The sequence below is a fragment of the Ranitomeya imitator genome, chromosome 1 (genome assembly GCF_032444005.1).
Source record: "Ranitomeya imitator isolate aRanImi1 chromosome 1, aRanImi1.pri, whole genome shotgun sequence".
Taxonomy (NCBI): domain Eukaryota; kingdom Metazoa; phylum Chordata; class Amphibia; order Anura; family Dendrobatidae; genus Ranitomeya; species Ranitomeya imitator.
Window position 1 is genome coordinate 900,401,332 of NC_091282.1, and position 1,003,292 is coordinate 901,404,623.

At 43.1% G+C, this 1,003,292-nt stretch overlaps 1 protein-coding gene across 6 annotated transcripts; it reads left to right on the forward strand.

The window, feature by feature from the left end:
- The first annotated feature begins 51,785 nt into the window (after positions 1-51,785).
- ARHGAP24 (Rho GTPase activating protein 24) lies at positions 51,786-948,691 on the forward strand. 6 transcript variants are annotated; one of them, XM_069743298.1, is made up of 10 exons: positions 51,786-52,091; positions 334,523-334,722; positions 548,085-548,172; positions 859,011-859,133; positions 886,749-886,956; positions 919,207-919,339; positions 922,784-922,857; positions 928,362-928,483; positions 942,497-943,571; positions 947,875-948,691. In XM_069743298.1, exons 2-10 carry the CDS (start codon positions 334,543-334,545, stop codon positions 948,116-948,118), a joined length of 2,247 nt encoding a protein of 748 aa, XP_069599399.1. In that variant the 5' UTR covers positions 51,786-52,091; positions 334,523-334,542; the 3' UTR covers positions 948,119-948,691. The 6 variants fall into 6 exon arrangements, with proteins under 6 accessions (XP_069599399.1, XP_069599391.1, XP_069599430.1 ...); XM_069743290.1 differs by lacking the exon at positions 51,786-52,091 and adding an exon at positions 125,792-126,181; XM_069743329.1 differs by lacking the exons at positions 51,786-52,091; positions 334,523-334,722; positions 548,085-548,172 and adding an exon at positions 591,382-591,675.
- The last annotated feature ends 54,601 nt before the right edge of the window (positions 948,692-1,003,292 follow it).

Consider the following 1,003,292-nt stretch of genomic DNA (forward strand, 5'->3'; position numbering starts at 1 on the left):
GCGGTAGCGCTTCTGAAGATTGGTAACTTCACTCACGTTCGATACGTTGCCCACATGCTCAATTTAGTGGTTCAGCACTTTCTGAAACCTACCTAGATTTGCCTGAGCTACTAGCGAAGTGTGCCCATTTCTGCAAATCAGAAACAGCTGCCGCTAGTCTGGCAGTTCTGCAGCAGCGTTTGCAAGTGCACCTCACTTACTGGTTAGCAACATGACCACGCACTGGTACTCAACATTATATATGTTGGCAAGGCTTTGTGAGTAGCAGAAGGTAGCAGTTGAATACCAGCTACAACATGTCCATCAGTATTTCGCTCAGCCTCCACACATAACAACCGATGAGTGGCCATAGTTGTCTAACATCTGGATGGTTCTCAAAACCTCCAGAAATCAACCAAGATGGTGAGCAGCATCGACAACATAATCAGTGTAACCATCCTGCTTCTGTGTCTACTGAAACACAAGCTGGTCACTACTAAAGAGGAAGCTTTGGATGCAGACCAGGTGACAATGGAAGAAGAAAGTGCACAGGGTGATACTACCTAGCCCAGATTCATCTCATCTTTTCAGGGCAGAATGAGTAATAATGAAGAGGAGGAACAAGAGATGGTTGCCTGTGCTACAGATGATACTGCCAACAGCAGCTTCTTGTCTTTTTGTCTGTTCAGTGTGGATGGCCTGAAGAGGAGGAGCAGTGTTATGATGAGGTAATTCAGTACCACAATGGACATAGAAGTCAGAGCACATACAGTGATCTGACAATAACCCAAAAACATAGAACGAGCTCTGAGACGTGGGAACTCTGCTGACCGCAATCCCTAATCCTCTCCAACCACACTAGAGGCAGCCGTGGATTGCGCCTAACGCTCCCTATGCAACTCGGCACAGCCTGAGAAACTAGCTAGCCTGAAGATAGAAAATAAGCCTACCTTGCCTCAGAGAAATACCCCAAAGGAAAAGGCAGCCCCCACATATAATGACTGTGAGTTAAGATGAAAAGACAAACGTAGAGATGAAATAGATTTAGCAAAGTGAGGCCCGACTGATTAAACAGAGCGAGCATAGGAAAGGTAACTTTCCGGTCAACACAAAGCCCTACAAACAATAATAATAATAATCTTTATTTTTATATAGCGCTAACATATTCCGCAGCGCTTTACAGTTTGCACACATTATCATCACTGTCCCCGATGGGGCTCACAATCTAAATTCCCTATCAGTATGTCTTTGGAATGTGGGAGGAAACCGGAGTGCCCGGAGGAAACCCACGCAAACACGGAGAGAACATACAAACTCTTTGCAGATGTTGTCCTTGGTGGGGTTCGAACCCAGGACTCCAGCGCTGCAAGGCTGCTGTGCTAACCACTGCGCCACCGTGCCGCCCACGCAAAGGGGGCAAAAAGACCCTCCGTACCGAACTAACGGCACGGAGGTACACCCTCTGCATCCCAGAGCTTCCAGCAAGCAAGAAAATAACAAATAGACAAGCTGGACAGAAAAAAAACAGCAAACAAAATAGCAAAGCAGAACTTAGCTATGCAGAGCAGCAGGCCACAGGAACGATCCAGGAGGAAACAGGTCCAATACTAGAACATTGACTGGAGGCCAGGATCAAAGCACTAGTTGGAGTTAAATAGAGCAGCACCTAACGACTTCACCACATCACCTGAGGAAGGAAACTCAGAAGCCGCAGTACCACTCTCCTCCACTAACGGAAGCTCACAGAGAGAATCAGCCGAAGTACCACTTGTGACCACAGGAGGGAGCTCTGCCACAGAATTCACAACAGTACCCCCCCCTTGAGGAGGGGTCACCGAACCCTCACCAGAGCCCCCAGGACGACCAGGATGAGCCATATGAAAGGCACGAACAAGATCGGGAGCATGGACATCAGAGGCAAAGACCCAGGAATTATCTTCCTGAGCATAACCCTTCCACTTAACCAGATACTGGAGTTTCTGTCTTGAAAGACGAGAATCCAAAATCTTCTCCACAATATACTCCAACTCCCCCTCCACCAAAACCGGGGCAGGAGGATCAACAGATGGAACCATAGGTGCCACGTATCTCCGCAACAATGACCTATGGAATACGTTATGTATGGAAAAAGAATCTGGAAGGGTCAGACGAAAAGACACAGGATTAAGAACCTCAGAAATCCTATACGGACCAATGAAACGAGGTTTAAACTTAGGAGAGGAAACCTTCATAGGAATATGACGAGAAGATAACCAAACCAAATCCCCAACACGAAGTCGGGGACCCACACAGCGTCTGCGATTAGCGAAACGTTGAGCCTTCTCCTGGGACAAGGTCAAATTGTCCACTACATGAGTCCAAATCTGCTGCAACCTGTCCACCACAGTATCCACACCAGGACAGTCCGAAGACTCAACCTGCCCTGAAGAGAAACGAGGATGGAACCCAGAGTTGCAGAAAAACGGCGAAACCAAGGTAGCCGAGCTGGCCCGATTATTAAGGGCAAACTCAGCCAAAGGCAAAAAGGACACCCAGTCATCCTGATCAGTAGAAACAAAGCATCTCAGATATGTTTCCAAGGTCTGATTGGTTCGTTCGGTCTGGCCATTAGTCTGAGGATGGAAAGCCGAGGAAAAAGACAAGTCAATGCCCATCCTACCACAAAAGGCTCGCCAAAACCTCGAAACAAACTGGGAACCTCTGTCAGAAACGATATTCTCTGGAATGCCATGTAAACGAACCACATGCTGGAAGAACAATGGCACCAAATCAGAGGAGGAAGGTAATTTAGACAAGGGTACCAAATGGACCATCTTAGAGAAGCGATCACAGACCACCCAAATGACTGACATCTTTTGAGAGACGGGAAGATCTGAAATAAAATCCATAGAGATATGTGTCCAAGGCCTCTTCGGGACCGGCAAGGGCAAAAGCAACCCACTGGCATGAGAACAGCAGGGCTTAGCCCGAGCACAAATCCCACAGGACTGCACAAAAGAACGCACATCCCGTGATAGAGATGGCCACCAAAAGGATCTAGCCACCAACTCTCTGGTACCAAAGATTCCAGGATGACCAGCCAACACCGAACAATGAACCTCAGAGATAACTTTATTCGTCCACCTATCAGGGACAAACAGTTTCTCCGCTGGGCAACGATCAGGTTTATTAGCCTGAAATTTTTGCAGCACCCGCCGCAAATCAGGGGAGATGGCAGACACAATTACTCCCTCTTTGAGGATACCCGCCGGCTCAGATAAACCCGGAGAGTCAGGCACAAAACTCCTAGACAGAGCATCCGCCTTCACATTTTTAGAGCCCGGAAGGTACGAAATCACAAAGTCAAAACGGGCAAAAAACAGCGACCAACGAGCCTGTCTGGGATTCAACCACTTGGCAGACTCAAGATAAGTCAAGTTCTTATGATCAGTCAAGACCACCACGCGATGCTTAGCTCCTTCAAGCCAATGACGCCACTCCTCGAATGCCCACTTCATGGCCAGCAACTCTCGATTGCCCACATCATAATTTCGCTCAGCAGGCGAAAACTTCCTAGAAAAGAAGGCGCATGGTTTCATCACCGAGCAATCAGAACTTCTCTGCGACAAAACAGCCCCTGCTCCAATCTCAGAAGCATCAACCTCGACCTGGAATGGAAGCGAAACATCTGGTTGACACAACACAGGGGCAGAAGAAAAACGACGCTTCAACTCTTGAAAAGCTTCCACAGCAGCAGAAGACCAATTGACCACATCAGCACCCTTCTTGGTCAAATCGGTCAATGGTTTAGCAATACTAGAAAAATTGCAGATGAAGCGACGATAAAAATTAGCAAAGCCCAGGAACTTTTGCAGACTTTTCAGAGATGTCGGCTGAGTCCAATCATGGATGGCTTGGACCTTAACAGGGTCCATCTCGATAGTAGAAGGGGAAAAGATGAACCCCAAAAATGAAACCTTCTGAACACCAAAGAGACACTTTGATCCCTTCACAAACAAAGAATTAGCACGCAGGACCTGAAACACCGTTCTGACCTGCTTCACATGAGACTCCCAATCATCCGAGAAGATCAAAATGTCATCCAAGTACACAATCAGGAATTTATCCAGGTACTCTCGGAAGATGTCATGCATAAAGGACTGAAACACTGATGGAGCATTGGCAAGTCCGAATGGCATTACTACATACTCAAAATGGCCCTCGGGCGTATTAAATGCAGTTTTCCATTCATCGCCTCGCTTAATACGCACAAGATTATACGCACCACGAAGAACTATCTTGGTGAACCAACTGGCCCCCTTAATCCAAGCAAACAAATCGGATAACAACGGCAAGGGGTACCCAAATTAACCGTGATCTTATTTAGAAGGCGGTAATTTATACAAGGTCTCAGCGAACCATCCTTCTTGGCTACAAAAAAGAACCCTGCTCCTAATGGCGACGATGATGGGCGAATATGCCCCTTCTCCAAGGACTACTTCACATAACTCCGCATAGCGGCGTGCTCAGGCACAGACAAATTAAACAGTCGACCTTTTGGGAATTTACTACCAGGAATCAAATCGATAGCACAATCACAATCCCTATGCGGAGGTAGGGTATCGGACTTGGGCTCATCAAATACATCCCGGTAATCAGACAAGAACTCTGGAACCTCAGAAGGGGTGGATGACGAAATAGTCAGAAATGGGACATCACCATGTACCCCCTTACAACCCCAGCTGGACACAGACATGGATTTCCAATCTAATACTGGATTATGGACTTGTAGCCATGGCAACCCCAACACGACCACATCATGCAGATTATGCAACACCAGAAAGCGAATAACCTCCTGATGTGCAGGAGCCATGCACATGGTCAGCTGGGTCCAGTACTGAGGCTTATTCTTGGCCAAAGGCATAGCATCAATTCCTCTCAATGGAATAGGACACTGCAAGGGCTCCAAGAAAAACCCACAACTAGGGTTGAGCGACCTTGACCTTTTTAGAGTCGAGCCGTGTTTCGCGAAACCCGACTATCTTAGAAGTCGAGTCGAGTGGAATCGGCCGATTATCGCGAAAAGTCGGGTATCGCCCGAAACACGAAACCCAATGCAAGTCAATGGGGGAGCATAGTCGGCAGTGAGTGGAGGCCAGGAAAACACCTACACTGCCCATTTTAATGGCAAAAACATCCATTCTTGTTACAGAAGCTTGTCAATCGTAATTTACCTTATAATAATTGGAAGGCATTTGAAATTGGGGGTCATTTGGCTAAAGTTGTGGGGGGTAGGGCTGGTTCAAGTAATTAGTGGGCCCAGGAAATCTGGAACACATCACGGCAGTGGAGCAGGGAGAGGTAAGTATTTCAACTTTGCAAGTGCTGAGATCCTGAGCAAGCAGGGGGGGCCCACTCGTTGGCATTGGCACTGGCACAGGGCCCCTCAAAGTACAGCGGTGTGTTTGCACGGCGGGGGCGCCTCCCACCGGCAGCAACACTTTTGCGTACTATGAGAGGCCCTGTGCCAGTGACGTCGCCAACTAGTATTCCTCCCCTCACCTGATGAAGGAACCTGCACTTTCATCTGCACCTTCCTCTTTGTCCCCGTGTAAGGTGGTATGGTATGCGGGAAGAGGAACCTGACTTTCAGCAGGGTCACAATCTTGCTGTGTAGCGTGCACGGGGAATTTTGCGTTATGGGTCAATGTACCAGCAGACTCATCTATCACTGGCTGGGCAATGGGCAGGATGAGGAGGAAACACAGATATAGGCCCAAAGAATAAAGTGGGCTAAATGCAGTTCAAAATTGGTAACACAGGACTAACCAGGGGGCATTGCAGTGGAGGACAACTGGAATGAGAGGCTGACACAGAGAGTAGGCCCAAATCAGTAAGTAGTCGAAATGCAGTTCAAAATTGGCAACCGTAGTAAACAGGCGGCACAGCTTTGTTCAGTGGAAGAGAACAGCAAGGAGTGGCAGACACCGATAGTAGGCCCCAACCCAACTAGTAGGCCAAATGCAGTCTAACATTAACAACTACTTAACGAGAGCCTGAAAATGGAATTTCAGGACAGGAAACCAGGAGAACAGCAAGGAGCGGCAGACACTGTTAGTAGGCCCCAAACCAACTAGTACAAGAGCCTGAAGATAGAAGCTCAGGAAAGGCAACCTGGAGAACACCTTGGAGTGGAACACACCGTCTCTACACCCCATACACAATTTGTAGGCCTAATGCAGTGTTTTTTTCTACAACTACTAAACGAGAGCCTGAAGATAGAAGCTCAGGAAAGGCAACCTGGAGAACACCTTGGAGTGGAACACACCATCTCTCTACACCCCATATCCAATTTGTAGGCCTAATGCAGCGTAGTTTCCAACAACTACTAAACGAGAGCATGAAGATCGAAGCAATGGCGAGGAAACCTGGGGAACACCTTGGAGTGGAACACACCATCTCTCTATACCCCATACCCAATTTGTAGGCCTAATGCAGTGTAGTTTTCTACAACTACTAAACGAGAGCCTGAAGATAGAAGCTCTGGAAAGGCAACCTGGAGAACACCTTGGAGTGGAACACACCATCTCTCTGCACCCCATACACAATTTGTAGGCCTAATGCAGCGTAGTTTCCAACAACTACTAAACGAGAGCCTGACGATCGAAGCAATGGAGAGGAAACCTGGGGAACACCTTGGAGTGGAACACACCATCTCTCTACACCCCATACCCAATTTGTAGGCCTAATGCAGCGTAGTTTCCAACAACTACTAAACGAGAGCATGAAGATCGAAGCAATGGAGAGGAAACCTGGGGAACACCTTGGAGTGCAACACACCATCTCTCTACACCCCATACCCAATTTGTAGGCCTAATGCAGCGTAGTTTCCAACAACTACTAAACGAGAGCATGAAGATCGAAGCAATGGAGAGGAAACCTGGGGAACCCCTTGGAGTGCAACACACCATCTCTCTACACCCCATATCCAATTTGTAGGCCTAATGCAGCGTAGTTTCCAACAACTACTAAACGAGAGCATGAAGATCGAAGCAATGGAGAGGAAACCTGGGGAACACCTTGGAGTGGAACACACCATCTCTCTACACCCCATACCCAATTTGTAGGCCTAATGCAGTGTAGTTTTCTACAACTACTAAACGAGAGTCGGAAGACCGAAGCAATGTGGACGAAACCTGGGGCACACCTTGGGGCGGCAGACACCGTTAGTAGGCCCTACCAAAGTTGTACCCCCAATGCAGTTTTAAAATTCCTAGAGGCTGAAAACAAGACTATTGACGCTCAGCTTTTTTCAAAGGAACACAGCTGAATTGAGTGGCGCAGACAGACACAGGTAGTAGGCCTTAAACCAAAAATGTGGCTCACTGCAGCTTAAAAAAGTTACAGGGGTACACAGGCAGCATTGCTCTGAGCAGTGGAGGACAATTTCAATAGTGGACCGCAGACAGACTTTGTACGCCTACTATTAAAAAAATGATGCTCTATGCAATTAAAAATTGGTTCCAGGGGTCCACGGGCAGCAGTGGTGTGGTCAGTGGACGAGTATTGGAAGGAGGGACCGCAGACAGGCGTAGTAGGCCTAACATAACAATATTAGGCTGTAGGCACTTTAAAAATGGTTCCAGGGGTACACGGGCAGCAGTGGTGTGGTCAGCGGAGGAAAATTTGAATTAGGGACTGCAGACAGACTTTGTAGGCTGTCCCCTGTGGACCATGCATCGAACACATTAACCCAGTGCGCCGCAATGGACACGTAATTTTTTGTGGACATGCCTACTGGTCCATGCGTCTCTTGTCAGGTGCACCTTTCTACTGTTTGATTGCCTGAGTGCTATGACAATGCAGACTTTTTCATGCCGGTGGAGGGCTGGCATGGCTTTTCTCGCAAAAGAAATGTCGACTGGGTAGCTTGAACCGTGGTACAGCGTAGTTCATCTGGGCTTTCTAAATATAAAACAAAGAAAAAAAGGAGGCTCCATGCACTTTCAGCTGGGTTCCAGGGGTACACGGCCAGCATTGGTCTGGTCAGTGGAGAACTATTGGAAGGAAGGACCGCAGACAGGCTTCGAAGGCCTAACATAAAAAAATTGGGCTGTAGGCACTTTATAATTGGTTCCAGGGGTACACGGGCAGCAGTGGTCTGGTCAGTGGAGGCCTAGTGGAAGGAGTGACCGCAGACAGGCATCGAAGGCCTAACATAATAACAGATGGCTGTAGGCAATTTTAAATTGGTTCCAGGGGAACACGGGCAGCAGTGGCCTGGTCAGTGTAGTAGTAGTAGAAAGAACGGACCGCAGACAGGCTTCGAAGGCCTAACATAAAAAAATTGGGCTGTAGGCACTTTATAATTGGTTCCAGGGGTACACGGGCAGCAGTGGTCTGGTTAGTGTAGTAGTAGTAGAAAGAACGGACCGCAGACAGGCTTCGAAGGCCTAACATAAAAAAATTGGGCTGGCTGTAGGCAATTTAAAATTGGTTTCAGGGGAACACGGGCAGCAGTGGTCTGGTCAGTGGAGGCCTTGTGGAAGGAGTGACCGCAGACAGGCATCGAAGGCCTAACATAATAACAGATGGCTGTAGGCAATTTTAAATTGGTTCCAGGGGAACACGGGCAGCAGTGGCCTGGTCAGTGTAGTAGCAGTAGAAAGAACGGACCGCAGACAGGCTTCGAAGGCCTAACATAAAAAAATTGGGCTGTAGGCACTTTATAATTGGTTCCAGGGGTACACGGGCAGCAGTGGTCTGGTCAGTGGAGGCCTAGTGGAAGGAGTGACCGCAGACAGGCATCGAAGGCCTAACATAATAACAGATGGCTGTAGGCAATTTTAAATTGGTTCCAGGGGAACACGGGCAGCAGTGGCCAGGTCAGTGTAGTAGTAGTAGAAAGAACGGACCGCAGACAGGCTTCGAAGGCCTAACATAAAAAAATTGGGCTGGCTGTAGGCAATTTAAAATTGGTTCCAGGGGAACACGGGCAGCAGTGGTCTGGTCAGTGGAGGCCTAGTGGAAGGAGTGACCGCAGACAGGCATCGAAGGCCTAACATAATAACAGATGGCTGTAGGCAATTTTAAATTGGTTCCAGGGGAACACGGGCAGCAGTGGCCTGGTCAGTGTAGTAGTAGTAGAACGAACGGACCGCAGACAGGCTTCGAAGGCCTAACATAAAAAAATTGGGCTGTAGGCACTTTATAATTGGTTCCAGGGGTACACGGGCAGCAGTGGTCTGGTCAGTGAAGGCCTAGTGGAAGGAGTGACCGCAGACAGGCATCGAAGGCCTAACATAATAACAGATGGCTGTAGGCAATTTTAAATTGGTTCCAGGTGAACACAGCCAGCAGTGGCCTGGTCAGCAGAGGATGATTGTAATGAGTGTCTGCCAGTTAGTAGTCCAAAACAATACATAAATGTGAATGTCTCACATTAAAATCCAGCGAAAACACTAAAGGGTGCAATCTTTAGGTACAGGGGTGGGATCCTCTGCGTTGTTTCTGACCTACTAATTTGGCGCAAAGTTTTTACTTGGGTAAATAGAGGACACTGCCCCTGACTATGTTAAGTACCATTATACATGTCAACACAATGGTATTGTCAGTGGCAGGAATGGAAGGATGTCAGCGCATAGTCTAAACATTGGTGGAAGTGTGAGAGATAATTGTGGAAGTGGCAGAGCAATGTTTGACCTGGGGGTGGGTGAACTCTCTTGTGGACAGCGGTACAGGCCCAGGGCCCCTCATGTTACAACAGTGTGTCTGACGTTGGGTGCGCACCACCACCGCCAGAGACAGTTTATTGTACTATGAGGGACCCAGTGGCAGTGCCGTCGACCAAAAGCGGGCACACCCACCTCTTCAGACAAACAGCACTCTCACGGTGTTAGGGTTGGCGGAACGCACCAAATATATTGTTTATTAAAAGGAATTGGAGCGTTCGCAACCCGGGATCCACCGTGCAGGAAAGTACCTGCTGCTAAATAATGGCGGCTCTATATGGCGGTATATACTAACTCTGTTAGCTTCACAGAGTAACCGCGAGAGGTGAGCTCTGTGCCCTGTTAGACTTTCACAGAGGCACAGGCCAACTACCCAGATGTGAGCAGTGAGTGGTCATGCATGCATACTCAATCTCCTCGCCGGAGGAGCCAGCATTCTAGGGGCTTATTTCAGCCGGGTCCCTGAACACATTTATACACAATCTCCTCGCCGGAGGTGCCAGCATTCTAGGGGCTTATTTCAGCCGGGTCCCTGAACACATACAAACACATGACCACATTGGCGCAAAGCATATAGCAAAAGACGATACTAGCGCATGGCCGTGCGGTCATGCGCAGTTTATATAGTTGCAGCACAGGAAGCTGCTACTGAAGTTATTGCCCTTTCAGGACCTTCCAGAAGGACCAATGGAAAGTACTGCAGCACCTGAGCATGTGACTGAACATGTGGCCCTCGACCTCCAATGGGAGACCCTGCCCTGGGCATGCTCAGTGTGAGTAAACAAGGACTTAGTCCCAGAGAGGCTCGCTCGCCGCAGATCAGTGCAGGGTACCATAGGAAAGCCAGAAAAGGCAGTAGTGACCCTATGCACCGAATCAGCCCCAGCGAGACGCTGGGAGCGACGTCTCCGCTGAGCAGAGCCCACTGCGGCCGATACCGAATGGGAGACCGCAGCAGACACGGATCGAGATCCCCCTGTGCAGCAGAGGAAACTCGACTCCTAACATTACCCCCCCCTCCTAGGGCCCCCCCCCTCCTTGAGCCTCACTACGCTCAAAAGCTGCGATAAGCAGCGGAGCCCGAATGTGCTCCACAGGCTCCCAGGTTCTATCCTCTGGGCCGTGACCCTTCCAGTCCACCAGATAAAATTTCTTGCCACGTACCACCTTGCACCCCACAATAGCATTCACCTCAAACTCATCCGTGGATGAACCCGATGTCCCAGCAGATGACTCGAAAAACCGGGACAAATGAACGGGCTTTAAGAGGGAAACGTGGAAAGTATCGGTGATACCAAGGCGTGGAGGAATAGCCAAATGGTAGACCACAGGGTTGACCTGTTCCAGAACCTTAAACGGGCCAATGTAGCGGGGAGCAAACTTAGTGGACTCAACTCGCAGCCTGATGTTACGGGCGGAGAGCCACACTAAGTCGCCAGGAGCAAAGACCGGAGCGGGGCGCCGGTGTGTATCAGCCGAAACCCTCATTCTCTCCTTGGAGGCCCGGATGGCATCCTGTGTGCGGTCCCAGATGTCACGTGCCTCCACCGCCCAGTCTGCCACCCTAGAATCGGTGGATGACACGGGCATGGGCACAGGGACACGCGGATGCTGGCCGTAATTAAGGAGAAAAGGAGTTTGACCAGTGGAATCGGCTACGGCGTTGTTCAGGGCAAATTCCGCCCAAGGTAGCAAAGATGCCCAGTCATCCTGCCTAGCAGAGACGAAATGTCGCAAATATGTCACCAGAGTCTGGTTGGTTCTCTCCACCAACCCATTCGTCTCGGGATGGTATGCAGAGGAGAGGTTTAACTCTATGCTGAGTAAACGGCAGAGCTCTCTCCAAAACCGAGATGCGAACTGGGGACCCCGATCGCTGACAATCTTATCAGGCATCCCATGCAAACGAAAAACGTGTTTAATGAACAACACCGCCAAGGCCCGTGCTGAGGGTAACCGAGGAAGCGGCACCAAATGCACCATCTTGGAGAAGTGGTCGGTGACAACCCAAATAATGGAGCAGCCACGCGACTTGGGTAGACCCACCACAAAGTCCATCCCGACCATCTCCCAGGGCCTGTCTGCCACCGGTAGAGGGTAAAGCAACCCAGCAGGCCATTGCCAAGGAGACCGATTCTGGGCGCAAGAAACGCACGCCTGAATATAGTCCTTGACATCTCGGGCCATATGCGGCCACCAGTATGTTCTCGCCAGAAGCTCAGATGTCCTCTTGGTCCCAAAATGCCCACCCACTCTGGAGGAGTGAGCCCAAGAGACAACCTCCGGTCGCAAGTTAGCTGGCACGAAAGTCTTGCCCGGGGGCACAGACTCTAGCGAAACCGGAGCTACAGTTCTCAGGCTCTCATAAGGGACAATAAGCCGAGGCTCCTCCTCCTCCGATAACACCACGGAGCGGGAGAGAGCGTCAGCACGAACGTTCTTCTCCCCGGAGAGGAAATGGAGAGTAAAATGGAACCGGGAGAAGAACAGGGACCATCTAGCCTGGCGAGAATTCAGCCGCTGGGCTGTTTGCAGATACACCAAGTTCTTGTGGTCAGTGAAGACTTGGAAGGGAAAGCGAGCTCCCTCCAAGAGATGTCTCCACTCCGAAAAAGCCAACTTCATGGCCAGCAACTCCCTGTCCCCGATGGAATAATTCCTCTCCGCTGGTGTGAAGGTCTTGGAGAAGAAGAAGCAAGGATGCTTCCGACCTTGAGCATCCTTTTGGAAAAGGACTGCTCCAGCACCAACGGATGAGGCATCCACCTCCAAGATAAATGGCTTATCAACATCGGGGCGATGTAGGATGGGAGCGCTAGCGAAGTGTGACTTGATCGAGAGAAAGGCTTTGGAGACCTCCTCTGACCACAACTTGGGATTTGCTCCCTTCTTGGCGAGGGCAACCAAGGGAGCTACCAAAGTTGAGAAGTGTGGAATGAACTGGCGATAGTAATTAATGAACCCCATAAAGCGCTGCACCGCTTTAAGAGCATGGGGTTCTTGCCAGTCCATTACAGCCTGTAGCTTGGCAGGATCCATAGCCAAACCCTGGGCAGAGATGATATAACCAAGGAAAGGCAAGGACTCCTGCTCAAACACACACTTCTCCAACTTGGCGTAGAGGGAATTTGCCCGTAAGAGGTCGAAGACTTTGCGAACATCTCTCCGATGGGAGTCAATATCTGGAGAGAAGATGAGAATATCATCCAGATAGACTACGACCGAGGTGGTGAGCATATCCCGGAAGATGTCGCTCACAAAGTCTTGGAAAACGGCTGGGGCATTACAGAGCCCGAAGGGCATCACCAGATATTCATAGTGCCCATCCCTGGTGTTAAAAGCCGTCTTCCATTCATCCCCCTCACGGATGCGAATCAGGTTGTAAGCACCCCGCAGATCTAACTTTGTAAATACCCTCGCTCCCCGTAGCCTATCAAACAGCTCAGATATCAGGGGTAGTGGGTACTTGTTCTTAACGGTGATGGCGTTAAGACCCCTGTAGTCTATGCATGGACGTAAGTCTCCAGTCTTCTTCTGTACGAAGAAGAACCCTGCCCCTGCCGGTGACACTGACTTCCTAATGAATCCTCTTGCCAGATTCTCCTGGATGTACTGGGACATTGCCTCCGTCTCCGGGAGAGATAACGGATAGACTCGACCCTGGGGAGGCTCAGCACCAGGCAAGAGGTCAATAGGACAGTCATAGGGGCGGTGAGGCGGAAGGGTCTCCGCAGCTCTTTTGGAGAACACGTCTGCATAGGGCCAATAGTGCTTGGGGAGAGAGGAAAGATCTGCGGGTACCTGTGTAGTAGCAACCTGAACGCACTCCCTCAGACATCTACCCTCGCAAGATTTACTCCAACCCAAAATTCTCCCAGAGGACCACTCAATATGAGGAGAATGGTAGCGAAGCCATGGTATCCCCAACAGGACCTCATCAATTCCCTCAGGAATGACTAATAGGGAGATTATCTCCTGATGTGATGGAGACACAGATAGCGTGAAAGGAATGGTTTGGTGGGTAATCTGTGAAGGTAGTGTTGACCCATTTACCACTCGGACGGTTACCGGCTGGGCGAGCATCACCAAGGGTATTGAGTGACGCTGGGCAAAAGCGGAAGACATAAAGTTACCCTCTGCCCCAGAATCCACGCATAGCTCGACCATAAGAGTGGATGGGCCTATGGTAATTGTCCCCTTGAAGGACAACTTTGAGGCAAACGTCGCCGTGTCTAGTGTACCTCCTCCAACTGCCACTAGACGCTGACGTTTCCCCGACCGCTGAGGACCCTTGGAGGCAAGGTGTCCTGACTGCTGGCAAACATGACGGACCTTATGTGCACGGGCAGACTGAGACTTGGATCCTGCTCGTGTCACCTCTAAGGCCTCATGTGACTCGGATGCCTGGACTGGAGATTCCAAAGGTTTGGCGAAGGTGGGAGCCAGCCGAAACCTCTGCCTACACTGGGCTCGCTCCAACCTCCGCTCGTTAAAACGGAGGTCAATACGAGTAGATACGACTATGAGCTCCTCCAGTGTGGCGGGAATCTTCCTAGTGGCCAAAGCGTCCTTCACATGGTCAGCCAGCCCCCTCCAAAATACGGGAATGAGGGTTTTATCTGGCCATTCCAACTCAGACGCTAATGTCCGGAAGTGAACAGCAAAATGGCTGACCATGGTTGAACCCTGAGTCAAAGCCAGCAGTTGGAGCGCTGTATCATGGGTGACTTGAGGTCCTAAAAAGACCTGTTTCAGAGTGTCCAGAAACCTAGGAACACTCCGCACCACATGATCGTTGCGCTCCCACAGCGGCGTAGCCCACTCCAACGCTCTGTCCGACAGGAGAGAGATTATGAATCCCACCTTTGCCCGCTCAGTAGGGAAACGTGCAGCCAGAAGCTCGAGGTGTATACCACATTGGCTCACAAAACCCCTACAGGACTTACTGTCCCCAGAGTATCTCTCAGGCAAAGGAAGGTGAGATAGGGTCGGAACAGAGGTGGCAGTGGGTAAAGCTGCTGCAGCCATGCTAGCAGCCTGAACAGCTATTGCGGCAACATCCACCGCCGAGATTGCACGCTCAAGAGACGCCAACCGGCCCTCCAGCAGCTGGATGTACCCCTGCAATCGCTGTTCATCCGCCATTACTTAGCCAGATCCTGGCGCTAGTATACTGTTAGGGTTGGCGGAACGCACCAAATATATTGTTTATTAAAAGGAATTGGAGCGTTCGCAACCCGGGATCCACCGTGCAGGAAAGTACCTGCTGCTAAATAATGGCGGCTCTATATGGCGGTATATACTAACTCTGTTAGCTTCACAGAGTAACCGCGAGAGGTGAGCTCTGTGCCCTGTTAGACTTTCACAGAGGCACAGGCCAACTACCCAGATGTGAGCAGTGAGTGGTCATGCATGCATACTCAATCTCCTCGCCGGAGGAGCCAGCATTCTAGGGGCTTATTTCAGCCGGGTCCCTGAACACATTTATACACAATCTCCTCGCCGGAGGTGCCAGCATTCTAGGGGCTTATTTCAGCCGGGTCCCTGAACACATACAAACACATGACCACATTGGCACAAAGCATATAGCAAAAGACGATACTAGCGCATGGCCGTGCGGTCATGCGCAGTTTATATAGTTGCAGCACAGGAAGCTGCTACTGAAGTTTTTGCCCTTTCAGGACCTTCCAGAAGGACCAATGGAAAGTACTGCAGCACCTGAGCATGTGACTGAACATGTGGCCCTCGACCTCCAATGGGAGACCCTGCCCTGGGCATGCTCAGTGTGAGTAAACAAGGACTTAGTCCCAGAGAGGCTCGCTCGCCGCAGATCAGTGCAGGGTACCATAGGAAAGCCAGAAAAGGCAGTAGTGACCCTATGCACCGAATCAGCCCCAGCGAGACGCTGGGAGCGACGTCTCCGCTGAGCAGAGCCCACTGCGGCCGATACCGAATGGGAGACCGCAGCAGACACGGATCGAGATTCCCCCTGTGCAGCAGAGGAAACTCGACTCCTAACACACGGGTGCTTGTGCCAAGTCGCGATACCACGGCCCCGTGTGGGGAGTTTGGCCATTTAGGGAGGTGTAAACATGTCGTATGCTGGACAATCAGCTGCAGCAAATTAGACATTCGAAAAGTAATTCACAGTAGTCCACAGGCAAGAGATTTTCGTAGGAAAGCTAGGTGTCTGCCGGGCAAGGTGGGGCAAAAGAATTCGAAATCCAGTTGTGGTTCATTTTAATGAATGTTAGATCATCAACATTTTGGGTAGCCAGACGAGTCCTTTTTTCAGTTAATATTGAACCTGCAGCACTGAATACTCTTTCTGATAGGACACTAGCTGCCGGGCAAGCAAGCTCCTGCAATGCATATTCTGCCAATTCTGGCCAGGTGTCTAATTTTGATGCCCAGTAGTGTTGAGCGATACCGTCCGATACTTGAAAGTATCGGTATCGGATAGTATCGGCCGATACCCAAAAAATATCGGATATCGCCGATACCGATATCCGATACCAATACAAGTCAATGGAACATCAAGTATCGGAAGGTATTCTCATGGTTCCCAGGGTCTGAAGGAGAGGAAACTCTCCTTCAGGCCCTGGGATCCATAGGGATGTGTAATATAAAGAATTAAAATAAAAAATATTGATATGCTCACCTCTCCGGCGGCCCCTGGACTTCACACTGCTAACCGGGAGGCTTCTTTGTTTAAAAAGCGCGCCTTTCGGACCTGTGAATGACGTCCCGGCTTCTGATTGGTCGCGTGCCGCCCATGTGATCGGCACGCGACCAATCAGAGGCCGCGACGTCATTCGCAGGTCCTCAATTCCTATAATTAGCAGTTTTGTGAATGAGAATGACGTCGCGGCTTCTGATTGGCCGCGTGCCGGTCACATGGGCGGCACGCGGCCAATCAGAAGCCGCGACGTCATTCTCATTCACAAAACTGCTAATTATAGGAATTGAGGACCTGCGAATGACGTCGCGGCCTCTGATTGGTCGCGTGCCGGTCACATGGGCGGAACGCGACCAATCAGAAGTCGGGACGTCATTCACCGGTCCGAAAGGCGCGCTTTTTAAACAAAGAAGCCTCCCGGATAGCAGTGTGAAGTCCAGGGGCCGCCGGAGAGGTGAGCATATCAATATTTTTTATTTTAATTCTTTATTTTCCACATCCCTATTGATTCGATACCGATACCCGATATCACAAAAATATCGGATCTCGGTATCGGAATTCCGATACCGCTAATATCGGCCGATACCCGATACTTGCGGTATCGGAATGCTCAACACTAATGCCCAGTAATCAAATGGGAATGACGGTTGAGGGAGAACATCGATAAGGGATGAAAAATAGTTAGTAACCATACTGGAAAAATGTTGTCTCCTGTCACTTTCAATTGATGCAGCAGTACCTGTCCTGTCTGCGGTCATAGCAAAATCACTCCACAACCTGGTCAGAAAACCCCTCTGTCCAACGCCACTTCTGATGTGTGCACCCCTAACACTCCTGGTCTGCTGCCCCCTGGAGCTCGTGTGAGAACGATCACGGGTGCTGTGTGCTGGGAATGCCTGAAGCAAATGGTCAACAAGAGTTGATTGTTTGGTTGCTAATATTAGTTCCAAGTTCTCATGTGGCATAACATTTTGCAATTTGCCTTTATAGCGAGGATCAAGGAGGCAGGCCAACCAGTAATCATCATCGTTCATCATTTTAGTAATGCGTGTGTCCCTTTTGAGGATACGTAAGGCATAATCCGCCATGTGGGCCAAAGTTCCAGTTGTCAAATCTGCGGTTGTGATTGGTTGAGGGGCAGTTTCAGGCAAATCTACGTCACTTGTGTCCCTCAAAAAACCAGAACCCGGCCTTGCCACGCAACCAATTTCCAGTGCCCCCGGGAAAGCTTCCTCATTAAAAGTATACTCATCCCCATCATCCTCCTCGTCCTCCACCTCCTCTTCGCCCGCTACCTCGTCCTGTACACTGCCCTGACCAGACAATGGCTGACTGTCATCAAGGCTTTTCTCTTCCTCTGGTGCAGACGCCTGATCCTTTATGTGCATCAAACTTTGCATCAGCAGACACATTAGGGGGATGCTCATGCTTATTATGGCGTTGTCTGCACTAACCAGCCGTGTGCATTCCTCAAAACACTGAAGGACTTGACACATGTCTTGTATCTTCGACCACTGCACACCTGACAACTCCATGTCTGCCATCCTACTGCCTGCCCGTGTATGTATATCCTCCCACAAAAACATAACAGCCCGCCTCTGTTGGCACAGTCGCTGAAGCATGTGCAATGTTGAGTTCCACCTTGTTGCAACGTCTATGATTAGGCGATGCTGGGGAAGGTTCAAAGACCGCTGATAGGTCTGCATACGGCTGGAGTGTACAGGCGAACGTCGGATATGTGAGCAAAGTCCACGCACTTTGAGGAGCAGGTCGGAGAACCCAGGATAAGTTTTCAATAAGCACTGCACCACCAGGTTTAAGGTGTGAGCCAGGCAAGGAATGTGTTTCAGTTGGGAAAGGGAGATGGCAGCCATGAAATTCCTTCCGTTATCACTCACTACCTTGCCTGCCTCAAGATCTACTGTGCCCAGCCACGACTGCGTTTCTTGCTGCAAGAACTCGGACAGAATTTCCGCGGTGTGTCTGTTGTCGCCCAAACACTTCAGAGCCAATACAGCCTGCTGACGCTTGCCAGTAGCTGGCCCATAATGGGACAACTGGTGTGCAACAGTGTCAGCTGCCAATGGAGTGGTTGGCCGACTGCGGTCTGTGGAAGAGCTGTCACTTCTGCAGGAGGACGAGGAGGAGGAGGAGGGGGTGCGAACGCCTACAGCCAACTGTTTCCTAGACCGTGGGCTAGGCACAACTGTCCCGAAATTGATGTCCCCTGTGGACCCTGCATCCACCACATTCACCCAGTGTGCCGTGATGGTCACGTAACGTCCCTGGCCATGCCTACTGGTCCATGCATCTGTAGTCAGGTGCACCTTTGTACTCACAGATTGCCTGAGTGCATGGACGATGCGCTGTTTAACATGCTGGTGCAGGGCTGGGATGGCTTTTCTGGAAAAAAAGTGTCGACTGGGTAGCTCGTAGCGTGGTTCAGCGTACTCCATCAGGGCTTTGAAAGCTTCACTTTCAACTAACCGGTAGGGCATCATCTCTAACGAGATTAGTCTAGCTATGTGGGCGTAAAAACCCTGTGTACGCGGATGCGAGGATAAGTACTTCCTTTTTCTAACCAGAGTCTCATGTAGGGTGAGCTGGACTGGAGAGCTGGAGATCGTGGAACTTGCGGGTGTGCCGGTGGACATGGCAGACTGAGAGACGGTTGGAGACGGTATTGTTTCCGCCGGTGCCCTAGATGCAATATTTCTTCCTACAAAACTGGTGATTCCCTGACCCTGACTGCTTTTGGCTGGCAAAGAAACCTGCACAGATACTGCCGGTGGTACGGAAAATGGTGGCCTTACAGTGACGGAAGGGATGTTGCGTTGCTGTCTAGCTTCATTGGCCGAGGGTGCTACAACCTTAAGGGACGTTTGGTAGTTAGTCCAGGCTTGAAAATGCATGGTGGTTAAATGTCTATGCATGCAACTTGTATTGAGACTTTTCAGATTCTGACCTCTGCTTAAGCTAGTTGAAAATTTTTGACAGATGACTTTGCGCTGATCAATTGGATGTTGTTTAAAAAAATGCCAGACTGCACTCTTCCTAGCATCGGATCCCTTTTCAGGGATTGCAGACTGAGCTTTAACCGGATGGCCACGCTGTCCTCCAACAGGTTTTGGCTTTGACACGCGTCTTGGGCCAGATACGGGCCCGGCAGATGGAACCTGTTGCGATGTTGATGCCTGCTGCGTCCCCTCCTCCACCTCCGCTTCTGAACTACTGCCGCCTGCACCCTGTTCCCCCAATGGCTGCCAATCGGGGTCAACAACTGGGTCATCTATTACCTCCTCTTCTAGCTCGTGTGCAACTTCGTCTGTGTCACCGTGTCGGTCGGTGGTATAGCGTTCGTGACGGGGCAACATAGTCTCATCAGGGTCTGATTGTGGATCAGTACCCTGAGAGGGCAATGTTGTGGTCTGAGTCAAAGGACCAGCATAGTAGTCAGGCTGTGGCTGTGCATCAGTGCACTCCATGTCAGAATCTACTTGTAATGGGCATGGCCTGTTAACTGTTTCACTTTCTAAGCCAGGGACGGTATGTGTAAAGAGCTCCATGGAGTAACCCGTCGTGTCGCCTGCTGCATCCTTCTCTCTTGTTGTTGTTTTTGCTAAAGAGGGCAAGGAAGCGACTTGTCCCTGACCGTGAACATCCACAAGCGACGCGCTTCTTTTACATTTACCAGTTTCAGAAGAGGAGGCAAAAGAGCTAGAGGCTGAGTCTGCAAGGTAAGCCAAAACTTGCTGTTGCTGCTCCGGCTTTAAAAGCGGTTTTCCTACTCCCAGAAAAGAGAGCGTTCGAGGCCTTGTGTAGCCAGACGACGAACCTGGCTCCACAGCTCCAGACTTAGGTGGAATATTTTTTTTCCCACGACCACCTGATGCTCCACTACCACTACCATCATTACCAGCTGACAATGAACGCCCACGGCCACGACCTCTTGCACCAGACTTCCTCATTGTTTTAAAAACTTAACCAAAGTAACTTTATTTGTTGCTGTCAAACAACTTACACGGTGACCTATAACTTCAGTATGATTTCAATATCCCTTTACAGGTTGGTGAGACCACAAGGAAAATCAGGCACAATGTTACACACTCTGTTTTCTGTGGCACCAAATCACAGAGATGCCACACACGCAGGACTGTCACTCAAGCACAAATGTCAATATTAATCTCCCACTGTTTTATTTTTTATTTTTTTTTTCAGGGAGACTTTAGAAACAAAATAAAAAAAATGATTTTTGCAGGAATAATTTAGAAACCAAATAAAAAAACAAAAAAAGGCTTTCTATGGCCCACTGAGTGAGAGATGGCACACACAGGAGTCAGGAGTGGCACACAAGCCCAGAGGCCAATATTTTTCTCCCACTGATTGATGTAGTGATTTTTTCAGGTAGATTTTGGAACCCAAATCAAGCAAAAAAAAAAAATAGGCTTTCTATGGCCCACAATTTGAGAGAGAGAGAGAGAGATGGCACATCCAGGAATCAAGACTGGCACACAAGCAGAAAGGGCAATATTAATCTCCCACCTATTTTTTTTTTTTTTTCAGGGAGACTTTAGAAACAAATTAAAATAAAATGATTTTTTCAGGAAGAATTTAGAAACCAAATAAAATAATAAAATAAAATGATATTTTCAGGGACAATTTAGAAACCAAATAAAAAAACAAAAAAAGGCTTTCTATGGCCCACTGAGTGAGAGATGGCACACACAGGAGTCAGGAGTGGCACACAAGCCCAGAGGCCAATATTTTTCTCCCACTGATTGATGTAGTGATTTTTTCAGGTAGAATTTGGAACCCAAATCAAGCAAAAAAAAAAAAATAGGCTTTCTATGGCCCACAATTTGAGAGAGAGAGAGATGCCACACCCAGGAGTCAAGACTGGCACACAAGCAGAAAGGGCAATATTAATCTCCCACTGTTTTATTTATTTATTTTTTTTTTTTCAGGGAGACTTTAGAAACAAAATAAAATAAAATGATTTTTTTCAGGAAGAATTTAGAAACCAAATAAAATAAAATGATTTTTTCAAGGACAATTTAGAAACCAAATTAAAAAAAAAAAAAGGCTTTCTATGCCCCACTGAGTGAGAGATGGCACACACAGGAGTCAGGAGTGGCACACAAGCCCAGAGGCCAATATTTTTCTCCCACTGATTGATTTAGTGATTTTTTCAGGTAGATTTTAGAACCCAAATCAAGCAAAAAAATAAATAGGCTTTCTATGGCCCACTGAGTGAGAGATGGCACACACAGGAGTCAGGAGTGGCACACAAGCCCAGAGGCCAATATTTATCTCCCACTGATTCATGTAGTGATTTTTTCAGGTAGATTTTAGAACCCAAATCAAGCAAAATAATAAATAGGCTTTCTATGGCCCACTGAGTGAGAGATGGCACACACAGGAGTCAGGAGTGGCACACAAGCCCTGAGGCCAATATTTATCTCCCACTGATTGATGTAGTGATTTTTTCAGGTAGATTTTAGAACCCAAATCAAGCAAAAAAATAAATAGGCTTTCTATGGCCCACTGAGTGAGAGATGGCACACACAGGAGTCAGGAGTGGCACACAAGCCCTGAGGCCAATATTTTTCTCCCACTGATTGATGTAGTAATTTTTTCAGGTAGATTTTAGAACCCAAATCAAGCAAAAAAATAAATAGGCTTTCTATGGCCCACTGAGTGAGAGATGGCACACACAGGAGTCAGGAGTGGCACACAAGCCCTGAGGCCAATATTTTTCTCCCACTGATTGATGTAGTGATTTTTTCAGGTAGATTTTAGAACCCAAATCAAGCAAAAAAATAAATAGGCTTTCTATGGCCCACTGAGTGAGAGATGGCACACACAGGAGTCAGGAGTGGCACACAAGCCCAGAGGCCAATATTTATCTCCCACTGATTGATGTAGTGATTTTTTCAGGTAGATTTTAGAACCCAAATCAAGCAAAAAAATAAATAGGCTTTCTATGGCCCACTGAGTGAGAGATGGCACACACAGGAGTCAGGAGTGGCACACAAGCCCTGAGGCCAATATTTTTCTCCCACTGATTGATGTAGTGATTTTTTCAGGTAGATTTTAGAACCCAAATCAAGCAAAAAAATAAATAGGCTTTCTATGGCCCACTGAGTGAGAGATGGCACACACAGGAGTCAGGAGTGGCACACAAGCCCAGAGGCCAATATTTATCTCCCACTGATTGATGTAGTGATTTTTTCAGGTAGATTTTAGAACCCAAATCAAGCAAAAAAATAAATAGGCTTTCTATGGCCCACTGAGTGAGAGATGGCACACACAGGAGTCAGGAGTGGCACACAAGCCCTGAGGCCAATATTTTTCTCCCACTGATTGATGTAGTGATTTTTTCAGGTAGATTTTAGAACCCAAATCAAGCAAAAAAATAAATAGGCTTTCTATGGCCCACTGAGTGAGAGATGGCACACACAGGAGTCAGGAGTGGCACACAAGCCCTGAGGCCAATATTTTTCTCCCACTGATTGATGTTGTGATTTTTTCAGGTAGATTTTAGAACCCAAATCAAGCAAAAAAATAAATAGGCTTTCTATGGCCCACTGAGTGAGAGATGGCACACACAGGGATGGCACTCTAGCAGAAATGCCAATCTTAATCTCCCACAAAAAAAAAAAAACAGGGACTGTCCTACAATTACTATCTCCCTGCAGTAATCTCAGCCAGGTATGGCAGGCAGCAATAAGGAATGGACTGATGCACAAATTAAATAAAAAGTGTGGACAAACAAACAAGATAGCTGTGCAGAACAACAGGATTTGTGCTTTGAAAAAAGCAGTTCGTTTGCACAGCGGCGTACACACAGCAGTGCAGCTATCAGGGAGCCTTCTAGGGCAGCCCAATGAGCTACAGCGCTGAGGGAAAAAAAAAATGTAGCTTCCACTGTCCCTGCACACCGAAGGTGGTGTTGGATAGTGGAAATCGCTACAGCACAAGCGGTTTGGTGGTTAATGGACCCTGCCTAACACTATCCCTGCTTCTGACGAAGCGGCAGCAACCTCTCCCTAAGCACAGATCAGCAGCAGTAAGATGGCGGTCGGCGGGAACGCCCCTTTATAGCCCCTGTGATGCCGCAGACAGCAAGCCAATCACTGCAATGCCCTTCTCTAAGATGGTGGGGACCAGGACCTATGTCATCACGCTGCCCACACTCTGCGTTCACCTTCATTGGCTGAGAAATGGCGCTTTTCGCGTCATTGAAACGCGACTTTGGCGCGAAAGTCGCGTACCGCATGGCCGACCACGCACAGGGGTCGGATCGGGTTTCATGAAACCCGACTTTGCCAAAAGTCGGCGACTTTTGAAAATGAACGACCCGTTTCGCTCAACCCTACCCACAACGCCTAGCATACTCCAAGTCCATCAAATTCAGGGCAGCACCTGAATCCACAAATGCCATGACAGAATACGATGACAAAGAGCAGATCAAGGTAACGGACAAAAGAAATTTTGACTGTACCGTACCAATGATGGCAGACCTAGCGAACCGCTTAGTGCGCTTAGGACAATCAGAGATAGCATGAGTGGAATCACCACAGTAGAAACACAGCCCATTCAGATGTCTGTGTTCTTGCCGTTCAACTCTGGTCAAAGTCCTATCGCACTGCATAGGCTCAGGTTTAAGCTCAGGTAATACCGCCAAATGGTGCACAGATTTACGCTCACACAAGCATCGACCGATCTGAATAGCCAAAGACATAGACTCATTCAAACCAGCAGGCATAGGAAATCCCACCATGACATCCTTAAGGGCTTCAGAGAGACCCTTTCTGAAAATAGCTGCGAGTGCACCTTCATTCCATTGAGTGAGTACTGACCACTTTCTAAATTTCTGACAATATACCTCTATATCATCCTGAGCCTGACACAGAGCCAGCAAATTCTTCTCTGCCTGATCCACTGAATTAGGTTCATCGTACAGCAATCCGAGCGCCAGGAAAAACGCATCGATATTACTTAATGCAGGATCTCCTGGCGCAAGAGAAAATGCCCAGTCCTGTGGGTCGCCACGTAAAAAAGAAATAATGATCAAAACTTGTTGAACTGGGTCACCAGAGGAGCGAGGTTTCAAGGCCAGAAATAGTTTACAATTATTTTTGAAACTCAGAAATTTAGTTCTATCTCCAAAAAACAAATCAGGAATAGGAATTCTTGGTTCTAACATAGATTTCTGATCAATAGTGTCTTGAATCTTTTGTACTCTTGCCGAGAGCTGATCCACACATGAAGACAGACCTTTAATGTCCATCGCTACACCTGTGTACTGAACCACCCAAATGTCTAGGGGGAAAAAAAGGCAAAACACAGTGCAGAGAAAAAAAAATGGTCTCAGAAGTTCTTTTTTCCCTCTATTGAGAATCATTAGTACTTTGGGCCTCCAGTACTGTTATGATGAGGTAATTCAGTACCACAATGGACATAGAAGTCAGAGCACATACAGTGATCTGACAATAACCCAAAAACATAGAACGAGCTCTGAGACGTGGGAACTCTGCTGACCGCAATCCCTAATCCTCTCCAACCACACTAGAGGCAGCCGTGGATTGCGCCTAACGCTCCCTATGCAACTCGGCACAGCCTGAGAAACTAGCTAGCCTGAAGATAGAAAATAAGCCTACCTTGCCTCAGAGAAATACCCCAAAGGAAAAGGCAGCCCCCACATATAATGACTGTGAGTTAAGATGAAAAGACAAACATAGAGATGAAATAGATTTAGCAAAGTGAGGCCCGACTTACTAAACAGAGCGAGGATAGGAAAGGTAACTTTGCGGTCAACACAAAACCCTACAAACAACCACGCAAAGGGGGCAAAAAGACCCTCCATACCGAACTAACGGCACGGAGGTACACCCTCTGCGTCCCAGAGCTTCCAGCAAGCAAGAAAAAAACAAATAGACAAGCTGGACAGAAAAAAACAGCAAACAAAATAGCAAAGCAGAACTTAGCTATGCAGAGCAGCAGGCCACAGGAACGATCCAGGAGGAAACAAGTCCAATACTAGAACATTGACTGGAGGCCAGGATCAAAGCACTAGGTGGAATTAAATAGAGCAGCACCTAACGACTTCACCACATCACCTGAGGAAGGAAACTCAGAAGCCGCAGTACCACTCTCCTCCACTAACGGAAACTCACAGAGAGAATCAGCCGAAGTACCACTTGTGACCACAGGAGGGAGCTCTGCCACAGAATTCACAACAGAGCAGGAGGAGAAAATGGAGAGTCATCTTCCTTGTGGGAACAGGGAAGTCTTGCCTGTTGGGAGTCTGGCACACATGGCAGACTTTATGTTCCACTGCCTTTCACATGACCTTCACGTTATACGCATTTTGGACACCAAAAATTACTGGTTGTTCACCTTTCTCAACCCAAGCTACAAGAGTAATTTTCCATCCCTCCTTCCTACAATGGAAAGGGCTATTAAAATGGTGCAATTCCAGAAGGCCCTAGGAAAGGGCTACTATAAGGCCAGGGTCACACTAAAGAGTTTTACGGACATATGAGAGGCGCAAAAACAATGCATTGCACATGAACCAATAATTTTCTATGGGGCAGCTCCTATCTGCCGTACATTTCACAGCCGTATTTTATCGGCTGATAAAATTGCAGCATGCTGCGTTTGTCAGCATATTGCACAAAAAATCTGCCAATGAAAGTCTATGGCGGTGAGAAAAATACGAATTACACACGGACCATCAGTGTGGCTTGCGAGAAATACTCACCGGTGTTCTATAGAAAAGCCGGTAATTCAGCGCGGTGTACAGTAAAATCACACTGACAGGTTAGAATAGAATAGATAGAATAAATGTCTACACATAGTATAGGTATATATATATATATATATATATATATATACAGTATATATATATGTATATGACCGTGACCGTATATGTATATATGTATATAGAGTTGCATGACTAGCTCTATCCTCACCTACTGTATTTTCACCCATCCCTTGTAGATTGTGAGCCTTCGCGGGCAGGGTCCTCTCTCCTCCTGTACCAGTTATGACTTGTATTGTTTAAGATTATTGTACTCGTTTTTATTATGTATACCCCTCCTCGCATGTAAAGCGCCATGGAATAAATGGTGCTATAACAATAAATAATAATAATATATATGTCATTGAGACACACACATATATATATATATATATACACTATATATATATATATATATATATATATTTATATTTAATACAGCGCTAAATAGCTTAAAAGCTGGTAATTCAATTGCTGGCTTTTGCTATCTCTTTCCCAAACCCGACAGGATATGAGACATGGTTTGCATACAGTAAACTATTTCATATGCCTTATATTTTTACATATTCCTCACTAATAATGTTAGAAGTGTCTGTGTGCAAAATTTGGGGGCGCTAGGTGTTTAAATAAAGGGTTAAATCATGGAAAAAAAACTGGCGTGGGCTCCCGCACAATTTTCTCAGCCAGAGTGGGAAAGCCAGTGACTGAGGGCAGATATTAATAGCCTAGAGAGGGACCATGGATATTGCCCCCCCCCCGACTAAAAACATCTGCCCCCACCCACCCCAGAAAAGGCACATATGTAAGATGCGCCTATTCTGGCACTTGGCCACTCTCTTCCCACTCCCGAGTAGCGGTGGGATATGGGGTAATAAAGGGTAAATGTCACCTTGCTATTGTAAGGTGACATTAAGCCTGATTAATAATGGAGAGATGTCAATAAGACACATATCCATTATTAATCCAATACTAGTAAAGGGTTAATAATACACACATTAAGAATAAAGTATTTTAATGAAATAAATACACACATGGGGTTGTAAAATCTTTATTGCATGCTTAATCCACCAGTCGACCCTCGTTCTGTAAAAGAAAAAAAAGAAAAAAACAACAATATCCCATACCTTTCCAGCATGCAGTCATGTCCCATGCTGTAAATCCACCTGAAGGGGTTAAATAATTTTACAACCAGGAGCCTGCTAATGCAGCTCCTGGTTGTAATTGTGTGATGGTGGAATTCCAGAAGGCCATAGTTGAAGAATTGGTAAAAAATTCCCATCTAACAGTGCTGGCAGGAGAGGTCAGAGTTCTTTGGACAACCAAGGACAAGAGAGGAGGGAGACACTTCAGGTTCAAAAGATGCAGGTGAACACTATCAAAGGTCTGGTATAGTTCATTAGACCCAGCACCCAGACCCTTATTTATGGGGTACTCTAACATCCAACAATAAAGATTCACAAACATTTCGGTCTACATTACTCCTTCCTCAGTGTGCCTATTGTGCATTTGAAAAGATATCATATTGCGTTTTATCTCCTGGGTCAGCAAGGAAGCGCTGAAAGCGTCTATGTGAACCAGTGGTGGACACAGAGTTCAGCACTTTCTAGCTGACCCAGTGAATATAATGCAATATGATATCTTTTTAATTGGCCAAGAGACACACTGAGGAAAGTCTAATGTAGACTGAAACGTTTGTGAACCTTTATTGTTGGATTTCATATTAAATAATTTATTTGATTTCATCTACACATAGTGCCAAGTTTTCAAACGTATTCAAGGTGTTCATGTGGCATGAACTGTCCCTCTACACCTTGGAGGTGCTGGACTGCCCTGCCGCTAGTGTTTTGTCAGAGCAGGTTTTTAGTGTCGCCGACGGCATAATGACTGATAGGGGCATCCACCTGTCAATTAAAAATGCTAATAGGCTGACGCTTATGAAAATGAACAATTGATAGATTGTCCCAGACTTCTCAAACCCATCGGAATACAGCATCAAAGCATAAAGTTAACTAAAATGTTCCTTTTTATCTGGTGCATTCCCATGCACCCCTTTACACACAAACAATGATATACAGTTCTTGTTTTCTAATTTTTAGTGTCCTCCTCCACCAATATCTACAATGTCATGTTCCGACCATCGCTCAAAATTTTTCAAGGGTGTGTAAAATGCCTTACTATATAATCTTTAGAGGCCTACCTCAAAAATGTTCTTACATACATGTATAACCCCCAAGGGTAAATATTTTTCAGCCCCTTGTGGAAGGTCATCTCACTTAGCTGCTCCCCGAGGTAGACACAGGAACACGTTTGGTTAAAGTCTCTGGGTGATTTATTGTGTCATAAGCCAATAAGCCCAAACTGGTAACAGAAAACAGCCTTTCTTGTTCAAATGAAAGTAAAAAGTTCATATAATGTCCTTCCCAGTACGGCTTCTGCCGTCTGGGACAACACATATGGTAGCTCTCGCAGGAGCTTCAGTCTGGAGGCTTCCTTCCTCCACACAATGCAGACAGAGTATCAAAAACTGGCTGGACATTTAACTCCCTCCACCCACACCCTGGAGGTGGACATATGGTGGATAGGCATTCCACCCATCTCTAATCTACCCATCATGAAAGCCAGACCCAAATAGCGACTGGATTGCTCTAAGCACATATCATGCTGGAGGAAAAACTTATGGCTTTCACATCACGCAGGAAAGCAACATTTGCGATACATATCTTCCCTCACGTACGGCACCAGCGACCCAACCTTACACTTGGTGCCTCGGCTTTACCAGCCTTTGAGCCCCACTCCTTCCAAATGTAAAAAAAAAATGTTTTATGAGGCCTTCTACAATTCTTTCAGGGTGTATCATAGTGCTTCCTTCTAATTTTTGGTAGCCCTTGCACATAGTGCATACAGTTTACCAGTCTAGGAATTCCATTCCTTCCAAATGGTAAAAAAGTGTTTTCTGAGTCCCTCCTCTCTTCCAGGGTGTATCGCAATGTCTCCTTTTAACTTTATGACAGCCCTTGCACATTGGGCATATGCTTTACCAGTCTAGGAGTCCCACTCGTTCCAAATGATAACAAAATACATTCTGAGACCCTGCTCTAAGTCTCTTCTAAGTCAGGATGTACTGCAATCCCTTCTTTAAATTTTTGCTAGATCTTGCACTAACTGTATAGGCTTTAGCAGTGTAGGAGTTCCACTGGTTTTAAAAATCTCTCTCTGGACAGGTGTTTCTGAGAAAATAGCCAAGGACAGCGACCTACCATGTACTTCCTCCAGGTGTAAGTCCACCTCTTTCAGGTGCCAGTCTGCTGACGTGCTGCCAGTCACTCTCTTTAACTGAACCGCTCTGACACTCTGCTCTTCACTAGATACAGTGAATGCGACCTTCTTCATCCCATCATTGTTTTGTGATGTTTCTTCAATTTTTAATACAGCAATGGTGGTAAAAGCTTTACTATCCACATAGTCTTCACTAGCCACGTCAACAGCTTTAGTTTCATTCAAGTCAAGCTCCTGCTTTTTGTCATCTTGTTCTGTTTCTCGTAGTCTCATATGAGTATCATCTGATGTACATGAGTGTCCTTTCTGGTTACATACATTTCTTCCACAGTCCACACGTGATAATTTATTTCCATGCATTCATTGAAAGATACAGGCTTTTTATGGTCATCTGTAGACAGAAATTCACGAAAGAAGGCAAAATATATTGATTTAATCACCATTCGCAGTTTCACTGTACCATCTGTGTGTATGCGGTAGTTGTGGGAGAGTGCCTCATCTTCCAATCTTTTTACAATCCAAACCAATTCAGAATCTTTTCAAAATCATCCAAAAAATTTATTCTGAGGTCAAATCAGGTTCTTGCTTTGTTCCATATTTTTGTATTTCTTGCTGTCAAATGTCAGTATCATCTGATGGAAAAGAGTGTTTCTTCTAGTCACACAGTTCACAATATGATAGATTTTGTCTCTTTGAACAATCTTTTTAAAATTTAAAATTCCCATTCTTTTTACAATTTAAAACTCACAATCTTTTAACAATTGTCAAATAATTTATTCTGAGGCTCTCCTCTACGCATATTCCTGGGTTAACAAAAATATACACAAACACAGAATCATTGTACTGTAGTGTATACCCACAGTATGCCAGACAGGGTTTCTGCATGGATACTATGCACGTGTCAGTACATACTGGAATGAGATCATATAAGGAAAAATTGTACACAAGAACTAAAATGTGCAAAAGAACTATAGAAATGTTATTAATTTTTCAGAATACAAAATTGATAAAAAAATACAAACATTAAAAATTGGAAAACCACAAAGTGGTGGTGGCATCTTCTCATTTTTGGCAGCGTTTGCACTTAGTACATAGGCTTTATGAGTCTAGGAGACAACCTACCTAACAATTTTAACAGAATGTGTATGAGGCCCTCTCTTATATCTAATACAAGCTGTATTGGAGTCCCTCTTCCTTCTAATTTTTAAGGTCTTGCTTGGTCCTCATAGGCTTTGTGAGTTTCAGAGTCCCTCCTTGATAAACTAAACGGGGTGTGTCTGACCATGTCACACACACCACATTCTCAAATAACGTAGTCAAATATTAAAATTGCATTTACTGGTGGATATTTTTTTCTTTAATGAAAGCAATGAGCAAAACCTTTATATGTAAGCCTATGCTAAGGAGTGGAGGAGGCGTTTTTTTTCCTCTCTTTTTTAATTTGCCTTATATACAATGTTAGGCGCCGGGATTCCCCCGCTGCGTGGGATAAATCCCAAGCATTTTTCTGGTACTGTGGTCTCCTATTCTGGTCCAGCCGCTGCGGTTGCTGCTCAGCACATACGTCGATCTCTGCGTCTTGCTCAGGCTCGTGGTATATGTTTGGTTACTGCTGGCTCTTCAGCCAAGTCTATGGTAACCAGTGACATGCAGGTGCAATCTTGTGCTCTGGAGTCTAAGTCCAGAAATCACCTTACTGAGCATGCCCGTGATGTGGCGGCTTCTCATTGGTAGTCGGACATTAGCTGCTCTGATGATGTGGCAACCCCGGATTAACCCGCGGGCGATGTCTCGGCCGACTGGGCATGAGTGTTTGGGGTGGAGCCTAGCATATAAAAGGCTCTCAGCGATGCACGCGGGCGCGCTAGTGTCATTTATATTTGGTGTGTGTGGGTGGCTACTCTACCACTCTGTCTGGACGTTTGTGCGTGTGTCTTTGCTCTGAGACTGTACACGTTGGCAGGCAGGTTGCACACTTATGCGATTTTGTACCCTTCGCTCAACGCCTGAGGCTCTAGTCTGCCACATGCTTAGGGTGCCGGTCAGGCACAGGTTCAGTAGTGTCAGGACTGGGGTAACTAGCCATTTGGCTTAGCATCTGTTTCATTCATGTGCGCAATTGGCACAGTTCAGTTACAGTTCAACCCTTATGCTATACTTCTCGGTGAAAGCGACATGGTATTGTGCCTAGCGTCAAAGAGCTCTCTCTCTTGGCTTAGCATCTGCTTCATTCGTGTGTGCGGTTAGCACCATTTAGTTGCAGAGCTAGCCCCATCCACGTGCTATTATCCCTGTAACGTTAACAGGGTATAGCACTTCGCATACTCATGCCGCACCTCTCGGTGAAGTAACTGAGCATGGTACTCCGTGTTCCATTCACACTGAGTGGCATTAACTCAGTGTGTATAAGGTTACACTTGCTGTTGTGTTCCATCATTGTTCACTAGTAGTACGGTTCTTCTCTGCAGGGTGGACCCGGGTTGTGATTGCACTTCATTTTATATTATATTTAGTGCAATCCGCCAACCCTAAAATATAAGTCATTATACTGGAAAGAATGTTTCCTAGCATTTTTTCCATTTAAACTCCATTTTTTCTTCGGTTTTGGATGTTTTAGTGTCACTCTGTAAAAGTGGAGTCTGACAACATTGTTCCCACAATAATTCTCAAAAATTACACAAACAAATACAGTATATATCAGATAATTATATAGATATTAGATATATAGTATGATATTATTATATTTCAATGATTGTTTGGGAGTCATGGATATTAATAGGGTATTTCGGAAACGATCATTTATATGCAAAGAGAACACCGACTAGGAAACCCAGATATAATTAAAATATTATTTTATTAGAAACATTAATAATAATAATAATAATAATTTTTATTTATATAGCGCCAACATATTCCGCAGCACTTTATAATTAAGCGGGGACATGTACAGACAATAAATTCAGTATAAGTTAAGACAATTTAAACAGTGACAGTAGGGTTAAGGTCCCTGCTCGCAAGCTTACAATCTACAAGGAAATGGGGGGCCACAATAGGTGAAAAGTGCTTGTTATTAATAAATCTACGGTATATAAAATTTGGAATGGGTGGGAACAAAAACACAGAGCAGAGGGATGCATACTACTTATGGACAAAAGATTATGTGTAATAAATCCCCCCCAAAAAAAAAAATATATATATATACTGTATATATATATATATATATATATATATATATATAAAAATTAATATGAAATTTCTTTTTCTTTAAAATATATAACAAATTATTTGATGAATCATGTATAATATACTGTAAACCCCATAACAACAGGAAAAAGAAAATATAAATTTTTTAGAGGGTGGCATAAACTCTTATAAAGTGACAGTGCATATGTCAGTGCATATCAAATAAATGCAGCGAAAATATTCATATAATATGTGCCTATAGTATGATCAGGATATACTCATGTAAAGTGACAGTGCATATGGCAGTAAATATATAATAACTATCGCAAGGATGCTCGCATAGTATGTGCATATGAACGCATAATAAAGGTGGTGAGACAAATCTCAAGCTGTTGTAATGAGTAATATATACCTGTGATGGGGGTAATCAGCTGTCCAGAGGATGCGTCCACCCCAACGCGCGTTTCAGCGATTGCCGTCGTCAGTGGGTGACCCTGAGGAATATACAGTAAAACTTTTTAAGAGCCAAACACAATGTAGCCCCCCAAAAATTGACACCAATACTTATATCATAGGCATTAGTCCCAAAGCAAAGCAGTCAGCACAGGTATCACGATAGGACTGGCGAGTAAACTGGGACCAGGGGCAACTTTCCTGGCCCTAGCACTAGGGGGGCGCCCTAGCTCACCCTGTTCCCCAGGATACCTCAGATGGCGAGGATGCCGGGCCTCCGTCCTTGACCTGTCTCCTATCTGCAGCCCTGCATCTGTCCCTTTCCCCCACCTGAGGAAGAGAGGCACTACTGTGTACCACAGTACACCAACCCAACAGACAGGGGAACAAAGACAAGGGTAAAAGAAAATTCCACTCACACAAATATACTCTCACAAATAACAGAGGTATTCACCAGGGTGTGAAGGACAGGGGAAGGAATTAATGCAGATAAGGAGGAGGAATTTCCAAGCATACTGTCACGCTGCAGCAATGCAGGTATGTGCAGACTCCATGAAGGAGAGTGGGTGACAGAAAAAGAGGTCACACTTGCCACACCGCAGCCCAGTGCAAGCTGCACTGCACCACCAGGTGGCGACAGAGAGTGGTCAAAGCAAGCCAAGTCTGTAACAGCCGGTAAGCGTATAGTTTAAAAGGGGAAAACAGAACTCGTGGTCAATATACAAGCCGAGGGTCCCAACCAGTCAGGAGCAAAGGTACCAGAGACATGAGACAGAGATCGGAGTCAGAGTAAGCCAAAAGGTCAAAAAGCCAGACAGACGTGTGGTAACAAAAACAGGAAGCAGGAGACAAAGTCAGAGTCTTAGCCGGGTCACAAACGGAGGGGATACAAATCTGAGTCAACCTAAGTCAGGTACAGGAGACAGGTCAGGTACAGGTAAGGGAGGTCAGAGGCAAAAGGAACACAGGGTTTTAACAGGTAGCAGTCTCAGCAAGCCCAAAACTATCAGTGACACAAGCTGCCAGTAAGAGAACCAAGAAATAGCCACTCCCAAATCAAAGAGAGGCAGGAATAGTTAACCCCACCATGACCAGGCCGGAGCAGGAAAAAATGGCAAACTCCGACCCGGATCACGACACATACAAACCAAGCAATAGTCGCACAATAAACTCCAGTTCTCCAGACCCCAGCTCCTCACTCTCTAGGTCTATTTAGCAAGTGCTAACTCAGACAAGACTCTGGCCAGAAGGCCTAGCTTTTATAGGAGAGAAGAGTGGCTAACCGAGCACAGGTGAATGCAGGGATTTCCACATGGCCAATTAGCCCTTGTCCTACGCTGAAAGAAAACAAACACATTTAATACACGGGAGAAGTGCTTCTTCTCAGCTGCGAAGCAGGAGCCATCAGACGCTGCGGTCTTGTGGCACTGCTCTGTCGTGGTAACTCCGTGACAACAGGACAGGGACAGATGGCAGCACCAAGAGAGACACCAGCACCAGGGGAGATGGCAATACCAGGAGATAACCAGTCTAAAGGAACAGAAAAAAAAATTAAGAGAGACAGACATTTTCAAAGGTTCTATACTTACATAGCCAGTGTTGTCTTCACCATGACAGCAGCGGGAGAGACGCGAGCACCACAGACAGATGGCACCACCAGCAGAGACGCCATCACCAGGAGAGATGGCAGAACCAGGAGACAATCAGTCTTCTGCTTCAGTGCAAAGTTTTGTTCTTCCATGCATAGTCTTGTGCTTCTGTGCAGAGTCTTGTGCTTCCGTAGAGAGTCTTGTGTTTCCGTGCAGAGTCTTGTGCTGCCGTCGAGAGTCTTCTGCTTCCATGCAGAATCTTGAGAGTAATGGACTACCTGCCTCCACATCCCCTTTTATACATTAGTGATTTTGCAGGTGGTAACATAGTTTCCTGGACATGATTAGTGTGAAGTACGCGTTGCATTCTGAACGCATGTGTACGCATGTCCTTGCCTACCAATGCTTTCCCATAGACAGTAATGCGTTTTTTCATGCAATCTTCCGCATGCAGATGATTGCGCAATATTTGACGCCTCCAAAAATGCAACATGTTGCGTTCGCTGTGCCCCACCGCACACCGCGAAATGACGCATGTGTATGCAAAAGCATGCAAATGCATGTCCTTGCATACACCATATTAAATATATGTACGCGAGTCGCTCATCCGGGCACCAGAGTACTCGGTAGCGGTCTGGTACTTAAAGGGATGTGTCACGGCGGTGGTGACCCAGTCCGTGGCCCTGGGTGCCCATGTTAAAAGGTTAGTCTCTAAAGGGTTTTTTTAAATTAGGAAAGTTTGTGACACAACCTGTGGTATTCAGTCAGTGGGGACCGATGCTCCCTAAAGCGGTCCTCTGGGGTGATGTTATGGCAGCCGGATGGTATAACTTCCCACAGGTGAAGTAGGTCCCCAGGGCTCCCGATGTATTTGGCAGGGATGGTGAATGCCTCAAATAATTGGAGGACACAGGGTTGCAGTCTTTAAATGGTTTACTGAGATGGTATTCAGCCTCAGTCCAGGGTACCGGTAACAGGTGTAGTTGGAGTCCAGGTAGCCTTAAGACAGGTGGAAATCCCCTTGACATGTCAGTTTGGGAGCCTTCCACTATTCGCTGGTCTGTGGTCCCTTGCTGCCTTTAGCTCTCTAACAAGGCCCTCTTTCTTCCCTGTCCAGGGACAGTACTTGCATGGTAGGCAACTTGAGCAGTCTCTTTTGGGTCTTTGCTCACGGTGACTCTGGACTCTGATTGCTGCTGTACCTCAGGTATTATGTGGGCAAGTCCCTTTTAGTTTCCTGCCCTCCGGTTCTGCTGTGGGGCTCACAGTCCCCCTCAGCCTCGGGCTCTCGGTACCCGGTTTCTGCGCTCAGCTTAGAGAGGCCCCGTAGCAGTCTTTCTCTGGCTGCTAAGTCCCTCTTTGCTCCTTCACTGTCTGCTACCAACTGTCAACTGTCTGCTTATCTGCCTAGCAACTGACTCATCCTCCCGACGTAAGAGAGCAGCTCCCCTCAAGTCGGGTGTAGAGTTCCCCCTTGTGGCCTGGAGTCAGAATGTGTTGCATGAAAGGTTACCTGCCAAAGGGATTCCTCCTGTCTCCAGGCATGGCATTACCCTCCCCGAGAGGAAGGCAATTGGGGTCTGCATATGTCTGCTTCTCCCTCCTACTCCCTTTCTCTCTACATAGACTTTATTAGGCATCTGCAATAAAGCTCAGTAACCTGACAGTCAGTCTTGATTATAGCAAGATTGATTTTGGCAGTTTTTCACAGTAAATGATTAGTTCAGGAGCCAAGAGAAGCAAAATAAGTAGCACAAAATGTTGAGTAAAATACATATTTCTTTGTTAAAATAAAACATACATACATAAATACCAAGAATAAGATGTACTAATATTCTTTACTTTGATGAAATCATTACAGCTATAGAAATTCATAGAACAACAAGTGGGTGTACCCGATGGCTGTTGAGTGTGATCTTACCATTGTGTATTTGTCACATTGTCATTTTTTCCATTGTACAGGGACTTCTAAGGAATTTTTCCATTGTACAAATGTACATAATACATGGCACTAGTACATTATAAGTATAGTGTATGAAAATTATTTACCGTGGTTTAATCATCTGTCGCTCTGTGTAGTTTTTCAGTGGTTGGCCATGTCCCATAGTTCCAGTGAAGGGAAATCTGAATGATTCTGCATACCAATATATTTTGGACAATTGTAAATGTACTTTGTTTTATACTGTATAATTTAGTTTACAATTGCAAAATGATACTTTGTAATAATTAGAAACATCTCCCAGTGTAGTAAATAAGTCTGAAAGTAGGTGAATGTACCCAAAATAATCCATATCCTGATCCAGCATTGTATTTCAAAACATATAATACCAAATTGTGGTGGTAGCGTAATGATACATACATTTTTCAAGATTGGACTCTATTATGGGACCTTGGACAATGATACAAAAGTACAGTATTTTTCATGATAATTTACTGTGACTGAACATTGAATGAAGAGACCATTATGTGCGCTTAGCACTTAGTGTGGGTGTTAAAGGAAAGAGGCGAGCAAAAATTGAAAGGATAAATCAGATTTTCAGTATTTTAGGCAACACTTGGAAGTTGATTTTTTAGTTCCAAAGATGCTTTGTTATTTTAAACCCCATTTTTTAAGTAAACAGCCATCTTATATAAGTATTTGTTTTACTCACCACAACATTCTCAGTAACACAAAAAAAGCTGCTGTCAGTATCCCTGAATGCCAAACAAGATGACAATTTAAACTCTAAAAGGGAAAGGAATTTCTTTTTTTTGTAAAGTAACTTGCTGAATCATGTACAGTAACAGGACAATCCCCTCTCCTTATGTCCTATTAGTTCATAGGTTGAGTGCAACTTCTTTGCCCATACAAAACACCAACGTACATGTACACCAAAATATCATTCGATAGATAGGTGAAAACTTGCCAGTCCCTGGGATCTGACCAGTAGGACCACCAGTAATTCCGAAGGTAATTCTGCAGCCTCTCATTAATGGAGCAGAGGTGATCATGCTTGACTTCCACTTGATTCAATGTCAATGTGACTGTAGGAAATTACCATGTCTTAGCTAACTTGTTTTTTGAGCATATCCCAACATTGGATGTACTTGTACATCTTATTTTAGGATATTTTCCCACAATTGTGCGTACTAATATATCATGTTGATTGTGCAGAGACTGAAGCTGTGACTGGCATGATCACTTAAATCACCATCAAAGCTTGGCATAGCTCAGGAGCCGAGCTCCTGCAGCAACAAAAATTATCACCGCCACTGCTTAACCTTCTAGATGTCAGAGTCAATCCTGACCCTTGTATGCAGATGGTTATGAGAGGGGGCTCTCTCTTTAACTCATCAGGAGGTGCTGCTAAACTCATCAATGCCGATAGCTGGCATGGCAACCAGAGGTCAAACCATAACTATCAGGTCTGCCATGAGCACCTTCTAACAGGCCTCCTCTCAGTATAACTTATAGCATTCTAGCACTGCGCTCAGCCAGCTCCTATTTCTCCTCCTCTTCTTCAGCCTCCACCCTCTCATTGTTATCCAATCCACGCTGAGCAGATGAGATGATATGAGGCTGGAGGGGATCTCCATGTCTTATGTCTTCCTCTGTCTCCATCTAGCCCGCATGCACAGCTCCATATTTAATTGTCAGCAACTGTTTAAAGGGACACTGTCACCTGAATTTGGAGGGAACAACCTTCAGCCATGGAGGCGGGGTTTTGGGGTTTTTGATTCACCCTTTCCTTACCCGCTGGCTGCATGCTGGCTGCAATATTGGATTGAAGTTCATTCCCTGTCCTCCATAGTACACGCCTGCGCAAGGCAGGATTGCCTTGTGCAGGCATGTACTATGGAGGACAGAGAATGAACTTCAATCCAATATTGCAGCCAGCATGCAGCCAGCGGGTAAGGAAAGGGTGAATCAAAAACCCAAAAACCCCGTCTCCATGGCTGAAGATTGTTCCCTCCAAATTCAGGTGACAGTGTCCATTTAAGTAGGCACAGAAGCGGTATTGTTGTGCTTATTATGGCATCTTTGTGGAGTCCTCAAAGTTTGCAGAACCGCACAAATGTCAGACATCCCTGCCCACTGTTCAGTTGTTTTGTGCGGTGGCTGATCAGAATACCAACCGATGTGTTGCAGCTGGTATTCCACAACTGGCGTCTGCTGGTCACAAAGCCTTGCCGGTATGTACAGTATAGGGTTCCAGCATGTAGGCATGTCGCACACCAGATGGTAAGCAGGCACTTGCATGTGCTGCAGTGCTGGATCGGCGGTAGCTATAGGCGACTCGTAGAAATGGGTGCTGACACATCATACCTTTACCAGAATCTGTGTCATCTGGGTAGGTTTTCAGAAACTGTTGAACTTCCAAGTTGAGCACATGTGCAATGCATGGTACATGTGTGAACTTGCCAAGCTTCACATCTGCCACCAGGTTATGGCCATTATCAAACAGAGCCTGGTTGGAGGTTCAACAACAAAAAACACAGATTTGTCTGGTCTGTTATTCCTTTAAGTAACTCTGCCATGGTGTGCAGTTTGTCACCTGGACAAATTAGCTTCAGCAGAGCCTGTTGCCGCTTTGCTGAGGCAGTGATGCAGATCTTACAGCTGATGTGTAAGAAGTGTTCTGAGATAGCACGTTGGAGATGGAGATTGAGGAGGAGTAGGAAGAAGTGCAGGAACTGGTGTAGGAGGTGGGGAAAACCCTGATAGAAGTATGAGCATTACTCCCTGGCATTGGTGGAACATGTACCTTGCCAGGGTGGAACTTGGTCCCATCCTCCACAATGTTCATACAGTGTGTCATCAGGGAAGTGTAGTATCCCTGGCCAACAAGCGGTTGTCCACATGTCGGTCGTTAAGTGGTCAAGCCTTGTGACTGTGTTGGTAAGGGAACGGGTGATGTTCCTGGACACGTACTCGTACAAGGCTAGAACGCCACAAAAGGAGAAATAGTGGTGGCTGGGAGCGATTACCGGGGGCTCCAGAAGGAATCTAAATTGGGGCAATAGCAGGAAAATTTACCTGCAAACAAATGCAGATAGTAAAATAATTTAAATTGTTTTTTCATCATAGCAATCATTGTAAAATAGGAAGTAAATGAAGAACATACAAATTTTAACAGTGCCCTCACCAAGACTGAGGCTTGCTACTTATAGCCCAGTTAAAAATTGTACCCACAGATCATGGGCCACAGTACCCCTACATTAGCAGCTTACAAATTTCACCCACAGAGCGTGGGGCACAGTACCTCTAAATTAGCAGCTTACAAATTTCACCCACTGAGCATGTTGTTAATTCATTTCTACAACAGAAACTGATAATACATTTTTACCCATGCAGCATGTTTTCAAATTTCCATGAGAAAGCTGATTAAAAATTTCACACCCACACAATGGGGCACAGTACCCCACAGCGCAAAAATATCTGTGCAAGTAGCATATGTTACAAATGCCACTGATGAAAAGCTGGTAGTATGATCTTGGATTGAGCTGGCAGTCCGCAGCGAGGCTTGCTACCAGCAGTCTAGTTAAAAATTTAATAAATAGCATGCAAGCAACTGCAGATAAAAAGCTTGTAGTTTGATTCTGGATACAGCTGTCAGTCTTCCACGAGGCTTGATACTGCTAGCTCCAGCACCTTTGCCTTGAGACTCCTCCCAATGCTCTTGCCTTAGAGCTGCGGGGCCCAAAGTGTTTCCCTTGAAAAAAAGTAGTGTTCAAGCAGGCAACTATTCCTGAAATACTTTAGCTAGGTAAAATGGAATTGTACTATTTTCTTGATTGTTCAAGCTGGGACCATGTTTAAGAGGGTATCTGGTGGATTACAAAGTGAAGGAACTGGATGCACTCTCAGCCATCCAATCTCAAACCACCCACACGCAGGGTTGTAGAGTAAACACTTGTAATGAAGAATCAGGTTTCTATTCTGGAGATGCAATCTGATAAAAGTGTACCATATCCAAAACAGGTAGCAGTCAAGCAAATTAACCACTTCTCAACTGAAGGAGGAGCTGATATTGCAAGACAGAATAGCCATCTATATGAGGTTCTGTAATTGGAATGAGTTGTTAAATCCTTTAATGGGCTTTAGGCTCGGCCTCAAAGGTAGAGTAAAATTATTTTTTCTGCACACTATACAGAGGCTTTTGGGCACAGTACCCCCATAGAAGGTAATAAATTTTACCCCCAGTGCATTTTTTCAACATTTATCCCACAGAAGCTCATAGCAAATTGAACACCCAGACAATAGCCCACAGTACCTCCACTCACTGGCAGGGTTGTAGAGTACTCAAAGCCACTTAATGGCACATTACTCACACAGATATGGGTACACAGTTTGCTAGAAATGAAACATCTTGTACTAAAAATATCTTTGTTGTAAAAAAAAAATACCTTGATGGTAATAGTCAATTTTTGAACAACCAAATTTTCACACATATACCAGAACAATATTGGATTTTATTTCAAACAAAAGAAAATTCACACAAACCAAGTTGTGTTTTTAACTGTACCAGGATAAGTGGTGTGTCCAAATTTTAACCCACTGTGATTTTACACAAAGTTTTTTTACAGCACACTTTTTTGGGGAGTTATATATCGCCAAAATTTACCCAAGAACACTTAATACTGTATGGATGAGCAATATAATACCAATCATTTTTTAAACAAGTTTTTGATGGTTATATTGCAATTTAATTTACCCAACAAGACACAATATCCTATGGATGAGTAATATATTATCAAAACATAATATACATTTAAAAAAAAAATTAAGGCTTATATAGCAACAAAATGTAGCCAAGAACACGTTATACTGTGTGAATGAGCAGTATAAAAGCACTAAATTTTTTGAGGGTTATATACAGCTGAAATGTTCTCCAAAATACTGTGCGGATGAGCACTATAACATTAATACATTTATTAACAATTTTTTTGAGGCTTACATTCCACCGAAATCTACCTAAGAATATCTAAGGAGGGTTATATTTTGAGGGTTATATAGCAACTAAATGTGCCCAAACAAGCTTAAAACTGTGTGGATGAGCAATATAATACTGATACATTTTTGAACATTTTTTCGAAGGATAGATGATACCAACAAAATGTACCCAAGAACACGTAATACTGTATGGATGGGCAATATAATATCAATACAATTTTTGACACTTTTTTGAGGCTTATATACCACTGACATCTACCCAGGAATATGACAACAAAATATAGCCAAGAGCACGTAATACTATAAGGGTGAGCAATATAATACCGATACATTTTTCAGCAAGTTTTTTTAGTCTTAGCATGAAATATAGCCAAAAACACGTCATACACTGTGAATAAGCAGTATAATACCAATGCATTTTTTAATAAGTTTTATGAGGGTTGTTTACCATGGAAGTGTAACCAACAACATGTAATACAGATACATTTTTTAACAAGTTTTTTGAAGGTTAGATACCATCAAAATATGCCCAAGAACACATAATACTGTATGAATGGGCAATATAAAGCCAATACATTTTTAACAATTTTTTTGAGGGTTAAATAGCACTAAAATGCACCCAAGAAGACATAATATTCTATGCAATATAATTCCAATAAATTTAGAAATAATTTTTAAAGGGTTATATATCACCGAAATGTACCCAAGAACATACTATATGGAAGAGAAATATAATCGAAAAAAAGAGATGAGGAATCCAGCTCAACGAGGTAGTGAAAAAAAACTCTTTCTTTATTCACTTCAAATCATATTCAGTGGAGGATAAAACATCATCAGCAACAAAGAATAAAATGCGATATCAACGCGTTTCTGGTGAACAAGCACCCTTAATCATGATAAAGGGTGCTTGTTCACCAGAAACGCGTTGATATCGCATTTTATTCTTTGTTGCTGCTGATGTTTTATCCTCCACTGAATATGATTTGAAGTGAATAAAGAAAGATTTTTTTTTCACTACCTCGTTGAGCTGAATTCCTCATCTCTTTTTTTCGATTCCTCCATGCCCTGACACAGCGGTTCCGTGCTCCGAGATCCCAAGGATGCCGATCATGGTGACCTGGACTTTGTCTTATAGAGAAATATAACACCAATATATTTTTTAAAAGGTTTTTGAGGGTTATATAACAGCGAAATGTATTCCTGAAGATGGAATAGTTTATGGGTGACAAATTTAACACCGAAAATGTTAACACTTTTTTGGAGTGTGTTATATCATAAAAAATGTACCCCAGAACACGGAATAGAGTTTTGGTAATAAATTTAACCCAGCAAAAAATTTTTACATTTTTTTTGGAGTGTTATATATCATAGAAATGTACCTAAGATCACGTTATACTCTATGGCTGTGAAATTTAAGTCTTATATATGACAAAAATATATGACAAAAATGTACTCCAGAACACGGAATAGTGTATAGGGGACAAATGTATCCCAGCAAAATTTTTAAATGCTTCTTTGGAATGTTTTATATCCAAGAAATGTACCCCAGACCACAGAATAGTGTGTGGGTACGAAATCTAATCAACCATAATTTTTAAACGGTTGGTTAGACTGTTATATATCATGAAGATGTGACAGAAAGCATGTAATACTCTATGGATGAGTAATCTAATCCAAAAATATTTTTCAATGCTTTTCGTGAGTTTTACATCTCACTGTAATGCAATAATAACCGTGTTAAATGAATGGATGACTCGTTGAATCTATAAAAAAATTAGAACGAAAATATTTTGAATCTGTAGTTGATGTACTTATAAAGTCATAAAGGCTTTCCAGAAAGGGCAAACCCTGGAAAAAATTATAAGGAAGGTTATTAATAGACCCATGAAAGGCAACAACTGACATGCCTCATTCAAATATTTTAAAAGTGTAGATCCTGTACTTCTACACTCATAAATGCTATGCATTAAGAACAAAGTCAGGAAAAATTATAAAAATGGATGGTCACCCACACAACCCTGAAAGGCAAAAACTGTCAGGCCTCATTCAAATGTTTTAAAAGTGTACATGCTGTACTCCTACACTCATGAAAGCTTTGCATAAAGTACAAAGCCTGGAAAAAATTATAAAGATAGACAGTCATCCATACACCCCTGGAAGGCAACATCTGACAGGCCTCATTCAAATATTTTAAAAGTGTAGTTGCTGCATTTCTATCCTCATAAAAGCTTTGCACAAAATACAAAGTGAGGAAAAAATTCTAAGGAGGGTATGACAATAATCCTTTTTTAGATGTCAGCTTCTTTTTCTCCTTCCTCGGGAGGCTGGGGTGACTACCTCCACCTGCTTTCTGAAGCCTGAGTCCCTGGTGCCTGGGATGGAAGTGACCTGGCTTCTGGTAGTGCTAGAGCCCCCAAAATATATAAATGGGCAACAGCCCCTGTGTCACCTGCAACATCGCCTGCTCCCGCACAGGAGGTGGGGATCCCCAAACACAGTATGCTCTCTCAGGGGTGGTAGCAGCTCTGTGTTAAGCCACCTCAAGGAGCTTCTCCCATACCCTTTCATTCCTCAAGAAGGGGTAATCCTGCTCCTTTCCACTGCAGACTTCCATTTAGAGGAATGTGACATTGATTCCAGCTGTCATCTATTGCAGCATTTCCGTCTCTACTGACCGATAGTTGAACGAGATGTGATGATGGGTCCCAAACTCTTCAATGGACTCCCTTCTTGACCACATCCCGAGATACCTTGTAGCCTTCAAACATTTCTCCAGACCTGGTCATGGCTTGCTTCCTTGTCTCCTCTGACCAGCCTAGTTCCCACAGTCTGCTCACCAGTTCCTGAATTCTGGTTCTCCTGTCCGCAGTCCACTAAAACCACAGCAGTAAAGAATACAGCCTGGGTTCAGGCCTTGGTGGTTCTGGAAAATATCCTACCATCTCTGCTATTTCCTCAGTTTTTCTCTTCAATATTACTCCAGTCACTCCCTCAGGTGTCTTGCATTGTTCTGCCATCTTTGTCACCCACTAAGCACGTTATATGGTATGGATGACTAATTGAGTACAGTAAAACATGTTAACGCTTTTTTGTAGCGTTAGATATCACAGAAATTTACCACAGACCATATTAAACTGTATGGCTGAGAAATTTAAGCCTGCTAAATTTTTTAACTCTTTTATTCAGTTTTATAGATCACAGAAATGTACCCCAGACCATTAAATAGTGTATGTGTTAGAACTTTAATCCAGGCAAATTTTTAATGCTGTTTTGTATTTTTAAATATCACAGAAATGCACCCCAGACAATGGAATAGTGCATGGGTGAGAAATGTAATCCAGCTAATTTGTTTAACACTTTGTAGGAGCATTATAAATTACAGAAATATACCACAGACCACAGAATACTGCATGGCTTAGGCCAGGTTCACATTAGCATATCTGTGCGCAGCGTAAAATCCGCATAGATCCACATGCGTCAAGCGTACATATGTTTAACATGGTGTACGCAGGGACATGCATTTGCATGCGGATGCATACTCATGTGTCATTTCGCGGTGTCCGGCGAATGCAACATGTTGCATTTTTTGAGGCATCAAACATTGCACAATCATGCGCATATGGATGATTGCATAAAAAAACGAATTACTGTCTATGGGAACGCATTGGTACGCAAGGACATGCGTACGCATGCATTCGATACGCATGCGTACTTCAGACTGCGCATGTCCTGGAAATGATGTCACAACCTCCATGCATATAAACAATGCAAATGCATGCCAAAACACATTTAAACGCATGCACATGCAGCGTGTGTATTTTGCATCAAGCGTAAGATGATGCGGATGCGTAAGCATGCGTTTTGGCATGCGTTTGCGCATGCAGACGATACTCTGCACACAGAAACGCTAATGTGAACCTAGCCTTAGAAATTTATGCCTTCAACATTTTGTATTGCTTTTTTTCAATATTATAGAAGATAGAAATGTACCCCAGACAATGGAATAGTATATGGGTGAGAATTGGAAACCAGCTATTTTTTAATACTTTTTTGAAGTGCTAGATATCACAGAAATGTAACCCAGACCACAGAATAGTGTAAGAGTGCAAAATGTAATCCAGCTAATTTTTTAACACTTTGTGGGAGTGATAGATACGACAGAAATGTACGCCAGACCATGGAATAGTGTATGGATGTGATCTATTTAGCTTAACAGATCACAGAAATGTATCTCAAACCACAGACTAGTGTATGAATGAGAATTGCTATCCAGCCAATTCTTTTAACGCTTTTTAAGGCTGCCGTCACACTATCAGTATTTGGTCAGTATTTTACATCAGTATTTGTAAGCCAAAACCAGGAGTGGGTGATAAATGCAGAAGTGGTGCATATGTTTCTATTATACTTTTCCTCTAATTGTTCCACTCCTGGTTTTGGCTTACAAATACTGATGTAAAATACCGACCAAATACTGCTAGTGTGACGGCAGCCTAATAGTGCTAGATAGTATCATAGAAATGTACCCCAGATCACAGAATAGTGAATTGGTTCTGTTGTGTAAGCCAGCTATTTTTCAACGCTTTTTTGGAGTGTTAGATATCATAGAAATGTACTACAGACCATAAAATAGTGTATGAGTGAGAAATGTAATTGAGCTTATTATTTAATGCTTTTTTCAGCTTTATAGATCATAGACATGTACCCCAGACCACTATGGGTGAGAAATTTAACCATGCAATTTTTTTAAGCTCTTTTTTGAGTGTTATATATCATAAAAGTTTACTCCAGAACACAGAATAGTGTATGCGTAAGAAATCTAACCTAGGATAAATTTCCAACAATTTTTTGGAGTGTTTTATAACACAAAAAAAGTAATACAAAGCATGAAATACTTGATGGATTAAAATATATTACATTTTTTCACCCTTACCTCCCAAAATAAAAATGCAGCTGTATATTTGGCAAAGGACTGCACAGCCCTAATCCCTGTTTATAGATTGTATTCAGCCACTCTCTCTGCGCCTACGACTCTCTCTACCTCCCTACTTTCATTTAGGCCGGTTTCACACGTCAGTGGCTCCGGTACATGTAGTGACAGTTTTCTCACGTACCGGAGACACTGACACACGTAGACCCATTCAAATGAATGGGTCTATGCACATGCCTGCGTGTTTTCACGGACCGTGTGTCCATTTGCAAAACACGGAGACATGTCTGTTTTTCTCCAGCAGCACGGTCTGCAAAGCGTCCCGCACACGGGCACACAAGGAACAGTGTGCACTCTCCTCCATGTGCACGTACCGCCGCAGGAGAAACAGCGCTACAGTTAAGCACTGTCCCCTGCATGTGGTGCTGAAGGCGGCATTCATCTCTTCTCCCCTGCAGCACTCTCTGGAGACAAGGGATGAAAAATCAAGTTTTTTTGTTAAAAATAAAGTTTGGGGTCACCTCCCACCCCTCCCCACCCCCCGCATGCCCACCCACTAGCAGAGAAATACTCACCCAGCTCCCGTGATGCCCCCTCTCAGCGCCGGCAGCTTGTCCTGTGTGAGCGGTCACGTGGTATCGCTCATTACAGTGATAAATATGCGGCTCCACCTCCCATAGGGGTGGAGCCGCATATTCATCACTGTAATGAGTGGTACCACGTGACCGCTCACGCAGGACAAGCTGCCATCGCTGAGAGGAGACACTGCGGGAGCTGGGTGAGTATTTCTCTGCAAGCGGGCGGGCGCACGGGGGGTGGAAGGCAGGAGGATCCCCAAACTTTATTTTTAACATAAAAAAACTAACTTGATTTCTCATCTCTTCTCTCCTGCAGGGGAGAAGAGATGAATGCTGCCTTCAGCACCACATGCAGGGGAGAGCGCTTACTGTAGCGCTGTCCCTTCTGCATGGTCCGTGTGGTCCTCAGGTGGCACACGGGCGGCACACGGCTGACTCACGTGTGCCACACTGATGTGCCACCTGAACACGGACACAGATTACTTCGGTACCGATTTCTCCGGTACCGGAATTATCTGGACGTGTGAGACTGGCCTTATACAGTATATACTAAATTCCATTGGGTATGTTAATTGATGTAACCAAAGGGGTCAAATGTGCAGTGGGATGTATCCAAAGGAATCATAGAAGATGGCTATGCCCAATTGAATTAATAAGCAAATCTTTTTAAATGCTCAGTATATTTTATTATGTACCTTATGTGACAGAGTAGCATTAAATCCTTATCTCTCATTTGGTTTAATGCACAGTCATGACCAAATGTTTTGAGAATAACACAAATTTAGTTTTTTCATAAAGTTTGCTGCTTTAGTGTTTTTAGATCTTTTAGTCATACTTTTCTATGGTTACTGAGTACAGTTATTAGAATTTCATAAGTTTTGAAACTTTTATTGCTAAATACATCAAGTTTATGCAAGGACTCAATATTTATAGTGTTATCACTTATTTTTCAAGACTTCTGAAATTCTCGCTGTCAGCTAGATATCATCTTCTGGGCGAAGTTCTGACTGATGGCAACTCATTCTTTCCTTATTAGTGACTGGAGTTAATAACATTTTCTGTGTTTTTGTTTGAACACTCACTGAGGGTCAACCACCACATCTTCTAAATGGAATTGAGATCTGTAGTGTTTCCTGGCCATGGACACAAAATTGTAATGTGGTGTTCACAAAGCCACTTAATTATCACTTTTACATTGTGACATGTCTACATCATGTTGGAAAAAGCCTTGTTCATTGCTAACAGCTAATCACGCTATGCACCTAAACTATAAGGCTAAGTTCACACTGGGGAATTTTGCTTCATTTTTTATGCATTTTCTAATGCTAATTTCCAGATGTATTTTACCTCAAAAACATGATATTTCAGAAGCCTTATGCACACACATTGTTTTTTTTGTCATCTGCATTTTGTGCATTGCTTGTTTTTTTTTACATATAGCATGTCACTTCTTTCAACCATTAAATTGAATGGAAAAAAACGCACGAAAAAAATCGCACCAAAACTGCACCGAAAATGCCACAAAAAAATGCAGCAAAACCTGCATTTTTGCCACAGCTTCTTTCCTGCCAAGCACTCAGGTTTTGCTGCATAAAGAAAACGCAACAAAAATGCCCAGTGTGAACTTAGCCTTACTATTTCCTTATTTACTTACTACAGAGTATATGCTCATTTTGTTTTGTTTTTCTTGGGTCTTGTCCGTGAAATGAACACAGTGTGAACGTGATCCTAAACATTGCACATATACCAACTTATGCTCCAGTTCATTTCTTTAGTTTTGCTGCATTTACTTCTTTGCTGCATTGCTGCTATTAGTAAACCAGTCTGAGTTACCATGTCTCTCCAGATAGGAAAAGGAAAGGTGGCTAGAAAAAAGCACAATGACCAACAATTAAGGAAAAATCAGTTAATCTTTATTAATACAAAAAGCTACACACAAATATAAAGCATAAAACAGATGCCTCTAATGCGAGGGACGCATCAAGCTAGGGACCCCATTATACATCTATAATTGAGATTATAATTAATAATTTCACAAAAAAAAGATAAAGTGCATCATGGAAATAGAGGCAAAAAAACTGATTGCATACTAATATGAATGACCACACCAATGAATGCAAAGTTGTTTAGTTTAATAATTATAAAGTGCTTGTGCAAAGGAGGGTAAATTCAGTAAGTAAAAGCAATCAATCAATACACTGATGAAAACTCTGGTATGAAAACTGAGAACTAAATAATAATTTCCCATCAAGGATTGTAGTGTTCCATACAGCAAAAGTAATCAAGAAAGGAAGACCTCATACTAACATTATGCATTATATACAATTTGTCAGAAAATGAACGTGCTAAGACCAAAGCTAACTGCAGCTTATAGTATGCACGGGCAAGTGCTCCTAGTATGTGACTTAGGCCCGAGTCACACTTAACGTATGAAAAATCGGTACAAGTCTCTCAGCTGAGAGTCGCACGAGTGTTCTCCGTATGGTCATCCGTGTGTAGTCCGTTTGCAATGCGATGATGCGATTTTCTCGTACCAATGTATCCGTATGGCATCCGTATGACATGCATATGACTTTACATTTCTCACTGATTTTCCTCATTGAATTTAATGGCTCAATGGGCTGAAATGAGGAAGTCACACAGATGGTCGGAGTGGGGTCTGATTTTTTTTCTCACACCCATAGGCTTGCATTGGCAAGTCTCGGCCAAGTCTCAGTGACAATCGCAGCATGCTGCGATTTTACCTGCACGTAGAATACACCTGAGAAACAATATGGTGATGTGAGATGACCAGTATTTGGTCAGTATTTTACCTCAGTATTTGTAAGCCAAAACCAGGAGTGGGTGATAAATACAGAAGTGGTGACGTATTTCTATTATACTTTTCCTCTGACTGTTCCACTCCATATTTTGGCTTACAAATACTGAGGTAAAATCCTGACTAAATACTGATCATCTGAATGTGGAATTATGCAGAGGCTACAGACTTGTAAACTTAACTCTTCTAGCTGAGTTATGTGCATGTATGTCCACACGTTTATGCATACACTCAGTGGCTTAAGTAGAGTTCCATGGTCCAAGGTGCAAAATTTGGACCTGGGACTCCACTTCTATGTTGGTCAGGTGTATGGACCTTTGCAGTTGTATAGGTGCTCAATGTAATTACCGTATTTTTCAGACTATAAGAATCACCGGACCATAAAAGGCAACCTAAATTTTGGGAAGTAAAATAGGAAAACATTTTTTTTATAAAATGGTGGTCCGTCTTATAGTCCAAATTTAAGGTATGTTACCTGTGGGGCATTAGCGGTGGAATGGGGTCACAGGAAGCATGGTTCCTTCCTCAAAGAAGTAAGACACTGCTGTGGGCCCTGGGTGGGGGAAATGAGTGCCCCAGCGATGGAGGTAGATCGGATGCTGCGGGCCCGTTGTTGGTGATGAGGCAGAGTGCATGCTGCAGGCCCGATATTGATAAAGAAGTAGAGAAGAGTCCATTGCTTTTTTGGCAGCCATTTCCCTCAAGCCATTGGCTGCCAGAGGCCACTCTGCACAGACAGGGATCTTCCCACCCTGGCCTCTTTATGTAATAATGTGCCTGTCCTGGCCTCTTGCTGTAATAATGTCCTCTGTGCTGGCCACCATCAAATAATAATGTCTGTTATCATGGGCCCCTTCCTGGTACAATGTCTCCCATCCTGTGTCCCTTCCTGTTATATTATCCCCTTTTCTGTGCCTCTTCCTGCTATAATGACCCCCATCCTGTGCCCTTTCTTGGTATTATGTCCCCAATCCTGAGCCCCTTTCAGTAATAATCCCACCCATTCTGGTCTTCTTCCCAGCATAATGTCATCTATCCTGGGCCCCTTACTGCAATAATGCCCACCATCCTGGCCCCTTCCAGTAACAATGTACCCCATCCTGGTATAATGTCTCCCATCATGGGCCTCTTCCTGGTATAATATACCCCATCCTACAAAAATGTCCCCTGTCCTGGTATAAAGACCCCAATCCCTGACCGCTTCCTGGTATAATGACCCTCATCCTGGTATAATCCCCCCAATCCTTGGCCCCTTCCTTGTATAATGTCCCCTATCCTGGTATGATGTTCATTTTGCTGCTCTTTTCTAACACATAAAAAAATAAACATTTCTCCCTACCTTCCTCTGCTCCCACGATGTGCGTCTTCATCTTCTGAACCCTGCAGAAGACTTCGGCGTGCCAGCCATGGGCGGCGCATGACGCTACTCATGCGAACGTCAGCTGCTAACCTCTGTTTGTCTGGCTGCTTGCAGTGCAGGGTGACGTCGGGTCCCTGAGCCGTAATACACTTTGTCTTAATGTGCGTCCAGCTAAAATAGGCGCTGGTATTGGTGGGCCCCCCTTTCGCGCAGACCCGGTTGCAGATACATATAGAGAAATCTTTGTTTATCGTGTCTTCTTTTACTCTATACGGAGAGGAGTTACATATATAGAAATAGGAAGAAACATATGCTGATGTAACTGATAGTACATTTTTCCATCCTTCCTCTTTCTTTACTGTTCGTCCTTTCAGCTAGTAATAATGAGTTCTGTATCATCTCAGTAGTATTGCACTGGCTGCCAGTTGCCTGTGAAATCTGAATCCGGGGAGGGCTGTCCTGCTTCCTTATCCCAGCCTCTTGCACTGTGCAGTGTAGTGACACATTCACACACAATCAGTCCTGGCAAGTTCAGGGACAGTGCCCTGCCACAGACACTACATAGAGCCTAAGTGCCTGGCACAAATCCGAGCCACTAGTGGGGTCTGCATCGTTATCCGGGGGATCTCTCTGCATGGCCACACTGCATTTACCACAGCTCGATGTGAAGAACTTCATCTCACTGACAAGACATACTTATCTGAATGCACCCTTGCCTTGTGGATTGCTACAACATTACATTGGATTTACTTATTATAGACATCATTCGCTGCTCTTGATTTGATCCATTGTTGGAAAGGGTAAGTGCTACGTCTTCTGTTCCTCGAAATGACTTCTTTAATTATTGACACTGAAAGTTATTCTTCCACCCTAGAAAGGAGCAGCTGTCTTGTGGAATGTGTCTGGGTGAATGGGAACTCTGTTCCCCCATTGGGTTAGTAAAAGGTCTACAATGGTCTGGAGTCACTGGGTACACATCATGCCCACCGCCTCAGTTCTTGCTTTGTACAGTAGGTTTTTTTGCCTGTCCTATAGGATTAGCTTTTCCTAAAAGAAACAGTCTGCATGCTTGTAATGTAAAGGATACCATAAGCTAAGTTTGCAGCTGCTACCGTATGAGCGCTTGCATCTATGAAGAATTTGAGTAGACAGCACCCTACATGATGTTCTTATATTTCAGAAATTGGGTCCCTATAACACATGTTCCTGTGTTTATTTATAAAATGGTTGATGTTCCTTTTAGTAGCATGTGTGTACGGTTACATTAGAGATGTTCTGCTTTGTTGTAAAGTATTGGGAAATATTGGTAGTTCCTAAAAAAAGGGCAATATAGACAATTGTTTCTGCGATTGATAATAAATGTTCTAATTGATTATCAAAGGTGTCAAATATTTATTACAAATATTCTGCTAATTAGAGGTGTTATCATTAGAGTTGAGCGAATTTCTTCGGTCCCCGCTCATTCGGCATGCTATAGCGCTTGCCGAATAAGCTGCAGAGGGAAGTGGGATTCATGGAGCGCACCGGCTGATCAGCTGTCCGGCGCTGCAGCTGCATGTGTCACGGCTGTGTCACTGTCACAGCACTTGCATGCAGAGTCTGTTTGTTGGGCTCTTCATGCATGTGCTGGGACTGTCACACAGCCACGACACATGCAGCTGCGGCGCCGATCAGCCGGCGCGCTCCATGTATCCAGATTCCCTCTGCAGCTTATTTGGCAAGCACTATAGCTTGCCGAATAAGTGGGGACCTGAAGAAATTTGGTCAACTCTAGTTGACATGCAATCTAATGTCCATGAGAGCCACAGACTTTAAGGCAAATCTCCAGGTGATGGTGATCATAAAATAATGGTAGGAAAGTGTGCCTTGCTATTTTATGCCTGTAGCTACGCTAGTACAATTACATCACCAGTTTTTATGACATACAGCTCTGGCAAAAATTAAGAGGCCACTGCAAATTGTTCAGTTTGTCTGATTTTTCTCTTCACAGGTATATTTTTGAGTAAAATGTAAGTTGTTCTTTTATTCTATAAACTTCTGACAACATGTCTCCAAATTTCCAAGAAATAAATTTTGTATTTTTTTCTGAAAAGGAGAAATGGTCAAAATTAAAAGAAACAGTGCTTTCAGACCTCAAATAATGCAAAGAAAACAAGTTCATAATCATTACAAACAACAACACTAATGTTTTAACTCAGGAAGAGTTCAGAAATCAATATTTTGTGGAATAACCATGATTTTTAATCACAGATTTCATGCGTCTTGGCTTGCTTTCCACCAGTCTTTCACACTGCTCCTGGTGCAAAAATGTAATCAGTTCTTCTTTGTTTGATGGCTTGTGACTATCCATCATCCTCTTGATTACATTCCAGAGGTTTTCAATGGGGTTCAGGTCTGGAGCGGTCTCTTAATTTTTGCCACAGCTGTATGACACTTTAAAGGGACTCTGTCACCTGAATTTGGCGGGACTGGTTTTGGGTCATATGGGCGGAGTTTTCGAGTGTTTGATTCACCCTTTCCTAACCCGCTGGCTGCATGCTGGCTGCAATATTGGATTGAAGTTCATTCTCTGTCCTTCATAGTACACGCCTGCGCAAAGCAATCTTGCCTTGTGCAAGCGTGTACTACGGAGGACATAGAATGAACTTCAATCCAATATTACAGCCAGCATGCAGCCAGTGGGTAAGGAAAGGGTGAATCAAACACCCGAAAACTCCGCCCATATGACCCAAAACCAGTCCCGCCAAATTCAGGTGACAGGTTCCCTTTATCTACATATTATTGGTTGCCCTCATTATCCATTGGAGCAAGCAGTAGTCTAAGGATCGGTTCAAATGTTGCTTTTTTTTGCAGTTTTTTTTTATATACTTTTTAATGCAAATTTTCAGCTGCATTTCACAGTACCAGCAAAGTCTGTGAGATTATAGAAATCTCTTGCACACATATATTTTTTTTCCTGACTGTTTTGTCAAAGAGCTGCGTTTTTGCAAAATGCAACATGTCACTTCTTTCAGTGTTTTCTCAGAGTTTTTGCAAGGTTTTTCACCCATTGAAAGCAACGGGTAGTGCAAAAAACACAGCTATGTTTTTGGTGCCAAAATCTTATGAAGTTGAATCAGATTTTTTTATGCACTAAAATTATCAGCATGCACAAGACACAAATGTACCTTGACAAAAAAAGTAAAAAAATGCCGCAAAAAACGTAGCAAAACCTTTCTTTTTGTAAGCAGCTTAAACGATGGTTAACTTTCCATATAAAAACTCTGCAAAAGCGCAACATGTGAACATAGTCTAAGACTTTCCCGTTGACTTTGCCAGCATATAGAGGTAGAATTCAGCAAAGCCTAGTACGTGGAGTGCTCTAGGCTGCCGAAAACAGGCATGGTGCCACGAAGACCTTGTGCTTTCACAAAGTGAATTTTTGATGTTTTATTTACAGGTAGAGTTGTATTCTTGATTTAAAGAATACTGGATTTTTTTTCATTTAAACTGAATACCTCCTCCAGTTTTGGAATAGGTTTTCTGACTTTCGTTTATAATCTGTGTTTTTAGAATTATAACAGAATATTATAATGTTTCGTATCATTTCTCAAAAACATTACATGATAGGAATAATCTGAAGTCATTTCTGAAATCAGCATGAAAAATTATATCAGGAACACTCAAAATTGTCCGAGGGACAAAACCTTTGTAAGGCCGGTTTCACACGTCAGTGTCTCCGGTACGTGAGGTGACAGTTTCCTCACGTACCGGAGCCACTGACACACATAGACACATTAAAATCAATGCATCTGTGCAGATGTCATTGATTTTTTGCGGACCGTGTCTCCGTGTGCCAAACACGGAGACATATCAGTGTTCGTGGGAGCACACGAATTACACGGACCCATAGGGGTGGAGCCGAATATTCATTACTGTAAATGAGCGGCCCCACGTGACCGCTCATACAGTACAAGGTACGGCCAGGACAGGAAGCAGCGAGGGAGTCGGGAGCTGGGTGAGTATTTTAATCACAGTGGGGGGGGGCGCACAGGGGGTGGGAGCGGGGGGGGACCTGGATCTTGATTTTACACACTATTATTCATATCTTCTCTACAGCAAACACTGCTGCAGGGAAAATATGAATGGGGCTTCAGCACGATGCAGGGGACAGCGCTAAACTTTAGCGCTGTCTCCGGCACGGTGCGTGTGGTACCCAGTGGGCACACGGGCGGCACACGTGTGCCGCTCGTGTGCCACACTGATGTGCCACAGAAACACACCGGCACACGAATACAGATAATTCCGGTACCAATTTTTCCGGTACCGGAACTATCTGGACGTGTGAGACTGGCCTAACACAGTGAACGAAAGTTGTCTGCAAAACACTTTTGAACAATTGCTTTTGCTGCTGACATCGATGCACATGTATGTAGTGTCTCGGACGTCATAATTTAGACTATAAACTGTTGTTTCTTAACCCCTTAGGCCGGCATCACACTAGGTGTAAGTAAATACGGTCCGTTTTTTACGGCCGTAATACGCAGTAATTGTCCCAAAACACTGTTCCGTATTCAATGCGAGGATGCGATTTTTACGCACAAATTTATCCGTGTGTTATCCCTATGGCATCTGTATGGCATCCGTATGGCTTCCGTGCGGCGATTTTTTTCTCGCAGGCTTGCAAAATGGACATATCATGGATCCATCGGCCCAAATATTCTTAAAAACATCTATACAGTCTGTATATATATATATATATATATATATATATATATATGTCATTGAGACACATATATATAGTTATATTTAATTCAGCGCTAGATAGCAGAAAAGCCAGTAATTCAATTGCCGGCTTTTCCACTCTGTGGTCGGCGCTCATAGCAAGCCTGTAATTCTGCTGCATAGAGGTGATCTGAGCATCACTTCTATGTAGCAGAAGCGATCGCACTATGGCAGCTTCCAGCCTCCCATGGAGGCTATTGAAGCATGCTAAAAGTAAAAAAAAGTGTTTCAAAATATAAAAGATATAAAAGTTCAAATCACCCCCCTTTCGCCCCAATCAAAATAAAACAATAAAAAAATTCAAACCTATACATATTTGGTATCTCCGTGTTCAGAATCACCCGATCTATCAATAAAAAAAGGATTAACATAATCACTAAATGGCGTAGCTATAAAAACAATCAAAACACCAGAATAACGTTTTTTTGGTCACTGCCACATTGCATTAAAATGCAATATGGGCAATCAAAAGAACATATCTGCCCAAAAGTGGTATCATTAAAAATGTCAGCTTGGCACACAAAAAATAAGCCCTCACATGGCCATATTGACGAAAGAATAAAAAAAAGTTATGGCTCTGGGAACAAGGGGAGCAAAAAAACAAAAAAGAAAAATCGAAAAAAGCTCCGGTCATGAAGGGGTTAAAAACCTTATGTGATACAGACTTTTGGAGCACATATTCGTGTTCAGCATATCAAAATCTATAAGATACAATAAAATTTTCTCCGGTACAAGAATTTCTCTGAAATTTGTTGCACAGTGAATCCGTGTTTTTACAATTATAACAGAACATTATAATGTTTTGCAAATACAAAAGGAACAGCCGGACAGCACCACTGCCAGGAAGAACAAAGTGGGAACCACTCACCTGTGCCTTGTGGGCCAAGAGATCTGATCCTGGGTGCAAGGCTCCGCTGGAGAAAAGTCCATGTGATAATCTCAGAACGAAGAAAAAAATGGAGCGCACTCGCCGATCATCCTGTGCAGGTATCTTTATTCAAACGTAGTGTTGTACATCTTCACGACCGGGGGTTCTATACAAAGAGTGCGGCGAAGCTTGACGACGGCCGTTTCGTGCCTATCTGGCGCTTGCACAAGGCAAGATTGCTTTGCGCAGGCGTGTACTATGGAGGACAGGGAATGAACTTCAATCCAATATTGCAGCCAGCATGCAGCCAGCGGGTAAGGAAAGGGTGAATCAAAAACCCAAAAACCCCGCCTCCATGGCTGAAGATTGTTCCCTCCAAATTCAGGTGACAGTGTCCCTATAAAGGTCTACAAAAAAAGGCTATAATGGTAGAGATCATTCTGAAATACTACATTACTCTTCAAGCTTGAAAGTTATGATGGTTCAGTGTGTCATAAAAATTTAAGAGGTTGTGTCTAGAATGGACGTTATCGCCATTCATAACATAACTTTTGATTCATCCACTGTGACTCCAAATTGATCTTTAGAACAGGGCTTGAAGAGCTATTTCCGGTGGTCCTATTAAGAATGAATAGAGCAAAGGTGTGCATGCTTGGCCTGTTTTTCATTCAGACAGGGTGCTTCAGAACCCCATTCTTGGGATTCGTGGGGGAGTCCAGTCATTGGACCCCATCAATCAGGAAGTTAACCACTATCCTGTAGATAGAGGAGAACTTCTAAACTTTGCACAGCCCCTTTAAGTGGACATAAGTCATAATTTATGAGATTTTGCTTATTAGGTTTACATGAGTTGTATTGCTGCCCGAAGAGACAGATGGCACATTCAGGGAGAGGGGGACATAGTATGAACTAACTAAGGTATCTATTGCACAGGCAGACATCTTTTCTGATTAGATGTAAATTACTCCTTGAATTGGTTGAACTTAAAAATACAAAAGTATAGTACAGTTGGAAGTTGATATTCATAAATACAGAGCTGAAGGTTTTGGGTACTAGGATCGATAATGCCAATATCTATGCAAAATTCCTAGCAATGCAGCATTGATCAGTGTCTTTCTATGCCATGAAGCTACATAATAAGCCTCGTACTGCTTGTGTAGCACACAAAATGATACGGTGGTAATGGCATTAACAATCCTGTTACATAAAGATTGGGTTCTGTTATATTTCCCATGACAGTAGTAGGAAGATCATACACCTCTCAAAGAGGCATATAAGACAAACTGTATGTGCACCAAAATTATCAAAGAAGCAATTTATTTATTAAATATAGACAAATCATTAAAAATCGCGAAAAGAAGCCCTTAGAAAAATCAATCACATAACAATATGAAAGACCAGAAATACGTGATTAACCATAATACGCTAATTCAATCCAAATTATGCAAAGACCAATTAATATACAGCTATAGCAAAAATTAAGAGACCACCACATCAAAACCCTTTCATGGGCAGCCCAATCTCCAGACCTGAACCCCATTGAAAACCTCTGGAATGAGGATGATGGATAGTCACAAGGCATCAAACAAAGAACTGCTTACATTTTTGCACCAGAAGCAGAGTGAAAGACTGGTGGAAAGCATGCCAATACGCATGAAAGCTGTGATTAAAAATCATGGCTATTCCACCAAATATTGATTTCTGAACTCTTCCCGAGTTAAAACATTAGTATTGTTATTTCTAAATGATTATGAACTTGTTTTCTTTGCATTATTTGAGGTCTGAAAGCACTGTTTTTTTTTATTTTTACCATTTTTCTTTGTCAGAAAAAAAAATACAAAAATCATTCCCTGGAAATTCGGAGACATGTTGTCAGAAGTTTATAGAATAAAAGAACAATTTACATTTTACTCAAAAATATATCTATAAAGAGAAAAATCGGACAAACTGAACATTTTGCAGTGGTCTCTTAATTTTTGCCAGAGCTGTATAAGAATGATGGATGCAGACACAATGTAATTGCTCAATATGCAAATAAATTCTATGCACTTACACTGTAAAAGACCAAAAAGTTTCCAAAGATGAATCAAATACAGCTATTGTAATATACTAATCTGAAATATAATAAACACAGCAATAAAGGCATCCTAATGTATGAATACAATTTCATGAAAACAGCATCCTGTAATATCCAATATTTCATCAGAAAGACAGTGGACAACAGTGTGAGCAGCCTCTTCTTACCTCAGCATCCCCTCTTTATCCAGTATTAGATCAGAAAGATGGTGGACAGAAGTGTGAACAGCTTCTTCTCACCTCAGTACTCCTGGTATATCAAGTATTATATCAGACAGACAGCATGGACACCAGTGTGAGCAGCCTCTTATTGCCTTGATATCCGTGGTATCTCCAGAACTAAATATAAGAGAGAGGAGTTGACAGCAGTGTAAGTACCATCTTCTTACCTCAACATCCCTGGTATTTTGTGCCTCCACTATTAAATCAGGAAGACAAAGGGCCCGATTCATCAAAGCTTTTATATATTCTGGCATAAAAAGTTTTGAAAAGTTACCAAATGTTGGTGCAAATTGAGGATGCTGTAAAAGTTTGCAACTTTTGTCATTCTCGCTTAGCTCTGATAAAGTGAGTGGAGTTGAGGCTTGTTGATCGCTACTTCTCAAATTCATGATGAGTGCGACATTCACTATGCCATTAATCTTACTCCAGCGGGGACTGGCGCATATACGTAAGTGTACGTCACTTGCCTGACAGTCCTGATTCATTAAGAACTTCCAGCCTTCTAATCAATCAGGAGTGTCCAACTCCAGCAAGCCTTCTCATTACGATGGGCTGGAACAATGAAGGTCTTGATGAACCAGGGCTATAGTGTACAGCAAGGTGAGTAACCTCTTTTTACCTCAGCACTCCTGCTATCTCCAGTATTGGGTAGACAGGGTGGACAGCAGTGTGAGAAACCTCTTCTTACCTCAGCATCCCTCGTATCTCCAGTATTAAATCAGAATATCCACTGGGATTACATCTTCCATCACATGAAAAGAAGGGGGGGTAGCTTCCTACTTCACATGCTCACAAAAATCTGACCTAAAAGCTAGAAAAAGGTTTCTGTCCGTGTAGTTAACGTTAGAAAAAATAAGGCAGCACTCATTTTCAAGTGAAAAAATCTGTGATTTACTTCAGACCCACATGGCAGGCGACGTTTTGGCTCCTATGGAGCCTTTCTCAAGCTTAGGCTTGATATTATTTTTTTCTAACGTTATTGGAATAATTGCATAGTGGATAGATTGCAGCGAAGGCTTGTACACCCGAAAGTATGTATTGTGTAGTTCCGTTTTTCTTTGATGTCCGTGTAGTTAGACGTCAGCATTTTGAGGTCCTACTCTACAGTCATTACCTAGTTCCTACACAATCAAAGTTATTCAAGGAACAACTTGTAATAATATGGGGTCACATATCAGCTTTTCTCAATTGTGTGTATTCCTCTGTGCTAATTTTAATGTTAAGCCTTAGAACCGTGAACCACTTTTATGTTGAAATCAAATGGGGTCAGGGCCGGACTGGCCATCTGGCAATTCTGGCAAATGCCAGAAGGGCCTGTCTGGTCATGGGCTGCCTTGTCTGCTATGTTGTTGTGGCACCCCTAGGGGTATTTGCCACAAAAATAGTTACTGACAGTAAATGCAAATACTAAAATAGCAAGACTGCACTACCACCTCCGGCCAGAAGGGGGAGCTCCAGAGACTCCCCTTGATCCATTCTGGTCTGAGAGAAGAACTGGCAGTTGGGCTAAGGAGCTGAAAGTGAGAGGTCATACAGTTGAATCTCTAACAGCCCTGTGACTGTTACCAGGCCTAAATCACCGGCCTGAGGAGAAGAGGGATAGAGAAAAAGGACATTGTGAGAACCGGGTAGCATTAATCACTACCCAGAACAGGCGCAAAGACGGATACCGGATCCGTGGCTGTATTCATTACATATAATACAGCAACCGGAAAAACGTGAGGTGATATCAGCTTCACTAGGGTCGGACGCAGCAACAGACACAGAGTTCAGCGGTACTCCTGGAGGGGGTAAGCCGATAAAAGGACTCGGGTTGCCCGTCGAACCAGGACCCGGAGGGGACAGATTGGGCCGGCAGCCAGTTCACATACAGCAGCAGGGCCACACAGATATTGCGTACAATAAGAGGCGAAGACCCTGGCAGGGTCAAAGTAACTCAGAGTTCCCATACAGACTCCGGTGACAGGACTGGTTGTAAATCCTTTTTTGTTAAAGTAAACTGGTTAAACGTTTCAGTGCCTCAGTCTTTCATTTGGACAATAGCCATCTATCCAGGATTGGGATCATCACCGCTGGGAGAACCTGCTGCTGATCAAGTAAGTGCCTGTTCCCTCACGATACCCTTTACACTGTGCATTCCTTGAGGCCACAGCACCGGGTCAAGCCACCCGTGACACCCCCCTCAAGAGACAGACCCCATTGGTCCGGTGCTGGGTACCCCGGTCTCTTGGGCGTCACATTGGCGTCACGAACAGGATCTAGCCAGCCCGTATACCGGGTATTGTGTGCCGTGATTGGAGCCTAAAACTGTGAAAACTTGGATGAAAAATCTTGAAAATTGACTTTATTAAAGAAAAATCCATTCTCCATTGAAAACTATTGAAAGTGACTTTTCCCCATTGGTTATAATGGAGTAAAGATGGCCGCCATCCCCTGAGGTAATCACTTCATAACCGTTAGGCACGAGACTGTTAATTGAGCTACGCCATCACCTGAGCCCCAGTCTAACTGAAAGACTTCAGAATCCGCCATTACAGAGCGCGGTGGGTGGGAGCAGCAGGGGGCGTGTCATTGTGGGCGGCACCAAGCTGAGCGCTCTGACATCAGAGCAAGGGGAAAATCGATCCTGCTGCACAGCGGAACGAATCTACACTATCCCGACGGAAGCGGAGGACCGGAAGGGTCCGGATTAACTAAGGGGGCACAGTATGTCGCAGCACGGAGACGCCGCAGCACCCGGCGACGCTAATGCAGCTGAAAGACAGAGTGTCGATAGAGAGTCCGGTAGCGCAGTGGTGCAAGGAGTGGCGCCCATCATGCCGGTGCTGATGCCATATACCCCGGGTGGCCCATGGCTTCCAATGTATGAAGGTGAGCCTAATACCCTTGACGATTTCAGAGAAAAGATGCTGGCCCATTTTGACATGTTCCCTGTGGGTGAAGTTCAGCGTGTTAGTCTCCTGATGATGCAGTTAAGTGGCCATGCTAAGCGAGAAGTCACAGCATGGGCAGCTGATCTAAAAGGCACTGTTGAACGCATATTTGCTGGATTAAAAGCTACATTTGAAACCACTGCCAGCAGCAAAGCTAAAGTACGATTCTTTAATTGCAAACAAAAAGTTAATGAGGGCGTGAGAGACTTTGCCTTAAACCTGCAGGAAGCCCTTAAATCACTTACACTGGCTGAACCCATTTTTAACACCGGAGCGGATAAACTGCTAAGAGATCAATTTATTGAGGGACTCTACACCCCTTCTCACCGGGGGCATGTGAGCATGCTTGTTTTTAAGAACCCTGAATTGACATTTGCCCAATTAAAGGAGAGCGTTATACGTCTCCAGCTGGCAGAGGCACCTCGGGATCAGGATCCTGCGCAACTCATGGCAGGACCAAGTGCTCAAGAGAAATCGTCGAACCAATAAACTGGACAATCAGTGGGAAGCCGTACCCTACACAGTTTTACCAACAAGAGTGGATAATCCTAAAATGTGTCTCATTAGCAAAAACGGAGGCTTAACATCTGTACTAGTGTCAAGAGACAATCTTAAATTATGTCCGGAAGCATTGAAAGAGCCAGACGTTGTCCAGCCAGAACCAGAAGTTATTCAACCCATACAGGTTCAACCAGTAAAGGAAAAAGAAGAGGAAGTGTATCACACCTGTATAGGAGACTTTCCCAAAACCCTACTAACATACCATGGTGCAGTAGTGGTTCCCATGGTGGCCTTTTAGCCAACACCAAACCCAATACCAGAAGTCCCAAGACAGGAAGAGGCTGACCCCGTACTACAGGAGGTTCCAGGCCAGGAAGAACAGATTCCTGGTCAGAGTAATCCCATTCACGGTGGACTTGCCAACTCCATAGTCGTGGAATTATCTTTAGCAGAGCGGGCAGATACTACATCCGCAGTAGACAGTAGTACACCACATGAAGAGACACCGCTATTACTTAGATCACAGCGTAGTACCCAGGGTCAATTACCGGCCAGGTATGCAGATTACCAACTATAAAGCTCATAATGTGAATTGTATATATGTTGTGCCGTATATAGTTAAACAGAAAATGTAGTATAGTCATTGTTATCAGTCTGCAACGTTTAAGCCCAGTGCCTACAGAGACTTGTCTGTATGAACTTCTTGCATATTCTTGAACTTTTTATCAGCCCGGAGGCACTAAATCAAAGCTACGGAAAGACTGCTTTTTGAACTTTGCTCCTCGCTCTTTTTGAACTTTCTTTAGACTTTATATTGATAACTCCGTTGGAAAAATGGAACTAAATTCCTGGACACTAAGTACAGTGCCTTTCCTAATACCTTCAAGGATAGAACTGTATTAATGGACGCTATTTGAAGTGACTTTGTACAGAACTATATTTTTGTTTCCTCAAGTGGTTTTTGTAACTTTTCATTTTTAAGACTCTGTACATATTAATTGTTATTTCAAAATGTTATTGTCCCACAGTCCCGGAGTACTGTTCTTAACTAAGGGGGAATGTGGCACCCCTAGGGGTATTTGCCACAAAAATAGTTACTGACAGTAAATGCAAATACTAAAATAGCAAGACTGCACTACCACCTCCGGCCAGAAGGGGGAGCTCCAGAGACTCCCCTTGATCCATTCTGGTCTGAGAGAAGAACTGGCAGTTGGGCTAAGGAGCTGAAAGTGAGAGGTCATACAGTTGAATCTCTAACAGCCCTGTGACTGTTACCAGGCCTAAATCACCGGCCTGAGGAGAAGAGGGATAGAGAAAAAGGACATTGTGAGAACCGGGTAGCATTAATCACTACCCAGAACAGGCGCAAAGACGGATACCGGATCCGTGGCTGTATTCATTACATATAATACAGCAACCGGAAAAACGTGAGGTGATATCAGCTTCACTAGGGTCGGACGCAGCAACAGACACAGAGTTCAGCGGTACTCCTGGAGGGGGTAAGCCGATAAAAGGACTCGGGTTGCCCGTCGAACCAGGACCCGGAGGGGACAGATTGGGCCGGCAGCCAGTTCACATACAGCAGCAGGGCCACACAGATATTGCGTACAATAAGAGGCGAAGACCCCGGCAGGGTCAAAGTAACTCAGAGTTCCCATACAGACTCCGGTGACAGGACTGGTTGTAAATCCTTTTTTGTTAAAGTAAACTGGTTAAACGTTTCAGTGCCTCAGTCTTTCATTTGGACAATAGCCATCTATCCAGGATTGGGATCATCACCGCTGGGAGAACCTGCTGCTGATCAAGTAAGTGCCTGTTCCCTCACGATACCCTTTACACTGTGCATTCCTTGAGGCCACAGCACCGGGTCAAGCCACCCGTGACACCCCCCTCAAGAGACAGACCCCATTGGTCCGGTGCTGGGTACCCCGGTCTCTTGGGCGTCACATTGGCGTCACGAACAGGATCTAGCCAGCCCGTATACCGGGTATTGTGTGCCGTGATTGGAGCCTAAAACTGTGAAAACTTGGATGAAAAATCTTGAAAATTGACTTTATTAAAGAAAAATCCATTCTCCATTGAAAACTATTGAAAGTGACTTTTCCCCATTGGTTATAATGGAGTAAAGATGGCCGCCATCCCCTGAGGTAATCACTTCATAACCGTTAGGCACGAGACTGTTAATTGAGCTACGCCATCACCTGAGCCCCAGTCTAACTGAAAAACTTCAGAATCCGCCATTACAGAGCGCGGTGGGTGGGAGCAGCAGGGGGCGTGTCATTGTGGGCGGCACCAAGCTGAGCGCTCTGACATCAGAGCAAGGGGAAAATCGATCCTGCTGCACAGCGGAACGAATCTACACTATCCCGACGGAAGCGGAGGACCGGAAGGGTCCGGATTAACTAAGGGGGCACAGTATGTCGCAGCACGGAGACGCCGCAGCACCCGGCGACGCTAATGCAGCTGAAAGACAGAGTGTCGATAGAGAGTCCGGTAGCGCAGTGGTGCAAGGAGTGGCGCCCATCATGCCGGTGCTGATGCCATATACCCCGGGTGGCCCATGGCTTCCAATGTATGAAGGTGAGCCTAATACCCTTGACGATTTCAGAGAAAAGATGCTGGCCCATTTTGACATGTTCCCTGTGGGTGAAGTTCAGCGTGTTAGTCTCCTGATGATGCAGTTAAGTGGCCATGCTAAGCGAGAAGTCACAGCATGGGCAGCTGATCTAAAAGGCACTGTTGAACGCATATTTGCTGGATTAAAAGCTACATTTGAAACCACTGCCAGCAGCAAAGCTAAAGTACGATTCTTTAATTGCAAACAAAAAGTTAATGAGGGCGTGAGAGACTTTGCCTTAAACCTGCAGGAAGCCCTTAAATCACTTACACTGGCTGAACCCATTTTTAACACCGGAGCGGATAAACTGCTAAGAGATCAATTTATTGAGGGACTCTACACCCCTTCTCACCGGGGGCATGTGAGCATGCTTGTTTTTAAGAACCCTGAATTGACATTTGCCCAATTAAAGGAGAGCGTTATACGTCTCCAGCTGGCAGAGGCACCTCGGGATCAGGATCCTGCGCAACTCATGGCGGGACCAAGTGCTCAAGAGAAATCGTCGAACCAATAAACTGGACAATCAGTGGGAAGCCGTACCCTACACAGTTTTACCAACAAGAGTGGATAATCCTAAAATGTGTCTCATTAGCAAAAACGGAGGCTTAACATCTGTACTAGTGTCAAGAGACAATCTTAAATTATGTCCGGAAGCATTGAAAGAGCCAGACGTTGTCCAGCCAGAACCAGAAGTTATTCAACCCATACAGGTTCAACCAGTAAAGGAAAAAGAAGAGGAAGTGTATCACACCTGTATAGGAGACTTTCCCAAAACCCTACTAACATACCATGGTGCAGTAGTGGTTCCCATGGTGGCCTTTTAGCCAACACCAAACCCAATACCAGAAGTCCCAAGACAGGAAGAGGCTGACCCCGTACTACAGGAGGTTCCAGGCCAGGAAGAACAGATTCCTGGTCAGAGTAATCCCATTCACGGTGGACTTGCCAACTCCATAGTCGTGGAATTATCTTTAGCAGAGCGGGCAGATACTACATCCGCAGTAGACAGTAGTACACCACATGAAGAGACACCGCTATTACTTAGATCACAGCGTAGTACCCAGGGTCAATTACCGGCCAGGTATGCAGATTACCAACTATAAAGCTCATAATGTGAATTGTATATATGTTGTGCCGTATATAGTTAAACAGAAAATGTAGTATAGTCATTGTTATCAGTCTGCAACGTTTAAGCCCAGTGCCTACAGAGACTTGTCTGTATGAACTTCTTGCATATTCTTGAACTTTTTATCAGCCCGGAGGCACTAAATCAAAGCTACGGAAAGACTGCTTTTTGAACTTTGCTCCTCGCTCTTTTTGAACTTTCTTTAGACTTTATATTGATAACTCCGTTGGAAAAATGGAACTAAATTCCTGGACACTAAGTACAGTGCCTTTCCTAATACCTTCAAGGATAGAACTGTATTAATGGACGCTATTTGAAGTGACTTTGTACAGAACTATATTTTTGTTTCCTCAAGTGGTTTTTGTAACTTTTCATTTTTAAGACTCTGTACATATTAATTGTTATTTCAAAATGTTATTGTCCCACAGTCCCGGAGTACTGTTCTTAACTAAGGGGGAATGTGGCACCCCTAGGGGTATTTGCCACAAAAATAGTTACTGACAGTAAATGCAAATACTAAAATAGCAAGACTGCACTACCACCTCCGGCCAGAAGGGGGAGCTCCAGAGACTCCCCTTGATCCATTCTGGTCTGAGAGAAGAACTGGCAGTTGGGCTAAGGAGCTGAAAGTGAGAGGTCATACAGTTGAATCTCTAACAGCCCTGTGACTGTTACCAGGCCTAAATCACCGGCCTGAGGAGAAGAGGGATAGAGAAAAAGGACATTGTGAGAACCGGGTAGCATTAATCACTACCCAGAACAGGCGCAAAGACGGATACCGGATCCGTGGCTGTATTCATTACATATAATACAGCAACCGGAAAAACGTGAGGTGATATCAGCTTCACTAGGGTCGGACGCAGCAACAGACACAGAGTTCAGCGGTACTCCTGGAGGGGGTAAGCCGATAAAAGGACTCGGGTTGCCCGTCGAACCAGGACCCGGAGGGGACAGATTGGGCCGGCAGCCAGTTCACATACAGCAGCAGGGCCACACAGATATTGCGTACAATAAGAGGCGAAGACCCCGGCAGGGTCAAAGTAACTCAGAGTTCCCATACAGACTCCGGTGACAGGACTGGTTGTAAATCCTTTTTTGTTAAAGTAAACTGGTTAAACGTTTCAGTGCCTCAGTCTTTCATTTGGACAATAGCCATCTATCCAGGATTGGGATCATCACCGCTGGGAGAACCTGCTGCTGATCAAGTAAGTGCCTGTTCCCTCACGATACCCTTTACACTGTGCATTGCCTGAGGCCACAGCACCGGGTTAAGCCACCCGTGACACCCCCCTCAAGAGACAGACCCCATTGGTCCGGTGCTGGGTACCCCGGTCTCTTGGGCGTCACAATGTTAACAGAATCAGTGTTATCAAGATACCCATAGTGTTAAGAGTTGTGACTGACCACAAATTTGCTGACTCCATCACTTACTCCAGCAGGCCACAGGTATCAATAGAAATATTGGTCTTATAGTAAATCTAGCCTTCCTCCATGCAGGCTTGGGACGGGAACAGCATGGGCCTGTTTGATTTCAAATGCCAGAACTGAATTTCAGCCCCAGTCCGTACCTGAATGGGGTGCATTTGTTACAGCCACTTCTGCAACTGGAAATGAGTTCTATTTATATGAAAGTGATTGTTTTGGTGGCAATCACATGGTTTTCTCAAAACCTTATTTCAACCTTGTTTACCTTTCCCATAAAGCATGAAAACTAAGGAAAGAGGGTTCTGATGGTGCCCACCAACACTGTGAGGGTAAAGGGAACCTGTCAGTCGATTCTTGTTGCCCTAAGCACAGGCAGCATGAATTAGACAATGACTCTGTTATTACCATAAAAATATCCAAAAGACATATAAACATAGTTATAGGGGTTTTCCCATCATATAAAGATTAAAAACAGGTGGGTTCTACAACATATACAACCAAAGTCAGGGTATAAAGTCCCAGAAAAACATCACTCAAAAGAGTATAAAATGGAAACATTTTTTTTATTAAGGATTAAATATAAAAAAAAATGAACCAGAGAGTAAGTGGAACATGTAAGAGGATTCAAAAGGGGATACAATCAAGTAGATAAAGGCAGGAGGGGGTTTTCACAAAAAGGTAGCAAGGTAGTCTTTATCAGACAAAGCAAGGAATACTAATGAACTTCCATGATTCATGTAAAAATTTGCATGTAAGGCATGATACTGTAACTCATAGTACAGACTATTAGGACAGTATAGTGACAAACATAAGAAGTCCGTCTAAATGTATGTCATCCAGTATAATATTGGAAGGCAAGAAAGCAACAACAAAAAACTTAATCAGTCCATATTTAATATAAAGGTAGTACAAAGCTAACCCATATTGAGGTGACGGGACCCCACATACAGCCATCATTGCCCCGAAGCGCATTTCGCTGTTACGCTTCCTCAAGGGGAGTATCACCATTGTTTTAGGGACCACCTCACAATGAAATGACTTTGGGGGTCAATATGACAGAAAATACCCAAAAGTGAAACCATTCTAAAAACTGCACCCCTCAAGGTGCTCCAATCCACATTCAAGAAGTTTATTAACCCTTCAGGTGCTTCACGAGAACTAAATAAATGTGGAAGGAAAAAATTAACATTTAACTTTTTTCATCGAAAATTTACTTTAGACCCAAACTTTTTTATTTTCACAAGGGTATCAGGAGAAAATGGACCACAAAATTTGTTGTGCAATATCTCTTGAGTACGCCGATACCCCATTTGTGGGAAAAGCCATTGTTTGGGCACTTGGCAGGGCTCAGAAGAGAGGGAGCACCGTTTACCTTTTTGAACGCAAAATTGTCTGGAATCTGGTGGCAGGCACCATGTCGCATTTGGAGACACATGATGTGCCTAAACAGTGGAAACCCCCCAATTCTAGCTCCAACCCTAACACAGCCCTAACCCCAAATATAACCCCAACACACCCCTAAACCTAACCACAACCCTAACCCCAACACAAGCCTAACCCCAGCACAACCATAACCCTAACACAACCCTAACCCAAGCACCACAACTCTAACCCCAACACAACCTTAACCCCAATACAACTGTAGCCTCAACATAACCGTAACCCCAACCCTAACCCCAACATAGCATTAACCCCAGCCCCAACTGTAACCCTAGCCCCAATCCTAACCCTAACACAACCCTAACCCTAACAAAACCCTAACCACGGCTCCAGCCCCAACCCTAGCCCCAACACTAATCCTAAATGAAAAGACTGTAAAAAAAAAAGAAATAATTGTTTTATTATTTTTATCTACCTAAGGGAATGACAAAGGGGGGTTTGATTTACTATTTTTTTTATTTTGCTCACTGTAATAGGGTCTATCACAGTGATCAAAATGAACCAATAGGAAAAATCTCCTATTGTTGCAGGGTACCGGCCGGCAGATATCGACTGGCTCTCTGTGCATGCACCCACCATTTTCTCCCAGGAAGGTGATGCGGAGGGCCGGGATACCGAGGAGGAGGGTCCGAGGATGGCAGAGGTACAGGGGGAGCTCGGGGGAGCCCATTTCTCTCTCCTTTGGTATGCTAGATCATATCAGAGAAGAGAGAGAGAATGAATTGAAAATCAATGAATAACAGCGATCACATGACTGAGGAGGGTAAAAACTGACCTGAATCATGTTCTCTGGGGTCTCAGATACCCCTGGTATCCAAGACCCCGGAGATTTTCCGATGCTAAGGTGCGATATACACTTATTTCTCAGTGTTATTCAAAAGAGGTGCTGAGGAATAAGTACCCTTAACTGACACAATTAAAAAGTGTATTGGCTGTCATTAAGGGGTAAGAAACACTGTTCAATTAACTTGCGTCTTTTTCCTCCAATGTTATTTAGAAGAATAAATTGTAGGGGCTGATACAATCGGTAATCAGCAGGCCTTCAACAAATCAACATATGAAAAGTCAACATACAGCAAGAGTCAACATGCAGGCTTATATGAACAATGGTTCATGTCTCATGACACACTGAATAATACGTCTGGCATAATTAAGAATAAATGCTGTGTCGTCACATGTAACCTTTGTTTAAAATTTTATTTAATAAATCCATACTTCACATGAAAATAAGAAGCTTTGCAATATAGCTTATCAGAGATAGAAGGTAGAAGATGGCAGTTTCTACTGATAAGAGTATATGAAGAAGGGAGGAGCTCTACATCTAGCTCCTCCTCCTCTCATCTATATAAAATCTTATCAGTAACAACTGTCATGTCCTATCTCAGTCATGTAAAATTCTGTCTTCACTAAATACTAATTACCTGTGAATTACGAATTTTGGAATAATTAGTCCTGGCAGAGAAAAATTTCTCAGATAAGATATATCACAGAGTTTCTTATTTTCAAGTGTACTATTGATTTATGAAATAAAAATGAAAAGGACAGTTACACTTTAAATTCTGATCTCTCCTTCATGTAAAGAGAGTGATTCTGATAATGCAGTGAACATCATATTAGGAAACAGCTGATATTCAACTTTAAAATGGCTCCTTCAAAGGTGCTTCTCACATTTTATCAAGGTTCAGAATTTAAGAAGATCTTTGCCACTGTATTGCTTAGAGACTATAAAAGGCCTCATAAATCTCCAATTATTATTGTTTGCTTTTTACTGCACCTTGTACACCATGTAACATTGCTTTCACAAGCATTAAACATCCCTTGGTAGCCTCTTGGCAGTTGTCTTCACACGGCCGCTGCATTATTGTGCACTCTGTTACTAATATGCTAAGAGAATGCCATAGACCTCAAGAGCAAAGTGCACGCAAATTGTACAGCTTTCCAGCTCCATAGCAAATATTCGGTTTATGCTGTGCACATTCAGAATATGTTCATACAAGTTGCATTTCATATGTATTTTTATGCTTAAAAGAGTTGTCTGGGACTTTAAACATTATATTACAAATTAATACATGAAAAACATGAATCAAACTGTATTTGACTGATACATGTTGGCAGGATCAAAGAAGGAGGTTAATCAAGTATGAGAAGAGTGTTAAAGTGAAGTGAGGTCAGACTGCGTATGGTTATATAGACCCTCTAAACCAAGAGTGCTGGTATAATCCAGAATCATATGTAAGCAAACACATGTTTCTATTCTACAAAATTTAGTCAATCCATATGGTGAAGAATACAGTGTAGTGCTTACCCATGGTGCAATCAGTCGACCATACATAGTACCACCGATGCCCCGACGCGCGTTTCTCTGATCTGCTTTCTCAAAGGGAGTGTGTTTATTTTAATATCATATACCCCTTTGAGTGGTGTATGGATACTTTGTATCCTTCTATAGGTTGTATATGTCAGTAACTCACCCAATTAAAAATTGATTAATGATGGGGAGACTGGTTTACATACACTTATAACCCCTACATCTATTCTGATATGTTTTTGGATATCTTTATTATTATTATTATTATTATTCATTTTTATAGCGCCATTTATTCCATGGCGCTTTACATGTGAATGGGGCAAATATAGACAAGTACAATAAACATGAGTAAAACAAGGCACACACAAGTACAGGAGGAGAGAGGACCCTGCCCGCGAGGGCTCACAGTCTACAGGGGATGGTCTTTATGACTTTAAACATTAGTAGCCTATATTTAGGAGAGGTCATCAATGTCTGATTGGTGGGGATGTGACACCGGACACCCCCGCCAATCAGCTGTTCTCAGTGTACGGCACATCTGACACTTATTCAAATCAGTAGGGGTGGATATACAGTACCACTGTTCCATAGACAGAGTTGTGCTGTGCAGCTCCATAACTGAGCATTTGCGGCCTTGGCCAACACCTGCAACACCTGGCGGGGCCCTAAGGATAGGCCATCAGTGTCAAAGTATAGATCCATACATTTCTGCCTGCATTTAGTACCTTGCAGTAGTAGATTACCTATAGAAGTGAATCTTTGCTCAGTCTCTTTATGTATCCAATTTCCTACAGGACCACAGAAAGATTTTTCTTTCTATTTTAATAAAGTAATAACTGTCATGCACCATCAGATGTTGGATGCATGGGAGATTGTCCCCGGGAAGCTTTGTGCCCTATAGCACTCCATATATGCAGAACATGAAGTCGCATTGTAGGTGCTCCAGAGAATCTCATTGATTTGTAGTATGCAGTCAACTCCATGTACATTTAACCTTTGAGAGCCCATGTAGCTTCTGTGCTTTGTACATAAGGTCTAAGAGGTTAAATCTACAATCAGAAATTTGCTATGTCGCGGGTGACAAATAATCGAGATATTTAAAGGATCAAGGAAATCTGAAGAGTTTTTTTTTCCATTTTAAAGACTATTGTAAGCTTTGTCATGGTGGTCTATTAACTGGCAGAAAGTCTATTAGAAAAGAACAGGTAAGCAGTTTCACTGTACATGTCAGGAAAGCTGTGATTTGCAGTCCGCAGCCAGCTTTGTTTCACGGGCTTTTGCCTACAAGCAGAAATGTGCAAAAACAATGTAGATGTCAAACTGCATAACCTTTAACTGCCTCTAGGATCATATTTCTGTCTCTGGCCGGACTGTGAACAGCAGCTTATGATATCATTTGAATAAATCTCTGGATTTTTTTACTTATTTTTTTACTGTGTATAAATAATCTACAAAGTAATTTCAGCACGACATGGAATTGGCGTTATTAGTGGTGAATAGAAATTAGTTTTTTATTAGTGTATTCTAGATGCCTTTTCAGGGACCTTGGGAAAAAAGAGAGAAGGATAAAAATTTGGGATGAAGTTATCTTATCATTATACCTATAGTGTTACAGATCCGGGTATTGAAAAGATTGTATTACCATTCAGTCATGTTAATAATGGGGACAAGGTCGTGATGACCTCTTATTCTTTTCCATGAATAGTCTTCAGAATGAAATTGTAGTATTATCATCTAAATCCGGAACACATTATTGGGGCATTTTTGGTGGAGGTGCTTTTATCCTCCTATTCTGTAGTCTTGGATGATTTCAAAATATCAAGTTATAGAAATGGAGTATTTCATTTGTTCCCCTACTGACAGTCTGTAATTGTATGGCTGCCTGTTCCCCCCTCATTTTTTTTACCCCACCCTCAATAATGGTATGTTCAGACATTGCACTTTCACACGTGTTTCTTTTCTTCTGTACCATTGGCAGGAAAAAAGCTCCGCACAATATGAGCATTTATGTCACTTTTCCCCGTTAGCCTTTTGCACCATTTTAACTTGCATTTTTCATCCATTTATTAAAATAAGTGAAAAGTGCTGCTAAAACGCAGAAAAATTGATATACTGTACCCTGGTAAAAACATTGTAGGGCTCAAAATATGTGCAAAATAACAAACCAGTGTGTGCATGAGATTTCGGAAATCTCTTTGATTATGCGGTTAATTTAAAATACTGTGTATTTTATACATTAAATACGCTGCATAAAAAAACGCTGCAAAAACACTTCATGTGTATAATTATTGGGGGAAGGAACTAGAAATCACCTTAGGCCAGGGTCACACTAGTGTAGAATACGGACGGGTGCTAGGCGAGAAAACATCGCATAGCACTCGGACCAGTGTTAATCTATGGGGCAGCTCACATGCCTGTATTTTTTCTCAGGCGTATTCAGCGTGTGGTGAAATCACAGCAGGCTGCACTTTTACACATATATCACTGGAGACCCGCCAATGGGTGCAAAAAAAACTCAGACACCACACGGACCATTTGTCTAGCTTGCGACAAATACGCACACATTTTCCTCATTTCAGCCCATTGAGCCATTAATTTCAATGGTGAAAGGCAGTAAGACATATAAAGCCATACGCATGTCATACAGATGTCATACGGATACATAGGTGCGAGAAAATCGCATTGCAAACGCATTACACACGGATGACCATACGGAGAACACTCGCGCGACTATCGGCTGGGAGACTCGGATCGATTTTCCATACGTTAAGTGTGACCCCAGCCTTAAAGGGCTTTTCCACGCTTGTATTGTTAGGATACAGGCTTGAATTTGTCGGGATCACACTCAGTCGGAGCAGCCTTTGGAAGTGGAGAATCACAAGAAATAATACACAAGACACGTCTTGTATAGTGTATCACTGGGAAGTCTCTGAAGCACGCCTGCCTTCAAGCTGCTATCCCTTCTTTATATAGTTGTTTCAGCAGGTTTAGTGGTTATACAAGTTTTGCATGTTTAAACAAAGAGACAAAACAGGAAAGAAAGAAAAGAAAAGAAAACAGTTTCGTGGGCAGCAGTTTCACAACAAACAGTACAAAGGCAATTCCACAGACAGGAAAAACAGGATTTCATACTATAGCTAAAATGTCCTTGAATGGACAGGTCAATATTTATCACAAATTCTTTTTTTTTATTTTTGTTCATTGAGGTAATCTTTTTTGTTCTGCTCTTCACAATCCCCCCTTTGACATATTCCATTCAAAACCTTGTCGATCATTTTAGTCATTCTTTTTGTGATATTACAAAAAAAACTTTATATTCTCGCATCCATTACACAAAATTTATTTGTGCATACCGAGATACCCTTGAGTACAACCTTGAACAATACATATATAATTACAATAACCATAACTGTATGTATTTGGCTTTGCATAATCCCGGTAACCCACCCACCGATCCCTCTGAACCAATTGGCCGGGTTAAGAAAAGAAAAGGTATCTGACCACCAGCTATCCTTATTTTGGTCATTGTCTTTGTCATACTGATCCCTGAGTCGTTGTACGTCTTTTAATTTAAATCTCATACTCATAGTACTATTCGGGTCTATATAATGACAGCAGGTGGGTCCGATGATTTGACACATACCCCCTTGTGAGGCAGTTAGGTAATCCAATACCAGGGTATGTTGGTTAGTGACTATTATAAGCTGATTCTGTACAGCTATACTAGTATTTAATATGTCCAATATATCCCAAATCTGATCATCTAGATAATCCGTGGCTCTAACTAATTTATCCCACATCTGTGTTAACATAGGATAAATAAAAATGGTACTAGCAATTTTGTTGGGAATTCCCATTTGTACTATATGCGGCCTCCCCGAGGGACGTGGTGAGTTATCTGCAGCTCTTTTATACAGTGTGTGCTTGGGCACGGCTTGCATATTCACTTGTTTATTTGAAATTATGAAAGTAGCCAGGGTTAGGCGTCCTAATGTACAAGTACCCTTTATACCTACGGGAAGCCATTTATATGCTCCTTCTCCGCATATCCAAAATGTACCCTCAGGCAGATCCCACAAAGCTGAGTGCTGCAATACCAATCTGTGAGCCAAATCCACAAAACTAGATACATTCTGAAGCATACACCAAGAGGGTTTTTGTCCCAAGGGGCTACAGTACCCGGCTGCGGGATTACCACATACATGCATTCCGTTGACATACTCATTGGATTCATTACAAACCAGGTTCCCCGGCTTACTTGTACAACTGTTTGCATCACCTTGGGGGAACAACTCAGAATGTTCCCATTTTCTATTATGTATGTATCTTTCCAATACTGTAGGTTTGAAAGCATCAGAGGAAGGGGTGGTTGTACTGAAACTGAGCTGTAGATTTTCAGTGGGGACCTGTCCTAAATCAGTTAATCCAGTCTTATTCCTAGGTACCCATTTTCCTCCCTTGAATGCTAAATATTGTAAGTTGTCTATTTTTCCTGTAAGATTGCCCTGCCACCAAGGAAATTCTACCCATCCCACAATTGGTATGGCGATTGTAGTATTCCATAGTCTAGTATTGCCAGGTTGGTTGTTGGCCAGGTTGTCTGAACAATTAGGCCAAGCGAATATTTCTTCAGCTGACACGGGAACTGCTAGAAAAGGTATACTTGTGGCTGATACTGGTGAATGGGTACAGATCCAACAATCTGCCAGGGGTTGCGTATTATTTAACAAGTCATGCACTAATTTTCTATGATGTTGTACGAATCTATTGTTCAAAGGGGCTAGAGAATTCAGTCTTTCCCATGCCTCCGTTGAGGTTAACATTATTAACATCAATATCATGAGTCTTATACTGCTTTTTTGCAATGGCTTGCATGTATCCATGATGCCTTTCCTTCAAGCTTGACTGCTGTTGGATTTGTTAACAGGACTTGGAAAGGTCCGTCAAATCTCGGTTCCAGAGTCTTTCTGGTGTGTCTTTTCACGTAGACTTGATCACCAGGTTCTAACTTGTGGCCTCCTTCGAGATTTTCTGGATCTGGAAGGGAAGCAAAAACTTGCGAATGCACTTTAGTTAAACGTTTTTGTAATTCTTGTACATAAGCAGTTAAAGTCTCAGTATTCAACATCAGTTGTTGTGGAAAATAACAACCCAAATTTGCTGCTCTACCAAAAAGAATCTCATGTGGTGACAGCTTAGCCTTCCCCCTTGGGGTGTTTCGGATGGAATACAGGGCAAGTGGTAGACACTCGGTCCAAGGCTTTCCTGTTTCTGCCATGGCCTTCTGGATTTTTAATTTTATTGTCCCATTTAATCTTTCCACTTTACCTGAACTCTGTGGATGATATGGAGTGTGAAACTGGTTTTCTACTCCCAACATTTTCATAACATTCTGGAATATTTCCCCAGTAAAATGGGTACCTCTATCTGACTCGATCACCTCAGGCATGCCGTAACAGGGTATCTGTTCATGTGCTATTTTAATGGCAGTAGTTTTTGCTGAGGCTCTATGAACTGGATAAGCCTCTGGCCACCCTGAGAACATGTCCACACACACAAGCACATATTCGTATCCATTGTACCTAGGAAGTTGGATGTAGTCGATCTGGAGTCTTTGAAAGGGATACAGTGGTCTTACATGATGCTTGGTTGGGGTTTTAATGGCCTGACCTGGATTGTGTGCCAGGCATATAGCGCATGCAGCACACATGTTCCGAGCAAAATTACCAAAACCTGGAGCCAACCACCTTTCTTTTACCTTGAGCGTCATACCATTTGCCGACACATGCGTGGGTAGGTGGAGGTCACTTGCCACTGCGGGGTACCAGGCTCTGGGTAAACACAACAAAGTTCCTTTTTTCCATAATCCTTGCTGATCTTCTGCCCCTTTTTTCTGCCACTGCCCTCGTTCTTCGTCGTCTACCTGTTTCTGAGCTTCCTTCAATCTTTCCTCATCATCTTCAGAGCTATCTAGTGTGTGGGCATGATGTAAGGGTTTACGTGCTGCCTGTTTTGCTGCCTTATCGGCTTTATCGTTACCCCTGGCTTCCTCGGTGTCGAGTCTCACATGTGCAGCTACCTTTATCACCGCTATTTCTTTAGTTTCTTGTGCTGCCTCCAGAATCTGTCTAATGAGGGAGGCATGTTTAACAGGTTGGCCTGAAGCAGTCATATAACCTCTGGCTCTCCATATTACGCCAAAATCGAAAATAATGCCATGTGCATATCTAGAATCAGTGTATATGTTTGCTGTCTGATCTTTGGCTATTTTTAGAGCTTCAACTAATGCCGTAAGTTCTGCTTCTTGTGCAGACTGATTAGCAGGGAGAGGTTCTGCTTTCAGCACTTCATGCTGAGTTACTACCGCATAACCTGTATGAAATTGTCCATTCATATCTGCATATCTACTGCCATCTATGAAAAGTTCAAATGTAGCATTACAGAGTGGCTTGTCACGTACATTACATAAGCCCTGAGTCTCTTGTTCCATTAATTGTACACAATCATGCATTGACTTTGATGGGTCAAAGGAGTTGGAGAGTGCAGTTGCAGTTTCCTCAGGTATGGTACCCCCCTCAGACTCTAAAGGGAGCAAAGACGCGAGATTAAGAGTCTGAATCCTGGCAAAGGAAATGTTGGGCGGCAGTAGTAGGGAACATTGGAGACGGAGGTGTCTGGCCATTGAAATATGTTTAGGTTGGACCTGGTTAAGAATGCCATGTACATCATGAGTGGTCTGAACTAGAAGTGGGTGATCAAGAACAATCTCAGATGCTTTATCTAATAACAGTGAAATTGCGGCTACTACTCTTACACAAGAAGGTGCGGCTCTAGCTACAGGGTCCAGATGAGCTGATATGTATGCCACAGGTCTCTGTTTGTTTCAATGTTTTTGTGTGAGCACCCCTGTAGCATGTGAGGATATCTCAGCTGCCATCAATTGAAAAGGTTTAGTGTAGTCTGGGAGTCCCAAAGCCGGAGCTGATACCAGTGCTGTTTTCAAAGAGGAAAATGACTGTTTAGCCTCTTCACTGAGTGAATATGGTGTGTTGGCAATACAGTCATATAAAGGCTGCATGAGTTGACTTGCATGTATGATCCACTGTCTACAGTGTGAAACAATACCTAGAAAAGCACGCAGCTGTTTGTGATTCCTGGGTTCAAGCATGTTACGTATGGCTTCCGTACGTTGAGGTGTGAGGTGTCTGATGCCCTGTGATATGCAGTGACCTAAAAACACGACTGTTTGTTGACAAGCCTGGAGTTTCTGTCTATTTACTTTACAGCCTTCTTGCGCTAGGAAAATTAAGAAATTAACAGTTGAGGTAACTGCCGTCTGTTCATCAGGGCAACAAATAAGTAAGTCATCTACATACTGTAGAATGACTACTCCTGGTTCTGGGATGAAATTTTTTAGCACGGTCTGCATTGCTTCAGAGTACAAAGTTGGTGAGTGTACCATACCTTGTGGCAATCTTGTCCATGCTAATTGTTTACCCTTGAATGTAAAGGCAAACAAATGCCAACAGTTCTTATGTAGTGGCACAGAAAAAAATGCGTTTGATAAGTCAATTACCGTAAAATATGCAGCAGTGCTCGGAATTTGAGACAGTAAGGTATGAGGATTCGGTACCACAGGGGTGACCGGTGCCAAAACCTTATTGATTTCCCGTAAGTCGTGCACCATGCGATATTTCACCATAGTTTCTTTGGAGGACACTTTCTTTTTAACAGGATATAAGGGTGTATTGGCGGGTGACCTGATTTCTACCAAAACACCTTGTAACACATAATCCTGAATTTGTTGAGAAATCGCCTGTTCTTGCTGGGCGCTGATGGGGTATTGCCTAAGCTGAGGTAATATGGTTCCCGGGGCAGTTTCTAACAGTATAGGAGCTACTGATAAAAATCCTACATCAGTGTCTCCTTTTGCCCATAGGCTGTCAGGAACCCGAGACAAGTCAATTTTTGCTTGTTGAGTGTAAATTTCGGGAAAATCCTCCATTGCCTGTATTCTAACATATGGTTCCAGAGTTTCTGCATCTTCAGGGATGGTCAGCATAACTGTGCCATCTTCTCTAAAATGGATGTTTGCATGCATTTTACTTAAGACATCAGTACCCAACAAGCAGGTAGGTGCACCTTTAGCAAATAAAAATTTGGATACAAAAGTTTTAGGGCCAAAGCTCACATTTAAAGGTTTTGTAAAGGGCAACGCCTGAATTTTACCATCATACCCTTCTGCATATGTAACCTTTGAGGATATATTGTCAGGATATGGTAAAAAGTCCTGATTTAAAATGGAGGATGTTGCTCCCGTATCTATCAGAAAAGGTACATTTTTACCCTCAACTTCAACTTGTATTATTGGTCTTCTAGAAGGAAGAGAGACCTGCATAACTTTCAGTCATTCTGAGCTGTCTGTTTGATCAGGCACTGGGTTATTTATCCTATTTTTGGGTACAAAGGTTCCTGAATCTATATCTGCTTTTCTCTTCCTACATTCCCTTTGGAAATGTCCTGGCTTCTTACAGTAATGACAAGTAAACTTTTGATTAGCAGAGCCAGTATTAGCCTGTGCAATTCTTACTGGCTTAGAATTTTCTCTTAAGTCCATTTCTATCCCTACAGCTTTCTGTCTAGCCAGGTGTGGGTCTTCCAAGGTTCTCCAATCAGGGGTTGCGGCCTTAAGCTTTTCCTTCACTTTTGGAGACAATCCATCTATAAAGGTTTTTGTAACTAACCTCATCATTCCTGGAGCGGTTAGATCCATGCCTTCATCTCTGAAATTATTTTCTACACTTAGATAATATTCGTCTACTGATTGTCCAGATTTCTGAGCCACCACTCCCGTTGTTCCTCTCTGCCTCTGTCTCTCCCTCATGAAAACCATTAAGTGATCTACAAATTGTGTACCTGATTCTATCGTTTGTAAGGCACCATCTCCTGCTTGGGGCCTATGTACCTGTAGATTCGCTAATAGCTCCTGGAAGAGTCCAGGAGTCATTTTCATTCTACATAATTCTTCTCCATCTGCCCAAACTCCAGCGTGAGTCTGCATAATTTGCTGTATATATTGTGCAAATCTAACTGGACACTGGGTGGGATCTGGTGCGTTATGCAAGAGAGACATGCCTTCAGCGGGGGACCAAGGGAAATATTGTCGAGTTTGGTGATATCTAGTTCCCATTACTCTGTCAGCACCAGGTTCCCTAAAGGGTCTTGGTACTACCCTAACAGGGGCAAGTACAGCGCCATGTCTAGGTGTACCACAGGCTAGGCAATCATTTCTCCAGTCTGGATTTTGTTGTCCACAGTGCGGACATACCCATCCTCCTGGTCCGGCTAAACTTTGAGGTGGTGTTTGGAGAAAAGATGGGGCATGTGGGTTAAGGTATGGGGGTGGGGTATTTTTAGATTCCACATTTTGTTTTTCTCCACAGCCTGTGGGTCTAATACACCACTTTTTACTCTGTTGATTATATGTCCATCCCTCATTTTCTGCTACCCTAGAGACATCAATCAATGCTTGGATCTGATCTATCCATTTCTTGTCTCTGATTATGCCTTTTTTCCTTTCCTGAATTCCTTCCCATAGTTTTCTACTAAAAGCTTCTGCCCTAGTAACTCCAAACTTACTAAAAATCTTTTTCAGCCCCTTAGTGGCATCTTCACCACTTCTCTCCTTTATGATAGTATAGATATCTAATTCTTCTGGTTCCGACTTTGTTTGCTTATTCCCCATTTTCTTATCCTGAGCTTTCTTGCCCTAGGTGGCGTTTGGGTAAGAGAATACCTCGTTACCTTCTTCCTAAGGAGCTAGGATGTCTTTTTCTTGCCCTAGGTGGCGTTTGGGTATGAGAATACCTCGTTACCTTCTTCCTAAGGAGCTAGGATGTTTAAACTGTGTTGATGTAAGAAAATCCTGATTCCTACACCTATAGCAAACAACACAAATGCAACCAGACAGAACAAGAAAAAGAACATACAACGTATCTTGTCCCAGGCTAATTTATCTGTCCTGGGCTTATACTATCACACACAACGTATTCTTGTCCCAGGCTAATTTATCTGTCCTGGGCTCATACTATCATACACAACGTTTTCTTGTCCCAGGCTAATTTATCTGTCCTGGGCTCATACTATCATACACTTATCCATCACCAGGTTTTTGTCAAAGACAGGATCAGAGATTGAACATAGGCGCGGAGGTCTCCCCGAAAGGATGCAACCACGTTGCCCAGTGGGACAGTCACTTCTTCTGTTTCAACCCCCTGGGCGGCTTATAGGGCTATTCCCAACTTCCACACACCTTCTATTCACATTCACTCTCATTCAATGCCGTACTCCGTGAGGTGATCAATTCCTAAATAGTTCAAGAACCCGAGCTATAGGTATCCTCCTCTACTAGGACTACCCGCTAAAGAACACGACACAGAAAATCTTACGGACAGTGCAGGGCAGATATAAGAGATCTAACAGTGTCTCTTACCTGGCCAGGTTTTTGTTCATCTGCCGTCCATTATCCCAGATTCTCTTTTCGTTCGTATTCTGCCGGTGTTCTTGAAGGAATACACAGACCTCGGGTCCCTGTTCAGGCGCCAGGAAATGTCGGGATCACACTCAGTCGGAGCAGCCTTTGGAAGTGGAGAATCACCAGAAATAATACACAAGACACGTCTTGTATAGTGTATCACTGGGAAGTCTCTGAAGCACGCCTGCCTTCAAGCTGCTATCCCTTCTTTATATAGTTGTTTCAGCAGGTTTAGTGGTTATACAAGTTTTGCATGTTTAAACAAAGAGACAAAACAGGAAAGAAAGAAAAGAAAAGAAAACAGTTTCGTGGGCGGCAGTTTCACAACAAACAGTACAAAGGCAATTCCACAGACAGGAAAAACAGGATTTCATACTATAGCTAAAATGTCCTTGAATGGACAGGTCAATATTTATCACAAATTCTTTTTTTTTTATTTTTGTTCATTGAGGTAATCTTTTTTGTTCTGCTCTTCACAAATTATACAAATTAAAGCACCACTCCATCATTTTCTTTTTTATTGCACCGCTTATTATTCTCCCCGCCAGCATTTGGTTTCAGGCATAGGGGCGGCATCGGTTCAGTCACTGAGTATACAGAGTGGCCGATGTAACCGCACCCCAGCCCTGACTTTCACTGGCTCTACATTGCGGCCGCTGTCAGTCAGGGCCGGGGTGCGGTTACAGCGACCGCTCTCTATACTCAAAACAGTAACTGAATGCTGGCAGGGAGACTAAAGAGAGAATAAGGCTATGTGCCCACGTTGCGGATTAGGCTTAGGAATTTTTGGTGCAGATTCTGCATCTCTTGGCAGGTGCGGAATTAACGCTTTTTTGTGCGGATTTTGTGCAGATTTGCTGCTGATTTACTGTGGATTTTGTGCGGATTTACTGCATTTTTTACCCCTGTGGATTTCTATAATGAAATGGGTACAAAAACGCTGCAGATCCGCCAAAAAGAAGTGACATGCTCCTTCTTTTAATCCGCAGCATTTCCGCAACATGAGCACAGCTTTTTTTTCCCTATTGATTTACATTGTAGTGTAAATCACTTGCGGATCTGCAGCGTTTCTGCACCGCAAAAAACGTTGCGGATCCGCAGGAAATCTGCAACGTGTGCACATAGCCTTAAGATAATTTTCTCCCCAGTGCATTTGGCTGCGTGTAGGGGCTGGACAACATAATAACGCTGTTACTTGCATGTTAACAGCATTATTTATGGTGACTGGTTCCCTTTAAAGTGGTAATTATTTACCTGAGTGATCATTCACAATCATTGACCAATGTCAACATGTTCATCAATTCAACAACAGTGATTTGCTCATTTGTTGTTGATCCCATCTTTTTTGCTGAAGCACCTCGTTTGTCCTCCACACATCCCCTCAGCAAAAAAGGGATCCGACTAACATTTGTAATTGATAAGGTATAAAAGGGGAGAATGACTGATCGTTCAAGAGATTGATTGATTGTATGAATTGATTAGCAGCTGGTAAGGGTAATTTATCGTTGGCCATTTTGATACATGCAGGGGCGGACACAGATATACGAAGGCTCCTGTGCAAGGATAGTACATGAGCCCTTTGCAGTCCAATTACTCATCATAATGTGCAATTCCTCTAAGGCCTTCTTCACACCTCCTGGTGATTCTTGTACAGGAAAAATCAGTACTGGTGAGGTCCGTGGTCCATGTCTGTGTTCCATCCGTATGTACGTATGTGACATCTGTGTGTCTGCTGTCCGTGTGTCTGTGTTTCACATCCATGTGGCATCTGTGTGTCCGTGTGACATGTACCGGCGCCTGGGAAAAGCAGTGCAGTCCGCGCTGATCCCAAGCGCCGGCGGCTGAAGGCACCTCTCGTCATTGTCGCTTGGTCTCGGCAGTGTATCAAACACTTCTTCTCCCCACTGTACATTGTGACCTGGCTAATGAAGAATGCTGATTTGTTAGTACTGAGATTCAGCAACATATAGTAAGTAGTATCAAATTTTCTTCTTTGCCGAGGTATCTAAATTGTCTGTGTAGGATTGTCTGACAGCAAAGTCAGTGGCAGTGGGCTATCTGCCCCTAGAACATTGTGCAGCGAGGCAGGCTGTGCAGTCACTATGCTCGCCTCTGTTCACATTGGTTGTTCTGCAAACACATGTGTATGGAGGTTCTCCCCATGTTGTGTGGGTTTCCTCAGGACACTCCTTTTTTTCCCACACTCCACAGCAATGCTGATAGGGGATTTTAACTGTGAGCCACAATGTATGTGAAGCGCTCTGGAATATGTTGGTGCTTCATTAACAACAGAAAGAGAAAACCGATACAGACCTAATAAATACAACAATTACGGTATTTACTCTGCATCATAACAGACAGAATGGTAGTAGCAGTCACCTATAGCAGCTTTGTGTGAGCAGTGTCGCTTCTTTACCATAGAGCGATGGACTCACACTGATATGAATTACCGTAATATACGCCTTATTAATGGTGAAATATGACTGACTCATAGAGCGTTTGTATCTGATCAGCGTCATAAAGCATTACAAGTGTAACCACCAGTGTAAGCAGAGAATATCATTTCTCTCCATCAGCTGTACATGAAGTCCAAGGTGACTTGTCCGAGCCATTGGGCTTGAACCTGATTGTGTACGCCTCCCCTGCCTGTTCTCCACAAAAATGGAGCTTCTAGAGTTTCTATGGACAGGAGTGAGGGAAATTATAACGATTTATTAATGAGAGCAGATAGAAAGCAAAATCTGCTTCACTGCACCTGTCTGGATTGTTTTCAGCTCCAGGCTCTGGATGCTGTGGATATCATTTCCATTTGAAAGCAAAGAGGAGAATTTTATACAGCAAAGAAAGGTTTATTTGCCCTAAAGATATGATGAAACATTTACAAACATTCTTTCCCAGCATTAGACATAATTCATATCCAATAATGAACTCTGCAGAATTACTGTACTATATTAGTATACTATATTATTAGATAAACTACATTACTCTATTATATTATTAGTTATTACTATGTGCGGTATACTGTACTATATTACAATAATATATTATTAGCTATTACTTTGTGTGGTATACTGTACTATATTAGCATTTTATATTATTAGTTATTACAATGTACGGTATACTGTATTACCATATTACATTATTAGCTATTACCTTGTGTGGGAAAAAATTGTCGAACCTGTCAAAAGATTTGCTCATCTCTCGTACATACTAATAATATAATATGGTAATATAGTACAGTATACCCCACATAGTAATAACTAATAACTTAATATGGTAACATAGTACAGTATAAATGTACAGCACAGTACAGTACAGCAAAATGTAACGGTGACTACTCTCTGCTCATTCTCCTCGACCTTTCTACAGCTTTCGACACTGTTGACCACCCTCTCCTACTCTCTAGGCTCCAGTCACTAGGCATTAAGGACACTGCTCTCTCCTGGTTCTCCTCCTATCTTTCTGACCGCTCCTTCAGTGTTCTGTTCTCTGGCTCCACTTCATCTCGTCTTCCTCTCGCTGTCGGGGTACCTCAGGACTCAGTCCTTGGCCCCCTTCTCTTCTCCCTCTACACAGCCCCAATTAGACAGACCATCAGCAGATTTGGATTTCAGTACCATCTTTATGCTGATGACACACAACTATACACATCATCCCCTGACCTTACCCCCGCTGTACTATAGAACGCCACTGACTGTCTGTCTGCAGTCTCCGACATTATGTCTGCCCTCTATATGAAACTCAACCTCTCCAAAACTGAACTTCTGCTCCCGCCGTCTACTAACCTCCCTAAATCTGACATTTCCCTCTCTGTGGGTGGCACCATAATAGCACCCCGGCAGCAGGCGCGCTGTCTGGGTGTTATGTTTGACTCCGATCTCTCCTTCACCTCCAACATACAATCTCTTGCCCGCTCATGCCGCTTACACCTAAATAACATTTCTAGAATCTGCCCTTTTCTCACCATGGAGACAACAAAAACTCTCACTGTCGCCCTGATCCACTCCCGCCTGGACTACTGTAATGCTCTATTAATTGGCCTCCCCCTTACTCGACTTTCCCCTCTCCAGTCTATCCTTAATGCGGCAGCCAGGGTCGTCCATCTGGCTAATCGTTACTCGGACGCGTCCGCTCTTCGCCAATCATTACACTGGCTGCCCATTCATTACAGGATGCAATTCAAAGTACTTGTTCTCACCCACAAAGCTCTCCACAGTGCAGCACCCCCTTACATCTCCTCCCTCATTTCTGTCTATCGGCCTAGCCGACCGCTGCGCTCTGCAAACGACTTTCGACCAACATCTGCACTAATCCGTACCTCCCACTCCCGACTCCAAGACTTCTCCCATGCTGCGCCAATCCTCTGGAATGCTCTACCCCAAGATATTAGGACCATCCACAATTTACATAGTTTTAGGCGCTCGCTCAAAACACATTTGTTCAGAGCGGTCTATCACGTTACCTAATCAAACTCATTTTATGTTTGTGTGTGTGTGTGTAGCCCATTCACTATCTCCATCTATCCCCCACCCCCTGAAGATGACTGGACCATCATTGTAAATACATCATTGTAAATACACACCTGTACTTTGTATCTCCCCCACCTCATTGCAGATTGTAAGCTCTCACGAGCAGGGTCGTCTTATTTTGTCTTATTTTGCTTTATTATTGTATTGCTAACGTTGTTACTTATGACTGTTGTGTTTGAAACTGTTAAACTGTAAAGCGCTGCGGAATATGTTGGCGCTATATAAATAAAGGTTATTATTATTTATTAGTTATTACTATGTGCGGTATACTGTACTATATTGCCATATTATATTATTAGTATGTACGAGAGATGAGCAAATCTTTTGCCAGGTTCGACATTTTTTTCCCAAAAATATATTTGGTACTTCCCATAGTGCTGTCAGCTCTGCTGTGATACCATTCCCCTACACTGACTGCCTGTTAGATGAAAGCTGAGGCACTATGAGAGGACTGCAGCTGCAAATGTTTTTTATGGACAACATTATCTTCTACTGTACTGTGTCAGCTCTGCTGTACTGTGTTATCTCTGCTGTATTGTGCCACCTCTGCTGTACTGTGTCCGCTCTGCTATACTGTATTATTTCTGATTTCACTAGATGTGTGTGATTATGATAGCAAGTTATCAGTTATTACATGCAACTCACTGGTAATACAAGCTAATATTTAAAATAATCTCTGGATTCTCATGCAGATCAGTGTCCGGCGTATAGATCTTAACAGCTCATTTATATATGAGAGAAATATGGATTTCTCTGGAATAAGAAATCATATCGCAGATATCAAGGTATCATTTTATTCAGCTTCCTATGACCTGCATGCCCACTGCTTAGGAGGGATGATCCAACTGACAGATTCCCTTTAAGGAGATGCAAAGTTCTGCCACTGCTTATTAAATCTGCTGATTGTGGTGGTGCTGAAAGTTGGGCATTGGTGTTGATATTGATCATCAACATTTGACTAGTGTGGGTTCATTAGTATTACAGTTGAAGCAAACTCCTTCAAGCCAAAACATCATAGAAAGGAAAGTGGATGCAAACAAGCTCCCAAATGTTTTGTTCCTGGTGATCAGGTCAGAGTGAAAAAGCCATACAGGAATGTTGAACAAACATAGGTATGGTAATATTTCCTATCATTACAATGTGAATATTGGGTGGTGTAGCACGATAAGCTGTGTTTTTGTGATGTTCGCTGTTTATTTGTGAAATTTAAGTATCATATTGTTAGGGCTGGCAGAACGCACCAAATAAGTATAAAGATAGTAATAAGGTGCGTTCGCAACCCGGGGTCACCATGCAGAGATGTTAACTGTTGCTCGGTAATGGCGGACACTATATGGCGGTACAATACTGAACACACACGGGTTAACCGTCACCCGGTGGGTACTGCAGCGAGGCCTGTTACTTCACAGAACAGCTAATTATATTTAGCGCACAGAGTGCACATGGCATCGCACAGGCGAACGCCAAACTGATGCTAACTACAGTGGAGTGCGGGCAATGCCACTACTAAGCGCTGTCTCTGACTCCAATCACCCAATTCACATACACAACCAGAGGGTAGGGGATCATTAGGAGCTTTCACCTGAGACATACACGCTTGCACACACACACCATGATTATAGGATATACTAGCGCACGACCGTGGGGCTGTGTGATCCTTTTATAGCCGCAGCCTTCCGGGACCTTGCTGAAGGCTCAATCTTGAGGATCTGAGCATGTGACCTCTGATCACCAATGAGCGGTTATCTCACAGGCATGCTCAGATGGAGAAAAGCAGGACATCGTCCCAGGAGCATCTGCTCTCCGCTGACTAATGCTGGTTTCTATAGCTGAACCTGGGATAACAGCAGCAGCAACCAAGCCCCATGCATTAACCTGAGCAAGGCACTGGGACCGCCATCTCTGCTGAGCAGGATCCTCTGTGGCTGAAGAAGAATGGGAGACCACAGAGGACATGGCTCGAAATTCCTCCTGTGCAGTGGTGGGATCTCGACACCTCAGGCTACTTTCACACTAGCGATGCACATCGCAATGTGTCGTTTTGCAGAAAAAATGCATCCTGCAAAGTTATTATTATTATTATTATTTATTTATATAGCACCATTGATTCCATGGTGCTGTACATGAGAAGGGGTTACATACAAGTTACAAATATCACATACAGTAAACAAACTAACAATGACGGACTGATACAGAGGGGCGACGACCCTGCCCTTGCGGGCTTACATTCTACAGGATTATGGGGAAGGAGACAGTATGTTGTCCGCAGAATGCGTTTTTTTCACCATAGACTTTCATTAGCGACGCATTGCGACGGATTGCCACACGTTGCATCCGTCGTGCGATGGATGCGTCGTGTTTTTGCAGTCCGTCGGGACAAAAAAACGTTCCATGCAACGTTTTTTTGTCCGTCGGTTCCGCTCTTTCTGACCGCGCATATGCGGCCGGAACTCCGCCCCTCCTCCCCAGACCTTACAATGGGGCAGCAGATGCATTGTAAAATTGCATCCGCTGCCCCGTTGTGATTTTATTTCACAGTATACATCGGTACGTCGGCCCGACGCACTGCGACAGGCCCGTACCGACACTAGTGTGAAAGTAGCCTAACACATATGTCTTTATGTTTAGAACATAGACAGAATTATGGTTTTCTTATTAGATGTGATTCCCCATTGTTTTGTTATGATTTCCATTATACCAGGCCACACGTTGGTTTTTAGCAGCCTCCTTTCCTCAGCCAGTTATTAGACGATAACTATTAAAAACCAGATGATCTTACAGTGAGGAAACACTTCAGTGTTGATAGACCTTCTGCTGTCTGTGATGCTTCTGCCAGGATTCTCATGCATCACATTGATCAGTTATCATTATGAAATAACTGCAAGTCTTTTTTCAGCAACCTGTGGAGAAAGACATATTTGTCAGACAGCAAATGTATTAAAACAGGTAGACTTAGAACATTACCACGGTTCAATTTACCCGATCTCATACTTTCTGATGATAGCTGAGACAAGCACAAGTGACAACATTTGTTAGGAACATCTAATTCCAATTTAGAAGTGAACTGATGAAATCCAAATATATATATATATATATATATATATATATATATATATATATATATATATATATATATATATATATTTATATATAGTTGTGCTCAAAAGTTTACATACCCGGCAGAATTTTTGCTTTCTTGGCCTTTTTTCAGAGAATATGAATGATAGCACCTAAACTTTTTCTCCACTCATGGTTAGTGGTTGGGTGAAGCTATTTTTTGTCAAACTACTGTGTTTTCTCTTTTTAAATCATAATGACAACCAAAAAATATTCAAATGACCCTGATCAAAAGTTCACATACCTCTTTTCTTAATACCGTGTATAGCCCCCTCTAACATCAATGAGTGCTTGAAGACTTTTGTGGTAGTTGTGGATGAGATTCTTTATTTTCTCAGAAGGTAATGCTGCCCACTCTTTTTGGCAAAGAGCCTCCAAATCCTGTAAATTCCTGGGCTGTCTTGCATGCACTGCATGCTTGGGATCTCCCCAGAGTGGCTAAATAATATTGAGGTCAGGAAACTGAAATGGCCACTAAAGAACAGGTCAATTTGGCCTTGTGTTTTGGATCATTGTCATGTTGTAACGTCCAAGTACATCCCATGAGCAGCTTCTGGTCTGATGAGTGCAAATTTTCCTCCAGTATTTGCTGGTATCTTGCTGTATTCATCTTTCCTTCAACTTTGACCAAGTTTCCGGTGCCTTTGTAGCTCACACATCATCAAAACATCAGAGATCCACCTTCGTGCTTTACAGTAGGAATGGTGTTCCTTTCATCATAGGCCTTGCTGACCTCTCTCCAAATGTAACATTTATGGTTGTGGCCAAAAAGTTCAGCTTTGGTCTCATCACTCCAAATTACCAAAGTTTTGAGGCTTGTCTCTGTGCTGTTTTGCGTATTGTAGGCAAGATACTTTGTGGCATTTACAAAGTAATGGCTTTCTTCTTGTGACTCAACCATGCAGCCCATTTTTCTTTAAGTGCTTCCTTATTGTTCTTCTTGAAACAGCCACACCCCTAGTTTTCAGAGGGTCCTGTATTTCAGCTGATGTTATTTGTTCGTTTTTCTTTGCATACCGAACAATTTTCCTGGCAGTTGTAGATGACATTTTTGTTGGTCTACCTGACCGTGGTTTTGTTTTTACAGAGACCCTGATTTTCCATTTGCTAATCACAGTTTGAACGCTGCTGACTGGCATTATCAATTCCTTGGATATCTTTTTGTATCCCTTCCCTGTTTTATACAGTTCAACTACCTTTTCCCATAGATCCGTTGACAATTCTTTTGCTTACCCCATGACTCACAATCCAGAAACATCAGTGGCTGGATTAAAGATACAAGAGTCTGTCTGGAACCCAGAAACTCACTCAGCTTTTATGTACACACTGATTACAAGCAAACAGGTCACATGTGAGGATGTTACCTTTAGTAGCCATTCATAATATCTCTTATAATATAATAATAATAATCTCTTCTATATATCTATCTATCTATCTATCTATCTATCTATCTATCTATCTATCTATCTATCTTTCTATGTTTTTAGCTGTCTTCCTTCCTTAGTCTTCATTCCTTATCTTTCTTTATCTTTCTTTTTTTTCTGCTTTCTTTCTTTCTTAGTTTCTTTTTCCCTTCCTGTCTCTGTTTATCTGCCTTTCATTTCATATTTTGGTACATGTAAGTCTCACATATTACACAACTGTACATTATAACTAATTAATAAAGAATTTATTTAAATAAGATGAAATCTCCTATTCACATATTATTCATCCTGCATGTTAGTGTGCATGGCTATAACAGCAAGTTAATGGTCTAATAAAGATTACCCTTCAGGTTGATTGATTTTTGGACGGCTCCCATTTGTAAAGCATTAGGTGGCTGCTTTGAGGCATGGCATAAAGCTGTCAGTTTTAGGGATGATAGATCACCACAAGATATTAATTGCTTTAACTTTCATAATAAACTCATTTATATATACTGTAGTTTTTTCTCTTTATGTGTACATGGCTGGAGTTGTTTAATTAATCTAAACAATTTGCAGCCAGGTCTTATGTAATTAAAAATTGTGCGAGAAGCTTTTTTGCTTCTGTAATCTGATAGTGGTGGTATAATATAAAAATATGTACAGTAGAACTATCTTTTTATAATCTCAGGCTATGAATTAAGTATTAGTCAAATAATGCAAAGTAGAAACTAGACATGATCAAATTTTTCAAAATACAAATTCGCCAGCTTCATTAAACTTTTCACCTAATTTTGATTTTCCATAAATCACAAGTAATGTTAAGCCATTAATTGCCCAGAGATGATGTGTAACACTGACATCTACATGGACTGTATTGCATTTTCAAGCTCTATAACACAGGCACAGCCTTAGCAATGTCCAACTGACCTTAACATATCTGGATAAGGTTAAACGGATGTGTAAGCCCATATAGTAAGGCCTTTGAAATAGCAGTGACAAACACCTTGGTTATCAAAAGACCTGGGGCGGTCGCATAATTAATGTTGCTCTTTCTCATTGCCTTATTGCATCCTTGTCTGCTGATCTCACAGTTATACCTAGCTACAAATTTTGTGTCCACTTTTAGGCCTCTGTAAGCAACACACGGCCCTCAACACCTACCAATGATGCATGTCAAGCTAGCACAAGCTCAAGTTTCTCTGGCTCATATTATTTCTATCACATTGCAATTTTGAAAATTATGTGGGGGCTCAGCTGCTGCAAATAATGGACAGATTGAGACCATTCCTTGCCATGTTAGTTTTTTGAAGGGCTCACACGCTCTCCTGAGAATGAGCACAACCTTGTTTGTGTAGATTGTGTAGTTGACTAGTAGTCACGCAGTGTCACTGTTGAGGCCATGTCCTTCCTTGTTGGGATGGATGATTTGTGTCAAGATGTACCTGGCTTATTTTCCAACTGCTATGCCTGCTCTTCAAAATAGAATGATCCTCCATCAACGTAGAATCAAATTTCACACACTCAGATGCCTGCAGATAAGACTTGCCACCACCATGTCCACCACCAGCGCTTTCAGGCACTGTTGAGCCTGCTAGACCAACATCAGCTGCAGCATCATCTGCTTCCAAGTTTGCTGCAGGAGAATCAAACTTTCCCCGCAAATTGTTTTGGACTGGACATTGGCTCTGGTCTTTACTGCCGATGTCATCATTCTCTCCTTCTAATGACATCACCTCTTTTTACTCAGTCAATTTGCAATGAATCGATTCTGTCACTTCTAGTAGAAACCTGAGGTTTCAATTATAATGATACCTAATTGAAATAAACATGCCAAGTTAGCTGTTATGGAAATATATATTTATTAGGGGTTTGGAGCAGGAAATGGTCTGAACAATATGTTTGGGTTTTTAGACATATCTTGTTTATAGAGTCTTCATTGTATATATTGTATATACTGTATTTATGATCTAATTCAAATTTGTAGGGCATTTTAGTTTTAGCAGAGGGAAAAAAAGATAATTACTGTTTTATGGCCTATGCCATAGTAATAATAATCATTTTGTGTTATAACTTGCAAATAACAGATTTGTTGCTAATTTTATTTGCCACTGCTCCATTCATCTAAATGGAGCTTGCCGAAATCCATGCACATGTGACGCCCCAGGGTCCTGGTCATCACAGTGACATTGCTTTCCTCACAGGGAGAGTGGTGTTACGCTTGGAGGCAAGGAAGGATAACTTTCATCAGGTAAACACAAGCATGCAACATGTTCACACTCCAGGCCACAAGGGGGAGCTTTTCCTAGGTGACTCCCCTATATTGTGGTTTGGAGGGAAAGTCAGTTGCTATCAGGGAGACAGAAGGAAAGGAAGGAGAGGGTCCATGCAGCCACGAGAAAGTGCTGCAGCTCCTGGACAGAGACAACACCGAAAGCAGGACATATTGCAGTGAGCATATAGGAGAAAGAGGCACAGGCGAGGACACCAGGGGGAGGACAGCAGTGAGCAGACTGTCTCCCTGGCCAAGCGCAGACAACCGGTAGCCGGCACACCGAGGTTGTAAGGGACTCTAAAACTTACATCAGAGACTGGCAGGACAGCTACATTGCAAGTTACCTGTCTGCCACACACACGTGAAGACACAGTAACACATAGAGCCCGAGGCGAGATAGAGTCCCTGTAAAAAGGCTCGAGTTACCTGTCATACAGGTATTGTCCTATCCTATATGGGGGACAGAGAGAAGAACTGTAAGGACCTTATCTGAAGCCATAGGCAGTAAGGGGCTGCAATACCACCGTGATAGAGGGAAGGCTTTAATCTCCACCTGGAAAAGGGGACTCCCAACTTGCCTCCAAGCCGGCCGGACTCTACCTATCCTGTGATCAGGTGCCCTGGACTGTGGCTGCCTGAAGTCTTCAGTAAACAAGGTAAAGATACTGCAAATCTGTGTCCTCATTCCTTACTGCACCATTCACCATCATCTTCCATCTACACACCGGGAGCCCTGGTGATATACTTCACCTGTGGGAAGTTATACCATCTAGCTGCCATAACATCACCCAGAGGACCCCTTAAAGCAGCGTCGGTCCCTACTGACTGAATACCACAGGTGGCGTCACAAACATAAACTTTATTCAATTTCTCTTTTTACATGGGCGCCCAGGGCCACGGACTGGGTCACCACCGTGACATCCCCCTGTGAACATCGGACCCGGTACCGGGTACCCCACGGCCCTGGCGGGTGACTCACACATACTGCTGAAATATCTCCATTTACATCTGTAGAACGGAAATTTTTATAATAAATCAGCCACATGTTAAATGAAGAATAGGACATCATCGATTCCTGTTACGCCAGAGACTGCAAGAGAAGAATGTGCTGCAGCCATGGGGGATAATCTTTTATTAGTTTTATAATAATTTCATAATCCCTACCCTTCTGTTTATTGTTTGTTTGTTTTTTTTTAACTCGGTCGACCTGTTTAAGTTTAGGGCTGCAGAGCAGTTCTGGTTTCTCAGGCAAGCAATGTGACCAAAAACAATTATGCGATTTGTCTTCATGAGAATTTTAAAGCCGTAATTTGGCTATAAACAAATAGCCAAATCTCGGATACACTGTATTCAATACTTATATAAAGTCATGTGCAATTTATGGCCTGAGACCAAAAATCTGTCACGACTGGATTTTTTTTTGGATGAGTAGGTTTTAAGCAATCATTACAGGTGATGACAGTCAATAAAATTGATAACCTCATGCTTCATGCCGCTCAAAAAGTCAGAATTTTATGAAGATCATAGCCCCTATGGAATTATTTTAGTTCACTTTTTATTTTAGAGGGTTATATATATATATATATATATATATATATATACACATATACATATATATATATATATTTATATACACATATACATATATATATATATATATACACACACCCATTTGTGTGATATAGTTCTTGACCCCTTCATGATTTACTACTCTTTTGCATGTTTGTCACACTTAAATGTTTCAGATCACAAAACAAATTTAAATATTAGACAAATATAGTACAAGTAAAAACAAAATGCAGTTTTTAAATTAAGGGCTTTATTATTAAGGGGAAAACAAATCCAAACCTACTGGGCCCTGTGTAAAAAAGTGATTGCCACCACCCCCTTAAAACATAAATTAACTGTGGTTTATCACATCTTTGAGAAGCTGAGTTCAAATTCCCTAGCCACACGCAGGTCTGACTACTGTCTCACCTGTTCTCAATCAAGAAATCGCTTAAATAGGACCTGCCTAAAAGTGTGAAATAGACCAAAAGATTCTCAAAAGTTAGACATCATGCTGCTATCCCCAAAAAATGATGGAACAAATGAGAAACAAAGTAATTGAGATCTATTAGTCTGGAAAAGATTATAAAGCTGTTTCTCAAGCTTTTGGACCTCATCGAACCACAGTGAGAGCCATTTTTCCTATCGCCACGACAGCACCCACAACGAGAGAGGGGATCTGCCCACCTTCCGGACAGGAACCTACAGGTTAAAAAGGGGCGGTCCCCCTCGCCCTCCAGTTTGGGTTCCTGTCCGGACGGCGGGAGCCTACAGGTCGTTTCACCTACCCGGGTCCGCCAAGCCTCTGTGCGGTGTCCAGGTGGGAACGGCAGAGTCGGGGGCCCGGAAGCAGCGTCGGGGGAAGTTCTGTGTCCAGCTTCCCCCCTCGTCTGGCAAGGAGCGGTTGAACGCTGAAGTGGCGTTCCCAGGGGAAGGCACGCCGCCCTGGGTCGTCCAAACGCGCGCGACACTACGGGAGCAGGTCGGCGCTTATGACCCGGAAGTGAGCTAACGACTTCCGGAGGAGGCCGGGAGGAGGAGCGCGGGACCTTTGAAAAGAAGGCAGCGCTTGGTGAGTGGTGTGCGGCGATATGTCTTCCACAGGAGACGCCGAACACCGAAAAGGAGAGCAGCAAAGGAGCAGCAGCAGATCTCAGAGTGGAGATGTGGCACACGGGCAGCAGGATCCTGGCACGCCACATCGCACCTCACCCCCTCAGATACCGGTACTCTAATTTCATCAGCAGTGGTGAGTGTTATATCTGAGCCACTGGCTGATACAATTGTCTTCTATACTATGTTTTATTATAGGGGAAGAAGGTCTCAAAATCCAAACATAAGCAGTGTGCATTATGCATGGAACCACTACCTGACACCTATGTAAAGAGATTATGTCAGACGTGTATATGCCGCACGTTAGAGGAAGAGGCCCCCCTTCGTGTATCGGATTTGAGGGAAGTAATTAGGGAAGAAATAAAATCTTCCCTTAAATCTAAGCGGCATGAGAAGAATAGTATGGAAATGGTATCCGATTCTAGCCCTTCATTGCAAGAGGGCGAGTGCTCGGAGAGTTCATCACCATCCTCCTCAGATGAGGAAGGAAGGCCTTGCTTTGCCACAGATAATATGGAGGCTTTAATTAAGGCAGTCCGTGCGACGATGGGTGTAGCTGAGAGTAAAGAGCCTAAGACAACCCAGGAAATCATGTTCGCAGGGCTGAGCCAGAGAAGTCGCAAAGCTTTCCCGGTAGTAGAGACCATTAAAGATCTGGTCAAACGGGAGTGGGACAAGCTGGATAAAGGGTTCTTACCTTCGGCCGCAAAAAGAAGGTACCCCTTTGAGGATGACACCTTATCCCAATGGATGAAGATCCCAAAAATAGATGCGGCAGTAGCCTCTACCTCGAAAACAGGCTCGCTACCATTAGAGGATGTAGGACTCCTTAAAGATCCTTCAGACAGAAAGGCTGACATGCTCCTTAAGAAGGTGTGGGAAGCGTCATCTGGAGCCTTTAAGCCCGCAATCGCAGGCACCTGTACGGCAAGATGAGTTATGGTCTGGGTGACTCAGCTGGAGGAGCAGCTTAAAGCAAAAGTACCCAGGGATAAATTGTTAAACTCCCTGTCTCAGGTCAGGGAAGGAGCGGCTTATCTAGCGGATGCATCGATTGATTCCCTGAAATTGGCTGCAAGATCGGCGGGTCTCTCAAACGCAGCCCGACGGGCACTTTGGCTGAAGACCTGGAAGGGGGATGCTCAGGCAAAAGCCAAATTGTGCTCCATTCCATGTAGGGGTGAGTACCTATTCGGCCCGGTGCTGGATGACATCCTGGCAAAGGCAGAAGACAGAAAGAAGGGATTTCCTAAAACATTTAATCCCACTTTTAGGAATGCCTTCCGGAGACGCATGCCCTTCAGAAGATTCCAGTCAGACCAGCAGGGAAATAATCGCGACTGGGAAACATCGGATCAAAAGAAGAAAGGTGGATACTATAAGAACCCTCCATCTTTCTCAAGACGTAGACGTAACTACAGATAAAACTGATCTACCAGTAGGGGGAAGACTAAAGTTCTTCTCAGAAAAATGGGAAAAGATTACTTCTAGTGCCTGGATAATGGGGGTGGTTGAGTCAGGATTAAAATTAGAATTTTTGAGAACTCCACCAAATCATTTTGTGATAACATCACTGGACACTCCGGCCCAACAACAGGCCTTAGAATTAGAGATTCAACAATTGCTTACAAAGCGAGTTATTGAAGAAGTACCAAAACATCAGGAGAAGACGGGCTTTTATTCTCCGCTATTCTTAATCTCTAAACCTGATGGGTCCTTTAGGACTATCATAAATTTACGTAAATTGAATAGATATCTTCAGTACCACGCTTTTAAGATGGAATCCATTAAGTCAACAACTAAGCTATTGTTTCCTAGGTGCTACATGTCGGTCTTGGATCTAAAAGATGCGTACTACCATCTTCCAGTTCACAGAAATCACCAGCAATTCCTCAGGATGGCAGTATGGGTAAACCATCAGATTAAACATTTCCAATATTTGGCAATGCCCTTTGGCCTATCCATGGCACCTAGAATTTTTACTAAAGTTATCTCGGAAGTAATGGCCCATATTAGGGAAAAGGAAACCCTTGTAGTGCCCTATTTAGATGATTTTTTGATAATTGGAAATTCAATTGATCAGTGTACATGTAGGGTAAATGCCATAATATCATCCCTACAGGAACTCGGGTGGATAGTCAACTGGGAAAAATCAAAACTAGAACCCACAAGACGTCAGATCTTTCTAGGAGTTCTGCTAGACTCAGAAGACCAGTCATCCTTCCTACCAGAAGAGAAGAAGCAGAAGATTATTCAAAGAATCAGGGCTGTAAGGAAAACTCCAAACTTAAGTTTAAGAGACGCAATGTCTCTACTAGGATCTTTAACTGCGTATATATCGGCAGTGAGATGGGCTCAGGTTCACACTCGAATGCTTCAATACGAGGTTCTTCAAGCGGAGAAAGATCTTCATGGTGCTCTGAGCAGAAAATTCGATCTATCACCCGCCACTCTTCACGATCTAAAATGGTGGCTCGATCTGGCACATCTGTCAAAAGGGGTTCTCTGGACCATCACTCCGAACAATGTAATTACAACAGATGCCAGTCCGTTTGGTTGGGGAGCCCATATGGAGGACATTCTGACCCAAGGGCAATGGTCGATTCAAGAATCCCAGTATTCCTCAAATCTAAGAGAGCTTGTGGCAGTCAAACAGGCTCTTCTTTGCTTACTACCATCCCTGAGGAATGCACATGTACAGATACAAACAGACAATATGACTGTGGTAGCCTACATCAATCATCAGGGGGGGACAAGATCTCGATCCCTAATGACCACTACAGCACAGATATTGTCTCTGGCCGAGAATCACTTACAGTCCCTGTCGGCAGTTCATATAAAGGAGAACTCAATATAGAGGCGGACTATCTCAGTCGCCATTCCCTTCGTCAGGGAGAGTGGTACCTAGACCAACAGGTATTCGATCAAATAGTCAATCTGTGGAGTTTGCCGATAATAGACCTATTTGCTACGAGAAAGAACAGGAAGGTCAGGAGGTTCGCATCCTTACACATGGCACTTACACATGGCAGACCAACCATTCATAGTGGATTCCCTTCGTGTCCGTTGGGACTTCCAGCTGGCATATGCCTTTCCTCCTATGTGTCTGATTCCGATAGTTCTCAGGAAGATCTGGGAAGAAGGAGCCAGAGTGATCCTAATCGCCCCCTTCTGGCCCAGGAGGCCTTGGTTCTCTCTCCTCAGAACAATGTCAGTGACGGATCCCTGGGTGTTGCCAGTGGTTCCGGAGCTCCTTTCTCAAGGTCCGTTTCGTCATCCAAATTTGGAGACTCTTCACTTAACGGCTTGGAACTTGAGAGGGAGCTTCTGAAGGAGAGGGGGTTCTCCAATGCTTTAATTACTACCTTATTGAAAAGCAGAAAGGAGCTTACTACAAAGATCTATACAAAAATTTGGAAAAAATTCCTTATGTTTCATCAGCAACCATTAGGGGATAGGGCTCCGATTTCAGCTATTCTAGAATTCCTTCAGAAAGGCTGGGAATTGGGTTTAGCAGTCAACACTCTGAGAGTTCATGTTTCAGCCTTAGGAGCTCTATATAACAGTGATATAGCTGGTAATAGATGGGTTGCTAGGTTTATTAAGGCATGTCAGCGTTCTAACCCAATCCATATTGTAAGAATCCCCCCTTGGGATCTAAATTTGGTGCTTGAGGCGTTGACTGAACCTCCTTTTGAGCCATTAGACTCTATTTCGATAAAAACTTTAACTTTAAAGACAGCTCTACTTTTAGCATTAACATCTGCCAGGAGGGTCAGTGATATACATGCGTTATCAGTAGATCCTCCCTATCTAATAATTCTCCAGGATAAAATTGTCTTAAAACCTGATCCCGCATACTTGCCGAAAGTAGCAACCAAATTTCATAGAAGTCAGGAGATTTATTTACCATCTTTCTATGAAAATCCAGGTTCAGAAGAGGAGAAAAAATATCATACCCTAGATGTAAAGAGGGCGATATTAGAATACCTGGATAGGACACAAAGCTGGAGACAGAGTAGGGCTCTGTTTGTCTCTTTCCAGAATCAGAAAAAAGGTTCTGGGGTCACGAAGAACTCTATCGCTAGATGGATTAGAGAAGCGATATGTCTTGCCTATTCTGCCAGGGGAGTAACACCACCAGAAGGCATCAGGGCGCACTCCACTCGGGCCATGGCATCATCCTGGGCGGAGAAGGCAGATGTCCCCATTGAAATGATATGTAAGGCGGCAACTTGGTCATCACCTTCCACCTTTTATAAGCACTATCGCCTTGATCTATCGGCTAATTCCAGCTTACAATTTGGCCGTTCAGTACTTAGTGCTGTGGTCCCTCCCAGTTAAATAGTCTTTGAAAGTCTCTCGTTGTGGGTGCTGTCGTGGCGATAGGAAAACCGGTTTTTACGTACCGGTAATAGGATTTTACAGAGTCCACGACAGCACCCATACATTCCCCCCCGTATTTAGTTACTTATTCCTGCACTCTGTTGGAAGGTGTGCCTTAAAGATCACTCTTTAGAGGTGGTGGTATTTAGTAGTGTTTAAGATAATATTGTCATGTACTGATTCATTGGCGGTATCCCTTGTACTCTGGAACACAAACTGGAGGGCGAGGGGGACCGCCCCTTTTTAACCTGTAGGTTCCTGTCCGGAAGGTGGGCGGATCCCCTCTCTCGTTGTGGGTGCTGTCGTGGACTCTGTAAAATCCTATTACCGGTACGCAAAAACCGGTATCGACAAATGGCGATGAAATGGAACAGCGGTGAACCTTCCCAGCAGTGGCTTGCTGACCAAAATTACCCCAAAAGCACAACCTCAACTCATTCAAGTGGTCACAAAAGACCCCACAACATCCAAAGAAAAATGCAGGCCTCACTTACCTCAGTTAACGTCAGTGTTCATGACTCTATCATAAGAAAGAGACTGGGAAAAATGGCCTGCATGGCAGAGTTCAAAAACAAAAATTACTGCTGAGCAATAAGAACATAAAGGCTTGTCTCAGTTTTGCCATAAAATATTCTGTGGACTGATGAGAGAAAAGTTGAAGGTGTATGTCCTATTGCATTTGGCATAGAAGTAACACAGCATTTCAGAAAAGTAGCATCATACCAACAGTAAAATATGGTGGTGTTAGTGTGATGGTCTGGGGCTGGTTTGCTGCTCCAAGACTTGGAAGAGTTGCTGTGGTAAATGGAATCATGAATTCTGTTGTCTACCATAAAATCCTGAAGGAGAATGTCCGGACATCTGTTTGTAACCTCAAGCTGAAGCACACTTAGCTTATGCAGCAGGACAATGACCCAAAACACACCATCAAGTCCAACTTTGAATGGCTTAAGAAAAACAAAATTAAGACTTTGGAATGGCCTAGTCAAAGTCCTGACTTTAATTTGATTGAGATTCTGTGGCATGACCTTTAAAAGGCGGTTCATGCGCAGAAATCCTCCAATGTGGCTGAATTACAACAATTCTGCAAAGATGAGTGGGCCAAAATTTCTCCAGAACGTAGTAAAAGACTCATTGCCAGTTATCGCAAATGCTCGATTGCAGTTGCTGTTGGTAAGTTTGGCCCAACCACTTACTAGGTTTAGGGAACAAACACTTTTTCACACAAGGCCCTGTAGGTTTGAATTTCTTTTTCCCTTAAAAATAAAGATCTTGATTTAAAAACTGCATTTTGTGTTTACTTGTGTTTATCTTTGTCTTTACATTTGTTTAGTGATCTGAAACAACTAAGTGTGACAAAAGTGTAAAAGAATAGGAAATCAGAACAGGGGAATATATATATATATATATATATATATATATATAGTATTTAGTCAGTCAGCAATAGTGCAAGTTCCACCACTTAAAAAGATGAGAGGCGTCTGTAATTTACATCATAGGTAGACCTCAACTATGGGAGACAAACTGAGAAAAAAAAATCCAGAAAATCATATTGTCTGTTTTTTTAACATTTTATTTGCATATTATGGTGGAAAATAAGTATTTGGTCAGAAACAAAATTTCATCTCAATACTTTGTAATATATCCTTTGTTGGCAATGACAGAGGTCAAACGTTTTCTGTAAGTCTTCACAAGGTTGCCACACACTGTTGTTGGTATGTTGGCCCATTCCTCCATGCAGATCTCCTCTAGAGCAGTGATGTTTTTGGCTTTTCGCTTGGCAACACGGACTTTCAACTCCCTCCAAAGGTTTTCTATAGGGTTGAGATCTGGAGACTGGCTAAGCCACTCCAGGACCTTGAAATGCTTCTTACGAAGCCACTCCTTTGTTGCCCTGGCAGTGTGCTTTGGATCATTGTCATGTTGAAAGACCCATCCACGTTTTATCTTCAATGCCCTTGCTGATGGAAGGAGGTTTGCACTCAAAATCTCACGATACATGGGCCCATTCATTCTTTCATGTACCCGGATCAGTTGTCTTGGCCCCTTTGCAGAGAAACAGCCCCAAAGCATGATGTTTCCACCACCATGCTTTACAGTAGGTATGGTGTTTGATGGATGCAACTCAGTATTCTTTTTCCTCCAAACATGACAAGTTGTGTTTCTACCAAACAGTTCCAGTTTGGTTTCATCAGACCATAGGACATTCTCCCCAAACTCCTCTGGATCATCCAAATGCTCTCTAGCAAACTTCAGACGGGCCCGGACATGTACTGGCTTAAGCAGTGGGACACGTCTGGCACTGCAGGATCTGAGTCCATGGTGGCGTAGTGTGTTACTTATGGTAGGCCTTGTTACATTGGTCCCAGCTCCCTGCAGTTCATTCACTAGGTACCCCCGCGTGGTTCTGGGATTTTTGCTCACCGTTCTTGTGATCATTCTGACCCCACGGGGTGGGATTTTGCATGGAGCCCCAGATCGAGGGAGATTATCAGTGGTCTTGTATGTCTTCCATTTTCTAATTATTGCTCCCACTGTTGATTTTTTCACTCCAAGCTGGTTGGCTATTGCAGATTCAGTCTTCCCAGCCTGGTGCAGGGCTACAATTTTGTTTCTGGTGTCCTTTGACAGCTATTTGGTCTTCACCATAGTGGAGTTTGGAGTCAGACTGTTTGAGGGTGTGCACAGGTGTCTTTTTATACTAATAACAAGTTTAAACAGGTGCCATTACTACAGGTAATGAGTGGAGGAAAGAGGAGACTCTTAAAGAAGAAGCTACAGGTCTGTGAGAGCCTGAAATCTTGATTGTTTGTTTCTTACCAAATACTTATTTTCCACCATAATATGCAAATAAAATGTTAAAAAAACAGAAAATGTGATTTTCTGGATTTTTTTTCTCAGTTTGTCTCCCATAGTTGAGGTCTACCAATGATGTAAATTACAGACGCCTCTCATCTTTTTAAGTGGTGGAACTTGCACTATTGCTGACTGACTAAATACTTTTTTGCCGCACTGTATATATATATATATATATATATATATATATATATATATATATATATGAACAAAATAAGAAAAGCAGCACAAAAATAATTGAAAAAAGTGGACTTTATTGCCTGAACGGGCAATAAAGTCCACTTTTTTTCACTTTTTTTGTGCTGCTTTTCTTATTTTGTTCACATCGTTGGTAGTCATTGGACTACTGGCTGTAAGAGCTTTGCACTGCGTTAAGGTATTTTTTGGATGCTGTTCCAGTTTTGTATGTATATATATATATATATATATATATATATATACATATATATATATAGTAGACCCTTACGAAGTGATATTAGCCTAATACATTAAAAGATAGGGTATGCATTTTATGCTGTCTAGAGAAGTTCTCTATTTTTCTATAATAGATGTGTTTGTTTTTGAGACTTTTCTGTAAGCTAGATAATCTTGATTTTATCATTCGATTCTCAGGAACCAACAAGTGGAGACATGCATGCTGTTTAGTCAGTAGCCCTGAGAAACAGCCATATCTGAGCACTTAACTTTTAAGCTGGAGGATGTGCTGGAGGCGAGAGAGCTTGAAGCGCATGTATTGCATATTATCTTACTGGCGTTCCCTGAAGAAATGCCGCTTTGTTTAGATAGTGATCTACACGGCAGGTCAAAAGTTCTGTGTTCTGATGGCTCATTCCTGACATAGCTGCTTGTTGTTCTGTATGATGCCAGGAGGGATATTCATAACACAATATTGGTATGGCTGGCATTGAATGGTCTCCAACAAGTCATGGGAAGCTGCAAGATTTTTATCAAGTCAGAGGAACGAAACCAGATCTTTCTTGAAAAACGCTATAGGAGAAATGTCAGCAAAGGATATTAAATACTAAAAGCTACTTTACAAGAGGTGTTATGTTGATATGTTCCACCCTTAGGCTATTCAGGATATGTTTTTCTATCTGGATAAGTACCATAATTACCACCACGTTTTGGATGAATAATACATTCTGACAGCAACTCTAATATCCAACACAATCTACTATGTAATTGTCTAAGGGTCACTTCCGTCTTTCTGTCCTTCTGTCTGTCTGTCACGGATATTCATTGGTCGCGGCCTCTGTCTGTCATGGAAATACAAGTCGCTGATTGGTCGTGGCAAAACAGCCACGACCAATCAGCGATGGGCACAGTCCGGAAGAAAATGGCCGCTCCTTACTCCCTGCAGTCACTGCCCGGCGCCCGCATACTCCCCTCCGGTCACCGCTCGCACAGGGTTAATGTCGGCGGTAACGGGCTGCGTTACCACCGCTATTAACCCTGTGTGTCCCCAACTTTTTACTATTGATGCTGCTTATGCGGCATCAATAGTAAAAAAATGTAATGTTAAAAATAATAAAAAACAAAAAACCTGCTATACTCACCCTCCGTTGTCCACCGAGCCGCCCGCACCTGCCACCATCTTCCGTTCCCAGTGATGTATTGCGAAATTATCCAGAAGACTTAGCTGTCTCGCGAGAACGTGGCTGGACAATATACTATGTGGCTGGGCAATATACTACGTGGCTGGGCAATATACTATGTGGCTGGGCAATATACTACGTGTTTGTGCTGTATACTACATGGCTCTGTGCTGTATACTATGTCGCTGTGCAATATACTACGAAGCTGGGCAATATACTACGTGACTGGGCAATATACTACGTGGGTGGGCAATATAGTACGTAGCTGGGCAATATACAGTACGTGACTGGGCAATATACTACATGACTGGGCAATATACTACGTGGCTGGGCAATATACTGCGTGGCTGGGCAATATACTACGAAGCTGGGCAATATACTATGTAGCTGAGCAATATACTACGTGACTGGGCAATATACTACATGGCTGGGCAATATACTACGTGGCTGGGCAATATAGTACGTAGCTGGGCAATATACAGGACGTGACTGGGCAATATACTACGTGACTGGGCAATATACTACGTGACTGGGCAATATACTACGTGGCTGGGCAATATACTACGTGGCTGGACAATATACTCCGTAGCTGGGCAATATACACTATGTGACTGGGCAATATACTATGTGGCTGGGCAATATACTACGTGACTGGGCAATATACTACGTGGCTGGGCAATATACTACGTGGGCAGTGCAATATACTACGTGGACATGCATATTCTAGAATACCCGATGCGTTAGAATCGGGCCACCATCTCATATTCTATATTTCTCCTTTATCAGCTAGAATTGTCATGATCCCAATGGCAGGGGATCACAAAAAGGACAAGCACAGATACAAACAAGCTCTAGGGCGATGGAACCTGAGCTGACCGCGACCCAGAACCTAACACACAAATAAAAGTAGCCGGGGAACGTGCCTACGATGATCCTAGACGTCTCGCTCCAGCCGAAGATCTAACTTCCCCTATCAGAAGAAACACAGACCTCTCTTGCCTCCAGAGAAATACCCCACAGCAAATAGCAGCCCCCCACATATAATGACGGTGAAATGAGAGGAAAGCACATACGTAGTATGAAAACAGCTTCAGCAAAATGAGGCCCGCTAAAGCTAGATAGCAGAGGATACAAAAGTGAACTGCGCGGTCAGCGAAAAACCCTTCAAAAAACCATCCTGAAATTACTTGAACTCATGTGCCAACTCATGGTACATGAAAAGCAATTTCAGCCCACTAGAGCAACCAGCAGCAGAGAATCACATATCTGCAGGCTGGACTAAAAACCAAATTAAGCAAAACACAAAACAGGAAAATCCAAACTTAGCTTGTCCAGAAGGTTCTAGGAGCAGGGAGCAGAGGTAACAAGACACACTGGATACATTGATAACCGGCGAGGAAATGCCAGCAAAGCCAGGTTAAATAGGAAACTCCCATATGCTGATGGAACAGGTGGAACCCAGAAACCCAGGAAAGACAAGTCACCCAGTACCATCAGTAACCACCAGAGGGAGCCCAAAAACAGAACTCACAACAGTACCCCCCCCCTTAAGGAGGGGTCACCGAACCCTCACGAGAACCACCAGGGCGACCAGGATGAGCCCTATGAAAAGCGAGAACCAAATCATCAGCATGAACATCCGAGGCAACCACCCAAGAATTATCCTCCTGACCATAACCCTTCCACTTGACCAAATACTGGAGTTTCCGTCTGGAAACACGAGAATCCAAGATCTTCTCCACAACATACTCCAATTCTCCCTCCACCAGCACTGGAGCAGGAGGCTCAAGAGAAGGAACAACAGGTACCTCATACTTCCGCAACAACGACCGATGAAACACATTATGAATAGCAAACGATGCCAGGAGATCCAAACGAAACGACACAGGGTTAAGAATTTCCAAGATCCTATAGGGACCGATGAACCGAGGCTTGAACTTAGGAGAAGAGACCTTCATAGGAACAAAACGAGAAGACAACCACACCAAGTCACCAACAAGAAGTCGAGGACCCACGCGGCGACGGCGATTAGCAAACTGCTGAGCCTTCTCCTGGGACAACTTCAAATTGTCCACCACATGACTCCAAATCCGATGCAACCTATCCACCACCATGTCCACTCCAGGACAATCAGAAGGTTCCACCTGACCAGAGGAAAAACGAGGATAAAACCCCGAATTACAAAAGAAAGGAGAAACCAAGGTAGCAGAACTAGCCCGATTATTAAGCGCAAACTCGGCCAGCGGCAAAAAGGTAACCCAGTCATCCTGATCAGCAGAAACAAAACACCTTAAATAAGTTTCCAAGGTCTGATTAGTTCGTTCAGTCTGGCCATTCGTCTGAGGATGGAATGCAGACGAAAAGGACAAATCAATGCCCATCTTAGCACAGAAAGTCCGCCAAAATCTAGACACAAACTGGGATCCCCTGTCAGAAACGATGTTCTCAGGAATCCCATGCAAACGAACCACATTCTGAAAAAACAGAGGGACCAACTCAGAGGAGGAAGGCAACTTAGGCAAGGGTACCAGATGAACCATTTTAGAAAAGCGATCACACACAACCCAGATGACGGACATTTTTTGAGAGACAGGGAGATCCGAAATAAAGTCCATGGAAATGTGCGTCCAAGGCCTCTTCGGGATAGGCAAAGGTGACAACAATCCAGTGGCCCGAGAACAGCAAGGCTTAGCCCGAGCACAAACCTCACAAGACTGCACAAAAGAACGCACATCCCTCGACAAGGAAGGCCACCAAAAAGACCTGGCCACCAAGTCTCTAGTACCAAATATTCCAGGATGACCTGCCAACGCAGAAGAATGGACCTCGGAGATGACTCTACTGGTCCAATTATCCGGAACAAACAGTCTCTCAGGCGGACAACGATCAGGTTTAGCCACCTGAAACTCCTGCAAAGCACGTCGCAAGTCTGGGGAGACAGCAGACAAAATCACCCCATCCCTAAGGATACCAGAGGGCTCAGAATTTCCAAGGGAGTCAGGCACAAAACTCCTAGAAAGAGCATCCGCCTTCACATTCTTTGAACCTGGCAGGTATGAAACCACAAAATTGAAATGAGAGAAATACAGTGACCAACGAGCCTGTCTAGGATTCAGACGCCTGGCAGACTCAAGGTAAATCAAATTTTTGTGATCAGTCAAGACCACCACACGATGTCTAGCACCTTCTAGCCAATGACGCCACTCCTCAAATGCCCACTTCATGGCCAAAAGTTCCCGATTACCAACATCATAATTCCGCTCAGCCGGCGAAAACTTTCTAGAAAAAAACGCGCATGGCTTCATCACTGAGCCATCGGAGCTTCTCTGTGACAAAACCGCCCCCGCTCCAATATCGGAAGCATCAACCTCAACCTGAAAAGGGAGCGAAACATCTGGCTGACGCAATACAGGAGCAGAAGAAAACCGGTGCTTAAGTTCCTGAAAGGCCTCCACAGCCGCAGGAGACCAATTAGCAACATCAGCACCCTTCTTAGTCAAATCCGTCAAAGGCTTAACAACACTAGAAAAATTAGTTATAAAACGACGATAGAAATTAGCAAAGCCCAAGAACTTCTGTAGACTCTTAAGAGATGTAGGCTGCGTCCAGTCACAAATAGCCTGAACCTTGACGGGATCCATCTCAATAGTAGAAGGGGAAAAAATATACCCCAAGAAAGAAATCTTCTGGACTCCAAAGAGACACTTTGAGCCTTTTACAAACAAGGAATTGGCCCGCAGGACCTGAAACACCTTCCTGACCTGCTGAACATGAGACTCCCAGTCATCAGAAAAAACCAAAATATCATCCAAATACACAATCATAAATTTATCCAGATATTCACGGAAAATATCGTGCATAAAGGACTGGAAGACAGAAGGAGCATTAGAAAGTCCAAAAGGCATTACCAAATACTCAAAATGGCCCTCAGGCGTATTAAATGCGGTTTTCCACTCATCACCTTGCTTTATTCGTATAAGATTATACGCACCCCGAAGATCAATCTTAGTGAACCATTTAGCCCCCTTAATGCGAGCAAACAAATCAGTCAACAATGGCAAAGGATACTGATATTTTACGGTAATCTTATTCAAAAGACGATAATCTATACAAGGCCTCAAGGAACCATCTTTCTTGGCCACGAAAAAAAAACCTGCTCCCAAAGGGGACAAAGATGGACGGATATGTCCCTTTTCCAAGGACTCCTTAACATAATCCCGCATAGCAGTATGCTCTGGCACTGACAGATTGAACAAACGACCTTTAGGAAATTTACTGCCCGGAATTAAATTTATAGCACAATCGCAATCCCTGTGAGGAGGAAGCGAACTGAGCTTAGGCTCCTCAAAAACATCCCGATAGTCAGACAAAAACACAGGAATCTCAGAAGGAGTAGATGAAGCGATAAAAATCGGAGGTGCATCATCATGAACCCCCTGACAACCCCAGCTTAACACAGACACTGATTTCCAGTCAAGGACTGGATTATGAGTTTGTAACCATGGCAGACCAAGTACTAGAACATCATGCAAATTATACAGTACCAGGAAGCGAATCACCTCCTGATGAACGGGAGTCATACGCATGGTCACTTGTGTCCAGTACTGAGGTTTATTCATAGCCAAAGGTGTAGAGTCAATTCCCTTCAAAGGAATAGGGACTTCCAGAGGCTCCAGACTAAACCCACAGCGATTGGCAAATGACCAATCCATAAGACTCAGGGCAGCGCCTGAATCCACATAGGCATCGACGGAAATGGATGATAATGAACAAATCAGAGTCACAGACAGAATGAACTTAGACTGTAAAGTACTAATGGCAACAGACTTATCAACCTTTTTTGTGCGTTTAGAGCATGCTGATATAACATGAGCTGAATCACCACAATAAAAGCACAACCCTTTTTTCCGCCTATACTTTTGCCGTTCACTTCTGGACTGAATTCTATCACATTGCATTATCTCAGGTGACGGTTCAGACGACACCGCCAAATGATGCACAGGTTTGCGCTCCCGTAAACGCCGATCAATCTGAACAGCCATAGTCATAGACTCATTCAGACCAGCAGGCGCAGGGAACCCCACCATAACATCTTTAATGGCCTCAGAAAGGCCATCTCTAAACTTTGCAGCCAGAGCGCACTCATTCCACTGAGTAAGTACCGACCACTTCCGAAATTTTTGACAATAAATTTCTGCTTCATCTTGCCCCTCAGAGAGGGCCAACAAAGCTTTTTCAGCCTGAATCTCTTGGTTAGGTTCCTCATAGAGCAAACCCAATGCCAGAAAAAACGCATCTGCATTAAGCAACGCAGGGTCCCCTGGTGCCAATGCAAATGCCCAATCCTGAGGGTCACCCCGCAGGAAAGATATAATTATCTTGACTTGCTGAGCAGGGTCTCCAGAGGAGCGAGATTTCAAAGAAAGAAACAACTTGCAATTGTTCCTAAAATTCAGAAAACGAGATCTATCTCCAGAAAAAAACTCTGGGACAGGAATTCTAGGTTCAGACATAGGAGCATGTACAACAAAATCCTGTATATTTTGAACCTTAGTGGCAAGATTATTCAGGCTGGAAGCCAAACTCTGGACGTCCATGATAAACAGCTGAGATCAGAGCCATTCAAAGATTAAGAGGAGGAGGAAGTAGCCAGGCTGCAATAAGGCTAGGCAGCAAACTCTGAGGGGAAAAAAAAAAAAAAAAAAACTTCCTAAGACTACTTATCCTTCTACTTCAGCCAATACAATTAACACTTTGTAGGCCGGTTATACTGTCATGATCCCAATGGCAGGGGATCACAAAAAGGACAAGCACAGATACAAACAAGCTCTAGGGCGATGGAACCTGAGCTGACCGCGACCCAGAACCTAACACACAAATAAAAGTAGCCGGGGAACGTGCCTACGATGATCCTAGACGTCTCGCTCCAGCCAAAGATCTAACTTCCCCTATCAGAAGAAACACAGACCTCTCTTGCCTCCAGAGAAATACCCCACAGCAAATAGCAGCCCCCCACATATAATGACGGTGAAATGAGAGGAAAGCACATACGTAGTATGAAAACAGCTTCAGCAAAATGAGGCCCGCTAAAGCTAGATAGCAGAGGATACAAAAGTGAACTGCGCGGTCAGCGAAAAACCCTTCAAAAAACCATCCTGAAATTACTTGAACTCATGTGCCAACTCATGGTACATGAAAAGCAATTTCAGCCCACTAGAGCAACCAGCAGCAGAGAATCACATATCTGCAGGCTGGACTAAAAACCAAATTAAGCAAAACACAAAACAGGAAAATCCAAACTTAGCTTGTCCAGAAGGTTCTAGGAGCAGGGAGCAGAGGTAACAAGACACACTGGATACATTGATAACCGGCGAGGAAATGCCAGCAAAGCCAGGTTAAATAGGAAACTCCCATATGCTGATGGAACAGGTGGAACCCAGAAACCCAGGAAAGACAAGTCACCCAGTACCATCAGTAACCACCAGAGGGAGCCCAAAAACAGAACTCACAACATAGAATGTTCTGTGTGATCCACTTTTGTTGGGAATTCTCACAATTTCCAATTGGGTTTTGGCTTGAGAGCATCTATCTATCTATCTATCTATCTATCTATCTATCTATCTATCTATCTATCTATCTATCTAACAAAAGGTAAAAAGGAACAGCACAGGAATACTTATCTTCGGGTGCAGAGCCCCCAGACAATCAGTCCATTGATCATCCAAGTTTTCATAAAGTTTCAAAAATGAGGCAGCACTCCATTATTCAGTATAAAAACGTGCAGGGTTTAATTTACCCACGTGTTCAGGCAACGTTTCAGCTCACACTGAGCCTTTCTCAGGTGAGAAAGATAAATAGATATTTAAAAAAATAAATAGATATTTTCTTTCAATAAAATATCTATTTATTATCTACTATCTATCTATCTATCTATCTATCTATCTATCTATCTATCTATCTATCTATCTATCCCATATCTATCCCATATCTATCTATCTATCTATCTATCTTCTATCTATCTACCCCATATCTATCTATCCATCTATTTATCTATCTATCTATAATCTATCTATCGAATATCTGTTTATCTAATATTTATCATTTTTCTATTATCTATCTATTAGTTATCTATCTATCTATCTATCTATCTATCTATCTATCTATCCAAGAAATAGGAAAACAGAGCAGCACAATCAGCACATAGAGAGTCTGGGTGCAGAAAAAAGCTCCCACAGGCATATACCAAACCTTGTATATAGTAGTAGGTTTGCTATATTGAACCGAAATGTCGCCGTCATGAGCTAAATAAAACAGCTCCTTATTCACAAACAGTGGTGTGCTGCTCCCGTTCTTTGGACTACTATCTATCTATCTATCTATCTATCTATCTATCTATTTATCTATCTATCTACCTATCCATCTATTTATTATCTATCTGTTATCTATCTATCTATCTATCTATCTATCTATCTATCTATCTATAGATCTATCTGTTATCTATCTATCCATCTATTTATTATCTATCTGTTATCTATCTATCCATTTATCTAGCCATCTATTTATTATCTATCTCTATCTATCTATCTCTATCTATCTATCTATCTTTTTAGCTATCTATCCCATATCTATCCATATATCTATCTATCTATCCATCGATTTATTATCTATCTATCTATCTATCTATCTATCTATCTATCTATCTATCTATTCATCTATCTATAATCTATCTATCTATTAGCTATCATTTATCTATCATCTATCTATTTAGCTATTTATCCCATATCTATTTAACCATCTTATTATTATCTATCTATGTATCTATTATCTATCCATCTATTTATTTTATTATCTATCTATCCATCTATTTATTATCTATCTATCTCTATCTATCTATCTATCTATCTATCTATCTATCTATCTATCTATCTATCTATCTATCTATCTATCTTTCTATTATCTATCTATTATCTATCTATCTATCTATCTATCTATCTATCTATCTATCTATCTATCTATCTATCTTTCTATTATCTATCTATTATCTATCTATCTATCTTTTTAGCTATCTATCCCATATCTATCCATATATCCATCCATCTATCTATAATCTATATATCTATCTATCTTTTATCTATCTATCCATCTATCTAATATCTGTCTATCTAATTTCTTATGCAAATTGCCTCTTCTGAGAAAAAGAGGACTTAACTCTATAGCGCCACTCGTTGGAAGTAGCGATCCTACAAGTCACAATCAACTCTTTAACGAGTCGTGCAATATGACTTAGGATAAAAGCCAAATTAGTATCTCAATATCTATCATTTACCTATTAGCTATCTATCTATCTATCTATCTATCTATCTATCTATCTATCTATCTATCTATCTATCTATCTATTATCTATCTATTTAGCTATCTATCCCATATCAATCTATCTATCTATCTTTGATCCATACATTGTTCTACAATCTTTCAAGTGTCTGATGATGATACGTAAACATTAGGTGCTATAAAAATAATAACAATTCTTGAATTCACATGAGTAGAAACCATTTGTTAAAATTATATAGAATGAGGGAAGGAAAAGTCGATGAAAGGAGGTGAATTAAATGTAAATTTTAATAATTAGCCAATAAAATGAACAAAATAGTTTGCTATAGTATACTTATCTTTTACATAAAATCAATGGCATAGGTAATTTGCCATATTTATTATTAGTCTTATAGATATCCAACTTCTGGTCCATAAAGCCAATTTACTTCAGGGACTTTGGCTATTATTATATATAGATTATTATTATTATTATTATTATTATTATTATTATTATTATTATTATTATTGTTATAGTGCCATTTTTTCCATGGCACTTTACATGTGAGGAGGGGTATACATAATAAAAACAAGTACAATAATCTTAAACAATACAAGTCATAACTGGTACAGGAGGAGAGAGGACCCTGCCCGCGAAGGCTCACAATCTACAAGGGATGGGTGAGAATACAGTAGGTGAGACAAGACATAGATTGACAAGAAATGTCACTGTCATCTATAGGACTATACTGAGAACTGTGTTTAATAAATATGGCAAATTAACTACTCAATTGATTATATATAAAAGATAACTATAGCAACCTATTTTATTAATTTTATTGGCTAGTTATTAATTCACATCCTTTCTCACACTTTTCCTTCCCTCAGTCTATGCAATAAAAATAATAATAGTGAATATATTAGGTGCATTGAATTCTGCACATACTTCGACCCCATTTACTGATGTCAGCATATACAGTATAGTGTATTCGGTAGGTACAGGAAAAATAAATCTTCGTACCGTGTTAGCCTCATGAAAAGGTATCAACCACCGAGGTGTCCTAAGTATTAATATTTTTCTATTGGCAGTTACAGGAATTTCAAACTCAGCTTTACCCTGTATTTAGCTACAGCACAGGAGGTCATGGCTTATGGGTGGTCCTGTAGGAAGAAGCCCATGGTTGTCAGGGTCAGAGTTCAATTACAGGACCTTCAGTAGTTGTGCAATCCATTCATTACTAAAATACATGTGATATACAGTATCGCGATGTGAACTACCCAAAGTCATATTTCTGCTTTTTAGACTATAGTCGATTAACGTCTGAGTTCTACAACCTCATATAAAACATTTTGTGGGGGTTTCATATCTTGCCCATTCTGAATACTCGTAAAAGTCATCAAACACTATAAATCTGAAGAAAATCAGGCAATAAATGAAAAACTGCTATATTGTTAAGTTTTTCTTCTAGGTAGAAGGTAGTTATCTGGGATTAAAATAAGGGTTCAATATTGCCTCAATAACACTGTTAGGCCTCTTTCACACTTCAGTCTTCTGGCGTCAGTCAAAATCCGTCATCGCGACTGAGCGACGGATCTGTCAAAAATAGTGAAAAATGGAATGCATCCATTTTTTCCATCTGTTTCTTCCATTTTTTCGACAGATCCGTTTTTTTCATATCTCCAAATGGGAGGCTCCCAAATGTGATTGACTACTGGAAAATAATGGAAACCTGTATATTGAGTGTATTAACACCCCATCTTTGAGAGTTTGTAGAGCAAGTGGCAGGAATGGAAGGTGTGCTACCAAATATTGTGACCATCTATGCATCTATCCATCAGGCAGGCTGCTGGCAGGCTTCTTTCTGGCACATTGAGGAATGAAGCCACATGGAAGGTTTATATAGATTTGGGGCTGTCTGGCCAATTGCCTACTAAATACAGATTTGGAACATGCTCAGTGTAAAAAAAACGGAATCCGTCGCTGGATTCCGTCATTTGACAGACAGCGACGGATCCTGCTCCCATAGGCCTCTATTCTAGCCAATGACGGATGTCGCTGGATCCGTTGCTGTCCGACTTTTCGACGCAGCCAAAAAACGTTACTTTGGCCGTCCTCTCCAGACAATGGATAAACAAATTCCGACGGATCCAGCGCACGTCAGACGAAACGTGATGCAATGCGTCGCTAGTACTATGAGAAAAAGACGGATCCAGCGGGCAAATTCGCTGGATACGTTTTTTTTTTCACAAATCAATGGATTTTGACTGAAACAAAGAGACTGAAGTGTGAAAGAGGCCTTACTCAACTCATTATATTATATAAGGATTAGAGGAAATACCAGACAAAGACCATAGACAAAAGTGGTACTGGAAAATTCGGAACCTGGTCAACCCCTGTAAGATTTGGATATATTAACAGTTTTGTTAGGGAGGGATGTCATACATTCACAGTATCATACCCATACATTATAGGACAGGGTTGGAACATGTGCAGTGACCACAATAAGCAGTAAGCAATATGTTAGTGCAGCTGTTCTGCAGATCTGGCTGACTTCACTTGCAGCAGAGCGTGACACCTTCTTCTCACAAACAACTTTTACTTTTGGACTTTTTTACTCTTCACCCTCTCACCAGTCAGTGGTAGCTATTCAGTAAGTCATATTCTATAGTCGCCATAATTTATTTGAGTCGTCAAAGTTCACTCTGTCCACTCAGTGCATTATAGTTTATTCCTTTTTCTTAGGGATGTACCGTAATTGTTTTTTTTATATTTGAACTGTAGTTTCGTAAATAACAAATACGGGATTCTGCGTGCTCACCTAATGTCTGCCAAGAAGGTATGCATGAAAATCCTGAGAATATTAATATTATGGCAAATGATTATGTAGAGATGTGTGCACATTTTGTAACACGATGATTTAATTTTACGGCTGATAATTGCTTTATTGTAAAAAATTGTGCTGTTATTAGGTTGTATGTAGGTCAATAATATGCAGTCAATCCAATGTACTACTAAAACACATTGGCAGATATTTGTGTCATCCTGGTTATAGCATGCTCCACTCCCCCATGCCTGTTCTTCTACAGATGGCAGAAGCAGGGTCACTTTGGTCCATGAGCATGGTGATCTCATAAACCCACGTTCGTAACTAGATCTCACAGAGCTCCACACCAAGGTCAGGAATTCCCCCCACTCCACCACGCTGTCAGAAAAACAGAATTGTAGTAATGCAAACAGCAATAAGCAGCAAGAAAAGCATGGAGGGTAGTGTCATGTGTCGGATATTATGCAAGAACAATCCATGTAGTAAAGCAAGACAGAAGAAAGCTAACGACTACATTTATATGCCAACAAACATTTCAAAACCCCAGTGGCTTCTACAACTATATGGTGAGATTGAAAAATAAGAAGTAAATAAACGTGGCAATGGGTTACCTATTCAACCTAGACATATAAAGAAAGTAAGAATTGCATTTGTCATAAACTTAAGCATCTCTGTAGTTTGTCGTTGAAAAAGAGCATAGTTCGAGACAGAAGCTCTAAATACTGCTACTTGCATCTACCTTGGCGTGAGGAACCTCTCATCCTCTGTAGCAGAGCAGCCATCTTCAAACACCTGTCGATTCCATTATTTATCATAAACTAGCACAATTACCCGGCTTGGCACTGTTCGATTTTGTTGAAATTTTTATTTTTGGTTAAAAACTTTTTTGCTATTGATATGTAGGCAGCATTTTCATTAAACATGTGCCTGGATCATGAACGTTGGCTTGCATCTCAGCTGAAAAACATATTTTGCTTGTCCAAATGGTGTCAACTGGAAGATATGGTGGAGAGGAATGAGCAAGCAAAGTTCTGAGCTCTTGTGGTGTAAGAGGTCAATAGGGTATTCTGACCTTTCCGCGAGAGCAGCACCTTCGTACTTTGGTGCACTACAATGTTCGCATTGTTTCTCCATCAGGACAATCGGATTTTGAATTGTTAGGGAAAATAGCATTATGCATATCAGACCAGTTAGTATCTTATCTATGAGCATATAAAACCTGGTCAGCGTAGAGACTCTGCTGCTTGGCTGTCGCCCTACAGTCATGGCTTGCTGTAGACAATAGATGGCTGTCGCACTGCAGTCATGGCTTAGGCTTGCCGTAGACATTAGATGGCTGTCACACTGCAGTCATGGCTTAGGCTTGCCATAGACAATAGATGGCTGTCGCACTGCAGTCATGGCTTAGGCTTGCCGTAGACATTAGATGGCTGTCGCACTGCAGTCATGGCTTAGGCTTGCCATAGACATTAGATGCCTGTTGCACTGCAGTCATGGCTTAGGCTTGCCGTAGACATTAGATGGCTGTCGCACTGCAGTCATGGCTTAGGCTTGCCATAGACAATAGATGGCTGTCGCACTGCAGTCATGGCTTAGGCTTGCCGTAGACATTAGATGGCTGTCGCACTGCAGTCATGGCTTAGGCTTGCCGTAGACATTAGATGGCTGTCGCACTGCAGTCATGGCTTAGGCTTGCCGTAGACATTAGATGGCTGTCACACTGCAGTCATGGCTTAGGCTTGCCGTAGACAATAGATGGCTGTCGCACTACAGTCATGGCTTAGGCTTGCTGTAGACATTAGATGGCTGTCGCACTGCAGTCATGGCTTAGGCTTGCCGTAGACATTAGATGGCTGCTGCACTGCAGTCATGGCTTAGGCTTGCCGTAGACATTAGATGGCTGTTGAACTAAAGTCATGGCTTAGGCTTGCCGTAGACATTAGATGGCTGTTGCACTGTAGTCATGGCTTGGGCTTGCCGTAGACATTGAATGGCTGTCGCACTGCAGTCATGGCTTAGGCTTGCCGTAGACATTAGATGGCTGTCGCACTGCAGTCATGGCTTAGGCTTGACGTAGACATTAGATGGCTGTCGCACTGCAGTCATGGCTTAGGCTTTAACGTAGACATTAGATGGCTGTCGCACTGCAGTCATGACTTAGGCTTGTTGTAGACATTAAATGGCTGTCGCACTGCAGTCATGGCTTAGGCTTGCCGTAGACATTAGATGGCTGTCGCCCTGCAGTCATGGCTTAGGCTTGCCATAGACATTAGATGGCTGTCACACTGCAGTCATGGCTTAGGCTTGCCGTAGACATTAGATGGCTGTCGCACTACAGTCATGGCTTAGGCTTGCCATAGACATTAGATGGCTGTCATACTACAGTCATGGCTTAGGCTTGTCGTAGACATTAGATGGCTGTCACACTGCAGTCATGGCTTAGGCTTGCTGTAGACATTAGATGGCTGTCGCACTGCAGTCATGGCTTAGGCTTGCCATAGACATTAGATGGCTGTAACACTACAGTCATGGCTTAGGCTTGCCGTAGACATTAGATGGCTGTCGCACTACAGTCATGGCTTAGGCTTGCCGTAGACATTAGATGGCTGTTGCACTGCAGTCATGGCTTAGGCTTGCCGTAGACATTAGATGGCTGTCGCACTACAGTCATGGCTTAGGCTTGCCATAGACATTAGATGGCTGTCACACTACAGTCATGGCTTAGGCTTGCCGTAGACATTAGATGGCTGTCACACTACAGTCATGGCTTAGGCTTGCCATAGACATTAGATGGCTGTCGCACTGCAGTCATGGCTTAGGCTTGCTGTAGACATTAGATGGCTGTCACACTACAGTCATGGCTTAGGCTTGCCATAGACATTAGATGGCTGTCATACTACAGTCATGGCTTAGGCTTGTCGTAGACATTAGATGGCTGTCACACTGCAGTCATGGCTTAGGCTTGCCGTAGACATTAGATGGCTGTCGCACTGCAGTCATGGCTTAGGCTTGCCGTAGACATTAGATGGCTGTCACACTGCAGTCATGGCTTAGGCTTGCCGTAGACAATAGATGGCTGTCGCACTACAGTCATGGCTTAGGCTTGCTGTAGACATTAGATGGCTGTCGCACTGCAGTCATGGCTTAGGCTTGCCGTAGACATTAGATGGCTGCTGCACTGCAGTCATGGCTTAGGCTTGCCGTAGACATTAGATGGCTGTTGAACTAAAGTCATGGCTTAGGCTTGCCGTAGACATTAGATGGCTGTTGCACTGTAGTCATGGCTTGGGCTTGCCGTAGACATTGAATGGCTGTCGCACTGCAGTCATGGCTTAGGCTTGCCGTAGACATTAGATGGCTGTCGCACTGCAGTTATGGCTTAGGCTTGCCGTAGACATTAGATGGCTGTCACACTGCAGTCATGGCTTAGGCTTTAACGTAGACATTAGATGGCTGTCGCACTGCAGTCATGACTTAGGCTTGTTGTAGACATTAAATGGCTGTCGCACTGCAGTCATGGCTTAGGCTTGCCGTAGACATTAGATGGCTGTCGCCCTGCAGTCATGGCTTAGGCTTGCCATAGACATTAGATGGCTGTCACACTGCAGTCATGGCTTAGGCTTGCCGTAGACATTAGATGGCTGTCGCACTACAGTCATGGCTTAGGCTTGCCATAGACATTAGATGGCTGTCATACTACAGTCATGGCTTAGGCTTGTCGTAGACATTAGATGGCTGTCACACTGCAGTCATGGCTTAGGCTTGCCGTAGACATTAGATGGCTGTCGCACTGCAGTCATGGCTAAGGCTTGCCATAGACATTAGATGGCTGTCACACTACAGTCATGGCTTAGGCTTGCCGTAGACATTAGATGGCTGTCGCACTACAGTCATGGCTTAGGCTTGCCGTAGACATTAGATGGCTGTTGCACTACAGTCATGGCTTAGGCTTGCCGTAGACATTAGATGGCTGTTGCACTGCAGTCATGGCTTAGGCTTGCCGTAGACATTAGATGGCTGTCGCACTACAGTCATGGCTTAGGCTTGCCATAGACATTAGATGGCTGTCACACTACAGTCATGGCTTAGGCTTGCCGTAGACATTAGATGGCTGTCACACTGCAGTCATGGCTTAGGCTTGCCTTAGACATTAGATGGCTGTCGCACTGCAGTCATGGCTTAGGCTTGCTGTAGACATTAGATGGCTGTTACACTACAGTCATGGCTTAGGCTTGCCATAGACATTAGATGGCTGTCATACTACAGTCATGGCTTAGGCTTGTCGTAGACATTAGATGGCTGTCACACTGCAGTCATGGCTTAGGCTTGCCATAGACATTAGATGGCTGTCACACTACAGTCATGGCTTAGGCTTGCCGTAGACATTAGATGGCTGTCGCACTACAGTCATGGCTTAGGCTTGCCATAGACATTAGATGGCTGTCACACTACAGTCATGGCTTAGGCTTGCCGTAGACATTAGATGGCTGTCGCACTACAGTCATGGCTTAGGCTTGCCGTAGACATTAGATGGCTGTTGCACTGCAGTCATGGCTTAGGCTTGCCGTAGACATTAGATGGCTGTCGCACTACAGTCATGGCTTAGGCTTGCCATAGACATTAGATGGCTGTCACATTACAGTCATGGCTTAGGCTTGCCGTAGACATTAGATGGCTGTCACACTACAGTCATGGCTTAGGCTTGCCATAGACATTAGATGGCTGTCGCACTGCAGTCATGGCTTAGGCTTGCTGTAGACATTAGATGGCTGTCACACTACAGTCATGGCTTAGGCTTGCCATAGACATTAGATGGCTGTCATACTACAGTCATGGCTTAGGCTTGTCGTAGACATTAGATGGCTGTCACACTGCAGTCATGGCTTAGGCTTGCCGTAGACATTAGATGTCTGTCGCACTGCAGTCATGGCTTAGGCTTGCCGTAGACATTAGATGGCTGTCACACTGCAGTCATGGCTTAGGCTTGCCGTAGACAATAGATGGCTGTCGCACTACAGTCATGGCTTAGGCTTGCTGTAGACATTAGATGGCTGTCGCAGTGCAGTCATGGCTTAGGCTTGCCGTAGACATTAGATGGCTGCTGCACTGCAGTCATGGCTTAGGCTTGCCGTAGACATTAGATGGCTGTTGAACTAAAGTCATGGCTTAGGCTTGCCGTAGACATTAGATGGCTGTTGCACTGCAGTCATGGCTTGGGCTTGCCGTAGACATTGAATGGCTGTCGCACTGCAGTCATGGCTTAGGCTTGCCGTAGACATTAGATGGCTGTCGCACTGCAGTCATGGCTTAGGCTTGCCGTAGACATTAGATGGCTGTCACACTGCAGTCATGGCTTAGGATTTAACGTAGACATTAGATGGCTGTCGCACTGCAGTCATGACTTAGGCTTGCTGTAGACATTAAATGGCTGTCGCACTGCAGTCATGGCTTAGGCTTGCCGTAGACATTAGATGGCTGTCGCCCTGCAGTCATGGCTTAGGCTTGCCATAGACATTAGATGGCTGTCACACTGCAGTCATGGCTTAGGCTTGCCGTAGACATTAGATGGCTGTCGCACTACAGTCATGGCTTAGGCTTGCCATAGACATTAGATGGCTGTCATACTACAGTCATGGCTTAGGCTTGTCGTAGACATTAGATGGCTGTCACACTGCAGTCATGGCTTAGGCTTGCCGTAGACATTAGATGGCTGTCGCACTGCAGTCATGGCTTAGGCTTGCCATAGACATTAGATGGCTGTCACACTACAGTCATGGCTTAGGCTCGCCGTAGACATTAGATGGCTGTCGCACTACAGTCATGGCTTAGGCTTGCCGTAGACATTAGATGGCTGTTGCACTGCAGTCATGGCTTAGGCTTGCCGTAGACATTAGATGGCTGTCGCACTACAGTCATGGCTTAGGCTTGCCATAGACATTAGATGGCTGTCACACTACAGTCATGGCTTAGGCTTGCCGTAGACATTAGATGGCTGTCACACTGCAGTCATGGCTTAGGCTTGCCGTAGACATTAGATGGCTGTCGCACTGCAGTCATGGCTTAGGCTTGCTGTAGACATTAGATGGCTGTTACACTACAGTCATGGCTTGGGCTTGCCGTAGACATTGAATGGCTGTCGCACTGCAGTCATGGCTTAGGCTTGCCGTAGACATTAGATGGCTGTCGCACTGCAGTCATGGCTTAGGCTTGCCGTAGACATTAGATGGCTGTCACACTGCAGTCATGGCTTAGGCTTTAACGTAGACATTAGATGGCTGTCGCACTGCAGTCATGACTTAGGCTTGTTGTAGACATTAAATGGCTGTCGCACTGCAGTCATGGCTTAGGCTTGCCGTAGACATTAGATGGCTGTCACACTGCAGTCATGGCTTAGGCTTGCCGTAGACATTAGATGGCTGTCGCACTACAGTCATGGCTTAGGCTTGCCATAGACATTAGATGGCTGTCATACTACAGTCATGGCTTAGGCTTGTCGTAGACATTAGATGGCTGTCACACTGCAGTCATGGCTTAGGCTTGCCGTAGACATTAGATGGCTGTCGCACTGCAGTCATGGCTTAGGCTTGCCATAGACATTAGATGGCTGTCACACTACAGTCATGGCTTAGGCTTGCCGTAGACATTAGATGGCTGTCGCACTACAGTCATGGCTTAGGCTTGCCGTAGACATTAGATGGCTGTTGCACTGCAGTCATGGCTTAGGCTTGCCGTAGACATTAGATGGCTGTCGCACTACAGTCATGGCTTAGGCTTGCCATAGACATTAGATGGCTGTCACACTACAGTCATGGCTTAGGCTTGCCGTAGACATTAGATGGCTGTCACACTGCAGTCATGGCTTAGGCTTGCCGTAGACATTAGATGGCTGTCGCACTGCAGTCATGGCTTAGGCTTGCTGTAGACATTAGATGGCTGTTACACTACAGTCATGGCTTAGGCTTGCCATAGACATTAGATGGCTGTCATACTACAGTCATGGCTTAGGCTTGTCGTAGACATTAGATGGCTGTCACACTGCAGTCATGGCTTAGGCTTGCCGTAGACATTAGATGTCTGTCGCACTGCAGTCCTGGCATAGGCTTGCCATAGACATTAGATGGCTGTCACACTACAGTCATGGCTTAGGCTTGCCGTAGACATTAGATGGCTGTTGGCAGAACGATGCTTTGGCCAATCATTAAGCCGACACTCCCATACACAGAGAGGTCATCACTCAGTCGGACACTCCTCTATTCTCTATGAATATTGCACATGTCCTGATCAGTAGAATAGGACATGTATATGATATTTGTCAACTGCACACTTGTCTGGTCAAGAATGTTGGATTGTGAATTAATTGTGCTGCTCAGTTCCAATGCAAAAATGAGCTCTGCTGGACATAACTTTTAACTTAAAATGCCTTAAAAACATTCTCAATTATCAGAGAGGGCCTCTGATCCCACTAGTTAGGTTGCTCACATTAACTTCTTATTGCAGGGGCTCTCCTAGCGTGGATGGAAAATCAATGAGCATATAAAAAAATGTTTTTACTGTTTTCAGGCTAACCTATCAAAAAAAGGTTTCCAAGAAAAGGAAAACCAGTTTAAGGCATCTAGCATCTTATAATTCAGTCATAAAATTAGAAATCATTCACTGAAGGCGTGGTAGGCTTTTTTATGCTTTCATATCTGTCTTAAGGAGTCATACTTTGTTACATTTAGTGACCTTAGAATAATTAAAAATTGAAAGAAAATGGATCAGTTTTGTAATAACCAGGATAAACAAGATTTTACTTCTGAATAAAAAGGGCCAGTCAGTTGCTTTTCATGAAATTCAGACAAATTAGGAGCCTCCGATAAGAAGATGTTCTTTGGACATAATGGATTTCTAGTTCTTAAACCAAGCCACAAAAGGAGGAAGAAGGAACTTGAAAAGATGATCAAATAAAAAGACTTTTCTCCAAGAGCTGCTCTTGTTTGTAAAATGGAATCTTGTATTAATGGACATATTGAGCCCTAGAGCGGAGAAGGCACAGGTACAGGTTATGGGCAATGGACCTTGCACTTCAACCATGAAGTGCCTGATATGTTGTGTGAGAGTCTATGCTCTACAGTGGCCGCGGAGTCCATGACTCTAAGTGAGTCACACGCTGAGCTCTTTTCACTTCACTTCATTGACTGAACAGTATATACTAAAGCACGGAAGGGGATAAAAGATTTGCTTCATTGCCTTCTGACAGCTCTGTAACCTATTCCATAACCTGTACACTATAAATGTAGCATCTTAAACTCACCCGCTGTTGCGTGACCTTAGCTAGTCTGAACAACTCTGATAAAGAACCCTTAGAAGTATTACATTTTCTATTAAGGAATTGAGCAGAATTCCAGTATTGTGAACTATAGTTCTATTTTGCATCCCCTATAACATATAGAGCCGGAGTAGACCGTCTTTACAATGTGGGGTCTACTATTAGTGAGGGCTGAGTTAAATTATTTAGCAGAGGCATAAGAAAAGACACATATAGCAGACAGAGGACGTTGCAGTTAATGTTTTTTCAAATTCTGTGGGAAAGAGACTCTGATTCCAGCGATGTATCACTTACTGGGCTGCTTGCTGCTGTTTTGATAAAATCATTGTATTGCCTGTTGCATATCCACCAGTTCTCCACCCACCCCACTGACTAGCAGATTTCTGATTGGCCGCTCTCTATGTACACTGTGCATAGATAGCAAGCTGCCAATCAGTAGCGTGGTGGGGTTATACAGAGCTCATGAATGTGGAGCACTACATGACAGCAGGTTTACTAATTTTTTAGTGATAAAACAATGGTTTTATCAAAACTACAGCAAGCAGCTCAGTAAGTGACACATCACAAGAATAACGGTCGCTGTCTCTACATTATCTTGCTTTCAGATTAAAAGGCACAAACCTGTTTACAGATTCCCTTTAGGATGCTTCTTCGTTATTTCTTAGTTTGGTGACTACTGAAATTGAAACCATTACAAATCTTCAGGCAAAGTTAATTATTATTATTACACTATTTTTACAGCCATGTCAAGAGTGGTGAAAAGAGCGGTGAAACACAACCCTATTACAGTGCAATGTATTACTTCTGCTGAAAAGTCTGTTACCAAATATATAGATATCTATAAGGTAGGGGATAAGTGTATGATTGCAGGGGTCACTACTTTGGGGAACCCTTGCTTATCACATGAATGGGGAACATTGTCCCCTCCATTCCGCCTTAATACTTAGTGAAAAATCATTTGATGGGGTGGCAGTGGACATGCTCCATGTGGTGTCCAAGTGCGATCCGTATTCATGGGACAGTGTGCTGTCCGTGTTCTGTCTAATCAACAATTGGGCAGCACACGTCCAATTTATACGCTCGCCTAATTGTTATGAGACATCTCAAGTACCTTCTGACCAAGATTCTTATATTATTATTATGTTTTATATTGTGATTATTATGTTGTTAGACAAAAAACTTAACAGCCATGTTTTAGTCATTTATTTCTATATGTACAGGGATTTTACATGCTGTGGCAGTCACAGCTTACATCAATATCACGCTGTCAGTCTTTTACTATTTATTAAAGTATGGACCTTCGATATTGCACTTTCTCAAGGTTCATTGTTCCTAATAGGCAATCCTATGCTTGAGAGGAATTTTTACAGGTCAGTCCACTTTTCTGGCGTCCTCCTGGGTTCCATTTATTTAAATCCCGTGCTCCTCATAGGGAGACGCACAAGTGCTTTATACCTGTCCACTATCCATCTGGGCTATTCGTGACTCATCTGACGCTAGGACTGGCTGTGAGAAGCCGTTACGTGGTACATGTGCTTGAAACAATTTGTCATGAAAGGATATTAAAGCTCCATGCCTCCATTCTATCTGCCTGAGACAATCTGCACAGGACCCGCAGCTCCTCGGCAGCGGTTAGCGAAGTGCTGCACTCGGAGCGGTGTATTGTGAGAGCCTGCGAGGAGAGAAAATAGAGAACAGAGAATTCTAAATGCACAGGTTCCCTTCAGACATTTGCATGCTGTTTGACAGTGTGACTTCTGGAGCACTGCTTCTGATATCTCCATCTTCCATCGAGAAGAGAACTGGAAAACGTAAGTTAGCGGCAATCTCATTTTTTTGACATTGGAGAATAAAATCTATGTAGAGGGGGTGGTCATGTGGGGGTGCTTTGTAAAAGAATAAGTGGTAAAACACGTATCACCTTAATTCATAGTGATATTTATCAATACCAGATATACCGGTAAGCTGGCACCCAGGCACACATAGGGATTCTTGTTTCCAAACCGTAGCCTTGCGGAAGAATAATTGTGCTGCTATTCTGAATCCCTAAGGGCTTTAAAATCCTTAAAGTGCTACTGTAGATCTCGTTTATCCTCTGTGGAGTAGACTCAGCTGTAATTAAGATGTTGTACATTTTTCTTTGACATAGCTGATTCAGGTAGAAATGTCCTCCGGTTGGTAGGTGAGAATGCGTGGTCCCCCGCTTGTTGTGATGCATTACTGAGAAGTGATATAATGACATGGGGTAGTGATATATCATTTTGATAGGGGAATCTTGGCATGACATAGAATCTGTTAAGAGTTACTTTAAAATGCCCCAGGGCTTAAGATACAGCGCAGAATTTATTAACTGCCGGACTCCAATATCATATTTGGAAAAGGTAAATGTTCCGCTTTATGGCATTGATCCCTCCAGTTAGAGGGAAACTACACAGAATCTTGAAGACCTGCAATGCTTCTATTTTACAATAAGTGATAAGACAGTGTAGCTTAATTTTTATTCATATTTTATTTTACCTTAACACGTTGAGAAGCCCTGAAACCAGTTATACTGATCAGCACACCATGCTGACACGTGTTAGTGACATCTTCAGTTTTGAGCACATTTTGTTATTTAATGGGGGCTGTCAGGTGAAAACAAGCTATCAATCAGTCCACGTGATAGGTGGTAGCTTGTTGATTGGTGGCTGTCTGGCCGCTGCAGTGTTCATGCTCGACAGCTGCTCGATTCATTCCCAATGGGGCTGTCGGAATAAGCCAAGCAGCAGTCGGAAGCCACATTGTGAAAGAATCGAGCAGCGATTAGATGTCCTTTTGTAATTGAGATTAAAGTTCTCAGTTAAATTCCCTGCTCTGTCAATCGGTGTAGGCCCCAATGGTCAGATAAAGGACAACTTGTTTCCAGTGAACAACCCCTTTAACTCTTTGTTTTATGCACCACAAAATATATTTAAAGTAGCACTTCCATTAAAAAAATAATTTGCTAAACCTGTGTAAATATATATGTAGTGTACATCAGGCAGTACGGTAGATCAGTGGTTAGCACTGCAGCCAGGGCTGCCACTAGGAGTTTCGAGGCCCCATAGCGGCAAAATTTCGGGGCACCCTTGAGACTCCACCCAGGCTCCATCCCTCAAACTGTCCACAGCCCCACCGCTCTCTCTTGGAAAAACTCCACTTCTCACCAATCACACATTAATAGTTCCCATCATCAGATCACAAATATAGCCAGCAGCTTTTGCTTGACCAAAAGATTTTTTAAGCCGCCAAAACGACAAGGTAGACTCTTTTGGCTGAGCACTACTCTATTCTATCCTATTAATCATTTGTTAAAATATCCAATATAATTTTGGTATATTTTTATTTATTTTTCAATTTTTAAAATGACCAATAATATCACATCAAAGGGACAAATACCAACGTACCATGACCAGATCACGTATTACCACCATATTGTGACCTATAATACCACATGCAAGAAACAAATACTGCCACACCATGTCCAAACCACGTATTACCACCACATTGTGACCAAATAACAGCACATACAAGGAACAAATACCACCACACCATGACCAGACCACATATTACCACCACACTGTGACCAAATAACAGCACATATAAGTAACAAATACCGCCACACCATGGCCCAACAACATATTACTACCACATAGCAACTGAATGCTACAATACTGATCATTAATGAAAAAAAATCCTAATATACTAATATCACCATAAGTGCCATTGTAGACAGGAGATCTAATAATAATAATAATAATCTTTTATTTATATAGCGCCAACATATTCCGCAGCACTTTACAGCTTAACAATTTCAAACACAACAGTCATAAATAATAACGCTAGCAATAAAATAATTAAAGCAAAATAAGACGACCCTGCTTGTGAGAGCTTACAATCTACAATGAGGTGGGGTAGATACAAAGTACAGGTGTGTATTTACATTGATGTATTTACAATGATGGTCCAGCCATCTTCAGGGGATGGGGCATAGATGGAAGTAGTGAATGGGCTACACACACACACAAACATAAAATGACTTTGATTAGGGAACGTGATAGGCCCCTCTGAACAAATGTGTTTTGAGGGAGCGCCAAAAACTATGTAAATTGTGGATGGTCCTGCATTAAGGATAGACTGGAGAGGGGAAAGTCGAGTGAGGGGGAGGCCAATTAGTAGAGCATTGCAGTAGTCCAGGCGGAAGTGGATCAAGTCGACAGTGAGGGTTTTTGTTGTTTCCATGGTGAGAAAAGGACGGACTCTAGAGATGTTCTTTAGGTGTAAGCGGCACTAGAGTGCAAGAGATTGTATATGGGATGTGAAGGAGAGATTGGAGTCAAACATAACACCCAGACAGCGCGCCTGCTGCTGGGGTGTTATTATGGTGCCACCTACGGAGAGGGAAATGTCAGATTTAGGGAGGTTAGTAGATGGTGGGAGCAGAAGAAGTTCAGTTTTGGAGAGGTTGAGTTTCAGATAGAGAGCAGACATGATGTTGGAGACTGTGGACAGACAGTCAGTGGTAGTGTTGAGCGATACCTTCCGATATCGGAAAGTATCGGTATCGGATAGGATCGGCCGATATTAAAAAAAATATCGGATATCGCCGATATCGATACCCGATCCCAATGCAAGTCAATGGGACCAAAATATCGGAATTAAAATAAACCCTTTCTTGCCTTGTAGGTTCATTCTACATGAAGGAAAACAACTAAGAATAATGCCGGATGTATTTGGGGAGGTGGCGGAGACATTAAAGTCATAGAGGTTTATCCCAATCAAATAGAATTGCATGTTTTTTGTTTTTTTTTAAGACGTTCGGAGTGACAAAGATATTGACTATGTAAATTTTTTTTTAATTTTGTCAGATATTGATGTTTCACTATTCCACGCCCTTCCCCTTCTTTTTTTTCTTTTTTTTTTTTTCTTTTCCCACACTTTCATCTTCATCATCATCAGCATCTTTGACATCAACTTCTTCTTCACCTTATTCATCTTCTTCTTCATCCTTTACCTTTTTTTTTTTTTTTTTGATTACATTCTTCATATTCATTTTATTCAACTATTATTATTCTTCCTATTCTACATATTCTTTTTATTCCACTGTTGTTATTCTTCCTATTCTACTTCTTCATCATATTCTCATTTGTGACAGGCATTCCCGTAGTTGTTATCTATAAAAGTTGGAAGATTACACCTTCCGTTCTGCCAGTCACAAAAGTTACATTTGTCCGCGTTCAGTTTGGCCTGCAGCATCAGGCTTTATCCAGGGGCACCACGAGGAGGAACGGACTCACCCCCATACACTGCTTAGTCTTCTTCTGCATATAATTTAGATAATATCTTTTGCTCTGATATTAAGTCTTATGCTTAATGTTCTTCTGCTCTTTGTTCTGCAGCCTCTTGTTCTTCTGCTTCTCGGTCTTCCATGTCGTCGTCTCCAGGGTCGTCGTCTCCAGTGTCGTCATCTCCGCCGTCGTCGTCTCAGCCGTCGTCGTCTCCGCCGTCGTCGTCATCGTCATCGGGGTGGTCTTCCGGGTCGTCGTCGTCGTCGTCATCGGGGTGGTCTTCCGGGTCGTCGACTTTAGGGTCTTCAACTTGGAAATGTAGCAGAAGGTACAAGAAGGCTGAGAAAATGCCAAGAACCAGCTGATGGGACTGGAACTCGGATGGCTACCCGAAGGTTCAAGAGCCTATGGAACTACCGAGGACCAGCTGACGTTACTGGAACCCGGTTACTAAGCAGGAGGTACCCGTGCTAAAAAGCACTACCAAGGACCGCCTGACGTTGGCGGAACTCGGATACCCAGAAGGAGGCACCTAAGCCAAAGGCTCTGCCCGGAACCAGCTGACGGTACTGGAACCAGGATGGGGAGCAGAAGGTACAAGAGCAAAAGACACTGCCGAGAACCAGCTGACGGTACTGGAACCCGGATGGGTAGCCGAAGGTCCAAGAGCCAATGGAACTACCGAGGACCAGCTGACGTTACTGGAACCCGGTTACTAAGCAGGAGGTACCCGTGCCCGAAAGCACTACCAAGGACCACCTGACGTTGGTGGAACTTGGATACCCAGAAGGAGGCACCTAAGCCAAAGGCTCTGCCCGGAACCAGCTGACGGTACTGGAACCAGGATGGGGAGCAGAAGGTACAAGAGCAAAAGACACTGCCGAGAACCAGCTGATGGTGCTGGAACCAGGTGGTGGACCTGAAGGTCCACAGGAGAGGAGAGAACAGCTAGGCCGTGAGGCAGCCGCAGTTACCGAACCCCAACAGTCCTACAGGGGGAGCTGGGCCTACTGGCACTACAGAACCAGCCTTGACTACCAGTTCACGCAGCCCACATAGGAAGCTCCTAAACTGGAGGCACCCTGGAGTTGGCTAAACCGACCGCACCACGACGGGGCAAGCATAGGCGTCTCAGTGAGCTTGACACAACCCGGAAACAGCTGACGGTGCTGAAACCAGGCTTGGCACGAGGGAGTACCTGTGTCAAGAACACTGCCGAGAACCAGCTGGCGGTGCTGGAACCCAGATGCGTTGCCCCAGTGTGCAAGAGCCAATGGCACGACCGAGGACCAGCTGGCAGTGCTGGAACCCGGTTACTAAGCTGTAGGTGCCCGCGCTTAAAAGCACTACCAAGGACCGCCTGACGTTGGCGGAACTCGGATACCCAGGAGGAGGCACCTAAGCCAAAGGCTCGGCCTGGAACCAGCTGACGGTGCTGGAACCAGGTGGTGGACCCGAAGGCCCACAGGAGAGGAGAGAACAGCTAGGCCGCGAGGCAGCCGCAGTTACCAAACCCCAACAGTCCTACAGGGGGAGCTGGGCCTACTGGCACTACAGAACCAGCCTTGACTACCAGTTCACGCAGCCCACATAGGAAGCTCCTAAACTGGAGGCACCCTGGAGTAGGCTAACCCGACCGCACCACGACGGGGCAAGCATAGGCGTCTCAGTGAGCTTGACACAACCCGGAAACAGCTGACGGTGCTGAAACCAGGCTTGGCACGAGGGAGTACCTGTGTCAAGAACACTGCCGAGAACCAGCTGGCGGTGCTGGAACCCAGATGCGTTGCCCCAGTGTGCAAGAGCCAATGGCACGACCGAGGACCAGCTGGCGGTGCTGGAACCCGGTTACTAAGCTGTAGGTGCCCGCGCTTAAAAGCACTACCAAGGACCGCCTGACGTTGGCGGAACTCGGATACCCAGGAGGAGGCACCTAAGCCAAAGGCTCGGCCTGGAACCAGCTGATGGTGCTGGAACCAGGTGGTGGACCCGAAGGCCCACAGGAGAGGAGAGAACAGCTAGGCCGCGAGGCAGCCGCAGTTACCGAACCCCAACAGTCCTACAGGGGGAGCTGGGCCTACTGGCACTACAGAACCAGCCTTGACTACCAGTTCACGCAGCCCACATAGGAAACTCCTAAACTGGAGGCACCCTGGAGTTGGCTAACCCGACCGCACCACGACGGGGCAAGCATAGGCGTCTCAGTGAGCTTGACACAACCCTGAAACAGCTGACTGTGCTGAAACCAGGCTTGGCACGAGGGAGTACCTGTGTCAAGAACACTGCCGAGAACCAGCTGGCGGTGCTGGAACCCAGATGCGTTGCCCCAGTGTGCAAGAGCCAATGGCACGACCGAGGACCAGCTGGCGGTGCTGGAACCCGGTTACTAAGCTGTAGGTGCCCGCGCTTAAAAGCACTACCAAGGACCGCCTGACGTTGGCGGAACTCGGATACCCAGGAGGAGGCACCTAAGCCAAAGGCTCGGCCTGGAACCAGCTGACGGTGCTGGAACCAGGTGGTGGACCCCAAGGCCCACAGGAGAGGAGAGAACAGCTAGGCCGCGAGGCAGCCGCAGTTACCGAACCCCAACAGTCCTACAGGGGGAGCTGGGCCTACTGGCACTACAGAACCAGCCTTGACTACCAGTTCACGCAGCCCACATAGGAAGCTCCTAAACTGGAGGCACCCTGGAGTTGGCTAACCCGACCGCACCACGACGGGGCAAGCATAGGCGTCTCAGTGAGCTTGACACAACCCGGAAACAGCTGACGGTGCTGAAACCAGGCTTGGCACGAGGGAGTACCTGTGTCAAGAACACTGCCGAGAACCAGCTGGCGGTGCTGGAACCCAGATGCGTTGCCCCAGTGTGCAAGAGCCAATGGCACGACCGAGGACCAGCTGGCGGTGCTGGAACCCGGTTACTAAGCTGTAGGTGCCCGCGCTTAAAAGCACTACCAAGGACCGCCTGACGTTGGCGGAACTCGGATACCCAGGAGGAGGCACCTAAGCCAAAGGCTCGGCCCGGAACCAGCTGACGGTGCTGGAACCAGGTGGTGGACCCGAAGGCCCACAGGAGAGGAGAGAACAGCTAGGCCGCGAGGCAGCCGCAGTTACCGAACGCCAACAGTCCTACAGGGGGAGCTGGGCCTACTGGCACTACAGAACCAGCCTTGACTACCAATTTATGCAGCCCACATAGGAAGCTCCTAAACTGGAGGCACCCTGGAGTTGGCTATCCCGACCGCAACACGACGGGGCAAGCATAGGCGTCTCAGCGAGTTTGACACAACCCGGAAACAGCTGACGGTGCTGAAACCAGGTTTGGCACGAGGGAGTACCTGTGACAAAAACACTGCCAAGAACCAGCTGGCGGTGCTGGAACCCAGATGCATTGCCCCAGTGTGCAAGAGCCAATGGCACGACCGAGGACCAGCTGACGGTGCTGTAACCCGGTTACTAAGCTGTAGGTGCCCGCGCTTAAAAGCACTACCAAGGACCGCCTGACGTTGGCGGAACTCGGATACCCAGGAGGAGGCACCTAAGCCAAAGGCTCGGCCCGGAACCAGCTGACGGTGCTGGAACCAGGTGGTGGACCCGAAGGCCCACAGGAGAGGAGAGAACAGCTAGGCCGCGAGGCAGCCGCAGTTACCGAACCCCAACAGTCCTACAGGCGGAGCTGGGCCTACTGGCACTACAGAACCAGCCTTGACTACCAGTTCACGCAGCCCACATATGAAGCTCCTAAACTGGAGGCACCCTGGAGTTGGCTAACCCGACCGCACCACGACGGGGCAAGCATAGGCGTCTCAGTGAGCTTGACACTACCCGGAAACAGCTGACGGTGCTGGAACCAGGTTTGGCACGAGGGAGTACCAGTGACAAAAACACTGCCGAGAACCAGCTGGCGGTGCTGGAACCCAGATGCGTTGCCTATTAAAGATTGTCTTCCTAGAGCCCCAACTAGCGGTGCTGGAGCAAAGGGTAAGCAGGGGGAGCAGAGTGTAGGCCGAAGCCTGCACTGGAGGCAGCTTTGTGTCAGCGTTGCGTTTGCAGGACACTTTGCCGGCTACACAGTGTGGGAACAGCTGGCGTTGCTGAACCCCACTAACACAATGGCGGGTGTTTTTCTCTGTGCAGCTAGCACTTGCGGGCAAAAACTAGCGATGTTAGAGCCCGTGGTGAAGCAGGAGGAGGAGGAGAGGAGCAGAGTGTAGGCCGAAGCCTAGTTGAACCAATTTCAAAGGAAACCTTTAACCCCCCCTCAGGTGTTACAAAGTACAAGAGACACACCTTGTGCAGTATTAATGCTGCACAAGTGAAAGGTTGCTCTATTAATTTGTCTACTTGCACACGCTGAATGAAAGGCGTACACAATTTAGCCCATTCTACAGTCAAACTGTAGTGGATGCGTGACTTGGCTTTTTAAGGAGACGCAGCACAGGTGTCCCAAATAACGCCTTGGTGCTTGGCGCAGCTTCCTGAGCGTTGTTATTTGCTGTACAGGAGTCTGCACTCTTGTGTTATCCCTTGGCAATGCCCTGTTAGAGCTGCCCGTCTTATGACCTCATTTCATGTTGGCCGGTGCGGTTAACGATGGCCATAAATCCCAGACCCACAGTGCCTTTTCATAAAGTCACACTGCGGTGCTGGGATTCGTGGCCTTGAGCAGTAAATATTTTGGTCGCTCACGCACGTCCTTACACCTGCTTCAGACTGGGCGGCCTCTGCTGATCCCTTCTCGCATGCCGCAGCCATGAGGCTGCACAGTCTGAAGAAGGCGGAAGGAGATGAGTTAAGACAGGCGAAGATATGCACTGCTCGTGCCCATCAATCACACCCTCGCAGTCAAAATAAGTAAGACAACGAGGAGCATTGTTTCAGGCAGGGCGGACGCACAGGCGCAACAAGCCAACCAATGATGTCAGAAGACGGGAAGCGCTACCAAGGGGGGTGCTGCGTATCATTAGAACGGAAAGTCACACCTCAGGGACAGTGGAATGGTCTCAATGAGACACATTTTGTACGTGTTGAGTTCCACGTGGGCAAGGAGAAAAAGTCAGCCACCTTGTACAAATGCAGCAGTACTGCTGTACAAGGTGGCTGTTATACATAGAAACACCTGGGGGGGTGGGGCCAGGTTCCCTTTAATTTCAGTTCATGTGCCTGCGTGGCGTTTGCAGGTCACGTTGCCGGCTACACAGCAGGGGAACAGCTGGCGGTGCTGAACCCCACTAACACATTGGCTGGTGTTTTTCTCTGTGCAGCTAGCACTTCCGGGCAGAAACTGGAGGTGTTTGAGCCCAGGGTCAGCAGGAGGAGGAGAGGAGCAGAGTGTAGGCCGAAGCCTGCACTGGTGGCAGCTTTTGGTCAGTTGTGCCAGCGTGGCTTGTGCTGGACACGATGCCGGCTACACAGCGGGGGAACAGCTGGCGGTGCTGAACCCCACTGATACAATGGTGGGTGTTTTTCTCTGTGCAGCTAGCATGTCCGGGCAGAAACTGGCGGTGTTTGAGCCCAGGGTCAGTAGGAGGAGGAGAGGAGCAGAGTGTAGGCCGAAGCCTGCACTGGTGGCAGCTTTTGGTCGGTTGTGCCAGCGTGGCTTGTGCTGGACACGATGCCGGCTACACAGCAGGGGAACAGCTGGCGGTGCTGAACCCCACTAACACATTGGCTGGTGTTTTTCTCTGTGCAGCTAGCACTTCCAGGCTACAACTGGCGGTGTTATAGCCCAGGGTCAGCAGGAGGAGGAAAGGAGCAGAGTGTAGGCCGAAGCCTAGTTGAACCAATTTCAAAGGTAACCTTTAACCCCCCCTCAGGTGTTGCAAGGTACAAGAGCCACACCTTGAACTGCATTAATGATGCACAAGTCAAAGGTTGCTCTCTTAATTTTGCTCCTTGCACACGCTGAATAAAACACGTACACTATTTAGCCCATTATACTGTCAAACAGTAGTGGAGGCGTGACTTGTCTTTTTAAGGAGACGCAGCACAGGTGTACAAATTTACACCTAGGTGCTGGGCGCAGATTCCTTACCGTTGTTATTTGCAGTACAGGAAACTGCGCTCTTGTGTTATCCCTTGGCAATACCCTGTTAGTGCAGGCCATCTCATGACCTCATTTCATGTTGGCCGGTGCGGTTAACGATGGCCATAAATCCCAGACCCACAGTGCCTTTTCCTAAAGTCACACTGCGGTGCTGGGATTCGTGGCCTTGTGCAGTAAATATGTTCGCCGCTCACACATGTCCTTACACCTGATTCAGACTGGGCGGCCTCAGCTGATCCCTTATCGCATGCCGCGGCCATGAGGCCGCAAAGTCAGAAGAAGGCGGAAGGAGGGGAGTGAAGACAGGGGAACATATGCACTGCTCGTGCCCATCAATCACACCCTCGCAGTCAAAATATATGAGACAACGAGGGGCGTTGTGTCGGGCAGGGCGGACGCACAGGCACAGCCAGCCAACCAATGATGTCAGAAGACGGGCAGCGCTAACAATGGGGGTGCTGCGTGTCATTAGAAAGGAAAGTCACACCTCAGGGACAGTGGAATGGTCTCAATGAGACACATTTTGTACGTGTTGAGTTCCACGTGGGCAAGGAGAAAAAGTCAGCCACCTTGTACAAATGCAGCAGTACTGCTGTACTAGGTGGCTGTTATACATAGAAACACCTGGGGGGGTGGGGCCAGGTTCCCTTTAATTTCAGTTCATGTGCCTGCGTGGCGTTTGCAGGTCACGTTGCCGGCTACACAGCAGGGGAACAGCTGGCGTTGCTGAACCCCACTAACACATTGGCTGGTGTTTTTCTCTGTGCAGCTAGCACTTCCGGGCAGAAACTGGAGGTGTTTGAGCCCAGGGTCAGCAGGAGGAGGAGAGGAGCAGAGTGTAGGCCGAAGCCTGCACTGGTGGCAGCTTTTGTTCTGTTGTGGCAGCGTGGCTTGTGCTGGACACGTTGCCGACTACACAGCAGGGGAACAGCTGGCGGTGCTGAACCCCACTGACACATCACCTAGTGTTTTTTCTGTGTAGACAACACTTCCAGGTGGCAACTGACAGTGTTGAAACCCAGGGAATCAAAGAGGAGCAGAGTGTAGGCCGAAGCCTGCAGTGGAGCAAGTTGAAAGGGACCCTTTAACCCCCCCCCCCCAGGCATTTGTTGCTGAAAGAGCCATCTTGTACAGCAGTAATACTGCACATGGAAAATGGTGGCTCCGAAAATTATGCTCCTTGCAAACGCTGAAGTACACACTCATATAATGTGTCCCCTCACACCGTCAAACCATCCCGGAAGTGGGACTTTCCTTTGTAATGTGACACAGCACAGCCGTCATTCCAACCCCCTTGGTGCGGGCGCCACCTCCTCAACGTTGTTTGGTTCTGTCACGGAGCCCGCGCTGTAATGTTATCCCTTGGCCATGCACAGTTAGCGGTGCCCGTCTTCTGACATCATGTAGGTGTCAGGCTGGCAGTGCCTGTGCGTCCAAGCTGCCCGAGATCCAACCTTGCAGTGTCATCTAATGTAGTCCCACTGCGGGCCAGGGATCCATGGGCATGCGCAGTGCATATCATCGCCTCTCACTCACCTCCTTCCTGCTTCTTCAGACTGTGCGGCGTCACGGCTGTGGCATGCTATTAGGGATCAGCTGACGCCGCCTAGTCTGAAGAAGCGTGAAGAAGGGGAGTGAGAGGCTAGTATATGCACTGCGCATGGCCATGGATACCAGGCCCACTGTGGGATCACATTAGACGACACTGCGAGGTGTGATTTCGGGCAGCGTGGACGCACAGGCGCAGCCAGGACGACAACAAATGATGTCAGAGGACGGGCAGCGCAAACTGTGCATGGCCAAGGGATAACATAACAGCGCAGGGTCCATGACGGAATCAAACAACGCTAAGGAGGCAGCGCACGGTGCCAAGGGGGTAGCAATAACGGCTGTGCTGCGTCACATTACAAAGGAAAGTCCCACCTCCGGGACGGTTGGGCGGTGTGAGGGGACACATTACATGAGTGTGTAGTTCAGCGTTTGCAAGGAGCATAATTTCAAGAGCGACCTTTCCCTTGTGCAGTATTAGTGCTGCACATGGTGGCTCTTTCAGTAACAAACGCCTAGGGGGGGGGGGACAGGTCCCCTTACATTTTAGTTGTGCCAGCGTGGCGGTCGCATGACACGTTGCCGGATACACAGCTGGGGATCAGCTGACGTTACTGAACCCCAATAACAGAGGAGCGACTGTTGACTGTGCACACAGCACTTCCAGGCACCAACTGGCGGTGTTAGAGCCCAGGGACAGCAGGAGGAGCAGATTGGAGGTATTGCCGCACACACAGCTGGGGATCAGCTGACGTTACTGAACCCCAATAACAGAGGAGCGACTGTTGACTGTGCACACAGCACTTCCAGGCACCAACTGGCGGTGTTAGAGCCCAGGGACAGCAGGAGGAGCAGATTGGAGGTATTGCCGCACACACAGCTGGGGATCAGCTGACGTTACTGAACCCCAATAACAGAGGAGCGACTGTTGACTGTGCACACAGCACTTCCAGGCACCAACTGGCGGTGTTAGAGCCCAGGGACAGCAGGAGGAGCAGATTGGAGGTATTGCCGCACACACAGCTGGGGATCAGCTGACGTTACTGAACACCAATAACAGAGGAGCGACTGTTGACTGTGCACACAGCACTTCCAGGCACCAACTGGCGGTGTTAGAGCCCAGGGACAGCAGGAGGAGCAGAGGAACAGAGTGTAGGCCGAAGCCTGATTGGAGCAAGTTGAAAGGGAACCTTTAACCCCCCCCAAGACGTTTGTAGCTGAAAGAGCCATCTTGTGCAGCACTAAGGATGCAAAAGGAAAAGGTGGTTCTTTTAATTATGCTCCTTGCAAACACCGAAGTAAACACTAAAAATGTGTCCCCGTATACCGTTAAACCGTCCCGGAGGTGCGAATTTCCTTCGTAATGGGACACAGCACAGCTGTCATTCCTATCCCCTTGGTGCCGTGCGCTGCCTCCTCAGCGTTGTTTTAAGCTGTCACGGAGCCTGCGCTGTTCTGTTAGCCCTTGGCCATGCCCAATTAGCGCTGCCTGTCTTCTGACATAATTTGGTGTCAGGCTGTCAGTGCCTGTGCGTCCACGCTGCTCCAGATCCCACCTCGCAGTCTCGTCTAACGTAATCCCACTGCGGGCCTTGGAACCATGGGCATGCACAGTGCATATCCTCGACTCTCACTCCCCTCCTTCCCTCTTCTTCAGACTGTGCGGTGTCACGGCCGTGGCATGCTATTAGGGATCAGCTGACGGCGCACAGTCTAAAGAAGGCGGAGGGAAATGAGCGAGAGCCCGAGGGGAAGATATGCACTGCGCATGCCCATGGATCCCAGGCCCGCAGTGTGACTCAATCAGAAGACACTGCGAGGCGGGATCTCGGGCAGCGCGGCCGCACAGGCGCAGCCAGCCTGACACCAAATTATGTCAGAAGACAGGCAGCGCAAATAGGGCATGCCCAAGGGATAACAGAACAGCGCAGGCTTCGTGACAGCTTAAAACAACGCTGAGGAGGCAGCGCATGGCACCAAGGGGGTAGGAATGACGGCTGTGCTGCGTCACATTACGAAGGAAAGTCCCAGCTCCGGGACAGTATAACGGTATCAGTGAACACATTTTATAAGTGTTAAGTTCTGCGTGTGCAAGGAGCTAAAAAAAAAGAGCTACCTTTCCCTTGTGCAGCATTACTGCTGCACAAGATGGCTCTTTCAGTAACAAACGACGGGGGGGGGGGGGACAGGTTCCCTTACATTTAGGTTGTTGTGCCAGCGTGGCGGTCGCAGGACACATTGCCGGCTACACAGCTGGGGATCAGCTGACGTTACTGAAACCCAATAACACTGGGTCGTATGTTTTTACTGTGCAGCCTGCACTTCTGAGCCGCAACTGGCGGTGTTGGAGCCCAGGAATAGCAGTTCAGGTGGTAGAAAGATGAACACAGCAGGAGACCTGGATGACACCCAATTACTTAATCAGGCAGAGGAGTGGCAAATTCCTGCGAGATCCAGGCCTGGTTCATTTTCAGGAAAGTAAGCCGGTCAACGTTATCGGAGGATAGTCGCATGCGACGGTCTGTTAGTACACCACCTGCGGCACTAAAGACACGTTCCGATAAGACACTAGCCGCAGGGCAAGCCAGCACCTCCAATGCATACTGGCTTAGCTCTGGCCATGTATCCAGCTTAGAGACCCAAAACTTGAACGGGGAAGAGCCGTCTGGGAGTACAGTAAGAGGGCAAACCATGTAGTCTGTCACCATCTGACGGAACCGTTGCCTCCTGCTGACTGGAGCCGCCGGTGATGGTGTAGACATTTGGGGCGGGCACACAAAAGTGTGCCAGAGTTGTGCCATACTGGGCTTGCCTTGGGCAGAGGCACTGCTTCTGCTCCCTCTTTGGGCAGAGCCTCCCCCACTGCCTCGACGCACTGAGCTGCTTTGTAAAGCACTAGCAGCACTCCTCTCAGTTGGACAGGAGAAGATGATGGAATTCACCAGTATGTCGTGGTACTCCCGCAATTTACGCTCCCGGGTCAACGCAGGGATGAGGTTTTGGACGTTGTCCCGGTAGCGAGGATCGAGGAGGGTGAACACCCAATAATCAGGCATGTTGAGAATGTGGTCGATGCGGCGGTCGTTTCTCAGGCACTGCAGCATGAAATCCACCATGTGCTGCAGAGTGCCAACTGGCCCAGAAACGCTGTCCCCTGCTTGAGACATGATCTCTGCCCGCTCGTCATCACCCCACCCTCGCTGTACACACTGACCACTGGACAATTGTGTCGCTCCCTCCTCTGGACGGAGCTCTTCCTCCTCCATTGACTCCTCCTCATCCTCCTCACAAATTGGCCCCTGCGTACCCCTTTGTGAGGAACCACGTGGCGCTGACTCTCCAGAAGCTGATGGAAAAGGTGACTCCTCATCCTCCACATCTTCCACAACATCATCCCTTAACCCTTGCAAAGTTTGCTGAAGCAGGCAGATAAGGGGGACAGTCATGCTGACTAGTGCATCATCTGCACTTGCCATCCGCGTGGAATAATCAAAAGGACGCAAAACCTGGCAGACGTCCTTCATAGTGGCCCACTCTGTGGTTGTGAAGTCTGATCGGCGCTGACTGCGACTTCTTTGCGCCTGATGCAGCTGGTACTCCATAACTGCTTGCTGCTGCTCACACAACCGCTCCAACATATGTAACGTGGAATTCCACCGGGTAGGTAGGTCACATATGATGCGGTGTTCCGGAAGGCGGAATCGGCGCTGCAGAGCAGCAATGCGGGATCTGGCCAAGCTGGAACGCCGCAAGTGAGCACACTCTAGGCGGACCTTGTGCAGCAGGGCATCAAGATCCGGATAGTCCCTCAGAAAACTCTGCACAACCAAATTGAGCACATGTGCCAGACATGGGATGTGAGTGAGGTTGCCAAGGGCCAAAGCTGCCACCAGATTTCGGCCATTGTCACACACTACCATGCCTGGCTGGAGATTCGCTGGCAGTAACCACACATCGCTCTCCTGCTTGATGGCATTCCAGAGCTCCTGCGCTGTGTGGCTTCGATGCCCCAATGAAACTAGTTTCAAGACGGCCTGCTGACGTTTGGCCACGGCTGTGCTCATGTCGGTCATAGGTAAACGTTCACGGGTCCATGTGGAGGTGGACTGTGACGGATCCTGCAGAGAGGAATCTGAGGAACTGGTGTAAGAGGAGGAGTCGATGCGTACAGACTGGATTCCTGCAATCCTTGGAGTGGGCAGGACACGTCCTGCGCCACTCGCACGATCTTTACCTGGCTCAACAACATTAACCCAATGGGCAGTGAGGGAAACATATCGCCCCTGTCCATGCTGACTGGTCCACGCATCGGTGGTGAGGTGGACCTTGCTACTGACGGCGTTCAGTAGCGCATGTTTTATGTTTGCCTCAACATGCCTGTGCAGGGCAGGGACAGCCTGCCTGCTGAAGTAAAAGCGGCTGGGCACCTTGTACTGTGGGACTGCCAATGCCATCAAGTCACGGAAGCTGTCAGTCTCCACCAGCCTGAACGAGAGCATTTCCAGGGACAACAGTTTGGCAATGCCTGCATTCAGAGCCTGTGCTCGGGGGTGGTTGGCCGAGAATGCCCGCCTTTTCTCCCATGCCTGTACTACCGATGGCTGTAGAGTAGACTGGGAGTGTGAGGATGACTGGGAAGGTGGTGCTGTGGGTGGAATTACACTAGGTCTCTGGACAACAGTGGAGGAAGAGGCAACACGAGATGAAGAGGTGGTAGCTGCCGCTGTTGGTTGGCCTACGTCTTCACTGTGTTTCTGTAACTCCACCGCGTGCCTGGTCCGCACATGTTTCCACATATTTGTGGTATTGAGGTTGCTGACACTTTTACCTCTTTTTACTTTCTGATGACACAGCTTGAATTTGACAAAACAAATGTCATCTGCAACTGTGTCAAAAAAGGACCAGGCACTGCAAGTCTTGGGAGCGCCCTTTTTGGCTTTGGAAAGAGACAGGCTCCTAACGGGTGCCAAAGTGGAGGCTACAGGCTCCGCAGTCTTCCCCCTCCCTCTCCCTCTTTGGCCCGTAAGGGGAAGCTCTTCCTCAGAGCTGCTCCCACCACCTTCCTGTTCCTCACGCCACGATGGGTCAAGGACCTCATCATCTCCGCTACCCTCTGCCACCAACTGCTCCTCCTGGGTAGTCTCGGCAGCACAGTACGCATCAGAAAGCGGCACCTGAGTTTCATCATCAGATGCGTACTGCACTGTGGTCACCGGAGGCACTGGCCCACCTGCCTCTTCAGAGTCAGAGAGAAAAAGCTGTTGGGCATCACTGCACACTGCCTCTTCTTCCATTTCTCCAATGCTGCTTGGCTGGCCCCTGTTTCCAAGCCAAGAGATTCAGAGAACAGAAGTAGAGACGGCTCCTGTCCTGGGCTCTCTGACTGCCTGGCCAATTTGGCAGGTGGTGAAGAGACAGATTGCTGCTCTCCAGTGCTCTGTGCCTGAGAGGATGTGGCACTAACTGAAGTCGATGCCGAGGCGTTAGCTGCCATCCACCCGACAACGGCTTCAATTTGGTCTTCACGCAGCAGCGGTGCACGGCGCTCTCCGACAAAGCTGCGCATGAAGGACTGTTCCCTGCTGAAACTGAGTGACGACGAGTCACCGGCGCCCGCAGCAGGCACAGAATCACCACGTCCTCTCCCTGCTCCTCTCCCTGCTTCGCGCCCACGCCCACGTGCCTTACTCCCTGCCCTCTTCATCTTGGTTGACAGATAAAGATAAGCAGAAAAGTACTAAGGCCTTAGCGTGCTTATTCCTGAAATGCTCCTCCTAACAGGTGTAAGAAACACTAATGTTGTAAAGTGTGGACTAAACTTTATTATTTTTCAAATGTAGCCTACACAAGTGTTAAGTTGTGTTTGGTGAACTTTACTTTTTTTTTTGTGCAGATCGGGCTACAGAGCTAGTTTAAATCACACGGAGACCGTGCAGACAGCCGTAAACGGCGCTGCAAGGCCAAAAAACCCTCCTCTAGGTTATCCTATGTAGTGTTTTTCCACTATTTAGCTGGAGACGGGTGGAAAGACACTAATAGGAATTTTTTTTTTTAAATTTTAAACAGGCTGCACTATTTGAAAAAAAGGAAATTGTTTTTCAAGGTATGAGGCAGTAACGCACCCTGAGCTGAATCCAACCGGCTATAGCTGCACACAGACTACAGGGCGAGCTGCGCTCACACAGAGACCGTGCAGACAGCCGTAAACGGCGCTGCAAGGCCAAAAAACCCTCCTCTAGGTTATCCTGTGTAGTGTTTTTCCACTATTTAGCTGGAGACGGGTGGAAAGACACTAATAGGAATTTTTTTTTTTTAAATTTTAAACAGGCTGCACTATTTGAAAAAAAGGAAATTGTTTTTCAAGGTATGAGGCAGTAACGCACTCTGAGCTGAATCCAACCGGCTATAGCTGCACACAGACTACAGGGCGAGCTGCGCTCACACAGAGACCGTGCAGACAGCCGTAAACGGCGCTGCAAGGACCAATAAACCCCCTCTAGGTTATCCTATGTAGTGTTTTTCCACTATTTAGCTGGAGACGGGTGGAAAAACACTAATAGGGAATTTTTTTTAAAATTTTTAAACAGGCTGCACTATTTGAAAAAATGGAAAATTTTTCTCAAGGTATGAGCCAGTAACGAACCCTGAGCTGAATCCAGCCGGCTATGGCTGCACACAGACTACAGGGCGAGCTGGGCTCACACGGAGACCGTGCAGACAGCCATAAACGGCGCTGCAAGGCCCAAAAACCCCCCTCTAGGTTATCCTATGTAGTGTTTTTCCACAATTTAGCTGGAGACGGGTGGAAAAACACTAATAGGGAATTTTTTTTAAAATTTTTAAACAGGCTGCACTATTTGAAAGAAAGGAAAATTTTTCTCAAGGTATGAGCCAGTAACGAACCCTGAGCTGAATCCAACCGGCTATGGCTGCACACAGACTACAGGGCGAGCTGGGCTCACACGGAGACCGTGCAGACAGCCGTAAACGGCGCTGCAAGGCCCAAAAACCCCCCTCTAGGTTATCCTATGTAGTGTTTTTCCACAATTTAGCTGGAGACGGGTGGAAAAACACTAATAGGAAATTTGAGAAAAAATGTGCAGCAGGCTGCACTATGAGCAAAAAAGGACAACTGTGTGAGGCAGTGTGAACCCCCCCTGAGCTGAATACAACCGGGTATATGGCTGCACACAGACTACAGAGTGAGCTGCACACACACACACACACACAGAGACCTTGCAGAACACTGTTAAAACAGCGCTGCAAGGCAAGAGCAAGGTGAACAGTGAAGAACACACAGCGTTTTGCTAAATTAGCCTTTGGAAAGGAAAATAAAGCAATTAGCTAGCTCAACTGGCCCTCAGTTAGAACACAGCGTCCTGTCCCTAACTGAAATCACAGCAGAGTGAGCGCAAAATGGCGGCAGCGTTTTTTATAGTGCACAGTGACATCATTTCAGCAGCCAATCACAGCCTTGCCAGTACTTACATGCCCACCATGCTAAACAGGATGTGCCCACACTTCCAATCATTCCTCATTGGCTGCTGCGTTCTGTTTGAATTCTGGGAACTTCCGAGAAGTATCGGAATTCGGTATCGGAATTCCGATACCGCAAATATTGGCCGATACCCGATACTTGCGGTATCGGAATGCTCAACACTAGTCAGTGGCATTCTGTAGTACAGTGGGAGTAAGGTCAGAGGATGATGTGTATAGTTGTGTGTCATCAGCATAAAGATGGTACTGAAAGCCAAATCTGCTGATGGTTTGTCCAATTGGGGCCATTTAGAGGGAGAAGAGAGGGGGCCAAGGACTGAGCCCTGAGGTACCCAGTGAGAGGAAGAGGAGATGAAGTGGAGCCGGAGAACAGAACACTGAAGGAGCAGTTAGAAACATATGAGGAGAACCAGGAGAGTAGTGTCCTTAATGCCTAGTGACTGGAGACTAGAGAGTAGGAGAGGGTGGTCAACAGTGTCGAAAGCTGCAGAAAGATCGAGAAGAATGAGCAGAAAGTGGTCACCATTACATTTTGCTGTCAGAAGGTCATTGGTCATTGGTCACCTTGATGAGTGCTGTTTCTGTCGAATATAGGGGGCGGAAACCAGACTGTGAAGGGTCTAGGAGGGATTGAGTGGAGAGGTAATGGGTAAGGCGGGAGTAGATCAGGTGCTCCAAGGGTTTAGAGATGAAGGGGATATTGGAGACTGGTCTGTAGTTGTTTGTGCAGGATGGGTCAAGGGAGGGTTTCTTTAGTAATGGAGTAATGATAGAGTGTTTGAAGGAGGAGGGGAAAATGCCAGAGTAGAGGGAGAGATTAAAGATTGTAGTCAGGTTAATTGTGATGACTGGAGAGAGAGACTGGAGGAGATGTGAGGGAATGGGGTTGGTAGTGCGTGTAGATGGATGAGAAGAAGAGCGGAGACTGGAGACTTCTTCTTCTGTGATGGGATTAAATGTGGAGAATGAGCCAGGGGAAATGCAGGGAGGGATGGGAGTTGCTGCGCTTGGTGTCTGGGAGCAGATTTCCTGACGGATGCTATCTCTTTTCTCTATAAAGTGGGGGGCCAGGTCATCAGCACAAATGTCTGAGATAGGGGCTTGTGCTTTTGGCCTGAGGAGCGACTGAAAGGTGTCAAAAAGTTTCTTGGGGTTGTTGGATAGTGAGGAGATCAGTGTGGTGAAGTAGGTCTGTTTGGCGAGGTGAAGGGCAGAGTTATAAGTTTTTAACATAAATTTGAAGTGTATGAAGTCTCCTGGTGTGCGAGTTTTCCTCCATAAGCGTTCAGCACTCCTAGAGCATTGCTGGAGAAATTGGGCTTGCGATGTGAGCCAGGGCTCTTTTACTCTGTGCTTGGAGGTTCTGAGGGTGAGGGGCGCTACTTGGTCCAGGGTGCTTCTAAGAGTGTCATTGTAGTGATGTACAGCCAGATCAGGACAGGAAAAAGAGGAGATTGGGAAAATGATGAATGTGTGAGGGTTGATAGTATGTAGATTTCTGAATGTGTGGTAGGTAGGAGGGTGCGGGGGTGGGTGAGGAATTGTGAGTGTGAAGGAGAGAATGTTGTGGTCAGAGAGGGAAAGTGGTGAGTTATCTAGGTAGGAGATTGAACAGAGCTGGACGAAGACCAGGTCAAGGGCCAGACTTCTCCCGTGCTGCGCCAATCCTCTGGAAAGCTCTACCCCAAGAAATTAGGACCATCCACAATTTGCATAGTTTTAGGCGCTCCCTCAAAACACATTTGTTCAGAGCAGCCTGTCATGTTCCCTAATCAGTTATTTTGTTTGTGTGTAGCCCATTCACTACTTCCATCTATCCCCCACTCCCTGAAGATGGCTGGACCATTATTGTAAATACATCATTGTAAATACACACCTGTACTTTGTATTTCCCCACCTCATTGTAGATTGTAAGCTCTCATGAGCAGGGTCGTCTTGTGTTGCTTTAATTATTGTATTGTTAACATTGTTACTTATGACTGTTGTGCTTGAAGCTGTTAGACTGTAAAGCACTGCAGAATATGTTGGTGCTATATAAATAAAGATTATTATTATTATTATTATTAAGGGTGTTATCGTCTTTGTGTGTTTCAGAGTTTGATAGCTGTGAGAGGCCTAGGGAAGTGGTTAGTGATAGAAGCTGGGATGCAGATGTTGAAGTGGGGCTGTTTATGGGGATGTTGAAGTCTCCCAGGATAAGGGTTGGGAGTTCTGAGGAAATGAAGTGCGGCAGCCAGGCAGAGAAATGGTCCAGGAAGTGGGTGTGTGAGCCTGGGGACCGGTATATGACTGCTGCTCTGAGGGAGAAGGTACGAAAGAGCCTGATGGTGTGGACCTCAAAAGAAGGGAATGAGAGTGATGGAGCTGGGGGGATAACCTGGAAAGTGCATTGTGGGGACAAGAGTATGTCGACTCCACCACAATGTCTGTTTGTGGGTCTTGGGGAATGTGAGAATTGTAAGACACCATGGGAAATGGCAGTGGGAGAGACAGTGTCAGAATCCTGAATCCAGGTTTCCATGAGGGCCAACAGATTAAGAGAGTTATTCAGAAAGTAATTGTGTACGAAAGGAAGCTTGTTACATACAGACCGTGGATTCCAAAGGGCACAATTAAAAGGAGATGAAGGAGTGCAAATAATATTAGTAAGATTATTAAGGTTTCGATGTGAGGTAGGGTAAGGGTTGAGGTTGGGCGAGATGTCCCCTGAAATCAGTAGGAGTAGGAAGATAAAAAGCAAGAAGTTTTTGGAATTGTATGAAGTTTTTTTGTGCAGTGTGTTTGGGCAAGCTGGGCTGAGCTTTATCAGGAAGGTGATAAGTACATGGGAGCTGTACATGGGATAGGGAAGGAGAGAGGAGCTGATGTATATGAGTTGTGATGGAGGGGGTATTGGGCGGTGAATGTGGATTGCAAGGGAACATAGGAGGATAGGAATAAAGCACATGGATAGAAGGGAGAGCAGAGTGTAGGCTACCTGACTCCTGCCCTGACTAACTGCCATGGAATAACTGCTGTATCATGACGCTTAACTTCATGATGCTTTGCTTCAGGATGCTTGCATGCACCCCCACATGCGTTCACCCCTAAGGATGTTTCTAAATTTATAGTCCAGAATGCTGGGTCAGAAGAGATGGATTGTGGGCACTGGTTGGGGATAATTTGGCAGCTGGGGCCAGCACACCAGGGGGTAATTAAATGATCAAACACATTGTGGCTGGCAACATCCGGAGACCACAAAAAATTGAGATGCTATGGGTATCGGAAAATGGCGCAATTTTTTTTTATCTAAAGAACCTAGACATGTTTGACGTCTATGAACTCATAATGACCCGGAGAATCATAATGTCAGGTCAGTTTTAGCATTTAATGAATGTGGTGATAAAAAAAAAAACAACAACTGTGGGATTGCACTTTTTTGCAATTTCACAGCACTTAGAGTTTTTTTTCTCATTTTTGCAGTACATAATATGTTAAAACCAATGGTATTGTTGAAAAGTAAAACTCATCCTGCAAAAAGCAAGCCCTCGCATTCCTATTTTGACTGAAAAATAAAAAAGTTATGGCTGTGGGAAGAAGGGAAGCAAAAAATGAAAATGCAAAATCAAAAATACCTCTGGTCGTTAAGGGGTTAATGCACCTTCACTACACTACATACAGATTTACATAGGTTTAGTCAATAAAAATTTTACTAAAAACTGCATGTAATCTACACATGACTGACAATAAAGTTTTGTCAAAGCCAAATACCAGGAAGTATCAAAAACAATACAGCTTTATTTAAAACATGACAAACCAACAAGAGACCAAAACCGCAGCATAAAAACGTGATTAAATCGCTAGTAACCTAATAGGCACAGAAAATCTGAAACTCACCAAATACTAATGGTGGGAACGTAACCTAAAGGGGTCTTCCCCCAGAAACACGTAGGCTAGTTCCCCTAACCATACACACACACTTGCCCAAAGATGATATTTAGCTTTTTAGTAAATATTTGATTTAAAATTTTTAAGACTTTTCTCAGACTTTTAGGGTATGTTCACACGTTCAGGATTTCCATCCTTTTTTTTTCAGGACAGTTTTTTTAAAAAACTGCAGCTCTTGGCAGAAAACGCAGGTCCTTTTTTTGGTCCTTTTTTTGTCCTTTTTTGATGCGTTTTTTGATGCGTTTTTTGATGCGTTTTTTTATCCTTTTTTTATGCAGTTTTCTATGCAGAGACTGTGTGTTTCCTAGGAAGCTTTTTAGGGCTAAAATGGCTGAAAATACCCTAACCCTACCCCTAACCCTAACCCTACCCCTAACCCTACCCCTAACCCTACCCCTAACCCTACCCCTAACCCTAACCCTAACCCTACCCCTAACCCTACCCCTAACCCTAACCCTACCCCTAACCCTACCCCTACCCCTATTCTAACCTTAGTGAAAAAAAAAAAAATTCTTAATTTTTTTATTGTCCCTACCAATGGGGGTGACAAAGTGGGGGGGGTGTCATTTACTATTTTTTTATTTTGATCACTGAGATAGGTTATATCTCAGTGATCAAAATGCACTTTGGAGCGAATCTGACGGCCGGCAGATTCGGCGGGCGCACTGCGCATGCGCCCGCCATTTTGCAAGATGGCGGCGCCCAGGGAGAAGACGGCCGGACGGACACCGGGACGCCGGGTAAGTATAAGGGGGGGAGATTAGGGCACGGGGGGGGCATCGGAGCACTGGGGGGGGCATCGGAGCACGGGGGGGGGCATCGGAGCACGGGGGGGCGGGATCGGAGCACGGGGGGGCAGCCACACTCCGCCCACGCACTTCCGCCCGCTCCCCCGCACTTCCTGCTGCAGCGGTTCTGCACATCAAATCGCAGTAAAACCCGCAGATATATTTTTGATCTGCGGGTTTTACTGCGATTTTGACCTCACAATGGAGGTCTATGGGTGCAGAACCGCTGCGGTTCAGGAAAAAGAAGTGACATGCTCCTTCTTTTTTGCCGCAGCTATTCTGCGCGGCTTTTTAAACGAAATTACGGATCATGTGCACAGCAGTGACTGTTTTCCATAGGGTTACATTGTTATGTACCCTGCATGGAAAACAGCTGCAGGACCGCAGCGGCAAAACCGCTGCGGTTCCGCAGTAAAAAACGCACTGTGTGAACATGGCCTTAGGCCGTAAACGGAAAACACAATGAATTGCTGGACCAAATAGATGAGGTATTCATCATTTTTTAAGATAATAATAGCGTTGTATGTATTCTTACAGATTTTGGTCCTGGAGTCTGAAATAGATAATGTATGTAAAGTTTGTGAAATTGTCCAAAACTAGAAAAAAAAATGATGACCCTTTTTTCAAAATCTGAATCACACAAGTCTACTTCAAGGCCTTCTCTCCGGTGGCCGCACATTCTCTGCTTGTAGTTGTTTTATAAAACCTTGACTATCCTCATAAAAGGGGACGAGCTGCAATATCTGACAGAGCTCATAAATAGATGTGGCATACTTCTGGGGAAAAAAGAAAATCTTTTCTAATGCCGGCCAATCTCTCTGAGTACATTGCTCCGCTGTCACAGTGTACAATACCTATTGTTATAAAAACAATCACTCATTAGGCCGCAGTAGATGTGTTAGATGAAGCACAGCTAATATATGTACCTAACCTGCTTCCTTTGATTGCCTTCTGGAAAGATTCTTTTCCCATTACTGCTAGGAGAGCCGACTGTTCTTGCAGTGCATTAGGGCTCTTTTCCTCCTATTTTTTTGCCTTTTTTTGGTGATTAATGAATTTTCTGAAAATGTATAGGGAGAAGAGGAAAGTGAAAGATTTCTCAAAATGCATTAAAAACTTTAATATATTTAAATGATGTTATCCAATGATTCATCAGATAGCACTTGCTCCAATGGTACACTATGGAGCCATGACGACTAGTTTATTTTCTCATGCTGAGTCGGCATGAGAAAAAAGAATGCTGCATGCTGCGATTGAACAGTGCACACCCATACAAATTATGCAAAACAATGGACTGCACTTGGATGTCATCCAAGTGCAGTCCGATATCCGCCGACTCACAAAATGGAGATGGGGAAATTAAGTTCTCTATCTTGTCTGTACATGTGATCCAATTCTCACATGTGAAAGAATTGGATCCCATTAAAATAACACTCGGCTCACGCTGGCAGCAGGGTTTGAGCTAAGGAACAGTTGCATAGTTTCATATAATATCCGAATCTCTCATGAAAGAATCATCAGATGCTACTCGCCAGTGTGATTGAGCACTAACACAGATTTAATCCTAAATGTCTATATAAATGTAACTAGCTGAAGAGCCCGGCGTTGCCTGGGCATAGTAAATGTCTGTGGTTAGTTATAGCACCTCACTTCTCTTATTTTCCCATCACACCTCTCATTTTCTCAATCACATCTTTCATTTTCTCCCTCACACCTCTCATTTTCTCCCTCACTCCTCATATTCCCCCCTAACACTTGTGATTTCGACCTCACATCTGTCATTTTCCGATCACTCCACTATTTTCCCTCGCTCCTCTCATTTTGCACTCACACCTTTTCATTTTCACCTCATACCCCTCATTTTCACCTCAGTATATACATGTTTGCATCTCCCTTATATATAGTATACACCTGTATGTCATCTCCTGTATATAGTATATACCTGTATGTCATCTCCCCTGTATATAGTATATACCTGTATGTCATCTTCTATATATAGTATATACATGTATGTCATCTCCTTCTATATATAGTATATACCTGTATGTCATCTCCTCCTGTATATAGTATATATCTGTGTCATCTCCTTCTATATATAGTATATACCTGTATGTCATCTCCCCTGTATATAGTATATACCTGTATGTCATCTTCTATATATAGTATATACATGTATGTCATCTCCTTCTATATATAGCATATACCTGTATGTCATCTCCTCCTGTATATAGTATATATCTGTGTCATCTCCTCCTGTATATAGTATATACCTGTATGTCATCTTCTATATATAGCATATACCTGTATGTCATCTCCTCATGTATATAGTACATACTTGTAGGTCATCTGCTCCTGTATATAGTATATACCTGTGTGTCATCTCCTCCTGTATATAGTTTATACCTGTATGTCATCTCCTCCTGTATATAGTATGTACCTGTATGTCATCTCCTCCTCTATATAGTATATACCTGTGTGTCATCTCTCCTGTATATAGTATATATCTGTGTGTCATCTCCTCCTGTATATAGTATATACCTGTGTGTCATCTCCTCCTGTATTAGACCTCGTTCACACGTTATTTGCTCAGTATTTTTACCTCAGTATTTGTAAGCTAAATTGGCAGCCTGATAAATCCCCAGCCAACAGGAAGCCCTCCCCCCTGGCAGTATATATTAGCTCACACATACACATAATAGACTGGTCATGTGACTGACAGCTGCCGTATTTCCTATATGGTACATTTGTTGCTCTTGTAGTTTGTCTGCTTATTAATCAGATTTTTATTTTTGAAGGATAATACCAGACTTTTGTGTGTTTTAGGGCGAGTTTCGTTTGTCAAGTTGTGTGTGTTGAGTTGCGTGTGGCGACTTGCATGTAGCGACTTTTGTGAGATGAGTTTTGTGGGGCAACATGCGTGTAGCAACTGTTTGTGTGTCGAGTTACATGTGACAGGTTAGTGTAGCAAGTTGTGTGCAGCAAGTTTTGCACATGGCGAGTTTTGCGCATGGCCAGTTTTATGTGTGGTGCCTTTTGAGTATGTGCAAGTTTTGTGTGAGGCAACTTTTGCATGTGTTGCAACTTTTGTGCATGTGGCAATTTTTCCGCGTGTGCAAGTTTTGCGTGTGGCGATTTTTCCATGATGTGAGTTTTGCACTTGTGGCGAGTTTTGCGTGAGCCTAGTTTTTGCATGTGGCGCGTTTTGCGCGTGGCGAGTTTTGAGTGGCGACTTTTGTGTTTCGACTTTTATGTGGCGAGGTTGGTGTATGTGTGGTGAAATGTGTGCTGACGGTGGTATATGTGTTCAAGCACGTGGTAGTGTGTGGCCCATTTTGTGTGTGTGTTCATATCCCCGTGTGTGGTGAGTATCTCATGTCGGGGCCCCACCTTAGCAACTGTACGGTATATACTCTTTGGCTCCATCGCTCTTGTTCACATCTGGCAGCTGTCAATTTGCCTCCAACACTTTTCCTTTCACTTTTCCCCATTATGTAGATAGGGGCAAAATTGTTTGGTGAATTGGAAAGCGCGGGGTTAAAATCTCACCTCACAACATAGCCTATGATGCTCTCAGGGTCCAGACGTGTGACTGTGCAAAATTTTGTGGCTGTAACTGCGACGGTGCAGATGCCAATCCCGGACATACAGTGGGGCAAAAAAGTATTTAGTCAGTCAGCAATAGTGCAAGTTCCACCACTTAAAAAGATGAGAGGCGTCTGTAATTTACATCATAGGTAGACCTCAACTATGGGAGACAAACTGAGAAAAAAAAATCCAGAAAATCACATTGTCTGTTTTTTTATCATTTTTTTTGCATATTATGGTGGAAAATAAGTATTTGGTCAGAAACAAACAATCAAGATTTCTGGCTCTCACAGACCTGTAACTTCTTCTTTAAGAGTCTCCTCTTTCCTCCACTCATTACCTGTAGTAATGGCACCTGTTTAAACTTGTTATCAGTATAAAAAGACACCTGTGCACACCCTCAAACAGTCTGACTCCAAACTCCACTATGGTGAAGACCAAAGAGCTGTCAAAGGACACCAGAAACAAAATTGTAGCCCTGCACCAGGCTGGGAAGACTGAATCTGCAATAGCCAACCAGCTTGGAGTGAAGAAATCAATAGTGGGAGCAATAATTAGAAAATGGAAGACATACAAGACCACTGATAATCTCCCTCGATCTGGGGCTCCACGCAAAATCCCACCCCGTGGGGTCGGAATGATCACAAGAACGGTGAGCAAAAATCCCAGAACTACGCGGGGGGACCTAGTGAATGAACTGCAGAGAGCCGGGACCAATGTAACAAGGCCTACCATAAGTAACACACTACGCCACCATGGACTCAGATCCTGCAGTGCCAGACGTGTCCCACTGCTTAAGCCAGTACATGTCCGGGCCCGTCTGAAGTTTGCTAGAGAGCATTTGGATGATCCAGAGGAGTTTTGGGAGAATGTCCTATGGTCTGATGAAACCAAACTGGAACTGTTTGGTAGAAACACAACTTGTCGTGTTTGGAGGAAAAAGAATACTGAGTTGCATCCATCAAACACCATACCTACTGTAAAGCATGGTGGTGGAAACATCATGCTTTGGGGCTGTTTCTCTGCAAAGGGGCCAGGATGACTGATCCGGGTACATGAAAGAATGAATGGGGCCATGTATCGTGAGATTTTGAGTGCAAACCTCCTTCCATCAGCAAGGGCATTGAAGATGAAACGTGGCTGGGTCTTTCAACATGACAATGATCCAAAGCTCACCGCCAGGGCAACGAAGGAGTGGCTTCGTAAGAAGCATTTCAAGGTCCTGGAGTGGCCTAGCCAGTCTCCAGATCTCAACCCTATAGAAAACCTTTGGAGGGAGTTGAAAGTCCGTGTTGCCAAGCGAAAAGCCAAAAACATCACTGCTCTAGAGGAGATCTGCATGGAGGAATGGGCCAACATACCAACAACAGTGTGTGGCAACCTTGTGAAGACTTACAGAAAACGTTTGACCTCTGTCATTGCCAACAAAGGATATATTACAAAGTATGGAGATGAAATTTTGTTTCTGACCAAATACTTATTTTCCACCATAATATGCAAATAAAATGTTAAAAAAACAGACAATGTGATTTTCTGGATTTTTTTTTCTCAGTTTGTCTCCCATAGTTGAGGTCTACCTATGATGTAAATTACAGACGCCTCTCATCTTTATAAGTGGTGGAACTTGCACTATTGCTGACTGACTAAATACTTTTTTGCCCCACTGTACATACACACACACACATTCAGATTTATATATTAGATAAACGAATTGCTTTTGTAATACACATTCATTAAGAAGTCCCTACCGCTCCCTCTTTACTATATCTGCTATTTTTCACCAACTTCCTGGTTGTTAAAGCTTCATTTGAGAATCTCCAGTGCATGCTGGGATACTTAAAGGGAATCTGTCACCCCAAAATTTGCCTATAAGCTAACCGGCATCAGGGGCATTCTGTAATGTATTCTGTAATGCTGTAGATAAGCCCCTGCTATATCCTGAAAGATAATCTTTATTCTTCTTTATTTTTATATAGCGCTAACATATTCTGCAGCGCTTTACAGTTTGCACACATTATGATCGCTGTCCCTGTTGAAGCTCACAATCTAAATTCCCTATCAGTATGTCTTTGGAATGTGGGAGGAAACTGGAGTGCCCGGAGAAAACCCACACAAACACGGAGAGAGCATACAAACTCTTTGCAGATGTTGTCCTTGGTGGGGTTTGAACCCAGGACTCCAGCGCTGCAAGGCTGCTGTGCTAACCACTGAGCCACCGTGCTGCCAAGATAAGAAAGACAGGTTAGCTTATACTCACCCAAAGGCGGTCCCGCTGCGGTCCGGTCCAATGTGCGTTGCAGTCAGGTCCGGGGCTTCCCATCTTCATATGATGACACCTCTTCTAGTGATGAGCGAATATACTCGTTACTCGAGATTTCCAGAGCACGCTCGGGGGTCCTCCGAGTATTTTTTAGTGCTCGGAGATTTAGTTTTCCTCACCTCAGCTGAATGATTTACATCTCTTAGCCAGCCTGAGTACATGTGGGGATTCCCTAGCAACCAGGCAACCCCCTAATGTACTTATGCTGGCTAATAGGTGTAAATCATTCAGCTGAGGCGATGAAAACTAAATCTCCGAGCACTAAAAAATACTCGGAGGACACCCAAGCGTGCTCGGGAAATCTTGAGTAACTAGTATATTCGTTCATCACTAGTCTCGTCTTTGCTTCCTGTTGCTCTCCTGCGCTGGCATACTTTGTCTGCCCTGTTGAGGGCAGAGCAAAGTACTGCAGTGCGCAGGCGCAGTGCAGAGCAGACAAAGTACGCCTGTGCAGGAGCCACGGCAGGAAACAAAGAAGAGGACGTCATCGTATGAAGATGGGAGGCGCCAGACCTGGACCGGACGCCCATCGGACCAGACCCCACCGGACCGCCCCTGGGTGAATATAATCTAACTTGTTTTTCATCTCTTTCAGGATACATCGGGGGCTTATCTAATGCATTACAGAATGCTGTAGATAAGTCCCTGATGCCGGTGGCCTTAGCTTATAGGCGAATTTTGGGGTGACAGATTCCCTTTAAAAGAATCATCATCATGGAGAAGCAGAGACAAGCCCTACCCTTGAAAGTGTAGACTGTTTTTCATTCTTGCCAGGTTATCTCCTTACAATGTGCACTGATTGTGCACTATCTTGCTGCTTCGTCATTTCTCCGGTGAGGGAGCACACTGTCACTATGCATTAAAAAGAATATTGCACAGTGACAAGATCCTACAGTACATACTTCTGAATTGACAACTGAAGCTTTTGCAGTAAACCAGGGACTAGCCCAGCCTCTGAAAGGGACACCACTGATGATACTTTGTTTCAGTATTGGGACAGTGGCTGCTGCAGTGATCACATTCTCTTCCCCCTGATGTCGTCTCATTTGGATATCCCAGCATGCACTGGGGATTCTCAGTCAAAAGGTCATCAAACAGGAAGTTGGTAAAAAAATGAAGCAGTTAGAGAGAGTATAGAAGGAACGGTAGGGAATTTTTAATTAAAGTATATTAGAAAAGCTATTAGATTATTAAATTAAATAAACATTTAATCAGTGTTAGTTTTAGACCACCCCTTTAATTTATGAAACACGCAATGATAAGCATGCATGACAACCAGTTAATTCTCTAAGTATTTTTTTTTTCCATTAGTAACAGACTAAATTGAAATGCCTTCTGTATCACTACGAAGAACCAAAAGTCATATCTGAGTATATAGTAAGGTAGAAGTCAGCTTCAGCTGTGCACATGCTGCAAAATACCGCGCCTCAGTGCCTATTCACTGACATTTAATGGCTCTGGAGTCATGAGCAGCATTCACAAATCTATTCCCCAGACATGAATAAATCTGAACCTGTTAAAAGACCATTACGGCTGTGGAGCAAAAACAAGCCCAAATATTCATTGCCAATCCGAAAATTGGCTGGTGGCTCTTAACATGCTCTACATGGAGCTTCTAGTGATACTATTGTTATTTAGATTTCTATGGAGTGACGCTGAGCTATGAATTATTCGTTAATATATCCTTATTAACCTTCTCCATTACTGGCTCAATCCTACATGTAGAGGCAGAGATCGGGACTGTTAAGTATTATACTCAATTACTCAAACGGCAAACCCCATCGCTTTTATCTACTTGACATAAAAAATTCTGTTTTCAACTGGAAAAAATAAGAACAGCCTTGGATGAATCAGTATCAGTTTGGTTGAATGTTGCCGATTCTTTGAACAGCCTGGCAGTCACTAAAAATAGTACATTATTATGCAAATTCTACATAATAACTGGGCTATATGGGCGTTTATCGCTAGAATTGTTCATCTGATTGTCTAGGAAATGATCATTCTCATCCATTACAAAAGCAACGACTGGGAATTTCCTTCTGAGATATCAGTAAACTAGTCCTGGATATATCCTATACTGTAAAGTTGTCAAAATTCATTCAACAATTACTTGGTTATATCTTATCTGGGGAGTCCTGGGTGTAATATTGAAGCTCACATAGACAGGGTCAAAGTACTCCATTAGTACAAAAAATACATTTAACTGGATGGGCATGTGTCTTGTACGCTGCATAATAGGCTAAAGTGATGTTTCTTGGACGCTTTTAGCTACACATGGTTTTTCTAAACTTTTTCCAGTTCGCTACCACGTTATTAACCTTTTTTTAAAATCAGAGTTAAAAATAAGGGTCCGTTTACACAGACTGACTGGCCGCATGAAACAACCACCAATCAGTAAACCTTTACCGATCAGAGGTCGTTTAAATGCCTGTTTATACAGACAGACCAGAGCAAACAATGAGATCTAAGCAATCTGTAATAATTTGCTTAGAGCTCATATGCTGCCATGGTTTTTGACAGTGTGAGTCCTGTTTAAACAGGATGAAGCATTTGCCAAGATGATATTTTTGGTGCTACGTAAAAATTAATTTCCATTGACGAACAAGCATTTTGCTTGTTCATTAGGTGATTGACTGTCTGTTTCAAAGCTCCCAACTATCCCAGCATGTCAGGGCTTCTAAGGCTGCTGTCACACTAGCAGTATTTGGTCAGTATTTTACATCAGTATGTGTAAGCCAAAACCAGGAGTGGAACAATTAGAGGAAAAGTATAATAGAAGCATATGCCCCATTTCTGTATTTATCACCCACTCCAGTAACCCCCGGATGAGGCACAGAGGGTCGGAAGTAGGGGGACAACACCGGTGCAGGTTGCCAGTGACCAGGTGATTGGGGATTTTGGGAAAAGGCAGGGAGAACAGCAAGGAAGAAGGGGGGAGGTAGTAAAGGATTAACAAAGGGGAAATGACATAGGGGAAGTTGTTGTGAATTCTGTTGTCGGGCTCCCTCCTGTGGTCATGAATGGTACTTCAGCTGGTTCTGTCCATGGACTTTCTCTGGTGGCTGTGGGTGTTTCTGAGTTTCCTTCCACAGGTGACGAGGTTAATTCGTTAGCTGGCTGCTCTATTTAACTCCACTTGGATCTTTGCTCCATGCCACCTGTCAATGTTCCAGTATTGGTCTAGTTCACTCCTGGATCGTTCTTGTGACCTGTCTTCCCAGCAGAAGCTAAGTGACTGCTTGTTTTTCTCTGGTTTGCTATTTTTCTGTCCAGCTTGCTATTCTGATTGTTGTCTTGCTTGCTGGAAGCTCTGGGACGCAGAGGGAGCGCCTCCGCACCGTGAGTCGGTGCGGAGGGTCTTTTTGCGCCCTCTGCGTGGTCTTTTTGTAGGTTTTTGTGCTGACCACAAAGCTACCTTTCCTATCCTCAGTCTGTTCAGTAAGTCGGGCCTCACTTTGCTTAATCTATTTCATCTCTGTGTTTGTATTTTCATCTTTACTCACAGTCATTATATGTGGGGGGCTGCCTTTTCCTTTGGGGAATTTCTCTGAGGCAAGGTAGGCTTTATTTTTCTATCTTCAGGGCTAGCTAGTTCCTTAGGCTGTGCCGAGTTGCATAGGGAGCGTTAGGCGCAATCCACGGCTATTTCTAGTGTAATTGATAGGATTAGGGATTGCGGTCAGCAGAGTTCCCACGTCCCAGAGCTCGTCCTATATTATCAGTAACTATCTGGTCATTCCGTGTGCTCTTAACCACCAGGTCCATTATTGTCCTGACCACCAGGTCATAACAGTACAGGTGGCCCAAAGTACTAATGCATCTCAATAAAGGGATAAGAGAAGTTCTGAGACCATTTTTTTTTCTTTGCAGTGTGTTTTGTGTCTCTTTTCAACTTTACATATGGGTGGTTCAGAACACAGGTGTAGACATGGACATTCAAGGTCTGTCCTCTTTGATGGATAATCTCACTATAAGTGTACAAAACATTCAAGATTTTATGGTTCAGAATCCGATGTCAGAGCCTAGGATTCCAATTCCTGATTTGTTTTTTGGTGATAGATCTAAGTTCTTGAATTTCAAAAATAATTGTAAATTGTTTCTTGCCTTGAAACCTCGCTCCTCAGGTGACCCTGTTCAACAAGTAAAGATCATTATTTCTTTGTTACGTGGTGACCCTCAAGACTGGGCATTTTCCCTTGCGCCAGGAGATCCGGCATTGCGTGATGTTGATGCGTTTTTCCTGGTGCTTGGATTGCTTTATGATGACCTAATTCAGTGGATCAGGCAGAGAAAATCTTGCTGGCTCTGTGTCAGGGTCAGGATGAAGCGGAGATATATTGTCAGAAGTTTAGAAAGTGGTCTGTGCTCACTCAGTGGAATGAATGTGCCCTGGCAGCAATCCTTAGAAAGGGTCTCTCTGAAGCCCTTAAGGATGTCATGGTGGGATTTCCCATGCCTGCTGGTCTGAATGAGTCTATGTCTTTGGCCATTCAGATCGATCGACGCTTGCGTGAGCGTAAAGCTGTGCACCATTTGGCGGTACTATCTGAGCATGGGCCTGAGCCTATGCAATGTGATAGGACTTTGACCAGAGCTGAACGGCAAGAACACAGACGTCGGAATGGGCTATGTTTTTACTGTGGTGATTCCACTCATGCTATCTCCGATTGTTCTAGGCGCACTAAGCGGTTCGCTAGGTCTGACACCATTGGTACGGTACAGTCTAAATTTCTATTGTCCGTTACTCTGATTTGCTCTTTGTCATCCTATTCTGTTATGGCATTTGTGGATTCAGGCGCTGCCCTGAATTTGATGGACTTGGAGTATGCTAAGCGCTGTGGTTTTTTCTTGGAGCCCTTGCAGTATCCTATTCCATTGAGAAGAATTGATGCTACGCCTTTGGCCAAGAATAAGCCTCAGTACTGGACCCAATTGACCATGTGCATGGCTCCTGCACATCAGGAGGATATCCGCTTTCTGGTGTTGCATAATCTGCATGATGTGGTCGTTTTGGGGTTGCCATGGCTACAGGTTCATAATCCAGTATTGGACTGGAAATCTATGTCTGTGTCCAGCTGGGGTTGCCAGGGGGTACATGGTGATGTTCCATTTTTGTCTATTTCATCTTCCACTCCTTCTGAAGTTCCAGAGTTTTTGTCGGATTATCGGGATGTATTTGATGAGCCCAAAGCCAGTGCCCTACCTCCTCATAGGGATTGCGATTGTGCAATTAATTTGATTCCTGGTAGTAAGTTTCCTAAGGGCCGATTGTTCAATTTATCTGTGCCAGAACACGCCGCTATGCGGAGTTATATAAAGGAATCCTTGGAGAAAGGCCATATTCGCCCGTCGTCATCACCGTTAGGAGCAGGGTTCTTTTTTGTGGCCAAGAAGGATGGTTCTTTGAGACCTTGTATTGATTACCGCCTTCTCAATATAATTACAGTCAAATTTCAGTATCCTTTGCCGTTGCTGTCTGATTTGTTTGCTCGTATTAAAGGGGCTAGTTGGTTCACCAAGATAGATCTTCGAGGGGCGTATAATCTTGTGCGTATTAAACAGGGCGATGAATGGAAAACAGCATTTAATACGCCCGAGGGCCATTTTGAGTACCTGGTTATGCCATTCGGGCTTTCCAATGCTCCATCAGTATTTCAGTCCTTTATGCATGACATCTTCCGAGAGTACCTGGATAAATTGCTGATTGTGAATTTGGATGATATTTTGGTCTTTTCGGATGATTGGGAGTCTCATGTGAAGCAGGTCAGAATGGTGTTCCAGGTCCTTCGTGCGAATTCCTTGTTTGTGAAGGGGTCAAAGTGTCTCTTTGGAGTTCAGAAGGTTTCATTTTTGGGGTTCATTTTTTCCCCTTCTACTATCGAGATGGACCCTGTTAAAGTCCAAGCCATTTACGATTGGACCCAGCCAACATCTGTGAAGAGCCTGCAAAAGTTCCTGGGCTTTGCTAACTTTTATCGACGCTTCATCGCTAATTTTTCTAGTGTTGCTAAACCGTTGACTGATTTGACCAAGAAGGGTGCTGATGTGGTCAATTGGTCTTCTGCAGCTGTAGAGGCTTTTCAGGAGTTGAAGCGTCGTTTTTCTTCTGCCCCTGTGTTGTGCCAGCCAGATGTTTCGCTCCCGTTTCAGGTTGAGGTTGATGCTTCTGAGATTGGAGCTGGGGCTGTTTTGTCGCAAAGAAGTTCTGATGGCTCGGTGATGAAGCCATGTGCTTTCTTTTCTAGAAAGTTTTCGCCTGCTGAGCGCAATTATGATGTTGGTAATCGAGAGTTGTTGGCCATGAAGTGGGCATTCGAGGAGTGGCGTCATTGGCTTGAAGGAGCCAAGCATCGCGTGGTGGTCTTGACAGATCACAAGAATTTGACTTATCTCGAGTCTGCCAAACGGTTGAATCCGAGACAGGCTCGATGGTCATTATTTTTCTCCCATTTTGATTTTGTGGTTTCGTACCTTCCGGGCTCTAAGAATGTGAAGGCTGATGCCCTGTCAAGGAGTTTTGTGCCTGACTCTCCGGGTGTTCCTGAGCCGGCGGGTATTCTCAAAGAGGGGGTAATTTTGTCTGCCATCTCCCCTGATTTGCGGCGGGTGCTGCAAAAATTTCAGGCTGATAGACCTGACCGTTGCCCAGCGGAGAAACTGTTTGTCCCTGATAGATGGACTAGTAGAGTTATCTCTGAGATTCATTGTTCAGTGTTGGCTGGGCATCCTGGAATCTTTGGTACTAGAGATTTGGTGGCTAGATCCTTTTGGTGGCCGTCTTTGTCACGGGATGTGCATTCTTTTGTGCAGTCCTGTGGGACTTGTGCTCGGGCTAAGCCCTGCTGTTCTCGTGCCAGTGGGTTGCTTTTGCTCTTGCCGGTCCTGAAGAGGCCCTGGACGCATATTTCTATGGATTTTATTTCGGATCTCCCCGTCTCTCAAAAGATGTCGGTCATTTGGGTGGTTTGTGATCGCTTTTCTAAGATGGTCCATTTGGTACCTTTGTCTAAATTGCCTTCCTCCTCTGATTTGGTGCCATTATTTTACCAGCATGTGGTTCGTTTACATGGTATCCCGGAGAACATCGTTTCTGACAGAGGTTCCCAGTTTGTTTCGAGGTTTTGGCGATCTTTTTGTGCTAGGATGGGCATTGATTTGTCTTTTTCCTCGGCTTTCCATCCTCAGACAAATGGCCAAACCGAACGAACTAATCAGACTTTGGAAACATATCTGAGATGCTTTGTTTCTGCTGATCAGGATGATTGGGTGTCCTTTTTGCCATTGGCTGAGCTCGCCCTTAATAATTGGGCCAGCTCGGCTACCTTGGTTTCGCCGTTTTTCTGCAATTCTGGTTTCCATCCGCGTTTCTCTTCAGGGCAGGTTGAGTCTTCGGACTGTCCTGGTGTAGATACTGTGGTGGATAGGTTGCAGCAGATTTGGACTCATGTGGTGGACAATTTGACATTGTCCCAGGAGAAGGCTCAACGTTTCGCTAACCGCCGGCGTTGTGTGGGTCCCCGACTTCGTGTTGGGGATTTGTTTTGGTTGTCGTCTCGTTATGTTTCTATGAAGGTTTCCTCTCCTATGTTTAAGCCTCGTTTCATTGGTCCATATAAGATTTCTGAGGTTATCAATCCTGTGTCATTTCGTTTGGCCCTTCCTGCTTCTTTTGCCATCCATAATGTGTTCCATAAGTCGTTATTGCGGAGATACGTGGCGCCTGTGGTTCCATCCGTTGATCCTCCTGCCCCGGTGTTGGTTGAGGGGGAGTTGGAGTATGTGGTGGAGAAGATTTTGGATTCTCGTATTTCAAGACGGAAACTCCAGTACCTGGTCAAGTGGAAGGGTTATGGTCAGGAAGATAATTCCTGGGTTTTTGCCTCTGATGTTCATGCTGCCGATCTGGTTCGTGCCTTTCATTTGGCTCATCCTGGTCGGCCTGGGGGCTCTGTTGAGGGTTCGGTGACCCCTCCTCAAGGGAGGGTACTGTTGTGAATTCTGTTGTCAGGCTCCCTCCTGTGGTCATGAATGGTACTTCAGCTGGTTCTGTCCATGGACTTTCTCTGGTGGCTGTGGGTGTTTCTGAGTTTCCTTCCACAGGTGACGAGGTTAACTCGTTAGCTGGCTGCTCTATTTAACTCCACTTGGATCTTTGCTCCATGCCACCTGTCAATGTTCCAGTATTGGTCTAGTTCACTCCTGGATCGTTCTTGTGACCTGTCTTCCCAGCAGAAGCTAAGTGACTGCTTGTTTTTCTCTGGTTTGCTATTTTTCTGTCCAGCTTGCTATTCTGATTGTTGTCTTGCTTGCTGGAAGCTCTGGGACGCAGAGGGAGCGCCTCCGCACCGTGAGTCGGTGCGGAGGGTCTTTTTGCGCCCTCTGCGTGGTCTTTTTGTAGGTTTTTGTGCTGACCACAAAGCTACCTTTCCTATCCTCAGTCTGTTCAGTAAGTCGGGCCTCACTTTGCTTAATCTATTTCATCTCTGTGTTTGTATTTTCATCTTTACTCACAGTCATTATATGTGGGGGGCTGCCTTTTCCTTTGGGGAATTTCTCTGAGGCAAGGTAGGCTTTATTTTTCTATCTTCAGGGCTAGCTAGTTCCTTAGGCTGTGCCGAGTTGCATAGGGAGCGTTAGGCGCAATCCACGGCTATTTCTAGTGTGGTTGATAGGATTAGGGATTGCTGTCAGCAGAGTTCCCACGTCCCAGAGCTCGTCCTATATTATCAGTAACTATCTGGTCATTCCGTGTGCTCTTAACCACCAGGTCCATTATTGTCCTGACCACCAGGTCATAACAGTACAGGTGACCTAGGCATGGGGGAGAAGGAGGGAGATCAAGGGGGATAAAAGGATGCAGGGAGGAATCATAACCCTCTTTATTCCCAGGATGGCTGGACAACAAGCCCCACCCACCCATCCCAGAGGAGGAGAAGAACGACTGGGTCACAGTAGCTGGATCAAATATTCGAATAATGATATGAAGGAAACTTATGCAAACATGTTTAATTTGGCAGTTATCTTTAAGCCCAGGGGAAGGGCAATCCAACGCCATGGTTCCCTGGAGGTTTCCCCTACAGGGGGTTTTTCCTCTCCTGACTGGTGGCGGATGGCTCTTCGTGAGCCTGAGGTTGTTATAAACAACGGAATAGTGATTTGAGCGCTGGTGGGTCCTCAAAGCTGGCAAAAAAGTTTGGTATGGGGGGTTCTTGCATTGGGGGCCCCCCCTACAGTGGATGGTTACGGGTTGTTGGTGGTCTGGTGAGACTTGAGTGATACCCGACGAGGCAAGTCGGGGTCACATTATCATGGGACCCAGAGGGCCACCCGATGTTGGAGGTCAGGTGCGCGGTACCGATGGATGGGTACCCGAAGATGGAAGTCGGGTACAGGTTCAACGGTGTGGAGGCAACCTCTTCCCTCAATTCATGGTGCTTCCGAGCCTGGAGGAAAACACGGCTGGAAGTAAGGCTGGGAGGGAAGAGGCAATGCCGACGGTTTAATCACCAGACCAGGATCAGGTTAGCTTCGAGGGCCCCACCAAGTGTCTTTAATTATTATTATTATTATTATTATTATTAATAATAATAAATTGGCTGCTGTGGCTGTTATTATCCAAAAGTACTGGTGTGGCGTGTTTATTCAAGGGAAAAAGGGGGAAGGTCACATAGAGTCAACCTTGCAAAGGTCATGGTTTTGGCATACAAATACTGATGTAAAATACTGACCAAATACTGCTAGTGTGACGGCAGCCTAATACTCATCTCTGATGAACTTCATCATAGCTCCGTAGCTCTGCATGCTCAGGGGGCAAGGCTGCATCTCTGTACTGACATAAATTAAATTATATTATTCACTTCTTCTCCTGTGATCAGGTCTGCCCAGGACACAAAATCACCTCTCCATGTTTGCAGGTAGCAGCTCTACCAATGAGCCTCAGCCCACAATGATAAACATAGTAGAATTTGAACCCACAACCTTCAATATTACAGGAAAGCGCTAAAGTAATTGAGCCACAGACTCTGAAGAGAATTTGGTGTACTTGATCTGTATTGCAGACTCTGATTCCACAGTCAGATTGTACTGATACATTGTACACAGCCATGTATTTCTATGTTTTTGTATTTTAGAGGAAGAATAAAAGATTTTTTTCATCCTATAAAATTACTAAAACATAATGAAAAACACTATAAAATAATGTCACTATTAATGTGTATTTTTAAATAATAAACATTACAAATCAGAAAATAACATGGACATATTTTGTGTCCCTGTAATCGTAACAACCTGCACAATGCAGATAATTTACGGGGATAAATAAATGAGGAAAAAAATGGCGTGAATGCTATTTTTTCTCTATTTCTCACGTAGCATAAATGCTGAGTTTTTTCTACTGCTTTTCTATTTGCTGATATTTGCATTAGACAACATAATGTTCTCTGATTATTGCGTGTTTTCTACATTTCTTTTACGCCTTTTCCCTCTCATTTGATGTGATTTTGATGCTGATATGAAGCAGTTTTTAACGCTCTTTTAATAATATAGAAAAGCTTTGATTCTCTGCTTAAAAACGTGATCATGTGTTTTTAAATCCCTTTTTCAGAACCCTGAAGACAAAAAAAAATGCACCAAACCCTCAGAGGTCACTAGCCTCTTTGAACTCACCGAGGGCGGAGATTTCATAGAATCACATCCAGTTTGCTTGGATATTTAGAACAACAGCGTAAATGCTGCATATTTTCTGCTGCTTTTTTTGCACAGAAAGTTTGCTGTGTTGCTGTGTTTAACTTTCCAAGCAAAGTGGATGTGATTTCATGAAAACTGCTCCCACTGTGCATCTAAAGATGCTACTGAACTGTGTAGTGTTGGTGCTTTCTTTCTCCCTTGTCTTCTATGTGGAGCCTAAAAAAATGCTTGTAAAAAGCTGCAGTGAACTCACTGAGATGAACTGTTGTGAACTCACTGACTTTTTCACACAGTGCTGAGTTCACCGCAGTTCAGTCTGAAAACGCAGCCTCAGCGACCCACGGTAACCCCGATGAGGTCACCACTGCTCACTGATGCTGCACTTGCAGCAGCTCATTGATCAGTGATTCTCAACCTGGACGATCAAATATTGGCACCGTCCAGGTTGAAAACTTTTTATTCCCAGACATGGATTACGATGTGTGACAGAAGCCGGCCAGGTGAGGGATACTGTTGTTTTTTAATTTTTTTTTCATTACAGGAGACAAGGGCTTCAATGGAATGGGCGTTAGGTGAGTATAACTGTGTTTGCTATTTTTAAATAAAAATAGAAAAGCGTGTTTTGTTTTGGTTGCACATAAATGACTCTATACTTGTTGTGTGTTTATTTACCATATAACTATAGGATTAGTAGAAACAGAATCCCTGAAGCAGAACACATAGTAATAAATACCCAGTCATGAATGGCGCTATTTTAGCATGTGATACTCCCATAATTAATGAAAATGCAAGAAAAAAAGCTACCTCGGGGGCTGACAGCATCTGGTCCCAGGTGGATATAAAGGGTATGAACAGGATTTAGCGTTATTTTTGCACCTTTTTTTCCCTTAAAGTGGTACACACCTCAGAATTCAACTAGTGATATATATATTTCTGATTTATATATTATAAAAATGGTTTATGAACTGGTATTTCTTGCTACTTGGGAACAATGACTGCATAAGCACTAGCATTTTATGAGATTTGCTGCTACTTTTTGTTCTCCCCCCATCCATTACAATTACTGGGACCCATGTGCTTTATATCTGGGCAAATCAACTATCCACGTTGTCCTTCTATATGAATTATATTATTTGGTTTATATTATAATATTTCTGAAATAAACTTTAAATATTTTCTATGCGATAATTTTTGCTCTTTTTTCTTGCATTTTCATTAACTATAGGATTAGTAATGGAGAGGCGTCTTATAGACTTGCCACAGCTACAGGGCAAGTGGGAAGAGAGGGGCAAAGCAACAGAATTGGTGCATCTAAAAAATGTATTTTATGGGCAGGTGCGGGCTGCTATTTTTAGGCTTGGGGGGGGCAATATCCATGGCCCTTACAAGCCTGATAATGCCAGTCCCAGCTGTCTGTTTTAGCAAGGCTGGTTGTCAAAAATTGGGGGACCCCATGACGTTTTTTAAAATGATTTATTTAAATAATTTTAAAAAACAGCGTGGGGACCTTCTATTTTTGATAATCACCCTTGCTGAAGCTGACAGTTGAGGGTAGCAGCCCGCAGCTGTTAGCTTTGCCTGGATGGTTATTAAAAATACATGGGAACCCATGCCTTTTTTAATTTCTTTATAGCACAGGCGGCGGCTGATGAATACTCCCATCAGCTGCCGCCTGCTCTTACTGTTATTGGTGGCAGCAGGTGTAGCCTGGGAGTAGTAGTCCCTTCATCCGCCGCCTGCTTTCATTGTTCAGTTTGATTGCAGCACAAACAGGGGAGAATGATGCGAGCGGTCTTCAGCACCCGTGGCTGAGGAACAGCGCTAACTGTACCGCTGCTTGCCAGGCGCCTGCTCATGTGGTAATGATGTGTCACACGGGTGATCCACGGTGGCCACCAAAAAAAATAGCTGGAACGTCCAGTTAAAATTCTTCACTTTATGCATGTTAGGGCTAGCGGAACGCACCAAATATTAAGACAGATAGAGTATGGTGCGTTCGCAGCCCGGGGTCCACCGTGCAGAGATGGAACCTGCTGCCAAGTAACGACGGACTATATGGCGGTACTCATAAGTATACACACGTGGGTTAAACTTCACCCAACGTGAAGGAAGCGATCTTGTTGCGTCACAGGACCGCGGTACCGCACATAGAGCGCGAGCAAGTAGTCAGCGAACTCAACCCCAACTAGGATTGAAGTCCGATTAGACCCTTGCTGGCATAACACCGCAACTGGGTGTGTAAGGAAACTAAATAACGATTTTAAGGCACAAGAGTGCATGCGGTGCTGCACTGACGAACGCCACTAACCACCCAGGCTTGCGTAAGCAAAGCACAGAGGAAGTGCACAGCGCCGTACTGGCGGTCACAGCAACTGGACGCTGTAATGTGTGATTCGTGCTGTAGGCTAAGTCGGGCGCTAGATAGCAACCATACACCTTCCGCGAACAGACATTCAATAGGGTAGGGGTATCCAAGGACGACTTGCACTCACAACATACACACATTAACAATTGTACACTAGCGCATGGCCGTGCGGTCATGCGCAGTTTATATAGTTGCAGCACAGGAAGTGGCCACAGAAACTTTGCCCCTCCAAGACCTGCCAAGAGGACCAATGGAATGTGCTGCAGAGCCTGAGCACATGACCCTCGATCTCCAACGGGAGATCTTGCCCTGGGCATGCTCAGTGTGTGCAGACAAGGACTTAGTCCCAGAGAAGTCCGCTCGCTGCTGACCAGCACGGACTTTAATGGCAGAAGCTGAAGAAGCAGCAGTAACTCTCTGTACAGCGTGAGACTGAGCAAGACGCTGGGACCGACGTCCCTGCTGAGCAGACTCCACTGCGGCTGGATAAGAATGGGAGACCGCAGCGGAGATGGCTCGAGATTCCCCCTGTGCAGAAGTGTGAACTCGAGACCTAACATTGCAGCAATCCATTTTGAACATTAACATGGCAGGATAACAAAACATGTTGATTGACGTGCTTCGACCATTTAGTCTTAATTGCATTAATATCAATGGGCTAGCTGGAAGTCTTTTGGAATATACGGTAGTTGAAAAACCTGAACCAGTAAATTGACTTTCCATGTTGCTTACTTCCTCACCAAACTAGTTCTGGTCCTTTAGTATACATCATCGTGCTGTTTATAAGTTGATTTTTCTCAAATATGTGCAGTTCTAAAACATAATGAACATTAATGGAATGACATGATCAAACATCTAAAACATGACTTGAATAAACGTCTAACAGGTTATGGTGGCAGTATGATAGCATCAGGGCACCTGACAGGTTACCTTTAAATACAACTTGGAAACATGCCTCAGCCATATAGGGGTTTAAGTGACTTTATTTTCCATTAACCACAACTGCTTTTCATCTTATATGAAGAAGCTTATTTGTTCTTGTATATTGATCTCCTGCCAGTCAGCTTTGTGTCCAAGCTTTGTGATGAATGTACTTTCTCAAGGCTGTGCCCCTTGTTATACTGGTCAATGCGAATTATGAATACCAAGAAAATTGCCTGATACAGAAACACTGGTGCTAAATCCATAAATCACAAAGAAACAGTAGGCAACAGATTAGAAAACAACCGAGAACAAAAACGTATTAATAGTTTGCAGATTAACACTTGAATGCCTGGCCTCTCCTTTCATGACTAAGTGAGTTAGAGGTAATGTAGAAAAAGTAAAGACGTTGGATATTCTTTTGTGTCAGATCACAACAAACACAAATAATGTAGAATGTTTGTTGTGTTCGAAATCTTGCAAAAGTCAATTTCTGAGATTTGAAAGTCCTCCCACAGCGCACCTTCTGCCAGTTACATGGAAAAGTTTTAGCCACCTAATTTAATAAACCCAGTGGCAGTTTAATAAACAATTATGTAGAATATGCAAATATGATCTCGGAGTTTTGATTAAATGATTGATGCTTGATTTGTCATATGTAAAAATAGTAATGCTATATTTTAAAACGACATGAATTATACGTAATTATTTTCATGTATATGTAAATTATATGTATGTTTCAAAAGACAACTTTGTTTTTAAGCTACTTTTTATCCTCTTGCAGAGCCCATCATTGGTGGGTGAAAAATTAATCGCTGACTATTACGTTGAATTACAGGGGTAGCATATCGGCAGCAAATATTAAACCCATGGTTTGAGCACCAAAAATTCTGCACAATGTTGCACTTATTTCATAGACATAGTCCATAATATCATTGAAGTGTCACGCATAGAGAGTTACCATTGTTTTAATTTTTACTTATTAAATCATAAATACTCAAGAAAATAAGCAACTTTGTAATATATCATATCAGCAAAAATCTCCTTCTTTCTCCTCCATGACTGATAACACATAAAATTTGTATTCAGTGAAGGCAGACGTTCCAATTTCTGAGATAGGAGATGACAGTTAGTGCTTATAAGATTCTACGTAGATTTAAGAGAGAGGAGAGCTCTGCCTGTAGCTCCTCCCTCCTATCTACATAGAACCTTATCATCAGCAGCTGTCATCTCCTATCTCAGAAATGGGAAAGTATTCACTGAATACAGATTTTACCTGTGAATTCAGTATTTTAAGATTGGAAGATTAGTCCAGTAAAAGAAAGAAGCAGATTTCTCTTCTAAGATATATGTCCAAGTTGCTTATTTTCATGGGTACTATTGATTTATGAATAAGACGAGTTGTCAGCCGGCAGATCACAAATGCACTCATGTGATACCAGAGCGGGTTTGGTAATGGCAGAAGACAGTGACTGGTAAGTATTGCAATTCACACATGTTACTGATTACTAATAAAAGGGACAATAACAAATAAAAGGGCACTGTATTTTCGTTAAACATACCTCTATTCAGTTTACTAAATAGCAACATTACAACCTCCCCTTTTCTTACAGAAAATTCCCCAAAGGAGCGGTCAATAAGAGTCACCCAGCTCTGTAATTTGTTATTCACGGTCTGTTGTTAGGTCAAATTTGACACCGTTAACGAAGAACTGTCCACAAACTGTTGTCTCCATATAGTAATTAGTAAAATTCTTATCCTGGACCTCAGCAAATCAAGTCTATTTCAGCATCATAATCTATGTTTTCAGTTCTTGTTATTTTCTTATTGGTAAGTCACAGATTTCACTGTCTATCCCAGCTCTTCTGTCTAGTAACATATAGATGGATGCACATATAGTATACAGATGGGACTGTAGCTAAAATTACGAACGCAAATCATAATTATTCATGCTGCTGTCTCTCAGCGAGGTCCTCTTTTACGATGCTGCTAACTCAGTCTCCTCTCTGGCTTTCTCTGTGTGACTGTCAGCTCCATCTCTCCTCTCTGGCTTTCATTATGTGACTGTCATCTCCATCTCTCCTTTCTGGCTTTCTTTGTGTGAATGTCAGCTCCATCTCCCTTCTCTGGCTTTCTCTGTGTGACTGTCAGCTCCATCTCTCCTCTCTGGCTTTCTCTGTGTGACTGTCAGCTCCATCTCCCTTCTCTGGCATTTTCTGTGTGACTGTCAACTCCATCTCTCCTCTCTGGCTTTCTCTGTGTGACTGTCAGCTCCATCTCTCCTCTCTGGCTTTCTCTGTGTGACTGTAAGCTACATCTCTCCTCTCTGGCTTTCTCTGTGTGACTGTCAGCTCCATCTCTCCTCTCTGGCTTTCTCTGTGTGACTGTCAGCTCCATCTCTCCTCTCTGGCTTTCTCTGTGTGACTGTCAGCTCCATCTCTCCTCTCTGGCTTTCTCTGTGTGACTGTCAGCTACATCTCTCCTCTCTGGCTTTCTCTGTGTGACTGTCAGCTCCATCTCTCCTCTCTGGCTTTCTCTGTGTGACTGTCAGCTCCATCTCTCCTCTCTGGCTTTCTCTGTGTGACTGTCAGCTCCATCTCTCCTCTCTGGCTTTCTCTGTGTGACTGTCAGCTCCATCTCTCCTCTCTGGCTTTCTCTGTGTGACTGTCAGCTCCATCTCTCCTCTCTGGCTTTCTCTGTGTGACTGTCAGCTCCATCTCTCCTCTCTGGCTTTCTCTGTGTGACTGTCAGCTCCATCTCTCCTCTCTGGCTTTCTCTGTGTGACTGTCAGCTCCATCTCTCCTCTCTGGCTTTCTCTGTGTGACTGTCAGCTCCATCTCTCCTCTCTGGCTTTCTCTGTGTGACTGTCAGCTCCATCTCTCCTCTCTGGCTTTCTCTGTGTGACTGTCAGCTATATCTCTCCTCTCTGGCTTTCTCTGTGTGACTGTCAGCTACATCTCTCCTCTCTGGCTTTCTCTGTGTGACTGTCAGCTCCATCTCTCCTCTCTGGCTTTCTCTGTGTGACTGTCAGCTCCATCTCTCCTCTCTGGCTTTCTCTGTGTGACTGTCAGCTCCATCTCTCCTCTCTGGCTTTCTCTGTGTGACTGTCAGCTCCATCTCTCCTCTCTGGCTTTCTCTGTGTGACTGTCAGCTATATCTCTCCTCTCTGGCTTTCTCTGTGTGACTGTCAGCTACATCTCTCCTCTCTGGCTTTCTCTGTGTGACTGTCAGCTCCATCTCTCCTTTCTGGCTTTCTCTGTGTGACTGTCAGCTCCATCTCTCCTCTCTGGCTTTCTCTGTGTGACTGTCAGCTCCATCTCTCCTCTCTGGCTTTCTCTGTGTGACTGTCAGCTCCATCTCTCCTCTCTGGCTTTCTCTGTGTGACTGTCAGCTATATCTCTCCTCTCTGGCTTTCTCTGTGTGACTGTCAGCTCCATCTCTCCTCTCTGGCTTTCTCTGTGTGACTGTCAGCTCCATCTCTCCTTTCTGGCTTTCTCTGTGTGACTGTCAGCTCCATCTCTCCTCTCTGGCTTTCTCTGTGTGACTGTCAGCTCCATCTCTCCTCTCTGGCTTTCTCTGTGTGACTGTCAGCTCCATCTCTCCTCTCTGGCTTTCTCTGTGTGACTGTCAGCTCCATCTCTCCTCTCTGGCTTTCTCTTTGTGACTGTAAGCTCCATCTCTCCTCTCTGGTACAACTCATACAAAGGAAAAGAGGAAAGATTTCTATGTAGGCCTGACATCTCATTAGCTACCATGATAAGAGCAGAAGTTTCAGCATGTAAACTCCAGGCAGATTGCTCGGGATAGCGATAGGTAACTTTCAGATAGGTCCTAGATGTGAATATAGTGAAGAAAGTGGAAGAAAGGACCCCTACTACATAAGACACCTGTATTATAAAGAATACATGGTGTTTGGAGTACTCCTGTCCTGTTACTTATTTTGCATTGGGGCCCAATAACTTAAACTTTATTTTCTGCTACATATTGTAGAATCTTTTTTCCTTTTTAAGTATTTTGAATCATTTGATGTCCAAAAATTGAAATTAATCAATTAACTATAACAATATCTATGTTGATGAAATCGGCACTTAACACCCAGTGCATTTATTACACGCTATGCATTGTTTTAGTAAATAGAGCTGAATTTTAGAAGCTTTGGCAGCAAAAATGAAAATCCATAAAGGTTAATGATTACAAAAATGTGCCAAAAAATGTGAAAGAAGCTGACTGTAATGTGTTTTCCCCGAGAGCGCCTTTTGTCAGTGAATTGTGCAGTTATATTTTATGATACCCAATGCTATCTTATGTAATTATATAGGACACGCAAAAGTTCTCCTAGAAAATAAGTTTTATCAAAAAAATATATACCGTACTCAGTATTAAAAGTTTTAAAATAACGTACAGTAAAATAAATATACATGATTATATGTACAGTACAATTTAACATGCTTATTGCTCATAGACCTACTCTGAATGAAGCTTCCATATGTTTCACATAAAAAGGTTAGTAAGAGTCCAACATTGAGGTTTTAAATTAAAAAGATTTTATAGTCAAATCAGCATTAATGGTAGTAAAAGATAAAGTTGGATCAGCTTATCCATCTATATAGACTGCATAGAACACTGTGCACACTTTATATGAGCACATAATACTGTAGATTAGGAAACACCATCATGTATCATCTTTGTGTAGGTTCCCATTAAAGAGATTTTCTGTTCCTGACTTTTTATGCAGCAGGCTCTAATCTTTAATAATAATCTTTATTTTTAATATAGCGCTAACATATTCCGCAGCTCTTTGCAGTTTGCACACATTATCATCGCCATCTCCGATAGGGCTCACAATCTAAATAAAATAATAAAAAACATGCTTCAATATTTCCCATATTTCTTCTTCTAAGGGCTCATGATCGTATTATCGGTCCGAGTGTGAAACAACAAAACATTGGATCGTACCCGGACCAATGTTAGTCTATGTGGTCATGCACGTTTGACTTTTCCCTCCGGCAGGGAAAAAAAATCACTGCATGTTCGTCTTTGGGATCGCACTCACCCATGAAAGTAAATTAGTGAGTGGAATTCATCGGACTGCTCTCAGGTGACATCAGGGCGCAGTCGAATTTCTGCAGACTCGTATAATGGAGAAGATGGAGAAATTTGTGCTCCTTCTCCTCACAGTGTGCTTTCATTCTGTCATTCGAAAAAATAGAATCACATTGTGCTGACACTCCTCAAACTGAGATCAGAGTCTGATCAGAGTGTTATTTGCATAATCGGCCCAAATCACATGGATGATAAGATTTACAGCTATCTGCCCCCGCCCTAGCTCTGAGAAAAAACATTCAGAGAGTGGAAACAACAAGAGTTCCCATGAACCTGGATATTTTTCACATATGTCCAATGTGTTCAACTATGTTTGTCTTGTTGTTGCAGGAGAAACTTGCATGGGTTTGGGTTTTCTATTTTGATCCCTGATATTGGTTCTCAGAAAATGTAATCTAAATAGGACTTTCTCACATTTTAGACTTGCAGCCAGCTGAATAAGCAAAACATTTGGGGTGCGTCTTATGGTCCGGTGCATCTTATAGTCCGAAAAATAAGTGTGTGAATTTGTGAGTCCTCACATTGCGCAGAGTGCGCTGTCAGGATTCTCCAGTGGTGGTGAGACTGGAGGATGATCGTATGTCTGCATGTATGTGATACACATACTTCTGTCCAGATTCTGACTAGACGTGCGCAGCCTCACTCAATTCAGTTGTATTGAGCAAGCCTGCGCATGTCGAGGTGAAATGTGGCCTGGAGTAAATGAGTTGCCCGCCAGGGTCTGGTACGTAAAGGGATGTGTCACAGCGGCAGCGACCTGGTCCGTGGCCCTGGGTGCCCATGTTAAAGGGAAGGTCTTTAAAGGGGTTTTTGAAATAATGAAAGTTCGTGATGCCACCTGTGGTTTTCGGTCAGAGGTGACTGATGCTGCTTAAAGGGGTCCTCTGGGGTGATGTCATGGCAGCCAGGTGGTATAACTTCCCACAGGTGAAGTAGGTCCCCAGGGCTCCCGGTGAATAGATGGAAGATGGTGAGTGGTTCAGTAAAGAACAAAGGATGCAGTTGTGCAGTCTTTTTACCTGGTTTACTGATGGTAGCAGACAGCCACAGTAAAGGGCACCATATCACAGGTGCAGGTTGGGTCCGGCCGGCTTGGAAGCGAATTCAGAGTTCAGCTTTACCAGGTGGAGTTAAAAGCCTTCCTTTTAGCGCTGTGGTGTAGTTCCTTACTGCCTATGGCTTCTTAGCAAGGTCCTCTCAGTTATCTCTGTCCTTTATTAAAGTGAGACACAAACCCATATGACAGGTGACTCGAACTTTTTTACAGGGTCTCTATCATGACCCGGGCTCTATGTGTCACTGTGTCTCTTGGGTGTTAAGGCGGACAGATTACGTGTAGTTTAGCTGTCCTACCGGTTTCTGCTGTGCCTCCTAGTGTATGACACAACCTCAGTCTTCCGGTTACCGGTATCTGCGCTCTATCAGGGAGGTAGCCCCATTGCAGCTATTCACCCTTGTTGTCACTCTCCTGTGCTTCGCTCTCCGGCACATTCACTAAAAGCTGTTCTTCCTTCTTTATCTCACTATCTAGGAGCTACAGCACTTCAGGCTGTATGACCCCTCACTCATCCTTCTGCCTCAGACTGCTCCAGTCTGCTGTCTGGCACAAACTGTCTAACTCTTCCTAACTGCCTAGCAACTGCCTAGCAACTAACTCCTCCTCCTGACCAGAAAGAGCAGATCCCCTGAAGTCGGGTGTAGAGCTCCTCCTTCTGGCCTGGAGTCAGAACTGTGTTGTATGTGCTAATTACCTGTTAAAAGGAATCTTCCATCGCTTCCAAGTGTGATATCACTCTCCGCATGAAGAAAGCAATGCCACTGTGATAACCAGGACCCTAGGGCATCACATATACATATCACATACTTGCGATTGCACAACCATCCACTCCTTACTCTGGCACCAAAAAATCCTGACAGTACATTCAGTCTATGTAATTTAAAACTTTCGAGCCAAACCTAGACAACCCATTTAATAAATCAGCCTCAGAGTCCTGCTGTCCAGTGAATTAAATGCTGTTTTTAAAAAATAGCAAAGATATTGGCACATTCAGAAAAGCTTTTGTTTGCTAATCTTTTTGGGATCATCAGTCTGAATTACAAGGTCAAAGTACAGTATCCGTTGTTTCAGATGCTGGGGTCATCTGAAGGCAATTGTCTATGCTGTGAAGATACGAGATGTGCAGCATCTGAAACAACGGATACTGAAAGCCTGTGCTAGCATTTCTTCTGCGGTGTTGCTATCAGTGTGTCAAGAGTGGGAGAAGAGGGTTGCATTGACAATCCAACACAATGGGCAGCACTTTGAACAAATTTTATAAGTGGTCATAAACTTGTAAATAACTCATGAAAGAATAAAGTTATGTTAAAACCAAGCACACCATTGTTTTTGTCGTGAAATTCTTAATAAAGTGGATGTGTTACACGACCCTCTTCCAATTGGAAAAAAAAGTTGGATCCAAAATGGCCGACTTCAAAATGGCCGCCATGGTCACCACCCATCTTGAAAAGTTTTCCTCCTCCCATATACTAATGTGTCACAAACAGGAAGTTGATATCACCAACCATTCCCATTTTATTTAGGTGTTTCCATATAAATGGCCCACCCTGTACATTTCCAGCAGTGAAAACTTCATTCACTGAAAATTGCCATATAGATGATAACCAAATTATAAAGCCTTGGCTTACTTGTACACTTTTTACAAGTTTAAGAAAGTATTCCCAGGGTCGCCATTAGGGTTTGAATGGGGGTATTACAAGCAGAGAACAAAACTAAATAAGAGGCCAGTCAGCGCACATTACTCTCTGCCCCATGGAACTGTGGGGCCCATTGCATTGAATGCACAAGGTGTAAGAACTTTGGATCCTCATGCCATCTCACTCTGGGAGCAAATTTAGAGTGCAGATCATGATTACTTGCCCAAACTCTCTCATCCTAACCCACATCTAAGGAGGGCAGAGTTGAGGTGGCAGAGTCGTCTGCACTGTGTTAGGAGCCAGGCGCAGACTGAACCGACTAAGCCAGCCAATAATGACACAGCCTGGACTAGGATTAGAAGAGCAGATTGGCAAGTCTAGATATAAGTTATTATCATAATTCCTGTGTCAAGCTAATATATGCAATAATATTATTTATTATTATAGCTCCATCTATTTCATTGCACTTTACATGTGAGGAGAGGTACACATAATAAAAAACAAGTACAATAATCATGAACAATACAAGTGACCGACTGGTATGAAGGAGAGAGGATCCTGCCCCTGGGGGCACACAGTCTACAAGGGATGGGTGAGGATACAGTAGGCGAGGGTAGAGCTGATTGTGCCGCGATTTGGTGGATCGATGGTTACCGCAGATTGCAGGCTTGTCAGAAGAGGTGAGTCTTCAGGTTCTTTTTGAAGGTTTCGATGGTAGGCGAGAGGCTGATATGTTGGGGTAGAGAGTTCCAGACTAGGGGTGATGCGCGAGAGAAATCTTGTATGTGATTGTAGGAAGAGGAGATAAGAGGGGAGTAGCGAAGGAGATCTTGTGAGGATCGAAGGTTGCGTGCAGGAAAGTACCGGGAGACTAAGTCACAGATGTATGGAGGAGACAGGTTGTGGATGGCTTCATATGTCAGGTTTCTGGAAGAACTTCTGAAGCTGCTGTCTGCCTGCATCTGTACTGACATTGGGGCATATTCAGAAACGCCATGGGAAAAATCAGTGGCAGAATATCCCAAGCTAATTTTGCCTTCAACCGCTGCTGAAATCTGAGGCAAAGCCTCGGATGCCTGTTGTAGAATTGTACTTTGAAGTGATGCAGATCCTTGTGCAGATTACCAACAGTCACTATGGCTAATCCACATGCAATTACCTGAGGCATTCCTCACATTCCCTTCTTGGATATTAATGACAGCTGCAATGAACGGAATGGCCACGCATCTGCATCTCTCTCCATTTTGTTAGTGATTTCCAAAAATAACAAAAGAATTGAAATAGTTAGATGTCCCACACTTAATACCCATATATTTTAGACATTCGTGTCATACCCGGTGGATATGCCATACATGTCTGAGATGAGAATAACTTGTAACAGAGCTGTCACAGACTGCATTCCACCAGGACCCACTAAAGTGTCCCTGCCAAAAATGTCCCTGCAACCTTGCTGCAGCTTCCTCCCTCTTTCTTGACTAACTTATCTGCATCACTCCTTCTCCTTCCACAAATAACAGCACAGAAGCTAATCTAGCTCCTTCATTAACAGACACTGGGTGTTTAAAGGGGCATTGATATAGTGAAAATAACAAAATCTGGCATACCCACTTAATGTCAATCTGGTGGATCCAGTGCTGAATAGAGTTGAGCGACCTTGACCTTTTTAGAGTCGAGCCGGGTTTTGCGAAACCCGACTATGTCCAAAGTCGGGTCGAGTGAAATCGGCCGATTATGACGTAAAGTCGGGATCGACCGAAACACGAAACCCAATGCAAGTCAATGGGGCAGCATAGTCGGCAGTGAGTGGGGGCCAGGAAAACACCTAGAGTGCCCATTTTAATGTCAAAACCATCCATTCTTCTTAATGAAGCTTGTCAAGCGTAATTTACCTTATAATAATTGGAAGGCATTTGAAATTGGGGGTCATTTGGCTAAAGTTGTGGGGGGTAGGGCTGGTTCAAGTAATTAGTGGGCCCAGGAAATCTGGACCACGTCACGGCAGTGGAGCAGGGAGAGGTAAGTATTTCAACTTTGCAAGTGCTGTGAACCTGAGCAAGCAGGGGGGGCCCACTCGTTGGCATTGGCACTGGCACAGGGCCCCTCAAAGTACAGCGGTGTGTTTGCACGGCGGGGGCGCCTCCCACCGGCAGCAACACTTTTGCGTACTATGAGAGGCCCTGTGCCAGTGACGTCGCCAACTAGTATTCCTCCCCCCACCTGATGAAGGAACCTGCACTTTCATCTGCACCTTCCTCTTTGTCCCCGTGTAAGGTGGTATGGTATGCGGGAAGAGCAACCTGACTTTCAGCAGGGTCACAATGTTGTTGTGTAGCGTGCACGGGGAATGTTGCGTTATGGGTCAATGTACCAGCAGACTCATCTATCACTGGCTGGGCAATGGGCACGATGAAGTGGAAACACAGATATAGGCCCAAAGAAGAAAGTGGGCTAAATGCAGTTCAAAATTGGTAACACAGGAATAACCAGGGGGCATTGCAGTGGAGGACAACTGGAATGAGAGGCTGACACAGAGAGTAGGGCCAAATCAGTAAGTAGTCGAAATGCAGTTCAAAATTGGCAACCGTAGTAAACAGGCGGCACAGCTTTGTTCAGTGGAGGAGAACAGCAAGGAGTGGCAGACACCGATAGTAGGCCCCAAACCAACTAGTACGCCAAATGCAGTTGTTCCATTTAACCACAATTTAATGAGAGCCTGAAGATAGAAGCTCAGGAAAGGCAACCTGGGGAACACCTTGGAGTGTAACACACCATCTCTCTCCACCCCATACCCATTTTGTATGGCCTAATGCAGTGTACTTTTCTACAACTACTAAACGAGAGTCGGAAGACCGAAGCAATGGCAAGGAAACCTGGGGAACACCTTAGAGTGTAACACACCCTCTCTCTACACCCCATACCCAATTTGAAGGTCTAATGCAGTGTAGTTTCCAAGAACTACTAAACGAGAGCCGGAAGATCGAAGCTTAGGAAAGGCAACCTGGGGAACACCTTGGAGTGTAACACACCCTCTCGCTACACCCCATACCCAATTTGAAGGCCTAATGCAGCGTAGTTTCCAACAACTACTAAACGAGAGCCGGAAGATCGAAGCTCAGGAAAGGCAACCTGGGGAACACCTTGGAGTGTAACAAACCCTCTCTCTACACCCCATACCCAATTTGTAGGCCTAATGCAGCGTAGTTTCCGACAACTACTAAACGAGAGCATGAAGATCGAAGCTCAGGAAAGGCAACCTGGGGAACACCTTGGAGTGTAACACACCCTCTCTCTACACCCCATACCCAATTTGAAGGCCTAATGCAGTGTAGTTTCCAAGAACTACTAAACGAGAGCCGGAAGATCGAAGCTCAGGAAAGGCAACCTGGGGAACACCTTGGAGTGGAACACACCATCTCTCTACACCCCATACCCAATTTGAAGGCCTAATGCAGCGTAGTTTCCAACAACTACTAAACGAGAGCCGGTAGATCGAAGCTCAGGAAAGGCAACCTGGGGAACACCTTGGAGTGTAACACAACGTCTCTCTACACCACGGAAGGGATGATTCTTAGGAAGGAAGGCTGTTGGAAATAAGCATTGCGCGTCCGAGGGTGATTAGATTCTTATTAGGTATATACTCACCCTCGGACGCGCCCTGCTTCTTTATTTGGAATGAATGTTTATTTGCAATGTGGTGTTGACTTTCTCTATTATTTTGGTAATTAATGATTTTATTATTTTCATTATTTTGCATCTTCTCGGCAATAATATAAAGAAGACGCGACAGGACAACACTCGGTGGATGCCATATGTGTGTTTTCAATTTAAAAAAACTTTCAGTTAACTACTTGCAGGAGAAAGTAATTGTAGCTGGTGGCCATTTTTAGTACTGTACCAGATTTTAGTTGTGTGTTTGTTTTTAATGTTAAAATGTCTGCATTTGATATCTCACCAGTATTTTCTTTTTTATAAGCAAAATACTTATTTTTATATTTTCTGATGTTGGTTCCAGGGGTACACGGCCAGCAGTGCCCTGGTCAGTGTAGTAGTAGTTGAAAGAATGGACCGCAGACAGGCATCGAAGGCCTAAAATAAAAACACATGGCTGTAGGCAATTTTAAATTGGTTCCAGGGGTACACGGACAGCAGTGGTGTGGTCAGTGGAGGCCTAGTGGAAGGAGTGACCGCAGACAGGCATCGAAGGCCTAAAATAATAACACATGGCTGTAGGCAATTTTAAATTGGTTCCAGGGGTACACGGGCAGCAGTGACCTGGTCAGTGTAGTAGTAGTTGAAAGAATGGACCGCAGACAGGCATCGAAGGCCTAAAATAAAAAAATTGGGCTGGCTGTAGGCAATTTTAAATTGGTTCCAGGGGTACACGGGCAGCAGTGACCTGGTCAGTGTAGTAGTAGTTGAAAGAATGGACCGCAGACAGGCATCGAAGGCCTAAAATAAAAAAATTGGGCTGGCTGTAGGCAATTTTAAATTGGTTCCAGGGGTACACGGGCAGCAGTGGTGTGGTCAGTGGAGGCCTAGTGGAAGGAGTGACCGCAGACAGGCATCGAAGGCCTAAAATAATAACACATGGCTGTAGGCACTTTTAAATTGGTTCCAGGGGTACACGGGCAGCAGTGGTCTGGTCAGTGGAAGTCTAGTGGAAGGAGTGACCGCAGACAGGCTTCCAAGGCCTAACATAACAAACTTGGGCTGGCTGTAGGCACTTTTAAATTGGTTCCAGGGGTACACGGGCAGCAGTGACCTGGTCAGTGTAGTAGTAGTTGAAAGAATGGACCGCAGACAGGCATCGAAGGCCTAAAAAAAAAAAATTGGGCTGGCTGTAGGCAATTTTAAATTGGTTCCAGGGGTACACGGGCAGCAGTGACCTGGTCAGTGTAGTAGTAGTTGAAAGAATGGACCGCAGACAGGCATCGAAGGCCTAAAATAAAAAAATTGGGCTGGCTGTAGGCAATTTTAAATTGGTTCCAGGGGTACACGGGCAGCAGTGACCTGGTCAGTGTAGTAGTAGTTGAAAGAATGGACCGCAGACAGGCATCGAAGGCCTAAAATAAAAAAATTGGGCTGGCTGTAGGCAATTTTAAATTGGTTCCAGGGGTACACGGGCAGCAGTGGTGTGGTCAGTGGAGGCCTAGTGGAAGGAGTGACCGCAGACAGGCATCGAAGGCCTAAAATAATAACACATGGCTGTAGGCAATTTTAAATTGGTTCCAGGGGTACACGGGCAGCAGTGACCTGGTCAGTGTAGTAGTAGTTGAAAGAATGGACCGCAGACAGGCTTCGAAGGCCTAACATAACAAACTTGGGCTGGCTGTAGGCACTTTTAAATTGGTTCCAGGGGTACACGGGCAGCAGTGGTCTGGTCAGTGGAAGTCTAGTGGAAGGAGTGACCGCAGACAGGCTTCCAAGGCCTAACATAACAAACTTGGGCTGGCTGTAGGCACTTTTAAATTGGTTCCAGGGGTACACGGGCAGCAGTGGTCTGGTCAGTGGAAGTCTAGTGGAAGGAGTGACCGCAGACAGGCTTCCAAGGCCTAACATAACAAACTTGGGCTGGCTGTAGGCACTTTTAAATTGGTTCCAGGGGTACACGGGCAGCAGTGGTCTGGTCAGTGGAAGTCTAGTGGAAGGAGTGACCGCAGACAGGCTTCCAAGGCCTAACATAACAAACTTGGGCTGGCTGTAGGCACTTTTAAATTGGTTCCAGGGGTACACGGGCAGCAGTGGTCTGGTCAGTGGAAGTCTAGTGGAAGGAGTGACCGCAGACAGGCTTCCAAGGCCTAACATAACAAACTTGGGCTGGCTGTAGGCACTTTTAAATTGGTTCCAGGGGTACACGGGCAGCAGTGGTCTGGTCAGTGGAAGTCTAGTGGAAGGAGTGACCGCAGACAGGCTTCCAAGGCCTAACATAACAAACTTGGGCTGGCTGTAGGCACTTTTAAATTGGTTCCAGGGGTACACGGGCAGCAGTGGTCTGGTCAGTGGAAGTCTAGTGGAAGGAGTGACCGCAGACAGGCTTCCAAGGCCTAACATAACAAACTTGGGCTGGCTGTAGGCACTTTTAAATTGGTTCCAGGGGTACACGGGCAGCAGTGGTCTGGTCAGTGGAAGTCTAGTGGAAGGAGTGACCGCAGACAGGCTTCCAAGGCCTAACATAACAAACTTGGGCTGGCTGTAGGCACTTTTAAATTGGTTCCAGTGGTACACGGGCAGCAGTGGTCTGGTCAGTGGAAGTCTAGTGGAAGGAGTGACCGCAGACAGGCTTCCAAGGCCTAACATAACAAACTTGGGCTGGCTGTAGGCACTTTTAAATTCGTTCCAGGGGTACACGGGCAGCAGTGGTGTGGTCAGTGGAGGCCTAGTGGAAGGAGTGACCGCAGACAGGCATCGAAGGCCTAAAATAATAACACATGGCTGTAGGCAATTTTAAATTGGTTCCAGGGGTACACGGACAGCAGTGGTGTGGTCAGTGGAGGCCTAGTGGAAGGAGTGACCGCAGACAGGCATCGAAGGCCTAAAATAATAACACATGGCTGTAGGCAATTTTAAATTGGTTCCAGGGGTAGACGGGCAGCAGTGACCTGGTCAGTGTAGTAGTAGTTGAAAGAATGGACCGCAGACAGGCATCGAAGGCCTAAAATAAAAAAATTGGGCTGGCTGTAGGCAATTTTAAATTGGTTCCAGGGGTACACGGGCAGCAGTGACCTGGTCAGTGTAGTAGTAGTTGAAAGAATGGACCGCAGACAGGCATCGAAGGCCTAAAATAAAAAAATTGGGCTGGCTGTAGGCAATTTTAAATTGGTTCCAGGGGTACACGGGCAGCAGTGGTGTGGTCAGTGGAGGCCTAGTGGAAGGAGTGACCGCAGACAGGCATCGAAGGCCTAAAATAATAACACATGGCTGTAGGCAATTTTAAATTGGTTCCAGGGGTAGACGGGCAGCAGTGACCTGGTCAGTGTAGTAGTAGTTGAAAGAATGGACCGCAGACAGGCATCGAAGGCCTAAAATAAAAAAATTGGGCTGGCTGTAGGCAATTTTAAATTGGTTCCAGGGGTACACGGGCAGCAGTGACCTGGTCAGTGTAGTAGTAGTTGAAAGAATGGACCGCAGACAGGCATCGAAGGCCTAAAATAAAAAAATTGGGCTGGCTGTAGGCAATTTTAAATTGGTTCCAGGGGTACACGGGCAGCAGTGGTGTGGTCAGTGGAGGCCTAGTGGAAGGAGTGACCGCAGACAGGCATCGAAGGCCTAAAATAATAACACATGGCTGTAGGCAATTTTAAATTGGTTCCAGGGGTACACGGGCAGCAGTGACCTGGTCAGTGTAGTAGTAGTTGAAAGAATGGACCGCAGACAGGCTTCGAAGGCCTAACATAACAAACTTGGGCTGGCTGTAGGCACTTTTAAATTGGTTCCAGGGGTACACGGGCAGCAGTGGTCTGGTCAGTGGAAGTCTAGTGGAAGGAGTGACCGCAGACAGGCTTCCAAGGCCTAACATAACAAACTTGGGCTGGCTGTAGGCACTTTTAAATTGGTTCCAGGGGTACACGGGCAGCAGTGGTCTGGTCAGTGGAAGTCTAGTGGAAGGAGTGACCGCAGACAGGCTTCCAAGGCCTAACATAACAAACTTGGGCTGGCTGTAGGCACTTTTAAATTGGTTCCAGGGGTACACGGGCAGCAGTGGTCTGGTCAGTGGAAGTCTAGTGGAAGGAGTGACCGCAGACAGGCTTCGAAGGCCTAACATAACAAAATTGGGCTGGCTGTAGGCACTTTAAATTGGTTCCAGGGGTACATGGGCAGCAGTGTATGGTCAGTGGAAGTCTAGTGGAAGGAGTGACGGCAGACAGTCTTCGAAGGCCTAACATAACAAAATTGGGCTGACTGTAGGCACTTTTAAATTGGTTCCAGGGTAACACGGCCAGCAGTGGCCTGGTCAGTGTAGTAGTTGTAGAAAGAAGGGACCGCAGACAGGCTTCGAAGGCCTAACATAACAAAAATGTCAAAACAATGGTATTGTCAGTGCCAGGCATTGAAGGATGTCAGCGCCTAGACTACACATTGGTGAAGCTGTGAGAGATAATTTTGCTAGTGGTAGAGCACTGTTTGAGCTGGGGGGGGGAACTGTCTTGTGGCCGGCGTTACAGGCACAGGGCCCCTCATATTACAACGGTGTGTCTGACGTTGGGTGCGCACCACCACCGCCAGAGACACTTTATTGTACTATGAGGGACCCAGTGGCAGTGCCGTCGACCAAAAGCGGCCACACCCACCTCTTCAGACAAACAGCACTCTCAAGGGTCCAAGCGCAAAGTGGCGATAGCACGGCCCCGTGTGGGGAGTTTGGCCATTTCGTGAGGTGGAAACATGTCGTATGCTGGACAATCAGGTGAAGAAAATTACGAGATTGGAAAAGTCATTCAGAATAGTCCACAGGCAAGACCTTTTCATAGGAAAGCTAGGTGTCAGCCGGGCAGGGTGGGGCAAAAGATTTTGAAATCCAGTTGTGGTTCATTTTAATGAAGGTTAGATCATCTACATTTTGGGTAGCCAGACGAGTCCTTTTTTCTGTTAGTATTGAACCTGCAGCACTGAATACTCTTTCTGATAGGACACTAGCTGCCGGGCAAGCAAGCTCCTGCAATGCATATTCTGCCAATTCTGGCCAGGTGTCTAATTTGGATGCCCAGTAATCAAATGGGAATGACGGTTGAGGGAGAACGTCGATAAGGGATGAAAAATAGTTTGTAACCATACTGGACAAATGTTGTCTCCTGTCACTTTGAATTGATGCTGCAGTACCTGTCCTGTCTGCGGTCATAGAAAAATCACTCCACAACCTGGTCAGAAAACCCCTCTGGCCAACGCCACTTCTGATTTCTGCCCCTCTAACACCTCTGGTCTGCTGGCCCCTGGAGCTCGTGTGAGAACGATCACGGGCGCTGTGTGCAGGGAATGCCAGAAGCAAACGGTCAACAAGAGTTGATTGTTTTGTTGCTAATATTAGTTCCAAGTTCTCATGTGGCATAATATTTTGCAATTTGCCTTTATAGCGAGGATCAAGGAGGCAGGCCAACCAGTAATCGTCATCGTTCATCATTTTTGTAATGCGTGTGTCCCTTTTGAGGATACGCAAGGCATAATCCGCCATGTGGGCCAAAGTTCCCGTTGTCAAATCTGCGGTTGTGCTTGGTTGAGGGGCAGTTGCAGGCAAATCTACGTCACTTGTGTCCCTCAAAAAACCAGAACCCGGCCTTGCCACGCCACCAATTTCCCGTGCCCCCGGGAAAGCTTCCTCATTAAAAATATACTCATCCCCATCATCCTCCTCATCCTCCACCTCCTCTTCGCCCGGTACCTCGTCATGTACACTGCCCTGACCAGACAATCGCTGACTGTCATCAAGGCTTTCCTCTTCCTCTGGTGCAGACGCCTGATCCTTTATGTGCGTCAAACTTTGCATCAGCAGACGCATTAGGGGGATGCTCATGCTTATTATGGCGTTGTCTGCACTAACCAGCCGTGTGCATTCCTCAAAACACTGAAGGACTTGACACATGTCTTGAATCTTCGACCACTGCACACCTGACAACTCCATGTCTGCCATCCTACTGCCTGCCCGTGTATGTGTATCCTCCCACAAAAACATAACAGCCCGCCTCTGTTCGCACAGTCTCTGAAGCATGTGCAGTGTTGAGTTCCACCTTGTTGCAACGTCTATGATTAGGCGATGCTGGGGAAGGTTCAAAGAACGCTGATAGGTCTGCATACGGCTGGAGTGTACAGGCGAACGGCGGATATGTGCGCAAAGTCCACGCACTTTGAGGAGCAGGTCGGATAACCCCGGATAACTTTTCAGGAAGCACTGCACCACCAGGTTTAAGGTGTGAGCCAGGCAAGGAATGTGTTTCAGTTGGGAAAGGGAGATGGCAGCCATGAAATTCCTTCCGTTATCACTCACTACCTTGCCTGCCTCAAGATCTACAGTGCCCAGCCACGACTGCGTTTCTTGCTGCAAGAACTCGGACAGAACTTCCGCGGTGTGTCTATTGTCGCCCAAACACTTCATAGCCAATACAGCCTGCTGACGTATGCCAGTAGCTGCCCCATAATGGGAGACCTGGTGTGCAACAGTGGCAGGTGCGGATGGAGTGTTTGTGCGACTGCGGTCTGTGGACGAGCTCTTGCTTCTGCAGGAGGACGAGGAGGAGGAGGAGGAGGGGGTGCGAACGGCTACAGACAACTGTTTACTAGACCGTGGGCTAGGCAGAACTGTCCCAAACTTGCTGTCCCCTGTGGACCCTGAATCCACCACATTTACCCAGTGTGCCGTGATGGACACGTAACGTCCCTGGCCATGCCTACTGGTCCATGCATCTGTTGTCAGGTGCACCTTTGTGCTCACAGATTGCCTGAGTGCATGGACGATGCGCTCTTTAACATGCTGGTGGAGGGCTGGGATGGCTTTTCTGGAAAAAAAGTGTCGACTGGGTAGCTCGTAGCGTGGTACAGCGTAGTCCATCAGGTCTTTGAAAGCTTCGCTTTCAACTAACCGGTAGGGCATCATCTCTAACGAGATTAGTCTAGCTATGTGGGCGTTCAAACCCTGTGTACGCGGATGCGAGGCTAAGTATTTCCTTTTTCTAACCATAGTCTCATGTAGGGTGAGCTGGACTGGAGAGCTGGAGATCGTGGAACTAGCGGGGGTGCCGGTGGACATGGCAGACTGAGAGACGGTGGGAGATGGTATTGTTGCCGCCGGTGCCCTAGATGCAGTGTTTCCTACTACGAAACTGGTGATTCCCTGACCCTGACTGCTTTGGCCTGGCAAAGATACCTGCACAGATACAGCAGGTGGTGCGCTAAATGGTGGTCCTACACTGCCGGAAGGGATGTTGCGTTGATGACTAGCTTCATTGGCCGAGGGTGCAACAACCTTAAGGGACGTTTGGTAGTTAGTCCAAGCTTTCAAATGCATGGTGGTTAAATGTCTATGCATGCAACTAGTATTGAGACTTTTCAGATTCTGACCTCTGCTTAAGGAAGTAGAACATTTTTGACAGATGACTTTGCGCTGATCAATTGGATGTTGTTTAAAAAAATGCCAGACTGCACTCTTTCTAGCATCGGATACCTTTTCAGGCATTGCAGACTGAGCTTTAACCGGATGGCCACGCTGTCCTCCACCAGGTTTTGGCTTTGCCACGCGTTTTGGGCAAGATACGGGCCCGGCAGATGGAACCTGTGGCGATGTTGATGCCTGCTGCGGCCCCTCCTCCTCCTCTGCTTCAGAACTGCTGCCGCCTGCACCCTGTTCCCCCAATGGCTGCCAATCGGGGTCAAGAACTGGGTCATCTAATAACTCTTCTTGTACCTCCTGCGCAACTTCGTCTGTGTCACCGTGTCGTTCGGTGGTATAGCGTTCGTGATGGGGCAACATAGTCTCATCAGGGTCTGATTCTTGATCAGCACCCTGCGAGGGCAATGTTGTGGTCTGAGTCAAAGGACCAGCATAGTAGTCTGGCTGTGGCTGTGCGTCAGTGCACTCCATGTCAGATTCAATTTGTAATGGGCATGGACTGTTAACTGCTTCACTTTCTAAGCCAGGGACGGTATGTGTAAAGAGCTCCATGGAGTAACCCGTTGTGTCGCCTGCTGCATTCTTCTCTGTTGTTGTTTTTGCTGAAGAGGACAAGGAAGTGACTTGTCCCTGACCGTGAACATCCACTAACGACGCGCTGCTTTTACTTTTACCAGTTTCACGAGATGAGGCAAAAGAGCTAGAGGCTGAGTCAGCAAGATAAGCCAAAACTTGCTCTTGCTGCTCCGGCTTTAAAAGCGGTTTTCCTAATCCCAGAAAAGGGAGCGTTCGAGGCCTTGTGTAGCCGGACGACGAACCTGGCTCCACAGCTCCAGACTTAGGTGCAATATTTTTTCCCCCACGACCACCTGATGCTCCACCACTACCACTACCCTCATTACCAGCTGACAATGAACGCCCCCGGCCACGACCTCTTCCACTAGACTTCCTCATTGTTTTAAAAACGTAACCAAACTAACGTTATTTGTTGCAGTCACACAACTTACACGGTGAGCTATAACTTCAGTATGATTTAGCTACCCCTTTACAGGTTGGTGAGACCACAGCGAAAATCAGGCCCAATGTTACACACTCTTTTTTTGGTGGCTGCAAATTAGAGAGATGCCCCACACGCAGGACTGTCACTGAAGCACAAATGTTAATATTAATGTCACACTATTATTTTTTTTTTATTTTTATTTTTTTCAGGAACACTTTAGAAACCCCCCCCAAAAAAAAAAAAAGATTTTTGCAGGGAGAATTTAGAAAACAAATGTAACAAACTATATGCTTTCTATGGGCCACTGAGTGAGAGATGACGCACACAGGAATCAGGAGTGGCACACAAGCCCAGAGGCCAATATTTTTCTACCAATGATTGATGGAGTTATTTTCTCTGGTAGATTTTGGAACCCAAATCAAGGAAAAAAAATGTAGGCTTTCTATGGACCACAATTGGAGAGAGAGAGAGAGAGAGAGAGAGATGGCACACCCAGGAGTCAAGACTGGCACACAAGCAGAAAGGCCAATATTAATCTCCCACTGTTTTTTTTTTTTTTTTTCAGGGAGACTTTAGAAAAAAAAATAATAAAAAAAATATGATTTTATCAGGAAGAATTTAGAAACCAAATAAAATAAAATGATTTTTTCAGGGAGAATTTATAAATCAAATAAAAACAAAAATAGGCGTTCTATGGCCCACTGACTGAGAGATGACGCACACAGGAGTCAGGAGTGGCACACAAACCCAGAGGCCAATATTTTTCTACCAATGATTGATGTAGTTATTTTCTCTGGTAGATTTTAGAACCCAAATCAAGGAAAAAAAATATAGGCTTTCTATGGACCACAATTGGAGAGAGAGAGAGAGAGAGAGAGAGAGAGAGAGATGGCACACCCAGGAGTCAAGACTGGCACACAAGCAGAAAGGCCAATATTAATCTCCCACTGTTTTTTTTGGTTGTTTTTTTTTTTTTTTTTTCAGGGAGACTTTAGAAAAAAAAATAATAAAAAAAATATGATTTTATCAGGAAGAATTTAGAAACCAAATAAAATAAAATGATTTTTTCAGGGAGAATTTATAAAACAAATAAAACCAAAAATAGGCGTTCTATGGCCCACTGACTGAGAGATGACGCACCCAGGAGTCAAGACTGGCACACAAGCAGAAAGGCCAATATTAATCTCCCACTGTTTTTTTTTTTTTTTTTCAGGGAGACTTTAGAAAAAAAAATAATAAAAAAAATGTGATTTTAGCAGGAAGAATTTAGAAACCAAATAAAATAAAATGATTTTTTCAGGGAGAATTTAGAAAACAAATAAAACCAAAAATAGGCGTTCTATGGCCCACTGACTGAGAGATGACGCACCCAGGAGTCAAGACTGGCACACAAGCAGAAAGGCCAATATTAATCTCCCACTGTTTTTTTTTTTTTTTTTCAGGGAGACTTTAGAAAAAAAAATAATAAAAAAAATGTGATTTTATCAGGAAGAATTTAGAAACCAAATAAAATAAAATGATTTTTTCAGGGAGAATTTAGAAAACAAATAAAACCAAAAATAGGCGTTCTATGGCCCACTGACTGAGAGATGACGCACCCAGGAGTCAAGACTGGCACACAAGCAGAAAGGCCAATATTAATCTCCCACTGTTTTTTTTTTTTTTTTTCAGGGAGACTTTAGAAAAAAAAATAATAAAAAAAATATGATTTTATCAGGAAGAATTTAGAAACCAAATAAAATAAAATGATTTTTTCAGGGAGAATTTATAAAACAAATAAAAACAAAAATAGGCGTTCTATGGCCCACTGACTGAGAGATGACGCACACAGGAGTCAGGAGTGGCACACAAACCCAGAGGCCAATATTTTTCTACCAATGATTGATGTAGTTATTTTCTCTGGTAGATTTTAGAACCCAAATCAAGGAAAAAAAATATAGGCTTTCTATGGACCACAATTGGAGAGAGAGAGAGAGAAAGAGAGAGAGAGAGAGAGAGATGGCACACCCAGGAGTCAAGACTGGCACACAAGCAGAAAGGCCAATATTAATCTCCCACTGTTTTTTTTTTTTTTTTTCAGGGAGACTTTAGAAAAAAAAATAATAAAAAAAATATGATTTTATCAGGAAGAATTTAGAAACCAAATAAAATAAAATGATTTTTTCAGGGAGAATTTATAAAACAAATAAAACCAAAAATAGGCGTTCTATGGCCCACTGACTGAGAGAGAGAGAGAGAGAGATGGAACGCTTAGTACTGGCACACAAGCCCAAAGGGCAATATTAATCTCCCTTTTTTTTTCCAGGGAGAATTTCTAAAACCCAAAAAAAAAATAAAATAGGCTTTCTATGGCCCACTATTTGTGAGAGAGATGGGACGCTCAGGACTGGCACAGATGGCACGCTCAGGACTGGCACAGAAGCCCAGAGGCCAATATTAATCTCCCTTTTTTTCTGGGAGAATTTATAAAACCAAAAAAATATTTAAATAGGCTTTCTATGGCCCACTATTTGTGAGAGAGATGGCACGCTCAGGACTGGCACAGATGGCACGCTCACAACTGGCACACAAGCCCAGAGGCCAATATTAATCTCCCTTTTTTCAGGGAAAATTTATAAAACAAAAAAAAAAAATAAATAGGCTTTCTATGGCCCACTATTTGTGAGAGAGATGGCACGCTCAGGGCTGGCACAGATGGCACGCTCAGGACTGGCACACAAGCCCAGAGGCCAATATTAATCTCCCTTTTTTTCAGGGAGAAATTATAAAACCCCCCAAAAAAATAAAATAGGCTTTCTATGGCCCACTATTTGTGAGAGAGATGGGATGCTCAGGACTGGCACAGATGGCACGCTCAGGACTGGCACAGAAGCCCAGAGGCCAATATTAATCTCCCTTTTTTTCTGGGAGAATTTATAAAACCAAAAAAAAATTTAAATAGGCTTTCTATGGCCCACTATTTGTGAGAGAGATGGCACGCTCAGGACTGGCACAGATGGCACGCTCACAACTGGCACACAAGCCCAGAGGCCAATATTAATCTCCCTTTTTTCAGGGAAAATTTATAAAACAAAAAAAAAAATTAAATAGGCTTTCTATGGCCCACTATTTGTGAGAGAGATGGCACGCTCAGGGCTGGCACAGATGGCACGCTCAGGACTGGCACACAAGCCCAGAGGCCAATATTAATCTCCCTTTTTTTCAGGGAGAATTTATAAAACCAAAAAAAAAAATAAATAGGCTTTCTATGGCCCACTATTTGTGAGAGAGATGGCACGCTCAGGGCTGGCACAGATGGCACGCTCAGGACTGGCACACAAGCCCAGAGGCCAATATTAATCTCCCTTTTTTTCAGGGAGAATTTATAAAACCCCCAAAAAAATAAAATAGGCTTTCTATGGCCCACTATTTGTGAGAGAGATGGCACACTCAGGACTGGCACACAAGCCCAAAGGCCAATATTAATCTCCCACTGTATTTTTATCAGGGAGAATTTATACACCCCACAAAAAAAAAATACAGAAAAATGAAAAGGCTTTCTATGGCCCACTATGTGAGAGAGATGGCACACACAGGGATGGCACTCTAGCAGAAATGCCAAATTGCCAATCTTAATCTCCCACCAAAAAAAAAAAAAAAAAAAAAAACAGGGAATGTCCTACAATTACTATCTCCCTGCCTGCAGTAATCTCAGCCAGGTATGGCAGGCAGCTACTATCTCCCTGCCTGCAGTAATCTCAGCCAGGTATGGCAGGCAGCAATAAGGAGTGGACTGATGCACAAATGAAATAAAAAGTGTGGACAAACAAAAAAGATAGCTGTGCAGAAAGGAAGGAACAAGAGGATTTGTGCTTTGAAAAAAGCAGTTGGTTTGCACAGCGGCGTACACACAGCAATGCAGCTATCAGGGAGCCTTCTAGGGCAGCCCAATGAGCTACAGCGCTGAGGGGAAAAAAAAAAAAAAAAAAACTTCCACTGTCCCTGCACACCGAGGGTGGTGTTGGACAGTGCAAATCGCTGCAGCACAAGCGGTTTTGTGGTTAATGGACCCTGCCTAACGCTATCCCTGCTTCTGACAAAGCGGCAGCAACCTCTCCCTAAGCTCAGATCAGCAGCAGTAAGATGGCGGTCGGCGGGAACGCCTCTTTATAGCCCCTGTGACGTCGCAGACAGCAAGCCAATCACTGCAATGCCCTTCTCTAAGATGGTGGGGACCAGGACCTATGTCATCACGCTGCCCACACTCTGCGTTTACCTTCATTGGCTGAGAAATGGCGCTTTTCGCGTCATTGAAACGCGACTTTGGCGCGAAAGTCGCGTACCGCATGGCCGACCCCGCACAGGGGTCGGATCGGGTTTCATGAAACCCCGACTTAGCCAAAAGTCGGCGACTTTTGAAAATGTTCGACCCGTTTCGCTCAACCCTAGTGCTGAATGCTCTGGTGGTGTACAGTGCACTATAAGCAGTGATCTCACGATTCAACAGCATGCCATCAAAGAAACATCTGATGACACACCATTCCAATCATTTGATGACAGCCAATAAATGGTCTCAGTGCTCCTGTGGCAAAATGGTTTCAAAATCTTTTAGTCTGATGCACTCGCTGACCACCAAAGCAGCCTGGTGACACAAGGGTAACAAACAAACTAAATAGGAAAAACGACAAGGAGATAAACACTCATGAAACTACTGGGCACAAAACACTCCAGCAACTACTCCCAACTCCAACACTACACAGCTCAACACTTCTAGGCAGCAGTTTCTTTGACCAGCAAGGAAGAACACCCAGAGCTAGTATATGTAGGGAAAGGAAATAGCAGCTGCAGTTGAGAGCAACAATGCTGTATGTTCCCAGCCAGCATGGAAGGAGTCCTTAACCATTTCAAAACTGATGAAAAGGAAATCCATTTAAAATAGTACACGAATCATACAGAGTCTAAAGAGGACCTGCGATCCATTACCCATACTGTCTACTCCAGGTCTCCCAAAGGAACGTGACACCCAAGTGACATTATCTTGGGGAAGGTTATATACAGTAGATAGCAGGTATGCATCTTCTCAAATGTTTCCTTGATATTGCGCAACATTTTCCTTTTTCTTCGCTGTTCCTCACTACTTCATCACAACCCAGCTTGACACTACTGTTCAGCTAACAAGAGTCCTTTACTCAACCCACAGTTCCGAGACTTCTTTTCCCCTTAATGGAGCTATGGTGCTAGTATGGCCGTCTCCGGAGACTCACTCTGTCTCCCAGTAACTTTTCTTCTTTATTGCTCTGGATTATGCTATCTTTTTCTTTTGGTCTCCAGAATGCAGCACTGTTCACATTGGACCTTAGGCCTTTTATCTATGCACTCTGGACCCTATCTGCCTAACTAGCAGGAAGCTGTCACTTTGCCTTCAGACTAGCCCCTCCCTCCCACTCTGGGCCAGTCCAAATATTGCTTTCCCTACTGTCAAACAACATACATCGTTAACTCTCAACGCATAGCACAATTCACATTATACATCACAACAATATACATGTCCATCTCTTTACATAAGAACTAGCACATGATGACAGGATAAGGCAGGTTTCTAACTGAGTGAGAAATTCCATAAAAGCTGAACTAGAGCTAGACAAAGACAAATGGGCAAAAATTTCAGCTTCTAGATGTGCAAAACTGGTCGAGACATAACCCAAAAGACTTGCAATAGTAATTGCAGTGAAAAGAGATTCTACAAAGAAGGGCTGAATAGAAATGCATTTCACAATTTTCAGATTTATGTTTTTAAAATATTTAGAATAGAAAACCATGTATCATTTCACTTATTTCATTTCACTTCACATATCACTTCATAAATACTTGCTACCTAGTGTTGGTATATCACATAAAAAACCAATAAAATACATTTAAGTTTGTGGGTATAACGTGAAAAAATGTGGAAAACTTCACTGGGTATTAACACTTTTTCAACGCACTGTATGTTGTTTATTGGATAACTACTTTAATTATTACTACCTCTAAGTTTGGGGCTCTTTAATAGCTTTTAAATACATATAATGTACCAAGATGGAATTGGTGCTGTTTTATACAGTACAGACCAAAAGTTTGGACACACCTTCTCATTTAAAGAATTTTCTGTATTTTCATGACTATGAACATTGTACATTCACACTGAAGGCATCAAAACTATGAATTAACACATGTGGAATTATAACAAAAAAGTGTGAAACAACTGAAATTAGGTCTTAAATTCTAGGTTCTTAAAGTAGCCACCTTTTGCTTTGATGACTGCTTTGCACACTCTTGGCATTCTCTTGATGAGCTTCAAGAGGTAATCTCCGGTAATGGTCTTCCAACAATGTTGAAGGAGTTCCTATAAATGCTTAGCACTTGTTGGCCCTTTTGCCTTCACTCTGCGGTCCAGCTCACCCCAAACCATCTCGATTCGATTCAGGTCTGGTGACTGTGAGGCCAGGTCATCTGGTGTAGCACCCCATCACTCTCCTTCTTGGTCAAATAGCCCTTACACAGCCTGGAGGTGGGTTTGGGGTCATTGCCCTGTTGAAAAATAAATGATGGTCCAACTAAACGCAAACCGGATTTAATAGCATGCCGCTGCAAGATACTGTGGTAGCTATGCTGGTTCAGTATGCCTTCAATTTTGAATAAATCCCCAAAAGTGTCACCAGCAAAGCACCCCGACAACATCACACCTCCTCCTCCATGCTTCACGGTGGGAACCAGGCATGTAGAGTCCATCCGTTCACCTTTTCAGCGTCGCACAAAGACACGGTGGTTGGAACCAAAGATCTCAAATTTGGACTCATCAGATAAAAGCACAGATTTCCACTGGTTTAATGTCCATTCCTTGTGTTCTTTAGCCCAAACAAGTCTCTTCTGCTTGGTGTCTGTCCTTAGCAGTGGTTTCCTAGCAGCTATTTTACCATGAAGGCCTGCTGCACAAAGTCTCCTCTTAACAGTTGTTGTAGAGATGTGTCTGCTGCTAGAACTCTGTGTGGCATTGACCTGGTCTCTATTCTGAGCTGCTGTTAACCGGCGATTTCTGAGGCTGGTGACTGGGATAAACTTATCCTCAGAAGCAGAGGTGACTCTTGGTCTTCCTATCCTGGGGCGGTCCTCATGTGAGCCAGTTTCTTTGTAGCACTTGTGTTATGAATAGGTAATTCAGAACCACAATGGACCTTGAAGTTCAGAGCACAAAAAGTGACCTGACAATAACCAAAAAACATAGGACGAGCTCTGAGACGTGGAAACTCTGCTGACCGCAATCCCTAAACCTATCAAACCACACTAGAGGTAGCTGTGGATTGCGCCTAACGCTCCCTATGCAACTCGGCACAGCCTGAGAAACTAGCTAGCCCTGAAGATAGAAAAATAAGCCTACCTTGCCTCAGAGAAATTCCCCAAAGGAAAAGGCAGCCCCCCACATATAATGACTGTGAGTTAAGATGAAAATACATACACAGAGATTAAATAGATTTAGCAAAGTGAGGCCCGACTTACTGAATAGACCGAGGATAGGAAAGATAGTTTTGCAGTCAACACAAAAACCTACAAACAACCACGCAGAGAGGCAAAAAGACCCTCCGCACCGACTAACGGTATGGAGGTGCTCCCTCTGCGTCTCAGAGCTTCCAGCAAGCAAGAAAAACCAATAAAGCAAGCTGGACAGAAAATATAGCAACAAAAGTAACACAAGCAGAACTTAGATTATGCTGAGCAGACAGGCCACAGGAACGATCCAGGAGGAAGCAAGACCAATACTAGAACATTGACTGGAGGCCAGGATCAAAGCACTAGGTGGAGTTAAATAGAGCAGCACCTAACGACTTAACCTCATCACCTGAAGAAGGAAACTCAGAAGCCGCAGTACCACTCGTGACCACAGGAGGGAGCTCGACCACAGAATTCACAACAGTACCCCCCCCTTGAGGAGGGGTCACCGAACCCTCACCAGAGCCCCCAGGCCGACCAGTATGAGCCATATGAAAGGCACGAACAAGATCGGCAGCATGGACATCAGAGGCAAAGACCCAGGAATTATCTTCCTGACCATAACCCTTCCACTTAACCAGATACTGGAGTTTCCATCTCGAAACACGAGAATCCAAAATCTTCTCCACTATATACTCCAACTCCCCCTCCACCAAAACCGGGGCAGGAGGATCAACAGATGGAACCACAGGCGCCACGTATCTCCGCAACAATGACCTATGGAATACGCTATGGATGGAAAAAGAATCTGGAAGGGTCAAACGAAAAGACACAGGATTAAGAACCTCAGAAATCCTATACGGACCAATGAAACGAGGCTTAAACTTAGGAGAGGAAACCTTCATAGGAATATAACGAGATGACAACCAAACCAAATCCCCAACACGAAGTCGGGACCCACACAGCGTCTGCGATTAGCGAAACGTTGAGCCTTCTCCTGGGACAAGGTCAAATTGTCCACTACATGAGTCCAAATCCGCTGCAACCTGTCCACCACAGTATCCACACCAGGACAGTCCGAAGACTCAACCTGCCCTGAAGAGAAACGAGGATGGAACCCAGAATTGCAGAAAAACGGCGAAACCAAGGTAGCCGAGCTGGCCCGATTATTAAGGGCAAACTCAGCCAACGGCAAAAAGGAAACCCAATCATCCTGATCAGCAGAAACAAAACATCTCACATATGTTTCCAAGGTCTGATTGGTTCGTTCAGTCTAGCCATTTGTCTGAGGATGAAAAGCCGAGGAAAAAGACAAATCAATGCCCATCCTAGCACAAAAGGCTCGCCAAAACCTTGAAACAAACTGGGAACCTCTGTCAGAAACGATGTTCTCCGGAACGCCATGTAAACGAACCACATGCTGGAAGAACAATGGCACCAAATCAGAGGAGGAAGGTAATTTAGACAAGGGTACCAAATGGATCATCTTAGAGAAGCGATCACAAACTACTCAAATGACCGACATTTTTTGAGAGACGGGGAGATCCGAAATAAAATCCATAGAGATATGTGTCCAAGGCCTCTTCGGGATCGGCAAGGGCAAAAGCAACCCACTGGCACGAGAACAGCAGGGCTTAGCCCGAGCACAAATCCCACAGGACTGCACAAAAGAACGCACATCCCGCGACAGAGATGGCCACCAGAAGGATCTAGCCACTAAATCTCTGGTACCAAAGATTCCAGGATGACCAGCCAACACCGAACAATGAACCTCAGAGATAACTTTATTTGTCCACCTATGAGGGACAAACAGTTTCTCTGCTGGGCAACGATCAGGTTTATTAGCCTGAAATTTTTGCAGCACCCGCCGCAAATCAGGGGAGATGGCAGACACAATTACTCCCTCTTTGAGAATACCCGCCGGCTCAGGCAAACCCGGAGAGTCGGGCACAAAACTCCTAGACAGGGCATCCGCCTTCACATTTTTAGAGCCCGGAAGGTACGAAACCACAAAATCAAAACGGGAGAAAAACAGCGACCAACGAGCCTGTCTAGGATTCAACCGTTTGGCAGACTCGAGATAAGTCAAGTTCTTGTGATCAGTCAAGACCACCACCGACTAACAGTACGGAGGTGCTCCCTCTGCGTCTCAGAGCTTCCAGCAAGCAAGAAAAACCAATAAAGCAAGCTGGACAGAAAATATAGCAACAAAAGTAACACAAGCAGAACTTAGCTTATGCTGAGCAGACAGGCCACAGGAACGATCCAGGAGGAAGCAAGACCAATACTAGAACATTGACTGGAGGCCAGGATCAAAGCACTAGGTGGAGTTAAATAGAGCAGCACCTAACGACTTAACCTCATCACCTGAGGAAGGAAACTCAGAAGCCGCAGTACTACTCGTGACCACAGGAGGGAGCTCGACCACAGAATTTACAACACACTTGATGGTTTTTGACACTGCACTTGGGGACATTTTCAAAGGTTTCCTAATTTTTCGGACTGACTCACCTTCATTTCTTAAAGTAATGATGGCCACTCGTTTTTCTTTACTTAGCTGCTTTTTTCTTGCCATAATACAAATTCTAACAGTCTATTCAGTAGGACTATCAGCTCTGTATCCACCAGACTTCTGCACAACACAACTGTTGGTCCCAACCCCATTTATAAGGCAAGAAATCCCACTTATTAAACCTGACAGGGCACACCTGTGAAGTGAAAACCATTTTCACTACCTCTTGAAGCTCATCAAGATAATGCCAAGAGTGTGCAAAGCAGTCATCAAAGCGAAAGGTGGCTACTTTGAAGAACCTAGAATATAAGACATAATTTCAGTTGTTTTACACTTTTTTGTTAAGTATATAATTCCACATGTGTTAATTCATAGTTTCGATGCCTTCAGTGTGAATGTACAATTTTCATAGTCATGAAAATACAGAAAAATCTTTAAATGAGAAGGTGTGTCCAAACTTTTGTTCTGTACTGTATATCATAAATAGAAGGATTTCAAAATGTATGTTGTCATTCAGGAATGAGCTGAGTTCTGACAGTTTGCCAACAAAATCTTCCTATTATCATCTATATAATTCTGCAAACTAGACTTTAAAGTCTCATCACATTTATGGAGTACATTGCCCAAGGGAATTTTAATTCACATGTAAACTTCCAGTTAAGTTCTTCCCTATGGAACCGATGGCATTTACTTTAACATCTTAGAAAGTAAAATTAGAACTTTACTTGGATTAATATTTATAAATCAATTAATTCATTGCGACTTTTTACTTCGCATTATGCAAGAACCATGAGAGGAAATAAATGGTACTTCCATATTCTTGAAATATCCAGGAAAGTTTACATTTTTAGTAAATATTTATTGGATGAGGTCAAATGACAGAATATATCCCAACAGACTATTGTTAGGGTATGTTCACACGTTCAGGATTTCCATCCTTTTTTTTTCAGGACAGTTTTTTTAAAAAACTGCAGCTCTTGGCAGAAAACGCAGGTCCTTTTTTTGGTCCTTTTTTTGTCCTTTTTTGATGCGTTTTTTTATGCGTTTTTTGATGCGTTTTTTATGCAGTTTTCTATGCAGAGACTGTGTGTTTCCTAGGAAGCTTTTTAGGGCTAAAATGGCTGAAAATACCCTAACCCTACCCCTAACCCTAACCCTACCCCTAACCCTACCCCTAACCCTACCCCTAACCCTAACCCTAACCCTAACCCTACCCCTAACCCTACCCCTAACCCTACCCCTACCCCTATTCTAACCTTAGTGAAAAAAAAAAAAAAATTCTTAATTTTTTTATTGTCCCTACCAATAGGGGTGACAAAGTGGGGGGGGGGTGTCATTTACTATTTTTTTATTTTGATCACTGAGATAGGTTATATCTCAGTGATCAAAATGCACTTTGGAGCGAATCTGCCGGCCATTTTGCAAGATGGCGGCGCCCAGGGAGAAGACGGCCGGACGGACACCGGGACGCCGGGTAAGTATAAGGGGGGGAGATTAGGGCACGGAGGGGGCATCAGAGCACTGGGGGGGGCATCGGAGCATGGGGGGGGGCATCGGAGCACGGGGGGGCGGGATCGGAGCACGGGGGGGCAGCCACACTCCGCCCACGCACTTCCGCCCGCTCCCCCGCACTTCCTGCTGCAGCGGTTCTGCACATCAAATCGCAGTAAAACCCGCAGATATATTTTTGATCTGCGGGTTTTACTGCGATTTTGACCTCACAATGGAGGTCTATGGGTGCAGAACCGCTGCAGTTCAGGAAAAAGAAGTGACATGCTCCTTCTTTTTTGCCGCAGCTATTCTGCGCGGCTTTTTAAACGAAATTACGGATCATGTGCACAGCAGTGACTGTTTTCCATAGGGTTACATTGTTATGTACCCTGCATGGAAAACAGCTGCGGAACCGCAGCGGCAAAACCGCTGCGGTTCCGCAGTAAAAAACGCACTGTGTGAACATGGCCTAAAAGGTGTACGATGTCTATGTTGCAACACAAATATGCAATAAGGAGAGACATAACATAACAAAGAATAACAAAGATAATAAATACAATCAATAGAAATTGGATATTCTATGTATCCTGAAAGTTAAAAAAGAAAGGATGCCCTCTGTCAATGCAATGCTTTATAAAAAAATGGTGTTGATAACAATTTGGTGGTCCTCCCAAAAAGTAATCCAACATTCAGAAAACAGTTATACTGTACACTGCTCAAAAAAATAAAGGCAACACTTGAACAACAGAATGTAACATCAAGAAATTTACAATTCTGTTGAGGCGGGGTCTATTGCAGAACCCACAGAAGCTGCTCAGGTCAATGAGAGCTGTGGCATGAAGGGTAGCTGTATCTGTCAGCACAGTGTCCAGAGCTTGGAGCAGATGCGAGGAGACAGGCCAGCACACCAGGAGATATGGAGGGGGCCGTAGGAGAGCAACAACCCAGTAGCAGGACTGCTACCTCCTCATTTGTGCAAGGAGGTACAGGAGAAGCAATGCCAGAGCCCTGCAAAATGACCTCCTGCAGGCCACTAACATCCACGTGTCTGCTCAAACTGTCAGACTCCATGAGGGCTTTACGTCCACAAGTGGGTGTTGTGCTTACAGCCCAACACCATGCAGAGCGATTGGCATTTGCCAGAGAACATGAAGATTGGCAGATTAGACATTGGCACCCTGTGCTCTTCACAGATGAGAGCCAGTTCATACTGAGCACATGTGACAGACATGGCAGAGTGTGTAGATGCTGTGGAGAATGTTATGCTGCCTACAACATCCTCCAGCCTGACCGGTTTGGCAGTGGGTCAGTAATAGTGTGGGGTGGCATTTCTTTGGAGGGCCCCAAAGCCCTCCATGTGCTAGTCAGAGGTACTCTGACTGTCATTATGTAGCGGGATGAGATCCTCAGTGCATTCCACTATGTAATAAGTAAAGATTTACAACTGAAATATTCCATTCAGTGATATCTAGGCTGTGGTATTTTAGTGTTCCTTTTATTTTTTTGAACAGTATATAGGAAAATTGAGAGCACCCTCATAGAATCCTAGAAGGTTAGAGTTGGAAGGGACCTCGAGGGTCATCATGCCAAACCCCCTGCTCAATGCAGGATTCATTAAACCATCTTAGACAGATGTCTGTCCAACTGCTGCTTGACGACTTCCATTGAAGGAGAACTCACCACCTCTCGTGGCAGCCTGTTCCACTCATTGATCACCCTCACTGTCAAAAAAGTTTTTTTTGAATATCTAATCTGTATATTCTCCCTTTCAGTTTCATTCCATTGCTTCTTGTGTTTACATGTGCAAATAAGTATAAGGATGATCCCTCTACACTGTGACATCCCTTCAAATATTTGTAGACAGCCATTAAGTCTCCTCTTAGCCTTCTTTTTTGAAAGCTAAACACTCCCTGATCTTTTAACCGTTACTTGTAGGACATACTTTGCAGTCCGCTCACCATCCTGGTAGCTCTTCTCTGATCTTTCTCCAGTTTTTCAATGTTTTTTTACCCTAGCATTAAGTAATATCAAGTTATCTCACATAGTTTTGGAAAATGTTGGGTACATTCTTCTTTACAACATTGCATGAGTTCATAGATGTTGGATACCTTTATTGATGCTGATTCTTTCTTTATCCATTCAACTGTTGATTGCTGATTTGCTTTTTAAAGCGCTGTCTTATTGCATGATTGCATTTCTGTGGTAGACATTTTGGCTCATTGTTGTCAGGTAGTATCAGGGTGACTGAGACGTTAATGGAGCATCTTTGGCTGCTACTATAATTGGCATCTGTGGTTGGTGGGAAAATTTATGGCAGGCACTCTGGGAGATTGTTTTGACTGACAGTCTTTGTGCATCTGTGACAAATCTTGCATGATACAATGGTACCAGGCATCCTGTCATGCATCGGGGCAAACAAACGGAAGGACAAAAAATCTACAAATCTTCACTTAAATGCTGCTAATCTATCTATATAATCGTCTAAGGGTATTTCCGTCTGTTTGTCTGCCTGTCTGTAATGGAAATTCCGCGTCGCTGATTGGTCACGGCTGGTAGGCCGTGACCAATCAGCGACAGGCTTAGTCCGGCCGTGAATTGGCCCTTCCCTACTCTCCTCCAGTCAGTGCCCCCTCCCTACTCCCCTCCAGTCAGCGCCAGTGTGTCGCCTCATCCCAGACCAACTTTTTACTATTGATGCTGCCTATGCAGCATCAATAGCAAAAAGATGTTAAAAATAATAAAAAATTGTGCTATTCTCACCTTCCGCCGTCCACCAATGCGCGCGATGCTGCCGCCAGCTTCCGTTCACAGTGATGCATTGCGAAATTACCAAGATAACTTAACGGCCTCGCGAGACTGCTAAGTCATCTGGGTAATTTTGCAGTGCATCACTGGGAACGGAAGCTGGAGGCAGCATCGCGCGCATCGGCACAGCTTTGCTGGATGCCGGAGGGTGAGTATATAAGTATTTTTAAGTCATTTTTTTTTTAAACAGGGATATGGTGCCCACACTGCTATATACTATGTGGGCTGTGTTATATGCTGCATGGGCTGTGTTATGTACTACGTGGTCTGTGTTATATGCTGCGTGGGCTGTGCTATATATTACGTGGGCTGTGTTATATACTACGTGGCTGCTATATACTATGTGACTGCTATATACTACGTGGCTGTGCTATATACTATGTGGCTGTCTGTGTTACGTGGGCTGTGCAATATACTACGTGGGCTGTGTTATTTACTGCGTGGGCAGTGTTATATACTGCGTGGGCTGTGTTATATACTACATGGGCTGTGTTATTTACTGCGTGGGCTGTGTTACATACTACGTGGCCTGTGTTATATACTGCGTGGGCTGTGCTATATATTACGTGGGCTGTGCTATATATTACGTGGGCTGTGTTATATACTACGTGGCTGCTATATACTTCGTGGCTGCTATATACTACATGGCTGTGCTATATACTTCATTGCTGTCTGTGTTACGTGAGCTGTGCTATATACTATGTGGCTGCTATATACTATGTGGCTGTGCTATGTACTATGTGGCTGTGTTATATACTACGTGGCTGTGCTATATACTACGTGTCTGTGCTATATACTACGTGACTGTCTTATATACTATGTGGCTGTGCTATATGCTACGTGGCTGTGTTATAGACTACGTGGCTGTGCTTAGCGGGACGTACATACATACATATTCTAGAATAGCCGATGCGCTAGAATCGGGCCACCATCTAGTCAGTATTATATTTATCTGTAGAGCCAGAAACCCAAAGAACTAGTATTGAACCTTTGGGCATAATATGGAGGAAAAAATTGTTTGTTAAATAAATCACATGGCTATATTGATACTGCAGTCTTATATGTCCATCTAAAGTGGACACATTTTCCTGGCGTTGTAATACTGCAATTTTTTTCAGCAGTGACAGTTTATACAGCAATTATCGTGCTATAGTTGGGATTTAAAGGTTATCTGCTATCCATCGACAGGTTGTTGGATGGATATCAGATAATGCATCCGGTCACTTTGCCAGCACCACCCTGTTTACCACATGGTCCAATCTCAGTAGCTGTGATTCTGGACCACAGAATCCTCACCTTGATCCTCCTTCCACCCACCATGCCGAGTGCCCAGAAACAAGTGATTCTACATTTGAACATTCCGAAGAGCTGTACACATTTCCATTTATTGATTCTGGCCTCTCGCCCTGCCCACTTCAAATGGGACACGAGGAGATCGCATGTAGCGATGCCCCAATATTTCAGCAGCAATGCTCACAAGAAGGCAATGGTGGGAAAATGCAAATACTGTCGCAAGAGTTGGATGATGATGAGATACAATTGCCAATAAGTGGTGTTGTTACATCAGCAAGTCAGAAGAAGAACCAGTGCAAGGAAGTGGAAGATGAGGTGGTGAACGATAAAGTCACTGGCCCGAAATGGGAGGGGGACATGCAGAGCAAGGACAGCATTGCATAGGGTAAGGATCCACAGCACCACAGTAGGATGGCCAGAGACACAAGGTGGGTTACTGTTCCCCAGAGCACCAACATGGGTGAAGTTGCCAAGCCAAGGGTTAGGTGTTCCTAAGTCTGGTGCTTTATTAAAGACAGTCCAGTTAACCCAACAAAGGCCATTTGCAACATCTGCCATGCCAAAATCAGCAAAGGCAGCACAACTACCAGCCTGACCACCACCAGCATGCCCAGGCACATGCAAGCAAAGCACTTGACTACTTGGGCTGAACGCAAGGGTCCAGAAACAATGTCTGCAGGTGACTCTTATTCAGGTCTCCTTGTTGTGTGTTATTTATAGTGGCAGGGGTCTCAGAGCACCATTTTACTATTTCTACTCTGGGGAATATGATGCCACTTTAGTGGTGTGTGCCAATAATTTTTTGAAATGTGGAGACTCCAAGTTAGGTCTCAATCTGGTGGGTTGCTTTTAGTGGAAGGGGTGTCAGAGCACCAGGCTTACACCTGTCACTCATCCACCTCTTACTGATCAATTTATAAGCTAGAAATGCTAGACCAGGCTCTGTCCCATCCATCCATGCTGCGCCATTATAAAATTACTGCTGTGACATTTGATACCACTTTTCCTGATGTCTGTCCCTAATTTGGGGAAATGTTTGGACTCCAAGTTGGTGTGTTGCCTGTAGCAGTAGTCAACCAAAACTGTTCTAGGTCAGCATATGGTGATTACACAAAGCACAAAGTTGCCTAAGGCAAATAAAGATCCCTTTTAAGGACCCTAAAATAAACTTAACTTTACTCTAAATTACAAAGAGACACATACATTTAAAAACACATATTCGGGTGCAGAATCAAGGGATAAGGCTAGTTTCAGATTTGCATTTAAAAACGCAGCGTTTTAAATGCAAACGCAGGTGGTGAAAAAAACGCATGTAAACGCGTGCAAACGCTCCATTTTTTAGACGCATGCCTTTTTGCATGTGGAAAAAAAACACGGCGTTTTGACGCGTTTACATGCGTTTTTACCTGCGTTTGCGTTTTTGAAACGCATGATGAGAAGTGTGTGACAGCTGCCAATCATCAAAATCAACTAGAAAACCCACTATAAACAGAAATAGCTAGGGTTAGGGTTAGGGTTAGGATCCCTAGGGTAAAGGTACCTTCACACTGACCAACTTCACAACATTAACGCTAGCGATCCGTGACGTTGCAGCGTCCTGGATAGCGATACCTTTGTGTTTGACACGCAGCAGCGATCTGGATCCTGCTGTGACATCATTGGTCGGATCAGAAAGTCCAGAACTTTATTTCGTCGCTGGATCTCCCGCAGACATCGCTGAATCGGCGTGTGTGACGCCGATTCAGCGATGTCTTCACTGGTAACCAGGGTAAACATCGGGTTACTAAGCGCAGGGCCGCGCTTAGTAACCCAATGTTTACCCTGGTTACCAGTGTAAATGTAAAAAAAAAGAAACACTACATACTTACATTCCGGTGTCTGTCGCGTCCCTCTGCGTTCTGCTTCCATGCACTGTCAGCGCCGTAAAGCAGATTACAGCGGTGACGTCACCGCTGTGCTTTACGGCCAGCCGGCGCTCACAGTCAGTGCAGGAAAGCACAGCAACGGGGGACAGACACCGGAATGTAAGTATGTAGTTTTCTTACATTAGCACTGGTAACCAAGGTAAACATCGGGTTACTAAGCGCGGCCCTGCATTTAGTAACCCGATGTTTACCCTGGTTACCAGGGGACTTCGCATAGTTGGTCGCTGGAGAGCTGTCTGTGTGACAGCTCTCCAGCGACCACACAGTGATGAAACAGCGATCGGGATCGTTGTCTAGATAGCTGCAGCATCGCTAAATGTGACGGTACCTTTAGGGTTAGCGTTAGGGTTAGGATCCCTAGGGTTGGGGTTAGGGTTAGGATCCCTAGGGTTAGGGTTAGGTCTAGGGTTAGGGTTAGGGTTAGGATCCCTAGGGTTAGGATTAGGATCCCTAGGGTTAGGGTTAGGGTTAGGATCCCTAGGGTTAGGGTTAGGGCTAGGGTTAGATTTAGGGTTGGGGGTGGCTTATCAGTGTGTATTCTTGTGTTTTTCTATTGAAACGCATGCGTTTAAAAATGCAAGCAAACACATGTGCTTAAAAACGCATGCATTTACATAGACAGCAATACATTTTTTGCGGCAAAAAAACGCCTCTAGAAATTACTACATGTTGCATTTCCGCAACAATACGCAAGCATAGAAACAACACATGCGTCGTCAAAACGCGGCAAAACGCATGCGTTTTTAATGTCAAGTATAGAAAAAAAAGCATGCGTTTTTTTGCGCTAAAACGCAGCGGCAAAAAACGCATACGTGAAACCAGCCTAAGCTCCAGTTGCTCGTATAAAGTGCTAGTGCTTAATTAATTGCATAGTCACACTGGCTTCTATTTTTATACTATACAGTTGAAACTAGACGTTTCCATACACTATATAAAAAGATACATGTGCATGTTTTTCCCAATATGTAACATGAAATTAGAATAAACCTTTCCCGTTTTAGGTCAATTAGGATTACCATAATTAGTAATATTTGCCAAATGACAGAATAATGAGAGAGAGAGAATATTTAAAGACATTTTTATTACTTACTGTATATACCGTATATACTCAGTTGTTTTGCTGCAGGAGGGACTGGTGCATTTCACAAAATAGATGGCATCATGAGAAAAGAAAATTATGTGGCAATACTGAAGCAACATCTCAAGACATCAGCCAGGAAGTTAAAGCGTGGGCGGAAATGGTTCTTCCAAATGGCCTACTGCCAAAATGGTAGCAAAGTGGTTTAAGTGTAGCAAAGTCAATGTTTTGCAGCGGCCATCACAAAGCTCTGATTTCAATCCTATTGAAAATTTATGGGCAAAGCTGAAAAGGCCGGTGCGAGCAAGGCGACCTACAAACCTGGATCAGTTACACCAGTTTTGTCAGGAGTAATGGGCCCAAATTCCAACCAACTATTGTGAGAAGCTTGTGGAAGGATATCCCAAACGTTTGACCCAAGTCATTCAGTTTAAAGGCAATGGTACCAAATACTAATGAAATGTATGTAAAATTTTGACTTTGCAGTAAGTAATAAGAATGTCGTAAAACATTCTCTCTCTTATTATAATGGCATTTGGCAAATATTAATAATTATGTTAATCCTAATTGACCTACAACGGGAAGGGTTTATTATGATTTCATGTCAGATATTGAGAAAAACATGTATATGTGTCTTTTGATATAGTGTATGTAAATTTCTGTTTTCAACTGTATGTGCATAAGTTTATTTAATCTCTTCCCACAATCAATAAATTGCATCAGGTAGATAAACTCCTATTGCTGTTACAATCAAGCAAGATTCACACCATTGGGGTATCCTAACACACCATTTATTCCTCAATCCTGGCTAACTCAATATCATAAGGTTGGCAACTCATAACATCGACTTATCCCTTCTCATGAGTTCATAAGTTAATCATGACCTCATCTATTTAGACTTTAATTAGAGCAATCCACTGCAACTATCCTCTATAGGTGCACCATATTCTGTGCACTACACCAGTGTATGCTACTAAAATTTAGCAGCCATTGGCAGCTATACTAGCTGTATACTACATACGCATATAGCATAAATATAGGAGCCAGTGTGACTCTGTAATAAAATTGAGCACTATCACTTTATATGAGCGACTGGAGTTTATCCCTTGATTCTTCACCAGAATATGTGTTTTTTGAATATTTGTGTCCCTTAATAAATTAGAATGAAAGTTAAGTTTTATTTTAAGTTCCTTAATACAGATCTTTATTTGCCTTATGCAATTTGTGTGTTTTGGCCTGTAGCATAGGGCTCCCAGACTGGCAGGCCTGCATTTACTCTCAGTCCACTACCCATGTTTCTAACAATAGTAGTCTACAAAGCTGATATTTGTGCCACCTCAGGGTGGCTGAGCAGAAAAGCAGGTTGAGTTGTTGCATGAAATATCAGGGCTGCAAGCACAGCCGGCCTACACCAGTCTGTTTGAAAATGTTTGGCCTCCATTTGGGTCTCTTTCATGTGTGTTGCCTGTAGCAGCAGGACTTCCAGATCAGCATGCCTGCACTTACTTTCAGTCAACTACCTGTGTTACTATTGTTAAAGGGAACCTGTCAGCAAAATTGTGCACAGTAACCTACAGTGTCAGATTGGCACTGTTATACTGATTACAATGATGAAATCCAACCTGTGGTTGTTGTTTAATCTTTATTTTCAGTTTTGAATGAATGATGTGCTCATGTCCGGGGGTGGCCTGTGGATGGTCTTCATGTGGTGCTCTGATTAAGTATTCATCAGTATGGCTTCTGACAGGTCACTGATCCCTCACTGACCTGCCCCCTAGTTTACATAATGAATATTATATAAATAATATAAATAAATAGAGAGAGAGAGAGAGATCGCATATAGCTGCTACTGCACAGGCGCTGGCGGCGCCATCTTGGAGAAGGAATTTTTTTTTTCTCTAGTAAGATGGTGCTGTGGGGGCCTGTGCTGTAGCAGCCATCAGATCACCGATAGCTGCTACTGCGTAGGCGCTGCTAACGTCATTTTCAAATGTATTTATTTTTTATCCGGCTTTCAGACCCTGGGCACTGCATTGCAAACCAAAATCCTTTGGAAATCATTTCATAATGCCTTACACACACTCAAGGCACCCAGGGCCAAAAAACTCTATCTTGGTCTCATCTGTCCACAAGACGCCTACAGGTCCTCCAAAAATTGTGGGGGCTGCCTGCTGTCCCTCTATAAATTGTGAGGGCCGCCTGCCGCCCCTCCAAGTTTCAAACTTGACAGCATTAATACGAAAAATAAAATTTGCCCACCTCAGATGGATAAATTATATTGTAGTAGCAATGTACGGCTATGCAAAGCACTCCAATCATGATTAGAGAGGGCTGGCCGCTGGCCCTCTAAAATTAGAGTGAGGGCTTCCTGATGGCTCTCTGACAATAGTGAACGCCAGCTGATGGCCCTATAACAATAGTGAGGGCCGACTGATGACCCACTACAAATAGTGATGGCTCTGGAACATAAAATTGTGACTTTCAGAGTCCCTCCTTCATAAATTAAACAGGATGTGTCTGATCATGTCTCACACACCACATGGACAGATAAGGTATTAAAATGCTAGAAATACATTTCCTGTAAAATGTTATTCACCATTGAAAGCAATGTAAACTTGCAAAAACGCTGCGTGTGAACTTAGCCCAAAGTGTGGAGGAGCATTTTTTTTCTTATTTATTTTGCCTTATATACAAGTCATTATTCCGGAAAGAATGTTTCTTAACATTTTATCCAGTCAAATCCATGTTAACTGTGGTTTCGTATGTTTTATTGTCAGTCCGTAAAAGTGTCGTAGTACTCTGACAACATTGTTCCCAGCAGCGACTTGGGATTTCTGCTTCTTTCCATCGTTTTCAGCAATTTGTAGACCCCCTCCAGACCTATGGGAAGTGGCTGCCGGAAAAACACTTGAGTTTCCCATTGACTTCCCTTATACTTGCCACTCAGGCCGAGCACCCGAGCATTATGATTTGTTCGAGTACCCAAGCATTTTAGTGTTCACTCATCACTATTTTTTTTATTTATGCCAAAATCAGAAATAGCTTATTGTGACAAATAAGCTGTGACAGTACCTGGAGGAGATAAGTATTTTTTTCATGCTATTTCTATATAATTGTTTGAAATAAAATAAGCTGTATTCAGTAATTTGCTGTATACATTATAAATTAGTTCAGGTGTTCTGCAGCTAATGATTGTAATATGTCATTGCGTTGAGTCAGTTCTTTGTCAATCGCCTGAAATGTCCTTTGTGGCTTGTAATTCACCATTAAATTGGCTCCTCTAAAGCCTTCACCTTATCACCAGGCCGGTGTCATTTTACTCCAATATAATGATAATTCAAGCTGATTGCTATTAGCTAATGTCATCAAATGGTATCAATTTCTATTTTATGGCTGTCATTCAGATCATTTACTGCTGGCGATTTACCATAGTTTGGCTTCTCTGTGAAGTTTTACAGCCTCGCTACTACGGAGTTGTAAGCTCAGCTGTCAGGTGGAGATTTCACGGTTTTCATTTGAACCCTTCACTTTTTTACTCCTTTTTTTTGTAAATTCTTCATTTTAGAATGTTGAAATAAGCAATATAACATCAAAGATCATAATTAAAAAAAACAGCACTCGTTTTCTATAAGGGGTACAAAATTTGGGGGATCTGGGAGCAGAAGAGAGAGGAAAAAAGGAAAGTGGAACAAGGGCAAGAGGGATGGAGGGGTAAGGGTAGGGGACGGAAGTCCTGCTGGTAATTAGCCAATATTCCCCTCAATAGTGGAGGAACTAAAACATGTACATATAACTATATGTTTTACTCTTTTTTTACCTAGATTTGTAAAATACTATTTATATTCATTTGTTCTGATAAAAGAATAAAAGACTAGGAAAATAAGGTTTGCTAATATGTTATGGGTCAAAGTTTATTGCCAAATCTAAATTATGCAACCCAGGAGTTTATCTCCTCCACTCTCCACAGAAGATTCCATAATAAGATATGGGCTCTGTTCCTATAATCATGGGTACAGTTATGTTTTGGATGCTTTTAATTATTTTCTCATAGGGATATTAAATTTGTAGCATGGGACATACCTTAGAACAGTGTTTCTCAACTCCAATCCTCAAGAGCCACCAATAGATCTCATTTTCAGTATTTCCATAGTATTGCACAGGTGATTGAATTCTTACCTGTCCAGCTGATGTGTCATATTTTTCTGATTATAAGACGCACTTTTTTCCCCAAAATTTGGGGTGTTAACGGGGATGCATCTTATAATTCGAGTATACCTTACCAGCTTGGGTGGAGCAGGGTCCCATGGTTGCTGCTGACGGAGGCAAGATTGGGATGATGCTGCGGGCCTCAGGCTGGGAAGAGGGGATGTTCGGATGTGCGGAACTGCAGGTGTTCGGTGGTGCTGATAATGTTAAAAGACAGACAGCTATAGCCTCTCTCATATGAGAGAATAGGGTCGATTATGCAAATGACACTTATCAAACTCTGATCTGAGTTTGATGAGAGTGTCAGCATAGAAAAATCCGATTCTATCAGATGGGGATAAGAACGAGAAAAATGTTTTCCATCTTCTCCATTCTGTCAGTACTTGAAAATCAGACTGCACTAAGATGCCAATGAAGTGCAGTCCAATGTTTTCAATACACTCATTGACTTGCATGCCTGTGTGCGATACAATGTCGGATCAAACTCGGGCATGAGTGTAGGGATTTTTTTTTCTCATACAGACCCAGTCCGAGGAAAAAAATCAGACGTGCATGGTCCCATTGCATAAAATCGGCCCAAGTACAATCCGATTTTTAGTCAGATCGCACTCCTACCGAAATTATGGTCGTCTGCAGAAGCCCTCATTCACTGTGGTTCAGCATCCTTTGTTTCTAATTTCAATAGAAAATTTTAAATGAAAACTAAAAGGATATATTTGAAAAATGAAAATGTTTTTTCAGAGAAATCATGCAAAAGCAACACACTTCATCAGTCTGTGGATATAAGTGGTTAGCACTGCAGCCTTGCAGCGCTGGGGTCCTGGTTTGAAATCCCACCCACAACATCTGTTAAGAGTCTGTATGTTCTCCCGGTGTTTAAGTGGGTTTCCTCCCATACTTCTAAAACATAGATAGGGAATTTAAATTTGCAATATAGAACAACATATGGCTGTCCTGAGGAAGGATTCAGATTTGACTCTGAAATAATTTTGTCTTCGGAGCAGTTCTTAAATCAGCAGCACACTTCAACATAATAATAATTCTATAGTGCCAACATATTCCACAGCACTTTACATTTTATAGCAGACAATAAAAAGCATTACAGAATAGCAATAGTCACATGAACAACAGACACTAATAGGAGAGAGGGCCCTGCTCACAAGCTTAAGCTAGGTTCAGATTGCGTTAGTGCAATCCGTTTAGCGCCTAGCGCTAATGCAATGTGTTGTAAAGGGGTCGCGTTAAACATCCCCGCTCTCACAGATCTCTGATCTGCGAGAGCGGGGAACGGACCGCGGGCGCCCCTCGGACGCTGCAAGCAGCGTCCACGGCGCGCCACAAAACACCGGCACATCGCTAGCGCGTGCCGAAAATGGCACGCGCTAGTGATGCGCGTCCCCATTGCTGTTAATGGGCGCACTAACGGACGCGTTGCACGGCGTTAATTTTGCTGTGCAACGCTGTCCGTTAGCGCGGTCCCATTAATGCAATCTATGAGGAAAAGGGGAGACACGAGAGGTGGATGGTAACAATTGCTTTCATTGTTCTGACTAGTCATAGTGTAAAGGTACCTTCACACTAAGCGACGCTGCAGCGATACCAACAATGATGTCGATCGCTGCAGCGTCGCTGTTTGGTCGCTGGAGACAGACAGTTCTCCAGCGACCAACGATGCCGGTAACCAGGGTAAACATCGGGTTACTAAGCGCAGGGCCACGCTTAGTAACCCGATGTTTACCCTGGTTACCATCGTAAAAGTTAAAAAAACAAACGCTTCATACTTACCTTCCGCTGTCTGTCCCTGGCGCTGTGCTTTCCTGCACTGACTGTGAGCACAGCGGCCGGAAAGCAGAGCGGTGACGTCACCGCTGTGCTTTCCGGCTGGCCGGTGCTCACAGCCAGTGCAGAGAAGCAGAGCGCCGGGGACAGACACCGGAAGGTAAGTATGTAGTGGTTTTTTTTTTTTACTTTTACGCTGGTAACCAGGGTAAACATCGAGTTACTAAGCGCGGCCCTGCGCTTAGTAACCCGATGTTTACCCTGGTTACCAGTGAAGACATCGCTGAATCGGCGTCACACACGCCGATTCAGTGATGTCTGCAGGGAGTCCAGCGACGAAATAAAGTGCTGGACTTTCTGCAGCGACCAACGACATCACAGCAGGATCCTGATCGCTGCTGCATGTCAAACTGAACGATGTCGCTAGCCAGGACGCTGCAACGTCACGGATCGCTAGCGATATCGTTCAGTGTGAAGGTACCTTAAGAATCGGGTGTTCATGTAAAGCTGCATGAACTGATAACCAACCAGTATGTGTTAAAGTACAGACACAAAGGGATGTTAAGCGCATAAAGGGTGTGAAGACAGATGATACAAGGGTCCTGGTTTTGAAGAAAAAATGTGAATGGGCAACACAGTGATAGATAGATAACTATGTAAAGGCGGTAGGCCAGTCTGAAGAAATGCGTTTTTAGAGCACGCTTAAAACTGTGGATATTGGGGATTAATCTAATTGTCCTGGGTAGTACATTCCAAAAAATTGGCGCACCACACGAGAAGTCTTTTAGACGGGAGTGGGGGTTTCAGATTATTGAGGATGTTAATCTTAGGTCATTAGCAGAACAGAGAGCACGGGTAGGGTGGTAGACTGAGACCAGGGAGGAGATGTAGGGTGGTGCTGAGCCATGGAGAGCTTTGTGGGTGAGAGTGATAAGTTTATATTGAACTCTGGAGTGGATGGGTAACCAGTGCAGTGACTGGCAGAGAATAGAGATATCGGTGTGACGGTTGGTGAGGAAAATGATCCTGGCTGCAGCATTCAGGACAGATTGGAGAGGGGAGAGTTTAGTAAGAGGGAGACCAATTAGTAGAGAGTTACAATAGTCCAGACGAGAATGAATAAGAGCTAGAGTAAGAGTTTTTGCAGAGTGGAAAGTAAGAAAATGTCCACTTGTCCTGGCTAGTCCTATATTGCAAACTTTTCTGTGGATGTTGCAGCTGCTGACTGACAGCTATGCTTTGTAACACGCAACCACTGCCAGTGAGCAGATTACAGTAATCTCAACTTTATTACTCAGATAAGACCCTATTGCACTTTGTATACTTTTACAGTGAATTTAGATTGTGAGCCCCAATGGGAATAGTGATAATGTCTGTAAACCACCGTGGAATTAATGACTCTATATAAGTGTGTAAAAATCAAAAATAAATGAGGTTCGGAGCTGGCTCGATCTGCACCCAGGAACATTAGTGAACTTGGTATTTTATGATCGATTATACATTATGGTGGTACATACACCTTCCATTTATCCAACTTCTACCGAACCAGCTCTTGCTACATCTACTTCTGTCACCAGGTCGTGCCACATTAATGAAACTGGCAGCAATGGTGATGGAGCAGACATTGGGCCAGAAGCTCTGTGAAGTGGCAGCTAAGTCTGACCCCTGAGATTGGGGTAGAAAATTTCTGCCTAATATCTGCCTTCTTACTCCACCAGCAAGCAGCATAATCCATTGCACCAACCCAGGGGCACCTATGTAAGTCCAGATCGCTTTACAAGGGACAAATGATCAAAAACAAGGGCTACCCTTGGATTTTGTAAACAGAGTGGCTAGCATTAAGCCTGTCCGTGTTAGCCATTTTTAGAGCTTCTAGGCGACCACTGACAAAGGCCCATTATGCCCATCCCTTGGTTGAATTTGATGGACATGTGTCTTTTTCAACCGTATTGTGTAACTATTTAAGAAACAATTTTTAATGTTTTTATAGTTAGGCATTAACATTAAGATTTTTTTTTTAGATCACGAGAAACATACTTTCATTCATTCAGGTGTGTCCAAGCTTTTGGCTTGTACTGCATAAAGTGTCAAGTTGTTCTACCTTGTATTTCTAGTGAATTATAAGGGTTAGTTTAATGATAAAGTGGATATTCATGTTTACAATTTAAAAAACGAACATAAATACATGAAGCTATAGGTTAAAAAACTAAGACTTGTAACAATTGCCATAGTAATCTGACATCCATACAAATGTTAGTATTATATTTCCTTTCATTTTGCATTCATTGATCTCACAGAAAAATTGCTGTACCACCAGAATGTATAATAGTAAATTCAAAGCAGCCCTGGTCCTTTGTATGTAGCATTCAGTGTGCCTGCAGTTTGCCACAGTGGAGAACCTTGCAGGCACCTACTGAGATTTGAGATTTCAGATCAAGATGTTATTCGCTTCATATCTTTAGATGATGAGGCTGGAATGAGAACTAAAAAATGAAGTCTTGTATGGCAATATGCCTTAACTGTATGGTCCGTCGTTCTAGCGGAGGCATAACTTGCAAATATAATAAACTAGAAAATTTCATGAAGCCAAATAAATAGTGAGAATAGGTTTAGTAAAGACTCAAAGGCACCTTCAACAACTAGAAAGTGTAAATTGAGACCCTTTTTGCAAAATGTCTCTCCAGCCTTCACATAATGGTACTTGAAGGTAATAAGCCAGTGCTCAAGGTGTGTTTTTTTTTTAAAGGAAAATATTATCAGTTAAATGTATTAGAATGTTTTAGAATGGCATAACAAAAATTAGAAATGGAAATTAAACAGTTTTTTAAGGGCTACTACCATTAAAAACAAGTTTTTGGAACGTATCTTCTCTTTATGCGTGACACTTCACATGAACAAGCCATGAGTCAGAGAAGTCAAGGAGTCTGAGGTAAATCAAAGATAAAAGAATTAGACAAATGGATAGTCAAAGGCAAAGTTCGGGGTAAGAATGCATCAAAGGCAAAAGTGTAATACAAACAAGAAGTCAAAAGGCAAATTAGATGATGAGGCTGGAATGAGAACTAAAAAATGAAGTCTTGTATGGCAATATGCCTTAACTGTGTGGTCCGTCGTTCTAGCACAGGCATAACTTGCAAATATAATAAACTAGAAAATTTAATGAAGCCAAATAAATTGTGAGAATGCATCAAAGGCAAAAGTGTAATACAAACAAGAAGTCAAAAGGCAAATTGAAGGTTCGACAACAAAGATCAGAAAATCAGAAAACAGAGCAAATACACCACAGACCAAGGCTACAACAGACAATGCTCTGATAATTGCCAGCCAGTTAAATAGCTAGGTAATCATCCTGAATGGGTGACACATGGAGGAAATCCTGAAGGTAGGGCCAGACTGGACAGCTTGGTTGTCATTCACAATAGTAACAGCCCAGCACACACACACTTGCTTCATATTTGATGACTAGGCTGTCACTGACAATACTGTCAGTCGAGCATGCCATTGATCTTTTAGAGTGGCCGAGCTGTCACTCCACTGTGGATATAGGCATGACAATAGGCAGCTGGTGATAATTCTGCTTTCCACTAAAAATTTAAGAAATCTGAGACTGCATCTCTAACAACAAGACTTAAAGAGAATGTGTCAACACAAAATTACCTACTGTTAAAATTAGGTTTTTGTGTTATTGACTTATGGCCGAAAGTGTTGGCACTGTTGAAATTGTTCCAGAAAATGAAGTATTTCTCAAGAAAATTATTGCAGTTACACATGTTTTGTTATAAACATGTTTATTTCCTTTGTGTGCACTGGAACCACACAAAAAAATCCTGAGAAAAAAGGTAAGTTGGACATAATTTCACTCAAAACCCCAAAAATGTGCCAGACAAAATTGTTGGCACCTTTCCAAAATTGTGGGAAAACAACTTTGTTTCCATCATGTGATGCTCTGAAACTCACCTGTGGCAAGTAACAGGTGTGGGCAATATGAAAATCACACTTGAAGCCAAATAAAAAGTAGAGAAATTGACTCAATCTTTGCATTGTGTGTCTGTGTGTGCCAAATTAAGCATGGAGAACAGAAAGAGGAGAAGGGAACAGTCTGCGGATTTGAGATCCAAACTTGTTGAAAAATATTAACAATTTCAAGGTTATAAGTCTATCTCCAGAGATCTTGATGTTCTTTTGTCCACAGTGTGTAACATAAACAAGAAGTTTACAACCCAGAGCACTGTAGGTAATCTCACTGGATATGGACGGCAGAGAAAAAATGTTGAAAGGATGCAATGCAGTATAGTCTGGATGGCAGATAAGCATCCCCAGTCAAGTTCCAAAAGAAATTCAAATATCCTGCAGGCTCAGTGTATACCGGTGTCAGCTCGAACTATCCCTTGACATTTGAATGAAATGAAACGCTATCACAGGAGATCTAGGAGGACCCCACTGCTGACACACAGAGTAAGCTAAAATCTATCTGAGAAAGCATCTTGTGGAGAGATGAGACTAAGATAAAGCTTTTTGGTAAAGCACATCATTCTACTGTTTACTGAAAATGGAATAAGGCCTACAAAGAAAAGAACATAGTACCTAAACTCAAATATGGTGCTAATTCAAAGATGTCAGTTTTGTGCACTTCTGAAAAGAAGGAAACCTTTGAACAGAGGCCAGAAAGAGTGCAGAGTAACTCTGCAGCCTCATTATAGTGAATGGATTCTTCGGGGGTCTCATCAGATTCACATCACTTAGAGATTAGGTGGAGGCCCCAAAATAAGTGCTCAGCGTAAATGTGATTCTATAAGTTATGTAAAATGTTCCCAATAAAAGCTACAAAACATAGGGGGCTTCCGCGTTACTGGTAGTACAAAGGCTCTGGGAGAGCAAAATGGCTCTTAGCCCCTCAAAAGAAATTTAGTAAATTCTGTGCTCTCAAATCCAAATGCCCCCTCTCTACTGAGCCCCAGTGTGCCTAGACTACATTTAGCGCCACATATTTAATTTATGAATGTGTGTCTCCAGAAGTATGAGCTGGGCATAATGTATTGTTCACTACAATGTACTGGTTACTACAATGGCAGTTTGAAATTTTCACTGAGCAACATCCACTACTGCTAGCTTCTGGAAAATACCCATGGAGTCAAAATCATCACTACACTTGTAGATAAATTCCCAAAGGGGTATAATTTCCAAAATGGCATCACTTGAGGGGAGATTCTGCTTTCCTAGTACTTAAGGGCTCTGTATATGGAGTCCTCAAACTATTCTAGGAAAATCTGCACTCCAGGAGGCAAATAGCTTCTGTTCCCCCAAGTCTAACCATGTGGCTAAGCAATCCTGTAAATATATATATATAAATAAATATATATATATATATATATATATATACAGTACAGACCAAATGTTTGGACACACCTTCTCATTTAAAGATTTTTCTGTATTTTCATGACTATGAAAATTGTACATTCACACTGAAGGCATCACAACTATGAATTAACACATGTGGAATTATATACTTAACAAAAAAGTGTGAAACAACTGAAATTAACTGCATTAATTAAGTGCGTTAATTAGTCCTTTGCACTTTTTGCACATACTTTTTTGTTAAGTTTATAATTCCACATGTGTTAATTCATATTTTTGATGCTTTCAGTGTGAATGTATAATTTTCATAGTCATTAAAATACAGAAAAATCTTTAAATGATTAGGTGTGTCCAAACTTTGGTCTGTACTGTATATATACACATTTTTGTGCCATTTCTACCAATTTCCCAGTATGAAAACGTAAAATTTTGGGTTAACACACCAACTTGGTGGTAAAAAAGCAAATTATTTTTTTCTTCACTGCCCTATGGTTTAAAATTCTGGGACACATCTGTGGTGATCACTGCACTGCTAGATGAAATCATTGAGAGGTGTAGTTTGTATAATGGGGTAACATATGGGGAGGTCTGCTGTTCTGGCACCCTAGAACCTCTGCCAATGCGACATGGTACCCTCAAACCAGTGCAGCAAAATCTGCACTGTAATATGGCTCTCCTTCCCTTCTAAGCTTTGCACTGTGCATCAAAAGTAGTTTACAACCACACATGGCGTATTGGTGAATGCAGGAGAAATTGCACAATACATTTTGGGGTCCATTTTCTACTGTTACCCTTGTGGAAATGCAAAATTTTATCAAAAATGTTTTGTGTGGGAATTTTTTTTTTTTTATCTTCACTGCTCAACATTATAAACTAGTGTCAAACACTTGGGGTTTCAAGGTGCTCACCACACATTTAGATAAGTGCCCTGAGTTTCCAAAATGGTATCACTTGTGGGGGGTTTCACTGCTTAGGCACATTAGAGGCTCTCCAAACAGGACATGGCGTCCGCTAATTCCAGCAAATTTTGCATTCAAAAAGTCAAATGGCGCTCTTTCCCTTCCAAGCCCTGCCACGTACCCAAAAAGTAGTTTTCCTCCACATATTGGGTAGCATCATATTCAGGAGAAATTGCTAAATAAATTGGATGGTCTATTTTCTCCTGTTACACTTGTAAAAGTAAAAAAAATTGGGCTTAGGCTACTTTCACACTAGCGTCGGTACGTACCGACGCATGCTGTGAAGTAAAAGCACAACGGGGCAGCGGATGCAGTTTTTCAATGCATCCGCTGCCCCATTGTAAGGTCCGGGGAGGAGGGGGCGGAGTTCCATCCGCGCATGCACGGTCGGAAATGGCGGACACGACGCACAAAAAACGTTACAAGTAGCGTTTTTTTGTGCCGACGGTCCGCCGAAACATGACGCATCCGTCGCACGACAGATGCGACATGTGGCAATCCGTCGCAATGCGTCGCTAATGAAAGTCTATGGAGAAAAAACACATCCAGCGGGAAACTTTGCAGGATGCGTTTTTTCTCCAAAACAACGCATTGCGACAGAGGCCAAATGACGCTAGTGTAAAAGTAGCCTTATAGGAACATTTTTGTAAAAAAAAGTTAAATGTTTATTTTTTCCTTTCACATTCCCCTAATTCCTGTGAAGCACCTGAACAGTTAATAAACTTCTTGAATTTAGTTTTGAGCACCATGAGGGCTGAAGTTTTTAGAATGGTGTCATTTTTGTGGTATTTTCCGTAATATAGACCCTTCAAAGTCCTTTCAAATGTAAGATGGTCCCTAACAAAATGGTTTTGTAAATTTTGTTGTAAAAATTAGAAATTGCTGGTAAACTTTTTACCCTTAACTTCCTAACAAAAAAATGATGCTTAAAAAATTGTGCTGTTGTAAAGTAGACATGTGGGAAATGTTATTTATTAACTGTTTTGTGTGACATGACTATCTGATTTAAGGACGTAAAAATTAAAAGTTTGAATATTGCAAACAAATTTAATTTTTGCCAAATTTCCAATTTTTTCACAAATAAACATATGTAATTTCAAATAAATTTTACCACTATGATGAAGTACAATATGTAATGAAAAAATACTCTCAGAATCAGTGGGATCCGTTGAAGTGTTCCAGAGTTATGACTTCATAAGTGACAGGAAGGTGAAAACAAGTTTCGAGGTTAATATTTTGTCAGGGTGAACCTACCTCCGCATGCATGAAGAAAGTAGGTGTAGATTCCAGCTTCTTAAAACTTGAAAGGCTTTATTAGTACATCCAAAATATAAAATATAGCAAGTCCTTACTTATAGGTGGATGCAGACAGAGAATATAGACTACGCGTTTCGATCTAACCGATCTTACTCACGCATTTCTTATCTTCATGAACCTACCTTCACTCTAATTGAATGTTGATGAGCAGCAGCCAATGAGCAACTGCTAAAAGGCTGCAGTGATCACATGACATAACAATGTCTTGCAAGCACAAAGTGATCTCCTGCCAACATCTCTAGAATGGTGCCAACGCAGGAGGTGATTACAAGCTTTTCTTATTTTACTTTGGGGCATCAGAATTCAAGAAGAGGTTGTCCAAAAATAATAATTAATAAAAGGGATTGTCCAAAAATAAGAATAGTTAAAATAAAGGTTACAAATCCTCAAATAACCTTAACATATTTGGCATCTTTGTAATCATAACAACCTGTACAATACAGAGAATGCATTATTTAAGGTGATCAGAAAATGACGTAATGAAATGTCTTTGGTCTTTTTTCTTCATCGAACCTATAAAAAATTTATGGTAAAGGAATCGATAATAGTCACTGCTGACACGGCTATAAGCACACCCCTGTACTTTGGTTGACAGCTCGCTCTGCAGTGCATCTGAGCACAGTGAGCTGTCAGTCAAAGTGTGCGGGCATACTTATAGCCATGTCAGGAGTAGCTGTAATCGCTCCCTTCACCTCCCCTGTGACTGAAATTTACTCTAGGTCGCTGTACTTTCAGTAAAGCAGCAAACACAAGTCCTGCACAGGGGTCCATCACTATTTGGATCAAAAGATCAATTTTTGTTAGTGTTTAATAATAATTTTTGTTAATAATTGTAAGCAATAGTGTGTTAGGGGTCGAGTTCCCGCTTCTGCACAGGGGGAATCTCGAGCCACCTCCGCTGCGGTCTCCCATTCTTGTCCAGCCGCAGTGGAGTCTGCTCAGCAAAGACGTCGGTCCCAGCGTCTTGCTCATTCTCACTCTGTTCTGAGAGTTACTGCTGCTTCTCCAGTCTCTGCCATTAAAGTCAGTGCTGGTCAGCAGCGAGCGGACTTCTCTGGGACTAAGTCCTTGTCTGTACGTACTGAGCATGCCCAGGGTAAGATCTCCCGTTGGAGATCGAGGGTCATGTGCTCAGGCTCTGCAGCACATTCCATTGGTCCTCTTGGCAGGTCTTGGAAGGGCAAAAGTGCTGTAGACACTTCCTGTGCTGCAACTATATAAACTGCGCATGACCGCACGGCCATGCGCTAGTATTGTCTTACAATTGTTAATGTGTGTATGTTGTGAGTGCAAGTCGTCCTTGGATACCCCTACCCTATTGAATGTCTGTTCGCGGAAGGTGTATGGTTGCTATCTAGCGCCCGACTTATCCTACAGCACTAATCAAACATTACAGCGTCCAGTTGCTGTGACCGCCAGTACGGCGCCGTGCACTTCCTCTGTGCTTTCCTTACCCAAGCCTGGGTGGTTAGTGGCGTTCGTCAGTGCGGCACCGCATGCACTCTTGTGCCTTAATATTGTTATTCAGTTTCCTTACACACCCAGTTGCGGTGTTGTGCCAGCAAGGGTCTAATCGGACTTCAATCCTAGTTGGGGTTGAGTTCGCTGACTACTTGCTCGCGCTTTAGGTGCGATACCGCGGTCCTGTGACTTAACAGGATTGCTTCTTTCACGCTGGGTGAGGTTAACCCACGCGTGTATACTTTAGTGTACCGCCATATAGTCTGCAAATTGCTAGCAGCAGGTTTTCACCTGCACGGTGGACCCCGGACTGCGAATGCATCTATATCATCTGTCTTGGTGCGTTCCGCCAGTCCTAACAGAATACTAGCGCCAGGGTCTGGCTAGTAAAATGGCGGATGACCAGCGTTTACAGAGGTACATCCAGCAGCTGGAGGGAAGGTTGGCGGCTCTTGAGCGTACAACCTCAGCTGTGGATGTCACTGCTGTAGCTGTGCAGGCTGCAAGTGTAGCCGCAGCCAGTTTGTCCGCTGCCACCCCTGCTCCGACTTTATCCCGTCTCCCGCTTCCTGACAAGTTTGCTGGCGACAGTAAACATTGTCGCGGATTCGTGAGCCAGTGCTCTATACATCTTGAGCTCCTGGCGTCACGTTTTCCTACGGAGCGGGCGAGAGTGGGATTTATCCTATCTCTCTTGTCGGGCAGGGCGTTGGAGTGGGCAACGCCACTCTGGGAGCGAGATGATCGTGTGGTACAGAGTGCTCCTCTCTTCTTGGACACTCTGAAGCAGGTCTTTTTAGGGCCTCGGGTTACCCACGACACCGCACTCCAATTGTTGTCTATTACACAGGGTACGTCCGTGGTCAGCCAGTTTGCCATCCAGTTCCGGACTCTAGCTTCAGAGTTAGAGTGGCCAGACAAAGTTCTTATTCCGGTGTTCTGGAGGGGACTGGCAGACCATGTGAAGGACGCCTTGGCCACTAGGGAGATACCGGCCACACTGGAGGAACTTATTTCTGTGTCTACCCGCATCGACCTCCGTTTTCACGAGCGGAGGTTGGAGCAGACCCAGTGTAGGCAGAGGTTTTGGCTGGCTCCAACTTTCGCCAGACCTCTGGAATCCCCTGTCTTGGCGTCAGATTCCCATGAGGCCATGGAGGCTTCTCGAGCGGGACCTAAATCTCTAGCCGCTTGAGTACCCGTGGTTTGTAATAACTGTCAACAACATGGACATTACGCCAATAAATGTCCGCGGCGGTCGGAAAACGATCGCGTCTAGTAACCATTGGGGGAGGTTCACTAGACACAGCAGCATTCTCCTCCAAACTGTCCTTTAAAGGGACAATCCTGTTAGGCTCCTCCACTCTAACAGTCGAGCTTTGTGTGGATTCAGGAGCAGAGGGAAACTTCATGTCCTCTGCTTTTGCTACACGTCATGCTATACCACTAGTCATGCTCGCCAAACCAATAATGGTTAGAGTTGTGAATGGGGCAACACTCCCACTGCAAATCACACACCAGACAGTTCCGTTCTCGCTGTCCATATCTCCTTCCCACCAGGAGATTATTTCCCTTCTTGTCCTTCCTGAGGGAATGGATGAGATTTTGCTGGGAATACCCTGGCTCCGTTTCCACTCCCCACATATTAAGTGGTCCTCAGGGAGAATATTGGGTTGGAGTAAGTCTTGTTTGGGCAGGTGTGTGAGTGAGTGTGTACAGGTCTCTATTACCGAGGTACCCGCAGATCTTTCATCACTTCCCAGGTATTATTGGTGTCATGCAGACGTGTTCTCTAAAAAGGCTGCTGAGACTCTACCGCCCCATCACCCTTACGACTGTCCTATCGACCTCTTGCCTGGAGCCGAACCTCCTCGGGGAAGGGTATATCCCCTCTCTCTCCCTGAGACGGAGGCTATTTCTCAATACATTCAGGAGAATTTGGCAAGAGGGTTTATAAGGAAGTCAGTGTCTCCGGCAGGGGCGGGATTCTTCTTCGTGCAAAAGAAGAACGGGGAGTTACGTCCTTGCATCGATTACAGGGGTCTCAATGCTATCACTATTAAGAACAAATACCCGTTGCCCCTGATATCGGAGCTCTTTGACAGATTAAGGGGAGCTAAAATATTCACCAAATTAGATCTGCGGGGTGCCTACAATCTGATTCGCATCCGTGAGGGGGACGAGTGGAAAACGGCTTTCAATACCAGGGATGGGAACTATGAGTACCTGGTGATGCCTTTCGGGCTCTGTAATGCCCCAGTCGTTTTTCAGGACTTTGTCAACGATATCTTCCGGGATATGCTTTCTACCTCGGTCGTAGTCTATCTGGATCACATTCTCATCTTCTCTCCAGATATTGACTCCCACCGGAGAGATGTTGGCAGAGTCTTCGAACTCTTACGGGCGAATTCCTTATATGCAAAGTTGGAGAAGTGTGTGTTTGAGCAGGAGTCCTTGCCTTTCCTGGGCTATATCATCTCGGCCCAGGGATTGGCTATGGATCCTGCCAAACTACAAGCAGTGATGGACTGGCAGGAACCTCATTCTCTTAAAGCGGTGCAGCGCTTTATGGGGTTCATAAATTACTATCGCCAGTTCATTCCCCACTTCTCAACTTTGGTAGCTCCCTTGGTATCCCTCACCAAGAAGGGAGCGAATCCCAAATCGTGGTCCGAAGGGGTCTCCAAGGCCTTCACTTCCATAAAGTCCCATTTTGCTAGCGCTCCCATCTTACATCGTCCCGATGTGGGTAAGCCATTCCTTTTGGAAGTGGATGCCTCATCCGTTGGTGCTGGAGCAGTCCTCTATCAAAAGGATGCTCAGGGTCGGAAGCATCCATGCTTCTTTTTCTCAAAGACCTTCACACCAGCGGAGAGAAATTACTCCATTGGGGATAGGGAGTTGCTGGCAATGAAGTTGGCCTTTTCGGAGTGGAGACATCTCTTGGAGGGTGCTCGGTTCCCATTCCAAGTTTTCACGGATCACAAGAATTTGGTCTATTTACAAACAGCCCAGCGGCTGAATTCTCGTCAGGCCAGATGGTCCTTGTTTTTCTCCCGGTTCCACTTTACCCTACATTATCTCGCCGGGGAGAAGAACATTCGTGCTGACGCTCTCTCTCGCTCCTTCGTGTCAGCTGAGGAGGAGGAGGACGAGCCTCGGCTCATTGTCCCTTCGGAGAGTCTGAGAACTGTAGCTCCGGTTTCGCTAGAGTCTGTGCCCCCGGGCAAGACTTTTGTTCCCATCAATTTGCGTCCGGAGGTTCTCTCTTGGGCTCATTCGTCCAGAGTGGGTGGACACTTTGGGGCAAAAAGGACATCTGAGTTACTGGCGAGAATGTACTGGTGGCCACATATGGTTTGTGACGTCGGAGACTACGTTCAGGCATGTGTCTCTTGTGCCAAGAATAAGTCTTCCCGACAACGGCCAGCTGGTTTGTTATACCCTCTGCCGGTGGCAGACAGGCCCTGGGAGATGGTCGGGATGGATTTTGTTGTGGGTCTGCCCAAGTCTCGTGGCTGTACCATTATTTGGGTAATCACCGACCATTTTTCTAAAATGGTGCATTTGGTGCCGCTTCCCCGGTTACCTTCTGCACGGGCCTTGGCAGCGTTGTTTGTCAAACACATCTTTCGTCTTCACGGTATGCCAGACAAAATTGTCAGTGACCGAGGTCCCCAGTTTGCGTCTCGGTTCTGGAGAGAGCTTTGTCGTCTTCTCAGTATCGAGTTGAATCTCTCTTCGGCTTATCATCCCGAGACGAATGGGTTGGTAGAGAGAGCCAACCAGACCTTGGTCACATATCTGCGACATTTTGTTTCTGCTAAGCAGGATGACTGGGCATCTTTGCTACCGTGGGCGGAGTTTGCTCTTAACAATGCTGTCGCTGATTCCACTGGACAGACTCCATTCCTCCTTAACTATGGTGAGCATCCGCGGGTACCTGTGCCCATGCCCGTGTCTTCCGCCGATTCCAGGGTGGCAGACTGGGCTGTGGAGGCACGAGACATTTGGGATCGCACTCAGGATGCCATTCGGGCTTCCAAGGAGAGAATGAGGTCCTCCGCTGACGCACATCGGCGCCCCGCTCCAACCTTTGCTCCTGGCGACTTGGTGTGGCTCTCCGCCCGTAACATCAGGCTGTGAGTTGAGTCTACCAAGTTTGCACCTCGCTACTTAGGTCCTTTTAAGGTCCTCGAACAGGTTAATCCTGTGGTTTACCGTCTGGTCCTTCCTCCACGCCTAGGTATCACCGACACCTTTCATGTGTCCCTCCTTAAGCCCGACTACATGTCCCGGTTTTCTGAGTCATCTACTGGGACGTCGGGTTCGTCTACGGACGATTACGAGGTGAACGCTATCTTGGGATACAAGGTGGTTCGTGGCAAAAAATTTTATTTGGTGGACTGGAGGGGTTACGGTCCTGAGGATAGATCCTGGAAGCCTGTTGAGCACATTCGGGCTCCGCAGCTCATTGCTGCCTTCGAGCGTAGCGAGGCCCAAGGAGGGGGGGGGGGCCCTAGGAGGGGGGGTAATGTTAGGGGTCGAGTTCCCGCTTCTGCACAGGGGGAATCTCGAGCCACCTCCGCTGCGGTCTCCCATTCTTGTCCAGCCGCAGTGGAGTCTGCTCAGCAAAGACGTCGGTCCCAGCGTCTTGCTCATTCTCACTCTGTTCTGAGAGTTACTGCTGCTTCTCCAGTCTCTGCCATTAAAGTCAGTGCTGGTCAGCAGCGAGCGGACTTCTCTGGGACTAAGTCCTTGTCTGTACGTACTGAGCATGCCCAGGGTAAGATCTCCCGTTGGAGATCGAGGGTCATGTGCTTAGGCTCTGCAGCACAAAAGTGCTGTAGCCACTTCCTGTGCTGCAACTATATAAACTGCACATGACCGCACGGCCATGCGCTAGTATTGTCTTACAATTGTTAATGTGTGTAAGTTGTGAGTGCAAGTCGTCCTTGGATACCCCTACCCTATTGAATGTCTGTTCGCGGAAGGTGTATGGTTGCTATCTAGCGCCCGACTTATCCTACAGCACTAATCACACATTACAGCGTCCAGTTGCTGTGACCGCCAGTACGGCGCCGTGCACTTCCTCTGTGCTTTCCTTACCCAAGCCTGGGTGGTTAGTGGCGTTCGTCAGTGCGGCACCGCATGCACTCTTGTGCCTTAATATTGTTATTCAGTTTCCTTACACACCCAGTTGCGGTGTTGTGCCAGCAAGGGTCTAATCGGACTTCAATCCTAGTTGGGGTTGACATGTAGATCAGAACATAAAATGCGGCAGCACTCACCCATCTGTGGTCCAATTCTTTATCAAAACAAGACCTGTAGAAGCGCTTGGATCAGCGCGAAACAGCTGTCGTCGTTCACCTGCTCACCTCCCGTCCATCTGCACTCCCTCGGACCGCAAGGCTGTATTTGTTCATGTTTTAAATAAAGAATTGGACCACAGATGGGTGAGTGCTGCCGCATTTTCTGTTCTGATCTACATGTTTGCATCTATCTTCCATGCGAGCACCCCCTATACTGAAGTCAGTCCGTCACCACTCACTGCTGCTGATCTGCCGGAAGAAGGAAGGCTGTGCAGCTCACTTTTTCCTTTGTTTTTGGACTAGTTGGGGTTGAGTTCGCTGACTACTTGCTCGCGCTTTAGGTGCGGTACCGCGGTCCTGTGACTTAACAGGATTGCTTCTTTCACGCTGGGTGAGGTTAACCCACACGTGTATACTTTAGTGTACCGCCATATAGTCTGCAAATTGCTAGCAGCAGGTTTTCACCTGCACGGTGGACCCCGGACTGCAAACGCATCTATATCATCTGTCTTGGTGCGTTCCGCCAGTCCTAACATAGTGTAAAAGGGATAATGTAGATATTTCTCATCGGGATCACTTTTATTAATTAAAGCGTTTGTTTAATTTTAGAATGATGTTAAATGGAATATCCTAATGTAGAATTTAATAAACTAAAAATTACAACAGAGCTAAGAATATTTAATATGCAGTCACAATTTAGGCATAAAAGTAGTAAATATCAAATTAACCTCATTAACTCATGAGCATTTGTATTTGGTCATATTTTTAGAGCAGAGAGTGACTGCTTAATGAGACATGCTTGCTCTTTGCATATCTAAGGGTCAGGTGAAGAAGTTGCCTTGGGAGTAGCCAGCACTGGGTGTTTTAGAGCCGCAACTCGGAATTAGAATTTGCTGCTTTCTGAGCTGGTAGTCAAACTGGCAGCCGGCTTAGAGAATATGTAAAACACTGAGCGCATGCATTCAATTCAAGGTGTTGGTACAATTGAAGCTTTGACTGCCAATACTTCTGCCTCAGTTCAATGTCAGGAGTGTGGTCAGGTCAACTGATCATGCTGAGGACATCACCTCTGCACCAAAAAGGGTTAGAAGGAGAAGGTGGCCCCAAATAAAGCTGAAAAACAGAGAAGTTTTATTGGTGGGGGTTGCTGTGAAGGGACAGTACGGAGAGTAAAAGTGTAAGGGGAAAATATGGTGGAATAAGGGGACAAAATGAGGGAAGCAATGTGTGAGGCGACAGTATGTGAGGAGAAAAGTGTGAGATGACATTATGTGGGGAGAAATATTTGAGGAGACTGATGGGAGGAGAAATATGCGAGGAGACAACATACGGGGAGAAATATGTGAGAGGACAGTATGGGGAGAGAATAGTGTAAGGCGATAGTATGAAAAGAGAAAAGTGTAAGGAAACAGTATTGGGGAAAAGTGTCAGGGAACAGTATGGGGAGAACAGTGTGAGGGCACAATAGAGAGACTGGACATTGTAGGTCGACACAATGTCAAAGGGCAATATATGTCCATATGCAGTAAACATATATATATATATATATATATATATATATATACACTGTGTTCCAAATTATTATATAAATTTGAAGTGCCATAAAGATGTTTTTGTGTTACTCCTGGACAGTATTGTGCCTCAGGGCTCTTTGGATCACTGTCAATCAATCTCAAACACCTGTAATAATTTGTTTGCCAGGTGAGCACAATTAAAGGAAAACTACTTAAGAAGTACAGTACACTCCACGTTGCGGGTTTGCTGCAGAAAAGAATCAAATTTCACTTTATATGAAAACTTAAGTGTGATCATCGTACTGTGAAGAGATTTGTGGCTGATACAGAGCACAGATAGATTCATGCCAATAAAGGCATAATGAGGAAGGTTTATGCCAGAGAAATTAATTGGATTACGAGAGCAGCTGCTAAAATACCATTACAAAGCAGCAAACAGGTATGTGAAGCTGCTAGTGCCTCTGGCTTTTCATGCACCTCAAGTTATAGGACCCCCAGAGGCTTGCAGTTGTGCATAAACCTTTTGGCGGCCCCTACACAATGCTCACAAGCAGAAATGGTTGCAGTGGGTCCAGACATACATGAAGACTAATTTTAAAATAGCCTTGTTCACTGATGAGTGCCGTGCAGCCCTGAATGGTCCAGGTGGATGGAGTAGTGGATGATGGGTGGAGGGTCACCATGTCCCAACAAGGCTGCAACATCAAGTGGTAGAGTCATGTTTTGGTCCAGAATCATGGGGAGAGAGCTGGTAGGCATGTTAAGGGTCACTGAATGTGTGAAAATGACCTCAGCAAAATATATAGAGGATTTTGACTGACCACTTTCTCCCATGGTACAAAAAGAGGAACCGTGCCATCCATAGCTTCATTATCTTCATGCATGACAATGCACCATATGATGCTGCAATGAATGAATACCTCTGAGTCATTGGGCTATGGATAGTGATGAACAAACGTGCTTGGGTAACGTATTATCCAAGAATTTGGGTGAGCTCAGATATGTTCCTGCCGCTGTATGTTTTGTGGCTGTGAGACAGCCACAACACATGTGGGAATTGCCTGTTTGTTAAACAATCCCCCTCATGTGTTGCGGCTGTCTAACAGCTGCAAAACATGCAGCCGCAGGGACTCAAACATAGTATGTTTGCTCATCACTAGCTATGGGTATAAAAGGAGAGAAACTCATGATATGGAAACCATCCTTCCCTGATATTAACCCTATTGAGAATCTATGAAGTATAACAAAATGTACTTGGATAAATAAAAAAGTTTACAAATGTTATAAGATTTCTTTCATTTAGTTTTTTTTCTACTTAATGCATATCAAACCTTAAAGAAAATCTATTCAAACTGAATGTGTATGGGTATCTTTTGCCATGTCTAATCTGCTGATCACATCATGCAGATTTAGGACGCATTCATATATTGCGGTGAAAACATTTTTTGCTTGCCACATTTACTGCAAAATTGTGACAAATTGTAAAAACAAAATTACAGCAATGTTTTGGAATTGAACCCTTATTAACTTGCAACGTATGTTTTTAAATTACCGTAGTAGTTTTAAATTAAAATTATAATTTCAGCTGCACAATCATCATATCAATGTAATCAATTTAATGAGCTCAACTTCAGGTTGCCCATACACAATTTAGTGTTGATAAGTTTTTGTTTTTAGAAAAGTTTTCAAAAACTTCACCTATAAATCTGACCACTAGCTAAATGTCTATATGGGCAGTATTGTAGGCAGGTGATAGTCAGGCATTATCGTAGCTGAATGCTAACAAGTAAGCATTGATCCTGATGAGGCTGAAAGCGTTTTCAGCAGATGGAGCTTAAAGTTGATTGACATATTACTGTCAATAGGATTTTACCAGTCACAGCAGGAATCATTACTAAGCTAAAAGAGATGCAATAAACTTTTCAAACTTTGATTAAAGATTTTGAAATTCAGAAATGGAAAATCCTTTTTATTTTTAACACTGTTAACAGCAGTGTGTAAAAAAAAGTCAATCCCATCTCAAAAAACACCAGCCCAGCATTTATCTGATGGCTGCTCATTTAGTTCATGGAACCTAAAGGATCACAGGGGAATTTAAAAATAAATTTGCGAATGGCCAACCACATTATGCATACGCTTGTTGGATCATAGCAGGGAAATCCAAATCTACAGTAAAATTCAGTAGATTACTGCAATAATAATGAAAAGCATACATATCCATAACCCGCTGTTTCTAGCCTCTAGATATTCACTTAGGCTAATTGAAAATGACATAAGCAGATTTGGGTGACAGTTAAGAGAAAAGGATTGGTGGTCTATGGGACAACAGAACAGTAATAAATGGGGCTCCTTTTGGGCTAGTTTCACACTAGCATTTAGCCTGGCTGCGGAGGGATGCGGACTTCCTCTGTGAAGCTCCGCCCACTGCCGTGCCTCCTCATTCAGCTCCGCCTATGGCTGCATGCGGCGAGAGCACCCTATATTTAACATTGGGTACGCAGGCTGTGCCGCTGTATGCGGATGCCGCCGCATGCGTCATTTCCAGTACCAATAAATAATGTAGCAAGTTACAAAAGGGAAAGCCCTTAAAATGGAGTTGGACAAACTCCAATCATAACAACCTCCCATATTTCATTTTCCTGGACCTTGAGAATTGTATGACGTAAATGGGATTTTGGAGGTTCACAGTTTTCAGATATTGTGTGCAGTGAGTGCACTGCCACTGTGCTCATCACAAGTTCTTCGGTGATTGAATAGCTTAGTGTCAGGAAATATCACAAAACGTTCCTAGTTGTCGTTGTACAGCTCAATCAGAATATTATTATTTTTGTTTGCCATATTATTCCAAGTAATTAAGCTCACAATCACAGGCTGATTACTGTTTATCCTCATATACCGAAGATAAAATTTAATATATTCATGTTTTTATTATTTACATGTTAAGTAAAATATTACTGTGGAGAAAGTATTTATTACTAGCATTTAAAAATGAATATGCCCATCAAGAGATAACAAATAAGATAGAACTCATCTGTTCTTAGTGTACACCTGAAGTAAGAATAATGGATTTAAAGCTGTGGAAAATGTGATTAAGACTATTTTTTCTTCTTCCTCTTTTTTTGATTTGGAATACAGATTTATTTTTATGCTTATTTTATGTTTATAGCAAATATGTTTTTGTGAAGGTACTCATTGACAGACCACCTCTATAGAACAAGTTACTAAATACAGAAATGTTTATTCTTGCATTAAAGGGAACCTATCAGAAAAAAGACAGCATTTACTTTCAACCCTAGTGGTAATCTAAAGTTAAATACCATTTTAAATGGTTGTGACATTCTAATTGGAAGTGCGATTGCAGGGAGAAAATTAATTTATATTCTCCCTACATTACCTCGCTTTCAGTCATTGGCAATGATAGGGACGATAAACAGTCAGAGGTTAGTACACAGTGAGCGCACTGTAATCACACCCACCGTTCCATAACGGATATCTTAAGGTACCGTTGCACTAAGCGATGCTGCAGCGATATAGACAATGAGCCGATCGCTGCAGCGTCGCTGTTTAGGTCGCTATGAGACGTCAAACACGGCAACACCAGAACGATGCAAGAGCGATCCAGTGACGTAACGGCGACTCACTTATCGTTCTCGCTGGTTGTTAGCTCCATGAAAAAACATTGCAGGCATCATTGCTTTTGCTGTCACACATGACGAATCACACAGACCAGACGACCAAATAAAGTTCTGGACTTTCAGCTACGACCAGCGATGTCACAGTGGGATCCTGATCGTTGTTGCGTGTCAAACACAACGAGATCGCTATCCAGGACGCTGCAACGTCACGGATCGCTGTCGTTCTTGTTCTAAAGTTGCTCAGTAGAGTTGAGCGACCTTGACCTTTTTAGAGTCGAGCCGGGTTTTGCGAAACCCGACTATGTCCAAAGTCGGGTCGAGTGAAATCGGCCGATTATGACGTAAAGTCGGGATCGACCGAAACACGAAACCCAATGCAAGTCAATGGGGCAGCATAGTCGGCAGTGAGTGGGGGCCAGGAAAACACCTAGAGTGCCCATTTTAATGTCAAAACCATCCATTCTTCTTAATGAAGCTTGTCAAGCGTAATTTACCTTATAATAATTGGAAGGCATTTGAAATTGGGGGTCATTTGGCTAAAGTTGTGGGGGGTAGGGCTGGTTCAAGTAATTAGTGGGCCCAGGAAATCTGGACCACGTCACGGCAGTGGAGCAGGGAGAGGTAAGTATTTCAACTTTGCAAGTGCTGTGAACCTGAGCAAGCAGGGGGGGCCCACTCGTTGGCATTGGCACTGGCACAGGGCCCCTCAAAGTACAGCGGTGTGTTTGCACGGCGGGGGCGCCTCCCACCGGCAGCAACACTTTTGCGTACTATGAGAGGCCCTGTGCCAGTGACGTCGCCAACTAGTATTCCTCCCCCCACCTGATGAAGGAACCTGCACTTTCATCTGCACCTTCCTCTTTGTCCCCGTGTAAGGTGGTATGGTATGCGGGAAGAGCAACCTGACTTTCAGCAGGGTCACAATGTTGTTGTGTAGCGTGCACGGGGAATGTTGCGTTATGGGTCAATGTACCAGCAGACTCATCTATCACTGGCTGGGCAATGGGCACGATGAAGTGGAAACACAGATATAGGCCCAAAGAAGAAAGTGGGCTAAATGCAGTTCAAAATTGGTAACACAGGAATAACCAGGGGGCATTGCAGTGGAGGACAACTGGAATGAGAGGCTGACACAGAGAGTAGGGCCAAATCAGTAAGTAGTCGAAATGCAGTTCAAAATTGGCAACCGTAGTAAACAGGCGGCACAGCTTTGTTCAGTGGAGGAGAACAGCAAGGAGTGGCAGACACCGATAGTAGGCCCCAACCCAACTAGTAGGCCAAATGCAGTCTAACATTAACAACTACTTAACGAGAGGCTGAAAATGGTATTTCAGGACAGGAAACCAGGAGAACAGCAAGGAGTGGCAGACACCGATAGTAGGCCCCAAACCAACTAGTACGCCAAATGCAGTTGTTCCATTTAACCACAATTTAATGAGAGCCTGAAGATAGAAGCTCAGGAAAGGCAACCTGGGGAACACCTTGGAGTGTAACACACCATCTCTCTCCACCCCATACCCATTTTGTAGGCCTAATGCTGTGTACTTTTCTACAACTACTAAACGAGAGTCGGAAGACCGAAGCAATGGCAAGGAAACCTGGGGAACACCTTGGAGTGTAACACACCATCTCTCTCCACCCCATACCCAATTTGTAGGCCTAATGCAGCCTACTTTCCGACACCTACTAAACGAGAGCATGAAGATCGAAGCTCAGGAAAGGCAACCTGGGGAACACCTTGGAGTGTAACACACCATCTCTCTCCACCCCATACCCATTTTGTAGGCCTAATGCTGTGTACTTTTCTACAACTACTAAACGAGAGTCGGAAGACCGAAGCAATGGCAAGGAAACCTGGGGAACACCTTGGAGTGTAACACACCATCTCTCTCCACCCCATACCCAATTTGTAGGCCTAATGCAGCCTACTTTCCGACACCTACTAAACGAGAGCATGAAGATCGAAGCTCAGGAAAGGCAACCTGGGGAACACCTTGGAGTGTAACACACCATCTCTCTCCACCCCATACCCATTTTGTAGGCCTAATGCTGTGTACTTTTCTACAACTACTAAACGAGAGTCGGAAGACCGAAGCAATGGCAAGGAAACCTGGGGAACACCTTGGAGTGTAACACACCATCTCTCTCCACCCCATACCCAATTTGTAGGCCTAATGCAGCCTACTTTCCGACACCTACTAAACGAGAGCATGAAGATCGAAGCTCAGGAAAGGCAACCTGGGGAACACCTTGGAGTGTAACACACCATCTCTCTCCACCCCATACCCATTTTGTAGGCCTAATGCTGTGTACTTTTCTACAACTACTAAACGAGAGTCGGAAGACCGAAGCAATGGCAAGGAAACCTGGGGAACACCTTGGAGTGTAACACACCATCTCTCTCCACCCCATACCCAATTTGTAGGCCTAATGCAGCCTACTTTCCGACACCTACTAAACGAGAGCATGAAGATCGAAGCTCAGGAAAGGCAACCTGGTGAAAACCTTGGAGTGTAACACAACCTGTCTCTACACCCCATACCAAATTTGTAGGCCTAATGCAGCGTAGTTTCCACCAACTACTAAACGAGAGCCGGAAGATCGAAGCTCATGAAAGGCAACCCGGGGAACACCTTGGAGTGTAACACAACCTCTCTCTACACCACGAAAGGGCTGATTCTTAGGAAGGAAGGCTGTTGTAAATAAGCATTGCGCGTCCGAGGGTGATTATATTCTTATTCGGTATCTACTCACCCTCGGACGCGCCATGCTTCTTGATTTGTAATTAATGTTTATTTGCAATGTGCTTTTGACTTACTCAATTATTTTTTTAATTATTGATTTTATTAAATTAATAGTTTAACATCTTATTGGAAATAATTTAAAGGAGACGCGACAGGACAACACTCGGTGGATGCCATATCTGTGTTAACAACTCCAAAAAACTTTCAGTTAACTTCTTGCAGGAGAAAGAAATTGTAGCTGTTGGACCTTTGTAGTACAGTTCCAGATATTTGTTGTGTGTTTGTTTTGATTGTTAAAATGTCTGCATTTGAGATCTCAACACGATCTTATTTTTTATAATCAAATTAATTTTTTAAATATTTTATTAGGTTGGTTCAAGGGGTACACGGGCCGCAGTAGACAGGTCAGTGGAGGCCTAGTGGAAGGAGGGACCGCAGATGCGCCACTGTTTCACCCATACACAATTAGTAGGCCTAATGCAGCGTAGTTTCCAACAGCTACTAAACGAGAGCCGGAAGATCGAAGCTCAGGAAAGGCAACCTGGGGAACACCTTGGAGTGTAACACAACCTCTCTCTACACCACGGAAGGGCTGATTCTTAGGAAGGAAGGCTGTTGTAAATAAGCATTGCGCGTCCGAGGGTGATTATATTCTTATTCGGTATCTACTCACCCTCGGACGCGCCATGCTTCTTGATTTGTAATTAATGTTTATTTGCAATGTGCTTTTGACTTACTCAATTATTTTTTTAATTATTGATTTTATTAAATTAATAGTTTAACATCTTATTGGAAATAATTTAAAGGAGACGCGACAGGACAACACTCGGTGGATGCCATATCTGTGTTAACAACTCCAAAAAACTTTCAGTTAACTTCTTGCAGGAGAAAGAAATTGTAGCTGTTGGACCTTTGTAGTACAGTTCCAGATATTTGTTGTGTGTTTGTTTTGATTGTTAAAATGTCTGCATTTGAGATCTCAACACGATCTTATTTTTTATAATCAAATTAATTTTTTAAATATTTTATTAGGTTGGTTCAAGGGGTACACGGGCCGCAGTAGACAGGTCAGTGGAGGCCTAGTGGAAGGAGGGACCGCAGATGCGCCACTGTTTCACCCATACACAATTAGTAGGCCTAATGCAGCGTAGTTTCCAACAGCTACTAAACGAGAGCCGGAAGATCGAAGCTCAGGAAAGGCAACCTGGGGAACACCTTGGAGTGTAACACAACCTCTCTCTACACCACGGAAGGGCTGATTCTTAGGAAGGAAGGCTGTTGTAAATAAGCATTGCGCGTCCGAGGGTGATTATATTCTTATTCGGTATCTACTCACCCTCGGACGCGCCATGCTTCTTGATTTGTAATTAATGTTTATTTGCAATGTGCTTTTGACTTACTCAATTATTTTTTTAATTATTGATTTTATTAAATTAATAGTTTAACATCTTATTGGAAATAATTTAAAGGAGACGCGACAGGACAACACTCGGTGGATGCCATATCTGTGTTAACAACTCCAAAAAACTTTCAGTTAACTTCTTGCAGGAGAAAGAAATTGTAGCTGTTGGACCTTTGTAGTACAGTTCCAGATATTTGTTGTGTGTTTGTTTTGATTGTTAAAATGTCTGCATTTGAGATCTCAACACGATCTTATTTTTTATAATCAAATTAATTTTTTTTATATTTAATGATGTTGGTTCAAGGGGTACACGGGCAGCAATAGACAGGTCAGTGGAGGCCTAGTGGAAGGAGTGACGGCAGACAGGCATCAAAGGCCTAACATTGGGCTGGCTGTAGGCAAGTTAAAATTGGTTCCAGGGGAACACGGCCATCAGTGGCCTGGTCAGTGTAGTTGTAGTTGAAAGAACGGGACGCAGACAGGCTTCGAAGGCCTAACATAATAACATAGGGCTGGCTGTAGGCAAGTTAAAATTGGTTCCAAGGGAACACGGCCATCAGTGGCCTGGTCAGTGTAGTTGTAGTTGAAAGAACGGGACGCAGACAGGCTTCGAAGGCCTAACATAACAAACTTGGGCTGGCTGTAGGCACTTTTAAATTTGTTCCAGGGGTACACGGGCAGCAGTGGTCTGGTCAGTGGAAGTCTAGTGGAAGGAGTGACCGCAGACAGGCTTCCAAGGCCTAACATAACAAACTTGGGCTGGCTGTAGGCACTTTTACATTGGTTCCAGGGGTACACGGGCAGCAGTGGTCTGGTCTGTGGAAGTCTAGTGGAAGGAGTGACCGCAGACAGGCTTCGAAGGCCTAACATAACAAACTTGGGCTGGCTGTAGGCACTTTTAAATTGGTTCCAGGGGTACACGGGCAGCAGTGGTCTGGTCAGTGGAAGTCTAGTGGAAGGAGTGACCGCAGACAGGCTTCCAAGGCCTAACATAACAAACTTGGGCTGGCTGTAGGCACTTTTAAATTGGTTCCAGGGGTACACGGGCAGCAGTGGTCTGGTCAGTGGAAGTCTAGTGGAAGGAGTGACCGCAGACAGGCTTCCAAGGCCTAACATAACAAACTTGGGCTGGCTGTAGGCACTTTTAAATTGGTTCCAGGGGTACACGGGCAGCAGTGGTCTGGTCTGTGGAAGTCTAGTGGAAGGAGTGACCGCAGACAGGCTTCGAAGGCCTAACATAACAAACTTGGGCTGGCTGTAGGCACTTTTAAATTGGTTCCAGGGGTACACGGGCAGCAGTGGTCTGGTCAGTGGAAGTCTAGTGGAAGGAGTGACCGCAGACAGGCTTCCAAGGCCTAACATAACAAACTTGGGCTGGCTGTAGGCACTTTTAAATTGGTTCCAGGGGTACACGGGCAGCAGTGGTCTGGTCTGTGGAAGTCTAGTGGAAGGAGTGACCGCAGACAGGCTTCGAAGGCCTAACATAACAAACTTGGGCTGGCTGTAGGCACTTTTAAATTGGTTCCAGGGGTACACGGGCAGCAGTGGTCTGGTCAGTGGAAGTCTAGTGGAAGGAGTGACCGCAGACAGGCTTCGAAGGCCTAACATAACAAACTTGGGCTGGCTGTAGGCACTTTTAAATTGGTTCCAGGGGTACACGGGCAGCAGTGGTCTGGTCAGTGGAAGTCTAGTGGAAGGAGTGACCGCAGACAGGCTTCCAAGGCCTAACATAACAAACTTGGGCTGGCTGTAGGCACTTTTAAATTGGTTCCAGGGGTACACGGGCAGCAGTGGTCTGGTCAGTGGAAGTCTAGTGGAAGGAGTGACCGCAGACAGGCTTCCAAGGCCTAACATAACAAACTTGGGCTGGCTGTAGGCACTTTTAAATTGGTTGCAGGGGTACACGGGCAGCAGTGGTCTGGTCAGTGGAAGTCTAGTGGAAGGAGTGACCGCAGACAGGCTTCGAAGGCCTAACATAACAAAATTGGGCTGGCTGTAGGCACTTTAAATTGGTTCCAGGGGTACATGGGCAGCAGTGTATGGTCAGTGGAAGTCTAGTGGAAGGAGTGACGGCAGACAGTCTTCGAAGGCCTAACATAACAAAATTGGGCTGACTGTAGGCACTTTTAAATTGGTTCCAGGGTAACACGGCCAGCAGTGGCCTGGTCAGTGTAGTAGTTGTAGAAAGAAGGGACCGCAGACAGGCTTCGAAGGCCTAACATAACAAAAATGTCAAAACAATGGTATTGTCAGTGCCAGGCATTGAAGGATGTCAGCGCCTAGACTACACATTGGTGAAGCTGTGAGAGATAATTTTGCTAGTGGTAGAGCACTGTTTGAGCTGGGGGGGGAACTGTCTTGTGGCCGGCGGTACAGGCACAGGGCCCCTCATATTACAACGGTGTGTCTGACGTTTGGTGCGCACCACCACCGCCAGAGACACTTTATTGTACTATGAGGGACCCAGTGGCAGTGCCGTCGACCAAAAGCGGCCACACCCACCTCTTCAGACAAACAGCACTCTCAAGGGTCCAAGCGCAAAGTGGCGATAGCACGGCCCCGTGTGGGGAGTTTGGCCATTTCGTGAGGTGGAAACATGTCGTATGCTGGACAATCAGGTGAAGAAAATCACGAGATTGGAAAAGTCATTCAGAATAGTCCACAGGCAAGACCTTTTCATAGGAAAGCTAGGTGTCAGCCGGGCAGGGTGGGGCAAAAGATTTTGAAATCCAGTTGTGGTTCATTTTAATGAAGGTTAGATCATCTACATTTTGGGTAGCCAGACGAGTCCTTTTTTCTGTTAGTATTGAACCTGCAGCACTGAATACTCTTTCTGATAGGACACTAGCTGCCGGGCAAGCAAGCTCCTGCAATGCATATTCTGCCAATTCTGGCCAGGTGTCTAATTTGGATGCCCAGTAATCAAATGGGAATGACGGTTGAGGGAGAACGTCGATAAGGGATGAAAAATAGTTTGTAACCATACTGGACAAATGTTGTCTCCTGTCACTTTGAATTGATGCTGCAGTACCTGTCCTGTCTGCGGTCATAGAAAAATCACTCCACAACCTGGTCAGAAAACCCCTCTGGCCAACGCCACTTCTGATTTCTGCCCCTCTAACACCTCTGGTCTGCTGGCCCCTGGAGCTCGTGTGAGAACGATCACGGGCGCTGTGTGCAGGGAATGCCAGAAGCAAACGGTCAACAAGAGTTGATTGTTTTGTTGCTAATATTAGTTCCAAGTTCTCATGTGGCATAATATTTTGCAATTTGCCTTTATAGCGAGGATCAAGGAGGCAGGCCAACCAGTAATCGTCATCGTTCATCATTTTTGTAATGCGTGTGTCCCTTTTGAGGATACGCAAGGCATAATCCGCCATGTGGGCCAAAGTTCCCGTTGTCAAATCTGCGGTTGTGCTTGGTTGAGGGGCAGTTGCAGGCAAATCTACGTCACTTGTGTCCCTCAAAAAACCAGAACCCGGCCTTGCCACGCCACCAATTTCCCGTGCCCCCGGGAAAGCTTCCTCATTAAAAATATACTCATCCCCATCATCCTCCTCATCCTCCACCTCCTCTTCGCCCGGTACCTCGTCATGTACACTGCCCTGACCAGACAATCGCTGACTATCATCAAGGCTTTCCTCTTCCTCTGGTGCAGACGCCTGATCCTTTATGTGCGTCAAACTTTGCATCAGCAGACGCATTAGGGGGATGCTCATGCTTATTAAGGCGTTGTCTGCACTAACCAGCCGTGTGCATTCCTCAAAACACTGAAGGACTTGACACATGTCTTGAATCTTCGACCACTGCACACCTGACAACTCCATGTCTGCCATCCTACTGCCTGCCCGTGTATGTGTATCCTCCCACAAAAACATAACAGCCCGCCTCTGTTCGCACAGTCTCTGAAGCATGTGCAGTGTTGAGTTCCACCTTGTTGCAACGTCTATGATTAGGCGATGCTGGGGAAGGTTCAAAGAACGCTGATAGGTCTGCATACGGCTGGAGTGTACAGGCGAACGGCGGATATGTGCGCAAAGTCCACGCACTTTGAGGAGCAGGTCGGATAACCCCGGATAACTTTTCAGGAAGCACTGCACCACCAGGTTTAAGGTGTGAGCCAGGCAAGGAATGTGTTTCAGTTGGGAAAGGGAGATGGCAGCCATGAAATTCCTTCCGTTATCACTCACTACCTTGCCTGCCTCAAGATCTACAGTGCCCAGCCACGACTGCGTTTCTTGCTGCAAGAACTCGGACAGAACTTCCGCGGTGTGTCTATTGTCGCCCAAACACTTCATAGCCAATACAGCCTGCTGACGTATGCCAGTAGCTGCCCCATAATGGGAGACCTGGTGTGCAACAGTGGCAGGTGCGGATGGAGTGTTTGTGCGACTGCGGTCTGTGGACGAGCTCTTGCTTCTGCAGGAGGACGAGGAGGAGGAGGAGGAGGAGGGGGTGCGAACGGCTACAGACAACTGTTTACTAGACCGTGGGCTAGGCAGAACTGTCCCAAACTTGCTGTCCCCTGTGGACCCTGAATCTACCACATTTACCCAGTGTGCCGTGATGGACACGTAACGTCCCTGGCCATGCCTACTGGTCCATGCATCTGTTGTCAGGTGCACCTTTGTGCTCACAGATTGCCTGAGTGCATGGACGATGCGCTCTTTAACATGCTGGTGGAGGGCTGGGATGGCTTTTCTGGAAAAAAAGTGTCGACTGGGTAGCTCGTAGAGTGGTACAGCGTAGTCCATCAGGTCTTTGAAAGCTTCGCTTTCAACTAACCGGTAGGGCATCATCTCTAACGAGATTAGTCTAGCTATGTGGGCGTTCAAACCCTGTGTACGCAGATGCGAGGCTAAGTATTTCCTTTTTCTAACCATAGTCTCATGTAGGGTGAGCTGGACTGGAGAGCTGGAGATCGTGGAACTAGCGGGGGTGCCGGTGGACATGGCAGACTGAGAGACGGTGGGAGATGGTATTGTTGCCGCCGGTGCCCTAGATGCAGTGTTTCCTACTACGAAACTGGTGATTCCCTGACCCTGACTGCTTTGGCCTGGCAAAGATACCTGCACAGATACAGCAGGTGGTGCGCTAAATGGTGGTCCTACACTGCCGGAAGGGATTATTCCCATAGTCCTATATATAGCACAGGCTGCAGTCACTTCGACATAGGATAACACATTTTCAAATGGTGGTTACCATAGAAAAAAGAAGTGAGAAAGAAGTACTAATAAAAACAATATATTTATTGAAAACTTGTTCTAAAAAATGTGTAACAATTAAGTTTAGACAATAACAGAAAAAAAGGGGGGGAGGAATGGAAAAAACCTCCAAATACCAGAGGAGGCACACCACAACACACCGGTACGGTATAGCAAGTGTATCCCAAAAATAGCTACATAATGAATCAAGGGCTACCAAAAGTATGCCAAATGAAAACAGCTGCTAGGATATAAGTGCCTTAATGACAGTGCACAGAACCATATATAAGGTAATGTAGTTTTGGAGGAAGCGAGGGGGAGGGAAAAGGGGGCATATGATGACCAAGTGGGAAAAATCAGGGTATTAGCATAAAAAGTGCTAGTATAAGTCCCACTTAGTAATAAGGGAAAGCAAGTGGACTAAGTGTATTAGCAATGATAGTGCTATAATAACTGCTGGGTAATAGAAATGTCACCATATGTTTAGACTGATTGTGTCATATAGTACCAGCCTCGCTTCATAAATGAGTAAATACCTGTAGATGGTTTGTCTCAGGGATCTGTGCACGCCGAGTCCGGGTGATGTGGAAGCCTCCTGCACCCAACAAGCGCCGTTTCGCCACAAGCTTCTTCTAAATGGGGCACTTATATCCTAGCAGCTGTTTTCATTTGGCATACTTTTGGTAGCCCTTGATTCATTATGTAGCTATTTTTGGGATACACTTGCTATACCGTACCGGTGTGTTGTGGTGTGCCTCCTCTGGTATTTGGAGGTTTTTTCCATTCCTCCCCCCCTTTTTTTCTGTTATTGTCTAAACTTAATTGTTACACATTTTTTAGAACAAGTTTTCAATAAATATATTGTTTTTATTAGTACTTCTTTCTCACTTCTTTTTTCTATGGTAACCACCATTTGAAACTGCCGGAAGGGATGTTGCGTTGATGACTAGCTTCATTGGCCGAGGGTGCAACAACCTTAAGGGACGTTTGGTAGTTAGTCCAAGCTTTCAAATGCATGGTGGTTAAATGTCTATGCATGCAACTAGTATTGAGACTTTTCAGATTCTGACCTCTGCTTAAGGAAGTAGAACATTTTTGACAGATGACTTTGCGCTGATCAATTGGATGTTGTTTAAAAAAATGCCAGACTGCACTCTTTCTAGCATCGGATACCTTTTCAGGCATTGCAGACTGAGCTTTAACCGGATGGCCACGCTGTCCTCCACCAGGTTTTGGCTTTGCCACGCGTTTTGGGCAAGATACGGGCCCGGCAGATGGAACCTGTGGCGATGTTGATGCCTGCTGCGGCCCCTCCTCCTCCTCTGCTTCAGAACTGCTGCCGCCTGCACCCTGTTCCCCCAATGGCTGCCAATCGGGGTCAAGAACTGGGTCATCTAATAACTCTTCTTGTACCTCCTGCGCAACTTCGTCTGTGTCACCGTGTCGTTCGGTGGTATAGCGTTCGTGATGGGGCAACATAGTCTCATCAGGGTCTGATTCTTGATCAGCACCCTGCGAGGGCAATGTTGTGGTCTGAGTCAAAGGACCAGCATAGTAGTCTGGCTGTGGCTGTGCGTCAGTGCACTCCATGTCAGATTCAATTTGTAATGGGCATGGACTGTTAACTGCTTCACTTTCTAAGCCAGGGACGGTATGTGTAAAGAGCTCCATGGAGTAACCCGTTGTGTCGCCTGCTGCATTCTTCTCTGTTGTTGTTTTTGCTGAAGAGGACAAGGAAGTGACTTGTCCCTGACCGTGAACATCCACTAACGACGCGCTGCTTTTACTTTTACCAGTTTCACGAGAGGAGGCAAAAGAGCTAGAGGCTGAGTCAGCAAGATAAGCCAAAACTTGCTCTTGCTGCTCCGGCTTTAAAAGCGGTTTTCCTAATCCCAGAAAAGGGAGCGTTCGAGGCCTTGTGTAGCCGGACGACGAACCTGGCTCCACAGCTCCAGACTTAGGTGCAATATTTTTTTCCCCACGACCACCTGATGCTCCACCACTACCACTACCCTCATTACCAGCTGACAATGAACGCCCCCGGCCACGACCTCTTCCACTAGACTTCCTCATTGTTTTAAAAACGTAACCAAACTAACGTTATTTGTTGCAGTCACACAACTTACACGGTGAGCTATAACTTCAGTATGATTTAGCTACCCCTTTACAGGTTGGTGAGACCACAGCGAAAATCAGGCCCAATGTTACACACTCTTTTTTTGGTGGCTGCAAATTAGAGAGATGCCCCACACGCAGGACTGTCACTGAAGCACAAATGTTAATATTAATGTCACACTATTATTTTTTTTTTATTTTTATTTTTTTCAGGAACACTTTAGAAACCCCCCAAAAAAAAAAAATAGATTTTTGCAGGGAGAATTTAGAAAACAAATGTAACAAACTACATGCTTTCTATGGGCCACTGAGTGAGAGATGACGCACACAGGAATCAGGAGTGGCACACAAGCCCAGAGGCCAATATTTTTCTACCAATGATTGATGGAGTTATTTTCTCTGGTAGATTTTGGAACCCAAATCAAGGAAAAAAAATATAGGCTTTCTATGGACCACAATTGGAGAGAGAGAGAGAGAGAGAGATGGCACACCCAGGAGTCAAGACTGGCACACAAGCAGAAAGGCCAATATTAATCTCCCACTGTTTTTTTTTTTTTTTTTCAGGGAGACTTTAGAAAAAAAAATAATAAAAAAAATATGATTTTATCAGGAAGAATTTAGAAACCAAATAAAATAAAATGATTTTTTCAGGGAGAATTTATAAAACAAATAAAAACAAAAATAGGCTTTCTATGGCCCACTGACTGAGAGATGACGCACACAGGAGTCAGGAGTGGCACACAAGCCCAGAGGCCAATATTTTTCTACCAATGATTGATGTAGTTATTTTCTCTGGTAGATTTTGGAACCCAAATCAAGGAAAAAAAATATAGGCTTTCTATGGACCACAATTGGAGAGAGAGAGAGAGAGAGAGAGAGAGATGGCACACCCAGGAGTCAAGACTGGCACACAAGCAGAAAGGCCAATATTAATCTCCCACTGTTTTTTTTGGTTGTTTTTTTTTTTTTTTTTCAGGGAGACTTTAGAAAAAAAAATAATAAAAAAAATATGATTTTATCAGGAAGAATTTAGAAACCAAATAAAATAAAATGATTTTTTCAGGGAGAATTTATAAAACAAATAAAACCAAAAATAGGCGTTCTATGGCCCACTGACTGAGAGAGAGAGAGAGATGGAACGCTTAGTACTGGCACACAAGCCCAAAGGGCAATATTAATCTCCCTTTTTTTTTCCAGGGAGAATTTCTAAAACCCAAAAAAAAAAAAAAATAGGCTTTCTATGGCCCACTATTTGTGAGAGAGATGGGACGCTCAGGACTGGCACAGATGGCACGCTCAGGACTGGCACAGAAGCCCAGAGGCCAATATTAATCTCCCTTTTTTTCTGGGAGAATTTATAAAACCAAAAAAATATTTAAATAGGCTTTCTATGGCCCACTATTTGTGAGAGAGATGGCACGCTCAGGACTGGCACAGATGGCACGCTCACAACTGGCACACAAGCCCAGAGGCCAATATTAATCTCCCTTTTTTCAGGGAAAATTTATAAAACCAAAAAAAAAATTAAATAGGCTTTCTATGGCCCACTATTTGTGAGAGAGATGGCACGCTCAGGACTGGCACAGATGGCACGCTCACAACTGGCACACAAGCCCAGAGGCCAATATTAATCTCCCTTTTTTCAGGGAAAATTTATAAAACAAAAAAAAAAATTAAATAGGCTTTCTATGGCCCACTATTTGTGAGAGAGATGGCACGCTCAGGACTGGCACAGATGGCACGCTCACAACTGGCACACAAGCCCAGAGGCCAATATTAATCTCCCTTTTTTTCAGGGAGAATTTATAAAACCAAAAAAAAAATTAAATAGGCTTTCTATGGCCCACTATTTGTGAGAGAGATGGCACGCTCAGGGCTGGCACAGATGGCACGCTCAGGACTGGCACACAAGCCCAGAGGCCAATATTAATCTCCCTTTTTTTCAGGGAGAATTTATAAAACCCAAAAAAAAATAAAATAGGCTTTCTATGGCCCACTATTTGTGAGAGAGATGGCACACTCAGGACTGGCACACAAGCCCAAAGGCCAATATTAATCTCCCACTGTATTTTTATCAGGGAGAATTTATACACCCCACAAAAAAAAATACAGAAAAATGAAAAGGCTTTCTATGGCCCACTATGTGAGAGAGATGGCACACACAGGGATGGCACTCTAGCAGAAATGCCAAATTGCCAATCTTAATCTCCCACCAAAAAAAACAAAAAAAAAAAAACAGGGAATGTCCTACAATTACTATCTCCCTGCCTGCAGTAATCTCAGCCAGGTATGGCAGGCAGCTACTATCTCCCTGCCTGCAGTAATCTCAGCCAGGTATGGCAGGCAGCAATAAGGAGTGGACTGATGCACAAATGAAATAAAAAGTGTGGACAAACAAAAAAGATAGCTGTGCAGAAAGGAAGGAACAAGAGGATTTGTGCTTTGAAAAAAGCAGTTGGTTTGCACAGCGGCGTACACACAGCAATGCAGCTATCAGGGAGCCTTCTAGGGCAGCCCAATGAGCTACAGCGCTGAGGGGAAAAAAAAAAAAAAAAAACTTCCACTGTCCCTGCACACCGAGGGTGGTGTTGGACAGTGCAAATCGCTGCAGCACAAGCGGTTTTGTGGTTAATGGACCCTGCCTAACGCTATCCCTGCTTCTGACAAAGCGGCAGCAACCTCTCCCTAAGCTCAGATCAGCAGCAGTAAGATGGCGGTCGGCGGGAACGCCTCTTTATAGCCCCTGTGACGTCGCAGACAGCAAGCCAATCACTGCAATGCCCTTCTCTAAGATGGTGGGGACCAGGACCTATGTCATCACGCTGCCCACACTCTGCATTTACCTTCATTGGCTGAGAAATGGCGCTTTTCGCGTCATTGAAATGCGACTTTGGCGCGAAAGTCGCGTACCGCATGGCCGACCCCGCACAGGGGTCGGATCGGGTTTCATGAAACCCCGACTTAGCCAAAAGTCGGCGACTTTTGAAAATGTTCGACCCGTTTCGCTCAACCCTATTGCTCAGTGTGAAGGTACTTTAACTCTTTAAAGTTGGTGCTGAGTAGGGTATCAGTCAAGGAGCCGTGGTCATGATTACAGTGTGTTCACTGTGTCCTAAGCTCTGACTGTTTACAAACCAAGCACCACCCCAATGACTGAGAGCGAGTACCTGCAGGGATAATATATATTTATTTACTCCATTCATCCACCCTTCAATTAGATTGTGGCATATGTTTAAGTCAGTATTTAGTACAAAACAATGATGCACCTAAGTGCAAACAGGTGTGCGCTTGATAATAGCCTCTAATATATCAATAACCCCAATAGGAAATAAAAATAGGACGTAATTTCTCTATATGTATACCAAAATGGTAGTAATAGACATCCGTAGTAAGTAGATGGAATTACAGCATCGATGTTCCTACCTTCAAACGAGGAACTGTAGAGAATAAGAAGTCCGTGCTGAGTAAAATCCTTCTCGTGCTGCCGCTGTATTTGCAGGCGGTTCCAGGTGCAGAGCGCCGTAATAGAGTCCACATAGGTGGCTACCCCGGCCGGTAGCAGCCACCTAAAACGAGCCTTAGGGTTGGAGCGGGGTCCCGGAACAACAGACGCCGCGCAGTGCAGGAGCGGTGAGTCTGGGTGAACTGGGTGAACTCACCATGCTAGAAACAAGCCGTTAAACAGTTCCATCGATATAAAAATGAGTCTCACAGGTCTCAAAAAATGATGGCACAAACAATTTTTTTTACAAACTTTAAGATTTTTACCACTTATACAAATTTGGTATCTCTGCGCCCTAGAGTGCCCTAGAGAATCATATTGCCAGGTCAATTTTACATGACAATAAATGCTATAGAAATAAAACCCCAAAATGGCTCTTAGTAAAAGTAAAGAATAAAACGAGAAAATTGCACAGTTAACCTTCTGCCATGCTTTACTCCTCAACATCGTGAATTGATAATTCCTTATCTCAGGACAATTTACCTGCCATGCCCCTAGGAACTGAAAAATATTCTCCCTTATAAAGAAAGATCAGAGATCAGTTAAAGGGACTCTGTCACCTGAATTTGGAGGGAACAATCTTCAGCCATAGGGGCGGGGTTTTTGGGTGTTTGATTCACCCTTTCCTTACCCGCTGGCTGCATGCTGGCTGCAATATTGGATTGAAGTTCATTCTCTGTCCTCCATAGTACACGCCTGCGCAAGGCAAGATTACCTTGAGCAGGCATGTACTACGGAGGACAGAGAATGAACTTCAATCCAATATTGCAGCCAGCATGCAGCCATAGTCTCACTGCTCTTACAGTAAAGAATCCGCGTCTGTTATTATGCTTAAACCTTTTTTCCTCCAAACGTAGAGGATGCCCCCTTGTCCCTGTTTCAGGTCTATGATTAAAAAGATCATCAGAAAGGTCTTTGTACTGTCCCCTCATATATTTATACATTAACATAAGATCACCCCTTAGTCTTCGTTTTTCCAAACTAAATTGCCCCAAGTGTAATAACCTATCTTGGTATTGCAAACCCCCCAGTCCTCTAATAACCTTGGTCGCTCTTCTCTGCACCCGCTCCAGTTCAGCTATGTCTTTCTTACACACCGGAGACCAGAACTGTGCACAGTATTCTAAGTGTGGTCGAACAAGTGACTTGTATAGATGTAAAATTATGTTCTCCTCATGAGCATCTATGCCTCTTTTAATGCATCCCATTATTTTATTTGCCTTTGTAGCAGCTGCCTGACACTGGCCACTGAATATGAGTTTGTCATCCACCCATACACCCAGGTCTTTTTCATTGACGGTTTTGCCCAGAGTTTTAGAATTAAGCACATAATTATACATCTTATTACTTCTACCCAAGTGCATGACCTTACATTTATCTCCATTAAAGCTCATTTGCCATTTATCAGCCCAAGCTTCTAGTTTACATAAATCATCCTGTAATATAAAATTGTCCTCCTCTGTATTGATTACCCTGCAGAGTTTAGTGTCATCTGCAAATATTGAAATTCTACTCTGAATGCCCCCTACAAGGTCATTAATAAATATGTTAAAAAGAAGAGGGCCCAATACTGACCCCTGTGGTACCCCACTGCTAACTGCTACCCAGTCCGAGTGTGTTCCATTAATAACCACCCTTTGTTTCCTATCCCTGAGCCAGCTCTCAACCCACTTACACATATTTTCCCCTATCCCCATTATTCTCATTTTATGTATCAACCTTTTGTGTGGCACCGTATCAAAAGCTTTTGAAAAGTCCATATACACTACATCTACTGGGTTCCTTTGGTCCAGTCCGGAACTTACCTCTTCATAGAAACTGATCAAATTAGTCTGACATGAACGGTCCCTAGTAAACCCGTGCTGATACTGGGTCATGAGGTTATTCCTCTTCAGATACTCCAGTATAGCATCCCTTAGAATGCCCTCCAGGATTTTACCCACAGTAGAGGTTAAGCTTACTGGCCTATAATTTCCGAGTTCAGTTTTTGTCCCCTTTTTGAATATTGGCACCACATTTGTTATACGCCAGTCCTGTTGTACAGACCCTGTTATTATGGAGTCTTTAAAGATTAAAAATAATGGTCTATCAATGACTGTACCTAATTCCTGCAGTACTCGAGGGTGTATCCCATCCGGGCCCGGAGATTTGTCAATTTTAGTGATTTTTAGACGCCGCCGCACTTCCTGCTGGGTTAAGCAGATGACATTTAATGGGGAATTTTTATCACTAGTCATTTTGTCTGCCATGGGATTTTCTTGTGTAAATACTGATGAAAAAAAGTCATTTAGCATATTGGCTTTTTCCTCATCCTCATCCACCATTTCACCCAGACTATTTTTAAGGGGGCCAACACTATCATGTTTTAGTTTCTTACTATTTATGTACCGTATATACTCGAGTATAAGCCGACCCGAGTATAAGCCGACCCCCCTAATTTTGCCACAAAAAACTGGGAAAACTTATTGACTCGAGTATAAGCCTAGGGTAGGAAATGCAGCAGCTACCGGTGAATTTCAAAAATAAAAATAGATGCTCCATACCGTTCATTATTGCCCAATAAGATGCTCCATATAAAGCTGTGCCACATATAATGCTCTGCACCGTTCATTATGGCCCCATAGATGCTCCATATAAAGCTGTGCCACATATAATGCTCCATACTGTTCATTATTGCCCCATAGATGCTCCATATAAAGCTGTGCCATATATAATGCTCCATACTGTTCATTATTGCCCCATGGATGCTCCATATAAAGCAGTGCCACATATAATGCTCCATATCGTTCACTTTTGCCCCATAGATGCTCCATATAAAGCTGTGCCACATATAATGCTCTGCACCGTTCATTATGGCCCCATAGATGCTCCATATAAAGTTGTGCCCCACATATAATGCTCTGCACCGTTCATTATGGCCCCATAGATGCTCCATATAAAGATGTGCCCCATATATAATGCTCTGCACCGTTCATTATGGCCCCATTGATGCTCCATATAAAGCTGTGCCATATATAATGCTGCTGCTGCAATAAAAAAAAATCACATACTCACCTCTCTTTGCTCAGGACGCCGGCGCTTTCAATATTTACCTGCTCTTCGTGTGGCTCCGTCTCCAGCACTGACACTCAGCAGAGGGCGCGCACTGACTACGTCACCGCGCCCTCTGACCTGAGCATCACAGCCAGAGGACGCTGGAGACGGGGCAGCACCGGAGCGAGGAGCAGGTAAATATCGCGCAGCCCTCCCCATATACTTACCTGCTCCCGGCGCGGTCCCTGCTTCTTCCACCACTGCATCTTCTTCCTGTATTGAGCAGTCACAGTTACCGATCATTACAGTAATGAATATGCAGCTCCACCTCTATGGGAGGTGGAGCCACATATTCATTACTGTAATGAGCGGTACCATGTGACCACTCAGTACAGGAAGAATCTGCAGCGCTGGAAGAAGCAGGGACTGCAGGGACCGCGCCAGGAGCAGGTAAGTATAATTACACAGTCCCCACTCCCCCTCCCCTGCCGACCCCCGGGTATGACTCGAGTATAAGCCGAGAGGGGGACTTTCAGCCCAAAAAAATGGGCTGAAAATCTCAGCTTATACTCGAGTATATACGGTAGTTAAAGAATATTTTGAGATTATTTTTACTCTCTCTGGCAATGAGTCTCTCTGTCTCAATCTTTGCTGCCTTGATTTGCTTTTTACAGAATTCATTTAATTTTTTGTATTTATTTAATGCCTCCTCACTACCTACTTTCTTTAATTCTCTAAATGCTTTCTTTTTGTCACTTATTGCGCCCCTTACAGCTCTATTTAGCCATAATGGTTTCCTCCTATTCCTAGTATGTTTATTCCCATACGGTATATTCTGTGTACAGGTCCTATCCAGGATGTTAATAAACGTCTCCCATTTTCTTTGTGTATTTTTATGTCTCAGGATATCGTCCCATTTAATTGCACCAAGATCCTCTCTCATCCGTTGGAAATTTGCCTGTTGTGAATTCTGTGGCTGAATTCACTCCTGTGGTCACAAGTGGTACTGTAGCTTCTGAGCTTCCTCTCTCAGGTGTTCTGGTGAGCTCGTTGGCTGCTTTGTTATTTAACTCCACCTGATTCTGTCTTCCTTGCTCCTTGTCAATGTTCCAGTGTTGGATCTGAACTTCTGGATCTTTCCTGTGACCTGCTGCTCTGCTTAGATAAGTGCTTTTTGCTTTTGTTGCTACTTTTTCTGTCCAGCTTGTCATTTCGTTTTGCTGGAAGCTCTGAGACGCAAAGGGTGTACCGCCATGCCGTTAGTTCGGCACGGTGGGTCTTTTTGCCCCCTTTGCGTGGTTTTTTGCTTTAGGGTTTTTTGTAGACTGCAAAGTTCTCTTTGCTATCCTCGCTCTATCTAGAATATCGGGCCTCACTTTGCTGAATCTATTTCATCCCTACGTTTGTCTTTTCATCTTGCTAACAGTCATTATATGTGGGGGGCTGCCTTTTCCTTTGGGGTATTTCTCTGAGGCAAGTCAGGCTTGTTTTTCTATCTTCAGGCTAGTCAGCTCCTCAGGCTGTGCCGAGTTGCATAGGTAGTGTCAGGCACATCCACAGCTGCCTTTAGTTGTGCTTAGGTTAGGTTCAGGTATTGCGGTCTACAGAGATTCCACGTCTCAGAGCTCGTTCTATTGTTTTTGGGTTATTGTCAGATCACTGTATGTGCTCTGATTGCTGGCACACTGTGTCACTGGATTGCCTACATAACAGTACAAGGAGCCAACCTAATGATTCTCAATAGAGGGAAAAAAAGAAGTTCTGACATCATTTTTTTTTCTCAGCTCTGTGTTCAGTCTTTTTTTTCCCCTAGACATTTGGGTGTTTCAGGACACAGGTGTGGACATGGATATTCAGGGTCTGTGCTCTTCAATGGATAATCTCATTACACATGTACAAAGGATTCAAGATACTATTGATCAGAAATCTATGTTAGAACCAAGAATTCCTATTCCTGATTTGTTTTTTGGTGATAGAACTAAGTTTCTTAATTTCAAAAATGATTGTAAGCTATTTCTGGCCTTGAAACCTCATTCTTCTGGTAATCCTATTCAACAGGTTTTGATTATTATTTCTTTTTTGCGCGGCGACCCTCAGGACTGGGCATTTTCTCTTGCGCCAGGAGACCCTGCGTTGAGTAATGTCAATGCGTTTTTCCTGGCGCTCGGATTACTTTACGATGAGCCTAATTCAGTGGATCAGGCTGAGAAAAATTTGCTGGCTTTGTGCCAGGGTCAGGATGATATAGAAGTATATTGTCAGAAATTTAGGAAGTGGTCTGTACTCACTCTGTGGAATGAATCTGCGCTGGCAGCTTTGTTCAGAAAGGGTCTCTCTGAGGCTCTTAAGGATGTCATGGTGGGTTTTCCTATGCCTGCTGGTTTGAATGAGTCTATGTCTTTGGCCATTCAGATCGGTCGACGCTTGCGCGAGCGTAAATCTGTGCACCATTTGGCGGTATTGTCTAAGATTAAACCTGAGCCTATGCAGTGCGATAGGACTATGACCAGAGTTGAACGGCAAGAACACAGACGTCTGAATGGTCTGTGTTTCTACTGTGGTGATTCCACTCATGCTATTTCTGATTGTCCTAAGCGCACTAAGCGGTTCGATAGGTCTGCCATCATTGGTACTGTACAATCCAAATTCCTTCTGTCCATTACCTTGATATGCTCTTTGTCATCGTATTCTGTCATGGCGTTTGTGGATTCAGGCGTTGTCCTGAATCTGATGGATTTGGATTATGCTAAACGTTGTGGGTTTTTCTTGGAGCCTTTGCGGTGTCCTATTCCGTTGAGAGGAATTGATGCTACACCTTTGGCCAAGAATAAACCTCAGTACTGGACCCAGCTGACCATGTGCATGGCTCCTGCACATCAGGAAGTTATTCGCTTTCTGGTGCTACATAATCTGCATGATGTGGTCGTGTTGGGGTTGCCATGGCTGCAAACCCATAATCCAGTATTGGATTGGAACTCTATGTCGGTATCCTGCTGGGGTTGTCAGGGGGTACATGGTGATGTTCCATTTTTGTCTATTTCGTCATCCACTCCTTCTGAGGTCCCAGAGTTCTTGTCTGATTATCAGGATGTATTTGAAGAGCCCAAGTCCGATGCCCTACCTCCGCATAGGGATTGTGATTGTGCTATCAATTTGATTCCTGGTAGTAAATTCCCTAAAGGTCGATTATTTAATTTATCCGTGCCTGAACACGCCGCTATGCGCAGTTATGTGAAGGAATCACTGGAGAAGGGACATATTCGCCCATCGTCATCACCACTGGGAGCAGGGTTCTTTTTTGTAGCCAAGAAGGATGGTTCGCTGAGACCGTGTATTGATTACCGCCTTCTTAATAAGATCACTGTGAAATTTCAGTATCCCTTGCCATTGTTATCTGACTTGTTTGCTCGGATTAAGGGGGCTAGTTGGTTCACTAAGATAGATCTTCGTGGTGCGTATAATCTGGTGAGAATCAGGCAAGGAGATGAATGGAAAACTGCATTTAATACGCCCGAGGGTCATTTTGAGTATCTAGTGATGCCGTTCGGACTTGCCAATGCTCCATCTGTGTTTCAGTCTTTTATGCATGACATCTTCCGTGAGTATCTGGATAAATTCCTGATTGTTTACTTGGATGACATTTTGATCTTCTCAAATGATTGGGACTCTCATGTGAAGCAGGTCAGAATGGTTTTCCAGGTCCTGCGTGCTAATTCTTTGTTTGTGAAGGGATCAAAGTGTCTCTTCGGTGTGCAGAAAGTATCATTTTTGGGGTTCATCTTTTCCCCTTCTACAATCGAGATGGATCCGGTTAAGGTCCAAGCCATCCAGGATTGGACTCAGCCGACATCTCTGAAAAGTCTGCAAAAATTCCTGGGCTTTGCTAATTTTTATCGTCGCTTCATCTGTAATTTTTCTAGCATTGCCAAACCATTGACCGATTTGACCAAGAAGGGTGCTGATTTGGTTAATTGGTCTTCTGCTGCTGTGGAAGCTTTTCAGGAGTTGAAGCATTGTTTTTGTTCTGCCCCTGTGTTGTGTCAACCTGATGTTTCTCTTCCGTTCCAGGTCGAGGTTGATGCTTCTGAGATTGGAGCAGGGGCGGTTTTGTCACAGAGAGGTTCTGGTTGCTCAGTGCTGAAACCATGTGCTTTCTTTTCCAGGAAGTTTTCGGCTGCTGAGCGTAATTATGATGTGGGCAACCGAGAGTTGCTGGCCATGAAGTGGGCATTCGAGGAATGGCGTCATTGGCTTGAAGGAGCTAAGCATCGCGTGGTGGTAGTGACTGATCATAAGAACCTTACTTATCTCGAGTCTGCCAAGCGCTTGAATCCTAGACAGGCCCGTTGGTCGTTATTTTTTGCCCGCTTCGATTTTGTGATTTCGTACCTTCCGGGCTCTAAAAATGTGAAGGCGGATGCTCTGTCTAGGAGTTTTGTGCCCGACTCTCCGGGTTCATCTGAGCCGGCGAGTATCCTCAAGGAAGGAGTCATTGTGTCTGCCATCTCCCCTGATTTGCGGCGAGTGTTGCAAAAATTTCAGGCGAATAAACCTGATCGTTGTCCGGCGGAGAAACTGTTCGTCCCTGATAGGTGGACTAGTAAAGTTATCTCTGAACTTCATTGTTCGGTGTTGGCTGGTCATCCTGGAATCTTTGGTACCAGAGAGTTAGTGGCCAGATCCTTCTGGTGGCCATCTCTGTCACGGGATGTACGTACTTTTGTGCAGTCCTGTGGGATTTGTGCTAGGGCTAAGCCCTGCTGTTCACGTGCCAGTGGGTTGCTTTTGCCCTTGCCGGTCCCAAAGAGGCCTTGGACACATATTTCGATGGATTTCATTTCTGACCTTCCCGTTTCTCAAAAGATGTCAGTCATTTGGGTGGTCTGTGATCGCTTTTCTAAAATGGTCCATCTGGTGCCCTTGGTTAAATTGCCTTCCTCCTCTGATTTGGTGCCTCTGTTCTTCCAGCATGTGGTTTGTTTGCATGGCATTCCTGAGAATATTGTTTCTGACAGAGGTTCCCAGTTTGTTTCAAGGTTTTGGCGAGCCTTTTGTGGTAGGATGGGCATTGACCTATCTTTTTCCTCGGCTTTCCATCCTCAGACTAATGGCCAGACCGAACGAACCAATCAGACCTTGGAAACATATCTGAGATGTTTTGTTTCTGCAGACCAGGATGATTGGGTGTCCTTTTTGCCGTTGGCTGAGTTCGCCCTTAATAATCGGGCCAGCTCGGCTACCTTGGTCTCTCCATTTTTCTGCAATTCTGGGTTCCATCCTCGTTTCTCTTCAGGACAGGTTGAGTCTTCGGACTGTCCTGGTGTGGATTCTGTGGTGGACAGGTTGCAGCAGATCTGGACTCAGGTACTGGACAATTTGACCTTGTCCCAGGAGAAGGCTCAACTTTTCGCTAATCGCAGACGCCGTGTGGGTCCCCGACTTCGTGTTGGGGATCTGGTTTGGTTATCTTCTCGTCATATTCCTATGAAGGTTTCCTCTCCTAAATTTAAACCTCGTTTTATTGGTCCGTATAGGATTTCTGAGATTCTCAATCCTGTGTCTTTTCGTCTGACCCTCCCAGACTCCTTTTCCATACATAATGTATTCCATAGGTCGTTGTTGCGGAGATACGTGGCACCTATGGTTCCATCTGTTGAGCCTCCTGCCCCGGTTTTGGTGGAGGGGGAATTGGAGTATATTGTGGAGAAAATTTTGGATTCTCGTGTTTCTAGACGGAAACTCCAGTATCTGGTTAAATGGAAGGGTTATGCTCAGGAAGATAATTCCTGGGTTTTTGCCTCTGATGTCCATGCTCCAGATCTTGTTCGTGCCTTTCATGTGGCTCATCCTGGTCGGCCTGGGGGCTCTGGTGAGGGTTCGGTGACCCCTCCTCAAGGGGGGGGTACTGTTGTGAATTCTGTGGCTGAATTCACTCCTGTGGTCACAAGTGGTACTGCAGCTTCTGAGCTTCCTCTCTCAGGTGTTCTGGTGAGCTCGTTGGCTGCTTTGTTATTTAACTCCACCTGATTCTGTCTTCCTTGCTCCTTGTCAATGTTCCAGTGTTGGATCTGAGCTTCTGGATCTTTCCTGTGGCCTGCTGCTCTGCTTAGATAAGTGCTTTTTGCTTTTGTTGCTACTTTTTCTGTCCAGCTTGTCATTTTGTTTTGCTGGAAGCTCTGAGACGCAAAGGGTGTACCGCCGTGCCGTTAGTTCGGCACGGTGGGTCTTTTTGCCCCCTTTGCGTGGTTTTTTGCTTTAGGGTTTTTTGTAGACTGCAAAGTTCTCTTTGCTATCCTCGCTCTATCTAGAATATCGGGCCTCACTTTGCTGAATCTATTTCATCCCTACGTTTGTCTTTTCATCTTGCTAACAGTCATTATATGTGGGGGGCTGCCTTTTCCTTTGGGGTATTTCTCTGAGGCAAGTCAGGCTTGTTTTTCTATCTTCAGGCTAGTCAGCTCCTCAGGCTGTGCCGAGTTGCATAGGTAGTGTCAGGCGCATCCACAGCTGCCTTTAGTTGTGTTTAGGTTAGGTTCAGGTATTGCGGTCTACAGAGATTCCACGTCTCAGAGCTCGTTCTATTGTTTTTGGGTTATTGTCAGATCACTGTATGTGCTCTGATTGCTGGCACACTGTGTCACTGGATTGCCTACATAACATTTGCCCTCCTGAAGTTTAGTGTCCTTGTAACCCCTCTATTACACATCTTTTTAAAGGATACATGAAAACTTATTATTTTGTGATCGCTATTACCCAAGTGACCCCCAACCCTTATATTTGCTATGCGGTCTGGCCTGTTGGTTAATAGTAGGTCTAGCAGTGCCCCCCTTCTTGTTGGGTCCTGAACCAGTTGTGAAAGGTAATTGTCTCTCATAGTTGTCAAAAACCGATTACCTTTGCTGGAACTGCAGGTTTCTGTTCCCCAATCTATTTCAGGGTAGTTGAAGTCCCCCATAATAATGACTTCTCCTTGAGTCGCAGCTTCATCTATTTGCTTTACGAGGATATTCTCCATTGCTTCCATTATTTTTGGAGATTTATAACAAACCCCTATCAGTAATTTATTATTTTTTCCCCCTCCCCTTATCTCCACCCACAGGGATTCTACATTTTCATTAAATTCACCTATATTATCACGCCGGATGGGTTTTAAGGACGATTTTACATATAGACACACCCCACCCCCTCGCTTATCTGTATGGTCATTTCTGAACAGACTATAGCCCTGCAAGTTAACAGCCCAGTCATGGCTCTCATCCAGCCACGTTTCAGATATCCCCACCATGTCATAATTATGCTCCAACATTAGTTCTAATTCGTCCATTTTGTTGGCGAGGCTTCTGGCATTAGTATACATGCACTTGATGCTCCTCTCTGTACCTCTACTCTTTCTTAAATTATTAACTGTTCTAACCCCACCCCCCATGCCACCGCCACCCCCAACTTCCTTATTTGTGCCCAGGTCTCTGTCTGCACTATCTTCCCCTCCTATAAATTGAATACCCTCCCCCCAATCCCTAGTTTAAACAATCCTCCAACCTTCTAGCCATTTTCTCCCCCAGCACAGCTGCACCTTCCCCGTTGAGGTGCAGCCCGTCCCTAGCGTAGAACCTGTAGCCAACTGAGAAGTCGGCCCAGGTCTGCAGGAACCCAAACCCCTCCTTCCTACACCAATTCCTGAGCCACTTATTAACCTCCCTAATCTCCCGTTGCCTCTCTGGTGTGGCACGTGGTACAAGCAGTATTTCGGAGAATACCACGTTGGAGGTCCTTGCTTTCAGCTTGCAGCCTAATTCCCTGAAATCATCTTTAAGGACCTTCCACCTACCTCTAACTTTGTCATTTGTGCCTATGTGCACCATGACCGCTGGGTCCTCACCAGCCCCTCCCAGTAATCTGTCCACCCGATCAGCGATGTGTCGGACTCGAGCGCCAGGTAGGCAGCACACCGTTCGACGATCCCTGTCTTTGTGACAGATTGCCCTATCTGTTCCCCTATTAATTGAGTCCCCCACTACCAGCACCTGTCTGGCCTGCCCTGCTCTCCTATTTCCCTCCTTACTGGAGCAGTCACTCTCCCGGCTTTCAGAGGACATGCCTGGCTGCAGCAGTGCTACCCCTGTACTGGCACCCCCCTCATCTGCCAACTTAGCAAACTTATTGGGGTGTTCCAGATCAGGACTAGCCTCCCTGGCACTCTTCCCTCTACCCCGCTTCCTAACTGTCACCCAGCTTGCTACTTCACCGTCCTGCAACTCCATCCAACCATCCCCCCCCCTCATCTATCCCATTGAGCGTCTGCTCCGTGAGCAGAAGACTCCTCTCCATATTGTCAATGGATCTCAGTGTTGCCAGCTGCACATTTAGAGTCAGAATCTGGGTTTCCAAATGCACAACGTGCTCACATCTCGCACAGCAGTATGCACCCTCGATCGGCTGCTCAAGGACTGCATACATGTGGCAAGACGTGCACTGGATGGCATTAACAATCATGGAGCACATTTCCTAATGGGGATTGCACCAGACAGAAAAGTTAAATAATAAATAAATAAATACAAAGTATTAATACAAAACAGACAGAAATTCAGTAATTCCTCCCTTGGAAACTCCCTGACTCCAAAGTCACTGAATCACAAGTCACACTTACCGCCGTCCACACTTACGCTCTGGTCACACTCAGCTCGCTCACACTCGCTCTGCTGAAGATTTATAGATTTTTTTTCTCTAGTTCCCCTCAACAGCAATCCACCTTGCTGTTCAAATGCACTTCCAAAAAGGAGTGAGCCCCAAACAGCTGCCCCTTATAAACCCTTAACTATGAGCCCCCACCCTAAGTTAACCCCTTATGAATATAGCTACTCCCAATTCAGCAACTCACACCAATTCACACAGGTATTTGTTAAAGGCTTTCCAAATACCTCTTAACTGAATCACAAGTCACACTTACCGCCGTCCACACTTACGCTCTGGTCACACTCAACTCGCTCACACTCGCTATGCTGAAGATTTATAGATTTTTTTTTCTCTAGTTCCCCTCAACAGCAATCCACCTTGCTGTTCAAATGCACTTCCAAAAAGCGATACGACCTGGCCGTGATTGTTGGTAAGTCGTTGTGTGGTCGCTGGAGAGCTGTCACACAGACAGCTCTCCAGCGACCAACGATGCCGAGGTCCCCGGGTAACCAGGGTAAACATCGGGTTACTAAGCGCGGCCCTGTGCTTAGTAACCCGATGTTTACCCTGGTTACCAGCGTAAAAAAAACTAAACACTACATACTTACATTCCGGTGTCTGTCCCTTGCCGTCTGCTTCCCGCACTGACTGACTGCCAGCCGTAAAGTGAAAGCACAGCACAGCGCGCTGTGCTTTCACTTTACGGCCGGCAGTCAGTCAGTGCGGGAAGCAGACGGCAAGGGACCTGACGGACACCGGAATGTAAGTATGTACTGTTTGTTTTTTTTAACATTTCCGATGGTAACCAGGATAAACATTGGGTTACTAAGCGCGGCCCTGCGCTTAGTAACCCGAAGTTTACCCTGATTACAAGCGAACGCATCGCTGGATCGGTGTCACACACACCGATCCAGCGATGACAGCGGGAGATCCAGCGACGAAAGAATGTTCCAAACGATCTGCTACGACGTACGATTCTCAGCAGGGTCCCTGATCGCTGCTGCGTGTCAGACACAGCGATATCATATGGATATCGCTGGAACGTCACGGATCGTACCGTCGTAGCGACAAAAGTGCCACTGTGAGACGGTACCCTAAAGAAAACATCCGCCTGGTTCAGTTATTTTAATTCCTGGCAAGTTATCTTTAACTTCCAGGGAATCAAAGGGAGAAGTTTCCCTGCCCGGAAACTGATGACGGTTATCAGATAGCCTTCTTTCATTGGAATCCATTGGTTTTTTACACTTGATAAGAATGCCAGTATGTAGTGGATAATAAAGAACATTCAAAGATACCACAGCTGTGCCACCAATTTTTAAAGGTACCGTAATTTAATTCTGTTTTGGTGTATTGGAATCTGCTGATTTATTATGGACAAATCCAATCTGACCATTATGGATCACACTGGTAATGATCTTAGTCTGCTTGCAAGATGAATTTTTCTTGATCGATATTTTCCCCTTTTAAGAAGAGTGATCTGACATAGTCATGTGGTGGGTTCCATTGTCAAAGACCGATAGAGCTGCTGGTATTATAATTGTCTTAAACCTTAAAAACCCTTGAAAAGGAATGTTATCCATGCTTAGTGATTTCTGAGTAGATGAGGTATTTAACGCCTGTTCTAATTCTGACAGAGTAATATGGACTTCCAGTAGATCTTTTTGCAATACTTTTCAGAGGTATACAAATTGGCATTGAACTGTTCAGATGTTAAGAGGTTAAGGTATAATCATATTCAGCAGGAATTACTCTGTATTCCAAATAATTTTCTTTGTCTTGGTATTGCCAATATGTTCAAATGATAGGCCCAAATACAGGCCTTAACGGAGTCCAAGACTAGCTGAACAGAAGCAATTGATATGTTCAAAGAACTCTATAATTTTGGCTTCTACAAACCCAATATCAGTCAATAAATTCAGCAAGTGTGAGTAAACTTTAAATTATAAACCGGATTTTTGTGACGTATATTAAGTGAATACCACTACTGGGAATAATGCGAAATTTCTTTAGCTTTGTACGCTGCCTCTTACACATATTAGGGGGAAGACAAATAGACCAAAATCATATATCAATCCTTAGCAAAACAGTTATAAGAAGAATAACTAGGAGCGGACACAGTAGAAGGCCCTTGTGCAAGAACAGTAAATGGGCTTTTTACAGTCCATCATAATGCACAATTCCACCTTTCTTGGAGGTGATAGTGCCCCAGTTACATCTTGGGCCCCTGGCAGTTACATCAATTGTATGTCCGCCCCTTCCAATAACCTTGACCCTTCGGATTCATAGAACTCTAAATATCTATCCAGCCAAGGTCAGCAGCCAATGGAGCTAAAATAAAGTCTGAATTAGAAGTTTAAACTAGATTTTCTCCTTTCCTTTTTACAGCCTCCTCCATAGTGCAATTCTCCTGCATAAATAAGTAGAGATTAACTGCTTTCTTTAGTAAATTCCTGTAATTTGCATTATACTAAAGGGAAAATTGTTGTGTAATGTAGACAAATGCAAGTACTAACTTCAGTGCATCAATAAGGTAAAATGTTCCTTGTTGTCTATTGTACTAGCAATTTTTATCAAATCAATATCTTGGAGAGACATGAATAAAAAGCATGGTTAATCCATTTTTACACAAAACATCTACCTTTTTTATAAAATAAATGAGTTTCCTGAAGGCTGACCAGACCTGGAAAATCATATGTGATCCCATTAAACACATCTACTTGTTATAACATCTCCAGAATCCGACCTTTTCTCACCTTTGAAACTGCTAAGACTCTTACTGTCGCTCTTATTCATTCTCGTCTGGACTACTGCAACTCTCTTCTGATCGGTCTCCCTCTTTCCAAACTTTCTCCTCTCCAATCCATCTTCAATGCTGCAGCCAGGGTCATATTTCTGTCCAACCGCTTCACCGATGCCTCCATCTTGTGCCAGTCATTACACTGGCTACCCATTCGCTACAGGGTCCAGTATAAACTCATCTCTCTCACCCACAAAGCTCTCCGCAGTTCTGCACCGGCTTATATCTCCTCTCTCATCTCCGTCTATCGCCCTACACGTGCCCTCCATTCTACAAATGACCTAAGACTAACATCCCCCGTAATCCGAACCTCGCACCTCCGTTTCCAAGACTACTCTCGTGCTGCACCAGCTCTCTGGAATGCACTTCCCCAGACGATCAGACTGATACCTAGCCCCAACCTATTCAAGTGCGCTTTAAAAACCCATCTCTTCAAACAAGCCTACCACATCAACTACTCAGTCCTGTTCCCTCCTTCCAAAAATTATCTGCATGTGAATATGCATCCTACTACTCATCTGTCTCCACACCCTCCATGCACACGATAACTGCACTTGATACTTGACTATTGCACTTAAACACACGGGCTGATGACCGGATCATGCAGCTTTATATGAAAATCCCTATTTATTATAACTGCCAGACCTGAAATAACAAGCACTTTTCACCTATTGTGTCCCCCCATTTCCTTGTAGATTGTAAGCTTGCGAGCATGGACCTCACTCCAAATGTCACTGTTTAAATTGTCTTAACTTATACTGAATTTATTGTCTGTACATGTCCCCGCTTAATTGTAAAGTGCTGCGGAATATGTTGGCGCTATATAAATAAAAATTATTATTATTAATTATTATTATTATAATCTAATATTAAAGCCCCTCGCATTCCAACTAAAATTCTAACTAACATTTAACTAAACAAAACAAAAAAACCTTCCCCCCTTCCTACCCAACCCTATCTACCCCTGTACAGAACCCCCTTACCTACAAGGTATAATAAAACATCAATAACCAGCCTGCCTTAAAACCTAAACACATCAACACCCCCTTCAATCTCCAACTTCTACACTCCAACCCAGGGCTGCCACCAGGAATTTCAGGGTCCCTATACTGGCAAATTTTTTTGGTCCCCCAAAAGACTCTGCCCAGGCTCCACCCCAGCTCTGCCTCCACTCCACAAACTCTCCACAGTCCCACCACCCACAAACTCCACTTCTGCACCACATTCTCACAAATAACACATTAACAGTTCCTATTGAACACCATATCACATACATGGCCATCAGCTTTTGCTTTGGCAAAAAGATTTTTTAAGCCGCCACCGCAACAAGGCAGACTCTTCTGGCAGGACCCTACTTTTCTCTAACCTATTAAACATTTGTTAAAATACTCAAATTTTTTTAGGCATATTTTTATTTATGGAAATGTGTCACATACATATTTTAAAATGACCAATAATACCACATACAAGGAACAAATACTGTCACACCCAGGCAGGTCCACATGCTACCAACACATAGTGACCGAATAATGCCATGTACAAAGGAGAAGGGCTATTTGCCTCCTGGAGAGCAGATAGTTTGTGGACTCCATATACAGAGCCCCTTAGTGCTAGAAGAGCACAATCCTTTCTCAAGTGACCCCATTTTGTATGTTGCAGTTACTAGTGCGTTGTAGTGATTAGTATGTTGTAGTGACCAGTATGTTGTAGTGCCCAGTGCATTGAAGTGACCAGTATGTTGAAGTTCCCAGTATGTTGTGCCCAGCTCGTCTTTTGGTCACTGCAACTTTGCAATGAAGTGCAATTGTATCTAGACCAAAATAGTATCAATAAAAATGCCAGATCGGCATGCAAAAGTAAACCCTTACCGGCCCCAGCTCCCAAAAAATGGATACACTAAGGGTCTCTGAACTTTTTTTTTTTGCAAACTTTGGACTTTTTTCACCACTTTAATAAAAGAGAACCTAGACATGTTTGGCGTCTATGAACTCATAATGACCTGGAGAATCATAATGGTAGGTCAGTTTTAGCATTTAGTGAACATAGTAAAAAAAATCCAAAAAACAATTGAGGAATTGCACTTTTTTTGCAATTTCATCACATTTGGAATTTTTTTCCCGCTTTTCAGTACATGATATGGTAAAATCAATTGTGCCATTCAAAAGTACATCTCGTCCCACAAAAAATAAGCTCTCACATGGCCATATTGACAGAAAAAAAAATAGAAACGCAAAAACGGAAATACCCCTGGTCCTTAGGGGGTTAATGGAGCTTTGAAAATAATAATAATAATATTCTCTTGTTACATAATCATATTTCATTGAATAATTTTGTCATATGTAAGACTGAAAAAAACTTGTTAGTAGCTGCCTATAGTGACACTGGGAATTAGATTATTTTACGTGTTAAAGTAACAATTTCATCATCATCCTAGATAATTGTTTTTGCAGTGGAGAAAAAGCTGCAATGAATTAGTTTTGACTTCCAAAACCTTCCTTGAAGTGATTTACACTCAGTGTAATTACCCAATTATAATTTATTACTAAGAATCTGACCAAAGGACGATCTAAACTTCTTCAACGTGAAAGGAAAAGGTAATGTGAATGAATGAAAGTCTAACTTTTATTTACAAATGTAAAATGATACTCATTTAGTGTCACTATTATACTAGGTGACAAACAGCACCTTTTCCCACCACTTAGGCTATATCCCCACAATCAGGACTGAGCATTGTTTTAGACTCTGTGTATTTTTGCTGCATCCAAAACGCTGCGTTGTAATCACACAAGTAAGTCCCCATGTGCTCATTGAGCCATGCTAATTTATTGCATCTAATTAATTAATTAATTAACTAATCTAATAGCTAATTAATGGCTATGGGTGAGACTTTGCAGCAGCCTAGTGTCTCCGCTGCAGATAGTTGACATGCTGCAGCTCGTAAACCCGCACCGCTGGTGATTTTACACAGCGTTAAATAGAAGCACAGTGGGCATGGGATTTGTATACATCCAATCCACTATGCTTATAACCTAGAACGCAGCGCAGGTGAGCTTCGTCCAAAATTCTGGATCGTGGGCACATAGCCTTACAGTGCAGCCATTTATATAGGGATAATTAGCTCAAGTCCCATTATTTTATATTCAACCAAATATGTAAAGAATAACGATGTTGCAGCTCACAGAGGGAAAGAGAAAAGGAATTCATTCTTCTTTATATATATATATTTTATATACATATATAAATATATATACAGTATATATGTGTCGCTAATTAGTCAGTCTTAGAATATACCAAAATTAGGTTCTGAATCCAAATGATCGGCAGGTTATAAATCAAAGACTCAGCATACTGCAGACATTATAGTGGAGTTGGCAGTGTGTAGTACTTTCCATAATGAGTTAGTATTGCAATGAGTCAGTGACAGCAGCGCTAAACTTTGTACAATTCACAAACATCAGTCCCCTCTATAATTTGTAAAGCGCTGCGGAATATGTTGGCGCTATATAAATAAAAATTATTATTATTATATTATAACATCAGTACCAGCAGAGTTCATTAAGCCAGCATATAATAGATCATAAACTGAACATTTACAGAATATAGACTCTCTAGTGTATAGCAAAGTTGCAGCTATAAGTGTAGCAGTAGAAGCGCAGTGTGCAGAGCACGGAATATAACTCCCAGCAGCAGATTGGTCAGTATGTGATTAATCAAGGACCTGGAGTATTATCTGCACTGTGCCAAAAGACATTGAAATGATTAAAATTTAAAGTGTTTATGATCAGTGTATGTTGCACTTATCATCCAGCAGCTGCACTAATCTATGCTATAAATCCTCTGCTCTTTAGATCAACGCAGTATTGAACTGATATTGACAGCATTCCATTGTGTGCAGTCATTTATCACATACCATCAATGTCATCTCACTATCACATCATTTGCAGCATAGTGGCATAAGATATCTATCTCTCCCTTTATTATTTATTCCCGCAGTGATGTCAGGGAACTCACTTCTAACATACGTTTCACCGGCCTACCAGCTTCTTCTAGGGGCCGTTAGCCTCTTGACAGATTCTGTCCTTCTTAATTATCTATTGATATAGTTATCCATCTTTTCACTCATGTTTATCATTTGCATCTTTAAAAGGTTATACCCAAATACTTAAATGAAGATTGTTGGTTAGTACGTTTAATACAAGCACTTTTGCAATTTACCGCTTATTAAGATTCAAGCTGTTCTTGAACAATCAACACTTTTCTCTTGATTTTAGCTTGTTGCTTTGGAGATCAACCACCACAAAGCAGTAATATATGTGCAGTGCTTACGAGCTCTTTTCTACTGAGTTGTAAGCACTGTTTAAAGCTGGCGTGAATTACTGGAGTGAGCTGTTACCTCCTAATCCTGACCAGCTTCAGCATAGTACATACAAGTTAGACTGCAGTGATGGTCAGTTTCCTTGACAAAGATCTGTAAATGAAAGACAGTAAACGTGTTCACAATCTCAAAAATGGCTGCAAATCTTAAAGGGGTTATCTGGGACTAAATTATTTTCTTTACTATGAGCACAAGAACTAACTGACTGCTGCCTGTCAGTCAGCATGTTGCTGGGTGTCACGCCCCATTGAAAGAGCAGCCCAGGTCTGGAAGAGTAGCTCTGAGGTGAAGCAACATTGATCGCCAGTCAATGACAGCCCTGTGCCGGTGACAGGCAGATAGTTAGCAACTCCCTGCCTGTTAGTTCTTAGGTGAATAGTAAAAAAATAAATTAGGCACAGAAAACCCCTTTAATAAGCAGTAAATTTCCAAAGTACTTATTTTTACCAGTACTATCTGACAATATTTATGAATAAAGTTGGGAATGACGCTTTACTTTTCAATGAATAGGCTTTGTCAGACAAGTAATGGTTCTGTCTCAATATTGTTTGGAAGTAAACTAGAATAGTTTGGCAAGGCAAGTATTTTTTTTCAAATAGTGTAATTGTCAATAATCCTGGTTTGGAAAACATTGTCTACTAGGGATGCAGTATCAGTTCAGCTCAGATAATGCTATATGTCACAATGCCTTCTCAGTTCCATTGTACTCACCATGGTCATCGCATGGCTTCTCCTCGCTTCAGGTCGGCTGACTGAGTTTTGCCTCTTGCAGCTCTCGTCAGCACTGCTGCATGTGAATGTGATCTCCATTTGACTTTAGGGGGCATGGTTGGCCTTTGCAAGAATTTAACCCAACTGTGTTCCATAGAGAATTGGTTCTCCAGCCTATCCCGCACCATCAGGCTCTGCAGGCTCTACATTTGGCAGCTCCTCCTATCATTCCTTGCCCGAATATTGGTTCCCAGTTGCTAATCTCTGGTTCCTATGGGTGCATGTTGGTTCTGTCTCTTCTTCTATTAACCCAGCTTGTTTATCGTTTATTCTGACCTCTCTGCTCCTGACCTCAGCTACGTGTATCAAATCTGTGCTGCCTGCCCCGACCGCGGATTGTATGACCACATCTTTGTCTTTGCCCTCTTGTACTTCGTACCCACGCCTTTGACCTTCTGGTCAGCTGCTACAGTCCAGGTGACTGCCTTGGATTAGTACCTGGTGTCTACCAGAAGCCCATCCTATCTTAACCATCAGGAGCTCTCGTGAAGACCCGATAGACACCCAGTCACACCCCTCCAGGATAAGTCTGGCCCGTGATGCAGTGATCCACACCCGCCAGTGTTACACTGCAGCTAAGGCCTCTTTCACACTTCCGTCGTTGACTGTGCATCATAGTGCAGTGAAATGACACATCGACGGATGTTGTGAAAATAGCAGAAAACGTGTGTGACGCATCCAGTATTATGACGGATGCATCAACCGACTTCCCGGACGAATTTTAGAATATAAGATTCTGGAGAGAGAGAGAGAGAGAGAGAGGGCGAGAGAGAGACTTTTCCCCAGGTCGGAATATGCTTCCGGGCATGCTCAGAAGTAAAAACTGCATCCGTCACTGGATTCCTGATCCTCCACAGTGTGCGCAGGATCCAGTGTCCATAGGCTCCCATTCTGTGGAACGACGTATGCCGCAGGAGGCGTCGTGGCCCGTTTTTCCACTGCAGACAAAAAACGTTTCATTGAACATTTTTTCCAGACGACGTACAGCAAAATTCCACTGGATCCAGTGCACGACGGACAAAACATGTGGCCATCCGTCACAATCCGTCGCTAATAGAAGTCTAAGGGGAAAAAAAAGGATCCTGCAGAAAAAATTGCAGGATCCTGCATTTTCAAAAAAACGATGTATCTCGACGGGAGCTGCAAGACGGAAGTGTGAAAGAGGCCTTGCACTGATAATGTGACGACTCACATACTAAACTGACAGGCTGTGCCATCCTCCCATTAACAGTAGTACTGAATAGTGGACTTCTTTGGATCTTTTCTTTCTTGTTCTGCAATATAAAGGTTTTAATCAGCATATATCCAGTATTCAATTTATAAGTTTTATTGCTGTGTATTTTAAGTGGTAGCACTTTATTCACCAGATAATACATCTCTCCCGGTGATTTACATTTTTTGCATTTGGTATTCAAAGTGCTATGATGAATCACATTGGCAAGAGAGGCCATTTCTTACACTCCTCTATTTATCAAGATGCTATTGTTAATATAAAGTCTACAAATTCAGAGTAACCCGGCAGTGAAAATTACATTCACACAGGATGACATTTTAATCTAAAGACAGTCTCATATTCACAACCTATGCTTGTAATATAACTTCAGAATAATCATTCACACAAAGTGCTTATTGGATGCAAATATGAAAAATTGTATTCAAACTTACCTCCAGATAAAAATACTTTATTGCTTTTTGCTTTTTTCAGTTTACCAATGCAAAAATGCAGTTTCAGATTCAGCACTGATAATTATGATCTATCCATAGATGTTATTAATTTATTAACTGTGAAAGGGATTTTCAGGGAAACAGGAGGGGTCACAGTTCGGCTGCCGTCACACTATCAGTATTTCATCAGTATTTTACATCAGTATTTGTAAGCCAAAACCAGGAGTGGGTGATAAATACAGAAGTGGTGCATATGTTTCTATTATACTTTTCCTCTAATTGTTTCACTCCTGGTGTTGGCTTACAAATACTGATGTAAAATACTGACCACATACTGCTAGTGTGACCGCAGCCTTCTACCCTTGTTATTAACAGGGACATTGTTTAGGCATTCAAAAATTAGGGACTCAAGCCCCAAAGCGCATGTCTCCCCAAATGACCACTTCCCTGCCACTTAAAAGAAAAAATTATATATATTATTATTGTTTGCCGTTGTTGCTGCTATATTTGGCCTAAATATTACCTACATATAAAAACATACTTTACAAGGACCAATATCACCAAAATCATCAGTGTACAAAGTCCAAGTTATACTGCTACACAATGATTCCTACCCTTACCACTACATAGTGAATAAATGATATTACCATAACTGTACAAAGCAAAACACACTGTGCAAAGACCAATATTACCAAAATTGCAACTATACAAAGCACAAAAAATACTGCTACAGAATAACCACTACCATTACGACTACATACTGTAGTGAATAAATTCTATTACCATAGCGTTGCAGAACAACACACACTGTACAAAGACCAGCATTACCAACAATGCTGCCATACATCTACCACTATAAAACGACTGAACTGCAGCAAACTGTTCCTAAATAAAAAAAAAACACTGTTTCCCTCATGCAGTGACCATAGCATAGTTTGAAAGACACATTTGATTTTTTCCAGCACCGTCCCCATCTATTCCCAACTTGCAAAAACTTAACATCGTGCCTGCACCTGAGGCACAGTAACCTCAATACTTCAAAAATTGCTTCATTGCTATAATTATTCTCGTCCCAAAAAATGCTAAACAGTGTGCAATACAGTGACCACAAATAATAGTGTCCCATATAAACTGATAATGTCCCCATTTTGTTTCCTAGAAAGTAATAATTTCCTGTATGATCCTTTGTATTTTATAATACTTCAAGTTCCCCTTCTAGTAATAACAATCATTGAGTGTTCCCTTAAAATAATAATGCCCTAATTGTGTTTCAAGGTGTTTGCCCCTCCTTAGTGCGAAGCAGGAGATCTGATTTGGCTGTATGTGAGACCTCCGACTAGGGTCTAAGGTGGAATGTTTCTCTTTGTGGAGAGTGTCTGCAAATGAAGTTTCTAGTTTGGCTTCAGAGGTTTCATCAGAAACGGCAATGTACCATATTTTCGGACTATAAGATGCACTTTTTTCCTCCAAAAATGTGAAGGAATATGGGGTATGGGTCTTATAGTTCAGATGTACCTGCTCTAGCTGTGTATGGGTAGGTGGGCGAGTGGCAGCGGTGGAGCAGCGGGTCTCAGGAGGCAAGAGCTGGCGGCTGCGGCTATCTCCTGTGCCCACTGCTAAAGAGAAATGAATACTCAATGCATTCCATGCCCATGGAAGTGGAAAGCAGTGAATATTAATTTCTCTTTAATAGCAGACACACTGTTAGCCACAGCAGTCAGATTCTTGCAGCTGCCGGGCGTTCGCCCCCTACTTAAAGGGACACTGTCACCTGAATTTGGAGGGAACAATCTTCAGCCATGGAGGCGGGGTTTTCGGGTGTTTGATTCACCCTTTCCTTACCCGCTGGCTGCATGCTGGCTGCAATATTGGATTGAAGTTCATTCTCTGTGCTCCATAGTACACGCCTGCGCAAGGCAATCTTGCCTTGTGCAGGCATGTACTACGGAGGACAGAGAATGAACTTCAATCCAATATTGCAGCCAGCATGCAGCCAGCGGGTAAGGAAAGGGTGAATCAAACACCTGAAAACCCCGCCTCCATGGCTGAAGATTGTTCCCTCCAAATTCAGGTGACAGTGTCCCTTTAAGGCAATGAATATTCACTGCCCTTCACTCCCATAGGCGTGGAATGCAATGAATATTCTTTCTCTTTAGTAGCCGCACATATGAAAGCTCGGTAGCTGCAGGAAGCCAGTGGCTGCAGCTAACACTGTGCTCGCTATTAGGCTGCCATCACACTAGCAGTATTTGGTCAGTATTTTACATCAGTATTTGTAGCCAAAACCAGGAGTGGGACAAATAGAGGAAAAGTATAATGGAAACATATGCACCACTTCTGTATTTATCACCCACTCCTGGTTTTAGCTTACAAATACTGATGTAAAATACTGACCAAATACTGCTAGTGTGACGGCAGCCTTAGAGAGCATTCAATATTCACTGGTCTCCACGCACATAGTCCAGGCGTGGAGAGCAGTATGTATTCTGGCAGCTGTTCTCGGCTTGTGAGCAGCGCATGACGTCCCTGCCATGCACTGCTTACCAGCATAAAGCAGCTGCTGGCACCGGAACAAGCTGCGAGAGGGAACAGAAGGTAAGTATAATGGTTTAGTTTTTTTTTTATGTTTTTCTGATGGGAGCCATACATGCAAGGATGTGGATGGGGGACAATCAGACCAGGATAAGGATGAGGCCATGTATACCGGACAGAGATGGGGTTCCTGCATACCAGTATAGGGATAAGGGGGCTCTGCATACCACATGGGTATTTGGGCCAATCATACAAGGATAAAGATGGGGCCCTGCATACCAGGATAGGGATTGGGGGACCATGCCTACCAGGCTATGGCTGAGGGGACCATGCCAACCAGGCTAGGGGTGAGGGTGCCATGCATACCAGGATGAGGACGAGGGGGTTGTGCATACCTGGATGGGGATGCATACTCCTTTTTTGTAACATGCGCCATCACCTGAATCAGCTGTTTTATATATATATATATATATATATATATATAAAATCCCTAATAACATTTTGTATTTTATTGCGCATCTTTCAATGGTCTTTTTTGCACTTTTTTTTGTATTTGATCTTTATCTATTTTGTGCATGACCCCTATTTTATGTACAAATTTGCTCTGTTTCTGATAATTGTGGAATCTGATAATCTGATAGCAGCATAATGTAGAGAAAGAAAGCCTGATTTCAGTGATGTATCACCTACTGGGCTTCTTAGTGTAGTTTTCATAGAATCTCTGTTTTGTCTGATGTAAGACAGCTAAGACGTCTGGGCCATGTATAATCCCACCGACACCACTGATTGGCAGTTTCCTGTGTACACTGTACAATCACTGGTGGGGACGAAGTTACAAAGATTAGGCCGACTTTCATGCACTGCACATGTAGTCAGGCAATGATAATCTCCTGCTGATAAACCACTGATTGTATTGAATCAGCACACAGCACACAACCTAATTAGTGACCCATCCCAGGAATCAGGCTCTCAGCCCTCTCGTTAAATAGCAAAAACCTGTTGACACATTATCTTTAATATAAAAAGGCGCATATTTTGCAAAAAATAATTTTTAAGTAGATCGCTAATATTCTTTGATATTTTATTATATTATCTGTAAAGTGGCCAAAAGTTTTAATCATAAGTAGTGTTGAGCGATACCTTCCGATATCGGAAAGTATCGGTATCGGTTTGGATCGGCCGATATTCAAAAAATATCGGATATCGCCGATACCGATACCCGATCCCAATGCAAGTCAATGGGACCAAAATATCGGAATTAAAATAAACCCTTTCTTTCCTTGTAGGTTCATTCTACATGAAGGAAAACAACTAAGAATAATGCCGGATGTATTTGGGGAGGTGGCGGAGACATTAAAGTCATAGAGGTTTATCCCAATCAAATAGAATAGCATGTTTTTTGTTTTTTTTTAAGACGTTCGGAGTGACAAAGATATTGACTATGTAAATTTTTTTTTTATTTTGTCAGATATTGATGTTTCACTATTCCACGCCCTTCCCCTTCTTTTTTTTCTTTTTTTTTTTCTTTTCCCACACTTTCATCTTCATCATCATCAGCATCTTTGACATCAACTTCTTCACCTTATTCATCTTCTTCTTCATCTTCTACCTATTTTTTTTTTTTTATTACATTCTTCATATTCATTTTATTCAACTATTATTATTCTTCTTATTCTACATATTCTTTTTATTCCACTGTTATTATTCTTCCTATTCTACTTCTTCATCATATTCTCATTTGTGACAGGCATTCCCGTAGTTGTTATCTATAAAAGTTTGAAGATTACACCTTCCGTTCTGCCAGTCACAAAAGTTACATTTGTCCGCGTTCAGTTTGGCCTGCAGCATCAGGCTTTATCCAGGGGCACCACGAGGAGGAACGGACTCACCCCCATACACTGCTTAGTCTTCTTCTGCATATAATTTAGATAATATCTTTTGCTCTGATATTAAGTCTTATGCTTAATGTTCTTCTGCTCTTTGTTCTGCAGCCTCTTGTTCTTCTGCTTCTCGGTCTTCCATGTTGTCGTCTCCAGGGTCGTCGTCTCCAGTGTCGTCGTCGTCATCGGGGTGGTCTTCCGTGTCGTCGTCATCGTGGTGGTCTTCCGGGTCGTCGACGTTAGGGTCTTCAACTTGGAAATGTAGCAGAAGGTACAAGAAGGCTGAGAAAATGCCAAGAACCAGCTGATGGAACTGGAACTCGGATGGCTACCCGAAGGTTCAAGAGCCTATGGAACTACCGAGGACCAGCTGACGTTACTGGAACCCGGTTACTAAGCAGGAGGTACCCGTGCTAAAAAGCACTACCAAGGACCGCCTGACGTTGACGGAACTCGGATACCCAGAAGGAGGCACCTAAGCCAAAGGCTCTGCCCGGAACCAGCTGACGTTACTGGAACCAGGATGGGGAGCAGAAGGTACAAGAGCAAAAGACACTGCCGAGAACCAGCTGACGGTACTGGAACCCGGATGGGTAGCCGAAGGTCCAAGAGCCAATGGAACTACCGAGGACCAGCTGACGTTACTGGAACCCGGTTACTAAGCAGGAGGTACCCGTGCCTGAAAGCACTACCAAGGACCACCTGACGTTGGTGGAACTTGGATACCCAGAAGGAGGCACCTAAGCCAAAGGCTCTGCCCGGAACCAGCTGACGGTACTGGAACCAGGATGGGGAGCAGAAGGTACAAGAGCAAAAGACACTGCCGAGAACCAGCTGACGGTGCTGGAACCAGGTGGTGGACCCGAAGGCCCACAGGAGAGGAGAGAACAGCTAGGCCGCGAGGCAGCCGCAGTTACCGAACCCCAACAGTCCTACAGGGGGAGCTGGGCCTACTGGCACTACATAACCAGCCTTGACTACCAGTTCACGCAGCCCACATAGGAAGCTCCTAAACTGGAGGCACCCTGGAGTTGGCTAACTCGACCGCACCACGACGGGGCAAGCATAGGCGTCTCAGTGAAGTTGACACAACCCGGAAACAGCTGACGGTGCTGAAACCAGGCTTGGCACGAGGGAGTACCTGTGACAAGAACACTGCTGAGAACCAGCTGGCGGTGCTGGAACCCGGATGCGTTGCCCCAGTGTGCAAGAGCCAATGGCACGACCGAGGACCAGCTGACGGTGCTGGAACCCGGTTACTAAGCTGTAGGTGCCCGCGCTTAAAAGCACTACCAAGGACCGCCTGGCGTTGGCGGAACTCGGATACCCAGGAGGAGGCACCTAAGCCAAAGGCTCGGCCCGGAACCAGCTGACGGTGCTGGAACCAGGTGGTGGACCCGAAGGTCCACAGGAGAGGAGAGAACAGCTAGGCCGCGAGGCAGCCGCAGTTACCGAACCCCAACAGTCCTACAGGGGGAGCTGGGCCTACTGGCACTACAGAACCAGCCTTGACTACCAGTTCACGCAGCCCACATAGGAAGCTCCTAAACTGGAGGCACCCTGGAGTTGGCTAACCCGACCGCACCACGACGAGGCAAGCATAGGTGTCTCAGTGAGCTTGACACAACCCGGAAACAGCTGACGGTGCTGAAACCAGGCTTGGCACGAGGGAGTACCTGTGACAAAAACACTGCCGAGAACCAGCTGGCGGTGCTGGAACCCGGATGCGTTGCCCCAGTGTGTAAGAGCCAATGGCACGACCGAGGACCAGCTGACGGTGCTGGAACCCGGTTACTAAGCTGTAGGTGCCCGCGCTTAAAAGCACTACCAAGGACCGCCTGGCGTTGGCGGAACTCGGATACCCAGGAGGAGGCACCTAAGCCAAAGGCTCGGCCCGGAACCAGCTGACGGTGCTGGAACCAGGTGGTGGACCCCAAGGCCCACAGGAGAGGAGAGAACAGCTAGGCCGCGAGGCAGCCGCAGTTACCGAACCCCAACAGTCCTACAGGGGGAGCTGGGCCTACTGGCACTACAGAACCAGCCTTGACTACCAGTTCACGCAGCCCACATAGGAAGCTCCTAAACTGGAGGCACCCTGGAGTTGGCTAACCCGACCGCACCACGACGAGGCAAGCATAGGTGTCTCAGTGAGCTTGACACAACCCGGAAACAGCTGACGGTGCTGAAACCAGGCTTGGCACGAGGGAGTACCTGTGACAAAAACACTGCCGAGAACCAGCTGGCGGTGCTGGAACCCGGATGCGTTGCCCCAGTGTGCAAGAGCCAATGGCACGACCGAGGACCAGCTGACGGTGCTGGAACCCGGTTACTAAGCTGTAGGTGCCCGCGCTTAAAAGCACTACCAAGGACCGCCTGGCGTTGGCGGAACTCGGATACCCAGGAGGAGGCACCTAAGCCAAAGGCTCGGCCCGGAACCAGCTGACGGTGCTGGAACCAGGTGGTGGACCCCAAGGCCCACAGGAGAGGAGAGAACAGCTAGGCCGCGAGGCAGCCGCAGTTACCGAACCCCAACAGTCCTACAGGGGGAGCTGGGCCTACTGGCACTACAGAACCAGCCTTGACTACCAGTTCACGCAGCCCACATAGGAAGCTCCTAAACTGGAGGCACCCTGGAGTTGGCTAACTCGACCGCACCACGACGAGGCAAGCATAGGTGTCTCAGTGAGCTTGACACAACCCGGAAACAGCTGACGGTGCTGAAACCAGGCTTGGCACGAGGGAGTACCTGTGACAAAAACACTGCCGAGAACCAGCTGGCGGTGCTGGAACCCGGATGCGTTGCCCCAGTGTGCAAGAGCCAATGGCACGACCGAGGACCAGCTGACGGTGCTGGAACCCGGTTACTAAGCTGTAGGTGCCCGCGCTTAAAAGCACTACCAAGGACCGCCTGGCGTTGGCGGAACTCGGATACCCAGGAGGAGGCACCTAAGCCAAAGGCTCGGCCCGGAACCAGCTGACGGTGCTGGAACCAGGTGGTGGACCCCAAGGCCCACAGGAGAGGAGAGAACAGCTAGGCCGCGAGGCAGCCGCAGTTACCGAACCCCAACAGTCCTACAGGGGGAGCTGGGCCTACTGGCACTACAGAACCAGCCTTGACTACCAGTTCACGCAGCCCACATAGGAAGCTCCTAAACTGGAGGCACCCTGGAGTTGGCTAACCCGACCGCACCACGACGAGGCAAGCATAGGTGTCTCAGTGAGCTTGACACAACCCGGAAACAGCTGACGGTGCTGAAACCAGGCTTGGCACGAGGGAGTACCTGTGACAAAAACACTGCCGAGAACCAGCTGGCGGTGCTGGAACCCGGATGCGTTGCCCCAGTGTGCAAGAGCCAATGGCACGACCGAGGACCAGCTGACGGTGCTGGAACCCGGTTACTAAGCTGTAGGTGCCCGCGCTTAAAAGCACTACCAAGGACCGCCTGGCGTTGGCGGAACTCGGATACCCAGGAGGAGGCACCTAAGCCAAAGGCTCGGCCCGGAACCAGCTGACGGTGCTGGAACCAGGTGGTGGACCCGAAGGTCCACAGGAGAGGAGAGAACAGCTAGGCCGCGAGGCAGCCGCAGTTACCGAACCCCAACAGTCCTACAGGGGGAGCTGGGCCTACTGGCACTACAGAACCAGCCTTGACTACCAGTTCACGCAGCCCACATAGGAAGCTCCTAAACTGGAGGCACCCTGGAGTTGGCTAACCCGACCGCACCACGACGAGGCAAGCATAGGTGTCTCAGTGAGCTTGACACAACCCGGAAACAGCTGACGGTGCTGAAACCAGGCTTGGCACGAGGGAGTACCTGTGACAAAAACACTGCCGAGAACCAGCTGGCGGTGCTGGAACCCGGATGCGTTGCCCCAGTGTGCAAGAGCCAATGGCACGACCGAGGACCAGCTGACGGTGCTGGAACCCGGTTACTAAGCTGTAGGTGCCCGCGCTTAAAAGCACTACCAAGGACCGCCTGGCGTTGGCCGAACTCGGATACCCAGGAGGAGGCACCTAAGCCAAAGGCTCGGCCCGGAACCAGCTGACGGTGCTGGAACCAGGTGGTGGACCCCAAGGCCCACAGGAGAGGAGAGAACAGCTAGGCCGCGAGGCAGCCGCAGTTACCGAACCCCAACAGTCCTACAGGGGGAGCTGGGCCTACTGGCACTACAGAACCAGCCTTGACTACCAGTTCACGCAGCCCACATAGGAAGCTCCTAAACTGGAGGCACCCTGGAGTTGGCTAACTCGACCGCACCACGACGAGGCAAGCATAGGTGTCTCAGTGAGCTTGACACAACCCGGAAACAGCTGACGGTGCTGAAACCAGGCTTGGCACGAGGGAGTACCTGTGACAAAAACACTGCCGAGAACCAGCTGGCGGTGCTGGAACCCGGATGCGTTGCCCCAGTGTGCAAGAGCCAATGGCACGACCGAGGACCAGCTGACGGTGCTGGAACCCGGTTACTAAGCTGTAGGTGCCCGCGCTTAAAAGCACTACCAAGGACCGCCTGGCGTTGGCGGAACTCGGATACCCAGGAGGAGGCACCTAAGCCAAAGGCTCGGCCCGGAACCAGCTGACGGTGCTGGAACCAGGTGGTGGACCCCAAGGCCCACAGGAGAGGAGAGAACAGCTAGGCCGCGAGGCAGCCGCAGTTACCGAACCCCAACAGTCCTACAGGGGGAGCTGGGCCTACTGGCACTACATAACCAGCCTTGACTACCAGTTCACGCAGCCCACATAGGAAGCTCCTAAACTGGAGGCACCCTGGAGTTGGCTAACTCGACCGCACCACGACGGGGCAAGCATAGGCGTCTCAGTGAAGTTGACACAACCCGGAAACAGCTGACGGTGCTGAAACCAGGCTTGGCACGAGGGAGTACCTGTGACAAGAACACTGCCGAGAACCAGCTGGCGGTGCTGGAACCCGGATGCGTTGCCCCAGTGTGCAAGAGCCAATGGCACGACCGAGGACCAGCTGACGGTGCTGGAACCCGGTTACTAAGCTGTAGGTGCCCGCGCTTAAAAGCACTACCAAGGACCGCCTGGCGTTGGCGGAACTCGGATACCCAGGAGGAGGCACCTAAGCCAAAGGCTCGGCCCGGAACCAGCTGACGGTGCTGGAACCAGGTGGTGGACCCCAAGGCCCACAGGAGAGGAGAGAACAGCTAGGCCGCGAGGCAGCCGCAGTTACCGAACCCCAACAGTCCTACAGGGGGAGCTGGGCCTACTGGCACTACAGAACCAGCCTTGACTACCAGTTCACGCAGCCCACATAGGAAGCTCCTAAACTGGAGGCACCCTGGAGTTGGCTAACCCGACCGCACCACGACGAGGCAAGCATAGGTGTCTCAGTGAGCTTGACACAACCCGGAAACAGCTGACGGTGCTGAAACCAGGCTTGGCACGAGGGAGTACCTGTGACAAAAACACTGCCGAGAACCAGCTGGCGGTGCTGGAACCCGGATGCGTTGCCCCAGTGTGCAAGAGCCAATGGCACGACCGAGGACCAGCTGACGGTGCTGGAACCCGGTTACTAAGCTGTAGGTGCCCGCGCTTAAAAGCACTACCAAGGACCGCCTGGCGTTGGCGGAACTCGGATACCCAGGAGGAGGCACCTAAGCCAAAGGCTCGGCCCGGAACCAGCTGACGGTGCTGGAACCAGGTGGTGGACCCCAAGGCCCACAGGAGAGGAGAGAACAGCTAGGCCGCGAGGCAGCCGCAGTTACCGAACCCCAACAGTCCTACAGGGGGAGCTGGGCCTACTGGCACTACAGAACCAGCCTTGACTACCAGTTCACGCAGCCCACATAGGAAGCTCCTAAACTGGAGGCACCCTGGAGTTGGCTAACTCGACCGCACCACGACGGGGCAAGCATAGGCGTCTCAGTGAAGTTGACACAACCCGGAAACAGCTGACGGTGCTGAAACCAGGCTTGGCACGAGGGAGTACCTGTGACAAGAACACTGCCGAGAACCAGCTGGCGGTGCTGGAACCCGGATGCGTTGCCTTGCCTATTAAAGATTGTCTTCCTAGAGCCCCAACTAGCGGTGTTGGAGCAAAGGGTAAGCAGGGGGAGATGAGTGTAGGCCGAAGCCTGCACTGGAGGCAGCTTTGTGTCTGCGTTGCGTTTGCAGGACACTTTGCCGGCTACACACTGGGGGAACAGCTGGCGTTGCTGAACCCCACTAACACAATGGCGTGTGTTTTTCTCTGTGCAGCTAGCACTTGCGGGCAAAAACTAGCGATGTTAGAGCCCGTGTTGAAGCAGGAGGAGGAGGAGAGGAGCAGAGTGTAGGCCGAAGCTTAGTTGAACCAATTTCAAAGGAAACCTTTAACCCCCCCCTCAGGTGTTACAAAGTACAAGAGACACACCTTGTGCAGTATTAATGCTGCACAAGTGAAAGGTTGCTCTATTAATTTGTCTACTTGCACACGCTGAATGAAAGACATACACAATTTACCCCATTCTACAGTCAAACTGTAGTGGATGCGTGACTTGGTTTTTTGATGAGACGCAGCATAGGTGTCCAAAATAACGCCTTGGTGCTTGGAGCAGCTTCCTGAGCGTTGTTATTTGCTGTACAGGAGTCTGCGCTCTTGTGTTATCCCTTGGCAATGCCCTGTTAGCGCTGCCCATCTTATGACATCATTTCATGTTGGCCGGTGCGGTTAACGATGGCCATAAATCCCAGACCCACAGTGTCTTTTCATAAAGCCACACTGCGGTGCTGGGATTCGTGGCCTTGAGCAGTAAATATTTTGGCCGCTCACACACGTCCTTACACCTGCTTCAGACTGGGCGGCCTCTGCTGATCCCTTCTTGCATGCCGCGGCCATGAGGCTGCACAGTCTGAAGAAGGCTGAAGGAGATGAGTTAAGACAGGCGAAGATATGCACTGCTCGTGCCCATCAATCACACCCTCGCAGTCAAAATAATTAAGACAACGAGGAGCATTTTATTCAGGCAGGGCGGACGAACAGGCGCAAGTAGCCAACCAATGATGTCAGAAGACGGGAAGCGCTACCAAGGGGGGTGCTGCGTATCATTAGAAAGGAAAGTCACACCTCAGGGACAGTGGAATGGTCTCAAAGAGACACATTTTGTACGTGTTGAGTTCCACGTGGGCAAGGAGAAAACATCAGCCACCTTGTACAAATGCAGCAGTACTGCTGTACAAGGTGGCTGTTATACATAGAAACACCTGGGGGTGGGGGCCAGGCTCCCTTCAATTTCAGTTCATGTGCCTGCGTGGCGTTTGCAGGTCACGTTGCAAGCTGCACAGCAGGGGAACAGCTGGCGGTGCTGAACCCCACTAACACATTGGCTGGTGTTTTTCTCTGTGCAGCTAGCATTTCCGGGCAAAAACTAGCGGTGTTTGAGCCCAGGGTCAGCAGGAGGAGGAGGAGAGGAGCAAAGTGTAGGCCGAAGCCTGCACTGGTGGCAGCTTTTGGTCGGTTGTGCCAGCGTGGCTTGTGCTGGACACGATGCCGGCTACACAGCGGGGGAACAGCTGGCGTTGCTGAACCCCACTAACACATTGGCTGGTGTTTTTCTCTGTGCAGCTAGCATTTCCGGGCAAAAACTAGCGGTGTTTGAGCCCAGGGTCAGCAGGAGGAGGAGGAGAGGAGCAAAGTGTAGGCCGAAGCCTGCACTGGTGGCAGCTTTTGGTCGGTTGTGCCAGCGTGGCTTGTGCTGGACACGATGCCGGCTACACAGCGGGGGAACAGCTGGCGTTGCTGAACCCCACTAACACATTGGCTGGTGTTTTTCTCTGTGCAGCTAGCATTTCCGGGCAAAAACTAGCGTTGTTACAGCCCAGGGTCAGCAGGAGGAGGAGAGGAGCAGAGTGTAGGCCGAAGCCTAGTTGAACCAATTTCAAAGGTTACCTTTAACCCCCCCTCAGGTGTTACAAAGAACAAGAGCCACTCCTTCTGCAGCATTAATGCTGCACAAGTAAAAGGTTGCTCTATTAATTTGTCTACTTGCACAAGCTGAATGCAACACGTAGACTATTTAGCCCATTATACTGTTTAACAGTAGTGGAGGCGTGACTTGTCTTTTTAAAGAAAAGCAGCACAGGTGTCGAAAACACCTTTTTGCATGGGCGCAGCTTCCTGAGCGTTGTTAGTTGCTGTACAGGAGTCTGCGCTCTTGTGATCCTTTGGCCATGCGCTGTGAGCGCTTCCTGTCTTATGACCTCATTTCATGTTGGCCGTTGCGGTTAGCGATGGACATGAATCCCAGACCCACAGTGTGTTTTTAAAAAATCACACTGCGGTGCTGGGATTCGTGCCCTGGTGCAGTAAATATGTTTGCCGCTCACACATGTCCTTACACCTGCTTCAGACTGGACGGCCTCATCTGATCCCTTATCGCATGCCGCGGCCATGAGGCCGCACAGTCAGAAGAAGGCGGAAGGAGGGGAGTGAAAACAGGGGAACATATGCACTGCTCGTGCCCATCAATCACACCCTCGCAGTCAAAATATATGAGACAACGGGGGGCGTTGTGTCGGGCAGGGGGGACGCACAGGCACAGCCAGCCAACCAATGATGTCAGGAGACGGGCAGTGCTAACAATGGGGGTGCTGCGTGTCATTAAAAAGGAAAGTCACACCTCAGGGACATTGTAATGGTCTGTAATGAGACACATTTTGTACTTGTTGAGTTCCACGTGTGCAAGGAGAAAAAGTCAGCCACCTTGTACAAATGCAGCAGTACTGCTGTACAAGGTGGCTGTTATACATAGAAACACCTGGGGGGGTGGGGGGCAGGCTCCCTTCAATTTCAGTTCATGTGCCTGCGTGGCGTTTGCAGGTCACGTTGCAAGCTACACAGCAGGGGAACAGCTGGCGTTGCTGAACCCCACTGACACATTGACTGGTGTTTTTCTCTGTGCAGATTGCATGTCCGGGCAAAAACTAGCGGTGTTAGAGCCCAGGGTCAGCAGGAGGAGGAGGAGAGGAGCAAAGTGTAGGCCGAAGCCTGCACTGGTGGCAGCTTTTGTTCTGTTGTGCCAGCGTGGCTTGTGCTGGACACGTTGCCGACTACACAGCAGGGGAACAGCTGGCGGTGCTGAACCCCACTAACACATTGGCTGGTGTTTTTCTCTGTGCAGCTAGCATTTCCGGGCAAAAACTAGCGGTGTTTGAGCCCAGGGTCAGCAGGAGGAGTAGAGGAGCAGAGTGTAGGCCGAAGCCTAGTTGAACCAATTTCAAAGGTTACCTTTAACCCCCCCCTCAGGTGTTGCAAGGTACAAGAGCCACACCTTGAACAGCATTAATGATGCACAAGTCAAAGGTTGCTCTATTTAATTTTGCTCCTTGCACACGCTGAATTAAACACGTACACTATTTAGCCCATTATACTGTCAAACAGTTGTGGAGGCGTGACTTGTCTTTTTAACGAGACGCAGCACAGGTGTCAAAATTTGCACCTAGGTACTGGGCGCAGATTCCTGAGCGTTGTTATTTGCTGTACAGGAGTCTGCGCTCTTGTGTTATCCCTTGGCAATACCCTGTTAGTGCAGGCCGTCTCATGACCTCATTTCATGTTGGCCGGTGCGGTTAACGATGGCCATAAATCCCAGACCCACAGTGGCTTTTCCTAAAGTCACACTGCGGTGCTGGGATTCGTGGCCTTGTGCAGTAAATATGTTCGCCGCTCACACATGTCCTTACACCTGCTTCAGACTGGGCGGCCTCAGCTGATCCCTTATCGCATGCCGCGGCCATGAGGCCGCACAGTCAGAAGAAGGCGGAAGGAGGGGAGTGAAAACAGGGGAACATATGCACTGCTCGTGCCCATCAATCACACCCTCGCAGTCAAAATATATGAGACAACGGGGGGCGTTGTGTCGGGCAGGGGGGACGCACAGGCACAGCCAGCCAACCAATGATGTCAGGAGACGGGCAGCGCTAACAATGGGGGTGCTGCGTGTCATTAAAAAGGAAAGTCACACCTCAGGGACATTGTAATGGTCTGTAATGAGACACATTTTGTACTTGTTGAGTTCCACGTGTGCAAGGAGAAAAAGTCAGCCACCTTGTACAAATGCAGCAGTACTGCTGTACAAGGTGGCTGTTATACATAGAAACACCTGGGGGGGTAGGGGGCAGGCTCCCTTCAATTTCAGTTCATGTGCCTGCGTGGCGTTTGCAGGTCACGTTGCAAGCTACACAGCAGGGGAACAGCTGGCGTTGCTGAACCCCACTGACACATTGACTGGTGTTTTTCTCTGTGCAGATTGCATGTCCGGGCAAAAACTAGCGGTGTTAGAGCCCAGGGTCAGCAGGAGGAGGAGGAGAGGAGCAAAGTGTAGGCCGAAGCCTGCACTGGTGGCAGCTTTTGTTCTGTTGTGCCAGCGTGGCTTGTGCTGGACACGTTGCCGACTACACAGCAGGGGAACAGCTGGCGGTGCTGAACCCCACTAACACATTGGCTGGTGTTTTTCTCTGTGCAGCTAGCATTTCCGGGCAAAAACTAGCGGTGTTTGAGCCCAGGGTCAGCAGGAGGAGTAGAGGAGCAGAGTGTAGGCCGAAGCCTAGTTGAACCAATTTCAAAGGTTACCTTAAACCCCCCCCTCAGGTGTTGCAAGGTACAAGAGCCACACCTTGAACAGCATTAATGATGCACAAGTCAAAGGTTGCTCTATTTAATTTTGCTCCTTGCACACGCTGAATTAAACACGTACACTATTTAGCCCATTATACTGTCAAACAGTTGTGGAGGCGTGACTTGTCTTTTTAACGAGACGCAGCACAGGTGTCAAAATTTGCACCTAGGTACTGGGCGCAGATTCCTGAGCGTTGTTATTTGCTGTACAGGAGTCTGCGCTCTTGTGTTATCCCTTGGCAATACCCTGTTAGTGCAGGCCGTCTCATGACCTCATTTCATGTTGGCCGGTGCGGTTAACGATGGCCATAAATCCCAGACCCACAGTGGCTTTTCCTAAAGTCACACTGCGGTGCTGGGATTCGTGGCCTTGTGCAGTAAATATGTTCGCCGCTCACACATGTCCTTACACCTGCTTCAGACTGGGCGGCCTCAGCTGATCCCTTATCGCATGCCGCGGCCATGAGGCCGCACAGTCAGAAGAAGGCGGAAGGAGGGGAGTGAAAACAGGGGAACATATGCACTGCTCGTGCCCATCAATCACACCCTCGCAGTCAAAATATATGAGACAACGGGGGGCGTTGTGTCGGGCAGGGGGGACGCACAGGCACAGCCAGCCAACCAATGATGTCAGGAGACGGGCAGCGCTAACAATGGGGGTGCTGCGTGTCATTACAAAGGAAAGTCACACCTCAGGGACATTGTAATGGTCTCTAATGAGACACATTTTGTACGTGTTGAGTTCCACGTGGGCAAGGAGAAAAAGTCAGCCACCTCGTACAAATGCAGCAGTACTGCTGTAAAAGGTGGCTGATATACATAGAAACACCTGTGGGTGGGGGGCAGGCTCCCTTCAATTTCAGTTCATGTGCCTGCGTGGCGTTTGCAGGTCACGTTGCAAGCTACACAGCAGGGGAACAGCTGGCGTTGCTGAACCCCACTAACACATTGGCTGGTGTTTTTCTCTGTGCAGCTAGCATGTCCGGGCAGAAACTGGCGTTGTTTGAGCCCAGGGTCAGCAGGAGGAGGAGAGGAGCAAAGTGTAGGCCGAAGCCTGCACTGGTGGCAGCTTTTGGTCGGTTGTGCCAGCGTGGCTTGTGCTGGACACGATGCCGGCTACACAGCGGGGGAACAGCAGGCGGTGCTGAACCCCACTAACACATTGGCTGGTGTTTTTCTCTGTGCAGCTAGCATGTCCGGGCAGAAACTGGCGTTGTTTGAGCCCAGGGTCAGCAGGAGGAGGAGAGGAGCAAAGTGTAGGCCGAAGCCTGCACTGGTGGCAGCTTTTGGTCGGTTGTGCCAGCGTGGCTTGTGCTGGACACGTTGCCGACTACACAGCAGGGGAACAGCTGGCGGTGCTGAACCCCACTAACACATTGGCTGGTGTTTTTCTCTGTGCAGCTAGCATTTCCGGGCAAAAACTAGCGGTGTTTGAGCCCAGGGTCAGCAGGAGGAGTAGAGGAGCAGAGTGTAGGCCGAAGCCTAGTTGAACCAATTTCAAAGGTTACCTTTAACCCCCCCCTCAGGTGTTGCAAGGTACAAGAGCCACACCTTGTGCAGCATTAATGCTGCACAAGTAAAAGGTTGCTCTATTTGTTTTGCTCCTTGCACACGCTGACTAAAACACGTACACTATTTAGCCCATTATACTGTCAAACAGTTGTGGAGGCGTGACTTGTCTTTTTAACGAGACGCAGCACAGGTGTCAAAATTTGCACCTAGGTACTGGGCGCAGATTCCTGAGCGTTGTTATTTGCTGTACAGGAGTCTGCGCTATTGTGATCCCTTGGCCATGCGCTGTGAGCGCTTCCTGTCTTCTGACCTCATTTCATGTCGGCCGTTGCGGTTAGCGATGGACATGAATCCCAGACCCACAGTGTGTTTTTAAAAAATCACACTGCGGTGCTGGGATTCGTGCCCTGGTGCACTAAATATGTTTGCCGCTCACACATGTCCTTACACCTGCTTCAGACTGGGCGGCCTCATCTGATCCCTTATCGCCTGCCGCGGCCATGAGGACACCCAGTCTGAAGAAGGCGGAAGGAGATGAGTGAACACAGGCAAACATATGCACTGCACATGCCCATCAATCACACCCTCGCTGTCCAAAAAAATAAGACACCGAGGGCCGTTGTTTCGAGCAGGGGAGATGCACAGGCGCAGCCAGCTAACCAATGATGTCAAAAGACGGGCAGCGCTAACAAGGGTGGTGCTGCGTGTCATTACAAAGGAAAGTCACACCTCAGGGACATTGTAATGGTCTCTAATGAGACACATTTTGTACGTGTTGAGTTCCACGTGGGCAAGGAGAAAAAGTCAGCCACCTCGTACAAATGCAGCAGTACTGCTGTACAAGGTGGCTGATATACATAGAAACACCTGTGGGTGGGGGGCAGGCTCCCTTCAATTTCAGTTCATGTGCCTGCGTGGCGTTTGCAGGTCACGTTGCAAGCTACACAGCAGGGGAACAGCTGGCGTTGCTGAACCCCACTAACACATTGGCTGGTGTTTTTCTCTGTGCAGCTAGCATGTCCGGGCAGAAACTGGCGTTGTTTGAGCCCAGGGTCAGCAGGAGGAGGAGAGGAGCAAAGTGTAGGCCGAAGCCTGCACTGGTGGCAGCTTTTGGTCGGTTGTGCCAGCGTGGCTTGTGCTGGACACGATGCCGGCTACACAGCGGGGGAACAGCAGGCGGTGCTGAACCCCACTAACACATTGGCTGGTGTTTTTCTCTGTGCAGCTAGCATGTCCGGGCAGAAACTGGCGTTGTTTGAGCCCAGGGTCAGCAGGAGGAGGAGAGGAGCAAAGTGTAGGCCGAAGCCTGCACTGGTGGCAGCTTTTGGTCGGTTGTGCCAGCGTGGCTTGTGCTGGACACGTTGCCGACTACACAGCAGGGGAACAGCTGGCGGTGCTGAACCCCACTAACACATTGGCTGGTGTTTTTCTCTGTGCAGCTAGCATTTCCGGGCAAAAACTAGCGGTGTTTGAGCCCAGGGTCAGCAGGAGGAGTAGAGGAGCAGAGTGTAGGCCGAAGCCTAGTTGAACCAATTTCAAAGGTTACCTTTAACCCCCCCCTCAGGTGTTGCAAGGTACAAGAGCCACACCTTGTGCAGCATTAATGCTGCACAAGTAAAAGGTTGCTCTATTTGTTTTGCTCCTTGCACACGCTGACTAAAACACGTACACTATTTAGCCCATTATACTGTCAAACAGTTGTGGAGGCGTGACTTGTCTTTTTAACGAGACGCAGCACAGGTGTCAAAATTTGCACCTAGGTACTGGGCGCAGATTCCTGAGCGTTGTTATTTGCTGTACAGGAGTCTGCGCTATTGTGATCCCTTGGCCATGCGCTGTGAGCGCTTCCTGTCTTCTGACCTCATTTCATGTCGGCCGTTGCGGTTAGCGATGGACATGAATCCCAGACCCACAGTGTGTTTTTAAAAAATCACACTGCGGTGCTGGGATTCGTGCCCTGGTGCACTAAATATGTTTGCCGCTCACACATGTCCTTACACCTGCTTCAGACTGGGCGGCCTCATCTGATCCCTTATCGCCTGCCGCGGCCATGAGGACACCCAGTCTGAAGAAGGCGGAAGGAGATGAGTGAACACAGGCAAACATATGCACTGCACATGCCCATCAATCACACCCTCGCTGTCCAAAAAAATAAGACACCGAGGGCCGTTGTTTCGAGCAGGGGAGATGCACAGGCGCAGCCAGCTAACCAATGATGTCAAAAGACGGGCAGCGCTAACAAGGGTGGTGCTGCGTGTCATTACAAAGGAAAGTCACACCTCAGGGACATTGTAATGGTCTCTAATGAGACACATTTTGTACGTGTTGAGTTCCACGTGGGCAAGGAGAAAAAGTCAGCCACCTCGTACAAATGCAGCAGTACTGCTGTACAAGGTGGCTGATATACATAGAAACACCTGTGGGTGGGGGGCAGGCTCCCTTCAATTTCAGTTCATGTGCCTGCGTGGCGTTTGCAGGTCACGTTGCAAGCTACACAGCAGGGGAACAGCTGGCGTTGCTGAACCCCACTGACACATTGACTGGTGTTTTTCTCTGTGCAGATTGCATGTCCGGGCAAAAACTAGCGGTGTTAGAGCCCAGGGTCAGCAGGAGGAGGAGGAGAGGAGCAAAGTGTAGGCCGAAGCCTGCACTGGTGGCAGCTTTTGGTCGGTTGTGCCAGCGTGGCTTGTGCTGGACACGATGCCGGCTACACAGCGGGGGAACAGCAGGCGGTGCTGAACCCCACTAACACATTGGCTGGTGTTTTTCTCTGTGCAGCTAGCATGTCCGGGCAGAAACTGGCGTTGTTTGAGCCCAGGGTCAGCAGGAGGAGGAGAGGAGCAGAGTGTAGGCCGAAGCCTAGTTGAACCAATTTCAAAGGTTACCTTTAACCCCCCCCTCAGGTGTTGCAAGGTACAAGAGCCACACCTTGTGCAGCATTAATGCTGCACAAGTAAAAGGTTGCTCTATTTGTTTTGCTCCTTGCACACGCTGACTAAAACACGTACACTATTTAGCCCATTATACTGTCAAACAGTTGTGGAGGCGTGACTTGTCTTTTTAACGAGACGCAGCACAGGTGTCAAAATTTGCACCTAGGTACTGGGCGCAGATTCCTGAGCGTTGTTATTTGCTGTACAGGAGTCTGCGCTATTGTGATCCCTTGGCCATGCGCTGTGAGCGCTTCCTGTCTTCTGACCTCATTTCATGTCGGCCGTTGCGGTTAGCGATGGACATGAATCCCAGACCCACAGTGTGTTTTCAAACAATCACACTACGTGGCTGGGATTCGTGGCCTTGTGCAGTAAATAGGTTTGCCGCTTACACATGTCCTTACACCGGCTCCAGACTGGGCGGCCTCAGCTGATCCCTTATCGCCTACCACGGCCAGGAGGCCGCACAGTCTGAAGAAGGCGGAAGGAGATGAGTTAAGACAGGCGAACATATGCACTGCTCGTGCCCATAAACCACACCCTCGCTGACAAAATAAATATGACAACGAGGGGCGTTGTTTCTAGCAGGGCGGATGCACAGGCGCAGCCAGCTAACCATGATGACAAAAGACGGGAAACGCTACCAAGGGGGGTGCTGCGTATCATTACAAAGGAAAGTCACACCTCAGGGACAGTGGAATGGTCTCAATGAGACACATTTTGTACGTGTTGAGTTCCACGTGGGCAAGGAGAAAAAGTCAGCCACCTTGTACAAATGCAGCAGTACTGCTGTACTAGGTGGCTGTTATACATAGAAACACCTGGGGGGGTGGGGCCAGGTTCCCTTTTAATTTCAGTTCCTGTGCCTGCATGGCGTTTGCAGGTCACGTTGCCGGCTACACAGCAGGGGAACAGCTGGCGTTGCTGAACCCCACTAACACATTGGCTGGTGTTTTTCTCTGTGCAGCTAGCACTTCCGGGCAAAAACTAGCGGTGTTTGAGCCCAGGGTCAGCAGGAGGAGGAGAGGAGCAGAGTGTAGGCCGAAGCCTGCACTGGTGGCAGCTTTTGTTCTGTTGTGCCAGCGTGGCTTGTGCTGGACACGTTGCCGACTACACAGCAGGGGAACAGCTGGCGGTGCTGAACCCCACTGACACATCACCTAGTGTTTTTTTCTGTGTAGACAACACTTCCAGGTGGCAACTGACAGTGTTGAAACCCAGGGAATCAAAGAGGAGCAGAGTGTAGGCCGAAGCCTGCAGTGGAGCAAGTTGAAAGGGAACCTTTAACCCCCCCCCCCAGGCATTTGTTGCTGAAAGAGCCATCTTGTACAGCAGTAATACTGCACATGGAAAATGGTGCCTCCGAAAATTATGCTCCTTGCAAACGCTGAAGTACACACTCATATAATGTGTCCCCTCACACCGTCAAACCATCCCGGAAGTGGGACTTTCCTTTGTAATGTGACACAGCACAGCCGTCATTCCAACCCCCTTGGTGCCGGGCACCACCTCCTCAACGTTGTTTGGTTCTGTCACGGAGCCCGCACTGTAATGTTATCCCTTGGCCATGCACAGTTAGCGGTGCCCGTCTTCTGACATCATGTAGGTGTCAGGCTGGCAGTGCCTGTGCGTCCAAGCTGCCCGAGATCCAACCTTGCAGTGTCATCTAATGTAGTCCCACTGCGGGCCAGGGATCCATGGGCATGCGCAGTGCATATCATCGCCTCTCACTCACCTCCTTCCTGCTTCTTCAGACTGTGCGGCGTCACGGCCGTGGCATGCTATTAGGGATCAGCTGACGCCGCCTAGTCTGAAGAAGCGTGAAGAAGGGGAGTGAGAGGCTAGTATATGCACTGCGCATGGCCATGGATACCAGGCCCACTGTGGGATCACATTAGACGACACTGCGAGGTGTGATTTCGGGCAGCGTGGACGCACAGGCGCAGCCAGGACGACAACAAATGATGTCAGAGGACGGGCAGCGCAAACTGTGCATGGCCAAGGGATAACATAACAGCGCAGGGTCCATGACGGAATCAAACAACGCTAAGGAGGCAGCGCACGGTGCCAAGGGGGTAGCAATGACGGCTGTGCTGTGTCACATTACAAAGGAAAGTCCCACCTCCGGGACGGTTGGACGGTGTGAGGGGACACATTACATGAGTGTGTAGTTCAGCGTTTGCAAGGAGCATAATTTCAAGAGCGACCTTTCCCTTGTGCAGTATTAGTGCTGCACATGGTGGCTCTTTCAGTAACAAACGCCTAGGGGGGGGGGGGACAGGTCCCCTTACATTTTAGTTGTGCCAGCGTGGCGGTCGCATGACACGTTGCCGGATACACAGCTGGGGATCAGCTGACGTTACTGAACCCCAATAACAGAGGAGCGACTGTTGACTGTGCACACAGCACTTCCAGGCACCAACTGGCGGTGTTAGAGCCCAGGGACAGCAGGAGGAGCAGATTGGAGGTATTGCCGCACACACAGCTGGGGATCAGCTGACGTTACTGAACCCCAATAACAGAGGAGCGACTGTTGACTGTGCACACAGCACTTCCAGGCACCAACTGGCGGTGTTAGAGCCCAGGGACAGCAGGAGGAGCAGAGGAACAGAGTGTAGGCCGAAGCCTGATTGGAGCAAGTTGAAAGGAAACCTTTAACCCCCCCCCCCCCAAGACGTTTGTAGCTGAAAGAGCCATGTTGTGCAGCACTAAGGATGCAAAAGGAAAAGGTTGCTCTTTTAATTATGCTCCTTGCAAACACCGAAGTAAACACTAAAAATGTGTCCCTTTATACCGTTAAACCGTTCCGGAGGTGCGAATTTCCTTCGTAATGGGACACAGCACAGCTGTCATTCCTATCCCCTTGATGCCGTGCGCTGCCTCCTCAGCGTTGTTTTAAGCTGCCACGGAGCCTGCGCTGTTCTGTTAGCCCTTGGCCATGCCCAATTAGCGCTGCCTGTCTTCTGACATAATTTGGTGTCAGGCTGTCAGTGCCTGTGCGTCCACGCTGCTCCAGATCCCACCTCGCAGTCTCATCTAACGTAATCCCACTGCGGGCCTTGGAACCATGGGCATGCACAGTGCATAACCTCGACTCTCACTCCCCTCCTTCCCTCTTCTTCAGACTGTGCGGTGTCACGGCCGTGGCATGCTAGGGATCAGCTGACGGCGCACAGTCTAAAGAAGGCGGAGGGAAATGAGCGAGAGCCCGAGGGGAAGATATGCACTGCGCATGCCCATGGATCCCAGGCCCGCAGTGTGACTCAATCAGAAGACACTGCGAGGCGGGATCTCGGGCACCGCGGCCGCACAGGCGCAGCCAGCCTGACACCAAATTATGTCAGAAGACAGGCAGCGCAAATAGGGCATGCCCAAGGGATAACAGAACAGCGCAGGCTCCGTGACAGCTTAAAACAACGCTGAGGAGGCAGCGCATGGCACCAAGGGGGTAGGAATGACGGCTGTGCTGCGTCACATTACGAAGGAAAGTCCCAGCTCCGGGACGGTATAACGGTATCAGTGAACACATTTTATAAGTGTTAAGTTCTGCGTGTGCAAAGAGCTAAAAAAAAAGAGCTACCTTTTCCTTGTGCAGCATTACTGCTGCACAAGATGGCTCTTTCAGTAACAAACGACGGGGGGGGGGGGGACAGGTTCCCTTACATTTAGGTTGTTGTGCCAGCGTGGCGGTCGCAGGACACATTGCCGGCTACACAGCTGGGGATCAGCTGACGTTACTGAAACCCAATAACACTGGGTCGTATGTTTTTACTGTGCAGCCTGCACTTCTGAGCCGCAACTGGCGGTGTTGGAGCCCAGGAATAGCAGTTCAGGTGGTAGAAAGATGAACACAGCAGGAGACCTGGATGACACCCAATTACTTAATCAGGCAGAGGAGTGGCAAATTCCTGCGAGATCCAGGCCTGGTTCATTTTCAGGAAAGTAAGCCGGTCAACGTTATCGGAGGATAGTCGCATGCGACGGTCTGTTAGTACACCACCTGCGGCACTAAAGACACGTTCCGATAAGACACTAGCCGCAGGGCAAGCCAGCACCTCCAATGCATACTGGCTTAGCTCTGGCCATGTATCCAGCTTAGAGACCCAAAACTTGAACGGGGAAGAGCCGTCTGGGAGTACAGTAAGAGGGCAAGCCATGTAGTCTGTCACCATCTGACGGAACCGTTGCCTCCTGCTGACTGGAGCCGCCGGTGATGGTGTAGACATTTGGGGCGGGCACACAAAAGTGTGCCAGAGTTGTGCCATACTGGGCTTGCCTTGGGCAGAGGCACTGCTTCTGCTCCCTCTTTGGGCAGAGCCTCCCCCACTGCCTCGACGCACTGAGCTGCTTTGTAAAGCACTAGCAGCACTCCTCTCAGTTGGACAGGAGAAGATGATGGAATTCACCAGTGTGTCGTGGTACTCCCGCAATTTACGCTCCCGGGTCAACGCAGGGATGAGGTTTTGGACGTTGTCCCGGTAGCGAGGATCGAGGAGGGTGAACACCCAATAATCAGGCATGTTGAGAATGTGGTCGATGCGGCGGTCGTTTCTCAGGCACTGCAGCATGAAATCCACCATGTGCTGCAGAGTGCCAACCGGCCCAGAAACGCTGTCCCCTGCTTGAGACATGATCTCTGCCCGCTCGTCATCACCCCACCCTCGCTGTACACACTGACCACTGGACAATTGTGTCGCTCCCTCCTCTGGACGGAGCTCTTCCTCCTCCATTGACTCCTCCTCATCCTCCTCACAAATTGGCCCCTGCGTACCCCTTTGTGAGGAACCACGTGGCGCTGACTCTCCAGAAGCTGATGGAAAAGGTGACTCCTCATCCTCCACCTCTTCCACCACATCATCCCTTAACCCTTGCAAAGTTTGCTGAAGCAGGCAGATAAGGGGGACAGTCATGCTGACTAGTGCATCATCTGCACTTGCCATCCGCGTGGAATAATCAAAAGGACGCAAAACCTGGCAGACGTCCTTCATAGTGGCCCACTCTGTGGTTGTGAAGTCTGATCGGCGCTGACTGCGACTTCTTTGCGCCTGATGCAGCTGGTACTCCATAACTGCTTGCTGCTGCTCACACAACCGCTCCAACATATGTAACGTGGAATTCCACCGGGTAGGTAGGTCACATATGATGCGGTGTTCCGGAAGGCGGAATCGGCGCTGCAGAGCAGCAATGCGGGATCTGGCCAAGCTGGAACGCCGCAAGTGAGCACACTCTAGGCGGACCTTGTGCAGCAGGGCATCAAGATCCGGATAGTCCCTCAGAAAACTCTGCACAACCAAATTGAGCACATGTGCCAGACATGGGATGTGAGTGAGGTTGCCAAGGGCCAAAGCTGCCACCAGATTTCGGCCATTGTCACACACTACCATGCCTGGCTGGAGATTCGCTGGCAGTAACCACACATCGCTCTCCTGCTTTATGGCATTCCAGAGCTCCTGCGCTGTGTGGCTTCAATGCCCCAATGAAACTAGTTTCAAGACGGCCTGCTGACGTTTGGCCACGGCTGTGCTCATGTCGGTCATAGGTAAACGTTCACGGGTCCATGTGGGGGTGGACTGTGACGGATCCTGCAGAGAGGAATCAGAGGAACTGGTGTAAGAGGAGGAGTCGATGCGTACAGACTGGATTCCTGCAATCCTTGGAGTGGGCAGGACACGTCCTGCGCCACTCGCACGATCTGTACCTGGCTCAACAACATTAACCCAATGGGCAGTGAGGGAAACATATCGCCCCTGTCCATGCTGACTGGTCCACGCATCGGTGGTGAGGTGGACCTTGCTACTGACGGCGTTCAGTAGCGCATGTTTTATGTTTGCCTCAACATGCCTGTGCAGGGCAGGGACAGCCTGCCTGCTGAAGTAAAAGCGGCTGGGCACCTTGTACTGTGGGACTGCCAATGCCATCAAGTCACGGAAGCTGTCAGTCTCCACCAGCCTGAACGAGAGCATTTCCAGGGACAACAGTTTGGCAATGCCTGCATTCAGAGCCTGTGCTCGGGGGTGGTTGGCCGAGAATGCCCGCCTTTTCTCCCATGCCTGTACTACCGATGGCTGTAGAGTAGACTGGGAGTGTGAGGATGACTGGGAAGGTGGTGCTGTGGGTGGAATTACACAAGGTCTCTGGGAGGAAGCCAAACCAGCTGTGCGTGAGCTGGAGGAAGAGGCAACACGAGCTGAAGAGGTGGTAGCTGCCGCTGTTGGTTGGCCTACATCTTCAGTGTGTTTCTGTAACTCCACCGCGTGCCTGGTCCGCACATGTTTCCACATATTTGTGGTATTGAGGTTGCTGACATTTTTCCCTCTTTTTACTTTATGATGACACAGCTTGCATTTGACAAAACAAATGTCATCTGCAACTGTGTCAAAAAAGGACCAGGCACTGCAAGTCTTGGGAGCGCCCTTTTTGGCTTTGGAAAGAGACAGGCTCCTAACGGGTGCCAAAGTGGAGGCTACAGGCTCCGCAGTCTTCCCCCTCCCTCTCCCTCTTTGGCCCGTAAGAGGAAGCTCTTCCTCTGAGCTGCTCCCACCACCTTCCTGTTCCTCACGCCACGATGGGTCAAGGACCTCATCATCTCCACTACCCTCTGCCACCAACTGCTCCTCCTGGATAGTCTCAGCAGCACAGTACGCACGAGAAAGCGGCACCTGAGTTTCATCATCAGATGCGTACTGCGCTGTGGTCACCGGAGGCACTGGCCCACCTGCCTCTTCAGAGTCAGAGAGAAAAAGGTGTTGGGCATCACTGCACACTGCCTCTTCTTCCATTTCTCCAATGCTGCTTGGCTGGCCCCCTGTTTCCAAGCCAAGAGATTCAGAGAACAGAAGTAGAGACGGCTCCTGTCCTGGGCTCTCTGACTGCCTGGCCAATTTGGCAGGTGGTGAAGAGACAGATGGCTGCTCTCCAGTGCTCTGTGCCTGAGAGGATGTGGCACTAACTGAAGTCGATGCCGAGGCGTTAGCTGCCATCCACCCGACAACGGCTTCAATTTGGTCTTCACGCAGCAGCGGTGCACGGCGCTCTCCGACAAAGCTGCGCATGAAGGACTGTTCCCTGCTGAAACTGAGTGACGATGAGTCACCGGCGCCCGCAGCAGGCACAGAATCACCACGTCCTCTCCCTGCTCCTCTCCCTGCTCCGCGCCCACGCCCACGTGCCTTACTCCCTGCCCTCTTCATCTTGGTTGACAGATAAAGATAAGCAGAAAAGTACTAAGGCCTTAGTGTGCTTATTCCTGTAATGCTCCTCCTAACAGGTGTAAGAAACACTAATGTTGTAAATTGTGGACTAAACTTTATTATTTTTCAAATGTGGCCTACACAAGTGTAAGTTGTGTTTGGTGAACTTAACCTTTTTTTTGGTGCAGATCGGGCTACAGAGCTAGTTTAAATCACACGGAGACCGTGCAGACAGCCGTAAACGGCGCTGCAAGGCCAAGAAACCCTCCTCTAGGTTATCCTATATAGTGTTTTTCCACTATTTAGCTGGATACAAGTGGAAAGACACTAATAGGAATTTTTTTTTTCAAATTTTAAACTGGCTGCACTATTTGAAAAAAAGGAAATTGTTTTTCAAGGTATGAGGCAGTAACGCACCCTGAGCTGAATCCAACCGGCTATGGCTGCACACAGACTACAGGGCGAGCTGGGCTCACACGGAGACCGTGCAGACAGCCGTAAACGGCGCTGCAAGGCCAAAAAACCCTCCTCTAGGTTATCCTATATAGTGTTTTTCCACTATTTAGCTGGATACGAGTGGAAAGACACTAATAGGAATTTTTTTTTTCAAATTTTAAACAGGCTGCACTATTTGAAAAAAAGGAAAATTTTTCTCAAGGTATGAGCCAGTAACGAACCCTGAGCTGAATCCAACCGGCTATGGCTGCACACAGACTACAGGGCGAGCTGGGCTCACACGGAGACCGTGCAGACAGCCGTAAACGGCGCTGCAAGGCCAAAAAACCCTCCTCTAGGTTATCCTATATAGTGTTTTTCCACTATTTAGCTGGATACGAGTGGAAAGACACTAATAGGAATTTTTTTTTTCAAATTTTAAACAGGCTGCACTATTTGAAAAAAAGGAAAATTTTTCTCAAGGTATGAGCCAGTAACGAACCCTGAGCTGAATCCAACCGGCTATGGCTGCACACAGACTACAGGGCGAGCTGGGCTCACACGGAGACCGTGCAGACAGCCGTAAACGGCGCTGCAAGGCCAAAAAACCCTCCTCTAGGTTATCCTATATAGTGTTTTTCCACTATTTAGCTGGATACGAGTGGAAAGACACTAATAGGAATTTTTTTTTTCAAATTTTAAACAGGCTGCACTATTTGAAAAAAAGGAAAATTTTTCTCAAGGTATGAGCCAGTAACGAACCCTGAGCTGAATCCAACCGGCTATGGCTGCACACAGACTACAGGGCGAGCTGGGCTCACACGGAGACCGTGCAGACAGCCGTAAACGGCGCTGCAAGGCCCAAAAACCCCCCTCTAGGTTATCCTATGTAGTGTTTTTCCACAATAGAGCTGGAGACTGGTGGAAAAACACTAATAGGAAATTTGAGAAAAAATGTGCAGCAGGCTGCACTAAGAGCAAAAAAGAACAACTGTGTGAGGCAGTGTGAACCCCCCCTGAGCTGAATACAACCGGGTATATGGCTGCACACAGACTACAGAGTGAGCTGCACACACACACACACAGAGACCTTGCAGAACGCTGTTAAAACAGCGCTGCAAGGCAAGAGCAAGGTGAACAGTGAAGAACACACAGCGTTTTGCTAAATTAGCCTTTGGAAAGGAAAATAAAGCAATTAGCTAGCTCAACTGGCCCTCAGTTAGAACACAGCGTCCTGTCCCTAACTGAAATCACAGCAGAGTGAGCGCAAAATGGCGGCAGCGCTTTTTTATAGTGCAGAGTGACATCATTTCAGCAGCCAATCCAAGCCTTGCCAGTACTTACATGCCCACCATGCTAAACAGGATGTGCCCACACTTTCATTCATTCCTCATTGGCTGCTGCGTTCAATTTGAATTCTGGGAACTTCCGATTCCGGTATCCGATACGCGGGAAGTATCGGAATTCAGTATCGGAATTCCGATACCGCAAATATCGGCCGATACCCGATACTTGCGGTATCGGAATGCTCAACACTAATCATAAGGCATTTGCTTTTCTTTACTACATAAAGAATTGGGCTGGATTAGGACCATATAAAAGTGACCCAAATCTTTATAGAAAAATAATGCTGCTCGATATAATGTATTTTTTTTACATACAGAAAAAGACTATTTACCATAACTACTGCAGAGCAGAGGACTTTCATCGCTGTTACATGCTGCCTTTCTTGCTCATTTTGTGCTTCTCTAATTACCTGCAGTCAATAACTTCTTAGAGTATTGATGGTTTTTAAGTAACTTTCATTTATCCTTTAAGCAGTTTTTCACAAGCTGATTGGAATTTGGAATAGCGGTGTCAACAGATTATATCTTGTAGCCGCATAAGACCACAAGCAAATTGGTGGATTTGGGAACTATCATTGAAAGTAAATGACCTCAATGTTTGAATGCAAAATTATAGAACTTAAAAGGAAAAAAATGCCGAAAGATTTGCCTCGGTTCAAAAGATTCACATTCATAAGAAGAACACCGAGCATTTTATTTGTAGTGGATTAATACAAGAGAGCCGACGTAAAATCTGAACACTGGTACATCTAAAAAAAAATAGAAAAAAAAATACGACTGAAATATTGAAGATTAGTGATGTGATTCTGTAATCAGCATTTTTACAGCAGACTTTTATCCTACAGTTAGGTTTGCAAATGAACAAAATACTATTATTTTATAGATACACCAATATCCTCAATCCTAAATTGTTAAACCAAAAAAGCATATCAAAGACCATCCGTTAAAGAGATGAGGCTTTTTTTTTTAAAGAGGGCTAAGATAACTTTATTATAATGTATTAAAATCATAACAAAAAAGTCATAAATATGTAAGAACAGGGCAATGCAAATACAGAAGAAAGGTGGGTATATCTGGATAAGAGAATAGTACAATAAATTGCTAGATCTATTTAGAGTCTGTTAAATATTATTATTATAGATGAAGGTTTAAATCAGAAAATGAAAACATAGTGTCACGTGTAGGAAGAATACCATAACATTCAATAGATTTAATATTAAGAAGTCCATGTAATAATGGGCTCGATCCATGCATGAATCCTGATAAATTCTTACAGCTACATCTCACATCCGTGATGTCGTGCTAAGAAATGGCAGACATAAACGTGATAAAACACTATTTATATATGTCAGTAGATGGTGTGAATGCACTGGTTGTAGACTTACCACAAAGGATACCAGACAAAAAAGAGACCAATATGCAAAAGTAACATTACCAGCAGAATAGGGGTCCAGGAACCAATCACACCCAAAGCGTGTTTCGCAATGAAATGCTTCATCCAGGGGTCTGTTTTATAGGCAGCGTTGGCTTTACAGCTGACACCTTTTCTTTGACATTAACTGTAATGCAAAGGAAAAGTGGAGTTATTACTACAACAATGATTCCACTTTTGATTGCATTATTAAAAAAAAGAGAAAAAATATCTTCCCTCCTTCTGTACTCCAAAGTAGGAAAAATGTGCCGATGCCTTTTAATTTAACGAGTAGTCATTCTTAACTTATTGATCTCAAATCATTAACAGAAGCTTAAGCTTATTTCAAGTTTCACAAAGGTACGCCCCCAATACAACATAGAATCATGAAATTGGTGTTAATTACTGGTGTACATTATGTGTATGGTTATCCTGGGCTAGGGCAATTAGTAGTCATGTCCTTGCTGGAGGTTCAGGATGTCTTCTGGCTGCCAGCATGAGCTCACTAGGGAGGTTGTTCTAAATGGGTAATGGTTTTAAAGTAGTTTCCCCCATAGACTTTATACATGTCCACTAGATTTGTTAGAATTCTGAGAATTTGGTTCTGGGTGCCTGTTTGTATATATAACAGTAGTTTACTTTCATTAATAACACAGGTCTACAAAAAAGAAAAAAATTCAGGTGCCAAGGTTTTTGGAATGGATTTGGGGTACTTTGAGGGTACAGAATTAAAAAAACAAAACATTTCTTTTGCTGAATTGGTGATAGTTTTTGAGATAATTCATCCATGAAAATAATGCATTCCCCGATGCAACTTGTGTGTGATAACAAATGCGATAACTTCTAGTTTTTTGGTCTGTGTTTTGACTCTTCAACAGTGTCATATGCAATGAAATATCCTAAATAATTATTTTATACTAGATGGTGGCCTGATTCTAATGCATCGGGTATTCTAGAATATGCATGTCCGCGTAGTATATTGCCCAGCCACGTAGTATATTGCCCAGCCACGTAGTATTTTGCCCAGCCACGTAGTATATTGCACAGTCACGTAGTATATTGCCCAGCCACGTAGTATATTGCCCAGCCACGTAGTATATTGCCCAGCCACGTAGTATATTGCACAGTCACGTAGTATATTGCCCAGCCACGTAGTATATTGCCCAGCCACGTAGTATATTGCTCAGCCACGTAGTATATTGCCCAGCCATGTAGTATATTGCACAGTCACGTAGTATATTGCCCAACCACATAGTATATTGCCCAGCCATGTAGTATATTGCCCAGTAACGTAGTATATTGCCAAGCAATGTAGTATATTGCCCTGCCACGTAGTATATTGCCCAGCCACGTAGTATATTGTACAGTCACGTAGTATATTGCCCAGTCACGTAGTATATTGCCCAGTTACATAGTATATTGCCTAGTGACGTAGTATATTGCCAAACCACGTAGTATATTGCCCAGCCACGTAGTATATTGCCCAGCCACGTAGTATATTGCACAGTCACGTAGTATATTGCCCAGCCACGTAGTATATTGCCCAGCCACGTAGTATATTGCTCAGCCACGTAGTATATTGCCCAGCCATGTAGTATATTGCACAGTCACGTAGTATATTGCCCAACCACATAGTATATTGCCCAGCCATGTAGTATATTGCCCAGTAACGTAGTATATTGCCAAGCAATGTAGTATATTGCCCTGCCACGTAGTATATTGCCCAGCCACGTAGTATATTGTACAGTCACGTAGTATATTGCCCAGTCACGTAGTATATTGCCCAGTTACATAGTATATTGCCTAGTGACGTAGTATATTGCCAAACCACTTAGTATATTGCCCAGCCACGTAGTATATTGCCCAGCCACGTAGTATATTGCCCAGTTATGTAGTATATTGCCTAGTGACGTAGTATATTGCCCAACCACGTAGTATAATGCCCAACCACGTAGTATATTGTACAGTCACATAGTATATTGCCCAGTCACGTAGTATATTGTACAGTCACGTAGTATATTGCCCAGTTACATAGTATATTGCCTGGTGACGTAGTATATTGCGCAGCAACGTAGTATATTGCCCAGTGACGTAGTATATTGCCCAGTGACGTAGTATACAGCACAGAGCCATGTAGTATATTGCCCAGTTACGTAGTATACAGCACGGAGCCACGTAGTATATTGGCCAGTCACGTAGTATATTGCCCAACTACATAGCATATTGCCCAGCCAGGTTTGTCACAGGTTAAAAAATAAAAAATAAACATATACTCACCTTTCCGAGGGCCCCTTGTAGTCCACGGCAGCTTCCGGTCCCAGGGTTGGTATGAGCGCAGGACCTGTGATAACGTCACGGTCACATGACCGTGACATCATGGCAGGTCCTTCTCCCATACCATCTTTGCCACCGGAACCTGCAACGGAAGATGGCGGCCGGCGCGAGCAACTACGGAGGGTGAGTATAGCAGGTTTTTTTTTATTATTATTTTTAACATTACATTTTTTACTATTGATGCCGCATAGGCAGCGTCAATAGTAAAAAGTTGGGGACACACAGGGTTAATAGCGTTTGTAACGGAGTGCGTTACCCGCGGCATAACGCGGTCCGTTACCACCGGCATTAACCCTGTGTTAGCGGTGACCGGAGGGGAGTATGCGGGCGACAGGCACTGACTGTGGGGAGTAAGGAGCGGCCATTTTCTTCCGGACTGTGCCCGTCGCTGATTTGTCACGGCAGCCATGACAGGCAGCTGGCGAGACCAATCAGCGAATGAATAACCGTGACAGACAGAAGGACAGACAGATGGAAGTGACCCTTAGACAATTATATAGTAGATATCACTTTGTAGACATGCAATGCTATAAATGAAACTTTTTGAAGCCAGAATTCAACTATAATCAATTAATTAACTATTAAATTTCTCAGAAACTGGAGCCAATATGGTAGAACCAAAGTTATATTCTTAATCAACACCAAACTTAATATAAAACCATTCACACATTGTTGGCACCAAAATCACTGCATACCAGCATAACAATACGAAATATGGAAACAGTTAAGAATACTCAATAACCTAATCTGATTCCATATCTCCTGTATATCTGAATGGCACTTCTCCCCCTCACAGGGATGTTGCTGTCAGCCATATACTGAATATAGTTGAAAGTGTAGATTGCCTGTTGACTCCAGGTAGCCACTTCCTTCCTGTATCCTCATTGTTGGAGTATACAACAGCTTCAGGCTTATGCTGAAGGTTTGTGTCAAGATGGAGCTGAGTTAACTATTACAGCTTGCTGATTTGTGTGTAGCTCCTCTATATACTAAATCGTGTGACATCTCTGGTTTTATTGGTCCTTCCATGTATTCCTCCTAATGATAACTGTTTTACTTGAAGACACAGCAACCATAATCTTTAATTCTCCCACAATTTCTCCCACATTGGTTAAGATTCTACTCAAAGCTGAAACTCACCTTAGTTTCCCTGTTTTTTTCACTGCCATCTATATTCTGATATTATGAATATAACCTGTCTTGTTTTACATCCTGGAGATTACACTAATCAAATCCATAGACTCTAATAGACCTGATGGGTGACTGCGTATTGTAGTCTGTAACTGGCAAGTATGTCCAAAGATTATAACCACCAAGCTATATACTATTGGTTGGGTACACTACAATTTGTGTCCCATCCAAATTTAAGTTAAATTTGTTATCACCAGAACCAAGTCTGCTTGTAAACCTGAGTCCACCTTTTAAATAATAATTTGCATTTATTATGGTACATATAAGACAAGTATCTTATATATAGAGAAACATTTCATATGATTTAAATAATTATCGTATCACTGAATAGCAAATTAAAAAATAGAGAAAAATATTGTATCTCAATTTGTGAGAGAGGGATCAATCATTATGGTCAATGTTATTAAGTTTTTTGTTTACTATTATAAAGGTTTAGATTGGTGCACAAAGTGCAATTTAATCAATAGACCTTGGAGTAATAACAAGTTCCACAATTGGATATGTTAAAAAAATATTCCTGTGCTGAGATAATCTTATAAATGTGTCCCTGTTATATGCTGTATTATTTTCTGTGCCCGACCGTGCACAGCTGCTATAGTTCATGTTTGGCACCTATGACAGATCGTGGTCTGGGATGGGTGGCAAAAGTCACTTATGATAAGTGAGTACACAGACGAAATAGCAGGGTCTTGCACTTGCTGCTTTATGAGGTATTTACACTTCTGCCCGGTTTTTACAGAAGTGAGCATTTTTACCATGTCTCCAGTCCTGTGTGCTCATCATAAATCAAATCAGTGACATATAAGCTCAGCAGCTGCTGGGGCTCCTGTTTCACAGGCTTGATTTATGATGACTGGAGATGTGGCAGAAACACTTACTCCTGTGATAAAACTGGTAGGGAAATATGTTACCTCAGGCAGGGAAATGTGTTACCTTAGAAAGCAGCAGTTGTGAGCCCCTGTTGATTAGTCTGTATACTCACTTATCATAAGTGACTTAGTTTCCTTCCCTGGCAGAAGCTGTGATATGTGCCAACTATCAACAGGAGCAGCTCTGCATGGTGGAACATAGCAAATAAGAGTATATAGCAGGGGCACATTTATATCATTGTCTCATCACAGGAACATTTTTTAATACTTCCAATTGTTCATGGGAAAGCCACTTTAAGTTGAATGAATGGCCTAAGCAACTTTAATGATCTTGAATAAAAAAAAAACATTTCAGTGCCAAGCTCTGAATGTTGTGTTTTGCATTCATGTTTCAGTGACTAAAATACAACAGCCATAAAATGATACCATTTGATAACGATGAGCATTAAACAAGTAGAGTAGCAAGTGTAATTCTTTATTACCTTTGAAGCACTGCAGGAACAGAGGAATTCTAATTTAGACAGCAGTATTTTCTATAGAAATATTGTAAAGACAAAAATCATTTAGTAGCATATTAATACTGATGAGTGTGAATTCAGCTGTTTAATAAGAAATGTTCCTATAATGTATACAATGTAACTAGAAGGTATTTCAAATATATTAGATGTTAAATGCAATATTCCCAAAGGAATCATTGATGGATTGTGGGCGGCTTATCATAACTACTTAGAGCAGCAATGTATAATTCTGAGTAAACTCCTCTTAAAGTGAATCTGTCACTTGGTTTTTCCTACATCAAACGAGAGTAGCATGATGTAGGAGTAGAGAGCCTGTTTCCAGTGCTATACCCTAATTAGCTGCTTGCTGCAGTTTTGATAAAACCTGTTTTCTGAATATTGATCCCTGTATAACTCCACCCACACCACTGATTTACAATGTCAGGGCTCTTTATATCACTGAAAGCAATTGCAAATACCTGTGCAAATTAGTTTGGCAGGTGTGTCCAAATAAAGGCAAGACTACTTAAGAAGGCTGTTCCACATTATTAAGCAGCCTACATTTTTGGCCAAAATGGGAAAGAAAAAGGATGTGTAGGCTGCTGAGAAGCAACAAATTGTGGAGTATTTAGGTCAAGGCATGACTACAATCAACATTGCCAAGACACTTCATCGTGATCATCGCACAATCAAGAAGTATGTAGCTGATTCCCAGCACACACGTGTGCATGCTGATAAGGAAAAAGTGAGGACTCTTTCCAACAGGCAATTGTGTAAGGTTAAAAGAGCAGCTGCAAAAATGCCTTGTCATAGCAGCAGACAAGTTTTTGAAGCTGCTGGTGCCTCCAACGTCCCCAAAACAACAAGATGCAGGGTCCTTCAGAGGTTTGCAGCTGTGTGTAAGCCATCCTGTCGACCACCTCTATCCACTGCACACAAGCAGAAACGGCTCCAGTGCCAAACGATACATGAAGACTGACTTCCAAACTGTTTTGTTCACCGATGAGTGCCGTGCAACGCTCGATGGTCCAGATGGATGGAGTGGAGGATGGCTGGTTGATGGACACCCCATGAAAACACGGCTAAGGCGCCAACAAGGAGGAGGTGGAGTAATGTTTTGGGCTGGAATCATGGGGAGAGAGATTGTCGGCCCCTTTATGATCCCTGAAGGGGTAAAGATGAACTCCATAATCTATGTGGAGTTTCTAAAACAACACTTCCTGCCATGGTTCAAGAGGAAGAACCATGCTTTCCGCAGCAAGATCATTTTCATGCATGATAATGCACCGACTCATGCTGCAAAAAACACATCTGCATCTCTGGCTGCTATGGGTATAAAAGAGGACAAACTTATGGTGTGGCCACCATCTTTCCCTGACATCATTGAGAACCTCTGGAGCATCATCAAAAGGAGTCTCTATGATGGCGGGAGGCAGTTCACATCTAAGCAACAGCTCTGGGAGGGTATTCTGTCCAAATGCCAAACAATTGAAGCAGAAACCATCCAAAAACTGACAAATTCAATGGACGAGAGAGTTCAGAAGCTTCTTTCGAACAAGGGGTCCTATGTGCAAATGTAACATCACCTAGAATAAAGTTTTCACTTGAAAACTGTTTGATTTCATTTTGTAATAAGCTGATAATGCTTATAACTTCACAATTGACCATTTTTTTTGTTCAAAATTAAATAAAAAAGGTTGAAAACTCTGCTGTGCATAATAATTTGGAACATGCATTTTGAGGGTTTATTTTTTTTAAAAAGATACTCTTTTCATAGGCGGTTTGTTCCAAAACATTGCAATTATACTAGAATAGTAGATGACTGGAAAATAACAATGACTGCAATTCAGATAGGTAATTTAGAGAAAATATGAGGAAATATTATTTGCATAATAATTTGGAACACAGTGTATATATATTGTTACCCTCAGATTTGGTGGCAAAAATCTTGTAATAGAACCTTGTAAACATTGTTTATATTGGGATATGGCACACTGACTTAAGAAACACAATTGTTTTGGTCACAGATGCGAATACATGCAAAAGAGAAAATATATGCAATCATCATATGGCATATTTATATGGCAGATTTCCATTGACATCTACTTAAGATGACTTAACCGCTTATTGACCAAGCCAATTTTGACCTTAATGACCAAGCAACATTTTACAATTTTGACCACTGTCACTTTATGAGGTTATAGCTCTGGAACGCTTCAAAGGATCCTGCTGATTCTGAGACTGTTTTTTCGTGACATATTGAACTTCATGATAGTGGTAAAATGTATTCCCTATGACTTGCGTTTATGAAAAAGTGGAAATTTGGCAAAAATTTTGAAAATTTTGAAAATGTTCAAAATTTAAATTTTTGTGCTCTTACACCAGAGCGTTATGTCACACAAAATAGTTAATAAATATAATTTCCCACATGTCTACATTACATCAGCACAATTTTGGAAACATAATTTTCTTTTGTCAGTTATAAGGGTTAAAATTTGACCAGCCATTTCTCATTTTTCCAACAAAACTTACAAAACCATTATTTAGGGAACACCTCACATTTGAAGTGACTTTGAGGGGTTTATATGATAGGAAATACCCAAAAATAACAACATTCTAAAAACTGCACCCCTCAAGGTGCTCAAAACCACATTCAAGAAGTTTATTAACCCTTCAGGTGCTTCATGACAGCTGAAGCAATGTGGAAGGAAAAAATGAACATTTAACTTTTTTCACAAAAAGTTTCATTTAGACCCAAACTTTTTTATTTTCACAAGAATAACAAGAGAAAATGGACCACAAGCATTGTTGTGCAAATTCTCCTGAGTACGCCGATACCCCATATCTAGGGGAAAGCCACTTTTTGTGTACGCAGCAGGGAAGGGAAGGAGCACTGTTTTTACTTGCAAAATTGGCTGGAATGAAGAGCGGACGCCATGTTGTGTTTGGATGTACCTGAAAGTGTAAACCCACACAAGTGACCCTATTTTGGAAACCACACCCCTCAAGGATTTTATCCAGGGGTATAGTGAGGATTTTGAACCCATATTGAATATGTTGTCATTAGAGTTGAGTGCAAGTGCTCGCTACTCCAATTTGAATCGGGTGCTCAGGTATGCACCAAATATCGGTCTGCATGTTTCACGGCTGTTAGTCACCCAAAAAAACATTCAGGGGTCTGCGATACTCCGTGCATACCCAAGCACCCAATGCAAACTCGAGTAGCAAGCAATTGTGCTCAACGCTAGCCATCACATCATTATTTTTTTTTTACTTTTGAAAAAAAAAGCAATTGTAACTCCAACCCTAACACAACCCTAACCCTAACATAACCCTAACCCCAACCCCAACTGCAAATAATGGAAAACATTTTGTAAAAATGTATTTTATATTTTTTTTATCTAACTAAGGGGGTGACAAAAGGGGATTTGACTTACTATTTTTTTTATTTTTATCACTGTGGTAGGGTCTATCCAAAAGAACCAATAGGAAAAAATCCCTAATGTTGCGGGGACCTGTCAGCAGATCTCGACGGGGCGCACTGCGGGGGACTCCATTTCTCTCTTCTCTGATAAGTTACAGTGGGGCAAAAAAGTATTTAGTCAGTCAGCAATAGTGCAAGTTCCACCACTTAAAAAGATGAGAGGCGTCTGTAATTTACATCATAGGTAGACCTCAACTATGGGAGACAAACTGAGAAAAAAAAATCCAGAAAATCACATTGTCTGTTTTTTTAACATTTTATTTGCATATTATGGTGGAAAATAAGTATTTGGTCAGAAACAAAATTTCATCTCAATACTTTGTAATATATCCTTTGTTGGCAATGACAGAGGTCAAACGTTTTCTGTAAGTCTTCAAAAGGTTGCCACACACTGTTGTTGGTATGTTGGCCCATTCCTCCATTCAGATCTCCTCTAGAGCAGTGATGTTTTTGGCTTTTCGCTTGGCAACACGGACTTTCAACTCCCTCCAAAGGTTTTCTATAGGGTTGAGATCTGGAGACTGGCTAGGCCACTCCAGGACCTTGAAATGCTTCTTACGAAGCCACTCCTTCGTTGCCCTGGCGGTGTGCTTTGGATCATTGTCATGTTGAAAGACCCAGCCACGTTTCATCTTCAATGCCCTTGCTGATGGAAGGAGGTTTGCACTCAAAATCTCACGATACATGGCCCCATTCATTCTTTCATGTACCCGGATCAGTCGTCCTGGCCCCTTTGCAGAGAAACAGCCCCAAAGCATGATGTTTCCACCACCATGCTTTACAGTATGTATGGTGTTTGATGGATGCAACTCAGTATTCTTTTTCCTCCAAACACGACAAGTTGTGTTTCTACCAAACAGTTCCAGTTTGGTTTCATCAGACCATAGGACATTCTCCCAAATCTCCTCTGGATCATCCAAATGCTCTCTAGCAAACTTCAGACGGGCCCGGACATGTACTGGCTTAAGCAGTGGGACACGTCTGGCACTGCAGGATCTGAGTCCATGGTGGCGTAGTGTGTTACTTATGGTAGGCCTTGTTACATTGGTCCCAGCTCTCTGCAGTTCATTCACTAGGTCCCCCCGCGTGGTTCTGGGATTTTTGCTCACCGTTCTTGTGATCATTCTGACCCCACGGGGTGGGATTTTGCGGTGAGCCCCAGATCGAGGGAGATTATAAGTGGTCTTGTATGTCTTCCATTTTCTAATTATTACTCCCACTGTTGATTTCTTCACTCCAAGCTGGTTGGCTATTGCAGATTCAGTCTTCCCAGCCTGGTGCAGGGCTACAATTTTGTTTCTGGTGTCCTTTGACAGCTCTTTGGTCTTCACCATAGTGGAGTTTGGAGTCAGACTGTTTGAGGGTGTGCACAGGTGTCTTTTTATACTGATAACAAGTTTAAACAGGTGCCATTACTACAGGTAATGAGTGGAGGAAAGAGGAGACTCTTAAAGAAGAAGTTACAGGTCTGTGAGAGCCAGAAATCTTGATTGTTTGTTTCTGACCAAATACTTATTTTCCACCATAATATGCAAAAAAATGATAAAAAAACAGACAATGTGATTTTCTGGATTTTTTTTTCTCAGTTTGTCTCCCATAGTTGAGGTCTACCTATGATGTAAATTACAGACGCCTCTCATCTTTTTAAGTGGTGGAACTTGCACTATTGCTGACTGACTAAATACTTTTTTGCCCCACTGTAGATCATATCAGAGGATAGATAAATGAATTTTAAATTGGACTTTTATTTTATTTGTAAACGCTGTTATTCGGTGAATAACGGCGATCACATGACAGGGACGGTAAAAAACGTCCGTGATCATGTTCTCCAGGTCTCAGCTCTTAAATACCACATTCCTTTCCTCGGCGTGAAATAAAAATACCAGATACTCACCTCTTGCACCAGCACCAATCAGCAATGTCCCATTGCTATAGCACTTGAGCGCTACAGATATTAAGTCACTGCTAATGGGCTGCAGTTCTTACACCTCCTTTATACAAGGTTTGTCCAAAGGGAGTGTAAGTGAAAGACCCTATTAGCAACTGCTGTTTGGCTGTAGTGCTCATGTGGCATAACAATGTCAAAAGAGCCCTGGGGGACCAAGCAATGACATCACATTTTGTTTTTTTAAGTTCTATAGAGAAGCCTAAGCAAAAAGTCTCTGGAAAAAGGCCACACCTAGGGCATAATGCATTTTAAAATAAACATCAAAAGTCTAAAATGAAAAACAAAATACTCAAGAACATCCAAAACAAAAATGTTTGTATGTTCTGCACTATAGCTTTAGAAGATATAACATCTAGCTAAATAAAATAAATACAAAAATGCAGTAAAAAAACTCCACAAAAATGCCCATAAATAGTCTTAACCCCCTCAACGATCGCCGATACGTCTTTGAACAGCGGCAGTTAAGAGTACTTATTCCTCAGCGCCATTAAAATTAGGTTATAGTGCCCCCCAGCATTGGAAAATCTCCAGGGTCTTGGCTACCGGGGAACATGATTCGGGTCGGTTTTTACCGGCCCCAATGTTGCGATCACCAACGACGACCGCAATAAAAAAGTGCCAAATTGGCTCTGTCACTATGGGACAAATTCATTAAACAATAAAAATCTAGCCTAAAAGTGTTGGAATTTCGCAAAATTTTGGCGCTACTCATGATTGTGCCAAAAAATGAGCTACTTTTCGTGTTTTTATGTAACCTTCGCCAACTGTTGGAAAAGTGGGCATAGCTTAGTGGGATGGGTCACTCATGGTCAAGTTTTTGTCCAACAAATTTTTGATAATTTACTCCCCAAAATAATGTCCACAATGTACTCTACACCCACTGAATTCCTGAAAACATGACCTGTTGGTGGCTATTGAAGACTGGACTTGGGGATCACTGTTCTAATATTTCTGGCAAAGTACACGTAGATTGACGGCGCTGACAAAATGTATCAAATTCATTAAAAGGTATGCGCCTGTTAAAGAATTTGGTGCCTAGTACTTCGGTGACCTCTTCATTAAGACTGGCGTGTGCAAAAATTGATCTAATCTCATACAAAGGTTCCACACATTCATGAGACTGTCCAAAACAAAAATTAAAGCGATGCTCAACCCCTGACATTATATGTGGCTACATTATATGGTCACTATACTTAAAGTACTCTAATATTTTGCTTCTGTGTGTCAGAGTGCCACCCCAACATCTATTTTCATATCCTCTAAATTTGCCACTACAGAGACATGGGGAACGTCTGGATGGTCTGTGCTGAGGGATTGATGTGGTACAGTCCTCATTGGCACTGGTCCATTCTTCCTTAGCACTGGTCCATTCTTCATCAGCACTGGACCATTCTTCCTTACCAGTGGTCCATTCTTCATCGGCAATGGTCCATACCTCATCAATGGTAAAGTAGTAACTCAGATCTTTTCACAGCCTCCATATACCTCTGTGGTGGCCATTTTAGTGATAATGAAAATGCCCTGATGTGACAGACGGAGGTACAAGCAGCAATATAGTGACTATACATCAGAAATGTATGGTCAGACTTAGTGACAAGTTGTAGGGTTTCTTTAAATGAATTACTTTATAAGGTTGCTGAAGCATTAAATCTTACAGTATGATATACCGCACTCATATGTTATGCAAACGCCACGTTGGTCTTGGACTATTGTAGCAGAACTGTAGGTTGCCAGACTGCCCTTTTATCTCCTGCCAACAGTGTGTAATTAATGGGGTCATTTGTAAATGAGAAAAATGTAGCCCTCTGGCACACATAATTATGCGCTAATACAGCATGCACAGGTAGAGTCTCGTATTACTTTTTTTAATTAATTGTCTCCATAAGATGACTCTTCGCTTACAGTTATAAAATTATACTTTCACAAGAAGTAAAAAAGAAAAAAAATACTTTTAAAACAGTTCTCTATCCATCTGTACTAGACATTCCCTGTGGTCTGCCATTATTATGCAGAGCAAGAACTAATATGAAAAATAAAATGAAAAAAAAAAAAGAAACATTTCTTGATGTAGCGGTGTAGTGTCGTCACAGGTATACTAGACCCCTAAGCTAGCAATCAAAATTCAGCTATAATTCTGATAGCAATAAAAATTGTATCGGTTATAACACTGGACTGGCATGGCATCTGGGCAGCAGGTGGTATAATAGAGACACAAATAGGAATGATTGTCATAGAAGGCCTGGAATGTCAATTTCTGGTAGCAAGGTACAGCGAAAGATATTTTTGTTAACATATACTGGAGGGGGTTTTAATTTATATCCTCAGGTACCTGTAACTTTTAGTAATTGTAATAAATTATTGCATATTACATTATACACTTATTATTTCCTGGAAACAGGAACACATGGGCTACTTGCACAGTGAACAAGTCTGTATGATCATGTTCACACACCACCAAGAAACCTGAAGACACAAAAGAGAATAGTAAAACCAAAAACACTCAGTTTGAAAAAATGTTGCAGTAATCCGCAAGTGCTAGTAAAAGATGTAAAAAACAGGGTATTTGGTTGATACGTTTTTTGCAAAAAATGTATACTAAGCTGCTCTACCAATCTTCACGGTATACCCTTATCAGAGCAGTCCTAACTAATGTATGCAATCCCTATCTGATGTATTTAAAAACCTGATCACCTGTATATAACCTGTGTGAACAGGGTTCAGAGAGGAAAAATCCATGTGTGCATACAGGGTAGAACAGCTATTGTGCAGATAGCCCAAGAGGAGTGGTGGAACTCCCCAGTCTTGTAGACACAAGAGAACAATTATGGAAACAGGAACACATGGGCTACTTGCACAGTGAACAAGTCTGTAGGATCATGTTCACACACCACCAAGAAACCTGAAGACACAAAAGAGAATAGTAAAACCAAAAACACTCAGTTTGAAAAAATGTTGCAGTAATCCGCAAGTGCTAGTAAAAGATGTAAAAAACAGGGTATTTGGTTGATACATTTTTTGCAAAAAATGTATACTAAGCTGCTCTACCAATCTTCACGGTATACCCTTATCAGAGCAGTCCTAACTAATGTATGCAATCCCTATCTGATGTATTTAAAAACCTGATCATCTGTATATAACCTGTGTGAACAGGGTTCAGAGAGGAAAAAATCCATGTGTGCATACAGGGTAGAACAGCTTTTGTGCAGATAGCCCAAGAGGAGTGGTGGAACTCCCCAGTCTTGTAGACACAAGAGAACAATTATGGAAACAGGAACACATGGGCTACTTGCACAGTGAACAAGTCTGTATGATCATGTTCACACACCACCAAGAAACCTGAAGACACAAAAGAGAATAGTAAAACCAAAAACACTCAGTTTGAAAAAATGTTGCAGTAATCCGCAAGTGCTAGTAAAAGATGTAAAAAACAGGGTATTTGGTTGATACGTTTTTTGCAAAAAATGTATACTAAGCTGCTCTACCAATCTTCACGGTATACCCTTATCAGAGCAGTCCTAACTAATGTATGCAATCCCTATCTGATGTATTTAAAAACCTGATCATCTGTATATAACCTGTGTGAACAGGGTTCAGAGAGGAAAAAATCCATGTGTGCATACAGGGTAGAACAGCTTTTGTGCAGATAGCCCAAGAGGAGTGGTGGAACTCCCCAGTCTTGTAGACACAAGAGAACAATTATGGAAACAGGAACACATGGGCTACTTGCACAGTGAACAAGTCTGTATGATCATGTTCACACACCACCAAGAAACCTGAAGACACAAAAGAGAATAGTAAAACCAAAAACACTCAGTTTGAAAAAATGTTGCAGTAATCCGCAAGTGCTAGTAAAAGATGTAAAAAACAGGGTATTTGGTTGATACGTTTTTTGCAAAAAATGTATACTAAGCTGCTCTACCAATCTTCACGGTATACCCTTATCAGAGCAGTCCTAACTAATGTATGCAATCCCTATCTGATGTATTTAAAAACCTGATCATCTGTATATAACCTGTGTGAACAGGGTTCAGAGAGGAAAAAATCCATGTGTGCATACAGGGTAGAACAGCTTTTGTGCAGATAGCCCAAGAGGAGTGGTGGAACTCCCCAGTCTTGTAGACACAAGAGAACAATTATGGAAACAGGAACACATGGGCTACTTGCACAGTGAACAAGTCTGTATGATCATGTTCACACACCACCAAGAAACCTGAAGACACAAAAGAGAATAGTAAAACCAAAAACACTCAGTTTGAAAAAATGTTGCAGTAATCCGCAAGTGCTAGTAAAAGATGTAAAAAACAGGGTATTTGGTTGATACGTTTTTTGCAAAAAATGTATACTAAGCTGCTCTACCAATCTTCACGGTATACCCTTATCAGAGCAGTCCTAACTAATGTATGCAATCCCTATCTGATGTATTTAAAAACCTGATCATCTGTATATAACCTGTGTGAACAGGGTTCAGAGAGGAAAAAATCCATGTGTGCATACAGGGTAGAACAGCTTTTGTGCAGATAGCCCAAGAGGAGTGGTGGAACTCCCCAGTCTTGTAGACACAAGAGAACAATTATGGAAACAGGAACACATGGGCTACTTGCACAGTGAACAAGTCTGTATGATCATGTTCACACACCACCAAGAAACCTGAAGACACAAAAGAGAATAGTAAAACCAAAAACACTCAGTTTGAAAAAATGTTGCAGTAATCCGCAAGTGCTAGTAAAAGATGTAAAAAACAGGGTATTTGGTTGATACGTTTTTTGCAAAAAATGTATACTAAGCTGCTCTACCAATCTTCACGGTATACCCTTATCAGAGCAGTCCTAACTAATGTATGCAATCCCTATCTGATGTATTTAAAAACCTGATCATCTGTATATAACCTGTGTGAACAGGGTTCAGAGAGGAAAAAATCCATGTGTGCATACAGGGTAGAACAGCTTTTGTGCAGATAGCCCAAGAGGAGTGGTGGAACTCCCCAGTCTTGTAGACACAAGAGAACAATTATGGAAACAGGAACACATGGGCTACTTGCACAGTGAACAAGTCTGTATGATCATGTTCACACACCACCAAGAAACCTGAAGACACAAAAGAGAATAGTAAAACCAAAAACACTCAGTTTGAAAAAATGTTGCAGTAATCCGCAAGTGCTAGTAAAAGATGTAAAAAACAGGGTATTTGGTTGATACGTTTTTTGCAAAAAATGTATACTAAGCTGCTCTACCAATCTTCACGGTATACCCTTATCAGAGCAGTCCTAACTAATGTATGCAATCCCTATCTGATGTATTTAAAAACCTGATCATCTGTATATAACCTGTGTGAACAGGGTTCAGAGAGGAAAAAATCCATGAGTGCATACAGGGTAGAACAGCTTTTGTGCAGATAGCCCAAGAGGAGTGGTGGAACTCCCCAGTCTTGTAGACACAAGAGAACAATTATGGAAACAGGAACACATGGGCTACTTGCACAGTGAACAAGTCTGTATGATCATGTTCACACACCACCAAGAAACCTGAAGACACAAAAGAGAATAGTAAAACCAAAAACACTCAGTTTGAAAAAATGTTGCAGTAATCCGCAAGTGCTAGTAAAAGATGTAAAAAACAGGGTATTTGGTTGATACGTTTTTTGCAAAAAATGTATACTAAGCTGCTCTACCAATCTTCACGGTATACCCTTATCAGAGCAGTCCTAACTAATGTATGCAATCCCTATCTGATGTATTTAAAAACCTGATCATCTGTATATAACCTGTGTGAACAGGGTTCAGAGAGGAAAAAATCCATGTGTGCATACAGGGTAGAACAGCTTTTGTGCAGATAGCCCAAGAGGAGTGGTGGAACTCCCCAGTCTTGTAGACACAAGAGAACAATTATGGAAACAGGAACACATGGGCTACTTGCACAGTGAACAAGTCTGTATGATCATGTTCACACACCACCAAGAAACCTGAAGACACAAAAGAGAATAGTAAAACCAAAAACACTCAGTTTGAAAAAATGTTGCAGTAATCCGCAAGTGCTAGTAAAAGATGTAAAAAACAGGGTATTTGGTTGATACGTTTTTTGCAAAAAATGTATACTAAGCTGCTCTACCAATCTTCACGGTATACCCTTATCAGAGCAGTCCTAACTAATGTATGCAATCCCTATCTGATGTATTTAAAAACCTGATCATCTGTATATAACCTGTGTGAACAGGGTTCAGAGAGGAAAAAATCCATGTGTGCATACAGGGTAGAACAGCTTTTGTGCAGATAGCCCAAGAGGAGTGGTGGAACTCCCCAGTCTTGTAGACACAAGAGAACAATTATGGAAACAGGAACACATGGGCTACTTGCACAGTGAACAAGTCTGTATGATCATGTTCACACACCACCAAGAAACCTGAAGACACAAAAGAGAATAGTAAAACCAAAAACACTCAGTTTGAAAAAATGTTGCAGTAATCCGCAAGTGCTAGTAAAAGATGTAAAAAACAGGGTATTTGGTTGATACGTTTTTTGCAAAAAATGTATACTAAGCTGCTCTACCAATCTTCACGGTATACCCTTATCAGAGCAGTCCTAACTAATGTATGCAATCCCTATCTGATGTATTTAAAAACCTGATCATCTGTATATAACCTGTGTGAACAGGGTTCAGAGAGGAAAAAATCCATGTGTGCATACAGGGTAGAACAGCTTTTGTGCAGATAGCCCAAGAGGAGTGGTGGAACTCCCCAGTCTTGTAGACACAAGAGAACAATTATGGAAACAGGAACACATGGGCTACTTGCACAGTGAACAAGTCTGTATGATCATGTTCACACACCACCAAGAAACCTGAAGACACAAAAGAGAATAGTAAAACCAAAAACACTCAGTTTGAAAAAATGTTGCAGTAATCCGCAAGTGCTAGTAAAAGATGTAAAAAACAGGGTATTTGGTTGATACGTTTTTTGCAAAAAATGTATACTAAGCTGCTCTACCAATCTTCACGGTATACCCTTATCAGAGCAGTCCTAACTAATGTATGCAATCCCTATCTGATGTATTTAAAAACCTGATCACCTGTATATAACCTGTGTGAACAGGGTTCAGAGAGGAAAAATCCATGTGTGCATACAGGGTAGAACAGCTATTGTGCAGATAGCCCAAGAGGAGTGGTGGAACTCCCCAGTCTTGTAGACACAAGAGAACAATTATGGAAACAGGAACACATGGGCTACTTGCACAGTGAACAAGTCTGTAGGATCATGTTCACACACCACCAAGAAACCTGAAGACACAAAAGAGAATAGTAAAACCAAAAACACTCAGTTTGAAAAAATGTTGCAGTAATCCGCAAGTGCTAGTAAAAGATGTAAAAAACAGGGTATTTGGTTGATACGTTTTTTGCAAAAAATGTATACTAAGCTGCTCTACCAATCTTCACGGTATACCCTTATCAGAGCAGTCCTAACTAATGTATGCAATCCCTATCTGATGTATTTAAAAACCTGATCATCTGTATATAACCTGTGTGAACAGGGTTCAGAGAGGAAAAAATCCATGTGTGCATACAGGGTAGAACAGCTTTTGTGCAGATAGCCCAAGAGGAGTGGTGGAACTCCCCAGTCTTGTAGACACAAGAGAACAATTATGGAAACAGGAACACATGGGCTACTTGCACAGTGAACAAGTCTGTATGATCATGTTCACACACCACCAAGAAACCTGAAGACACAAAAGAGAATAGTAAAACCAAAAACACTCAGTTTGAAAAAATGTTGCAGTAATCCGCAAGTGCTAGTAAAAGATGTAAAAAACAGGGTATTTGGTTGATACGTTTTTTGCAAAAAATGTATACTAAGCTGCTCTACCAATCTTCACGGTATACCCTTATCAGAGCAGTCCTAACTAATGTATGCAATCCCTATCTGATGTATTTAAAAACCTGATCATCTGTATATAACCTGTGTGAACAGGGTTCAGAGAGGAAAAAATCCATGTGTGCATACAGGGTAGAACAGCTTTTGTGCAGATAGCCCAAGAGGAGTGGTGGAACTCCCCAGTCTTGTAGACACAAGAGAACAATTATGGAAACAGGAACACATGGGCTACTTGCACAGTGAACAAGTCTGTATGATCATGTTCACACACCACCAAGAAACCTGAAGACACAAAAGAGAATAGTAAAACCAAAAACACTCAGTTTGAAAAAATGTTGCAGTAATCCGCAAGTGCTAGTAAAAGATGTAAAAAACAGGGTATTTGGTTGATACGTTTTTTGCAAAAAATGTATACTAAGCTGCTCTACCAATCTTCACGGTATACCCTTATCAGAGCAGTCCTAACTAATGTATGCAATCCCTATCTGATGTATTTAAAAACCTGATCATCTGTATATAACCTGTGTGAACAGGGTTCAGAGAGGAAAAAATCCATGTGTGCATACAGGGTAGAACAGCTTTTGTGCAGATAGCCCAAGAGGAGTGGTGGAACTCCCCAGTCTTGTAGACACAAGAGAACAATTATGGAAACAGGAACACATGGGCTACTTGCACAGTGAACAAGTCTGTATGATCATGTTCACACACCACCAAGAAACCTGAAGACACAAAAGAGAATAGTAAAACCAAAAACACTCAGTTTGAAAAAATGTTGCAGTAATCCGCAAGTGCTAGTAAAAGATGTAAAAAACAGGGTATTTGGTTGATACGTTTTTTGCAAAAAATGTATACTAAGCTGCTCTACCAATCTTCACGGTATACCCTTATCAGAGCAGTCCTAACTAATGTATGCAATCCCTATCTGATGTATTTAAAAACCTGATCATCTGTATATAACCTGTGTGAACAGGGTTCAGAGAGGAAAAAATCCATGTGTGCATACAGGGTAGAACAGCTTTTGTGCAGATAGCCCAAGAGGAGTGGTGGAACTCCCCAGTCTTGTAGACACAAGAGAACAATTATGGAAACAGGAACACATGGGCTACTTGCACAGTGAACAAGTCTGTATGATCATGTTCACACACCACCAAGAAACCTGAAGACACAAAAGAGAATAGTAAAACCAAAAACACTCAGTTTGAAAAAATGTTGCAGTAATCCGCAAGTGCTAGTAAAAGATGTAAAAAACAGGGTATTTGGTTGATACGTTTTTTGCAAAAAATGTATACTAAGCTGCTCTACCAATCTTCACGGTATACCCTTATCAGAGCAGTCCTAACTAATGTATGCAATCCCTATCTGATGTATTTAAAAACCTGATCATCTGTATATAACCTGTGTGAACAGGGTTCAGAGAGGAAAAAATCCATGTGTGCATACAGGGTAGAACAGCTTTTGTGCAGATAGCCCAAGAGGAGTGGTGGAACTCCCCAGTCTTGTAGACACAAGAGAACAATTATGGAAACAGGAACACATGGGCTACTTGCACAGTGAACAAGTCTGTATGATCATGTTCACACACCACCAAGAAACCTGAAGACACAAAAGAGAATAGTAAAACCAAAAACACTCAGTTTGAAAAAATGTTGCAGTAATCCGCAAGTGCTAGTAAAAGATGTAAAAAACAGGGTATTTGGTTGATACGTTTTTTGCAAAAAATGTATACTAAGCTGCTCTACCAATCTTCACGGTATACCCTTATCAGAGCAGTCCTAACTAATGTATGCAATCCCTATCTGATGTATTTAAAAACCTGATCATCTGTATATAACCTGTGTGAACAGGGTTCAGAGAGGAAAAAATCCATGTGTGCATACAGGGTAGAACAGCTTTTGTGCAGATAGCCCAAGAGGAGTGGTGGAACTCCCCAGTCTTGTAGACACAAGAGAACAATTATGGAAACAGGAACACATGGGCTACTTGCACAGTGAACAAGTCTGTATGATCATGTTCACACACCACCAAGAAACCTGAAGACACAAAAGAGAATAGTAAAACCAAAAACACTCAGTTTGAAAAAATGTTGCAGTAATCCGCAAGTGCTAGTAAAAGATGTAAAAAACAGGGTATTTGGTTGATACGTTTTTTGCAAAAAATGTATACTAAGCTGCTCTACCAATCTTCACGGTATACCCTTATCAGAGCAGTCCTAACTAATGTATGCAATCCCTATCTGATGTATTTAAAAACCTGATCATCTGTATATAACCTGTGTGAACAGGGTTCAGAGAGGAAAAAATCCATGTGTGCATACAGGGTAGAACAGCTTTTGTGCAGATAGCCCAAGAGGAGTGGTGGAACTCCCCAGTCTTGTAGACACAAGAGAACAATTATGGAAACAGGAACACATGGGCTACTTGCACAGTGAACAAGTCTGTATGATCATGTTCACACACCACCAAGAAACCTGAAGACACAAAAGAGAATAGTAAAACCAAAAACACTCAGTTTGAAAAAATGTTGCAGTAATCCGCAAGTGCTAGTAAAAGATGTAAAAAACAGGGTATTTGGTTGATACGTTTTTTGCAAAAAATGTATACTAAGCTGCTCTACCAATCTTCACGGTATACCCTTATCAGAGCAGTCCTAACTAATGTATGCAATCCCTATCTGATGTATTTAAAAACCTGATCATCTGTATATAACCTGTGTGAACAGGGTTCAGAGAGGAAAAAATCCATGTGTGCATACAGGGTAGAACAGCTTTTGTGCAGATAGCCCAAGAGGAGTGGTGGAACTCCCCAGTCTTGTAGACACAAGAGAACAATTATGGAAACAGGAACACATGGGCTACTTGCACAGTGAACAAGTCTGTATGATCATGTTCACACACCACCAAGAAACCTGAAGACACAAAAGAGAATAGTAAAACCAAAAACACTCAGTTTGAAAAAATGTTGCAGTAATCCGCAAGTGCTAGTAAAAGATGTAAAAAACAGGGTATTTGGTTGATACGTTTTTTGCAAAAAATGTATACTAAGCTGCTCTACCAATCTTCACGGTATACCCTTATCAGAGCAGTCCTAACTAATGTATGCAATCCCTATCTGATGTATTTAAAAACCTGATCATCTGTATATAACCTGTGTGAACAGGGTTCAGAGAGGAAAAAATCCATGTGTGCATACAGGGTAGAACAGCTATTGTGCAGATAGCCCAAGAGGAGTGGTGGAACTCCCCAGTCTTGTAGACACAAGAGAACAATTATGGAAACAGGAACACATGGGCTACTTGCACAGTGAACAAGTCTGTATGATCATGTTCACACACCACCAAGAAACCTGAAGACACAAAAGAGAATAGTAAAACCAAAAACACTCAGTTTGAAAAAATGTTGCAGTAATCCGCAAGTGCTAGTAAAAGATGTAAAAAACAGGGTATTTGGTTGATACGTTTTTTGCAAAAAATGTATACTAAGCTGCTCTACCAATCTTCACGGTATACCCTTATCAGAGCAGTCCTAACTAATGTATGCAATCCCTATCTGATGTATTTAAAAACCTGATCATCTGTATATAACCTGTGTGAACAGGGTTCAGAGAGGAAACACATGGGCTACTTGCACAGTGAACAAGTCTCCACCACTCCTCTTGGGCTATCTGCACAAAAGCTGTTTTTTACATCTTTTACTAGCACTTGCGGATTACTGCAACATTTTTTCAAACTGAGTGTTTTTGGTTTTACTATTGTCTTTTGTGTCTTCAGGTTTCTTGGTGGTGTGTGAACATGATCATACAGACTTGTTCACTGTGCAAGTAGCCCATGTGTTCCTGTTTCCATAATTGTTCTCTTGTGTCTACAAGACTGGGGAGTTCCACCACTCCTCTTGGGCTATCTGCACAAAAGCTGTTCTACCCTGTATGCACACATGGATTTTTTCCTCTCTGAACCCTGTTCACACAGGTTATATACAGATGATCAGGTTTTTAAATACATCAGATAGGGATTGCATACATTAGTTAGGACTGCTCTGATAAGGGTATACCGTGAAGATTGGTAGAGCAGCTTAGTATACATTTTTTGCAAAAAACGTATCAACCAAATACCCTGTTTTTTACATCTTTTACTAGCACTTGCGGATTACTGCAACATTTTTTCAAACTGAGTGTTTTTGGTTTTACTATTCTCTTTTGTGTCTTCAGGTTTCTTGGTGGTGTGTGAACATGATCATACAGACTTGTTCACTGTGCAAGTAGCCCATGTGTTCCTGTTTCCATAATTGTTCTCTTGTGTCTACAAGACTGGGGAGTTCCACCACTCCTCTTGGGCTATCTGCACAAAAGCTGTTCTACCCTGTATGCACACATGGATTTTTTCCTCTCTGAACCCTGTTCACACAGGTTATATACAGATGATCAGGTTTTTAAATACATCAGATAGGGATTGCATACATTAGTTAGGACTGCTCTGATAAGGGTATACCGTGAAGATTGGTAGAGCAGCTTAGTATACATTTTTTGCAAAAAACGTATCAACCAAATACCCTGTTTTTTACATCTTTTACTAGCACTTGCGGATTACTGCAACATTTTTTCAAACTGAGTGTTTTTGGTTTTACTATTCTCTTTTGTGTCTTCAGGTTTCTTGGTGGTGTGTGAACATGATCATACAGACTTGTTCACTGTGCAAGTAGCCCATGTGTTCCTGTTTCCATAATTGTTCTCTTGTGTCTACAAGACTGGGGAGTTCCACCACTCCTCTTGGGCTATCTGCACAAAAGCTGTTCTACCCTGTATGCACACATGGATTTTTTCCTCTCTGAATCCTGTTCACACAGGTTATATACAGATGATCAGGTTTTTAAATACATCAGATAGGGATTGCATACATTAGTTAGGACTGCTCTGATAAGGGTATACCGTGAAGATTGGTAGAGCAGCTTAGTATACATTTTTTGCAAAAAACGTATCAACCAAATACCCTGTTTTTTACATTTTTTACTAGCACTTGCGGATTACTGCAACATTTTTTCAAACTGAGTGTTTTTGGTTTTACTATTGTCTTTTGTGTCTTCAGGTTTCTTGGTGGTGTGTGAACATGATCATACAGACTTGTTCACTGTGCAAGTAGCCCATGTGTTCCTGTTTCCATAATTGTTCTCTTGTGTCTACAAGACTGGGGAGTTCCACCACTCCTCTTGGGCTATCTGCACAAAAGCTGTTCTACCCTGTATGCACACATGGATTTTTTCCTCTCTGAACCCTGTTCACACAGGTTATATACAGATGATCAGGTTTTTAAATACATCAGATAGGGATTGCATACATTAGTTAGGACTGCTCTGATAAGGGTATACCGTGAAGATTGGTAGAGCAGCTTAGTATACATTTTTTGCAAAAAACGTATCAACCAAATACCCTGTTTTTTACATCTTTTACTAGCACTTGCGGATTACTGCAACATTTTTTCAAACTGAGTGTTTTTGGTTTTACTATTCTCTTTTGTGTCTTCACTTATTATTTCCTGCTGCCTAAGCGGTCTACATCTTTGTATTCATCGTTGGTCAGACTTGGATGCAGGAACACAGTTTCTCAAGGCAAAGGTAATAAGTTGCTGAACTGAAATGAATCAAATAGTGTAACAGATCAGAAAATAAGCTATAGTTTTAATCAAATTTTTATATTAACACCTTAGTGTCAGAGCCAGTTTAGTATTTAAAGGGAACCTGTCACACACACCCCCTCAGAGCCTATTAAAGTAAAAGAGCCACCTTCAGCAGCACTAAGGCTGCATTCTGTGAAGGTGGCTCTTATGTTTATTATCCCTAGGAAAGCTGAACTAATGACATAAATTCCCCGCCATACCTCTTTTGAGTCAGGGAGGTATGTTTTCTCCCCCTGTCTCAACCGTCTCGCAGCCATCCATCATCCCGCTCTGTTCTCCATGCGCCGCCTCTTCTCTTTCTTTTGACATCACCGGTGCCTGCGCTCTGCAATCAGTTCTCAGACATGCGCCGTGCGCACTGCCTGTGAACTTACATCAGGTGCCTGCGTGTAGCTGAGGCCCCAGATCCTGCCCTGCAGTGTGTTATGATGTATTCACCCTGCGGGGCTGGGAATCTGGCGCCCGCGCAGTGGAGTGGGTGGAGTTACACACTCCCTACCAGGGCATGTTAAATGCTGCTGTCAGAGATTGACAGTGGGATTTTACAGGTTAACAGCTGTGGGTGGAGCTCTGATGCACTCGTGGCTGTTCGAGGCCCATGATGGCTGATTAAATTAGGAGTCGTGTTCTGTTCTGCAAAAATCACTTTTCAGTAGTGATCTCATTAACATTATTGACAAGATAACAATGAAGTTTCACACCTATATAGAGATGACACAAGATCCACCATTCATAGTGTGTGATGGTCACTGTTCACCTTCTCTTCTCTCTGTACAATGAACTCTGTACAGATCACCAAGCATGCCTAGAAAAGTCTCTCCATAGGAGTCAGTCTATATCTCCAGATTACTGCATTCTGTGGCCCATGTAGCTATCCTTTGAATGTTGAGAGCAGCAGCTCAAGCAAGATACCCACTACCTTATAATCATGTGCAAAAAAATATACAATAAAAAAAAATCTACATCTTAAATAAAAAAACAGATGGGATAGAAATAATATTTGTCAGCACCTGATATAAATTTGTGAAAAAAATCTGATGAAAACATTCTATTTAAAGGGAATCTGTCACCCCAAAAATCGTATATGAGCTAAGCCCACCAGCATCAGAGGCTTATCTACAGCATTCTGTATTGTTGTAGATAAGCCCCCAATTATACTCACCCAGGGGCGGTCCCGCTTTGGTCCGGTCCAATGGGCGCAGGTGCTGGCCCTCTCTGACGTTTCCCGGCACCTGCGCACTGCAGTACTTTGCTCTGCACACAACAGGGCAGACAAGTACGCTTGCGCCGGAGCCGCGGCAGGAAGACAAGAAGAGGACGTCATCGTATGAAGATAGGAGGCGCCGGACCTGGACCGCAACACCCATCGGACCCGAAATGAACCGGGACTGCCCCTGGGTGAGTATAATGTAACCACTTTTTCTCATCTTTCAGGATACATCGGGGGCTTATCTACAGCATTATAGAATACTGTAGATAAGCCACTGATGCCGGAGGCCTTAGCTCATATACGATTTTTGGGGTGACAGATTCCCTTTAAAGCTATTATTTCGTACATTCTAACAGAGTGCATCCTGCCATATACAAGCAGAAGCTATTTTACTGTACATTATGGTCTGCTAATAGTTTTACAAGGAAGCTGCTCCCCTTCCATGTGAGTTCTATTGCCACCTAGAAACATGTATATTTAACATATATTTGTATTAGAGAAACACTATTTAAGCAGTTGAATAATATATAACTTCTTGAAGTTTACAAATATTTGAATTTTCAAGAATATGATTATTTTGCAATTTGCTCCTCGCAAATTCAGCAAAATTGCAGACAGCTGGGCATCATTATGCAAAACCATGGAGGAGATGGCAAAAAGGTAAAAACATAATACTAGCCTCACCATCTCCTGTTCGACCGCCCCGGTAGCTTGCCGTTATATCCTCTGCACCTCTTCTTTTCATCTTTCCCTGTCACGCACATCGTCTTCAGCTACTGCACTCTGGTTCTTCTGTTGCCAAGTAGGCCACTGACAACAATGTCCAGCATAAAGTAGTGAAGTGTGTCACATAGTCACAACATGTATCATCCTATTAACTGACTAGGCCACGGGGAACACATACTGTATCATAATGCTGAAATCACAGCATGTACAATGATTGCATGGTGCGCAGTAACGTAAGAGGCCTACTCAGCTCTGGAATCCCTGGTTTATAGGCCAAAGAGAATAAATGCAATGGAGAAAGGCAAAAAAAGTCTTGGTTCGGACGGCAGACTGTGGGAGAAACGGGATCGGTGACCAATGAAGTGAGCATTAGCTATTTTTATGGAGTATAATGAGGAACATTTAATTGGTGCCAAGTAACTTTGATGCACATCTAATTTCCATGTTAAATTTAGGTGATTTGCTGAACTCAAATTTCGTCAGATTCGATAATCAATATTTGGAAATGTTTCTACTTAGCTAAATTATAGAATCCTTTACAGGTTGATTGGAATATCCTCTAGAAAAGTGGGACATTATCTCCTTTTGTGCCACATAATATAGTGTCCCAAAGAAAGGACTTTTACTAATATAATACAAAATCTCGAAAGTCGTGAAATGCGTGGGATAATGGGAATGTTCTAAACACTGGACATCAAGAAAAAAGCTATTTGTAAAGAACTATAGCGCACAGCTGTGATAGATAAATAGTATACAATAACACTTAAAAGAAAATAAATTTGGGGAACTCAAGATAGAACATATGTTCTTTGACCATTGTCTTATCTCATCCCACGCCTCCACCAGTATTGTGATGTTTTTATTAAAGCAGCATGTGGAACAGTAAATTCTATCACACTGAACAGAAAAGAAAAATGTTTTGTTTTTCACAAGACTTCATACAGAGATTACACCATTTATCATTTTCATTACTCTATTTACTCAGATCCTTTCCAAGCACAGGTTCCACCTTTATCACAAGTGATAAGTTAATATAATTGATAATGGGGACATTTGCATTTTGCTTTAGAAATAAACTATAACAGCATATATAACTTGAATTAGAACTGTTAACATCCAGTCAAATAAACACACAAACCAACCGGACTCAATGTATGTTTTAGTTGTTTGTCTTTCACGATTTACTATTTTGATTTTTAGTTGATACCAACTCTATAATGTGTGCTCATAAGATTAAAAGTTATGGAAAGGGGATAATTTATCCATAAATGAATAAAATGAAGGTCGAATGCACACTTCTTTGCTCTATTCACTGTGTATGAGGTTGACAGAAATAGTTGAGCACTGTTTTCATGGAGAACAACCTATCCATATGTTAATTATGTCTCAGTATTAGTTAATTTAGTAAAATGTGAATTCGAAAACTAACTAGGTCCACCCCATTTTAACAACCAGCCTAGCATAAGATAAAAAAAGCAATACTTGCCAAACAATCCTGGCTGCTTCTTTACAGTGCTGCTTTGATACCTCACTAGTCTCCTTGCTAAGCTAAAGGTACCTTCACACTAAGCGACACTGCAGCGATACCGACAACGATGTCGATCGCTGCAGCGTCGTTGTTTGGTCGCTGGAGAGCTGTCACACAGACAGCTCTCCAGCGACCAACGATGCCGGTAACCAGGGTAAACATCGGGTTACTAAGCGCAGGGCCGCGCTTAGTAACCCGATGTTTACCCTGGTTACCAGCGTAAAAGTAAAAAAAACAAACACTACATACTTACCTTCAGCTGTCTGTCCCCGGCACTCTGCTTTCCTCTGCACTGTGTGAGCACAGCGGCCGGAAAGCACAGCGGTGACGTCACCGCTCTGCTTTCCGGCTGACCGGCGCTCACAGCCAGTGCAGGAAGCAGAGCGCTGGGGACAGACAGCTGAAGGTAAGTATGTAGTGTTTGTTTTTTTACTTTTACGCTGGTAACCAGGGTAAACATCGGGTTACTAAGCGCGGCCCTGCGCTTAGTAACCCGATGTTTACCCTGGTTACCAGTGAAGACATCGCTGAATCGGTGTCACACACGCTGATTCAGCGATGTCTGCAGGGAGTCCAGCGACGAAAGAAAGTTCTGGCCTTCTAGCTCCGACCAACGACATCACAGCAGGATCCTGATCGCTGCTGCGTGTCAAACACAACGATATCGCTAGCCAGGACGCTGCAACGTCACGGATCACTAGCGATATTGTTGTGAAGTTGTTTAGTGTGAAGGTACCTTAACTCTTGCAGCTGGAATGGCTCATGACCAAGATCAATTAATGGTCACAATGGTGATGACCCCTTCAAGCCAAGAAACATGTGACTGGTTCGACAGGGATCTGCAAATTGATGAATCCCAATTTTAAGCTTTATTTTCTATACAGTGGGTGAAATTAGTATTGAAAACGTCACAAATTTTGTAGGTAAATATATTTCTAAAGGTGCTATTGACATGAAATTCTCACCAGATGTTGGTAGCAACCCATCCAATCTATACAGGCAAAGAAATTAAACCATAGATATACATAAATTAAAATTAATTAAGTGTAATAATGAGAAATGTCACAATAAAAAGTATGGAACACATGAAGAAAGAAAGGTGCGAAAAGTGAAAAATATTATCAGCTGGTTAAATTGATGGCCTATTAAAAGATATCTCATTACCAAGGTTGCACACAAGAAATATGTCTTGATGGGTAAAACTAATGAGCTGTCTCAAGACCTTTGCAACCTTATTGTTGCCAAAGATACTGATGGCATTGGTTACAGAGGAATTTCTAAACTACTAAAGGCTCCAGTGAGAGCTGTTGGGCCCAAAATTCAGAACTGGAAAGAACATAATTTCACGATTAACCGACCACAATCATGTGCTCCCCGCACAATTTCAGACAGGCGAGTGAAAAGAATTATCAGAAGAGCTGTTCAAGAGCCATGGTACACATGTGGAGAGCTACAGAAAGACCTGAAATCAGCAGGTACAATTGTTTCAAATAAAACTATAAGTAATGTACTCAGCCTCCATGGCCAATATGCACGTTCACCATGCAAGACTCCTTTGCTGAGCAAAAAGCATGTTCAAACGTGTTTAAAGTTTGCTCAACAACATTTAGGCAAACTTGTAAAATACTGGGAGAATATAGTCTGGTCAGATGAAAGCAAAATTGAACTTGTAGTCTGACATAATTGGAGCACCCCCAAGGGCCGTGGGGTACTCGGATCCGGGCCCTGCTTCTGTTCTCAGTGGGGATGTCATGGTGGCGGACCCGGTCCGTGGCCCTTGGGAGGTCCGTTAATGAAATGGGGGTATGGTCTTTAAAGGGATAATGTTCGTGACGCCACCTGTGGTATTCGGTCAGGGTGACCGACGCTGCTTAGGGGTCTGTTGAGGTGATGTTATGGCAGCTAGATAGTATACCTTCCCACAGGTGAAGTGTGTCCCCAGGGCTTCCCAGAGTGTAGTTGGTAGATGGTGGACGATGTAAGGCGCAGTGAATAACGAGGACACAAGGTTGCAGTCTCATTACCTTTACTGAAGGCTTCAACATCCACAGTCCAGGGCACCAGATCACAGGGTAGGCCGAGTCCGGCCTGTCTGAAGGCACATCCAGAGTCCCCTTATCCAGGTGGAAATCAGTAGCCTTCCTACTAGCACCTGGGTGTTGTAGTACCTCCCTGCTGAGCAACTTGGTAAGGTCCTCACAACTGTTGTAGATGTTCTAGATGTTATTTCTTCCTCTCTGTCCCCCAGATGGTGTGGATAGGACAAACCCATATGACTGATGGCCTGAGGCTTGTTTATAGGGACCCTAGAGACGCCCCGACCCCCACAGTTACCACCGTGCCTCCTGGGTATATGGTAGCCTCCTGGGTATATGTCAGCCAACTTGGAATTGACTGTCCTGCCAGTCTCTGAAGTAAAGCATAGAGTCTATTACTCCCTCGGAGTTCTGGCTACCGGTTCTGCGCTCCAGAAAGAGGCAGCCTTTTACAGGGTAGAACTCCTTCTAGTTTTCTTCTCCTTGTGCTATGACTTCGTTTCTCACTCTCTACAATACAATTCTCTTCGTATCCTTTCTTAGGATGCTGCCACATGTGGGGCAGGCGCAGCTCCGTGTCTTTCTGTCTAGGCCTCTGACAGGATCCGACCCCTGCCTGGGGCCCTCTGTCTGCAGCTTTGTGGTGTTCCTCCTTTCCCGCTGTCTGCCTGACAGGAACTGACTGGGTGAAGCCCAGGCAGCGTCTGACTAACTTTCTATCCACCAATTTTACCCTAATGTGAGGAGTGCCCTAGTGGATAAGAGCAAGGCTCCCCCTGGTGGACTGGAGTGTGAAGTGTTGTGTATGGTTTGTGATACCTGGCAAGGTGAACTCCTTTAGTGTCATTAGACGTAATATTACTCCCCCTGGTGGAAGAATAACATTACTGCAACGACCAGGACTCTGGGGCGCTGCATAATACACATCATGTATGGAGGCAAAAAGGCACTGCATATCACCCACAAAACACTATACCAACAGTAAAGTTTGGAGGTGGAAATATCATGGTGTGGGGCTGTTTTTCAGCGTTTGCCATTGGCAAATTTCATGTAAATGAAGGAAGGCTAAATGGACAAATGTACCAAGACATTCTTGATATAAATCTGCTGCCATCTGCCGGGATGATGAAGATGAAGTGAGAGTGCACATTTCAGCAACACAATGATCCCAAACATTCAGCCAGGGAAACTGTCAATTGGTTTCAGAGAAAGAAAATACAGCTTCTAGAATGGCCCCACCAATCAGCTGACCTGAATCCAATAGAAAACTTATGGAAGGAAATAAAGCTCAGAGTTCATAGAAGAAGCCCACTGGACCTTCAAGATTTGAAGAGTGTTTGTGTTGAAGAAGGGGCCAAAATCAAACCTGAGCAATGAATGTGACTGGTTTCTTCATGAAGGAGGCGTCTTGAAGCTGTCAACAGCAACAAAGAGTTTTGTACAAAGTATTAAGTGCATTTCAGAAAGCATGTTTAATACCTTTTCCCTGTGTCATTTCTCATTATTACACATAACTTAATTTATAGACATTTATGGTTTGATTTATTTGCCTGTGTGGATTGGATGGGTTGTTACCAACATCTGGTGAGAATTTCATGTCAATAGCACCATTAGAAATATATTTACTTAGAAAATTGGTGATGTGTTCAATACTTATTTCACTCACTTCGTGTCATATTTTACATAAAAAATAACTGCATTCATTGCTATTTCTCAGTTTAAAATCATGGACATCATATGGACTCAATGAACACAATTATAGTCAATCAGGAACTTCTGAGGTTGGGGCTATCTAACCATTTATCAATCAGAGTGCTGTGGATTCCAGTATGAATGAAAGTCACAACATAAGTGTGATGTACCATTTAACATTTGGTTTGATGGTAAGGGGATTGGCATTCAAATAAATGTATTATTAAGAGGACTCAGCTTAAAAAAGTAATACAAATGATACTTATCTTCATAGTTCCGATACCGCTCCCATTATTAGATTTTTAATAGTTGTTGCTGGTTGGTGCTTCCTAGTTCTATGCTCCACGCACAGAAAATGGACAAAAATGCCAACATTAATAAGGTGTAAAGCAAATAATTGATACAAACAAAAAAGCTCCAGCTTCTATTTTCTTCCACGTACAGAAATTTGACTAATGACTTTGAGCTTCCCAACAATCGTTATGAAGAGCTATGTATTTAGTGTCCCTGTCTGGTTGAGAGTTAAATTTAAGTGCTAATCCAAAATGAAATATGCAAATTGCCTCTTCAGAGAAAAAGAGGACTTGAACTCTATAGCGCCACCTGTTGGGAGTAGCGATCCTACAAGTCACAATCAACCCTTTAACGAGTCATGCAATATGACTTAGGATAAGATGCCAAATCAGTATCTCAATTCGCAGACACGGTGTTTCGGGCTGATGGCCCTCGTCAGTGTGAAGCATGAGAACTAATTTGGCTAGGTGAGAGGCTCTGGACACATTTCATGACAAAGAGGTTAAAAAGAACCCTCACCGCGTACTTGCGTACACTTAAAATCACATATTAAGTATTCATGCTTGTTGTGAGCAGATCACCATACAGTCAGTGATGAAGACTGGACTAAGCAAAAATGCTGTTCCTAGCACATTTTAGGGAAAAATAAAGTGGCCATATCAACATAGCTCAGGCAGCTCTGCTTGCAACTATTGCTAATTTTACTATGCCTCTAATAGTAACACGTAATGAATCCATTGAACGACTGGCTAAATAATGGACTTGACAGGTGCTAAGCTGAATTTTTCAACCTCTGCTGTCAGCACAGTCTCAGTCCAACATTGACCTGGTTTTCCTTATCTTGTTTGACAGCTTAGTTGTTAAGGATACAATGGCTAACACATCAACACAGCTTTTAAAATGTGGTTGTCATGAAGAACATATATGGCATAGGTTGAGAAAGGACTTCACCGTGAGTTGCTCGCTGGTGTCCCCCTCCGCTGACACTCAGCATTTGGGGTACACATCTTACCAGTTGCTCCCTACCTTTACCCCTGAATTCTGATACAAAAATCATCAGTAAGTGATAATCTGACAATCACATAGCATGTCTATCCATTAGCAGAAACTTATTTATATCCCGGAACAAACAACTTGGGAACAGTAAAATGGATTTCAACCTGAATAGCTAACATTTTTCATTTGCTTCCCAGGTTTCCTTGCCTCATATTAAGTGCTCATAGACATAAGCTCATAGTCCCCTCATTACAGAGTCACACCATTCAGTTTTTCGCAGTCAAATTACAATTCGGAATTGCTCCTATTATTCAGGTTGGCTCCAGCATAATTTTCTTTAGTCATAAAAATGAGAAAATATTAAGTTGACAGAAGTTCAGAGATGATATTTATTTGTAAGTAGCTCAGCGGGAGAATAAACCTGACAAATAATAAAACATTTTTAACACTGGAATAAAATTCAGAACACAGGTGTAAGATTCCAACCCATTCTTCTTGAACTATAAAGCAACCCTTCTAACAAAAAGACACATAGGTTATTTACAGCTCAAAAGGCTAAGTAGTCTAGCAAGTCCTGTTGTTATTATTATAGCAGTCTCCGCAGGTGACTACTGATGCATATTGGACATGGGATTTCTAGGAATCCCATCCACCATGCTGTAACATCTGCCCGCTGCGGGTTTGACGCTGCATAAATATGCAGTGCCAAACGAGCAGCAATTTCTGATCATGGGCATATTCCCTTAGCATTTTGCTACATTCACAAATCTGTTCTACATGTCCGTTTGTTGACTGCTTTTTGTCAGTCAGCATACTGACCCATTGATCCCACTGATCCGTGTCTCCGGTCTGTGAGATTAACAGCGTTTTGTTGATCAAATTTGGCCATTAAGTTGATGTATTTCACAAATATTTCCCCCGTATTAGCACTGCACGGGAAAAATAATCTTTAGTCACCCACCAACAGAATGATGTCCCCATAGCCCCCTTTCCCACCACATATAGTATGATAACCCTATAGTTTCCAATAAATATTAAATGATAATTAAAAAAAAAATACTTGCATAACCCCACTCCCTCCGATGCTGTTCTGGTCTGAGATTTCACACACGAGGCGTGATTTAGTGATGCCACTGTGCCTACTGTCACATAGACTGAATGGTGCATCAGGGACCCTGCTCCACCATTGAGTTCAGCAGTATCTACATCCTGAGGATGCAAATACTGGTCAAATTGTGACACTGAGGGTGAAGATTAATCATGGGGTGCAGCATGCCATTGTTTCCAGCCCTTTAGCTGTTCCCATTTACAGGCCGAAAGGAACATTCAAAGGGCCGAATGTGACCCACGGGCCGTACTTTGTCCATGTCTTTTCTGTAGTGTTCTTTTCAATGTGTATAATAATTTGTCCCGCTACTTAAATATCTTTCTTATTTTATGCTGTAAAACATCACTGCATACAATTGTGCATTACCAGTGTTCAATAGAACTTAAGTACCGATTCCTAGTTTGGACTGACCATTTCTCTGTCACCGAAGCTGGGGATGGGTAAGCTGTTATAGATTTTGCACATTTGAAAAAAGAGTCACATTTTTCAGCCATATTGGGATAATGTCCTCACTTAACTTAGAAATGTACAAACAGCCATTGTAACAAACATGGGCGCACTGTGTCTCTCTTCACCATCTCATGTGAAACAACATTTTAGGTGGAATCTTCACATGACATACATGAGGAAAAGAGCACGTATCCAAATTAATTTTGCATGACCTGAGACTGAAGGAGACAGACATGAAGGGACAAAAAAACGGTCATAGGAGCGCATGCGAGACGGTGAGCTGATATAAAGTCTTGATTTCTTAGTTTCCACAACGCGTTTCAATGGAATAGCCCCGTCTTCCTCAGGTGACAGTTAAGTTGACTGTTTTCTTGTCCCTTCTTGTTTTATCCTCTTGCGAGGCATCCGGCTGGAGCTGCAGCGTATCTTCTGTTTTAACCACCCCTAACACCAGCTTGGAGCTCCTGTGAAGCCGTTCGTCACTTTCTTTTTCTCTATGAATGAGACAGACATGGCTGTTTGCTCGTTGCTGAATAAAAAGAAGACAATGTCTTGACACGGCTGCTAAATATGATAAGTCCTTTTTTCAAGTCACCTTATTATGTGCCCAATAGTACTTGAATATGTTTGGAGGATTTAGTTAACATCTAAATTTAAATCAATATTCTTTATTCCTTGGTTTGGTCAAGAGCATTCCATAGTGAAAGGATCCACAATAAATGAGGTCCCTATGGAAGTAGATGGGTTGATCAAATTGTTAGATTCTCAAAAGTATACCGCAGTGCAAAAGACTTGAGAAAGTAGAAATAGCACATAACGTGACTGTGTGCACTGTATTCTCTTTGAGGAAGAGGAACTGCAGGTAAAGGTTGGCTGTGATCCATACTACCTGACATCCATGATTTGCTCCTTTCCTTTGTTTGCCTTTTACAGCTGAACCACTCTTTAAAAAGTAGGTTAGCTCCCCGCTGACTGCCACAGGCATGGAGATAAGTTTGAAGAATACAGTAGGAACCCTTGCAGCGCAACTTTTGTTGTCAGGGACTATTTGTTTTACTGTTCTATCTCTACTGAGGAAACAATTTTTTTTTTCTCTTTCCTATGGAACAAAGATGATTTCATGTATTTTATTTCTCTCTTCTCTTGTTACTTTAACAGAAAAGTCTATAAGTCTGATCATGGACGACTACAATGTCTCTGCGGAGAGCCACCAAACTGGCCAAGGACGGCAGAACGCAATTAAGTGTGGATGGCTGCGGAAGCAAGGAGGTTTTGTCAAAACCTGGCACACGCGCTGGTTTGTTCTCAAGGGAGACCAGCTCTATTATTTCAAAGATGAAGATGAAATGAAACCTTTGGTGAGTAAATGAAACCTAGAATAGAACCATTTAAAGAGATATTATATACACAGTCCAACAAAAAGTGACTAATAACTTGTTTACTTTCAAGCACCCCCTGCATCGGGCTCAATCTCTGGTCTACCATTTGTGGGTTGTGCTATGGGTAAACTTGACTATTTTAGTGTTATTAATGCCTGTATATAATTAATTACCATTAAATATCATTATCAGTAAGTCTAAGTCCAGTGTTACAAATTCATTATATAGCATAAACATATCTATATATATAAGAGGCATTGTGATTACTCGCTAATCCTGCCCCCTGCACAGTAGCTCTGCCTCCCACCACATTACCACACACAATCCCACCCTCACCGCACATAATCCTGCCCCCCACCCCATTACCACACACAATCCCGCCCCCATTCCAAAACATAATCCCGCCCCCAACCACATCACAACACATAATCCCGCCCCCCACCACATCACCACACATAATCCCACCCCCCACCCTATTACCACACATAATCCCGCCCCCTCACCACATTACTACACATAATCCCGCCCCTTCACCAAATTACCACACAAAATCCCCCCACCACATTACCACACATAATCCTGCCCCCCACCACATTACCACACACAATCCCCCATCACATCACCACACATAATCTGACCCCCCCATTACATCACCACACATAATTCCGCCCCCACCACATCACCACACATAATCCCGCCCCCACCACATCACCACACATAATCCCACCCCCCACCACATTACCACACACAATCCCGTCCCCACACATTAAATTGTACCTGGTAGAAGTCAAGGAAAGATCTTTGAAAATGACAAAAATGATTATACATTTAATTGTGTTTACAGAGAAATTTTAACATTATTTATGTTTCGTTATGAAATTTGTTTAGATACTGCAATGAATAAAAAATGCACATCTTACTGAATCCAGTTTGTTTTTGATTTTACACTGTGAATAAAATGTATTATTAGTATTCTTCAGATTTTTAATGATTATTATTGTTATTAACTTCATTTAAGTTAATTTACCACCTGTGTAAGCGTTATTGAATGTTGTCATTATTTACTTTAGTTTAATCACTAGCAGCGTTAATTAGATAGCAATGAGCGTGCCGAGCGTTAGCTGGCTGGAAACAGCTAGTTAATTATATATACTCCTATATAACCAAAGTACAAAATTGGTGGGGAGTAAACTAAATTACCACAAAGTTGGCAATTTTAGGAACTTTGACAGGAGTTGGTGGAAGGAAACAAAATCATAATAAAATATTGATTGGAACACATTAGTTCTCATATTATTAAAGTGTACTAGTCATCCAAATATGAAATATATGCACAGGCTTGTATCTTTGGTGCTCCTTATTATATCTTGAATGATTTTACAGTAAATACTTGTATTTTTTTATTCAAAGAGCCCCTATGCTGCTGCACAATTACACTAAACATGGTAGAAATCCTGCCATTACTGCAGTGACCAATCAGATGCCAGCTCTAAACAGAAACTCCTCCCCTCTGCTAAACTTGTCTGAGCTGTATCAGAAGGGACAGATGGAGCTGAGACACAGTAGAATATTGAGAAAGAGAGAGGAGAGCAGTATAATTGAAGAGAGGAGAGATCAAGCTGACAGCAATATATTTAGAGACAGAGGAGAGATCAAGCTGACAGGAGTATAGTGAGAGACAGAGGAGAGATCAAGCTGACAGCAGTATAGTGAGAGACAGAGGAGAGATCAAGCTGACAGCAGTATAGTGAGAGACAGAGGAGAGATCAAGCTGACAGCAGTATAGTGAGAGACAGAGGAGAGATCAAGCTGACAGCAGTATAGTGAGAAACAGAGGAGAGATCAAGCTGACAGCAGTATAGTGAGAGACAGAGGAGAGATCAAGCTGACAGCAGTATAGTGAGAAACAGAGGAGAGATCAAGCTGACAGCAGTATAGTGAGAGACAGAGGAGAGATCAAGCTGACAGGAGTATAGTGAGAGACAGAGGAGAGATCAAGCTGACAGCAATATATTTAGAGACAGAGGAGAGATCAAGCTGACAGCAGTATAGCGAGAGACAGAGGAGAGATCAAGCTGACAGCAGTATAGTGAGAGACAGAGGAGAGATCAAGCTGACAGCAGTATAGTGAGAGACAGAGGAGAGATCAAGCTGACAGCAGTATAGTGAGAAACAGAGGAGAGATCAAGCTGACAGCAGTATAGTGAGAGACAGAGGAGAGATCAAGCTGACAGGAGTATAGTGAGAGACAGAGGAGAGATCAAGCTGACAGCAATATATTTAGAGACAGAGGAGAGATCAAGCTGACAGCAGTATAGCGAGAGACTATGCTGACAGCATAGTGAGTTATTTGTAACATTGTCATGTAAGCACCTCTTCCAGCCAAGCTATAATCACTCTATGCATTCAGTGAATGTGTACATGTTGGAAAATGATCTTAACTCATCCATAGATTTCCACAAACAGGACTTGTGCTAAAAACTATACTGGCATTTCCCTGGACATTATTAATTTCACATGACATACCATTTCTTTAAAGGGGTTGTCCGGTCCAAATCAATAATTGTGCAGTCACTCTGTATGACTGCAGACTTCTGAATCCCCCCCAGCGCACGCACTGTGTGCTGCATGGATTTGGTTTTGAGCCCGGGACCTGAGGGTATATATGCGTTATACATACTCCTGGCTAGGGGTCTAGTGGGTGCGACCTCGCTCCATACACTTATCTGTCTAGCAATGCAACCGTCCAATAGGTGTGGCCAACAAGTGTATGGAAGCAAGGTCATACCCACTGGCCCGGAGTATGTATAACGCATACATACCCTCCATTCTCAGATCAGATACCGCCGGTGAATGCTCGCAGTGCAAAGTGCATGCACTGGGGGGATTCATAAGTCTGCAGTCACACACAGAGTGACTGCAGACTTATCGATTTGGACCGGACAACCCCTTTAAGTGTATTAGTAGACTTCACTTTCCAATACAAGTGTGACCCACAAAAATATAAGCAACTAGTAGACTTTTGTTTTACAATAGCAGATGTATGCAACCAACGATGGAATATGTGATCAGAGTTGTTTAAAAAACAGCAGAATTAAATGTCAGTTCTAACAATTATGATTGTGTGGATAAATAAAAGTCAGCCATTTCCCAACCAGATAATTTTACGTTTTTGTACTTTTGTTTTTTCCTCCCCTTCATCCAAGAGTCATAACTTTTTTTTTCTAGCCACATAAATGTATAAGGGCTTGTTTTTTGCAGGACAAGGTATACTTGTGAGTGAAACTATCCATTTTATAATTTCACGTACTGGTACTGTAAAGCAGCAAAAAAAAATAGTGCTGTAAAATTGCAAAAAAAAGCACAATTCTTGTTTTCGGGGTTTTGTTTTTAAATTGTTCATTATAAGTTGTAAAAAAGACCCAGCAATATGATTCTCTAGGTCAGTACAATTCTGATGATATCAAACATGCATCATTTTGACTTTTATTAAGGGATAAAAAAAGTTTGCAAGTTTGGAAGACCAAATTTTTGCTGAGACCCTTATTGTTTTTAATGTTTGGTCAGAGCTGTGTGAGGGCTTGGTTTGAGCTGGTGTTTTTGCTGATACAATTTTGGAGAAGATGTAGATGTAGAGTAGATGATGTTTCGATCTCTTGTAATGCACATTGTCATGCAATTTAATTATTTAAAAATCATACAATGTGATTTTCTGGGTTTTATTTTTAGATTCTGTCTTTCACAGTTGAAGTGTACCTATGATAAAAATTACAGACATCTCTATGGTTTGTAGGTGGGAAAACTTACAAAATCGTCAGTGTATCAAATGCTTATTTTCCCCACTGTATATACCAAATACTTGAGTATAAGCCGACCTGAGTATAAGTCGAGACCCCTAATTTTGCCACAAAAAACTGGGAAAACTTATTGACTCGAGTATAAGCCTAGGGTGGGAAATGCAGCAGCTACTGGTAAATTTCAAAAATCAAAGTAGGTACCAATAAAAGTAAAATTGATTGAGACATCAATAGGTTAAATGTTTTTGAATATCCATATTGAATCAGGAGCCCCATATACAGTAATGCTCCATACAGTTCATGATGGGCTCCATGAGATGCTCCATACAAAATACGTCTCATATAATGCTCCATATAGTTCATGATCGGCCTCTTAAGATGCTACATACAAAAATATGCCCCATATAATGCTGCGCAAAGGTTAATAATGGCCCCATAAGATGCTCCATATTAAAAGATGCCCTGTATAATGCTGCACAAAGGTTAATGTTGGCCCCATAAGATGCTCCATAGAATAATGTGCCCTTTATAATGCTCCATAAAGGTTGATGGCCCCATTAGATGCTCCATAGAATAATATGCCCCATATGCTGCTGCGATTAAAAAAAAATGACATACACACCTCTCAAAACTGGGCGCCGAGTGCTTGCGATATTCATCTGTCCCCATTCCACTGCCGCATACCACTGTGTCTTCTGGCACTCTGCAGTGACTGTTCAGGCAGAGGGTGCGCACTAAACATGTCATCACACCCTTTGACCTGAACATCACAGCCAGAGGATACGGAAGAGGAAGACAGAGCCCGATGGTGGAACGGGGACACGTGAATATCGCATGGCTCACCCTCCTTGTCATACTCACCCCCTCCTGCACCAGGAGGGGGTGAGTATGATGTGACAGCTGCCGCTCCCCCTCCCCTGCCGACCCCCTGAGACAATGACTCGAGTATAACCCAAGAGGGGCACTTTCAGCCTAAAAAAAGGGCTGAAAATCTCAGCTTATGCTAGAGTATATATGGTATATATACACACGTGTTAAAATTGTTGGTACCGCTCATTTAATGACATAAAAACCCACAATGGTCACAGAAATAACTTGAATCTGACAAAAGTAATAATAAATTAAAAATCTATGAAAATGAACAAATGAAAGTCATATATTGGTTTTCAACCATACTTCCACAGAATTAAAAAAAAAAAAATCATGAAATAGGCCTGGATATAAATTATAGTACCCTTACCTTAATATTTTGTTGCACAACCTTTTGAGGCAATCACTGCAATCAAATGATGCCTGTAACTGTCAATAAGACTTCTGCACCTCTCGACAGGTATTTTGGCCCACTCCTCAAGAGCAAACTGGTCCAGTTGTCTCGTGTTTGAAGGTTCCCTTTTCCATACGGCATGTTTCAGCTCTTTCCAAAGAGACTCAACTTAGGATTTTGGTCAGGGCTCATAGAAGGCAACTTCAGATAAGTCCAATGTTTTCCTTTGAGCCACTCTTGGGTGTTTTTATCTGTGTGTTTTGGGTCATTATCCTGTTGCAAGACCCATGACCTGTGACTGTGAAAAAGCTTTCTGACACTGGGCAGCACAGTTCTCTCTAGAATCCCTTGATAGTCTTGAGATTTTATTGTACCCTGCACAGATTCTAGACACCCTGTGCCAGATGCAGCAAAGCAGCCACAGAACATAACAGAGTCTCATCCATGTTTCACAGTAGGGACAGTGTTCTGTTCTTGATATGCTTCATTTTTCCATCTGTAAACATAGAGCTGATGTGCCTTGCCAAAAAGTTCCATTTTTGTCTGTCCATAGGACATTCTCCCAGAAGCTTTGTGGCTTGACAACATGAAGTTTGACAAATTCCAGTCTGGCTTTTTTATGATTTTTTTTCATCAATGGAGTCCTCCTTGGTCATCTCCCATGAAGTCCACTTTGGCTCATAGTCCAGTCAAAATAAGGTTTGACCCGGAACAAATTCCAAGAAAGCGTTTTATGATTTTTTTTATTACTATTATATGTGGGAAACAACATATTAAAAGTTTTCCAAAAATTGATCACCACAAAGGTCCTAACTATGATGTCATAAGACGATGACAGCCATCGCACTAAAAATAACGAATATTTCCATATTTCAAGCTGTAGCTTTAGGTTACAGAAGAGTTTGCATTTTGTATAGTATATATTTCATATAACAATTTTTATACAAAGTTTTATACCAGCTACAGTACAGACCAAAAGTTTGGACACACCTTCTCATTTAAAGATTTTTCTGTATTTTCATGACTATGAAAATTGTACATTCACTGAAGGCATCAAAACTATGAATTAACAAATGTGGAATTATATACTTAACAAAAAAGTGTGAAACAACTGAAAATATGTCTTATATTTTAGGTTCTTCAAAGTAGCCACCTTTTGCTTTGATGACTGCTTTGCACACTCTTGATATTCTCTTGATGAGCTTCAAGAGGTAGTCACCGGGAATGTTCTTCCAACAATCTTGAAGGAGTTCCCAGAGATGCTTAGCACTTGTTGGCATTTTTGCCTTCACTCTGTGCAGTCCAGCTTGCCCCAAACCATCATCTTGCCAGGTCATCTAGTGTAGCACCCCATCACTCTCCACTCTCCCCCACATCATCACACCTCCTCCTCCATGCTTCACGGTGGGAATTAGGCATGTAGAGTCCATCCGTTCACCCTTCTGCGTTGCACAAAGACACGGTGGTTGGAACCAAAGATCTCAAATTTGGACTCATCAGACCAAAGCACAGATTTCCACTGGTCTAATGTCCATTCCTTCTGATCTTTAGCCCAAACAAGTCTCTTCTGCTTGTTGCCTGTCCTTGGCAGTGGTTTCCTAGCAGCTATTTTACCATGAAGGCCTGCTGCACAAAGTCTCCTCTTAACAGTTGTTGTAGAGATGTGTCTGCTGCTAGAACTCTGTGTGGCATTGACCTGGTCTCTAATCTGAGCTGCTGTTAACCTGCGATTTCTGAGGCTGGTGACTCGGATAAACTTATCCTCAGAAGCAGAGGTGACTCTTGGTCTTCCTTTCCTGGGTCGGTCCTCATGTGAGCCAGTTTCTTTGTAGCGCTTGATGGTTTTTGCCATTGCACTTGGTGACACTTTCAAAGTTTTCCCAATTTTTCGGACTGACCTTCATTTCTTAAAGTAATGATGGCTACTCATTTTTCTTTACTTTGCTGCTTTTTTCTTGCCATAAAACAAATTCTAACAGTCTATTCAGTAGGACTAGCAGCTGTGTATCCACCAGACTTCTGCACAACACAACTGATGGTCCCAACCCCATTTATAAGGCATGAAATCCCACTTATTAAAACTGACAGGGCACACCTGTGAAGTGAAAACCATTCCTGGTGACTACCTCTTGAAGCTCATCAAGATAATGCCAAGAGTGTGCAAAGCAGTCATCAAAGCAAAAGGTGGCTACTTTGAAGAACCTAGAATATAAGACATAATTTCAGTTGTTTCACACTTTTTTGTTAAGTTTATAATTCCACATGTGTTAATTCATAGTTTTGATGTCTTCAGTGTGAATGTACAAATTTCATAGTCATGAAAATACAGAAAAATCTTTAAATGAGAAGGTGTGTCCAAACTTTTGGTCTGTACTGTACATGGACAGGCGAGGTCATGACGTCATCCATGACGTCATGACATACGTATACATTTCTACAAATTATAGAATTAATACACAGTGCATTTTAAGACCTACTTCATCACTGAATAAGCGTGTCAGGTCAATAGTCACTATTTTCATCATCAGACACTGCTTCCTCACTCATATTGTCACAATGCCCTTCTTGACATAGTCCGCATACCCGTGAACAGGTAAGTCTGTGTCTTTTGCAAGTGCACCGAAGTGTACTACAACCACGAGAACAATTGCAGTGAATTATTTTCAGAAGTGTTTTTGGCGCGGGTGAAGTATCCATCATCACTGGAACTAGACTGTTGTTCTGCAGTTCCCATCCCCATTCAGTAGTGTCCATGGCCTCACCATTGTCCATCCAAAGCATGACTTGGAGGTAACTCCAAAGGGCATGATACTTTGTTACAGAGGAGGTCGGTGGCAGTCGTTCAGGTGTAACAAAGATTTTGGCTGAACCAACTTTTTTGCAGAGAGTAGAATACCTGATTGCAGACAGATTGTCTCCAGGTTTGCCCCCAAACAATGCCACCATCGCTTTACACCCAGCGTCTTCAATCTCAGCTCTGTTTTTGTTAGGTGTGGAAAAGATTTTAGCACAGCTATTTAAGACCGAGTCTCCCTTCAAAACCGCAGAAGTGGTATTGCAACCCGTGAATGCATGAAGGAACAGAAGACTGCTGCAGGCATGGTTTCCCAGGAACTTCTTCATAACCTTAATGTTGTATACTGCTGCAGGACTCCCTTTATCTGAGTAGAAATAAAGCTTGCTGCCATCGTTGGTTGACGCGTGATGAAGTAACAACACCAAAAGATCTGTATCTTCGCCAATGAGACTAGTACTTTTGTTGGATGACATTGACACTGCTGCCTTAGCAATCTCCACATCTGCATCCCCCTCTGATTGTATTATGTGGCAACCTCTGTCATTCATGCGCTGTGAAACAAGATTGATACGAGACTGTTTGTTCTCCACTTTCGAAAGGAAGTCTTCCTTTTTCCTGACAAATTTCGTTCCTTCAGCAATGTTCACTTTGTTACTTGTTTGTTTTTTGCGCTGTCGCTGATGGGTAATGTCCTTAGTCTTTGGTCCTCCAATGTAACCATCAAATACTATCGTAGCCTTACCATAGTGCTTTAGTGTGAAAGATGCATAGTCTTCAGCGATTAAACAATATGTCTTTCCTTCTGACCACTTCAGTCGATGGAGAAGAGAACCTCCGTCAAGAACATAATGTTCCACTTCGGGTACATCCTTGAGTTTGCATCTCGGCTTTGGGAAAATGGCCGCCGCGATCTCTTGTGCGCACGCGCGGCATCCCGCGGCCATTTTCCTGAAGCCCCGTGCAGCAGAGCACTCCAACTGCGCACGCGCGGCCCCAGGAAGATGGCCGCCCCCACCGATGAAAGGGATGACAGCGCAGATCGCGCGCTGTGTCTTCACATGGGCGCAGGGAATTCGGACCTTGGACATGCGCACACCACTACGCCACCAAAGGAAAGCTGGGGAAGAAAAGAGCACTGTGAACACGCCCACCTGACCAGACAGCCTGATTGACAGGCGAAAACGGCGACTTTGGTAATGTATTTCTCAGCATACATGGGGAATCAGGGTACACTACATACACTATAGTAACGCACAGCGCAGGCCCTATTTAACAGTATTTATATCTCAATCTCAAAAAACGGGGTGACAGGTTCCCTTTAACTGAAAACAGTGTTTGACCCTCCATTGTTGCCACTATTTCTCTGCCAATGGTGAACAGGTTATGAACATTCACATCCTTATTTGCATTGACACAGGTGATAATGTTGCGAAGAGACACTTCATCAGAGAAAGGTGAAAAGGTCTTGAGTTTATCTACAATTTTCTCCAGGTCTTCACAATCTCTTCTCGTCCTTGACGTTCTTGCCTTCTTGTGTTGTTCACTGGTGACAAAGCTCTGGCAAGTGAAACCCTGCATTGCATCACTGTAGGAAGAGGACACTGGCACAGACCGAGTCCACAAGGCCCTCTGATGTTCGGACATTCCACTTCCTCTGGTGAGTCCTCCTGCAGTTTTTAGGGAGTACATCAGAGCTTGCTCGATGACTAGGTCGTCACCCAGGCCTGCCCAGTACTCATCAGTCCGCCTTACAACATGCAAGCCATTCATAAATCTATGGAAGACTGGTGGCATATCATCTTCCAGAGTGATCATAGACTGGAGGTAAAGGTAGGCGGCCTTCACATAGTTCCCATGCCCAGAAGCTGCAAGAATGGGCAAACATTCAGCTACAGCATGAAGGTGCATCAGCCAGGATCCTGTACGATCGGCCTCGATAAGCTCCCTTGCTATTCAACCATCTGTTGGTAATTCAGCCATAGTTTACTGGTACGAGAGTGAGCGGATAATCCGTTTCTTTTGGTGGACAAGAGGTGGACAATTTGATAGACACTGCAAGGCGAGTCGCATTTAACATTTTACAGCTTTAGCGGCCATATTCTTTGACGTCACATTTGGACCCTTTGTGGTAGCCCTATCTTGGTAAACTTTTAGTATGTTTTCCCTACATGTAATACTACCAAAAAAAAACTATAAAACGCTTTCTTGGAATTTATTCAGGGTAAAGTATTTTTTTTTCGTATTTTGACTGGACTATCATACAATGATGGATGGTGCGATCTAACACTGATGTTCTGTGAGCTTGAAGTTCATCTTTAATCTGTTTAGAAGTTTTTCTGGGCTCTTTTGCTATCATTTGTATTATCCGTCTCTTTGATTTGTCATGAATTTTCCTCCTGCGGCCACATCCAGGGAGGTTGGCTCAGTCTGAATAATATGTGCAATTGTAGTCACAGGAACATCAAGCTGCTTGGAGATGATCTTATAACTTTTACCTTTAACATGTTTGTCTAAAATTTTCTTTCTAATCTCCTGAGACAACTCTTTCCTTCACTTCCTCTGGTCCATGTTGAGTGCGATGCACACCATGTCACCAAACAGCACAGTGAGTATCTGTAGCCCTATATACAGGCCCATTCCCTGATTCCAAGATTGTAGACACCTGTAAATGGTAGTAATGATGGTAATTAGTCGATACACTGTGATCCCCTAATACACTAATTCACCGTGATTTACACCGTATTTTCAGGGGTACCATCATTTCTGTCCTGGCCTATTTCATAAGTTTTATTTTTTATTAAATTCTGTGGAAGCTTGGTTGAAAAGCAATGTCTGACTTTCATTTGTTCATTTTCATAGATCTTTTATTTATTATTACTGTTATCAGATTCAAGTTATTTCTGCGACCACTGAGGGGTTTTCTGTTATTAAACGAGGGGTACCAACAATTTTGACCACATGTGTATATATGCATATATACCGTATATGTATTCTTTTTAGTCTTGGATATCAATCAGTGGCCAACTTACAGCAGACCTTGAGCAATGCCAGTTGTAAAGGTCATCTACATAGCTGCACTCCATGGTTTTCAGAGCAGACATGACTGGGATTTCAAAGGCAGCTTTTGTGTAGTTGAGCTGCAATGCTGGAATTTCCAGCACTTATGTTGCTGTTTCCAAGAAACAATGTTACTTGCTTTCTATCAAGGCAATTATTGAATTGTAAAGTAAGCTTTAGGCTATTTTCACATGTGTCATGGAAGATGTTTCAGTTAAACAATTAAGTACAGTCATATTATTGCCAATAATACTTTTTTTCTGTGGAAGAATAGGTCTTAGAAAAAATGCAGTGTAGATTATGCAAATTGGCACTTCAGAGAGGAAGAGGACTTGAACTCTAGCACCACCTATTGGAAGTAGCAATCCTAACAGTCAATATCGACCTTTTAACAAATCTTGCCACATGACAAACCAGAATCGCAGTTTAGCAAATTGCATCTTCAGAGAGGAAGAGGACTTAAAATCTATCGTCACCTATTGGAAATAGCAATCCAAATATTTAAATTTCCCAGTGGAGCATTGCATGGCCTATAAGTCTCCCTACAATGGCATGTCAGGCATGTCACTCTCCACAAGGATAGAGGTTACCTCTTAGATCCCAGAGAAAGTGTGGTATTTTTGCCTGTGGCCATCAATGAAAATTCACTCAAATTTTTCTGGAGCAGTTAAAAAAAGGCAGTATTTTAACTAGTTGTTCTATTAAACAGGGACACTTTGTTTACTGAGCCTAAGCCTCGTAAAACATTTTTGTCATATACATAGTAACATAGTAACATAGTTAGTAAGGCCGAAAAAAGACATTTGTCCATCCAGTTCAGCCTATATTCCATCATAATAAATCCCCAGATCTACGTCCTTCTACAGAACCTAATTGTATGATACAATATTGTTCTGCTCCAGGAAGACATCCAGGCCTCTCTTGAACCCCTCGACTGAGTTCGCCATCACCACCTCCTCAGGCAAGCAATTCCAGATTCTCACTGCCCTAACAGTAAAGAATCCTCTTCTATGTTGGTGGAAAAACCTTCTCTCCTCCAGACGCAAAGAATGCCCCCTTGTGCCCGTCACCTTCCTTGGTATAAACAGATCCTCAGCGAGATATTTGTATTGTCCCCTTATATACTTATACATGGTTATTAGATCGCCCCTCAGTCGTCTTTTTTCTAGACTAAATAATCCTAATTTCGCTAATCTATCTGGGTATTGTAGTTCTCCCATCCCCTTTATTAATTTTCTTGCCCTCCTTTGTACTCTCTCTAGTTCCATTATATCCTTCCTGAGCACCGGTGACCAAAACTGGACACAGTACTCCATGTGCGGTCTAACTAGGGATTTGTACAGAGGCAGTATAATGCTCTCATCATGTGTATCCAGACCTCTTTTAATGCACCCCATGATCCTGTTTGCCTTGGCAGCTGCTGCCTGGCACTGGCTGCTCCAGGTAAGTTTATCATTAACTAGGATCCCCAAGTCCTTCTCCCTGTCAGATTTACCCAGTGGTTTCCCATTCAGTGTGTAATGGTGATATTGATTCCTTCTTCCCATGTGTATAACCTTACATTTATCATTGTTAAACCTCATCTGCCACCTTTCAGCCCAAGTTTCCAACTTATCCAGATCCATCTGTAGCAGAATACTATCTTCTCTTGTATTAACTGCTTTACATAGTTTTGTATCATCTGCAAATATCGATATTTTACTGTGTAAACCTTCTACCAGATCATTAATGAATATGTTGAAGAGAACAGGTCCCAATACTGACCCCTGCGGTACCCCACTGGTCACAGCGACCCAGTTAGAGACTATACCATTTATAACCACCCTCTGCTTTCTATCACTAAGCCAGTTACTAACCCATTTACACACATTTTCCCCCAGACCAAGCATTCTCATTTTGTGTACCAACCTCTTGTGCGGCACGGTATCAAACGCTTTGGAAAAATCGAGATATACCACGTCCAATGACTCACCGTGGTCCAGCCTATAGCTTACCTCTTCATAAAAACTGATTAGATTGGTTTGACAGGAGCGATTTCTCATAAACCCATGCTGATATGGAGTTAAACAGTTATTCTCATTGAGATAATCCAGAATAACATCCCTCAGAAACCCTTCAAATATTTTACCAACAATAGAGGTTAGACTTACTGGCCTATAATTTCCAGGTTCACTTTTAGAGCCCTTTTTGAATATTGGCACCACATTTGCTATGCGCCAATCCTGCGGAACAGACCCTGTCGCTATAGAGTCCCTAAAAATAAGAAATAATGGTTTATCTATTACATTACTTAGTTCGCTTAGTACTCGTGGGTGTATGCCATCCGGACCCGGAGATTTATCTATTTTAATCTTATTTAGCCGGTTTCGCACCTCTTCTTGGGTTAGATTGGTGACCCTTAATATAGGGTTTTCATTGTTTCTTGGGATTTCACCTAGCATTTCATTTTCCACCGTGAATACCGTGGAGAAGAAGGTGTTTAATATGTTAGCTTTTTCCTCGTCATCTACAACCATTCTTTCCTCACTATTTTTTAAGGGGCCTACATTTTCAGTTTTTATTCTTTTACTATTGATATAGTTGAAGAACAGTTTGGGATTAGTTTTACTCTCCTTAGCAATGTGCTTCTCTGTTTCCTTTTTGGCAGCTTTAATTAGTTTTTTAGATAAAGTATTTTTCTCCCTATAGTTTTTTAGAGCTTCAATGGTGCCATCCTGCTTTAGTAGTGCAAATGCCTTCTTTTTACTGTTAATTGCCTGTCTTACTTCTTTGTTTAGCCACATTGGGTTTTTTTTATTTCTAGTCCTTTTATTCCCACAAGGTATAAACCGCTTACACTGCCAATTTAGGATGTTCTTAAACATTTCCCATTTATTATCTGTATTCTTATTTCTGAGGATATTGTCCCAGTCTACCAGATTAAGGGCATCTCTAAGCTGTTCAAACTTTGCCTTCCTAAAGTTCAGTGTTTTTGTGACTCCCTGACAAGTCCCCCTAGTGAAAGACAGGTGAAACTGTACAATATTGTGGTCGCTATTTCCTAGATGCCCGACCACCTGCAGATTTGTTATTCTGTCAGGTCTATTAGATAGTATTAGGTCTAAAAGTGCTGCTCCTCTGGTTGGATTCTGCACCAATTGTGAAAGATAATTTTTCTTGGTTATTAGCAGAAACCTGTTGCCTTTATGGGTTTCACAGGTTTCTGTTTCCCAGTTAATATCCGGGTAGTTAATGTCCCCCATAACCAGGACCTCATTATGGGTTGCAGCTTCATCTATCTGCTTTAGAAGTAGACTTTCCATGGTTTCTGTTATATTTGGGGGTTTGTAACAGACCCCAATGAGAATTTTGTTACCATTTTTCCCTCCATGAATTTCGACCCATATGGACTCGACATCCTCATTTCCTTCGCTAATATCCTCCCTTAAAGTGGACTTTAGACAAGACTTTACATAGAGACAAACCCCTCCTCCTCTCCGATTTTTACGATCCTTTCTAAACAGACTGTAACCCTGTAAGTTAACTGCCCAGTCATAGCTTTCATCTAACCATGTCTCGGTTATTCCCACTATGTCAAAGTTACCTGTAGATATTTCTGCTTCTAGTTCTTCCATTTTGTTTGTCAGGCTTCTGGCGTTTGCGAGCATGCAGTTTAGAGGATTTTGTTTTGTTCCAATCTTCTCACTGTGGATTGTTTTAGAAATGTTCTTACCTCCCTTCTGAGTATGTTTTCCTGGATCTTCTTTGTTCAAGTCTAATGTTTTTCTTCCCGTCCCCTCTTCTTCTAGTTTAACGCCCTCCTGATGAGTGTAGCGAGTCTTCTGGCGAATGTGTGTTTCCCAGGTTTGTTGAGGTGTAGTCCGTCTCTGGCGAGGAGTCCATCTTACAAGTAATTCACACCGTGGTCCAGGAATCCGAATCCTTGTTGTCTGCACCATCGTCTTAGCCAGTTGTTTGCATCAAGGATCCTGTTCCATCTCCTGGTGCCATGCCCGTCTACTGGAAGGATAGAAGAAAAAACTACCTGTGCATCCAGTTCCTTTACTTTCTTCCCCAACTCTTCAAAGTCTTTGCAGATTGTCGGTAGGTCCTTCCTTGCCGTGTCATTGGTGCCAACATGTATCAGAAGAAATGGGTGGACGTCCTTGGAGCTAAAGAGCTTTGGTATCCTATCGGTCACATCCTTGATCATCGCACCTGGAAGGCAGCATACTTCTCTTGCAGTTATGTCCGGTCTGCAGATGGCTGCTTCTGTGCCTCTCAGTAGTGAGTCTCCCACCACCACCACTCTTCGTTGCTTCTTGGCTGTACTTTTAGCTGTCACTTGTTGCTGTGTGCCCTTTTCTTTTTTGCTTGCTGGTATTGCTTCATCCTTAGGTGTGCCATCTTCATCCTCTACAAAGATTTGATATCGGTTCTTTAGTTGTGTGGTTGGTGATTTCTCCATGGTCTTCTTGCTTCTTTTGGTCACATGCTTCCACTCATCTGCTTTTGGAGGTTCTCTGACACTTTTTTCACCTTCTGTGACCAGTAGAGATGCTTCTGTTCTGTCTAGAAAGTCTTCATTCTCTTTGATGAGTTTCAAAGTTGCTATTCTTTCTTCCAGACCCCGCACCTTTTCTTCTAAAAGGGCCACTAGTCTACACTTCTGACAGGTGAAATTTGATTCTTCTTCTGGTCGATCTGTGAACATGTAGCACATGCTGCAGCTCACCATGTAGGTTGTCACATCTGCCATGTTGCTCCTAGATCCTGCTGACTTGCTGTGTGTTTTCCTTCTTGTGTAATCTACTCAGCCAAGCTCTCTTGCAATAATGTCCTACAGGCAAAAATTTGCGCGCCTTAAGGCGCGCGGTTTGGTGATGCTTTCCAATCAGCTGGTCCCGGCTGTACCCAACGATCTTCTAGCTTAGGGAGACTCTTCGCTTTTGCCAGAAGGCACCTGGAATATGCAAATTAGCCTCCTCAAGCTTGAATCCCTGGTTTGGTGATGCTTTCCAATCAGCTGGTCCCGGCTGTACCCAACAATCTTCTAGCTTAGGGAGACTCTTCGCTTTTGCCAGAAGGCACCTGGAATATGCAAATTAGCCTCCTCAAGCTTGAATCCCTGGTTTGGTGATGCTTTCCAATCAGCTGGTCCCGGCTGTACCCAACGATCTTCTAGCTTAGGGAGACTCTTCGCTTTTGCCAGAAGGCACCTGGAATATGCAAATTAGCCCCCCTCAAGCTTGAATCCCTGGTTTGGTGATGCTTTCCAATCAGCTGGTCCTGGCTGTACCCAACGATCTTCTAGCTTAGGGAGACTCTTCGCTTTTGCCAGAAGGCACCTGGAACATGCAAATTAGCCTCCTCAAGCTTGAATCCCTGGTTTGGTGATGCTTTCCAATCAGCTGGTCCCGGCTGTACCCAACGATCTTCTAGCTTAGGGAGACTCTTCGCTTTTCCCAGAAGGCACCTGGAATATGCAAATTAGCCCCCCTCAAGCTTGAATCTTTTATCAAATCTATGCAAGTCATGGGCTGGGGCAGATTTGTGTCTTAATGTGAGCTAGGAAGTAGAAAAAGTATGGTGAATTTGTTAGGCTGCCTTTTTTGCTAAGCCCCACTTACTTTTAAAAACCACTGAGAGCGTTGAGAAATTATAATAAGTCACAAATTTCAGAAAACTGTCAAGTCACGTTATAACTGTCTCCTGTGTCTTCATTTATTTGCTTGCCTCCATTTAGATGGTGTCATATTTCCATTTGCCCTAATTACTAGACTGGATTTTACTAAGAAGATGTCACATGTTTATATCATATTTTATCTCTAAGCAGTTCAGGGCTACAGAGTTTTTAGAACTGAGCTTCTTTTTAAAGGGAACTTGTCATAAAATGTCCCACCCCTCACATCTCCCAAATCATTAATTTCATTGCATAGCCCTTAAAAAGTTAATGACTAGTGATGAGTGAATATGCTCGTTACTCGAGATTTCTCGAGCATGCTCAGGTGTCCTCCGAGTATTTTTTAGTGCTCGGAGATTTAGTTTTCTGCACCGCAGCTGAATGATTTACATCTGTTAGCCAGCATAAGTACATGTGGGGATGCCTGGTTGCTAGGGAATCCCCACGTTTACAGTCATGGCCAAAATTTTTGAGAATGACACCAAAATTATATTTTCACATGATCTGCTGCCCTCTGGTTTTTATTAGTGTTTGTCTGATGTTTATATCACATACAGAAATATAATCGCAATCATATTATGAGTACCAATAGGTTATATTGACAGAATGAGTTAATGCAGCAAGTCAATATTTGCAGTGTTGACCCTTCTTCTTCAAGACCTCTGCAATTCTCCCTGGCATGCTCTCAATCAACTTCTGGACCAAATCCTGACTGATATCAGTCCATTCTTGCATAATCAATGCTTGCATTTTGCCAGAATTTGTTGGTTTTTGTTTGTCCACCCGTCTCTTGATGATTGACCACAAGTTCTTAATGGGATTAAGATCTGGGGAGTTTCCAGGCCATGGACCCAAAATCTCTATGTATTGTTCCATGAGCCATTTAGTTAGCACCTTTGCTTTATGGCAAGGTGCTCCATCATGCTGGAAAAGGCATTGTTGGGCACCAAACTGCTCTTGGACGGTTGGGAGAAGTTGCTCTTGGAGGACATTCTGGTACCATTCTTTATTCATGGCTGTGTTTTTAGGCAAGACTGTGAGTGAGCCGATTACCTTGGCTGAGAAGTAACCCCACACATGAATGGTTTCAGGATGCTTTACAGTTGACATGAGACAAGACTGGTGGTAGCGCTCACCTCTTCTTCTCCGAATAAGCTGTTTTCCAGATGTCCCAAACAATCGAAAAGGGGATTCATCAGAGAAAATGACTTTGCCCCAGTCCTCAGCAGTCCACTCCCTGTACCTTTTGCAGAATATGAGTCGGTCCCTGAAGTTTTTTCTGGAGAGAAGTGGCCGCCTCACAGTGCGTGCAGAAGCACTCACACCAGCCTGCTGCCATTCCTGAGCAAGCTCGGCACTGCGGGTAGTCCGATCCCGCAGCTGAAACAGTTTTAAGATACGGTCCTGGCGCTTGCTGGTCTTTCTTGGGCGCCCTGGAGCCTTTTTGACAACAATGGAAGCTCTCTCCTTGAAGTTCTTGATGATGTGATAGATTGTTGACTGAGGTGCAATCTTTGTAGCTGCGATACTCTTCCCTGTTAGGCCATTTTTGTGCAGTGCAATGATGGCTGCACGTGTTTCTTTAGGGATAACCATGGTTAACTGAAGAGAAATAATGATACCAAGCACCAGCCTCCTTTTAAAGTGTCCAGTGATGTCATTCTTACTTAATCATGACTGACTGATCGCCAGCCCTGTCCTCATCAACACCCACACCTGTGTTAATGGATCAATCACTAAAACGATGTTAGCTGCTCCTTTTAAGGCAGGACTGCAATGATGTTGAAATGTGTTTTGGGGGTTAAAGTTCATTTTCTGGGCAAATATTGACTTTGCAAGTACAGTAATTGCTGTTAAGCTGATCACTCTGACATTCAGGAGTATATGCAAATTGCCATTAGAAAAAATGAAGCAGTAGACTTTGGAAAAATTAATATTTGTCTCATTCTCAAAATTTTTGTCCATGACTGTACTTATGCTGGCTAACAGATGTAAATCATTCAGCTGCGGCGCAGAAAACTAAATCTCCGAGCACTAAAAAATACTCGGAGGACACCCGAGCATGCTCGGGAAATCTCGAGTAACGAGTATATTCGCTCATCACTATTAATGACCCCTAGCCCTTAAAAATTGAATGGCCCCATAGTGTTGCTTCAGCTGTGAGAAATTTGAACATCGGTCTGTAAGTGCATTGGGGAGTGACGGTGCACTTACAGCTTCATACCCACGGCTGTATTTCTAAAATAGCACCACACTCCCGGGGCTGATTACAAGTTTGTTATCTCTACACACTGGACACTAACATGTCAATCAGCCAGGGGAGGATGCTCCTAGGTCGCTAATACAGCAGAGGCTCACGCGCTGTAAGTGTATCATCATGCCCCCATGTATTTCTAGACTGAATATCAAAATGCTATTTTTTTCTGCAGAAGCAGCACTTTGGGGTCATAAAGGGATTGATTGGCTTATGTTTTAAACTGCTGCACACCTCATATAGGAGAATAAAGTTTCTGACAGGTTTCCTTTAAACCATATAATGAAAATAGTGGTATATTTAATTCAATTCCTTTTGAAAATGTATAAAATATTTCCTGCTTTTTCAAAACTCATGAGAAATAAATGTATAATTGAAAAGCTGCTATGTTTAATTTAGAATGTAAAGAAATAGCACATTGGTCTAAGTGTATTGGCATTTAACACTACATAAGAGCAGAGGGATTTAATTCATTCTCAAAATGGGCTGCGTCAGCACCTAGAGGTCTATGGAATGGATTTTCTGCTATCATTCCAAGGTTTATGTCACCTTTTAGCTGCACAGGAATACTTCCAATTCAAGCACAATAATGGTTATCTATTGCTTTGCCACACTCTGGAGAATACTGAAATGCTTTGGATTTTTATCATGAGGATTTTCATAAATGATATTCATAGTTTAATGAAAAATTGTAACCATTGTATTTTAATAATTTATAATAGGTATATAACCTATAAATATGATGCACGACTCAATATATGTAGAAAATCATAATTTTATTAGAGGAAAAATATAAAATGGATAATGTAGGGGATAACACACACGGTAGATAAAAACAGGATAACACAGGGTATCTGTAAATTGCCACACCATATAAAATAGCAAATATATTCAAAACTATGTAAAAAATTACATTACAAAATGTATTATTGTGTGGATAATACAGCCAATGTACTCTCTCATGTGAAATAACCACATTAAATACTCCCAAATCTATGATAGGGCAATGGCATACAGGGTGAGTAAATTAATATATAATACCATGTAAAGTGCTGTGCATTCTAAAATAAGTATATAAATAATATCACAATTAAATAAATATATTATGTAAACATAAGGAAATGCTCCTAAAAAGTGTCATAGTGCCATAAATATGTAGCTGGATAAAGTGGAATACCAACCAGTATGAGAGCCTGTGAGAGCCTGGGCCTGCCCGACGAGCGTTTCGCCTGAGCTTTAACGTGCTAAAGCCGCTAGGCAAAAATTTATATACTGAACATGAGGTTTTCAGTTTAACATTCTGATCAGAATGTATGAAGCCCACTGCCACTTCACGGCAAACCTCGTAGTGGGTCCTATCGCCCTAACGGAGCGGAGCCGTGCGGCGACCACCGCCACAGCGGCCACGCACCAGCAGGGCGGACGGCCTGTTGCCCCACAGCACCCATGCTGCGAGACTGAGCCCCCATGACTCCAGACCGCGCCGCCCCACCAGCACAAAGCCACAGCAACAATGGCCGCCACACAGCACCAGCACCAAAATGAAAGGAGCATTAAAACTCACCTTCCTCCAGCTCTTCAGTGAGAGCCAAAATGGGCTAGACCCCTTACTTTGCAGTCTCCTGCTAATTAAAATCACCTGTGCCAAATGGGAGGAGTGCTGGTCCAAGAAGAAGACTAGAACATGCTTTGCAAAAAGGAAAAAAAAGAGCATGAACCGCACATCCCAAAATGCTCTTTTTTTTCCTTTTTGCAAAAAGTATGTACTGCGCTTAGTAACCCGATGTTTACCCTGGTTACCGGTGAAGACACCGCTGAATCGGCGTCACACATGCCGATTCAGCGATGTCTGCGGGAGATCCAGCGACAAAATGAAGTTCTGGCCTTTCTGCTCCGACCAATGATGGCACAGCAGGATCCAGATCGCTGCTGCGTGTCAAACACAACGATATCGCTATCCAGGATGCTGCAACGTCACGGATCGCTAGCGATATCGTTGTTAAGTCGCTCAGTGTGAAGGTACCTTTAGCCTGTTTCCACATTAAAGACCAGGCCAATTTTTACAATTCTGACCAGTGTCACTTTATGAGGTTATAACTCCGGAACGCTTCAATGGATCCCACTGATTCTGAGAATTTTTTCCTCATGACATATTGTACTACATGATAGTGGTAAAATGTCTTTGATATGACTTGCATTTATTTGTGAAAATAACAGAAATTTGGCAAAAATTTTGCTATTTCCAAACTTTTAATTTTTATAACCTTAAATCACAGAGTTATATCGCGCAATATAGTAAATAAATAACATTTCCCAAATGTCTACTTTACATCATCATAATTTTTGTAACATCTTTTTTTGTTAGAAAGTTCTAAGGGTTAAAAGTTGACCAACGATTTCTCACTTTTACAACAAAATTAGCAAAATCATTTTTTTAAGTGACTTTTCTAAAAACTGCACCCCTCACGGTACTCAAAACCACATTCAAGAAGTTTTTTAACCCTTCAGGTGCTTCTCAGGAATTTTTGGAATGTGTAACGAAAATAAACATTTACTTTTCTTTCACCAAATTTTCTTTAGACCTAATTTTTTTTCACTTTCGTAAAAGTAACAGGAGAAAATTGACAATACAATTTGTTGTGCAATTTGTACTGAGCATGCAGATACCCAATATGTGGGATAAATCTGCTGTTTGGGCACACGGCAGAGCTCGGAAGGGAAGGAGCGCCATTTGACATTTTGAATGTAAAATGTGCTGGAATAATTAGCGGTTGCCATGTCGCATTTGGAGAGCCCCTGATGTGCCTAAACAGTAGAAACCCCCCACAAGTGACACCATTTTGAAAACTAGACCCCTTTGGGAACTTATCTAGATATATATTGAGCACCTTGAACCCACAGGTACTTCACAGAAGTTTATAGCGTAGAGCCGTGGATATAAAAAAAAATTAAATTTTTCCCAAACAAATATTTTTAGCTCCAAATTTTGCATTTTCATAAAGGTAACAGGAGAAATTGCTCAATACAATTTATTGTGCAATTTCTCCTGAGTGCCCCATGTCGCATTTGGAGAGCTTCTGATGTGCCTAAACAGTAGAAACCCCACACAAGTGACACCATTATGGAAACTAGACTTCTTTGGGAACTTATCTAGATGGGTATTGAAAACTTTGAACCTCAAGGTGCTTTACTGAGGTTTATAGCATTAAGCCGTGAAAATAAAATCACTTTTTTTATTGCAAAAAATCTTTTTAAGCTCCAAAGTTTGTATTTTCACAAGGGTTACAACAGAAAATGGACCCTAAAATTTGTTGTGCAACCTTTCCTAAGTTTACGGATACCCCATATGTCATTGAAAACTACTTTTGAGGCACAGTACAAAGCTCAGAAGGGAGGAAACACCATATTATAGTGCAGATTTCGCTGAATTTGTTTGACGGTGCCATGTTGCACTGGCAGAGCCCCTGAGGTGCCAACACAGCAGAAATCCCTATAAATGACCCCATCTTACAAACTAATGAATTTATCTAGGGGTGTAGTGATTATATTGACACCACAAGTGTGTCACAGACTTTTATACCATTGGACAGTGAAGATAAAATAATTTACATTTGTGTTTTAGCCCCAAATTTTTTATTTTCATGCTTGAAAATGGGTTAAACTGGCACCAAAATTTGTCCCACAATTTCTACTGAACATGGCAATACCCCGTATGTTGCTGGACAGTAATACGTAGCCATATGGAGAGACTTGGGAGGAACAGAGCGCAATTTACCTCCTGGAACGCAGATTTTCCTAGAATAGTTTGCGGATTCCATATAAAGAGCCCCTAAGTGATGATAGAAAACCAGAATGCCCCCTGAAGTGACCCCATTATGGAAATTATATCCCTTTGGGAATTTATCTACAGATGTAGTTACGATTTTGAATCTATGAGTGTTTTCCAGAAACAAGCAGTCATGGATGTTGTTGAGTGAAAATTGTAAACTGCCGTTGTAGTGACCAGTACATTATGCTCAGCTCATGCTTCTGGAGACACAAACCTGCAATTTAGGCAGGCTCTCATCACTACAGAAATGCCAAACATGTGTGCACTAAATGTAGTTTAGGCACATTGGGGCTCAGAAGGGAGGGGGGGCATTTTGATTTGGGAGCAAAGTATTAGCTGAATTTCTTTTTTGAGGCGAGGAGCCATTTAGCTTTTCCAGAGCCTTTGTGCTACCAGTAACTTGAAAGACACTATATTTCCATTAACATATGACAGACCTGAGTGAGGGCTTGATTTTTTTGTGGATGGAGTTGAAGCTTTTATTGGGAACATTTTGCATAACATTTATGATCACATTTATACGGCGCTCTACGCTGAGCACTTATATCGGGGTTTCCATCTAAATCTCCGAGTGAAGTGACAGATGAAATCCCCCGATGGATCCATTCACTATAATTAGGCAGCAGAGTTACTCTGGACTCCCGTCTGGCCTCTGTTCAGCGGTGTCCTTTTCAGAAATGTGGCAGATGACACTGTTATGCAATCCTAAAAAGACGGACACCGCCGGATCACCGGTCCTATGGCGTCCACAGTGCCTCCGTCTGCCTGATTATAGAGAATCTTCCGCCAGGGGTTCTGTCTGGATCACGTATTTCAGAGATTTACACGGAATCCCTGGTGTGAGTGCTCAGCATAGAGCAAAGGATAAATGTGCGCTGAGCCTTACTATGATCTTTGGGAGGCAAAATGGAAAAATCAACAGCATGTGAAGAATTGTTTTTATTTATTTTTTATGCCGTTCTTCGTGCATTATAAGTGACTAGGTGACTTTATTCTTCGGGTCACCGCAATTACAGTGATACCAGATTTATATCATATTTTTAAGTTTGGCTACTGTCACAAAATAAAAGACACTTTTTTTTGCGAAAACTAGTTTGCATCACCATATTTTAAGAGCTATAATTTTTCCATATTTTGGCCGACAGAGTTATGTTATGGCTTGTTCTTTGCGGGATGAGCTGACGTTTTTATCGGTACCATTTTTGGGCACATGACAATTCTGATCGCTTTCTAGTCTAATTTTTGCCCTAGCGAAATGCGTGTCAGGGTTGCGTGAGACATTCCAAATCACTTTTACATGGGTAAGTGGTAGATCGGTTTTATATGGCATGTTAGAGATTTGCTCCGGAAAAATATGCAGTTACAGATGCTCTCATAATTTGATCAGGCTACCTTTGTGAATACGTGATTTATTGTTGGCACTTTACCTTCATGCATAAGCACTTTCTCCACTTATATCAATCCAGTTATATTTAAAAAGGGGGCACCTTGTACAATTAATCCACACTGGGTGTTTCTTTACACTGTCTACAATCATAGTCTGCCCTTCCGTTTTGGTTGTTCCTCCCTTCTGTCCTCATGACCTTAACAATACTGTCTACTTGATATTTTATGATGATTTAAAAATTGTTGCTTTTATTTTATCTTGTGGTTTATGGCTACTCCGTTTTCTCTTCTTGTTCGGTGCTATTTGGAGTACTGCACAAATATATTTATTTTCTACTATGGGGGAGCAACAGCACATCTGATTTAGTTCCTGACCCTAATAGACCAATTATGTGGTGTTTGAATATTGGATTAATTAAAAATATGTGTACTTTTATTGTTTATTTTTTATTTACATAAATAAATGTATTTATTGGAATAACATTTGTTTCTTTTTATTATTATTTGGGGATTTTTTAAAATATTTTTACACTTTTTAATATTTTTGTTTTAACTTTTTTACATTGTCCCATCCTGGAACATCACTTTATAGTGTCAGATTGCTGATCTGATACTTTGCTTGCACTGCATACTATCACATCAGCATCTGACAGGCAAGCAAGGAGACATGTCAGCACCTGCTCTCAGGAGGTGCTCACAAGCCACTTTCCCTGCAGGATCTTGAAGGACCCGAGGACATCTTTGGCCAGTGATCTCCATGGTTCGAATCACGTTGTCCTGATTCAAGCATGCAGGGAACCCATTCCCTGCACGATGCTACTCTATGTCGCTGTCACTACTAGCACCGATCGAGGGCGTTGCTGCAGCTGCTCAGCGTGAGACCGCGTGATTGTGCCGCTGTATATATACTGCTGTTTGCAGGAGCGCAATTCCCGCAGAGCAGTATATGTACGGCGTATGTCGGGAAGGGGTTAAAACCCCTTAAACAAATATGCAGAACTTAATTGAAGTATACAATATCATTTAATATAGTTTATCATCACATGAAACAAAGAGAGATTATGTGAGAGAGAGGGAGGAAGAGAGAAAGAGAGCGAGAACCTCGTAATAACTCCACGTAATAGGATTTCATATAAAGCCATGTTCAGTAGTTGGTCAATACTTTTGGAAGCCAAACTGCAGGAGAAGAACAATCAGAGAAAAAGAATAATAGAAACATGTCACTACCTCTGTATTTATCACCCACTCCTGGTTTTGGCTTACAAATACCGGGGTAAAATACTGACCAAATACTGCTAGTGTGCACGTGGTCTTAAACTTTTAGGAAAGGGAAAAAGAGAGTGCCCTATCAGTTTATGGAAAATAATATATTTTTCACACTCCAAATGAAATTCATATTTCATGCATAATAGATATAATTTTAATAATTTTATTAAGTCAAATACCTCTATGTTATGATGGCACTGTATGTGAAAGGAGTACCCGTAACATTTATCTATGCTATTACCTAAAAGTGAATTTACTTATAGGACTAAGAGCTTATAGCTCAAATCGCGTAGACCTATGTCCCCTTTGTTCCCCCCTGCACTTCCTCCCTTTTTCATTAACTTGTTTGTTCATATACATTTTTAAATTTACGCATTAAAAGTCATGTTTTAACATTTTTTCATACTACTGCGTATGCTGTAATCTTTCATTCTCATGGTGCTCTCTGCTCATAGCTCATATTCCCATGTTTTCTAGTATTTGTTTTCTGGTATCTAGTGCTGGTATCAAAATATATTGGCCAAGGCAGACTGGTTTATTAGTGCACCCCTTTACACACAGCACCAAGGTTGAGAGGTAGGTAAGGTAGGCAACTACATTGTGTAGAAACTTAAAACATGGATTTAGGGATGTTTGGGGATAAATTGAATAGGAACCTAATGTTATAATGGGTTCAGGAAGCTAAGTAGGAAAATTGAGATGTTTCTTTATTTGAGCATGAGCCTCCACTACAGATGGTGAAGTCAGGACCTTACCTTACCAGGCTACAATCACTCCTTGTGATATGTCCATCTGCAGTCCATTTTTTTTTCTCAGAGAGCACTTGGATCTGTAAAGTTTCATGGATCTATACACACATCTGTGAAAATCACAGACCTGAGAGTGAGATCCATGAGAGAAAGAGCAGATCCTCTTCTTATCTTTGTTTGTGTATCAGATAAGTCATTGCGGATTTGTGAAACATGGATGCAAATCGGAATGCATCAATTTTATTAATGTGTCTCACGGATCCATGATCACTTAACAATTAGAGTATAGTTTAACCCCTTCGTGACATGTGCCGTACTAGTACTGCGCTGCCGGCACTCCATTTGTGCCAGCAGCAGTACTAGTACGGCGCACCGATCACCGCGGTCTCGCGCTGAGCGCCGCGGTGATCGGGTGCGGGTGTCAGCTGTATATGACAGCTGACACCCCGCAGCAATGCCCACGATCGGCGCTATCGCCGATTGCGGGCATTTAACCCCTCTGATGCCGCTGTCAGTAGTGACAGCGGCATAGAGGGGGATCGCGCAGGGACGGGGGCTCCCTGCGCTCTCCCACCGGAGCAACGCAATGAGATTGCGTTGCTCCGGTGACCCGGAAGGCGTCCCCGGATCCAAGATGGCCGCCGGACTCCTTCCGGGTCATGAAATGACCTGGCTAGCCGGCGCCTGCTGAGAGTTGCTGAGAGCAGGCGCCGGAAAGCCAGCTAAACTGCCTGTCAGATCGTTGATCTGACAGAGTGCTATGCACACTGTCAGATCAACGATCTGATCTAATACAGTGATGTCCCACCCTGGGACAATGGTAGAAAGTAAAAAAAAAAAAAAATAGAATGTATAAAAAAAATAAAAAATCCCCAAATAAAAAAAAAAACATTTCCCAGTAAATCCATTTATTTATGTAAATTTAAAAAAACAATAAAAGTACACATATTTTGCATTGCCGCGTCCGTAACGACCCGCTCTATAAAACTATCCCACTAGTTAACCCCTTCAGTGAATACCGCAAAAAAAAAAAGGCAAAAAACATTGCTTTATTATCATACAGGCGAACAAAAAGTGGACTAACACGTGATCAAAATGACGGATATAAATAACCATGGTATCGCTGAAAACGTCATCTTGTCCCGCAAAAAAAAGCCGCCATACAGCATCATTAGCAGAAAAATAAAAAGTTATAGCTCTCAGAATAAAGCAATGCAAAAACAATTATTTTTTTATATAAAATAGTTTTTATTGTGTAAAAGCGCCAAAACATAAAAAAATTACATAAATGAGGTATCGCTGTAATCGTACTGACCAGAAGAATAAAACTGCTTTATCCATTTTACCACATGTGGAACGGTATAAACGCCCCCCCTAAAAGAATTTCAGGAATTGCTGGTTTTTGTTCATTCCGCCTCCCAAAAATCGGAATAAAAAGCGATCAAAAAATTTCATCTGCCTGAAAATGTTACCAATAAAAACGTCAACTCGTCCCGCAAAAAACAAGATCTCACATGACTCTGTGGGCCAAAATATGGATAAATTATAGCTCTCAAAATGTGGTGATGCAAAAACTATTTTTTGCAATAAAAAGCGTCTTTTAGTGTGTGACAGCTGCCAACCCTAAAAATCCACACAAAAAAACGCTATAAAAGTAAATCAAACCCCCCTTCATCACCCCCTTAGTTAGGGAAAAATAATAAAATGTAAAAAATGTATTTATTTCCATTTTCCCATTAGGGTTAGGGTTAGGGCTAGGGTTAGGGTTAGGGTTGGGGTTGGGGCTAGGGTTAGGGTTGGGGTTAGGGTTTCAGTTAGAATTGGGGGTTTCCACTTTTTAGGCACATCAGGGGCTCTCCAAACGCGACATGGCGTCCGATCTCAATTCCAGCCAATTCTGCTTTGAAAAAGTAAAACAGTGCTCCTTCCCTTCCGAGTTCTCCTGTGCGCCCAAACAGTGGTTCCCCCCAACATATGGGGTATCAGCTTTCTCAGGACAAGTTGGACAACAACTTTTGGGGTCCAATTTGTCCTGTTAGCCTTGGGAAAATAAAAACATAGGGGATAAAATATCATTTTTGTTGAAAAACAAATATTTTTTATTTTCACGGCTCTGCGTTATAAACTGTAGTGAAACACTTGTTGGTTCAAAGTTCTTACAACACATCTAGATAAGTTCCTTGGGGGTTCTAGTTTCCAATATGGGGTCACTTGTGGGGGGGTTTCTACTGTTTAGGTACATCAGGGGCTCTGCAAATGCAACATGACGCCTGCAGACCAATCCATCTAAGTCTGCATTTCAAATGGCGCTCCTTCCCTTCCGAGCTCTGCCGTGCACCCAAACAGTGGTTCCCCCCAACATATGGGGTATCAGCGTTCTCAGGACAAGTTGGACAACAACTTTTGGGGTCTAATTTGTCCTGTTACCATCGGGAAAATAAAAAAGTGGGGGCTAAAATATCATTTTCGTGGAAAAAAAATATTTTTTATTTTCACAGCTCTGCGTTATAAACTGTAGTGAAACACTTGTTGGTTCAAAGCTCTCACAACACATCTAGATAAGTTCCTTGGGGGGTCTAGTTTCCAATATGGGGTCACTTGTGGTGGGTTTCTACTGTTTAGGTACATCAGGGGCTCTGCAAATGCAACATGACACCTGCAGACCATTCCATCTAAGTCTGCATTTCAAACGGTGCTGCTTCCCTTCCGAGCTCTGCCATGCACTCAAACGGTGGTTCCCCCCCACATATGGGGTATCAGCGTACTCAGGACAAATTGGACAATAACATTGGTGGTCCAATTTCTCCTGTTACCCTTGGGAAAAAAAAATTGCGGGCTAAAACATCATTTTGTGGAAAGAAAAAATGATTTTTTAATTTTCACAATGCTACATTCTAAACTTTAGTGAAACAATTGGGGGTTAACAGTGCTCACCACACATCTAGATAAGTTCCTTAGGGGGTCTTCTTTCCAAAATGGGGTCACTTGTGGGGGGTTTCCACTGTTAAGGCACGTCAGGGGCTCTCCAAATGCGACATGGCGTCCGATCTCAATTCCAGCCAATTTTGCATTGAAAAGTCAAATGGCACTCCTTCCCTTCCGAGCTCTGCCATGTGCCCAAACAGTGGTTTATCCCCATATATGAAGTATCAGCGTACTCAGGACAAATTGCACAACAACTTTTGGTGTCCAGATTATCCTGTTACCCTTGGGAAAATAAAAAATTTGGGGCAAAAAGATCATTTTTTGTGAAAATTAATATGAAATTTTTTTTACGGCTCTACATAATAAACTTCTGTGAAGCAATTGGAGGTTCAAAGTGCTCACCACACATCTAGATTAGTTCCGTAGAGGGTCTACTTTCCAAAATGGTGTCACTTGTGGGGGTTTCCACTGTTTAGGCACGTCAGGGGCTCTCCAATCGTGACATGGGCTCCGATCTCAATTCCAGCAAATCTTGCATTGAAAAGTCAAATGGCGCTCCTTCCCTTCCGAGCTCTGCCATGTGCCCAAACAGTGGTTTACCCCCACATATGGGGTATCGGCGTACTCAGGACAAATTGTACAACAACTTTTGGGGTCCATTTTCTCTTATTACCCTTGGTAAAATGAAACAAATTGCATCTGAAGTAAAAATTTTGTGAAAAAAAGTTAAATGTTACATTTTTTTAAACATTCAAAAAATTCCTGTGAAGCACCTGAAGGGTTAATAAACTTTTTGAATGTGGTTTTGAGTACCTTGAGGGGTGCAGTTTTTAGAATGGTGTCACTTTGGGGCATTTTCTGTCATATAGACCCCTCAAAGTCACTTCAAGTGTGAGGTGGTCCGTAAAAAAAATGGTTTTGCAAATTTTGTTGCAAAAATGAGAAATCGCTGGTCAACTTTTAACCCTTATAACTCCCTAACAAAAAAAAATTATGTTTCCAAAATTGTGCTGATGTAAATCAGACATGTGGGAAATGTTGTTTATTAACTATATTATGTGATATAACTCTCTAATTTAAGGGCATAAAAACTAAGAGTTTGAAAATTGCTAAATTTTCATAATTTCCGACAAATTTTTGTTTTTTTCACAAATAAATGCAAGTCATATCGAAGAAGTTTTACCACTACCATGAAGTACAATATGTCACGAGAAAACAGTGTCAGAATCACCAAGATCTGTTGAAGCGTTTCAGAGTTATGACCTCATAAAATGACAGTGGTCAGAATTGTAAAAATTGGCCCTGTCACTTAGGTGAAAACAGGCTTTGGGGTGAAGGGGTTAAAGGGAACCTGTCACCCCCCAAAATCGAAGGTGAGCTAAGCCCACCGGCATCAGGGGCTTATCTACAGCATTCTGTAATGCTGTAGATAAGCCCCCAATGTAACCTGAAAGGTAAGAAAGAGGTTAGATTATAGTCACCCAGGGGCGGTCCGATCCGATGGGCGTCGCGGTCCGGTCTGGGGCCTCCCATCTTCTTACAATGACATCTTCTTCTTGACTTCACGCTGCGGCTACATTGCAGGCATACTTTGCCCTGTTGAGGGCACAGCAAAGTACTGCAGTGTGCAGGCGCTGGGCCTCTCTGACCTTTCCCGGCGCCTGCGCACTGCAGTACTTTGCTCTGCCCTCAACAGGGCAGACAAAGTACGCCTGCTCCGGAGTCGCAGCATGAAGACAAGAAGAGGACGTCATCATAAGAAGATGGGAGGCGCTGGACTGGACCGGGACACCCATCGGACCAGACCGCAGCGGGACCGCCCCTGGGTGAGTATAATCTAACCTCTTTTTCTCATCTTTCAGGTTATATCGTGGGCTTATCTACAGCATTCCAGAATGCTGTAGATAAGCCACTGATGCTGGTGGGCTTGGCTCACCTTCGATTTTGGGGGTGACAGGTTCCGTTTAAATGAAAAGAACCTGCCCTTTTTATAGTTTTGGAAACAAACACATCTCTTTAGGAAAAAAAACCATAATGTACAAGAAAAAAAAAGATGCAACCTGAATGCCACTGGAGGAAAAATCGGTCCGTTTTTCACAAATTTACATAGATTTGAGAATGTAGCTTTAGTTTGTTGAGACCCAAGTAGAAAAAGTTTAAGAAGCCCTGCTTTAAAGGATTCTTATATCTTGCTCTTTAACAGCCACCCATACATTGTCTTGGTAAATGAGCTTCAATTAATTATGGGTGTTAAGACAGATGTACTGTACTGTCTATTATAGTTTCTGACTGTCTAACATCTTCATTGAGTCTATGAAAAGTAAGAAATTAATTAAGTGGAGGGATGCTTGCCAAATGCTGTACAAGTAAATGATTTCCATATGGTTTTATACATTAATCATGATGTGTCATAGTGAATATTATATCAGTGTGAGCATGCTTATGAAGGAAGAATTAGTTGCAGAGTAAAATGTGTATATTCTTAGCAACATCTTAACTGATTATTGAAGACAAGTAGCCATTTAATTTATTAGTTCATTATAGTGGTGTTAGAAATGTTCAATGTCCAATGTCGAAGTGTAAAGGGACACTCCAATAGGTAGTGCCAAGCGAAATCAGAAACATGATTGTTTACTGTAGTAGTCTTTAAATCCCTCTGTCACATGTTCTGGCCAAAATGTATCAGTTCTTAATGACATTTTCAGTGGTATTATTTAGCAAAATGTAACAAAAGTTAAATAACAACATAATTAAAGTGGTTGTCCAGTCTTAAACTACAAGTCTGCAGTCACTCGAAATGACTGCAGACTTGTGAATCACCACTGTGCACTGTGCCAGAGACGGGAGCGGCAGTCATAGGACTGCAAATATGTGATATGCATTCATCCAGGCAAATTCAAACTAGACTGATTCTGGCCTTGATCAATACACTTGCCTGCAGCAAAGGCGCGCCCATCTAGTCGGAATGTGACCGTGAGTTTGTCAGCATCGGCAGCAACAATACAGTTCATGACATTTCTTCTCTCCGAAATATTCCATATTAACGGTGGGTGGTATTATTGAAAAGTGGAAGTGTGTAGAGACCACAGCATGATGGCCATGTATTGGCAGACCATGTAAAGTTACAGAGAAGGGCTGCCGAGTACTGAGGCATAGAGTATATAACAGTCACCAATGCTCCAGTGATTCCACACCTGCAGACCTCCAAACCTTCTCTGGTGTTAACATCAGCACAAAATCTGCACCAGGAGCTTCATGTCATGTGTTACTATGGCCAAGCAGCTATGCTGTATGCAAGCATTATATTGTTAACCACAAGGCCAAATAACATTTAGGTTTATTATAGGCTTTCTTTAGCTTTATGGCTATGTAAAGAGTAGTGACAGATGTGGAGCGCCAGAACAAAAATATGATGCTCCAAGTTAATTTTTCAGATCTTTGCAAAGATCATTGAAGTAATGTTTGAGTTGCTTCCTTTTTTTTAGTTTAGATGCATTGAAGCAAAGAAAATAACTTATTGCAAAACTAGATAAAGAATGTAAGAGTTTCTTTAGTTCCACTTCTGCTTTTTAGTGAAAGATTTACAGTATTATTGCAGGCCAACACAAATCATGTCATGTATGAAAGTCTATAATAGGCCTCCTGCAATGTAAATGACATTTCTCTTTTTATGTACCTGTTATTTAAAGCATACATTTATAGAACATGCAGGTAGCATAAACTATAATTATATATTTTGCGCCCCTGAGGCTTTGTCTGCATCTAACACGTTGCTGTTTGAACTGCGGAAAAATACTGGACGATATGGTTATATACCTCCAGAAACAGAATATATTAAAATTCCTTCACTTTCACAATTTTGGGGGAAAAATATGGTTTGAATAAGAAATATTTTGGGGATTTATTTTATTACCAAATATGAATATCAATTTTGCTGCTTGTACAATACTAACCTAGGGTAGATATTTAGTAACACAGGATGCCCCTGCAAATAATATCCTTGAAACGTATATGTTTACTGAACGCAAAATCCCCTCTCTCATCCTTTATGGAAGCTGGCATAGAAGTTGGTGGTTTTCTGAACAATTTGTTATTCAAGGTTAATTCTGCATGACTATGGCAAATGCTAAAGCGCCTGATTGCCAATCTGACTGTAAATTGGACTTCACATCTGCATTGACCTGTAATGTAAGCTACTATTGTTGATTGGCATGAACAGCATAGTATTACCAACTACTGTATCCAACATGACCCAGAGAAACCTAAACATCAGAAAAGGGCTTTTTATCACCGTTATCTGTCTAAGGCCTCCTTCACACGTCCTGGTGATTCCTGTGAAGGAAAAAACAGTACTGGTGAGATCTCTGGTCCATGTGCTATCCGTTTGTATGTGAAATCTTTGCGTCTGTTTGCTGTCCGTGTGTCCATGTTTCACATCTGTGTGGCATCCGTGTGCTGTCTGAGTGTCACGTACCAGTGCCTGGGAAAAGCAGCATAGTTTGCGCTGATCCCAGGCTCCAGCTCTAATGAATTTGTGGGGGACCCCCCAAAAAATGACATAGGGTCCCCCTATAAATTCAAACCAGCAAAGGCTAAACAGACAGCTGTGGGTTGATATTAATAGCCTGGGAAGGGGCCAAAGATATTGCCCCCAGGTTACCAACATCAGCCTCAGCAGCCCTAGAAATGGCACATGCATAAGATGGTGCTTAGCCTAGATCTTCCTACTTTCCCTGTGGTGGTGGCAAGTGGGACAATAGGGTTAGGATTGATATCACCTTTGTATTGTCAGGTGACATCAAGCCCAGGGGTTAGTAATGGAGAAGCGTCTATTAGACACCCCATTACTAAACCCATAGTAAGTAATGAAATAAACGCACAGCAAGAATAAAATCCTTTATTTGAAATAAAACAAATCACCCTGTTTTACATATTTGTTTAAAAACACAAAAAGAAAAGTTATACTCCCATTTACAACTAACCCATTGAAGGCCTTGTCGCCTGTAAAAAAAAGCTAAACTAATAAACAACCATATCCATCACCTTTCTAATTGAAGATAATCCAAGCTGTGCAACACCGTAATCCATCTCTGCAATATCTGGTTTACAAACTGGACAATTCCATGATGTGACTATCCAGGCTAAAACCTGGAGATAATGAGGTGCTCAGAGCGCAGCTTCAGTGATGAGTGGTGACAGATCACTGTGACCCATGGTGATGAACTGCGGTGACATCAAAGAGATCACTACGAGCATCTTCAGAAAAATTCTACTTTTATTTCACATAAAGGATTTTACTTGCATTTAAATAACAAACTTTAAGACCCCTATCCTTTCATTTCCCTTTTCCTCCCTACCATCACTTACATTTTCCAGCAATTGTTTACGGTGTTTCCCCTCCTCAATTGGAGGTTTTTTTGCCTTGTCTGTTTTAACTGTTATTAAATCTTGCTAAATTAATAAAAATACATTTGTTTTATTTTGGTTTTGTTTGTATTCGCTGCTTGTCAGCTGGGGTGACCCCCTATCTGATTGAGTTGATTTATAATATGATGAACCAAAACACATAGAAAAAGACATGTTGTAATGGAGATCAACAGGACAGTAATACATTTTCAAATATAAATTTTATTAGAGAAGGATAAGCAAGCAAAAACATTAAAAACAATTAAAAGACAAGAAAATACCCACAATGACGAAAGGGAAAAAAAACATACCCCACAGACTAAGATGTATTTTGGCACCTGAGAAGGAAAAAAGGTTGGAAAAAAACTCTCAAAAAGCAATGAGTCAAATAGCAAATCATTTAAAGGAGGGTCACCACCATGACATATTCCTTCAAGACATAATAAGACAATCACCGACAAGGAAGCAAAAGAATTATCCAGCAGAAATTGATATAGGGTCTTATTCCCCCTGAATAAGACCCAGGTATTAGGACCCCCAAGTATAATGGAGGTATCAACACTTGCCCCTGACGAAGCCACCTTGTGTGGCGATACGCGTTGGGCTGCATAGCCACACGGACTCTTGGCACCTTGACTGACAGGACCGACTGGACTGTTTGATTTGAGATACCTCCATTATACTTGGGGGTCCTCATACCTGACTGATACACATGAGTATGAAGCTTCTTTCTCTATGTATGCTTTGGTTATGATAACCCTGATAAAGTATTGGTGCTTTACTATGATCCTCTATGCAGCTTGCTGGGAATTAGGTAATTCGGGGGAATACGACCCTATATCTATTTCTGCTGGATAATTCTTTTGCTCCTTTGTCGGTGATTGTCTTATTATGTCTTGAAGGAATATGTCATGGTGGTGATCCTCCTTTATTATAATAACTTTGAATGATTTGCTATTTGACTCATTGCTTTTTGAGGGTTTTTTTTTTCCAACCTTTTTTTCTTCTCAGGTGCCAAAATACATCTTAGTCTGTTGGGTATGTTTTTTTCCCCTTTGGTCATTGTGGGTATTTTCTTGTCTTTTAATTGTTTTTAATGTTTTTGCTTGCTTATCCTTCTCTAATAAAATTTATATTTGATCATTTATTATTGTCCCGTTGATCTCCATTACAACATGTCTTTTTCTATGTGTTTTGGTTTATGGGTTTTCATGTTGAGGTAGATTCGGGACATGCTCCTATTGATACATTAGTGGTGGTGCCCTCCATCTTTTTGATAAGATTTATAATATGATGATTGCAATATATTAAGAGGATAAAAATTTTGATGGGAGGAGGAGGAGAGATTCTTTAAGCAACAATACGTATCCCTTTATTTGTTTATTTTCCATTGGGGCATCTGCCAAATGATGGACACTTTAACTGAAACCAAACAGCCCCACTCACTGTTGAGCCTCAACCTTAAAGTATATAACTTTTTTAAAATGTTGCTGGTATTTTTTGGTGATAACGATGGGATACGTTAGGCTACGTTCACACTAGCGTTCGGCTAGTGTGCGTCGCGCTAGCGTCGGGCGATGCAGCGGCGACGCACGCGTCATGCGCCCCTATGTTTAACATGGGGGACGCATACGTTTTTGCTTGTTGCGTTTTCCGACACGTGCGTCTTTTTTGACGCTAGCGTCGGACCAAGAAAACGCTACAAGTTGCATTTTTCTTGAGTCCGATTTTCGTCAAAAAACGACGCACGCGTCGAAAAACGCAGCGTTTTTGCGTGCGTTTGCACGCGTTTTTCGGTGCGTTGTGCGTCGCGTCGCCGACGCAGCGGCGTACAACGCTAGTGTGAACGTAGCCTTAGGGGTCCCTTTACCTTAGTCTCTGACGCATTCCTTTACTTGGTGCTGAGGGTTTATCGAGGTGAGAGGGCGCCGTCAGCTTCAGCTGTCTAGGGCACCAAAATACCTTGTCCCTGCCCTGCCTGTATGACTCAAAGCAAGTGGCTCCCAGGAGGAGTGCAGTTCATTTTCTTCAGATAGTCGCACTTTCAGTAAGACGGGCATCTTTCCAGCGCTATTTACCTGCAGATTAACCCTATATCTGCTGGTTAATAGCATTTTTTGACTTGACAGGTTCCCTTGAATCTGAATTGAATTCCTGGAAAGTAAGCATAACTGTCCTGTTCTATCACTTTTGGCCTTTTTTTCCTTAATATAAGAACATGTATGAAGACAAAAACCAGTATATTTGCCTTTCATGTTCCAGGCAGGAATTTGATATTCCAAGAATGCAAAGAATGAATTGATAAGTAATGAAAAGTTTTTGTTTGCAGAGAGCAGAAGCTGGCATGTGGGCAGAACCCTTATAAACTATGCACTGCTCTGTCAGAATATGCAAAAGTCATTATTAGACTCCCACATAACGTCTTCTGTATACTGTCCATTCTTGTTGCTCTGCTTCTGGGGTCTTATGCAACCTCTTCTGTAAAGGTACCTTCACACTAAACGACGCTGCAGCGATCCAGACAACGATCCGGATCGCTGCAGCGTCGCTGTTTGGTCGCTGGAGAGCTGTCACACAGACAGCTCTCCAGCGACCAACGATGCCGGTAACCAGGGTAAACATCGGGTTACTAAGCACAGGGCCGCGCTTAGTAACCCGATGTTTACCCTGGTTACCAGCGTAAACGTAAAAAAAACAAACACTACATACTTACCTACCGCTGTCTGTCCCCGGCGCTGTGCTTCTCTGCTCTGGCTGTGAGCGCCGGGCAGCCGGAAAGCACAGCGGTGACGTCACCGCTCTGCTTTCCGGCTGCTGTGCTTACAGCCAGAGCAGAGAAGCACAGCACCGAGGGACAGACAGCGGTAGGTAAGTATGTAGTGTTTGTTTTTTTTACGTTTACGCTGGTAAACAGGGTAAACATCGGGTTACTAAGCGCGGCCCTGCGCTTAGTAACCCGATGTTTACCCTGGTTACCAGTGAAGACATCGCTGAATCGGTGTCACACACGCCGATTCAGCGATGTCAGCGGGAGAGCCAGCGACCAAATAAAGTTCTGGCCCTCTAGCCCCGACCAATGACATCACAGCAGGATCCAGATCGCTGCTGCGTGTCAAACTGAACGATATCGCTAGCCAGGACGCTGCAACGTCACGGATCGCTAGCGATATCGTTTAGTGTGAAGGTACCTTAACAGATTGTTAACTCCTCATGGTATCTACAAACGTAACCCTTCAAAATTCTTTAAATGACCTCTGAGTTGTGCTGCTGTTCTTTAGCCCCTTAACGACCAGTGGTATACAGTTTTTGAATATCTGTTTTTTTTGCTCCCCTTCTTTCCAAAGCCATAACATTTTTATTTTTTCATCAATATGGCCATGTGAGAGCTTGTTGTGCAAGGCGTGCTTTTGAACAGCTCCATTGGTTTTAACATATCGAGTACTGGAAAACTAGAAAAAAATTTGAGGTGAAATTGCAAAAAAAAAGTGCAATTCCACTTTTTTAACATGTTCACTAAATGCTAAAATGATTCTCCAGGTAATTATGAGTTCATAGACACCAAACATGTATAGGTTCTATATTATTAAGTAGTAAAAAATTTCAATTTTTTTTTTTTTTAATCGGCTTAATTTTCTGAGACCTGTAGCGTCTCAATTTTTCATGATCTGTGGCTGGGAAAGGGCTTATTTTTTGCGCGTCGAGCTGATGTTTTTATATATACCATGTTGGTGTAGATACAATCTTCTGATCTCCTGTTATTGTATTTTATTGCAATGTAGCGGCGACCTGTAAACCATAATTCTGGAGATTTGAATTTTTTTCTCATTACGCCATTTAGCGATCGGGTTAATTCTTTTATTATATTGATAGATCGGGTGATTCTGAATGTGGTTATATCAAATATGTGTATATTAGATTTTTTTATTGTATTATTTAGAATTTTATATTTTTTTATTTTTTAAATATTTTTAAAAACTTTTTTTTACTTTTTGCATGCTTCAATAATCTCCATGGGAGACTAGAAGCTGCAGTACTTTGATCTCTTCTGCTGTACACAGGCGATGATCAGATCACGTGTGTGTAGCAGAAACGCTCACTGCTATTAGCGTTGGCCATGGGGCAGCGCTCATAGCAATCTGGCAATGACAACCATAGAGGTCTGCATCAGTCCTCTGGTTGTCATGCCGACCCATCGGTGACCCATGATCATGTGACTGGGTCACCAATGGGCGGGAATAGCGACGCGCTTCCTGTAAGCGCGAGTTAAATGCCATTGTCAGAGATTGACAGCGGCATTTAACTAGTTAATAGCCGCTCGTGGATCGCGATTCCACCCATAGCTGTATAGATTAGCTGTCATGTGCCCAGAAAACAGGGGCAGTCCGACATGGGCATATTATTACCCCCAACGTCGGAAAGGGGTTAAAAATATTAAACTTTACAGTTTTCTAGAAATCCCAAATGGAGAAGAAATTAAAATTATTATGCTGTTACATTCCTGTTGTCTCTTTCATACAGAGGGACAAACCTATTGTAAGAATAATTCAGGAAAGCTTTATGAAGAGATCTTCTGACAAGTCACTCAAGTTCTAGTCGTGGCGTTATCTTTATTACGTACGTTATTCATGAACCAAAAAGCCCAGGATAAGCAATACTATTGCAACCTTGCAGACTGGTGTTCCATCTCAGGAGCCTATAGGCAGATAGGGGGAATTCATATGTTTTGTGTGCGAATTTTGGCACATTTTATGTTATTTTTTAGCATTTAAAAACCTTTATAAAAGTTGTGCTCCATTTTTAAAGCATTTTGCACCAAGTTCATAATTTTTATTTTGAGGCTGGTTTCACACTTGCGTTTCAAAACGAATGCGTTTTTTTAAAAAAAACGCATGGTGAAAAAACGCATGTAAACGCGTGCAAATGCTGCGTTTTTTGACGCATGCGTTTTTGGATGTGGTGAAAAAAATGCGGCATTTTGACGCATTTACATGTGTTTTTTCATGCGTTTGCATTTTTTAAACGCATGCAGATAAATGTGTGACAGCTGCCAATCATCAAAATAAAGTAAAAAACCCACTATAAACAGAAAGAGCTAGGGTTAGGGTTAGGGGTAGGGTTAGGGGTAGGGATCCTAACCCTACCCCTAACCCTAACCCTACCCCTAACCCTAACCCTAACCCTAAAGGGATCCTAACCCTACCCCTACCCCTAACCCTAACCCTACCCCTAACCCTAACCCTAACCCTACCCTTAAAGGGATTAGGGTTAGGGTTAGGGGTAGGGTTAGGGTTAGGGTTAGGGGTAGGGGTAGGGTTAGGGGTAGGGTTAGGGGTAGGGTTAGGGGTAGGGTTAGGGGTAGGGGTAGGGGTAGGGTTAGGGGTAGTGTTAGGGTTAGGGGTAGGATCCCTTTATCAATTTTATGGTGTGGGGTGGTTTATCAGTGTGTTTTTTTTTAAACACATGCGTTTTTAACGCATGCAAACGCATGTGCTTAAAAACGCATGTGTTTACATAGACAGCAATGCATTTTTTTGCCGCAAAAAAACGCATGCAGTTTTTTGCGGCAAAAAAATGTCGCTAAAAATACTACATGTTGCATTTCTGCAACACAACGCATGCAGGAAAAAAACACATGCATTGCAAAAACGCGTCAAAAGGCATACAAAAAAAGCATGCATTTTTAATGTTAAATATAGGGAAAAAAACGCATGCTTTTTTGCGTTTTTTACCGCAAAAACGCAAAAAAAAAACGCAAATGTGAAACCACCCTGAGCTCATCAAAAAGGGGAGTTCCTAGCATTTCATAGTTTTAGCAACATTTATTAATTGCATCTTTTGTCACATAAACGTCACATAAAATTTTACAAAATCACTTCAGCAGGGACGTAGTGTAAAAAGTGCCAGTACATCTAGTAGTACAAAAAAAGTTAATTAAACTAACTAAAATTTTATGACATTCTGATAAATTTGGTGAAAATAATGACAGCGCAGAAAGCAAAGCAAGTAAAATGGAGTTAAAAAATTCCAATCATGATAAACTCCCCCCATAGTGACTGGCACCTAAAATCCGGCCCATCAAGTTTGGACTAATTCAGTTATCTAGGGAAACCCCTTTAAGTCTTGTATTATTTTAAAAAGTTGGTCTGATGTTACACCTAAGCGCAAGCATCTCAATACATATTGTTCAGTGTATCTTTATGTGAGCTCTACCTTAGGCACACAACGCTGACCACAAATCTGAATATAGCTTCAGAGCTACCATGCCAAAAGGTTAAATATGACCTGGTAGCCATTGATATGGTGCATTAAATTATGAGCAAGGAAAGAGTTGACTTAAATGCACTCATCAGCATTGAAATTGCAACAGCAAGAAGGAGAAGTCATGGAATTATGGAACTCACAGGATGGATAGACATGTTAATGATATGCAAATGATGAAAATATGGAAAGAAAATTTTAAAAACATCTCCGTGTTTTCAATATCAAGTATGAAAAGTATGAATGCCATGTGAAGAAACTTACAAGCCTTGGAATGCTATCTATGAGGTTATTAATGGTTATCTGAAGAATATTCTGCCATGCTGAATGCATTTGGGCACTCAAATCATCAAGAACCTCTGCTGCTGGCATCTTCCTTTGCAATCGCCAACCAATAACATCCCAGAGGTGCTCCATGGGAGACAAATCTAGAGGTACGGTAGGGCATGGCATCAGATTTAGACCAGAAATGATTGCACACAGTAGCATGTCAACATGTGACCTGGCATTGATGTGTTGAAAAATGGCTCCTGGGACACTTTGGGAAAACCAATGGTTTCATGACCAAATCAATGTAATACCAAGTTGTTAGCTTATCTGAAATAAAGACTAGATGCATCTGGCTCCTGTACTTGGCGTTGCCCAAGTGTTCTTGTCAGATTTAAAGAATGGAGTTTAGTGATTGATTCTGAGCTGCAAGTGATATTAGACATCACATACCAAGCCTTAAGCATCAAAGAGTATCTACACAAACCATCAGTAGGGGTTCCACTGACATCACACCATCGCTCTCAAGGGTTACCATGGGGCAGATCTAGACCGCATTGGAGACTGGAATGGACTGGAATGGAGGTCTGACCTCTTCAACTAAAAGTCCGATATTTGTGTTGGAAACAATAATAGCTGGAAATTGGTCTGGAGACCACAAGGTGAACTTCATAAAAAAGCTTATATAAGGAAATGTAAATGTGTCTTAGGAGCCATTTTTTCAACGCAACAAAGCCAGGCTGCACATTGTTCTCACTACTGTTAGCAGCCTGCATGGCCTAAACGTGTAACAAGGCCTATGGCATCTCTGGACTTATATCCCATCTAGCACATCAGGGAAGTCACTAGAAAGTAATTACAAAGTGAGCTGCCAACAGCGATTCTTGATGATTTGTGTACCCAACTGCATTACAGAACGCTCCTCAGACAACCATTAACAAACCCATTGATAGCAGACAAGGTGTGCAAGTGCATTTATTTCTGCATGTTCCACTCACACTTGATGCTAAATAAATCAAGATATTTAGAAATGTTGTCTCCATTTTTTCAATATTTGTATGTCATTAACATGTTTATTGATTCTGGGATTTCCATCATTCCATAACTTTTTCTTCTTGGTGTTATAATTTCAATGTTGAGGAGTGTATTAAAATGAATATATATCCCATTTCATAAAGATTACAAAAAGCAACAAAAATTTTCAGTTCATCTATGCAAATAATGGGCAACATAACTATAATACTAAAATCCTAAATTAATTAACTGCTTGTTGAGCATTATTATGATGTATCTTGATTTACAACTTCTGTACTTTTCACAGTTTCTTGCATTTTCAGATGAAATTATTTTAAAGATGCCTTGCTGAGAGAAATTCCAATTAAGATATCCAAATACTAGCATTTGGTTTTCTGCCAAAGCAGTTTACTGTACCTGCAGGGCACAAAATAATTAACCACTGTTAATAAGTTTATTATTGAGGATGTACGCGGCCAAATCCTGAGTTACTTAGTGTAATCTTCCTTAGACAAATCAAAGGAAGTCAGTCTCTACGAGAAAGCTATAGCGTGCAGAAACACTACTAGCTTGTTAGAAGACTAACAATTAGAGCATTTGTACAGTCACACCTTTGAAGGACGAAGGTTAGATCATGCAAAGAGACACAGCTGCTGTCCAAAGAAATACACTGAGTTGTTAAAATGGTGGCTCATTGGTTAGTATGGTTTTCAGTGGGGAAATCTGGGTTCCTTCCTGTAGATAGTGTATTTAATGCACTGTGGAAAATGACCAAGTATAACTAAATATTAATATCCAATCTTGTGGACAGCGGATGACACTCAATAGCTAAACTCAATAAATAGCGCTACTTATAATCTTAGCGCATACCTAATCTATGGTTAGTTTATGAGCACCCATACTATCTATGTAATTCCACGTACAATCGTGGGTCTAATGACCTAAACTTCCTTATGAAGCTGTCTGCTCAGGTCCATAGACACTAGGTCAGGCTGGATTTTCATCACTATTGGGGCTCATTTAGACATACCATTTTCACGCATGGCATTTGTACCTTAATATTGAAAGGGATCTGTGGTACGAGTGGGCGGAGCAAAATCATAGAGACATGTCCGATTTTGATCCAAGTGTTGGATCAAAATTGGCAATGCAAGTCTATGGCTCCAAGCAAAATATCTGACACCACTCGGGCATCATCCGGGTGTGGTACCATTTTCATGGACTGTTAGATAAGGGAAGGTAGAGAAACTTTATTTTAACGTACGAGAAAAACTGATGAAACTTGGGCCAATCTCAGAGCAAACTCTGATAAAACTCAGATGACATTGACTGAAATCACTAATGAAACTCTTGCTGTTTTTCTTGCTGTTTTTGTTTTGTACCCAGTTCATTAGTCTATTTGAGCCTTTTTGAAATGTGCTTTATATGTGCTTGCTTGTTTTTTTTTCTTTGCAGGGGCAATCTAGCAATTAAAAATTATTTTGCTTAATTCATCGATTGTGTCTTTATAAAAAGTCTCAAAATTTGGCAGAAAAATATTTAGAATTGAGAGTCCTCAGTGGTTGATACCCTTTAATAGCTAACTGAAAAGATGGTAACAAATTGCAAGCTTTCGAGACTACTCTGGTCCCTTCATCAGGCACAGACTAATAGAAATTCTGAAGAATCACATATTTATGCACAACATAGCACAAAATTTGGCACAACTTAACTCCAATCCCCCCTGGTGTATTTTTGAATCCCACAATATTTTGGCACAATATGTGCAACTTTTGATGCCAAAAGTTGCAAAACAGGTCAAGACAGGAAAAAAAATTGAGACGTTACGCCAAATTCATGAATGGTGCTCATCATTTTGATAAATTTGACATAAAAAACTAATAATAATAACTAATTACACAAGGCAAAAATTAAAAATGACAAAAAAAAGATGAGTCTGAGACTATGTGTATGGTTATATCGTTCCGCTAGTAAAATATTTCCATAATAATGTGAATTAAATAGGAGGAAAAATTGGATCATAACTCTGTAAATCCCTCTGCAACGTCAAACATATGGAAGTACAGAAGTGACCCACATAATTGTGCAGCAGACTGCTGTTCTTTATACAGAGAGTCAATGCAAAAAAAAAACATATACTTTGAGGTATACAGTATGTTTCTCTACCATGGTCGCTATGGTGGACAAATGCTATGGCACCTGTCCTGAAAGTGGCCACCGTGGGGTGCATACCTTCTGAGCCTATGTGCCTGACAGTGCACTGAAGTAGGGTGGACGGCAAGTTGTACGTAAGTTGTACAGAGCTGTAGTATGGCTGCTCAGGAACCTAGGAAATTACCTACTACCACCTAGAGAATATTACAGGCTAGTCATACCTTGAAAAGAGTCAAGAATAGGAAATTTCTGTATTCTTCACACATACGGTAAATTATTTTTTGCGACTTTAAATAAAATTTCTGCTAAGGGAAGTTCTGCCATGCACTCTCCCTGTAGCTATTGAACTAGAACCATAGCATTTAACAGGTGTCTAGCCACTAACACAGTTTGTCTTGCATAAATCAGTTTTCTCTTAATTTCATTTCCCCTTAGTTCTGTATCTGCTGACTCCTTGGGAGAGCAGCCCCAGAAAGAAGCGATGAGATGGTTTTGTTTTTACTTTCTACAACCTCTGTGTGGTCACAGTTGTCTTGTTTTTAAATGTTTGCGTCCAAGCAGATGGCACAACAATACAGAACGTGATTTACAGCAGTGTTTTATTGCCATCTGTTATTCATTATTCCTGCGCATGCCATAGGAAATTATTTCTGTATAGTAAGACGGCAAGTAAGCTGAGATGAGTCCATCCTGTCCAGCCTATTTTCCTGCAATATTCATCCAGAAGACAAAAAACTATCATGAGCTAAAAGCCAATTTTCTTATCATATAGGCAATGTTCACACATTCAGTATTTGTTGAGTTTTTTACCTCAGTATTTGTAAGCCAAAACCAGGAGTGGAAAAGTATAATAAAGACAGGTCTTCGCTTCTGTATTTATCACCCACTCCTGATTTGGCTTACAAATTCTGAGGTAAAATAAAGAGCAAATACTCAACATGTGAACGTGGCCTAGGGTAAAAATCCATCCTGACTCCAAATATTCTGTAATCATTATCAGGATATTGTGAGCCCCTGAATCTGCAACCTATCTCCAGTATTCTAGTAACTATAGCTTGTAATATTATTACATTTATTTTGAACTTTTTTACTCAAATCACCATCACAACTTACACTAGTGAAGAGATTCATAGCCTCATTGCTAGAGATGAGTGAATAGCACGAAATTTGTTTAGGCCAAAAGCAGTCATTACGGTGGGTAGATTAAATGCAGTCTAAATAATAAAAATTGGTCTGAATTGATATCTGTCCCAATTGCTGTAAAAAGCCATTTATTATGCTCTTAGGTCTCTCCAGACCCAAAAACATGTTAATAGAGGAGACAAATTGTAAATCCCATTATACTCTCCTATCCTAGGCCGTCTCCTGGCTCCTTGTATTGTTCTCAAAACCATTGCAGCTTACCTGTTCTCCACATGGGTCTTGTGTTCTTCCAGTTCTGAAGCCAGTGATGCCTGGCATAAGGAATCAGGTGGGGGACCAAGGACAGGTAAGCATAAAGTGTTTTTTTTCTTTAATAATTAAAATTTAAAATTTAATTTTTCAATCTCAACCCCATTTATACGGTCACCATTTAGATGGATCCACGTGAATCGATTAGGCCAGAATCAAAAAACTTTAGGGGGAGATTTGTAACCAATTCTTTTACAGTTATGAATATGGTATGGAAATGGCTATGTATGTTACAGTTTTTAGAGAAAGATCTCTGTATTCATTTTTTATAGATAGATACATAATTGTTGGGTCACCTTTTCAGCAGTATTTTACTAAACTTAACCCATAAAGCACCACTCCAGCGGGATTTTTTTCTTCAGCACTGAACTTGTGCTACTGATCAAAATGCACTGTCCCTAGTTTTATATTTACCAGCCGCCATCTTCATCTCTTCCTGGTACCTCTTTGGTCCTGTGCCGCCATCTTGTGATCACAACTTCTGACCTGCCAGAAGTCACAGATAATGGTCACAAGCTATCAATGTAAGCCTATGGGAGTCTCATTCTGGCATTGTTCAGGCTCTCATACACTTACATTGAATGTGACTTCCAACTCACCTAGGAAACACTGGAACAATCTGGCAGGTCACAACCTGCAGAAGACGACTGGAGCTGTGTGGATAAGTATACTCCTAGGGACAGGGAACCACCACTCCAGCAGTAAATTAATTCAAAAAATGCATGTGTGGTGCTTTAACCTTCTCAAGCTCTATTATGTCTTTCTTGAAGACTGGTATCAAAAACTGCAAACAATATCCCATGTGACAGACTGCTGTATCTTATATTCTTAGACTCTCTTGTAACGGGATTGGTGCCACAGGATTGGAGGATGGCTCATGTGGTACCGATATATAAGAAAGGTAAGAAGGTGAATCCAGGCAACTACCGTCCGGTAAGCCTGACATCAGTAGTGTGCAAAGATTTTGAGGGTATTATAAGAGACTAGATGGTGGCCTGATTCTAACATATCGGGTATTCTAGAATATGTAGGTAGTATATAGCACAGGCTACGTACTATATTGCACAGTGACGTAGAATATAACACAACCGACGTAGTATATAACAGAGCTACATAGTATGTAACACAGCATATGTAGTATATAGCAGAGCTACGTAGTATATAACACAGCCACGTAGTATATAACATAGCCACATAGTGTATTGCACAGCAACGTAGTGTATTGCACAGGCACGTAGTATATCGGTCAGCCACGTAGTATATAACAGAGCCACGTAGTATATAACATAGCCATGTCGTATATCATAGTATATTGCACTGCCACGTAGTATATAACAGAGCCACGTAGTATATTGCACAGTGGACGTAGTATATAACAGAACCGACACAACCACATAGTATATTGCACAGCTACGTAGTATATAGCACAGAGCACGTAGTATATTGGACAGTCACGTTGTATATTGCACAGTCACGTTGCATATTGCCCAGCGACATAGTATATAGCATAGAGATGTAGTATATAACAGAGCCCACGCAGTATGTAACACAGCCCACGTAGTATATAGCAATGTGGGCACTATATGCGTGGTTAAAAAAAAACTTAAAATAAAAAATAAACATATACTCACCTTCCGAGGGCCCCTTGAAGTCCTGGCGCCTGTGTGCCGTGCACGCGGTAGCTTCGGGTCCCAGGGTTGGTATGAGCACAGGACCTGTGATGACATCACGGTCACATGACCATGATGTAATGGCAGGTCCTTCTCGCATAGCATCCTTGGCACCGGAACCTGCCGCTTGCACTGCCGAAGACAGCAGGTGATGTCGGAGGGTGAAAATAACCTTTTTTTTAAATTATTATTATTTTTAACATTAGATCGTTTTACTATTGATTCTCCATATGCAGCATCAATAGTCAAAAGTTGGTCACACAGGGTTAATAGCTGCGTTAACGGAGTGCATTACACCGCGGTCCGTTAACTCTGGCATTAACCCTGTGTGACCGCTCAGCGCTGACTGCAGGGCAGTAAAGCAGTGGCCATTTCGCTTCCAGACTATGGCCATCGCTGATTGGTCGTGGCAATGGTCATGGGCGTTTTGCCACGACCAATCAGCGACTTGGATTTCCATGACAGACAGAGGCCGTGACCAATGAATATCCGTGACATACAGACAGACAGAAAGACAGACAGACAGACGGAAGTGACCCTTAGACAATTACATAGTAGATGACCTGCAGAGATATATTGTAGATAATAATATAATACCTGACAACCAGCATGGATTCATAAAGAATAATTCGTGTCTAACTAACATGTTAGGTTTCTATGAGGAGGTAAGTGCTAATCTGGATGTAGGTAGTGCGGCTGATGTGATTTATTTGGACTTTGCAAAGGCATTTGATATTGAACCACATAACAGCCTTATATTGAAGCTACAGAAGCAAGGACTGGGGAAACTATATGCAGACGGGTTAGGAATTGGCTAAATGACAGGAAACAGAGTTGTCATAAACAGTAAATTCTCTAAATGGTATATAGTCAGCAGTGGGATACCGCTGTGATTCTTTTTAACCTCATTATTAATAACCTTGTGGATGGGATTGAGAATATAGTGTCAGTCTTTGCTGATGACACCAAACTATGTAGGATGCTAAAATCGGACCTTGACATTACAATATTGCAAAACTATCTAGATAAGATGGCTGAATATGCAAACACTTGGCAAATGAGGTTTAACCCCCTTCCAACATCAGGCGTAATAGTACGCCGATGTCAGACTCCCTCTATTTGATGTCTCCGGTGCTGGGTCCACATTTTTTCCGGCACATGTCAGCTGTTTTGACCTTTACGTTGTTACTGCCGGATTGCTATGAGCGCCGACCTGTATGTAGCATTTCTTCTATGTACAGGCGATTTGATCATAGCCTGTATGTAGCAGAGCCGATCAAAATACTGCAGCTTCTAGTCTCCCATGGAGACTATTAAAGCATGCAAAAAGTAACAAAAAATGTTTTTAAAAGTATTAATAAAAAAAATATAAAAGTTCAAATCATCCAACTTTCCCTCCATTCAAAGTAAAACAATAAAAAAAATGAAACATACATATTTGGTGTCAATATAAAAAAAGAGTAAACCCGATCGCTAAACGGCATAACGAGAAAAAAAGACACAACGCCAGAATTAGGGTATTTTTTGGTCGCCGCAACATTACATTAAAATGCAATAACGGGCGATTGAAAGATCGTATCTGCACCAAAATGGTATCAGTATAACGTTAGCTCGGCATGCAAAAAATAAGCCCTTACCCAACCACGAAAAATGGAAACGCTATGGATATTGGAAAATGGTGTAATATATATATATATATATTTTAATAAACTTTGGAATTTTTTTTCACCACTTACAGTAAGTAAAAAAGAACCTATATTTGTTTGGTGTCTATGAACTCATAATGACCTGGATAATCATAATAGCAGGTCATTTTTAGCATTTAGCGAATATGATAAAAAAAACAACTGTGGAATTGCATTTTTTGCAATTTCACCACAATTGGATTTTTTCCCCATTTTCCTGTACATAATATGTTAAAACTAGTGATGAGCGAATATACTTGTTACTCGAGATTTCTCGAGCATGCTCGGGTGTCCTCCGAGTATTTTTTAGTGCTCAGAGATTTAGTTTTTCTTGCCGCAGCTGAATGATTTACATCTGTTAGCCAGCATAAGTACGTGTGGGGGTTGCCTGGTTGCTAGGGAATCTCCACATGTACGTATGCTGGCTAACAGATGTAAATCATTCAGGTGCGGATAGAAAAACTAAACCTCCGAGCACTAAAAAAATACTCGGAGGACCCCCGAGCATGCTCGAGAAATCTCGAGTAATGAGTATATTCGCTCATCACTAGTTAAAACCATTGGTGTTGTTCAAAAGTACAACTCGTCTCGCATGAAAACAAGCTTTCACGCTTTCACATGGTTATTTTGACCAAAAAATAAAAAGATATGGCTCTGAGAAGAAGGGGAGCAAAAAATTAAAATGCAAAACCAAAAACACCTCTGGTCGTTAAGGGGATAATGTAGATAAATGTAGAGTAATGCACGTAGGAAGGAGTAATCCTATTGCTGTTTATACATTAAATGGGAGTATACTTGGGACTACAGAACAGGAGAAGAACTTGGGTATTCTGGGTTCAAGTAAACTGAGCATTAGTACTCAATGTCAAGCAGCTGCCACAAAAGCAAACAAGATTTTATTGCATAAAAAATGATGAAATCCTGCGATCCCAACATTTTGTTACACCTTTATAAATCACTGGTGATGCCACATCTAGAATATGGGATCCAGTTTTGGGCTCCACATTTAAAAAAGGATATTCAGAAATTAGAGTGGGCTTGATGTCATCAGACAATACAAAATTGACATCAACCCCAGAAATATTACCCCACTTGCCACTGCTACAGGGCAAGTGGGAAGAGCTGGGCAAAGAGCCAGAATTGGTACATCTAATAGATGTGCCTTTTCTGGATCGCTGCGGGCTGCTATTTTGAGGCTGGGTGGGGTCAATACCCATGGCCCCTTACCAGCCTGAGAATACCAGCCCCCAGCTTTAGCTTGGCTCGATGTAAAAAATGAGTGGGACCCTGTGCCATTTTTTAAAACTATTTATTAAAAATTTTAAAAATAACATGGGACCCCTGTATTCTTGATAAGAAGCCTTGCTAACTCTGACAACTGAGGGTTGCAGCCCCCAACTGTCAGTTTTGCCTGGCTGGTTATCAAAAATAGAGGGGAACCCATGCCGGTTTTATTCATTTTTGTATTTATTTATAGCGCAAGCGGCGGCTGATGAATAATCCCACCAGCCTCTGCTTGCTATCACGGTTATCAGTTGAATGCAACTCTCAATATTCTCCTCTGCTTGCCCTGATCGCCGGCAGACCTGGGGGAGAACGATGAGAGCTCTTTTCAGCACATGGGAACCGCACTAACTTTACCACTGCTTCCCATGTGTGGTACTGATGCAGCATATGGGCGGCACATGGTTGCCACACGTATGCCACAAGTATTACACACACGGACACAAGGACACTGATATCTCTGATGCCTGGAAGATATCCCTTCCTCCTCTCCCTTATAATGGCACCCCTCTCCCATGCATGTCACACTGACCTGTGACGTGCAGTTGCAGAGCCGTAATTCCACGCATGTGCAGTCCACTCGCACGATTATGTGAAACTTATCCGCCCTTCTGTTGGCAGAGTCTTCATTGATCTTCTATGCAGGTGCTGGCAGGTCACTGTGCAATAGCCATTTACAGGATCTTTACTTGCTGGGTCAATGAATGAACATATTCTTGTTGCAATCATTCTCTGACAATGACATCTTTACATTGCTGGCATATCCATTTACACTGCTGCTGGATTTAGCAATACTGAGAAATTGTAGCAAATTGTAAAATAAGACTAAGTTAGATATTCAGTCTAAGAAGTCTGTAAGTGGAATATTTTATAATGATTAAATGTAATAAATTCTAAATAGGGTTGTCTGGGATAATTATTTTTTTTTAAGAAGGTTGCAGGCTTAAATGGGAAAAGCAAATGGATATTCAGAAAATTTAAATTGAAAATAACTTTTCAAATTATTTCAGTGACCATGGGGAGTTTTTCTTACTTTGGCTACTTTCACACTTGCGTTGTGTGACGGACGTCGCAATGCTTCGCTTTGGAGAAAAAAACACATCCTGCAAAGTTGCCCGCAGGATGCGTTTTTTCTCCATAGACTTGCATTAGCGATGCATTGCGATGTATGGCCACACGTCGCATCCATTGTGCGATGGATGCGTCGTGTTTTGGCGGACCGTCGGCACAAAAATAGTTAAATGTAACGGTTTTTTGTGCGTCATGTCCGCCATTTCTGACCGCGCATGTGGATCGCCCCCACGTAAGGGCAATGGGGTACTCGGTACCGGGTCCTTCAGTTCCCTCAGCGGGGATGTCACGGCCCGACCCGGACCGTGGCCCTATGAGGGGCGCCCAATAAAAGGGGAAAGTTTGTAGATAACGGTAGTGTTCGTGACGCCAATTGTGGTATTCGGTCAGGGTGACCGACGCTGCTTAAGGGTCCGCTGGGATGATGGAATGGCAGCTAGATGGTATACCTTCCCACAGGTGAAGTATGTCCCCAGGGCTTCCCAGAAGTGTAGATGGTGATGGTGGTGCAAGGCGCGGTGAATAACGAGGACACAATGGTTGCAGTCTCTTTACCTTTACTGGAGGCTGCAGCATCCACAGTCCAGAGTGCCGGATGACAGGGTAGGCTGAGTCCAGCCGGTCTGATGGCAATTCCAGAGTCATCTTATCCAGGTGTAAATCAGTAGCCTTCTCCTTGCGCACAGCAACGTAGTAGGTCCATACTTGCATTAGCTACCATAAGGTCCTCACTCTTGTTACTTCTCTCTCTCTGTCCCCCAGATGGATAGGACATAACACGTATGACGGTGGTGGCCTGAGGCTATTTTATAGGGACCCTAGAGACGCCCCTCCTCCGCGTTGCCACCTTGTCTGCTTAGATTCTTAGGTCGGACAGCCAACTTGGAATCGACTGCCCTGCCAGTCTCTGAAGTAAAGCGTAGAGTCTATTACTCCCTTGGTGTTCTGGCCACCGGATCTGCGCTCAGTGGGAGGCAGCCTGCTTCTAGCTGGTCTCCCACTGGTGTTTTACTCCTGTTGCTATGACTTTTATGCTCACTCACTATGGCACACTTCCTTTCTTGTCCTTTCTAAGGAGACTGCCACATGGGTTGCAGGCACAGCTCCATGTCCTTCTTTCCCTTTCCTGGGCTGAGCCCAGTCTGCTCCTCTCCTCTCCTCCTCCTGGCTCCTTTTCTCTCCTTCTCCCGACTCTTTCTCTCTAACTTCCTAACCAACCCCCAGTTTTACCCAAGTGTGAGGAGTGGCCTAATAGATAGAACCTTTTGTTCCCCCTGGTGGCCGGCATGTGAAATCTGTGTGTGGCTGTGATACCTGGCAGGGCGAACTCCTTTGGTGCCATCAGACGTAACATCGCTCCCCCTGGTGGAAGAACGACACTACTGCAACGACCAGGACTCTGGGGCGCTGCACATGAGCGCCCGGAACTCCACCCCCACCTCCCCGGACATTGAAAACTGCATCCGCTGCCCTGTTGTTCATTTCTTTTCACAACGTGCGTCGGTACGTCGGGCCGACGCATGGTGATGGCCAAATACCGACGCAAGTAAGAAAGAAGCCTTTAATAGAAGGATACCAACAATTTTGTCCATGTGTGTATAACATCGTTCACAGGCCATACAAAATTATTGACTTAAAAATTATCCTGGTTTATTTGATCAAACATTTACTTAACTCACCCCAAACATGATGGCTGAAACTGCTTCTCTTTGGTGACGCTGTGATGTTAGGGGGTATTGATGATTTTGCTACTTGTAACTGCTTTTCCAGGTTTGCATGGTGGTCAGTCCAGAGTGTAGTCAACTCCTTGTGATGGTAAGTCTTGAAAAGAACTGCTTGCAGCAGTAACTTGTTCCAAACATAAATGCATATTTCAATCCATGCCTCCTCAAAGTAGGAAATTCATCATGTTACATTTATACATTTATAGAACTCATGCAATAGAAGGTTTGCTGTATACATCGCACTGCATATACTGCTGTGCAGATAGACACTGTTATTGATGTTTACATCACATAGGAGATACTGCGATTGCTGTATACATCAAATACACTAAGCCACTGCTGAATACATCACATTAAATACACAGACTGCTACATACATAATGTAGAATACACTAAAACAGCTGCATACATCACATAAGAGACACTGAGACTGCTGTATAACCATTACATAGGATACACTTAGACTGCTGTATACATCACAAGGGACATACTCACACAGCTTTATATACATCACATAGGATACTCTGTGTAAGTCACATGGGATACACTTGTACTCTTCAGCATTAGTGTTGAGCATTCCGATACCGCAAGTATCGGGTATCGGCCGATACTTGCGGTATCGGAATTCCCATACCGAGTTCCGATACTTTTGTGGTATCGGGAATCGGTATCGGATCCATATTAATGTGTAAAATAAAGAATTAAAATAAAAAATATTGATATGCTCACCTCTCCGGAGGCCCCTGGACATCACCGCTGGTAACCGGCAGCCTTCTTTGTTTAAAATGAGCGCGTTTAGGGACTTCCATGACGTCACGGCTTCTGATTGGTCGCGTGCCGCTCATGTGACCGCTACACAACCAATCAGAAGCCGCGACGTCATTCTCAGGTCCTAAACTCCTCATTCTAGGAATTTAGGACCTGAGAATGATGTCGCGGCTTCTGATTGGTCGCGTGGCGGTCACATGAGCGGCACGCGACCAATCAGAAGCCGCGACGTCATTCTCAGGTCCTAAACGCGCTCATTTTAAGCAAAGAAGGCTGCCGGTTACCAGCGGTGATGTCCAGAGGCTTCCGGAGAGGTAATTATATCAATATTTTTTATTTTAATTCTTTATTTTACACATTAATATGGATCCCAGGGCCTGAAGGAGAGTTTCCTCTCCTTCAGACCCTGGGAACCATCAGGATACCTTCCGATACTTGGTGTCCCATTGACTTGTATTGGTATCGGGTATCGGTATCGGCGATATCCGATACTTTTCGGGTATCGGCCGATACTATCCGATACCGATACTTTCAAGTATCGGACGGTATCGCTCAACACTATTCAGCATTCATCACGCAGGATACACTGAGACTCAGAATACATCACATAGGAGACACTGAAATTACTGTGTACACATCACATAGGACACATTGAGACTGCAGGATACATCAAATAGGATGCACTGAGACTATGCTGTATATATGTCATATAGGATACACTGAAACTGCTGTGTGCAAAGCATAGGATACACTGAAACTGCTGGATGTTTTGCATATGATAGACTGAAACTGCTGCATGCATCACATAGTACATACTGAGACTGCTGTAAACATCACAAAAGAAACACTGCGACTGCTGCATGGATCACATAGGAGTCACAGAGACTCCTAAGTACATCATATAGGAGAAACTATGACTACTGCATATATCACATAGAAGATACTGTAACTAATAATATATATTTATATAATGCAGACATATTCTGCATTCTGCAGCACTTTACAATGTGAGGGCCCTCCTCGCAACCTTACAAACTCTAAAGAAATAAGGGGGGACACAGTAGGTATAAGGTTCTTGTCATTTACGGTCCAGCCATCATTATAATAAATAGGGGTTATGATATTATATATAGCTGCATTAAATTATATATAGCTGCATGAACCAGTCATCAGCCAATATCTAAGTAAAGTAACCAAGTGCTATTGGGTGCATGGAGGTTGTTGATACTGAAGAATAAGAGAGAATAGATTCTGAGCAAAAATTAGAAAGAGGGAATAGGAACTGGATAGGAAATGGTTAGGTTAGTGAATTGAGCTTGATAAACGTGACTAACAAAAATGTGTTTTTAAAGCACACTTTAAAACGTGGGGACTAGGTACTAGTCAGATCATTTGGAGTAGTGCATTCCAGAAAACTGTCACAGCACGAGAAGTCTCGGAGATAGAGGTGCAAAGTTCGGATTACGGAGGAAGTTAGTCTTAAATCAGTTGCAGAACTGAGAGCTCAGGTAGGGTGGTGTTGAAGTGTGGAGAGCTTTATGGGTGAGAGAGATGAGTTTGTATTGTATTCTGTAGTGAATGGTCAACTGGTACATTGACTAGCACAGGATGGATAGAAATACGACCCAGGCTGCTGCTGCTTTCAGGACTGATTGGAGAGGAGAAAGTTTGGTTAAATGGAGACAGATAGCAGACAGTTGCAGTAATCCACATGAGACGGAATAAGAATGACAGTAAGAGTTTTTGCAGTTTCAGAGGTGAAGAAAGATACAGGTGACATGTGCGAGTGGTTGTATAGGAAAGTTCTGCATCAAATATAACCCCAAGGCAGCGAGCATGCTACTTGGCAGTTATGGTTAACCCTGACCCACCCAAGGCAATTGCAATATCAGGTACAAGTAGGTTAGCAGAGGAGGAGAGGAGAGTTTGTTAGCAGGGCCAGGAGAAGACCAGGTCCAGAGTATTCCAGTCTTCATGTGTAGAAGAGTTAATAAGCTGTGAAAAGCAAAGGAGGAGATTATAGAAAGAAAATGGTAGGTGTGCAGAGCTGGTCATAAATGGAGATGTTAAAATCCCCCATGAAGAGAGTGGGAATATCACAGTATATAGTGTGGAAGCCAGGTGGAAAAATGATCAAGGAACTGGTTGGTTTTTCCTGGACGGTGATACATAACCGCCACTCGCAGGAAGAAGGATTTGAAGAACCTTCAAATGAAGGAAACATAAGTGAGGCTACCCTTGAAATGGCCTGGAAAGTACATTGTGATCACAGAATCATAGAATGTTAGAGTTGGAAGGGACCTCAATTGTTATCGTGTCCAACCTCCTGCTCAATGCAGCGCAGGATTCACTAAACCATCTCAGACAGATGTCTGTCCAGCCTCTGTTTGAAGACTTCCATTGAAGTTGAATTCAACACATCTCATTGCAGCCTGTTCCACTCAATGATCACCTTCCATGTCAAAAAGTTTTCTAATATCTATTCTGTATCTTCTTCCTTTCAGTTTCATTCCATTGCTTCCCGTGCTTCCATGTGTAAATGAGAATAAGGATTATCCCTCTACAATGTGATGTCCCTTCAGATATTTGCAGACAGCTATTAAGCCTCCTTGTAGCCTTCTTTTTTGCAAGCTAAACATTCCAAGATCCATTAACCGTTCATTGTAGGACATACTTTGCAGTCCGCTTATGATCCTGGCAGCTACCCAGGTTTTCAATTTGTGTTTTAAAAAGTGGTGCCCAGAACTGGACACAGTATTCCAGATGAGGCCTGACCAAGGAGGAGTAGAGGGGGGTAATTGCTTCTTGTGATCTAGACTCTATGCTTCTCTTAATACATCCTAAAACTGTTTGCCTTTTTTTCCTGCTGCATCACACTGTTAACTCATGTGCAGTCTGTGATCTATTATTATACCCAAGTCTTTTTCACATGTGCTGATGCTTAGTTGTGGTCTTCCCTTTTTGTAGATTTTCATTTTTCTTGTCCATATGTAGAATCTTGCATTTTTCACTGTTAAATACCAGTTTATTAGTCGCTGCCCATTGTTCAAGCTAATCTAGATCCTTCGGAATTATTTCTCTGTCTTCTCTAGTGTTAGCTATCCCTGATGAAAGTAGCAGACCAACACCTCCACTTTGTCTGCCCTCAGGTGTGTTGGAATGTGAAAATTGTAGCCCACCATATGAGAGTGCAGCAGTGGCAGTGGTGTCTGACAGCTAGATCCAGGTTTCAGTGAGAGCCAGAAGGCTAAAAGAATTAGAAAGTAAAAAGTCAGCGATGTAGGGGAGTTTGTTACGCGCTGATAATGCATTCCAGAACATTGCTTATATAACATAGGCAAAGGAGAGCAGACCATACTATCTCCACCCACAAAGCACGTGACCCATTAAAATAACTCATCCAAGGAAACTCCTGATTAAACCCAGCAGAAAAGGTGAAATGCGATCCCTCAACTGAAAACAGATTTGAAAAATGTATGAGTGTGAATGAACCATGCAGGAGCTTTCTTACCATGCGTATTAAAAAATGCTCTTCTGCAACCCCAGAATATACAGTACGTGTTATAGGGCATTCCACCTTATGGGTCCCAGTACTATCATCCACACAGGGAGAGTTGACTGAACCCCTTAGCCCCGCCCTTCCCCGAGAGAGCGAGAGAGCAGAAGCAATTGAAAACTTTATTACACACTGTTTAAGGGGCAATTAAAGATTGACTGCAGTTAAGGTAGAAGAGCACTATCAGAGTATCTATATATATAATTGTCTAAGGGTTTTTCCGTCTGTCTGTCTGTCTGTCTGTCTGTCTGTCCTGGAAATACCATGTCTCAGATTGGTCGAGGCCGCCAGGCCGCGTCGCTGATTGGTTGAGTATTCAAAAGGCCGCCAGGCCTCGACCAATCAGCGACGGGCACAGCGACGATGATGTCATAAAGGACATAGAAATCCCACGTTTCTGATTCAGCGACGGGCACAGTATCGACGTAGATGTCATAATGGTTGCCATGGCGACGATGATGTCATAAAGGTCGCCTCGACCAATCAGCGATATGCATATTCTAGAATACCCGATGCGTTAGAATCGGGCCACAATCTAGTATTCAAAAAGAGTTTTAATCTTGTGGTTATTTGTGATGACTATAGCAAATGGTTGGCTTATATTGGCCAACTGCCACCACTAAAGAACTGGCGATCAGCTACTTGTTTATTGATCGGCGGTCGTTTAACAGCCTGCTTACATAGGCCTTCTCTGCATCTGATGTTCACGACAATCATGCAGTGAAAACAGACCTAACATAATTGCAAAATCATGAGGAAACAGCACCATTTTGTTGTGACAGCGCTCATTGCCACAACTTCATAGTTTTCACTGCTGTAAACCACAACATGAAAGATCCCTATGAAAACAGTATATACAGTGGTGTTCAAAATAATAGCAGTTAATCATAAAATCTTTTTACTAGTTTTTATTTCTAAGCATTGGTAACATTGAACACTGTTTTCTAATTCAAAACATGAAGAGAAATGTATATAATTTTTAACTCCTTTACAATCCAATCCAATCCAATCCAAAGACTCAAAAACATGCAGATCATGAATGCTGAATCTGTTGGTTTTCTTAGAATCTACTGCACCAACTGGTAAATTTTTTGACATATGGTAATGCGATACTCCTAATGATTTCTTTTTAATGACTGGAATGTACAATATATTTGTCATCATGGAGTTCACCTATAGAGACTATATAGGGCAGATAAGCACGTCAAAGACTAGCACAGGGCATTTATGATCAATGTTTTTACTTTCAGCTATAAGGGGGTCACACGACCAGCTCTGCAGGACCGCCATCTTTAGCCTATGAAAGAATAAAAGATACAGCACAGCAGCTGCGGGAGGCAGAATAACTGGAAGTAGCAATATGTGGAATCACAGTAGACATGCATAAAAATGGTAGGGAGAGTTTGGGAAAAACTTTTTTTGAAACATTTGGAAATAGAAAATCCATTTTAGGCCCTCTTCACACATCAATATAATACCTGTTCCAGAAAAAAAGGTAAAGGTGAGTAAAGAAGCTAAGTCTCCACTGCTGTTCCTGGAGTCTGTTATGGTCTGCAGCGATGATGTCATGTCGCCAGTCCTGCAGCCAATAAGTGAGCTAAGTGGCTCTCGCCCAGTAGACAGCATGAGCTGCTCAGAGCATCCGGCTGCAACCCTGTTGAGGTGGCATCAACCCTGCAGACAATAACAGATTTTGCACTGGGGGTGAGTAAAGTACAGTATATTTGTTTTTTTTATAAGGGTTTTCTGAAACTGATCTTTTCAAACAGTATTTCTATGCAATTCTTCAGTTGTGCTAAAGTATAATATAAGGTTGTGAGCTCCGCACCTGAACTTTGCAGGCTTAACCTTTAAATGTCCATCAAACCAAGTACCTGGGAACACTTGCTACTGTGTTATCAAAAGTGAATTATCTAGTGATTAATTATTTCAGGAGATGAAAGGAATCTTTATTAAAATTACATATAAAAACAGACATTTAATTTCAAATGTCTCAAATAACATCAAAAGTAAATTGGACAGCTATTAGTACAGCACAGAAGAGATGAAGGCAACGTGTAATATGAGCCCTTCCACTTATTTAATGAGAGCAAAAAAGAACTAGGAAAAACACAAAGAGGACTTGTTGTTTAGCACTGCGATTTTTTATAACCACTGGACTTTATCTCTGAAGCTCTGATCTTTTATATTATTTATGCATTATCTGCTTTATCACTGCTTCAAACATACAATAAAGACACTGGACTGGCTGATTTTACCATCAACAGTCTGTAGCTAAAGTAAGACATTCTTCTAATATCGGAAATATTAGGAAATTGAAAGATTAGGAAATTGTTCTTAATGAAGCTCCTTCATATATTCTGTAAAGTAGGGGTTCCCAACCTGTAGCGCAGGGGTCTCAAACTGCATTCCTCGAGGGCCGCAAACCATACGTGTATTCAAGATTTCCTTAGCATTGCACAAGGTGCTGTAATCATTATGTGTATAGGTGGTTAAATTATCACCTGTGCAGTACAAGGAAATCCTGAAAACATGACCTGTTTGCAGCCCTTGAGGAATGCAGTTTGAGACCTCTGCTGTAGTGCGAGAGCCACATGTGGCTCACGGGCCGGTGATGTGTGGTTCGTGGCTGTCTGCCAGCTTGGTGCTACACAACGCGTAGCAAACAGCTATTAACAGTAGCTTTCTATATGAATGTGGCTCACAACCCTCATTCAGAGCTGAAAGGTTGGTGACATCTGCTGTAAAGCATTTGCAAGAAGCAGCTTTAAGGTCATATGCAGTAGTCTGTGTCATTTTAAGTTCAAATGCATGAGGCACCCAGTTCTTGTAGTTCTGGACTAATCCGCTGTAGGCACTACATTTGCCAATGTAGGTTGCCTGCAGATGGTGCAATATTACTGGAACTTCAATGATCACAAAAATGAGGATCTCCCTATTTGAGTTCAAAGTCAACAGAAATCCCTAAAATAACTGAGAACCATTCTCAGCTACCATTATAACTTCAAATTGATATGACCTGAGCATGCTCTGCTACCAGTTCATTCAAACAGTAGACTTGGAACCAACAATCTCTTGAACTGTGGAGGTCAGGAAAAGAAACAGCCTTGCCAATACCAAGTCAGATTATAAATGCATGCGCAAGATGCCCCAGACCCCCATGATAAAGGTGCAGGTGCAAAAAAATGATTAGAATAGCCACTCACAAACCTACCAATTCGTGGAGGGGAGTAAAAAATGCACACAAATGAGGCTTACGTAGGTCACTGGCTGCAAGAGTACGTGTGATCACAGTGCTTAAGTTAACGCCTATTAATGATGCTCATACTATTAGATCCGATGGGCTGCTCCACATTATATGAGTGCACCCCACAAGGACAGGTACCTCAGTTCACCCAACCAACACTAAATGGCCTGGCTGCTTACGGCAAAAAATGGAAACATGTGCAATGAAAAATGAGAAATAATGTATACAATAAATACATTACATGAGGTTTTGGTTGATATTTTGGCCGAAATGCAAACTCATAACCCATATCAAGGGTCCTCACACTTGTGAGTCCTAACACTAAAATTAAGAACTGCTCATGAAAGAACATAAATTAAAAAAACATGCCAGAAAAAGAAACTTCCTTACCAACACCAAGTCAGATTATAAATGCACTAGCAAGATGCAGCAGACCCCCATGATAAAGGTGGGGGCAGCACAGGTGTAAAATACTGATGAAAACTGTGTGACTGGTTGGGAGGTTTTGGGAGTGGCTGTTTTCATCAGTATTTTGTATCTTGTGAATGGCTGTTTGTGTCATAAGAGACATAAAAAGAGGCAAAAACTGTAACATATGGGACTTTAAAATGTTTCCTAATGTTTTTTTTCCTTCAAAACAGGGCTGTCACCAGATTGCACAAATCAAACTACATACATTATAAATACATATCTGAGACTTATTCAGGATGCAGCATTTGCTTTTAAAATCCATGTCATGGCTGCATTAATCCTATATGAAAGTTTAAGCCACTCTCCACTCGCCTTTACTGGCTAACAGCTCCTCAGTGTTTCTCTACCCTGCTTAAATCTCATACTGCTCAGTTTAAGCTGCTGCTGTCAGTTAGGCTGGGTGAAGGCAGAATACACTTGTACTCATGAGCTATTTCAATTTAAAGCTGGGACCATAAAATTGTTTTGATATCAGAATGATAAAATTATTCTCAAATGGATTCTAAAAGTAAGTACACTCGTCAAGTCTAAAAGATCAATGTATGCAGTTTGTATTATGAAATCTGGTGATAGATCCAATCTAAAGTTAACTATTAGAATTTTTTAATGAATGAAATAGCATATTGCATCCTGGACAACAAAACTCTTCAGAAAACGAAACAAAAATGGACCAATGAGAAAGCGAGTGACTTGAAACGTGCGTTGCGGCAGTGAAACAGTGTTGGACTTTGCTATGGGTAAATGACCTGTTCCGATATACTTTTCATTAGATGTATAGGTGCAATTCTACATGTGATTTTCTGCATAACTGGTACTGAGACATAGTATTGTCATCTCGTCATCATTGTTTCACAAGTGATAAGTCTGAGAACCTCAATAATTGTGGATTAATTTAGTGAAATAAACGTTTGTTAAGTTTTATTAAATTATGACTCCTTTTTGTAGAATTATCCCATTTAGTGAGATAGTTGGTAGGTGACATGATGTAAGAGCACCAGGTTGAGAAACCATGTAATGAAAAGATATCGCTCTTTCTTATGATAAGAAAATAGCTACTGAATTGAAAGGCCCAGGTCTATCAAGCTCTAACTTAGATATTTCTAAAGACTAGTTGATTCACGGGAAGCAGAGAAAAGCCTACAATGATACATATCAGATGCTGCAGCCCTATGTTAGTAGTGTAGCACACCTCAGCAGCCGTTCTCATTCAGTTCCAATATGTGGCACATTACCTAAATCTACAGTGTACATCTCTAACTGAGGTGATAAATAGCAGAATATGTATGAAGTATCAGGTAATTACAGGCAAATTTCCTCTTGCATACAATTTTAGGTAACCTCTTACAGAAGGGACTTACAAATATATTTGACAAAGCCTAAACCCATCATAGACGAAAGTCTATGGGCAGAATTACAACCAAGGGAATATTCTTGTCTACTAGTCTTATCAGCTTCAGCCTCCAGTAAATCAGGCGAGGAAACATTCGGCACCATTCGAGTCTGTTATTAATAATGCATAGTGTTATGACTAAAATATGCATACTTCACTATATTTAATCCTTTGTAAACACAAGATAATTGCAATGTCGGCATCCCAAGCTGTAAACTGTTCTCCTTCCTATCAGCAGATTCTTTTCTTGCTTCTCTTTGTACAGAAGCACACATTAGCTCCTTCGAAAGGGATTTTCTGCTCTGTTGAAATTATTTTCTAATCATCTAAATATGATGTCAAGTTTTTATATTCTTTCCTTATTTATACATTTTAAGCAAATGGTAAAAGGGGAAGCAATCAGGTTAATAAATAAGTTACTGAATGTTGAGATTGTTGAGATTTTTCTAACTTTGAGGGACAATTTTATGTTGACGACGGCTGTCCACTACTTTACAAGTTAACCTTAGTGAGCCCAGCGTTGTATCAAAAAATGCAAAACAAAATAATAAGCGATACTCCTTCACGCTACGTACTGTTTGCCTCTCCAGTTTTCTGGCATCGACATCCAGTGGAGAGGTTTCAGCAGCCACTGATCGACTACCAACGTCACTTTCCATCCGAACAGGAGGAAGCATTGTTTGGACTGAATATGAAGGCTGCAAATGATCTATGGTAGCTGATTGGCTGCATTGGTCATCAAAGATACTGATGCCAGGAGATTGGCAAGGAACAAGGTACTGAGTACAGAGGAGCTGTGTTGGTCCGAAAGGTGAGCATATTTTTTTATTTTGTAGTTAAAAGTTAACTTTTAAAGTAGTGGATAACCCCTTTAAAGTGTAACTATTTCTTCAAGTAACTTTGTAGAAGGAGCTGCAATGGGTTCAGGCATAAAGAACAACAGTATTTCTGACCCTTATATATGTCTTGTATTCTGCACTTGCTCCAGTTTTCCACTTTGCAATCTCTGTCTCTAAATTGTCAATTGACTCTGAGCTGGTGGGAGGAAACTAGCTGCTATGAGCTCTTCCATATACAGCGCAGCACACAGAGAAGGTTTCCTGGACTTCACTTACCAGCACACAGACAAAAGCTTCAGAAATATGGAGAATATAAAACAACACTGAGCAGTGTAGCTCTGGGATAAGTTAGATCACTCACTAACTTCAGCATGGTCTGTTTCTGTATTTGTTTTCTCATGCTACTCCTCACTTCTCATCTGCCTCCCCTCTTCATAGAGTACTATAGGGTGTGTAACATCACAGCTCACTATGCTTACAGCAGGTCTTATCTTGAGATATATTTGAGCTGATTTTCAGTAAATAATTAGAATGGAAAAGTAGAAGTGGCTCAAGAGTGTAGAAAAATGCAGATTTATCAGAAGAGATTGTATAAGAAGTTTCCTATATTTGCCTGTACTATTAATTTATGCAAAGTTTGTTGAAAGTACAGTTTCCATTTAAAGTCCTTCATTTTGTGTGATCCTAATTATAAACTCACAGATTAAGAAACTACATACTGTATGTACAAACTGCAAGCTATCTTTATTACATCCTTCAACATTATCAATCTACAGTTATTTTCTACCTTTCTACACTATAGATCTATCTATATATCTATCGTATTCATCTATTATCTGTGTGTATCTATCTACCTATCTATCATTCATCACATATCTATCTATCTATCCATCTATCATAAATCTAAAAGGATCTATCTACCTATCTCATATCTATCTATCTGTCTATCTATCTATCTTTTTCTTACAAAGCTTACTCATACTCAACTTTTCTACTGTCATGTAATTTTTTATGTAACCATGGCACAGAATGACATTGGTATTTTGACACTCTGTTTAACCTCCAAAGAATCTGTTTTGAAAACGCTCTCATGGTGTTGAAAAATTCTCACGGTGATATGCTGTGAAGACACTGAGCTTGAATTGTGGTGACCGCAGGACTGACTTTTTCCCCATGGTACTGAAGTCACTGCAGTTCAGCCTGGCTGGGAATGCAGCCTAACTTACCGGCAGCAACTACAATGATGTTACCACTGTTCAATGATACTCCGCTCGCAGCAGATCATTCACCAATGGTTCTCAGCCTGGACGATCGCATCTTGGTACCGTCCAAGTTGCAAACAACCCAGCATAGCCAGCCACTAGACTCTAAAACTTAACATTTAATATGTATACCTCTAAAATTATGTGTACTTTAAAAACAATTAGGTGCTCATGTTTAAACGTGCACTAGACAAGAAAAATGGCATGATCTCACCCAATTGCTGTCTCTCTTCTTGTTGTAGATTCTTGTGCTTATTGAGAGCACGGCATGGGACGGAGACCAATAGACCTTTTCCAATGGGGGGGAGAAGAAAAGAAAAAAAAAAAAAAAAAAAAAAAAGATATAGGTAGGTGGGGGGGAAGGGTTTGAAGCTATCTTCCCTGTCGTGCCCCGTGTATAAGACTCCCGCCCTAACAAGGGCAGTCCCCAAGTTTGAGCCTACTTAATGAAGCCCTTTGGTTAGTATAACCACCCTGGATGATATCATCAGGGTGGTTATACTAACCAAAGGGCTTCATTAAGTAGGCTCAAACTTGGGGACTGCCCTTGTTAGGGCGGGAGTCTTATACACGGGGCACGACAGGGAAGATAGCTTCAAACCCTTCCCCCCCACCTACCTATATCTTTTTTTTTTTTTTTTTTTTTTTCTTTTCTTCTCCCCCCCATTGGAAAAGGTCTATTGGTCTCCGTCCCATGCCGTGCTCTCAATAAGCACAAGAAACTACAACAAGAAGAGAGACAGCAATTGGGTGAGATCATGCCATTTTTCTTGTCTAGTGCACGTTTAAACATGAGCACCTAATTGTTTTTAAAGTACACATAATTTTAGAGGTATACATATTAAATGTTAAGTTTTAGAGTCTAGTGGCTGGCTATGCTGGGTTGTTAGTTAAAAGTGGTCAGACGTGATTAGGAACGATACGTTCTGGTTTCTTTCTTTTTTCCTGCTGAATTCATACCGTCCAAGTTGAAAACTATGTAGCCACCAAACATGGATTACAGCATGGGACAGAACGATGGAGAGATGAGGGATATTGTTTTTATTTATTTTACTTTTATTACATTAGAGCGAGGGCTTCGGTGGAATAAGTGTTAGGTGCCTTAAAGTGAGAAAAGCGAAGAGTCTTCTTCAGCAAGAGGATCGTTGGGTACAGCAGGGACCAGCTGCTTGGAAAGCATCGCCAAACCAGGGATTGAAGCTTGAAGAGGACAATTTGCATATTCCAGGTGTCTTCTGGGAAAAGCAAAGAGTCTCCCTCAGCAAGAGGATCATTGGGTACAGCCGGGACCACCTGCTTGGAAAGCATCATCAAACCAGGGATTGAAGCTTGAAGAGGACAATTTGCATATTCCAGGTGTCTTCTGGGAAAAGCGAAGAGTCTCCCTCAGCAAGAGGATCATTGGGTACAGTCGGGACCAGCTGGTTGGAGAGCAAAAACCGCGCTCCTTACTAATTTCTGCCTCTAGCACATTATTGCAAGAAAGCTTGGCTAATTGAGTAGATTACAGAAGAAGGAAAATGCACAGCAGATTGCACAAGAAGGAAGACACACAGCAAGTCCACAAGGCCTTGGTATTGGTTTCTCCCTTGTGTGGTTGGTGATGTCTTCATGGTCTTCTTGCTTCTTTTGGTCACGTGTTTCCACTTGTATGCTTTTGGAGGTTCTCTGACACTTTCTTCACCTTTTGTGACCAGTAGAGATGCTTGCGTTCTGTCTAGAAAGTCTTCATTTTCTTTGATGAGTTTCAAAGTTGCAATTCTTTCTTCCAGAACCCCCACTTTTTCTTCTAAAAGGGCCGGTAGTCTACACTTCTGGCAGGTGAAGTTGAATTCTTCTTCTGGTCGATCTGTGAACATGTAACACATGTTGCAGCGCACCATGTAGATTGTCACATCTGCCATGTTGCTCGTAGATCCTGCTGAGGATGAAGATGGCACACGTAAGGATGAGGCACTACCAGCAAACAAAGAAGCAAAAGGCACACAGCAACACCCAGAAGTGACAACAAAATGTACAGCCAAGAAGCGAAGAAGACTGGTTGTGGTGGGAGACTCGCTACTGAGAGGCACAGAAGCAGCCATCTGCAGACCAGACATAAGCACAAGAGAAGTATGCTGCTTCCCAGGTGCAAAGATCAAGGATGTGACCAATAGGATACCAAAGCTCATCAGTGCCAAGGACATCCACCCATTTCTTTTGATACATGTTGGCACCAATGACATGGTATGGAAGGACCTATCAACAATCTGCAAGGACTTTGAAGAGTTGTGTAAGAAAGTAAAGGAACTGGATGCCCAGGTAGTTTTTTGTTCTATCCTTCCAGTAGACAGGCATGGCACCAGGAGAAGGAACAGGATCCTTGAACAACTGGCTAAGACTATGGGGCAGTCAACAAGGACTCGGATTCCTGGACCACGGTGTGAATTACCCGTATGATGGACTCCTCACCAGAGACAGACTACATCTCAACAAACCTTAACCTGGAAAACACACATTCGCCAGAAGGCTTGCTACACTTATCAGGAGGTCATTAAACTAGAAGAAGAGGGGATGGGAAGAAAAACATTAGACTCAAACATGAAGCCAGAAAAAATATTCATGAAGCATATGATGTGCGGCAAAGAAGACCCAAGACAACATACTCAGAAGGGAGGTAAGAAATTTTTCTAAAACAATCTACAGGGAGTAGATTGGAACAAAACAAAATTCTCTAAGCTGCATGCTCGCAAATGCCAGAAGCCTGACAAACAAGATGGAAGAACTAGAAGCAGAAATATCTACAGGTAACTATGACATAGTGGGAATTACCGAGACATGGTTAGATGAAAGCTATGACTGGGCAGTTAACTTACAGGGTTACAGTCTGTTTAGAAAGAATCATAAAAATCGGAGAGGAGGAGGGGTTTGTCTTTATGTAAAGTCTTGTCTAAAGTACACTTTAAGGGAGGATGTGGAGTCCATATGAGTCGAAATACATGGAGGGAAAAATTCTCATTGGAGTCTGTTATGAACCCCCAAATATAACAGAAATCATGGAAAGTCTACTACTAATGCAAAAAGATGAAGCTGCAACCCACAATGAGGTCCTTCTTATGGGGACTTTACCCCGATATTAACTGGGAAACAGAGACCTGCAAAACCCATAAAGGCAACAGGTTTCTGCTAATAACCAAGAAAATTTATCTTTCACAATTGGTGCAGAATGCAACCAGAGGAGCAGCAGTTTTAGACCTAATACTATCTAATAGACCTGACAGAATAAAAAATCTGCAGGTTGTCGGGCATCTAGGAAATAGCGACCACAAAATTGTACAGTTTCACTTGTCTTTCACTAGGGGGACTTGTCAGGGAGTCACAAAAACACTGAACTTTACAAAGGCAAAAATTGACCAGCTTACTGCCCCCCCATAAAAGCCTTATGGTTGGCCGTCTTTGAGCTCCATAACAAGATGTCTATCACACAGATCCAACCCTCTTCAAGCCTAGCATTATTATCCTTATGTGATTTGTCGATTTCTCGATACAAGAAGGGCATCCTTAGACACTTTCTTACCGCGGTTAGGAATTTGATCCCACGCTTTTGGAAACAAGAAAAATTTCCCTCACGTGCGGAGTTCGTGGCAGAACTCAATGACATCTATAGAATGGAGCAATTAATAAATCAATCCCCAGGCAATGTAGATAAAACCTATACCACATGGGCCCCATGGATAGCTTTCAGGGAAACCCCTGACCTGGATCTATGGATTTCTGGAGCCTGATGCAATGCATGGCTCGCTCTCATTTGTTACTAGATTGCTTCTCGGTCCGCGCCCTGACCGCTGGGATGGGACGATAGCCACACTTCTCCCCAACATACCCCATTTCCCTACCCAATCCTCTCCTTTTCTTTCTATCCCCCTTTCTCTTCTTTATCTTAATCTTTTTGTTTGTCTTTCTCCCCTCCTTTAGTTTGAATAAACATTGTGATTATTGAAGAATCATATTGAGATTTATATTGGTTATTAATCACTCCAGTTATTCTTTATGGTTAATATTTTATAATACCAATCAGTAGTATTATTCATCAGAATGTTAAAGTGCAAGATGCATGGTGTTGCTGTAATGCATTTCTTGATTAACGTTTAATTCTACCTGGTATTCTGTTGATCTACGTGATTGTACCGTTCACTTTTATTCTTCGCTTCACTTAATAAACACGATTTATACAAAAATTGACCAGCTTAGAGATGCCCTTAATCTGGTTGACTGGGACAATGTCCTCAGAAATAAGAATGCAGATAACAAAATGGGAAATGTTTAAGAACATCCTAAATAGGCACTGTAAGTGGTTTATACCTTGTGGGAATAAAAGAGCAAGAAATAGGGAAAACCTAATGTGGCTAAACAAAGAAGTAAGAGGGGCAATTAACAGTAAAAAGAAAGTATTTAGCCTACTAAAGCATGATGGCACCGTTGAAGAGAAAAATACTTTATTTAAAAAACTAAAGCTGCGAAAAAGGAAACAGAGAAGCACATTGCTAAGGAGAGTAAAACTAATCCCAAACTCTTCTTCAACTATATCAATAGTAAAAGAATCAAAAGTGAAAGTGTAGGCCCCCTTCAAAAATTGTGAGGAAAGAATGGTTGCAGATGAAGAAGCTAATATATTAAACGCCTTGTTCACCACGGTATTCATGGTGGAAAATGAAATGCTAGGTGAAATGCCGAGAGACAAAGAAAACCCTATATTAAGGGTCACCAATCTAACCCACGAAGAGGTGCGAAACAGACTAAATAAGATTAAAATAGATAAATCTCCGGGTCCGGATGGCATACACCCACGAGTATTAAGAGAACTAAGTAATGTAATAGACAAGCCATTATTTCTTATATTTAGGGACTCTAGAGCGACGGGGTCTGTTCCACAGGACTGGCGCATAGCAAATGTGGTGCCAATATTCAAAAAGGGCTCTAAAAGTGAACCTGGAAATTATAGGCCAGTAAGTCTAACCTCTATTGTTGGTAAAATATTTGAAGGGTTTCTGAGGGATGTTATTCTGAATTATCTCAATGAGAATAACTGTTTAACTCCCTATCAGCATGGGTTTATGAGAAATCGCTCCTGTCAAACCAATCTAATCAGTTTTTATGAAGAGGTAAGCTATAGACTGGACAAAGGTAAGTATTTGGACGTTGTATACCTGGATTTCCAAAGTGTTTGATACCGTGCCACAGAAGAGGTTGGTACACAAAATGAGAATGCTGGGTCTGGTGGAAAATGTGTGTAAATGGGTAAGTAACTGGCTTAGTGATAGAAAGCAGAGGGTGGTTATAAATGGTATATTCTCTAACTAGGTTGCTGTGACCAGTAGAGTACCGCAGGGGTCGGTGTTGGGACCTATTCTCTTCAGCATATTTATTAATGATCTGGCAAGAGGTTTACACAGTAAAATATCGATATTTGGAGATGATGCAAAACTATGTAAAGCAGTCAATACAAGAGAAGATAGTATTCTGCTACAGATGGATCTGGATAAGTTGGAAACTTGGGCCGAGAGGTGGCAGTGACGGTTATAACAAATGTAAGGTTATACACATGGGAAGAAGGAATCAATATCACCATTACATACTGAATGGGAAACCACTGGGTAAATCTGGAGAAGGACTTGAGGATCCTAATTAATGATAAACTTACCTGGAGCAGCCAGTGCCAGGCAGTGGCTGCCAAGGCAAACAGGATCACGGGGTGCATTAAAAGAGGTCTAAATACACATGATGAGAACATTATACTGCCTCTGTACAAATCACTGGTTAGACCGCACATGGAGTACTGTGTTCAGTTTTGGGCACCGGTGCTCAGGAAGCATATAATGGAACTAGAGCGAGTACAAAAGAGGGCAACAAAATTAATAAAGGGGATGGGGGAACTACAATTCCCAGAGAGATTAGCAAAATTAGGATTATTTAGTCTAGAAAAAAGATGACTGAGGGGCGATCTAATAACCATGTATAAGTATATAAGGGGACAATACAAATATCTCTCCCAGGATCTGTTTATACCAAGGAAGGTGACAGTTACAAGGGGGCATTCTCTGCATCTGGAGGAGAGAAGGTTTTTTCAGCAACATAGAAAAGGATTCTTTACTGTTAGGGCAGTGAGAGAAGGTGGTGATGGCGAACTCAGTCGAGGGGTTCAAGAGAGCCCTGGATGTTTTCCTGGAGCGCAACAATATTGTATCTTACAGTTATTAGATTCTTTAGAAAGACGTAGACCTGGGGATTTATTCTGACAGAATATAGGCTGAACTGGATGGACAAATGTCATTTTTTTGGCCTTGCTAACTATGAGTATAATTGTGTTTGTTATTTTTAAATAAAAATGGAAAAAGTGTGTTTTGTTTTATTTCAAATAAAACACTTTATTCTGGCTGAGTCTTTACTTACAATACAACTATAGGATTAGTAATGATAGTTGTGTTATAGATGTCTCTCCATTACTAACAAGTGGGCTTGATGTCACCTGACAATACGAAGGTGAGGGAATGGCCAGGCAAAGCACCAGATTTGGGACATCTAATAGATGTACCTTTTCTGAGCAGCTGCAGGCTGATATTTTTAGGCTGTGGGGCCTATATCACTGGCCCTTTAACAGCCTGAGAATACCGGCCCCCAGCTGTCGGCATTAGCAAGGCTGATTGTCAAAAATTGAGGGGACCCCACGCCATTTTTTTTTAATTATTTATTTAAATAATTAAAAAAAACAGCATGGGGACCCCTCTATTCTTGATAGCTAGCCTTGCTGAATGTGACACCTGAGGGTTGCAGAACCCAGCAGTGAGTTTTGCCTGGCTGGTTAGAGAGAATACAGTAGAGGTGAACAAACGCCAGGTTTTTTCATTTATTAATTTATTTACAGCAGGGGTGAGGAATTCTCTCATCAGATGCTTCTGCCATAACTGTTATTAGCTGCAGCATGTGTAGGCTGATGGGGTAATAGTCCCATCAGCTGCCGCCTGCTGTCATTCTTATCTCTTGATTATAACTCTCATCATTCTCTTCTGCTCGCGCCGATCGCCAGCAGAGCAGGGGAGAATGATGAGAGCCGTGATCAGTGACCCGGCGCCAGGGAACTGCACTTACTGTATCGCTTCTTCCCTGGCACCAGTGCATTTTACTCGGATGACATCCATGTGTGTCCTCCGTGTGCACATGTGCTGAACCTTTTGTGGCCCGTGCTGACGGTAAAAAATGGACATGTCAGCGTGTTTTGCTCTCGGACCCGCGGTCTTTGGAAACACACTGACATGTGCACAGACCCATTCTCTTGAATGGGTCTATGTGTGTCAGTGTCTCCTGTATGTGTGAAAACTGTCACCACACATCCCAAGACACGGATGGGTGAAAGAGGCCTAATGGATAGTGTAATTCAGAAGTTCAGCTCATCCTGCAAAAAATATGTTGACTGAAAAATAAAAAGCACAAAAATGGAAAATCGCCCGGTGAGGAAAGGTTTAAGCATATCTGTCCACCATTAGGTGGGTCAGCATGCTGCTATATCCTTTGAACAGCAGATGTCAGTCTATTATATAGGTCAATATAACTCTTAACTGGATGATTTTTAACAGCTTGTAAAAGGCGAAGATTTATCTAAACGTTGAATATATGATAAGACGCCCCCTTACATTCGCTGGGTAAAATGATTGGCACTGTTATTCTATGAGCAGATTGTAAATCAGTCAGAGGCGTGTTTAAATCATAGATATTTCCAGACTTTGTAGCACAAAATGAAGGGTATAATCTCCTGGCTTTATTCAGTAAAAACAGAAGAATGTGCCTGTCAGTCAAATCTGTCTCCGGCGTATTGTGCAGACGTTCCAGTAGCTCTATACAGCGTGCGTTAAATACTCAGAAGCTGTGTACTGCCGAGCCAGATTGAGAGTTTGGAGGATTTATATAGTTTATGACCTTTGTTTGTATAATGGAAAGTTATTTCATTTTTTTTATACTGAATATTTTGTACAAACTACTTTACATCTAGAGTTAGAACAAATTGAAAACAACATGAAAAAAATAATAAAAAGTGATAGATCACGATGGCAGTGTAATTGGGCAATAGCACTATATCCTTATCCCGGTCTCCTGAACACTAGCATATTTGCTGTCCGAGTACGATCCAATAAAACAATGGATCACACTCAGACCAATGTTAGTCTATGAAGCCGTGAACATGTCCAACTTTTTTCTCGGACCGAGACTGTCCAAGGAAAAAATAGCTGCATGCTCAAGTTTGATCCAATATTCAGATCACATTTGGCCATGCAAGTCTGTGAGTGCGTGGAAACCATTAGACTGTACTTAGATGACATTTGAGTCGGATGACACCGTGATCACACCCTGATTAAACACTGGTCAGTGTCACTTCCATAATTAATCTAATTCTCCTTGATGAGAGAATCTACGGCCGTCTGCATCTGCTCTTACTAACATTAACAGGGTTGTCCTCCTAACTACATTTATCACCTATTTGCAGAATAAATGATAAAAGAGTGATTGCTAGGGGTCTGACAGTCTGAAAGAAGTTAAAGAAGTGATGGTTGGGCATCTGCACTGCCGCTCCATTCCACCAGTTCATTTAATTCTTCTGAACATTGAGAATCTGACCACTGGGATCTTGAATATATTATTTATCTTGTGGGTAAGTAATACATGTATTTCATGGAAACAACCTTTTTAAAGGCCTTTCACTAAAAGTGGCTACAAAGCAGGAGCAGAATAAAACTTTTTTTTGTTTTTTTATTTTTCACCTCTCCATATTAGCAATCAAACTGTTTTAATGAGTTACCTTGTTATGTGCAAGTGGGTGTTATCAGATAGCAAGTCATACAGGGAATATAAGCAGACACAGGTTTAACTTGGATAGGAAGGTCTGATACGTGAGTTAGTTTCCGCTCTGCAAGATATAATTAATAGATCCACGTAGACAATTTTTAAGCGATGCTTAGCACTTCTCATTGGTGCATGACTTATGTGAAGTCCAGCTAAAATACAATCTATCTGATGAAATCTAGTATATTTTTGTGAGGCCAGGGTCCAGTAGTGTAGCTACCAGGGGAGGGGAGGAAAGGGGGTGGTTGCCCTGGGCCCCACGCTCAGAGGGTCCCACCTGGGGCTACGCTACCCTTAACTGATCAGCCTGCATAGCGTGCCGATACAGTTAAGCCCTGCAGTTGAGCAGGGAGATATGATTGCCATGCACTACTGCCCTCTCATCTGTATTCTGCAGGTCTCTATCAACCAGCGGTCTGCAGAATGGCCAAGGCACTAACGCTTGAGATTGCAGTGTGGCAGAGAAGGGAATGTAGGCTCTGAGGAGATTGGGCAGAAATGTCCTGGTGGATATGGCTGAGTTTTTTCTAGGAAAGGAGTGGCCAGCGCCTCACCACTGAGTTTCGTGATGGGGGCCTGTGCTATAGGGCTAAGGAGGAAGTTTAGGGTTTCAAAAAGTCGTTTTGGATTGTTAGCTAGTGAATAGTGTTGAGCGATACCGTTCGATACTTGAAAGTATCGGTATCGGATAGTATCGGCCGATACCCGAAAAATATCGGATATCGCCGATACCGATATCCGATACCAATACAAGTCAATGGGACATCAAGTATCGGAAGGTATTCTCATGGTTCCCAGGGTCTGAAGGAGAGGAAACTCTCCTTCAGGCCCTGGGATCCATAGGGATGTGTAAAATAAAGAATTAAAATAAAAAATATTGATATATTTACCTCTCCGGCGGCCCCTGAACTCAGCGCGGGTAACCGGCAGGCTTCGTTGTTCAAAATCAGCGCTTTTAGGACCTGAGAATCACGTCCCGGCTTCTGATTGGTCGCGGGCCGCCCATGTGACCGCCACGCGACCAATCACAAGCCGCGACGTCACCGCAAGCTATTAACGCGCTCATTTTAAAAAATGAGCGCGGTAATGACTTTCAAAGACGTAGCGGCTTGTGATTGGTCGCGGCCACGCGACCAATCACAAGCCGCGACGTCACCGCAAGCTATTAACACGCTCATTTTTAAAAATGAGCGCGTTAATAGCGTGCGGTGACGTCGCGGCTTGTGATTGGTCGCGTGGCCGCGACCAATCACAAGCCGCTACGTCTTTGAAAGCCATTAACGCGCTCATTTTTAAAAATGAGCGCGTTAATAGCTTGCGGTGACGTCGCGGCTTGTGATTGGTCGCGTGGCCGCGACCAATCACAAGCCGCTACGTCTTTGAAAGCCATTAATGCGCTCATTTTTAAAAATGAGCACGTTAATAGCTTGCGGTGACGTCGCGGCTTGTGATTGGTCGCGTGGCCGCGACCAATCACAAGCCGCTACGTCTTTGAAAGCCATTAACGCGCTCATTTTTAAAAATGAGCGCGTTAATAGCTTGCGGTGACGTCGCGGCTTGTGATTGGTCGCGTGGCGGTCACATGGGCGGCCCGCGACCAATCAGAAGCCGGGACGTGATTCTCAGGTCCTAAAAGCGCTGATTTTGAACAACGAAGCCTGCCGGTTACCCGCGCTGAGTCCAGGGGCCGCCGGAGAGGTAAATATATCAATATTTTTAATTTTAATTCTTTATTTTACACATCTCTATGTATCCGATACCGATACCCGATACCACAAAAGTATCGGATCTCGGTATCGGAATTCCGATACCGCAAGTATCGGCCGATACCCGATACTTGCGGTATCGGAATGCTCAACACTACTAGTGAAGTGATGAGGGTGGTGAAGTAGGATTGTTTGGCCAGATGAAGGGCAGACTAAATTTTGACCATGAGCTTATAGTGGATGAAATCCTCTGCTAAAGCGGTTTTCTCCACTGACGCTCAGCGCACCTTGAGCAATGCTGAAGAAAGCGTGTTTGCATCGTGTGCCAGGGTTGCCATTGTCTGTGTCTGGTCTTTCTGCATATGGTAGGTGCTGTTTCATCCAGGGTGCTCTGCAATGTATGATTGTAGTGTGACAATGCTAAGTTTGGACAGGAGTGGGAGGAGATGCAAGCTAAAGAGGAGTGTAGATTGTCCACAAGCTGCTGGGTGTTAATGGTACATGCATTCCTATAAGTGTGGTAAGTGGGGGTGTCCCGAGTGAGGGGACAGTTCTTGACAGAGAAAACATAAACCCATATAGAATATAGAAATATGGACAGAATTTACAGGTTAAGGCTGAATTTTTCCTAACCTTATTATCTGAACTAACAACTACAGGCATATATGAGGCTGTTAGTTTGGAATAGAAGACCAGTGTCCAAACGGGCATTGCGATTTGTATATAGACCATGGAACACAGACAACTTGGATATAATATTGTAGTGTGAAACTGAGGAATTTGGTTAATTATTAAATGGAAAAGAATCTGTCAAGAATAATATTGATACCTGGTAAAGGTATGATGCCGTCATTTTTGTTTGCAGAACATTCCATCCAAGTGATGTCAAGCAAGACTGTTTTTACAATCTTAAGTATTTCTTTTCAGTATAAATTATAATTAATATGTGTCTGTTTACAGTGTAACAAGCTCAAACAAAGTCCATATGGAAGTTGAAACAGAATGATGTCATTTTGTTCTAATTATGTCCTAACAGAGCACTAGGATTTTCTATTTCTAGACTCGTTACCTTCCATGGCTACATCATACATTAGAACATCTGTCATGTACATTAACCAGCAATATAGTCTAATAATTCAGTTTGCACACCTGCATTTTCAGGTTTTGGTCTGCTCGACAACCTTTTTAGATTGTCCATTGACAGTTTTTGCAAATTAGAATGCATCAATTAGTACAAACACAGGTTTCTTCATAAAATAGAAAAAAAATACAACTAAAGCAACGTAAATGTACAGTAAGTACCGTATATACTCGAGTATAAGCCGATCCAAGTTTAAGCCGAGACCCCTAATTTTGCCACAAAAAACTGGGAAAACTTAATGACTCGAGTATAAGCCTAGATTGGGAAATGCAGCAGCTACTGGTAATTTTCAAAAATAAAAATAGATACCAATAAAAGTAAAATTAATTGAGACATCAGTAGTTTAACTGTTTTTGAATATCCATATTGAATCAGGAGCCCCATATAATGCTCCATACAGTTCATGATGAGCCCCATAAGATGCTCCATACAAAATATGCCCCATACAATGCTGCACAAATGTTGATTATGGCCCCATAAGATGCTTCATACAGACATTTGCCCCATATAATGCTCCACAAATTGATTATGGCCCCATAAGATGCTCCATAGAGATATTTGCTCCATATAATGCTGCACATGGCCCTATAAGATGCTAGAGATATTTGCCCCATATAATGCTGCACATGGCCCCATAAGATGCTATATAGAGATATTTTTCACATATAATGCTGCACATGGCCCCATAAGATGCTCCATACAGATATTTGCTCCATATAATGCTGCACATGGCCACATACAGATATTTGCCCCATATAATGCTGCACATGGCCACATAGGATGCTCCATACAGATATTTGCCCTATATAATGCTGCACATGGCCCCATAAGATGCTCCATCCAGACATTTGCCCCATACCCCTCAGGCCCCCGGCACTTGCTACATTCACCTGCTCCCTGTTCCACCGACGGGCGCCGCTGTGTCTTCCCCGTCCTCTGCACTGACTGTTCAGGCAGAAGGCGGCGCGCACTAATTGCGTCATCGTGCCCTCTGACTTGAGCATCACTGCAGAGGATGCGGAAGACACAGCGGCACCCATCGGTGGAACGGGGAACATGTGAATATCACGCACTGCGTTATACTCACCTGCTCCTGGCGCAGTCCCTACACGTCTGTTCCCTGGCACCAGCAGCTTCTTCCTGTAATGAGCGGACACATGGTACCGCTCATTACAGTAATGAATATGCGGCTCCACACCTATGGGAGTGGAGTCGGGTCCATATTCATTACTGTAATGAGCGGTACCATGTGACCGCTCACTAGAGGAAGAAGCTGCAGGCGCTTGGGAACCAGGGAGGAGCAGGGACCACGCCAGTAGCAGGTGAGTATTATTACACAGCTGCCGCTCCCCCTCCCCTGCTGACCCCTGGGAATGACTCGAGTAAGAGCCGAAAGGGGCAATTTCAGCCTAAAAAATGGGCTGAAATTCTCGGCTTATTCTCGAGTATATACGGTAATTGCTGATGCACGCCAGCTTTTTTGTGGCTGTTACAAGAAACTTTTTGTGGCTAATGTTAGACTTCATCCACCTAATTCAAGTGAATTATTTAGTTTCTTCATTAAATAGAAAAAAAAATATTTTGAATATTTTTAAACGTTATTGTGAAGAATATTGGAAATATACAGTTGTGCTCAAAAGTTTACATACCCCGGCAGAATTTTTGCTTTCTTGGCCTTTTTTCATAGAATATGAATGATAACACCAAATCTTTCTCTCCACTCAAGGTTAGTGGTTGAGTGAAGCCATTTATTGTCAAACTACTGTGTTTTCTCTTTTGAAATCATAATGACAACCCAAAACATCCAAATGACCCTTATCAAATGTTTACATACCCCATTTCTTAATACCGTGTATTGCCCCCTCTAGCATCAATGGCGGATTGAAGTCTTTTGTGGTAGTTGTGGATGAGGTTTTTTATTTTCTCAGATGGTAAAGCTGCCCACTCTTCTTGGCAAAAAGCCTCCTGTTCCTGTAAATTCCTGGGTTGTCTAGCATGAACTGCGCGCTTGAGATCTCACCAGAGTCACTCAATGATATTCAGGTCAGGAGACGGAGATGGCCACTCCAGAACCTTCACATTGTTTTGCTGTAGCCAATGACAGGTCGACTTGACCTTGTGCTTTGGATCATTGTCATGTTGGAACGTCCAAGTACATCCCATGCACAGCTTCTGGGCTGATGAGTGTAAATTTGCATCCAGTATTTGCTGATAACGTGCTGCATTAATCTTTCCTTCAACTTTGACCAAGTTTCCTGTGCCTTTGTAGCTCACACATCCCCAAAACATCAACAATCCACCTCCATGTTTTACAGTAGCAATGGTGTGTTCCTTTCATCATAGGCCTTGTTGACCTCTCTCCAAATGTTACATTTATGGTTGTGGCCAAAAAGTTCAATTTTGGTCTCATCACACCGAATTACCTTGTTCCAGAAGATTTGTGAATTGTCTCTGTGCTGTTTGGCATATTGTAGGTGAGATTCTTTGTGGCATTTGCACAGTAATGGTTTTCTTCTGGCGACTCGACCTTGCAGCCCATTTTTCTTCAAGTGCTTCCTTATTGTGCATCTTGAATCACCCACACCGCTAGTTCCGCTGATGATATTTGTGAGTTTTTCTTTGCATCCAGAACAACTTTCCTGGCAGTTGTGGATGACATTTATTGGTCTACCTGACCGTAGTTTTGTTTTTACAGAGCCCCTGATTTTCCACTTGTTAATCACAGTTTGAACGCTGCTGACTGGCATTATCAATTCCTTGGATATATTTTTGTATCCCTTTCCTATTTTATACAGTTCAACTACCTTTTCACGTGGATCCGTTGACATTTCTTTTAATTTTCCCATGACTCACAATCCAGAAACGTCAGTGGCTGGATGAAAGATTCAAGAGTCTGTCTGGATCCCAGAAACTCACTCAGCTTTTATGCACACACATTAATAATAAATAATAAGCTTTACAGCTTGCACACATTATCATCACTGTCCCCGATGGGGCTCACAATCTAAATTCCCTATCAGTATGTCTTTGGAATGTGGGAGGAAACCGGAGTGCCCGGAGGAAACCCACGCAAACACGGAGAGAACATACAAACTCTTTGCAGATGTTGTCCTTGGTGGGGTTTGAACCCGGGACTCCAGCGCTGCAAGGCTGCAGTGCTAACCACTGCGCCACCGTGCTGCCCGTGCTGCATTGATTACAAACAAACAGGTCACAGGTGAGGATATTACCTTTAATAGCCTGTCAAACCCATTTGTGTCAACTTCTGTGCATGTTTTCAGGCCAAAATCACCAGGGTATGTAAACTTTTGATCAGGGTCATTTGGATGTTTTGGTTGTCATTAGGATTTAAAAAGAGAAAACACAGTGGTTTGACAATAAATGGCTTCGCCCAACCACTAACCATGAGTAGAGAAAAAGTTTTGGTGTTATCACTCATATTCTCTGAAAACAGGCTAAGAAAGCAAAAATTCTGCTGGGGTATATAAACTTTTGAGCACAACTATAATTTCATGTCAATCATTTGCATCTTATTTGGCATTGAGATTATTAACACCACTTCAGTGTGCAGTTGGAACAGAACACCTAGCAGCGGGGGGGTCGAAAGTCATAGGACTGTGAGTGACAGAACTGACATTTTAAGCAGCTCAGAGCAGAACAGAAGGCTTGCTCATGATGTGAATACCTTTCTGTCAAAATTGTTTTGCTAAGTCAGCTATGATTCCATAAGGAGTTGTGGAGATACTATATGTCCTAGTCGTACTTCATGTATATTTCCGAGATCCCCAAATTGGACAGAACACCTTCCATGGTGGTGAGATACGTAAAATAGCTAGTAGGAAATAGATAGCAAAGCTGTGTTTGGTCTTACCACGTAGTAGAGGCCCGGCTGGATCTGAATGGTACTAGAACTGCCTCCCTAGGACCATCCAGAAAGGAATTATGATCTTTCACAGGTTTTGGAGTTTGCAGCTGCAGAGGCAAGGGGAGGGGATTTAGGTTCAGATGGAATACGGGAAGAAATTGACCTAGAGGGGCTAAATGCTTGTGTAAACCATGGCCTAGTGCATTTTCACTGGGGAGGTTGCGATGACATATCATGTGGGAATAAGTCAAGGAATAGAGGGAACCACAAGCCTCCCATGTGGCAGCCCCTCCTAGCAAGCCAGGTCATTCACCCACTGGTAAATAGAATAAAATAAATAAATGTATAAATAAAAACAAATAAATGGTAACTGATCCATGTATTCAGCTTATATCTTTTGTCCTACCACTGTCTGTATTTTGTATATCTGTCCTTTGTATATGTGTAACCATTCTCTATATAGTGTATTGTCTAGTGTGCCCTTAAGGCGATTAAACATATAATTTACCGTTGGGCTGCTCTTCTAAATCGATCCACGAATCCACACATCCATTTCTCGGTTTAATTTTCCATGCTACCGGGGCTGGTTTCTAGCCCGATATAATTCCGTTAACCGATGGTGCTTATATTGAACAAGGTACTGCTAGTAGTTCTACCAGGCAGATAAGGTTCTGTTTCACTTGGGCTAGGGAAAGGAGCCTCTCAGCCTGTGAGGATTGTGGGTGAGTGTATTGCCACATCGGTGACTGTGCGGGATACCTCCCTCTTACTCCCTGTGCCTTCCTGGGCCCGTTTGTACAAGGGGTATCTGTATAAAACTGGGACTAGGTGACCTTACTTGTCCAGAGGGGTTGGGTAATGTCAGGTTGATACAATTATTATTCCTTTGAGAAAAAAACTATACTAGCATAAAGGAAGACAATATTTCTAAGGCCATGTTCACACATTGCGGTTTTTATTGCGGATCCGCGGCGTTTTTTGCCGCTGCAGGTCTGCAGCAGTTTCCCATGCGGTTTACAATACCATGTAGTTAAGTAAATAAGGTAGCACACTGCAGCGCTAGAACATACAAACTTGAAATACGAAATTTGAACTGCATTACTGCACTAGAAATATGAAAAATGAGAGCGTTTAGCGCATAAAAATGGCCAATTTTATGTGTACCTGGTAGCCCCTTTATGGCATCTCTCTTATACCAGGTCCTAAACTTGCCTTACCCCCCTGAGAATAAACGTCTCCATCTGAATGGGTACATGTGAAACCTCTTCCTAGACTAAAATTCTCTCTCTCTGTGGAGGGGTATTGGACCTGCTGTAATTAAAACACCTGTGGCAAGGAGGCGGAGTGCACGATCAGAAGGCTAAAGAATACATTTCAAAAACCTGACCGGCACATCCAAACATAGACTAAGTGTGAACAGGTGCTGAACCTAGACTCGCCAACTCGTATATAGTTAAGTAAATAAGGTAGCATACTGCAGCGCTAGAACATACAAACTTGAAATACGAAATTTGAACTGAATTACTGCACTAGAAATATGAAAAATGAGAGTGTTTAGCGCATAAAAATGGCCAATTTTATGTGTACCTGGTAGCCCCTTTACGGCATCTCTCTTATACCAGGTCCTAAACTTGCCTTACCTCGCTGAGAATAAACGTCTCCATCTGAATGGGTACATGTGAAACCTCTTCCTAGACTAAAATTCTCTCTCTCTGTGGAGGGGTATTGGACCTGCTGTAATTAAAACACCTGTGGCTAGTAGGCGGAGTGCACGATCAGAAGGCTAAAGAATACATTTCAAAAACCTGACCGGCACATCCAAACATAGACTAAGTGTGAACAGGTGCTGAACCTAGAGTCGCCAACTCGTATATAGTTAAGTAAATAAGGTAGCACACTGCAGCGCTAGAACATACAAACTTGAAATACGAAATTTGAACTGCATTACTGCACTAGAAAAATGAAAAATTACAGCGTTTAGCGCATAAAAATGGCCAATACCATGTAAACCTATGGAAAACCAAATCTGCAGTGCACATGCTGCGGAAAAAATTGCGCAGAAACGCAGCGTTGTTTTTCCGCAGCATGTCAATTCTTTGTGCGGAGCTGCAGCGTTTCTGCACCCATTAACTTGTATTGAGTCGGGGACATCTGCAGCAAAACCGCAGATGTAAAAAAGATCTGCGGTTTAGCTGCGGGTGAAACGCTGCAGATCGGGAGGGGGGAGTGTGTGGGCGGAGTGTGGGCGGAGACTGTACGTGTCTGTGTGTGCGGGCGGGGTCTGTGTGGGACTTCGGGGGTCTGTGTGGGCCTCTCGGGGGTCTGTGCGGGCCTCTTGGAGGTCAGTGTGGGCCTGTTGGGGGTCTGTGTGGGCCTTTCAAAGGTCTGTGTGGGCCTGTCGGGGGTCTATGCGGGCCTGTCGGGGGTCTGTGCGGGCTGCCAGGGGTCTGTGTGGGCCACTCAGGGGTCTGTGTGGGCTGTCGGGGGTCTGTGTGGGCCTCTCGGGGGTCTGTGTTGGCCTCTCGGGGGTCTGTGCGGGCTTTCGGGGGTCTGTGCGGGCTGTCGGGGGTCTGTGCGGGCCTCTCATGGGTCTGTGCGGGCCTCTCGGGGGGTCTGTGCGGGCTTCCAGGGGTCTGTGCGGGCCTCTCGGGGGTCTGTGCGGGCTGCCGGGGGTCTGTGCGGGGCTCTCGGGGAACTTTGTGTGTGTGTGTGTGTGTGCAGGCATTGTCCGATGGGACTACAAGTCCCATCAGGCTATGCATGCTACAATGACAGTGATTGACACATTAGCCAATTATGGGACAGTAGTAGTCCCATCATCTGACTAATGTGTTGAATGTAAAAAAAAACACAAACATACAACATATAACAGAACATACAACATACAACATATAACATACAACATACAGTACAGACCAAAAGTTTGGACACACCTCATTTAAAGATTTTTCTGTATTTTCATGACCATGAAAATTGTACATTCACACTGAAGGCATCAAAACTATGAATTAACACATGTGGAATTATATAATTAACAAAAAAGTGTGAAAAAACTGAAAATGTCTTAGATTCTAGGTTCTTCAAAGTAGCCACCTTTTGCTTTGATGACTGCTTTGCACTCTCTTGGCATTCTCTTGATGAGCGTCAAGAGGTAGTCACCGGTAATGGTCTTCCAACAATCTTGAAGGAGTTCCCAGAGATGTTTAGCACTTGTTGGCCCTTTTGCCTTCCCTCTGCGGTCCAGCTCACCCCAAACCATCTCGATTGGGTTCAGGTCTGGTGACTGTGGAGGCCAGGTCATCTGGCATAGCACCCCATCACTCTCCTTTTTTGTCAAATAGCCCTTAAACAGCCAGGAGGTGTGTTTGGGATCATTGTCCTGTTGAAAAATAAATGATGGTCCAACTAAACGCAAACTGGATGGAATAGCATGCCACTACAAGATGCTGTTGTAGTCATGCTGGTTCAGTATGCCTTCAATTTTGAATAAATCCCCAACAGTGTCACCAGCAGAGCACCCCCACACCATCATACATCCTCCTCCATGCTTCCTGGTGGGAACCAGGCATGTAAAGTCCATCCGTCCTCCTTTTCTGCGTCGCACAAAGACACGGTGGTTGGAACCAAAGATCTCAAATTTGGACTCATCAGACCAAAGCACAGATTTCCACTGGTCTAATGTCCATTCCATGTGTTCCTTAGCCCAGACAAGTCTCTTCTGCTTGTTGCCTGTCCTTAGCAGTGGTTTCCTAGCAGCTATTTTACCATGAAGGCCTGCTGCACAAAGTTTCATCTTAACAGTTGTTGTAGAGATGTGTCTGCTGCTAGAACTCTGTGTGGCATTGACCTGGTCTCTAATCTGAGCTGCTGTTAACCTGCGATTTTCTGAGGCTGGTGACTCGGATAAACTTATCCTCAGAAGCAGAGGTGACTCTTGGACTTCCTTTCCTGGGGTGTTCTCATGTGAGCCAGTTTCTTTGTAGCGCTTGATGGTTTTTGCCACTGCACTTGGGGACACTTTCAAAGTTTTCCCAATTTTTCGGACTGACTGACCTTCATTTCTTAAAGTAATGATGGACACTTGTTTTTCTTTACTTAGAATTTGTATTATGGCAAGAAAAAAGCAGCTAACAGTCTATTCAGTAGGACTATCAGCTGTGTATCCACCAGACTTCTGCACAACTCAACTGATGGTCCCAACCCCATTTATAAGGCAACAAATCCCACTTATTAAACCTGACAGGGAACACCTGTGAAGTGAAAACCATTCCCGGTGACTACCTCTTGAAGTTCATCAAGAGAATGCCAAGAGTGTGCAAAGCAGTCATCAAAGCAAAAGGTGGCTACTTTGAAGAACCTAGAATATCAGGCCGGCATCACACTCAGCGTATGAAAATACGGTCCGTATATTACGGCCGTAATACGCTGAAAAGTCCCGAAATTATTGGTCCGTAGCTCCTCCGTAGGCAGGGTGTGTCACCGTTTTTTGCGCATGGCATCCTCCGCATATAATCCGTATGGCATCCGTACTGCGTGTTTTTATCGCAGGCTTGCAAAACCGACAAACGGCTATACAAGGGATCCATGTGTTAAAAAAAAATAAAAAACATATATACTGTATATATATATATATATATATATATATATATATATATATACTGTATATATATATATATATATGTCAGTAGACACATATATGTATATATATTATTACTTCATACAGCGCGAGATAGCAAAAAGCCGGTAATTCAATTGCCGGCTTTTGCTTTCTCCTTCCTAAACCCGACATGATATGAGACCTGGTTTACATACAGTAAACCATCTCATATCCCCATTTTTTTTTGCATATTCCACACTACTAATGTCAGTAGTGTGTATATGCAAAATTTGGCCGTTCTAGCTATTAAAATAAAGGGTTAAATGGCGGAAAAAATTGGCGTGGGCTCCCGCACAATTTTCTCCGCCAGAGTAGTAAAGCCAGTGACTGAGGGCAGATATTAATAGCCTGGAGAGGGTCCACGGTTATTGCCCCCCCCTGGCTAAAAACACCTGCCCCAAGCCACCCCAGAAAAGGCACATCTGGAAGATGCGCCTATTCTGGCACTTGGCCACTCTCTTCCCATTCCCATGTAGCGGTGGGATATGGGGTAATGAAGGGTTAATGCCACCTTGCTATTGTAAGGTGACATTAAGCCAAATTAATAATGGAGAGGCGTCAATTATGACACCTATCCATTATTAATCCAATACTAGTAAAGGGTTAAAAAAAACACACACATTATTAAAAATTAATTTATTGAAAAAATCACAAAGGTTGCTGTATTAATTTATTCTACTCTCAATCCACTCACTGAAGACCCTCGATCTGTAAATTAAAAAAAAATAATAAACCAACAATATACTTCTACCGTAGAAAGCCGTATAATACTGATCAGTAAAATACGGCAGATAGGAGCAGGGGCATAGAGAATAATTGTGCCGTATTTTTTGCGAGTTTTACGGACGTAGTTTCTGCGCTCTTACGTCCGTAAAACTCGCAAGACCTAATTTCAGTTGTTTCACACTTTTTTGTTAAGTCTATAATTCCACATGTGTTAATTCATAGTTTTGATGCCTTCAGTGTGAATGTACAATTTTCATAGACATGAAAATACAGAAAAATCTTTAAATGAGAAGGGGTGTCCAAACTTTTGGTATGTACTGTATGTATAGATAAATCTATATATCTAAACATGGATATCTATGGATATAACTATGGCTATATCTATCTATCTATAGATATATTTATAGATAGATAGATATATCTGTAGATACATAGATATATCTAGCCATATATCTATCTGGCTACTTTCACACATCAGGTTTTTGCTGTCAGGCACAATCCAGCGAGTTTTGAAAAAAACGTATCCGTGTTTTTTTTCTGCTGGATCCATTTTCTCATAGAGTTGTATTAGCGCCGGATTGCGCCTGATGGCCACACGTTTCATCCATTTTTTCCCGGATCCATCAGAAAAGCTGTTTCCGGCAGACGGAGAAAACGTACAGAAGAACGTTTTTTCTGTCCGGCGTAAAAACTCCAAGCGACGAATCTGGCGAAAAACGAATCCAGTTTTTCATGCATTTTTTCCATTGAAATCATCCACATTTTCCGTTCTCTCTCAAAAAAAACGGATCAGTTGCATCAGTTTTTTACTATTTGCAACGGATACGTTTTTTGAAAAATTCAACAGATCCTGCCTGATGGATAGATGTAGATAGATATATGGATAGTTAGGCTACTTTCACACATCAGTTTGTTTCCGTCAGGCAGGATCCGGTGAATTTTTGAAAAAACGGATACGTTGCAAATAGTGAAAAGCTGATGCAACAGATCCATTTTTTTTTTAGAGCGAGGACGAGAGAGAGAACGGAAGATGTGCTTGATTTCAATGGAAAAAATGCATGAAAAACCGGATTCGGAGTCCGGATTCATCATTCAACATCTCAGTTTCATACATTTTTCACCAGATCCGTTGTTGTGCGTTTTTTCGCCGGACAGAAAAAACTTTCCTCTGTAAGTTTTCTCCGTCCACCGGAAACAGTTTTTTTTTACGGATCTGGCAAAAAAAAAAGGATGAAACGTGTGTCCATGAGTCGCAATCCGGTGCTAATACAACTCTATGAGAAAAAAACGGATCCGGCGAAAAAAAACCGGATTAGTTTTTTTCAAATCTTGCCAGATTATGCCTGACGGCGAAAACCTGATGTGTGAAAGTAGCCTAACTATCCATATATCTATATACATCTATCTATCTCATTCCTTCTATCTATCTGTCTATCTATCTATCTGTCTATCTGTGTGTGTAATGGAGTGTGGGTTGGAAAAATGTAAAAGAGGAGGTTGGACAAGACATGACATCACAATTCTTTTTTTTTTTTGTTCAATAATACATCTTTATTTAACTTTCAAAAACGCATACAACAACCCGCATCAAAAAATGCATCAAAAACGCACCAGCGTTTTCTGCCAAGAGCTGCGAATTTAATGCAGAAAATCTGCAGGCAAATCTGCAACATGTGCCCATACCCTAATGGTTTATGAACTACAGAAATCATGGAAGTCTATGGGCTCACATAGTGCCGCTGTATTTTCATAAAGCAAAAATACTGATGTTTTCTGTAGGCTTCATAGAGAAAATGACAAAAATATGTGTCTTGCTCGTACTGAGATAAGAATATTTCTGTAATTTGGTGCCGTATGCCAGCACAACAAAGCAACAGATACGGTAGATGCTTGCAGAGGCATTGGGATTGATAAGTCTGCATTCTGCATTTTCAGGTTAAGGCTAGATGCAGACCAGCATATTTTTTTGCAGCAGAGAAATTCGAATCAAATATGCTAATCACACTCTGATCATACTCAGTTTGATCAGAGTGTGATGATAGTGTGCTCCCATTCTCTCGGATAAGGAGAAGATGGAAAAAGAAAAATTCTCCATTAAAGTAAAGTACCTATGATTAAATTAGCACAATTTGATAACTACTGATATGGCCGGCCATACACCTTAAATAGCTGTTGTTGTTGGTTCACTTGACTATTCGTCCAACAGCTATCTTGATTTCCTCTCTGATACACAGGAGCGCAGACTTGGCAGAGTGCTGTGTTCTCTTTGAGACAGCCGCTGCAAGACATGTATGGCAGCATGTAATCTCAGAGAGAACATAAGGCTTGGTAGTCTGAAATCGGACATGGAGGATCCTTAACCCCTTAGTGACAGAGCCAATTTTGTTCTTTATGACCGAGCCAATTTTTACAATTCTGACTGTCACTTTATGATGTTATAGCTCTGGAACGCTTCCACGGATCTCACTGATTCTGAGGCTGTTTTTTTTCGTGACAGATACTTCATATTAGTGGTAAAATTTCTTCGATATGACTTGTGTTTATTTATGAAAAAGACAGAAATTTGTCAAAAATTTTGAAAATTTTGCAATTTTCAAACTTTTAATTTTTGTGCCCTTAAATCAGTCATACTGTACAAAATAATTAATAAATAACATTTCTCACATGTCTACTTTACATCAGCACAATTTTGAAAACATAATTTTTGTTAGGAAGTTGCAAAGGTTAAAAGTTGACCAGCGATTTCTCATTTCTCCAACAAAATTTACAAAAGCATTTTATTAGGGACCATCTCACATTTGAAGGTGCTCAAACCACATTCAAGTCGTTTATTAACCCTCCAGGGCTCAGAAGGGAGGGAGCACCATTTGACTTTTTGAACGCAAAATTGCCTGGAATCAAAGGGAAACGTCATGTCACGTTTGGAGAACCCTGATGTACCTAAATAGTGGAACCCCCAATTCTAACTCCAACCCTAACACAGCCCTACCCCTGACCCTAATTCCAACCCTATTCTCAACCCTAACCCTAACCACAACCCTAACCCCAACACCCCAACCATAACCCTAACAAAACCGCAACCACAACACAACCGCATCCCCAATACAACTGTATCCCCAACACATCCCTAACCCCAACACAACCCTAACTCCAACCCAAACCCTAATACCACAATCGTAGCCCCAACTGTAATCCTAACACAACCCTAACCCCAACACAACCCTAATCCCAACCATAGCCCCAATCCTAACCCTAGCTTTAACCCAAGCCCCAACCCTAATGCTAGCCCAACCCTAACCCTAGCTCTAACCCCAACACTAACCCTAACCCTAGCCCCCAACCCTCACACTAGCCCACAACCCTAACCCTAGCTGTAACCCCAACCTTAACCCTAATGGAAAAAAATACATTTTTTTAATTTTATTATTTTTACCTTTTAACTAAGGGGGTGAGTTTCTACTTTTTATATTTTGATCACTGTGATCAAAATGAACCAATAGGAAAAATCTCCTACTGTTGCTGGGTGCCGACCGGCAGATTTTGTTGGGCGCACTGCGCATGTGCCTGCCATTTTCTTCCCGGAAGAAGGTGCCGAGGGCTGGAGGACAGAGACCAGGGACACTGGAGGTACTGGGGGGGCTCGGGGGACCCCATTTCTCTCTCCTCTGGTATGCTAGATCATATCAGAGGAGAGAGAAATAATGGAAAATCTGCCTTTTTTGTGGTCGCAGCACTGAGGACGCTGCGCAGAGGAATGAGTACCCTTAACTGCCCTGCCACCGTTAAAAGGCGTATCGGCGGTCATCAAGGGGTTGACGCCCCCAAAATCATTTGTCCAAGGCCTATATACAAATTAGACTATCGACTGAATGCTTCTGACACCAGCAGATATGGCCAATGTTAGACAAATGAGTATAGGGACCTTAAACAAGGCTAGTAATTAAAATATTTAAAATAAATACTACTACCTAACACAAAATGTTTTCCTGATCTAATCACTTTTGAATGTCCTGTCCTAACAACATTAGTGAATATGTGATTAACAGTCATTCTCCACGCTGTCATTCAAGTCACCAAGCCTAAATGTTCTACCATGTTCCTTCGTGTATATTTATAGATTCTCATACTGATCGCACTATGATTTGTCTTTAGTTATTTTATTCATTGCAATGTCAAGGGTTATAATTTGCTGCTCATGTTTTATTCCTGCCCAGTGCTTATGTCTAGCTCCAGATGAAAAAATGTGTAAGTGCTGGCAAACGTGTTGTGGTCAGCAGCAAAAAGAGCACAGTGTCCTTTCTTATACATTGAAAGGTACAGAAAACCAAAGTCATGTAGTTTGTCTTTTCTATGCTGATTAGTAACCAAGTTATATAGTTCCCCATTCATATATGCTTACGAATGGTACATTGTACATAAGAGTGAATTGATCTGAATCCAGTCGTCATTTTCCTGGCTAGGGAAGGGTTGAAATGATGAAATACATTATACCCAACTGTCGTAGGCCCTCATCTGTCTTATTTTGTCACTACCACAACAACCTAGTCCACTGCATCATACTGAGGCCAACGATTGGCCTACTGTAGTCCCGTGGAGGGGAGATTATATGATGCATGTAATGTAGGTGAGGGTGGAGGACCGGTGGCTAATGTATTTTATTATTGTTAAGCCCGTCCCTCTCCTTCATTTATTATGCTAAGATTTATTACTCTCTGTAAGAAAAGCAAAATAATAATCTTGTCGTATTGATGCCTTTTAATAATTAACAAAAATAAATTAAATGATGTTATAAAGCAAGCTTTCAAGACTACTTAGGTCTTCAAAGTGTCTCCGGAGCCGTTTTTCAGCATGACAATACCAGGCCTCAGCCTATGCACACATTAAATATCCTGAAACTCCTTTTTATACACGAGGCCCATTATAACTGCAGACAAATCTAAATGCAAAACTGTACGTGTGAATCATCGCAATGTGACTACTGCAATGTGCAATTGGATCTATCGGACCATAGTAAGTGTAGTAGTGCAGCATCTCTCCACTTTAAATCACACTTTTTTGTTTGAAGTTACTTATTAAAGGAGGATTGGGTTCAATGAAGCAAATAATACATGGCTACAAGTAATAATTATCTGGCTCATTACAAATCTCATTGAAAAAGCAACCAAATAAACAAGAGTTTTACAAGCAAATACATTTACTAAATTTATTGAACATGTAATGCCAAGACTTGCTAAATACTTTGTGAGAATGGTGAAAAGGCAGATCTATTTCCCTTTATACTGCTAATGATTCAGTGTTAAGGGAAAGATTACCACTTTCATTGATATACAATGAACTGACCTTAAACACTGAAATGACACCAATTTAATATATCATATAATGTGAAGAACAGAAGAAAAAAATATTTGTTAGAATGTTGAATAAAAAGCAGCTTCTCCATTCTTGCTCATAAAAATGTACTGATAGAGATGAGCAGAACAGGCAAAATTCTAATTCTCCTGTTCCCGCGGATTTTACCAGGAAATTCGATTCACAGATTCTAATCTAATGCCCCTTATTATGATGTTGGCTCTCTCTAGACCACAGATAATAATGCATGGTAAATGTAAAAAATACTTGTGCTCACTTCTCCAGTGCATGCTGGCGGCTGGAAGCCCCGGCCTAGAGTGATCACCAGGCAAAAATGCAACGAAGGCGTGGAAGACAAGACAGTGGGCAGAGCGAAACGGTGGAGGCTAGAGATATGAGCAGTGAGGCGAGTATGTTTTTGTTTTAAGTCGTAGCTGGCCCTCTACTGTTTCAGCAAGTGGGAGGCCACAGATAGCCGCCATGTTGTTGAACTCACTCTGATCAAATTACAAAAATATCTATATTCTCCAGAATGCAGAATTTTGTAAAATTCGAGAAGAATTCAAATGCACTCAAACAAGTTCGGCCATCTCTGCTGATAGTTTTATTCTGCAGATAGTATTACGGCAGTATCACATGCATGTAGTTTTTTTGGGAGGAGGTGAAAAGACGAAGAAATGGCAATTTTTCCGTTTTTTCTTTTGTTACCGTGTTCACTGCATGAGACATATTTACATTTTTTTTAATTCAGATTATAATGGACATAGTTATACCAAATTTGTTTAATTTGGGGATTTTTAAAATTAAATATGTGTGGTTTTAATAATTCAAAATAAAATGAAATTTTACATTTTTTATTATTTTCCCCAGGGAATTTGTTTGATTGCAGCCACAATAAATTGAAGTACTTTTTATTAACTTTCTAATCTGCCTTCTCTAACCTTCCATGATCAGCCTCTATCAATAAAGGAAATAGTAGTTAGGTTTAGATGTTCAAATAAATAACCGACCCATCTTCTTGCAATGCCGCCCTCCTGCTTGCGTCATGGCTCCCCGGAATCGCGCTCTTGCGCAGGCGTACTTATCTGCCCTGTTGAGGAAGAGCAAAGTCCTGCAGTGCGCAGGTGCTGGAAAGGGCAGAGAAGACCCGTGCCTGTGCAGGAATTTGCTCTTCCTCAAGTACGCCTGCGCAAGAGCGCGATTCCGGGGAGCCATGAAGCAAGCAGGAGGGCGGCATTGCAAGAAGATGGGAGAAGTCAGACCAAGACCAGTGACGCCTATCGGACTGGACCGCATCCCAGGTGAGTATAATAAAAGTTATTTTTCTACTCTTGCAGGTCTGGTTGGGAGAAGATATACTGCATTATAGAATACTGGAGATAAGCCCTGAAAGGGGGTGGCCGTAACTCGTATCTGCAAAACCTGGTGACAGGTTCCCTTTAAGGAGTTTTGAGTCTGACAGGTGACCATGTGCTACTTCCAAAACCTTTAAAGGGTCTTCTTCCACATCTCTGCTTCCTCTTAGTCATGAGATTATCTGTGCCAGGAGTGATTTGTTTCCACAATATGTAGTCTGTACATACACTAAGGCCCCCGATTCATCAAGAGTTGTTCATGCTAGTGTTGATGAGGGGTGTGTTGGAATCAGACACTCAAGATTCATTAAGTGGTGTCTACATGCACAAATTCATCCCCTGTACCTTACACCAGAAATCTTATTCCAGCCAAGATTTCTGGTGTAAGGTAACCTTAATCAAGGTTGTCCTGGAGTAAGATGCCCTAATTTTATTAAAGACAATCTGTCACCATGTTTTTGTGATGTACTTGTAAGAATGTTAGCAGGTGCGTAGGATGCAGTGACACACAGGAGGCAGAGCAAGGGTTAGCAGGTTCTTTATATATAGGAACAGTAATAGTACAAGTAGGGGGGTAAAGGATGTAGATTGGCGGATAGGGCAAAGTTAAATCCAAAAGAATGTAACAAGTTAACTTATCAGTCTCTGTGTGCTGGAGGAAGGTGACTGGTAGATCCCCCAGCGGCGCTGCAGGCGGCGCAAGATGTCTCTGACCCGGTGCTGCAGATGAGCGATGCACTTTCTCCTTGCAATGATGAATCCTCCGGATTCTTCGGCACGTGATCTCCTGATCTGTGAGGGCGGTGGAGTAGAGGTGATGGTCGGTGGCACAGAAGAAGCAGAAAGCTCAGTATGCAAGGCCACAATAGAAGCACACAGTCCAGCTGACACAGCCACAGGCATGGGCTGGTCCTTAGCAGGTACCGAAAGGATGGGACTAAGCGGTGCCTCAGCGGTGGTCACTATCCGGAGCGAATGTCTCGCTATGCTCATGGTAGACACACAGCTAACTGGCGTGGGTACGTCGAGAGGGAGTCAATCGTCTCAATGCTCACAGGCTCGTTCCCCACCAAGAGTCCTGTCTTCCCCCTCAGACTGCTATTTATGTCAAACCTGCCTCCATCAGTCAGGTGTCCTGAACTGCCCCGGTCAGAAATCTCTTCACCCTGAAACAATGGTGACAGCCCCGACAGACAGTTCCGGCCCAGACATGCAAGAGAGACCGCAAATTTGGCTCTCCTCCCTACATACTCTGACAGCAGTATGATGTAGGTGCAGAAACCCTCATTGCAGCAATATATCACTTATTGGTCTACTGGATGCAGTTCTGATAAAATCAGTGTTTTCTCTGCTGCAGATCTAGCAGTTCTCTGAGTGCTGAGCTCTGGATTACCCCACACACACACTACTGATTGACAGGGTTACACAGAGGAGGAGGACTAAATGTAGTGAAACAACTAGTCCTATAGTGATAATCTACTGCTGATAAAACATTGATTTTATTGAAATTACAACAAGAAGCCCAGTAAGTGACACATCGCTGCAATCAGGGTCTCTGCCTCAACATGCTGTTCTCAGATTAAATATAAAAACCTAATGACAGATTCCCCATGTTAGGTATGTGTCTTCTAATTAATTTGGCAAATCTATCTGCTGCCCTGCATCATTGTCAGAAATATACTCAGGGCATGTCATAGTGTATGACACATTTATGGCATAAATTATGATGAATTTGTTGGGATGTGCTTGGTTACGTCGCCTCTTACTAAATTCTGGCCATTATTAAAAAAAGTTGTCTGAAATGGCTTGTAAACAGCAAAAGTTGCAACATTTTTGTGCACTTCTGAGATATTCAAAATATTTGGAAAATTGCAAACAGGTTTATGCCGTTTGATAAATCAGCCTCACAGGGTTTGCAGCATTGCCTACTGTCCATCCAGTGAGAGGGTAAGAAAGGTTGGGGACCAATACAGTTAAGGAAATAATGGATCTAAGATCCACATTCAACTCTAACAGATGATCACAATCTACATCCAGTGTCTTATGAGTAGTGACAACCAGTGACCCCCTACAGTAGTCCAGAGTCCCCTGTTGCCAGTATGACAGCCAAGGTTTTGCCTTCGAAATTATACTGAGTTCTTGTACCACCTTGACTTATCAGCAGCATACTTACGTCCAGGTATTTCCACATTACCCCTATTCTGTATTCCCACATCAAGCCCCCCTCTATCTGACAGTCACTTTCTATCTCCATCTTACCATATTTCTCTCCATCTTTCCTTCACCATGGCCAGTTTATGCGTATCCAGATCTTCTCTCCTGTATAGGGCCACTCAAGAAAGTCAGCACCTGGAGACCAGCACTTCATATCTGTTTGCTATACCTGGTAGACCTAGATCTAATACCAAATTGAGCTACACATAGTGGTCCCATAAGCCACATATCGCTTCTGAGACACAGGTTGGATGGAGACTCTTGCTCTACTTCATGTAGTTAATACCACAATCACTCTGGAGCAACTGCAAAGAATGAAATGAAGTCAATATCTCACAGTACTAGCTTGTATACATGTACCATTAAAGGGGTTATCCAGTACTAGGACAACCCCTTTTTGATCAAAATGTTTGGCCCCCATAAAATAATAAAGCTTTAACTCACCTCCAGAGCCGGCATTGTTCCCGCAGTCAGCACTTGCTCTTTCCGGGGCTCTCATGCGCTTATTGCGACAGGTAACCCCAGTTCCCAATCAGTTCTAGCGTCACTGTCCCCGCCTTCAGACAAATCGAACATGAAGAGGAAGTCCTGGCTGCAGCTGATCTCTCATTTCCTCTTCCTGCTCAATTCAACAGGTGGCGGGGACAGTGATGCCAGCACTGATTGGGCGCCGGTGTCACATGTCACAACAACACGGGAGCTCAAGGGAGAGTGAGTGCTGACACCACGGGAGGTGAGTATATGCTTTGACGGTTGCAAAGCTAGGGCTTTGACAATGAGTTATCAAAGTAGTGGACAACTTCTTTAAATCCTTAAAGAAATTTGTCACCACAAAATGACTGTTTAAAACTAGTACAGGAGCTTGGTGCATCTTTAATGCTGCCAAAACGGTTCAGTGCATCTGGAGCGCCCCTAGACGCAGGGCCGCGGGCTACTCGGTACCGGTCCTCTCTGTCTCGGTCCTAGGATTGTCACGGTGGCTGGACCCGGTCCATGACCCTGCCAAGGGGCGCCCAAGGAAAGGGTGGTGAAAGTTGTTAGGTGTTTGTGATGCCACCTGTGGTGTTCGGTCAGGGTGACCGACGCTGCTTGGGGTCCGCTGGAGTGATGTGATGGCAGCTAGATGGTATACCTTCCCACAGGTGAAGTAGATCCCCAGGGCTTCCCAGTGGTGTAGGTGGCGATGGTGTGAGGCGCAGTTAATAACGAGGACACAGGGTTGCAATCTCTTTACCTCTTTACTGGTGACTTCAGGATCCTCAATCCGGAGCACTGTTAACAGGGCTGGCTGAGACCGGCCGGTCCGAAGGCACATCCAGAGTTCCCTTTGTCCAGAGTTCCCTTTGCAGGTGGAAATCAGTGCCTACCAACTAGCGCCTGTGTGTTGTAGTCCTTCCCTGCTGAGCATTCAGGATAGTCCTCACAACTGTCGTTTCTATTCTGATGTTCTGCTTCGTCCCCCAGTTTGTTATGGCTAGGACGCACCCGTATGACGGGTAGGCTCGGAGCTATTCTGGGACCCTAGAGACGCCCCTCTCCACGCTTGCCCCCTATGTCTTCTTAGGTGATGTATGTTAGACAGCCAACCTATAATCAACTGTCCTGCCTCTGTTTGAAGTAATGCTTGGAGTCAGTTACTTCTTCAGCGTTCTGGCCACCGGCTACGCGCCTCAGTAGGATGTTGCCGATCTCGGGGCACAACTCCTACTGGCTCTCCTTTGTGCTTTGATCTCGTTTCTCACTTCTCCACAATATACTTCGCTTCGTGTCCTTTCTTTAGATGCCGCCGCAAGGTAGTGCTGGTGCGGTTCTGTAACGATCTGTCCTTGTCGCTAAGTCACTGCCAGGTTCCCACACCTGACATGGACCCCTCTGAATCTTCCCCGCAACACCCCCTGCCACGGGATGTTGCCTGGACAAAACCCAGCCAGCTTCTCTCTAACTTCCTATCCAACCCCCAGTTTTACCAAAGTGTGAGGAGTGGCCTAGTAGATAGAACCTTTTGCTCCCCCTGGTGGCCGGAGTGTGAAATGTAGTGTGTGACTGTGATACCTGGTCAGGTGAACTCCTTTAGTGCCATCAGACATAACATCACTCCCCTTAGTGGCAGAGCGACATTACTGCAACGACCAGGTCTCTGGGGCACTGCACATCTTCTCATCTAATTGTTTTCAATTTGCCTCTGCCTTACTCTAACCCCTGTAAAACAAGAACTGTCAATCATGGGAGAAGGGTGACGATTAGTGATGAGCGAATATACTCGTTACTCTAGATTTACCGAGCATGCTCGGGTTGTCTTAGAGTATTTTTTAGTGCTCGGAGATTTAGTTTTCTTCACTGCAGCTGGATGATTTACAGCTACTAGCCAGCTTGATTACATGTGGGGATTCCCTAGCAACCAGGCAACCCCCACATGTACTTAGCCTGGCTAATAGCTGTAAATCATTCAGCTGAGGCGATGAAAACTAAATCTCCGAGCACTAAAAAATATTCGGAGGACACCCGAACGTGCTCGGGAAATCTCGCGTAATGAGTATATTCGCTCATCATCACTAGTGCTGATAGATGAGAGAGGGTGGAGATAGATGGATTGCAAGCAGGTGGGAAGATGCACTAAATTGTTTGACCGTGTCAAGGATACACTGAGCGCCTGTGCTCGGTTTGAGCAGTACAATGTATACAACATGACTCACTGTAAAAAAGCCTAGGTACGCTGGCAACTATCCGCATGATAATATCGGTCGAAGATGGAGAACTTGTATAAAGTACAAATAAACACATTGTTTTTGTATTTCTATATTCTTTCAATGAGATGATTAATATGGCATAACAGATCTACTCTGCCATCCACATCATTAATTACTTCTGTTCCTGTGGGAGTCTGGAAGGGCTGATGCCAAATGTTCTGTTGTAACCTGGCAGTCGGCTTCACTTGTGTGTATCATTACCACTCCTGTGTATTTCCAGTGTATTGTGCATGGTGTACACACACCCAATTAATACTGTATCTCCATAAATCACAGATGGGTTTTGTTTGTTTGCACTTCAAGGTGGCAGACATTGGCTGATGTCTCGTTAAATAAAGGAACATGAAAATGCTTCTGAAGCTCTTTGAACGGTTATCTTAGACATCTCTTTGAAGAGCTGTTAAGTAAAGTTTCACGGCAATGTTATGAAAATGACCCAGTAAATTCATTTTTTTGAGTTTTCACTTTTCATATGTATACAGTCTTGTTTTTTTATGTGAAATCTTTAGATCTTGAAGATCCTGGATGCAAAACTGCAAAATGCAAAATTTAAAACAGGTCCCTAAGCCTTTCCACCATGTCCCATTTATTATATTGGTGTCTTCTCATTTGTCCTCACTTACCATGACACGGTTTCAATTTAAAGCTACATATCTGATAACTGTAAAGGGAAATGAAACGTGTATGCTAATGTATATCTTCATTCGGAAAGTCACTGGTCCTCATACACCAAAGCTTTTACGTGGAGAAAACTTTGAAAAGTCCCTATAATTTTGAACGACGAGAAGTTTTTACGCCATTTTCACCCAGCTCTGACAAAATGTTCGAAGCTGCGGCAGGACTGGATGTGTCGACCATCAAATTTATGAACAGCATTCCACACCACACCACAAGGCTTGCTCGAATCTTTGGAGTAATATTTCTAGTGAGGTGGAGGCACGTTGTGCCTTATCTGATTCATTAGGAGGCATTTTTTGTGATTCTTATGGACAAGGAAAGGATTAAAAAAATAAAATACTCACGGCTCACCTATACCTTGGTTACAGCTCCCTGCCAGGTCATCCAATTTCTTTCTACAGCTCTGGTTTCTTCTTTTCTTCATATGTGGAAACTGACGTCCTTCTCTGGATCTTCATACATTACCAGTGCTTCCACTGCTGCTCACGTCCTTATGTTTGATGTCATGCTGTCAGGACATCACAAAAAAGTTGCCCGATGCCAAGTAAGGTTTAGTCACAACATCACAACGTGCATCACTGAAGCCTAGTAGGCAATGGAAGCACTGATGAAGACTCATAATTAACTAATCACTCAAATCCAGTATATACCAATATTACCAATGATATCACCAAGGGCAAATACCATCAGACTTTGAACACATTACCCACACAGAAATAATACCATTATTTTCACTGTCAGTAAATAAATTAACATTATTAGCAAAAACAATATAATAAGACCAATATTATAATGAACATACAGAAATACTGCAATATCAGAGGCAAATAATACCAGCAGATCATAATCACATATTACCTGTAAATACAATAGTGATAATATCATCAAACTAATTGTTAAAAAAACATTGTTCTAAGACCAATGTTACCACCACCATACAGTGACCATATAATGGTAGATACCAATTATACACCTGTGCTTTGCAGACCTTAAATGTATATACAGTACTGATAAATCCAGTGTCTCATAGATGATGTTTCTCTTATCAGTTGTTCATTTTGTATTTTGTTCTCTGTTCAGCCCAGACAATCATGACATTTTCCATCCATAACCCTTTTCCCTGCAGAATGTAACATTCACACATCATTTGCTCGGAGCTTTGCCAGTGCCTTGCACACTTTTACTACCGCTATATAATTTATATACCATACTGTATAACTATCAGTAGAGCCTTAGACAATAACAATCCCCCGCTGCTCAGCACAGTAATAGCGCCCCTCTGTGTATTCCCAGATAGTAATAGTGACCCCTCTCTTTCTCCATATAGTAATAGTGCCACCTCTTAGCCTTCAATAGTGCTTCAATTGTGCCTCGACATGGTAATAGAGCCCCACCTCTGTGTCTCCATAAAATAATAATGTCCCCTCTGTGCCCCTTTACAGTAATTGCAATCGCTACAAATATCATGAAAAGAATGCGGTATACTATATAACTTACTGGGTATATGGAGTGGCTGGATCGGACCTGCGTCCCTCTGCCCCATATATGTTCACATTACCTCTTTTTCTGGAAAATGAAACTCAAGAAACGACCGAAAAAATGCCAACAAAAGACTCTTCAGGGGAAAAAAAACACCAGAAAAAAGGGGCAATTTTTGAAGTGTCTGCTACTTGAAAAATTGATGTTTTGAGCACCGTAAAAGGACGCAGTGTGCATATACACTAAATGTCTTTTAGAAATGAATAGGAAGAGTTTTCCAGGCATTTGCAAAGCAGTGTTTGGGAAGGATCCTGGAGAGAATCTGCTAAAAAAAATCTGTCATATGAACTTGACATCAACTTCATGTGAACAGAGCCTGAAATGTATTCACCTGTAGTGTTGCAAACAAGGTTTGGCAATCTGCTGAATAATAATAATAATAATTTTTATTTATATAGCGCCAACATATTCCGCAGCGCTTTACAAATTATAGAGGGGACTTGTACAGACAATAGACATTACAGCATAACAGAAATACAGTTCAAAACAGATACCAGGAGGAGTGAGGGCCCTGCTCGCAAGCTTGCAAACTATGGGGAAAAGGGGAGACACGAGAGGTGGATGGTAACAATTGCTTTAGTTATTCGGACCAGCTATAGTGTAAGGCTCAGGTGTTCATGTAAAGCTGCATGAACCAGTATGTAGCAGTACAGACACAGAGGGCTAATACTGCATAAAGTGTATGAGAACATGATGCGAGGAACCTTTTTTTTTTTTTTTTATTATAAATAGGCCACACAGGGATCGTTAGGTTAATGCATTGAGGCGGTAGGCCAGTCTGAACAAATGAGTTTTTAGGGTACGCTTAAAACTGTGGGGATTGGGGATTAATCGTATTAGCCTAGGTAGTGCATTCCAAAGAATCGGCGCAGCACGTGTAAAGTCTTGGAGACGGGAGTGGGAGGTTCTGATTATTGAGGATGCTAACCTGAGGTCATTAGCGGAGCGGAGGGCACGGGTAGGGTGGTAGACTGATACCAGGGAGGAGATGTAGGGTGGTGCTGAGCCATGGAGTGCTTTGTGGATGAGGGTAGTAGTTTTGTACTGGATTCTGGAGTGGATGGGTAGCCAGTGTAATGACTGGCACAGGGTAGAGGCATCGGTGTAACGGTTGGTGAGGAATATGATCCTGGCTGCAGCATTCAGGACAGATTGGAGCGGGGAGAGTTTTGCAAGAGGGAGGCCGATTAGTAGAGAGTTACAATAGTCCAGACGAGAATGAATAAGTGAAACAGTCAGAGTTTTTGCAGAGTCGAAAGTAAGAAAAGGGCGAATTCTAGAAATGTTTTTGAGATGCAGGTAAGAAGAGCGAGCCAGTGATCGGATGTAGGGGGTGAATGAAAGGTCAGAATCAAGGATGACCCCAAGGCAGCGGGCATGTTGCTTTGGAGTAATGGTGGAACCGCACACGGAGATGGCAATGTCAGGCAAAGGTAGGTTAGTAGAGGGAGCGAACACGAGGAGTTCAGTTTTTGACAGGTTTAGTTTCAGATAGAGGGAGGACATAATGTTAGAGACAGCGGTAAGACAATCACTGGTGTTTTCTAAAAAGGTTGGTGTGATATCAGGAGCAGAAGTGTATAATTGGGTGTCGTCAGCATAGAGATGGTACTGGAAACCAAATCTACTGATTGTTTGTCCAATAGGGGCAGTATACAACGAGAAGAGTAGGGGGCCTAGGACTGATCCTTGAGGAACCCCAACAGTAAGGGGAAGGTGAGAGGAGGAGGAACCAGCAAAAGATACAGTGAAGGATCGGTCAGAGAGATAGGAGGAGAACCAGGAGAGAACGGTGTCCTTGAGGCCGATGGAGCGGAGCATAGTGAGGAGGAGCTGATGATCCACAGTGTCGAATGCTGCAGAGAGATCCAAGAGAATTAGCATGGAGTAGTGACCATTAGATTTAGCTGTTAGTAGGTCATTAGAGACTTTAGTGAGGGCAGTTTCAGTAGAGTGTAAAGAGCGGAAGCCAGATTGAAGAGGGTCGAGAAGAGAGTTATCTGAGAGATAGCGGGTAAGACGGGAGTGGACCAGGCGTTCGAGGAGTTTAGAGATGAAGGGAAGATTAGAGACAGGTCTATAATTAGCGGCACAGTTTTGATCGAGGGATGGTTTTTTAAGTAATGGATGTATGATGGCATGCTTAAATGAGGAGGGAAAAATACCGGAAGTGAGGGAAAGGTTGAATATTTTTGTTAGGTGAGAGGTGACAGCCGGGGAAAGGGACTGGAGGAGATGTGACGGAATGGGGTCACTGGTGCAAGTGGTCGGGCGAGAAGATGCAAGGAGCCTGCTTACTTCTTCTTCTGTAACTGCTTCAAAGTCAGAGAGTGAACTAGATGCAGTGGGGGAGGGAGGACAGTGCATGGTATGAAGAGATTGGGAGATGATTTCCTGTCGAATGTGGTCAATTTTTTCTTTGAAGTAATTGGCCAGATCGTCAGCACGGAGATCCGTGGTTGGGGCCTGCTCTCTTGGGTTGAGTAGGGACTGGAACGTGTCAAAGAGACGTTTAGGGTTATTGGTCAGGGAGGTGATGAGGGTGTTGAAGTAGGTTTGTTTGGAGAGGTGAAGGGCAGAATTGTATGTTTTAGCATGAACTTATAATGGATGAAATCTTCGGGTAGATTAGATTTTCTCCACAGACGTTCTGCGCACCTGGAGCACCGCTGCAGGAAACGTGTTTGCAGCGTGTGCCACGGTTGTTGCCGTCTGTGCCGAGTTGTTTTATGTATAGGAGGAGCAGCTTCATCCAGAGCACTTTGCAGGGTTTCATTGTAATGCTTCAATGCAGAATCAGGACATGAGATGGAGGAGATAGGGGCCAATGAGGACTGCAAGTTCTTCATAAGTTTCTGGGTGTTAATGGCCTGTATGTTTCTATAAGTGTGGAAAGTGGGGGTGACTTGAGCGGGATGGCAGTTCTTGATAGAGAATGAAAGAAGGTTGTGGTCAGAGAGCGGGAGAGGGGAGTTTGTGAAATCATCCACTGAGCAAAGTCGGGAGAAGACCAAGTCAAGGGAGTTTCCATCTTCATGTGTTGGAGAGTTAGTATGCTGCGAGAGGCCAAAAGAGGAGGATAGAGCTAAAAGGTGAGAAGCAGATGGGGAGAGGGGAGAGGCAATGGGGATGTTGAAATCACCCATGATAAGGGTGGGGGTGTCACAGGAGAGAAAGTGTGGAAGCCAGGTGGCAAAGTGATCCAGGAACTGATGAGAGGGGCCGGGAGGACGATACACCACCGCCACTCGCATGGAGAAGGGGACGTAGAGTCTGACCACATGGACCTCAAAGGAAGGGAAGACAAGTGAGGGTACTTGGGGGATAACTTGGAAAGTACATTTGGGTGAAAGGAGCAGGCCAACGCCTCCACCTGCTCTGTTGTCTGATCTTGGGGTATGAGAAAAGTGTAGTCCACCATATGAAAGAGCAGCAGCAGCAGTGGTGTCTGACTGCTGGATCCAGGTTTCAGTAAGAGCCAGGAGATTAAGAGAATTAGAAAGGAAGAAGTCATGAATGAAGGAGAGTTTATTACACACAGAGCGAGAATTCCAAAGGGCACAATTGAAAGAGACAGAAGGCATGCAGGGAATATTAATAAGGTTAGAGGGGTTTCTGGGTGTAGCAATTGGGAGGTTTGACTGGCTATAACATGGGGGGCCGGGGTTTGGAGATATGTCTCCAGCGACTAGGAGAAGGAGGATCGAAAGAGTGAGCAGAAGGTTAAGTGATTTGTGAGAGCGTCTCTTGTGTTGGATGGTGGGACTGAATGGATCTGTGCTGTTAAGCAATGTGAATAGAGCATGAGTGCTATACATAGGAGAGGCAAGGACAGAGGGGCCGATATGGATGGAGTGTAGAGAGTTAATGCGAGGGCGGTGAATGTGAGTGAATGCAGCAGCCAGAATATAGATTATACAAATAAATATGGTGAGTATTTGCTGAATAGGGCCAAGCGCTTTGTCATCATGATTTACAAATAAATGAATCACTATTAGTGATGATGAGCGAATATACTCATTACTCGAGATTTCCCGAGCATGCTCGGGTAACCTCCGAGTATTTTTTAGTGCTCGGAGATTTAGTTTTCATCACCACAGCTGAATGATTTACATCTGTTAGCCAGCATAAGTACATGTGGGGGATGGCTGGTTGCTAGGGAATCCCCACATGTACTTATGCTGGCTAACAGATGTAAATTATTCAGCTGCGGCGATGAAAACGAAATCTCCGAGCACTAAAAAATATTCGGAGGACCCCCGAGCATTCTCGGGAAATCTCGAGTAACGAGTATATTCGCTCATCACTTATCACTATTAAAATGGGACCTTTCCAAGATACTTTGCTGCTCTTGTCAACTCTATGTTTTACATTTTCTACTATGCAATGGAGCATGGAAAAAATTGCATGAAAAAATATGCTGTATCTATCTCTCTATTTTTCATACATCATAGATTTCAAGAGAGAACTTATTATGACTGCCTTTAATACAGAGGTCAATGGCTTCAGTGGCATATATGACATTAATTATTGATTACTATGAAATATGACATTACTTTCTGACAATTCACCAACTATTACAAGTATTACTATTACTTTTATTATTTATTTCATTTACTTCTCTATATTCTATCTATCCTTCTCTGGATACGTTCACATGACAATTTTTCCAGTCCGTATCCTATCCATGGAAAAAGTTACCTCCCACGGACATCACTTGAGGACCAATGTAATTTCATTTGGCTGTGCAGGTGCCAATTCATGAAAGTTTTTATGATACAATAGTGGCGTAAAAGATTTGAAAAGTCGCCATTTCTTTGCACTATGTGGAGTTGCGCAAAATGTTTGCAAATTTTGGCAAGTTCGGTCCGGTTTGAATCAACTCAACCAACTCTGCCTCATGGAGCCTGGGCGAGTCGGGAGCAAACTCCTTGTCAAATTCATAAAAACTGCCAGAATTTTATGTCAGAAATGGCAGGATGCACAGAGGCATACGCCAACCCAGCAGGGATGGGGAAATTAATTAAGTGGCATGCGCCTCTTAATGAATTTGGCGCCTACTGTATTACATCAAGACTGGCATAGAGCGAGTGTACTCTATGCTAATCCTAATTAATCGGCCCCGGTATGTCCGCATGAAATAATTGCAGCATGCACCGGTCTCTTCTGTATTTAATGAGATATTTGCATATTCAATTGTATGAGTGCATAAAAAAAAATATTCAGATATCATACAGAACATCCATATAGTATCCGACTTTTTTTTATAAATACATTGCAAAACTTACCATAGGAAACTGTATCTGGTCTTGTACATTTTATTAACTACTGATGTATAAAAAATGGTTTACATATGGGATTACATACAGAGGACAATACAGGTGAAAAATTGTTTTTTCTGAGCGATTTTTTTTATACGCTTGTGTGAACTTAGCAGCTCTGTCTCACAAACACTGATCCTATGTAACTTCATGCTGTGGATTATCGGTATTAGTTATTTTTTCTGTACTATATCTTGTCTCCTTCCCTAATAATGAGCGACATTGCAGCAGTCACATATTAGTATGCTGAATCACACATCAGTGCACGCCTTGTAAAATCAATGACATTTTAAATTGACACCAGTAATGTCTTGTTTGGATTTGGTTTTGGAGTGAACAGGATTGATAAACCCAATTAGCAAGGTCTTATTTATCCTGATTAAATGTATTACCTGAATAATGAAATATCTGCTCTATTTAACCCTTAAATTGTAGTCAAAATATTTGTATAAGGAACCATACAGAATAGATAGCTGTCAGGCGAACGATGGTTAGTCCGATAGTTCAAAAGGCTGCTACTTTGTTGACTCCTACATTCACAAGAGTACTCTGCTGAGTGTCAATTTTATTATTTATTTATAGAGCACCATTGATTCCATGGTGCTGTACATGAGAAGGGGTTACATACAAATTACAGATATCACTTGCAGTAAGCAAACTAACAATTACAGAGTGATACAGAGGGGTGACGACCCTGCCCTTGCGGGCTTACATTCTACAGAATGGTGGGGATGGAGACAATAGATTGAGAGTTGCAGGAGCTCTGGTGTTGGTGAGGCGGTAGCTTCAATAGTGGTGAGAAGGCAGCAGGGTCAGTTCAGGCTGTAGGATTTCCTGAAGAGGTGGGTTTTCAGGTTCTGTCTGAAGGATCCGAATGTGGTTGATAGTCGGATGTGTTGGGGCAAAGAATTCCAGAGGATGGGGGATATTCGGGAGAAGTTTTGGAGGCGGTTGGGTGATTAGCGAATAAGTGTGGAGGAGAGAAGGAGGTCTTGGGAGGACTGGAGATTACGTGAGGGAAGATATCAGGAGATTAGTTCAGAGATATATGGAGGAGACAGGTTGTGGATGGGTTTGTAGGTCAGTATTAGTAATTTGAACTGGATACGCTGAGGGAATGGGAGCCAGTGAAGAGATTTGTGGAGGGGGGAAGCGGGGGAGTAGCGAGGAGAGAGATGAATAAGTCGGGCAGCAGAGTTAAGATTGGACTGGAGAGGTGCAAGGGTGTTAGCAGGGAGGCCGCAGAAAATGATGTTGCAGTAGTCAAGGCGGGAGATGATGAGGCATGCACAAAGCATTTTAGTAGATTGACGGTTGAGGAAAGGACGAATTCTGGAGATATTTTTGAGCTGGAGGTCACAGGAGGAGGAAAGAGCTTGGATGTGCAGATTGAAGGACAGGGCAGAGTCCAGGGTTACTCCGAGGCAGCGGACTTCCGGTACGGGGGAAAGCATGATGTCGTTAATAGTGATAGATAGGTCAGGTAAGGAAGATCTATGAGATGGAGGAAAGATGATGAGCTCAGATTTGTCCAGATTGAGTTTGAGGAAGCGAACGGAGAAGAAGGAGGATATGGCTGATAGACACTCCGGTATTCTGGACAGCAGGGAGGTGATGTCTGGGCCAGAAAGGTAGATCTGAGTGTCATCAGCATAAAGGTGGTACTGGTGGTACTGGAATCCATGAAACTTTATGAGTTGTCCCAGGCCAAGTATATAGATTGAGAAGAGTAGGGGTCCTAGAACAGTGCCTTGGGGGACTCCAACAGAGAGAGAGGGTGGGATGAGGAGGTAGTGTGGGAGTCAATGTGGTCTCTACGAGAGGGCCTCAGCCAGACTCCTCTGGTTTTGGCTTATCTTGCCAAGACCAAAAGGATTAGCTGTCTTAAATTGGACATGTAATTTCCTTATCTCCCCGAACATCAAGGAAACTCCCATACACGTCAGACTGTCGGGTGAGCCCCCCTTTTATTGGCGAGTTTCATCGACTTTAATGTGTATGAGGTCCTTAGGGCTCTGTTCATATCTGCTTGAACTATTTCTGGCAGACCAATGATTTATCCAGATCCTGACAGATCCTGCTGGCAGGTACGGACTGGGGCTGAAATTCAATCCTGGAAATTGACATCACACAGGCCTATGTTGTCCCTGTCCCCATGAACTAGATGGGATATATTACTAATATTACCCTGGATGGAGGAAAGGAAGATTTTCTGTGTCTCTCTCTCCCACACCACCTCCTCACCTCGCCCCTTGTCTGTCAGTGTCCCTCAAGGCTCAGTTCTAGGACCCCTACTCTTCTCCTTCTACACCTTCAGCCTGGGACAGCTCATAGAATCCCATGGTTTGCAGTATCATCTCTATGTCGATGACACGCAGATCTACCTCTCCGGACCTGACCTCACCTCCTTACTCACCAAAATCACACACTGTCTGTCTGCTATCTCGGCCTTCTTTTCTGCTCGCTTTCTAAAACTGAACATGGACAAAACAGAATTCATCATCTTTTCCCCATCTCACTCTACCCTTCCACCAGACCTATCCATCAATGTCAATGACTGCTCACTTTCCCCAGTCCCGCATGCTTGGTGCCTCGGGGTGATCCTCGACTCTGCCCTCTCTTTCAAGCCACATATCCAAGCCCTTGCCTCCTCCTGCTGTTTCAAACTCAAAAATATTTCCCGGATCCGCGCATCTCTTGACCACAAAACCACAAAAACACTAGTGCACGCCCTTATCATCTCACGCCTTGACTACTGCAACCTCCTACTCTCTGGCCTCCCCTCTAGCACTCTGGCACCACTTCAATCCATCCTACACTCTGACTAATCTACCTGTCTCCCCACTATTCCCAGCCTCTCCCCTATGCCAAGCCCTTCACTGGCTTCCTATCGTCCAGAGATTCCATTTAAAAACCCTTACTATGATATACAAAGCCATCCATAACCTGTCTCCTCCACACATCTGTGACATGGTCTCCCGGTACTTACTTATACACAACCTTCGATCCTCACAAAATCTCTTTCTCTTTTCCCCTCTTAACTCTTCTTCCCACAACCGCATCCAAGACTTCTCCCGTGCTTGCTCCATACTCTGGAACTCTCTACCCCAATACATCAGACTTTCGCCTACCATAGAAACCTTCAAAAAGAACCTGAAGACTCACCTCTTCTGACAAGCCTACAGCCTGCAGTGATCCTCAACCTACTGAACCACCGCACAACCTGATCTACCCTTTCCTAGTGTATCCTCACCCATCCCCTGCAGACTGTGAGCACTCGCGGGCAGGGTCCCCCCTTCTTATGTACCTGTAAGTGCCTTGTTTTTTGCTCATGTTTATTGTATTTGTCTATATTTGCCCCCTTTTCACATGTAAAGCGCCATGGAATAAATGGCGCTATAAAAAATGTATAATAATAATAATTTTCTACAAGACCAGTATTTCTAATGATACCCGTGGCATGCTAGGGTAAGTGATGGAGTCAGCAACTTTGTGCTCCATCACAACTCTTAACAGTATGTTTATCATGAAAACACCGACTCTATTAACAACGTAGCAGACAAGGCAGCCCATAACCAGACAGGCCCTTCTGGCACTTGTCAGAATTGCCAGATGGCCAGTCCTGCCCTGCCTGCTGGCCTTATTGGGTTGAACAGTAAAAAACAACTACTATTTTGCCTACCGTATACAGTGAAGCTTAACAGAAAGCCTGGTTCAGACGTGTGTTTCTCACATGCGAGAAAAACGGACCAATTATATTGATCAGACTTTGATCAGTTTCATCAGAATGTGGTCCGAATGTCACAAGTTTTTCTTAGAGTGCTTAGAGAAAAAAATGTTTCTATACTTTCAATTGTCAGTCCATAAAAATCGGGCTACATTCAGATGACAAGTGTGGTCCAATTGTTTCATGGACCAATAGACTTGCATTGTCGATTTTGATCTGACGCATGGATCAAGATTGATCACGTCTTTGTGATTTCCCGTGAAAAATCACAGACATGTGAATAGTGCCATAGACTATCACAGGTACAAGTCCATCCATGAAAACTACGGGTAGCTCTCGGACACAAAGAACTAATGTCTTGGAATGCCCTAAGTGGAATAATAAGTACCGACATTAGCTAACACCCTATAGTTTCTCTTCGGCCATACAGGTATAATGTTAGGAAAGCATGCATAAGAACAGACAAACCCTTAACGTGCCTGATTAAAAGCCAAAACAAACACTACAATACATGAAGCAGAGGACTGCAGAATGGAAAGGAGCCTTAGCAGCAGCGACAGATGGAGTCTTTGAAACCATGCCAGGCAACGTCACCATTATCTTTGCTACTAAACGCATCAAGAATGACACAGAATGGAACAGCTGACTTAAAGTCTCATAATACCAGGATGATGGATAGAGTCACTGCAGAAAATGGAATCTCTTTGCTTTGTAGTTTAAGACACCTGAAACAAATCTCTAATACCTTGGAAGAATAATGTTCACGAGAGACTGAAATCTCACACAGGGCAGCAACATAATGTATAACACAAAGGGATCAGAGAGACCTGAGGAGAATGGGAATGAAAAACTTGCTTGAAAAGTTGATAAGAAGGAGCAAAGTGTATGGGACAGCAGCAGTCATTGTTACAAATCCTTAATAGATCGGAGATGTGACCTTCAGAAAGACTGAGCGAAGATTGTATCGCTCCCAAACAGCTCCAGGCTTTTATCTCCTATATCCTTTGCTATAGTCTCTTTGTCATTTGGATGACAGCTAGAGTAAGTTCATAGTATTAAGAGCTATCTGACATGTTAAATGGTAAAAATAATAGCACATAAAACAACAACAATAATATGAATATTATTATTAATACTAATAATTACACTTAATATTATTAAAAGGAATCTGTCAGCAGTTTTTTGCCACCTAATCTGAAAGCATCATGCTGCAAAAACAGAGACCTGGATTCCAGTGATATGTCAATAATTGGTTTGCGTAGTGTAGCTTCAATAAAATCATTGTTTTATCGGGAAGAGTTTATCAATAAAAGACTAGTAGTCTCATGCCATGTAATCCTCCTGCTCTGTGTAACCCCGCCCCCATCTCTAATTATCAGTTCCTGCCTATGCACAGTGTACACAAAAAGCTACCAATCAGTGGGGTGGATGGGGTTATACAGTGCTAAGTGTTCAGAGAACTGGTAGATTTGTAGCAAAGAAAAAAGTGATTTTATGAAAACTACACCAGGCAGAACAGTAAGTGACACACTGGTGGAATCAATGTCTTTGTGCCTACATCATGCTGTTCTCCAATTACATTGCAAACACCTGCTGACAGATTCCATTTGAATCGTGTTGTGCCACTGATATTCTGGGGAAAAAATGTAACAGTGAATGTGTTTAATTTGCTCACAGGTCTCAAGATTTTTGATGTCCAACATTGAATTAAAACCTTCTTGTTTACTTCCAGAAGCTGGAAAAGCGTATATATGTCCAACCACCAGCTGAGAGTTCAATAGAGTTGTATCCTGTCTAGACAATCCTATGTCAGCCACACAGCTTGGACTCCAGATATATCCATGGTATCTAATCTTGTACACTGCAGAAAAATATCAAGACACTAAAGTTGTTTGTGCCACTGGTGTAGCTATTTTACACAATATTGTCTAGTCTAGAGAAGATCGGAACAAGCGTTCAGGTTGTGAGAAGCATTAGCTCTGTTTGGCTTTCAGTCTATTGGTGTTAATTAGAATATCTTCACTCACTGACTGTAAGCAACGATTGTGAAAATGTTATGGGAACCTGTCAAGATGATTTTGCCAATCAAACTAGTGGTATGGCTACATTGGTCATACAACCACAATAAGAGATACCAGACTTGTAGCAATCCGACAAGCTAATGCTGAAAAACAATCTTGAAGTCACATGCAACTTAGCCTGGAGGTGTATTTGGGGCACTAAAAATTATTTTTTTAGCCCCCAGTTTTGTATTTTCCTGAGGGTAACAGGAGAAATTGGACCCCAAAATTTGTTGTCCAATTTGTCCTTAGTGCAATGATACACCGTATGTGGGGGGAACCACTGTTTGGGCGCATGGGAGGGCTCGGAAGGGAAGGAGCGCCATTTGGAATGCAGACCTAGATGGAATGGTCTGCAGGTGTCACATTGTGTTTGCAGAGCCCCTAGTGTACCTAAACAGTAGAAACCCCCCACAAGTGACACCATTTTGGAAACTAGACCCCGTAAGGAACTTATCTAGATGTGTGGTGAGCGCTTTGACCCACCAAGGGCTTCACAGAAGTTTATAATGCAGAGCCGTAAAAATAAAACAAACATTTTTTCCCACAAAAATTATTTTTTAGCCCCCAGTTTTGTATTTTCCCGAGTGTAACAGGAGAGATTGGACCCCAAAATTTGTTGTCCAATTTGTTCTGAGTGCGCTGATACCCCATATGTGGGGGGGAACCACTGTTTGGGCACATGGGAGGGCTCGGAAGGGAAGGAGCTCCATTTGGAATGCAGACTTAGATGGAATGGTCTGCAGGTGTCACATTGCGTTTGCAGAGCCCCTAATTTACCTAAACAGTAGAAACCCCCCACAAGTGACAACATTTTGGAAACTAGACCCCCTAAGGAACTCATCTAGATGTGTTGTGAGAGCTTTGAACCCCCAAGTGTTTCACTACAGTTTGTAACGCAGAGCCGTGAAAATAAAAAAAAAAAACTTTCCCCCCAAAATTATTTTTTAGCCCCCAGTTTTCTATTTTCCCGAGGGTAAGAGGAGAAATTCGACACCAAAAGTTGTTGTCCAATTTGTCCTGAGTACGCTGATACCCCATGTGTGGGGGGAACCACCGTTTGGGCGCATGGGAGGGCTCGGAAGGGAAGGAGTGCCATTTGGAATGCAGACTTAGATGGAATGGTCTGCAGGCGTCACATTGCGTTTGCAGAGCCCCTAATGTACCTAAACAGTAGAAACTCCCCACAAGTGACCCCATATTGGAAACTAGACCCCCCAAGGAACTGATATAGATATGTTGTGAGAACTTTGAACCCCCAAGTGTTTCACTACAGTTTATAACGCAGAGCCGTGAAAATAAGAAATCTTTTTTTTCCCACAAAAAATATTATTTAGCCCCCAGTTTTGTATTTTCCCAAGGGTAACAAGAGAAATTGGACCCCAAAAGTTGTTGTCCTATTTGTCCTGAGTAAGCTGATACCCCATATGTTGGGGTAAACCCCTGTTTGGGCACACGGGAGAGCTCGGAAGGGAAGGAGCACTGTTTTACTTTTTCAACGCAGAATTGGCTGGAATTGAGATCGGCCGCCATGTCGCGTTTGGAGAGCCCCTGATGTGCCTAAACAGTGGAAACCCCCCAATTATAACTGAAACCCTAATCCAAACACACCCCTAACCCTAATCCCAACAGTAAGCCTAACCACACCTCTAACCCTGACACACCCCTAACCCTAATCCCAACCCTATTCCCAACTGTAAATGTAATCTAAACCCTAACCGTAAATTTAGCTCCAACCCTCACCCTAACTTTAGCCCCAACCCTAACTGTAGCCTTAACCCTAGCCCCAACCCTAACCCTAGCCCTAACCCTAGCCCTAACCCTAATGGGAAAATGGAAATAAATACATTTTTTAAATTTTTCCCTAACTAAGGGGGTGATGAAGGGGGGTTTGATTTACTTTTATAGCGGGGTTTTTAGCGGATTTTTATGATTCGCAGCCGTCACACACTAAAAGACACTTTTTATTGCAAAAAATATTTTTTGCGTTACCACATTTTGAGAGCTATAATTTTTCCATATTTTGGTCCACAGAGTCATGTGAGGTCTTGTTTTTTGCGGGACGAGTTGACATTTTTATTGGTAACATTTTTGGGCACGTGACATTTTTTGATCACTTTTTATTCCAATTTTTGTGAGGCAGAATGACCAAAAACCAGCTATTCATGAATTTCTTTTGGGGGAGGCGTTTATACCGTTCCGCGTTTGGTAAAATTGATAAAGCAGTTTTATTCTTCGGGTCAGTACGATTACATCGACACCTCATTTATATCATTTTTCTGTCAGATCACCGATCTGTCTCAGAGCACTGCAGTCTTACCAAGCGCCTGCTCTGAGCAGGCACTTGGTAAGCCACCTCCCTCCCTGCAGGACCCGGATGCTGGGGCCATCTTGGATCCGGGCCTGCTACAGGGAGGGAGGTAGGGAGACCCTCGCAGCAATGCGATCAAATCGCGTTGCTGCGGGGGGCTCAGGGAAGCCCACAGGGAGCCCCCTCCCTGCGCGATGCTTCCCTGTACCGCCGGCACATCGCGATCATGTTTGATCGCGGTGTGCCGGGGGTTAATGTGCCGGGAGCGGTCCGTGACTGCTCCTGGCACATAGTGCCGGATGTCAGCTGCGATAGGCAGCTGACACCCGGCCGCGATCGGCCGTGCTCCGCTCGTGAGCGCGGCCGATCGCGTATGACGTACTATCCCGTCGGTGGTCATAGGGGCCCACCCCACCTCGACGGGATAGTACGTCTAATGTCAGAAAGGGGTTAAAGTACCATATTTGAAATCTTAGCATTTCCCCAGGATCTTAGCAGTTGTGATGATCAAGTACTACTGGCTGAAGCTTACTCCCATCACCACACTGACAACATATGCATGGTTTGCTGAACTGAGCATGCATGTGTATGGAGGGTCAGAGATTGCCATTCAATCGACAGCTGTCTAAGGTGTATGGGCAACGTAAAGGGGTTTTCCGACAATGGGATAAAATGGAGTCCCTGATATTATTCAACCTGCAGCCTGTCCTAGTCACGTGTCAGGGCAGGTTGCAGACTGAAAACATACAGCTCTCCAGACCTGCATCTCAATTGACAACAGCTGTATCTCGCCAGGAGCAAGGCTGTCATATGTGAAGAAATATATATATCTTCCTCACTGAGCACAAAATTGGGTTATCTCCAGTTTCATCGTCCTCAATGTTTATTTTCATGGGGCAGCATGGTGGCTCAGTGGTTAACACAGCAGCCTTGCAGCGCTGGAGTCCCGGGTTGAAACCCCACCAAGGACAACATCTGCAAAGTATGTTCTCCCCGTGTTTGCGTGGGTTTCCTCCAGGTTCTCCGGTTTCCTCCCACATTCCAAAGACATACTGAAAGGGAATTTAGATTGTGAGCCCAAACGGGGACAGTGAAAACAGTGCAAACTGTAAAGCGCTGCGGAATATGTTAGGCTACTTTCACACTGGCGTTTTTTGCCATACGTCGCAATGCGTCATTTAGGGGAAAAAACGCATCCTGCAAAGTTGTTTGCAGGATGCGTTTTTGCCCCATAGAGTAACATTACCGACGCATTGCAACGTATTGACACACGTCGCAACCGTTGTGTGTTGTGGCGGACCGCCGGGAGCAAAAAAAAACTTTAAATGTAACGTTTTTTGCTGCCGACGGACCGCTTTTTCCGACCGTGTATGCGCGGCCGGAACTCCGCCCCCACCTCCCCGCATCTCACAATGGGGCGGCGGATGCGCCGGAGAAATGCATCCACTGCACCCGTTGTGCGGCGCATCAAACGCTAGCGTCACATTGCTTGGGCCGAATCCGACGCTAGTGTGAAAGTAGCTTTAGCGCTATATAAAAATAAAAGATTATCATTTGTTTTTCACTTGGGCATAGCCAATCTGTGTGCACTGCTATAAAGCTGTCAGACTGATGGAGAAGGATGAAATTGTAGATCTCCCCACACAACAGGGTTAAAACATATTCGTTCACACATCAGAGCCATGCTCCCGGCCGCCAATGGGGTCTGTGTGATACAACTCTTGGGAGCTGTTTGTCTTCAGTCTGCAGTTTCTCCTGACACATGACTAGGGTGAGAAGCTGTATGAATTATATCAGGGGCTCCATTTTATCGTATTCTTGGAGAATCCCTTTAAGAGCAGTACCCTCTGATTTGAAAACAGACTATATACTTGCCTTGGATAGAAGTCAAATTCTGTCTTTTGTACACTTCTGTATAAATTCAGTAATAAAAAAACACATTTTTGAAAAAAAAAATGCATGCCCCATTATTCCATTTTTGAAAGGCAGAATAATGTTGTCCCGAGCCTTTGTAATTACAGTTAGGCAACAAAGTTCTTTTCCCTTATTCTGTAGAATAGCATATCTGTTGCTAGAAATGTTTTCCTTTCTAATATGGGTTTCACATTAAATTTCTAATAAGCAGCATGAGAGCAATAAATCCGGCTGCTGATCGCCTGGCTATTTTAATATGCATTTCCCAAATGGAGAACATCTTCGGATTTTGTGTGGGGGCAGCCAGTTTATTCTGCATAAATGGGTCATTCACCGGCTAAACTTTAGAGTAGTAATATCCTGGATGTTCTGGAACAAGACCTGGATGATTTACCTCCCCACCTGTACGCTGTGCTCATACGTATATTGTAGATATATGATGAGATTTTCGGTTCTAACTGGTGGTAAATGGTCATTTTTAATGTAAAGCCTATGACTCTCATTTTCCCCAGCTCACACATAAATACATACACAGAGATTGGGATTTCAAGAACGCTATTTGTTTTGGAAATAACACATTTATTCCACAAAAGTAATTTTCTTTTGAAGCCTGCCTGTTACCTGGTTACTTTTCTTTCTGTAATCACATGCAGAATAAAGTATGATAAAGCCAAGGAACATACTTATACCATTTCATTACAGCGATATAAGCTTGGGTTGTTTTCCTACAAGACAAGACAAATTAAAATTCAAATTTGGGGATGTGCAACAGAACTGAATGTGTGGCATTGTGGGGGCAAGTATTTTCTTACCCAGAAGATTTATTCATGTACTATTACAATTGTCCCTCTGCTTATTTTTCAAATAATTTTTCTGCAGAAGTTACATATGGAGCAGCCTTCTCCAGTGGAGACTGTAGCTGCATAGATATTTTATATTATTTATTATGCTTTGCTTATATAGTGCTATCTTGTACTTAGCGCATTACAGAGATTATCATCACTGTCCCCAATGGGGCTCACAATCTAAATTCCTAATTCAGTATGTCTTTGGAGTTTGATAACTAAAGAGTAACTGTCATTTTCATTTTTATTTCATAAATCAGTAGTACAGTACATGTGAAAATAAGCAATTTTGTAATGTACAGTGGGGAAAAAAGTATTTCGTCAGCCACCAATTGTGCAAGTTCTCCCACTTAAAAAGATGAGAGGTCTGTAAATGACCTCATAGGTAGACCACAACTATGAGAGTCAAAATGAGAAAACAAATCCAGAAAATCACCTTGTCTGATTTGGCAAGATTTATTTTGCAAAGTATGGTGGAAAATAAGTATTTGGTCACCTAAAACATGCAAGATTTGTGGCTCTCACAGACTTGTTATCAGTATAAGACACCTGTCCACAACCTCACAGTCACACTCCAAACTCCACTATGGTGAAGACCAAAGAGCTGTCAAAGGACACCAGAAACAAAATTGGAGCACTGCACCAGGCTGGGAAGACTGAATATGATGAAATCAACTGTGGGAGCAATAATATGAAAATGGAAGACATACCAGACCACTGATAATCTCATTCGATCTGGGGCTCTACGTAAAATCTCACCCCATGGGGTCAAAATGATCACAAGAACGGTGAGCAAAAATCCCAGAGCAACAGGGGGGACCTAGTGAATGACCTGCAGAGAGCTGGGACCACCGTAACAAAGGCTATCATCAGTAACACACTACTGTATGCCGCCAGGGACTCAGATCCTGCAGTGCCAGATGTGTCCCCCTGCTTAAGCCAGTACATGTCTGGGCCCGTCTGACGTTTTCTGGAGAGCATTTGGATTATCCAGAATAGTATTGGGAGAATGTCATATGGTCTGATGAAACCAAAGTAGACGTGTTTGGTAGAAACAAAACTCGTCGTGTTTGGAGGAGGCAGAATGTTGAGTTGCATCTAAAGAACACCATACCTACTGTGAAGCATCACGCTTTGGGTCTGTTTCTCTGCAAAGGGACCAGGATGACTTATCCGTGTACATGAAAGAATGAATGGGCCCAATGGAGTGAGTTGAAAGTCCGTGTTGCACAGCGACAAGCCCAAAACATCACTGCTCTAGAGGAGATCTGCATGGAGGAATGGGCCAACATGCCAACAACAGCATGTGCCGACCTTGTGAAAACTTACAGAAAACGCTTGACCTCTGTCATTGCCAACAAATGATGTATAACAAAATATTGAGATGAACTTTTGTTAATGACCAAATACTTATTTTCCACCATAATTTGCAAAATTAATCTAGCCAAATCAGACAAGGTGATTTTCTGGATTTGTTCTGGATTCTATGTAGTCAGAAGGTGGGAGGAGGGAGCTCTGCCTCCTGCTTGTCCCTCGTCCTCACCCTTCTCTCTAGATTTTTCGAACACAACTATCTCATTAATTTAGTAATCTGTCTTGACTGAATACAGAATATACAAGTGAATTGTGAATTTTGAGAGTAACTGATCAGTCCATGCCTCCCCTTTGTTAAATAACTGTAACTTTTTTATTTTTCTGTCAACATATGGCTTGATTTTGGCAGTTTTGAATGGCACCACTTATTTTACTACATAGAGTAAGTAAAAAAAATTCCAAGTATGGTGAAATGGTGAAAAATTCTGCCGTTGTTCTTTGGATTTTGATTTTACGGCATTAATTGTGCAGTAAAAGTGATTCAATAACATGCTTCTCCAGGTGAGTATGACTAGGTTGATCCAAACATGTACAGTTGTGCTCAAAAGTTTACATACCCCGGCAGAATTTTTGATTACTTGGCTTTTTTTTCCAGAGAATATGAATGATAACACCAAAACGTTTTCTCCACTCATGGTTAGTGGTTGGGTGAAGCCATTTATTGTTAAACGACTGTGTTTCTTATTTTGCATAGTCTGGGAGTCCTTCATGTGTTTTTTTTTAGCAAACTCTATGCAGGCTTTCATATGTCTTGCACTGAGGAGAGGCTTCCGTCGGGCCACTCTGCCATAAAGGCCCAACTGGTGAAGGGCTGCAGTGATAGATGACTTTCTCCCTACTGCATCTCTGGAGCTCAGCCACAGTGATCTTGGGGTTCTTCTTTACCTGTCTCACCAAGGCTCTTCTCTCATGATTGCTCAGTTTGGTTGGACGGCCAGGTCTAGGAAGACTTCTGGTGGTCCCAAACTTCTTCCGTTTAAGGATTATGGAGGCCACAATGCTCTTAGGAACCTTGAGTACTGCAGAAATTCTGTTGTAACCTTGGCCAGATCTGTGCTTTGCCACAATTCTGTCTCTGAGCTCTTTGGCTAGTTCCTTTGACCTCATGATTCTCATTTGGTCTAACTTGCACTGTGAGCTATGATGTCTTATATAGACTGGTGTGTGCCTTTCCAAATCAAGTCCTATCAGTTTAATTAAACACAGCTGGACTCCGATGAAGGAGTAGAACCATCTCAAGGAGGATCACAAGGAAATGGAGAGCATGTGACTTAAATATGAGTGTCTCAGCAAAGGGTGATATTTCGGTTTTTCTTTTTTAATACATTTGCAAAAATGTGTACATTTCTGTTTTTTTTCAGTCAAGATGGGGTGCACAGTGTACATGAATGAGAAAAAAAATGAACTTTCTTGAATTTACCAAAAGGCTGCAATGAAACAAAGAGTGAAAAATTTAAAGGGGTCTGAATATTTTCCATACCAACTGTATATGTTATTGGTGCAGCCTGTACCTGTGGGGTTTTTCATTGTTTTCCAGCCTTTTTTGGCCATCTTTTGTAATGGCATTTTCCAAAGATTTTTTTTTTCTCCATTCATCAACGAAGAGGCCACTGAAGCAAAAAAAAGTTTCATCCAGAAACGTTGGACAATTTTTTTCTCACTTGTCATCCCTGTGCAGACCATATATCCACCATTGTTTTTACTCAATAGCTATTAAACATTTACAAGACCATTTACAGTTTCCTATGTTAAAGAATTGAAATCTATCAGTAAAAATCAGATGCTATTCTGTGGCTACATATGGCATCCGATTTTTTTTTCTCATCCGTAGGCTTGAGTCTCATCTGATTTACTGAAGAAACAAGTGCATGCTGTGATTTTTGTTTTCCGCGCCCATAGGCTTGAGTCTCACCTGATGTTCTAAAGAAACAACATTCTCTGATTTTTTTTCACAAGCAGATTCGGTCAGTGAAAAATATAATTCCTCTCTACTGCCCCATTGAATAAGATTAGCCCGAGTGCTGTCCGTTTTTTTCACGAATTGCACTGGGATCGAAAAAACGGTTGTGTAAAAGAAGCCACGTCATGAAGACTCAAAATAAACTTGTTATTTATTTTAAGGTTCTGGCCGCTTTGTGTTATAGAAAACTTATATTGTCCTGCAGCCCACTACAGGGGAAATTATTACACGGTTCCCACTGAAATGAATAAGGGAACTGAATCCTTCTGAGTGAGATGCCCAGTTTTGCAGAGGGCTTTGCACTTTGGCTAATAGCTGATGGCCCTAAATGGGGGACTTCTCTTTATTAACTCAAAATTCCCTTATAGTGCATGTTTGAATCAAACCACATCTATAGAATAGTATTACCCATGCGACGTACAGTTTATGCCACATACTACTATCTGCATTTAAAATGAATGCCAGCATCTTAATTTCATGCATATTCTGTGTCATCAGTGTATGGTCTACAAAGATTTGTAATTATGTGCCACTGCAAAAAAGGAGGCACCTGTTCACTAAATATGAAGCAGTGAGAAACAACAATAAATTAACACTTTTGATCGGAGGAGGGTGGGAGTGGGCTCCTGCGAAATTTCCTTAACCAGCAGAGGGAAAGCCAACAGCTGAGTGCAGATGTTTCTAGCCTGGAAAGAGGGCAATACCTATGGAGCTTCCTAGGTTATTAATATCAGCTCACAGCTGTATACTCAGCCTTTATAGCTGGAGGCTGTAGCGGTGGCAAGTGAGGTAATAGTTGGGGGGGTTGCTGTCACCGTCAGTGCATTTTCCCACAGTTCAGAGTTCACCGCAGTTCAGGCTGTGAGGGAGCGCTGCCTCAGTGGCATCATGCTTATTGGATGCATAGCAGGTGCCAAACATGTGGGGCAGGTATTCAAGCTTCAAAGCCGAGCACCAGCTAATGCTTGACGAGCACATCCAAGCACCCAAATACTGGGCTGATATCCGAGTATCACAAAGCATGTTCGCTCATCCTACCTACAACCATTCCTAGGCTAACCATTTCAGCATGTGGGCTGTTTTTTATAATTTTAACTGTTAGATTCAGTGGCCTAATACATAAATTGAAGTTCAAATATAGGCTATATTTTAGCAATTTGAAGAAATCTTGTGTATCTCTATGGGAAAGTCACTGTATGAACAGCTGGAGGATATGTCTTCTGTTGGCAACTACATTTTTTAAGGATACAAATATGAAGAACAGATGCAAGGCTGAAGTTCTAAGGAAGAAAGCTTATAGAGGCTTCTGTAAACCGCATTCTCCATAAATTGTATTGTCAAACATCACTAACCACTAGATTGCTCAATGGTGAAAATTCCTATCTATAAAAATTAATGGACATTGAGAAAAATAGTGAAATAACTGAAGCAATGGGAAACATGCAAAACATTTGGAAAGCATACATGAATTAGGCAAGGAGGTCGATCCCCATGGGAGATGAGATTAACTTGCCTGCCAATGTTTAAAAGAAAATGCTGTTGCTGTGTTGTGTGGGAAAGATATCAGATGTTTGCATCTATATCTCTGACAGATTTCTCAAGCTGGGGTGGAAAACCACTTCCTCGGGAGCTGTGTTCTTTGGAATAAACAGCTACTGCCTTTTATTGCTCTGGACTCTTAGCAGAAACAGCAGAGCAAGGATTCTGTTACATTAGGTCACCAGAATAATTCTCCAATAAGACCCTGTTCACATGACATTTATGCTTGTTAGGTCGGAATCACACTAGACCATAATACGGTGACTGCTATGCTATAAAAAAAAAAATCGCATAGCACTCGGACCAAGGCTAATCTATGGGGCAGTTCCCATCATCCGTTGTTTTCTCGGCCGTATTATACATGCGGGAGAAATCTAGATACACACATAGGAAACATACAAGGCTTCTACCACAATAAACTAACATCATAACACATAAATAAATAAATAAATAAATAATCTTTATTTTTATATAGCGCTAACATACTCCGCAGCGCTTTACAGGTTGCACACCTTATCATCACTGTCTCTGTTGGGGCTCACAATCTAGGTTCCCTATCAGTATGTCTTTGGAATGTGGGAGCAAACCGGAGAACCCGGAGGAAACCCACGCAAACACGGAGAGAACATACAAACTCTTTGCAGATGTTGTGCAGGACACACTAAAGAAACTACAGCACCACAGAAGAAAAATTAGTGCACTAGTCCAAAATGGTAAAATACATCTGCCTCCAGCAACCCCAGAAAAGGCACATATGTAAGATGCGCCTATTCTGGCACTTAGCCTATCTCTTCCCACTGCCCTGTAGCATTGGCGTATGGGATAATAAGGGGTTAATGTCACCTTGCTATTGCTCAGAGCAGTCACAGACTCCTCCTGCTGTTTCATATGAACCCCTGTCAACAGAGCAGCCCTTCAGATCTGCTCTGCCAATGGAGTGTCATTTCCAACATCATGCTGATTGGCAGCTCCTCAAAGTTAGGTAGCGGGGAACCAGTTGTCAATCAGCATGATATCGGCAGTGACACCCCGTCAACAGAGCAGACCGAAGGAGAAGAAGCTGCTCGGCAAGCGTAATGTCACCAGAATTTGCAGAATCAATGGCAAAGATTGTGTCACGAGGAAAACAGGAGATGAGGAATCTGGGCCTCTGAACTGCCCCTCAGGCTAGCGGAAGCCCTGTCTTTCCTTAACTTGGGGGTACCCTTGAAGGTAGGGAGGCTCAAGTCACCGACCTGTCCCTGTCTCCTGTTAAACCCTGAACTAAACCCCCAACCCCCACCCCAGGAGGTGAACAGTGTAAACAGCACCACAAAGCAAATAAACAGGAATAAACAATATGAGAGTGAGGGGAACACGATACCAAAAGGTGAATGCACGAACTACAAAGTAACAAAACTCAGAACTTAGCTTGTGCACGCCGCTGCAGACTCCACAACACAGATAGTACAGCAACTGAGCTCCAAACACCAGACTTGGCTGACACCAGGGAGCTGCTACTGCGAGGTTGGTCTCCTGAAAGGAACTGTATAACCAACAGTCAGCTGATGCACCAGGTGACCTTATAAAGGATGGTGGGAGTGGTCACAAACATCAGCTGACCCAGCAGCAATGCAATAACACCAGCGGCCACCGGGGGGGGAACTGCATTAACCCCCAGACCAGAAAGGAAAAAAGGTTTAAATCAGAGGGAAACCAGATCTGCCACAGATCCAAACATGGATCGTGACAGTACCCCCCTTTCAATGAGTGGCCTCTGGACACTCAACATCAGACCTCACCAGACCTACCTACGGTGAGGACGCCTCGATCCACCAGAGTTCACCTCGTCAGGCACCTGACTCTCAGGTTTATGGCTAATGCGACCTGATGAAAATGCCACCAACGAAGGTGCCACAAACCTCCAGAGGACCGACCTGGGGAATGAGTTGTGTACATGCATAACTGAGGGTAACTCCAACTGAAAAGTCCCCGGGCTGAGAATGGCCGACACCCGATATGGCCCAATGACCCTGGAACTCCAGGTCCCAGTTGCACACTTCCACCTGATGTTTTTGGTGGACACCCATCGTACTCATTCACACACAGGTCCGGACCTGAACGTATATCTCCATGCAAACGTTTGCCACAGGACAGAGAATTCTTTGAGGAATTGACAACAGAGGCATCCCCCTGTGTCACTACACTCACACCCCCACAATGCTCCAAGGGAACCACCACCCTCATCTGACCCCTCCTCCTAAGAGGTCTCTGACCCTCCGGGTAAACCTGTAGTGAGGGTAAAGTCTTGCTCCTAGTCCCTGGCAGCACCTCTGCTGCCCCCACTGAAGGGGAAGGGGTAGGTTTTAGAAAAACGGCAGAGATCGTAGCTCTCGGGCAGCAGTCCTTACACAACTGTCCCCAGCTGACTACTTCCCTGGACCCGCCAGTCTATTACCGGGTTATGTCTTTTCAACCAAGGGAGTCCTAAAACTATGGGAGTTGGTATGCCCTCCAAGACATAGCATGATAAATACTCTTCATGACAAGCCCCTATACGCAGATGTATATTGTCTACGACTTGTGTAATGCTCCCCTGGCTGAGCGGAGCAGAGTCAATGGCCTGGACGCTTAAGGGTTTCGCTAGTGTCCTACTCATCAGGCCATGGGTCTGGACAAAATGAGCATCCACCAAATTGACTCCTGCTCCACTGTCCACCAGCACTGGAATAGTCTTAGTTACCCCACTAATAACCACCTCAGCAGGTAAGGTACACTGAGACGAAAAAATGGAGGAAATATACACAAAAACACCAAAAAAGGACACATTCAAGAAAAAACACCAAAAAACAGGCAAAGATGCTTACCTGTCCAAATAGGCCTCAATACAAATGCACAAGCAGGGTGCAGCGGACCCAAACAAAATAGCAAGTGCACAGGTGCAATACCTAATGAAACAGCCAGCCTTCAATAAGGGTTTGGCCGTGTGGTACACCAATGCACTAAGATAAAATACTCTGTATGTGGCGTGTTCACAAGGAATACAAAGCGTCTGGCTACAGCCTATTAATGACGCCATATGGCGGGCTGCCCAGTGCTAAAAATGCATCCCGTGCGAACAGAGGCCACAGTGTACAGAACAATTCGGGCCCAGCTGCACCCTGCAAAAAATATACGTGCAAAAAAACATATAAATATATGTAAGGTCTTAGTTGATATTAGGGCCATAATATGGAAGCTGGCAACCCACGCCAAGGGTCCTTACGTATTGCCAGTCCTACTCTAACATGAAAAACACCAAAAAAGGACACATTCAAGAAAAAACACCAAAAAACAGGCAAAGATGCTTACCTGTCCAAATAGGCCTCAATACAAATGCACAAGCAGGGTGCAGCGGACCCAAACAAAATAGCAAGTGCACAGGTGCAATACCTAATGAAACAGCCAGCCTTCAATAAGGGTTTGGCCGTGTGGTACACCAATGCACTAAGATAAAATACTCTGTATGTGGCGTGTTCACACAAGGAATACAAAGCGTCTGGCTACAGCCTATTAATGACGCCATATGGCGGGCTGCCCAGTGCTAAAAATGCATCCCGTGCGAACAGAGGCCACAGTGTACAGAACAATTCGGGCCCAGCTGCACCCTGCAAAAAATATACGTGCAAAAAAACATATAAATATATGTAAGGTCTTAGTTGATATTAGGGCCATAATATGGAAGCTGGCAACCCACGCCAAGGGTCCTTACGTATTGCCAGTCCTACTCTAACATGAAAAACACCAAAAAAGGACACATTCAAGAAAAAACACCAAAAAACAGGCAAAGATGCTTACCTGTCCAAATAGGCCTCAATACAAATGCACAAGCAGGGTGCAGCGGACCCAAACAAAATAGCAAGTGCACAGGTGCAATACCTAATGAAACAGCCAGCCTTCAATAAGGGTTTGGCCGTGTGGTACACCAATGCACTAAGATAAAATACTCTGTATGTGGCGTGTTCACACAAGGAATACAAAGCGTCTGGCTACAGCCTATTAATGACGCCATATGGCGGGCTGCCCAGTGCTAAAAATGCATCCCGTGCGAACAGAGGCCACAGTGTACAGAACAATTCGGGCCCAGCTGCACCCTGCAAAAAATATACGTGCAAAAAAACATATAAATATATGTAACAGAGTATTTTATCTTAGTGCATTGGTGTACCACACGGCCAAACCCTTATTGAAGGCTGGCTGTTTCATTAGGTATTGCACCTGTGCACTTGCTATTTTGTTTGGGTCCGCTGCACCCTGCTTGTGCATTTGTATTGAGGCCTATTTGGACAGGTAAGCATCTTTGCCTGTTTTTTGGTGTTTTTTCTTGAATGTGTCCTTTTTTGGTGTTTTTCATGTTAGAGTAGGACTGGCAATACGTAAGGACCCTTGGCGTGGGTTGCCAGCTTCCATATTATGGCCCTAATATCAACTAAGACCTTACATATATTTATATGTTTTTTTGCACGTATATTTTTTGCAGGGTGCAGCTGGGCCCGAATTGTTCTGTACACTGTGGCCTCTGTTCGCACGGGATGCATTTTTAGCACTGGGCAGCCCGCCATATGGCGTCATTAATAGGCTGTAGCCAGACGCTTTGTATTCCTTGTGTGAACACGCCACATACAGAGTATTTTATCTTAGTGCATTGGTGTACCACACGGCCAAACCCTTATTGAAGGCTGGCTGTTTCATTAGGTATTGCACCTGTGCACTTGCTATTTTGTTTGGGTCCGCTGCACCCTGCTTGTGCATTTGTATTGAGGCCTATTTGGACAGGTAAGCATCTTTGCCTGTTTTTTGGTGTTTTTTCTTGAATGTGTCCTTTTTTGGTGTTTTTCATGTTAGAGTAGGACTGGCAATACGTAAGGACCCTTGGCGTGGGTTGCCAGCTTCCATATTATGGCCCTAATATCAACTAAGACCTTACATATATTTATATGTTTTTTTGCACGTATATTTTTTGCAGGGTGCAGCTGGGCCCGAATTGTTCTGTACACTGTGGCCTCTGTTCGCACGGGATGCATTTTTAGCACTGGGCAGCCCGCCATATGGCGTCATTAATAGGCTGTAGCCAGACGCTTTGTATTCCTTGTGTGAACACGCCACATACAGAGTATTTTATCTTAGTGCATTGGTGTACCACACGGCCAAACCCTTATTGAAGGCTGGCTGTTTCATTAGGTATTGCACCTGTGCACTTGCTATTTTGTTTGGGTCCGCTGCACCCTGCTTGTGCATTTGTATTGAGGCCTATTTGGACAGGTAAGCATCTTTGCCTGTTTTTTGGTGTTTTTTCTTGAATGTGTCCTTTTTTGGTGTTTTTCATGTTAGAGTAGGACTGGCAATACGTAAGGACCCTTGGCGTGGGTTGCCAGCTTCCATATTATGGCCCTAATATCAACTAAGACCTTACATATATTTATATGTTTTTTTGCACGTATATTTTTTGCAGGGTGCAGCTGGGCCCGAATTGTTCTGTACACTGTGGCCTCTGTTCGCACGGGATGCATTTTTAGCACTGGGCAGCCCGCCATATGGCGTCATTAATAGGCTGTAGCCAGACGCTTTGTATTCCTTGTGAACACGCCACATACAGAGTATTTTATCTTAGTGCATTGGTGTACCACACGGCCAAACCCTTATTGAAGGCTGGCTGTTTCATTAGGTATTGCACCTGTGCACTTGCTATTTTGTTTGGGTCCGCTGCACCCTGCTTGTGCATTTGTATTGAGGCCTATTTGGACAGGTAAGCATCTTTGCCTGTTTTTTAGGAAATATACACACCCTGGTCACTTCCCTGCACACAACCAGGAGGACGCGGCTCTTTAGATGGTGCAGGTACTTTGGCACGCGCTGGGCAGACATTGATAAAATGACCGGTCTGCCCACAGTAGAAACATGCCCCCACTCCACGGCGAACCACAGGCAACCCAGTTTGGAAACCAACTCCTCCCACCAGCATGGGTTTGTCCGCCTGCCCAGGTGCGTCCTCCTCCCTAGCAAGGACTATAGGGGGCACATTTGGTGTATGCCTCTCCCTCAAGCATCTATCCACCCGGATGGCAAGGGACATGGTGGCCTTCAATGACCTGGGGGCTGCGTACTGCACCAGAGTATCTTGCAACCTAGGGGACAGACCCTGCACAAAATGACTCCTAAGGGCAGGGTCATTCCACTGTGTGTCTGTGGCCCACCTCCTGAACTCTGAACAGTACTCCTCAGCCAGCCGACCCCCCTGCTTGATCTTACAGAGTCGGGATTCTGCCAGGGAGACACCATCTGGATCACCATACACCAGAGCCGGAGCCGTAAAAAACTCGTCCACCGACCGTAGGGATGGTGAACCGGTCGGCAGGGAGAAGGCCCAGGATTGGGGATCACCCTTAAGAAGGGAAACTATGATACCCACCCGTTGTTCCTCACTCCATGATGAACGAGGGTGGAGCCTGAAGTACAACTTGCAGGCCTCCTTAAAAACTAAAAATGTATCTCTCCCTCCAGAGAACCTGTCTGGGAGAGATATCTTGGGTTCTGGTTGAGCCTGTACCTGAGCCGAGGCCCAAAACCCTAACAATTGCTGCAGCTGCTGCACCAACTCAACATGCAGCACCTAACACTCCTCAGTGAGAGTCTGTAGCAATTGGGCAAAGGCCTGCATTTGGGCCATGGCTCACCAGAAAAAAAAAGGAACGATTGGTTATAATGTCACGAGGAAAACAGGAGATGAGGAATCTGGGCCCCTGAACTGCCCCTCAGGCTAGGGGAAGCCCTGTCTTTCCTTAATTTGGGGGTACCCTTGAAGGTAGGGAGGCCCAAGTCACCAACCTGTCCCTGTCTCCTGTTAAACCCTAAACTAAACCCCCAACAGTGTAAACTGCACCACAAAGCAAATAAACAGGAATAAACAATATGAGAGTGAGGGGAACACGATACCAAAAGGTGAATGCACGAACTACAAAGTAACAAAACTCAGAACTTAGCTTGTGCACGCCGCTGCAGACTCCACAACACAGATAGTTCAGCAACTGAGCTCCAAACACCAGACTTGGCTGACACCAGGGAGCTGCTACTGCGAGGTTGGTCTCCTGAAAGGAACTGTATAACCAACAGTCAGCTGATGCACCAGGTGACCTTATAAAGGATGGTGGGAGTGGTCACAAACATCAGCTGACCCAGCAGCAATGCAATAACACCAGCGGTCACCGGGATGGGGGAGCTGCATTTACCCCCAATGACCAGAAAGGAAAAAAGGTTTAAATCAGAGGGAAACCAGATCTGCCACAGATCCAAACATGGATCGTGACAGATTGTCTCTGGGAAGAACAGGCAGTTTTTTTTTGTTACTCACCTTGCTCCAATGCTAGACTTTGCAACAAGGTACCTATAAAGGAACTCATCTCTGCTAATACTGGTGCTGTTCACACTTACTACACTGCTGTTCCTGTGTGTAACCACACCCATGTTGCAGGATACCTGCCTCCTCTTTGCCGATTTATTCTGACTGACCGCTATCAATTACTGACCATGCTATCAATTACTGTTTTTTATCTGATTTTGCCCTTGTTTTGGATCCCATCCTATGTGTTTTTCCTAAGATTGCTCCACTGTTAGTAGTTACTTTGCACATGCAGTCTGGGATCTCTATAAAGAACAATTTGTATAAGGAATAAATCATGCAAGCCAGGGAGCCTCTTAGATTGTGCTAAACAGTGTATCCAGTGTCAAGCCCAACCATGAAAGTCTGCTTTAAATTGATGGATTTTTAGGCAGGCCTACACAAGCCAAATATTGTTTCAATGAGAGCTGCACTGCCCCCTAGTGTCAGGCACAATGCTTTCCATTGCTAGCAGCGCAATGTCCTACCATTGATGGCTACAAAACATGTTTTCTCCCTTATACCACTTAACTACAAAGACTGGAAGAAGATGTTTAGTACCAAACACTAGACAGAGAAAGGGTTAACTTTTTACACAATATTTTCTCATTGTTATTCATTTAGGTTTCCCTTTATTTGTTTCTTTTTTTTAACTTTGTGCCTATAATACATATTATAGAACAGAAATGTAAATTACATTATTCCAGACAAAGGGCTACAGTCATTTTCACGCACATTAAATAATAATACTTGTATTCATTACATTCCACAAAAAGATCTATAAGCTTTTTATTTGATATTTTACATTTATATCTCCTTTCATGACCCCTTGCTGGCAATTTTTTTACTTTATTGATATAAATGTCATGAGCAATTTTTATAAGAAATGTTTGTATCATTAGCTATGCTGCATCGGCTTTGCTTCAATAGGGCTTTTGTATTGCTATGTAGAGGGCTTTCTATTTTTACAGTATTGCTCTCGATGTCTTAGAGGAGGAAGCTGCATGATGTTCTTTTTCTTCAGAAGGAAAGGGAAGATGATGTCTGCGTCTGAATCTGTGAATTCTTTACAAGCGACACATCTCTCTCCATGCTACTGAACAAACGACCAGACTTAGCAAAGCTGCTTGTTAGCGTCTGTCTGAATCGAATTCTTTCATCCCATTAGCGTATAGAAGTAGCTTAGTTAAAGCCTCTTGCATGGACATTAAAATGGGATTTGTAGATGAATCATCGGCTAGGAGTAAAATATATCTTGTTTCCTGCAAAAGAAATCTCATTATCTAGCCACCATATCATTAGATCTATGGGCAGAACTATGTTACCAAAGAATGAGAATTTGTTAAAATCCTTCATGATGTTTCCTCATGGTGCAAAATGCGATTGTGTAGGTAACTTCTAATAAAACTAAGCAAAACTTTATTATTAGTGATAAGTGAGTGTGCTCTCTGCTGCTCGATACTCGATGGATCCATCGATGGATGGACAATTTTTTATTGTAGGGTAAAATAAATGCTGCCATTCAAAAGTACAAGTAGGCTCACAAAAACAAAGTCATCATATGGTTAAAATAACAGAAAAATAAGAAAGTTACGGCTCCTGGCCTAAATGGATGATAAAACAACGTTCAAAAAATTGGAAAATTGCCCGGTCATAAAGGAGTTAAAGACTGATTAAAGAGAACCTGATACCTGAAGCAGTGTTTCAGAGATAAATACACTTTTAATAGCCAACGGGAACTGAGCTGTGCAGCGGACTAGTTAAACAGGTGGATCCTCAGCGGCTTCTCCCCGCCCCCTGCCCTGAATTTACAGGCCTCTGACTATACGCGGCGGCTATTAAAAGTATGTTTTTCTCTGAAATGCCGCAGTGTTTCAGAATAAAACTGAAGTGCCTGATACATGCTGCACACGGATTCTTAAAACTGAAGTGCCTGATGCATGCTGCACACGGATTCTTAATGTGTCCTTACTCCTTATCTGATTAGCAATCACTGCATTAGGTGAGAGAAGATGTTTTCTTATAACAAATGCAAATTACCAATACTCATGGAAGGTAACAGCCCGGATGAATATTCATGACGACCACACCCTAAACACGCTTACTCTTGATTGGCGTACCTGAGGCTTGAATACATCATTTTTAGCCAGCTGTTATACTAGCTTTGGCTTGCTCTGAATAATTTCATAGTATCCCTTTCTAGCAGTTGGTGCTTAGTTTTTCATATAGAGCTTCAAATCGTCCACATAAATATATAGATTTACATAGCATACTAGCTATCTGCAGCCACCAGTAGTGGGAGCTCAGGAGCTAACTGCATACTGGCTTTACATTGAACTCAATGATTAGACAGTTTGCAGTAACCTCCAATGCCTGTACTGGTGGCAGTCACAGACAACATATTATCTTTTTAATCAATATTTGTCCAGGAAATCTGATGCTTCCTTTTTGGTAAAACAGAGCTTGGAATTAATCAGCACCTCATTTTAGGTCCATAAATTACATGATATGTAAAGGTTAACATTAATTAAAGGGCAGGATTCTTAGAATGGAGACCTGAAATCATAATCTCACCTGCCATTAATGATCTGACTTACTGTACTGTCTGTCAGTTTAACAATTGTTGTCAGATCCTAGCTGTTACATTACAGAATTTATTATTGTAAGGGCTAAGCAACAATACTGTAGTATCAAATTGGATCACGCTCTAATTGACTCCTCTATGGTCAACGTAATCCACACAGGTTCTTCTAAAAGAGAATATGGACCTACATTGTTTAGGTCACGGTGCACACTTTACAGACTTAGGCCTTGCAGTTACAATATTGATATAGTTTCAGGAGATTGATAGTCTTATATGCCATGTGACTGCACACTAACAAAAAATGTATTAAACAGTATATCCCATTAATTAGTATAACAACTGATGTGGGTATATGTCTCCGAGATTAAAATATATTGTATTTTATGCAGCTATTCCTAAGGCTGCCAGCTGATTCTTTTAAACATTAAAGGGGGTGCCCACTACTCAGACGTAACCTTCTTAAATACTATAATCTAAAAGAGCAGATTCCCACCTCTCAGATTTGCGCCAGGTCACCTTAGGCACACGTGAGAACTTCAGCAATCGCTGATGGGCTGCTTCGCAGTAATAAGCAAGTGCTAGTCAAAAGATGGAAAGCACAGGGTATTTATTTGAAACTTTTTTTGCAAAAAAATGTATACTAAGCTGCTCCACCAATCGTCAAGGTATACCCATATAGAGCAGTGGGTATGGGTATACCTTGACGATTGGTGGAGCAGCTTAGTATACATTTAAAAAACGTATCAACTAAATACCCTGCTTTTTCCATCTTTTGACTAGCACTTGCTTATTACTGTGATTTTTTTTACAACAGAGTATTTTTGACCTTACTGTGCTCTTTTGTGTCTTCAAGTTTCTTGGTGGTGTGTGAACAGGTTCCTACAGACTTGTTCAATGTGCAAGTAGCCCATGTGTTTCTGTATCTGCTAAATTTCCAGCATTTCTGAGTTTACAACTTGGAGTTGCCAGCTGACCGAAAAGTAGCTCTTAGGCTACGTTCACATTAGCGTTGCGCCGCCGTGCGTCGGCGACGCAACGCGCGACGCACGCTAAAACGCGCGCAAACGCGCGCAAAAACGCGCGCGTTTTGCGACGCGTGCGTCGTTTTCCGACGAAAATCGGACGCACAGAAAATGCTACATGTAGCGTTTTCTTGCGTCCGACGCTAGCGTCGGAAACGACGCACGTGGCGAAAAACGCCACCAAAACGACGCACGCGTCCCCTATGTTAAACATAGGGGCGCGTCGCCGCTGCGTCGCCGCTGCGTCGCCGGCGCAACAGCGACGCACATTGGCGGAACGCCAATGTGAACGTAGCCTATGAGACTTAATATGGCTGACAATGGAAACTTTCACACTGTTACAACATATCTTAGAAATTAAAAACAGACATTTACGGAAACAGCTCAACTTACATAAGAACAGTGACTACCCAGATTCATTCAGAAGCTCAGTCAAGTTATCATATGTGGCTAGAGAACATTGATAACCTAATTTAATGGTCCAAGAAAGAAATCCACTTTGCAGTTCCATTCTTTCTGTATGAATTGACCTTGAGTGTTCTATTGTGTATCAGTACCATTGCTTGCATATTAACATTAATTAATTCTATGGATGTTTTGTCACAGAGATCCATTAAATTCCTGCAGTATTCTCTGGAAGATATCTGATTCATAGAAAGGTCAAGTTATCCCCTTCAGGAGTTACCAAGGATATGTGACTTAATAGGACAAAATGGTGCAGAATAACTGCTATCAGATGAATACTATATGAACAGATAGATTTGCAATTGAAGCTTAACAAAGGCTGCTGCTGTTGTGACAGATGGAAAGATTTTAGAATGGTTTATTTTCCCAAAGTCTTTTGTGATTTAATTTGCCTTTCAGTAGTAATCATGGTGACAAGCATTAGTGCATCTGCATAAAGGGCTTATTGGTTATAAAAATGAAAATCACTCACCAACAAATTCAATGAATTAAGGATGAAAATATAAATGTATTGTTTTCAAATGTAATCTTTACATTTGAATCATTTTGTAATAAGACTGATTATGGGGTGAAAGCATGCTGTCTAGCAGTGACCATCCTAAACAGGTATGGCGGAGCAAATATAATGAAGGTGACACATCTTAAAAATGCAAAACTTAAACCGTACTCACTCCTGGGCTCAAATGTATGACACTTATACACAGGGCCAGCACGAGGGCTAGACAGGGTAGGCAGCCGCCTAGAGTGTTGCCTTCTGCCTCCCGAGGGAGGTGTACTTTGGGGACAAAAAAAGTGTCATGGCAGAATGCCTGCGGCTGCCCAGCATCTTTCTCCTGCCGCAGACATTCAGCGCAATGACGACCACTCCTGTGCCCCGGTCGCCACTCCTTCCCTGCACTCAGTTGTATTCGTGTCGGTCAGACATGAATACAATTGATGTCAGAGCCATTCCACCCATGACCGGTGCCGAGATGTTGTCAGCAGCTCCCTGCTATTCCGTGAACTGCAGCAGAACACAGGCCACTTCCGGCCTCCTCCCTGTTATGACTAAACATGTGGGAGGCCTAAATAGCAACCATAAAACCACATTTCATTAAAGTTTGATACATTGATGCTAAGGATGAGTAACTCATTGTGCATTTGGCTGTGCACCTTCCCCTTCACCATTAGCAACCTATGCTAATGACTGAGGGAGGGGCAACAGCAGCAAGGTTTGTCGACTCGCTGCCTTGAACTCAGCCTTGCAACAAACTTTATTGTCCGGGATGGAAGCCAGGACAGTGAATCAAGCATGCTGTTGCACATGCTCACCCTACGCTCCATTCACTTCCAGTGCGGGATTGTCACCGGTCAAAATCAAATACACAGGGATTTGCTCATCCTTGTTGCTGCAGATCACCCTAATATTATCCACAACACTTGCAACTTACTATTATAAATTAACCCCTTCCCGACCTGTGACGCCACGTAGGCGTCATGAAAGTCGGTGCCAATCCGACCTGTTACGCTTATTTGGCGTCATGGCTGGATCGCGTTCCTGCAGGTCGGGTGAAAGGGTTAACTCAAACCTTTAATTCAAGGGTTAATTCAACTCTTTTTTGAAGTGCATTGAGCAGCAAGGTGGGTTGCTGCTGAGGGTAAAGAGAAAAAAAAATCTCTTTAAATCTTCAGTTTAGCGAGTGTTAACGAGTTGAGTGTGACCTGAGCGTAAGTGCGAACAGCGGTAAGAGTGTGACTTGTGATTCAGTAACTTTGGATTCATGGAGTTTCCAAGGGAGGAATTACTGAATTGCTGTCTGTATTTTATTGATACTTTGCATTTATTTTTTATTTAACGTTTCTGTCTGGTGCAATCCCCATTAGGAAATGTGCTCCACTATTGCTAATGCCATCCAGTGCACATCTTGCCACATGTATGCAGTCCTTGAGGAGCTGGTCGAGGGTGCATACTGCTGTGCGAGATGTGAGCATGTTGTGCATTTGGAAACCCAGATTCTGAATATAAATGTGCAGCTGGCAACACTGAGATCCATTGACCATATGGAAAGGAGTCTTCTGCTCACTGAGCAGACACTCAATGGGATACATGAGGGGGGGGGTTGGTAGGATGGAGCTGCAGGACAGTGGAGCAGCAAGCTGAGTGACAGAAGGCTGGGTAGAGGGAAGAGTGCCAGGGAGGCTAGTCCTGATCTGGCACACCCCAATAAGTTTGCTGAGTTGGCAGATGAGGGGGTGCCAGTATAGGGGTAGCACTGCTGCAGCCAGGCATGTCCTCTGAAAGCCGGAGGAGTGACTGCTACACTAAAAAGGGAAATAGGAGAGCAGGGCAGGCCAGAAAGGTGCTGGTAGTGGGGGACTCAATTATTAGGGGAATAGATAGGGCAATCTGTCACAAAGACAGGGATTGTCGAACGGTGTGCTGCCTACCTCGTGCTCGAGTCCGACACATCACTCATCGGGTTGACAGATTACTGGGAGGGGCTGGTGAGGACCCAGCGGTCATGGTGCACATTGGCACAAATGACAAAATTAGAGGTAGGTGGAAGGTCCTTAAAAATGATTTCAGGGAATTAGGCTGCAAGCTGAAAACAAGGACCTCCAATGTGGTATTTTCCGAAATACTGCCTGTACCACGTGCCACGTCAGAGAGGCAACGGGAGATTAGGGAGGTTAATAAGTGGCTCAAGAATTGGTGTAGGAAGGAGGGGTTTGGGTTCCTGCAGAACTGGGCCGACTTCTCAGTTGGCTACAGGTTCTACGCTAGGGACGGGCTGCACCTCAATGGGGAAGGTGCAGCTGTGCTGGGGGAGAAAATGGCTAGAAGGTTGGAGGAGTGTTTAAACTAGGGAATGGGGGAGGGTATTCATTTTATAGGAGGGGAAGATAGTGCAGATAGAGACCTGGGCACAAATAAGGAAGTTGGGGGTGGCAGTGGCATGGGGGTGGGGATAGAACAACTAATAATTTAAGAAAGAATAGAGGTACAGAGAGATACATAAAGTGTATGTATAGTAATTCCAGAAGCCTTGCCAACAGAATGGACGAATTCGAATTAATGTTGTTGGAGCATAATTTTGACATGGTGGGAATATCTGAAACATGGCTAGATGAGAGCCATGACTGGGCTGTTAACTTGCAGGGCTATTGTCTGTTCAGAACTGGCCGAATGGATAAGCAAGGGGGAGGGGTGTGTCTATATGTAAAATCATCCTTAACCCCTTCATGACCGGGGGATTTTTCGTTTTTCCGTGTTCGTTTTTCGCTCCCCTCCTTCCCAGAGCCATAACTTTTTTATTTTTTCGTCAATTTGGCCATGTGAGGGCTTATTTTTTGCGGGACGAGTTGTACTTTTGAACGACATCATTGGTTTTAGCATGTCGTGTACTAGAAAACGGGAAAAAAATTCCAAGTGCGGTGAAATTGCAAAAAAAGTGCAATCCCACATTGGTTTTTTGTTTGGCTTTTTTGCTAGGTTCACTAAATGCTAAAAATGACCTGCCATTATGATTCTCCAGGTCATTACGAGTTCATAGACACCAAACATGACTAGGTTATTTTTTATCTAAGTGGTGAAAAAAAATTCCACACTTTGCTAAAAAAAAAAAAAAAAAAAAAATTGCGCCATTTTCCGATACTCGTAGCGTCTCCATTTTTCATCATCTGGGGTCGGTTGAGGGCTTATATTTTGCGTGCCGAGATGATGTTTTTAATGATAGCATTTCGGTGCAGATACGTTCTTTTGATCGCCCGTTATTGCATTTTAATGCAATGTCGCGGCGACCAAAAAAACGTAATTCTGGCGTTTCGAGTTTTTTTCCCGCTACGCTGTTTAGCGATCAGGTTAATACTTTTTTTTATTTGATAGATCGGGCGATTCTGAGCGCGGCGATACCAAATATGCGTAGATTTGATATTTTTTTTATTGATTTATTTTGATTGGGCCAAAGGGGGGTGATTTAAACTTTTATGTTTTTTTTATTTTTTTCACATTTTTTTAAACTTTTTTTTTTAACTTTTGCCATGCTTCAATAGCCTCCATGAGAGGCTAGAAGCAGGCACAACCCGATCGGCTCTGCTACATAGCAGCGATCTGCTGATCGCTGCTATGTAGCAGAATTGCACGTGTGCTGTGAGCGCCGACCACAGGGTGGCGCTCACAGCGACGGGCAATCAGTAACCATAGAGGTCTCAAGGACCTCTATGGTTACAATATACAAGCATCGCCGACCCCCGATCATGTGACGGGGGTCGGCGATGACGTCATTTCCGGCCGCCCGGCCGGAAGCGGTAGTTAAATGCCGCTGTCTGCGTTTGATCGCGATTCTGCCCACGCCTATTACGGGCACCTGTCAGCTGTTCAAAACAGCTGACATGTCCCGGCTTTGGTGCGGGCTCACCGCGGAGCCCTGCATCAAAGCAGGGGAGCCGGCATCGGACGGTATAGTACGTCCGATGCCGGTAAGGGGTTAAAACCCATCATGCGTGACATTACAGGTGAATCTAATGAAAATATAGAGTCCCTGTGGCTGGAGATAAGGGGAGGGGGAAAAAATATAATAAATTACTGACAGGGGTTTGTTATAAGTCTCCAAAAATAATGGAAGCAGCAGAGAATATCCTCATAAAGCAAATAGATGAAGCTGCGACTCAAGGAGAAGTAATTATTATGGGGGACTTCAACTACCCTGAAATAGATCTGGGAACAGAAACCTGCAGTTCCAGCAAAGGTAATCAGTAGGGTTGAGCGAAACGGGTCGAAATTGTTCAAAAGTCGCCGACTTTTGGCAAGGTCGGGTTTCATGAAACCCGACCCGACCCCAGTGGGGGGTCGGCCATGAAGTCGGCGATCTTTTGAATCTGGAATCGGAATTCCGATCCCGATTCCCGATATGTTTAAGATATCGGGAATTGGTATCGGAATTCAGATTAAAGTGTAAAATATAGAATTAAAATAAAAAATATTGCAATACTTACCCTCTGACGCGCCCTGGTACTAACCGGCAGCCTTCCTCCTTCGAATCCGCGCTTCTAGGACCTTGCCGTGACGTCGCGGTGACGTCGCGGCTTGTGATTGGCCGCGCGGCCGCCCATGTGACTGCTCGCCCGGCCAATCACAAGCCGCGACGTCACCCGCGACGTCACCGAAGGTCCTGGAAGGGCTGATTCTTAGGAAGGAAGGCTGTCGGAAGGAAGCAGGGCGCTTCCGAGGGTGAGTATATTCCTATTACACTTAAATATGGATCCCAGGGCCTGAAGGAGAGTTTCCGCTCCTTCAGACTCTGGGAACCATGGAAACCCAATGCACTGCATTGGGTTTCGAGTTTCGGCCGACCCCGACCCCGACTTTTTTATAGGATCGGCCGATTTCACTCGACCCGACTTTTCCAAAAGTCGGGTTTCGTGAAACCCGACCCGATCCTATAAAAGTGAAGGTCGCTCAACCCTAGTAATCAGTTTTTGACAACTATGAGAGACAATTACCTTTCACAACTGGTTCAGGACCCAACAAGAAGGGGGGCACTGCTAGACCTAATATTAACCAACAGACCAGACCACATATCAAATATAAGGGTTGGAGGTCACTTGGGGAATAGTGATCACAAAATAATAAGTTTTCATGTATCCTTTAATAACATGTGTAGTAGAGGGGTTACAAGGACACTAAACTTCAGGAGGGCAAATTTCCAACGGATGAGAGAGGATCTTGGTGCAATTAATTGGGATGATATCCTAAGCATACACATAAACATACACAAATAAAATGGGAGAAGTTTATTAGCATCCTGGATAGGACCTGTGCACAGTATATACCGTATGGGAATAAACATACTAGAAATAGGAGGAAACCAATATGGCTAAATAGAGCTGTAAGGTGCGCAATAAGTGACAAAAAGAAAGCATTTAGAGAATTAAAGGAAGTAGGTAGTGAGGAGGCATTAAATAAATACAGAAAATTAAATAAATTCTGTAAAAAGCAAATCAAGGCAGCAAAGATTGAGACAGAAAGACTCATTGCCAGAGAGAGTAAAAATAATCCCAAAATATTCTTTAACTACGTAAATAGTAAGAAACTAAAAAATGATAGTGTTGGCCCCCTTAAAAATAGTCTGGGTGAAATGGTGGATGAGGATGAGGAATCGTAACATTACGGCAGATATTGGGTGCCGCTGGCCTTGTCCCCTTTGACCGCTTGGCCTCCAGCTTCCCGAATGTCCGGAGATATTTCTATCAATATTTGCAGATACGTCATCTACTTCATAATTCCCCAAACTCGCCTTTCTTCAACTCCCATTTTAAATAACAGGGTTAATGGTTATTTCTTGTTGCCTGACTCTGGCCCGAAGGGAATTTCAATATTATATAAAGCCGGCCCTATTATTGGATTATCTGGGAGAAATGGATCCTTTGACCCTATGGGAAGTTATCTAGCGGGGATCAAGAAAGGATGAATTTTTCTATTTTGAGCACTGTTTGATTTGAGCATTTGCACTTTATTATTGTTTTTGTCTATGCATTATGGCTTTGGCCATTTTAGATATGATATATTAAAGGTTATATTTTAATTACTTACCCTGATGCTATTGTTGAAGTGAATTTGGGAAGGTGCTGAAGTTCAGATTATCTCTGAAGTACAGGTTGCTAATTTTCTATATAAAAACTACCCAAATCTTATTTTAACGGCTATTAATTATTCAAGGGATGACATTCAGCCACCTTTAGACACAACAAAAGAAATTATTTTTTAAAGAACATTACAGATCCTTAAATATATGTAACAATTATGGGAGGTGAGACTTTGAATAAAACTAATTTTATATATATAGAGTTGTGCTCAAAAGTTTACAAACCCCGGCAGAATTTTTGCTTTCTTGGCCTTTTTTCAGAGAACATGAATAATAACACCAAAACATTTTCTCCACTCATGGTTAGTGGTTGGGTGAAGCCGTTTATTGTCAAACTACTGTGTTTTCTCTTTAAGTCATAATGACAGCCCAAAACACCCATTTGTTTGAATGGCTACTAGAGGTAACATCCTCACCAGTGACCTGTTTGATTGTAATCAGTGTGTGTGCATAAAAGCTGAGTGAGTTTCTGGGATCCAGACAGACTCGTGCATCTTTCATCCAGCCACTGACATTTCTGGATTGTGAGTCATGGGGAAAGCAAAAGAATTGTCAATGGATGTACAGGAAAAAGGTAGTTGAACTGTATAAAACAGGAAAGTGATACAAAAAGATATCCAAGGAATTGATAATGCCAGTCAGCAGTGTTCAAACTGTTGTTAACAAATGGAAAATCAGGGGCTCTGTAAAAACAAAACCACGGTCAGGTAGACCAACAAAATGTCGTCCAAAACTGCCAGGAAAATTGTCTGGGATGCAATGAAAAACCCACAAATAACATCAGCTGAAATATAGGACTCTCTGAAAACTAGCGGTGTGGCTGTTTCAAGATACACAATAAGGAGGCACTTGAGGGTTCATCATCTGTGTCAGCTTCATTTGCCTAGGGCACCAAAATACCTAGTCCTGGCCCTGGTTATACAGTGCCATTTAAGACATGGAAAAAAGATTGCCCATCGTATATATGAACCTGTCTTTATCTGGATGGGTGCCGTCCGGTACTGCTGACTGACAGAAAATGCATATAGTGAAATAAGGAGGGGAGGAATGACACATTCATGTTGAATAAAAAAATCTCCAAACTTTATTACTTGTTCATCACATTAATTTCTACATGATCATTTTGGAAAAAACATTCTGACGTGTTTATGGCACTAGGTGTACCCTTAGTAATAGAGTGTAGTCACAGAATGGCGTCAGTGTTTTTTGCAAAACCATCATGTGGACTTAAATGTGATGATCATGTTATATATTTTGAAGATTTTTTAATTCAACTTAGATATGCTACTCCTACCCTCCTTTTTTCACTATATACAGATAAAGACAAATTATTATTTCTATGAGATTATTATTTCACTGACACTTGTGTTACTTACCTGCCGCGCTTCAGCACCAGCCTATTCTTTCTCCTTCCACCATGTCCATCTGCCTCTATGGTAACCCAGCGCGCAACTCTGATGTCATCGTCGTAGGTCTTTTAATGCTGGCTCTGATAGCTGCTTGCCACCTGAGTATTAGGATAGCATGTGCACACTGCTACCAGTTAAGCCATCGCAGAGAAAAAAAGATAAATTCAGCTCACCCTTTAGATGAATGAGTCCAGGTAATCTTGAGCACGGATTCGTGTCTCTGCCAGATGCCTAGAGATGCGCATGTGGAAAATAGGGAATCCAGCTCCAAGAGATAAAATCACTTAGCTTTATTAGTATTCATTTAAAATAAATATAGGCTATAAAACATACAAAAACCAAGTATACCGGAAGGAGAGTGCCTGTGTAAACTGCATGCGTTTCGAACACACAAGTGCTCTTAGTCTCAGTTAGTTCTGGCCAGGCATAGCATCAATTTATACAAAGACATAGCAGGTGTGGAAAGAAGGAAAAAAAAAAAACAACAGCACCACCTTCAACAAATATATAAGACAATGAATTAAATGTTAAAAACTGGAATTGTTAATGTTAAAGAAATAAACAAAGAACAGTCAATAATGCAACATGATTTCTTTTTTAAGATTTAAACCTAATGGAACATGTGTATTTAACAAATACATCCAAAATGCTTCTTTATCACGTGATTTCATCTCTCTGTCCTCACCCCGTGGATCTATATTAATTTGTTCTATTGCAAAAACTTGAAGGAACGTGGTTTGTCTATTGTGAACAGTAACAAAATGGTTTGATAAATTAGAAATATTCCTTGTAGTTGGTTGTGAAATTTTTTAATTTGCGAATAGTGGAACCAACATAATGGAGTTTACATGCTAAGCAATCAATAATATAGACCACATGGTCAGAATTGCCATTCAAAAAAATTTTTTTTGTGTGAATTTTTTAATTTTTATTTTCTGAAAAAGTCAAAGTTTTTTTTAGAATGTGAACATGTTTTACATGGAAATTATCCACACTTGTAAAAACCTGTCATGGTCAACCAATGAGATGGTTTAGAATTCTTGTTTGGATTGTAAAAGCTTGGACACAAATAACTCCCTAACGCTGGTGCACGTCTACCCACTATTTTAATACCATTTTTCTAAAATACTGTCCATAGCATCATCATTTCTGAAAATATTCAAATTGCGATGTATAATATTTGAAATGGCTTTAAAGTGAGAGCTGTAGGTCAGTGCCAAAACCGGCTGCTCTGATGAAGGGATTGCAATGGTGTTACAGCCACTATTCACACTAGGATCAGGATTGATTAGATCCTGTCTAGATCTAGAATCTACAATTTGAAAAGCTCGATTAATAGTCCAGCTGGGATATTTCCTTTTAGTAAGACGGCTTTTTATATTGTTCTTTTCAGTTTGAAAAAAAGAACTATCACTATAATTGCGCTTTGATTTAATGTTTCACCTAGTGGAATTGATTTAATGGTATGAAAAGGGTGGAAACTGTGTGCATGCAGTTGATTTGCGATATGTGCAGCTGGTGATGGCTTGGTGTGGAATTCCTGATAAACAAAGATCAAGAAAATTTATCAACTTTTTATTGAAAAAATATGTAAATTTTAAATTGAATGGATTATTATTGATGTAATCAAAGAATATAGAAATTTTAGAAACATCATCATTCCAAACTAGCAATAAGTCATCAATATATCTAGAATACCATTCTATGGACTCAAACAATGGATTACATCAGTATTAAAAATGTATAAATCTTCCCGCCAAGCCATCACCAAATTAGCCACCGATAGGGAGAATTTAGCACCCATGGAAACTCCACTGTTTTGAAGAAAAAACCTTTTATCAAATCTTAAAAAAAATTATGAGTTAGTAAAAAGGACAAAACTATAATGATATAATTTTTAACTCATTAGTATAAGTACTGCATCTGTTGAGGTGGAATTGTACTGCAGTGATGGCTATTTTATGTGGGATACACGTATATAACGAAATGACATCACATGTCCAGCAAGGATTCCAAACAACATTTTGAAACATAGCAAGCACGTCTCTTGAGTCTTTCAGATAGCCTGGTACCCTCTGTACCAAGGGTTGTAAAACTGTGCCAAGCCATTCACCCAGATGTTCATTAAGCGAACCAATGCCAGAGACTATTGGACGCATAGGTGGGGGAAAAATATTCTTGTGTGTTTTAGGCAAGGCATGTAAAAGCTAAGCCATACAACCAACTCAACTATTTCTGGGTGCTGTTCCCACACTTGCCTCTCCTACATCAGGGTGCCTGTTTGCTGACTCAGCTTTGCTTTACAAATTATTTTATAGGGTTTATCCATTTTGTCTTTAACAAATGGATTAGGGACATGATTTTTTGTTACTTATTAATATGATATTACAGTGCGAAAATACTTTGTAAAGAACCCATTACCTGCTAGTACAGCTTTCCTTACAGGCTGCGCAACTCTCCTGTTCTCAAAATGGCAATTGATGGAGGAGCCGGTGGCCAGTCCTGTCCATCAGAATCCTCCAGTTGAAAAACAGCTTTATGATGTGAGGTGTTTGGAGGCTGAGGGATAAGGTTGGTGGCTTGCTCCTCTACCACCAGCAGCCATTTTGAATATTGTGCTAACAATTGGACGGCTCTTCACAGTGGAGGAGAACCTGTAATACTGTAATAGAGTAATAACGTAAGTCCCACAATTATTACCCAAACACATTTGTTAAAATGAAAATATAGAAAGTCAACTCTTTAGGATGACTGAGGGTAGAAGCCATTACACGAGAGCTTAAAGGGAACTTTTCCTTGAATCACAATTTTTCATTAAAGGGAACCTGTCACCCCCAAAATTAAAGATGAGTTAAGCCCACCAGCATCAGGGGCTTATCTACAGCATTCTGGAATTCTGTAGATAAGCACCCGATGTATCCTGACAGATGAGAAAAAGAGGTTAGATTATACTCACGTGGGTGGACGGTCTGGTTCGTGGCCTTCTATCTTCATAGGATGATGTCCTCTTTTTGTCTTCACGCTGTGGCTCCGGCGCAAACGTACTTTGTCTGCCCTGTTGAGGGCAGAGCAAAGTACTGCAGTGTGCAGGTGCCGGGCCTCTCTGACCTTTCCCGGCGCCTGCGCACTGCAGTACTTTGCTCTGCCCTCAACAGGGCAGACAAAGTACGCCTGCGCCGGAGCCATAGTGTGAATACAAGAAGAGATCATCATTGTAAGAAGATGGGAGGCCCCGGACCGGACCGCGACACCCATCGGACCGGACTGTAGCGGGACCGCCCCTGGGTGAGTATAATCTAACCTCTTTTTCTCATCTTTCAGGATACATCAGCGGCTTATCTACAGCATTACAGAATGCTGTAGATAAGCCCCTGATGCTGGTGGGCTTAGCTCATCTTCGATTTTGGGGGTGACAGGTTCCCTTTAATGAAAGAATTATGATTCAAGGAAAAGTTTTCAATTGTGTGCTTTTTAAGATTGTATTCACCCATCAGTGTGACACGTCCTAGTACTGGGTACTTTTTGTCTGACAGCACATTGACCAAAAGGGTTAACTTGATCCATAGACCCGACAGTTTTAAAAATGGATCCGTGAGACCCAGAATGTGTCTATTCGCATCTCTATTGCAGATCAGACTGGAGCCATCCGTGTGCTGTCTGTGATTTTTATAGATTTGCACGCTAGATTTTCATCCGTGACACTGATAAAAAGCGGACATGTCTCCATGATTTTTTTGAGGACACACCATCCGCAAAAAATAGCAGACATGTGAAAAGCACCATAAACTAAAATGGGTACATTTTCTATCCATGTAAATCATTGATAGACCACATACATACAAATCAACATGTGAATGAGGCCTAAAATGAATGAAACACGGAAGACATACTTTGTATATCAGTTTTCCATGAATGGTTCATCTCTTTTTTTAATGATCCAGTGATAAGAGTCAATGGATAAAGAAAGAGTTCAGACGGTCTAACTGCTTCAGTGGAAAGAAAACAGATGTACCCAGATGACACAAAAAAAACAACACAACAACAAATTTACACTGATGTATGAATTTAGGCTAACTTCTGATTCCCACTGGTAGATTCTGGTCTATGATCTGACAAGGTCAATGTTATGACAGGAACATTGTTGGATTCATAATACCTAGATTCGTATTTGATTTTATTCTATTTTTCTTTTTACAGCAAAATGTTGCAATAAATGTAATGTTATTTTGTTTGATGTGAATATCTATCCGTACCAATATCACTTACTGTAAGGAAAATAAGCCAAACCTATTACATGATGAAATGAATGATGGAGTTTAACCTGATAGCTCTATGAGATATCAGGACAAGAAGATTCTTTTCTTTGATTTGTATTGATCTGGAAATCTATATTTATGAAGAAAACTGAGACACCACAATCCACATTATAGGATGAATAATAGATAGAAAAAGATAAATTACAACATAATTTCATCATTGGGTCATCACAAGCCACAAGTCTGAAGGTCGAGTAGTATATCAGTGTCAAGAAAATCCTTGTCCAGGAGTAATAAATCAGGAAAGGGGATCATAGCAAATGTCAGTGCATTGAGGAAGTAATACCATTAGAAAACATTCAGAGGTATGATGTGTAGCTTCAAACATGGTAAACATGGTGTTAGAAAGAATAACTGGTATGTTACATGGACATTTAAAAAAAAAATAGTATAAAACTTGAGTAGTATTGAGAATTAGATAGGAAACATTTTAGTTTACAATTATATGTATTTTAGGTATTTCTATAATTATTTTGGTATTTATATCAATGCATTGGTGAAATATTATCATTTGAATTTTACAAATAGCATTTCTTGCATTCTACATATTTTCATTCATTATCTTTCTCTTGTAATTAAAGTGAGCAACTCAAGATTAAATATAGATAAAAATGACATGCAAAAAATTAAGACTATGGAAGAGAGAAATACTGTATCTTTGTGTAACTTGTATACTGTACCTGTGATACAAATAATTAGATCTATAATCTACAAAATGGCTATAGTTGCAACTTAGCTAATGATATTGACATTGAGAATTATATACCTAAGGCTTGTCACTGGATGCTCGGAGCAAATGTTGGTTGCATACCCGTTAAAAGATCGTGTTAATATAAGCGTATGAAAAATATCATCAGTTTTTTTGAAGAGGTAGTAGTTCTTCATACCAGTCTCACTAATATATTCTGATGATAAATATCAAATTTCAGGTGGGTACTGTAATAAAGTGCATCAATTTTAGATTCTCTGGGGGATGTATGAGATGTACTTTGGGAGGTGGTACTCTGTGGGGAAGTCCAAACTATTAATAAAATGTATATAATATTTAGATAAAGTATGTGTTCCTATTTTTCATTATGCAAATTGTCTCTTCAGAGAGGAAGAGAACTAGAACTCTAGTGCCACCTATTGGAAGTAGCAATCCTACAAGTCAATGTCGACTCTTTATCGAGCTTTGTCACATGACTTAGAATAATAGCCTAACCAGAATCTCAATGTAATGTGCTGCTGCAGTGCAGTATAGTGCAACCTCCACCAGGGGGTGCTGGTAAGGGTAGAGAGGTTGTACACACAGCGTAGCAACACTGAACAGGTGCCACAGGTAATGAAGGAGAAGTCAGACAAGCCAAGGCCATACACAGAGAGGTCAGCACAGTACACAGGGGCAGTCAGAAGAATAGTCAGGGACATGCAAGAAATCAGAGCCTACCGGGATCGTGGTAACCAACACGTGAGACGTAAGACAAAGTCAGGCTACAAGCCAGAGTCTAAGCCAGTCGGGGAGTGTGGTATCAGAGATGGAAAACAAGGGGCAAAGTCGAGAGATCAGATCGAGTTATACACGGGTACAGGCAGTCAGAGGCACAACGATCACTAATACAAGTATACAGGTCAGGGGCTCAAGCTGGGGAGCATGAAATATAGCTGACACTGGCCCACAGGCTGCACAGGACTGAAATAGCCCAGCCAGCTACAGAGCAAGGCAGAGGGGATTAACTCCGGCATGACCAGTCCAGAGACAAGGCAGCTGAAAACAAACTCAGAACTGGATCATGACACTCAATTTGCAGACACTGTGTTTCGGGGTACTGCCCCTCGTCAGTGCAAAGTGTAGATCTGGTTTATGGTCATGTAACACAAGTACTGGACATTAGCTCAGTGGAAATCTGTTGTGGTTTAAGAAGTAAAATATTGAGATTTTTGGCACCAGCAGCCAAATGCAGAAAAGTTTAGTGGATAGTTTCTACATATGTGATGCCCACTGTCTATCATGGAGAGTTAGGTGTGATGGCATGAGGGTGCATTGCTGTTGACTAGGGTTGAGCGACCTTCACTTTTATAGGATCGGGTCGGGTTTCACGAAACCCGACTTTTGGAAAAGTCGGGTCGAGTGAAATCGGCCGATCCTATAAAAAAGTCGGGGTCGGGGTCGGCCGAAACTCGAAACCCAATGCAGTGCATTGGGTTTCCATGGTTCCCAGGGTCTGAAGGAGCGGAAACTCTCCTTCAGGCCCTGGGATCCATATTTAAGTGTAAAATATAGAATTAAAATAAAAAATATTGCAATACTTACCCTCTGACGCGCCCTGGTACTAACCGGCAGCCTTCCTCCTTCGAATCCGCGCTTCTAGGACCTTGCCATGACGTCGCGGTGACGTCGCGGCTTGTGATTGGCCGCGCGGCCGCCCATGTGACCGCTCGCGCGGCCAATCACAAGCCGCGACGTCACCCGCGACGTCACCGAAGGTCCTGGAGGTATATACTCACCCTCGGAAGCGCCCTGCTTCCTTCCGACAGCCTTCCTTCCTAAGAATCAGCCCTTCCAGGACCTTCGGTGACGTCGCGGGTGACGTCGCGGCTTGTGATTGGCCGCGCGAGCGGTCACATGGGCGGCCGCGCGGCCAACCACAAGCCGCGACGTCACCGCGACGTCACGGCAAGGTCCTAGAAGCGCGGATTCGAAGGAGGAAGGCTGCCGGTTAGTACCAGGGCACGTCAGAGGGTAAGTATTGCAATATTTTTTATTTTAATTCTATATTTTACACTTTAATCTGAATTCCGATACCAATTCCCGATATCTTAAACATATCGGGAATCCGGATCGGAATTCCGATTCCAGATTCAAAAGATCGCCGACTTCATGGCCGACCCCCCACTGGGGTCGGGTCGGGTTTCATGAAACCCGACCTTGCCAAAAGTCGGCGACTTTTGAACAATTTCGACCCGTTTCGCTCAACCCTACTGTTGACTCTGTTGGTTATTTATTACATTTCAAGGCACACTTAGCCTGTTTGGCTGCCACATAATTCTGCAACTACATGCTATCCCATCTGGTTTGCACTTAATGGCACCATCATTTTTGTTGAATCAGGGCAATTACCCAAAAGCAAAACTCTAGTCTACATAAGGGCTACATGACCAAGAAGGAGAGGGACAGAGTGCTTAATGAGATGACATGGCCTCCACAATCACTCAACCTCATCATAATTGAGATGATTTTGGATTAGCTGGACCCCAAAGTCAAAGTAAAACAAGTGCTCTTCAGCTTTGAAAAATATTTCAACATTATTAGGAAGCCATTCCGGGTGACTCAATGATTAAGCTGCTTGAGAGAATTCCAAGGAGGTGTAAAGCTATCATCAGGGAGTTACTTTGAGGAAGCTAAGGTTTAATACATATTCAGGTTTGTTTCATATATTTCTTTACTTCTTGTTTTTCTGCCTTCAGTCTGAATCTACAATGTGCTCATTGCAATAGAAACATCGCAGTAAAACTGACTTAGGCCCTTTAATCCATCTATTTCTGCAAATAATGTAATAGAGGAAGCTTTGCTGCAGCCCTTTCTATGTCATTCATAGTTTTTACTATATTTTGTTCAAAGTTTGCAGTTTAATTGCCTCTTAAATAAAAACCAGAATCAATTCATCGTGGTAAGTTTCAAAGCCCAGTCCAGAGGTATCTTTAATATGACAAACTATTCTAAATTCTGGTTTAAGAGGCAAAACTGTTTAAACATTGACTATTGTATCTGAGAATTTGAAATCCTTTCCTTCGAGTTTTTTTAAATATGTGTTTGGCAAAAAAAACAAACACTTTTTTAGGTTCACATACAATAGTAGATCATGTGCTAGAGCCCTGGAACATAGAATTTAAAGGGACTCTGTCACCTGAATTTGGCGGGACTGGTTTTGGGTCATATGGGCGGAGTTTTCGGGAGTTTGATTCACCCTTTCCTTACCCGCTGGCTGCATGCTGGCTGCAATATTGGATTGAAGTTCATTCTCTGTCCTCGATAGTACACGCCTGCGCAAAGCAATCTTGCCTTGTGCAGGCATGTACTATGGAGGACAGAGAATGAACTTCAATCCAATATTGCAGCCAGCGGGTAAGGAAAGGGTGAATCAAACACCCGAAAACTCCGCCCATATGACCCAAAACCAGTCCCGCAAAATTCAGGTGACAGGTTCCCTTTAATCAAGTTATACCACTGTGGGCCTAGACTGGTGCAGAAGCAAAATCTTTTCACTTAAATAGCAATAGATACATTTGGTCCAATTTGAAGAATTGATTACTGATCATCACTAATGAATTAAAAGAGCAACCAGCCTTGTGATCTGCCTGCCAGTGTACTGTGGCATCTTCTGGACGTTGTGAAAGGAATGGAGCGATGATATGTTGTATGCAATGAAGACATAATTCAGTCATTTTAGCCCTTGTATTACCACAATGATTCTGTTATGACTTCTACTTTTTGGAGCTCGTAGTGCCACAATTGTTAGGATTAGACCGTGCATTTTAACAAACATTCAAGTACTGTGCGTTTCCATATATGAATTGAAGATAGCTGTTATAATGGCTATATGGCTTAGTGGTTACCATTGGTGGCTCATGGGTGCATCTTCTACATACACAAAACCTGTACGTACTTTTTATTTTTTTCCTTGCTTAATTGGTTTGCAGTGGTAACTCATCTCACCCAAATCGAAAAAGGGAATGATACCTAGAGTGATTCCATACACTTCAGATATAGCTGTTATCTAAACCATGGTCCAGACGATCGTTCTGCCAGCAGCTATCTTGGCCATCTCTCCCATACACAGGAGCTCTTGTTCTGCCAAGCACTCCTTTATTCTCTATGAGCGAGCCGCTGTCAGACGTCTTTGACGGCAGCTTTCCTCTTGGAGAACAAAAAGCTCTGCAGTCCAAAATTGGTCCTACATGATCCTTGTCTTCCCAACACTCATCTGTCGGGAGCCCCTGTACACATTAGACTGTGAGCCGAAACTGATAATATCGGCAAGTTCAGCCGACATTTAACTAATGGTATGAATAGGATTGTTTGGGAGCATCTGAGGACTAATGGACTAACTAAACAGTTTTCTTATTAAGAGCCTTTGCACCAAATACAGCATTTGCTTCCTTCTCTTCACCTTAGCCCACACCCATATACTTTGCATTGTATAAATAAGTACCTGATGTATCGTACAATGTATTGCATTAATGGTGAAGATTTCAGCTGCTGCAATGTATCCTGCTTTATCTTCCCGAAAACAACAAATAACTAGTAGAACATGGCTATAAAATACATTTAAATATGTCGAGATAATGAAGGTAGAGGATATGTGGTGAGTGAATAGAAAAACTGCCAGTGTCTGCTGCCAACATTTCACTCTGATCACATCAAAATGCTATCTGGAGAGAAAACTACAGCAGGTATAGCAGTTGGTCGGGGCACTCAGTGCTGCGTGACTCAGCTATTAATTATCCATGAACTAGGGAAAGTCTCACGCATACTAAACACGTCCATGTTCGCGGAGTATGCAGAGGATGGCATAGCTCATCTGCACTTTCCATCAGCAAGGATGGCTGTGGATTAGGGAAACAGTTCCTACTTCCAATTTCTCCTAGTCTTGTATGAAGTGTATGAATTGCAATATTATACAGATCCTTGCCTAAAAATGATAATCACCACTCACAGATTGAAGTGAGGATAATGTAAAAAACTACAGCTTGTGATTTCCGGTCAGGGCCAGTTTGAGACAAAGTAGGGCCCTAAATGCTAACATATTGCACCATCACACAGAATGTACCCAGGCTGAATTCAGGCTGTTCAATGAGCGTGATCGACGATATTCAAATCAGTCATCGCATGTTTTCCAGCCTCTTTACATCGGCTTACGAAGATCGATGGGCACAGAACGATCCCTAGTAAATCAGTCTATCCCCAAACAGTATGACGTTAGCAGCATATCTGCCGTTTACACGGGGCGATGTGCTACTGAGAACAATGATTTTTGTCCACCATAAATAATGCAATCACCCGATTATTGGGCAGCATTTTGCTTGTTCATTGGGCGATTGCTGACATGTTTATACCTATGAACTCTCGTCTGCACTCCTCTGTATAAATGTGGATATTACATGCACACTCAGTATGTTGCACACACATATACATACAATGCATGATACACACACATATGTGAATGCACATAGCACACATATGTATACGAAGAGCACATACACACATACATGTATACACAGAACACATGCAGACATACATACACAGAACAGATACAGACATATATGTGTAAACAGAGCACAGACAAACAAATACATGTATACAGAGAGCACATACATACAAACATATATCAATACACAGAAAATATACAGACACATGAATACTGTAGATATTCAATCTCTCTGGTAGGCATTAGGCCTTAGGTAGCGTTCACACAGGCAATGCAGTTTTGGTCCAAACACGAGCAATTGTTTATTTCTTTCCTCAGGCTGTACAACACCAAAAACGAGCTCATAAACATTAAACACTAGCCATGTCCAGGCACTAACTAAACAGAAGAGACCATGGCTACTCATACATAGCTGAGCTAGCCCCAGCTTGCTCACACAAAACAGCTATTGTCCATAGCAAACACATACTTGTGGTTCTCCGCACACGGCCTGTGCATTTTATCATGATCACATATTTCATTGTGGCCTCACCCAAAAAGATTACAGTCCATTCTCCCGAGGCCGACTTCATACACAGAAAAGGCACAAATCCTACCAGTTATGGTATCTCCTTCAGCCGGAGCTCCAGCAGCTTCCAGCGCCAAATAGAAGTGTTTAACTCTGGGCACAGTTCACATTGAACAGGCTGCAGCTTCCACACTGTTCTCTGTAGCTCTCAAAAAACAGACTGCTTAGCGCAGTCTCCATTCGGAGAGACCCAGGTACATCTCTCTCTCAGCTACAGCTCACATTGGGGCTGATCACTTACCAGCAGTACTCTCAACTTTGCTTCATCCAGTAGACTGATTCTCCCTCAAGAGACTGTCACTCCATGAAGCTACTTCCTGTTGTGAATTCTGTTATCGAACTCCCTCCTGTGGTCATGAATGGTACTTCGGCGAGTTCTGTCCATGGACTCCCTCTGGTGGCTGTGAGTGGTGCTGCTGCTTCTGAGGTTCCTTCCACAGGTGACGGAGTTTATTCGTTGGCTGGCTTGAAGGAGCCAAGCATCACGTGGTGGTCTTGATGGATCACAAGAATTTGACTTATCTCGAGTCTGCCAAACGGTTGAATCCTAGACAGGCTCGATGGTCGCTGTTTTTCTCCCGTTTCGATTTTGTGGTTTCGTACCTTCCGGGCTCTAAGAATGTGAAGGCTGATGCCCTGTTAAGGAGTTTTGTGCCTGACTCTCCGGATGTTCCTGAGCCGGCGGGTATTCTCAAAGAGGGGGTAATTTTGTCTGCCATCTCCCCTGATTTGCGGCGTGTGCTGCAGAAATTTCAGGCTGATAGACCTGACCGTTGTCCAGCGGAAAAACTGTTTGTCCCTGATAGATGGACTAGTAGAGTTATCTCTGAGGTTCAATGTTCGGTGTTAGCGGGTCATCCGGGAATCTTTGGTACCAGAGATTTGGTGGCTAGATCCTTTTGGTGGCCTTCTTTGTCATGGGATGTGCGTTCTTTTGTGCAGTCCTGTGGGACTTGTGCTCGGGCTAAGCCCTGCTGTTCCCATGCCAGTGGGTTGCTTTTGCCCTTGCCGGTCCCGAAGAGGCCCTGGACGCATATTTCCATGGATTTTATTTCAGATCTCCCTGTCTCTCAAAGGATGTCGGTCATTTGGGTGGTTTGTGATCGCTTCTCTAAGATGGTCCATTTGGTACCCTTGTCTAAATTGCCTTCCTCCTCTGATTTGGTGCCATTGTTTTTCCAGCATGTGGTTCGTTTGCATGGCATTCCGGAGAACATCGTCTCGGACAGAGGTTCCCAGTTCATTTCGAGGTTTTGGCAGTCCTTTTGTGCTAAAATGGGCATTGTTTCTGCTGATCAGGATGATTGGGTGTCCTTCTTGCCTTTGGCTGAGTTCGCCCTTAATAATCAGGCCAGCTCGGCTACTTTGGTTTCGCCCTTTTTCTGTAATTCTGGTTTCCATCCTCGTATCTCTTCAGGGCAGGTTGAGTCTTCGGACTGTCCTGGTGTGGATACTGTGGTGGACAGGTTGCAGCAGATTTGGACTCATGTGGTGGACAATTTGACATTGTTCCAGGAGAAGGCTCAACATTTCGCTAACCGCCGGTGCTGTGTTGGTCTCCGACTTCATGTTGGGGATTTGGTTTGGTTGTCGTCTCGTCATGTTCCTATGAAGGTTTCCTCTCCTAAGTTTAAGCCTCCTTTCATTGGTCCGTATAAGATTTCTGAAGTTCTCAATCCTGTGTCATTTCGTTTGGCCCTTCCAGCTTCTTTTGCCATCAATAATGTGTTCCATAGATCGTTATTGCGGAGATACGTGGCGCCTATGGTTCCCTCCGTTGATCCTCCAGCCCCGGTGTTGTTCGAGGGGGAGTTGGAGTATGTGGTGGAGAAGATTTTGGATTCTCATATTTCGAGACGGAAGCTCCAGTACCTGGTCAAGTGGAAGGGTTATGGTCAGGAAGATAATTCCTGGGTTTTTGCCTCTGATGTTCATGCTGCCGATCTAGTTTGTGGCTTTCATTTGGCTCGTCCTGATCGGCCTGGGGGCTCTGGTGAGGGTTCGGTGACCCCTCCTCAAGGGGGGGGGGTACTGTTGTGAATTCTGTTATCGAACTTCCTCCTGTGGTCATGAATGGTACTTCGGCGAGTTCTGTCCATGGACTCCCTCTGGTGGCTGTGAGTGGTGCTGCTGCTTCTGAGGTTCCTTCCACAGGTGACGGAGTTTATTCGTTGGCTGGCTGCTCTATTTAACTCCACTCAGATCGTTACTCCATGCCAGCTGTCAATGTTCTTGTACTGGTTCAGTTCGCTCTTGGATCTTTCTGGTGACCTGTCTACTCCAGCAGAAGCTAAGTCCCTGCTAGTTATTTTTTGTTCTTTGTTTTCTGGTCCAGCTTGCTATCATGATTTTGTTTTGCTAGCTGGAAGCTCTGGGATGCAGAGTGGCACCTCCGCACCGTGAGTCGGTGCGGAGGTCTTTTTGCACACTCTGCGTGGTCTTTTTGTAGTTTTTTGTGCTAACCGCAAAGTTACCTTTCCTATCCTCAGTCTGTTTAGTAAGTCGGGCCTCTCTTTGCTGAAACCTGTTTCATTTCTGTGTTTGTGACTTTCATCTTTACTCACAGTCCATATATGTGGGGGGTTGCCTTTTCCTTTGGGGAATTTCTCTGAGGCAAGGTAGGCTTTATTTTCTATTTCTAGGGTTAGTTAGCTCTTAGGCTGTGAAGAGGCGTCTAGGCCGTGTTAGGCACGCTCCACGGCTATTTCTAGTTGTGTGATAGGATTAGGGGTTGCGGTCAGCAGAGTTCCCACTTCCCAGAGCTTGTCTTGTGTGAGTTTAACCATCAGGTCGTTCCTGGTGCTCCTAACCACCAGGTCCATAACAACTTCCTGCTTCTTAGCAAAATCTTACTGGTGCATCTAATAAAGAACCTGCTGAACTGTGATTTAACCCGTTCGTTTCCAGCTATTCTACAATCACCAGGTACGACTCCAAGGAAGTCCCTGGATCTGCAGCAGCTGACCAGAGGCTCAGAGACACAGGCACGAGGTACAGGTGGACAAAGGCAAAGACGTGGTCAGACAATCCAAGGTCAGGGCAGTTAGCATAGATTAAATAGGTGAGGAGTGAAGAAATAAGAATAAATGAGTAGGCTAGCCAGGTCAGAAGACAGGAGGGACAATACAACAGAGCACCGTACTGAACTAAAACCTTGGATCAAGCCATGAGTGGTGGGAGGAGCCGCCTGATAAACCCTCTTCTGAGTGGGGATAGGCAAAGTGTTGGAAATGCTGCAAGAGGAAGCTTAGCTAAACTGCCTGAGACTGGGGGGAGCAGAGAGGCGACCACAGTGAGTAGGGTGTCACTTACCACCAGTGAGTCACAGAGACATGCATAAACAGAACACATTCATACAGACACATACACAGATCTCATACATAGATACACATAGACACATACAGTGGGTACGGAAAGTATTCAGACCCCTTTGTTTCTATGCAGCGATTTGGTAAATTAAAAAAAAAGTTCATTTTTTTTCTCATTAATGTACACACTGCACCCCATCTTGACTGAAAACCCCCCAGAAATGTTGATTTTTTGCAAATTTATTAAAAAAGAAAAACTGAAATATCACATGGTCATAAGTAGGGTTGAGCGACTTTTACTTTTATAGGATCGGGTCGGGTTTCACAAAACCCGACTTTTTCAAAAGTCGGGTCGAGTGAAATCGGCCGATCCTATAAAAAAGTCGGGGTCGGGGTCGGCCGAAACTCGAAACCCAATGCAGTGCATTGGGTTTCCAATGGTTCCCAGGGTCTGAAGTAGAGGAAACTCTCCTTCAGGCCCTGCGATCCATATTTAAGTGTAAAATAAAGAATTAAAATAAAAAATATCGCTATACTAACCCTCGGACGCGCCCTGGTACTAAACGGGAACCTTCCTTCCTTCGAATCAGCGCTTGCAGGACCTTGCGGTGACGTCGCGGCTTGTGATTGGTCACGCGACTGCCCATGTGACCGCTCGCGCGACCAATCACAAGCTGCGATGTCACCGCAAGGTCCTGGAAGCGCTGATTCTTAGGAAGGAAGGCTGCCGGAAAAAAGCAGGGCGCGTCCGAGGGTGAGTATATTCCTATTAGGTATATACTCACCCTCGGATGCGCCCTGCTTCTTTCCGGCAGCCTTCCTTCCTAAGAATCAGCGCTTCCAGGACCTTGCGGTGACGTCGCGGCTTGTGATTGGTCGTGCGCGCGGTCACATGGGCGGTCGCGCGACCAATCACAAGCCGCGACGTCACCGCAAGCGCTGATTCGAAGAAAGGCTGCCGGTTAGTACCAGGGCGCGTCAGAGGGTGAGTATAGCGATATTTTTTATTTTAATTCTTTATTTAACACTTAAATATGGATTCTGATACCGATTTCTGATATTGCAAACATATCGGAACTCGGGATCGGAATTCCGATACCAGATTCAGAAGATCGCCGACTTCATGGCCGACCCCACACAGGGGTCGGGTTTCATGAAACCCGACTCTGCCAAAAGTCGGCGACTTCTGAAAATGGCCGACCCGTTTCGCTCAACTCTAGTCATAAGTATTCAAACCCTTTGCTCAGTATTGAGTAGAAGCACCCTTTAAGGCTATGTGCACACAAATTTTTGTGAAGGCTGCGGATTTTTCCGCAGCGGATTTCATAAATCCACAGGGCAAAAGCACTGCATTTTTCCTGCAGATTTACCGTGGATTTACCGCGTTTTTGTGCGGATTCCACTGCGGTTTTACACCTGCGGTTTCTATTATGGAGTAGGTGTAAAACCACTGCGGAATTCGCACAAAGAATTGACATGCTGCGGAATGTAAACCGATGCGTTTCCGTGCGTGTTTTTCTGCAGCATTGGCACAGTGTTTTCGGTTTCCCATAGGTTTACATTGTACTGTAAACTCATGGGAAACTGCTAAAGACCCGCAGCTGCGGATCCGCAGCAATTTCCGCAACGTGTGCGCATAGCCTTAAGCTAGTACAGCCATGCGTCTTCTAGGGAATGATGTAACAAGTTTTTCACACCTGGATTTGGGGATCCGCTGTCATTCTTCCTTGGAGATCCTCTCCAGATCGATCAGGTTTGATGGTGAACGTTGGTGGACATATTTTCAGGTCTCTCCAGAGATGCTCAATTGGATTTAGGTCAGCGCTCTGGCTGGGCCAGTCAAGACAGGTCACAGAGTTGTTTTGAAGACAATTTTTTGTGTGAGGGCTCACAATCTACAAATGTTCTGTGTAAACTGAGGGTCCTGTTCTAATTTTTGTTTTGCCCATTCTGCAAATTCAGCGCGCCAATCTGGCATCAGTCGAACATCCCTTCAGCGGATATTAGCTACTCACAAATGGCACCCTTACAAAATCTAGCTGCTGCAGAATCTCAACGAGGATGACCCAGATAGGCGCGCTGAATTTGCAGAATGGGCAAAACAAAAATTGGAACAGGACCCTCAGTTTACACAGAACATTATGTTCAGTGATGAGGCAAACTTTTTTGGATGGGCCATTTATATGGATACACCTAAGTAACAGGGGAATAACGACACTTTTCTCGCTTAGGGTTTCTTGCATTGAAATTTGCTGCAATGACCCAGGTACTGCGTTCACCAGACATCCACAGAATTTCTATCCGCTCCTCACGTGTTAATCTCTGTGACATGTCAATGGCTGTAAACAAAGAGTAACTTGTAAATAACTCATGAAAAAGTAAAGTTATGTTAAAATCAAGCACACCATTGTTTTTTTTGCGAAATTCTCAATAAGCTTGATGTGTCATATGACCTTCCCATTGGAAAAAATAAAGTTGGATCCAAAATGGCCAACTTCAAAATGGCCACCATGGTCACCACCCATCTTGAAAAGTTTTCCCCTTCCCATATACTAATGTGCCACAAACAGGAAGTTGATGTCTCCAACCATTCCCATTTTATTTAGGTGTATTATACATGGCCAACCCTATATATCTAATATATAAAGCTGAATGTGTGTGTGTGTGTGTGTATACGTATATGTATGTGTGTATGTCCGGGATTGGCATCTGCACCGTCGCAGCTACAGCCACAAAATTTTGCACAGTCACACGTCTGGACCCCGAGAGCGTCATAGGCTATGTTGTGAGGTGAAATTTTAACTCCGCGCCTTCCAATTCACCAAACAATTTTGCCCCTATCTACATAATAGGGAAAAAGTGAAAGGAAAAGTGTTGGAGGCAAATTGACAGCTGCAAGATGTGAACAAGGGGGACCTAAAGAGTGAGAGCGATGGCGCCAAAGAGTATATACCGTACAGTTACTAAGGTGGGGCCCCGACATGGAATACTCACCACACACGGGGATATGAACACACACACAAAATGCGCCACACACTACCACGTGCTTGAACACATATATCACCTTCAGCACACATTTCACCACACATACACCAACCTCGCCACATAAAAGTCGAAACACAAAAGTCGCCGCTCAAAACTTGCCACGCGCAAAACTCACCACATGCAAAACTAGGCTCACGCAAAACTCGCGACACGTGCAAAACTCACCTCATGGAAATCTCGCCACACGCAAAACTTGCACACGCGGAAAAATTGCCACATGCACAAAAGTTGCAACACATGCAAAAGTTGCCTCACACAAAACTTGCACATACTCAAAACGCACCACACATAAAACTCGCCACGCACAAAACTCGCCATGCACAAATCTTGCTGCACACAACTTGCTACACTAACCTTTCACATGCAACTTGACACACAAAAAGTTGCTACACGCATGTCGCCACACAATACTCATCTCACAAAAGTTGCTACATGTATGTCGCCACTTGCAACTCAAGACACACAGCTTGACACATGAAACTCGCCCTAAAACACACACAAGTCTGGTATTATCCTTCAAAAATAAAAATCTAATTAATAAGCAGACAAACTACAAGAGCAACAACTGTACCATATAGGAAATACGGCAGCTGTCAGTCACATGACCTGTCTATTATGTGTATGTGTGAGCTAATATATACTGCCAGGGGGGAGGGCTTCCTGTTGGCTGGGGATTTATCAGGCTGCCAATTTAGCTTACAAATACTGAAGTAAAAATACTGACCAAATAATGTGTGAACGCGGTCTAATACCGGAGGAGATGACACACAGGTATATACTATATTCAGGGGAGATGACACACAGGAATATACTATATACCGGGGACATGACACACAGGTACATACTATATACAGGGGAGATGACACACAGGTATATACCATATACAGGGGAGATGACACACAGGTATCTTGTTATGATTAGGCAATTCAGTACCACAGTGAACATAGAGGTCAGAGCACATACAGTGATCTGACAATAATCCAAAAACATAGAACGAGCTCTGAGACGTGGGAACTCTGTTGACCGCAATCCCTAATCCTATCCAACAACACTAGAGGCAGCCGTGGATTGCGCCTAACGCTACCTATGCAACTCGGCACAGCCTGAGAAACTAGCTAGCCTGAAGATAGAAAATAAGCCTACCTTGCCTCAGAGAAATACCCCAAAGGAAAAGGCAGCCCCCCACATATAATGACTGTGAGTAAGATGAAAAGACAAACGTAGAGATGAAATAGATTTAGCAAAGTGAGGCCCGACTTTCTGAACAGAGCGAGGATAGGAAAGGTAACTTTGCGGTCAACAAAAACCCTAAAAACCACGCAAAGGGGGCAAAAAGACCCTCCGTACCGAACTAACGGCACGGAGGTACACCCTCTGTGTCCCAGAGCTTCCAGCAAACAAATAGATAAGCTGGACAGAAGAAAAGCAAACAAAATAGCAAAGGAAAACTTAGCTATGCAGAGCAGCAGGCCATAGGAACGATCCAGGAGGAAAACAAGTCCAATACTGGAACATTGACAGGAAGCCAGGATCAAAGCACTAGGTGGAGTTAAGTAGAGCAGCACCTAACGACCTCACCACATCACCTGAGGGAGGAAACTCAGAAGCCGCAGTACCACTTCCCTCCACCAACGGAAGCTTACAGAGAGAATCAGCCGAAGTACCACTTGTGACCACAGGAGGGAGCTCTGCCACAGAATTCACAACAGTACCCCCCCCTTGAGGAGGGGTCACCGAACCCTCACCAGAGCCCCCAGGCCGACCAGGATGAGCCACATGAAAGGCACGAACAAGATCGGGAGCATGGACATCAGAGGCAAGGAACCATAGGTGCCACGTATCTCCGCAACAATGACCTATGGAATACGTTATGTATGGAAAAAGAATCTGGAAGGGTCAGACGAAAAGACACAGGATTAAGAACCTCAGAAATCCTATACGGACCAATGAAACGAGGTTTAAACTTAGGAGAGGAAACCTTCATAGGAATATGACGAGAAGATAACCAAACCAGATCCCCAACACGAAGTCGGGGACCCACACAGCGTCTGCGATTAGCAAAACGTTGAGCCTTCTCCTGGGACAAGGTCAAATTGTCCACTACCTGAGTCCAAATCTGCTGCAACCTGTCCACCACAGTATCCACACCAGGACAGTCCGAAGACTCAACCTGTCCTGACGAGAAACGAGGATGGAACCCAAAGTTGCAGAAAAATGGCAAAACCAAGGTAACCGAGCTAGCCCGATTATTAAGGGCGAACTCAGCCAAAGGCAAAAAGGACACCCAATCATCCTGATCAGCAGAAACAAAACATCTCAGATATGTTTCCAAGGTCTGATTGGTTCGTTCGGTCTGGCCATTAGTCTGAGGATGGAAAGCCGAGGAAAAAGACAAGTCAATGCCCATCCTACCACAAAAAGTTCGCCAAAACCTCAAAACAAACTGGGAACCTCTGTCAGAAACGATATTCTCTGGAATGCCATGTAAACGAACCACATGCTGGAAGAACAATGGCACCAAATCAGAGGAGGAAGGCAATTTAGACAAGGGTACCAAATGGACCATCTTAGAAAAGCGATCACAGACCACCCAAATGACTGACATCTTTTGAGAAACGGGAAGATCTGAAATAAAATCCATAGAGATATGTGTCCAAGGCCTTTTCGGGACTGGCAAGGGCAAAAGCAACCCACTGGCACGAGAACAGCAGGGCTTAGCCCGAGCACAAATCCCACAGGACTGCACAAAAGTACGCACATCCCGCGACAGAGATGGCCACCAAAAGGATCTAGCCACTAACTCTCTGGTACCAAAGATTCCAGGATGACCAGCCAAGACCGAACAATGAACCTCAGAGATAACTTTATTCGTCCACCTATCAGGGACAAACAGTTTCTCCGCTGGACAACGATCAGGTTTATTAGCCTGAAATTTTTGCAGCACTCGCCGCAAATCAGGGGAGATGGCAGACACAATTACTCCCTCTTTGAGGATACCCGCCGGCTCAGATACACCCGGAGAGTCGGGCACAAAACTCCTAGACAGAGCATCCGCCTTCACATTTTTAGAGCCCGGAAGGTATGAAATCACAAAGTCAAAACGGGCAAAAAACAACGACCAACGAGCTTGTCTAGGATTCAACCGCTTGGCGGACTCGAGATAAGTCAAGTTCTTATGATCAGTCAAGACCACCACGCGATGCTTAGCTCCTTCAAGCCAATGACGCCACTCCTCGAATGCCCACTTCATGGCCAGCAACTCTCGGTTGCCCACATCATAATTTCGCTCAGCAGGCGAAAATTTCCTGGAAAAGAAGGCGCACGGTTTCATCACTGAGCAATCAGAACCTCTCTGCGACAAAACAGCCCCTGCTCCAATCTCAGAAGCATCAACCTCGACCTGGAACGGAAGCGAAACATCTGGTTGACACAACACAGGGGCAGAAGAAAAACGACGCTTCAACTCTTGAAAAGCTTCCACAGCAGCAGAAGACCAATTGACCACATCAGCACCCTTCTTGGTCAAATCGGTCAATGGTTTAGCAATACTAGAATAATTGCAGATGAAGCGACGATAAAAATTAGCAAAGCCCAGGAACTTTTGCAGACTTTTCAGAGATGTCGGCTGAGTCCAATCATGGATGGCTTGGACCTTAACAGGATCCATCTCGATAGTAGAAGGGGAAAAGATGAACTCCAAAAATGAAACCTTCTGCACACCAAAGAGACACTTTGATCCCTTCACAAACAAAGAATTAGCACGCAGGACCTGAAAAACCGTTCTGACATGCTTCACATGAGACTCCCAATCATCCGAGAAGATCAAAATGTCATCCAAGTACATAATCAGGAATTTATCCAGGTACTCTCGGAAGATGTCATGCATAAAGGACTGAAACACTGATGGAGCATTGGCAAGTCCGAATGGCATTACTAGATACTCAAAATGACCCTCGGGCGTATTAAATGCAGTTTTCCATTCATCGCCTCGCTTAATTCGCACAAGATTATACGCACCACGAAGATCTATCTTGGTGAACCAACTAGCCCCCTTAATCCGAGCAAACAAATCAGATAACAACGGCAAGGGGTACTGAAATTTAACCGTGATCTTATTTAGAAGGCGGTAATCTATACAAGGTCTCAGCGAACCATCCTTCTTGGCTACAAAAAAGAACCCTGCTCCTAATGGCGACGATGACGGGCGAATATGCCCCTTCTCCAGGGACTCCTTCACATAACTGCGCATAGCGGCGTGCTCAGGAACAGATAAATTAAACAATCGGCCTTTTGGGAACTTACTACCAGGAATCAAATTGATAGCACAATCACAATCCCTATGCGGAGGTAGGGCATCGGACTTGGGCTCATCAAATACATCCCGGTAATCAGACAAGAACTCTGGAACCTCAGAAGGGGTGGATGACGAAATTGACAGAAATGGAACATCACCATGTACCCCCTGACAACCCCAGCTGGACACCGACATGGATTTTCAATCTAATACTGGATTATGGACTTGTAGCCATGGCAACCCCAACACGACCACATCATGCAGATTATGCAACACCAGAAAGCGAATAACCTCCTGATGTGCAGGAGCCATGCACATGGTCAGCTGTGTCCAGTACTGAGGCTGATTCTTGGCCAAAGGCGTAGCAGCAATTCCTCTCAATGGAATAGGACACTGCAAGGGCTCCAAGAAAAACCCACAATGCTTAGCATACTCCAAGTCCATCAAATTCAGGGCAGCGCCTGAATCCACAAATGCCATGACAGAATACGATGACAAAGAGCAGATCAAGGTAACGGACAGAAGAAATTTTGACTGTACTGTACCAATGGTGGCAAACCTAGCGAACCGCTTAGTGCGCTTAGGACAATCAGAGATAGCATGAGTGGAATCACCACAGTAGAAACACAGCCCATTCAGACGTCTGTGTTCTTGCCGTTCAACTCTGGTCAAAGTCCTATTGCACTGCATAGGCTCAGGTTTAAGCTCAGGTAATACCGCCAAATGGTGCACAGATTTACGCTCACGCAAGCGTCGACCAATCTGAATGGCCAAAGACATAGACTCATTCAAACCAGCAGGCATAGGAAATCCCACCATGACATCCTTAAGGGCTTCAGAGAGACCCTTTCTGAACATAGCTGCCAGCGCAGATTCATTCCATTGAGTGAGCACGGACCACTTTCTAAATTTCTGACAATATAACTCTATCTCATCCTGACCCTGACAAAGAGCCAGCAAATTTTTTTCTGCCTGATCCACAGAATTAGGCTCATCGTACAGCAATCCGAGCGCCAGGAAAAACGCATCGATATTACTTAATGCAGGATCTCCTGGCGCAAGAGAAAATGTCCAGTCCTGAGGGTCGCCACGCAAAAAAGAAATAATGATCAAAACCTGTTGAACTGGATCACCAGAGGAGCAAGGTTTCAAGGCCAGAAATAGTTTACAATTATTTTTGAAACTCAGAAACTTAGTTCTATCACCAAAAAACAAATCAGGAATAGGAATTCTTGGTTCTAACATAGATTTCTGATCAATAGTGTCTTGAATCTTTTGTACTCTTGCCGAGAGCTGATCCACACATGAAGACAGACTTCTAATGTCCATTGCTACACCTGTGTCCTGAACCACCCAAATGTCTAGGGGAAAAAAAAGGCAAAACACAGTGCAGAGAAAAAAAAATGGTCTCAGATCTTCTTTTTTTCCCTCTATTGAGAATCATTAGTACTTAGGTTTCCTGTACTGTTATGATTAGGCAATTCAGTACCACAGTGAACATAGAGGTCAGAGCACATACAGTGATCTGACAATAATCCAAAAACATAGAACGAGCTCTGAGACGTGGGAACTCTGTTGACCGCAATCCCTAATCCTATCCAACAACATTAGAGGCAGCCGTGGATTGCGCCTAACGTTACCTATGCAACTCGGCACAGCCTGAGAAACTAGCTAGCCTGAAGATAGAAAATAAGCCTACCTTGCCTCAGAGAAATACCCCAAAGGAAAAGGCAGCCCCCCACATATAATGACTGTGAGTAAGATGAAAAGACAAACGTAGAGATGAAATAGATTTAGCAAAGTGAGGCCCGACTTTCTGAACAGAGCGAGGATAGGAAAGGTAACTTTGCGGTCAACACAAAACCCTAAAAACCACGCAAAGGGGGCAAAAAGACCCTCCGTACCGAACTAACGGCACGGAGGTACACCCTCTGCGTCCCAGAGCTTCCAGCAAACAAATAGATAAGCTGGACAGAAGAAAAGCAAACAAAATAGCAAAGGAAAACTTAGCTATGCAGAGCAGCAGGCCATAGGAACGATCCAGGAGGAAAACAAGTCCAATACTGGAACATTGACAGGAAGCCAGGATCAAAGCACTAGGTGGAGTTAAGTAGAGCAGCACCTAACGACCTCACCACATCACCTGAGGGAGGAAACTCAGAAGCCGCAGTACCACTTCCCTCCACCAACGGAAGCTTACAGAGAGAATCATCCGAAGTACCACTTGTGACCACAGGAGGGAGCTCTGCCACAGAATTCACAACAGTATCTACTATATACAGGGGAGATGACAAACATGTATATACTATATACAGGAGGAGATGACACACAGGTATATACTATATACAGGAGGAGATGACACACAGGTATATACTATATACAGGAGAGATAACACACAGATATATACTATATACAGGAGGAGATGACACACAGATATATACTATATACAGGAGGAGATGACACACAGATATATACTATATAAAGGAGGAGATGACACACAGGTATATACTATATACAGGAGGAGAAGACACACAGGTATTTACTATACACAGGAGCAGATGTGTTGTGAATTCTGTGGCTGAATTCACTCCTGTGGTCACAAGTGGTACTGCAGCTTCTGAGCTTCCTCCCTCAGGTGTTCTGGTGAGCTCGTTAACTGCTTCATTACTTAACTCCGCCTGATGCTGCTATCCTTGCTCCTTGTCAATGTTTCAGTGTTGGATCTGAGCTTCTCCTGATTGTTCCTGTGACCTGCTGCTCTGTATAGCTAAGTGCTTTTTGCTTTTTTGTTGCTTTTTTTCTGTCCAGCTTGTCTTTTGTTTTGCTGGAAGCTCTGAGAGGCAAAGGGTGTACCGCCGTGCCGTTAGTTCGGCACGGTGGGGTTTTTTTTGCCCCTTTGCGTGGTTTTGCTTTAGGGTTTTTTGTAGACTGCAAAGTTCGCTTTACTATCCTCGCTCTGTCCTAGAATATCGGGCCCCACTTTGCTGAATCTATTTCATCCCTACGTTTTGTCTTTTCATCTTACTCACAGTCATTATATGTGGGGGGCTGCCTTTTCCTTTGGGGAATTTCTCTGGGGCAAGTCAGGCCTATTTTTCTATCTTCAGGCTAGCTAGTTTCTTAGGCTGTGCCGAGTTGCCTAGGTAGTTGTTAGGCGCAATCCACAGCCGCTTTTAGTTGTGTTTTGGATAGGATCAGGTGTGCAGTCTACAGAGTTTCCACGTCTCAGAGCTCGTTCTTGTATTTTTGGGTATTTGTCAGATCACTGTGTGCGCTCTGATCGCTAAGCACACTGTGTTTCTGGATTGCCTTCATAACACCTGTCATTAGCAAACATAACAGTACAAGGAGCCACACTAATGATTCTCAATAGAGGGAAAGAAAAAGTTCTGACATCATTTTTTTTTTTTTTCTGCTCTGTGTTCATTTTTTTTTTTTTTCCCCTAGACATTTGGGTGATTCTGGACACAGGTGTGGACATGGATATTCAGGGTCTGTGCTCTTCAATGGATAATCTCGTTATAAATGTACAAAAAATTCAAGATACTATTGATCAGAAATCTATGTTAGAACCAAGAATTCCTATTCCTGATTTGTTTTTTGGAGATAGAACTAAGTTTCTAAGTTTCAAAAATAATTGTAAGCTATTTCTGGCCTTGAAACCTCATTCTTCTGGTAATCCTATTCAACAGGTTTTGATTATTATTCCTTTTTTGCGCGGCGACCCTCAAGACTGGGCATTTTCTCTTGCGCCAGGAGACCCTGCATTGAGTAGTGTCGATGCGTTTTTCGTTGGCGCTCGGATTGCTGTACGATGAGCCTAATTCAGTGGATCAGGCTGAGAAAAATTTGCTGGCTTTGTGCCAGGGTCAGGATGATATAGAAGTATATTGTCAGAAATTTAGGAAATGGTCAGTACTCACTCAGTGGAATGAATCTGCGCTGGCAGCTTTGTTCAGAAAGGGTCTCTCTGAGGCTCTTAAGGATGTCATGGTGGGATTTCCTATGCCTGCTGGTTTGAATGAGTCTTTGTCTTTGGCCATTCAGATCGGTCGACGCTTGCGCGAGCGTAGATCTGTGCACCATTTGGCGGTACTGCCTGAGGTTAAACCTGAGCCTAAGCAGTGCGATAGGACTATGACTAGAGTTGATCGGCAGGAATACAGACGTCTGAATGGTCTGTGTTTCTACTGTGGTGATTCCACTCATGCTATTTCTGATTGTCCTAAGCGCACTAAGCGGTCCGCTAGGTCTGCCGTCATTGGTACTGTACAGTCCAAATTCCTTCTGTCCATTACCTTGATATGCTCTTTGTCGTCGTTTTCTGTCATGGCGTTTGTGGATTCGGGCGCTGCCCTGAATCTGATGGATTTGGATTATGCTAAACGTTGTGGGTTTTTCTTGGAGCCTTTGCGGTGTCCTATTCCATTGAGAGGAATTGATGCTACACCTTTGGCCAAGAATAAACCTCAATACTGGGCCCAGCTGACCATGTGCATGGCTCCTGCACATCAGGAAGTTATTCGCTTTCTGGTGTTGCATAATCTGCATGATGTGGTCGTGTTGGGGTTGCCATGGCTACAAACCCATAATCCAGTATTGGATTGGAATTCCATGTCGGTATCCAGCTGGGGTTGTCAGGGGGTACATGGTGATGTTCCATTTTTGTCGATTTCGTCATCCACCCCTTCTGAGGTCCCAGAGTTCTTGTCTGATTATCAGGATGTATTTGAAGAGCCCAAGTCCGATGCTCTACCTCCGCATAGGGATTGTGATTGTGCTATCAATTTGATTCCTGGTAGTAAATTCCCTAAAGGTCGATTATTTAATTTATCCGTGCCCGAACACGCCGCTATGCGCAGTTATGTGAAGGAATCCCTGGAGAAGGGACATATTCGCCCATCGTCATCACCACTGGAAGCATGGTTCTTCTTTGTAGCCAAGAAGGATGGTTCGCTGAGACCGTGTATTGATTACCGCCTTCTTAATAAGATCACTGTTAAATTTCAGTATCCCTTGCCATTGTTATCTGACTTGTTTGCTCGGATTAAGGGGGCTAGTTGGTTCACTAAGATAGATCTTCGTGGTGCGTATAATCTGGTGAGAATCAGGCAAGGAGATGAATGGAAAACTGCATTCAATACGCCCGAGGGTCATTTTGAGTATCTAGTGATGCCGTTCGGACTTGCCAATGCTCCATCTGTGTTTCAGTCTTTTATGCATGACATCTTCCGTGAGTATCTGGATAAATTCCTGATTGTTTACTTGGATGACATTTTGATCTTCTCAGATGATTGGGAGTCTCATGTGAAGCAGGTCAGAATGGTTTTTCAGGTCCTGCGTGCTAACTCTTTGTTTGTGAAGGGATCAAAGTGTCTCTTCGGTGTGCAGAAAGTTTCATTTTTGGGGTTCATCTTTACCCCTTCTACTATCGAGATGGATCCAGTTAAGGTCCAAGCCATCCAGGATTGGATTCAGCCGACATCTCTGAAAAGTCTGCAAAAGTTCCTGGGCTTTGCTAATTTTTATCGTCGCTTCATCTGTAATTTTTCTAGCATTGCCAAACCATTGACCGATTTGACCAAGAAGGGTGCTGATTTGGTTAATTGGTCTTCTGCTGCTGTGGAAGCTTTTCAGGAGTTGAAGCGTCGTTTTTGTTCTGCCCCTGTGTTGTGTCAGCCAGATGTTTTTCTTCCGTTCCATTTTGAGGTTGATGCTTCTGAGATTGGAGCAGGGGCGGTTTTGTCACAGAGAGGTTCTGATTGCTCAGTGATGAAACCATGTGCTTTCTTTTCCAGGAAGTTTTCGCCCGCTGAACGTAATTATGATGTGGGCAATCGAGAGTTGCTGGCCATGAAGTGGGCATTCGAGGAGTGGCGTCATTGGCTTGAGGGAGCTAGGCATCGCGTGGTGGTATTGACTGATCATAAGAACTTGACTTATCTCGAGTCTGCCAAGCGCTTGAATCCTAGACAGGCCCGTTGGTCGTTATTTTTTGCCCGCTTCGACTTTGTGATTTCGTACCTTCCGGGCTCTAAAAATGTGAAGGCGGATGCTCTGTCTAGGAGTTTTGTGCCCGACTCTCCGGGTTTATCTGAGCCAGCGGGTATCCTCAAGGAAGGAGTCATTGTGTCTGCCATCTCCCCTGATTTGCGGCGGGTGCTGCAAAAATTTCAGGCGAATAAACCTGATCGTTGTCCAGCAGAGAAACTGTTCGTCCCTGATAGGTGGACTAATAAACTTATCTCTGAACTTCATTGTTCGGTGTTGGCTGGTCATCCTGGAATCTTTGGTACCAGAGAGTTAGTGGCTAGATCCTTCTGGTGGCCATCTCTGTCACGGGATGTACGTACTTTTGTGCAGTCCTGTGGGATTTGTGCTAGGGCTAAGCCCTGCTGTTCTCGTGCCAGTGGGTTGCTTTTGCCCTTGCCGGTCCCAAAGAGGCCTTGGACACATATTTCGATGGATTTCATTTCTGACCTTCCCGTTTCTCAAAAGATGTCAGTCATTTGGGTGGTCTGTGATCGCTTTTCTAAAATGGTCCATCTGGTGCCCTTGGCTAAATTGCCTTCCTCCTCTGATTTGGTACCTTTGTTCTTTCAGCATGTGGTTCGGTTGCATGGCATTCCTGAGAATACTGTTTCTGACAGAGGTTCCCAGTTTGTTTCAAGGTTCTGGCGAGCCTTTTGTGGTAGGATGGGCATTGACCTATCCTTTTCCTCGGCTTTCCATCCTCAGACTAATGGCCAGACCGAACGAACCAATCAGACCTTGGAAACATATCTGAGATGTTTTGTTTCTGCAGACCAGGATGATTGGGTGTCCTTTTTGCCGTTGGCTGAGTTCGCCCTTAATAATCGGGCCAGCTCGGCTACCTTGGTTTCTCCATTTTTTTTGCAATTCTGGGTTCCATCCTCGTTTCTCTTCAGGACAGGTTGAGTCTTCGGACTGTCCTGGTGTGGATTCTGTGGTGGATAGGTTGCAGCAGATCTGGACTCAGGTAGTGGACAATTTGATCTTGTCCCAGGAGAAAGCTCAACTTTTCGCTAATCGCAGACGCCGTGTGGGTCCCCGACTTCGTGTTGGGGATCTGGTTTGGTTATCTTCTCGTCATATTCCTATGAAGGTTTCCTCTCCTAAATTTAAACCTCGTTTTATTGGTCCGTATAGGATTTCTGAGGTTCTCAATCCTGTGTCTTTTCGTTTGACCCTCCCAGACTCCTTTTCCATACATAATGTATTCCATAGGTCGTTGTTGCGGAGATACGTGGCACCTATGGTTCCATCTGTTGAGCCTCCTGCCCCGGTTTTGGTGGAGGGGGAATTGGAGTATATTGTGGAGAAGATTTTTGTTATGGCTGGCAATCAGGCAACACAGCTTGCAGTAATCAGCGCACATACAGAGATCTGGCAATAACCAAAAACAATAGGACGAGCTCTGAGACGTGGAATCTCTGTAGACTGCAGTACCTGATCTATCCTCACACAACTATAAGCAGCAGTGGATTGCGCCTATCACTACCTATGCAACTCGGCACTGCCTGAGGAGCTGACTAGCCTGAAGATAGAAATACAAGCCTGACTTACCTCAGAGAAATACCCCAAAGGAATAGGCAGCCCCCCACATATAATGACTGTTAGCAAGATGAAAAGACAAACGTAGGAATGAAATAGATTCAGCAAAGTGAGGCCCGATATTCTAGACAGAGCGAGGATAGCAAAGAGAACTATGCAGTCTACAAAAAACCCTAAAACGAAAACCACGCAAAGGGGCAAAAAGACCCACCGTGCCGAACTAACAGCACGGCGGTGCACCCCTTTGCTTCTCAGAGCTTCCAGCAAAAGTTAATAGCAAGCTGGACAGAAAAAACAGAAAACAAACTAGAAGCACTTATCTAGCAGAGCAGCAGGCCCAAGGAAAGATGCAGTAGCTCAGATCCAACACTGGAACATTGACAAGGAGCAAGGAAGACAGACTCAGGTGGAGCTAAATAGCAAGGCAGCCAACGAGCTCACCAAAACACCTGAGGGAGGAAGCCCAGAGACTGCAATACCACTTGTGACCACAGAAGTGAACTCAGCCACAGAATTCACAACAGTACCCCCCCCTTGAGGAGGGGTCACCGAACCCTCACCAGAACCCCCAGGCCGACCAGGATGAGCCACATGAAAGGCACGAACAAGATCTGGGGCATGGACATCAGAGGCAAAAACCCAGGAATTATCTTCCTGAGCATAACCCTTCCATTTGACCAGATACTGGAGTTTCCGTCTAGAGACACGAGAATCCAAAATCTTCTCCACAAAATACTCCAATTCCCCCTCCACCAAAAGAGGGGCAGGAGGCTCCACAGATGGAACCATAGGTGCCACGTATCTCCTCAACAACGACCTATGGAATACATTATGTATGGAAAAGGAGTCTGGGAGGGTCAGACGAAAAGACACCGGATTGAGAATCTCAGAAATCCTATACGGACCAATAAAACGAGGTTTAAATTTAGGAGAGGAAACCTTCATAGGAATATAACGAGAAGATAACCAAACCAGATCCCCAACACGAAGTCGGGGTCCCACACGGCGTCTGCGATTAGCGAAAAGCTGAGCCTTCTCCTGGGACAAGGTCAAATTGTCCACTACCTGAGTCCAGATCTGCTGCAACCTGTCCACCACAGAATCCACACCAGGACAGTCCGAAGACTCAACCTGTCCTGAAGAGAAACGAGGATGGAACCCAGAATTGCAGAAAAATGGAGAGACCAAGGTAGCCGAGCTGGCCCGATTATTAAGGGCGAACTCAGCCAACGGCAAAAATGACACCCAATCATCCTGGTCAGCGGAAACAAAACATCTCAGATATGTTTCCAAGGTCTGATTGGTTCGTTCGGTCTGGCCATTAGTCTGAGGATGGAAGGCCGAGGAGAAAGATAGGTCAATGCCCATCCTACCACAAAAGGCTCGCCAGAACCTCGAGACAAACTGGGAACCTCTGTCAGAAACAATATTCTCAGGAATGCCATGTAAACGAACCACATGCTGGAAGAACAAAGGCACCAAATCAGAGGAGGAAGGCAATTTAACCAAGGGCACCAGATGGACCATTTTAGAAAAGCGATCACAGACCACCCAAATGACCGACATTTTTTGAGAAACGGGAAGGTCAGAAATGAAATCCATCGAAATATGTGTCCAAGGCCTCTTCGGGACCGGCAAGGGCAAAAGCAACCCACTGGCACGTGAACAGCAGGGCTTAGCCCTAGCACAAATTCCACAGGACTGCACAAAAGCACGCACATCCCGTGACAGAGACGGCCACCAGAAGGATCTAGCAACCAACTCCCTGGTACCAAAGATTCCTGGATGACCGGCCAGCACCGAACAATGAAGTTCAGAGATAACTTTACTAGTCCACCTATCAGGGACGAACAGTTTCTCGGCCGGACAACGATCAGGTTTATTAGCCTGAAATTTCTGCAACACTCTCCGCAAATCAGGGGAGATGGCAGACACAATGACTCCTTCCTTGAGGATACTCGCCGGCTCAGATAACCCCGGAGAGTCGGGCACAAAACTCCTAGACAGAGCATCCGCCTTCACATTTTTAGAGCCCGGAAGGTATGAAATCACAAAATCAAAACGAGCAAAAAATAACGACCAACGGGCCTGTCTAGGATTCAAGCGCTTGGCAGACTCAAGATAAGTAAGGTTCTTATGATCAGTTAAAAACCACCACGCGATGCTTAGCACCCTCAAGCCAATGACGCCACTCCTCGAATGCCCACTTCATGGCCAGCAACTCTCGGTTGCCCACATCATAATTACGCTCAGCAGCAGAAAATTTCCTGGAAAAGAAAGCACATGGTTTGAACACTGAGCAACCAGAACCTCTCTGTGACAAAACCGCCCCTGCACCAATCTCAGAAGCATCAACCTCGACCTGGAACGGAAAAGAAACATCAGGTTGACACAACACAGGGGCACAGCAAAAACGACGCTTCAACTCCTGAAAAGCTTCCACGGCAGCAGAAGACCAATTAACCAAATCAGCACCCTTCTTGGTCAAATCGGTCAATGGTCTGGCAATGCTAGAAAAATTACAGATGAAGCGACGATAAAAATTAGCAAAGCCCAGGAATTTCTGCAGACTTTTTAGAGATGTCGGCTGAGTCCAATCCTGGATGGCCTGAACCTTAACCGGATCCATCTCGATAGTAGAAGGGGAAAAGATGAACCCCAAAAATGAAACTTTCTGCACACCGAAGAGACACTTTGATCCCTTCACGAACAAGGAATTAGCACGCAGTACCTGGAAAACCATTCTGACTTGCTTCACATGAGACTCCCAATCATCTGAGAAGATCAAAATGTCATCCAAGTAAACAATCAAGAATTTATCCAGATACTCACGGAAAATGTCATGCATAAAAGACTGAAAAACAGATGGAGCATTGGCAAGTCCGAACGGCATCACCAGATACTCAAAATGACCCTCGGGCGTATTAAATGCCGTTTTCCATTCATCTCCCTGCCTGATTCTCACCAGATAATACGCACCACGAAGATCAATCTTAGTAAACCAACTAGCCCCCTTAATCCGAGCAAACAAGTCAGAAATCAATGGCAAGGCATACTGAAACTTAACAGTGATCTTATTAAGAAGGCGGTAATCAATACACGGTCTTAGCGAACCATCCTTCTTGGCTACAAAAAAGAACCCTGCTCCCAATGGTGACGACGATGGGCGAATATGTCCCTTCTCCAGGGACTCCTTCACATAACTGCGCATAGCGGTGTGTTCAGGTACGGACAAATTAAATAAACGACCCTTAGGGAATTTACTACCAGGAATCAAATCGATAGCACAATCACAATTCCTATGCGGAGGTAGGGCATCAGACTTGGACTCTTCAAATACATCCTGAAAGTCCGACAAGAACTCTGGGATGTCAGAAGGAATGGATGACGAAATAGACAAAAATGGAACATCACCATGTACTCCCTGACAACCCCAGCTGGTTACCGACATAGAGTTCCAATCCAACACTGGATTATGGGTTTGTAGCCATGGCAACCCCAACACGACCACATCATGCAAATTATGCAGTACCAGAAAGTGAATAACTTCCTGATGTGCAGGAGCCATGCACATGGTCAGCTGGGCCCAGTACTGAGGCTTATTCTTGGCCAAAGGTGTAGCATCAATTCCTCTCAACGGAATAGGACACCGCAAAGGCTCCAAGAAAAATCCACAACGTTTAGCATAATCCAAATCCATCAGATTCGGGGCAGCGCCTGAATCCACAAACGCCATGACAGAATACGATGACAAAGAGCACATTAAGGTAATGGACAAAAGGAATTTGGACTGTACAGTACCAATAACGGCAGAGCTATCGAACCGCCTAGTGCGTTTAGGACAATTAGAAATAGCATGAGTAGAATCACCACAATAGAAACACAGTCTGTTCAGACGTCTGTGTTCTTGCCGTTCTACTTTAGTCATAGTCCTGTCGCACTGCATAGGCTCAGGTTTACTCTCAGACAATACCGCCAGATGGTGCACAGATTTACGCTCGCGCAAGCGACGACCGATCTGAATGGCCAAGGACATAGACTCATTCAAACCAGCAGGCATAGGAAATCCCACCATTACATCCTTAAGAGCTTCAGAGAGACCCTTTCTGAACAAAGCCGCTAGTGCAGATTCATTCCACAGAGTGAGTACTGACCACTTCCTAAATTTCTGACAATATACTTCTACATCATCCTGACCCTGGCATAAAGCCAGCAGATTTTTCTCAGCCTGATCCACTGAATTAGGCTCATCGTAAAGCAATCCCAGCGCCTGGAAAAATGCATCAACATTACTCAATGCAGAATCTCCTGGTGCAAGAGAAAACGCCCAGTCCTGTGGGTCGCCGCGCAAAAAAGAAATAATAATCAAAACCTGTTGAATAGGATTACCAGAAGAATGAGGTTTCAAGGCCAAAAATAGCTTACAATTATTTCTGAAGCTCAGGAACTTAGTTCTGTCACCAAAAAACAAATCAGGAATCGGAATTCTTGGTTCTAGCATCGATTTCTGATCAATAGTATCTTGAATCTTTTGTACATTTACAACGAGATTATCCATTGAGGAGCACAGAGCCTGAATATCCATGTCCACAGCTGTGTCCTGAAGCACTCTAATGTCTAGGGGAAAAAAAAGACTGAAGACAGAGCTAAGGAAAAAAAATGATGTCAGGATTTCTTTTTTCCCTCTATTGGGAATCATTGGTGTGGCTCCTTGTACTGTTATGGCTGGCAATCAGGCAACACAGCTTGCAGTAATCAGCGCACATACAGAGATCTGGCAATAACCAAAAACAATAGGACGAGCTCTGAGACGTGGAATCTCTGCAGACTGCAGTACCTGATCTATCCTCACACAACTATAAGCAGCAGTGGATTGCGCCTATCACTACCTATGCAACTCGGCACTGCCTGAGGAGCTGACTAGCCTGAAGATAGAAATACAAGCCTGACTTACCTCAGAGAAATACCCCAAAGGAATAGGCAGCCCCCCACATATAATGACTGTTAGCAAGATGAAAAGACAAACGTAGGAATGAAATAGATTCAGCAAAGTGAGGCCCGATATTCTAGACAGAGCGAGGATAGCAAAGAGAACTATGCAGTCTACAAAAAACCCTAAAACGAAAACCACGCAAAGGGGCAAAAAGACCCACCGTGCCGAACTAACAGCACGGCGGTGCACCCCTTTGCTTCTCAGAGCTTCCAGCAAAAGTTAATAGCAAGCTGGACAGAAAAAACAGAAAACAAACTAGAAGCACTTATCTAGCAGAGCAGCAGGCCCAAGGAAAGATGCAGTAGCTCAGATCCAACACTGGAACATTGACAAGGAGCAAGGAAGACAGACTCAGGTGGAGCTAAATAGCAAGGCAGCCAACGAGCTCACCAAAACACCTGAGGGAGGAAGCCCAGAGACTGCAATACCACTTGTGACCACAGAAGTGAACTCAGCCACAGAATTCACAACAGATTTTGGATTCTCGTGTTTCTAGACGGAAACTCCAGTATCTGGTTAAATGGAAGGGTTATGCTCAGGAAGATAATTCCTGGGTTTTTGCCTCTGATGTTCATGCTTCCGATCTTGTTCGTGCCTTTCATGCGGCTCATCCTGGTCGGCCTGGGGGCTCTGGTGAGGGTTCGGTGACCCCTCCTCAAGGGGGGGGTACTGTTGTGAATTCTGTGGCTGAATTCACTCCTGTGGTCACAAGTGGTACTGCAGCTTCTGAGCTTCCTCCCTCAGGTGTTCTGGTGAGCTCGTTAACTGCTTCATTACTTAACTCCGCCTGATGCTGCTATCCTTGCTCCTTGTCAATGTTTCAGTGTTGGATCTGAGCTTCTCCTGATTGTTCCTGTGACCTGCTGCTCTGTATAGCTAAGTGCTTTTTGCTTTTTTGTTGCTTTTTTTCTGTCCAGCTTGTCTTTTGTTTTGCTGGAAGCTCTGAGACGCAAAGGGTGTACCGCCGTGCCGTTAGTTCGGCACGGTGGTTTTTTTTTTGCCCCTTTGCGTGGTTTTGCTTTAGGGTTTTTTGTAGACTGCAAAGTTCGCTTTACTATCCTCGCTCTGTCCTAGAATATCGGGCCCCACTTTGCTGAATCTATTTCATCCCTACGTTTTGTCTTTTCATCTTACTCACAGTCATTATATGTGGGGGGCTGCCTTTTCCTTTGGGGAATTTCTCTGGGGCAAGTCAGGCCTATTTTTCTATCTTCAGGCTAGCTAGTTTCTTAGGCTGTGCCGAGTTGCCTAGGTAGTTGTTAGGCGCAATCCACAGCCGCTTTTAGTTGTGTTTTGGATAGGATCAGGTGTGCAGTCTACAGAGTTTCCACGTCTCAGAGCTCGTTCTTGTATTTTTGGGTATTTGTCAGATCACTGTGTGCGCTCTGATCGCTAAGCACACTGTGTTTCTGGATTGCCTTCATAACACCTGTCATTAGCAAACATAACACAGATGACACACAGGTATATACTATATACAGGAGGAGATGACTTACAGGTATATACTATATACAGGAGGAGATGACACACGTATATACTATATAAAAGAGGAGATGACATATAGGTATATAGAGGAGGAGATGACATACAGCAGGTATACACTATAAACAGGGGAGATAACATACAGGTATATACTATATACAGGAGATGACATACAGGTATGTACTATATATAGGAGGAGATGACATACAGGTATATAGTATATACAGAAGAGGTGACATACAGGTATATACTATATACAGGAGGAGATGACATATAGGTATATACAATATACAGGAGGAGATGACATACAGCAGGTATATACTATTTACAGGGGAGATGACATACAGGTATATACTATATACAGGAGATGACATACAGGTGTATACTATATATAAGGGATATGACAAACATGTATATACTGAGGGGAAAATGAGAGGTGTGAGGTGAAAATGAGGGGTGTGAGGTGAAAATGAAAAGGTCTAAGTGCAAAATGAGAGGAGTGAGGGAAAATAGTGGAGTGATCGGAAAATGACAGATGTGAGGTCGAAATGACAAGTGTTAGGGGGGAATGAGAGGAGTGAGGGGGGAATGAGTGGAGTGAGAGGGAAAATAAGAAGAGTGAGGGGAAAATGAGAGATGTGAAGGCGAAAATGAGAGGCGTGATGGGAAAATAAGAGAAGTGAGGTGCTATAACTAACCACAGTTATTTACTATGCCCAGGCAACGCTGGGCTCTTCAGCTAGTATATATATATATCTACTATATAATTGTCTAAGGGTCACTTCCGTCTGTCTGTCTGTCTGTCTGTCTGTGTTTCTGTCTGTCTTTCTGTCACGGATAGTCATTGGTCGTGGCCTCTGTCTGTCATGGAAATCCAAGTCGCTGATTGGTCTTGGCAAAACGCCCATGACCATTGCCACGACCAATCAGCGACGGGCACAGTCCGGCGGCAACATGGCCACTCCTTCCTCCCCGCAGTCAGTGCCCACTCCATACCACCCTCCAGTCAGCGCTCACACAGGGTTAATGGCAGCGCTAATGGACCGCGTTATGCCGCGGTGTAACGCACTCCATTAACGCTGCTATTAACCCTGTGTGACCAACTGTTTTACTATTGATGCTGTCTATGCAGCATCAATAGTAAAAAGATCTAATGTTAAAAATAATAAAAAAAAATAAAAAATCATCATATACTCACTTTCCGGCGCCTTTCCCGCTCCTCGCGACGCTCCGGTGACCAGTCCATGCATTGCGATCTCGCGAGATGACATAGCGGTGTCGCGAGACCGCAATGCACTCTTGGACAAGAGCGCGCGAGGAGCATCGGTAAACGCTTCCTGGTTCCAGGGGCCAACGGAAGGTGAGTGTATAACTATTTTTTATTTTAATTCTTTTTTTTAACAGGGATATGATGCCCACATTGCTATATAATACGTGGGCTGTGCAATATACTATGCGGGCTGGGCAATATACTACGTGGGCTGTGCAATATACTACGCGGGCTGTGCAATATACTACGCGGGCTGTGCAATATACTACATGACTGGGCAATATACTACGTGACTGGGCAATATACTAGGTGGCTGGGCAATATACTATGTGGCTGGACAATATAGTACGTGGCTAGGCAATATACTATGTGGCTGGGCAATATAGTACGTGACTGGGCAATATACTACGTGGCTGGGCAATATACTACGTAGCTGGGCAATATACTATGTGGCTGGGCAATATACTACGTGACTGTGCAATATAGTATGTAACTGGGCAATATACTACGTGGCTGGGCAATATACTACATGGGCTGTGAAATATGCTACGTGGACATGCATGTTCTAGAATACCTTATGCGTTAGATTCGGGCCACCATCTAGTATATATATATATATATATATATATATATATATATATATATATATATATATACACACACTGCTCGAAAAAATAAAGGGAACAGTAAAATCCCACATCCTAGATATCACTGAATTAAATATTCCAGTTGCAAATCTTTATTCATTACATAGTGGAATGCGTTGAAAAGAAAAAAACATAAAAATTATCAACGTGCATCAAAATTAATATCCCATGCAGGTCTGAATTTGGAATGATACTCAAAATCAAAGTGGAAAATCAAATTACAGGCTTATCCAACTTCAGTGGAAATGCCTCAAGACAAAGAAATGATGCTCAGTAGTGTGTGTGGCCACCAAGTGCCTGTATGACCTCCCTACAACGCCTGGGCATGTTCCTGACGATGCGGTGGATGGTCTCCTGAGGGATCTCCTCCCAGACCTGGACAAAAGCATCTGACAACTCCTGGACAATCTGTAGTGCAACGCGACGTTGGTGGATGGTGCGAGACATGATGTCCCAGATGTGTTCAATCAGATTCAGGTCTGGGGAACAGGCGGGCCAGTCCATAGCTTCAATGTCTTCAACTTGCAGGAACTGCTGACACACTCCTGCCATGTGAGGTCTGGCATTGTCCTGCATTAGGAGGAACCCAGGGCCAACTGCACCAGCATATGGTCTCACAAGGGGTCTGAGGATCTCATCTCGGTACCTAATGGCAGTCAGGCTACCTCTGGCGAGCACATGGAGGGCTGTGCGGCCCTCCAAAGAAATGCCACCCCACACCATTACTGACCCACTGCAAAACTGGTCATGCTGAAGGATGTTGCAGGCAGCAGATCACTCTCCACGGCATCTCCAGACACTGTCACGTCTGTCACATGTGCTCAGTGTAAACCTGCTTTCGTCTGTGAAGAGCACAGGGCACCAGTGGCTAATTTGCCAATCTTGGTGTTCTGTGGCAAATGCCAAGCGTCCTGTATGGTGTTGGTCTATGAGCACAACCCCAATCTGTGGACGTCGGGCACTCAGACCATCCTCATGTAGTCGGTTTCTAACCATCTGTGCAGACACTTGCACATTTGTGGCCTACTGGAGGTCATTTTGCAGGGCTCTGGCAGTGCTCCTCCTGCTCCTCCTTGCACAAAGGCTGAGGTAGCAGTCCTGCTGCTGGGTTGTTGCCCTCCTACGGCCCCCTCCACATCTCCTGGTGTACTGGCCTGTCTCCTGGTAGCACCTCCAGCCTCTGGACACTATGCTGACAGACACAGCAAAATTCTTGCCACAGTTCGCATTGATGTGCCATCCTGGATGAGCTGCACTACCTGAGCCACTTGTGTGGGTTGTAGAGTCTGTCTCATGCTACCACGAGTGTGAAAGCACAATCAACATTCAAAAGTGGACAAAACATCAGCCAGAAAGCATTGATACTGAGACGTGGTCTGTGGTCCCAACCAGCAGAAACAATCCTTTTTTGAGTGTGTCTTGATAATTGCCAACAGCATGTGAAATTGATTGTCAAACAGTCTTGCTTCCTAAGTGGACAGTTTGATTTCACAAAAGTTTGATTAACTTGGAGTTATATTCTGCTGTTTAAGTGTTCCCTTTATTTTTTTGAGCAGTGTGTGTGTATATATGTATATATATATATATATATATATATATATATATATATATATATATATGTATATAGTAACATAGTTAGTAAGGCCGAAAAAAGACATTTGTCCATCCAGTTCAGCCTATATTCCATCATAATAAATCCCCAGATCTACGTCCTTCTACAGAACCTAATAATTGCATGATACAATATTGTTCTGCTCCAGGAAGACATCCAGGCCTCTCTTGAACCCCTCGACTGAGTTTGCCATCACCATCTCCTCAGGCAAGCAATTCCAGATTCTCACTGCCCTAACAGTAAAGAATCCTCTTCTATGTTGGTGGAAAAACCTTCTCTCCTCCAGACGCAAAGAATGCCCCCTTGTGCCCGTCACCTTCCTTGGTATAAACAGATCCTCAGCGAGATATATGTATTGTCCCCTTATATACTTATACATGGTTATTAGATCACCCAGTCGTCTTTTTTCTAGACTAAATTATCCTAATTTCGCTAATCTATCTGGGTATTGTAGTTCTATCATCCCCTTTATTAATTTTGTTGCCCTCCTTTGTACTCTCTCTAGTTCCATTATATCCTTCCAGAGCATCGGTGCCCAAAACAGGACACAGTACTCCATGTGCGGTCTAACTAGGGATTTGTACAGAGGCAGTATAATGCGCTCATCATGTGTATCCAGACCTCTTTTAATGCACCCCATGATCCTGTTTGCCTTGGCAGCTGCTGCCTGGCACTGGCTGCTCCAGGTAAGTTTATCATTAACTAGGATCCCCAAGTCCTTCTCCTTGTCAGATTTACCCAGTGGTTTCCCGTTCAGTGTGTAATGGTGATATTGATTCCTTCTTCCCATGTGTATAACCTTACATTTATCATTGTTAAACCTCATCTGCTAATATACTAATACTAATATACAGTATGTATGTGTGTTTTGAAGAATATTTCATTTGAAAATGATTTGTAAATGACATAGAGAATGTAAAAGTTCATGTTAAAATCGCATTGCAATCAGATAGCAATCGCACTGCATTCGGATGTAAATCGAATGCTAGCTTTGAAAAATTCAGATTGTACTCGCACAAAAAACTCATGACACACGTATGACAATTGCATTACTCTCGTCTGACTCTCCTGCATCAAAATCGGACCGATTTTTAAATCGCTAGTGTGTAAAAAAAAACGTTAAAATCATTTCTCTTCTGACATGATATACATGTCAGTGGAGAGAGAAATGAGGTCTCCGATTCCTTCCCTGGACCTCCACCATCCCCCAGGCGCTATTGATCTGTCCTCCAATCTGTCCTCCAATCCTCCACCATCTTACATCCTCTCTATGTAAAGTCTTGTCTAAAGTCCACTTTAAGGGAGGATATTAGCGAAGAAGGAAATGAGGATGTCGAGTCCATATGGGTCGAAATTCATGGAGGGAAAAATGGTAACAAAATTCTCATTGGGGTCTGTTACAAACCCCCAAATATAACAGAAACCATGGAAAGTCTACTTCTAAAGCAGATAGATGAAGCTGCAACCCATAATGAGGTCCTGGTTATGGGGGACTTTAACTACCCGGATATTAACTGGGAAAGTGAAACCTGTGAAACCCATAAAGGCAACAGGTTTCTGCTAATAACCAAGAAAAATTATCTTTCACAATTGGTGCAGAATCCAACCAGAGGAGCAGCACTTTTAGACCTAATACTATCTAATAGACCTGACAGAATAACAAATCTGCAGGTGGTTGGGCATCTAGGAAATAGCGACCACAATATTGTACAGTTTCACCTGTCTTTCACTAGGGGGACTTGTCAGGGAGTCACAAAAACACTGAACTTTAGGAAGGCAAAGTTTGACCAGCTTAGAGATGCCCTTAATCTGGTAGACTGGGACAATATCCTCAGAAATAAGAATACAGATAATAAATGGGAAATGTTTAAGAACATCCTAAATAGGCACTGTAAGCAGTTTATACCTTGTGGGAATAAAAGGACTAGAAATAGGAAAAACCCAATGTGGCTAAACAAAGAAGTAAGACAGGCAATTAACAGTAAAAAGAAAGCATTTGCACTACTAAAGCAGGATGGCACCATTGAAGCTCTAAAAAACTATAGGGAGAAAAATACTTTATCTAAAAAACTAATTAAAGCTGCCAAAAAGGAAACAGAGAAGCACATTGCTAAGGAGAGTAAAACTAATCCCAAACTGTTCTTCAACTATATCAATAGTAAAAGAATAAAAACTGAAAATGTAGGCCCCTTAAAAAATAGTGAGGAAAGAATGGTTGTAGATGACGAGGAAAAAGCTAACATATTAAACACCTTCTTCTCCACGGTATTCACGGTGGAAAATGAAATGCTAGGTGAAATCCCAAGAAACAATGAAAACTGTTGTGAATTCTGTGGCTGAGTTCACTTCTGTGGTCACAAGTGGTATTGCAGTCTCTGGGCTTCCTCCCTCAGGTGTTTTGGTGAGCTCGTTGGCTGCCTTGCTATTTAGCTCCACCTGAGTCTGTCTTCCTTGCTCCTTGTCAATGTTCCAGTGTTGGATCTGAGCTACTGCATCTTTCCTTGGGCCTGCTGCTCTGCTAGATAAGTGCTTCTAGTTTGTTTTCTGTTTTTTTCTGTCCAGCTTGCTATTGTCTTTTGCTGGAAGCTCTGAGAAGCAGAGGGGTGCACCGCCGTGCTGTTAGTTCGGCACGGTGGGTCTTTTTGCCCCTTTGCGTGGTTTTCGTTTTAGGGTTTTTTGTAGACTGCATAGTTCTCTTTGCTATCCTCGCTCTGTCTAGAATATCGGGCCTCACTTTGCTGAATCTATTTCATTCCTACGTTTGTCTTTTCATCTTGCTAACAGTCATTATATGTGGGGGGCTGCCTATTCCTTTGGGGTATTTCTCTGAGGTAAGTCAGGCTTGTATTTCTATCTTCAGGCTAGTCAGCTCCTCAGGCAGTGCCGAGTTGCATAGGTAGTTGTTAGGCGCAATCCACTGCTGCTTATAGTTGTGTGAGGATAGATCAGGTACTGCAGTCTACAGAGATTCCACGTCTCAGAGCTCGTCCTATTGTTTTTGGTTATTGCCAGATCTCTGTATGTGCGCTGATTACTGCACGCTGTGTTGCCTGATTGCCAGCCATAACAGTACAAGGAGCCACACCAATGATTCCCAATAGAGGGAAAAAAGAAATCCTGACATCATTTTTTTTTCTTAGCTCTGTCTTCAGTCTTTTTTTTCCCCTAGACATTAGAGTGCTTCAGGACACAGCTGTGGACATGGATATTCAGGCTCTGTGCTCCTCAATGGATAATCTCGTTGTAAATGTACAAAAGATTCAAGATACTATTGATCAGAAATCGATGCTAGAACCAAGAATTCCGATTCCTGATTTGTTTTTTGGTGACAGAACTAAGTTCCTGAGCTTCAGAAATAATTGTAAGCTATTTTTGGCCTTGAAACCTCATTCTTTTGGTAATCCTATTCAACAGGTTTTGATTATTATTTCTTTTTTGCGCGGCGACCCACAGGACTGGGCGTTTTCTCTTGCGCCAGGAGATTCTGCATTGAGTAATGTTGATGCATTTTTCCTGGCGCTCGGATTGCTTTACGATGAGCCTAATTCAGTGGATCAGGCTGAGCAAAATCTGCTGGCTTTATGCCAGGGTCAGGATGATGTAGAAGTATATTGTCAGAAATTTAGGAAATGGTCAGTACTCACTCTGTGGAATGAATCTGCACTAGCGGCTTTGTTCAGAAAGGGTCTCTCTGAAGCTCTTAAGGATGTAATGGTGGGATTTCCTATGCCTGCTGGTTTGAATGAGTCTATGTCCTTGGCCATTCAGATCGGTCGTCGCTTGCGCGAGCGTAAATCTGTGCACCATCTGGCGGTACTGCCTGAGAGTAAACCTGAGCCTATGCAGTGCGACAGGACTATGACTAAAGTAGAACGGCAAGAACACAGACGTCTGAACAGACTGTGTTTCTATTGTGGTGATTCTACTCATGCTATTTCTAATTGTCCTAAACGCACTAGGCGGTTCGATAGCTCTGCCGTTATTGGTACTGTACAGTCCAAATTCCTTTTGTCCATTACCTTAATGTGCTCTTTGTCATCGTATTCTGTCATGGCGTTTGTGGATTCAGGCGCTGCCCTGAATCTGATGGATTTGGATTATGCTAAACGTTGTGGATTTTTCTTGGAGCCTTTGCGGTGTCCTATTCCGTTGAGAGGAATTGATGCTACACCTTTGGCCAAGAATAAGCCTTAGTATTGGGCCCAGCTGACCATGTGCATGGCTCCTGCACATCAGGAAGTTATTCGCTTTCTGGTACTGCATAATTTGCATGATGTGGTCGTGTTGGGGTTGCCATGGCTACAAACCCATAATCCAGTATTGGATTGGAACTCTATGTCGGTAACCAGCTGGGGTTGTCAGGGAGTACATGGTGATGTTCCATTTTTGTCTATTTCGTCATCCATTCCTTCTGACATCCCAGAGTTCTTGTCGGACTTTCAGGATGTATTTGAAGAGTCCAAGTCTGATGCCCTACCTCCGCATAGGAATTGTGATTGTGCTATCGATTTGATTCCTGGTAGTAAATTCCCTAAGGGTCGTTTATTTAATTTGTCCGTACCTGAACACACCGCTATGCGCAGTTATGTGAAGGAGTCCCTGGAGAAGGGACATATTCGCCCATCGTCGTCACCATTGGGAGCAGGGTTCTTTTTTGTAGCCAAGAAGGATGGTTCGCTAAGACCGTGTATTGATTACCGCCTTCTTAATAAGATCACTGTTAAGTTTCAGTATCCCTTGCCATTGATTTCTGACTTGTTTGCTCGAATTAAGGGGGCTAGTTGGTTTACTAAGATTGATCTTCGTGGTGCGTATAATCTGGTGAGAATCAGGCAGGGAGATGAATGGAAAACGGCATTTAATACGCCCGAGGGTCATTTTGAGTATCTGGTGATGCCGTTCGGACTTGCCAATGCTCCATCTGTTTTTCAGTCTTTTATGCATGACATTTTCCGTGAGTATCTGGATAAATTCTTGATTGTTTACTTGGATGACATTTTGATCTTCTCAGATGATTGGGAGTCTCATGTGAAGCAAGTCAGAATGGTTTTCCAGGTACTGCGTGCTAATTCCTTGTTCGTGAAGGGATCAAAGTGTCTCTTCGGTGTGCAGAAAGTTTCATTTTTGGGGTTCATCTTTTCCCCTTCTACTATCGAGATGGATCCGGTTAAGGTTCAGGCCATCCAGGATTGGACTCAGCCGACATCTCTAAAAAGTCTGCAGAAATTCCTGGGCTTTGCTAATTTTTATCGTCGCTTCATCTGTAATTTTTCTAGCATTGCCAGACCATTGACCGATTTGACCAAGAAGGGTGCTGATTTGGTTAATTGGTCTTCTGCTGCCGTGGAAGCTTTTCAGGAGTTGAAGCGTCGTTTTTGCTGTGCCCCTGTGTTGTGTCAACCTGATGTTTCTCTTCCGTTCCAGGTCGAGGTTGATGCTTCTGAGATTGGTGCAGGGGCGGTTTTGTCACAGAGAGGTTCTGGTTGCTCAGTGTTCAAACCATGTGCTTTCTTTTCCAGGAAATTTTCTGCTGCTGAGCGTAATTATGATGTGGGCAACCGAGAGTTGCTGGCCATGAAGTGGGCATTCGAGGAGTGGCGTCATTGGCTTGAGGGTGCTAAGCATCGCGTGGTGGTATTGACTGATCATAAGAACTTGACTTATCTCGAGTCTGCCAAGCGCTTGAATCCTAGACAGGCCCGTTGGTCGTTATTTTTTGCTCGTTTTGATTTTGTGATTTCATACCTTCCGGGCTCTAAAAATGTGAAGGCGGATGCTCTGTCTAGGAGTTTTGTGCCCGACTCTCCGGGGTTATCTGAGCCGGCGAGTATCCTCAAGGAAGGAGTCATTGTGTCTGCCATCTCCCCTGATTTGCGGAGAGTGTTGCAGAAATTTCAGGCTAATAAACCTGATCGTTGTCCGGCCGAGAAACTGTTCGTCCCTGATAGGTGGACTAGTAAAGTTATCTCTGAACTTCATTGTTCGGTGCTGGCCGGTCATCCAGGAATCTTTGGTACCAGGGAGTTGGTTGCTAGATCCTTCTGGTGGCCATCTCTGTCACGGGATGTGCGTGCTTTTGTGCAGTCCTGTGGAATTTGTGCTAGGGCTAAGCCCTGCTGTTCACGTGCCAGTGGGTTGCTTTTGCCCTTGCCGGTCCCGAAGAGGCCTTGGACACATATTTCGATGGATTTCATTTCTGACCTTCCCGTTTCTCAAAAAATGTCGGTCATTTGGGTGGTCTGTGATCGCTTTTCTAAAATGGTCCATCTGCTGCCCTTGGTTAAATTGCCTTCCTCCTCTGATTTGGTGCCTTTGTTCTTCCAGCATGTGGTTCGTTTACATGGCATTCCTGAGAATATTGTTTCTGACAGAGGTTCCCAGTTTGTCTCGAGGTTCTGGCGAGCCTTTTGTGGTAGGATGGGCATTGACCTATCTTTCTCCTCGGCCTTCCATCCTCAGACTAATGGCCAGACCGAACGAACCAATCAGACCTTGGAAACATATCTGAGATGTTTTGTTTCCGCTGACCAGGATGATTGGGTGTCATTTTTGCCGTTGGCTGAGTTCGCCCTTAATAATCGGGCCAGCTCGGCTACCTTGGTCTCTCCATTTTTCTGCAATTCTGGGTTCCATCCTCGTTTCTCTTCCGGACAGGTTGAGTCTTCGGACTGTCCTGGTGTGGATTCTATGGTGGACAGGTTGCAGCAGATCTGGACTCAGGTAGTGGACAATTTGACCTTGTCCCAGGAGAAGGCTCAGCTTTTCGCTAATCGCAGACGCCGTGTGGGACCCCGACTTCGTGTTGGGGATTTGGTTTGGTTATCTTCTCGTCATATTCCTATGAAGGTTTCCTCTCCTAAATTTAAACCTCGTTTTATTGGTCCGTATAGGATTTCTGAGATTCTCAATCCGGTGTCTTTTCGTCTGACCCTCCCAGACTCCTTTTCCATACATAATGTATTCCATAGGTCGTTGTTGAGGAGATACGTGGCACCTATGGTTCCATCTGTGGAGCCTCCTGCCCCTGTTTTGGTGGAGGGGGAATTGGAGTATATTGTGGAGAAGATTTTGGATTCTCGTGTCTCTAGACGGAAACTCCAGTATCTGGTCAAATGGAAGGGTTATGCTCAGGAAGATAATTCCTGGGTTTTTGCCTCTGATGTCCATGCCCCAGATCTTGTTCGTGCCTTTCATGTGGCTCATCCTGGTCGGCCTGGGGGTTCTGGTGAGGGTTCGGTGACCCCTCCTCAAGGGGGGGGTACTGTTGTGAATTCTGTGGCTGAGTTCACTTCTGTGGTCACAAGTGGTATTGCAGTCTCTGGGCTTCCTCCCTCAGGTGTTTTGGTGAGCTCGTTGGCTGCCTTGCTATTTAGCTCCACCTGAGTCTGTCTTCCTTGCTCCTTGTCAATGTTCCAGTGTTGGATCTGAGCTACTGCATCTTTCCTTGGGCCTGCTGCTCTGCTAGATAAGTGCTTCTAGTTTGTTTTCTGTTTTTTTCTGTCCAGCTTGCTATTGTCTTTTGCTGGAAGCTCTGAGAAGCAGAGGGGTGCACCGCCGTGCTGTTAGTTCGGCACGGTGGGTCTTTTTGCCCCTTTGCGTGGTTTTCGTTTTAGGGTTTTTTGTAGACTGCATAGTTCTCTTTGCTATCCTCGCTCTGTCTAGAATATCGGGCCTCACTTTGCTGAATCTATTTCATTCCTACGTTTGTCTTTTCATCTTGCTAACAGTCATTATCATTATATGTGGGGGGCTGCCTATTCCTTTGGGGTATTTCTCTGAGGTAAGTCAGGCTTGTATTTCTATCTTCAGGCTAGTCAGCTCCTCAGGCAGTGCCGAGTTGCATAGGTAGTTGTTAGGCGCAATCCACTGCTGCTTATAGTTGTGTGAGGATAGATCAGGTACTGCAGTCTACAGAGATTCCACGTCTCAGAGCTCGTCCTATTGTTTTTGGTTATTGCCAGATCTCTGTATGTGCGCTGATTACTGCACGCTGTGTTGCCTGATTGCCAGCCATAACAGAAAACCCTATATTAAGGGTCACCAATCTAACCCAAGAAGAGGTGCGAAATCGGCTAAATAAGATTAAAATAGATAAATCTCCGGGTCCGGATGGCATACACCCACGAGTACTAAGGGAACTAAGTAATGTAATAGATAAACCATTATTTCTTATTTTTAGGGACTCTATAGCGACAGGATCTGTTCCGCAGGACTGGCGCATAGCAAATGTGGTGCCAATATTCAAAAAGGGCTCTAAAAGTGAACCTGGAAATTATAGGCCAGTAAGTCTAACCTCTATTGTTGGTAAAATATTTGAAGGGTTTCTGAGGGATGTTATTCTGGATTATCTCAATGAGAATAACTGTTTAACTCCATATCAGCATGGGTTTATGAGAAATCGCTCCTGTCAAACCAATCTAATCAGTTTTTATGAAGAGGTAAGCTATAGGCTGGACCACGGTGAGTCATTGGACGTGGTATATCTCGATTTTTCCAAAGCGTTTGATACCGTGCCGCACAAGAGGTTGGTACACAAAATGAGAATGCTTGGTCTGGGGGAAAATGTGTGTAAATGGGTTAGTAACTGGCTTAGTGATAGAAAGCAGAGGGTGGTTATAAATGGTATAGTCTCTAACTGGGTCGCTGTGACCAGTGGGGTACCGCAGGGGTCAGTATTGGGACCTGTTCTCTTCAACATATTCATTAATGATCTGGTAGAAGGTTTACACAGTAAAATATCGATATTTGCAGATGATACAAAACTATGTAAAGCAGTTAATACAAGAGAAGATAGTATTCTGCTACAGATGGATCTGGATAAGTTGGAAACTTGGGCTGAAAGGTGGCAGATGAGGTTTAACAATGATAAATGTAAGGTTATACACATGGGAAGAAGGAATCAATATCACCATTACACACTGAATGGGAAACCACTGGGTAAATCTGACAGGGAGAAGGACTTGGGGATCCTAGTTAATGATAAACTTACCTGGAGCAGCCAGTGCCAGGCAGCAGCTGTCAAGGCAAACAGGATCATGGGGTGCATTAAAAGAGGTCTGGATACACATGATGAGAGCATTATACTGCCTCTGTACAAATCCCTAGTTAGACCGCACATGGAGTACTGTGTCCAGTTTTGGGCACCGGTGCTCATGAAGGATATAATGGAACTAGAGAGAGTACAAAGGAGGGCAACAAAATTAATAAAGGGGATGGGAGAACTACAATACCCAGATAGATTAGCGAAATTAGGATTATTTAGTCTAGAAAAAAGACGACTGAGGGGCGATCTAATAACCATGTATAAGTATATAAGGGGACAATACAAATATCTCGCTGAGGATCTGTTTATACCAAGGAAGGTGACGGGCACAAGGGGGCATTCTTTGCGTCTGGAGGAGAGAAGGTTTTTCCACCAACATAGAAGAGGATTCTTTACTGTTAGGGCAGTGAGAATCTGGAATTGCTTGCCTGAGGAGGTGGTGATGGCGAACTCAGTCGAGGGGTTCAAGAGAGGCCTGGATGTCTTCCTGGGGCAGAACAATATTGTATCATACAATTATTAGGTTCTGTAGAAGGACGTAGATCTGGGGATTTATTATGATGGAATATAGGCTGAACTGGATGGACAAATGTCTTTTTTCGGCCTTACTATGTTACTATGTTACTATGTTACCTTCTCTTCTGAAAAAAAATGGCGGGCACATGTGCAGTTCGCCCGTCGAGATCTGCCTGCGGGCACCCGGCAACAGTAGGAATTTTTCCTTTTTGATGACTTTGATAGATCCTATCACAGAGATCAAAATATATAATTAGTAAATCATCCCCCCGTGTCTTACCCTTAATAAGATTATTATTTTTTATTTTATAATTTAAATTATTTTTATTTGTTGCCTTTAGGGTTATGCTTAGTGTTAGGGATGGAGTAAGGGTTTGGCTTAGGGTTAGAGTTGGGGTAAGGGTTAGGTTTGAGGTAAAGGTTATGGTGGGGCTAAGGGTTAGGGTTGGGCTTAGGGTTGGGGTTTTTTCAAAAGTAAAAAAAATGATGACAATATGACGACTTTGTATGGAGCACAAGTTTATTGAGTATTGCGGGTGCTTGATTGACATTCTCAAGTCCCTTCCCTTCACGTTTTGTTGCTTTTAGACAGCCAAAAAAATGCAGTGGCTGCCTGCTATAGAAGGGATAGCCTGCTATACATATTCAATATGAGAAAATAATGTTATCAAATTCTGTGTAGTACCTTTGGGTTCAAAAAAATTGTATTCCACTTTGCATAAATTCCTGTGTAGCAATTGAAGGGTGACAAGGAACTGGTGTAGGGTTTGGGCAAGGTAAGTAACTGCTCTGTTTGTTATGTTACATACTTGAAAGTGTTTGGGGTTCATTTTTCTTATTCCCAAGATAATAAGTTAGTAAATTATTCCTATTTTATGAGTAGCAGGTTACTTAATATTTTTGGATCCTTTAAGATACGTTATTATGGTTATTAATCTTAGGTACCACACCAGATTAGGTTCTTGTTTAAACAGAGGTATAAACCATGGGTCTTTATATTGTCTCTACCATTAGACTTCACGTATGACAGTGTTCATTGAAAAATACCCAATGTGCCAGTTTCTAGTCTGTCTCCTTCTAGAGGTCTCACCGACCTCTTTTTTTGGAATTGTGATATTGGTAGGCTTCCTTTCTTGGATTTCATGTTGTTTTTTATATGTACAGTACGTAATTGTGTTTTTGTTTTTAGAATTTTGGAAAACGTTAAAACAATAATAAACAAATGTGTCAAGACTGTAACCGATATGACCTACTAAAAGGGACTCTGTCAGCAGATTTGTGCTGTGTAATCTGAGAGCACGATGATGTAGACGCAGAGACCCTGATTCCTGGGATGTGTCATTTTCTAGGCTGTGTTTTTTCTATTTCTATACAATCAATGTTTTATCATTGGGAGATTATCATTAGAGGACAACTGTCCTCATGCATGCTAGTCCAACCTCCAGCACTGCTATATCTTCCGAAAAGAAAACTGTGACTCTATCGTAACTGCTGCACCCAGTAAACTAAGTGATATATCACTGGAATCAGGATCTCTGCCCCTACCTCATGCTCCTGTCAGATTCCCTTTAAAAATGCCTTTTAAGGTGCTCTGAATTATTGAACGCCAGGTTCATAATGTGAATTAACATTGTGTTTGCTATTGTGAAATATTCCTGGTGATGTGTGGTCAAAAGAAAAAATAAGTCTTATATAATCTCTGCGGTTCATTCATGGCGATTCTTAGTCACCTGCTTCCCTCTGGAAATGAGGCCAATGATTACATAAAGGTGTTAGATCCCATTGCAGGGACAATCTGGACAATTAATGCTGCAAATCAGAGCAAGATTCACTCATTAGCTGTTAATGGCATCGGTGTTCGCGTAAAGCCTAAACAAAGATGCAGGTGTTCCTCCTATAGCCTCATTTTGTCGCTTTGATTTTATATGAGTGACTTCATCTCTTCTGGCACATTAGTTTTGCAGCTTAAGTAGATTCCAAATGCTGCAGAAAGCACTTTGGCACAAGAGGTGACAGCGACTGGGTGCCCTTTGGCACAATCTGAATTATGTGTAAAACGTGACAAATAGGCAATGTATTACACAAATGTACACGCCCTCAAGCATCTGATTTTTTTTATGATAAATGATTTATAGGGGCAGTGAAGTTAAAAATGACATTTATTGGCAGTAAAAAAACCAAAACATTGCACAATGAGCACTGTATAATGCCATATCTCAATCATGGACAGAGAAAAATCTATTTTTCCATGGACTATAATTACAGTCCTAAATATAATTTAGAGTACTGGTTGGTTGATAAACCAAAAAAAAGGCAAATGTTATCAGAAATTGTAGCCTCGGAGCATTGTATTCAGGGATCTTTCTTGAAGAGTGTCAGTAAAATTGTGTTCATCTGTCTTTGAATAAGAACCCTTATAATGTAGCGTCCAAAAGGATTTATGGACTAGAGTTAAGTCTAGCTTCCAATATGGAGGCAGTTGTTTTGAGGGTCTGGTAAACTTATAAATGCTAAAAAATGAATTGATCTAAGTCTTAATATTTCTTTAAGATGAATTATTCAGGGATACAGTTACGGTATGTGCACATGTTTTGTTTCTGCAACATTTTGTCTGTGAATTTTCTGCCGCAAAAAAAGCAGTGTTTTACTGTACCAGCAAAGGGAATGGGATTTCTAAAATCTTATGCACACACTGCTTATTTCATGCATTTTTAAATCTGATGCATGCCAATTCTTTCAGCATTTTTGCAGCGTTTTATATCCATTCAAAAACATTTCAAAAAACGTATAAAAAATTCCATGTTTTAAAGTGTTTTCCTGCCAAGAAATGCTTTTTTGTGTAGAAATTTCAACTGCAAAATACTAAACTTGGGCACATATTATTAATTAACTTTCTGCTTGGTATTCTGTTTATTGAAATATTTTCAGCCAGCAGATTTTGTTTTGGCCAAAAGGTTTTTTTAATCTGTCACGACGACAAGGTAGACTATTTTGGCCGGGCCCTACTCTACTCTAACTTATTAAACATTTGTTAAAATATGCAGTACAATTTAGGTATATTTTTATTTATTTTTAAATTTTTCAAATGACCAATAATTCCACATATAAGGGACAAATACCACAACACCATGACCAGACACCATATTATCACCACATAGTGACCTATAATACTATCTACAAGGAACACAGTGACCGAACAATATCACATACAAGGGACAAATAGCACCGCAGCATGTACAGACCACATATTACCACCACATGGTGACCAACTACATACAAGGAACAAATACCAACACAACATGACCAGACCACATATTACCACCACACAGTGACCCAATAATAGCACATACAAGGAACAAATACCACCACACCATGACCAGACCAGATAATACCACCACATAGTGACCAAATAATAGCACATACAAGGAATACCACCACACCATGGCCAGACAACATATTACCACCATATTGTGACTGAATAGTACAATACTGATCATTAATAAAAAAAACTATCACCATAAGTGCCATTATACACAGGATATCTGTACTTAGTATGCAGTGTCTGTGTACCGGTAATAAAGTGGTCACCAGTGCCATTATACACAGGAGCTCTATATATAGTGTCAGTGTACAGGTAATACAGGGATCACCAGTGACATTATACACATGATCTCTGTATATGGGGTACAGTGTGCAGGTAATACAGTGATCACTAGTGACATTATACACAGGAGATCTGTATATAGTTTATAGTGTACAGATAATATAGTGATCACCAGTTACATTATACACAGGAGCTCTGTATACAGTATATAGTGTCAGTGTACAGGTAACACACTGACTCACCAGTGACGTCTCTAGCTGAAGTCCTTCATCTTTGCGTTTCTTTTTAATCCAGAGCAGACCACCATCACTTCTTTCAGCCAGGACTCGTCTCTGCATAAAATAACACAGTTATCTAGAGCACCGCTTCCAGAGCACAATCCCCACTTTTTCCCTTTCTTCTACACGACACATCTGAATACAGATGTTCACCCTCCATTAATATATAATTGGTTATTATGCAAACCACCATTCCAAATATAAATTATAATCCGCCACTGTGCCCCCACTCTCTGTACATAGCCACTTTCCCCATTTAATATATAAATTCATTAGCACCTGTACTCTTTCCCCCAATTTATTTCCAGTCACTTTATCCTCAAAGACCCTACTATAGACCTCCCGCTCTTACCCTTACCTCGATACATTAGGCTATGTGCACACATCAGGATTTTCTGCAGAATTTTCCTGAACAAAACCGGACTTTTTCTGCAGGAAATCCGCATGCGTTTTTTTTTGCGTTTTTGTGCGTTTTTTTCCAGAGCTTCCCAATGCATTTAATATCAGCAAAAACACGAAAAATCCACAAAATTAATGAACATGCTGCATTTTTTACCGAGATGCGTTTTTTTTCGCTGAAAAAAATGCATCATGTGCACAAAAATTGCAGAATGCATTAAAAATGATGGGATGTTGATGTATGCGTTTTTAAGTGTTTTTTCCGCGGAAAACGGCTGAAAAAACGTGAAAAAAATGCGAAAAATCCTAAACGTCTGCACATAGCCTAATAGTTACATGCCCCTTCTGCCTCAATTCATTGTCATATCTTCTCTCTCTCCCACCCTCTATTCATTATCAACTGCTCTTCCCCACCCTCAAAATGCATTATTTGCTCTCCCCACCTTCAATACACCATTTGCTCTCCCCACCCCCACCTTCAATTCAATTGCTGTCCACCGTCCCTCACACTCACTTGATGTGCAGTCCTCATCACCCCCACTTCATCATTTGCAGTCCACCTTAGGGCTGGTTTCACATTTGCGTTTAAAAACGCAGCGTTTTAAACGCAAACGCATGTGGTGAAAAAAACGCATGTAAACACGGTAAAACGCCGCGTTTTTTAGACGCATGCGTTTTTGTATGTTTTATTACAAACGCGGCATTTTGACGCGTTTACATGCGTTTTTTCATGCGTTTGCGTTTTTTAAATGCATGATGAGAAGTGTGTGACAGCTGCCAATCATCAAAATCAACAAAAAAAACCACTATAAACAGAAATAGCTAGGGTTAGGGTTAGGGGTAGGGTTAGGGTTAGGGGTAGGGGTAGGGGTAGGATCCCTTTATCAATTCTATGGTGTGGGGTGGCTTATCAGTGTGTTTTCTTGTTTTTTTTTATAAAAACGCATGCGTTTTTAATGCAACCAAACGCATGTGCTTAAAAACGCATGCGTTTACATAGACAGCAATACTTTTTTTGCTGCAAAAAAAGCATGCGTTTTTTGCGGCAAAAAAACGCCACTAAAAATTACTACATGTTGCATTTCTGCAACACAACACATGCATACAAAAGACGCATGCGGCGGCAAAACGCGGCAAAATGCATGCAAAAAACGCATGCGTTTTTAATGTTAAGTATAGGAAAAAAAACGCATGTGCTTTTTCGCGCTAAAACGCAGCGGCAAAAAACTCAAATGTGAAACCAGCCTTACTTCATCATTTACAGTCCCCTATCCCCCCTTCACTTCATCTGCAATGCCCCTTACCTCATCATTTGCAGCTCCCTATCATTTTATCATGTGCAGTACCCCCTCAAACACAATTCATCATCTGCCGTCTCCATCACTCCCACATCATCTTTTGCAGTCCCCATCACCCCACGTCATCATTTGCAGTCCCATCATTTGCAATCCCCATCACCCCCATCTCATTTCCAGTCCCCATCACCCCTGCATCATTTGCAGTCCACATCACCCCCACATCATTTGCAATCCCCATCACCACCACATCATCATTTGCAGTCCACATCACCCCCACTTCAACATTTGCAGTCCACATCACCCCCACTTCAACATTTGCAGTCCACATCACCCCCACTTCAACATTTGCAGTCCCCATCACCCCCACATCATCATTTGCAGTCCCCTATCCCCCTTCACTTCATCTGCAGTCCCCCTTACTTCATCATTTGCAGCCCCTATCACTTCATCATGTGCAGTACCCCCTAAAACACACTTCATCATTTGCAGCCCCTATCATTTCATCATGTACAATACCCCCTAAAACACACTTCATCATTTGCAGCCCCTGTCATTTCATCATGTGCAGTACCCCCTCAAACACACTTCATCATTTGCAGCCCCCTATCATTTCATCATCTGCAGCCCCCTAAAACACACTTCATCATTTGCAGCCCCTATCATTTCATCATGTACAATACCCCCTAAAACACACTTCATCATTTGCAGCCCCTGTCATTTCATCATGTGCAGTACCCCCTCAAACACACTTCATCATTTGCAGCCCCCTATCATTTCATCATCTGCAGCCCCCTAAAACACACTTCATCATTTGCAGCCCCCTATCATTTCATCATGTGCAGTACCCCCTAAAACACACTTCATCATCTGCAATCTCACTACCCCCCACCTCACCCATTTAAAAAAACAAAATGTTTTTTTATACTTACCTCAGTCGTTCCCGGGTGTCTAGTGTTTTGAGCAGTGAAGCAGCAGCTAGAATATATGGGCTGCTGAGAGGACCTGACAGGAGCCCATACATTCTAGCACATTCACTACTGAGACGGCTAGACTGTATGGGCTGTAGTCAGGACCTGCAGGGAGCCCATACATTCTAGCTACAGCCGAGCAGGAACTGCGCAGCCGACTAGGTGAGACGGCCTTCACTGCTCCAAAAAGGCTCCCGGGCCCCAGCGCCGACGTGTGCGCCGCAGTGCACAGTATTTTAGTGCACGATGGGGCCTGATCAGTAGAAGCACAACAGTGAGGCCCTGGATCTGTGGACCCCTCTGTGTACTGCTGCTGACCGGGCCCAATACAGCAGTAAGGGCAGTAATGCCCTGATGGCGGTCCTGGGTTCAGATTTACAGGGCACACAGCAGTTAGAGAGGCCACTTCTTACCTCAGCACCTCTCGTATCTCCATTATTAGATTAGATCTCACTTTACCTCAGCACCTCTGGTATCTCCAGTAGTGTTAAGGTACCTTCACACTGAACAACTTTCCAACGAGAACGACAGCGATCCGTGACGTTGCAGCGTCCTGGATAGCGATCTCGTTGTGTTTGACATGCAGCAGTGATCAGGATCCTGCTGTGACATCGCTGGTCGTAGCTAGAAGTCCGGAACTTTATTTGGTCATCAGGTCGGCGTGATTCGTCATGTTTGACAGCAAAAGCAACGATGCCTGCAATGGTTTTTTCATGGAGCAAACAACCAGCGAGAACGATAAGTACGTCACTGGATCACTCCTGCATCGTTCAGCTGTTGCCGGTGTTTGACGTCTCCTAGCGACCTGAACAGCGACGCTGCAGCGATCGGCTCGTTGTCTATATCGCTGCAGCGTCGCTAAATGTGACGGTACCTTTAGTGTTGCACATCTTCCTACGTATAAAGGAGGTGGCGCTTCTTACTGCATATGCTCACAGGCATCTGTGCTAACATTCTAGGACAGGTTTCTCTCAGTGAAACAAAGCAGTGGCCATTTTTCTATAGTGATTACCTCCCTGAAGAAAACTATTGTGATTTGCTAACTAAATGAATTTAGACATTTATTCTGACATTCTGTAGTTATTTAGTTTAATTTTCCAAGGAACCCCTTTAATAAACATTACTTAATACACATAATTGCATATGCCAGTTTTCACAAGGAAATTTACTGTCCCTGGAGAGATTATGCTATTTCTAAACCTCATCGTCCAGTTACTAGAATGGTCGCTTTCAGCCCATGTTCTAGAGGATTTACTAAAGCAGTGTTCACACTGGCCACTGGCGCATTACCAGGAACAATGCAATCTGTCAGTCCTATATACATTGATTGGAAGCCATACGTCTATCACATCCTACAGAGAGGTGAAAAGTGTGTAAGACTTGCTTTCACAGGTCTATAGCCCCCCTTACACATTATAATAACGTCGAACAAACCCACCGATACCAATGGGGGCTTGGTGAATTGATTGTCGGTGGAGTTAAGGATCCGGTATGTCCTGTTTTTGAACTGATGGTCCTTTCGTCCTTCCAGAGATAAGCCTCTGCAAGGTCATGTTTCTGCTTTTTCATAGAGAATACAGAAGCAATAGGCTGAGTGAGTGCCTCTGTACATAGGAGAGCTGGCCAAGATGGTTCCTTGCCGAATGGTCTAAAATGTATGGCAGACTTAAAGGGAATCTGTCAGCAGGTTTTTGCTAAGTAATCTGAGGGCAGCATGTGGTAAGGCTGACACACTGATTTCAGCGATGTGTCACTTACCAGACTGTGTATTGTGTCAATACAATGAGTGTTTTATGAGCAGGAAATTATCACTGCGAGACTAACTGCTGTGTACATCCTGGCCCAACCACTCCCTCAGCGCTGATTAGCAACTTGCTGTCAATATACAATGTATACAGAAAGGTGCTAATCAGTGTTGTGGGTGGAGTTAGCTTTCTGAGCTCTGCTACATGCTAAATATAAAAACTGATTGTGTCACAACTGCTGTACCCAGTATACTAAGTGATACATCACTGGAATCAGGGTCTCTGTCCCTACATTATGCTGCTTGCAGATGAGGTAAAAAAAAATCCTTTAAGATGTCAGGCCATCAGTGGCAACCCCTTAGCAGGCCCTGTGTACCTATTTTTCTACCTATCTATTGCATTATCTACTATATAATTGTCTAAGGGTCCCTTCCGTCTTTCTGTCCTTCTGTCTGTCACGGATATTCATTGGTCGCGGCCTCTGTCTGTCATGGAATCCAAGTCACTGATTGGTCTTGCCAGCTGCCTGTCATGGCTGCCACGACCAATCAGCGACGGCCACAGTCCGATTAGTCCCTCCCTACTCCCCTGCAGTCAGCTCCCGGAGCCCGCTCCATACTCCCCGCAGTCACCGCTCACACAGGGTTAATGCCAGCGGTAACGGACCGCGTTATGCCACGAATAACCCACTCCGTTACCGCCGCTATTAACCCTGTGTGACCAGGTTTTTACTATTGATGCTGCCTATGCGGCATCAATAGTAAAAAATCTAATGTTAAAAATAATAAAAAATCATTATATACTCACCTTTTGTGATGCTCCGGTGACTGCTCCATGCAAGCGGCAGGTTCCAGTGGCAAGAATGGTATGGGAGAAGGACCTGCCATGACGTCACGGTCATGTGACCGCGACCTCATCACAGGTCCTGCGCGCCTGCACGAAAACGACCTGCCATGACGTCACGGTCATGTGACCGCGACATCATCACAGGTCCTGCGCGCCTGCACGAGAAGGACCTGCCATGACGTCAGGGCCATGTGACCGAACTACAAGGGGCCCTCGGAAAGTGAGTATATGTTTATGTTTTATTTTTAAACCTGTGACATACGTGGCTGGGCAATATACTACGTAGCTGGGCAATATACTACGTGACTGGCCAATATACAATGTGGCTGGGCAATATACTACGTGGCTCTGTGCTGTATACTACGTGGTTGGGCAATATACTACATAACTGGGCAATACACTACGTGGCTGGGCAATATACTACGTCACTGGGCAATATACTACGTAACCGGGCAATATACTACGTGGCTGGGCAATATACTACGTAACTGGGCAATATACTATGTGACTGGGCAATATACCACGTGACTGGGCAATATTCTACGTGGCTGGGCAATATACTATGTGGCTGGGCAATATACTACGTGATTGGGTAATATACTACGTGACTGGGCAATATACTACGTGGCTGGGCAATATACTACGTGACTTGGCAATATACTACGTGGGCTGTGCAATATACTACGTGAGTTGGCAATATACTACGTTACTGGGCAATATACTACGTAGCTGGGCAATATACTACGTGGGCTGTGCAATATACTACGTGACTGGGCAATATACTACGTGGCTGGGCAATATACTACGTGGCTGGGCAATATACTATGTGGCTGGGCAATATACTACGTGGCTGGACAATATACTATGTGGCTGGGCAATATACTACGTGACTGGGTAATGTACTACATGACTGGGCAATATACTACGTGGCTGGGCAATATACTATGTGAAAAAACACCAAAAACAGGCAAAGATGCTTACCTGTCTAAATAGGCCTCAATACAAATGCACAAGCAGGGTGCAGCGGACCCAAACAAAATAGCAAATGCACAGGTGCAATACCTAATGAAACAGCCAGCCTTCAATAAGGGTTTGGCCATGTGGTACACCAATGCACTAAGATAAAATACTCTGTATGTGGCGTTTTCACACAAGGAATACAAAGCGTCTGGCTACAGCCTATTAATGACGCCATATGGCGGGCTGCCCAGTGCTAAAATGCATCCTGTGTGAACAGAGGCCACAGTGTACAGAACAATTTGGGCCCAGCTGCACCCTGCAAAAAATATACGCGCAAAAAAAAAAAAAAAAAACATAAATATATGCAAGGTATTAGTTGATATTACGCACGCGTGGGTTGCCAGCTTCCATATTATGGCCGTAATATCAACTAATACCTTGCATATATTTATATGTTGTTTTTTTTTTTGCACGTATATTTTTTGCAGGGTGCAGCTGGGCCCAAATTGTTCTGTACACTGTGGCCTCTGTTCGCACGGGATGCATTTTAGCACTGGGCAGCCCGCCATATGGCGTCATTAATAGGCTGTAGCCAGACGCTTTGTATTCCTTGTGTGAAAACGCCACATACAGAGTATTTTATCTTAGTGCATTGGTGTACCACACGGCCAAACCCTTATTGAAGGCTGGCTGTTTCATTAGGTATTGCACCTGTGCATTTGCTATTTTGTTTGGGTCCGCTGCACCCTGCTTGTGCATTTGTATTGAGGCCTATTTAGACAGGTAAGCATCTTTGCCTGTTTTTGGTGTTTTTTCTTGAATGTGTCCTTTTTTGGTGTTTTTCAGGCAATATACTATGTGGCTGGGCAATATACTACGTGATTGGGTAATATACTACGTGACTGGGCAATATACTACGTGGCTGGGCAATATACTACGTGAGTTGGCAATATACTACGTGACTGGGCAATATACTACGTGGGCTGTGCAATATACTACGTAGCTGGGCAATATACTACGTGGGCTGTGCAATATATTACGTAGCTGGGCAATATACTACGTGGGCTGTGCAATATATTACGTGGACATGCATGTTCTAGAATGCCCGATGCGTTAGAATCGGGCCACCATCTAGTAGTAATATATTTTTCTAATAACTGTTACAAGATTATGTATTAGGAAGGTATTAGATATAATTTGAACAAGGACAAGCATCATTTACTAATACTGTCATCACACAATCATTTTTGTGTTTGCAGAATATCTTATTAATATCAGAAACATCATAGAATATACCAGCTCCTTGGGGACAACGATAATATATACCACCCGGAATTGAAACATAGAGCTACAGAGAAAAGAATCTAGACGTATCTGCCAAAGCTCAGTGATTAAAGAGCTGCTTCTTCATGAAAATGACTTGACAACATCTCCACCCTCGCCAGAGACATATTTTTTCTTTACACGGTGCAGTTTTATTACCCATACTTAGATCCTTTTTAAAGCAAGCAGACTATGAGTACGATAACAGAGGTTTACAGCTTGGTGACATTCACTTTCACATTTAAACTGCGTGACAAACTCAACATCATATTCTTCATTTTGTCTGAGATTCAGGTAACTATGGAGACTGGGTGAGATGAGGTTGCATTATACTTCCAGGTGGTACGGGGACATATTTCTTCTCTATCTCACCCAAAGTGGCTTACAATAATAATAGATATGATAACTTTATGGTTATTTTTTATGATTTCTTTCATTAGGACACGGGCTTAGTACTCCAAAACTGAACTTCTTCTGCTCCCGCCATCTACTAACCTCCCTAAATTTGACATTTCCCTCTCCGTGGGTGGCACCATAATAACACCCCGGCAGCAGGCGCACTGTCTGGGTGTTATGTTTGACTTCGATCTCTCCTTCACATCCCTTATACAATCTCTTGCCCGCTCGTGCCGCTTACACCTAAAGAACATCTCTAGAATCCGCCCTTTTCTCACCATGGAAACAACAAAAACCCTCACTGTCGCCCTGATCCACTCCCGCCTGGACTACTGTAATGCTCTACTAATTGGCCTCCCCCTTACTCTACTTCCCCCTCTCCAGTCTATCCTTAATGCAGCAGCCAGGCTCGTCTATCTGGCTAGTCATTATTCAGATGCATCCGCTCTTCGCCAGTCATTAAAAAAAAGAAGAAAAGAAATGAACCAAAAAAGGTCTGCACAAGCACAAAATGTACAAAATATATAACACAGCATTTTATTAGACACCACATGAAGAACATATAAAAACACTTAAAATACAACGATGTGTAGAACACCCCTATATAACAAGATAAACCTGCAGCAATATAGTGAGAAAAGCACCGAAGGCTATAGTAAACACACATATCATGTACTGACAAGTAAATAGACGTCCCAAGCACTGAGGCAATAAACAAGGTACATGGTATATATACAAACAACATAAGGACCCCTAAAGAAGATAACCCTGATACCAGATAGATCATAAATAACTGGTAAATGAATACATCTTACATAGCTCAAAAGGGTACATATATATGCCTAGAGCCGATGACACGTAGGTCACAAAACCCAGCTAACAAGCTACACTATGCATGGCGTGTAGCCAGAAGGGGAGGAATCAGGGCACCCCTATAGGATAGTGAGGACGGTATAATCCCGTCAAGATACTCAACTAAATCCAAGATATGGTAGAGGAGGGCCCATAGATCAGAAGGCTAAGGTGCTGCTGCAGGTGCGTATGTCATGAATGACCAGCAATAGTCCTGGAAGGGGTGTGGGGAGAAAGCCCAAGTCATTACACTGGCTGCCCATTCATTACAGGATACAATTCAAAGTACTTGTTCTCACCCACAAAGCTCTTCACAGTGCGGCACCCCCTTACATCTCCTCCCTCATTTCGGTCTATCGGCCTAGCCGACCACTGCGCTCTGCAAATGACTTTCGACTAACCTCTGCACTAATCCGTACCTCCCACTCCCGACTCCAAGACTTCTCCCGTGCTGCGCCAATCCTCTGGAATGCTCTACCCCAAGATATTAAGACCGTCCACAATTTGCATAGTTTTAGGCGCTCGCTCAAAACACATTTGTTCAGAGCGGCCTGTCACATCCAGTAATCAAAGTCATGTTATGTTTGTGTGTGTGTAGCCCATTCACTATCTCCATCTATCCCCCACCCCCTGACGATGGCTGGACCATCATTGTAAATAAATCATTGTAAATACATACCTGTGCTTTGTATCTCCCCCACCTCATTGTAGATTGTAAGCTCTCACGAGCAGGGTCATCTTATTTCGCTTTAATTATTGTATTGTTAACGTTGTTACTTATGACTGTTGTGTTTGAAACTGTAAAGCGCTGCAGAATATGTTGGCGCTATATAAATAAAGATTATTATTATTATTATTACTGAGATGAAAGTAGAAGTCCATCTACTATATAATTGTCTAAGGGTCACTTCCGTCCTTCTATCTGTCCTTCTGTCTGTTACGGATATTCATTGGTCGCGGCCTCTGTCTATCATGGAAATCTACGTCGCTGATTGGTCGCGGCAAAACAGCCACAACCAATAATAATAATAATCTTTATTTTTATATAGCGCTAACATATTCCGCAGCGCTTTACAGTTTGCACACATTATCATCACTGTCCCCAATGGAGCTCACAATCTAAATTCCCTATCAGTATGTCTTTGGAATGTGGGAGGAAACCCACGCAAACACAGAGAAAACATACAAACTCTTTGCAGATGTTGTCCTTGGTGGGGTTTGAACCCAGGACTCCAGCGCTGCAAGGCTGCAGTGCTAACCACTGCGCCACCGTGCCGCCCGATCAGCAACGGGCACAGTCCGGAAGAAAATGGCCGCTCCTTACACCCCGCAGTCAGTGTCCGGCGCCCGCATACTCCCCTCCGGTCAGCACTCACACAGGGTTAATGGCAGCATTGATCGCGGTGTAACGCACTTGGTTACCGCTGCTATTAACCCTGTGTGACCAACTTTTTACTATTCATGCTGCCTATGCAGCATGAATAGTAAAAATATCTAATGTTAAAAATAATTTAAAAAATAAAAAATAGTTACATACTCACCCTCAGTTGGCCCCCAGATTGAAGCGACCGGTTACCGATGCTCCTTGTGACACCCCGGTGACCGCTCCATGCATTGCTGTCTCACAAGATGATGACGTGCTGTCTCGCGAGACCGCTACATCATCATCTCGCGAGACCGCAATGAACTCTTCAGACCGGAGCGTGCGACGACCATCAGTAACCGGCAGCTTCGATCCGGAAGGTGAGTATGTAACTATTTTTTATTTTAATTCTTTTTTTAACAGGGATATGGTGCATACTACATGACTGGCCAATATACTACGTGACTTTGCTGTTTACTATGTGGCTCTGTGCTGTATACTATGTGACTGGGCAATATACTACGTGGCTGGGCAATATACTATGTGTCTGGGCAATATACTATGTGGCTGGGCAATATACTATGTGACTGGGCAATATACTATGTGGCTGGGCAGTATACTACATGACTACATCTCTGTGCTGTATAGTACGTGGCTCTGTGCTGTATACTATATAACTGGGCAATATACTACGTGGCTGGGCAATATACTACGGTGACATACATATTCTAGAATACCCGATGCGTTACAATCGGGCCACCATCCAGTCTACTATATAATTGTCTAAGGGTCACTTCTGTCTTTCTGTCTGTCTGTCTGTCCTTCTGTCACGGATATTCATTGGTTGCGGCCTCTGTCTGTCATGGAATCCAAGTCTTTGATTGGTCATGGCAAAATGCCCACGACCATTGCCACGACCAATCAGCGACGGCCACGGTCCGGTGGCAATATGGCCGCTCTTTCCTCCCCACAGTCAGTGCCCGCTCCATACTCCCCTCCAATCATCCAGTCAGCCCTCACACAGAGTTAATGCCAGCGTTACCGGAGCGCGGTGTAACGCACTACGGTTACGCAGCTATTAACCCTGTGTGACCAACTCTTTACTTGTGATGCTGCGTATGCAGCATCAATAGTAAAAAGATCTAATGTTACAAATAATAATAATAATAAAAAAAACGTTATTCTCACCCTCCGACGTGTCGTCCTGTCCTCGGCAGTGCAAGCGGCAGGTTCCGGTGCTAAGGATGGTATGGGAGAAGGACCTGTCATGACTTCACGGTCACTTGGTCCCTGGTGGAGAAGCCACTTTTAGGGCAGTTCCCACATTTTGCAAATTGAACCATAGTCCTGTATAGGAGGTAATAATGCAAAAAAGGAAGTTCTAGGACCCATGTAATACTACGTGACAGGGCAATATACTATGTGGCTGGGCAATATACTACGTCACTGGGCAATATACTACGTAGCTTGGCAATATAGTACGTGACTGGGCAATATACTACGTGGCTGGGCAATATACTACGTGGTTGGGCAATATACTACGTCGCTGGGCAATATACTACGTGGCTGGGCAATATACTCTGTGACTGGGCAATATACTATGTGGCTGGGCAATATACTATGTGACTGGGCAATATACTATGTGGCTGGGCAATATACTATGTGACTGGGCAATATACTATGTGGCTGGGCAATATACTACGTGGCTGTGAAATATACTACGTGGCTCGGCAATATACTGCGTGGCTGGGCAATATACTACGTGACTGGGCAATATACTAAGTGGGCTGTGCAATATACTACGTGGACATGCATATTCTAGAATACCCGATGAGTTAGAATTGGGCCACCATCTAGTAATCTAATAATATTAAGAAATCCTGTACTTTATTACTGTACAAAAGAGCAACCAAAAAACCTCAGTGTAGGGTCTCAGAAAAAAAGTCGTAAGTGCTTTCGTTCATGGACATTTGTGAACTACGCATTTTGGGGTCAATAAGGCCTTCTGGACAAACGTTTCTGTATTTAAACTCTAGTGTAGGCATAAAAGTACCAACCTAGTCTAACCTTACTCAATCTAGTCTAGCTTTACTCAATCAATAGCATTAATAACCTGCCTGGTGCCTGTACTTAGCTGAACGATGCAGGGAAAAAATTAACTTTATAATCCCCAACAGGATTTAAAACAAACCAGCCATAAGCGTGTCACAAATCCCTCCCATCTGTGCCCTTGTCACGTGGTCACGGGGCGCCGATTGGCTTTCATGACAGCTGGAGATCTGCAGAAAACTCCAGTGCCTCTCATTGTTAATCTCCTGTGAACACCAGCTAGTTGATTGTTAGGAGATAGTGATTTCTGCTATACATAGCAGTGCTGGTGCACTGCTGTATGTAGCACAGGCAATCGGATGATCGCAGCTTCAAGTCTCTTAAGGGAACTATTGAAGTCAGTAAAATGTTTTTAATAAAAATTGTTTTAAAAGTGTGAAGAAAATAAAAAAACACAAAAGTTCAATTCATCCCCCTTTGCCCTATTTAAAATAAAACAATAAAAAATACGCATATTTAGTATCACTGTGTTCAGAAATGTCCGATCTACCAAAAAATAAAGAAAAAATAATTGGATCATTAAATGAAATAATGAGGAAACAAAATTGTCAGAATTACAATAAAATGCAAGAATAGGCGATCAAAACATCATATCTACCCTTAACCCCTTAGCGACCGCCGATACGCCTTTTAACGGCGGCCGCTAAGGGTACTTAAACCACAGCGCCGTTAATTAACGGCGCTGTGGAAAAAGTCCATAGCGCCCCTCAGAGGCCGATTTTCTCTGGGGTCTCGGCTGCCGAGGGTAGCCGAGACCCCAGAGAACATGATTCGGGGTTTTTTTAACCCACCCCGCATTTGCGATCGCCGGTAATTAACCGTTTACCGGCGATCGCAAAAAAAAACAAAAAAAAAAACGCGATCTCTTTTTAATTTCTCTGTCCTCCGATGTGATCGCACATCGGAGGACAGAGAAAAGGGGTCCCAGGTGGCCCCCCAATACTCACCTAGCTCCCCCGATGCTCCTCGTGTCTCCCGGTGGGCGCCGCCATCTTCAAAATGGCGGGCGCATGCGCAGTGCGCCCGCCGGCCGGCACCGGGAGAATCTTTGGGGTCTCGGCTGCCGGGGGTAGCCGAGACCCTAAAGAGTATGATCGGGGTCGGTATTACCGACCCCTGTTTTGCGATCGCCGGTAATTAACTGTTTACCGGCGACCGCAAAAAAAAAAAAGTAAAGTGTAATTCTCTGTCCTCTGATGTGATCGCACATCAGAGGACAGAGAAATAGGGGGATTCGGGGACCCTAGCATACTCACCTAGGTCCCTGGATCCTCTTGCTGCTCCTCCTGGCCGCCGGCAGAAGAACATGGCGGACGCATGCCCAGTGCGCCCGCCATCTGTCTCCATCTGCCGGCCGGCAGGAGAACAGCAGTTGGGGCTAAAATTAGGGTTAGGGGTAGGGTTAGGGTTAGGGGTAGGGTTAGGGTTAGGGGTAGGGTTAGGGTTAGGGGTAGGGTTAGGGGTAGGGTTAGGGTTAGGGGTAGGGTTAGGGGTAGGGTTAGGGGTAGGGTTAGGGGTAAGGTTAGGGGTAGGGTTAGGGGTAGGGGTAGGGGTAGGGGTAGGGTTAGGGGTAGGGTTAGGGGTAGGGGTAGGGGTAGGGTTAGGGGTAGGGTTAGGGATAGGGCTAGGGGTAGGGTTAGGGCTAGGGTTAGGGCTAGGGTTGGGGCTAAATTTAGGGTTAGGGTTGGGGCTAAATTTAGGGTTAGGCTTCTTTCACACTTACGTCGGTACGGGGCCGTCGCAATGCGTCGGCCCGACATACCGACGCACGTTGTGAAAATTGTGCACAACGTGGGCAGCAGCTGTAGTTTTTCAACGCATCCGCTGCCCAATCTATGTCCTGGGGAGGAGGGGGCGGAGTTACGGCCACGCATGCGCGGTCAGAAATGGCGGATGCGACGTACAAAAAAAGTTTCATTGAACTTTTTTTGTGCCGGCGCTCCGCCAAAACACAACTGATCCAGTGCACGACGGACGCGACGTGTGGCCATCCGTCACGATCCGTCGGCAATACAAGTCTATGGGCAAAAAACGCATCCTGCGGGCACATTTGCAGGATCCGTTTCTTGTCCAAAACGACGGAGTGCGACGGAATGCCAAACGACGCAAGTGTGAAAGTAGCCTTAGGGCTAGGGTTAGGGTTGGGGCTAAAGTAAGGGCTAGGGTTGGGGCTAAAGTTAGGGTTAGAGCTGGGATTAGGGTTAGGGTTTGGATTAGGGTTGGTATTAGGGTTAGGGTTGGCATTAGGGTTACGCTTGGGATTAGGGTTAGGTTTGGGATTAGGGTTAAGGTTAGGGTTGTGATTAGGGGTGTATTGGGATTAGGGTTAGGTTTGAGGTTAGGGTTGAGATTAGGATTAGGGGTGTGTTGGATTTAGGGTTTTGATTAGGGTTATGGTTAGGGTTGACATTAGGGTTGTTTTGGGGTAAGGGTTGTGATTATGGTTAGGGTTAGTGATTAGGATTATGGATCAGGTTGGGATTAGGGTTAGGGGTGTGTTGGGGTTAGGGTTGGAGCTAGAATTGGGGGGTTTCCACTGTTTAGGTACATCAGGGGGTCTCCAAACACGACAGCCAATTTTGCGCTCAAAAAGTCAAATGGTGCTCCCTCCCTTCTGAGCTCTGCCGTGCGCCCAAACAGTGGCTTACCCCCACATATGGGGCATCAGCATACTCGGGATAAATTGGACAACAACTTCTCCAATTTCTCTTGTTACCCTTGTGAAAATAAAAACTTGGGGGCTAAAAATTCTTTTTTGTGGAAAAAAAAATATTTTTTATTTTCACGGCTCTGCATTATAAACTTCTGTGAAGCACTTGGGCATTCAAGGTTCTCACCACACATCTAGATAAGTTCCATGGGGGGTCTAGTTTCCAAAATGGGGTCACTTGTGGGGGATTTCTACTGTTTAGGCACATCAGGGGCTCTCCAAATGCGACATGGCGTCCGATCTCAATTCCAGCCAATTCTACATTGAAAAAGTAAAACGGCACTCTTTCTCTTCCAAGCTCTGCGGTGCGCCCAAACAGTGGTTTACCCCCACATATTGGGTATCGACGTACTCAGGAGAAATTGCACAACAACTTTAGTGGTCTAATTTCTCCTGTTACCCTTGTGAAAATAAAAATTTGTGGGCAAAAAGATCATTTTTGTAGAAAAAATGCAATTTTTTTTTTCACGGCTCTCTGTTATAAACTTCTGTGAAGCACATGGGGGTTCAAAGTGCTCGCCGCACATCTAGATAAGTTCCTTAAGGGGTCTAGTTTCCAAAATGGTGTCACTTGTGGGGGGTTTCCACTGTTTAGGCACATCAGGGGCTCTCCAAACGCGACATGGCGTCCAATCTCAATTCCAGCCAATTCTACATTGAAAAAGTAAAACGGCACTCCTTCTCTTCCAAGCTCTGCGGTGCGCCCTAACAGTTGTTTACCCCCACATATTGGGTATCAGCGTACTCAGGAGAAATTGCACAACAACTTTTGTGGTCTAATTTCTCCTGTTACCCTTGTGAAAATAAAAATTTGTGGGCAAAAAGATCATTTTTTTAGAAAAAATGGAATTTTTTTTTTTTTTCATGGCTCTACGTTATAAACTTCTGTGAAGCACATGGGGGTTCAAAGTGCTCGCCACACATCTAGATAAGTTCCTTAAGGGGTCTAGTTTCCAAAATGGTGTCACTTGTGGGGGGTTTCCACTGTTTAGGCACATCAGGGGCTCTCCAAACGCGACATGGCGTCCAATCTCAATTCCAGCCAATTCAACATTGAAAAAGTAAAACGGCGCTCCTTCACTTCCAAGCTCTGCGGTGCGCCCAAACAGTGGTTTACCCTCACATATGGGGTATCGACGTATTCAGGAGAAATCGCACAACAACTTTTGTGGTCTAATTTCTCCTGTTACCCTTGTGAAAATAAGAATTTGTGGGCGAAAAGATCATTTTTGTGTAAACAAAAGCGATTTTTTATTTTCACGGCTCTACGTTATAAACTTCTGTGAAGCACTTTGGGGTTCAACGTGCTCACCACACATCTAGATAAGTTCCTTAAGGGGTCTAGTTTCCAAAATGGTGTCACTTGTGGGGAGTTTCCACTGTTTAGGCACATCAGGGGCTCTCTAAACGTGACATGGCGTCCGATCTCAATTCCAGCCAATTCTGCATTGAAAAAGTCAAACGGCGCTCCTTCACTTCTAAGTTCTGCGGTACGCCCTAATAGTGGTTTACCCCCACATATGGGGTATTGGCATATTCAGGAGAAATTGCATAACAAAATTTATGGTTACATTTCTGTTTTTACACTTGTGAAAATAAAAAAAATGGTTCTGAATTAAGATGTTTGCAAAAAAAAGTTAAATGTTCATTTTTTCCTTCCACATTGTTTCAGTTCCTGTGAAGCACATAAAGGGTTAATAAACTTCTTGAATGTGGTTTTGAGAACCTTGAGGGGTGTAGTTTTTAGAATGGTGTCAAACTTCATTATTTTCTATCATATAGACCCCTCAAAATGACTTCAAATGTGATGTGGTCCCTAAAAAAAAATGGTGTTGTAAAAATGAGAAATTGCTGGTCAACTTTTAACCCTTATAACTCCCTAACAAAAAAAATTTTGTTTCCAAAATTGTGCTGATGTAAAGTAGACATGTGGGAAATGTTATTTATTAACTATTTTTCGTGACATATCTCTCTGATTTAAGGGCATAAAAATACAAAGTTTGAAAATTGCAAAATTTTAAAAATTTTCGCCATATTTCCGTTTTTTTCATAAATAATCGCAAGTAATATCGAAGAAATGTTACCACTACCATGAAGTACAATATGTCACGAAAAAACAATCTCAGAATCAGCGGGATCCGTTGAAGCGTTCCAGAGTTATAACCTCATAAAGTGACAGTGGTCAGAATTGCAAAAATTGGCCTGGTCATTATGAAATCAATAAAAACATCAGCTCAGGACGCAAAGAATAAGCCATCACCCGGCCCCAGATCCCGAAATATTATAACACTACAGATTTCAAAAAATGGCAACATAAGCAAAACATTTTTCCTTACAAAGTGTGGAATTTTTTTCACCACTTAAATAAAAGAAATCCTACACATGTACTTGTACTGACCTAGGGAATCATATTAATTTAGAATCAGAGGATGAGAACCAGGATGGGTCAGGAGGGGATTGCTGAAAGGGAACCTGTCACCAGGTTTGGCCAATAGGAGTTACAGCCACCATCTTTGAGGGCTGATTTACAGCATTCTATAATGCTGTGTATAAGCCCCTAACTCAACCTGTAAGAGAAGAAAAATAACAGCACTGATCATTTCTTAGTGATAAAACCTGAGTGATACATTGCTGAATTCAGTCTTTTAACCCCCTACCTCATTCTGTCCTCAGATTACATAGCAAAAACCTGCTGACAGATTCCCTTTAAATGCACACTGGGCATGAATTTTCATGACATCACATCCACTTTGTTTGGACAGCAGATTTTTTGACCAGAAAACAACACATTGGAAAAAAGCACAATTTTTATGCTACGTGTAAATAAGACCCTACAGCATTAAAGAAATGTAAAGACATTCCTCTAGTTCCTAAATTCTGCAGGTTAGTATCTCATAAATCCCAGTATTGAATTTATTGCTTTTTTTTTCATTCAGGCCAGCCCCCTGTTAAATTACAATTTGTGAACACGCACCTTATACAATTAATTTGTATTGTCATGTTCAGCAATACTATGTGAGAATCCACAAAACTTGCAATTTGCAATGAATATAACTGACATTTGTTCTTTTGTTTCAGTCAAACAAGTCTATTTAGTGTAACAGATGCTTATTCCAAATTCTTCTTTTAAGTATGCAAATTATAAAATGATGAATCTATTGTATCATAGCCAAAAGAGAATATATTGTAGGAAAATGTGTTAAATAAACATTTAAACATACTATTTTTATCATTTCCTTTATTTGTTTTTCATATTTTGGTCCAGAGAATGAAACCAATATGTTGATAGTTACAGACAAAGCATCTTTTATAGATTTGACTAATATACCATTAGGTTAATAGACTTAAAAAAAAAAAAAAGAATCCAAACTTTAATAACTTTCCTACTTACCCAGGTCTAGATTTGTAACCAAAGCTACCCACTTCTCTTATACCAAGTCAATCCTTGCTTGGCTTTGCACCAAACTACTCTTTCATCTGTGACTCTTATTGTCAGACTTTTGTGCTTCATCATACCCAAGCCGTTCTAACCCTCTTTTCAAATTAATTACATCCAAGTACCGTAAAGTCTACGACTGTATCATATACTACACCTTTAAAGTGTACCTACATTTTAATAAGAAAATTATTATAGTGCAAGACTCTGCTCTATTAGTGACTTCTGCTGAGAACCCAGAGTATGGACTGCCCAAAGTCTGAGGGAAGTCTGTGCTGGGACTACACTGAAATATACAGCGTCCAGCTTGTCACTTTTAGCTAAGGAATGAGCGCTGTAAAACCGTAATGTGCTCGTTCCTGCACCAAAGACAGAAGGAGAAAGACACAGCTTAGTTTAGTGCAGCCTGCGGCAAAAACTTTGGGTGGTCCTTGCTGCAAAAATCACTTATAGAGTGAGTTAGAAAAATGATTAAAGTTCTGCTATAATAATTTTGTTGGGAAGGTACCATATATTTCGGATTACAAGACGCATTTCCCCCCCCCCAAATTTGGGACAAAAATGGGGGTGCATCTTGTAATGTGGATATACCTTACCGGCCGACATGGAGCAGGGTCCCAGGGTTGCGGTTGGAGGAGGAAAGAGTGGCGTGTTTCTGCAGGCTGCAGGGGGTGTTCAGAAGTGCAGCATGCTGCTGCGGGTGGTGTCGGCTGCTGTGGGTGGTGTCTGGTGCTGTGGGTGGTGTCTGCTGCTGCGGGGCCTCTGCCGACATTTGGTGAAAGACCAGAGCCCCTGCAGTTCCATGGTTTCCTATGCAGTGGACTCTGGGAAAATGGCTTTCGGGGGGGCGGCGCATGCGCATATGGAGATCTCGGCATCAAGATCTCAGGAGATGAGATCTCAGCACTTGGCCATCAGTCCTAAAGTTGATTGTTATGAGACACCATAACCATTCTCATAGTCACTATGGAATCTTCTTCATGGCTTGTGGCTTATGGACCATTATTCAGCTGCAACATCTCATCACATAATATATATTAAACACTACAGTGTTCTTCCTTTAGCCAGAGGACAAATCACCTAGAATAAGTCATCAATTTTCTTAGATGTACTGCAGTATGGTATTTAGGAGATAGCATAGCTTGTAGAAATTCTTCCATAAGTTCAAACATATGATGATTTTTTTCTAATAAATTAGTATATCAAAGTACCAGCATATGGAATTTCATATATGATATCTAATTTCACTGATCTATGAAAATGTTTGTCATTGAAAAACATCCAAAAGTATTTAATCCTAAGCAAACGTGAATCAAACCACCTGCCACAATTATCGCATCTGTTATGAACTTGGCAGAGATGGCAAAACCCAAATTCCAGCCATCTGTCGAGTCGAGAACAACTGGCCTATGCACGGATGGTAAATGGAAAGAGTGATAACTATATATAGGCAGCCAGACATGACTTGAGCCTGTGATTTTGGCTTGCTCCATTCTTTATTTGTGACTTAAAGTTTAGACATTAGGATCAAAGCAGCTTAATTTCTTGTTGGCTGTTATTCTACTTAGCAGTATTACCTTTAAGTGCCACAAAAGAGCAGAACTGCAGAAAGACCTGACTGTACATATTACTATGAGGCATTGCCAGTCAGTAAGTCATATATAAAGTTAGGTAAAATTTACATTAGAAGATGTCTGGAATTTAAGGTGTGAAAGGTGTAAGGTGCTGAATATATACTTTTCTATTTGTTTAATATAAGGATGCTGTATTTTTTGCTCACCTTTGACTAAAGTACTTTAAAAATATGCCAGTTTTTATAATGTGACAGGTTTAGCTTTTGAGTAAGAGCAAAGAAAAGAAACCCTCTTAAATAAAATAAATTGAAGTTTAACAATTAAACTAAAAATATATTAACATAAAAAATTAAACAAATTATTGCTTGTGTATTGCATTTGAAACAATATTATAAAATGAACCGACATTGCAAAAGTATCAGCAAATTTAAAATTTCCTTACAAGTCAAGAAAAAAGCCAAAATTCCTGCGCCTTGATCATACAAAAGATATCTACCCATTGAAACAAAGCCAATGATATTTACTTAGATGTTGGAGCTTTCACTAGTTTTGCCTTGCATCTGTATTGGAGGAATCAGGTGTGATGATAATTAGGACCGCTAAGATAAAGTGTAAACTTTTGAGTTCCAAATACATATTTATCAATTATAAGCTGGTCGTCGAAACAATTCTGAGTGAATTATAGTATCGGCTAATATATAATATTGCCTCATTTTACTTTTAGGGCACCATCTTTCTGCCTGGAAACAGAGTAGTGGAGCATCCATTTAATGAGGAAAGTCCAGGGAAATTCTTATTTGAGGTGGTTCCAGGTAAGGCTGTATTATTTTTTAATATCTTGCTCTGATGCTGAAGATTTCATGAATGAATGGGCTCAAGGATTGTTCTACCCATGCTTGATGGGAAGGATTTCATGAGAATCATTTTCATTTATTGCAGTAGGATTTTGTATGTCTTTCTCTGGATATACATGATGATAGATAGAACTAGGTGGGCTTGTAATAATGAGTATATAACTTTGTAGCAGATAAATATTTGTAATATATTAATTTAGTATACCATTTAGTATACCCTAGAGTGAACAGGGCTCAAAGAGGATCTGTCACAATAAAAGCAGCACACGTTACTAAATAGCTCTTAAATCTACATTTACTACTGTATAATACATGTTATAATAGTCATACAATGTTTTTTGAAAGTTTAAACTTGATATATGCCCAATCAGTCTGATTGACAGCTCATCAGAATCCTCCTTCTCTGGTGTTGCGGCCGCTACGCAGCACAAGCTGCAGCTGTCAGTCAGGCTGGGTGGGTGAGGGCTGAACATAGCTGGACTAATACAATGCATATTTTAATATTAGGATTATGCAGTCATTCTGAAATGAATTTTCAAAATAAGTACAACAGCCTCATCGGGTCTATGAGTTTTTGAGCTCTATTGCATAATGTATGCCGTTTTTTCTGTCAAATCTGGTGACAGATCTGCTTTAAGTTTTCTCACTGCTGAGTTTGCTACGATTGTATACAGAGCTTTTGAAATTTGAATTCGCTAGCTTTGCCAAATTTTCTCAAGAAATTTGAGTCACTGACCATAAGAGCTTGAACTCTATAAAAGAGAGAGAGGAGAGATGACCTCTCTGAACATAAAGCTCACATTCTACATGAAAGAGAGAGGACCCTGCTGGTCATTCAAGCTTACACTGTATGAGAGAAAGAGAGAGGACCCCACTACCTATAGGTGCTTACACTCTATAGGAGAAAGGGGACCCTACTCACTATAAGAGGTTAAGCTATATAAGAGAGAGAGGACCCTGATGACCATAAAAGCTTACACTCTACAGTAGAGAGAGAGAAGACCCCACTGCCTATAAGAGCTTACACTCTACAGTAGAGAGAGAGGACCTCGCTGACCATAAGAGCTTACACTCTACAGTAGATAGAAAACATCGCTGACCATAATAGCTTACACTCTACAGTAGAGAGACAGGAACCAGCTGCTGAAAAGAGCTTACACTCTATGGGAGAAAGACAGTGAGAGAAAGAGGACTACGCTGATCATAAGCGCTTACACTTTCCATTAGAGTGAGAGAACTCTGCTGATCATAAGATCTTACACTCTATAGGAGAGAAGACCCAGCTGACCATAAGATCTTACACTCTATAGGAGAGAAGACCCAGCTGACCATAAGATCTTATACTCTATAAGGAGAGAAGACCCAGCTGACCATAAGATCTTACACTCTATAGGAGAGAAGACCCAGCTGACCATAAGATCTTACACTCTATAGGAGAGAAGACCCAGCTGACCATAAGATCTTACACTCTATAGGAGAGAAGACCCAGCTGACCATAAGATCTTATACTCTATAAGGAGAGAAGACCCAGCTGACCATAAGATCTTACACTCTATAGGAGAGAAGACCCAGCTGACCATAAGATCTTACACTCTATAGGAGAGAAGACCCAGCTGACCATAAGATCTTACACTCTATAGGAGAGAAGACCCAGCTGACCATAATATCTTATACTCTATAAGGAGAGAAGACCCAGCTGACCATAAGATCTTACACTCTATAGGAGAGAAGACCCAGCTGACCATAAGATCTTACACTCTATAGGAGAGAAGACCCAGCTGACCATAAGATCTTACACTCTATAGGAGAGAAGACCCAGCTGACCATAAGATCTTACACTCTATAGGAGAGAAGACCCAGCTGACCATAAGATCTTATACTCTATAAGGAGAGAAGACCCAGCTGACCATAAGATCTTACACTCTATAGGAGAGAAGACCCAGCTGACCATAAGATCTTACACTCTATAGGAGAGAAGACCCAGCTGACCATAAGATCTTACACTCTATAGGAGAGAAGACCCAGCTGACCATAAGATCTTACATTTAATAAGCGAGAGAGAGAAGGGACATTGGTGGCCTTAAGAGCTTACACTTTACAGAAGAGAGAGACTTACTCAGTGACTCTAGAGATGGAAAATTACTCTTCCGTCCAAACTGTGCTCAACAGTAAACTGCTGATCTGTGAAGGTCCAGATAATGACCACCTCTGGACAAGGTATGATAATCCATAAGATGTCATAGCTGCATGGCATTATGAGGAGGCCCAAGCAGAAATACAGAATGACATTAGCTTGCTGTCTGATGCCTCAGCGGTGTGTGAACTGCAAATCAAGTCTCAAAGTGTTCAAATCTGTGTGAAACCCACAAATTTCAGAAAATACAACTCAAGCTCGATCCTCCATAGATGGATTCGCTCATCTCTAATTTATGCATCATTAGCACAAATCTCTCTCTTGTAGAACAGTTTGCCACAAGGTATCACTACAGTAGATGATTGCATGAGTCTGGACATGGACTGGATAGGATTGTAGTAAAGTTAAGGCATGTGAATAATCACATTCACTGGCAACAAACAAAGATCTTAATGGTGGTAAAATAAAATTCTAAATACTGCATGAAATATAAGAAGAATCCTGAAGCACCAAAGAGATAGGTGTTCAGAGCGGCATACAGATAGCAAACATTTACCGATGTAATTATCAGCAATGCCACACAATCCAAATATTATTTCATCTCAGCTCATCCCATCGTGCCCTGATGTACTAGAGTAGGACCATGCATTATATAAGCTTTGTTGTGCTACGCTGGCTGTGACTGTAGATATCGGGACGTACAGTATTATACAAGTAGTCCTCATGACTTGCCCGCTGCGGCTGATGAGATGCAGGGTTAATTTTTTTCCTACTAAAATAAGGTGTTTTAGTGCATGTTAAGCATTCAGTGTTTGCCTTGGCATTTCTTATTTGTACAGCTAATGAAACACACTCTCCGAAGAATGATAGCCTTACTGCCAAGCAGAACAGTACTATTGATCACGGTGTTGTACACAGCTATGAGCAAATGAGCCTAATATGTTTAGTAGGATTTTAATTGCACAAGACATTATATCAGGCTCTTCCCAGTAACAATAGATAGTATTGACATTTAAAGGGATCCCATCCCCAGGTTTTTTCTATATAAACTATATCCTCCACCTTCCAGGCACCTTTCCTGCAACCTCTTCATAAGAGCACAACTACCCTGTACACCCGGGACAGTGCCTTTTATCATTGTCCCGACAATCGCTGCATCTTCTGTCTTGATTGACGTGTCTGTGGTCTCCTACTTCATCCGCAGTCTGTTTATCTCTCATATCTGCACAGTAGGGATCACAAGAGGTGGTGAGCTCTCCTGTAATGGAAATCTGCAGAGGCTGGACAGACATCTGTCTGAGATGGTTTAGTGAAAGGGGGTTGGACACGATGACCCTGGAGGTCCCATCCAACATTCTAGGAGTGTATATGATTCTATGATAAGGGCTGCACAGATGATTGTGTGGATGATGTCAACCGTATTAATCAAGGCAGGAACATAGGAGACGTCAAGTTCAGTCCAGATCTGACCATTCAGCTGGGAAAAAATAGCACTTCTATAGTTTTTTTTCAACATTCAATGTATGAGATGCTGCAAATATTATTGGGTTTTATTAGTTTAGACTATTATACATGCAGCAAAATAAGACATGCAAACATTTTTTATGTTTTAAATTTTATTTATGTTCCAGAAGAAGCAAAAAAAAAAAAATTTTCTTTTTTTAAAGGTTTTTTCCATGTTTTATTTTTTGTGCCTCTAAGAAAATGAACTTTGATCACAAGTGCAATGCACTGTAATTCTGCCTTGTGCAGCACGATGACTTAGTAGTTAGCACTGTCGCATTGCAGTGCTGGGGTCCTGGGTTCAAATCCCACAAATGACCGGCAAGGAGTTTGTATGTTCTCCCTGTGTTTGTGTTGATTTCCTCTGGTTTCCGCCAAAGACATACTAATTGGGAATTTAGATTGTGAGCCCCAATGGGGACAAGGATGATAATGTCGGTAAAGTGCTGTGGAATATGATGGCGCCATATAACCAAAGCATAATAAATAAATCAATGCTGTAAAATTACCAATCTCCAGCCACAAACTGGCTTTCATAGATGTACAAACATGGCAGATACAGGAGGCCTTCAAAAGACCCCAATACCGAATTGTGAGAAGTGAAGGGTGTTCAATGAGATCTATTACCCCATTTCCAACTGTTTAAGTGCCATTGTAACAATAGCGTGACAGTGACTTCTAAGGGGTTAAACTGCTGCTAGCTAGACGAGACTAGAGTTGCATCTATCGCAATTCATTTATTGATATGGCTTTGCTTTAAACCAGATTTATCAACTATGGGGAGAAACTGACAACCTACTTTTTAAGGTGTAATATAGGGAAGCTGTATATTTTCTATCCTTATTGGAAACCAATTTATGTTTTGACTTAAAGAAAATAATTACAGTCACAAGTAGATATGATTGGGTAGGAAAACTGTCTATGTTACAACCAATCATTGCTTTCCTTTTTCACTTGTTCAAGAGCAGAACACAAAATAAAATTGTGGCAGAATTTGCTAACAAATAGTTTGCCCAGTGTGTAACTTGCATGCTAAACTCCTGTTGTCAAGACTCTTGTGTAAGATAAAGTAAGGAAAGAAGGGTTGGATCACAGTGGGGGGATAAAAAAAAACTAGATTCTCGTGTCTCCCCCACTTTAGAGACCTAGGTTGCATCCACTGCCAATACTCCTATCTCAGGTCAGTTCTCCAGCATGTATAGCAGAGGGGAGTGTCCAACACTGAACAGCTGAGACAATCAAGGTAGAAAAGTTCCTGAAGCTTCAACTGAACAGATTAACCTTTGCACTGCCAGGAAGGAAAAAAACTTGCACTGTATAATACGATGGTGAAGTACTTCCAACCAGAGCAGGATTTCATGAAATCAGACGCCGCGATCTTCTGGCCCCTCTCTATCCCGGTATCCCCATCACAGCTCCCTTCTATGTAGCTGTGATAAGGAGTGAAATGGGGTTTAACAAATAAGTTAGGAGCCCTCTTCAAACATTATGACTCTCAGCCAGAAGGTCGCTCTTTTTCAGTGCAGCTATGATCACATTTATAAATATGCCCCATTGCCCAGACTGAAGAGTTATATTACTTTTTATTATTTACCATAAACTGTTGTGTTGTCACCCTAAATATTATAAGACTGGGTTACTTGATGTTTTCCTGTAAGAAAGCTTCTGTTCTTGGGTTTTCTTCATTTTCATATTAATTTCACTTAGATGATTACCAATTTCATCACTGAAAGCGGGATATTAAACAGTCAATTTGCTTGTTCCATAACCTTGTGGGCAGCAATAAATGTCTTTCCCAGTCCATAATGCATGCAAATAATTTGGAGAATGTATGTAGGAGAGACTTAGTGATTCTGTAGCCTTGAAATAGGGATGAGACGTGTGATGAATTGAAATGATCTGCTGAAATACAACTCCGAGGACATTCTGACTTCTTCTCATGTTCCACATTCTTCTGTGAGAAATAGATTTAACGCATATTCTTTTCAGATAATAATTGAGGAGGAAAACAATCAGCCACATCATTTACAGACCATAATTTGGAGACATGCTCATCCTGCAGCCTGTAAGAATAAATGATCTTGATTTCAGTAAATCCGGCGTCCACAGTGTGTGAACTCCTAACTTTTAGGATAACGCGTTTTGACCTTTGGTACAATCATAATTTCCAATCCATAAAATCGTGGGAAAGTAGAACATGTGTTTTCATAGAACACAACACAACAATGTTCTAAGAAAAAAACTGTAAAATAAATCTATCAGCAATTCTAGCCGATGTACAGTATGTTGTAGGCTTACGACTCATATATTAGAACCTAAGTTGTTATCAAACAGTGAGGATATCTATCGAGTACTGACATTTCCATTTTGTGGTGAGGTGTGCGCCATATCTCCTTCTGGGGAACATGTTGTATTCTGCTAGACATAACTAAACCGCAGATTCTTGAAGGAGTTTTTTGAGTATTCCCTTCTTTCTCCATTTGGTTTCTAAGTAACTGTTTAGCACGCAAGTAGCTTGCCAGATCAAAGTCTGAGGGACTAATGGAAATAGGCTCACTGTGAGCCAGTTTGCTAAATCATCACTCTAATCAAATGCCCCTCACTGGGGTCATGCGGGTATGAAGAATTTGGGAAACATCAACCCTGTTCCATTGATTGGCAAGGTCTCCAGCAATCATACATGTATCCTCTAGTTAGTTGATAGATGTACTTTGTGGAAAAGCATTTCAGCTATAGGCTGAGTATAATGGTTCTTCTCACACAGGACAGCATATGATTACTATATATAGCATTAAATAGTTAGAGTTTCCTGTTTAAATCATGGAAATTATGGGAAAACATTAGTAAATGCTTTGATAAATGTATACACCTGCATATTTGCAGCAAGGCGTTATTTAGTAATATTCGTGACTACAGCTGAGTGAATAAATCCAGAGGACCTTGATCAGTAGTTCCTTGCTGGCAGATGTAACCCCTTCAAACCACCTCATACTTCCTTGAATTCCCAGAGCCTCTTCCGATTTGAAGGCCTGGTCTGATCCCTCCCATAATTGCTGTGTCCCGTGCTGGGACTACCCCACATGGGTTTTTTTTTGCCTTCCTCTGTATCAACATGTTAGGGCTTGTTAGGTTAGGCTATGGGTTGAACTAGATGGACTTATAGTCTTCCTTCAACCTTAATAACTATGTAACTATAAAGAACAGGCAATGGGAATTGCAGCAAAAAGTAAGAAGGTTTGCAGAACTCCCATCCAGCTATGGAATACTTACATACCGGCTTGGATGGGGTCCTCCAAACAGAAAAATAGCTGCAATTGATCAAATGTTAATTCTTGAGGTGTTATCTTCAACATAATGTCAACTGTTTATGTAGTCATTACCGTTTCTCTCTAAGCCATACCCACTTGTTGCATGAACCACAAACTCTGAAACACATAATAAATGTGAAGCAAGTCATATATGCCAGTTTGAGACAGAATTTGGGTCCATTAAAAAGTGGGAACTAATATATGTTTTCTTTTACTTGGTTAATATGTTTTGTGTGGAATCCCATCAGAGTTTCTATAATGTCTCTGACATGTGAAGAAACCATTTCTTAAAAAAGCTACAAGACATTTCATGATTGAAAAGTGTTTATTCTGGTGATGCGAACAATACGATATCCATTCTAATTTTTGGTAGAACAATCCCATCTATTTTTACAAATACTTGTGGTGGTCCACTACATTTTTTATATTAAGAATGAGCATATGGGCGTAATAAACCAACAAAGAATGAATATTCCCATAACGGGCAGTTGCCAGTCTGCTGCCTATGCCCCCACCAATCTCTTTTCTCCCTCTTCCGGTGGTAAGTGTTACTCGGATGGATCAGTGACTAATCAATTGCAGCAGTCAGGTGACTTCACAATCAGGAAGATAAAGCAAAGAGGCCAGAAGACAGGCGGCAACAGTGTGTGGGAACAGCTGGAATTTGAAAGGTGAATATTAGATTTTTGTTGTTTTAATACTTCATTCTTATTATGTAAAAATGTAGTCGACAACCCATTTAATAATGGATGTGTGGTGTAGTGTCAAATACTGCAATGAAAAGTGGGGTGATAGGGTTAGAATTGATCAAATTTATAAAACTTCTAAGGTTCTCATGGCAGAGAAGATATATGAGGCTGAAAAGTCTACTACTGTAACTCATACCAATTGTGTGACATGTGTTAGACCCCACTGTAGCAACCAAAGTGGCAATGACACTGTGAATTAGTGAATTAAGGTCATATGACCCCCAATGCTTCCAAAAAAATAGATTTCAAGGTAAGACATGCACCAGCCAGACATTAATGTTGAAGAGGACACGGCACTTCTGTTATATCGGTGCACAAGTAGGTTCCCAACCCATATGAAGCAGATAGTGAAGAATGTGCCAATCATAGTAGAGAAAACGTGTCAATACGATCTATTGGTAAGTATATTCCCACAAGCAGTGCAGTACGTTTCGGGCACATTGACCTTCATCAGATGTGCCGCGGGTGCCATTCACACCACTTTCCAAAGCGCTTATTCACTACAAAGATTCCCAATCTTTCTTTGATTTATAGTCAGACATTATTGGCATATCTTCTCAATGTGCCATTTATATTTAAGATGGAAATACCCTCAAAAACATATATTCAGAAGGTAGAATCTGCAGCTCAGGACATCAGTATATCAGGCTTTGCATTGGAGTACACAGATCTGATCCTCTATAAGTGATTTCTCCAGAAACCGTATAGGTCTACCCTTTGGTGTATACTAGGGAGGTGAGCCCCAGGTGCCTGGCACTGAGAGCACTGTTTCAGTAGTCTGAAATACAGTGGGGCAAAAAAGTATTTAGTCAGTCAGCAATAGTGCAAGTTCCACCACTTAAAAAGATGAGAGGCGTCTGTAATTTACAACATAGGTAGACCTCAACTTTGGAGACAAACTGAGAAAAAAAAATCCAGAAAATCACATTGTCTGTTTATTTAACAATTTATTTGCATATTATGGTGGAAAATAAGTATTTGGTCAGAAACAAACAATCAAGATTTCTGGCTCCCACAGACCTGTAACTTCTTCTTTAAGAGTCTCCTCTTTCCTCCACTCATTACCTGTAGTAATGGCACCTGTTTAAACTTGTTATCAGTATAAAAAGACACCTGTGCACACCCTCAAACAGTCTGACTCCAAACTCCACTATGGTGAAGACCAAAGAGCTGTCAAAGGACACCAGAAACAAAATTGTAGCCCTGCACCAGGCTGGGAAGACTGAATCTGCAATAGCCAACCAGCTTGGAGTGAAGAAATCAACAGTGGGAGCAATAATTAGAAAATGGAAGACATACAAGACCACTGATAATCTCCCTCGATCTGGGGCTCCACGCAAAATCCCACCCCGTGGGGTCAGAATGATCACAAGAACGGTGAGCAAAAATCCCAGAACCACGCGGGGGGGACCTAGTGAATGAACTGCAGAGAGCTGGGACCAATGTAACAAGGCCTACCATAAGAAACACACTACGCCACCATGGACTCAGATCCTGCAGTGCCAGACGTGTCCCACTGCTTAAGCCAGTACATGTCCGGGCCCGTCTGAAGTTTGCTAGAGAGCATTTGGATGATCCAGAGGAGTTTTGGGAGAATGTCCTATGGTCTGATGAAACCAAACTGGAACTGTTTGGTAGAAACACAACTTGTCGTGTTTGGAGGAAAAAGAATACTGAGTTGCATCCATCAAACACCATACCTACTGTAAAGCATGGTGGTGGAAACATCATGCTTTGGGGCTGTTTCTCTGCAAAGGGGCCAGGACGACTGATCCGGGTACATGAAAGAATGAATGGGGCCATGTATCGTGAGATTTTGAGTGCAAACCTCCTTCCATCAGCAAGGGCATTGAAGATGAAACGTGGCTGGGTCTTTCAACATGACAATGATCCAAAGCACACCGCCAGGGCAACGAAGGAGTGGCTTCGTAAGAAGCATTTCAAAGTCCTGGAGTGGCCTAGCCAGTCTGCAGATCTCAACCCTATAGAAAACCTTTGGAGGGAGTTGAAAGTCCGTGTTGCCAAGCGAAAAGCCAAAAACATCACTGCTCTAGAGGAGATCTGCATGGAGGAATGGGCCAACATACCAACAACAGTGTGTGGCAACCTTGTGAAGACTTACAGAAAACGTTTGACCTCTGTCATTGCCAACAAAGGATATATTACAAAGTATTGAGATGAAATTTTGTTTCTGACCAAATACTTATTTTCCACCATAATATGCAAATAAATTGTTAAAAAAACAGACAATGTGATTTTCTGGATTTTTTTTTCGCAGTTTGTCTCCCATAGTTGAGGTCTACCTATGATGTAAATTACAGACGCCTCTCATCTTTTTAAGTGGTGGAACTTGCACTATTGCTGACTGACTAAATACTTTTTTGCCCCACTGTATGTCTGATAAGCACAAGCTATACACAGGCTGTATTTTATTATGTCCTCAGTCTATTTTATGGGTTAATATGTTGTTTAATGTGAAGCTAAATATTCAGACCTTCAAGCTGCTTTAGTGCCCTAACTAGCAGTTCTTAATAAATGTACAAGCAGAATGTGGAACTGCTACAAATTGTCTTGTGAATATATTAGCATTGCATTTTAGAAGGCGCTGCGCACCAGGAGCTGACTTACATAGCTTTACACTATAAACTTACAGTTCTCGCTCTAAATGCCGGCTGATTAACTCTTGTAAAAGGAGATACGATTTTGAGCCGTCTGTTTGAGTATATATAATGTCATGATTGAAAAGGTGACTTTTATAGAGAATAATATTCCTAAACTATAAAATGAGTCAATGCATTAACCAAAGATGTAAATGCAAACAGAAATCACTATATGCAGGTTCAAGATGGTCAGGATCAGGCTAGCAGGCGAGGTGGCTAATGGTAACTGCCTTGTAAAGGAACGGTTTATAGGAAATATGCAGGATACTGATGTAAAATGCACCTTTTAAACCTCGATAATAGGAGCTGATGATTGAACATAGTGGTGCTGTACAGCTGTTAACATCCAACCTCCACCATCAGTGCTAATAACGGCGGATCGGTGGGAAGCTCAATGTTAGATATCAATTATCAGCAATATAATTCAATTCATTTTATGCATTGTTAATCCTCATTTTGAAGATGATTTTCTGGCACTCTACCCTGTATTAGATATAGTATGAAAAATAACATACTGTATGTTGGATACATAAACTCTCAAGGGAATAGTAAAACAATATGGTGGCACTTAAGAAAGGCTTGTTTAGTATGCTAGTCTTCAATTTCTAAATGTGCAAGATTGAAGTTGGCAAGATATATTAAATTTATTAAATGGAATGTCTCAGAAACTATTACCCTCCAAAACCTTTTGTATGACTTTGTATAGCCCTGTAAAAGATAAGCAAATAGATCCTTACATGATCCCAAAGTGCTGCTCCAAACATTCTGGTTTGAAGTTCTGTGTACACATGTCTAGAACTGCATGGGGCATGATGGAGCTTCTTAGCTATGAGCGAAATTCACCCCCTTCTATACCTTTCGACATCTAAATATTAAATTATGTTTTGACATCTCAAGGAAATAAGTACAGCACAGCCTTGTATGGTGTACTCAGGACTCCTGCTTTATTAGCACATGTAGTCACTTAGTGTCACAGACAAAGGAAAAGTTCCCCCGCGCATCAGGGATAATTGGATCACCATGAGGCAGGTGTTATAAGACAAGAAGGAAACCACAGGAACAAAATGGAGTTTGTTCTCTTAGGGTACCGTCACACAGTGGCATTTTGATCGCTACGACGGCACGATTTGTGACATTCCAGCGATATATCCGTGACGTTCCAGCGATCTCGCTGTGTCTGACACGCTCCTGCGATCAGGGACCCCGCTGAGAATCGTACGTCGTAGCAGATCGTTTGAAACTTTCTTTCGTCGTCTAGTGTCCCGCTGTGGCGGCATGATCGCATGGTGTAACAAAGGTGTGCACGATATTGTATACGATGTGCGCATAGTAACCAACGGCTTCTACATCGCACATACGTCATGAAATTATCGCTCCAGCGTCGTACATTGCAAAGTGTGACAGCAGTCTACGACGCTGGAGCGATATTGTTACGATGCTGGAGCGTCACGGATTGTGCCGTCGTAGCGATCAAAATGCCACTGTGTGACGGTACCCTTACACAGCCTCATGCTGTATGCCCAACCTAGAAGCACCCTCCCCTGGCTGATTGACAGGTCATTTGCTCTAGTACACCTAATACTGACCAGTCAATCTTCTAGGGAAGGGTGTTGCTCTCGGGAATACATTGTGAGGTTCCCAAGTGCATGATCATTCCCCAAAGAACTTTCAGATACACATATACAGAACTTCAAATCGGGATCTCTCCCTGCTGGAGCATCACTTTGGGATCATAAATTTATGAAAATGTCTCAGGCCTGGCATAAATGGGCGAAAAGTCACTATATTTGTTGCAAATACAATTTGTGACACATTTTGTGACTTTTGGCACCAGCTTTCTGGCATGCAGAGGATGATAAATTACCATTATTTAACTTACCTTATATATTAGGGAGGAGCGTGATCCACCCTGTACAAATATTAGAACAAGGCTGCAGTCAATCTTAAGGACTTAACTTAGTCCAGCTTTGTAGATCTGAAAAGACAATACAACATAACTGCATTTCACATAAAGGGATAGCAACATAACAATGGCCTTAATTATTGCATATTACACCTTCACTCCCCCCTCCTTCAGACGTAACTGACATCCAGAAGAAGTTAAAGAGCAGCAGTAGCTATCGCTTCTTCTAGATGTCAGTCTACTCCAAAGGAAGTGAGAGTGGAGTGGCCCATTAGCAACCGGTGATTGGCTATAGGGCTCACATGTCATAACATCATCACGGGAGCCTCACTGGAGATTTTTCTAGGCTGTCATTATTTTATAAGGTGGGTTATAGTGATTGAGAAAGGGTTTTTGAGTAGTGGACAATCACTTTAAACCAAACAATTTTAGAATTGTGTTTCAGGGCACACCCCACACAAACAACAACACTGAGAAAAGTTAATGTTGTTGTTGCAAACAAGGGAAGGGGATTTGTGCACCACAACAGATACTTTATGCTTTCAACATTATACAACATGTAGCACATGTCTGCTAGGCCCAAAGCACATTAAAAAGGACTTGTTACATGTTTAGAAAAATTGAGTTAAACACCTTGTAATAATCCATGAGCTCCCCTGAATCTGTGTTTTTTTTTTCATTTTGTGTTGCAGGTATGCACATTTCTTGCTTTTAGAGCGCAGTATATGAAATCTCTACATTCACTTCAACTAGATGTTTCTTAAAAGTCTTCTCTTGAGACTTGCACTTACCCCATCCCTAGATGCTTCCAATCATGGCTCGGCAGATTATCTAGTCTCAGAAGCTGCAAAGCTGTGTTTGACAGTGCCTGGGTGGAGGCACATACTCCCAGAGAAAACCCTTAAGAAACGTTCACTGAACTGCAAGTAGAAATTTCACATATTGCATTGCAAAATCAACAACTGTGAATATCTCTGCAATGGTGTGACACCCCGCAAAATGGTAAAAAGCAGCAGAATGAGCTTTTTCTTGAGCAGTTGACAGGTCCTCTTTAAATAACTTTTTAGCCTTACAGTGCAACTTATAGGATACCAGTGTTCACTTTCTTGGCTGATTAGATGCTTTATGTCTCTGCTTTACTAGGGCACAATTATACCAGTATCTTCTCTAAATATTACATGTCATATGTGCACATTACTTTGTACATTGAACCACTTCTAGCACAGCACATTCTTTCATTTGACATTTGTTCGTTTTAAGTAAGATATTTATAGTTTTTCCACTGATGAGAACACGTTTTTTTCTCCTTGGGAATGACATTTTTCCATTTATTCAGGATGTTACTTTTAGTAGTGACAGGGGAAAGACAGCTGAAAACAGAATAAACTCTTTTTCTAGATGTCTCTACTTCTGACATATCATCTAAGCATCTACGTTCTTTTTAGAGAGATTAGAAAGGAAAAATAAAAACTAAGGAGAGTTCCTAGATTAATCCTTTTCTTCCATCCAGTATAACATCGAAATGTTGGACTTGGTGCGCTCAAGAGACATTTAATTGCTGTTTCCTCCATGATGAATGCCATTCTTGTAACTCCTGACAGCTAGAAAATTCTTCATTAATCCTGCAAAAGAAGATGCCTCAAGACTAGAGCATGGGTGGAACCCCCAGTTTCTATTAATTGCTTTGTTGGTAGACAGAAGTCGGTATAGCTCATGTCATAAAATGATCATTTATATAGCATTACCTACCATATGTGCCTTACTGAATAGCAGCTCACAGTTCTCTCACTAGTAAAGCATCTACCATTAATAAAAGTCTAAACTGTTTATAGCATCTATATTTTACAGACTAGACTTCATGTTAATGACCTTTATGGTGTACCTAAACTTTAGCAGAATATAGAGCCCCTATGAACCCCTTTGCACTCTGTACAACCCCCACATGGTATAGTATGGTCTCACTGAATTCAGTAGGTGTCAGAACCACAATATGGCCATTGTTATGAAGGAAGGAAAACCTTCTCTGGAGTAGGTGGTAACTTATACTGACCGCAAACCCTGATCTTATCACCGCAACTAGAAGTAGCCATGGGGTGTGCCTATCAAAACCTAGACACCTCGACACAGCCGGAGGACTAAATACCCCTAAAGATGGAAATAGGAAAACTATCTTGCCTCAGAGTAGACCCCCAAAGGATAGGCAGCCCCCCACAAATATTGACTGAGTTGGAGAGGAAAAGACACACGCAGGCAGAAAACAGGCTTAGCAAAGGAGGCCACTTCTAGCTAAATAGAAAAGGACAGCACAGGATACTAAGCGGTCAGCACAAAAATACTATAAAAATATCCACAGCAGAAAATACAAAACTCCACCACCTAACTAAAGATGTGGAGAGTATAACTGCAACTCCAGTGAATCCAACCAGACTGAGAAAAACAACTGACACAGTCTAAGCTGGACAAATAGAAACAAAAGATCAGCACTGAAAATAAGCACACAGCAAGTGTGCTTCAGAAAAATAAACAGACACTTATCTTGGCTGAACTGGCAGCTAAGCAGGTGAGGCCAGGCAGAGATCCAATACTTCCAAAGAAACATTGACAACTGGCAAGGGCTAATGAATCCTGCGCACTTAAATATCCCAGTCAGAACAGCAATTAGCAGATACACCTGGCCAAGACTGTGACTCAGAGACAACTGCATTCCCACCTACAACCACTGGAGGGAACCCAAGAGCAGAATTCACAACAGGCCATATACTGTATATGAGTTCTTAATATTCTGTATAATTACCAGACTATCATCATTATATACTGCAGACATCCCTGCTGTTTTGGAAGTTATAATATTAGAATAATATTAGAATATCTGTGAACAAAACAAGTGGTGACCATTCTGGGATGGAGAATTTACATTTCCAAAAAACTTTAAAAGGTTTGTCTGATCTTGACTATTAGGACATATTGATAGGATATCTCATAAATGTCTGATACATATGGGTCCCTCCACTGAGGTTAGAATCAGTTTTGAAAATGGTGGCCTGTTGTGAGCTTTCAGTCATGGAGAGGTGGCCAACTCTTTTTTATAGGTGGGCTGAAAATTACTGAGCAATCAGTATTACACATTCCATCATCCTCTGATCTGTTGGTGTCTGGTTGAAGGGATTGATATCGATCCTGAGAAAGAAAGAATTATATCACTGATTTAATAATTTTGCAGTGACACTCAAGGTCATGTTCTGTGGAGGGAACTGTGACACTGTTTCATTGAAGTGACCTCCAACTAATGAGAAAGTGGGACTTATCTGAGTGTGACATGTCTTCTTTCTTTGTGATGGCAGAAGCCCTTTAAAGATTAGATCATATATTTAGGTCTAGGAGTATTATAATAAATTTGTTTGCGTAGGGCTGACGGCTCCCTTTTTATGAAATCAACCTATTTATCAATTGGAGCATCCACTAACCAAGGTATATATAAACTGTCCAGCTTGTGAAATTTGTGTTGAGAGTGGCCTGATCTGTCTCCCTCTCTTATGTTCTTCCATACTTTGATGGTATTTTTGGTAAATATATATCATTGGATATCCTTTGTTACTTTCATGTGCTGTTGAGAAAACTGCAACACTATTTCATTCAAGTGACCCCCAACCAATGAGAAAATGTTGACATATCTGAATGATTTTTCATCTTTTTTATGATGCCTGAAGCCATTTAAAGATTAGATTGTATATTTGGGTCTTGTTATATTTGGGTCTTGGTATATTTGGGTCTTGGATGGAGTAATAACATATCCTATCTCTTCTGCATGACCAGATACTTTATGTACAGTACATGTTAAGCACTTGTTGCCTTTTGAGACCTGTATGCATATTTACAAGTGTCAGAAAGAAAATGTTATGCACCGAGATACCGTTTTTCATCTGTGCAGGTGATGTATCTTAACTCTAGATTCCTCCCTGTAAATGTCATCACCGCATCTCAGAGGAACAAAGACATAACTAAGTATTTCACCAGATGCCATCTGTCTCTTCAATAATGATCTGCTTTATAAATAATGGATATTTTTATTTTCTAACTTTCCATTTTTTTGCTTACAATATGATGGTTTTGCAATTACTTCACTTATATTTTCACTAAATAAATAACATTCAATAGTGGGTTAATGATATGTTAAGATACCTTTTTAGTGTTCCTGTATATGTATGGAAATCACCATAAATATTGGCCAAAATTAGAGTAAATTCTTTGTCTGTAATGATTTTTTCCCGTATGTAGCAGCTAACACTAGTTTGTCATAATTCTGGAATATTTCATTGATACAAAGACATTATTTGCTCATAATAATTAGTGATGACTGAGCGTACTCGTTGCTCGGGTTTTCTCAGGCACGCTCGGGTGATCTTCGAGTATTTATGACTGCTCGGAGATTTAGTTTTCATCACGGCAGCTGAATGATTTACAGCTACTAGCCAGGCTGAGTACATGTGGGGGTTGCCTGGTTGCTAGAGAATCCTAACATTTAATCAAGCAGGCTAGTAGCTGTAAATCATTCAGCTGCCACAATGAAAACTAAATTTGCGAGCAGTCAGAAATACTCGGAGGTCACCCGAGCGTGCTCGAGAAAACCCATGCAACGAGTACACTCACTCACCACTACTCATAATATTTCGATAGATGATGTATGATGTTAGGTGCCATTTACTAGCATGAACAGCTGTTGCACCTGAGCCAGAAGGGATCCACTTATACCACTGCTGTTGGAGTGATCTGTTCAAGAACCCCCAATTTTCTAAAGTATATTATAATAAACATGTTGCACAAGGATGACCACTCCATTTTTATTATTTGCACCCATTTATAAATTGGAGCATCCATTAGCGAAGGTATCTTTAATTATATAATCTGTGTTAACCTTGTGAAATGTGAGTTGAGAACGGTTTGACCCTGGTGCCCCCTCTTACATTCTTCTATACTTTGATAGCGGTTTAGGTAAATATAATTATTGGATATCCTTTGTGGTTGCTATTGAATTGTTAACAAAAGGGCTTACTTGATATTTACAGTACTGCGCAAAAGTTTTAGGCAGAGGTGGAAAAAATGCTGCAATGTAAGAATGATTTAGAAACAGTGTTATTACCATAGTTTATTTTTATCAATTAGTAGAATGCAAAGTGAATGAGCAAAAGAGAAATCTAATCAAATCAATATTTGATGTGAACACTATGAGCGAACGTGCTCGGATAAGGTATTATCCAGTTATGCTTGAATGCTAACATAGCGACTCGAAAAATATGTTCGAGTTCCTGTGCCCGTATGTCTCGTGGCTGTTAGGCAATCCCTGCATGTGTTGCAGCTGTCTAACAGCAGGAAAGAAAATGTTTTGTACAAATTTCAGAATTTTTTTTCCACTACTAAAATATAAAAAACTATAAAAGTTTGCTATCTCTAGAATTGTACTGATCTGAAGTAAAAAAAATAAATGAAAGCACAAAAATTTAAAATCGTATGTTCTCAAGGGGGTTACAGTATTGTTCTACTCAATGTCCTATTCTATCCCCAAAGGCAGTGTCTTCATAATTCCATAAATCTGGGTAGAATTCAGGGTGTCTGCACCTAACGACTTATTTGGGTGCCCTGTTACCTAGTCATGGCAAAAGCAGGGTGAGTGTCAGCACCCAGCGCACCCGGGCAAGTGAGGGAGGGGGTCCCATAGCACGCTGGTGTCCCCAACGGTGCTATGGCCCCCAACGCTTGCTCAGGGTCCCCATACTTACAAAACTTACTTCTGCCCATTCCTTCCGCATCTTCTGACCCTGTGATGTTTCAGGTCAAAGGGCGTGATGATATCACATCTGTGCACCCTCTGCCTGAACAGTCAAAGTACAGAGAGGCTGAAGACGGCGTTGCTGCAGAGTCCAGAGCAGAGCCACAGCCAGTGAGGAGAGGTGAGTATTTAATTTTTTTTTAATGTTTGAAGCATTATATACTGGATCACTATATGAGCCCATTATATATGAAGCAACATATGGGGCCCATCATATACTGGAGCATCTTAATGGGCTCATCATATACTGGAGCATCATATGGGGTCCATCATATACTGGAGCATCATATGGGGTCCATGATATACTGGAGCATCATATGGGGTCCATCATATACTGGAGCATCATATGGGCCCATCATATAAGGGAGCATCATATGGGGCCCATTATGTATGGAGCTATATATGGAGCCAGGTATGTATGGAATAATATATGGGGCTCATTATATATGGAGCATTATATGAGACCCATACTGTATGGAGCATTATACTCACCCATCATATACTGTATGGAGCATTTTATGGGGAACATTATGTATGAAGCAGTATATGGGGATCATTGTGTATGGAGCAATATCTGGGGCTCATTGTGTATGGAGCAGTATATGCGGCTCATTGTGCATGGAGCCTTATATGGAGCTCATTATTCTGTAGGCAGCAATATATGTGGCTCATTATAATGTATGGAGAATTATATGGGGTTCATTATTCTTGTGTTAAGAAATATATGGGGCTCATTATTCTGTATGAAGCAAAATATGGAGCTCATTATTCTGTACGGAGCATTATATGGGGTTCATAATTCCGTAAGGAGCATTATCTGGGGTTCATTATTCTGTATGGACCAATAAATGGGGCTCATTGTTCTGTATGGAGCACTATGTGGTGCCCATAATATTAACCAACAGGCCAGACCGCATATCAAATATAAGGGTTGGGGGTCACTTGGGGAATAGTGATCACAAAATAATAAGTTTTCATGTGTCCTTTAATAAGATGTGTAGTAGAGGGGTTACAAGGACACTAAACTTCAGGAGGGCAAATTTCCGACGAATGAGAGATGATCTTGGTGCAATTAACTGGGACGATATCCTGAGACATAAAAATACACAAAGAAAATGGGAGACGTTTAATAGCATCCTGGATAGGACCTGTGCACAGTATATACCGTATGGGAATAAACATACCAGAAATAGAAGGAAACCAATATGGCTAAATAGACCTGTAAGGTGCGCAATAAGTTACAAAAAGAAAGCATTTAGAGAATTAAAGTAAGCAGGTAGTGATGAGGCATTAAATAAATAAAGAAAATTAAATAAATTCTGTAAAAAGAAAATCAAGGCAGCAAAAATAGAGACAGGGAGACTCATTGCCAGAGAGAGTAAAAATAATCCTAAAATATTCTTTAACTACGTAAATAGCAAGAAACTAAAAAATGATAGTGTTGGCCCCCTTAAAAATAGTCCTGGTGAAATGTTGGATAAGGATGAGGAAAAAGCCAATATGCTAAATTACTTTTTTTTATCAGTATTTACACAAGAAAATTCCATGGCAGACAAAATGACTAGTGATAACAAAAATCCCCCATTAAATGTCACCTGCTTAACCCAGCAGGAAGTACATCGGCGTCGAAAAATCACTAAAATTGACAAATCTCCGGGCCCGGATGGGATACACCCCCGAGTACTGCAGGAATTAAGTACAGTCATTGATAGACCATTATTTTTCATCTTTAAAGATTCCATAATAACAGGGTCTGTACCACAGGACTGGCATATAGCAAATGTGTTGCCAATATTCAAAAAGGGGACAAAAACTGAACTCGGAAATTATAGGCCAGTAAGCTTAACCTCTACTGTGGGTAAAATCCTGGAGGTCATTCTAAGGGATGCCATGCTGCAGTATCTGAAGAGGAATAACCTCATGACCCAATATCAGCACGGGTTTACTAGGGACCGTTCATGTCAGACTAATCTGATCAATTTCTATGAAGAGGTAAGTTCTGGACTGGACCAAGGGAACCCAGTAGACGTAGTTTATATGGACTTTTTAAAAGCTTTTGATACGGTGCCACACAAAAGGTTGATACATAAAATGAGAATAATGGGATAGGGGAAAATATGTGTAAGTGGGTTAAGAGCTGGCTCAGGGATAGGAAACAAAGGGTGGTTATTAATGGAGCACACTCGGACTGGGTAGCGGTTAGCAGTGGAGTACCACAGAGGTCAGTATTGGGTCCCCTTCTTTTTAACATATTTATGAATGATCTTGTAGGGGGCATACAGAGCAGAATTTCAATAATTGCAGATGACACTAAACTCTGCAGGGTAATCAATACAGAGGAGGACAATTTTATATTACAGGATGATTTATGTAAACTAGAAGCTGGGGATAAATGTAAGGTCATGCACTTGGGTAGAAGTAATATGATGTATAACTACAGTGGGGCAAAAAAGTATTTAGTCAGTCAGCAATAGTGCAAGTTCCACCACTTAAAAAGATGAGAGGCGTCTGCAATTTACATCATAGGTAGACCTCAACTATGGGAGACAAACTGAGAAAAAAAAATCCAGAAAATCACATTGTCTGTTTTTTTAACATTTTATTTGCATATTATGGTGGAAAATAAGTATTTGGTCAGAAACAAAATTTCATCTCAATACTTAGTAATATATCCTTTGTTGGCAATGACAGAGGTCAAACGTTTTCTGTAAGTCTTCACAAGGTTGCCACACACTGTTGTTGGTATGTTGGCCCATTCCTCCATGCAGATCTCCTCTAGAGCAGTGATGTTTTTGGCTTTTCGCTTGGCAACACAGACTTTCAACTCCCTCCAAAGGTTTTCTATAGGGTTGAGATCTGGAGACTGGCTAGGCCACTCCAGGACCTTGAAAGGCTTCTTACGAAGCCACTCCTTCGTTGCCCTGGCGGTGTGCTTTGGATCATTGTCATGTTGAAAGACCCAGCCACGTTTCATCTTCAATGCCCTTGCTGATGGAAGGAGGTTTGCACTCAAAATCTCACGATACATGGCCCCATTCATTCTTTCATGTACCCGGATCAGTCGTCCTGGCCCCTTTGCAGAGAAACAGCCCCAAAGCATGATGTTTCCACCACCATGCTTTACAGTAGGTATGGTGTTTGATGGATGCAACTCAGTATTCTTTTTCCTCCAAACACGACAAGTTGTGTTTCTACCAAACAGTTCCAGTTTGGTTTCATCAGACCATAGGACATTCTCCCAAAACTCCTCTGGATCATCCAAATGCTCTCTAGCAAACTTCAGACGGGCCCGGACATGTACTGGCTTAAGCAGTGGGACACGTCTGGCACTGCAGGATCTGAGTCCATGGTGGTGTAGTGTGTTACTTATGGTAGGCCTTGTTACATTGGTCCCAGCTCTCTGCAGTTCATTCACTAGGTCCCCCCGCGTGGTTCTTGGATTTTTGCTCACCGTTCTTGTGATCATTCTGACCCCACGGGGTGGGATTTTGCGTGGAGCCCCAGATCGAGGGAGATTATCAGTGGTCTTGTATGTCTTCCATTTTCTAATTATTGCTCCCACTGTTGATTTCTTCACTCCAAGCTGGTTGGCTATTGCAGATTCAGTCTTCCCAGCCTGGTGCAGGGCTACAATTTTGTTTCTGGTGTCCTTTGACAGCTCTTTGGTCTTCACCATAGTGGAGTTTGGAGTCAGACTGTTTGAGGGTGTGCACAGGTGTCTTTTTATACTGATAACAAGTTTAAACAGGTGCCATTACTACAGGTAATGAGTGGAGGAAAGAGGAGACTCTTAAAGAAGAAGTTACAGGTCTGTGAGAGCCAGAAATCTTGATTGTTTGTTTCTGACCAAATACTTATTTTCCACCATAATATGCAAAAAAAATGTTAAAAAAACAGACAATGTGATTTTCTGGATTTTTTTTTCTCAGTTTGTCTCCCATAGTTGAGGTCTACCTATGATGTAAATTACAGACGCCTCTCATCTTTTTAAGTGGTGGAACTTGCACTATTGCTGACTGACTAAATACTTTTTTGCCCCACTGTATGTGCTAAATTCTAAAACTCTGGGCAAAACCGTCAAAAAACGTGAAAAAGACCTGGGTGTATGGGTGGATGACAAACTCATATTCAGTGGCCAGTGTCAGGCAGCTGCTACAAGGGCAAATAAAATAATGGTATGCATTAAAAGAGGCATAGATGCTCATGAGGAGAACATAATTTTACCTCTATACAAGTCACTAGTTCGACCACACTTAGAATACTGTGCACAGTTCTGGTCTCTGGTGTATAATAAAGACATCGCTGAACTTGAGCAGGTGCAGAGAAGAGCGACCAAGATTATTAGAGGACTTGGGGGTCTGCAATACCAAGATAGGTTATTACACTTGGGGCTATTTAGTTTGGAAAAACGAAGGCTAAGGGGTGATCTTATTTTAATGTATAAATATATGAGGGGACAGTACAAAGACCTTTCTGATGATCTTTTTAATCATAGACCTGAGACAGGGACAAGGGGGCATCCTCTACGTCTGGAGGAAAGAAGGTTTAAGCATAACAACAGACGCGAATTCCTTACTGTAAGAGCAGTGAGACTATGGAACTCTCTGCCGAATGATGTTGTAATGAGTGATTCATTACTTAAATTTAAGAGGGGACTGGATGCCTGTATAATGTTACAGGTTATATATATATTAGATTTCTTGATGGGGCGTTGATCCAGGGAACTAGTCTGATTGCCGTATGTGGAGTCGGGACGGAATTATTTTCCCCAATGTGGAGCTTACTCTTTGCCACATGGGTTTTTTTGCCTTCCTCTGGATCAACATGTTAGGGCATGTTAGGTTAGGCTATGGGTTGAACTAGATGGACTTAAAGTCTCCCTTCAACCTTAATAACTATGTACTATAGAGCAATATATGGGGCTCATAATACTGTATGGAGGACTGTATTGTCCGGTTTCTGAGCTATTGATATCACTCATGTAATGTTAAAAGTAAGTGAAATATTTGGCATTGTACTATACCAATATTTCTCTGCCCTATCTGTGCATCATGAATTGTGGTACATGTTAAAGGGATCCACTGAGACTTTTTCACCCCGGATCCACAAAAACCTGGAGCCGGCCCTGGGTAAGAGCCATATATTTTTTTGCCAAAAATAGAAATGGATCCTGTCAAGACATGCATATGATTTCTGCATGGAAATTTAGTTCCCAAACCTCTTGTTATCATGATGTATTTACAAGGCAGCACAAAAGTCTTAAATGACATATACTTATAGACGCCTCTCCATTACTAACCCCAGGGCTTGATGTCAGCTGACATCAACCCCCAAACCATTACCCACTTGCCAATGCAACAGGGCAAGCGGGAAGAGCCAAGGCTAAGCACCTGAATTGACGCATGTAATGCATGTGCCATTTCTGGGGCAGCTGAGTGCTGATGCTATTAGTCTGGTAGGGGGCCAATATCATTGGGCCCTTCCCACCCTATTAATATCAGTCTGCAGCTGTCTGTTTAGCCTTTGCTGATTATTAAAAATAGGGGAGACCCCTTGTCATTTTTGAGGGGTTCCCCTTTTTAATAACCAGTAAAGGCTGCGCATACTGCTGTGAGCTGATAATAATAACCTAGTAAGCTCCATGTTTACTGTCCCCTTCCCAGAATATTAAGACCAGCTCTCAGCTGTCTACTTTCCCTCAGCTGGTTAATAAAAATAAGGGGGGGCCCTACACCATTTTTTCATTTATTTATTAGCTAAATACATATACAGTAAGCTACACGCACTGCGCTAATTATATATCTCAATGACATCTATCTTTTCTTTTTTTTTTGACAGTTCATACCGTAATTTTTAGTGTACTCTGATGAAATGTCGGGTTTCCTATGAGATGGGTGTGTAAAAATAAAACGGTTCATGCATGGCGTGTGCTGTGTGATTTTTTTTTTCTCGCCTCCATTGACTTGCATTGGCGGGTTTCAGCCTATATACATGGCCACTCGCAGTATGCTGCTATTTTTTCCCAGTCTGATCTGAGCTGAGAAAAAAAACGCAGATATACACATAAAATGGGAAATGAGCAACTGAGGCATGAAAATGACTTTTTTATTTTATGTAAAGGCAAGCAAAAATAACATTAATAATAATTATAGTTGTAACCTTATAATGTACTGAAAAGGGAAAACAAAAGAATATGCTAAATACATTACTAAAAACCAGGCAGCATCTGGTCCTCTAACTTTTACTGCATATTAAAATCCCAGGGTCTGGCTGTCTTCAGCTTCCCAACAGCTGGAGAGCCACAGGTAGGACGAGCAAGTATGGAGAAGCGTGCTTGTAGAATATTAATTACAGGGCACCTTGCAGCTCTATAGACATATGCTATTAACATGCCGTGCTCTTCTGCATTGGTAACATTCTAGATTTCACCTAAATTAGTATAGACAGTTATAGAAAAAAATCTAAATTAATTCAAATTCAGCAAACATATCCACAACACAGAACTCAGTACCTGAGCTGCTATTTGACCATCTTGCATGGCAATGGTATAATGCCCCAGAGTCTGTCCACTGCTAATTGGCTACAGATAGTGAGAAGATATCAAGTGCCCGCTGATTGTTCTGGCACTAAAGCAGGTGGCATTAGTTACTCAAAATGATTGTCCTTTCTCTAGCCACTGCACAGGTGGAAGCAAAAATCGGATGTCTGAGAAGCAGCATGTCACTGTACGCTTGGCATAACTCTGTGTCTCTCCATTATTCTGTTTCTGGCTCCAAGCTTGTAAAAAGCATCATCAAAAAGTTAATTTACTTCAGTTCTTCAATACAAAAAGTGAAACTCATATTATATAGAGTCATTACACACAGAGTGATCCATTTCAGGTGTTTATTTCTGTTAATGTTGATGATTATGGCTTACAGCCAATGAAAACCCAAACGTCATTATCTCAGTAAATTAGAATACTTTATAACACCAGCTTGAAAAATGATTTTAAAATGCGAAATGTTGGCCTACTGAAATGTATGTAATTTTCACCATGGATAATAGGAGAAAGTAGACCTCATAATTTGTTGCACAATTTGTGCCGCGACTACAGAAACTCCTGCTTGGGCACATGGCAGGGCTAGGAAAGGAAAGGGCACTATTTGCCTGGGATAGATTGTGAATGCCATGTCGCATTTGAAGAGCCTCTGACATGTGAAAACAGCAGAAACTCCCCACGAGTGGTCCCATTTTGGAAACTAAACCTCTGAAGTAATTCATCTAGGGGTGCAGTGAGTATTTTGAACCCATAGGTGCCTCACATAATTTTATAATATTGAGATGTGAAAATATGCCATTTTAGTGGTAAAAATGTGATTTTTGCATTTGCTGCAAATTTGTCAGGTACACAAGGGTTAATAGGTGAAACTAGACCACACAATTTATTGTGAAATTTCTCCTGAATGCGGTGATGCACCATATGTTGTCAGAATTTACTGTTAGGCCACATTCACACTATCAGTATTTGGTCAGTATTTTACATCAGTATTTGTAAGCCAAAACCAGGAGTGGGTGATAAATACAGAAGTGGTGACGAGTTTCTATTATACTTTTCCTCTGGTTCACTCCTGGTTTTTGCTTACAAAAACTGATGGAAAATACTGACCAAATACTCAGCATGTGAACGTGGCCTTAGGCCACATGTCAGGGCTGAGAAGGAAGGAGTGCTATTTGGCTTTTGGAGCACAGATTTTGCTAGCATAGTTTGCCGGTGACATTTGCGGGGCCCTAAAGGTGCCAGAACAGCAGAAAAAAAACAAATGTGACCCCATTGTAGAAATTTCACCTCTCATCTATAGCTGCAGTGACTATTTTGTAACATCCATGCCAGGCTTCTCTTCTGGAAAATGGCATATATGCCAGTTTAGTGCCCATACATTGTGTCTGCACACAGTGTAGAGTCCCCATATATTGTAGCGCCCCCACACATTGTGCACAGCTTGTGCTTCTGGCGATATGCACCCATAAGTTAAGTGCCTTCTCTCCATTACAATAGTACTAAACATGTGGCCACTTACTGTGGTTTAAGCACAGAGGGGCTCAGAAGGAAGGGGGCATTTGGATTTGAGAGCACAGAATTCACTGGATTTTATTTGAGGGGGCAGGAGCCATGTTGCTTTTCCAGAATCTTTGTTCTACCAGTAACATGGGAACCCCCTATAGCTCCAGTGACAGAGGATGGACCTGAGTAGGGGTTGGTTTTGTGCGGGATAAATTAGGATTTTTATTGGTAACATTTAGGGGCACATATTATTTTTTTATCGCTTCCAGTATAAGTGCTGGATCACATTCATGTTTGAGCACTTGCATCAGAGTTTCCGTGTAAATCCCATTCAGACAAAACCCCTAATGGAACCACCCACCAGTAGGCAGATGGAGACACTTCGCACTCTGTTTGGCATCTACTCTGATGGTATCCATCTATTTAAGCGTGCACAGGTCTTTGGTCGCCCACACTTGTGCGCTAAAAAAGATGCCTTAAATGATGGGACACTGCTGGAACACAGACCAGTCCAAAGTGACTCTATCTCCCTCATAAGTGAGTGGGTTTTGTCTGAATTTTGGGTTTTGTCTGAGTTTTGGGGAATTTACACGGAAAACTTAACATAAGCGCTCATCGGAAAGCACAGGATAGATGTGTGCCGAGCCTTATTCCGATTTTTGGGAGGTAGAATGAACAAATAGACAGCAGTACAAGAGTAGTTCTTCAAGAAACACAGAACGCACATATAAAGCCGCACAGCTGATATAGTAATCCACAAAGTTTATCACCCGACAGGAATTAAGGGCTATATGTATTATCCACAACAACAGGGGTGCAGCTTCCAGAAGCAAATGCAAAGTCCAAAATAGAAAAATAAGAAAAAAATAGGAGCGCACTTACCCTAGTGTGGTATGCATCATTTTATTGAGACATAAAAAGTGGACAGCAGGGAGGGGCAGGATCTGCCATGGACAACGGCCGTTTCGTGCGTGCTGGCACTTCAACGGGACCCGTTGAAGTGCCAGCACGCACGAAACGGCCGTTGTCCATGGCAGATCCTGCCCCTCCCTGCTGTCCACTTTTTATGTCTCAATAAAATGATGCATACCACACTAGGGTAAGTGCGCTCCTATTTTTTTCTTATTTTTCTATTTTGGACAAGAGTAGTTCTTATTTTTATTTTTGCATGGTTCACAGTGCGGTATAGGTGATAAGGCGGATTTATTCTTCAGGTCGACGCGACTACAGAGATACCAGATTTATATAAGGTTTACTTAGATTTTGCTGCTGTCACACAATAAAAATGCTTTTTTATAAAAAAAAAAAAAATAGTGTGTGGGGGGGGGGGGGGGGGGGGTTTCACCATATTCTGAGAGCTGTAACTTTTTTATTTTTTGGCGAACGAAGCTGTATGATGGCTTATTTTTTGAAGACGAGTTGAAGATTTTTTTGGGTATTATTTTGTGGCACATAATAATTTTTGATCACAGAATGAACAAAACCCAACAATTCAGTTATTGTCTTTATTTTATTTTTATTTTTTTGCACCGTTCACCGTGTGGTAAGGGATAAGACCGATTTGTTCGCCAGGGTGGTGCTCATAGCTATCCGGCTATGACAACTACAAGGGTCTCCTGCAGACCTCTGGTTGTCATGCCAATCCATCGGGCAACGATGGCCGGGATTTGTGACTCACTTTCGGCATGATCATGTTAATGCCGCTGTCAGAGATTGACAGTGGCTTTTAGCATGTTAACAGCCATGAGTGAATCGTGATTCCTCCCATGGCTATTAGGGGCACATGTCAGCTGATAAAAGCATCTGACATGTGCCATAAAAGATGAGGGCTCAGCTTGGAGCCCACATCAAAGGAGAGACCCGACATGCGCCGTACATGTCTGCCCCATGGGGTTTTTGCCTTCCTCTGTATCATCATGTTAGGATAAAGGCTGAACTCAACCTAAAAACTATGAATCTATGAAACCCCACCCACACCACAGTTTTCTCTATACGTTGTATAGAGATAGAGAGCTGCTAATCAGTGGTGGGGTTATACCAGAAGGCACAAGTAGCAAACAGTCTATACATTCTAGTATTCAGCAGCCTTATCAGAGTATCTTGAGTCGCAGTGAGTGCAGAAAGCTGTTCCTGTCTTCCACACTCAGTAAAGACTCTGAAGGGGCGCAGCAGCGCCGCATGCATCACTCACAGCAGACAGCCCCTATACAACCACGTTAACTTTCACCTGTTCCTCTTCAGCAGTAGTTGTTGGAGTTTTGATTACAGTCCGAGTTACGTTTTTGTCCACAATTGTTGGCAGAATTTCATATTTAATTCAAGCGCTGGTATGAAGAACTTGGCACACTGCAGAGAAATTCCTCTAGCTTCTGAAAAACCTTGCATAACAAATAAAGAAGCCCACACACAACCACATACCATCTAAATGGCCAAGACATAGGATGGGAAGAAGTATGGACACAGTTGTGATATCATTATGTTTATCAAGAATATTACCCAGCGAGAGAGATCTTCATAGCATGCCAAGTCTAACACTGTGAATGCAAGACCTGTGAGGATAGCACCATCTGTTACCATTTGGCATATGAAGGCTGAGTCAGGACAGAGCACATGATTGTCCTTGACACCAGGCAAATGATCCTGGTGGAATCCTTCCTGACATGCCTCTCGATTCATTGTGATACAGCTATGAAGCATAAACTACATCCGCCAGTTACCAGTTGACATAAAGGCACTTTTTATCACACTTGTAAGATTGCAAAATGAAACTCATTCAATCACTTTTTCATATGTCTGCTTATGTTACTGTAATTATGAATTGTTGTGTTGTCTTTCTTAGTTATCAGGCGCTGATAGTTTTGGAGGTGACGACATGACTGAGAGCCGTGTCAGTCTGTTAGGCCTCGCTCATACGAGCGTATACAGTAAGTCGGACAAGTGCTATCTGATGTTTTATCAGATACCACTCGGACTAATGTTATTCTATGGGGCAGCTTTTTCTACAGACTGAATCGGTCAGTGGAAAAAATAGAAGCATACTGCGAATGTCTCCAGAATTCGGATCACACACAGCCATTCAAGTCTATGGGTGCGTGCGAAACAGCGGATTGCACTCGGGTGTCATTTGAGTGCAGTCCGACAATGGAGAAGATGGAGAAATTAAGTTCTCCATCTTTTCCACACCTGTGCCCGATTTTCTCATGCAATAAAATCAGATCACAGTAAGTTGACCCTCAGATCAAGCTTGGATCAGAGTTTGAGTCGAGTGTTATTAGCATAATCAATCATATGAGAGAATTAGGCCCACGTTGCGGATTCGTGTGTGGATTTTTCCACACCGTTTTTGCAAAATCTGCTGCTAAAATGCACTGTGTTTTACCTGCAGATTTACAGCAGATTTCCTGTAGTTTTTGTGCGGATTCCTATTAACCCCTTCCCGACCTTTGACGCATACGCTGCGTCATGAAAGTCGGTGCCATTCCGACCCATGACGCAGCATATGCGTCATGGAAAGATCGCGTCCCTGCAGGCCGGGTGAAAGGGTTAACTCCCATTTCACCCGATCTGCAGGGACAGGGGGAGTGGTAGTTTAGCCCAGGGGGGGTGGCTTCACCCCCTCGTGGCTACGATCGCTCTGATTGGCTGTTGAAAGTGAAACTGCCAATCAGAGCGATTTGTAATATTTCACCTAAAAAACTGGTGAAATATTACAATCCAGCCATGGCCGATGCTGCAATATCATCGGCCATGGCTGGAAACACTTATGTGCACCCACCCCACCCCTCCTATCGCCCCCCCAGCCCCCCGATCTGTGGTCCGCTCCCCTCCGTCCTGTGCTCCGCTCCCCCGTCCTCCTGTCCGCTTCCCCGTGCACCAATCACACCCCCTGTGCTGCAATCAAACCCCCCCGCACTCCGATCCCCCCCCCGCACACAGCGACCCCCCCCCCCCGTGCTCCGATCCACCCCCCCCGCACAGCGATCCCTCACCCCGTGCTCCAATCCTTCCCCGTGCTCCAATCCTCCCTCCCGTGTTCCGATCCACCCCCCCCCATGATCCGATCCACCCCCCCGTGCTCCGACGCCCCCCCCGTGCCCTGATCTCCCCCCCCTTATACTTACCTGGCCGCCCGAGGTCCGTCCGTCTTCTTTCCTGGGCACCGCCATCTTCCAAAATGGCGGGCGCATGTGCAGTGCGCCCGCCGAATCTGCCGGCCGGCAGATTCGTTCCAGAGTGAATTTTGATCACTGAGATATAACCTATCTCAGTGATCAAAATAAAAAAAATAGTAAATGACCCCCCCCTTTGTCACCCCCATAGATAGGGACAATAAAAAAAATAAAGAATTTTTTTTTTTTCCACTAAGGTTGGGGTAAGAACTAGGGTTAGGGTTAGGGGTAGGGTTAGGGGTAGGGTTAGGGGTAGGGGTAGGGTTAGGGCTAGGGTTAGGGGTAGGGGTAGGGTTAGGGCTAGGGTTAGGGTTAGGGGTAGGGCTAGGGTTAGGGTTTCAGTATGTGCACACGTATTCTGGTCCTATGCGGATTTTTCCGCAGCGGATTTGATAAATCCACAGTGCTAAACCGCTGCCGATTTATCGTGGATTTACCGCGGTTTTTCTGCGCATTTCACTGCGGTTTTACAACTGCGATTTTCTATTGGAGCAGTTCTAAAACCGCTGCGGAATCCGCAGAAAGAAGTGACATGCTGCGGAATGTAAACCGCTGCGTTTCCGTGCAGTTTTTCCGCAGCATGTGCACAGCGATTTTTGGTTCCCATAGGTTCACATTGAACTGTAAACTCATGGGAAACTGCTGCGGATCCGCAGCGTTTTCCGCAGCGTGTGCACGTACCTTTAGAATTAGGCTATGTGCACACGGTGCGGATTGGCCGCTGCGGATCCGCAGCAGTGTTCCATCGGGTTTACAGTACCATGTAAACATATGGAAAACCAAATCCGCTGTGCCCATGGTGCAGAAAATACCGCGCGGGAACGCTGCGTTGTATTTTCCGCAGCATGCCAATTCTTTGTGCGGATTCCGCAGCGTTTTACACCTTTTCCTCAATAGGAATCCACAGGTGAAATCCGCACAAAAAACACTGGAAATCCACGGTAAATCCACAGGTAAAACGCAGTGCCTTTTACCCGCGGATTTTTCAAAAATGATGCTGAAAAATCTCATACGAATCCGCAACGTGGGCACATAGCCTTAGGGTTGGGTTGGAATTAGGGTTGTGGTTAGGGTTAGGGGTGTGTTGGGGTTAGGGTTGTGGTTAGGGGTGTGTTGGGGTTAGGGTTGTGATTAGGGTTACGGCTACAGTTGGGATAAGGGTTAGGGGTGTGTTGGAGGTAGAATTGAGGGGTTTCCACTGTTTAGGCACTTCAGGGGGTCTCCAAACGCAACATGGCGCCACCATTGATTCCAGCCAATCTTGTATTCAAAAATTCAAATGGTGCTCCCTCACTTCCGAACCCCGACGTGTGCCCAAACAGTGGTTTACCCTCACATATGGGGTACCAGCATACTCAGGACAAACTGCGCAACAATTACTGGGGTCCAATTTCTCCTGTTACCCTTGAGAAAATAAAAAATTGCTTGCTAAAACATCATTTTTGAGGAAAGAAAAATGATTTTTTATTTTCACGGCTCTGCGTTGTAAACGTCTGTGAAGCACTTGGGGGTTCAAAGTGCTCACCACATATCTAGATAAGTTCCTTGGGGGGGTCTAGTTTCCAAAATGGGGTCACTTGTGGGGGGTTTCTACTGTTTAGGCACACCAGGGGCTCTGCAAACGCAACGTGACGCCCGCAGACCATTCCATCAAAGTCTGCATTTCAAAAGTCACTACTTCCCTTCTGAGCCCCCACGTGTGCCCAAACAGTGGTTTACCCCCACACATGGGGCATCAGCGTACTCAGGAGAAACTGGACAACAACTTTTGTGGTCCAATTTCTCCTGTAACCCTTGGGAAAATAAAAAATTCTGGGCTAAAAAATTATTTTTGAGGAAAGAAAACGTATTTATTATTTTCACGGCTCTGCGTTATAAACTTCTGTAAAGCACTTGGGGTTTGAAAGTGCTCACCACACATCTAGATAAGTTCCTTTGGGGGTCTAGTTTCCAAAATAGGGTCACTTGTGGGGGGTTTCTACTGTTTAGGCACACCAGGGGCTCTGCAAACGCAATGTGACGCCCGCAGACCATTCCATCAAAGTCTGCATTTCAAAAGTCACTACTTCCCTTCTGAGCCCCCACGTGTGCCCAAACAGTGGTTTACCCCCACACATGGGGTATCAGCGTACTCAGGAGAAACTGGACAACAACTTTTGTGGTCCAATTTCTCCTGTAACCCTTGGGAAAATAAAAAATTCTGGGCTAAAAAATTATTTTTGAGGAAAGAAAACGTATTTATTATTTTCACTGCTCTGTGTTATGAACTTCTGTGAAGCACTTGGGGGTTCAAAGTGCTCACCTCACATCTAGATAAGTTCCTTTCGGGGTCTAGTTTTCAAAATGGGGTCACTTGTGGGGGGTTTCTACTGTTTAGCCACATCAGGGGCTCTGCAAACGCAACGTGACGCCCGCAGAGCATTCCATCAAAGTCTGCATTTCAAAACGTCACTACTTCACTTCCGAGCCCCAGCATGTGCCTAAACAGTGGTTTACCCCCACATATGGGGTATCAGCGTACTCAGGAGAAACTGGACAACAACTTTTGGGGTCAAATTTCTCCTGTTACCCTTGGGAAAATAAAAAATTGCGGGCTAAAATTCATTTTTGAGAAAATAAATTTTTTTTTTTATTTTCATGGCTCTGCGTTATAAACTTCTGTGAAGCACTTGAGGGTTCAAAGTGCTCACTACACATCTAGATTAGTTCCTTTGGGGGTCTAGTTTCCAAAATGGGGTAATTTGTGGGGGATCTCCAATGTTTAGGCACACAGGGGCTCTCCAAACGTGACATGGTGTCCGCTAATGATTGGAGATAATTTTCCATTTAAAAAGCCAAATGGCGTGCCTTCCCTTCTGAGCCCTGCCGTGCGCCCAAACAGTGGTTTACCCCCACATATGGGGTATCTGCATACTCAGGACAAACTGGACAACAACATTTGTGGTCCAATTTCTCCTATTACCATTGGCAAAATAGGAAATTCCAGGCTAAAAAATCATTTTTGAGAAAAGAAAAATTATTTTTTATTTTCATGGCTCTGCATTATAAACTTCTGTGAAGCACCTGGGGGTTTAAAGTGCTCAGTATGCATCTAGATAAGTTCCTTGGGGGGTCTAGTTTCCAAAATGGGGTCACTTGTGGGGGAGCTCCATTGCATAGGCACACAGGGGCTCTCCAAATGCGACATGGTGTCCGCTAACAATTGGAGCTAATTTTCCATTCAAAAAGTTAAAAGGCGCGCCTTCCCTTCCGAGCCCTGCCGTGTGCCCAAACAGTGGTTTACCCCCACATATGAGGTATCGGCGTACTCGGGAGAAATTGCTCAACAAATTTTAGGATCCATTTTATCCTATTGCCCATGTGAAAATGAAAAAATTGAGGCGAAAATATATTTTTTGTGAAAAAAAAGTACTTTTTCATTTTTACGGATCAATTTGTGAAGCACCTGAGCGTTTAAAGTGCTCACTAGGCATCTAGATAAGTTCCTTGGGGGGTCCAGTTTCCAAAATGGGGTCACTTGTGGGGGAGCTCCAATGTTTAAGCACACAGGGTCTCTCCAAACGCGACATGGTGTCCGCTATCGATGGAGATAATTTTTCATTCAAAAAGTCAAATGGCGCTCCTTCCCTTCCGAGCCTTACCATGTGCCCAAACAGTGGTTTACCCCCACATGTGAAGTATCAGTGTACTCAGGAGAAATTGCCAAACAAATTTTAGGATCCATTTTATCCTGTTGTCCATGTGAAAATGAAAAAATTGAGGCTAAAAGAATTTTTTTGTGAAAAAAAAGTACTTTTTCATTTTTACGGATCAATTTGTGAAGCACCTGGGGGTTTAAAGGGCTCACTATGCATCTAGATAAGTTCCTTGGGGCGTCTAGTTTCCAAAATGGGGTCACTTGTGGGGGAGCTCCAATTTTTAGGCACACGGGGGCTCTCCAAATGTGACATGGTGTCCGCTAAAGAGTGCAGCCAATTTTTCATTCAAAAAGTCAAATGGCGCTCCTTCCCTTCCAAGCCCTGCCGTGCGCCCAAACAGTGGTTTACCCCCACATATGAGGTATCAGCGTACTCAGGACAAATTGGACAACAACGTACGTGGTTCAGTTTCTCCTTTTACCATTGGGAAAATAAAAAAATTGTTGCTGAAAAATCATTTTTGTGACTAAAAAGTTAAATGTTCATTTTTTCCTTCCATGTTGCTTCTGCTGCTGTGAAGCACCTGAAGGGTTAATAAACTTCTTGAATGTGGTTTTGTGCACCTTGAGGGGTGCAGTTTTTAGAATGGTGTCACTTTTGGGTATTTTCAGCCATATAGACCCCTCAAACTGACTTCAAATGTGAGGTGGTCCCTAAAAAAAATGGTTTTGTAAATTTCGTTGTAAAAATGAGAAATCGCTGGTCAAATTTTAACCCTTATAACTTCCTAGCAAAAAAAAATTTTGTTTCCAAAATTGTGCTGATGTAAAGTAGACGTGTGGGAAATGTTATTTATTAACTATTTTGTGTCACATAACTCTCTGGTTTAACAGAATAAAAATTCAAAATGTGAAAATTGCGAAATTTTCAAAATTTTCGCCAAATTTCCGTTTTTATCACAAATAAACACAGAATTTATTGACCTAAATTTACCACTAACATGAAGCCCAATATGTCACGAAAAAACAATCTCAGAACCGCTAGGATCCATTGAAGCGTTCCTGAGTTATTACCTCATGAAGGGACACTGGTCAGAATTGCAAAAAACGGCAAGGTCTTTAAGGTCAAAATAGGCTGGGTCATGAAGGGGTTAAGGAGCAAGTGTAAACCGCTGCAGAATCGCACAAAGAATTGACATGCTGTGGATAATACAACGCAGCGTTTCCGCTCGGTATTTTCCGCAGCATGTGCACTGTGGATTTGGTTTTCCATAGGTTTACATGGTACTGTAAACTCATGGAAAACTGCTGCGAATTCGCAACGTGTGCACATAGCCTTAAAGGAGCATTGTTCCCTGCTGCTCAGAAGAGCATGTGCTCAGCTGCAGCATCAGTATAGACTGAACCCCTGCTGTCGGGCAGCCTATATTGCTGCCCAGCTGAGTTGTAATTGAATTTAGTAGGTCTTGTTGGTCGGACAAATAGTAGGGCCGATTTCTGAGTGCAAAACTGGATTTTAAATTTTCTTCTGACACTCAGTTTCTTGCCAGTTTTAGGTGTTAATACTGTCGGCAATGAAATAATCCTGTTTATTATTCCTGATATCTGACCAAGCTTTATATTTTTCTTGTGTTACCTGATCCCTTGGACTGCTATGTATTTGAGCTTAGAATGAATAACCCTTCTCACCTTCTCATGCCTTTTGATCTTGTCTTTCATTTTGTAATCCTGGTCTAACATCGGCTTTTCTCCTGTTTACATCCCAGCCTGCTGATTCTGTCTTTGGTACTGCCCTCTTTTTCTGACCTGTCCACTTGGCTACTGCCAACTCACTCCACCAACCAGCAGTTACTCTGTAGACCCCTAGGGAACTCTTAGGTATCCACCTTCTAACGTCTGCATGGGAAGACGGCCTTCACTGGGAAATTCCAAGGGCCTTTCACATTGTTGGCCAGATGGTTAAAGGGTAAAAACTAAAGAGTTCCCCGAGACCTGGAAAGTGGAGAGGCTATTGCCAAGACGCTCTGTAGATTCTCTTTTAGGAGTAACCAGAACTCCACATACAGTCACGTAACAATGTATTGTGATATGGCAAAAATAAGACATCACTGTCTGTTTGCACTTTAATAAAATGACTATTGATTGTCTAATATAATATTATGCCACATACAGAGAAAAGAAACCCACTGAAACTTCACGTTAACTGTATAAGTATGTAGTTATAACTTTTTATTAGTATATTTAATTAAATGAGCCATGTAACCCAAACAAATCATTCATCTAGCAGCTGGAATGGCCAACAATCAGCTGTTATGAGCTGCTGCTGGAAAAATGTGGTATTACATGGCATTCATTCAAATGAATTAGCAGCCATGTTTCCCTGTATTGTGAGTCCTGCACAGTTGGATCCAACTCTTTGTAGTCGGTTCTATGCTCTGACTAATCTATTAGGATTCTATACTTGTGACCTCCTTGGTAAAACATCCCTGAATTCAATTGATTTTATTTCTACTAGCCCACTGCTAGCTACTTTGCAGTTGGCCACCTTAGGCTGGAGTCACACACAACGTATAAAAATACGGTATGTTTTTTACAGACCAAATACGCAGAAATGTTCATGTAAACCTCCGTATGGCATCTGTACGGCGAGATTTTCTCACCGGCTTGCAAAATGGACATAGAATGGATCCATGGGCTCAAATATTCGTGAAAACATATATACAGTTTATATATATACTAGCTGAAGAGCCCGGCGTTGCCTGGGCTGAGTAAATATCTGTGGTTAGTTATAGCACCTCACTTCTCTTATTTTCCCATCACGCCTCTCATTTTCCCAATCACATCTTTCATTTTCCCCCTCATATCTCTCATTTTCTCCCTTACACCTCTCATTTTCTCCCTCACTCCTCTCATTCCCCCCTAACACTTGTCATTTCGACCTCACATCTGTCATTTTCCAATCACTCCACTATTTTCCCTCACTCCTCTTTCGACCCCAGATCTGTCATTTTCCGATCACTCCACTATTTTCCCTCACTCCTCTTATTTTGCACTCACACCTTTTCATTTTCACCTCAGTATATACATGTTTGTCATCTCCCTTATATATAGTATACACCTGTATGTCATCTCCTGTATATAGTATATACCTGTATGTCATCTCCCCTGTATATATAATATACCTGCTGTGTCATCTCCCCTGTATATAGTATATACCTGTATGTCATCTCCTCCTATATATAGTATATACCTGTATGTCATCTCCTTCTATATATAGTATATACCTGTATGTCATCTCCTCCTGTATATAGTATATACATGTGTGTCATCTCCCCTGTATATAGTATATATCTGTGTGTCATCTCCTCCTGTATATAGTATATACCTGTATGTCATCTTCTATATATAGCATATACCTGTATGTCATCTCCTCCTGTATATAGTATATACCTGTAGGTCATCTGCTCCTGTATATAGTATATACCTGTGTGTCATCTCCTCCTGTATATATATGTACCTGTATGTCATCTCCTCTATATAGTATATACCTGTGTGTCATCTCTCCTGTATATAGTATATATCTGTGTGTCATCTCCCCTGTATATAGTATATACCTGTGTGTCATCTCCTCCTGTATTAGACCTCGTTCACACATTATTTGCTCAGTATTTTTACCTCAGTATTTGTAAGCTAAATTGGCAGCCTGATAAATCCCCAGCCAACAGGAAGCCCTCCCCCTGGCAGTATATATTAGCTCACACATACACATAATAGACAGGTCATGTGACTGACAGCTGCCGTATTTCCTATATGGTACATTTGTTGTTCTTGTAGTTTGTCTGCTTATTAATCTAATTTTTATTTTTGAAGGATAATACCAGACTTGTGTGTGTTTTAGGGCGAGTTTCGTTTGTCAAGTTGTGTGTGTTGAGTTGCGTGTGGCGACATGCATGTAGCGACTTTTGTGAGATGAGTTTTGTGTGGCAACATGCATGTAGCAACTTTTTGTGTGTCCAGTTGCATGTGACAGGTTAGTGTAGCAAGTTGTGTGCAGCAAGTTTTGCGCATGGCGAGTTTTGCGCATGGCGAGTTTTATGTGTGGTGCCTTTTGATTATGTGCAAGTTGTGTGTGAGGCAACTTTTGCATGTGCTGCAACTTTTGTAAATGTGGCAATTTTTCCGCGTGTGCAAGTTTTGCGTGTGGCGAGTTTTCCATGAGGTGAGTTTTGCACTTGTGGCAAATTTTGCGTGAGCCTAGTTTTTGCATGTGGCGAGTTTTGCGCGTGGCGAGTTTTGAGCGGCGACTTTGGTGTATCGACTTTTATGTGGCGAGGTTGGTGTATGTGTGGTGAAATGTGTGCTGAGGGTGGTATATGTGTTAAAGCACGTGGTAGTGTGTGGCGCATTTTGTGTGTGTCCATATCCCCGTGTGTGGTGAGTATCCCATGTCGGGGCCCCACCTTAGCAACTGTACGGTATATACTCTTTGGCGCCATCGCTCTCACTCTTTAAGTCCCCCTTGTTCACATCTGGCAGCTGTCAATTTGCCTCCAACACTTTTCCTTTCACTTTTTCCCCATTATGTAGATAGGGGCAAAATTGTTTGGTGAATTGGAAAGCGCGGGGTTAAAATTTCGCCTCACAACATAGCCTATGATGCTCTCAGGGACCAGACGTGTGACTGTGCAAAATTTTGTGGCTGTGGCTGCGACGCCTCCAACACTTTTCCTTTCACTTTTTTCCCCATTATGTAGATAGGGGCAAAATTATTTGGTGAATTGGAAAGCGTGGGGTTAAAATTTCACCTCACAACATAGCCTATGATGCTCTCGGGGTCCAGACGTGTGACTGTGCAAAATTTTGTGGCTGTAGCTGCGACGCCTCCAACACTTTTCCCCCATTATGTAGATAGGGGCAAAATTGTTTGGTGAATTGGAAAGCGCGGGGTTAAAATTTCACCTCACAACATAGCCTATGACGCTCTCAGGGTCCAGACGTGTGACTGTGCAAAATTTTGTGGCTGTAGCTACGACGCCTCCAACACTTTTCCTTTCACTTTTTTCCCCATTATGTAGATAGGGGCAAAATTGTTTGGTGAATTGGAACGCGCGGGGTTAAAATTTCACCTCACAACATAGCCTATGACGCTCTCGGGGTCCAGACGTGTGACTGTGCAAAATTTTGTGGCTGTAGCTGCGACGGTGCAGATGCCAATCCCGGACATACATACATACATACATACACACACACACACACACATTCAGCTTTATATATTATATATATATATATATATATATATATATATATATATATATATATATATATATATATACGGTATATAAAATCAGTGAGACACATATATGTATGCCGGTATATACAGTGGGGCAAAAAAGTATTTAGTCAGTCAGCAATAGTGCAAGTTCCACCACTTAAAAAGATGAGAGGCGTCTGTAATTTACATCATAGGTAGACCTCAACTATGGGAGACAAACTGAGAAAAAAAAATCCAGAAAATCACATTGTCTGTTTTTTTAACAATTTATTTGCATATTATGGTGGAAAATAAGTATTTGGTCAGAAACAAACAATCAAGATTTCTGGCTCTCAGAGACCTGTAACTTCTTCTTTAAGAGTCTCCTCTTTCCTCCACTCATTACCTGTAGTAATGGCACCTGTTTAAACTTGTTATCAGTATAAAAAGACACCTGTGCACACCCTCAAACAGTCTGACTCCAAACTCCACTATGGTGAAGACCAAAGAGCTGTCAAAGGACACCAGAAACAAAATTGTAGCCCTGCACCAGGCTGGGAAGACTGAATCTGCAATAGCCAACCAGCTTGGAGTGAAGAAATCAACAGTGGGAGCAATAATTAGAAAATGGAAGACATATAAGACCACTGATAATCTCCCTCGATCTGGGGCTCCACGCAAAATCCCACCCTGTGGGGTCAGAATGATCACAAGAACGGTGTGCAAAAATCCCAGAACCATGCGGGGGGACCTAGTGAATGAACTGCAGAGAGCTGGGACCAATGTAACAAGGCCTACCATAAGTAACACACTACGCCACCATGGACTCAGATCCTGCAGTGCCAGACGTGTCCCACTGCTTAAGCCAGTACATGTGCGGGCCCGTCTGAAGTTTGCTAGAGAGCATTTGGATGATCCAGAGGAGTTTTGGGAGAATGTCCTATGGTCTGATGAAACCAAACTGGAACTGTTTGGTCGAAACACAACTTGTCGTGTTTGGAGGAAAAAGAATACTGAGTTGCATCCATCAAACACCATACCTACTGTAAAGCATGGTGGTGGAAACATCATGCTTTGGGGCTGTTTCTCTGCAAAGGGGCCAGGACGACTGATCCGGGTACATGAAAGAATGAATGGGGCCATGTATCGTGAGATTTTGAGTGCAAACCTCCTTCCATCAGCAAGGGCATTGAAGATGAAACGTGGCTGGGTCTTTCAACATGACAATGATCCAAAGCACACCGCCAGGGCAACGAAGGAGAGGCTTCGTAAGAAGCATTTCAAGGTCCTGGAGTGGCCTAGCCAGTCTCCAGATCTCAACCCTATAGAAAACCTTTGGAGGGAGTTGAAAGTCCGTGTTGCCAAGCGAAAAGCCAAAAACATCACTGCTCTAGAGGAGATCTGCATGGAGGAATGGGCCAACATACCAACAACAGTGTGTGGCAACCTTGTGAAGACTTACAGAAAACGTTTGACCTCTGTCATTGCCAACAAAGGATATATTACAAAGTATTGAGATGAAATTTTGTTTCTGACCAAATACTTATTTTTCACCATAATATGCAAATAAAATGTTAAAAAAACAGACAATGTGATTTTCTGGATTTTTTTTTCTCAGTTTGTCTCCCATAGTTGAGGTCTACCTATGATGTAAATTACAGATGCCTCTCATCTTTTTAAGTGGTGGAACTTGCACTATTGCTGACTGACTAAATACTTTTTTGCCCCACTGTATATGTTTATATTTAATACAGAGCTAGATAGCAGAAAAGCCGGTAATTCAATTGTCGGCTTTTGCTATCTCCTTATCAAACCCGACAGGATATGAGACATGGTTTACATACAGTAAACCATTTCATATCCTTTATTTTTTTACATATTCCTCACTACTAATATTAGAAGTGTCTGTGTGCAAAATGTGGGAGCTCTAGGTGTTAAAATAAAGGGTTAAATCACGGAAAAAACTGGCGTGGGCTCCCATGCAATTTTCTCCACCAGAGTGGTAAAGCCAGTGACTGAGGGCAGATATTAATAGCCTAGAGAGGGACCATGGTTATTGCCCCCCCCCCCCCCCCCGCCCCTGGCTAAAATCATCTGCCCCCAGCCACCCCAGAAAAGGCACATTTGTAAGATGCACCTATTCTGGCACTTAGCCACTGTCTTCCCATTCCCGTGTAGCGGTGGGATATGGGGTAATAAGGGGTTAATGTCACCTGGCTAATGTAAGGTGACATTAAGCCAAATTAATAATGGAGAGGCGTCAATAAGACTCATATCCATTATTAATCCAATAGTAATAAAGGGTTAAAAAAACACCCACACACATTATGAATAAAGTATTTTAATGAAATAAATACACATGGGGTTTTAATATCTTTATTGTACTCTCAATCCAAATGACGACCCTTGTCATCTGAAAAAAAGGGAAAACAAAAAAGCAACAATATCCCATACCTGTCCGCCGTACAATCATGTCCCACAATTTAAATCCATCTGAAGGGGTTAAATAATTTTAGAACCAGGAGCCTGCTGATGCAGCTGTGCCCCTGGTTGTAAAAATTGGGGAATGAATAGAATGCAGGGGAACGTAGTTTCGTAGACTTGTGGTGCTGCGCCCCCTGGCGGCAGAAACTCATATGAACTCTAGCTTGGGAATTTTTCTGAATATTTTCTCAGATTATTTGTTTGGCGTTCACAACAGTCATGGTCTAAGATCATGTGATAATTCAGGAAAATTAATTGCTCACCCCTGCCATAAAGGATGATTGCTAGCAAAAAAGTGCATAGATATTAGTCTTAGCCATTGTCTTAAATTTAGGTTTAATAACTTTGGTTCCATTAGCCACCATCTTCTCACTTACTCAGATGGGCAGCACGGTGGCTCAGTGGTTAGCACTGTTGTTTTTCAGGGGTGCTGAGTTCAAATCCTGCCAAGGACAACATCTGCAAGGTGTTTGCATGAATTTCCTCTGGGTACTCCAGTTTTCCTCCCATACTTCAAAGACATATAAATAGGGAATTTACATTGTGAGCCTCAATAGGAACATATATAAGTGAGAAAAATATGTAAATGGTGAGGGGAGTAGCTACAAATACACAGTTGAAAATTTTTGGATCCCTCCTTGAACATTTACTAATTCTTTCAATATATTCAACTTTCACTAGAAGACAGTGCCGCTTTCTTCCAGTAACAGCGCCACACCTGTCCACAGGTTGTGTTTGGTATTGCGATAGGCCTGAATTGCTATACCAGATACGACTCATGTATTAGTGTGGCTCTGTTTCTAAGACAAAGCTGCCATCTTTTTCCAGTGCTAGGGCTCATGCAGACGGCTGTGCTAATCGGTCAGAGTACAGACTGCTAATGGACGGGCTGGCTGTGAGTCTCCCGACCCAATTGTGTCAGAATCATAGAAATATACGAAGCTATGTATCTCGGGTTGGGAAAGCTACGACCAGTCCATGATGGGACAGATCTTCACGGACGTCTGCAAAAGTCCTTAGGAGGATAAAACAATAATGATATTTTACACATAAAAAGACAATATTTTTAGAATTTATGCAGCTTTGTTGTCTGGCAATATTAAGCAATCTAACCTGCTCTACGGGTAGTAAGCTCTTGTTACCATGTCAGAAAACTCCGATATTTTAGCTGTAGCATTCATATTCTCTATCACATTCACTGCCTGCTCCGGTGTGAATACTTAATGTGCTATTTCATTGCCTTCTTACTGGAAGTGAACGTTTTTATTGTGTTCACTGGCGAGATTTTAATTTTTAGCCACGAAGTAGTTGTAAAATATCAAGTTGGACGCTTTTTATGGTTTTTATGCCCATGAATTTCCAGATCTTAAGCAATTGGAATTTTTCTCCTTATCATTCAGCGTAGTGTATAGAAGAGCGAGCTTCCAGGGAAGCCCAGTAACCAATGTCTGATGTCACAGCTGTAAATGACAGACAACATGTGTCCGCCATACCATGAAATGCTGAATGTAGGGGCTGCCGGAATGGAACAGCTGAGCCGGTGAGCACGAGCCTGCTCCTGACGCCACCTCCTCACTTAGCATTGCTAGCTGAGCGTCTTCACCCGCTATATCCTACGCAGCGAGATGCCCTAGGAAAGCAACTTTTACTTTTTGATTAATATTTTTCTACTACTGACATTGGTACGGAGAGGTCTGGCTGGTGAAATACACAACAACACTGCCCTCTTCAGTCTATCATTGGACGGCTCAAGAATAGGAAAAGCTGAAAGCCTCGCTCTGCAGCCCCCCCGCATGTAAGTTATATGTGATAGATGGATCATGAGATGCATAATTCTGCTCTTCTGATCAAATTATATGAGTGTGAAATATGTGTGTGTATATGTGCAGAGTGGAATTATCTATTGATATATCTTGAATAATATTTGCAGGAATATCGGACATGATTTCTGCTACATGCAACCATGCTGATCCTGTCCTGTCCGTTGTAGATGTCATTTGTACTACCAAATTGTTTTTCCTTGGCCAATTACTGATTGACTGAAATGTACAATAGTCCCCCTCTTCCTTTAAGAGGTTCTTAAAGGGAAACTATCAACAGTTTTTGCCACATAATCTGAGAGGACCAGAATATGGAGACAGAGATCCTGATTCCAGTGATGTGTCACTTACTGGGCTGCCTGCTGAAGTTTTGATAAAATCACAGTTTTATCAGAAGCAGATTATCATTAGAGGACAAGTTTACCTGCTGCCATGTAGTCCTCCATATTAAAGAGAACTATATAACCCCATCCCCTCCACTAATTGATATATTTCTGCCTATGCACAGTATACACAAAAAGCTGCCAATAAGTGGTGTGCGTGGGGTTATAAAAGCTCAGCATTCAAGCATTCCTAGATCTGCAGAAGAAAAAACATGAATTTCATCAAAACTGCAGCAAGCAGCCCAGTACAAAACACATCACTGGAATCAGGGTCTCTGTTCCTATATCACGTTGTTCTAAGATGGGGTAGCAAAAACCTGATAACATATTTCCTTTAACCCCTTAACGACCAGCGGGATTTTCGTTTTTTGCTCCCCTTCTTCCCAGAGCCATAACTTTTTTATTTTTTTAGTCAAAATGGCCATCTTAGGGCTTGTTTTTGCAGGACAAATTGTAGTTTTGAACAACATGATTGGTTCTAACATATCATGTCCTGGAAAACAGGTCAAGAAAATCCAAGTGCGGTGAAATTGCAAAAAAAAAGTTTAATTCCAAACTTTTTTTTTACCATGTTCATTAAATGCTACATCTGACCTGCCATTATAATTCTCCAGGTCAATATGAGTTCATAGACACCAAATATGTCTAGGTTCTTTTTCATTTAAGTGGTGAAAAATAAATCCAAACTTTAGTGCAAAAAAAAAATGACGCCATTTTCAAAGACCCGTAGCGTCTCCATTTTTCGTGATTTGGGGTAAGGGCTTATTTTTTGTGCAGCAAGCTGATGTTTTTATTGATACCATTTTGGTCTATATACCGATCTTTTGATTGCCCGTAATTGCAATTTAATTGCAATGTAGCAGTGACCAAAAAAACCTAATTCTGGTGTTAATTCTTTTTTACATTGATAGATCGGGCAATTCTGAACGTTCTTTAATTGTTGTATTTCGAATGGGTCAAAAGGGAGGTGATTTGAACATTTATATTTTTTTATATTTTTAAAAACTTTTTTTACTTTTTGCATGCTTCAATAGTCTCCATGGGAGATTAGAAGCTGCAGTTATCTGATTGGCTCTGCTACATACAGCCGATGATCAGATCGCCTGTATGTAGCAGAAATGCTCACTTGCTATGAGCGTCGACCATCGGTCGACACTCATAGCAATCCGGTTTTGACAACCATAGAGGTCTGCTGGAGGTCTCTGGTTGTCATGCCAACCCATAGGTGACCCGAGATCACGTGATGGGGTCATCGATGGGCAGGATTTCCGTCGCGCTCACTGGAAATGCGAGCTAAATACCGCTGTCAGAGATTGACAGCGGCATTTAAGAGGATAACAACCGCGGATGGATCGCAATTCCACCCACAGCTGTTAGAGGCACATGTCAGCTGTTCAAAAAAGCTTATGTGCAGGGAAAGATGTGGGCTCAGCACCATAGCCCACATCAAAGGAAGGGATTCTGATGTGGGCGTACTATTACGCCCAACATCAGAAAGAGGTTAATCAGGTGCAACGGATATTATGTAGTACCGTTCCCCCATTGGTGCACAGCATAAAAATACAGTTGCTACAGACTTTCTTTATTAAAAAAATCAAGATGTTTCTTATCAATTAAAAAATCTTCACCTTCAAATATAGTTTCTGCAACACACTTATTAACTCCTCCCCGACATGGCTATTTTCCATTTTTGTGTTATATTTTTTTTTTTATTTTTTCTTCTTTTTCTTCGAAGAATCATAACTTTTTTATTTTACCATCAATTAGACATATGGGGGCTTATTTTTTACTGGACAAGCTGTACTTTTGAGTGACATCATTTATTTTATCATGTGATGTACAAGCGTAAAGAAAAAATCCATGTTCAGCTAAAAAAAAATGTTTTCATTTAACATGTTCACTAGAAGGTAAAAATGACCTGGCAATGTGATTACTGAGCTAGCAAACATGCATAGTTTTTTTTTATTTAAGTGGCAAAAAAAATTGTGCAAATTTGAAAAAAAAAAAAAAAATTTTCTTGAGACCCATCACGTTTTCATTTTTCGCTGAGAAGCAAAAATATTTTTTTAACATTTTTTTCACTGTATTTGTTAAAGGGACACTGTCACCTGAATTTGGAGGGAACAATCTTCAGCCATGGAGGTGGGGTTTTTGGGTGTTTGATTCACCCTTTCCTTACCCGCTGGCTGCATGCTGGCTGCAATATTGGATTGAAGTTCATTCTCTGTCCTCCATAGTACACACCTGCGCAAGGTAAGATTGCACCTAGTGCAGGCATGTACTACGGAGGACAGAGAATGAACTTCAATCCAATATTGCAGCCAGCATGCAGCCAGCGGGTAAGGAAAGGGTGAATAAAAAACCCAAAAACCCCGCCTCCATGGCTGAAGATTGTTCCCTCCAAATTCAGGTGACAGTGTCCCTTTAAGTCACCTTAGAGCAGGGGTCCCCAACCTGTAGCTCGGGAGTCACATGTGGCTCGCGGGCCCATGAATTGTGGCTCGTGGCTGTCTTCCAGCTTGGTGCATTAGCTCCAGATCTAACAAACAGGTATGAAGAGCACATCTGAAAATTGTGATTTTTGTGAGCAGCCCTGCACAGAGGAGCAGAACTGGATCCACATATACTGGTCTAGGGGTTTTGAGACAATTTCAGTATGCTACGATGGAGACAAGATGTCAGAGGAGGTGTTTGAAGCTAGATGTGACAGTGTCTTGGGGGTGCTTTATAGGAGAATACTGAATGAGGGTATTGTGGGATCCCCTGGATCTTTGTATACTGCTTTGGGGTGATTTTTGTGGAAAAGCTTTAGTTACCATTATGCCTGTAATGGGGGCTTTGATTGCCACAATTGTGAGGGGGGCGGGAGCTGAATGTGGCTTGTGACCCTCTCTCAGAGCTGAATGTGGCTCTCAAGGTCAGAAATGTTGGGGACCTCTGCCTTAGAGGGTAATTGAACCTGCAATCATTCGACTTGTGCTATATACAACAATATTGCTGTTTATATATAAAAAATTACTGTCTCCTATGAGCACTAGCGTTCACAGAAATGTCATCTGTTGTGAGTTCTGTTTTTGGGCTCCCTCTGGTGGTTACTGATGGTACTGGGTGATTTGTGTTCTGCTGTCTCTGGTGTCCACCTGTTCTATTAGGATTTGGGAGTTTCCTATTTAACCGGGCTTTCTTGTCATTTCCCCGCCGGCTAACAAGGTTATCAGAGTGTTTTGTTACCTCAGCTTCTGGCTTCAGTAATCTTCAGGACAAGCTAAGTTTTTGATTTTCTTGTTCCACGTTTTGATTTATTTTTGTCTTGTCCAGCTTGCATATAATTGTTTCTTTGCTGCTGGTTGCTCTAGCGGGCTGTAATTGCTCTTCATGTTCCATGAGTTGGAACATGAGTTCAAGTAATTACAGGATGGTTTTTTGAAGGGTTTTTTGCTGACCGCGCAGTGTACTTTTGTATCCTCTGCTATCTAGTTTTAGCGGGCCTCATTTTGCTGAATCTGATTTCATACTGTGTATGTGCCTTCCTCTCATTTCACCGTCATTATATGTGGGGGGCTGCTATTTCTGTGGGGTATTTCTCTGGAGGCAAGAGAGGTCTGTGTTTCTTCTAATAGGGGAAGTTAGATCTTCGGCTGGTGCGAGACGTCTAGGATCAACGTAGGCACGTTCGCCGGCTATTGTTATTTGTGTGTTCAGGTTTAGGGTCGCGGTCAGCTCAGGTTCCATCACCCTAGAGCTCGTTGGTGCTTGTCCTTTTGTGATTCCCTGCCATTGGAATCATGACAGTATAGCCGGCCCAAAATGTTTGGGCTGAAGTAGGAGGAAAAGTAGTCTGAGGAAGTTTTTTTTTTTTCTCCTCTGAGGTTCCTGCCTAGCCCTAATTGCAGCCTGGCTGATTTTTTTTTTTTTTTTTTTTTTCCTCCTCTTAATCCTTGAATGGCTCTGACCTTAGCTGTTTATCATGGACGTCCAGAGTTTAGCTTCCAGCTTGAATAATCTTGCTGCTAAGGTTCAAAATATACAAGATTTTGTTGTACATGCTCCTATGTCTGAACCTAGAATTCCTATTCCAGAGTTCTTTGCTGGAGATAGATCTAGTTTTCTGAATTTTAGGAACAATTGCAAGCTGTTCCTTTCTTTGAAATCTCGCTCTTCTGGAGACCCTGCTCAGCAGGTTAAGATTATTATATCTTTCCTGCGGGGTGACCCTCAAAATTGGGCATTTGCATTGGCACCAGGGGATCCTGCGTTGCTTAATGTGGATGCGTTTTTTCTGGCATTGGGTTTGCTCTATGAGGAACCTAACCAAGAGATTCAGGCTGAAAAAGCTTTATTAGCTCTCTCTCAGGGGCAAGATGAAGCAGAAATATATTGTCAAAAATTTCGGAAATGGTCAGTGCTTACTCAGTGGAATGAGTGCGCCCTGGCTGCAAAGTTCAGTGATGGCCTTTCTGAGGCCATTAAAGATGTTATGGTGGGGTTCCCTGCGCCTACGGGTCTGAATGAGTCTATGACTATGGCTATTCAGATTGATCGGCGTTTACGGGAGCGCAAACCTGTGCACCATTTGGCGGTGTCTTCTGAACAGGCACTTGAGACAATGCAATGTGATAGAGTTCAGTCTAGATGTGAACGGCAAAACTATAGGCGGAAAAATGGGTTGTGCTTTTATTGTGGTGATTCAGCTCATGTTATATCAGCATGCTCTAAACGCACAAAAAAGGTTGATAAGTCTGTTGCCATTAGTACTTTACAGTCTAAGTTCATTCTGTCTGTGACTCTGATTTGCTCATTATCATCCATTTCCGTCAATGCCTATGTAGATTCAGGCGCTGCCCTGAGTCTTATGGATTGGTCATTTATCAAGCGATGTGGGTTTAGTCTTGAGCCTCTGGAAGTCCCTATTCCTTTGAAGGGAATTGACTCTACACCTTTAGCTATGAATAAACCTCAGTACTGGACACAAGTGACCATGCGTATGACTCCCGTTCATCAGGAGGTGATTCGCTTCCTGGTGTTGTATAATTTACATGATGTTCTAGTACTTGGTCTGCCATGGTTACAAACTCATAATCCAGTCCTTGACTGGAAAACAATGTCTGTGTTAAGCTGGGGATGTCAGGGGGTTCATGATGATGCACCTCCGATTTCTATCGCTTCATCTACTCCTTCTGAGGTTCCTGTATTTTTGTCGGATTATCGGGATGTTTTTGAGGAGCCTAAGCTCAGTTCGCTTCCTCCTCACAGGGATTGCGATTGTGCTATAGATTTAATTCCTGGTAGTAAATTTCCTAAAGGTCGTTTGTTCAATCTGTCAGTGCCAGAGCATACTGCTATGCGGGATTATGTTAAGGAGTCCTTGGAAAAGGGACATATCCGTCCATCTTCGTCCCCTTTGGGAGCAGGGTTTTTTTTCGTTGCCAAGAAAGATGGGTCCTTGAGACCTTGTATAGATTATCGTCTTTTGAATAAGATTACCATAAAATATCAGTATCCTTTGTCTTTGTTGACTGATTTGTTTGCTCGCATTAAGGGGGCTAAATGGTTCACTAAGATTGATCTCCGGGGTGCGTATAATCTTATACGAATAAAGCAAGGTGATGAGTGGAAAACCGCATTTAATACGCCTGAGGGCCATTTTGAGTATTTGGTAATGCCTTTCGGACTTTCTAATGCTCCTTCAGTCTTCCAGTCCTTTATGCACGATATTTTCCGTGAATATCTGGATAAATTTATGATTGTGTATTTGGATGATATTTTGGTTTTTTCTGATGACTGGGAGTCTCATGTTCAGCAGGTCAGGAAGGTGTTTCAGGTCCTGCGGGCTAATTCCTTGTTTGTAAAGGGCTCAAAGTGTCTCTTTGGAGTCCAGAAGATTTCTTTCTTGGGGTATATTTTTTCCCCTTCTACTATTGAGATGGATCCCGTCAAGGTTCGGGCTATTTGTGACTGGACGCAGCCTGCATCTCTTAAGAGTCTGCAGAAGTTCTTAGGCTTTGCTAATTTCTATCGTCGTTTTATAACTAATTTTTCTAGTGTTGTTAAGCCTTTGACGGATTTGACTAAGAAGGGTGCTGATGTTGCTGATTGGTCTCCTGCGGCTGTGGAGGCCTTTCAGGAACTTAAACGCCGGTTTTCTTCTGCTCCTGTGTTGCGTCAGCCTGATGTTTCGCTTCCTTTCCAAGTTGAGGTTGATGCTTCCGAGATTGGAGCGGGGGCGGTTTTGTCACAGAGAAGCTCCGATTGCTCGGTGATGAAGCCATGTGCGTTCTTTTCTAGAAAATTTTCGCCCGCTGAGCGGAATTATGATGTGGGTAATTGGGAACTTTTGGCCATGAAGTGGGCATTTGAGGAGTGGCGTCATTGGCTGGAGGGTGCTAGACATCGTGTGGTGGTCTTGACTGATCACAAAAATCTGATTTACCTTGAGTCTGCCAGGCGTCTGAATCCTAGACAGGCTCGTTGGTCACTGTTTTTCTCTCGTTTCAATTTTGTGGTTTCATACCTGCCAGGTTCAAAGAATGTGAAGGCGGATGCTCTTTCTAGGAGTTTTGTGCCTGACTCCCCTGGAAATTCTGAGCCCACTGGTATCCTTAGGGATGGGGTGATTTTGTCGGCCGTCTTCCCAGACTTGCGACGTGCTTTGCAGGAGTTTCAGGCGGGTAAACCTGATCGTTGTCCGCCTGAGAGACTGTTTGTTCCGGATAGCTGGACCAGTAGAGTCATCTCTGAGGTCCATTCTTCTGCGTTGGCAGGTCATCCTGGAATATTTGGTACTAGAGACTTGGTGGCCAGGTCTTTTTGGTGGCCTTCCTTGTCGAGGGATGTGCGTTCTTTTGTGCAGTCTTGTGAGGTTTGTGCTCGGGCTAAGCCTTGCTGTTCTCGAGCCAGTGGATTGTTGTCACCTTTGCCTATCCCGAAGAGGCCTTGGACGCACATTTCCATGGACTTTATTTCGGATCTCCCTGTCTCTCAAAAAATGTCCGTCATCTGGGTTGTGTGTGACCGCTTTTCTAAAATGGTTCATCTTGTACCCTTGCCTAAGTTGCCTTCCTCCTCTGAGTTGGTCCCTCTGTTTTTCCAGAACGTGGTTCGTTTGCATGGGATTCCGGAGAACATCGTTTCTGACAGGGGATCCCAGTTTGTGTCTAGATTTTGGCGGACGTTCTGTGCTAAGATGGGCATTGATTTGTCCTTTTCGTCTGCATTCCACCCTCAGATGAATGGCCAGACGGAGCGAACTAATCAGACCTTGGAAACTTATTTGAGGTGTTTTGTTTCTGCTGATCAGGATGACTGGGTTACCTTTTTGCCGCTGGCCGAGTTTGCCCTTAATAATCGGGCTAGTTCTGCTACCTTGGTTTCTCCTTTCTTTTGTAATTCGGGGTTTCATCCTCGTTTTTCCTCTGGTCAGGTGGAGCCTTCTGATTGTCCTGGAGTGGACATGGTGGTGGATAGGTTGCATCAGATTTGGAGTCATGTGGTGGACAATTTGAAGTTGTCCCAGGAGAAGGCTCAGCAGTTTGCTAATCGCCGTCGCCGCTTGGGTCCTCGACTTCGTGTTGGGGACTTGGTGTGGTTGTCTTCTCGTTTTGTTCCTATGAAGGTCTCTTCTCCTAAGTTCAAGCCTCGGTTTATTGGTCCTTATAGGATCTTGGAAGTTCTTAACCCTGTGTCGTTTTGTTTGGATCTCCCGGCATCGTTTGCTATTCATAATGTGTTCCATCGGTCGTTGTTGCGGAGGTATGAGGTACCTGTTGTTCCTTCGCCTGAGCTTCCTGCTCCGGTGCTGGTGGAGGGAGAATTGGAGTATGTTGTGGAGAAGATCTTGGATTCTCGTGTTTCCAGACGGAAACTCCAATATTTGGTCAAGTGGAAGGGTTATGGTCAGGAGGATAATTCTTGGGTGGTTGCCTCTGATGTTCATGCTGATGATTTGGTCCGCGATTTTCATAGGGCTCATCCTGGTCGCCCTGGTGGTTCTCGTGAGGGTTCGGTGACCCCTCCTCAAGGGGGGGGTACTGTTGTGAGTTCTGTTTTTGGGCTCCCTCTGGTGGTTACTGATAGTACTGGGTGATTTGTGTTCTGCTGTCTCTGGTGTCCACCTGTTCTATTAGGATTTGGGAGTTTCCTATTTAACCGGGCTTTCTTGTCATTTCCCCGCCGGCTATCAAGGTTATCAGAGTGTTTTGTTACCTCAGCTTCTGGCTTCAGTAATCTTCAGGACAAGCTAAGTTTTTGATTTTCTTGTTCCACGTTTTGCTTTATTTTTGTCTTGTCCAGCTTGCATATAATTGTTTCTTTGCTGCTGGTTGCTCTAGCGGGCTGTAATTGCTCCTCATGTTCCATGAGTTGGAACATGAGTTCAAGTAATTACAGGATGGTTTTTTGAAGGGTTTTTTGCTGACCGCGCAGTTTACTTTTGTATCCTCTGCTATCTAGTTTTAGCGGGCCTCATTTTGCTGAATCTGATTTCATACTGTGTATGTGCCTTCCTCTCATTTCACCGTCATTATATGTGGGGGGCTGCTATTTCTGTGGGGTATTTCTCTGGAGGCAAGCGAGGTCTGTGTTTCTTCTAATAGGGGAAGTTAGATCTTCGGCTGGTGCGAGATGTCTAGGATCAACGTAGGCACGTTCCCCGGCTATTGTTATTTGTGTGTTCAGGTTTAGGGTCGCGGTCAGCTCAGGTTCCATCACCCTAGAGCTCGTTGGTGCTTGTCCTTTTGTGATTCCCTGCCATTGGAATCATGACAGTCATCACTACAGGCACAGGGGTCTTCAGCAGACACCCGGCCATCTTGGCAACCCACTTACACCCCACGTTAATGTGTCAATTGTAATGAAGGCTGAAGCAGATTTCAGGGATGTGTCGACTCATTTGTCAAAGTGTGTGCTGTTGTTCACTAACTATTAAGGATTTATCAGTAAGAGATTAACATTGCCGGACTACACTAGTCCGGTAATGTCCCCTCCTGTGATAAGCAGCTAACTGTCTATGGACTTTGTACATGAAGAGCCTGGTGTGGGTGGGGGCAGATTTCTTAGCTCTGCTTTATTTTAAATCTACAAGTCTGACTGTGTAAATTCCCATCAGCATCCCCCCAAAATATATAGTTTGCTATGTTTGCCGTGCTAGCTGTGAAAATGTACAAAGCATCTGGAATGTGAAAAGACTGGTTTTGTTTTGAAACTACATTAGCCCTGCTATTCTGATCGCATTTACTATACACTTGTACTGTTTCGGGTCAATATTGCCCCACCTATTAAAATGCTGATTTTAGCTACTGTGTTTTATTTTATGCAGCTTATTTCCGTTCCAATTGGGGTCAATTTCTCTCCATAAAACAAATGCGTTGTATGCTGGCACATCCAGAGTGTTGTAAAATATTATCATTGGCAAGCGATTAGTTTTGCGTTTGCATGTGTATGATGATATTGCTTGATCTAGTCTATCAACTGCCCCTTTTGTGGCATTATAATCTAATATCATGTCCGGCTTTCTGTCTTCTTGATTACTTATTGCATTGTCATGGTGCATTGTGCTCATTAGAATTTCATATTTATTTTTTTTGGGAACGTAAGACACAACTGTTGTATCTCCAGTAAAGTAAAAAGTAGAACTATACACATCTCTTTTACTAAGGATACCTTGCGGCAGTTCTGGCTTGTTTTTTCTTATAGTACCCAGCATGGTAAGTTGTCTTTTTTGCAACATCTGGCCCAGTTGGTAGGATGTGAAAAAGTTGTCACATGTGACATTTTGTCCTTTCAGTCCATGAGTCAACTCGAGAACAACTCGCATACCCTGATTTTTTTCAGCTCTTTCTCCAGGGTTTCTTCCTGTATACACTTGAGCGTTTACAACGTATGAACTTTTGCTGTCACAACGTGTCCATTTCTTGATGCCGTACTTTGCTGGCTTAATCGGCGTCGCTGGCCGGGAGCATTGCTGTGGAGTGAGGGATGACACACGTCCTCCCTCCCATGGTCCGCAGCGCGCGGCGGCCCGCCTCGCCGTCGGTGTACACACATCATGCCGGGTAAGCGCGCCGATTTGCTAGAGGTCCCCCGCATGTTCATATAAATACTCCGGCCCACTCTTAATGACCACGCCTCCTGACGAAGCCAAGGCGGTGAAACGCGCGTCCAGGCTCTCCACACCCTGCTTGCATGCCCGAACTCCTCTGCCATGACGTCCCAAGGTAATAGTTATGAGCCAGTTTTGTCATAACGTTCATCACCTTCATTGTATACTATTGCATTATACTATAGCTATCCAGGACCTGGGATGTTTATATACCTAGTATCATATAGGAGCTATTTACTGCTATTTTGTCCACTCATGGCACCTATTCATGTGTTGCTGCAGGCTATGCAGCAGTGATATATGTGCTATCTTGCAGCGCGTCTCATACCATCTGAGGCGCCTACCTTTTAGCTGTTATTTTTCCACTTGTTGCTGCTGTCTCTTATGCTTATTAAAATATTTAATTATGTTTTTCTAAATAAAATATTGGATTCATAGTTCTCCCTAGTCTGGTATGGATTTTTGTGCACTGTCACCTTAATATATTACGATCTTCTATCTATCGTGATAATCCAGTACCTTATGCTACTTTTTGCTGTGTTCGGTTTATATGGTTTGGCTCTTGAGGGGGGATGTCCTCTGGTGGCTCTAAGGACCCCTTTGTAGGTTGTATTTATTCGGGCACCTACCTCAGAATGCCACCAGTTGTTCATCGACAGTTCCAATATTATATAATTTTGGTAGAATCTCTACGCATTTATTCCAAACATTTCTAATAGGTGCTAAATATCTTTAGCTCTTCTTTCATTTTGATCTGTTTTATTATCAAACCTCAGTACTAGGGTTGAGCGAGCTTGACTGTTTTAGGGTCGAGCCGGGTTTCGCGAAACCCGACTATCTCAAAAGTCGAGTCGAGTGAAATCGGCCGATTATGGCGAAAAGTCGAGGATCGACCGAAACACGAAACCCAATGCAAAGCCAATGGGAATTTCTTCTTCTTCTCCTTCTCCCTCTCCCTCTCCCTCTCCCTCTCCCTCTCCCTCTCCCTCTCCCTCTCCCTCTCCCTCTCTCTCTCTCTCTCTCTCTCTCTCTCTCTCTCTCCCCTCCGTCCCTGAACTGAAAAGCTGGTGTTACACAGTGCAAATCGCTACAGCGCACAAGCGACAACATGGCGATAGGCGTCCACGCCCCTAAGACCTATGTCATCACTCTGCCCACGCCCCTTCATTGGCTGAAAAAAATGGCGCCAAGCGCGTCATACGAAACGCGACTTTGGCGCGAAAGTCGCGTACCGCATGGCCGACCCCACACAGGGATCGGGTCGGGTTTCATGAAACCCGACTTTGCCAAAAGTCGGCGACTTTTGAAAATGAACGATCCGTTTCGCTCAACCCTACTCAGTACTCTAGAAATCTCATGAAACCTTTCAAGACACATTGTAGCTCTAAATATGTGGCGACCGGTTTCGGAATTCCACAAACTTTTAGTTGATTCACCATAAGATTTGTATACCCCTGCTAAAAGAAGTAAACCAATATAAGCATTTAGAGCTGTCACATCTAATTTGTTCCATTGATCACCATAAACTCGTTGTCCCTCAATGTTTGTCATTTGTATTATAATATTTAGGATAGTCATATTTAGGAACAATGCGAATGCCGATCCTATATCAGATATTCTTGATATAGCGTAGCTAGTAGGACCAGGAGTAGCTTTTATGATATTTTCAGAGGACAATCAACCAGCATGACTAGGCTACAAGTTCCAAATTACATTTTTGTTTTTAGAATGGATTTCTTGCATCCGACTAGGTGTCTGGGTATCATGTTCCTCTTCATATTCCACTTCAGAATCAGAATTTTCAGCATTGCTTTCCCCGCCACTCATGTGGTCCTCCTCTTCAGACACATTTTCCTGTGGGATATCATCTTCTGAATCAGAGGCGTTGACAAGCTCTTCCACTTCAGCGTCAGTCAATAGACGTTTTCGAAACATTTTTAACCAAATTTGGAAATTATGCACGGTAACAACTTGAACGGGGTAGAGTCAACACTATGAATTAAAAAAAATAACTGAATAAATAAGTAAATAACAATAGAGAAAAAAAATCTATAACCAGTTTTACGACAAAAAGCTTATATACTACAGTAAGGGCCCTATCGCTCTCCCAGCGATGAAAAAAGTGCAGTGTGACCGCTACGCTTGCGATGCTGGAGCCTCGCATTTGTGACGTTGCAGCATCACAATCACAGGGTGCATCTCTATGTGTGTGAGGCCCTAAAACAGACCCTTCTCAAATCTGTACTCAATGCTCAACCATGCAATCAATATATTACAGCAGTGAGAATATACCCCCTCCTAGACAAACATTCAGTCTACACAAGCCTAAGGGTACCTTTAGATGGGCAGTGGCACACATTAGCTTACATCATGACACAGTAATCAAAAAATGGCTTTACAATATGCAATCTAAAGAACAGAATTGAATAATTTGAGAAAAGCCTAGCTTATATGCTACATACCTCTAAAGATGTATATTCACAGCTCAGTGTCCACTCTCACAGAATCCAGTGTCTTCTCTCTCAGGATTGAAGGGGAAACTACTTGTGTCCTCTCTCACAGAATTGAAAGAGAAATGACTGGATGAGTACTTGCTCACTGATAAGAACAGTGAAACCTCCACCCTTTTGAAGAATGAGATGCAGTACACAGGAAAACAAATACATTTTGCAGGCTGAAATAATTAGTGACCTGTTGAACAGTATAAAATGTTATCGGGTCATATTGACCTGAAAAGTACAAGTGTAACAGTCAACGCTTAGCAAAAAAGTGAACAAAAGCACAAAAAAAAATCAACATTCATAGTAAGAACCCCTCAAGTGAGGAAAAGTTTATTAATCACAAGTTTCAGATCCACATAATAAATAATCTGCAGGGTCTCAAATTTCATTTTGGGTCGCATGGACGTGAACAGAACAGCAGGGTTAATGCCCTACCTATGCCACAGGAAAAGGTAAAATAAACTGTACAGCTGAAAAAACTTGGTGCCATGCCAAAGGTTGAAATTTCACTGTGGCCATTTGGAATTTTGAACGCTCTTAGTCCCGAATCAGGTAAAATAATCTAGAAATGTACACAGCATAATAACAAACTGAAAAAATGCAATAGAACTTTATCTGAAAAAGGCTGGATAAGTCCCTACGCAAGGATAATGGCTTCAATAATTTTTTATTTTAATTCATCCTCAATCACAATTTTCAAACTTTTAAATCAATGAAAATCCTTCTGTATTTCTTGGTTGATCTTTCTGCTAAGACTATTATTGAAGACTTGGTTCTCTTCATGGCAGAATCATACTTAGTACTAAAGTCCTTCCGAGCACATTTATTGCGTCAGCTTTGATCTCCGAGCTATGAAACATTTAATCAGAGAAGGACATTCTCGATGTCTCGCCTGACACAGCGTACTATTATGTTGTGGACAGCTCTGCAATTTATTGCTTTTCAGTTTAACAGAAATCCAATAGCATATCATGGTGCCCAAGTGCACTGCTTGTAGATACACAGTGACAATATTGATGTTAAAAGACACTAAAATTAAGACTTTGCTGCAAGCAATACAAACACAAGCCTAGGGTTTCCACTAGACGTTTCATTGTGCAAGATAAGAAAACGGTAAATTCTTTTTACAATGGCTATGTTCTCACTGCGGTGATCTATGTTTTCATGTCCTTCCTTCAATTTAGAGAACCTTAAGGGTTTACTACTTTGAGCCAAAATTTCTGTTATGGATTCCGATTTGCACTAAATCGGCTGTGAAATATGGACTGGCTTTACATTTGTATTTTGGAGCTGGATACTTATGCATATTTCAATGTTCTGGCACAATATTGTGGTATACAGTTTATAAGTAATTTAAAAAAATGTATAAAAAAATTAAATGGGTACTCTGCACCAATAGGTCTCCTGCTCTGATGATAATAGTGGATTTAGAAGACCCACTGATCCATCATCTATCACCATTTTAAAAATAATAAATGTTTCTGGCACTTTAAAATCTATTTATGGCACAAAACACAATTTTACCAAGATACAATTTAAAACAACATATCTACAGTAATATAATCTAACATAATTGGTATTTCCATAACTGTCACAACATGCTCTACTTTTTAGTGATGAACATATCTGCTGAAATTTAATTCAATAGATCTGCTCAAATTTGACCAGGAAATTCAATTTTCCTTGAATTTATTTCCTTCAAACTCTCCAGACCCTAGGGCATAATAAACATAAATGAAATTATTTTTTTTTTAAAGGTACACTACTGTTCAAAAGTTTAGGGTCACACAGACAATTTTGTGTTTTCTATGAAAACGCATACTTTTATTAATCAAATGAGTTGCAAAATTAATTGAAAATATAGTCCAGACATTGACAAGGTTCGAAAAAAAGATTTGAAATAATTTTCTTGTTCAAACTTTGCTTTCGTCAAAGAATTCTCCCTTTGCAGCAATTACAGCATTGCAGACCTTTGTCATTCTAGCAGTTAATTTGCTGAGGTAATTTGGAGAAATTTCACCCCATGCATCCAGAAACCCCTCTTACAAGTTGGTTTGGCTTGATGGGCACTTTTTGCGTACCATACGGTCAAGCTACTCCCACAACAGCTCAATGGGGTTGAGATCTGGTGACTGCGCTGGCCACTCCATTACAGATAGAATGACAGCCACCTGCTTCTTCCCTAAATAGTAATTGCATAATTTGGAGGTGTGCTTTGGGTCATTGTCCTGTTGTAGGATGAAATTGGCTCCAATCAAGCGCAGTCCACAGGGTATTGCATGGCGCTGCAAAATTAAATGATAGCCTTCCTTATTCAATATCCCTTTTACCTTGTACAAATCTCCCACTTTACCAGCACCAAAGCAACCCCAGAGGATCACATTACCTCCATCATGCTTGACAGATAGCGTCAGGCACTCTTCCAGCATCTTTCCAGTTCTGCATCTCACAAAGGTTTTTCTGTGTGATCCAAACACCTCAAACTTGGATTCGTCTGTCCATAACACTTTTTTCCAATCTTCCTCTGTCCAATGTCTGTGTTCTTTTGCCCATATTAATCTTTTCCTTTTATCAGCCAGTCTCAGATATGGCTTTTTCTTTGCCACTCTGCCCTAAAGGCCAGCATCCCGGAGTCGACTCTTCACTGTAGACATTGACACTGGTGTTTTGCGGGTACTATTTAATGAAGCTGCCAGTTGAGGACCTGTGAGGCATCGTTTTCTCAAACTACAGACTCTAATGTACTTGTCTTGTTGCTCAGTTGTGCAGCGTGGCTTTCCACTTCTCTTTCTATTCTGGTTAGAGCCTGTTTGTGCTCTCCTCTGAAGGGAGTATTACACACCGTTGTAGGAAATCTTCAGTTTCTTGGCAATTTCTCACATGGAATAGCCTTCATTTCTAATAACAAGAATAGACTGTCGAGTTTCACATGAAAGTTCTTTTTTTCTGGCCATTTTGAGAGTTTAATGGAACCAACAAATGTAAAGCTCCAGACTCTCAACTAGCTCAAAGGAAGGTCAGGTTTATAGGTTCTCTAATCAGCCAAACAGTTTTCAGCTGTGCTAACATACTTGCACAAGGGTTTTCAAGGGTATTCTAACCATCCATTAGCCTTCTTACACAGTTAGCAAGCACAAAGTACCATAAGAACACTAGAGTGATGGTTGTTGGAAATGGGCCTCTATACACCTATGAAGATATTGCGTTACAAACCAGATGTTTGCAGCTAGAATAGTCATTTACCACATTATCAATGTATAGAGTGTACTTCTGAATCATTTATTGTTAACTTCATTAGAAAAAACTGTGCTTTTCTTTAAAAAATAAGGACATTTCTAAGTGACCCTAAGCTTTTGAATGGTAGTGTATGTTTACTTCTCGACAGCCCTCACCGATGTAGCTGTTCAGCCCCTTTGCTCTCCAGTCTGATTTTCAGATGTCTGCACCACTCTAGTCTGCCTCGTCTCAGACTTCCCTGGACCTCTTAACCTTAACCCAACCACTTTTCTAATTTGCTTCATTATAAAATGCTCTACCATTCCCCCTGTAAAGATAAATCTTTTTTTTTTACTTTACCTCCTGTGATGTTTCATTAGTCTGAAACAGAACATCACAATAGGATGGTACACCAGTACCTCCCACAGTTGCTATCACCACCCTCCAATGAAATGTCATTTGGGGGTGTGAAAGCAGCAGGGTGACAGACAATAGCGCCAGACCCTGATTATGATTCATTTTAAGGTAGTGATAGAAGCTGTGGGGCTTCTCTGCTGTCATTCACCCTGCTTCTATCACCGCCTCCTGATGACTTCCCATTTTAGGGAAAGAGACAGTGGTGACAGAAGCAGGGACTGTATTGGCGGCGATTGCAGATGCAGACTGTGGGCACAGATTAAGTAAGATGGCTGCCGCTGATGCGTTCGTCACTTCTCCATCATTTCCCCAAAACAACGCATCATCAGGTGATGGTGGTGACAGAAGCTGTGGTAAGTGTCTACAGTACTGTCCCACCACCTGTTAACATCCTGAATAGGAGGAATAGATAGAAGCTGCGGAGAAGTGGCGGTAGGGCCATCCTTCTGTGACATTCTGTTTGAGTCTTCCCTCAAATAAAACGCCACAGAAAGTAAAGAAAAAAAGCATAAAGTATATAGTTATTAGCTCTATAGTGAGAATTGTAGTGAATTGTATAATAAAGCAAATTACAAAAGTGGTTAGAACTTATCGCTAGATATTTATAAAGGGCATGATAGGTATCAGACCATATCTTTAAGACTGAACCACAGCTTATAGGGGTTGCCCAACTGGTCATCTGAGAGCCAGAGCGAGGTGAATATATATATATATATATATATATATATATATGTTTAAATGTCACTGCTTTCTGGCAATGTACTGTAAAGTGAATAGCCCAAAAGTTAGATTCCCCTGCCTCCATTAATTTTGGGAAATTAAAAATTAATTTGATTTGTTTAGATTCACTCATCTCTGCACTTTAGGTCAGTGAAGAACAAATATTAAGCTCATGTTCCTACATAAGATATATCTTCTCACTGGTATACCCAAGTGTTTCACTTTTTCCACATTATATGTCCTGGCATAATCTGTTCTGAGAAAGATGTGTGTGAGCCCTCGCGGGCAGGGTCCTCATTCCTCCTGTACCAGTTATGACTTGTATTGTTTAAGATTATTGTACTTGTTTTCATTATGTATACCCCTCCTCACATGTAAAGCGCCATGGAATAAATGGGGCTATAATAATAATAATAATAATAATAATAATATTAAATAATATCATCAATTTAGGATAATTTCACCAAAAGAAGAACTTGTATTATTCAGTGCCAGTGTCTTCAGTAGTTTTTTTTATGGCTGACAATTATCTAAATCGTAATTGCTGTACACTACTTTTCAGCAATTGTTTGGCACATTGTATTATAGCACAATAACAATAGAATTGTGTGATGTTAGACAGTTGTGTTCCCAATATATCAGTCATTTGTTCCCAATTATATGAGAATTAAAGACCCCCTTACACTGGAGATGTGGTTCTATTTTTACAACTATTTCACTGTTAAAATCAGAATAAAATATAGAGAAACTTTATGAAACTTTGCTGCTCCAATTATGTTTTCTTCTTGGTTTATGTCAAGGATGAGTTCAGAATTCTGTTTTTCTCTTACTGTAGCATACTGAATTGTGGGAACTCGCATGACACAGAGCTAATCTGTCACGCCATGTGGATGCAAACTTCTTTCTGCTTCCTAGGGAAAGAAGCAGAATTTTGAAAGCACAAAAATTTAATACAAGGGAATAAGAAAGGAAAAGATGAGCAGTAATTAAAATATGATGGTCAGTCAGTATAATGCAAACATAATATACTGTATTTTTCGGATTATAAGATGCACTTTTTCCCCAAAATTTGGGGGGAAAATGGGGGTGCATCTTATAATGCCGATATACCTTACCAGCCGCAGTGCAGCAGGGTCCCTGCTGGAGAAGGCAAAAGTGGAGCGTTGCTGCAGGCCGCAGGCTGGGATGAGGGGGTGTTCGGATGTGTGCCGCCTTGGGTATTCGGTGATGCGGGGGCTCGGCTGACACTTTGTGAGAGAACAGAGCCCCCGCATTTACATGGTTTACTATGCGGTGGACTCCGGGAAAATGGTTGTCGGGGAAGCAGATGGAGATCTCGGCGCCAAGATCTTGGGAGATGAGATCTCAGTGCCAAGATCTCCATCTGCGCATGTGCCACCCCTGGAAGCCATTTTCCCGGAGCATCTTATAAACCGCAAAATACGGTGTGTATTTTTGTGCATTACAGCTTCATGTTTTGGCTTGACTCACAGGACTCTATTCATACTGAGATTTTGACAGAAAAGAAAAAATGCCCTGGTTTTACGTTTGCATGAAACTGGCTTAAGATCGCTTTTACACATACTGGTCAGAATTTAGCATCAGTATTTGTGCATAAAAACCAAGACTGGGATCCAAACAAGGAAGAAATGCGTTATATTACTTCTCTTTTTCACTCTTGATTCTATAATACCATGTGAATGTGGCCAGAAGCAAAGTGCTTGGGATTGAAATGCATACATGTATGTAGATTTTAACTATAAAATGTTATGGATAGCACAATTGCAATATATTTGCTTTGAGAGGGGCCAGATACATTCTGACCGCATTTATGCAAAGCAAATACTTGCAGTCACATGCCTTTCACCGGAGAATTCACAAGTCTGGAGTCACATAGAGTGACTGCAGACTTGTAGCTTAAGACCAGGCAACCTCATTGACTGTAGTATTATTTTTTTCCATATGAATGACCATATTTAAGAATATCTTTGATTTTTCTGGGATTTTAATGTTGATGGCATATTTATCATTAAAACACGTCATCAATATTAGATCAGTGATAGTCCAAATCCTTCCAACCATACCGATTTTGATGATTTTGAATTGGAACAGCTTGGTATTTTGTATTAAAAAATTCACAGGAAAACTGAAAAATAAGTGAACTGGGAGCATATTCAATGTGCAAATATCATGATCCCTTATCAGTACTGCAACTGTCTACATAAATGGAAGAAACTCCTATTAAATGACATTCAATAGCTGAAGAAATGAAGTGCTGACTTCAAATTGTATAAACAATTAGCATAACTCTTATTAATTACAAAAATATATTTTTCACAATAATGACATATGATAAAAAGGAGGTCAACATAGAAAAGATACAGTATCACCCAAGGGATCGAAAATCACTGGTAAAGACTCAGTTGCAATGCACAAACCATATGAACACATTAAAAGGTGGAAGAAATAGTGATTCACAATGCCTAATAGCCTCAATCACCTGGCCTATAATCTCTTTGTGTTCATTATCTAACAGCCAACAATAAAGGTACCTTCACACTGAGCGACGCTGCAGTGATCCAGACAACGATCCCGATCGCTGCAGTGTCGCTGTTTGGTCGCTGGAGAGATGTCACACAGACAGCTCTCCAGCGACCAACGATTCCGGTCCCCTGGTAACCAGGGTAAAGCGCAGGGTCCCGCTTAGTAATGTTTACCCTGGTTACCAGCGTAAAAGTAAAAAAAAACAAACACTACATACTTACCTTCCGCTGTCTGTCCCCTGGCGCTGTGCTTTCCTGCACTGTGTAAGCACAGCGGCCGGAAAGCAGAGTGGTGACGTCTGATTTCCGGCTTGCCGGCGCTCACAGTGCAGAGAAGTACAGCGGGGGACAGACAGCGGAAGGTAAGTATGTAGTGTTTGGTTTTTTTTACTTTTACGCTGGTAACCAGGGTAAACATCGGGTTACTAAGCGCGGCCCTGCACTTAGTAACCCGATGTTTACCCTGGTTACCAGTGAAGAAATCACTGAATCGGCGTCACACACGCCAATTCAGCGATGTCTGCAGGGAGTCCAGCGACGAAATAAAGTTCTGGACTTTCTGCAGCGACCAACGATATCACAGCAGGATCCTGATCGCTGTTGCGTGTCAAACTGAACGATATCGCTAGCCAGGACACTGCAACGTCACGGATCGCTAGCGATATCGTTCAGTGTGAAGGTACCTTAACCCAACAAAGTGCACATGCAAGTTAAGAAGCTTAAATGTAAAGTGCAAGTGCAGGATTCCAGGGAACAGCCCCAATGCGCATTTGTGTTTGTTTTATCACCGATAATATGCGAATTGCCTCTTCTGTGAAAAAGAGGACTTAAACTTTATAGAGCAACCTGTTGGAAGTAGCGATCCTACAAGTCACAATCAACCCTTTAAACGAGTCGTGCAATATGACTTAGGATAAAAGCCAAATCAGTATCTCAATTCACAGACACGGTGTTTCGGGCTGTTGGCCCTCGTCAGTGCGAATCATGAGAACTAATTTGGCTAGGTGAGAGGCTCTGGACTGGGGTCTAAGGTTTAACGTTTCTCCTTATGGAGAGTGACATACCATCTCTGGCTTGTCAAGGTAAGGAGGCTTATTCGCCGTGCAATGCTCCTCTGGGAAATATAATATGCAAATTGCCTCTTCTGAGAAAAAAGAGGACTTAACTCTATAGCGCCACCTGTTGGAAGTAGCGATCCTACAAGTCACAATCAACCCTTTAAACGAGTCGTGCAATATGACTTAGGATAAAGGCCAACTCCCTTTTATCACCGAGGCATTGATGTGACATGTCCTGCCTGCTATTTATAAAAAACAAAAATAGTCACAATTGGCATCTCTGGGAAAGTGCATGTCAGGAAAAAACTCCCAATGACGTCACAGGCATGCGTTCTACCAAATAAGAGGCCTAATGAGACAGGGCGGCAGCAGGCTATCAGAGCACAAGTACATACCCTTGACCATCTTTCTGTAGTCCAACAGAGCCTGCCATTCTCTATGGGATCAACAAAACACTGAGAAAAGAAGGGAACCAGGAAAATGTGAAAAAGAGAGAGAGAGAAGAAAAGAAAACAACAGTGAATAGAAGAAAAGGAAAGGAAGAAAAAAAGGGAAGGAGAAGAAAAAAATAAGAAAAGAAAAAGGGGGATGAAAAGGAGAGAGAAAAACAAGGAGAGAGGAAAAATGAAAAAAACAAAGTGACAATATCTATTAATTAAGAAGGGAATATTACTTAAGGTAATACACCTTACAGTGTAATAATAAATGTGAAAATTACGTGAGTGAACAAATATCACCCAAACGGGTGAATATATTATGATCTAGACCAAAATGGGAAGGTAATAAAGTTAAAAAAAAATTAAAAAAAGAAACAAAGTGGGAAAGGGACAAAAACCTCCAAAGAAACTAAGTGAAAAAAGCATGTATCAGTACATGAATATAATAGTAGTGATTCTTGAATGCTGATTACGGAGCTTGATGTGTATAGCTTTAGGCAGATCACAGGTGATAAAACGCGATTATTCCCTATGATCCTGCACTTGCACTTTACTATTGGTAAGTTTCTTTACATCCATATGCACTTTGTTGCTTCATTGTCGGATGTTAGTTAATGGACATACGGGGATTATTGGAGAGGTAATTGAAGCTATTAGGCTTTGTGAATCACTACTTTTTTCCCATTTTATCATGTCCGTTTGATTTGTGCATTGCAACTGAGTCTTTACCAGTGATTTTCGATCCTTTGGGTGATACTGTATCTTTTTTATGTTCACTTCCTTGTTATTACATGTCATTATTGTGGAAAATATATTTTTTGTAATTAATAAAAGTTATGCCAATTGTTTATACAATTTGAAGTCAGTACTTCACTTTTTCAGCTATTGAATCACCTTGGTGTATTGTGTAGCGTCAATGATTGGTACTGCACCTCTCAATAAGGTATATTAAGAATGGGTCATCAATTTTAAACACCCAGACAGACAGCTTCTAATTGGAATTAGCTTCACTTAAATGAGGTATTAGAGGTTTGTATAAAAAGAATCCCCACCCATGGCTCCCAGCAGAGAGTTAGCTACCTTAACAGCTATCTGGAACAAAATACAAATGGATAGGAAAGGGACTACTAGTCTCAGTAATCTTACAGAGAAATAGCCACATGCTACCATCCTCCAGAAGTGACCGCAATATTAGTGCGGCACTGCCTTGCAACAAGGGCAGGCATGGATATGACAGATGCATTGTATTACCGTCTAACAATAAAGAATAATTTAAAGGGCTTCTCCCCTTCTCAGACATTTATGGAATATCTATAGAAGCAGGTCCAAACTCTCCTATACAAGTAAATGGAGAATATGCATATGCAACCATCTTTCCATTTCCGGTAGTGTGTGAGAGGGCCCCATTCTCCAGATATTGTGGAAATAATAATTTTTATATTAAAGCTCAGCAGAATCATGTTATGTTGAGTTTGGAACCTTCCCCTTTTGCAAGGAGATCCCTTTAACCCTGCTGTTTTGTTTGCATTTACTATACACTTGTAGTGTTCCGGGTCACTATGACCCGGCTTATTAAACCTTGATTTTAGACACTCTAACTCCATTTTTTTAATACTTTTTGCTTACTAGACTGTTTGTGAACATGTTTGGTAGTAAAAAAAAAAGAAAAATGAACTAGAAATCTTTTCTTTTTGTTTTTATTCTGAAAAAGCAGATCAATGAGCAAAACGAAAATAGAAAACTACACATATTTTGTAATAAAAAAACCTTTGTAAGTAAACAATAATAATAAAGTCTGAGAAAAAAAACAGCTTCAAAAACAATAAGAGCTTCTATACTACATCAAAGCATACCAGTGCTCAATATCCAGCAATCTATCATGCTAAGTGTAGAGCAGTGTATCACACAGTAATAACACTAATTACATGTACTAAAATAAAATAAAAGTATTCCTTTACAATATACAATCTATCAATAGAATTGATTAGTAAAAGCATAACAAGCAACATACCTGTAGAAAACAAAGATACTGCCTGGAACAGAGATATCCTGGAACAGAGGTATGTACACAGCTGCTCTCCAAAGAAACTGAAAGGTAACATGTCTGGGCTAGCATATGTGTACTGATAAGAGCAGAGAAGATAAGAACCCTTCTGAAAACAAGCAGATAAGCCAGGAAGACAGACTAGCTTTACAAAAAAAAAGTCTTAGACAGCGCGTTCTGAGCAGTCCGTTCTGCGCATAATATACACGTGTAGTGCACACCTAGTGATCTCTCTGGATGCACTCTACATTTTAGAATAGACTGCGCACCAAAAATAATCAATATAAAGCCATTTTTATGGTGCGCAGATCTCAATGCATACCCCCGGTAGAGCGCGTGTACGACCCCATTGAAATAATTTAGGAAATAAATCAATTGATATACAATGGTAGATGCAATAAATAGACCCAACTGAGGTTATAACTCCTTTATTTCACTGAAAATATGGCCTCACAGCTGTAAAAAATGATGTCGGGTCACTATGACCCGAACACAACAAGTGTAACTTTTTGCGTGTAGCAAAAAGTAAACGAAAAAAAAAAAAATACTCATAGGTAGGTCCCCCCAAATGAGGAAAAGTCAAGGAGTCTCAAGTTTTAGAGACTTACAGAAAAAAATCTACAGGGCCGCAAAAAGTCTGTTCGGGTCACTATGACCCGAACAGAACATCAGGGTTAAAGCAAGGCTATTAAAAGTAAAGTCTGCAAATCTTTGTGGAATTCTTTAAAAAGAAAAATGCTAATATATAGCATAACAGTAAATGAGTGAAAGTCAAAGGGCGAGGATAAGCATTTTCCCAGGGAAAAAGACAGGAAAGGTCAAAATATTCCCACTCATCCCATCAAGCTTCTTAAGTACAATATGTTTCAATCACGTAGAATTTGTGTGTTCTTTATTAGACCAAACATACCATTTAGAGCAATATGAACTAAGAATATATTTTAATTTCTCCTTCTTTTGGAATCTGTAGGATAATGTAAGAATCTCTTTATATAATAAGGCTGTTAAACATGTGGAGCTACAGTGCTGGGTATGTTTTTCTTATTCTGACTATGATTAAGAACCTCTCAGTTCGAAACGCGCTAGGTCTCGCCTATCTACACCTTACTGTTCCTTGAAACTGATTTTAACATGATTTACTGAAGAAAACATTTTTTATCCATGGAAATGTTGCTGGATATTTCCTCTTTGCATTATTCTAAGTACATTGGAAAGCTACATTATCTATTTTGCATATTTCTTAGCTGATCATTTAGCATGTTGGTTTTAATTTGGTAAGAATCTCCAGGGACATTTGTGAAAGGGCAAGTCATGGAGGACTGGTTCAGATAATTGCTAACCTGGCAACAATTGGCAGTCGTAAGATGGGTCAATCTTTTCTCACAACTTTTCTTTTCCATCTCAGAAAGTGATGGCATATAGATAGGATATTGTATTACTTTATAACTTTATGATAATAATAATAATAATTTTTATTTATATAGCGCCAACATATTTCGCAGCACTTTACAATTAAGTGGGGTCATGTACAGACAATAAATTCAGTACAAGTTAAGACAATTTAAACAGTGACATTAGGAGTGAGGTCCCTGCTCGCAAGCTTACAATCTACAAGGAAATAGGGGGACACGATAGGTGAAAAGTGATTGTTATTACAGGTCTGGCAATTATAATAAATAGGGATTTTCATATAAAGCTGCATGATCCGGTCATCAGCCCGTGTGTTTAAGTGCAATAGTCAAGTATCAAGTGCAGTTATCGTGTGCATGGAGGGTGTGGAGACAGATGAATAGTAGGGTGCAGATTCAGAATAATATTTGGAAGGAGGGAACAGGACAAAATTAGTTTACTGAGTAGTTGATGTGGTAGGCTTGTTTGAAGAGATGGGTTTTTAAATTACACTTGAATAGGTCGGGGCTAGGTATTAGTCTGATCATCTGGGGAAGCGCATTCCAGAGAGCTGGCACAGCACGAGAGAAGTCTTGGAGACGGAGGTGCGAGGTTCGGATTATTGGGGATGTTAGTCTTAGGTCATTTGTAGAACGGAGGGCACGTGTAGGGCGATAGACAGAGATGAGAGAGGATATATAAGGCGGTGCAGAACTGTGGAGAGCTTTGTGGGTGAGAGAGATGAGTTTATACTGGACTCTGTAGCGAATGGGTAGCCAGTGTAATGACTGGCACAAGATGGGGGCATCGGTGAAGCGGCTGGACAGAAATATGACCCTGGCTGCCGCATTCAAGATGGATTGGAGAGGAGAAAGTTTGGAAAGAGGGAGACCGATCAGAAGACAGCGGGCATGCTGCTTGGGAGTTATGGTTGAACCCTCCAGGGTAATTTCGATGTTGGGTAGAGTGAGGTTAGTAGAAGGGAGAAACACAAGAAGTTCAGTTTTGGAGAGATTTACCGTAGTTTCAGGTAGAGGGAGGACATGATGTTAGAGACCGCAGACAGACAATCCTTGGTATTTTGAATTAGGGTAGGGGTGATGTCGGGGGAAGAAGTATATAATTGGGTGTCATCAGCATAGAGATGATACTGGAACCCAAATCTGCTGATTGTTTGTCCAATAGGGGCCGTGTAAAGAGAGAAGAGGAGGGGGCCTAGGACTGAGCCTTGCAGAACTCCGATAGTAAGGGGACGAGGAGAGGAAGAGGAGCCGGCAAAAGATACAGTCAAGGAGCGGTCAGAGAGGTAGGAGGAGAACCAGGAGAGGGCTGTGTCCTTGAGGCCTATGGAGCGGAGCATAGTGAGAAGGAGCTGGTGATCCACAGTATCAAATGTAGAACAGTATAACTGTGTGTCCGACCTCTTGGACCCCACGGATCCTCAGGGATGAGGAGCTGCACATTGATGGTGCTTCCACTCTAAATTTTCATCAGTTTTCTTGTATAGTGTTAGTAATAGCTATTTATACGTCAATGAGGTTATCAAGATTTTGCAGGAATCGCTAAACAAGATCAATCATAGCTTTTATAGCATTGTTATGAAGCAAAGTTATGATGATAGTAAAAATGGATCTTTTTAGTACTACTTTTTTTAATGTTTGCTGTATACAATATATCAGTAAAAATAGTAGGGAATATTTATCATTGCTGTTCTACCCAAACATTTGCTCAATATGCGACAGTTCCCTGGAGTAAATGCTTATGCCAGATATTAATGTTTTATGGTATTTAATACACCATATTTAGTAATTATGCTAAATTGTATATAAAATGTCCATAAAAGAGACTGGGTTACCCTTTTGACATTACATATTTATAAATGCATTTCTAAGTAAAAGTAGAATAAATGTATATATTCAAGAGAGGTCATAGCTGTCTTAAAAAATAGCTTAGAAAAATGCATTTATGATTAAACCATCATTTTTAATTTGAATGAGTAGGTGCAATCTGCAAAATTCAACAGTATCAGATGACATTTGACACACTGATGTCTCACACTTTATTAACATTGAGAAGTATACCAATTAACATGTTTAAAAATTCACAATTTGCACTAAACAAGTTTAAAAAGTTGTACAAGAAAAATTTGTGCCAAATTTGTAGCAAGTACCTTCCACCAGAATGTGGCTGCCCTTTTTATTTAAAGGGAACCTATCAGCTGAATTGTGCACAGTAACCTACAGACAGTGTCAGGTTGGCACCATTATACTAATTAAAATGATACCTTGGTTGATGAAATCCGTCTTGTGGTTATCGTTTAATCTTTGTTTTCAGTTTTGAGTTAATGATATGCTCGTGGCGGCCTGTGGGGGTCTTCATGTGGGCTCTGATTAGATATTCATAATGCAGACTGCTGACAGGTTACTGATCCCTCACTGATCTGCCCCCTAGTTTGCATAATGAATATCTGTACATACTGAAGAAAAAAAAATTATTCTCCAAGATGGCTCCTGCACACTAGCAGCTCTTGGCGATCATCAAAAACTGCTACTGCGTGGGCATCTTGGAGGTGGACATTTTTTTTTCTTCTCTAGCAAGATGGTGCCGCCAGCGCATGCGCAGTAGCAGCTATCGGATCATAGCTATGTACACCGATAGCTGCTACTAAACATGCAGTGGGCGAGACCAATCTTGACCCCAGAGAGCTGCAACTGAAGGGACCCCACCCCTAACCCAGCCGTATAAATGGCCCCATTGAAGCCAATCCCTTAATTAACTATTTCCTACCTCTTCCAACCCATTGTCACTCTGGCCTTCGCCCACTCTGTGGGGGGGTCGGCTTTGCTCCGGCCTTTCCTTTCTGAAATAAAAAGGGTAGCCCCACACAGGTGATAAATTTGGATTGGCAGAGTTGAAGTGAGCACATTAAATATTTGGCACAAATTATGCCCTTTTTAAAATATGAACCACTATATTTTTAAATGTTGCTCAAGCACTAGTAAATTTGAAAATGTTTCTTACTCCAGTGGGTAGCAGCAGTCAGAAAGCTGGTGCATCTTTGTGACACATTTCAGCTTGTTATTCTTTGTCCTCATTATTTCTTTGCAGAAATTGAAAAAGAATGTCAAACTAAACTAATAAATGCTGTGAGATGAAGAATATTTCTCCACATAATTGACTGTTTCTGTGAACCTCCATTTCCATTTTCCATTTTTTCTATATATTAAATATACCTAAGATGCATTTTTCCATGAGATGTCAATGTCATTACTTTGTTTATATTCCGCTTGTATGTACTCATTGTTCAACATATTAGGAGCGACAATAAATTCTACATTTCTAGGATTGATAGATGAAGTAGGTATCATTGCAGTTATCATTTAACATACAGCTGTAGTTTGAAATCAATTAAAGTCATAAAATTAGGGAACAAAATAAATAGTAGTTGCATAACATGATATTTTTTACATGGTGCTCTCCATATAGAGTTTATGGCAGTTCTGCAAGTATCATGTTTAATACTTACATTTAGGTGTAAACTTAATTGCTGTTTCTCTAAAATGACTTGACTTGCTTCTAGGGAACCTTAGGTTTCTTTCAGAAGTCTTATAAGTCCCCTAGGAAAACCTGTTATGGCAGAAGGAGAATTACGTGCAAGCAACATTTTGACTGCTGCTGTTTCAAGAAAATCCAAGCCAATAAGATCACATACAAAATTGGTTCATTCTGCATATCGTCTTACTGTAGTCTTGCTGGACCAAGTTCAGAAAGGGCAAATGTCTACCTGAGAGCTAGAATTATTGACTTCTCCATAGGACAGATTTCCGAGATTGGACAGTTGACTTCACTCCTTGGAGTTTAATTCATCTAAACATTAAAATATAAATGAATGGTCAATCATGTAACTGGACCAGGTCCTCTAGAGTTGCTCTTACTTTGTGCCTCTCTCTGCATAGGGGTGGTTTTTTGAGACAACACCTTTTAAAGGGAACCTGTCACCTGAATTTGGCGGGACAGGTTTGCGGTCATATGGGCGGGGTTTTCGGGTGTTTGATTCACCCTTTCCTTACCCGCTGGCTGCATACTGGCTGCAATATTGGATTGAAGTTCATGTGGTGTCCTCCAAAGTACACGCCTGCACAAGGCAATCTTGCACCTTGCGCAGGTGTGTACTTCGGAGGACACAGCATGAACTTCAACCCAATATTGCAGCCAGCATGCAGCCAGCGGGTAAGGAAAGGGTGAATCAAACACCCGAAAACCCCGCCCATATGACCGCAAACCTGTCCCGCCAAATTCAGGTGACAGGTTCCCTTTAAGCAATGATCCATGACCAGAAAGTACCAGTACACGTCTCAACATGATGATTCTTGTTGTTGACACCCCACTGCTCATGTGATGGGTTGCAATAAAAAATGTCTTGGATTTGTCCTTTTTGGGATTCTTTATTGTTCTAGTTTGATCTGTTGGACTGAAAATCATATATTTTTCTCATATAGACATAGATTGGCATAGTCTTCTTCTAATATAAGCATCATATCTAATACTTTTATGGATGTACATTGTAACATATATAAGACACAGAAATAATGGAGCTTTGGGAACATTCTGTCCACTGTGCATATATGCCAGGTCTAAAAAGAGAAGGTCTTTTATTCTCCATTGTATGGTTTTGAAATAGTTTCAGAATTGTTCGGCAGACTGAGTAGCAATTTGTAGCTGCAAAAAAGCACCTCAGTTACTTCAAGTGATTTTCGCTGATCCAGGTTAGTACTGCCTGACAGGATAAAACACATGCCTGCAGATTATATGGTTGGCTTCATGGCTTTCATTCCCTACACTCAGCTGTACAAACTGCTTAATGCAGCAGACTAAACATTAGGGATCGCTTTGAAAATGTTAGTAGCCAAATGTTGGCTACATAAACTGTGATTAGTGGACAGGTCATACGCAGATTATGTTACCCGCACTGTCACAGACAACTGGTAAATTTGTTGTCATGAAAATAAATGCCATAACAAGCATACCAGCATATACTCTTACGTTATGGAAGGATCAAACTCACAGCCTTAAAGCTGAACATTTGGCTAATATAATTTTATCCTAAATTGAAGTGACAACCCAAACTTCTAGAACAGTAAGGGTATGCAAACACAAAGTGCACTCTGAAAAAGTACATTAAAAATACTCAAAAGTCATCTTCTATGTCAAATTGCATTTCTATATCAAATTGGGTTGCTGTTCATATGTTCAGGCTTCTCTTCATCTTTTAAATGCTTCAGATTCCAAAGTGGATAAAAGACGCATTCTTCAGGCATCTCCCTTTCGAAAGATGCCACAAAATTAAAAAGTCTATGAGGAGCCTAAAACCAGAGATGGACAATTCCTGTAAACTTTTATAGTGTATTAAAAACTTCACAAAAAACACGGTCGTTTCCTCATGTGAATTACCTTAAACAATTACAGGGATTAAGTAGAAATTGATCTGGGTCAACTCTTGGGCATTAAAGGCCATGGGTCTTTTACCAACTACTAGAGCTATTAATAACTTTTCTTTAGCAAATTACATTTGATGAAGACCTAAAATGTTGTGAGTGCTCTGATTATGGGACTTTTTGGCCTTGACCACTACTCCAAAGCCTCAATGGTCAGTCTATTATTAACTAAAAAAGTATGCATTTAAGCTTCAAAAAAAGCAAAAAATATCCAACATTCAAGGGGTTGTCCACTTTAAGAAACTTGATGGTGAAATGATTTTTGTGGCACATCCAAATATATTAGTATTGCAGGTTCTCCTCCTGCAGCAGACCTGTCCATTGGCAACCTACAATTGAAAAACTGTGTCTCAAATGAAAGGGAATGATGCACAGGTCACTCCACCAGCTGACATTTTGACAACAGGATCACTGTGCCACCTGTAATTAAATCTGTACTAACAAGTGCAGGGGAGACCTTGTAATACTTTTGCATTAGTAAGTGCCAAAAAGTCCTCAGCTTATTTGCTAAAATAAAGATAAAGTAGACTCCCTCCTTATGATCTGTTTTTACAACAAAAGCCATATTGTGATAAACCACTGGACGGACACAGACAGAAGAGGGGCTCTGTGCAGTGGGGGACACAGACAGCAAAGTGTCCCTGTACAGTGGCTGACACAGACAGAAGAGGATCCCTGTGCAGTGGTAGACACAGACAGAAAAGGGTCCCTCTGCAGTTGTGGACACAGATAGCAAAGGGTCCCTGTCTAGTGACTTACACAGACAGCAGAGGGTCCCTGTGCAGTGGCAGACACAGACAGTAGGGGGTCCCTGTGCAGTGGCAGACACAGGCAGAAGAGGGTCCCTGTGCAGTGGTGGTCACAGACAGAAGAGGGTCCCGGTTCAATGGTAGACACAGACAGAAGAGGGTCTCTGTGCAGTGGCAGACACAGACAGAAGAGGGTCACTGTGCAGTGGAGGACACAGACAGAAGATGGTCTCTGTGCAGTGGCGGACACAGACAGAAGAGTGTTGTGAATTCTGTTATCGAACTCCCTCCTGTGGTCATGAATGGTACTTTGGCGAGTTCTGTCCATGAACTCCCTCTGGTGGCTGTGAGTGGAGCTGCTGCTTCTGAGGTTCCTTCCACAGGTGACGGAGTTTATTCGTTGGCTGGCTGTTCTATTTAACTCCACTCAGGTCGTTACTCCATGCCAGCTGTCAATGTTCTTGTACTGGTTCAGTTCGCTCTTGGATCTTTCTGGTGACCTGTCTACTCCAGCAGAAGCTAAGTCCCTGCCAGTTAATTATTTTTTCTTTGTTTTCTTGTCCAGCTTGCTATCATGATTTTGTTTTGCTAGCTGGAAGCTCTGGGATGCAGAGTGGCACCTCCGCACCGTGAGTCGGTGCGGAGGTCTTTTTGCACACTCTGCGTGGTCTTTTTGCAGTTTTTTGTGCTGACCGCAAAGATACCTCAGTCTGTTTAGTAAGTCTGGCCTCCCTTTGCTGAAACCTGTTTCACTTCTGTGTTTGTGATTTCATCTTTACTCACAGTCAATATATGTGGGGGGCTGCCTTTTCCTTTGGGGAATTTCTCTGAGGCAAGGTAGGCTTTATTTTCTATTTCTAGGACTAGTTAGCTCTTAGGCTGTGAAGAGGCGTCTAGGTCGAGTTAGGTACGCTCCACGGCTATTTCTAGTTGTGTGATAGGATGAGGGGTTGCGGTCAGCAGAGTTCCCACTTCCCAGAGCTTGTCTTGTGTGAGTTTAACCATCAGGTCGTTCCGGGTGCTCCTAACCACCAGGACCATAACAGAAGAGGGTCCCTCTGCAGTGGTGGACACAGACAGAAGAGGGTCCCTGTGCAGTGGCGGACACAGACAGAAGAGGGCCTATGTGCAGTAGCAGACACAGACAGAAGAGGGTCCCTGTGCAGTGGCAGACACGGACAGAAGAGGGCCTATGTGCAGTGGCAGACACAGACAGTAGAGGGTCCCTGTGCAATGGTGGACACAGTCAGAAGAGTGTCCCTGTGCAGTGGTGGACACAGACAGAAGAGAGCCCCTGTGCAGTGGCAGACGCAAACAGAAGAGGGCCCCTGTGCAGTGGCAGATGCAAACAGAAGAGGGCCCCTGTGCAGTGGCAGACACAGACAGAAGAGGGCCCCTGTGCAATAGCAGACACAGACAAAAGAGGGCCTCTGTGCAGTGGTGAATAAAGAGACTAGAAGTACCCTGTTCAATGGCGGACAGAATGAAGAGGGTCCCTGTGCAGTGGCTAACACAGACAAGAGGGCCCTGGGGAAAGGACAGTGGATGGGCCCTTGGTAGTCCAATAATAGGTCTGTGACAAGCTGCTTGTTGCATTGGGCATTGGATATGGGCCCCTTTTCATCTTGAACCCTGTGCGACTGCACAGGTCGCACCAATGTTATGTCTACGCCTGTGATATATTGTAATTTGATGCAATGCAATCTTGAGATACACCCTGAATTATGAAGGTCCAGAGCTGCTTTCGTAACTCCCCTTCCTGTTATTGGAAACATTTGATAGCCTAGTTGGCCAACACTCCACTAACTGTTTAGTTAAAATGTAGTGGTTACTTTTTCCTTTATCCCATTACAGTTAAATGACAGGTATAAATACTACTTTGTATTTTATAGCATGCTTAGTACTCGGAAACTCTAGCTCAAATGTCAGCTGACTTGTGAATGCTGTAGTAGACTATGGTACATGATGTAACTCAGGATTAGTGGTAGATAAGTAATTTAATGCATTTATAATTTTGCTCAACTTTTATATATGTAGATCAGTTTTATATATTAAACTTTGTTATTCGACAAGCTTCCACTATACAAAAATAACAAATTCAGCTGTACTTAGCCCCAGCCACTCAAGCACCGGCTCTCCATTGCAGCTACTGTCGTTGATGTTACCACTGCACCGAATCACTGGACTCAATTGTGCTGCTAATATGGACTGAGTGAGAGTATTGAGCCAGGTGATTGTCTGCAGCGGTCTTGTGATGAGAAACCTGAATTATATGGACATATATATCTATATAATAAAAATAATTTTAAGATTTAGTTCCACTAATCTCATCGATAGAGTTGACCATACATGCAGTCATCAGGACTCAAGCAATGTTCCAAGAGAATCAATCATAACCAAAATATTATGGACCTGGTAGAGGGATTAAGACTAAAGGGAAATATATTTGTGTAAATAATATTAAGTGATTCTCTAAATGTGAAATTTCCATATCTGTTAAGGGGTTAGGGAATTTAAGAACCATCAATATATAGTAAATACGAGTCATGTCTTCCTGCTGGGAGTTATAAGGGTCTATTACACAGCCAGTAAATACAGGTGCAAAATTTGGCAACAAGTTATTGATTTAACATTATGTCACCTTGTAAATTGCTTTGTTTCCCAAAGCCTTTGAAGGAACAAGACAGAATATAAATCAGTTCTCTCTTGCTTCTTTGTGAATTTAGTAGCATTATTTGCAATGATTTATTCCTCGCGAGACCATATTCATTATTTGTGATAATTTTATTTCCCAAGAGTCTCTCCACGTTGTTATCTTTCAATAACGTTTGGCTGGCTGGCCCCTGGTTGGAATCCAGCTCGTCTTTAAATGAAGGTGCCAGAAATATTTCATGCTAATCTTCAGTTATTAAAACCAATAAGTGTGTATTGTTGAATAATTCATTTATCATTGCTAGAAAAAGATTTTTAACCCCTTTATTGCAGAATACGGGCTCGGTTCTCCAAAACAGTTACAATTACATTGTTCATGCTGTGTAACGTTTCCTTGTCATCTTCCTTATAACACGAGTCCTATGATAACTTTTCTTCCATGACAATGTCTTATAACCCTGACAGTTTTTGTGTTAAAGCTGAACTAACGGCTTTTAGTGATTAGGTAAAAATAAAAAGTCCCCCAGTTTGCAATGTGGAATTACATCCCTAAATGACACCTGTCTGCCATTATCTTCTGAAAACATTAGAGGCTGTTCTGTTCCAGTGACAGATTTCCTCCCATGTTCATACAACACGAAATTAAACATTACCCATGGTATGAACAATTCAGAAGATCCATGATGTAGATAACAGAGCAGTTTCACAAAGATGCTTTCCATCAAGCTGTGACTAACTGGCCATTGTTGTGATAATTGAACATCTATATCTATTCTTGCTCCTTCCACTTTTTTCGCTAGCTGGTGTTGCACTTTCATTGCGGGTGATGAGGGGCAATACTGGAGAAGTTCTTTTTTGCATTCTAGGAGTTGTGGTACTGTCCATGCATGGAAATTATGGGTTACTTCCTCTAAATTGTTCTTGTTAACTCCCTGCTCTGAGCTTTGGGCAGTACTACACAGTATTTACATCTATAGATCCCTACTTCCAAATGCCAGTTATAGATATTATTGTCTCTAGTTTCCTTCCTTATGCTTCTGTGACTTAGTTTGCCATTCTGGTTCTTAACCTTGGCTTGTGTTTAGACTAACCTATTGCCTTATGATTTTGTTCCTGATCATGACCCAGCTTTAGGATTATGCTCTGCCATCTCGCACCATCAGCCAGCAACCACTCTGTGGATGTACACTCAACCCAAGGGTTCCTATGTAAGCCCAAATCCCTGTACAGGGCTTCAATGGTGATGGTCATGTCTCCCCTGGGACCTGGTAGTCAAAGTGGATTGTGCAGAGCCTGTCTGTGAAAGCTTTATTAAAAGCTACCAGCCTCGTTCCACTGGGAGAAATATGTTAATATGCTGTAATGTCTATTGTCTGTACAAGTCCCCTCTATAATTTGTAAAGTGCTGCGGAATATGTTGGCGCTATATAAATAAAATTATTATTATTATTATGTTAAGATGTAAAAAAGTGATTATAATTAACATAAGGGTTTGTGATAGTATAATCATAAGTATCTTCAAAAACTGTAAGAAATAAATGTGCAAATGTACGAGACAAGGGTGCCCAGCCAGTACTTGCTATCTTAGCACATCATTTGTTACAACACTAAAATGGGTTATGAGAGAAAAAAAAATCCTTGGTAGACTAAATAAATAAATTCAAACCTTTTGTTACTATTAGTTAACATTTGTCAAATAGCTGTATTTTTGGAATCTGCTGAAAATGTTTTTGGCTGTACACCTCCATTATTTGCTCTTGTTTCCTGAGTGCCATTTATTTATAATTTCACTGTACTTTTCTTATGGGGTAGTGCCCACCATGTTATCCTTTTAAATAAGGATGTGAGCTGTGACACAATTACCTACTTTTCATTCATTGTGAATTATGGATTTTGTGTTATCTTTATATAGGTACCATATTTTTTGGACTATAAGATGCACTTTCCCATAGAAAAATTGGGGGGAAAATAAGGTTGTGTCTTATAGTCAGAATGTACTTGCCAGGAGTGTGGTGGCAGCAGGAGTCGGGCGATTCTGCAGACCCTGTGCTAGGAAGAGAGGGTATTTGGTGATCCAACTCTGCAGGGTAATGATCTGACTCCCATACCAGACTGGTGCGGCAGTATTCGGTGGTGCTTGTTTGTGCGGGAGCTCTGCTGACATTTTGTGAAAGCCCGGAGCCCCCACGCTTCCATTGCTGAAATGTGGTAGCCTCTGGAAAAATATGCAGATTGAGGTTTTGGCCTCGTCTTGTCTAAGTTTGCACCACCTATTTGTTGGCTTACATTGTGCCATACATTTTTGCCCAAATTTTGAGCACACAGCATCATACATCCAGTCATGCCTCTTTTCAAATGAAACCATGTATCCTTTGAACAAACTTTGAGAACATCTAAAAGATATACTATCAAAGAATAGAAAAGCAAAGCAGTACTAAAAATCAAAGATTACATGGGTGTGCAAGCCTTAGAAATGAACTCGCCAAGCAGTCTCATCCACAAAAATTCAAAAATGCAAAAAACTCTAGAAATAAATTAGAGATAGCATCTGATTAAAAATGGGTGATATATTTTTGTAGTTCTGCCTCTGCATTTTTTACATTTTTGTATTAAAACACATACTAAATTTGCTGTATTTGGACTTTTCCAAAGTCAGAAAATTAAATCTACATCAACAATAGACAGCCATCCCCTAGTAATCGATAGACTTCCCCTAGTAAACCATGCCTTCTTTTTAATCTTCTCTTAAGACCAGCAAACAAACGTTTATCTCTGTTATGGCTTTTTGCAAATTTGGATGCAAATTGTTAATTTATACAATGATTTGTGCAAATCGTTACTTTTTCACAATTAAGTTTATGTCACTACCTGGAATAAGCAAATTCATAAATTCAGTAAATAATAGACTTGTTATAGAGAGATGTTCTAACTATTTACCTGCAGTAAGTCCAAAAATTGATAAAAATAAAATCTGATAAATAGAATTAAGTTACATTATGTAATGCAATTAAAAAGCTCATAAAATGGACAAAAAAAGCTAATACAAATGCTGTATGATGCCTTGGCACCATGTCATAGGATGTAAATGTCCTTGGGGAACATAGCAAAGCCTATTATGCTAATGAGTGTTATTGAAGACGCAAATGAAAGAACCAATTTAGTATGGCACCAATATTTTATGTACAGTAAAAAATAATAATGAGTTATTAATTCCACAGAATTACAACTACCCAACACACATTAAAGAGAAGTATGTCAACTGCGGTTTCCACATTTTTATGGAAGTGTTAGATGTAGCCACAAGAAAGTTTCATTATAATTTTTTCAATATTGTCATATGCTCAGATAGAAGCTATAGAAAATACAGATTTACTTGTATCAATGTGTAATGTTGATTTAAAGGGGTTGACCACTACAAGGACAACCCCTTCTTGATCTAAATGTTTGGCTCTGCTAAAATAAAAAAAGCCTATACTCACCACCTGTGCCAACGCGTTTCCCGCAGTGTTGGCACTCGTGTTCCCGGGGCTCTCATACAGTTGTTATGACACATGATGCATGGCGTCCAATCAGCGCTGACGTCACTGTCCCCGCCTTCGTATGAATTGAACAAGTCTGGAAGTCTGTCCTGTGGCTGATCTCTCGCTTCCTCTTCATGTGAGCATAAGCTGTTTTATTTTATCAGGGCCAAGTGTGGAGTATGAGAAGGGGTTGTCCAAGTAGTGGTATAATGATCTATGAAATCAATGTTTTTCCATTTTTGTATCCATTAGGTCTTAGTATATACGGTTACATTTTTATTTTGAAGGACTAAGGTCTTTTTTGTATAAGGACTGCTTAAAAAACATCCCTGAGTTTGTTCATTTTTAGTCTACCAGAAGTAGTCTACCAGAAGTAGTACTCACGTTAATTGTAGCTCGGCAGCCACATACAGTGACTTGCTTTTGTTTTCTCAAGCTGAACTCTTGCTAAACAAATTAATTATAAGGGATCTATAATAACCCTCCTAAAGAAGAAATATAGAATGTACATTAATACATAGTGGAAGCCGCCCTATTATACTGGTCATTAGTGGAAGCCACCATTTACATAAAGTATGAATTGCTATAAATACATAAATATCACTTGTCCTTAAACAAGAAGACAGCTCGAAGAGCAAGACGCCTCAGTGCACCTTAATATTACACTTCTTAACTCTCCCTGGATCCCTGTGCTTCCTTATATTCACTGAGCCTGAAAATTGATGTAACCAATTCCTCTCTTTTGTGCAGAAATTGCAATTTATATTGTGGACATGGATTTTCGCTAGTCCATAGTGGGTTGGTAATTACTTTACTTCTCCTGTGGAGTTGCCTGACATCTAAACTTCAAATTACAGACATTTTTCACTTTTAAGCATTAATGATTAGTTTCTCGGGATTTAATTGATGTAAATAAGTGTACGGTTCTATTCCCATTTGTTTATCTTAATGTTTCCAAGTGGAAATGTAATATAATTATCTTCCCCTTTACTTAAAATGTTACAGCAATGTACTCAAATAAAAACTGTTATTTTTACACTGTGGGAGATAGACTAAGGCTAAGGCTACACGAGGACATTCGGCCACCCATGACATGTGGAAAAAATGCAGCACTGTTGCTTCTCGTGCGCAACCTCAGTGTTCTCTTACTGACCCGGGGAAAGTCATAAGTCAATGGCAATAATTCTAACATAACTGGAAATAAGGCTGTGCTCACATATTTAAATCAACTTTTTCCCTCACAGGGGAATAGTGAGGAGGAAGACGAGTTGCCGTAATGCCACCTTTATTCTTCCCAGGTGACCAGATATGATGAAATGAATAGTGAGGAGGAAGATGAGTTGCCATAATGCCACCTTTATTCTTCCCAGGTGACCAGATATGAAGAAACTTTATTCCAATATACTATTCATGGAATTAGTCGAGTTATCCGATTTAGGACACCCTTTACTTGCATATATAAACATAGTCATGCAAAGTCCTTATACTTTTACATCTCTGCATTGTCTCTTTATGTGCAGCCTCACATATGTCTGGATGGAGTTATGAGAACAGTAGTTTACCTCTTCTCTACTTGTGCTTAAAATGAATAAATGCAGAAAAACTCTATAAACATAAAAAAACATCCTTGTTCTTCCATGGGTAACGTTTTCTGGATAGTTGAGTTTCCTTCAACATGACAAAATAAAGACAGATGGCTTCCTCTAACTGGGGTCTCCTGACCATACCTTTCATCTTCCAAAACCATGGTTTTAACACAGATTGGTATAATGTTTGTTTTTTTATTTTAAAAATAAGTTATCTTACTTTCCCCATTTAAACTTTTCTGCCCTCAGAATTGTGCCAGTCTGGCTCCATCCTAGACAGCCAAGTTGTGTGGGAACAGCAAGTGACTATGTGTACATTTCTGAACAACCCAACGCCTGTTTCTTGTACTATACATACTGTCATGTTTATTGCATAACAATTTAAAAAAATGTAAAGGAGCCTTGTACCCTGTCTATTGATTTCTATTGCACGATAAAATAGATGAGTATTGCTTAAGTACTCCCAAGCTTTTTGGCACTTTTTCTGTTGTAAGTTCAGTGATAATCCAGCCTTGAGTAGAAGACCTAATATTTCTGCAAAGACTTGTTACAAGGAATAAGAAACCACTTACAATAAATAATTAGTCTTTACCACATTGCTGAAATCTTCCACCTAACGACAAACTTGTATATTACTAACATCAAAGAATGAAAAAATAGCTTGGAATTACCGTAGTTACACTGTGGTATTTCCTGCCTTTACGTGTCCATACAGCTTAGATGGTTCTTCTCTGAAATGGTTTGACTGACTGTTATCTCCTCAACTCCCCTTATATGTGAATTAACGATTTAGGTGAAAATATGGGGCACTGGATATCAGTTAACCCAATCCTTCTTTTCACTGACATCATATTTTGGAGAGTCAGGAGGCCTCCATACACAGTAGATAGTAATATAGTTACTCTTAAAACTGCAGGTCTGGTGGACTGTTCTCTAATGTAAATGTCAGCCTTTTTCTGCATTATCAGATTTTTCTAAAAATGTAATAGATGAAGAAACTCCCAGACCTTTGGATTTCATACATACAACATTTGATGCTGTTATAGTGTAAAAGAGTGCAGTTCTAAAGTTGCGACGTGATGTCAGCTATGGTGTGAGGTTCTCACTACCATTCAAAGTACCCTCAGGGGTTAACTAACAAATATAGCCTGGAGGGGTCCCCAAATATTAAAACATAACCTTTAATCAATTATTAAAAGGACAAATATCACAAACAAACCAAATAAAGAGCTCGTGCAAACAGTGCTCATTACAAAATGGTTTGGTCTCACCACTGTTGACAGACAAAAGATCCCGGCCTCCTTCCGGAAGTACCTCACTGAGAAATGGATCCACACAAGAAAAAGTGGAATATATATGAGGAGAGAGACATTAGCGGTATGTAATGATTTGGGGACTCATCTTGACAGTGACATGGGCAGTCACTTTCTCTGACCTGGCACCTTGCCACTGCAAGGCCTTTTTTTTTACTTGCGGGCAGGATTAGTTTTTTCATACTTCCCAAATCGTTATATTAATTCCCCTGATGAATCCCCACCATTGGGGAAGAATCATGTAGGGAGTATTTAGCCCCATATCATTGGAGGTATCACTATAGGGTCCACTTGGGGCCTGTCCTACGAAGGACAGGAGCAATACTGGTACACGACAGGGAGTATAGGAAATCATCATGTCCTTTTAATAATTGATTAAAGGTTATGTTTTAATATTTGGGGACCCCTCCAGGCTATATTTGTCAGTTCTAAAGTTGCCAATACACCTTCAATAACTGTTGGCCAACAGCTATATCTCCTGACTCCTCCATACACATGAATGCTTAACTCAACCAAACACTCATGTGTTGCCTAAGAGAAAAGCCAAGTAAGACACTGCCAGATGAGTAAATTCAAAACACTAAAATCCTTACCAACTCCAACATCATCTGTCAGGCCCAGGTAAGTTAGATGGTCAATCAATCTTGACAAAATCATTGAGTTTAGCCAAATTTGTTGTGTGTGTGTGCATATAACGCCTTTTAATTGGCTAGCTTTGTAGGCCACACTGGGTGCGTTACTTACTTTTATGCCATCCTCCCAAAATTGACAATTTATGAAAAACAATTAGTGTAGATCAGACTGTTCAGGGAACATGCCAATAGCATAAAAGTATATGTAAAACTATAATCAGAGAAAAGCCATTATCCATGTTTATTTTGCTAAAGCTTTACTGAAATTCTTACACTGCTCTAGTGAATGAGAAATGACAGGGCATCAAATAAGAGAAAAATTTGTATATTTTATGGCAAAAATATGTGCACAATGTGTGTGAGGCCTCCAGCAATTCGAGCTATCGTAATGCCATCCTGTAGCACCTCTAGCCTCTGGACACTATGCTGACAGACACAGCAAACCTTGCCACAGCTCACATTGATGTGCCATCCTGGATGAGCTGCACTACCCGAGCCACTTGTGTGGGTTGTAGAGTACGTCTCATGCTACCACGAGTGTGAAAGCACAACCAACATTCAAACGTGACCAAAACATCAGCCAGAAAGCATTAGTACTGAGATGTGGTCTGTGGTCCCCACCTGCAGAACCATTCCTTTGTTGAGTGTGTCTTGATAATTGCCAATAATTTCCATCTGTTGTCTATTCCATTTGCACAACAGCATGTGAAATTGATTGTCAAACAGTGTTGCTTTCTAAGTGGATAGTTTGATTTCACAAGAGTTTGATTTACTTGGAGTTATATTCTGTTGTTTAAGTGTTCCCTTTATTTTTATGAGCAGTGTATATGAGTATGTATGTAATGAGGCAAATTGTTACACAGTTGTGTCTCGCAATGCTACACAATTTTGTCTGCTTTTTTGGAGATAGTTTTTACAGGAAACATGATTTTTCTCTTCCTGAATATGGGCTGTTGCTGGAAAAAGGGTTCATCTAAGGATTTATCTAAATTGCTAGCTGTACTGAGCCATAATACAGTATGATACCATATGCATCGCTACTATTTATGGTGAATTTGCCAAGACTACCCCAAGTTTTGGGAAACAATTCTTGCAAATTCAGGCATATTTCTGGCCTCCCAGGGCTGGTATTTATGCAAACCCCACTTAAAAGTGGGTAATCCCATAGTTTGAGGACATTCCTAAGTGAGGCTTTATTGGGGCTTCAATATGTCTATTTTGTTGGACATTTCAGTTTCAGCAGAATTATTCAGCATTCAGACAAGATGGATGAGTGAACTTTTTTCTTGAATATGCAGTTATGGCCAAAAGTTTTGAGACTCAAACAAATTTTTACGGCTTCAGTTGTTTTAGTTGAATTTATTCAAAGACGCATTATTTACAGTGTTGACTTCCAGACCAAATCCTGTCTAATGGCAGCCTATTCTTGAATACTCAGTACTGGGACTTTATCACAACTTCAGTCCTTTTGCTTCTCCATCCACTTTTAGGAGAAGTTGCTCTTGCAGAATGTTTAGGTAGCATTCTTTATTCATGGCAGTGTTCTAAGGCAACATTGTGGGTGATTAAACTAATTGTTTTTCATAGAAAATTTTGACGTTGGGCTGTGTGGAATTTTAAACTCTAAGACTGGACAACTTGTAAATTATAGCATTAACTTGACATGGTGTAACAAGTGTGCCTGCACGCCTGACAATTGTTCATATCACAAAGTCCTTCGTATTGAATTAGGGCAAAAAATGTGCAATCAAAATACAGAAATGAAACTCATGTACATAAATTTCTCTCCATGAATGTACTAATCTGGTTTTGATCAGATGAAAGCTATAATATAAGACAGGCAATTCCTAAAAACTCCTTTGTGTGATGATAAGTAATAGCATATTTCTTCTAAATCTTCTTGCCTTTGCAGAGGCTTTGAACATAAAGTATGTACTTTGTTTAATGGTATTTTGGAAACCAATGTTTTCTGCAGTGTGGGCTGCATGTGAATGGAAACCAGAATGAAAAAATTATGCAAACATTATTTTTTATGCTCCTACACGCTTGATAGGTTCCAGCAATACCCATATACTTTACTGGAGTTAGATATTGATATAGTTAGCTAGACCTGAAGGTTTAAAGTTATAGAGGAATAATTTGATTGGACTGATTATAGCGCTGGTAATATGCCAAGAAGTTCCTACATAGAGTAAAGATAAATGATAATACATTACAGTAAGACTTGTAGGATGATAGGTGTCACTTCTGGGACTAATAGACCCATATTGCCCAATACTGCTTTTTTCTCATCTTTGACCCCAAACACTCTAACCCTCTTGGCTATTTAAAGGGGTTATACAGCTTTTTAAAGTTTATGGTTTGGTTGAGTAATTAATCAGTAAGGTTTGACATTTGACACCTATAATGATCATGCGAGCCCTTCATGTTCATATCGACTTGCACACTGGGTCATACTTGCCTGTGCCCAACTTTTCCTAGAGTTAGTGCAAGATATTACAGCATTGTCCCTTCTATAAAGTGATGTTCCACTGCTATTATTCTGATGACTTTTCCTAAGGACAGGTCATCAATTTAAAATCAGTGGGGGGCGGAAACCAGCCCTACCCTCACTGATTAGTCATTTTTAACTCAGATGGCAGCTGAAAATATATTCAGTAGTTGCAGAGCTAAATAGCACGGTTCTATCAACTGTTTGGTGGCCTTTGTGGGGTACTGCAGATCATCTCCTAATGCGGGGTATCCGGGACTGTAACATTGATGGCCTATGATCGCCACCTATTCAAATCAATAGGGGGAGTGTGTGCAGTCACTGTTATGCTGTGCTGTGCAGCTCTACAACTGAGCAGTTCTGGTAACAGCTGATCAGTCAGGGTGCTGGGTGTTCCCCACCGATCAGACATTGATGACCTATCCTAAGAATTGGCCATCAATGTTACAGTCCCGGACAACCCCTTTAAAATGAATGTAGAGCTGATCTGCTGATCTCGCTCAGTGGTTAGCACAGCAGCCTTGCAGTGCTGGGGTCGTGGGTTCAAATCCCACCAAGAACAACATCTGCAAGGAGTTTGTATGTTCTCCTCCGGCTTCCTCCCACATTCCAAAGACATACTGATAGGCAATGTAGATTGTGAGCCCCAATGGGGACAGTGCTAATAATGTGTGTAAAGCGCTATGGAATTAATGGTGCTATATACCGTAAGTGAGTAAAATAAATAAAATAAAATCTGCAGTGCCCACCAGCAACCACTAAAGAAGTGATGGAGCTGTGCTGTTCAGCTCCAGAGCTGTTTACATCCAGCCACTCCCAGAGCTGAGAATTAATGGTATGGTATGGGTGCTGGATGTCAGACCCTCACCAATCTGATATTGATAACCAAACTTGAGGATAGACCATAAATATCATAATAGTGAAAGACTCCTTTTAAGGATCAAAGAGTGATAGTTATAACAATGCAATTTTTTTATAGATTAGATGGCCTCTGAGTTTTGGCATATTTCATTCAAAACTGCAATAAAAAGGACTGTATGAGCCTGTCTTTGTCCGGGTTTCTCTATGGAAGCGTGACATAATAGAGATAGTTTTTCTATGGATATGCCTGATATTTGTCAAAGAAATGAAATATGTTGTTCAATTCTGCCATATCTGCCACAAACATTCGAACTGACATGTGCCTACAAGCAATGATACCGTATAAGAGCGAAGCATGTGGTGTAGATGTTAGTTTAAGATTTTACTGTGGAGCAAATAACACAGAGTTCAGCCTGATCTACAATTTTGCAATAGTGCAAAATGTGATATTAAAATGTTTATTGTAACAAGAAAAACCATGCATAACAGGGTTCCCAACCGTCCAAAAATTCCAGGACAGTCTTTAAAAATTGAAGCCGTCTATGACTTGTTTCAAGTTGAGCAAATCTAATTATCATAATTTTAATCTAATTATCATAATTTTACAGTTAACTTCAGAATTATGGACTGAGGACATGTATCACGTGTAATCATTATGATTTATTATGGTTTTCCAATGTGTCCTTGTGTCTGTCCGAGATTTTTGGTAAGTTGTCTAGTAAAAATAAAAAGTCAAGAAGGCAACTCTGATATATAAGTACACAATAATGTGAGTGATCAGATCCCATACCGATCTACAGGGTGAAAATGTTGGTATAATTTTGCCTCAATACTGTTTATATGGTCATGCTGTTTTCTGAAAGGTAATGTCATCCAGATTTTTACTTGCCTGTGAATAAAAATTCACTGTTTTAATTCATATGTAAATGAGTCTTGTTTGCTCTGGGTGTGTTCAGAGCACTTCTCAAGTCTCTGCTTCCTTGTCACTATTCCCCCTCACCCAGCCCCATCTTCCTCTACTTGACTACAAACTCACCAGCTTGACTATATAGTTAGGCTAGGTTCACACTAGCGTTGCGCCGCCCTGCGTCGGCGACGCGACGCACGTACAAACGCGCACAAACGCGCGCAAAAACGCGCGCGTTTTGCGACGCGTGCGTCGTTTTTGACGAAAATCGGACGCACAGAAAATGCTACAATGTAGCGTTTTCTTGCGTCCGACGCTAGCGTCGGAAACGACGCACGTGGCGAAAAACGCCACCAAAACAACGCACGCGTCCCCTATGTTAAACATAGGGGCGCGTCGCCGCTGCGTCGCCGGCGCAACAGCGACGCACATTGGCGGAACGCCAATGTGAACGTAGCCTTAGTGAGCTATAAGTCAACAGGAGGAAGGTGGAGCTGGACAGAGAACAGAACCAGGGAGAAGTGCTTGAGAAGTGCTCCGATCACACAAAGAGCACTTAAGGATAATTTCCATATAAATGAGGCAACATATTGCATCAGTAAATGGCATTATCTTTTACAGAGCAGCATGACCATATAAACCGTTTAGAGGGAAGGGGAGATGGATCATTATGACAGAAGCTCTTTAAAGGGAATCTGTCAGTAGGATCAACCCTCCTCCTAAGGCTTTTTTCACGTACGTTTGTGAGTTTGTGCATAACGTGAGTAGCGGACGCAGTATTTCAACGCGTCCGCTGCCCATTTTAAAGTTCTGGGGAGGAGAGAGAGATCTCCGCCCGGGCATGCACAGTTAAAAATGCAGGATGCAACGTACAAAAAATGTTCCCTTGAACGTTTTTTCTAAACGACGGGCCGCCAAAACCCGACGCATCCAGTGTACGACGCATGCAACATGTGGCCATACATCGCAATGCGTCGCTAATGCAAGTCTACGGTGCAAAAACGCATCCTGCTGGCAACGCATTGTGACGGTTCTAAAACAACGTAAATGTGAAAGAGGCCTTAGACATTTAAATGTGTGTGCAGGTCATAGTAAGCTGAATAAAATGTTACCTTGATGAAAACAACATTCTATTTCATTTAAATTAAGCTCTGGATGCAAATTCTCAGGGAGATCCCTGCCCCACCCATAGATCTTAACAGCTCATTTACTTACATGGATTTCTCTGTAATTAGACATCGGATCGCAGATATCAGGTATCATTTTATCCAGCTTCCTATGACCTGAATGCTCATATAGACGGCTTAGGAGGGCTTATCCTACTGACAGATTCCCTTTACTTCATATGATGAAAACATGCTAAAAATAATGCTTTTTTGTTGTATTAACTTTATTTTTTACGCCACATTTTTTTGTTCTTTTGTTTTTCCCCTGGGTTACATATAGTTTGTGAAAAATACAAGAAACTAGCCCTACAAATGCATGTAAGAAACTAAATAAGTACATTCCCGCTGCAGCCAATTTTTCTTTTCATGTTTTTTCCTCTCCTTCTTCCAAGAGTCATAACTATTTTTTTTCCTTCTACATATCTATATAACAGTTTTTTTGTTTGTTTTTTTTGTCTGTTGTAGCTGTGATTGACACCATTCAGTTCTCTGTATACTGTCCTGTAAAGGAGGAAAACAAAGTACAAGAGTAGTAAAATAGTGAAAAAAATGCAGCCATTGTATTTTAGATTTTGTTTTCATGGTTTTAATTGTGAAGTAAAAATGACCTGGCAAAAAGATTCTTCTGGTCAGTATGATCTTGATGATAGTAAAATCATGTAGTTTTTTTTATATATATTTTGGTTAAAAAAAATGTTGAACTTCGGACAAAAAATGCATTCAAATTAAAATCTATAATAAAATTGGGAAAATATTCTGAAAAGTTCCCAGGCTCGATTTCATATGAGTTCATCCAGCAGAGGGCGCATCACCGCGACTCGAGGTAACTACAGTACATTCCCCTGCATTCCATTCATTCACCAAGTTTTACAGTCAGGAACACAGCTGCATTAGCAGGCTCCTGGGTGTAAAATTATTTAACCCCTTAAGATGGATTTACAGCGTGGGACAAGGTTTTAACGACGGAAGGTATGGAATATTGTTGTTTGTTTTTTTTAACTTTGTTTCCGGTGACAAGGGTCTTCAGGTGGATTAAGAGTATAATAAAATATTAAAACACCCTGTGTCTTTATTTCATTAAAATACTTTTTAATAATGTGTGTGTTTTATTAACCATTTCATACTATTGGATTAATAATAGATAGGTGTCATAATTGACGCCTCTCCATTATTAACCTGGCTTAATGTCACCTCACAATAGCAAGGTGGCATTAACCCTTCATTACCCCTTATCCCACAGCTACACGGGAGTGGGAAGAGAGTGGCCAAGTGCCAGAATAGGCGCATCTTCCAGATGTGCCTTTTCTGGGGTGGCTGGGGGCAGATGTTTTTAGCCGGGGGGGGGGCAATAACCATGGACCCTCTCCAGGCTATTAATATCTGCCCTCAGTCACTGGCTTTACCACTCTGGCGGAGAAAATTGCGCTGGAGCTCACACCAGTTTTTTCCACGATTTAACCCTTTATTTTACCAGCTAGAGTGCCCAAACTTTGCACATACACACTACTAACATTAGTAGTGATAAATATGCAAAAAAAAAAGGGATATGAAAAAGTTTACTGTATGTAAACCATGTCTTATATCATGCTGAGTTTGGGAAGGAGATAGCAAAAGCCGGCAATTGAATTACCGGCTTTTCTGCTATCTAGCGCTGTATGAAATATACATATATATATATGTGTCTCACTGACATATATATATATATATATATATATATATATATATATAGACTGTATATATGTTTTAACGAATATATGAGCCCATAGATCCATTGTATGTCCGCTTTGCAAGCCGGCTAGAAAATCTCGCAGTACGGATGCCATGCGGAGGATGACATGCGCAAAATACGCTGCCACTCCCTGCCTACGGATGACATACGGATCACTATTTTGGGAACATTTCTCTGTATTACGGCCATAAATAGTGTTAGGACTGGCGGAACGCACCAAGAGAGATGTAATGGATGCGTTCGCAGTCCGGGGTCCACCGTGCAGGTGAAACCTGCTGCTAGGACATGACAGACGATATGGCGGTACTCATAAGTATACACGCGTGGGTTAAACCTCACCCAGCGTGAAGAAAGCGATCCTGTTGCGTCACAGGATCGCGGTACCGCACATAGAGCGCGAGCAAGTGGTCAGCGAACTAGACCCCAACAGGGATAGTAGTCCGATTAGACCCTTGCTGGCACTACACCACAACTGGGTGTGAAAAGTATATACAATAGAGGCACCGAAGTGCAAACTGTGCCGTGCTGGCAGGCACCACTAAGTACCCAGACATGGGTCAGGAAGCGCACACAGGCGCGTGGCGCCGCACTGGCGGTCACAGCAGAGGACGCTGACACGTGTGTGACACGTTGAGTGTTAAGTCGGGCGCTAGATAGCAGCCATACACCATACGCGAACAATCATACAGTAGGGTAGGGGTATTTAAAGGACGACTTGCACTCACAACAAACACACGTATAAAGTTGTACACTAGCGCATGGCCGTGCGGTCATGCGCAGTTTATATAGCTGCAGGACAGGAAGCAGCCACAGATACTTTGCCCTTCCAAGACCTGCCAAGAGGACCAATAGAATGCGCTGCAGAGTCTGAGCACATGACCCTCGATCTCCAACGGGAGATCTTGCCATGGGCATGCTCAGTGTGCGCAGACAAGGACTTAGTCCCAGAGAAGTCCACTCGCTGCTGACCAGTATTGGCTTTAAAGGCAGAAGCTGGAGAAGCAGCAGTAACTCTTCTCACAGAGTCAGACTGAGCGAGACGCTGGGATCGACGTCCCTGCTGAGCAGGCTCCACTGCGGCTGGAGGAGAATGGGAGACCGCAGCGGAGACGGATCGAGATTCCCCCTGTGCAGCAGAGGAAACTCGACTCCTAACATTACTCCCCCTCCTAGGGTCCCCCCCTCCTTGGGCCTCGCTACGTTCGAAGGCAGCAATGAGCTGTGGAGCCCGAATGTTTTCAGCAGGCTCCCATGACCTGTTCTCTGGACCATAACCCTTCCAATCCACCAGATAGAACTTTTTGCCGCGTACCACCTTACACCCCAAAATAGCGTTCACCTCGTAATCGTCCGTAGACGAACCCGATGTCCCGGCAGATGACTCGGAAAACCGGGACATGTATACGGGTTTCAAGAGGGACACATGAAAGGTGTCGGTGATACCCAAGCGTGGAGGAAGAGCCAGGCGGTAGACCACAGGATTAACCTGTTCGAGAACCTTGAAGGGACCCAAGTAGCGAGGAGCAAACTTAGTGGACTCAACTCGCAGCCTGATGTTACGGGCGGAGAGCCACACCAAGTCGCCAGGGACAAAAGTCGGAGCAGGGCGCCGATGAACATCGGCGGAGGACCTCATTCTCTCCTTGGAGGCCCGAATGGCATCCTGCGTGCGATCCCAAATGTCCCGTGCCTCCACAGCCCAGTCTGCCACCCTGGGATCAGCGGAAGACACAGGCATGGGCACTGGAACACGCGGAGGCTGGCCGTAATTTAAGAGGAATGGAGTCTGACCGGTGGAGTCGGCTACGGCATTGTTAAGTGCAAACTCTGCCCACGGTAGCAAGGATGCCCAGTCATCCTGTCTGGCAGAAACAAAATGTCGCAGATATGTGACCAAGGTCTGGTTGGCCCTTTCTACCAACCCATTCGTCTCGGGATGATATGCCGAAGAGAGATTTAACTCAATACTGAGTAAACGACATAGCTCCCTCCAGAATCGAGACGCAAACTGGGGACCCCGGTCACTAACAATTTTGTCTGGCATACCGTGTAAGCGAAAGATATGCTTGATAAACAAGACAGCCAACGCCCGTGCAGATGGTAGCCGTGGAAGAGGCACCAAATGCACCATTTTGGAGAAATGGTCGGTGATCACCCAGATAATGGTGCAATTACGAGACTTGGGTAAGCCCACCACAAAGTCCATCCCGACCATCTCCCAGGGCCTGTCAGCCACGGGCAGAGGGTAAAGCAAACCAGCTGGCCGTTGCCGAGGAGTCTTGTTCCTGGCGCAAGAGACACACGCCCGAACGTACTCCGCGACATCACGAGCCATATGCGGCCACCAGTATGTCCTCGCCAGTAACTCAGATGTCCTTTTAGTACCAAAATGTCCACCCACCCTGGACGAGTGCGCCCAAGAGAGAACCTCCGGCCGCAAACTAGATGGAACAAAAGTCTTGCCCGGGGGCACAGACTCCAGTGAAACCGGGGCCACGGTTCTCAAACTCTCGGTGGGGACAATAAGCCGAGGCTCCTCCTCCTCCTCCGCAGATGACACAACGGAGCGAGAGAGAGCATCGGCCCGAATGTTCTTCTCCCCAGAAAGGAAATGGAGGGTGAAATGAAACCGGGAGAAGAACAAGGACCATCTGGCCTGGCGAGAATTCAACCGCTGAGCTGTCTGCAGATACACCAAATTTTTGTGATCTGTGAAGACTTGGAAGGGAAAACGTGCTCCCTCCAAGAGATGTCTCCACTCCGAGAAAGCCAACTTCATGGCTAGCAACTCCCTGTCCCCGATGGAATAATTCCTCTCTGCTGGTGCGAAGGTCTTGGAGAAAAAGAAGCAAGGATGCTTCCGACCTTGAGCATCCTTTTGGAAGAGGACTGCTCCAGCACCAACAGAAGAGGCATCCACCTCCATGATAAATGGCTTATCAACATCGGGGCGATGAAGTATGGGAGCGCTAGCGAAGTGGGACTTTATAGAGATAAAGGCCTTGGAGACCTCCTCAGACCACAATTTATGATTTGCCCCCTTCTTGGTGAGGGCAACCAAGGGAGCTACCAAAGTTGAGAAATGCGGGATGAACTGGCGATAATAATTGATGAACCCCATAAAGCGCTGCACCGCTTTAAGAGAATGAGGTTCCTGCCAGTCCATCACAGCCTGTAGTTTGGCAGGATCCATAGCCAATCCCTGGGCTGAGATGATGTAGCCTAGGAAAGGTAAGGACTCCTGCTCAAACATGCACTTCTCCAACTTGGCATAGAGGGAGTTTGCCCGTAGGAGGTCGAAGACTTTGCAAACATCTCTCCGGTGGGAGTCAATATCTGGAGAGTAGATGAGAATATCATCCAGATAGACTACGACCAAGGTGGAAAGCATATCCCGGAAGATATCGTTCACAAAGTCTTGGAAAACGGCTGGGGCATTACAGAGCCCAAAGGGCATCACCAGATATTCATAGTGCCCATCCCTGGTGTTAAAAGCCGTCTTCCATTCGTCCCCCTCACGGATGCGAATCAGGTTGTAAGCACCCCGCAGATCTAATTTAGTAAATACCCTTGCTCCCCGAAGCCTATCGAACAGTTCAGATATCAAAGGCAAAGGGTATTTATTCTTAACGGTGATGGCGTTAAGACCCCTGTAGTCTATGCATGGACGCAATTCCCCACTCTTCTTCTGCACGAAGAAGAATCCTGCCCCAGCAGGTGACACTGACTTCCTGATGAACCCTCTTGCCAGATTTTCCTGTATGTACTGTGACATTGCCTCGTCTCCGGGAGAGATAGCGGATAGACTCGACCCCGGGGAGGCTCAGCACCAGGCAAGAGGTCAATAGGACAGTCATAGGGGCGATGGGGCGGAAGGGTCTCCGCCGCCTTTTTGGAGAATACGTCTGCATATGACCAATACTGCTTGGGGAGAGAGGATAGATCTGCGGATACCTCAGTAGTAGCAACCTGAACGCACTCCCTCTGACACCTACCCCCACAAGATTCACCCCAACCCAGAATTCTGCCTGAGGACCACTCGATATGAGGAGAGTGGTACCGTAGCCAAGGTATTCCCAACAGGATCTCATCAATTCCTTCCGGAATGACGAGCAGAGAAATTATCTCCTGATGAGATGGCGACATGGACAGAGTAAAAGGGATGGTCTGGTGTGTTATCTGTGAGGGCAATGTCGACCCATTCACCACTCGCACCGTTACTGGTTGAGCAAGCATAACCAAGGGTATTGCGTGACGTTGGGCGAAGGCAGAAGACATAAAGTTGCCCTCCGCCCCAGAATCCACGCAGAGCTCTACCGAGTGGGAAAATGAGCCAATAGTAATTGTCCCCTTAAAGGACAACTTAGAGGCAAACGTCGCCGTGTCTAGTGTACCTCCACCAACTACCACTAGACGCTGACGTTTCCTCGACCGCTGAGGACATCTGGTGGCTAGATGTCCTGACTGCTGGCAAACATGACAGACCCTGAGTGCACAAGCGGTCCGGGACTTAGATCCTGCTTGTGACACCTCCCTGGCCTCATGTGACTCAGGAACCAGGACTGGAAATTCAAGAGGTTTGGCAAAAGTAGGAGCCAGCCGAAACCTCTGCCTACACTGGGCTCGCTCTAACCTCCGCTCGTTAAAACGGAGGTCAATTCGAGTGGAGACAGTTATTAACTCCTCCAGTGTGGCAGGAATCTCCCTAGTGACCAGAGCGTCCTTTACGTGGTCAGCCAAGCCCCTCCAAAATATGGGGATAAGAGCTTTATCCGACCAATCCAGCTCAGATGCTAAGGTGCGGAATTGGACGGCAAAATGACTGACCAAGGACTCACCCTGAGTTAATGCCAGCAATTGGAGCGCAGTATCATGGGTGACTTGAGGTCCTAAAAAGACCTGTTTCAGAGCGCTCAGAAACAGCGGAGCACTCTGCACCACATGATCGCCACGCTCCCACAGCGGCGTAGCCCATTCCAACGCCCTGTCCGACAATAGAGACAAAATAAATCCCACCTTAGCCCGCTCTGTGGGAAAACGTGTAGCCAGGAGCTCGAGATGAATAGAGCACTGACTCACAAATCCCCTACAAAACTTGCTATCACCAGAAAATTTTTCTGGCAGCGGGAGGTGAGATAATGTCGGAACAGGGGTGGCAATGGACATAGTAGCTGCAGCCACGCTGGCAGCCTGTACAGCTACTGCAGTAACATCCACAGCTGAGGTCGCGCTCTCGAGAGCCGCCAACCTACCCTCCAGCTGCTGGATTTGCCGCAGAGATTGCTGTATGTCTGTCATCACTAGCCAGACCCTGGCGCTAGTGTAATGTTAGGACTGGCGGAACGCACCAAGAGAGATGTAATGGATGCGTTCGCCGTCCGGGGTCCACCGTGCAGGTGAAACCTGCTGCTAGGACATGACAGACGATATGGCGGTACTCATAAGTATACACGCGTGGGTTAAACCTCACCCAGCGTGAAGAAAGCGATCCTGTTGCGTCACAGGATCGCGGTACCGCACATAGAGCGCGAGCAAGTGGTCAGCGAACTAGACCCCAACAGGGATAGTAGTCCGATTAGACCCTTGCTGGCACTACACCACAACTGGGTGTGAAAAGTATATACAATAGAGGCACCGAAGTGAAAACTGTGCCGTGCTGGCAGGCACCACTAAGTACCCAGACATGGGTCAGGAAGCGCACACAGGCGCGTGGCGCCGCACTGGCGGTCACAGCAGAGGACGCTGACACGTGTGTGACACGTTGAGTGTTAAGTCAGGCGCTAGATAGCAGCCATACACCATACGCGAACAATCATACAGTAGGGTAGGGGTATTTAAAGGACGACTTGCACTCACAACAAATACACGTATAAAGTTGTACACTAGCGCATGGCCGTGCGGTCATGCGCAGTTTATATAGCTGCAGGACAGGAAGCGGCCACAGAAACTTTGCCCTTCCAAGACCTGCCAAGAGGACCAATAGAATGCGCTGCAGTGTCTGAGCACATGACCCTCGATCTCCAACGGGAGATCTTGCCCTGGGCATGCTCAGTGTGCGCAGACAAGGACTTAGTCCCAGAGAAGTCCACTCGCTGCTGACCAGTATTGGCTTTAAAGGCAGAAGCTGGAGAAGCAGCAGTAACTCTTCTCACAGAGTCAGACTGAGCGAGACGCTGGGATCGACGTCCCTGCTGAGCAGGCTCCATTTCGGCTGGAGGAGAATGGGAGACCGCAGCGGAGACAGATCGAGATTCCCCCTGTGCAGCAGAGGAAACTCGACTCCTAACATAGAGGACCGTATTTTCGTACGCCTAGTGTGACGCCGGCCTTACAAACAAGATAATTTTTTTTTAAAAAGTGTGTGTGAAGAAAGCCATATGCAAGCAATCACACACGTCAAAGAAGGGAGAAGGGAGAAAAAAGAAGCAGCACCGTGTGTATTGTGCATTGCAACATCTGGTGCCTGACAAAATACAGTCATCCAAAAGTCGCCTAAATGCCTGCCTACGATTGCAGCTCTGGAGCTCAAACTGCTGCTTTAGTAACATGCTGTGTAGATTAAGAAGATAGACACAAGTACGTGTGTTTTCTAAGGGATTTGGATGTTTCACCCCCAGCAGTTCGCCCCGTGTACATTTCGCCCTTGTACCCTGTTTTGCCCCCAGAATTTTGTGCTTGGATGTGTTTCTTAACAGGGTCCATTAGAGATTCCTTACAGTATTTTATGCATTCCCTTAATTTATGTTTTATTTATTTGCTTTATTTGTTGATTTGTTTACTTTATTTGGTTACATTTGTGATCGTGCAGGCAGCGTGTATTTATTGTCTTGTGTCTGCAGGAAACGTAGTCTCGTGCCCAGGAGAAAGTAATAGGCTCAAGGTACTGACATATATAAAAGCAATGGAAAACAGTAGGGGAGCTGCTGACAGAACCCCTCTAAGCACGTGCTACATAAGTTATCTAAGCCATTTATTGTGCTCTTGCTGGAAGCGGGACCTCTGTTCAGAAATCCCACATGTGCTGCATACTAAGCACTCGAGAGATTTCTGCCACGTACTGAACCTGTCAACTCTGAAAATCAGCTATGGCCACAATGGAAAATAAGAGACATTTTACCCACCCGGACTCCTCTGAGACACAGTGGACCTTCCATCATTACCCATTCCCACGGTCTGAGGAGGCAGGAACGCTGCACATTACCTAGCAGTGGTTATACCATTGGGAATATATATTTTATGTATATAATCAGTATTTTAGAGAAGCACTTAACTCATTACTAGCCAGAGGACATGCATTGCTCCCTCAATAATAGAATATTTATTTTATCCATTCATTTTAGACCCAGTGACATGTCGTATACACAAGAGACACTAGTGGCAAAGCTCCAGGCTCAGGAAAGTGCTGAGAATAGATGAAGCATTGAAGTATATTTCACATGATGAAGGAAATACAGTAGAGGCATCCTCAATTAATGCCCTCAGCGTAACCTCCATCTGCATTTTTGGTAATAGTTGTGCATTTTGTCCATGATCTGTGGTGTACATTGACCATTAACAATACGTGAAGACATGGGCTTTTATGTATTGGGCATTTGCATATATCTTTATGTATATACAGTGGGGCAAAAAAGTATTTAGTCAGTCAGCAATAGTGCAAGTTCCACCACTTAAAAAGATGAGAGGTGTCTGTAATTTACATCATAGGTAGACCTCAACTATGGTAGATAAACTGAGAAATAAAAAATCCAGAAAATCACATTGTCTGTTTTTTTAACATTTTATTTGCATATTATGGTGGAAAATAAGTATTTGGTCAGAAACAAAATTTTATCTCAATACTTTGTAATATATCCTTTGTTGGCAATGACAGAGGTCAAACGTTTTCTGTAAGTCTTCACAAGGTTGCCACACACTGTTGTTGGTATGTTGGCCCATTCCTCCATGCAGATCTCCTCTAGAGCAGTGATGTTTTTGGCTTTTCGCTTGGCAACACGGACTTTCAACTCCCTCCAAAGGTTTTCTATAGGGTTGAGATCTGGAGACTGGCTAGGCCACTCCAGGACCTTGAATTGCTTCTTACGAAGCCACTCCTTAGTTGCCCTGGCGGTGTGCTTTGGATCATTGTCATGTTGAAAGACCCAGCCACGTTTCATCTTCAATGCCCTTGCTGATGGAAGGAGGTTTGCACTCAAAATCTCACGATACATGGCCTCATTCATTCTTTCATGTACCCGGATCAGTCGTCTTGGCCCCTTTGCAGAGAAACAGCCCCAAAGCATGATGTTTCCACCACCATGCTTTACAGTAGGTATGGTGTTTGATGGATGCAACTCAGTATTCTTTTTCCTCCAAACACGACAAGTTGTGTTTCTACCAAACAGTTCCAGTTTGGTTTCATCAGACCATAGGACATTCTCACAAAACTCCTCTGGATCATCCAAATGCTCTCTAGCAAACTTCAGACGGGCCCGGACATGTACTGGCTTAAGCAGTGGGACACGTCTGGCACTGCGGGATCTGAGTCCATGGTGGCGTAGTGTGTTACTTATGGTAGGCCTTGTTACATTGGTCCCAGCTCTCTGCAGTTCATTCACTAGGTCCCCCCGCGTGGTTCTGGGATTTTTGCTCACCGTTCTTGTGATCATTCTGACCCCACGGGGTGGGATTTTGCGTGGAGCCCCAGATCGAGGGAGATTATCAGTGGTCTTGTATGTCTTCCATTTTCTAATTATTGCTCCCACTGTTGATTTCTTCACTCCAAGCTGGTTGGCTATTGCAGATTCAGTCTTCCCAGCCTGGTGCAGGGCCACAATTTTGTTTCTGGTGTCCTTTGACAGCTCCTTGGTCTTCACCATAGTGGAGTTTGGAGTCAGACTGTTTGAGGGTGTGCACAGGTGTCTTTTTATACTGATAACAAGTTTAAACAGGTGCCATTACTACAGGTAATGAGTGGAGGAAAGAGGAGACTCTTAAAGAAGAAGTTACAGGTCTGTGAGAGCCTGAAATCTTGATTGTTTGTTTCTGACCAAATACTTATTTTCCACCATAATATGCAAATAAAATGTTAAAAAAACAGACAATGTGATTTTCTGGATTTTTTTTCTCAGTTTGTCTCCCATAGTTGAGGTCTACCTATGATGTAAATTACAGACGCCTCTCATCTTTTTAAGTGGTGGAACTTGCACTATTGCTGACTGACTAAATACTTTTTTGCCCCACTGTATTTATTTACACACATACGTGTGTGTATGCATACTGGAAATAAGGATGAGCACAGGAGCATTAGAGAAGCTGGTGGAGGCTCTGCAAAAGTATATGTCTTACTTGGCATATGTTTTTGACTTTGGGTCCTAGACATTACATACGTATTAAAGATCAAGAAAATTATTTAATTGTCCTCCAGACATTGGGAAGTTTGAATTTTGGTATAATACTTCATTATTGTATTTTCCTTCTTTCTCTCCTAAACAGAAAGAGATTTTCCTGTACTGAATAGAGAGTAGAGATCCCTTGGAGCAACAAGTGAGAGCTGGGCATTGAAACAGCCCTGCAGCATAGTGTCTTGGAGAGTAGGAAGCAGAAAACTTTGCCATCCCTAAAGCAGGGATCCCCAACTCCAGTCCTCAAGGCCCACCAACAGGTCATGTTTTCAGGATTTCCTTTGCATTGCACAGGTGATGCAATTATTACCTGGGCAAGACTAAGGAAATCCTGAAAACATGACATGTTGGTGGGCCTTGAGGACTGGAGTTGGGGACCCCTGCCCTAAAGGACAGGGGTGTAACTAATTCTAGTTGCGGGGGTTGCAATTGCACCCAGGACCTGGAGCCTAAGAAGGTCCAAAAGGTCACTTTGGCCTATTGGAAAGAACATTACTATTAAAGATATGCGATAATTGGGGGACCTATTGGAGATTTTACATTGGGGCCCACGAGCTTCAAGTTATGCCACTGCTAGAGGATACTGACTTGTTAAAGGGAACCTGTTACCAGGTTTATAAATTAAAACAACCACTTTTAACTGCTCTATTACTGCAGACCATCAACCTGTATCTAAGCCCTCAACTCCCCCTGGATATGTCAAATAATAACTTTTATACTTCTGGCATATGGTCCAGTCCAATGAGCGTCTATGTTTTGTGCTCAGCATCTCCTCAATCGCTGCAGCTGCCATTCTCCTAACATGATTAATGTGGCTGACGCATCCAACATCACCCACAGATTGTTGCACATCTTGTATCTGCGCAGGGGCTCTATGTCCTGCCCTACTAGGGTAGAGCAAAGTCCTATAATACGCTGGCACCTATTAACCTCAAAGTGAAGTCAGTGCCGGCATACGCATACTATTGGATTTTCTGTCCTTCTTAGGCTACGGTCACACATTGAGTATTTGGTCAGTATTTTACATCAGTATTTGTAAGCCAAAACCAGGAGTGGAACAAACAGAGGGGAAAGCTATAATAGAACTCACCACTTCTGTATTTTTGACCCACTCCTGGTTTTGACTAACAAATACTGATGTGAAATACTGACCAAATACTGATAGTGTGACCATAGCCTTAGAGTGGAGCAAAGTTCAACTGTGCAGGTGCTAGATTTGCAGTGATCTGTGTGTGACGTAGGACACATCATCCACATCAATCAAGCTGTGAGGACAACATCTGCAGGGATTGAGAAAAGAAAAAGAAGTCCATCGGACCTTACCATGCCGTATGTCAGAAGATTTTTCGATTCTGTCTCTCACAGTTGAAGTGTATCTACGATAAAAATTACAGACCTCTCCATTCTTTGTAAGTGGGAAAATTTACAAAATCGGCAGTGTATGAAATACTTATTTTTCCCCACTTTATGAGGACATCGCCATCTTCTAGACAAATGTGGGACTAATCATTTAGTCTGGCAATGCAAAATTTGTAAGTCGCATTATGAGACATTTGTTGCAGTGAGTTTCTCAAGATTGCAGCAGTTTAATAAAACTGACAAATGAATGTTTCTGTGTCAACAAGTTCATAGAAACTGTCAAGTCTTGGATCATTTAACACTTAGTTTGAAATGAGTCCACGCACTGAGGCAGTTTGCACGCATTTATCACCAGATGTTAAATGAAGTATCATACCATTAAAAGAAGTGGTAGGACTGCTGGAAGTTCATGTGTGAGCAGAAAGCTACAAATGTAGCAGTGCTTAGTGTCAATTGGCACAACAACTCAGAATTTTCTATAGAAATCGAAGTAAAGAAAATGTGATGAACCACTATGCTTAACAAGGTTGTCCAGCTTTGGGGACAATTTTTTTTTCCTATTTTACCTTTATTAAATGCATGTATTGGGGCTAAAAAATATTTCTGTAATTGTGTTTCATTAACAAATTTGCATCATTTGTCTTTTGCAGGCTCTTTGTTTCCATGCATACTCATAAATCAGCTGATAAGAGCTCAGAAAAAGAAAGATAAAAGAGTTAAAACTCCCCTACAGAATGACATGCAGATAAGCGTGCGTGTCGTTGAGCGTTGCTGGGAGAGAGGATGGAAGGGGCGGGGAGGACGCGCAATGCGCTATATCACTTAACAGGCACCAAACACCACTGATAGGCTGGCGCTCATATAAATACATGACTGCCCCTCACCTTGACACGCCCCCGGAAGAAGTAGGCGGCTAAACGCATGTCGGGGTGAGGGGACGCCAGAACAAACCACATATTAGGTAACTATCAACCTTTACTTTCTATTATACCACCCTAACCACCAGATACCAGGGAAGGGTGTTGGCATGTATATAATGTGGAAACCATGCAGTGATTTATAAAGACAGGTCTCCTTTCCCTGTTTGTTAAACATAACACAGGATTACTGATGTTAATATAACATGGCTTTGGACATATTGAGTCTTGTTGAAATAAAAAGGTGTGGAATATGTTGTTTGAATGGCTATTATTGCTAAAAAAAAAGTGTTAATATAATTATAACATATTATGTATTGGTTGATAATAAGGCAATTTTTGCATTAGACTAGTGATTAAGTGTGGGGAACTTTTCTATTGCATTTTTCTGGCATGCCCTAGACAGAATTTTGCTTTTTTACTGTTTATTGTCCTTAATTGGTTTGAATAAAAATTATTGATTTTATATTATGTGGGATATCTTCTTTGTCCCTAACACCAAATTATGTGGGATTTGATCGTTGCATTTTGATGAAGTGCCCTTAAGTACTTTTTGGACTCATGTTGATTTGTCATAGAGGGTTGTGTGTGATGAATTGTCAGTTACCCATTCTGCAGTCAGTAATAGTGACAAAAAAAGGCTATAGAAGCAAATGGTGCTACATTTTTCATGAAATCTAATTGCAAAAATAATTTTCACCCACAAATACATGTATTTGAGTAAAAAAAAAAAAAAAGAAACATTTTCCTCAACGGTGGACAAATGATGAATCACTAACAATGTAGTCCGAAACACAGTGGCACAATTAGAGTCTGATGAACCCCGGTGCAAGATTTGGATATATATACCGTATATACTCGAGTATAAGCTGAGATTTTCAGCCCAGTTTTTTAGGCTGAAAAGCCCCTCTCAGCTTATACTCGAGTCATTGTCCCAGGGGGTTGGCGGGGGAAGGGAAGTGGTAGGAGTTGTGGCTGTCACTGCACTTCCCTGCTTCTCAGATGGTCTCTGGCACCTGCAGCTCTTCCTATGTTCAGCGGTCACGTGGTACCACTCATTATAGTAATGAATATGGACACGCCTCCACTCCCATAGGCATGGAGGGCATATTCATTACTTTAATGAGCAGTAACACGTGACGGCTGAACAGAGGAACTTGCTGCTGGCGCCGCAGAGACCATCAGAGAAGCAAGAACTTGCAGAGACCACACCAGGAGTGGTTGACTACTATGGGGAAGTGTTGTGAATTCTGTTGTCGAACTCCCTCCTGTGGTCGTGAATGGTACTTCGGTGAGTTCTGTCTATGGGCTCCCTCTGGTGGCTATGAGTGAAGCTGCTGCTTCTGAGGTTCCTTACACAGGTGACGTGGTTTATCCTTTGGTTGGCTGCTCTATTTAACTCCTCTCAGATCGTTACTCCATGCCAGCTGTCAATGTTTTTGCATTTGTTCAGTTCGCTCCTGGATCTCTCTGGTGACCTGCCTTCTCCTGCAGAAGCTAAGTTCCTGATAGTCATTATTTGTTCACTGTTTTCTTGTCCAGCTGGTTATCATGATTTTGTCTTGCTAGCTGGAAGCTCTGGGATGCAGAGTGGCCCCTCTGCACCGTGAGTCGGTGCGGAGGTCCTTTTTGCCCACTCTGCGTGGTCTTTTGTAGGTTTTTGTGCTGATCGCAAAGTTACCTTTCCTGTCCTCTGTCTATTTAGTAAGTCTGGCCTCCCTTTGCTGAAACCTGTTTCATTTCTGCGTTTGTGACTTTCATCTTTACTCACAGTCAATATATGTGGGGGGCTTCCTTTGCCTTTGGGGAATTTCTCTGAGGCAAGGTAGGCTTTATTTTCTATCTCTATGGCTAGATAGTTCTTAGGCTGTGACGAGGCGCCTAGGTCTGGTCAGGAGCGCTCCACGGCTATTTCTAGTGTGTGTGATAGGATTAGGGCTTGCGGTCAGCAGAGCTCCCACATCCCAGAGCTCGTCCTGTATGAGGTTTAACTATCAGGTCATTCCGGGTGCTCCTAACCACCAGGTCATAACAGGGAAGGGTGAGCCATGCGATATTCACCTGTCCCCGTTCCACCACTGGGCTGTGTCTTCCACGTCCTCTGGCTGTGACATTCAGGTAAGAGGGCGCGATGACATGTTTTGTGCGCACCCTCTGCCTGAACAGTCACTGCAGAGACCCGAAAGACACAGCGGCGGTGGAACAGAGGCAGGTGAATATTGCAAGTGCCGGGGGCCTGAGCCAGCGGCAACACTGACACCTGGCCCCCATAGCGTGCCTGGTGTCCCCGCCTGCTCAGGACACCGGCACCTGGCTCCCAGCAACGAGAGGTGAGCATGTCTTTTTTTTTTTATCGCAGCAGCAAATGGGGCATATTATTTTATGGAGCATCTTATCGGGCCATCAACCTTTATGGAGCAGTATATGGGGCATATTATTCTATGGAGCATCTTATGGGGCCATCAACCTTTATGGAGCAGCATATGGGGCATATTATTCTATGGAGCATCTTATGGGGCCATCAACCTTTATGGAGCAGCATATGGGGCATATTATTCTATAGAGCATCTTATGGGGCCATCAACCTTTATGGAGCATTATATGAGGCATATTATTCTATGGAGCATTTTTTGGGGCCCTCACTAACCTTTTATGCAGCATTATATGGGGCATATTTTAATATGGAGCATCTTATAGGGCCATTATTAACCTTTGTGCAGCATTATATGGGGCATATTTTTTGTATGGAGCATCTTATGGGGCCCATCATGAACGTAATTGAGCATTATATGGGGCATATTTTGTGTGGAGCATTTTATCTGGCCCTTACACAGGTGGCTTCTCATTCTCTCTCACACAGACTGCTCCCCATTCTCTCTTTGTTACACAGACTGTTTATCATGCTTTCTTTCTCACACAGATTGCTCACCATGCCCCCTGTGTTACCCAGGCTGTTTCCCCATGCTTTCGTTCTCACAGAGATTGCTCACCATGCCCCCTGTGTTACCCAGGCTGTTTCCCCATGCTTTCTTTCTCACAGAGATTGCTCTCCATGCCCCCTGTGTTACCCAGGCTGTTTCCCCGTGCTTTTTTTATCACACAGACTGCTCTCCATGCCCCCTGCGTTACCCAGGCTATTTATCCATGTTTTCTTTCTCACACAGAAAGTGGTTTGAAGTAGGCACGGGAAGCAGTTTCATGAAAAATGTCCAGTCAGGTTTATTAAGACTGCATAAACAACAAAAGAACAGCCTTTTCCAGCACAAAGTGAAAGCACAAAGTAAAAAGTCCATACAATATTGTGGGTCTGCCTACTCAGGTTAGTGTCCGGTTCTTGAGGCCTTAGCACAAACCAACACACAGGAGATCCACACATCTCTCGACCCAGACACGGAATGAGACACTCTGTCTACATTTTAGCTACCAAACCACACCCCTGGGGTGAGGATAAGTGAGCAGTCATTCCCACCCATCTCTTTTGACTGCTCATAAAACCCAGCCCTGGAATGGCCTAACACCTCTTTCAGCACTATATGTGCTGGAACATGCTTTCCGAGCTTACATCACCAAAGCTACTAACCGCGATGATACATATCTTACAATATTTAATTAAGATGTAATTAGGCTAATGAATCCAGGTGTATTCAATTTCCACCCATCCAGGGTCACGGCAGCTTATATTGCACAGTGTGAGATTTCAACAGCAGGAGGAGTGATACTGAGGAGATGTCAGTCAATCTATGTAGACCGAGATTGAGTTTATTCTTTCAAAAAGGAATATATAATCATTCTGACTTGGATTATCAAAGGAAGTACATCTATCTTGTCAGGTTTAAGCGATCTATTCCATAACATATGCAGAGTGTATTGTGAATCTAATGACAGTTTCACTTTAAACTCTTCAACCTCAAGTCTGTTTCCACCTTCATGACTGGGCAAAATTTTACAATTCTAAACAGTGTCACTTTGTGCGGTATTTTTTTTTCCTGACATATTGTACTTCATGATGATCCTAAAATATGACTTGCGTTTATTTGATAAAATATGGAAATTTGGAGGAAATTTTCAAATGTTTAATTTTTGTGCCCCTAAATCAGAGAGTTATGTCACACAAAATAATTACTGAATAACATTTCCCACATGTCTACTTACAGCAGTACAATTTTTTAAACAAAAATTTTTTTGTTAGGAAGTTGAAAGGGTTAAAGGTTGACCACCAATTGCTCATTTTTCCAAAAAAATTTGCAAAACCATTTTTTTAAAGACCACATTACATTTGAAGTGACCTCAAGGGGCCTATATGACATAGAATGACCAAAATTAACACTATTCTAAAAAAAAAAATGCACCCTTAATGTACTCAAAACTACATTCAACAAGTTTATTAACTATTCAGGAGCTTGACAGGAATTAATAAAATGTGGAAGGAAAAAATACACATTTCACTTTTTTACAAAATATAGTAAAGACCAAATTTTTTTTATTTTCACAAGGGTATCAGGAAAAAATTGACCCCAAAATTTGTTGTGTAATTGATCCTGAGCTGTGGGGAAAAACTACTGTTTGAGCAGGACTCAGAAGAGGAGCACCTTTTTGACGCAAAATTTTCTGGCATCAATAGCGAACAATATGTCACATGTGTAGATCCCCTGATGTGCCTAAACAGTGGAAACCCCCACAAGTTACCCCATTTTGGAAACTAGCTCCCCCAAGAAATGTATCTAGATTGAGCTCCCCTGTGTTTCACAGACATTTGTAACAGTGGGCTGTGAAAATAAAAAATCTAATTTTTCCCACAAAAATGTTTTAGCTCCCAATTTCTTTTAACAAGGGTAGCAGGAGAAGTTGAATGATACAATTTGTTGTGCAATTTCTTCATAATGCACCGATTCCTCCATATGTGGGGGAAAACTACTCTTTGGGGGCATGTCAGGGCTCAGAAGGGAAACAGCACCATTTGACTTTTTGAATGCAAAATTTTCTGGAATCATTAGCGGACACCATGTCACGTTTGGAGAGCCTCTTATGTTTCTAAACAGTGGAAATCCCCACAAGTTATGCCATTTTGGAAACTAGACCCTTCAGGGAATGTATCTAGATGTGTGGTGAGCTCCTTGAACTCCCAGTTGCTTCACAGAAGTTTTTAAGATTGAGCTGTGAATAAAGAAATCTAATTTTTCTCACAAGATTGTTCTTTTAGCCCCATTTTTTAGTGCACCATACAATTTGTTGTGCAATTTCACCAATGCAAGTACACCGATGCTCCTAAAAGGAAACATGTGCCATACTGGAGTTCATATTTTGCTGGATTGGTTTGCAGGTGTCATGTCACATTGTCAGAGCCGGTGAGGTGCCTGAAGTGCAGACTCCCCCATAAGTAACATAATTTTACAAACTACACCTCTTAATTAACTCATCTAGGGGTGCAGTGAGCATGTTGACACCACATGTGTGTCACATTATTAATTAATAATTACATTTTTATTGATAAAATGTTGTTTTAGTCCTAAATTTTTAATTTTTATAAGGGCTAATAGGAAAAAATGACCTCTCAGTTTGTTGTGCAATTTCTCCTGAGTATACCAATACCCTACATTTAATAGGGAACTACTTTTGAGGCACAGTGCATAACTCAGAAGGGAAGGAGTGCCATAATTGCCACACAAAAAAAATTGTTTTAGCTCCAGATTTTACATTTTCACAAGGGTAAAAGCATAAAAATGGCAACAAAATGTGTCCCATAAATTCTTCTGAACATGTAAATACCCCATATGTGGCTGTACAGTACTGTTTAACCACATGGCGAGACTATTTGCCTCCTAGAGCGCAGATTTTCCTAGAATAGTTTGCAGACTCCATACACAGAGCGCCTAACTGCTAGAAAAGCAGAATGCCCCCCCTCAAATGACCCCATTTTGGAAATTATTACCCTTTGGGAATTTATTTACAAGTGTAGTTATGATGTTTGACTCCATGGGTGTTTTCAAAAAACAAGCAGCAATGGATGTTGCTGAGTGAAAATTGCAAATATGCAATTGTAGCGCCCGCACATTGTAGAGGCCAGTATGTTGTAGTGTCAAGCACATTAGGCCCAGCTTGTGCTTCTGGAGACACGCACCTGTAAATTAGGAGAGCTCTCATTGCTACCGAAATGCTAAACATGTATGGTAAATATGGTTTAGACACATTGTGTAGCTCAGAAGGGAGGGGGTATTTGGATTTGGGAGTGTAGAATTCGCTGAATTTCTTTTTTGGGGCGAGGATCCAAAGTGCTTTTCTAGAGACTTTGTACTACCAGTAAGGTGACATTTTTTGATCGCTTTCTATTCTGATTTTTGGGAGGCAGAATTAACAAAAACCAGTAATTCAAATGTGTTCTGTTTTAAATACCATTTCACCATTTGGTAAAATTGGTAAGACAGCTTTATTCTTCGTGTCACTACGATTGCAGCAATACCACATTTAATTTTTTATGTGCTGACACTTTTACACAAAAATTATTTTTAGAGAAAAAAATAATTACTATTGCATTGCTTTATTCTGAGAGCTATAATTTTTTTTATTTTTCCCTTGATGGAGCTACGTGGCGGCTTGTTTTCCGTGGGACAAAATGAAGTTTTACAGTTATACAATGTTTATTTCCATTCAACTTTTTGATCGCGTCTTTTTGATTCCACTTTTTGTTCGGCTGTATGGTGAACAAGCATAGTTTTTTGCTTCATTTTAATTTTTTTTATGATGTTCACTGAAAGGGTTAATTAGTGGGACAGTTTTATAGATTGGATCATTCTGAATGCAGCAATGCCAAATATTATAACAATTATTATAACAAGCTTGCTAGAGTCTGGTAACCGGGATCTCGACATGACGATGTCGAGCCACCATGGCAATGATCGAGCCCCGCGATAACATCTTGGGGGCACCGATTGGAGGGCAGAGGAAGCCCCATCCCTCTGTCTGCCTTTTAAATGCTGCGATTGATATCGATAGCAGCATTCAGAGGGTTAAACTGCTAAGAGTGGTGCAGGTACCGCTCCTGGCAGTGAATGTCGGGTATCAGCTGTCATGTCAGCTAAACACCCAGCAGTAATCATGAGCACACAGGAGCTGCCTGGACATACAAGGTCGGTAAGTACCTACCAAGCTGTATGTATAGATATGTCCAAGGTTGTGAAGGGTTTAAGGAGAGACCTCTAGAAGCTAAAGTTTCCCTGAAAGTTGTAAGCTTTTAAGCAGTGCAGTCATCCTACATTGAAGAATGATAGCAGTAGTGAGGGGGCCTGTCACAACTAACGCGACCACTGTAGTTACACTGCTGTCTCTTTTATCAATCTATCTATAAAAAAATGAAATAATCAGCACCATACATATGAATGGATGCACGTCTGCTAACACTTGCCATGTGTCTACATAAAAAGTGCTCATTCAGAAGTCAGGGATTTTTCTCGTTTGCAAACAACTGTCTGAGTTTCATCAAAGTTTTTTCATCAGACTCATCAGAGTTTCGTCAGCGTGTCAATTTTTACCATCAGAGTTTCATTAGGTTTTGGAAAAAAATCTCATGGAGATTTCTCAAGCTTTTCCTATTTAACAGTCCATGAAAAACGGAAAGCATACAGGTGGTATTCCAGTGCTGTCTGATTTTTTTCATGGAACTGTAAACTTGCGAGTTTGGTTTGACATTTGGTTTAACCCCTTCAAGACCCAGCCTATTTTGACCTTAAAGACCTTGCCGTTTTTTGCAATTCTGACCAGTGTCCCTTTATGAGGTAATAACTCAGGAACGCTTCAACGGATCCTAGCGGTTCTGAGATTGTTTTTTCGTGACATATTGGGCTTCATGTTAGTGGTAAATTTAGGTCAATAAATTCTGCATTTATTTGTGATAAACACGGAAATTTGGCGAAAATTTTGAAAATTTCGCAATTTTCACATTTTGAATTTTTATTCTGTTAAACCAGAGAGATATGTGACACAAAATAGTTAATAAATAACATTTCCCACATGTTTACTTTACATCAGCACAATTTTGGAAACAAAATTTTTTTTTGTTAGGAAGTTATAAGGGTTAAAATTCGACCAGCGATTTGTCATTTTTACAACGAAATTTACAAAACCATTTTTTTTAGGGACCACCTCACATTTGAAGTCAGTTTGAGGGGTCTATATGGCTGAAAATACCCAAAAGTGACACCATTCTAAAAACTGCACCCCTCAAGGTACTCAAAACCACATTCAAGAAGTTTATTAACCCTTCAGGTGCTTCACAGCAGCAGAAGCAACATGGAAGGAAAAAATGAACATTTAACTTTTTAGTCACAAAAATTATCTTTTAGCAACAATTTTTTTATTTTCCCAATGGTAAAAGGAGAAACTGAACCACGAACGTTGTTGTCCAATTTGTCCTGAGTACGCTGATACCTCATATGTGGGGGTAAACCACTGTTTTGGCGCACGGCAGGGCTTGGAAGGGAAGGAGCGCCATTTGACTTTTTGAATCAAAAATTGGCTCCACTCTTTAGCGGACACCATGTCACGTTTGGAGAGCCCCCGTGTGCCTAAAAATTGGAGCTCCCCCACAAGTGACCCCATTTTGGAAACTAGACGCCCCAAGGAACTTATCTAGATGCATAGTGAGCACTTTGAACCCCCAGGTGCTTCACAAATTGATCCGTAAAAATGAAAAAGTACTTTTTTTTCACAAAAAAATTCTTTTAGCCTCAATTTTTTCATTTTCACATGGGCAACAGGATAAAATGGATCCTAAAATGTGTTGGGCAATTTCTCCTGAGTACACCAATACCTCACATGTGGAGGTAAACCACTGTTTGGGCACATGGTAAGGCTCGGAAGGGAAGGAGCGCCATTTGACTTTTTGAATGAAAAATTATTTCCATCGTTAGCGGACACCATGTCGCGTTTGGATAGCTCCTGTGTGCCTAAACATTGGCGCTCCCCCACAAGTGACCCCATTTTGGAAACTAGACCCCCCAAGGAACTAATTTAGATGCCTAGTGAGCACTTTAAACCCTCAGGTGCTTCACAAATTGATCTGTAAAAATGAAAAAGTAATTTTTTTTCACAAAAAAATTCTTTTCGCCTCAATTTTCTCATTTTCACATGGGCAGTAGGATAAAATGGATCATAAAATTTGTTGGGCAATTTCTCCCGAGTACGCCGATACCTCATATGTGGGGGTAAACCACTGTTTGGGCACTCGGCAGGGCTCGGAAGAGAAGGCGTGCCATTTGACTTTTTGAATGGAAAATTAGCTCCAATTGTTAGCGGACACCATGTCGCGTTTGGAGAGCCCCTGTGTGCCTAAACATTGGAGCTCCCCCACAAGTGACCCCATTTTGGAAACTAGACCCCCCAAGGAACTTATCTAGATGCATATTAAGCACTTTAAACCCCCAGGTGCTTCACAGAAGTTTATAACGCAGAGCCATGAAAATAAAAAATAATTTTTCTTTCCTCAAAAATAATTTTTTAGCCTGGAATTTCCTATTTTGCCAAGGATAATAGGAGAAATTGGACCCCAAATATTGTTGTCCAGTTTGTCCTGAGTACGCTGATACCCCATATGTGGGGGTAAACCACTGTTTGGGCGCACGGCAGGGCTCGGAAGGGATGGCACGCCATTTGGCTTTTTAAATGGAAAATTAGCTCCAATCATTAGCGGACACCATGTCACGTTTGGAGAGCCCCTGTGTGCCTAAACATTGGAGATCCCCCAGAAATGACACCATTTTAGAAACTAGACCCCCAAAGGAACTAATCTAGATGTGTGGTGAGGACTTTGAACCCCCAAGTGCTTCACAGAAGTTTATAACGCAGAGCCATGAAAATAAAAAAAAAAATTATTTTCTCAAAAATGATCTTTTAGCCTGCAATTTTTTATTTTCCCAAGGGTAACAGGAGAAATTGACCCCAAAAGTTGTTGTCCAGTTTCTCCTGAGTACGCTGATACCCCATATGTGGGGGTAAATCACTGTTTGGGCACATGCCGGGGCTCGGAAGTGAAGTAGTGACGTTTTGAAATGCAGACTTTGATGGAATGCTCTGTGGGCGTCACGTTGCGTTTGCAGAGCCCCTGATGTGGCTTAACAGTAGAAACCCCCCACAAGTGACCCCATTTTGGAAACTAGACCCCCAAAGGAACTTATCTAGATGTGTGGTGAGCACTTTGAACCCCCAAGTGCTTCATAGAAGTTTATAATGCAGAGCCGTGAAAATAATAAATACGTTTTCTTTCCTCAAAAATAATTATTTAGCCCAGAATTTTTTAATTTTCCCAAGGGTAACAGGAGAAATTTGACCCCAAAAGTTGTTGTCCAGTTTCTCCTGAGTACGGTGATACCCCATATGTGGGGGTAAACTACTGTTTGGGCACATGCCGGGGCTTGGAATTGAAGTAGTGACGTTTTGAAATGCAGACTTTGATGGAATGCTCTGCGGGCGTCACGTTGCGTTTGCAGAGCCCCTGATGTGCCTAAACAGTAGAAACCCCCCACAAGTGACCCCATTTTGGAAACTAGACCCTGAAAGGAACTTATCTAGATGTGTGGTGAGCACTTTGAACCCCCAAGTGCTTCATAGAAGTTTATAATGCAGAGCCGTGAAAATAATAAATACGTTTTCTTTCCTCAAAAATAATTATTTAGCCCAGAATTTTTTATTTTCCCAAGGGTTACAGGAGAAATTGGACCCCAAAAGTTGTTGTCCAGTTTCTCCTGAGTACGCTGATACCCCATATGTGGGGGTAAACCACTGTTTGGGCACACGTCGGGGCTCAGAAGGGAAGTAGTGACTTTTGAAATGCAGACTTTGATGGAATGGTCTGCGGGTGTCACGTTGCGTTTGCAGAGCCCCTGGTGTGCCTAAACAGTAGAAACCCCCCACAAGTGACCCCATTTTAGAAACTAGACCCCCCAAGGAACTTATCTAGATATGTGGTGAGCACTTTGAACCCCCAAGTGCTTCACAGACGTTTACAACGCAGAGCCGTGAAAATAAAAAATCATTTTTCTTTCCTCAAAAATTATGTTTTAGCAAGCATTTTTTTAGATTCACAAGGGTAACAGGAGAAATTGGACCCCAGTAATTGTTGCGCAGTTTGTCCTGAGTATGCTGGTACCCCATATGTGGGGGTAAACCACTGTTTGGGCACACGTCAGGGCTCGGAAGTGAGGGAGCACCATTTGACTTTTTGAATACGAGATTGGCTGGAATCAATGGTGGCGCCATGTTGCGTTTGGAGACCCCTGATGTGCCTAAACAGTGGTAACCCCTCAATTCTACCTCCAACACTAACCCCAACACACCCCTAACCCTAATCCCAACTGTAGCCATAATCCTAATCACAACCCTAACCCCAACACACCCCTAACCACAACACTAACCCCAACACACCCCTAACCCTAACCACAACCCTAATTCCAACCGTAACCCTAAGGCTATGTGCCCACGTTGCGGATTCGTGTGAGATATTTCCGCACCATTTTTGAAAAATCTGCGGGTAAAAGGCACTGTGTTTTACCTGCGGATTTTCCGCGGATTTCCAGTGTTTTTTGTGCGGATTTCACCTGCGGATTCCTATTGAGGAACAGGTGTAAAACGCTGCGGAATCCGCACAAAGAATTGACATGCTGCGGAAAATACAACGCAGCGTTCCCGCGCGGTATTTTCCGCACCATGGGCACAGCGGATTTGGTTTTTCATATGTTTACATGGTACTGTAAACCTGATGGAACACTGCTGCGAATCCGCAGCCAAATCCGCACCGTGTGCACATAGCCTAATTCTAAAGGTATGTGCACACGCTGCGGAAAACGCTGCGGATCCGCAGCAGTTTCCCATGAGTGTACAGTTCAATGTGAACCTTTTTGAAACAAAAATCGCTGTACACATGCTGCGGAAAAACTGCACGGAAACGCAGCGGTTTACATTCCGCAGCATGTCACTTCTTTGTGCGGATTCCGCAGCGGTTTTACAACTGCTCCAATAGAAAATCGCAATTGTAAAACCGCAGTGAAATGCGCAGAAAAAAACGCGGTAAATCCGCCATAAATCCGCAGCGGTTTAGCACTGCGGATTTATCAAATCCGCAGCGGAAAAATCCGCAGAGGACCAGAATACGTGTGCACATTCCTAACCCTAACCCTAACCCTACCCCTAACCCTACCCCTAACCCTAGCCCTACCCCTAACCCTACCCCTAACCCTACCCCTAGCCCTACCCCTAACCCTAACCCTAACCCTAGCCCTAACCCTAACCCTAGCCCTAACCCTAACCCTACCCCTACCCCTAACCCTATTCTAACAGTGGAAAAAAAAAAAATTCTTTATTTTTTTATTGTCCCTACCTATGGGGGTGACAAAGGGGGGGGGGTAATTTATTATTTTTTTTATTTTGATCACTGAGATAGATTATATCTCAGTGATCAAAATGCACTTTGGAACGAATCTGCCGGCCGGCAGATTCGGCGGGCGCACTGCGCATGCGCCCGCCATTTTGGAAGATGGCGGCGCCCGGGAGAAGACGGACGGGACCACGGCTGGATCGGTAAGTATGATAGGGTGGGGGGGGACCACGGGGGGGGGATCGGAGCACGGGGGGGGGGAATCGGAGCGCGGGAGGGGTGGAACGGAGCGCGGGGGGCGTGGAACGGAGCACGGGGGGGCTGGAATGGAGCACGGGGGGGTGGAACGGAGCACGGGGGGGGGTGGATCGGAGTGCAGGGGGGGTGATTGGAGCACGGGGGGGTGATTGGAGCACGGGGGGAGCGGACACGAGCACGGGGGGGAGCGGAGCACTGGATGGAGGGGAGCCGGAGCAGTGTACCGGCCAGATCGGGGGGGTGGGGGGGCGATCGGAGGGGTGGGGTGGGGGCACAGTAGTATTTCCAGCCATGGCCGATGATATTTCAGCATCGGCCATGGCTGGATTGTAATATTTCACCCGTTATAATGGGTGAAATATTACAAATCGCTCTGATTGGCAGTTTCACTTTCAACAGCCAATCAGAGCGATCGTAGCCACGAGGGGGTGAAGCCACCCCCCCTGGGCTAAACTACCACTCCCCCTGTCCCTGCAGATCGGGTGAAATGGGAGTTAACCCTTTCACCCGATCTGCAGGGACGCGATCTTTCCATGACGCCGCATAGGCGTCATGGGTCGGAATGGCACCGACTTTCATGACGCCTACGTGGCGTCATGGGTCGGGAAGGGGTTAATATTTGACAAGTCTACATGTTTTTGTGCTGACCACTTGGTCCAAGTAAAGATTCGAACTTGTGAATTGCCCCATAGACTATCATAGATGCGAATGCTAACTGTGAAAAACATAGATCACTCTCATGTGAGATAAATGAACATCTGAATGAGCTCTAACACATTTATTATGTCTTTTTCACCGTCTCTCTGTTGTGTGCTGCTGGAGGTGAAAACTTACAATAATTTGATATTTTGCATGTATTTGCTCTGCCCTCTGTCTTCTCTACATTTTGGGGTCCCCAGGTGACTGATGATGAAATGTGTTGCTCGTGCTCTGCATAGGAGTGTATTTTTACTCAGAAGCGATAAACCTTTGATCCTAATTTTGTATAATCGGAGTTGAGTTTCACCGATGACATTTACTGTATTTTCACATGAATGCAAAAGGCGCAATCATGGTCAATTTTTCTTTATGGATTTTTGCTAAAGTTCAAAATAGATATCATGTTTATTCCATTAAATGCGCTAAAATGATAGGATGATTATCACAGCATGTCTCTCGCAATTTCCGCTGCACAATAATCATGGAATAACATATGGCTCATCATTCCTCCATGTTAGAACCATTCTGGTGACTCAGTTTTCCTACATATCATACAAAAAGACTAGGCTAATTAATATAAGAAATATCATAAGATCCCCAAATTGAGAGAATTAGGTCAGTTGTGAGTCAAATGAATATATAATCTTCTCATTGTGTGTCTCAAGCTAATAAAGGGGGCTTCAAGCAATTATACTCCCTTTATGACATCCATATAATCTGATAGTACTGTACAAATTCACAGGACATTTCTCCCTCTAAAAGTCTAATTTTGAAAATAATCTTGTTCCTTACTTTTATATATTTAAAGTTGAATGACAACCAGTATTTCCACTATTACCGCCTCAAATTGCTCTCTAGTTTGTCACAATGCAATGTCCTATCTTTAAGGCCAGCGTCACACTAGAGAGGAATACGGACGAGCGAGAGGAGCAAAAACAACGCATTGCACACGGACCAATGTTTCTCTATGGGGCAGCTCCCATCAGCCGTATATTTCTCAGCCGTATTTTATGGGTTGAGAAAATCGCAGCATGCTGCGTTTGTCAGTGTATTGAGCAAAAAAAATCAGCCAATGAAAGTCTATGGGGGCGAGAAAAATACAGATTACACACGGACCATGTGTGTGACTTGCGAGAAATACGCATCGGTGTCTTGTAGAAAAGCCTAACAGTAATTCAGTGTGGTGTACAGTAAAATCACACTGACAGGTTAGAATAGAATAGCTAAAATAAATGTGTACACATAGAATAGGTATATATATATATATATATATATATATGATATATATATATATGTCATTGACACATCTATATATATATAGATAGATAGATAGATAGATGGATAGATAGATATATTCATATTTAATACAGAGCTAGATAGCTTAAAAGCCGGAAATTCAATTGCCAGTTTTTGCTATCTCCTTATCAAACCCGACAGGAGGAGTCATGGTTTACATACAGTAAACCATTTCATATCCATTATATTTTTACATATTCCTTACTAATAATGCTAGTAGTTTGTGTGTGCAAAATTTGGGAGCTCTAGGTGTTAGAAATAAAGGGTTCAATCACGGAAAAAAACTGGCGTGGGCTCCCGCACAATTTTCTCTGCCAGAGTCTGAAATCCAGTGACTGAGGGCAGATATTAATAGCTTAGAGAGGGACCATGGTTATTGCCCCCCCCCCCGGCTAAAAACATCTGTCCCCAGCCACCCCAGAAAAGGCACATCTGTAAGATGCGCCTATTCTGGCACTTAGCCACTCTCTTCCCACTCCCGAGTAGCGGTGGGATATGCGGTAGTAAGGGGTTACCTTATATTTTAAAAAAAATCCCACACCAGCGTTCATATGAGTTTATGCCACCAGGGGGTGCAGCACTGCAAGTCAAGGAAGCTGCATTCCATTCATTCCTCAGTTTTTATAGCCAGGGGCAGCTGCATTAGCAGGCTTCTGGTTGTAAAATTATTTAACCCCTTCAGATGGAGGGACATGACGGCGGACAGGTATGGGATATTGTTGTTTTTTTATTTTTCCTTTTTTTCAGAAGATTGAGGGTCGTCAGTTGGATTGAGAGTACAATAAAGATATTAAAACCCCATGTGTTTATTTATTTCATTAAAATACTTTATTCATAATGTATGTGTGTGTTTATTTAACCCTTTATTACTATTGGATTAATAATGGATAGGTGTCTTATTGACATCTCTCCATTATTAACCTAGCTTAATGTCACCTTACAATAGCAAGGTGACATTAACCCTTCATTACCCCATATCCCACCGCTACTCGGGAGTGGGAATTGAGTGGCTAAGTGCCAGAATAGGTGCATCTTACAGATGTGCCTTTTCTGGGGTGGCTGGGGGCAGTTGTTTTTAGCCAGGGAGGGGGGCAATAACAATGGTCCCTCTCTAGGCTATTAATATCTGCCCTCAGTCATTGGCTTTCCCGCTCTGGTGGATAAAATTGTACGGGAGCCCACGCCAGTTTTTTCCATGACTTAACCCTTTATTTTAACACCTAGAGCTCCCAAATTTTACACACAAACACTTATAACATTATTAGTGAGGACTATGTAAAAATATAAGGGATATGAAATGGTTTACTGTATGTAAACCATGTCTCATATCCTGTCGGGTTTGATAAGGGGATAGCAAAAGCCGGCAATTGAATTACCGGCTTTTCTGCTATGTAGCTCTGTATTATAAATATATATATATATATGTGTGTGTCTCACATCCTCGCATTGAATACGGATCACTGTTCTGCGTATCTCGGCCGTAAAAAACGGACCATATTTTAATACATTAGGTGTGACGCCGGCCTAAATCTCAAGGTGTTTTATAGCTAAGATGAATTGCCTTTCTAAATAGGTTGTGTCAACCATTTTTAAACCTTTATTAGGGACTTTACTCATTGATGCAACTGCAATTCAGCTGAAAATACATTTTAAGGGAACAATAATAGTTGTACTAAGAAGCTCCAAGACCTCCCCACATATCATTGACACTACTGCTGTCTTGCTTTATGGAAGTTTTGCCCCCTCATACACACAAGTCCAAGTGCAACTGCTACCTCTGCCCTATAACTACCCTCATTCATAGTCAGAACAGAGTGTATCACTTTTGATACCATGCAGTTTACCATGTTTCATAAGGTTTTTGCTCAGTGCCCCTCATATCTTTCCATTCATAGCTTTTATTGTGTCTGCTTCCTCTCTTTCTGCCAACACCTGTAGGATATATGGGTCTACCAACACCCTAGCCTGTAGCATTCCCTTAATCCCTTGAGCATAATGAATAATAGGTATGTCATTGCAGGGGAGAAGAGAACATAGGAGCTGAACTCAGCCTCTACACATGTTAGCTGTGCTCACGTGTATGGCAGTCATTGGCTCATCACTAAGGCCAGGTTCACATTACGTTTTTGGCGCCCGTTAGACGGACTACGTTACACCGCGGCATAACGCGGTGTAAGGTAGTCTGTTAATGCCGCAATTTAGTCCTATGTCGGACGCATCGCTAGCGCACGCCAACAATGGGCGTGCGCTAGCGATGTGCCGTCATTGAGTGACGGACCCTGGGACGCGGGCTGCAGCGTTTCCGGGTCCATCACTGCTAGCGCAGATAGAGCATCTGCTAGCTCTATCTGTGCTAGCGCGACGACATATCGGCACTGCTGTTAACGCAATGTAAACCTAGCCTAAGTGATCACAGGGTATCAATGGCCAAGGGCTGTTTCCATAAAAGTCTGGTCTATCAAATTATAAGACTGAACTTCAAAAAAAGAAAACAAAAATCAAAACTCCAGAATTACGTTTTTTTTTCGGTCCCTATACCTCACTAAAAATGCAATAAAATATTGTTTCTGACCCAAATTAATATCAATAAATATCAATAAAACCTTCAACTCGTCATGCAAAAAACAAGCCCTCTCACAGCTCAGTCGATAGAAAAGTAAAAGCATTTTGAGTCTCAGAAAATTGTGACATAACAAAAATGTTTTTTTACAAACTTCAGCACTTAAAAAAACCTTGTGAAAGTTCAATATCTTTGTAATCATACAGATGTAGAAAATATGCTGCCAAGTCATTTTTACCATACAAAAGAATGCCATAAAACAGTGGTAAATTGCATTTTTTTCACCAGAAAACACCACTCTTATTTCTTTTCCTGCTTTTCAATTCATTATATGGCAAAATGGATGGTGTTCAATGACACTTCAACTTGACGCACTAAAAAATAAGACCTCATATACCTAAGTCGACAAAAAAGTAAAAAAAGTTATGGAAGAAAGGAAGGAAAAAACAAAAGTGTAAAAACAAAAAATTGGTAAAAGTAGATGTACTGTTTTTCACCATGTTTTACAAAAAAAAGTGCATACATTATTAAACAGAATTTTCAAACCTAATGAAGTTGGTGTACTTACTTTGAAACTCCAAGTAAGAATGGCTGTATAAGGGTATGTTCACATGACCGTTTAAGAAAAAGTGGGACAATTTGTTTCTCTCTTGTTATGCTTGTGCTGTCTGTATAAACATAGTAACATAGTAACATAGTTAGTAAGGCCGAAAAAAGACATTTTTCCATCCAGTTCAGCCTATATTCCATCATAATAAATCCCCAGATCTACGTCCTTCTACAGAACCTAATAATTGTATGATACAATATTGTTCTGCTCCAGGAAGACATCCAGGCCTCTCTTGAACCCCTCGACTGAGTTCGCCATCACCACCTCCTCAGGCAAGCAATTCCAGATTCTCACTGCCCTAACAGTAAAGAATCCTCTTCTATGTTGGTGGAAAAACCTTCTCTCCTCCAGACACAGAGAATGCCCCCTTGTGCCCGTCACCTTCCTTGGTATAAACAGATCCTCAGCGAGATATTTGTATTGTCCCCTTATATACTTATACATGGTTATTAGATCGCCCCTCAGTCGTCTTTTTTCTAGACTAAGTAATCCTAATTTCGCTAATCTATCTGGGTATTGTAGTTCTCCCATCCCCTTTATTAATTTTGTGCCCTCCTTTGTACTCTCTCTAGTTCCATTACAATCATTTTTTTACAGCTGCAGCTGTTAATCATTTACAGGACCTTTTACAGTTTCCTATGTTACAGAATTGCACGTGTAGGTAAAAAATCACATGCTATACTGTGACATCCGATTTTTTTTTTGCGCACCCATAGACTTGAATGGGTGAGTTTTATTCAATTTGTGGCAGAAAATCATACATGCTCTGCCATAATCAGCACTGATCTATTGAATTACATTGTTCCGAGTGCGATTCTTTTTCTTAATTGATAGCACTCAGACCAAAAACACGGTCGTGTACATGAGGCCTAAGACTGATATTAATAAGAGCATATAGCTATAGACCCCAGAGCATAAAAAATGTCATCTCTAGTCAAAATCCATGTAAAGGTTAGGTACAATACAAATGTATGCAATATACGATGGGCGATCCAAAAGTAATGATAATCAATACTAAACACAATGAATATAGTCAAAAAATAAATTTATTTTTCTACATAGTCTCCTAACAAGTCTATACATTTAGTCCATCTCTTTTCTAAACTTAGAATTCCCTTCGAAAAAAATTCTTGATCTTGACCCTCAAAAAAATCCCCAACAGCGGTTATCACGTCACTATTGTCGTCAAATTTCTTGCCCCGGAGGTGTTCCTTGAGCCGAGGAAAGAGAAAGAAGTCACTGGGGGCTAGATCTGGTGAATAGGGGGGGTGTTCCACCAGTTCAAAGCCCGCTTCTTGAATGGTAGCCATGGCAACAGCAGCTTTGTGAGCCAGCGCATTATCTTGGTGAAACAACACTCCAGCCCGCAGTTTGCCACGCCTTTTCTCCTTGATAGCCTCCCGCAATCTTCTTATTTGTTCTGCGTAGTAGGAGCCCGTAATAGTGGCTCCCTTCTCCAAATAGTCCACCATAATAATTCCTTCAGCGTCCCAAAAAACGGACGCCATAACCTTCCCTGCTGAGCTTGACACTTTGAATTTCTTCGGCGTCGGTTCGTCAGCTCGTTTCCATGTCATCGATTGTTGTTTAGTTTCGGGATGAAAGTGGTGGATCCAGGTCTCGTCCATGGTCAAAAAACGTGACAAAAAATTTTCCTTGTCTGCTTGGAACTTTTCGAGATTTGCTATTGAAATGTCGACTCGTTTCTTCTTTTGCTCGTCGGTTAACATTTTTGGCACCCAGCGCGCGGAGACCTTTCTCATATGCAATTCTTTTGCAAGGATTCTTTGAATACTGCCATATGAGATCCCTGTGACCTCAGCTACATGCCTGATAGTCACTCTTCGATCTGCCAATACAACTTCTTCAACTTTTTTCATGTTTTCTTCATTGAGGGACGTGGATGGGCGTCCTTCACGATGTTCATTTTCTGTCGATGTTCTTCCCAGCTTAAATTCCTTGGCCCAGCGTGCAACTGTGGAATATGGAGGAGAAGAGTCCCCCAATGTTTCCACCAAGTCGCTGTGTATGTCTTTGGTAGTCATTTTTTTTCAAGCAGAGGTATTTGATGACAGCTCTGAGCTCGTTTTTTTCCATTTTGATGTTCACTCCTCGACAGTTCATATTCAAATGAATGTAGCTCCCGGGAATCGTGGTCTATTTAAGTAATTTTTTTTTCCTGGACTAGTGGGTACCTAAGAGAGAAGAAAACATTTTATTTTAATTTCTGTGTGCAATAGAAATAACCGATTATCATTACTTTTGGATCGCCCCTCGTAATATTGTATTCTATATATATATGTTTAGTTTTGAGGACTAAAACACATGTCACCCTCAATAACCTCTGTCAATATATTTGTATAAGAACCTATTTATTGCTTTTCTATATTTTCTGGGGGGTTTTCATAATTGTAATAAACAGCAATGCAAAAGTTCATATCCTTTTTCTATTTACATTTGCAGTAATTATCAATATGTAGTTATTAATTCCTACGAAATAGTATTGATTTGCATTTGCAAGTTGTTGTTTTTAAAGGGATTGCCTCATTAGGACAATTTTTGCCCATTTGGCCTATAAAAGGATGACTGCCCGCCTACTGTGTGCCATAGTGGAATGAATGAGAGTAATATGACAAAAATTTATCTTTGATCCTTGAAGACGAAGGAAGAAGCAGAAAAGTCATTTTTTAAGTCCCGGTTAATGACTCGGCTTTACTTAGGACTCACTCGGCCACTCTTAGGCTTGAGGCTGCACTTAACCCTCATAAAAATGGCAGGCGCTGTGGCTCCAGCTATTGAAAGCAGCGTGTTACTGTTCTCTGGAAAGCTAGGGTTTTTTACAGCCTCCTGTTTTACATGCACATTCCGGCTCACGGAGATTTTATGCTATTCCTTGTACATGATTCACAGAATAGCAGAGATACTAAAGAAATGTAACTTGGATGAAAGCGAACCTGGCAGCAATGTTGACTGAGCCCTTTTCCAATTTAAATGTAGATTAAACGAAGCAAGGTTTGATTTCCTGACTAAACGCCTTTTAACATCACTGGATAAAGAATTACATTCCCGGCAGACATTTTATTTTTGTTTTCTGTTATCATGGCCTTTAGGTACCTATAGATAAAGAGAATTTTGGTGGATTGCTATAATATCAGCCATGGCTTGTAGTAAATCAAATAATTGATCTTATTTCTGCTTTCATAACTTCAGCCATAATAAAGTATGACTTACACATAAAGGCTATCAGCTCCACAAATTACTTTTTCTTTTTTTAGTATAGTGGCTTAGCAGCTGTCTTGTACAATGCCGAAAATGCCACAGCCCTACTGAAATACAAAATATGAATAAGTCTCTTGTCCTTATCATCAGACCTTTAAATCATAAACCAACACAAGGAAGACCTTTACTGTTCTCTACCATTTAATAGCATCCATCTGACTAGGCTATGTCTACCCTTATTCTGAGATACCGCAAATACCATGGGATCATTAAAGGTCGACAAATGATTATACATCTATGTCTGTCGTGATTGTCCAGCTTCCATTTTACGACTGGATTATAATGCTGAAAGTTATTCTAATTGTGTAATCCACGAGTGCTCATGTAGAGTGCCACAATTCCATATAGCATGGTGGAAAAACATAACCCTTTAAAAAAAAAAAATTTGAACATAAACCACCATAGGAAAAAAACAAAAGCGCCAATAAACAATCGTCCTGCTGTCATCCTATGATGTATTTCACATTTGGACAGAAAGAAACAGGCAAACACTCATTTGAAACTTGTTGCCTGAAATGATAAAGAGGAACAATCTCACCCAAGTGTCGTTCCTTCCTTCACAAGGTGGGGATATGCTGATCCAGATAGATCCATATTTATAAGGGGAGGCCTCCAAACGTTCATACAATACCCCGTTACTCAGGTCTATACAGGACCATAGTCAAATCATCATTCCCCAACACGTATATCTCCCAACGTGTTTCTCTTGGCTTGATCATCAGGGGAGAGAAGCCATTTGTTACAAAGTGTGGACACAGTGTGTGATATCCATCACACGCCAAAGTGAAGGAGTGGGCGTCCCGCGTGTAAACAGATATCTTTAAATAAGGCGCCATATAACGTCACATCCGGTGCATCCTTAAGCTGGAACGCATCGGTGAGACGCGCATTCAAATTCCGGTTATGCAAAGTCAGCATGTCACGTGGCTCCCAGCTACCTTCCCATCCGGAAGTACACCAGCATGGAACGCACGCTGCCACGCGTTGGTCACTTTAGGGCGGGATCAGAAAGCCCAGCATCATTTCCGGTAAAAGACCAATACATGAAGTGACGTTAAGCAAAGAAAACAGGGGGCGTGTATATACAAAGTGCCCAGGGGTTATTTTACATGCGAAATAAAAGGAATTTTTTCCCCACAGGTAACAGGTTCTATGACCTATCTTTTCAACCTTTCACGGGGGGAATACATTATGCTATCAAATCCTACAACTTCTTTTCACAGGAAGGAGGATATATTGCTGGATCATTGGCAGTTATAATTCAAGGTAGAAATACCCATCCTAATGCTAACCACATATTAGACATCCCATAAACTTCCTAATGCCATGAATTAACGGAAAAACAAAAAGGTTTTTAACAGGTAATTGAACATTGTATGCTAAGAGCATGCTAAGAAAATGATTTTTATTCTCTTAGTAGCTAGAGTATAGGGTATATTAGGGTTTTTAGGGATAGCCGCCGTGGAGTTGGGGGCGCCACCTATCGTTTTTTTCTTGCTATACTGTTTACTGATAGGACTCATTTATTTTATATTTTGATAGATTGGACTTTTATGAATGCAGCAATACCAAATATGTGTATTTTTTTTTTAGTTGTTTTCTTTTTAATGGGGAGTCATTTACACTTTATATATTATATATTTTTTATATATAGTTTTTAAAACTTTTTTTTAATTGCAATTGGCCATGATTGTATGTATAGTGAAAATCACGATTTCTTATGAATGCCAGCCACGGCTGGTTTTCACAGGAAGATTGTAATGGCAGGCACAGGGTCTTTAGCAGACCTCGCCTGTCATGGCAACCCATCGGCGCCCCGTGATCACGTCAGGGGCATGCCAATAAAAGGGGGAATCATGCACCCCTCTGCTGATGCAAGTTAAATGGCCTTATCAGAGATTGAATGCAGGATTTAGCAGGCTAACATCTGCTCCACCTGCATCTGTTAAAGGCACATGACATCTGATTAAATCAGCCATCGTGTACCATAAAGGATGCGACTCGGTGTGCCCGACCACATCTTTTGGCATAAAAGTACGTTAAAGATTGTGAAGGGGTCAATACAGCGAATGAAGAGCTGACTTTATAGAACTTAATTGTGACATGAGGTACTGTTTTGTTAGGTTACAGTGTTGACTTTTATTATCATTTAGTTGCCTGATTTTCTATATCACGACCATAGGGATCTTGGTTTATAGAAAAAGTCAACGTCATTTCAATGATTAGAGAGATAGAAGGCCGGGTAGAGGGAAGAGTGCCAGGGAGGCTAGTCCTGGTCTAGCAGACCCTAATAAGTTTGCTAAGTTGGCGGATGAGGGGGGTGCCAATACAGGGGTAGCATTGCTGCAGCCAGGCATGTCCTCTGAAAGCCGGAGGAGTGACTGCTCCAGTAAGGAGTGAAATAGGAGAGCAGGGCAGGCCAGACAGGTGCTGGTAGTGGGGGACTCAATTATTAGGGGAACAGATAGGACAATCTGTCACAAAGACAGGGATAATCGAACGGTGTGCTGCCTTCCTGACGCTTGAGTCCGACACATCGCTGATCGGGTGGACAGAGTACTGGGAGGGGCTGTGATGACCCAGCGGTCATGGTGCACATTGGCACAAATGACAAAGTTAGAGGTAGGTGGAAGGTCCTTAAAAATGATTTCAGGGAATTAGGCTGCAAGTTGAAAGCAAGGACCTCCAACGTGGTATTTTCTGAAATACTGCCTGTGCCACGCCAGAAGCAACGGGAGATTTGGGAGGTTAATAAGTGGCTCAAGAATTGGTGTAGGAAGGAGGGGTTTGGGTTCCTGCAGAACCGGGCCGACTTCTCAGTTGGCTACAGGCTCTACGCTATGGACGGCTGCACCTCAATGGGGAAGATGCAGCTGTGCTGGGGGAGAAAATGGCTAGAAGGTTGGAGGAGTGTTTAAACTAGGGAATGGGGGAGGGTATTCATTTTATAGGAGGGGAAGATAGTGCATATAGACACCTGGGCACAAATAAGGAAGTTGGGGGTGGCGGTGGCATGGGGGGTGGGTTTAGATCAATTAATAATTTAAGAAAGAATAGAGGTACAGAGAGATACATAAAATGTATGTATACTAATGCCAGAAGCCGCGCCAACAAAATGGACGAATTAGAACTAATGTTGTTGGAGCATAATTATGACATGGTGGGGATATCTGAAACATGGCTGGATGAGAGCCATGACTGGGCTGTTAACTTGCAGGGCTATAGTCTGTTCAGAAATGACCGAACGGATAAGCGGGGGGAGAGGTGTGTCTATATGTAAAATCATCCTTAAAACCCATCCTGCGTGATAATATAGGTGAATCTAATGAAAATGTAGAGTCCTTGTGGGTGGAGATAAGGTTAGGGGGAAAAAATAATAAATTACTGATAGGGGTTTGTTATAAGTCTCCAAAAATAATGAAAGCAATGGAGAATATCCTCGTAAAGCAAATAGATGAAGCTGCGACTCAAGGAGAAGTCATTATTATGGGGGACTTCAACTACCCTGAAATAGATTGGGGAATGGAAATCTGCAGTTCCAGCAAAGGTAATCGGTTTTTGACAACTATGAGACACAATTACCTTTCACAACTGGTTCAGGACCCAACAAGAAGGGGGTCACTGCTAGACCTAATATTAACCAACAGGCCAGACCGCATATCAAATATAAGGGTTGGGGGTCACTTGGGGAATAGTGATCACAAAATAATAAGTTTTCATGTATCCTTTAATAAGATGTGTAGCAGAGGGGTTACAAGGACACTAAACTTCAGGAGGGCAAATTTCCAATGGATGAGAGAGGATCTTGGTGCAATTAACTGGGACGATATCCTGAGACATAAAAATACACAAAGAAAATAGGAGACGTTTATTAGCATCCTGAATAGGACCTGTGCACAGCATATACCATATGGAAATAAACATACTAGAAATAAGAGGAAACCAATATGGCTAAATAGAGCTGTAAGTGGTGCAATAAGTGACATAAAGAAAGCATTTAGAGAATTAAAGGAAGTAGATAGTGATGAGGCATTAAATAAATACAGAAAATTAAATAAATTCTGTAAAAAGCAAATCAATGCAGCAAAGATTGAGACAGAGAGACTAATTGCCAGAGAGAGGAAAAATAATCCCAAAATATTCTTTAAGTATGTAAATAGTAAGAAACTAAAAAATGATAGTGTTGGCCACCTTAAAAATAGTCTGGGTGAAATGGTGGATGAGGATGAGGAAAAAGCCAATATGCTAAATGACTTTTTTTCATCAGTATTTACACAAGAAAATTACATGGCAGACAAAATGATCAGCGATAACAAAAATTCCCCATTAAGTGTCACCTGCTTATCCGAGCAGGAAGTACGGCGACATCTAAAAATCACTAAAGTTGACAAATCTTCGGGCCCGGATGGGATACACCCCCGAGTACTGCAGGAATTAAGTACAGTCATTGATAGACCATTATTTTGAATTTTTAAAGAGTCCATAATAACAGGGTGTGTACCACAGGACTGGCGTATAGCAAATGTGCCAATATTCAAAAAGGGGACAAAAACTGAACTCGGAAATTATAGGCCAGTAAGCTTAACCTCTACTGTGGGTGAAATCGTGGAGGGCATTCTAAGAGATGCTATGCTGGAGTATCTGAAGAGGAATAACCTCATGACCCAATATCAGCATGGGTTTACTAGGGACCGTTCCTGTCAGATTAATCTGATCAATTTCTATGAAGAGGTAAGTTCCGGACTGGACCAAGGGAACCCAGTGGACGTAGTGTATATGGACTTTTCAAAAGCTTTTAATACGGTGCCACACAAAAGGTTGATACATAAAATGAGAATAATGGGGACAGGGGAAAATATGTGTAAGTGGGTTGAGAGCTGGCTCAGGGATAGGAAACAAAGGGTGGTTATTAATGGAGCACACTGGGACTGGGTCGCGGTTAGCAGTGGGGTACTACAGGGGTCAGTATTGGGCCCTCTTCTTTTTAACATATTTATTAATGATCTTGTAGGGGGGGCATACAGAGTGGAATTTCAATATTTGCAGATGACACTAAACTCTGCAGGGTAATCAATACAGAGGAGGACAATTTTATACTACATGATGATTTATGCAAACTAGAAGCTTGGGCTGATAAATGGCCAATGAGCTTTAATGGAGATAAATGTAAGGTCATGCACTTGGGTAGAAGTAATACGATGTATAACTAATTCTAAAACTCTGGGCAAAACCGTCAATAAAAAAGACCTGGGAGTATGGGTGGATGACAAACTCACATTTAGTGGCCAATGTCAGGCAGCTGCTACAAAGACAAATAAAATAGTGGGATGCATTAGAAGAGGCATAGATGCTCATGAGGAGAACATAATTTTACCTCTATACAAGCCACTAGTTCGACCACACTTAGGGTACCGTCACACAGTGCAATTTTGATCGCTACGACGGCACGATTCGTGACGTTCGAGCGATATAGTTACGAGATCGCAGTGTCTGACACGCTCCTGCGATCAGGGACCCCGCTGAGAATCGTACGTCGTAGCAGATCGTTTGAAACTTTCTTTCGTCGTCTAGTGTCCCGCTGTGGCGGCATGATTGCATGGTGTAACATATATCGTATACGATGTGCGCATAGTAACCAACGGCTTCTACATCGCACATACGTCATGAAATTATCGCTCCAGCGTTGTAGATTGCAAAGTGTGACAGCAGTCTACGACGCTGGAGCGTCACGGATCGTACCGTCGTAGCGATGAAAATTGCACTGTGTGACGGTACCCTTAGAATACTGTGCACAGTTCTGGTCTCCATTGTATAAGAAAGACATAGCTGAACTAGAGTGGGTGCAGAGAAGAGCGACCAAGGTTATTAGAGGACTAGGGGGTCTGCAATACCAAGATAGGTTATTACACTTGGAGCTATTTAGTTTGGAAAAACAAAGGCTAAGGGGTGATCTTATGTTAATGTATAAATATATGAGGGGACAGTACAAAGACCTTTCTGATGATCTTTTTAACCCCTTCCCGACCCATGACGCCACGTAGGCGTCATGAAAGTCGGTGCCATTCCGACCCATGACGCCTATGCGGCGTCATGGAAAGATCGCGTCCCTGCAGATCGGGTGAAAGGGTTAACTCCCATTTCACCCGATCTGCAGGGACAGGGGGAGTGGTAGTTTAGCCCAGGGGGGGTGGCTTCACCCCCTCGTGGCTACGATCGCTCTGATTGGCTGTTGAAAGTGAAACTGCCAATCAGAGCGATTTGTAATATTTCACCCATTATAACGGGTGAAATATTACAATCCAGCCATGGCCGATGCTGAAATATCATCGGCCATGGCTGGAAATACTAGTGTGCCCCCACCCCACCCCTCCGATCGCCCCCCCACCCCCCCGATCTGGCCGGTACACTGCTCCGGCTCCCCTCCGTCCAGTGCTCCGCTCCCCCCCGTGCTCGTGCCCGCTCCCCCCGTGCTCCAATCACCCCCCCGTGCTCCAATCACCCCCCCTGCACTCCGATCCACCCCCCCGTGCTCCGTTCCACCCCCCCGTGCTCCATTCCAGTCCCCCCGTGCTCCGTTCCACGCCCCCCGCGCTCCGTTCCACCCCTCCCGCGCTCCGATTCCTCCCCCCGTGCTCCGATCCCCCCCCCCGTGGTCCCCCCCCACCCTATCATACTTACCGATCCAGCCGTGGTCCCGTCCGTCTTCTCCCGGGCGCCGCCATCTTCCAAAATGGCGGGCGCATGCGCAGTGCGCCCGCCGAATCTGCCGGCCGGCAGATTCGTTCCAAAGTGCATTTTGATCACTGAGATATAATCTATCTCAGTGATCAAAATAAAAAAAATAATAAATTACCCCCCCCCCCTTTGTCACCCCCATAGGTAGGGACAATAAAAAAATAAAGAATTTTTTTTTTTTCCACTGTTAGAATAGGGTTAGGGTTAGGGGTAGGGTTAGGGGTAGGGTTAGGGGTAGGGTTAGGGTTAGGGGTAGGGTTAGGGGTAGGGTTAGGGGTAGGGCTAGGGGTAGGGCTAGGGGTAGGGTTAGGGTTAGGGGTAGGGTTAGGGGTAGGGTTAGGGTTAGGGCTAGGGTTAGGGTTAGGAATGTGCACACGTATTCTGGTCCTCTGCGGATTTTTCCGCTGCGGATTTGATAAATCCGTAGTGCTAAACCGCTGCGGATTTATGGCGGATTTACCGCGTTTTTTTCTGCGCATTTCACTGCGGTTTTACAATTGCGATTTTCTATTGGAGCAGTTGTAAAACCGCTGCGGAATCCGCACAAAGAAGTGACATGCTGCGGAATGTAAACCGCTGCGTTTCCGTGCAGTTTTTCCGCAGCATGGGCACAGCGATTTTTGTTTCCCATAGGTTTACATTGAACTGTACACTCATGGGAAACTGCTGCGGATCCGCAGCGTTTTCCGCAGCGTGTGCACATACCTTTAGAATTAGGCTATGTGCACACGGTGCTGATTTGGCTGCGGATTGGCCGCTGCGGATTCGCAGCAGTGTTCCATCAGGTTTACAGTACCATGTAAACATATGAAAAACCAAATCCGCTGTGCCCATGGTGCGGAAAATACCACGCGGGAACGCTGCGTTGTATTTTCCGCAGCATGTCAATTCTTTGTGCGGATTCCGCAGCGTTTTACACCTGTTCCTCAATAGGAATCCGCAGGTGAAATCCGCACAAAAAACACTGGAAATCCGCGGAAAATCCGCAGGTAAAACACAGTGCCTTTTACCCGCAGATTTTTCAAAAATGGTGCGGAAATATCTCACACGAATCCGCAACGTGGGCACATAGCCTTAGGGTTAGGGTTGGAATTAGGGTTGTGGTTAGGGTTAGGGGTGTGTTGGGGTTAGTGTTGTGGTTAGGGGTGTGTTGGGGTTAGGGTTGTGATTAGGATTATGGCTACAGTTGGGATTAGGGTTAGGGGTGTGTTGGGGTTAGTGTTGGAGGTAGAATTGAGGGGTTACCACTGTTTAGGCACATCAGGGGTCTCCAAACGCAACATGGCGCCACCATTGATTCCAGCCAATCTCGTATTCAAAAAGTCAAATGGTGCTCCCTCACTTCCGAGCCCTGACGTGTGCCCAAACAGTGGTTTACCCCCACATATGGGGTACCAGCATACTCAGGACAAACTGCGCAACAATTACTGGGGTCCAATTTCTCCTGTTACCCTTGTGAATCTAAAAAAATGCTTGCTAAAACATAATTTTTGAGGAAAGAAAAATGATTTTTTATTTTCACGGCTCTGCGTTGTAAACGTCTGTGAAGCACTTGGGGGTTCAAAGTGCTCACCACATATCTAGATAAGTTCCTTGGGGGGTCTAGTTTCTAAAATGGGGTCACTTGTGGGGGGTTTCTACTGTTTAGGCACACCAGGGGCTCTGCAAACGCAACGTGACACCCGCAGACCATTCCATCAAAGTCTGCATTTCAAAAGTCACTACTTCCCTTCTGAGCCCCGACGTGTGCCCAAACAGTGGTTTACCCCCACATATGGGGTATCAGCGTACTCAGGAGAAACTGGACAACAACTTTGGGGTCCAATTTCTCCTGTAACCCTTGGGAAAATAAAAAATTCTGGGCTAAATAATTATTTTTGAGGAAAGAAAACGTATTTATTATTTTCACGGCTCTGCATTATAAACTTCTATGAAGCACTTGGGGGTTCAAAGTGCTCACCACACATCTAGATAAGTTCCTTTCAGGGTCTAGTTTCCAAAATGGGGTCACTTGTGGGGGGTTTCTACTGTTTAGGCACATCAGGGGCTCTGCAAACGCAACGTGACGCCCGCAGAGCATTCCATCAAAGTCTGCATTTCAAAACGTCACTACTTCAATTCCAAGCCCCGGCATGTGCCCAAACAGTAGTTTACCCCCACATATGGGGTATCACCGTACTCAGGAGAAACTGGACAACAAATATTGGGGTCAAATTTCTCCTGTTACCCTTGGGAAAATTAAAAAATTCTGGGCTAAATAATTATTTTTGAGGAAAGAAAACGTATTTATTATTTTCACGGCTCTGCATTATAAACTTCTATGAAGCACTTGGGGGTTCAAAGTGCTCACCACACATCTAGATAAGTTCCTTTGGGGGTCTAGTTTCCAAAATGGGGTCACTTGTGGGGGGTTTCTACTGTTAAGCCACATCAGGGGCTCTGCAAACGCAACGTGACGCCCACAGAGCATTCCATCAAAGTCTGCATTTCAAAACGTCACTACTTCACTTCCGAGCCCCGGCATGTGCCCAAACAGTGATTTACCCCCACATATGGGGTATCAGCGTACTCAGGAGAAACTGGACAACAACTTTTGGGGTCAATTTCTCCTGTTACCCTTGGGAAAATAAAAAATTGCAGGCTAAAAGATCATTTTTGAGAAAATAATTTTTTTTTTTATTTTCATGGCTCTGCGTTATAAACTTCTGTGAAGCACTTGGGGGTTCAAAGTCCTCACCACACATCTAGATTAGTTCCTTTGGGGGTCTAGTTTCTAAAATGGTGTCATTTCTGGGGGATCTCCAATGTTTAGGCACACAGGGGCTCTCCAAACGTGACATGGTGTCCGCTAATGATTGGAGCTAATTTTCCATTTAAAAAGCCAAATGGCGTGCCATCCCTTCCGAGCCCTGCCGTGCGCCCAAACAGTGGTTTACCCCCACATATGGGGTATCAGCGTACTCAGGACAAACTGGACAACAATATTTGGGGTCCAATTTCTCCTATTATCCTTGGCAAAATAGGAAATTCCAGGCTAAAAAATCATTTTTGAGGAAAGAAAAATTATTTTTTATTTTCATGGCTCTGCGTTATAAACTTCTGTGAAGCACCTGGGGGTTTAAAGTGCTCAATATGCATCTAGATAAGTTCCTTGGGGGGTCTAGTTTCCAAAATGGGGTCACTTGTGGGGGAGCTCCAATGTTTAGGCACACAGGGGCTCTCCAAACGCGACATGGTGTCCGCTAACAATTGGAGCTAATTTTCCATTCAAAAAGTCAAATGGCACGCCTTCTCTTCCGAGCCCTGCCGAGTGCCCAAACAGTGGTTTACCCCCACATATGAGGTATCGGCGTACTCGGGAGAAATTGCCCAACAAATTTTATGATCCATTTTATCCTACTGCCCATGTGAAAATGAGAAAATTGAGGCGAAAAGAATTTTTTTGTGAAAAAAAATTACTTTTTCATTTTTACAGATCAATTTGTGAAGCACCTGAGGGTTTAAAGTGCTCACTAGGCATCTAAATTAGTTCCTTGGGGGGTCTAGTTTCCAAAATGGGGTCACTTGTGGGGGAGCGCCAATGTTTAGGCACACAGGAGCTATCCAAACGCGACATGGTGTCCGCTAACGATGGAAATAATTTTTCATTCAAAAAGTCAAATGGCGCTCCTTCCCTTCCGAGCCTTACCATGTGCCCAAACAGTGGTTTACCCCCACATATGAGGTATTGGTGTACTCAGGAGAAATTGCCCAACACATTTTAGGATCCATTTTATCCTGTTGCCCATGTGAAAATGAAAAAATTGAGGCTAAAAGAATTTTTTTGTGAAAAAAAAGTACTTTTTCATTTTTACGGATCAATTTGTGAAGCACCTGGGGGTTCAAAGTGCTCACTATGCATCTAGATAAGTTCCTTGGGGCGTCTAGTTTCCAAAATGGGGTCACTTGTGGGGGAGCTCCAATTTTTAGGCACACGGGGGCTCTCCAAACGTGACATGGTGTCCGCTAAAGAGTGGAGCCAATTTTTGATTCAAAAAGTCAAATGGCGCTCCTTCCCTTCCAAGCCCTGCCGTGCGCCAAAACAGTGGTTTACCCCCACATATGAGGTATCAGCGTACTCAGGACAAATTGGACAACAACGTTCGTGGTTCAGTTTCTCCTTTTACCATTGGGAAAATAAAAAAATTGTTGCTAAAAGATAATTTTTGTGACTAAAAAGTTAAATGTTCATTTTTTCCTTCCATGTTGCTTCTGCTGCTGTGAAGCACCTGAAGGGTTAATAAACTTCTTGAATGTGGTTTTGAGTACCTTGAGGGGTGCAGTTTTTAGAATGGTGTCACTTTTGGGTATTTTCAGCCATATAGACCCCTCAAACTGACTTCAAATGTGAGGTGGTCCCTAAAAAAAATGGTTTTGTAAATTTCGTTGTAAAAATGACAAATCGCTGGTCGAATTTTAACCCTTATAACTTCCTAACAAAAAAAAATTTTGTTTCCAAAATTGTGCTGATGTAAAGTAAACATGTGGGAAATGTTATTTATTAACTATTTTGTGTCACATATCTCTCTGGTTTAACAGAATAAAAATTCAAAATGTGAAAATTGCGAAATTTTCAAAATTTTCGCCAAATTTCCGTGTTTATCACAAATAAATGCAGAATTTATTGACCTAAATTTACCACTAACATGAAGCCCAATATGTCACGAAAAAACAATCTCAGAACCGCTAGGATCCGTTGAAGCGTTCCTGAGTTATTACCTCATAAAGGGACACTGGTCAGAATTGCAAAAAACGGCAAGGTCTTTAAGGTCAAAATAGGCTGGGTCTTGAAGGGGTTAATCATAGACCTGAGACAGGGACAAGGGGGCATCCTCTACGTCTGGAGGAAAGATTAATAGACTGTTAGCCAGATGCTCTGCATTGCCTGTGTGAATATCGCCATGTACAGACTAGTATCTTTTATCTTTTTGTGCACTGAAATACCAAGCAGCCAACACTGGATTGAAAGTGGTTGTTTCATCAGTATTGTTGCACCTGTGTTTCTGCCATCTTTAATCAGGTCCACTGCACCCTGCCAGTGCATTTGTTTTGGAGGCCTGAGCAGGTGGTCATCTCTGCTTTTTTTGTCTGGATGCTAATTATACAAATATTGCATGGATGGCAGAGACATAGATAGGCTTTTTTCAGAAAGATCAAAAACACATTTTGCTGTCCTATCCCTTTGCCTAATTACCTAAGCCAAGACATAGTGCCTGGTTGGTGTCCATCCCTTCAGGCTTTCCAACTCATGCTACACCCCTATAGATATAATAGTCTTAGATCAGTTGTATTTCATACAAGTTTCACAAATAAGGATAAATGCATCCTTTTTTTAAACAAGGATCCTGACAACAGACTATCAGTGTCAGCTGTGCCTGTATTCAAATGTTAGGGAAAAGTTAGGGAAATTTTGAAATTCTGAAATCAAGTATATTAACAAATTACTGTAAAAGTAAAATTTTCCATGAAGGCTTAGGATCAATTTAGATCTAGTAATTCTGATTCTATCCATTCATCCATTCAGTCGTGTCTTGGATACTCTGTGCTTCCCTGTTTTCCACAGTTTCCTATAATTGCTTAATGTTCATTCTCATGTCATTCTTGTATCCAGTCAATGTGCCTTTGGTCTCCTCTTTTTCTTTTTACCACTGACCTTACTGAGCAACATTTCCTTTTCTAATGAATTTTCCCTCATGTCTAGTTATCTAGCCTTTCAACGACAATTCTGGGTTTACTTGATCAAGAACATCGTTGTTGGTGATCCTAGCTGTCCATGGGATCTTTAGGAGGCTTCTACAGCACCAAACTCAAAGGCATCAATTTTCTTTCTGTCTGCCTTTGTGAGTGTACATGTATCACAACCATGTAACAATTGTTAACGCAACTCCAGTGATCAGCATTTGATGGTGACTGAGTCGTCCTTTCATTCCATATTTGATCCATGCTCACAATGCAAAGCTATCAACCACGTTTATTTCTTTATTATTGATCTTTATCTGGACTTCTTTGATGGCATAAGTCATAATTTTGATATTTTTGATGTTCAGGTAATGGCCCATCTTCTCTCTTTCGTCTTTCAAGTTCTCGGTTAGCTTATTTTGCCAACAGGGTTGTGTCATCTACATATCTTAAGTTGCTGATGGTTCTTCCATGTATTCTCACCCCAACATTTGAATCATCTAAGTTCAGCCTCCTCATGATTACTTCTGCATAGAGCTTGAAAGGAAAAGGAGAGAGCATGCATCCATGTCTTGTGCCCCCTTTGATCTTGAAACATTCAGTATCTTCACCTGGTTCTCACTGTAGCTTCTTAATAGAATGACCTGATTAACCTATTCCTATCTAACTCAGTGCTTGCAAAAGCTTATCATGCTCAAGACAGTAAAAAGCCTTGGTATAATTAATAAAGCAAAGGTAGAGCTTCTTCTGGTACGCCATCATCTTTTCTACTGTATGATCAAGCTCAGGTTCACAATGTGACTACATGTCCCTCTGCTCTTACTTAATCCAACTTGGGCATCAGAAAGTTCTCTATCAAGCATGTTGCCAAAGTGCTTCTGAATGATCTTTAGAAGCACCTGTCTTTTGCTTATTAGAGAAGTGAGTATTTTAACTACATCATCATTTTTATGAATATTATCCAACTCCAAGCTGTATAAACTTGAATGTTTATTAGATAAAGCATATCAGGCGATGTGTATTTGTGTAATGTAAGGATATAAACATCATTTATGAAGATGTGCGGAAATATTAGGTAGCTTGCTTTCATCAAACCAAATGGTCCAAAAAAAAAGAATTAACTGACTCTGAAACTTTTATTTGAAGTGTCAGAATTGTATTTTTGCATATTTTGTGCTTTTTAGTTTTATTATCACTTTAACGGATGAAAATAAACAATTGAGATGGGAACATTTTAGTTTTTCATTTAGTTGCATATCAACTTTTCACACTTTTCACACTAATATTTGCCTAATAATTCTGCACGCATAGATATTCTCTGTTGTGAATTCTGTGGCAGAGCTCCCTCCTGTGGTCACAAGTGGTACTTTGGCTGGTTCTCTCTGTGAGCTTCCGTTGGTGGAGAAAAGTGGTACTGCGGCTTCTGAGTTTCCTTCCTCAGGTGATGTGGTGAAGTCGTTAGGTGCTGCTCTATTTAACTCCACCTAGTGCTTTGATCCTGGCCTCCAGTCACTGTTCTAGTATTGGACCTGTTTCCTCCTGGATCGTTCCTGTGGCCTGCTGCTCTGCATAGCTAAGTTCCTCTTTGCTATTTGTTTGCTGTTTTTTTCTGTCCAGCTTGTCAATTTGTTTTTTTCTGCTTGCTGGAAGCTCTGGGACGCAGAGGGTGTACCTCCGTGCCGTTAGTTCGGTACGGAGGGTCTTTTTGCCCCCTTTGCGTGGTTTTTGTAGGGTTTTGTGTTGACCGCAAAGTTACCTTTCCTATCCTCGCTCTGTTCAGAAAGTTGGGCCTCACTTTGCTAAATCTATTTCATCTCTACGTTTGTCTTTTCATCTTAACTCACAGTCATTATATGTGGGGGCTGCCTTTTCCTTTGGGGTATTTCTCTGAGGCAAGGTAGGCTTATTTTCTATCTTCAGGCTAGCTAGTTTCTCAGGCCGTGCCGAGTTGCATAGGGAGCGTTAGGCGCAATCCACGGCTGCCTTTAGTGTGGTTGGAGAGGATTAGGGATTGCGGTCAACAGAGTTCCCACGTCTCAGAGCTCGTTCTTGTTTTTTGGGTTATTGCCAGGTCACTGTATGTGCGCTGACCTCTATGTCCATTGTGGTACTGAATTACCTTTCATAACAATTCTCCTAACAAAGACAAAACCTCACTTCTACTGTCTTAAATGTTCAGGTTTCAGGTTCATTAACCTTTTAGAGTGACTGACACACACTGTAGTTGTTCAATAACAAAATGAATCATTAAAAATACAAATTGCCTAATAACTGTGCACAAAGTGTAGTTCTATTTTCAATAGATAATTTAGTATTTCAGATTTCCAAAATCCTAAATTACAGTTATATGTACCACATAACTTAGTTATTTCTTTCTGCCATTAAAGCCATTTGTATCTCTTTAACTGTAACCAAATGTCTAGCACTCAAGTCATTGCTCTGACTTTTGTCAGTTTTCTGCACTCAGTGCCCTTTCATGTGACATTTAGTTATTTTTATTGGAATATGTTAGTGTCAAGTATGGAACATAGTTAAATTGATTCTTAAAATAGGTTGGTAACTAAAGTACTGAATTGTTAAGTTGATATGGTAGAAGTAGGGCCCATATGATAAGACAGGGGTGTCAAACTCAAATACACAGAGGGCCCAAATTAAAAACTTTGACAAAGTCGCGGGCCATGTATTGTGTTCTCCATTATACAGTATATTGCCTAGATAGGGCTCACAATCTAAATTTCCTATATGACACACTTGGTATATTAAATTTTCAAATCACTGTGATTATTTTAGAGTGTACGTGGGTGGCAGAGTGCTCAGATCGCCTCTATGTAGCTGAATTGCAGACTTGCTATGAGCACCATCCAGAGGTTGGTGCTCACAGCAATCCGGCATCAACAATAGAGGTCTCAAGGTTGCCGACACACCGGCTACCCACGATCACGTGATGCAGGTCACCAATGTGCGCATTTCCGGCCGGATGGCTGGAAGCGCTTGTAAAATGCCGCTGTCACATTTTGACAGCGGCATTTAAATAGTTAATAGCTGCCGGCGGATTGCAATTCCGCCCCTCGGCTATTGCAGGCACATGTCAGCTGTTCAAAGCAGCTGACATGTCCCAGCCTTAAGATGGGCTCACTGCTGGAGCCCACATCAAAGCGGGGGATACTGAGATTGGCGTAATAGTACGTCCGATGTCAGTAATTGGTCTGGTGTTTCAGAGAAAATAAATATAGGAGATCTGGACAGGGACTAATGGAATAGTCATGACTAGTCTTGCTCCACCCAGGCTGGCTTCTTCAAATGCTGCTAAAGGCGATTGACATAGTGTGAGACCTTTCAATCAGCTGCAGATGCACTGTGAGAAGCCGGCCGGGGGCAGCTTGTTGGGCTAGCTAGGTCTCTCGCTATAGCTCCCAGCCACAACTTCTAATATAGACTCTGAAATACTGGAGCGTTTGAGAGAAAAACATACCTGGCTGCAATTCCCTTTTAATCTAAAAAACTAAATACAGCCATCACAAGTGATTTCTTGACAATTTATTTGTTAGGGCATGATACAAAACAATGGTCCCATATTAGATCCAGCTGACAAAGGTGGTTCACTGGTTACCTCATAGGAATAGCCCTGCATTTCTTTTAAAAAGTTAATGTATAAATTGATATTTGACTCATATGTAAGGAAAATGAGATCTGTAACTCCTGTACATGGATTTTAATAATAAACCAGTGATTGTACGTTGAAGTGTGCTAAGAAGGTGCTGGAAGCCTAAATGTGAAAATGATAGTAATAAAAAAAGAAAGGTGTGACAATAGTCATGGTGCAAATTGATAAAATTGGCAATTAAATTAGGAATTAAAGAAGACTGATGCTGTTAAGAATCACCCGCAAGATAGGTCCTGCCTAGAGACAGAAGCAGAGACCGGCACAGATGTTACAGACAATTTGTGCTTATTCTATTTGTTCCCTTTTCATAAGCTTTCTGTTGCACCTACATAAAATATTTTTTCATACCACTTTAAATATGTCACCATGACAGCCAATTGGCCAGCCTCATATACCTTCCATTTTATTAACAATCCTTTTTAAAATTGGGTAGCAATGTGTGATTCCAACATCCAATCAGTTTGGCTCATCCGATATTTTTTTCCTAGATATTTTGGATGTAGAATGGAAATATAGATTTAGAATAACTCGAGAAAACATTGTGACCCATCACCTAAGCCTTTAGTTTATCAGCTACGTTGTTTGGCCTAATTCTAAAATAAAATATTCTACAAGAGTTCAACAACCATACGATATGACTCATTACTTTAATAAGTTAAAAATGGAGATTAGTAATTCTCCTAAAATACAATTAGCGTAGCACATAATGCACTCCTAAAATGCAAATGTAATTTCAGGCCTGGATCTAGCCTTTGGTGCCTCTTTCCTGTGCAGCGTGCTCCGCTTCCTTCTCGCAGTCTTTCGGCTGACTGCTTCTGTTTAATATTTATATGACATTTTATTACTTTTGAACACAGAGTAGGAAGAAATTGAACAGTTTGATTTCAAATTAACTTCAATTTTTTTCATTGCCTCAATTCCTCTTGGCAATATCAAATATGGTGGAATGGAGTAAAAATTATGAATTTAATTTGATGTCAGAGTAGCAGAATAAAATATAGAAAGAAAAAATGTGCCCCAAAAATCTTCCTTTAAATTCTTCATCCCATTTTCAACCATGTTCTATTACACAAGCAGTCTCTATTAGTATTTTTCAGTATGCAGAATAAGAACCTGCAGTACTGTTGAGTCTGACAGGAACAGATACTGAGACCCAAGCCACAAAATGTGACAGCATTAAGGATTTTAATAGTAGAAGAATCACAGCTTGGAGTGAATGTCACTGGCTATCAGTCTTGTGACACAACAGTGATCCGCACTACATGACACCATTGTGTAAATAAGGAAGGACGTCTGTCTCCTTCTCAATTGCTTGCAAGTTTTCTAGTCCCCACCACCATCCAAAACAGGACTGGGGAACCCAATGACCGAAGTGTTTAGTATCTACCAAAGTCACAACTCCCCTAGTCAGTCAAAACATTTGAAAAACATCGTGTGATATTTAAAGATGGGTGAACCATGATAGTAAAGTTCGTCCTACCTACTGTTTGGGCACGAACACCGAACACAGACTTCACCAGGAAGTCCGTGTTACTGTTTGGGTTGCAGATTCCCAAACACTGGGTGTTTGACGCGCTGTCATGTGCCTGTCATGTGCGCTCCAGCAGTTCATTCCCCAATGGTTCTCAGCATGGACGGTCGCATGTTAGCACTGTCCAGGTTGAAAACTATTTCTCCCCAGACATGGATTACGGCGTAGGACAGAACAACAGACAGGTAAGGTATATTGTTATTTTTTTACTTTAGTTTTATTACGGGAGATCGAGGGCTTCGGTAGAATTAGGCTAGGTCATAAGTATGGATTAATTAAGATTATTAAAGGAGTCTGTGTCTTTCTTTCAAGTAAAGAACTTTATTCATGCTGTGTCTTTATTTACCATATACAGTAACTATAGGATTAGTAATGGAGAGGTCACTTATAGACACCTCTCGATTACTAAGCCATGGGCTTGATGTCACCTGACAATACAAAGGTGACATCAACCCCACAAATATTAACCCCACTTGCCACTGAAACAGGGCAAATGGCAAGAGTCAGAAAAAGCACCAGAATTGGTGCATCTAATAGATGTGCCTTTTCTGGGCAGCTGCAGGCTGCTGTTTTTAGACTCGAGGGACCAATTTTCAGGGCCACTTACCAGCATGAGAATACCAGCCCCCAGCTCTCTGCTTAACAAGGTTGATTGTCAAAAATGAGGGGGGCACCATACCGTTTTTAAAAATTATTTATTTAAATAATTAAAAAACATGGCTTGGGGACCCCTTTATTCTTGATAACTAGCCTTGCTGAAGCTGACAGCTGAGAGTTGCAGCCCCCAAGCTGTGAGTTTTGACTGGCTGTTTAACAAAAATTCAGGGGAACCCACGCTGGGGCTTTTTTAAAATTATTAATTTTCAGCACATGAGCGGCAGATGAATACTCCCATCCATCACTCCTACTATTAGCGGCATCAGGTGTCGGATAATGGGAGCTGTGGTTCCATCAGCTGACACCATTGACTGGAGGTAAACTTTATACCTCCGATCACAGCTGAGCACTCCCACTGTCTTCTGACAGCGTGGGAACCGCGGCTCTCTGACCGGCGGGGATGATTTCACCGCCAATCAGAAGCATTGTTTGCCGCGCTGTCATGCACATTACAGCGCAGAAAACACTGGATGTTCGGGACCCCTGAATGGAGTCCAGGTTCAGGTCCGGATACTGTTCTGGTACCCGAACCCAAACCCACCAGACCCGAACATCCAGGTGTCAGCCCATCTCTAGTGATATTGTAATATATATCACTAGATATTATGTGTTTTTTTATTATAAAGGTATTTTACCAATTTTATAACTTTTTTAAACTGTACAAGAAGTGCATATGCAGATTTCAGCAATGAATCTCTTATCAAGCTCCATGTTTTTATTTACTTGCAATTATTGTTTTAGCAACAGAAGCTTATCATTGCTTGGACACATCAGCCAGTAGCATGTGCCTGGTAGTCGACTCCACCCCCTGCTGTGATAGGCTGCTCAATGTCTATAGTTGTGTGCACTGAGAGCCTGGTGTGGGCGGAGTTAGCTTCCTCAGCTCTGCTGCATTGCTAAATCTAAAAACTCTGTGTCAGAACGGCTGCACCCAGTATGCACAGTTCTCTTTGTCTACATCATGGTGCTCTCATTTGAGGGAGCAAAAACCTGCTGACAGATTCCCTTTAAGAAACAAGCAACTGTCTAATTTAAAGCCACATACAATACCAGTGCTTTTATATACTTTGTATGTACTACAAACAGTTCCATACATTTTATTTAATTGTAAATAACAGAATGCCTCAATGTCTTCTTTACAAGCTAAATGCAATATGAGAACATGGAAGCTGTGAATAATTCGTCACTGTATCCCTTGGAGTCTAGTGACGACTGTTTTGTGTCAACCTACGCCTTTTCTTCCAGAGGTGGAATACAGGCTACTGTAAACTGCAGCTTGCATTATGCAATGGAAAACAATAGCATGACTTTTGACTGACAACTGTTAACCTGGATATCAGTCACATACACATTGAGGTATATACAGTATCTCACAAAAGTGAGTACACCCTTCACATTTTATTATACCTTTTCATGGGACAACACTGAATATATGACACTTTGATACATTGTAAAACATTCAAAAACATGTCGTTTTTTAGGCTAGGTCAACTATATATTGATACTCCTTGAACAAGTGACATTCCAGCCAATTAATCTTTAAATGATCACAGGACAAGATATGTAGTCCCCGTATCATCAGTTTTTGCCAGAATTCTGGAGTAAAACTGATATGTCACAATGTATTTGCTCAACTTGAAGTTGCATAAATATTTTCCAACTTTCGTCACCTCTGCTCCACCATCTTTTTGACAAATGAACAAAGTAGAGGTGGTATAGGGAGTTGTGAACCACGCGTAACAGATTTATCATAATTTTTCTCACAAAGTGACAAAAATTACTATAGAGATGCATTTCTGGTGGTGGGCCATGGCAGTTAAAAGATCAGCCAAAATCCTTAAAAAATACTTCTTAATGAATTTGACGTATCTTATTCCAGCACTTCATTCAGACTGGTGACTGGCGTACAAAATGCCAGGTTAATGAATCAGAGCATTAGACTCATAACATTCATTCTCATGGGCTAGTATGTTATGAGTGTGAATTATTAGCTGATGGGCGGAAAACTCTGAAAATATCACTGTCTATATAACTAATGGCACATTGCACACACTGGAGGGCAGTAACAGATGGGCTCTGACTGACGCCTTTACAGCTTCCCTGCTATGAAAATAATGAAAGCATTTCCTTCACTTATGATGTTCTATGCAGACCTGAACATAGCTGAAATAACAGTAATGTTTTTATAGATATAGTATTTCATGTTTATGTTATGTAACAATCTTTATATCTGCAATTTATCTATCTGCCTGATATCTGTATATTTCTATCTATCCATCTATCCCATATCTCTCTCTCTGTCTATCTATCTATCTATCTATCTATCTATCTATCCTATAGTGAATGAAATAATTATTTGATCCCTTGCTGATTTTGGAAGTTTGCCCATTGACAAAGACATGAACAGTCTAAAATTTTAAGGGTAACTTACCTTTAATATTGAGAGATAGAATATCAAAAATAAAATCCAGAAAATCACATTGTATAAATTATATAAATTTATTCGCATCTTGCAATGAGAAATAGGTCTTGTTTGCCAGAGGAATCAAATACTTAATACTTGGTGGGAAGCACAGCAGTCAGATGTTTTTTGTCGTTCATGATGAGGTTTGTACATATAAATAACAGAAAAACTGACCGGCACAGCAAGAACTAGTCTGAACAGGTGCATACCAAAAAAAAGCAACTTATATATCAAAATACGATAATGGTTGTACTCAATTGTGTTAAAGCATGTCAATGTGAAATACATGAAGTGGGAATAGCAAAATGGCTTTTGAAATTAAGGCAAAAGACACAAATTTTGCATTTCCGTGCGGGCACCGCACACCTCAAATCGCCGCATGCGGACACATCCGTGTACAATGCATGTCCGTGCAACCCAATGTTAAAGATAGGTACGCAGGAAAACGCTGGACACAGCCGGCAGTAGGCGGAGCTTGGGTGGAGCTTCACGGAGGAAGCAAGGAGGAAGTACACTGCCATCTGCAGCACACAGGAACGCAAGTCTAAAATCAGCCTTAGAGATGATCTGCAAAGAGGAGTGGACCAAAATTCCTCCTGACATGTGCGAAAACCTCATCATCAACTACAAAAAAGTCTGACTGCTGTGCTTGCCAACAAGGGTTTTACCACCAAGTATTAAGTCTTGTTTGCCAGTGGGATTAAATACTTATTTCTCACTGCAAAATGCAAATAACTTTTTATAATTTATACAATGTGATTTTCTGGATTTTATTTTTGATATTCTACATATATATCAATCTATCTATTGCCTATCTATTTATGTATCCCATATGTATTTATATATGTATGTACAGTATGTATCTATTTATGTGTCTGTCTATATATATATATGTCTGTCTGCTATCCATCCATCCATTTAGCTGTCTAACTAGTCAAAGCCCCTAAGGCTATCACCAAAACCTCTTCTATACCAATCCAAAAAACGTAGATCTATCTATCTATGTATCTACATCTGTCACCTGTCTCTTATCTGTGACATTTATATATATGTGTGTATCTATTTCATACATGTGCATGTATTCTTTTATATATTTTGTAAGTGATGGGCTAGAATGGGGCTATTAGAATGAGGTATGCCTTCCTGCCAGTTATTGCCACTTCATTTGACACTGTAAGAAACATCCACTCACACACTTCTATAACTATGATGTTTTTCTTGTGCATGTCTCACTGTACATTTGATGTGTTCTATTGACTCTTGATATGCCAATTGCCTATCTAGTCCATTTCAATGGTGACCTAGCTAAGTTCCAATCTAAGCTCTGTGCTATCTCTAAGTTTCCATAGAACAGTACTCTATGAAAGAGGTAGCATTGATAATTTATTCAGCAGGTGTTCAGCTATGCAGCCATTTATAGATTTGTGCATAAAGCTGATATGATTATGGCATGCTGTTGTAGCTGTGGAGCGTGTAATACCCCAATATAAATGGAAGAGGAGAAGGTATGAAATATGCAGAACACTGAAACTTCAGTGTAAGGATCATGACTTATTTTATTACTGCCGACTGTTCATGTCTTTCTATATATTCACTTTATTTTGCTGATTACTTATTCTTGGAAGATGAGAATATGTAAAAACATAAAATTAATCCCAGCACAAATAGTGTAGGAAGTTGTGAGGACTGGAGGCGTAACAAGACTCTTAAAGAAGTTGTCCACTACTTGGACAACTCCTTCTCATACCCTAATAAAATAAAAAAGCTTATACTCACCTCTCGTTATGGCGACGTTCCCATGGTGTCCTTACTCACTCTCCCTGGTGCTCTTGTGTGGTTGTTGTGACACCTGACCCCGGTGCCCATTCAGCGCTGGCATCACTATGCCCGCCTTCTGTCGAATTGAACATGAAAAGGAAGTCAGGGATCAGCAGCAGCCATGAATTTCTTTTCATTTTCAATTTGTCCGAAGGTGGGGACAGTGACGCCAGCGCCAATTGGGCACCGGGCTCAGGTGTCACATCAACTGCATGAGATCCCCAACTGATGACACTGTGGGAACGGCGCTGGCACGGGAGGTGAGTATAGGCTTTTTTATTTTATCGGGGGACAAGCATGAAGTATGAGAAGGGGTTGTCCTAGTAGTAGACTACCCCTTTAACAGAATTGTTTCTACTTTAAATAACATCTCCCATCAAAATTTGTATCCTCTTAATATATTTCAACCATCAAATTATATAGCATTGTGTACATACAATTGCTTATTTTACATTTGGACCCAGGGCATTCAGGATACATCTCTGAGGATATCCCTCCCTTTTATTTTAGTAAAGAATCATCATCCATATAAAGAATCCAAAACACTTAGATACTGACTGAAGATTTCAATAATAATATCTCTTTTGATGTAGTCCACCAAAACAAACAGGGTGGCAGCCCTTCAATGAAAGAGCGTTATCAAAAAAATTTCTTCTTTATTGCATCAACATGATAAAAAAATGATGACCTTTTGACTCGTACATGAATCTTTCTTAAGCCTGGCAAAGACTCGTACGAGTCGAAACGTTGTTAACTATCTTCTTATATTAAATTAGAGGCAAGTCTGGTGAGGCCTCTTTCACACTTTTGTCTTTTTCCTCCCGTCAAAATCCGTCGATTTTTGAAAAAACAGGATCCTGCAAATTTTTCTGCAGGATCCTGTTTTTTCCCGTAGACTGGTATTAGCGACGGATGGCCATCCGTTTCATCCGTCGTGCACTGGATCCATTGGAAAATAGCAGTTTGTCGGGCGGAGAAAATGTTCAGAGGAACTTTTTTTGCACGTCGGAAAATCGCACAGTGACTGGTCCTGCACTGTCCGTCGTTGGCTACAATGGAAGCCTATGGACGCAGGATCAGTTGCTGACCGTCAAACACAGGAATCCAGCGATGTATCCCGTTTTTTCATTCTGAGTATGCATGGAAGTATTTTGTAGACCGGGGAAAAAACACAACTCTCTCTCTCTCCAGAATTTTATGCAAGCAAATTCAGGTACTACCGAATTTGACGCATCCATCACTTTACTGGATGCATTACATCCGTTTACCAATCTTTTTACAACGTCCGTCAATACGTCGCACCGACACATTATGATGGCCGTCTCAAGGAAAAAGTATGAAAGAAGCCTAAGTGTCTTGTCATGTCTCCACACAACATCCTATTCTATTTGTGGTGGGATTAGTTTTATGTTTTTACTTATTCTTATCTTCCCGGAGTAAACAGAGAAATAAAGTGGATATACAGAAGGACAAGAACAGTCGGCAGTAATAAAATAAGTCATGTTCCTTACACCGGTGTAAGGGTATGTTCACACGTTCAGGATTTCCATCCTTTTTTTTTCCTGACTGTTTTTTAAAAAACTGCAGCTCTTGGCAGAAAATGCAGGTCCTTTTTTTGGTCCTTTTTTGGTCCGTTTTTGATGCGTTTTTTGATGCGTTTTTTGATGCGTTTTTTTGATGCAGTTTTCTAGCCAGAGTCTGTGTGTTTTCTAGGAATTTTTTTAGGGTTAAAATGGCTGAAAATACCCTAACCCTACCCCTACCCCTAACCCTACCCCTAACCCTACCCCTAACCCTAACCCTACCCCTAACCCTACCCCTAACCCTAACCCTAACCCTAACCCTACCCCTAACCCTACCCCTAACCCTAACCCTACCCCTAACCCTACCCCTAACCCTACCCCTAACCCTACCCCTAACCCTACCCCTAACCCTAACCCTAACCCTACCCCTAACCCTACCCCTAACCCTAACCCTACCCCTAACCCTAACCCTACCCCTAACCCTACCCCTAACCCTACCCCTACCCCTATTCTAACCTTAGTGAAAAAAAAAAAAAAAAATTCTTTATTTTTTTTATTGTCCCTACCTATGGGGGTGACAAAGGGGGGGGTGTCATTTACTATTTTTTTATTTTGATCACTGAGATAGGTTATATCTCAGTGATCAAAATGCACTTTGGAACGAATCTGCCGGCCGGCAGATTCGGCGGGCGCACTGCGCATGCGCCCGCCATTTTGCAAGATGGCGGCGCCCAGGGAGAAGACGGCCGGACGGACACCGGGACGCCGGGTGAGTATAAGGGGGGGAGATTAGGGCACGGGGGGGCATCAGAGCACTGGGGGGGGCATCGGAGCACTGGGGGGGGGCATCGGAGCACGGGGGGGCGGGATCGGAACACGGGGGGGCAGCCACACTCCGCCCACGCACTTCCGCCCGCTCCCCGCACTTCCTGCTGCAGCGGTTCTGCACATCAAATCGCAGTAAAACCCGCAGATATATTTTTGATCTGCGGGTTTTACTGCGGTTTGGACCTCACAATGGAGGTCTATGGGTGCAGAACCGCTGCGGCTCCGGAAAAAGAATTGACATGCTCCTTCTTTTTTCCGGGAGCTATTCAGCGCGTCTTTTTTTTAACAATTTCCGGACCATGTGCACAGTGTGTCCTGTTTTCCATAGGGTACAGTGTACTGTACCCTGCATGGAAAACAGCTGCGGAACCGCAGCGGCAAAACCGCCGCGGTTCCGCGGTAAAAAACGCACTGTGTGAACATGGCCTTACAGTGTTATGCATTTTTCATGCCTTCTCCTTCCTCGTCCATTTGAAGTGCTCCAGTCCTGTTTGTTTTTTTGTGGAGCTAATTGGAGCTGGTGGGCTCATGCTTAACACTGGGAGGACTACTACCTTCAAGAAGCTAACTGGATTAACCCTATAATAGCAGTACTGCTCTCTATTTTAGTTTTCCCATGCTCTCCTGATGTAGTAGTATACCAGAAATTTCAAAGTAATGGAAATCTCTGACCTCCACTAAAAACAATTGAACCCTTCTACTGGGACTTAGTTGACGTTCCAGATTAAAAAATGAAATAATGAACTCAATGTCTCAATGTCCCAATGTCCGAAGATAATGTGGAAACTGGATAATTGATATAGGTGCAAACAATTTCACATGACAAATAGGTAAAATAGAGAAAAATAATGACCAGGTCATTACAGTTTTACAGCCTAATAGTTGGCTTAAGGTGTCAAACATTGTAGGTATTTATTTATGGCTCTCAGTAGGAGAATCTTTTTAACGTGAGCTAAACTGAAGCACAACAATAAGAAAAACATTCACTGTATAGAAGTATAGTAATAAAAGAAAACAACGCTCTACAATGAAACATTTCCTGCCATTGACCAAGAACAAATATCCTGTCTTATGAATGTTCCTCCTGTCACTTCCAGTCTTCTCATAACAAGAATTGGCATCTCCAGTCATTTTGCCTGCATTCAGAATTGGATGCAGTATACAGGAATCACATCCTCTCTTTAATACAAGGCTTTTATGATTCATAGATATGTAACAAAGCAAATGCAAGGCAGAAATACACATGTGATTTAATGGGAAACTTTACTGGAGACCGGAATTTTCAATTACCGTATTTTGCGGTTTATAACACACACCGGATTATAAGAAGCACCCCAAATTTTGAGGAGAAAAATAGGAAAAAAAACTTTTTCTAATAAAATGGTGGTGCATCTTATTGCTTACCGAGGGTGGTGGCTGCGGTGAAGCAGGGTCCCAGGTTCGCTGCTGGAGGAGGCAAGAGTGGAGCGTTGCTATAGGCCGCAGGCTGGGATGAGGCGGTGTTTTGTTATGTGCGGAGCGCCGCTGCGGGTGTTCGGTGCTGAGGGTGTCCGGTGCCGTGGGTGTCCGGTGGTGCCTGAGATCTGCCGACATCTTGTGATAGCCCAGAGCCCCCACAGTGACATGGTTTTCTATGCGGTGGAATGGACTCTGGGAAATGGCTCTGGCTGGGGCCGGCACATGCGCAGATGAAGATGGAGTCCAGTCCACCGCATTGGAAACTATGTCACTGCTGGGGTTCTGGGCTTTCACAACATTTCGGCAGAGCCCCCGCAGCACCGGCACCTGCAGCACCAAAGATACGCAGCGGCGCACCGCACTGCACATCCGAGCACCCCCTCATCCCTTCCTGTGGCTGGTAAGGTATATCCGCATTATAAGACGCACCCCCATTTTCCCCACCAATTTTTTTTGGGGGGAAAGTGCGTTTTATAATCCCCAAAATACAGTAATTCGTAAGTTCTTTATCTGCTTGTAGGATCGCTACTTCCGACAGGTGGCACTAGAGTTCAAGTCCTATTTCTCTCTGAAGACGCAATTTGCATATAAAATTTCCCAGAGCAGCATTGCACAGCGAATATGCCTCCTTACCTTGACAAGCCAGAGCTGGTATGTCACTCTCCACTAGGAGAAACTTTACCCCTTATCTGCTCACCTCTCTCAAATCCTAAACTGATCATAGACTAAAAAAAAGTGCTAAACTCATGTGTGACAAGATTAATTTTTAGCTTACTGAGGGATCAAGTTACATTTTAACCATAGAGTTTGTTGAGAGGGTAGATAGGTGGAATTGAATAGAGAAACTAATGCTTCTTTTTAGAATATTTTCTGTCTCATTCCAATGTTGGATTCACAGCCAAATTGCAATATAATGTCCATTCTGCTGCTGTTCCTGATGCCGAAGGTATGCGAGACATAGACATGAAGCCTGCAGAAAGGAATAAAGAAGAAAAATTACATAGAATATATATGATGATAATAAATTGTGCTATGTACTGTATTTTCAATGGTCACCTAAAGCAACATGTATCCTGTATACCCAACCAAGTCTCTAACTCAGGAACATCTTTTTTAGGGCTCGCTCACACGAGTGTGTCCATTGGACAATTGCTATCCGATGTTTTATCGCAGGGGTGGGGAACGTCTGGCCTGCGTGCCGTATAAGGGCCGAGATAGCATCTGTTGCGGCCTGCAGCCACTTTGCCCGTTTTTTGGCGAGGGCCCTTTAAATCTTCAGAGGTGCGCGTGGTTTTGTGTACAACGTGCTCTTTCCATCACTGCTCTGTGGGGAGAACCCTGCAGAGTGGCTCCAGGTGAGGGACATGTTGTAATTCGAGTGGGTAGTAGGCTCACAGACACGGGGGGGGGGGAAGATTATACATGTAACATGAGGGTGCAGAAGTTTCGGCAGCAGATTGTGCAGAAGTAAAGCTAATGATGCGTCTCCTGCTACATTGTCAGTGAGCCTGCACCAGGGAGACTCCGTCCACAGGAACCACCCCTGACTGGAGCCGTTTCATCCACAGGAGGGTGTGCCTGTCACTGCTGAGCGCCTGGCGAGGTGGAGAGTGGAGGCCACCCATGTACACACAGAGAGGTAGCAGAGCATGTCGCATCCTCCTGTGTGGCTGCAGTGTGCGAGCACAGGGTAAACACAGCATGCAGAAAGCAGGGGCGCTACCTGCAGTCCTATGTGTAGTGTAAGGGGGCAGGAGACAAAGACAGATCTGCTGTACCGGGCACAACTGCAGGCACCGATTATATCAGGGGGAGCGAGGACACAGGAGCATACATACACAATACAGGACAAATATGCACACAGAACACATATATTCATCACACATACATACATAATACACACCACACATACATACACTACACATCACACATACATACACTATATGCATGTGCTGTATACATACATACACCCATGTGCTGTATACCTCGGGCACCATGTACCACCCATGTGCTGTATACCCCAGACTCTGTGTGTCACTCATGTGTTGCATACCTCAGGCCCCGTGTACTCCCCGTCTGCTGTATATCTCAGGTACAGTGTAACACCCATGTACTGTATTCCTCAGACTCCGTGTATCACCCATGTGCTGTATACCTCAGGCCCGGTGTACCCACCATGTGCTGTATACCTCAGGCACCATGTACTCCCCATGTGCTGTATACTTCAGACTCCATGTACCCTCCATGTGCTGTATACCTCAGGCACCATGTACTCCCCATGTGCTGTGTACCTCAGGTCCCATGTGCCACCCTTGTGCTGTATACCTCAGACTCCGTGTATCACCCATGTGCTGTATACCTCAGGCCCCGTCTACTCCCCATGTGCTATATACCTAAGGCACCATGTACCACCCATGTGCTGAATACCTCAAACACTGTGTACCACCCATGTGCTGTATACCTCAGGTACCGTGTACCACCCATATGCTGTATACCTCAGGCCCCGTGTACTCCCCATGTGCTGTATATCTCATACCCTGTGTACTCCCCATGTGCTGTATACCTCAGCCCCCATGTGCCACCCTTGTGCTGTATACCTCAGACTCCGTGTATCACCCATGTGCTGTATTCCTCAGGCCCCATCTACTACCCATGTGCTATATACCTAAGGCACCATGTACCACCCATGTGCTGTATACCTCAAACACTGTGTACCACCCATGTGCTGTATACCCCAGGCACCGTGTACCACCCATGTGCTGTATACCTCAGGCCCCGTGTACTCCCCATGTGCTGAATACCTCATGCCCTGTGTACTCCCCATGTGCTGTATACCTCAGGCCCCATGTGCCACCCTTGTGCTGTATACCTCAGACTCCGTGTATCACCCATGTGCTGTATTCCTCAGGCCCCATCTACTACCCATGTGCTATATACCTAAGGCACCATGTACCACCCATGTGCTGTATACCTCAAACACTGTGTACCACCCATGTGCTGTATACCCCAGGCACCGTGTACCACCCATGTGCTGTATACCTCAGGCCCCGTGTACTCCCCATGTGCTGAATACCTCATGCCCTGTGTACTCCCCATGTGCTGTATACCTCAGGCCCCATGTGCCACCCTTGTGCTGTATACCTCAGACTCCGTGTATCACCCATGTGCTGTATACCTCAGGCTCCGTCTACTACCCATGTGCTATATACCTAAGGCACTATGTACCACCCATGTGCTGTATACCTCAAACACTGTGTACCACCAATGTGCTGTATACCTCAGGTCCCGTGTACTCCCCATGTGCTGTATACCTCAGGCCCCATGTACCACCCATGTGCTGTATACCTCAGACCTCTGGACTGGGAACCTGCCTGGCTTCTGCATATAAAACCCCACTGCTGGGAAGAAATGAACTCTAATCCTCCTGGCAGTGTTCAGTACTGCTCTTTCCCCCACATGGTTTCCAATGCAGAGCAGCTGTCAGTCAGTGTGGGAGGCTGCGGTTACAGCCTCAGCTCTCCATACACAGAGCAGTGACTGAACCCGCATCGGTGCCACCTTCATAACGGAAACCATAACGCTGATGGGACAATTAAAGTTCCGCAGGACAGCGGGGTAATTTTATACCGCCCCCGAACGCTATTATAAAATTCCAAATGGCTCTTGGCAAAAAAAAAGGTCCCCCACCCCTGTTTTATCGGATAGTGCTTGGACAGTTGTTCTATGGGTCAGTGCAGATCTGCGGGGGGGTTTTAATACTGACTTGGCATGAGAAAAAAAATTGCAGAATGCTGCAATTTGCAGTGTAAATTGGATGGCATGGGACTAAAGGATGTGCTTCACTGGTGGGTGAATGTAATGTTGGTTTATGTGAACCCACTGCTCCACCGATCAGGCTTACCCTGGAGGGCATAACAAAGTGGCCACCTGTTGTTCTCTAAAGCTTCTGATTGTGAGGATAGGCTTTGCTGCAGGTAGGTACTAGGGGTAATCCCTAGACTGCAGCAGCTCATCAGAGGGTCAGAGGCGGGGATGTGAGGAACAGAGGGGTGAGGCAGAGGCGTAATCACGTAATCAGATGGTCTGAGGTTGGGGCAGGCAGCATACATTTAGGACACTTGGCTGAGGAGAGGAACAGAGAGGTCAGACAGGACGGGTACACGAGCCGTGTCAAAAACAGGAGGAACATATTCACAAAGCGCAAACTTGGACGCAAGCTGAACAAAGGCTAGGAACCAACGTTCGGGCAAAGAGTGATGGAAAGAGCTGCCTAATAAAGAGCGATAGGTACAGCGTTAATGTTTGCAAAGGAAAAGATAAAATTCCAGGTAATATGTTTGACAAGAAAATTAGTCTATATATCAACTAAGCTTTATTTAGATATTACAAAAAATAGAAAGAGAACTGCGAAGGTTTAATGATTTGTCATTATTGCCAAGAGGCCCCATTTACTAAAGATGTTTAGTGTCTTGAAAATTTTATTTCTTTTGCTCACATTTTTGTTGTTTTCATGTGAAATCAAATCCTTTGCTAAGGTTTTGTGGCATAAAAAACAGGAAAGTCAATGAGAAGTTATGCAAGCACAGGTCTTGAATTGCGTAACCTGATTTAATAAAGTTTTGATAAATATTGTTATTGCATGTCCAGAATGTTGTGGGAGATTGAATTGTCGTCTCCATTCTCTTTAAAGGAATGGCTACACTTTAGATGTAATCAATCTCGTGAAAAAAATTAATGTTGCTTGGTGATCTGAAGAAGGTATGAGAAAATTGAGTGACTACGGTATGCATCCCCCGCAATATCAAGATATATTGTAGCTGAAAACATTCTCAGAGTGGAAAAAAAGAACAGATACGTTCTTCCAAGTTTATGGAACTGTAAAAGACTATTAAATATTAAAGAAAAATGTTGGTCTTCAAAATAAATACATGCATACTGGTAGCCTCTATTTAAAAGTAAGCAAGAATCCATTGTTAGACTGAATTCCATTATATTGGATTTTGGAGGAGTGTGAAAAACTTAGTGGGAAAAAAATAAATGTAGTTATAAGAAAACATCTGAACATAGGACTATCTCTGACCAGACCATAAGAGAGATTATTCAGGTAACCATCCATGATCAATAGTGTGTATATAAATCCAAAGCATGTATCAAAATCGTTTGTAGGATTATTAACTATGAATATATTAGATTTAATCTGCCAATAGACAAATATATGGAAGGGAACATACAGATATGCCACAAATTTAAGACCCATAAAGCTAAATTCCCTCTTTTGGACAGGTGACTCAATCGCTATCTTTTAGGAATGAGCGCGTTAAGGACGTTCGATGATGTCGTGGCTTGTGATTGGTCGCGTGAGCGGTCACATGATGCTCACGCGACCAATCACAAGCCGCGACGTCATCGAACGTCCTTAACGCGCTCATTCTTAGGAACGGAAACATGGCGGTTGCAGCGGTGACAACCAGGGGCGCGTCCGAGGGTGAGTATATCAATATTTTTTATTTTTATTCTTTATTTTACACATGAATCTTAATCCCGATACAGATTCCCGATATCACAAAAATATCGGAACTCGGTATTGGAATTCCGATACCGCAAATATCGGCCGATACCCGATACTTGCGGTATCGGAATGCTCAACACTAGTGGTGAGCTCTGGAGACCGAGTTCCACCAATGGTTGTCTCCACTGAACCTGCAGCCAGGGATGGCCATGTGCGACAATGCTGCAAACCTGGGTCCAGCCCTTCGTCGGGGCAATGTCACACACGTGCCTTGTATGGCTCACGTTTTGAACCTGGTTGTCCAACAATTTTTATCCCACTATCCCAGACTAGATGGGCTTCTGCAGAGGTCACGGTTGCTGTGTGCTCACTCCGCCGTTCACATCCCACAGCTCAACGACTTACATCTCTACAGAAGTCGTTGGACCTGCCAGTTCACCGGCTGAAATGCGATGTTCCCACATGGTGGAATTCAACTCTGCACATGTTGCAGTGTCTGTGGCAGCACCGACGAGCCCTGGTGCAATACGTTATGACGTATAGCCTGGGCCAGCGAGATCTAGAGGTAGGGCAAATCACGCTGCAGGAGTGATCAGGAAACTATGCACCCTTCTGCAAAGTTTTGAAATAGCGACGAAGTGCTGACGATGCCATTATCAGCATGACTATTCCGATCATTTACATGCTGGAGCACACCTTAAACAGTATTTGGAGTCAGGTGGTGGGACAAGAGGAGGAGGAACAGGAGGAGTCATATGCGGAAGGGATAATATCACCAAGGTCCAAATGGTCAGCAGCACAAGGCGGCTGGCATTGGAGGGTGGGGGAGAGAGATTACCGAGGGCGCATGGTAGCAGCCAAACTGTTGAGGAAGGTGCAGGAGCCAAGGAAGAAGTGGATGATGAACTTGTGCTGGGCATGGAAGACTCATCAGATAAGGGAGACCTTGATCAAATTTCTGTTGTGCGAGGTTCGGGGGAGAGGGCAGAGGAAGGAAGTATGATTATCACCTTGCTGCCACCAAGACAACAAGGACTTGGTCCTCCTGGATGGGCAAGACACATGAGTGCCTTCTTGCTGCACTACCTGCAACATGACCCTCGGATTGTCAGAATCCAAAGTAATGCCGACTACTGGGTTGCCACACTCTTAGATCCCCGGTACAAAAGTAAATTTGGCAAAATAATTCCTGCCATAGAAAGGGATTCACGCATGCAGGAGGATCAGCAGAGACTGTTACAGAATCTTACATCTGCTTTTCCACAAAACACCAGTGGTGCAAGTAGTGAATCTCTGAGTTCTAACTTGCCAACCATGGACCCATGCTCATTTTGGGCTTCCAATCTGGAAAAATGGCCTGAGCTCGCCACTCACGCCTTGGAGATCTTGTCGTGCTCCGCAGCCAGCTTTCTCTCTAAACATATGTTTTAGCGCTGCTGGTGGTGTGCTGACAGATAAGCGCACGCGGCTGACCAGTGACAATGTAGACAGACTAATGTTCATCAAGATGAACAAATCCAGGATCCGCAAGGACTTTTCTACCCATGTGTCATCCTGGGGAGACTAAAAGCTTGAGGATTTTTGAAAATCACCTCACCAACCATTTTAAGAAACTCTGGCGAAATTGATGCCACTTAAGTGGTGTCTGTGGCCAAATTTTTGGAAAAAATTGAACTCTTTTTGGAAACCCCTTGCTGTGTTTTACATGACGTTGGCATCATAAATTCCAGGTGGGTGGGGTTACTCCCCCCCCCCTTTTAACCTTTAGATACTACATAGTCTGCAGAGCTGTTTACTTATACTATGGCCTGGGATTCAGAGGTCTGCTCCAAAGCTTCAGTGTCTGCTAGTCAGCAGAGTAGCCCACCCATGAAGCAAGCTACACCACCTGTTTATCTGATTAATAATTTTTAACTGCATCTAGCCAAGGAAATCCTTTTGGGCCTAGTAGCATTTTGTGCTACTCAGCAGAGTACCCCACCCATGAAGCAAGCTACACCGCCTGTTTATCAAATTACTCATTTTTAACTGCATCTAGCCCAGGCAATAATAATAATAATAATAATAATCTTTATTTATATAGCGCCAACATATTCCGCAGCGCTTTACAGTTTAACAGTTTCAAACACAAAAGTCATAAGTAACAACGTTAACAATACAATAAATAAAGCGAAATAAGACAACCCTGCTCGTGAGAGCTTACAATCTACAATGAGAAGGGGGAGATACAAGTACAGGTGTGTATTTACAATGATGTATTTACAATGATGATCCAGCCATCTTCAGGGGTTGGGGAATAGATAGGGATAGTGAATAGGCTACACACACACACACAAACATAAAATGACTTTGATTAGTGAACGTGATAGACCGCTCTGAACAAATGTGTTTTGAGCGAGCGCCTAAAACTGTGCAAATTGCGGATGGTCCTAATATCTTGGGGTAGAGCATTCCAGAGGATTGGCGCAGCACGGGAGAAGTCTTGGAGTCGGGAGTGGGAGGTACGGATTAGTGCAGAGGTTAGTCAAAAGTCATTTGCAGAGCGCAGTGGTCTGTTAGGCCAATAGACAGAAATGAGGGAGGAGATGTAAGGGGGTGCCGCACTGTGGAGAGCTTTGTGGGTGAGAACAAGTACTTTGAATTGTATCCTGTAATGAATGGGTAGCCAGTGTAACGACTGGCGAAGAGCGGACGCGTCCGAGTAACGATTAGCCAGATGGACGACCCTGGCTGCTGCATTAAGGATGGACTGGAGAGGGGAAAGTTGAGTGAGGGGGAGGCCAATTAGTAGAGCATTGCAGTAGTCCAGGCGGGAGTGGATCAGGGCGACAGTGAGGGTTTTAGTTGTCTCCATGGTGAGAAAAGGGCGGATTCTAGAGATGTTCTTTAGGTGTAAGCGGCACGAGTGGGCAAGAGATTGTATATGGGAGGTGAAGGAGAGATCGGAGTCAAACATAACTCCCAGACAGCACGCCTGCTGCCAGGGTGTTATTATGGTGCCATCCATGGAGAAGGAAATGTCAGATTTAGGGAGGTTAGTAGATGGCGGGAGCAGAAGAAGTTCAGTTTTGGAGAGGTTGAGTTTCAGATAGAGAGCAGACATGATGTTGGAGACTGCGGACAGACAGTCAGTGGTGTTCTGTAGTACAGCGGGAGTAAGGTCAGGGGATGATGTGTATAGTTGTGTGTCATCAGCATAAAGATGGTACTGAAAGCCAAATCTGCTGATGGTCTGTCCAATTGGGGCCGTGTAGAGGGAGAAGAGAAGGGGGCCAAGGACTGAGCCCTGAGGTACCCTGACAGCGAGAGGAAGAGATGATGTGGAGCCAGAGAACAGAACACTGAAGGAGCGGTCAGAAATGTAGGAGGAGAACCAGGAGAGAGCAGTGTCCTTAATTCCTAGTGACTGGAGCCTAGAGAGCAGGAGAGGGTGGTCAACAGTGTCAAAAGCTGCAGAAAGGTAGAGAAGAATGAGCAGAGAGTCGTCACCATTACGTTTTGCTGTCAGAAGGTCATTGGTCACTTTGATGAGTGCAGTTTCTGTTGAATGTAGGGGGCGGAAACCGGACTGTGAAGGATCTAGGAGGGAGTTAGTGGAGAGGTAACGGGTAAGGCGGGAGTATATCAGTCGCTCCAAGAGTTTAGAGATGAAGGGGAGATTGGAGACTGGTCTGTAGTTGTTTGTGCAGGATGGGTCGAGGGTGGGTTTCTTTAGTAATGGAGTAATGATAGAGTGTTTGAAGGACGAGGGGAAAATGCCAGAGGAGAGGGAGAGATTAAAGATTGTAGTGACGACTGGAGAGAGAGACTGGAGGAGATGTGAGGGAATGGGGTCGGTAGTGCATGTAGTCGGACAAGAAGAGGAGAGGAGCTTGGAGACTTCTTCTTCTGTGATGGGATCGAATGTGGAGAGTGAGCTAGGGAAAATGAGGGGAGGGATGGGAGTCACTGAACTTAGTGGTTGGGAGTGGATTTCCTGACGGATATTGTCTATTTTCTCTATAAAGTGGGAGGCCAGGTCATCAGCACAAATGTCTGTGATAGGTGCTTGTGCTTTTGGCCTGAGGAGGGAGTGAAAGGTGTCAAAAAGTTTCTTGGGGTTGTTGGATAGTGAGGAGATCAGGGTGGTGAAGTAGGTCTGTTTGGCGAGGTGAAGGGCAAAGTTAAAGGTCCTTAACATAAATTTGAAGTGTATGAAGTCTTCTGGTGTGCGTGTTTTCCTCCTTAAGCGTTCAGCACACCTAGAGCATCGCTGGAGAAATCGGGTTTGCGATGTGAGCTGTTTCACTCTGTGTTTGGAGGTTCTGAGGGTGAGGGGAGCTACTTGGTCAAGGGTGCTTCTAAGAGTGTCATTGAAGTGATGTACAGCCAGATCAGGACAGGAAAAAGAAGAGATTGGGGACAATGATGAGCGTAGGGAGTCTGAAAGTGTATGAGGGTTAATGGCTTGTAGATTTCTGACTGAATGGTAGGTAGGAGGGTGCTGGGGTGGGCGAGGATTTGTGAGTGTGAAGGAGAGAATGTTGTGGTCAGAGAGGGGAAGCGGTGAGTTACCTAGGCAGGAGATTGAGCAGAGCTGGGCGAAAACCAGGTCCAGGGTGTTACCGTCTTTGTGTGTTTCAGAGGTTGAGAGCTGTGAGAGGCCGAGAGAAGTGGTTAGTGATAGAAGCTGGGATGCAGATGTGGAATACTTTTGGGCCTAGTTGCATTTTGTGCTACTCAGCAGAGTACCCCACCCATGAAGCAAGCTACACCGCCTCTTTATCTAAGTACTAATTTTTAACTGCATCTAGCCCAGGAAATCCTTGTGGGCCTAGTAGCAGTTTCTGCTACTCAGCAGAGTACCCCACCCATGAAGCAAGCTATACCACCTTCTTCCTTTCTCAATCTAACCCCTCGGCTCTGGGGTGTCCGCTCTCCCTCCAGCTCTCTCCTTCTCACAGGTGGACTATCACGCGTATTCACACTGTGGCGAATCTTTTGGGCCCAGGCATAAGAAGTCATCGAGGTAATGGATAATATGTGCCCCCTTAGAAACATCCATGACGACCCATTCGAGGAAGCAACTAAACGCCTCAAATAGTGAGCAGGATATGGAGCACCCCATGGGCAAACAGCGATATATGTAGTATGCTCCTTCACAGAAGCAGCCCAATAGGCACACACAATTCGGAGGCACAGGTAGTAACCGGAACGCCCCCTCAATGTCTGTTTTGGCCATTAGGGTGCCCCTTCCCAACTGCCTGACTGCCTCATCAAAGAAGGTACAGTATATAGTACTGTACTTGGTTCCGCGTCGATGTTGTCATTTACTGACCTGCCCCTTGGATATGACATACGGTGGATTATTCTGAATGTACTGGGTTCCTTTTTTGGCACGACTCCCAACGGGGATACCACTACATCTTCTAAGGAAAGTGTTCTGAATGGACCCACCATTCTACCTAAAGATATTTCTTTTTTAAATTTTTTTGTCACGACATCTGGGTGTTGGTAGGCTGATTTTAGATTTTTACTCCAGCCTTTCTTGATTTTAGAAGGTCATGACATGCCTATATCTGTGTCTCCTCCTCCTTTACTCATCTACCTCTTTTCTTTTCACATGACTATATGTACTTGTGACTTTTCCATGTGTTTGTTGTGTCTTCTGAGCAGTTTGTCAGCTTTTGGACACCTTTTAAGGAGTTTTCTATGTGTTTGTATGTGTTTGTGTTTGCCTGCCATTGGTTTCAATGGGGTTCGACAGTGTTCGACGAACATTCGTCGAACACACCCCAATTCAACGAACCGAACCGAACTCGAACACTAGGGGGGTGGATCAACACTATTGTTCAATAAGACTGATGAGAACTGCATAGGAGTTTTAGAAGGCAGCATGGTAGCCAACTGTATGAAAATTCCTAGATATTCCATAAAAATAGGACACTTTTCACACTGCCCATATAGAAATTTTTTTAAGCTGATGGAGCACAGACAGATTATTGGGATTGTAATTATCATCATTTTGCAATTCACAATAAACAATGTATTTGTATCATTAAAAATTGTTATTAGTTTTAACGTGGAGGCTCACCTTGTGAAGTGAACCCACTAAGCCCCAGGTCTGAGTGGGCACATGGACCCTGGGTGTTGGTGCAACTGGCATGGGAAGCGAGGACATGGCACACTAAGGAATCTTGGAAGCAGCAGGACGGATTAAGTGGCAGTTAGCCGGGAATTAAACAAGTTAAAGCCCAGTGTGCACCGGCCAAGGAGTACATAAAACTAAAGTTTTGATTCTCAATCCTAAGACACAGGTGTGTGTCCTAATGAGCCTAAAATAGGACCATAGAGACGATGTCACTAAGCCACGCTGCTCAATCTGTAAAACCTGATGTGGGGCACAAATGATGGCAGTGGACCAAGATGAAGGAAGAAGAGCCCAGAATACCCAGAACAGCTGTGTTACATAAGGTTGTCCAAAGTGTACCTTAGTTGTGTTAGTAGTTCATTATTTTTGAGCAATTGTTTTCTAGAATAATCTGAACGGCATCCCACAAAGACACGACTCTTTATTCCGCATTCTACAAAGTTGTGTTTGGACTAATGCATCAGATATACAATCATACAGTAGTAGTTTTAGAGCTTCTTTTCAATCAAAGAGCTAAAGCTTTTTTTAATTTTTCCATCTACATATCCATATGAACATTTTTTTTTATGAAACATGCAGTATTTTGCAATAGCATAATATAATTTGCCATTAGTGCATTAAAAAGCAAGAAAAATATTTTTGTGACATGGCATAAAAAACAGCAATTACTCCATTGTTTATTGAGGTTTGTGTTTGCAGCATTCTCTGTACAGTAAAAATGACATTTTAACTTTATTCTGTGGGCCAGCGCAATCACAGCTATACCAAATATATACACTAGTCTTTCAATCACATTTTACAGTTGAAATTCTAGCTTGTGTAGATTTTTGAAGCCAATTTATCTTCGAACTACTGGCAGCATGGGTCACAGTGCAACCATGGCCTGAGGAGTATGCGGCTCCACTCTGCAGAGCCCATGCTCTTCTGCATCGCTGATGCAAGCTTTGATTATTTCCTGACATTCTGATAACTATAAATGAGTGTTAATGTTAACCAGAGAATGCTTTCGAAAAAAAAAGTATGGGGGTAGGGATGCAGGGGACTAGCATAGTTCTGGCTGCACATCATTCCGACAGTATATCATGGTTTGAGTGCTTCCAACCATACCATACCAAGCCTCTAATGCCAATCTCATTTACATATCATGTCTATAATTTATCTCACCAGATGTTCATGAATAATACATTATTTTTGCATCCTAGCTTTCACCTGATCTATGAGGATAATTACTATTAATTCTCCGACCAGCCTTAAAGGAATATTCTATCTATTTATTTTGTTATTCTAGCTATATATCAGGGGCTCAGGATTGCTTTTGCTGACTATTTAGACTGACTGATCACTAGAACAAAGAAATGGACGTTCACTATATACTGTGCTACCGACTACCAGCTTTGTAGCAATACCTGCAATGCTAACGGCTGACATTGCGCAGGAAAATACAGTTATATGAAAAAGTTTGGGCAACCCTATTAATCTTAAGATTAATATTTTATAAAAATTGTTTTTTTGCAACAGCTATTTCACTTTCATATGTCTAATAACTGTTGGACACAGTAATGTTTCTGCCTTGAAATGAGGTTTATTGTACTAACAGAAAATGTGCAATCTGCATTCAAACAAAATTTGTCAGGTGCATAAGTATGGGTACCCTTATCATTTTCTTGTTTTAAATACTCCTACCTACTTTTTACTGACTTACTAAAGCACTTTTTTTGGTTTTCTAACCTCATTGAGCTTTGAACTTCATAGCCAGGTGTATGCAATCATGAGAAAAGCTACTTAAAGTGGCCACTTGCAAGTTGTTCTCCTGTTTGAATCTCCTCTGAAGAGTGGCATCATGGGCTCCTCAAAACAACTGTCTAATGATCTGAAAACAAAGATTATTCAACATAGTTGTTCAGGGGAAGGATACCAAAAGCTGTCTCAGAGATTTAACCTGTCAATTTCCACTGTGAGGAACATAGTAAGGAAATGGAAGAACACAGGTACAGTACTTGTTAAGGCCAGAAGTGGCAGGCCAAAAAAAACATCAGAAAGGCAGAGAAGAAGAATGGTGAGATCAGTCAAGGACAATCCTCAGACCACATTCAGAGAGCTGCAGCATAAACTTGCTGCAGATGGTGTCACTGTGCATCGGTCAACTATACAACGCACTTTGCACAAGGAGAAGCTGTATGGGAGAGTGATGCGAAAGAAGCCGTTTCTGCAAGCACGCCACAAACAGAGTCAGCTGAGGTATGCAAAAGCACATTTGGAGAAGCCAATTTCTTTTTGGAAGAAGGTCCTGTGGACTGATGAAACCAAGATTGAGTTGTTTGGTCATACAAAAAGGTGTTATGCATGGCGGCCAAAAAACACAGCATTCCAAGAAAAACACTTGCTACCCACAGTAAAATTTGGTGGAGGTTCCATCATGCTTTGGGGCTGTGTGGCCAATGCCGACTCCTGGAATCTTGTTAAAGTTGAGGGATTCCTCTCAGTATCAGCAGATTCTTGACAATAATGAAGTTACGCAGGGGATGGATCTTTCAGCAAGACAATGATCCAAAACACCGCTTCAAATCTACTCAGGCATTCATGCAGAGGAACAATTACACTGTTCTGGAATGGCCATCCCAGTCCCCAGACCTGAATATCATTGAACATCTGTGGGATCATTTGAAGAGGGCTGTCCATGCTCGGCAACCATCAAACTTAACTGAACTGGAATTGTTTTGTAAAGAGGAATGGTCAAATATACCTTCATCCAGGATCCAGGAACTCCTTAAAAGCTACAGTAAGCGACTAGAGGCTGTTATTTTTGCAAAAGGAGGATGTACTAAATATTAATGTCATTTTCTGTTAGTACAATAAACCTCATTTCAAGGCAGAAAAATTACTGTATCCAACAGTTATTAGATATATGAAACTGAAATAGCTGTTGCAAAAAAAACTATTTTTATAAAACATTAAGCTTAAGATTAATAGGGGTGCCCAAACTTTTTAATATAACTGTCACCTGTATCCATTTCACACCAATTGATACAGGGGGTTCTAGTAATTGGATCCTAGTAATAAACCATAGGCTTGAAAACAAACTTTGTTTAAAGGGTTGTCTCTGCGATTTTTCCCTGTACTTGGTATCCAAATACCCTCACAAGGCATTTGAAAAGGGGTTGACTTTATAATATCTCGTGGATACAGACTAAAAAGGGATCCTGTGCAAGAACAACATATTAATTATTTGCAGTCCAATAGCTCATCATAATGTACAATTTCATCTGCTTTAGATGTGGAAATGGGCCCCCTTACCTCTTGGGCCTATGTGTGGCTAAACCAATGATATGTCTAGCCCAGTATGTGATCATACCAACCTCTACTGTGTGGCTCGCGGCTGTCTGCTTCCTCAGCTTGTTAGTGTCAAATCAGACAGCCAGTAGTTGGACGTAGAGGAGGAGGAGCCATGAAGAGGTTAAGGCTGCCTCCTCCTCCTTGCTGGTGAGACTACCCTCCCTCAGCGTGCAGCTGGTTCTGCCCCTGATGAGCACTGTGAACTCAGCATTGCAGCACAGTGAGGGCACGTAGGCAGTCACACAACAGAGCCAAGAGCACAAGGAGGAACTTGTGCTTTTTCCATGGCTTATCAAGTGCGTGCCAATACCAACCCGTGCAGACAATGAGACTGCTGTCAACAGCAGGAGGCTGATTCTGCCCATGATTTCTAATAGTTTTTCAAACTCATTTTCAGCCCATGTACTATCAAAAGTTAGCCTTTGTGCTGTGCAAAGCACATCACAGAAGTAGCAGTTTGGTCCGATTTACAAGCTAAACTAATGCATGGAAAAAGCAGATGGTTTGTGCAACCGTCCACTATGTGAACACTCAGACGTAGCTGCACATAGGGCAAGTCAATGTCTAAGTTTGCGAACATGACTAGCCCAAGTTTTACAACAGCCATCTGATTGTAGAATAGTAAAGAGTAGTAGATACTCCCCCAATGACCCACATTAACCTGGAAAACCCAGAATAACTATTTAACTACTGATGATAACCTTTTCATGACTAGCTATCCATGGTTGGTTGTCATATGACTTCTATGATTTCTTCACACAGATTGTTGCTCGTGACCATCTCTCAGAGCAGAATGTGGCTCTAAAGGTAAGAAAAGGTTGAGGTTCACTGCCTAGGGTTTTATTGATCTTCTACTATGCTGGCAGCAGAATCTGTCCAACCTCAGTGTTCAATACTCATCCTGTCCCAGCTTTGTTTAATCATTCTTCATCAGTTTCTACCAAGTTGTTAGTTCCTCACTGGAGGACATTACATGACCAAGATGAGCATGTGCCATAAAAATTAGGCAATTTTAAGAAACGCAATGCTTGTAAAAATAATTACATGATTATGGAAAGTGATGTGCCTCATGAACATTCATGATATACTTTATATTAATTTCATATTCTTAGGAAGGACGTTTCTCCTTGTGCAAAATGCCAAGTTTTGTATGTATTGAAAGGGTCATTAACCCATGGAGGGGAGGAGATGCCAAAAGACGCCTTTTAACAAGAAAGACTTTCTGGATTTATAACCCTTGCCCTTGCTATCATGTTTCACTACTGATAGTATGGAATGTTTCCTGAAACTGTTTTTTGTTGAGTTTTATGTTTTCTATTTAAACATTTGTATGTGGTTTTTGGCTCTTTTAGCCAATCATGTTGGTTTTAACATGTGACAGCTATGTAACCATTGGGCATCTTTCTATATAAAGCTTTACTGGTATTTATTATCATGAAGCTCTGACAAAGAACAGTTGCGTGGGTTCGAAACGCGTTGCTTTGTGCTGTGGATTCATGTTTCCAATTTTTAAAAAATAAATAGTGGAATTTTAGGAGGCGGAATTTTCCTAAGTTTTTTCTTGTTTACACACGTGTTTGCACCTCATCAACACTTCAATATGCATGTCTGCAAATGGAGTTTCAGGTTTGGCTTCTTACCCTAAATTTTGTGGAAAGACCCGTTAAAGGGTTGATATTGACTTTTTTGTGCATCCAATAGGTGACACTAGAATTCTAGTCCTGTTCTTCCCTCGAGAGGCTATTTGCATCTTCATATTCTTTACACATTACATCATATGAATATGGTAAAATGATATGAAGTGCAGGAGTGAAGGGAAATAGTGAGGCTTCTATATTCAGCAGTAGCTTTATTTAGCCAACTCACGTCAGACGTCTCCTGACAATTATTTCCAACACAATAAATAGGATTTTAAATTAAATGTAAATAAAGGTAACAGGGCGGCCGGAGACAAGATGCTCTGTGGAGTGTTTCCAGATTCACTGCTGTGCTAGGAAATGTCCCTCCCATATCTAATTGTTACAGAAAGACAAGAAGCTGTAAAACTGTATTTTCTTTTCCTGCTATGTTAAAGCACCACGCCAATTTTTTTTTATTGCAGCACTGAGGTGGCGCTCCTAATCTAAGTTCCCATTGCCTTGTCTTTTACTTACCAGCCGCCGACTTCATCATCTTTTATAGGCACCTCTTTGATCGGTCTACAGCAGTTTGTGACCTGCCAGATCTCTCCTGTGTGAGCGAGGCTCTCATGCACTTACATTGAGAGCTTGTGATCATTACCACTAACTTTCGGTCAGTCAGAAGTGGCGGTCACAAGATGGCGGCGCAGGCACGTATAACAGATGAACATGGCAGATGGTAGGTATAATACTACGGTCAGGAAACTTAGATTAGTAGCACCATTCTAGCGTTGAAACAAAAGGCTAGAGTGGTGCTATCCAAGAAATCATTGGTTCTGTGTTACTTCTAATATCGTCACTGTGTCTATGGATGTGTACATTGCCTTTTAAGCAGGATTTCACTTTTTACATCCACTGTACCAGCAAAGTCTATGATATGTTTCCTGACCCATTTGACTGCCTGCAATCAGGAAAGGAGGATACAGTATTGTTAGGGCTTCCCCTTTGCTCGGATAGTCCCATGTGATGACAAAACTGTTATTCTATTTTGCACCTCCGACCTCTTTGTTTTTCTTTCGGATTACAATCCCGGTAAGAAGCTCAGCAGTCTAAAACTCCTAGTTGTCCATGACTTAACTGTAAAGGCAGAGCAGCCTAGCTTCTCAGAAGATGACTATACAGGCAATATATCATCTAAATGTTATTACAAATAATACTAGATATTGTTATTTTCTTTTTTTAACCTATTTTTGTTTTCTGTAGATTTTATATCTAGCTTTCTGTACATAATTATGAGGGCAGCAATCTTATCTCAAACATATGCTTTACAGCAACCGTATTGGCATTGGGAAACAACAGTGTTCGTGAGAGTTTTCAAGGCAAGCTTCATGCAGTGGTCAATATACAGAGAGTGGATGGAGATGGATGGCCCATCATCTAATCATTATAGAAAATTAGGAGAAAAAAATCTTAAAAATGTGTTTAGCATAAATATGTGAATAAGCATTAGATTCTTGTCTTCATTCTCTTTAGGTCCTGAGTGCCATCCACCATAGATATATATTTATATATTTTTATAGCATGGGACACAGGTCATGTTTAGGGCAGATTTAGGAGCTAATCCCACTCCATAGGTAGCCGTTGTCAGCTGTATATAACAATTGACAATCTGCAGCAATAGCTAAGATCAGAGATAACTTCGATGCGATCATTGGCCGTCGTATTTTGCAAATAACCAAGACTTCACTGGAAGGATAAAAAAGTTATGGCCCTTGAAATGTAAGGATGAAGCAACTGAAAATCGCTGCTATATCTGGCGGTAGCTTTTATGTGCTAATGGTTACCTCTGCTTGCCATTGTAATTTGAGTTGTATTCTATAAGTTAGTCTACTGTTATTTCGTCAGTGGAGTCATCTAAGTCCATCCACTGCTCTGTACACCATTGTCCTTTTCTCTGACTCATTATCATCATCTACTATCCTACACTTAACCCTTTCACCCCGGAGCCTTTTCCGTTTTTCATTTTCGTTTTTCGCTCCCCTCCTTCCCAAAGCCATAACGTTTTTATTTTTTCGTCAATATGGCCATGTGAGGGCTTATTTTTTGCGGGACGAGATGTACTTTTGAACGATACCATTGGTTTTACCATGCCATGTAACAGAAAATAGGAAAATAATTCCAAGTGTGAAGAAATTGCAAAAAAAGTGCAATCTCACACTGGTTTTTTGTTTGGCTTTTTGGCTAGGTTCACCATATGCAAAAACTAACCTGCCATTATGATTCTCCAGGTCATTACGAGTTCATAGACACCTAACATGTCTAGGTTATTTTTTATCTAAGTGGTGAAAAAAAATTCCAAAGTTTGGTAAAAAAAAAAAATTGCGCAATTTTCCGATACCCGTAGCATCTCCATTTTTCGTGATCTGGGGTCAGGTGAGGGCTTATTTTTTGTGTGCCGTGCTGGCATTTTTAATGATACCATTTTGGTGTAGACACGTTCTTTTGATCGCCCGTTATTGCATTTTAATGCAATGTCGCGGCGACCAAAAAATCGTAATTTTGACAGTTTGATATTTTTCTCGCTATGCCATTTAGCAGTCAGGTTAATCCTTTGTTTTTATTGATAGATCGGGCGATTCTGAACGCGGCGATACCAAATATGTGTGTTTGATTTTTAAAAAAAATAGTTTTATTTTGATTGGGGCGAAAGGGGGGTGATTTGAACTTTTATATATATTTTTTATTTTTTGTATATTTTTAAACACTATTTTTTTAATTTTGGCATGCTTCAATAGCCTCCATAGCAGGCTAGAAGCATGCACTACACGATTGCCTGTTACATAAAGGTGAAGTACAGATCACCTCTATGTAGCAGAAGTGCAGGTGTACTTTGAACGCCGACCACAGGGTGGCGCTCAAAGCAATCGGCCATCAACAACCATAGAGGTCTCAAGGAGACCTCTGGTTGTTATGTCAATGCACCGCTGACCCCCGATCATGTGACGGGGGTCAGCGGCACGAGCAACTCCGGCCGCGCGGCCGGGAGCGCTAGTTAAATGCCGCTGTCAGCGCTTGACGGCGGCATTTAACGAGTTAATGGGCACGGGCGGATCGTGATTTCACTCACGCTCATTGCACGCACATATCAGCTGTACAAAATAGCTGACATGTCGCGGCTTTGAGGTGGGCTCACCGCCGGAGCCCACCTCAAAGCAGGGGATCTGCCAGCTGATGTACTATTCCGTCAGCTGGCAGAAAGGGGTTAAAGGAACCCCAGGCAACATGAAATACAGACAGGCTCCCTCATTACGGAAAGCTATGTTTGGCTTCTGAGACCGTGGACACGGGAAGAGAAGTCTATTCTATTGCCTTCTCCATCTTCTTCCTACTGGGTTCAGCGTCATTGCCAGGTCACTTCTATACACAAATAGGAAGGGACTTGTCATTCAAGCAGAGCATGGCATGGGGATGCTGGAGAGAGCCATTGTGGGTTTTTAAAGGGAATGTGTCACCAGGTTATTCTCACCTAACCTAGGAGCAGCATAATGTAGAGACAGATACTCTGATTCTAGCAATTTGTCACTCACCGGGCTGCTTAGTGTAGTTTTCAGAAAATCACTGTCTATCTAAAAATTATCAATAGAAAACTCATAGCTATTCTATACATATGAGCTCTACTTAAGGCACCACATTTTATTCCTTTTCCCAGGGAGTATAACCTATAAGACTCCCTCCATCAGTTGGATTTAGCAAGGTGAGCTACAAGACTTAGGGACCATCCTTGTCGCGGTGGGATGTCTTTTATGCTCTTTTGATCAAAATAGTGTTAACGAAGTACCCTATATTATTTTCATTCACTATTACTATTACTTACTCACTACAGGGTACTTGCTCATTTTGTCTTTATCTTATGCTCGGTCTATTAATGGTCACAGTGTGAACGAGCCCCTACACATTGCACTTATACCAACATGTTTTCTGGCTCATTTCTTTGGTTTTACCAGTTGGATTTTTGCCTTCGAGAACCAGTACTTTCAAAATATTAGCTCTCCCGAAATGTCTGTTTTACTAGATGCATACATTGCCAATGAGAGAACAATGCTGGATTATGTTTTCCTCTGTTATTCCTCCTAGTGTTCTGTGAATAATGAATAAGTGAAAAACTGGGTGCTACTAAGTCTATTCTCAATAGTGTGCGCCTACATAGCGCCCTGACAGCATTGATTGGGTAATGTCCCCCACAAAAATTCCAGGTATGCTTTGGGGAATATAAGAATTGACTGCAGAAACATGGCGGAAGAGCTGCGGATTCTCTCGAAGTAAGGAGGAATCATGGGTGGCTAATTTATTTTCTGCATACTCATGTTAGCCACACAAGAATTACACTGAATATATAGGATTTGGTGTTTACATCTCATTCACATCATGGTATATACAATTCTACACTTGCATATTTGACCCACATACATATATACTGTATATTCAGTCCTGGTAATATTTATCTTAAGATGGAAGAAAAGTTTATCATGCTGTTTACTTAATAGATCTGCAGTTGCAGAGTATTTGCTTCTTAAATAAGCACTAAGAAATATTTTGCTATCCATTTTAGGTTGTCAGGAAATTGCAAATTTTGGCTTATGATTCAGAATAATAGAATAAATAGAATAAAAACTCAAATTTGATTGCAGGTCTGACCTCACAGCTGTTTTTTCAAAAAATAGGGGGGGGGGGTAAATCTAATTCACCTAGGCTCACAGGTCTACTGAAAATCTTCTAATAGGTATGGTCAAAGTATGGAAGCAGGCATTACTGGCATGAGAGATAACGAATTATCACTGGGGTGATAGCATCTATCTTAAGTTTTCCCCAGTGATCGCGATCAAGTTTGATTGAGCCTTGAGTCCAAATTAGGAAATGTATGCTGAGTGAGTAACCTGTTCATGACGGAGCCCTTTCTTGTTTTTGCGATTCCGTTTTTCGCTCCTCTTCTTCCCAGAGCCATAACTTTTTTATTTTTCCAACAATATGGCATTGTGAGGACTTGTTTATACTACTTCTGAAAGACATCAATGGTTTTACCATATCATGTACTCAAAAATGGGGAAAAAAATTCCAAGTACGGTGAAATTGCAAAAAAAGTGCAATTCCACAACATTTTTGGGGATTTTTTTCTTACCATGGTCACCAAATGCTACAACTGACCTGCCATTATGATTCTCCAGGTCATTGTGAGTTCATAGACCAAACATGTCTAGGTTCTTTTTTATTTATGTGGTAAAAAAAATCCAAAGTTTGGAAAAAAATTTTTGCCATTTTCTGAGACCCGTAGTGTCTCCATTTTTCAGGATCTGTGGCCAGGCGAGGGCTTATTGTTTGCGCGCTGATCTGACATTTTTGTTGATACCATTTTGGTGCAGATACAATCTTTTGATCGCCGATTATTGCATTTTATTGCAACATTGCAGTTACCAAAAAACATAATTCTGGCGTTTTGATTTTTTTTCTTGCTATGCTATTTAAAGATTGGATTAATTATTTTTACACATTCATAGATCGGGCAATTGTGAATTCGGCGATACCAAATATGTGTGTATTTTTGTTTTATTTTAAATGGGGCGAAAGGGGATGATTTAAACTTTTATATTTTTTAATTTTTTAAATATTTTTTAAAACTTTTTTTTTACTTTTTACTTGCTTCAATAGTCTCCATGTGAGACTAGAAGCTGCGATCATCCAATCGCTTGTACATAGAACAGGGCTGCTGCTCTGCTCTATGTAGCAGAAACGCTCACTTGCTCTAAGCGCAGACTGCATGGCGGCGCTCATACCTATCCAGCTATGACAACCACAGGGGTCTCATGCTGACCCCGGGTTGCCATGCTAACCCATCGATGACCCGCGGTCATGTGACACGGCCGCAGATGGGAAGAGGTAATGACGTGCTTCCTGCGCGTGCATCGTGCAAGTTACATGCCGCTGTCAGAGTTTGATAGCAGCATTTAACATGTTAATAGCCGCGGGTAGATTGCAATTCCACCCGCAACTTTTAGGGGCACATGTCAGCTGATCAGATCAGGCTCATCGCCGGAGCCTGCACCTAAAGGGGAAGGCGTCCAATGATGGACACTGAACGTCATTGGATGTTAAGGGGTTAACTCTGTTAGAAGGGAAGAAAACTTTTGCCAGTGTTAAGTCAGTATCTGATCTTTTCATTGATTTTTAGACTATGTGCACAAGTTGAGTATTTGGTAAGTATTTTACCTCAGAATCTGTAAGCCAAAACCAGGAGTGGAACAATCAGAGGAAAAGTATAACAGAAACCCATCACCATTTCTGTATTTCACCTACTCCTGGTTTTGGCTTACAGATACTGAGGTAAAAAAAAAAGTCTTCAAATACTCAGCGTGTGCACATGGCCTTAGGATGACTATCTCAAATAGGTGGCTGAGGTTGGAGTAAGTGTGCTTTTACATTGTGTTTTGGCACCCGTTCAGTGGCCCCGAAAGGGCTTATGTCTGAACCCCTTGCAAAATGGGATTTGGACATATGCGCCATAGACTGTAATGGAAGCCCCAACATAAGAATTAAAATGGGGGTCTCATGGTGACACGAACCCTTCATTTTATTTATTATTGCAATGGGTCTTTTTGAGGTTTCTATTTTACAAAGGGCTAATTTCAGTAAGCTGTGTATGACGCGAGCAGGTTGTTCCAGTTTAAACCAGTTTTTCAGTGGTTCTTTTATCTCTATTTTCATTGGTTCAAATAAAAAGAGCGGGAAGAATTGTCTCTATAAATAGCTGGCTCTACCTGAGCAGCTGGTCATTCTACAGGAGCTGCAGAAGAGTGAAGCACCCACCCACCCTTCCTCTTTTTATGTTCATTGTATAAATTTTGTCGTGAAGTTTTGTTAGTGGGAAAATTGCCCAGCCCTGCTGGGTGGATGAAATATTTGGTGTTATTTATTTATAATATTACGGTTATTTATTAAAATCATTTATGAAACTCTTAATGAAGCTTCACGGTCAATTTTTAGTCCAAAGAATATTACTATGTCTTGGTGTTTTTTATTGGTTAGCTAAAGTGAGTTTTGTGTCACCATTGTGCTGACAGAGCGAACGTGCACTCTGACGTGCATCATTTTCGGGCATTTACATCTACTAGAGGTGAAGGAAGACTGTTAATTACAAGCTGACTCCATGGGACATTGAACTGACAGACTTCTAGATAAGGTTGTCAATCACCTTCTGAGACTCTCAGACCCATAGCTCAGCTACAATGAGGGTCTGAGGGTCCACTATTTATGATATTAATTTAACATAAAGTGACAGGCAACTCATATATTTTCGTGTACGGCGCATTTTTAGGTGATACATGTGTAAATAACACTACTATAATACATACAGAGACAGTCGCTCTCCTGAACACTAGATATCTGACTACAAAGATACTGATGTAAGGGCACTCATGTACGTCAAGCAGAGAATACATCTCCTGCCATTACCCTCTGACAACACATGGTCACCCACTCGTGAGAGCTTCGTGCATTTCATCAGCAGTTGTCCAGACATGATCATACTTCCACATTTGCATGATAATTGCTAGGCTTGCACTTCCCTGCTCCCTGACTTTGTATAAGGGCTTGAAGCCACTGAAGGTATTGTTCTGACATTTGTCCAGGAATTTCCTGCCCAGCTCGCACACTGCTCAGCCTTATTCATGAAAAGTTAAAAAAAGAAATCAAAGGAGAATTCGTGAAGTCATTTCCATGTCTTTACTAATCTGACTGCTTCTGCAATGAAACATCCAAGCCTTCACCTCTGAACTCAAGGCTATGTGCGCACGTTGAGGATTTGCTTGTGTAAATTTCTGTGCGGTTTCTGCCTCTCCCAGAACGGGTGGATATTTTCTGCGTGCGTCTTCTGGATGGACACGGTTGTCTTTATTACCGAATGCAATTCCCCCTTGTAACCTCGGCTTCCTGGAGCTTTCTTGCACGCAGCAGATCGCCGTGTTTGGGAATAAGCAGTTGCTGTAGGGAAGCATTCCTCTCCGTCTCTTCGCATGCTGCTGACTTTCTCATTCGCTTTACATCCCGCTCTGTTCTCTTCTATATGTGACCCTGTTAAAGCGAGGACACCTCATACCTGAGTGCGGAGAGGATGTGTCAGAGCCATTCCAGGGTGATGGAGTAATGGGAGAAAGTGCAGTGAGCCACAGTCACACGGGAGACAGATGCAGGGCGCTCTCATAGCAAGCTTATCAAAGCAGTGACGACCGGACTGCGAGTGGACGGGAAGTATCCACTGGGCTCGTGAAAGCATCCACACTGGTGAGTTTTCTCCGCCAGCTTGTCTGGCTTCTCCCCGGCTCGGTCTACGCAGTTTTGCCCCCACTAGCTAATTACTATCTGCCTGAATTAGAATACTGCGTGGAATGTACCGCCATGTCTCCTTATTGTTTAGATTTTCTTATGTATTTTCTCATGTTCTCAGCATAAGAGCTTGTTGTATGAGTGACTGAGATACTTTGTGTCCCTGGAAACTTGTCCTGGTATGTGACAGCTGGTATTTGTAGTAGAAAATGTCCTGTGGGTGAAGATGTGGAAATCAATAGAAATCTGGGTGGCACGTGGGTGGAAAGATGTTGTTTGGGGTGAACTTTAAAGACCACTGCAGTCATTCTCCAGCAATCATTGTAATTTACCCATCAATGTGGACTGCTGGCTGCTATTTAGCTAATGTGAAATGAAGCCCCCCCTCCCCCCCAGATACATAGATAGATATTAGATAGATAGATAGATAGATAGATAGATAGATATGGGATAAATAGATAGATCTAGAGAGAGAGAGAGACAGATATGGGATAGATAGATCGATAGATAGATAGGCTTTGAGAAAGAGAAATATAATATGCCATGAACTTCCATTGCCCCCACCATTGTTCCTACAGTCTGTATAGCTATATAGATGGATATAAAGATTTATAGATAGATATGTACATAGATAGATAATACAGCTCTGGCAAAAATTAAGAGACCGCCACATGAGAAAAAAATGAAGCACTCCAATAGGAAAAAAGAAAGTGATTTATTGGCCCATGTGCGACGTTTCAGTCCAGGATGTGGATAGATAGATAGATAGATAATAAATAGATAGATAGAAAGATAATAGATAGATGATAGATAGCTGGATAGATAACAGATGATAGATGATAGATAGATAGATAGATAGATAGATAGATAGATAGATAGATAGATAGATAGATAGATAGATAGATAGATAGATAGATAACAGATAGATGATAGATGATAGATAGATAGATAGATAGATAGATAGATAGATAGATAGATAGATAGATAGATAGTTGGATAGATGGATAGATAGATGGATAGATAATAGATAGATAGATGGATATATATGGGGTAGATAGATAAATAGATAGATAGATAATTATAGATGATAAGATATATAGATGATAGATAGATGGATAGATAATAGATAGATAAATAGATAGATAATAGATACCGTAGATAAATAGATGATAGATAGATAGATAGATAGATAGATAGATAGATAGATAATATATGGATAGATAGATGATAGATAGATAATTTAGATAGAAAGATAGATAGATAGATAGATAGATAACAGATCGATAGATAATAGATAGATAATAGATCGATAGGTAGATAAATAGATGATAGATAGACAGATAGATAGATAACAGACAGATATATGGATAGATGGATAATAGATAAGATAAACAGATAGATAGATAATAGATAGATAATAGATAGATAGCTACATAATAGATAGATAAATAGATCTGGGATAATAGGTAGATAAATAGAGAATAGATAGAGATGTAGCTAGATGATAGATAGAGATGTAGATAGATAGATAGATAACAGATAGATAATAGATAGATAATAGATCGAAAGGTAGATAAATAGATGATAGGTAGACAGATAGATAGATAACAGACAGATATATGGATAGATGGATAATAGATAGATAGATAGATAGATAGATAGATAGATAGCTACATAATAGATAGATAAATAGATCTAGGATAATAGGTAGATAAATAGAGAATAGATAGAGATGTAGCTAGATGATAGATAGAGATATAGATAGATAGTTATGGGATAGATGAGACTGCAGATAAACCTAATGACATATTTTTAATTCAGTGAAATATCACAATGTTGAAAAGAATGGATCAATGACAAATTTCTTTGCAGGTCCCATATAACAATCTGTCCGATGCAGCAGAGCTACCATGTAGTATGACTGAGTTTATCAACAGATAGAAGTTATTGTGATATTCCATAATGAGTTATCAGGAGTTTTGCATAGGACTGCAGGTTCATATACTGCATTAGTTGTCACCATGCTCAAATGACCCGCAGTTTATTTTTGCACAGTTGTTGATGCTGTTTTGTTATCCTGAAGTCTAAAGAGTGCATACAAATAAATGATTTCTCCTTTCTTTTGTATCCACTGCTGTGTTTTGTATCAAACTAAACCTAAAAGAGTTAAATGTCATATTTTCTAGATCTATGTAGTATCAGACCCAGGAATGTATATTTAGCTAATCGTATATGTACAGTATAAGGAGGAAGAACCCGAAGCATCGTGATCCGCTTGTTGCATGGCTGTAGGGCTACAGCCGAGGCACCTGGTTCCCGGATCACTATGTGATAATGACGAGTAATAAATATATTAGGAAATGTAACCTGAGATAATTCTATCTTACAGTAAAACACTGCAGTATCCATCGCAGTCTTGGCTCCTGTATATAGACATAGCATGGCCACAACTTAATACATTTCATGACATACCGGATGTGCTTGAAATTGTATATGTTCCTATTTATGCAGATTATGGCCGTCTCCCTATGGATCAGATTCTAGGAAACCTCTTTTAGGTATCAGTCTCTGGCGCTACACTTAGAAGTGTAAATCAAGAGGCATATGCTGTGGAAAAGAAAATGACTTTATATACATTATCAAATAATTTAGGATGAGAAGAGACTTTGTGATCTTCGTCATGTTATGTAGAGCTCGAGGACATTCCCAAATCTTGAAGCTGATGTACACGTTGAGGAACATCCTACGGTAATGGCTCCGCGGCATGCAGCGTCCATTGATTTATAATTCTATGTATGTGCTAGGAGTGCAGCGTCTGCAGCATTTCCTCTTACACCTCCTGTAAATATCTCCAATCTGTGATTCTGCAGCCAAAGATAGATTCTGTTCTGCAAAAACTAATGGAGTTTTCACACAAGAAGCTGAAGTGTCTGACACATTAATGATGTCATGGCCATCGCTTTGTTCAATGTAAATTGCTTACTAAAGGGCAATGAAAGGGGTTAATAATGTGCAAAACAGAAGGGAAGAAACTTTTTGCTTGTCCATGTACTTCTCTCTAGGGAAATCTTGGCACAATGAATAGTAGCTATAGCATGGAACTAAACAAGGACGAAGTCAGGATGGCAGCATGGCACCACTGGTGTCACAGGATAGTCATGTTCTTCTATCCTTGAGATTGTTTTTTACCGACCAGGATTACTACTCTACTTTATGCTCTTGACACTCAAATTGATCTCCCTGCCATACAGAGTCGTGGTTTCATAGTTTTAAGGGTGAAGGTGAACCTAAGTCCATCAAGTTCAACCTATAGCCTATCATGATGGTACAGAGGAAAGCAGAAATTAATAGTTCTATATTAATATAGAGGAAGAGTTCAATCAGACTAGTTCCCTGGATCAACGTCCTATCACAGAAACTAGTGCCCATAACCTGTAATATTATATTTTTCAAGAAAGACATCCAGGCCTCCATGAATTTTAGTAGGGAATCACTCATTGCAACAACATGTGGCAGAGAGTTCAATAGTCTCACTGCTCTTACAGTAAAGAATCCGTGTATGTGATTATGGTTAAACCTTCTTTCCTCCAGATGTAGAGAATGCCCCCTTGTCACCATCACATGCCTAGATGTAAAAAGATCATTAGAAAGGTCTCTGTCCCCTCATATATTTGTACATTGTAAATAGATTGCCTATAAGGCTGACTATCCGCAATACCATTTTTCTTCTTCCACTTCCATAATCTCCACAAAACTAAATGCATCATATTTCCCCTATCAAACTTAATAATATCCAGAGCAATTATTCAGAGTTATTAACCATACATCTTCCCCTTACAGGTCGTCTGCTACCTCCACCTTGTCCTTCATCCCACACATCCAAGCCTTATTCAACTCTGCTTCCTTCATTTCCAAAACATTTTCATAGTGTACTGTTTTTTCAATCTTTTCAATCTCTAGTCAACAAGTTCTTATATGCGCGCTCTTCATCTCCCATCTAGATTTCTGCCACATCTTCTTCCGTGGCTTCTTCTTCAAAACTGCTGTCTGGATAATCCACCTTTGCTTTCTCCTTCGATGTCTTCTCACCGATTTCAAATACTGACAATGCCATAAAATGACAATGACACATATTGCGTGTCCTACACTGTAAATCTTGTGAAAAAGGTTCTCCAGCGTGGTCAGGAAATAAAACTTCAAGTTTACTACAGAAACATTAAAAGGACATGTAGTGGATACACTAGGAAGCCCAGGATGGCTAGTGACCGACGCGTTTCGACCGTGAGGTCTTAATCATAGTCTCACTGTAAATCTCCCTACACTAACTTGGCGCTCTCCAGAAGGAGAAACTTTAACCCTCAGGCTATGTTCATTGTTGCATTTTTGCTGCATTTTTTTATGCAAATTTTAAGCTGTGTTTTTACAGTACCAGCAAAATCTTTGAGATTTCAGAAATCTCATGCCCACATGTTGTTTTTTTCCTGACGGAATTGGAAAACTGCTGCGTTTTTTAAAACAGCGGCATGTCACTTTTTTCAGCGTCCTTTCAGCATTTCTTCACCCATAGAAAGCAATGGGTAAGTGCAAAAACGCCGCAAAAAACGCAGGTATCAGGTCATGCTGTGTTTGGTGCAATAACCTCAGGCAGCTGCATCATGTTTTTTAGGGGGGCACTAAACTTTCTCAACATGCATAAGGGACAATAAAAACGCAGCAAAAACTGCAGAATAACGTGCTTTTTGTAAGCAGCTTCTTTACTGCCAAGAGAGCAAGTTTTGCCTGCAGAAAAAAACACAGCAAAAAAGCAACGTGTGAGCATAGTCTAAAGAGCTTCTCACCCAGCCAAACCATGGGCAGATTCCCTGAGACGAGACATGTGTCTTCAAATGGGGCTTCTGGTTTGGCTTGTTATTCGACCTAAAGCATGTGGCAAGGGGTAGAGATTGACTTTTAGAATTGTACTTCTAGAATGTGGTGATAGCGTTCATGTTCTAAAAGACTATTAGCCCAATGACATTTTTAATTTTATTATTTATGATTAATTATTTATATAGCGCCATCATATTCCGCAGCGCTTTACAGGCATTATTCTACAAGGCAGTCCTCAGCCAGCCACCTCTATTAGGTCTGATAACTGGGTTATTTGTACACAATGCACACAATGATGCATCCAACATTTCGGATTGTGCTGCACGTAAGCTACAATATGTGGTCATTTTTTATTGCTCAATTGTACCTTAATTAAAAAGTAGAGCAGCTTTTCAGGTTGTTTTGATTAACAAATATTGCTTTATTTGTATCTACAGCTCAGTTGTAAACTTACTATATGTGTCCGACAAATTTGGTGAAATAAATGTAATGTGTCTTTGCAATTGCTCTTTAAAATGCTGTGAAAGTACAGTAGAAAAATAGTCACTGTCATTTCAACAAATGTAGGCTCATCTGATGGCCTACACAATGTCTAAGGCTGCTATGTTCAGTGGCCCTGTTGGGTCTTACGTCTGAACACCTCCCCGGCACAAAACAGGATCTGTACGTACACTACCGTTCAAAAGTTAGGGTCACCCAGACAATTTTGTCTTTTCCATGAAAACTCATACTTTTATTAATCAAATGAGTTGCCAAATGAATTGAAAATCTAGTCCAGACATTGACAAGGTTCGAAAAAAAGATTTTTATTTGAAATAATAATTTTCTCCTTCAACTTTTGCTTTCGTCAAAGAATGCTCCCTTTGCAGTAATTACAGCATTGCAGACCTTTGGCATTCTATTTGGCGTTCTATCAGTTAATTTGCTGAGGTAATCAGGAGAAATTTCACCCCATGCTTCCAGAAGCCCCTCCCACAAGTTGGTTGGGCTTGATGGGCACTTTCTGCATACCATATGGTCAAGCTGCTCCTACAACAGCTCAATGGGGTTGAGATCTGGTGACTGCGCTGGCCACTCCATTACAGATAGAATACCAGCCGCCTGCTTCTTCCCTAAATAGTTCTTGCATAATTTGGAGGTGTGCTTTGGGTCATTGTCCTGTTAGAAAACACAAAGTACCATAAGAACACTGGAGTGATGGTTGTTGGAAGTGGGCCACTATACACCTATGAAGATATTGCATTACAAACCAGACGTTTGCAGCTAGAATAGTCATTTACCACATTAACAATAGGAAATTTCTAAGTGACCCTAAACTTTTGAACGGTAGTGTATGTGCCAACGAGTCCATTGACTATAATGATGAAGATGGATGATGTTGAGACGAGTAACAGAAGTGGAGGTGAGAGCAGGCAAGCAATATTACAATGGCTAGGGAAATGTGTGTGGGAAAGGGAGATTCAGCACCTATAGTGCTGGCAGAATGCTGATGAAGGAATAGCCCAGTTAAACGAGTGGATGACATGTTAATCAGAATAGTGAGCAAATTAGACAGGTATGTGTACTAAAAGTAGCTCCAACTTGTTGGGTAGTGGATGAGGATGCGTTTTCTCTGTTTTTAGGTTTTGAGAACACTGACTTTTAAAGGGGAACAGGTGTGTGAGGGAGATTACTCTTTACACCTTGTCCTTTTAAAACATTATGTCTGTAATAGCCAAGGGTAGCATACAGCGTCAGGTACACACGGACGGTGCACAATAAATGCAATTTTCTTCTTTCTGAGGATCCCTTGTAAAGCCCATTGTGTGATAGCAGCGTGCTGAGTAATACTTTTTACACTCTCATATTGATTAGTTGTTCTACAGTCGCTGTGCTCATTCTGTACTAATTCACAGCAGGAAAATGTCAATGCAATTTTCATCAGCAACGTGCAAATTGTTCTACAAAATCTGGATTAAAAAAAAAACAACTTATATTCGTATTCACTCATTTATTCTATTGACCCTGACATCCATTTTGGTATTTTATCCAGCACTAAATAATACTAAGTAATGTGCTTCAATATATTTTTTCATTTGCTATTTTTATTTTTTAGGACTTTGTGGAAAACTTAACTTTCTCACCTGTGAAGATAGGAATTCTGCCTATTTTTTGGATGAATGCAGAGTAGAACGAGCAAACCGACCATAACAGCCCAGAATAAACAAAAGTATGCCAAAAATAAAAATATATAGGAAGGCAGCAAGGGAAGGTACAAAGATACAGGGGTGCACAACCAAGATTTATAAAAGATAATGTATCAAAATGGTATAATGCCAATACTTGTGCAAAACTGTATATAATATAGGATATATATATATATATATATATATATATATATATATATGTGTGTGTCATTACCACATGTGCCTGCTATACAATATTGATATGGGTCAAAAGGTAATGCGGGCTACAGTCACTGCAATAGAAGAATAATCGGAAGACTCTCGGCTGAGTAACACGCACCCGACGCACGTTTCGATTGTAGCCTATAGTCACTCCCTGACAAAGGCTATTACGAAATGTGCATCAGGATGGGCGATATACTTGTGTTTATTGGTAGCAAAAGATAAAAGCAGGATGCACTCACCAATCTTCAAAGTAGCAAATTTTATTGAGTCTTCACAATTCAAACTTCATGACCGGGGGAGAAGAAAAAGAGCTCGTGCGAACAGGGGAGACGACGGCCGTTTCGCGTGGTCCTTGCGCTTCAACGGGTCTGCATGAGTGAGGGCAGAGTGGTGGACGAGCTCCTTTTCTTCTCCCCCGGCCATGAAGTTTTAATTGTGAAGACTCAATAAAATTTGCTACTTTGAAGATTGGTGAGTGCATCCTGCTTTTTTCTTTTGCTACCTGGGACACATATGTTATTTATGGTTTTGCACCCGATATCTTTTTCGCCATGGCTGTTGCTGACATGATATAGCTTTTTAGTACCGGCTTTCCTGAAGATTATGGATTTAGTTGGGGCAGTGCCGTCCATATGCTATTTTTTCTCTTTTATTGTTTATTGTTGGCTCTTATGGTTGGTTTGCTCATTCTTTTCTTCAGTCATTATTTACCAACTATCCAGTTTTTTAGCAATCACTAATCCCACTTAGTCCGTAGTGTGACATAATTTCACATACTTAATACTTACCAATTATATTACCTTTTTATGTCATACTCCAAAATTATTCCCCTTCTTGACTTTTTTTGAATGAGTATCTTTGGTGATCTTTTTTGTCTAATGGGCCTAAGGCTTGCACCCATTTTGATGGTTTGATTGGTTCTGTCATATTTTTGAGTTACTTTATAGATAGATGACTGGAGAGCAGCACACATGAAACTAAAGTGAGTTCAGGGCTTGCAGTCGCACTTGAGTCCTGCCATTTTTGTGCCACCACTTGTTCTTCCCCTGCTAAAGAAAGACGTAGCTTTTTTATTTTTCTGCCATATGTCATATGAGAGCTTGTTCTTTGCGGGACGAGTTGTAGTTCTGAAATACATCGTTCATTTTATCATAAAATTAGCAGAAAAGATGACAAAAAAGAGCAATTCCACATTTTGTTTTACTGTACTTAGTGTGCAGTAGAAATTACCTGGCAAGATGATTTCCCAAGTCACTAGGAATATCATGATACCCATCATATATAGGTTTTTGTTGGTTTAATTGATTAAAACATTTTGGGCACTGAAAAAAAATTGTCTTAAGTTGCCATATTTTGAGACCTCTAACATTTTTAGTTTTCAATCAAAGGACCTGTGTTAGGGCCTGATGATCAAAACTGATATTTTTATGACACCATTTTGCATTTTTCTATGAAGGTACAGACGAAAAGCAAAAAGGTTCATTCATTTTATAGATTGCACTTTTACAACCATGATAAAAAATATGGTATATTTTGTTATATTTTTAAAAATTTATTTCATTTCTTTATTTCTTAGTCTCTTTAGGTGACTCGAACCTGTCATTATTTGATTGCATCGTCTATATACTGCAATACTACTTTATCGAAATATGTAGTTAAAATGATGTACCTCTATAAAGCTCAGCCACAGGCTTGGTTACACCGGAGGAGTATGATGGGACCCCTTCCACAGGATCCTTCACCATGAACACACATCAGCATCTCACTATATCGTCATAGGGGACCAAGGCGAGCCTGTTGTGCTATTTTAGCGCCTCTTTCAGTGATTTACCAGCGCATTTAGATTTTTAGACAGCATCAATCAGAGCAAGCGCTAGTTGTTGGTGTAAAAGGAAGAAGCTGGTTATGTGACAAACGACATTTCCTAGACAAGGTGACGGCTCATCTCCTGAGCTTGCTCCCTACACTGGCACACGATGTGTGGTGTACTACTACATCACATGTTGGGAAGGGAACAAAGACCCTAGATAGTAAAGGGCTCTAGTGGAGATTTGCATTTGGACCCATGAGATTAAGTTACAAGGTTTTCGTATTGTGGCTTTTGATGGCAAAATACTCTTTTCCTCATGCTGCCCCAAGGCTGTGGGAAAAGACCTAGGATTTCATTTAAGATGACTAATGGTATTCTCAGACACTAAGAGCATGGGAATTCTAGGGTCTGATTTGACAAGCGAAGGTCATCCTCAGCCATTTTCCACACTGCCGGGAACATATGAGGAAAAAGCCATTGAATCTCTAAACATAAGACGACTATGAGAACAGCATGGCCATTCTTACTATTGTGATCTGCAGATTTGTAAATTAAAGCAAACAGATGTTTTGTACATTTCAATGGAGTGATTTGTTTTCTCCACACATGTCTAGGTACACTGGCAATGTGCATAAAGTTATTTAATTAGTATAAAATAAAAAAGTTTAAATATTCACATTGTATTACTGTTTTCATTTTCTATTTCATGTGCTTTTTATAACTACTATCTGCGATTCTCAGTGCTCTCCTTCCCTTCTAGGGTGCTACATAACAGATTGGGGGCATGGCTTGCTTCCAGCTTCTTATGCAATTCAGCCCCCTGACGAAGCATCATTATTGCACATTCAAGGCTTGTGTTCCACTCTTCTTCCTCACTCCCCCTGGTGCTTGATTTTTCAAAGTTTTTATGTCACACATATAGCTTCCTTCCAAACCTTCAGGCTAGAAGCACAGAACTATGCATACCAGTATACAATAGGTTCTGTGATGGCTCATTCTGTGCTCCCTGCTTACTCTTTCACAGCTTGTATGTGACATGTCAGGGAGCGTGGAATGAACACTGGAGTAGACCATGTGAGGTAGGAGTGAGTTCAGCAGCACAAACAAGTTGCAGAGAGGGCCAAAAACCCATGATTGAATATGGGAGGAAGGACAACCGTGCAAGTGAGAGCAGTCAATAGACTAGGCACAGCCCCTTGAGAAAGCCCACGCGAAACGCGCATCGGGGCTGCTTGGTCTGACTACTTCTAAGGACTGATTTGGGTGAGATCGTCTTTTCAGTGCTAGATTTATTTTATATATATATATATATATATATATATATATATATATATTTTGAGTGTTTATGGTGCCACAGTCGTGATAGCAATACGTTTTTTTTATTCTAATTAAACCCATAGTATTATAGTTATCTCATTTTCCTAGTACTGTGATAGTGTTGTTATTTGGATACATCTATAGTATAATATTATTTAATTATGGAGCGTATTATGGTCTCTGTATTCCCGATTTCCTATGCATTTGAATTAGTGTCAGACTTTTTGTTTGTGGTCTTCACTGCGATTACTGTTGTCCATTTTTTCAATTTTTATAGCAATGTTTTGAATTTGATTATTTATAAATAAATAATAAAATACTAATATATTTTACATGGGTATTTTCTAACTCCTTGTGTTTTTTTGTATAGTTGCATTTTGGAGTATATCTGTTTTAATAGTGGTTATCTTACTGATTTAATTTATTGAATTTTTTCTGGTTATTTTTATTAATAGACTATGAGATGGATTGTTCTAATGAACCAGAAACACATGGGCTACTTGCACATTGAACAAGTCTGTAGGAACCTGTTCACACACCACCAAGAAACTTGAAGACACAAAAGAGCACAGTGAGGTCAAAAATACTCTGTTGTAAAAAATTCACAGTAATAAGCAAGTGCTAGTCAAAAGATGGAAAAAATCAGGGTATTTAGTAGATACATTTTTTGCAAAAAAATGTATACTAAGCTGCTCCACCAATCATCAAGGTATACCCATATAGAGCAGTCCTAACTAATGTATATAATCCCTATCTGATGTATTTAAAAACCTGATCATCTGTATAGTACCTGTATAAGCAGGGTTCATAGAGGGAATATCCATGTGGACATGCTAGATGGAACAGCTTTAGTGCAAATGACCCACAAAGGAGTGGTGGACATATTTTGTTCTGTGCTCCCTACCAGGAGCTTCACAGCTTGTATGTGAAATATCAGGCAGTATGAAGAGAAGCTATGAATGGGACATATAAGCTGTGAAAAATCAGGCACAGGTGCAGTTGCAAAGAAAATAAGAAAACAAGAATGATTCTTAGTCAGGGAAAGGAGCAAGCCATACCTCCTGATTTTTGACTGAAGGAAAAGTGTCAGGGGGCTGGCTTACATAAAGAGCAAAAAGTGAACCACACCCATTGATCTGTGACGTAGTGTCCCAGAAGGGAGGGGTACCATTCACAAACTGTATAAGAGTCAAAGTGGGTATTTATAACAAGGATATGAAATATCAATTCAAAGTTGTAATTTAAATATGAGCCTGAGCCTTTATAGTTGTTATAGTGATGTAAATACATTTTAATTTCCCCAAAGTGCCCCTTTAAGTTGTATTAAATATTTATTAAATATTACATTCTGCACCTTGTTTAAGGCATCTTTTGATCTTTTCAGCTATGACATGAGTGCATGGCCCATTGTACTGTTCATTTTCGGATGGATTCTGTGTTGCTAGGTAACAACATTTCATAATTTTTGAGAGTTTTTGATTTATCAAATGTTTGTCCTTGAAAAAACGTGAAAGAACAAAACGTGTTTCCATTGTGATAAGATGGCTTGTTGATATGGCATATGGCTATTGAATGTTTCATGTAAATCATTTTTTTCAGTACAACCACAGTGCCAATGTTTTTACTGATAGTATTGTTATTTTTATTAGTGATGTTATAATTAATATTAACAGTACTACATTATATCATTATTAACAGTAGTAGTATTAGCACAATGACAGTGAACTTCATTAAGTATGTACTGTTTGTAGGAAATGTTAAGTATAAATCCAGACCCGTGCAACCAGGTAGGCTTATTATTTTTGGTCAGGCTATAGACTTGGTTTAGCTGACAAAAGTCTTATTCGTTCCTTCACTGTTAAGCTTGGATCAGGGTTAATAGCCTGTCATTGGGAAGAAAGGATTTGACAGTTTAATTAAGATCCAAATAATATATCCATAGTTCTCCCGATGGCAGTTGGACAGGCAACTAGCTATTACAAGTTTGTCCTATATATTGTTTAGCCATTATTCTGTAATTCTATACCATTTTATAGGATGTCATATATAGTTACTGAGATGGAAACTTAAACAGTAACAGTGGGTCATATCTAAAGAAACGTGAGGCATCGTGTTGTGTATATGACATAAAAAATACATTTATCTTGTATACTATTTCTCTGTCTGCTCATTTTACTGTCAAACCAATCTAATCAGTTTTTATGAAGAGGTAAGCTATAGACTGGACCACGGTGAGTCATTGGACGTGGTATATCTCGATTTTTCCAAAGCGTTTGATACCGTGCCGCACAAGAGGTTGGTACACAAAATGAGAATGCTTGGTCTGGGGGAAAATGTGTGTAAATGGGTTAGTAACTGGCTTAGTGATAGAAAGCAGAGGGTGGTTATAAATGGTATAGTCTCTAACTGGGTCGCTGTGACCAGTGGGGTACCGCAGGGGTCAGTATTGGGACCTGTTCTCTTCAACATATTCATTAATGATCTGGTAGAAGGTTTACACAGTAAAATATCGATATTTGCAGATGATACAAAACTATGTAAAGCAGTTAATACAAGAGAAGATAGTATTCTGCTACAGATGGATCTGGATAAGTTGGAAACTTGGGCTGAAAGGTGGCAGATGAGGTTTAACAATGATAAATGTAAGGTTATACACATGGGAAGAGGGAATCAATATCACCATTACACACTGAACGGGAAACCACTGGGTAAATCTGACAGGGAGAAGGACTTGGGGATCCTAGTTAATGATAAACTTACCTGGAGCAGCCAGTGCCAGGCAGCAGCTGCCAAGGCAAACAGGATCATGGGGTGCATTAAAAGAGGTCTGGATACACATGATGAGAGCATTATACTGCCTCTGTACAAATCCCTAGTTAGACCGCACATGGAGTACTGTGTCCAGTTTTGGGCACCGGTGCTCAGGAAGGATATAATGGAACTAGAGAGAGTACAAAGGAGGGCAACAAAATTAATAAAGGGGATGGGAGAACTACAATACCCAGATAGATTAGCGAAATTAGGATTATTTAGTCTAGAAAAAAGACGACTGAGGGGCGATCTAATAACCATGTATAAGTATATAAGGGGACAATACAAATATCTCGCTGAGGATCTGTTTATACCAAGGAAGGTGACGGGCACAAGGGGGCATTCTTTGCGTCTGGAGGAGAGAAGGTTTTTCCACCAACATAGAAGAGGATTCTTTACTGTTAGGGCAGTGAGAATCTGGAATTGCTTGCCTGAGGAGGTGGTGATGGCGAACTCAGTCGAGGGGTTCAAGAGAGGCCTGGATGTCTTCCTGGAGCAGAACAATATTGTATCATACAATTATTAGGTTCTGTAGAAGGACGTAGATCTGGGTATTTATTATGATGGAATATAGGCTGAACTGGATGGACAAATGTCTTTTTTCGGCCTTACTAACTATGTTACTATGTTACTATGTTACTTGATTTTTTAAATTATTTGTACATTTTATGCCCAATTTAGGGATTACTGTTTACTGCTCTACCCCATTAGATAGGGCTCCATGGAAAGTCCTACCTGTGATTATATTTCACCTATGCAGCTCTAAAATAAAAAAGTAGGCAAAGTATTTACCAAAAAGATGGGCTGAAATGTTGTGAATTCCGCTCTTGGGCTCCCTCCGGTGGTTGTAAGTGGCACTTTTGTGAGTTCTGCTCTTGGGCTCCCTCCGGTGGTTTCTCCTCCAGTCCCTTTCCCCGGCTATCACCTCTCACCTAACAAAAATATTCAACCTTTCCCTCACTTCCGGTATTTTTCCCTCCTCATTTAAGCATGCCATCATACATCCATTACTTAAAAAACCATCCCTCGATCAAAACTGTGCCGCTAATTATAGACCTGTCTCTAATCTTCCCTTCATCTCTAAACTCCTCGAACGCCTGGTCCACTCCCGTCTTACCCGCTATCTCTCAGATAACTCTCTTCTCGACCCTCTTCAATCTGGCTTCCGCTCTTTACACTCTACTGAAACTGCCCTCATTAAAGTCTCTAATGACCTACTAACAGCTAAATCTAATGGTCACTACTCCATGCTAATTCTCTTGGATCTCTCTGCAGCATTCGACACTGTGGATCATCAGCTCCTCCTCACTATGCTCCGCTCCATCGGCCTCAAGGACACCGTTCTCTCCTGGTTCTCCTCCTATCTCTCTGACCGATCCTTCACTGTATGTTTTGCTGGTTCCTGCTCCTCTCACCTTCCCCTTACTGTTGGGGTTCCTCAAGGATCAGTCCTAGGCCCCCTACTCTTCTCGTTGTATACTGCCCCTATTGGACAAACAATCAGTAGATTTGGTTTCCAGTACCATCTCTATGCTGACGACACCCAATTATACACTTCTGCTCCCGATATCACACCGACCTTTTTAGAAAACACCAGTGATTGTCTTACCGCTGTCTCTAACATCATGTCCTCCCTCTATCTGAAACTAAACCTGTCAAAAACTGAACTCCTCGTGTTCTCTCCCTCTACTAACCTACCTTTGCCTGACATTGCCATCTCCGTGTGCGGTTCCACCATTACTCCAAAGCAACATGCCCGCTGCCTTGGGGTCATCCTTGATTCTGACCTTTCATTCACCCCCTACATCCGATCACTGGCTCGCTCTTCTTACCTGCATCTCAAAAACATTTCTAGAATTCACCCTTTTCTTAATTTCGACTCTGCAAAAACTCTGACTGTTTCACTTATTCATTCTCGTCTGGACTATTGTAACTCTCTACTAATCGGTCTCCCTCTTGCAAAACTCTCCCCGCTCCAATCTGTCCTGAATGCTGCAGCAAGGATCATATTCCTCACCAACCGTTACACCGATGCCTCTACCCTGTGCCAGTCATTACACTGGCTACCCATCCACTCCAGAATCCAGTACAAAACTACTACCCTCATCCACAAAGCACTCCATGGCTCAGCACCACCCTACATCTCCTCCCTGGTATCAGTCTACCACCCTACCCGTGCCCTCCGCTCCGCTAATGACCTCAGGTTAGCATCCTCAATAATCAGAACCTCCCACTCCCGTCTCCAAGACTTTACACGTGCTGCGCCGATTCTTTGGAATGCACTACCTAGGTTAATACGATTAATCCCCAATCCCCACAGTTTTAAGCGTGCCCTAAAAACTCATTTGTTCAGACTGGCCTACCGCCTCAATGCATTAACCTAACGATCCCTGTGTGGCCTATTTATAATAAAAAAAAAAAAAAAGGTTCCTCGCATCATGTTCTCATACACTTTATGCAGTATTAGCCCTCTGTGTCTGTACTGCTACATACTTAGGCAGGTAACTGGTTCATGCAGCTTTACATGAACACCTGAGCCTTACACTATAGCTGGTCCGAATAACTAAAGCAATTGTTACCATCCACCTCTCGTGTCTCCCCTTTTCCCCATAGTTTGTAAGCTTGCGAGCAGGGCCCTCACTCCTCCTGGTATCTGTTTTGAACTGTATTTCTGTTATGCTGTAATGTCTATTGTCTGTACAAGTCCCCTCTATAATTTGTAAAGCGCTGCGGAATATGTTGGCGCTATATAAATAAAATTATTATTATTATTATTATTATTATAAGTGGTATGGCTGCTCCTTGGATTTAGCAGTCTGCAGCTGCTTCCACTGATTGTCTTTCTGCTCGGCTATTTAAGCCTGGCTCTTCCCTTCAGCCAGTGCCACTTGTCAATGGTTCCTGGTTGGATTCACATCTCTCTTGGATTTCCCTGATATCCTGACCAGTTCAGCAAAGTTAAGTCCTTGCTTGCTCTTTTCTGTCCACAGGTTGTGGACTTATTCGTTCTGTGCTTTCTATGTTTTGTCCAGCTTGTCAGTTTGGATTAATTCAGTTAAGCTGGAAGCTCTGGGAAGCAGATTTACCCTCCACACCTTTAGTCAGGTGTGGAGATTTTTGTAAACTCTGTGTGGATTTTTGTAGTTTTTAATACTGACCGCACAGTATTCTATCCTGTCCTATCTATCTAGCTAGACTGGCCTCCTGTGCTACATCCTGGTTTCATTCTGTGTATGTCTTTTCCCTCTCCACTCACAGTCATTACTTGTGGGAAGCTATCTATCCTTTGGGGATTTTCTCTGAGGCAAGATAGTTTTCCTGTTTCTATCTTTAGGGGTAGTTAGTTCTCAGGCTGTGACGAGGTGCCTAGGGAGTGACAGGAGCATCCCACGGCTACTTCTAGTGTTGTGTTGAGCTTAGGGACTGCGGTCAGTACAGGTAACACCTCCTTCAGAGCTCGTCCCATGTTGCTCCTAAATCACCAGTTCATAACACTGAAAGCTCCTCTGCCATTGCTTGTAGATATTAGGGGAATGGTGGTTTACCTCTTTGAAGTTGATTACTCCATTGCATTAAATACCATCAGCAAACCCAGTAACGTGACCTTAATGGTCTGGGACCAAGTAAGCTAGCCAAACAACCGCAAGGTACATTTATAACATCACAAAATGAGCATTCATAGGAACTCTTGTTTAATCAGTGCAATCAAGTTATTACCCAATGAAAGAGAAGAATATTCCTTTGTCGGGTGAAATGATCATTTGGGTTGCACAAAAGATTATCATTCTCAGCAGCACACCTTCCTAAGTAAACAGTACGTATACTGCCAATAACAGTCGTAGGCTATTACTGATCACCCAGTGCTCAGATGAAGTGTGGTCGGCCTGTCTAAACAAGGCTATTAACATTTGCTGGTCAGAAAACAAGTAGGTGGTAGTTTAGTGACCTGTTTGTCCCATGTGAATGGACCTATAGTGTCCTATTAGTTAAACCCTATTAAAATCTAAGTGAGCAGGTAACATTTTGTAGCAAATTATCATTGCTCTGTAAGAAAACAATTAGATTCATGCAAACTTCTTAGGGATTATTTGTAAAAGTAAGCTAAGACCAAGTACAATTTACTGCTAAGAACATATGGCATTAGTAGTAATTTAGCAATCTCTAATCATAGAGATTGCAAGCCATCTGGGACTTGGCCCATAAGGATTTTATTCCAAAACATCTGCGCTCGTAGCAACGTATCTTTCCCGAAGAAGTAGACACTTCTGTTTGGTGGCAGCATGCTATTCATCTTACCATTACGCAGGCTCGTCACACACTTTGTTAGCATCGGTCTTGCTGTGCTTTTAACAAAATCAGTGTTTTCCCTCCCATTTTTCCATAAAGAAGGACCCACCACAAATGAAATTATAGAATATGAGCATCTGTTATAGGTTTAAAATGAGAAAATCCAATAGCAGGCAGCAATTTTGTGTCTCACTCACAATATTAAAAGGGCAATTTACCGTCTATCGGAAAGGCGGAGTAAACTTACAGAAGGTCACCAACGTGAGATGAGATTCCAAGAAGGCTAAACTAGAATATAACATAAAACAACATATCTTCTACAAAATTATTAGGCAGGTATAATAGATTCAATACTCAGGTTTATGGTAAATTTGACATTTTTTAATAATGTAAAATGTCTACATGTTGTTGGCCTTAGGAATCTCATCTTCAAATAACATATTAATGAACAGAAAATAATTAAGAAGGGTCCCCCATTCAGGACACTCATCTTTTAGTCAGAGCATAGTTCAAAAGACACTCTGACCAGTTTATCAACAAGAGACATTTAGAACAAAAAAGGATTTCCAATAATGGACAACCCTTTCCTTTAGGGCTACATTTAGGGACTGAAGCTGCTCTTTCACTACAAGTATCAGGAATCATTTGTGAACCCATAATACGTGACCATTATACTAGGATAGATATCATTCCTAGTCCTCAGTCCAGGAAGAAGTACTCTCAGTCCTCTATTGCTTATAGACATTGACCTAAAAAGGACGAACTCCCCAAACTGGAATCTATGAATGGAATAGATTATTCCATGAGTAAAACTGCTCATCTCATCATTATCTAAGCACCCTCTGAGATCTTGTCAAGACATCTTTCATCTCACCAACTGATATAACTTGTTTAATACAAGAAAAAGTATGTCTGCATCTGAGCAAATTAAACATTGACAAACATTGACAAATCCCCAGGCCCAGATAGCATTCATCCACGGACACTGAGGGAATTGAGCTCAGTAATTGACAGACCACTGTATCTCTTATTCTTAGACTCTCTTGTAACAGGGGTGGTACCACAGGATTGGAGGATGGCTGATGTGGTACCAATATTTAAGAAAAGTAAAAAGGTGGATCCAGGCAACTACTGTCCGGTAAGTCTGACATCAGTTGTGTGCAAAGTTTCTGAGGGCATTATAAGAGATGACCTGCAGAAATATATTACAGAGAATAATATAATAATACAATAACTATAGTAACTAGCATGGATTCATGAAGAATAAGTTGTGTCTAACAAACATGTTGGGTTTCTATGAGGAGGTGAGTGCAAATATGGATGTTGGTAATGCGGCTGATGTGATTTATCAGGACTTTGTAAAGGCATTTGATACTGCTCCGCATAACATCCTCATAGTGAAGCTACAGAAGCAAGTACTGGGGGAAACTATATGCAGATGGGTAAGGAATTGGCTAATTGATAGGAAACAAAGAGTCATTGTGGATAAGATGACTGAATAGGAAACACTTTTCAGATGTGGTTTAATGTAGATAAATGTAAAGTAATGCACCTAGGATGGAGTAATCTTATTGCTGCATGTTCATTAAATGGGAGTGAACTTGGGACTAAAGAACAGGAGAAGGACTTGGGTTTTCTGGGTACAAGTAAGCTGAGCAGCAGTACTCAATGTCAAGCAGAAGCCACAAAAGCAAACAGGATTTTAGGATTCATAAAAAGAGAGATAAAATCTTACAATCCCAACATATTATTACCCCTTTATAAATCTAGAGTTTTGGGATCCAGTTTTGGGCCCCACATTTAAAAAAGGATATTCAGAAGTTAGAATCAGTTCAGCGACGGGCAACTAGATTATTACAAGGGATGGAAGGCCTCTCATATGATGAAAGGTTGGAAAAGTTGGGCTAAGAGAAAAAAATATGCCTCAGAGGGGATCTCACTTACATGTATAAATATATCTGTGGCCAGTACAAAACACTGGCACGTGACTTATTCCTTCTAAGGACCATACTTAGGACCGGGGGCACTTATTATGGGTGGAAGAAAGGCGATTCTGACAGCTAAATAGGACAGGGTTCTTTACAGTTAGAGCATTTAGACTGTGGAATGGTCTACCACAAGAGCTAGTAATGGCAGACACTATAATAGCTTTTTAAAAAAAAGGGCTGGATGATTTCCTCAATACACCTAACATTGTAGGTTATAGTTAATTTAGTGACAAAATGCACAATTGGTGGAGAAAGGTTGAACTTGACGGACCTACAGTAGGTCTTTTTTCAACCTATGTGACTATGTTACAATGTAACTATCATTTTCAGAAACTTGAAAATGCAGGTTATTCAAGTCAAATTCATATTATGGTATTGTATGGCATTGCCAATCATACACTACATAGCTTTATTTGGGAATTGTGGTGGCATTATCTTGTGCTTTGTATAGAGATATGATAGGAGATCTCCACAGACTGTGAATGCCCTGAATGATGGGAAGCCATGACAATTCAGATTTGCCTAAGCTTTATATCTCAGTAGCCACAGGTTGTTTTCTATATGACTCACTATAAAAAAACACGCTGCAGTTTGTTCATTGAGTGATATGGTTAAGGTAGAGTTAGAATCATAATGTCAGAATGCTCCTGCTTAAAATAGATATCTAAAATTTTCGACTGACCAAAGATGAACCGACATTGCACAATGTCTAAGCTAGCATTGCTTAAGGCTTTTGGACTTTTCTATTTTCCATCTGCATCTATTTGCTTCACTGCAATAAATTGCCTTTAAGCTGAAAAGTTGAGATCACTTCCTTCCATGAAAACTTTCAAAACTCACCTGAGCATTTAAGCCTAGGCAAAACTTCAGAGACAAGTTGTATAAATGAAAAAGTACAGTTGTAGTAAAGGTTATCATGACTCACAATTCAATCACCATCATGATAATAAAATAAGACAGTACAAAGACAAAATCAGCATGCAGAGATGTTCTCAGAAGGATGAATGGGGTCAATAAAATCAGAGACTGATCTAATTACTAAAGCAGCCAGCACAGGAAGTGTGAGGTGGTCTATAGTCAAGTCCAACTATCAATCTGGGTTTCAAATAGCGCAAGAGAAATTAATGATCTGGTTCTGGTATCAGAAACAGAAATCACAGAAGTTGTTCTACAAGCAGTATTTATATACAATAACTGTATATAAATACTGCTTGAAAGCATCACCAAACCAGGGATTCAAGCTTCAGGAGGCTAATTTGCATATTCCAGGTGCCTTCTGGGAGAAGCGAAGTCTCCCTAAGCTAGAAGATCGTTGGGTACAGCCGGGACCAGCTGCTTCGAAAGCATCACCAAACCAGGGATTCAAGCTTCAGGAGGCTAATTTGCATATTCCAGGTGCCTTCTGGGAGAAGCGAAGTCTCCCTAAGCTAGAAGATCGTTGGGTACAGCCGGGACCAGCTGCTTCGAAAGCATCACCAAACCAGGGATTCAAGCTTCAGGAGGCTAATTTGCATATTCCAGGTGCCTTCTGGGAGAAGCGAAGTCTCCCTAAGCTAGAAGATCGTTGGGTACAGCCGGGACCAGCTGCTTCGAAAGCATCACCAAACCAGGGATTCAAGCTTCAGGAGGCTAATTTGCATATTCCAGGTGCCTTCTGGGAGAAGCGAAGTCTCCCTAAGCTAAAAGATCGTTGGGTACAGCCGGGACCAGCTGCTTCGAAAGCATCACCAAACCAGGGATTCAAGCTTCAGGAGGCTAATTTGCATATTCCAGGTGCCTTCTGGGAGAAGCGAAGTCTCCCTAAGCTAGAAGATCGTTGGGTACAGCCGGGACCAGCTGCTTCGAAAGCATCACCAATTTTTGCCTGTAGGACATTATTGCAAGAGAGCTTGGCTGAGTAGATTACACAAGAAGGAAAACACACAGCAAGTCAGCAGGATCTAGGAGCAACATGGCAGATGTGACAACCTACATGGTGAGCTGCAGCATGTGCTACATGTTCACAGATCGACCAGAAGAAGAATCCAATTTCACCTGTCAGAAGTGTAGACTAGTGGCCCTTTTAGAAGAAAAGGTGCGGGGTCTGGAAGAAAGAATAGCAACTTTGAAACTCATCAAAGAGAATGAAGACTTTCTAGACAGAACAGAAGCATCTCTACTGGTCACAGAAGGTGCAAAAAGTGTCAGAGAACCTCCAAAAGCAGATGAGTGGAAGCATGTGACCAAAAGAAGCAAGAAGACCATGGAGAAATCACCAACCACACAACTGAAGAACCGATATCAAATCTTTGTAGAGGATGAAGATGGCACACCTAAGAATGAAGCAATACCAGCAAGCAAAAAAGAAAAGGGCACACAGCAACAAGTGACAGCAAAAAGTACAGCCAAGAAGCAACGAAGAGTGGTGGTGGTGGGAGACTCACTACTGAGAGGCACCGAAGCAGCCATCTGCAGACCGGACATAACTGCAAGAGAAGTATGCTGCCTTCCAGGTGCGATGATCAAGGATGTGACCGATAGGATACCAAAGCTCTTCAGCTCCAAGGACGTCCACCCATTTCTTCTGATACATGTTGGCACCAATGACACGGCAAGGAAGGACCTACCGACAATCTGCAAGGACTTTGAAGAGTTGGGGAAGAAAGTAAAGGAACTGGATGCACAGGTAGTTTTTTCTTCTATCCTTCCAGTAGACGGGCATGGCACCAGGAGATGGAACAGGATCCTTGATGCAAACAACTGGCTAAGACGATGGTGCAGACAACAAGGATTTGGATTCCTGGACCACGGTGTGAATTACTGGTATGATGGACTCCTCGCCAGAGACGGACTACACCTCAACAAACCTGGGAAACACACATTCGCCAGAAGACTCGCTACACTCATCAGGAGGGCGTTAAACTAGAAGAAGAGGGGACGGGAAGAAAAACATTAGACTCGAACAAAGACGACCCAGGAAAACATACTCAGAAGGGAGGTAAGAACATTTCTAAAACAATCCACAGTGAGGAGATTGGAACAAAACAAAATCCTCTAAACTGCATGCTCGCAAACGCCAGAAGCCTGACAAACAAGATGGAAGAACTAGAAGCAGAAATATCTACAGGTAACTTTGACATAGTGGGAATAACCGAGACATGGTTAGATGAAAGCTATGACTGGGCAGTTAACTTACAGGGTTACAGTCTGTTTAGAAAGGATCGTAAAAATCGGAGAGGAGGAGGGGTTTGTCTCTATGTAAAGTCTTGTCTAAAGTCCACTTTAAGGGAGGATATTAGCAAAGGGAATGAGGATGTCGAGTCCATATGGGTTGAAATTCATGGAGGGAAAAATGGTAACAAAATTCTCATTGGGGTCTGTTACAAACCCCCAAATATAACAGAAAGCATGGAAAGTCTACTTCTAAAACAGATAGATGAAGCTGCAACCCATAATGAGGTCCTGGTTATGGGGGACTTTAACTACCCGGATATTAACTGGGAAACAGAAACCTGTGAAACCCATAAAGGTAACAGGTTTCTGCTAATAACCAAGAAAAATTATCTTTCACAATTGGTGCAGAATCCAACCAGAGGAGCAGCACTTTTAGACCTAATACTATCTAATAGACCTGACAGAATAACAAATCTGCAGGTGGTTGGGCATTTAGGAAATAGCGACCACAATATTGTGCAGTTTCACCTGTCTTTCACTAGGGGGACTTGTCAGGGAGTCACAAAAACATTGAACTTTAGGAAGGCAAAGTTTGAACAGCTTAGAGATGCCCTTAATCTGGTAGACTGGGACAATATCCTCAGAAATGAGAATACAGATAATAAATGGGAAATGTTTAAGAACATCCTAAATAGGCAGTGTAAGCGGTTTATACCTTGTGGGAATAAAAGGACTAGAAATAGGAAAAACCCAATGTGGCTAAACAAAGAAGTAAGACAGGCAATTAACAGTAAAAAGAAAGCATTTGCACTACTAAAGCAGGATGGCACCATTGAAGCTCTAAAAAACTATAGGGAGAAAAATACTTTATCTAAAAAACTAATTAAAGCTGCCAAAAAGGAAACAGAGAAGCACATTGCTAAGGAGAGTAAAACTAATCCCAAACTGTTCTTCAACTATATCAATAGTAAAAGAATAAAAACTGAAAATGTAGGCCCCTTAAAAAATAGTGAGGAAAGAATGGTTGTAGAGGACGAGGAAAAAGCTAACATATTAAACACCTTCTTCTCCACGGTATTCACGGTGGAAAATGAAATGCTAGGTGAAATCCCAAGAAACAATGAAAACCCTATATTAAGGGTCACCAATCTAACCCAAGAAGAGGTGCGAAACCGGCTAAATAAGATTAAAATAGATAAATCTCCGGGTCCGGATGGCATACACCCACGAGTACTAAGAGAACTAAGTAATGTAATAGATAAACCATTATTTCTTATTTTTAGTGACTCTATAGCGACAGGGTCTGTTCCGCAGGACTGGCGCATAGCAAATGTGGTGCCAATATTCAAAAAGGGCTCTAAAAGTGAACCTGGAAATTATAGGCCAGTAAGTCTAACCTCTATTGTTGGTAAAATATTTGAAGGGTTTCTGAGGGATGTTATTCTGGATTATCTCAATGAGAATAACTGTTTAACTCCATATCAGCATGGGTTTATGAGAAATCGCTCCTGTCAAACCAATCTAATCAGTTTTTATGAAGAGGTAAGCTATAGACTGGACCACGGTGAGTCATTGGACGTGGTATATCTCGATTTTTCCAAAGCGTTTGATACCGTGCCGCACAAGAGGTTGGTACACAAAATGAGAATGCTTGGTCTGGGGGAAAATGTGTGTAAATGGGTTAGTAACTGGCTTAGTGATAGAAAGCAGAGGGTGGTTATAAATGGTATAGTCTCTAACTGGGTCGCTGTGACCAGTGGGGTACCGCAGGGGTCAGTATTGGGACCTGTTCTCTTCAACATATTCATTAATGATCTGGTAGAAGGTTTACACAGTAAAATATCGATATTTGCAGATGATACAAAACTATGTAAAGCAGTTAATACAAGAGAAGATAGTATTCTGCTACAGATGGATCTGGATAAGTTGGAAACTTGGGCTGAAAGGTGGCAGATGAGGTTTAACAATGATAAATGTAAGGTTATACACATGGGAAGAGGGAATCAATATCACCATTACACACTGAACGGGAAACCACTGGGTAAATCTGACAGGGAGAAGGACTTGGGGATCCTAGTTAATGATAAACTTACCTGGAGCAGCCAGTGCCAGGCAGCAGCTGCCAAGGCAAACAGGATCATGGGGTGCATTAAAAGAGGTCTGGATACACATGATGAGAGCATTATACTGCCTCTGTACAAATCCCTAGTTAGACCGCACATGGAGTACTGTGTCCAGTTTTGGGCACCGGTGCTCAGGAAGGATATAATGGAACTAGAGAGAGTACAAAGGAGGGCAACAAAATTAATAAAGGGGATGGGAGAACTACAATACCCAGATAGATTAGCGAAATTAGGATTATTTAGTCTAGAAAAAAGACGACTGAGGGGCGATCTAATAACCATGTATAAGTATTTAAGGGGACAATACAAATATCTCGCTGAGGATCTGTTTATACCAAGGAAGGTGACGGGCACAAGGGGGCATTCTTTGCGTCTGGAGGAGAGAAGGTTTTTCCACCAACATAGAAGAGGATTCTTTACTGTTAGGGCAGTGAGAATCTGGAATTGCTTGCCTGAGGAGGTGGTGATGGCGAACTCAGTCGAGGGGTTCAAGAGAGGCCTGGATGTCTTCCTGGAGCAGAACAATATTGTATCATACAATTATTAGGTTCTGTAGAAGGACGTAGATCTGGGTATTTATTATGATGGAATATAGGCTGAACTGGATGGACAAATGTCTTTTTTCGGCCTTACTAACTATGTTACTATGTTACTATGTTACTATGTAACTGGTTGTGCCAGGATGACATGGTGGGATCTCATGGCAACTGTGCACCTTGATTGGTCACCAAACCCATCCTGACATTGGCTTAATTAGTATCTACAATTGGCAGGTCAGCAAAACTTAACATAAACTAACCAGGAAAGCTAGGCAATGATCATACTAGGAAAATGAGCAGGAGGGGAGATTTTTTTTTACATACACAGCATGATTACATCAGTACTACCCGCCACTGTCTACTTGCCGAAGCTCTGACATGGCAAGTGGTGGTGGCACCCAACATTAGAGGCAGCTGAGAAGGATGGCCAGATAAGCATGTAACAGTAGGTTTTTAGGAATTTACATCATATAGAGTTTTGGAATTTTTACAGAAATTATACTGGGAAGTTATACAACTCTTTGTTCACCAGTAAATGGCCATTATTTGCTAAAACTGTAAATGATCCATGCTGCACTCCTATATTATCAGAACCTATCCACTCTAGTAGTTAATACCATAGAACTGCGGTTTATGGTGTTCTTCAATATGTAAGCTTAGGCACATTTATCATGGACTTAGTGAAAATGAAACTACACTTTAGAACCTCTTTAATGCTTATATCTACTACTATAAAAAATCAATTTCTATCTATCAGTCTCCTTATCACAAGTCGAAGGACTAAACTGCAAATCAGCTCAATGTGTGAAATCTAAAGTAAAATCCTACTGCTTGCAGACGGAGATCAGCTCCTGCCCTACATGACGTCTCTGTAATGTACTCAAGCACAGGTTTACCATAGCAAGCAGATTTATTATAGCTGCCATGTTACTAGTGCAGCAAGTACAGTACAATGGCTGCAGATATGCTAAAGAAGTGGCGGGCTTTTAGTTTGCGTTTAGTTTTTTGTCCTTTTTCTGTTATGAAACTGCTTTTTAACCTAATGTTTTATCTAGTTACTTGACTGAGAAATTAATATATTGGAAATCTGGTAAGAATTAGTTCACTCGCTGTCATTAAGGATATTTTCAGCATACTTTCCTTCCATAACCTATTACGCTGATTAAGAAACTCACCAGTGTCCCTACAGTCTATAATTGGCTCTTGTGTCAAACCTTCAGATAGCCAATATATATAGATACTAACCTATAAACTGTACACGTTGCATGAGAACATACAGGAAATTGCAAAATACCATACATAACATATTTTGGCACTGTATTCTGGGAATACAATGTCCCCATCTCTGTTTTTTGGAAACATTGTAACATTCATTTCTGAATAGTCTGAGAGCAGAATTCCTTCCTGTACTAAGTAGATTGACAACTGCTATAACATAACAGAAGTTAATAAGTAACCCGCCTCCATATCTTCCCTCACATATAATCTCTACAATAATATTGGACATAGACAAAGAATAAATAACACGGCGGCTCAATAAAAACCAAGTCACTAGTATATCACTTTACAAAGAAGTAGAGCAAATTGCACTATATTTAGCCCCAGCTAGGGATTCTCAGGTTATGGTAAGTGTGCCTGTATGTCATTGAAACTAAACAATAGCCTTTTTATCTGTAAATTAGTTTTCTGATACACCTTCAGACATTGATATATATGTAACATCTGCTGAAGTATATCGCAGACCTTGGAAATGAAAGCTCACAATGCAGAACCATGAAGCTTTTACACATTTGCAGATGACATAATGCCACTTGTCTACCCAAGTGATAAGAACAAGCAGATATGTAACATATGGGCTCGTATCTTCTGACATAAAAGATTGTGTCACCGTGTGTAATGTGCAACAGAGACTGTAGTATAATAACCCACAGGAATGTCAGAACTTTAAAGTACCAGTAGATATTGACTAGCTTACACAAAACTACAGGACACTAGTGAATAAGCCAACAGCTAAGCATTACAGAATGATCGTCAGATGTGGTCATAACTAGGCATTGGTTTCAAAAAGGGACCTAAAAGTCCACGTAAAAGCGCTGTCCAGGACTATTTGATTTTTTTTTTTATTATAGGCCTAAAAACTAACAGGGGCAACTACCTGCTTGCTTGACCTGGTCACTGACCTGTACTGTCAGTGATTCAGCTGCTCCTTGTCAACAAAGTAGTTCCTACTCTTCCGGGCTGCTTTGTCAATAGGACGTGACTGCTGGTGTCAAGATGGTTGACAGCCTTCTTCCCACAGTTAAGTACAGCTTTGACTATGTTTGCCAGTCTCCATCTGTTCCTAACTTTACTAAAGACCATCCATCCAATGAGATAAAATGGAGTAGATACAAAATTCCCCATATATGTTTTTATTGTATTCAGTGTATATATTATATGCGTCTTGTCATTTTGGTTTTACTTGCTTTGGATGTCTTTCCTATTTGGCCATTTTGAAGGTTGAACTTTTGAGTTAATTTTAACGTTTTGAGTGATTTCAGTATATCTTGTTTTAAAGAGTTCTGGTAATCCACTTAATAGTGCATTTCATCTGAAACATGTTCTGAGTGTAACTTTTTCATTTCACCAAGTTCTAGAAGTGTCTGAGTACAAATGCCTGGAGGCAGTTTCTGCTTCTTAAAATGAAATTAGAATGATCACTCTTTCTAATGTTGTGCTAATGAGCTTCTCCTCCATTACACCTGTCTTGACACATGAGTTCCTTTGAAGATATATTTCTCTTTTTAGAAGATAGCAAAGTGGAACCTTTGATACAAGTCAAAGTTAAATAGATTGTGGTTTCATTTTAATTAATATATGCTGGCATTTATGTAAGGAAGAAGCCAAAACAGATGTAATGGAGGATCTAATTGGTTCTTGACAATATTTTTTCAATCTTTAACGTGAGCTGTTTAATTTAAATGACATTATAGAAATCTTAGTATATACAGTATACACCAAAAGTTTGGACACACCTTCTCGCTTAAAGATTTTTCTGTATTTTCATAACTATGAAAATTGTACATTCACTCTGAAGGCATCAAAACTAAGAATTAACACATGTGTAATTATATACTTAACAAAAAAGTGTGAAACAACTGAAATTATGTCTTATATTCTAGGTTCTTCAAAATAGCCACCTTTTGCTTTGATGACTGCTTTGCACACTCTTGGCATTCTCTTCATGGGCTTCAAGAGGTAGTCACCGGGAATGGTTTTCACTTCACAAGTGTGCCCTGTCAGGTTTAATAAGTGGGATTTCTTGCCTTATAAATGGGGTTGGGACCATCAGTTGTGTAATGCAGAAGTCTGGTGGATACACAGCTGATAGTCCTACTGAATAGACTGTTAGCTGCTTTTTTCTTGCCATAATACAAATTCTAAGTAAAGAAAATCGAGTGGCAATCATTACTTTAAGAAATGAAGATCAGTCAGTCCGAAAAATTGGGAAAACTTTGAAAGTGTCCCCAAGTGCAGTGGCAAAAACCATCAAGCGCTACAAAGAAACTGGCTCACATGAGGACCGCCCCAGGAAAGGAAGACCAAGAGTCACCTATGCTTCTGATGATAAGTTTATCTGAGTCACCAGCCTCAGAAATCGCAGGTTAGCAGCAGCTCAGATTAGAGACCAGGTCAATGCCACACAGAGTTCTAGCAGCAGACAAATCTCGACAACAACTGTTAAGAGTAGACTTTGTGTAGCAGGCCTTCATGGTAAAATAGCGGCTAGGAAACCACTGCTAAGGACAGGCAACAAACAGAAGAGACTTGTTTGGGCTAAAGAACACAAGTAATGGACATTAGACCAGTGGAAATCTGTGCTTTGGTCTGATGAGTCCAAATTTGAGATCTTTGGTTCCAACCACCGTGTCTTTGTGCGACGCAGAAAAGGTGAACGGATGGACTCTACATGCCTGGTTCCCACCATGAAGCATGGAGGAGGAGGTGTGATGGTGTGGGGGTGCTTTGCTGGTGACACTGTTGGGGATTTATTCAAAATTGAAGGCATACTGAACCAGCATGGCTACCACAGCATCTTGCAGTGGCATGCTATTCCATCCGGTTTGCGTTTAGTTGGACCACCATTTATTTTTCAACAGGACAATGACCCCAAACACACCTCCAGGCTGTGTAAGGGCTATTTGGCCCAGAAGGAGAGTGATGGGGTGCTGTACCAGATGGACTGGCCTCCAAAGTCACCAGACCTGAACCCAATCGAGATGGTTCGGGGTGAGCTGGACCGCAGAGTGAAGGCAAAAGGGCAAACAAGTGCTAAGCATCAAGATTGTTGGAAGACCATTCCCAGTGACTACTTCTTGAAGCTCATCAAGAGAATGCCAAAGAGTGTGCAAAGCAGTCATCAAAGCAAAAGGTGGCTACTTTGAAGAACCTAGAATATAAGACATCATTTCTGTTGTTTCACACTTTTTTTAAGTATATAAATTCCACATGTGTTAATTCATAGTTTTGATGCCTTCAGTGTGAATGTACAATTTTCATAGTAATGAAAATGCAGAAAAATCTTAAAATGAGAAGGTGTGTCCAAACTTTTGGTCTGTACTGTATCTGGCATAAATATCTCTAATATGCCTTATATATTTCAAACCTTTAAAGTTAAAGACCCTGATTCATCAAGGTGCTTTTGCCAGGTTTCTGACATTAAACGCCTTGAACAATTACAACATTTTTGCAACTTGAAGTTGTAAAAACGTTTTGCAACTTTTTCTGCTTTTACACAACCCCTGGCCAGCTCTGCCAACTTTTAGAAAAGGACAGAATGGCACGAGACGAGGTTCACTTAGCTAAATCATGATAATTTAAGCCATAGAAGTGGTGTAAATTGTCCTAGGAAATCACTCCAGTCTCTGACTGGAAAAATATTTTTGGCGATGACATATACCAGTTGAAAGATGCGTGAGATTCAGTAAGCTGGGCATTTACAAAACACCAGTCGTGATGAATCAGGACCAATGTTAAAGGTATTACATCTTGCCAACATGGAGGTGGCAAGAGATACAGGTGGTAATCTCCCCTTGGACTCTCTGATTCCCTAGAGAAAGGGGCGGTGCTACATCTCTTTTTGGAAATTATATTAATTTATTCACATTTTAAATTATTGGCAATTTAGCTATTTTCTGTGGTGTAAAAAAATTATATACGTATGTACTGATCCCCCGTACCACTGAATAGGTCTCCCCTCAATCTACCTCTTTTGGCTGGTATGATGCGAGATCACTGCAGCCAGTTGTTTGGGGTTTTTGCAAATGCCAAGTGTTACGATTTACTATACTGATAATATAGCAAGGACATGTTACCTCCATATTTTTTATGTACAGTATATTGTGGGAATGCTACTCACTTGGGTGCGTGGTCTGGTAACACAGATTCCATTTAAACGTACCAGGCTGGTTTATTGGTGATTCATAAAGCATGCCACAATCAAAGGAAAATAAATGGTCTTTCAGTACAGGCAAAACAAAGGAAACAATTCCAGCAAAGTACTGTAACTTTAGAGACAGTTCAGGACACACAGGCTGGATAGCATCCAGTATACCGACTCAGTCTGGAGATAACACACAGGAGGCCTTCTTCCTTCCACACACAGATCATGTGTCAAACAACCAAACATTCCATTTTATCATGTGAACCACACCCAGAGGTGGGATATGTGGGCAGCCAGACCTGCCCATCTCTGTCTGCCCGTAAATTTGACCCAGATGCACAAAACAAGCCTTTTAGTACTTCATGCACTAGAGCATTATACAAGGTCTACATCACAGAGGACAACCACCTCCGTGATACATACCCCCGATTAACTATGTGTCTAATAGCCACATATATATATATGCAGCAGATGAAGTAAGAATTGAACACATCACCAGCTTTCTAAGTAAATATGTTCCTAAAGGTGCTATTGACATGAAATTCTCACAAGATATCGGTAACAACCCATTCAATCCACAGAGGAAAAAAATGTTTTCTTCTGTGAGTCAAATTTTCAGTACACTTTCAGTACACTGTTCAATGTTATTGCAATTCATTTTTCGGGGATGCATTTGAGGTGAATTCTTCATCTTCCATGGTTCCAATTTTAAATGCATCTTTGTGTCCTCCTCTAATTCTTGAGTGACAGCATATGGGGTGAATTTTACAGGTGGGACCCTGCACAAGGTTTGTCCCTGTAGAGAGATAGACACTGTTGTAACTTATACATGCAAATTGCCTCTTTAGAGAGACAGAGGTCTTGAACTCTTATAGCGCCACCTGTTGGAAGCCCCAATCTTACAAGTCGTTATCAACCTTTAATGAGTCTTGCAATATGACTCAGGATAAAAGTCAAATGACAACTGATTTGGCTAGGTGAGTGGCTGTGGACTGAGGTCTAAGGGGTAACATTTCTCCTTGTGGAGAGTGACATACCAGCTCTGGCATAACAAGGTAATGATCTTATTCGCTGTGCAATGCTCCTCTGGGAAATTTAATATGCAAATTGCCTCTTCAGAGAGGAAGAGGACTTGAACTCTATAGCGTCACCTGTTAGAAGCAGAAATCCTACAAGTCACTATCAACCCTTTAATGGGTCATGCAATATAACTTAGGATAAACAAATTTCTTGATATTCAGTTAATAAAATTTGCTTTGCAACAAATTCTCAGTTTTGAAAAAGAGTGGTATTCACCTGCGCTGTCTACAAAAACGAACAATAAAATTAAAAATAGATGAATAAATGAATAAGAGAGCACTTACTTAATGAGTAATCATTGGTTATGCAGTGGATGTTGCAATGGGTCCTTAAAGTACTACCAGAATCTTAGGGTAATGAGGAGAGAAAAAAAAAAAAAAGGGGGTAAATGTTTGTATTGGTGAATATAGTGAGACTAAATAGATTTATAATATATACTCACTATATTCACCAATACAAACATTTACCCCCTTTTTTTTTTTTTTTTTCTCTCTCCTCATTACCCTAAGATTCTGGTAGTACTTTAAGGACCCATTGCAACATCCTCTGCATAACCAATGATTACTCATTAAGTAAGTGCTCTCTTATTCATTTATTCATCTATTTTTCATTTTATTGTTCGTTTTTGTAGACAGCGCAGGTGAATACCACTCTTTTTCATTTTATATATTTTACAGGTCTACACAGAACCTGTCACAATCACCAGCAGCACGCTACATTCAGCAATTTTGTTTCCCCACTAGGGACTATCAGGAGCGCCAGTGCTTTTTACTTTCTTTTTTAAAATTCTCAGTTTTGTTTACATTTTTCATGATTTTATGAGTTGGATGAAATTCCCTGGTAGAATCCTATGTTGGTTTGGGTTCCTGATGGGATTATTAATTGCTCTGGTAGGATTTTTGCTTCACTTACTCTCCTTGTATTCACAATGACAAAAAACGGTGGGTAGGTTAAGAGGCAGATAGATCCTGTTCAATGCTGTTAGATACACCTTCAAGAGCCGGTGATATTAACCCCTTCCCGACCTGTGACACAGCGTATGCGTCATGAAAGTCGGTGCCAATCCGACCTGTGATGCATATGCTGTGTCACAGAATGATCGCGTTCCTGCACATCGGGTGAAAGGGTTAACTGTAAATTCACCTGACCTGCAGGGACAGGGGGGGGTGGCTTCGCCCCCTGTGGCTACGATTGCTCTGATTGGCTGTTAAAAGTGACTGTTTCACTTTCAATCAGAGCAATCGTAATATTTCACCAATGAAAATTGGTGAAATATTACAATCAAGCCATGGCCGATGCTGCGATATCATCAGCCATGGCTAGAGACCGTGATCTGCCCCCGCCACCGATATCCTCCCCTCCGTCCTCCGTCCTGTCCTCTACTGTCCTCCGCTCCCCTCCGTGCTCCTGTCTGTTCCCCCCGTGCTCTGATCCCACCCCCTGTGCTCCGATCCCAACCCCTCATACTTACCGACCTCTGGTGTCCGTCCGTCTTCTGCATGGATCCCGCCATCTTCCAAAAAGGTGGGCGCATGCGCAGTGCGCCCGCCGAATCTGCCGGCCGGCAGTTTGATTCCAGGTACATTTTGATCACTGTGATAGAACCTATCACAGTGATCAAAATAAAAAAATTGTAAATAAACCCCCCTTTATCACTCCCATAGGTAGGGACAATAATAAAATAAAGAAAATATATTTACTTTTATTTTTCCACTAGGGTTAGGGTTAGAACTAGGGTTAGGGTTGCAATTAGGGTTAGGGTTAGAATTAGGGTTAGGGTTGCATTTAGGGTTAGGGATAGAATTAGGGTTAGGGTTAGAATTAAGCTATGTGCACACCGTGCGGATTTGGCTGTGGATCCGCAGCAGATTGGCCGCTGCAGATTCGTAGCAGTTTTCCATCACGTTCACAGTACCATATAAACCTATGGAAAACCAAATCCGCTGTGCCCATGGTGCAGAAAATACCACGGGGAAACGCTGCATTGTATTTTCCACAGCATGTCAATTCTTTGTGCGGATTCTGCAACGTTTTACACTTGTTCCTCAATAGTAACCCGCAGGCGAAATCCGCACAAAAAACACTGGAAATCCGCGGTAATCCGCAGGTAAAGCGCAGTGCCTTTTACCTGCGGATTTTTCAAAAACAGTGTGGAAAAATCCTCACACAAATCCGCAACGTGGGCACATTAGGGTTCGGGTTGGAATTAGGGTTGGAATTAAAGTTAGAGTTGAAATTAGGGTTAGCATTGGAAATAGGGTTAAGATTAGGGTTAGGGGTGTGTTAGGGTTAGGGTTAGGCTTGTGGTTAGGGTTATGGTAAGGGTTGGGATTAGGGTTTGGTGTGTGTTGGGGTTAGGGTTGTGGTTAGGGTTGGGATTAGGGTTAGGGGTGTGTTGGGGTTAGGGTTGTGGTTAGGGGTGTGTTGGGGTTAGGGTTGTGATTAAGGTTATGGCTAGAGTTGGGATTAGACTTGGGGGTGTGTTGGGATTAGTGTTTGAGTTAGAATTGAGGGGTTTCCACTGTTTAGGTACATCAGGGATCTCCAAACGCAACCATTGATTCCAGCCAATGTTGCGTTCAAAAAGTAAAATGGTGCTTCCTCCCTTCCGAGCCCCGACGTGCGCCAACAGTGGTTTACCCAAACATATGGGGCATAAGCATACTCAGGACAAACTGGGCAACAACTATTGGCGTCCAATTTCTCCTGTTACCCTTGTGAAAATAAAAAAATGCTTTCTAAAAAATAATTTTTGAGGAAAGAAAAATGATTTTTTATTTCCACGGCTCTACGTTATAAACTTCTGTGAAGCACTTTGGGGTTCAAAGTGCCCACCACACATCTAGTTAAGTTCCCAGGGGAGTCTAGTTTCCAAATGGGGTCACTTCTGGGGGTTTCTGCTGTTTAGGCACATCAGGGGCTCTGCATACACAACATGACGCCCACAGACCAATCCATCTAAGTCTGCATTTCAAAACGTCACTACTTCCCTTCCGAGCCCCGACATGTGCCCAAACAGTGGTTTACCCCCACATATGGGGTATCACCGTACTCAGGACAAACTGGGCAACAACTATTGGCATCCAATTTCTCTTGTTACCCTTGTGAAAATAAAAAATTGCTTGCTAAAAAATAATTTTTGAGGAAAGAAAAATGATTTTTTTATTTTCACGGCTCTGCGTTATAAACTTCTGTGAAGCACTTGGGGGTTCAAAGTGCTCACCACACATCTAGTTAAGTTCCTTGGGGGGTCTAGTTTCCAAAATGGGGTCACTTATGTGGGTTTCTACTGTATAGGCACATCAGGGGCTCTGCAAACGTAACATGATTCCCGCAGACCATTCCATCAAAGTCTGCATTCCAAAACATCACTACTTCCCTTCAGAGCCCAGACATGTGCCCAAACAGTGGTTCCCCCACATATGGGGTATCAGCGTACTCAGGACAAACTAGACAACAACTTTTGGAGTCCAATTTCTCCTGTTACCCTTGTGAAAATAAAATATTACGGGCTAAAAAATAATTTTTGAGGAAAGAAAAATTATTTTTGTATTTTCATGGCTCTGCGTTATAAACTTCTGTGAAGCACCTGGGGGTTTAAAGTGCTCAATATGCATCTAGATAAGTTCCTTGGGGGGTCTAGTTTCCAAAATAGGGTCACTTGTGGGGGAACTCCAATGTTTAGGCACACAGAGGCTCTCCAAACGCGACATGGTGTCCGCTAACAATTGGAGCTAATTTTCCATTCAAAAAGTCAAATGGCGCTCCTTCCCTTCCGAGCCCTGCCGTGTGCCCAAACAATGGTTTACCCCCACATGTGAGGTATCAGTGTACTCAGGAGATATTGCCCAAAATATTTTAGGATCCATTTTATCCTTTAGCCCATGTGAAAATGAAAAAATTGAGGCTAAAAGAATTTTTGTTGTGAAAAAAAAAGTACTTTTTCATTTTTATGGATCAATTTGTGAAGCACCTGGAGGTTCAAAGTGCTCACTATGCATCTAGGTAAGTTGCTTGAGGGGTATAGTTTCCAAAATGGGGTCACTTGTGCGGGAGCTCCAATCTTTAGGCACACAGGGTCTCTCCAAAAGCGACATGGTGTCCGCTAACGATTGGAGCTAATTTTTCATTCAAAAAGTCAAATGGCGCTCTTTCCCTTCCGAGCCCTGCCGTGTGCCCAAACAGTGGTTCCCCCCACATATGGGGTATCGGCATACTCAGGACAAATTGTACAATAACTTTCTTCATCCAGTTTCTCCTTTTACCTTTGGGAAAATAAAAAAATTGTTGCTAAAAGATCATTTTTGTGACTAAAAAGTTAAATGTTCATTTTTTCCTTCCATGTTGCTTCTGCTGTTGTGAAGCACCTGAAGGGTTAATAAACTTCTTGAATGTGGTTTTGAGCACCTTGAGGGGTACAGTTTTTAGAATTGTGTCACTTTTGGGTATTTTCAGCCATATAGATCCCTCAAACTGACTTCAAATGTGAGGTGGTCCCTAAAAAAATGGTTTTGAAAATTTTGTTGTAAAAATGAGAAATCGCTGGTCAAATTTTAACCCTTAAAACTTCCTAGCAAAAAAAATGTTGTTTCCAAAATTGTGCTGATGTAAAGTAGACACATAACTCTCTGGTTTAACAGAATAAAAATTCAAAATTTGAAAATTGCAAAATTTTTAACATTTTTGCCAAATTTTCATTTTTTTCACAAATAAACGCAAAAGTTATCAACCTAAATTTACCACTAACATGAAGCTCAATATGTCATGAATATAAAATAGAAAGGTGGAGGGCACCATCCAGCATAATAGTAGTAATAAAGGGGGTCAACCCAAAGTATGACCTATAGTAAACTTCAAGAAAGACAAGAAAAAGACGTCACACTATATAATGGGGACCACCACACAATAGTGTGGTAGCATTTTGCTCTGCACAGTGGAGGTTTTTCCTATATGCTGCATTTACTCAGCTTCACACACAGGCATGCACCTGGATGTGAGGGGGTTCTGAACACTCTTACAAGGTTCGGATACACCGCTGGGACACTTACTGTGTATGATATAACCTTTATATAGGCTCATTTATATTGGTTTGGGGCTTTTTCTATCATCCATATGTGTTTCCTTTATACTTAGGTTAAATATTGAATCCGTCATAATAACAAATTTCAGTGCTGGAGGCTGATCCCTTCGGACTGTTACTTTAGTGGATGGTACCTCTCACCTCTCTTTATTTATTTATTTTTTGTTTAGTGATTCAGGTGATTGATTTAACAGCCTCATTTACCTAGGAAACATTTGATACTCTTCATATATATTGCTACCACCACCTGCCTATTATGTATATACTGGTTGTGCATTTTTAGGTATTTTGTCTATTCAACTAGCAGGTGTATACATGTTTTTGTGGGTAATTATCTTTTAGTGCTGCGAGCTGGGCCAGATATAAAGTACACTACTTTTTGATTGCATGTCATAGTAAGCCAGCAAGACTGTACATGACTTCATCATATATTTAGATGTGCACTTTAAGCAGCTATACCAACAGAAATATTTGTTATCTGATGATACCTACTACGTTACATGTCCAGGGGGAGGTTCATTATTAGGAACCTCTGATGTCTTATTCTGTTTTTAAATGATTTTAAAAGTGTGGTGTGCTGTTTTGTGTTTTTCTTGGCTGACGAAATAAAGAATTTAAAAGTGATTTATATACTATTGTGTGGTGGTCCCCATTATATAGTGTGACGTCTTTTTCTTGTCTTTCTTGACGTTTTCAATATGTCATGAAAAAACAATCTCAGAACCGCTAGGATCCGTTGAAGCGTTCCTGAGTTATTACCTCATAAAGGGACACTGGTCAGAATGCTAAAAAATGGCCAGGTCATGAAGGTCAAAATAGGCTGGGTCATGTAGGGGTTAAACTTCTTCAAACCTTTCAGGTTTAAAATAATTTAATTTATGTTAATAATTGCTTCTGATGATGGAATATGTATTGCTAGAATGTGACATCTTCATTCAGCAGTGTCATTTGTTGACACTAAGTCACTTGGATGGAGAGATTGATAGCTTAAGGACCCTGATTCTCTGTTTCTTATGGTCTGGACACCATGTCATCCATGGAAAGTAGCATACAAAGTTGATAGGATATACAGGCTCAGAAAGTTAAAACAAGAATAGATGGCCGTCATCATGTCCAGAACCCTGTAGGCAACATTTACAAAATGCATAGTTGTAGGTTTGGCATAGACTGTAGGCCTAAGCAGGTCAATTCTGAGTTGTCTGCCTGCAAGAAATTTCAGTTCTTCTCATGAACTTAAAGGCAATGACAAAATGGTGTCCCTGATCACAAAAGACAAAGAAGAATATTTTGGGATTGTTTATTGGCTATTGGTTACGACTGGTTACCAACCGTTTAACCAGAGCAGACATGTTGAGGTCACTTGGACAATGCTAAGTTTGTGGGTGCATTAAAGGGTTTAATGCAGGATTAAAAAGGTATTGCACATGTCTTTTCTGGGCTATTAGAGGCTTTGCAGTATTGAAATCCATTCACTGCTACTTGAAGTTTTGGGAAAAAATTGTGAAATTTGGTAAATTCAAATTTCAAAACATTTGGTCATCTCTACTATATACAGGTCTTAATTCTGCAACATCAAAATAGTAGAACATTTTTAATGAACACTATTGAGAAAGTTGCTAACTTTGCATTTATGAAGGAAGTGAACAATACAAAAACCCTATGCAAAGCTGTACACAGCCCTCAATAGAGAAAATTGTAGTAATTTGTTCAGCACTGGGATATAAATGGAGAAAGACCCTTTCCTACATTCGGGACATTGCTAGAAAAATCCATGAGTGTGATGATATCATGGGCTTCCAACTGTCAGATGGGTAAGGGAGCATGCTGAGTAGGCATGATCTGCTTCCTCCCAGTGGACATCCCTGCTAATAGTGATCTATTGATCAGCAAGCATTATATCACTATTACTTATGACCTTCACACACAGCAATGCTACAAGAACACAGCATATGTTGTCCCAGATTCCTCCAGTAGCAAAAAATAATAAAGATATGGTAAGGATTGGACTTTAGTTATACAAAATGAACATTGTAATCCGACATTGTGATATTGTATCTACATCAGTCGCAAAATACCCAAATTGTTTTCCACATATCACAAGTTCCATGAGACTTTGCAAACATAAATCCTTATTTTAAATTGTTACTGTGTCTTGCTTGCACTATGTCTGCATTTTTTCATTGTTTTTTACTAATCTCATGAGAAATCACACATTGTTTTTGACTTACATGTGACTTGTCCAAAAAGTCACCATGTAGTCAGAAACTGATAAAAATCCAGACAAAATAATAAAAACAAAATACGGTACCTAAGCATATGAAATGAATAAAATCCCTAATCCTTACCCTATCCCATTTGCATTGCCAAGAATGTATTTTTCATGAATGTCAAGGACAGAAATAATAATTCAACGGCATCAGGGAATTGCCTATGACAGGCTTTTGTATATTGTTCATGGAGCAGCATAATTAATTGTCTGACAGTCTGTATAGTATCCATGGAGCAGTAGACTCGGAGGCCCGTATCTGTTCAATACAATGTTGTATTATCAGATTGCTCGCTATATAACTTGCTATACACTGTACATGAAACTTGACATTTGTGTATTACTTACATTCTAAGGCCTTAGCTTTTATTATACATATTTTTAGCTAAGACACCCATAAATAGCATTCCCCATTCCTTTAGTTTCTTTCTTAAATACTGCAGGACCTCAGCCGCACAATGGAGTAATTCATCTTATTATTTATCTAAAGAGGGAACAATGGATTAGCGGGTGTATAAATACTGCACAAAGAGCGAGAGTGTTTAAAAGAAAGTCTGGGTGAAGTAAGGCTCACTCCTGGCTCCAGGCCCACTCTTATACTTTGCCTAAAACAATGTGATATTTAAAGGGAGCGCTGAATAAAATATATTCCACCCGGAACCTTCTACTGCTATCCACTGTCAGCTCTCAATAAAGTCTGTCCTGTTCGAATAGAAACACTTCCCAGTGTAATTATGACTAAAATTGGTCTTTTAGAATTTAATGTACCCTGCAATGTAAGTTATTTTATGCGTCAGATTGACATGCTATTAATGATTATATGTTACCATTTGTCTTTGTATTGCAAAAAATATAGTATACTATACAATAGTTTTCTCTCCAATCGAGAAAATTGGTCTGATTATACTAATCAGACTCCGATCACAGTTTGATCAACATGGCATCTGACTTTCTTCTCCATTTTGTCTCAAATTTTCACAGACTACTTGGTCAGAGGCAAAAATCGTACATGCACACAGCCCAATACAATAATATGAGTATGAGTGCTATCCGTCAAAACCACGGATATGACTTGTATGATTAACCCCTTAGTGACAGAGCCAATTTGGTACTTAATGACCGAGCCAATTTTTGCAATTCTGACCACTGTCACTTTATGAGGTTATAACTCTGGAACGCTTCAACGGATCCCGCTGATTCTGAGATTGTTTTTTCGTGACATATTGTACTTCATGTTAGTGGTAACATTTCTTCAATATTACTTGCGATTATTTATGAAAAAAACGGAAATATGGCGAAAATTTTTAAAATTTTGCAATTTTCAAACTTTGTATTTTTATGCCCTTAAATCAGAGAGATATGTCATGAAAAATAGTTAATAAATAACATTTCCCACATGTCTACTTTACATCAGCACAATTTTGGAAACAAAATTTTTTTTTGTTAGGGAGTTATAAGGGTTAAAATTGACCAGCAATTTCTCATTTTTACAACACCATTTTTTTTTAGGGACCACATCACATTTGAAGTCATTTTGAGGGGTCTATATGATAGAAAATAATGAAGTGTGACACCATTCTAAAAACTACACCCCTCAAGGTTCTCAAAACCACATTCAAGAAGTTTATTAACCCTTTACGTGCGCACCGCAGAACTTAGAAGTGAAGGAGCGCCGTTTGACTTTTTCAATGCAGAATTGGCTGGAATTGAGATCGGACACCATGTCACATTTAGAGAGCCCCTGATGTACCTAAACAGTGGAAACTCCCCACAAGTGACACCATTTTGGAAACTAGACCCCTTAAGGAACTTATTTAGATGTGTGGTGAGTACTTTGAACTTTGTGTGCTTCACAGAAGTTTATAACGTAGAGCCGTGAAAATAAAAAATCGCTTTTGTTTACACAAAAATGATCTTTTCGCCCACAAATTCTTATTTTCACAAGGGTAACAGGAGAAATTAGACCACAAAAGTTGTTGAGCAATTTATCCTGAGTACGCTGATACCCAATATGTGGGGGTAAACAACTGATAGGGCGCACCGCAGAGCTTGGAAGAGAAGGACTGCCGTTTTACTTTTTCAATGTAGAATTGGCTGGAATTGAGATTGGACGCCATGTCGCGTTTGGAGAGCCCCTGATGTGCCTAAACAGTGGAAACCCCCCACAAGTGACACCATTTTGGAAACTAGACCCCTTAAGGAACTTATCTAGATGTGTGGCGAGCACTTTGAACCCCCATGTGCTTCACAGAAGTTTATAACGTAGAGCCGTGAAAAAAAAAATTGCATTTTTTCTACAAAAATGATCTTTTTGCCCACAAATTTTTATTTTCACAAGGGTAACAGGAGAAATTAGACCACTAAAGTTGTTGTGCAATTTCTCCTGAGTACGTCGATACCCAATATGTGGGGGTAAACCACTGTTTGGGCGCACCGCAGAGCTTGGAAGAGAAAGAGTGCCGTTTTACTTTTTCAGTGTAGAATTGGCTGGAATTGAGATCGGACGCCATGTCGCGTTTGGAGAGCCCCTGATGTGCCTAAACAGTAGAAATCCCCCACAAGTGACCCCATTTTGGAAACTAGACCCCCCATGGAACTTATCTAGATGTGTGGTGAGAACCTTGAATGCCCAAGTGCTTCACAGAAGTTTATAATGCAGAGCCGTGAAAATAAAAAATATTTTTTTTTTCCACAAAAAAGATTTTTTAGCCACCAAATTTTTATTTTCACAAGGGTAACAAGAGAAATTGGACCCCAAAAGTTGTTGTCCAATTTGTCCTGAGTATGCTGGTACCCCATATGTGGGGGTAAACCACTGTTTGGGCGCACGGCAGAGCTCGGAAGGAAGGAGCGCCGTTTTGGAATGCAGACTTTGATAGAATGGTCTGCGGGTATTATGTTGCGTTTGCAGAGCCCCTGATGTACCTAACCAGTAGAAACCCTCCACAAGTGACCCCATTTTGGAAACTAGACCCCCCAAGGAACTTATCTAGATGTGTGGTGAGAACTTTGAATGCCCAAGTGCTTCACAGAAGTTTAGAATGCAGAGTCGTGAAAATAAAAAATATTATTTTTTTCCACAAAAAAGATATTGTAGCCCCCAAGTTTTTATTTTCACAAGGGTAACAGGAGAAATTGGACTGCAATAGTTGTTGTCCAATTTATCCCGCGTACGCTGATGCGCCATATGTGGGGGTAAACCACTGTTTGGGCGCACGGCAGAGCTCGGAAGGGAAGGAGCGCCTTTTTGGAATGCAGACTTTGATAGAATTGTCTGTGGGCTGTTGTGAATTCTGTGGCTGAATTCACTCCTGTAGTTACAAGTGGTACTGCAGCTTCTGAGCTTCCTCCCTCAGGTGTTCTGGTGAGCTCGTTAACTGCTTCATTACTTAACTCCGCCTGATGCTGCTATCCTTGCTCCTTGTCAATGTTTCAGTGTTGGATCTGAGCTTCTCCTGATTGTTCCTGTGACCTGCTGCTCTGTATAGCTAAGTGCTTTTTGCTTTTTTGTTGCTTTTTTTCTGTCCAGCTTGTCTTTTGTTTTGCTGGAAGCTCTGAGACGCAAAGGGTGTACCGCCGTGCCGTTAGTTCGGCACGGTGGGTTTTTTTTGCCCCCTTTGCGTGGTTTTGCTTTAGGGTTTTTTGTAGACTGCAAAGTTCGCTTTACTGTCCTCGCTCTGTCCTAGAATATCGGGCCCCACTTTGCTGAATCTATTTCATCCCTACGTTTTGTCTTTTCATCTTACTCACAGTCATTATATGTAGGGGGCTGCCTTTTCCTTTGGGGAATTTCTCTGGGGCAAGTCAGGCCTATTTTTCTATCTTCAGGCTAGCTAGTTTCTTAGGCTGTGCCGAGTTGCCTAGGTAGTTGTTAGGCGCAATCCACAGCCGCTTTTAGTTGTGTTTAGGATAGGATCAGGTGTGCAGTCTACAGAGTTTCCACGTCTCAGAGCTCGTTCTTGTATTTTTGGGTATTTGTCAGATCACTGTGTGCGCTCTGATCGCTAAGCACACTGTGTTTCTGGATTGCCTTCATAACAACTGTCATTAGCAAACATAACAGTACAAGGAGCCAAACTAATGATTCTCAATAGAGGGAAAGAGAAAGTTCTGACATCATTTTTTTTTTTTTTTTTTTCTCAGCTCTGTGTTCACTTTTTTTTTTCCCCTAGACATTTGGGTGATTCTGGACACAGGTGTGGACATGGATATTCAGGGTCTGTGCTCTTCAATGGATAATCTCGTTATAAATGTACAAAAAATTCAAGATACTATTGATCAGAAATCTATGTTAGAACCAAGAATTCCTATTCCTGATTTGTTTTTTGGAGATAGAACTAAGTTTCTAAGTTTCAAAAATAATTGTAAGCTATTTCTGGCCTTGAAACCTCATTCTTCTGGTAATCCTATTCAACAGGTTTTGATTATTATTTCTTTTTTGCGCGGCGACCCTCAAGACTGGGCATTTTCTCTTGCGCCAGGAGACCCTGCATTGAGTAGTGTCGATGCGTTTTTCCTGGCGCTCGGATTGCTGTACGATGAGCCTAATTCAGTGGATCAGGCTGAGAAAAATTTGCTGGCTTTGTGCCAGGGTCAGGATGATATAGAAGTATATTGTCAGAAATTTAGGAAATGGTCAGTACTCACTCAGTGGAATGAATCTGCGCTGGCAGCTTTGTTCAGAAAGGGTCTCTCTGAGGCTCTTAAGGATGTCATGGTGGGATTTCCTATGCCTGCTGGTTTGAATGAGTCTTTGTCTTTGGCCATTCAGATCGGTCGACGCTTGCGCGAGCGTAAATCTGTGCACCATTTGGCGGTACTGCCTGAGGTTAAACCTGAGCCTATGCAGTGCGATAGGACTATGACTAGAGTTGAACGGCAGGAATACAGACGTCTGAATGGTCTGTGTTTCTACTGTGGTGATTCCACTCATGCTATTTCTGATTGTCCTAAGCGCACTAAGCGGTCCGCTAGGTCTGCCGTCATTGGTACTGTACAGTCCAAATTCCTTCTGTCCATTACCTTGATATGCTCTTTGTCGTCGTTTTCTGTCATGGCGTTTGTGGATTCGGGCGCTGCCCTGAATCTGATGGATTTGGATTATGCTAAACGTTGTGGGTTTTTCTTGGAGCCTTTGCGGTGTCCTATTCCATTGAGAGGAATTGATGCTACACCTTTGGCCAAGAATAAACCTCAATAATGGGCCCAGCTGACCATGTGCATGGCTCCTGCACATCAGGAAGTTATTCGCTTTCTGGTGTTGCATAATCTGCATGATGTGGTCGTGTTGGGGTTGCCATGGCTACAAACCCATAATCCAGTATTGGATTGGAATTCCATGTCGGTATCCAGCTGGGGTTGTCAGGGGGTACATGGTGATGTTCCATTTTTGTCGATTTCGTCATCCACCCCTTCTGAGGTCCCAGAGTTCTTGTCTGATTATCAGGATGTATTTGAAGAGCCCAAGTCCGATGCTCTACCTCCGCATAGGGATTGTGATTGTGCTATCAATTTGATTCCTGGTAGTAAATTCCCTAAAGGTCGATTATTTAATTTATCCGTGCCCGAACACGCCGCTATGCGCAGTTATGTGAAGGAATCCCTGGAGAAGGGACATATTCGCCCATCGTCTTCACCACTGGGAGCAGGGTTCTTCTTTGTAGCCAAGAAGGATGGTTCGCTGAGACCGTGTATTGATTACCGCCTTCTTAATAAGATCACTGTTAAATTTCAGTATCCCTTGCCATTGTTATCTGACTTGTTTGCTCGGATTAAGGGGGCTAGTTGGTTCACTAAGATAGATCTTCGTGGTGCGTATAATCTGGTGAGAATCAGGCAAGGAGATGAATGGAAAACTGCATTCAATACGCCCGAGGGTCATTTTGAGTATCTAGTGATGCCGTTCGGACTTGCCAATGCTCCATCTGTGTTTCAGTCTTTTATGCATGACATCTTCCGTGAGTATCTGGATAAATTCCTGATTGTTTACTTGGATGACATTTTGATCTTCTCAGATGATTGGGAGTCTCATGTGAAGCAGGTCAGAATGGTTTTTCAGGTCCTGCGTGCTAACTCTTTGTTTGTGAAGGGATCAAAGTGTCTCTTCGGTGTGCAGAAAGTTTCATTTTTGGGGTTCATCTTTACCCCTTCTACTATCGAGATGGATCCAGTTAAGGTCCAAGCCATCCAGGATTGGATTCAGCCGACATCTCTGAAAAGCCTGCAAAAGTTCCTGGGCTTTGCTAATTTTTATCGTCGCTTCATCTGTAATTTCTCTAGCATTGCCAAACCATTGACCGATTTGACCAAGAAGGGTGCTGATTTGGTTAATTGGTCTTCTGCTGCTGTGGAAGCTTTTCAGGAGTTGAAGCGTCGTTTTTGTTCTGCCCCTGTGTTGTGTCAGCCAGATGTTTCTCTTCCGTTCCAGGTCGAGGTTGATGCTTCTGAGATTGGAGCAGGGGCGGTTTTGTCACAGAGAGGTTCTGATTGCTCAGTGATGAAACCATGTGCTTTCTTTTCCAGGAAGTTTTCGCCCGCTGAGCGTAATTATGATGTGGGCAATCGAGAGTTGCTGGCCATGAAGTGGGCATTCGAGGAGTGGCGTCATTGGCTTGAAGGAGCTAAGCATCGCGTGGTGGTATTGACTGATCATAAGAACTTGACTTATCTCGAGTCTGCCAAGCGCTTGAATCCTAGACAGGCCCGTTGGTCGTTATTTTTTGCCCGCTTCGACTTTGTGATTTCGTACCTTCCGGGCTCTAAAAATGTGAAGGCGGATGCTCTGTCTAGGAGTTTTGTGCCCGACTCTCCGGGTTTATCTGAGCCAGCGGGTATCCTCAAGGAAGGAGTCATTGTGTCTGCCATCTCCCCTGATTTGCGGCGGGTGCTGCAAAAATTTCAGGCGAATAAACCTGATCGTTGTCCAGCAGAGAAACTGTTCGTCCCTGATAGGTGGACTAATAAACTTATCTCTGAACTTCATTGTTCGGTGTTGGGTGGTCATCCTGGAATCTTTGGTACCAGAGAGTTAGTGGCTAGATCCTTCTGGTGGCCATCTCTGTCACGGGATGTACGTACTTTTGTGCAGTCCTGTGGGATTTGTGCTAGGGCTAAGCCCTGCTGTTCTCGTGCCAGTGGGTTGCTTTTGCCCTTGCCGGTCCCAAAGAGGCCTTGGACACATATTTCGATGGATTTCATTTCTGACCTTCCCGTTTCTCAAAAGATGTCAGTCATTTGGGTGGTCTGTGATCGCTTTTCTAAAATGGTCCATCTGGTGCCCTTGGCTAAATTGCCTTCCTCCTCTGATTTGGTACCTTTGTTCTTTCAGCATGTGGTTCGGTTGCATGGCATTCCTGAGAATATTGTTTCTGACAGAGGTTCCCAGTTTGTTTCAAGGTTTTGGCGAGCCTTTTGTGGTAGGATGGGCATTGACCTATCTTTTTCCTCGGCTTTCCATCCTCAGACTAATGGCCAGACCGAACGAACCAATCAGACCTTGGAAACATATCTGAGATGTTTTGTTTCTGCAGACCAGGATGATTGGGTGTCCTTTTTGCCGTTGGCTGAGTTCGCCCTTAATAATCGGGCCAGCTCGGCTACCTTGGTTTCTCCATTTTTTTGCAATTCTGGGTTCCATCCTCGTTTCTCTTCAGGACAGGTTGAGTCTTCGGACTGTCCTGGTGTGGATTCTGTGGTGGATAGGTTGCAGCAGATCTGGACTCAGGTAGTGGACAATTTGATCTTGTCCCAGGAGAAAGCTCAACTTTTCGCTAATCGCAGACGCCGTGTGGGTCCCCGACTTCGTGTTGGGGATCTGGTTTGGTTATCTTCTCGTCATATTCCTATGAAGGTTTCCTCTCCTAAATTTAAACCTCGTTTTATTGGTCCGTATAGGATTTCTGAGGTTCTCAATCCTGTGTCTTTTCGTTTGACCCTCCCAGACTCCTTCTCCATACATAATGTATTCCATAGGTCGTTGTTGCGGAGATACGTGGCACCTATGGTTCCATCTGTTGAGCCTCCTGCCCCGGTTTTGGTGGAGGGGGAATTGGAGTATATTGTGGAGAAGATTTTGGATTCTCGTGTTTCTAGACGGAAACTCCAGTATCTGGTTAAATGGAAGGGTTATGCTCAGGAAGATAATTCCTGGGTTTTTGCCTCTGATGTTCATGCTTCCGATCTTGTTCGTGCCTTTCATGCGGCTCATCCTGGTCGGCCTGGGGGCTCTGGTGAGGGTTCGGTGACCCCTCCTCAAGGGGGCGGTACTGTTGTGAATTCTGTGGCTGAATTCACTCCTGTGGTCACAAGTGGTACTGCAGCTTCTGAGCTTCCTCCCTCAGGTGTTCTGGTGAGCTCGTTAACTGCTTCATTACTTAACTCCGCCTGATGCTGCTATCCTTGCTCCTTGTCAATGTTTCAGTGTTGGATCTGAGCTTCTCCTGATTGTTCCTGTGACCTGCTGCTCTGTATAGCTAAGTGCTTTTTGCTTTTTTGTTGCTTTTATTCTGTCCAGCTTGTCTTTTGTTTTGCTGGAAGCTCTGAGACGCAAAGGGTGTACCGCCGTGCCGTTAGTTCGGCACGGTGGGTTTTTTTTGCCCCCTTTGCGTGGTTTTGCTTTAGGGTTTTTTGTAGACTGCAAAGTTCGCTTTACTGTCCTCGCTCTGTCCTAGAATATCGGGCCCCACTTTGCTGAATCTATTTCATCCCTACGTTTTGTCTTTTCATCTTACTCACAGTCATTATATGTGGGGGGCTGCCTTTTCCTTTGGGGAATTTCTCTGGGGCAAGTCAGGCCTATTTTTCTATCTTCAGGCTAGCTAGTTTCTTAGGCTGTGCCGAGTTGCCTAGGTAGTTGTTAGGCGCAATCCACAGCCGCTTTTAGTTGTGTTTAGGATAGGATCAGGTGTGCAGTCTACAGAGTTTCCACGTCTCAGAGCTCGTTCTTGTATTTTTGGGTATTTGTCAGATCACTGTGTGCGCTCTGATCGCTAAGCACACTGTGTTTCTGGATTGCCTTCATAACACCTGTCATTAGCAAACATAACAGTGGGCATTATGTTGCGATTGCAGAGCCCCTGATGTACCTAAACTGTAGTAACCCCCCACAAGTGACCCCATTTTGGAAACTAGACCCCCCAAGGAACTTATCTAGATGTGTGGTGAGAACTTTGAATGCCCAAGTGCTTCACAGAAGTTTAGAATGCAGAGTCGTGAAAATAAAAAATATTTTTTTTTTCACAAAAAAGATTTTGTAGCCCCCAAGTTTTTATTTTCACAAGGGTAACAAGAGAAATTGGACCCCAGAAGTTGTTGTCCAATTTATCCCGAGTACGCTGATGCCCCATATGTGGGGGTAACCCACTGTTTGGGCGCACGGCAGAGCTCAGAAGGGAGGGAGCACCATTTGACTTTTTGAGCGCAAAATTGGCTGTCGTATTTGGAGACCCCCTGATGTACCTAAACAGTGGAAACCCCCCAATTCTAGCTCCAACCCTAACCCCAACACACCCCTAACCCTAATCCCAACCTCATCCATAATCCTAATCACTAACCCTAACCATAATCACAACCCTTACCCCAAAACAACCCTAATGTCAACCCTAACCATAACCCTAATCAAAACCCTAAATCCAACACACCCCTAATCCTAATCTCAACCCTAACCTCAAACCTAACCCTAATCCCAATACACCCCTAATCACAACCCTAACCTTAACCCTAATCCCAAACCTAACCCTAATCCCAAGCGTAACCCTAATGCCAACCCTAATCCAAACCCTAACCCTAATACGAACCCTAATCCAAACCCTAACCCTAATCCCAGCTCTAACCCTAACTTTAGCCACAACCCTAGCCCTAACTTTAGCCCCAACCCTAACCCTAGCCCTAGGGCTACTTTCACACTTGCGTCGTTTGGCATTCCGTCGCAATCCGTCGTTTTGGACAAGAAACGGATCCTGCAAATGTGCCCGCAGGATGCGTTTTTTGCCCATAGACTTGTATTGCCGACGGATCGTGACGGATGGCCACACGTCGCGTCCGTCGTGCACTGGATCAGTTGTGTTTTGGCGGAGCGTCGGCACAAAAAAAGTTCAATGAAACGTTTTTTTGTACGTCGCATCCGCCATTTCTGACCGCGCATGCGTGGCCGTAACTCCGCCCCCTCCTCCCCAGGACATAGATTGGGCAGCGGATGTGTTGAAAAACTACAGCTGCTGCCCACGTTGTGCACAATTTTCACAACGTGCGTCGGTATGTCGGGCCGACGCATTGCGACGGCCCCGTACCGACGTAAGTGTGAAAGAAGCCTAACCCTAAGTTTAGCCCCAACCCTAACCCTAAATATAGCCCCAACCCTAACCCTAAATTTAGCCCCAACCCTAACCCTAAATTTAGCCCCAACCCTAGCCCTAACCCTAGCCCTACCCCTAACCTAACCCTACCCCTAACCCTACCCCTACCCCTAACCTAACCCTAACCTACCCCTAACCCTACCCCTAACCTAACCCTAACCCTAACCCTACCCCTAACCCTACCCCTAACCCTACCCCTAACCTAACCCTAACCCTAACCTAACCCTACCCCTAACCCTACCCCTAACCCTACCCCTAACCCTACCCCTAACCCTACCCCTACCCCTAACCCTAACCCTAACCTAACCCTACCCCTAACCCTACCCCTAACCTAACCCTACCCCTAACCCTACCCCTACCCCTAACCCTACCCTTAACCCTACCCCTAACCCTAATTTTAGCCCCAACTGCTGTTCTCCTGCCGGCCGGCAGATGGAGACAGATGGCGGGCGCACTGGGCATGCGTCCGCCATGTTCTGCTGCCGGCGGCCAGGAGGAGCAGCAAGAGGATCCAGGGACCTAGGTGAGTATGCTAGGGTCCCCGAATCCCCCTATTTCTCTGTCCTCTGATGTGCGATCACATCAGAGGACAGAGAATTACACTTTACTTTTTTTTTTTTTTTTTTTTTTTTGCGGTCGCCGATAAACAGTTAATTACCGGCGATCGCAAAACAGGGGTCGGTAATACCGACCTCGATCGTGCTCTTTGGGGTCTCGGCTACCCCCGGCAGCCGAGACCCCAAAGATTCTCCCGGTGCCGGCCGGCGGGCGCACTGCGCATGCGCCCGCCATTTTGAAGATGGCGGCGCCCACCGGGAGACACGAGGAGCATCGGGGGAGCTAGGTGAGTATTGGGGGGCCACCTGGGACCCCTTTTCTCTGTCCTCCGATGTTCGATCACATCGGAGGACAGAGAAATTAAAAAGAGATCGCTTTTTTTTTTTTTTTTGCGATCGGCGGTAAACGGTTAATTACCGGCGATCGCAAATGCGGGGTGGGTTAAAAACCCCCCGAATCATGTTCTCTGGGGTCTCGGCTACCCTCGGCAGTCGAGACCCCGGAGAAAATCGGCCTCTGGGGGGCGCTATGGACTTTTTCCACAGCGCCGTTAATTAACGGCGCTGTGGTTTAAGTACCCTTAGCGGCCGCCGTTAAAAGGCGTATCGGCGGTCGCTAAGGGGTTAAAAGTCATCTGCACAAGCCCTATGTTACAGCCAGATAAAACAAAACATATATTAAGGCGACCTATCACTAGCTCAAGTGACCAGTTTTCATCTTCCCAGTGCTCCTCTGAGTAATTAACTTAATATTTTTTATATTTAGTGCCAATTTGTATGATCTTTAACAAGGGGGCGGTGCTCACAGGGGGACTGTGCAGACCAGACTGCAGACACATCCCCAAACAATCCCGTGAGCCACGCCCCCTTTGTAAATACCATAAAAATTAGCACTAAATAAAAAGACCCATATTCTGGGAAAGTATGGCAGAATTTAAAAAAAAGAGGAATAATTGAAGGAGTCAACAGGAATGAAATATCAAGAAAAACTGTAAATTTTTGAATTGTTGACAGGTCCTCTTTAAATGCTATACAATACTTCATCATATAAAAACATACTGTCCCTAATCACCTGGGAGGTTCATGGGGACAGTAGAGACCTCATAAGTTCCCGGAACAGACAAATGTCACAGACGCACAATGCAGCCTTCTGAAACCTCGTGAAAAGCAGTGCCTCCAAAAGGTTTTTTATGTGTAATGCCATCACCAGACAGAACTCCACAAGTAAATTTAGGGTATGGGAATTGTGTCATTGCATGGTTAGTGGAACAAATTTCAGGGACATGCTTGGTTTACTGAATCCAAACACCTTCCAGACAACTTTCGTCAAAGGTTGGCAAGTGTAAGTAAAACTGTTTGCAATTTTTGTATTAAGTTACTTGAAGGGATCTCTCTGATGCCTAATAAGTAGGGGTGAGCTGGCTTATGGAAGTTTGGGTTCTGGTACATGATCCGAACTTTAGTCCAAAGTTTGTTCGGGTACCAGAATTTTAACTGAACTTGAACCAGAACCCGGACCACATTGAAATGTGGTCCGGGTCCTGCAGGGAGGTGGCTTCCAAGTGCCTGCTCAGAGCAGGCACTGGGAAGCCTCCCTGCTGTGCATGTCAGACCGCTGATCTGACACAGTGCACAGCAAGATCAGTGATCTGTCACTTTACTGTAATGTCCCCCCTGGGGCAAAGTAAAAAAGTAAAAAAACCATAATGTGCCTATGCATGATATCGAATTATGGAGTCATCCTCCCTCATACATTCAAATTCCTCAATTTTCACATGCCACAAATTTTATATTAACCCCTTTCTACCATTGGACGTACTATTCCATCCATGTGGGGTGGGCCCTACTTCTCAAGGACGGAATAGTACGTCCAGAGCGATCATCCGCGCTCACATGGGGAGCGCGGCCGGGTGTCAGCTGACATCCGGCACTATGTGCCAGGAGCGGTCATGGACCGCCCCCTGCACATTAACCCCCGGCACACTGCGATCAAATATGATCGCAGTGTTCTGGCAGTATAAGGAAGCATCGCGCAGGGAGGGGGCTCCCTGCGTGCTTCCCTGAGACCCTCGGAGCAACGCGATGTGATCTCGTTGCTCCGAGGGTTTCTTACCTCCTCCCTGCAGGCCAGGATCCAAAATGGCCACGGGGCTGCATCCGGGTCCTGCAGGGAGGTGGCTTCCAAGTGCCTGCTCAGAGCAGGCACTGGGAAGCCTCCCTGCTGTGCATGTCAGACCGCTGATCTGACACAGTGCACAGCAAGATCAGTGATCTGTCACTTTACTGTAATGTCCCCCCTGGGGCAAAGTAAAAAAGTTAAAAAAAAAAATTACATGCGTAAAAAAAAAAAATCCTAAATAAATAATAATAAAAAATATATATTGTTCCAATAAATACATTCCTTTATCTAAATTTAAAAAAAACAATAAAAGTATACATATTTAGTATCGCGGCATCCGTAACGACCCGACCTATAAAACTGTCCCACTAGTTAACCCATTCAGTGAAAAAAAAAACAAGGCAAAAAACAACGCTTTATTATCATACCGCCGAACAAAAAGTGGAATAACATGCGATCAAAAAGACGGATATAAATAACCATGGTGCGGCTGAAAACATCATCTTGTCCCGCAAAAAACGAGCCGCAATTCAGCATCATCAGCAAAAAAGTAAAAAAGTTATAGTCCTCAGAATAAAGCGATGCAAAAATAATTATTTTTTCTATAAAATAGTTTTTATCGTATAAAAGTGCCAAAACCTAAAAAAATGATATACATGAGGTATCGCTGTAATTATACTGACCCGAAGAATAAAACTGCTTTATCCATTTTACCAAACGCGGAACGGTATAAACGCTCCTCCCCCAAAGAAATTCATGAGTAGCTGGTTTTTGATCATTCTGCCTCATAAAAAGCGATCAAAAAATGTCACGTGCCCAAAAATGTTACCAATAAAAACGTCAACTCGTCCCGCAAAAAACAAGACCTCACATGACTCTGTGGACCAAAATGTGGAAAAATTATAGCTCTCAAAATGTGGTAACACAAAAAATATTCTTTGCAATAAAAAGCGTCTTTTAGTGTGTGACGGCTGCCAATCATAAAAATCCGCAAAAAAATCCGCTATAAATAGTAAATCAAACCCCCCTTCATCACCCCCTTAGTTAGGGAAAAATCAAAAAATTTAAAAAAGTATTTATTTCCATTTTCCCATTAGGGTTAGGGTTAGGGCTAGGGTTAGGGCTAGAGTTAGGGCTAGGGTTAGGGATAGGGTTAGGGTTAGGGTTGGGGCTAAAGTTAGGGTTAGGGTTGGGGCTAAAGTTTGGGTTATAGTTGGGGCTAAAATTAGGGTTAGGGCTTGGATTACATTTACGGTTGGGAATAGGGTTGGGATTAGGGTTAGGGGTGTGTCAGGGTTAGGGGTGTGGTTAAGGTTACCATTGAGATTAGGGTTAGGGGTGTGTTTGGATTAGGGTTTCAGTTATAATTGGGGGGTTTCCACTGTTTAGGAACATCAAGGGCTCTCCAAACGCGACATGGTGTCTGATCTCAATTCCAGCCAATTCTGCGTTAAAAAAGTAAAACAGTGCTCATTCCCTTCCAAGCTCTCCCGTGCACCCAAACGGGGGTTTACCCCAACATATGGGGTATCAGCGTTCTCAGAACACATTGGACAACAACTTTTGTGGTCCAATTTCTCCAATTACCCTTGGGAAAATACAAAACTAGGAGCTAAAAAATAATTTTTGTGGAAAAAAAAAGATTTTTTACTTTCACGGTTCTGCGTTATAAGCTGTAGTGAAACACTTGGGGGTTCAAAGTTCTCACAACACATCTAGATAAGTTCCTTGGGGGGTCTAGTTTCCAATATGGGGAAACTTGTGGGGGGTTTCTACTGTTTAATTACATCTGGGGCTCTGCAAATGCAGCATGACGCCTGCAGACCAATCAATCCAAGTCTGCATTCCAAATGGCGCTCCTTCCCTTCCGAGCTCTGCCATGCGCCGAAACGGTGGTTCCCCCCACATATTTGGTATCAGCGTACTCGGGACAAATTGGAAAACAACTTTTTGGGGTTCAATTTCAACTGTTATCCTTGGAAAAATACAAAACTGGGGGCTGAGTAATAATTTTTGTGGAAAAAAAAAGATCTTTTATTTTCACGGCTCTGCTTTATAAACTGTAGTGAAACACTTGGGGGTTCAAAGCTCTCACAACACATCTAGATAAGTTCCTTGGGGGGGTTTAGTTTCCAAAATGGGGTCACTTGAGGCAGGTTTCTACTGTTTAGGTACATTAGGGGCTCTGCAAATGCAATGTGACGCCTTCAGACCATTCCATCTAAGTCTGCATTCCAAATGGCGCTCCTTCCCTTCCGGGCTCCCCCATGCGCCCAAACGGTGGTTCCCCCACATATGGGGTATCAGCGTACTCCGGACCAATTGGACAAAAACTTTTGGGGTCCAATTTCTCCTGTTACCCTTGGGAAAATACGAAACTAGGGGCTAAAAAAATAATTTTTGTGGGAAATTTTTTTTTTCATTTTCACGGCTCTACGTTATAAACTGGAGTGAAACACTTGGGAATTCAAAGCTCTCACAACACATCTAGATGAGTTCCTAGGGGGGTCTACTTTCCAACATGGTGTCACTTGTGGGGGGTTTCAATGCTTAGGCACATCAGGGGCTCTCCAAACGCAACATGGCGTCCCATCTCAATTCCTGTCAATTTTGCATTGAAAAGTCAAACGGCGCTCCTTCCCTTACGAGTTCTCCCTTGCGCCCAAACAGTGGTTTACCCCCACATATAGGGTATCAACGTACTCAGGACAAATTGTACAACAACTTTTGGGGTCCAATTTCTTCTCTTACCCTTGAGAAAATAAAAAATTGGGGGGGCGAAAAGGTCATTTTTGTGAAAAAATATGATTTTTTATTTTTACGGCTCTGCATTATAAACTTCGTGAATCACTTAATGGGTCAAAGTGCTTACCACACATCTAGATAAGTTCCTTAGGGGGTTTACTTTCCAAAATGGTGTCACTTGTGGGCAGTTTCAATGTTTAGGCACATCAGGGGCTCTCCAAACGCAACATGGCGTCCCATCTCAATTCCAGTCAATATTGCATTGAAAATTTTGCTCCTTCACTTACGAGCTCTGCCATGCGCCCAAACAGTGGTTTACCCCCACATATGGGGTATCGGAGTACTCAGGACAAATTGTAGAACAACTTTTGGGGTCCATTTTCTCCTGTTAGCCTGGGTAAAATAAAACAAATTGGAGCTGAAATAAATTTTTTGTGAAATAAAGTTAAATGTTCATTTTTATTCAAACATTCAAAAAATTCCTGTGAAACACCTGAAGGGTTAATAAACTTCTTGAATGTGGTTTTGAGCATCTTGAGGGGTGCAGTTTTTATAATGGTGTCACACTTGGGTATTTTTGTCATATAGACCCCTAAAAATTACATCAAATGTGATGTGGTCCCTAAAAAAATGGTGTAAAAATGTGAAATTGCTGGTCAACTTTTAACCCTTATAACTTCCTAACAAAAAAAATGTTGGTTCCGAAATTGTGCTGATGTAAAGTAGACATGTGGGAAATGTTACTTATTAAGTATTTTGTGTTACATATCTCTGTGATTTAATTGCATAAAAATTCAATTTGGAAAATTGAAAAATTTTAGAAATTTTCACCAAATTTCCACTTTTTCACAAATAAACGCAGGTAATATCAAAGAAATTTTACCACTATCATGAAGTACAATTTGTCACGAGAAAACAGTGTCAGAATCACTGGGATCCATTGAAGCCTTCCAGAGTTATAACCTCATAAAGGGACAGTGGTCAGAATTGTAAAAATTGGCCCGGTCGTTAACGTGCAAACCACCCTTGGGGGTAAAGGGGTTAATCTAATTTCAATATTTTTTCCATATGATAATTGAAATCATACAGAGGTACAGTGTGACCCCATAAAGTGCTATGGGCAGTGTGTCATGGCTCTGTACTACAATATTGCACAGGTTGTAATAGGACATACTGTACATAGGCAAGACCTTACACTGAAACAGTGGATACCCAAATTGCATTCTATTTTCAATGTGACTAATCTTTTAAAAAAAAAATATGTTTTATAAAGAATGCTATTTAGCCATGAAAATAAGTCATTGACTCATTTTCTAAATGAAATATCTTTTCTCTTTGTCATTTTCCAGTTGTCCTAGAATCATTCAGCAGTGTAAACAATGGAGGTTTTCACTACATCCTGGGACATCTACGTACAGTATCTCTGTTGGAATAGTTTTCATTGTTTCAATTTCTGGCTGAAGTTGAAGTAGAGAACAATATACAAGATGTACAATTTTTTTACTAGCTTATACTCCTTTTCTTGATATGTAAATGTACATATTAATCAAAAAAATATTTTTAGTATTTGAATCTGCAGTAGACTGAATGCTATTATCAATGGGGTTTTACAATCTATTGTAGAGCCGTCTCCATAGGTTTTGAGACTGAAACACATTTTGGTTTTCACAAAGATTGCCGCTTCAGTTTGCGTTAACTATAGTTTGTTATTACGAGTGATCAGATTAATTGCAAAAACATTCAGCCATTCCTTGCCAAGAAAATTACCTTATTTACAAAAAGGTGGCCAAAAAGGTCCAGCAAGTGTCTGTACCATCTCTTAAAGAGGATTGACCTATGGAATAAGTTCAACACCAAAGCGAAGCTTGGTCAGGAACGGCAGCTGGCAGGTGTCAATGCACCTGCACAGTGAGTCAAGGTGTTTTGAAGGCAGGCTTGGTGTCAGTGCATTTATCAAGACACAGGAAAAATATATATATCTTGGTACCGTGTTAGCCAGTAGATAGAAAAATGTTTAGAATTGAGAGTCCTCAGTGGTTGATACCTTTTAATAGCTAACTGAAAAGATGCCAATTTGTTACCATCTTTTCAGTTAGCCATTAAAAGGTATCAACCACTGAGGACTCTCAATTCTAAATATTTTTTTATCAACACAGTGAAGCAAATGGTTTTGAAGGCTATCCTGGTGTCAAGAAGGGCAGCAAAGAAGCCACTTCTCTCCAGGAAAAACATTAAGGACAGACTGATGTTCTGCAGGAAATTCAGGGATTGGACTGCAACCAACTGGGATAAAGTTATTTTCTCTGATGAAGCCCCCTTCAGAGTGTTTGGGATTTGTGGAAGAATGATTGTCCACAGTTTTCCGTTTTTTGCATTTTCGTTTTTTGCTCCCGTTCTTCCTAGAGCCATAACTTTTTTATTTTTCCGTCAATATGGCCATGTGAGGGCTTGTTTTTGATGAGTTCTAATTTTGAATTATTCCATTAGTTTTACCATATAGTGTCCCAGAAAAAGGGAAAAAAAATCAAAGTGTTGTGAAATTGCAAAAAAGTGGAATTCCTCTCTTGTTTTGTTTTGTTCTTTTTACCATGTTCACTAAATGCTAAAACTGACCTGCCATTATGATTCTCCATGTCCAAACATGTCTAGGGTTTTTTATGTAAGTGGTGAAAAGAAAATCCAAAGTTTGTAACAAAAAAGTCGCCATATTCTAACCCTCTCAGAGTCTCCATTTTTCGTGATCTTGGGTTGGGTGAGGGCTTATTTTTTGCGTGCCGAGCTGATGTTTTTATTGATACCACATTGGTGTAGATACAGTCTTTTGATCTCCCGTTATTGCATTTTAATGGAATGTTGTGGCGACCAAAAAAATGAATTCTGCCGTTTTGATCTTTTTTCTCGTTACGCCGTTTACTGATCAGATTCATTCTTTTTTTATATTGATAGATGGGGAGATTCTATATGCGGCAATACCAAATATGTGTATATTTTTAATTGTTTTATTTTAAATAGGGCGAATGGGGGGGTGATTTAAACTTTTTTATTTTTTAAATTGTTTAAATATATTTCATTTACTTTTTACTGGCTTCAATAGTCTCCATGGGAGACTAGAAGCTGCAATCTTCTGATTGCCGGTGCTACACATAGCGGGCCTTCCTCCCCGCTATGCGTAACTAAAATGCTCATCTGCTATGAGAGCCAGCCATGGGGCGGCGCTCATAGCAGTTCATCGATGACAACCACAGGAGTCACCTGCAGACCCCAGTTTGTCATGTCAAACCCATCTGCGACCCGTGGTCATGTGACACGGTTTCTGACATGCTTCTGACGCGATCATGTTAAATGCCGCTGTCAGAGATTGACAGCGGCATTTCACATGTTAACAGCCGCTGGTGGATTGGATTCCACCTGCGGCTATTAGAGGCACATGTCATCTGATGAAATAAGCTGATATGTGCCAGAAAAACAGTGGGCTCATCGCCAGAGCCCGCATCGAACAGGGGGAGGCAACATATGACTTACATTTGCATCATAGGTATGTAAAGAGATTAATATTTGACTGACAATGCAGATGGCAATAAAGATTATGTGGATATATATATCTACAGTGCCCTGAAAAAGTATTCATACCCTGTGAATTTTTCCACATTTTTTCACATTACACCCACAAGGTTAATTTTTTTTATGGATTTCACGTGCATCAGGAGAAGATGATCATGTGACCACAAGTATGCAATTTGCATGCTTCCTGCCTCATTGCGGCTAGATATAACCAGCCTTGCATTGAGGGAAGCTGCGCACATCTACTCTGCGCGTGACTGTATGCATTTAAATCACATACTTGAGGTCACACACCCGCTACTCAAGCATCCTCACGGTGCACGAGCGGTGAGGATTCACCAGTCTGCAGTCACATGGAGTGACTGCAGACTTGTACCCTAAGGCCGGACAACCACTAACTAACACTACAGTGAATTTACCCTTGGAACAGAGTGTCAGTCAGCAAAGTAATGATACTGCAAGGAAGCCTCTTGTATTCACTAAATAACCCTGCGCTTACTGATTATTGATTTCCAAAAATACTTTGTGATGCTGTAAATATCACAGTCTCTACTGTCAAAATTTATTCTGTCTCCCCACAGTTTAAAACTTATAACAATAATAAATAGGACCTAAAACTGACCTTGGGAGAGTGTTTTTGCCACCAACTAGATCTTGTATGATTGTCTGCCATGGATAACAGCATCACTTGTTTGTTTGTATTTTTTCCCATGGAAAATATGGTGCTAATAGTCACATCAGTGTCCTTCTGTTAAGGTAATCTAGCCTTCGCTTGTGTATACAGGACCATGAGGGTGTGACTTAATTTGCGATGTGCGTCTGTCAGGCCTCGTCATGTAAACACTGGCTCATGAGGGATTTCAGACTCATTGTCTGCAGACTCTGCTCTCACCCTGCTAGATCTGCGTTTACGCCTATCCTTGGTCCGGTCTAGGACGTGTGTAAAGGTTATGAAGGAAGTACATGAAGCTTAAGTGGGAGCCAGCGCCTGAAGAATGATTAACTTCCCACTGCAGAACATAGAAGGTAAAATTACGGTCAACTTTTCGGTCAATTTCTCCTCTGGACTTAATATAGAAGGTGCATGACCCGTCTGCTGAGCTCAGTACACTTGAAATACAGCTTCCCACAAGAACATGTGCTGTATTATACATCGCTGTCTTAACACTTTCTACAACTGAATCTTAAATTAACTGCTTCAAGGTCAATAAATGACGCACCTTCCCCAATGTACTTTTTGTGCTTTGTGTGCTTGCAGTGCTACTTGCCTAGTGTTGCTACTTGTAAAGAACATACGGCCACATTCATTATTGCATTTTGTTGTCAAGATTTTTTTTATGTTTTTCACTTGTTTTTCATTTGCACCTTACCTTCTTTTAATGTGCTCCTTTTCTAAAGTCTATTTTATGTGGATCGGTTTGGGGTTTCCAGATTTTTTTCAGCTGATTCATCAATTGCGTTGTTTTTAAAAAAGTTGTACATATTTTGTGTAAATGTACTTCGGTCCTTCCCTGGAGTCATTTCAAGTGCATCTGTTATTTTTGTCATTTGGATGGAATATGTGACTTTTTGCGCTAAAACATTGCAACAATGGTTATTTTTTATTTTGTGCCAAATGAATAAACCACATGTGCTATTTTGAAGAATTTGGTGCAAAAAAGTTAATTATTACCACAAGACAGAAAAGAAGAGTCATTTAAATAAATGCAAATGATGAATCTGAGCTCATAATGTTTTTTCATTTCTGACCATGACATCTAAAATCACTCCCTCTTTAAATAGGTCTCCCCCCTTTTGTGCCCTTTCACATACCAGAATGTTAGCATTTAACTGCACTAACTTTCTAGTTTGCATTGTTAGAGAGTGGGCTGGTCCTGTCACAGGCATTACCATGCCTCATGTAAAACTTGATGCAAAGTGCTCTTTATTTTTTTACATGACCCAGGACAGATCTATGCCCAATGTTAACAATGTGAAAGTTGAACGTGTTGCATGGTGCTTGATCAGATATATATGTAATGTGTTACACATGCAAATTGGGTCTGGATCCTCAATGCAGGTGTGGTAATGAAGGGTTTACTGTAGGACAGTCTGAGTGTGATTTGTTGTGGCTCAAAACTGTGAGTGACTGGCAGTGTGGCTCATGATTGTCTGATGGAGAAAAGAAACAGGGATTTTTTTCCCCCCAAGAGAGTTCTAAACCAGGGAAGAGAAGTAATGACGATTAGTTTCCTGAAGTTAAGTCGTACTGAAGCAGGCTGTAGTCCTAACCAAGGAGGAGGTGTAGTTTGAGAAAAGGAACTACAGTACTGGAGTAAAAAGTCTGTTGAATATTAAAGGGACCCTGCCACCAGGTTTTCCCAATAGAAAGTAAAGTCACCATCTTCAATTCCTCTTCTACAGCAGTCTCACAATCTGTATATAAGTACCCAGATCCAAAAACAACATTTCACAATCACCCCAATACGACACGGTCTTGTCCGGTAGCCATCACTGGTCTTGCTTTGGCGCCTTCTCTATCATCGCAATTGCCGTTCTCCTGCCCTGCTTCATGTTGATGACGCATCCTACATCATACGCACAGGGCCCAAATCTCGCTCCTGAACAGGTATACTTCGATCTGGCCTGCTGAGGGTAGAGCAATGTTCTGTAATGGGCATTTACCACTAGAGGCCAAAGAGATCCAATAGCATGGAAGTAAAGTCAACACATGCGCATTATATGTACTTAGGAGGATCGATATAGGAGGCGCTATGTAGATGACGTAGGACCCATGATCCACATGAATCACGCAGGAAGACAGCAATTGCAGGGATGGAGGAGGCATCAATGCAAGACAAGCGACTTCCATCGGACTGGATCTCGCCTTATAGATGGATTATGAAAGGTATTTTTTGTTATATGCAGAGGGGGTTGGGCACTTATATACAGCTGTATAGACTGCTGTAAAAGAGGAAATAAAGGGGGTGGCTACAATTTATATTGGGAAAACCTGGTGACAGGGATGGTGACCTTGAGGAGGACAGCTGAATATGTTATCTATTAGAAAACATAGTGGATGCTTTCCTGAAACGGAAAGTACTTGCAAGCAGCATAATACAAAGAATAGCAGGTTTACCCAGAATCCTTTGCAGTAGGCAGAGCTATGCAAATCATCTCTTTCCACCCCAGTCTAATCCACAGCGCTTGGAACCGCCAAGCGTGCAATGCTGCGGATTAGTTTCTAAATTTACACAGCCAACCAATTCCTACCTGTGGACACGTGTTTCGGGCTTTAGGCCCTCATCAGCACAGGGCTGGAATTGGTTGGCTGTATGGAGTGGTGCTCGGTGAGCAAGCGATACATATATGCTAGCCACCTTAGGGAGAAAACAGTAACTCAGGAGAGGACCGCCTTGGGATCGGAGTTGTCAGTAGAGTGAAAAGGCTTCATTTGAGTGAGACCACTGGGAAGTAACAAGCATAAGCTTGAGCCTCACTGTGATCTAGAAAGACGACTGCAACAGTGTATGGTGTATTACAGGTTGTCGTGCAAGCCCAGGCACACCATGGACCATGAAGTGGGAGATGCTGCTTATGTGTTTTCTGACAGTTTAAGTTCTGAAACTTTGTCACATCTATGTATCATTGTTGGAAGATCTAAAATTACAGTAATTAAGGTGTTTTTAAGATCCTTGTATCTGTGTGGTGTCTTGTTGGGGAGTCACTTGCTCCGCCAGACTAAAGGAGGTGTGATTGTGCACATGCCGGCGTCTATTTAAATACTCTTACATTTTTATTTGTTGTATGTATAACAAAAACGAAAAATATATGTTTCCACAACTACGAAAATACTATTTCCTGATCCCTTGGCTGCTGGTCAAAGTACCAAATATGGTTTTCAAGTAAAAAATAGTTATGAGACTTTTGTGGGATATTTGGAACAAAGAAGAAATATGATGTTTATATCTGACATTGGGTGTGGAACAGTGTAAATGAAAGTGCAAGGTCAGCAGAGAATTACATTCACTTACATGAGTCAAGCAGCCTAAACTCCTCAATCTTCTGATTTATCTAGCTCATTATTGTACATTGATCTATTATGTTGATCACGTTGCCTTCTGCACAGTGAGCCATGGACAATTGCTTTACACTGTTACAATAAGATAGTTAGGTTCATCCACTGTAGATCACTACTTTATTTGATATTTTCTTCTAAATTTGGTTTTCTCGGAGTAGATCTATGTAACTTTTTGAACCTTTGTCTTATATTGTACTAATTCTTGTCATACAATATACCATCTCCAATAGAATCAGGCTGTTGTCACTGTGCAAGTCAGCACATCTACAGTCATAGGGGATTAACGACATGTGAAAGGGCTGACTAAGTCCTGTGTACAATTCTTTGTGAAAAGTAAAGCAGAGATGATAACTGAACTATGATTCATTATTGGATGTGACAAGCACTTTACTTTTATTTACCTCAGGCACCAGAAATTACTTGCCATGAAACAGCATTTTCGCCTTCACTCTTTGTGATATTTGCAGGTTATATAAAAATAGGCTAATGAGGCTGCCAAATTATATAAATGCACAGTAGACTTAAAGGGGTATTCTCATGTTATTAAATTGCTACATTTAGACAACATATTGTTAACAAAAATCCCAATATCATAGTGCTGGTCTGGGCCACACTGCATATACATAAAGTGCCCCCAGATCCGTCAAAAAAGCTCCATGGCAAACATATTTATAAATAGGAGGAAAAAGGAGCATACAATCTAAATATTTTAATAAACAAATGTCTTTATTGGTACAAAAAGATAAAAGATAATAGGACAATTACATTTAGGGTGTAATCCAGTCAGGCACGGGGGGAAGACCACCCCCTGCAACCCCCATGTTACATATAAAGGTAATAATCAAGGGGAAAAGGAAGCCCCACATAAGAATCACCTGGAAGACTAGACCCACATGTACCTAAATAGATATCATGGCGAACAGTGACGCTAAACCAGAGGTAATACATGGTACATAATGAGGTAACAGGTACCGTGGCCAAGCTTACCAACGAGGGGTGCAGGAGGAGAGTCCCACCGGAAAAGAAAAACGCCCCGACGCGCGTTTCACGGCTCTGAAGCGCCGCTTTCTCAAGGGGATGACAGTCCACCGGTGCAGGACCTGCTAATAACCCCCCTGACCCCGATCACGTGTGCAATCACAGCCAATCCGCGCGCCCACTGCGGCACATGCGCACTGTGGAGAAGACCCGGCGATTGCGCACAAGGCCCCAAGACGCCCCGCCCACACACCAGATCCGCCCACAAACAGCGCGATGCGCACAGCCGTATGGATAGGTGAGTGGGGAGGGAGTGTACCCCTGACTACCAATGAGAGATATGCAGAAGCGGTGTGCACAAAATAGTAAAAAGGCACCATGTCATCTACCCACAATGTGCGCAATGTATATAAAAGGGCACACAATGTCAATCCATACCTACGATGGTGTCAGCAATGTATATGGAACACCATACTGCCAACAGGCGCTGGCGTACTATATGCCCATGGGTCACTGTCTAAACCTATCTATCCCCAATATAGACAATCCCAATAAAAAAGGGGTGGGAGGAGAGAGACAGCGATACATGACACACAAAAACTAATATGGGAAGTACCCATATAAATATATACAGAGACAAGAGCAATATGTGTAAAACATGATATACATAAACGTAGTATACATAGACAAATATTTCATGTAGATATATGCCTGTGCACATTGTCCGTGGTGTCTCCAATATTGACAGGTGATGAACACTATGCGGTCACACATTGATATTTAGCGGATGGCAGAGAATATGTAAAACGTTCACTCCACACGAGGCCGGGATCAGAGGGGAGCCGTATGCAAAGGGTACTACTATAAATGAAGAAATGACAAAAAATTAAAATAAAAAAACAAAACAGAATAATACAATAAAAGAAAATTGAACAGATAATCCGGAGGGACAGTGATGGGACACAACGGAGACTCATATAGGGCTACGCTAGAGGTAAGGGGCAAAGCTCAAGGATTCATTGAGACCCCTGGGCGTCAAAGTGTCGAGCAGAACAATCCACTTTGACTCGATCTGTGCGAGTCGTTTCTTATAGTCACCACCTCTGATGCCAAGGTGAAGAGCGTCAATCCCCCTAACAGAAAGTAGTTTGTCATTGCAGTTATGGTACTGCCTGAAATGGCGTGGAACCGTTTTCAAATCCACTAAGGTGGGCGCTGTCCTGGCCGCGCCAATGACCCGCACATGCTCACGAACCCGAACCCTAAGTTCACGAGTGGTAAGCCCAACGTATATTTTTGGGCACGGACAGGTCGCATAATAGATGACATTGGTGGTGTTACAATTTATGCGCTGTCTAATTTGAAATGTTTTCGTACCATCACTCGAGGCAAAGTCAGAGCAGCGGAGGACATTGGCGCAGGCAAGACAGCGCCCACACGGGACACATCCCGGACGGGGGCCCCCCGTACCAAAAACATTTGTTGGGGCTGGAACGTAGTGACTCCTCACTAGCATATCATTCAGGCTCTTACACCTTTTAGGGGTCATCAGAGGAAAGTTCCCCAGGGCAGCACGCAGGGAGGGCTCAGTATGTAACACAGGCCAATGTTTAGCAAAGATAGAACGCATGTTCTCCCACTCGTGATTATAAGTGGAAGTGTATCTTATTAGTCCACCCTTGTCTTCATGCCGACGTCGAGGGACACCGTGCAATAGATCACTCCGTGGGGTAGTCCCAGCTTGGTCATAGCCGGCCCTAATGGACCTATGGCTGTAACCACGGGCCCTAAATCTCTGTTTAAGATCACCCGCCTGTTGTTCAAATTTTGTCTCAGAGGAGCAAATACGCCGCATCCTGAGGAACTGTCCAACCGGGACGGCCCTCACGGTGGCTGGGTGGTGAGCAGAGGTGGCATGCAGCAAAGAGTTGACCGAGGTCGGCTTCCTGAAGACGTCAGTCTGGATGCGCCGATCTGAATCAATTTCCAGACGGACGTCTAGGAAGTCAACCGTCACAGTGCTGAAGACGTAGGTCAAACGTATGTTCAATGTGTTATCATTGAGGCACCTCATAAAATCCTCGAGCTGGTGGACGGACCCACCCCAAAGGAACAGAATGTCATCGATATAACGATGCCAGCACAGCACATGGGCAGCGCACGGCGGGCCCCCGTCACCAAAGATCTCTCTCTCCCAGGCGCCCAAGAAGAGGTTGGCGTACGAGGGCGCACACGCCGCGCCCATGGCTGTGCCGCGTTTCTGTAGATAAAAATTGTCCTTAAAAATAAAAAAGTTGTGGGTCAGGATATATTCCACCAGCTCGAGGATTAGCTCACACAGAGGGCCATCCAGGTCGGAGGCACTCAGGAAGCGGTGAACAGCATCTAGCCCATGGGAGTGGTCAATACACGTGTATAGACTCTTGACGTCGGCTGTTACGAGAATCGTATCATGGTCCACAAGGATGCCTGTTGTGAATTCTGTGGCTGAATTCACTCCTGTGGTCACAAGTGGTACTGCAGCTTCTGAGCTTCCTCCCTCAGGTGTTCTGGTGAGCTCGTTGGCTGCTTTGTTATTTAACTCCGCCTGATTCTGTCTTCCTTGCTCCTTGTCAATGTTCCAGTGTTGGATATAACAGTACAAGGAGCCTACCTAATGATTCTCAATAGAGGGAAAAAAGAAGTTCTGACATCATTTTTTTTTCTCAGCTCTGTGTTCAGTCTTTTTTTTCCCCTAGACATTTGGGTGTTTCAGGACACAGGTGTGGACATGGATATTCAGGGTCTGTGCTCTTCAATGGATAATCTCGTTACAAATGTACAAAGGATTCAAGATACTATTGATCAGAAATCTATGTTAGAACCAAGAATTCCTATTCCTGATTTGTTTTTTGGTGATAGAACTAAGTTTCTTAATTTCAAAAATAATTGTAAGCTATTTCTGGCCTTGAAACCTCATTCTTCTGGTAATCCTATTCAACAGGTTTTGATTATTATTTCTTTTTTGCGCGGCGACCCTCAGGACTGGGCATTTTCTCTTGCGCCAGGAGACCCTGCATTGAGTAATGTCGATGCATTTTTTCTGGCGCTCGGATTGCTTTACGATGAGCCTAATTCAGTGGATCAGGCTGAGAAAAATTTGCTGGCTTTGTGCCAGGGTCAGGATGATATAGAAGTATATTGTCAGAAATTTAGGAAGTGGTCAGTACTCACTCTGTGGAATGAATCTGCGCTGGCAGCTTTGTGCAGAAAGGGTCTCTCTGAGGCTCTTAAGGATGTCGTGGTGGGTTTTCCTATGCCTGCTGGTTTGAATGAGTCTATGTCTTTGGCCATTCAGATCGGTCGACGCTTGCGCGAGCGTAAATCTGTGCACCATTTGGCGGTATTGTCTAAGATTAAACCTGAGCCTATGCAGTGCGATAGGACTATGACCAGAGTTGAACGGCAAGAACACAGACGTCTGAATGGTCTGTGTTTCTACTGTGGTGATTCCACTCATTCTATTTCTGATTGTCCTAAGCGCACTAAGCGGTTCGATAGGTCTGCCGTCATTGGTACTGTACAATCCAAATTCCTTCTGTCCATTACCTTGATATGCTCTTTGTCATCGTATTCTGTCATGGCGTTTGTGGATTCAGGCGCTGCCCTGAATCTGATGGATTTGGATTATGCTAAACGTTGTGGGTTTTTCTTGGAGCCTTTGCGGTGTCCTATTCCGTTGAGAGGAATTGATGCTACACCTTTGGCCAAGAATAAACCTCAGTACTGGACCCAGCTGACCATGTGCATGGCTCCTGCACATCAGAAAGTTATTCGCTTTCTGGTGCTACATAATCTGCATGATGTGGTCGTGTTGGGGTTGCCATGGCTGCAAACCCATAATCCAGTATTGGATTGGAACTCTATGTCGGTATCCAGCTGGGGTTGTCAGGGGGTACATGGTGATGTTCCATTTTTGTCTATTTCGTCATCCACTCCTTCTGAGGTCCCAGAGTTCTTGTCTGATTATCGGGATGTATTTGAAGAGCCCAAGTCCGATGCCCTACCTCCGCATAGGGATTGTGATTGTGCTATCAATTTGATTCCTGGTAGTAAATTCCCTAAAGGTCGATTATTTAATTTATCCGTGCCTGAACACGCCGCTATGCGCAGTTACGTGAAGGAATCCCTGGAGAAGGGACATATTCGCCCATCGTCATCACCACTGGGAGCAGGGTTCTTTTTTGTAGCCAAGAAGGATGGTTCGCTGAGACCGTGTATTGATTACCGCCTTCTTAATAAGATCACTGTTAAATTTCAGTATCCCTTGCCATTGTTATCTGACTTGTTTGCTCGGATTAAGGGGGCTAGTTGGTTCACTAAGATAGATCTTCGTGGTGCGTATAATCTGGTGAGAATCAGGCAAGGAGATGAATGGAAAACTGCATTTAATACGCCCGAGGGTCATTTTGAGTATCTAGTGATGCCGTTCGGACTTGCCAATGCTCCATCTGTGTTTCAGTCTTTTATGCATGACATCTTCCGTGAGTATCTGGATAAATTCCTGATTGTTTACTTGGATGACATTTTGATCTTCTCAGATGATTGGGACTCTCATGTGAAGCAGGTCAGAATGGTTTTCCAGGTCCTGCGTGCTAATTCTTTGTTTGTGAAGGGATCAAAGTGTCTCTTCGGTGTGCAGAAAGTTTCATTTTTGGGGTTCATCTTTTCCCCTTCTACTATCGAGATGGATCCGGTTAAGGTCCAAGCCATCCAGGATTGGACTCAGCCGACATCTCTGAAAAGTCTGCAAAAATTCCTGGGCTTTGCTAATTTTTATCGTCGCTTCATCTGTAATTTTTCTAGCATTGCCAAACCATTGACCGATTTGACCAAGAAGGGTGCTGATTTGGTTAATTGGTCTTCTGCTGCTGTGGAAGCTTTTCAGGAGTTGAAGCATCGTTTTTGTTCTGCCCCTGTGTTGTATCAACCAGATGTTTCTCTTCCGTTCCAGGTCGAGGTTGATGCTTCTGAGATTGGAGCAGGGGCGGTTTTGTCACAGAGAGGTTCTGGTTGCTCAGTGTTGAAACCATGTGCTTTCTTTTCCAGGAAGTTTTCGGCTGCTGAGCGTAATTATGATGTGGGCAACCGAGAGTTGCTGGCCATGAAGTGGGCATTCGAGGAATGGCGTCATTGGCTTGAAGGAGCTAAGCATCGCGTGGTGGTATTAACTGATCATAAGAACCTTACTTATCTCGAGTCTGCCAAGCGCTTGAATCCTAGACAGGCCCGTTGGTCGTTATTTTTTGCCCGCTTCGATTTTGTGATTTCGTACCTTCCGGGCTCTAAAAATGTGAAGGCGGATGCTCTGTCTAGGAGTTTTGTGCCCGACTCTCCGGGTTCATCTGAGCCGGCGAGTATCCTCAAGGAAGGAGTCATTGTGTCTGCCATCTCCCCTGATTTGCGGCGAGTGTTGCAAAAATTTCAGGCGAATAAACCTGATCGTTGTCCGGCGGAGAAACTGTTCGTCCCTGATAGGGGGACTAGTAAAGTTATCTCTGAACTTCATTGTTCGGTGTTGGTTGGTCATCCTGGAATCTTTGGTACCAGAGAGTTAGTGGCTAGATCCTTCTGGTGGCCATCTCTGTCACGGGATGTACGTACTTTTGTGCAGTCCTGTGGGATTTGTGCTAGGGCTAAGCCCTGCTGTTCACGTGCCAGTGGGTTGCTTTTGCCCTTGCCGGTCCCAAAGAGGCCTTGGACACATATTTCGATGGATTTCATTTCTGACCTTCCCGTTTCTCAAAAGATGTCAGTCATTTGGGTGGTCTGTGATCGCTTTTCTAAAATGGTCCATCTGGTGCCCTTGGTTAAATTGCCTTCCTCCTCTGATTTGGTGCCTTTGTTCTTCCAGCATGTGGTTCGTTTGCATGGCATTCCTGAGAATATTGTTTCTGACAGAGGTTCCCAGTTTGTTTCAAGGTTTTGGCGAGCCTTTTGTGGTAGGATGGGCATTGACCTATCTTTTTCCTCGGCTTTCCATCCTCAGACTAATGGCCAGACCGAACGAACCAATCAGACCTTGGAAACATATCTGAGATGTTTTGTTTCTGCAGACCAGGATGATTGGGTGTCCTTTTTGCCGTTGGCTGAGTTCGCCCTTAATAATCGGGCCAGCTCGGCTACCTTGGTCTCTCCATTTTTCTGCAATTCTGGGTTCCATCCTCGTTTCTCTTCAGGACAGGTTGAGTCTTCGGACTGTCCTGGTGTGTATTCTGTGGTGGACAGGTTGCAGCAGATCTGGACTCAGGTAGTGGACAATTTGACCTTGTCCCAGGAGAAGGCTCAACTTTTCGCTAATCGCAGACGCCGTGTGGGTCCCCGACTTCGTGTTGGGGATCTGGTTTGGTTATCTTCTCGTCATATTCCTATGAAGGTTTCCTCTCCTAAATTTAAACCTCGTTTTATTGGTCCGTATAGGATTTCTGAGATTCTCAATCCTGTGTCTTTTCGTCTGACCCTCCCAGACTCCTTTTCCATACATAATGTATTCCATAGGTCGTTGTTGCGGAGATACGTGGCACCTATGGTTCCATCTGTTGAGCCTCCTGCCCCAGTTTTGGTGGAGGGGGAATTGGAGTATATTGTGGAGAAAATTTTGGATTCTCGTGTTTCTAGACGGAAACTCCAGTATCTGGTTAAATGGAAGGGTTATGCTCAGGAAGATAATTCCTGGGTTTTTGCCTCTGATGTCCATGCTCCAGATCTTGTTCGTGCCTTTCATGTGGCTCATCCAGGTCGGCCTGGGGGCTCTGGTGAGGGTTCGGTGACCCCTCCTCAAGGGGGGGGGTACTGTTGTGAATTCTGTGGCTGAATTCACTCCTGTGGTCACAAGTGGTACTGCAGCTTCTGAGCTTCCTCCCTCAGGTGTTCTGGTGAGCTCGTTGGCTGCTTTGTTATTTAACTCCACCTGATTCTGTCTTCCTTGCTCCTTGTCAATGTTCCAGTGTTGGATCTGAGCTTCTGGATCTTTCCTGTGGCCTGCTGCTCTGCTTAGATAAGTGCTTCTTTGCTTTTGTTGCTACTTTTTCTGTCCAGCTTGTCTTTTCGTTTTGCTGGAAGCTCTGAGACGCAAAGGGTGTACCGCCGTGCCGTTAGTTCGGCACGGTGGGTCTTTTTGCCCCCTTTGCGTGGTTTTTTGCTTTAGGGTTTTTTGTAGACTGCAAAGTTCTCTTTGCTATCCTCGCTCTATCTAGAATATCGGGCCTCACTTTGCTGAATCTATTTCATCCCTACGTTTCTCTTTTCATCTTGCTAACAGTCATTATATGTGGGGGGCTGCCTTTTCCTTTGGGGTATTTCTCTGAGGCAAGTCAGGCTTGTTTTTCTATCTTCAGGCTAGTCAGCTCCTCAGGCTGTGCCGAGTTGCATAGGTAGTGTCAGGCGCAATCCACAGCTGCCTTTAGTTGTGTTTAGGATAGGTTCAGGTATTGCGGTCTACAGAGATTCCACATCTCAGAGCTCGTTCTATTGTTTTTGGGTTATTGTCAGATCACTGCATGTGCTCTGATTGTTGGCACACTGTCACTGGATTGCCTACATAACAGATGCCGTCGACCCTCGACAGGACGTCCGAAGTGTCCTTAATGTAAGAGGGTAAGGTCTCCACCAAAGGTTTTAAGTAATAGTCAACAAATTGGCATATGGGGTTACACATACCGTCCATACCAGACACTATGGGACACCCCGGGGGGTCAAGGGCATCCTTGTGGACCTTGGGCAACAGATACAGAGTCAGGACTCTAGGGGACCTGACCATTAATCCGTCAAATACTTGTTTGGTAATAATGTTACCCTCCAAAGCATCAATAAGAATATTTTGTAATTCCCGTAAGAAAGGCTCTGTAGGGTTGGAGGAGAGCTTGAGGTAAGTATGGGGATCCTTAAGTTGCCGAAAAGCTTCCCGTTCATACTTCACGCATGGCCAGATCACCACGTTCCCCCCCCTTGTCTGCTGGTTTAAATATCACATCCTTCCATGATTGGAGTTGTTTAATGGCCACACGCTGTCTAGCGGTAAGATTGTCATACGTTCGGCGCGAGGATAATTTTTTGAGATCCTCGCTGACCAATTTAGTAAAGATCTCCACTGCAGGAGATAAGGACAAGGGGGGGAACCTGGCAGATCTGGGACGGGCGGAAGGAGGGAACTTACTTGGATCAGGAGTATCTTGTTCCTCAAGCAGATCCTCCAAATCCCGAAGAGTATTCCTCTCAATATCGCTCGTGTCTGTAGTAAGACTTCTGCTTGTATGTAGCTTTTTGAGAATCAGCTTACGGGAAAACAAATGAAGGTCTTTTACTGTGGAGAAATAATCAAAGAATTAGTAGGGGAAAAGGTCAGGCCCCTACTGAGAACATCAATCTGGTCCCTAGAGAGAACATGTGTAGATAGATTAAGTACCTGTATGCCCCCCTGCGTGCTTACCTGGGCAAACCCCCCAGTCTTGGTGGTTTTGGTAAGTTGTCTGGCAGCCATTCTCTTATTAGAATATCCTGGCGCAGTAGAACCACCACTTTGAGAGGTGGTGACTGTATCATCGTCCCGGATGGATACATTGGAACGTATAGAGGTCAACCTTGATCTGGATTGGAACCTATTCCTAGATCTAGTACGTGACCGACCAGGTGGATTCTGCCATCTGTATACTCGCAAGAGTTGTTTGTCTTGGACGTCCCGTTGGAACTTTTTTGCTTTGGTGGTTTGAATATCGCTGGCCCATTTCTGGAGCTCAGCCTCCACCTCATCATTTAGTCTTTTGAGGGCGTCTCCTGCCATTTCTTTTTGTAGAGTGGCCTGTAGGCCATCAATTTCAATTTTTGTACCAATAAAGACATTTGTTTTTAAAAATTTTTAGATTGTATGCTCCTTTTTCCTCCTATTTATAAATATGTTTGCCATGGAGCTTTTTTGACTGATCTAGGGGCACTTTATGTATATGCAGTGTGGCCCAGACCAGCACTATGATATTGGGATTTTTGTTAACAATATTTGTTTCTGTGTGTTTCACAGCTTGTCCCATTACTAGTATGGACTTCCGTGCACGCGACCGTACTTGGCGTGCACAGCTTAATGAGGTGTTCCACAATAGCACGGAAGGGGGCGATGAGGGGCCCAACAGAGAAGTTCAGGAGACTGTTGTACGATTCAAAGATCTGTTACGCAAGAGAACGCGTATTTGGTGGAATCACAAATTTTTGGCAAAATATCTCCAAAAGGACCTCATCCCGAGGGGACTCCGGGTACAGGTCTTTCCCTCCTTCCCTATAGAGGATGCAGATTTTAAAAGTAAATGGGAGGACTTGGCTAATACCTGCTCATGGGGCTTCATTAGTCTCCTTAAACAAATGAATCAGACCTCTTTAGAGTCCATTGAGGTGGAAATTGATGGCCTACAGGCCACTCTACAAAAAGAAATGGCAGGAGACGCCCTCAAAAGACTAAATGATGAGGTGGACGCTGAGCTCCAGAAATGGGCCAGCGATATTCAAACCACCAAAGCAAAAAAGTTCCAACGGGACGTCCAAGACAAACAACTCTTGCGAGTATACAGATGGCAGAATCCACCTGGTCGGTCACGTACTAGATCTAGGAATAGGTTCCAATCCAGATCAAGGTCGACCTCTATATGTTCCAATGTATCCATCCGGGACGATGATACAGTCACCACCTCTCAAAGTGGTGGTTCTACTGCGCCAGGATATTCTAATAAGAGAATGGCTACCAGACAACTTACCAAAACCACCAAGACTGGGGGGTTTGCCCAGGTAAGCACGCAGGGGGGCATACAGGTACTTAATCTATCTACACATGTTCTCTCTAGGGACCAGATTGATGTTCTCAGTAGGGGCCTGACCTTTTCCCCTACTAATTCGTTTGATTATTTCTCCGCAGTAAAAGACCTTCATTTGTTTTCCCGTAAGCTAATTCTCAAAAAGCTACATACAAGCAGAAGTCTTACTACAGACACGAACGATATTGAGAGGAATACTCTCCGGGATTTGGAGGATCTGCTTGAGGAACAAGATACTCCTGATCCAAGTAAGTTCCCTCCTTCCGCCCGTCCCAGATCTGCCAGGTTCCCCCCCTTGTCCTTATCTCCTGCAGTGGAGATCTTTACTAAATTGGTCAGCGAGGATCTCAAAAAATTATCCTCGCGCCGAACGTATGACAATCTTACTGCTAGACAGCGTGTGGCCATTAAACAACTCCAATCATGGAAGGATGTGATATTTAAACCAGCGGACAAGGGGTGGAACGTGATGATCTGGCCGTGCGTGAAGTATGAACGGGAAGCCTTTCGGCAACTTAAGGATCCCCATACTTACCTCAAGCTCTCCTCCAACCCTACAGAGCCTTTCTTACGGGAATTACAAAATATTCTTATTGATGCTTTGGAGGGTAACATTATTACCAAACAAGTATTTGACGGATTAATGGTCAGGTCCCCTAGAGTCCCGACTCTGTATCTGTTGCCCAAGGTCCACAAGGATGCCCTTGACCCCCCGGGGCGTCCCATAGTGTCTGGTATGGACGGTATGTGTAACCCCATATGCCAATTTGTTGACTATTACTTAAAACCTTTGGTGGAGACCTTACCCTCTTACATTAAGGACACTTCGGACGTCCTGTCGAGGGTCGACGGCATCCTTGTGGACCATGATACGATTCTCGTAACAGCCGACGTCGAGAGTCTATACACGTGTATTGACCACTCCCATGGGCTAGATGCTGTTCACCGCTTCCTGAGTGCCTCCGACCTGGATGGCCCTCTGTGTGAGCTAATCCTCGAGCTGGTGGAATATATCCTGACCCACAACTTTTTTATTTTTAAGGACAATTTTTATCTACAGAAACGCGGCACAGCCATGGGCGCGGCGTGTGCGCCCTCGTACGCCAACCTCTTCCTGGGCGCCTGGGAGAGAGAGATCTTTGGCGACGGGGGCCCGCCGTCCGCTGCCCATGTGCTGTGCTGGCATCGTTATATCGATGACATTCTGTTCCTTTGGGGTGGATCCGTCCACCAGCTCGAGGATTTTATGAGGTGCCTCAATGATAACACATTGAACATACGTTTGACCTACGTCTTCAGCACTGTGACGGTTGACTTCCTAGACGTCCGTCTGGAAATTGATTCAGATCGGCGCATCCAGACTGACGTCTTCAGGATGCCGACCTCGGTCAACTCTTTGCTGCATGCCACCTCTGCTCACCACCCAGCCACCGTGAGGGCCGTCCCGGTTGGACAGTTCCTCAGGATGCGGCGTATTTGCTCCTCTGAGACAAAATTTGAACAACAGGCGGGTGATCTTAAACAGAGAATTAGGGCCCGTGGTTACAGCCATAGGTCCATTAGGGCCGGCTATGACCGGGCTAGGACTACCCCACGGAGTGATCTATTGCACGGTGTCCCTCGACGTCGGCATGAAGACAAGGGCGGACTAATAAGATACACTTCCACTTATAATCACGAGTGGGAGAACATGCGTTCTATCTTTGCTAAACATTGGCCTGTGTTACATACTGAGCCCTCCCTGCGTGCTGCCCTGGGGAACTTTCCTCTGATGACCCCTAAAAGGTGTAAGAGCCTGAATGATATGCTAGTGAGGAGTCACTACGTTCCAGCCCCAACAAATGTTTTTGGTACGGGGGGCCCCCGTCCGGGATGTGTCCCGTTTGGGCGCTGTCTTGCCTGCGCCAATGTCCTCCGCTGCTCTGACTTTGCCTCGAGTGATGGTACGAAAACATTTCAAATTAGACAGCGCATAACTTGTAACACCACCAATGTCATCTATTATGCGACCTGTCCGTGCCCAAAAATATACGTTGGGCTTACCACTCGTGAACTTAGGGTTCGGGTTCGTGAGCATGTGCGGGACATTGGCGCGGCCAGGACAGCGCCCACCTTAGTGGATTTGAAAATGGTTCCACGCCATTTCAGGCAGTACCATAACTGCAATGACAAACTACTTTCTGTTAGGGGGATTGACGCTCTTCACCTTGGCATCAGAGGTGGTGACTATAAGAAACGACTCGCACAGATCGAGTCAAAGTGGATTGTTCTGCTCGACACTTTGACGCCCAGGGGTCTCAATGAATCCTTGAGCTTGGCCCCTTACCTCTAGCGTAGCCCTATATGAGTCTCCGTTGTGTCCCATCACTGTCCCTCTGGATTATCTGTTCTTATTTCTTTTATTGTATTATTCTGTTTTGTTTTTTTATTTTAATTTTTTGTCATTTCTTCATTTATAGTAGTACCCTTTGCATACGGCTCCCCTCTGATCCCGGCCTCGTGTGGAGTGAACGTTTTACATATTCTCTGCCATCCGCTAAATATCAATGTGTGACCGCATAGTGTTCATCACCTGTCAATATTGGAGACACCACGGACAATGTGCACAGGCATATATCTACATGAAATATTTGTCTATGTATACTACGTTTATGTATATCATGTTTTACACACATTGCTCTTGTCTCTGTATATATTTATATGGGTACTTCCCATATTAGTTTTTGTGTGTCATGTATCGCTGTCTCTCTCCTACCCTTCCTTTTTTATTGGGATTGTCTATATTGGGGATAGATAGGTTTAGACAGTGACCCATGGGCATATAGTACGTCAGCGCCTGTTGGCAGTATGATGTTCCATATACATTGCTGACACCATCGTAGGTATGGATTGACATTGTGTGCCCTTTTATATACATTGCGCACATTGTGGGTAGATGACATGGTGCCTTTTTACTATTTTGTGCACACCGCTTCTGCATATCTCTCATTGGTAGTCAGGGGTACATTCCCTCCCCACTCTCCTATCCATACGGCTGTGCGCATCGCGCTGTTTGTGGGCGGCTTTGGTGTGTGGGCGGAGCGTCTTGGGGCCTTGTGCGCAATCGCCAGGTCTTTTCCTGGCGCTTGCGCCCTCGGCCTGATGCCCTGTCCCCGCTCCTGACCCGCTCTCCACAGTGCGCATGCGCCGCAGTGGCCGCACGGATTGGCTGCGATTGCACACATGACTGGGGTCAGGGGGGTTATTAGCAGGTCCTGCACCGGTGGACTGTCATCCCCTTGAGAAAGCGGCGCTTCAGAGCCACGAAACGCGCGTCGGGGCGCTTTTCTTTTCCGGTGGGACTCTCCTCCTGCACCCCTCGTTGGTAAGCTTGGCCACGGTACCTGTTACCTCATTATGTACCATGTATTACCTCTGGTTTAGCGTCACTGTTCGCCATGATATCTATTTAGGTACATGTGGGTCTAGTCTTCCAGGTGATTCTTATGTGGGGCTTCCTTTTCCCCTTGATTATTACCTTTATATGTAACATGGGGGTTGCAGGGGGTGGTCTTCCCCCCCGTGCCTGACTGGATTACACTCTAAATGTAATTGTCCTATTATCTTTTATCTTTTTGTACCAATAAAGACATTTGTTTATTAAAATATTTAGATTGTATGTTCCTTTTTCCTCCTATTTATAAATATTTAGACAACATAATAAGCAAGTTTGCAAATGACTTGCTTTTTCTACCTGCTGTCATTCTCCTGTATTGAGAGCTTTTATCTTTCAAAATGTATAGTTGGTTTCCATGGAGATTGGCAACCAGTTCCTGGGCAAGTGTGCATTTACTCCTAACATACATTATCTCTCTCTAGACCAGGGACGGGGAACCTCATGACCATGGGCCGTTTAGGACCCTCAATTACCTTTTAGCCGGCCCCAGGCAGATTTCTGGGAGCAGCACTGTGACGATAACTGTAATTTGCTGCCAGCCCATTCATTTCTTCTTGCACAGTGGGCACGCACGCACAGTGTTTTCTACTGAACTCTTAGAAGCGTGCAATGATGCGGTCATGCCTTGACACCTGTGCAAGAGTCAGAAACAAATTATAAATTAAGGGTGCACTCTTGCTGTATGTCAAAAAGTAAAACGGGTGCAGTGCCTAATCCACTAGTATATATAACCAAGAAGAAGAAAAAAGAATGGACCAAACAGGCCTGCACAACCGTATAATGTAGAAAAGTAACAACACATTTTATTGAACACCACAAAAGAAAAAACACATAAAAACACTTAAAAATACAAAAATGTATATTACACCCTAATACATCCTGATGGAACTGCAGCAAATGTACATATATGTAGACAGGCCTATATAATCATATAATGTCATATAATAACAATGATATAAACACCACAAATCACTAGGAGATAAATGTAATGCTCAAATGCGGGGGAGGCATACATGAAAACCCTAAACCCCCTATTAGCGATCAAATACACCAGAGTGTGGCATAGGAAAAGAACCTATCTCTCAGCTGGTAGCGTATAAATGTCCAGAATAAAGCCTAGAAAGACCCTATCAGAGCTCCCCTGTAAAAAGTGAAAGTGGCATACGCCAAAAGCATACTCAGCTGGATCTGAGATCTGATAACAAGGAGCCAAGAGGCCACAAAGGCTGGACTGATGCTGCAGATTCATATCACATGAATGGACGGCAAATAGCAGGAAGGGGGTTCGGCGGCGTACGCGTGGGGCCTTCTTCCCACACCCCCTTCCTGCTATTTGCCATCCATTCATGTGAAATAGCAGGAAGGGGGTGTGGGAAGAAGGCCCCACGCGTACGCCGCCGAACCCCCTTCCTGCTATTTGCCGTCCATTCATGTGATACGGATCTGCAGCATCACTCCAGCCTTTGTGGCCTCTTGGCTCCCTGTTATCAGATCTCAGATCCAGCTGAGTATGCTTTTGGCGTATGCCACTTTCACTTTTTACAGGGGAGCTCTGATAGGGTCTTTCTAGGCTTTATTCTGGACATTTATACGCTACCAGCTGAGAGATAGGTTCTTTTCCTATGCCACACTCTGGTGTATTTGATCGCTAATAGGGGGTTTAGGGTTTTCATGTATGCCTCCCCCGCATTTGAGCATTACATTTATCTCCTAGTGATTTGTGGTGTTTATATCATTGTTATCATATGACATTATATGATTATATAGGCCTGTCTACATATATGTACATTTGCTGCAGTTCCATCAGGATGTATTAGGGTGTAATATACATTTTTGTATTTTTAAGTGTTTTTATGTTTTTTCTTTTGTGGTGTTCAATAAAATGTGTTGTTACTTTTCTACATTATACGGTTGTGCAGGCCTGTTTGGTCCATTCTTTTTTCTTCTTCTTGGTTACCTGTGCAAGAGTCAGGACATACTTTGGCATTTGGAGTGTGGAGTTAGTGCACAAATTGTACGGCCCCCCGAAGGCTGCTATACATATCCAAATGGCAGAAAAAATGTTCCCCACTTCCTGCTCTAGACCATTGATTTCTATACAGCAGATAGCTGCTCACCTCCCTTCCTCTCATTGTCAACTCCTGATAAAGTCCTTTCTTTCCTATAAATGACAACCCCCTGGAATTCAGCATGGGCAGCTCCATAGCAGCCAGTACAATTCCCCTAATCATGGCTCTCACTTTCCTGGGCAGTGTGCTTGTTCAAAATCCATGCCATCTCTGTATGTAAATATTTTTTATAATAGTGAAGAAAAAACACTGGCAGGCCATTAATTTATAATAGAAGAATGAAGCTGCTCTCCAGAGCTGTCACTCAAGGATCCTGCGCCCCAAGCAATACTGAAGTAAGAAGAGACTATAAAGCTCTGAGTTGCTCAATAGGCAACTTGAGAATACTCATTTAACCCCTTAACGACATATGATGTAAACTAACGCCATATGTCATGTCCCAGCCTTAGATGCAGGCTCGCTATGCCTCAAAAAACCGCAGGTGGACCAGAGCTCCGCCCACAGGTGTTAATTTGATAAATCACACTGTCAATCTCTGACAGTGGCATTTAACATGGGGTTGTGTAATTCCACAGTCCAATTGGCACGCTCGTGACATGACAGCGGGGCGACAATGGGTTGTTATAATAGCTGAGTGTCTGCTGGTGATCCCCCGCCCCTATCATTAAGATCCTCCTTTGAAAGTCAGCCTGTGCGCTAAGTACAATACCTACTCATGTATAAGCTGAGTTTTTCAGCACTTTTTGTGTGCTGAAAACGCCCCCATCGGCTTATACACAAGTCACGGTACAGAAAGCCAGTGGGGGAGGGGGTGGCGGAGCAGCGGGTGCCAGGAGCCAGGGCACACATCATACTCATCTACCTATGCACCTTTGGTGCTGGCACTGCATCTTGTTCTGGCTGCCGGCGCCTGCCTGCAGCGCTTCCTGTGCTCAGCATGAATATGGACGTGTCTCCACTCCCATAGGCGTGAAGCGCATATTCATCACCTTAATGAGCGGTACCACATGACCGCTGAGCACAGGAAGAGCTGCAGGCAGGCACCAGTGGCCGGAATGGGATGCAGTGCCAGCACCCAGGGCACACAGGTAGGTGAGTATGATGTTTTTTGTTGTTTTTTTTAAAGGAATCATGTACACAGAGATAGGGGATAAGGAGGCATGCATACAGGGACGGAACAGGGGAGGCATGCATACAGAGTCGGAACTGGGGAGGCATGCAGACAGAGGCAGGGAGGCATTCATACCAGGACAGGGAAGGGGAAGCATGCATACAATGACAGGGACGGGAGGCATTCATCTCAGGACAGGGACAGGGGAGGCATGCATACAATTGTAGGGACAGGGGAGGCATGCAGACAGGGAAAGGGAAGGGGGAGGCATGCATACAGGGATGGAACGAGGGAAGCATGCATACAGGGTCAGAATGGGAGAGGTATGCATACAGGATAGGAATGGGGGAGGCATGCATACGGGGCAGGGACGGGGAGGCATTCATACCAGGACAGGGAAGGGGGATCCATGCATAGCAGGACAGGGATGAGGGGACAATGCATACCCAGCTTATACTCGAGTAAATAAGCTTACACAGTTTTCTGTGGCAAACGTAGGTGCCTCAGCTTATATTCGGGTCGGCTTATACTCGAGTATATATGGTACTTTCATTTTTTTAAATATTTTCTATAGCAGTAATATAGTTCCATTTTCGTAAATTCAATGATTGAATATTAAAGCATTTCAGAGTGCAGCTGTATTTTCTTGGTTATATTGAATAGCCATGCTGGCATGCACCTGTTCACACTTGATTTTTTTTTATTTGGAGGTGCAGGTCAGTATTTTAATTTTTGCAGCTCTCCATGATGAATCTGCCAACAATAAGCTTATAGGGCTTGCTCACATTGTTTAAATCTGATAACTGCACTCAGACCAATGTTATTCAATGAGGCAGTGTACTGTAGATCTGCATTTTTTTTTCTCAGCTGTAATTGGCATGAGGAAAAAAATGCAGCATGCTGTGATTTGACTCTGAAATTGGATTGGTGCGAGAAAAAAACGGATGTCATACGACATCAGTATGGCATCTGATTTTTACAATTCTGTAGCATAGGACACCGTAAATTATCCTATCAATGATTAATAGCTGGTGAGTAAAAAAACGGATTGCACACAGACAGCAAATGGATGGCAAGTGAGAAAAAATCGTACCACTTTTCTGAATGAAAATCAGACCGATTTGGAATATGCTTGTGTGACCCCAGCCATAAGGTCAGACTGAAGGTGATTGAGTATTTTCTAAAGGACAGATTCTTGAATGGGGACTCCTACTAAGGATGGCTGTCACTTATATCTACTCATACTTAAAGTGAATATGTCACAATTTTTTGTGGCACCATTTCAATTTTCACTCCAGTTAGCAGAAAAGCCAGAGTTGGCCTGCAAGTGGTCCTCAGCAACACTGTCATCATGTAAGTATGATACTTGTAAGATGCCCAAGTGAGGCCGTGGGCGAGCTTCTGTTCCCACTTGCTTTGGCATCCTACAGACAATTGTGGGTCCTGGCTGGATGTTAGTGTTGTTAGGGTCTTGTGCCCATGCAGGCCACCGTTTCCCGATGGTATTGGCTGGCCAGAACCACGAGTTCCACAGATTAGTAAAAGAGACTTCTGTTCCAACATGGGAACTTTACTGAACTTGATGAGGGTTATGTACAAGGAATAGCGAGTACACAGTCTTAAGCACGTTTCATTCACAGCAAGAAGCCTTGTCACAGACATCGTCCTTACACTGTAGTCTACTCCATGGCTGATATTACACACTGTTTTGCCCTACTTCATCACAGCCTAGCTTGCTGCCACAGTACAGTTCAGTGATTTCCTTTACACCTGCTCAGCAGCTCCACATCCTATCACAATGGATACTCTGGGTCTACCGCTCGAGACTCTAACTAGTCCCACAATCTCAGTCCTCTTTAGATCTGTACCTTCGGCATTTATCGAGCTCAGGGTTTCTCGTGACACTTCATCCTATCCAATCACCACTTTAAGGTAGAAGGCCACTCTGTCTCTTCTGTCAGTTCTTAGTCATGTTACCTCATTGTCCCATTATCTCCTTTGCTATAGTTCACCCGAATGGCAACACTGCACACTTGTCACTTCTTCAGACTCTAAATCTTCTCTGACTAACTTCAGGAAGCAGGTCACTTGTCCTAGCACTATGCCCTCCAACTGTGGGCTGGTCCCAACATTAACTCTCATCCTGACCCTGTAGTCTGTTGATGGGTAAACGTACCCTTACACCTACATTCTATGCAAACACTACCTTATGTCCTAAGTCCTAAGCTAGGTCTTTCATGCATCACATCACTATGCGTAATAATACTTTACTTTCTCACATTACATAGGCAAGCATGTTACACATCATATGACACAAGATGTAAACAAGGCACAGGACATTATTCAGATTACACATCCCATTATAGCAGCAGTGATGTCTTACAGGGGGAGCAGGGCAATATGTCATCTCCTTACACACTCATCAACTAAATGGCTTTGTACTGTGTCCTAAAATTTATCCTTCCCTCTCCACTGGCAAACACCCAGAAGAGGAGGTGAAGAGTGACATCAGACACATAGATCGTGCCCATAGTTACTGCAGCCATAATGCAAATTAGCTGACACTAGGCTTTCATGACAAATATCAGAAGCTGCTCACCAAGAGTTTAAAAGTTAAAAATATCGAAACTTAAAAAAAAAATAAAAAAAATTTATACTATTAAAAAATACTTTTTTTTAAATGAAAACATTAATACTTTATATTTTTTAACCCCTTTCTGACCTCGGACGGGATAGTACGTCCGAGGTCAGATCCCCTGCTTTGATGCAGGGCTCCGCGGTGAGCCCGCATCAAAGCCGGGACATGTCAGCTGTTTTGAACAGCTGACATGTGCCCGTAATAGGCGCGGGCAGAATCGCGATCTGCCCACACCTATTAACTAGTTAAATGCCGCTGTCAAACGCAGACAGCGGCATTTAACTATTGCTTCAGGCCGGGCGGCCGGAAATGACATCATCGCCGACCCCCGTCACATGATCGGGGGTAGGCGATGCATCAGGATGGTAACCATAGAGGTCCTAGAGACCTCTATGGTTACTGATCACCGGTGGCTGTGAGCGCCACCCTGTGGACGGCGCTCACAGCACACCTCCATTTCTGCTGCATAGCAGCGATCAGCAGAGGCGATCGCGTTGTGCCTGCTTCTAGCCTCACATGGAGGCTATTGAAGCATGGCAAAAGTAAAAAAAAAAGTAAAAAAAAATGTGAAAAAAATAAAAAAATATAAAAGTTTAAATCACCCCTCTTTCGCCCCAATCAAAATAAATCAATAAAAAAAAATCAAATCTACACATATTTGGTATCGCCGCGCTCAGAATTGCCCGATCTATCAATTAAAAAAAAGCATTAACCTGATCGCTAAACGGCATAGTGAGAAAAAAATTCGAAACGCCAGAATTACGTTTTTTAGGTTGCCGCGACATTGCATTAAAATGCAATAACGGGCGATCAAAAGAACGTATCTGCACCAAAATGCTATAATTAAAAACGTCATCTCGGCACGCAAAAAATAAGCCCAGATCATGAAAAATGGAGATGCTACGGGTATCGGAAAATGGCGCATTTTTTTTTTTTTTTTTTTTTTTTTAGCAAAGTTTGGAACTTTTTTTGACCACTTAGATAAAAAATAACCTAGTCATGTTAGGTGTCTATGAACTCATACTGACCTGGAGAATCATAATGGCAGGTCAGTTTTAGCATTTAGTGAACCTAGCAAAAAAGCCAAACAAAAAACAAGTGTGGGATTGCACTTTTTTTGCAATTTCACCGCACTTGGAATTTTTTTCCCGTTTTCTAGTACACGACATGCTAAAACCAATGATGTCTTTCAAAAGTACAACTCGTCCCGCAAAAAATAAGCCCTTACATGGCCAAATTGATGGAAAAATAAAAAAGTTATGGCTCTGGGAAAGAGGGGAGTGAAAAACGAACACGGAAAAACGAAAAATCCCAAGGTCATGAAGGGGTTAATTGTTGATTTTTTTTTTTTATGACACATTCGCATTAAAGGGAATCTGCCAGTAGGTTTTTGTTATGTAATCTGAAGAAAGCATGAGGTATGGGTTAAAACACAGATTTCGGCAATGCCTTTTTTTATCAAACTTCCTGGTTTTGTTTGAGTGCAATGATTGTTTTAGCGCCAGGAGCTTAACATTGATGGGACACAGCAGCAGTGCATGCTAGACTGACACGCCCCCTCCTGTGATAGTCACCTCACTGTCTATGGACATTGTATATACAGAGCCTTGTGGGGCTTCCTTAGCTCTGCTGTATTGCTAAATCTAAAAACTCTGATTATGTCAGAATGGCTGCACCCAGTAAACTAAGCTAAGTGATACATAATTGGATTCAGACTCTCTTTGCCTGCATCATGCTGCTATAAGATGAGATAGCAAAAACCTGCAGATAGATTCCCTTTTAAAGTGAATATCTCATTTCATACAACTTCCTACTTGAAAATTATTTTAATGGAAGAATTGATAAAAATTCTGTTTTATTTAGTACTTTTTTAATCTCTGTGACTTAACTCAAGAATGTGAAAAGTATCCTGGCAATATTTATAAACTGGTTGTTTAGAGAACTAAAGGGAAACTTCTGGGAAAAGTTCAGATTCTCATTGCAATTACTGTACTTATTCAGGACCCCTAATAACATGCTACTAGCTTAGCAGCTTGTATATGCTAGGGCTGTTTCATACATGTCTGCTTTCCCTCCAGAAAAATGATGGTGGGAAACTGTGTAGTTTTGTATGTCTCTGTGTTAAAAAGGACTATTTATCAAATTTCAATGGGACACGCTGCTATATTTATGTGTGGAGGCTTCCCTACCTGCCCCAAACATCTTCCAATAGAATTCAACAAACCAACCTGTTTGTTCTCAAGCTGCTGTCAAAGGTGTCTAGCAATTTTGTTTTCTTTCCTTTTCCAACTGTACATGTTTTTAAAGGGGACATTTGAGATCTAATATGTGTAGCTAGATGTCATGGCTGAGTTTGGAAATTCAATCCACTGACGTGTTACTCCCTTGTCGGTTCCCCTTTCTGCTAAACTATTGCTTTTTCTTCCCTGCCCAAATGCTGATTGTTTCAATTGTCTTTGTTCCCCCTTCTTGGTTTCCTCTTCTCCATGTGTTTTCCATTTTCCCATTGTGGTCTGCCCTATCACATTCTGGTTTGAATTCTATATGTTCACGCTTTACTGCACTTCCTTGCTGGCTATACCTTTAGGTGGACTTGGGTTTAGAAGTTTCAGCCCTTCAGCTAAGGGAATTTACCTTGGATGGTAAACACCAATTGAATTCCTGCATTTTTAGTGTGTTTGCTTCCCTTCCTAGTTCCTCTTCCTTTTCCTATTCAAGTTTCTGGGAAGTTATACTCTTTCCATTTATTTTTGGCTCTCCTTAGCTTTTCCTTTCTACCTTATATGAATGTTTTCTAATGTTCTGACCCTTGTGTTTCATATCCTCCTGCACATTTTACTCTCCTCTTGTTGGTAGTGTGTTGCGGCCTCTCCTTGGGTTCCTCAGGAGGTACGAGAAACCTCTTGATGACCTTTTAGGGAGCCAGGTCCAAGGTAGGGTGTGGGTGCAGCAGCTCTCTGCAGTAGGTCTTTCCTTTTTCCGTTACCCGTGAAGAGTGTGTGTTACATTCATATGCAAATTGCCTCTTCTGAGAAAAAGAGGACTTAAACTCTATAGCGCCACCTGTTGGAAGTAGCGATGCTACAAGTCACAATCAACCCTTTAACGAGTTGTGCAATATGACTTAGGATGAAAGCCAAATCAGTATCTCAATTCGCAGACACGGTGTTTTGGGCTGTTGGCCCTCATCAGTGCAAAGCATGAGAACTGATTTGGCTAGTTTAGAGGCTCTGGACTGGGGTCTAAGGGGTAACATTTCTCCTTATGGAGAGTGACATACCAGCTGGCTTGTCAAGGTAAGGAGGCTTATTCGCCGTGCAATGCTCCTCTGGGAAATTAAATATGCAAATTGCCTCTTCTGAGAAAAAGAGGACTTAAACTCTATAGCGTCACCTGTTGGAAGTAGCGATCCTTCAAGTCACAATCAACCCTTTAACGATTCTTGCAATATGACTTAGGATAAAAGCCAAATCCGTATCTCAATTGGCAGACAGAGTGTTTCGGGCTGTTGGCCCTCGTCACATTCATAACACCAACCTTATAGGTGATAAAGCCTTTAATATGTGTGAGCAATTATTGAACTACACAGGACATAATATAGGTGACATATAAAGATCGTCATGATCTCATATAAATGTGAATATTCTACATCATTCACATTCACTGCGGGTGAGATATTACCGATATTACTGATAACACCGAGAGAAACAGATCAATAAAGACACGTGCTTCCTTTTGTAGAATGATCAGAAAAGTCAAAATCATCAGTCAGCTTAGGTCACAGTCAAGGTCAATCCAGTTCCACTGAAACAAAAATGCACGTCATGTTTTACGGTCATGTGGTTTACAAATTTATGTGACATTTGTCCTAATTGTTGTTTGGAAAATACGATATCCCACATAACCCTAAGGCAATTATGTTCTTACTCCAATTGGCACTTCATTTCTCATTTGCATTATAGTAGTACTAGTTATGGAGATGTAGCTTCTGACACATGACCAAGTGCATTTAGTAATGTGTAACACTTGACCTGAGCTAAAGTTATACTCGGAAGAGACTAGGAATGAATCACAGTAACCACTGCTATTTCAGTGCATGTGACTCCTCAAATATACGAACAGACCAGTTCCCACTAATGAAACATTTACATTTCTTTTACTGTGAACCTTCTAGCAGCCAGTTTTCCTAGAACTATAATTTTTGTAGTTTCTAGAAGCAGTAGAAAATAACCAAACCTCTTTTTGCCAGTCTGCAGTCTCAAGAAACAAAGGCCCCAATTTATCATCTGATGTTTTGCATGTCAGTCTTGATGACGCGTGAGGTAGGCAAGGATGAGCCAAATTGATTAGGAGGTGTTCACCTCTTAAGTCATTGCATGTTTCATCTGTTGTAGACAACACAAGAAGTGTACTTCAGTTAGGGACTAGTGTACATCTATATTATAATTAATGCATCTTTTGTGGCTTAAATTATGGTGAATTTACTGGATGCTGTCTCAAAAATTCACCAATCTTGTCAAGCTCTGCTCACTTTCAAAAAGTTGTCTGAGCTCGTTAGGACTGGCGTTAAAATACCAAAAGCACAAATATTTTGTGCAACTATGAGTTACACGAATATCTTGAGACTTTTCCGTTTTATGCCAGAAACTGCTTGATGAATCGAGGCAAAAGTTTCTTAGAAATTTGATATAAAAACATGTATTCTTCAACTGGTAGTTCTCTATACTCAATTAGAGAGTTAACATGTGCATGAAAAGTAAGACTTAACATTGTTTCATTGGTTTATAGTGCACCTGGTTTGTGCCACAAAATGCTTCCTAGCAACATAAATACCGTAGTAGTCAACAGCTGGTGATAAATGATAGACTGGACTGCTAAAAACGTGTCTTTAGAACATTTTCTGCCAACCATCAGCACCATTTTCTGCCGACAAGTATGAAAGATGCGTACCAAAGGTTGTTAGCATACTCTCTCTTCCAGTTTTTTAAAGTATATCATTGCAATTGTACTGCCGATCGGTGATCAGAAAACTATTAGTAAGGTAGTCTGATCATTTTACAGATTGTTGGATTCAATTGAAAGCTCTTTTTGTAAACCCATACTATAAACTGCACACAATGAAATTATTTCCATCTTCCTTTTCCAGAATCCATTGGTTCCATTGATTGAGTACATTAAAGTTATGTTTTATCCATGTTGACCACCATGCAATTTCTGAAAGAAATGACTAAATTATGAATGCAACAATGTTGAGGCCTTCATTGAGTATATCAGTATCGAGATGACATCTCTGTGATTTGGTCAACTCATGGGACTGACCAGGATGAGAATTTGAATAGTTGAATAACAGGAAACCATTTTACATTCTGTGCTCCTTTAATTGTGAACATCAGAAAAAAGAAATTAGTTTGTTTCTTCCTGAGCTTTTTATATTACCATTGTTAATGCACTGTTTATATAGTTCTACATGTATTCATCATCAGCCGACGGGGAAAGTAATTTGCGTACCACTGGTGTCTCAGCTCTGAACACTGTAAGAAAATACTTTGAAATGTATACCTGCAGATATCTTTCTATTTTCCTCTCTCTATGCAGTGCCTTCTAGCTTATTTTCTGCTCATGTACAAAATCTAATCCCTGCTCTCTGAGCATGTCTCTTAGATTTATTGTTTCTTCCTCAAGGAAACAATTTGAAGCGGCTTTCAGGCCATAAAAGGTAGCCAGGTCATGTTAGTACAACTGAACTCCTCAGCAAGTAATTAATGGCATGGTGACAGCAGGAAAAGCTTTTTGGGAAAATGACTTAAATCATGTTGCATGGTGCCCATGTCATTAGCGCTGCATATAGCCTGCACATGAGGCACAGTGTGCCTCGAGGAAAGACTGAGTAAATAGTCTTTTTAGTACCTTGAAGCCCTACTCGTGGTATATAACATCAGAAGATAAAATATGTTTTATAATGCAGTTTTAATGCACTAATATACTAATGCAATACCAAATCTGAATGCCTGGATCTGTCAGTAGCGGGTTGGCCTTGATCTTCATATTAGCAGCACTATGGTTAGTATTGTTGCTTTACAACCTTGGGATTCTGGGTTCAAAGCCAGTCAAGGTAAACATTTGCAAGGAGCTTTTATGCACTCCCATGCTTGTGTTGGTTTCCTTCAGCTCCTTTGACTTTCCCTCATCCCAAAAAAATAATCTGATGGGTTAACTGGTTTCAGTTGTCATTGGCCACATTGTGATAACAACCACAGAGGAATGCTATGGCCTCAATTTGTAAAGACTGCCTATTTTCTTTCTGGTCCTGATGGGGGGGGACATGGAGGAGTCAGAAGCTCCTGATTAATGAAGAACTGCACCACACCAAAAATCATACTCCAGTCCCATCATGAATTAGACTAGCTGCCCTACCCCAGATTCGCTCAAACTGGGATGAAAACGCTAAAAATTGCAAAACTTTGTGCAACTCCAAGTTGTGCCAAAACTTTTGCTACTTTTCAAATCAATTTATGCCCAAATTCTTAGAAAATTGCTTTGATGACGTGGGGTCTACAGTGGGGAAAGTAAAGTATTTGATACATTGTCTATTTTGCAAATTTTCTCACCTACAAAGAATGGAGAGGTCTGTAATTCTGTAATTTTTATTGTAGGTACACTTCAACTGAGAGAGACAGGTCTAAAAATATAATCCAGATAATCACATTGTGCTAACCCCTTCCTGACATGCGCCATATTAGCACTACTCTACGGGAACTGAGTTCCCGCAAACCGCAGTACTAGTACGGCGGTACAATCATGCGGTCTCACAGTGTGCACAGCGGCGATCGCGTGCAGGTGTCAGCTGTATGTGACAGCTGACACCCTGTAGCAATGCCCACGATCGGCGCTAGCGCTGATCGTGGGCATTTAGCCCCTCTGATGCCGCTTTCAGTAGTGACAGTGACATAGAGGGGCATCGTGCAGGGACGGGGGCTCCCTGCGCTCTCCCACCAGAACAACATGATGCGATCGTGTTGTTCCAGTGTTCTGGAACGAGTCCCCGGATTCAATATGGCCACGGTGCTCCTTCTGGGTTCTTCACTGAGGTGGCTTGCCGGCACCTGCTCAGAGCAGGCGCCGGAAAGCCTCCTGCACTTCCTGTCAGATCACTGATCTGACACAGTGCTATGCAAAGTGTCAGATCAGCGATCTGAGGAAATATAGTGATGTCCCACCCTGGGACAATGCTATAAAGTATAAAAAAAAATAGAATGTATAGAAAAAAATCCCCAAATAAATAAATAAATAAATATTTTCCAAAAAATCCATTTATTTATGTAAATTTAGCAATCCAATAAAAGTACACATATTTGGTATTGCCGCTTCCTTAACGACCCACTCTATAAAACTATCCCACTAGTTAACCCCTTCAGTGGACACCGCAAAAAAAATGATGCAAAAAACAAGGCTTTATCATCATACTGCCGAACAAAAAGTGCAATAAAATGTGATCAAAAAGATGGATATAAATAACCATGGTACCGCTGAAAACTACATCTTGTCCCGCAAAAGAAAGCCAACATACAGCATCATCAGCAGCAGAAAAATAAAAAAGTTATAGCTCTCAGAATAAAGCGATGCAAAAACAATTATTATTTATATAAAATAGTTTTTATTGTGTAAAAGCGCCAAAACATAAAAAAAGATATAGATGAGGTATCGCTGTAATCGTACTAACCCGAAGAATAAAGCTGCTTTATCAATTTTACCACACGCGGAACGGTATAAACTCCCCCTAAAAGAAATTCAGGAATTGCTGGTTTTTGTTCATTCTGCCTCCCAAAAATCGGAATAAAAAGCGATCAAAAAATGTCATATGCCTGAAAATGGTACGAATAAAAATATCAACCGCACAGCCAGCTCTTCCCTCTCCTAGTGTATCCTCACCCACCCCCTGCAGACTGTGAGCCCTCGCGGGCAGGGTCCTCCCTCCTTATGTACTCGTGTGCCTTGTTATCTGCTCATGTTTAATGTATTTGTCTATATTTGCCCCGTATTCACATGTAAAGCGCCATGGAATAAATGGCGCTATAAAAATGTATAATAATAATAATAACTCGTCCCGCAAAAAAGAAGACTTCACATGACTCTGTGGGCCAAAATATGGATAAATTATAGCTCTCAAAATGTGGTGATCAAAAACTATTTTTTGCAATAAAAAGCGGCTTTTAGTGTGTGACGGCTGCCAGTCATAAAAATCCGCCAAAAAACTATATAAAAGTAAATCAAACCCCCCTTCATCACCCCCTTAGTTAGGGAAAAATAATAAAATTTTTGAAAATGTATTTATTTTCATTTTCCCATTAGGGTTAGGGTTAGGATTAGGGTTGGGGCTAAAGTTAGGGTTGGGGCTAAAGTTAGGGTTAGGGTTGGGGTTGGGGTAAAGTTACGGTTAGGGTTGGGGGTAAAATTAGGTTTAGGGTTCGGGCTAAAGTTAGGGTTGGGGTTAGGGTTGGGGCTAAAGTTAGGGATAGTGTTGGGGCTAAAGTTAGGGTTAGGGTTGGGGCTAAAGTTAGGGTTGGGGCTAAGGTTAGGGTTTGGATTACATTTATGGTTGGGATTAGGGTTGGGATTAGCATTAGGGGTGTGGTTAGGGTTATGGTTGGGATTAGGGTTAGGGGTGTGTTTGGGTTAGGATTTCAGTTAGAATTGGGGGGTTTCCACTGTTTAGGCACATCAAGGGCTTTCCAAATGCAACACTTGGGGGTTCAAAGTTCTCACAACACATCTAGATAAGTTCCTTGTGGAGTCTAGTTTCCAATATGATATGGGATCACTTGTGGGGGGTTTCTACTGTTTAGGTACATCAGGGGCTCTGCAAACGCAACATGACACCTGCAGACCAATCCATCTAAGTCTGCATTCCAAATGGCGCTCCTTCCCTTCTGAGCTCTGCCATGCACCCAAACAGTAGTTCCCCCCACATATGGGTTATCAGTGTACTCAGGACAAATTGGATAACAGCTTTTGGGGTCCAATGTCTCCTGTTACCCAAGGGAAAATAAAAAAATTGCAGGCTAAAAGATCATTTTGTGGAAGAAAAATTATTTTTTAATTTTTACAGCTCTACATTCTAAACTTTAGTGAAACAATTGGGGGTTCAAAGTGCTCACCACACATCTAGATAATTTCCTTTGGGGATCTTCTTTCCAAAATGGGGTCACTTGTGGGGGGTTTCACTGTTGAGGCACATCAGAGGCTCTCCAAACACGACATGGGTTCCGATCTCAATTCCAGCCAATTTTGAATTGAAAAGTCAAATGGCGCGCCTTCCCTTTCGAGCTCTGCCATGCGCCCAAACAGTGGTTTACCCCATATATGGGGTATCAGCGTACTCAGGACGAATTGCATAACAACTTTTGGGGTCCAATTTGTACTGCTACCCTTGGGAAAATAAAAAATGTGGGGTAAAAAATCATTTTTGTGATAAAAATATGATTTTTTTTACGGCTCTACATTATAAACGTCTGTGAAGCACTTGGGGGTTCAAAGTGCTCACCACACATCTATATTAGCTCCTTAGGGGGTCTACTTTCCAAAATGGTGCCACTGGTGGGGGGTATCCACTGTTTAGGTACATCAGGGGCTCTCCAAATGCCACATGGTGTCCGATCTCAAATCCAGTCAATTTTGCATTGAAAAGTCAAATAGCGCTCCTTCCCTTCCGAGCTCTGTCGTGCGCCTAAACAGTGGTTTACCTCCATACACGGGGTATCAGCGTACTCAGGACAAATTGCACAACAACTTTTGTGGTCCAATCTGTCCTGTTACCCTTGGGAAAATAAAAAATTTGGGGCGAAAAGATCATTTTTGAGAAAAAAATGTTATTTATTTTACGGCTCTACATTATAAACTTCTGTGAAGCACTTGGAGGTTCAAAGTGCTCACCACACATCTAGATTAGTTCCGTAGGGGGTCTACTTTCCAAAATGGTGTCAATTGTGGGGGGTTTCCACTGTTTAGGCACATCAGAGGCTCTCCAAACGCGACATGGTGTCCGATCTGAATTCCAGCCAATTTTGCATTGAAAAGTCAAATAGAGCTCCTTCCCTTCCGAGCTCTGCCATGTACCCAAACAGTGGTTTACCCCCACACATGGGGTATCGGCGTACTCAGGACAAATTGTACAATGACTTTTGTGGTCCAATTTCTCCTGTTACCCTGGGTAAAATAAAACAAATGGATCTGAAGTAAAAATTTTGTGAAAAAAAGTTAAATGTTCAATTTTTTTTAAACATTCCAAAAATTCCTGTGAAGCACCTGAAGGGTTAATAAACTTTTTGAATGTGGTCTTGAGTACCTTGAGGGGTGGAGTTTTTAAAATGGCGTCACTTTTGGGCATTTTCTGTCATATAGACCCCTCAAAGTGACTTCAAGTGTGAGGTGGTCCCTAAAAAAATGGTTTTGCAAATTTCGCTGTAAAAATGAGAAATCGCCGGTCAACTTTTAACCCTTATAACTTCCTAACAGAAAAATTATGTTTCCAAAATTGTGTTAATGTAAAGCAGACATGTGGGTAATGTTATTTATTAACTATTTTGTATGATATGACTCTAATTTAAGGGCATAAAAATTTAAAGCTTAAAAATTGCAATATTTTCGCCAAATTTCCGTTTTTTCACAAATAATCGCAAGTCAAATTGAATAAATTTTACCACTGTCATAAAGTGCAATATGTCATGGGAAAACATTCTCTGAATTACCAGTATCCGTTGAAGTGTTTCAGAGTTATGACCTCATAAAGTGACAGTGGTCAGAATTGAAAAAAATGGCCTGGTCAGGAAGTTGAAAACAGGCTTCGGTGTGAAGGGGTTAATTTTCCATAATTAAATTGCATTTTGTTGCATGAAATAAGCATTTTATCACCTACCAACCAGCAAGAATTCTGGCTCCCAATGACCTGTTAGTTTTTCTTTAAGAAACTCTCCTAGTCTGCACTCATTACCTGTAGTAATTTAAAAAAAAAGAGAAAACTGGAGTGTTTTAGGCTTAGAAAGGTAAATTTTATTGATACAAAAGACACATTAAAATTACCCACAGGGGTTAAAAAAGACAAACAAACAAGTGGTAACTAGCACAAAAGAGGTTAACATCCATGCAGGTGGATGCTGGTAGGGTGAGTCAGAGGAAAAGTATTTAAAGTAATATGTTCATGTCTGCCATTAACCCCTTGATGTCCAATTATGGATATATCCGACATTGGATGCCTCCCCCTGTTTGGTGCAGGCTCTGTAGATGAGCCCGCACCTTTTCTGGCACATGACAGCTGCTCTGATCAGCTGTCATGTGCCCCTAACAACCGCAGGTGGAATTGCAATCTACCCTCAACTGTTAACATGTTAAATGCCACTGTCAAACTCTGACAGCAGCATTTAACATGCACACGCAGAAAGCATGTAATTAACCCTGCCCATCGGTGCCCTATCACAGGACCGTGGGTCACCGACAGGCTCGGACTGGCCCACCGGAGAACAAGAGGATTCTCCGGTGGGCCCCTGCACTGACATCTGCTGGCATGCTGGCCAGCAGCTACCTAGAGCCCCCAATGCTTCAAGGACCCCCCACTGCTTCATGGGCCCCCAGCCAATGGCTATGGAGCCCCTGAGTCAAGGGCCTGATCCTGTCCCCACTGCTAAAGCAAAATGAATATTCACGCTTCCCCATGCCCCTGTGGGTGTGGAGAGGCGTGCATACCATGTCTCTTTAAAAGCAGGCAGCGTTAGCTGCAGGCTGCAGCTAACACTGCCCGCATGTAAAGCCTCACCACCGCACCACACACACGCACACACAACGCACCACGCCACATACACACAGGCAGGCACACAGACACACAGTGCAGCATATCCCGGTGTCCTGCTTCCTGTCTGAGCAGACAGCCCAGCTAGATGATGTCATCATCCAGCGTGCTGTCTCAGACAGAAAGCTGGCAGCAAGGAAGAGGCTGCTGGGATGTGCTGCTGCAGGGAGGTGAGCTGTGCTGTGTGTCTGTGTGCCTACGTGTGACTGTGTGTGTATGAGGTGCGGTGCTTTGTGTGTGTGTGTGAGAGAGAGAGTGATGTGGTGCTTTGTGTGTGTGAGAGAGGGGTGGTGGTGAAGGACAATGATATTGGTGGGGGGAGGCAATGATGAGGTGATGGGCAATGATGGTGGGGGGAGGCAATGATGGCGGTGATAGGCAATGATGGTGGGGGAGGCAATGATGCAGGTGATGGAAAATGATGATGGTGGGGGAGGCAAAGATGCAGGTGATGGGCAATGATGGCGGTGGGGGAGACAATGATGGAGGTGATGGGCAATGATGTGGGGTAGGCAATGATGGAGGTGATGGTCAACGATGATGTGGAGGCAATGATGGCAGTGATAGGCAATGATGGTGGGGGAGGCAATGATAGAGGTGATGGGCAATGATGGTGGGGGAAGGCAATAATGGTGGGGGGAGGCAATGATGGCGGTGATGGGTAATGATGGTGGGGGAGGCAATGATGGAGGTGATGTCAATGAATTAGGTGGTGATGAGGACAATGATGTGGTGGAGAGGGGCTGCATTATACTTTATGAGGGGACTACATTATATTCTGTGGGGGGATTGCATTATTCTCAGGGGACTACATTATATTCTGGGGGCTACATATTACTATATGAGGGGGCTACAGAATACTCTATGCGGGAACTACATTATATTCTGGGGGCTACATCATACTATATGAGGGGGCAGCATTATGCCCAATGAGGGGGCTACAGTGTACTCTATGGGGGGCTGCATTATATTCTGTGGTGGGCTGCATTATACTATATGAAGGGGGCTGCACTATACTCTGAGGGTACTACATTATATTCCATGGTGGGGACTGCGTTATACCTGAGGGGGCTGCATTATATTTCGTGGGATGCTGTATTATATTCTATGAGAGGGGGCTGCATTATATTTTATGAGGGGGGTACATTATATTCTATGAGAGAGGCTACCCCTCTATTATTCTACCCCAACCCCTGCTACATAATTAAGACATGTACTACCATATATTATACCCTGATATTAGCGTGTTTTACCACACAAATGGTGTTCTTGTATTTATTTCTATGTAGCTACATATTGGGCCCCAAGAATGATTTTCTCTGGTGGGCCCAAGGTGCTCCAGTCCGCTGCTGGTCACCGATGGGTTGACATGACAACCTGAGGTATGAAGGAGACCCCTGTGATTGTCATAGCCGGATAGCTATGAGCGCCGCCCAGTGGTCGTCGCTCCTAGCAAGTGAGCATTTCTGCTACATAAAGCAGGGCTGCAGCCCTGTTCTATGTACAAGCGATTGGACGATCGCAGCTTCTAGTCTCCCTTGGAGTAAAAAGTAAAAATAAAATGTTTTTAAAAATATAAAAAAAATATAAAAATAAAGTTTAAATCACCCCCCCCCCATTCGCCCCATTCAAAATAAAACAATAAAAAAAAAAATATGCACATATTTGGTATTGCCGCATTCATAATTGCCCGATCTATCAATGTATAAAAAGAATTAATCCAATCGGTAAATGGCATAGCGAGAAAAAAATAGAACCACCAGAATTACGTTTTTTTGGTCACTGCAACATTGCAATAAAATGCAATAACGGGCGATCAAAAAATTGTACACACACCAAAATGGTATCAATAAAAACATCTGATTGGCGCGCAAAAAAGAAGCCCTCATCCGAACGCTACGCGTCCAAGAAAATGGCAACATTTTTTTTTTACAAACTTTGGGGTTTTTTTCACCGCTTAAATAAAAAAGAACCTAGACATGCTTGGTGTCTATGAAATCATAATGACTTTTGAAGAATCATATTGGCAGGTCAATTTTAGCATTTAGTGAACATGGTAAAAAAAAATCCAAAAAACAATTGTGGAATTGCATTTTTGCAATTTCACCGCATTTGGAATTTTTTTTCCAGTACATGATATGGTAAAATCAATGGTACTATTCAAAAGTACAACTCATCCCACAAAAAACAAGTCCTCACACCGCCACATTGACGGAAATATAAACAAGTCATGGCTGTGGGAAGAAGGGGAGCAAAAAATTGAGATGCAAAAATGGAAGTACCCCTGGTCCTTAAGGGGTTAAACCTCCTCTACCAATAATCCATACTCTAAGGTTATAAAAAATCACAAAAAGTAATCCTTACTAGTGATAAGCGAGTATACTCGTTGCTCAGGTGGTCTACGAGTATTTGTGAGTTCCCGGAGATTTAGTTTTTGTTGTCTCAGCAGCATGATTTGTGGCTGCTAGACAACTTGAATACATGTGGGGATTTCCTAGCAACCAGGCAACCCCCACATGTACTCAGGCTGGCTAGCAGCCGTAAATCATGCAGCTGCGTAGACAAAAACTAAATTTCCGAGCACGCACAAATACTCGGGAGACCACCTGAGTGTGCTCGGGAAACGAGTATACTTGCTCATCACTAATCCTTACCCATGCTGCTGAAAAGAGCCCCCAGTGCACATGTAAGTGCAGAAATCACCAACAAACATTTGGCGTGTTGATACCTCGCTTTCTCAAGGGGAAAGAAAGCGAAGCATCAACACGCAAAATGTGCGCTGGGGATTTCTGCACTTGCATGTCCACTGGGGGCTTTCTTCAGCAGCATGGGTACAGATAACTTTTTGTGATTTTTGATAACCTTGGAGTATGGTAGGGATTATTTGTAGAGGAGGCTTAATGACCATAATGGCAGACATGGGCATGTTACTTTAAATACGTTTTCTCTGACTCACCTTACCTCCAGTGCCCACCTGCATGGATGTTAACCCTTTTTTGCTAGTTACCTCTTGTTTGTTTGTCTTTTTAACTCCTGCATGGAATTTTATTGTGTGTCTTTTGTATCAATCTATATCTAGGGATATACAGGGATGTACCTTTATAAGCCTAAAACACTCTAGTTTTATCTTTTTTTGATTCTGGCCTTTTGACGAGTGGCTTTTAATTTTGTCAGATACATTTAAGAGTCTATCACGACTTGTAGACCTACACAAGGCTGGGATGGGCTACAGGACAATAGGCAAGCAGCTTAGTGAGAAGGCCAAAACTGTTGGCACAATTATTAGAAAGTGGAAGAAACACAAGATTACTTTCAATCTTCCTCAGTCTGGGGCTCTATGCAAGATATCATCTCGTGTGATAATGATGATTCTGAAAAAGGTCAGGAATTAGCCCTGAACTACAAGAGAGCAAGTGGTCAATGACCTGAAGAGAACTAGGACGACAGTCTCCCCAACATTACCGTTAGTAACACACTACGCCGTCATGGATTAAAATCCTGCAGGGCATGCTGGGTCTCCCTGATAACATCAGCATATGTCAAGGTCTGTTTGAAGTTCACCAATGATTATTTGTAAGATCCAGAGGAGGCATGGGAGAAGGTCATGTGATCAGAAGAGACCCAAATATAACTTTAGTATCAACTCCAGTTGCCGTGTTTGGCAAAGAAGGACAAGTAAAACCTCAAGAAAACCATTCCAACAGTGAAGCATAGTGGGGGAAACATCATAATTGGGGGATGCTTTTCTGCAAAGGGGACAGGATGACTGCATTGTATTGAAGGGAGGATGGGTGGGGTCATGTATAGTGAGATTTTGCCCAACAACATCCTTACTTCAGTAAAAGCATTGAAGATGGGTCGTGGCTGGGTCTTCCAGCATGACAATGAACCAAAGCACACAGGAAGGGCAACTAAGTAGTGGTATTGTAAGAAGCATTTCAAATTCTTTGAGTGGCATAGCCAGTCTCCAGACCTGAACCCAATATAAAATCTTTGGAGGGAGCTGAAACTTAATGTTGCCTAGCTATAGCCTCGAAATTTGAATGATCTGGAGAAGATCTGTATGGAGGAGTGAGCCAAAATCCCTGCTGCACTGTGTGCAAACTTGGTTAAGAACTAAAGGTAATGTCTGACATCTGTAACGGCAAACAAGGGTTTCTGTACCAAATATTAAGTTCTGTATTTCTATTGTATCAAATAATTATTTAAAGCAATAAAATGAAAATTAACTATGTATTGTTATGAATTCTGCTCTTGGGTTCCCTCCAGTGGTTGTAGGTGGGAATGCAGTTGTCTCTGAGTCACAGTCCTGGCCAGGTGTATTTGCTGATTGCTGTTCTGACTGGGATATTTGTTATGTTCTGGTGGCCTAGGAGCAGCATGAGACGGACTCTGGAGAAGGTGGTCCCTGTACTGACCGCAAACCCTGAACCTAGCAGCACAACTAGAAGTAGCCGTGGGGGGGTACCTAACACTCCCTAGACCCCTCGGCACAGCCTCAGAACTAACTTCCCCTAAAGACAGAAACAGGAAACCTATCTTGCCTCAGAGAAAATCCCCAAAGGATAGATAGCCCCCACAAATATTGACGGTGAGAGGAGAGGGAAATAACATACGCAGATATGAAATCAGATTTTAGCATAGGAGGCCATACTAGCTAAAAAGAAAGAATAGAACAGAGTACTATGCGGTCAGTATTAAAACACTAGAAAATATCCACCACAGAAAATACAGATCACCACATCTGACTAAAGACATGGAGGGTATATCTGTATCTCCAGAGACACAGCTTGGCTGCAAAAAATCCTTCACAGACAAAGCTGGACAAGACAAAAACATGAATATGCACAGAACTATAAGGTCCACAGCAGGTGGACAGCAAAAACAAAGCCAGGACTTATCTTTGTAAAAAAGCACAGCAAACTGGAGAGACCAGCAGGGAAGTGAATCCTCCAAAAACAATGGACAACTGGAAGGGACTAAAGAGTCCTGCAAAGCTATATACCCCAGTCAGTTTTGCGATTAGTAGATACACCTGTCCAATCCTGCAGTCCAGGCACAACTGCATTACCCTCTACAACCACTGGAGGGAGCCCAAAAGCTGAATTCACAACAGATATTTAAGTGTGCAGGATTCATTAGCCCTTTCCAGTTGTCAATGTTTCTTCTGAAGTGTTTGATCACTTTCTGGCTTCTCCTGCTCAGCTGTCAATTCAGCAAAGATAAGTGTCTGGTTTTTGTTTCAGTGGCACACATGCAGTGTGCTTATATTCTGTGCTATTCATTTGTTTTTTTCTTGTCCAGCTTAGACTGTGTCAGTGTTTTCTCGGTCTTGTTGGATTCTCTGGAGATGCAGATATATGCTCCACATCTTTAGATGGTGGAGTTTTTGTATTTTCTGCTGTGGATATTTTTGGAAGGATTTTTTCATATCCTGTCCTATCCTTTCCTATTTAGCTAGTGTGTGCCTCATTTGCTAAATCCTGTTTTCTGCCTATGTGTGTCTTTTCCTCTACTACTCACAGTCAATATTTGTGGGAGGCTGCCTATCCTTTGGGGTTCTGCTCTGAGGCAAGGTAGAAATTCCTATTTCCATCTATAGGGGTTTTTAGTCCTCCGGCTGTGTCGAGGTGTCTAGGTTTTGTTAGGCACACCCCACGGCTACTTCTAGTTGCGGTGATAAGATCAGGCTTTGCGGTCAGTATAGTTACCACCTACTCCAGTGAAAGTTTTCATGCTGCTCCAAGGTCACCTGATCATAACAGTACAACTGGCCAATAATGAGTTAAATGCATCTCAGAAGAAGGGAAGAAAGGTCTTGAGCCATTTTTTTTCTTCAGTCTACTTTGTCTTCTCCCTCTTAATCTCTGGGTGGCTGAAGAGCCTTGTGCTAGCATGAATGTTCAGGAATTGGCTTCTCGTGTAGACCAGCTTGCTGCTCGGGTACAGGGTATTTCTGATTATATTGTTCAGACTCCTGTTTTAGAACCGAAGATTCCTACTCCTGATTTGTTTTTTGGTGACAGGTCCAAATTTTTGAGTTTTAAAAACAACTGTAAACTGTTTTTTGCTTTGAGACCTCAATCCTCCGGTGATTCCATTCAGCGAGTAAAAATTGTCATTTCCCTGCTGCGTGGCGACCCGCAGGATTGGGCATTTTCCCTGGAATCTGGGAATCCGGCTTTGCTTGATGTAGACTACTTTTTTCAGGCCTTGGGATTGTTATATGATGAACCTAATTCTGTGGATCAAGATGAAAAGACCTTGTTGGCCCTGTCTCAGGGTCAAGAGGCGGCAGAATTGTATTGTCAGAAATTCAGAAAATGGTCGGTGTTGACTAAATGGAATAATGATGCTTTGGCGGCAATTTTCAGAAAGGGTCTTTCTGAATCTGTTAAAGATGTCATGGTGGGGTTTCCCACGCCTTCCGGTCTGAGTGATTCTATGTCTCTGGCCATTCAGATTGACCGGCGCTTGCGGGAGCGCAGAACTGTGCGCGCTGTGGCGTTATCCTCAGAGCAAATTCCTGAGCCACTGCAGTGTGATAGGATTCTGTCTAGAACGGAACGACAAGGTTTCAGACGTCAGAATAGGTTGTGTTATTATTGTGGTGACGCTTCTCATGTCATTTCTGTCTGTCCTAAGCAGACAAAGAGGATTGCCAGTTCAATTACCATTAGTACTGTACAACCTAAATTTTTATTATCTGTGTCCTTGATCTGCTCATTGTCATCATTTTCTGTCATGGCGTTTGTGGATTCAGGCACCGCCTTGAACTTAATGGACTTCGAGTTTGCCAAGCGTTGTGGTTTTCCCTTGCAGCCTTTGCAGAACCCTATTCCTTTAAGGGGCATTGATGCTACACCCTTGGCTAAAAATAAACCCCAGTTTTGGACACAGGTTACCATGCGCATGGCGCCAGTCCATCAGGAAGATTGTCAATTTCTGGTGTTGCATAATTTGCATGATGCTATCGTGCTGGGTTTTCCGTGGTTGCAGGTACATAATCCTGTGTTGGATTGGAAGTCCATGTCTGTGACTAGTTGGGGTTGTCAGGGGGTTCATAATAATGTTCCTTTGATGTCAATCTCCCCTTCTTCCCCTTCTGAAATTCCAGAGTTTTTGTCTGATTTTCAGGATGTATTCGATGAGCCCAAGTCCAGTTTCCTTCCACCGCACAGGGACTGCGATTGTGCTATTGACTTGATTCCAGGCTGTAAGTTTCCTAAGGGTCGACTTTTCAACCTGTCTGTGCCTGAACATACCGCCATGTGGAGCTATATTAAGGAGTCTTTGGAGAAAGGGCATATTCAGCCATCTTCTTCACCGTTGGGAGCGGGGTTCTTTTTTGTTGCTAAAAAAAATGGTTCCTTGAGACCCTCTATTGATTATGGCCTCTTGAATACGATCACAGTCAAGTTTCAATACCCTTTACCTTTGCTTTCCGATTTGTTTGCTAGGATTAAGGGAGCTAGTTGGTTTACGAAGATTGACCTTCGGGGGGCATATAATCTTGTTTGTATTAAGCAGGGTGATGAATGGAAAACTGCGTTTAACACGCCTGAAGGCCATTTTGAATACCTTGTGATGCCATTCGGACTCTCTAATGCTCCATCTGTTTTTCAGTCCTTCATGCATGATATCTTCCGGACTTATCTTGATAAATTATTGATTATATATTTGGACGATATTTAGATTTTTTCAGATGATTGGGAGTCTCATGTGCAACAGGTCAGGATGGTATTTCAGATCCTTTGTGACAATGCTTTGTTTGTGAAAGGATCTAAGTCTCTTTGGGGTGCAGAAGGTTTCTTTTTTGGGCTTTATTTTTTCTCCCTCGTCTATAGAGATGGATCCGGTTAAGGTTCAGGCCATTCATGATTGGATTCAGCCCACATCCGTGAAGAGCCTTCAGAAATTTTTGGGTTTTGCAAATTTTTATCGCCGTTTCATTGCTAATTTTTTCAGTGTGGTTAAACCCTTGACCGATTTGACGAAGAAAGGCGCTGTGGCAAATTGGTCCTCTGCGGCTGTCTCTGCCTTTCAGGAGCTTAAACGTCGATTTACTTCTGCTCCGGTGTTGCGCCAACCGGACGTTTCTCTTCCATTTCAGGTTGAGGTTGACGCTTCTGAGATTGGGGCAGGGGCCGTTTTGTCTCAGAGGGATCCTGTTGGTTCCTTGATGAAACCGTGTGCCTTCTTTTCCCGTAAGTTTTCGCCTGCTGAACGCAATTATGATGTCGGCAATCGGTAGTTGTTGGCTATGAAGTGGGCGTTTGAGGAGTGGCGACATTGGCTTGAGGGAGCTAAGCACCGTATTGTGGTCTTGACCGATCATAAGAATCTTATGTACCTCGAGTCTGCCAAACGGCTGAATCCTAGACAGGCTCGATGGTCCTTGTTTTTTTCCCGTTTTGATTTCGTGGTCTCGTACCTTCCAGGTTCTAAGAATATTAAGGCTGATGCCCTCTCTAGGAGTTTTTTGCCTGATTCTCCTGAGGTCTTAGAACCGGTCGGTATTCTGAAAGAAGGGGTGGTCCTTTCTGCCATTTCCCCTGATTTACGACGGGTTCTTCAGGAATTTCAGGCTGACAAACCTGACCGCTGTCCTGTGTGTAGAAACTGTTTGTTCCTGACAGATGGACTAGTAGAGTGATTTCTGAGGTTCACTGTTCCGTGTTGGCTGGTCATCCTGGCATTTTTGGTACCAGAGACTTGTTTGGTAGGTCCTTTTGGTGGCCTTCTTTGTCGCGTGATGTGCGTTTTTTTGTGCAGTCCTGTGGGACTTGTGCGCGGGCCAAGCCTTGTTGTTCCAGTGCTAGTGGGTTGCTTTTGCCATTGCCAGTCCCTGAGAGGCCCTGGACGCATATTTTGATGGATTTTATTTCTGATCTCCGGTCTCCCAGAAAATGTCTGTTATCTGGGTTGTTTGTGACCGGTTCTCTAAGATGGTTCATTTGGTGCCTTTGCCTAAATTGCCTTCCTCTTCAGATTTGGTTCCGTTGTTTTTTCAGCATGTGGTTCGTTTGCATGGGATTCCGGAGAATATTGTGTCCGACAGAGGTTCCCAGTTTGTTTCTAGGTTTTGGCGGGCCTTTTGTGCTAGGCTGGGCATTGATTTGTCTTTTTCTTCTGCATTTCATCCTCAGACAAATGGCCAGACCGAGCGAACTAATCAGACTTTGAAAACCTATTTGAGATGCTTTGTGTCTGCTGATCAGGATGATTGGGTGGCCTTCTTGCCATTGGCCGAGTTTGCCCTTAATAATCGGGCTAGTTCGGCTACTTTGGTTTCGCCTTTCTTTTGTAATTTTGGTTTTCATCCTCGTTTTTCTTCTGGGCAGGTTGAGCCTTCTGACTGTCCTGGTGTGGATTCTGTGGTTGACAGGTTGCAGCAGATTTGGGCTCATGTGGTGGACAATTTGGTGTTGTCTCAGGAGGAGGCTCAACGTTTTGCTAACTGTCGTCGGTGTGTTGGTTCCCGGCTTTGGGTTGGGGATCTGGTCTGGTTGTCTTCCCGCCATGTTCCTATGAAGCTTTCTTCCCCTAAGTTTAAGCCTCGGTTTATTGGCCCTTATAAGATTTCTGAGATTATTAATCCAGTGTCTTTTCGTTTGGCACTTCCGGCCTCTTTTGCTATCCATAATGTCTTCCATAGATCTTTATTGCGGAAATATGTGGTGCCCGTTGTTCCCTCTGTTGATCCTCCGGCCCCTGTGTTGGTTGATGGTGAGTTGGAGTATGTGGTTGAGAAGATTTTGGATTCTCATTTTTCGAGGTGGAGGCTTCAGTACCTTGTCAAATGGAAGAGTTATGGCCAGGAGGATAATTCTTGGGTTTTTGCCTCTGATGTCCATGCTGCTGATTTGGTCCGTGCTTTTCATCTGGCTCATCCTGATCATCCTGGAGGCCCTGGTGAGGGTTCGGTGACCCCTCCTCAAGGGGGGGGTACTGTTGTGAATTCTGCTTTTGGGTTCCCTCCAGTGGTTGTAGGTGGGAATGCAGTTGTCTCTGAGTCACAGTCCTGGCCAGGTGTATCTGCTGATTGCTGTTCTGACTGGGATATTTAAGTGTGCAGGATTCATTAGCCCTTTCCAGTTGTCAATGTTTCTTCTGAAGTGTTGGATCACTTTCTGGCTACTCCTGCTCAGCTGTCAATTCAGCAAAGATAAGTGTCTGGTTTTTGTTTCAGTGGCACACATGCAGTGTGCTTATATTCTGTGCTATTCATTTGTTTTTCTCTTGTCCAGCTTAGACTGTCAGTGTTTTCTCGGTCTTGTTGGATTCTCTGGAGATGCAGATATACGCTCCACATCTTTAGTTAGATGGTGGAGTTTTTGTATTTTCTGCTGTGGATATTTTTGGAAGGATTTTTTAATACTGACCGCTTAGTATCCTGTCCTATCCTTTCCTATTTAGCTAGTGTGTGCCTCATTTGCTAAATCCTGTTTTCTGCCTACGTGTGTCTTTTCCTCTACTACTCACAGTCAATATATTTGTGGGGGGCTGCCTATCCTTTGGGGTTCTGCTCTGAGGCAAGGTAGAAATTCCTATTTCCATCTATAGGGGTATTTAGTCCTCCGGCTGTGTCGAGGTGTCTAGGTTTTGTTAGGCACACCCCACGGCTACTTCTAGTTGCAGTGATAAGATCAGGGTTTGCGGTCAGTATAGTTACCACCTACTCCAGTGAAAGTTTTCATGCTGCTCCAAGGTCACCTGATCATAACAATGTATACAATGTGATTTTGTAGATTTTCTGTCTCTCACAGTTGAAGTGTACCTACAATAAAAATTACAGACCTCTCCATTCTTTGTAGGTGAAAAAACGTGCAAAATCGACAGCGTATTAAATACTTATTTTCCCCACTGTATATGTTGACTTTATACTAACAAAAGGTAAAAAAATTAGGAAAAAGAAGAACATTAATGATTAGATGAATTAATGAATCAATTGATCGTAAACTAAAAATCGATAGTGTGAAAACTAATGATATTGACTTACTAAATATAGTTTTAGATTACAAATGATTGCCTGAGAAACTAAATTGTATCGGTATCTTTCTGTGATTAAACCATGACTTTATCATAGGTCTAAACTGTATCTAAGTATGCTGCCGATTTTCGCGCAGAAGTTCCTTCATTCTTTCTTTTATGAGCACCTGTGTCCGGCATTAGAGGAAAGAAAACATTACTTTCTGGGAGGCTTCTAAAGCAACCTCGAGATTTCCCAACTCTATGTTCAGAAGAGTTGGCAAGTACAAGAGGCATCACGCCAGTGCAATATTGTGAATTCTGGTCTTGCTTTTGATTATTAATATATCCATCATAAGAATCAGAATACATCTATATGAAGTGATTCTAAACATTTCTTGTCATTTTGCTAACAGACAGTGTTCCATTAAACCCTTTTTTTGAGCTATGAGACTGCATATTGCCTACTAGAGTGTTTTCCTAACACATATTAATGGAGTATTCCACGAGGAGCACTTGCCAAAGGGAACATTTGGCAGATACTACATGCCAATAGATAGATGCAATATGTTTCTTATTGTCTTCAAGTTACGGTACATAAAGCCATTCCTTACATGATGTCACACACTATAAAGATGACTATGCATTTTTCAGTTAGCCATTAAAAGGTATCAACCACTGAGGTCTCTCAATTCAAAATATTTTGAACTACTGCAAAGCTGTCGATCAATACAAAAGGTAAGTAAACCTTAAATCTTAGGGTACTGTCTAAGCGTAAAATAACAAAGGCCACAGCATGCTAGATGCAATGCATTATATTTCCCTATTTCTTATTTTACAAACTTGGGGTGACTTCTCTTGGGAGCCTCCCTATCACAGGTGTGTCAATTGCTACAGACTGTCGCTTTGCATTTGGCTGCAGAAGGTCTCTGCATTTGGCATTGAGGACACCTTCTTAATCCTTCTGACATTTTGACCCAGTGACAACCTCCCTCCGGCTCTAATTGACACACCTGGACCTGGGTGTTTATAGACTCACAGACTGCTTCAGGGAGTCGCCGGTGATATTCACATTTTACCCTTGTGAAGGCTTGGAGCTATAGCAGTCAGTTTACTTCCTCTCTGCTGCTGTTGGAGGACATTTTGTGTTACCTCTGAGTCTGCTCAAGATTAGTTGCTTCCCCCTGTTTTTCTCCCTTCTTCTCTTTAGTGTGCAGTGGGTACTAACCAGTTATCATCCCCTCCTTCCCTATTCAGGGCTTAGCTCTAGGGATATACAGGGCTTAGGCTATGTGCCCATGTCGCAGATATGCTGCAGAAATGTCCGCAGCATGTCCGCAACTCCCTGACGTGGGTTAAATGCATACGGAATTCGCATGCATTTTCCCACAAAACATAAGAGTTTTGCAAGCGTTTTTAGCTTGCAGAATGCTTGCGCTTTTCCAAGCAATTTGAAGCATCACTTGGAAAAGTAATTGACAGGTTGGTCACACTTGTGAAGCATAGTGCTTGACAAGTGTGACCAACTTTTTACTATTGATGCTGCCTATGCAGCATCAATAGTAAAAGATAGAATGTTAAAAAAAATTAAAAAATATGGTTATTCTCACCTTCCAAAGGCCCCTGATCTCCTCAGCAGTTCTCCTGGTACATTCCGTTCCCAAGGCTGCTTTGCGCGAAGGACCTTTGTGATGTCACGTCATCTCAGGTGATTTGCGCAATGCATCCCTGGGAATGGAAGCTGCCACATGCACTGCTGAGAGCCGGGGGCCATTAGAAGGTAAGTATATCCCTATTTTTTATTTTACTTCTTTTTTTTTTACAGGAATTTGGCACCCAGGGCCTGGAGGAGAGTCTCCTCTCCTCCAGACCCTGGGTACCATCCGCACATGAAGTGCTCACTTTACGCATGGTGGGCATAGCCACATGCATAAAGTGAGCGTTTCAATGCAATCCTATGGCAGCGGAATCGCCGCGATTCCGCAGAAATAGTGAACATGCTGCGGATTTTAACACTACATGCGATTCCGCAGCGGGACAATCTGCAGCATTGGCACAGCAACTGTGGAATCCCAAAGGATTGCATGGGAATGCGGTTTTTAAGCATTTCCGCTGCTGCAAAAATGCAGCGGAAATGCATAAAAAATGCAACGTGGGCGCAAAGCCTTAGGTTCCTGCTCTGCGATTGGTGTGGAACCAGTATAGGGACGGTAGAGAAGGCAATATAGGGACGGTAAAGAAGGCAGGGGGCTATTAAATCTGCCTAGGGGTTTCCACCCCCCCCATTTACCTAGCATTTGCGCATTTCCCCTCTTCCAATGTGTTGCACTTAGTGACACTCCCAGACAATCCAGGAGTGTTGGCAAGTATGTTCAGAACAGAGACCTTCATCTAGGGAAGCAGCTGTGTGGGCAAACTGTGTCATTAAGGGGTAATTTTTCTGGAGTACCAGTGTTTTCATTTATTAGAGGAAAATAAACTTAAAAATCCAATGGATATGCATGTAAATATATGGAGATTTTAGGAACTAGGAAGCGCAGAACCCCATAATTAGAAATAATATGCGTTTCCTAGTGATACAGAGTATGGTTTTGGTCTTGATGTACTGTACATGTATTTTGATAATATACAGTAGGAGATTATTTAAAAAAAAAGAATGGCAGTAGATGTATCTCTAGCCTTCTGGACATAGCCACCTCTATACTCCTTCCAGATCTCCAAACGATGAATTTGCAATGAGCTGATGCAATTCAATTGAGAAACCTATTTATTCTCACTTATTCTGCTGACACTGAGGAGTAAAACAGATTAAATAGCCTTTGAAAAAAGGAAAAGCAGTATTACTTCTACTCGCTCACACTGGAACTTAGACCTGCAAGAGGAATTATTATGAGGCAGAGTAGGCTGCGATCCTGTGTCAGCGTATGCTGACATTTAATAGGATCAATACGTACGTCATCAGTCTGATACAGTCATGCTATGGACAGCTGCAGTGTCTGCGGCATTATGCATTATAAGCTATGTTAATTCTGTTAGCAAAACACAACAATCTATATTTGTAGTATTATATTACAAATAACAGAGAATATCAAATGATAATACTAATCTTAATTCCAAATCCGATGAAGGTTTCATTCCTTGAAAATAACTTTCATGTCATCTTGCACCACAAGAGGGCTCACTGGATATTAATCGTTATTAAAGGACCTGGACAACCCTTGTTTAAATCAAGTAATCCTTGTAAAATAATAAAAAACAATACCCACCTCTCGCATCAACGCTGTTCCAGTAGTGTAAGCACCGGGTCTGCCATGGTTAACATTGCATTGTCATGCAACATGAGCCCTACAGCCTATCACTGGATGTTATTGGGCTACTGCGCTCTCACTTACCTGAGATAAATATCAGACTAACAGAAGAAGTGAGAGCGCAGTAGCCCAAAAGTGGCTGCTGATTGGCTGCAGGACTCACGTGGCAGAACAATGTCATGTGAGCCTTTGGAGACCTGGCGCTTACATCGCTAGAATAGTGTCCTTAATTTAGGTGGGAAAAATGGCAATTTTACCAGGAAATAACAGCCAAAAATGACCACAGACTGATAGCCTTTCAGATATTAATCCATCATTTTTGGCAGTGTATCCCCCAGTGTAAACAGGATATATCCTGTTGAAAACACGGTGCTACATAAGAACAGAATGATGTATCAACAATCATTCTGTCCGGTCAGCCTGTATATACAAGCGCTAAACGACTCGAATATCATTAATTGGCGCTCATCTAGCAGTCTGAAATCGGCTCTTGTAAATGCTCCCTAGATATTGCTGTATGATGTTGCAATATGTTAAAAGTTGAGGCCCATGTTTAGTTTGTACCCAGGGCCACACTTTGTTTAAAACCTGCTGTAGCTAGACTAAAGCAAGGGCCGAATTTGTAGCAATCAGTTGATCTAGTGTTTAGAGGGAACCTGTCAGTTTGATTAGGCTATCTAAACAAGATGCATGCCAATATACGATATGTTAATATTAGAGTTGAGCGACCTTGACCTTTTTAGAGTCGAGCCGGGTTTCGCGAAACCCGACTATCTCAAAAGTCGGGTCGAGTGAAATCGGCCGATTATGGCGAAAAGTCGGGATCGACCGAAACACGAAACCCAATGCAAGTCAATGGGGCAGCATAGTCGGCAGTGAGTGGGGGCCAGGAAAACACCTAGAGTGCCCATTTTAATGTCAAAACCATCCATTCTTCTTAATGAAGCTTGTCAAGCGTAATTTACCTTATAATAATTGGAAGGCATTTGAAATTGGGGGTCATTTGGCTAAAGTTGTGTGGGGTAGGGCTGGTTCAAGTAATTAGTGGGCCCAGGAAATCTGGACCACGTCACGGCAGTGGAGCAGGGAGAGGTAAGTATTTCAACTTTGCAAGTGCTGTGATCCTGAGCAAGCAGGGGGGGCCCACTTGTTGGCATTGGCACTGGCACAGGGCCCCTCAAAGTACAGCGGTGTGTTTGCACGGCGGGGGCGCCTCCCACCGGCAGCAACACTTTTGCGTACTATGAGAGGCCCTGTGCCAGTGACGTCGCCAACTAGTATTCCTCCCCCCACCTGATGAAGGAACCTGCACTTTCATCTGCACCTTCCTCTTTGTCCCCGTGTAAGGTGGTATGGTATGCGGGAAGAGCAACCTGACTTTCAGCAGGGTCACAATGTTGTTGTGTAGCATGCACGGGGAATGTTGCGTTATGGGTCAATGTACCAGCAGACTCATCTATCACTGGCTGGGCAATGGGCACGATGAAGTGGAAACACAGATATAGGCCCAAAGAATAAAGTGGGCTAAATGCAGTTCAAAATTGGTAACACAGGAATAACCAGGGGGCATTGCAGTGGAGGATAACTGGAATGAGAGGCTGACACAGAGAGTAGGGCCAAATCAGTAAGTAGTCGAAATGCAGTTCAAAATTGGCAACCGTAGTAAACAGGCGGCACAGCTTTGTTCAGTGGAGGAGAACAGCAAGGAGTGGCAGACACCGATAGTAGGCCCCAACCCAACTAGTAGGCCAAATGCAGTCTAACATTAACAACTACTTAACGAGAGCCTGAAAATGGAATTTCAGGACAGGAAACCAGGAGAACAGCAAGGAGTGGCAGACACCGATAGTAGGCCCCAAACCAACTAGTACGCCAAATGCAGTTGTTCCATTTAACCACAATTTAATGAGAGCCTGAAGATAGAAGCTCAGGAAAGGCAACCTGGGGAACACCTTGGAGTGTAACACACCATCTCTCTCCACCCCATACCCATTTTGTAGGCCTAATGCAGTGTACTTTTCTACAACTACTAAACGAGAGTCGGAAGACCGAAGCAATGGCAAGGAAACCTGGGGAACACCTTGGAGTGTAACACACCATCTCTCTCCACCCCATACCCAATTTGAAGGCCTAATGCAGTGTAGTTTCCAAGAACTACTAAACGAGAGCCGGAAGATCGAAGCTCAGGAAAGGCAACCTGGGGAACACCTTGGAGTGTAACACACCCTCTCTCTACACCCCATACCCAATTTGAAGGCCTAATGCAGTGTAGTTTCCAAGAACTACTAAACGAGAGCCGGAAGATCGAAGCTCAGGAAAGGCAACCTGGGGAACACCTTGGAGTGTAACACACCCTCTCTCTACACCCCATACCCAATTTGAAGGCCTAATGCAGCGTAGTTTCCAACAACTACTAAACGAGAGCCGGAAGATCGAAGCTCAGGAAAGGCAACCTGGGGAACACCTTGGAGTGTAACACACCCTCTCTCTACACCCCATACCCAATTTGAAGGCCTAATGCAGTGTAGTTTCCAAGAACTACTAAACGAGAGCCGGAAGATCGAAGCTCAGGAAAGACAACCTGGGGAACACCTTGAAGTGTAACACAACGTCTCTCTACACCACGGAAGGGCTGATTCTTAGGAAGGAAGGCTGTTGGAAATAAGCATTGCGCATCCGAGGGTGATTATATTCTTATTAGGTATATACTCACCCTCGGACGCGCCCTGCTTCTTTATTTGGAATGAATGTTTATTTGCAATGTGGTGTTGACTTTCTCTATTATTTTGGTAATTAATGATTTTATTATTTTCATTGTTTTGCATCTTCTCGGCAATAATATAAAGAAGACGCGACAGGACAACACTCGGTGGATGCCATATCTGTGTTTTCAATTTAAAAAACCTTTCAGTTAACTACTTGCAGGAGAAAGTAATTGTAGCTGGTGGCCATTTTTAGTACTGTACCAGATTTTAGTTGTGTGTTTGTTTTTAATGTTAAAATGTCTGCATTTGATATCTCACCAGTATTTTCTTTTTTATAAGCAAAATACTTTTTTTTTTATTTTATGATGTTGGTTCAAGGGGTACACGGGCAGCAGTAGACCGGTCAGTGGAGGCCTAGTGGAAGGAGGGACCGCAGACAGGCTTCGAAGCCCTAACATAATAAATTGGGCTGCCTGTAGGCAATTTAAAATTGGTTCCAGGGGAACACGGGCAGCAGTAGACAGGTCAGTGGAGGCCTAGAGGAAGGAGGGACCGCAGATGCGCCAATGTTTCCCCCATACCAAATTTGTAGGCCTAATGCAGTGTAGTTTCCAACAACTACTAAACGAGAGCCGGAATATCGAAGCTCAGGAAAGGCAACCTGGGGAACACCTTGGAGTGTAACACACCCTCTCTCTACACCCCATACCCAATTTGAAGGCCTAATGCAGTGTAGTTTCCAAGAACTACTAAACGAGAGCCGGAAGATCGAAGCTCAGGAAAGGCAACCTGGGGAACACCTTGGAGTGTAACACACCCTCTCTCTACACCCCATACCCAATTTGAAGGCCTAATGCAGCGTAGTTTCCAACAACTACTAAACGAGAGCCGGAAGATCGAAGCTCAGGAAAGGCAACCTGGGGAACACCTTGGAGTGTAACAAACCCTCTCTCTACACCCCATACCCAATTTGTAGGCCTAATGCAGCGTAGTTTCCGACAACTACTAAACGAGAGCATGAAGATCGAAGCTCAGGAAAGGCAACCTGGGGAACACCTTGGAGTGTAACACACCCTCTCTCTACACCCCATACCCAATTTGAAGGCCTAATGCAGTGTAGTTTCCAAGAACTACTAAACGAGAGCCGGAAGATCGAAGCTCAGGAAAGGCAACCTGGGGAACACCTTGGAGTGTAACACACCCTCTCTCTACACCCCATACCCAATTTGAAGGCCTAATGCAGCGTAGTTTCCAACAACTACTAAACGAGAGCCGGAAGATCGAAGCTCAGGAAAGGCAACCTGGGGAACACCTTGGAGTGTAACACACCCTCTCTCTACACCCCATACCCAATTTGAAGGCCTAATGCAGTGTAGTTTCCAAGAACTACTAAACGAGAGCCGGAAGATCGAAGCTCAGGAAAGACAACCTGGGGAACACCTTGAAGTGTAACACAACGTCTCTCTACACCACGGAAGGGCTGATTCTTAGGAAGGAAGGCTGTTGGAAATAAGCATTGCGCGTCCGAGGGTGATTATATTCTTATTAGGTATATACTCACCCTCGGACGCGCCCTGCTTCTTTATTTGGAATGAATGTTTATTTGCAATGTGGTGTTGACTTTCTCTATTATTTTGGTAATTAATGATTTTATTATTTTCATTGTTTTGCATCTTCTCGGCAATAATATAAAGAAGACGCGACAGGACAACACTCGGTGGATGCCATATCTGTGTTTTCAATTTAAAAAACCTTTCAGTTAACTACTTGCAGGATAAAGTAATTGTAGCTGGTGGCCATTTTTAGTACTGTACCAGATTTTAGTTGTGTGTTTGTTTTTAATGTTAAAATGTCTGCATTTGATATCTCACCAGTATTTTCTTTTTTATAAGCAAAATACTTTTTTTTTATTTTATGATGTTGGTTCAAGGGGTACACGGGCAGCAGTAGACAGGTCAGTGGAGGCCTAGTGGAAGGAGGGACCGCAGACAGGCTTCGAAGGCCTAACATAATAAATTGGGCTGCCTGTAGGCAATTTAAAATTGGTTCCAGGGGAACACGGGCAGCAGTTGACAGGTAAGTGGAGGCCTAGTGGAAGGAGTGACGGCAGACAGGCATCAAAGGCCTAACATAATAACATTTGGCTGTTGGCAATTTAAAATTGGTTCCAGGGGTACACGGGCAACAGTGGTCTGGTCAGTGGAAGTCTAGTGGAAGGAGTGACGGCAGACAGGCTAAGAAGGCCTAACATAACAAAATTGGGCTGGCTGTAGGCAAGTTTAAATTGGTTCCAGGGGAACACGGCCAGCAGTGGCCTGGTCAGTGTAGTAGTTGTAGAAAGAACGGACCGCAGACAGGCTTCGAAGGCCTAACATAACAAAAATGTCAAAACAATGGTATTGTCAGTGCCAGGCATTGAAGGATGTCAGCGCATAGACTAAACATTGGTGAAGCTGTGAGAGATAATTTTGCTAGTGGTAGAGCACTGTTTGAGCTGGGGGGGGGAACTGTCTTGTGGCCGGCGGTACAGGCCCAGGGCCCCTCATATTACAATGGTGTGTCTGACGTTGGGTGCGCACCACCACCGCCAGAGACACTTTATTGTACTATGAGGGACCCAGTGGCAGTGCCGTCGACCAAAAGCGGGCACACCCACCTCTTCAGACAAACAGCACTCTCACGGGTGCTGGCGCAAAGTGGCGATACCACGGCCCCGTGTGGGGAGTTTGGCCATTTTGTTAGGAGTAAACATGTCGTATGCTGGACAATCAGGTGCAGAAAATTACGAGATTGGAAAAGTCATTCAGAAGAGTCCACAGGCAAGACCTTTTCATAGGAAAGTTAGGTGTCAGCCGGGCAAGGTGGGGCAAAAGATTTCGAAATCCAGTTGTGGTTCATTTTAATGAAGGTTAGATCATCTACATTTTGGGTAGCCAGACGAGTCCTTTTTTCAGTTAGTATTGAACCTGCAGCACTGAATACTCTTTCTGATAGGACACTAGCTGCCGGGCAAGCAAGCTCCTGCAATGCATATTCTGCCAATTCTGGCCAGGTGTCTAATTTGGATGCCCAGTAATCAAATGGGAATGACGGTTGAGGGAGAACGTCGATAAGGGATGAAAAATAGTTTGTAACCATACTGGACAAATGTTGTCTCCTGTCACTTTGAATTGATGCTGCAGTACCTGTCCTGTCTGCGGTCATAGCAAAATCACTCCACAACCTGGTCAGAAAACCCCTCTGGCCAACGCCACTTCTGATTTCTGCCCCTCTAACACCTCTGGTCTGCTGGTCCCTGGAGCTCGTGTGAGAACGATCACGGGCGCTGTGTGCAGGGAATGCCAGAAGCAAACGGTCAACAAGAGTTGATTGTTTTGTTGCTAATATTAGTTCCAAGTTCTCATGTGGCATAATATTTTGCAATTTGCCTTTATAGCGAGGATCAAGGAGGCAGGCCAACCAGTAATCGTCATCGTTCATCATTTTTGTAATGCGTGTGTCCCTTTTGAGGATACGCAAGGCATAATCCGCCATGTGGGCCAAAGTTCCAGTTGTCAAATCTGCGGTTGTGCTTGGTTGAGGGGCAGTTGCAGGCAAATCTACGTCACTTGTGTCCCTCAAAAAACCAGAACCCGCCCTTGCCACGCCACCAATTTCCAATGACCCCGGGAAAGCTTCCTCATTAAAAATATACTCATCCCCATCATCCTCCTCATCCTCCACCTCCTCTTCGCCCGCTACCTCGTCCTGTACACTGCCCTGACCAGACAATGGCTGACTGTCATCAAGGCTTTCCTCTTCCTCTGGTGCAGACGCCTGATCCTTTATGTGCGTCAAACTTTGCATCAGCAGACACATTAGGGGGATGCTCATGCTTATTATGGCGTTGTCTGCACTAACCAGCCGTGTGCATTCCTCAAAACACTGAAGGACTTGACACATGTCTTGAATCTTCGACCACTGCACACCTGACAACTCCATGTCTGCCATCCTACTGCCTGCCCGTGTATGTGTATCCTCCCACAAAAACATAACAGCCCGCCTCTATTCGCACAGTCTCTGAAGCATGTGCAGTGTTGAGTTCCACCTTGTAACAACGTCTATGATTAGGCGATGCTGGGGAAGGTTCAAAGAACGCTGATAGGTCTGCATACGGCTGGAGTGTACAGGCGAACGGCGGATATGTGCGCAAAGTCCACGCACTTTGAGGAGCAGGTCGGATAACCCCGGATAACTTTTCAGGAAGCACTGCACCACCAGGTTTAAGGTGTGAGCCAGGCAAGGAATGTGTTTCAGTTGGGAAAGGGAGATGGCAGCCATGAAATTCCTTCCGTTATCACTCACTACCTTGCCTGCCTCAAGATCTACAGTGCCCAGCCACGACTGCGTTTCTTGCTGCAAGAACTCGGACAGAACTTCCGCGGTGTGTCTGTTGTCGCCCAAACACTTCATAGCCAATACAGCCTGCTGACGTTTGCCAGTAGCTGCCCCATAATGGGAGACCCGGTGTGCAACAGTGGCAGCTGCGGATGGAGTGGTTGTGCGACTGCGGTCTGTGGACGAGCTCTCGCTTCTGCAGGAGGACGAGGAGGAGGAGGAGGGGGTGCGAACGGCTACAGCCAACTGTTTCCTAGACCGTGGGCTAGGCAGAACTGTCCCAAACTTGCTGTCCCCTGTGGACCCTGAATCCACCACATTTACCCAGTGTGCCGTGATGGACACGTAACGTCCCTGGCCATGCCTACTGGTCCATGCATCTGTTGTCAGGTGCACCTTTGTGCTCACAGATTGCCTGAGTGCATGGACGATGCGCTCTTTAACATGCTGGTGGAGGGCTGGGATGGCTTTTCTGGAAAAAAAGTGTCGACTGGGTAGCTCGTAGCGTGGTACAGCGTAGTCCATCAGGTCTTTGAAAGCTTCGCTTTCAACTAACCGGTAGGGCATCATCTCTAACGAGATTAGTCTAGCTATGTGGGCGTTCAAACCCTGTGTACGCGGATGCGAGGCTAAGTACTTCCTTTTTCTAACCATAGTCTCATGTAGGGTGAGCTGGACTGGAGAGCTGGAGATCGTGGAACTAGCGGGGGTGCCGGTGGACATGGCAGACTGAGAGACAGTGGGAGATGGTATTGTTGCCGCCGGTGCCCTAGATGCAGTGTTTCCTACTACGAAACTGGAGATTCCCTGACCCTGACTGCTTTGGCCTGGCAAAGAAACCTGCACAGATACTGCAGGTGGTTCAGAAAATGGTGGCCCTACACTGCCGGAAGGGATGTTGCGTTGATGAGTAGCTTCATTGGCCGAGGGTGCTACAACCTTAAGGGACGTTTGGTAGTTAGTCCAAGCTTGCAAATGCATGGTGGTTAAATGTCTATGCATGCAACTTGTATTGAGACTTTTCAGATTCTGCCCTCTGCTTAAGGTAGTTGAACATTTTTGACAGATTACTTTGTGCTGATCAATTGGATGTTGTTTAAAAAAAATGCCAGACTGCACTCTTTCTAGCATCGGATACCTTTTCAGGCATTGCAGACTGAGCTTTAACCGGATGGCCACGCTGTCCTCCAACAGGTTTTGACTTTGCCACGCGTTTTGGCCAAGATACGGGCCCGGCAGATGGAACCTGTTGCGATGTTGATGCCTGCTGCGGCCCCTCCTCCTCCGCTTCAGAACTGCTGCCGCCTGCACCCTGTTCCCCCAATGGCTGCCAATCGGGGTCAAGAACTGGGTCATCTATTACCTCTTCTTGTAGCTCGTGTGCAACTTCGTCTGTGTCACCGTGTCGGTCGGTGGTATAGCGTTCGTGATGGGGCAACATAGTCTCATCAGGGTCTGATTCTTGATCAGCACCCTGCGAGGGCAATGTTGTGGTCTGAGTCAAAGGACCAGCATAGTAGTCTGGCTGTGGTTGTGCATCAGTGCACTCCATGTCAGATTCAACTTGTAATGGGTATGGACTGTTAACTGCTTCACTTTCTAAGCCAGGGACGGTATGTGTAAAGAGCTCCATGGAGTAACCCGTTGTGTCGCCTGCTGCATTCTTCTCTGTTGTTGTTTTTGCTGAAGAGGACAAGGAAGCGACTTGTCCCTGACCGTGAACATCCACTAACGACGCGCTGCTTTTACTTTTACCAGTTTCACGAGAGGAGGCAAAAGAGCTAGAGGCTGAGTCAGCAAGATAAGCCAAAACTTGCTCTTGATGCTCCGGCTTTAAAAGCGGTTTTCCTACTCCCAGAAAAGGGAGGGTTCGAGGCCTTGTGTAGCCAGACGACGAACCTGGCTCCACAGCTCCAGACTTAGGTGCAATATTTTTTTTCCCACGACCACCTGATGCTCCACCACTACCACTACCCTCATTACCAGCTGACAATGAACGCCCCGGCCCCGACCTCTTCCACCAGACTTCCTCATTGTTTTAAAAACGTTACCAAACGAACGGTATTTGTTGCTGTCACACAACTTACACGGTGAGCTATAACTTCAGTATGATTTAGCTACCCCTTTACAGGTGGGTGAGACCACAACGAAAATCAGCCACAATGTTACACACTCTGTTGTTGTTGGCAACAAATGAGATGGCACACACGCAGGACTGTCACTGAAGCGCAAATGTAAATATTTATCTCCCACTGATTTGTGTTTGTTTTTTTTAAAAGGGAGACTTCAGAAAAAAAAAAAATTAAAAAAAAATTATTTTTCACAGAAGAATTTATAAAACAAATAAAATGAAATGATTGTTTCAGGGAGAATTTAGGAAAAAAAAAAAGGCTTTGTAGGGCCCACTGAGTGAGAGAGGACGCACACAGGAGTCAGGAGTGGCACACAAGCCCAGAGGCCAATATTAATCTCCCACTGATTGATTTAGTGATTTTTTTTGGTAGATTTTGGAACCCAAATCAAGCAAAAAAATTAATAGGCTTTCTATGGCCCACTATTTGTGAGAGAGATGGCACGCTCAGGACTGGCACACAAGCCCAGAGGCCAATATTAATCTCCCACTTTTTTTTTTTTCCAGGGAAAATTTATAAACCCAATAAAATAATAAAAAAATAGGCTTTCTATGGCCCACTATCTGAGAGAGAGATGGCACGCGTAGGACTGGCACACAAGCCCAAAGGCCAATATTAATCTCCCACTGATTGATTTATTGATTTTTTCAGGTAGAATTTAGAACCCAAATCAAGCAAAAAAATTAATAGGCTTTCTATGGCCCACTGAGTGAGAGATGGCACACACAGGAGTAAGGAGTGGCACACAAGCCCTGAGGCCAATATTTTTCTCCCACTGATTGATGTTGTGATTTTTTCTGGTAGATTTTGGAACCCAAATCAAGCAAAAAAATAAATAGGCTTTCTATGGGCCACTGAGTGAGAGATGACACAGACAGAGATGGCACTCTAGCAGAAATGTCAATCTTAATCTCCCACAAAAAAAAAAAAAAAAGGAACTGTCCTTCAATTACTATCTCCCTGCAGTAATCTCAGCCAGGTATGGCAGGCAGCAATAAGGAGTGGACTGATGCACAAATTAAATAAAAAGTGTGGACAAACAAACAAGATAGCTGTGCAGAAAGGAAGGAACAAGAGGATTTGTGCTTTGAAAAAAGCAGTTGGTTTGCACAGCGGCGTACACACAGCAATGCAGCTATCAGGGAGCCTTCTAGGGCAGCCCAATGAGCTACAGCGCTGAGGAAAAAAAAAAAAAAAAGGAGCTTCCACTGTCCCTGCACACCGAAGGTGGTGTTGGGCAGTGGAAATCGCTACAGCACAAGCGGTTTTGTGGTTAATGGACCCTGCCTAACGCTATCCCTGCTTCTGACGAAGCGGCAGCAACCTCTCCCTAAGCTCAGATCAGCAGCAGTAACATGGCGGTCGGCGGGAACTCCCCTTTATAGCCCCTGTGACGCCGCAGACAGCAAGCCAATCACTGCAATGCCCTTCTCTAAGATGGTGGGGACCAGGACCTATGTCATCACGCTGCCCACACTCTGCGTTTACCTTCATTGGCTGAGAAATGGCGCTTTTCGCGTCATTGAAACGCGACTTTGGCGCGAAAGTCGCGTACCGCATGGCCGACCACGCACAGGGGTCGGATCGGGTTTCATGAAACTCGACTTCGCCAAAAGTCGGCGACTTTTGAAAATGTTCGACCCGTTTCGCTCAACCCTAGTTAATATAGTTTTTAACAAGCTACTGGTCAAATTCTAAGCATTGGTACCACAAACAAAATTGGCTTTAGAAATTGCAGGTCCTTCCTGTGGAGCAGATGGTCCTGCAGTGGGAACTAGTCACAGTCTCATCACTGCTAGCACGCTCAGCTTGGGCTGGCCATCTACCCACTATATGAAGCTGTGTCAACTTATTGCTTCTAGGTTAGGTATCATTATCGCACTGACACATCCCTTGTAAATTCTATAGGTCAGTGGAGTTTCCTACAAATAAATATTGCAACCTACTGACCAACAGGGATTTCACCTTTGGTATCACCACAGATGACTAGAACTGAATAGCTGCAGCACTATTAAAGCGCTATGGACACCTTTCACCCTGCTTTGTGCCAGTGGAAAACCAGTCACCACTGTAAAATTCTCTAAAAGTGTCAACACAATTTCAATGTAGTGGCCATCCAGTTGAACAGGTGACATTGGTTTTGAACAGCAGTGACAGGAGTTGAAATTAAACCACTCAGTTTATTTTTGTAGGGAAACACTATTAAACTTAAAGGGAACCTGTCACCATGGAAATGTAGTCCAATCTGCAGACACCATGTTATTTAACAGGTGGAGCTGAGTAGATTTATATACAGTTTGTAACACGATCAGTATTTTCCTGTGGGCCAGCCCAAGCCTGCATGTAATATACATGTAATGTGCAGACACATGGCTCACTTGATCCAACATAGGGACACCTCCCACTGACAAATAGACCACAACTTGTACATGCGAGGATACTCCTTATTCAGGTACACGCTCCTGAATGCCCATGGGCAGGTACAGACTATAAGACCAGGTACAACCCGTTGGTGGTGAAAACTGCAACAGACACTAACACAACTGGAAGGACACCCCATTCCACAGAGACAAGTAAGTACAAAGAAAACTGGCTTAAAAATGGCTTTAAAAAAAAAAGATATAAATGAAAATAAAATAGAAAACTGGGCAGGCAAGTGTAACAAATAACCACCTGCATAGTCCTTGAATAGATTGAGGATTAAAAAAAATACATGGGAGAAGAGAGGCAAAATATTGCAAATGTGCTGCATAAGGATGAAAGGATGTATTATTTAGATGCTAACCACTAAAATTTTTGACAGATTATGTCAAGGCTTAGGGCAAAGTCATAATCCCTGCTTTATATAGCAGCCATGGATATTGTTCTTAGGATTACATGCAATTCTAGGCGACTATATCCAATTGGTTCTGTGTCTTTAAGGCAACCAGGAACTTTCTAAAAATGTTCTTAGACCATGGTTTGATTCCTGACATATTTATGCACCTTTGACTTAATGAAATAAAATTTTATAGTTTGTTGAAATTGATTCATATTCTCAGCCAGTGGAATATGGGCTTTAATTTGTTTAGCAATAAAAGAAAATCAGTTTCATCTGCATGTTATTAAATCTGATGCATTAACTAAATGTCCTAGATCAATTAGTTAGTCACAGCTAAATTTCATGTAAATTTCCATCCAGTGAGGAAGAAGCTGGAATGTAAATGGAGTTTAAAATACCATGACTGCATAATGTATTGGAAGACTTCCCCAGAATTGTAAGTTAATGTAGGAAAAGGACAAAGCTAGATGTATTTTACGCCATTATCCTGTTCTAAATGCAGTTTTAAGAACTACTTTCATAGATCATTGTAGATGGCTGCTCCAAGTACTGTATGTGACGAAGATTGAATGTAATCTCATCTGATTAGGTTTATTAAATCAAGTAGTGTGCAAAAGTTTTATGCATGTGCGAAAAAAAGGTTGCAAGCTTTAATAGTTTAACTTTATTTGTTAACAATATGCAATTCAATATTTGGTGTGACCATCCTTTGCCTTCAATGCAGCATCAAGCATCAATTCTTCTAAGTAAACTTTTACACAGTTTTTGAATGAACTTTGCAGGGAGGTTGTTCCAAACATCTTGGATAACTAACCACAGATCTTCTGTGGATGTAGGTTTGTACAAATCCTTCTGTCTCTTTATGTAATCCCAGACAGTTAATGATGTTGGAATCAGCCCTCAGTTGGGATTATAACATAATATCCAAAGCTCATTCTTCTTCTTTATGCTGAAAATAGTTCTTAATGACATTGACTGTATGTTTAGGTATGTTGTCCTGATGCAGAGTAACTTTGGTGTCATTCATGCACCTCTCTGATGGTTAAGTATCTGACTGAATTTTCAGCATTGAGGACATTGTTAGTTCTGACAAAATCCCCAAATCTATTTGCAGTCGCACACTTGGAAGGAAGCTCCACCATGCTTCACTGTTTCCTGCATCCATTCATTATTACACTGATCTCCAGCCCTTTGCAAACAAACTGTCTTTTGTTATAGCCAAAAATGTCACACTTTGACTCATCAGACCAGAGTACCTGCTGTCATCATATGGCACCTAAGTTTTGATTTTGTTCATGCATAGTTGAGTCATTTAGCCTTTTCCATGTTGAAAGTATGGTTTTTGTTCATTAACTTTGCATTTTATTAATTGATATAAAAACTGACAATGCTTCTATATCCCTGTATTTTGAAACCATCCATTTTTTCCTCAACTTGGACCATTTTCCCGATCCCTGTTCCTGAAAAACATCCCCACTTCATGATACTGCCACCACCATCTTTCACTGTGGGGATGGTGTTCTTGTGGTTATGATCTGTGTCGGTTTGGTGACCGATATAGCGTTTACCTTGGTGGTCAACAATTACAGTTTTGGTCTCATCTGACCACAGCACCTTCCTCTATACATTTGGTGGCCTCTCACATGTCTTTTGGCAAAATAAGCCTTACTTTTTTGTGTATGTAAACACTTTATTCTTTCCACTCTTAGTAATAATAATCTATATTTTTATATAGTGCTAACATATTCCGCAGTTCTTTACAGTTTGCACACATTATCATCACTCTCCCCGATGGGGCTCACAATCTAGATTCCCTATCAGTATGCCTTTGAAATACGGGAGGAAACCGAAGTGCCCGGAGGAAACCCACGCAAACACGGGGAGAACATACAAACTCCTCACAGATGTTGTCCTTGGTAGGATTTGAACCCAGGACTCCAGTGCTGCAAGGCTGCAGTGCTAACCACTGAGCCACCATGCTGCCCCACTCTTCCATAAAGGCCGCCTTTATGGAGTGCATGGCTTATTGTTGTCATATGGACAGATACTCCAGTCTCTCCTTGGGAACTCTGCAGCTCCTTCAGGGTTACCCTTGATCTCTGTGCTGCCTCTATGATTAATGCTCTCCTTGCCCGGGCTGAGAGTTTTGGTGGGCAGCCCTTTCTTGGTAGGTTTGTTGTGGTACCATGTTCTTTCCATTTGATGATAATAATTGAATTGATGGTGCAGTGGGGGATCATCAGTGATTGGAATGTTTTTTTTATAACCCAACCATGACTTGTTCTTCTCAACAACTTTGTCCTTGGCTTGTTTGGAGATCTCCTTGGTCTTGTTGTTTGGTGGTGTTGTTTGGTTAGTGGTGCCTTTTGTTTAATGGTGTTGCAGCGTCTATGACCTTTCAGAAAAGGTGTGTATATACAGACTGACCATGTGACACTTAGATTGCACACAGGTGGGCTTCCTGTCACTAAGCATGTGACTTATGAAAGTAATTGCTTGCATCAGAAATTTTTAGGGGCTTCATAGCAAAAGGGGTGAATACATATGTGCATGCTAATTTTGAGTTATTTCATCCATAAATTTAATTTATGTCTGTATTTTTCTCACTTCACTTCCCCAACTCAGGCTATTTAGTGCTGATGCATCACACACAAATCGGATTAGGAAAATATTTAAACACAGGTTGTAATGTCACAAAATAGGTAAGAAGCCAAGAGGTGTGAATATTTTTGCAAGCCACTGTAGTTCAGATATACACATTGGTCATGTAGTCATAAAAATGCTTACCATAGTATTGTTGGGACAAAGACAGAACACAGCATGAAGAACAATGTATATGTATGATCTTTCCTAGCAGCCAAAGCACTGGCAAATGCCTTTTTGCCCTTTTCAAGGTTGACCTTGATGATGTCAAAAGTACAGTAGATCAGGGTAAGTAATAAAGAACACAGAGAATCATAATTTACACTGACCGCCGAAAATAGAAACTTGATGGATTGTAGGTCAGGATGTCTTCCTAAGTTGTCTTTGGTTGAGATATATTTTGGTTAGTCCAAACTTCCACTAGAAGATCTCGATATTAATGTATTTCTCACTGGCATCTGTCCAAAGCCATTAAGGGAGCAACTCTGAATGTAAAGTCCAAATGGATGACTAGATGCTATATATCTATATTGCACCATTTGCTTTCATTGATTACTAAATCTATATAATATTGATTATGTTAAACGTTTACTGTTTACCCAATGGAAATTTACATTTACAGTACAAAAGCAGCAAAAATGTGAAAATCAGATAAAGTATTATGTCTTAATATGAATAGGTTTGATGAATAAACTGATTTATTTCATTCTTTATGCTACTAATTAGGAACTACCACCTTGTATTAATGTATCGTGTTGCTTGTACATTTTCTAAGTAACAGTTTGAGTAATTTGGTTTCTAATTAAATGTGGAGTAAATTGCTCAGAATTCAGGCCCCAGTGTCATTACATTATGAAATGCTTACTGTTTGCATAGAAAATAACGATATAGTGCTTTGTGCCAAAGCACTATAATGACTTCAGACTTGACAGACCTCTTAGGAAAGATTGGTGTTACTCATGGAAAAGTCTGGAGCAAAGTTTTTCATGCTGATATGTAAAGCTGGGATGAATATTTTATTTCATAAGACTAGTTGGTCCCTGCAAAATTTTCGCACATTGGTTGTCAGGGGTGCAGGCAATTTCAGGAAAATCAAGCTGGTCAAATGTAAATGTATTTAATGAGATGATGAACACAGTATGTGTCTCGCTGATATATATATATATGTTTTGGCATTTACTTCATCCTATTTTATTTTACTATTTTCTATTAATCATAGAATGGCTGACTTTATAACTTTTTGCTAACTGTATAGCTCCAATCCAATACCAAGCTAAATCCAGAAAGCTGCAGATTCCTTGTTAGGCTGTGTTCACATGTCCAGTAATTATTTCTGGGTTTGGATCCCTCTAGATCATGTCTGAGCTTTTCATTCTTTTTCTCCTTTGTGAATTTGTGATTTTTATTTTATTTAGTAGTGAAAATATTTTCAATAAACCATTAAAAAATGTGGTGTGTCGCCATTTTCTGAGACCTTTAACTTTCTATTTTTCTGGAGCTGTGTGAGGGCTTGCTTTTTGCATGCTCATGTTTTTAGTAATACCATATTGGGATTCAAACTTGTTTCTTCGTTTACTTTTTATTGCATTTTTGAGGGCAGATGTAGCCACCAGAAATAGCTATTTTTGAGATTAGATACTGTGATATATCGCTTACTGGGCTGCTCGCTGCCGTATTGATTAAAAACTATTTAATTGGCTACAGATCTACCAGTTCTCTTAAAGCTGACCTGTGTATAACCTTGCCTAGACCATTGATTGGCAGATTTCTGTGCACACTGTGCATAGGCAGAAACTGCTAATCATATGACACATCCCTTAAATGAGAGTCCCTGTCTCTACAATTTTATACGTATGCATATATATATAATTTTTTTTGTCATACATTCATGTCCTTACTTTGAATGGTTATTCAAATTTTTTTATTTTTTTTATTTTTCTAATATTATTTAAAACCCCATTGGGGAGCTGATTCTGCAATTGTCAAATTGCTTGATCTGTATACCGCAATATTGTATTGCAGAATATTGATAAGCAAATTAAAGGCCATATTCCTGTGGCTGGGCCTCCGAGGTTACTAACATACCAACTATGAGGGCTCTCAACCGCTATAGACACCCATCAGCATCCTCATCTTGCAGGGGGAAAGATCAACCATAGGTGCCAAAAACATCAAGTGCACCTTATATGAAACTGTCAGAGATTGACAGCAGCATTTAAGGGGTTAACAGCTGTAATCAAATCTAGCTCCTGAGACCACTCAATACACCGACACCTGCCATCATATGGGAGAAGTTGGGAGGGGTTAAACAGATGCCATCATAGCCTATGAGTGACAGATGTCAGTGTTAGGCATCCATCGCAGGCATCCATTACCCATTGGCTATAATACTCTCCATTTAATGGAACATCATAAAAAAGAGATTGAAAAGCTCATGACGTTTCTGGTAGACTGATGTCTGTGATGGATATCTTACAGTAGCAACTGTCACTTATAGGCCAACATGTTAACTGAATATTTTTTTCATAGGATCCTATCTATAGAAATAGTGTTTATCATGCCACTCCATACTTCATGTTAAGTAATAATATAATGTCTATCAGCCATATAGAAGCCAAAACGACACTCTTTTGGCATCTGTATGATTAACCCCTTCACGACATGCGCCATACTAGTACTGCTCATGTCGTGTCTCACCCTTTGATGTGGGCTCCGGCGGTGAGCCCACATCAAAGCCGCGACATGTCAGCTGTTTTGAACAGCTGACATGTATGTGCGCACAATAGCAGCGGGTGGAATTGTGATCCACTCGCTGCTATTAACTAGTTAAATGCGCTATCAAACGCTGATAGCGGTATTTAACTACCGCTTCCGGCCATCGGGCCGGAAATGCGCGCATCGCTGACCCCCGTGGGCATGTTTAGCATGTACATTGAGAATTTTCCCAATGTATGGGCTACACCACAGGAAAAAATGCAGTGTGAACACTGTCTAAGTTTGTTTTTTAACTTTCTGTTGGCTTCCGCAGTAGGTAAACACAAAGCATTTCCTATCAGTCTTGAAACTCAAGATTCTAAACAAAATATAATGCATACGTGTGGAGGCAATAAACTGGATTTCTAGAAGAAACACATTTTTTTGTGTACTCTGCTAGGAAGAATTATAGTCCATCAATGACTGTACCAGGATCCCCATAGGTAAGAGAATAAGTGGTAAGGGGTAAGGTAAATGATGCATGTCATGAACTTCTGTCATTTACTTTTCCTTCCTTTTATTCAGCTCTACTGTAGATTGACATGTTCTAGTATTAGACAGGTTGTTAGTTGTCTCATGAACATAGATCTAGTTGTTTTTGTCTGTAATACTCCCAGCAGCTTTGTCATTGTTGGATTGTCATATTCATTTTTATCACACAAAGTGCTTTTTTCTGCATAACTATAGGCATAATTGGTGGTAATATGTGAAAAGGCAGTGCACAAGATTTCTATTCACCCTGAAACCCCTCTTCTAAACAGGAATCTGACTTGTGTCTGTTGTGCTGTACTCATTTGTTGCTCTGTAGTCCTTGTTACTTCCCCATCCATTGGACCAGATACAGTTGCACACATAACAGGAAACCTTGGGTCCAGTTCGACAGGTTCAGTTTTACTGTACAGTTCAGGTACATTTGGCTGCGACGTACAGAATGAGTCAGAGTCCGTTTTGGTTGACGTTCCCTTTGCCCAATGTGCTATCAGTTCTTGCTTCTGTTCTGCCTGACCTGCCCCTTCCTCAACAGCTTCTGTAGGTTCTAAGAGCTTTGGGTACCATTTGGCAAAGCTATCCATACCCCGGAGCGTTTTCTTGACCGAGTGCACCTGTGTTCTCATTGAAAGGACTGTTAGTAGACATATCTGGTGGAAGCTTATCTCTTAGAGAACAAAGGAATTGTCAGTCTGAAATTAGGCATGCCAAACCCATATTTTCCCTGACAACCATCTTTTGGGGGAGAGTTGGGAGCCCCCATACACATTAGACTGTTGGCCAAATCTCTCGATATCAGTGGTTTTAGCTGACATTAGTCTAATATGCATGAGAGCCTTAAGAGAGAAACAGGATTGTTTGCAGCATCTGTGGACAGGGACTGATGTCACTGATAGCAGTCTGTGTACATCACTATATGCACAGCAATCAATAGTAAATAAAGAGGATGTACCCCAGGTCAAAAGTGATCCGTTTAGGCTCTTAATTTATTAATACAGGCTTTACCATGACATTAGCCAGAGGTAAGTGTTCACACTAGGCAGTCAGGTCAGAGACCCATCTGATCCATGAGATTACCTTGACGTTGGTGGATGGGCTCACATTTTTTGGCCAAATATCTCATGTGTTTTTCATAGATTTCACGAGCCATTACGCTATTCACATTCCCTTGCTTTAGTAAAATTGAGTGCAGCCATTTATCTATTTGCTATGTAAATTGTTTTTGGTTATGTACCAGTTCAGACTAGTTTTCTCTTCAGTCAGTTTACCATTACTTGCTATAATTTGCTTTGAACATGAAATGTCAAATCTCTATGTCTATCCTATTTGAAGTTTCATCCTCTGATAGATAAGTGGAGGGAAAGAAATAACTTTCTGAGTATATAAGATGGCAATTATCTAGTGTAGATAATGATATGGTTTACGACCATTTGCTGTGAATTGGAATAACACTCTTTGTGAGTTATTGTCTGCACTATTACTCTGACTAGTGTATATATAGATACTTGAAACGGATGTTGGGAAGAAAAATAATGGTCACAACCACATTAGATATTACAAGGACCCCTCCACAACCCACATCTTCTTCACCAGACTTAATCACTAGTAATTTATTTCCTTACCACTGACTTATTCCACTGCTTGTACATTTCAATAAGGAGAGGTACTATCTCATTCTTCTAAATCTGTATCCAACTATCTAACCTTTTACTTTGTTCCACATCTTATAAAGGAAGGTAGACAGGATTTATTCTGCGCTGATGTGTCTACTCTACGTGTCAGCAGTGCATGTGATGGTAGGATTTGCACTAGCCGCATGAAAATAATGATGTTTCCTGACTCCTCCTGTGATTGCTTGTTATTTGGAAAGTCAATGTGAGTTCTAAGTTACCAGGCAGTACAGCAGTTATTTCATTATTTTCTATCAAATATATTAACCAGACTACTGTAAAATGTAACATGGTAAGAATTGGTAATTAAACATTTGTTCTGATTCAGTATCCTCGCAACAGTTAGATTGATGTGAGTACTACCTATATATGTAGATTGAAAAGCGTACTGTAGTTTATACTTTTTATTCCTGCATTTTCTACACACAGAGTGAATAGCAGAGAGCTGAAACTGTATATGCACACAATAGTATATATCAGTGTATAGCAACACCCCATAACCCATACAGTATAAACATCCAGCGTTCCACACTTTACTTTGTACTGACGTAGTAAATCATCAAGTCAGAGAAAGCAGCTTGCAGGAAAACATGTGATCACGAGGTGTAGGAAGAGAGGAGATGCTCTTCTCTGCTATTCAGTCAGGAGGATGAATTTCACCTGTAACTAGGGCTAATCCCCAGTTGCAGGGAAAATCAGCAATAAAAATAATTTAATAATATGTTTAAGTGCCCCCACCAAAAAAAACTCTTTCAAGACCTTACAGGGGGCACAGCATGTAAGAAAAATAAAAAATAAACAAACAAAACTTAAAGAAAGGAAGCACCACCAGTCCGATTCAATGTTTATACCCATGCCCCTGTTAAATGTACAATATGTGAAAAAAAAAATTGTATAGAAAATGGAACACAATTTAAGAAATTACAAAGTGGTCCTTTGTGGTTGTAGTAAAAGTGTGAAAAATAGACATGTAAGTCCTATTTTTCTTTTCCTTTTACCCCATACAACAAAAAAGGAATATAAAAATGATGGAAAAATTTAGGTCCGTGTGTTGTGAAAAAAAGAGGCAACCAATTATATGAATATCCAAAGAAGAATCTTTTTTCGACCATTTTAATTTACCATATTATTTCTAAAGTGACTTCTCAAAAAATCAAGCCTTCTCTTTCATAAATGTGCAAAATTATTTATATTCTCATAGTCGCTGTCCACGCAGTCATGTAATCATTTTTTGAGAGGGAAGAATTGAATGAACTGACAGATTCCCTTTAAGTGTATATTAAATATAGGCGTAAAGCTCAGTATGAACAGAGCATTAAACCCATTGTTAAGTCCCTCGTTAATATTAAGAGCAGACATAGAGTGGAAATCGTAACTCTCCTTCTGAATTCAGAGAGTGTTGTCTAGAACTTCTTTATTGCGACGAGACCCCTCAAGATCCGATTACAGTCAAACCCTTTATGTAAGGATTGTAGGAGAAGAAGCAAAATGTTATTTTGCCTTATTTACCACCTTTTTTGAAGTAAAAAAAAAATTTAATATGAAATTGTAAGTATACAAGTATTATACATAGCGCATTCTACTGCAAATCATTGATTGCCAAATAAAACAATAAAAAAGTTATATAAATTAAATACACAAATATGGTTTCTATTTTATTCCAAGTTTCTAATTTCATTCAATATTTGGTTTCCTAGTTTAACATCTAAAAACAAGATTAAATCCAAAAATTTATATCACTGGTGAATACTATGTCAGCGGTTTGTAGCTCAATAGAAACTGTTGAATCATCAGCGATAAGCCTGGGAGGGATCAAACTGCATCCGTGTACTGTGATATCCTTTTCATTCACTGGTTGACAGGTTTTGGAATACTGTTTTTTTATATCTGATGACGGGATATTTGCTGATCTCCTACAGCTTTGGTTAGGATTACTGTGTGCTCATGCTGGTAAGCTTCAGATGATGTCTGATGCTATCACAGATACCGGTAAGTCCTCAATTTCTAAGAATAGTCTGAGGTTGTGCTCTCTGTGAATTACACAATTTTTATCAGTATTTAATGTCAAAATTTGACAAAAAATTTTTAAAGATGAATTTCCAATTTTTTTTAGCACTTTCCAGATACCAGTAATTGATCAGAGCTGTAAGTGCCTACGGAGAAGGTCTACCAACACCTAATGGAGATGATTAATGAAAAAGAGGGGCTACAGTTTTTATCTCTTAAGTTATACCATAGAGTAAATGAGCTCTGGTCCATGTTGACTTAGGATTTTTTTTTTTATATTGGAGTGTAAATATCTATTGTAAGTGAAATAAATGAGTTATACCTTATCAAATCAGATTAAAGTAATGAGTTACCAATAGCAGGAAAGATGACAATCAACATTTATCAACTATCCACAAAAAGTGGATGATTGTTGCAGGGTTCATATGTTGAGATCCACCCTGATCCCGAGAATGAAGACCCAAGGTCCATTGTGTGAATGAAGTGTATGACCACCACTTCTATAGAGAATGAAAACAGCAGCGGTCATGTATGCTCTCAATCTACTCACACAAGGATCTTTGGGACCCCAATTCTTGTTACTGGTGGAAGTCCCAGAAGTCAGACACCCAGAGATCATGCATCCTGTGGATAGGTGGTATATGTCCTTTTTCGGACAATCATAGCATCTGAATTCTTTATGGTCGCAAAGCAAGTTTAACCTGGTTCTATTTAATGTGGTTGAGTTTGTCAACTTAGCGTGACAAATCCTTGACAAATAAGGCTGTATATGAGGCTGTTGATATGACAATACTCTGCTGGAAAATCTATCACAAATCATTTTTCCTTCATTTTATAAAAAAATAACATTTCATACTTTTCTGATGCCTCCAAGACATCTTGACTTGTGTGGTTGGAGATGTTGTGTGGTTGGTGGCGGTGCGTTGTGGGGAGATGTCAAAATATGAAGATATCATTATCTTTATCTAATTCCTGTTTTTATCTTTGACATCCTGTATTTTTTCCACTCATGAAAAAATAGAAATTGGCATGGATATCACTGTGAATAAGACTGCTGTGTACAACAGTGTAAAATGGATTCCCGCATTCATAAACTTCAAGCTATTTTAATTAGCTGTATAATTGGTTCCTGACTTCAAAACAGCAGTCGGGTTTATAACTACAGCAACCAAAAGGTTGAGTTGAGATAAGTGTAGGTTATCATAAAAATGTGGATAACAAAACTGCTTTTAAATACTGCAAATAATTATTTTTGGACGTGTTTTTAAATGAATCGCAACTACGTTTTTTGATAAATGGAGATTTAGCAAAACAGTAAATAGGAAAAGCTAAGCAGTGACCCATGTCAACTAATTTGGTGACTATTTCATTTTCTAAAGGTGTTTAAAGGGAACCTGTTACCCCTGAAATCGAGGGTGAGCTAAGCCCACCAGCATCAGGGGCTTATCTACAGCATTCTGTAATGCTGTAGATAACCCCCGATGTATCCTAAAAGATAAGAAAAAGAGGTTGGATTATAATGACCCAGGGGCGGTCCCGGTCCTGGTCCGGTCCGATGGGTGTTGCGGTCCGGTCCGGCGCCTCCTATCTTCATCAGATGACGTCCTCTTCTGGTCTTCATGCTGTGGCTCTGGCGCAGGCGTACTTTGTCTGCTCTGTTGAGGGCAGAACAAAGTACTTCAGTGCGCAGGCGCTGAGCCTCTTTGACCTTTCCCGACACCTGCACACTGCAGTACTTTGCTCTGCCCTCAACAGGGCAGACAAAGTACACCTGTACCGGAGCCGCAGCGTGAAGACCAGAAGAGGACGTGATCGTAAGAAGATGGGAGGCGCCGGACCGGACTGCGACGCCCACCGGATCGGACAGACCTCCCAGGTGAGTATAATCTAAACTCCTTTTCTCATCTTTTAGGATACATCGGGGTCTTATCTACAGCATTACAGAATGCTGTAGATAAGCCCCTGATGCCGGTGGGCTTAGCTCACCCTCGATTTTGGGGGTGACAGGTTCCCTTTAAAAATTAAATGTGTAACTTAGATCTTACAGGTAACTAATCTATTTTAATGTGGGTTGCCATCACCCACAACATGCTAACTATTTAGGGTCCCCTATCTCTAGGTCCTGTCTTTCAGTCTTGCATTGAACCTCTAATCCCCAATGACATATATCGTATTAAAAAAAATACTGATGTACAGTTTGGCCCTCTTGTGTTTTCTGCTTTTTGCTGAAATCTGTCATAAATTTTAAAAAGAAAAAAAGATTTACTGTATATACTGGAGTATAAGCAGACCCGAGTATAAGCCGAGGCACCTAATTTTGTCATGAAAAACTGTGAAAACGTATTGACTCGAGTATAAGCCGGGTATGCATTGTCCTCTAATCCTTATCTTTGTATGAATGGCCTCCTCATCTCCATCCTTGTCTGTGTGGCTCCTCATCCCTATCCTTGTATGCATGGCTCCTCATCCCAATCATGGTATGCATGGCTCCTTATCACTGTCCTTGTCTGCATGGCTCCTCATCCCTATCCTTGTATGAATGGCTCCTTATCACAGTCCTTGTCTGCGTGGCTCCTCACCCCTGTCCTAGTATGCATGGCTCATCATCCCTATCCTGGTATGCATGGCTCCTTATCCCCATCCTTGTCTGCATGGCTCATCATCCCTATCCTTGTATGCATGGCTCCTTATCACAGTTCCTTGTCTGCATGGCTCCTCATCCCTATCCTTGTATGCATGGCTCCTTATCCCCATCCTTGTCTGCATGGCTCCTCACCCCGTCATAGTATGCATGGCTCATCATCCCTATCCTTGTCTGCATGGTTCCTCATTCCTATTCTTGAATGCATGGCCCCCCCATGAGAAAAGCATAAAAAAACCTCCTACTTACCTTGCCTGCATGACCTTGCAGCTTCCTGCTCTGGCTTCCAACAGCTCCTGCAGCCAAGCGATCACTTGACTCCGCTCATTAAGGTAATGAATATTCACCTCTCTCCATTCACCAGTGACATGTGATCGCCCAGCCGCAGGAGCTGCTGGAAGCCAGAACAGGATGCTGCGAGGGCGCAAAGGGAAGGTAAGTAGGTTTTTTTTTACAGCTTCTGGAAGCTGACAGCTGCGACTGTAACTGTGCACGCTATAAGAGAAATTAATATTATTTGCCAATGCAGTGAATATTCGTTTCTCTTTTGCAGCGGGCAAAGTTGCAGCCACCGGTTCCTGCCTCCTGTGACCCGCTGCTCCACCTCTCCCCCTCTCCCGCTATAAACTGGGATAATGACTCGTGTATAAGCTGAGGGGAGCATTTTCAGCCAAAAAAATGTGCTGAAAATATTGGCTTATACACGAGTATATACGGTACTTTGCTATATTTGTGTTTTACTTTTTATTTTTATGTCATGTTTTTTCACTGTGGGTTTTTATGTAACAATTTTTCAGTGATGGACACACATAGAAGAGGGCCCCTGTGCAAGAACAATATATGGGCCCTTCCAAATGCTCATCATAATGCACAATTACGCCTGCTTTAGAGGTTACCTCTTGGGCCCCTAGTTGCATTAAAGATATGTCCGCCGTTGAGCTTATTATCTTCCTAGCCTTAGCACTAATCCTAACCCTAGCCCTAACCCTTGTTAGAGTTAGAAAAGTGTGAAAATATAAAATTATTATGTTAGGTCTTTTAGGTCTTTCAGGTGACACATGTTTTAATTTTGGTTAGTTCTCCCAGCAGGTCTCTCTCTCACAAAATTACAAGTGAGAAAAGAGAAAGATAGCTGCAGGGGAGCACGTGTGCAGTATATGTCATTTATTCCTTTCTTGCTCAGCCTCTCTCATCTTGATTGCTCCTTATACAAAGTTCAACAGTTGATACTAGTCTCATCAGCTGCATTGCTCTGCATAGACAGCAACTGAATGATGAAGATGACTCATTATGATGAGTTTTGTCATCTTCATCATTGCCTATGCAGAGTGCAGCATTAAGTGATACACTCACTATCTCAACTGCTGCGCTCTGCATAGGGACTGGAAGTAGTGACAAAGTCACAGTGTAGAGGGATCATCCTTATTCTCATTTGCACATGGAAACTCGAGAAGCAATGGAATGAAGCTGAAAGGGAGAATAAATAGAATAGATATTAGAAAAAACTTTTTGACAGTGAGGGTGATCAATGAGTGGAACAGGCTGCCACGAGAGGTGGTGAGTTCTCCTTCAGTGGAAGTCTTCACACAAAGACTGGGCAGACATCTGTCTGGGATGATTTAGTGAATCCTGCATTGAGCAGGGGGTTGGACATGAAGACCCTGGAGGTCTCTTCCAACTCTAACATTCTGTGATTTTATGATTCTATAAGATTTCAAAGCAAACACCAAGTGGGCACAACCTTTGCCCTTATGCTGTTCCTCCTGGATGTTTTCACATTTTGAGGATATGGAAATGGAATGTTGTGCTGTCATGGAATCTAGCTCCTAAGGCAGCCACCATTGTAGGGAATATATGTAGGGGATTTTACAGGGTACCTGCTTTGTTTTTCTGTATCTAAAGCCATTTTGCAGCTGTGTTACCACTGCGCAGTCTGTGATTTGTAATGGTTATCATTTCTTTGTTTCTATGCCGTACGTAGCATACATTATTTTAGGATATCTGGAATGAATTGTTTGCAAATATTGCTCTCTCCTTTTGCACTGAAGCTGCTTGGCTGTTTGTGTAACCTTTTAATGGAATCGTTCTTGAGATGTAAGTCCTGTAAATAGTGGCGCGGCAGCATTTTACAAATAATGGCGCTCATACGGTCAGAAGAATACAAGGTTGTTAAGCAGAATAATGTATATGTGGGAAACACAGGTGTTCTGCACAGTAATAAAGCCAATGTAAAAACTGGCGCTGACACATTTCAATGCCACTCATGAAGGGCGTAGAGAAGTAGGAATAATATACGGTAAATACAATAAAATCTGATCTATTTTTTGTTACATTTTTATTACTAATTTGTATTATTTCATTTCTGTTTGTACAGGGGGAGACCGGGAGCGAATGACTGCCAACCATGAAACATACCTTCTTATGGCCAGCACGCAGAATGACATGGAAGACTGGGTGAAGTCTATCCGCAGAGTCATATGGGCACCATTCGGGGGAGGTGAGTTTTATATACCATGGAGATTGCATGTAGGACTATTAATAAGACATGACTTGCTTAAGAGGTGGATACTGAAGTGCATGGCAGTGTTTAAGTATTTCAGAATCTAATTAATTATAATTATATAGTTCTGTTTTTTTTTTTTTGTTCTTTAAAAGATTATTTGCCTGCTGAATCTATTCTCCATTAGATATGTCCTGCTTGACATGGCGCCGGTGTATCTATTGGTGATCTCCTTGTAATTAGGGTAATTTCTTTTTACTTTCAAAATGAAAGAAGCAAAGTAAAGAAGTACCAAAATTGGAAAAGTCGTCTTCTATATTGACACAAAAATGCAAATATGTAAATTTAGTTCTTTTTGTAATCCTGAGTCATGTCAATTTTATACCTACTTACCTACTGTTCTTTATGGTAAATCTAGCTCCCATAATACCAACATTATGGTAAGTTGTATAAGTCTAAAAGCACAAAACAGTATACAGAAATGTATGTGGAAGCTAATTTATCCTAATAACATGGCTAAGGGACATAGCTAGAGGAAGGCTGAAAGTATTTATGCTCTTGACACTGGTTAGGGGACCAAAGGGGCACCAACCATGCAATCTGACTAGGCCATGGTATTTAAGTACAGGGGGTCTGAGAGTTCCCATGCTCCTGACACTGGTTAGGGGGCATGAACAACCTATTCTGCCTTGGTCAGGGTATGCAGATACATGGCTAGACCAGCAGGGTCAAGGAACATAGCTAGTAGGGACCTGGCAGCACCTATACTCTAGACAGCGGTTAGGTGATTAAAAGGCCAGCAACCACTCAATCTGTCTTGACCAGAGTATTTACTGGTCTAGCAATCAGGGTCAAGGGACTAGGCAAGAGAGGGGCTGACAGCTCCGATGCTCCTGACACTGGTTAGGGGACCAAGTGAGCATGAGCACCAATAACCCAATTTGACTTGGTCAGGGTATGCAGATACATGGCTAGACAAGCAGGAACAAGGAACCTAGCGAGTAGGGACCTGGCAGCACCCATGCTCCTGACAGCGGTTAGGTGATTAAAAGGCCAGCAACCAATCAATCTGTCTTGACCAGAGTATTTACTGGTCTAGCAATCAGGGTCAAGGGACTAGGCAAGAGAGGGGCTGACAGCTCCGATGCTCCTGACACTGGTTAGGGGACCAAGTGAGCATGACCACCAATAACCCAATTTGACTTGGTCAGGGTATGTAGATACAGGGTTAAGCAAGCAAGCTTTAATTTTTGTCTTGGGTGAAAGAAACCCTAGCTATGACTGACAAGGCCTCTCACCTACCATTTGTAATCCTGCTGTCTTCCTATGTGGTTGAGGAACCTGCGTGCCCCTTCATGGCCCGGTGCGACGGCTTCTTTTGCTCTCTGCATTAATATGTCACAAGTCGTATACACTGCTACCATTTTTTGTCTTTTACACTGCCAGAAGCATAAGCTGAAATATGGCCCCTTATCTACTTAGGCCATTTATAATATTAATACCTTCTTTATCTGAAAAGGTGTCATTTGGGGCATTTGGGTGCACAAATAACTCCAGCTTCTGTACCCTCTGTAATTCTGTCCTGCATTTTACATTATAAGAGAAGTTATGAAATGCCTGTAGCCTTACAGAAAGGTAGCTCTGGTCTCTGCAGGATCAGGCATGGTTCAGATGGCAGTTTTCATTTCCAGCTCCTTCTGTAATTTATGACAAGGATGGATAGATGCAAATGCTTACATAGGGCTCATTGATCAATGTACACTCAGACAGCTGACAAACTCCCCTGTTTCTACTCTGCCATTAGCTTATGTAAATGTATAAATGCACCAGCACTTCATTAGTCCACAGAGATCAATGATCTCTCTGTGAATATCCATTTGTCTGCCAGGCCTCGTCCAGACTATGGCATGATAATGGCAACAGCTTGCAAGCTGGAGTATTGTGTTATTAACATTTAACAAACATGAGCCTGCATGATGCCAATCTTTCAGAACAGCTCTTGGGTATTATGTGCATCATGTTCTTCTTTATTTTTGTTATTTTCAGCCATGGAATTGTAATACACTGCATATATCTATAACAGTACCAAGTATACATTCATATTCCTACAATGCCTCATTCATTGCTATCATTATTACAGGTATATAGTGCAGAGGTTACTTTGTTGTATGAATACTCGAGGCATGCACTGTAAATGGGGCGCCCCAAGTACCATTGCTAGGCTTTCTTTCAACCAGGGCAAAAATCTTATTTGATTCCCTGGCCCTAGCTTTAAATACTTGTCAAGAATATGTGGCTTATTGGTGCTTTCTGGCACTCAGCACCTCGGCACTTGCTACATTGGATATAAAAAGTTTACACACGCATGTTAAGATGCCTTTTTTATGTAAAAAAAAAAATCATAGGAAGAAGACTGATTTTAGAACTTTTTCCACCATTAATGTCACCCATAAGCTGTACAATTCAATTGAAAAGCAAACTGAAATCTAATAAAGGACTAAAATAATGTGGTTGAATAAATATGCAAACCATTTAAGTAATTTGAGTAGGAGTCTGTTTTGGTAGGAGTCTATCAGCACGACACATCAAGAATTGGCAATCTTGCCCACTCTTCATTGCGATGATGCTCCAAATCTGTCAGATTATGAAGACATCTCCTGTGTACAGCGCCCTCTATAGTTCACCCACAGATTTACAATTTAGTACAGGTCTGAGATCTGGCTGGGACATTGAAAAACTTTGCTTTTCTTCTGGTGTAATCTTTCCTTGTTGTAGGATCATTGTTGTGCTGAAATGTGAAATTCTTCTCCATCTTCAGCTTTTTAGCAAAATCCTGAAGGTTTTGATGCAAAATTTACTAATATTAGAAAACATTAATAATTCCCTCCACCCTGATTAAAGCACCAGTTCCAGCTGCTGAAAAACAGCCCCAAAGCATATGCACATGCTTCACTGTGGGTATGGTGTTCTTTCCATAATGCACAGAGTTTTCTTTGCACCAAACATACCTTTTGGAATTATGGCCAAAAAGTTCAATCTTGGTCCTATCAGACCATAACAAATGCTTGTCGCAAACTTGATGTAGGCACTGACAAAATGTAACTGAGCTTGGATGTTATTCTTTGTAAGAAATGGCCTTCATCTTGCAATCCTATCCCACAATCTGGACATATAAAGATTATTGGAGATTGTTGTCACTTGCAGTACACAAATAGTACATGGTATATCTAATACGTTGGAAAAAATGATTACCCTTCTGACTGATAACTTGCAGCAGTGAAATCCTTTTGCTGTGTTGTAAGCTGTTTACGGACCATGGCTTTGCTGTAAAATTAATGTCAGGAAAATCCTACTGAAATAGCTAAACTTTGTATGGGGTTAGTCAGATCATATTTAAATGATGATAGCTGTGCACCGACTACTATTCATCATCAGGTTAAATGTCATTGGTTAATTCTGTACACAACCACATCCACAGTTATAAGAGGGTCTTTACACTTTTTCCCCCTCAATTTGACCTCAGTCACAAGTGGTTCAGATAAAGACAGCTAAGCTCTGCTGTATAATGTTCTCCATGCTGTGGCAACTTCTGTTTGTGAGCTAAAAAGTGACTGAAGAGCAGGAACCCCTCTTGTCTGTGCTGTGTGTGGGAGAAATCACTGCAGCTGGTCTCTTCCCCCAGTTACCAATGGATTGCAAGTTAGAGATAGAACATGTAGAGAGGAAAGCTGGTGAGAATGCAGGAAACATGTCATGTAATGGCCAGACATTGTGTTATTCCTTTTTACACACAGGACACATTATTCTGAAAAGCTACTTGAAAGCAAAGTTACCCTTTCAATTTGTTTCTCATTGATTTTGTTCAAATTATGGGTAAAATTAAAGATGGAAAAAGTTCTGAAATTATTCTTCTTAGTATGATTTTTTAACGTTTGTTTAATTTCAATGTCACAGAAGGAATTTCTGTAGATTTTGGATGTCCTATCATGTTATGGATACACTACTCATTATTCACAATGCCTGCGCTACAGAGCAATGGATATGATGGTAACTAATTTTCTGGCTACGTAATATAAATGCTATTTATTATCGTATTAATGTATCACCATACTCAACATAAATATTAAATGACGGTATCTCCATTTTCAGATCTATTTTGACAGATACAGTATTTCTTTTCTACTTTGTTCCTCACTATGCAAGAACTTGTCTGTCTTCTTCTTTTTCCACAATCTCAACATTGACAAAATTGAGTTATCATCTCTCGGCCTATGTACAGACACACACGTTATACAGTAAATTATTTGGACAGGGTGCTCACAGGATGCACAGTAAAGAAATTTCCAATATCTGTCAGTTCTTCTCCTGGCTATCTATCACCTGGCATGTAGAACTCGAATTCACACAATGGCACTCAACATTCAAGCCACGTGAAATCTTGGATACCAGGATATCAGACAAAGAAGTGAAATAAAAGCATATACTGTATATACTTGAGTATAAGCCGGCCCGAGTATAATCCGAGGCACCTACTTTTGCCACAGAAAACTGGGTAAGCTTATTGCCTCGAGTATAAGCCGGGTATGCATTGTCCCCTCATCCCTGTCCTGCTATGCATGGCTCCCCCCGTCCCTGTCCTTATGTGCAGGCCTCCCCTTCCCTGTATGCATGCCTCGCCCTTCTCTGTCATTGAATGCATGCCTCCCCGTCACTGTATGCAGGCCTCCCCATCCCTGTCCCTGTCCTTTTATGCATGCCTCCCCCTTCCCTGTCCTGGTATGAATGCCTCCCCATCCCTGTCTGCATGCCTCCCCTGTCTCTTTCATTATATGCATGCCTCCCCCTTCCCTGTACTGGTATGAATGCCTCCCCATCCCTGTCTGCATGCCTCCCCTGTCTCTTTCATTATATGCATGCCTCCCCCTTCCCTGTACTGGTATGAATGCCTCCCCATCCCTGTCTGCATGCCTCCCCTGTCCCTGTCATTGTATGCATGCCTCCCCTTTCTCTGACCTGGTATGAATGCCTCCCCATCCCTGTCTGCATGCCCCCTGTCCCTGTCATTGTATGCATGCCTCCCCCTTCCCTGTCCTGGTATGAATGCCTCCCCATCCCTGTCCTGGTATGAATGCCTCCCCATCCCTGTCTGCATGCCTCCCCTTCCCTGTCCTGGTATGAATGCCTCCCCTGCCCATGTATGCATACCTCCCCCGTTCCGTCCCTGTATGCATGCCTCCCCCGTTGTGTCCCTGTATGCATGCCTCCCCATCCCTGTCCCTGTCTGCATGTCTCCCCCTTCCCTGTCCTGGTATAAATGCCTCCCAGTCCCTGCCTCTGTATGCATGCCTCCCCTGTTCTGTCCCTGTATGCATGCCTCCTTATCCCCTATCCTTGTGTGCATGTTTCCTATTGAAAAAAAACAAAACAAAAACATCCTACTCACCTACCTGCGCTCCCTCGGTGCTGGCTCTGCATCTTGTTCCGGCCACCGGCACCTGCCTGCAGCTCTTCCTGCTGAGCAATCACGTGGTACCGCTCATTAAGTTAATGAATATGCGCTCCACACCTATGGGAGTGGAGACACATGCATATTCATTACCTTAATGATCGGTACCACGTGGTCGCTCGGCAGGAAGAGCTGCATGCAGGCACTGGCGGCAGGAACAAGATGCAGTGCCAGCACCGAGGGCGCGCAGGTAGGCGAGTATAAGATGTGTGCTGGAAGCCGTCGGCTCCTGTCACCCGCTGCTCCACCGCCCCCCCCTCCTCCGCTTTCTGGACCGTGACTCGTGTATAAGTCGAGGGTGGCATTTTCAGCACCAAAAAATGTGCTGAAAAACTCGGCTTATACACGAGTATACAGTTAGGTCCATATATATTTGGACAGAGACAACATTTTTCTAATTTTGGTTATAGACATTGCCACAATGAATTTTAAACAAAACAATTCAGATGCAGTTGAAGTTCAGACTTTCAGCTTTCATTTGAGGGTATCCACATTAAAATTGGATGAAGGGTTTATGAGTTTCAGCTCCTTAACATGTGCCACCCTGTTTTTAAAGGGACCAAAAGTAATTGGGCAGATTAAATAATTTTAAGTAAAATGTTCATTTCTAGTACTTGGTTGAAAACCCTTTGTTGGCAATGACTGCCTGAAGTCTTGAACTCATGGACATCACCAGACGCTGTATTTCCTCCTTTTTGATGCTCTGCCAGGCCTTCACTGCGGTGGTTTTCAGTTGCTGTTTGTTTGTGAGCCTTTCTGTCTGAAGTTTAGTCTTTAACAAGTGAAATACATGCTCAATTGGGTTGAGATCAGGTGACTGATTTGGCCATTCAAGAATATTCCACTTCTTTGCTTTAATAAACTCCTGGGTTGCTTTGGCTTTAAGTTTTGGGTCATTGTCCATCTGAAGTATGAAGCGACGACCAATCAGTTTGGTTGCATTTGGCTGGATCTGAGCACACAGTATGGCTCTGAATACCTCAGAATTAATTCGGCTGCTTCTGTCCTGTGTCACATCATCAATAAACACTAGTGACCCAGTGCCACTGGCGGCCATGCATGCCCAAGCCATCAAACTGCCTCCACCGTATTTTACAGATGATGTGGTATGCTTTGGATCATGAGCTGTACCACGCCTTCGCCATACTTTTCTCTTTCCATCATTCTAGTAGAGGTTGATGTTGGTTTCATCTGTCCAAAGAATGTTCTTCCAGAACTGTGCTGGCTTTTTTAGATGTTTTTTAGCAAAGTCCAGTCTAGCGTTTTTATTCTTGATGCTTATGAGTGGCTTGCACTGTGCAGTGAACCCTCTGTATTTACTTTCATGCAGTCTTCTCTTTATGGTAGCTTTGGATATTAATACGCCTACCTCCTGGAGAGTGTTGTTCACTTGGTTGGCGGTTGTGAAGGCGTTTCTCTTCACCATGGGGATTATTCTGCCATCATCCACCACTGTTGTCTTCCGTGGGCACCCGTCTCTTTTTGCATTGATGAGTTCACCAGTGCTTTCTTTCTTTCTCAGGATGTACCAAACTGTAGATTTTACCACTCCTAATATTGTAGCAATTTCTCGGATGGGTTTTTTCTGTTTTCGCAGCTTAAGGATGGCTTGTTTCACCTGCATGGAGAGCTCCTTTGACCGCATGTTTATTTCACAGCAAAACCTTCCAAATGCCTCAAATCAACACAAACCAAACCACACCTCAAATCAACTCCAGGCCTTTTATCTGCTTAATTGAGAATGACATAACGAAGGGATTGCCCACACCTGTCCATGAAATAGCCTTGGAGTCAATTGTCCAATTACTTTGGTCCCTTTAAAAACAGGGTGGCACATGTTAAGGAGCTGAAACTCCTAAACCCTTCATTCAATTTTAATGTGGATACCGTCAAATGAAATCTGAACTTCAACTGCATCTGAATTGTTTTGTTTAAAATTCATTGTGGTAATGTCTATAACCAAAATTAGAAAAATGTTGTCTCTGTCCAAATATATATGGACCTAACTGTATATGGTATTCAAAAAATGTGATTTATTCACCCAAGCCTCAGAAGTAAACTACATTTAAGTTTTTACGTGGATCAATTTTCAAGTTTTTCTGATATCCTAGTGATTTCAGCCTATCCAGTTTAAGCTCATATCCATCTTTGAAGGACTGCCTATTGTTCTGCCTCTCTCCTTTTCATCTCTTACACTTTAGTCTTAGGGTATGTGCACACGTTGCAGATTCTCTGCGGATCCGCAGCATTTTTTGAGGTGCAGAAATGCTGCAGATCCGCAATTGATTAAGGCTATGTGCACACCTTGCGTCGGGTCCCTGCGGGTTCTCCCGCAGCGGATTTGATAAATCTGCAGGGCAAAACAACTGCGGTTCTCCCTGCAGATTTATCGCGGTTTGTTCCGCGTTTTCCGCTGCGGGTTTCCGCCTATACTATTGATGCTGCATATGCAGCAATATGCAGCATCAATAGTAATGTTAAAAATAATAAAAATTGGTTATACTCACCCTCTGATGTCCGGATCTCCTGGGCGCTGCACCCGGCGGTCCGGTTCCAAAGATGCTGTGGGAGAAGGACCCTTCGTGACGTCACGGTCATGTGACCGCGACGTCACCGCAGGTCCTGGTCGCACAGCAACTCTGACCGGACGGCCGCGTGCAGCGCCCAGGAGCTCCGGACATCAGAGGGTGAGTATAACCAGATTTTTTATTTTTTAACCCCAAATATGGTTCCCAGGGCCTGGAGGAGAGTCTCCTCTCCTCCACCCCGGGTACCACCCGCACATTATCCGCTTACTTCCCGCAACGTGGGCACAGCCCCATGCGGGAAGTAAGCGGTTTAATGTATTCCTATGGGTGCAGAATCGCAGCGATTCTGCACAAAGAAGTGACATGCTGCGGGTTGTAAACCGCTGCGTTCCCGCGCGGTTTTTCCCGCAGCATGTGCACAGCGGTTTGCGGTTTCCATAGGGTTTACATGTTACTGTAAACGCTATGGAAACTGCTGCGGACCCGCAGCATCAAAATCGCGGCGGTTCCGCGGTAAAAACCGCTAAGTGTGAATATAGCCTTACAGTACAATGTAAATCAATGAGAAAAAAAAATGCTGTGCACACTTTGCAGAAAATCCACTGCGGAAACACTGCGGTTTAAAAGAAGTAGCAAGTCACTTCTTTTTTGTGAATCTGCAGCGTTTTTGTACCCATTCCATTAAAGAAAACCGCAGGGGTAAAAAACGCAGCAAATCCGCAAGAAAAACGCAGCAAAAACACACAAAAAATGCTGCGGAACCGCACAAAAACGCAACAAATCCGCAGGTGCTTTTTTTGCCAGTAGAGGCAGATGGTGTTATTCACCATCTTGGTAAATTCTAGATACCACCCCAAACATTTGAAAACGCAAATACACATTAACCCCTTCACCCCGCAAGTCTGTTTTCATCTTCATGATCAATCCAAATTTTACAATTCTGGCAGTGTCAATTTATGTGGTAATAACTCTGGAACACGGATCCCACTGATTCTGAGAATGTTTTTTCGTGACATATTGTACTTCATGATAGTGTTAAGGTTTGTTCGATATGACTTGCGTTTATTTGTGAAAAAATCGGAGATATTGCAAAACGTTTTGAAAATGCTGCAATTTTCATTTTTTTATTTTTATGCCCTGAAACCAGAGAGTTATGTCGCACAAAATAGTTAAGAAACAACATTTCCCACATGTCAACTTTACATTAGCACAATTTTTGGGAATTATAAGGGTTGAAAGTTGACCAGCAATTTCTCATTTTTCCAATACAATTTACAGAACCTTTTTTTTTTTATGGACAATCACATTTGAAGTTACTTTGAGGAACCTATAAGACAGAAAATACCTAATGGTAACACCAGTCTAAAAACTGCTAAAAACCACATTCAAGAAGTTTATAAACCCTTCAGGTGCTTCACAGGAACTGAAGCACTGTAGAAGGAAAAAATAAACATTTATCTTTTTGTCACAAAAACGTTATTTTAGATCCAAATTTTCTTATTTGCACAAGAGTATGAGGAAAAATGGACCCCAAATTTTGTGGTGCAATGTCTCTTGAGCATGCCGATACTCTATATATATGTGGGGGAAAGCTACTGTTTGGGCACACGGCAGGGCTTGGAAGTGAAGGAGCACTGTTGGACTTTTTGAGCGTAAAATTGGCTGGAATCGAGAGCGGACACCATGTCACGTTTGAAAAGCCCATGATGTGCCTAAACAATGGAAACTCCCACAAGTTACATCATTTTGGAAACTAAACCCCTCAAGGAACTTATCTACAGTGGTGGAAATAAGTATTTGATCCCTTGCTGATTTTGTAAGTTTGCCCACTGACAATGACATGAATAGTCTATAATTGTAAGGGTAGGTTAATTTTAACATTGAGAGATTGAATATCAAAAATAATATCCAAAAAATCACATTGCCGCATTAGTCCTTACCAACCTGGACGCATGGATACGTCCATGGTCGTGAAGGAGTTAATGTTGGCCAAATGCTCTGATTCTAACTGGACTGGCTGACTGATGTATGTGAAGTGCTCCTGATTGCCCCCCAACATGCCAAGGGGGAAGAGGTGGGATAATCAGGCATGGATTTCATTTCATTGAAGATGTAGGAGCTCTTTCAGTCCTCCTGTTCTACTTGCTGTTGCCTTAACCTTTACTTTCATGCCAATTATGAGAATAGCTTGTGCAGCCCCTAAGTTTTGTCTCTGTCCTCAGTACCTCTAAGGCTAATAAACTACATCATGAAACATCACAGAAAAAATAGCAGCCATACTTACGATACCATGTCCAGATGTAAATGCACAACAGGATGCAGCAGGTCCCCCATGATAAAGTCGGGGGCAGCACAGGTGCAAAATATTAATAAACAATCACTTACTGCCAAATATTCATGCGGTGTCTGCCTAATATTCAAAAAGCACTCAGGCTTGCATAGGATGCCATTCACGGGGATAAGTGACTGCCAGTTATATCTGGTACCCCTTACCTACCCATGAAACAATGTATCGCCACATTAAAATCCAATTTCTGATTACATTGAGGGTCAGTTTTGCAGGCACCATAAAACTGTTGACAATTCCTAAGTCCTGCTATTAATACCTCATTCAGTCTGTGTTCTCTTCTACTCTATCTGTAGAGATTACAGTTAGGTTATGGTTTTACATATCTATTTTTGTCTTTTGTCTTTGTACATTTTTGTCATCGCCCTTGCTTTATACTACATTGCACAGCAATAGTGAAGACTCAAATTCTCTATAAATCAGTATTATTTATGAGCAGTTCTTACATTCTCATAATGTCTACATAATTCTATATTTTCTAAAATTGTAGGCAACGGTTGACGACCTTGGTTTATTGCTTTCGTGTACTTTGTGTACTTTGTATAGTAAATCCAATAGACCATAACTACCATTTAATAGATAAGCCTTGCATATGCTGTGGTTTTTTTTATTCTTTTCTACTGAGGATTCTTTATGGCTACATCTGTTTTGTGGACAACAGACGGTTTATTAGTGAACCAGTGTTTGGTCTATCACAGGGCCTGCCTCATCAGGCTAGCTATGTGAGCTGGCAGTCTTATTAATCATTAACTACATGATTAAATGAATGTTTGTTCGTTCCTGCAGGGGGTGAAAACTGGTATCTACAATATGATTCCTTTTTTTCTTGATACCTGAATAAATACCACTGCCAAAGTCACTTAGGACATTGCTTAGGACATTACAGGGGTGTTTGCATACTAAGTGCCCTCATGCATTATTAAAGGATGGATCATTCTAAGCTGCAGAGAATTTATTGAAAATAAAGACAATGTAAAAGTACAACATTGTGTAAGGACATTGATGTTTTACATAGGGAGAAGCAGGTAATTCTGATCAGCTAAAGAGCTTCTCTAAACAATAGCGAGAATACACAGGAAAGCCAATGATAAAGGATTATAGAAATTCTTACATGCTCATCTGTAAGTGGGAAACTATGAGAACATTCTGTTAAAGCCTAAAATTATAAGAACAACAGATTCTGCAATAATGTACATATAACAATGTTACAGTTATGTTATACTTTATAACTATCTCTGGTCCACTATAAAACAAACTACAATAGGCAAAATCAAAGTCCACCATAAACAAATATAAAATCCACTATAGGCCAAGCCAAAGTCCACTATACAGAACAGTGTTATCCACTATAATCCAAGACACATTCCACTATAGTCCAAGACACAGTCCATACAGACTAAGACTCAGTCCACTATAGACCAAGCCAAAGTCCACTATACAACCCGGCATAGTCCACTATAGACCAAGACACAATCCACTATAGACTAAGGCATAGTCCATTATAGACCAAGCTAAATTCCACTATACATCAAGACAAAGTCCTCCATAGATAAAGCAACAGTCCACCATAAACCAAGGAATAGTCCACAATAGGCCAATACACAGTCAACTATATGTAAAGATCCAGTCCACAAAAGGCCAAGACACAGTTCATACAGACTAAGACTCAGTCCACTATACACCAAGACAAAGTCCTCCATAGGCAAAGCAACAGCCCACTACAGACCAAGACACAGCCCACTATAGACCAAGACACAGTCCACTATAGACCAAGACACAGTCCACTATAGACCAAGACACAGTCCACTATAGACCAAGCCAAAATCCACTATACACCCCGGCATAGTCCACTATAGACCAAGACACAATCCACAATAGACTAAGGCATAGTCCATTATAGACCAAGCTAAATTCCACTATACATCAAGACAAAGTCCTCCATAGAAAAAAGCAACAGTCCACCATAGACCAAGGAACAGTCCAGAATAGAACAATAAACAGTCAACTATATGTGAAGATCTAGTCCACAATAGGCCAAGACACAGTCCAAACAGACTAAGACTCAGTCCACTATACACCAAGACAAAGTCCTCCATAGATAAAGCAACAGTCCACCATAGACCAAGGAACAGTCCACAATAGACCAATACACAGTCAACTATATGTAAAGATCTAGTCCACAATAGGCCAAGACAAAGTCCACAAAAGACCAAGACACGGTCCACAATAGCCTAATGCACAGTCCATTATAAGCCAAACACAAAGTCTATTGTAAACCAAGACCGATCTGCTATATGACAAGACACTATAACCCAAGACATTACCACAGACCAAGACATCATAGTGCAGTATAAACCAAGACAAAGTCTACTGTAAAACAGGACACAATCAACTATAGACCAAAACAAAATCTGGGTCAAGATAAAGTTGATTATAGATGAAGGCACAGTCTGCTGTGCACCAAGACAGAGTCCAACAAAAATCACATACTACCATTCACCTTTTTATGGACTTTGCCTCATGTACGTTTCATTGTTTTCCTTACAAATCCACATCTGAAAAGTAAGGGCCTAGCAACCGTATATTGTAGAAATTTTTGGTGTGTCTTGAACATTGTACACTGCAACACATTGTACATTGTACAGACTGCAACACAATGTTTCTGCAGTCTCATTAGATGTTGGAAGACCAGTGTAATCTCTGGTCTACATTGGTCTACACTGACCACATTTTCTAGGTCAATTTAATGATTTATTTACTGTACTCAATTATAAAGCACCATTAATTTCACAGCACCTTACAGACATCATTGTCACTATCCTCATTGGAGCTCACAATCTAAATTCCTTATCAGAGGGGCTTTGGAGTTTGGGAGAACACCCACCCATGCAAACATTGGAAGATCATACAAACTCCTTGTATATGTTGTTCTTGGGGGGATTTGAACCCATTGCTGCAAAGCAACAGTGCTAACTACTGAGCCACCATGCTGTCTTCTAATAGATTTTGGAGAGATGAATGAAAGCAAAAAACAAGACCGCTATAAAATCTGAGAGTAGGGAACTGTTGAATCTTAACCAAGTCTGTACCCCTTTGAACTGCAGACCACTAATTCTTAAATGTTACCATGAATGTATACCAAACTTTAAAATATATAGCCCCATGATTACCAAGCAAATGCATTCTAAAATGTTCCCTTTGCCTGATTTTTCTACAGATATTTCTTTACTTTATTTTTAAATATTCACATTACTACACTTAAATATACAAGTCTATTCCGGGATGTTACTTCAATGTGTTATCTAAACAGCAAAAATTCTTGCTGAAAAGAAATCCACGGGAGTATTGCAGATGAAGTGAAAAGCAGAAGTAGAGGTTATTTGAAGAAGGAATGACGGAGGAGGACTGCACCTTTAATAATCACTAAGCTGTCACACGTGATGCCTGCTTGAAGTCAACTCAAAGTCAGAGCTTGAGATTTCGTTGCTACCACTGCCTGGGATAGTTGTTTACTCCTTTACAACTTGCTGAAGCTCAGAACTGCACCTGCTGCATGCACAGCGCCTCGGGCACATGAAACCAAAATACCATGGCCAACGGGCATTCTAAGGCACAGCTTCTGTTGTGCTAGCTAGAAGAACAGAAAACTTTCCTGGGAAGTCACTTCATTGTCTTTCTTTCAGCAACACTGGGAATGAGCACAGACAACCAGCACATTTACTCCCATAGATCTAATAGTATTGTGGTGGCCACATTTTCAGGATTGGCATTATTCTTTGTGGTTCTTCAAGAATCTGGATACATTTTAAACCGGTTTCTTATTGTCTACTTATTTACGTAACTTAGTTACTTTTTTATGTTCTGCATTTCTGTCAACCAGCCTATTGGGTGTTCTAGTTGACGGTGTGAAGTGATTGTTCATGAGCACCACCAGATATGTCAGCAGAAGATGAGTAATGTTTCCGGAACCTTTTTTGTAACCTTTCAAGACTGACAGAAAGAATATGAAGTAAATACGCAAGAAGGCAAACAATAGCTAGACGATGACATTAAAGATGAAAATCCCTGGGCCAGGGAATGACTCAAAGGTCTTATCCAAATGCTGTTTGTAAAGGACATCACTGGTACCTACACCAGCTGGCACCTGTAGGATGCTGGAAGACCGAAATGCAGCGGCCACTTCATCTGCTTCATTGTCAACCACCTCATTTATTCCCAAAACAACTTACCGGAAAATTAAAAGGTGTTTTAGCTTCCGAAGAGGTATGTACAGATGAGGTCTTAATGACCTATTTATCTATTAAAATGCATAACAGCCAGACTCAGGGAGTAGAATTATAAGTCATTTTATGGTTTGTAATATGATGATGAAATAAGGTTAGCTGCAGTCCCATGTAAAACTACATACAGCAGAGGGATATCATGAGTTGTGCTGCATAAACTCAGCTTTGCTGCAATTTATACACACAGATAATTGACGACTTGGTACAATTAAATTCTGTTTTTGCATACATGGGTGCGCATATGTATGTAACTTTTGTTGGAATGCATGTGTTGTGCATATGTGCATCTGTTGCGTGTGTGCATGTGTGTGCATCTGTTGTGTATGTGCATCTGTTGTGTATGTGGTTGTGTGTGCATCTGTTGTGTATGTGCATCTGTTGTGTATGTGGTTGTGTGTGCATATGTTTGCATCTGTTATGTGTGTTTATATGTATTTGCGTGTATGTAATGTGTGTGCATGTGTCCTGTGTGCATATATTTGTGCGGATTTGCATATGTTTTATATGTGTTTGTGTGCATGCGTGTGTAGGTGTGTTCATTTGTTTGTATATGTGTGCTTGTGTTGCTTGTGTTTTTTTTGCATGAGTGCTTGCGCGCACGTGTATGTGTGTGTGTGTGTGTGTGTGTGTAGAGGAAAAATTTGGATTTGCTTTCACCACTCTTTGTTGGTTGATTTGCATGGTTGGGACATTCACAAAGAAATCAGCTGGTTGTTTGGAAGCAGTGAACTCGAACAATAAGTCAAGCTGTCAGTTCTATCTGAGCACTCTTTAAGACTTGTTTAAGGCTCGTTTGACATTTCACAGGTGGAACTTTTTACTGTACATAGTAACATAGTTCCAGAATTCCATTCAAAACCTTAAAATACCACTAAAAGTTCATACTATAACATTTACATTTTCTATAGCAGTGTTCCCCAACTCCAGTCCACAAGAGCCACCAACAGAACATCACCCGGACAGGTAAGAAATCCATCACCTGGGCAATACTAAGGAAATCCGGAAACATGATCTGTTGGGGGCACTTGATGACTGTGGCTACTAGACTATAGGTTCTCCCCTCTAGCCTGAAGGGGGTTCTCTTGTAACTTATGAAACAATTTGAAGCAGTGTGTGGCAACACTTGTATCTGTATCTGTATTCTGCTAGCTTTGCACCACCTTTTGATACACTATCTGTATTTCTAGGCATAATATTATAAATATCTGCTCTCAGACATCCAAACATTTTATGAGGAAATTACTGCTAATAATATGAGACTAATTCCTATACATTTAACTGAATAATTGTAAAATGTTACAAAAAATATAACAAAATAAGGAACTTTGTGATAAACCCTATCAAAGAAAAACGTTTTCCTGCACCCCTGATTCGTGAACTCCTCTTTCCCTCTAAAAACTGCTAATTCCATTTTATAAAAGGGAGAGAGGGAGGAGGAGAAAAGAACAGATTGAGAGAGCACAGACACTTGTTGCTACTTTCTAGTAAATGTTAAATCTCACCCCCAGAGCTGGATTCACAGCTGCACTGCTAAGTACTGTTGCATAAATTCCTACATGTTGTTGAAGTTGTGCTTATGTCGCTGTGTGCTGTATATGGAAGAGATCATAGCAGCTGATCGAAGCCATCTCTCCCAAAGACAGCTGACTTTCAGACATAAAGTTTGCCAAGAGTAAAATGTGAATAATGGAATTATATAATGACCAGCATAAGTGAAGTACATGCACAACAGCTTATTCTGAAATGTGACCTCAAATGACGTGTAGTGTATGCTTTAACTGTTGCAGTTACTGGGGCCACCATCCCTCTTGAAAATTTTGGTTACAATTATGAATAAATGTTATTTGTTTTCTGGGAATCAAAAGTTTTAACCCCTTCATGCCATGGCTGTTTTCCATTTTTTATCTTTTTCCCACCCCTTCTTCCAAGAGCCATAACATATACTTTTCCGTCAATATGGCTGTACGAAGGCTTATTTTTAATTAGAGTTGCACTTTTGAATGATACCATTCACTGTAGCACATAGTGTACTGGAAAACGGGAAAAAAATTCCAAGTGTGTTGAAAGTGTAATCTCACAATTGCTTTTGGAAATTGTTATTAGTCATGTTCACTATATGGTAAAACTGACATGGTAATATGATTCTCCCGCTCAGTATGAGTATGCAGATACAAAAAATGTATCTTTTTTATTTAAGTGGTAAAAAAAAGTTCAGAAATTTGTAAGAATTTTTTTTTTGCTTTTGTCGCCATTTTCTGAGACCCTTAACGTTGTCGCCATTTTCTGAGACCCTTAACGCTTTCATTTTTTGGGATACGGGATATCAGACTTTTAGGAAAGCAACGATACCAAATATATGTATTTTATTTTTATTTTTTTATTGTTTTTTTTAATAGGTTAAGAAGGGGTGATTTAATCTTTTGTGTTTTTTTATTCTTTTCATATCTTTAAAAACTTTTTTTTCCTCTTTTTTACTGGATGTAATAGTCCTCTTAGGGGACTTGAAGCTGCAATCATCCAGTACATACATGTGCTATACATAGCCGGACATGAGCACTTCTATGTATCTGTATTCACGATCTCCTGTGAACATCAGCCACAGGCTGGTTTTCATAGGATGAATGCAAAAACAGACACGGGAGCTTCAGCAAATCCTCAGCTCTCATGACAACCCATCGTTGCCCCGTGATCACGAACGCGCAGATGGGAGCGTGGAACAACGTTTTCCCTGTTGATGCATGTTAAATGCTGCTGTCAGAGATTGACAGCAGGATCAGCCGCGGGTGGAGCACCACTCCTCGCGCGGCTGTTAGAGGTACATGATGACTGATTAAAGCTGCAGGCTTCGTGTGCAAGCTTGCATCAAACTCAGGGAGCCGGCATATGACGTAAGTTTACATCATATGTCATGAAGGAGTTAAGTGCATGGATTACCTCCCATACTATATGATGGACTCTTTCCTGACTACTTGTCGTTATAGGGTCATGTGTCATTTTAGATTTCAGAAAAAAATAGATCATGTTTTCCCCTAAAAGCAGACATATTAAGTACCATGCCTGTGTTTGAATATAGGCATTTTCTTGGAGCTATTCTATTTCACATACATGTTGGCACTTGCTAAATCTGAAAAAGAATACTATTGATTAGTGGTGGCTGAATTTGCATCAATCTTAGAGGCTTGTGCACGTGGTTTATAGCTCAATGTTGTCGGACACCCCTTGACTTCATTATTACCAGTAAATAATATAGTGCCCCATAGAAGCATTGTACGATTGCACACTGAGGGGCCGATTCAACCAAGTATTTACGACAGAAAACTCACAACATTTTTGCGGAATGCAAAGATGGCCTTTTCACACCAGTCCCAGGCAGCTCCACCAAAATGGGTCGAGTATGGGCGGGACAGGGTGTGGCGATGCCCACCAGCTGAGTTCATCAAAATGTATGCTACCTTAGTCCCTGACTGGAGTAGTATTTCTGCCGAGGTGCACGAACGCACACTGAGAAGATGTACCGAATTCATTAAGCGGTATGTGTCTCTTAATGAATTTAGCTCATCTTAAGCCACCACGTCCCTTCATTAAGTCTGGCATGTACATTGCCAGTCTTAATGAATCGGCTTTCTACGACTCCATAGAACAAAAACCTCGGGGTCTCTGCCACCAAGGAGGGTCTTATGCTGGAGGAAGAGAAGGGGTTAAGCCTTCTACAGCATTCATCTCTCTTTCTTGTGGGTCTGCGGCAGCCATTTTTAAACTGACATCTGTGGTTGTAGACACACAGCCCTAATCAGGTGAGCAATTTCTCATCTATCATCTGAATTGTTATCAGACCCTATTGTGGGTTTTGTTTCTCCATTTTTAGACTATCAGGGAGGGTCTATGAACAGCTTTTTAGTGATATGTTGCTCAAGCAACTGGACCATCTCACATATGTCCAACACTCAAACTGGTTGTATGACCCCTTAAGGGCTTGTTTATATGTTTCTCCAGGGATCCATTACTCTCTTTGGCAAAAGTAAAGGGATGCTGAGCTAATGCACATGTGTAAATGCAGGTTATATACTACATTCTCTAACTTAGGCAGCACTTTCATTTTTTTGTCATGTTATCTAAATTCAAGGAATGGTCAAAGCTTGCATCAAAGCAGAGTGGGCTTGCTGAGCCATGACCTTTTGAAACAGGTGAAAAGAAAACATCCAGCAATTATAGTGTGCAAATATAAAGCTGCCTTTGAAAAGATGGGGAGAGAAGCCAAGCTCCCTCAAAGCCTGAGAGGAGGCACTTGTGTATACTCCATTCAGCTGTGAATAAGGGACCGCTAGGGGCATTCTTACTGAAAAGAATAGAGAGTGCTTCAGTATATCTCACCAAAAATGTATTGATCACTGCCATGTGCCAGACAATGGCTAACAAAACCCTAAATCTCCACCTAACCATCATCTACTGATGTTTTCCTGCACTGGAAATATACTGCAATCAGGTGGATCGGGTTAGTAGTATATTTACTGTGTAGTAATGACAATGCAATAGTACCTGAACATCACCAGCATACGTATGCAAAATCCGAATTGCCCACAAATCAGTCTTGGGTAACTGAGAAACTTGTTTTATAGCCTAGATTTACAGTATATAGTAAATGTCCAGCTCATCCTAACTTTTAATCATACTATTAATATATAAACTTTTTTTTTTTTTGCTGAAACAGTAAAGACAAACAAAATGGGTTTACTCTTAAAACACACCCTTTAATTGATATAGGCATAGCATAGCCTTTGTCTGCTGGATACCAGAGTAAATCTGGTGGTTTGTATCCATAGTCTGATATTCCTAGTTTCTATAAACCAGTCCTGAAATACTTATCAAACTATTTTAGTCTCCAATCAAAGACATGTTCTCCTAGATGCTCTCCCTCCCCCAGCCGCTCATGGAATGTGCAGAATTTAGAGACTGGGATTAACAGATTAATTTTCAGATGACTAAAGAGATTTTCAGGACGTTGCCGAAAATAAAATGTGAAATTTCTTTCAGGGGACACCAAAAAACAAAACTGCACAAAAGAACAGTGTTGTTTCGTAAAATACTTTTTACAAATTTTTTATATATCTAAAAAGTACCTGGACCTGGAATATATTTCTATCAATCAGATAAATTGAGCACAGTCCCTAAAATAAAATTGGTAGAGTCCCTAAAATATATCGGTAATGAATCTGCACAGAAGGGAGAGCACATGATTTTAGAGATCTTGGCATGTTTACGATGTCAGAGCTATTAAGAGTGTTCCTGTTAATACTTAATCTGTCCTTTGCCCAGCCACTTGGTCATGGGATGCATATTATTATTTTCTGTACAGCTGTAAGCACTTTTGCTACTTATGCATGCTCAGAGCCTTAGTTAAGCAGCGGAATGGTGGGATGGTTTCCATGTTTTATAGAACAGCTTCCCGGCTTGCTGAAATAAATTATGTGCACACGGGCATATGTCACAGCTTGAACCTCTAGAGATCTTGATCTTCGTTGACTTGCCTGAATGGCTTTTCAAAGTCAGACACCGAGTCAGGCTGACATCCTTGCCAAAAAGGCCTTCAATATGTTCTTATTTTACGACCCTTAAGAAGAACCTCTACAAGTGGTACAAGTGGGTTAAATTATGTTACCTTTTGCAAATACTAATGTGTTATGATATATATGTAAAAATATGCATTTGTTTCCTGAAACATAAGCAAATCCTTTTCCAAAAAATAGTATTTGGACAATTTTCATAGTACCTATGAAGAATGAGAATTCTGGCCAAGAGCCACATGGAATCATGTTCGTTACTTTTGTTTGAAACAACCTCCTGTGCATAAAGTAGTAGGTAGGAATCTGGACAAGGGCCTACCAGTAGATAAGTTTTCCCTAAAGCATTTACTGTACTACTGTCTGTGATGCAGTGACCCCTGTAACAGGTAGGGGGCGCTGCATAGTCTCCCCAGTATGCGCACGGAGGCGTATTGAGGCCGTGCGTGGCAATTGTGTGCATGGATGTGATGGTGAGACAGTGTCTGGAATTGTGGTTAATGGGAGGTATGTGTCACAGGGATGGATGCTCCCTGCGATGCAACCCGGAGTATCTTGTCTTTAGAGCGCGTGAGCACTGAAGATGTCATTTAGTGCACCTGGGTCCGGGTTGCGGGTAGCTATGAGAGATGGGAGGGTCTGGCTACCCATATACCTCACTCTGAGTGGGGGTGCTCACTGTATCTTTTTCCCTGCAGGTGTTTGAGGACCTGCAGTGATGTCATGATCATGTGACCAGTGCATGTGATGTTACCTCACCTGTGGGTGTGGTTAGAGGCTACCTAAAGGAGGTGTGTTAGCACATGGTAGTGAGTGTTTGGGAGTCTGCAAGTCTGGGCAGACTTTCATGTGTCCTGGCTGGACACTGCAGATGGGCCCTGTGTATAAGTGACCTGTGGAAGCCTGTGTTGCTTCCTGGAAAGCACATGCTAGCGTGGGAGGTCCTGGGAGTAGGACTGGATCCCTGAGCAGCGCAGTGGAACTTGGGGAAGCTACAGTCCTCGGTGGGTCTGGACTGACTGAGATATGCCGCAAAGGCAAGTTGGTGATCCCCGTTTGGCAGCTTCTCCAGAAGAGTGGAACTTGGGGAAGCTACAGTCCTCGGTGGGTCTGGACTGACTGAGATATGCCGCAAAGGCAAGTTGGTGATCCCCGTTTGGCAGCTTCTCCAGAGGAGTGGAACTTGGGGAAGCTACAGTCCTCGGTGGGTCTGGACTGACTGAGATATGCCGCAAAGGCAAGTTGGTGATCCCCGTTTGGCAGCTTCTCCAGAAGAGTGGACTGACAAGGAGTCAGCTGGTGGAGCAGGAGCTCCCGTAAGGTACCTTCATAGACTGTTGGTCCTTATTGTGTTCTATGAACTGTGTGGTAACCCACGGCAACTGGTCAGGAGGACCAGCGTGATTAGTTGCTGCAACTTGTGTGATATGAACTGTGTGGTAACCCACGGCAACTGGTCAGGAGGACCAGCGTGTTTAGTTACCACAGACTAAGGTTCTGAGACTTAATGTGAAGGTAATGTGTTAACGAATGGACTACATGTAAGACAGTGATATGCAACTTGGCTTACGATGCGGTTTATGCTGTACAAAATAAACCGTATGGACTGTTTTGTTTGAAAAAAAATCGTGCCCGAGTACGTCAATCCCGTGTCAAGCGAGTAATCCCCTACCCGTTAGTAAGAGCAATCTTACATGTCCCTCACCTAATTGCACAAGTCATTGCCCGATGGCTTACATTAGCTAAAAATCATATTAAAAGTTTAGTCACCAATTAATCATTTTTCGCAGAATCGATTTTTCAGAACACCGTTCACGCCAATGATCCATGGCCACTGGATGGAAGTACTGAGAATTTCCTCTTACATGGCTGCTTTCCTAGCTTCTCTTTTGGTTAGCTGGCCTGGCACGATGTCAGCGTTGCTGCTTGAAGGAAAAGACAATTTACGGTTTTGGGTTGCACTAAGATCCTTGATCCAATAATATAAAAAAAAATCATTTTTATTCCAGTGTTTATCTACAGATGCAGCTTGATGCACATGTTCAAAAGAGGAATTGCAGATGCCAGGAGGTTTGAAGCAATTCTAAGGGCTCCCGTCCGATTGCCACACATTACTGACCTGGCTGTTGGACTTTGTCCTGTGAATCGATTCATACAAACCTTTAATTTGGACCATTAACTTCTTTATAAATGATGCAGAAGGTAAATTTCATTATACTTTTTCTGTTTTCCAGACTTTGTTACACCTACAGGTTAATCTGGACAAACTGGATTAATGTCAGGAAAATGGCAGATCAGGTTCATTGTTAATAAGTGTAAAATCGTGATTTTTTTTTTTGTTTGGAGGGGAGAAGTATATATGCCATTTGTACCTTTAATGGTTCACTATTTGGTAAGCCTTTATTGGAAAATTCTACATGGGAGAAGCATATATGCTACTTGTACCCTGAATGGTTCACTATTTGGTTAGTCTTTATTGGAGAAGAATTTTGTGTATTTGTTGATTTATGACATTAGAATATGTAGGACAACTAGGGAGTCAACTCTAGTCATTTTCTGGGAAAGATGGTTGTAGGACAAAGGACTTTGACTCCAACAGGGTAAATAAGCCTTTTTATTACCTTCGTACACATTGCAAAACATTACAGTAAAAATAGTTACTCATCTGGAGTGTCCCTTACTAACAGAGGTTCTAAGCCTGTTCGTCATCTCAGTACAAGACCAAGTCCATACCATTCCTCATGGCATTAATGATTGCTGCATATGCTTTGGCACAGCCTATCCTTTCTCAAACTGGGATCATTGTGAGAAAAGCTCATCAACTTCTCATTGACGTCCCTCAGCTGGCTCTTAATGAGTTAAGTTGGCTACCTAAAAATAAGGATGAGTAGAAAGACAGCCTGTTCTTCAATCTCCAAGCTTCAACAACCAATGCTGAGTGTAAACCAAAGCCAAAATCAGAAAAAGAACTCTTTCTTTGCAGCACTCATTCTCCTGATTCTTGAGATTTCACTCTTACTGGCATATACATTCAGTAGCTTCATTGCTATGCAAGCAATTCCACTAGTCAGCCATCAAGATATTGTTTTTGCAAGGAGTTTGTATGTTCTCCCTGCATCTGCTTGGGATTCCTCTGGGTTCTCTATTTTCCTGCCACACTACAAAAACATACTGATAGGGTATTTAGATTGTGAGCCCCAATGGGGACAGCGATGATATGTCTGAAAACCGCTGTGGAATATGATGGTGCTATACAGTACAAGCAAAGCGCAATAAATAAATAATAATGTATTGGCAAAGGCATAGTTTTATATCCTGCTAGAAGACCCAGAAATTTCGAGCTCCAAAGGTTCCAAAGGTAGAAATGTTAAATGACCCCTCTCTGGGACTTCTAGTGTTAATGATGACTGAATGGGTGGATACATTTAAGAAAAGGTTAGATACCTTCCTTGTTTAGCACACTGTATGGTGTTACTGGGTATTAATATAGAATTGATCCAGATCCAGAAATCTGTCTGATTGTATCAGGAAGACAAACAGTTGGGTCTATGACATTAAGTGTGTTTTACCTTCTTATGGATAAACTATTTGTATGTAAGTTTAAACTTAATAACAAGAGACTGAGGTCTGGTTCATGCTCATAGTATTGTTGATCATGAGACTTTGACAGGGATTTTGAACTTTTGTTCAAATTTGTTCGAACCTCATTCACTTAGCTCTTACTATATTGCGCTGCCTAAGGGGTAAGGTTTCTCCTTGTGTAGAGTCACATACCAGCTCTACCTTGTCAATGTAAGGAGGCTTATTCGCCGTGCAATGCTCCTCTGGGAAATTTGATATGCAAATTGCCTCTTCAGAGAAAAAGAGGACTTAAACTCTATAGCGCCACCTGTTGGAAGTAGCGATCCTACAAGTCACAATCAACCCTTTAACGAGTCTTGCAATATGACATAGGATAAAAGCCAAATCAGTATCTCAATTCGCAGACACTATTAGCACAATAGAAAGTATATTAGCAGGGAAATAGAAAGTAGCGATCTGCTAATTGTTTTGTCCCTGGAGACTGCGCGCCCTCCTCGATGCGCATTTTACACTCTTCAGGGACCTCTGCAGCTCCTTGCGTAGGTAGTGTTATTTATTACATGTTTGTGTATGTTTGTATATGATCCTATTTAAATTGCTATTCTAATATTGCCTCCTATGCAGGGATTGATTTGCTATGTCACTATATATTGATTTCCCTGTAATGGTAATAAGCCATACAATAAACATATTATTTATGACAATTGGTAAATGGTGCAATTTTAACTCACAATAAAAGTTCATATACAGTAAATCTAACGACCAATTACCCAGGGTGCAGTACCTAATCTGACCTGAGAGTAAGGGGGGCGCCAGAGAGCTGCAAGTTTTAAGTGGAACTGTAAGCGGGATATAGATAAATCCCTGCAGTTCATGGTATATTGAAAAGCAGTGTTATGCCTAAAATAAGCCCCTGCTGAGGTCAATAGCCTTGTGTGTGTTTTTTCATCAAGTTGTGGAGTGGAGGGATAACTAAGATAAGCCCCCCTGCACATGTGATAGCCGTCTGTTGACCTAAAGTCACCCCGACCCGTGACGTAGGGGTGACGGTCACGGTGTGAATCGTGACAAATTGGTGGCAGCAGTCAGGGATTCCTGACAAATTGGTCAGGAACACTTTGATATGTGAACCAAGACCTAAGACACAAACCCAGCTTTCTGACACTGGGCACTACATTGCCACCCAAAATCCTTTGGTAATCTTCAGGTTTCATGATACCTTGGACACAGTCAAGGGAACCAGTACCAGATGCGGCAAAACAACCCCAAAACATCTTTCAACCTCCACTATATTTGACTATAGGTACTGTGTTATTTTCTTTGTAGGCCTCATTCCATTTTTGGTAAACAGTAGAATGGTGTGCTTTATCAAAAAGCTCTATCTTGGTCTCGTTTATTCACAAGCTGCTTTTCCCAGAAGGATTTTAGCTTACTCATGTGCATTTTGGCAAACTGCAGTCTAGTTTTTATGTCTTTTTTGTCAGCAATGGGGTCCTCCTGGGTCTCCTGCCATAACTTTTCATTTAATTCAAATGTCAACGGATAGTTCGCACTAACACTAATGCACCATGAGCCTGCAAGACAGCTTGAATTTCTTTGGAACTTGCTTAACCACCATCCGGACTATCCTGCTTTGAATCCTTCCATCAATTTTTCTCTGCCATCCATGTCTAGGGAGATTAGCTACAGTGCTATGGGTTGTAAATTTCTTGATTTTGTTGTGAACTGTGGACAAAGGAACATCAAGGTCTCTGGAGATGAACTTGTAATCTTAAAATTGTTGATCTTTTCCAATAATTTTGGTTCTCAAGTCGTCAGACAGTATTCTTCTCCTCTTTCTGTTCTCCATGCTTAGTGTGGCACACACAATGCAAAGATTTAGTCAACTTCTCCATGTTTTATTTGGATTCAGGTGTGATTTTCATATTGCCCACAGCTGTTACTTGCCACAAGTGAGTTTAAACGAGTGTCACATGCTTGAAACAAAATTGCTTACCCACAATTTTGGTAAGGTGCCAACAATTTTGTCCAGTCAATTTTGATTTTTTTTGTGTCTGCTGCTCCAATATTTATGGACATAACTGTTTATCACTCACATAATGGTAATTCTGCTTAACCTCACCTGTCTTACCTATGGCATTTTTCTGTGCTGTGGTGTGCATAAATATGTGATTCTTCAGAATTTGTATTAGTCTATGCCTGATAAAGAGACCTGAGTAATCTTGAAAGCTTGCAATTTGTTACCATGTTTTCAGTTAGCCATTAAATGGTATCAAACCACTGAGGACTCTCAATTCTAAATATTTTTTTGTGTGAAATTATGTCCAAGTCTCCTTTTTTTCTCTGTAGGAGAAATACTTCATTTTCTAGTACAATTTCAAGAATGCCAACACTTTTGGCCATGACTATATGTGGATGTGCATAGGTTGTATAGGCTATGTATAATTTGGTAACATATGCATATTTTATGTATGTGTGTATATATGTATGCCTAATGTGATGTTTATGCTAATGTGAATATGTACTGTAAATGTGGATGTGGCAGTATTGAGAGGATCCAACATACATCCTGCATAAGACGTCTTTGCTGTCAATATCTGCAGCTGGCAAATGCTTTGTAAAAGCACATCAATGCAAATTCAGAATACCCACTGGTCAATATATGCATTAAAGTGGTAGTCCAATGATAGGTAGAGGTTCCATTTTGAAGACACTGCTGATTTGATTTAACTATACAATGAGGGGATCAATAATTTGAGTAAAGTAACAATGGCAAACTTAAAGGGGGTTTCCATTAGCCCGAAAGCCATTGTTAGCACATGAGTGGGAGTTTAACTTTCAGCACCCCCAACAATCAGCAGTTTGAAGAGACCACAATGCTGTAAATACCCAGAATATATGCTACTAAGTACAAGGCGAGAAGGGAAACAGATAAATGTAGAAAATGAAGAGGCCACAGAACAAGAGCAACCCCTCAAATAGCTGAAGGGTTGCCCCTCCACTGATATGATATGGATAACCTATTCCAAGTATAGACCATTAATATCTTGGAAAACCTCTAGAACTTTCTTTCACTTAATGTCTAGATCCATGTTTCTAAGGAGCCATAAAACTAGAGCGTAGCAGAAAGACTGTTGGATGTGGACCTGACTGTTGTGGAGGAATCCAAAAAATAGAAAATGAATATACAGTATGTCAGTATATGATTTATGGCTTCCAGGGTCATGGAACTTTACACAGACACAGACAGACATTAAAAAGTGACCATGCTATTTACAGAAAATGAGTTCATCAAATAACCTTTAGCATCAGGATGAAAGGTACAGTAAGGAGCTCTCATGTACATCACTAGTTGGCTAAGACAGTAAGTGAGAGCCAGATCACTCGTCTTGTCTGCAGAAGGGTATTCTGAAAGTCATTTGTCATTTCATGGCAGGTATGAGCAGATTCCTGGGAAATCAACATTTATTCCAATGCAATCAGTAAATGCACTCTTCAACTAAACAGTATGTATAATGTACTGGAGTCATCAGTTTTTAGATAACCTTGCCTTCCTATACATTATTAATGCAATAAATCCTTCTGAGAATTTTCTGTTGGAAGGATTTAGTTTCTTATTGCCACTGCATTGTGTGTCTATTCAATACATTAAATATTATAAATTATAGATCTTTTTCCACTAGTTTTATGTTCAATATTTGGATCCATGCAATTATTAACCCTGGAATTAAAGAGAGGCAATTATAAAGATTTGACTTCACATTTTACACACAACTTATATTCCTATTTTTTATTTTAATAAATCCAGGTATCTTTGGTCAGAAGCTGGAAGACACCGTGCGGTATGAGAAACGATATGGCATACGCCTGGCCCCCATGTTGGTGGAACAGTGTGTGGACTTCATCCGACAGCGAGGGCTGACAGAAGAAGGATTATTTCGGCTGCCTGGGCAGGCTAATCTGGTGAAGGAGTTACAGGATGCCTTTGATTGCGGGGAGAAGCCGTCATTCGACAGGTATTCTACAGTTCAGTGCAATTTTAAACATTACAATTGCCTTTTATTCACAAATTCAGCTGATTGATAGAAATCCTAGAGTACAAACCCAATAGTGTCTGGCTGTTTGTAAAGCTCTTAGGCTCTGTTCACACTAGCACTAATGAATTGAATAATACAGTGAATAGAGCTTTTCTTAACTTACAAAACATATTGAAACCTGATCGACAATATTGTGGAGTCCGTGAAGATTCAACTGGTTCCAATGAAAAAAAATATGCCCCAGTTTTCATGGCACTCTTAAGAATGGAAGCCATTATACTAAAGTCAACAAAGCTTTATTTGATTCTTACTTCCTTGCTACTTACTCCTTCTTACTTCGTCAGCATCCAGAAAGTTACGAGAGATGTGTATCAGTGTTTTTTACATTAAAGATGATCTGTCACCTCTTCTTACACGACTATTTTAGTAAATTTGCTCATTGCTTTGCACTGCTCTTATGGTACTCTTCCTAGAAATAAATAAGTAAATTTACAACTGGGTGTTATCATGCCTCTTGTCAAAAAGGTGTGTCCTCACACAACGAGCATTGATTGGACAATGTAAGACACTCTACTGGTGACTCCCAGACTTGAATCTATGCATACATTTCATAGATGTCACAAATCAAACTTTTAAGAAAAAAATGCTCCAGAATTTCTATTTCATGGGGAATACAATTATTTAGTAAAACAGACATGTCATAAGAATGGCAATATGGCATGAGATCTCTACGACTGTTTGCTTCAGTTAAGACTGGACTGTCCTGTATTAAAATTGTACAATAATGTCTTAAAGGGTTTATTAAGTTTAGAAAATTCGTCCTGTAGAGGTAAACTTATCACAAGAGGTCCAACTACTGGGAACCTCTGAGGATAAGGAAAGTGATGTTTGGTACGCCAACTGTCTTCCTCCTGTGTGCTTAAAAGGTTATTCCTAGAATTGAAAGTTTTCATCTATCCATCCATTTTTAATGGAGCAAAGACGCTCATGTTTAAACGCCGCTCTCTTCATTGCCTATGGGATGAGAAATAGCTGAGAACTGTACTCTGCTTATTCAGGTAGTCCCATTGACAGTGAAATGAGTGAATGGGATGAATGCCACAATGAAACCCTCCTCCTCCTTTGAAAACAAAGCTATGCAATCCTCAGAATCACTGGGGGGGGGTCCACTGGTCAGAGACTCGGTGATCAGTAACCCCTATCTTATGGGATGTGTGTGCATTACAGTTTGCACGTGATCTACAGAGAATTTTTCTATTTGTGACATTACTCTCTGTTACTGTGTAAGCCCGTTGGCTTTATTATGTGCCTCTCCACTCATCAACAGTAACAAAGACATGCCTGACAACGAAAGAGAAATTGGGAAACTGCTCTCATACCACATTTTAATTAGTGTCCAAATTAAAATGTTGACACAAACAGATGGTCCTCAACTCCATAATGTGAAGCTATTAAAAGGCAGATTTTGACTTCTGCTGTTGTCATGATATTGGTTTGTTATACACAAGCAAACCAGAAGCTGACATTTGTTTTTATATAAAATAAACCCATTGAATCAGTCTACTGTAATCACCACATTTCGATTGTAACCAGCTTCCAAAAAAAATGGTGTGATGGCAGACATTTTTGACCTGTCCAATAACTTTGATCTCAAGTCTCAACAGGATTAATATACACTGCTCAAAAAAATAAAGGGAACACTAAAATCCCACATCCTAGATATCAATGAATAACATATTCCTGTTGTAAACCTTTATTCATTACGTAGTGGAATGTGTTGAGAACAATAAAACCTAAAAATGATCAACGAAAATCACAACTAATATCCCACGGAGGTCTGGAGTTGGAATGATGCTCAAAATCAAAGTGGAAAATGAAGTTACAGGCTGATCCAACTTCAGTGGAAATGCCTCAAGACAAGGAAATGATGCCCAGTAGTGTGTGTGGCCTCCATGTGCCTGCATGATCTCCCTACAGCACCTTGGCATGCTCCTGATGAGGTGGCAGATGGTCTCCTGAGGGATCTCCTCCCAGACCTGTACTAAAGCATCCGCCAACTCCTGGACAGTCTGTGGTGCAATGTGACGTTGGTGGATGGTGCAAGACATGATGTCCCACATGTGTTCAATTGGATTCGGGTCTGGGGAATGGGTAGGCCAGTCCATAGCTTCAATGCCTTCATCTTGCAGGAACTGCTGACATATTCCAACCTCATGAGGTCTGGCATTGTCCTGCATTTTGAGGGACCCAGGGCCCACCGCACCAGCATATGGTCTCACAAGGGGTCTGAGGATCTCATCTTGGTACCTAATGGCAGTCAGGCTACCTCTGTGCGGACCTCCAAAGAAATGCCACCCCACACCATTACTCACCCACTGCCAAACCGGTCATGCTGAAGGATGTTGCAGGCAGAGATCGCTCTCCATGGCGTCTCCAGGCTCTGTCACATCTGTCACATGTGCTCAGTGTGAACCTGCTTTCATCTATGAAGAGCACAGGGTGCCAGTGGCAAATTTGCCAATCCTGGTGTTCTGTGGCAAATGCTAAGCGTCCTGCGCGGTGTTGGGCTGTGAGCACAACCCCCATCTGTGGATGTCGATCACTCAGACCATCCTCATGGAGTCAGTTTCTAACCATTTGTACAGACACATGCACATTTGTGGCCTGCTGAATGTCATTTTGCAGGGCTCTGGCAGTGCTCCTCCTGTTCCTCCTTGCACAAAGGCTGAGGTAGCGGCCCTGTTGCTGGGTTGTTGCCCTCCTACGGCCACCTCCACATTTCCTGGTGTACTGGCCTTTTTCCTGTTAGCGCCTCCTGCCTCTGGACACTACGCTGACAGACAGACACAGTAAACCTTGTTGCCACAGCTCACATTGATGTGCCATCCTGGATGAGCTGCACTACTGGAGCCACTTATATGGGTTGTAAAGTCTGTCTCATGCTACCACGAGTGTGAAAGCACAACCAACATTCAAAAGTGAAAAAAACATCAGCCAGAAAGCATTGGTACTGATATGTGGTCTGTGGTCCCCACCTGCAGAACCACTCCTTTATTGAGTGTGTCTTGATAATTGCCAATAATTTCCATCTGTTGTCTATTCCATTTGCACAACAGCATGTGAAATTGATTGTCAAATAGTGTTGCTTCCTAAGTGGACAGTTTGATTTCACAGAAGTTTGATTTACTTGGAGTTATATTCTGCTGTTTAAGTGTTCCCTTTATTTTTTTGAGCAGTGTATTTCTATGCAATGACCAGTGGTTGACGAACACTGTCCACTAAATATGAAAAAAAAGTTGACAAGAGTCAAGAAGTGGATACCAGTGATTGGTTGTCAATGAACTTACTAGATGGAGTAAATCAACAATAATTTAGCAATAAGTGATTGAGTATAAAAAAGTTCATCCAAATAGGATGCAACTCCTAAAGTTATTGACTACTTTAGACAATAGCAAAATCTGCAAGCAAAGTGGTAACACTTGAGTCCCCTATAAAAGACCTCCACTGCAATTTTCCTGGAACTCGTGCAAATGAGCTTGAGCTGTGATCACAAACAGTGGCATGTAAAAGTTTGGGCACCTCTGTTCAAAATGACTTCTATTGTGAACAGTTAAGCAAGTTGAAGATGAAATGATCTCTAAAAGGCATACAGTAAGTGCTGCAAAATATGTTAGCGCTATATAAATAAAAATTATTATTTTTATAAGTTAAAGATGACACATTTCCTTTGTATTTTAGGCAAAAACAAATATTGTATTTTGCGGATTATAAGAGGCTCCAGATTATATGACACACCCCAAATTTTGAGGAGAAAAATAGGAAAACAACTTTTTTTTAATAAAATGGTGGTGCTTCTTATAATCCATGCATTTTATTGCTTACCAGGGGTGGTGGCTGCAATGAAGCGGGGTCCCAGGGTCGCTGCTGGCAGAGGCAGGAGTGGGGCGATCATGCAGACCGCAGGCTTTGATGAGGGGGTGTTTGGATGTGTGGCGCACCACTGTGGGAGTGTTTGGTGGTGCTGCGGGTGTAAATGCCAGAGCCCCCGCAGTTCCATGGTTTCTCCAAGAAAATGGCTGCCGGGAGGGCAGATGTAGATCTTGGAACCAAGATCTCGGGAGTTGAGATCTTGGACAGATTCCCTTTAACCCTGCTGTTCTGTTGGTCAAAAATGACCGACTTTGAACTTCAATATTCTTTAAAATATTCAAGATGCGGCTCTGAAACCCGTGGCCAACCGACCCATCCTCATTTAAGTCAATCAACCACAAGTTTCAGAACCGCATCTTGAACACCCCAAAAAATACCAAAGTTCAAAATAGGTCTCCCCAGACCGAACAGAACAGCAGGGTTAATATATTTTCAGCTAATATTGCTCTCATCGTGTAAAGTACACAAAATAGAACATATAGGTAGGTCAGGCTAACCCAGGAGAACACTAAGGTATATTTGGTTCGTTTTGTTCTGAAGCAAAATACTCCACCTAACAGAGACCTAAAAGTCCAACAGATGACCACAGCAGACAAAACCCATTTGAACCTGGCTTTAGAGCCAATCATTTGTCACAACCCTACTAGTGAGCAATCTTATATTCTCATTCACACTACAGTAACAACAATATATCACACCTAATGAGGTTGCTCTTTGAAACCCTTGGTTCAGATGAACAGTTTTACACCACATAGACTAAAGGTACCTTCACACTCAGCGACGCTGCAGCGATACTGACAACAATGTCGATCGCTGCAGCGTCACTGTTTGGTCGCTGGAGAGCTGTCACACAGACAGCTCTCCAGCGACCAACGATCCCGAAGTCCCCAGGTAACCAGGGTAAACATCGGGTTACTAAGCGCAGGGCCGCGCTTAGTAACCCGATGTTTACCCTGGTTACCAGCGTAAAAGTAAAAAAAAAAAACACTACATACTTACCTACAGCTGTCTGTCCCCGGCGCTCAGCTTCTCTGCACTCCTCCTGCTCTGGCTGTGAGCACAGCGGCTGGAAAGCAGAGCGGTGACGTCACCACTTTGCTTTCCGGCTGACCGACGCTCACAGCCAGTGCAGGAGGAGTGCAGAGAAGCTGAGCGCCGGGGACAGACAGCGGTAGGTAAGTATGTAGTGTTTGTTTTTTTTACTTTTACGCTGGTAACCAGGGTAAACATCGGGTTACTAAGCGCGGCCCTTCGCTTAGTAACCCGATGTTTACCCTGGTTACCAGTGAAGACATCGCTGGATCGGTGTCACACACGCCGATCCAGCGATGTCTGCAGGGAGTCCAGCGACGAAATAAAGTTCTGGACTTTCCTCAGCGACCAACGATCTCCCAGCAGGGGCCTGATCGTTGGTCGCTGTCACACAGAACGATTTCCTTAACGATATCGTTGCTACGTCACAAAAAGCAACGATATCGTTAACGATATCGTTATGTGTGAAGGTACCTTAATGATGTTTGTATATCAGGGTAGTTCAGTTGAAACAACAAAGACCATTGTGGCTGAACATCAAGTTGCATAGGAGAGTTGTAATTAACAAGTCAACAGGGTTGCCTTAGCAATGTAGCAGAGCTGAATATGTAGGAGAGTTCATTGTCACAAAATTGGCTCCACACTATAGCTGAGTTTGTCACAGAGTCAATGGCACAACTGGCACAGCAGGGTTAACCTTCGATGTAGCAAAACTCGGTTTATCACAAAGTCTAAGATGGTACTGTCTAGCAGAAGAGTTGCCCAGGATTCAACATAGCAAAGCTCGGTTTGTCACAAAGTCCAAGATAGTACTGTCTGAGAAGAGTTAACCAGGAATATAGCATAGCTCGGTTTGTCATGAGGTTCATTCATAGATGGCAAAGTGGGATGGAAGAGTTAGCCAATAAATAGCAGAGCTCGGTTTGTCAGGAGGTTCAGAACTTGTACCTGAATATACAACCTTTTCAAGTTTATACTGATATAAGAGATTAAACACAGGATTAATTATACTGAATTATCTTTGTAGGTTTTATATGCTATATTCCTACAGCTCAATTATTTAGCCTAGGCTGTCCTGGATGTCCTGTGGGATTATTGCTGGTGCCACTTTGGCTGGTGTGTTGCTAACTCTGCCCAAATTCATTTTTCCAAAAAGTGAAAAAATAAAATAAATAGGGTTATTCTATATCTGATTGTGTAATTTCTTCTTTCCTGGTAAATCTTTACCTACTAACTTGTTATTTTTCGCTCCAGGAATAAAAATCAGCTTTTCTTTAATGCAGAAGTACAGTATGACCCAGCGATTTCCACTTTATTCAACCACATGACCAGACATTCCATTACACATCTCAAGACATTTACTCAATGTTTCTTCCGGAAACATCTAATGCCATCTCTCTGTATACCAGAACAATTCATGATGTTCGGTAAAGGAATTCAAAGCACTGTAAGTTAATAGTAATTTATGCGGCTGCTGAGACTGTCTCCTCTAGGATTGTATGCAGCTGCAGTTATTATGGCAGTATAAAGAAATCAGTGTGATTGATTATCATGGAATAGGTGAAAATACACATACTATTCATACATCTCATACAGTGCAGTGCACCATGCAGGTGTCTAATCATTCCAAATGCAGAAGTAGATGATATTATATGTACATATCACACCAAGGACGAATTCTCAGAAATAATTGTGGGGGTCAAAACAAATGAAAAAGCAGATGTAGATGTAATTCACAAAGGGGAGAAAGGAATAACTGCATGGAAAGCTATTGTACACGTAGTGTAGTGTAAAAGTAAAGTATTCATAAGCTGTATGCTGGTTTGTTATGGAATATACCCAAATATTCGCTCTAAACTGTAGGCAGGGAATATTAGCAGAAAACAGAGCATTATCCTCTATAATAATAATAATAAATAATAATCTTTATTTTTATATAGCGCTAACATATTATGCAGCGCTTTACAGTTTGCACACATTATCGCCGCTGTCCCTAATGGGGCTCACAATCTAGATTCCCTATCAGTATGTCTTTGGAATGTGGGTGGAAACCGGAGAACCCGGAGGAAACCCACGCACACACGGAGAGAACATACAAACTCATTGCAGACGTTGTCCTTGGTGGGATTTGAACCCAGGACTCCAGCGCTATAAAGATATAGTAAAAAGCTAACCAATTATTAAAAAGCACAGATGCAGAGTATATATACATAGTACCTTGCAGAAGTTTTAGGGAGATGTGGTAAAAATGCTGCAAAGTAAGAATTCTTACTGCAGCCTGTTTTAACCTTCCTGACCAGGTACGTTTTTTCAACTCTGGAACTCGTCAACATATCCCAGTGATTCTGAGAATGTTTTTTCATGACATGTTGTACTTCATATTAGTGCTAAATTTAGGTCAATGTGATTTGCGTTGTCAAAAACTTTACAAAAAAATTGAAAATTTTGCAATTTTCAAACTTTGCATTTTTATGCCCTTAAACCGGATAGTTATACCACACACAGTAGATAATAAATAATGTTTACCACATGTCTATGTCACATCAGCATCATTTTTTTGTTAGGAAGTTAGAAGGGTTAAGCGGTTATCAGAAATTTCTAATTTTTCCAACAAAATTTACAAAACCAATTTTTTTAGGGTCCACCTCCCTTTTGAAGTGACTTTGAGGACCCTGTATGACAGAAGATATCCAAAAGTGACAATATTTTTAAAACAACATCCCTCAAAGTGCTTAAAACCACATTCAAAAAGTTTATTAAGCCTTTAAGGACTTCACCAAAATTAAAGCAATGTTTAAGGAAAAAAAATGAAAATTGTACTTTTTCCCTCCAAAATCTTGACTTAGCCCCAAATTTAGCATTTTCAAAAACGATTAGATTAAATGAACCATACATCTGGTCTGCAGTTTCTCCTGAGTGGACAAATACCCCATATGTGGTGGAAAACTACTGTTTGGGTATACAGCAAGGCTCAGAAGGGAAAGAGCACCCTTCAACTTTTGGAGAGCAAAGTGACCACATTTTGGAAACTACACATCAAGGAGCTTATCTGGAGATGTGGGGAACACCTTGAAGCTGCAGGTGCTTCAAATAATTTTCTAACGTTGACATGTGAAGTAAAAAAAAAAAATTATTCCCACAAAAATGTTGCCCCTAATTATTCATTTTCACAAGGGTAACACGAGAAAATGGACTATATGATTTGTTGTGCAATTTCTCCTGAATGCATCAATATCCCATAAGGGGTGGAAAACTACTGTTTGGGCGTACGGCAGGGCTCGGAAGGGAAGGAGCGCCATTTGACTATTTGAATGCTAAATTGGCTGGAATCAAGAGTGGACGCCATGTTGCCTTTGAAGAGCCCCTGCCAAACAGTGGAAATCCCCAACAAGTTACACTATTTTGGAAACCACACCCTCGGGGAACTTATCTAGAAGTGTAGTGAGCAGCTTGAACTCACTACCGTTAAGCAGTGAAAATTAAAAAATACAAATGTAGTTTTAGACCCAGATTTTCACATTTCACAAGGGTTACAGGAGAAAATGGACTTCAACTATGTTATGTGATTTGTCCTGATTACAGCAATAGCTTATATGTTCCAGGCAACTACTGTTTGGACGCACAATAGGGCTTTGAAGGGAAGGAGTGCCAATTGAATTCTGGAGCGCAAGTTTGGTTGGAATAAATTGCGGATGCCATGTCACATTTCAAAAGGCCCTGACATGCCAGCACAGCAGGAACCCCCCTTACATGACCCCATTTTGGAAATTACACCTCTTGAGAAAATCATCTAGGGATTTAGTGAGCATTTGTAACCATCAGGTGATCCACAGAATTGTATAATGATGGGTAGAGTCAATGGAAAATTATCATTTTTTTTTCTACTAAAATTCTGCTTTGGCCTCAAGTTTTTAAATTTCAAAAGGGATAATAGGAAAAAATAGCCCTCGTTCATTGTGCAATTTCTCCTGAGTGCGTCAATTTCTCCTGAATGCACCATATATTGAGAGTTCTAATGTTTCTACATTTCTCCTGAAAGAGTCATGTGAGGGCTTGTTTTTAAAGGGAAGTTGACGTTTCTATTAGTACTGTTTTCGGGCGCATGACATTTTTTGATCGCTTTGTATTCCGATTTTTGGGAGGCAGAATGAACCATCAATTCAGGAATTGTTTGTTTTTTTTGGAGGGGGTGGTTTGGTAGTAAAAGTGATAAGACATGTTTATTCTTTGGGTCAGTATGCTTACAACGATGCCACATTTATATATTTCAATTATGTTTTGCCTCTTCTACACAATGAAAACTATTTTATAGAAAAAATAATTGTTTTTGTATTACTATATTTTGAGAACTATAACTTTTTTATTTCTCCGCTGACTGAGCTGTATGGCAGCTAGTTTTTTGAGGAACATGATGTCATTTCAGCTATACCATTTTTATTTCCATTTGACTTTTTAATCTTGTTTTTTTTTTCCACTTTTTATTTGGCTGTATGATGAAAAAGCTTAGTTGTTGCGACTTTTTTATTTTACATTTTTTACGGTGTTCACTGAAGGAGTTAACTATTGTTACTGTTTTATATATAGTGTAGTTCTGACGCGGCAATACAAAATAAGTGTACTTTTTTCTTTTTCTTTTTTTTTTACATAAATATGTGTATTTATTGGTATATTTTTTTCTATTTTTTTGTTCTTTATTTTGTGATTTGAAAAAAGATAATTTTACAAATTTTTTATTTCTTTTTTTACATTTTAACTTAGTCCTTCTATGGGACTTTTATTACTTTGATTGGTGGTATATTGCATTGCTCCAGATCCTAGATGTGACTGCAACCCCTACACCAACTGTAGTTACACTCATGGGTGCATAGATTTTTTTACAGTCACTGTACATAAACATTTCTTTATTTGCATTAATATAGTTTTACACTGTGCATATGGGAATAAATACTGCACTTTCAGAAAATATCTCTCATTTGTATCCACGGCTTAACAAATAGCTCCACTTCTGCACATTCTGAAGCAGGCTTCTAGCTCAGCAGAATCTTCCGATCTGTAAATCAGGCTAATTAGTGTCTTACTAAGGAATTTCGCAATTTAAATGAGGGAGTGCAGTGTGGGAGTGCAGTAATAAAAACACACATTTTTAAATTTGTTTTTATTTTCCTTTATTCTCTGGAGCATCTTCAGGGAATTTAACATTTCAACTCAGTATGTAATCCCATGAAACACAAAATCCTGCTGAAATAAAGCTCATGTTTTTTTTTCTAATTGCTTTGGTGCTGTAAGAATAAAGCTTCTTTGCAAGCAGCCTTAAATACTTATAGTTTTAAAAATCTTGTGTTTTGTTAACACAGTTCATAGCGAGAACTATGTGTCTCCATGGTTACAGACACACACAAACCCTGTGTAGTCTTGCCCTAAAGTTATGCTGCTCTCCATCTGTCAGTGGCTTCTTGTTTACCTATAGTTAGGATATGTTTACACGGGCCGACCTGGGGCACTAAATGACCACCAATCAGCTGCTTGTTAGTTAATTGGCGGACCTTTAATAGCCTGTTTACACAGGTCGAGCCAGTTTAGGATGCAAACTGTATGATCTGTAATAGTTGGTTCAGCTCAATGCCATGGTACCCAAACAGCCTAGTTTTCTGTTCCATAAGAGCCTGGTGCAGAGTGCCCTCACAGCCTTGTGTAGAGTGCCCTAGCGCCTTCAGTGGAGTGCCATAACAGCCTTGTGTACAGAGCCATAACAGCCTGGTGCCGGCTGCCCGTAACATAGCCTGGTGCAGCCTGCCCATAACACAGCCTGGTGTAGCCTGACCATAATACAGTCTGGTGTAGTATGTCTGTGTCATGTCAGACGCTATTCACACTAGGGCGTCCGACAGACAGCGGTAATTCCATTTACGTCCACTATACGCTCAGTGGCGCCGGCTAGACTTTATTCAGGTTTCTCGGGGTTAATTTAGTTGGTAATCGGGTTGGAGGTTGGGTTACGCCCATGGCCTTTAAATAGTCTTGCTGGACTTTGGGCGTCGTCGATTATAGCTTGTGCCTCGTGCCTAGTGATTCCGGTCTGGAGTGGTGGTTTTGGAGTAGAAATATCGTATCTGGTGGTGTATGATCCGTTGTTATATTTCTCCTTCCTATATTTGTTGCCCTATGCACATTATCGCATTTTCCGGTGTGCTTGCGGCGTGGTGCGTTTTTAGTTTTCCCTGTCTGTGCTTTCTGTGGGGGATTGGTGTGTGGTCTCTTCACTGGGTGGCGGGTGGTGGTTTCAGCATAGGGCTGAAACAGGAGTTAGAGCCAGGCCTGGCGGCCCAGACAAGCACACCATCAGTGTAAATTCTGGGAGAGGGACAGACAGGGTTTCCCCTAGTCTGAGGGATAACGCAGGGGCCCGGGTAACCAGCCTTAGTCTCTCTTGGCAGCCCCGTGACAGTCTGTAATTCAGCCTGGTGTAGCATGCCCATAATAGTGCCTGGTGTAGTGTGCCCATAATACAGTTTAGTATAGAATGCCCATAATACAGCCTGGTGTAGCCTGACCATAATACAGTCTGGTGTAGTATGTCTGTAATGCAGCCTGGTGTAGCGTGCCCATAATACAGTTTAGTATAGTGTGCCTGAAATACAGTCTCATGTGGCATACCCGTAATACAGCCTGGTGTAGCATGCCCATAATACTGACTGATGTAGCGTGCTCGTAAAACAGCTTAGTGTAGCGTGCCCATAATACAGTTTGGTATAGCGTTCTCATAATACAACCTGGTGTAACATGCTCATAATACAGTCTGGTGTAGCGTGCCCATAATACAACCTGTGCAGAGTGCCCAAAATACAGCCAAAATACAGCCTGGTGTAGCATGCCCATAATACAGCCTTGTGTAGCATTCCCCTAATACAGCTCGGTGAACATGCCCATAATACAGCCTGGTGTAATGTGCTAATAATACTGTACAGCCTGGTGTAACGTTCCCGTAATACAACCTGGTGTAGCATGCCCGTAATGCAGCCTGATGTAGCGGGCCCATAATACAGCCTGGTGTCGCATGCCCAAAATACAGCCTGGTGTAGCATGCCCGTATTACTGCCTGGTGTAGTGTGCCCATAATACAGTTTCGTAGAGCATGCCTGAAATACATCCTGGAGTAGCATGCCCATAATACAGCCCGATGTAGCGTGCCCATAATGCAGTCTGGTGTAGCATGTCTGTAATGCAACCTGGTGTAGCATGCCCAAAATACTGGCTTGTGTAGTGTGCCCGTAATACTGCCTGGTGTAGCGTGCCCATAATACAGTTTAGTATAGTGTGCCCGAAATACAGCCTGGTGTAGCATGCCCGTAATACAGCCTGGTGTAGCATGCCTGTAACACAGCCTGATGTCGCATGCCTGAAATACATCCTGGTGTAGCATGCCGGTATCACAGCCTGGTGTAGCATGCCCATAATACTGACTGATGTAGAGTGCTCGTAAAACAGCTTAGTGTAGCTTGCCCACAATACAGTTTGGTATAGCGTGCCCATAATACAACCTGGTGTAATGTGCTCATAATGCAGTCTGGTGTAGCATGACCATAATACAGCCTGGTGTAGCGTGCCTATAATGCAGCATTGTGTAGCATGCCCTTAATACATCTTGGTGAACATGCCCATAATACAGTATAGCCTGGTGTAACCTGCTCATAATACTGTACAACCTGGTGTAATGTGCCCGTAATACAGCCTGGTGCAGCGTGCCTGTAATACAACCTACTGTAGTTTAGCATGACTGTAATACAGCCTAGTGTAGCGTGACTGTAATACAGCCTAGTGCAGCATGCCCTTAATACAGCCTGGTTTAGTGTGCTTGTAATACTGGCTGGTGTAGAGTGACTGTACTACAGCCTCGTGTACAATGCCCATAAAACAACCTGGTGCAGTGTGTCCATAATACAGCTTGGTGTAACGTGCCAGTAATACAGCCTTAGGTGGTGTGACCGTAATACAGCCTGGTGCAGCGTGCCTATAATAGAGCCTGGTGCAGCATGCCTATAATAGAGCCTGGTGCAGCATGCCTATAATAGAGCCTGGTGTAGAATGCCCATAATACAGCTTGGTGTAGCATGGCATGCCTATAATACAGCCTGGTGCAGTGTGACCGTAATACAGCCTGGTGTAGCTTGCTTGTAATATAGCCTGGTGCAGAGTGCCCTAATCCAGCCTTTTCTCTACTGGGAATTTTTCTTAGGTGGAAAAACATGAAGAGAGCATGTTATATTGGATGAAAATGTGGTCATGGTGCTGCTGGTGGTGATGGTTTAGCTGCTGCAGGGAGATGATGTGATTGATTTGTGCCTATTATGTGTCCAAGTGTAACACCTTTCTCAGTTGCAAGCAAGCGACAGAATGTCCTGAGTAATTTCATAGGCCCAAGTAGCACTGGCCAAATTGTGAGGCCAGAACATGTTGAAGCGATGTTAGATTGGATGGCTGAGGCTGCCTCCAGCTCCTTTGCATTGTCTTCCACCGGGTACTCTACAGAAAGTGCAGAGTTGGCACCTGAGTACCGTGGGCATATTTCTTACTCCTCACCCCATTGCAAATCAGCCAAGCAGTGTGAGCCCTAAGTCATGAAGCAGTCTCTTCTGCTTTTTGATGTCTCCGCTGGCTGGGGTTCTGTGACCCATCCACCATGCCCTGCCCCAGATGTGGAGGAGGCTGACTGCACTGATGCCCAATCACTTGTTGTGTTGGAGGATGAGTACGTGGGAGGGCTAGTGCACTTCGTCAGCGGACCACTGCAGCACATCTCCGAATATGACAAAACACAGGTGTCAACTGCTGCGAGTTTCTGCAGTGTGCAGACTGTCAAGGAGAGCAGGGGTGAGGAATGGGTGGAAGATGTTGCGGGGTATGATGAGTTCCTAGACCGCACATGGTGCGAAGACAATCCTAGTGACATCCGCAGTTCAGAGGAAGACGAAGTGGTCACGCTGCCCCTGTAGCACAGCAAATGAGGAAGCAGGCTGCAAAAGAACAGTAGGCAGCCCCTAGCCAGTGCGTGGGCTGCTACTACCCACTGCACCGAGGAAATGAGCAAACCAAAGCCAGCTCAAAGGAGCTCCCCGGTATAGCATTTCTTCAGGCAATGAGCTGATGACAAGACACAGGAAGTTTGCACTCTGTGCTGTCAGAGCCTTAAACGAGGCATAAATCTTCTGAACCTGAGCATCACCTGCATGATGATGCATCTGAATTCCAAGCACAAGGTGCAGTGAAGTATATACTTTAAAAAGCATGACAGATCTGAGCCTTCTGCTGCTCCCTCTTCTGCTGTGATCTCGGCCCCTTCCTGCCACTCCTTATCAACTGGACCACCTGCCTGCCTGCAAAGAGAGGATGTGACAGCACCACCACCAGCAGTGTCACTGAGCATCTCCACAGTGTATTTAACTCTCCATTCCCCAAACCCACGAGAGAAAGAGGAAATCCCCCTTACCCACCCACAAACCATAGTCCTGAATGACAGCATTTCCAAATTCCAGTCCTTTGAAATGCTGCCATTCGGTCTGGTGGAGACGGACAGTTTAAAAAAATTAATGTAAGTGGCTGTCCCACAATTTGTTGTTCCCAGCCGCCACTACTTTTCCAGGGGGGCCATCCCTGCCCCGCACACACATGTGGCGGAGCAAATCAGGTGTGCACTGTGCAATGCCATCAATGGTCCAGATAACCACTGATTCATGGACCAATAAGCTCCGCCAGGAATGCTACATCTCCCTAACTGCCCACTAGGTAAATGTAGTGGTGGTTAGGACAGAGGAGGAAAGCTTTCTAGACCATGTCCTACCACCACTGAGGATTGCTGGATGTTTCTACTTTTCTTCCTCCACCGCCTCCTCATACGGTCACAGTGAGACCTGCACCACCAACTTCATCACAGCCAAAGGGAAATTACAGCAGGGTGATCTGAAACTCATCTGTTTGGGGGATAAATCCCCCACCATGCAGAAGCTGTGGACAGGGATCAAACAGCAGACAGATGAGTGGTTGATGCTGGTGAACCTCAAGCCCGGCCTGGTGGTGTGCGAAAACAGGCGAAATCTCATAGCAGCTCTGGGCCTAGCCGGTTTGACGCACATCCTTTGCCTGACGTATGTGCTGAATTTGGTAGCCCTTACTATGACTATTTTACAGTCATTATACAGCACCAAAGTTTGGGTCGCCATTGACTTATGTGGGGTTCGGGTCCGGGGTCAAGTTCTGGTCAAGTTTTGATACCCCAACTGAACTTTGGACTCAAGTTGCTACAAACCAGACAAACTCGAACTTCTAGAGCAGAAGTGTGTTCATAGAGAAAACTTAGTGGTGTCTATTACAGCTGCTATGACTTCCTCTAATAACTCATATTCCAGCAGTGATGCTGTATTTATAGACAATAAATGTATACTTCACTCAGAGAAAGGAATTACATTAACTAGCTCAAAAAGTATGTTTAAAGAATAATTGGCCTTTGTTATTAAATGATTCCGCAGACAATATTATTATTTATTATAGCGCCATTTATTCCATGGTGCTTTACATGCGAGACATAGCAAAGTTATGAATTTGTGAAATAATACTTTATTGCCTTGTTTTGCTTTTTTTCTCTTCCAAACACCATGCTGCAGTGTTGTTTCAATGCCGTTAGTCATGTAACTAAAAACTTCTAATGTAAAGTTTTCAAAAAACCTGTATTTTTACTTTGCAAAGTATTCTAGAATGCTGATATAGAAGCCATATTATACTATATACAAAACACTATCAACATTTTTACTGTATTAATTTAAATGAATATTAGATACAACTTCAATCCAGTTCATCACCCTAACTCTTCTTCTGTAACGATGGATGCAGTATGTGGTTTAGCATTGTCTTGCGAAGATATGCAAGGCTTTCCCTGAGATAGACATTGATGGGAGCATATGTTGTTGTAATACCTCTATATAATTCTCAGCATTGACAGTGCCTTTAAAGATGTGCAAGCTGCCCATGTCAAAGGCAGTAGTGTAAACCCATAGTATCAGAGACGCCAGATTTTAAGCTGTGGATTAATAAAAAACTGGATGGTCCCACTCCTTTTGAGTGCACAGGACACGGCATCTGTGGCTTCCATAAAGAATTTCAGATTTCGCTTCATCTGATCTAAGAACAGTTTTAGTCCTTTTTAAATGATCTTTGGCCAAGAGAAGATGGCAATTTTTTGGACTGTGTTGCTAAATGTATGTCTTCTTTTTAGCATGATAGAGCTTTAACTTAACATTTGGTTTGCACAGTGAACTGTGTTTGCAGACAATGATTTCTTGAAGTATTCCTGAGCCCATGCTGCGATTTGCACTTCCAAATCATGCCTGTTATTAATACAGTGCCGCCTGAGGGCCCGTCGATTATGATCATCCATTATTGACCATCTGCCTTGGTGCACATGGATTTATCCAGAATCTTTGACTCTTTTGATGGCCTAATATACGTTATGGTTGGATATTCAAACTATTAGCAATTCTTTTTACATTGTTCTACTATTTTAGATGCAGTTGTTCACATACTAGTGAATCTCTGACTATCTTTACCTCTGAGAGACTCTGCCTCTCTAATACATTCTTTTTATATACAGTCATGTGTCACTGATACCACTCAACTTTCCAGCCTTTTGTTAACCTCATTTAATCTTTTTTTAGATGTATTGCTGCAATCAATTTCGAAAAGTGTTAATTTTTCCAAATTAAATTCTTCTACTTTTGATCTGTGTTCTAAAAGAGATATTCAAATCATTGCATTCTTGTTAACTTTACATTTTACCCAGCATCCCAACTTTTTTAAATTGGGGTTGTATATGATAGGCCACCAGTATCAGATTGTGGGGATCCAAGTCTTGCCACTAGCCTCAATCACCTGATGGCTTTTGAGGAGCGCTAATGATATTTCTGTGTTCTTTCTGGTCACTTTACTGTTCTTGAAAAGCCATCAACATTTAAAGGGTTATGCACAAAATCACAGATTATGCCTTATCCATAAGATAGAGGATAATTTGATGTTCGCTGAGGGTCCAACTGCTGAGGATCACAGTGATCCGGAGATCAGGTCTCTAGAATCCTAAAAACAGCTTGATTGGAGCAGAGATGCCCATGCTTTACCTCCATTCATTTTCAGAGCTGAGTACAGCGTTCGCTATTCCGACATTCCCATAGACAATAAATGTAACGGAGGTTGAGTGTACACATCTCGCTCCAGTTAAGACAGGACTGTGGAACCCGGTTCTCAGGGTTCTCAGGATAGTTGAGGGTCTTAGAAGTTGGACCTCTCGACAATCAGCCAGTTTACACCTATCCAATGGATAGGAAATAACTTCTGATTTCCCTTTTAGGAAAATAGCTGCTGCTCCCCATTGCAAAGGTATCGATTCCTGAGTATTTGTTTAAGATTTGTGATGGGGTTATTGGCAATATAGGCGCAGAGTATAAGAAAATATTGATTTTCGGGGCGCACTGTATAAAGGAACATATAATTTCATCAAGAGTCTAATCACTGTGGTAATACCACATACACTATGTATGCAACTGTGGAACATTCTTTATACTGTCACTTGAATCCCAAATTCATACATATTCCTCCAATAAAGCATCTTAGTGGTCTACTGTAATTGTGCCTTCACTGTGACCCGCTGTGCCAAAGTAATTGACGTTTATGAAGTCTGGTAGAGGGCAAAGGCTGGAGTCTTAAAGCTAAATAATCGGCTCTGACATGCCGTCCCATAGTTTTCATATCGCTGTAAATCTTGTGTAATAATAGCGCCACCCAGAGGGGAACATCTGTTAAAGCAGGAATCTTATCTACTTACAGATAAGATAAAGTGGAATAACAGCACATATACAAAGGCTGATAGAATTATATATACTATGCTCATATTGCAGCAGAAACCATAAAATAAAGTATTTTCAGTTTTACAGGTATTCTTCAATGTTTTAATGAATACATATTTTGGAGTGGTATTAGTGAACGATCGATCCCGTAACATTAGATTTAGGCATTTGGTCCCGTGTATGTCTGTGCAGCTGAATTAATGAGAAGACAACACATCATTTAGTTAGGAATGGATATAAAATCTATTTTAATAAAGATAACATTTTTTACTTTCTTGTTCTTTTCTATGTGATGAAAATGTGCTATGATATTCTGCCATCTAGTGGTCGTGATAGGTAATTGGTTATGCTTCACATTTCACCGTTTGTGTGATTTAGAAGCAACACCCTGGGAAGATTTATACAGAGCGTCATAACATGCATGGAAGTCCGAGTAGGGAAAACTGATGGAAATTGCTCCACATTTCTCAAAATGACATACACTGCAGAATATATTTGCAATTCACTACGCATGTAACACATATTTCTTCTCCCCACTCCTGACTGTTATGCATATAGACCAAATTTGAGCCAAAAATAGCACAAATAGTTAATATTGTTGCATTTTTATACACTTATCAAAACTTTGGGTTTCTATATATTTTTTCTATTTATATGGAATAATTTGCAATACAATTCAGATGCATTCTGATATTATATATAATAGATGGTTGCCCGATTCTAACGCATCGGGTATTCTAGAATATATATGTCCACGTAGTATATTGCCCAGCCACGTAGTATATTGCACAGCCACATAGTATACAGCACAGACACGTACTATATTGCGCAGCCACGTAGTATATTGCTCAGCTACGTAGTATATTGCCCAGCCACGTAGTATATTACCCAGCCACATAGTATATTGCCCAGCCACGTAGTTTACAGCACAGACACGTAGTATATTACGCAGCCACGTAGTATATTGCTCAGCTACGTAGTAAATTGCCCAGCCACGTAGTATATTGCCCAGCCACGTAGTATATTGCCCAGCCACATAGTATATTGCCCAGCCACGTAGTATATTGCTCAGCCACATAGTATATTGCTCAGCCACGTAGTATATTGACCAGCCACATAGTATATTGCCCAGCCACATAGTATATTGCTCAGCCACGTAGTATATTGCTCAGCCACATAGTATATTGCACAGCTACGTAGTATATTGCCCAGTGACATAGTATATTGCTCAGCCACGTAGTATATTGCTCAGCCACGTAGTATATTGCCCAGCCACATAGTATATTGCCCAGCCACGTAGTATATTGCTCAGCCACGTAGTATATTGCTCAGCCATGTAGTATATTGCCCAGCTATGTAGTATATTGCCCAGTGACATAGTATACAGCACAGAGCCACGTAGCATATTGCACAGGCCATGTAGTATATTGCCCAGCTATGTAGTATATTGCCCAGCCACGTATGACACAGGTTAAAAAAATAAAAAATAAACACATACTCACCTTCCGCAGGCGCATTGTAGCACTGTCGCCTCTGTGGGGTGCAGGCGGCATCTTCCGGTCCGAGGGTGTGCTGACGTTGCGGTCACATGACTGTGACATCACGGCAGGTTCTTGTTATTATTATAGTGCTTTGTAAAAAGCACTGTATTGTTATTCCACCGTAGACAACTTCTTATTCTTCTTATTATTATTAGGCTTTTTTCCGCAATTAATGCGGCCCGAACCGCTACACGCACAGACTCCAGTGAGGTGTCATTTCGAAGCCAGCGTCCCCAAGAGGTGTGCTAAGTATTTTTCGTGTCGATCGGATTTGTAGTTTTGGCGCAATTAACGTTTGAAAATTGTTTTTCTCTCATTGGAATGCATTGCCAATGCATTTCAATAGGGAAATTTAGCCATAAGGTATAATGGCTGATTACTGAGGCAATTTAAAAAATAACTGCCAACTGCCACCTGGCTGATCAGCTCATTGATATGTGCAGTCACACCCAGTTACTATGACAACGCCTACGAACTCTACATGACCCCACCAGGACACAGTTTTGCCAGATAATATCAGCTCTTAAAGTGACCAACCCACCAAATTGTTACCTGAGGTGTCCAGCCCACCAAATAGGAGGCCGAGGGGCCCCGACCACCACATCGGAGGCCGAGGCGCCCCGGCCTCCAAATCGGAAGCCGAGGGGCCCCGGCCTCCAATTCGGAGGCCGAGGCCCCCCGGCCTCCAAATCGGAGGCCGAGGGGCCCCGGCCTCCAAATCGGAGGCCGAGGGGCCCCGGCCTCCAAATCGGAGGCCGAGGGGCCCCGGCCTCCAAATCGGAGGCCGAGGGGCCCCGGCCTCCAAATCGGAGGCCGAGGGGCCCCGGCCTCCAAATCGGACCCTGAGGGGCCCCGGCCTCCAAATCGGACCCTGAGGGGCCCCGACCTCCAAATCGGACCCTGAGGGGCCCCGACCACCAAATCGGACCCTGAGGGGCCCCGACCACCAAAGTGGACCCTGAGGGGCCCCGACCTCCAAATCGGACCCTGAGGGGCCCCGACCACCAAATCGGACCCTGAGGGGCCCCGACCACCAAATCGGACCCTGAGGGGCCCCGACCACCAAATCGGACCCTGAGGGGCCCCGACCACCAAATCGGACCCTGAGGGGCCCCGACCACCAAATCGGACCCTGAGGGGCCCCGACCACCAAATCGGACCCTGAGGGGCCCCGACCACCAAATCGGACCCTGAGGGGCCCCGACCACCAAATCGGACCCTGAGGGGCCCCGACCACCAAATCGGACCCTGAGGGGCCCCGACCACCAAATCGGACCCTGAGGGGCCCCGACCTCCAAATCGGACCCTGAGGGGCCCCGACCACCAAATCGGACCCTGAGGGGCCCCGACCACCAAATCGGACCCTGAGGGGCCCCGACCACCAAATCGGACCCTGAGGGGCCCCGACCTCCAAATCGGACCCTGAGGGGCCCCGACCACCAAATCGGACCCTGAGGGGCCCCGACCACCAAATGTGACCCAGAGTGACCCCGCCCACCAAATGTGACCCCGCCCACCAAATGTGACCCCGAGTGGCCCCGCCCACCAAATGGGACCGCGAGTGGCCCCGCCCACCAAATCGGACCCAGAGGTGCCCCGCCCACCAAATCGGACCCAGAGTGACCCCGCCCACCAAATGTGACCCAGAGTGACCCCGCCCACCAAATGTGACCCAGAGTGACCCCGCCCACCAAATGTGACTCAGAGTGACCCCGCCCACCAAATGTGACCCAGAGTGACCCCGCCCACCAAATGTGACCCAGAGTGACCCCGCCCACCAAATGTGACCCAGAGTGACCCCGCCCACCAAATGTGACCCAGAGTGACCCCGCCCACCAAATGTGACCCAGAGTGACCCCGCCCACCAAATGTGACCCAGAGTGACCCCGCCCACCAAATGTGACCCAGAGTGACCCCGCCCACCAAATGTGACCCAGAGTGACCCCGCCCACCAAATGTGACCCAGAGTGACCCCGCCCACCAAATGTGACCCAGAGTGACCCCGCCCACCAAATGTGACCCAGAGTGACCCCGCCCACCAAATGTGACCCAGAGTGACCCCGCCCACCAAATGTGACCCAGAGTGACCCCGCCCACCAAATGTGACCCAGAGTGACCCCGCCCACCAAATGTGACCCAGAGTGACCCCGCCCACCAAATGTGACCCAGAGTGACCCCGCCCACCAAATGTGACCCAGAGTGACCCCGCCCACCAAATGTGACCCAGAGTGACCCCGCCCACCAAATGTGACCCAGAGGTGCCCCGCCCACCAAATCTGACCGAGGTGCCCCGCCCACCAAATCTGACCCAGAGGTGCTCTGCCCACCAAATCTGACCCAGAGTGGCCCCGCCCACCAAATCTGACCGAGGTGCCCCGCCCACCAAATCTGACCCAGAGGTGCTCTGCCCACCAAATCTGACCCAGAGTGGCCCCGCCCACCAAATCTGACCCAGAGTGGCCCCGCCCACCAAATCGGACCCAGAGTGGTCCCGTCTACCAAATCGGACACAGAGTGGCCCCGCCCACCAAATCATCCCCTGAAGGGCCCCGCCCACCAAACCAGCGCCTGAAGGGCACCCAAGTGTGAAAGTCTTGCAGGGGCAGCCCGGGCACCATTACAAAGCACTATCTGTAGTTCCTTCAGGAAATACCCATCTAGTTATTATTATTATTTATTATTATAGCGCCATTTATTCCATGGCGCTTTACATGTGAGATGGGGTATACATAATAAACAAGTACAATAATCTTGAACAATACAAGTCACAACTGGTACAGGAGGAGAGAGGGCCCTGCCCGCGAGGGCTCACAATCTACAAGGGATGGGTGAGGATACAGTAGGTAGGGTAGAGCTGGCCGTGCAGCGGTTTGGTCGATCGGTGGTTACTGCAGGTTGTAGGCTTGTCGGAAGAGGTGGGTCTTCAGGTTCTTTTTGAAGGTTTCGATGGTAGGCGAGAGTCTGATATGTTGTGGTAGAGAATTCCAGAGTAGGGGGGATGCACGAGAGAAATCTTGTATGCGATTGTGGGAAGAGGAGATAATAGGGGAGTAGAGAAGGAGATCTTGTGAGGATCGGAGGTTGCGTGCAGGAGAGTACCGGGAGACGAGGTCGCAGATGTATGGAGGAGACAGGTTGTGGATGGCTTTGTATGTCATGGTTAGGCTTTTGTACTGGAGTCTCTGGGTGATGGGGAGCCAGTGCAGGGATTGACAGAGGGGAGAGGCCGGGGAATAGCGGGGGGACAGGTGGATTAGTCGGGCAGCAGAGTTTAGAATAGATTGGAGGGGTGCAAGAGTGTTAGAGGGGAGGCCACAGAGCAGGAGGTTACAGTAGTCAAGGCGGGAGATGATGAGGGCATGGACTAGGGTCTTTGCGGATTCATGACCGTGTAGCGGTCACATGAACGTGACGTCACGGCAGGTCCTTTTCACGCAGGCGCACAGGACTTGTGATGACATCGCGGTCACATGACTGTGACATCATGGCAGGTCCTTCTGCCAGACCATTCGTGCGACCGGAGCGTGCCGGTTGCATCGCGAGGAGCGGGAAAGACGGCGTAGGTGAGTATATAATAATTTTTAATTTTTTTAATTTTTTTTAACATTCAATGTTTTTATTATTGATGCTGCATAGGCTGCGTCAATAGTAAAAAAAACGTGGTCACACAGGGTTAATTGCAGCGGTAACGGACTGCATTACACCACGGTCTGTTACCGCTTCCATTAACCCTGTGTAAGGGCAGACCGGAGGGGAGTATGCGGGTGCCGGGCAGTGAGTGCGGGGAGTAAGGAGCGGCCATTTTCTTCCGGACTGTGCGCGTCGCTGATTGGTCGCGGCAGCCATGACAGGCAGCTGCCGAGACCGATCAGCGAACGAATAACCGTTACAGAAAGACAGACAGACGGAAGTACCCCTTCGACATTTATGTATACAGTGGGGCAAAAAAGTATTTAGTCAATCAGCAATAGTGCAAGTTCCACCACTTAAAAAGATGAGAGGCGTCTGTAATTTACATCATAGGTAGAAAATAAGTATTTGGTCAGAAACAAACAATCAAGATTTCAGGCTCTCACAGACCTGTAACTTCTTCTTTAAGAGTCTCCTCTTTCCTCCACTCATTACCTGTAGTAATGGCACCTGTTTAAACTTGTTATCAGTATAAAAAGACACCTGTGCACACCCTCAAACAGTCTGACTCCAAACTCCACTATGGTGAAGAACAAAGAGCAGTCAAAGGACACCAGAAACAAAATTGTAGCCCTGCACCAGGCTGGGAAGACTGAATCTGCAATAGCCAACCAGCTTGGAGTGAAGAAATCAACAGTGGGAGCATTAATTAGAAAATGGAAGACATACAAGACCACTGATAATCTCCCTCGATCTGGAGCTCCATGCAAAATCCCACCCCGTGGGGTCAGAATGATCACAAGAACGGTGAACAAAAATCCCAGAACCACGCGGGGGGACCTAGTGAATGAACTGCAGAGAGCTGGGACCAATGTAACAAGGCCTACCATAAGTAACACACTACGCCACCATGGACTCAGATCCTGCAGTGCCAGACGTGTCCCACTGCTTAAGCCAGTACATGTCCGGGCCCGTCTGAAGTTTGCTAGAGAGCATTTGGATGATCCAGAGGAGTTTTGGAAGAATGTCCTATGGTCTGATGAAACCAAACTGGAACTGTTTGGTAGAAACACAACTTGTCGTGTTTGGAGGAAAAAGAATACTGAGTTGCATCCATCAAACACCATACCTACTGTAAAGCATAGTGGTGGAAACATCATGCTTTGGGGCAGTTTCTCTGCAAAGGGGCCAGGACGACTGATCCGGGTACATGAAAGAATGAATGGGGCCATGTATCGTGAGATTTTGAGTGCAAACCTCCTTCCATCAGCAAGGGCATTGAAGACGAAACGTGGCTGGGTCTTTCAACATGACAATGATCCAAAGCACACCGCCAGGGAAACGAAGGAGTGGCTTCGTAAGAAGCATTTCAAGGTCCTGGAGTGGCCTAGCCAGTCTCCAGATCTCAACCCTATAGAAAACCTTTGGAGGGAGTTGAAAGTCCGTGTTGCCATGCGAAAAGCCAAAAACATCACTGCTCTAGAGGAGATCTGCATGGAGGAATGGGCCAACATACCAACAACAGTGTGTGGCAACCTTGTGAAGACTTACAGAAAACGTTTGACCTCTGTCATTGCCAACAAAGGATATATTACAAAGTATTGAGATGAAATTTTGTTTCTGACCAAATACTTATTTTCCACCATAATATGCAAATAAAATGTTAAAAAAACAGACAATGTGATTTTCTGGATTTTTTTTTCTCAGTTTGTCTCCCATAGTTGAGGTCTACCTATGATGTAAATTACAGACGCCTCTCATCTTTTTAAGTGGTGGAACTTGCACTATTGCTGACTGACTAAATACTTTTTTGCCCCACTGTATATATATATATATATATATCTATAATATAACGCTGGGAGCGTCACTCTGTCCGAAGCCTTTATAGACTGCGCAGGCGCAAAGCTCCTAGCGTTACATTATAGAGTGTCAGGAAAAAAATGGCGCCAGAAGGCGCGGACTGCCGGGAGCAGGGGGACACCGTGCACATATTTGCGCCCTGATTATGCTGTGGCACTTCATGCCACAGCAATTTGTTACTTACGCCATTCCTTTCCGCCCATTTTCTTCGTCCTCCTGCTGCCGGAATCTGCGCCTGCGCAGTCCACGCTTTCCGGCGCCATTTTCTTGAAGACACACTGCAGGTGTGTCTTCAAGAAAATGGTGCCGGAAAGCGCAGACTGCGCAGGCGCCGATTCCGGCAGCAGGAGGGCGAAGAAAATGGGGGAAAGGAATGGCGTAAGTAACAAATTGCTGTGGCATGAAGCTGTGGCACTTCATGCCACAGCAATTTGTTACTTACGCCACCTGATTCCTTTCCGCCTCCATTTTCTTGGTCCTGCTGCCGGAATCAGCGCCTGCGCAGTCCGCGCTTTCCGGCGCCATTTTCTTGAAGACACACTGCAGTGTGTCTTCAAGAAAATGGCGCCGGAAAGCGCGGACTGCGCAGGCGCCGATTCCGCCAACAGGAGGACCAAGAAAATGGCGGCGAAAAGGAATCAGGTGGCGCAAGTAACAAATTGCTGTGGCATGAGGCTGTGGCACTTCATGCCACAGCTATTTGTTACTTACGCCCACTGATACGGGGCATATATTATGGAGCATCTTATGGAGCAGCGTATGGGGCATATGGATGGGAGCAGCAAATTAAAGAACGGTGGCGCAGGATGGGAGCAGCACATGACAGAACGGGGGCGCAGGATGGGAGCAGCACATGACAGAATAGGGCAGCACATGACAGAACGGGGGTGCAGGATGGCAGCAGCACATGACAGAACGGGGGTGCAGGATGGCAGCAGCACATGACAGAACGGGGGTGCAAGATGGAAGCAGCACATGACAGAACGGGGGCGCAGGATGGGAGCAGCACATGACAGAACGGGGGTGCAGGATGGGAGCAGCACATGACAGAACGGGGCGCAGGATGGGAGCAGCACATGACAGGATGGGGGCGCAGGATGGGAGCAGCAAATGACAGAATGGAGGTGCAGGATGGGAGCAGCACATGACAGAACGGGGGCGCAGGATGGGAACAGCACATGACAGAATGGGGGCGCAGGATGGAGCAGCACATGTCAGAATGGGGGCGCAGGATGGGTGCAGCACATGACAGGATGGGGGCACAGGATGGAGCAGCACATGACAGGATGGGGACACAGGATGGAGCAGCACATGACAGGACGGGGGCGCAGGATGGCAGCAGCACATACCAGGATGGAGACCATATACCAATATAAATGCTCGCCACCCGGGCGTAGAACGGGTTCAATAGCTAGTATATATATATATATATATATATATATATATATATATATATATATATATATATATACAGTGGGTACAGAACGTATTCAGACCCCTTTAAATGTTTCACTCTTTATTTTATTGTTTCATTGCAGCCATTTGGTAAACTCAAAAAAGTTATTTTTTTCACATTAATGTACACTCGGCACTCCATCTTGACTGAACAAAACAGAAATGTAGATTTGCTTGCAAATTTATTAACCCCTTAAGCCCCGAGGGTAGTTTGCACGTTAATGACCGGGCCAATTTTTACAATTCTGACCACTGTCCCTTTATGAGGTTATAACTCTGGAACGCTTCAACGGATCTTGGCGATTCTGACAATGTTTTCTCGTGATGTATTGTACTTCATGATAGTGGTAAAATTTATTCAATATTACTTGCGTTTATTTGTGAAAAAAATGGAAATTTGGCGAAAATTTTGAAAATTTCGCAATTTTCCAACTTTGAATTTTTATACCCTTAAATCACAGAGATATGTCATGCAAAATACTTAATAAGTAACATTTCCCACATGTCTACTTTACATCAGCACAATTTTGGAACCAAAATTTTTTTTTGTTAGGGAGTTATAAGGGTTAAAAGTTGACCAGCAATTTCTCGTTTTTGCAACACCATTTTTTTTTTAGGGATCACATCTCATTTGAAGTCATTTTGAGGGGTCTATATGATAGAAAATACCCAAGTGTGACACCATTCTAAAAACTGCACCCCTCAAGGTGCTCAAAACCACATTCAAGCAGTTTATTAACCCTTCAGGTGTTTTACAGGAATTTTTGGAATGTTTAAAAATAAACATTTAACTTTTTTTCACACAAAATTTATTTCAGCTCCAATTTGTTTTATTTTACCAAGGGTAACAGGAGAAAATGGACCCCAAAAGTTGTTGTACAATTTGTCCTGAGTACGTTGATACCCCATATGTGGGGATAAACCACTGTTTGGGCGCATGGCAGAGCTCGGAAGGAAAGGAGCGCCATTTGACTTTTCAATGCAAAATTGACTGGAATTGAGATGGGACGCCATGTTGCGTTTGGAGAGCTCCTGATGTGCCTAAACATTGAAACCCCCCACAAGTGACACCATTTTGGAAAGTAGACCCCTTAAGGAACTTATCTAGATGTGTGGTGAGCACTTTGACCCACCAAGTGCTTCATAGAAGTTTATAATGCAGAGCCGTAAAAATAAAAAATCATATTTTTTCACAAAAATGATCTTTTTGCCCCCAATTTTTTATTTTCCCAAGGGTCAGAGAAGAAATTAGACCACAAAAGTTGTTGTGCAATTTGTCCTGAGTACGCTGATACCCCATATGTGGGTGTAAAACATTGTTTGGGCGCATGGCAGAGCTCGGAAGGGAAGGAGTGCCATTTGACTTTTCAATGCAAAATTGACTGGAATTGAGATGGGACGCCATGTTGCGTTTGGAGAGCCCCTGATGTGCCTAAACATTGAAACCACCCAAAAGTGACACCATTTTGGAAAGTAGACCCCCTAAGGAACTTATCTAGATGTGTTTTGAGAGCTTTGAGCCCCCAAGTGTTTCACTACAGTTTATAACGCAGAGCCGTGAAAATAAAAATTCTTTTTTTTTTTCACAAAAATGATATTTTAGTCCCCAGTTTTGTATTTTCACAAGGGTAACAGGATAAATTGGACCCCAAAAGTTGTTCTCCAATTTGTCCTGAGTACGCTGATACCCTATATGTGGGGGAGAAGCACTGGGCGCATGGCAGAGCTCGGAAGGGAAGGAGCGCCATTTGGAATACAGACTTAGATGGATTGGTCTGCAGGCGTCACGTTGCATTTGCAGAGCCCCTGATGTACCCAAACAGTAGAAACCTCCCACAAGTGACCCCATATTGGAAACTAGACCTCCCAAGGAACCTATCTAGATGTGTTGTGAGAACTTTGAACCCCCAAGTGTTTCACTGCAGTTTACAACGCAGAGCCGCAAAAATAAAAAAAATCTTATTTTTCCCACAAAAATGATTTTTAGCCCCCCACATTTTTATTTTCCCAAGGATAACAAGAGAACTTGGACCCCAAAAGTTGTTGTCTAATTTGTCCTGAGTACGCTGATACCCCATATGTTGGGGTAAACCCCTGTTTGGGCGCACCGGAGAGCTCGGAAGGGAAGGAGCGCTGTTTTACTTTTTCAACGCAGAATTGGCTGGAATTGAGATCGGACGCCATGTCGCGTTTGGAGAGCCCCTGATGTGCCTGAACAGTGGAAACTCCCCAATTCTACTTGAAACCCTAACCCTAACACACCCCTAACCCTAATCCCAACGGTAACCCTAATCACACCCCTAACCCTGACACATCCCTAATTCTAATCCCAACCCTAATCCCAACCGTAAATATAATCCAAACCCTAACTTTAGCCCCAACCCTAACCCTAACTTTAGCCCCAACCCTAACCCTAACTTTAGCTCCAACCCTAACCCTAACTTTTGCTCCAACCCTAACCCCAACCCTAACCCTAGCCCCAACCCTAACCCTAGCCCCAACCCTAACCCCAACCCTAGCCCCAACCCTAGCCCCAACCCTAGCCCTAACCCTAGCCCTAACCCCAACCCCAACCCTAGCCCCAACCCTAGCCCCAACCCTAGCCCTAACCCTAGCCCCAACCCTAACCCTAACCCTACCCCTAACCCTAGCCCTAACCCTAACCCTAGCCCTGATGGGAAGATGGAAATAAATACATTTTTTTAATTTTATTATTTTTCCCTAACTAAGGGGGTGATGAAGGGGGGTTTGATTTACTTTTATAGCGTTTTTTATATCGGATTTTTATGATTGGCAGCCGTCACACACTGAAAGACGCTTTTTTTATAGCAAAAAAGTTTTTGCGTCTCCACATTTTGAGACCTATAATTTTTCCATATTTTGGTCCACAGAGTCATGTTAGGTCTTGTTTTTTGCGGGACGAGTTGACGTTTTTATTGGTAACATTTTTGGACACATGACAGTTTTTGATCACTTTTTATTCCGATTTTTGTGAGGCAGAATGACCAAAAACCAGCTATTCATGAATTTCTTTTGGGGGAGGCGTTTATACCGTTCCGCGTTTGGTAAAGTGGATGAATCAGTTTTATTCGTCGGGTCAGTACGATTACAGCGATACCTCATTTATATCTTTTTTTATGTTTTGGCGCTTTTATACGATAAAAGCTATTTTATAGAAAAAATAATTATTTTAGCATCGCTTTATTCTCAGGACTATAACTTTTTTATTTTTTTGCTTATTATGCTTTGTGGCAGCTCGTTTTTTGCGGGACAAGATGATGTTTTCAGCGGTATCATGGTTATTTATATCTGTCTTTTTGATCGCGTGTTATTCCACTTTTTGTTCGGCGGTATGATAATAAAGCGTTGTTTTTTGGCTGGTTTTTTTTTTTTCTTACGGTGTTCACTGAAGGGGTTAACTAGTGGGACAGTTTTATAGGTCGGGTCGTTACGGACGCGGCGATCCTAAATATGTGTACATTTATTGTTTGTTTGTTTTTTTTTTAGATAAAGAAATGTATTTATGGGAATAATATTATTTTTTATTATTTATTTATTTAGTAATTTTTTTTTTTTTTTTTTTACATATGTGGAAATTTTTTTAAAAACTTTTTTACTTTGTCCCAGGGGGGGACATCACAGATCGCCGATCTTACAGTTTGCACAGCACTCTGTAAGATCGGCGATCTCATTCATCGCTGCAGCGTTACCAAGTGCCTGCAGGCGACCCGGAGTGCTCCCTGCAGGACCCGGATGCAGCCCCGCGGCCATTTTGGATCCGGGGACTGCAGGGAGAAGACGCTCGGTACACGCGATCGTCTCAGGGAAGCACGCAGGGAGCCCCCTCCCTGCGCGATGCTTCCCTGTACCGCCGGCACATCGCGATCATGTTTGATCGCGGTGTGCCGGGGGTTAATGTGCCGGGAGCGGTCCGTGACCGCTCCTGGCACATAGTGCCGGATGCCAGCTGCGATAGTCAGCTGACACCCGGCCGCGATCGGCCGTGCTCCCCCCGTGAGCGCGGACGATCGCATATGACGTACTATCCCGTCACTGGGAATTAAGTCCCAGGTCACCTGGACGGGATAGTACGTCATATGGGATTAAGGGGTTAAAAAAGGAAAACTGAAATATCACATGGACATAAGTATTCAGACCCTTTGCTCAGTATTGAGTACAAGCACCCTTTTGAGCTATCAAAAATACTAGGCCTAGATAGCTGTCACTTCCAATATCAATACAATCTATAATTTCTCATGGAAGTAAACACCAAAAAATATGAAATAACTGTATAATTTTTATTTCAACAAAAAATTACATAACACATAAAATCAGTACATATAAAAGGAATACAGACACAAAAAAACTGCAAACACAGTGCATGTATTAAATGCAAAAAATGGGTCAATGAGGCTGAGGTAAAGTTTTATCAATATGGGTGCCTATAGTTATAAGTATAATAAATTTATAATTTCCAATGAATTTGCATAAGCATTAATAGGTTAAAATTTTCCAATGAATTTGCATAAGCATTAATAGGTTAAAAATTTCCAATGAATTTGCATAAGCATTAATAGGTTAAAAATTTCCAATGAATTTGTAAGTTTCCAAAAGTAAATCACCTTAAAAGGACCCAATGTATAATTAATATGCCTCCTGTATAAATTCCTCACTCAATATGTAGTATAATATATAGCCCATTAAAATACATTTCAACAGACTACATGTAAAAAATATTTACACAATGTGCCAGCCATAAAAGCTAAATATGAAAATAAATAAATATTTGTGCAACAATATGCCTACTATGTACCATTAAATCAACGTAGAATCTAATGCAAAAAGGTATATTAACTATCCAAGTGAATAAAAGTATATACACAAAGGTCCAGGATTAAGGTGCCAAGTGCCCGATTAAGTATACAGGTGAACAGATATTAGTTATATGGCGTACTTTGCACCATTGTGCTTGCTGTGTGCCATTAAATAAACCCAGAGTCCCCTAAAAGGGAGGTGTATACTATTTCAAATAACCCCAGGAAGAAGCTATCGCGAAACGCGCGTCGGGGCTTAGTCTGCTCACACAGTTTATGTATCATGCTACTTTTCAGCCTTTCTCATGCTCTTATCTTGTGTGCCAGTATGCCATATAGCTGAATCTCTTTATTTGTGTACCTAATTAAGCACCTGGCACTTTAATTGCGGATTTCTATGTATTTACCTTCATTCACTGCAGTTTATATCTTTATTTGAAATAGTGTACACCTCCCTTTTAGGGGACTTTGGGTTTATTTAAATTCTTTTTTTTTTTTTCAAAACCTCACAGAGTTTTTTGCGATGGGGTGCTGTGTTGAATTTCCAAGTGATCAGTATGAGAGCGATAACACTAAATATAACACACCTGCTCCCCATTCACATCTGAGACCTTGTAATATTAACGAGACACATGACGCCGAGTCAGGAAAATGGCTAATTGGACACAACTTTTGCCATTTTCACTTAGGGGTGTACTCACTTTTGTGATATACTGTAATTACTTCCCCTCTGCCAACAGACTATTACTAGTGGATAATGAACACTTGTATATTTTCAGGTATAATATTGATAACTCTACACCTGATTATGATGCATTGTTCTGCTTTCTATGCCGCTTTTTATATATTGCTGGTCCGGTACCGTTCTGTCAGTAGGCGCGCGCGTATAGAGAAATGACTAAAGCATGGGTTTATTTAATTTGACATGAAGGTAAAAGCAGACAGGGAGGAAATGAAAAAGATTGTTTTTTAGAGGTATTACAGAAATGATGAATTAACTATGGCACAGCTCAGACACTATGCCGTGGATTACCAGACTGATGTTTCCATATTAACCACGTCCTTCTTGTCTGTTATCTACAGTAACACAGATGTCCACACAGTGGCCTCCCTTCTGAAGCTGTACCTGCGGGAGCTGCCGGAGCCTGTCATCCCATATTCAAAGTATGAAGATTTCCTCTCATGTGCAAAGCAGCTGAGCAAGGAGGAGGAATCCGTGAGTAGCCGAGAATAGGGAGAGGGTGAAGGCCGGGTTCTGTGTACTGTATTACGCACTATATCATAGGTAAAAAGAGGCAGAAAGCTCCAGAGCTGATCCTTCAGAAATTGGGATTTACATAGCCAATAGAAAATGTACTACTGTAATTATGTAAGGTGTTCCTACCACAGCTCAAGGTCATGGTCACTCATGGTGCAAACTACAAGAATGTTTTTCTTAGGCCAGGGTCACACGAGCGTAGATTTCTCTCCTCGGATCGATTATGATAATAACACTGCAATCATACTTTGATCCAAATTTATTCAGAGTGTCAGCTTGATGTGATCTCATTCTCTTGTAGTACAGGTGAGGAGGAGCTGGAGAACAAAATTTCTCCATCTTCTCCATTGTGTGTGCCGTCAGAAATGAGACGGCACGCAGATGTCATCCGACTGCAGTCCGATGTTTTCCAAGCACCCATAGCCTTGAATGAGTGCGTGCTATCAAATTTGCATTGAAAATCGTAGCATGCTGCAATTTTTTTCTTATGTCAAATCTGTTTAACCCCTTAATGACCGCCAATACGTCTTTTAACTGACCTGAGATATAAGAGAATAGCCTCCCCATACAGATGACAATCCAGCATCTGTCAGTTGTACACTATAGCTGACAACTTGCTGTACCAGCCACAATCAGTATTTGCACCATCTAAATCTGTTTAACCCCTTAGATGCTGCTGTCAATTGTGACTACATCATTATAAATGGTTAACAGAGTGTGGGGGCTTCTTCTTTGTCACAATTGGTGCCCTCAGATCATGATTTTGTTGTCCTGATGTTTGCCATGGCAATTCATGACCAAATAGCGGCCTTAGAGTCTGACGGCTTTAGTAATCTGTTTAGAAGTTAGCAACATTTAGGTGGCAAAAATACACATTTTAATTTCTGTCATGCCACTTTGCATTAATTCCTGTAAAGCACCTGAAGGGTTAATAAACTACCTGACAGCAGTTTTCAATATGTTTTGGGGTGCTGTTTTTAAAATGGTATCACGTTTGTGGGTTTCCCAATATATGGGACCCCTAAAGTCACTTCAAACATGGATAAGTCCCTAAAAAAATAAATTTTGTAAATTTCTTTGAAAAAATGAAAAATTGCTGCTACATTTTTAAACCTCCTAAAATGCTAACAAAATAAAATAACATTTTACAAATGGTGCTGATGTAAAGCAGACATGTGGGAAATGTTATTTATTAATGGTTTGCTGTTGTATAACTATCTGGATTAAAGGGATAATCATTCAAATTTAGAAAATTGCTAATTTTTTAACATTTTTCTCAAATTTTTGATATTTTTTATAAATAAACACAAAAAATGTTGAACAAAATTTACCATTATCATAAAGTATAATGTGTCACGAAAAAACAATCTCAAAATCACTGGGATTTGTTGAAGCGTTGCAGAGTTATTACCACATAAAGTGACACTGGTCAGATTTCAAAAATTTGGCTCGGTCACTAAGGGGTTAAAAAAAACGCTGTTCAGCACTGCCCTATAAAATAACATTGGTCCAAGTACTATGCGATATCACTTGTCCCTTGTATACGCTCATGTGAGCGAACACTTAGGGTACCGTCACACAGTGGCACTTTGGTCGCTAGGACGGCACGATCCGTGACGTTCCAGCGATATCCTTACGATCTCGCTGTTTCTGACACGCTACTGCGATCAGGGACCCCGCTGAAAATCGTACGTCGTAGCAGATCGTTTGAAACTTTATTTCATCGCTGGATCTCCCGCTGACATCGCTGAATCGGCGTGTGTGACGCCGATTCAGCGATGTCTTCACTGGTAACCAGGGTAAACATCGGGTTACTAAGCGCAGGGCCGCGCTTAGTAACCGGATATTTACCCTGGTTACCAGTGTAAATGTAAAAAAAAAAAACACTACATACTTACATTCCCGGTGTCTGGTCATGTCCCTCGCCTTCAGCTTCCCACACTGACTGGTGAGCGCCGGCCAGCCGTAAAGTACAGCACAGTGGTGATGTCACCACTCTGCTTTCCGGCTGTCCGGCACTCACTGTCAGTGCAGAGAAGCACAGCGCCGTGGGACGCGACAGGAATGTAAGTATGTAGTGTTTTTTTTTTTTTTTACGTTTACGCTGGTAACCAGGGTAAACAAAGGGTTACTAAACGCGGCCCTGCGCTTAGTAACCCGATAATTACCCTGGTTACCGGGGACTTCGGGATCGTTGGTCGCTGGAGAGCTGTCTGTGTGACAGCTCTCCAGCAACCAAACAGCGACGCTGCAGCGATCGACATCGTTGTCGTATCGCTGCAGCGTCGTTTTAGTGTGACGGTACCCTTACGTACAGGCACAGGGATCTTGGTGACTACAGTCACTTTATACCGCACAAGGCATAAGTTGTACAGTCCCAAAAGGGCACAATGTTCATTGTCTTCTCTTACACCTGATGGGCAAATAATCAGGAACAGCATAACACTAAAATAGTAAAAATTACACAGCTCTGATTTTAGGCCTGGCAGTCAGGTTACATTAGGATGGGTGATGCTTCCTCAAACCTTCCCTGCCACTATGAGTCCAAGGGATGCTACATCCTACAAAGTATGACCTGCTTTGGCATCATTCACATTGTTGTAGCATCCTTTTGTATCGCAATGGTCTTTCCTTACTAACTATGTTACTATGGTTCTGTAAAAGGACGTAGATCTGGGGATTTATTATGATGGAATATAGGCTGAACTGGATGGACAAATGTCTTTTTTCGGCCTTACTAACTATGTTACTATGTTACCTCTGGCGTTTTATGTAATTGCGAGACCACAACCCATTTCCAAAATTACCTCTGACTACCCCTACTATGGGCTCATAATATGCAGACCATTAATACTTTGAATTTAGACAGAGTAAATCCTTTTTTTTAACCCTGGTTTAGTCCAAAATCTTTAAATCAGTAAAATGCCATGTCATTTGTCTCTTACTTTCAGCAACATTAAATTGTACATCAATTTTACCTAGAAAATGTTGCTTTATTAGGACACCATTTTATGTTCCTCATGCATCGTAGTCTTCCAGATAACCATTATACAAAGGCCAGTTACATTGATCTTCATGTACCCTTCTGAGTTGAACCCCTTCTGCCTAATATGTGGTGGTGATCTTGTTAATTCAATGTGCCAGTCACACTAATACATCACAGTGATGGCATGGGCACAAGAACTGTTCCAGCAGTATTATGCAGCAGACACCCTAATTTAGTGGCCTGGATCTGAAATAATGCTGATTGGGCATTTCACTCCTCTTTTGAAACATCACGTGCAATTTGAATGTTTCAGGAAAAGAAGCATAGATTATTCACCCCATCACAATGTCAGCTCGCCCAGTGTTCTGCTTTACGACAGTACTCTTCATAATAATGATGCCGATTTCACTTTACAGGGAGTGGCTGAACTAGCAAAGCAAGTGAAAAGCCTACCGACAGCAAATTACAACTTGTTAAAGTACATTTGTAGGTAAGATTTGTGTGTACCACATAAAGACAACTATCATTAATATATAAATAAATATATATATATATATATATATATATATATATATATATATATATATATATATATATATATATATATATACAGCACAGACCAAAAGTTTGGACACACTTCATGTAAAGATTTTTCTGTATTTTGGTGCCATTTTATTCAACTATGTATGAACTACATGCCCATATAAACAGCTTGGGAGAGTAGATGCTACTGACAGACACTGATCAATTATTTATTAAATAATAAAAAACATTTTTTTTACATATATACAGTACAGACCAAACATTTGGACACACCTTCTCATTTAAAGATTTTTCTGTATTTTCATGACTATGAAAATTGTACATTCACACTGAAGGCATCAAAACTATGAACTAACACATGTGGAATGATATACTTAACAAAAAAGTGTGAAACAACTGAAATTATGTCTTATATTCTAGGTTCTTCAAAGTAGCCACGTTTTGCTTTGATGACTGCTTTGCACATTCTTGGCATTCTCTTGATGAGATTCAAGAGGTAGTCACCGGGAATGGTTTTCACTTCACAGGTGTGCCCTGTCAGGTTTAATAAGTGGGATTTCTTGCCTAATAAATGGGGTTGGGACCATCAGTTGTGTTGTGTAGAAGTCTGGTGAATACACAGCTGATAGTCCTACTGAATAGACAGTTAGAATTTGTATTATGGCAAGAAAGAAGCAGCTAAGTAATTAAAAATGAATGGCCATCATTACTTTAAGAAATGAAGGTCAGTGAGTCCGAAAAATTGGGAAAACTTTGAAAGTGTCACCAAGTGCAGTGGCAAAAACCATCAAGCGCTACAAAGAAACTGACTCACATGAGGAACGCCCCAGGAAAGGAAGACCAAGAGTCATCTCTGCTTCTGAGGATAAGTTTATCCGAGTCACCAGCCTCAGAAATCGCAGGTTAACCGCAGCTCAGATTAGAGACCAGGTCAATGCCACACAGAGTTCTACTGTACCAGCAAACACATCTCTACAACAACTGTTAAGAGGAGACTTTGTGCAGCAGGCCTTCATAGTAAAATAGCTGCTAGGAAACCACTGCTAAAGACAGGCAACAAGCAGAAGAGACTTGTTTGGGCTAAAGAACACAAGGAATGGACATTAGACCGGTGGAAATCTGTGCTTTGGTCTGATGAGTCCAAATTTGAGATCTTTGGATCCAACCACCGTGTCTTTGTGCGATGCAGAAAAGGTTAAGGGATGGACTCTACATGCCTGGTTCCCACCGTGAAGCATGGAGGAGGAGGTGTGATGATGTGGGGGTGCTGTGCTGGTGACACTGTTTGGGATTTATTTAAAACTAGATGGTGGCCTGATTCTAACGCATTGGGTATTCAAGAATATGCATGTCCACGTAGTATATTGCCTAACCACGTAGTATATTGCCTAACCACGTAGTATATTGCCCAGCCACATAGTATATTGCCCAGCCACGTAGTATATTGCCCAGTCACATAGTATATTGCCCAGCCACGTAGTATGTTGCCCAGCCACGTAGTATATTGCCTAGTCACATAGTATATTGCCCAGTGACGTAGTATACAGCACAGAGCCACGTAGTTTATTGCCCAGACACATAGTTTATTGCCCAGCCACGTAGTATATTGCCCAGCCACATAGTATATTGCCCAGCCACGTAGTATATTGCCCAGCCACATAGTATATTGCCCAGCTACATAGTATATTGCCCAGCTACATAGTATATTGCCCAGCCACGTAGTATATTGCCCAGCCACGTAGTATATTGCCCAGCCACATAGTATATTGCCCAGCTACATAGTATATTGCCCAGCCACATAGTATATTGCCCAGCCACATAGTATATTGCCCAGCCACATAGTATATTGCCCAGCCACATAGTATATTGCCCAGCCACATAGTATATTGCCCAGTCACGTAGTATATTGCCCAGTCACATAGTATACAGCACAGAGCCACGTAGTATACAGCACAGACACGTAGTATACTGCCCAGTCACGTAGTATATTGCCCAGCCACATAGTATATTGCCCAGCCACGTAGTATATTCCCCAGCCACGTAGTATATTGCCCAGCCACTTAGTATATTGCCTAGCCACATAGTATATTGCCCAGTGAAGTAGTATAGAGCACAGAGCCACGTAGTATATTTCCCAGCCACGTAGTTTATTGCCCAGCCACGTAGTATATTGCCCAGCCACGTAGTATATTGCCCAGCCATGTAGTATATTGCCCAGCTACATATTATATTGCCCAGTCACATAGTATATTGCCCAGCTACATAGTATATTGCCCAGCCACATAGTATATTGCCCAGCCACATAATATATTGCCCAGTCACGTAGTATATTGCCCAGTCACGAAGTATATTGCCCAGTCATGTAGTATACAGCACAGAGCCACGTAGTATACAGCACAGAGCCACGTAGTATACTGCCCAGTCATGTAGTATATTCCCCAGTCACGTAGTATATTGCCCAGTCACGTAATATATTGCCCAGCCACATAGTATATTGCCCAAGCACATAGTATATTGCCCAGTCACGTAGTATATTGCCCAGTCACGTAGTTTACAGCACAGAGCCACGTAGTATACAGCATAGACATGTAGTATACTGCCCAGTCAGGTAGTATATTGGCCAGTCACGTAGTATATTGCCCAGCCACATAGTATATTGCCCAGCCACATAGTATATTGCCCAGCCACATAGTATATTGCCTGGCCACGTAGTATATTGCCCGGCCACGTAGTATATTGCCCAGCCACGTAGTATATTGCCCAGTCAATGAAGTATACAGCACAGACACGTAGTATACTGCCCAGCCGCATAGTATACTGCCCAGTCACATAGTATATTGCTCAGTCACGTAGTATACAGCACAGACACGTAGTATACTGCCCAGTCACGTAGTATGCGCCATATCCCTGTTAAAAAAAAATGATTAAAATAAAAAATAGTTACATACTCACCTTCCGTAGCCTCCTGATCGAAGCGGCCGGTTACCGATGGTCCTCGCACGCTCCGGTCCCAAGAGTGCATTGCGGTCTCACGAGATGATGATGTAGTGGTTTCGCGAGACCGCTACGTCATCAACTCGCGAGATCGCAGCATGGACCGGTTACCGGAGCATCGCAAGCGGGAAAGGCCTGTTGTGGATCCGAGGGGCCGATGGACGGTGAGTATATAATGATTTTTTATTTTTTTTATTATTTTTAACATTAGATCTTTTTACTATTCATGCTGCATGAATAGTAAAAAGTTGGTCACACACGGTTAATAGCAGCGTTAACCGAGTGCGTCACACCGCGGTCAATGCTGCCATTAACCCTGTGTGAGCGCTGACCGGAGGGGAGTATGCGGACGACGGGCACTGACTGCAGGGAGGAAATAGCGGCCATTTTCTTCCGGACTGTGCCCTTTGCTGATTGGTCGTGGCTGTTTTGCAGCGACCAATCAGCGACTTGGAATACCATAACAGACAGAGGCCGCGACCAATGAATATCCGTGACAGACAGAAGGACAGACAGACAGAAAGATGGAAGTGAACCTTAGACAATTATATAGTAGATTGAAGGCATGCTGAACCAGCATGGCTACCACAGCATCTTGCAGCGGCATGCTATTCCATCCGGTTTGCGTTTAGTTGGACCATCATTTATTTTTCAACAGGACAATGACCCCAAACACACCTCCAGGCTGTGTAAGGGCTATTTGACCAAGGAGAGTGATGGGGTGCTACGCCAGATGACCTGGTCTCCACAGTCACCAGACCACAACCCAATCGAAATGGTTTGGGGTGAGCTGGACCGCAGAGTGAAGGCAAAAGGGCCAACAAGTGCTAAGCATCTCTGGGAACTCCTTCAAGGTTGTTGGAAGACCATTCCCGGTGACTACCTCTTGAAGCTCATCAAGAGAATGCCAAGAGTGTGCAAAGCAGTCATCAAAGCAAAAGGTGGCTACTTTGAAGAACCTAGAATATAAGACATATTTTCAGTTGTTTCACACTTTTGTGTTAAGTATATAATTCCACATGTGTTAATTCATAGTTTTGATGCCTTCAGTGTGAATGTACAATTTTCATAGTCATGAAAATACAGAAAAATCTTTAAATGAGAAGGTGTGTCCAAACGTTTGGTCTGTACTGTATATATGTAAAAAAATAGTTTTTTATTATGTAATAAATAATTGATCAGTGTCTGTCAGTAGCATCTACTCTCCCAAGCTGTTTACAGTATATGGGCATGTAGTTCATACATAGTTGAATTAAAATAATCTGTGATCCAATGTTTTATTCCAGAGAAATCCATGTTTTTCTCAATATCTAAATGAGCTGTTAAGATCTAAGAGCCGGGATCTCCCTGAGAATCTGCCTCCAGAGATTATTTTAAATGAGAGGAGGAATTGCCAGTGTGAGACGTGTAGGTCAGGAGAGCAGGCTGCCAGTCATTACATGTCTCACACTGGTAACGTCCCCTTCATTTAAAATAATGTCTGGAGGCAGATTCTCATGCTGATCTATCTGAGACCCATATATCTTACAGCTTATTTACATATTAACAAAAATATGGATTTCTCTGGAACTCACATCACAGATAACAATTTATTCAAATGCCGTGGGAAGGCTTGGGAAGGGTCTTCAGGCATTCTATGTGACTGCAGACTAATGAATCCCGCAGCTTGTGCACTACACTTGCATTGAGCGAGGCCACGCACCATCTAGTGATGAGACCGTTGAGTGGGCGTGGCCTCCAGTGGGCACAGCTTTGCTCAATGCAAGTGTATGGAGCGAGGCCGTGCCCACTAGACAGGCTTCGGCCAGGAGTATAAATAATGCATACATACCCACTGGTCCCGGCTCAGAAATTGGCAAATCCTCGCAGGACACAGTGTGACTGCAGACTTATTAGCTTAGACAAGACAATCCTTTTAACTATACATGTCTTAAAAAGATAATAAAGATATTATAATGCAAATAGCTCCAACTGAGCACTGAAAAGGTTTGTCCAGTCTCAAAAGAAAAGCCTGCAGTCACTCACAATCCCCCTGTATTTCCCATGCGGATTAGCGCTCAAACGAATTGCATATTTACGGTCAAGTGCCGACTTGTCTCACCTGGATGGTCCCAATGGAATTGAATCAAGAGAAGTGCGGTTGTCAACTCGGCATGTGACCACAAGTAATCAAAGCGCATACATCTGGTCACATGAGCGCCCACCCACGTAGTTATCAGTTACATCAGAAACAAAGAAGTAATTCCTAAAATGTAACCATTTATGTAGTAAATGTTGGGTCTAATTTTGGGGTCTTCATAGATACTACCAATGAATATATACAGTGGCTCTACCTGTAACATAGGTGCATAATTGATCACATTGTGCTACATTATGGGGCGCAATACAGAATGCCTGCATGGGTTGCTTTTATATAATCTGTCTTAAATCATTTTTTTTTTCAAATTTCTATTTTAGGTTTCTGGATGAAGTTCAGTCATACTCGGGGGTAAATAAAATGAGTGTACAGAACCTTGCCACAGTATTCGGTCCCAATATTTTGCGGCCTAAGGTGGAGGATCCCATGACTATAATGGAAGGTAAGTTGGATGCGTACATTTTTGCAGTTCGGTCAATATTCTTTAGTGTTAAATAGATTTGCTAATGGAATTCATCAATGAGAATTTTTTCCCATTATAAATGGCATATGCTATTGGGCATTTATGAGATGCTATGAATGTGGTTTTCTCATCAGGAGAGAGAGGCAGTGAAGATACAAGATTGTTTTCGTACTTTGAATAACGCTGCACTTATTTTATCTCTATAAGGATCCTGTCGTAGAGACAGTTTCTCTTTAATGGGATAAAACATGCTAGCTTATACAGAGTAGGTGATAGCGATGTTATAGCAGATGTCTCCTACCTCCAGAATCTAGTAGGACAGTGTCTCGCGATCATTCACACATCTGGTGCATGATCTCACCTGTCTGGCTGGTTGATGGTGTGAAGAATGATCCCCCCAGGATAAAGAGCTACACGACTACAATAACAATGACATCATGTTCCAATTTTAGATTGAGTGAATAAATGAGATCATGTTCCATACATCTAATTAAGCAATCAATATTTTGGGGTTGGGCAGCACGGTGGCGCAGTGGTTAGCACTGCAGCCTTGCAGCGCTGGAGTCCTGGGTTCTAATCCCACCCAGGACAACATCTGCAAAGAGTTTGTATGCTCTCTCCGTGTTTGCGTGGGTTTCCTCCGGGCACTCCGGTTTCCTCCCACATTCAAAAGACATACTGATAGGAATTCTAGATTGTGAGCCCAATCGGGGACAGTGATGATAATGTGTGCAAAAAAACTGTAAAGCGCTGCGGAATATGTTAGCGCTATATAAAAATAAAGATTATTAATATTTTCTCTATGTCATATCTGGTGTAATATTCCCTGTCATCACAATAACCAGGTCTACAGAACACATACAAAATACAGCTGCACCTAGTAATATACGTGATCTATTATTGGATTCTGCTTCTCTATGCCTACATCAGGCTGCTCTCAGATGAGAAAGCAAAAACCTGCTGACAGGTTCCCTTTAAATACACCGTATAAAGCTGAAATTACGCCAGTGTATAGTACCTGATGCCATATGCTAATGACACTCGGCTCCAGCTCTGTTGTGAACGTGAGCAGAGTGGTCAGTGCTCTGTGCTCCGATCCTCTCGCATCAGAGAATCGCAGCACAGGTGAGGAGCACTCATGCCCATGCAACTCCTGCATAAACCAGAAAGCTTCCTCTTATACAGTCATGGCCGAAAAGGTTGGCACCCTTAAAATTGTTCCAGAAAATTTCTCCCAGAAAATTATTGCAACTACTTATATTTTGTTATACACATGTTTATTTCCTTTCTGTATTTGGGAACAACACAAAAAAACAGAGAAAAAAAAGGCAACTTTGACTTAATTTCCCACAAAAAACCCAAAATAGGCCAGACTAAATTGTTGGCACCCTCAAATTAATATTTGGTTGCACACCCTTTGGAACAAATAGCTGCAATCAGTTGCTTCCTATAACAATCAATAAGCTTCTTACACCTGTCAGCTGGAATTTTGGACCACTCTTCTTCTGCAAACTGCTCCAGGTCTCTCATATTTGATGGGGGTTTTCTTCCAACATAAATTTTAAGATCTCTTCACAGGTGTTTACTTGGATTTAGATCTGGACTCATTGCTGGCTATGTCAGAACTCTCCAGCGCTTTGTTACCATCCATTTCTGCGTGCTTCTTGAAATACCGTATGTTTTGTGTCATTGCCCTACTGGAAGACCGATGACCTAGGACTCAAACTCAGCTTTCTTCCACTGGGCACTACATTGCGATCAGGGTTGGTCTGTTCCCCCGGATTCTCCGGTGGACCCAGGCACTGACACCTGCTGGCATACTGGCCAGCAGCTGCCTAGGGCCCCTCACTGCTCCATGGGCCCCCAGCCAGTGGGCAGCTACTATGGGGGCCCCCGGTGCCAGCGGAGAAGCAGCGGGTGACAGGAAGTAGAAGCCCCTGTCGCCGCTGCTATAGGGAAATAAATATTCACTGCTTCCCATGCCCCCATGGGCATGTAGAGGGGTGAATATTAATTTCACTTTAGCAGCGGGCAGTGTTTGCCGCAGTATGCACATGAGCGCTGTGTCACTTACAAATCCTGAGCCGCAGTCTGCAGCAGCAGGAGCCGAACATGTCAGCTGTTATCAGTGACGCCCGCACTGCTCTCTGACTAGTTCTGAGCGGAGCCACGAGCAGGACGTCCTCCCAGCGTGACATCACCACTACTCCCGGCTCCGGCGCTCAGATCTACTCAGAGCAGTGCGGGCGTCACTGATAACAGCTGACATGTTCAGCTGCTGCAGACTGCAGCTCAGGATTTGTAGGTAGCACAGTGCTCGTATCCTGATGACCTTTTCTGTCACTGTCTCTTCCCTGCGGTGGAGCAGCTCTTAAGGCTATGTGCACACGTCAAGATTTCTTGCAGAAATTTCCTAAACAAAACTGGACATTTTCTGCAAGAAATCCGTATGCGTTATTTTCACGTATTACTCGCATTTTTGGCGCTTTTTTTGCAGATTTTTTGCGTTTTTTCCCCGGAGGTTCTGGGATGCAATAATATAGTGGGAAATTCACAAAAAATCCACAAAATTAATGAACATGCTGTGTTTTTTTCCACGATGCGTTTTTTTACTGAAAAAAACGCAACATATGCACAAAAATTGCGAAATGCATTATAAATGATGGGATGCATATCTATGCGTATTTTAAGCATTTTTATAGCGAAAAAACGCGAAAAACCCGGAACGTGTGCACACAGCCTTAATAAGGTTTAAAGTAATACTGATTGGCCACAGCGCAGCCTGACTGAGCCCCTCTACCCATGTATTATCACTGACAGCACCCCCTCCTCCTGTATCACCACTAATTAATCCCCTTGCCCCGGACTCATTCTGAGCCCCTCTACCCCTGTATTACCCTGACTGTACGCCCTCCTCCTGTATTACCCTTGACTGCTTCCTTTCCCCCGTATCACCCCTACTGAATCCCCTCACTCTGGAATCACCCTAACTGAGCCCCTGTAATACCCCAAACTGCACCACCTCCCCTGTATCACCCCTGCTGAATCCTCTCGCCCCAGAATCACCCTGACTGAACCCCTCTACACCTGTATTATCCCTGACTGCACCCCCTTGCCCCGGAATCACCCTGACTGAGCCCCTCTACCCCGTATTACCCCTGACTGCACCCCCTCCTCTTGTATCACCCTTGACTGTGCCACCTCCCCTGTATCATCCTCTATCTGTCGGAGTCCCACAAGGTTCAGTCCTTGGGCCCTTGCTCTTCTCCATTTACACCTTTGGCCTGGGACAGCTCATAGAATCTCATGGCTTTCAGTATCACCTCTATGCTGACGACACACAGATCTACATCTCTGGACCAGATATCACCTCCCTTCTAACCAGAATCCCTCAATGTCTGTCCACTATTTCATCCTTCTTCTCTGCTAGATTTCTGAAACTTAACATGGACAAAACAGAATTCATCATCTTTCCCCCATCTCACGCGACCCCCCCCAACGAACCTATCCATTACAGCAAATGGCTGCCCACTCTCCCCAGTCCCACAAGCTCGCTGCCTCGGGGTAATCCTTGACGCTGATCTCTCCTTCAAACCACATATCCAAGCCCTTTCCACTTCCTGCCGACTTCAACTCAAAAATATTTCACGAATCCGTTCATTCCTCAACCATGAATCTGCAAAAACCCTAGTCCATGCCCTCATCATCTCTCGCCTTGACTACTGCAACCTCCTGCTCTGTGGCCTCCCCTCTAACAGTCTCACCCCCCTCCAATCTATTCTAAACTCTGCTGCCCGACTAATCCACCTGTCCCCCCGCTATTCCCCGGCCTCTCCCCTCTGTCAATCCCTTCACTGGCTCCCCATTGCCCAGAGACTCCACTACAAAACCCTAACCATGACGTACAAAGCCATCCACAACCTGTCTCCTCCATACATCTGTGACCTCGTCTCCTGGTACTTACCTACCCGCAACCTCCGATCCTCACAAGATCTCCTACTCTACTCCCCTCTTATCTCCTCTTCCCACAATCATATACAAGATTTCTCTCGCGTATCACCCCTACTCTGGAACCCTCTACCACAACACATCAGACTCTCGCCTACCATCGAAACCTTCAAAAAGAACCTGAAGACCCACCTCTTCAGACAAGCCTACAACCTGCAGCTACCACCGATCGACCAAACCGCTGCATGACCATCTCTACCCTAACCTACTGTTTTCTCACCCATCCCTTGTAGATTGTGAGCCTTCGCGGGCAGGGTCCTCATTCCTCCTGTACCAGTTATGACTTGTATTGTTTAAGATTATTGTACTTGTTTTCATTATCTATACCCCTCCTCACATGTAAAGCGCCATGGAATAAATGGCGCTATAACAATAAATAATAATAATAATAATAATTGCGCCTCTTTCCCCCTGTATTACCTCCGACTGCACCACCTACCCCGGTATTACCTCTGACTGTGTCCCCTCCCCCGGTATCACCCCTGACTGTGTGCCCTCCCCCTGTATCACCCTGACTGCGCCTCCTCCCCCTGTATCACCCTGACTGCGCCACATCCCCCTGCATCACCGACTGTACAAGTTCCCCTTTATCACCGTCTGCGCCACCTCCCCCGGAATCAACCTGACTGCGCCACCTCCCCCGGAATCAACCTGACTGCGCCACCTCCCCCGGAATCACCCTGACTGTGCCACCTCACCCTGATTGCACCACCTCCTTCTGTATAACCCTGACTGCGCCACCTCCCACTGTATCACCGACTGCACCACCTCACCCTGTATCACCCTGACTGCGCCACCTCCCCCGGAATAACCCTGACTGCGCCACCTCCCCCTGTATCACCCTGACTGCGCCACCTCACCCTGACTGCACCACCTCCCCCTGTATCACCCTGACTGCATCACCTCTCCCTGTATCACTCCTTATTGACTGTGTCCCCTCCTCCTGTATCACCTCTGGCAGTGCCACCTCCCTCTGTATCACCCCTGACTGACTGAGCCCCTATCCCCCTGTATCACCCCTGACTGACTGAGACCCCTCTCCCTGTATCACTCAATTGATCCCCTCTCCCCCTTTATCACCCCTGACTAAATCTTTTCTTTCCCTGCTACTAACAATATGAGGCCCTTCAAAAAACGTTATGGCCTTATAGGTGGCAGAGAGATTTTTGTAAAAAGTGTATGGGAGATGTGAGGGAAAGCTCTTTCAATATTACTCCAATGCCATCCATAAGTGATCTAAGACCAGCACCACTAGAAGAGGGGGCATTCACATAATGTATTTGCTGCAGAAATCAAACAGCAAATTAACAGCAGAAAGATCAACACACATTGTGCAGATATTGCTGCATTTACTACTACCGCCGTGGATTTTCTCAGCATATAGATGAGATGTCATAAAATCCCTTCCTCTCTACTGGTGCTAACTCATTTGCCTAGTGGTTAATAAACACCAGGAGACATTTATCATTGAGTTTGAACCAAAATGTTGGCGCCAACCCCTGCCATATCATTAAGACGTGTACTACCTTATGTTATGCCCTGATATTAGTGCACAATTGGTGGTCTTGTATTTTTTTCTATGTAGCTACATAGTGGGCCCAAGAATGATTTTCTCTGGGGCGTGGCTATGTAAGCTAGGAGAGAAGACGCACCTTTTGAAGGCTCCCATAATCCTGATCTGAATCCGGCCATTAATCCCCCTGAACTGCAGCTTACACCGGCTGAGACGGTGCCCTGAGAGCTCGGGAGACCGGCGACCCCTCGGGCGGCGGCGGTGGAGCGCTGGAGAGCCGGTATCTGTGGCGGCCTGGAAGAGCGGCAAAGTCCCTGAGCTGCGGCGGCCATCTTTGAGCGCTGCTCCGGCGGGCAGGACGCAGCGCCGGCGGCGGCTGGAGCCGGGTGGATCCCCTGGGAGCGCGGCAGACATCTACATACAGCGGGGACGCTGTGGAACATCGGGGAACAAGAGACAGGTGCCGGGTCTAGAGCGGCGGGCGGGCCCTGGGGGACGGCGGCCATTACCACAGCGCACTCTCCAGCAGCAAGGAGAGAGGCGCTATATAGCAAGACTGTGGTGCATTCAGGAGGTGAGCTACCGACCTGAAATACTAAAGGGGGCAGAGCGGTGTGCGCCCTGAAAAATTGGGCCCTGCACCCCCCTTATCAAAAACCCCTGCTGGCACCATAACTTTGGAGGGATCGTCCCCCCTCCCTGCTGTTCTGCCTGGGGAGCTGTGGCTGCTCTGAGACCAGTGCCTGGGCAAATTCCTAAGTTGATACATTTGCAAATATCTGAGACTCTTTGCTTGGTTTGCTGCCTCTCTGGGGTGCATCCCGGTGTTTGGCCCTGTCCAGTCTGCTAGTGGAGAATAGACTGCCATAATAATAAATCCGGTCCTTTGGTGGGGATCTTCTGTCAATCACCATGCATCATTCTAAAGGAGTGGGGGCTGCTGACAAGTTGAGGAAATATGCCAGAGAAGATGCCCCAGATAATACACGTTCTCTCAGAAATAATCCCACGCAGAGTCAACGCAAAAATCGTCTTTCTGACAGCAATGAGGAGGGAGAACAAGACGAACTGACTCTTAAACAAGCATCTGAGCAGTTGATGCAGGCCATATCTCTCACCAGGTCCTCTCTCACTGAGAAAATAGAAGACGTGCATACTGAAGTGGGCCGTCTGCGACAAGATATACAAACTATGAGAGGGCGTATTTCAGAGGTTGAAACAAGGGTGTCTCAGATAGAGGACACCATTGCCCCAATGGAGGCTAAGCTATCAAAGGCCACTGGCTCTGTGAATGCCTGGAAGCAAAAGGCAGATGACCTGGAAAACAGACTGCGTCGTAATAACATTCGAATTATTGGCCTACCAGAACGCTCGGAGGGTCAACAACCTGAGCAATTTCTAGAGGACTGGCTTAAAACCTGCCTGGGAGATGGATTCTCCTCAACATTTTCTGTGGAGAGGGCCCATAGGGTCCCAACGAGACCTCTTCCTCCCGGAGCTCCGCCCTGACCCTTTCTGGCACGTCTCCTTAACTGCAGAGACAGGGATGCAATTCTTCGCTTGGCAAGGCAGAGGGCCCCTATTAAATTCAATAACGCCACCATATCAATCTTCCCGGATTTCTCTATGGAACTTCAAAAGCAGCGAGTTCGATTTATGGAAGTCAAAAAGCAGCTCAGGGATAAAAACATCATCTACTCCATGCTTTATCCAGCTCGACTCCGTATTGTTCATGAAGGCTCCTCCTTGTTCTTCACTGACCCGGCGGAGGCGGCCGAATGGTTGCGGTCATATAAGCGGCCTAGTACCCCGGACTCTTGAGTAGCTCTTTCTGTCTGATGGCAACACAATCTGGAGCTTTCTCTGTGGGTGCTGAGTTTATCAACTATACCAGACGCTGATTCCAGTGAGGGTATCCCCTTTTCTACCTGACTGTAGGAGTGTAGGATTATACTCCTCCACTGTTCAAATGTTGTTTTGTTTGGTATTTTACACCAGTTCTGATTGTTTGTTATGTTTGTTAGTCGCCAGTGATAACCTTATGCTCTATATGATGTTCCTGATTCCCGCCCAGGCTGTGGTGTACATTATGCCTCTTCCCGAACGTAGATATGGGATCTGAGATTGTATGTATGACGTGGAACATACGGGGTATTAAGACTCCTCGAAAGAAAATTAAGGTATTTTCACAAATTAAAAGGTATCATCCACATATTGTAGCACTTGTGGAGACACATTTGACCAGAGACACAGCTAAGTGTACTCAAAAGCCGTGGGTGCAATGGTCCCTTCACGCATTTCACACCAGTTACTCCAGAGGGGTCTCCCTGTTGGTACATAGGAATGTCACGTGGGAGGCTAGAGAGTCACGACGCGATCCCGAGGGTCGCTTTGTTTTTGTTCATGCCTTTATTAATATGCGGGAATATGTGATATTATGTGTTTATAACCCACCCCCGGCTGGCATATCGGTTCTCCGCATGGCACTGGGTTTCTCCCTAAATTATCCTAATGCTAGTGTTATCTGTATGGGAGACTTTAATTTAGTCATGGATAATCTTAAAGACAGACTGAGACTAGACGGCGAGATGTCAAGGGGGCCCCTTTCTCAATCTCCCTCTCAATTGGCATCGTTTATGAACGGTAGCGGATGGTTAGACCTATGGAGAACACGTCACCCTGAGACAAAGGAATATACTTGTCATTCATCAACTAGACAGTCTCTATCCCGTATAGATTACATATTTGGATCTAGTGACCTAGCGCTATGGGTGAATAGTATCGAACATGGTAACAGGGGGATATCAGATCACAGTCCAGCTATTCTCAAACTTTAATACGGTCAGTCAAATAATAATATACCTTGGAAATTGAATCCCTTCTGGCTGAAACTGATAGATTCTAGTGATAGAACGGTTGATCAGTTAAACTGCTTTGTCTCTACTCACCCAGACCCCTCGAATCTCAATATGTTTTGGGACACTCTAAAGGCATACTTAAGGGGATGTCTGTCCTCTACAATTTCCTATATAAAAAGGGTGACGGCGGGGGAGGATGACGAGATAGAGCGACGGCTGAAGGACTCGGAAGCCGCCTATGTGGCCAATCAAACTAACGGCAACAGAGTGGAGTGGCTCACTTCCCAAAGACTATATGCTCAAAATATAGACACTAAATCGAAACGTAAATTATTCTTTACCCGTCAATCTTATTTTGAATTGGGGAATCAGGCCAGTACACTCCTAGCTTTTCTAGTACGTCAGCATAACACCTCTAATACGGTACTACAGATTCGGACACTCGATGGTTCGTTGGTATCCTCCACTGAGGAAATTCTTCGAAGTTTTTGTAATTATTATAAGACACTGTACAAATCGGGTAGTGGTCTTGGGGTCCCTGAATGTGCAGACTATTTATCAGACATAACATTCCCCTCACTGAGCCCAACCCAACAAGCTTTTATGGAGGCTGAGTTTACTCTGGAGGAGGTGGAACAGGCTATAATGGACATGGCCACCGGGAAGGCCCCTGGACCTGACGGGTTTCCCGTTGAGTTCTATAAAAAATATCGGGACCACCTGGCACCACTTTTATTGAAGGTGCTTCAGAACATATGGGAGGGAGAAATTATGCCTGAAACATTTTATGATGCAAATATCATTGTACTTAAAAAGGAGGGAAAGGACCCCTTGGAGTGTGGATCATACCACCCCATATCATTGGTGAACGTAGATTATAAAATCTTCACTAAAATATTGGCTACTAGACTAAATACGATCATATTAGACCTTATACACCCAGATCAAACAGGCTTTATGCCTGGGAAAAGTACCTCCATTAATATTCGGCGGGTCCAATCAGTGATTCAATATAGCTCCCTAGAATTGGATAATAACTGGGCTCTGGCATCCCTAGACACAGCTAAAGCGTTTGACTCCCTCGAGTGGCCTTTTCTTTCCGCATGTCTACAGAAATACGGTTTTGGAGATAAATTTATTAGAGGGATAGATACACTATATAGGAATCCTAGGGCACGGGTAATTGTAAATAACTCTATCTCTGATTCCTTTACCTTACATAGGGGAACCCGTCAGGGATGTCCTTTGTCCCCGGCTCTCTTTGCCCTCGCGATAGAAGCCTTGGCAATACGCATAAGGTCCTCCACGGATATCAAAGGAATAAGTATTGCGGATTGTGTGGATACCATCGGTCTATATGCTGATGATATGATCATATTTATGGATAAAACAGAAGAAACACTACCACGAGTAATGACGACTATTGATAATTTTAGTAAATTCTCTGGTCTCTATATAAATTGGGATAAGTCTGCTCTGATGCCTCTGTCTCATGTGCCGGTGCCTTGTCTCAAAAATCTCTCGTCACTACCTGTAGTCTCCAGTTTCAAATATCTAGGAATTTATATGTCTCAATATAGTCAGCTGGACCTACGACTTAATATTTATCCACTACTGGACCTGGTCAAATCTAAATTTATAACCTGGAGCAAACTCCCTCTCTCCGTTGCAGGTCGCATTAATTTAGTTAAGATGATATTGCTCCCCAAACTTAATTATTGTCTCCAACATAGTGCTGTGCCAATACCCAAATCTTTCTTTGCAAACTTAAACTCCCTGACCACGTCCTTTATATGGGGGAAGACCAGACCCAAACTCAAACTATCTACTCTACAGAGACCGAAAAAGGGGGGTGGGGCAGCCCTACCAGACTTTTATCTATACTATCTTGCCGGGCAGGCTAGGGCGATAAGCAAGTGGATGCCTAGCAACTCCCTACCTAATTCAGAAAGCCATTTAATCCATTCTGCCCGGATTGACTGTCCACTGGGTTTTTTGGAAATGGAGAAAGTCAGTGCTCCCCGTTTGCTGCCATTGCTTCGACAAGCGAGATTAATATGGAGACAAATTAAAAAAGTTATTAAATATACAGATATAATAGCCGAAATGCCACTGTGGTATAATAGTTATTTTCCAGAATTACTAAATCACCCATCTACTGAGTTCTGGATCTCATATGGTGTTCTCTCGGTGGGTAATTTATATAACCAGGAAGTTTTTGTATCCTTTGAACAATTACGGGATACCTACAATATCCCTAGATCTCAATTCTTCCGTTATTTACAGCTGAGGTCAGCCTTCCAGTCACATATGCGAAATATGGGTGCAAGTCGAGCAATTTCATCTCTACCCCTTATAGGCATTCTCAAATCACAGGGTCCTCAGGGACTCATTTCCTCTTTATACACATATCTATTATCCGTGGGAGATGGGCTCACTATTAACTCCTTAAAGAAGAAATGGGAGGGACTTCTTCCCGATACACTGGGAGAGGAGTGGGAAGATATTCTAGAATCTCCAACTAAAGTTTCTCCCTCAGTTAATAACAGGATGACCCAGCTATATATTATATATCAGACTTATTTGACCCCGACACGACTTTTTAAAATGGGTCGCCTCCATACGTCAGACTGCCTACGATGTCACACACGTGATGCGGATTTTATCCACATGATATGGAGGTGCCCGGTAATTTTTCATTATTGGAAAGAGGTCACGACATTGTTAACATCTTTATTGTTAATCCCTGTCCCACTTGAACCATTGACTTGCCTATTTGGGGTGTGGGATACAGAGACTTGGGATCACCATACTGGGATCTTCCTTCGAGAAACGCTCTTCTTAGCACGAAAGGTACTGGCGTTAAGGTGGATGGGTAGCTCCTCCCCGACTCTCGGAGCTTGGATTGTCCTGGTGAACTCGGTTATCCCATATGAGAGAACACTGTACCATAATAGAGGATGCCCAGGTAAATTTGAAAAAATTTGGGGTAGATGGAACTCATCTCATCATACTCTGTAGTCTGCGCTGATTAGATATATACACGAGAGGGAGGGCATGTGGTTTTGGGACATCGTTACGGAGCAAACTTAAATCCGTTTTTCTTTTGGCGACTTATTACTAATGGTTAAAGTTGTTTAAGTTGTATAGTAGGTATTTTATAGGCACTAATGACTCAACATGCACAGTCTATTACCTCTGTGAACTTTGGATATGATAATGTTCTGTAATCATTTGTATCTGATGATATATTTAATAATGATAAATGTAATATGTGCAATGTTTGTTTACTCTGGAATTAATAAACAAATTAAAAAAAAAAGAATGATTTTCTCTGGTGGGCCCAAGGTGCTCCAGTCCAATGCTGATTACGACCCAACATACTTTGAAAATCTTCAGATTTCATGATGCCTTTCACACAGTTCACAATTTGCTCTCCCAGAAGGATTTTGGAATACTCATATACATTTTGGCAAACTGCAGTCTCGCTTTTTTATGTCTCTGTGTCAGATGTGTATGTGGGTATGACAAGAGTAGGATATGGTATGCATTGAAACCAAGTAAGCACTGCTTGCACTGTCCGAGTCCTCACCATAGTGGGGAAACTCCACCCAGAGGGACTCTGATCATAATGTCCGGTGTCCCAGCAAACACAAGCGTCTCATGGTCCTGTTGTCTAGCCAGAATGGAGATCCTGAGAGGTCTGACAATGCATGTGCACCATGGAGTGAAAAAGTATCACAGTGATGCATGTCAGTATCACTGAAGATCAATGCATAAAATGAATGTATAAAATGAGAAAGAAGTGTGAGGGAAATTCAAATTATTAAAAAATAAGGATAATATTTAATATAAAGAGTGAATGTATGTATCCATTGGCACTGAAAAAAATACTAAAATGGGAATACATATCTATGGTAAAGAAAAGAATGGGAGAAAGAAAGAGCATGAAGTGTTGGTGTGTGAAAGTGAAAACATGACTGTGCATAAAGTTAGACTTAATGGGTAAATTGAATAAACAATGACTACTTAATGATGATGCTTAATGCTTTAAGTTTCCGGTCTTGACACTTTGATGTCTTCCTTGGTCTACCAGTATGTTTGCCTTTAACAACCTTCCCATGTTGTTTGTATTTGGTCCAGATTTTAGACGCAGCTGACTGTGAACAATCAACATTTTTTGAAACATTGCTTGATGATTTACCCTCTTTTAAGAGTTTGATAATCCTCTCCTTTGTTTCAATTGACATCTCCCATGTTGGAGCCATGACTCATGTCAGTTCCCTTGGTGCTACAGCTCTCCAAGGTGTGATCACTCCTTTTTAGATTCACAATAACGAGCAGATCTAATTTGATGCAGATGTTAGATTTGGGAATTGAAATTTAGAAGGTGATTCCATAATTTTTTCCCACATAATTGAGTGAGTCCATAATTTTTTTCCCTCTGCTTGTTCTAAAAAAAGTAACCATTACTGAGTTCAACACTTTTTGTTCTTGATTTCTTTTAGTGTTTATTAAAGCCAGAAAGCTGTCATTTGAAAGTACTTTAGTTTTTTCCCATGGCTGTGATCTGCTTTTTTTCTACAAAATTAAACAACTGAATGATTCCATAATTTTTGCCAGGGGTTGCATCGCTCAATGTTAAAATTAACCTACCCTAAAATGATAAGACTGCTCATGTTTTTGTCAGTGGACAAACTTCCAAAATCAGCAAGGGATCAAATACTTTTTTCCCCCACTGTATACAGTACCCCAGTCAAAGAGTTTCCTAATATATACAGTACCCCATCGAGAGAGCTCCCTCATACTATATACAGTACTCCAGCCAGAGAGTTCTCTGATATACACAGTATCCCAGCCAGAGAGTTCTCTGATATATACAGTATCCCAGCCAGAGAGTTCCCTGATATATACAATACCCCAGCCAGATAGTTTCCTGATACAGTGGGTATGGAAAGTATTGATACCCCTTTACATTTTTCACTCTTTGTTTCATTGCAGCCATTAGGTAAATTCTCATTAATGTACACTCTGCACCCCATCTTGACTGAAAAAAACAGAAATGTTGACATTTTTGCAAATTTATTAAAAAAGAAAAACTGAAATATCACATGGTCATAAGTATTCAGACACTTTGCTCAGTATTGAGTAGAAACACCCTTTGGCGCAAGTACAGCCATGCGTCTTCTTGGGAATGATGCAGAAAGTTTTTCACACCTGGATTTGGGGATCGTCTGCCATTCTTCCAACAGATCCTCTCCAGTTCTATCAAGTTGGATGGTGAACGTTCGTGGATAGCCATTTTCAGGTCTCTCCAGAGATGCTCAATTGGGTTTAGGTCAGGGCTCTGGCTGAGCAAGTTAAGAATGGTCACAGAGTTGTTTGGAAGCCACTCCTTAGTTATTTTAGGGCAGCCAATATACAACTATTTACAGGTCATTACCTCTTTCACCAGGAAGTTATGGCTGAACAATCAGTGACTTTAAGCTCAGTTAATCACAGGCAGCATCCAGGCACCAAGCCCTATTATACATGTTATGACCAATATATATATTCCATTTGTTGTTTTTTGCTACATATGGTGTAACTAGATTGATTTTCATTATTTTGCAGGTACTGTTGTGGTTCAGCAATTGATGGCAGTGATGATAAGTGAACATGAAATACTTTTTCCCAAAGATGGAGATGGCCCAAATCAAATTGGACAAGAATTGAGCAACAATAATAATGATTTACAGAAGAAAATTATTTTAGGTCAAATACAAAACAAAGAGAACAACAACACAAAGGATATAGCAATGAGACGTTGTTCATGGGAGAAATCTGATTCTCCACAAAGATCCAGTGTTGAAAATGGTTCTCCCACTGGACTTTCAGGAAGTAAATCCAATAGTCCAAGGAATAGCATTCACAAACTTGATGTTTCCCGAAGCCCACCACTAATGGTAAAAAAAAATCCTGCATTTAATAAGGGTAGTGGAATTGTCACCAATGGGTCCTTTAGTAGCTCAGTGGAAGTACATGAAAAGCATCTCTCATTACCTAACGGTACTTTACAGGCAAGGAGAACCTCATCTCTCAAGAGCTCGGGAACAAAAATGGGTACACACAGTGTACAAAATGGAGCAGTGAAAATGGGAGTGTCCAGTACAGATACTATGAGCAATGCTCTGAACAGTCGGACCACAAGTTGGCTGCCTAATGGGTACGTCACATTGAGAGATAACAAACAGAAAGACTCTACTGGTGAATCAGTCCAACAGCACAGGTTGTCTACATATGATAATGTCCAGCAACAGTTCTCTATGGTGAACTCTGATGACAAACAAAGCATAGACAGTGCAACATGGTCTACATCATCATGTGAAATATCCCTTCCTGAAAACTCCAACTCGTGCCGCTCATCTACAACAACTTGTCCGGAGCAAGACTTTTACACTGGAAATTTTGAAGATCCAGTTTTAGATGGGCCTGTTAATGAGGATATTAACAACCAAGGTGACTTTGAGACCAAATTTGACCGGAGAAGTGCAGGAGGTCGCAGTAGCCGGGCTACTAGTAGCAGTGACAACAGTGAGACTTTTGTAGTGAGTAACTCAAGCAATCACAGTGCACTGCACAGCCTTGTGTCCAGTTTAAAGCAAGAAATGTCAAAACAAAAAATGGAGTATGAGACAAGAATAAAAAGGTATTATTAATATTTTGTATCCTACTTATAAATCAACAGTATTCTTCTAAAAGTGATGCCATACAGCATTCATAGATAGAATATACCTCTACTATATAGGATGTGCATAAAACAATCCTTAACGTGATCGCCCTGTGCACATAGAATAGATATGTGCTTGGCTGCATGTATTCACAGGACAAGAAAGATAATATTTAAAGGGCGTCGTCACCCCCCAACTGCCAATTAAACTGCATAAACATTCATTAAGGAATGTAGCCCAAAGTGTCATCAGTGATGCTCTCTTCAGGAGCTAGGCTAGTCCTTGCACATTGTGCTCTATGCACAATGACAGTGCACTCTTATGCCTGCTCAAATCAGTAGTAACGAGCTGGCAACAGAGCAGTGTCAGAATACTCGGCGTGCAGAGACCAATGATGTCACTTGTGGGGGGCAGTGCTGGTCTCTGCGGGTATTCTGACACCGCTCTGGTGCCCGCACATTACTACTGTTTGGATCCAGAAACAGTCATTGTACACCTTGCACAATGTGCAGGGACTAGCCAGGCCCCTGAAGCGAGCGTCACTAATGACACTTCATGTCAGGGAGGGGGCCTGGGCTGCAGCAGTGCTTCATTTGAGTATCCCAGCATGAACTGGGAATCTCAAACAAAACATGATCAAAAAGGAATTATGACAAAAATAAAGAAAAGCCGTTAGATAACATAGTTAGGGAATTTCTAATGGAAGTATATTAGAAAATAGGTTAGATAATGGCACTAAATAGTTAGGGATTAAGAATGAAAATTATTTTGTTTTCGGACCACCCCTTTAAGTTACTCTTTAAATGTTTATTAGTGCTACTGCCTGTAACTATTCAGTACTGTGGTTCCAGTATGGTCCGCAGTTTGATGATGGTTGGTAACAACAATATTAAAATTTGGGAGTCCTCATTGGTTGACACTACTGATGAGCGAGTATACTCGTTACTCGAGATTTCCCGAGCATGCTCGGGTGATCTCTGAGTATTTGGATGTGCTCAGAGATTTAGTTTCTGTTTCCATAGCTGCATGATTTGCGCCTGTTAGCCAGCCTGATTACATGTGGGGGTTGCCTGTTTGTTAGGAAATCCCCACATGTATTCAAGCTGTCTAGCAGCCGCAAGTCATGCATCAACAGAGACAGAAACTAAATCTTCGAGCACATCCAAATACTCAGAGATCACCCGAGCATGCTCGGGAAATCTTGAGTAATGAGTATAATCGCTCATCAGTAGTTAACACCTTTTAATGGCTAACTGAAAAGATGGTAAAAAAATCGCAACTTTTGAGACTACTGAGGCATCTTCATCAGGCATAGAATAACACAAAATCTGAAAAGTCACATATTTATACACAACAGGACACAGGAATAAGGCGTGATTACTTACCGTATTTGTCAGCTGAACAAGTGTTTGCCCCTATAAATTATAGACAGCTATTTGATCATTCGGCCAGCAGCTATCTCTCCCAACTCTCACATATACAGGGCCGCTCACTTTCCCGAGCACTCCTGTCTATATAATAGAGAGCTGCCACCAGAAATCTCGGGGGTCTTATCATTTAGAGAACAAAAGGATCAGTCCTTAATAGGACATGCCGGATCCTTTTCTCTCTCAACATCATCAGTCAGGGGATCCCATACTTATTAGACTCTGGGTGGAACCTTTCGAAATTGGCAGATTCGGACTTTAGTCTAATGTGTATGGGAGGGCTTAACTCCTATGTAAAGGGTATGGGCACTTTTAGGGTATGTGCACACAATGTCTTATGTGAATTACATGAGTTTTTCAGGCAGAAGACACTTCAAGACATGTCGGCGTCTTTTGTGCTAAAACTTTTTTTGTTTCTTTTCACTTGTCTTATTCAACATCTTTTGAGGACTGTTTAATAATTAAATTGTATTAAATAAACTAGTGAGCAGCTTCGTTTAACCACTTTGCATCTTTGGAAACCTGAAGCGGTTACATGAGGCTCCATAGACTGATCATATGATCAGCAAGTAATTTTTACACTGCAGTGCATATATTCAGCCTTTTTAGAGTTCATATTTAGTGATTTTTAAGGTGGGTTATGAAGTGAATCCACCTGAAAAAGATGTAGTGTGCATGCACCCTTAACTGACTTACCAATAGGGGGAGTGTTAGGGTTTGCGGATTGTGCTAAATAAAATAAATAATAAAGCGCAATCGCAACCCGGGGCCCAACGTGCAGAGATGGAAAACTGCTGCTAGTAAGCAATGACAGAACAATAGGAGAGCGACTGCAAACATTGAGTTAAACGCCACTCAGTATGAACAGCACAAGAACAGAACTCGCACACAGAAACAAAACAGATGCTCTGCAACTAAGCTGTGTCACGCACACAGAAATGGAACAGATGCTTTGCAACTGAGCTGTGTTGCTCGCACACACAAACGGAACAGATGCTCAGCAACTGAACTGTGTCACTTGCACACAGGAACAGAACAGGTATGGCGCTAGACACGACCCCTGTTCAGCTCACAGGGGAATGTAGCCCGCTAATGGGGTAAAAGGCAAACAGTGGTCACACAATCAGCAAATGCACTCAACCAACTCCTCTCTGGAGGTGCAGGAATTCTAATGGCTAAATGCCAGCCCTGAATTCACACAAACTCCTCTCCGGAGAACAGGAATACTAGCTGCTTACCGCTGACCCTGAGCACATGCTGGTAAAGACCTCACTGGTGCAATGTCCCATACACACATGTAATAAGAATACTAGGTTCTGAGACCCTTTTATATGTTCAGCTCATGTCCAGTCAGACAGAACCTTGCTCACAGACCAATCCAGAGCTGCCACATCAGCAGCGCAGCTTACGACCGACCACCAATGAGAAGCCGCCACATCATGAGCATGCTCAGGAGGGTGATTTCTGGACTTAGCCTCCAGAGCATCCATTCGTCTCTGTCCACTGCTGGTTAAAATAGACTTAGCTGAAGAGCCAGCAGTAATCAGATGAACAGCATGATCCTGAGCAAGGCGCTGGGACCGACGTCTATGCTAAGAAGCACCCGCAGTGGCCAAAGCTGAATCGGAGACCGCCGGTGCAGACAAGGCTTGAGATCTACCCTGTGCAGCAGGAGAATCCTGGCGCCTAACAGGGTGTGACAACTTAAAGTGCCTTGGGTACCTTGAACGCCAAATACGGCCCTGCCAGGAACCTTTTTGACAAGAAGCACATGCGGCTTGGTCTCTAGTTGGCTTTTAAAGTATGTTTTTCTCTGAAATGCATTTCACAGTCAAACATATATGGTGGAAATCAATTAACCACTGTATGGTACATGCTGTCTGTGAATCGGGCAGCATGTATCAGCTGTTAGGTTTCCTTTACGATCTCTGTGGAATGAAAAAACCTGCCAAACATTGACTGGAGACCTAATATCATATTTACTAAAATAATGGCATCTTTACATTTTTGATAGAAGTACACATTAATTTATTCCCCAGAGGATGCTATGGGAAACAGCCCAGCTGCTCAGGTGCCCTTTTCCATAAGGGGGCAATAGCATATTTTCAAAGGAACAAGATTGTTAAAAATAATTTTCTGGCGAAATGAGAAGTAGGTTTAGGGGATGCCAACACCCTCTGAGGCAATCCAAAATTGGATCTTGTAATAGGGTCCCTTATTTTCAGTGTATGCCCCTATTTTATGCTGTTCATCTCTAAACTTTACTGAAATGTTCAGTATTCAACAATTTTAGACCTGTCAAAATATTAAAGGGAATCTGCCAGCAGGTTTTTGCTTTGTAATTTGAAAGCAGCATTATGTAGGGGTTGAGACCCTGATTTCAGTGATGTATCACTTACTTGGATGTGTGTTGTTGTTTCAATAAAATCAGTTTATCAACAGCAGAATATGACTACAAGACTGGCTGTCTTGGACCGCCTAGTCAACTGCTCTGTGTAACTCCACCCACACCACTGATTCGCAATTTTTTGTCAGTGTATACAGTATGCAGCCAATCAGTGATGTGGGCGGGGATCTACAGGGATCAGCATTTGAGACTGACAGCAATAGCGATTGTACCAAAACATTTTGGACATAAATTCCAACAATGTGAGAGACTTCCAGATGTAAATTTCTAACACTGTGCATGCTCGTGATAAACTATAGTGTTATATTAACTCTATTTTACAGCACATTTTGTAATGAATCCATAATCATACGGAAGCATCATGTCCCCCACTTCTCAAGTGTTTGTATATAGCTCATATTCACTATTTCATTGATATGTTATTGAAAACATTTTGTTTTTCTTCAGCATGGAACAGAGAAATATAACTCTGGAGACAGAAGTTGTTTCCTTGCATGAGGAACTGGAACAAGAAAAGAAAAAATACACAATGGTGGAAATTAAAATGAGAAATGCCGAACGTGCGAAAGAGGACGCTGAGAAAAGAAACGATATGTTGCAGAAGGAGATGGAGCAATTTTTCTCAACCTTTGGAGACCTTACAGTTGAACCTCGTAGACCAGAGAGAGGAAACACAATATGGATTCAGTGAAGTGACCCAAAGTATGTTGGACAATGAGATGTAGCCGTAGATTTTTATGAGGAGGGTGTGCAGGTGGCTGGTCACCTGAAATACTTATCACTTGGTACTCTCTAGGGAGGAAGGAGACTACAACTAACCAACATCTTACCCAGTATCCGTCTAATAGAGTCTGGTTTATTATTACATGCTCCATAATGCTACTGTCAAGTGTTACAACTGGATGTGTGTACATAGATTAAAAATAAAAAAAATTAAAGTGTTATGTAATAAAAGCAGAATTGTATTCCAAGAATTATAATAATGCAAGTATTGTATTTAAAATGGCAAATTGATATGTTGTTGCAGTCAAGCTTTATATGAAGTCTATATATACCCTTGCACTTACACATAATATAATATTTTTGCGCATTGTGCTACCATCAGCTTATTTTGTATATCAATTGTTGATTCCCATGTTGACAGGGAATAAACAAAGAAAAAATACATAGGATGATACTTTGTGCATTTGATGTTTGTGCCAACCAACTTGCCTATGACCAAAAGAAAGTGTACAGAATTTTATAAAGCATTACAGCAAGACTAGCCATGCCTGAGTCTTTTTTTAATAAAATCTCATTCTTGTACGTCTATTAAAAAAAAGTGTTTATGAACGATCATTAATATTAGGTTGTGTCACACTCTGGATTTAGTGGCCCATTTGGATTTATGCTTCCCCCAAATTACCTTTCAGGTAATAAATATGTTAGAAAATTGGTTTTATAACAATATTTTTTAAGGCTTATTCCCAACACGTGTTCTCGGCCGCACACAGCGGCATAGTCTATCACTTCCTTGCAGCTGGTGGGTAGGCACTAGGGTTGAGCGAAACGGATTGGACAAATTCAAAAATCGCTGACTTTCGGCAAAGTCGGGTTTCATGAAACCTGACCCGATCCTAGTGTGGAATTGGCCATGAGGTCGGCGATCTGCACGCAAAAGTTGCGTTTCATATGACGCTTTCAGCGCCATTTTTCAGCCAATGGAGGAGGACGCAGAGTGTGGGCAGCGTGATGACATAAGTCTCGGTCCCCACCATCTTAGAGAAGGGCATGACAGTGATTGGCTTGCTTTCTGCGGCGTCACAGGGGCTATAAGGGGGCGTGCATGCCGACCGCCATCTTACTTCTGCCGATCTTAGCATAGGGAGAGGTTGCTGCAGCTTCATCAGAAGAAAGAATATAGTTAGGGAGGGAAGATTAACCCCCAAACTGCTTGTGCTATAGCGATTTCCAATGTCCAACACCACCATTTTTTTGCAGGGACAGCGGAGGCTATATTTTTGTGCATCAGCTCTGTAGCTTATTAGGCTGCCTTATAAGGCTCCGCTGTGCAAACCAACTGCTTTTTTAAAAGCAAAAATCCTGTTGCTCCTTTCTGCACAGTTCTCTTGTTTCTTTGTCCACTCTTTTGTGTGCAGCAGTCCTTTTTATTGCTGCCATACTTTTCCTGAGATCATTGTAGGGAGATTGAAATTGTACTACAGTCCTTGTATTTTATCATATATCTTCCAGCCACTTTGTGCCTCTTACATTGTGTTGTTATATACACTGGGCCTGAGTTTTGGTTCAGTCTCCCCCCAAAAAAATGAGATTCAAATTCTCACAAAGTGGATATACTTCAGTCCTGTTAGTTTGTCGTATGTCAGCCAGCCACTTTCTGCCACTTAGATTGCGTTGTTATTTACACTGGGCCTGAGTTTTGGTTCAGTGTCCCCCCCAAAAAAGGGAGATTCAAATTCTCACAAAGAGGATATACTTCAGTCTTGTTAGTTTGTCGTATGTCAGCCAGCCACTTTCTGCCACTTACATTGTGTTGTTTTATGCACAGGACCTGAGTTTTGGTTCAGTATCCCCCCCAAAAAAGTGAGATTCAAATTCTCACAAAGTGGATATACTTCAGTCCTGTTAGTTTGTCGTATATCAGCCAGCCACTTTCTGCCACTTACATTGTGTTGTTTTATGCACAGGGCCTGAGTTTTGGTTCAGTTTCCCCCCCAAAAAAGGGAGATTTAAATTCTCAACAAGTTTATATACACCTTTTACCTTGTTTTACAGTACCATATAACGGTTGTTATTTTGGTTATATTTTCCCAAAAATGAGGAAGTCTGGTGGAAGAGCCCGTGGGTGGTGGTTGCCAGCTGGTACTGATGGTGGTGATGCATCTGGTGGTAGTGGTAAAAGCACAATAGCAAAAAAACAGAAAGTAGGAAGGCACTAGGGCGGCTGAGCGGCTTGCGTTTTCTCTTTAGCACACTGGATTCATACAGGACGTTAGCGGCACAATAAGACTGAACTGGCAACTACTGGGTGGTGCTCAACCGTAAGATTTATACTGTTATCAATCCACAGATAGAAAAAATGAAAGTGGCACTCACCCGAATGTTGCTAAATAGTGATGTCCTTTATTCAGAAAACAGAAGGACAAACATGAGGAAGAGAGGCGGCTGGTAGCAGTTAGGGTGCGAGAAGGAGGTGAGCTGCTACCAGCCGCCTCTCTTCCTCATGTTTGTCCTTCTGTTTTCTGAATAAAGGACATCACTATTTAGCAACATTCGGGTGAGTGCCACTTTCATTTTTTCTATCTGTGGATTGATAAAAGCACAATAGCACCTAAGGCTGGAGGTGTTGAGCCAGCATCATCGTCTGGCTACACAAGGCCTCGAAGGCTCCCTTATCTGGGAGTAGGAAAACAGCTTTTAAAGCCGGAGCAGCAGGAAAAAGTTTTGGCTTTCCTTGCTGACTCAGCCTCTAGCTCTTTCGCCTCCTCTTCAGAAAGTTCCAAATATAAAAGCAGTCGTCAGTGGATGCTCCCGGTCAGGAACAAGACGTTTCCTTGTGTCCTTCACCCAAACCAAAAGTGAAGGATGCGTCAGGCGACACTACTGTTTACTCCATGGAGCTCTTAACACATACCATGATCTAACCTTCATTAAAATGAACCAATCATGGATTTCAAATTATTTTGCCCCACCTTCCACTGCTTGCCTTAAAAATGTCTTGCTTTTGGCCTCCTCTTACTGACTTCTCCAATTCCTCCATTTGCAGCTGCTGAATGTCCACCATAGGCCATTTTTATACCTCCCTAAATGGGCTGACTCCCCCCACAGGGCCGTGTTCACCACCTGGCACAAGCACCTGTGCGAGTGCCGTTTGCCTGGACAGGTGGGTGGGCCCACTCTTGGGCGACGGCACTGGCACAGGGTCCCTAATAGTACAATGAAGTGTCTCTGACGGTGGTGGTGCACAACCAACGTCAGATACACCGTCGTAATATGAGGGGCCCTGTGCCAGTACTGCCGCCCACGAGAGTGTGTTCCCCCCAGCTCCCAACAGTGCTCTACCACTTGCAATACTTACCTCTCCCTGCTCCACCACTGTGTAGTCTGTGCTGTTAAATCCTTCAATGGCACTGCCAATACAAATTTGTTGAAATGATAGATGATAGTTAAAATATACAGGGGCCCTGGCCTCCATTTAGACCAGTTAATACTTTGCGCCTACTACCACTGTCTGCTACTCAGTAGAGGAGACTACCCCTGTACCTAGCTATGCCACCTGTATATTTATGAACAATTTTTTGGCAGACATTTAGCCCACTTTATTATTTGGGCCTACTAACTTAGTCTGCTGCTCATTACAATTTTCCGACACTGAGCAAAGCAATGTCGCCTGTTTATTTATGAACAATTTTTTGGCAGACATTTAGCCCACTTTATTATTTGGGCCTACTAACTGTGTCTGCCACTCATTACAGTTTTCATCCACTGAACAAAGCAATTCCACCTGTTTAGTCCTGTTACCAATTTTGAACTGCATTTAGCCTACTTTATTATTTGGGCCCACTAACTGTGTCTGCCACTCATTACAGTTTTCCTCCACTGAACAAAGCAATGCCCCCTGTTTAGTCCTGTTACCAATTTTGAACTGCATTTAGCCTACTTTATTATTTGGGCCTATATCTGTGTTTCCTCCTCATCCTGCCCATTGCCCAGCCACTGCTAGATGAGTCTGCTGGTACATTGACCCAGACCACTGCATTCCCCTTGCACTCTACACAGTCAGAATCTGACCCTGCTGAAAGTGAGGTTCCCCTTCCCGCATACTATACCACCTTACACGGGGACAAAGAGGAAGGTGCAGATGAAAGTGCAGGTTCCTTCATTAGGTGGGGGCATACTCGTTGGCGACGTCACTGGCACAGGGCCCTTCATAGTATGCAAAAGTGTCTCTGCCAGTGGGAGGCGCCACCCGCCGTCAAACACATTGCTGTATTATGAGGGGCCCTGTGCCAGTGCCAACGAGTGGGCCCCCCCTGCTTGCTCAGGATCACAGCACTTGCAAAATTGAAATACTTACCTCTCCCTGCTCCACCGCTGTGACATATTCCGCATTTCCTGGGCCCACGAACATCTTGAGCCAGCCCTACCCCCCCACAACTTTAGCCAAATGACCCCCAGTTTTCAATGCCTAACTATTATTATAAAGTAAATTAAGATTGACAAGCTTAAGTAATAAGAATTGATGTTTTGGCATTAAAATGGGCACTGTAGGTGTTTTCCTGTCCTCCATTAACTGCCGACTTTGATTCCCCATTGACTTGCATTGGGTTTCTTGTTTCAGTCGGCCCCCGACTGTTTGCAATAATCGGCCAATTTCACCCGACCACAAGTCGGGTGTCACGAAACCCGACTCGATCCGAAAAAAGTAAAAGTCGCTCAACTCTAGTAGGCACTTCTCCTTCAGTGCTAGTTATGGTTCAGTATCTTTGTCCTGCTACTTTGACACATTAAGGTTTATCAGTGCTTATTCTGAAGTCTTTATATGAAGTGTTATAACAATGTTTGCGTATAGAAATAAGCCTCTTCCAAAAACATGTCTTGTGAACCTGTGAGCAGTGATTAGGAGAATTGATCTGAAAGTAAGGACTGGTGGGGGCTGGGACTTGTGATTTTGCAGGGCTGACAAATCAGGATTTGACAGGGAGGTGGAGGTGGTTGAGCAGCCAACTCCTTTATAGAAAATAATTGACTGGACAGAAGTGGTTGGTGTTAGGAGTCGAGTTCCCGCCGCTGCACAGGGGGAATCTCGAGCCGTGTCTGCTGTGGTCTCCCAGTCTGCATCAGCCGCAGTGGAGCCTGCTCAGCTGAGACGTCAGTCCCAGCGTTTCACTCAGCCTGATACTGTGCAAAGGGTTACTGCTGCCTTTCCAGGCTCTGCTGTTGTAGCCTGCACTGGTCAGCGGCGAGCAGGCTTTTCTATAACTAAGAAAGGATGTGGAAACCACAAGAGAGACGACCAACAAGGGTAGCTATAATTGAAGTAAAAAACTCTTTATTAAATACATATCTTATAAAACATAGTAGGACATAAATAGAACACAGGTGGGGAAATGGAATATGTCACAATACAGGTACTCCCCTATATGGAACAGAACGTACAGGCCAAGCCCTGGCTCCCCATACGAGGAATGTAAGAGATGTAAGTATTGGGAGAGGACACCAAAATGACGGAATGGCTGGACTTTGTGTCAAACACACTACGTATACCTAATTACTATACCCTGGGACCAGTGGGTCTAAAGTATATATAAGTCTCTGTGATGCCCATATACTAGCAGTGCACACCTATATAACGTAGGGCCCAGAGAACTAAAGATAACTGAGACGTCCCAGATGCCCACTGGAACCGGGCATGTGAAATATAAGGTAAACCAGGTAAGTAACCAACAAAAGCCATATCCGAACACGCTAATCCTAACACCAGGAAAACAACCAGGAAGGTGCCAATGCACCCATGTATGAAATAATCACTACGGTAAACCGATCACTATTACCTGGTCCTGGGCGGTTTAGCGGGTGTACACCAGAAGCGTGGCCGGCACGTCTACCCGACGCGCGTTTCGGAGCCGAGGCTCCTTCGTCAGGGGTACGTGATTTGACAGGGAGGTGGAGGTGGTTGAGCAGCCAACTCCTTTATAGAAAACTAGATTGTGGCCCGATTCTAACGCATCGGGTATTCTAAAATATGCATGTCCCCGTAGTATATGAACAATGATGATTCCAGAATTCGCGGCAGACTGTGCCCGTCGCTGATTGGTCGAGGCAACCTTTATGACATCATCGTCGCCATGGCAACCATTATGACATCATCGTCGCTGTGCCCGTTGCTGATTGGTCGAGGCCTGGCGGCCTCGACCAATCAGAGACGCGGGATTTCTACGTCGATGCTGTGCCGGTCTCTGATTGGTCGAGGCCTGGCAGCCTCGACCAATCAGAGACGCGGGATTTCCAGGACAGACAGACAGACAGACAGAAAGACAGACAGACGGAAAAACCCTTAGACAATTATATATATAGAAGACTAGATTGTGGCCCGATTCTAACGCATCAGGTATTCTAGAATATGCATGTCCCTGTAGTATATGGACAATGATGATTCCAGAATTCGCGGCAGACTGTGCCCGTCGCTGATTGGTTGAGGCAACCTTTATGACATTGTCGCCATGGCAACCATTATGACATCTACGTCATAGAACTTAACACAATTGAATGAAATTATGAAACAGATCATCAAAATATATAAACCACATTACATGAACTATAACTGTATTTAAATAAATCATCGGACAAAAGAAGGACATTGACACTATAATATATTTATTAACAATATCAAGCCAAAATATTTTTGTACACCACATTTCTTGTGAATACCTTTTGACTACCTATAAGCAACTTTCCTTGTAAAGGGGTAGGAAGAGCTTGCACCTTGACGTTGGATCTCATTTTAACTCTTGAAAATGCAACGTAGAGTTGTCCATGACCAAAAACGGGCTGCGGTAGATATATGCCAACACGGTGTAGAGTTTGACCTTGTGACTTGTTTATTGTCATGGCAAAAGCTGGTTTTATTGGAAACTGTCGACGCTGAAGCCTAAATGGAAGACCCGTGTCTGAAGGACATAAATCAATGCGTGGAATGAACACTTCATCTCCTTTTGCTGATCCAGTGATCACTCTTGCTTGAATGACGTGAGAATGGAGTCCAGTAACAATAAGGCGAGTTCCATTACATAGACCATTTTTCGTATTTAGATTCCACAGCAACATTATGATTGTTCCAACTTTCAGTTGAAGTCTGTGGGATGGCATTCCTGATGGCGTAAGACTATTTAAAAATTCAACTGGATAATGCTCTCGTTCATCTTCACTGTCTACATCCACTGAATCATCACTTTTATACAACTTATACTCACCAGGCATTCTATCCATCACATGGGAATTTAGCAGAGCCACGGCATCATTCTTGGGACAGAGAATTGCATGAGAAGAGGCCCTCTCAACACTGCTTTGGTCGTTCACATCAATTTCAATGCATTGTCCAAAAACATCAGTTACGATGCAGTCAGTGCACAACATGTCTTCTGGTATTTCAATAATATCTTCTCCAACGTTGTATTGGTTGCTAAGTTCACCGTTGCCAAGTATAAGAAGCCAGTTGCTATACTCTGGGTCCGAAGATCGCATATTGTTAATTAGTTGGAGTTTATTGAACTGTTTCCAAAGGTCAGCCATTTTTAAGCTGGACTCGATAACATCTGTTCTTGTTCCATTTGGTATGACTGGAAGGCATTGCCTAAAATCTCCACCAATGACAAAAACTTTACCTCCAAACGGAATTTTATTTTTTTCAGCAACATTTGTAGTCATTACTTCACGCAGAAGTCTGTCAATTAAGCTCAAAGCGTATTTGGGTGCCATGGTGCACTCGTCAAGTATGAAAACATGTGCATTTTTTAACAGTCTTCCTGCAAATGTGTCTTGTTTTATTCTGGAAATAGAGATTTCATTGACTGGAACTGGTATCCCAAAGAGTGAATGGATAGTGCGACCTCCTCGTAAAAGGTTTGCTGCAATCCCTGTTGTAGCCGATGGCAATACGACTTTTCCCAACCCTCTAACGTGATGCATTAAAGCTTCATAGAGGTATGTTTTTCCGCTCCCTCCTGGACCGTCAATAAAGAAACATTTTGGCCTTGCATCTGCTTGTTTTTTTTATAGCGCTCACAATAGTGTCATATGCAATCCGTTGTTGTTCATTTAAGGAGTTTGTCTTCTCTGTTGCCAGCAATAATTCATAAGCTTCGTCATACTCTGGAACTTGTGGAACTTGATTGGCAGGCTGGGACAAATTAAAGTCTGAAAACGTTTTTCCATATAGTAGTAAGATATTTTGGACATTTTGCATGGCATACGATTCGCAATTTTGACAACTTCCACTTCTGCTGTGAAGACGTAGGCAGTAGTCCTCGATTAGATGTTCTTTAAAATTTGTCCAAAGTTGAGCTGGATTTGTAGGCGGTCCAAATACACAGATGTAGGCAAACAATTCGCGAAGTTGCTTAGGCATATGTAGAGTAACTGCGTCTTCTAAAGTAAGTTTCCACACAGTATCATCCAATAGAAGTCCTAAGGCCAAAGCTGCAGCTTTAAATGTATCGTGCAATACTCCGTTAACTGTTTTCAAATCGTCATATATTTTAGCTCCTTTGATATGTAGTAGTAACAGCCGAAGGCAATATCTTTCTTGATCCTTGACATTAACAGTATGCATGCATCCAATTATTCTGCTAACTCCTCGTTGTCTTGGATTCCAAGTTTTATTCCAAACGTAATGCTCTGGAATCTCTCGGTACAAATACTGCCTTGCGTTTTCGTCACGTTGGTTCAGCAAAAACCATTCCATTAATGTTGATGTCGTGCTTAAAGTTTTTGAGACTTCTTTGACTTCAGCATCTTCAAAGAAATAAAGCTGCTGTTGATTTGGTAAATGAATAGCTAAACGTATAATGGCATGGGACTGTGAATGCATTGGAAACGCAAATATCCTCCAAGTTGCTTCTGGAGCACTGACATATCTTGAGTCAACAAAAGTTGATGATTCATCGTGATTGACTGTTTTCTGTTGTATTTCGATGTTAGCTTTGTCATGCCCCTTGTAGATGTACTTGAAGAGATATTTTACACTTTTTAATGAAGCACAGACTTCTATGTTGATGTGACAGTTGTAGCATTTTGATAAGTACGGGTTGTATTGGACTATCCATGAGTTATTTATAATTTTATTGTTGCAAGCAATGTTATCAATGTGTTGTCGCCGGTAGGATGGGTAGCCATCCAAGTCTTTAACAGTGTGCTGTTTCAACTCCTTTGGAAACCCTTTTGTACACTTTCCGTTTCCATGCATGGACTTTTTGGATTTGCTACACCGCATGGGCCATGAACCATATGAGAGACTACAATATTATACAGTTCTGGATACTTTTCTTGGTTAGGAATTTCAGGCCACACTATATTGTCGATTTCTTCCTTGGAATCCGTGTCTAAGATAATTAGTATATGCGCATGTGGGAGACCTCGTTTCTGAAACTCTATGACGTGTACCATTGCTACGACTGTTCCAAAAAGTCCATTTTTGACGTCTTTCAAAAGGCTGATGAGTTTCAGTCGAAATACGCGTGCGACTAAGTCCGGCCTGTGTTCAACTTTTTGCCAGGGTTCTAGATTTTCGGTAATTTCTGGCCATTTAGGATTACAGGTCATTGTCACAAAAATGTCAGGTCTTCCAAACTTTGTTACTATTGCCATTGCATCTTGATAACGCTGTTGCATGTTGCGGGGGCTACCTTCAAACGGCGACGGGAGGATTACTGTTTTTCCAATTGGAATTCCCTTTTAAATTGATTGTTTTTGCAAATGTTCTTGAAGAACGCAGTAGTCTTCAACTTTAAGTTGTTTTTGGTTCATTCTTATGAAATTTAGACGATTAGCTTCAATTTTAACATATGCGTCAACTAAGTACTGTTGTCTCAGTTTCCCACCGTTTAAAATAGGATTGAAGTAATTTCGGACAGACAGACGAAAACTGTAGTATTGCAGCTGTGTAATTCTTCTTGAAGTTCCTTGTTGGTTTAGGTTTTCATGCCACCCTTGTTCACCTCTTGGAAAGAATAGCGGATACAGAAGAGCATCAAGGTTGCTGTGCAAAATGCTAATTCGTTGTGTCTTAGGAACCAAAGGGTTGTTTTGGTCTGGCTTAAGATGGACTAATATATCCCTTTGAAAAGGAGGTTCTCCATCATCGTTTTGAAAAACAACTGCGACCTCACTTACAAGTGGTTTGTTGTAAAGTCGGGGATCCTGTTTACGTTCTTGTTTAATGGCCATGACAATAGAAGGCATTTCAGTACCATTTTGTATAGCCCTCTGTTCCTCCTCAGCTTGAACGTCTTTTAGCATGCGATATGCGGCAGCAAATGGGCTTATTTTTTGTAAATGTACAGCAATTTGGTTCATCAGTTCAGCATCACACTTTTCGCTTTCTTTTAGGTTCATCCTTTGTTCTGTAGCCTCATTTGTATCAATGATGTATAATTGTGCAAATTTTGGTGGTTGTCCTATTTCTGGGTGAAGTGTTCCAGTGCGATGGTAGATCTGGCCGTGAATTTTAAAACAATAAGGTCCGAATCCAGGGGGCGGTGCAATGTTGGCACCGAATGAAACAAACGCATGAGAACTGTTGATGCTTCTGATATTTTCCATAAAATTTCTACTATGTTGATGCATTCCTTTCATTAACTGCTCAAACAGATCTGAGTAGTGAGGTCTCGGTAGCATAACTTTTCCTTTTTGGCAGCATTGAGTAAACTGATTGTCAGATGGTTTTTCATCAATGAAATTCAGAGAGTCGCATTTAGAGCAAACTGCATTCATATTCCCACAGTAGTGTTCATGAATTGTACTTTCATTGTCTGTTACATAATGTGCAAGTTGTTGAATATTGTCCTGGTCGTGCCTTAGTTGGTAGAGCATTCGTTTTTTATGAATTTGGCGATCATGTTGTTCCTGTTGCACAACAGTTTGTTGTGGTGTCTCCGATTGATGACGGTGTCTGTGAGATTCCGTATCCTGGGCTTGTCTGGCGGCAGTTTGTTGTGGTGTCTCCTGTTGGCGACATTGTCTGTGAGATTCCACATCCTGGGCTTGTCTGGCGGCAGTTTCTTGTGGTGTCTCCTGTTGGCGACGTTGTCTGTGAGATTCCGTATCCTGGGCTTGTCTGGTGGCAGTTTGTTGTGGTGTCTCCTGTTGGCAACGTTGTCTGTGAGATTCCACATCCTGGGCTTGTCTGGCGGCAGTTTCTTGTGGTGTCTCCTGTTGGCGACGTTGTCTGTGAGATTCCACATCCTGGGCTTGTCTGGCGGCAGTTTCTTGTGGTGTCTCCTGTTGGCAACGTTGTCTGTGAGATTCCACATCCTGGGCTTGTCTGGCATCAGTTTCTTGTGGTGTCTCCTGTTGGCGATGTTGTCTGTGAGATTCCACATCCTGGGCTTGTCTGGCGGTAGTTTCTTGTGGTGTCTCCTGTTGGCGACATTGTCTGTGAGATTCCGCATCCTGGGCTTGTATGGCATCAGTTTCTTGTGGTGTCTCCTGTTGGCGACGTTGTCTGTGAGATTCCACATCCTGGGCTTGTCTGGCATCAGTTTCTTGTGGTGTCTCCTGTTGGCGACGTTGTCTGTGAGATTCCGCATCCTGGGCTTGTCTGGCGTCAGTTTCTTGTGGTGTCTCCTGTTGGCGAAGTTGTCTGTGAGATTCCACATCCTGGGCTTGTCTGGCGTCAGTTTCTTGTGGTGTCTCCTGTTGGCGATGTTGTCTGTGAGATTCCGCATCCTGGGCTTGTCTGGCGTCAGTTTCTTGTGGTGTCTCCTGTTGGCGACATTGTCTGTGAGATTCCACATCCTGGGCTTGTCTGGCATCAGTTTCTTGTGGTGTCTCCTGTTGGCGACGTTGTCTGTGAGATTCCACATCCTGGGCTTGTCTGGCGTCAGTTTTTTGTGGTGTCTCCTGTTGGCGACGTTGTCTGTGAGATTCCACATCCTGGGCTTGTCTGGCGTCAGTTTCTTGTGGTGTCTCCTGTTGGCGACGTTGTCTGTGAGATTCCACATCCTGGGCTTGTCTGGCGTCAATTTCTTGTGGTGTCTCCTGTTGGCGATGTTGTCTGTGAGATTCCACATCCTGGGCTTGTCTGGCGTCAGTTTGTTGTGATGTCTCCTGTTCTCGATGTGGTCGTTTTCTTGCTGCTGCTGCTGCTTTTCTGTCATCCTCATTGGCGTATTTTTGTTTACGACCCTTTCTACATACAGGGAGACGCAGGCACGCACCCTACACAATGGCGGCACTTGACATCAGTGGAGGACAATGATGATTCCAGAATTCGCAGCAGACTGTGCCCGTCGCTGAATCAGAAACGTGGGATTTCTACGTCCTTTATGACATCATCGTCGCTGTGCCCGTTGCTGATTGGTCGAGGCCAATCCTCCTGTTGGCGACGTTGTCTGTGAGATTCCACATCCTGGGCTTGTCTGGCGTCAGTTTCTTGTGGTGTCTCCTGTTGGCGACGTTGTCTGTGAGATTCCACATCCTGGGCTTGTCTGGCGTCAGTTTTTTGTGGTGTCTCCTGTTGGCGACGTTGTCTGTGAGATTCCACATCCTGGGCTTGTCTGGCGTCAGTTCCTTGTGGTGTCTCCTGTTGGCGACGTTGTCTGTGAGATTCCACATCCTGGGCTTGTCTGGCGTCAGTTTCTTGTGGTGTCTCCTGTTGGCGATGTTGTCTGTGAGATTCCACATCCTGGGCTTGTCTGGCGTCAGTTTGTTGTGATATCTCCTGTTCCCGATGTGGACGTTTTCTTGCTGCTGCTGCTGCTTTTCTGTCATCCTTATTGGCGTATTTTCGTTTACGACCCTTTCTACATACAGGGAGACGCAGGCACGCACCCTACACAATGGCGGCACTTGACAGCAGTGGAGGACAATGATGATTCCAGAATTCGCAGCAGACTGTGCCCGTCGCTGAATCAGAAACGTGGGATTTCTACGTCCTTTATGACATCATCGTCACTGCGCCCGTTGCTGATTGGTCGTTGCACATCGTCGCTGTGCTCGACCAATCAGAGAGCCGGGATTTCCAGGACAGACAGACAGACGGAAAAACCCTTAGGCAATTATATATATAGATAATTGACTGGACAGAAGTGGTTGGTGTTAGGAGTCGAGTTCCCGCCGCTGCACAGGGGGAATCTCGAGCCGTGTCTGCTGCGGTCTCCCAGTCTGCATCAGCCGCAGTGGAGCCTGCTCAGCGGAGACGTCAGTCCCAGCGTTTCACTCAGCCTGATACTGTGCAAAGGGTTACTGCTGCCTTTCCAGGCTCTGCTGTTGTAGCCTGCACTGGTCAGCGGCGAGCAGGCTTTTCTATAACTAAGTCCAGCTTTGCACACACTGAGCATGCCCAAGGTAAGACCTCTCATTGGAGGTCAGGGGTCACATGCTCAGGTACTGCAGCAGCTATCATTGGTCCTCCAGGAAGGTCCTGAAGTTGCTCAGGTACTGTAGCAAACTTCCATTGGTCCCCTAGGATGGTCCTGAAGCTGCTGCAGCTATAAAAGGTTTGCATGGCCGCATGGCCATGCACTAGTATCACCTCATGTCATGAGCTTGTTAATTGTGGTTGCGCCTGTATGTGTGTGTTCAGGGACCCGGCTGAAATAAGCCCCTAGAATACCGGCACCTCCGGTGAGGAGTATTGCATGTATGTATTCAGGGACGCGGCTGAAATAAGCCTCTAGAATACCGGCTCCTCCGGTGAGGAGTGTTTGTATGCTTTTCTGGGTGCGTGACCACTGGCTGTCTCCAGCTCAGCAGTTAGCTGTGTTCCCCTGTGACGCTAACAGGGCACAGCATCTTATATCTAGTGACTCTGTGGAGTTAACAGAGTTCACTTATACCGCCATATAGCGCCGCCATTTGCCAGCAGCAAGTTCCTCTCCTGCACGGTGGACCCCGGGTTGCGAACGCACCTATTTATACATATATATATATATATATACTCGATGCGTTCGGTGAACCCTAACAGTTGGGATCTTAGGTGTTAACCCTCAGCCTGGAATTTAACTACTGCACATAGTCGGCCAGGCAACAAGCTGTACATTGTTTTCATGCTGTCTGACTAACTATATTCATATATATTCAACTATACCTCTATAAAATCAATATTCATGTCTACATTTTCTTGCCTTTGGGCTTTCTGAAGTTAAGAATAATAAGATAATAAATTCAACAGTTACCTACCCACCCCGGTTAGAGAGAAGCTTCACCACTGATGCTCTTATCAGGGCACGTTACCACTACAGCCCATCATTGGGCACAGCGGTGATGCTGGCAGTTAATGTAAAGTGAAGAGGTGTCGGTGGAGAAGGGAATGTGGAGCATCAAATAAGTTTATTAATTTCCCCTATATAGTCCATATACAGTTGTGCTGAAAAGTTTACATACCCCGGCAAAATTTTTGCTATATTGGCCTTTTTTCAGGGAACATGAATGATAACACCAAAACGTTTTCTCATCTCATGGTTAGTGGTTGGGTGAAGCCATTTATTGTCAAACTACTGTATTTTCTCTTTTTAACCCCTTTCTGCCATTGGATGGAATAGTACGTCCGATGGCAGATCCCCTGTTTGATGTGGGCTCCGGCAGCGAGCTCGCAATAGCGGCGGGTGGAATCGCAATCCAGCCGCAGCTATTAACTAGTTGAATGCCACTGTCAAACACTGACAGCAGCATTTAACAAGCGCTTCCGGCCATCGGGCCTGAAATGCGCGCACCGCTGACCCCTGTCAAGTGATCGGGGGTCATCGGTGCATTGGCATGACAACCAGAGGTCTCCTGAAGACCTTTAAGGTTGTTGATGCCAGATTGCTGTGAGCACCACCCTGTGGTCGGCACTCATAGCAATGCTGTAATTCAGCTACATAGGGGCTATCTGCGCATCGCTCCTATGTAGCAGAGCCAATCAGGCTATGCCAGCTTCTAGCCTTCCATGAAGACTATAGAAACATGGCAAAAGTAAAAAAAAAAAAATGTTTTTTAAAAATATGAAAAAAATAATCACCCCCCTTTTGCCCCATTCAAAATAAAACAATAAAAAAAATCAAACCTACACATATTTGGTATCGCCACGCTCAGAATCGCCCAATCTATCAATAAATAAAGGATTAACCTGATTGCTAAACGGTGTAGCAGTAAAACAAATTCCAAACGCCAGAATAACGTTTTTTTTGTCACCGTAACATTGCATTAAAATGCAAAAATGAGCAATCAAAAGAACATATCTACACCAAAATGGTATCATTAAAAACATCAGCTCGGTGCACAAAAAATAAGCTCTCACTCGATCGGAAATCCCAAAAAATGGAGATGCTACGGGTCTCGGAGAATTACGCTTTTTTTTTTTTTTCAAGCAAAGTTTAGAATTTTTTTCACCACTTAGATAAAAAACAACCTAGACATGTTTGGTGTGTATGAACTCATAATGACCTGGAGAATCATAATTTCAATTTTAGCATATAGTGAACCTAGCAAAAAAGCCCAACAAAAAACAAGTGTGGAATTGCACTTTTTTTTCAATTTTACCGCACTTGGGATTTTTTTCCATTTTCTAGTACACGACATGGTAAAACCAATGATGTTGTTTGAAAGTACAACTCATCCTGCAAAAAACAAGCCCTCATATGGCCATATTGACAGAAAAATAAAAAAAAGTTATGGCTCTGGGAAGGAGGGGAGCGAAAAACAAAAACGCAGAACCAAAAAAGCTCCGGGGGTTAAATAATAACGACAACCCAAAACATCCAAATTACTCTCATCAAAAGTTCACAAACCCTGGTGATTTTGGCCTGATAACATGCACAGAAGTTGACACAAATGGGCTTGGATGGCTACTAAAGGTAACATCCTCACCTGTGACCTGTTTGATTGTAATCAGTGTGTGTGCATAAAAGCTAAGCAACTTTCTGTGATCCAGATAGACTCTTGCATCTTTTATCCAGCCACTGACGTTTCTGGATTGAGTCATGGGAAAGCAAAAGAATTGTCAATGGATCTACAGGAAAAGGTAGTTGACCTGTATAAAACAGGAAAGAGATACAAAAAGATATCCAAGGAATTGATAATGCCAGTCACTAGCGTTCCAACTGTGATTAACAAATGCAAAATCAGGGGCTATGTAAAAACAAAACCACAGTCAGGTAGACTGAAAAAAAGTAATCCAGAACTGCCAGGAAAATTGCTCGGGAGGCAAAGAAAAACCCACAAATAACATCAGCTGAAATACAGGACTCTCAGAAAACTAGCGGTGTGGCTATTTCAAGATGCACAATAAGGAGGCACTTGAAGAAAAATGGGCTGCATGGTCACGTCGTCAGAAGAAAGGCAACAGCCATAAACGTTACATTTGGAGAGAGGTCAACAAGGCCTATAATGAAAGGAAAACCATTCCTACTGTAAAGCACGGAGGTGGATCGCTGATGTTTTGGGGATGTGTGAGCTACAAAGGCACAGGAAACTTGGTCATAGTTGAAGGAAAGATGAATGCAGCAAGTTATCAGCAAATACTGGAGGCAAGTTTGCACTCATCAGCCCAGAAGCTGCGCATGGGACATACTTGGACGTTCCAACATGACAACAATCCAAAACACAAGGCCAAGTTGACCTGTCATTGGCTACAGCAGAACAAAGTGAAGGTTCTGGAGTGGCCATCTTAGCCTCCTGACGTCAATATCATTGAACCACTCTGGGGATATCTCAAGCGCGCAGTTCATGCTAGACAACCCAGGAATTTACAGGAACTGGAGTATTTTTGCCAAGCTTTACCATCTGGGAAAATAAAGCACCTCATCCACAACTACCACAAAAGACTTCAAGCTGTCATTGATGTTAGAGGGGGCAATACACGGTATTAAGAAATGGGGTATGTGAATATTTGATCAAGGTCATTTGGATGTTTTGGGTTATCATTATGATTTAAAAAGAGAAACCACAGTAGTTTGACAATAAGTAGCTTCACCCAACCACTAACCATGAGTGAAAAAAAAGTTTTGGTGTTATCTTTCATCTTCTCTGAAAAAAGGCCAAGAAAGCAAAAATTCTGCCGGGGTATGTAAACTTTTTAGCACAACTGTACATATTTAACAAATTCAAACATGGAAAAACCCTTAAGTTTATTTCTTTTAGAAGGTAGACTTATCTGCCTTAGTTGTCAGACACCTAATCTGGCAGCCACCTTTTAAGTTTCTAGATTGAGCTTTGTTGTCAGACTATAAACTGCTGTTAAATGTTGGCAGCAGCTCGTACTCTAGGGGGTACAAGCAGCAGCCCATACTCTGGAGGATACAGGCAGCAGCAGGAAATTTGACTTCCTGTAGCTGTCACTTCAATAGTTGCAGATAGTAAATGTTCTATTATACAGTGGTACTACAATTTGATCATTTAGCAGCTACTAACCCCACCATGTAAGGACAAACATCATTCCAGGAAGATCCAATTTACCTATACAGAAAATATAAAAGGAAAAATAATAACTTTATAAGACCAGTGAAATGGAATGGAAAAGACCCAACGTGTGCAGATGAATCACACCATTTCTGGCTGCTCAACAACTAATATACACTGGGTACAGAAAGTATTCAGATCTCTTTAAATTTTTCACTCTTTGTTTCATTGCAGCCATTTGGAATATTCAAAAAAGTTAATTTTTTCACATTAATGTGCACTCTGCACCCCATCTTGACTAAAAAAAAAAACAGAAATGTAGACATTTTTGCAAATTGAATGAAAAAGAAAAAACTGAAATATCACATGGTCATAAGTAGGGTTGAGCGAAACGGGTCGTTCATTTTCAAAAGTCGCCGACTTTTGGCAAAGTCGGGTTTCATGAAACCCGATCCGACCCCTGTGCGGGGTCGGCCATGCGGTACGCGACTTTCGCGCCAAAGTCGCGTTTCAATGACGTGAAAAGCGCCATTTCTCAGCCAATGAAGGTGAACGCAGAGTGTGGGCAGCGTGATGACATAGGTCCTGGTCCCCACCATCTTAGAGAAGGGCATTGCAGTGATTGGCTTGCTGTCTGCGGCGTCACAGGGGCTATAAAGGGGCGTTCCCGCCGACCGCCATCTTACTGCTGCTGATCTGAGCTTAGGGAGAGGTTGCTGCCGCTTCGTCAGAAGCAGGGATAGCGTTAGGCAGGGTCCATTAACCACCAAACCGCTTGTGCTGTAGCGATTTCCACTATCCAACACCACCTTCGGTGTGCAGGGACAGTGGAAGCTACATTTTTTTTTCTCAGCGCTGTAGCTCATTGGGCTGCCCTAGAAGGCTCCCTGATAGCTGCATTGCTGTGTGTACGCCGCTGTGCAAACCAACTGCTTTTTTCAAAGCACAAATCCTGTTGTTCCTTCCGTTCTCCACAGCTATCTTTTTTGTTTGTCCACACTTTTTATTTAATGTGTGCATCAGTCCACTCCTTATTGCTGCCTGCCATACCTGGCTGAGATTACTGCAGGGAGATAGTAATTGTAGGACAGTCCCTGTTTTTTTTTTTTTTTTTGTGGGAGATTAAGATTGGCATTTCTGCTAGAGTGCCATCCCTGTGTGTGCCATCTCTCACTCAGTGGGCCATAGAAAGCCTATTTATTTTTTTGCTTGATTTGGGTTCTAAAATCTACCTGAAAAAATCACTACATCAATCAGTGGGAGAAAAATATTGGCCTCAGGGCTTGTGTGCCACTCCTGACTCCTGTGTGTGCCATCTCTCACTCAGTGGGCCATAGAAAGCCTATTTATTTTTTTGCTTGATTTGGGTTCTAAAATCTACCTGAAAAAACCACTACATCAATCAGTGAGAGAAAAATATTGGTCTCAGGGCTTGTGTGCCACACCTGACTCCTGTGTGTGCCATCTCTCACTCAGTGGGCCATAGAAAGCCTATTTATTTTTTTGCTTGATTTGGGTTCTAAAATCTACCTGAAAAAATCACTACATCAATCAGTGGGAGAAAAATATTGGTCTCAGGGCTTGTGTGCCACTCCTGACTCCTGTGTGTGCCATCTCTCACTCAGTGGGCCATAGAAAGCCTATTTATTTTTTTGCTTGATTTGGGTTCTAAATCCTACCTGAAAAAATCAATAAATCAATCAGTGGGAGAAAAATATTGGCCTCTGGGCTTGTGTGCCACTCCTGACTCCTGTGTGTGCCATCTCTCACTCAGTGGGCCATAGAAAGCCTATTTATTTTTTTGCTTGATTTGGGTTCTAAAATCTACCTGAAAAAATCAGTACATCAATCAGTGGGAGAAAAATATTGGCCTCTGGGCTTGTGTGCCACTCCTGACTCCTGTGTGTGCCATCTCTCACTCAGTGGGCCATAGAAAGGCTATTTATTTTTTTGCTTGATTTGGGTTCTAAAATCTACCTGAAAAAATCAGTACATCAATCAGTGGGAGAAAAATATTGGCCTCTGGGCTTGTGTGCCACTCCTGACTCCTGTGTGTGCAATCTCTCACTCAGTGGGTCATAGAAAGCCTTTTTTTTTTTTTATTTGGTTTCTAAATTGTCCCTGAAAAAATCATTTTATTTTATTTGGTTTCTAAATTCTTCCTGAAAAAATCATTTTATTTTATTTTGTTTCTAAAGTCTCCCTGAAAAAAAAATAAAAAATAAAACAGTGGGAGATTAATATTGCCCTTTCTGCTTGTGTGCCAGTCTTGACTCCTGGGTGTGCCATCTCTCTCTCTCTCTCTCAAATTGTGGGCCATAGAAAGCCTATTTATTTTTTTTGCTTGATTTGGGTTCCAAAATCTACCTGAAAAAATCAGTACATCAATCAGTGGGAGAAAAATATTGGCCTCTGGGCTTGTGTGCCACTTCTGACTCCTGTGTGTGCCATCTCTCACTCAGTGGGCCATAGAAAGCCTTTTTTTTTTTTTTTATTTGGTTTCTAAATTGTCCTTGAAAAAATCATTTTATTTTATTTGGTTTCTAAATTCTTCCTGAAAAAATCATTTTATTTTATTTTGTTTCTAAAGTCTCCCTGAAAAAAAAAAAAAAATAGGTGGGAGATTAATATTGACATTTGTGCTTGAGTGACAGTCCTGTGTGTGTGGCATCTCTGTGATTTGGTGCCACAGAAAACAGAGTGTGTAACATTGTGCCTGATTTTCCTTGTGGTCTCACCAACCTGTAAAGGGATATTGAAATCATACTGAAGTTATAGGTCACCGGGTAAGTTGTTTGACAGCAACAAATAAAGTTACTTTGGTTAAGTTTTTAAAACAATGAGGAAGTCTGGTGCAAGAGGTCGTGGCCGTGGGCGTTTATTGTCAGCTGGTAATGATGGTAGTGGTAGTGGAGCATCAGGTGGTCGTGGGAAAAAAAATATTCCACCTAAGTCTGGAGCTGTGGAGCCAGGTTCGTCATCTGGCTACACAAGGCCTCGAACGCTCTCTTTTCTGGGAGTAGGAAAACTGCTTTTAAAGCCGGAGCAGCAACAGCAAGTTTTGGCTTACCTTGCAGACTCAGCCTCTAGCTCTTTTGCCTCCTCTTCTGAAACTGGTAAATGTAAAAGCAGCGCGTCGCTTGTGGATGTTCACGGTCAGGGACAAGTCGCTTCCTTGTCCTCTTCAGCAAAAACAACAACAAGAGAGAAGGATGCAGCAGGCGACACAACGGGTTACTCCATGGAGCTCTTTACACATACCGTCCCTGGCTTAGAAAGTGAAACACTTAACAGGCCATGCCCATTACAAGTAGATTCTGACATGGAGTGCACTGATGCACAGCCACAGCCAGACTACTATGCTGGTCCTTTGACTCAGACCACAACATTGCCCTCTCAGGGTACTGATCCACAATCAGACCCTGATGAGACTATGTTGCCCCGTCACGAACGCTATACCACCGACCGACACGGTGACACAGACGAAGTTGCACACGAGCTAGAGGAGGAGGTAATAGATGACCCAGTTGTTGACCCCGATTGGCAGCCATTGGGGGAACAGGGTGCAGGCGGCAGTAGTTCAGAAGCGGAGGTGGAGGAGGGGCCGCAGCAGGCATCAACATCGCAACAGGTTCCATCTGCCGGGCCCATATCTGGCCCAAACGCGTGTCAAAGCCAAAACCTGTTGGAGGACAGCGTGGCCATCCGGTTAAAGCTCAGTCTGCAATCCCTGAAAAGGGATCCGATGCTAGGAAGAGTACAGTCTGGCATTTTTTTAAACAACATCCAATTGATCAGCGCAAAGTCATCTGTCAAAAATGTTCAACTAGCTTAAGCAGAGGTCAGAATCTGAAAAGTCTCAATACAAGTTGCATGCATAGACATTTAACCACCATGCATTTTCAAGCCTGGACTAACTACCAAACGTCCCTTAAGGTTGTAGCACCCTCGGCCAATGAAGCTAGTCAGCTACGCAACATCCCTTCCGTCACTGTAAGGCCACCATTTTCCGCACCAACGGCAGTATCTGTGCAGGTTTCTTTGCCAGCCAAAAGCAGTCAGGGTCAGGGAATCACCAGTTTTGTAGGAGGAAATATTGCATCTAGGGCACCGGTGGAAACAATACCGTCTCCAACCGTCTCTCAGTCTGCCATGTCCACCAGCACACCCGCAAGTTCCACGATCTCCAGCTCTCCAGTCCAGCTCACCCTACATGAGACTCTGGTTAGAAAAAGGAAGTACTTATCCTCGCATCCGCGTACACAGGGTTTTAACGCCCACATAGCTAGACTAATCTCGTTAGAGATGATGCCCTACCGGTTAGTTGAAAGCAAAGCTTTCAAAGCCCTGATGGAGTACGCTGAACCACGCTACGAGCTACCCAGTCGACACTTTTTTTCCAGAAAAGCCATCCCAGCCCTGCACCAGCATGTTAAACAGCGCATCGTCCATGCACTCAAGCAATCTGTGAGTACAAAGGTGCACCTGACTACAGATGCATGGACCAGTAGGCATGGCCAGGGACGTTACGTGTCCATCACGGCACACTGGGTGAATGTGGTGGATGCAGGGTCCACAGGGGACATCAATTTCGGGACAGTTGTGCCTAGCCCACGGTCTAGGAAACAGTTGGCTGTAGGCGTTCGCACCCCCTCCTCCTCCTCCTCGTCCTCCTGCAGAAGCGACAGCTCTTCCACAGACCGCAGTCGGCCAACCACTCCATCGGCAGCTGACACTGTTGCACACCAGTTGTCCCATTATGGGCCAGCTACTGGCAAGCGTCAGCAGGCTGTATTGGCTATGAAGTGTTTGGGCGACAACAGACACACCGCGGAAGTTCTGTCCGAGTTCTTGCAACAAGAAATGCAGTCGTGGCTGGGCACAGTAGATCTTGAGGCAGGCAAGGTAGTGAGTGATAACGGAAGGAATTTCATGGCTGCCATCTCCCTTTCCCAACTGAAACACATTCCTTGCCTGGCTCACACCTTAAACCTGGTGGTGCAGTGCTTATTGAAAACTTATCCTGGGTTCTCCGACCTGCTCCTCAAAGTGCATGGACTTTGCACACATATCCGACGTTCGCTTGTACACTCCAGCCGTATGCAAACCTATCAGCGGTCTTTGAACCTTCCCCAGCATCGCCTAATCATAGATGTTGCAACAAGGTGGAACTCAACACTGCACATGCTTCAGAGACTGTGCCAACAGAGGCGGGCTGTTATGTTTTTGTGGGAGGATACACATACACGGGCAGGCAGTAGGATGGCAGACATGGAGTTGTCAGGTGTGCAGTGGTCGAATATACAAGACATGTGTCAAGTCCTTCAGTGTTTTGAGGAATGCACACGGCTGGTTAGTGCAGACAACGCCATAATAAGCATGAGCATCCCCCTAATGTGTCTGCTGATGCAAAGTTTGACGCACATAAAGGATCAGGCGTCTGCACCAGAGGAAGAGGAAAGCCTTGATGACAGTCAGCCATTGTCTGGTCAGGGCAGTGTACAGGACGAGGTAGCGGGCGAAGAGGAGGAGGAGGACGAGGAGGATGATGGGGATGAGTATATTTTTAATGAGGAAGCTTTCCCGGGGGCACTGGAAATTGGTTGCGTGGCAAGGCCGGGTTCTGGTTTTTTGAGGGACACAAGTGACGTAGATTTGCCTGAAACTGCCCCTCAACCAATCACAACCGCAGATTTGACAACTGGAACTTTGGCCCACATGGCGGATTATGCCTTACGTATCCTCAAAAGGGACACACGCATTACTAAAATGATGAACGATGACGATTACTGGTTGGCCTGCCTCCTTGATCCACGCTATAAAGGCAAATTGCAAAATATTATGCCACATGAGAACTTGGAACTAATATTAGCAACCAAACAATCAACTCTTGTTGACCGTTTGCTTCTGGCATTCCCAGCACACAGCGCACGTGATCGTTCTCACACGAGCTCCAGGGGGCAGCAGACCAGGAGTGTTAGGGGTGCACACATCAGAAGTGGCGTTGGACAGAGGGGTTTTCTGACCAGGTTGTGGAGTGATTTTGCTATGACCGCAGACAGGACAGGTACTGCTGCATCAATTGAAAGTGACAGGAGACAAAATTTGTCCAGTATGGTTACTATTTTTCATCCCTTATCGATGTTCTCCCTCAACCGTCATTCCCATTTGATTACTGGGCATCAAAATTAGACACCTGGCCAGAATTGGCAGAATATGCATTGCAGGAGCTTGCTTGCCCGGCAGCTAGTGTCCTATCAGAAAGAGTATTCAGTGCTGCAGGTTCAATATTAACCGAAAAAAGGACTCGTCTGGCTACCCAAAATGTTGATGATCTAACATTCATTAAAATGAACCACAACTGGATTTCGAATTCTTTTGCCCCACCTTGCCCGGCAGACACCTAGCTTTCCTATGAAAAGTTCTTGCCTGTGGACTACTGTGAATTACTTTTCGAATGTCTAATTTGCTGCAGCTGATTGTCCAGCATGCGACATGTTTACACCTCCCTAAATGGCCAAACTCCCCACACGGGGCCGTGGTATCGCGACTTGGCGCAAGCACCCGTGAGAGTGCTGTTTGTCTGAAGAGGTGGGTGTGCCCGCTTTTGCGACGGCACTGCCACTGGGTCCCTCATAGTACAATAAAGTGTCTCTGGCGGTGGTGGTGCGCACCCAACGTCAGACACACTGTTGTAACATGATGGGCCCTGGGCCTGTACCGCCGGCCACAAGAGAGTTCACCCAACCCCAGGTCAAACATTGCTCTACCACTTCCACAGTTATCTCTCACACTTCCACCAATGTTTAGTCTATGCGCTGACATCCTTCCATTCCTGCCACTGACAATACCATTGTGTTGACATGTATGATGGTACTTAACATAGTCAGGGGCAGTGTCCTCTATTTACCACAGTAAATACTTTGCGCTAAATTAGTAGGTCTGAAACTACGCAGAGGATCCCACCCCTGAACCTAATGATTGCACCCTTTAGTGTTTTCGTTTTGTTTTAATGCGAGACATTCACATTTAATTATTGTTTTGGACTACTAACTGGCAGACACTCATTACAATCGGCCTCCGCTGACCAGACCACTGCTGCCCGTCTACCCCTGGAACCAATTATAAAGTGCCTACAGCCTGTCCAATTTTATTATGTTAGGCCTTCGAAGCCTGTCTGCGGTCCCTCCTTCCACTAGGCCTCCACTGACCTGTCTCCTGCTGCCCGTGTACCCCTGGAACCAATTATAAAGTGCCTACAGCCTGTCCAATTTTATTATGTTAGGCCTTCGAAGCCTGTCTGCGGTCCCTCCTTCCACTAGGCCTCCACTGACCTGTCTACTGCTGCCCGTGTACCCCTGGAACCAGTTATAAAGTGCCTACAGCCTGTCCAATTTTATTATGTTAGGCCTTCGAAGCCTGTCTGCTTTCCCTCCTTCCACTAGGCCTCCACTGACCTGTCTACTGCTGCCCGTGTACCCCTGGAAACAATCATAAATTGCCTACAGCCAGCCCATTTTATTATGTTAGGCCTTCGAAGCCTGTCTGCGGTCCCTCCTTCCACTAGGCCTCCACTGACCTGTCTCCTGCTGCCCGTGTACCCCTGGAACCAATTATAAAGTGCCTACAGCCTGTCCAATTTTATTATGTTAGGCCTTCGAAGCCTGTCTGCGGTCCCTCCTTCCACTAGGCCTCCACTGACCTGTCTACTGCTGCCCGTGTACCCCTGGAACCAATTATAAAGTGCCTACAGCCTGTCCAATTTTATTATGTTAGGCCTTCGAAGCCTGTCTGCGGTCCCTCCTTCCACTAGGCCTCCACTGACCTGTCTACTGCTGCCCGTGTACCCCTGGAAACAATCATAAATTGCCTACAGCCAGCCCATTTTATTATGTTAGGCCTTCGAAGCCTGTCTGCGGTCCCTCCTTCCACTAGGCCTCCACTGACCTGTCTACTGCTGCCCGTGTACCCCTAGAACCAATTTTAAATTGCCTACAGCCAGCCCATTTTATTATGTTAGGCCTTCGAAGCCTGTCTGCGGTCCCTCCTTCCACTAGGTCTCCACTGACCTGTCTACTGCTGCCCGTGTACTCCTGGAACCAATTTTAAATTGCCTACAGCCAGCCCATTTTATTATGTTAGGCCTTCGAAGCCTGTCTGCGGCCCGTTCTTTCAACTACTACTACACTGACCTGTCTACTGCTGCCCGTGTACTCCTGGAACCAATTATAAAGTGCCTACAGCCTGTCCAATTTTATTATGTTAGGCCTTCGAAGCCTGTCTGCCGTCCCTCCTTCCACTAGGCCTCCACTGACCTGTCTACTGCTGCCCGTGTACTCCTGGAACCAATTATAAAGTGCCTACAGCCTGTCCAATTTTGTTATGTTAGGCCTTCGAAGCCTGTCTGCGGTCCCTCCTTCCACTAGGCCTCCACTGACCTGTCTCCTGCTGCCCGTGTACCCCTGGAACCAATTATAAAGTGCCTACAGCCTGTCCAATTTTATTATGTTAGGCCTTCGAAGCCTGTCTGCGGTCCCTCCTTCCACTAGGCCTCCACTGACCTGTCTACTGCTGCCCGTGTACCCCTGGAACCAATTATAAAGTGCCTACAGCCTGTCCAATTTTATTATGTTAGGCCTTCGAAGCCTGTCTGCGGTCCCTCCTTCCACTAGGCCTCCACTGACCTGTCTACTGCTGCCCGTGTACATCTGGAAACAATCATAAATTGCCTACAGCCAGCCCATTTTATTATGTTAGGCCTTCGAAGCTTGTCTGCGGTCCCTCCTTCCACTAGGCCTCCACTGACCTGTCTCCTGCTGCCCGTGTACCCCTGGAACCAATTATAAAGTGCCTACAGCCTGTCCAATTTTATTATGTTAGGCCTTCGAAGCCTGTCTGCGGTCCCTCCTTCCACTAGGCCTCCACTGACCTGTCTACTTCTGCCCGTGTGCCCCTGGAACCAATTATAAAGTGCCTACAGCCTGTCCAATTTTATTATGTTAGGCCTTCGAAGCCTGTCTGCGGTCCCTCCTTCCACTAGGCCTACACTGACCAGTCTACTGCTGCCCGTGTACCCCTGGAACCAATGTTAAAGTGCCTACAGTCCAATATTTTTTTATGTTAGACCTTCGAAGCCTGTCTGCGGCCCGTTCTTTCTACTACTCCTACACTGACCAGAACACTGCTGCCCGTGTACCCCTGGAACCTATTTTTTATTGCATAGAGCATCCTTTTTTTAATAGTAGGCGTACAAAGTCTGTCTGCGGTCCACTATTGAAATTGTCCTCCACTGCCCAGAGCAATGCTGCCTGTGTACCCCTGTAACCTTTTTTAAGCTGTAGTGAGCCACATTTTTGGTTTAAGGCCTACTACCTGTGTCTGTCTGCGCCACTCAATTCAGCTGTGTTCCTTTTAAAAAAGCTGAGCGTCAATAGTCTTGTTTTCAGCCTCTAGGAATTTTAAAACTGCATTGGGGGTACAACTTTGGTAGGGCCTACTAACGGTGTCTGCTGCCCCAAGGTGTGCCCCAGGATTCGTCCACATTGCTTCGGTCTTCCGACTCTTGTTTAGTAGTTGTTGAAAACTACACTGCATTAGGCCTACAAATTGGGTATGGGGTGTAGAGAGATGGTGTGTTCCACTCCAAGGTGTTCCCCAGGTTGCCTTTCCTGAGCTTCTATCTTCAGGCTCTCGTTTAGTAGTTGTTGGAAACTACACTGCATTAGGCCTACAAATTGGGTATGGGGTGTAGAGAGATGGTGTGTTACACTCCAAGGTGTTCCCCAGGTTTCGTCCACATTGCTTCGGTCTTCCGACTCTCGTTTAGTAGTTGTTGAAAACTACACTGCATTAGGCCTACAAATTGGGTATGGGGTGTAGAGAGATGGTGTGTTCCACTCCAAGATGTTCCCCAGGTTTCCTCGCCATTGCTTCGATCTTAATGCTCTCGTTTAGTAGTTGTTGGAAACTACACTGCATTAGGCCTACAAATTGGGTATGGGGTGTAGAGAGATGGTGTGTTCCACTCCAAGGTGTTCCCCAGGCTTTCTCGCCATTGCTTCGATCTTAATGCTCTCATTTAGTAGTTGTTGGAAACTACACTGCATTAGGCCTACAAATTGGGTATGGGGTGTAGAGAGATGGTGTGTTACACTCCAAGGTGTTCCCCAGGTTTCGTCCACATTGCTTCGGTCTTCCGACTCTCGTTTAGTAGTTGTTGAAAACTACACTGCATTAGGCCTACAAATTGGGTATGGGGTGTAGAGAGATGGTGTGTTCCACTCCAAGGTGTTCCCCAGGTTTCCTCGCCATTGCTTCGATCTTAATGCTCTCGTTTAGTAGTTGTTGGAAACTACACTGCATTAGGCCTACAAATTGGGTATGGGGTGTAGAGAGATGGTGTGTTACACTCCAAGGTGTTCCCCAGGTTTCCTCGCCATTGCTTCGATCTTAATGCTCTCGTTTAGTAGTTGTTGGAAACTACACTGCATTAGGCCTACAAATTGGGTATGAGGTGTAGAGACGGTGTCTTCCACTCCAAGGTGTTCCCCGGGTTTCCTCTCCATTGCTTCGATCTTCTGGCTCTCGTTTAGTAGTTGTTGGAAACTACACTGCATTAGGCCTACAAATTGGGAATGGGGTGTAGAGACGGTGTGCTCCACTCCAAGGTGTTCTCCAGGTTGCCTTTCCTGAGCTTCTATCTTCAGGCTCTTGTTAAATAGTGGTTAAATGGAACAACTGCATTTGGCGTACTAGTTGGTTTGGGGCCTACTAACAGTGTCTGCCGCTCCTTGCTGTTCTCCTGGTTTCCTGTCCTGAAATTCCATTTTCAGGCTCTCGTTAAGTAGTTGTTAATGTTAGACTGCATTTGGCCTACTAGTTGGGTTGGGGCCTACTATCGGTGTCTGCCACTCCTTGCTGTTCTCCTCCACTGAACAAAGCTGTGCCGCCTGTTTACTACGGTTGCCAATTTTGAACTGCATTTCGACTACTTACTGATTTGGCCCTACTCTCTGTGTCAGCCTCTCATTCCAGTTATCCTCCACTGCAATGCCCCCTGGTTATTCCTGTGTTACCAATTTTGAACTGCATTTAGCCCACTTTATTCTTTGGGCCTATATCTGTGTTTCCACTTCATCGTGCCCATTGCCCAGCCAGTGATAGATGAGTCTGCTGGTACATTGACCCATAACGCAACATTCCCCGTGCATGCTACACAACAACATTGTGACCCTGCTGAAAGTCAGGTTGCTCTTCCCGCATACCATACCACCTTACACGGGGACAAAGAGGAAGGTGCAGATGAAAGTGCAGGTTCCTTCATCAGGTGGGGGGAGGAATACTAGTTGGCGACGTCACTGGCACAGGGCCTCTCATAGTACGCAAAAGTGTTGCTGCCGGTGGGAGGCGCCCCCGCCGTGCAAACACACCGCTGTACTTTGAGGGGCCCTGTGCCAGTGCCAATGCCAACTAGTGGGCCCCCCCTGCTTGCTCAGGATCACAGCACTTGCAAAGTTTAAATACTTACCTCTCCCTGCTCCACTGCCGTGACGTGTTCCAGATTTCCTGGTCCCACTAATTACTTGAACCAGCCCTACCCCCCACAACTTTAGCCAAATGACCCCCAATTTCAAATGCCTTCCAATTATTATAAGGTAAATTACGATTGACAAGCTTCTGTAACAAGAATGGATGTTTTTGCCATTAAAATGGGCATTGTAGTATACCCGACTTTTCAAGATAATCGGCCCATTCCACTCGACTCGACTTCTAAGATAGTCGGGTTTCGCGAAACACGGCTCGACTCTAAAAAGGTCAAGGTCGCTCAACCCTAGTCATAAGTATTCAGACCCTTTGCTCAGACACTCATATTTAAGTCACATGCTGTTCATTTCCTTGTGATCCTCCTTGAGATGGTTCTACCCCTTCATTGGAATCCAGCTGTGTATTATTAAACTGATAGGACTTGATTTGGAAAGGCACATACCTGTCTATATAAGACCTCACAGCTCACAGTACATGTCAGACCAAATGAGAATCATGAGGTCAAAGGAAGTGGCCAAGGAGCTCAGAGACAGAATTGTGGCAAGGAAGGCACAGATCTGGCCAATGTTACAACAGAATTTCTGCAGTACTCATGGTTCCTAAGAGTATGCTGGCCTCCATAATCCTTAAAGGGAACCTATCACCTGAATTTGGCGAGATCGGTTTTCGGTCATATGGGCAGAGTTTTCAGGTGTTTGATTCACCCTTTCCTTACCCGCTGGCTGCATGCTGGCCAGCAGTAAAACTTGCTGCAAAAAAGCTGATCTTGCTTAGTTTTAGTTGCATTTTTGCTGCATTTTTTGCAGCGTTTTTCTCAGGGAACATTTGTCTCTTGTGCATGCTAAAAAAGTTTATTGCCCAAAAAAATCTGATTCTATATCATCATGTTTGCGCTTTTGCAGCGTTTTTGTTCCACCGATTGCTTTCAATTTTTCAATGGGTGAAAATTAAAATGCTGAAAAAATACTAAAGAAACTCTGTAAGAAGTGACATGCTCTATTCTGCAAAACCTCAGGTTTTGCGCAAAATGCTGAGAACAAAAAAATACTAGCTGTGTGCATGAGATTTCTGAAATCTCATACACTTTGCTGGTACTGTAAAACGCAGCTAAAGTTTGTACTGAAAAAAAAAAGATTACAAAAACACATCAAAAAACCAATGTGTAAACATAGCCTTACAATCCCAGACAACGTCACTGAAAAGCTTACAAGCAGGACAGCAGCGGTGGTCAGCCCCTGACTTCACATGCTAGGTACCGGAAGGGACATACCATTGGTTCAACCTGTTCAGGCGCACAGGGGCCCAAGAGGTAAGGGGCCACTTCTACCTCCAAGAAAGTGGAATTGTGCATAATATCCTATTGGACTGCAAAGGGTCCATATATTTATCTGTATACATAAAAAGATCTAATAAAGTAAAAAGATCTAATGTTAAAAATAATTTAAAAAAAATAAAAAATCATTATATACTCACCTTCTGGTGCCTTTCCTGCTCCTCGCGATGCTCCGGGCCATGCATTGTGGTCTCGCAAGATGATGTAGCATTCTTGGGACCAGAGCATCGCGAGGAGCATCGCTAAGTGCCTCGCCTGGATCTGGGGGCCGCCAGCACATGAGCTGTGCTATATACTATGTAGCTATGCAATATATTATGTGGCTGGGCAATTTACTACGTGGCTGTGTTATATACTGCGTGAGCTGTGCTATATACTACGTGAGCTGTGCTACATATGTGGCTGTTATATACTACGTGGGCTGTGCTATATACTGCGTAGCTGTGCAATATACATGGCTGGGCAATATACTACGTGGCTGTGCTATATATTATGTGGCTGTGTTATATACTACGTGGGCTGTGCGATATACTACGTGGGCTGTGTTATACACTGCGTGGGCTGTGCTATATACTACGTGGGCTGTGTTATACACTGTGTGGGCTGTGCTATATACTGCACGGGCTGTGCTATATACTATGTGGGCTCTGCTATATACTACGTGAGCTGTGCTATATACTACGTGGCTGTGCTATATGCTACGTGGCTGTGCTATATGCTACGTGCCTGTGTTATATACTACGTGGCTGTGCTATATGCTATGTGGGCCGTTCTATATGCTACGTGGCTGTTATATGCTACGTTGCTGTGCTATATGCTACGTGGGCTGTGCTATATGCTACATGGGCTGTGTTATATACTACCTGGCCTGTGCTTTATACTATGTTGCCTGTGCTATATGCTACGTGGCTGTGTTATATGCTACGTGGCTGTGCTATATGCTATGTGGGCTGTTCTATATGCTATGTGGCTGTTATATGCTATGTGGCTGTGCTATATGCTACGTGGGCTGTGCTATATGCTACGTGGGCTGTGTTATATACTACCTGGCCTGTGCTTTATACTACGTTGCCTGTGCTATATGCTACTTGGCTGTGCTGTATGCTATGTGGGCTGTGTTATATGCTACATGGGCTGTTATATGCAACTTGACTGTGCTATATTTCTCTGCTGTATCTGGGCATCATGAATCGTGGTATGTGCTAAAGAGGGGGCCCACTGAGACTCTTTTGCCCGGGGCCCTCAAAAACCTGGAGCCGGCCCTGGCTTCACTGAGTGGTCACGCCCGGCCGGCCGCGAACAATCAGCGACAAGCGCAGTCCAGCAGCGAATTGGCGCGGAATTTGAACCACGTTTCGCTAATTGGTCGCACCTGGCCAGCCGAATCCCTTGTATAAATTGCATTATTCTGAAAACTTCATAAATAAACTACATACATATTCTAGAATACCTGATGCGTTAGAAACGGGCCACCATCTAGTATAATATAATTGTCCCATGACTATAGGAATCTTCTCTACTTTTAATCTTTTTCTTAATCCAATACTAGATAGCATAAGTTAGTTGAAAGACAATAGGTCAGATTTTTACAGTAGTCTAAAATAAAAGAAACTACATGTTGCCTGTAGCAATCAATTGCTCTTGAATAATAAAAGCTGTGCAGCGATTGGTTGTTATGGGCAAGACTATAAAACCATAAAACTACCCACATCTTGCAGACCTTGATGTTAAATGCTATTTCAGATACAAAGAAACAAATTTGTATTTTATTATAAATGTAACAATGTTTCGTCGCTGCCCAGCTTAAACACCATTTTTACTATTAGTTGCTATTAGTAGAGATAGGCATAAGTATAAATGAATGGATATTTTCATGCTGCTTAAACTACTTGTATCACACGTGTACAGATCTTAAAAACAAAGGGTTTATTTTTATCTACAGAAAAAGTGGTTCTGCTTGTGTTCGAGAATTTTACTGATTTCTATATTTATTCCAATGAAATTGCCCAAAATATACATTTTTCTACTTTGCGTTGTTGATTTTTCTTTTTTTTTCTATTTCAGTTGATTATGAAAAGTTTAATAAAGCCAATACAGGTGATTTAATGATATTTTGCCCATTATACTGTTTATAGGTGGGAGTGCAGGGGCACCTTCAAGAAACGTGTCCTTGTCGTGATGCTGACTTCATGTCTAGTGCGGGGCACAGGCTGGTTTTAGACAAAGAATGGTCCTGGTCAAAAATGAAAAGTGTTAAGAAGGGGGCTCCCAAATTTTAACATATTGCACCATCACACAGAAACACTTAATGAGTACTTACATGAGCCGATTACAGACTGTTAAACAAGCGCAACTGACTATTCAAATAGTTTGAAGCTTGCTTACTGGTCTCTTTACACAGGCCGCCGAAGAACGATGGGGATAGGATGATCCCTAATAGATCATTCCGTCCCCATACACTATCATGTTGTCAGCAGCACACCTCATGCTTACAGCGGATGATGTTCAGCCAAGAACAAAGATGTTTTATTTTCAGACATAAATGATTCAACCACAAGATGTATGAGCACTTTGCTGTTTTGTATGGTTGATTGACGACATGTTTACTCTTATGAAGGCTTGTGGAAGCCATATGCATACTGTATGTTACACACAAACTCCGCGCAACGCACAAACGCTGTATGTCACACACACATACTATATGTCACATGTATACAGTCCATGTTACACACATAATATATATTGCACACACAGACACACATCCTCCAAGCTACATATGCTGTATGTTACAGACGGTGGCTCAGTTGTTAGCAGTGTAGCTTTTGAATGCTGGGGTCCGGGGTTCAAATCCCACCAAGTACAATATTATTATTATTTATTATTATAGCGCCATTTATTCCATGGCGCTTTACATGTGAGGAGGGGTATACATAATAAAACAAGTACAATAATCTTGAACAATACAAGTCACAACTGGTACAGGAGGAGAGAGGACCCTGCCCGCGAGGGCTCACAATCTACAAGGGATGGGTGAGGATACAGTAGGTGAGGGTAGAGCTGGCCGTGCAGCGGTTTGGTCAATCGGTGGTTACTGCAGGTTGTAGGCTTGTCGGAAGAGGTGGGTCTTCAGGTTCTTTTTGAAGGTTTCGATGGTAGGCGAGAGTCTGATATGTTGTGGTAGAGGGTTCCAGAGTGGGGGGATGCAAGAGAGAAATCTTGTATGCGCTTGTGGGAAGAGGAGATAATAGGGGAGTAGAGAAGGAGATCTTGTGAGGATCGGAGGTTGCGTGCAGGAAAGTACCGGGAGATGAGGTCGCAGATGTATGGAGGAGACAGGTTGTGGATGGCTTTGTATGTCATGGTTAGGCTTTTGTACTGGAGTCTCTGGGTGATGGGGAGCCAGTGCAGGGATTGACAGAGGGGAGGCCGGGGAATAGCGGGGGGACAGGTGGATTAGTCGGGCAGCAGAGTTTAGAATAGATTGGAGGGGTGCAAGAGTGTTAGAGGGGAGGCCACAGAGCAGGAGGTTACAGTAGTCAAGGCGGGAGATGATGAGGGCAAGGACTAGGGTCTTTGCAGATTCTTGGTTTAGGAATGTGCGGATCCGTGAAATATTTTTGAGTTGGAGGCGGCAGGAAGTGGAAAGGGTTTGGATATGTGGTTTAAAGGAGAGATCAGTGTCAAGGATTACCCCAAGACAGCGGGCTTGTGGGACTGGGGAGAGTGGGCAGCCGTTTACTGTAATGGATAGGTTCGTTGGGGAGGTCGTGTGAGATGGGGGAAAGATGATGAATTCTGTTTTGTCCATGTTAAGTTTCAGAAATCTAGTGGAGAAGAAGGATGAAATAGCAGACAGACATTGAGGGATTCTGGTTAGTAGGGAGGTGATATCTGGTCCAGAGATGTAGATCTGTGTGTCGTCAGCGTAGAGATGATACTGAAAGCCGTGAGATTCTATGAGCTGTCCCAGGCCAAAGGTGTAAATGGAGAAGAGCAGGGGTCCTAGAACTGAACCTTGCGGGACTCCGACAGATAGGGGGCGAGGTGAGGAGGTGGTGTGTGAGTGGGAGACGCTGAATGTACGGTCAGTTAGGTATGATGAGATCCAGGATAGGGCCAATTCTGTGATTCCAAGGGATGAGAAGGTCTGCAGCAGCAGGGAATGGTCCACTGTGTCAAAGGCAGAGGACAGGTCCAGGAGGAGGAGGTTAGAGTAGTGTTGTTTGCTCTTGGCGGTTAATAGGTCATTGGTGACCTTAGTTAGGGCAGTTTCAGTGGAGTGGTGTGACCGGAAGCCTGATTGAAAGCGGTCGAAGAAGGAGCAGGAAGATAGATGGGAGGACAGTTCAAGATGGACATGTTGTTCCAGTAGTTTTGAGGCAAAGGGGAGAAGTGATATAGGGCGATAGCTAGATACAGAGGATGGGTCAAGAGAGGGCTTTTTGAGGATAGGTGTGATTGAGGCATGTTTAAAGCTTGAGGGGAAAATGCCAGTTGTTAGTGATAGGTTGAAGAGATGGGTTAGGGTTGGGATGAAGACTGTGGTGAGGTTTGGGATGAAGTGTGATGGGAGTGGGTCAAGTGCACAGGTGGTGAGATGCGATCTTGAGAGTAGAGTAGAGAGTCCGTCTTCTGTAATGGTGGAGAAGTTGGTTTTGGAGGTGGAGGGCTGGGTAGTTGGGAGGAAGGGTTCTGGGGGTTGTTTACTAAAACTGTCTCTGATGTTCTCAATTTTCTGCTTGAAAAATGAGGCAAAGTCTTCAGCTGAGATGAGTGGGGAGGGAGGAGGTGCTGGGGGACGGAGGAGAGAGTTGAAGGTGTTGAATAACTGTTTGGGGTTGTGAGACAGGGAGGATATGAGACATGAGAAGTAGGTTTGTTTTGCTGTGGCGAGCGTGGTTTTGAAAGTAGTGAGGGACTGTTTGAATGCGATGAAGTGCTCGTTGGAGTGGGATCTTTTCCATCTGCGCTCAGCAGCTCTGGAAGCTCGCCTCAGTTCTTTGGTCATGCTGGTGTGCCAGGGTTGTCTGTTAATTTTGCGAGCTTTGGTATGTGTGAGAGGGGCAAGAGATTCCAAAGCTGCAGCTATTGTGGTGTTATATAGAGCGGCAGCATCATCCACATTGTGTAGGGAGCTTATGTCTGTGAGAGGGAGGAGGGATTCAGAGAGTGAGTGAAGATCAAGGTGTTTAAGATTTCTGCGAGGGTGTGAGAGTTTGTGGGGTGGGGGTTGTAGACAAGGAGTGGAAAGGGAAGAGAATGTAAGTAGGTTGTGGTCAGAAAGAGGAAGAGGTGAGTTTGAGAGGTTAGATAGGGAGCAGAGGCGGGTGAAAATGAGGTCCAGTGTGTGACCATCTTTGTGGGTGGCTGTAGAAGACCATTGAGTGAGGCCAAAGGAGGAAGTGAGAGATAGTTTAGTGGCAGCTGAGAGGGAAGTGTCAATGGGGATGTTGAAGTCGCCCATGATGATAGTGAGGATGTCAGCGGCGAGGAAATGGAGTAGCCAGGTGGTGAAGTGGTCAAAGAAAGTGGTGGCTGGCCCTGGGGGACGGTAGATGACAGCCAGTTGGAGGTTGGAGGGGGAGTAGATGCGCACAGAGTGCACCTCAAAGGAAGGGAGGGTAACAGAGGGTGGCAGTGGGATTGGGGTGAAGGAGCAGTTATCTGACAGGAGAAAACCAACTCCTCCGCCATGCTTGCTGCTGGGGCGGGGTGTGTGAGAAAGGTGGAAGCCACCGTAAGGGAGTGCCGCAGGGGAGGCTGTGTCAGAAGGGGTGAGCCAGGTTTCAGTGATGCCGAGGAAGGAGAGTTTGTTATTGATAAAGAGGTCATGGATAAATGAAAGTTTATTGCAGACAGAGCGTGCGTTCCATAGTGCTCCAGATAGGGAAATTGGGGGAGTGGGGGCTGGATGAATGGGTATGAGGTTACTGTAGTTGCGAGGACGTGTAGAGGATTGTGGCAGGGGATTAGAAATGAGTGTGGGAATGTGATGAGGAGGGCCAGGATTTGGGGATATGTCACCAGCAATGAGGAGCAGCAGACTGAGCGTTAGAAGGTGTGAGCTGGATAGGTCATGCTGTGGCCGTGTGTGCCTTGAGAGAAAGGATTGTATGTGGAGGAATAGTTCTGTGGAGGAGGTGAGGTGGCTGGGGAGGATGGAGGAAGAAATGACTAGTTCCTTACTGGGTGGAGGGACTACAGGAGATAGGAAGAAATAAAGTAAATATCTGCAATACATTCTGATGGAGACTTTAGATTGTGAGCCCCAATGTGGACAGTGATGTCTGACAGGTGCTGTGGAATTAATAGCACTATATCAGTGAATAAAATAAATGTTACACACAAAAATACAGCATCTGACTCACACTGTGTGCAGCCCACTAAATTGTTGCACAAGGCATGTAAATAATAATCTTTATTTTTATATAGCGCTAACATATTCCGCAGCGCTTTACATTTTTTGCACACATTATCATCACTGTCCCCGATGGGGCTCACAATCTAAATTCCCTATCAGCATGTCTTTAGAATGTGGGAGTGCCCGGAGGAAACCCACGCAAACACGGAGAGAACATACAAACTCTTTGCAGATGTTGTCCTTGGTGGGGTTCGAACCCAGGACTCCAGCGCCGCAAGGCTGCTGTGCTAACCACTGCGCCACCGTGCCGCCCATGTTACCCACAAACACTGCATGTTAGACACACCTTGCATATGACGCCCATATATGCATGTTACACGCACACTGTAGAGTACATACAAAGGTCTTTTCCCTCATCGGTTTCTCCAGTCTCATTCTCCCTTTTCAGGTCCTCCATTAAGGGGCTTTGTTCATTTTACCATGGTGACACCAAAGGTCCTATTACATTTTGAGCCAATGGATCTGCACTGATAACAACAGGACAGGGGGCTCTGGGCAATTGCCCAGTTTTACCCACCTAATGCTGGCACTTGTCAATTTCAGTAAGGGACTAGTGCATGACATTTAGGGTAACACATGAACTATCTTTATGATTCTCCTTGCATCACTGTTTTATGAACCAAATTGCAGACCTTGCGCTAGGCATAACGGTGTATTATAAGTGTTATATTCCACAGAATGAACAGTCTAAAGATATATCTTCTACAGCTGGAGTGGGCAGTGTACTCAGGCTCTGTTCACATCAGCATTTAGAGCTTATGTTTGAGGATTCCATCGTTTCAATCACTGACAGCAAACCATGAAGGGAAATCCAGCAGACCCAATTATAAGTCAATGGAGACCCTAAATCAGCATTTGGAAGTATAGCATGATGAGTCAATCACATCATCATGGCATCTGTAATATATGGAAGCCATGATACTGGTTTGAACATATCCCTTATGCAAACAATAGCCTGAAGCGATTTTCTTTAATTCCCATACAAATCTGGCATTGTCTTATTCTCATTATCAACAATCTGTCACAAAGGCTGGGATTACTATGTAGCTCGGGAATGGCACATTATTAATTATGGTTAGTAGATTATCAGAGGTGCATGGTGAAGACCTACTAGTGATGCTGCACAACCGTACTGATGACAAAATTAAAGAGAAGTGAAAGGCTCTAAAATATTTTGGGCATTTGAATAGTACATTATTACAAAAAAGAATGTTCTGCTACCTTTGAATTCCACAGCAGAGAGGTACAAAAGAAATAGTGTAGAAAAGAGAGACTTGGGTTCCTAGAGAACCAGCCCAACTTCTCGTTTGTTTATAGGCTCTAGGGTAAGCATGGACTTGGAAGAGGAAGCTGCACCTGCATTGGGGAAAATGATATCTGGATGGTTGAGTTTGTGTTTAAACTTAAGACTGGGGGAAAGGCAATTACAGTATAAGAGGGAAAAGTATAAATACTCATACTCATTTGGAATAAGTCATTAAATGAGGGTTGGAGATGCAGGGAGGGGATAGAACAGCTATTAAGAATAATTCAGACAAACTGTTATTGACAAAGTATGTCTGTTTTGGCATAAACTTGACCTCAAAATATCACAGAATGTGGAAATGCCAGAAACTGAGCAAAAAAAAAAAAGTCAAACTTTTCACTGAACACATCGAAATTGAAAGGTGCCTAGAAAAGTAGATTTAGTTTAGAATAAATGGGTGCGATTTACAAGGAATTATGCAAAATGTGCCTAAATTCTATGCCTGGCCATAGCAGGAGTAGATTTAATTTTCTCACTGTAAGACAGTCCAAAACTACATTGTTGAGAGGTGTGAGCCTTTCAATAAATTTACTTCAATTCATGTTAACCACCTTATTCTTTAGACTGGAAATGTATGAATCAGCAAAGCCCACTAATGAATTCTCTCAAAATGATCTATGACTAGTTAGTGAGGAGAGACAGCATAAGCTAAAATGTAACTTTTAATATGTAGTCTAAAACTGGATAAATCATAACAAACAAACCAAAGTAATAAAGTGCAAGTGCTAAAATGTTACCAGCGCTCAATAATAAATGGTTTAATCTCACCACAGCTGTAGTAATTCTCTGCAGGTCGCAGGTACGCAGAAGCTCAGAAGATGAGTGTATAAAGGGGGAGAGTTTCTGATATCGTGTCGTGCCTCTGCCCTTACAAGGACAGTCCCCACCAAGTAAGCCTACTAAGATGCACCCACCAGATCATGTCAAAGCTCCTATGCGTTTCCTCTCCCTTTTGGGGGATTCATCAGGGGAGTAAACAATATGTGTGGTGGAATTAAGAGTTCCTGTATTGGCAGGTAACTTGCATGTCAGGTCCAGCTAGTTTAAGTTAGAACTTGCTCTTTTGAAGACTGGTACATAAAAGTCATAGTTGGTGTGCCCCTCTTAAATAAACTCCACCTTACCGCCACGTAGGTCGACGTCTATTGTCACTTCTCGTATTTGGACTGATTTTTCCAGTTTTAGACTACATATTAAAAGTTATGTTTTAGCCTATACTGTCTCTCCTCGCTAATTAGTTTTAGAATGGAAATGCCAGTCTTAATTTATATGGGGAAAATAGTGAATATATTCTAATAGGAGAAATTTCAAGCCTAACAATATTGAAAAAATATAATTAAATTGGAAAAGAAATGACTTAGTAAGGATAATTGAGATGTAGCTGTTTTGAAGATATGACTTGGCTGGTAATTACCGTAGTTAAATTACAGTCTGTTTAGAATTAATTGTGCAAATAACAAAGGAAAGGTTTGCTTAAATGTAAAATCCTGCATAAAGCCTATGGCGTGTGGTGATATTTGCTAGAAAACTGTGAAGTTCCTATAGGTGAAATTAGAAGAGAGAGAGAGAAAGAACACTAAAATACTGATAGAGTTTGTGATAAATTTACAGGTATAACTGAAGTACAATTTTAGCATGAAAGTAGACCAATCAATAGGTGGGGTAAAGTCATGAAAGACTTTCTAAAGGTATAGAAAATTTATCAAACAGCACAAGACACTTTAAACTGTCTAGGCCAAGATTACATTGTCTAAAATGAACGCTGGATTAGTAAATGTCACACAATGAATTTTCACTACAAGTGCAGGACCCAATAATTGGGGGTGTCAATCCTGTACCTAATCTTAAACACTAGACTTGAGAGAAAAGCAGAATTACGAATTAGAAGGCACAGTAGATTTGTTCAATAGAGAACCTAAAAAATATAAAAATTCAAACTAAGACATGACCTTGAAAAGGTATTCAGTTTTTAACAAGTTATAACAATGTATTCACACCACTAGATTGGTGTGGTATGACTGCAGAGATACCCACTGATTGTCAGAAAGAGGGAATTATGTCCTGTATAAATGAACGATGCAATACATCCTACGTAGCCATGGAAGAAGGCATAAAAGTATAGGAATTATCTTGCTTACAATTTCCTAAGGAATCCATTTTGGATTATTACCAATGAATTACAATGCTGTCTATAATCCGTTTCCTCCATACATCTCTGAACTAATCTCTTGATACCTTCCCACATGTGATCTCTGGTCCCCACAAGACCTTCTTCTCTCCTCTGTCCTTGTACGTTCCTCACTCAGTAGCCTCCAAGATTTTTCCCAGGTATCCCCCATCCTCTGGAAGTCAGTGTCTCAGCACATTTGAATGTCTTCCACTCCACAATTGAAACCTTCAGAGACAACCTGAACAATTATCTCTTCAGTAAAGCCTACAGCCTGCAATAACCCCACTACCACCTTGCTAACACCAGAGTTGATCCAACCACTTGACCTACAGTCTTCGTCCCTTACACCCAGTAGATTGTGAGCCTAAGAGGACAGGGTCCTGAACCTTCTGTGCCAGTCGGTAACTATTTGTTTGATGCATTTTATGTTTATTGTATTTTATTTATGTAAACCTTCTGCAAATGAACAGTAAGATGGAATTAATTGTGCTTATAAAAATGACAGGATAAAAAATGGCGCATTCATATGTTCACTCAGGCAATCAAGCTCCTGATCCTGGAACAGGAGGTCCCAGCAGTTGTTCACCCTTCCTCTTTCTGCAAAGAATTCCTCTTTTCTTCCTATGTTCTTTTATTGTGATGTTTATGTGGAGGGAGTACCCTATATTGAGACACATCCCTGAAGTGGAGAAAAGGAAGATACAGTAGATGGTGGGCTCAAACACCTATCCATGAGTCACCTCTTTGATACTTTGATAAGTACAAACCTGGTGGTCAGTCAGTAGACTTTGATGATTACAGTTGTTTAATTCCCAGTGATGTTTCCTAACAAATTCATTGATAAATCCAAAATCAAAAGATGATGCAAACTTTATTTCTGGTAACATAAAAAACACAAGGAAATTTAATTCTCAATTCAAATGTTTTAGTTTTATTTTCAATCACATACATATAGTTTTATTCATATACAGTCATTTTAAAATATCGCGTGCCTTGATTTGTTTTATGTCTGCCTTTTTATTCCAAAAAGAAAAAAAATATCAGGATGAAGTTTTGTGTGCTGTTAGTATCTGAGATGATTATTTCAAAAAGTTTGATTTTTGGCAAACTGTAACATAAAGAAGGAATCAAGAGAAAAGCAAATTTGGAAAGAAACGGCACAAGTCTCATTCTCACACCAGAACAGAATGATTCACAAACAGTACAAAATAAAACAATTTGCTAGTATTATCACAAATATTACATCAAGACTCAGCAGTCTGAACCCCCCTCCCTTAGCTCTAAATTTCCACATTTCACCAAGAGAAGTCCTGGTTAAATAATAAATACAACAGGCATTGCTTTATGGTCTGCACCAGCTTAGGCTTAGAGGTTCCTAGGCAGAAAGTTTGGTCAGGCATACCCAAGTGCATTCCTGCTGGTCTATAGTATTCCTAATGTTTGATGCATAAAGCTCAGTCTAATTCAGAGCACATACAATTTTATGAATGGATCTGTACAGTTTGTCAAGGCTATCATAACATATTCCCAAGCATAAAGATGCAGATGAATTTGACATTTCTTTCTGAAGGCATCATTTGTGTCCAGAAAAGTCAATGAGCTATGGGTGCAGAATAGAGAACACATAAACAAGTTTGGACATGGCGAGTTGATGTGTGAGTGTATTGTATCAATCAGAAAAAAGAATTAAATAGTACTTAGAACCTATATATCCCTATTCCAACTTCATGCGGATTTTTGTTGTTTGGAGTTTAAATAAACCTACTAGAAAGTCATGGACCTCATCATGTAATCAGTTAAATATATCAATGAATCCAATGCAAAACAGATTGGATACATGTGTGATCTGTTTTGTGAAAGGGAAATATCTACAAACCTTGGAATATGGGTTCTATAGAGCTACAATATTCTAAAATCACTCTACATGCTTATCTATGGTTTGGTTTACATTAGCTGTAAAACCTATGTATGCAAAAAAAAGTAGGACTTTGTTTCCATTTTCCAATAATCGCATAGCAACTTAAAAAAAAGAAAAATCAGTGTTTTTGAAATTTCCAAGAATTGTTCTACCAATTTATTCAAAGCATAGTTTAAAGAGGTTGTCCAGGATAACGACTTCCTTCTAGAAACGAGCACCGTTTGTCCACAGGTTATTTTTGGTGGTGGAGCAGTTTTTAGAAGAACTTCATCTACATTTGTTTCCTGGATGACCCCTTTGAAGCGTGAACAAACATACAAATACATGTGAAAGGATAAATGTTCAAGATGTCATTATACAGTGCTGGATGAAGTTGGCCCAAATGGTTCCTTAAGTCATAAGGGTGCATAAAAGTGCATCCTTGGAAATAAATCAAAAGTTCTTATTGCTGCAGAAATATCTATACGTATCTTGCCTTTGTGTTTGTTTCTTTGAACTTGTGCTATAAAGAAATCCTGGTTCATCATGGTAGAGCATTAAACTTTATAATAATAATAAAAAAATCTTATATATGAATCTGAAATATATGTGCACTAATATTTATGAAAGTAGACCAAATGTGAAAAACGGTTTGGATACACTAACAGTCATCAAGTTCTCCCCTTCCAACACATCATGGTGAGAGGTTGTCCAATAAAGAGAACAACCCTGGTGGCTTCTTATGAACTGACAATAGTGAGCTGACAATTATGAACTGACCAGTTCGGAGAGCTTAAAGAAGTGGTCTATGATAATGTAGAATATGCCCATCGATTTAAACCTTTAAAATAAGACCATATGTGCCTGTGTGGGCAGTATTGCTGCTCGCTCAGTCCCGATCACATGACCCAAGCTGTAGCCGCCACTGGCATCCGCTGACGTCACTTCAACTTCTGGACTCCTTGGCATCATCAAGGCATAACCCACTCGCCCTGATTTACTTGGCTGTGGGTGGTGTTTCACTGCATGTTACAGCTCAGTTTCCAAATAAAAATATTTAAAAGGTTGAAATTGATGGACGCATTATACATTGTAGTGGACCACCTCTTTAAGGACCGGAATGGAGAAACACTGTGATGAAATACCTACATATATAACACCACATCAAGGATTTAGTAGTTGCGTTTATTAATACTTGCACACAGTAATGACTTGATTGGATAAATGATGCTTACTGTTAGTCAAAAGTTATATGAGCATCATTCAGCTAATAGAATGGCATCCACACCATTGAATTAATTAATCTTCATGAATATAATTCCAGATGGATAGTAAACATGTATGTATATTATTAATAATGAATAATCTAATTCTTAGACTACATACAGGTTCAATCTACATATGTGTCAGTAGTGCTATATGTGGACACTATGAAACTATAGTAATGTAATAACTTTACATTTGTTGGCAGGACTCATTATGATCAACTATTACTGTCAAGAAATTGCAAGAGCTTTCCAATCCTGCAAATAAAGAGCTTGCTATAGAACAGTGGCACCTTAAATTCATTGCAGGATTCCATCTAATTAGCTATTATCTTTAAATAAATGCCAGAGGTCTAACCACTTGTTGGAGAAATTATTCACTCCTGACAATACAGAGGTCACCTAGTGGGAGACCATCCTATATTTCATTTAGGTAAAACATGTAAATGGGACTTGTCTAAAGTTGAAAACATTATTAGTTTGATATTTTTATATTGTAAATTCTACTATATTCAACTATTAATTATAATTCAATTATGGATTTCAAGCAAAATTTTAAAAATAAAATTTAATTTGGCAAAATTCAGACAATTCAGTGTTTTGGTAGGATAAAATGACCATTAAATCATAAAGGGTAATACAAAACATAAGCATAACACATCCTATCTGTAACCCATCTGTGGGATACATTTTAATACGGATAATTTACCTTATATACTAGGTAGGTTCTCAAGCTATGATACATGTAGTGTACCTTAGAGGGTACTTGTGCTTCCAATAATAGGGTTTAATTATAACTTTAGTTTAATTGTTTTTCTTAGAAACACTGAAAATCACAGCACATTGATATATAATTGATTACCATTTCTGACATAACTGTAATTTTAACCATCTTTTTATCTGAAAGGTTTACAATATGGAATGGAATGAATAACATGTTTTGATGAGATACAACATTAATGGCATTACTGGCCAGAAGTCCCCATGTACTACTTGTAGTAGAGTGAAATCATAAATACAATAATAGGGTTACATTGTGGTCTTATAATAATGTATACTAATCTTTATTCTTTTGTGCTAATTAACTTATTTTGAATCTGAACTGTTTTGCACATATTACTCCCAAAGGATGTCCCTCCAGGCTCATTTACCCTCAAATTGTCAATTGAATCGTCCTGTTGCCGTTCAGGTTCTTCCGGTTGACCATGCGCAGTGCTGTCCCTCTCAGCTCTGAGCACAGCTCTAGCTTAGTGATATAACGCATGTACAGGGTGGAAGTTGTTCCTTTTCAAGCAGGTGTCTGGCAAGCGTCACCGGCTGGAACGCTGCCGATACTGTTTGTCCTGCACGGCACGGATCAACGGTACAGGATCCACCGCTCATACCAATAATCACCACCCATTAAGGAGCATTGCAAATTTCCTCCATACAGAGTGTTACTCAACATCATAAGTAGGAGGCCAGCCACTTATACAGTATATATCCTTATTATTACTTATTTTAGGTGTCTTTAGCGCATATCATTGTCTATTTCCTAGTAATGAAAAAAGATCCAAAGTTATAAGACAGAAACTTTATGTCGGGCCTCATTCATACGTCTGTGTTGCACATATAGGTTGTATCCGCTTTTTTATGGATACAATACATACTCATTATAGTCTATGGGGCTGTTTACATGTCCGTGTTTTTCACATGCCATGTGTCCGTTCAAAACTCAGTGAGACATGTCTATTTTCTCCAGCATCACAGATGACAAGTACATACAAGTCTATGGGTCCGTGGAAAACACATACAGCACACAGATAACATCTGTGTGTTGTCCGTATTTAACAAAGGATACTTTGCAATTTAGTTATCCATCCGTGAAAAACACTGATGGTAAAAAAATCACCGTACACTGATGACACCAGTACCATTTTTTCTCGTACGTGTTTAAAAACAGGACGTGTGAATGAGGCCTTGGGCTTGGTCTGCATATTAACAATAATTATGCATTTAATGTACTTTGTGAAAATATAATGCAATTGTGGGAATAACCCTTCAATAGATGATACTCTACTGTATAAATATGAATGTACTGAAGCTTAGAGTAAATACAATGCTCAACTTGCACTAGAGCCTAATGATACATGATGGATGCATCTTCGTGAAGTGGCGCCCAAGTATGATGACATCTATAATCTACTGCCTATACCTGATTTATGTTGCAGGCACACTGATTTTTCTAAATGTTTGTTTGCATGGTTAGATTACTATATCTCTATCCTATTACCCCCCAAAAATCAATAAAAAATGGGTGAATGAAAATATATTTTAGAGTCACAAACTAAATGTAGGAGAAAGTGTTGGGTAGGAGATTCTGTAAGTATACATGTCACACATGAAAAAATGTCTTGGTTGGGAACTGCTACAGTAACTAAAGATTAATGACACTAAAGCAATCTGAATTTATAAATATATTAGTTAAGCGTTCCATTGCAAATAATGTCAAAATTGCTGCATTCGTTTACATGTTGAGCACTTTTCTGAGGATTTTATCAGTCCTGTTCACGGTAAAAGCTGCTGGGGTAGGTCAGCTTCCGTGCCTCGTATATCTAGAAATAGATTGAGGCTGTTGCGGGGCTTCCTTTTGGACTAGATTTGAGAAGAAATGGGAAAATGAATCCCTACCTGAGAGAATCAGGATTCATCACCTGCAGGCCATGTCACAGGCACTTCATCCTCACTGTATTAGGACTGGTTGATGGAACCTGAATGGCAGGGGACAGGCGGTTTACATTGCTGAGAGAAGACGGTACAGGACGTTATGTACCTTTGTAAAGGATGTTCTGTGCTTAAAGGTAGAGCAAATCTAGATATATTTGGGGAAGAGATGTGAAACTAATTTAGTCTGGACATCACCCAGTGCTCATATGAATTTGACAGCAAGCACAAGTTTACATAGTTAACAAAATAAATTATATTCTCCAGCAGCATCATCTCTATTTCGGGAGTGCCTATGGGAAATCTTTGTCACATTGGAAATGTCATCATATCACAGGCTACTAACACTTTCTATGCAGTTTTCCTTTTTTGTTTGTAAGAAGTTTATAAATATATCAGTATAATAAGAAACTCTTCCCAATTACATTGTAGAATGAGTGCTACATCACATGGATATATCATCAATAATTATACAGTGCCAACCTCAGCAAACTCACGCTGCCTCTCATTTTCCACATGAAAAACGCACCCAAACTTTGCCCACAAAGTAAATGCTATCAAAAGCATGGATATCCCAACACTTGACCTACAGTTTCAGATTCTTTACTCTAAAATAAGTATATACCTAGCAAATCTTAACAAACGTAGGAAGCACTGTGACTCAGTGGCTACCACTGGAGTCCTGATTTGGCACTCAGCCGAGCAGAAAACTTTATAAGGCTGGGTTCCCATTGCGTTATGGGACCGCGTTAAACGGACAGCGTTGCACGGCGAAATTAACGACGTGCAACGCGGCTGTTAACGCGCCCATTCACGCTAATGGGAACGCGCTTCACTAGCGCGTGCCATGTTCGGCACGCGCTAGCGACGTGCCGGGGATTCCTGGCGCGCCGCGGACGCTGCTTGCAGCGTCCGAGGCGCACCCGCGGTCCGTTCCCCGCTCTCGCAGATCGGGGATCTGCGAGAGCCGGGACGTTACCGCGACCCCGACCGCAGCCCCATAGAAAACATTGCGTTAGCGCAATCCGCTAGCGCTAAACGGATTGCACTAACGCAATGTGACCCTAGCCTAATGCTTGAATAATCATTTTGTTCTTACATGGGATTCCTTCGGGTATTTTGTGTCAAGAAAATATTAAATAATTAATAACAGAAGATTATGAGCCCTATTGGTGAGCACTGACTTATTACATATGTAATTTATTTATGTCATTTATTCTGTATTGGTACAATATAAATTGCCATAGCAAGACAAAAGTGCATAATTTGTACTTCTATCATTGACTTTAAGTATTACCATAATGTCCCATTAATGTCAGATGCAATATTTCTGACAGGCACAATCTCACTACACTGATATCTAGGTTCATAGACATATAGTGCTCTCTGCTGACAACTGTGTTGGGTTTCCACTGGAATACCCAAAAAACAGGATTAGACGGTAACCTTGACAGAGCGCCGATAGAGCCATTCACTTTGATAATGGAGTCATTTTTTACAGCATCTTTTTCAATTGTGCTCAAAAACTTGGCAGACCGCATGTTTTCATGCACATCTGAAAAGGATGAACATTGCCGGAAGGAGATCTCAAAATAGTGAATTGTTTTGTCGGGACCCTGAACCATGACGTTTCCATCAGGTTCCATCAGAATCCTTTTTTTCGGGATTTCCCATGAAAAAACACCAACTCAGTGCTCAGTGGATAGAACTGCATCTGCTTTATTGTGTCTGCAAACCGAATTAAAAATATCAAAAAGTTACCTGACATGTCAAATTAAAATAGGTCTAGAGGCTTGAAATATTTAAAACTGAGACATAAATATATAATTGAATTATTTTGACATTGTCCTGCAGTCAGTAGTCCTAACATTTTAAACAATGCTAAAACATTAGGATATGAGAGAAAGAATATTTAAAACACTATGATTTTATCATACTATTAGATTATTGAACAAGAAAAGTCTAAGCTATTTAGAACCACATTAAGGAAGGTTAAATACTAAGTATTGTCAGAACAACAACTTAAAAATGATGCATGAATACATGTTGCCCTAAAGGCACCATTAAAATGATAAGGCATTGGTCTTTGGTAGCTGTTAGCAATGAACCCACTTCACAAGTAAAATTAAAGATATGTTAATGATACATTCTTAATTTTCTTAATTTCTTCATATTCCTTAGAAACTGAATGTTAAGGCTGATCATCATATCAACTGTGCTACCATGTTCATGTACTGAATTCTAAATGATCACCACCTTTCTGGATAATAAGTATTTTCATCAATAGACAGCAAAGAATAGTTAAAGAAATCATCATTTGATGAAACCCAATATAACAACTCATTGAGCAATGATGATTCACACAATATAAAACATCTTCCTCTTGAATTGCCTTACATACAACTACAGTGGAAGATTAAATGATCTCTAAAATGCCTAAAGTTATATTTCCTTAGTATTTTTGGCAAAAAATATATATATCTTGTCTTTTTTTTATTTACAAAATTACAAAAAGGTAAATGGGCCAATGCAAAAGTTTGGGCACCCTTGGTGATTTGTGTGCTCAGATAACTTTGACCAAGGTTTCTGAGTTTAATTAGATTGTTAGTGTTATGGCTTGTTCACTATCATCATGAGAAAAGGCTAGGCGATGAGACCTTCAGAAAGATTTTGCAGATTCTGGAGTTGTGGTACATTATTTTCAGAGAAACCTGAACAAATATGGCCTTCATGGAAGAGTCATCAGAAGAAAACCTCTCCTGCATCCTCATCATAAAATTCAGCATCAGAAGTATGCAAAAGAACATCTAAACAAGCCTGATGCATTTTGGAAACAAGTCCTGTGGACAGATGAGGTAGATAAAGAACTCTTTGGACCACAATGATCAAAGGTATGTGTGGAGAAAAAAGGGCACAGAATTTCAGGAAAAGAACATCTCGCCAACCAGTAAGCATAGAGGTGGCTCAATCATGCTTTGGGGTTGTGTTGCAGCCAATGGCACAAGGAACATTTCATGGATAGAGGGAAGAATATATTCAATTACATTTCAACAAATTCTTGATGTTAACATAACACGATCTGTAAAAAAAACTGAAGTTGAAATGAGGATGGCTTCTACAAATGGATAATGATCCTAAACACATTTCAAAACCATAATAGACTACCCCAAAAGGTGCAAGCTGAAGGTTTTACAATGGCCCGCATCTTCCCCTGATCTGAACATCATTGAAAATATATGGCTAGACCTCAAAATAGAAATGCATGCAAGACAACCCAAGAATCATACAGGGCTAGAAAAATATTTCAAGGAAGAATGAATGAAAATCCCTCAAACAAGATTTGAAAGACTCTTGTCTGGCATCAAAAATTCTTTACAAGATGTGATGTTTTCAAAAGGGGGTGCTAATAGGTACTACCTAGGGTAGGTACCAATCATGCAGGGTGCCCAAACTTTTACATTGACCCATTTTTCCTTTTTATAATTTTGAAAATGTAAAAGATGCAGGGAGGAGTGCTCCCCAATAATACATCTGTACTGTAGTCTGTCTTTGAGGTTCTTTAAAGTTGTTTTCCTAAAATTGTTTATATACCATATTTTTTGGACTATAAGACACACCAGACCATAAGACGCACCCCAAATTTTCATAAGGAAAAAATAAATTAGTGTGTCAAATGGGGGTCTGTCTTACAGTCCGAATTCAGCTTACCGGGGTAGGTGGGGGATGGATCGGCAGTGCTGGTGGAACGTGGTCACATGGTGTGTTCGGTGGTCTGTTGATATGACTCCCTTCCCAGACTGGTGCAGCAGGTTCTGCGGTGCTCTGTGGTGCGGGGGCTGCACCGGCATTTTGTGAAAACCTGGAGGCCCCAGCACATCCATTACTGCGATGTGGTGGCCTCCAGGAAAATGGCCACTGGGGACAGCGCATGCTCAGATTGAGATCTCTGCAACGAGATCTCAGGTGACGAGATCATGGTGCTGAGATCTCCTCTCCCGAGATCTCAGGAAGAGATCTCGTTGCTAAGATCCCAATCTGAGCAAGTGCAGCTTCCGGCGGCCATTTTTCTTGATACCGCATCGTAGCAATGGATGTGCAGGGGCCTCCGGGATTTCTCAAAATGCCGGCGGAGCCCACCATACCACAGAGCACCACCGAACCTGGAGCACCAGCCTGGGAAGGGAGTGTCATCATTGCCCTGCAGCGTCAGACCGGGACCGCCGCAGAATTGCCATACTCCTGCTGACGGCACACTAATTGTAAATATATTCCGACTATAAAACGCAACCCCACTTTCCCTCAAAATTTTTTGGGAAAAAAGTGCGTCTTATAGTCCGAAAAATAATATATAATTGTTTGGATTTTTGTTTTCAAATGTTAAAACTATAAAATGTAATATAAATTACAGTTATAAAAAAAATGTAAAGATAAAAATATTTATATTCTTTTGCCTAAAATACAAAGTAAGTATGTCATCTTTACCTTTAAGAATTTTAGAGATCATTTCATCTTCAACTTGCTTATCTTCACAATAACAGTAATTTTGACCAGGGGTGCCCAAACTTTTACATGCTGCTATACTTATTGATCTGGTTTTGTAGTAAAAGCATGACATGTGGACACACAAAACCACCATATGATCTAAAAAATTGGAATGTTATACTGGGTTGATAAGAAATATGTAATGAATCTTACATAAGTGAATGTTGATTATTAACACAATGCCATTTATGGGTCAAACATGCAGTCTTATTTTTTTAAAGGGAACCTGTCACCCCCCAAAATCGATGGTGAGGTAAGCTCACCGTCATCAGGGACTTATCTATAGCATTCTGTAATGCTGTAGATAAGCCGCCGATGTAACCTGAAAGAGGAGAAAAAGAGGTTAGATTATACTCACCCAGGGGCGGTCCTGCTGCGGTCCGGTCAAATGGGTGTCTCAGGTCCGGAACAGTGCCTCCCATCTTCATTCCATGAGGTCCTCTTCTGGTCTTCACGCCGCGGCTCCGGTGTACTTTGTCTGCCCTGTTGAGGGCAGAGGAAAGTACTGCAGTGTGCAGGTGCCGGAAAGGTCAGAGAGGCCCGGCGCCTGCGCACTGCAGTACTTTGCTCCGCCCTCAACAGGGCAGACAATGTACGCCTGCGCCGGAGCCGCGGCGTGAAGACCAGAAGAGGACGTCATGGAATGAAGATGGGATGTGCCGGAGCGAACCTGAGACACCCATTTGACCGGACCGCAGCGGGACCGCCCCTGGGTGAGTATAATCTAACCTCTTTTTCTCCTCTTTCAGGTTACATCGGTGGCTTATCAACAGCATTCCAGAATGCTGTAGATAAGCCCCTGATGACGGTGAGCTTACCTCACCATCGATTTTGGAGGTGACAGGTTCCCTTCAGTATAGAACTCAAAATAATCTGTACAGACAGAACTAAAACTAAGGTTACTGTAGCAGATACTATTAGAAGGTGCTTATGAAAATATCACATATTGAATTATTATTTTCAAATTTAATATATAAATTGTATGTAGTAAACTCTTAAGCTCCATCTAGTGGAGATTGCTGGCAGCCAAAATTGTTATCATTTACTTCTGTAGAAGGAATTTAAAGCTCAATGTAAGAAAAACAGAGCTAAGAATAAAGTATTTTCTTTACTTTGTTGGTTATGACTTTGCACTCAAACATTCTCTTCTAAAATACTATTTTTCCCAATGTAAAGTAAATATAACAGAGTACTAGCTGTACTCCAGTAATGTTGATACCAGTTCTCCCAGGGCTTGCGTGACATCGTTATGCCATGTGAACCCTGCTACTAACAATCAGGGGTCACTAATGGGCTACAGTTCTCACACTTCCTTTGGACGTCCGAGGTTCGTCCAAAAGAAGTGTGAGTGAAGCGGTCTATTGGTAACCACTGATAGGCTACAGGGCTCACGTGGCATAACAATGTCACACAAGCTCTGGGAGACCTGGTGTCAACAACATCACTGGAATGGCGCCAGAGTGGAAGGTAAGCTTCTGCTATTTTTATTTTATGTGCGGGAATATAATATTTAAGAATCTGAGTAGTGGACCACCCCTTTACATCAAAATTTGAAAGCTGTGATTCCTCCTCCAAAAACACGGCCAACCAAGGGATCCAAGTTAAGATAGATAGTTGTATTCTCATTGATACACTGTCCATCATTGCACTAAAGTCCTACTCTACATGTGTGACAGATAATGTGCAATCAAAAATTACGAATGAGAGAAATGTGACAAGTCTAAGATATCAATTAATATTGTATAAATGTGCACGTGTTTGCCCATTTACTTGGTTTAATTATTCCCATTTGTGCAGCCATACCAAGAAATAATTACACAAAACATTTTGAGCATGAGAAAAAATAATGTTCCATTTAATTACTTGTGTAACGAATGTATTATTTGTCATTTTACTTCTTTACTGTGTATAACATGGTAGTGAACATTATACACGTAGAATGCAGTCCAATGGAAAATGTTTCGTTACTCAACAGTGCGATGTTAAATTCCGTAAAATGAATCAGCGGGATGTAGAAGAGTATCAGACACACGGCAATCGGGTGGTAAGTTGTGTGATGATAGAAGACAGGATTCCCTGCTGAGGAACAATTCTTATAACTAACACAGTTTCTCGACATCTGGGAGAAGATCTGACCTCCTTTGGCCATTCCATTAATATGTGATGTTAAACATCAAGAGTCATATTGTTCATTTAAGCCCCCCATACAAATGAACCTAATGTCTGAACCTGCCAATATTGGCAGGCCGGGTCGACAGTGTAATGTGCCAACTCTTCCCTGTCAGATGATGCCAGGGAAGACAAGGAACTCACAAGACGGATCATTTATTTGTGTATGGAGGGGTCGGAAGCCGATAGTTCGCCCAACAGCTAGCTACTATGTATGGGACCCCTTAGTTTTCACATTTGCAAAATTTTACCATGGCAGGGATCTGCAGTCTTATCAATTAGCGTTTTATCACTGAGGCAAAACCTACTCTCAGTCCTGCCTCGGAGAAGCTTGATGCCTGTATCCCTAATTCTTGCCTTCTATTATATTTTGCCAAAATGTGTTGACTGCTTTGTTAGGTATTGTTAGACAGGTGAAGGTAAGCCATCCCTACTGTTATTGTTGGAGGCTTTTTTTTTTACTAACTTTTTGTGCATAACCCTTGGTTAGATTCCATGCAAGGAAATTTTGTGAAACAGCAAATAAACAACAACTATAGGAGATAAAACCATCATGATGCTTAGTCTGTTCATGTTAAAAGGGGTTAGCTATGATAATTAGTAGTGCAAATTGTGAGACAATTTCTAGAAGTCTCACTCCACAAATCTAGAAGAAACCTTCAAAATATGTTTTTGTGGACAGGCCTGGAATAAATGCAGCATTTCCGCTTGTCCTTTTCTTACTTTTGTAATGTCTGTGCTTACAGCATCTGTCCTTATCCTAAGGTCCCCATTCACATGAGATAGCTGTCGGCCAAGCAGTTCACTCTCCCAACTCCTCCATACACATGTCCATTTTATAGGGAGAGGGGAGAAAGTCGCTGCCAGACAGCTCTGGCATCCACTTATCTTCCTGAAGAACAAAAGGATCGGGAGTTTAATTTTAAACTGCTGTTTCATGTTCTCCCCTTATATCATCCGTCAGGGGGACTCAGGAGGTCCAACTCAGATGATTAGCTGGTCCTACCAAAATCTAACATGAATGGCGGCCTCTGCTAATGTCATCCTTAGCCCCTATGTAAATGAGCTCCTTTTAAGCTTTTGACAATTGCACTACTCTACTAATTTAAGAAAAGCTATAGAAATTAAATTTCAAATGAATAACGTAAGGAACCTAAAAGATTAGAGCTACAATTGTTCTACTGCATTTACGGATTTTTTAATCTGCCTATAAATATCAACCGCATATACCAACTTACTGACATAGGCAAAAGGAGACATGAAATTGGAGACAAACAACGTTACATAATGCCGCTACTGCAGCAAGCAGGCATACATTGCCTTAGGTTTGTATAATAACCTATGGATTGTCAGTATATTTCCAATAGCTGCCCCGTGTATAGTCTTAAAGGGAATCTGTCACCAGATTTTTGCCACTTAACCTGAGAGCATCCCCTTGAGAAAGCATCTATACAACAAAAGCGAAACGTACGTTGGGGTTTTCTTTGGGTCCTGTCCGGTGCTGCCAATCCTCCAACTTATACACTGGTAAACGCTATTTATATGTGTCTATTTATACTACTTTTGGACTATACTGTTACAATTAGTGCTGTTATTGATCTTATTAGATAAACGCTCTATGCTTATTGTTGGCAGGTGCACAGCATTGGTGATCCTTTAGCATTATCCTTGTGCACTTTACTCTGTGTTTTTATTGTCTATATTTATTATTTACTTTTGTATATCTATGAATAAAGTATCTTTTTACCTATATACTCCTTTCTTCTCCTTATTTCATTAATCTGAGAGCAGCATAAAGTAGAGACAGAAACCCAGATTATAGTGATGTGTCACTTACTGAGCTGCTTAGTATAGTTTTGATAAAATCAGTATTTTATCAGGGGACTATCACTAGAGGACTAATACACCTGCTTGCATAAATATTAATGAGCTCTGTATAACCCCTCCCTCGCCAGTGCTTGGCAGCTATGCACAGTGTACACAGAAAGCTGCCAATCAGTGGTGGGGTTAAGAGCACAACACTCAGAGGACAGAGATCTACAGCAGATAAAATAGTGATTTAATCAAAACTACAGCCACCAGTAACATACGGTCTTTGACCCTACATCATGCTGCTCGCAGACGGGGTGGCAAAATTCTGGTGACAGGTCCTCTTTAAGGTTCTTTTTGTTAGGTGGTGAACCAAGCACAAATAAAGGTACTTCTTAAGAGTAGTATAAAGTGACCTGAAGATTTACTGCATCTTTCACATTGAGCCCCAAGTAACAAATTAATGTGGATAAGAATGGAGTAGTTTTATACGAGGCGGTCATATTCCAGTTGACTGCTATAGAAAACCGCCAAACTGTTGCCCTCACTCGGTTCTATACATTCGGCTCATCGTATCTTCAATTTTCCCAGGCTCGTTTGTAGACAAATT

Excerpts from the sequence above, each read along its gene's own strand:
- ARHGAP24 (XM_069743290.1), top strand. The coding sequence starts at position 126,079 with ATGCACAGGTTCCCTTCAGACATTTGCATGCTGTTTGACAGTGTGACT. Across the intron at positions 334,723-548,084 it reads AAGATGAAATGAAACCTTTG|GGCACCATCTTTCTGCCTGG; the intron begins GTGAGTAAATGA and ends TTTTACTTTTAG. Across the intron at positions 548,173-859,010 it reads CTTATTTGAGGTGGTTCCAG|GGGGAGACCGGGAGCGAATG; the intron begins GTAAGGCTGTAT and ends CTGTTTGTACAG.